Source organism: Ceratotherium simum, chromosome 3 (assembly GCF_057802395.1).
Source record: "Ceratotherium simum simum isolate JZ-2026a chromosome 3, ASM5780239v1, whole genome shotgun sequence".
NCBI classification, from domain to species: Eukaryota; Metazoa; Chordata; class Mammalia; order Perissodactyla; family Rhinocerotidae; genus Ceratotherium; species Ceratotherium simum.
The window spans coordinates 30931379-32084811 of NC_141902.1; the positions used below are offsets into that span (position 1 = coordinate 30931379).

The following is a 1153433-nucleotide window of genomic DNA, read 5'->3' on the forward strand; positions in this document are numbered from 1 at the left end:
CATGAAACCTGTGGAGGAAGCAATTTATAATAATTATAATAGAGCAATTTAAAAGGAACAGCAGTAATGTATGGTGACGGATATTAACGAGACATTGTGGTGATCATTTTGCAATATTTATGAATATTGAATAATTTTTTGTACACCTGAAACTAATATAATATGTCAATTATACCTCAATGAAAAAAGAGAAGAAAATTAATGAATAAAACGGACAGCAGTAGGGTAAATTAGAAGTAGACAGAGCAGCAAATGAAGGGAGGTGGGAAAAGAGGAGCGAATGATGGAATGGAAGAAGAAGGATGGAAGCCTGGAAAAGGAGAGGGAAAGGAGGAAAACACCTTCCTAGCCCAGAGACCATAAGTGGCTGATGAAAAATGAAAAGGAAAAAATAGGAGGAAAAAGAGAATGGAAATGTAATGGGTTTGAGTAGCACAATGGCAATTGGGGAGAAAAATCCTGGTGTTTTCCCAGTTCTTTGTGTTCCAAGAACAGCTCACATCGCTTCTACCCAGAGATGTGCACTCATTGGGTTCCTGTATGTGTGTTCTGAAAGATTCTGTGTGTGTGCTCTCAAGAATTCTGCCCTCTTACACAGCCCTGGCAGAGACCCAAAGGAGGGGAAGAGTGTGAGCAAGCTGCAGTAAGCAATATGAACATTCAGTTCAATCCTCCCTTAGCAAATCCCACATTGAGAGCTGAATTCCTGTCTGTGAGACAGATGTCTGTAATAAGAGAGGGGGAGAGTTTCCCCTGTTCTGAAGGCCTTAAAGAAGCCTGCCCTCTTTTGTATTTCTAATAATTACTTCATATACATATTATTCCTTAGGAATGGGGGCTCAAGATTATTATAATCTTTGATTGTAAATACTTCATATGTAACTCCATCTCTCTTTTCAGAAGTGAATGTCCCTCCCTCCTACATGAAAGACAAAATAGACTCAATATCAGTGTGTCTATTCAAAAAAAAGTAGGACAAAGAAAAGTTTCTCTCTGAGTTTGATTATCAATAATGAACTTCAATAATCAACAAGGGCTCTTCACAATACAGGCTTCACTTAAGAGATCTTCCTGTAATTCACTAGCTGTCTGCACACTCTCCTCATTGCCACCTTCATTTCTTGATTTCTGAATGTGTAAATGAGAGGGTTCAGGAAAGGAGTGAGAACTGCATAAAAGATGGCCAGAAACTTATCCAGGTGTATAGACATAGATGACCATGTATAGACAAATATCAAAGGACCAAAGAACAGGACTACCACAGTGATGTGAGCTGACAGTGTGGACAGAGCCTTGGATGAACCAGCTGAATAGTGTTTCTGAACAGTGAGAATGATGACAATATAGGAAACAATTAGTATGAAGAAGGACCCAACAGAGATGAATCCACTGTTGGCTGTGACCATGGACTCTAGTCGGTCAGTGTCTGTGCAGGCAAGTTTGATGAACCGAGGAAGGTCACAGTAAAAGCTGTCCAACACATTAGGACCACAGAAAGGTAAGTTTACCACAAAAACCAATTGAACCATGGAATGGATAAAGCCAGTCATCCAGGCAGCCACTAAAAAGAAGATGCACAACCTTGAGTTCATGATGGTCAAATAGTAGAGAGGCTTACATATGGCAACATATCTGTCAAAGGCCATGGCTATGAGCAGCACCATTTCCACACCACCAACGAAATGGATGAAGAAGATTTGAGTGATGCAGCCACTATAGGAGATGACTTTACGCTTTCTGAAAAGGTCATAAATCATCTTGGGAGAACTGACAGAAGAAACTCCCAGGTCAATGAAGGAGAGGTTGGCCAATAGAAAGTACATGGGGGAGTGTAAGTGAGGGTCAGAGGTCACAGTGATCATAATGAGGGAGTTTCCCATCATGCTAGCCACATAAAACGTGCAAGAGAACACAAAGAGGAGAAGTTGGATCTCCCTGGAATTGGTGAGTCCCAGGAACACAAACTCTGAAACTACAGAGTGATTCGCTCCATCCATTGGCTTTGTTGGCATTGCTACCTGAAGGAGAATAACAGGAGAAAACGTAAATTATGGTGATTAGGTTAATAAATTAGAAGAAGAAAGGTCAAGGTTATGAAAGTCTGTTTCTGCTTTAGCATTAAAACTGACCTAACACGCTCATGGCCTCTGAAATAGGATCACAGAGAAATGGGTGGCTGTCATGTGGAGCTGTTCTCTACCACCAAGCTGTCTCTGAAGTTAATACCCTCTGCTTCCTCCCACACCATGATACTGTTCATGAGATACAAGATGGTCAACATGAGTAACAGGAATTCAACCCCAAACCTTTTGATTTTAGATTCAAAATTAATACAATCTGGCCCCAGTGACACAAAATTCCACCACTTCTCAACTGTTCCATCCGCTTCCAAAACTACAAGCCTTATTCTGGCAAACAAATCCTTCCTCTTGACTCCCCACCTCTAGAACATATTTATCTTCAAGATTTATTAAATTTTAACCATATCGGTGAAGTCTTGCTTTATAGTACTAGCATTTATCTTACTATCTCTTGTATTTTAGTAAACTGAATACAGTTCTACATCACCAAGTAGACTGAAAGCTTCTTGAAGGCAGGGATTATGACTTATTCATATTTGGATTCCCTGAGGCAATGAAAAAGTGGTCCACACAGAGGTGCAGGTCCATGAATTGTCTGTTACCAGTTTGCATCATGTTACATGCCGAAATTGAGAGTTAGTGTTTAGAAACTTCTCTAGCAATTTTACATCACAGCAAAACCCAAGTGTATGAGTTTGTCTTTACTAAAGTATCAGTCCATGAAGGATTCGGAAAAAAAAAAAAAAAAAACTGGTTCTTCACCAAAGATAATTTGAGAAACACTGTATTTAATACATAATCGGAGAATCTTAAAACTATGATAGGCATCATGGTATAGTGAAAATCATTTTGTTCAAACCTCTATGTAAAGACTCATCACATTATCTTGTAATTTTAGTTTTATTTAAATATGGTTCAGCAACTGACAAGTTGATATTGATCAAGTTACTTAAATCTTCAACCTCAGTTTATCTATGAAATTGTAGTTAACAATATTAACTTCTCAGAGTAAGCAGTAAGTGGACCTACACATTGAATACACAATTACAAAACTTCAATCATTTTATCGTGTGTAGGTATTAATATGTAAATATTCAGTAAATGTTCATTTTACTTTCCTTTCTTTCACTTGTCCGTAATAGTGGTCAACACATGAGATAAGTGAATGGATAAGAATACAAAATGGTATTGGCCAGCAGAGAGCATCAAAATTCGATGTCTAAAAGATATTTCAATAATATATTATGATTATCTCCTTCTACATAATAGTAGGAGATTATAGTATTCATACCCTTTTAATGATCAAAATAAAAACCATCTTGTGTAGATGTAGTATATTTGCTCTCAAAACACGCTATATTTCTTTGTAGTACTGACCGCAAATGTGATTCATTGATTCTTTGTTCTCCTTCCTGATGAGACTGTAACTCTCATAAATTAAGGACCACATCTGTCTTGTTATCCAGTGTATCTCAAAACTTAGAATTACACCAGGTACATAATAGGGATATGTAAATATTTTAGGAAATAAGTATTTGATGAAAGATAGAAGAAGATGTATTTGGATGATTAAAAAATACATGGAAATATGTCTAATTATATAACTAAGGAAGATGGATAGAGACTGTGCATAGTTCCCAAGTGACAAAAAAAAAAATAGAAAATGAAGGATTACAAAGGTGAAGAAGAATTCGGGGAAAAGAAGAAATCAACGAGATTAAAAGGAAAATCTAAAAAGGACAAAGAAATTAAGAAAATACATGTATAATGACAAAAAAAGAAGGACAAAGTTTACTTTAAGTAAAGGTAGCTTACGAGGTATGATTTGCATGACTTTCTGGACCAACTCTTCAGAAATTCTATAATTATAAACGAATTATAGTATTATATCTCCAGGTGTCTTTTAAGTGCTAAGGCTCTTGGAAGAGTTTCTCAATAAACCTGTACCAGCTATACACATAAGCTGTGAATTTATTTGTCTTTTGGCTCTCCACTCACCATCAACTAGGTAAGAATTGGGAATTTTAGGAAAAGCGAGTTTAAAGCAGAACAAGATATAAACATGGAACGTAGATGTACTAAAAGGATGAGAACATACCCATTCAAATATCAGGGAATATAGAAACGTGAAAACTTTGGGTCATCACAGTGTTAAAGTCACTTGAGACAGAGTCAGGATTCAAATCTTAGTCCACAAGAAAAGTCGGAGAGAAGTTTCTAAATGGACGCACAAGGATATGATGTTTATTCACTTAAAAGTCATCAAATACCCGTAGGGAAAAACTCCTGAATAATGGTGTCCTGAAATCATCTTCTCTTATAGATTGGCTATGCTTTGAAATAACTTTTTTTAAATGTACTAATTATACCCAGAATTTTTTATTTTTTTTTAATTTTTTGTTTATTGCAGTAACATTGGTTTATAACATTGTATAAATTTCATGTGTACATCATTATACTTCTATTTCTGCGTAGATTACATCGTGTTCACCACCCAAATACTAATTACAATCCATCACCACACACATGTGCCGAATTATCCCTTTCGCCCGCCTCCCTCCCCCCTTCCCCTCTGGTAACCACCAATCCAATCTCTGTCCCTATGTGTTTGTTTGTTGTTGTTATTATCTACTACTTAATGAGTGAGATCATACAGTATTTTAACTAATTAAATATCCATGATGTGAAAAACAAGGCCTGACTCTTTGCCGTCTGTTGTGATTAATCCTTTCTCTTGATCCATATAGAATTGATTAATCCTCCAAACAGATTCCCAGACAATCACTCCTTTATAGATGAAGGTAATACTGGTAACTGAAGTTCCAAATAATAGAATCAACAAGTTGAAAGGGATCTACAGACAGCCGTGAGATTTGAGCAAGGTACTAATCTAAATCATTGCCCATATAAATGTCCTCATCAATTTAAAAATATTGTGAGTTTAACACAGTTCAAACTTTCTGCATTTTTTTATTGCAAATTGTCACAAAAACTTCTTTACACCCAAGTAAAATCCTGCCTCCTCTAATTTAAGACCACTTCTACTTTTACTTTTTATACCTGTAGGAAATATAAAAAATTACATGCCCTTTTCAAATAACCTTTTATGTACAAAAATGCAACAAATTAAGTCACCCCTTAGCTATCTGTTCACAGCATTCAACAAATTCCATACCTTTTATATTTCCTCTTAGGATCACTTACTCCCTTCCATCTAAAAAAAAATCCTTTGTCAGCCTTCTCTAAGACTTTCTTCATTCTACTTACAGCTTAGAAATAAAATTACTCTAAAACACTCTAACTGTAAACCACATAAGAGACCAGGAAAACTAGTTCAAGCTCCTGGTAGTTTTATGTTGTATTTTTTTATTTTTCCACATCATATTTTAAAATGACATTACACTGGAAATTATTGACTCAGCTTTGGATTTTTTGGTCTCCATGTCTTTTATTTCCATTGGGATGTCTATGAAATCCTTTTCCATCTTGTAAATTTGATAAGTGCCTAATTTGCTTCCCTTTTCACAGATGATCAGTTTATACTCATCTCTTTTGAAAAGCTGATGGAGAGAAAAATAAAATTACCCTTTTTTTAATATTTTCAGGTATCATCATTTTTCTTGCCTGTGTATCAAGTGGCAGATGGTAAGAATCTTTCACTTAATCAGCATTGGGAACAGAGTAATTAATTGCAACCTATGCTGAATCCAAAATATTCCAAAGCCATTTGACTTTTTCTAATGTCTTTCACATTACCCTAGGCACAATGTAATTATAGCTAAAAGCCAAGTTAACCTTTTCCAATATGTCAATAAACTTTTTCACAATTATTCTTCTGTTCTATTCAGTTCCTTATCTATCTAATTTGCTTTAGGATAACACTCATGTACTTGAGGATATGACTCATATTCATAGCAATTCTAACCACAAAATCATGTCTGAAATGCAAGCCACTCTTTGCATTGTTAAATTTATTTCCGTCCTTCCCTTTTACCTGTATAAAGGGAACAGCTTCTTCAGAGAGTCTGAGATTTTCCCGTCTTCTTCAACAGAAAGTGGTATATAAAATTTTGCCATAAGAAGAAATAAAGCCAGTTAAAGCTCTAGAAGACAGTGACCAAGTGATACTGCAAAAACATGGCAGTTGAGAAGAAGCTCATGGATCAGGGGACTTTGCCCCTAGAGAACTATTGGTTTGACCAGAGCAAACAAAGGATCTAAAAACTCATAATAATACACTGGAGAGGAAGACAAACACAAGAGTGGAATATTTTTGTTTAATATCTTTGTGCTACTTTGTTGGAAATTTTATAAATATTGGTAATTACACATTAGAATTAATTTCTGAAAATAGGTAAATAGTAACTCAAAAGATTAACTATAAACATCTTGATCATCTCCAAAAAACCCAATGTGTTTAATTTTTTAGTCTAGTTTAAATAGTAGAAGAATGTACACAAGACTTCATTTTTATGCAATCATGTATTGAGTAATTATGGATGTATACAAAAATTTAGCTATAAAGAAGCTTATTCCAGTGGATAGAGCTTAAAAGTGAATGAAACAACTGAAACATATGTCAACTGACAATAAATTAAATAAATTATGATACATCCATATGGTCAAATTCTCTGAAGCCATTGAAAATCAAGTTCAAACTCTATATAGTTAAAGACAACCATAGCACACTGTTGAATGAAACTCTGGGTAGCAAAATAGCATGTATTGTATGTTGCTGTGCGTTCAGTAGTCCCACCTTTATCTGCCGGGGATACATTCCAAGACCCCCAGTGAATTCTTGAAACTGCGGGTAGTACTGAACCCTATATACACTACGTTTTTTCCATACATACCTGTAATGAAGTTTAATTTATAAATTAGTCACAGTAAGAGATTAACAACAATAACTAATAATAAAATGGCACAATTATAACAATATATTGTAATAAAAGTTACTGTAGATCTTAGCAACCTCAGCATACAATATTTTTTTCTTTCCTTATTAAGTCAAGAGCTTTCACCTTTTCACTTAAAGGAGGTGCTTTATGGCTTCTCTTTGACATATCCAAATTGCCAGCATCACCACTCTTGCACTTTGGGGCCATTATTAAGTAAAATAAGGGTTACTTGAACACAAGCATTGCTATACCATAACGGTCAATAGACGGCTACTAAGTGACTAAACAGGTAGGCGGCATATACAATGTGGACACGCTGGACAAAGAGATGATTCACCTTCCAGGCAAGATGGAGCAGGATGGCAGAGAATACGTCATGCTACTCAGAACAGCACACAATTTAAAACTTATGAATTGTTTATTTCTGGAATTTTCCAACTAGTATTTTCAGACCATGGTTGACAGCGGGTAACTGAAACCATGGAAAGTGAAACTGCCCACAAAGGAGGACTACTTTATAAATATGTATACATATTTGAACAAATAGATAATAAACTTTTTTCAATAAGTACTTCAGGACAGCGGGATTGTTAGGTGAGAAAATAAGGATTTTGACTTTCGATTTTGTATACTTGTATCAGTCAGGTTCCTGCCAGGACAAAAAATGGCACACCCAAATTAGGTAACTGGCAAAGAGCTTAATAAAAGCACAATAAACACAATAAAAGCTGGAAAATGTTGAGTGGAACCAGAGGGGCAAGTGGAAGCTATATTTTTACCCTCTGCATCCACTCTTGTCTTTTATCCAGGGGACAAAGCAGGAAAGACAATATAAGAATAGAAGAAATTGAGACAATATAAGAATAGAAGAATAATTAGCTATTATATCATTGCAAGGTGATCTAAACCCAAAGCGTTAGCCTCCACCAGTGTACTTCGTATGAATAATGGAAGGGAAAAGGGGGGAAGAAAAAGATAATTAATATAAAACATAGCTATCAAAATCCACATTTGTATAGCTGGTCATGAGGCCTATTTTGATAATAGAGTTTCTCTCATTCCTTCTTGTCTTCCATCAGTACCTAGGCTGGACAGCGTACTCTAGCTGGTGGGATGAACAAAACTTCATTCCTATAGGTGATCAGTGTTGAGATGATCCTTTATTTTTTTATTTATTTTGTTTTTGGTGAGGAAGACTGGCCCTGAGATAACATCTGTTGCCAATCCTCCTCTATTTGGTATGTGGGATGCCAGCACAACATGGCTTGATGAGCAGTGTGCAGGTCCGTGCCCAGGATCCGAACCTGGGAACCCAGGCTGCCAAAGCAGAGTGTGCGAACTTAACCACTACACCACCGGGCTGGCACTCAAGATAATCCTTTGTTTAATGAGATATCACCATTTTCCATTGATGGGAATTATTTGGGCAAAGGAGTTCTAAGAAGTACTCCAATAAAGCCCCTGAGTTCTGGACTTAATACTTCTTGTAGCCAATATGAAACAGGAAACAAATTTACCCCTGGTAACTGAGATCTGTCAACCTGACAAGCAGTACCATTCTTAGACCCAAATAAGACAATCCCCTGCCCTAGTCCCTATCTTACAGAAGACCTTAAATTGGCCCCTTCCCAGTCATGCCCTTCACCATGGTGTGAAGATTTCAAGGAACCAAAGAGATATTTTTATCTGGAGCCTATACCCATCCTTCTAGATGAGGCTGTGGTCCCCAAAACCCAAGAATTTCTTTCCAAATTTCCCCCAAGTACACAAACTTGGCTTTCCAGGATTTGGTATAGATATGTATATATAGTTAGCATATACATATTTATCAACATAGATGGAAAGAACATACTGAACTCAATACTTTGTTACCTTGATTTGTAACTTTCAAATATTTCAACATATAGCTTATGGACTTCCGTTTTTACTCTTCCCTCAGTCCCCACAAATGTCAGAGGCAGGTCCTTTTCTGTCTACTAGTTCAGTGACATGAGGAGCCCAAAGGAGTCAAAGGCTAGTCTCAGCAGTGTTCCCTTTGGAAAGATTCTTCCCTGGGGCCCTAGGACCTCTGAACCCACTAAACCAAAGTCCACAAGAATAGGAAGCATAAATTTCCCCAGTAAATTCTTTGGTCTTACTTTTAGAGTGACTTTTCCACCTTGGGTTCATATATTCCAGTTTTAAGACAGATAGCAATATATATATTGGCCACTGGTTTAAGATAGGTACCACATCAAATTGACAGCATCGTAAACTTGCGAAGTGTTCACTTTGCAGTTAGCACAAAAGCTGAGGATTCTCTAGGCCATTCCACTACTCTATCAAGCCAACTGTTTCCAGGTGTTGGAACACAAGTAAGTCCAGTGAACGCTATGGGTGTAAGCCCATGGTCACACTTCACTTCCTATAAGAATATGTCCAGATGCAATATTGTATGTGACACCATAGCAACAGATAAGGCAGTAAATTTATTCTGTGAATCAATAAATTATAGTGCTGGCAGCAGTACTATGGGTGGGAAAGACAAAGCAGTACTCAAAATAGACATATCGGTAGATAATTTATGTTATGTAAGTATATTCTACATTATGACATATATTACACATATTATAAATATGTATATTTTATATATTTATATAATATATATTTACATGTTTTATGTATTTATAATATTTTATAATATATTTATATATAAAATATACATTTATCAGATATATTTATATATATAATATTTATCCTGTGAAGAGAGATTAGAGATAGAGAGATAGAGATCAATAGAAGTAGAGATAAATATCTCTATGAAGATAAATATCTCCCTACTCCATAAAATAAAGGTTTAACTCAGGGCCAGCCCAGTGGTGCAGCAGTTAATTTTGTGCACTCCTCTTTGGCAGCCCAGGGTTTGCCAGTTCGGATCCTGGGCGCGGACATACTCACCACTCATCAAGCCATGCTGAGGTGGTGTCCCATATAGAAGAGCTGCAACTCTACAACTATGATACACAGCTATGAACTGGAGCTTTGGGGAGAAAAAATAAATAAAAAATAAAGGTTTAACTCTATTCCACCTGCCACAAGATAAGACAGCTACTCCTCTCAGAGTAGGGTGAGATGTGGTACTATACAGGGTGCTGATCATTTACTTTTGTGTTGGCAGCTTGAGCACTCAGCAGTGGTAATAGGCAGATGAGCCTTAGAGAGGAAATTCACGTTGCTCATTTTATGCAAAGACATCAACTATGCTGCTATGGCCACTTTTAGTGCCAATTAAGCAGTTCTAGGACAGTGAGTGAAAGAAGCTGACTGACATCCTCAGGGGCAGGTTACCTTGTTCCTGCATGGTGAATAACCTCTAATAGGCTTTTACACAGACACAAATACCGTCATTCTCTGTGCTTTTCTGAGAAGTCCAGCTACATACTTCTCCCCAGAACCCCGTGCCAATAATTTTATAAGCTTATTCTTTCTTAGGCCCTGAACAACCAAACGAACCATTAGGCCTGCCCACAAATAAGTAAGATTTGCACCACAAGTCATCCTTCTTTCCAAGGGAAGTGTACAACTAAAGGTATTCCCTAGGTTCTTCCCATTAGGAGGGTTTTCCTTCACCACTATCCTTCAAGGCAATTGCTTATAGCTGATGCCAGCATAACATGCATACCTCTTCATAAACCAGGTTGTGTTTTCTCTGTCACCATTAATTGGTCATAGAGAATTTCCAACGTCCAAAGAGAGACATGTAGTGAAAGGGGAGGAGACCATCCGAGTCTGAGCCTCCTGCTCTTATAGGTTACTTTTGGTTTCCAGACTGTCTACAGAGCCTTTTCTTGCTCCAGTCACAATTCAAAACTGGCAGCCTCATGAATTACTCAGTAAAAAGATTGAAGCAACATACTCAACTATGGTATATGTTGCCTCCAAAATATATAGAAATTCACCAAGTATTGTTCCTCTTTCTCTGGTGGGTATTGCAAGATGCAGAAACTTTTGAAGAGATACCTTCAATGTTCCAAACCACTTGGAGATGTCACTGATGTGGAAAGTCCCTGAAATTCTCATGGATTCATCTCATCATCCTGCACACGTGTGTCTTACTACTTCTACCTCATTAGGTCTAATTAACATGACGTCATTAGAGTAATGGACAAACATAGTATCCCATATGATACCAAAACCTTCAAGTATCCTCTCTGACAATAATATGAGAAAGATCAGGAAAATTGTGTCAAAGTTTGGGTTCCCAGAGAAGCAGGTTCTGTGATAAAGATCAGCACACAGGAAGCTTGTTAGGGAGCGCTATCAGGATCAATTCTGTTTGGAGGTAGGAAATTAAGCAGGATGTAGAAGAGGAAGTTAAGTGACAGTACAGTTACAACAAGGCCTCAGCCAAACTTGCAGGGAGCTCTGAACCTGGAATGAGATTCCAGAACTGTCCCAAGTGGACTGATAACCAACCATTGGATACAAACTAACACAGACAGTGTGTATGGCCTTGTGTATTTCAGCTCTTTTTAGCCACAGGCATTCCCAAAAGGGCAGATTAATGAGAAGTGTCAGACAGCAACACTCCCGACAGCTAGGGGATAAATCTTTCTATCCCGAATAAATCTTTCTGTCCTGAAGAGGGGGATATTGGTGACAGACATAACATATGTGACAATCATCCCCAAGCTACTTGCATCTCCTTGATTCATTTGAGTTCTAGAAGTAGCTTCTTAAGAACTTTGGCAAACTTCTTATCCTGTGGGCATCTTATAAGAAGAAAGTTAATGGGATGAATTACAGCAACTGCCCCTGAAGTGGGTGGTGATACTACAACTAGTACTCATATCTCTCCTCTATCATATGGTCTAGATTCCTTAGTTGACAACTCTGCTGGCCCAGTTGGCTCAGCTGAAAGGTGAACTAGACCCTCATCAGGAGCACTCCAATTCCCTGTTTACTATGTTCTTCTTAAGCCATGGCTGTTGCATTTGTCCATTTACCACCAAAATTGGTTAAGGGTGTTCTCAAAGTCACCCATGTGGATCAACTGGTGCCAAACTGCATCTTCCCTACTCTCACTGCCTAACAGCAGCCTTACTTCTTCCTAATGATCAATTACCCCTGCCAGGGTGGTAATTCCTCCTCTATTTGCTTTTGGTGCAAGAAGCCTGAATTTCCTGGGCAATAGTCATAGACCAAAACTTAATGGAACTCTTGTTGTGTCTCTGGTGGAAATGTTTTCTCTTGTTATTGAAATCAGGACTTCATAGTGCCCAGAGTTTCAGGGATGGGAAGCTCAAATTCCCCAACTGTACCTTGGATCCTGGACCCATGCATGCTACCTAATGGGGACACAGCATCAACAATATATATTTTACATATATATCTCAAAATATTATCTCCAAGCTGTTGCTTCAGTTGCACCTGCAGTAAGCTATCCCATTGGTCTATTAGACCAGCAGACTCTGGGAGGTACAGTATGTGATAGGACCAGTAGATCCAAGGTCATGTGCCAACTTCCACACCTCCTTTTCTTTAATGTGGTTCCACAGTATGATGTGATGTTTTGTGGCATCCCATGTCTGTATACTAATTACTCTGTAATCCTAAGAATATGGTTGATCCAGAACCTAAAATTTGTATTGTGATTATCCAATTGGTGGTGCTTGCTGTAAACTTCACATCTTTTCCCTTCTCACTACCAATTTTTCTAATACCATAAGGTATTCCAGGTAAAATGGTTCATGTAGAAGGGCTATTTGCACATTCTGGAACTGCTGCAAAAACATCTGTTTCAGATCTGCACCCCACTCAAAGTTGACAGGCTTTCATTTCTTCTAATACATGGGCTAGAGAGGTATTCCTGGTATAAAATATGTTTCCTCCAGAAACAGGAGAAATCTACCAGACACTGTGCTTCCTTATTAGTGATAGGAGAAGCAAGATGCAATAGTTTTCCCTTTACTTTGAAGAGGATGCCCTGGCATGCTCCAAAATATTGAACTCATAAAAATTTTTCTAATTTTATTGAGGAATAATTGACAAATACAATTGTATATACTTGAAGTGTACAACGTGATGATTTGATATTGTGAAATGATTACCAAGATAAAGAAAATTAACACATCCATCACCTCAAAGAATTAACTCTTTTGTGTGTAGGTGTGTGTGTGTGTACGTGTGTGTGGTGAGACTGCTTAAGATCTACTTTCAGCATCTTTCAAGTATACAATAACCATATTATTAACTATAGTCACTACACTGTACATTAGATCCTCTGAACTTTTTCTTATGACTGAAAGTTTGTATATTTTGACCTACATTTCCTCATTGTTCCCTCCCCCCAGCCAAAATTAGCTTTTTTACCCTTAGATTCCACATAAAAGGACTACCATACAGTAGTTGTCTTTCTCTGTCTGGCTTATTTCACTTGGCAAAATACACTCCAGGCTTATCCAAGTTGTCATAAATGGCAGGATTTTCTTTTCTATTGCTGAATAATATTCCATTGTGTGTATATATATACACATTATTTTCTTTATCCATAATGTTGTTAATGTTGTAGGACATTAACATTGTTTCCATATCTTAGCTACTGTGAATAATGCTGCAATGAAGACGGATGTGCAGGTCACTCTTGAAGATACTGATCTCATTTCATTCTAATATATACCCAGAAATGGGATTGCTGGATCATATGGTAGTTCTAGTTTTAATTTTTTGAAGAACCTCCATACTGTTTTCCATAGTGGCTGTACCAGTTTACATTCCCACCAACACAAGGGTTCTCTTTTCTCCATATCCTCACTAGCATTTGTTCTCTTGTCCTTTTGATAATGGTCATTCTAACAGGTGTGAAATGATATCTCATTGTGGTTTTGATTTGCATTTCCCAGATGATTACTGAAGTTGAGCAGCTTTTCATATGCTTATTGGCCATTTGTACATCTTCTTTGGAAAAATGTCTGTTCAGATCCTTTGCCTACTTTTTAATTGGAATAATTGTTTTCTGGCTATTGAATTTTGTGAGTTCCTTATATCTTTTGGATACAACCTTTTATCAGCTATTGGGTATACAAAAAAAAACCCTCCCATTCTGTGGATTGCCTTTTCAATTTATTGATTGTTTCTTTTGCTATGCAGAAGGAATAGCATATTCCTGTGAATAGCGTATTTTGTTACCTGTGTTCTTGGTGTGTTATCCAAGAAATCATTCCCAAGACCAATGTCAAGGAGCTTTTTCTGTTTTCTTCTAGGAGTTTTATGGTTTCAAGTCTTACATTTAAGTCTTTGATCTATTTCATGAACTCCTAAAATTTTAATGATGTGGCAATTTCCTTATTCTTCATAGAATTTATTCCCTCCCTTGAGAGCACATGTATATTACCAAAGCATCCAATGTACTTACCATTTCTTCCTCGTGTGGTTTGATAGTGTGATGTCATTAATATAATAGATAATTATTATGATCTATAAGATATTCAGATGGTCCAGATCTCTTCAGACTATATTACAACAAAGAATAAAACTGCAAATGTATATTGTTCTCCATTCCATGCAAATGCTAACTGTTTCTGTTTCTCCTTTCTGATAGAAATGGAAAAGAAAATTTATAAGATCAATGATAAGATATCATATACCCAAGCCTATATTAATCTGCTCTGGCAAAGATACCACCTTTGGTACAGCAGCCTCAATTAAGGCTAATACTAGGTTGAGTTTACAATAGTCCACTGTCATTCTCCAGAATCTGTCTGGCTTTTATAGGGGCCACAGTGGTGAACTAAATGGAGATATGTTGGGGATCACTGTTCCTGTACCTTTGGGTATCTTTTAGCCACCTACCTCTAAAGAACGTAATAAACTTTTTGAAATGCTTTCTTGGCCTGGGGATGGACTGCTTCAGTATCTACCCCTCTTCAGTAGCTGTAACCCACAAAGCTAGGACAAACACTGGGAGTTGTACCAACTACCCAATATATCCATTCAAATTATACATTCAGGAAATGGTGTAATGATGACTGGGGGGTTGTCATTTGGTGAACCCACTATGCACCAGACCTAGACCAGGACTCCATGTATACCTACCTAACTCCCACACTACTCCATTCAAACAAAGGACCATGACGACCCTTGAGGAATCTAGGTGTATATATCAACTGAGACCCTGGTCCAACAGTCTTCAAAATGTCGTGATATTCCTTTTTTTCCTGGTGTATAACTATGCAAATACATGGTCACTGGCACTTTTGGAAAAAGTACTGGGAGAATCATTGCCATGTACTCTTACTGAGCTGTTGCACAGTCGTTCCTCCTGGCATTTTTATTAAAGCAGCCTTGGTGATGCCATGTCCCCTAGCTCCTCCCAGAAGCATACAATTAGGGGTTATCCAGGTAGATTACACATAATAGATCCACTCAGATATGTTCTTAAGCCTCTAGACTACTTCCTCTACCTATCAGGGGAATTGTGGCGTTTCAACGTCCTTAATAGTAGTGAGTGCCTAGAACAAAATACCTGGTAGGTTTTTATACACAATAAATATTTGTAAATTCATTAATTCCATAAATTCTGGCTTTTGGAGGTGATGGGGTCACCAGCGGAAGGCCCACCAATAGGGATTGTTTTCAAGTAAAGGAGTTATTCTGATATCTTTTATTACCAGAGAGACATTATAGTGCAGGGAGGGGACCCAAACTGCAAGACTTTGTGTCCAGGCTAACTATCTAATAGACCTTGAGGATATTTAACATCTCTGTGCCTCAGATCCCTCCTCTGTAAAATAAGGATAATGAGAGTATCCGCTTCATAAGGTTGAAGGTAAAGGACTTAGAACAATGCCTAGACTGTAAAAATCATTACATGAATCACATCAGTTATTACCTCCCCTAGGACACAAATGATGAGAGACAATCCATTGCTTCATGAAGGAAACTTCAATGAATAAATCCCTTTCTGTTCCTTAGTAACCATGTTAAATAACAGGCTGCAAGATTTCTGGAAAAAGAGGAACTTCACAGATATTTTATAAATATTTCATTTATTATTTGCTGAAATATTTTAAATTTTTCTTTCTAGGAGAGGTGACTTACTTAAGCAGAGTACACAATTCACCAATCACATTTGTTTCCCACAAAAGAAAGAACATCATTAATTGTAAGTATTTTGGGGGATTTCAGCCATACAAAATACAGTTTAATCAAAGATCTCCCTGAATACCACTGTAGATAAAAGAATGCTGTTTAATAATGAATTTTAAACATTTTTTCATGATTAAAGCAACGATTTAAAGTTTGGCTTTGGTAGGACCTGAATAAGGAAATGTATGGTAGTGGTAGAAATTAGGAGAAGATTTATAAATGATAAAACAAAAAGTGCTGAATGCTAATGACAATTTACTAGGAAGAAGGAACACAAATGAGGGGTGTAAACCTCTCTCTTCAAACAGACCTACAGGAAAAATCTGAAAGAGAGGAATATGAGCAGAAATTCAAATACAAAATTGATTTGAAAATGAAAGGGCACTGACCTAGCAACCAGAAGCGTGGTTTCTGGAGCCTGACTCTCTCTGCTGATTTCTGGCTATGTGCCCTCAGGCAAATTACAGTCACCCCTCAATTCCCGGGTTTTAGCATGTGCAACTGAAGGGACTAAAACAAATGATGTTGGGTATACATCTTGGCTTTAAATTATAAAATTCTGGGGCTGGCCCGGTGACGCAAGCAGTTAAGTGCGCGGGATCCACTGCGGCGGCCAGGGGTTTGCCGGTTTGGATCCCCTGTGCACACCAACGCACCGCTTGTTAAGCCATGCTGTGGCAGCATCCCATGTAAGGTAGAGGAAGATGGGCACAAGTGTTAGGCCAGAGTCAGTCTTCCTCTGCAAAAAAGAGTAGGATTGGCATCAGATGTTAGCTCAGGGCTGGTCTTCCTCGCAAAAAAAAAAAATTCTAACGTAGGACTAACAATTTCCCAGACTGCCAGATAGAAGCACCAGATAAGAAGGCAAAATATGTAGAAACTGGGGAAATAAGAAGCAAACAGAGTAGGAACAAAGAGAATTAAAATCAAGATAGTAAGGTAATAAGTAGATGAATGATAATATGAGTGCATAGTTTGTCTATCAACAGAATGATCTGTCCATATAGGAAAAGATAAAATATTGCGGCCAGCCCCATGGCTTAGCAGTTAAGTGCACGTGCTCCACTACTGGCAGCCCAGGTTCAGATCCCAGGTGTGCCGACACACCGCTTGTCTGGCCGTGCTGAGGCGGCATCCCACATAGAGCAACTAGAAGGATGTGCAACTATGACATACAACTATCTACTGGGGCTTTGGGGAAAAAAAGGAGGAGGATTGGCAACAGATGTTAGTTCAGGGCTGATCTTCCTCACCAAGAAAAAAAAAAGATAAAATATTATTATTTGCTCAATTACATGGCCCTCTCCTAGACTATGTAAGTTGCAAAGGACATATGATTTGGTTTTAATACTTTGATGTACAGAGTGTCAAAGAATAACATCACTTCTAAGTTAATGGTGAAATAGACACCATATTTTAATAGAGAGTAGATTTCTAGGCATGTAACAGGGCTTAATTCTTGAGTATTTCTCTGAAATTGCATAATGTCTTTTCTACAACCAGCATGAGGGAGAATCTATAGTTCCATATCTTCACAGCCATCCATTTATGAAATCTTCCTGTAGTGCACAAGACAACACAATCTCCTCATTGCCACTTTCATTTCTTTGTTCCTGAATGTGTAGATGACTGGATTCAGAAAAAGAGTGATAAATACATCAAAAACAGCAAGATATTTACCCAGGTGTAATGTGGGAGAAGGCCACGTGTAGAAAAACACTAGTGGCCCGAAGAACAAAACCACCACAGTGATGTGAGCTGACAAAGTGGAGAGGGCCTTGGATGAACCACCAGAAGAATGTTTCCAAACAGTGGACAGAATGAAGATGTAGGAAATGACCAGCAAAACAAAGGAGCCCACAGAAATGAGCCCACTATTGACAGTGACCATGAACTCCAGTTCTTGGGTGTTTGTGCAGGAAAGTCTGAGGAGCCGGGGAAGGTCACAGTAAAAACTGTCCAATATGTTAGGGCCACAAAAAGACAAATCTACCACATAAGCTAATTGAACCAATGAATGGATAAGGCCAATGATCCAGGAAGTGACAAAAAGGTTTAGACATATTCTTGGACTCATGATGGTCAGGTAGTGGAGAGGCTTACATATGGCCACATATCTGTCGAAGGCCATGCCTACGAGCAGCACCATCTCAGTGCCCCCAACAGCGTGAATCAAGAAGGTCTGGGTAATATAGCCGCAAAAGGAGATGGCTTTGTGCTTCTTGAAAATATCACAAGTTATTTTAGGGGCTGTGATTGAGCAAAATAACATCAGTGACTGAGAGGTTAACCAGGAGGAAATACACGGGAGAGTGCAGATGAGCATCCAGGGATACAGTGAACACGACAAGGTTTCTCATCATGCTTGCAAAGCAGATCGAAAAGGAGAAGCAGGATCTCCCAGGCATTGGCGAGTCCCAGCAACCAAACTCTGATACTATGGAGTGATTCCTTCCACCCACTGCCTCAGACATCAGAATCAGCTTTCATTTTTACTAAAGGACAAAGAAAATGAAAAAGAATTGCCTAGGCGAGTACTGGTGTTCAAGAAAGAAGGCCTAGGGCCTGGCCCGGTGGCGCAAGCAGTTAAGTGCGTGTGCTCTGCGGCGGTGGCCCGGGGTTCACCGGTTCGGATCCCGGGCACTCACCAACGCACTGCTTGGCAAGCCATGCTGTGGCGGCATCCCATATAAAGTGGAAGAAGATAGGCACGGATGTTAGCCCAGGGCCAGTCTTCCTCAGCAAAAAAAGAGGAAGATTAGCAGATGTTAGCACAGGGCTGATCTCCTCACAAAAAAAAAAAAAAAGAAGAAAGATGGCCTTGAGTCCATGAGAAAACATTAATCATATTAACATCTCACACAGCCAAATATTTTTCATCACTGCATATCTGACTTCTACTTAGAGGAGTCAGCTGGTTCCCATGTGGCACTATGGTTTTCAAAACTACTACTACTAGGTGCCAGCCCCGTGGCCTAGTGGCTAAGTTTGACACTCTCCAATTCAGTGGCTTGGGTTCAGTTCCCCGGCATGGACCTACACCACTCATTGGTGGCCATGCCATCGTGGCAGACCACATACAAAATAGAGGAAGATTAGCACAGATGTTAGCTAAGGGTGAATTTTCCTCAGTTAAAAAAAAAACTACTACTAAATTAATTCTATCTCTGGACCTGTTTCCTTTCTGCTTTCTTTTACTCTTACATAGATATTTCCCATTTCCTCCTGCCCAGTGTTTTCACCTTCAGTAACATAAAAGGTCATCTTTAAACACTTTTGACTATGATTTCTTATGAATAGATATGATTTCAGCCATTCATATGAGGCACCTAACAATTCCTCATGCACAGTATACTGTTTTCAAAGTCTCTGTTCTGTTATTCATTTTGCTCAATTAGACTTTAAACATTTTCTTTCTTTCAATTTTCAAAATTTCTGTCTTTCTATTGTCTGATTCACAAAATCCAATTCTCAACATCCCAGCTCAAATGTTCCCTCATTTGTGAAATCTTCCAAACCTGTCCAAATCTCCATACTCTCTCCACACTGTTGGCATTTATTTCACTCTGCCTTTCATGGTTATATCAATTTCCATCTCTTCAATTAAAATGTACCTTCTTGGGTACAGGAATCATGTCCAGTTCATATGAGTTGAGTAGCCCCCACATCCATCACAATCACCAATAGTCACTAACACAACCAGTAGTATAATGAGTGCTTCACACCTGTTGAATGAAGAAAGAAATTAATTGGACTGAAGAATGACCCTGGAGTCAAGAGAGTATATCATAATTCAGTAAGGTTCATATTGATAGTATGTTTTGTGTTGCCAATCAGGAGTTAGCAGAGGATCCCACGCCTCATTCCCGCAGTTGCAGAACTACACAATGTAAGCTTTGCGCGACAAAATTCAGTCATCAGAAGAAATATGGGGTATCAATTATTAATTTAATCAATAAAAGGCCTTTGATATGTTTCAAAATGGAAAAAACATTTTATTTTATGAATGATGCTCACTTCCCCAAAAAAAATCTCAATTTCTAACATAAGATATGTGATAAGCTGAGACAAATAATGTCCGCCTCTAGTATATATATGTATGTATATATATACACACACACACATACTCACTGGATCCCCAAAGATAAGAACTCTGCCACATAAAAGCAGTCTCTTTTTTTTTATCAAAATAAGTTTGGAATGGCTAAAAGAGTGACAGAAATAAAATACTGGGTGAACAGAGCCAGACAGTGTCTGTGTCTGTAATTGAGAGACAGCGATAATTGAGTTACAAAGTCCAGAAAAAGAACTAAGGGACAGTAGTCAGATTCCAGCATGAGGAGGTAAAGAAAAAATTACAGTTCTTCAGAGATTAAAAAATTGCCAGCGATAAACCATCAGAGATCCACTGTTCAATGGGGTGTTCCTGACTTAGTACAATACCTATAGCTTTTCAGTGAAATAATGTGCATAGAAAGAGATATAGGAGGTGACTTGCTCATCATCACAAATGTAACTGGTGGGAGAGTTTATACCAGGATCAAGAGCCCTTGACTCCCGTTGAAAGTTCTTTGCATTAAATAGACTTTGTATTAGTTTCCTATTTCTGCTGTAACAAATTACCAGAAATTTAGTGGCTTAAAAAAACACAAATGTGTTATCTCACAGTTCTGGAGATGAGAAGGCCAAAATGTGTCTTCTGAGCTAAAATTAAAGCATCAGCAGAGTTGCATTCCTTCTGGAGGATCTAGGAGAGAATCCGTTTCCTTGCCTTTTCCAAGGATGCCTGGATCCTTTGGTTCATGACCCCTTCCTGCTTCTTCAAAGTACATCACTCCAAACTCTGCCTCTGTCATCACGTATCTCTGACTCTGACCTTCCTGTCTTCCTCTTTTAAGGACCCTTGTGATTATAGTGGATTCACACAGATAATCCAGGCTTATTTTCCCAACTCAAAATTCTTAGTCACATCTGCAAAGTCCCTTTTGCCATGTAAGGTAACATATTCACAGGTCCAGAGATTAAGACATGGACATCTTTGGGGGCCGTTACTCTGTAAACCACAACTTTCCTGCATATGAACAAATATTTTATGAGAAAAAGAAAAATCTTAAAACTAAGCAATGAATCTGACAGAAGGCATCTCAGATAGCCGGTTAGAAAGATGGAAGAGAGGGCCGGCTCTGTGGCTTGGCGGTTAAGTGTGCGCGCTCTGATGCTGGCGGCCCGGGTTCGGATCCCGGGAGCGCCCCGAGGCACCACTTCTCCGTCCAGCGTGAGGCCGAGTCCCGCGTACAGCAACTAGAAGGATGTGAACCTATGACATACAACTGTCTACTGGGGCTTTGGGGGGAAAAAACTGAATAAATAAAATCTTTAAAAAAAAAAAGAAAGATGGAAGAGATATTGAAGGAGGAAGGATGGGTAGGGCTGACTTTTCCCCTGAAACTATCTGTAAGTGTCTTCTGACTCCAACTGCATTGAGGACCAAGTCTGAACAACTAATGTTCACGGATGACAGAGAACCTATGATAATCAGCCACCCGATATGTTCTTGGAGAAGTAGGTATACAATTGACTCCTGAGTGGTTCTCTGAATGGTTTTTGTTCATTAATTCAATAAATAGTTTTGAGTGCCCAGAATGCCAGGCATCATTCCTGGCATTGGGGATAGAGCATTGACAAGAATTCCTGCCTTTGTAGAGTTCGTATTCATGACAGAAAATGCAATTTGGGTTTGTTACATATGGATCCTCCTTCTCCAGAAAAGATAAGAACACTTGAAGAAATGTTATAGTTATCAAATCCCTGGGGAGTGTCAAACACTCTGCTTGATTCTGGTTCAATTTCCACCTTCAGGAATTCTCTTTTCAGTATTCTGATTTCTTCCTTTATCTGAAGTTTTACATCTATAATTTCTATCACACTAATTTTTCAGTGGCTTTCTAATAAGTATGCATGGATTTTTTCTCCCCAAATATATTATAAAACACTTGGAGCAAGTTTCATGTATCATAATTCTTTGTGCTGACTGAAAAACAGCTCAAAATAATGTTTAGCGGATTCCTTGGCTTATTCACTTATTCATTCAACTTATATTTATGAATCATCTGTAAAGTGCGTAGTAGTCTGCTAAGCCTTAGAGATAATATAAAGAGGAAAAAATAATAGACATCAATTATGTGGAACAAAGTAATGAAATAAGAAATTGAACATATACAAAATAGGACTCTAAGGTTGTCAGAACAATTTTAAGTAAGAGTTGTATAAACCATTTTATGACTTATACCCAAACCTCCATGTCATGAACTATGAACTAACTAATCAAAATTTCTATAGGAGTGAGCACAAAAATAAGGCAAAAAGAATTCTTTCTGATCACTAAGGGAAAAAATGCTTCTAACCAAAAGTTTTTTAAGGCTTCTATGAAGTAGGAATAACAATGAGAATGTACTATGAAGTGAAAATATAAGTGGTGCTTCCTCCAAATAGAAGTTTGAGTAGTAAAAAATAACAGATGAGAATAGCAAAAGAAATGATGGTAAACTTGAGTTAATGAATTTACAAGAAATAGAGTTAGCAAAACCAGAACAAGATTCATTGAATGATTCAGAAAAAATATATATATGATATTCGGTGTAAAGTTTACATGAAGGCAGGGTCTAGCCAGAGGGCAAGAAGGACATTTTTTTAAAAGAGAAATTAAATACACATTTAAATCAGAAAGAAAATTAGTAGAAAGATAAGAAAAATGAAGGCAAAGCAAAATCAGATTATTGAATGCAGCAGGAGACCAAGATGGTCAGTTAGATGGAAAACAATGATGAAGGAGAAGAAATGGCAGCCTGGGAGCTTGTTCAGATGTGCAGTCTTAAAAGCCCCAGTGCCCAAAATTATTTCCCACTAGCACCCAGCATTAGAGTTGCCTTCTTTTAGGCTAACATACTGCACTCCCTAGTTTTACTTACATTGCTAAGGGAAGGATACTCCATTAGCTATTACAAAAAAACAAATAAGTTACCAGATGGCTTCCTTAGCTGAGATCTTATGCATGCAAGAAATTAGAATTTTGACAATGAAAAAATAAGTGATCCATTGTAAACCTGATTCATTACCCAAGAAGGATTAGCTTGGATAGGTTGCTGCAGAAGACAGGTAAAGAACAGATGAGCTCAGCAGGAGAGGGGCAGACCTCATGAATGAGAGCTAAAGCTGAGAAAAGGAAAAATGTGGTCAAAGACAAAATGTACTTACTTTACAATCCATTCAAGAGCAAAGAAGACAAAGTAATACAAATGGCAAATATCAGCAGATCTGGAAACTTACCCAGCTCCTCTCTTAAGTCTTCATATTTCTTGACTATCCATCTAAGGGCTCTGAGTTATAGTCTCTGAATGGCTTCCAAAGGGAGATGCTAGGTTCTGGGTGCCTGGTCACTTTGAGGCATCCCCAACCCTCCATGGAAAGAGTGCTGCTCTCCTAAGACCATTGCCATCAGAAGATATTCCACTGTTGAGTTCTTTGTTCTGGTCTAGCTAATACTCACACAACTATTGACATGAATCATAGCCATCATTTATTTAGACTACTTAAATGATTATAATATGTGACAAATTCAGAGTCTGTACTACTTAATGGAATCATAATTTAAACGTCTTGATCTACATGGAATTAGAATTGGGCAACCTTTTAGAATAGATTCGCGGTAATTTTACATTTTAAAATTTTGGGGAAAAAAAAAAAGATGTTCATTATTCCTAACAATAAAATAACTCAGTGGAAGAGATCTAAAAATATGTTCTGACCCAGTTCCTTTCTTTTGTTTCTCCATCCAGGACGTGTCAGTTCTTCCGCAGTTTACAAAGTTCAAAGGTTCATTTTCTTCCTTGGTTTCCTCCTTTTTATTAACATAATGGTCCAAAGGTTCTTCTTTACAAAAAGAAAGCCAAAGTCCACTTACTTATTTCTCTGTGAATATAAAAATGTTGTCAGCAACTGTCTCAGATAAATGTTTAATATCCTTGAATTTGGCAAAAGCAAATAAAGATTACTCATCATCTGTACACTCTACTTTTAATCACCTCCATTCCTTTAGCCTTTCCTCACAGGCCCGTCTTCTATCCCTTTATCTTTGTCACTCTGTCTACCACCCCCATTTCACCACAAAACATCTCACTGTAGTGACCTAGAAAAAAATTCTAATACATTTTTAGAAAATATAAACAAAAATGGGAGAATTGATTGTTGGTTGTTAAACTTTATACATTTAGTTTCTTACATTTTCTCTACGTTCTTCTTCACCTAATTTTAACTGATACTACATTACTTTAGTTTAAGGTAAGTTCAATCCTGTGGGAGATCAAGATTTGGCCACCCTGAAATATATCTCTTTACCTTGATTGTTTTCTCTGAGGGACATTTGACCTCCCCCACTAACTGCCTAAAGAATTTGACATGGTGGTTCCTTCCTGGAACAGATCTTCTATCATGATGGCTGTAATGATAATGTAAAACAGATGTTACAATGGAAGGGGCACCAAGCCTCTTTTATCAAAAAAACTCTATCTCTCCCTGACCACATTATCTATAGATGACCCTGAAAAGAATTGTCTTCTTGCCCTCTGAAGTCCCAGACCACTACCCACCCCCAAGACCTTCCTCGCCTTTAGCTACAAGACTTAAGCAAGCAGCTTAGACAGAGGGACGAGTTGCTCATTTCTGAGTTTCTCCCATGTATACGTGTTATTAAACTCGGTATTATTTTCTCCTGCTAATCTGTCTTGTTGATTATTTGGCCAGCCATAAGAACCTTAAGGGAAAGGGCAGAGGGGGATTCTCCTTCTCTCCCCACAATCCCTACATATTGTTCTTCTAAGCAAGTTTTCAGTCATCCTTTCTCTACCTTAATCCTATGATATTGGGATTTTATTTTTTAAAACGTCGCTTATCACTAGTACCTAATGTGCTTTCTCCTCTTTATATCTTACTTCTCTAAAGGTAGAAGCAAAGCAGACAAGTAGCTTGTTATGAAGACAACATACATATTTGTCTTTACTTTCAGTGCTAATAAATTTCCCTAAAAATCCCTAGGTGCAGTTAACAACTCAACCCGTCTCCTAGTCCTGACCACAGTGTAGACTCCAGACTCTGCAGCGTATCTTCAGTTGCACCTTTGGATCTCCAAGTCATTTCCAAGTCTTAATTAAAAATTAAGAATAATGCTTGTTCTCCACATCCACAACCACTGACATTTATTCTCCCGTGTGCTCGTCATCTCACCACCACCACTTGTTTCTTCCTGCCTCCAGGGCAAAGCTTAATTGATATACGCACAAAGCAAACTGTTATCTGTGTTTTCCTTGTTGCTGAAGTTTATCTAGTTTAATATCTTCCTCCTATTGTCAACTTACCCCATCCTTCCCTTACAACTATTCACAAACTGTTTTCTCAGGGACACAGAGGTATATAAAATATTTCTATAAATACAAAAAGCAGCTAATTAACTGCACTGAACGATAGTGACCAAATAATGCTATGGTGACCTGGGACTGCAAAACTAAAGTCAATTAGTCAAGGAAATCGTCTCCTAAAAATATATTTGTTGTGATCAAAGCAACAGGGAAAATGTTGATAATGAATTACAGGAGGGAGGAATGACACTGGAATCTTTAAGAACATCAATATCTGTCATTTTTTTTTTTTTTTGCCAATTTAAACTCTATCATGATGAATGAAAGCACCCCTGGGTAATTTGATAATATTCACTTTCCAAGACATTCATACAAATTATATGGAACAGCCTTATAATATCATTTTGCACTATACACAAATAAACCAAGCAAGTGAAAGAATAAACTCCAAAAATTAATTTTAAAATAGCTCATAATGTGACTTTTATAAATAATAAATCTACCACATTATAATAGGTTCTCTGAAGATACAGGCTTTGTCTAACTTGTATTTGTTTCTTCCAAAACAACTTGCACACTTTTTTGCAATCAAAGTGGCCTAATATTTATTTGTTCAACTTAACAAAACAAACCAGTCATTGAAATAATTCCACTGTCTCTTACTGTGCCTGTCGTTTGCAGGTAGGAATAATACGAATAAGGAGGTTCACTTCAAAATATTGAGAGGAAGTAACAGGACTTGTTTCCTTGTGTCTTTTTTAGCCTCAGGTGCAGAAGATTGAGGTGATCATATTCTTCAGTCCATGGTACTTTATCAGCAATGATTTACAAAGGAACACTCTCTTGTTTACTGTTTATTCCCTTTAATCTCCAGTCTCCATTTCCAGTCCCTTTCCCTCAGAGACAACCATTCTAGTGTTTTTAAAATGTATCCTGGTGTTGTATGTGTCCACATAAACATGTATACTGTTTATATGCATATACATATAAAATATTGTTATACACATATTTCCAATTCTTTTTTTTTTTTTTTACTTAGCCCATGCTGCTATGTGTACCTCTAGTCTATTATTTCCAAATGCTGCATAGTAATCCATGGTGGGTACGCACTACTTTTTGCATGTCTAATCACCTAATGACAGAAACCCAGCTTATCTCCAAGTTTTTTAGAGCCCCTACACATGATTGTACACGTACTAGATGACCCTGCCTCTGACTTCTCCAGCCCCCACATCCCAATAATGTTAATATTCAGCTGGAACACTGCCGAGTGATAAAACTGGATGTTAAAATTCTAAACTATGTGCGCACTGGTTAGAATATAGCCACTATCACAAGTCCCTTGGGGTTGCACCTGCCACCCAAGTTCTTTCCCCAGAATTCCTTAGGAATCAGCTGCTAAATGTTAATGCCTGGAAAAGCAGGGGTCTCCAGGACCCTGCTCCAACTCCGTGGCAAGCATCTGTTCTGATGGGTCAGTGCCTATACCATACAGTTATTTCATATTTTGAATCCTTCCCTGTAGTAAAAGCAACACTACAATGAACACCCTAATATGTGTCTCCCTGATGATCGGCAACGCCCATGATCATGTATCTTGATGCCTTAAGAAGCACTGACTTTTGAACTAGTAATTATTATTTTATTAATCACTTTCTTATGGCATAGAAAAAATAATACAAATAAAACAAATGGCTGATCTAAATGAGGAGTGAATTCCAGCACTAGACATAATATCCAGCGGAATGGGGGGAGACAATTTTCATCTGTACTGTCCTGAACCCCAGGCTGAGGTTACAGAGAGGAGTCATTAATTCATTTGTGTTGCTGTGGTAACAGTTATGTGTCAAAGATTCATGACAAAATATTCAAATGCCTACCCAAGTCAAATTAGACTAGAGAGCCTTGAGAAAATGTGGGGGCACTAGGAGTTGGCTAAGGCTATTACACTACCAGAGACACTCCAATGAGAAATGCTGAGGAAAACTAAGTGTTGATAGAGGTTTGAGATACAAACATCAATTCTAAAGACATAAGATCCAGAAACTCAAAAAGAGAGGGGTCAAGAGTTTCCTATGGATAGAAGCAAAAAGTAGCTGAATCAAAGAAGGAGCAAGGGAAGAGGACCATAAACAATCATCTACACAGCTCGCCTTTGTAGTCCAACCAAGGTGGGATGGGGTTGAAATAACCTCTTGTTTAGACACCCTAAGAAATATATGTTACATATGCAAAAATCATGATTAACCATCATCAAGTCCTTACAAAACTTGAGGTAAGGGATTGACAACTCAAGTAGGAAGAAAGAATGCAAATGGCGGAAGTAACATCCAATAAGTCACTTCTCTTATATTAGGATCAGATCATAAACCAACTGAGCAAGTTTAACATCACTAGTGATGACGTGAATATTAAGAACATCCTGATATGAGTTAATAAAAAAAAAAAAAACCACTTCGCCTCTGTGGTATTCTTTACAAAAGCCCAGAACCTCAGTCTAATTATAAGGAAAAACTTCAGACAAACCCAAATTGAGGGACATTCTACAAAATACCTGACCAATACTCCTCAAAGCGGTCCCAGCCGTGACAAACAAGGTAAGATTTAGAAACTCACAAACCAGAGGAGACTAAGGAGACATGATAACTAAATGTAACGTGGTATCCTAGATTGCACTCTGAAACAGAAAAAGGACATTAATGGAAAAATTACTAAAATCTGAATAAAGTCTTGTGTTTAGTTAATAGTTATACACCAGTATTGATGTCTCAGTTTTGATAAATGTGAAAAAGGAAACATAAGATGACAACATTAGAGGAAACTGAAATTAAAACTGGGTGAGGAGTATATAGGAACTCTCTGGACTATCTTTGCAACTTCTCTGTAAATCTAAAATTATTCCAAAATAAAAGCTTTCTTTAAGAAAAAACATATGTAAAAGAAAAAGAAATGTAAACTAGGACTGAATAGATTTATTAAGTGAAAATCATTCATGAACATTTATTGAAACTCTGCTATTTGACAAATGGACGTTCAAGATACAAGATGCATAATATAATGGTGTGTGTCAGTGAAAAAGTAACAGTCTAAAGGAGATATGAGACTCAGCAACTGAGCAAATAAGATCTAAAATGACAGAAGACAGCAAAGGACCAGGAGTCTGTCAACCTATATTCTAAATTTGGATCTTCTATGTATTTGTTTTATGATCTTGAGCTAAGTAGTTAATTTTCCAGTACCCGAGACTTTCTAAAATGGGGAAACTCTATGAGATGATTTATAATTTACTTTAACATTCCAAAACTGTATGATCCTAATTGAATTTTAATAATTTTCTAAGTAACTACATGTGCTGTATAAGCTATATAACTACATGTGCTATATTATCTTTCAGGTCTAAAGTACTTGTCTACACCCTGTATGATGTAAGAGCTGAGGTTTTGCAAACTACCTTCTTTTTTTGTCAGCTCTGCCACTAGAGGGCACTAGGGGGAGATTGGAAGTCTGGAGGAGGAAAAAGGGACTTATCTGCTCCTTCCTGTTTGCTGCTTGTGGGCTTCCTCTCTGCTCACCGTACCTGTGAGCCTCACCCAACCACGCACCTCACCTCGGCAACCTTGATTACTTTCCAAAGCAAGGGCTGAATCCAGTTACAGTTTTTCCAGCACTAGAGGAACTCATCTCATCACACTCTCCTCAGGAACACCTGTGTTAGCCAGCAGCACCCCTTCCTCAGGGGTTGTGTCCCTGCCCCACAGGCCATCCTCTAAGCTCAGAGACACTAGCACCAGCCAAGCAGCATCCCTCCTCAAATATTTGAAATTCAACTCCATAGGTCCTACCTCCAAAGTTTTTATCATTTTTTTGTTTTGTTTGTAAGTTGTAATAATTCTAACTGCTTCCCTTTATTTCCTATCCTTAGAGGTGAAAGCTGCTTCCTACAAATGCCATGTCTGTGACATCTTAGAGTCCATTCTTTTTCAAAAAACTAGTTAACAACTTTACACTTAGTTAACAACTTTATACCTAGTTAACAATTCTTTATGTCAAATTTTCTCTGTTCAAAAAACTGGGTATGGGGAGCCAGCCCAGTGGCTTAGTGGTTAAGTTCCCACACTCTGCTTTGGCAGCCTGGGGTTCGCAGGTTCGGATCCAGGGCACAGACCTATGCACCACTTATCAAGCCATGCTGTGGCAGGTATCCTACGTATAAAGTAGAGGAAGATGGGCACAGATATTAGCCCAGGGCCAATCTTCCTCAACAAAAAAAGAGGAGGATTGGCAACAGATTTAGCTCAAGGCTAATCTTCCTCACCAAACAAAAAAAAAAAACTGGGTATGTTTTCTGTCTCCTTACTAGACCCTGAAAAAGACACATTAGCAATAAAACAATGAGGGAAGCTAACAGATAGGGAGCTAAAAAGATAGAAAACAAATCAGCTGTCTAGTAAGACAAATCAGATGAAGTAAAATTCAATATTTACTTTTAAAATAAGATAGTTTACTTAACGTGGGAAACATAGATGATGGACAATAAGCCACATACTGACATTCAAAAGGGATTCTCCAACATTTATATTAATTTTATTTGGCACTATATAGAGGTAAGACTACTGATGAGATAAGAAAGCCACGACCTTTAGTCCTCAAGTCTCTTACATAAGCAGAGTCCAGAGATTGACATCACAATTCAATTAGGAGAGGGAAAAAAAGGATAGGAAACAGCACTTACTAATAGACAGTGACATTCTGGTTAAATTTGACAACTTTGTTTAGTACATATCCATCAGAAATTCTACTATACTTTGCCTTTTTATACTTTCTCAGTATATTTAAGAGATTTTACCGTAATTCACAACTTCGGTAAATAGTCTCCTCATTGCCACCACCATCTCTTTATTCCTAAAAGTGTAGATGACTGGATTTAGAAAAGGAGTGATAACTGCATCAAAGATTGCAAAGAATTTATCTAAGTGTGATGTGGGAAACGGCCACACATAGAAAGAGATTAATGGCCCAAAGAATAAAACAACCACAGTGACATGAGCTGACAGAGTGGAGAGGGCTTTGGATACACCACCTGAAGATTTTTTCTGAACAGTCGCCAAAATAAAGACGTAAGAGATGATCAGAATTAAAAAGGAGGCCACAGAAATCAAGCCACTATTGGCAGTAACCATGAATTCCAATGCGTATGTCTCTATGCAAGCAAGATCAATAAATCGAGGAAGATCACAGAAAAAGCTGTCAAATTCATTAGGGCCACAGAAAGGCAAGTCTACAACAAAAACCAATTGAGTCACTGAATGAATAAGACCAATAATCCAGGAAATGACTAAAAATAAAATGCACCTTTGTGGGCTCATGATGGTCAGGTAGTGGAGAGGCTTACATATGGCAACGTATCTGTCTAAGGCCATGGCAATGAGCAGCACCATCTCAGTGCCCCCAACTGCGTGAGTAAAGAACATCTGAACTACACAGCCCCAAAAAGAGATGGTTTTGCACTTTCTGAAAAGATCATAAAGCATCCTGGGAACTGTGGAGGAGCAAAACATCAAGTCAATGATCGAAAGATTGGCCAGCAGGAAGTACATGGGGGTCCGTAAACGTGGGTCAAAGGTCACAGTTAGAACAATGAGGAGGTTTCCCATCAGGCTTGCCACATAGAACACAGAGGAAAAGAGGAAGAGGAGAAGCTGGATCTCCCATGAGTTGGAGAGTCCCACGAACACAAACTCAGACACCACAGAGTGATTGGCTTCATCCATTGCCTCTTAGCACTGAGAACTCTCATGCTACCTGAAAGAGAGAGTAAGGAGAAACTGATTTCAAAGAAATGGCACTGATCTGAATCTTGGTAAATTCAATACTTCTCAGAAAACTAGGCAAAGGCTGATATATGCCTTTGGAGACCATTTCAATCACAAAGCTATGCATATATATATTCCTCTGTTATATGTCATTGCCAAAATAATGCATAGAATAAGGATCCTTTTACTTATTTGAATGCTCTGTTTTATATTTATGAGTCATTATTTCATCGTGATATCTCATACATGACTATAAATTAAAAGGCTTTTTATGAATAACTTAACTATATTAAATAATTATGTGACAGTGGATTCCTTAATTTGGACATCTCAGTATATTGATGTCATATCTGTGATCACATTAGCAAGTTCTTTCAAAATCTTTAGAAATGTTTTTTTAAGACCTGTGACGTAAATTTCTCTTCTCTGTAAATTAAGAAGACAAGATGAGTTATTTAGAGGAATGAAGGAAAGAAAGGAGTAGAGGATGCCAGAGCAAGGCACTCACCATCCCAGAGGGGAGGATAAGTGCTAGAGAAAGTGACCCAGTTATGGGTTCTGTGGAAGAGATTCTGAGTAGGGTAGAGAGGAGAACGAATGTGGGACCAGGATGACAATGAGTCTTAAATCCCAAGCAGAAGAGAAAGAGCAAGAGTGACAATATCAGAGGCTTTATACATGGCTCTGTTTATTATATATAAAAATACTTAACCTCATTCATGATTAAATAAATGCATACTAAAATAACAGGTCGCTAGTTTTGTCTTATCAGTTTGGCAGAGATTTACGCATTTGACAAAATTCAGGGTTTGAGAGAAAACGGGGAAGCAGGTAGTCTCATAACTGGTGGTGGAAGAGTAAATTGGTAATTTACCAATTTGGCAATGTCTTCCAAAATTTTATTTGCTCATATATTTTGACTCAGCTATTCTACTTCTAGAAAAAAAAATCTCTGGTTATATGTATGTGTGCACATGAACAAGGTGGATGAAAAAAAGATATAGAGATGTTTTCTGAAGCATTGTTGCAAAAGGCTGAAAATTAATGCGTAGAAACAGGGGACTAGTTAAATAATTTCTATTAGATCCCTTGCATGGAACTATGCAGCCATTTATAATGCTGAAGTAGACCTAAAAGTACGAAGACAGGATACAGAGAAGGAAGGGGGATGGAGTACTTTGCACTCGTGTTATCTCATTGGGCTTTTCAAAAAATTATATAAATAAATTACATATATAAGATTTCATAAATAAAAGAATAAGTGGATAGAAAATGCCTAAGTTGATACACAAAAAAACATGTTAACAATAATTATCTCTAAGGAGTGGGGTTGAGAAAATTATTCAGGAAAAGGGATCTTGTACTTTTTACTTTGTGCTCTTACCTACTATCTAAAATTTTTGAGTGAACATAATTTCACTTTCACAAAAAGGTCAATTATGTGGATGTGGGAAATTGCACAACTTATATTCTCAGAGATTCATAGCTTCCAAAGATACAATCATAATGCCTCCCAGATTAAAACAAAGATCAAAGCTACTCCTAAAATATTCAGAATTAGCTGTGTTACTCCACTCCTCTGTATACCCCGCACTCTAAGCTAAACTACTTCCTCTTCCCTAGACATGAACTCAGGTGGTATCTATTCTCCCTCCCACACACACTCAAGTACCCAGCTCACAGCTTCTCCACATTCTTCCCTCGGCCTGCAATGTCTTTGCCTTCGTTACGTCTCTCTGATTCTTCCCATTCTTCAACAGCCCACTCTGCAAAGCTCCCTCCATGAAGTCCTCTCTGATACTCTTACTTTTACATACGCTAGGTAAAGATACATTTTTCTTAATTTGTGGTAATCAAACCCAAAACACTAATAATAACAGTGTTATATTAGTGGTTTAGCAAAGACCACTATTTAATTCTCTGTCACTATAGATAAAGTCTTTTAAATATGATTTCAAAATGTCGTTTTTAGACATTTTCTTGATAATGATATAAATGATATTCACATTCACAATAAAGTAACTCAACTTGAAATCAATTCAGTTCCTTTCACAGGGGTTATCATCAGCAACCTCCCCAATGGTGCAATGTATCAGGCAAATAATTGAATTCTAGACTACTCACCTAAAAGCTGAAAGTTATTCTATCAATGTTTCCAATTCCCACTCAAGCCCAAACACTTGAATTTTTACACAAGACCTTATTTTACTTTCCAAAAACTGGGTCATACTTTTTAATATCAGATTAGAAAAGGTTAAAAAGTTAGATAATTCTAGATAGTTTTTACCAAGTTGGAGAAGAGGATTATACACTCGTTGGTGGCACTGCTTCCTAGCCAGCCCTTCATGTTCTGTCTATACTGAAAACTTGAGGTCTCTAGGTGCCATACTTTGTATCTGCCTCCACTAAACATCTTCCATTTTAAACAAGGGCAGAATAGTAGTTTAAATCTGATCTTTTCAGTGAAGACAGAGTGCAACTCTCCACTTAAGTCACTTCTGCGAAAGGAAAGCAGGTTATCAATAGTGATCAGCAACTAAATTCCAGTGTGCTTTGTCATGTCCTGAATCCCAGAATTTTTTTTTTAATTTTTATTTATTTATTTTTTTCCCCCAAAGCCCCAGTAGATAGTTGTATGTCATAGCTGCACTTCCTTCTAGTTGCTGTATGTGGGACGCAGCCTCAGCACGGCTGGAGAAGCAGTGTGGGCGCCCAGGATCAAACCCAGGCCGCCAGCAGCGGAGCGTGCGCACTTAACGGCTAAGCCACGGGGCCAGCCTAAATCCCACAATTTTGTTTCACACGGAGCACTGACCTCTGCCCACACTCCCACCAATAAAATATAGAATATAAAATATATGAAATGAGAGATTCCTCAGAGATCATCTACTGACCAGTTGACTTTCTTTTCTGCTCAGGTCTGCTCATCCTTGTGCTGGCCAACACAAATAGGAAACAAATTATAAATAATATGGGCTTACCACAAATTCAAGCAGCTGACAATTCTGGTGGGTTTTTTTAATAGCAGATCAATGTTTGGGATCACTCAGATAAAGATTTGTAATCCCCTGTTTCCTACCCTTAGTCTCAAATACTAACAAGGTTGAGTTGAAATTAGAATTACTGGAATATAATAAAATTTCAGAGAAATGTCTTGATCTGATCATCCTAGAGATGTCCCACTAGTTTGCTATTCCTGAGATGGGTAAAAAGAGCTCAGGACACTATTCAGAATTGTAGAAAGAAGTACAGAAATGAGCACTGGAGGCGCATGCTCTCAAAATGGTTATTTTTACTGCTATCGATGCAGCAAGCCATGTAGAAGGTTGCTGTTGCTAGGACCTAAATGAAACTTTGCTAATGACTGTAAAATCCTTTTCTTTTGAAGTTAAGGAAACCAAGGTACAGAGAGGATAAATAGCTTTGCTGAAGCTAAGGAACAAGTTGACATTAAATCCAGAATTAATATATTTGACCCTTGACTTCCAGACCACCTAGGTTATTTCCACTATACCATGCTTCTATTGCTGTGATGTTCCAAACTTTTCATCCAGTCTGTGGCCCAGGAAATCAGAATACGTCAAAGCTACTTTTTTCAACATTGCCCAAAATTCTTTATGTTTTACTCCCATTGAACTCAAATCTTCTGCTCCTACTTTATTCTTTGCCTGGAGACCAACACCCAAGACATCTGTGCAAATGCCATTAGAATAGCTTCTCCAATATGGAACATGAAGTCAAGATTAGACTCCAGTCACTCTGCTGTGTTCTGTATTGTGGTTCTGAGTTTATCTGCTGCAATCTACTTGTTGAATAACAGAATTGAGTCATTTCTTCTGGTTAATTTTATTCCCTCCTCTCACTGCTGTGTTTGTTTCCACTTGAAGAGCTGATCTACATCAAAGACCACTTCCATTCAACTAACCTACCTGGACCAGTGTCCAAATGATCATGGAGTTAGAGGACCACAGAATGCAGAGCTCTGCCATTGAAATGTTATCATGGCCTGGCATAAAAAGCCATATGTAACACCTCCACAGCAGGGAAAGCAGCTAATTATCAACACTGAAAAGCTACTTAAATGCTCCTGTAAAGACCTGAGATTGCTATCCTGAGTACATTTAGCCAAGGGAATTGTTTCCTAGGACCACAGAAATATGGCTACAGCAACCTAGGGGAAAAGGTGTTACTGGGTCACTTGAGGAGAAGGAGGAAGGGAGACTAGGGAATTTTTGGAAAATTACAGATTTTTGTCTTGTTACCTGCTTGTTTTTCTTGTTTGTGAAGGATGAAACTCCATAAGAATCAAAACATATACCTTCCAACGAGTGAAAATAATGCTTATCATCTCCATAGGAAGGAATAGAGGGAGAGAAAGAGGAAGAAAACCAGGCCTCCAATGTGGTACTAGAATGTGTATCCTATTAGAAAGGATAACTAAATTAGAGGTAATAAGATATATAGATGGTCCATCTATAGTTAATTAGGACTTTATTATGTGTGTGATGTGGAGAGATGAAGAGGGTGTTATAACAGCAGCACAAAGAGATCAACACAAAATGCTAGTGGAACAGGGATGAGGCAAATCACTAATAGTTCAATCTCTCATAGGTCAGCTATGTTTTTTGTTTGTTTGTTTGGTTTGTTTTGTTTTGCATTTTGTGTGAGGAAGATGAGCCCTGAGCTAACATCCGATGCCCATCCTCCCCATTTTTGCTGAGGAAGATTGGCTCTGGGCTAATACCCGTGCCCATCTTCCTCTACTTTATATGTGGGACGCCTGCCACAGCATGGCTGAACAAGCAGTGCGTCTGTGCGTGCCTGGGATCCCAACCAGACAACCCTGGGCCACCAAAGTGAAGCGCGTGCACGTAACTGCTGCGCCACTGGCCAGCCCCTCAGCTAATTAAAAAGAAATATCAACACGACAGAAAACATCCTCTGGTTATATTTTATATCCTTACGTGAAAACTATGCAGAAAGTCAGTGAAAAGGCCATTGATGAACCATATTTATACACAATACTCTAGATCAGTGATCTATTGCTGTATAACAAAGTGGCTTAAATCAATAACATTTTACTTGCTCATAAGTCTGCAATTAGGGCTAAGCTCAGCTGGACAGTTCTTCTGCTGGTCTCACCTGGGCTTTCCCATGAGGCATCAGTTATCTGGCAGCCTGACTGGGTTTGGAGGGTTTAAGACGGACTCATTCATTGGGGCCCGCCCGGTGGCACAAGCGGTGCGTGTGCTCCGCTGGGGCGGCCTGGGGTTCGCAGGTTCAGATCCCGGGCGCGCACCGACACACTGCTTGGCAAACCATGCTGTGGCGGCGTCCCATATAAAGTGGAGGAAGATGGGCACGGATGTTAGCCCAGAGCCAGTCTTCCTCAGCAAAAAAAAGAGGAGGCTTGGCAGATGTTAGCACAGGGCTGATCTCCTCACAAAAAAAAAAAAAAAATGGCCTCCTTCACATGTCTAGGGCCTTAATGCTGGCTACTACTGGGCCTCTCTCTCCAAGGGGCCTTTTCTCATTCAGTAGTCTTGCCCAAGCTTCCACACAGAGTGATGGGGAACATCACAAGAGGACAAAGGCAGAAGCTGCAAAGCAAACCATGCCTAAATTCTGGAATTCATGCAACATCATCTTTGCACATTCCGTTGGTCAAAGCAAGGCACAAGACCAGGCCAGATTTATGGTTGGGGAAATAGACTCCACCCCTTGCTGAGAAGAGGTACAAAATATTGTAGCCATGTTTTTCAATCAACTACAGACTCTATAATGACCCATTCTGGTTGTGTTGTGTGGCTACGTCTCAGTTAGAAATGACTTTAATATAGGGACGTGATAGGTGTCTGGTAGGGCTCTAAGGTGCTGTTGCTCCAACTTTCACTAACTAAAGGAGCATCAGATCTCTTCCTTTCTTCATTTTGCCTTAGATTCAACAGACTTGTAATAATTAATTTTCTTTTTTTTTTTTTTGTAAGGAGATCAGCTCTATGCTAACATCTGCCAATCCTCCTCTTTTTTTTTTTTTTTTTGCTGAGGAAGATTGGCCCTGGGCTAACATCCATGCCCATCTTCCTCCACTTTATATGGGACGCCGCCACAGCATGGCTTGCCAAGCAGTGAGTCGGTGCACGCCCGGGACCCGAACCAGCGAATCCCGGGCCACTGCAGTGGAGCGTGTGCGCTTAACCGCTTGCGCCACTGGGCTGGCCCCTAATTTTCATTTTCTTAATGAGTTTATATCCTGATACTATATATGAGACTAGGTTAAGCCACATGACCTTCTAGAGTCTTCTGTGCCCAGGGCAGACCCACCTCCTAATTGTCAAAGAATATTCAGGAAACTGAGGCAGAGACATAGTCACATTACTTGATTTGAAAGGAGCCTAAAGGTCCTGTGATAGAGAAATTTCTCACCATCAACAAATAAGATCAGACATATACAGAACTGTCTGATGAATTTGAGGTGTCCAAAGGAGGGTGGTCTGGTGCATCTGAGAGAAAGTCACTATGAAAGCAAAGACATCCGGCAGAGTAGGGCCAGACTAAGCAGCAAGGCCTGGTGTTAGAATGGGCTGTAACTCCAGGTACAGAGCAAGGGTGTGCATGACCACCCTCTAGCACAGCCTCTCCACCCCTTCCCACACCACTCCAACTCCTGCCTGTCCCTGTGCTCTCTGCAAATGATAGGGCTGTGATACAAGGAAAGACCTGTGAAACTAGGATCCAGATCTGTTCTGTGGGAGAAGAGGCTGTGAGGAGAAGCATAAGGCAAGCAAAGAGCTGACTGTCCAGAGCAGGCCCCCAGCAATTCAGGCCATGGCATGTGGACAACTTGGAGGTCAGACCCTTATCATATACCATACACAATAATCAACTCAAAATGGATTAAGGACTTAAACATAAGACCTGAAACTATAAAACTCTTAGAAAAAAACTTGGGTGAAATTTCCCTGACATTGGTCATGGCAAAGATTTTTTTGGATTTGACACCAAAAGCACCGGCAACAACAGAAAAATAAACAAGTGGGACTGCACCAAACTAAAAAGTTTCTGTACAGCAAAGGAAAGAAAGAACACACGAAAAGGCAACCTACAGAATAGGAGAAATATTTGCAAACAACATATCTGATAAGGGATTAATATCCAAAATATATAAGGAACTCATACAACTCAATAGTAAAAAAAAAAAAGATTAAAAAATGAGCAAAGGACCTTAATAGACATTTTTCTGAAGAAGACATTCAAATGGCCAACAGGTATGTGAAAAGATACTCAACATCACTAATCATCTGGGAAACGCAAATCAAAGTCACAGTGAGATATTACCTCACACATGTTAGAATAACTATTATCAAAAACTCAAAAGATAGCAAGTGTGGGTGAGGATGTGGAGAAAAGGAAACCCTTGTACACTATTGGCGGGAATGTAAATTGGTACGTTTACTATGGAAAACAGTAAGAAGATTTCTCAAAAAACTAAAAGTAGAACTATCATATAAGCCCACTTCTGGATATATATCCAAAGGGAAAAAAAACAGCAGGGGGGGGTAATTACTATCTCAAAGAATATCTGTACTCCCATGATCATTACAGCATTATTCACAATACCCAAGAGATGGAAATAACCTAAGTTCATTGACAGATGAATGAATAAAGAAAATGTAGTATATAAATACAGTGGAATATTATTCAGCCTTAAAAAAGAAGGAAGTCCTACCATTGGCAACAACATGGATGAATCTGGAGGAGATTATGCTAAGTGAACTAAATCACACTCAGAAAGACAAATACTGAATGATCTCACTAATATGTAGAGTCTAAAAAAAGAAGTAACAGACTAACAGAGTAGAACGGTTGTTACTAGGGGCTTCGGGATGGGGTAAAGGGGAGATCCTAGTCAAAGAGTACAAGCTTTCAGTTACAAGATGGATAAGTTCTGAAAATCTAATGTACATCATGGTGACTATAGTTAATTATAGTGCATTATATACTTGAAATTTGCTGAGAGGGTAGATCACAAGTCCTCTCACCGCAAATAAAAGGAGGCAGGTAAGTATGTGAGGTGATGGATATGTTAATTAGCTTGATTGTGGTAATCATTTCACAATGTATACATAGATCAAAGCATCATGTGTACAACCTAATATATGTAATTTTTATTTGTCAATCATACCTCAATGAAGTTGGGGGTAAAAGAAATAATGATAAATTCCTGTCCACTAACTGTTGAAATATAGACACTTGTTATTTTGACACCTACTAATGTGATGCAGAAACCTTCTCAAAGCAACCTCATACTAGTTAAATATGTTAACTAAGGAGAAAGAGTTTTGTGTATGCCAGAAAGAGCTGTACTTAAAGCTTAGTGTTCTTTTTTTTCTTTAAGCTCTTGTTGGGGTACTTTGGAGGAGCCTCATGGTGTGGAATCAGGAAGCAGTGTATCATTTGCTCAGTTATTTCCAGCTGTCAATCAAACAAAAACTTATTAAAATTGGCTCATCTTCTGCTTGGTGTAATGCAAATTCTCTGGTTCTATGAGAATAAAGGATCCCCAAGAGGTATCCACTCAGCCTTCCATTTTTTCCTCAAATAACAAGACTCTTATCACAGACTAAATATCTCCAAGGTGTAGATGGTGCCATGCTCTCCACTCACGCATAGTTGTGTTTGAATATGAGGAAATTATAAAATTATTTTCATATATAAATTGACTCTGAATAAATCACCCTTTCATAGTAAATAGTTGGCTATTTTAATGACAGATTAAAATGACAGAACACAAATCTCGAATAGCATTATATTTTATTGAATTGATTCATGTTCTATGTTTGTTACTTTATGTTATTAAGTGGAGAGAGAAAAAATATGTTCAAATTTTAGAAGTACAGGTAAGAGGGACCCACCTACTTGGTAGGCGGTGGAGTATGGAGATTAAGAGCAGAGATGCTGGAGCAGGAGCTGCTTGGATTTACAATCCAGCTCTACCGCTTACCAGCTGTGTGTCCCTGGGCTAGTTACTAAATATTTCTGTGCCTCAGTTTTCTCATGTGTTAAATATGGATAAGAATATTACCTACCGGGGCAGCCCCGTGGCTTAGCGGTTAAGTGCCCGTGCTCTGCTACTGGCGGCCCGGATGCAGATCCCGGGCGCGCACTGACACACTGCATGTCCGGCCATGCTGAGGCGGCGTCCCACATACAGCAACTAGAAGGATGTGCAGCTATGACATACAACTATCTACTGGGGCTTTGTGGAGAAAAAGGGAAACAAAGGAGGAGGATTGACGATAGATGTTAGCTCAGGGCTGATCTTCCTCACAAAAAAAAAAAAGAATATTACCTACCTGTAATAAAATTAGCTAAATAAATTACGTAATGTGTGTAAACAACTTAGGATAGTACCTGCCGCATCATAAGTGTTCAGTAAATGTTGGTAATGGTGGACATGGTGGTAGTTGAACAAAAACAATGAACGGGCTTTAAAATCCCTGTGAGAATGCTGATAGATGAGAAAGGAGCTATGACAGTTTCAACCAGGCTTGTAAATGAAACAGTTAAAGGCAAGCAAAGCGATGATATATCTGACCTGAATTTTATTTGGAGGAATTACACGTCTAAGTTTCCATTTGTCAAACAGAAAGTCAAAGAATCACATTATACTTGTAAGGCTGATATCCAAAAAAGCACTGTATGAGGTCATCAGGAGAAAGAGAAGTATAAACAAAGCTTATCATGAGCAAAAATGACCAATTTCATACATATGACAACCCTCAGCCAAAGGCTAATTTTGCCAAAAAAGAAATATTTCTCACCAGGTTAAGCTAATGTCTTACCCTATAATTGTCCAAATAAATACATATTTTACAAATGCATTAATAATTTTAAAGAAGTCCAAAATAAAATAAGAAGAAAAGTGAATGTAAAAGAGTAAAATAACTTCCTAAAAGAAGTCTGAAAACTCAGTGGTTTAAGAAGGTGGATTCACTACAAGGATCTACCAAAAATTGCTAACCTACATGGATACCAGTATATATGTGATGTTTTTAAAGAATCTTTAAAATAAGTAGGCATTAGTATAATTTTATCACAGCTATTAGTTTGTAAATCAATAGCTTAGTTTGTTTATAGATCAGAATGATTTTGTCTCCAGTCTATACTATCTTTGGATTCCAAAAGTCTTAAAGTGTCTCAGCTGTTCAGTCATGGAAACCATGATCCACTAGTATAAACAGATAAAGGAATGCAGTAATATTCATACATGAAATTCTTTTTTTTTTTTTTTTTTTTTAAATAAAGGTTTTTTTGTTTGTTTGTTTGTTTGTTTGTTTGTTTTTTTAATTTTTATTTTTTCCCCCCAAAGCCCCAGTAGATTGTTGTATGTCACAGCTGCACATCCTTCGAGTTGCTGTATGTGGGACGCGGCCTCAGCATGGCCGGAGAAGCGGTGCGTCGGTGCGCGCCCGGGATCTGAACCCGGGCCGCCAGCGGCAGAGTGCACGCACTTAACCACTAAGCCACGGGGCCGGCCCCATACATGAAATTCTTGAAGCTTACTTCAGATAACTGCCAAACCTTGGTAGCAATAAGAAAAGTTGTGGTGAATGCCCTTTCGAGTGTTCAGTACAGTAGAAAAGCAATACAGACAGAGGAATACTGTTTAACTGTGGATTGTTAGTAAGTGACATAAATAAAAGCCATGGATGAGACCATGGATGAGTGACGATATTATCATCCAGTTATAAAATAACCAGGACTCTGCTCAAAAAATTTCTTGTGGGGCTGCAAATAAAAAAGGAACTTGGAAACAACAAACAATTATATGAAACTGATGCCAATGAAAAGAGTAATGACATCACTGGTGTCACTTGTGCTATCATCGGGGCCAGCAGGAGAAAGGCACTAGAAGGCCAGAGGTGTATCTGCTACTGGAAAGCTCAAGAATCCAAATTAACAAGTAGACCTAGACTTTTTTTTCAATTTTTTTTAATCTAAAGGGATGAGAAAAGAGTTACCTATGTCAGGCAATGGACGTGTTAATTATCTTGATTTGGTAATCATTCCACATATTTAGGTATATCAAATCATCATGTTGTACACTTTAAATATATACAACTATGTTTGTCAATTATCCCTCAATAAAGTTGGAGGGGGAAGTGCGAGACCTGATTCTCACCCTAGATATCTCACTTAATGTCTCTGTGCCTGAGTATTATCATCTATAAAATAAATGGGTTGGAACAAATGATCTCTCAAACTCCAGTTCTAAAACTCCACAATTCTATTGTGCAATCAATAGTTCTCTATGTAGCTGAAGGATGTGGGCTAATAGGAAGCAAGCAGATATTAAACTAAGAGGAAAAAGAATCAAACCAATTATATATATTGCAGATTGGTAGGTAGTTTGAGAAAAGAACATTAACCACTTCAAAGCAGGGAAAGTATAACAATGACAAGGAATAATACACTAATTTCCAATGCTGAATTGTTGAACATGTTCTCTGTTTGGCACCTTTTGAGAAAAAAGACAATTGGAAGTGGTGGATTAAGGTGACAATCAGCTTTGGTTTGAAACATTTTACACAGTAATTATAAGGATGTGAGCAGAAAGCACTTCTTAATTTATCAAAAAACTCAAGATAAAAATACAGCACAGGGGCCAGTTCAGTGGCATAGTGGCTAAGTTCCCACGCTCCTCTTCGGTGGCCCAGGGTTCGCAGGTTTGGATCCCCGGCGTGGACGTACACACCACTATCAAGCCATGCTGTGGCAGCCATCCCACATATAAAGTAGAGGAAGATGGGCACAGATGTTAGCCCAGGGCCAATCTTCCTCAGCAAAAAGAGGAGGATTGGCAACAGATGTTAACTCAAGGTTAATCTTCCTCACCACAAAAAAAAAAAAAAAAATACCGCACAGAGGTATCATGAATATTAAATAAAATAATTTGTATAAAACATCCAGCACAGGGTTTGAAACACAGAAGCCTCCAATGTTAGCTCCTTTATCCTTATTAATTAGGGTACTAGAGATACACAGCAACAGGGTAAATGCCTAAATGCAACCTAGTACCTAAAATTAATAGAGATATAAAATTTTAATGATTTTATTTTCTCTGTTGTCATTTAGTGTAGAGCTAAATTTTTTTATCCTTAGAGTATTTAGGATATCTTCCTGTAACTCACAAACTGATGGCAGAGTTTCTTCATTGCTGCCTTCATCTCCTTGTTCCTGAATGTATAGATGACTGGATTCAGAAAAGGAGTGAGGACTGCATCAAAGATAGCAAAAAACTTGTCCAAGTGCGATGAGGGGAAGGGCCAGGTGTAGAAGAAGATCAATGGTCCAAAGAATAAAACCACCACAGTGACGTGAGCTGACAAAGTGGAGAGGGCCTTGGATAAACCACCTGAGGAGTGTTTCCAAACTGTGCCCAGAATGAAGATGTAAGAAATAATCAGAATGAAGAAGGAGCCCACGGAGATGAGTCCACTGTTGGCTGTGACCATGAACTCTAGTCTATTGGTCTCTGTGCAAGCAAGTTTAATGAGTTGAGGGAGGTCACAATAAAAGCTGTCCAATACATTAGGACCACAGAAGGGCAAGTCTACAACAAAAGCCAATTGGGCTGCTGAGTGGATGAGGCCAAGGACCCAGGCTGCAGCCAAAATCAAAATGCACACTCTCGGGCTCATGATGGTCAGGTAGTGGAGAGGCTTACATATGGCAATGTATCTGTCAAAGGCCATGGTGATGAGCAGCACCATTTCTGTGCCCCCAAAAGCATGAATAAAGAAGATCTGAGTTATACAGCCCCCAAAAGAGATGGCCTTGTGTTTCCTGAACAGATCATAAATCATTTTGGGAGCTGCAATAGAGCAAACCCCCAGGTCAAGGAAGGAGAGGTTGGCCAGCAGGAAGTACATGGGGGAGTGCAAGTGAGGGTCAGCCCTCACAGAGAACACAATGAGGAGGTTTCCCATCAGGCTTGCTGTGTAGAACACAGAGGAAAAGAGGAAAAGAAGAAGCTGGATCCCCCATGAATTGGAGAGTCCCAGGAAGACAAACTCAGACACCACAGAGTCGTTGGCTCCATCCATTTCCTCTGCAAGCAGAGTTGACACGAATTTTACCTGAAAAAGAGAGTAAAGAGGAAATCAACTTTGTGGAGAGTTACTGCCTGCATGAGTTTCAATACGTAAAGAAAAATATTGCCTTACTTCATGCAGCCAAATACCTCTAATATAACCCCTTAAACAGTAGTTGCAGAAAAGGGCTAAAACTCACTGCTACAGAGCACTGCTTCTAATTCCCCAGTCTCCTTAAAATTCCTAGGTTTAACAAGAGAAGATTAGGCAAAATCTTCTGCCGAATCAAAGGTTTATGAGAGGCAGACTAGGTATGCCCTGGAATAACATCAGAGAAGAAAGAAGAAATGGAAAGGAACTCATTGATTTCTCCCTCACAGTTGTTACTCCTGCCCATGGATGTCCCCGCACCTCAGGCAAATTCTGATGACCTTCATTTTTCTTACGCCTTTGATTGCTGCCTCCACATGCAATGCTATCAGTCTCATTAATAGTCGTTTATGTTTAGTCTCATGCTATTGCAGGTTTACCAAATCATATTCACCTTTTCCTCATAAAGGGAAAAGCTAATGTAGAAAGTCTAAAGGTATCCGGCTATTGCCCAGCTCAGGGTGTGGAAGCGATCACAAAGCTTGAGTTGTGACAGCATATGATAGAGTAAGGACAAGCCAGAAAAGAGATTTATGCTGCGAAACCTAAGCATGGGTGAGCTAAAGCAATGTAGCAAACAAAATCCTACGTGATGGATATTTCCAGATCATTGTCCACGCCGTGTTCACTCTTCATGGTTCATGGAATGGTGGAAAGAACACTGCAGTTGGAACCAGAAGAGTTGTGATCAAGTGCAATCCCTAAGTCTGTGGGAACTTGAGTAGGTTCTTTCTCCCAACCCTTCCACACTCGACTCACTCCTTTTTGTCCACTCAAGAAAAAGAATTTTTATCTTGGTAAAATATACATAACATAAAATTTACCGTTTTAATCATTTTTAAGTGTACACTTCAGTGGCATTAAGTCCATTCAAATTTTTGTGCAACCATAATCGCCATCCATCTGCAGAACTTTTTCATCTTCCCAAACTGAAACTCTGTACCCATTAAACAACAACTTCCCATTCTCCCCTCCCCCCCGCACCTGGCAACCACCATTCTACTTTCTGTCTCTATAAATTTGACTACTCTAGGTACCTCATATAAGTGGAAGCATACAGTATTTTTCCTTTTGTGTTTGGCTTATTTCACTTTGCATAGTATCTGCAAGGTTCATTCATGGTGTACCATGTGTCAGAAATTCAATTATCTTTGTTTATTGAGATATAATTGACATGCAACATTATATTGGTTTCAGGTGCATAAGGTCATGATACAAGATTTGTGTGTATTGCAAAATGATTGTCACAAGTCTAGTTAACATCTGTCACCATACATAGTTAAAGAATTTTTTCTTGTGATGAGAACTTTTAAGATTTACTCTCTTAGCAACTTTCAAACCTGCATTACAGCATTGTTAACTATTCGATCATTTCTTGAACTCAGTTTCATCATCTGTAAAATAAAGGGGCTGAGGCGGGTTATGCTATGTAATCATCCCAAGTCTAACATTTCTATGATTTTATAACACAGTGCTAGACCAGTATGTAATGAAGTTCATCATAATGATGGTATTTTCTGCATTAGACTGCTACCATATTCACCATCTTTTCCCTCATCTGCAGTTAACAAACATTTATTAAAAGCCTACTATGCATAATGCATTGTTCCAGGACAGTATGGACTTACTAAAGTACTAAAATATTCACTCCCCTTAAGGCTTTTATAATTTAGCACAGAAAAAAATATAAATAATACAAAATGTACTATATAAAGAATGTCTAATAAGTCATATGATTATAGAATTTTTTAAGCAGGAAAGATATCCATAAGCCAGGGCAATCTGGGCTGTCTTCAGAAAGAAATCAAGACCTATGCTGCACTTTAGGATATAGATATGATTTATTTGGATATACAGCTTCATATCTGAGCTTAAAGAATTACTGAGACACAGTGAGGGAACATCTCCCAGTCTGGAGCAGTGGTTGATGAGCTATCTATGAAAATAATAATAACCAAAAACAAAAAAAAACAGTGGCCACCGTGTGCAAAACACCACAGTAACTCCTTTACATATGTTATCTTGTTTGATATTTACAAAAGCCATAAAAGCTGATATTATTAGCTCCTTTTTACAGTAAAGGAAATCAAGACTAAGAGAGGGGAAACATAACAATAAGTGGTGGAACTGATATCAATACTCTGTCTGCCTCTTAACCAGTATGTAAAGAACACTTTGCTTTTTTCTCATGGCTCTGATTGTAGAACACACCTTAGTCCCTTTCTGGAAGGTCCAGGTTCTACCCTCGGCAATCTAAGAAGATCTAAGTGAGCGAGAAGGAAGCTTTGTCCTCAAGTGTTCATAAGCATGTGGGTTTCTTAAGCTACTTCAAATACATTTATAATTCATCCTGACTGTTTAAATAACCAGAGTATGAGAAGGTAAATCTGTAGAATACCTGCATCTCAGAGCATCCTGGTTGAGTTTCCAGACCCCCATTGTCTTGATCCACGTGAACTTCTTTAGCTTCCCATAGAAGAGACTCAGCTCTCACTACTCTCTAACTAATAGAGAAACAAAGGTGCTCTGTCTCCGTGTGAGGAAATGAAAGAAAACCCAGAACTAAACCACGTCAGATTCCATTCCCATTTACAAGTCTGCCTTCTAACCATTATGGTTCCCTTTTTTGGATCTCAACCTTGGATAGCAATAGATAAAAACAAAAAAAGTAATTTGAGTTTCTGACTGTGCGTCCTCTTTCTTCTCATTTGTATCGATTCTTGCTCATTAAGCTTGATTAAAGCTGCTTCTATCGGACAAGTTACCGTTTAATTCTTAACATTTAGCTGCTACACAAAACAATTCCATCACCGGAAAGATCTATCCAACACTGGCCTTTGGGGAGTTCAGCATTGTACACCCATATCCCTAAGCTATTTCAATATTTGCCACCAACCCACTCATTTAAAGACCTCACATGTGACTGTTTCCAAAGAGTTAACCACATTCAACCTCCCCCTGGTTAAAACTAGCACTACTTAATGCACAAATAGCTATAAAAATGCTATTACTGTAGGAGATACAGCTAATTGGCACACAGGAGAGTACTGACCAAATGATATTGCAGAGAGTTGAGATCGTCAGTATGAGTTCATTTATCCAAGGGAATTGTCACCCAGAATCCTGTCACACCAATAGAAGGACCTGTTAATGAGCCACAAAAGGGAGGAAAAAGAGATGAAAAAAAATTTTAAGAAACACCGTTTTCTTTACTTACTTTGAAACATTTATTTCGTAAGGTTAAAGAAGGATTTCCAAGGAATATGTAAATATAATTTTCTTATATTTATATTAAAATCAACTCCAATAAAGAACCTTGGTATGTAAAACAGAAAACTTGACAGAAACCCCCAGGATGTGTGTGTGTGGGTTTAATTATTTGTAAGGCTATTCTTTACTACAATCAAAAGCTAGCATATTCATAAAGACAGACACCGCATGATTTCACTCATAGGTGGAAGATAAACTAACACACTGACAGAAGGAACAGTTGGTGGTTACCAGGGGGAAAGGCGTTGGGGGGTTGGCAGAAGGGGTGAAGGGACACATTTATATGGTGACTGACAAACAATAATGTAAAACTAAAAGTTCACAATGTTATAAATTATTATGACATTAATAAAAAAAATCTAGCATATTCATAATCCTTGTGGAAATGTTTAGCTATAGATTCTATTACACTATCCATAATTTCACACTAAAAATAATACTTTTAAGTCAGAAACAACTGTAGTGTATTGAACTTGGTTATGGATAATGAATCAGAAAACTTAAATTCTATTCAAGTCTGGTCAGTAACTCACTCTATAGCTTTGGATAACTCACTTCTTACCTCTATAGTATTATTTCCTCACCTGTAAAATGAGCAGGCTCTAGAAAATGATTTTTACAGCCCCTTCCAGTTCCAAAGCTTCCTATGTCGTATACAGCTGTAGTATTCCCATTGATTCAGGGGAGAAAGGAAGAGAGTACAAAAAGAGGAGATAAACATCAAAGAAGAAGTATCAGATAGACGGTCCACTGTTGCATATATGACTTAGCAAACATAAGAAAGAGAAAATTTAGAAGATAAATACAATGCAATCCTAGCCTTTTTTACTGATTATAGAAGTAGTAAATACAAATTGTGAGAAATAGTATAACTGTTTGATGTGAAAGGCAGAGATAAAAGAAAATCTTTTTGCATTATTTACAGCCCTATAACTGCCTGACTAACTCCAAATGCTCATGGAAGTAAAGGAGAAGAAAAGCTTACACAGTGAGGAAAATAATCCTACTAAGATAAAACACAGTTCCATTCCCTCACTGACATGAAACTCCTACAAAGAGTTGGTGCAGGAAAATATACCACATTTTAAAAAGAGCCAGGAGCTAAGAGAATAGATTTTTAAAGTACTCAACACGAAAAAAAAACAAAGAAAGAACACTGCATTGCCCCTAGAAGCTAGGAACTTGGGGGAAAGAGCACAGACAGGGTGTGAGTCTGTAGTGACTTAGGCAATATACCTTCGTGTGTGTAACATCACTCTTCCTTGTCCTTACCTACCTCCGTCCCAGGCTCAGAGACAGAATGAAGAGTAGACCCCTAGGCATAAGAAACAGAAGGAGGAAAGAGATGAAAAGAGGGTAAAAGGATACATAAAACAAGATAATAAAGCACATTAAAATTCTGTAATAGGAAAGCCTGTAAGATATCACAGTAAAAGAACTCTGCTTTCTAAACTGTAAAATATTAAATAAATGTGTGGTAATTTATTAAAAACAAACATTGAAAACTTTAAATTTAAAAAATTAAAAATAAAAAGATCCAGCACAAGATCTGCACAATTGAAAAAGATAAAATAAACATGAAAACAAATGGCAAAGAAAAGACTCCAGAAAAATATTGCCACAAAGCAGATGAAAGTCAGGGCCATATTTGATACCATGAATTTTTTAAACTTACGAGATTGATCAACTTTATAAAAGACACAGAGATTTAAAAGCTCCAAAAGATAAGCCAGAAAAAGAGATTAAATATGAACAGATATATCGCAAAAAAAATAGTAGGAAAAAAATATTCATCACAGATGTTAAGGTAAAATTGGAAAGAGAGCAGGGGAAAGCAACCACTGTTGAAACACAACAGGAGAGAGATAAAGACAGAGAGAAGAGCCTAATGAAATGGAAATGAATTAAGGGAATAAAAGGTGTAGAGAGAAGAAATAGATACGAAAGACGCAATACACACACAATTAGAATCCCAAACTGAAACACAATGGAAGAGAACACATCCTCAAGGCTACCACTTAAGAAGACTTTCCAGAAATAAAAGAAGACTTGACTTTCCAGATTGAGATCATCCCATCCAAAAAACAAAAAGAAACAAATGAACAAAAAACTATGACACAAAATGTTCAACAAGATATAACATTTGAAAAAATACAACACATATTCATGGTGAAAACTTAGCAAACGAGGTGCCCTAAATTGTAAAAGGTAGAAAGCTATTAAGCTTGAAATTTTTAAATAAATCGAGGAAATTTTGAATATATACTGATTTGAACGAAAATGAAAACATTTAGATCAGTGTCCAACTCTTTAAACAAAATCCTCCTCATTCAGGAGGACAATTAGTAATATGAACCAAAAGCCTTAAGTATATGGTTACTCTTTGCCCAGTAGTTACATATCTAAGATTTTATTCCAAGAAAATAATCAGAAAAGTACACAATGATGTATTATAGCATGCTTCCTATTAGTGAAATTTGATGACTCATTACATATACACCAAAGGAAAGCTGGCTTAAAAAATTATGGTACAAACTTCCAGTTGTAAAATAAATAAGTCCTGGTGATGTAATGTACAACATGGTGACTGTAGTTAATAATACCATATTGTATATTTCAAAGTTGCTAAGAGAATAGATCTTAAAAGTTCTCACCATAAGAAAAAGAAATTTGTAACTGTGTGTGCTGATGAATGTTAACTAGATTTACTGTGGTGATCATTTCACAAGATACACAAATATCAAATCATTATGTTGTACACTGGAACTAATATAATGTTATATATCAATTATAACAATAAAAAATAGAAGAAAATTTGTAATACACAAAGCCAAGGACTACAAGTGAGGAGTGCCAATATATCTTTCCTCAAGCTTGAGAGGGTCGGATCTTTCACCTGAGATTCACTGGCAAATTTGTGCAGGGGTGAGGCTCAAGATTTGTCAGAAACATTGATCGCAACCTTGAATATTACTCTTCCCATCTTTTACTAAGAGTCTACTGTTGATGATGATCATTTGGCTGCTCACAGATGGCAGGCTAGTTTCATAACAAGTTGACCAACCTACATGTGAATAATAATACCTTCACTCCACACCTGTCCCTATACATTTGTTAACTCAGAAAGAAAAGTGAGTTATTCTTTGAATAGTTATTTATACTATTTCTGAACAATATACTTATTTTTAGGATCATTATATATAATACATTTTATCACATGGAAAGTTTAATATATTGCTTCATTATAGCTTTATATCTCCAGTTTTGTAATAAATTTTATTTTTAATTTTTACACTTTGTATTTGTTTTTCATTTAGTTATAAACCTGGTTCACATAATATAGGAATATTTTGCATTTTATTCATTTATTCATAAACCAATGTCACCTCTTCTAGTTCCAAAATATTCAATACATTTATAATTTTTTGATATTCACATAGTTTTATTTGCCATATAAATATAATCATAGTTGTTTAGGAAATAATTGGTGTAAAAATAATTATCATACACCGTTAGTGATGTAGGAATTTATATCTTTTGGTCTCAAAACATTTGGTTAATTAATAACTTTAAAGTTTTCTGAGTTGTCCCTCTACGATTTATCCCAAATTTCACCTTCCAATCCTAACTAAATCTAAAACCATAGTACTATCTAAATCTTAGTGTGGATGGGCAAATCCAGAGGTTAGAAGTCTCATTTTCAAAGGTACCTAGGCAATTATCTTCATTTTGCTCATTCCACCAGGTGTATAGACACTGAAAAACTCAAAGGTCATGAATAATAGTACATATGTATATTAGGAGATACATGTCTTTAAGAGTCACTACCAAAGAGAAGAGTATCCAACATTTTGTTTAATGGAAAATGTGCCCAGACTGTGAGATTTCAGCCTTCACCAAAGTCTTTGATAATACACTAGAAGGACATCACATTCCAAGGCTAAATTGACTCCTCCTCAATATTTTCAGGATCCTTAGAGCAAGGGTCTCTATGAAAAACTGACCAGAACAGAGTCCTTGAGGAAAGATTTCACAACAGCTATTGAAATCACTAACTAAACTGAAAAGATTTGTGAAAAGTGTAAAGAGATTAATTTCCAAGAGTAGTCAAGATGAATCTGAATTTCTTGGACTGTGCATGAAAGAACTCTTCCTGAAATTTAAAACCTTACCAAACAGTCTCCTCATTGCCACCTTCATCTCCTTATTTCTAAATGTATAGATAATAGGATTCATAAAAGGAGTGACAAGGGCATCAAAAATGGCTAAAAATTTATCTATGGGTAAGGTAGGGAATGGCCACACATAGACAATAATACAAGGACCAAAGAAAAAGACCACTACAGTGATGTAAGCTGAGAGAGTGGAGAGGGCCTTGGATGAACCACCTGAAGAGTGTTTGCGAACTGTGACCAGGATGAAGAAGTAAGACGCAATCAAGATGAAGAAGATGCCCATGGAAATGAAACCACTGTTGGCAGTGACCAGAAACTCCAATCTATATGTGTCTGCACATGCAAGTTTGATGAACCGAGGAAAATCACAATAAAAGCTATCCATTTTGTTGGGACCACAAAAGGATAAGTTTACAACAAAAGCCAGTGGGGCCACAGAATGGATGAGTCCAATGGTCCAAGCAACAGCCAAAAGGGAACAGCACATTCTTAGGCTCAGGATGGTCAGGTAGTGGAGGGGCTCACAGATAGCAGTGCATCAGTCATAGGCCATGACTATGAGGAGCACCACCTCTGTACCCCCAACAGTGTAAATAAAGAACATCTGAGTAATACATCCTTTCAAGGAGATGACTTTATATTTTCTGAAAAGGTCATAAATCATCTTCGGGGTTGCAATGCTGGAAACACATGTATCAATGAAGGAGAGATTTGCCAGCGAAATGTACAGGGGAAGTGCAAGTGAATGTCTGAGATGATTGCGATCACAATGAGAAGGTTTCCTAGCATACTTGCTATATAAAATACTGTGAAAAACAGAAAAAGAAAAATCTGAATCTCCCAAGAACTGGTGAGTCTCAGCAACAAAAATTCAGACACCACTCAATGATTTCCTCCATCCATCAACTTCACGTGCAAGGCTGACCCTGAAGTTACCTGAAGAGCATAAGAGAGAGAGAAATATAATTTTTACGTTGAAAGGGAAGTTTTGGCTAGAAAGTGACACAAATGTCAAAAAAATAAAGATCGTCTTGCTATTTTACACAGTTACTTAGAGTTTACATAGTACAAGAATCACAGAGAGCCAGCACCAGAAATTTTTCCATGCTTAGATCTTTGGTATCATTTAATCATATGCCTAAAACTTAGTTTGGGCTGTAGCGTATAATCAAGAAATGAAAAAGTAGGCAAAGGCATGTAAGAATGTAAGGAGTGGTGCATCAGGAAATGGAATTATACTTCCTAATTTCTACACCTAAATATGCCACAGAATGGAAATATGTGCAAAAAGGCACAGACAACTGTCTGGAATGGTGAGCTAATTTATTCTTTTTAATGGCTGCCTAATAGTCACAGTGTGGATAGACCATAATTCATTTACTTATTTCCCTATTAAAAAGCATTTACCTTGTTTCTGTTTTCTTTGCCCTTAAAGACAATGCTGCAGGGGCCAGCCCCGTGACTTGGTGGTTAAGTGCACGCGCTCCTCTACTGGCGGCCGGTTCGGATCCTGGGCGTGCACTGACACACCGCTTCTCTGGCCATGCTGAGGCCACGTCCCACATACAGCAACTAGAAGGATGTGCAACTATAACATACAACTATCTATTGGGGCTTTGGGGAAAAAGAGGAGGAGGATTGGAAATAGATGTTAGCTCAGAGCCGGTCTTCCTCAGCAAAAAGAGGAGGATTAGCATGGATGTTAGCTCAGGGCTGATCTTCCTCACAAAAAAAAAAAAGACAACGCTGCAAATGAATATGCATACGTATATATACATTCTTGTGTATTAACACTTTTCTTTCTGTGTCATACATTCCCAGGAGTGGGATTGCTGGGTCAAAGTACATATATTATTAATTTTAGTAGTTTTTCCTGATTGCTTTCCAAAAAGACTGTAACAACACATATTTCCACAAGAATAAATGTTAACCCTTTTACAAACTATTGCCAGTATAGTGGATGTAAAGTGATAGCTCACTGTTACTCTAATTTTCATCTCTCTGACAACCAGTGAATTTGAACATGTGTTTTCTCACTATTTGGATTTGCTTTTCTGTGAATTGCCTGTTCATGTCTTTCCCTATTTCCTTATATGCTTTTCTTGTCAATTTTTAAGGGCTCTTTTTATATTATAGATTTTGAGATTGTGTCATTTGTTATGTATTTTTTCTAAATCAATTACCCATTCATTTTATTTATGATTTCTTTTGCTGTACCCAAGTTTTAATTGTTATATGATTAAAAATAGCTATTGCTTATTTTATAGCTACTGAGTTGAGTCTTAGTTAAGATCATTCTAGCTCCTGGATCATACCTGTACACCCTTGTATTTTCTTTCAATATTTTATCATTTTTTGTTTTCTATTTAGAACTGTGCTCTATTATTTTTGTATATGTTTTAAAATATGTCTCCTTGTAATTTCTTCCTGATGAATAGAATTGCAATAGAACTACCATGTGTTAAATGATCCATTCTTTCCTCACTAAATTTAACTACCATTTTTGCATTATGCTAAATTCACAGATATTTTGGGATTTGCTTCTGAATTCTTTATTCTGTTTCCACTGATATATTTGTATATTTCTGTAGAAACGTCAGAGAATTTCACAACAGTGGCTTTTTACTATGTCTTTATATCTGATAAAGCAAGTCCCTCCTACACTGTTATTTTTGATGCTTTGCTATTCTTGAGCATATATTATTCCATATAAACTTTAAGATCATTTTATTCAATCCCCCCCAAAAAAAATTCCGTTGGACTTCTGATTTGAATTGCATTAAATTTATATATTAACTTTGAATGAAGTAGCATTATTATGATGGTGTCTTCTCGTTCAAGGACATGGTTCACTCATCCATTTATTCAAACCTGTTTCATGTCCTCCAACAAGATTTTGTCTTTTTTTTTCCATATGTGTTCTATGCCTTCTTTGTTCAAATTATTCCTGTATATTTTACAGCCCTTTTTCGTGGCCTTATGAATCGATCTCTTTTCTCATTTCTATTTCTAGGTTCTTCTTGCTAGAATGGAAAAAGTTATTTCTTTTTGTCTGTTACATGTAGCCACCTTACTACATTCTGTTATTGAGTGTAATAGTTTTTTTATTGTAATATCTTGGGTTTTCTAGGTTTATAATAATGTCATCAGCAAAAAGAGATAAGTTTCTCATATTCAGTTTTTACTGATGTGATTAAGATGGTATTCACTTCATCACTCCCTTATTAACATGGAAGTCCTACCATACTTTCCTATTTTTTCATGTTTATCATCCCTTTTCCAGTGACACATTCCTCTACTCTTATTTTAAAATAAGATGCCAACTATTTTCCCTACCAAAATGTTCTATTTCCTTCCTATTTTCCCTCAACACCAATTGAAATGAGATCTTTAAAATACTTTCCTCCCCTTTTTCTCACCTCGTCTCCCCATTTAAATTAAATCCATTCCTTTTTATCGCTCTGGAACTGCTATTTGTTTTACATATTATGTCTCCTGAATCTATCCTCCCTATTTTGCTACCTTTCATGATTTTCATCTTTATCCTATGTCCTTTAAGATCTCCATTGCATCTAATCTTCCAGCCTCAAATTTGGATTTCAAAAACAATCATTCCCTGTTTAAGTTCACCTGAATTGTCCAGCTCCAAAGGGTCTTGTTTATATAGTGGGTGAATCCTTTCATGTGCTATTATTTTTTTTACTGAAATTAGCATCTGCTTCTTCCAGCAGCTCTGTATCCAACATCGGCCTAATATAACATATACTTAATATGTGTTTTATACATAAAATTATAATACTTGAGATGAACCTTCAGAAATTATCTATATCAACCATCCAATTCCAAGATTAAAAATGCATTTCTTCAGGAACATTCTAATCTTGTATATAATGAATATAGTAATCCCAAAATATATAACCAAAAATTAATAAATACAAAATTTTTCCAACATAATAGAATACAATACATTCCTTATACCATCTGTAACTCTACAATACGTTCCTTATACCATCTATAACTCAAGTACACAAAAAAAATAGCATTGCTTTGGATTTGAACAATTATGAACAATATTAATGATTGAATAGACAATCATGATCTAAGTGAAATAATGGAACTCTGTACCCAACAATTGAATAATACACATAGTTTTCAAACACACGTGCAGGAATTACACAAACTGACCAAGGAAGAGAACATAGTAAGTCTTAACATATTTCAAAGAATCGATATCAGTTAGACCTAAATCTCTGATCACAATATTATCGAGTTATAAGTCTATGAAAGAGATTTTTTTCTGATTGTCATACATTTTCAAATTTTCAAAGTTCTAAATAATTTGTGTTTCAATAAAAACTTTGTGGAAATTTTAAAATGCTTAGAACTGAACTTGTGGAATAGGAAAGCCTACATGTACTTCAGTGGAAATGCATATCTGAGAAAAGAAAAAAGCCAAAAAGTTAAATATCTAAATTTCCAACATAAGAAGTTAGAAAAGGAATAGAATAAATTCAGAGGAAGTAGAATAGAAAAGAGCAGAAACCAAAGAACCTGAAAATAAATATAAAATAGAGAAGATCAACAAAGCCAAAAGTTGGTTCTGTTAAAAGACTAATAATTAGACAAATCTTTTGTCAACTTAATCATGCAAAACAAAATTATATATTTGTATGTCTTTTCTGACGAAATGTCTGTTCAAGTCCTTTGCTTATTTTTCAATTGGCTTATTTGGTTTTTTGCTATTGAGCTGTTTGAGTTTCTTATATATTTTGGAAAATAACCTCTTATCAGATATATGGTTTGCAAATACTTCCTCCCATTTCATATGTTCCCTTTTCACTTTGTTAATTGTTTCCTTTGCTGTGCAGAAACTTTTTAGTTTGATGTAGTCCCACTTGTTTATTTTTATTTTTGCTACCTGTGCTTTTGGTGTTATATCCAAGAAATCATCGCCAATCATTGACCAATGTCAAGAAGTTTCACCTATGTTTTCTCCTAGGAGTTTTATAGTTTCAGATCTTATATTTAAGTCTTTATTCATTTTGAGTTGATTTTTGTGTATGGTGTAAGTTAGGGATCCAATTTCATTTTTTGCACGTGGACATCTAGGTTTCCCAACACAATTTGTTAAAGAGACTATCCTTTCCCCATTGTGTATTCTTGGCGTTCTTTTCAAAGGTCAGCTGACTGTATATGCATGGATTTATTTCTGTGTTCTCTATTCTGTTCCATTGGTCTATATGTGTGTCTTTATACCAGTACCATATGGTTTTAATTACTCTAGCTTTGTAATATACTTTGAAATCAGAATGTGTGTTCCCTCCAGCTTTGTTCTTCTTTCTCAAGATCATACAAATGGTCAACTGGTATATGAAAAGATCCTCAGCATCATTAATTTTCCTACAAATGCAAATCAAAACTATGATGAAATATCACCTCACATCTGTTAGGATGGCTATTACCAATATACATATATATAACAAGTGTTGGTGATGATACGGAGAAATTGGAACTCTCATATATTGTTGTTGGGAATGTAAATTGGTATAGCCATTGTGGAAAATAGTATAGAGGTTCCTCAAAAATTAAAAATAGAACTAACATATGAGTATCTTGAAGAGATAACTACTCTCCCATGTTCATTGCAGCATTATTCACAATAACCAAGATATGGAAACAACCCAAGTGTGTATCATCAGATGAAGGGATAAAGAAAACATGGTATTTACATTCAGTGGAATATTATTCAGCCTTTAAAAAGAAAAAGAAGGAACTCCTGCCATTTGTGACAACAAGAATAAACCTAGAGGACATTATGCTAAGTGGAATAAGCCATTCACAGAAGGATAAATACTGCATGATTCCACTTACATAAGGTATCTAAAATAGTCAAATATAGAAGTAGAGAATAAAATAGTGCTTGCCAAGGGCTGGGAAATGAGGAATTGTTTTCCAATGGGCAAAAAAATTGAATTATTATCGATGAATAAGTTCTACAGATCTGCTGTACAACATAATTCCTAAAGTTTAAACTATATTGTATTATACGCTTCAAAATGTGTTAAAAGGGTAAACTTAATGTTAAATGTTCTTACCACAAAAAAAAAGAGAAATGAAAAAAAAACTAAGAGACACAAGGAAACTTTGGGAGATGTTGCATGTCTATTACCTTGAATGTGGTGATGGTATCACAAATGTTTGAATATGTTCAAATTCATAAAATTGTATACATGAGAAAGACAAGTACAGAGAGAGAGAGAGAGAACCAAGAAGAGAATATATCTACATGATACAGATATATCGTAAGTAATAATAATAATAAAACTACCACAAAAAAATTATGCCAATGAATTTTAAAACCAAAAAGATGAAATAGACAAATTATTTAAGTATAAATATAACTAATCAGCACTCATTCAAGAAAATAATAGAAGGCCTGAAAAATTTTATATTCTTAGAAAAACTGAAGAAATAATTACAATATTTTGTCACAGAGAAAACAGAGCTCAGGTAGTTTTACTAAGGAAGCAGTTCTACCAAAATTTCAAAAACAGATAATTCTAATCTTTTTTTTTGGTGAGGAAGATCAGCCCTGAGCTAACATCCATGCCAATCCTCCTCTTTTTGCTGAGGAAGACTGGCCCTGAGCTAACATCCGTGCCCATCTTCCTCCACTTTATGTGGGATGCCGCCACAGCATGGCCTGACAAGCGGTGCATCAGTGAGTGCCCATGACCCAAACGTGGGGAGCCAGCAGCGGAACATGCGCACTTAACCGCTATGCCATGGGGCTGGCCCGATAATTCTAATATTATACAAACTCTCCTTGATAACAAAATGGAAGGATATTCCTCCAATTATTCTTTGAGACTAGTATAATCATGAATCAAAACTAGTCAAAGAAGCACGAGAAAGAAAAATTGGAGGCCAATCTCAATCTTGAGCATAGATACAACGCCCTCCCCGAAAATTGCAAACTTTATCCATTTGTGAATAATAAAGAATATATATAATGAAAAAGTTGGATTTATCCTAGGAGTATAAGATTGACTTAAAATTACAAAATGTATTAATGTAGATAACCATATTAACAGATTACAGAGAAAAACTGATCATGTCATAAATGCAAACAAAAAGCATTTGATAAAATTCACCACCCATTCATAATTTAAAAGAAAAAAAATTAGCTAATTAGGTATACAAGGGACCATCCTTAACCCAAAAAAGGAGATCTACCAAAAATCTACAGCAAACATCATTCTTAATAAAGGATTTACTAATAATGATGAAAATGCAAATTAAGACCACAATGAGATACAATTTTATATTCATTAGATTGGAAAAATTAATCTTATAATAGCAAGAACGGAGTAATTGCTGGAAGCGGAAATTCCTTCAACCACTCTGGAATATAATTTGACATTATTGTATAAAGTTGAACATTCTCATTCCCTATGTCCCAGAAATAATAATCCTAGGAATATGCCCCAAAAAACTCTGGAACATATATATAAAGAGACATGTACATGAATGTATACTGTTCTATTAGAAAAAGATCTGTAAAATGTCCATCACAAAAGAATTGATAAATAAACTGTGGCATATTCTCATAATGGAATATTAAAGAAAAGTACAAGTGAATAAACTACAGTTACATGCAACAATGCAAACAAATTTTAGAAACATAATACTGAGGGAAAGATACAAATAGCAAAAATATTCACACAGAATGAAACTATGTATATAAACTTTACAAATGAGCAAAATTAAACCACATGTTGTTTATGGATATCTACTTTTTTAATAACATTATTTTTCAGAAAAGCAAAGGAAACATAAAAAATCCAGAAAAGTGATTGCTTTTGGGTGGGTGGCAAGGTAAAGGGATGGGAGATGGGAGAGTAGTTACAATGATAGATGAGCTCGCAAGTATTTACATAGTATGCTTTTTAAGTCAAATATACTTTATGTATTTTATAAATATGTAATATTTCATAACAAGAAGTAGGAAAATTTTTAAATTAGATCAGCACGTAGCATTTTTTATCTTTCAGATTTGCAAAGATTCAAATTAGTTATATATCCATTGTTTGCAAAGGTGGAAGCAACTAGTACTCTAATTCACTGTTGGTGATGGAATTTTAAGTCAACCCAACCACATTAAAGGGCACTTTTGCAATACGTAATCAAATCTTACAAATACATTTTGACACAGCAATTTCATTTCTATTAAGTTGTTGTGAGGAAGTAATCAAAGCCATGTATAATAAGGAGATATGTCAAGAATATTCATGGCAGAACAGTTGACAACTAAAAATTGGAAATAACTAAATGTCAGCAATGAAGTATTGACTAAAGCTATATGGCTATATCCGTACAATATATTACCACACAGCCACCAAGAACTACACGCTAGAAGTAGATTTATCAGCATGAAAAGACTTACATGTCATATTATGAAATGGATTGTAGAACAATGTGATCTTATTTTGTATAATTTTTTAAATGCATAAAGGAAAATCCAAAAAGAAATATACCAACATTTTGACAGTTATATTTGAGTGAGATGATTTTTGGTGATTTTCTTTCATTTCTTCCTTGTGCTTATCTATATGGAACCTAAAAATGTACTTTAGACTTCACCAGTTTGTTATCCTGAATAAGTTGATTTCAACACTTGTGCTAAATCTACTAGATTTTCCTATTCCTTTTCATTCCTTATGATTCGGAAGGAAAGAGTTGTTTCTTTTTCCTTCTCAGCTTTTATTTACCATTGTTCTTTGGGCAAACACAAATAATTATTGACTTCCCACCATAGGCCAGGCATCCCTCTAGGTATAAAGAACAAAAAATCATGTTTTCTACTTTATGGACCTTTTTTATCCTGTGGAAAGAAACAAAAAATAATTAACAAAATAATCTTTCAAATAGATACAAGGTTATGAAGACATTAAACAAAGCATGCAATAGAGAATGACTAGACTAGGAAGGCAAGGGGAAACTTTTTTAGATGGGAAGGCTTTTTTGGAGTCATTTTTTGGAGACACTCAAGCTGAAACCTGAATGATGAGAAGAAGCCAGCCCTGCATATACCCAGGCAAAGCACACTGCAGATGGAGGCCAGTGTACAGATCTCAGACCACAAGCTTGGTGTATTCAAGTAACAGAAAGTCCAAAAGGGCTAAGAAGAGCAAAAATAGGTCAATGAAGTTGGCAGGGCAAAATCCGGTCAGGTTTGGGGACCCTGATTAGGCAATGAGGTAGAGTAGCTATCCATCCCCCATCATGCTGTGGTGTCAACCTGTCCTTAGCCTCCTGAGCTGTCCATGAGTTTCTCTCCTTCCCAGGGCTGCACTTACCTCAGAAATCTGGTCAGCGTGGGCTCTAGCCCTGTTCCATAACATTCACAAATCCATGAATCCCCTCTATTCAGACCCTTTTGAGTCTGCGCACATTACTTCCTTACCTGCAGTGAATTTTTGCCTCATAGACCGTTGTCCTTTCCTACAACTGAATTGTATACTTCTAACACAATTTTCCACAGTTCCTGACACAGGATTTAGAACATAGTAAGTATTCAATACCTTTTTTGATTAATTGAATTTCCATTTATGCAATTTTTTTTTTAATTTTTTGTTTATTGCAGTAACATTGGTTTATAACATTGTAAAAATTTCAGGTGTTTTTTAAGCTAGTCAGCTTGGTAACTTCTTCCAGCACATTAAAAAGCATTGTAGGGGCCGGCCCCATGGCTTAGCGGTTAAGTGCACGTGCTCCGCTCCTGGCGGCCCAGGTTCGGAACCCAGGCGCGCACTGACGCACCGCTTCTCCGGCCATGCTGAGGCCGCATCCCACATACAGCAACTAGAAGGATGTGCAGCTATGACATACAACTATCTACTGGGGCTTTGGGGGGAAAATAAATAAATAAAAATCTTTAAAAAAAAAAAAAAAAAAAGCATTGTAGATAACCAAAAGAAGCTTCATGCAACTATGACATAGCATATAAGAAGACAATTTGAATATAAGAGGAAGAAAGTATAGGAAGTAAATTGAATTGTGGCATTTTGAAGTCTCTACATCTGGGTAATTTTCTCATTTAAAATATTCTACTCCTGGATCCGGCCTGGTTGCATAGTGGTTGAGCTCACGCACTCCACTTCAGTGGCCAGGGGTTTGTGGGTTCAGATGCCAGGTGCAGACCTACACACTGCCCATCAAGCCATGCTGTGGTGGCATCCCACATACAAAATAGAGGAATATTGGCACAGAATTCAGCTCAGCAACAATCTTCATCAAGCAAAAAGAGAAAGATTGGCAACAGATGTTAGCTCAGGGCCAATCTTCCTCACCAAAAAAAAAAAAAATAGTTCTACCCCTGTTAGGAAAAGAGCAAGTTCTTGATCAAAGTCTGATGAATGGAGTTAGAAAGGAAAGAAATAATTCGTAGACAGACGAAAGAAGGCCATCAAAACTGAGAAGTGGTTTTAATATTTTATTTCATTTTATTGACAGGCATTTATATAGCACTATACACCAAGAATTGTTTAAAGCACTTTACAAATATTAATTAAATTCATCTTTGCACTTTTGAGGAAGGTAACTTTAGCCATAATGAAGTGCCGTTTTTGTAAGCCAAAAACAGTCAAGGAGTGACAGCAGAGCCATGGTGGAATGAGTTGTTCCCTTTGCCTCTACCCTCTAAGTTACAACCAATGGGACATCCATTGACCAAGAGAGTATGCCCTACACACCACAACAGGATGCCTAAGAGATCCCTGCATCTATCTATACATCTAAAGGTGGGTGGACTGGACCCCTGGGAAGAAATAGAACTAGGGTAGCAGACACCATCCTCCTGGCAGCAGTAATCCAGGGTGCAGATCCTCACACTGGCCCGCAATCCTGTGAGCATTTGCAGTGGAGGTAGAGAAACAAACAGGCGCAGCTTGTTCCCTGCCTGTCTACCAAAAGATCCAGCCCGTGCACCTCTTCCCTATCCCCTGGCTGTGGCCAGGTCTGTCCAACAGTGGGTATAGTATACAAAACTTGGATTTTCCTGGCTGGGGTGGGGCGCCCTGACCTGAGGTTTCAAAATACACTGGCTAATGCCAGAGACCAGAGGCTGCACAGTGAGCAGCAACAAAATTCTGTCCCTGCTTATCCCCTGATCCCCCATAGTGGTGGCATGTGGAATCTGTGACCAGAGGCTTCAAGAACCACAGCAGAACCAGTGACCCAGCTCTCAGTTGCAAGACCCCCAACACCAGCACCACCAGTAGCAGGGACTGCATACAAGTCCCCAGGTCCCCAGGCCTGTGTCAGCAACAGTGACTCTTGAACCAAGCACCACTGGCAGCAGTGCAACAAGCACCCAAAGACAACCCAGGAGCAGTAGCACAGGTGGTGCATGGGGCAGCAGCATCCAAGCCCATTGAGAGCCTGCAGAGAGCCAATGGAGGAACACAAGACCCACGTGACCTCGGAAGCAACAGACATGCTCACAGCCTGGTGACCCCGGTGACAATACCTGACACTGCAGCAACATTGAAGCAGCAAGACACCAGCAACTGCAGAGGCACAAGCAGCACAAAGAGGCCACTGACAATGCCTCTGACAGAAGCAGTGGAGGGTACAAAGTTCAGGCTCTCAGATACAACCAGAAGCAGCTCAGAAGCAAAATAACCAAAGTCTTACCCAAATAAGAAAAGTGCTTGCATAAATGCACTGGCAGAGAACCAATTCATCAAATACCATTAAGAACTACAATAACAAAGAAGAACAGAAGGAGAATAACAACTTTCCAGAAACCAAACTTGAAGTCCCAGAAGAATACAATCTAACTGACAGAGAATTCAAAATAGCTGTCATAAATAAACTCAATGAGTCACAAGAAAACTCAGAAAGACAGTTCAGTGAGCTCAGGAATAAAATTAATGAACAGAAGGAGTACTTCACAAAAGAGACTGAAACTCTAAAAAAAAAAAAAAAACAGAAATTCTGGAGATGAAGAAAACAATGAGATAAAAAATAATGTAGAAAACATTAAAAATAGAGCAGACTTTATGGAGGAAAGAATCAGTGACCTCAAAGATAGAAACCTAGAAGTGATTCAGATAGAGGAGGAGAGAGAACTAAGATTTTTAATAAAATAAGAAATTCTTTGAGAAATATCTGACTCAGTTAGGAAAAGTAACATACGGATTATGGGTATCCCAGCGGGAGAAGAGAAGGAGAAAGAAGCAGAGAGCTTGTTCAAGGAAATAATAGCTGAGAACTTCCCAAACCTGAGGAAGGAACTGGACATGCAAGTACGTGACACTAATAGAACTCCTAATTACATCAGTGCAAAAAGACCTTCTCCAAGGCATATAATATTAAAGCCATCAAAAGTCAATGACAGGGGCCGGCCCCGTGGCTTAGCGGTTAAGTGTGCACGCTCTGCTACTGGCAGCCCGGGTTCGGATCCCGGGTTCGCACCGACGCACTGCTTCTCCGGCCATGCTGAGGCTGTGTCCCACATACAGCAACTAGAAGGATGTGCAACATGACATACAACTATCTACTGGGGCTTTGGGGAAAAAAGGAGGAGGATTGGCAATAGATGTTAGCTCAGAGCCGGTCTTCCTCAGCAAAAAGAGGAGGATTAGCATGGATGTTAGCTCAGGGCTGATCTTCCTCACAAAAAAAAAAAAGTCAATGACAGGGGCCAGCTCAGTGGCACAGTGGCTAAGTTCCCATGCTCCCCTTCAGCAGCCCAGGGTTTGCAGGTTCAGATCCTGGGTGCAGACCTACACACCACTCATCAAGCCATGCTGTAGCAAGCATCCCACATACAAAATAGAGGAAGACTGGCATGGATGTTAGCTCAGAGCCAATCTTCCTCACGAAGAAAAAAAAAGTAAATGGCAAAGAAAAAATATTAAAAGTAGCAAGACAGAAGAAAATAACCTACAAAGGAACACCTATCAGGATTTCAGTGGATTTCTCAGCAGAAACCTTACATGCTAGGAGAGAATGGAGTGATATATTCAGTATATTGAAAGTCAAAAACTATCAGCCAAGAATACTCTACCCAGCAAAATTATCCTTCAGATATGATAGAGATATAAAAGCTTTCCCAGACAAACAAAAGCTGAGGGAGCTCATCACCAGTATACCTGAAATATAAGAAGTGTTGAAAGGAGCCTTCCTACCTGAAACAAAAAGGCAAGGTTTATGAAGCTTTGAGCAAGGAGATAAATAGACAGAAAGAAACAGAAAGTTGCAGCTACATATCAGAATAAGTTAGTAAACACTTAATTATAACATAAAGGAGAAAGGGAAAGAAAGCATCATAAATAACTATAAACACTTCAATTTAGTAACAAACTCACAACACAAAAAAGAATAACTCGTGACAACAATAACGCAGAAGGGGAAGAGGAAAGAGATGGAACCTGCTTAGGCTAATGGAGATAAGAGGCTATCAGAAAATGGACTATCTCATCTATGAGATCTTTTATACAAACCTCATGGTAATCACTAAACAAAAAATCAGAGCAGAGTCAAAAATCATAAATAAAGATAAAACTGAAAAAACCATCACAGAAAACCACCAAATGGAAATGGAAGACAGAAATACAAGCAAAAAGAAACAATGGAAATATAGAACAAACACAAAACCAGAGAGAAAATGACAGTATTAAGCCCTCATATATCAATAATCACTCTAAATATAAATGGATTGAATTCACCAAACAAAAGACACAGAATGACTGGATAGATTAAAAAACACACCCAACAATTGCTTCCTCCAGGAAACACATCTCAGCTCTAAAGACAAACAGAGGGTCAGAGTGAAGGGATGGAAGATGATACTCCAAGTAAATGGAAAGCAAAAGAAAACAGATGTAGCTATACTTATAACAGACAAAGCAGACCTTAAGATAAAAAAGAAAATGAGAGACAAAGAGGGGCAGTATATAATGATAAAAAGGACATTCCACCAAGAGGACACAACACTTATTAAAATATATTCACCTAACACAGGAGCACCAAAGTGTATAAAGCAACTATTAACAGACTTAAAGGGAGAAATCGACAGAAACACAACAGTAGTAGGGAACCTTAACACCCCACTTATGTCAATGGATAGATCATCCAGACAGAAAGTCAACAAGGAAACAGTGGACTTAAATGAAACACTAGACCAGATGGACTTAATAGATATATATACAACATTCCATCCAAACACAGCAGAACACACATTCTTCTCAAGTGCACGTGGAACATTCTCAAAGATAGGCCATATGTTGGGAAACAAGGCAAGCTTCAATAAAATTAAGGAGACTGAAATCATATCAAGCATCTTTTCCAAACACAATGCTCTGAAACTAGCAACTAAAAAAAAAAGCTGGGAAAGTCACAAATATGTGGAGACTAAACAACATGCTTCTGTACAACTATTGGGTCAATGAAAACATCAAAGAAGAAATCAAAAAATACCTGGAGACAAATGAATATGAGAACACAGCACACCAACTCTTATGGCATGCAGTAAAAGCAATACCAAGAGGGAAATTTATAGGAATACAAGCCTACCTCAAGAAACAAGAAAAATCTCAAAAATAATCTTACACTATACCTAAAAAAACTAGAAAAAGAAGAACAAATACAGTCCAAAGTCAGTAGGAGGAAGAAATAATAAAAATCAGAGCAGAAAAAAAAGAAATAGAGACTAAGAAAACAATAGAAAGGATCAATGAAACTAAGAGCTGGTTCTTTGAGAAGATAAACAAAATTGATGAGCCCTTAGCCAGATCCACTAAGAATAAAAGAGAAAATACTCAAATAAATAAAATCAGAAATGAAAGAGGAAAAATTCCAACAGACACCACAGAAATACAAAGGATTATAAGAGAATACTATGAAAAGCTGTATGCCAAAAAGCTGGGTAACCTAGAAGAAATAGATAAATTCTTAGAATCATACAACCTCCCAAAACTGAATCAAGAATAAATAGAGAATCTGAAAAGACCAATCACATGCAAAGAGATTGAAACAGGAATCAAAAACCTCCCAAAAGACAAAAGTCCAGAACAGATGTCTTCTCTACTGAATTCTAACATTCAATGAAAACTAATACCTATCCTCCTCAAACTGTCCCAAAAAATTGAAGAGGGTAGGATGCTTCCTAACTCATTTTATGAGGCCAACATCACTCCGATACCAAAACCAGAGAAGGACAACACAAAAAAAGAAAATTATGGGCCAATATCGCAAATAAACATAGATGCAAAAATCCTCAACAAAATACTAGCAAATCAACAATACACTAAAAGGATCATATACCACAATCAAGTGGATTTACTCCAGGGATGTAGGGATGGTTCAACATCTGCAAATCAACCAATGTGATATACCACAATAGATGCAGAGAAAGCATTTCACAAGATCCAACATCCATTTCTGATAAAAACTCTCAGTAATATGAGTATAGAAGAAAGTACCTCAACATAATAAAGACCATATATGACAAAGCCACAGCTAACATTATACTCAATGGTGAAAAACTGAAAGCTATTCCTTTGAGAATAGGAAGAAGAAAAGGTGGCCCACTCTCACCACTCTTACTCAACATAGTGCTGGAAGTTATAGCCAGAGCAATTAGGCAAGAAAAAGAAATAAAAGGGATCCAAATGGGAAAGGAAGAAGTAAAAGTGTCACTCTTCCAGGATAACATGATTCTATATATAGAAAACCCTAAAGAATCCACCAAAAAAGTATTAGAATTCTGTGAAAAATATTGTTGGAACTTTGATAGGGATTGCATTGAATCTATAGATTGCTTTAGGAAGCATGGACTTCTTAACTATGTTAATTCTTCCAATCCAAGGGCATGGAATATCTTTCCACTCCTTTGTGTCTTCTTCAATTTCTTTCAGCAGTGTTTTACAGTTTTCAGTTTAAAGATATTTCACCTCTTTGGTTAAGTTTATTCCTAGGTATTTTATTCTTTTCGTTGCAATTGTAAATGGGACTGTATTCTTAATTTCTCTTTCTGCTACTTCGTTGTTAGTGTATAGAAATGCAACTGATTTGTAGGTTGATTTTGTATCCTGTAACTTTGCTGTAGTTGTTGATTATTTCTAATAGTTTTCTTTTGGATTCTTATGGTGAACACGATACAGTCTATACAGAAACTGAAATCTAGTGAGGTCCACCTGAAATTTATAAATTGTTGTAAGCCAAGATGACCTCAATAAAATAAATTTTTAAAAAAGAATTTTATTGACAATTGTAGTTGCTGCTAGAAAATTTTCCCAAATTGAAATTAATAACTTAAAAAAACCTAAAACATACAATGACTCAACAAAGTTTATTCAATTTTAAACCTTATTGTCAATCATACAAAATTACTTGAAAAACTTGATTATAACAAAATATTTTGAAATACATAATCACTTATGAATTATTTATTTATTTTTACCCATGTATTACTGTCCTTCAACAGATTGCCGTTAAATTTATTCACCTCTGGGGGAAAAAAACAGTCAAATATCAGAAACTTCAGATGGTTCAACTTATCTTCGTTTTACAGATGACAGAATTTAAGGATAAAGAGGTTAAGTAATTTGTCTGTTAGTATAAAGCAAAGCTAAGATGTGAAGTCAAGCAGTCTGGCTCAAGAGTCTGTGCTTATAACCATGTCACTGAAAAAGAAGAGTTTACCTAACTCTGAGGAATCATTGCTTTCTATATAATTAGGGAAAGGCTTAGCACTAGCTGGGACAGAACTATTAAATAGGTCATTGTCTTTGCCTGTTACCTGGCCCCATTGTTCAAATCCCCCGACAATACAGGAACACAGCTTTTGAAACAACTGGAATAATTATAGGGCTTAATTCGTTGTAACTACATGCACTAGCCCAACTGCTTAAGAAGCCATAACCCAGTGATCCAATTTCAGACTGATGTTGTGATTTAAAAAAATCTAAATAATTCAAAATAACTTTAGCTGTTTGCTTTTGTTTACTGAAGGGCAATGTATAGTGAAGGGTTAGAGATAGACAGCAATATCTCTTCAAAATCCCCTTTTTATCTTTCGTCTGCTTTCTTTACACATTACAGCTGCTCCCATGCATGTCTCACTATAGAACCTCAAAAAAAAAACTAGCCCTAATAATTGCAAATATTGTCATATTTCCCAAGCACTTTTTTTCAGATTCTGCATCACAAACCCTGAAAATCAATCTGATATGGAGGAACCTCCTCAGAACAAAGTAGGAAAAGAGATAGAAGAGGCCAGTCCAGAATCCTCCTTATCAAGGAGGGGCAAGAAAATGTGGAAACAGTCCCATATCAGTACTTTTTTTTCCATCACATTGCATAAGAAAGAAGAGTACCATACCCTTCCTGGTTACGGGCAGAAAATACACGTAGAAAATCCTGGACATTGGTAATTAAACTCATAAGTAAAGCAGCCATGGTGCTGTGTTTCATTGGATTCATGTCTGCAGCATGGCCAGGGAGTCTTAGAGATGTTTGTCTCTCTTGATATCAAAATCACTTAAAACAGCTTCCTGAAACTCAACACCGCACTGAATATTCTCTTCATTGCCACCTTCATCTCTGTATTCCTCAAAGTATAGATGGCAGGGTTCAGAAATGGGGTGATAATTATATCAAAAACGGCCAGGAATTTATCCACTGGCATTGTGGGAAATGGCCATAAGTACACAAAAATACATGGACCAAAAAATAAGACCACCACTGTGATGTGAGCTGACAGTGTAGAGAGGGCCTTGGACAAACCATCTGAAGAACGTTGCCAAACAGTGACCAAGATGAAGATATAGGAGATGATCAAAATGAAAAAAGTTCCCAGGGAGATGAAACCACTATTGGCACTGACCATGAGCTCCAATCTGTAAGTGTCTGTGCAAGCAAGCCTAATAAGTCGAGGAAGATCACAGTAAAAGCTGTCCACTTCATTGGGGCCACAGAATGGTAACTTTACAACAAATACAAGTTGGATCAATGAGTGGATGATTCCAATGGTCCAGGAAGCCACCAAGAGTAAAACACAAGTTCTGAAGTTCATGATGATCAGGTACTGGAGAGGCCTACGTATAGCAACATAACGGTCAAGGGCCATGGCAATGAGCAGCACCATCTCAGTTCCTCCAATAACATGAACAAAGAACATCTGAGCAATGCAGCCTTGGAAAGAGATTACTTTTCTCTCCTTGAAAAGATCAGAAATCATCTTGGGAGCTGTAATGGAGGAAACCCACATGTCAATAAAGGAGAGGTTGGCCAGCAGGAAGTACAGAGGGGAGTGCAAGTGAGGGTCAGAGATTACTGTGAGCACAATGAGAATGTTTCCCAAAATACCCGCTACATAGAACACAGAGAAAACCAGGAAGAGGGCTAGTTGTATCTCCAAAGAACTGGTGAGTCCCACCAACACAATCTCAGACACCACCGAGTGATTTCCTCCCCCCATGGTCTCAGTCACTTTGGGCTTCAAATTTGCCTGCAAGAACAGGAAAAATGAGAAATTGGAATTACTGGCCGTATCAGTCAGGGTTCCATTAGAGAAGCATAACCACTAGGAGATAGTATACTCAGGGATTTGTGACAGTGACTCGACCTTACATAATCATGGAGGCTGATTCAGCAGTCTCTGTAAGTCTGTTGTCCTTGCATCCGATGCTGTAGCTTGAAGCCCATGGCACAGGCAGTCAGGAAGGGAAGATGGATGTAAAATGAGGGAGAACAAAAATAAACTGGAACCCACAAGCAAGAGCTAAAGACCGCAAGGACAGACTAAAACCAGAGTCAGTGCTCATTGTCTCTGACCTTGATGATAGGGCATACTGTAGGAGCCAGGGCCCTTCACCACAGAGCTAAACACACACCTGGTCCATGAGTCAGGGAAGCCAAAGGAGGGTCCCAAGGAAGGCGCAGCACTTGCAGTTCCGGACACTGCTTGCCTCACACCAGTGAGACAAGCCAGCAGAGAAATGATAACATGTGCGAGCTTCAAATATGGCTGCAGCTTCACTTCTGCCCTCCAAATATTGCAAAAACTTCTCTCTTGCAACCCATTCTAATTGGAAACATACATAAAAGGGAATTCTGGTGAATGTAGCTCAATCTAGCTAAGTTGACACAATACAAAGCCACCACACTGGCTATTTAAAAAGAACATACAAGTCTTGAAAATTAACTATCACCTCTTTTGACAAAGATTTGACACTAGTCCTAATCTCACTCCATCTTCCACCAACTTCCCTTGTTATTACTGATTCTGTTTAAAATTTCACCATGGGTTCTCCTCTGATATTAGGGAGCCACTTCAGGTGAGAAATGTAAAAAGAATTTCAACAGAGTTTTGGGATGAAAAGGAAAACAAAGGTGTAAGTACTACATTAAATGGTAATAAATTGTTGCATCTCCTGGACCACAGGGATGTCAAAGTGCTAGAGAGTTTGGAGACTGTCTTTTCTTTCTCCCCATCACAGGTATTTTGAGATATCTCTGGGATTAACAACTGGCCCATAGATGATTTGGGCATCTCCTTGTTGGTTTAGAACACAACATCAGAAGTCTATCAAGTGAGACTCATTTTAGGTCACCTTATAAATATTCCAAATACACTTCCACATATGAAGCAAACATCAACAACTATATTCAAAACAGTATCCACTCTGGATGGAGTATTGTTTGGTGTGAAACAGAAAAACATAAAGCAAAGTTCCTAATCACAAAGGACTTAAAATCTGAGGAAATAGGTCAAAATAAACAGTAATACACAACAGAACATATTAAGGGTCATATTTGAGGTTCAGAAATTCATAAAAGAGAGCGTCATCAAGAATTGCACTGAATCATTGGTTCTTAGAGAGTAGAAGCTCTCTCTGTAGAACTCTCTGCCAGTGGTCATTCACACTTTCTATGAACAATTTCATTGGCAGAGAATAATCTAGCTTCTGAAGCAACTTGCTCTATTGTTGGACATCTGTAATTATTATAAAACTTTTCTGTATATTGAGAAGAAACCTGCTCTCTTTATCTTCTAACCATTAATCCCAGTTCTGTTCTTTGAAGTCAAGCAGAATTAATTGAATCCATCTTCTGTACGCCAACTTTTTAAATATTTAAAGACAGCTCTCGTGTATATCCAAAGTCGTTCTTTTGTGAGAAAAATATTTTTCTGTTCCTTTAAAATTTTATCAAATAATATTGGACTCAATTCACTTATAATCCTAATTACCCTCCTCTGGAAAAGTTAGTTTTTAAACGTGGCAAAACTAGAGTGGAGAGTTGTAGAATTAGTCCTCATTTTAGTTATGGATGCTTCACTGTTTTAATGATAAATTTACACTAGTTTTGAAGTACAATCACAGAACTAATGGTCACAAAAGTAAAGAATACATGTTTGACACATGGTAGAAATTAGAAATATAGATGTCAGCATACACATGTATAAAAAATGTGCATATTTACCACTGCTTGTTCATAACAGATATGTTCAAGAATTTAGTGCATTGAAGTGATTCTTAGAACACAAAAATAACACATTGATCCCCTATATTTGAAATTTCTAAGTCTTAACATATTTTCCAGCAATAGGATTTGAGCCTTAAACAAATGTTTACTCAAGAGAATAAGAGGGAGACTTTCATTTCTGACAATATAGCAGAACACTCTAAACAAATCTTCCACTGAAAACTTAAAATGCTGGGCAAAAGTTATTGTCATATTAAACATATCAATAAATGGCAAGAAAGTAAAAAACACTCAGGCTAAAAACTCAGTAAAGGTGGGAGCTCAGAGAAATAACCAGGGCACTGAAGTGGAATTTTGCCCTTAAGACCTCAGGCCAAATAAAGTGAGTCTGAGCTTACTTTTTCAAGGCCTAGCAGGATGTAGGGATCAAGAAAAAAAGCTCAGAGTCCAATTAAAGTGGAAATATAATAGGGAATCTCCCCTAATAATCTAGGACTCCAAAATTTCTTACTTCTTTGAAAGGTGAGCTAGGAATAAGACACCCTCCTCACGCCCCAGAGAGCTTGCAAAGAAAACTGTATCTATTTTGAATCTTGATCTTCATGCAAGGCCTCAAATAATTCCCACAGTTAAAGTTCCAAGGGGAAAAAATCAACTCATAAACACATCACTAAATACACACATACATACACACAAAAAAAAATAGGAACCCTATAGAAAATTGATAGGAAAGAGAAATAGAACAGAAACAAACCTACAAAGTCTTAAGATATTAGAAGGATCAGATGCAGAATAAAATAACTAGGTTTAATATGTTTAATAAACAGAGGTGAAAATATGAACAGAGAACAAGAAAATATAAGGACTGAAGAAACAAGTTTGAAAAAGAATCCAATAAAACTTCTAGAAATTGAAAATAAAAGAATTAAAATTTAGAACTCAATAGACAGAAATGACAGCATAGAAGATAGAGGCAAAGATAGAATTTGTGGATTGGAAGTTATATTTAAAGAAGCAACAGAGAGACCAGAATTGGAAAATATGAAAGATAGGTTAAGAGACATGGACAACAGAGTAAAAGAGCCTAATACAAATCTAACTGAAGCCCTAGAGGAACAGAGGGAGAGAAAATGGGGTAGAAACAATATTTGAAGAGATAATGACAGAGAACCCTCCAAAATGATGTTTTGGTCAATGACAGACCATATATACAATAGTGGTCCCATAAGATTAGTACCATACAGCCTAAGTGTCTAGTAGAATATACCATCTAGGTTTGTGTAAGTACACTCACACTCTATGAAGTTCACACAATGATGAAATCACCTAACGACGCATTTCTCAGAATATACCACTGTCATTATGTGACACATGACTGTAAAATGTTTTCAAACAGAAACTTAATGAGTTTTCTCTCAGAGAACATAACAAAGAAAATTCTAAAGAATATACTTCAGGCAGAAAGAAAGTAATCCCAGATGGAAGTTCTGAAATGCAAGAAGTAATGATAGGCAAATATGTGACCAAATCTAAATGAAGGCTGTATAAAACAACTTAATACTGTGCGGTGGGATTTAAAAAGTGAGAGACAGAGAATTAAAACACACTGCAGCAATAGGATGTCAACTAAGAGGATGGCAAATGGAGTTAAAATATATAAGGTCCTCAGAGTCACCATGTTGCACAACTCCAGGAAGCACTATTCACACTGTATTCTATGATATGTCTGTATCAGACTTTACTAAGTTAAATATGAATGTTAATTTTCTAGTATAATCACTAAAAGAATAAAAATAGAATGCATGATTTCCAAAACCAGTAGAGGATTAAAAAAATAGATTAAGAAGGAACATTAAATCCAAAAAAAGGCAAGATGTGAGAAGGAGACATAGAAATGATAGAGCAAATAGAAAAAAATAAGATGATAAAAATAAATCCTAATAGATGAGACATTACTGTAAACTTAAGTAGACTAAATTCTCCAGTTTAAAAAAAAAAAGAATTATCAGATTTTTTTAAAAAATTCAACAATACGCTATTTACAAGAGATATATTTAAAACACAAGAAAATAGAAAGATGGAAAAATTGGGAGTAAAAGTATGGGAAATGTATACCAAGCAAAGACTAACCAATAAAAGCTGATAGAGTTAGTAATAATGTCATTTAAATCAACTTTAAGTCAAAAGCATTACTAAATATAACGATCACTTCAAAATGTAAAGAATTCAATTTCATAAAAAGACATAACAAGTGTTAATTTATATGCACCTAATAGCATATCCTAAAAATATATAAAGAAAAAAACCAGCAGAGCTATAAGAAGGCATAGACAAATCCTGTATATTTGTGGAAATAGTGGAGAGTGAAACGCACTTCTGTCAGTGAAAAATAGGACAAACTGACAAAATATCAGTCAGCATAGAGAAGGTTTGAAAACATGATTAATCTAATTATATAGATCCCTGTCCCTAATATATGCAGAATATATGCAGAACATTCTTTTCAAGCAAATATAGAACATTACAAAATTTTAGCATATACTGTATTCTTGTATAAAGCAAATCTTAACAAATTTCAAAAGACTGGTACCATGCAGACCACATTCCAGCCCCAAGGCAATTAAGGTAGAACCAGTTACCAAAAGATAACTAGAAAATCTCTGTGTGTTTGAAAATTGAGTAGCACTCTTTTAAGAAACTCTTGGGTCAAAGATGAAATTACTCCCTAGTAAATTTTTGCTTCAGGAATAAAAAAAAAAGATATTTATTAGAATTACCAAAATAGAAAAAAAAGATGAAATTACAGTGAAAATTAGAAAACACTTTAAACAGAGCTATAAAAATCTTATATACCAAATCCTGTGGGGATGCAGCTAAAGTAGGATTTAGAGGGAAAGACATAGTCTAACTGCTTATATTAGAGAAAGAACAAAGGCTTAAAATTAATTTAAAAATAAATGAGCTAAGTATCCATCTTTAAAAGTTAGTAAACAGAACAACAAAACAAACCAAAAGAAAAAATGAGAAAGGAAATCATAAAGCGTATAAATTAATGAAATAGAAAACAAAAGTAAACTACAGAGAATCGACAAAATAAAGGCTGTTGTTTGAAAAGACAAGTAAAATTGATAAGCCTCTGATGAGGCTGATCAAGGAAAAAGGAGAGGGAATTAATATTAAGAATGAAAGCGAAACATAAGTAGAGATGTTACAGACATTAAAAGCATAATAATAGACTATAATGAACAACTTTATGCCAACATATTTCAAAAATTTGATAATGTGAGCAAATATCTAGAAAAACATAACTTACCCAAATGCACTGTGTTGGACATTGTAGATCCACTGGCCCCCTTCTCCACTCTGCTCTGGGGCTGACCTTTAAGGACTGTGCAAACTGGGCTCCCTTGCTCTCGCTGTTGGTTGGTTTTGGTCACTGGCAGGGACTGACAAGAAATGGGAGGCCAGGAAGAGAGAGTGAAAGATAAGGAGCTTAATCTCCTGACTTAGTCCCCTCCAGGCCTAAGGTTGGCAATTACTGCATTTGTCTCCCCTAGGGCAGCCCTCTCCTACCTCTGTAACTTGCTTTACAGGTCCTAGCAACCACCCTGGGGAGCTTCACCACTACTTAATGGCTTCCCTTCATCCCATCCTCACCTTTAATTTAAACTAATCTTCTCTCTAGTACTCTAGTTGAGTGTGCTGTTTTCTGTGGGGACCACTACTGATAAAATAGGAAACCTAAGTAATCCTATAACTGCATTAAAAAAAAGTTTAAGAATTTTAATCTAATTTTTAAAATCTTCCCACAAACACAACTCTGATTTTAATGACAAGATCTACCAAAACTTCAAGGAACTGATAATAACAATTCTATAGAAATTGCAGAGAAAGAGAGAAAGCTTTCTCCCTATCTTATTTTATGAGACTAATATAATTTTGATACCAAAATTTGACCAGGGCAATATGAGAAACATATTTTTCAGGCCAATATCACCCACAAATTTAGATTCAAAATTGACAAAAATGGTTTTGCCAAAAGGAATAAAGGGGCGCAGTGTAGCAGTTTGGGTTCCTCAAAAGCAAACGTTGAGGTTGAGTTCAAAGTACAAGACGCTTATGAGAGGCCAACACCTTCAAGGGAAGACGGAAGAAGCAGGGTTGGGCGAAGGAAGAAGTCTAACGGCAATGCAGACCCAACAAAGCCCTACCACATGGAGCTCTGGAGTGAGTTTTGCTCCATCAAATTGCCCCACGTGGAGTTGAAATAGCTGGGCATTTATACCCCACCTTCACTCAGTCATTCACCACACGTGGGCTGCCCTGGGCAGTGTGTGACCTCAGGGCTCTCTGCTGCTGAAGCAGACACCAGGGAGCTGACAGCTAGACGCTGTGTGCTGATGGCACCACCCACAGCTGGGCAGCATGTCCATCATGGAAGGGAAATCTGGTGGCAGGGAGGGCAGAAGATGATGGATTCTGGTCTAGACATGTAACATTTAAAGTGAAAGGTGGACATCCAGGTACCAGTGTCCAGCAGTACACATCTTTAAACTATATTTTTTTTTTGCTTTGCCTACTTTGCATACATTGAACATAAAAAGAAAAAGCCAAGGATTATTAACACAAAATCAGATGATTGTTAACTGTAGAAGGGAGGGCGGGGAACAAAAATAGAGAAACACAGGTGCTTTATAACTCTATCTTTTAACCTGGGTGATCAGTGCACAGGAGTTCATTTTATTATTTTTAATAAACACGTATTATTACTCTTCTGTCTGTAGAACATATTTCACAATTTTTAAAAAATAACAAGGAGAGGAGATGGATAGGGACATTGCAGAGAGAGGGAACAGCATGGGTAAAGGTACAGTGGTGAGAAGGAACAAGCAGTTTTTTGGAGAGAACAAGGACTTTTTTGGCTTCAATGAAAGGTTGTGTAGGAGGGACGTAGGGGTAAAATGTAAAGATAGGTAGAAAACGTATTGTAGAGGCCCTGGAAAGCCAGGCTATGGAGGATGAAATCCTCTATGATGGAGGAGTAGCCGTGTGGGGTTTTTAAATTGAGAAGGGCTTTATTTATGTAAAGTCATGTTTTAAAAAGAAGCTAAGGCTAGAAGGGTAACTTAGAGATGATTTGTATAAATACGATAATTGAATCCTCAAGAAATATAGATCTAGAGAAAAGGTCAAATATGCCATTGAAAAAGCCCAACATTTAAAGTCTGGGAAAAGGAAATGAAAATAGCAATGCAGGCAGAGAAAAGGTGCCAGAGAACCAGGAGAATCAGGGCTCTGGAAGCCAAAATATGAGATTATGTCAAGAAGCTGAAGAGTGTTGTAATGGAGTCAAGGAGAATCAGGATTAATTCAGTGTTTCTGGGATCATTGGTAAGAAAATAGGTATTTGAACACAAGGGGCTTCTCGGAATTCTTCACTAACGTATTTCCAGTGCCTAGAACATAACTAACACATCAGATATGCTCAATAAATAGTTATGGAATGAATAAATGAATAATGGAGGAAGGAACTCAGATCACCCAGGGTTAAGGTAAAGGTAGGTTGTTAAGAAAGTTAGTCTATTGAGAGTATACAGTTTAAAAATAAAAAGGAGAAGAAACATAAAGAGAATCCAAAATAAAAGGATTTTTTAACAACTAAATAAACAGAAGAAATGAGTGTCTCATAGGAGCTAGTGGACGAGAATGTGAAAGCACATGAGAGTCAGAGGTAATTGATCACAACGCTCTAGACTAGCAGACATGGACGGAACCAAAAATAAAGATAAGAAGAGTTAGCCTTGCAAAATAAAAGGGCCATGTATTGTTCTGAACCAGGAGGGGAAAAGGAAAAGAACGTGTGAAGATACAAAAAAAAATGTTATCTATAATAAGGCTTCTTGTTATAGCAAAAAAGAACACTAAAGTAGTGACAGGTGAATTTTAACTGTACTAGAAGTCAGAGGGTCTCTCTCTTAGTGGCTATACTGTCAGCAAGTTGTATGAACTTTAGATTTTCAAGGAGATGTATAAAATTATTTTTGCCTATTACTGTCCCTTTATTCATTTGATCATATCACCATCAAATAAATAAAGAGAAAACCAAAAAGCCAAGGAAAAGATCATCAGATATGCTGGAGTTTGAGTATTTGAGAAAGATAAAAATCAAAATTTTCCATGATTTATCTGGAATCTGGTTGGGATGGAGTGGGATCCAGGGAGGCCAGGAAGAGACACTGAAATAAGAAATAAGAAATGAACCAGTAGATCAGAGCTTCAAGAGGACACAGTAGAGAGGATTAACCAGCCAGAGATGGGAAATCCGAGGGTCCTGCAAAATTCAAAGTGCCCCCAGTCCTCAGGCTATGCCCACCCCAGCCCATTCTACAGAAGATAAATATCCCAAAAACACTAGTGTGCCTCTCTACTATACTCAATGTTGTATATTTCCCACTGGCTAAAGAACAATCATAGTATTCCAGGGCCTCTGTGTTTTGGCCCCAGCACTATCTCACTCAATCTTCAGCTAAATCAGTCCCTTCACCATCTCTGAAGCACTCTTTTCCTCCTTTTATTCAAACTATCCCCTCCACATAAAATACTCTGCCTTGTCTATCTTGAAATATTGCTCGTTTTTCACAGCCCAGTTTAAACACCACCCATCTCATGAATACCCCCCAATTCTCTTTGCTACAAAAAAATCTTTTTCCCCTCCTTTCCCGTAGCACTTCGTACTTACCATAGCACCATTTGCCACGTGGTACAGTTACATGTGCAGGACTTACTTCCTCTGTCTCCAAGCACTAGAAGGCAGGGCTCCTGCATTATTCATCTCTGTCTTCATCCTCAGCTCCTAGGATACTTTCAGAGGCAGAATTGTCCATTCTAGGAAGTCAATAAGTGTTTGCTAAATTAATTTGAATTAATTCCTTGGCGATTTTAATTTAATTGTTTAAAATAAAATAATTTAGAAGATGAAGTTAAAGGAAACACACAAAGAGAAGAAATTGAAAGATGGTAAGGGGTAAGGAGAACAAAATGATAAATAAAGAAACCAAGAAAAATTAAGCAAAGGAGTAAGAAATAGGGAAAGATCAAGTAATGAAAAGAATCATGTAGAAGAGAAAGAGAAAATAAAAAAGAAAGAAATTTCCCTCAAGTTTTGAGACTAGAGACTAACATGCCCAGATGGAAAAATACAGGGAAGGAATTAAAAACTAGCTTACATCTTTCAAACTCCAAAGAGCTCTAGCCACGGACCCAGTGAAAGACTTTAGAAGGAAAAGCTAACCTCACAAAGACAGGTTTCCTTGTCAGAAAATATTTGACAGAAAGCCTATTCTGCCATAGAGAAGGGTAGATCCTTAATTTGAAATCAAAGTTTCCCCCATTCTGTCCACTTCTTTTCTAGTGAGACATTTCCCTAAAGAATATCCCTCCCTTAATTTCTACCTCGCCGCTATTCCTGCTCCAGCTGCACCGTGATGCAATGGAATTTTCTGTTTCTGAGTCTATCTCCCACACCACGCTGTGAGCTCATGGGGGGGAGAAATTATGTAATTTTTTCTGTATTCCCGGCAACCTGAACAATGTTGGAAACAAAACAGAAGCTAAAGAAGAGTGTTTTGTTTCATGAATAAATGGATGCACAAATAACCCAGATATCAAGTTTCTCTGAATATTTCAGGAAGACTGAAGTCCAATTGAATAAACTAGAGAGAATATTTGACCTCAGCAATCACCTCAGATTTTTTCCCCTTGGTCATTTATTATAATAACTGATTCAGTGGTCAGTGTAGGAGGAAAAAACATGCAATTCCTGCCTTTTGGGCAAACACTGGCTAAATTGCATATTTCTATTTGGTCCACACAGAAGTTGTCTTCCACAACCAAGACCAAATACTATTACCAGCTCTAGAGTAGATGTTTACTTCCAAATTAATCTGAATCAGGAGCTAAATCTAAATATTCCATATGAATCCTAATGTTATTTACAGTCCTCCTGGATCATGCCTGACTCTCCCACATCATGGCTCTTACTCTTGGATACCTGACACCCTCTCTGTCCCTGCTTAAACACCAAGGTAGTTTCCCTGCCAAGTGTTTTTCAAACCCTGGCCATTCACTCAACTACTGTTCTCAACTCTTTCTCTTCCGGATGCCCTCTTCTCCCATACCACAACTAAATCACAGTTTGGAATCTCCAGTGGTGATTTCAAACAGTGATTTAGTTACTGGAAAATATCTTAGTGGACCAAACACAACAATCTGATTGAATCTGTTCTGTCTATCCTTCTCACCCACCTGTTTTCTGGCAGATCTGAAATAGCAGCATCTTCAGAATAGTCACACCTGGCATATGGAGCTATTTGAATTTCTCCCAGAGTAGAGATAGCTAATTAGCAATTCAGAGGGTAGTAAAAAATGGTACCAAATAGAACAGGGAAGGCCAATATGACTTCAGTCTGTGCTGGCAATGGTCTCATAGAGTAATATTGATTTTCCCAGAGCAACATAGGAGGAAACAGTTAATGGGTCGCCTAGGGGAACAGATCCCTCATGAATAAATAACCTTTATTGGGTTATTTTCCTACCTCAGGTCTTGAGGTGAAGATGAAGTCCTAAGATTCATGAAAACATCTTTTCATTACTTTTTAATGAAAATCATCCCTATTGTTCTCCCACGTACAGACATATAAGACAGACAAAAACACACAATTGGATATTTATTTTCTATACACGTGCATTTGGGCAGGTTCAAAAAAAACAAGTATATTGTGGAGTTTAGCAAATACAACAACAATAGAAGAAAAAAAAGCCACCAAAAACATCAAGATCTCATGTTCTTGAAGCTATCCTGGAGCCACCTGTTGATCTATCTAAGGATTTTCAGCAATATTCTTACCTCTAAATGCACATTGCTCTGCCAAATAAATATTTATAAGATTTTAATGAGTTGGCATATATTTTCTGTCTCAATTGTGGCCTTTGCAGTGTCTAGTTAATGCTCTTGATAAAATATTTTTCTTTACATGTTCATAGACCATTGATCAAGATGGTGGAGAAAAGGTTGAGAAGGTGATTGAGTTCAAATCACTTCTAGAAACACTAATTTGGAGTCAGGTCTCTATGCTTAATTTCTGAATATATCCTTTTTAAAAAATGGGTAATATCAATGTAAATTTACTCTCAGTCCATGAATCATGATGGTTAACACAGTATGAATTAGTGAGATCTCACTGTGTTCTCAAAAGTGTTAATGAGGTTATTTTCAGTAAATCTAAATGAAAAAACCTAGAGAGGTGTCTGGGAGTAGGAGAGAGCACTTCTAACTGGCAAAATCAAGAACAGCTTTTGGGGGGATGTGGTATTTGCAACTAACCTTGAAGGATGCATGGCTTTGGGGCAAGTACATACATTTGGGGCAGGTAACTACTGTGATTTTGGATAGAGAGAATAGCATGAGCAAAGGAGTAGAGGGCAGAAGTGGCCATAGGAATTATGAGCAGTTCTGGGCTGGATTGGAGGATGTTTGTGCTAACCAGTGCAGCTCTGGAGAGTCTGCAGTGGGACATCTGTTGTTCTGTTTGCCGCACATCCAGTCTCCCTTCCCTAAGAAAAGAAAAAGAAGGGAGCCAGCCTAGTGGCATAGTGGTTAACTTTGAGAGCTACACTTCAGTAGCCCAGGGTTCACGGGTTCAGATCTCAGGTGTGGAGCTACACACCTCTATTCAAACCATGCTGTGGTGGCATCCCACATACAAAATGGAGGAAGATTGGCACAGATGTTAGCTCAGGGCCAATCTTCCTCACCAAAAAAAAAAAAGAATACTGACCAGAGTGATGTCATAAACATGGTGGAGTGAGCTATTCCTTTTATCTCACCCCCTTCAAACTACAACTAAATGGACATTCATTGATCGATGGAGGTTACCCACACAGCACAATAGGATGCCTGAGAGACCCACAGCTATATGTCAGAAGGTGAATGGGCTACCCCCAGGGAGGTGGTGGAGATAGGTGAGCATTCATCAGCTCCACAGCAGCCCTGTGCATGTGCAAGACTGCTCTCCTGGCTGGTGCAAAGGCCTATGGTACTGCTGTGGCCCCAAGGGTGGGAGCACACCTCAGAGTGACTGTGGGAACAGGTGACAACAGCAGCCCTGAGCCTCCGCATCATCATTTTCCCATCTGGTGGGAGAGCCCTCAGTGCTGCCACAGTCCCACGGAGTGACCCAGGCTCAGACCCTGTGGGGATGCCCTACCCACCAAGCAGAGCAGCCAGTGTGACCAGAGGAAGATGCGGTGGCAAATCTGCAGGCCGGGTGAATGATTTCCTGGCTGACACAAATGCCCATAATACCAGTGCGTCTCTGAAGGTGGGAGCACATCTTGGCATGACTATGGGAGCAGGCAGCAGCAGCTCTGAGCCCCCACATGATCACTATCCCATCTAGTGGGAGAGCCCCCAGTGCCGCTATGGTCCCAAGGAGTGGCCTAGGCTCAGACCCTGTGAGGAAGCACCACCCACCAATCACAGCGGCTGGTGCCACCATAAGAAGAGGCAGTGGTGGGTCTACACACCTAGGTGAATGATTTCTTGCCTGCATGAGTGCCCATAGTACTGCTGCAGCCCCACAAGTGGGAACGTGCATTGGTGCGGGAGCAGCAATGAACTCACACGCAAACGCTTTCCAGCCCCGTGGGAGCACCCACTGTACCTGCAAAATTTCCAGCAGAGTGGGTGGGATCAGAAACACAGCTCCTGCTTCCCCCAACCAGTAGCAGGTGGAATCTGTGACCTGATACTACCACAAATGAAGCAGCAAATATTAGTTCATAAAACGCCATGAGAAACTACAGCAACAATTCAGAGCAGAAGCAAAATAACAAATCTCCAGAAATCAACCATGAAGCCACAGAAATTTGCAAACTAAATGACAGAGAATTCAAAATAGTTGTCATAAAGAAACTCAACATGTTACAAGAAACCTCAGAAAAACAGTTCAATGAGCTCAGAAATAAAATTAATGAGAAGAATGAATACTTCACCAAAGAGATTGGTAGCAGGCATCCCACATATAAAGTAGAGGAAGATGGGCATGGGTGTTAGCCCAGGGCCAATCTTCCTCAGCAAAAAGAGGAGGATTGGCAACAGATGTTAGCTCAGGGCTCATCTTCCTCACAAAAACAAAAAACAGAAATTCTGGACATGAAGGACACAATTAATGAAATAAAAAATAATCTAGAATCCTTAAAAACTAGAGCTGCTGTTGTGGAGGAATGAATTAGTAATTTAGAGGATAGAAATATAGAATTGCTTCAGGTGGAGGAAGAAAGAGAAATAAGATTTTTTAAAAGTGAAGGAATTATTTGAGAAATATCCAACTTAATTAGGGAAAGCAACATAAGAGTTATAGGCATTCCAGAGGGAGAAGTGTGGGAGAAAGGAGCAGAGAGCTTGTTCAAAGAAATAATAGCTGAGGATTTCCCAAACCTGAGGAAGGAACTGGACTTAAAAATATACAAAGCCAGGGGCCGGCCCCATGGCATAGTGGTTAAGTGCATGCTCTGCTGCTGGCGGCCCCGGTTTGGATCCCTGGCACACACCAACACACCACTTGTCAGGCCATGCTGTGGTGGCGTCCCATATAAAGTAGAGGAAGATGGGCATGGATGTTAGCTCAGGGCCAGTATTCCTCAGCAAAAAGAGGAGGACTTGGCATGGATGTTAGCTCAGGACTGATCTTCCTCACACAAAAAAAAAAAATACACAAAGCCAATAGAACTCCTAATTACGTCAATGCTGAAAGACCTTCTCCAAGGCATATAATAGTAAAACTGGTAAAAGTCAACAACAAAGAAAAAATATTAAAGGCAGCAAGGCAGAAGAAAATAAAAGACAAAGGAATCCCTATCAGACTTTCAGTGGATTTCTCAGCAGAAACCTTACAGGCTAGGAGAAAATGGAATGATATATTCAAAATACTAAAAGACAAAAACTCTCAGCCAAGAATACTCTATCCAGTGAAACTATCCTTCAGATACAATGGAGAAATAAAAGCTTTCCCAGATAAACAAAAGCTGAGGGAGTTCATGACCACTACACCTCTGCTACAAGAAATTATCAAGGATACCCTCATACCTGAAACAAAACGGTTAAGGTCTACAAAGCTTTACACAAAGAGATAAAGAGACAGAATCAGAAAATTGCATCTCTCTTTCAGAACAGAGAAGCAAATAATTATAACTAAAAAGATAATGAGAAGGAAAGCCTCAAAAGTAACTATAAACACTTCAAATTAGTCACAAACTCACAACACAAAACATAATAATTTGTCACAACAATAACTCAGAAGGGGAAGAGGAGAGGGATGGAACCTGCTTAGGTGAATTAAGATAAGAAGCTTTCAGAAAATGGACTATCTCATCTATGAGATCTTTTATACGAACCTTCAGGTAACCACTAAACAAAAAATGAGAGCAGAGCCACAATTCATAAAAAAGAGAAAACTGAGAAAAACCATCACAGAAAACCTCCAAAGTGAAATGGCACTCAGAAATACAAAGGAAGAGAAACAATGGAAACATAGGCCAACCAGAAAACAAGAGATAAAATGGCAGTATTAAGCCCTCATATATCAATAATCACTCTAAATGTAAATATATTGAATTCTCCGATCAAAAGACACAGAGTAGCTGGATGGATTAAAAAATAAGACCCAACAATATGCTGCCTCCAGGAAACACATCTCAGCTCTAAAGACAAATGCAGGCTTACAGTGAAGGGACGGTAGATGATACTCCAAGCAAATGGCAAACAAAAGAAAGCAGGTGTAGCTATACTTATATCAGACAAAGTAGATTCCAAGATAAAAAAGACAATGAGAGACAAAGTAGGGCAGTATATAATGATAAAAGGGCCATTCCACCAAGAGGACATAACACTTATGAATATATATACACCTAACACGGGAGCACCAAAGTGTATAAAACAAATATTAACAGACCTAAAAGGAGAAATTAACAACAAAACTATAATAGTAGAGGACCTCAACCCCCCACTTACATCAAAGGACTGATCATCCATACTGAAAGTCAACAAGGAAATAGTAGACTTAAATGATACACTTGATGAGATGGGCTTAATAGATATATAGAGAGCATTCCATCCAAAAACAGCAGAATACACATTCTTATCAAATGCACATGGAACATTCTCACAGATAGACCGTATGTTGGGAAACAAGGCAACCCTCAACAAATTTTAGAAGATTGAAATCATATAAATCGTCTATTCCAATCACAAGGCTATGAAATTAGAAATCAACTACAAGAAAAAAGCTGGGGAAGTGACAAATATGTGGAGCCTAAACAACATGCTACTGAACAACCATTGGATCAATGAAAAAATCAAAGGAGAAATCAAAAAATACCTGGAGACAAATGAAAATGAAAATACAACATACCAACTCATATGGGATGCAGCAAAGTGGTTATAAGAGGGAAATTAATAGCAATACAGGCCCATCTCAACAAACAAGAAGAATCTCAAATAAGTAATCTTAAACTACACCTAGCAGAACTAGAAAAAGAAGGACAAACAAAGCCCAAATTTAGTAGAAGGAGGGAAATAATAAAAATGAGAGCAGACATAAATGAAATCGAGACTGAAAAAACAGTAGAAAGGATTAATGAAACTAAGAGCTGCTTCTTTGAGAAGATAAATTGACATACCCTTAGCCAGACTCACCAAGAAAAAAAGAGAAGGCTAAAATAAATAAAATTAGAAATGAAAGAGGTGAAATTACGATGGATACCGCAGAAATACAAAGGATTACAAGAGAACACTATGAAAAACTATATGCCCACAAATTGGATAACCTAGAAGAAGTGGATAAATTCTTAGACTCATACAACTTCCCAAAACTGAATCAAGAAGAAATAGAGAATCTGAATAGACCAATCACAAGTAAAGAGATTGAAAGAGTAATCAAAAGCCTCCCAAAAAACAAAAGTCCAGGACCAAATGGCTTCTCTGGAAAATTCTACCAAACATTCAAAGAAGATTTAATACCTATCCTTCTCAAACTATTCAAAAATATTGAAGAAGATGGAATGCTTCCTAACTATTCAATGAGACCAAAATTAACCTGATACCAAAACCAGAGAAGGACAACACAAGGAAGGAAAATTACAAGCACATATCGATGATGAACGTAGATGCAAAAATCCTCAAAAAAATATTGGAAAGCAGAATACAGCAATACATTAAAAGGATCCTACACCATGATCATACACCAGGGACACAGGGATGGTTCAACATCCACAAATCAATCAACATGATACACCACATTAACAGAATGAGGAATAAAAAAATCGCATGATCATCTCAATAGACACAGAAAAAGCATTTGACAAGATCCAACACCAATTTATGTTAAAAGCTGTCTATAAAATGGGAATAGAAGGAAAATACCTCAACGTAATAAAGGCCATATATGACAAACCCACAGCCAATATCATACTTAATGATGAAAAACTAAAAGCCATCCCTCCAAGAACAGGAACCAGACAAGGGTGCCCACTCTTGCCATTCCTATACAACATAGTACTGGAGGTTTGGCCAGAACAATAAGACAAGAAAAAGAAATAAAATAATCCAAATTGGAAAGGAAGAAATGAAACTCTCTCTGTTTGCAGATGACATGATTCCATATATAGAAAACTCTAAATAATCCATCAGAAAACTATTAGAAATAATCAACAACTACAGCAAAGTTTCAGGGTAAAACATGAACTTACAGGGGCCAGCCCGGTGGCGCAAGCAATTAAGTTTGCCGGTTTGGATCCTGGGCACGCACTAATGCGCTGCTTGTCAGGCCATGCTGTGGCGGCATCCCATATAAATTGGAGGAAGATGGGCACGGATGTTAGCCCAGGGCCAGTCTTCCTCAGCAAAAAAAAAAAGAGGAAGATTGGCAGATGTTAGCACAGGGCCAATCTTCCAAATAAATAAATAAATAAATAAATAAATAAATAAATAAATAAATAAATAAAAAGAGAAATATTCCTTTCATCTTGGACAGATTTCCTCCTTACTTATTAGATACTTTGATTGGCAGAAAGAGAAGTAAGGGGGAAAAGAACAATGTAATATAAGGTAAGGAGAATTAGGGTCCTAGCTCTGTCATCTGTGTTCTATGTAACCATGTGGAAGCCACTTCACCTATCTGGACCTTAGTTCTCTCAAATTTAAATGAAGGGGAAAGGGTGGAGAATTGGACTACATAACTATTGACAGTCCCTTCTAGGTGAAGTATTCTGTATTGCACATAAATACATTTGAAGTATCTAATGAAATAGAAAAGAAAAAAGTAAGAGATTTTTTTAAAAGCTTCAAAATGATGGCAATTAACTGTTGAGACCTACTGCTATGTGCCAGCCCCGGGAATTTAGCAATGAAAGAAGCAGATATGTTCCTGCCCTCATCGAGGCTAATGGCAGAGAGGGGGACAAACATTAAAAATATAAACATAGGGCCAGCCCCATGGCTTAGCGGTTAAGTGCACGCGCTCTGCTGCTGGCAGCCCGGGTTCAGATCCCGGACGCGCACCGACGCACCGCCTCTCCAGCCATGCTGAGGCCGCATCCCACATACAGCAACTAGAAGGCTGTGCAACTATGACATACAACTATCTACTGGGGCTTTGGGGGGAAAAAATAAATAAATAAAAAATATATATATAAACATAATTCCATTCAAGTCATTAATTAATGAGTGAATTGATTGATTGTACAATCTACTGATACTTTTAATAGGGTTACTTAATCTAATCTGAGCCTCAGAAAAGGTTTCCCTGGGAAACTCATTTAAGCTGAGACCTAACTCAAGGAGTTTTCCAGAACATGAGGAAACATTTTTAAATAAGAAAAATGGAGAAAAAAGAGAAAAGATGAAGAAAGAGAGAAATCATAATGCAAAGAATGCTAAGAAAGTTGAAAAGGAGAAAAAATAAAAATGATATAAAGGGTGGCCAAGATTTTCACAATATCTACTTCAAGGTTAGAAATCTCAAAACAGACAATCGTCAAAATTATCCTGACACTAATTACTACATAAGCTTCTATTCTGGTAGTCTAAGTTCTTAATTAACAGTCCTGGATATAAATAATAATACATTCTACTGAGACCACAAAATAGTCAATGGTTTTGTCCAGGGAATTATGTCATGTTCTCATCCAAGGTTTTTATTTACTTGGTAATGAAGTACACAGAACAAATTCCTCTTGTGTCTGAGATGAGACAGGACCCTGGCTACCAGATGTGCAGCCTATATGCTTAGAATGATAGAGACTAGATAGACACTCCCTTTCATCATAAACAGTTCATGTCAACCTCATATATACTCACAGAAAATAAGCTGTCTAGAAGAGAAAATCCCCAAAACCCTCAATCTGACAACAGTAAGCTTAACTACTGGTTCACCTTCTTTCAGCCTGTGACTAGAGCTGTCCTCTCCTGCTTTCCTGGTTTGAGGGTCCCAGGAGACGGTGGGTCTCCATGGTACACCAAGCCTTCCCTTTGTTTCAACATATCTTCAAAAAGAACATGTATCTTGATTAGGATCTTGAGGCTTACACAAATCATTATACTCTTGGGAACTTCCATTGTGCTCTACATTTACCTACAGGTAAACAACCAATCAAAAATAAGTATCAGGTGGGAGAGGAAGTCAAAATGGCAGCGTAGGCAGACTCTGAACTCACCTCCTCCCACGGACACAGCCAATTTACAACTACTCGTGGAAAAATTACTCCTGAGACAGAACTGAAAACTGGATAAGAGGAACTCCTACAACAACGGACAATCCTAACTGAGGTAGAAGAGGCAGAAACTACCTTCTGGAGAGAAAAACGCCGCCTTCACAAGCCGCCAGCTTCACGGCCGCCCGAGGAGCAGCTCACAGGTACGCAGCCCTCCCTGGAGGAGCGGGGCCCTGAGCCAGGGAGTGCCCCCGCTGTGGACATTTGTGGACCCAGCACAATCGAGACGAGTGGCAGAATATCTGGCTTTGCCTGCTACTAAAACATGGGGAATACCCCCAGAAAATCTGGTTCACAAAGAAATTAAAACCGGTTCTTAAAGGGCCCACACGCAAACTCACCCATTTCAGAAAGCAACCTAAAATCACCAGAAAGAAAGGTGCACAGTGCCTTGGCGAAAAGAGACTAACCTAATAGGCCCTGAGTGCATCTCGGTGAGAGGTGAGACCTCTCCAGGGACTGGGACATTGGCGGCGGCCATTGTTGTGGCCTGCTGTGGGTGTGCTGACACAGACGCCATTGGAGTTCTCCCTGGGGCCTGGTAGACCAGGGTCTGCCCCACCCTCTAGAGCACCGATTTAATCCAGCTCAGCCAGGGCAGGCAGCCCACCCTAGAGACTGGCCCCACCCAACAACAAGCCCTCAGGCAACTTGTGGGCCTGCATAGATTGGTGACTGGATTCTCTGCAGCCTGGCAACTGAGCTGACTTCAGTGGGGCAGGGCGTGCACAAGGAGCAGGTGGAGAGTGTGGGGTGGTGGTGGAGTGTGTGGGGCTCCGGCCGTGGAGAGACTGGGTCTGCTTTGGGAGGTCGGGGCACGCACACGGGGCAGGACTGTGTTGACTGTGTGTGTGGACCTGTGGGCGGCAGGGCTTGTCAGCTGAAGAAGACTTGTGCTTCTCAAACACCCACATAGGGGGTTTGCCCCACCTTCCAAAGCCTGAAACAATGGGTGCTCCCATGCCTGAGGCCAGCCCCACCCAGCTGCAATCCTCAGAGAGCTGACAAGAGACCTAAAGGCTGGAGGCTTATAGCAATTGTAAGGCCCTGAGCCTAACAACCTGCCATGCTGGGGACCTACTCACTTAAAAGAAATACTGCAACACAAATGTGGTATTAGAACTTGTATCAACTGTGCTGGGGCTCCCCACACCTGATAAAGAGACTGAAGGGCCCACAACAACTACAAGCAGCTGAGCATTACAACAGCTGGCTAGGAACATAACTCAGCCAACCTGAGCGTCTACAGGGAGAGCAAACAGGCCACAACTGAAGGACACACGTAGCCCACATAGGGGTCACCCCTGGAACATTGAGAACTGAGGGAAGCACATTGCAGGCCTCTTAAGCCATCACTTACATAAGGTCACCTGTCCAAGAGCAGGAGACGTAGCTGACCTACCTAATATGTAGTCACAAGCACAGGGAAAGAGGCAAAATGAGGAGGCGAAGGAATACATTCCAAGTAAAGGAACAGGACAAAACCCCAGAAAACGAACTAAGTGAAACAGAAATGAGCAACCTACCTGACAGAGAGTTCAAACAAAGAGTGTTTAGGATGCTCACTGATGTGGGGAGAAGAATAGATGAACTCAGTGAGAATGTCAACAAAGAAATGGAAGATATAAAAAAGAACCAATCAGAAATGAAGAATACAATACTGGAAATGAAAAATTCACTAGAGGGACTCAAAAGCAGAGTAGAGGATACAGAAGAATGGATCTATGAGCTGGAAGAAAGACTAGAAGAAATTGCCCAAGCTGAATAGGTAAAAGAGAAAAGAATTAAAAAGAGTGAAGACAGTCTAAGGGACCTCTGGGACAACATCAAGCGCACTAACATCCATGTTATAGGTGTCCTGGAAGGAGAAGAGTGAGACAAAGGGGCAGAGAATCTATTTCAAGAAATAATAGATGAAAACTTCCCTAACCTAAGGAAGGAAACAGACATCCAGGTACAGGAAACACAGAGAGCCCCAAACAAGATAAACCCAAGAAGGCCCACACCAAGACACATCATAGTCAAAATGTCCAGAATCAAAGATAAAGAGAGAATCCTAAAAGCCGCAAGAGAAAGTCAAGTTACATACAAGGAAACCCCATAAGGCTATCAGCTGACTTCTCAGCAGAAACCTTACAGGCTAGAAGAGAATGGTATGATATATTTAAAGTGCTAAAAGGAAAAAACTTACAGCCAAGAATACTCTACCCAGCAAGGTTATCATTCAAAATGGAAGGAGAGATCAAAAATTTCCCAGACAAGCAAAAATTAAAGGAATTTGTCACCAAGAAACCAGTGCTACAAGAAATGTTAAAGGGACTGATTTAAGGGGAAAAGAGAAGACCACAAATAGGAAAAATTATCTATTTCCATGATAAGAGGTTAATGGATACAAATGCACAAAAAAGAGGTTAGATATGATATCAAAAACTTAAAAGGAGGGAGGAGGGGAGTTAAAGAGTAGAGCTTTCAGACAGAGGTCAAACTAAAGAGACCATCAATTTTGTATAGAAGAAGAAAGGAACAGAGAAGGACTACTAAAACACTGAGAAAAAAAAAAGTTAAAAAATGGCAGTAAGTACATACTTATCAATAGCTACTGTAAATGTCAATGGACTAAATGCTCCAATTAAAAGGCATAGGGTGGCTGATTGGATAAAAAAAACAAGACCCATACATATGCTGCATACAAGAGACAACTTCAGACCTAAAGACACTCACAAACTGAAAGTGAAGGGATGGAAAAAGATACTCCACGCAAATGGCAATGAAAAGAAAGCTGGGGTAGCAGTACTCATATCAGACAAAATAGACTTTAAAACAAAAACTGTAAAAAGAGACAAAAAGAAGGGCATTACATAATGATCAAGGGAATGATCCAACAAGAGGATATAACACTTGTAAATATCTACGCACCCAATGTAGGTGCACCTAAATAGATAAAGCAATTATTAAGGACATAAAAACAGAAATAGACAGTAACACAATAATAGTAGGGGACTTTAACACTCCACTTTCACCAACGGATAGATCATCCAAACAGAAGATTAATAAGGAAACATTGTCCTTAAATGATACACTAGAACAGATGGACCTAGTAGATATATACAGAACACTCCATCCAAAAACCAAAGAATGCACGTTCTTTTCAAATGCACATGGAACATTCTCCAGGATTGATCACATATTAGGCCACAAAACAAGTCTCCATAAATTTAAGAAGATTGAAATAATACCAAGCATCTTTTCTGACCACAATGGTATGAAACTAGAAATCAACTATAGGAAGAAAATCAGAAAAGCCACAAATACGTGGAGATTAAACAAAATGCTACCGAACAACGACTGGGTCAATGAAGAAATCAAAGAAGAAATCAAAAAATACCTGGAGACAAATGAAAATGAAAATCCAACATGCCAGAATTTATAGGGTACAGCAAAAGCGTTTCTAAGAGGGAAGTTTTATAGCAATACAGGCCTATCTCAACAAACAGGAAAAATCTCAAATACACAATCTAACAATGCACCTAAAGGAACTAGAAAAAGAAGAACAAACAAAGCCCAAATCAGTAGAAGAAGGGAAATAATAAAAATCAGAGGAGATATAAGTGAAATAGAGACAAAAAAAATAGAAAAAATTAATAAAACCAAGAGCTGGTTCTTTGAAAAGATCAACAAAATTGACAAACCTTTAGCTAGACTCACCAAGAAAAAAAGAGAGAAGGCACAAATAAGTAAAATCAGAAAAGAAAGAGGGAAAATTACAACAGACACCTCAGAAACACAAAAGATTATAAGAGAATACTATGAAAAGCTATATGCCAACCAATTCGACAATCTGGAAGAAATGGATAAATTCTTAGAATCGTACAACCTTCCAAAACTGGATCAAGAAGAAGTGGAGAATTTGAATAGACCAGTCACCAGTAAGGAGATCGAAACAGTAATCAACAACCTCCCCAAAAATAAAAGTCCAGGACCAGACGGCTTTCCTGGTGAATTCTACCAAACATTCAAAGAAGACTTAATACCTATCCTTCTCAAACTCTTCCAAAAAATTGAGGAGGGGGGGAAGCTCCCTAAATCATTCTATGAAGCAGACATTACCCTGATATGAAAACCAGACAAGGACAACACAAAAAAAGAAAACTACAGGCCAATATCACTGATGAACATCAATGCAAAAATCCTCAACAAAATACTAGCAAATCGCATACAATACGTTAAAAAGATTATACACCATGATCAAGTGGGATTTATTCCAGGTATGCAGGGATGGTTTAACATTCGCAAATCAATCAACGTGATACACCACATTAATAAAATGAAGAATAAAAATCACATGATCATCTCAATAGATGCAGAGAAAGCATTTGACAAGACACAGCATCCATTTATGATAAAAACTCTGAATAAAATGGGTATAGAAGGAAAGTACCTCAACATAATAAAGACCATATATGACAAACCCACAGCTAATATCATCCACAGTGGTGAAAAACTGAAAGCTATCCCTCTAAGAACAGGAACCAGACAAGGATGCCCACTCTCACCACTCCTATTTAACATAGTACTAGAAGTCCTAGCCAGAGCAATCAGGCAAGAGAAAGAAATAAAAGGGATCCAAATTGGAAAGGAAGAAGTGAAACTGTCACTATTTCCAGATGACATAATTTTATATATAGAAAACCCTAAAGAATCCACCAGAAAACTTTTAGAAGTAATAAACGAATATGGTAAAGTTGCAGGATACAAAATCAACATACAAAAATCAGTTGCATTTCTATACACTAACAATGAAGTAGCAGAAAGAGAAATTAAGAATACCATCCCATTTACAATTGCAACAAAAAGAATAAAATACCTAGGAATAAACTTAACCAAAGAGGTGAAAGATCTGTACACCGAAAACTATAAAACATTTCTGAAAGAAATTGAAGAAGACACAAAGAAATGGAAAGATATTCCATGCTCTTGGATTGGAAGAATTAACATAGTTAAGATGTCCATACTTCCTAAAGCCATCTATAGATTCAATGCAATCCCTATCAAAGTTCCAACATTTTTTACAGAAATAGAACAAAGAATCCTAAAATTTATATGGAACAACAAAAGACCCCAAATAGCTGAAGGAATCCTGAGAAAAAAGAACAAAGCTGGAGGTATCACACTCCCTGATTTCAAAATATACTACAAAGCTATAGTAACCAAAACAGCATGGTACTGGCACAAAAACAGACACACAGATCAATGGAATAGAATCAAAAGCCCAGAAATAAACCCACACATCTATGGACAGCTAATCTTTGACAAAGGAGCCAAGAACATACAATGGAGAAAAGAAAGTCTCTTCAACAAATGGTGTTGGGAAAACTGGACAGCCACATGCAAAAAAACGAAAATAGACCCTTACCTTACACCATACACAAAAATTAACTCCAAATGGATTAAAGACTTGAATGTAAGACCTGAAACTATGAAACTTCTAGAAGAAAACATAGGCAGTACACTCTTTGACATCGGTCTTAGCAACATACTTTCAAGCACCATGTCTGACCGGGCAAGAGAAACGATAGAAAAAATAAACAAATGGGACTACATCAAACTAAAAAGCTTCTGCACAGCAAAGGAAACCATCAACAAAATGAAAAGACAACCTAACAATTGGGAGAAGATATTTGCAAACCATACATCTGATAAGGGCTTAATCTCCAAAATATACAAAGAACTGATGCATCTCAACAACAAAATCTAACAACCCAATCAAAAAATGGGCAAAAGCCCTGAACAGACATTTCTCCAAAGAAGATATACAGATGGCCAACAGACACATGAAAAGATGTTCAAAATCATTAACTATCAGGGAAAGGCAAATCAAAACTACAATGAGATATCACCTCACGCCCGTCAGAATGGCTATAATTAACAAGACAGGAAACAACATGTGTTGGAGAGGATGTGGAGAGAAGGGAACTCTCATACACTGCTGGTGGGAGTGCAAACTGGTGCAGCCACTATGGAAAACAGTATGGAGATTCCTCAAAAAATCAAGGATAGAACTACCATATGATCCAGCTATTCCACTCCTGGGTATTTATCCAAAGAACTTGAAAACATCAATGCATAAAGATACATGCACCCCTGTGTTCAATGCAGCATTATTCACAATAGCCAAGACTTGGAAGCAACCTAAGTGCCCATCAAGGGACGAATGGATAAAGAAGATGTGGTATATATACGCGATGGAACACTACTCAGCTATAAGAAACGATGAAATCCAGCCATTTGTGACAACGTGGATGGACATTGAGGGTATTATGCAAAGTGAAATAAGTCAGAGGGAGAAGGTCAAATACCGTATGATTTCCTTCATTAATTAGTAGATAATAACAACAATAAACAAACACATAGAGACAAAAAAAAAGTATCAAACCAGAGGAAAACTAGGAGGTTCTAGAGTCTGTAGCAAATTGGATACTTGTGTCAATGGAAGCAATTTCAGTTTGTGGCATAATAGCATATGGTTGGTGTGATTGTTCTAGCCTTGATTAGTTAACAGAACAATTGAGATGTTTAATATGTGATCTTTCAGGAAATTCTTTGGTGAGTAAAGATGAGGACAGGTGTAAAGATGGTCTCTTTATCTTGTTCATTGCATGGTAAATCCATAGACAGAAATACGGCTCTTGCTCTTTAAGTGATGAAGGTAAATCATTCAATAATACCAATGAGGCCATGAATTGGCTGCATAGTTGATGGACAGATTCACCACCTAAGTACTAAATTGGGACAGTTAGTAACAAAGTTGATTTGATTTCATAAACTATGTGGAATAGCAATTGAGCCTGAGAACCAAACCAATTGAGCCTAGGAACCAAATGAATGAATGAATGAATGAATGAATGAGCTGTTTCTTTATATTATCACAGATCACCCACGCTGTCCTATTTCTCTCCTAAAAGGAGGATCTTAGCTGCTCATTAGACCCTGTTAGAGAAAGGCAGTGTAGCATAGTAGTTAAGAGCATAGACTCTAGAGTTAACCTGCCTGGGTTTAAACCCTGACTCCGTCTCTAGTTTCATAACCTTTAACAAGTTACTTAAGCTCTCTATCCCTCAATTTCCTCATCTTTAAAGTAGAGAAGAGGGGCCGGCCCCCTGACTTAGCGGTTAAGTGTGCGCGCTCCGCTACTGGCGGCCCGGGTTTGGATCCTGGGCGCGCACCGACGCAACGCTTCTCCAGCCATGCTGAGGCCGTGGCCCACATACACCAGCTAGAAGGATGTGAAGCTATGACATACAACTATCTACTAGGGCTTTGGGGGAAAATAAATAAATAAATAAAATTATAAAAAATAAAAATAAAAAAAAAATAGAGAAGATACTAGTGTCTCCCTAATAAGATTGTTATGAGTCCTAAGTGAGTTAGTGTTGGTAAAGTTCTTAGAAAAGTACACAGCACATACATAAGTTCTATAAAAGTATTCATTGAATAGTTAAGTGACAATATTAAATCCAAAAATAGTTTCTTTGACTTTATTATGTAGTCTTATTTGTCTCTATTACTTCCGTTAGTTTATCATCATAATCACTATCATCAACACTATTATTGTTATTATTAGTATACCAATATGATCTAGGCCAACCTAATTGCCTCATAATCTATTAGTCTCATCTATATCTGTGAGAAGTAAATATCACTACATGGAGATGCTATAGGATCTCATACCTAATTTTAGGCTTTTCTGAAGAATTCCTCAAAATAGACAGAGGAATTCAAAGTAATGAAACAAAATAATTAAAAGTAATGAAATAGTTTTATCTATTAATAATCTGCACAAGCATTATGTCAATTACATCCCAATTTTAAAAAATAATCTATACAGGCAAATGAGCACTGACCTTCAATGGCCATCTAGAAAATTTTATACTTATTCCAATGATGCTGGCATTGTTCAGAAAATATGGGGCACTCACAGACCTATAAAAGGCTAGAGCTGAAAAGGTAAACATGGTTATTTTAGAGACTTACATCTGTACTTGCCAAACAAAATATTTATAGTAGGTATGACTCGAGGTCCACAAATTCAAGGGTACAAGAAATAGTGTGTTGCCTTATTTTCTTTTAATCATCTTAACTTTGAGCCCTGTTCTGCCAGGCTGCTGGAGAAATGCCATTCCACCTATTCTTTGGGTTCCCGATTCCTGTGTTGTGCCAAGATACCGGGATCTTTCAGCACTGAAGCATGAGAGAGTTCCTCTGTCACCTATCTAAACTGCTAAGAAGCCCCTTGTCCCACTAGATTGTGATCTCTTTCTGGTCCAGCATCTCACCTCTTCTGTGCATGCTTTGAGCACTGCTGTCCTAGGCAAGGCTGGAGTTCCTGTGCCTGGGGCCCAGGTTTCTAATAAGCACAAGTCCCAGTGACTTTTCTCCCTTTCCCAGTCTTTAGTATCTTTTCTTTCTCTCTCTGTCTATTCTTCACTCCTTCTTACCTCTCCGGGACATAAGTCATACTCAGTGGAAGTAATACTCTATCAAAATCAAAAAAGATTTATTGACATCAAAATTTGTATTTATATCCTACAAAAATATCTGAGGTGAGGAATTTCTAAGGGGCCTGGCAATGCACTTGGATTGGAGGAGCACAAATAAATACATGGCAAAATACAAATTGATACTTCCAAAAATTATCCTGCCACACATCAAAAACCAAGCTTAATGGCTTTTCCTATTTGAAAGACTTGGCTCTGAATAACTTGTGACTATTTCAAAAAGTAAAATCTACTCTCAATCAATTCCTTTGATATCTTTTACAGACATTCAAAACACTCTGCCAACCCTGAGACAGAACCAGCAGGATTTGTTCTTTAATTACAAAAAATAATGTTTACTTGGATATAGGAAAACACTTTTTATTTTACAAGTGCTATATTGACTGTCTCAGTCAGTTCAGGCTGCTATAACAAATTACCATACACTGGATGGCTTAAACAACAAACATTTATTTCTCACAGACCTGGAGGCTAGAAGTCTAAGATCAAGGTACCAGTAGATTCAGTGTCTAGTGAGAGCCCACTTCCCGGTTCTTATATGGCCATCTTCTCACTGTGTCCTCACATGGTGGAAAGAACAAGAGAGCTCTCCGGGGTCTCTTTTATAAGGACACTAATCCCATTCACAAGGGTCCTACCTTCGTGACCTAACCCCCTCTCAAAGGCCCCACCTCCTAATACCATCATGCTGAGGGTTATAGCTTCAACACATGAATTTGGGGAGATACAAACACTCAGTTCATAACACAGACAATCACAAATCAAGAAATAATAGCTCATGCTTACTAGCTGCTTACCAGAGGCCACTTAGATCAACTTATGCAATCCTCACAACAACTTTATGAGATAAATCCCATAATACCCCCATTCACAGATGAGGAAACTGAGTCACAAAGAAGTTAAGCGATTTGCCCAATGTCACCTATCTGGTGAGTGTCTGGGTGCCAAGTCCGGCCCATCAACTCCACCTAATGGCGCTGCTCCAGTTCAGAGGCTGCCAAGTCGCAGAGCCAGGATGTGAACCCAAATTGAACATCAGCGCCAGGCAATCAGCATGACTTTTTTTTATGTTATATTGAGAATTTAACACAGCCATCAGAAGAGATAGAATCTTTCTTCAGGCACAGATGCTCACTATTTCACCAACTGCTCCATTCCATGTCTGCTCTAAATGTTAGAGACATCTTCCTTGTGATGAGGTGTAACCTACCTCTGTGGGGGAACTTCCTGCCCACTGGCTTGGGGTCTACTCTGAAGCTGCACAGAGTAAGTATGCTCTCACAGGGCAGCCCCTCAAACCCTTAAATGCAGTCTTCACATCTCCCTTGAGTCTTCCTTTCGTCCTTTGGTTCCTTTAATTCACAGAGTTAGCGCCCACTGAAACAATTGAGGGCAGCAGTTCAGTGCATGTATTTGGGAAACCTCCACTAACAGCTGGCAAATTTGAACACCTTCCCTAAACCTTCTAGGCCTTAGATGCCTCATATGCAAAGCAAAGATAATAATAATTCCTACATCATAAGACTGCTGTGAGTATTAATTTAGATAACATATGTAAAGCACCCAGCACCTGCCTGGCAATTATTAAGTGCTTAATGACTGTTTCTTGTTCTCATTATTATTGTTACTCTTAACATCCCAAGTTTAGAACTGCAGACTAACATGTACAGAATGACCTACACAATATGATTTCTGACCCTAGCATGATGCAATGGCACAGAAGGTAGCCTAACCTAGATGCTTTGCCAGGCGGATCTGTGTTAGGGACTGATTGTTTGTGTTCCCCAAAAATTCGTATGTTGAAACCCTAATCCCAATGTGATGGTATTTGGAGGTGGAGCCTTTGCGAGGTGATTAGGTCTCGAGGGTAGAGCCCTCATGAGTGAGATCAGAGCCCTTATAAGAAGAGCCCAGAGAGCTTTCTCACTTTCTTTCCACCATATGAGGATACAATGAGAAGTCAGCAGTCTGCAACCCAGAAGAGGGTCCTCACTAGAACTGGACTATGTGGGAACCCTGATCTTGGACTTCCAGCCCCCAGAACTGTAAGAAATAAATTTCTATTGTTTAAAAGCCACCAGTCTATGGTACTTTGTTATAGCAGCAGGAACGAAGACAATCTGGTTTCTAATGGGACATTGCAAAAATTGGCTAGTGCCTTAATAGAACAGCTGTGGAGGTTGATTTTGATAGAGTATGTCTGCCACCTACTGTAATTTTTGTGAATGACCAGCCAACAAGATGCTTTTATCTAAGAAAAACTCAGAATAAAATCCCATTAACATTGTTCTAAGAACTAAGAGAAGTGCTGCAAAGAACCCCGCTAGGGTGTGAGATAACCCAAGAATTATATCCCTTCCCTGACTTATGACCAATCAGAAAAGAGACAATAAATATGGGACTTGGAGGCCAAACATCACTTTTGTGATGATCACTTTTTGATAAAGCTGATGTCAGAGCATGTCATAGAGAGGTATGAGAGCTACATAAGTTTCCAATGCTGAACCCCAAATTGGACCCTCCCAGGTACAAGCAGTGCTGAACCAACACAGAACTTCCCAAGTGGTAGCCTGTCCTTCCTTATAAAACAGTGCCTGGAGGAACAGAGAAGAACAAATGCCACCTGAGGGCAGGAAGGAGAGAGGCATGTTCACTTTCTCCCTGCAAACTCACCCATCAGATATGGTACAACATACCCCACCCCCACAGCGTTGGCTACATCCATCCACAAGGAAGGAAATGTCCAGAGGGAAAAAAGAATGACACTCCCACCTCCCATCCTGCCACACCTCTGCCTGAAAAAGTTCAGGAAATCATAAATTGTTGAGAATGAATAAGTTACATAAACAGAAACAGCAGCGAGGACAAAGAATTGAAAAAAATGATTTTTTTTATTTTTCGTCAACTCAGACAACAAATAGGTAATAGAATGTTGAAGCTCTTTGTTGTGAGAATTAAATTAGCTACCACATATAAAGCACTTAGTACATGCCTGTTTCTACTCTTACCGCTCTTGTGGAGCGAATCATTTAAAGAGTAGAGCAGGGGCCGGCCCCATGGCTTAGTGGTTAAGTGCGCGCCCTCCGCTGCTGGCGGCCCAGGTTCGGATCCCGGGCAAGCACCAACGCACTGCTTCTCCGGCCATGCTGAGGCGGCGTCCCACATACAGCAACTAGAAGGATGTGCAGCTATGACATGCAACTATCTACTGGGGCTTTGGGGGGAAAAATAAATAAATAAATAAATCTTTAAAAAAAAAATAAAGAGTAGAGCAAACCATGTCTCCTCTCCACTCAAAACCTTCCACTGGCTTCTGATTCTGCTCAGAGTAAAACCGAAGACTGTAAAATGACCTGCAAGGCCCTATGTGATCTAGCCTCCCAGGATCTTCCCTACCACATCTCCTGTTACTCTCTTCCCGTCGCTCCACTCCTTGCCCATCCTCCAGCACACCAGGCAGGCGCCCTCCTCAGAGCCTTTTGATCTCTCTTTTCTCTCTGTTTAAAATGCCCTTCTCCCAGATAGCTTCATGGTTCACTCCCTCTGTCTCCTCAAATGTCACCATCTCAGTGGGCCTTGCCTGATTACAGCCCCAATCACCACCACCACAACCTACTCAGCACTCTTTATGCCCCATCCTCACTTCAATTTTCTCTTTAGCACTTAGCACCATCTGACACAATAGATATATTTTTTATGGTTTTTTTGTCTGTGTCTCCTGTCATGCACACACACACGCACACATACTTTTGAATGAAGCTCCAGGAGAGCAGAGGTTGGTCTATTTTGCTAGCGGCTGTATCCCTAGATTCTAGAACACATGGCAGAGCACGCAGTAGACTCTCAATAAAAGTTTGTGGAATGGGCCCGTCCAGTGGCTTAGCGGTTAAGTGAGCGCGCTCCGCTATTGGCGGCCCGGGTTCGGATCCCGGGTGCGCACCGACGCACCGCTTCTCCGGCCACGCTGAGGCCGCATCCCACATACAGCAACTAGAAGGATGTGCGACTATGATGTACAACTATCTACTGGGGCTTTGGCGGAAAAAAAATTATAGAAAAAAAAAGTTTGTGGAATGCTTAACATAATAAATGAACATCTTGCCCAGTTTTCTAAAAGTGTGGTCTACAGACTATCTGTTTCTAAGTCACCTGGCATGCTTATGGAAAAATGCAGATTCTGAGGCCCACCCCAGACCTCCTGAATTAAAATCTCTCAAGTTGGGCCAGAGAATTTTCATCTACCTGGAAGCACACATAAGTTTGAGAACTACTGACCCAGCCCAACCCAGTCACTTTACAGGAATGGTATGATGGCCAAGGCTACAAAGCTAGTCTGCAGAAAACAAGGACTACAACTACCATTTCATGTTCTTTCTGTTGCAACTTATTTTCATTTGTATTATCTAAAACGGTGTTAAGTTCTCAGGAAGAACTTGGAAAATGACACTAGTCTCTGAGGTTCCTACAGGGAGGCCATGTAACACTAATTAAAATACTTATTTCTGACAAATAGTTGCAAAATGAAAAAAAAGTAACCAAAAAAAATATGAGTAGTTCTAAAGATTACATAAAACTTTCAGGAAAATATAGGTTTAATAATGGAATTTTATTTTATTCTTTTGACCCAAAATTTTCACTACTACATTTCCCTGCTATACCAAAGAGTAATAATTCATTTAAGTGATTTTTATCAAGCACCACTAGGTGCTCTGTTCTAGAGCAGTGGTAACAAAGGAGACAAAGTCCCTGCCTCATGGAGCAGACACCAGGGAAGCAGTTGGGGAACCAGTCAATGAACAAAGAGATAAGTATATAATTTAGAGAGTCACTAGTTCTACGAAAGAAAAATAAAACAAGTTATTGAGATGGAAGGCAACAGGAGCAGGACGGGAAGGGAGGAGGGGTGCTACTTTATATCAGGGGTTAGATAGGCCTCTCTAAGGGATGGCATTTGAACGGAGACCCTAATGAGGAAAGGAAGAAAGCCAAAGCAAGGTTCAGTGCCCTGAGTCAAAAGCAAGCTGATTGTGGGTCTTAGGTCAGGTGCTCCAGCATCAGACTAAGATGAAGATTCATATTCAGGTGATTTATTAAGAAAATGCTTCCAAAGTGTTGGCAAGGATGTGGAGAAAAGGAACCCTTGTGCTCTGCTCGTGGGAGTGTAAATTGGTACAATCACTATGGAAGACAGTATGGAGGTTCCTCAAAAAATTAAAAGTAGAACTACCATATGATCCAGGAATTCCACTTCTGGGTATTTATCTGAAGTAAATGAAATCACTATCTCAAAAAGATATCTACACCCCATGTTAATTGCAGCATTATTTACAATATCTGAGACTTGGAAACAACCTCAGGGTCCATAGACAGATGAATGGATTGATGAATGGATGAAGAAAATGTATGTGTGTATGTATACAATTGAATATCATGTAGCCCTAAAAAAGAAGAAAATCTTGCCATTCGCAACAACATGGATGGACCTTGAGGGCATTAGCTAAGTGAAATCAGTCAGACAGAGAAATACAAATACTGTATGATCTCACTTATATGTGGAATCTAAAAAAACCAAACTCATAAGTACAGAGAATAGATTGGTGGTTGCCAGAGGCAGGGGGTGGGGTGGTGAGAAAATGGGTGAGGGTGGTCAAAAGGTACAAAATTCCAGTTATAAGATAAGTAAGTCCTGGGGATGTAATGTACAGCATGGTGACTACAGTTAATAATACTGTATTGTATATTTGAAAGTTGCCTAGACAGTAGACAATAAAAGTTCTCATCAAAAGAAAAAACAAGAAAGTGGGGGCCGGCCCGATGGCACAAGCAGTTAATTGCGCACGCTCTGCTGCTGCGGCCCGGGGTTCACAGGTTCGGATCCCGGGCGCTCACAGATGCACCGCTTGTTAGGCCATGCTGTGGCGGCAACCCATATAAAGTGGAGGAAGATGGGCACGGATGTTAGCCCAGGGCCAGTCTTCCTCAGCAAAAAAGAGGAGGATTGGCATCGGATGTTAGCTCAGGGCTGATCTTCCTCACACACAAAAAAAAAAGAAAACAAGAAAGTGCTCTCAAAAGAAACTACTAAGGGAGATGGGGAAGCAAGTCAGGGCAGGGAGAAAGACAAGAAAGAGTGCAATCTCATGCCAAGTCAAGCCCCAACCCGATCCCGCAGGGAACCTCTGGAATGTAAATTATTGCTCAGAGTTTAAAGTTTATCCCAACTGGAGTCAGAGGAGCTAGACTTTCATACTTTTGCAGCAGCTAAAGACTGGGATGGTTGGCACAGAAGGAATGTAAAGTCCCAGTTACTTCCTTTTGTCTGTGCCTGAACAAAGCAGCTCTAATGTTGATTTCATTTCCTTTGGCTATACACGCAGAAGTTACACTAAGTGAAAGAAGCCAGTCACAGAAAGGCAAATACAGCATGGTCTCACTTATATGTGGAATCTAAAAAAGTAGAATTCATAGAACCAGAGAATAGAAAAGTGGTTGCCAGGGGTTGGGGGCTGGGGCAGAAGGGGAGATGTTGATCAAAGGGTACAAACTTGCACTTATAGGATGAATAAGTTCTGGGGATGTAATATACAGCATGGTGACTATAGTTAATAGTACTGTATTGTATACTTGAAGTTTGCTAAGAAAGTAGGTCTTACATGTTCTTGCCACAGGAAAAAAAAAAGGCTACCTTTGTGAGGTGATGGATGTGTTAATTAACTTGATTGTGGTAATCATATCACAATGTATATGTATGTCAAATCATCACATTGTACACTCTAAATATATATGATTTTTATTTGTTAATTATACCTCAGTAAGGCTGGAGGGAGAAAAGCAGTTCTAATAGCCCAAGGACAGTCCTCCTAAGAGAGCCGCAGGTGCTGGCCATTAAAAAGTACGCAGAAATGTTTTACCAAGGGGTCCAGGAGGATCTAGGCAGAGCACTGACAGGTCCACTATAGTGTGTTCAGGAACTGAAAGGCTAGGAAGAGGGGAAATGGTTGGAAATAGGATTGTGATACTGGTTTCCAGTATTCCAGAACACCATTCTCTTTTTTTCATTAAATAAACATTAATTAAGCACTATGATGTGCCAACTGCTATATCAGCCCTGAGGACACAGTGATAGACAATGGAGACACAGTTACTACATCCTCTTGGCACTTGTAGTCTGACCATGAATAGAAACATTAATTTCAAGTACTACAGGACACAAATCAGGAGAATATAAATCAGTTTGGGAGTGAGAGAAGGGCTCCCTGAGGAAGTATTATCTAAGCTGAGGCTGAAGCGTGACTAGGATGTAGTCAGAGGTAGGCTGGGCTAGGGGAAAGGTAAGAGGAAGTGTTTCAGGAGATGGAACCACATGTTCAAAGGCCAGGAGGCATGAAGAGTGGTGAGTTCAAGGAATTGAAAGAAATCCGGCATGACTGAGGTAGAAAGAGTAAGTGGCAAGAGGTGAGGTTGGGGATGATGGGCACGAGCGGACTGAGGAGTAGGGAGTGGGATATACTGTAATCCAAGGACAACGGTGGGATATAAACAAGAGGTGATGACTAATTGCATGTGGAAGTGATGATGCTGGATTTACAATACATATTTCTAAGAAAAACTAAGGATGTAAAAGGAAGAACAACTTTTGGGGAGTGTTTTGCCACTTCATTCTGTTTTTAAGTATTAGTATTTTTATTAGTGTAAGATACTTATTTTGATATTTAAAAAACACCTGAAATCTGAGTGTTGCATAAGTAAGATCTCATTTTTGCTTCATGTATATGTTATGTGTGTTTATATATATATGAGAGAATATGTACAAAATTGTAATGATGGGTCCCTATAAAAAGTAGGACTGCAGAATGTGTTTTGCTTCCTACTTTGCATATTTTTGTATTGCTTGAATTTTTCTGAGCATATATTTTTATATAATTATTAAAATGTTGTCTATAATAATACTCAAAAAAAGAGAGGAAAGGAAAATACAAGAAAGTTCTTTTTACAGATGAGTGCTAACTAGAAAATACAGAAGAAATGATTGAATTAAGAAGTCACCCTTACAGAGATTGGATTGGTGGTTACCAGAGGGGAAGGGGGGAGGGAGGAGGGTGAAAGGGATAATTCGGTACATGTGTGTGGTGATGGGTTGTAATTAGTATTCTGGTGGTGAACATGATGTAATCTATGCAGAAATAGAAGTACAATGATGTACACCTGAAATTTTTACAATGTTATAAACCAATGTTACTGTAATAAACAAAAAATTAAAATGTAAAAAAAAAAAAAAAGAAGAAGTCACCCTTTTACCACCACAATGTGATTATTAATTCAGGTGGGAATTATCAATGGATGTCAAAGTCATTAGGAGAGATTGGTAGGAAACATGGTGCCTATGATAGATTGGTTGTAAAGAATGGCCCCACTTCTTCTCCTGTAGCCATGTCTCTTGCAATGTGACTTTGTAGCTCCCCCATCAAGAGATGGAGTCTATTTTCACTGCCCCCTGAATCTCAACTGGCCTTGTGATTTTTTTTGACCTATGGAATATGGAAGAAGTAACAGTGTGACAGTTCCTAGCCTAGTCCTCACTCACTTTCACTTACTCTCTTAGAACCCTACCATCGTCATGAGAATAAACCCAGGCTAAACCGCTGAGGAGATGTAAGGTGCCACAGGAAACAGTGGGTCAACACCCAGGAGCAGAGCCACCCAGCCAATCCACAGCTGACCATAGATGTGTGAGGAAGTCCAATTGAAACCAGGAGAACTGCCCTCTGAGCTCAACTTAAATTCCCAACCCTCAGAATCATGAGCTAAATAAATAGTTGTTTTAAGCCATTCCATTTTGAGATGGTTTGTTATGCAGCAATAGCTAACTGATCTAAAACCACACCAATGAGTTACTAATTGTAAAGGTGAAAATACGTGCCATTCAATGGAGTGATCTGGTATTTACCATCTTAACCCTCACTAACAATGGAACAATCTGACATTATTGTTTCCTTAGGTAAAGCAATATCAAATACACAACATTAAGATATAGTCTTGCCAAAATTGTTTAAACTGAATCTTCTACTCAAACCTCTAAACCTTCAATCATGTATACAGGCAATGCAGGGGAAATAAAAACAAGTGATATGGCAGCAAGAAGAAATAAATCAAGAACCTGGGAATTTTACAAGATGCTTGGCCTGGGCCTTCTAGAAAAGGAAAATGTGTCATAAAAAATAAAGGCTAAAGATACATAATAGTTCTGGAGGCTGGGAAGTCCAAGATCATGTCACTGGCAGATTCAATGTCTGGTGAGAGCACGGTTCACAGCCTGGATCATAGCCCTCTTTTCACTGTGTCCTCACATGGTGGAAGGGGCAAGGGAGCTCTCCAGGGTCTCTTTTCTAAGGACACCAATCCCATTCAAGAAAGTTCCACCCTCATGACCTAAGCACCTCCCAAAGGCCCCACCTCTTAATACCATCACATTGGGGTTAGGGCTTCAACATATGGACATTTGGAGAGACACAAACATTCAGCCTATAGCACCAGTCAACCCACAGAATCATGAGAGATAATACATAATTCTTGTTCAAAGCCACTAGGCTTTGGGATAACATGTAACACAACAATAGATAACTGAAACACACAATCTTCACAAAAACCCTATAAGATAACTGCCATTATTATCCTCATCTTGAATATGGTAAAACTAATACTTAGAGAGTTTAAATAACTTGTCCAAGTTTACAAAGTTCAGAATTGGAAAAACTAGGAATTAAAACCCATATTGGTCTGATTCTAGAGCCTAACTTCTAAGTATTACATTACAGAGCTTCCTACCAAGGCCAATCTGTGCTCTAAGATATAAAATAAACTATAAAATCCAGTTATAGAGTGAAAAAGATCTAGAGATAATATTCAGAACATGAATGAATGAAAACCTTCACTGTAACATTTTTTCACCTTGAGGCAGTGTCTCCAAACACAGGGCTTCTATTCAGAAAATACTTTGTCATAAACAGTCTTATTAGTGTTCACCCCAGGCAATGTTTGAGCACAGGGAACACAGAGACTTTTACAAAAAATAACCACCCTCCCATGGGGTGTAAAGGAAGGAAGGATGTTAATTAGGACCGAGCATGAACACTAACATGTGCTCTCAGTTGGTTATCATGGTCCAGGAGGAAGAAGTCTTTGAGGAAAGATTAAAAACCGTCAAAAAGATGTTCAACATCACTAGCCATTAGAGAAATGCAAATTTAGACCAAATAAGATATAACCACACACCTACTGGAACAGCTAAAATAAAAATTAGTGACAATGCCAAATGCTGGTGAGCATGTGGTGCAACTGTCTCTCTCATATATTGCTTGTGTAAATGTAAAATGGACAGCCATAGTTTGGCAGTTCTTATAAAACTAAACATCCTACTACCATACAACCCAGCAATCACACTCCTAGGCATTTATCCCATAGAAGTGAAAATTTATGTCTACATGAAAACCTATATATGAATATTCATAGCAGCTTTATTTGTACTAGCCAAAACCTGGAAACAACCAAAATGTCCCTCATAGGTGAATGGTTCAATAAGCTGTAGTACATCCATTGCATGGACTACTAATCAGCAATAAGTAGGCATGAAATATTGAAACACAACGATTTGGATGGATCTCAAGACCATTATGCCAAGTGAAAAACGCTGATCTGAAGAAGTTAAAAAAAAAAAAAGTCACATGCTATATGATTCCACTTATATAATATTACCAACGTGACAAAATTACAGTGATGGAAGACAGATTAGCTAATAGTTGCCAGGAATGAGGAATGGTGGAGAAAGGAGGTGCAGATGTGACTATAAAGAGATAATGAAGGGAGATATTTATGACCACAGAATAGTTCTGCATCTTGATTGTGGTGGTCATTACCCAAATCTACACGTGAGGTTATAATGGCATAGAACTATATACACACATTCTATCAATGCCAATTTCCTAGTTTTGATATTGTACTATAGTCACATACAGTGTAACCATTGGGGGAAACTGGGAGGGGGTACATGGACCTCTCTACTATTTTTGAAACTTCCAATGAATTAATAATTGTTTCAAAATAAAAAAGTAAGAAAAATTACAGTGTAAAATATACCTCAATAAAGTCAATTTTAAAACTAATGAGAGCATATCACCTCACTCCCATCAGAATGGCTATTATTTAAAAAATGAGAAATAACAAGTGTTGGAGAGGATGTAGAGAAAAGGGAACCCTCATACTCTTCTGATGGGAATGTAAATTGGTGCAGCCACTAAGGAAAATAGTATGGATATTCCTCAAAAAATTAAAAATAGAACTACCATGTGATCCAGCTATTCCACTTCTGGATATTTATCCAAAGAACATAAAAACACTAACTTGAAAAGATATACGTACCCCTATGTTCATTGCAGCATTATTCACAATAGCCAAGACTTGGAAGCAATCTAAATGCCTATCAATGGGTGAATGGATAAATAAGTTGTGGCATATATACACAGTGGAATACTACTCAGCCATAAAAAAAAGACGAAATCGTGCCACTTGCAACAACATGGATGGACCTCAAGGGTATTATGATAGGCAAAATAAGTCAGAAAGAGAAAGACAATTATCATATGATTTCACTTATATGTGGAAGATAATCAATCAAACAAGCAAACACATAGATATGGAGAATAGATTGGTGGTTATCAGAGGGAAAGGGGGTGCAGGGAGGATGAAAGGGGTAAAGGGGCACATTTGTACGGTGATGGATGGAAACTAGACTTTTGGTGGTGAACATGATGTAGTCTATACAGAAGTTGAAATATAATAATGTATACCTCAAATTTGTATAATGTTATAAACCAATGTGACCTCAATAAAAAACAAAATAAAACTAATAAGAGGAAATCAAAAATTTTACTTTCTTACTGAATATAGTATCTTGTTTATTTTTACTTATATTTTCCCTGGTTTTAATTTGATCTTGTCTATGTTCTATTTTCTGTGTTCTGATTGTGAACAAACAATAGAATTTTGTGAAATATGATATGAAAAAACCAATACATATTACTTTGCATTTAGCCAACAATTATGAGCCACTTACTTTCTACCAGGCACTGTGCTAGGCCCTATGGATATGACTAATACCTGAATGCATGCTCTGCTTTGCCTCTTTGCACATCCCACCCCCACCAGCCTCACTTCTCCCCACGCCCACACACAGTCCCTAATCTAGTTCTCTCTCATACTTCATTGCTTGTTCTTGGATCTTTCATCAAAACTTAAGTGGTATTCCTGAGAAGAAAAGAAAAATGTAGGAGACAGAACTCTTTGATTGCCACCAGAAAACAGGAAAGCTCAGGAAGACGAAGTGGTAGGAAGGAATAGCTGCAGAGCAGCTCACATGAGACAACAGACGTGGGGAAGGGTTGGTGGGTGTGTGCCTCAAGCAAAGGAGTTACTGGACAACAGTCCCATGAACTATTTTGTGGTGCCAAATTCAAGGCTGTTTACTTTATTCTGCACCAACCTCACTCTGGAAACTTTAATTCATAACTTTATTCCCAGGAAGGATTAGTGCAAATCTAACACCAAGACTGTAAAAAACAGTTCAGACAGTAGTGGCATCTTTGTAAATATAAAAGATATTCTCTTATTTAGTGGCCTATAGTCTATAAAGTTCACTGCAAATGCAGATCTTGGGTAATCGATGGCTATTATTCCAGGCCCCTGGACTTGAGTGACTCATAGATCTACATCAGCTATTGCTTTTTTTAAAATTTGAGACTCTCAAACACCAGAAAACATTTATTAAACGTAGGGACTTTCAGCGCTATGGTACACACAGGACCACAGAGATGGAATCTCTCCTCCTCCCTTGCTGACATGTGCCCTGACGCAGTAAGCTCCCCTTTTAAAACTTTTTGTCTCATCTCAAGCCTATCTTGAATATTCTTGGATATGTTGAAGTTTAACTGTGATTTTTTTTTCCAATCTCTAATCCCCCCAAGGACATTCTTGGTGAACCTAGAAAGAAGGCATAAAAATTGTACTATCTCTACCAAAGAGAAATCCAGCCACTTAGCTCCCAAAAAAAGAATCTGGCTTGGTATTAAATGAGCTCCTTGCTGATTAAGATTTCATAAAATGGTCCAGTATAAATCCAGACTCAAGAATAATATGGGGAATTACTCAGTTTTCCTGGGTGTCTCCCATATATAAATGCTATTAAACTTTTATTCACTTTTCTCCTGTTAATCATCCCATGTCAATTCAATTCTTAGACCATCTAGAAGAACCTAGAAGGGGAAAGAAAAAATTTATTCCCCTATAGTTGGTGACCACAAAGGGACAAACTTAACTGGCTGAACACTGCTCGCTCTGGGACTGCTGCAGCTGAGAGATCCTGGACCTCTGATAAGAGCCAACAGAGGTGAGAGTTCTTACCACGTCAGTCTCCTGTATCTCTGCCTGCAGGGTCCAATGGAAGTGAGAGTGGTGAATTATTTTCTTTCTAAATTTAAATTAGCAGAAGAAAATATTTGTGGAGCTAGTTCCTTGGATTTAGTGGCTCTGGTAAAGTAGAGTACTCTTGGCTGTGTTGATCATTTTCCTCCCAGACATGGTCACTGTTTTTCTTTGTCTCTGTCTATTGTATACTTTGTCTTGTTCTATGTCTTGAGAGCTTGGCTTTGTGACCACTGAGAATATTCTCCCTGGTCTTCACCAGCCAGAGGATGCACATACCAGTGTGCATCTTGGCAGCCAGTTGATTAGACTACTGTTCCAAGACACACAGCCCTCTCTTTGACTGTGCCAGCTTTCAGGGGAGTTTGTCATAAGGCGTCCCAATCCATAAGAGGTCTTTGTCATCTCAACTCTTGCTGCTGTGTTAGTGCTGGAGAAGTCCCATTCCACCACCTGCCTGGTGTCACAGATTAGCGGGTTAGTGGCTAGGGGTGTCTCACAACTTTCTGGGAGACTGGAGACACCTGATAAATAAATGAAAAGCAGTAGGATATATTGGAGTATATGAGAAAGCCATTAGGTTTAAAACTAATTTGGCCTGACCTAGTTTTTCAAGAGACTCCTGACGTGGCCAGTTGAGTATGCATTGTATATCTGCTTTAAACATTTACAATGTCCCAAAGCTGAGAATGATGCCCTTAAAGATAGAGATTTTGCCTCCCCACATCAGTATTTCTTTAAGGATAAGCTTTTCTTCCCAGAAACTAAGGATTAATTACTGACTTCCTTTTCTTTTTTCTTTTTCTTTGTTGTTTTTTTTTCCCCCTGAGGAAAATTCACCCTGAGCTAATGTCCATTGCCAATCTTCCTCTCTTTTTTTTTGGTATGTGAGCTGCTGCCACAGCATGGCCACCGACAGACAAGTGGTGTAATTACTGACCTTCTTTAACTCATCCCCTAACCACAGACCTGCCAACCTCTGGCTTGTTGTGCTCACCTTGTGACCACTGACCTGTTGTGCTAGCAAAGCATCTCATGACAGTAGTAAAAGAGATATTCCTGTTATATGTGATGGATGCTCTTTGTTCCAAGATGGTATATAACCACTCTGTACAACTCACTTCTTTGGAGAGCTTCCTGCCTTGGTGGAAAAGTTCTCCCAGGCTATAGTCCTCAAATTGGCTCATAATAAATGGCTCAATTTTGATTTATAGATTGATAGTGGATTATTTGCATTGACACACTATTTTCATTACACCATTCTTACTGCCTGTAGCAGCAAAGCGCTTTTACTTTCTTAGACTAACTCTGGAAGTAAACTTTCTGGATCTTGTGAGGGCTACATTTTTTGAACTCTGTTGTGAGACACCTCTTATGTCATTGGTTAAGCCATAAAAAGGCTAATTGGTTTGAGTCACTACTGAGATTAATATCAGATCCTACTCATCAATGGCCAAAGGATGGATCTTTTGAATTGGCTATATTTGAAAGAAAAAATTTTTAGAGAGCTCTCATCCTCTTATCAGTACTTATAGAAAGACTAAGGTGAAAAGTTGATACAATGGAACATAATGGCTAGTCTTGGGAAATGAATTAACAAGATGAAAGAACAGAAACTAGATCTAGAACAATGACTGTTATGAGGAACTGCCAATTAAATAAGATCATTTAAGAAGTACACTTAAAAGCAACTGCCATAGTTGAATTTCTTAAACCCAGGGAGTGTCCTCAAAAGTTTTTGTAAATGTCTTACCTCCTAAGATTACTGAATAGATAAAAAGGCAGAAAATAAGATGTGAGGCCACCAGAATGACTGAACTAGTGACTATAGCTGATATTCAGAACCTGATAGGAATTTTTTTTCAGGCCTTCTCCCCTAAGCTAAAATAAAACTATGTGCCCAGAGGGAAATAAACAATTGGAAGATCATAAAAGTGAACTGGATAAGAATTTACAGAACTCTAAGGAAAAACTGGATTCATAAAACTACTAACAAAAGATTAAGATCAACAAGAATTAATTACATGGTACTAAATTAACTAATAAATATGATTATAATTTTTATGACTTTTTATTTGAAATATTACTGGTTCTTTAATCTTTGTTTTCCAGATTTAAGGAAACTTTTTCTCTTAAGCTACCTATGACTTAGAAAAATTTGGTAAAATACATACCTTTGTGAACAAAGATGAAACAACTTTTCTCCCTACGTGATCCCTCCAGAATTTGGAAACTCTTAGTGAGTGAGTATTCTTAATTTCATGGCAATATAGTTATTTACATAAGTTCAATAAGAATCTGTTCTCCTTGTAACAGGACACAATTGGAAACTGGTTATACTACCAAGGTTTTGACTAGAATGTTATATTTGAGACAGACATGCATGGACTCAGATATGACCAAATAGTATTAAGGAACTAAGATTGACTTTATGGAGCCAATAAAGTCCCTTGGAAAAACAGCCTGGTACCTTACTTACAAGGTTCCCAGCAGTCTTTCCAGGTAAGTAAGAAAGGTCACTTCCTGACAGGTGCAGGAATATCAGGATATTTTGGAGACCTTGAGAAGAGAGGAATTCACCAAAACCTACAGGTATTACGCAAAGTCTGATAGCAAGTCCTTGGCATGGCTTCTTAGCCTCAAAACACTAATACAAGTTCAATCTGGAGATTCGTTATGAAAAGTTCCAGCAAAACAGACTTAAAAGAACCTATTTGATGGGCTGGCCTGGTGGCGCAAGCGGTTAAGTGTGCAGTCTCCGCTGCGGTGGCCCGGGGTTTGCTGGTTCGGATCCCAGGCGCGCACCTACGCACCGCTTATTAGGCCATGCTGTGGCAGCATCCCATATAAAGTAGAGGAAGATGCACACGGATGTTAGCCCAGTGCCAGTCTTCCTCAGCAAAAAAGAGGAAGACTGGCATTGGATGTTAGCTCAGGGCTGGTCTTCCTCACAAAAAAAAACAGCCTATTTGAGAGCCAGCCCTGATGGCCTAGCAGTTAAAGTTTGCTGCGCTCCACTTTGGTGGCACAAGTTTGCTTCCCAAGCATGGAACCACACCACTCGTCTGTCAGTAGCCATGCTGTGGCAGCAGCTCATGTAGAAAAACTAGAAGAACATACAATTATACACAAATATGTACTGGGGCTTCAGTGTGGGTGAGGGGGGAGGAATAAACAAAGGGGGAAGATTGGCAACAGGTGTTAGCTTAGGGTGAATCTTCCCCTGACCAAAAAAAAAAAAGAGCCTATTTGATCATTTGCTATTCTTGCTGCATTTATGTAAATAATAAAGCCAAGTTTATGGAAACTGAACTTATTTTGCAACAAATTAGTCTCAACTTGGCTATCTTTGGTAAAATTGAGGGTGATTTTAGAGAAAAATATGTTTCAAGAGAAACTACAAGACACCTTTGTGGATATTAGATTCTAATGCTGTTCACTGTCTTTTGAGGCTTTGTTTTCCACCCGTGAAGTGGACTGGATCCTAAATTCTTCTGGTTTCCTCAAATAGTTGGCTACAATTCTACAAATGTTTCCAATTTTCTCCCACGTTTGACTTGGAATCATTGAGAACTAAAATTGCCCCTTTTCCTGAAACCCTGCCTACTGAACATAAACAACTTTATATAGACTTAGGAGAGGTCACCACAATAATCCATGTTTGGACAATCTTTGTGCCTGATGCTATGTAAGGCCACTCAGAGAGTTTGCCTGAACACTCAATGACATCATCAGAGACATTTCAAACTGCAAAAGATGCAACCCTGACATCTAGAAATCTTCTCAACTAGCTACCCTCAGAAATCAGAAACTGATTTATAATTTGCTCCAATCATTAATCTTTGTTTTTCTTTTATTTCCATAGTAATGTCCCTTATTAAATACCTGGTTTCTCATACAATACAGGCCTAACTTTGGGAGCCCAGCTGCATTACCACCTCCTAAAATGAGACACAACTGTTTAACTGAACTGACCCGTTCTCAGGACTGAGTAACTGGTTCAATGAGATATGGAGCAATCTATCAACTTAGCTTCTACACTCTGAAACCTCCTGGGGAAATTTCAAAGGTGGGACTGTAGAGGAGAAGAGTTTGCCACCCAAAATATGTTTCTTTGGCATAAGGATTCTTTTAGGCTGGTTATTTTTTAAGAAACAGCAGACTCAGGAGGAGCTCTGAAAACCAAGTAGAAGTTACCCTTTGTAAAAGACATTTCCATTTGTAAGGGAAACCTCCATTTGTCAGGGTGTCTCCCTCACTATACCAGGAAAAGGAAGACATCTAAATCTCTAGAAACTCTTATCAGTGGAGAAAGCAACAACCTAAATCTGCTTAACAACCTTACCCTTGTTTACTGTGCTTTTCCTGTTAACCTCTCATAACTGACTCTCCCCACCCCCAACATCCTCTTGTCTAACCAAAATGGTATTTGAGGTGAGCACTTTGACTATTTTGGCAAGTTACTCAGTTTTCCTGGGTCTCTCCCGTGTATACCTGTTGTTAAACTTTTGTTGGTTTTTTTTTTTTTTTCTGTTTAAGAAAAAAGAAGAAGAAGATGGGATGAGGAAGCCAGAATTCAAGTTTCACAACCACAATAGAGACTGTGTCCAACTCATCCATCTATATACTCCCAGGACTTAGCATGGTGCCCGATAGAGAGGTGTTGTTCAATAAATATTCTTAATTAAATTGAAAACAGAGAAGATGTTTTGTCAGGAGAATTCCCTCCTGATTTATAGAAGGAATTACCTCTGAAACAAATAGAAATACATCTGATCCCAAATGTATGTGGGAAACACACTCCTGATTTCGATTTCTCTTTGTGGAATTGAAAAAAGATGGAGCCTCTCACATTAAGGCACTAAAATGGAGTAGGGTGAACATGAACAGGAGAGGAACAAATTCCTCCTTCAGGATGAACTCTCAGACTCATTAGATGCCTGGAATGCATCTGCAAGTCTTCTCAAGGAAGATAAGATTATTGGGACAGAGACTTCATTCCTGTAAAGTCGTCTTCAGCATTCCTAAGTTTTAATGGCTTGTTTCAAACACCCCTCACCCCAACGACTACCTTGCACCCGGAATTTGTTAAAAGATATTCCTTTCCCTTTTTTTCTTTGCCTTTGTTAGCCATGACTATAAAACTTTCCCTCTCCCTTCAATGGCCAGAACACAGATTCAAGTGCTACTTGAATCTGTGTTCTAGGGCTACAGTCCTAACAAACCCCGAAAAAACTTCTTTTTGTTTAAGTCTGTCAGAGTCTACCCCATAATTGGTCTACATCTACCATATTCATAGTCTTCTCCAAAATGTTTATCTCCATCCCTGAGCCGCAGATCCACATTTTTAAAGGCCTACTAGACAATACCACCTGGATCTGGCTGGTGCCTCCCAATGAATATGTTTAAATCATGTCAACCCCAAATCTTCCTAATCTCCCGAGTAGATCAGTGGTTCTCAAGCTTGAAACAAGCACCTAAGAGATCATGGAGCCAGCAGGGTAGCAAGGGCAGGTTGATGGAGGGAGTTAGCCCCCGGTGCAGGTAATAAGACTGTGCATTGTCTGTAGAGAATTTAAAAACAATAATAAAACTGGCTAACAGTCAGCATTTTATTATCACTGTGCACCAGCAATTCTGAACAATGTCAGTGATAATATACGCCTCCAAAATAATATCCTATGGGTCCAAATTTTGAATAATTGCTGTGGTTACTTTTGAGCTTTAACAATATTTATTTAGGCTTCAAGTTGGACATTTTTATTACTTACCCTTTAATAAACATCATATTCTACATGGAACTGAACTCAAAGAACTCTCAGTCATACAATTGCCCCCAGACACAAGTGGACCCAGTAGCTATTCCCATCCATTTAGAGAGTAAGTTTGCAAAGGTCTGGAATCATTCTAGATTACTCCAGGCATCCTTCATGTCTCCAGCCCTGTGGTACTCCATATTCCTACATTTAAATAGTAGATTTGAGATAAAAAATGATACCCTACGGGCTGGCCCCGTGGCGTAGCAGTTAAGTGCGTGCGCTCAGCTGCTGGCGGCCTAGGTTTGGATCCCGGGCGCGCACCGACGCACCGGTTGTCAGGCCATGCTGTTGCAGCGTCCCACACAAAGTGGAGGAAGATGGGCACGGATGTTAGCTCAGTTAGCCAGTCTTCCTCAGCAAAAAGAGGAGGACTGGCATGGATGTTAGCTCAGGGCTGATCTTCCTCACAAAAAAAAAAAAAATGATAGCCTAGTGATAGTGTCTTAGTCAGCTCGAGCTGCCAAAACAAAATAATATGGGTGGCTTGAGACACAGAAATTTATTTTCTCTTTATTTAGTTCTGGAGACTGGAAGTCAGAGATCATGGTCCGTTTATGGTGAGGGCTTTCTTCCTGGCTTGCAGACATCAGCCTTCTCACTGTGTCCTCACATGTCAGAGAGAGAGACAATAAGCCCTTTGGCCTCTCTTCTTATAAGGTCACTAATCCCATGATGAGGGCCCCACCAAGGGGGTCAAATATTCTACATGTACTATTGCATGGAGTAATCCCAAGAGGTCTAGAAATCCATATATACACCAAATATTATCTGCAAGCTGAATAAATAATAGAACTCACATAACCACATAACCACGTGATATGTGTGGAATATCTGTGATTATACATATTACTATGTGGATGTATATAGAACTTCCATTGAACACTGCCATATCCTTGTTTGACCTCAGCTTACTCTTTTCTAGGGGTAGGGACAAGTACAAATTATTTAGAACACTTCAAACGTTTTACACAATATCCCTTAATCTCCGAACCCAGCCTAATCTCCTGCCATCCTCTTCCCGGCAATCTGACCACATGAGTGCGTTCATGCCCTCATTGACTTTCTCCCGTCCATGACTAAGTGCTCCTATTTCTGTCTGACTTGTTCCTCCCCAACTTCTTTACAAACTACTACTTATTCACCCAAATCGAATTCAAATGACTCTCTTTAGGGAAGTCTCTCTTGAGATAGCATGATCTACTTAGTTTTTCCCTTTGTTGTGCTCCAAGACTGTTTCTTCACATCTGTATTTCAGTATCACCCACATAATCGTGAGCATGAGATGATTAAACAATAAATGCTGAACAAGAGAAGAATTTTACTTTTATTCAGGAAAAACAAGTGTATTTCTCCACAGTGGGGAAACCATCTTCATCGTGGACCCTGAATCAGTGAGTGTCTGTAGTGGACACATCTAGGGTGGCCTTATGATTCCTGCTCCTTAGTACGCATGCCTTTGTATAATTCCCTCACCTTAAGTTCAAGCCAAACCTGTGACTTGCTTCCAAAAATAGACTATGGCAAAGGTAATCGGATAGCACTCACATGATTATGTTACATTATACGGCAAAGGTGAGTGGATTTTACAGATGTAGTTAAGGTCCCTGGTCCCTAATTAGTTGACTTTGAGTTAATCAAAAGTAGTACTATCCTGGGTGGGCCTGACCTAATCAGCTGAGCCCTTTAAAAGAGGGTCTGGAGGTCAGAGACTTGAAGCAGGTAGAGACTCTCTCTCTCTGGTGCTGGGTATAAGAATCAAACTGCCATGAATTCTACAGCCTCAAGGAAATGAATTCCACCAACAACTGAGGGGGCTTAGAAGCATATCTTCCCCATTCAAGTCATCAGAGGAGAGCATGGCCCTGCCCACACCTTGATTTCAGCCTTGTTAAACTCTGAGCAGAGGACCTAGCTAGCCCGTGTCTGGACTTCTGACCTACAGCAACTGTGATAATAAATGGAGGCTGTTTTAAGCTGCTAATTTTACCGCAATTTGTTACACAGCAATAGAAAACTAATACAGTGGGCTTTTTGGTACATAACAGAATCTCTGACTCAAAGTGGCTTAATGAGAAAGGAAACCTATTTTCTCATACAACAGCAAGTCCGGAAGTACTTCAGACTAAAATTTCGTTTGTTCAGAGGCTCAATTCTGTCATCAAAGACCCAGATTCTTTTCATCTCACGGCTCTGCTATCCTAAGTGACAGCTGATCCTCAGGGTAGTTGCAAGATGGCTCCAGCAGTCACAGATGTCACATTCAAAAACATCCAGAAGATAAAAAGAGAGTGTTAATTCATAAGCATTCTCATGAAGAATGAGGAAACTTTTCCCAGAAGCTCCTCAGCCGACTTTCCTTCATGTTGCATTGTCCAAGGTCACACATCCATTCCAAATCAGTCACTGACCAGGAGAAAAGCATTATCTCAGATGGGTTCCACCCAGCCCGGCTATCCCAAAGGCAAAGGGTGTGTGGGGCACTTGAACTAAATCACAGTTCTGTTAAGGAGGAAACGGGAGAAAGGACCAACATATCCACTAAAACTCCCAATCAAAGAGTTACTCTACAAAAAAGACCACACGTATAAAACCTCCAGCCCATCAGTCCAGCACTGGCAGAACAAATTATACTAGAGTATCTAAATTAGAAAAAGGCAGAGAGAAGAGAGGAACAAAAACAAAGAAACTGTTCCCTGGCAACAAGCAGCTAATAGCAAGCACATTTGCAGAACAGTTTAGCAAAAAGTTAACGAAGACTTATTTAAAATATTAAAATGCAGAAGCTTTTTAGTTTGATGTAGTCCCATTTGTTTATTTTTTCTATTGTTTCTCTTGCCCGGTCAGATGTGGTGTTTGAAAAGATGTTGCTAAGACTGATGTGGAAGAGCGTACTGCCTATGTTTTCTTCTAGAAGTTTCACAGTTTCAGGTCTTACATTCAAGTCTTTAATCCATTTGGAGTTAATTTTTGTGTATGGTGTAAGGTAAAAGCTTCTGCACAGCAAAGGAAACCATCAACAAAACGAAAAGACAACCTAACAATTGGGAGAAGATATTTGCAAACCATACATCTGATAAGGGCTTAATCTCCAAAATATATAAAGAACTCATGCATCTCAACAACAAAAAAACTACCAACCCAATTAAAAAATGGGCAAAAGACCTGAACAGACATTTCTCCAAAGAAGATATACAGATGGCCAACAGACACATGAAAAGATGTTCAAAATCACTAACTATCAGGGAAATGCAAATCAAAACTACAATGAGATATCACCTCACGCCTGTCAGAATGGCTATAATTAACAAGACAGGAAACAACATGTGTTGGAGAGGTTGTGGAGAGAAGGGAACTCTCATACACTGCTGGTGGGAGTGCAAACTGGTGCAGCCACTATGGAAAACAGTATGGAGATTCCTCAAAAATCAACGATAGAACTACCATATGATCCAGCTATTCCACTGTTGGGTATTTATCCAAAGAACTTGAAAACACCAATTTGCAAAGGTACATGCACCCCTGTGTTCATTGCAGCCTTATTCACGATAGCCAAGACTTGAAGCAACCTAAGTGCCCATCAAGGGACGAATGGATAAAGAAGCTGTGGTATATATACACAATGGAATACTACTCAGCCATAAGAAACAGCCAAAATCCAGCCATTTGTGACAACATGGATGGACATTGAGGGTATAATGCAAAGTGAAATAAGTCAGAGGGAGAAGGTCAAATACCGTATGATTTCCTTCATTAAGTAGTAGATAATAACAACAATAAACAAACACATAGGGACAGAGATTGGATTGGTGGTTACCAGAGGGAAGGGGAGGGAGGAGGGTGAAAGGGATAATTCGGTACATGTGTGTGGTGATGGGTTGTAATTAGTATTTTGGTGGTGAACATGATGTAGTCCATGCAGAAATAGAAGTACAATGATGTACACCTGAAATTTTTACAATGTTATAAACCAATGTTACTGCAATAAACAAAAAATTAAAAAAAAATAAATAAATAAATAAATAAAATGTTCTAAAATTAGAAAAAAATAAATAAATAAAATAAAATATTAAAATGTTAAAAACTACCACAAAGACTGAGATTGCTCTGCAATCAGAGATAAGAAATCTGAGACAATGAAGTGACAACCTGGCAGGCAGCAGCAAGAAGCAAGAACATTGCCTGAGACACAGAAGATGAACAAATGATGGAAGAATAGAAATCCACACCAGACACACTGCCTAAGGGTTTTCACCAGTTCCATAGAGAGAAAGTATCAAAACTTCCTCTGTATGTCATTGATAGTATGTGGCTATACTTAATTTAATTATATAGTAATTTGCATATAATTATTATCACTCTATGGGTTTGAGTCCTAAGTTTAATAACTCCTTCTGGTATGGTTACAGATAATTTATGTTAAAATATTAAAGGCATAAAAAGCAAATTATGTGTAATTATGCATTTAATGAATTGCCTTAATTGAAGAAAAAGAAATTATAAAAATATTGGAACTACCTTGGAAAACCCAAGATACACAGAAACCTGCCCTCCCTTAAATAGTAGGCAGAAGATATACATGTATCTAATTGTACAACTTAAACACACATATGTTATATGTCGATAATTTCTCAATAAAGCTGAAAATTTTAAATTTTTTAAATAGTAGGTAAAAAAGAGGTATTGAACCTCTTCTAAGAACCTTTAAGAAATAAATAAACCTTGACTAAGATATTCCTTTATCTCTCTGAGAATGTTGACTGTTCTTTTCTTAAGAATATAGGCAGGAGTGTAAGTGAGTAAATTATGGGGCGGGGAGGGAGAGAAGGGGGTCTAGACAGAAGTAGAGTGACTTCTGGCTTTTGCCTGATCCCCCTTCCAATGAAAGTTTAATGGTATCCATGACCCAGCAGCCCAGTGATCTGCCATTGTCCCCATTACTCTCATGGAATGGTGATTGACAGGGATGCAGAAGAGAGAAAGAAAACAAGGTGAACTGAACGCAGCTTCTTTCCACAAGCAATGAGGCCCTTATCCCCTTTTTGTCATGGGTATTTATTATCTTTCTGATCCACTGGCTGTGGATCGCAAAGTCCACCCAATTCCCTGATCTCACCATCGCCTGAGAACTAGAGGCTGATGAGTTTATGAGCTTTCTAGGATAGTTTGGAGCTAGAGGGTGACGAGAATTACTTTGTCCTCTCACTCACAGTGGACAGGGCGGGGAGAGAAAAGTGAGACCAGGAACTAGGAGGAAAAAGAGGGCTGCCTCTGGGGTCATCGCAGCTTTCTCGGTTCCCACTGCCCTCCTCAGCCAGGCTTTGTCCCGCTCATGAGAAGGATGTGGGCCAGCGTCTTGAGGGTTGCTGGCGCCTCGCGGTTTCAAGGAGTGCTCACATCACAACAGGCGGCCCGGCCCAGCGCCGGCAGGACGCGGATGCCGAGAGGTGTGAGGCACAACGCCGCCGCCACAAGGCGCGAGCGCCTCGATGGCGTCGCCCGACCAGGAAGGAGAGGTGGTCGGCCGGCGAGGAGGGGCGGCTGGCGGCCGCGAGCTCGCGGGGAGAGCGCGGCCCCGCCTCGCCCCGGAGCTGCCGGCCTCCGCGCACGGTGCCCCCGCCCTTCCATTCCCATCCGCCCGAGCGCCCCACCCCGATCTGCGCGCCCAGGGTGACCTCGACGCCCGGGCGGGGTCGGAGGACGCTCTCAGCTCTGCGCCCGCTCCACGACCCCAAACCCGCTCGGAGCCGGAGGCCTGCGGGGGGGAGGCGGCGGCCGGGGCTTCAGAGAGGAACGCCCGGAGGGCCAGGCCCGGGGCAGCCTGCAGGCCGGCGCAACGCCCTAGCATCCGGCAGCCGAGGAACAATGGCCGGAGGGGTTGCGGCCGCCGCGGCAGAGGAGCCGAGGTGCCCCGGCGCTGGAAGCCCCGCCCCTCGGCCGGCTCCCTGACTACGCGGGCCGGGCCGCGCCGCCTGCTCCCCGCCCCTCCGCGCCCCGCACCAGGCGGGGCCGGGGCCAGAGCGCCGCCGCCGCTGCAGCCGCAGCTGCTGCTCTGCAGACGGGGGCCGGGGCCCGGGCGCCCTCCCTCCCACCTTTTCCCGCCGCTATGAGCCAGGGAAGTCCGGGGGACTGGGCCCCCCTCGACCCCACCCCCGGACCTCCGACGCCCCCCAACCCCTTCGTGCATGAGTTACATCTCTCCCGCCTCCAGAGGGTTAAGGTAAGGTGTGGGCGAGGGGCGTCGGGAGGACTCGTAGGGTAGGAAAAGGAGGCCGTTTAGAGCCCTGGCAAAGATGGGGATGAAGATCCCGAAAGGTGATGGGTGAGAGGCTTATGGGGCGGGAATCCGGGGGTGCGCACGTGGGGGCGGCGGGGGGTGGGCGAGGAGTCGGGGGGATGACGCGGGCTTGGGCGATAGACAAGCTGCAAGGTGTGGAAGAATTGACTAAGTGAGGATGGAGGACCGCAGGGGACCCGGGGCTCGGGGAGATGGAGGACGCGAGGGAATGCGGAATACATCCTGCGGAGGCAGATGGGCTAGGATGGAGTTGGAGGCTACGGAAAGCCGGGGGTGGGGGCAGGGGCGTGCGGAGTGCTTCTTCGGGGCTCTGAATTAGAGGGAAGAGGTTTCTGGGCCTGGAGCCTGCGCCCCTGTGCTCTTCCTACACCCCTTCCATCCAATGCCGCCACCTCCCGCACTGCAGCACCTCCTGGTGGGGGTGGGGGGGAGGCGCTGAGAAGGGGGTTGGCTACAGGAAGTGGAGGGCCGCACCAGCCTGGGGGAACTGGGTGGGAGGTGGTGTAGGAAGGGAGTGCCTTGGGTTTCTGCTGCCATCACCTCCCCTGAGGCGGGCTCCTGGGACTCGGTGTGTTTACCTGCGTTCTCCCCGGGGCAGCCCATGGAGTCACCCTGGCTCCTGGCAACCCTTCGCCTACGGAGTAGGCGGAGCTCTTCTCCCCACCATCCACGAGTACTAGGGGAGTGCTGTTGGGCAGAACTAGAGACTGGCCAGAGGCCGGAAAAGTGGACCTCTCTGTGTGTTCCAGCCCTCTGCCTCCCAAGCCCAAAGTGGAAGGAGCTATGCACCCGGTTTCTGTTGGACATGGAAGCTATTTATGGAGTGGGGACGTGGGGGAGGAGGAACCGTCACTAGCCCACACTACATCAAGCACTGTGCTGGGCACTTTCACACGGATTTTTATTACAGCCTTTTAACAGCCTTTCCAAGAGCTAAATGAATTTATGACATTCAGTTTTATAGGTGGGGTGGGGACCAATTGAAAGGAAAATGAGGCCCTTGATCCTGGTAATCTTTTACTCTCTTGCCCTCATTGGTATCTTCATCCCACCTTGGATTCCAGTTCCCTCTCCTGTTCCCACACCACCTGTCTCCTGATCTATAGGGGGTGATGGCTCTCTGCTCCTGGGTCCCTCTGTATGGGAGAGGGGCAGCTGTGGAGGGAGTGTCTCCCAGCCCTGAAGTGGCATTGTCTCCCACCCTCCTGCAGTTCTGCCTACTAGGGGCACTGCTGGCCCCCATCCGAGTGCTTCTGGCCTTTATCGTCCTCTTTCTCCTCTGGCCCTTTGCCTGGCTGCAAGTTGCTGGTCTTACAGAGGAGCAGCTTCAGGAGCCAATTACAGGATGGAGGAAGTAAGTGGAGGATCAGCCCCCAGAGACCCTACTGCTCGCTTCTTTTCCCTGCTATTCATTCTTCTCCCTCTGAGAAGAGGGAGGGTTCTGAAACTCTCCTACCCAGTCTGGGTAGGTGAGATGAGTCAGCCAGCCAGGCCCAGACCTGGGGCCCAGGAAGGACCTCAACTCTAAGTGATGTGCCCTCGTATTTCCCAAAGTAGCCAGAGACTTCAGCCCCTTGGCCAGAGTAACAGCGGGCGAAAGAAGGGCACCTGCTTTCCTGGGTGCCTAAAGCCTGGGGGTGAGTGAGGGTCCGAATCACTGCCTCCACTGACACCCTGCCTTGCTCTGCAGGACCGTGTGCCACAATGGGGTGCTGGGTCTCAGCCGCCTGCTTTTTTTCCTGCTGGGCTTCCTCCGGATTCGCGTTCGGGGCCAGCGGGCCTCTCGCCTTGAAGCCCCTGTCCTTGTTGCTGCTCCCCACTCTACTTTCTTTGACCCCATTGTTCTGCTGCCCTGTGACCTGCCCAAGGTTGTGTCCCGAGCTGAGAACCTCTCTGTGCCTGTCATTGGAGGTGAGAGTGTAATGGGTGAAGGAGAGAGGTGACAATTCTGGGCAAAAGAGACAGGAATCTGGACACACACACTCGAGAAAAGAACTGGTCTCAAGGGGGAGGGAGAAGTTAGAAGGGATGTTGACTGATGCTGGCAAATGAAATGCAAATTAACACCATTTGTGAACTGACCCCTTAGATTCTGAGAGCTGGGGCTTTGAGAACGTGTCAGAGGGAGCTCTGGTCAGTCCTCTAAAAGGACAGCACACGATAAAAGGAGGGTCCCAGGGCAATGAGATAACTGTAAAGCATCTCCCACTGTGGAGGAAGGGGAGGCTGCAGGTGTTAATGCCCCCGGGTAGGAACCAAGTGACTCCTTGTATCCCCTCTGGACCCCAGCCCTTCTTCGCTTCAACCAAGCCATCCTCGTGTCCCGGCATGACCCGGCTTCTCGGCGCAGAGTGGTGGAGGAGGTCCGAAGGCGGGCTACCTCGGGAGGCAAGTGGCCCCAGGTGGGTAAGGGTCTTGAGATCTGCTCGCCTTTTCTGTGCTCCTGAAGAGGCTTCTCTTCCTCTCTTCTCCTCTTCAGCCTCCCCACCTCATTCTGGTCACTTGGCTTTTTCCCCAGGTACTGTTCTTTCCTGAGGGTACCTGTTCCAACAAGAAGGCTTTGCTTAAATTCAAGCCAGGTGAATAAAATGGTAGTGGGTGGTAGGGCTCTAAGAAAAAGGAGCCCCCAATTTGGAGAGGCATTCTAGAATAACCCAAGAAGTGGAGGGGTGGGGGAAGAAGGGAGACTGGGAACCTCCTAACTGACCCTGAAAAGTCTCCAAGAGTCAGAGAGAAAATTATAAATGGAATGGAGCCAGGCAGATCTCATTTGAGAACTGTCCCAGACCCCCACACTTCACGCCATCTAGCTACCTCCGTGCATTAACCTCTGCCTGGGGGGTGGGGGTGGAAATGGTATTTAGGAGCCTTCATCTCAGGGGTGCCTGTGCAGCCTGTCCTCATCCGCTACCCCAACAGTCTGGTGAGTCTGGAGGAGGAGGGGACTTTGGGAGAGGTGGGGGCTGGGGGGAGCACAAATCCACCCTAAATGGGAATCAGTGAAAACTGTTAGTGCATGATGGGATGTGCGTGGGGGGGTGGCGCTGGGGCGGGGTCAGGGCCTCTGCTCAAAGAGGATTGGCCAGTTCCAGGGAAGAAAAGTAAAGCCTTTCTCACCTCACCTCTGCTTCTCCCATAGGACACCACCAGCTGGGCATGGAGGGGCCCTGGAGTGTGAGTTCTGGTGTTCCTGGGGTGAGGGTAGGGAGCAGGGTCCATCAGAGAATTCCAGGCCCATCTCCCAATCTCCAGACAAAGTGAACGGCCCTTCTTCATTCTCAGACTGAGAGAACTCTAGAGAAGGCGATGCCCATTCCCTCTGTTTTGTTCTAATCTCCTGATATAGTCTGGAAGTGCTTTCAGCTATCCCACCTAATCACTCCTGCTGTGGTTATAGCTCCTTCTAACTTACCTTCCTAGGTTTCTTTTTTTTTTTTAAAGATTTTATTTATTTATTTTTTCCCCCCAAAGCCCCAGTAGATAGTTGTGTGTCATAGCTGCACATCCTTCTAGTTGCTGTATGTGGGACGCGGCCTCAGCATGGCTGGAGAAGCAGTGCGTCGGTGCGAGCCCGGGATCCGAACCCGGGTCGCCAGCAGTGGAGCGCGCTCACTTAACCACCAAGCCACGGGGCCAGCCCCTTCCTAGGTTTCTAAGTGATTTTGTCCCTCAGTCGTCCCTTTTTGAGACCACCACCACCAGGCTTGCCTTTTCCCCCTCCCTGTTACTCAAATCTCCTCTCCCCTGCCGCTCTCCCTCTGGTATCTCCCTGCAGCGTTTTTCTTTCCCTGCCATCTATCTGGCCTTTTCCTGTGTCTCCCAACTTCATAGTCTGGGAGTATGGCTTCATAGCTGACTGTATGGCTGGGAGTCCATTTTTATATCAATGGGCAGAACTTTCCCACTCCCCTCCTCTAGTGGGAGGAGCCCATAGTTAGGGATTGGTGAGCATCTGAGGTCTCTCTCCTCTTAGACTCCAAGTCCTCTGGCTCACAGCCTCTCAGCCCTGCAGCATTGTGGATGTGGAGGTATGACCCCCATGGGGGGCTGGGACAAGGGGCATCTGCTGACTCCCGGAGCTTTGGGAAAGAGGATGGGAGTGGTCACCCCTAGCTTTGAGGTCCTGATGAGAGGTATATGTGTGTTTCAGTTCCTCCCTGTGTACCACCCCAGCCTGGAGGAGAGCAGGGACCCCACCCTCTATGCCAACAATGTCCAGAGGGTTATGGCACAGTGAGTGTCCCACAAAGTATTTCCTGGAGTACATATACAGGGCAAAGGAACCACAGGAGGGGTGGAGGCTGAGGTTTTGAGGCAAAGATGGCGCAGTGGGCAGTGGGAAGGGCTATTGGACAGCTGAGACTGGGGGGTGGTGTTAAAGGGGCCTGATCTCCTCTCCCTCGTCAGCAGCCAGAGTCAGTAGTGGACCCTCGGAAGATTCTTCTGCCTTGTTCCCCCTCCATTCCATCCCTCTTCATCCTCTAGGGCCCTGGGCATTCCAGCCACCGAGTGTGAGTTTGTAGAGAGCTTGCCTGTGATTGTGGTGGGCCGGCTGAAGGTAGCATTGGAGCCACAGCTCTGGGAACTGGGAAAGGTGCTTCGGAAGGCTGGGTAAGTGACGTAGAAGATGAGGGTATGGGTAGTGTCACCTATACATAGAGGAAAAGAATAAGAAGAAAAGGGAGAGATGGAAATGAGGAAGGAAAGTCTTAAAAAAGAAAAAAAGTGGGAAGACAGAGGAATTTTTTAAAAGATAATGGAGTAAAAGGAAGGAGGGAAAAAGAAAGGGAAAGACATATAATAACCCCGGAAAAAAAAAGTAGGAATGGCTTTCAAGGGACGATGAATCAGAGTACATCTTAGACAAACACTAGATGTACCTGTGCTGGCAGGAGAACTGGGGCTGGGGCTAAGGTCCTGCTGGGTGGTGTGTCCAGAAGGAAACTGACTCAGCTCTCTGCCTTCCACGCTTCCACTGTAGGCTGTCCCCTGGCTGTGTGGACACTGGGGCAGAGCCAGGCCGGAGTCGAATGATCAGCCAGGAAGAGTTTGCCAGGCAGCTACAGCTCTCTGACCCCCAGACAGTGGCTGGTGCCTTCAGCTACTTCCAGCAGGTAAAGGAGCTGAAATGCAGAGGACAGAGCCCAGGGCTTGCCCTCCAGGCTGTCGTGCTCAGGATTTAAGGACAGTATTTGAGCAGTTGTGTCAGTTGCATTGGATGGCCAATTTGGAGTCTGTGCTGAGTGTTCTAACAGCCGTTGTCAGATGGCCATCTTCTGAGGTCCGCTGGGGGATTCTTTCTTATAGAGTACCCAGTGCACCAAAGAGCAATGTTTTAATCATTGTAGGGGAGGAACAATGGAGAAATAATGGGTCAGTGAGGTCCATAAATTTCTGAAGCCGCTTTAGAGGTTGACAAAGATGGGGGATCATCATGTGACCTTGTGGGGCATTGTATGAGGGTTTCAGAGAAAAGTCATGAAGGTTAGGTGGGAAGATGACATATGGAGGAGACAACACTGGACAGGCTAGACAACTAAGAGTTTGAGACCCAGAAGTATTTACAATACTTGGGAAGAGTTTTTAAAAATATCCCACAGCTTCTCTGGGGGATTCCTGAACTTTCTCCAGAATCTTGGCAAACTTTATTTCCTGTTACTTAACACTGGGTTTTCCTGTTGAATTATAATAACCCCAGAAGACTCTTCATGAACAACCTCCAGTGGTCCCAAGGAGCTCTTTTTGATCTAAGATGCAGACCACGGCTCTCATCATCCTCTGAGGGACAGAGAGTGATCTGGTGTCTTTATTTAGATTGGGGCAAACTGTTCTTGAAAGGAACTTCCCCACTTAGTGTGTAGCAGAACAGAACCAAACCTGAATGCCATGGTCCCCCATAGAGTTGGCACAGCAGGCATCCTCCTTAGGTTTTTGGTAAGAAATTATGCCAGTGGCCCCCTTTTAGTCTGTTGGACCAGTTCTCCCACATAGGCCGAGTCAGGGGACAACCAGTTTTTCCAGCTTGGGGGTCAGGAGTGCCTTCTTTGGTATGTCAGAAACTTAATGCTAACTTCAGCATTCCTGTGGGATTCCCTAACATTCTAAAAGATCCCTTTATAGGAGAGCTTTGTCACCAGGTGACTTGAAGGTATTGCTTGAGCAAACCTGTGGCTTGAGAGAACTATTGAAGATCCTAGAGGGTTTGGGGCTTACAGTTTTGAGGGAAGCAGACATAGGGGTCACCCCCCTACCTACTGAGAAGGTAGAGCCAAAATCCAGAGCAGGAGGGCGCACACGGGTTGGTCCCCACATCATCCCAGTTTCTCTTTCACCCTCCAGGATGCCAAGGGCATGGTGGACTTCCGAGATGTGGCCCTTGCATTGGCAGCTCTGGATGGGGGCAGGAGCCTGGAGGAGCTGACTCGCCTGGCCTTTGAGGTATCGGGGTTGGGGAGACATGATGCCTGTGCCCACCCCTCGCCCCCGGAGGCCTGTGTATGTGGTATTCTCAATAGCTTCTAGACAGTGCTTGGTGTCCACCCCACTGCCACACTATCTGAACTGCAGAGCCCCAGTGTCTCTATGTTGAGGCCAAGGTGGGACCAAGAAGAGAGCAGCAGCTAAGAAGTTCACAGTTCTGCAGAAAGGAACCTGGGGGCAGGGAGGGCTTGTGCTCCACACCCTTGGAAGAGGAGGAGCCTGTTTGATGCAAACCTGCAGGAGAGAGTGGGGCCATGGCACGAGGAGAGGGCTTGACTTGTGTCCCTTTCTCTCCCAGCTGTTTGCTGAGGAGCAAGCAGAGGGGCCCGGCCGCCTGCTGTACAAAGATGGCTTCAGCACCATTCTGCACCTGCTGCTGGGGTCACCCCGCCCTGCTGCCGTGACTTTGCATGCTGAGCTGTGCCAGGCGGGATCCCACCAAGGCCTATCCCTCTGTAAGTCACTGCCTTCTCAGCCCCACACATGGGCACTTTGGGCCCCATCAGCACTGGTTTGGGAGGGAACAGGGCTGGCGGCCAGTACCAGGGATGAGAACATCTGAGAGGCAGACAGGCCGGGAGGAACCCAGCAGGAAGGCAGAGAGGACATAAACTTGGATTTGAGAAGTCAAGCAGAGATGAGAGGGACAGGACATAGCAATTCTGAGAAAAGGGCAGGGGCGCCCTCTTCCTCTCCTTGGATCATTTTACTTCTCCCCATCTCACTCTTAATCCATCCAGGTCAGTTCCAGGACTTTACCCTCCATGACCCGCTCCACGGGAAGCTCTTCAGCACCTACCTGCGCCCCTCCCAGATACCAAAGGCCTCATCCCCAGGCAGCCCCACTGCTCGGGCCAACGGGACTGTGCAGGCACCCAAGCAGAAGGGCGACTGAGCGCCTCAGCCTCCCCAGCTCGCATCCGGCCCACAGACTCAGGGCGCCCAGGGGCGCACCCTGTGCCTCAAGCCCATCTCTGCTCCTGCTTGATTTTTTGTTATTGTTGTTTGTTATTTTAAGTTGATTTTCATTTTTTGTTTTGTTTGGTTTTTTTTTTTGTAAGAAACTATTTTATATATAAATATAAATCTATATCTATATCTATTTAAAAAAATGAAATGCAGTCACACTAATGGTATGATTAGCTGGGAAGAAAAGAGATTAATAGTTAGAGGCCACCCATTGGAAGATCCCGATGGTTCCAAAGTCAGTCCTCTTGGCCATAGCTGGATGAATCCTCCTTCCTTCCAGTGGGACAGGGGTCTTTTCCTGCACAGAAATCAAGCAAATCTCATATCTTCCCCTCTTGTTGTCATACCTTATAGGGACATTTTAACAGGCTTCCTCATGAACCTCTTCCCAGCCTATTCCCTCGCGTTCTGTCCTCATTAAAGATTAAAAAATAGGTAACTACCATTCCATTTTTAATAATCCTACTGAGATTGATTCCCCCTCCCCTGGTGGGAGTGGAGAGCTTTGTCGTAGGAACCAGGCCTTCCTCCAACTCAGACCAACCACACGGGGTGGTTTTGCAATGGGATGAGTTGAGGACATTTAAGTCCCTTCTTTTTTTTGTGTGTGTGTGTGTGTGTGTGTGTGGAAGATCAGCCCTGAGCTAACATCCGTGCTAATCCTCCTCTTTTTGCTGAGAAAGACCGGCTCTGAGCTAACATCTATTGCCAATCTTCCTCCTTTTTTTTTTCCCCCCCGCAAAACCCCAGTAGATAGTTGTATGTCATAGCTGCACATCCTTCTAGTTGCTGCATGTGGGACGCGGCCCCAGCATGGCTGGAGAAGCGGTGCCTCGGTGCATGCCCGGATGCGAATCCGGGCCGCCAGCAGCGGAGCGCGAGCACTCAACCGCTAAGCCACCGGGCCAGCCCCTAAGCCCTTCTGTCCAGCCTCTTCAAAAAAGAAGAAAACAAGCTGCTGCCTCCCCCCGCCCCGCCTCCCCCCCCCCCCCCCCCGCCGCAACGAAAGATGCTGTGTCTAGGCACAATTGTGGAAATTAATTAGATTTAAAAATTAAGATGCTTATCTCAGAGATCTGATAGGTTAAAAAAAAACATCTGTCCATCTATAGACTTTTAAAGGGAGACAGACAATGATAGGATGTCCAGAGAAGCCCTTGTAACACAAGGTCCAGGCTTTTGATGAGGGGAGGAAGAAAGTGATCCCTGGGGACTTCCTATCAGGGACCCTAGATAAGACTGGAGGCTGGAAAGGTTTCTGGACCCATAGAATCTGGGACCAACCCCACCTCCTTTACAGCATCTTACCCCATCTGGCAGCAGAGGTGAGTACAAAAGGGCACATTGAGAGCATTTTCCAACAAAAGAAGTCTGTATTCATTTCTTTCTCCGTACAACTCCTTCCAAAGGTACTTCCCCCTCACCTCCCACCAAGGGGACCTCCCTCCCCATGCTTGCCACTTTGGCAGAACAACAAAACAACATAAGACTGAGAACAAGTCTATTGGTGTACAGCTGGGGTGAAATCTACTTGGGGGCCCCAACTTCAGGGATCTGGAGGTGGGATAGGATGGCCCCATATTTCCTACTGGCTACGACGACGTTTCTTCCTTCTGCCAGTGACGAAACCGTCACGCCTTCTTTTACGAGGCTGTGAGGGTCGAACCACTCCTAGAGCCAGGGGTTTCTCCCCAGATACCCCAAGTTCAGCTCCCAGGTAGGGTCTCTTTTCAGCAGGGGCTGGACCTCCAACTAGAGCTCGCTTCCCAGACTTGGCAACAGGATACCGAGGTTGGCCAAGGCCTCTTGCCTCAGCAGAGAGGGAGCGGGATGCTCTCTGGACCCCCCGACCTGTGGAGGGCAGACCTGAGGTGGGACGAGGACTGAGGGGAAGCCCCCTTGATGACAGGCTAAGTTTGGAGGCCAAGAGGTAGGCAAAGTTGGAGAGTTCCTCATCTTCCTCCTCTTCCTCCTCCTCTTCCTTTCCTTTGGCCCCATCTGCTGACCTGCATGTTTCATTAACAGGAGAGGCTTCTCTGAGAGTTAAGGCATCCCTGGTTCCCCATCTAGGGGAAGTGCTTCCAAGGCCCTGGTGAGATGTTGATTTGGGGGTCCCATGTGCGTAAGACTCTTGATTCCCTGGTGAAGGGGCAAAGTCTTTATGCTTGGCTAAATCAGTATCCTCTCTGCCCTCTCCTTGGGGATCATAAGAATTAAAATTTGGTGGGCAGGTATCCTCACTGACTCCTAGCTGGGGCCCACAGGCATCTGTAACATCTAGTATGTTGACATTTTCTGTAGTTTCCAACAGAGAAGAGATGGAATTGCCTCTGCTCCCTGCCTCTTGACTGGCCTCAGAGAAAGAGGAGGCATCCTGGGTAAGGATATTGTCTTGACATGCAGGCAGGAGGGTTTCTTGGGAAGCCCCTAGCGTGGAGGCACCAATTCTGGTTTCCAGCAATGGGAGGCAACCTTCTGCTCGCAGATTACTGGGATCCTGTACAGCCTCAGGGCTCTGCTGTCTATTTTCTATAGGATTCAAGGCCGGGCTATTGGCCCTCAGAGGTTCTGGCAAGTTGCAGTGGTTTCTTTTTTCTAGGGCAGTTGTGGCGTCTGTGCCTGCACAGGGAATTTCACTGCTTCCCACATCCCCAAGTGCTGTGGTTTCTCCAGGACCCAGAGAAATCTTGTTTCTGGAGCCCAGGGCCTGAGAGCCTCCCTGGTGCTCAGTTCTGCATTCCCCAGTTCTACATTCCCCATTGTGGAAGTTCTCTATGACCTCCTCGATTTGTAAGGGCAACGCCAAGCCTATAGCATCCATCTCACTGCTCAGCCAAAGTCCTGGACTGAGAGAGGCCCCATCCCTGTCAGTGTCCCTGTCCCTGTCCCCAGCTGCTCTACAGGAAGGGCTCTGCTCATAAGTCTGAACCAGGGGAGGACCTGTGTCATCGTCCCACATGGCTCCTGAAGAGCCTTCCTGAGGCACTGCCAACAGCTCCTTCCCTTGAGGAAGCGCTCCAAGACTCCCCGTCTGTTGTCCTGTCTGCAAACCCACAACCTGCTTTTCTAACCCCTGTCCCTGCAGAGGAGCCAGCTGTGCAAGGCCAGCATCCGAACTGGGAACGATCTCGAGCTGGGGGCCATCCTGCCAGCAAATGGGCAGAGACTCGGAAGTCCTGTCAGCCACCAGGGAGTGCCCAGGGGACCCAGCACCTCCCAAGTGGTCATCCTGATATGGGGATATCTGGTTTGTAACCTTCCCAGACCCTCTTCTCTCTGTAGCTAAGGGTCCTCGAGTTCCCTGTGGAGCTGCAAGTTCTAGCTGCAGGTCCCAGCTGCTGGAGGGTGGCAAAGTGTTCCCATCCCTATGCATCCCCCTCGGGCCATCTAGGGCCCAGTCCTGCCCACCATGCACTTCTCTTGCCCGCTTTCCTGGAGAAGCAGCCTTTCCAAGGCGAATGGTGCCTCCAGCTACCCGAGGCCCAGGTGAGGGCCGAAGCCGCCCACTCCCATCTTCGTCTTCATCAGAAACAGAAAAACTTGAGTCTGATTGAGCTCCATTGCAACTTGGAGGTGCCTCCGCATCCTCCTCTTCCAAGGCCAGGAGTCGCTTCTGGACCAGCTGGAAAGAGAATGGACAAATACTGATCTATACGTGGTTGTGAGAAGGGGTGGCTGAGTGGGTAGTGGGGAGATGGTACTTGGGCAGGGCAGAGAATGCAAGCAAGTGGCATAAGTGACTGTATCAAAGACAGATACCGTAGCTCTTCTCTTCCCTGCTTTCTTGGGCCTTATTCATGCTTTGAGCCCATATACTTCCCTTTTCCTGCATTTCTACTGTTCTGCATTACCTACTTGTTCTGCACCTGAAGCCCAATCCTGAAGCTGTTCGTCTCCAGAAGTCATACCATCCAAGACAGTGTAGGGTTAGAAAAAGTCCTGCAAGCTTCCTGTTCCCTACCTTCCAGGTTTACCTGGGCAAGATTGAGTCCTTCTTCTTGCTCCAGCTCCTCAATTAAGGCCAAGGGATCCCTTTGCTGTTCTGGGGACAACAGATCTGCCAGAAATTGAGGGTGAATGACAGCCTCCACCTGGGGAAGAGAAGGAAAAGTGATGTGAGTCTTTGACAGGAGGTAACCTGTGAGCCAAGAGGCTCTAGAGAAGCAGCCATGAGCCCCCCTGCCCCACTCACCTCCCCCAGGGTGGTTATAAACAGTGACCACCACCAGCTATCCACACTCACATGTGTGCATGCATGCACACACATTTCTCAGTACAGAAGAGAGCCTGGTTCCTAACTGCCCCAGGCAGAACCCTAGATCTTTGGTTCCCTGGAGTTCCCACCCCAGGATCTGCTAGAAACCAGACCTCCAGGCCCAGCCCACCTTGGAGACAAAGACCTCCTGAGAACACAGCTCATCCACGTAGCTCAGGAGCCCGGGATCTGGATACATCCCTTCCTCCTCCTGCTGTTCTTCTTCTTCCTGTTTCCCATCTGACTCCTCAGTGGCCAAGTGGCTCCCCACCAGCCCTTCCATGATGTCAGCATACTCTTTCACAGCTTCTGGTGGGATCTCCTTGGGTGCCTCAGGAACTAGAGGCCTCTGGGTTTTGCGCTGTCGCCGGCGGGGGGCCCGTGCCTTGGAGGCCGCCTTCTTGGGAATGTACACTAAGGAAAGAGATGGAAAGGGAAAATGAGAAGTGGCACAGAGACTATGACTTCTGCCTCCCAACCCTATGTTTTTTATTTATTCTTTTTTTGTGTGAGGAAGATCGGCCCTGAGCTAACATCTGCCAATCCTCCTCTTTTTGCTGAGGAAGACTGGCCCTGGGCTAACATCCATGCCCATCTTCCTACACTTTATATGGGTCCCCGCCACAGCATGGCCTGACAAGCGGTGCGCACAGGGATCGGAACCCCAGGCCGCCACAGCAGAGCGCACACACTTAACCGCTTGCACCACCGGGCCGGCCCCCCAACCCTATGTTTTTAAGGACGGCAATCTGGGTACATTGAAATGGTTCCAGGCTGGATCAAGCCAACCTGAAATAGTACTAGCCATGGGGGAAATCTAGGAGCAAGAGGGTCTAAGAGAGAATCACTGTATGAGTAATCTTGGAACCCCTGAAATCTCAAGAAGTCCCCTGATCCAGCCCCCATTTCTTAGGCAGATGTGGTATTGAGTGCCTCATTTATAGTCTCGGTGAGAGAGGAGTTAGTTTACTTGGCCTAAGATCAATACCTAGTTTGGGACCAAGGGAACCTGAGAACCCAGCCTCCTATGTATGTCTTGTTTGGAACATCAAATGCCACTCCCTGGAGGGAAAGTGGCAGAAGTGAGGGCCATGCCTTCCCTAACCCATGACTGGTTTCTGTAAGCCTCCTTTTGAGCCTTTGGCTCACGGCTCCCGTTGGAATTGGGTAGCCTTACCTGGCTGCTGGCAAACCTCAGGGGCCAGGGGCTCTGGAGGATCAAGTTTCAGAGGGGCTACAGGAGGCAGGCCCTGGGACCCATTCATCAGCTGCATGTTCTGAATCTGCATCTCCTCAGCCTCAAACTCCATGAACCTGCAGAAGGTGAGGAAGGCCCAGGCAGTGCTGAGGCCAGAACCTCCAGGAACCCAGGCACCAAGAGGGAGCCGCTCACAGGTGACTGACTAACAGTTCTGAGGAAACCTTACAAGGTCACCACATAGTCCCTTCACCTGCAGTCATCACTTAGGAAGCTTGTTAAGAAAATGAACAGTCTAGAGCTGTAAGCTTCTCCAGGACAGAGCCATGATTTCCACTTCTTTTTCATACCCTACCTCACCCAGCCTCACTGAGGGTATGCAGCAGCAATCAATACAGGCTTGTTGAATTCAATCAGGCCTATGCCAGAGCCTGGCAGGATCCCACAAGCGGCCCCTCCTCAAGGCCTCATCTGCCCCTGCCTACAACCATAAAGAATGGCTGAAATCCTGGAGCAGGGCCTGGGGTTGCAATTCAAGGCAGTTCCTACCAGGAGGCAGTGCTGAGATCCAGGAGTCCTGAAGCTGGGACTGGCCCTGGAAGGGTAAATCTAAGAGATAAGGGTCCACAAAAATTGGGGGAGAAAGTGGAAGCTAAGCCTGGAGGAAAGAGTTCATTTTCCTCAGAGTTATTTTTTTTAACCAAGGAGATTATCATGGAGAAATGGGGGATATGAGCCAGGACGCCACTCTGGGCATCCAGGAATCTCCCCTGACCAACCTCTTAAAGAACCTGCCCCTCCCTGAGATGACAGGTAAATGATTTCTGTGCCACTCTCTTCAGAGGAGCAGTGGTTCCCAAGGTCTGCATCAATAGTCACTTGCTACCTGGTCAATGAGATACGAAGGAACCGGCCTAATAGAGCTTACCTCCTCCTGTTAGGTCCCTTCAGCATGGAATTTTTACACCAAATGGGCTCCAATCCCAGCCTAAGAGCTACAAGATCAAGGCCCCTATATAATTCAAAATCTGGAGAAGGGAGAGCTTCCAAGAGCAGACAGGACAGAAAAACCCAAGAGTCAGGAGGTGGAAGCAGCAGCAAGGATCCAGGAGACCCTATCCAATCCACACCCCTCCTGGCATCCCTTCTAATAATCACCCATATACACAAACCCAAGCCTCTCTTACCTGCCCCCCATCCCTTAGCCACACAGCACCCCCGGGGAAGGAGGGTAGGTCCGACTCACTTTTCTGCCATCTCATAAAAGATCATCCGGTCAAAGTTGCTGGTGCGCTCCCACTCCTGCACAGCCCTTGGCAGTCCCTCCTCCAAGGTCATAGTGGGCTTCAGCCGGGCCAGGGAACGAAGCACTGGGCTAAAACCCCCATTGGGTCAGTCACGTTCCACAAGTGTGCCCCCTCATCTACCTCAATATACACCCCCTACCCTTCATCAGATCTATCATGCCCCTCAGTCCGTCACGTCCCACTTCTGATGAGACTTTCAGACCCCCCACCTCCCAACCATTCATTCATTTACCAAACTGGCCTTTCTTCCCACTGAAATTTACAAATCTCACACAAAGTCAAACAGATGGTTCTCCCCACCTTTTGAAATCAACCATCCTGAATTCTCATAGTGCTCTCCTTAACAAAACATTAGGAAGAAAGCACATGTTATTAAATTAATGGGATTCATTATAATGTAGGCTTAACCCTCCCCAAAGTCTTGCATTTTAAAAAAGGCACTCACTAACCCAAATGTATCTCTATTTAAAGGTTGTGTGGTGTTTTTACTTGTTGGTTTTTAAGTGTTTTTTGCCTGCGGGATACCCCTCGCAGACAAATATCAATACTCTTTGAGCTCTTGGTGATTCATGTTCACCCTTCTGACTTCCCACATTACTCTGTCTAGAATCGCCTGAGGAAGCTTGTTATAAATATGGATTACAGCACCCCAGGATCCCAGGACCTGGGCGTTGTACCAGCTTCCCAGGTGACTGTTGCAGCGGCTCCAGACTGCACTTTTGGGGGAGACCCTGCCCAGAGCCCCTGAGCCAGGAAAGGAGGAAGAGGCTGGGAGCTAGCAATTCAGCAGTGCAGGCTCAAGAGTCAGAATGTCAGCCTGCCAGGCTCCAAGAGAACTCGGAGCTGTCTGGAGAAAGCAGGGAGCCTGTGAGATGATCTACACCAAGGACTTTGGGGGAGCCTTTCGATTTAGTTACTCAGAGTCAGGGTGGAAAGGGAGATTCCTTTAGGAGTTCAACCACCGGGGGAACAACATTTTAGTCCAGTAAAATGTGGTATGTGTTATGCAGTGGTTTACACAAAATGTTGAGAGTACAGTGCAGTTGAGAGAGGCAGCGGGTCTGGGTGGGAAAAAGAGAAAATTCCTCAGGTAGCTAATGACTGCTTCATAAAAACAACAGTTACCCCATGACCCCGGGCTCCTGGGCTAAGCAGCCACTCATAGACATTTTGGCCTTTTGTGAGTTCTTTTCCTCTTCTGGATTGCCTTTTAATAATAATAATAATAGCAGCTACCATTTAATGAGGCATTCTCTGTGCCAGGCACTCTGCTAAAGCACTTCGCATGTATTAACTCATTTCATCTTCTCAGCAATCCTCTGAGGTAAGTATAATCATCCCCTTTCTAGATGAGAAAACTAAGGGCAAAGATTAAACATCGGGCCCGGCGTCACAAATCTAGTGAGCGCTGGAGCCTAGGCCATTGACCACGAAGCAAGCACTACCACCTCCCTATTTCAACTTGAATTCTGAATAAAATCGGAGGCGGTGGAGGGGGTGGCACACACAAGGTCCTCTGCCTGGCCCTGCAGGAATGGGTCAGGGCCCAGCACTCATCCTGGCCAGTTTGCACGGCTCAACTCGATGTCTTGATGCCGGACGGTAGGGAAGGACTCTGGCACTTGATGTCAGAGACCTAAATTCCAATCATTGCTCCTCGCTCTATGACAGGAAACCTCTCTGAGCTTCATTCAGTCTTCTCATCTATTAAATGAAGATTACCATAAAAATGCTTGCCTGAACTCACAAGGATGTGAGGACCCCTGAGACAAGATACCTGCAAAAACATTATAATCTGGGAAGTGGGTAAAGAGGCTTATTCTCCTCCTCCTCCTCATTATTATTATTACACTTTTTGTTCTCATAGCATCTCCATCACACTCATGACCTGCCCTCAAGTATTTCTAAGTAGTCTAATCTCTTTTGTCCATCCCAAAGTCCTCCTTATTTAAAGCCCTAGGATAATTCATCTCAGGTCTCCCCACTTACATAAGAAAGCAGGAAAGGGCTTCTGCATCAGGACTTTGGGATAAGTGCCTCCGGGCCAAGGCTTTGTAGCGCTGCCAGCGTCGGAAGTTCTCATAAACACCCTTGGAGGTATAGGAGAGGTCACCCAGCGAGGACTTGGATCGAGCAGCCGCAGGACCTCCTTCCCCGGATGCCCCAAGTGGCCCTGGCCAAGCCTTTTCCTGGGGCACAATGGGGGCCAGTTGGGCAGCTGTTGGTGGAGCCTGAGCAGGAAGGCCTAGGAGGCCCTCCTGGCTCACCCCAACAGCCTTACTGGGCAAAAGGGTCCTCACGTTAGAGGCTGTCACGAATTGAGGGGGAAGACCCTCGGGGCCCCCACAGGCAGCATCTGAGGCAATCCAATTGAGGGCAGTCTGAGCAACGATAAAGTTCTGAGTTTGAGAGGGCTCAGCTGGTGCCTCTTCTGTCTTGACTTTGACAATGACTTTGCCAGCTCCAACCCCACTGGGTCCAGGGCCCCCATCCCCTGTCAGCAACAATGGGCTGGGGAAAGCAGAAAGCACCAGAGGGTTGCCTGGAGAGAAAGCTGAAGGCATGGGGGGCTGTGGAGGTGGCTCCCAAGGTGGTTGGTCTGGCGGGCCAGCAGCTGGTGGGGGAAAGGGAAGTGCAGTGAAAGGAGACCGGGTGGCGCCAGGTTTCATGGTCACATCAGGTCCCGGCAACAGAGATGCTGGTGAGACAAAGAAAAAGAGGGCATGGAGTAGGAGAAAAGGAGACCAGAAGTCAGATCATCAGAGTTCCACTTTAGTCCCTGAAGAATCAGAGTTCCGATTCTCAACAGGTGAGGGAGGGGATATGGAGAGAGAACTTGTATAGTTTGCAACGTCCCCCAAGTGATCTTGATGTCCCTTACTCCCAGTTAAGAATTATTGCACTAGAGAAGCTGCAATAATTCTTGGACCTATGAGCTCATACCCCATAACTCATTGCACCCAGCATACAGGTACACCTTTATTCCCATCCATTCCCAACACATTCAAACCACCTGAACCCTACTCCCAGCTGCTCTGTGGTCCCTGCCACCACTCACAGAAGTGTTGTTCCCAGAAGAGGATGTGTGGACTAGATGTTTGGTTCCCAGAACTTCTGTTATATAACAGCCAGGAATGACTGGAGATAAGGGTCAGGAAATGAGCAAGGGCAGGGTGGTGTGGGGAGGGAGGTTTCCAGAGCTTCAAGTAGCTGCTGGACATGTTAAAATTTGGCAATGCAGACTATCTGTGATCCTTCTGCTTGAAGTTCCTAACATCAGAAATTTAGGGCCCACTATGAACAAGGCACTGATAAGGAAGTCCAAAACACAGTACTTGCTGAGGAGGAGCTAAGCGGACTCCAGTCAAAGAGACGAAAGATAAATACACAAAACGTGTACTTAATTAATCAGGACATGTGTCTCCTAGGACTTTTAACAATAACAATAGAAGATCATCTGTCTAATTTCATGCTACTCTCCTCCCCTCTTATAAAGAATATCCCACTGGCAAACTAACAACACTCAGTTTCCGTTTCCAGACCATGAAGGAGACACGGAATATGAGCAAACTCGTCATCTCAACCACAGAGCAGAGGGCCAGGAGTACTCCACCAAGTACGGAACACAAAGAAATGGGTTTGAATGCCTGAGCTCCACAAAAGGTAGAAAAGCTGAGAGCATCTCAGGGAAGCCCCAGCTCTTGTACTGGCTGGAGTGACCCACCTCCCCTGGCCCTGGCGGAGGAATCAAGGAAAACTGCTCCCTGAACTGAGAGAGAAGTCATCTCTGGGGCTGGAAGGAGCCATGAGGCTCTGAGCAGAGGCGCTTATAGTACCTTCCAGTCTAGCTTTCGGGAGGACGTTTCTCTACAGACTTGGCAACAGATAACCCCACTGAACAGTTTTCCAGCTAAGGCCTCCACCCCCCACCCCCTCAGTAAGATCCAGAATGGCCCCAGCTCAATTCTCTCAGGGCAAAATTCTAGAGCACCCTCCAGTTGCCTAAAGAAGACACAGGAACTCGAGGCTTCCCCTTGAACCTTCTCTGGGCCCCACACATACTCCTGCCCCTGCCACACAAGCATATGTTAAAAGGGTCCCTCTTCCAGAGAAGCAAGTTGTTAACTGCCATCCCTTCTCTGTCATCAGCACTTTCCTCTGAGGTGCTTTGATCTGTCTCCCAGGAGGCCTTCTTCCTTCCCCAACCCCCAGTCTTAATGGCACAACCTCCTTCCCCAGCTTCCCCCAGTGAGAGGCCTTTGGTGAGGTCTCTAGTGATCTCGCATCCCTCTAGATCAGCCCAAAGAGCCTGTCCCCAAGTAAAGCATCAAATTTTAATCCTGAAGGATGTGAGCAGGTGGCAGGGACCCTCCCGCCCACCTGCAGACTTACTTCCATCTGAAGCCATCCTCTCAGGTTTGGGCGCTAACCGTGGCTGTCTGGAAGCCTCCAGAATGAGACAGTCAGGTTCAGGACCCAGAGAGTAATCTGGCTCCAGTAGAGGCACAGGGATCCAAGGAAGGGAGGGTAAAGATCAGATTAAAACAGAACTAGAATCTAGGACTCAAGGCATTCTGCAGTGGGGGAGGGGACAGCAGAATAGGGGGTGGGGGGAGGGAGATACTCCACAAAGGGTTCTAGTAAGCAGTAACAAGGAATTCCCTCCAAACCACAGTATGGCAACACAATTGTTGTGTACCTCTTTAGGGATATTTGTAAATTCGTTCTCAGATTCCCAACATTATAGTTTTACATCTCAGTACCCTATACAACTCTTCACCAATATATCTAGTTTTGTGCCCTTCAATCCCATCCAGTTCTGTACCTGATTTCCCATTAATAGCAGGTTGTGGCAGACCCTTGACTTAATTCAATGTTGGCTATATTTTCTGAACCAAATTCAGAGCACATAGTCTGGTGTACTTAAGGATCAAGGGAATAGAATGTCTGAAATTAGGGTTGTCTCATAAGACCCAGGGTGTTCGATTGCTGTATGCATATCATTTCCTTGGAAAGCTGTCCTGCAGTGCCCCAACAGTCCACTTCCATCAGCTCTGCAGTCCACAGAAGGCTCAGCCTTACCCCTGGCTGAAAAGCCCCACTCTATCAAAAACTGCCATTCAGCCTAAAATTTCAAGACCAAAAAGTCCTTCTTTTTGTTTGTTAAATTATTTTGTTTTAAAATTTTGTTAAATAATTTTAATTTTTTAAATGGGTAATACATCAGCATGGTTCAAAAGTCAAACTATGCAAAATGGAATATACAGCAAGTCTCCCTCCCACTCCTTTCCTCTGGGACGGAGTTCTTTATCCCAGAGGAAACCAATATTATGTTTCTTGTGAATCCTTGCAGAGATATTTTATGCAACTACAAGTGAATACAAACTATATTCTTTAAAAAAAATAGTCTTTCAGTTTTTCTGGTTATAAAATTAATACATGCTCCAATGTTTTTGCTATTATAAATAATACTGCAACGATCATCTTTGTAATGATATCTGGGCTCCAATTTTCGTTTTTCAAACTAGAGTCCTATAAGGAGAATTTCTACGTTCTTTTAAAAATTCGAAATACCCTTCGGAGGTACATCTTATTATGCTATTATTAGCTACTCACCACCATAAGAGCGCTGAATTTGTGGTAAAGAGACCTGAGTTTGAATCTTGGTTCGACCTCTAAAACATACTTCACCAGTTTCATAAAATAACTTCACGCTCTCCTCGCTGTACAGAATATTGAATACCCATCATGCACTCTTTACCGCCAATACTTTGAAATAGGGCGGGGGGATCGGATGTAAAAGAGAGGAGGGAAGAAAACCTTCTTCTTTCTTCCCTAAGGTAAAGGGGCTCTGGATCCTGGAGCTATTGTTTCTCCAGACACTAGAAACACACTGCCCCTGAAATGGGTGTGCATCTTGAAATAAAGACAGGATTCTATTCATCAATGTTCAACTCATATCCATCCTTACCCCCCTCTAACGCCTAGCAGCCTAGCAGTGTCTGGCACACAGGGGGCACACTCCACGCGTCTCTGAACGCCTGCAAGGTTGCAACTGGGCGCCAACGCCAGCAAAGTTGCAACTGGGTTGCAACTGGGCCAACTCTTGCACTAGGGCGCCCCCTTTTGGCCAGCTGGAGAAAGGCCTAAGTGGACTACATTTCCCGGCATGCCTAGAAAGAGACTTCCGGCTATGCAGGAAGGAAATTGACAAACACGTGAGGCGGTCTGTTGGACGGAACTGCGCACGGAGTTGGAAGTTCTGGCTGTAGTCTGATCATGTTCCTCCAGTATTATCTCAACGAGCAGGGAGACCGGGTCTATACGCTTAAGGTGAGTAGAGGAAACAGGTTGTGAATGGGTATGGCGAGAAATGTAGGTGGGAGCAGCGGTTGAGACCAGGCACCGAGTTGCCTCGCTGGGTGAGGCGAACTAGAAAACCCAGAAGCCAGGCGTGGTAGAAGCGGGAGTGTATGACCTCTTCGTCTGTCCGTCACGTCTTCTGTCCTGTTTACCTTTTTTTGCGCGGCCCTCTCCCCATCCCAGCCTCCATCTCCCTTTAGACGCCAGTGATTAAGTTTTCCCATCACTCCTGTACTGATGTTCTCTGTTTCTTGAGCAGAAGCTTGACCCTGTGGGACAACAGACCTGCTCGGCCCATCCTGCTCGGTTCTCCCCAGACGACAAATACTCTCGACACCGAATCACCATCAAGAAACGCTTCAAGGTGCTCATGACCCAGCAACCGCGCCCTGTCCTCTGAGAGTCCCTTAAATTTCGTGTGTCTTCTGCCGCCTGCTACCCCTCAAGAGACTTTCGAAACCACGCTCTTCAGTCTGTCAGCCTTGAGGCCTTCTGACCACCCTTGCTCTGTGGAATCCGGTCTCATCATTGCTTTTGATCATGCTTGTGTGAGGCAATCATGGTAGCATCTCCCTTAAAGGGAACAAGTTTGAATCTTCTTTTCATGTTTTCAGTCACTGCCAAGTTATTAAAATGATTTGAAGGAGCTCTTGTTTTGTATGTTGTGGGAAGAAAGTAAGTGGTTTAAAAACAAAGACAAAAACGAAGGAGCTGAGAGGGAAGAGTACTCCCAAAGGTACAGCAAGTCCACTTGGAAGAAAAACTTGAGTCGCTGCTGCAGCAGGAGTCGTGCTGTGCTGTTAGTGATAGGAGGGTGTTGAGGAAGGGGAAGAAAGGTTGAGAAAGACGCGTCCACAACTGTCAGCATTCTCTGAAAAATACCCCTGTTGTCACTTAAATAATTTCTTGCCCCTTGAAATGACATTGACTCAAAATGGAAGAGTTGCTTGAAAAATAATAGCTATTTTGTAGAGGGAAGGCAGTGAATTGGAAGTCAGGAGACCAGGATTCTCCCCTCTTTGTATAACTTTGAGAAAGTCACTTAACCTGTTCAGTCTCATTTTTCTCATCATTTCTAAGTTCTCTTCCAACTCTAAAATTGATAGGGTTCAGTGGTGGATCTTACTATATCTACAGTGTTTGTGCAGCCGTTGTGAATAGCAATGCCTTTATGCATATTCACTTCCCCTCTGGAAATAATCCCAGGTTTTTTGTTCTCTCCATCAAGGAATTGTCTTTTTACATACACCTAACTTTATATTCTCTCTGGCAGCTAGCTGCTATTTGGAACTCTTCATGGATCTTAATTTAGAAGATGAAATATGAGAGATTTTGTTGTTTCTCAAGGTAGTGTGGGGGTTAATTAAAAATTTCTTATTTCTTAGTCTATTCACTTACATGGTTCTTAGTATTGGATCTGAGGGATTTTAAAGAGTTACTTTATCCTATTAAGGGGATAATCTTTGAAGAAAGGTTAAAAATTCTGCAAATGACTAGAAAAAGGATCTGCTAAGGAAGATTTCTTAAGCACCAAAGTCAGTAAATGAATTCTGCTACCAATTTTTTTAATGGTGACTGTAATTCTGTCTTTATAAGTTACCACCCTGCCAAAAAAAAAAAGAAAAAGGATTAGCATTGTTCCATGCTACCTGCTGTGTAGACTGAAATGAAAAGATTTGACCTGGAAATATTCCTAATCAAAGTAGAGGAGAAAAGGCAAACTGGTTTCAATATACCGAGGACTTTTTCTTTAAGAGACCCCCTAGGTGTTAACATCTTCTGAGATGTGCTCAGAAACAGTTAAGAGGTATAATATATTGGTATTAGGTAGTATATATAAATGAATGAAAATACACTGTTATGAAACAAAATTGGATATTGTAAAAAATTCAGCGTTTCTTTATAAAGGGAAAGTCTGTGAGATTTGAATGAATAGCAGGCCTGCCTGAGGGAAAAACTGATCCCTCAGGGAGGTGAATTTCTTGCTTTCTCAGGTAGGAAACCTGTCAAGAATCAAGCTTTGAGGAGGTTTACATTTTAAATGGGAATTTACTTATCATTTTGTTACCTGGATCTTTTTAACCAGATTTTGGACTTTGTGTGTCATTTGATAAAAGGGAATATCCTGGCTCAGGTCTTAAATACTGTTTGATCTATTGCTAAGGATGATGCTGAAACATTTCCACTTGGGATGGGCAAGGACCTAGGCAAAGCCAGGACCCAGATTGTTAAATTTAAATGTCTTGACCAGGGCCGGCCCCGTGGTGTAGTGGTTAAGTGTGCGCGCTCAGCTGCTGGTGGCCCAGGTTCAGATCCTGGGCGCTCACCAACGCACCGCTTGTCAAGCCATGCTGTGGGGGTGTCCCATATCAAGTGGAGGAAGATGGGCACAGATGTTAGCCCAGGGCCAGTCTTCCTCAGCAAAAAGAGGAGGATTGACGTGGATGTTAGCTCAGGGCTGCTCTTCCTCATACACACACGAAAAATAATAAAATAAAATAAATGCCTTGACCAAAGCTATGGGAAATAACCTCCTAACAAAACATTGATGAATCAAAATGTATTGAACACCTTTACTCATGCATTAAATACACATGCTGAGAAAAATATTCTGATGGCAATAGTCAACAGAAAGTATCTCAATATCTTTTCCAGGTGTAATATGAAAAACATTTTCTTTAATGGAACTTAAAGTCTGACTAGAAAGTGAACATAACATTTTTTTCCAGCTTTGTTGACAAAATTGTATATATTTAAGGTGTACAACTTGATTTGATAGATGTATATACTGTGAAAGACAGCATTTTTTTAAAGGACAAGAAAAAGAAATGTAGCACAAAGTTTGTATAAATTTGAGGACACAATGCTTTAGAATACACCTCTACATAAAAATTCCAGTGAGAGTCATACCTAGATATATGGCATTGGGAAGTTTGTGATTTTTAAAGAAATTTTGAATGGTATTTTCAGAGACTCTTATTAAAGAGAGATGGTTTTTGGGATTCTGAGGGCAAAGTGTGTCGCCTGCTTTCTGAGATGGCGCCAGAGTGAGTTTGCAACACAGCAGAACCAAGAAGGAAAAGGATGAGTTTTCTCCAGTGCACGCAGCTCAGGAACCGCCCCCCCCCCCAACTACAATTCCCTTCGTGCTCCGGGCCTCCCGCGTTCAGCCCCGCCCCTCGCCCACCAGTCCCGCCGCGACCCGGGCGAGCGCATGCGCGCAGCCCTCTCCGTCACCTCGCGGGCTGCAGAGGCTGGGCGGGGCTTCCTGGCGTTTGCGGGACGGTGCCGCCCTCAGGCCACTCCCCTACGCTTCTCTTGGGACCGTTACCCTCGAATGAGGGACGAGCGGGGAGGGAAGGGTGGGGCTGCGGCTGCGCGGGCACAGCCCTCCGGGCCCGGGGAGGGGGGCGGCGAGGTCACACAACGGCTGCTGTGGCGTCTGGCAGGGGAAGGGGCGCCCTCCCCGGCAGCCCGAGCCCTCCTGCGCGCGCTGCGGCTCGGAAGCAGTTACCGGCTCGTAAACAACAGCTGCGCGCGCACCCGCATCAGCTGGCGCCGGGATCCCGCACCTGCGACCTCCTCCTCTCCTCTCCGCCGCCGCCCCTTGCTCAGCCAGAGCCAGCCTGCGAGGCCGTCTCCTCTTCTGCTGGGACCCAGAGGAAGAAGGGCGAGGGGCTGACCTGCGGCGGGGTTCTGGTAGGGGAGAAAGCATCTCCCGGCAGAGGGTGGCCGGTCTTGTCACACGCAGGAGAAACCCAGAGAGCCGGACTAGCAGCGACCTGCCACAACCCTGAGCTGCAATCCGAGCTCTCTCGACCCGCTAGCCGCCTCCTCGCAGATCCCAGGGACCTTTTTGCCAGAAGATCGGGCGGGCCACCGCGGCAGACCTCTTGGAGGCAGGAATCCGCTGTGCCCCTGCATCCTCCTCTGCTCACCCTTCTCTCCTCATTCTCCTCCATCCAGTAGTGTGGGATATTTTTCCCGTTATGCATGCGCACCTCTCCCACCAAACCCAAGTGGATTATCGGCCTCAAAAACATCGGGTGGCTCTGCACACACCTCCTCCCAGCCAGACCTGTGGGGTATTCACCTGATACACAACAGGTGGCCGGGTGTACACCGTTTCACAATTTGATCTATGCTGTATTCGCCTGATAAGGGTGGGCCTGCGCGCGCTTTGCTCAACTAGAACCCCCGCGACATTTACCGGATAAAGGACTAACTGCCTCGGCCGAAACCTGGGGGTCGAGAGGAGAAACGCTTCACTTGCTTCTCTGAGACCATGACACGGAGCCCGCAGCCCTGGACCAGGGAGATAGCTAGATAGCTCTTCATCCTGAGGGAACGAAGTTACTTGGAATCGTTTTGTCTCTTTTTTTTCTTAAATATTTTTTAGCTACTAGTAGTGCACTTCCTAGGACAATCTGCTTGAATTCTGAGGAGAAGGATTCTTGTTTGGGGCTTTTTGTTTGGTGTAAATCAAGGCTTTTTAAAAAAAAAAAAATCTTTTCTATTTTTGCAATCGAAAGTAGCTAGCGTAGGAGGACGGATTTTGCGGGGTTTTCCATTTTTCTTTGTCCTTATAAAGGAAAAGAAAAAGAAAAATGCATCCTCCAGAAACCACCACCAAGATGGCTTCAGTTCGGTTCATGGTGACACCGACAAAGATCGATGACATTCCAGGTTTGTCGGACACCAGCCCGGACCTCAGCTCTCGATCCAGTTCCCGAGTAAGATTTAGCTCCCGGGAAAGTGTGCCTGAAACAAGCCGTAGTGAGCCTATGAGTGAGATGTCTGGAGCCACCACTTCTCTGGCCACTGTCGCACTAGATCCAGCCAGTGACCGGACTTCTAACCCGCCGGATGGTACTGAGGGTAAGTAGAAACGCAGATGACAGGGTACCTTCATTACTGGCTTATTTATCCAGGGTGACTGTCTATCTACTGGGAGATCATTTTTCCATTAAACGACAACCATCAGGAACCAAGGTGCCTTTTTCTGAGATGCTTAGGAATCCTTCGGAGTAATGGTTAGCATAGTGGCTCTCTGCAATGGTAATTTGGCACGAGGGAAGGGATGTTGCAAAAAGGAAAGTAGATGTCTATTTTGACTTCCTCATTTGTGTCTCCTTAGAATTGAAATGTCTTTTGGTTAAGAATAAATATCAAAGAATTTAATCGTTTTTGAGCACAGAGAATCTTAAATGGTAAAATTTAGTGGAAAGCTAGCTTTGGGGCTCTAACTATTACAGTCTGCTTTTAAGGCCACTTAGGAGGAGTAGTTATTGATCGTATCTTAGTTATTGGCTTTCCTATAAAGACTTCAGATATTGTATCACAAAATTCTTTTTAAAAATTTGTGTTTTACAGAGACAGTGGGTTCAAGTAGCTAAGCTTACTCAGAGTGAAGCTGGGTAGATCTAGTGTGCTATCCTGTCGAATGGAGAAATTGTACAGAGGCTTTTAGGGCCTCATTCCCACATAATTTTCCCACTTTGAACTTTAGATGAAATGTATTGAGTATTGAATCTTCATAGTAAGGAAGTAGCACACAAGCCACTTCTGACCTCTATTGACCACTGCAGACCTTTTAGCTTCCTAAACCAGTTTGTGTCAGCTGGCTTGGAAGTTTTTATTGGATTTAGTGGGAAGAGGTGATGGAGGCAAGAGATGAGATAAAATGGAGAGGTCATAACGTTTTTTGGACTCCGAAGTAGAAAAGTTTGAGAACTGCTTGTATGTTTAGTTTTATGCTATATTCTAACTAATGTAGATCTGTCTGGTAGTGAAAATTTCTCTTAAGAATCTTAAAGACTCTTAAAATGTTATTCTACCCAAATTTGAAAACCGTAACTTTAGCCGCTGACTTGTGAAAGCTAGGCTGACTTGCCATTTTCTGGTGTCAAGAAATATCGTTCCTCCTAACCTAAAGGGTACAGGAAACCAGAATGGTTTTAGTTCCTCATTTCTGTTTGTGTTTTTTAATGTCTGGAGACAAGGTAGATTTGGTAAAGTTTATTGTCCTAGAATTCTCTTATCCTTGACTAATCATTTTTTATAGGGAGATATTACAGGTTGGTTCCTGGACTTAACTATTTTCAACTTCTTGACAAACTTTACACTGTGTACGATGGTGTTAAATTATTTTTGATTCCATAATATAATTTCATCATTTCTTCTTCCTTCAAGTTAATTCTAAATTGTAGTTTTAGTTTTTATTCATCGTACTGTATTTAGGTTGTAAAAATACCGGGTAAAGACTATAACAGTGTTAATTTTTTTAATGCTGTAGTTGTCATTAGGTAATTTATACTAGTTAAGTGTTGTTAGGCTTGTGACTTATCTGTTATGGAATTGTATATTCATTCTTTTTTTTTTTTTTTATAATTTTATTTATTTATTTTTTTCCCCCCAAAGCTCCAGTAGATAGTTGTATGGTCATAGCTGCACATCATTCTAGTTGCTGTATGTGGGACGCAGCCTCAGCATGGCCAGAGAAGCGGTGCATTGGTGCGCGCCCCGGATCCGAACCCGGGCGGCCAGCAGCGGAGCGCGCGCACTTAACCGCTAAGCCATGGGGCCGGCCTTCATTCTGTTTTAAAAGGTAGACTTACTTCAGTGATGTGTTAGCCTTGCAGAACAAGATCCTTATCCAGGCTGCTGTGTTATCTTACCTGTAAGCATTCTTTACAGTCTAGAGTGGTATTATTTTACACTATAGGTGTAAAACTGGGGACATGTCTAGGTGAAATCTGTGTTGTTTAGGTGGGTACAGATGTTAAAGCTTGGCTCTCTAAGACATTCCTTAATGTTCAAATACTCTCTGGAACCAGATGAAAGGGAAATTAACAGTCCAGCCATTAGATCGCACTTTCCCCTAAATTCTCGGGAAACTAGTTTCCTACTTTCCCAATGACCTACTTTTTCTATCTTTTAAAAAAATTCTTGATTTTTTAGTTAGAATTAATTTAAAAATTAATTACTTTTTAAATTTATGATGACTATCGTCCTGTGATGTATTTTCCCCACCAGTAGGGGGAACTGGTGGGAAATATAATTATCCCGCCTTTGGCTTCATAATATGTGGATGCCCTTGTGAGATTTAGATATAGATCTTCAAAGGATGCAGTTGTCAAGAGATTCAAGGACATACATTAATCTACATTTGTCTCTGGGCTGGATTTAGTTCAGGAAAACAACTACTTCCTTTTCTACAATTGACTCTACCCTTAATCTCATAGTATATTTCAGAATTGTGTTTGCTATTTTAATCTTTAGAATTCTGTGGTATTTTTGGCTCTTTCTACAGCCGTCTGTGTTTGCGACAAAGGTATGATACCCTCTCCTTACCCCACAATTCTCATGCCTCCCACATTTTTCCCTGTAGAGAAGCTTCCCACCTTAAGTTTCTTTTCTTGTCATGTACCTTTTACTCACATTACATTGCACAGCCAAGGCGGGTGGCATACGAAGTTTTACTTATTTCTGTTTTAATTTTTTCTACTGTTGACCTTTTGAGTAGATAATTATCTTTCTGCTATCGAAAAATTTATAGTTCTTTCATTTTGTCAAGGTTCCATTAGAATTTATGAGACTGTCCAGTTGGTAAATGAAATCAAGAATCTTAGCACTGTACTGGCTTATGCATGAAGAATGTCTTAAAGACAAAAAAGGAGGGGCCGGCCCGGTGGCGTAGCCATTAAGTATGCCCGCTCTGCTGCAGCGGCCCAGGGTTCAAAGGTTCAGATCCCGGGCGCGCACCGACGCACTGCTTGTCAAGCCGTGCTGTGGTGGCGTTCCATATAAAGTAGAGGAAGATGGGCACAGATGTTAGTCCAGGGCCAGTCTTCCTCAGCAAAAAGAGGAAGATTGGCATTGGATGTTAGCTGTGGGCGAATGTTGCTCACCAAAAAAAAAAGACACAAAAGGAACTGTCGGGAGTTGATACCTCTAGAGAGTTATGAAAATACGGTGGAGAGTGGGAATTTTCCTTTACCAAAACAATTCCGAAGGGCATGTACAATTGTTTATGTGGAGGGTGTATCACTTTTATGATAAATTTTTTAAGAGGCATGGCATGTTAGGGAACTTCAGATGCTCAAGAATTGAATTCTGATCAGACTCCATTTTAATAAATGAGGAAAGTAAGGTTTGCAGAGATGGTTATTTGTAGATCACAGAGTGGCAAAGCCAAGACTGAAGCATAGGCCTCCTGACTTCTATCCAGTGCTTTCTATTATATCATTTTGCCTCTGTCATGATGAACATTTTTTACATTTGCCTCATAACCATTTGGTTAACTTAAATGATTGTTAGAATAATAATGCCTGGGCCGGCCCTGTGGCTTAGTGGTTAAGTGCGCGCGCTCCACTGCTGGGGGCCCGGGTTCGGATCCCAGGCACGCACAGACGCACCTCTTCTCCAGCCATGCTGAGGCCGTGTCCCACATACAGCAACTAGAAGGATGTGCAGCTATGACATACAACTATCTACTGGGGCTTTGGGGGGGGGAAATAAATAAATAAAATCTTAAAAAAAAAAAAAGAATAATAATGCCAAAAAAGAGCAAGTAACATATTTTTATATATTTCACACAGGCTCTAATACATTTCACCCTTTTACAATTAAACAAATACTCCCTGAGGCTCTGATATGTGTGAGGCACTCTGGTAGGAATTATAGAAATACGCAAGTAAGATATAGGTTCTGCTTTTGGAGAGCTCATGGTATAGTGGTGAAAATGATAACACTTGGTCCATTCCTTCACCATTTACTGAGCACTTATTCTGGGTCAGACCCTGTTCTGGGTGTTAAGGATGCAGGACTGAGAAAAAGAATCCGGTTAACTGTTCTAAGGAAAGTTATGATATAACATAGAAAAGCAAACAAATTTTCATATAAATTATAATGCTGTATGATAAATACAACAACAGAAATGTACAGCAAAATACAAAAAATAATAGAAAAATACAGTAAAGGAAAATGATGAACTGAGGTGAAATGGAGACACTAAGAAACTGGAGGACTTGATGAGGTAATGTGGTAGTGAAAGATGTAGAAGGATTCAAGACTGTGGTCAGACAGTTGAATGTTGGAGTTAATGGTTTCAGAGATGGGGCAGTTCCAGAGGTAATATGATCTAGTGTGCAGCCTTGGGAGTGGGTTTCTAAAGTGGAGTAAAAGTAAAAGCCCCTTGAGTCAAGGAGCTCTAATACCAACTTTGAGGCTGGCTGTTACCAAGTTTTTACTGAGGGGTGTTAGGTGGTAGAGATGCAAAAATAGTTTAGATAAGTCCTTCCTTCCAAGAGTCACCTTCTCTCCGAAACTTTTTCTGATTCAACCCCACACCCAGATAGAATAGATCAGTTCTTTATATCCCTTATACAGACTGTTACTGTAGCACCTATTTCATTTAATTTTGTTGTTTTTGTTTACATATTATTTTTATCAATTAGGCTGTAAGGTTTTTGAGGACAGGGACACGAAGTTGTCTTTGTGTCTTCAGCACCTAGTGTAATGCTTGATGCCACATATTGCTTGTACTCACTAAATACATATTGAGTTTAAGATCTGCTAAACTAAAAAAAGAGATAGAAATATAAACAAAAATGAAAAACATACTATGATAAAGTCAAATACCTACTAGAGCAGTGATGCTTCATCTGGCTGCATATTGGAATGATCTAGAGATTTTTTTTTTTTTTTAAAGATTTTATTTATTCAGTTTTTTCCCCCCAAAGCCCCAGTAGATAGTTGTATGTCATAGGTTCACATCCTTCTAGTTGCTGTACGTGGGACTCGGCCTCACGTTGGACGGAGAAGTGGTGCCTCGGGGCGCTCCCGGGATCCGAACCCGGGCCCCCAGCATCAGAGCGCGCGCACTTAACCGCAAAGCCACGGAGCCGGCCCATCTAGAGATATTTTTTAAAAAATACCTCTGCCCCGTTCCCAGGGATTCTTTTTTTTTTTTTTTAAAGATTTTATTTATTTATTTTTTTCCCCCCAAAGCCCCAGTAGATTGTTGTATGTCATAGCTGCACATCCTTCTAGTTGCTGTATGTGGGACGCGGCCTCAGCATGGCCGGAGAAGCGGTGCGTCGGTGCACGCCCGGGATCCCAACCCGGGCCACCAGCAGCAGAACGCATGCACTTAACCGCTAAGCCACGGGGCCGGCCCCTAGGGATTCTGATTTAATTGCATCAGTAGTTTTTATTTTTTTATTTTTATTTTTTTTTGTGTGAGGAAGATCAGCACTGAACTAACATCCGTGCTAATCCTGTTCTTTTTGCTGAGGAAGACCGGCTCTGAGCTAACATCTATTGCCAATCCTCCTCCTTTTATTTCCCCAAAGCCCCAGTAGATAGTTGTATGTCGTAGCTGCACATCCTTCTAGTTGCTGTATGTGGGACGCAGCCTCAGCATGGCCGGAGAAGCGGTGCGTCAGTGCGCGCCCGGGATCCGAACCCCGGCCGCCAGTAGCGGAGTACGCGCGCTTAACCACTAAGCCACGGGGCCAACATGCATCAGTAGTTTTTAAAAGCTCTTCAGCTAATTCTAATATCAAGCCAGAGTTGAGGACCGTAGCTCAAAAGGGAAGAATGATTAATGCTACATGCATGGAAAGAACTTTCCCACCTGAGCTGGGCTTTCAAGGGTTAACAGAAGTTCACCAAGTGGATAAGGCGCAGCAGGCTTTTCCTTAAATGTGAGTAGGTCTTACAGAATATTTATCTGCACTTGGAGTCATTACATTACACATGGACGTTTAGCCTGCTCGGCTGATCTACCAATTCTGTGTGTTTTTAGTAGGTCTTGTCAGTCTCTCATGCTAGGGTTAAATTGGAGTAATGTTTTAATAAGAAACTTAGAAAGTGCTCTGTTTTTTTTTTCATAAGACCGTGTTTCAAAGTACCAAGCGCTTTTATTTAACTTTTGAAAAAAACTTCTAGTTTTTTGCCCCAGACCAAAATAAGTGAATTATATTGTATTTTCAATTGCAAGTGACTATTACCCTTCTTTTATTTTTTTTTATTTATTTTTTTTTTAAAGATTTTATTTATTTATTTTTTTCCCCCCAAAGCCCCAGTAGATAGTTGTGTGTCATGGTTGCTGTATGTGGGACGCGGCCTCAGCATGGCCGGAGAAGCAGCGCGTCGGTGCGAGCCCAGGATCCGAACCCCAGGTCACCAGCAGTGGAGCGCGCTCACTTAACCACTAAGCCACGGGGCCGGCCCCTACCCTTCTTTTAAATATACCTTTCATATTATATGTTTATTGAATACTATCCATTTCACTTTGGCACTCTAATAGTGAGCTATAACGTTGTATAAGGTAGTAAGATGGATAGTTTTATAAAAATACATGGATTTGATACCTTCTTAGCTTGCCTGATAGCATCTTCTGATAGATGTTTTTAGAGGGTTTTCAGTATCACTTATCTGAAACATTTTGGTTATAGACCACATCTGTTTTTCCCCTCTTCTTCATATTCCATAGCCAATGATTAAACTTTGTAATATACTACTTTACCCCCCAAGAAGCAATTAGCCAAATCCAGAATATGGGAAATTTTATTGAATAACTAGATTCTTCAGCCAATAAATGGCATGGAAAGAAAAAGAAAACTGTTACAGATAAAAAGCGTATCAACTAAATGCAATGTGTGGACTTTGGATCCTGATATGAACGAAACAACTTAAAAAGATATTTTTGAGATAATCAGAGGAATGTGACCATGTACTTGGTATTAAACAATATTAAGGAACTATTGTGAATTTTCTTAGGTATATTTATGGCATTGTGGTACTGTAAATCCCTTACCTTACCTATAGAGATACATATTGAAGTATTGACAGGTGAAATGAAATGTTACTCCCCTCCCCCCCAAAAAAGTTGAGAGATTGGCTAATGTTTATAATTTATTGAATCGGAATAAAAGGTACATGAAGATTCATTTTACTATTCTCTCTGCTTGTGTATATGTTTGAAAATATCTGTAATAAAAACTTTTAAAAGGTTAAACTGCAATTGAGAAAGCTGCTTTAATAGAAAGGACTTTCTTTTATAGAGTCTGTCCTAGAATGCGCTAGATATTTGATTAAACATCAGTGATTGGTAAAGTGATCGCTTCACCTTCTTGTCTTTTATCTTTGGTGGTCTCTTCTATGTCCTCACTAATTCTCTCCACCAAGGGCCTCATTCTTTTTTTTTTTTTTTTTGTGAGGAAGATCAGCCCTGAGCTAACACCCATGCCAATCCTCCTCTCTTTTTGCCGGGGAAGACTGGCCCTGGGCTAACATCTGTGCCTATCTTCCTCCACTTTATATGGGACGCCACCACAGCATGGCCTGACAAGCAGTGCATCAGTGCGCGCCTGGGATCCGAACCCAGGCTGCCAGCAGCGGAGCGCACGCACTTAACCACTACTCCACGGGGCCAGCCCCCAAGGGCCTCATTCTTTTCCTCTCAGTGGCATGTTTCTTGATTCCAGATTCTCATCAAGTTTGCTTTGATGTTATATGTACTGGAATGGAAAAGAAAGAAGAAGACACTTCTTGGGGACCAGGGAACCTTATAAAAGTCATGCTTTCCCTTTGGAAGGCTGTTAGAATAAAGAGAATGTTTCTAATGCTGACATTTAAGGCAATTTGTAATGATCTATGAGGACGATATTATGATCTAAAGTTTTGGATCATAGTTGCCTCTCTTTTTGCCCCCTCTGACTAATAAATACTTCTGGGCTAGCAAGACCTTTGTGCAAATTCTAAAAAGGTACCCCTTCCAGGCTTCCCTGAGGAAGGGCAAACTGGATTTCAGCCCCCACGCCGCTGCTCTGTTGGCCCGACACAACCAGCACAGCTGCACCAGTGGGCTTGTTGACTCAGAATTATGCAGATTATATGTGTTTTAAGTTCTAGGTGATGTGTTTCTTAGCAGTAGGCATGCAAGTTTGGAGAGCTATATTGTAGGAATTATGAAAGCATTTTATTTTGTGAATGTGTAAAACAATGTATTATTTCAATGAAGTTTTATATGTAAATGGAAAAACAAAAAGATATTCCCTATTGAAACTCTGTGATTGAGTGCTTTGGTGTATTTTGTAGAATACCAGCAATTATATATGAAGATAAGAGCACAAAACTGCAGAACATGGCCGGCCCCGTGGCTTAGTGGTTAAGTGCGCGCTCTCCGCTACTGGCAGCCCGGGTTAGGATCCCGGGCGCGCACCGACGCACCACTTCTCCGGCCATGCTGAGGCTGCGTCCCACATACAGCAACTAGAAGGATGTGCAACTATGACATACAACTATCTACTGGGGCTTTGGGGGAAAAAAGGAGGAGGGTTGGCAATAGATGTTAGCTCAGAGCCGGTCTTCCTCAGCAAAAAGAGGAGGATTAGCATGGATGTTAGCTCAGGGCTGATCTTCCTCACAAAAAAAAAATAAAATAAAATTTTGCTCTTTTAAACAAACTTGGACTCTTGGGAAAATTAATGTCTCTTCTTGGATGTGCTTGTATACACTACAGCATCCAGTATTATGCCTTGTATAAAATATGTAGGTGTTCATTAAATACTTGGTGAATGAAAGTTCTCATCAGAAAGAGAAGAAAAAACTTTTATTGATTTGTATGACTATTTTCCATGTACTTTGAAATAAAGCAACAGCAGAAACTTACAAATAGCTTATGGTTCATTTTCTAAATTGGCGTAGTTTCTCTAAAGAGGAAAGTGTGTAAAATGAAATGTTCCCTAATCTTCTTTCTCTTGTGAAATATGAGAGCAGAGGTTGGGATCATGATGGTGCATGTAGGGATGGAAATAACTTAAGTGAAGGAAACAAGTGGGTGGCAGTTCATGCATTCTGCCCACTCTCCAGCTTTTGGCAGCTCTGAGAAAGCAGCCTAAACAGTTCTTCAGATTCTTGAGCTTAATAACAATAAGCAAGGGGTGGAGTGCTTAATCCTTTTGAGTGACTGATAAACACTGTAGAAGGCGTGTCTTTCAGCATTCCACTCCCTTAGGGCTGGAGCTGTAAGTCACGTGAACTGAAAGTACTTCCCGATTCCCAGCCTCGGTCTCCAGCAGGCAGTAATCAGAGTCTGAAAGGGGCACGGCAAGGAAAAGGTAGGCAGGGAAAAGTAGACTGGAAGAAAGTTTAAATACAGTAAGAGCAGAGGATTTCTAACTAACAGCAAGAGCACAGGCTTTCTAACTATAACAATGCCACACTTTACTGTGACTAAGGTAGAGGACCCAGAGGAGGGGGCAGCAGCTTTGGTCTCCCAAGAGGGGGAGCCCAGCTTAGCAGGAATAAAAGACCGGATTCAGCATTCAGATGAACCGGGTAAGTACTTGGCAGCTTTGGGAACGTATAGGGTTTTTCGTAAAAGAAATGGTAACTAAAATATTCAAAATATCTCCTTAAGGATGGAGAAAAAGTACTGTGGTTAAAGTGTTTCTCAGTCAGCTGTTTCACTCCCTTGTATATCTGATAACTTATCTTACTTTTTTCACATTCTGGTTTGTTTTTCCCTGCAATGAGTTCTGTGTTCGTTACCTACAGGTGAAATTGAATCGGTGGCAACACGTGAAACAAGTTTTCAAGCAAAAAGAAAGGCGCAGTAAAAGTCAATTTATGCGGAATTTAGAATTCACCTTCTGCTCAGATAAATTATCTGGAAAAGTACATAAAGAAGGAGCATGATTCAGTAGTTTCGTAGAGTGGACTTTGCAGTTGTGACTTTTCAAGTTATTCTGTATTTTGCCTCACTTTACCAGTTAAACAGTAATTCAATAGTGAATGGTCTAAGAATTCTTTAATGAAAGAACAAAAGTACAATAGATCATTATGATGACCAGCATAGCATCAGATTTAATAAGTTTGATGAATGTGATTATCCCTATTATTTTCTCTAAATGGTAACAGTTAACACTTGCTGGAGGAATTGCGGCTTTGAGTTTTTAAACATGCAATTAAAATCTTAGTCAGTATTACGGTATTAAATATAGTCGTGGTTTGAAGCCCTTTATTTTTTAAGTCTGTAAATTTCATAAATTGTCAAAAACTTCTCTGGTGTGTGAATAAAGGCTAAGGGAAAAAATAATCTCTCAAAGTCCTTTTTAATTCCATGATTCCATGATTCTAACTTTTCCCTATAGCAAGTAACATATCACGATTCCTTGCTGTAAACAGCTGTTGACTCGCTCCTGTCTTACCAAGGCTTTATGAATTTTTAAGGATCTGTAACTCAAGAACTATCAAAAAAAATTTCCTCCTTTTTTCTTTCCTTCTAGTGAGAGAATTTACTAGGGGAAGATAAAAACGAAAGGTTTTATGGAAACTGTCTGCCAGGTTATTTTCATTATGCTGAGTAGTCAGGGTGATAAGTTGGAAGTTTAACCTACTTTGAACTTGAACCTGATTTTCCACAACTTTAGCTCAAAGAAGTTAGGTTCTCTTTTGGGATTGTGTGTATTTGAAGCTGTGCTTTCTTAGTTGCTTATGTTTGCTGCCCTTACATTTTAATCCCTTTAGGCTTCTGCCTTTGCTATTCATTAATTTCGCAAAATGAAGTCTATCTGTACCTCATTTCACTTCTTATTGTTTTTTATTTCCTTTCTTCACCACCTCTATTTTATTATTTCATCTGTACTGATTCTGTAATGTTTGGGGAAATCTGCTTTATTCAAATTAGAACAGTGTTGAAATAATTTAATCTTTTAGCAGCCACCTAGAAAAGCCATAAAAATTTTTTTGAAATTTTGATAGCAGTCAACTTTGTAATAAGTGACATTGCTAGGCTTAATTTAGTTTCTTCCATAGTAATTGCTTTGGACGAGGAAGACGTGACAGATACATCTAACTTGAATTTTATAAGGCTTTTTATTTTGGCGTTTTCCGTGACAGCCCAGAAAGTATCCACTTGAATGAACTATTGTTTGGTAAGTGAACAACTGATGGGAGTATAGTATCTAATTGTATTTATCTTTATTGTAGGGTTAAATTGGAAGGGAAGAGGAGGGAAATGTATATGGGAAAAACCTGGAAGTTTTGTTTTTTTTTTTTTTACTTTGGAGTAAAATGTTCTTGCTGATAGATGGTGTTTTTGGAGCAGTTGTTTGAAATGCAATAAATTTTATCCCTTTTTCTTCTGAATTAAAAATTGTTAAACTGGGGCCGGCCCCATGGCCTACTGGTTAAGTTCAGCGTGCTCCACTTCAGCGGCCAGGGTTCGGTTCCCAGGTGCGGACCTACACCGCTCATTGGAGGCCCTGCTGTGGTGGTGACCCACATAGAAAATAGAGGAAGATTGGAAAAGATGTTAGCTCAGGGTGAATCTTCCTCAAGCAAAAAGAAGAGGATTGGCAACAGATGTTAGCTCAGAGCAGATCTTCCTCAGGGAAAAAAAAATTGCTAAACTGATTGTGGTTTTGTTGCAAGCACTTCTAACCCTAGCCAGTTATGTAGCCAGTTGCTTTTTGTGGTTTTCCTTCTTTATCTGTGAGGAGAGAAAAATATGTAATGTCATATAAATTGAACATATTTAGAGAGCAGATCATCCTTTAAAATGTATTTTTTAAAAGATGAGATTTATTTGAACTAGGCAGGTAATTTGAGATAAAATAGAAATATGAATATAGACATAATCTAAACTAATTTTATTTTATTTTTTAATTTATTTTATTGAGGTCACATTGTTTTATAACATTATATAAATTTCAGGTGTACATCATTGTATTTCAACTTCTGTATAGACTGCATCGTGTTCACCACCAGAAGTCTAGTTTCCATCTGTCGCCGTATGTATGTGCCGCTTTACCCCTTTTGCCCTCCCCTAACCCCCTTCCCCTCTGGTAACCACTGTCGACTGAAATAGAGTCTAGGTAATATTAGTGAAGGAGTTTGTTCAGTAATCAGAGTGAGGAGTTCAAGCCCTCGGAAACAGTTCAACAGAGCGCTCGGATGGAATTGTTCCCAGGTATGTGAGGTTAAGTGCAGCTTATATCTTGCACAAACACTGTACATACAGGGAAGAAGGAAAAAAACTTACAACCAGATTTCATATATGTTAAAAGGGATAGGGTACATCTGGTTTTTCTCTAGATTATACGTTAAAGATAACATAAACAAGAATTTCAAACAGGTTCAGAGATGGTAATGTTTTCTACATGTGGTGGGAGGCAAGGACCAGGGTCCTCAATTATTCCCTTAATCTCTAAGAAATGCAGCTGGAGATGTAGGAGCTAGGTACCCTTTATCTTTTCCTGGTGCAGATTTCTCCAGCTGGCATCTTTAGTCATGAGGTGTGGGGTTGCAAAGTCGTTTTGACAGGCTGAAGATGGCCTGCACGGCTGCTTCACAGTACAGCCTGGGTTTTATTGTACTGACTTAAAGCCTATGCAATTAGTTTGTTAGATATCACCTGTTAGACCAGGGAGAGGGGTCCCAAAAATCTGTCCACACCACCAATCCGTTCTCCATATCTATGTGTTTGTTTGTCTTCCACATATGAGTGAAGTCATATGGTAATGGTCTGTCTCCGTCTGACTTATTTCACTTAATATCCTCAGGGTCCATCCATGTTGTCACAAATGGCATAATTTTATCTTTTTTTTGTGGCTGAGTAGTATTCCATTGTGTATATATACCACATCTTCTTCATCCATTTATCTGCTGATGGGCACTTGGGTTGCTTCCAAGTCCTCGCTATTGTAAGCAATGCTGCAGTGAACGTAGGGGTGCATATACCTTTTTGAAATAGTGTTTTCATGTTCTTTGGATAGATACCCAGAAGTGGAATAGCTGGATCATATAGTGTTTCTATTTTTAATTTTTCGAGAAATTTCCATACGGTTTTCCATAGTGGCTGCACCAATATATGTTCCCACCAACAGTGTATAAGGGTTCCTTTTTCTCCACATCCTCTCCAACACTTGTTATTTCTCATCTTTTTAATAATAGCTATTCTGACTGGTGTGAGGTGACATCTTGTAGTTTTGCTTTGTTCAACGTCTTTTGAAGTGCCTGTTGGCTATCTGTGTATCTTCTTTGGAAAAATGTTCAGATCCTCTGTCCATTTTTTAATTGGGTTGTTCATTTTTGTTGTTGTTGAGTTGTACAAGTTCTTTATATATTTTGGATATTAACCCTTTATCAGATATATGATTTGCAAATATTTTCTCCCAGTTATCTTTTCGTTTTGTTGATGCTTTCCTTTGCTGTGCAGAAGCTTTTTAGTTTGATGTAGTCCCATAAACTAATTTTAAAAAGAAGTATGTTAATCCCTGCCATGCTAGCTACTAGAATGTCAATTTAGTAAAACCCTGCTTAATTTTGGTTTTAAAGGGAAAAGCAGAAACTCAGACTTTCCTAACATCTTTCTTGACTATTTTCCTCCTCCCCAGTCCAGTTTAGGTGCCCCATCCTATGTTTCCTCAGCAGCCTGTCCATAGAAATAGCACCTACCACACTCTGTATTGTAGTCACCTGTTTGCTTCTCTCCCCCCCAGTAGAATGACTCTAGGCTCCTTGAGGGTAGAGACCTTGTGGGACCATTTTTGTATCTCTAGGACCAGGTGAATTACACATAATAGGCAATTCAGTGAATAGATTTGTACTGTGCCTTTTTTATTCTCCAAACACATGTTCAGTGCAAATATCATGTGCCAGGTGTACTTTTTTCCTAAGGCTCCAAAGGCATAGGAAGAATAAGTTCCCCACCAAAGGGGGAAGAATAGCTTTAGAGCTAGGGACCTGGCTTTGAGGCCCAGTCCTACTAATTATTACTAATTAGGAGTAGTGATAATTTGTATTAATTATTACTTGAGTGACTTTGGGCAAGTTATTTAACTTCTCTTAGCCTTAGTTTACTCATTGATGAAACAAAGGGAGTAAGAATACCTACTTTACATGGTGGTTGTGAATTACATGGAATTACATGGAAAAATATAAGGCACTCAAACATGTGTGACACAGCACTCAAAAATAAGAGCTACCTTTTACTCATTATATTGGATTAGTGGTTTAATAAGAACAAAAACTGCTTTGGATAACAGATGATGGAGAGAATAATAATATTTCCTGGAGTGGACCCTGGACAGGTATCTCAGAGGATGGGACACAACTGATTCTTGAAGGGAGGTCCAGAGAAGGAGATTACAAGCATAGGAAGAATTAGAAAGTATGAGAGGAACGTGTAGCACTTGTGGGAAGGAGAAGTTTGAGGTAGTTAGCACACTGGGCATGTGGTGAAGAGAGCTAAAAGATGAGGCTCCTTAATGAAGTGTTGTCAATTTCACCCTCTCCCCACTCTGTGGAATAGTGAGTATTAAGCTTTTTTAGAGATAAGAAACAGGCTGTTGACAGTAACTTGCCTCGGGCTACCAGGTGAGTAGTAGCAGAGCCAGAGTTCAAACTTCTACATTTTCTGTGCTTCCCGTCATACCATGATGCCAAGTCCTAGCTTTTTAAGAATAAGAACAAGTTACTTTATATCTTAATGTGCATGGACCACAGGATTTGGTGTGAGCATTATCAGATCTGTGATGTTTTTTTATAAGAACTATACAACAGAGTTTTACTGTTTATTGCATTTACTTAATCAGGTATAAACGTTACATTCATACATTTATTTAAATATTTATTGAGTTTAAGTATTTCTGTGAAATAATTGTCCCAAATCTTCTCCCTCACTCCTCAGATCTTCTTAGGCAGATTTCGACTGCTGAACTTGCCTTCACTTGATGCAGATAGCAGATTGGAAGATTTCCCCTTCCTTTGAAATAGTGTTTTAAGGAAATTTTCAGAAACAGACCTATAGCAGAAAAGAAAGGAACCTTTATTAGTATGGAACAGCATCTCCAAACGTTCTCTCTCAAGTAATCCAGATGGTATGAGAGCATACCGTGAGAGAGATTTCGTGTTAAATGGAGTTTAAATTGTATTAAGAACCCACAAGAAGTTAGACTGTTAACTAAACATTAGTTCTGCTAGTTACCCGTGAAAGCTTATGTTCTAAAGAAGGTGATGTAACTACTTTCTTTTATTGACTAACATTAAAATAGGTTGAAATAGGCAACTAAATAGCTTCTTTGTATTGATAAAAAATGTTTTCTGTAGTGAAGATTTAAAAACTGTATTTGTTTTTGTCCTTTTAACTATTCAGATGAGATTTTTTACCAACCCAACTAACAGAAATTCAGATCTGCTTGTTTTAAAATCTCAGGATCACATGTTTGTCCTTAAACTTGGCTTGATGAGACATGTTTTTCTGCCTCCCTCCCCACCCCTCAATATTCCATCGTTGTCAGAAAGACTAATACCTCCCTGAAATATCTTCCCAATTCTTTTTACCATGTATTTTTTTACTCTAAGACGTTAATGCAACAACACAAATTTGAGTCTGATTCCTTTCAGTTCTTTACATCTTAAAACTTTGCTTAGATTATTGACCCTTCGTTGTCGTCATATTATACTCTGACAATCTTGAACACTTTCATTCCCTATTTCAATACTGTTATCACCAGTTTTTTAGAATCTCTCGCTCCCCAAATTTTTCTTGCTTAGAGTACCAACCTTCTGTATACTATCTGTTGCTTCTGCCCCAAAGGAGACGTACCAGATTGGAACTGATTTAGTTCTATAAAGATAAAATTTTTCCAAAATATATATACATGTATATTGCTTAATATTTTTATCTCCTATACTCAAAGCAACATTTACTTAGGATTATAAAAACATATTAAGTATAATTTTAGCATATTATATTCAAAAAGTTTTCAAATTTCAGACTGAATTTGGATATAAGGCATAGGTTACAAAATTGATTATAAGCTGGTAAACTTTAAAGAATCTAGCATTTTTTGGTTTTGCCAGGTTGAAAGAGGAAACAGTTTTACATTAAACATATCAACATTATAGTAATAATTATTGAGCACCTACTGTATGCCAGGAGCTTTACAAATACTGGCTTGTTTGATCCTCACAACCACCAGGACAGTTAACCATTTTCACTACTTTAGAGATAAGGAAAGTGAGGTACCAAGAAATTAGGTTATTTAAGTTGTATATGTGGAATTCAAACTAAAGTCTCTGTGACTTCAAAGCCTTTTTTCTTTTCACCATACCATCCCTCTACTTTAAATGCATAAATAATTATATTTTCTGAACTAGGCTGCTCTATTTTCTCAGTAGTTACTAATTCTTACATTCTATTTCTTCATGTCTTTGTTCTTCATTACTTTGTCTTCATGGATTTCTCAAAATTAATGGAAAGTCACTTGCTGCTTCTACCTTTTCATGTGTTGGATTGCTTTTTTATTTAGTGTAAAATATTTCCAAATGTAGAATATTCTTTCAAATGATGCTAAAAATTGAGAAATCTGAACAGGCAGGGACCTGGGCTTATGCTGGCGATCCTTTAGTAGCCCTCCACTCCACAGATTTCTAGGGAGCTGCACACTTAACGGGGAGATAGGAATAGGAGGCTTAAAGACTTAAAGTTAATGATATAAAAAATGACATATGGAGTAAGTGAAAGAATTGAATTTTAATATAACTTTTAAGAATAACTATACCTCTGAAGGTATGAAAGATGTGTTTATTGTAGTGTAATAGAAAAAATTATAATATTTTATTTCAGAGATCTTATTATTTAAAATGAAGGTAGGGGGGCCAGCCGGTGGCGCAAGCAGTTAAGTGCGCGCACCCCACTGCGGTGGCCTGGGGTTCGCCAGTTCACATCCCGGGCGCGCACCGATGCACTGCTTGGCAAGCCATGCTGTGGCAGTGTCCCATATAAAGTGGAGGAAGATGGGCACGGATGTTAGCCCAGGGCCAGTCTTCCTCAGCAAAAAAAGAGGAGGATTGGCAGATGTTAGCACAGGGCTGATCTGCTCACAAAAAAAAAAAAAAAAAAAAAATGAAGCTAGGTAAAAACACAAATATCTTTAGAGAAAAATACTAATATAGGTAGAACATAGACATAGTAAAGACTGAATATGGTGCATAAATAATATAAATGCTTTTGATGCATTTAGATCTCATTTCCTTTCCTGTGTGTTCTTTCTACTGCAGTGTATAACCTTTTTGTGATGAGATTTCTATGGTTGTATTAGAAATGGTGTACCTATAGTAAGAGTCCTTTTCAAACACTGTCTTCATCTTTCCTATACCACATTGCCTTTGTTCATATATTTTTCTTCATCTGAACTCTCTTCTCTTCTGCTTTCTACTCCTTGTCTACCATAAAAAATTACACAAACCCACATCACATCAAGACCAGGCTCATACTCACTCCCTCCTAGATGATTTGCCTAATCCTCTACCCCAACTTTGATTATTCCATCAATCAGTATCCATCAGCACTCAAATATACTTTGCACTGTGCCCTGAACTTGCAATAGCTTTGTAATTATATTTATCTCTCTTCAACTGTACTGTGAATTATATGAGAGTGAGGGATAGTGTTTTAATATTTTTTGAAATTTATATAGTTTTATTTTTTTTATTATGGAAAATTTCAAACTCACAAAAGTTCAGTGACTTTCTGTTCATTTCTCTTACCTATTGGTGTTTTTCTTTATTTTTAGATGTTCTTTATGTTTAGGGATATCAACCCTTTGTGATATAAGTTGCAAATATTTTTCCCAGTAAATATTTCTTGTAAAGTTTTGTTGAGGTATAATTGACACAGAATAAATTGCACATATTTAAAGTGTACAGTTTGATGAGTTTGACGTGTATACACCCCTGAAATAATTATCCTAATCAAGATCATAAACAGTTCCATCACCTACAAAAGTTTCCTTGTACCCTTTTATATCCCACTCACCTAATTCTCTGGTCCCCAGGGAACCAGTGATCTGCTTTCTATCACTATACATGAGTTTGCATGTCCTAGGATTTTATATGAATGGAATCACACAGAATGTACTCTCTTCTGTCTGACTGCTTTCATACAACATAATTATTTTGAGATTCATCTATCCAGTCAGTATCCTTTAAATTTGACTAACATTTAGATCTTCCTTATTTCTCAGAGCTTAACATTTAGGGCAGTAGTCGAAAATGATACAACCCACAAATGTTTGAACCTCACAGATACTTTTTAAAATTTTGACTTGTTTCCAAGGTTTGAATGCAAAATTAGTCTGTAAACAGGACTTACTTTTCAGAGAGGGTTCTGGGAAGCTGACATCTCACTATCCCTCTGTTCCTAATTCCAGCCTATATCTGCCTCTCTTGAGCCAAATGGCCCCTGAATCCAGTGAACAGTTAGGTGCAAGTGAGGCCTGAGCTCTCTGGGAGCTCTGTCAGGGAGAGCTGGCACAAGACTTGTTTCTCAAGGGCTGGACAAGAGCCTCGGGGTAAGGATAAGAAGGGCAGATCCAGGAAAGAGCTTGGCTTGGTGAAGATCCTTGGACTCTTGAGGGGAAGGAGAAGGAGCAAGAGCCAGGGGACTGATATCTCCGTATGCCTGAGGCTGGGAGATGTGAGGAGATCTGAGAGCGAGGAGGCTTCCTCCTGGGCCTGCACAGGGCTGGCGGCTTGCCTGTTGCACTGCCCGGCTGCAGGGGTAGAGACAGCTTTGTCTTCCTGTTCTCTTGAGACTGCTATCACTTGTGGTCCTCCAACAGTGAAACCTAAGCCGCTCTGAGGTAACAAAGAAAAACAACCCATCTGGGAAGCGAGGCAGTCAGAAAGAGAAAAATCTCTTAGAATAAACAGTGTAGTACACCAGCTAAATAGAAATACTTGAATATGAAAATAATAAATAATAGGAGCATTTAAGGAAGTTCAAGTGAAGTACAAAGAAAGACTTTATGGAGCAAAAAGTATGATTTCCCAGCTAAATACTTAGTACCACCTGACTCTCAATCCATGCACAGACACTTCTGTCTTTACTATCTCCACTAAAATGTAAGCACCATAACAGCAGGAACTTCTTCTCTTGTATATACTGATCTGTGCTGATCTGTTGTCAACACTCAATGCCTAGAACACTTTCTTGCACATAATAAGCACCTTGTACATAATTACTGAATAGAAGAATCATTGAGTATGATCATTTATTGGCCTGGAAGATCAAGTGGAAGAAATATTTCAAAGCACAGAGCCAAAAATACAAAGAGATTGAAAAAAAAAGATGAGACTTGGAGGATAGATTTAGGACACCTAATGTGTCTAATGTAAGTTCCAGAAAAAGGAACAAATGGAGGAGAAGCAATAATTAAACAAATAGAAAAAAATTTTCTGAGCTAGACTTCAATGTATAGAATGAAGTTCAAGGGAAGATCAGTGATGGAAAACACATACCTAGAGTTATCCTGGTAAAGTTTTTGAATTCCAAGGATTCATCTTGGAGGCTTCCACATAGAACACGTTATACCTGTAAAGTGTCAGACTGGCATCAGAATTCTAATCCACAACACTGGAAATTAGGAGACAGTGGAAGAGTATCCACAGATTATCAGGAGAAAAAGACTATAATCTCAAAGCCTTATTCCCAGTGAAGATGTCATCCTCCCTACAAGGGAGAAATACATTACAAATATACAAAAATTTAGAGAGTGTATTACTCACTTAACCCCTCTGAGAGTATATAAGAAAGATTTTTAACCAAATAAATGAGCCAGAACGGAGATCACAAGATGAAAGGGATAGAAATAGTGGAAAATGACAGACTTTCTGGGAATGTATTCTATAAATGTTAAGTAAGAACTCTGACCGAAAGGGATATAGTTCAGGGAACAATTCAATAATATTTATGATATAAAAGTACTAAATAAGTCAAAGAAAAACCTCCAAATTGTGGGAGGAAAAAGAGGTAAAAGCTTTCCAAATGGAGATGAGGAGAGGAACAAGTGCCAATAAGCACATGTAAAGCTCAACATCATTAGTCACCAGGGAAATGCACATCAAAACCAATGAGAGACCACTTCACATCCACTAGGATGGCTCTGATCAAAAAATGGACAATAACAAATGTTGACAAGGGTGTGGAAAAATTGAAACTCTCGTATACTTCTGGTGGAAACATAAAATGGTGCAACCACTTTTGAAAACAGTTTGGCAGTTCCTTGAAAGGTTAAACATAGAGTTACATATGACGCAGCAATTCTATGCCTAGGTATATATCCAGAAGAAATGAGAATGTATGTCCACACAAAAACTTATATAGGCATACCTCGGTGATGTTGCAGGTTTAGTTCCAGACCACTGCAATAAAGTGAATATCCCAATACAGCAAGTCACGAATTTTTTGGTTTCCCAGTGCATGTGAAAGTTATGTTTACACTCTACTGTAGTCTATTAAGTGTGCAATAGCATTATGTCTACAAAAAAATATGCATACCTTAATTAAAAAATACTTTATTGCTAAAAAATGCTAACCGTCATCTGAGTCTTCAGCGAGTTGTAATCTTTTTCCTGGTGGCGAGTCTTATAAAAAACGCAGTATCTGCAAAGCATGATAAAACGAGGTATATCTGTACAGGAATGTTCATAGCAGCGTTATTGATAACAGCCAAAAAAAGAAACAACCCAAATGTCCAGTAACTGATGAATAGATAAAATGTAGTATATCCAAATAATGGAATATTATTTGGCAATAAAAACAAAAGAAGTTCTGATATATGCAACAATATGGATGAACCTTGAAAACATTATGCAGAGTGAAAGAAGCCAGTCACAAAAGACCACATATTATTCCATTTTTATGAAATGTCCAGAATAGGCAAATTTATGGAGACAGAAAATAGATTCGTAGTTGCTTTGGACTGGGCAAGGTGGGGGAGTGAGATGGAGATTGACTGCTAAAATAGGTACAAGGATTCTTTTAGAGGGGACCAAAATGTAAAATAAAATTGTAGTGACAGTTGCACAACAATGTGAATATGTTAAGAAACATTGAATTGAACACTAAGTGGGTGAATTATATGATATGTGAGTTCTATCTCAATAAAACTGTTTTTAAGTAAAGGAATTAAGTACTGACACATGCAACAACTTGCATGAATCTCCAAGGCCTTATGCTGAATGAAAGAAGCCAGTCTCAAAAGGTTACATATTGTAAGATTCCTTTTATATTTTTTTATATTTTTTTAAATTATGGAAGATCATGACACTTTTACTAATAATCAAAACATATATGTATGTGCGCGTGTGTATATACACATATATACACACTAAAAACAATTTTTTTAAAATGTCAACATACAGCATGTACAATAGTTGTTTCTATTTTAACTTCTTGGTAATGTTTGAAAGTTTAGAAAAATGTTAAATTCAGCTTGCATTAAGCAATTAACCTTTGACCGTGACATGAAATCAGTACAGACTCTTAAAATATAAGAAATGTTTACCATATCCTCTTAGTCCCCACAACACAAAGCCTTATTAGCTCCTTAGAATTTGGATATTCATGTCAATTCCCTCCCCTCCTTATTAAGGAAGTAGTCTATATGGTCAGGCTTTATCCTTATAAAACCATCTTTTAAAATGAAGGAAACATGAAATATGTTTTTCTACAGTGCATGAAAAATAATTTGGATCATCCACAGAGCCAAAGAAGGACGTTAAGGTGTCAACAATCTTCTTGAATGTTTGCAACAATCCTCAAATCCTTTATTCTTCTTTGATACCTCTTGTTGAGATTTTTCTTTTCTATTTAGCTGTGTGAGTACTGCTGTCTTCTAAAATGTATACTTTTCTTGGCAGATCAATTTGTGGATTTGACCCAAGACACTGTCTTTATTTGTATATTATACTGTGGGCTTAATTAAATCTGCTTTCTGCTGTTATGCTTGCCATCTTCCAAGGGTTATAGACTATACATTAAAATCACAACGATCTGTATCATAGATTAGTTCTTCAGCTTCTAGTGGATTTAATCCATATTATTTAGGAAGAGTTTCAATGAAACTTAGTTATTCAAATGAGTTCAGAACATAATTTACTTCATTTTCATTTTCTTTACACAAATTTGAAGGCCAAACAAAAGAAAGTAGTTGTCTAAGAACGTTTCTTTTGCTTGGGACACTACTAAACAGCACTGGTTTCCTCAAGGGCTTCTATTAATATAATGCTTATACTGAGCATATGCGCCAGAATTTGAAGGATATTGTTGATGAGCACCCAGTATTGGTGGCAAATCTGTGCGTACTGCCTAGTGTCTCCTTCCACTTCTTCCTGCCTGGAACCCAATCTTGTCCCCCAGTGCCGTCAGTTTCACCTCAGGACAACATGGGGCTGTTCCTTCCCTGCACTACAGTGGCCCCCCTGCTGCAAAGATGGGCTTGAGTGGCCTGGATAAGACTCATGACTGGTCCTGGTTCTTGGTCCCCTCCAGCTTAAACTACTTGCCTGCTGGCTGCTGTTGTCTCACCACCTTTTCTTTAAAGCATGTCAGATGGATCAGAGGGAAGATTGCTACATGAATTCTCATAAATTTCTTCAGGACTTGTGTATAGTGTTCTGTGCTCCCATAAGCATGTTTGGCTCTGCATTTTCACTACTTCCCACCTTAATTACCTTTCTCATCCTTTCAGTGTCTAGATTTGTTGGGGAAGATTGGCATGACAGCATTGCGGTCATAGTTTGTTGAATGATTTTTTTTCTGTTTCTTTCTATGGTTGTACTTTGTTCTGTTCTCTAGTATTTCCAGGGCTTGATCTCAGCTCCTCTCTCTTTACATTGACTTTTAAGAAAGTTTATCCTTTTATCTTCAACTCTATGTTTTGATGATGACTTTAAAATGTTCATTTCCTTCGTTAACCTTTTATTGAAACTAGTCCTGAATTTCTATCTCTGGGTATTCTTTGAAATCACTTCATCATCATTCAATACGTGTTGAACGTTTTATAGCATGTAGGAAGCTCTAACTTACAGAAAGTTGTAATTGTCACAGAAACATTGAAACAAAGTTCTTGCCCTCAAAGCACTTATATGAGCAGATAGGACCCTGCCCCCCAGCCCCACCCCTCAACGCCAGATTGATTCACTGGTCCTGCTCTTGTTCTCTTTTCTTTTTAAAAACATTTTTTATTCACTTTTTTGTTTATTTCCTCCTCTCATTCTTAAACTTGGCAGCTGCGTTGCTGTGGGGCAGGAGTGGGGGAGATATCTCCCAGCTATGAGAACTATGAAAATTGGTGTCACCACAAGTTCACCGTTTCCAACCTCAACTGGGCTGTTAACGCTATTCAAAAAGTCTTCTGTGTGATCCTAGTTAGTCTCCTTTCTCTAAGTTCCTCACTAAACTTAAAATGCTCGTTAAATCCCCAATTCTCCATTCTGTTATATTCATTCAGCATGACTAAACATCTACTTCACAGAGTAAACTGTATTTCCAAAACACCTCTTCCCTAATTCTTAGCAACATCTGTATGACACCTATCCTTTACCTCCTTCTTTCTTCTTATTCAATACTCACTCATACACCTGTGCTGTAGAGTCTTTCTTGCCTTCTCTCTCCTGTGTTTTCTACTTCTTTTTTGACTCTTTCCCCTCAATGTATTAAAATATTCAATCTCTCTCTCTCCCCCTGCCTCCCCTTCTCCCTTCTCCTTCTTCCCCCTCTCTCCCTCTCACCGGTTGTTGCTCATTTAGTCTCCCAAATATTTCTCAAATCTGTCACCTTCTCCCCATCCTTGCTGCTACTGCATTAGTTCAGGTTAGTCCATTGTTAATTCTTGTCAAGCCTCCTAGAGCCATCCATTACAGTAACTCCCAGAGGAATTTTTCTCAGATAGAAGTCTCATCCTTTTACTCCCCCATTTAAAATCCTGTAATGTCTACCCATTGCCTGCAGAATAAAGTCTATACTGCTTAGCAGGTCATACATGAACCTTCATGATCTAGAACATCCCAACTTAACGGCCTCCTGTCTATCACTCTTTCATATGTACTGAACACCAGATATAACCAGTGTTCTTGAACGTCTCTATTGTTTCCACACATTTGTTCCATCTTCCTGAAATGTTCTTTCCTCCAATTACCAAGCAACACTTACTCTTCCTTTAAGACTGAGCTTGAACATCACTTCTTCCTTCATGGTTTCTCTGTTACATTCTCCAGGGAATGTAGTGTGATATACACACTCCCTTATCTCTTTGTCTATACTTCTAATATAGTACTTTAATCACCCTGATGTAATTACTTATCTTACTCATATGTGCTATAAGCCCCTTAAGGGTAGCTACTGTGTTCTGTTCATCTTTGTGTGTCCCCCAGCGCCTAGCATCTAGTCTGATACTTACAGATGCTTAGTAAATATTCATTGAATTAATAGGTTGATTAATTAAAAGATAATGCAAGGCGGCTTATACCCAACAGTTCAGAGGAAGATTAAACCTGTTAGAAAATTAAAACTCAGGGTAGGCCTAAGGAAAGAAGCAGCACTTGAGTTTGGACCTTTCAAGGATGTATAAATCAGGTAAGTGGAGAAGAAAGAGAAGGAAATTTTCAGTGAAAAATTGTTATAAGGAAAGATGCATAGGTCTAGAGTCAAGACTCACGAAACATTCCAGAGAGTGTGGAGCAGAGGGTTCATGACTAAGAACAGCAAATGATATAAGGTTAGAGAGGAGTAGGCTAGTGCTACATTATAAAGGTACTTGAGGCACCAGCCCAGTGGCGTAGCAGTTAAGTTTGCACGTTCCACCTTGGTGGCCTAGGGTTCGCCAGTTCGGATCCTGGACGCGGACCTACTCACAGCTCATCAAGCCATGCTGAGGCAGCATCCCACATAGAGAAACTAGAAGGACCTACAAGCTATGCAACTATGTACTGGGGCTTTGGGGAACAAAAAGAAAAAGAGGAAGATTGGCAACAGATGTTAGCTCAGGGCCAATCTTCCTCAAAAAAATAAATAATAAAACATTTTTTTAAAAAAATACGTGAAAATGAATGAAAAAATAAAATAATAAAGGGACTTGAAAGCCAGGATGAGATTTTTGGAGTTCATCCTATAAGTCAAGGGGTCCAAACAAGTAAACCAGGATCTATTTATAGATGTTTAAGCCATTGGCCTCTGCTAACACCACCACCACCACCACAATGCCCAGACTGAGAATTCACAGTGGAAATGGAGGCAGAGCCTGCAAAGGCAGCCCTTCTCTTTCCTTGGAAAGACTTGAATCAGCATCCCCACATGATGTCAGGATATAAATAAACAGGAAGTGAGAACGATCTTCTCTTCAGAGTGGTTGGGGACTCCTGGCACTGTCACTTGGAGACCTTTGAAAGTGTTTGTTTTGTTTATTAAGGAATGAAGCAACCTAATAAAGGCAGAATTTTAGGATTAGTAATATGGAGGAAAACTCAGCGTTGTTTGAAGATGGGAGAATTGGTGGCAGGGAGAATAACTGAACTATTTTAATGGTCCAAGCTGGAAAAGGTGAGAATCTAAATGAGGACAGTGCAATGGAAAACAAGAGATTGGTATGGAAGCCACAATTGACTGGATTTGGTGAATGAGAGAAGGGGAAGAATCAAAAGCTGGAAACACACATGCCAACTGGTTCTGCTTCTTACCCACTTTTTTGTCAATGACAACACCCTTTTCTTCTCCTTTCCTGTAAATTAGGTATGTATTATATAGTAGGTATAATATATATATATAGTAGGTACAATATATAGTAGGTACAATATATTTATATGTATGATAATATAGACATATATTAGTTATATACCCTATGTTATTAGGTATATATTTTCTATTTTATCTCCAGAACTTCTCCATTAGCTATGTCCTCATTGTCAGTCCCTCTGACTAGAATGTCTCCCCTTCTCCATTTTCTTTCACCCATTCTATTTTTTTTTTTTTTTTTTTTGGTGAGGAAGATTGATCCTGAGCTAACATCCATTGCCAATCTTCCCCTTTTTGCTGAGGAAGATTAGCTCTGAGCTAACACCTGTGCCCATCTTCCTCTATTTTGTATATGGGATGCCCCCAAAGCATAGCTTGATGAGCGGTGCTTAGGTCCGCACCCAGGATCCGAACCAGTAAACCCTGGGCCGTGGAAGTGGAGCACGCGAACTTAATCACCACGCCACCAGGCAGGCCCCTCACCCATTCTACTTTTTGATAAACTATCCATCCTTCAAGATTTGGCTCAGTTATCCCCTTGACACAATCCCTGACCACTGCTTTTTTTTTTCCTTTTTGATTCTCACAGTACTTGTACCTATAACAATTGTTTTTATTGTTTCATAATTTGTGTATTTCTTTCCTCTCCAAACTTTTTTAGAACAAAAGGTCACTCTTTTGGTATCTGTAGTGCCTGGCACAGTACCTGACATATAGTAGGCATTCCGAGTATTGGTTGAGGGGCCGGCCCAGTGGCATAGTGGTTAAGTTCACCCACTCTGCTTCTGCGGCGCGGAGTTCACGGGTTCGGATCCCAGGAGTGGACCTATACACTGCTTATCAAGCCATGCTGTGGCAGACATCCTACATATAAAGTAGGGGAAGATGGGCACAGATGTTAGCCCAGGGCCAGTCTTCCTCAGCAAAAAGAGGAGGATTGGCAACATGTTAGCTTAGGGCTAACCTTCCTCACCATAAAAAAAAAAAAAGTATTCGTTGAATTAATAACAACTACCTACTACTACTATCCTAGGGACCATGCTAGAGATGCTTGTTAGGACATGGATAAATTACAGTGATCTAATAATGAGTATGCCTGCCTGTCTCTAATAAATCTGCCATTCATTTCATTTTGCATATTGCACTCATGTTTCCTTACCTAAAATACTGCTTTTATTTTTAGTCTTCTACATAGAGAATTTCAGTTGTTTTTCATCTCCTTTAGACTTTGAAGACTTTTCCTAATACAACCCAACTTTTCCAAGCAAACCATCCCAGAGATGTGCTGTGTTTATTCCTCCCCTGTGATTTTGAGTTCTCCATGATTCTTAAGGTTTGTAAAAGTTCTGGTTGAAGCTCACACTGCCTCAATCCATGTTGATCCTCTCCTTTTTTGGAGCCTTGCAGCACTAATGGCTAATACCACAGGTTGTTGGCTATACCACCTTGGGCAAATCATTTCAGCTTTCTCTGAGCTAGTTTCTTGTGGAATATGGGAATAATTCTTCCTCACGGGGTTGCTGTGCAGATTTTGTATGGTGACAGTAGGAAATTTTTCCTAAATTTAGTCATTTAGAGACTACCTTTATAATCTTTCCATTTTCGTGTATCATCCTTGCATTTATTTTTTCTTAAACTGAATCACTGCTTTTTGGTTTCCTTTATAAAGGAAACATTGTCACTAAATGAAATACCAGCTTGCTTGCCATAAATAGAGTATACACTAAAAATAGATATAATACAAATGATTAATATTGCTAGATGCTGTTGCCAAGCAGAGGCTCTGAGCCTGTTAGAAAAGAGATCATCAAGTTTTTGAAGAGATGTTAAAGATATTCTAGCACAGACATAAAAAATGACATTTCATAAAGGGCTTCGACTCTTGTTTTTAACAGGATTAATGGGAGGGGTGGATGGAAAAGGTGGAATCATGTCTTGATAATCTAAAATCACAGTTAAAGTCTACCGAAACGTTTAGAACAAAATAAATTTGACAAACTTTTAAGGGTAAAATTACAATAAATATTTATGAATACTTGTATTCTTGCAGAAGTAATCAAAAGTATAAAAATAAATAAAATAGTTCGGTTACTAAACTTTTTTCACATTTTAAAAACAGAACCATATTTACTGTTCTGGGTGGATGATCTTTATCTCTTCCTAATTTCTCTACTTTCAGGCCTGACTGTGTATTGGATTCCATAACCACATGTGCTTCCCTTTACCATCTCATGCCTGGGTGGTGGGTGGGAGAAGGCACTGACAGTGGGGTGGAGGGGGCTGTCTTACGGGGTAAGTAGAGTTGCTGAACTTTTTATGTTGCGGTAGACATGTTATAGCCATCTGTGGTCACTGTGTAGTTCCACACATTTGATACATATTTGCTGATTTGTAATTTACTTCATAAATACCTTGTTGTAATTTCTTTTACCCTCGTTATTTCATCCCTGGATAATTAAGAGTTAACTATATTACCAATATTCGTTCTTGTACCTAAATTTTATGAACAACCAGTGTAATGTAATAGAAAAATCAGAATCTAGGTTCAAGCCAGGCTTTGCAATTTACACTCAGTATGTCTTGGCCGAACAATTGAGCTTAACTTAGCTTTAGCTTCTTTATGTATTTCCTACGTATATCACAGGGGTATCATGAGAATCAAATGAAATATTTGAAAACATTTTTAAAACTGTAAAATGTTATTAAATGTAAGATACTGTTATCATCATTCTTCTTTAGTTTCTTATATTGAATTTGACTCTTCAATGAGATTATGAGCTTCTACATGTCAGGAAATATCTTATACCTTCATTCTTCACAGTATCCAACACAGTTTTAGGCATGTTTAAAATTTGTTAAATTATCGTTGTTATTTGAATTGGAGTCATTAATAAACTTGTCTGGGAATGTAATACATACACTCTTGGGCAATTACTATTGTAATTATTTTACAAAAAAATCCCAGATAATATGTTAGTGCCTACTTAGTGCAAACTATAAATGTACAAACTTTGAAATAAGACTAATAAATCAAACTATTAGTCTCACATGATTGTACATTTTTAAGTCAATGTGTCTGTCAGTGCCAAGGATTCACCCATGTTACTTTTATATTTTCCTCAGTACTATTGTACTGCAAGATGTTTAAAGTTCTAAGAAATATCCGCAGCTACCTAAGTTCTAATTTTTACCATGATTATTTGCAGCACTACAATTTTTATTATTTCTCTTGAGGATCATTCCATGGCTCATCTCAATTTTCTTGAGTCACCATTTAATGCGTATCTGCCATCTCTAATCCTCACAATAATTGTCTGTGGTGTAGTACTATTCCTGTTGCACAGATAATAAATCAAGGGGCTAAGAAATATAAAATAATTTTCCCAGAGTTACCTGAATAGCGTATAGTAGAGCTAGGATCTCACCCGAGTGTTACCTGCTTCTAAATCCTGTGTTCTCTCTTCACTGTGCCTCATGTTTGCTCCGGGACAGCTGCTCAGCTGTCACAGTGGGCCCCGTTTGCTATCTTCATTCTTTTTCACCATCATTGCTCTTCTCCCAGTCTTCCATAACTCCGTAAATGGCATTCTGTTTGTCTAATTGCTCTGGAAAAAACTTTGACTCCTTTTTTTTCTTTCCCACCCCATATCCAGTCCATCAGCCTGCTAATCTTATGAATCCTTCCTTTGAAACATAACCAGCATCTGACCACTTCTCAGCACCTCCACTACTTCTGACCTGATCCAAACTACCATTATCTTTTCTTGGACCATTGCAGAAGCCTTCTGTTTCCTACTTCTTCTACTTCCTCACTTGCCTCCTGCAATCTGTTCTCCAGACAACAGCTAGAGTCTTCATGTTAAAACGTAAATCAGAACCTTCCAATGGCTTTCTACTCACTCAAAGTAAAATCAAAAGTCCTTGATGTGTCCTACAAAGCCCTACATGATCTGTGCCCCATTCCCCATCACACACATCCGTCTCTTATCCCATGTCCTATCACTTTTACCCTGCTGTTCTGTCTGGTAACCTAGCCTCCTTGCTATTCGTTGAACATGCCGACACGCACCTGCTTTAGCGTCCTTGCACTAACTGTTCCCTCTGCCTGGAATATTCTTCTGCAGATATTTGTATGGCTAGATGCCTCACTTCAAGTTTCTGGTCAAATGTCAGGTTATCTGAGAGACCTTTTTAGACTCAATATCTAAACTAGCACACAAACTATCGCCCCACTAATTCTCTCTGTTCCCGTACTCTGCTTTTTTTGTCGGTTTTATAACTCTTATCACTCTTGACACATGTATTGTTTGTTGATTATTAGTCTCTTCCCCACTAAAATGTAAGCTCTTTGATGGCAGAGATTTTGTTACTACATTTCTAGTAATTAGAATAGTGTTTCTTATGTAGAAGATGCTCAAAATATTTATTGAATGGAAGAGTTACAAATTTTAAAGTAACATGGAATTCCTTTGAAGGTTAACTCATGAGCTCTCCTTCCAGAAGATATCATCAACCTGTCTACTTTCACCATCTTTGCTACAGTCATCACATGTCTTTCTGAGGTTTCTGCAGTAGACTCCTAATTGGTTCTGTTTCTACTCTTGCCCCCTCCAGAATCCATTCTCCAGCCAGCAGCCTGCATCTTTTAAATAGTTAATCAGACGTATCATGCTGCTATTTAAAACCTTCCAGTTGTTTCACATCAGTACTACCAGATGTAGCTGCTACCTAATTTGCTGACTTTTTTTTTTTTTTTTTTTTTTTTTTTAAAGATTTTATTTATTTTTTTTTTCCCCCCAAAGCCCCAGTAGATAGTTGTGTGTCATAGCTGCACATCCTTCTAGTTGCTGTATGTGGGACGCGGCCTCAGCATGGCCGGAGAAGCAGCGCGTCGGTGCGCGCCCGGGATCCGAACCCGGGCCGCCAGCAGTGGAGCGCGCTCACTTAACCACCAAGCCACGGGGCCGGCCCTGACTTTTTTTTTTTTTAACCATTTTCTAACTCACTGTGCTTTAGCCACATGAATGTTTCCCAAACATACCAACTTATTCCCATCTTGGGGCCCACGCATAACTACTTCTCTGCCCTCATCAGTCTTCTTCGAGATCCTCATATGTTTGCTTTACGTGCAGGTCTCATCTTAAAGGTTACCTCCTCAGAAAGGCCTTCACTGTCCACCCAATCCAAAATAGCCTCCCATTCACTCTTCTTAATTTTGGCTTAAGATAAGTGTTCTTTAACTCCCCATATCTGCGTGAGAACAGGAAATTGTATTCTTATTTACTGCTCTATCTCTAGCACATAGAACAGTACCTGGGACTTATTAATCACTCAGATATTTAAATGGGTGAATGAGTGAATGAAGCTATATAATAGTCGTATGGGGCACTTTGTAAAGCTGCAGAATCTCAACCATGAGATTGAGTCATTAGAGCTAGTTATGTGACCCAGGAATTTGTAGTTTAACAAATATTCCAGATGATTCTTTTGACTAGTCAAATTTGGAAAATACTGGTTTAATGGAAATATTGCTGAGTCAATGAATGAGTAAATCGAAATGATGATCCAAGGAGTTCTCTTTTAACTTTAGTATATTGATATGAATTAGTTGAACATTTCCCAAATTGTATACCATAGAACACTAATTACACTAGATGTTTGATGAAAAACAAGTTATATCTTCTGACGTATTTATGACTGCTGAATATTATATTCTTTTGGAAATTAGCTAGGCAGCCATTAGCATGTTGAAGAGTCTGAGAAATTATACATTATAGAAATGTACTTGACTGTTAAATAGATTTGCCACATTTACTTACCTTCTCTGCCCCAAACCATTTTCTCACCAAATCTCTATTAATATACTGGGGAATACGCCCTATCCCCTAAGTAATATGTGCCGTATGTGAAGGACAATCCGTGGTTCAATGCTGCTACCACAGCTTATTCTTTTCAAGGTTAGCTGTCTACACAAATCAGTTACATGGCAGATAGATTGGACTAAACTATAAATCCCAGCAGAAATTATCTTTTTGGGGACGGAAGTAGACTCTACAGTTTTAAAATTATATTCTTATATTAAAAATTCAAATCACAAAGAACTAATGATTTATTAACTTTTTGTATGCACTGCTTTACATTTTCATCTTACTGCTTAATTACTTTGCCTAATATTGCCTGATATTTTTCACCCATCTATTTATTTAAACCCAATTAATCACATGTAAATTTTTCTAGGTCTATGTAGTTTCATTGCTATAAGTTCAAAACATATATAAAGAGAATAGGTTTTTCTGATCTTAACTTATTTCAACTTGTTTCCCACTTAGGTTTCCCACCAAAATAACCTATCGATATAGAGAGGCAGAATCTAATAAGTGTGAATGTTAGAATACTTGTCTTTGGTTTCATCGTTAATCATCTTTGCCTAATTCTGAGTCAAAATGGTTTCTTATGGTGATGATGCTATTTTGGTTTTTTAAAAAGTTGGAGTCCAGAAAATTAAACATGTGTTAAGACTGGTGATTTCAGGTATTTGGTATCCTGAAATAGTCTTTTTTAGTACATTTAGATAATATGAACAGTAGCATAATAAGTTAATTGTCCTGGTGTATATTCACTTGGTCGTGCCTACTTCTTTCTCTAAATAATTAGGCAACAGTATCTGCTATTGATTGTGTTATTTAATGAAATTACTGATTCTATCCTTAATGAAGACTAAAACCTGCACTGAGTTTTAGCTGCAAGATACTGGGTAGCCTTTATATGCTTCAAATTCTCTACCAAGAGTGGTAGATAAAGTGATTATCAAAGGAAATTCAGAAAAAGACTATTGCTATGGGCAAACTAAGGGAAATAATAAGCCTTTTCAAAAAAACTGTTTACAGAGGCAGTTTTGCAAATGAGTACCACCCACAGTCATTTTTATTTCTGTTCTCCAAGGCACATGGCAAGAAACTAAAATCTTTTCTTTACGGTTTACCCAGGGTAAATGAAATGTACTGAACAAATGCCTATTTGTAAAACTATGTCATTCCTGTTACAAGGAAATAGTTTCAGTTCATTTTTCTGATTGGATTTATCTGTTGTGAAAAGGTGTATGTTTCTATTTTTTATTTGAACTACCATTTTGACTGATAGAGTATCGCTGGCTTTTGATTATAACCTGGTTGTACCTAGGAGTACCTTAATTTATGAAGGCCATTAAAAATAGTTACATTATTGCCAAATCGTTCCTATTACAGGAAGTAATTTGGTTAAGATAAATGTCATTTTGAGTAATGGTTAGGACTTCTAGTCTTAGGCAAGCTTAGATGTGCCCTCACCAGTGCAGGAAAAATGTTAAATGAGAGAATTCAGCTATAGGACAATAGAAAGGTGCCCAGACATATCTCAGAGCAGTGTTATGATGACTACACAGTTTGGATTGCATACCCAGAAACGCCCTTCAGCTTAAGCCTATTTACCAATTGTGGTTTTTACAGACATGGCTAGTTTCATTCTAGGGGGTGCATGAGCCTGTTTACTCCCAGATTTGCCCCTGTTTCAGCTTTTACGTATATTAATGAAGCATTTGCAGGTTCTTGGAGGTTAGTCTTCAAATTACCAAGTAAGTATCAAGTAAAGATTGCCCTGCATTCCTTTAATTTTAATAAATGAAAAATAAAAATCTAAGTTGAACTTGCAGAGAACTACACAAAGGACTCGTTTCTACTCATCTCGAATATAGGAGCATGTTCAAAGAAAGAGTCCCGGCTTGACTAGAAAATGCATGTACATCATGTATGCACAGCTTGGAAGGCAAGGAAGTATACGGTATAGAAGGAGGTAATTCTTTTTTAGAAAAAAGGTCATTAATATTCCCCCCTCTAAAATCATACCTGCTCTGCCTGAGTTATCTGAGATGTTTTTCTATTTTTATTCATAGATACGTGCCCTGGCACTTCCAGATAACTTCTTTTAGGCTACTGTACTTTGTTTTAGAACAGGAAAGTTAGAATTACAGAGTATGGAGAAGCGTGAACGTAGGTTCTCAAAACATCAAGACTATATCTCTAACCTTTTTCTTTTGGCAGTAGTGTGATGTGTCTTTGGCCACCGTTAACCCAGGCACTCATCTTCTCAACTATAAACTATATGAAGATCCGAGGTTCTCAACTTTGTTCTGTCCTAGCACACCTGAGAGATAAAGGCATTCCCATTAATGTCCCATTAATGACAGTAGCGGGGAATCAGAATCTTCAGAAGGGGTGTTGGTAGGATTTTAGGGAGAAAAATAGATGATGCTGATAACCCCTCTCCAGGTTTTCCTTTAGAATCACTAGAGTAGATCTAGATGATGACCAAAGCTCTTCCAGTTCTCAAATTCTATGATTCTTTGTTTATCCTTCCTTCCACGCTGTTTTACACCTGCTTTTCTATAGTGACAGGGCCCAATTTCTCCCCTGCATGAGAGAGAGAGAGAATCGAATACATTAACTTACTATGGAACTGTTATTCCTACTGTGTCTTATGTGCAAGAACAACCCTTATTCTTTATTTAGATAAGTAAGATGAGTTTAAATTAAAAACTTGGAATTCACTTGCTGGTATGATGGGTACAATATCTTAGAATACAAAAGTTGGGAATTTTTTTTCAAAACCACAACAAGGAAGAAAATCTTCTAAAAATATATCTTAAAATGCTCACCTAGCATTTAAAACTTGAGTTGTAGGAATCAGGTTTCTACCTTACTTCTTCCTTGATTAGCGTATATAGAGTATACTCTAGTATGTAGTACACATCAGAAACCAGGCTTTAAGTGTTCTGATTAGTTATTTCTGTCTAGGATGCTTAAAGTGTTATATCTAATTAAATTATATATATAAAACATTTATGTTTATAAACACCATGGAAAATGTTATTTGAATTTTGTCTAAAATAGTAATTCTTAATCTTTTTGTATCTTGAACCTCTTTGGCGGTCTGAAGCGTACAAATTCCTTTTCAGAATAATGTTTTTAAATGCGTAAAATAATATACACACGTATAAATACATACATAGGATTAAAAAGAATCCCATTATACTAAAATACATTTATGAAAATATTAAATTTGAAGTCTAATAATATAAGTCCTTCTTTATCATTACATTGAATAAGACCTAGCAACCATTCTAACTACCATAATTTCAAAGTAGTAGTGGACCTGAAAGATGCTATGAGATATATGCAACAACTGTAATGTGATATGAAAATAATTGCTATTTATTGTTGACAAAATCACAGATACTTTTATGTAGTTTTTTGCATACATCATATTTGGAGAAAATACTGAACTTCAATTTGAGGAAACTTTTTTCCCATAGTTCACAGACCCCCTGGTCCAAAATTATTTTTATTCCCCCAGACACATTTGAGAAAGTCAGATGTAATCCTCAGTATCTCAAGAGACTTAATCTTTGAGGAAAATGGAGCTCGGAGTCTTTTCCATATTTAGCCCTTAATGCTTTTCAAGTCTTTAAAGTAAGTAAGTGGTTGGTTGTTAAATGGTGATTGTCGATACCTCTTGCATTAGCAACTTGGCTTATTGCCACTAATTTAATTATGTATTACTGAAGGAAGAGATATTTATAAAAGCCAGTTTAGTCATTTCATATTAAATTCAAATCAGAGCATATCTGCTAATAGTAATGAGTGCTTTACTTATGTCTTGACTTTGAGGTGCTATGGTCATACATTCCTTTGTCATTGAAGAGAAAATGTAACATGTCATAGGCCCTGAATCAGCCTTCTACTTTATGGAACTATTATTGCTTGGTCAAATTTGTGTGATTATTTTTTTTAGTTTACTTTTTATTGTAGTAAAATATATATAACAAAATGTACCATCTTAACTATTTTTAAGTGTACAATTCAGTGGCATTAATTACATTCACAATGTTGTGCAACCATTACTACTGTCTATTTCCAAAATTTCTCATCACCCCAAACAGAAACTCAGTATTCATTAAGCAATAGCTCCCCATTCCCCACTCCTCCCGGAGCCCCTGGTAACCTCTCTTTTCTGTCTCTATAAATTTGCCTTTTCTAGATGTTTCATGTAAATGGAATCATGCAATATTTGTCCTTCTACATCTGGCTTATTTCACTTATCATAATGTTTTCAAGGTTCATCCATATTGTAACATGTATAGAACTGCATTCCTTTTTATGGCTGAATAATATCCCATTGTATGTATATACCATATTTTGTTTATTCATTCATCTGTTGAAGGACACTTGGGTTCTTTCTACCTTTTGGCTATTGTGAATAATGCTGCTATAAACATTGTCACAAAGTATCTGTTTGAGATCCTGTTTTCAGTTCTTTTGGGTATATACCTAGGAGTGGAATTGCTGGGTCACCTGGTAATTGTATTGGTTAACTTTTGGAAGAAGCTGTGTGATTTTCTTCTTAATAAAAGTTCATTGTATTTTTATTATCCTCTCATTAATGTTTCTTGAGCGTTTAAAATTTTTTTTGCTTATTTCCTTGGTTGACGTTTGTTGCTGATTTTTAAGAAATTATTTGTTTTGGTCATTCATTTTTTCTTTTCTTTTCAATTGTTTGTTTTTCAGACCTGAGTCAGAACTCCATCACAGGGGAACACAGCCAGCTGTTAGGTATAGTATTACTGTGGGGACTGACACTCTCTGAAGTCACCCTTTCCCCCTCATACTAACAGACATTACTCCCTTCTCTACTTCTATTTTCTGCCCCCCCTTTTCTACTTTTCACTCCTCAACTTTTTTTTCCTGCTGTTTCTATTCCCAACTTGGTAAGTTTTAGGAAACTACTTCTGCAATTGTTTGCTGAGACTTAATTTAGTTACATTAAAAAATAATTTTACATCGTCTGTGGTTTAAAAAAATCTGTAAGAATTAGAGCTTCTTTTTTCCAAGATAATTTTGAAAATGATATTATAATACTCTATAATATCTTGAGCTTTGCAGCTATTTTGCCCTTTTTATTATTTTTCTTGGTCTTTTGATTGCCTTCATTTTAATTACTGAAAGTACTCTGTAAACAACCTGGCCTTAATCAAGTCATAGAAATTGACGTTCCAGTTCCTTATCTGTGAAATAAGTTATGGAAATGAATTGATTTCCTCTGGGTATCACTTATTTAAATTGCAGTAAGCGTGTAATTTGACAGGGATTTCACAACATCTCAGAAGTGATAAATTTTTAAAATATAAAAATAAAACACTGAGGAATTCAGACAATTAAAAAAGTAAATATAAAGAAAGTAAAAATCCTCTAAAGTATCTCTTCTCCCCACCACCTCACCTCTACTCCCCTGAGGTACTTGCTGTTGACACTTTCTTGGGCATTCTTCTAGAAATTTTTAATTATATATTTTCATATTATATATGACTATCTTTTTTTTTTCTATCAGTGGAGTTATGTTATACAGAGCATTCTGTGACTTCCTTTTTTTCATTGACCGTTTTATTTTGGACATCTCATATCAGTACATAAAGATCTGCCTCATTCCTTTGTGATAGTATAGGAATACAATGGACTACTATTCTATAATTTTAGTCACCCGGTTCCCTATTCTTGAGCATTTAGGTTATTTCCACGTGTTTTACTGTTACAAATTATGTTGCAGTGAACATCTTGTACATATATCCTTGTATCCTCATTGCCAGTCTGTAGGATAAATTTCTAGCAGTGGAATTCTTTGGTCAAAGGGTATGTACCTTTTGAAAAAGTTACATCACCTTAAACTCCCACCAACAAGGAGTATGGAGACATACTCAGCTCCCTATCATCAAAAGTAGGTGTTATCAATCTTAAAATTTTTTCTTTACCTAATAGATGAAAGTGGCATCTCTAATTTTTATTTATACTTCTTTAATTATGAGTGACGCTAAGTACTTTTAAATATATTAACAGCCATTTTCTGCGTGTGTGTCTTTTTGTTTGCACATTACTGAACTTTTAGCTGTTTGAATATGTACAATGCAGCTGTGGAAAATTATAACCTATCAAAAAGTCCAAAGTAGGGAATGTACTTGACTTGCTTGCTTATTAAAGGTTCAGAGTATTAGTTGAGGAGACTGGAATTCTCCTTTTCTGCTCTTCCTGTGTTAAGGACATAAGTGTCTAGTCTTAATTCTCATTCCTTTGGGAGAGTTTATGTGCTAGAACAGTACCTGACACCCTAGGCACTCAATAAGTATTTGTTAAGTAAATGGTTTGGCGCAAACGTATAGCTAGAAATCTGACGACCAAGGTCATAGCCTGTGGCATTAGAGCTGTCACTGTTCTCTTTTTTTATACTTTTATGTTGTTCAAACTGTTCAAAATTAGTCTTCTCTATATAAAAATTTTACATTTGGATCAGGAATAGTTAAGATTTCATTGAAAGATTTTGCCAGACCATTTTCCCCCTACACTAATAAATTGCTTCTGTCTCTGATACATGCCTGACAGGTAAAGAAGTTTGAGAGTAAGAACACATGTATAATGGAGGTAGGGGAGGACTTAGCAAATGAAATGGACAGGATTTTGTTTCCTGTTAAGCACTGTAGTCAAGATAGCAGACGAGTTGTATGTAAAAAGAAATAGTATGTGAGTGTGAAGGAAGAGTTCTCTTAGTCAGTATGGCCAAAACCCCTAATTGTATTTGCAAAGAGTCTACTCCAGACATTAATCTCATTTGGCAATCTATAATTGCATTCAGTTTTAAACAAACCTGGGAATTTATCCAGAGTCTTCTAGCTAGATTCTCAGGTAAGTTCATCCTGCTACCCTGGCTTCTCTCTCACAGATTCATTAGGTCAGATTATATACTTTTTTCTCATGCTTTTAATAACTTTTGTCTCCTGTCCTAAGTATCCTTGTTTTAACGACACCTCAAAATCCTTAAGTCTGGTTTATTTAAAAAAACTTTGTGTTTGCAAAAGAGTGAAAGATGATTTTTTGTTATATTTTCTAACCATCTTATAGTTCCTCAGAAAAGGCATTGGTAGTTTGAATTAAAATCATGCCAGCTCTCCATAATAACCTCATTTAGAATAATTTGATCTAGTAGGTGAAAAACTGGTTCAATTGCCTTGCCTGCCGAATGGAATTTATAATAGCATCATTCAGACCTTCTAAATGTTTTTCCTGTCGACAGGGTGCAGTTATTTTAATGTATCTAGTGTTCCCACTGACTCGTCAGATCACTTGCAAAACTCAGGGTCAGGCTGAGGAGACGTATGGAAGGACGAAGCTGCTGTTGTGACAAAGAATCAAGCCGTATACTTATGATTTATCAACTTTTCTCTGTGTGTGTGTAATAATTTTCAATTTAAAACATTTTAGAAAGGAAGCAAATGAACATTGGGCCCTGGCATTTTTATGACAAGTTTTACCAAACATTCAAGGAAAAATAATCCCATACGTCTACAGTTTCTCTCAAGGAATAGAAAAACAAGTAAACACTCCCCAACTCAGTTTGAGGTTTGCATAACCTTGATACCCAAACTTAGCAGTGACAATATGAGAAAAGTATAGGCCACTTTTACTTATGAACACAGATACAAATATCCTAATGAAAATATTTGCCACCTGAATCAAGCAATATATTTAAAAAGTTACCCCCATGACCAAGTTGGGTCTCTGCTAGAAATACATGGTTGGTTTGCCATTAAAAATGTATTTATAGGGGCCGGCCCCATGGCTTGGCGGTTAAGTGCGCGCGCTCCGCTGCTGGCGGCCCGGGTTCAGATCCCGGGCGCGCACCGACACACCGCTTCTCCGGCCATGCTGAGGCCGCGTCCCACATACAGCAACTAGAAGGATGTGCAGCTATGACATACAACTATCTACTGGGGCTTTGGGTGGAAAAAATAAATAAATAAAATCTTTAAAAAAAAAAATGTATTTATATAATTCAGTATATTTAACAGATTAAAGGAGAAACGTGGTATAACCATGTTAATAGATGCAGAAAAAGCATTTGACTTGAAACATATCTAATATTTAAATTCATGAGTTCATAATGATACTTTAAAAAAGTAATTGGTCACCTTTGGAGTATTCTAGTGAACCAATTCATTATTCTGAGAATTGGTCAATAAAGGGAAAGAATGAAGTCTTTATCTTGCCTTTAAGTATACCAATGGGTGATCAAATAGTGTACTAGAGGGAATGTCTCTCTATAAAAGTATTTCAGCTAATAAACGAAGGAAGGATAGCTAATAAGTAGAATAAGAATATCAACATTTTGTAATCTCTCATAAATTAATGGTCTAGGCATTAATCAGTAACAGTTGCTAGTATCTTAAAAAGAAAGACAACCAGATGACATGTGCCTCCTGATACAACGTCAAAATACCATTGTGAAGGAGTTTTCTTTCCTGCCCCTGAAAATACTGAATGTGGTTAAGCCTAGAGGCTTAGCTACCAATTTATAGGAAATAGAAAAAACAGAACAACATGTTAAATGACAACACATGGATGCCATCGTCAAAATCCAGACAGTCAGAATCTCTACTGAGCAAATGACATGGTTTTGTCAACAAATAAACTGCAAAGCAAAAGAAGAGAGAGGAAGCTATAGACTTAAGAGATATAGCAGCCAATCATAATGTGCGCCGGTTGTTTGCCTACTGATTCAAACTATACAATCAAAAACATGATGTATAGCATTTGAGATAACCTTTCATGTTCACGTAGTCACATAGTTCAAACCCAAACCTGTGCCAAGGGAGATGAAGTACCTTTACTACTCTCCTTCTGCCTAGCTCAAACCGGTAAAGGACGTTTGACAAGATCAGGAGGCTAAGGGAGGAATCTGAGACTTATCTTAGGCCCAAACTGTAGTGTAAGTGGTAATTGACAAAAGCAACATTTTAGAAATAATAGCGCCACAACAATAATGTTTTTATAAAGAGCAGGACATTTGGTATACCATTTTTCTTTTACAAAAAAATGTATAGCATTATGGAAATCTGAAATCTTCAGTAGAACCAATAATGACATTCCTATCAGTTTTCATTTGAATTATACAATGAAACACCAGTAAGTTTCCCAGTAATATAAGTATCATTTAGATAGTAAAATGAGAAAAAAGAAACATAAGTGATTGGAAGGGCTGTTTAATTCAAAGCGTTACTGAGGCCAGTCTCAGTAGGTATCCTCCAAAGGAGTCTTCTTAGGATTCTGGATAATCCTAAAACAGCCCTCGGATATGGATTTGATTCTTAGTTCCTGCAGAGTAAAGGTTATTTGCTATTAAGAAACTCTAGAACTTCCATTCCATCTGGGATTTCCTGGGGTCACAGTAGTGATCCAGACTTCTGAAGGCTGTACATCTGAAGCAGCGTGATTTCCCACAAAGATATTCAGACTGAGAATTGATCTATGCCTGTCAGTATGACCTCTCCTGATTTCATGCCTCACTGATCCATGCCTTTCAATTAACCACTCCTGATGAGAGCTTTGTTCTTAGCCAGGAAAGCCTTGACCTTTCTTGACTGACCAGGAGCCCTATGGGACCTTCTCATTCCACAACACTACCACAAGTAGACCCTGGGTAGGACAATCTTGAAGGCATCCTTGGTCTGCTATATGTAGACAAAGTCTCCACTCCCCCACGCACCCCCCTCTCCCTGCCCCCCCAATATTAAGGAAGCAAGCAAACGGAAGCTGGGCCAGAAACAGCCAGGACCAGAGTGTCTGAAAGTTAAGGTAATTGCACCTGAAATCTGAGACTAGAGAGACCTCAAATATAGAGGTGCCAGGGCTGCAGCAAGGGGAGCCAGAGCTGCTAGGAGATGGCTTGGACCAGCAGTCCGTAGTATGGGGCCGGACTATTCAGAGGCCAGATTTTTATAGCAACACCCCTTTAAGGCTGTTGAAGAGCAGGGAAGTATATGCCGAAGCTAGGACTCCTATTCCTATAACCCTCAAGAGGGATGAAGTAGTCCCGAGTCTTAAATACAAAACTATTCAATGTCTGAATCAAAGGTTGCAATTAGGAAGATGAGCATTCTGCTTAGGAATAAAAGTCTGTTTAGAGAGAAGAAAAACTAATGGAACTTCTGGAAAAGAAAAAATATATCCTTATTAATGTAAAAAATGAAGAGGTTAAATAGTAGATTAGAAACAGGTGAAGAATGTTTGTGAACAAAAAGAAAACTACATCTAGACATATCTTAATGAAGCAGCAGGACACCTAAGAAAAGATCTTGAAAGCAGCCAGAGAGAAAGGACAGATCATCAAAGGAACATCAGAATGACAGAATTCTTAATAGCGAAACAGATGACAAATAATGTCTTAAAGTGTTTGCAAAAATTTTATTATCCTAGGGCCGGCCCGGTGGCTTAGCGGTTGAGTGCGTGCGCTCCACTGCTGGCAGCCTGGGTTCGGATCCCGGGTGCGCACCGACGCGCCGCTTCTCCAGCCGTGCTGGGGCCGCATCCCACATGCAGCAGCTGGAGGGATGTGCAGCTATGACATACAGCTATCTACTGGGGCTTTGGGGGAAAAAATAAATAAATAAATAAATTTATTATCCTAGAATTGTGCTTAGCAAGACAGGAAGGAATAAGGGCAAAATAAAGACAATTGTAGGTAAATAAAAGCTGAGGACATTTTTCACCATGAGACTTGTTCTAAACTAGTGCTTTTCAGCTAGGGAAAATTTTGCCCCCCAGGGGATATTTGGAGATGGTTGGAGACATTTGTAGTTGTCGCTACTGGAGATGCTATTGGTGTCTAGTGAGTAGAGGCCAGGGATGCTCTTAAACATCCCCCAGAGCAAATAATTATTTGGTCTGAAATTTTATAGTGCTGTTTGAGAAACAGTCCTCTGAAGGAATTCTAAAGAATGTACCTCAAGTAAAAAGAAAATGAGGGCCGGCCCGGTGGCGCAAGCAGTTAAGTGCGTGCGCTCCCCTGCGGCAGCCGGGGGTTCGCTGGTTCGGATCCCGGCGCGCAACAACGCACCACTTGTTAAGCCATGCTGTGGCAGCGTCCCATATAAAGTAGAGGAAGATGGGCACAGATGTTAGCCCAGGGCCAGTCTTCCTCAGCAAAAAAGAGGAGGATTGGCATTGGATGTTAGCTCAGGGCTGGTCCTCCTCACAAAAAAATAAAAAGAAAAAATAAAAAGAAAATGATCCCAGAAGAGTAGTACTCTGAAATGCAACAAAGAATATTGACCAAGTGAAATGGTAAACATGGCCTTTGACCCAAATCAATGTTGTCTCTATGAAATAATTTTAGTGTCTTATTTGTGAAGTAAAAAAATAGACTATCTGGAAATATTGGACTATAATATTATGTAAGTCAGGAGGAGAGAGTTGGAACTGAAGTGTTCAAAAGTCTTTGTGTTGTTTGGGAGGATGACAAGCTATTGTTTAGACTTACTTATCAGTTTGTTCTAAGTAAAATATGTGGTAAAACTTCAAGAGTAATTGCTGGAAAAATAGAAAAAAGTGTGGAAACTCCAAGAGAAGAGAGAGGAAAAACAAATCAAAAAATCTAGAGAGAGAAAATGAGAATGAATCATAGAGAAGGAAGAACAAAGAGAAATAAAAAGATGGTAGAACCCAGGCCAAATATATCAGTCGCTAAGGGTGACGGAGTAAACTTGATAGTTAAAAAAACAGATGGTCAGATTTTTTAAAATCCAGCTATTTGCTGTTAACAAGAGATTTACCTACAGCATCAAGACCCAGGAAAAATGAAAGGTTACAAGACAGAAAAAGACATTTAATCAAAGACAGCTAGTATAGTTATCGTTTTTTCCTTCTGCTGTCTTAGGAGTCATTCTGCTCTCTTTCTGACTTCCTAAAACAGGTACTTAGGCTATATGATTTTTAGTCTTTTTACTTTGCTAATGTAAAATTTTAAGACAATAACTTTCCTTTGAAGTGCTATTTTTGCTGGATCCTCCAAGTTTCAATATGTGGTGTTTTCATTGTTATTCAATTCTTAAGTTTTTTAGTCTTTGATCCTTGAGTTGTTTAGTAGTGGTTTTTTTTTTTTAATTTCTAAATTTGCAAGGATTTTGAAGTTTATCTTTTTATAATTAAATTCTAACTTAATTGTTATGGACCAAGATCATGTCCTATATTATACGTGTTTAAAATTTGTTCTCTCTTAAAGGTCTAGTACATGATAACTTTTTATAATTTTTCACGTGTGTTTGATTAAAATGTATATTCTTTAATTTTGGATGCAAAATTCTATGTCCGTTAGGTTAATGTTACTCATTGTATTATTCAGATCTCATTACCCTTGCTTATTTTGTCTACTTCATCTATCAATTATTGAGAGAAGTATGTTAAAAATCTTGATGGTAGATTTATCAATTTCTCACCATAGTTCTATCCATGTTTGCCTCAAATATTTTGAGGCAGGGATGGATGGATGGGGGGATGGATGGATGTGGTAGGCAGCCTCTTAGATTAGCTCCAATGATCCTTTCTCCCTGGTATTTATGCCCCTGTGTAATCCTTTCCTCTTTGAGTGAGGGCTGGACTTAATGACTTCTTCTAATTAATAGAATATGACAAAAGCAAGGGGATATCACTTTCAAAATCAGATTACGGAAAGACTGTGATATCTGTCTTGCACTCCCTCTCTGGCTCTCTTTGGTGGCTTACTTTGAGGGAATCCAACTGCCATGCTATAAACTGTCGAGTGGAAAGACCCACATGGCAAGGAACGGAGAGAGGCCCTTGGCCAACAGCCTGAAAGGAACTGAATCCTGCCAACAACTGTGTGAGTGAGCTTGGAAGTGTATCTTCCCAGGGCCTTCAGATGAGACCAGCGTCCTAGTGGATGCTTCGTTAGAGCCTCATGGGAGACTGTGAGGCAGAGGGCCCAGCTAAGCCATGCCCATATTCCTAGCCCACACAAACTGTGAGATAATAAATGTGTGTTGTGTAAGCCACTAAATTTGGGAGTAACTTGTTAACACAGAAAGAGGTAACTATACAATAGATATATGTTTAAAATTGTCATACATTTCTGATAAATTAAACCTTTTGTTACATGGTTGCTTTCTCATCCCTAATAAAGTTTTTCTCTTAAAGACAAATTTGTCTGATAATATCAGCTTTCTGATATTTTCTATATCAGCTTTCTGATATAATATCTATATCAGTTTTCTTTTGGTTTATATATGCCTGGTATAGCTCTTTCCTTGCAGCCTTTGTGTGTCCTTATGTCTCTTGTAAACAGTATATGTGGGTTTTGTTGTTGAATCAGGTCTGTCCATCTTTATGTTTTAATGAGTGAGTTTAGTCTATTTGCATTATTATCATTATTGGTATTATTGATATATTTGAACCATTCTGCCATCCTAAACTATTATTTCAGTTTTTCTCACTTTTTCTGTTAATTTTTTGATCCCTTCTTACTTTAAACAAAAATGCTATCTGTGTTACCCCTATCCCCTAAACAAAGAAAAGAACATTAGCACACTCTCACATCACTCTCTCTCCTCAGCCCCAGCCCCCATCATGTTGTTATTATCTAGAATAGGTCAATGGGAAAAGGAGAGACTGTTCAATAAATGGATTTGGAAGAACTATCCATTTGCTAACTACATGGTCTGGCTTCTTACATGTCTAACTACTCTCTCCTCACTCTACTTAAGCCATGTTATCTGTTCTGTTTTATGAATCCATTAAGATTGTTTCTGGGGCTGGCGCGGTGGCTTAGCGGTTAAGTGTGCGCGCTCCGCTATTGGTGGCCCGGGGTTGGATCCCCGGCGCCCACCGACGCACCGCTTCTCCGGCCATGCTGAGGCCGCGTCCCACGTACAGCAACTAGAAGGATGTGCAGCTGTGACATACAACTGTCCACTGGGGCTTTGGGGAAGGAAAAAAAGGAAGAGGATTGGCAATAGATGTTAGCTCAGAGCCGGTCTTCCTCAGCAAAAAGAGGAGGATTAGCACGGATGTTAGCTCAGGGCTGATCTCCCTCAGGACAAAAAAAAAAAAAAAAGATTGTTTCTGCTTTAGGATCTTTTAAAATAGCTATTCCCTCTACCTTAAATGGGGGCTTTTCCTGACCATATTATGCAAAGGGTGCGCTACAGCCAGCTCATACCAGCTGATGAGAGCCAGTTGTGTGCATCTCTTCCCAAAACCATGTTCAGTGACTTCACATTAGTAGTTTGAAATTGGCTATGTATGAGTGTTTATACCATGGAAATCAGCAAATACCATAAACGAGAATTTTTTTTTCCAGTACAGAGAGCCTGCTTACCAGCACACCAATGGTCTTACCTGAAGTTGTCCTTCCCCTCCCCAGCTATAATCTATCCCAATACCTGTGTCATTTTCTTCATTGAACTTATCACTTTTGGAAATATCTTTTTTTTTTTTTAACTTATTTCCTGTCTTCTGTGACCTCATATACACACAGTGAAAGCAGATTCTTTAACTGCCTTGGTCTACTGCTGTGTCCCCAAGACCTAGAACAGTGCCCAGCACATCATAAGAACTTAATAAATACTGGTTGAATTAATTAAGTGAATGACTCAAAAGTAATGTTCATTTTAAGGTGTGTCATTCTCTTTAGAACTTTCTGGAACCATTAAAGGGAGGAAAAGAATTACATTTTCCTTTCTTTTTATAACTTTTTATTATGGAAATTTCCAAAGATACAGAAAAGTGGATGGAATAAGATAATGAACCTCCGTGAACCCATCATCTAGCTTCAACAATGTTGCGAAGCTATTTTCAAGTCCCCACCTAATGTTTTCCTGGAATATTTTAAAGAAAATTCTAGACATCGTATGATTTTACTTACCCATTTTAAAAAAAATAACCAGTCTACATTCAAATTTCTGTTTCAAAAATGTTTTTTTACATTTGATTTGAGTGAGGATTCTAACAGGTTTAACACCCTGCAATTGGTCTCTTAAGTCTCTTTTAATTTGTAAGAGTTCACCCTGTTTAGTTTATGCCATTTATTTGTTGAAGAAATCAGATTGTCACGTAGAACTTCCCACATTCTGAATTTGATGATTGCATCTTTGTGGTGATGTCTAACATGTTCTTCCTCTGTTTTCTGTGAACTGGTAGTTAGAATTAGAAGCTTGATTATATTCAATTTCCATTCTTTTGATAAGAATACATCATAGGTTGCACAGTGTATTTTTCATTATATTATATTAGGAGATTGTGTTGTCCTTCTTTTAGTGATGTTAAGATTGATTGGTAGGTTCCAGATCACCCTGATCCATCCATTATAAAGTTCTGCCTCTGCCCTTCACCTAATGGTTTTAGCAACCATTGATGATAATTGCCTAGATCCATTATTTCATTAGGCGTTGAAAATTGGTAATTTTTTTTGTCTAATTGTATCATTCCAACTGCATTTATTAGCTAGAATATTTCTATAATGAAGAAATTTAACTATTTGGTTACCTGAAATACAGTTGGTACAGGAAAGGCAAGATAATTATTTGATTCTTTCCATTTATTATTTTTCAGAGTTACATGTTGTTCCTTAGCAACTCGACAAAGGTGACTAATTTTTTAAAATATCATTTTGGATATTTCATGTATTTGCATTTCAATCCATTGCATTATTTATTTCTAGTGCTCATATTATCCCCATTTTAGCCAGTGGGAACTCCTTCAGGTTGCCTTTTATGTCCTTTGACGTGTCCCAGTTATTTTGATAGCTTGTTGGCTGTTTCCCAAGCTCATCTTATGTCTCTAAGGTTATAGGACTTTAAATTAATTTCTTTAATTTTTATTTTGGTGTCTATTTCCTCAGTATTTAAAGTCTTAGTTCTTAATGATATTTACATAACTTATTTTCTTTCTCTTCTACCAGACAATTGTAATTATATAACTTTTACACGGTAAAGAACCAAAATTAAGAAAGTGCTCAGTCTTTTTCTTTTTTTTTCCTTCATAGCTGGTTCACCAAAATCTTAGGGGGGTGCCTCTTTTAACATAAATATGTGGCAAGGGTTTCTGCAAAAATAATACTTGGTTAAATAACCTAATGTCATTTATAAAAGGTTGGAGAACCCTGGAGGCAAAGAGTTTTGACTGCCATTATCAACAGCAACAGTATGTAAAGTAGCCCATATCTAGCACAGTATTGTACACTGAGTAGGTACACAATAAGTATTGTATTTTTTATTTTCATCCTAGATTTGAGTGACTTTAAGAGTAGGGTCTCTATAGGCCAGAATCCTAAAAGAATAGTGTTTCCACAGGTCTTCAGATTGTTAGGAAAAGGAATGACCCATGTTTACTTCTTAGAGATTTGTTTTTGCTCCTGTTGGAGAGGGGGCCACGTTCTCCAAGCAGTGCTGATTGAGTTCTGCCTCTCTCAGATTAAAATTTGAGTATGGAAATGGGTTCTATTAATACAGAGGCAACATACAGTTATTTGGTGCTGATGCTTCTTCAATACCAGTGAGAAACTAACTTGCTTTTACTTTTTTTTCCCCAGATGATGGGCATAAGAAAGCTCGAAATGCTTATCTCAATAATTCCAATTATGAAGAAGGAGATGAATACTTTGATAAAAATTTGGCACTCTTTGAGGTAATATTTGGGAGAAAAGTAGGGCAGACATTTCAAGATAGCTTTTTCCTACCCCATTTAGTTTTAGAACAGTACAGGCTGTGTAATTTAATAACTAATTGTTAAAATACAATAGTTATATTATAATTTGTCATTGTAGTTACTTAAATCTTTATAATGTAATTATTGCTGATTAATGAGTAGCTATTCAATTTCTGTGAAATAAGGAGAAGGAATGTTGACATCGCAGGCATATGGAGAACCTTGCTATCTAATTCAGCTAGGACTTAAATGTTCACTTTGGAATTGTCTTCTAAGTATAAAATAATGTTTTTTCAACTCTGTGTTTGGGAAGACTATCATTTACCCTAGAACTGCTGACCAAAAATCAGTGTAGGAAGCAGTCTGCTAGATTAGGAGGACCTATGTGTCTTATCCGATTCTGACAGCGTGGACTCTGATGGGGTCTGCGGCCGGGTTGTTGAAAGGAGCCTGCTTTGGTCCAGTGCTGCTTTTGTCTACCTTTGGACAATGATACAAGTGTCGCTTCTCTCAGTATGCCTATTTTTAAAATATTTTTTCTCAGCCTCCTTCAAGAAAAGGTCTGAGGTGAATATTTAGTTAAGTCACAAAAGTTTTTCATCTATGCTTGATGCTATAAATAATAGTCTTAAATGTTAGTAGCCTAAAGAAAGGGGGTACTGTAGTTCAAGATCGTATTATCAATGTTCTTTACAAGGTTGCAGCTGTCTGTAGGGGCCAGTGTGATTTTGTTTCTACTGTAAAGTTAAGATATTAGAAAGAATAATGAAGGTTTTCATTTAAGAATTTTATAAGGATTCATGTAGCCCTAATGAAGTGTGATATTTTAATGTAGGAGAAAAATAAAGTCTCATTGATAAATTTTCTTAAAATATTTACCTGTGAAATATTTTCTCATTTACTTTGAAATTTTCCAGTAGAGAGGTCATATTGATGCTTAGTTCCAGTGTGTTCTTCATCTCTCCTTTCTTCCATATTTCTGGCTTTATAGGAAGAAATGGACACCAGACCAAAAGTGTCTTCTCTCCTCAGCCGCATGGCCAATTATACCAATCTGACACAGGGAGCAAAGGAACATGAAGAGGCAGAGAACATCAGTGAAGGGAAAAAGAAGCCCACCAAGGTGAGGCCTTAGAATAACAAGGATAAATAAACGACTGCGGTATATAAGAAAGGAGGAAATATGCAGGGCATCACTCTGTGCTCCATAACCATTTATCGAATGCTTGATACTTCTGGGCACAGGGGTCACAGCACAAACAGAGCAATGTCCTGCTGTCATGCAGTCTGAGTTCTAGTGTGAGGAGACAGTCCTTAGGCTGTTTTAAAATATGTAACATATTAAATGTTGATAAATGCTCTAACAAAAATATAAGCAGGGTAAAGAGACTGAGACTGTCCAGCAAGGGAGCCAGGACAGAGTGTGTTGCCGTTTTAGCGAGGTTGGTCAGAGAAAGCCCTTCTGACAGGGTGATATTTGAGCAGACCTAAGGAAGGTGAGGAGTGAACCATGAATAGCTGGGAGAAGAGCATTCCAGGGAGAAGGAACAACACTTGACGAGAAGAGGGTCCACGCCCATCTGCTGGTACCATCTCTCTGTTGTGAAGTTGTTAGGTTTTTCGAAGACCAAGTATCAGTTTTTCTCAAAACGAAAATATAGAACAATATTACAGGTTAGCTTTCTGCTTGTTCAGGGGTACAACAACCCTCAGATCTTCACCTTACCAACTGCCTTTACCAACTACTATGAAGGATTTATGCCGAATTCTGAAGGAATTCTATCAAGTCATTATTCCGTGTCTCTGTGTGTGTGTGTGTGTGTGTGTGTGTGTGGAAGATTAGCCCTGAGAAGGAATTCTATCAAGTCATTATTCCGTGTCTCTGTGTGTGTGTGTGTGTGTGTGTGTGTGTGTGTGTGTGGAAGATTAGCCCTGAGAAGGAATTCTATCAAGTCATTATTCCGTGTGTTTGTGTGTGTGTGTGTGTGTGTGTGTGTGTAAGATTAGCCTTGAGCCAACATCTGTTGCCAATCCGCCTCTCCTTTATATGTGGGATGCCTGCCACAGCATGACTTGATAAGCAGTGAGTAGGTCCGCACCCGGGATCCAGACCTGCAAACCCCGGGCCTCCAAAACAGAGCAGGCGAACTTAACCACTATGCCACCGGGCCGGCCCCCATTATTCCATTTTTAAATGAAAAGAGAGGGCCGGCCCTGTGGCTTGGTGGTTAAGTGCGCGCGCTGCGATTCTGGCGGCCCGGGTTTGGATCCCGGGTGCGCATCAAGGCACCACTTCTCCGTTCATCCTGAGGCCGAGTCCCACATGCAGCAACTAGAAGGATGTGCAGCTACGACACACAACTATCCACTGGGGCTTTGGGGGGAAAAAATAAAAAAAAAAAAAAAAAAAAAAAATGAAAAGAGAAAGCTAACACCTTTGAAGAACAGAAAATTTTAAACTGTTAGGGGTGCACTTAAAAGTTTGTGGTTAAATGCCTATGTAAAAACATGTAGTGACCCATGTAAAGTAAAAATGTGTAGCTCTAGGAATAATAAAAGCTATGGTGGTAGACATTTGTAAGTTGGAGATTTTCTATGTGTCTCTTTTAAGATACTGCTTAGGGCCGGCCCCGTGGCTTGGCGGTTAAGTGCGCGTGCTCCGCTATTAGCGGCCCGGGTTCAGATCCTGGGCGCGCACCAACGCACCGCTTCTCCGGCCATGCTGAGGCCGCGTCCCACATACAGCAACTAGAAGGATGTGCAACTATGACATACAACTATCTACTGGGGCTTCGGGGGAAAAAAAGGAGGAGGATTTGCAACAGATGTTAGCTCAGAGCTGGTCTTCCTCAGCAAAAAGAGGAGGATTAGCATGGATGTTAGCTCAGGGCTGATCTTCCTCACAAAAAAAAAAAAAAAGATACCACTTAAACTTATTATCTCTGCTTTGAGATTATTAATATAGTAGTTAGGGAGCAAGTTTTCATATAAAAGTAAGGGGATAAAAGCATCTCTTCTAGATGACTATATAATTTTTTCTTTTGTCAACATCTTTCTTTCTAGATTCCCCAAATGGGTACTTTCATGGGTGTCTACCTCCCATGTCTGCAGAATATCTTTGGAGTGATCCTGTTTCTACGCCTTACATGGGTGGTGGGCACAGCTGGAGTTCTTCAGGCCTTTGCAATTGTCCTTATCTGCTGCTGCTGTGTAAGTCCTGAGTTGGCTCCTGGAGATCACCTGGAATGTTGCGAGAGCTCGAGAGTATATGCACTTGACCTCTTTGGGAATAAAACAAAGAATACTAGGACAAGAGTCATGATCTCAACAGGAAAGATTATTTCAATATTAAAATCTAAAGGATGGTCAGTTATTTAGTGTCAGTTATTCACTGCTTATATCTATAATATGATGTACTAGAAATTATGAGGAGGACTTCTACAGGGAGTAGAAGATACAGTCACTGTCTTCAAAGAATTCAAAATACAGACCATTTGAGCTTGATAGCACCAAAGTTGTGACATAAAATGTGTTAGAAAATGTGATGTACTACTCCAGTGTCCTATTGAGAAACAAAATTGATTGTTTTTTGGGGGTGAGGGGTATTCGTTTTGTTTTGAAGTCTCATCCGTTATCCCTTCCCCAGAAATTCAGGTGTTCTTTCCAGGTCTTCTCTCCACTATATGGAGAACATTCTGATCTTCCTTTAATTTAAACTCTTCTTATCTGTGTATCCCAGTCACATCAATTTTATTGTAAGTTTCAACGTCTACTGACCTCTTTTATTACTATCACCATTATACCCTCTCTGTGCATTGTGTTCAGCTACTGTTACGAGAGGTTCGGGGGTTCGATCGGAGTCGTAAAAGACACTCTCCACTCCAAACAAATGAACTGAAGGTATATTTTATTATATAGAGGATAGTAAAGGTGATAGTCTGCAAACACATGCGAATAGGTCAAATATTAAGAGGGAAAAAACATCAGCTCAACTGGAAAGGGAAAACATCCACATCGACTGAAGAGAAATGACACAAATCAACCGGAAAGAGAAACACCAGGTTGACTGAAAAGAGAACACATCAGATCAATTACTTCACATCAAATCAATTACTTCACATCAAATCAGTTACTCACAACTTCCATGCCCCACTGCCGGGAGAGTCCTGTCAATCGACGTGGCTGGGCAGGGATCACACATCCTGGGCAAGGCGTCCCTTCCACAGGTGGAACTCTCATCAGGTCTCAGTTTCCAGCAGTTTTTATACCAGCAGTAATTTTCAGAGTAAGCAATTACAGAGTTTGCGGAGCAAGCATTTAGTGTTTCCATGCACAAATGGGTATCAGTGGCATACATGTACTGAGCCCCCTGGCTAACGTCCCAGCCCAGTAATTGTGTACGTGCATTGTTCTCTCTGGTTATCATCCTAGCCCTGCACAGATGGCCAGTCCATCCCGTGCTACGACACTCCAAGAGCCTTGAAGTGTTACAACTTGCAACTCTCTCTGTGGGAGAAAGGCCAGTTCCCGGGAAAAGGCCAATTCCCACCACACAGAAAGCAGCCCTATATTTCTTTGTGCACTGTTGGCCATAGGTCAATGGAGCGGCCAAACATGGCTGTACTCATGTTAAGACAGCTACATACTATACAAAGCAGGTACACAGACATAGTTTATATCATTAAAAACTTAATGGTACTACCATTTTTTTTAGTTTCTTAGTCTTGAAACTTCAGGGCCGTAATTTGGCTCCTTAATTGCCTCTCACATCTAAATCAGCTACCAAGGCCAATCAAGTCTCCCTCTGAAATCTCTTACCTTTATAAATAGACCCTTCCTTTATATTCCCACTACCACCACTGTAGTCCTTACCTCTCACTAAACTACTGTATAATAGCTGCTAACAAGTCACTCTGCCTCCATTTGCTCCCTATCTGCAATCCATTTTAAACTCTGCTACCAGGTAATGTTTTTAAAATACAGTTCTTATGAGCTCAAAAGTCTTCGGTGGTTCCCTTCCTTACTGATTATTCTTAGTTTCCAGTCTGTTTTCCAAGTTATTCAATGAGAGATTCAGGGCGAGATCAGTGGTTCTTCATAACACCTAACCTACTGATTACAGTGTAGGGGTGTTTTAACAGAAATACTCCAGATAACGGTAGTGTGACTGGTGCAATGAGTTGAACCACATCTCATTTCCATACCATGAGATATGACAGGCAACTCCCTCCATAAAAGTAGGTAGAGTTAAGTGTTTGATAAGTGCTGTGAGGTCCACAGATGGGAAAATAGTACAGAAATGTCATCTTATACAGTAAGTCTTCTTTCCCTTTCTTTACAGACAATGTTGACTGCTATCTCCATGAGTGCCATTGCCACTAATGGAGTGGTGCCAGGTCAGTAGACTAAGATTGGATTTCAGGGGTTGTCAGTGATTACTGTATGTTTATGCTATAAAGCCAGAGGTGCAAACTTCCGAGGAATAGAAAACTACTTAGTCTGTTGGCCATAGACACTAAAACTATTTGACTTTAGGATACCTTCTTTAAACTTTTCTTTATGTTCTAAGCTAGTATGCTTTAATTTCCATCGCTTTCTTAGCTTCTTTCAGTTAGAAAGTATTTTATTTGGCTGTCTCGTGCCTGTAGTAAATATTTTCTGATGATTTTCTAAGTTATACTGACAAATTGTGCTGCTGCTTGTGGAGCTTTAGCCGTGCAGTGTATCCTACCAAAAAGGTTGCGTCTTTTACTTCCCACTAGCAAATCTGCTTTTTATTCATATTCAGGGTTTTCAAAAGCCTGAAACATTATCCTTCTGCATATTTTTGTGTGTGTGTGTGTGAGGATGATCAGCCCTGAGCTAACATCCATGCCAATCCCCCTCTTTTTGCTGAGGAAGACCAGCCCTGAGCTAACATCTATTGCCCATCCTCCTCCTTTTTCTCCCCAAAGCCCCAGTAGACAGCCGCATGTCATAGTTGAACATCCTTCTAGTTGCTGTATGTGGGACGCCGCCTCAGCATGGCTGGACAAGCGGTCGTCGGTGCACGCCCAGGATCCGAACCCGGGCCGCTAGTAGCAGAGCACGCACACTTAACCACTAAGCCAGGGGCTGGCCCCTATCCTTCTGCATATTTTTGTTCTTCTTCTTTATGACTCGTCTACAAGTCATAATTCCTCTTACTAATGTACTTTCTTTATGCTGTTCACTTTCTATTTTGTCTTTTAGCTGGGGGCTCATACTTTATGATTTCCCGGGCACTGGGCCCAGAGTTTGGTGGGGCTGTTGGCCTCTGCTTTTACCTTGGTACCACATTTGCAGCAGCCATGTATATCCTTGGTGCCATTGAAATTTTTCTGGTGAGTAATGACTTAATTGTGGTCTTCATGATAGAAAAGATATAGATTTGGATTTATTTTGTTCTTTGATATCAAAGCTTCTGAGAGATCGATCAGCTATAGGAATCAATCAGAGGCAAGACTTGCACTAATGAGGAAAAAGTAAAATAAAGTTTATCTTTTGTAGTAACTTTATCTCAATGAAATAAAATGTTTTCCATTTCTTTCTTTATTCACTGGGATATATTTTCTATTCAAAGTAATGATAGCAGAAGTAGGACTCAAAATAATCATTGCAATTATTTTATATAACCATTTGAGTAAATTATTAATGCATTCCTTGTTTTTTCCATTTGGAATGTAGGTATTCAGAAAAGCATGTAGACTGAAAAACAAAAATCAATAATATCCCATTTCTGTAGACACTGTAGATCCAAATAAGAATTGGGCTAAGTCTCCAGTCATTTTCTGTCACAGCTTTGCTTTCCTTTGTGAAAGCAAATGCAAACTACAACAGCCCTTTTGCTTGATTACTTTGAAATGACTTCATTTTCTACTTCTTTGGCTTAACAGGTATATATTGTCCCCCGGGCTGCCATCTTCCGTAGCGATGATGCGCTCAAGGAGTCAGCAGCCATGCTAAATAACATGCGTGTCTATGGCACAGCCTTCTTGGTCCTCCTGGTCTTGGTGGTATTCATCGGCGTACGCTATGTGAACAAGTTTGCTTCACTTTTCCTGGCCTGTGTCATTGTGTCCATCTTGGCCATCTATGCTGGAGCCATCAAGTCTTCTTTTGCCCCTCCACACTTCCCGTATGTGTCTGTCTCTCTGACTAGCCATCATTATTGGATAGTCATTGACAATATCTGATGATGTGATTATTTCAAGTCAGACTTTCAGAGTCTCTCTGAGATTTCTGTCTTGGATAAGCCCAGTTAACATCTAGGCAGGAAGCCTCCCAGCAAACTCTCATGTCGATCCTCTTCCTTATGTCCCAAGCATAGAACTGGCAACTGTAACCATCATTTGGATATAGATACTAGGTTTTTCCAAAACCCCTGATAATGATTGCACATATTTGAGCTATTCATGAAGGGCTTTACAAACAGTATAGTTATTGCCAGCAAGCTTTATAAAGTTTTTAAATGTTGGATTCCTTTTATTAATGAAAAATCAAGAGTTAAGAAAAGCCAAACTCCTGCCTAAGTATTTGTGGTTAATTAATTTTTTTATTCTGCTGTTAGTCCCATAATGGACTTTTCTAGTCATAAAATAAAGGGAAATAAATGTCAAATCGTTGGCATATGTGTCTCTCTACATATAGATTATATTACATACCATTAGTGCAGATACCTTCAAATATATTTTTCAAAGTAGTAATGGATTTGTACAGATCTGTGACTCACAGGCTCACCTGTTTTCTGTTTGACTAGTGGCATAGGGACTAGCCAGCACTGAGTATTGTTTGTAATCTTGTTACAGAGATTGTCTTTGAAAAGTCATCTGGATCATCCAGGGATCAAACTCATCAGTGCTATGTTGATTTAACCTGATTACAGAAAAATAGATTTTTCAAGATGAAAAAAATAGGTCCATAGAGATTAAATGACATGCCCCAAAGTTAATTAATGGCAGAGCAAAGAACACAAGCCCTGTGATTTCCTGACTCCCAGTCCAGTGTTTCTTCTATGCTAAATGATGTCAGCAATCGATTCCATCGTAAATTTTCAGTCTGCTTATCTGGGGGCTTCAGACTAGCTGAAGATCCTTTTTAGAGTCATAAAAGTACTAAAGGCTACATTCTGGCTATATCTTAACTTGGGAAATTCCATTTTGCCTCAAATTCTCCTTTGATGCTCCTCTTTTTTTTGGTGGGTGAAAGGTCATGATACATGCTGTTTTCTTGAAAATATTCCAGCAAAACAAGATAACCTAAGGGAATGCATAAAACAGGACTGGGAAATGTTGAGAGTTATTGAAGCTGAGTAATGGGTACGTGGTTCCTTCTGTACATATGCTATCATTTTGTGGATTGTAAAAGTTGCTTTGTTCCTCCTGAGAGGTATTTTAACCATGGGCATATTATTCCTTTGTTCATATTTATATATCTGGGTTAAAGAAGAAAATAAAATCAGCAGTTAATATTTGTATTATCCTTAAATATCTATACTCCTGCTGGGTCTAGGCTTAAGTTCAAAAACAGTTTTCTCTTAGGCCACAGAGGGATGTGCTTTTTAATTCTAGCCCAGCTGTCTTCCTTGAAACAGTAGCCAAAAGGTTTGACCTTTAGCATAACATTTTCAAGGGGGTTGTTATGAACATAAGGCTTTTCTAGGCCAAAAAAATAAATAGGGGAGATTTGTTTTTTTGTAAGAAAAACAAAAGGACTCGAGGATTCTTTTAGACCTACCAATTGGTTAATAACCTAGAAATTTTGGAAGATGAGTCAGCATAATGTCTTCAGACAGTTCTGTTTGAATTCTGGCCCAGCCACCTACCACCTACCACCTATATGACCTCAGGCAGACTGCTTTATCTCTCTAAGCTTCAGTTTCTCCATCCACAAAATAGAAATACTAATACATATTTTGTGAGATGGCTATAAGGATTAAGTTGCCAGAAAATGTAAGTCACTATTTACAGAGTAGTCAATAAATATTAGTTCCTTTCCCATCCATGACAATAGACTCTCTTAAGAGATGAGATTTTTTCTCCTTTACTAAGCTATTTACTGTTTACTAACCTATTTCTAACCTATTTCGTTTTTTATATATTTTTTTCCCTTGCTTCATCGTTCTCCCTGTTGGTTTTTACTTAGGGTCTGCATGCTGGGTAACCGCACCCTTTCATCAAGACACATTGACATTTGCTCTAAGACCAAGGAAATTAACAACATGACAGTACCTTCAAAGTTGTGGGGCTTCTTCTGTAACTCAAGTCAATTTTTCAATGCCACCTGTGACGAATACTTTGTTCACAATAATATCACTTCAATCCAGGGCATTCCTGGATTGGCTAGTGGTGTCATTACAGGTAAGTTAGGAGGTTTTTGGACAAGTTTTTTATTTTACTCTGAGGAAAACGGGCTTTGCCATCTTACACTCCTCTGTTGTCTGTGAAGACTCATTGCCATGGTGCCGCTTCCCTCCTTAAGCTCAGCATACAGCTCTTAATTCAGCATCTTTCTGCTTTTCTGTTAGTGTATTTATTCTTTTTCAGGACTCCCTTGCAGTGTTATCTGCTAAAAATTACCTCCTTTCGAGAGCAGAGCTGAGCAAATCACTTTTTAACCTAGGATAAGATAATAAAATATTCAATGTGTTATTGTAAAATTTCCAATATTCTTCCCACAGTGACAGCTAGAATGGAACTATTTTAATGTCATCGCACGCACATATGTGTTTTCGTAACTCAGCTAAATTTCTGAAACTCTTTCCTTAAGTGACTTCTATCTTAAATGTTTGGTCCACAAATTTCTTTGCATGTAAGCAAGTTTACACTAAGTTGTTATAAATAGCATTGATGACTAATAAAAGAAAAATAAGAGGCTTTGCGGGACGTTCAGCTTTGGTCTGCTTAACTTTTACTAATTTGCATTAGTAAACTTAACTGCATTTGGATGTACCAAAGCATTTTGTCAAATTATATTTGAACCAGATGAGGAAGGGCATTAAGTTTTTATTATGTGTGCTTTATTGTGCAATATGTATGTGCATATATATGTGCTCATGTAGAAGTAAACATACCTTTAAAAACTGCATAAATGAGGGGCCAGCCCAGTGGCATAGTAGTGATATTTGCACGCTCCATTTCAGCGGCCTGGGGTTTGCAAGTTTGGATCCCGGGCGCGGACCTATGCACTGCTTATCAAGCCATGCTGTGGCAGGCATCCCACATATAAAGTAGAGAAAGATAGGCACAGATGTTAGCCCGGGGCCAATCTTCCTCAGCAAGAAGAAGAGGATTGGCAACAGATATTAGCTCAGGGCTAATCTTCCTCACCAAAAAAACAAAAACAACAACAAAAAAACTACATAAATGAGGAGTCTGATTTAGAATGTTGTTTGTGAAGAAAATTATCTAATTATCTTCTTTCCATATGGCTGCTGTTTATATCCCCTTTTATTCCTACTACAGAGAACCTTTGGAGTAACTATCTACCCAAGGGAGAGATCATTGAAAAGCCTTCAGCTAAATCTTTTGATGTCTTAGGCAGCTTAAACCATGAGTATGTCCTTGTTGACATCACTACCTCCTTCACTCTTCTGGTGGGGATCTTCTTTCCCTCTGTCACAGGTAAGCAGATGGGCTTTTGTCTATTTTAGAAGCTATCAGACCCAAGGAGTGATTTTTCTCAGGAGACAGAATTATAGTCTCAGGGTTCTTAGATTTGCCTCTAGTCTTTGGTATCAGTATGAATATCAAAGTGTCCAGGATCTCAAGAAGTTAACTTGTTCTTTTTTCCTTCTCTAAAGGTATCATGGCTGGATCAAACAGATCTGGAGATCTAAAAGATGCTCAAAAGTCTATTCCCATTGGCACGATCCTCGCCATCTTGACCACCTCCTTTGTCTGTATCCTTTTCATGGATTCCGTCTGAGCCTTAGTCATAGGAACATCAGTAGAAGTAGGATGATCAGTATTTTTATATCGGTAATAAAGATATCTGCTTTTTGCCACTTTACTTCTCACCAGGTAATCTACCCACCTCATCTCTAAAATTCAAGCAAGAATTTATAGGATTAGTGAATTTAGCAACTCATTTTACTAACAGAAGAAATATCCTGAGTGTCTACTTTCTATCTCGTCTTAGAGGGTGAAAGCCACTTTCCTTGACTCTCAATGTGGTAGATTTAAGCAATGTTGTCCTTTTTGGTGCATGTATTGAAGGCGTTGTTCTCAGAGACAAGTGAGTAGTTGATTTCTTTGTAATAATCATATGTCTGTCTTCCATTATGTCTGATCATCCCACATGGCCCCAAGACAGTTATAAACTCAAAACCCAACCTGATGTGTCTATCATGACTAGCAATTAGAAAATATATGTATATAGTTCCCAAAAAAGTTAGTGAATAATAAGAGCCAGTATGTTGTGATAAATATGTGAGATGCAATGAATATGGCTCTTCAATAAAGCAGTGAATTTGTCTGAATAATGAGGACTTCCCTGTACATTAAGAGCTTTTGGAAAACTAAGACCAAAAGTAAAGGAAGGCAAGTGAAAAAAACAAAACAAAACTTCCAAATGTCTCTAGCATTTCCTTTATGAGGCATAAGTATATACAGTCAGCCCTCCCTCTCCGAGGTTCTGCATTCACAGAGTCAGCCAACCATGGATCTGTATGTGGAGGGCCGATTGTATCTAATTCTGTTGGCATTCTAAATAAAAGCTTGAAACTTACTTTCTTAATTTCCTTCATAAGGGCTGCTGAGTGTTTGTTTTTCCTTTTCTCTCACCTATGAGTATAAAATATGTTTTTGCAAGAGATTCCTAGAAAAATCTTTCCCTGATACCTGCTACTTCTCTTCCCATTTTCCCCATCTTGGGAAGTTAATAGCCTTACCATTCATCCCTTTCTCAAAACAGAAACCTAGGTGTTATCCTAGACCTTTTCCATCAATTCCCTCATCCAATTGGTGTCTAAGCCCTGTAAATTCCTTCTTTCACCAAAATAGATCTCACATCCTTTCCACTATTCTTTATTCCCATCACTTTGTACAGGCCTTCAGGATCTTTTGCTTAGATTGTTGTAATAATCTCTCTTCAGTTTTACTGCCTTCTAATCCTTTTTCCATGCTGCCACCAGAATGATTTTTCTAAAACACAAAATTTGATCATACAAACCTTTTTGCTTCAGAGCCTGTCACAGCCTCTTAAACTCCATTATTTTGATCTGGCCGTGTCTGCCTCTTTCTAATCTCATTTCCTACCATCCCCTTATAAACTCCCTATGCTCCAGCCATAACTTAAAGTTAAATATGCCTTGTTGTTTCAGATCTCCATCCATCCACACATTTTTTTTTTTTATTACAATGGCTACTCCCACCTGGCAGACTTATGTTCTTCATCCTCTAAGACTAGACTAAGTGTCTTCTATCCTGTGAAGCACCCAAACAAACATAACACTCCTCCCTTTGTTCAGCTGCTGTATTTGAATATACTGTATTATTGCACTGGGCATACTGTATTGCAGCTACTTGTTTTCCTATCACTCTCCCCTCCTAGATCAAGTTCTTTGAGGACAAGAGCCCTAAGAGATGCCATATAAATATTGTTGACAAAAATAAATAAGCATAGTTTATTATTACTATACTATTATAATTGAAAATTTATGGGTTTATAGAGCTTTGGTAAATCACACATAATATAAAAATTATTGAAAGTGTAAATAATAATACCACTTTGGAAAATTGTTGGTCATTATCTCCTAGAGTTGAACATTCACATACCTTATGACCTGACCATTCTGCTAAATATTTCCAACAGATATGCATGCACATGTGCATTAGGAATCATCCCTAAGAATTCCCACAAGCAATATTATTTTTTTTTCTTTTTTTTGTGAGGAAGATCAGCCCTGAGCTAACATCTGATGCCAATTCCTTCCCTTTTTTGCTGAGGAAGATTGGCCCTGGGCTAACATCTGTGCCCATCTTCCTCTACTTTATATGGGACGCCGCCACAGCATGGCTTGATGAGCGGTGTATCGGTGTGCGCCCAGGATCCGAACCTGTGAACCCAGGGCCGCCGAAGCAGAACGCATGCACTTAACCACTGCACCACTGGGCTGGCCCCTTGCAATATTATTCTTAATAGTCAAAACCTGGAAATAGTCCAATGTCCATCAGTAGTAGAATGGATAAATTATGTATTCATGCAATGGAAAACCATATAGCAATGAAAATAAAGCTATGTCCAAAAAAAGGATGAATTTCACAATGTTGAGTGAAAGAAACTAAACATAAAACATAAATACTGTTTCATTTATTTAAAGTTTAAAAACAGGTAAAACTACATAGTATTCAAAGTCAGGCTAGTGGGGAAGAAGAAAAGGCTAGTGATTAGGAGTAGGTATAAGACAGGGTTTTGGGTGCTGGCAATGTTCTGTTTCTTGACTGGATGGTAGTTACAGGGATGTTTGCTTTGTGAAAATTTATCGAAATATACATTTGGTTTTGCACATTACTTTTTGTGTGTAATATTTAATAAAAATTATTAAAACTATAAATAATTAAACAATGAGATGCCATGTTTCAGTCATCCAATAAGCAATGACTTTTTAAATTTTTCATACTCAAGGCTGGTGTGAAATCGTACGTGCCATAGATGTGAACCTTCATACCTTCCAGTGGGAATAAAAATTGGTATAACTTTTCTGGAAAGCAGTTTGGTAGTGGTTTGGGAATATTTTAAGATCTTATTTCCTTTTGTTGCAGTTATTCCCTATTAGGAATCTGCCATAAGGAGAACTAACTGAACTGTAAATGTCAATGTGTGCACAGTAATATTAATCAGTGTTTTTTATAGTAGAAAATCAACACTAGAGGAGTGGATAAGGTGAATTTTATGATGCAATATTATTAAAACTATTAAAGATTTTTGTTCATAAAGCGTTTTTCATGATGTAGGAAAATGCATATAAGTTTAAAAAGAATGCAGAATTAGAGGTACAGTGTGATCTCACCTATGTTTTAAAAACCATAGTAAACAGACTGAAATACGCAAAGTATGCTAAATGTTTGCAGTTACGTTATGATTATGGATTTTCTCCCTGGTTTTTTGTATTTTTGTGTACTTTTCTGCAAAGAGCAGATATTTTGATAATTTGAGGGGAAAAGCTGTAATTGAAGCTTAACTGAGTCTCTGGTCCTACAGGTTGTTTCTTCTTAATATAGGTTAACAATGCCTTTTGATCAAATCTGCCTATCTTTGTGTTTCTTAATATTCACATCTGTCTCAATTTTGATTCTCTAACAATTATAAATAGAAAAATTGGGTGAATGTCGCTCTAGTCTTTCCGTCTAAAGTTATTTCCAGATTAAATTTCCCCACTCTTGTGTCTCTCCCAGGTTTGGGGATGCTGTGAAAGGTAATCTGGTGGTGGGTACCTTATCTTGGCCATCCCCGTGGGTGATTGTTATTGGCTCCTTCTTCTCAACATGCGGGGCTGGACTGCAGAGTCTCACAGGTGCACCGAGGCTGCTACAGGCTATAGCCAAGGATAACATCATACCCTTTCTCAGGGTGAGTGACCCCTTCCTATGCCCTCTTCCTTTTTCTTCAGGGTTTGTGAGAAACAGTGTGGCCTTCCTAGGCTTAGGAATTACTAGATCGTATAATATGAAGTTGTGGGGTTTTAGTACCCTCTAACTCCCTAGTATGAGTTTGTATGTGAGTAGGGTAAAGGTATTTAAAAGATACCACAGTTGTGGGCCGGCCCCGTGGCTTAGTGGTTAAGTGCGCGCGCTCCGCTACTGGCGGTCCAGGTTCGGATCCCGGGCGTGCACTGACGCACCGCTTCTCCAGCCATGCTGAGGCTGCATCCCACATACAGCAACTAGAAGGATGTGCAACTATGACATACAACTATCTACTGGGGAAAAAAAGGAGGAGGATTGGCAATAGATGTTAGCTCAGAGCCGGTCTTCCTCAGCAAAAAGAGGAGGATTAGCATGGATGTTAGCTCAGGGCTGATCTTCCTCACAAAAAAAAAAAAAAGATACCACAGTTGTAGCACTGTTACCTGTCAGATATCTGAAACTGTAGCATAGAGGAATGAGAGAGCGTTGTCAAACACTCCCCACACTCCTGTGTCTGATATTTCCTTTCTATATACAGGTTTTTGGTCACAGCAAAGCCAATGGGGAACCTACCTGGGCTTTACTTCTAACTGCTGCTATTGCAGAGCTGGGAATCCTTATCGCCTCCCTGGATCTTGTGGCCCCAATTCTCTCCATGTAAGAGCCAGTAATTCTCTTGACTTATTCTTGCTTATGTGATGTTTAATACATGTTGATTTCCGTCAGGCATATAACAGTAGTGATAACAGAGTGAGCCAAGTACAGGTGTAATAATAAATATTCCTGAGAAGTTTCATGAAAGACTAACTTTTATAACTTGTGGTTTCTTCCTACCTATATAACTTTAAAAGTTCTTTGCTTTCATTTCTGATTCATTATCAATTGGTTGTAGGTTTTACTACTCCTCTTAGCTTTTATTCATTCAGCTGTGACCTGTTGAGGACTTACTACCTACCTGGCACTGGGCAGTATGCTGGAATACAAAGATGAAGAAGACATAGTCTTAAGGAACTGATGGTAGTTAACGAAACCGCTGGTCCTTGTATAGTGTGATGAGTACTGTGGTGAAGGGGAACACAGAGCACTGTAAGAGCTCTAAAGTGAGGCATCTAAACAGATTGGACTCAAGAAGGGTTTTCTGGAGGAAGTGACGCTTGTATCTTGAAGGAGGACTGGTTATTTGCTAAGCAATGAAGGGCTGAAAGATAGTCCAGGCAGGGAATTTGTGTGAAGGAATTAAGGGATGAAATAATGCAGCACATCCAGAGAACTGAAAACAGTTTGGCTTTGATAGAGTGGAGGGTGTATGTTGGGGAGTAGCAGAGCAGAGAAGTAGGTTGGGCGAGATCACAAAGGACCTGCAACTTTTACCTGGAAGTAGTGGGTAATCCTTTGAGAACAAAATGATGAGATTTATGTTTTAGAATGATCGATTCGGTATAAAAGATAGATTACAAAGAGGCTGACATTGAGCTGGGAATGCCAGCTGGAAGCTTATTTAACTATTCTAGCAAAGCCGAAATGAGAGCTTCAGCTGAAGTGATAGTGGTAGAGATGGAAAGGAGGAAGAAGGTTTAGAGATTTTTAAATCTGTATAATCCATAGGACTTGATACGTGAATTTGGAACAAGGATAACAGAGAAGAAACAGGCTTATCCCAAGAACAACTGGGTAGAGTGGTTGCGATGTTGGCTGAGAAGAGGGCAGAGAAGGATGAGCAGGTTTAAGCTTCTCTACTTCTTAGTCTTGATAAAAATGTAGTGGGCTGGAACAAAGGCTTAAAAACAGCAAAGGTCTCCAGTTATTAAAATAGCCCTTGAAGAATCATTTTACAACAGTAATCATTCCTCCTGTTTTATTCTGCCAGGTTTTTTCTTATGTGTTACCTCTTTGTGAACTTGGCATGTGCCTTGCAGACATTACTTCGAACACCCAACTGGAGACCCCGGTTCCGCTACTACCACTGGTAAGTGCCTTTTTCTTCTTCTTCTTTTTCCCCACATTTGGAGAGAATTCATCATTTAACTAGAAAACTTGGAGACTCTGGGTTCTTGATACAATTTTTTTATTGGCCAGCCATTCCATACTGTCTGTTTCAACTCTCAGTGCTCACCTGAATTCCCAACCTACTACCGTGTTTTTTCATTTATTGCTTTATAGTAACTGACAACACCCACTTGAGAATAAAGATCAAAACTATGAAATAACGTTCTTCAGGTAAAAACAGCCTTCCCTTTGCATATCTGTTTTCCCGTTTCCCTCTTAGCTGAGCACTGTACTTCATCCCTTTCTGTCTTTGCTCTCGTATTCTCATGAGTTTTCATTCTCAAACTCTCTTCCTTATGACAGTTTAATTTAATAATTGAGTGTGAGTTTTGGTGTCAGCTGACCTAGGTTCATATGTCAGCTCTACTGTTTCCTGGCTTTGTAACCTTCAAACAAAACACATAACCCTGTAAAATTTCACTTTATTCATTTGTGAAATGGGACTAATAATATTGCCTATCTCATAGGGTTATTTTGAGATAATCTAAAGTGCTTAGCACCGTGCCTGCTACATGGTCAAGTTCTCCATGAAATGTTGCTACAGCTGCTGCTATTGTCTTCAAGTCTCCTCAGTCCTAAAGGAGCTATCACATTTTTAGCTACCATCCCATCGCTTTCCCATTTCTTTCTATCAGAGCTGAAAGCTCTTTAATATGTCCTGTATGTACCTGTTGCTACATTCCTCTTTGCTGACTTTCTCCTTGACCCCTTTCAAAGGGCTTCACTTAATCAGTGGTGGGCAGTGATGTGACCTTTATCTGACAGAAATTTAGATCTTCAACTTATCTTAAAACCTGTAATCCTCTTTCTAGCTTTAACTTTAGTTAAAAGTTTATTATGAACTTTTTTTGTGTTACTATTTTGCCTTTTTTAATTTTTTTCTTTTTACCTTATATTTTCATTAGATCTTAATTTGCTTCAGATTAACAACTCTCCTGTTCATTCTTTGAAATTCATCATAGAGCCAAGAAGCTCATTCTGTATACAGAACTTCAGTAGATGTAGTTGTCTGCCTAATTTATTTGATCAAAACAAAAACAAGCACTCTATTATTAGAGAATAATAATTTCTAATTAATAATAGTAAAGATTTCTCTTATGTAACGTAAGAAAACTAATGGCAGATTTTTTTCAGTAGATTCTGCTGTTATGCTAGTAAATGTTCATCAAGTTTTTAGCAATATTTACATGAAATAGTTTTTAAAGATCATAGAGTTATTGGGCCGGCCCTGTGGCTTGGTGGTTAAGTGCGCGCGCTGCGATGCTGGCGGCCCGGGTTCGGATCCCGGGTGCGCATCGAGGCACCACTTCTCCGTTCATCCTGAGGCCGAGTCCCACGTACAGCAACTAGAAGGATGTGCAGCTACGACACACAACTATCCACTGGGGCTTTGGGGGGAAAAAATAAAATAAATAAAATCTTTAAAGATCATAGAGTTATTAATAATTCTGACTACATGTCCCGTCCCTGCTTTGCAAAGTAGGTATTAATTGTCCTCATGACTACAGATAATTTTTGTAGCATCCCTATTCATCTGTATGTTTTTCCAGCAATGGGAAACGTCAGCGCAAAGGATGGTGTGGGGCTCAGTGAAGATCTTCTGACTGTTGCCAGTCCATGATAAGATAACCGTAGAAATGGAGAATAAGCATTTAGGAACTTTTATAGCAATTTGGCATTGTCACAGCATGCAACATATGGTCATTTTTCTAATAACTCATTTTTATTGTATTTTACGATAGTTCTGTCTGCAGGATATTGGAATTCAAAAAAAAAAAAATCCCTCACCAGTTTAAGAAGCACCTCTAGCACAGGCTTCTTTTTTAGCTGCTTAGAAAAACAATTTTTTATTTGTGTTTTTGTTTTTAATTTTCTAGGGCCCTCTCTTTCATGGGAATGAGTATCTGTCTGGCTCTCATGTTCATTTCTTCCTGGTATTATGCCATTGTAGCTATGGTAATAGCTGGTATGATCTACAAGTACATCGAGTACCAAGGGTAAGTCTGTGGATTTGACCTTGATCAACTGCTAAAAGTATCAAAACTGGCTAGTTTTGTTAGAGCTGGCCCAATGAAAACTGCATTCAAGATCCAGATAACTTCATTCATCCGTACTAAATTTTGCACCCCTAATTCTCTCAGCCATCTTACAGACACAAGCTTTTAATCACACGGGGAACCTGTTAAGAAAGTGTGAACAGATTAATGAAAAAATTACTAAAATGATGAATATTAAACAAAGTATAACACAAATATAAATATTTTTGCTCATCTATTCAAGTCTCTGAAGTGACAAAGAAATTAGTCCTGAATAACTTGGTAACAACTAAGACTTCACCAACAACTTCCAAAAATTAGGAATAAATAACACTCTGATTCAGAAGATTACACTGAGTTTTACTTTCTCCCCATTATTTTCTTTTTTTTTTTTTTTTTTTTTTCACTTTAATTTTTGTTTATTGCAGTAACATTGGTTTATAACATTGTAAAAATTTCAGGTGTACATCATTGTACTTCTATTTCTGCATGGACTACATCATGTTCACCACCAAAATACTAATTACAACCCATCACCACACACATGTACCGAATTATCCCTTTCACCCTCCTCCCTCCCCCTCCCCCTCTGGTAACCACCAATCCAATCTCTGTCCCTATGTGTTTGTTTATTGTTGTTATTATCTACTACTTAATGAAGGAAATCATACGGTATTTGACCTTCTCCCTCTGACTTATTTCACTTTGCATTATACCCTCAATGTCCATCCATTTTGTCACAAATGGCTGGATTTAAATCGTTTCTTATGGCTGAGTAGTATTCCATTGTGTATATATACCACAGCTTCTTTATCCATTCGTCCCTTGATGGGCACTTAGGTTGCTTCAAGTCTTGGCTATCGTGAATAAGGCTGCAATGAACACAGGGGTGTATGTACCTTTGCAAATTGGTGTTTTCAAGTTCTTTGGATAAATACCCAACAGTGGAATAGCTGGATCATATGGTAGTTCTATCGTTGATTTTTGAGGAATCTCCATACTGTTTTCCATAGTGGCTGCACCAGTTTGCACTCCCACCAGCAGTGTATGAGAGTTCCCTTCTCTCCACAACCTCTCCAACACATGTTGTTTCCTGTCTTGTTAATTATAGCCATTCTGACAGGCGTGAGGTGATATCTCATTGTAGTTTTGATTTGCATTTCCCTGATAGTTAGTGATTTTGAACATCTTTTCATGTGTCTGTTGGCCATCTGTATATCTTCTCTGGAGAAATGTCTGTTCAGGTCTTTTGCCCATTTTTAATTGGGTTGGAAGTTTTTGTTGTTGAGATGCATGAGTTCTTTATATATTTTGGAGATTAAGCCCTTATCAGATGTATGGTTTGCAAATATCTTCTCCCAATTGTTAGGTTGTCTTTTCGTTTTGTTGATGGTTTCCTTTGCTGTGCAGAAGCTTTTTAGTTTGATGTAGTCCCATTATGTGTTTTTTTCGATTGTTTCTCTTGCCTGGTCAGATGTGGTGTTTGAAAAGATGTTGCTAAGACTGATGTGGAAGAGCGTACTGCCTATGTTTTCTTCTAGAAGTTTCACAGTTTCAGGTCTTACATTCAAGTCTTTAATCCATTTGGAGTTAATTTTTGTGTATGGTGTAAGGTAAGGGTCTACTTTCATTTTTGCATATGGCTATCAGTTTTCCCAACACCATTTGTTGAAGACACTTTCTTTTCCCCATTGTATGTTCTTGGCTCCTTTGTCGAAGATTAGCTGTCCATAGATGTGTGGGTTTATTTCTGGGCTTTCGATTCTATTCCATTGATCTGTGTGTCTGTTTTTGTGCCAGTACCATGCTGTTTTGGTTACTATAGCTTTGTAGTATATTTTGAAATCAGGGAGTGTGATACCTCCAGCTTTGTTCTTTTTCCCCAGGATTCCTTTAGCTATTCGGGGTCTTTTGTTGTTCCATATAAATTTTAGGATTCTTTGTTCTATTTCTGTGAAAAATGTTGTTGGAACTTTGATAGGGATTGCATTGAATCTATAGATGGCTTTAGGAAGTATGGACATCTTAACTATGTTAATTCTTCCAATCCAAGAGCATGGAATATCTGTCCATTTCTTTGTGTCTTCTTCAATTTCTTTCAGAAATGTTTTACAGTTTTAGGTGTACAGATCTTTCACCTCTTTGGTTAAGTTTATTCCTAGGTATTTTATTCTTTTTGTTGCAATTGTAAATGGGATGGTATTCTTAATTTCTCTTTCTGCTACTTCGTTGTTAGTGTACAGAAATGCAACTGATTTTTGTATGTTGATTTTGTATCCTGCAACTTTACCATATTCGTTTATTACTTCTAAAAGTTTTCTGGTGGATTCTTTAGGGTTTTCTATATATAAAATCATGTCATCTGCAAATAGTGACAGTTTCACTTCTTCCTTTCCAATTTGGATCCCTTTTATTTCTTTCTCTTGCCTGATTGCTCTGGCTAGGACTTCAATACTATGTTAAATAGGAGTGGTGACAGTGGGCATCCTTGTCTGGTTCCTGTTCTTAGAGGGATAGCTTTCAGTTTTCACCATTGAGGATGATATTAGCTGTGGGTTTCTCATATATGGTCTTTATTATGTTGAGGTACTTTCCTTCTATACCCATTTTATTCAGAGTTTTTATCATAAATGGATGCTGTATCTTGTCAAATGCTTTCTCTGCATCTATTGAGATGATCATGTGATTTTATTCTTCATTTTATTAATGTGGTGTATTACGTTGATTGATTTGCGAATGTTAAACCATCCCTGCATACCTGGAATAAATCCCACTTGATCATGGTGTATAATCTTTTTAACGTATTGTTGTATGCGATTTGCTAGTATTTTGTTGAGGATTTTCGCATCGATGTTCATCAGTGATATTGGCCTGTAATTTTCTTTTTTTGTGTTGTCCTTGTCTGGTTTTGGTATCAGGGTAATGTCAGCTTCGTAGAATGAGTTAGGACCTTCCCCCCCTCCTCAATTGTTTGGAAGAGTTTGAGAAGGATAGGTATTAACTCTTCTTTGAATGTTTGGTAGAATTCACCAGGGAAGCCATCTGGTCCTGGACTTTTATTTTTGGGGAGGTTTTTGATTACTGTTTCGATCTCCTTACTGGTGATTGGTCTATTCAAATTCTCTACTTCTTCTTGATCCAGTTTTGGAAGGTTGTATGATTCTAAGAATTTATCCATTTCTTCCAGATTGTCGAATTGGTTGGCATATAGTTTTCATAGTATTCTCTTATAATCTTTTGTATTTCTGAGGTGTCTGTTGTAACCTCTCCTCTTTCATTTCTGATTTTACTTATTTGTGCCTTCTCTCTTTTCTTCTTGGTGAGGCTAGCTAAAGGTTTGTCAATTTTGTTTATGTTTTCAGTGAACCAGCTCTTGGTTTTATTAATTTTTCTATTGTTTTTGGTCTCTATTTCATTTATTTCTGCTCGGATTTTTATTATTTCCCTTCTTCTACTGATTTTGGGCTTTGTTTGTTCTTCTTTTTCCAGTTCCTTTCGGTGCATTGTTAGATTGTTTATTTGAGATTTTTCTTGTTTGTTGAGATAGGCCTGTATTGCTATAAACTTCCCTCTTAGAACCGCTTTTGCTGTATCCCATAAATTCTGGCATGTCGTATTTTCATTTTCATTTGTCTCCAGGTATTTTTGATTTCTTCTTTGATTTCTTCGTTAACCCAATCGTTGTTGAGTAGCATGTTGGTTAATCTCCATGTATGTGTGGCTTTTCTGATTTTCTTCCTTTAGTTGATTTCTAGTTTCATACCGTTGTGGTCAGAAAAAGATGCTTGGTATTATTTCAATCTTCTTAAATTTATGGAGACTTGTTTTGTGGCCTAATATGTGATCAATCCTGGAGAATGTTCCATGTGCATTTGAAAAGAACGTGTATTCTTCGGTTTTTGGATGGAATGCTCTGTATATATCTACTAGGTCCATCTGTTCTAGTGTGTCGTTTAAGGCCAATGTTTCCTTATTGATCTTCTGTTTGGATGATCTATCCGTTGGTGTAAGTGGAGTGTTAAAGTCCCCTACTATTATTGTGTTACTGTCTATTTCTGTTTTTATGTCTGTTAATAATTGCTTTATATATTTAGGTGCACCTAGATTGGGTGCGTAGATATTTACAAGTGTTATATCCTCTTGTTGGATTGTTCCCTTGATCATTATGTAATGCCCTTCTTTGTCTCGTTTTACAGTTTTTGTTTTAATGTCTATTTTGTCTGATATAAGTAGTGCTACCCCAGCTTTCTTTTCATTGCCATTTGTGTGGAGTATCTTTTTTCATCCCTTCACTTTCAGTTTGTGAGTGTCTTTAAGTCTGAAGTGTGTCTCTTGTATGCAGCATATATATGGGTCTTGATTTTTTTATCCATTCAGCCACCCTATGCCTTTTAATTGGAGCATTTAGTCCATTGACGTTTAAAATAGCTATTGATAAGTATGTACTTACTGCCATTTTTTAACTTTTTTTTTCTCAGTGTTTTAGTAGTCCTTCTCTGTTCCTTACTTCTTCTATACAGAATTGATGGTCACTTTAGTTTGACCTCTGTCTGAAAGCTGTACTCTTTAACTACCCTCCTCCCTCCTTTTGTGTTTTGATATCATATCCAACTTCTTTTTGTGCATTTGTATCCATTACGTTCTAATCGTGGAAATAGATAATTTTTCCTATTTGTGGTCTTCTCTTTTCCCCTTAAATCAGTCCCTTTAACATTTCTTGTAACACTGGTTTCTTTGTGACAAACTCCTTTAATTTTTGCTTGTCTGGGAAATTTTTGTTCTCTCCTTCCATTTTGAACGATAACCTTGCTGGGTAGAGTATTCTTGGCTGTAAGTTTTTTCCTTTTAGCACTTTAAATATATCGTGCCATTCTCTTCTAGCCTGTAAGGTTTCTGCTGAGAAGTCAGCTGATAGCCTTATGGGGTTTCCTTTGTATGTAACTTGACATTCTCTTGTGGCTTTTAGGATTCTCTCTTTATCTTTAATTCTGGACATTTTGATTATGATGTGTCTTGGTGTGGGCCTCTTTGGGTTTATCTTGTTTGGGGCTCTCTGTGTTTCCTGTACCTGGATGTCTGTTTCCTTCCTTAGGTTAGGGAAGTTTTCATCTATTATTTCTTGAAATAGATTCTCTGCCCCCTTGTCTCGCTCTTCTCCTTCCGGGACACCTATAACACGGATGTTAGTGCGCTTGATGTTGTCCCAGAGGTCCCTTAGACTGTCCTCACTCTTTTTAATTCTTTTCTCTTTTACCTGTTCAGCTTGGGTAATTTCTTCTAGTCTTTCTTCCAGCTCACAGATCCGTTCTTCTGTATCCTCTACTCTGCTTTTGAGTCCCTCTAATGAATTTTTCATTTCCAGTATTGTATTCTTCATTTCTGATTGGTTCTTTTTTATATCTTCCATTTCTTTGTTGACATTCTCACTGAGTTCATCTATTCTTCTCCCCAGATCAGTTAGCATCCTTAACACTCTTAGTTTGAACTCTCTGTCGGGTAGGTTGCTCATTTCTGTTTCACTTAGTTCCTTTTCTGGGGTTTTGTCCTGTTCCCTTACTTGGAATGTATTCTTTTGCCTCCTCATTTTGCCTCTTTCCTGTGCTTGTGTCTATGTATTAGGTAGGTCAGCTACGTCTCCTGCTCTTGGATAGGTGACCTTATGTAAGTGATGGCTTAGGAGGCTTCCAGTGTGCTTCCCTCAGTTCTCAATGTTCCAGGGTGGCCCCTATGTGGGCTACGTGTGTGCTTCTATTGTGGCCTGTTAGCTCTCCCTATAGGCGCCCAGGGAGGCTGAGTTATGCTCCTGGCCAGCTGTTGTAATGCTCAGCTGCTTGTAGTTGTTGTGGGCCCTTCAGTCTCTTTATCAGGTGTGAGGAGCCCCAGCACAGTTGGCTGCAAGTTCTAATACCACATCTGTGTTGCAGTATTTCTTTTAAGTGAGTAGGCCCCCAGCGTGGCAGGTTGTTAGGCTCAGGGCCTTAGAATTGCTGTAAACCTCTAGCCTATTAGGTCTCTTGTCAGCTCTCTGAGGATTGCAGCTGGGTGGGGCTGGCCTCAGGCACAGGAGCACCCAATTGTTTCAGGCTTTGGAAGGTGGGGCAAACCTCCTATGTGGGTCTTTGAGAAGCACAAGTCTTCTGCAGCTGACAAGCCCTGCCGCCCACAGGTCCACACACACAGTCAACACAGTCCTGCCCGTGTGGCGCCCGACCTCCCAAGCGGACCCAGTCTCTCCACGGCGGGAGCCCCACACACTCCGCCACCACCCCACACTCTCCACTCCGCTCCTTGTGCACACCCTGCCCCGCTCAAGTCAGCTCAGTTGCCAGGCTGCAGAAAATCCAGTCACCAATCTATGCAGGCCCACACGTTGCCTGAGGGTTTGTTGTTAGGTGGGGCCAGTCTCTAGGGTGGGCTGCCTGCCCTGGCTGAGCTGGATTAAATCGGTGCTCTAGAGGGTGGAGCAGACCCTGGGCTAGCAGGTCTCAGGGAAAACTCCAATGGCGTCTGTGTCAGCACGCTCACACCAGGCCACAACAATGGCCGCCGCCAATGTCCCAGTCCCTGGAGAGGTCTCACCCCTCACCGAGATGCACTCAGGGCCTATTAGGTGAGTCTCTTGTCACCAAAGCAGTGTGCACCTTTCTTTCTGGTGATTTTAGGATGCTTTCTGGAACGGGTGAGTTTGTGCGCGGGCCCTTTAAGAGCCAGTTTTAGTTTCTTTATGAGCCGGGTTTTCTGGGGATGCTACCCAATGCTTTAGTAGCAGCAAAGTCAGATATTATGCCGCTGGTCTCGATTGTGCTGGGTCCACACAATGCCCACAGCGGGGGCGCTCCCGGCTCAGGGCCCCGCGCCTCCAGGGAGGCTGCGTACCTGTGAGCTGCTCCAGGCGGCCGTGAAGCTGGCGGCTTGTGAAGGCGGCGTTTTTCCTCTCCGGAAGGGGGTCTCTGCCTCTTCCACCCCAGTTAGGATTGTCCGTTGTTGCAGGAGTTCCTCTTATCCAGTTTTCAGCTCTGTCTCAGGGGTAATTTTTCCACGAGTAGTTGTAAATTGGCTGTGTCCACGGGAGGAGGTGAGTTCAGAGTCTGCCTACGCCGCCATCTTGACTCCCTCTCTCTCTCCCCATTATTTTCAAAATAACTTAAACTTTGGATTTGTAGTAATTTCCTAATCCAAATTGCTATTTTGCATTACTGCTTTTGAGTAGTTACATAGAAGGACGAATGAGGGACCCTTCCAGGCTTTATTCTGAACTGTTGTGCAGTGCAGTCTGTTGATGAAAGGTAGTATTGATCTGCTTACAGTGAGTTCATTATGTTAGGAAAGAGCATTATATAAATAATTAATATTTTATTTTAATCTTCTACCTTGTACATATGTCACTTTTAGATAAAGAAAAAATAAACTTTATTTTTTGCAATTGTACTTGCTATAGTTTTGTTTTGTTTTTTTGTGAGGAAGATCAGCCCTGTGCTAACATCTGCCAGTCCTCCTCTTTTTTTGCTGAGGAAGACCGGCCCTGGGCTAACATCCATGCCCATCTTCCTCCACTTTATATGGGATGCCTCCACAGCATGGCTTGCCAAGCAGTGCGTCGGTGCGCGCCCGGGATCCAAACTAGCGAACCCTGGGCCTCCGCAGCAGAGCGCGCACACTTAACTGCTTGCGCCAGCAGGCCGGCCCCTGTACTTGCTATAGGTTAAATCTGTCTCTGCTCTTCTTCTTTTTCTCCCAGAGCTGAAAAAGAATGGGGTGATGGTATCCGTGGTCTGTCCCTCAGTGCAGCCCGGTTTGCTTTGCTTCGGCTGGAGGAAGGACCTCCCCACACTAAAAACTGGAGGTAAAGAAATAAACCAAGCTTAGTAGTGTTTGGCACGTAGTTAACCCACAGAAATGTGTGCTTCGTTGATTACAGGATAAGGAAATCTCATGACTCAGGAATTGACGTAACGGACCTGTTTTGAACAATCCCAAATCCTTGATCCTTTGTTCACTTTTGTTTATATGATACACTCTCTAGACTTCTACCTTTTTTATTCTTCCTTGAAGATTGATCAATTTGAGGTGATATTGGGAAGACTCAAAGTAACTCTATTCTCTCATCCTATCATTTCCTCTAATCTCTTCCTTCTGTTAAATTACATGTTTTATACAGATCTCCTGAGTTAAAGGGTAGAATTGTCATTCTTTTCTCCAAACCCGAAATGTTTTATCCCCTCCTCCCCCGCCAACCTCTTTACAGGCCTCAGTTGCTTGTATTGCTGAAACTGGATGAAGACTTACACGTCAAGCATCCTCGCCTCCTCACCTTTGCTTCACAGCTTAAAGCAGGAAAGGGTCTTACTATTGTGGGCTCTGTCATCGTGGGGAACTTCCTGGAGAACTATGGTGAAGCTTTAGCTGCTGAGCAGGTAAGAGTCAAGGCTTATTGGCTTAGTGGAATTTAGCTCATGGTTTTGTGATGTTAAGGAGTAAGACCTCAGATTTCTAAGTTAATCCCTTTCCCGAGTGATGTAGGAGGTTTCCTTCTTAGTGCTGACTTTTGAACAGTCATATTTTCCCAAATAATAAGATGACCCAGAAGATAGTAATTTATTCTTTCTTTCATTTAAAAAGCATTACTAAACCAAAAGATAATCAAGGCTAAGCACTATTTCCAAATAGACTCCAAACATTGACTCAGCCCTGAGAGAAGTCACGTACATAAATCTCTCCCTTGAACTGTGGAGATGGTTCCTCTCAATCTTGTGACAACAAGGAGCAATGGGCAACTTTTCTTCCTCTTTACTAATCTACGTGGTATCATGAGCAAGATGGCTTTGCTATTTCTGATTAGCTTACTGAATATTAAAGTTCTCTGTGAATAAGAAAGTAATTTTCATTCTAATACTTAGTATAAATGATAGGACTAACTCTGTTTTTGGAGAAACTTTGTTACATTTCAGAATTTTCACTGGATTGCATTTTGAAATGCTTGGAAACCCTAAAAACTAGAAATGCTGAAGAAACATTAGTCCAGAATGATGATAAAAAATAAATAAAAGGCACAGGATTGGAAATCAAGAGACCCTGCTTATTATCCTAGCTATGCCACTGGCTTAATCTGTGCCTTTAGGAAAATCATGTCCATTTTTCACATCATTATTCCCTTCACCTTTCCACCAAGAGGGTAGAGTAAGAGTAAATGAAATATTATCTGCAAATTGGCTTGAATAAATAAAAGAATAGTAAAGCAAATACAAGTGTCATCAGTAATCAGTAAATATCAAAAAGGATATGGAAATAGGAAAACCAAAAAGAAAACATACCTGAGAACATTCTAATGTGAAACTGAATCATCGATTGAATTTCTAGTACTAGGAGTCAGGGCATGACTGGGACTGAGGAAGAAAGAAGGTCATGTTCACACTCACCCTGGTCAACTAAGAAAGAGTATTGAATAGTCCCTTGGTGGAGGTCCCTGCTCTGTTTTTTTGGTATGTTACAAGGAAAGAAAAGCAGCAGAGAGAAAAAGGCAGAGGAACTGCATATAGACCACCAGCTGTCTATGTAGTAAGCACTTAGAAAACAAAAAAGACAAAGGATAATGACATGTCCTTGGGAGAATTTTAACTTTTCGGACTTTTCTGTAGGAGTTATGGTCTTATGCAGAGTTTGGAAAGAGGACGGGAATATAATATGGAGATGGAGTAATAGGTTAAAAAAGTCCAGTACGAAACAGTTCAGTGTGAGGTTCTGTCTCTCTTTCAGACCGTAAAGCACCTAATGGAGGCAGAGAAGGTGAAAGGATTCTGCCAACTGGTGGTGGCCGCTAAGCTGAGAGAGGGCATTTCCCACCTCATCCAGTCATGTGGCCTTGGGGGCATGAAGCATAACACGGTGGTGATGGGATGGCCTAATGGCTGGCGCCAGAGTGAAGATGCTCGAGCTTGGAAAACTTTTATTGGTATAAAACACTTCTTATATTATCCTGAGGGCCCAAATAGGGGATATAGTTAAATCCCTGTCATGCTAACCTCACCCCCTAGCCTCCTAAAATAGAGACTATGCCATTGCTGAAGCATAGCCTTATAAGGGCACCTAAATAACCACTGGTAGTTAATAACCTGATTCTGCTCACCTCTCCAGCTATACATTATGTTCATGAATTGTTTATCTCTGTCAAGTCTTAGGTTAGATATTATCTGTGAAATTGCCATGGTTTCATTTGTGATCTCCCACCCTGATATTTTCATAGGAATTGGAAGGATTGTCCTTCAGCATCAAAATCGCCCAAATTCATATATCCTCCCCTTAGAAATGTAGTAATCAGAATATATCTAGTAATGTAAATCATGGTTCTCAATCTAATTATGTTAACTATTCAGATTTTTCTCAATGATTTTTGTTACTTGATGTAACCTACTATGTAAATAGGACACCTGGCTCAAAGAAATGTAGAAGAGCTTTATCCTTGGTTTCCTGACATGGTGGGAAGCAAGGCAAGGATTCTTCTCTGCTTCTCCTAATTCTCTCTGTTTTCTCCCTAGGCACAGTTCGAGTGACAACTGCTGCCCGTCTGGCCCTGCTGGTGGCTAAAAACATCTCCTTCTTTCCCAGCAATGTGGAGCAGTTTTCTGAGGGCAACATTGACGTGTGGTGGATTGTGCATGATGGGGGGATGCTCATGTTATTACCATTTCTACTTAAACAGCACAAGGTATTTTAGACATCTTTTTAAAAAAGTCTTTCTGGGGCCAGCCCCGTGGCTTAGCAGTTAAGTGCGCGCACTCCGCTACTGGCGGCCCGGGTTCGGATCCCGGGTGCGCACCGACGCACCGCTTCTCCGGCCATGCTGAGGCCGCGTCCCACATACAGCAACTAGAAGGATGTGCAACTACGACATACAACTATCTACTGGGGCGTTGGGGGCAAAAAAAGGAGGAGGATTGGCAATAGATGTTAGCTCAGGGCCGGTCTTCCTCAGCAAAAAGAGGAGGATTAGCATGGATGTTAGCTCAGGGCTGATCTTCCTCACAAAAAAATAAAAAAGTCTTTCTCCCTTAATATCTGTCCTGGTTCACTAGACAAATTCTTCCTCTTTGATTCTGCAGTGTTGGGGCTTAGAATCAGAAGAGATGAGACTGTTCTTGGCTCTCCCGTGATCTCAGTTTCAACCTTATGAGAAATAGTTTTCTTTGTAGTTGATACCTACCTATCTCCAGGTGAAATTCAGCAAATTAATGAAGTGCCATATGAGCCCTTGGAAAAAACATTAACAAATGAACACATCTTTTAAAAAAAAAAAAAGACCAAAGTCTCTCAAACACTGGAAACCTAAAGGTGTATATCTTACACATATATATGCTCATCCTTTGGTAAGACTAATTAAACTGAAATTTAAAATAGCAAACAGAGTCTGCATGGTGTCATCAATATGCTATCTGAATAAAGCACCCTCTTAACATATCACATGCCATCTTTTCCTTTTTGCCAGTTTTTTTCTTGTTACGAAATTAAGAATTCCTTAAAAACTGTATTTAATGTGTTTTTTAATCATGCTTTTGACCTAATAAATAATATAGCAAGCAGGAAGCTAGGAACAAATATCCTGATAATACAGCAAGATTGTTCTAGGCAAAAATGCCTCGTGTTTCAGGAAATAACTCTTTTGCTTTCTTGCATCTAATTTTCCATGTATGTATGGTACTTTCTCAGGTGTGGCGAAAATGCAGCATACGGATCTTCACAGTAGCCCAACTAGAAGACAACAGTATTCAGATGAAGAAGGACCTGGCCACCTTCCTGTACCACCTACGCATTGAGGCAGAGGTGGAGGTGGTGGAAATGGTGAGAAAGCTGAGTTTGAGATCAAAGAGACCACACCTCCCCCGCCGTCCACCCTGTCTTCCTAGACCCGTTTTTGGTTTGGGATATTCTTCAGCTGCAAATGTGGATTAGTCCCTTAATTGCAACAAAACCCTAACATATTGATCTAGATGAGTGGAACGTGTATGTGATGTGCCTTTGGTGGTGGTTTTTATTTTTGCTTTCTTGTTTGTTTGTTACACAGCCCTTATATTTCTGCCAGATTTTTGTCTGCTTAATAAAGTTTTATTAAGTTTTAATTAATATATTCATGCTAAAATAACACATAGCTTTTTTTTATGTATAACCTGGCAGTATTAAAAAAAAAGAGAAAGATTAGAGTCTGTGTTTCGTGATTCCAGGAAACATATATGTAATAGTTAGATTATGGAAAAGACTCTCAGGGCTTCTGGATTTGATCTACAGTCTACAATATTGTATTTATGTAGCTCAATGACTAAACAAAATAGGAGTGAATGAAACTTAGGTTGATATTGTGATACTTTCTCTGTTAATTTAGTGAGTGGAAATGAAAATGTATGGTTTGTCCTTCTTTCTCCTTTGTGCTTATTGCCCACTCTGTGTGATATCTTTGGCAGCATGACAGTGACATATCAGCTTATACTTATGAGCGCACCCTGATGATGGAGCAAAGGTCCCAGATGCTCCGACACATGCGTCTATCCAAAACAGAGCGGGACAGAGAGGTGAGACCTTGCTGCATCGATCTAACCTTGGCCCTATGAAGTCTGTCACTGAAAGGGATGATACCGTATTGTTCTCATAGATGACAGATTCTTTCCTTCTCACTTTATCAGTTATTCCACTATAACCACATTATTGTTTCAAAATAATTGAAGATGAAGGATGAGAGAAAATTGGGTATAGAGTCATAGCTGTGTTGGGCCTTCCTCAGGCACAGCTGGTGAAAGATCGCAACTCAATGCTACGATTGACCAGCATTGGCTCTGATGAGGATGAAGAGACAGAAACCTATCAGGAGAAGGTGCACATGACTTGGACAAAAGACAAGTACATGGCATCCCGGGGGCAAAAGGCTAAGTCAATGGAAGGATTCCAGGACCTGCTTAACATGCGTCCGTAAGTTTTCCAGCTCACAAGCTTATCACATAACATAGTATCCTGGTCAGTGCCACAGATGTGACTTTGCCTGGATACACAGGATGGAGTCTCTTCTTCATTTCACCCCAAATCCAGCCATCTCTCTATTGTTTGCCTATGCATATCAGGTACCAATTAACATTCAACACAAGCTAACCATCCTTCTTCCTCTCCATAGTGTGTTCCTGATATAAAACAGTGAAAAATTGTAGAGTGAGAAAATTCAGGATATTAATATTATAAGGAAATCATTTGTTCATTACATTATTCATATTCAAAGCAAAACTCTGTATGTCAAGTTTTTTAAGGTTGGCTCAATGCCTGGTTTTCTCTTTGCCTTAACCACCTGTTTCTTTCCCCACAGGGACCAGTCCAATGTGAGGCGGATGCATACAGCTGTGAAGCTCAATGAGGTTATAGTTAACAAGTCCCATGAAGCAAAGCTGGTTTTGTTGAATATGCCAGGGCCACCCCGAAACCCTGAGGGTGATGAAAACTGTATCCTTTCCAAGAGTGGAGCTACCAGTAGGGGAGATCTTAGTCTGTTTCTTAGATGAGACCACTGGGTAACTGTAAAACTCATTGTCCATGCCCCATTTCCCTCTTGAGGAGGGAAGACTCTTAAAAGTCTTAGGCAAGGATTCTTACAGAGTAGTGAGGTTAATCTCTTTTGGGGAAGTTGTGGGTGTAATATGTTCTCTCTGAACCCTAAAGAGACTTTAGGTGGTATATTTGCAACATGCCTTCTAACATTCAGTGTATAGAACCCTTTATGACAATCCTAGAGACAGAATACCCACATCCTTTCCTCTTTTCAGGCTCTACCCACTTGGCAAAGCCTCTTTCTTTTGGATGGAGTAAAGAAAGAAGCAGTTGAAGTGGAACCTCCTCTAACTGAGGGGAAAAAAAGAGATAAAGGTTCTTCCTCATACCCTGATCCCAGGATTGTTTTTTTGGGACCCCTTCAGCACTGCAGTGGCATAGACTGGCCCATTCCCACCAGTAGCATTAAGGAAAAGAGGTTAGAAGAGAAAAGAAAAATCTAACTTGAGCAGCTTCACTTAGAAATTACTTGGGTTCTCTTGAGCACTCTTAGAAGCTGCCCTGTTGTGGCTTTTTCTTCTTTTTTGGCTTATGTTACTATGTAGTGATAACAATTACTTGTGGGTTTCCCTATTTTTTAATAACATTCAGAAAAAATCTGACAAATGAGTCTTATATATGCAAAAGGACTAGATCCCTGGATTACTTCACAGGGTTAAATTGAGTTTAACAGAGTTCAGACTTCTCCAATTCTGAGTATATAATAATTCAAACTAGCAGCTTTTTTTTTTGCAGCTTTGTAGTAAGATAAAACTCAGATTATCATGACGCCAGGTTGTAAAGTGTGCTCTTCTCCTGCCTGTTTGTCTCCTTGACAAATTCTGAAGACATGGAGTTCCTAGAAGTGCTAACTGAGGGATTAGAGCGAGTCCTCCTTGTCCGAGGTGGTGGCAGTGAAGTGATCACCATTTATTCATAATCTACTCCTGAATGACTCTGCATGGCCTCACCTTTCCTAAAAGGCTTCCATCCTCCATGGAAGTGCCAGCTCTTTACTACCACTCCTATCGACTGGAGGCCTGTGTTCTGTACACATCACACTGAACTCTTGATGAGCTGAGCCTCAAGTACTTGCGCAAAAAAGTACAAATAGAGCTGCTCTTCGCTACCATATGATCTGCTGTCCTTACAGAAGCAGCAAATATCCCCTCAACATCAGAACAATAATCAGGTCCTAAAAGCCATGTCTGCACCAGTTGAAGGCAAGTTAAGATTAACTAGCTAAGCGAATAAAATGAATTGGCAAAAGGGATGCTAGAAGTTCAACTGAAGACAAAAAGCAAGTACTCATCCAGCATTAAAGATGAGTCTCAGAAGTCATGGTTTGATGATGACACCACAGGAGTAACAGCCAGAGACACAGCCTCATCATAAGAATTCATGGCCAAATATATGGGGACCTAACATCCTTGTGGAGGTAACCTGTGGCAAGCCAAGATGAAAATCTTTTTGAGCTAATTTTCTTTAATACATCCATCCACTGCTCTCCAGAACTCTCATTTTATATTAGGGTACTAATATACAGAAACTGAAACATGGCTGCAGCCTCTACTTCTTCCTCCAAAACAAGATTCCCCCAAAATACCAGGTTTAAGTACGTATACTGTGTGGTATAGATTTCACCTGTTTCTCAAAACCCATTCTGTGGTTAAGGCTGTAATACAGGTAGTGTTACCATGGAAATTGTTTTTTAAAGGGTGGAGTAAAAATTATTTCTTTCAGGTTCTTTTCAAATGACCAAACTAAGGGAACTCCAAAAGGTAGCTATTAAGATTTACTGAAATACAGTCTGTGGTTACCTAAGTGACATGGGCATAACATATAAGCTGTTACCTAAGAAATATAGATGATGATGCACATTGACCAATAGGTTCTCCTTTCCTTCTCCCTTTTATGCCCTCTGGGTTAGCAGGCACAGGTCAAAAATCATATGAACAAATACTAGGAAGACTGGCTAAAATCCTTCCCTTATAAGCTTTGGACTGTCTTTTAAACGGAGAATCCAGCAGTGGAATTCCAAGTTCTAGAGCCATATTCCTTCCAGAGTGCCAAAGTTACTGAGCTGCTGCTACTCTTCTTACCTACGTCACCTAAGTGGCATACAGTTGGCATTGGCCTGATTCAAGAAACTTTTCTTTCACTAAGAAACCTGTGGACTCATTTCCAAAGCCATAGTGAAGACTTGAGGCACTCACCTAAATGCCCCGAGTATGACCATTTTTCTTTTTCCCTTTAAATTTCATTCTGACTGCAGAAATTTGGCTCTAAACTAAGAAATTATCCAAGCCAACAGTCTTCTGCTATTTCAGTTTTATTTTCAGAAAGCTCTGTGTCAAAGAAATACTTGTGCAAGATTAGCTTTGTATTTGCTAATTTACTGATCACAAAAAACCTGGCTTTCAAGCATAGGGAAAACTACCCTGTGTGGCTGAATGGTAATTTCAAATATGTGAAATCTTCATTTCTTTTACAGGGAAGATATTTAGAAAAACTGTTTGGCCTGTATTCATGGCTGCTTTTGAATTTCACTTTATTAATGATAAATAGTGCCACTCTTTTTTGACTACTCAATAGGATATGGAGCAAGCTGACCTATGTGCTAGCAGACTATTCATTTGACCCTTTTGGACAGAGTAGAAAACCCTGCAATATGGCTTAAGAAATTAGTCATTTTGATTTTGCTCTTCTTTCAACCTCCAGGCCCAGTCAGGGTAGCAAAGCAGACAAAACCTTAGTCTTTTTTTTCCTGCTCCTTCTTGCAGAGGGTAGAAGCATTGTTTACAACTTCCATTGCAACACTCCATTGCTTAGTTGAGTCCAACAACAGTGGGACAGGTTCCCTAGGACCCAAGATATCGAAGCCCCACGCTCTAAAGGTCAGGCTGCCCAGGAATTCCTCTACATTAACACACACCCTCTGGCCCAAGTGATCTTTATATATATATATTTTTTCCATATAGAAAAAATATGAGCAGAAAATAAAGTTAGTATTAGAAGAGCTTTTTGTGATAAGAGCTCTGTAAGAATCTTTTAAAGGGACAAAGGAATTCGTAGCTAATACAGCCACTGCTTCAGCCCCTAAAACACAAAATCACCATTACACAGGAAAATGGTTCTTAGGCCAGATTTAGACATCTTTGTCTAGAGATGTCTAGACATCTCGAGATGTCTGTGTTTCATGTCTGTGTTGCTTATGTTGTTTGTCTGCAAAGGGTCTTGTCTCTTTTAATCACTGCAAATAAAGCAATACCGAAAACCTGAGAGAGAATGCACCTTAGGGGAAGGGGCTTTGTGTTTCAAGGAGGAAGAGAAAGGAAAGACCTCCTCCTGCCTTTTGAATAAGATCTGGCTTTTAAGTCTTAGCTATGACTTTACCAGGGCAGGTTATGATAATATACATTCTCCAACTGCTGGCCCTCTGCCTTCTATAGCTATCTTAAAAGCTGAAGTTTGAATTGCAGCATCTGCTTGACAGGTGCCAGGTTCCTCTTGGCAGGGGAAAGATCACTACTTTTATCTTCCATTGCCTCAGATTCCTGTGGCCCCAACAATCCCGCCAATCTTTATTCCCCCCTAAATGTGTTACAAACCCATTATTGTGGATATTAAAGTAAGGTAAGCGTATTTATGTGCTCTTTTTGTGTGGTTTATTTTTCTTTTCATCATGTATAATCTGAATCGAGCATCCGTTTCTCACATTTTCCACAAGTGTCTCCAACAGAATTTTTATGTCCCAGCTTGTATTAAATAGAAGTGAAATATTAAGGAAAATAGATTTAAGGGAAACTTGTGCAACTTTTTTTAAGCATTGTTCTCAACCATTTAATTTATTAAAAGGAGATGCTGCTGTGGTTCTTGATTTAGCAGCAACCATTCTTTTGTTTACATAGAGTTGTGGCTTTGTTTTGCTCTGTACTGGAAACATAAATAAAGTTTTCTACATTATTTTCGGTCAAGGGTTGTGGTATAGTTTCTTTGTGTTTGCAGTGACATGTACATTGTCTTTCTAGGATTTGTCTCCTCACCATGGAGAAAAGAAAGCTTTTGGTTCTTTTCAGCATGAATGATAATGTTAAGGTTAGTGTGCTGAGGAGGAGCCACGGGGCATAAAGAAGGTTGTAAATGAGATCCAAATAGGCACCAGGTGCTTCTTTCTCAGGTTCACAAAAGCAATCCTCCACCACTGAACTCCATCCTCTGAAACAAGAAAAAGTAAATATTAAGTGGTGAATGAGTGTTTAATCACAAGATCTATTTTGCTTTATCCTTAAAAAATAACAACTTGCAAACTCCTAATGGATCTACTTCTTAAGAAATGAGCTCTAATACCAGCTAATCCCCCACCATCAAATGGGCCAGCTATTTACTGTATATTACAACTGCCCAGAATTTAACTTTTCTTTTCCTTACCTCTGGGGGCTCAATGAAGGCTAACCAATCTGACGCATGTGTAGGCAACAGTCCCATTGACTGGCATTTATAAACAGCCAGTGCCAAACCCATGAGGTTCCCAATGAGATATACCAAACCCTGAAGAAACTTCTGGCTTGAACTTTCTAGCATCTTGAAAGCTGTTGGGGTAAAAGAAAGTGTCAAAACCCAAACAACTTTTTTCAATATGAATCAGGCCATATATTAAAAAAATATAAATAATATAGACAGACCCATAGTAAGAGAGCAAATAGGACCATTAAAGGTGAACAAAAAACCGTAATAAGCACTCTTTCCCCCACATGCCACCACCACTACCATCACCACCCTCCACACTCTCCTCCTGCAACTAGGTAAGAGCTGTGCCAAAGATTTCTAATTAGGTTTTGCCTAAGAATTTGCCTTTAATTTTTAAAACCTAAGTAAAGGTTATTATTTCAAGAATACTTACTGGCTGATATGGCCATAAGTGCCTGAATGGGTCGCCAAGCCATCATACACACCATCATAGTAGGGAAGATGGAGATAGTATTGCCTGCCATGTACATGATAAAGAGGTTCATGGGAATCTGTTTGAGAGGACCCAAGGCGATGTCCCAGCAGCGCTAAAATAAACACAATTTTAACCTCTGATCATTATTCTCAGTCCCACATTTATCACTGATGTTAAAGTCAAATGAACACAATTCCCAATTCTGTGCTTCTGACTGAGCTAACTCCTGAATTTCACCACCTCTGCCCTTCCCCATGTTGCCACAGGAAGCTCACACTTCTAAAGAAAGATAAGGTATCCTCAACATTTGTTGTTTTTCCCTATGGGTTTTTCAGAGGGCATTTTTCCCCATGATTTCTGCTAAAGAAAAGATTCCCTGGTGCTGACCCAGTGGCGTAGTGGTTAAGTTCGCGTACTCCGCTGCGGTGGCCTGGAGTTTGCAGGTTCGGATCCCAGGCGTGCACCAACGCACCACTGGTCAAGCCATGCTGTGGCAGCATCCCATATAAAGTAGAGGAAGATGGGCACGGATGCTAATGCAGGGCCAATCTTCCTCAGCAAAAAGAGGAGGATTGGCATCGGATGTTAGCTCAGGGCTGGTCTGCCTCACAAAAAAAAAAAGATTCCCTACTTTTGCTCTTGTACTTCTGCATCTATCATTGTCCCATCCACAACAGGAGAAACAGATAAATTCACATAGTAGGAGATCAACACACCTCAATAAATAACTAATAGGACAAAGAGACAAATCAAGACACAGAAGATTTTAATGACATTATTAACAAACTTAACCCAACTGACATACAGATCATTACATCCAACAGTTGCAGAATTCACATTCTTTTCCAACACACGAGACATTTACAAAAACTGACTAGTTTCTGAGCCATGGAGAAAGTGTCATTAACTCTAAAAGAACTCAATGATAAAAAGCATGTTCTTTGATTACAATGCAAATAAGCCAAAAGTCAATAACAAAAAGATAACTATAAAATCCTCTATGTGTTGCAAAGCCACTAATCAAGACATTACAATGGAAAACAAATATCATTAGCTGATAACAAAAATACCACATATTAAGACTTGTGGGACACAGCTAGAGCTCTGAGAAATTTATAACCTTAAATACATATTAGAAGACTAAAAGTATCTAAGCATCTATTTCAAGAAGTTAGAAAAAGAATAAAGTTAGAAATGAAAAGGAAAAAGGAGAGCAGAAATTAATGAAATTTTCTCTACATCAAAGAAGCCAAAGGTGTTTTGCTGAAAAGATTAATAAAATCAATACTGGTGAGCCTGATGAAGACAAAAGAAGACAATTATTCATCAGGAATATAAAAAGGGACATCTCTATAGGTCTTGTCATCATATTATGAATTTTGGGAAATAGATAAATTCCTAGAAAAAAATATGACTTACCTAAATAGCATAATTGGAAATTTAAATAGCTTATAACTGTTTAAGAAACTAGTTCTGTAATTAAGCCCAGATGGTTTCCTTTGGCAAATTCTAAACATTGAAGGAAAAAATAAAGCCAATTTTATACAAACTCTTTCAGGGAATAAAAAAAGGAATATAATATTCTACAACGAACTATATGGGGCCTCATAAATACCAAAACCTGACGAGGACACTAGGAGAAAAGTTTACAGACTGATACCACTCATGAACTTAAGTGCAAAAATCCTAAACAAAATATTAACAAAGTAAACCTAGCTATATAAAAAGAATAATATACCACTATCCATTTGGGTTTATTCACATTAAAAGAATAAATGGCCATATTTGTAAACAGTTCCCTAATTTGTTATTTACATAGAAGATCATTTATGCGGGAGTTTAAAAATCAAATCTCCATACAACAAAACTGTTCTAAAAGAAGTATTTTATGATAATCTACCTTTAAAATAAAGCCACTTTAATAATACTTTACTATCATGTATTATTCATATTACACTTTGACGTACTGAGATGAAAAATGATAGGTAGATAGTTATCAAGAAAAGCACTGATAACAGCTCTGTCGTTTTCATGTTGCGGAAATCACTGCATTTCGTGCAACAAAGATCATTTAGTATTGAACAATATTAAGGCTGAGAGGAAAGAAAGTGCCAGGCACTGTTCTAGGCACTTGGGAGACAAAATTCTGCTATTATGGAGCTTACAAGAGTGAAAACGACAGCTAATAAAATAACTACATCATATATATGAATGACATGGAGAAATATAAAGTAGGAAAACAGGATACAGAGTGCCATGAGGGTAGGCTTCACTAAGAAGGTAACATTTGAGAGACCTAAAGGAGGTGAGAGAGCAAGTCATAAGGGTATCTGGGGGAAAATTCTTCTAGGAAAAGGGAAAAACAAGTACAAAAAGCCTCAGATGGAGGCTTGCCTAGCATATTTAAGGAGTAGCAAGGAGGCCATTCTGACTAGCGTGGAGTGAACAACGTGGAAAGTGGTAGGATATGAAGTGGCTTAGACCAGGATAACAGGTGAAGGTAATAAGAAGCAGTGAGCAGTAAGAGTAGAAAAGGAGGACTCCAATTGGAAGGCGTTGCCAGATAATTTTCTACCTACTTTCTTATACCTATGTTCAAACACCTTTTATTTTTCCGATCAGTAAGCACTTTGGAGCTGATATGTAAACTACTTTAACACTAATCTCAAGCAGTTTAGCTACCAAACATTCGGGATAACGGCCACGTACAATAAGATATCCATATGCTGTCCGGGAGTGGGGGGGTGGGTGTGTAGGTCAGGACTGGCCCAAGGACTACGGTGACATCTACACCTCTGTACCTTCTCCACAAGGATCCGGTCTGTCTCTTGTACGCTGGTATCAGGCACTTGCTTGTCCAAGTAACCGACTGGGTACAGCGAGTCTCCCTGGCCACCGCCCCGGTCACTTCGGCCCCTAAAGAACCAAACCAAGAAACTAAGGCTGCAACATCCCATACTTAGTATCCACATTTCCTGTTCTACTAATCACAGAAATCAAGATCCTCAGACGCTCCTACTCAGATTAGACAGAGCCCTCTCGCGGGTTCGTCAGGCCCTGGCCTATTGAGAAGACTGAAATAAGCATCTTTTGGACACAGCAACCAACACGGCAAAGAAGCCGCTAGCTCCCCAGGAGACGTCTTTGTGCCACTCCCCCTTTTCAGAGACTTGTTCCTGAGGGCTCAGGTTCTATTCCTCTGGGGCAGATCTGGGGTGAAGGCTCTGTTGTCGAGATTCGCCCCGGCTCCTCACCTGCTGCCTCCTCCAGGCCCGCTCAGCTCAATGGCCCACTTGAAGCGCCGGCCTCGGTTGGCCACCAGACTCCCCTGGGCCGTCATGGCAAGTGCCACCTACGAAAGCGGCAAAGCTCTTCACCCTAAAGCGTAGCCGGGGCTCGGGTCCACTGCGCCCGCAACTTCTTCCTGTCTCTCTGCAAGCCCACTTCCGGCGCGTCGCATAGGCGTCACCCGGAAAGCGGCGGGAGGAGGATCGAAGGGAGGGTATTCCGAGCTAGAGAAGCGGCGAGGAGGCAGGGCAGATGGAGTTTAGCTTTCTAGAGACACTTCAGCGCGTTTCCCTCCTTTCTGAAGAGGCCTGTTTTCTGAGGTGCGCTCTACGGGACAGGGAAAGTCTGTACTGACTCTGCTTTAGGAGTTGAAGCCAAGAAGAGCTTCTTGAGCTCTTCCGTGATCACGGGAACACAAGATTCAGATCTCCGTTTAAATCCTGGCTTCACCACGGATTTTGTGATCTTGAGCGAGTTATTTAGAGTATTGAATGTGCACCGTGTTCCAGGGGTTTTGTGTTTATTATTTAATTTAATTCTCATAGTAATCCCGCGAGATAAATAGTTCTATCCCCGCTCTGCTCAAAAGCTAGGAGGCAGTGTGGGCGTGGGGAGGTTCGTGGGCTCGAGATTCAGATGGCCTTCTTTTGAATCCTGGCTTTATTCATCATTATGTGACCTTGAACAAGTTAAGTCCTTTTTGTAAACCTCTTCATGTGTAAAAGTTGGATAACCTACCTGCTTTCAAGGCTTGTGAGGTTAAATGGAGGAATGCCCGCCACATATGCATGATGTGTTTTTAAATAGTGTACATTATTCGTAGCGAACAGGTTTTGTATTCAATTGTATACCTATATAATAATTTAACCTATTATTGGATATTGAAGTTGTTTCCTGGTTTTTTTCCACCTTAATAACCAATGTTGCTGTGAACGTCCTTGTATGTCTTAGGTTTCCTTAAGTTAAATACCTAGACGTGCAATTGCTGGATCAAAGAATATGCGTATTTTTAAGGAATTTTCATTTAAAATGCCCGCTAGGAAAATTGCACCCATTTACATTCCATATGCTTTATAATTTTTTTAAAATTGCCCGTTTGAAAATAGTACTGTATTGCTCTTTAATTTGCATTTCTTTGACTCCAAGGTATATTGATACGGGGCGGGTGTGGGGAGAGGAGGAGTGCTGTGCAAGTGTGGTTAGGAAGAAAGGTTGAAAAGGGCCAGCTAAAGAGTTTGGACCTTTAAAGATGACGGCGATCTGGAAACTCGAAAGATTTCCACCCCTACTTCGCTTTCCGATTTTAGAAATATTATGTGTTCATAGTGGACTGTTTAAGGCACGAATGAAAAAGGCTTTTTCCTTTCCAATCCATTCTAAAATGTACATATATCTATCTGAGCATAGAAGACGCAGGTTGTAGACTGCTTTCCTGCTTCTTTCTACTTTTCTGCCTTTATCACATTGTCTCTGATGAACCTTTGAGATTCATCTTAAGCTCCACAAGTGCCTGGGTCCTATTTGGTATTCCTCTTTGGCCCACTATATTCTGCATAATAGCGCTTACCACATTGCATTGTGTTTGTTGACATCCCTGAGTACTTCTACCCCCTGCTACATCCTACCCTAAATTCCTTGAAGGTGGAAGCTATATATGTTAATTGTCTTTGATTCCACAGCCAGTTGCATTGCACATAAAGTATTGAATAGATGTTTAGTGAATGTGAGTAAATTAATTAAAAGTAAATATAATACAAAACTGTGAATATACTATTATTACCTTTATGTAAAATAAGATGTAAAAACTAGAAGGAAATACGTTAAAATGTTATATATTGTATCCGGGTAATGGCTTTCATGCAATTTTGTCTGATTTTCAAGCTATTCCTGTTAACGCTTCTTTAATAAATTTTAAAGAAACACTTTTGAAAACGTCAGTCTTTCGAATCAGACATTCCTTCCCTTTTGAAGTACTCTCCTCTTTGCTATAAAAATTTTTAAACTGTAACTCAAATCAAAGTTGCTTTGGCCTCACTATGCTACTCTAGGTCGTTTTTCCTTTATCTTAGGAATCCTCAGTATTATTTGCTAAAACATGTTCCAAAGAACATAAGTTATTGGGACTGAGCTGAGGAGGGGTTCCAAGGTCAAATAAATTTGAGAAGTACTACAGATTATATTCTGCGCATACAGCCCAGAGAGTCTCAGTGCTATTAGTATAACATATGAAAACCATGAGAAAGGATTCAATAAAGAATCTCTTTTAATTTTATTTTCCAATCTACCTGAATAAGAAACCCATGTTTTTCCTTATACCTATTAACGTCCAAAGGAGTCAATGTTCCATAGAATACAATGGGGGCAACTTGTGTATGCATGCTAGAATTCTTCAGGAGAAAGAGAAAGTTACTCCCTATAAACCTCTGCTTGTTTTTTTTAAGATTATTAGAATCTGGAGCCAGCCCGATGGTGCAGCAGTTAAGTTCGCCTATTCTGCTTCGGTGGCCCGGGGTTCGCCAGTTCAGATCCTGGCCGCAGACCTACTCACCACTCATCAAGCCATGCTGAGGTGGCATCCCACATAGAGCAACTAGAAGGATGTACAACTATGACATACAACTATCTACTGGGGCTTTGGGGAGAAAAAAAGGAGGAAGATAGGCAACAGATGTTAGCTCAGAGCCAGTCTTCCTCAAAAACAAAAACAAAAACAAATTATTAGAAATAATAGATCCTTTATGGAACTGGAGTTTCAAGTTGAAATAAACTTTTGAGGATTCAAGTGTTTGCACAAATTATGTTTTGCAAGAAAAATAAAGGGAAACCTAGATTCTAATCCTGACTCCAAATTAACTACCTGAGTAAGTAACTTTGAGTTAGGAACTCGCTTGGCCTTAATTTCTTCATCTATAAAATAAGGGACTTATACTAGATGACTTCTAAGGGTACCTCCTAGTTCTAAAATTTTTTTTTTTTAAAGAAATTTTACGTATTATTCTTTTATATATATTCATAGAAAAAAGAAATGATAAACACATAAAGGAGTAATGAGATTTCAGATCCTTTTTTTTAAGTAATTCTTTTTTTTTTTTTTTAAGATTTTATTTATTTATTTTTTTCCCCCCAAAGCCCCAGTAGATAGTTGTATGTCACAGCTGCACATCCTTCTAGTTGCTGTATGTGGGACGCGGCCTCAGCATAGCCAGAGAAGTGGTGTGTCGGTGCGCGCCCGGGATCCGAACCCGGGCCGCCAGCAGCGGAGCGCGAGCACTTAACCGCTAAGCCACGGGGCCGGCCCTAAGTAATTCTTTTTGTTTGTGTGAGAGGAAGACTGGCCCTGAGCTAACATCCGTTGCCAACTTCCTCTTTTTGCTTGTGGAAGATTGGCCCTGAGCTAACATCTGTGCCAGTCTTCCTCTATTTTTCGCACGTGGGATGCCATCACAGCATGGCTTCATGAGTGGTGTGTAGGTCCACGTCGTGGATCCAAACCCATGAACCACAGGCCACTGAAGCAGAGCATGCCGAACTTAACCACTAGGCCACCGGGGCTGGCCCTCAGATTATTTTTTTTTTAAATTGTACTTTCCCGTGCTTTTCCTAGTTGTCTGCATTGTGCAGGCACCACTTTCAGATTTAGAAAAATATAAATGTTAGTAATTATAATGACATGATTTTAAATCTGTAAGTGTAATGGTTCTCCGTCCTGGATTCACAAGAGAATCACCTTGGGAGCTCTTTAAAAATACTGATGCCTGGGCCATACCTCCAAAGATTTGAATTCATCTGCTTAGGGTGGAACATGGGCATCAGTATTTTTTATGGCTCTCTAGGTGATTCTACTGTGCAGCAAGGACTGAGAACCACTGACTTACAGCATTTTGTTGCTCTAAAATAACAAGGTTTGAATTTACACCAAGTAATTTAAACAATCAGTTATTGAGAGCCCCTTTGTATACTTCCCACGGGACTAAACTCAAATTAGAAAATAATGGGAATACTGAAATTGTAAAAATAAATGTTAAACTTCTCTTACTTTGTACGTTTGAGCAAATATGATTTTAATTAAATTGTGAGAAGGCAAACTGATTCCACATGTCATATGAGTTGCCTTGTTTGACTTATCATTTGTGCCACCTACACGGTTCTTATATTTGTTTTTGTATCTCACTCCCCCCACACACCTCTTTTTAGCGGTCTAAGAAGCTGGCTATTTCTAATACTTCATGCCATTCTCTTCTGAGCAGTTGCATTTAGATTGAAACTTGAACAAAGATATTTTCTATTCAAACAACCAGATTTACAAGAATGGATCTGTCTAAAGGAAAAAAGCTTTCATAGATATGTCTTAAGTTTTTGGTCTATGCCATTTAACAATGTCTCTATAATAATTCTATATGACTATCCTCCCTGGTCCAACCAGTTCCCCCATTGTCCTCTAAAATCTCCTGGGCCTTTTGGCAGCTTCAATAAAATGGGCTTCCATTGCAAGTCCACAGTTATATGTGTATTTAACTATAGTATCATTATTGCCTTCCGAAAAGGACTACTTTATACTATTTTATTCATGATGCAATTTTTTCCATGTCAGTAATGGGGTCGTAACAAGAGGAAACATTTTTTCTCCATTTTGTCTGTTTGAGTTTTCAAACCCTTTCAGTGAAAAAAAAAAATTTTTTTTGTAAGATCCAAACTTGCTAATTATTGTTGGGTTTCTGCATCATTTCTATGCAGATTACAAATTTTTTCTATTTCTGGTTTATGGCTCTGCAGTGTCATGAAATGCTTCTGTTAGCAGTCATATGAACTAGTAGTTAGTAATATCATTCTTCCTTAGCAATTACCTTTTTTCATTTCAGCAGGCTGTTGTGCAATTCACAGTTTAACAAGTACCCATTATAGCACTTCCCTCCAGCACTTGCTTAGGAAGCTGGGAGGATTGCCATTCCCACAGATCCCATTAAAGGATAAGAATGACAGGCACAGCATGAGTCACAATGATATATTACTGATGGCCGAACATGTTGCTTCAAGCTGGGTTACTCTGAATTCATTCTGGTGACTAATTTCAGCTGTCTTGGAAGTGGGCTGAACTGTCTCTACATCAAGTAGCTGAATGACCAGTCCAGGTCCTTTGTGGCATTTTTTTCCTATGTGCTAATTTTAAAAAGCCTCAATTGGTTCAGATATAAAGCATTGTTTTATAGAGTGAGTTTTTTGGAAGGAGGATTGTTATCGACTGAATGTTAGTGTCCTCCCAAAATTCATATGTTGAAGCCCTAACCCCCAATGTGATAATATTTGAAGATGGGGCCTCTGGTAGGTAATTAGGGTTAGATGAGGTCATGAAGGTGGGCTCTCATCATGGGGTTAGGGTCCTTATAAGGAGAGACACAAGAGCGCTTGCTCTCTCATTGTGCCATGTGAGGACACAGTGAGAAGGCGGCTGTCTACAAGCCAAGAGGAGAGCTCTCACTAGGAACCAAATCAGCTGGCACCTTGATGTTGGACTTCCCAGCCTCCAGAACTGAGAAAATAAATTACTTCTCTTTAAGCACCCAGTCTATGGTGTTTTGTTATGGCAGCCCAAGCTGACTAACATAAGGATGAAGTGGGATTCAGAAGAATTGAAGCAGAACAATAGGTACTTTTGGTATTTGAAAGACAAACTCATCCCTTAAAACATATATGTAAATGTAGCGTTGTTTAATTTGTAGGAGCTTATTATGTAAATGGAAACATACTAAACACTGTCCCCTGAGTTGTTTTTTTCACTTAATCTTGGATGTCTTCCATGTCTGTCATTCAGATTACCTCATTCTTTTTTAAAGAGTATACATGGCATGGGTGTATAACATACATTTAGTTAACCAGCCCCCAAATGATAGGCATTTAGGTTGTTCCCATTTGTCACTATGACAAAAAATGTTGCTGTGAACATCCCCAGGTACCTCGTCAACACAGTTCTGTAGGAAAGTTATACAATTAGGATTGCTCACCACAGAGGTTATACAGTTAAAATGTTGATGAGTTCAAATATGTCCTCCAAAATGTGCTAATTTACACTTGTAAGGGTTTGTGAACTAAATTATTGCTAGAGTCTTGTAGTAAGTTGAATAGTGTCCCCCAAAAATTCACATCTACCCAGAACCTCAGAATGTGACCTTATATGGAAATAGGGTCTTTGCAGATGTATTAGTTAAGATGAGGTCATCTTGGATTATGGTGGGTCCCAAAACCAATGACTGCTGTCCTTATAAAAAGAGGAGAGGACACACAGATGCACAGCAAAGTCCATGTGACAATGGAGGCAGAGATTGGAGTGATGCAGTTACAAGCCAGTGATTGCCAGAGCCACCAGAAGCTAGGAAGAGGTAAGGAATAACTCTTCCCTAGAGCCTGCAGAGAAAGCATGGCCCTGCCAACACCTTAATTTTGGTCTTCTAGCCTCCAGAAGGGAAATAGACTATATTTCTGTTGTTTTAAGCCACCCAGTTTCTGGTACTTTGTTACATCAGTCCTAGGAAAATAATACAAGTTTACATCAAAAAGAGGTTCTATTCAAATGTTTTAAGCTAACCAAGGTTAGCTTAAGCCAGAAAAAATAACAAGTAACAAAATAATATTGCCAAAGCTGCCGATTCAAATCCTAAACTTTCAAAAATTTGCATGAAAAGTTTTAATTTCCTAATTGCTATGATTGCTTCCTTTAGTAAAGTGATTTTTAAAAATTACTTTAATTACAAAAGAAGGACATTCATTGTATAAAATGGAAAATGCAAACAAGTAAAAAAGAAGATAATCAACAAACCCCACCATGCAAAAAAAAAAAAAAATTCCATGGACATTTTGACTTAGACTCTTCCAGACTTTTTTGATTTATATTTAGACTTATTTAACATACAACTTTATAACATGCTATTTCATGAAGAGCCATATTTTTATTTTTTAAAAAGGCAAAGAAAAAAGTATAGCTAAATCTTATTTCAGTTTTTAAAAATGTCTCTTCTAGCTCTGCCAGATGTTCAGGCTTTGTTGCTTTCATCCAGCCATGGCCAAGATCCCGAGGCACCACCCTACCACACCACAACTTTCACACTCCTCCACCAAGCATGCAGCTGGGGTGACACTCCATCCCCGGGACCTGGACTAGTCCTGCTACTCTTTTTAGATAAGAATAATTCTTCAGAGGCTTTGTGCTCTCCCCTTTAAAGGATTCAGAGTTCTGGTAAGTTTGGGCAGCACTGCATACGTCTTTCTTTTAGAGATTCACAATTAATGTTAGTATTTTAAAGGCTCTGAGAAGCGCTACAGTGAAGAAATATTTGTTTACTCCAGCAGTTACCAAACTTCTGTGGCCAAGGAAGCCTTTTTTTTCTTTTTCTCTTCCTCTTTTTTTTTTTAATAATTTTTTATTTATTTTTATTTTTCCCCCAAAGCACCAGTAGATAGTTGTACGTCATAGTTGCACATCCTTCTAGTTGCTGTATGTGGGACTCGGCCTCAGCATGGCTGGAGAAGCGGTGTGTCGGTGCGCGCCCAGGATCCGAACCCGGGCCGCCAGCATCAGAGTGCGCGCACTTAACCGCTAAGCCATGGGGCCGACCCTCTCTTCCTCTTTTTTCACTCTATCAACACCTTGTAGAGCTGGTGTTTTGAAGAACACAGCTAATTTTGAGTAGGAACTTGAGCCAGTTTAGGTTCAGATTCAGTCTTGTTACTGCAAGAGTGGTTTTGCCTTTGGGTCCAGCTCCAAGAAGTGGACTCCAGTCTAGGTAATTGTCCTACTGCTCCCGTCTCTTGAGGCTGGGGACCTGCTATGCTCCTTCAAGTCCCCTTCCCAAGGACATTATCCTGTTTCTGATGATTATTGCCCTGCCCATTTCTTTTCTATTCTGCCGGCCCCCCTGCCCTTGAACTCCTCTCCACTATGCCTGTTTGTTATGAGGCCCCAGTAGTATCAAAGCCGCTAAGCACCTGCATGACTGGACATGTTTTGCGTAAGGTCATAGCTTTCAGACACCCTGTATTGATTCCCAGGCCATCAGCACCACAGTGGGTCTGCCTCCCCAGCATTGGCCCCCCTCCACGAGCTGGTCTGATTCCAGGACTCTTGCTTTTCCAAGGCAGCATTCAACCATATTGTGTTCTTCTCTATCTTGGAAAAATCACTGAACAAGTAAAATTAGGGGTGGGGGATGTTTTGCAAAAGAGACAATCACTGTGCTAGATACTAGTGTAGTGTTTTATGAGGTTATCCTATTTCCCAACGTCTCCTGAGAGAAGAGTACTATTATCCCCATTGTTTAGTTGAGGTAAAAATGGTGCAGAAAAGTCCCAAAGGCAATGATCTAGGCTTCCAGTAGAGATAAGCCTTGCTCCAAAGCTAGTGTTCTTTCCACTCTAACATGTTGCCCTCTACTATCTTCCACTTGGTGATAGTGTACCCTAATGGCAGGAAATCTACTTGGGGGAGGAGAGAAATGGTCTCTCGGGATTTAGATTTCAAAATCTATAAATACCAAATATTGTCACCTGCTTCCCAGCTGTCGTGGTGTAACAGCTGCATCAGAAACTATCTTAACAGGAGGATCCCCTACCACTCAACACCCCCCACCACTCCCACCCTCCACCCCCCAAAAAACCCCAAACAAAACTGCTGCTTCTGCACCAAGGAGGGTACCAGTCCTGTGGTGGTGTTTGAAACAATCATGAATTTTGTAAACCAGGAGTGAGATTCACTCAATACCACCACTACCGCCTTATCCGAAATGTTCCCTCCTGCCATTACTTCCTTCCACAGTCTGCACAAGAAGGAAGTAAAGACTATAGGGAGGAGCAAAAAAAAAAATGGATTGACTTCTCACTTGACTGCCAAAGTCAACTGCCTGGAACTTTCCAAAGGCTCTGAGGCTGAGCAGTGAATGCAATTACCTGTGGAATGGATGAGCTGTTGCTGTCTTTTAGGTCTCTTCAAGCATCCTCTTCAAGCATTGTCCAGCATCTGTCTGAGTTGATGAGAACGACAGACACCACAGTAAATGCTATGGCTCCCTGAACCTCCAGTCTAAACTACAACACTTCCATGCCTAAGTTCTTGCCATCAAGCCCCCCTCCTCCCCCAGCCATCCTGTGTCCTGGTGACAGATTAATCCTTCTAAAGTACTGATTTAACTCTGTCACTGCCCGCTCAACAGTCTTTACTGTCTCCTCGCTGCTTATAGGGTAAACTCCAAACACCTTTGCTGGATCATTCCAGATCTTCACAACCTGTCAGGTGACTGCATACCTTTTCAGTCTTCGCTCCTGCCACTCTCCAGAGCTCTCTCCGCCCCACTCAGATAGGGATAGACAGTGGTCCTGGAACTGATTTTGCACTTCCACCCTTGTCTAGAACATTCTGCCTGTCAAATCCTGTCCAGCTTATGAGGCCCAGCTCAAAGCTTCTTCCACGATCCCTCCTGTGACTCTCCACTCAGGAAGGTACATACGACTATGCATGAGACTTCTTTTCTCGTCTGGGTGTTTATGGGTCAGGGTTACTCTACACACTGTCCCTGAATGGTGTCTGTACCCCTGAGCGAGGGCGATGTGGGGCAGAAAGGTTGACTCAGCTGTCTGTTCCTTCAGATGGAAGGGATATTTAAGTAGTCAGAAGGAAGGAACGAAGGAACGGTCAGAGGGGTAGACCCCCTCAGAGACTGCCCACTGTGAAGGCTAGCAGGGAACCACCTTCTGTGCACAAGGGCTGGTGCAGGGATCATAAAAATACGTACGGATTGCATTTTTTAAAATTTATTACAAAACAAAACTTGAATAAGCCCCAAGGGGAAAAAATTCAACTTCATTGACTGAAAAGTGTTGATGAAGAAAATTGATCTGCATTTTCATCACTAAAATGGTATATATTTCAAAAGCAGCGATGGGAAGGCAAATTTCTTTGTTTTCACCTTAAATTATGTTGACACTTGGCAGCCACATGAGATCCATGGGCCAGGGCTGCTCCTCACGGGTGTAAACCTTAGAACCTGAGTCTGGAGACGAAACTGCCTGAGACACTGTGCCCTGATAAGCTCCAGAAACGAGGAGAAAAGATTCTTCTTTGGCCTGCAGATGACCCGAGGCTTTTTTTAGCTGAGATCCTTCTATGTCAACTAGCAGATTCCCTGAGTCCTAGGACTCCGTTATCTGTCTGACCTCATCACCCAGCCTCCCTGGAGGGTAAGTACCATGTCTTAAATTCTTTTCACCATCTTCTGGTGAGGGCCCAGCACAATACCTTTTGCATAGTGGGTCATCAAGAAATTCCTGTTTATGATGATGGTGATGATGAAATAGCTTGAGAGAAAGTGACTTCACCCATGTGTGTTGAATTTTTATTTTTTTTAAAACAGCACACCTACTTAGTGGGAGTCATACCGAGGGAATGTTCTACATTGCACACCCCTAGAACCCAGGGCTCCTGTTCTCTCCACTCACTCACCCTGCTGGACTCTCAACAGTCCCACCTGTGAACAGGTGTGGCCCCAACATAGGCATGTGCCTGCTTGTGCTCAGTATAACCTTAGAGGTTCTCAAAGGCATTGCTTGTGCAAAATATATCCTAAAAATATCTCTCCCACCGAGCTCAAGTAGGGCTCAAAATTTTCACCATCACTTAATGTTTTGGATTAAGCAAGTAAGAACCCTGTATTAAGGAGGAAAAATATATTGTTACTATCACTTAATGACATCTTAGCTCTGATCAGTTTATCTACAAGGCCTTCCATTGCTCTGAACTCCCATGGTGTTTAGGATAGACATTTTATTTTTTACTAGGTCAGAATATATTTATTTTAAACTATTACATCATTAGCTTTTATACAAATGGGATGTGTTAAAAAAAAACGGTGAAAATATATTTAAAAACTCATATTGGCAATAAGGAATTACATTTTAGAGTTACATTTATAAAATAAAATTTCCCGGGGCCAGCCCGGTGGCGCAAGCGGTTAAGTGCGCGCGCTCCGCTGCAGCGGCCCGGGTTTGCCGGTTCAGGTCCCGGGCGTGCACCGATGCACTGCTTGGCAAGCCATGCTGTGGCAGCGTCCCATATAAAGTGGAGGAAGATGGGCACAGATGTTAACCCAGGGCCAGTCTTCCTCAGCAAAAAAAGAGGAGGATTGGCAGACATTAGCACAGGGCTGATCTCACAAAATAAATAAATAAAATAAAAATAAAAAAATAAAATTTCCCAATATAGTACAAACATATCATATTATTCAATATCTCTATTGTCACTGCATTCACTTTTCTCACTCTTGGGATTTCATCTCTAATCTCTTTCTCAGGTGTCTCATATGCTTATCTCCTTCATTTTTTCCATCCATCTCTCTGGTCTCCTTTTTCTCAACTATATAACCTCTAACAAATACAGACATTTTTTCAATTTCTTGAACTACACCACCCTAAGCCTACCTGCAGACCCAGTGAGATCCCTAAACTCATAACTTTGATTGATATAGTCAGCTGGGCCTGCAAATACTGAAAAGGACACTCCGGGCCTTAGTCCATGCATCTCCAGCAGGGCGCAAGGCAGCATGCCTGTCTGATCCACAGGTGAGTAGCGTTGGCTCTTCTAGGAGTACTACATCAGAGTCTACACAAACCCATCACTTAAAGGAGAAGCAAACATACAGAGCCTGAAAAAAGTTGGGACCAGAACCATCATGATGCCATGGTTAGCCAACTCCATAGACACATCTGGTAAGCAATTGTAGTCCATGAACCCTGTGAAATTATAAACGTGGCCTATTGAGCATAGGGCCCTTTATATTGACCCAGCTCTTGAAGATAGATATTTTATCACTGCACTCACTACAGTGTCGTGGAATGATCTCCTCCTCTGTTTGTCCAAGCCACTGTGAGCTCCTCCAGGCCATCTCCAGCACCTGGTACAATGACAGCCTGGCACATAGTGGGACTTCAAAAATACTGTCGAATCAAACTGAAGCAACCTGTTCCTTAGGCAAGCCCTGGAGAGTTCTGAAAGGAGTGCCTAAAAAAGTGAGTCAAGGGATGTGGTCTCTCAGTGAGGAAATGATCCATCAAATGCACTGGTTGATTGGCGTCTGCAGGGAGTAAGAGGCCCACCAAAGACAAACTTGCTCCTGTCACAATTTGGTTAACTTTGACTAGTGGCTTGCCTGTGAAGATGGGTAGACTCTGGCTCCACTAAGATGACGAGAACTACCCTCTGAAATTAAAAAACACCCCAGGGACAGGCCCACCCATAACCTCATACTCTGATTTAGTGTTCCCCATCCCAAGAGACTAAGCCTGCTCCTGAGGCCAGGGTCTGCATCATATGCATTTCTTGAGTTCTTAAGAGTTGAGCACAGGGTCTGGCACATATTAGGAACTAAAAAATAATAGTTACCAATTATATAGTGCTCACCATGTGCCAGATACATTCCTCTAAGCATTTTATAAGTATTAACTCATTTAATCCTCACAACTATGAGGCAGATACTATTATCATCCCCCTTTTACAGATGGGGAAACCAAGGCACACAGGAGTGTATGTAACTTGCCCAAGGTCACACAGCTCCAGAGTCTAGGCTTTTAAATACTTTTCCTTAGTGCAGTTAAGTGGCGGTGAATGAAGAACTCTCTCCCTGCACCATATTTTTATGGCAAATTGCTTGCACCTCCTGGTACAACACTTAAAGTACCATCTCCCCCACTAGACTGTCACTAGCGCAGGGTCTTTTTTTGACTTTTATCCCCCCTCAGTTCCTAGCGCAGAGTATTACTTGCCGAGCCGCAGCAAGGCTTCCATGCGTGCCTGTGGCCACCAGGGGCCACTGTGGCCACACGTCCTCTTCCCCCTCCCTCCGGTCCTGCGCAACCAGAGAGGGGCGGAGCCAGCGTGGGCGGTGCATGCCAGACGCCCCAGGGGGAGCTATCCCGGCGGGCCGCGCGCGCGGCCGCGTTTGAATGGCCGCGAGTGGAGCTCGGCCCGGGAGCCGAGGGACGCTCTAGGCTGCCGGGCGCAGTTGGTCAGCGCCGGGGCTGGGCTGAGACGCCGCGGTACCATGAGGCGCCGGTAAGAGACGGCCGGGTCCGTGCGAGCCCCGCGCCCGCCGGGGCAGGGCTTCTCCTCGGGCCGGGCCGCGCCCGGGGCCCACCCGCAGGCCCCGCGGCGGCGTCTGCTTGGCCGGGCCCGCGGCGGGGCGGCCGGGGTCGGGGTTCGGGGCGGCCGGGGTGGAGGCTCTGCCCGGCCGCGGCGGGGAGGGTCGGGGCAGCCGCCCTGGGGGTGCCCGGGCGGGCCCGAGGGTCCGGCCGGCAGAGGCGTGGACGGAACGCGCTGTCACTCATTTATCTCCGGGTGGGGCCGGCATCTGCTCCTCGGGGAGAGGGAAGGACGGAACGCGGCCGAGGCGGGCTGTGGACAGGTTTTCCCCGGAGCCGCCCAGGCCCGGCCGTGGTATTTCCTTATTTTCTGACGGGTCCTTGCTTCCCTGACAGATAAGCTTTTGTCTAGCAGGACAGAAACTGGACATAACTGCATAGGAATTGCTGATTGCAACTTTAAAAACCTCATTGTATTTTCTGAAAAGTTGTTCTGTAACAGTACCTAGGCTTTTACTACGCCCTGAAATTGGCTTAAATATGGAGATAAAGAGTTGATTTGTCTTGTGGCTTGTAAAGCTCCTTGAAAACAGAGGTGTCCATGTCAGTTTCTTTGCAGATTAAAGAAAGAACTGTCACAAATTCTGAAATAATCACCAGTTTTGCACTAACAAAAATTCTACTAGTCCACGTAATAGCTTAAACTTGTGTAAATAGTTTGTCCTGTTTTTTTTTTTTTAAACCGGCTTCAGACTTGAATCAGAATACGTTGGGGATTTTACTTGGCTAATAACTAGCATTGTAATCATAACGATGGTTAATATTTATTTTGTGCTTTCTGTATGCTAAGCACTGTTTTTGAGAGCTTTGCTTTGGGACAGATACTATTATCATCCCCATTTGGCAAGGAGGCAACTGAGGCACAGAGAAGTTAAGTAACATATACAAGGTTACACAGCTAATGTAATTGGGACCCTAGCAGACTGGGTCCACGCTTTAACTATGCTAGTCTACTGCCTTCTTTATATGTGGCTCTTTTTAGTTTACAAAGAGCTTTCATTTCATTTACTTCTCTCAACTGGGGATATAATACATATGTGAGGTGCATTTGTGCACATACATTCACACACTATTAAATCAAGTTGCCTGCTCTTGTGGACCATGCTTAAGTTTTGTACACTAAGCAAAAAATCCATTGGATATTTTAAGATAAATGGAGTTCATAAAGTTCATGTTTGTGTTGTAGTTTATAGTTTTAATTCCTTTGTATCGTTATCTGAAAGTGTAGAGAACAGTTCAGAACTTTCTATTCCTTAAAATATACTATTATATTTTAATGTTTTCACTCTGAAAACCTATTGAGTGGTTACTCTGTACTTGGAGTGATTAGACTTAACTAATAGCTCCATGACAAAAAATGAGTTTCAAAAGCAGAACCATTTAATAAGGAATCAGCAGTTTACACTTATTTACAGCAGAATATTTATTTATTTATTTATTTTTAAAAGATTTTATTTATTTATTTTTCCCCCGAAAGCCCCAGTAGATAGTTGTATGTCATAGTTGCACATCCTTCTAGTTGCTGTATGTGGGACGCGGCCTCAGCATGGCCAGAGAAGCGGTGTGTCGGGTGCGCCCGGAATCCGAACCCGGGCCGCCAGCAGCGGAGCTCGCGCACTTAACTGCTAAGGCACGGGGCTGGCCCAACAGCAGAATATTTAAATTTCATTCATCAGTTATCAAGCTTTTGATTGCCTCAATGCCCAGTGCAGTGTTAGGCCCAGTTGGCTATACAAAAGAAATGTGCCAGGGCAACGGAGCTTAGGGAGGTTAGTCTAGTTTGGGATATGAGATTAACAAAAAAATATGATACTCTTCATTAGTACAGGGGGTGTATGCTAAACTGAGCAGATCCATAAAGCTTCTGCAGAGAACCGACAATTGAAGGACGGATGTAGCCCTTTGAATAAGCATGAATGAGGAATTTTAGTGAGGAAACTGTGTTCAAAGACTTGGAATTGAGAATGAAAATGATTTTTCCAGGGAACGGTAAGTCTAGTCTATTTGGAAAGTTCCTATTGAGAAAAGGAAGATGATATGGGCAAGACTGTGAGGAGTGTTGTATGAGACATATGTCAAAGTTTAGTTTTGATATATTTGTATATGAGCAGAGACAGATATGATTTGGGGAGTTTTAAAACTTTTAAATCAGTGGTTCTCAACTGGGAGTAATTTTGCCCCCTCGGGGACGTTTGGCAATGTCACAACTAGGGATGGGGGGGAGGTGTTCCTGGCATCTAGTGGATGGATGTCCTACAATAGGACAGCCCCTCCTAAGAAATAATTACCCAGATGTCCGGGGTGCTGGGGTTGAGAAACCCTGTTTTAAGATGATTGTTTATGTGGTCAGCCTCTGCTTCTGTGTGCTGTAGATAAGTATGAATGATGAATTTTAGGATCATGAGTTCAAGCACTAGTAAAGTTGGGGAGAAGCTGGCTCAGACCTCAAGAAGGAGGCTGTTGTTGGACTCCTGGGCGAAGGGAGAGGCTGTAAGGAGATAGGATGAGAGCAGTGAGAATGGACATGTAGTGATAAAATGAGACAATTATTTAAATAGTGTTTTTTCCAAGTTTGAAAATAATGCATGTTCATTGTAGGAAATTTAGGAAATGTAGAGAAAGTGTGGGAAAAAAAAAAGTTATAAACTCCCCTAAGCAGAAAGAACAACTGTTAACATTTTCATATGGTAGTTCCTTTCAAATCTTTTTTATGCTGATAACTGTTTTCCTTTTTCTAAAACTAGGATTATACATTTTTTTCTCTATGGGTGGTTTTTTTTGACTCAGCATATCATGAGTATTTCTCATTCTTTGAAAAATGTTCTTTTTAATGGTCATAGTGTTCTTTGTTTTTTGTGTATGTTCTTTTTGCTTTGCATTCAAAAGAGAAATTTTGAAGGAAGAAATATTAGAATATGATGACTGATTAACTATAGAAAACAATGAGGGGGGCGGAAGTCAGTGTTATCTCCAAGGTTTTGAATCTGGGAAGCTAAAAGAATGGTGGAGCTACTGAAATAAATTGGAATTCTCGAAATAATTTTCATCTTAGTATGTAAACTGCCGTTCACAGAGACACGTAATGAGATTTTAATGAGGACCCTTGATGCCTATCAGCTTCCAGTCTTCCGCAAACTCCTATAATTAATCTTCCAATTTCTTTTTTTTTTTTACTTTTTGTTTTTTGTACTAAGCTTATTTTTCAGTTCTTTCTTAGCAAGTCTTCTCTTTTCCCCTTCTTGGAAAGGTTTTTTAAAATATGTTTTCTATTAGATTACTAAATAAGGCTCAAGTTTGTTGGTCATGAATCTTTACTTTGAGAGATCAAAGGACTAGTTTGGGTTTTTTAAATGTATATATTGCCACAGTTTACAAGCAAGAGGCGAATATAACTGTTTTTGGGAGGAGGAGGAATCATCTTTAAAAATGCTTGCCCAGGGCCGGCCCAGTGGCGCAGCAGTTAGGTTCTCACACTCCGCTTCTGTGGCCCAGGGTTGGCCGGTTTGGATCCTGAGCGTGCAGCTGCTCACCGTTCATCAAGCCATGCTGAGGCAGTGTCCCACATAGAAAAGCTGCAAGCCTGCAACTGTGATACACCACTATGTACTGGGGCTTTGGGGAGAAAAAAGAAAAAAGAGGAAGATTGGCAACAGATGTTAGCTCAGGGCCAATCTTCCTAAAAAAAAATGCTTGCCCTGTGATGGGACGCCTCATAACATAACGGCAGTCAATATTACGTTGCTATTTCATCAGTCATTGTACTTATTGGTCTATATCAGCTAATTTAGTGCTTTCTGGAAAATGTATTTAGGAAAGTAAATTTTTAAAAAAACTGTTAAACCTAATACAAATGGTACTTTTACTAAAAGCATATACTTTTCAAATTGAATAGGATATAATTTGATTTACTGGATTCAGATGCTGTGTTTACTACTTTGTGCTCATCTCCAAGTATCTTCTCACTAACAGCTAATATCCATTAACTTTGGAGAAGTTTTGTATTTCCTATCTTTGTTCTTGGGACATGATGAGAGTCAAATGGGAGTCAAAGGGGTCTTCTGAAAGGTCCTCCCAGTTTTCCTGCCTATAACCACCTCTCTCTCCTTCAGTTTTACTCATTGTCTGCAATTCTTTTTGCCTTGAACAAGTCACCCAGGAACCTGCCACCTGTGTATGAGTCATGAATACCCATTCTAGCATCTCTTCTTCTTGCTAGTATAGTCTTAAAACAGGAAACTTGATCTTATATGGGAAAGGCACTAACACTGGAAGTCACAGTTCTAAGCCTGGCTCTCCTACTAGTAACTGACTGTTCTTGGGCAAATCCCTTAATCTCATCTGTAAATTGAAATTATCTCCAAGGTCATTTCCAACTCTAAGAGTCTGTGAATATGTGAAGTATTTACTTTTCAAGGTTAATTACCTCTGGAGAGACTATTAGTCTTTCATATCTTAGTGTGAATTAATCATAGATGATTTCTTCTAAAGGCATTTGTGAAAGCTGCTCCCACATAATAGGACTGGGGGAGGAATTTTAGAATGGAATTTAAGTGCCACTAGAATATAAGCTCCAGGAGGGCAGGGATCTTTGTTTTCTTCGCTGATGTTTCCCCAGTGCCCAGAATGGTAATTAGCCTGTCACATGTACTTAGTATTTGTTGAATGAGTGAAAGGATGAAGGAATGGGTTGTTGTGGAGGAAAGACAAGCTTTTTGGAGTACTTGCACGGATGCTCTGAGTACCTTGAAAGAACTGAGAATACAAACCAACCTGATGACAACCCAGTCATTCCTACAATATAAAAAATACTTACTAGTGGTAGTAAAATGTTCATTGTTCACTTGGCTGCCTTTCAGAACTACTAAGTACTTATTGCCCTGACTGCCCCTTATACTCACAAAGTACAGTTTTGTCCCTCAGCAGATCTTACTTTAGTGCCAGCTTGACTTTTCAGTGTGCCTTTTATTCTTTTTTTAAAAAAATTTATTCAATTTATTTAAACTAAAAAAAACAAAAAACAGCAGTTCACCCATTTCTCCCCCTGCCTCCGCCATCCTCTGCCTCTTGTAACCACCAATCTACCAGTCTGTTCTCTGTATCTATGAGGTTGGGTTTTTTTAAATTAATTTTTTTAGATTCTACATATAAGAGAGATCATACAGTATTTGTCTTTCCCTGTCTGATTTATTTCACTTAATGTAATGCTGTTGAGGTCCATCCATTGTAAATGGCAAGATTTCATTCGTTTTTATGGCTGAATAATATTCCATTGTGTGTGTGTGTGTGTGTGTGTGTGTGTGTGTGTGTGTACACCACAATTTCTTTATTCATTCTTCCACTGATGGACACTTAGGTTGTTTCCATATCTTGGCTATTGTAAATAATGATGCAATGAACATGAGGGTGCATGTATCTTTTTAAATTAGTGTTTTCATTTTCATCAGATAAATACTCAGAAGTGGAATTGGTGGATCATATGCTAGTTCTACTTTTAATTTTTTGAAGACCCTCCATATTGTTTTCCATAGTGGTTGCACCAATTTACATTCCCACCAACAGGGCACGGGGCACAAGTGTTCCCTTTTCTCCACATCCTTGTCAGAGCTTGTTATTTCTTCTCTTTTTGATAATAGCCATTCTAACCAGTGTGAGATGATATTTCATTGTGTTTTTTTGTTTGTTTATTTTTTATGAGGAAGACTGGCCCTGGGCTAACATCTGTTGCCAACCCTCCTTTCTTTTTGTTTGAGAAAGATTGGCCCTGAGCTCACATCTGTGCCCATCTTCCTCTATTTTGTATGTGGGTTTCCACCACAGCATAGCTTGATGAGTGGTGTAGGTCTGTGCCCAGGATCCAAACCTGCAAACCCCGGGCTGCCAAAGTGGGGTGCACTGGACTTAACCACTATGCCACTGGGCCAGCCCCTCATTGTACTTTTGATTCTCATTTCCCTGATGATTAATGATGTTGAGCATCTTTTCATGTACCTGTCGGCCATCTGTGTGTCTTCTTTGGAAAAATGTCTGTTCAGATCTTCTGCCCAATTTTTTAATCAGATTGTTGTTTTTGCTATTGAGTTGTAAAACTTCTTTATGTATTTTGGATATTAGCCTCTTATCAGATAAATGATTTGCAGTTATTTTCTCCCATTCAGTAGATTGCCTTTTCATTTTGTTGATGGTTTTCTTTGCTGTGTGGAAGCTTTTTAGTTTCATGTAGTCCCATTTGTTTATTTTTGCCTTTGTTGCTTTTGCTTTTGGTGTCAGATTCAAAAAATCATCACCAAGACCTATGTCAAAGAGCTTACTGCCTATGTTTTCTTCTAGGAGTTTTATGGTTTCAGGTTTTATGTTCAAGTCTTTAAGCTAAACATTTTGAGTTAATTTTTGTGCATGGTGTAAGATAGTGGTCCAGTTTCATTCTTTTGCATATGGCTGCCCAATTTTCCCAACAACATTTGTTGAAGAGACTATCCTTTCCCACATTGTATATTCTTGGCTCCTTTGTCGTAAATTAATTGACCACATATGCGTGGATTTATTTCTGGTTTCTCTTGTGTTCCATTGATCTATGGTCTGTTTTTATGCCAATATCATACTTTTTTTTTTTTTTTTGAGGAAGATCAGCCCTGAGCTAACAGCTGTTGCCAACCCTCCTCCTTTTTTTCCCCAAAGCCCCAGTAGATAGTTGCATGTCATAGCTGCACATCCTTCTAGTTGCTGTATGTGGGACGTGGCCTCAGCATGGCCAGAGAAGCGGTGCGTCGCTGCGTGCCCGGGATCCGAACCCGGGCCGCCAGCAGTGGAGCGCGTGCACTCAACCCGCTAAGCCACGGGGCCGGCCCGCAGATTAAGCTTTTAACTCCCACCAGCCTGCGAGTGAGAGCACACACCCCACGTCATTGCACACACAGGGCGCTGAGGGCATCTCCCATCCTCAGGGCCAGACTCAGCTCACATGGATGAGCAGAACAAGGAGAAAGCCAGAAGGGCTGGCCTTAATAATCACTAATTAAAACAGGTATGTATTCCATATGCTTTGAGGAACATTTCTGGAACTTCTAGGACTGAAGGGTGGACCAATTTCCTGGAGAAAAAAGAATGGATGTGGACCCCGTGGAGCCATATTTCTCGCTTCTGTCAAGGGAGTGCTGAGTGTCCAAGGAGCCTCCTGAAGGGCCATGAATGACGTGTGCTCTGTACCCCAGTTTTTTTAAGTCAGGTTCTTGGTGTATCATTTACATGAGTTTTGACATACATGCAGTGGTGTAATCACTACCACAATCAGGTTACAGAACACATCCTTCATGGCAAAAAGTGCCCTCTTATCCCTTTGTAGTCAACTTCTCCCTTCCTCCAGACTCTGGCAACCATTGGTATTTTTCTTTTTCTATAATTTGCCTTTTCTAGAATGTCATAAAAATGATGTTTATATAGAATGTAGGCTTTGAGTCTGGCTTCTCTCATTTAGCATAATGCATTTGAGACTTATTCATGTTGTTGTGTGTATCAGTAATTTGTTCCATTTTATTGCCGAGTAGTTGATAATTTTTATAGAAAAGTCAGTCTAGGAAAGTAAACATTTTAACTGAGGTGGAGTGACCAGACATCCCGATTTGCTTGGGACAAACCTGGTTTATGCCTGTTGACCCAGCATAATTTTTAATAGTATCTCCTTTCACTCTCAAATATGTCCTGGTTTGGATGATAAATGACATGGTTGCTGTAAACTAAGTGACAAGATATGGTCATAGTTTACTTACTCTACAGTGTTGTCAAATTTGCCTTCCAAAATACCAAAATTGTAAATATAGTCAGTTGTCCCTCAATATCAGCAGGGGATTGATTCTAGGAATCCCCGCAGATACCAAAATCCCCAGATGCTCAAGTCCCTTATATAAAATGTGTAGTACAACAAATACAGTCAGCCCTCCATATCTGTGGTTTTCACATCTGTGGATACAGAGGGCCGACTGTATTTATATTTTATATAACTGTGATGAGTGATAATAGCAGTAATAACTTACATGTAATGTTATTTTGATCTTCACAACATTCCCGTTTTCCATTTGAGAAAACAGATTCAGAATAGAATAAATAACCTGCCAAAAACCATGAGCTAGAAAATGATAAAACCTGCATCATCTATCTACAGATTCACCCTTAATCTCTCATATTGAGAGGCGGTATAGTTAAGAATGGCGTATTAGTTAAGAATGGCGACAATGGTGACAGAATGTCTGGGTTCCAGTCCTGACTTTTAACACTTTTTTGCTGTTTGACCTTGGGCAAGTTATGTAATCTTCCCGTGTCTCAGTTTCTTTCCCCATAAAAAGGGCATAGTATGATATATCTACAATGCCTATGGCTAGCACATGGTAAGCTTTTGATAAAGGCTAGCTATTATTTTTAATGATATTATTGTTATTTGATTAACACCATTGCAATGGAACCTCCCTCCCTCAACAAAAAACCTCCCTTCCCCTCTATATAAAAGATAGTGGAGGATGTTTGGCTTTTTCTCTTCTAATTAAAAAAATGTATTAGTCTCTAATAGTATGGGCCTGATTATGAAGGCCTTCAACATTTAGATAAATAGGTTCATCTTGATGTAGTAAATCAATTCCACAAACTGTATTTCTTGGATCATCTGCATCTTTCAAATTTTATATGTGTCTGTCAAAAAAAAAGTAGGATGATGTCTATGTTTGGGAATCAGAGTTAAATAAAATTTTGCAGGCTTCTTAGAGACTTTTTAATGTATTTAATTAATTTCCAAGAGGTAGCTTAACATGGAGCATATCAAAACTTATTTGAACAGAGTAAAATATCCATTAAAATCTATATAGATACTCTAAACATGAATTGGGAGATTCTGTAGGAAACTATTGGAGATTTGGGGATTTTACCATGAACACTATCGACAGTGGTTGTAAAGGATGATTTATGGGGACCAGAAAGAGACTGGTGGCAGGAATTTAGGCTTGAAGTGATGGAGCTCGAGTTCTGACAGTGGAAAAGGGAAGGTCAGAATGGATCTACGAAATATTTTGAAGGAAGATTCAAGAAGACTTAGTGATTGGTTAGAAGGAAGGAGAGAGGAATCAAAATAACTCCCAGGTTTTTAGTCTGAGAGTAATTTGATGCCAGTAATTTAAAAGAGGGTAGCTAGGAAGAGCAGCTAGTTGGTTTGACATTGGAAGAGAGGGAAGAGGTTTGTTTTAGATGTGTTGACTTGGACCTAGCAATGGCAGATCAAGAAGCCAAATATATAGAAGTGAGAGGAGAGACAGCATCTAGAGAAATAGCTGAAGCCACGAAAGCGTATTTTTCCAATTTTAGTGTAAAGAGAAAAGAGTTGTTGAAGGAAAGGTAACCAAAAGGGAGTAAGGGAACAAGGAGAATCAAGATAATGCTGCTGTGTCATGTGAACGGAAAGATTGGGTGGAGGGGTGTAATGAAGAGATGAAAAAGCTAAATGTTGATGAAGGATGAGCAAAGACTTTGGAGTTGGCTTGGCTGACCTTGATGAGCGTCATTAGTGCTGTAAAGGCTCCCTTATAGCTTCAAGTGACCTTGAAAGTGCAGTTTTTTCAGGTGAGAGGGCAAAATAAAAGCAAGGTTGTAAAGGGTTAAAGAGAAAGTGGAAACTGAAAAGCACTCATTGTAGAAATTTGGCAGGAAGGAGAAGTAGAGAAAGAGTATAGGAGTTGATAGGGGAAACCTGAGCATGTTTGAAAGCAGAAGGGGAGGAATCAGTTCAAAGGGAGAAATCGAAGATATAAAAGTGTGTGGGGGAGCTAAGTCCCAAATGAAGTGAGAAGGCAAGAACAGAAAATTACATGGGGTTGCCCTAATTTTGGAAAAGTTAAAATAGATTCTTCCTATCATGTAAGTTACCTTTGTGTGCTGGCATTTACACCTTTTTCACTTTTTTTACTATAAGGGAATTATATAAATTTAACTGCTTTTTATAAGACAGTGACCTTATTAAGTTAATATTTATTTCTTTGGATTATGAAAATAATTCATGTTCATTGTAGAAAATAGAGAAACATAATGAAGAAAAAGATCACCAATAATCCCACTGGCAATAAATAACTTCTGTTAATGTTTTGATAGAGCCCTTTTGAATGGATTGATCATATATATATATATCTATATCTATATATATATATATCTTTTGAAAAAACAGGATTATACTGTGCATTCAGTTTTCTATCCTGCTTTTTATAATACCATTATTTTTTGAACCTTCTTCCACTTCACAAAATATTCTTTGTAAATGTGTTTTTAATATTCCATTGTAAGCACTGATCCCATTTGGATCAGCCTTCGCATTCTCAATTCCTTTTTTATCACCTTGTTTTTTAACCTGATCCAAATTCCATTATTAAACATAAGCACTACAGATACCAAAGCAGTTATTGAGAGTCTGGTAGCTGAATTTAGGAGGAAGGAATCAGTATCCCCAGGCCCCAAAGATTGTCTTAGAAAATTTCATCGTACCTTCTGTTCCTCTCCCCTTCACTGAAATTCTTGAAGAAAAAGTCCATGTTCATCTTTCCCTTTTCATTTTTTGTGTGGCAGCTGCCTCATTGAGAAACCTATGATTTGTCTTGAAGCCTTATAAATCCCCTTTTGGGCCCTAGAAGAGAGAAGAAAAGGTTATTACCCTGGTAGGGTGAGAGAAGGATGGGAGGTAGGATTCCCTTACAGTTTATGTTCATCTGTCCCTCTCATGTCATCTCCTCAGAAAAGTTAGTACTCATCTTATTTGGCTTATTTGGCTATTCAGAATTGAAACTGTTGATGATAGTTGGGAATGAATTGGATTCTGTTAATGAAAACAAAGATGTGGTTGAATGGCACGGAATCTATGCCCTGCACTCTGCCACTAACTAGCTAAGTGTCTTTGGGCAAGGTACTTGATCTCTCTGGGTTAAAAAAAAAAAAATTAGGCTGAAGCTTTAAATTCTAAAACCTCTTTATTTCTTATGTATGTATTTTATTATTATAAGATAGTGGTTATAAACTGTTTTCAGCCTCAAGACTCTTGGGGAATACATGAGTACCATTATTACCATCCTTGGTAATAATGAGAGTGACTGGTGATGGTGAGTAGAGGAGAATCACTGATACCAGGAATACTAATTATTATAATTCTTTATACACAACCATGCTTTGTTTTTCAAGAAGAGGAATGAAATTGCCTAGTGGAATTGCAGCGTTACATACTATGTAAATAATTACTATACTCTAGTATATTAATGTAAAAAAAAGAAAAGCTTAAGTTAATTTGATCTTGAGCTGTAACTTTTTAGAGACAAAAGTCCAGACGTGTCATTCCTGTATGCTGAGCTTTTCTCATTATGAGTAGGTAGGGAGTATCTGAACACTTAGAGCTATTGAATCTCTTGATTTGGCAGCTATTGTAGTAAATTATATGAATAGATTCCTTTTCATCTTTCTAGTAGGAGATAGCTACTATATAAAGGGAATTCATCTCTCCAGCTCTTTCTACATGCCACTATTTTTCTACCTTCTCAGGAGAACACTCATAGCAATCACTGTATTGTCTTTATTTAAGAAAATATATATACTATATCCAATGTTCAGAATAGTTATAAGTAAAGTTAGTATTTTGGTCTCTTCTCAATATTTCCCAGCCCTTGCTTTTTTTCTCTTAACGGCCTTGTTTCCTTTTATTCTTTTTTCATTAAAAGATTATTCTTTCTGTTTTCTATAATCACTGTCTTCAACTACTCTTAATCCCATTTCACATTATTCTCTTTTTGTATATTATCAAATGGCACTTCAGAAACACCTAGGAGCCTCAACAATTGTGTTAAACTATTTGAGTAGCACTGTCAAATGGTCTTGGGGGAAAAGGATAATTCTGTATTATTACCCAAGAAAGTTACTATCAAATGCATAAGACATAAAGCAAAATGGAGGGCCGGCCCTGTGGCTTAGCGGTTAAGTGAGCGCGCTACGCTGCTGGCGGCCCGGGTTCGGATCCCGGCCGTGCACTGACACACTGCTTCTCCGGCCATGCTGAGGCCGTGTCCCACATACAGCAACTAGAAGGCTGTGCAACTATGATATACAACTATCTACTGGGGCTTTGGGGGGGAAAAATAAATAAATAAAAATTAAAAAAAAAAAAAGCAAAATGGAATTGATAGTGTAAAAATCCTTTGTAATGAGTATTTACCATTACAATTTTGATAATTTCTTTCACTTTTTTAAGCTTTATTGAAGTATAATTTACATACCATAAAATTCACTGTTTTAAATGTACAATTCACTGATTATAAGTATATACAGAACTGTGCAATCGTCAACCCAAATCGAATTTTAGAACATTTCTATCACCTGGCAAAGAACCCTTGTGCCCATTTGCAGTTATTTCCACTCCCACCACAGCCCTAGGCAACCATTACTCTACTTTCTGCCTCTATAGATTTTACTTTTATGGACATTTCATATAAATGGAATCATGTAATATGTGGTCTTTTGCGCTTGGCTTCTTTTACTTAGCGTGATGTTCATACATATTGTAGCATGTATCAGTACTTCAGTCCTTTTTGGTGCTGAGTAGTATTCCAAATGGATATACCACATTTTGTTTTTCTGTTTACCAGTTGATAGACATTTGGGTCTATCCCTTTTTTGGCTATTCTGAATAATGTTACGAACATTTGCATACAAGTTTTTGTGTGGACATAACCTTCATTTCTCATGAGTAAATATGTTGGAGTGGAATTACTGGGTCATGTGGTATAATTATATTTAACATTTTAAGAAATTGCCAAACTGTTTTCCAGAGTGACTGTACCAGTTTACATTCCCACAGTAATGTGTGAGGGTTCCAGTTTCTCTACATCCTTCTCACCACTTCTTGTTGTCTGTCATTTTTATTATAGCCATTCTAGTGGTTGTGAAATAGTATCTTTTTGTGATTTTGACTTGCATTTTTCTAATGATGTAAAGTCTTTCACTCTTAAAAAAAATGTGATGTATGTTCTTTAAAAAACTGTTTTAGCCTATGAAGAAATGAATATTTTTCCCATATGAAATGGAGAGACTATCAAATGTTATCTTCTAGAGGAAAAAATATTCAAATTTGGTAGACTTAAAAAATACACACACACACATATGTGTGTATATAAATATAATAAGCAGGGTTAATCTATGGATAAAGGATTCTGGTAGTCTATACTATGAAAAGGTTGAATTAAAGACAGAAGGTGAAAGCTGTTTCAACTAATTATCATTTTTACATAGTAGAGAGTGGAATTTTTACTAATTCATTCAGTGTATACATACAGAGTACTTTCTATGTGCCAGGCAGTGTCGTAGGCCCTGGAAATACAACAGTGAACAAGCAGGCAAGGTCCCACCCCTCATGGAGCTTACAATCTAGTGGAGAAGACATATGATAAACAGAGACAAATATATATGTCTAGTAGTGGTAAGTATTTTGAAGAAAAATAGGGTCGGGTAAGGAGATAGAGAAGTGAAGGGAGGTGCTATTTTAGAGGGTGGGTCAGGGAAAGCCACTCTGAGGAGGGAGTATTTGAGCAAGAACCTAAAAAATGTTATAAGGAAGAAAGCCATAAGAAGATATGGGTGGGGGCCCGCCCCGTGGCTTAGCGGTTAAGTGCACTGCTCCGCTACTGGCGGCCCGGATTTGGATCCGGGCGCACACCTATGCACCACTTGTCCGGCCATGCTGAGGCGGTGTCCCACATAGAGCAAATAGAAGGATGTGCAACTATGACGTACAACTATCTACTGGGGCTTTGGGGAGAAAAAGGGGAAAAAAAAGGAGGAGGATTGGCAATAGATGTTAGCTCAGGGCCGATCTTCCTCAGCAAAAAGAGGAGGATTAGCATGGATGTTAGCTCAAGGCTGATCTTCCTCACAAAAAAAAAAAACAAAAGAAGAATATATGGGTGGAAAGCATTCCTCAGGTACAGAGTACAGCAAATACACAGAGCTTTGAGATGAGAAATTTTGTGTTCCGTCCTCCACTGATCAGGCACATTTAGGCCTAAATAAAGGTAAAACATCTTTGGTACATTAGAACGAGTTACTTAACTTCTCAAAACCTATTTTTTTTTTAATTTTTTTTTTATTTTTATGTATTTATTTTTTGTGTGAGGAAGATTAGTCTTGAGCTAACATCGCTTGCCAATCCTCCTCTTTTTGCTGAGGAAGATTGGCCCTGGGTTAACATCTATGCCCGTCTTCCTCTACTTTAAATGGGGCGCCGCCACAGCGTGGCTTGACAAGCGGTGCATCAGTCCGCCGCCCAGGATCTGAACCTGTGAACCCTGAGCCGCTGAAGCAGAGCACAGAGCAGGGCGGGAACTTAACTGCTGTGGCACTGGGCCAGCCCCACAAAACCTATATTTTTTTAAAATGGAGATTATAATTTCTGCATCAGAGATTGTGCTGATGATTAAATGAGATACTCAGTGGAAAGCATCTATAGCTCCATGTTAAGTAATAAAATGGTGGTAGCTATTATCTTATTGGAAATTATTGTTGTTGTTATTGTCAGACCACCCATTTTAAGCTTTAAAAATTTGTTTGCAACCAGTATTCTTTAGTAATCTTTTTTTTTGTATCTTTTAAAATGTGTAGAATATTAAACCAGATATTACCATTTTAGGAATGTCATAATCTTTTTGTTTTGGGAGGGGGGGAAGATTGGCCCTGAGCTAACATCTGCCAATCCTCCTCTTTTTTTTTTTTTTTGTTTTGCTGAGGAAGACTGGCCCTGGGCTAACATCCATGCCCATTTTCCTCCACTTTATATGGGACACTGCCACAGCATGGCTTGACAAGCGGTGCTTGGGTGCGTGCCCGGGATCCAAATCGGCAAACCCCGGGCCACTGCAGCGGAGCGCACATGCTTAACTGCTTGCACCACTGGGCCGCCCTGTGTTCTCTCCACTTTTTTGTTTCTCTGTTTTCTTTTTATTGCCTTCCTGTGGGTTACTTGAACATTTTTTAAACATTCTGTTTTGATTTCTCTATAGTATTTTTGAGTGTATCTCTTGATACAGCTTTTTTAGCAGTAGCTCTAGGTATTATGTCATATGTGCATAACTTATCACAGTCTGCTGGTGTTGTCATTTTACCAGTTTGAGTGAAGTGTGGAAACCTTACCTCACTTTATGTCCCTTTGCCCTTCCCCACTTGTAATATAATTGTCTTAAATATTTCCTCTACGTATATTGTGAACTACATCAGATAGTGTTATAATTTTTGCTTTAACCATCAAACATAATTTACCTTATGATTTTCTTTTTGTCTCCTAGACGTTCTAAGATTCCTTCTTTAATTTTCTTCCATGTGAGAATGTCTGAGTTTCCCCTTCATTCCTGAATATTTCCTCCACATATAGGATTCTGGATTGACAGTTCTTTTCTTTTAGCACTTGAAAAATGTGCCACTGCCTTCTGACTCTCCCTCAGTTCTCTTCATCTCCTCTCTAATGAGCACCAGGTATTATAAATCAGTTTCATTTATGTGAAGACTTCTCTCCTCAGCCTGCTAACCTGCTCCAGTGGTGTCCTCTACTCCTGATGCATCGCCTTCATCCTGGGATCTTCCTTCATAACCATCCAGGGAATTCCCTTCCCATCTCTCCTGTTGGATCTCCATTTCTTGTATTTCCCTCCCTTTTTTTAATTACTTCTCTGATTGCTACTGGGAAGAAATTTTTTGGAACTTTGAATATCTGAAGTTATCTTTCTCTCATACTCACCCTTGATTGATAATTTGGCTGGATATAAAATTTTAGGTTCCCTAAGAATTTTGAAGGCATTGTTGTATGTCTTTATCATTTGTATCTGACCAGTTTGTGTTTTAGGGTTTATTTTTTGTTTTTTTTTTTTTGTATGTTTTCACCCTCTCTAGCTTCTCTAGTGCTCTGAAATTTGACAATGATGTGCTTTGTAGGTCTATTTTCATCCACAATACTGACCCTCAGTGTGCCCTTTCAATTTGGAAATTCATGTCCTTCAACCCTGTACAATTTTCTTCAATTATTTCTTTGATTTCCTCTTTGTTTTCTCTGTACTTTTTCTGAAATTCCATTTATTTGGATGTTGGTCCCTCTAAGCCAGTTTTATGATTTTTCTTTATCTTTTTACTCTGTTCTAGGAGATACCCTCAACTTTCTCTTCCAACTTCTATTGAGTTTTTCTGCTGTCTTATCATATCCTGTTTTTAATTTTCAACGGTCTGTTGGTTTGTTTTTTCTCTCATTTGTGTTTCATGGATGCAGTTTATTCTTATCTCTTGAGGATTTTTTGAGTCAGGTTTATTAAGGTATAATTTATATACAATTAAAAAATCACCCTTTTTAGCACATAGTTCTATTAGTTTTGACAGTTAGGTCTACTGCCATGATTAAGATATAAAACGGTTCTTTGGGGACTTTGACCATCAATGATGTCAGCATTTCGATGTGTGTGTATGTATGTGTGTGTTCCCTCAAGGACTAATCAGAGTTCCTAAGGAAGCATCTTCTGCACTCTTCTTCCCTGGAGTGTGTAAGCCTGGCTGCAAGCCTCTGTGAGGGAAGAAGTAGAAAGAAGATTAGAGATCGCAACATTTAGTATGTAAACTTGCACTTGATCCCTGTTTAGAATTTGTTCCTCTCATGCTCCTTTGTGCTTGGTGTTTCCCATCCTAAGGACTCTGTTTTAAAATTTCCATACAATAAAACCATAGTCTTTTACTGGGATAGGGAAGGGTATCCAGGGATCTAACATGTCTTAAATGGAGATTCAATCGTTCTACTTGTTTGTAAGCCCACCTTTATCCCCACTTTTTGAGGTCCTCAGTATTGCCAATTCCTGAAACTTTGGGGGATTCTGCTTTTCACCTTTCTACACTGCTGATTTAGGATTTGGCTTTCTCTGATCTGCTAAGTCATTTATCACATCTGCTTTGCAGTTTCCAAAATGTTGTTGCCATCACCTCATCTTCTCTTCTTTGTCCTTATGGGTTTTATGCCTTTAAAAACCCTTTACTGTCATTGTAATGGGGTTTCAGGGAAGATTAGAAGTAATTGCATTTGTTTAGTCCATTATCTTTAACTAAAAGTCCCCTTTCTTTCAAAAAACAAAATGTGGGCAAGACCCTTTATGATCTAGCTTCTGCCTGTCTCTCCAGTCTCATTTCTCACTCTACTGCAGCACACCCACAGCCTAAGCTCCAGTCACATGCATCTACTTAGGAGATTGCCAAACAAACCATGTTGCTTCATGCCTTTCAGTTTTGCACGTGCTGTTTTCTCAATGTGCTGTTTGTCCTTTAAGACTCTCTTCAGTGAAGCTTGCTGACTCACGTGGGTGCCCCTCTGTCAGAATGCTTATTTTATTGCTGCAATTCTGTATTTACTTTTAAAAAAGTCACATTCTAGAGGTTGCTTAACCTGGGGGTACAGGTGGAGGGCTGTCCATGGATTAGTGCAGGAATACCCTAAAATTATTTGCAAAATTTCACTTGTTTGAGCATATTTTTGGAAAACTTTCTAAGGCAGCTTTTCTTTCTTTTTTTTTTTTTGTGAGGAAGATCAGCCCTGAGCTAACATCCATGCTAATCCTCCTCTTTTTGCTGAGGAAGACCGGCTCTGAGCTAACATCTATTGCCAATCCTCCTCTTTTTTGTCCCCAAAGCCCCAGTAGATAGTTGTATGTTATAGTTGCACATCCTCCTAGTTGCTGTATGTGGGACGCGGCCTCAGCATGGCCAGAGAAGCGGTGCGTCGGTGCGCGTCCGGGATCCGAACCCGGGCCGCCAGTAGCGGAGCATGTGCACTTAACCGCTAAGCCATGGGGCCAGCCCAGGCAGGTTTTCTATTAGGTGTATGCATCAGAAATACCTGTGGAGCTTTTTAAAAATATAATTGCTTTGGGCCTTACTGCGGAGACCTCTCCTGATTTATAGTCTGAAGTTGGGGCCCAGAAAAATATGTTTTCAAAAAGCTTCCTAAATGATTCTTTAGAACTGGATCTCTGTCCATCATCTGTGTTAATTCCAGGGCCTGGCATACAGTGAATACTCAGTAAATGTTTACAGAAAGAATGAGGGAGGGAATTGTGTTCAGGGCATGATCTGAAATAAATTTCCTGTGTGAAACCTAAGTACAAGTGGGAAAATCACTAATTTCCTCTGTTACATAAACAAAGTCATAGCATCTATTTTCCCCCCTTGGGTGTAATTAGGAGTAGGAGAGTATGGATTATTTTTTCAAAGTTAGAGGAAAGCTTTGGAGAGCTAGCTGCAAGAATGAAAGAAAAATTTAAGGATTAGGCATAAAACAAGTCAGATAATATAGAGTCTGATTTTGGTTCCTCTGGCTGCTTGTGGTTGTATTTGACCCACTGATTTGTTTCCAAAATTTTAGGCTTCTATACATTTGGATGTCATAGATACCACTACTGTATAGACCTGATTTCATAACCTGTAAATTTAAATTTAATATATGGCTAATGATATGGAAAATGGAGAGATTGACATGTTGCGTGGGCAAAAAATACATGCCGTATTATTGTAACTGGTTGCAACTAAAGAATGAGAACAGAAAGAGCTGTAATTTCTCTTGTGCTTCCTCTTGTTTAAGGTTTTTAAAAATGTATGAATTAGAACTGTGTCCCCTGCTTTACTCCATAAACCTCTTTTACATAGCACGGAGCTGTTGTATGTTTATGTGTGTGTTAAGGAAATAGTCTCTTTTGCTTTTTTATTTTCCATTTATTATTTTTCTTTTTTTTAGGTATTTAAGAGATTATGGCATCTGAAACCCACAATGTTAAAAAACAGAACTTTTGTAATAGTATTGAGGATCATTACATTGATCTTCCTAGAAAAAGGATCTCTAAATTCACTAATAAGAACATGAAGGAGGTAAGTCCATGGTTTCTAGGTACTGTGTAAGACAGTATCTTAGTCTGTTCAGGCTGGTGTAACAGAATACCATAGACTGAGTGGCTTATAAACAACAGAAATTTATTTCTCTCAGTTCTGGTGTCTGGGAATTCCAAGATCAAGGTGCTGGCAGATTTGGTAGCTGGTGAGGGCCGGCTTCCTAATTCATAGATGGCTGTCTTCTCGTGTCCTCACATGGTGGAATGGGCAAGAGCTCTCTGGGGTCTCTTTTATAAGAGCACTAATCCCATTCATGAGGGCTCCACCTTCGTGGACTAATCGCCTCCCAAAAGCCCTGCCTCCTCATATCATCACTTTGGGGTTTAGGATTTCAACATATGAATTTTGGAAAGACACAATCATTAAGTCCACCACAGACTGTTTAAACTGTTAGGTCTATGGATAGTTCTAGTTAAACTGTATAAACAACAAGAGAGTAATGATTCTGAATTAAGTAGAATTAATGATATATTGAAAACTGTTTACCTTCTGAAAGCTCTAAAAACTTTTTGGCCAGTATACTGTTTTGATATGATATAATTTTGATATTTTGGTTTAATATTAAAGAGAAATCTCAGAAATCATTTTTGTTCACTATTGCAAGGCTCATTAGCACTGATATAATTTCTTTTAAAACCATATTAAAATTCAGCTCACTTACTAAGCACTCTGTAAGTATAATATGTGACTAGTGGCGTGGAAAATAGATGGATATGTTGCTTTGTCAAACATACCTACATACAATGTTGTTGTAACTAATGACTGAGACTACAGTATTAGAACAAAAAAAAGCTTTAATCTGAAAAATAAATTTGTTAGTAACAATCACAGAGTTTACATAGCTTCATTAAGGAACTTAAATGTGCTACAGCTAACTACTCTTATTTTTCAGGTTAAGAAATCTCCAAAACAGTTGGCTGCTTACATAAATAGGTAAGAGCTTCTTTAAAGTTTATGGGAAGCAGCAAATATTGAAAACTGGGTAAGAGTGAAAATAGGTAAAAAATAAATATTCTCTTTTATTATAATAATAGTTAATTTATAGTCAAATAGTTCCTTTGTTCCAGGCACTGTACTAAACACATCAGTATTATCTCTAATCCTTACAATGGTCCTGCTAAATAGATATATCGTTATCCTAACAGTTGATGAGAAAAACGGAAGATCAGAGAAGTTACGTGATTTGTTCAGTGTCATACATCCAGACAGTGGTAAAAATGGCATTCATTCGCAGATCTCCTAAACTCTAAAGGCACTTTCTACTAAGCCACTGATTCTCAAAGTGTGATCTGAGGACCCTGGGGGTCCCTGAAGCCTGAAAAGGGAGTTTTTGAGGTCAAAACTATATTCATAACAATACTAAGACATTATTCACCTTCTTTATTTTCACTCTATTAGAAGTATACAGTAGTTTTCCAGAGGCTACATGATATTTGATATCATGATTGAATGCAGAAGCAGATGTGTGAATCCAGCTGTCTTCTGTTAAACCAGATATTAGTGATTTTGCAAAAATATGAAACAGTGCCAGTCTTCTCAGTATATATATTATATATATTTTTTTTTCAAACATAGGACTTTTTGGGTAAAATATTCTATGTTAATATGTAATGAGTCTTTTTTTTTAATAAGTTAAACTTTCTCAGTTTTGCTTTCTGTTATGGTAAAAATCAATAAATATTACCCACATAAAAAATTCTTTTGAGGGGCCTGGTGGCGTAGCAGTTAAGTCCCGCTCTCCACTTCGGCGGCCCGGGGTTCACAGGTTCAGATCCTTGGCACGGACTGACACCTCGCTTGTCAAGCCCTGCTGTGGCGGCTTCCCATATAAACTAGAGGAAGATGGGCATGGATGTTAGCCCAGGGCCAATCTTCCTCAGCAAAAAGAGGAGGATTGGCAACAGATGTTAGCTCAGGGCTAATCTTCCTCACAAACATGCACCCACACACAAAATTCTTTTGAGACCTCAAGAATTTTTTTTTTTTACTTTTATTGCAGTCATATTGGTTTATAACATTGTGTAAATTTCAGGTGTACATCATTATACTTCTGTTTCTGCATAGATTATATCATGTTCACCAACCAAATACTGATTACAATCCATCACCACACACATGTGCCTAATTATCCCTTGCACCCTCCCCACTTCCCCTCTGGTAACCACCAGTCCAGTCTCTGTCTCTATGTGTTTGTTTGTTGTTGTTTTTTATCTTCTATTTATGAGTGAGACCATATGGTATTTGACCTTCTTCCTCTGACTTATTTCGTTTAGCATAATATGCTCAATGTCCATCCATCTTGTCACAAATGGCTGGATTTCATCATTTCTTATGGCTGAATAGTATTCCATTGTGTATATATACCACATCTTCTTTATCCATTCGTCCCTTGATGGGCACTTAGGTTGCTTCCAAGTCTTGGCTATTGTGAATAATGCTGCAGTGAATACAGGGGTGCATGTATCTTTACGCATTGTTGTTTTCATGTTCTTTAGATAAATACCCAGCAGTGGAATAGCTGGATCCTATGGTCGTTCTATCCTTAATCTTTTGAGGAATCTCCATACTGTTTTCCATAGTGGCTGCACTAGTTTGCACTCCCACCAGCAGTGTATGAGAGTTCCCTTCTCTCCAAATCCTCCCCAACACTTGTTGTTTCCTGTCTTGTTAATTATAGCCATTCTGACAGGCATGAGGTGATATCTCATTGTAGTTTTGATTTGCATTTCCCTGATAGTTAATGATGTTGAACATCTTTCCATGTGTCTGTTGGCCATCTGTACATCTTCTTTGGAGAAATGTCTGTTCAGGTCTTTTGCCCATTTTTTAATTGGGTTGTTAGGTTTTTTGTTGTTGAGATGTATGAGTTCTTTATGTGTTTTGGAGGTTAACCCCTTATCAGATGTATGGTTTGCAAATATCTTCTCCCAGTTGTTAGGTTGTCTTTTCGTTTTGTTGATAGTTTCCTTTGCTGTGCAGAAGATTTTTAGTTTGATGTAGTCCCCTTTGTTTATTGTTTCTCTTGCCCAGTCAGACATGGTACTTGAAAATATGTTGCTGAGACCAATGTCTAAGAGCCCACTTCCTATCTTTTCTTCTAGAAGTTTTATGGTTTCAGGTCTTACATTCAAGTCTTTAATCCACTTTAAGTTAATTTGTGTGTACAGTGTAAGATAATGATCTGCTTTCATTTTTTTGCATGTGGCTGTCCAGTTTTCCCAACACCATTTGTTGAAGAGACTTTCCTTTCTCCATTGTATGTTCTTGGCTCCTTTGTGGAAAATTAGCTGTCCATAGATGTGTGGGTCTATTTCTGGGCTCTCGATTCTATTCTATTGATCTGTGTGTCTGTTTTTGTGCCAGTACCATGCTGTTTTGGTTACTATAGCTTTGTAGTATATTTTGCAATCAGGAAGTGTGATACCTCCAGCTTTGTTCTTTTTTCTCAGGATTCCTTTGGCTATTCAGGGTCTTTCGTTATTTCCATATAAAGTTTAGGATTCTTTGTTCTATTTCTGTGAAAAGTGTTGTTGGAACTTTTATAGGGATTCTGTTGAATCTATAGATTGCTCTAGGAAGTGTGGACATCTTAACTATGTTAATTCTTCCAATCCAAGAGCATGGAATATCTTTCCATTTCTTTGTGTTGTCTTCAATTTCTTTCAGCAGTGTTTTATAGTTTTCAGTGTACAGATCTTTCACCTCTTTGGTTAAGTTTATTCCTAGGTATTTTAGTCTTTTTGTTGGAATTGTAAATGGGATTGTATTCTTAATTTCTCTTTCTGCTGCACATTTGTTAGTGTATAGAAACGCAACTGATTTCTCTGTGTTGATTTGGTATCCTACAACTTTACCTTATTCATTTATAATTCCTGAAAGTTTTTTGGTGGATTCTTTAGGGTTTTCTATATATAAAATCATGTCATCTGCAAATAGTGACAGTTTCACTTCTTCCTTTCCAATTTGGATCCCTTTTATTTCTTTTTCTTGCCTGATCACTCTGGCTAGGACTTCCAGTACTATGTTTTTGTTTCTTTGTTTGTTTGTTTGTTTTGTGAGGAAGATCAGCCCTGAGGTAACATCCGATGCCAATCCTCCTCTTTTTTTTGTTGTTGCTGAGGAAGATTGATCCTGGGCTAACATCAGTTCCCGTCTTCCTCTACTTTATATGGGATGCCGCCACAGCATGGCCTGATAAGAGGTGCGTCACTGTGCGCCCAGGATCCAAACCTGCAAACCCTGGGCCACCAAAGTGGAGCGCGTGCACTTAACTGCTGTGCCACTGGTCCAGCGCCTCCAATACTATGTTAAATAGGAGTGGTGAAAGTGGGCATCCTTGTCTGGTTCCTGTTCTTAGAGGATAGCTTCAGTTTTTCGCCATTGAGGATGATATTAGCTGTGGGTTTTTCATATATGGCCTTTATCATGTTGAGGTATTTTCCTTCTACACCTATTTTAGTCAGAGTTTTTATCATAAATCGATGCTGTATCCTGTCAAATGCTTTCTCTGCATCTATTGAGATGATCATGTGATTTTTATTCTTCATTTTATTAATGTGGTGTATCATGTTGATTGCTTTGCGGATGTTGAACCATCCCTGCATCCCTGGAATAAATCCCACCTGATCATGGTGCATGATGTTTTTAATGTATTGTTGTATTTGATTTGCTAGTATTTTGTTGAGATTTTTGCACTGATGTTCATCAGTGATATTGGCCTATAATTTTCTTTTTTTGTGTTGTCCTTGTCTGGTTTTGGTATCAGGGTATAATGTTGGCTTCATAGAATGAGTTAGGAAGCTTCCCCTCCTCTTTAGTTTTTTGGAAGAGTTTGAGAAGGTTAGGTGTTAAGTCTTCTTTGAATGTTTGGTAGGATTCACCAGGGAAGCTGTCTGATCCTGGACTTTTATTTTGGGGGAAGTTTTTGATTACTGTTTCAATCTCCTTACTGGTGATTGATCTATTCAAATTCTCTATTTCTTCTTGATTCAGTTGTGGAAGGTAGTATGATTTTAAGAATTATTCACTTCTTCTAGATTATTCAATTTGTTGGCATATAGCTTTTCATAGTATTCTCTTATAATCTTTTGTATTTCTGAGGTGTCCATTGTAATTTCTCCTCTTTTATTTCTGATTTTACTTATTTGAGCCTTCTCTCTTTTTTTCTTGGTGAGTCTAGCGTGTCAATTTTATTTATCTTTTCAAAGAACCAGCTCTTGGTTTCATTCATTTTTTTCCTATTGTTTTTTAGTCTCTATTTCATTTACGTCTGCTCTGATTTTTATTATTTCCCTTCTTCTACTGATTTTGGGCTTTGTTTGTTCTTTTTCCAGTTCCTTTAGGTGCACTGTTAGATTGTTAATTTGAGGTTTTTTTTGTTTGTTGAGATAGGCCTGAATTGCTATAAGCTTCCCTCTTAGAACCGCTTTTGCTATATCCCATAAATTCTGGCATGTTGTATTTTCATTTTCATTTGTCTCCAGGTATTTTTTTGATTTCTCTTTTGATTTCTTTATTGACCCAGTCGTTGTTTAGTAGCATTTTGTTTAATCTCCACATATTTGTGGCTTTTCTGGTTTTCTTCTTATAGTTGATTTCTTGTTTCATACCATTGTGGTCAGAAAAGATGCTTGGTGTTATTTCAGTCTTCTTAACTTTATGGAGACTTGTTTTTTTTTTTTTTTTAACAGTTTATTTATTTATTTTTTTGTGAGGAAGATCAGCCCTGAGCTAACATCCATGCTAATCCTCCTCTTTTTGCTGAAGAAGACCGGCTCTGAGCTAACATCTATTGCCAGTCCTCCTCCTTTTTATTTTTTCCCCAAAGCCCCAGTAGATAGTTGTTGTTATAGTTGCATATCCTTCTAGTTGCTGTATGTGGGACGCGGCCTCACCATGGCTGGAGAAGCAGTGCGTTGGTGCGCGCCTGGGATCCGAACTCGGGCCGCCAGTAGTGGAGTGTGTGCACTTAACCGCTAAGCCACGGGGCTGGCCCATGGAGACTTGTTTTGTGGCCTAATATGTGATCAATCCTGGAGAATGTTCCACGTCCATTTGAAAAAAACGTGTATTCTTCGGTTTTTGGATGGAATGTTCTGTATATATCTACTAGGTCCATCTGTTCTAGTGTGTCATTTAAGGCCAATGTTTCCTTATTGATCTTCTGTTTGGATGATCTATCCGTTGGTGTAAGTGGAGTGTTAAAGTCCCCTACTATTATTGTGTTACTGTCTATTTCTCTTTTTATGTCTGTTAATAATTGCTTTATATATTTAGGTGCACCTACATTGGGTGCGTAGATAGTTACAAGTGTTATATCCTCTTGTTGGATTGTTCTCTTGATCATTTTGTAGTGCCCTTCTTTGTCTCCTGTTACAGTTTTTGTTTTAAAGTCTATTTTGTGTGAAATGAGTATTGCTACCCAAGCTTTCTTTTCATTGCCATTTGCATGGAGTATCTTTTTCCATCCCTTCACTTTCAGTTTGTGAGTGTCTTTAGGTCTGAAGTGTGTCTCTTGTATGCAGCATCTATATAGGTCTTGTTTTTTTGTCCCATCAGCCACCCTATGCCTTTTAATTGGAGCATTTAGTCCATTGATTAAAGTAGCTATTGATAAGTGTGTACTTACTGCCAGTTTTAAATTTTTTTTCTCAGTGTTTTAGTAGTTCTTCTCTGTTCCTTTCTTCTTCTCTTGCTCTCTTCCTTTGTGGTTTAATGGCTTTCTTTAGTATTATGTTTGGGTTTCTTTCTCGTAGTTTTTTGTGTATTTATTACAGGTTTCTGGTTTGTGATTACCATGAGGTTCATATATAGTAACCTACGTATAAAGCAATCTGTATTATGTTGATTGGTCTCTTTCGTTTGACCTCTCTCCGAAAGCTCTCCTCTTTTACTCCCCTCCTCCCACATTTTATCTTTTTGATGTGATATCTAAACTCTTTTTTGTTCATTTGTATCAGTTACACTCTTTCATGGAAAATACATAATTTTTCCTATTTGTGGAGACCTCAAGAATTTTTAAGAGTGCAAAGCGTGCTGAGGCCAAAACGTTTGAGAACCACTATACTAAACCACGAGGTTTGCTCTATTGTGGTTTATCTTATTCAAACAAAATTAAATATACTTCAACTTAAACTTTAATATATTCAAACTTACATAATTATTGTGTCACTTTGTTAGAAAAAGATTAGGTGACTAGAAATTGTTCTTACTCCTAAAATGGCCTGTAATATTTCATTTTAAAAGCATCTAGTTATGCCTCTTTTCATTTTCATTTGGGATAAAGTATCATCCTTTCATTGCTTTCCAGAAGATGTCATTTCCCTCTTTGATCTAAGAGTTAAGAATTTTTTTATTCTATTTACTTCTAATTTTAGTGGATTGTGATCAGAAAATGTGGCCTATTATACCTTTCTGTTAAAAACTTTTAAATGTTTTCATATGCTTTTTTTTTTCATTTAAGAAAATCAATTCTTTTTACAGAACAGTTGGACAAGCTGTGAAAAGCCCGGATAAACTACGTAAGGTGATTTATCGTAGAAAGAAAGTTCCTCATCCTTCTCCAAATCCTTGTTACAGAAAAAAACAGTCCCCTAAAAGTGGGGGCTGTGACATGGCAAATAAAGAAAATGAACTGGCTTGTGCAGGCCATCTGCCTGAAAAATTACGTCATGATAGTCGAACCTATTTGGTTAACTCCAGTGATTCTAGTTCTTCACAGACAGAAAGCCCATCATCAAAATATGGTGGGTTTTTTTCTGAGGTAAGTCATTGATATAAGCTTAACTTTATTCCTGTTACACTATTGGTTTTTTCCTTTGCCATATTCTGCTAGCAGAATAATTTGCCACCCATTGAGTTCAGACTTATTTGAATGATTTTAACTCCCTAATACAATTTTTCTATAGTAAGCAAATTTGAGTCAGTAGTTTATTCCATTTCTCTAAGTTAGTGATATCTAAGATGGAATGAAATGATTGACAAGCTGCTATAAATATCCAGAATGGCAAGTTGGCCAGTAGAGATTTAAAGGAAGGGAAAAGAAGAAATCTTGCCTAAAAAGTGGACCACCAAAGCTAGTTATGCAGGCACATTTTGCTGGGCTCTCAAAATTGCCTCATGGTAGCTTTGTTCAGGCAGACCGGCTAAGGTGTGCTGCTCTTCTGGCTCAGGCAAAATTAGTTTCTGAATAGGCTCAAGGGAATTTTTTTCAGTGACAGAAATATTCTGAAACTGGATTGTGATGATGGTTGCACAACTCTATAAATTTAAAATCATTGAATTATGTATTTTCAATGGGTGAGTTTTATGATATGTAAATTATACCTCAAAATAGTCATTTTTTGAACAATGGTCATTTGAAGGAATGATTTGATAAAATTTATAAACACACATGAGTTTATAATAATAATAATTATTACATGTTTATTGTATATGTTGTAGAAAATAAACCCAGAGGAAAAAATTATCGATAATGTCAATGTTTGGAAATAAAAGTATTAAGTTTTTAAGATGTCTTTTCTCTTCATACTGTACAGATTGTTTGATAACTTGATGTTTATGTTTAATATTTGCATATTTTTCCATGTGATTGAATAATGCTTCTATAGTTTTTTAATAGATACATAACATTACATTGCTTGAATGTACCTTAATTTCTTTAACTGCGATTTGATAAACTTAGTATTGTTTCTCTCTGGCATGATAGCTTAAAAAGCATTTTCTGTGGCATACAAGCAGGAAAAAAATCTTTTTAAATTAAAATGGTCATAAGTATGTATAAGTGAATGAAGATGAGCATTATATTTAGGATAAAGAAAGGTAGAAAATAAAGTGTTACTAATTAAACCATAATGAAATGATGCAAAAAAGATTCTTTTTGCTAGTGAAAATGTTCTTGTAAAAATTAGATGCTGGAGTAATAGAAAGTTATATAGTATCTGAGAAAAGAGGAAGCAAGGGGAATTTGATTTAATAGTGAATTATCCTGGGCCCTGGAGAATAGGATGGTAACTAAGCCTTAGTGTAAAAGAGAATCACTGTCATACTAATTCATTCACAGATATTTATTGAGGGTTTTCTATTGTGTAATGCATTCTGCAGGATCTGAGGAGATAAAGATTGGTGTGTAAAAAACAGACACTGTTGTGTAGTTATAGAAGTGATGAGGCCACCACTGATCGGATAATCATAAAAAATACATACCTTGAAGGAAAAGAGCATGTGGCTTATAACCCAGAAATCTGGCGTAAATTTGGACCTAGGTTGGTTCTTCAGTTGAACTGAGGAAATAAACATTCTGAGTGCAAATGCCTTTAAAAAAAAGTTTCAGTTGTGCATTTGAATTAGTGCCACAGTGAGACATTTTTTCAAGGCCTTTTTACTTTTCTCTCTTGTTTTGACTACTTTTTGCAAATGTTCCTTAACCTTATACTTCACTAATAGATTTATTGATTGCTCTGTTGTTGTTTCAAACCATTTTTCCTGATTGATTAGTGACGGCTCTAACAACCTAAATCTAAAAGTGATACCATATTATTTTGTCAAAGTTCAGATGTTTGTAACTTTGATCTAGCTATTCCAATTCTAAAATTAACCCTACAGAAGGATTTGTACAAGTGCACATATTTACATACATAAGGATGTTCACTGATACATAGTTTTAATAGGGAAAAACCAGAATCAATCTAAATAAATTATGGTGCAAAGAGACTGGAGAATATGTAATTGTCTTTTTAAAATGAGGTTGATCTATGTTTTGATATTGAAAAATCTTCATAATATGTAAGTTAAAAAGAAAGGTATTCAAAAATATAAAGGTATTCAAAAAATAATTTTTTAATTTTATATGTACCTAATTTGTCTTTATCTAGAAAATGGTTTGGAGAGATACATACCAGTCTGTCAACTGTGATTACTTCTGGGAAGTGATATTAGATATTTTTGTGGGCAGGTAGAGAATATTCCACTTTTTATTTTATACAGTTCTGCATTATTTAAACTTTTTACAAGAATATATTACTTTATTATATAGAAAAAATGAATGAATGAATTTAAATACTTGTCACAGAACTGAATTTTTATGGTTCCTTTCTTATGCTATTCAGTTGGTAATGACTAGCCTATATGTTTACCTTTTCCTTTATTCCACATTACAAATTGAATCCTAGGTTTGTGGGTGAGATAAAAATACCTTATTTTACAAATTATTGAAATTTAGAAGAAAAATGATAGCAAATAAGAAAAAATAAACAGGCCCTAAATTTATTCAGATCATTTGTTCAATTGCAATATTCCTTTTGTGGGCCAGTCAAAGGAGTCACCTTTGCATAATTTTAAAATATGTCTACCGGAATAATTTAATTGAAAAAAATGGCTTCGTATCACATTTCAGTGTGCTTTTTAACAAATTAGATTTCTGCCTTTCAGGTTTCTCAGGACCATGAAACAATGGCACAGGTTTTGTTCAGTAGGAATTTGAGATTGAATGTAGCTTTAACTTTCTGGAGAAAGAGAAGTATAAGTGAACTTGTAGCTTATTTGGTGAGGTAAGTGTGACCCTTTATGCTTTTTTTTCAGTAAAAGTAATTTCCAATGTGTTAATCTAGAAGTGCCTCTTCTTTACTGGCTAAAATGTTAAACTTCTGTATTTAGCTTCGATAGAGACAGTATGGTTTAAGTTACATTCATCATTAGTCTAAGAGTAACCAAAATACAGAAAACCGTTTTATCAGATTGAACAAAGCTGTTACCTTCTCTAAGATTCTTATCCATAAAACTAAGAGATACTGGTATGGGAAAGCTAACCTTTTAAAAATCCCCTTCAAGTGAAAATTTTAAGCATTACCTTCCTCACTGTGTTCAAGTCTCTTCTCAGATGTTACCTTAGTGAGACCTTCCTTGACCACCTTATTTAAAAATAGATATTTCTTCACTCCCTCTCTCTCTTTCCTGTTTTATTTTTCTCCATAGCACTTACCACCATCAATGTGCTGTATGTATTTTACTTGTTTGTTTGTTTATTGTCTGTCTCTGCCTTCTCCTACCCCCCCCCCCACACACATACTGGAATGCAAACCCTATCTTTCTTGACTGCTGTATCCCCACCACCTAGCTCATCATAGATAACTCGGATTATTTGTTGAATGAGTGAATTTCTCAAAAGCAGTGTGAAGGTTATCATATGAAAGTAAATAAGGAATCAGCTCTCTAAGCAATGCTGTCCTTTTTGTACCCACAGGATAGAAGACCTTGGAGTTGTGGTGGATTGCCTTCCTGTTCTTACCAATAGGTAAAAAGAATATTTTTAAGAAAAAAGTAGTTTAAAGAAGGAAAATTTAGGGCCTCTTCATATTTTTATAACTTAGTATTTCTTTATCTTAGTTTACAGGAAGAAAAACAATACATCTCACTTGGCTGCTGTGTAGACTTGTTGCCTCTAGTAAAGTCACTACTTAAAAGCAAATTTGAAGAGTAAGTGCTAATATGAATCTCAGTTCGTTTTTCTCTTTGAACATCCTTGATTTTGTGCCTTGTGAGTGCATAGTAATAGATTGAGCTCCATGAGACATACATGGTTTCTGTTTTCAAGTTGCTAATAGTCCAGTTAGGAAAAGAATATGAAATGACTAAATAACAATTTCAAATGCATCTATAAACAAGTTACATAAAATAAAATTTTGTGAAAGTAGGGAAATAAATTTTTAAAAGGGGAAATGTCGGTATGTGTATGTGTTTTTTTGGAGGGGAGGAATATCATCTTTTGTAAAGATGAAAACATTTTGTAACAAAATGTCATTTCAGATACATAATAGTTGGTTTAAACTGGCTTCAAGCAGTCATAAAAAGGTGGTGGTCAGAACTATCGTCCAAAACAGAAATTATAAATGATGGGTAGGTATACTTTTAAAGGTAAACTCATGCTACTAAAATTTTTTTCTGAAAAGCAGCTTGGTTAAACTAGATGATAATTTTATTCTAGAATCATCAGTATATAATATTTATTGTCTTCATTTTCAGAGAAATGTTAAATTTGGATACTGTTCACATGTGAGAATTATGCCTGGAAGTTGAATTCCAGAGCCCAGTAACCCCCTGTATCTCTTCTTCTAGTAGAACCTGACCGTTCGTTTTAGAAGGAAGAAGCACAGCAGTGGTTTAACCCTCATATCTATTATAATAAGTAAGGGAGAGAAAAAGAGATGGCCTTTAGTAGAATAAGTATTGAGGCACAGGAATGGAGGCGTCCTGCAGGGTCTTTTGGCTACCTAGACGTTAATCTGATAGTCCAATGTGAGTGATTACAATGCTAAAAACTATATTATAATCATCATACTTTAACTGTTTCCTTGGTGTGAAAATGTGTGGATATTCTACCAAATGAGCCAGATTATCATGAAGCTACAAAAAAAAAGTCTCTTAATAGTCTTCTTAAAGTTCATAATTTTCTTTCTAGGCTCTCAGAATTTGCCACTTCATACCCAAGAACAGGTTGTCCAAATGCACTACATGCCTAGTTTTCTTACCTGGTTTAACAACTAAGTAACCATTCATTTCCATAATTGGCATGTGCTATTTTAAAGAGTTGCTTGGCTTCAAATAGTATAATTTTCTCCTGATAAATACTTGAAAATTTGAACACTGTTTTCATTAATTGCATTTACTACCAAAGTCCATATCATACTATATTTGCATTCTAACTTTTCTTCTTTTTTTCTCCTAGAAATATTCAGATTTTAAAACAACAATTAAGTGGATTGTGGGAACAGGAAAACCATCTTACTTTGGTTCCAGGATATACTGGTAATATAGCTAAGGTAATCTATATTTAAGCTTAAAGTCTATATTAAAGCTTAATTAAAAATTAGAAATAATGTATTAGTATTATGCATTTAAAAATGAACTCTTTCAAATCTCTAGACAAAATAATTCAGTACTGTTCTAATAAAGTAAAGTCAGTTTCATATTTGCAAATGCTTAAGGGCTTCTGGATATGAATGTGACTTTGGTAGAGAACACAGGAATTCACCATTGAGTGCGTTTCAGATACAGCCACAGAAATAATGTGCTAGAGGGTAATTAATCTAATTGAACTAGTTCCAATTAGAGAAAAATATTTGAAAAAAAGTTAAGAATCCAGGTAAGGAAGGCACCTGAAAACACAGTGACACTCAGGAAGCAAGAGGTGAGGAATACAATCAAATGGTGTGAGGGTCTTAATTTTTACTTGGCTTTTGCTAATGTTATGCTTTTGGGGAAAGTAAACTGTTCAGATTACAGTATGAATTTGACATTGGTCTTTATTGATTTGCTTGTCTCTCAGAATAATTCTAGATTTTAATATTTAAACTCCAGAAAACATTGGTAGTTAAAATATAATTGCAGAAAAAAATCATTGTTAAGAAATATTTCCACCCTTTTACTGGGCACACTACTATCATAAATGGGCATTAGCCAGAAATATAAGAGCATTCTTTGGTTTAAAAAAATATAATATTCTAAATAAGAGGATTTATATCATGGACTTACTTGTAAAAGTCTTCTTGGATTCTTTCAAGAAAAGAAGCAAAATGATATATCAAGCAAGGTGTTACCACTGTATATAATTTTACTCTGTAGGCTTCTTTTTTTTTTTTTTTTATAATTTTATTTATTTATTTATTTTCCCCCAAAGCCCCAGTAGATGGTTGTATGTCACAGCTGCACATCCTTCTAGTTGCTGTATGTGGGACGTGGCCTCAGCATGGCCAGAGAAGCCGTGTGTTGGTGCGCACTTGGGATCCGAACCCGGGCCGCCAGCAGCGGAGCGCGCGCACTTACCCGCTACACCCCGGGGCCGGCCCACTCTGTAGACTTCTTAATGATGAAAATCTTAAAAAGAAATCAATTCCCCAGAAGTTTTGTTGTTGTTGTTCTTTTGATAATAGGAGAAAAAAATGCAGTAAAAGTTGATAGAAAACGGAATACTTTTAGAGCATACATGATATATTACCTTGTTCTGGAGGGGCCTGTATTCTTGGTAGTAGAACTGAAAAACTATTGTTTCTTTAGAAATTTGCTTTCGATTGTAAGTTTTTATAAAGGGAGAAGCTTTATTGTAAACATGACCTTAAGATACTATATTTAGGGCCGGCCCCGTGGCTTGGTGGTTAAGTGCACGCGCTCCGATGCTGGTGGCCTGGGTTCGGATCCTGGGCGCGCACCAAGGCACCACTTCTCCGTCCATCCTGGGGCCGAGTCCCACATACAGCAACTAGAAGGATGTGCAGCTATGACATACAACTATCTACTGGGGCTTTGGGGGGAAAAAATAAATAAATAAAATCTTTAAAAAAAAAAAAAAGATACTATATTTATTATTTAAGACAATATTGAGTGGTTAAAAGTTCTATAAAGTTCCTTAAGCTGTGATAAACCCTCTTTTACAATATTAAACCCTCAGTTGTAATTTTCTTGAGGGTAGAAATCAGAGAGAGAGGCTATAATCAGGCTGGCCTAGAGTTTATATAGTACTGGAGGAATTTCCGTGAATGATTTAATGATCTTGCTTAGCTATAAAAGCAGAGTTGCTTCATCACAGGAACCAAATCATTCACTCAGCACTTAGCAAACATTTATTGAGCACGTGCTGTGTGCCAGGCCCTGTGCTAAACAAATGCAGATAAAAAGTTGAGTAAGACACATCTTTTACCCTCAAAAGATCACAAAGGGAAACTAAGGCAAATCAAGTGACAAAAAGGGAGAAGAAAATGGGTTGTGTATATGTGTATTTACTGTAGTGGCTAATGAAGTGTTTTTGTTTTATTCTCTAAGGATGTAGATGCTTATTTATTACAGTTGCATTGAGACACTTCATCTACTAAAGAGCATTTGATTATTCAAAACATCCCTGGACTATATGATTTCCCCAAAAATCTTATCTGAGAACTGTGAACTGTGGAAGAAATCAAAATCATTTTTTTTAAAGCCACATAATGAAACCACTAACAGAACCCTAGCAATCTACTTCACATTGAAGTGGAAAAATATCCAAAAGGAGCAGCTTCAACTTCAGTGAGGTGAAAGTGCACTACAAAGATTGTTTGCCTTTGCTGCATTTGGGATTTATATGGTTATTTGGTAACATTGTTTGAAAACTACTGGGTCTTAATGCAATCCTGCATAAGAATATAATTTATACTATGTGAAAAAATAAGACAGGACTTATTACTAGGATCTACAAAGACCAATCATCATTACTTTTTTTAAGACTGTATTTTATAAGAAAACACTTAAATGTGTGCAGCTATTTTCTTATTTTGAAAAGACTTTGAAAGTTTAAAACATCATGGCAAATAATCAATACTAAAAGTTTTTTGTCCACACTGAGATACTGTGTATACAAAATGCCTTAATTATTAATAAGCCAATGTGTATGATACCAATATCTGTTTAAAAAAAATTAAAACCAACCATGCTTCTGGCATGATAAAATCATGGAATTAAATCAGGGGTTTCCATTCATGTAGAATGTTGTTGTTAAAACTTATTCCACATCATTTTTAAAACTTGGGATTATTTTTAGTATCTCTGATTTTTTTTTGCCAGAATCATCATGTCATGTGTGTATGTGTTATTCCTATATAAAAGAAAAAGGTGAATATGTATTTGTATGAATGCTTAACTGGAAATGTTCATGGAGTTGGCTAATTTATATTCACTTTTTATTGTGTACAGATTTCTAATATTTTCAGTTCTGTATCATTTAAGCTTCCTTCATTTGAGTAAATTCACTAAATATTTCTATTTTTTGCTTTTTTTAATTCTTATTTTATATGAATTCTAATTCTTTTTCACTACATATGTTTTAAAGAATTACATACAATGCTTTAGAAATGTTTACAGTTAGTGCTGACCTTATATTTTAAATTCCAATACTTTACATTACTACCTCCTCCAATGGTTGGTATGAAATGCCAGCACACTGAGGTCTTTTTTTTAAATACCATTTTTAGTGTGAGTGAAGTCACTTCTGGAATGTCTTAAGAGCTGTATATCTTACCTATCTTGAAAGTGATTAGGGTTTAAATACTACTATTGGTTCGTACATCATCTAATTTTAATGAGCCTGAGAGGCATCTAAGCAAAGATTTTTAGTAATCAAATTTCTATGCAGTAATCCTTCAAGTGCTTGAATGTAAATCTTGAGCATTGACCCAATCAGTGACTACTGATGAGAATCCCAAACAAGCATCTTTCTTGCTTTAAAAATGTTGTCTTTCACTGAGTTCTCTTTTTGTGCAGATATATTTCGTATAGCTATGGATTCCTCACAGTGAACATCAATTGTAGTAATTGGCTGTTTTCTTAAGTCTTTAGATTAGAATAATTTCAGATTACTGCACTTCTGTGATTTGAGAGTTGAGTTATTTAAGAAGTTGTTTTTCAGGAGGTGGGAATTTGAATGGTAAACCTGTGTCATCTCTGTGAAACCTTACGATGATGAAATATAATCTTTCTTTGTCCTATTCCTTTAGTTATCACTGTCTTATCTAACAGTTTGAACCAGTTAACTTGGAGCATGGTGCTAATGAGGCTTAAGGACAGGAGTTCAGTCCTTCTATAGGTTCATTAACTTTACACACACACACAGAAGTATTCATGGCTACAGATTGTACCTTGTCTTAGGTATCTATCTCACAAATTCAGCTCTTGGTCACAAGGAAGATGGCGAGTATAGTTTAACATAAACCTTTTACCTCAAATGGAAAGATAACTCAAATAATTGGTTTATGTGATACTGTAGACTTTTAATATTTAAGATAACATTAAAATAATATAATATCTGAAATACTGTCACTAGAATTTTCTCTGGGTGAGATCACTGACTAAACAGTATCTTCTAAAAATTAAATTTCAATAAATCAAACTTCAGTAAAAGTTAAGTACAAATACAAATGAAACATACTAAGAAAAGATACTATCCTATAAAACTGAGTTCTTGTGCTTAAGTTTGGTTTTGTTAAAGGAAAGTAGATAACACTCCATTTTATATACTTGGAGCTATATAAGGCAGCAGAGTCTTTAGCTCACAAAGATTATTCAGGAGCACACACTCCTAATTTCTGTTCTTGGCCTTTGCAGTTTACCTTAGTACCTACCTCTCTCAGTTACTGAGTTATGAGTATTAGGTGATTTTAAGATTCTTGGATAAAAGATGTTAGATAAGTAAATATTGTTGAATACTTCTGTTACTATTAAGCTCTTCTCATGCTATTTGATCAGAATAGTGTTGATCTCCAGAAAGAGCCAAAGAAAGTGTTTACAAAGTATTTTGGCTGTTGTATTGACCTAGATTAGGACAATTGCTGTCTGTCATTGCTCATTTGTTGCTATGCTGCTGAGCAGTATACAGAACTAAAAGACCACCCAAGGTCTCCATGCCTTTATACCTCTTCTACCTTCTTAGGTTTTCTGTACTGGACTTTGCAAACTTTGCAAGTCTAGGAATAGGTAGTTTATTGAGGTGATAGAGGGTTAAAATCAAGTAATTTGTTTTTACTAGGAATAAAGTGAATGGATTTTGTAATGAGTGATCATGAACAGAATGAAGGTTAAAAGTCAGGAAGCAAGCATTATCAGATGGTTTTTTAAATTAATCTTCTGGCAGTAATTTCAAAGGTAATTGACACAGAGTATTTACATGAATCCTGAGATGTGAGAATATAGATATAAATATCTATATCCATTTTGGTGAATCAGTATCAGCACTGAACTCTAAGGGCTACTAAGGAATTAAATCCTAATGCCCCTAAACATAGATGTACATGTCATGTCCTAACCTTAAAAATGGTGATGTGGGTTCAAAGCTGTATTTCTGGCCTTCAAAATACTAATTTTCTCAAACTTAGAACGTTTCTATATTTGGTGCCTTGTTGATATAATTAACATTAATGGTGACAAATTTGAGTAATGAGTATTAGCTGTTAAATACTGATAATAGACATCATATTTAAATGTTTATTTAGTTACTTAAATTATTCAAGGAGTTTGAAAAAGCAAAATTTAAGTTTATATTTCACCAGTCATTCCCAGTTATCTTTCTTCCTATTTAAAAACAAGAAGGTAATGTCAGTTGCCTTTGTTTATTTAAAGAAAAAAAATAGAATCACAAGCAGCTGACTCAACCTGAGTGATCTATTTAGATGCACTACTTCTAATCTTTGAATACAGACTTTTATTTTCTGGATTACTTCAGATGGAAATAGTATTGTTGGACATTTATTGGTAGGTACTTACTCCTATGTTATTCTTTCTCCCTTAATTTCTAGTTCTTCTAGCTATGAAAATTGTCATAAAACTTTGTGACACACTATTCCCCCTCCTTTTTTATTCTGTAACAGGAATATAGAATAAAAAGTTCTTCCCTAAACACTGTATACTTCTAATTTGTAATATAGCTTGATTGAGTCAATAATAGCACCAAGTATAACAATAAAAATAAATACTGTATATCATATACCCAGTATACTAAGTACATTTTGCAATTCTGTACTTAAAATATTTAAAATATTGTAGTCGTAATTTTCTCTGGATGAGATTGTTGACTTAACAGTATCTGCTAAAATCAAACTTCAGTAAAAATTAAGTACAACTACAAATAAAACATAGTATATATCACAATATTTTCCCTTATAGACTATAATTAATCATACAACACAAAATGACATAGTTACTGTGTACCAGTAGTTCTTTGAAAGGGCAGCCCCACAGCTGCCAGTACTTTTCATAGCAAAGCTTGTTACATAGTATGGCTTTGCTATACAAAAATACTGTTCTCTGAACTACAAAGTTTTCAGATGGGAGATGCCAGGAGTCTAGATAAAGATTCAGCCCCCAAATATACATGAACTAATGTTGATTCTTATGCTTTACAGTATTCTGTATTTTTATTCAGATTTAAACCAGGATTCTTTTTTTTTTTTAACATCCTGGACCCAACCAAGACTGTTGTAACACTGTGGATTTACATCAAAGCTAAGACGAGTTTATCCAAAGTATTTTCTAGGGTAAAAAAGAGTTGTTGTGGGAGTCCTGGAATACACTGAGTCGTCAGAATTACTTGCTTCCAGAATTACTGTACTGCATTTATCAACCAAACCTGCAACATGGAGCTTGAATTGGAATTAGACACCACGTTCTAGGGATCAGGAGCAGAGTTAGCATCCAGTAATTTTTCTGCTTTCATTTAAAAAAAAAAAAAAGAAAGAAAAAGAACAAACTTCATTAGCCCTCTGTATAAAGTTAGTTGAACAGATGAATGAGCACCTACCTCACCTCTTACTTACCCTGCAGTACACTCACCAGTTCCTCTCTGTAACAGCTTAGCCTCAACAACAACAGGAGAAATGAAGGTTGATGCCTTTCTTTTAGACAGGTATTAAAGCTAACAAAAGCCAGCCCTGGCGGTCTAGTGGTTAAGATTCCGTGGGACCATGAACCCGGTTCGTTTCCCTGTCGGGACCACATTACGCATCTGTTAGTTGTCATACCATGGTGGCTGCAAGTTGCTGTGATGCTGAGGACTATGCCACTGGTATTTCAAATACCAGCAGGGTCACCCACGGTGGACAGGTTTCAGCGAAGCTTCCAGGCTAAGACCGACTAGGAAGAAGGACCTGGCCACCCACTTCTGAAAAAATTGGCCATGAAAACCCTATGAATAGCAGTGGAGCATTGTCTGATACAGTGCTGGAAGGTGAGAGGATGGTGCAAAAAGACCAGAGCAGGGTTCCACTCTGCTGTACACAGGGTCGCTAGGAGTCGAAATCAATTTGATGGCACTAATAAAAAACTTAGAAAAGGTTTAGAAGAGGCTTCTCTTTTCCAGTTGCTGTCCAAATTCCTTTTCCCCTACTTAAATAGATAATAAGTCAGTAAAGGGGAGAAGCCAACTCTCTTTTCAGTCTCTTCTTTTGAAGGCTCCTCTACCTATCCCTTAGACATTGGTGTTCTGCAGAGTTCTGTCTTAAGGTCTTTCTCACTCTACCATTTCCCTGAAAAACGTTGTTTATTCCCATGGCTTCCTTTACCATCTGCATTAATTGTTCTCACTTTAGGGGTGGAAGGGAGGCTGTTTTTTGGTTGATCAAATGGACATGGATTTTTTAAAGGTTGAGAAAACATCAAACTCTATGTTTATCATTCTCAAATACGTATCTTGCCCTAAAAGTAACTCTTACCTCACGAATTATATGTCCGGTTGCCTACTGGAAACATCCATTGGGATATCTTGTAGATCTCCTAAATTCAATATATCCAGATTTGACCTCATTCTCCACCTCCACTCCCCTCCATCAACCCTACCCCCTTCCCCCACCCCGCCGCATGAATAAAAAGTCTGTTCTGGCTAAGTCCTGGGTTTCCATTCTTGTTGAATAGCCCTAATATCAGCAATTACCAAGCCACAAGCCTGTGAACCATCTCTCCAAATCACTCATCAAATCTCATTAGTGCAGCCTCCTGAATTTCTCTCATCTTTCTATCCCTCTCCACCTCTCCTGCCATTATCTTAGTCTACTATTCCAGCAGCCTCCTGACTGGTCTCTCTGGCACTAGTCCTACATCCCTACCACCTATTCTCTATACATGCTGCCCCGCAATAGTCTGTAAAGCACAAATCTTACCATGTCACTCCTTAAAGCCTCTTAGGAGAGAGTCTAAACAGTATGGTTTACAATCTATCAACAGCACTTCCTCCCCTCCATTCCCAATGGCTCCAACTAGAATGAACTTGTTTCAGTTTCTGGAAAACATGACACTTTCTCTGCAAGTGCCTCATTTGCCTGAACACTTCCCCAAGTTCACCCAGTTCTCACTTTCTTAGGCTTAAGGTTTCAGTGAGAAGAGTTCCTCTGGGAAGCCGCCTCTGAAGCCTCTTTGGCTATTAGAGGTCTTAACACTACTTATCAGTGTTTTGTAATTGCTTATTATCTGTCTTAGCTAAATTGATAGCTTTATGTGGCCAGAGACCATGTTCTCTGTCACATCCCCAGTACCTAGCACAAGTCTGGCAAGTAGTAGGCATTTAATTCTTGTGAATAAATACAAGGGTGTGGCATCTTTGGGCATACATGGTATGAGGAAGTAATTTAGTAATCTAAAGCTATTTGTGATAGCATAGCAGCTAAAGATGGGTAGTTCTAGAATAAGAATAGCCCGTTTTCTTCTCTCACTTTTTTTTGTTTTAGGAAATTGGTTTATGAATGTTCATGCTACCACAAAATAAAACCTTAGCTAAAATGTATTTGATTCCTAAAGGTTGTTACATTTGTTTTTCTATTGTATGGTTTCTGCATTTCACACAAGATGCATGCAAGTGAGGACCATCTATAAAGTGCAAAATTAAGGTATTTTCATGTAATGTGTAAAACATACATTTTCTTGGAATTGAGGGCGTCCCTTTGCTGCTTGGTGTTTCTGTTCAGCTTTTATCTTAAAATGTTTGAGAATCATGTGAGATAGTGTTTTTTTCCTGTAAGTTCCTTTTCTAAATTACGAAAGTAGTTCATTCTTATTTATGAAAATAGAATAAAAAGAAAATTAAATACCTGTAATCTCATCCACCTAAAGAAACCACTGTGTCTGTTTTTCCAGACTTTCTTATATATGTATGCATTTTTTCTTTCTTTTTTTTTTTTGGTGAGGAAGATTAGCCCTGAGCTAACATCTGTTGCCAATCCTCCTCTTTTTGCTGAGGAAGATTGGCCCTGGGCTAACATCAATGCCCATCTTCTTCTACTTTATATGTGAGATGCCTGCCACAGCATGGCTTGATAAGCGGCGAGTAGGTCCATGCCTGGGATCTCAACCTGCAAGCCCCAGGCCGCCGAAGCGGAGCACACAAACTTAATCACTACACCACCAGCCGAGCCCCTCTATGCGTATTTTTTTTTTTTTTTTGTGAGGAGATCAGCCCTGTGCTAACATCCGCCAATCCTCCTCTTTTTTTGCTGAGGAAGACGGCCCCGGGCTAACATCTGTGCCCATCTTCCTCCACTTTATATGGGACGCCGCCACAGCATGGCTTGCCAAGCAGTGCGTCGGTGCGCGCCTGGGATCCGAACCAGCGAACCCCGGGCCGCCGCAGCGGAGCGCGCGCACTTAGCCGCTTGCGCCACCGGGCCGGCCCTCTATGCGTATTTTTAATGCAAATGGATTCATATTCTACATAGTGATATTTGGTATATTGTTTCCTACTTTCCATACACTGGAAAAGCTTGAAGGTAACTGAAAAATGTTTTCGCCTATTAAAGCTATATATTCTGAGGGGCTCACCTGGTGGCATAGTGGTTAAGTTCTCAGGCTCTGCTTCGGCAGCCCGGGGTTTGCAGGTTCAGATCCCAAGCAGGGACCTACGCACCACTTATCAAGCCATGCTGTGGCAGGCATCCCGCATATAAAGTAGAGGAAGATTGGGCACAGATGTTAGTCCAGGGCCAATCTTCCTCACCAAAAGAAAAAAATAAATAAAAAGCTAGATATTCTGAGCAGTTATTGTTAACTTGGGGGAGTTGGAAGAGGCCAAGAAAATATTTGAGAATTACTTTTGAAGCATTATTATAGGATTCTATTTTCTTTGACCGTTGCGGATCATTACCTAATTTTTTTTTTAATTTTTTTCTATATATTTATTTATTTTTTTTGTGAGGGAGATCAGCCCTGCGCTAACATCCATGCTAATCCTCCTCTTTTTGCTGAGGAAGACCGGCTCTGAGCTAACATCTATTGCCAATCCTCCTCCTTTTTTTCCCCAAAGCCCCAGTAGTTAGTTGTATGTCATAGTTGCACATCCTTCTAGTTGCTGTATGTGGGACGTGGCCTCAGCATGGCCAGAGAAGCGGTGCGTTGGTGCGTGCCCGGATCTGAACCGGGGCCGCCAGTAGTGGAGCACACGCACTTAACCACTAAGCCACGGGGCGGCCCCCTAATTTTTTTTTTATGTTAGGAAGAGGTCTTATAAGGAAAAACAATATAATTTCTATATTTTGAAAAGAAACATCGTGTAGATTTGTCTCAATGATCCTAAATATTTGGGAATGAAATTTCAACTTATACGGGTGGTGTATTTCCTCTAACCATCAAACATAATTTTCTAAATAAATAATAGTTCAGTCCTTATGTATGAAACTGATATAACATTAAGCAATGCTATGAATATCGAATTGATATAAAATTAAGATTTGATTTTTAAGATTCAGCCCTTTCCAAATCAATTTCTAATAACCTGACTCTCTCTTAAAAACATTTTCTATAGTCTATTTAATGAGGTGCTTCTAACTGAATAATTTTCTCTTCTGCCTAAATAATTGTTCTTTAGATTCTATATCCTTAATTAAAAAGTAATCATTACATTCTGTCCTGGAGGAAAATCACTTAATGTTAGAAATGGAGGGCCGGCTCCGTGGCTTAGCGATTAAGTGCACGCGCTCTGATGCTGGCGGCCCGGTTCGGATCCCGGGCGCGCCCCGAGGCACCACTTCTCCGTCCAACGCGAGGCCGAGTCCCACGTACAGCAACTAGAAGGATGTGAACCTATGACATACAACTGTCTACTGGGGCTTTGGGGGGAAAAAAATGAATAAATAAAATCTTTAAAAAAAAAAAAAAAAGAAACAATGTAGTTAATTTAAAAAAAAAAAAAGAAATGGAGAAAAAATTAATTAATGGTGAATAATAGAAACAGAGTAGGTAAAGCTAATAATATATATATGTACATATACACACATACTGAAAAATATTTAAAAATGTGAATATTTTCCTGTGCCTAGGATCAACCTATTATCCTATGCTATAATCAACCATAAAGATTACTATATCTTTATGTGGAGTAAAGGGAGGGCAATTTTCTTATAAATTGGTTCACTGATAACTTTTATTGAATGATCATTCTCCTATAGCATATTGGTGTTTTTACACTAACTAGGCAAAATTCCTTAGTCTTCATCAACTCTAAGATCACTCTTTACATTGGCTTGCTTTCACAAAGAACCATTTAAATGTTGGTCATAAAGAACAGCAATAAAACTTTATTCTTCACATAAGTTATTGGTGATTTAACCTAGTATAGTTTTGTTTTCTTTGACTCATGCTTATTAAGCCAATTAACAGCAAAACAGATCAACAGAAAATGATTACCCTTCTAATTAATAATTTTAAAATATTCAAATATTTTATAATTTTTGTTTTGAGCCTTTTAAATAAAGATAAAATTAGTTTTTAAAGGTGACTATAGCAAGAGAAACAAACCTAACATGTTGGGCTTTTAAGGATGTCTGATAGCACTGATTCAGGGCCATGTTATTGTTATTTAATCAATCATTTCTTTGTTGGGATCCATGTAGTTAGATTAATGTGTGTAATGACTTCATCCTACAAATCTTCAAAATATGAAATAGCAAAAGTTTGCTCTAAAAGTTTCTGGTGATAACTAGAAATTATACTTTGGTAAAGTTATCTAAACTAGTTATTTTCTATAACTTCATTAATTATTTAAATACTGACATAAGTTTGGAATTAAATAATGAGAACTACAGTAATTATAATGGACATGTGTTTGGTGTAATCTTCAAGAGAGTAGCTAATGTTTTAGAGTAGTATTACACCATATATCTTCTCAAGATTTTCTTGGACAAATGACACACTTTTGTAATTTGAACTAAATGAAAATAACATAACTTTCTTTTTCTGTTATCTTTACTGGGTAATGGGACCTAATAATTCTTTGAAAATATAAGTTGATATGGGAGGACTCAGTTATAAGTTTTGTGTTTAAATGACAAAAAACTTAGTGCTTTTCTTTTAAATGTTAATTCAGCTGTTGACTAGTGTGATATTTGAGGAACTGCATTATATCTTTGAAATCAAATACTTTAATTAAAAGATATTTATAAAATATACACAGCTTCCATTAACTGCTTGTAGCAGCTGGCACACCCCCATTTGTCATATCACATGTGGTATAAGTTTCTTGTCTGCTACTTTTATCTCTTGATCAATCTTTTCCATCTTTTTTTAAGAAAAAATCAACAGCTGACTATATAGAAGGAAAAGCTTCCTCAAGTACATCCTAATAATATTTATTAGCAGTGATCTGAGTAAATTGTAACACTGATAATTTAGAAATATATGTATACAACCATTATAAGCCAAATGTTGAAAGATACCAAAGAAACATATTTGGTTCAACATTCAGCAATTAAATTGTTAACAAGTGTTAAATTTATATGAAGAACAGTGCTTCAAAATTAAAGTTGAATCTATGGAATTTTCTTTTTCTTCTTCAAGTTAGACTAATAGAAATTGATTTTCTCCTGTTAGTTATTCTGATTATGTAGCTCTCTAAAAGTCATATTTCAAGTAAGTTTCCCAAAACTTTTATTGGAAAATTAAGAAGGTGGTTTTATGTCCCCGTGAATGCTAACAGGTATGTTTGAAGCTTTGTCTAAAGTTCTCTGTTTACTGCGTGTCATTGTTTCCAGATGCTAAACAGAGGCATTGAGCTACCAGATACCCAGTGGGTAATAAGATGTGAACTGGCTCAGGTAGTAAGGCTGTTTATAATCCACAGATTACTTGCTATATGCTTGTTGATGTTAAGCACAAGGGTTAGGTACAGGCCCTGTCGTAAAAGAGTTCTAAAATACTAAATGTACTGTAATTCTAAAACCATACTATTGGAAAAGAGTTTGAAAGCTTTAGTTCTTATATATACTTTTAGGAAGATCCAGATCTAAGCAATTTCATACTCAAATGCCTAAGGTAGTATATTGAACATTTTAAGGTTTTTCTTTATGTAGTGCATGTTACTTTTTACTAGATGACTAGCTGCAAAGGAGGGAAGCTACTTGCCCTGGTGTTGATAGGTCCCTCAGACCTGTATAATCAAAACTCAGGTAATGATTAAGTTTAATAGGAAGTTTTCTATACCATGACCATCACTGTTTATTTCTAAATTAGATATATGATATCCATACATATATATTAGATCATTATCCACACTGATGTCTTTGGAGAATAGTGGCAGCAAGTGGATTAAGGTACAACTTTCAAGGACATTTTGTCTTGTTTTCTTTCCACCCTTCCCTGCGTATTATGACTTGTTTAATGGGTATTTATCCTTATGAGAACTTGACCCAAAAGAATTCTGATTATACCATTTCCATGTCATCTTAAATTTATTTTAATTTTTTTAAGCTTTATTGAAGTATAATTGATATACAAAAGCTGCACATATTTAATGAGTTTGGACGTATACACAGGTGATATACACCTGTGATACCATCACTATAATCAAAGTAATAAACATATCCCTCCCCACCAAAGTTTCCTTGTCTCATTTTTGTGTGTGTCTGGTAAGAACATTTATCATGAGATCTACCTTCTTACCAAAATTATAAGTGCATCCTACAGCATTATTCACAATAGCCAAGGTAAGGAAACAAGCCAAATATCCATCAACAGATGAATGGATAAAGAAAATGTGTTTTATACATACAATGGAATATTTTTCAGCCTGAAAAAGAAGGAAATTCTACCATTTGTGACAGCATGGATGGACCTGGAAGAAATTATGCTAAGTGAAATAAGTCACAGAAGGACAAATACTACATGATTCCACTTATATAAGGTATCTAAAATAATCTAACTTACAGAAGCAGAAAATAGAATGGTGATTGCCAGTGGATAGGGAGAGGGGGAAATGGAGAGTTGTGTTCAATGGGTATAAAGTTACAGTTATACAAGATGAATAAGTTCTAGAGGTCTGCTGTACAACATAGTGCCTATAGTTAACAATAATGACTATCTTGTTTAGCCATTAATACCTTTGGAAGCTGAGGTGAATGCTCCATTAAAGAAACAAATATAATTCAAATTTTTGCTAAAAAATAAAGTTGATTTTTTTCAGCTTCCTTTATGATACTTTGCTTTTTGCTTTTCTTCTACATGCATGTACATCCTTGTTCGTATTTAATTTAGATTGTAAGTCTGCTAGACTACATATGCCCTCAGAGTTAGTGTCCTGCATCATACTAAGTAAATGGCTGCTTGGTAAATTCTAAGTATCTGTTTTTCCCTTTTTCTTTCCTGAATTGTTGCTGCAACATTCTTTCTGAATTGCTAGTTTCGGCTTCAAGAAAAAGTCACATTTTAAATGATAAATGATAGGCAAAAACAAAACTGTAGATCTCCTTTGGGTTTGTGATGCCATTATCTTTTATTAAAAAATTTACATATAAATTATGTAAAATCATAGCCTTTAAATATACCTAGCCCTCACCACCTTCTCCATGAGATAAGATTTTACATGAAATACCATTGCCTGGTGAAATTCTCATCGTACAGAGGTTATGCAATGACTGCAGATTGCATTCCTAATGCATAAGATAAAGCCATATGCCAAAAGCACTCCCTTTGTAGGGGTGTAGTTAGCCTAGAATAAATCCATTTCCTGAACTGTCTCAAATAAAATTGCTGAACTTTTAATTCCAAAGTTGCTTATGTTCTGGGAAATTTGAGTTTTTCCTTTTAAGGGTTCAGAAGGAAGCTGTCCCATAGCACATGCAGTGTCACAAGTAGTGTGACAGAGGGGAAAGAGCACTGGGTTAGATCAGGGGACCCTGAGTTTTAAACACTTAAGAAAACAGGCTCAGAGAGATTGTCAGGCGAAGTAGGTTTCATTTACGTGGATTAGGAGAAATGAGTCTGACTTCAGCTCAATACCCCAAAATAATAAACAACTCTGGTCCATGACAATAAGTCCTCAGCATAATATACAACTTCTGCTTTTGACACTACAGAGGAAGATTATCCTGATAAAGCTATGTCAAATTTGGCTTGGAAAGACAGTAGACAATATTTTATATCAACTGAAACCTTTTTTATAAGGCTGGGCAGAAGCTGAGCTAAATCCTTAATCCTTAATCAATTTAGCTCCTTCACTGTAGCCTGGCCTGCCCATATTTTGTATACCTAAGATATTAAAGATCTCAATAAATATACAACAGCTAGTTGATTATAAGCTTTGAGTTTCTGTATTTATAGAAACATTACAACACTTTATTTGGAAGAGCACTCAATAAATGCATTGCCTTCTGACAGGATTTGCTGAGTCACTTGGTTCTGTTGTGATCTCTTCTGCACTTTTAGTGAACTTAAATGTTATTTCTCTGAAGCACTAGCAAAGCTGTAATTGTGTCCCACAGCACATTTTTGACTCCTACGTTCAGATCTTGATTTCCACTCCGGAGCTCTTCCAACATTTTATACTTATTTACCCAAGACAGTTTGCCCAAGTCAGAGATTTATGAGAATCAAGTGATTTTTTTCTCCTCCCTCTTCCTTTATTTTTCTCCCAAGGGTTGTTAATAAACATTTTTCTAATCATTTGACTTGTTATTGTACATATGCATGTGTTATTACAGATCAAAGATAATGGTCAAGAACACAAATATTTCACCCTTTTTAGAAGCCCTTGCTGTAACTGAAGGCCCCCAAAGAAAAAGTTTCTGGAGATGGTGATAATAGCTAACACCTACTGAATACTAACTGTGTGCCAGGCAGTGATATGAGCACTTTACCTACATGTATTAACTCATTTTGTCCTCACAACATCCATATGGTAAGGACCATAATTGTCCTTATGAGGAAATGGAAGTACATACAGAGAATTTAACTGACTTGCCCAAGGCTACACAGCCCATGAGTGGCAAATTAGGCAACCTAACTCTAGTGTCTGTGCTCTTAACCATTAAGCTATATTCCTCTCCCAGAACAGTAAGAGAAACGAGGTAGGAAAGAGGTGGAGGTGGGGCAGTCTAAGCAAAATTTGACCTTTGTATATAGCATTTATTAAATAGGTATTACTGTCATCCTTGACATATATGTGAATTTTGTGATTCTTCAAAGAAGAATCAGGATATGTGTCTAATATTTTTTTCTTTGCTATGTACATATTAAACCTTATATGAATGTTTTGATCAGTTCTGCTAAGTCTAAATTGTTCTTGATAGCAATGATTTCTTTGTAAGATCTCAAATATATCTTACATGTTCATACCTGTTATATATATCTTCTAACCATGTATCTTTGCTACTATAGCATCACACAAAATCATTTCCACAGTGCTGTCTTTCCAGTTATAGGTACAGCAGGAAAATAACACATTCCATTTAAAATTTATTTTGCTAAATATAGCAAGAAATCAAAGGTGTTTATGCTTATATTTTTCCTTAACTGTGGAGGATTTAGTAGATATCAAAACCTTTCTATTAAAATTGGTAAGATCAGGTCTAATCTGGCTAAATTATAAGCCACTGATACCCTAATAAGGATAAGCAAAACTATTTAAGAAAAGTTATGCTAAAATAACTCTAATAAGCCTATGCCTTTAGTTAAGGCAGAGAAAAGAAACAGTTACGCTGCTATTTCATCTAAAGTAGTCTGTTTTCACTACAGTTTAATTAGATAATTTGTCTCATTGTACATCCTTTGTATATGTGAAAGGTATTCATTATTCAAATATAACCATTAAGCAGAAAATCTGTAGGAAGAGTAATATGGAAAGCCCTTTCCTCGTTAATTATATTTGTGATTAGGATACCCTACAGTGAGAGTCACAAAATGGAAATAAGACTTTTAATCTGTAGGTAAAGTTAAGGGATGATACTGGCTTCCTTTCTAACCTTAATTTCTTAAATTAGGAGTCTTGCATTCTGCCTTCTTCCCCCGATAGTAACCTTAAAATGGACCGGAAGCTAATTTTCCTGGAAAATCTATTGCCAAGGATACATGTTTCATGAGAGCGAGTCAGTTTCACAAAAGGCTGTCTCCTTTGATCATGGAAAGCTTCAGGATGAGGAATCAATTGTTCCATTTTCTGCCTCTTCCCCCAAAAGTGAGTCTGGAGACTGAATTCTGAAGTTAAACCAATCCTTTTAAAGCTTCAATTTCTTACCCTCTCCTCTTTGAATTTGGACACCATTTACTGGTGTGCTAGTGTTTGGAATACAAAGATCAATCACACTTGGTCTCTGCCCTCCAGCAGTTTCCAACTTCAGCATAGTGTCTTAGGCTCAGTGTAAGGAAATAAAGGGCTTTATGGGTTCACAGAGAAAGAACCTCTAAACAGACTGTGGGAAAGGAGACCATAAAGAAAAGATTCACAGAAGTATCCTAAGTTGAGGGAAGATGAGTAGGAGTTAGCTAGTTAAGGAAAGGTAGTCCAGGCAAAGTAACCAGTGTATTTGAAGGCATTGTGGCATGAAGCAAAAGGCACACCATGGAAGGTGACAGCAGAGTTATGTGAGGGGCCAGATAATAAAAGTCTTTGTGAGCTTTGAGAATAATATTTCAAATCATCAGATCTGAGTTAATATTTAGTGATTCAAAGCAAGTAAGTTGCATGCAAGTTTATGTTTCAGACAACTCATTCTGGCAATAGTGTGGAAGAGGAATTGCAAGGGGCTCATCAGAAGCAGAAAGCTCTGTTAGAAGGCTATGGGGATGACCAGGCCAGTAGGGGAGAGGTCCTGAACTAAAACAGAGGCAATGGAATAAGAATAAGATAAGAAAGAGGTTAAAGTGGACATTGTAGGGGGGCCGGCCTGGTGGTGTAGTGGTTAAGTAAGTAAGTGCACGCTCTGCTGCGGTGGCCTGGGGTTCAGATCCTTGGTGTGCACCGATGCACCGCTTGTCAAGCCATGCTGTGGCAGCGTCCCATATAAAGTGGAGGAAGATGGACATGGATGTTTGTTAGCCCAGGGCCAGTCTTCCTCAGCGGAAAAAAAGAGGAGGATTGGCACAGGGCTGATCTGCTCACAAAAAATTTTATACTCTGAAAACTGCAAAACGTTGAAAGAAATTAAAGAAGACCTAGATAAATGGAAAGACATCCTATGTTAATGGTTTGGAACACATATTGTTAAGATAGCAGTACTCCTGAAATTGATCTACAGATTCCAACTCAATCACCGTGAGAATCCCAGCTGACTTTACAGAAATTGATCAGCTGATCCTAAAATTTATATGGAAATGCAAAGAAATCAGAAGAGCCAAAACAATCTTGAGGAAGAACAAAATTAAAGGACTCACAATAATCTTTATTTTATTTTTTTTATTGTAACTCACAATAATCTTTTCAAGAAATGTTTCTGGGACAATCACATATCTACATGCAAAAGAATGAATTTGGACCTCTTACACCATCCACAAAAATGAACTTAAAATGGATCAAAGACCTAAATATAAAAGCAAAAACTGTAAAACTCTTAGAAGAAAACATAGGTATAAATCATGGGCCTTGGATTAGTCAGCAGTTTCTTATACATCACACCAAAAGTACAAGCAACAAAAGAAAAAAAATGAGATAAATTGGACTTCATGAAAATAATAAAATTTTGTGCTTCAAAGGACACTATCAAAAAAGTGAAACGACAGCCCACTGACTGGGAGAAAATTTTTGCAAATCATATATCTGATAAGAGACTTATATGTAGATTATATAAGAATTATTACAACTCAATAATAAAAAGACAACCCAATTAAAATATGAGCAAAGCATCTGAATAGACAGTTCTCCAAAGAAGATATACATGACAAACAAGCACATGAAAAGTTGCTCAACATCATTAGCTAGCAGGGAAATACCAATTGAATTCACAATGAGATACCACATAATACCCACCAAGATGGCTGTAATAAAAAAGATAATACATGTGGACGAGGATGTGGAGAAACTGGAAACCTCATACACTGCTGATGGAAATGTAAAATGGTGCAGCCACTTGGGAACACAGTCTGGTAGTTCCTCAAACAGTTAAACAGAGTTACCGTATGATCTAGCAATTCTACTCCTAGGTATATACCCAAGAGAAATGAAAATATGTCCACAAAAAAACTTGTACAGGAATGTTCATAGCACCATTATTCATAATAGCCAAAAAGTGTGATGTGGACTGAATGTTTGTATCGCCCCCAAATTCATATGTTGAAATCCTAACCCCCCCAAAGGTGATGGTATTAGGAGGTGGGGCCTTTGGGAGGTGATTAGATCATAAGGGTGGAGCCATCATGAATGGGAGTATTATGAATGGGTCTCATAAAAGAGACCCTAGAGAGCTCTCTTGCCCCTTCCGCTATGTGAGGACACAGTGTGAAGACAGCTGTTTATGATCCAGGAAGCCCACCAGATACCAGATCCTCCAGGGCCTTGATCTTAGACTTCCCAGACTCCAAAACTGTGAGAAATGTTCACTGTTTAAACCACCCAGTCTTTGATATTTTTGTTACAGCAGCAGCAGGGGTGGAGGGGGGAGGGAGACTGGGAAGTGACAGCTAAGGGGGATAGGATGGGGGGTAATGAAAATGTTCTAGAACTGATTATGGTGATGGACACAAAACTCTATGAATATACTAAAAGCCATTGAATTGTACACTTTAAATGGGTGAATTATGTCTCAATAAAGCTGTTTTTTTTTTTTTAAAAACTTAGTGGCATAAAAAAACAACTATTTCATTATGCTCACAATTTTGGGAGTCAGGAATTTCAGCAGGGCACAGCAGGAATGCCACCAAGACTGGATCCTAAGCTGGGGTGACTCGATTGGCTAGAGTTGTCTGGTATGGCTCACCTGTGATATGTATGACAATGTCATACACATTGGTATGCTGGAACAGCTTGCACCAACTTCTGGGAAAGACCATGGTGCACATCCCAATTCCACCTTCAGTGGCATGACATGATAGTTGTAATTGGTCATGGTGGGAGTATTTATACCACAGAAATTAGAAAATGCTACAAATCAGGATTTCTTGATTTGAGTATTAGAGCAAGGAACAAAAAAAAAAAAAAATGAAATGGAATGACATCAGAAGCCTCTCTAAAAGAAGCCTGCAATCATTTTGTACTTTGTTGTTTTTGTTTATTTTTAACTGAGATTTTAACAGAAGGAATAAGTTGTTAACATATGTCTCTCCCTAAAATGGCAGAATGAAAATTAAGACTAGAACATTCTCATGCTGTAGTAAGGTAGCCCTCTACCAGTGTGTTTTCTTAGGTTTTCCATGTGACCATCACCATGTGACCTGACCTTTCAGCAAGTAAAAAATGGTAGCCTAGGTCAGGAGTACCAAAGAGCACCAGGAAAAGCCCAGGAATCTGTTATTTACACTTCAAGGACAGCAATTATAATTTCAAACTTTAAAGGTCAAGTTTTTGCAATGGGAGGGGCACATGAAGTCAGCACAATTAGGGTTCCTTTGGCAACCCTCTTGCCCATGATGAGGATGAAATCTTTGGGGTTGATCTCTTTAGAATTTCCTACTACTTCACTTTTCCTCTCTGTTTCAAAATAAAAGTTTGGAAGAGTATGAACTCTGAATTAAATTTTCAAGTGTGTTTTGGTTAAAAGACGGTTATGCACATAAATGCAGAGACTTAAAACCATACTTTCATTGAAAAAACACCCCATTTTAGGTACCTGCTGTGTGCTAGGCTTTGTGGGCTCTAAAAGGAGGTACACACATGAAAAAACGCAAAGTGGCATAAAGCATGTGGAGGGAGGGATGTGGTTGTGTGTGTTGTTTTACGTTTTTCTTTTTGGTGGGTATAGTTGGATAGAAGTTGATTACTTTAGTCTGAAGGAATCTGGGAAACATGGTCTCTGTACTCAAATTAGCAGTTTCAGGCAGTATATACCAAATACCAAATTTGTTCAGACAAATACTTTATAAGTTTACTGTGGATAGAATTTATCTTTGTCTTCTAATTGGAATTGTTTTATTACTGATATCGACCAAACTGCTGTGTTCTTCATATTTTACAGTTAATTAGGATTAGATAAGCTTTAGAAAGATAAAGGGTGAACCCACTAACACCTATAGTAGAAACAAAAAAAAAGCCTAACCCTCTTCAATTTGGCTCAGAACCTGCTCAGATTTAATCACTTCGACTCACTGCCGCCAGTGACCTAATTGGACTTCCTGGCACCTTAACATGGTTTTAGTAAATTTAGAAAATACTATAAGGCTACTACTTCGGATGGCAAAACTTTATGAACCTGTTGGTGGTTATCTTTGAGGCAGGAGTTTCAGAGAATTACTAAATCTTCTCCCTTGTATCTTTTGTAAATAGCTAGAGGGATCCTTCCAACTGCAAGAAGATCAAGTCATTTCCTGATTTAAAATGCTTCAGTAGTTGTCTGCTGCCTCAGGATAAAGTACTGCTTTCCTCTGCTGCCTCATCTCACCTTCACACCACACACACACACACACACACACACACACACACACACACAGTGTACTACTGTGCAGCCAGTTCTTCTGACACACCCTGCAATTTCAATTCCAAGCTTTCAAATTTGCTATTTCTTCTGCCAAGAACACTCCTCTCTCTCTCTCTGTCTTTTCCCTCCCTCGCCACCTCTGAAGCTAAAATAACTCTTCCTTGAATCTTTGAGTCTTATCTTATTCTTCATTTCCAGTTTTTGCTTATGTCCTTTGTGCTCTGAGGGTACTCGGCACTTCCCCTATCCTGGTACATAAGTATAATTGGCTATACTGTATTTACCTATTCACTCGTCAGTAGCTTCTTAGGTAAGATCAATCTGTTTAACTCATCATATCCCCAGCTCCTGGCTCTGTGCATCCTAAATAAGAAATGTTCAATACAGGGGGCCGGCCCGGTGGCATAGCAGTTAAGTTCGCGCACTCCACTTCGGGGTTCGCTGGTCCGGATCCTGGGCGCAGACCTACTCACCACTCATCAAGCCATGCTAAGGCAGCTTACCATATAGAAGAGCTACAACTCTACAACTAGGATATACAACTGTGTACTGGGGATTTGGGGAGAAAAAAGAAAAAGAGGAAGATAGGCAACAGATGTTAGTGCAGGGCCAATCTTCCTCAAAAAAAAAAAACATTCAATACACATTTGTTGAATAAAGGAGTAAACAAAGGAACAAAGGGCTACTGGGTATTTTTACTAAACCAGAGTATTCAGATAAGACCCAGGTGCCTGTACTTATCAGTCATCCATTCTTCTTGGCTGTAGCCACCAACTAGCACCTGTTTTTCTATCAAGGGGAGATTCATTCAGTAATAGAACCCCTGTAACAGGACCCCGCCATGCTGTCAATGAGCACCTCTGCAAACCCTCTGTTATGGCCACTGGGATTTGCTGCCTTACACATGGATCATTAGTTGTAGGACTGCGTATTTTGTTGCAGATTTAATGTAAGGTGCTTGCTCAGTAAGGTACCCAGCACAGAACCCTTTACAGTTTAATTGTTTGACAGATTTGTACTGATAATTATGATAAAACCAGGGGACATCCAGCAGCTCTTCAGGATCTGTATTGTAGATCTAGTGTGAAGGTCATTGTCCCCACCATATTGGTTGCTCCTCTGACCAGTTCCCAGAGAGGGATGGGAGCAGGGAGCTCAGCAACTCTATCGTCAGCACTGTCTACCTCTGTTCAAGGACTTCACTGTTAACTTCTGGGCCTTTTTCTGCCCTTACTTCACCCCCACCCTTACCCATGCAAATCATAAAGTGTCTGAGAAATGAAAAGTTGTTCGTATAGAAAAAGATGAGGGACCTTTGAGAACCAGAGTTGGGTAAGTCTGGGATAGGGGAATTGAACTGCTCTATCAGAAATATAGCTGCTGAAGAGTCTTTATATGAAAATTGCTCATATTCATTTAGTTTCAAGGGTCAGAGTACTCCAGCTAAAAGAACAATGATTAATAATGCTGTTTGCTGATTACTGTTATCACTTTTCTGTCTCATATTAGGACATATGCCTCTCACCCCTGTAAGACTAATTAATTTTTTCTTTTAGAAAAGCTTTCTGGTTTTGAGGCAAAACTTTGGTCTGGGATACAAAATCAGTCTCCCAAATCTTGGATATCCATAGCTTGTGTCTGCTGTGTGGCCTAAAACATGGCACAGGTGGCCATTTCAGGCCATTAATTTCTTTCTGTAAAATGATATCCCTATGTGATTATGGGTGACTTTATTTCTAAGAGATATAAGCAAATGAAGAATGAAAAGGAATAGATAAAATCACTTACTTTAAAATAAATAAAACATTTGATTGTACTGTGTATAATGGAAACACATATTTCACCCTTCCCAAGAACAAATATATGGTCACAGAAAGCTCCTCACATTGATCCCATTTCTAATCCTACATTAATCACAGCAAGGTCACACTGAAATCATCTAGTGATGAATCACCATAATAATAATAGGACTTCCATTGATTGAGTGCTTTCCACATGCCTGTAGCTGTGCTGGATGCCTCACTTATATTATCTCATTTAATCCTCATAACAACACTGTGAGTGAGATAAGTACTCTAATTCCTGTTTTTTCCACATGAGGAAATTGAGGCTCAGCAAAGTGAAGCCACTAGGCCAAGGTCTCACTGTTAGCAATTGACACAGCCAAGATTCAAACCCTAGTTCGACTCCAAAGCCTGTGTGTGTATTCTTAACCTCTACACTGTTCTAAGTGTTGAATTTTAGCTGGAGAGAAATGCGTTAGTATCCTGATATATGGACATAATAATTTCTGCTTCTGGAAATTTGCTAATAATTAATAGCCACACATGAAGCATTCTGCTTAAAAATAAAACTCAGCATTTATATTACACATTGTTTTCTAAGAGCTTTACTAGACTACTTATTAAATGCAAATATTTTCTCCTGAGATAGGTCAACAGCTCTCAAACTTGGGGTGCATCAGAATCACCCGGGGAGCTTGTAAACGTGGAAAGGCCCAGGGCCCCATCTCAGGCCCACTGAGTCACAATCTCTGTGGGTGGGACCTGGCATCTGCCCTTTAATAAGCTTCCCAGATGATGCTGACACACACAGAAGTCTGAGAATCACTGAGGTATGTGAATGGTGGGAGGGTGTTTTTAGGAATGATAATTCTCAAGTTTGTAGTCTTACTTAGAAGTCTTACTCAGAGGAAGTGTGGGAATGGCTAAATTATAACGCATAAATTCCACACCATTATCCTATCTAAATATATTGTGTAATTGTCCATTGGCAACATCTGTGGTATGACCTTTCATAATGGAACCATTTGTCATCTCCTTTGTCTTTTTTCCTGTTGAAAGATTGTTTATTAATGATAATAGCTAGCATTCTATTTTGTATGTGTGTGTAGCTAGCATTCTATTTTGTATGTGTTGAGTCTTTTTCACTTGGCATGTGAGAAATGATGGTTGTATTTCCTGTAACCACTATTAATAAAATTTCAAGCAGTTTAAACAACTGTTCAGACTCCAAATAAAGAATCACAAAGTCCCAAGATTAAAGTTGTCGTGTACAGCCATTTGTTACTTGAATTCTCCTTTGTGGCGTCTCCAAGTGGCTAACTGGCCTATTCCTGTTAGATAGCTGGCACCTCCTGGGAACAGTCTATTCTGTCTGACTTAGAAAGTTCTTCCCTATAATAAGGTGAAATCTATTTCTTTAGAGTTTCCATACATTGGTCCTAGTTCTAACCCCCTTATCAGAACTTCATACTCAAATCAGCCAAACTCTTTGCTCAAGAAAGTAACTCCCTGATTGCTATTTTCTGGAAGTTCACAGGATGCCTCACTATTTGATGTTATCTGTGTTTGTTCCATGGCCAGGTCATGTGCAGATGCACTTACAATTATAGATCTTAGACTAAATTCATGGTTCATATTGGTTTTTTTAAAAATAAATTTTAGTAATTCTATATATAGAGATTTTATCTCTATATATAGAATTTATCGGATGTTTAAATATAGAGGCTCAAATGACAGAAAAAGGAATGTGATCTTACATTTGGTCAAAGCACTCTAAGTGTTCCATTTTATATGAATATTATTAGCATGGTATATTCGATGTGGTTCAATACCGGATTTAAAGTGTAAGATGTTGTTGACTTTCTCTGTGAATTGTTCAGAACCTTCTAAAAACCTAGTGGTTGTTACTAGGTCTCTTCTAAATGAGAAATATATTGTATATCAGGTTCCAGTGATTCATTTGCTCCTTTGAAGCTCAAGAGAAAAAGAACATTTTTGTCCTCACTGCCTGAGAACTGGTTCTAACACTCCTTCTTCAAGGTATACACTTCCTTTTCACCACCCTTTCCCACAGACTGGAACTAGATCTGGATCCCAAGAGAGAAATAGCAAATGTATCACTAACTAGTAGTCCACTTACCACCAATGTTAACCTTCAATGCTCTAGATCCAATGAGAGTCAAATGCAGGCAGCAGCTAAGATAACAAGTCAGGTTATTGTTGGGAAGAGAGATTTTCCCGGTAGGACTTCCTTGCTGTAGGTACTGTTGGATGTAAGGTCCAAATTCTAGAGGATAAGCCAGAAAATGTTAGTTACTACTATGACCATTCATATAGGCTGGACAGGGTGAAATAACCTTTAATACACTAATCACAGATGGAAACGACACTTATACTAGCATAAAAAAAAAAATTTGCTGTTCAATTATAATTTATTGTGAAGGTCAGCTATGCATCCAGGAGACAGTCCCTTCTCTATTATCCTCTTCCTGAGACCAGAATGAGAGACCAACCTTCTCCTCTCTGTCCCCTGATGCTTCCAGACTTTTGTCCTTCTATCACAGATCTTCTCTCCTGAAATTACTGTGATCTCTTTTTGTCACTCTTAGCCAATCTATTCAAGATATTTTGCCACCACCTTTTTACCATCTGGTTCAACCTAGACTCCTACCATCATTGATGATGTCATCAACATCCAAATTGATTCTTCAGATGAAAAACAAAGTAAAAAAAAACCCTTATATGAGTCACTTGTCCTTATTTCATAAGAGAAGAATATGAACTTATTGACATGCTCTGACAACTGAAAATTACACCCATGGGAAATTATATAGCTGCTATAGCAATAAAGGACTGAATGATTGACATTTGAACTACAATAATACATATCTTAAAGTTTGGTTTTTGGAAATTTATAGACAAAAATATATCGATTTGTACCACTAAACTCTCTAAGGTTAACTCCCACACAAACTAACAGATAAAGTACACTAACAGTGATATATAATTAAAAAGCAGGAAGATTAGCAATCGAAAATTATGACCAACTTGCAACAACACTGCTGATGCAGCATTTCAGACAGCATCCTGTCTGAAAATTGTAGGAATTCTAACTATGTGCCACTGCTCATTAATTGTGGAAGCTCAGCAACTTGCCAAGTATTGTATGGCTGCCGGTCTTCCTCATGGAATTCTGATTTACAGTCTTTGGTAACTCAAGGCCAACTTATACATTAAGCATAGTAGGCACAGTGCCTAGGGCCCAGGATACTTTTAGGAGCCCACAAAAATGTCGGAATTTCTTTGAAAATAAGAAGAAAATACAATAGTGAATATACAATAATAAACCTGCTGGGTTATATTTGTCTTTATACCAATTAAGTTATAAAATAGAATTTCAAATTTTTTATGGAGGAATTTTTTCTGCCTTTTATCTACAAAGGCAGAAGCGCCTAGGGCCCCCTAAAATCATGATGTGGCCCTGTGGTAAACTCTAATACTCTGCTAATGTAGCTCATAGATGCCAAATTTTAATGGCTCTTATTAACTCACAAAATATATCATTTAGTGCTATATGAAACTTTATGGAGCTGCTTGTCATATGATCACAAGAACTAAAGAAGAACTTGTATTTTAGTATCTGGACTGGAGGATCCTATGGTCCACCCATGAACAGAGGACCATACTTTGACGATCACAGCTCTCCCCCTACCTTCCTACTCAAAGTGTAGTCCATGGGCTAGCAGCATAAAGGAATTTGTTAGAAATGCAGAACTTTAGGCCCTACCCAGACCTCCCTAATCAGAATGTGCATTTTTACAAAATCCTCAAGTGATATGGGAAAATTGAGAGGCTCTGTCAGTTTTAGAAGATTCTATACCTAGGAAATACTCTGCATTTTAATGGGAAAGACTTCTCCAAAAGTGATATGGTTGAGAAAAAAAAAAATCCTTGATCAACAACTCTACCCATATAAAAAATGAGTAGTTCAGATCCCACAATAAGCAGAAGAATCTTCCAACAAATGTGGAAAAGTGGTCATAAAAAGACAGTAGGAAAACTATAAAACTCTTAGAAGAAAACACAGGGGAAAAACTTCATGACATTGGATTAAGAAATGATTTCTTGGATATAACACCAAAAGCACTGGCAACAAAATTGAAAATAGACCATTTGGACTACACCAAAATTTAAAACTTTTGTACATCAAAGGACACTATTAATGGAGTGAAAAGGCAACCCATGCAATGGGAGAAAATATTTGTAAATCATATATCTGATGAGAAGTTAATATCCAGAATATATAACGAACTCCTACAACTCAACAACAAAAAAACAACTCTCTTAAAAAATGGGTAAAGGAGGGGCCTGCCCCACGGCATAGTGGTTAAGTCTGGTGCGCTCCACTTCGGCAGCCAGGGTTCGCAGGTTCGGATCCCAGCGTGGACCTACACCACTCATCAAGCCATGCTGTGGTGGCGACCCACGTACAAAATAGAGAAAGACTGGTATAGATGTTAGCTCAGGGCTAATCTCCCTCAAGTAAAAAACAAGAGGAAGATTGGCAACAGATGTTAGCTCAAAATGAATCTTCCTCACCAAAAAAAAAAAAGATTTGAATAGATATTTCTCTAAAGAAGATATGCAAATGGCTAATAAGCACATGAAAAGATACTCAATATCACTAGCTGTCTTAGTCTATTTGGGCTGCTATAATAAAATACTATAGATTGGGTGGCTTATAAACAAGAGAAATGTATTTCTTACAGTTCTGGTTAGTCCAAGATCAGTGTACCAGCATGGTCTCATTCTGGTGTGGGCCTGCTTCCTGGTTCATAGATGGCTGTCTTCTCATGTGTCCTCACATAGTAGGAGGGGCTAGAGATCTCTGTGGGGTCTCTTTTATAAGAACAGAAATCCCATTCATGATGGCTCCACCCTCATGACCTAATCACCTCCCAAAGGCCCCACCTCCTAATACCATCAACTTTGGGAGTTAGGATTTTAACAAATAAATTTTGAGGAGACACAAACATTCAGATTATAGCACTAGCCATTAGGGAAATACAAATCAAAACCACAATGAGATATGGCTTCTCGCCCATTAGGATGACTATTTAAAACAACCACAACAATAAAACAGAAAATAACAAGTGTTGACAAGGATGTAGAGAAACTGGAACCCTTGTGCATTGCTAGTGAGAATGTAAAATAGTGCAGCTGCTGTGGAAAACAGTATGGCAAGTGCTCAAAAAATTAAACACAGAATTACCATATGATCCAGCAATCCCACTTGTGGGTATATACTCAAAAGAAGTGAAAACAGAGACTCGAACAGATAATTGTACACCATGTTCATAGCAGCACTATTCATAATAGCCAAAAGGTGGAAGCAACCCAGATGTCCATTGACGGATGGATTAAAAAAAATGTAGTAGATACATACAATGGAATTTTTTTTTTTTTGTGAGGAAGATCAGCCCTGAGCTAACATCCATGCCAATCCTCCTCTTTTTGCTGAGGAAGACTGGCCCTGAGCTAACATCCATGCTGATCTTCCTCCACTTCATGTGGGACTCCACCACAGCATGGCCTGACAAGCAGTGCGTCTGTGCACGCCTGGGATCCAAACCCGGGCCACTAGCAGCGGAGCACGCAAGCACTTACCCACTGCGCCATGGGGCCAGCCCCTGGAATATTATTCAGTCTTAAAAAGGAAGAAAATTGTGACACATACTCCAACAGGGATGAACTTTGAGGACATTATACTAAATAAAATAAGCAGTCACAAAAAGACACATACTGTATGATTCCACTTATATGAGCTATCTAGTCAAATTTATAGAAACTGAAGAAAGAATAGTGGTTCCCAGGGGCTGGGGGCAGGGGGAAATGGGGAGTTGTTATTAGAGCTTCAGTTTTGCAAGATGAAAAATTCTAGAGATTGGTTGCACAACAATGTGAATATACTTAACATTACTTAACTGTACACTTAAAAATGGTTAAAATGGTAAATTTTATGTTATCTGTATTTTACCACAATTTTTTTTGAGGTCATAATAGTTTATAACATTGTGAAATTTTAATTGTACATTGTTTGTCAGTCAACATCTAAATATGCCCCTTTATCCCTTATGCCCACCCCCCTACACCCTTCCCCCTGGTAACCACCAAACTGTTCTCTCTGTCCGTGTGTTAGTTTATTTTCCACATATGGGTGAAATCATACAGTGTTTGTCTTTCTCTGTCTGGCTTATTTCACTTAACATAATACTCTCAAGGTCCATCCATGTTGTTGCAAATGGGGCGATTTGGTCTTTTTTCATGGCTGAGTAGTATTCCATTGTATATATATATACCATATCTTCTTTATCCAATCATCAGTCCACGGGTACGTGGGTTGCTTCCACTTCTTGGCTATAGTGAATAATGCTGCAATGAACATAGGGGTGCATAAGCCTCTTTGGATTGTTGATTTTAAGTTCTTTGGATAAATATCCAGTAGAGGGCTAGCTGGGTCATATGGTACTTCTATTTTTAATTTTTTGAGAAATCTCCATACTGTTTTCCATAGTGGCTGCACCAGTTTGCATTCTCACCAGCAGTGTATGAGGGTTCCCTTTTTCCCACATCCTCTCCAACACTTATTATCTTTCGTCTTGATGATTATAGCCATTCTAATAGGTGTAAGGTGATATCTTAGCATAGTTTTGACTTGTATTCCCCTGATGATTAGCAATGTTGAACATCTTTTCATGTTCCTATTGGCCATCTGTATATCTTCTTTGGAAAAATATCTGTTCATATCCTCTGCCCATTTTTTGATGGGTTTACCACAATTTTTATAAAAGTAAAACTCAAATCAAGGCATGAAGAAGATCCAGCTTTTACATTTATGCACAGATGTAAATAGAGGGCTAATGCTTTATAAAGGCTGGCATGTGAGGCAGACAACACAGGGAAGGAGCAAGGAGGGCTTAGGGATGCCTTATGTGAAGCTGGAGTTCAACTACTATATATCTCAGGTTCTGTGATGGGTCTTGGAGCCAATCCTTTAACCTAGGTCCCTGTGGTGCACTGCGCATTGCTATACTGCAGCCACAGGCCAGTGAGAAGCTGGGTCCACCAGGCCAGAAGAGCCCAAAAGCACAGGGAGTACTTAGTGTCACGTAACTCCCATATTCTAACACTGGCTTCTTAATCACTATCGTTCAAATACAGTAACTAACAATATTTATATTTTAATGTTTACAGAGCACTTTTGCTAGAATATCCTGGGATGTTTAGAATTTTGCCTCTTTTTTTTTAATACCAAAGATGATTATTTCCTCATGTTTATAAGTTGTTTAGTACATCTTCACACTTTCCAATTTATTTTACTTATTTTTTTTTTACAGAATTTGGTGGAAGGGATGAGAACTTAGAGTAAAACGAAGAAAGTGAAATCTTTCCATTGTAATTATTTTTGCAGGACATTAAGGCAAGTTAGGATGCCACTTGAACCACCTCTGAGAACAGTGGATGACATACTATTTCAGAGGACTTCCATAGGAAACTTCAGAAAGCCAAACCTGGGGTCCTAGCAGATGACAGGCATTTTTAAATACTAAGGGAATTGGCTCCAGTTTACTTGAGTGAAAAAGATTAGCTAATCTCCTTGAAGTAAATGAGGTTTGAAAACTCAAAGGGCAAAAATCACTTAAACAGCAGGGTATTTGGGGATTAGCACAGCTGAAGTTTCCCAAGCATTCTGCTAGTATTACTCTATTTTTAAAAACCAAACCCATTGACTTAAATATAAGAGAAGTTGCTAAGGATACGATCTTCATTACTTTGTAGTTACACTTTATAACCTACTACTTCTTCTGTGATAGCCAATGTGTGAAGAATAGTTTGAAAAGTACTGTGACACTAAGAGATGCTGACAAGCAGAATGCTGAGACAGAGGGGGAAAAAAGACCAAGATCATCATCAAAGATGACACTTAAAATGATCATGAAAACTCTAGGTAGGGATGGGAACTGTTTTTTGGCTGATTCAAATTTTAAGAGTTCAAATTAAAGTCTATTATATATTTTTAGCAATTTTAGCCTCTCCCTTTAGTTTGAAAAACTAGCTTTATATTTTTATAATTTATAAAATATTTATAAATTATAAAAATATTGCAAAAAAATCAGAAACGTAAAGAATGCTATTTTAAAAAAGAAAACAAATATTACCTGTAAAACTCAGAGTTCACCTCTGTTGGTATAATCCAACATTTATAAAAAAATGCCTCAAGTGTGGTTTTTGAGTGTTGTCTCTGTCCTTATCCTTGTTCACCCCCTTGTGGCCATAATATGAAGAAGACAAGAGCCAGGCCACAAAAAAGAAAGAGGAAAGCAAAGGGCCTTTTATAAGGCCAGTTTATAAATGAACGCATCACCTCTCACTTTAACACTATTTTCCATAATTAAACTAAGTAGGTATGCTTGAAATCTATGTGGGTCAGGGTCTTGGCGGGAAACAAATGGAAGACTTGAAGGGGTGATTGTAAATTATCCCTTAAAGTTTTTGCAATCCTTCAAGGTCCAGCCTTTCCAGGGCACAAAGCAGAGTGAAGGGTACAAAGTGGATCTGGCTGGGCAAGCAAAGCAAATTCTGTACAAAATCTTTCTAAAATATTTCATTATAATTATAGTTTCTTTTATAAGGCATAAGTCCAAGGGCTACATTATGGAATAACTCATATAATTTGGAGTTGAATATCTATGCAATTCTGTGGTCTACCTGGAAAACCAGAGATAACAGAATTTCACAGTACCTGGAAACATTACTCGGGCTTCTCTCCTCCATCTAATGCCTGCGGAAGTGTAAGCCTGATTCGAGCGGTTCCAATCACTGGATACTTTGGTAGTGGAGTGACAATAAGGTAGAAGAAGACAGAGAAAGGCAGAAGTGGGGCCACAGAGAGCTCAGTCGCTGTTTGCTGCTGGTCCTCTTCCACCCTTTGCCCCACATGAAAAGCAAACTTCCTAGCTCCTACCTGGGTAAGACCAACGCTGATCACCTATTAGTCAAACTGAACATGTGTCTAAGACAACAGCAAAGCAGGGTCACCAAAAATATGTGAAAGAACACCAGAAAAATTTGGGATGAAGCCATTTTGATGTCACTGTATTCATAAATTTTGTATTACTTTAGAAAAGTGAAAATTTACTTCATAGTTTAGCATAGTTTTGATGGGTGGTGGTGGTGGAGAGGGTTGTAGCACATGAAAATCTTTCTACAGCAGCCCTGCTCCTTCCAAAGATCAAATGTGAAGAAATGGCTGGTCTTTAGAAGACTTAGGGCAAGTACCCCTCAACGGCGGCTGCCGATGCTCAGGAGAATAGAGTATGGGGCTGGCTCCGGGCGCTGCGTCCCTACCCCTCAGCCAGGGGCTCTGAGTACTTGGCTCTTGTATTTCTTTTTCCCATTTTTGTTACTCTTCCCTGGGAGGCTAACTCTAAGAGTGCACAGGGCAAAAACATACATTTCCCTCGATAATCTTCAACAGGGATTCGTAGAAGAGAGGGCAAAGTCAAACGCCAACAGAAACCTTGGGCAACTCACTTCTTTTTCCATCATCAAGAAAAGGAAAGAATTGGGGCACATGATCACTGAAATCCTGGCTTAGCCCCCATGATCAACACCGGTAGGTTTTACCCCCAACGCTGTGATGCTCACGGTAAGACATTCAAAATACGACGAATGGTGTGTGTCAGATAAATGACCCCCAACTCTTCCCCTTTTCGCCAGAGGCAACCTTTAGTTAAATAGTTTACGTATTTTCCCAGCTATTTTCTATGCAGAGACATTATCCCCTTTAAACACACAAACGAGAGCCTTTTCATCTCAGACGTCTTGGAGAATCTGCAGAGGTTTTTTAAACGCTCTCTTCTGGACTTTCTCCGGAACCCGGAGCCTCACTTGCAGACGCTACTTCAGATCCTTGCCCCTCTCAGTCTTATCATCTTTTACTCCCGTGAGGTGCTCGGCCCCGGTGGCTGCCTTAGCAACACAAAGTTAACCACTTTCGCTTCGTTGCCGGGCCCCGGCAGCGGCACTTGATAACACTTCTCAGACCGACTTTTAACCCCGGTCGCCCGGAGTTCGTCGCAGTACTTCCGCCTCACTTCAGCTTCGCAAGCCGATTGGCCAACGACTCACTCCTGTTTGACCTACGGCTCTCGCCAGAAGCCGGCGCACAGCGGTGACGACATCGGCCGGCGGCGACGGCTGGGAGACGGGGAGGGCTTCCGGGGCTGCCGGCCTGACCTCTGAGAGCTGCTGTCATGGCGACCGCTCCGTGGGGCTTCATTTTCGTCCTGCTGCTGCTGCTGCTATCAGGGGATGCCCAGAGCTCGGAAGTCCCCGGGGCTACCGCCGAGGGGTCGGGAGGCAGTGGGGTCGGCATAGGAGATCGCTTCAAGATTGAAGGGCGGGCAGTTGTTCCGGGGGTGAAGCCCCAGGACTGGATCTCGGCGGCCCGAGTGCTGGTAGACGGAGAAGAGCACGTCGGCTTCCTTAAGTGAGCATCCTGAGCGCAGCGGGAAAGCGGTTGGGATGGAAGTCGGAAGGGAATTGCCCCTAGGAGAGCTAAGTGTCAAGACCTGACGACGTCGCTGTCGGAGGGTGAAGGGGCGGGCGCCGCCAGCGGTCTGTGCGGGGGACCTGGAGAGACAGTCGGACACTTTCCCCTTCCAGTCCCGTACCTCAGCAATGAGAATGGCAGGTGCTCGCCCCAGGGCCGGAGCAGTGGGGTCGGTTACCTTCAACTCCATTTTGGCCCTGTATGGGGACGACCACTCCTGCGCCCTGGGGACAGGTGGACCCTTTATTTGTCTCTTGCTGAATTCTTAACTTTGTATCTCATCTGGTTTCCCTGGAATCTGCTCGCTTTTTGCATTCGTTTCAGTCTTTTGGTACCTTGATGTTGTGTAGAAAGTTGCTAAGCAATTGGGAATTCTCAAAGCCCAAAGGGCTTTTCCTGATGACATAGTCTGGGAGGCTAATGTTGCTGCTTCTAAAATTAACGGGCCCTGAAGTCCCTAATCAAGGCTCCTTTTTTGCCTGGAGGTCGGATTGTTGTTCTTTTTTGCACTTGAATTCGTCGAGGGATTTGCAGCATTTTATGTGAGACTAGGGTTTCTCCACGTTGCTTACACGCTACTGTCCTTTCTAGCTAGTAGGAGAAGTGGGATTTCAGCCTATGTTAAAAGACATGGTCAATTATTAGCACTCTAGTTTTGTAGCAGCCTGCTTTTCAGATGTCTAGGCACAAGTATGATGTTTTAAATCTTTCAATCGCTGCTTGGAAAGTGAAACTGCTAACTGAAAGAAAATATTTAGGAAAGGAAGTGTTTCTCTGATGGATTCGTACACCAGCAAGTGGTATCTGAAAACCAGACAACTAAAATGTGGACATTTACTTCTAAATCTTATTTGCAAATATTCAGATCATCCAGGTGCTGTTGAATGAGAATTCAACCTCAGATTAATAAATAATGACAAGAAGTTGACAACCAGTATTTTAATGCTGTCATTAAAAATCTGGCATTAGGGCATTCTTTAGGGTTGACCCTAATTAATGATTTTTTAATGCTAAAGATCTCATTAAGCTTTGGAAAATTAGGCTTAATTGACCATTTGACCTCTCTTTTCTGCAGTATATAATTCTTTTAAAAAGCATTCATTTTTATTTTAAAATAATGTATCAGCAGTGTGTTTACTGACGAAAATATAAAGAAGAAAGTAGAGATAATAGCCCTTAACACTTTATTGTATCTTTTCCAGCCTTTTTGGAATCATATGACCTATGTCTTTAATAATAAAATACAATATATAGTATTTTCCAACTTGTTTTTGTCACTTAATATTTTGTGAGCAGCTTCTGATACCATTTCATGTTCTTCCATTTATGTGTAGGAAGGTTGATTAAGAATTAATGTGAGGAGCTTATGGTGGCAAACTTGTTGGAAGAGGGATAGGTAATTTGTTTTGTGCCTACTAGTATGCAAGTTTGACTTATAGTTATGCTTATTGGAGGTGGCTTGGGACTTGGCTAATGGGGATGAGGAGAGTTTCAACTGAGGACTCCTCTTCTTGCTCTCATCACTGTATATAAACCATAATTTATTTAACCAGTTCTCTGTTAGTTACTTTTCAATTTTTTGACGTGGATTATGCACCATACTTTTTCTTAACTTTTTATTATGGAAAATCACAGACATACACTAAAATAAACAGAATAGCTTAGTGAATCTTTAGGTACCCATCACAACCTACTGTTTTGTTTCATATTTCCTCTGCACCTCATTTATTTTTTTCTGGAATATTTAAATATAATCCTAGACATAATGTAATTCCGATTGTAAAAACATTATGTATCTCTAAAAGATAAGAGCTTAAAAAAATAACCATGATACCATTATTGAGTCAACAAAATAAATAATAATGCCCATATAACATCATCTAATAATTGGTCCATTTTTATGTTTCCTCATTTATCTCAAAAATGCCTTTATGTAATTGTTCTTTCAAATCAGGATCCAACAAGGCCTACATATTGTAAAGTCCATTTTTAAAGCCAAGTTTTAAAATTTCATTATAAGATTTGTATGTTATCTTTCTAAAGTAAAATATTTACCTTAGGTTAAAAAATATATTTGCTTTTTCTTTAGACAATTAGTTCAGCTATTATTTGTGTTGCATAGTGGTTAGTTTAATTCTGTTTTTTTCTGGACCTAGAAAAATGTTTTGAAATTCATTCAGTTAGGGTCCCATCAAGAAGCAGAAGATACACTCAAATTAGAATAATTCAAGGAAAGTTTAATGAAAGGATTAAACAATGTAGTCATGGTATAGGGAAACAACCAGATTGTCCAGTACCGTAGAGTTTACAACCTCAAGGCTGTTATCACCTCTAAACCTGAAGGGAGGACATGACGTAAAAGTTTCTGGAACCTAGAAGGGAAGAAAAGACCACCTTGAGAGGAGCTGTCTCTTGATACAGCCAGTCAGAGGTGGTTTCTCATGGAGAGAGCTGGGGGGAAATACACTAAGCTCATTTTCTTCCCTTCCTCCAGTCTGCAGAGAGCAGAAGGGTGGAGAGTGGATCTGAAGGGCAAATGGAAGACATCCAGCCCAGGAATAAGTTAACCTGATGTTTAGATTTCAGTTCTGTTTTAGTTTAGTGTGTACTTTGCAGTAGCTTTAGTGTGTAGTTTGAAAGAACACATTTTCCTCTTATTGCTTAGTAAATATTGTGGATGTGGCAGAATCAATTATTCCTTTAACCTTGAAAGAGCCTAATGATTTAAGAAGCATTGTTTTAACATATTATTATGATACTGGGAATTCTCTGATAAAGTCGATCCTTTTAGAACCATTTGTTTTCCTGAAACAGAACCTTCTTTTCCCTCAGAATGGCAGTTTCTCATTTTCATAACAAATTAATTTTGAGTTGTGAACATGAAGTTATCAGCTCTTGATGGGATGGTTTTCTAAGTCTAGATGGTTTAGAAGAAATCAGTAAGGAAAAGGCGGATGGTTTTAACTACATAAGCATTTTCAACTTCTACATGTCCAAAAAGAAGTAACCAAAGTAGATGGGAACTACTTGTAACAAGTGGAACAAACAGTACTTAAATACCTTTTTGTAAAAAAGAAAAACAGCAAAATGCAAATTAAAACTAGAAAAAAAATCCGTTTTTAATTAAGATATTGTTGGAGGGGATCAGCACAATTGGAACCCTAATATTGAAGTAGTAATGTATATTGATGGTTTCCCTTGAATGAAGACATGGCTTCAGAATAGGAGCTTGCTCCTGTTACCTTTTATCTCTACCCCACCGAAGGAATAGAAGGACTTTCAATGTCAGGGTTCTCTGCTACTGTGGAGTGGTCTGGGGCATTTTCAGAATCTGTTTAGTGTAATTATGGAAGCTGAAATGTGGGACAGCTCTTGCCAGTTTTTTGCTAATTGCTCTGAATGTCATTTTGGAGGAATTGATTTGGGAGTTAACAGATGATTTAAAACATAAGAAAAGAATAAGCTATTGATAAGAAGTGACCTAATATGATTTTCATTTTTCCAGGACAGATGGGAGTTTTGTGGTTCATGATATACCTTCTGGATCTTATGTGGTAGAAGTTATATCTCCAGCTTACAGGTTTGATCCTGTCCGAGTGGATATCACTTCAAAAGGAAAAATGAGGTGAGGGCACCTGATTTAATTTTTACCAAAAGCTAGGCTGCTAAATGCCTCATTATATATTCTTTTTAGAATTTGTAGTTAGGGCCGGCCCCGTGGCTTGGTGGTTAAGTGCGCGCGCTGCGATGCTGGTGGCCCGGGTTCGGATCCCGGGTGCGCATCGAGGCACCACTTCTCCGTTCATCCTGAGGCCGAGTCCCGCATACAGCAACTAGAAGGATGTGCAGCTACGGCATACAACTATCCACTGGGGCTTTGGGGGGAAAAATAAAATAAATAAAATCTTTAAAAAAAAAAAAAAAAAGAATTTGTAGTTAAGGTTGAAAAATTTCTTATTTAAACTACAGGTACTCCTTAAAATATTTAAAACATCTTTATATTCCTTTAACTTGAGCATTGATAATATCGTAAAGTTGAACTTTCTCCTGCTCTAGCTTAAAATTTATTTTAAAGCTCCTAATATGGTTATATAGAGAGGAGGTAAGATTACTTAGTATGGGGGCAAAAAACTTTTCTAAATGAAAATACTATTCATCACCTATTTTTCAGTGAGATATTTTAATAATACCTCTTTGATAGTATGTTGATCTAGAAATTTCTGTAGTTCTTCCTTTCTGGAATATTTGGTGTACAATGGAAATTTACTATTTCTTGGGAAAACAACAGATTACATTGTGGAGTTGATCTCAAACTGAGGATTATGATAGGAAAAAGAAAAGCACAGAATTAGAGGCTGGCAAACTAGGAGAAAATTTCAGAATTTCTAAGTAGATGAACATGTGCTGTTGAGATGAAAAGAATTTTGGACTAATACAGGCTGTGAGCATGGAATACTACAAACCTGTCCGAAGTTAGAAGCGGTTGTGTAGATGTCCACAGTGTTTTTCAGATTCAGCCTTCTGTTATAACCCTAATTTATTTGTTTTTTTTTTTTATTGTCTCATGCCAGTAGTACTCTCTTTGATCTAATCTGGCCAGGAAGTATATGAAACAATTTTATTTATTTATTTCTAGCTTTTTTGAGGTATAATTGACAAATAGGAAACAATTTTAAGTGGTAATGTCTCTTCTTTGTTTGAACTATCACAAAATTACTCCATGTTGTAGTAATAAAGCATGACACATGCAAAGGCAAAAATAAGTTTGGAGTTGGAGGAGCTTATTTTATTACTGACCTTTCTGGTATGTGCCAAGCGTATTTAGGTTGATTTGTAGAGACCCCAGATCGAGCTGACATAATAGAGACGTGTTCGGTTAGTACCATGATACTTACATTTGAGTTAGTGTTTACTTCTAAAATGTTTTTCTTCTTTCTTTGATTTTTTTTTTTTTTTGATATTGAAAGTTTTAAAAGTGTAATAGGTAGAAATGCTGTAATTCAAATAGTGAGTCACATATAGAGCTGTCTCATCCTTTATGTTAGCTGCATATTAGTCCATTAATGCCAGCTTCTGTTGATGGACAGGGAGCATTTTCTTTCTTCTCATCTAGCACATGTAGTGAACAGAGACAGTTTTTCTGTGGTTATTTAAATTCTTGATTTTATCATGAAAAAAATACCATGCTGTTACTAAAAATACATTCTTTAGAAACAAATTACTTTTCCCCCTACTTTTGAAGCTAAATTGTCTTAGAATATTCTACTTTGCCCAAATTCTAGTCATATTTCTTTCTGTTAGCTACTTAGAGCAAGGTTGAAACTTGAATTGAAGGTAATACCTAGTAAATATGTTTATAAATGTTGTTCAATGGAATAAATAATTTCAAACTCCATAAACCTCATTAGATATTGACTTTCTCATATCTTTTTAGAGGCATAAAGATTTTTAAAAATATATATAGGTAAAATTTTAGTATGTTAAATCTAAAGCTTAAAGGACTTATCATGACTTTTAATATATTTTAGAACTGCAAGCTTGGAGATGGGGGTGTATGCATAATACAGTATACACTATATACAGATTTCAAAGTTTTTTTTTAAATATTGAAAACACTGAATACTGGAGGGAATGCGAGTTGTTGAAAGGAGTTACTTGTCTCTTAAAAACTATAATTTATTTTTATTCTTTTTACTCTAAGTGTTGAATAAAGTAGTCTAAGCAAATAGAAATATTTTTCTAAATATGAAGTTTTATTTGCTTTTTTACCTTGGATAAAGAGTACTTCCTGCTTTGGCATTTAAGGACTGGTTGCAGCAGTGGGATTCATGTTCTCAGATCCATTCCTGATGATTGGATGCCTGAAACATAGGTTAAAAAATAACAAGACCCTTGTCATTTTAATAATTGGGAGTGGGAGAGAATTGAGAACAAAGTGGAATTCATATAAGAGCCTAATATTCTTAACCAATATTTTGTAAGCATGCAGGGTAAGTTAGTTTCAAATATATGTAGGACTTCCATTTCTGACATTTTGGCAGAATAAAAAATTGTAGAAATGCTGTATAAAATATGATGAACATTTCCTTTTATTTATTTATTTTTTTTTTTTTTTAAAGACTTTATTTATTTATTTTTTCCCCCCAAAGCCCCAGTAGATAGTTGTATGTCATAGCTGCACATCCTTCTAGTTGCTGTACGTGGGATGCGGCCTCAGCATGGCCGGAGAAGCGGTGTGTCGGTGCGCGCCCGGGATCCAAGCCCGGGCCGCCAGCAGCAGAGCACGCGCACTTAACTGCTAAGCCATGGGGCTGGCCCAACATTTCCTTTTAAATGTATAGCTCCCGGGCCGGCCCCGTGGCTTAGTGGTTAAGTGAGTGCGCTCCACTGCTGGCGACCCGGGTTCGGATCCCGGGCTCGCACCGACGCGCTGCTTCTCTGGCCATGCTGAGGCCGCGTCCCACATATAGCAACTAGAAGGATGGGCAGCTATGACACACAACTATCTACTGGGGCTTTGGGGGGAAAAAATAAATAAATAAAATCTTTAAAAAAAAATAAAAATAAAAATAAATGTATAGCTCCCAAAAAAGTAAGAGAAATCCCCAGGGGATAAACTATAAACTACTTTACCACCTGGGGGTTTTGATATTCTCTAACCAAAAGGACTAGGTTTTATTAGCAGTGTGTAGGTAGGAGGCAAACCTTGGGCTTGCTTGGAGTCAGAATTAGATCTAAGACTTGGTTCCTCCTTTGACCCTTGGTGCTGAAATCCAAAAGACCACACTATCATTCTGGGCTGGCTTTTGGAGGGAAAAATCTCTCCTGAAAATTGATAGTTACAGTCTTACCCGCATTGAAACTTGGGATATGAATTTATTACTTCCTGCATGATTCAGAAACTTCCAAGCTGAACAATTAACAAGATGGTCTCTGGTCGTAATCCCAGACTCCTGGCAGAGACAAATGCATAACTTCTTTGGAGGGAGAAACTCTGTCTAGGCCCACACATAAATAAAGTCTTCTTAACTTGCAAAATACCCAAGAAAACAAGGTACATTGAGTCAGCAGATGAATCAGACCTCCAAGAACTTTGGATAGTAGAATTATTGGATATAGACTATAAAATAGTTTAAAGTATATTTAAAATGCTTAAACAAATGACAGACTTATTGCCATAAGAATAAGATACTACCAAAATAAACCATAGATACTGGAAAAAAGAATAAACTAGAACTTCTGTAATGAATATAGGCATTGGGATACAAAACTCAATGGATGTGTTAAGCAACTGAACAGAAGTTTGATGAACTGGAAGATAGATCAGAAAAAATTACCCAGCATACAATACAGATAAAGGAATGGACCCTTGTGAAAGTGAGAATTTAACAAGATGTGGAGTAAAGAATGAAAAGGCCTAACACATGTCTAATAGAAGTTCTAGAAAGAAATGATAGAGAAAATAGGGGAGGCAATTTTCGAAGAGTAAGCGGGAATATGTGTGAACATGGATGAGAGTTTTGATTAAAATTAGTGGCATCTCTGGTGAAAACGTAGTGTAACCTATGGCACTGTTGTGAGACTTTCTTAAATCATAAATTTTTCCTGCAAAATAGCCTTGAAAATTGGATACACCCAGTAATGCATGTCTCAGACAATCAAAAAAATAAAATCCAGGGGGCTGGCCTGGTGGCATAGTGGTTGGGTTCGTGTGCTCCATTTCGGCGGCCCAGTGTTTGCAGGTTTGGATCCTGGGCACGGACATATGCACAACTTATCAATCCATGCTGTGGCGGCATCCCATATAAAGTAGGGGAAGTTGGGCACGGATGTTAGCTCAGGGTCAATCTTCCTCAGCAAAAAGAGGAGGATTGGCAACAGATTATTAGCTCAGGGCTAATCTTCCTCACCAAAGAATAAAAATAATAAAATCCAGCATTTTTTTGTATATTTACAACAAAATAAATTTATTATTAAATAAAATCAAAGAGCTTTAGAGCTGGAAGGATTCTAAAAGAACTTTTGTTATAACCAGAGAACTTAAGAACTTGTCTCACCTCACGGGCCTAGGTAATAACAGAGTTGCAGCTGGAAACTAGGTCACTTGATTGCAAGTCTAGTGTTCTTTCTTTACATTTTGCTAAATATTTTATTTTTATTTTTTTATTTTTTTATTTTTTTTTAAAGATTTTATTTATTTTATTTTTTCCCCCCAAAGCCCCAGTGGGTAGTTGTATGTCGTAGCTGCACATCCTTCTAGTTGCTGTATGTGGGACTCGGCCTCAGGATGAACGGAGAAGTGGTGCCTCGATGCGCACCCGGGATCCGAACCCGGGCCACCAGCATCGCAGCGCGCGCACTTAACCACCAAGCCACAGGGCCGGCCTGCTAAATATTTTAGACATACACATAAAGCTATTTTGATCAGATTTTCAAGATCAAAAGCTTCCCTGCCAAAGCATTTTGGAAAAAGCTAAAGATAATTTTAAGTCATTGCTAACATATTATAAGCCGTTCTTTTAACTCGTAATGTTTTTAATAGAATTACTGATGCTTTTTTCATGTTGCTTCATCAGAGCAAGATATGTGAATTACATCAAAACATCAGAAGTGGTCAGACTGCCCTATCCTCTCCAAATGAAATCTTCAGGCCCACCTTCTTACTTTATTAAAAGGGAATCATGGGGCTGGACAGACTTTCTGATGAACCCAATGGTATGTATCAGGCTACAATAAAGTATCTTTGCTAATCTCTAACTTGTTTCCAGGCAGTTGAAAACTTCTAACTCCTGTGAGAAAGAAAGCTGAGGTCAGATTGTTGGATGAAAGGATAATTATGAATAGTTTATGGATTTCAGGAAAACAGTAGCTTTGGGAATACATAATGAAAAGAATATGGTGAGAATTGCACAGTAATTTTGACATTGAAATGTGCAACAGAAATTTGACACATACTTATGATGAAATGTTTTATAGTTCAAATAGAAAAAGAGTATGTGGTAAGTCACACATGGAGCTAGCTGCCTAGTATTACCTGCATAGTAGTCTGTTGATGAATGTGCCATCATTTATTAACCAGCTCCTGCTGATGGCATGAGTAAGGCTTTTTCTCCTTTTCGCGTGTGTAGTGAACAGAGAAGTTATTTTGTGGTAATTTAAGTACTTGGTATTATCATGAAACTGATGTTATGGTATCCACTGATAATAAAACACTGAGAAAATACATTCTTTAGAAACAAATAGACCCTTTTTTTGCTGTTTTTGAAAGTAAAATTATTATCTTAGAATTGTGTAAGTGTTGATCATGTTCCTTGCTGATAGCTATTTAGATCACAAACAGGAATGTTTGGGGGCTGTATGTCCTTTAAGAGGAATAAATTACTACCTAGAATCTGCTGTCAGGCCTAAAGAAGCAGGAGGGTAGAGTGAATGGGAGAAGTCAGCAGTGAATACTCTAAAGCTTATTGAGAAATATCTTCCATATTCTCATTTCTGAAATTCCATGTGAACATATCCAGTGGTAGAAGTTTCTAGGTCATTTGTCAAAACTGATCTGCTATAGTAGTTGCCTAGTACTATATTGTAGCCTCCAGAGGATCTACATTAATTAGAGGGGTGTTTTCTCCAAGAAGCACAAAGTCATCTGGAAAGAGAGCCCAGCTGGCCATCAGGATCACCAATCCCAATGCCAGACTGCAGATTGAAGAAAGTGAATAGATGGTTCCATTTGCAAACTATTTCTATTAAATAAAACTGCAAACTCTGCGAAATGATAGGTGGCACAGATGTGAAGCGAGGTGTCTGTCAAGTCCAGACATGCATAGCTAAGGCTCTTATGCTCTTCCACAGTCAGACATTGAGGAGCACTTTGCGATCAGCAAGGTTGGTTCAGTAGAATTGAGGTGGTGGCTGCTAGTTTTATTGTATATACAGCATTTGAATCTTTAATTTTATCATTGATTGTTCTGTTAAGTGTAAAAAACATTTTCTAATTTTTTTTCTTCCACAGGTTATGATGATGGTTCTTCCGTTATTGATATTTGTACTTCTGCCCAAAGTGGTCAACACAAGCGATCCTGACATGAGACGGGTAAGATGATTGCCCAACCTGTGGACTTTTGAACTATATTCTGATGCATCGTCCATCCATTGTGGCTGAATGGCTAGGATTTTTTTAGCTTTATCCTAATTCTCAAGCCAAATTCATCTAGAGGTTGTATTAACACAGTATTATGTGGCATTTAATTAGTTGTTTCTGTTGGACCAGTAAATTCAGTTGCTTCTGCCCAATAGAAGCCTGGGTCTCTTCATATAGCTAAACATTCTGTTTAGTACCAGCTTCTTTGTGCCTCCCTGGTTAAGTGGTTGAAATGCGTAATAACTCTGGTATACCTAATCCAAATATTTTGCAAAATGATAGCTTCTTATAATCTATCTTTACTTTATAAAACTCTTCAGAATACACATTTAGTTTATGTGTTCAGACACACAAAAGAAATTCAGATAGACCAAGAGAAAAAAATAGAATAGTGGCTTTCAAATTCTGTGCTACAAAACCATACGTGTTTGGCATGGGGGAGGGGAGTTGCCAAGTAAGATGCTTCAAATTTAGTGCCACCACTTTGTCTCTTTTAAATATTGGCTTCCATATAAAATCTTCAGAAGTTTTTTAAAACCTTTATTCATTCTTCCACCCAAAACCCAGCAACAAATATCTCCTGAGTTCCAAGTTTTTCTGCTATATTTAATATATTGATGTATTGACACCTTATTCATCACAGAATAAACATTTATTAATAGATTTCTAGGTTCTGGATACAGGGGATACAAAAATGAATTCTATGTCATCCCTGTCATCAACAAGCTCATAGTCCAGTTAAATGTAGGAAATAGAATGGATTTATAAGATATACATAAAATAAATAAAAACGTTTGCTGAGATAGTAGGTGATTAAGTTCTGTAGGAGGTAAGGTGTTTATTCCAAGCTGGAATGGCAGAAAAAGCTTCATGAAAAAAGAAAGCTTTATGATGTTTCACAATGTTTTACTGCTAAATTTTGGCATCTTTGCTTCAGCGTTGGTCAGAAAGCATACATCCTATGGAATCCTTGTATCTGTTAAGCCAGTTAACTCTCTGTGGCATTAGTAGGAGGAAATGTCAGCAGTCACGTTGAATTAAAAGTTCATTCCTTGCAAAGTGCTTTGCACATAGTAAGCTGTATAAAAAGTTGTTCATTCAAGAGCTTCAGAATTGAACAGATTCAAAAATAGAGTTGATGTATTTTTGAAGGGACTCAGGACCATACACATTTAATTCTTGATTATGAGTGCATGTTAACATATTTGATTTATGTTTATAATGCTTCTTTTCCTGGCCTTATTTGTAAAAGCACTTTCTCCTTGAAAACTCATGTATAAAGTCTACCTTTTGGAAGAAAGCCCAAGCTAATACCCAAATGGTGTTCAGTTTTAAATGATAAATAATATAGTGTTTGCTATTTTTTTCGTGTCTGAACTAATACAATTTTAAGTTCACTTTTGGAATGTCACATAAAATGCAAATGAAGCAGACATTACATTAATATTGTCAGAAGTAGAACAATACTTTATAGATTGTTGGCTCAATAAGGGAGAGGACAAAACTTCAAAGTAAAAGTGCTAGATCTGTATGAGGTCCTACCAGAGACTTGTTTGTAACATTTGTGTTGCTTGCTTTAGATGCTGTAATTGAGGTCACCCAAGCCATACCGTATTCATAGATTTACTACTAAGGGCCTTAGGAATCAAGTCTTGGAAATACTGCAGTTAATGTTCCAAACTTTTCTGATACCTTGGTATATAATTAAAGACTGATATTCTGGTTATATGCATCTAAAGAAAGCATAAGTTTAAAAAAACACTCATTAACAACAAAACATTTTAATCAGAAAACATAAAATAAGATGGCGGGAATGTGATCACGTATGTCCATTATCAGAGAAAATGCCCCTTATGAAAACATAAGCCAAATCAAACCATAGACAAGATTTATTGGACATTTACTAAGGATCAAAATGCATCATGGTGTTAAGGAGGTATGAAACATGGTTTCTGAAGTGCTGTTGGGTACGACATTGCATCCTTGCTCAGAACCAGCACCTTTTACTCCTTCTACCCCTCTCATTCTTGGTAATGGAAGTGTGAGTTGTTCAGTGAGTCAGAGGATCCCAGTGCCTTTCCTATCTCTGTGCTTTGTCTTCCTGCAGGAGATGGAGCAGTCAATGAATATGCTGAATTCCAACCATGAATTGCCTGATGTTTCTGAGTTTATGACACGACTGTTCTCTTCAAAATCATCTGGCAAGTCTAGCAGCGGGAGCAGTAAAACAGGCAAAAGTGGGGCTGGCAAAAGGAGGTAGTGAGGCGATCCGGAGATTGCATTTGCACAAACACGGCAACACTGGGTGGCATCCAAGTCTTGAGGGGAAATTGTGTGAAGCAACTACTGTAAACTTGAGTCATCCTTAAAGTTGATCTCTTATAACTGTTGTGTGTGATAATTCTTCAGCACGTGTTTTATACTTGGTACACGTGAAAACCCAGCTTTCATCCTTTGTATGAGGTCAATATTGATGTCACTGAATTAATCACAGTGTCCTATAGAAAATGACGTTAATAAATTATATAAAGTACTATACGTTATGTATATTAAAATAAGTCTTAATCCAGAGATACAAATTATCTTGTCATTTTTTTTTCACTTAATGTTTCTTTTATTCCTGACAGTTTCCTTCTGTTTCTCATTATCTGAGGCTTGAAATTGACCTTTCTGGTTTAGAAAAAAATGGTTGTTGTTTTTAGAGCAGCACGCAGTATCGTTTTTTGTGTAGCCAAGACCTTTCAAAATTCTCAGCCCTGCCCTGCCATTTAACATTCCCTGATATTTCAGGTAGAACCACATGTTCATGATGTAGTTTTAATTTTTATTATTACAGTTCGTTTCAGAGTATGGATATAGGAATTAGAATAGATGTTACTGATTTTTAAATTCTGGTTACCATCTGTGGTTTCATTTTACAGTTACTGAGTATCAGCTATGTGCTGTGATTCAAGGTAGGATACAGAGATGGATAGTATCCAGTGCCTGTCCCCAGGAGGGCTTATTATGTAGGGAGGAAGCACAAATAATAATGGGGAGTAAATGGCCAGGGGAAAGAAGTGCAGCAGTAGGAGAGCCTTCTGGAGTCTAAGGATGGAAAACCAACCTTAGAGCTCCATATTGTGATGTTGGTAGTACAGCACAGGTGGCCTTTAAATTCCTTCATCTCTCTCATCATTGCTTCTCAGAGTAGTTGGAATATAAATTACTACTTTCCAATCAGGAGTATCTCAAAAACCTTTTATTTCAGTAAGGTACAAAAATTTCACACCTTTTCTTTTGGGTTGTTTTAATAAAAGAGGAACTCTGAGGCTGCAGTATTGCTTCTAGTAGAGGGCTCCTATCCCCCGCTGTGTTAAAGAACTCCCTTGTTGCTTTCTTAAGGTTATTAAATCAGCAAAAAACAACAAAGAAAGGATTGGCTCCAAACTCTTGATTTTCCCTTTTGCAGTAGGTGCCATTGTTCATTTTGAAATGAGGTACATAAGTTTTCTTTTAAAGAAATAAGTTTCGATGCAGGACATTTTGTTAACTATATCTCTGTATTACATACACTAAAGTTACAAAACTGGTTAAGCTATGAATGATTAAGGTGGATAAACTGGTTACTGGTAGAACTAGGTCTTTTAAAATAGAGTCATTTATTAAAAATAACTAAAATATTGGAACACTAGTTGAATGAATGCTGCAAGTCAAAGGCAACAGAATATAGTAGCATTCATAATCGTATGACCAGAAATGTTGAAAATTTCAAAATTTGAATTGTCAAAATTTGCACATGGAATACCTAATAACTAAGAAATTAGAAAGCACTTCCCAGGAAATTACCATTTCATTTGCTAATTAAGAAATTATGTGTGGTTATTTTACATAGATTCTAACACCATCTGAATATAATATTTATATCCCTTATTATATTACAGAATGTTATTACATCAATTGTATATGAAAATCTTATCTTTGCATAGAACCTTCATGAAATGCTTAGTGTGCTTACAGGTGCAAAATGATGTATTTTATTAGACAGTATGGGGTTCTGTGCAAAGAGCCCCTGTTTAGCTGCTAACTTGCTTTGTGACTTTGGGTAAGTCACTTTCCCTCTTTGAACTATGTCTTGTTCATTGTTGTATTCCAGCATTGAGCATGTAGGCACACAATAAATGTTTGTTGAATGAATAAATAAATGGGCCTCAAGTTTCCTCATCTGTAAATTGACGGATTTGGATTAGACCTGTAAATTCCTTTTCAGATCTAAAATTCTGTTATAACTTTAACCCAGTCCTATTATTTCCTACCCTTAAGAACCACATAATCAATGCCAACTTTTCCTTTTTTTACATCCTTGGGTTCTTTCTGCTATTCCCCATTTGGAGACAAAAGTATTATTTTGCTCTTCTTTGGGGCTTTTCTTAGATTCAGTTTACAAGTATCTCCTTTTAAATGTAAGCTTTGGGGGCCGGCCCCATGGCTTAGCGGTTAAGTGCTCACACTCCGCTGCTGGCGGCCCGGGTTCGGATCCTGGGTGCGCACCGACGCACTGCTTCTCCGGCCATGCTGAGGCCGTGTCCCACATACAAAAACTAGCAGGATGTGCAGCTATGACATACAACTATCTACTGGGGCTTTGGGGGAAAAAATAAATAAATAAAATTAAAAAAATAATAATAATAAATGTAAGCTTTGGGTTTTAAATTTTTTCACATCTACTAAATTAAATCTGAGTAGTGACATTGTGCAAAACAAATCTTGCTTGCCCATTCTTGCCGGGAAGTCGTAAGTGCCCAGGATGGCTTCTTCAGGGTAGATCTATGGCTCCCAAGTTTTCAAGCAGTTTTTTAGGAGTCAAACCTCAGGACTCACCTTGAGTCTGGTTAATATTTTGGAAAGATTCATCATTTTGCCTAACCTTTGCAGAATAGTAAAGTATCTTGTCATTTTTCCCTTATGTTTCTTCTGCCAGGAGGGAAGAAGCAACCATTCAGCATACTTTTCAGTATCCCACTGACAACTCCTCTAATTTCTGCATTCCTACCTGACTTCTACCCTTGAGAAGGAGTCGAATTATGGAATAGGAAGGTTAGGCTATGTCCCGATAGGGTAAGACTCCTTTCTGAAAGGCATAGTATCTTGGCATGTAGCCCAGGAACTGGGAAGCAAATTGGAAAAAAAGACCAGAGGATGGTGCTCATGAGAGCTTCTAAGTGGAATGTTGGCGATAATCCACATTCGTCTCGTCACTCTTCACTCGCCCTCTCTCTTCAATCACGTGAGGGTTCTACCCTTTGCAGTTCAGACTTCAGTACTAGTTTCCCGCTCTGTGCCAAAGAGCAGGAAAGAAAGAGAAGGGAAACGTTTGTGCATGGGGAGAGGAGAGCCTTCAGCCGTCACTGGAGTGCTTCTCTTTGTCCTGTAGTTGTCCTGTGCCTTGCTCTGTGTTCTTGGAGGGCAGGGACAGTGTCTTATTCCCCTCTGCATCCCCTAGGTTCCCACATAGATCAATAATTATTTGCTGAACAAGTGAGTAACCAAACAAAGGAATAATCAGGTTGCCTGGATGGTGGTTCTTGGATCTAAGAAGATGGTGAAGGAAAGAGTGTAAAAGTTTGGGGCATTTGGAGAAAGTGGCCCTGGTGACAAATGGAGGAAAGAAAATAAAATGATGGTGAGTGAACACAAAACAAGGGTTACTGCTTTTGAATAGAACCTATTTACTGTGAAGATAAAACCCAAGTACTTTCATTATCACTTTTAAGAAATTGGTCAGGGGGCCAGCCCTGTGACCTGGTGGTTAAGTTTGGCGAGCTCCACTTCAGTGGCCCAGGTTCACAGGTTCGGATCCTGGGCGCGGACATACACCACTTGTCAGCCATGCTGTGGTGGCAACCCACATATGAAGTAGAGGAAGATTGGCACAGATGTTAGCTCAGGGCTAATCTTCCTCAGCTAAAAAAATGGTCAGGATCAAGCTGATGATTCATTCTTCCTGGTTATAGATAATAAATAGCCTAAGGTCTTTATTTTGTCCTGTTCTGAGATTTAATCCCACAGGGACCCAGAGAGATGATGCTGGGAATTTAGGAATGAAACCTTCCCTTGAAGAATTTCCGAGTTGCACTCTCAGAGAGCATACCCTTAGTTAGGCTTAAGGTGTGTGGGCCTAAAGCTTCCAGAGGTGCTCCTTGCCTATACAGAAGGAATTTTCAAAATCTAGTTCCATTCTTTTAGCTTCCTGTATTTTTTAGGCCAGGAGAGCAGAGGCAAACATGTATTAGAAAAATACTAGGTAACTGTTCCATGCAGTCAAGACTGCCTTGTCCTGCCAGGCCTCTGTGATGGAGTTGAGGACCCTGCATATCTTCTCACTAGTGGCTCTGAAATCCTTCCCATTTGATACTACCCAGCATTGGTCTACAGTTTGTCCATCTATAAAATAGGAAAGTGTTTTTCTTGCTCAGTTGTTGTTATGGGTTAAATTATTATGTTGGAGTCCTAACCCCCAGTACCTCAGAATGTGACTTTATTTCGAAATGGGGTCTTTATAGAGGTAATCAAGTTATAATGAGGTCATTAGGATGACCTAATCGAATATGACTTGTGTGCTTATAAAAGGGGAAAATTTGGACACAGAGACAGCCATTCACAGAGGGAAGATGACGTGAAGAGACAAGGAAAAGATAGCTATCTACAAGCCAAGGATGCCTGAGGCGACCAGGAGCTAGGAGAGAGGCCTGGAACAGAACCTTCCCTAGTGCCTTCAGAGGAAGCAAGGCCCTGCTGACACCTGGATATTGCACTGCTGGCCTCCAGAACTGTGAAATTTCTGTTGTTCTAAGCCACCCAGTTGGTGGTACTGTGTATGGCACCCCTAGGAAACAAATACAGTTATTTTTTAAATTAGATTTTATAAGTCTTTAAAAAAAATATTTGTCCAAGGGGGCTGGCCTGTGGCGTAGTGGTTAAGTTCACGTGCTCTGCTTTTGTGGCCCGGGGTTTGCAGGTTCGAATCCCAGTGTGGACTTACACAGCGCTTATCAAGCCATGCTGTGGCAGGCATCCCACATATAAAGTAGAGGAAGATGGGCACGGATGTTAGCTCAGGGCCAATGTTCCTCAGGAAAAAGAGGAGGATTGGCAATGGATGGTAGCTCAGGGCTAATGTTCCTCACCAAAAAAAAATTGTCCAGATAATGATTGGTTCTTCTCAAGTTCAGAATTGCAGAGGGCAAAAATCCCTGTAGACTAAGCTGTATTGGGTACTTCTAATGGAGATGAAAAACAACAGAAGTAACCTCTTTCTAAACTACGTTTAGTTATGGATAGGAGATCCTCGTGTTAATTGAAGCCTTATGATTTTCCGCTTTTGAAGAGCTTCAGTGGCCAGATATTTTCTGCAAGATGTGAACATGAAGATTGCCAAACAGCTCTGTGCGTTTTAAAAAGTATGTGTCTATACATAGAAAAAAAGACTACTAGGATAGGCACTGAGATATTTAGCAGAGGTTATCTCTGGGTGGTAGAACTACTGGTATTTTTTTTGTTATTTGCTTATTTATTTTCCAAGTTTTTCAAGCAAATATGTATTAAGACATATATATTTTATATTATGAAATATATTATAGATACTATAAAACAAACCTAATATACTTGTTTGTTTCTAACTCTCCTGGATAGGCCCTACTTCTGGGTACAAATGACCTGTCAAAAGATTTTCAACCATGGTGATCTGGTTTTTCAGGGAGAAGAGTGGTCCTGCAAATTCCTGTTTAAATCTATTTTGCCTTTTCCTCTTTGCTGTCTTCCAGCCTGGTGTTTCCCACTACAGTCTCCTCTATGGTACAGTAGGAGGACTGGGCTGTGCTTAGTATATCATGGTCAATGGCTTTACGGATCTTGACTGAAAGTGGCTGGACTATAGACCTAACTTTGGATATACGCGGGACTACTAAAAATAAGCACCAGCTCCCCAGCTAGTGCTATTGGAGATAAGTGGGTTGAGTGTGAGCCACTCTTTGCTGAAGGTAAGAGTGCCCATTCATTTACTAGGACACCACTGCAGATGCATTTTTGCAAGATAACTTCTCTGGAAAATCATTGCCAAGGACTGGGAAATAAAACTGGAGAACTGCTGTTAACAGAAGCATGAGGGCATTCATGGGGGCATCTGGTGGTATGAAGCTTGTTCAAGGGCCATATAAAATAAGAAGATTAGGACTTTTTGGACAAATAGATTGCCATAAGGCACACTGATGTAGACAACTCTAGATGATGGTCAAACCTGAACAGAGCTAGGCCTTGGCTTTTTTTTACCTAATCACAGATAAATTTAAGGTTGTAGTGTGCCCTCCCCCCAGCATACACATTAATTCAGCAAGGGAGTTGGGGGACAGTGCAGTTTATTGGGAGGATAATTTACCCGGCTGGATGTGCCCTCTTTGACTTTAATATGAATATTTAAGTGTCAGTCTTTTGTCTATTATTACTTAATGTTTCCAGAGTTGTTCAACTTGTTCTACTTGGTGTCTTCATTAACAGAAGCAATTACTGAACATAGTAATTTGACTATATCCCTTCAATCTTAAGACAAAAGAACTGCAACAAATCATGGAACTTTACTAAAAGGTTGATTTTTCACAGCGATGTGGGTGTTGCAATTCTAAAACTATTGAAGGATTGAGCAAATTGAGCAAATGAGCAAATGATGATTCTCACTGTTGGAGAAGGCAGATACAAATATGGAATGGGACGAATCCTGTGGTATAGGATTGGAATTGCAGATGCCAATACAAACTCATTATTTTTAATAAGTATACACATGTACATATTTCTTAGTTCTGTGCACTGAAAGGGCCTGATAGCAGTAAGTATATTCTGAATCCAATTCTGAGTCAGGTTCCATTCTCTACTTAATGAAACCATGGCTCCTTGAAGAAATGGCTGACTCCTGGGCTGGGGTAGGGAGAGTAAAGATGAGCCTGGAACATCTTTTGTACTAGGAAGTAAGGGAGTGCTCAAAAAATGTTCTGGATATGTCAAAGGGTCACAGGAGTCAACTTGACGGGGCTCTCACTGCTTAAATTTGTGACAGTTTGAGCATTGACATAATGACAGTAATGGATTTTAACCAATTATTAAAATAAGAGTTTGTGAGTCCATAATGATAAGAAGTAGGTACACAAATAAATAAATATAAAGAAGGAAAAAATCTTCCTTACAGTTGAATGCCAACCAGTTGGCAGTCATCATAGTAATAACTTATTTGAGTGAGAATAATAAGTAGATGCTACAATTATTGAATGAAACCCTGATGGCCCACAGGAAATTTACATAGGCTTAAAGTCTCTTTCCCAAAATTATTAATGGTGGAGGGAAAAATAGTAAATTTATAGTGGAGAAACCTGGGTGGGAGGTGGGGGGAACATTTTAACCCACTGAGCAATGTCAACATCACCAATGGTGGGTTAAACATCATGTTCTCCGATGTGTTGCACCAATGACACAATATCACATCTGTGATATTCCTGCCCAAATCAAATCAAACACACAAACTAAACTGAATCTAATGAGGAAACATCAGACAAGCCCAAACTGATGGAAATTATAAAAAAAACAGGGATTGAATGTACTTTTAAGAAATGACCATGTCATCAAAGACAGACGAAAGCTGAGGACCTCCTCCCGATGAAAGGAGTCTAAAGAGACATGACAACTAAATGTGATGTGTGATCCTGGATTAGATTCTGAACTGGAAAAGAAATTTTTATAGTGAACATCATTCGGACAACTGGTAAAATTTGAGTATGGACTGTTACATAATTATATAATTATGTATTGCATAGTCACATTGTAGCAATGTTAGATTTCCTGATGTTTATATTTATTATTGTGGTTATGCAATATAATCTCCTTGTTCTTAAGAAACACCCACTGAAATATTTAGAGTTCAATGGACACGATGTCTGCAACTTACTCCGAATGGTGGAGAAAAAATATATGTGTGGGCATACACACATGCACACACACACACGTACAGCACAAATGTGGCAAAATGTTAACAATTGGGGAATGTGGGTGAAGGACATGGAGTTCTTTGTACCATTCTTGCAGATTTTCTCTAAGTTTAAAATTATTTTTTAAAAAATGTTTTGTTTTTTAAAAATTTCCTTCTGGCTCCTTCCCTGATACTTAAAAAAATTATTTCTCTTCCCCCTCCCATTCAGTCTGGAGTCCTTATTGGGCAAAAATTTATGTAATCTCACACTTTACTGATGAAACGGCATGGGGGAGGTGGAAATTAGCATCACTTACAATGGGAATGAAATGACTGGGGTCCCAGCTCCTTGGGCAGTTGAAGAGGAAATGGTGCCATTTTGTTTTGTTGCGGGGTCTGTACCGCCTACAGGACCATGGTTTGAGGTCTGCCCACCTCCCTTGTCCTGGAGGGAAACGGAAGCACTTTAGTTGGCAATCTTGTCATCATTATTTTATCTTAATTTAGTTGTTGGTAACTGAGAGGAAAGGGGGAAGTCACAAGGGTATAGTGGGTTGATACCTTCTCCCTCTTAAGAGGCCAGGCCATGCAGATGTGAGTGGGATCTCCAATACAGCTGGATCTATAGAGCTAACCTGGACCATTTTCTTATTTAAATGCTTCGTATTGGACTACTGTGTGGTTAAATTTCTTTAATATCCAGAATAATGCTCATACAATACAGAAAAGCAGCCCAGTCCCCACATCCTTTGCTGTAATTCCAATATTTACAGTAGACAACTGGATATTCCAATCCAGAGATTAGATACAGATTTCACAATTACAAAGAGCCAAACGTCAGCATCGCTCTCAAAGGACATTCAGCAAAGGAGCAAAGCAGAGGCCAAGAATATTGACAAAATGCTTTACCAAAAATTGTACTGAAAACAGATTCCTTGGCAAGCCATCAAATTCACAGCCATAGAGAAACAAACCACAATATTAGCAACATAGCAGCGTCCAATAGGTAACTAGTCAAAGCTGTACATAGTTTTCCGTAGACAGAGCTTGGCAGACGGGCACAGAAGGCCTGAGATCTGAAGTCAGCGCACACCCACCAACCCACCCGCCAGGTCCCTGTAGTTTACAGTTGGATCTGTTCACTCTGAGGACCCCACCAGAGGCCCTAGTCTAAAGAGGTATAGTTTCCCCTAGTAGTTTGAGGCATTTTTTTTTTGTCTGTGTCAAGTGGCATAGGTAGTCTACAAAACTGGCTGCCTCCCAAAGCCAATGATAAAGAAGGAAGCATGGGCCTCTCAATTAATTTCACAAAAGATGAACAAAAAAGGCTAAGTCCTGGGCAATTGTGGTGTGTGAGAAGTCTGCCCCCAGCAGCTCCCCACTGACCCCCACCCCAGTTCTGCGTTACCTTCTTCTGAATTAGCTTGTTTCTCTCTCCACTGTGAACAGTGAATACCCAATATGGGCTTAAAGTGCTATTCTCTTGGAGGGATTTTCATTTTCGTCAGGAATCAAAGCCTTAAACTAAAAGAATCAACTGTTCATCTAGACTGGCAGAGCAGGTTTGCTCATGAAGTCACACCCTGTTGGCATCAGGTAAGCCTGGGAGCCTCTGTCCTGGAGAACGGAGCCAATTCATTAATATTTTCTACCAATTCTTGGCAAGTGTCAACCTGCCCTTCTCAAAGGCTCAGCACTACACTGCTTCTAAGATGTTACATTGCAACATCAAGTCCCTGCAGGGCTGGAGGAGAGGCCTGGGTTTCTACTGCCCGGAGCCTCCTTGGGACTTGGCATGAGAGGCAGACTTGCTCCTCAGTGGTAGGTTGAAGCTCTCCCATACTTGAGTACATACCTAATTCCCAGGACAACTAACCCAGCTCTTTTTATATCCCCTTAGCAAGAGAGGCTGAAAAAGAATTGGCCTACGTGAAGCGAATGAAGTCTGGAGATTTGTAAACACAACTGCAGATGTCCTCAAAGAGCTTCTGTCTGACAGGAGTGCTTCATCTTTAAATCCTCACCATATACTGCACTGCCATTTTCTTTGTGGATCCTTCTTTAATTTTATGCGCTGTTTTATAGTTTCAATTTCTTGCACATTTGTTTATTTTCAGAATTATCAAAGAAACCAATTCAGTTTGTTTATATACACAGAGATTTCAATTAAATTTGGTTTTTAACAATTCTGATACTCTAATGTATGTCGATAAATTTTGTTTTTATACATTATTGTGGCCTACATTTTGTTTTTAAAGATGAGGCTTTCATTTTGAATGACCACAGCCAGCTTCACTGGACCTCAACTGTCCCTTTTCTGGGCTTCTCATCTTTGACCGTGCATTTGGAGAGGAATGCACATGTAACTCATTTCCGAGCCACGATTTGAAGGACCTATTAAAAAAAAGTGAAGCCTTTCCCTCACTGTCCCTCAAATAGCACTTCTGGCTGGAGGCAGCACAGTGACCTGCTTGTGCCTGGGTATGAATTGGGGTCTGGATGAGGGAAATTGGGGCCTGCAAAAGGGCCCTGGAAGAAGTTCAAAAGCTGGAGTGAAACCAAATCTGTTTTCCACATTTTGCCTCAGGTTGCCTTGTGCAGCGATTAGAAAGACCTCTGAAAACAGTTTAAGAGAACCGTGATGAAATAGCCTGGAGAAGAGCTTTACCCAGTGAGGGGCTGTTTTACAGCTAGTCTTCCTAAGAACAGAGCATGAATAAATGGGTTCAAATGGGCACAAAATGGAATACACAATATTTGTTTGGATAAAAGGAAAAAACTCCCCCTGGTAAAAACTAAAAGACTGTGGAGACTTGATGATCTTTATTAGCAGAATAGAGGCCCCTCTCTAGGACTCAGTGTCCCATCTCAGGTTTCAGTGTCCTTCCAGACCCAGGATTGTGGGAGGAGGGATGGTTCCATGGGGACCAGCATGATTTTGGAGGGTACCAGGAATTGGCATTGGTTGTGAAAGGGAAGAACAAGAGCTTTGCTCAGATGTAGGGACAGGAAAACATACCACAGTACAGGACACGTAATAGCTGCATAATAAATACTGATCAGTTTATAAAGAGAGTCTTAGAAGCCAGTTGAATATCACTCATGTTAACACATGACACTGACTGATTCTCACTGGTATGAGACAACTTCGTAAACACATATATACTACACAAAACTCTATGACAGGTTGCCACAGGGGCAAGTTTCCACCCGGTCCCTGCTGCTCCTCACAGAAGGTTAGACAAAACTTGTCAGTCACTGCTCATTGTGACGCAGCATGTCTCCTTTTGTGCAGGCCATGAGTCTGTCTCTTTACTTCAATGGCAAACTCCAGTAGCATCAGGTGACCTTGGTCATAGACAAGAATCATTCAGTATGGCAGCAATTGTGACAGCTGTGACTCCTTCCTTTTGGTGACGGATCTTGAGCCTTTAAAAAGTCCCCGGGGGCTCAAAATGACAGATGTCTTTTTTGAAAATTAACAAACCAGAATCAGCTCAGCCATCGTCAGAGGAACTTGATCATGGCCATTCTTGTGAGGGGAGTTAGCTTTTCAGGGGAGCTTGCTGTTCCCTGGCCAGTACAACTTCTCTTCCACTTTTTTCTTTTTCCATCGACAGAGAAGCAGCATCTTAAAGGTCTTCCTGAAGGTTCTGTTGCAGAGGGCATAGCAAATGGGGTTGACAGTGCTATTGACGTAGCACAACCAGTATCCCAGGTGCCACAGGGTGACGGGGACACACTTGTCGCAGAAGGTGGAAACCAGGACCATGATGTTGTAAGGAGTCCATGTGATGATGAAGGCCAGAAGGATGGCACTCAAGGTCTGGGCTGCTTTCCTCTCCTTGACCAGGACCATTCTCTTCCGTTTGGTCATTTGATGGCTGAGGTTGGGATCGAGGCCTTTTGTGGAAAGGTCCTTGGATACTGGGAAGGAGCAGGGCATGATTTTCACCTTGTGACAGCCGTTGTTGGTCTCCTGAGTCCCATCAGCTTTTACCACCAATCGGAACTTATAGGCCACACATTTCTGACTCTTGGGTCTATGGGCAGCAGCTGGAGACAGGAAGTATTTTGGGGTGTCATAGTCATTTTTTTCAGTTTCAGCTTTCACAAAAGTTTCCTTGGTCTCTTCAGCACTGAATTCTTCCCTTGGGCTTTCCTTGGCCTGACTCTTGTAGACCACTTGGAAGACAGGGTCAGTGGTGGGCTTGTCCTCATCCTCTGAGGAGGGGTAGCTGCTACAGGTAGTGAGCTGCTCGGCTTTGGCCCACTCAGTGCTTGGGCCAGTGGCTTGGGATGGCTTCCCAGTGGTGGACGTGCTCCTGCGGGAGGATGACCAGGAGGCTTGGTTCCTTTCCCTCTGGGCCAGTGTGGGGCGAGGGCAGCTAAAGCAGGACCTGAGCAGAGCCTTGTGAGCTGGCTTTCTCTTGTCAGCTTCAGCCACAGAGTCAGAGCCCTGGAGATCAGCCAGGTCCTTGGTTCGCTTCTCTGTTTCCCGGTAGATTCGGCAGTAGATGATGGTCATGACAGAGACAGGGATGTAGAAGGCAGCAATGGCAGTGCCAAAAGTGATGGTGGGCTCAGAGAGGAACTGGATCTGGCACTCATCTGGTGGTACCGTCCGCTCTCCAACCAAGTACTGCCAGCAGAGGATAGCTGGCGCCCAGAGGATGAAGGAGATCAGCCAGGCCAAGCCAATCATGATGCCAGCCCTTTTTGGGGTACGCTTGGCCCGATATGTCAGAGGTCTTGTGATAGAAAAGTAACGGTCAAAACTGATCACCAGAAGGTTCATGACGGAAGCATTGCTGGCCACATAGTCCAGTGCAAGCCAAAGGTCACAAGCCAGACTCCCGAGGGCCCAGCGCCCCATGAGGATGTAGGTAGTGTAGAGGTTCATGGAAAAGATCCCAATGATGAGATCTGCACAGGCTAAGCTGAGCAGGTAATAGTTGTTAACGGTCTTCAGCTGACTATTGACTTTGAAGGAAACCATGACTAAGACGTTGCCTACGATGGTGATCAGGCTTACGACAGCAGTCACAGATGCGATGGTGATGACTTCCCACAGCCCATGGCGTTCCAAAGGCTGGTGATCTACTGGGGTGCCATTGACAGTGGTGGCATTGTGGTAAGATTCCCCTTCCATCCTGGTGCAAGAATTTACATTAGGATTAAGACAGGTTCTAGACTGTTCTCTCTTCTGCCTCACCTCTTCTTTGTCAGCACCTGGAAGAGAGGGAAACACATTAGCTCCACTCCAGCGTGAATTTCTTTCCCACTCATTGTTTATAATTTTTAACAGAATATTAAATGTGGTCACACACATATTCAGAGCAAGATGCTGAAATCTCTGAAGTTGTGATAATATTTTTATGAAGGCATCATTCCTCTGCTTTTGATGATTACCAATGCCTGAGAGTCTTTCTTGTACATGAGGCTGCTGCCATCTTGTGGTTCCAATAGGCAATTTAAAAAAAGAAGGAAAAAAAAGAGGGCTGGGAAGATGAGGAGACAGAAGGAAAAGGAAAGAAAAGAAGTGGATTGTTGGGGAGCAGTAAAGGGAAGAAAGCAGGTGATGCTGTTACCTTAGATTGCAATGGCCTGAAGGGCAGAAACAAAAAGACAAGTTGTATCTACTCTATAGTCCAATTATTAAACATTATCGAGTTTAATGATAAATTCAATTATTTAACATTATCAAGGCAATGTTGTGAGCCAAGAGAGTATTATGACACCTCCCTGACTTAAGGCACAAACTCCCAGTGCGTACCTGGTTTTCATCTGCAGAGTTTGAAATTTGCCCCAGCTGCTGAGCATGATGACCCTCCCTCCATTCTTGAGCTATTTGCAATGTCATAAAAATATTGTAAATTATCTTTTTTTCTGATTATAAAGTAATATGCTTCTTGTAAAAGTTCAAGCAATGTCAAAATGTGGAACTTAGAAAACAAAAGTCTTCTCTAATTCCATCTTGCAGAAGTCAGTGCTAACAGTTCAATGTGTATTTTGACAGCTTTTTCCTATGCATATACTACTATTTAAATTCTATTATTTTTAAGGGTAAATTTTTAATGTTTACACTCTGAATTTTGTTTTTTATTTAACAAATCATTGTGGACATCTTTTGTATCAGTACATCTTTCGGATCAAAGCTATCTTTTTTCATTTTAATGACTGCACATTATCCTACTTAATGGATTTACTATAATTTATTTAATCAAGCCCCCATTGACAAATTTCAACTTTTGAAAATAAAAGAAAATTTTCCTTATTTATTTATTTATTTAGTGAGGAGGACCCGCCCTGAGCTAACATCTGTTGCCAATCCTCTTCTTTTTGCTGAGGAAGGCTGACCCTGGGCTAACATCTGTGCCCATCTTCCTTCACTTTATATGGGACGCCGCCACAGCATGGCTTGACAACGGGTATGTCGGCGTGCACCCAGGATCCCAACTCGTGGACCCCAGGCCGCCGCAGCAGAGCGCGCGCACTTAACCCATACGCCACTGGGCCGGCCCAAATTTTCCTTTTTTACATTAAAAATCTATGTGCATGAGGAAAATGGGTACAAAAGTGTAAATGGTAAAAGATAGATCTCCCTCTCACCTCTGGTCTCCAAGCTCCGAATCCCCCTTTTCCAGAGGTAACCGGTGTTACCATTTCTTTTCTTTTCTTCCAGAGATGTAACATGTGCATGCAATGTACTTTTGATGATATATGAAAAAACCATTTTAATTACAAAATTCCGGGCACCATGACGTGATGATAGATAGTGAGGGAGAAGAGCCTGTGGTGACCCTCAGAGCACACCATGTGGGCAACAGCTGCTTTGCCTAGGCCCATCTTGACCTTCTTAGATAACAGAAATTGGTGTAAAGATGACAAAGTTGTGAAGAGCTATAGATTTTCTTGGCTTTGTTTTGTATTTCAACTGTATTTTTAGATGTTTTTTTTAATGCCTCAAATTCAATATGGAATTGAATTGATAATGTCTTCTACCAGAAACCAGATTCTCCTGACTTCCTGATCTCGCACCCTTCTCCTTCACAGCCTAATGAATGCAGAGCAAGTTACCCATGAAATATCCCTCTTACGTGTCCCTTTCCATTCCTGCTGCTACCACCCTGGTCCAGCCTCCTGCTTTCTTATACCCATAACTCCTTGGTGTTATCAACGTCCAAAGACGCAAAGCAAATCCCCAGGATGCCAAGTCAGTAGACAGAGACTCCCCAGCACGTGAAAAGACCAAAGTTACTCTACACCCTACAATTCTCTGGGCAAATTCTGTAGCAGACTGTTTCTAGTTATCAGATCTAAGTCACACAGTGCAAGAAAGGGCCTACAGAGATTCCTTCCTTTCTCCTTCGTTCCTTCTTTCCTCCCCAAAATATTTATCGAATGTCTTTTATGTGACAGACTCTAATGCTAGGGATACCATGGAACAAGACACTAGTGGGGATATAGATAAATAAACAAGTAGTAAATATCAGGGGGTCGATACTGCATGCCATAGGGGCACATGAAAAAGACATCTAAGCCTGTCCAGTGCGGGTAGTAGAAAGACTTCCTGAGGAAGAGATGTCTAAGCCAAGACTTGAAGTGGGAATGGGCTTTAGCTGGGCAAAAGGCGGGTGTGGGGGTGGGCTCGGGAAAGAGTGTTTCAGCCTCAGAGGGGAAGAGCTTGGTTGTAAGCCCAGAGGCAAAAGGAGGCATCAAGTTGGAGGAAGCCTGAGAAGTGACAGGTAAGACTAGAGAGGTTGAGGGGGTGAGGTAGGAGGGACAGGAGCAGACTTGAGAGAAAAGTCTGCTTTCTGGGAGAACTGTGTCAGCTATTTCCAGACTTCCCAACTGCTCTGAAGGTGTCCCGACATCCAGGCTGTGGGGATCATTAGTCTGGAGAAGGGTAATAAAGTGGACAGACTGCTTGCTGAATTTTTCTAATCAAGTCTCCAAAATAGAAATAAATGGTGTTTGGAGAGGATTTAATTTTTCCACTTAATTTTATTAGAAGTTAGTGAGCAATTTATGAAAGATTTTGGGAATTTGGGTGTGCAAGTTCTCCTGTGAAAGCATGTGTATAACTGTTGGTTTATCCTCTCTGACCTTTTTCCTCATTTGCAAAAATAGGATAAGGAAATTGGACTACGGAATCTAAGATATCTACGTTTTTATGATCTTGTATATTACATAGTGTGATGGTTAATTTTATGTGTCAACTTAGCTAGGCTCTGGTATCAAGTTGTTTGGTCAAACACCTGAGTATAGATGCTGCTGTGAAGGTGTTTTTTATTTATTTATTTATTTATTTTCCCCCCAAAGCCCCAGTAGATAGTTGTATGTCATAGCTGCACATCCTTCTAGTTGCTGTATGTGGGACGCGGCCTCAGCATGGCCGGAGAAGCGGTGCGTCGGTGCACGCCCGGGATCCGAATCCGGGCCACCAGCAGCAGAAGGCACACACTTAACCCCTAAGCCACGGGGCCGGCCCCATGAAGGTGTTTTTTAGATGTGACTAATATTTAAATCAGTAGACTTTGAGTACAGCAGATTATCCTCCATAACAGGGGTGGGACTCTCCAATCAGTTGAAGGCCTTAAGGGAAAAGACTGAGGTCCCCAGAAGAAGGAATTCTGCCTCTAGAATTCTGCCTCTTGGGATTCAAGACTACAACACTGACTCCTGCTGAAATGTCCAGCCTGCTGGCCTGCACTCACATTTCAGACTTGCTAGCCCCCACAATCCTTAAAAACCTCTCTCTCTCTTTCTCTTTCTCTCTCTCACTTTCTGTGATAAACAGAATAAACACTTTGAGAAATGGAAAAGAAGATCATTTACGGTGACAACATCATCTCATAATCGTGCAACTGAATCTGGCACTGGGCAGCTTCAGGTTCAAAACCTAGTTCCATTACTTACCGTATGACTTTGGACATGTTGCTTAACCTCTTTAAGGCTCAGATTTTTAAATTTTAAGGTGGAAATACTGAGTCCTTACCGCATAGGATTGTTTTAAGGATTAAACAAGATAATCCACGTTTAGAGTGTCACACAGTGCCTGACACAGGGGAATGTTCATTACAAAGTAGCAATCTGGCAAGAAGGTGTGGCTCTGAAGCCTGATCTATCAAGGGACAAGGTGGAATAAAACGATGAGGCAATGCTTCCGCGGCCTTGAGCTGGCTGTCGTAGATGCTTCACGGTCCTAATGATCCTTTTCCCCATCGTTATCAAAGACACTGTTTAATTTGGTTTAACCCAGAGGTGGCTTAGTGAATCTAAGCTTTTTCAGAGGAACATCCATTAGCATCCCGTGGAATCCATGGGTCGCACTTGGGAAATGCAGTTTAGCAGGAAACATACTGAACTGGGAGTATGGAGATTTCAGTTTTCATTTTGGCTAAAATCTTGTGATTTGAGACAAATCTCTGGGCCTCAGTTTCCCCATATATAACATTAAGAGATTGGAATTGATGATTTATCCTTTAAAATGCTTTTGGGCTTTTCCTGTAGACTCACAATGGGAAACATTGGACACTGCGTGAATTTTAGACCTCAACTTGCCTCTGTTCTCAGCTGGGGAAACAGCAGTGATTTGGCTGCTCTGGAAGTCAGTGTAGTGAAAGCAGCTCTCAGCTAATTTGAGTCCTCAGTTTTTTCATCTGTTCAACAGGTATAACGGTGTCTGCTCTACCTACCTTACAGAGTTGTTTTGAGGACTCCCAAAGGAGATAATGTCAGGAACCCACCAAGCCCTATTCTAATGTCAGTTTGGAGTTTTAATTATTATACAATGTAGGGTTAGTTTAGGTAAGTGGACCTCATCACAGGTGGCTTGTTAGAATCGTCCGGGAGCCCCATGTCTGAGCCCCGCCAGACCTGTTAACTCAGAATCTCTGTGGGAGAGACTTGGGCATCATGCAGTTTTGAAATTCCTCAGGTGATTTTCATGTGCAGCCAGGGTGGAAAACCAGTGACTTCTCTAGAACCTCGCGATTCAAGGTGCAGTCGATAGATGGGTAGTATTGGCACCACCTGGGAGCACATTAGGAATTTAAAAAAATCCAGAGGACTAGAATCAGTGTTCCTCAAAACGTAACATGCTTATGAACTACCTGGAGGATCTGGTTCAATTGCAGGAGGATGGGGCTTGCAATTCCACATTTCTCAAAAGCTCCCGAGCGCTCTCTATGCTGCTGATCCATGAACCGTACTTTAAATAGCAAGCCTAAGGATAATTTCTGAACTTCCTAGAAAAGGGGAACCGTAGCTTACAAAGGTGCTGTGGAAAATGGTATTTTTCCAATTGAAATGTGCAATACCATTTGGATCCCCCTCTGCCTTCCAAGGAGATTTATTTTATTTCTCTTGTTTGAAATTAATACATATTTCCTTTCCCGCTTTGCTTCCACCTGTTCTTTCCATTTTTTTTTCTTTTTGCCTCATTTTTGAGAGAATGATTTTTCCTGGTTCCTAAGCTGCTGGGAACGGACGGATCTTTCCACAGACAAAGGCATTTGGGACACGATGTGGGTTCCATGACTGAAACATTGATTTCTTTTTGTGCATGATAGTTGAGTGTGAAAACTGAGTTTCAGGCATGATAGTCTTCCACAATAAACTTTTTGAATCATTTAAAAGTTTTTGAGTAAAAGATTGTGTTTATGGGGGGGCTAACACTGGCTTTTAGGGTTGCAAAGGCAAATGAAATATAAGTGGTTATCTGGGAGATAGAATTCTTATGAGGTCTTATTTGGTTACTCAAATTTTAAAAGTTCCCATTTTTCATCACAGTGTTGATAGTATGTTTATTTCTTGGGTGCCAGCATCAGCAGAAAGCAAATCATCATCCCTGTTTATTTTCCACCACTGAACAGAAGACAAAGAATCCCAGAGTAATAAAAGTCTCCTTGTTCCCAACCTTGGCAGATTGCCTCTTGCTTCTTTGTTGTCAATAAATTAAAAATGAAGGCCGGCCCCGTGGCTTAGCGGTTAAGTGCACGCACTCTGCTGCTGGCGGCCCAGGTTCGGATCCCGGGCGCGCACAGACGCACTGCTTCTCCGGCCATGCTGAGGCTGTGTCCCACATACAGCAACTAGAAGGATGTGCAGCTATGACATACAACTATCTACTGGGGCTTTGGGGTAAAAATAAATAAACAAATAAAATTAAAAAAAAAAAGAAGCAAAACCACATAAAACCCAGAAAAGGTAAAATACTGTGTACCAAATGAATTCTTTTCCCTGGGGAGGGGCCTTGATGACTTCTAAGACTGCACAAGATGAGCTTAGACCTTACTTTTCTGAAATACCTTTTTTCTGAGAAGCTTTATGCCTGAGCCACTCTTCATTGTTTCTATAGCAACCACAGTGGAAAACTTGAATAGCATCTACAATCCAGTGATATCAGGACATCATCATAACCAGACATGCTGTTATGGAGAGTATTCATGAGCTGCTCTCCCACTCCCCCCTTCCTTTTCAAGGATAAATCAAGAGAAAGTAATCTTAAACACACATGGTAACATCTGGTCAGGTATCAGGAAGAACTTCCAATAACAGAATGTATGAGTAAGAGAGGTTCTAGATTTGCCTTTTTGGTTTCTATTTTGAAGGAAGGTCTATCTAACAACTTTTTTTTTTGTTTGCTGAGGAAGATTCGCCCTGAGCTAACATCTGTGCCAATCTTCCTCTATTTTGTATGTGGGACGCTGCCAGAGCATGGCTGACGAGTGGTGTAGGTCCTTGCCTGGGATCCGAACCTGCGAACCCTGGGCTGCTGAAGCAGAGTACATGGAACTTAACCACTAGGTCATGGGGCCAGCCCCCACATCTATCTAACATCTGTTGATTGGCAGAATAGAATGCTGTCCAAAAACATATGGTGATTAAGAAATGACTTCTCAATGTCACTGAAGCAATAATATCGGGAGTAAAATTTTATTTTATTTTTTATTTTTTTTTGTGAGGAAGATCAGCCCTGAGCTAACATCCATGCCCATCTTCCTCTACTTTATATGGGACGCTGGCACAGCATGGCTTGCTGAGCAGTGCGTCAGTGCGCACCCGGGATCTGAACCTGCGAATCCCGGACCGCCACAGCGGAGTGTGCGAACTTAACTGCTGTGCCACAGGGCCCGCCCCCTGGAGTAGACTTTTAATGTGACATTTTTAAAAACATGTTCTGTGTTCACCACTGTGCTAGATGCTGTGGGGCATATAAAAGAGATATACAGTAGTCCTTGAACTGAAGGAGTTACTCTTTTATGGTTCTAAGAAAAAGAGAATATAAGAATTAAGTTGAGCTTTTATACCACAGTTATGTGACATACAAGTCCATTATGAGGACATCAGATGATTGTATTTTCATTGTAGGGAGGAAAACAGCAGTGGGATTGCTGTACATGAAGGCAGAAACTGGAGCCTGCATGCACTGTGCCCCTCAGGCCTTGCAGTTGCCTAGGTGGGTCGCCTCTGCTGGGATCAGTCTTGTCTTGTTATGCCAGAGTACCGGGCAAATATCATTTTCTATGTGTGCCATGACATGAAGAGGTCTGGGAAGTACTACTACAAACGGATTTATGTGAGAATCTGGAAGTCCAGAAGCTCTTGCTTGTATTGTCCAAGTCTTCCCAACAGACTTAAAGGCATGCATTATATATGCATCTTTGAATTCCCAAGGATAGTGTTTTGTTCTGGAAGCAACAATAAGACAACGTTTCAAGGAGGAAGGAGTGATCAATTATATCAAATGAGGCTGACAAGACAAGAAAGATTAGGACTGAGACCTGACTACTGGATTTAGCTCCACAGAGAGTGCAGTGATACAGTGATCAGTCATCTTGGTGAAGTGGGAACCATGAAATCCCTGTGGAGTGGATTACAGTGAAGGGGAGGAGAACTGCAGACAGGGCTATAGATGACTGCTCTGGGGAGTTTTGCTATAAAAGGGAGTAGAGAAATGGGGCAGAAGCTGGATTAGGATATGGGGCCAAGAGTTTAAAAAAAAAAAAAAGTGGAACTATAGCATGTCTGTATGCTAATGTGAATGATCCATTAGAAGGTAAAAACTGACGTGTAGGAGAGTGAGGGCGGTTGCTGGAAAGATGTCCTCAGGTAGGTGCGCAGGGATGGGACCTAGTACAATAATACAGCCATTGGCCTCGCACTGGAGCAGAGACCCCTGTGCAGTAACAGGAGAGGAGGCAGGGTACATGGGTACAGATGTAGGTAGGCTGTGCGTTGCAGTAACGGCAGTGGTGGAAATTCTCTTCTCAGTGCTTCTATTTCTCTGTGCAATAGAAAGCACGGTCAGCAGCTGAGAGTGGGGACAGAGGGAGAGAGGAGAAGGGATCAGGTCGTGAATTCTGTACGTTAGGAGCTTGCTCCAGTCTTTTTGGGGAGTTCTCTACTCCTGACTCCAGCTCTAGAGGCCCAAGCACCATTGTGACCTGACGGGCGGTTCACTTGCCCTTCATCGTCACCAGTTTACAGGCTGGGGATTCTGGCCTGAAAGGATAGCTCCTGCCATAGTCCCTCCCCCTGCAGCCGACGAGCACCCCTCAGTAGTGGATGCAGCTGCTCAAAAGGCATGGTAAATAAAAAGCCATCTTTTTGAGAGATCTTAGTGTTTCCCAGTTTGCACTGTTCATATCCTAAGCATCAGAAATCAACTAAATTGTAGAAAACCTGCCTGCCTATGAAGAGAGGAATCAGGAAGATGCATTTGTTCCGTGAAAATTGTATTTGCAAGGGGACAGTGCTTTTTTTTTTTTAAGTCCTATCATAACATCTTTTTCCATTAAACAGTAAGAGCTTATAAGATCCATGGTCTTGGACTAGGAATTATGAAGTTTTTGTGATGTCTGAATGCTTAGATACTACCTTGAGACAGTGGTTCTCCAACTTGAGCATGCATCAGAATCACCTCATGGGGGTTTGTTAAACCGCTCATTGCTGGGCCTCATCCCTAGAGTTTCTGATCCTGGGGTGAGGCCTGAGAATTTGCAATCCTAAAAGTTCCCAGGTGATGCTGTGCTGCTAGTCCACCTTTTGAGAACTGTTGCTGTAAGGAATTGGCTCCCTTTTTTAAAAAAAATAAATTAGGTCATATATATTTAAAAATATGCAAAAAGTGCAGTTTATTTTCCTAAGGAGATACCTCTGTAATTCAGCACTTTGTTTTGATATCTCATGAGTACTGCCTAAGGGAAAACTGAATTTCTTATTCATGCAATGGCATATGTTTAAAATCAGGACTATCATGTAAAAGCAATACCAGAAAATCCTCCTTCCCTTTGTTATTTATCAAATCAAAAGGTCTCTGGTTTCTTGCAATGCAGGAGGTATGTGTGCGGCATTTTCATCCTCGGTGACGAGACACTTTTTCCATGCGGGTCAGAATCAAATGAGGGAAGCATACTCAACACCCTGGTTAAAGGAACCTCTGCTAGTGGTGTCCTCCAATCAGGACATGTTAGCAGGGGACCTCAGAATTCTCCATATCCTAAACACTCCTGGTGGAGCTGAAAAAACCTTGAATTAACAGATGGGGGTGGTGGTGGCGGGGGTGGGGGGAGTAACACAGTCCCTGGACGTCTGATGGCATCTGCAGCATCGATTTAAGGACACAGATTCTGAAACCAGATTGTGCAGGTATGAATCCCAGTTCCGTCACTTATTGGCTTGAGCAAATTATTTAACTCCTTTGTGACTCAGTTTTCTTATCTGTAAAATGGGAATAATAATAGTATTTATCGCATAGCAATATTATGAATATTAAATGAGTTAGTACGTGTAGTGCTTAGAATAGTGTCAGGCACAAAGTAAATGTTAAGTAAATGTTAGCTCTCACTATCCACAAACAAGTCTATCTGTAAAACAAGCACAATTGGGCCGGCCCTGTGGCTTAGCGGTTAAGTGCGTGCGCTCCACTGCTGGAGGCCTGGTTCGGATCCCGGGCGTGCACCGACGCACCGCTTCTCCGGCCATGCTGAGGCCGGGTCCCACATACAGCAACTAGAAGGATGTGCAGCTATGACATACAACTATCTACTGGGGCTTTGGGGGGAAAATAAATAAATAAATAAAATCTTAAAAAAAAAAAATAAAACAAGCACAATAGTACCTTTCAATAGTGTTAGTCTTTTTTTAACTGCAGTAACATTGGTTTATAACATTTTATAAATTTCAGGTGTACATTATTATACTTCTATTTCTGTGTAGATTATATCATGTTCACCACCCAAATACTAATTACAATCCATCACCAGACACATGTGCCTAATCATCCCTTTCGACCTCCTCCCTCTCAGTAGTTAGTCTTAAATTGACCATTACGTGAAAATATCAGGCATAGAGAATGTGCCCTAATGAAGATGGCTTAGTCTGAAACCCACTGATCTTTCCAACCTAAATTTTGGAGGCTTCTTGAGGGTTACATAGATTGATTTGTGCTAGTGGTTCTCATCCAGGATGACTTTGCCCCTCAGGGGACATCTAGCAAAGTGTGGAGACATTTTTGGTGTCACAGCTGGAGGGAGGAGGGTTGCTAGTGGGTAGCAACTAGTGGGTAGACACCGGGATGCTATTCAACATCAAAGCACAGGACAAGCCAACATCACAAAAAATTAGCCCTAAATGTGTCAAAGTTGAGAAACTCTGATTTGTGCTATTGTCTGGTATGAGATTAATATGTGGACGTTCATCTTGGTGAGAGCTCAAATTGATGGTGTGTTGGTGAATATTTAACAACCTGTTGCTGCTCCCTCTCCCCAACAAAGCCCTGATTTGCCAGTTTCTGTGGTGTAAAAATTCCCACCATGGCCTGTTTCAAGTTACCAACTTTATGACACTGGACATAAAATTAGGAAGAGATAATGTACCCAACCATTATTGTTCCCGGCGATATGCGGGATGGGGTCCCAGGCTGTCCAATGGGTTCTTAAAAATGCCTTTCAGGGCCCGGCCCAGTGGCATAGCAGTTAAGTTCGCATGTTCCACTTCAGCGGCCCAGGGTTCACCTGTTCAGATCCTGGGCTTGGACATACTTACCGCTCATTAAGCCACGCTGAGGCAGAGTCCCACGTAGAAGAACTAGAAGGACCTACAACTAGGATACATAACTATGTACTTGGGCTTTGGGGAGAAAAAGAAAAAGAGGAAGATTGGCAACACATGTTAGCTCAGGGCCACTCTTCCTAAAAAAAATTGCCTTTCATATCTGTCTGTATCTCCTGTTAGCTCCTTTACGATGTGCAGAGTAAAGGATAAAATTCTTGTTAACTACTCCCATCTTCCTGTTTAGTGTTTCTCTAGGGGTGGGATTATTGAATTTGAGAGTTTAGCATGGGGATGAACAACTTAATCCTGAGTGCTACTGACAGTCTTAATTTTACAAGTAGAGACAAAGAAAAAAATGGAGGAAAATTGGGTGTGGAGGAATAAAAAAAAAGGGAAAGCCTGAAAAGGAGAAAACTGATGTACTGTGTAGGACGTAATAATGTCTACTGACAAAAATGTTAACTATTAACACAATGAAGTAACACAGAAAAACACAGAATACAATGGTAAAAAATACTATTTTCCTGACAACCTTCCCTGCCATTTCCTCCCCCAACCTGTATTCTGACTAACGGCATCATTAACTACCCGGTCAATCAAGCTAGAAACCTGGGCATTACCTCTAACTTCTTACCCCTAATGTCCCCACTCACAACTGGATACAAAGTCCTATCAAGTCTCCCGTCTTCTGTCACATCATCTGCCTCCTTGGCTCTTGACTTAATTCAGGCACTAATTATTTGTGGTTTGGGCTATTCCAACAGCTTCCCAACGGCTCTGCCTATTATTCTCACTCTCCTCCAGAGAATGATTTTCTGAGTGCAGTGGTTAACAGCATCAACTCTGAAGCCAGACTGCCCTGGGTTCCCATCATTCCATGACTTACTAGCTGTGTGACCTTGGATATTACCTAACATCTCTGTCTTAGATCCCTCATCTGTAAAATAGGGATGACGCTAGTACTCCTCATAGGGCTGCTGTGAGGTTAAATGAAGTGCTATATGGGAAGTTATTAGAATCGCGCTGTTACTGTTTAAAACTGTGTTTCTCTCCAGTTTACAATCCTTCAGTGGTTCTTCTGCCTGGGAAGCTCCCCTACTCCCACTTATCAACCAGGCAACCTCCTGCTCAACCATCAGGCCTGGGCTCAAGGGGCTATTTCTCATGAAGCTGTGGGTGACTCATTTAGGCAGTTTAACTTTTCTTCCTTTGGGCCTTCACCTTGGTCCTCACTGCACTCAGCACACGAGTATGATAATCTGTTTACAGGGTTTTCTTCCTTGTGGGAAGTGAGCTACTTGAAGGCAAGGATGGTGGCTTTTTTTTTTTTTTAATTCTTGAGGACCAAGCACTGCGCCTGACACAGAGTAGACAATTAGAAGCAAGGAATAGTGTTAACTACATAGGGATATAAGAAGGGGCCAGAAAGGACTGGGAAAGAAGAAAACATTTGTTTTGCTACACTGATTGCACAATGGACGTTTTAGCCCTTGTCTTTATTATTTTCATGTGGTGTCTGTAATACAAAGCTAAAAACGGCTCGAGTATGGGTATAACCAATTGCCCTTCTTCCCCTTGGTTAACATAGGCTGGATCTATAAAATGAACTACTACTTAGCAATAAAAGGGAACAAAATATTAACTCATAAAACATGGATGAGTCTTAAAAACTTTCTGCTAAATAAAATAAGCAACACACACACACACACAAGGATACACTGCAGTGAGCCTGCCTGAGTTAGAATGCCAGTTCCCATTACCTCGCTGTGTCACATAAGACAAGGTGTTTAGCTCCTCTAGGGCTGTTTCCTCATCTGCAAAACAAGGATGACAGTAGTACCCACGTCACAGGGCTCTTAGAATTAAATGCTCCTGTGCTCACTAAGTGCGAACTAAAGTAGTCAGTTCTACAAAAATTCCCTTCAGGACCTGAAGCCCCTTCTGTCATTACCAGCTCTGCACTGTTCTCCCTACCCCCAGCTGCTGGCTGCAGTCCACACCTCTCACCTGGGACCCACCGCCTTTTCCTCCATATCTCCTCCTGAACCCCGAATTTAGTATAATTTAAATAATTACACACATTCTTGAAAATCAGGAGAGTAAACAGCAAAAAAAGAAAAATTAACTCACTAGAAGTCTCACCAGTTAACCACTGCTAACATTTTGGTAGATACTTTCTTAGACCTTTTCTTACGCAAATACACCCATATTTGTCTGTCTTTTTTTTTTTTTTTAACAAAAACGAGTTCATATTATACAAATTGTTTATGTTTTATAGCCCATGCTTTTACTCACCACGGTCCCTCCCCCAGACTCACCCTGCCTCCCACTCCCAGCTCCCACTGAGTGCGCCCATCCTCTGCACCCCCAGCCCCCCCGAGCCCCGGTTCCGGCCCCACCTGCCAGCCCCGGGCCGCCCCGCCCCCGCCGCGGCCGCCTTCCCTCCCCGGCCCCGCACCCCGCGCTCGCAGCCACCGGTGGCCCGTCGCTCGCGGCTCCTCCGTGCGGCCCGTTTCCGGTGGGGCGAGGGCGTCTCGGCGGCGGCCCGGCTCCGCGCGCTCGGCACCGCCGGCGGCGGCCAGATGCAGGCGGAGCGAGGAGCTCAGGGCGGCCGCGGACGCCGGCCCGGGCGCGGCCGGCCCGGCGGAGATCGTGACCGCGAGCGGGCGGGGGCCGCCGGGGCAGCGGCGAGAGGCGGCGGCGGCGGGGACGGAGGCGGCCGCCGGGGCCGCGGCCGGGGCTTCCGCGGCGGCCGCGGAGGCCGAGGAGGAGGCGCCCCGCGAGGCGGCCGCCGGGAGCCAGCAGGCCGGGGCGCCTGGGCCAGCGTGCCGGTGAGAGGCCACGGCTGGGGGTCGGGGCCGCGGCCGCGTGGAAGAGGGGCCGGTGGGGTCCGGGCCGCGAGTCAAGAGGCGGGAGTGGCGTGCCGGGCGCGCGCGAGCCGGGCGGCGGCGGCGCCTGCGCGGGACGGGCGGAGGGCGGCGGGGGCGCGCGCCGGGTGTGCACGTGGCGCGTGCGTGTGCGAGCCCTTCGCTCCCCGCGCGGCTGGCCATGGAGGGTGTGGTCTGTGGGCTTCCGCAGCCTGCCCAAGGGGTCCTGGGTCCGTTATGGTTCAGAACGCACGGCCGAGGCTGTGTGTCCGGGCTGCAAGTCTAGGGGGCTTTTGGGTTCGGGTAGGGTGTCAGTGTGATTAACCCTGGTGGGGTGGGGGCGCGGCCAGGGCTGGGTCTCCATATGCTGAGACTTGGGCAGCCTCACACTACTAGGCAGCCACACCCTACTATAAGCGTGACACTACTGCTTATACCTACTGTTGTAAGAAGGGAGGGGATTTTTGGTCTGTTTTGTTCACTGCCTGTGCAGTTCGTGGCACACAGTAGGCGCATAATAAATGTGTATTGAATGAAAGAATGCCAGGACGGACTGGACTCTAGAGTATTTGGAAGCAGGATCAGATGCACAGTTCTCTCTTTTTTTAAATAGCGTGGTTTCCTTTTATTATATATGTGTAGGAATCAGGGGTCGCTGGCCTCCAGTCTTCCTGAATTTTCAATCTGTAAATGTTTCAGCGGTCAGGTCTGAGTTTTAATAGCAATATGACTGGTCTTATTCACACATTCACAGAAGGAAATTTCTTACAGCTCAGAGCAGGGAATGATATGGAGCATATCACTAACTCTACTGACATCCCAGCTCAAGGAGGTAGATTACTGTCTTTATGAGCCATTCTGCTGTTATTTTAACATTTGTAGCACAAAACGTACAAAACTGTCTTTATATTTTGAATTCTCATGCACGTAGATTAAAAAGTTATTATATTTTCTGATTGAGGGAAAATTTCCTATTACTGAAATATTTATAATATCATAAGGGCATATAGTAGGTAAGATGTCCCTAAAGATAGTAGTAGTGTACAGAAATACAGAGTTGGAAAAAAATTATAAAACTTAAAATTAGTGTGACATATTTAACCTTGTTAGGATTAAGGTGGGTAATAAGTAAAATTTGAGTGAGGTATGAAGAAATTCTTAGGGTGAGTTTACCAGGAAATGAAGGAGACTCAGATCTGTCTAGTGTACACTATATATCACATTTTGTCTTTATAACATTATTTTATGTATATATTTATGTGAAACTTTATATAAACTTTATTTTTTAAGAAACTTAAAGTTGTTTAAACAATTTTAATTTATATATATAAAGTCTTGAGTTTTACAGGTTCATTGACTTGCAAAAGCTGTCATAGCTGGTGGCAGAGCTGGGATGTACACCAGGCTGCTCGTCTCCACTATGTTTTATCTCTTACATTTTTGTCAACCAGTCACTGCTTTACTGAGAACAGAGTAGACACTCCTTGGCTGCAGGGATGATGTTTTAATAGTAATTGTAGTAACGGTACCTTTGATACTTACTAAAGTGTCTGGCACACAGTCCTTTAATAACAAGCCTCTTGGACTTGTTGAATTGAGTGAATGAAGGTGCTTCTGTCTTACTCATCTCTGTTGAACTAAATTGAGTAAAATAATGGTATATCATTTAGAGAATGAACAGTATATTTTTTTGACTTGTGCTAATATTGTAACTGATTCTATTAAAATGTTAGGCTTTTATCCTTTTTTGGACTGGTCTTAAAAATTCCATCGTAGGGGCCAGTGTGGTGGTTTAGTGGTGAAGTGTGCGCGCTCTGCTGCGGCGGCCTGGGGTTCTGATCCCGGGCGCACACCGACACACTGCTTGTCAAGCCATGCTGTGGCGGCGTCCCACATAAAGTGGAGGAAGACGGGCACGGATGTTAGCCCAGGGCCAGTCTTCCTCAGCAAAAAGAGGAGGATTGGCAACGGATGTTAGCTCAGGGCTGATCTTCCTTACAAAAAAAAATTCCATCTTATGTTTTCTGTTGGGATTTTCTCACTTCACAGTTTAGTGATTCAGTGTGTCAGTGTATGTCAATGATTGGCACAGGGCCTGGGGCATAAATGACAGCTGCAGCTGCCACCGCTTCTACCACTGTTACTGCCACCATCATATTTTTCGGCAAAGCTGGATGAAGAGATGTTGGCAAGATTATTCCTTCATTTTGGTTTGTGTTGGTGACCTCTGAGGTCGGTTTCACTTCTCAGATTCTCAAGTACTGTTCGAATTTAGGCTTGCTAAGAATGCTATTCTTGGTGCCTAGAGATTAAGTGGGACAGGATTGATTGCCTGCGTGAGGCCTCTTTGTTCTGTTATCATATCCCATGGCACATTTGTGCCCCAAATGGAGATTAACTGAAATGATTAGAAAGAAATTCATGATAGAGTTTTAGCTGTGTAAGGACCAGTTGCATAACTCCAGAGTTTAATACTGTTTATACCCTTTGCCTTCTGCTTTTTGTTGTTAGTGCCGTTGAGTCGATTCTGACTTCCGACCCTGTGTGCAGCAGAGCAGAACCCTGCCCAGTCTTTTTGTGCCATCCTCTCACTTTCTGGCATTATATCAGACAATACTCCATTGCTGTTCGTAGAGTTTTCATGGCCAATTTTTTTTCGGAAGTGGGTGGCCAGGTCCTTCTTCCTAGTCTGTCTAGTCTGGAAGCCCCCCTGAAACCTGTCCACCATGGGTGACCCTGCTGGTGTTTGAAATACTGGTGGCATAGCTTTCAGCATCACAGCAACGTGCAGCCACCACAGTTTGACAACTGACGGGTGGTGCGGTTCCCTGACCGGGAAAAGAGTCTGGGCCATGAGGCCGGTCCGAGGCGGTGAGAGCACTGAATCTTAAGCACCCAACCACCGCTGGCTGCTTTCTACTTTAGACCACTACATGTACGTGGCTTATAAATGGAAAATAAGACAAAATAAAACTAAACAAAACAACTTTGAGACAGGTAATACTCAAGGTAACTTAGTTGAAATCACTGCATCTGCTAGTCTCTCGCTCTTAAATCATTCCCTCTGTAGATGGTGTGAACCCCAAGCCTGTGGAGTTTGGGTAAACGTATCATAAGGCTAATTATCTTCATTGAATACCCACTAGAAGCGTGATATTGTACCCGATGCAATTATTAACTTAAAAAAACTCAAATATTAGGATTTGTTTTTATATTATATTTATCTTTTCGATGAACTATTAGCAGAGAGGAAGTCAAGTCCTTGGAATTTTTTTTCTTTTTTCCTCCCTGTAATAAAAATAGTAACTCACATTTATTGAGCACTTAGTATGAGATGAGAAAACGGAGGTGCAGTTAAATAACTCACAGCTAGGCGAGGTTAAATAATTTCTCCAGTATCAGCCACCAAATGGCAGAGCCTGGATTCAACCCAGGCATTTCGACCCCAGGACCAGTTCTTTTAACTACTACCCTAACCTGCCTCTGGGAGGGACTTTGAGATTTGAAAAGGGGATGTGTGGAGGACTCAGTGATCCTTTCCACACTCCTGTTTTCCTGATGATTCAATATGATTATAAGGGGCCGGCCCCGTGGCTTAGCGGTTAAGTGCGTGCGCTCTGCTGCTGGCGGCCCGGGTTCAGATCCTGGGCGCGCACCAACGCACCACTTCTCCGGCCATGTTGAGGCCGCGTCCCACATACAGCAACTAGAAGGATGTGCAGCTGTGACATACAACTATCTACTGGGGCTTTGGGGGGAAAAATAAATAAATAAAATCTTTAAAAAAAAAATGATTATAAGGTTCTAAGGTAATATAGGTACCATATTCAGTTATTGTGGATGTCAGCAGATCTTTGCTTTCTTGCTCCATGTTTATGTGTTAGAGGTTGCTCTTATTCATTTTTTAATTACTTATGTCCAATGAAAGATAAGACAGATGTTTATAGCTGCATTAAGGAGAGTAGAACATGGAGGCATTTTTTTCTGACCAAACTTTTGCTTTGCAAACAATAATATAAATCCTTTGCCTGAGTAATAGTTAATACTAGATGCCTTTGACATGTTCATTGCAACTACAGTCATGCGCTGTATGATGACGTTTCAGTCAACGACGGCCCGAGTATATGACGGTGGTCCCATAAGGTTAGTACCATATAGCTGTGTGTAGTAGGCTGTACCATCTAGGTTTATGTTAAGGGTACTCTATGATGTTTGCACAACGACGAAATTGCCTAATGACGAGTTTCTCAGAACGCATCCCCATCATTAAGCAATGTATGACTGTATTTCACTTAGTAAAAGGGAGATCTTTGACTTTGATGTTCAGGTTTAATGTGAAGCTGGAAGAAAACACAGTGTCAAATCAAAGTTGCTGGCAACTTTCCAAGGCACTTGCTCCTTCATTGTGGCTGAAAGGAGTCACCCTCATCATGTCAGCCAAATAGAGGTTGAGAGCCTATTAAAGTCAAAGTCAAATGACAGCCTCTAGACTGTATTTCCCCTATTTTCAGAAAGCCTGAAACAAATTTGGTTAGAAACTGAACGTATTTAAGTGTTCCAAAAGAAAATTGCTTTCAGATTAGCTCTTGGTAATCCATGGAATTGGCCTTCTCCCCTGCTGCTGCTGTAAACCACTGCTCAGATGCTGTGACTATGTTGGAATCCCGATCTTGCTAATGTATACTGTTTTGAGGTCTGCTTTTCTCACTGACCATTATTTCACTTTCACTTGGCATTATTGACACTGGCAGCTGATCCTTGAAACTTTCTGCTTATAGTCTGCCTAAAAAAATTTTGATATATGATGTACTCTGTTTACTTTAACATTTATATCTAATATTTTAAATCGATGATTCAGATAGTTTCAGAAGATAAATTTCCCATGTGTTGTATATATTGACATTTTAAATAGAACTGTCACATCATTCCTACCCATAGATAGAGTCTAAAAACTGTAGTCATTTGGGATTCACCATCATCCATTGAAGAATCACATTAATAAACTCTTTAGCAGTGAGAAGATTTACATTATTCCTTTTTTTTTTTTTTTTTATTTTTTAAAGATTTTATTTATTCACTTTTTTCCCCCCAAAGCCCCAGCAGACAGTTGCATGTCATAGGTTCACATCCTTCTAGTTGCTGTACGTGGGACTCAGCCTCGCGCTGGACGGAGAAGCGGTGCCCCGGGGCGCGCCCGGGATCCGAACCCGGGCCGCCAGCATCAGAGCGCGCGCACTTAACCGCTAAGCCACGGAGCCGGCCCTACATTATTCCTTATTCTTTTTAATTTGTGTTTTAATTTCACATCTCCCATAGAGCTTTATCCAGTATAATATATTTTTAGACTTGAAAATCTTTTAGTGATCACCCTTTCTGCTTCCCTATAACAACAAATTTTGATTTTTTAAAAAATATCTTGTAACCTTAAGGCACTGAGAAACATAGTTCTCATAAAAAGGTAGATGGGAATGGTTGGAGTTTCGTCATGTACTCAATTCTTTGAATACCTTTTGCATTATATGCCAGAATCCTTATTATAAAACATTTTAATAATCTATCAGCTGACAACTTTAATTTTGTTGAAAGCAAGGAATCAGAAACTACCTGATTTGCAAAAGGACTTGTTACTGGGTCTTGAGAGTTACACTGTCTCAGCATCTACACCTGTGTTTAAAATTACCCTTTGCTTGGGGCTCAGGGGATACACCACAGGCAGACTGAGAACAGCTGAGAAGGGGGTGCCCGGCCTCAAGTGCTTTCTGAGATAGACCGCTCTTAGGAAAGAGTGTGGACACTCAGTAAGGGAACTTTGATTCCTTTAAAAACATCCTGGCTCATATACTCTTTGGAAAATCTTCACGAACCCCGGGTCTGTGCATACTCCATCTTGAGGTCTGCTGACTAAGATCATGTTACTTACGAGCTCTCTTTTCCATCAGGAGCCCGTGTGGAGCCCTGTGAGAAAGAGTGATACCAAGGGGCAGAGGAAATCAGTATCTGAAGGCTCTACTCGTTACGTGGCTGTCAGAAGCCCTGTTCAGAGTCTCCTTCTTAAGGACGACTTCCCTGACTGTCCTCTCGTCTCCTCGTCCCCGAACCCTCCCTCCCTTTGGGTTCGGTGCCCCTCATCTGAGCTGCCTTATCATCCTGCCACAGCCCTTGACATTCTGAATCGTTAACCAGCGTTGTGCTTGTCTGAGCCCACCTCAGGTCTGTCATCTCAGAGGACAGGGGCTGTGCCTTATCAGCCTTCATAATTAAAAAAAAAAAAAAGATCATATTACTTCCTTTTTTTTTCCTTAGCAAGATAGTTTATTTCATGAATTTACTAAGAGGGTTGGATTTTTTTGGGGTTATGCACCATTTGCAGAATATGGTTTCCAATTTTTGACATTCTGAATAGTGTCACTGTCTTTGTTTTAAACTGCTGCCAGGATGGAAAATGGCAAGGTCATAATTCAAGACCACCAGGCTACGTTTCCTGGAGAATTTGGTACTAAGCTATTGCTACTTTTTCCTATTTTCTCCAGAAAAAGTAGTGATTACTTTCCACAGTACTGGGAGGGTGATCTCTAGAGAGGCTGTGCAGGTCATTTGGTCCTAACCACACTACAGTGTGACTTACTAGCCTTTTTAAAGAAATTAATTTAAGTGGTCGTAAAGGTATTTTCTATTCAGATGTCACTATTTCCTGATGCACTTTGAAATACCAGAGGGAGAAATAAAGACCATACTGCACATAATTATTTCTGTTTTGTAGGAGCTATCAATTAACTTATTAGGGCACTGGATTCATTCTCTTTAAAATTTTATTTTCTTTTGTTAGAAGCCATTTATTTGGGGTGTGTGTGTGTGTGTGTGTGTAGAGGGGCCAAGAGTAAATGCTTTAATACTTTTTTTTTCCTTTTGGGTGGAAATAATCAACAACTTTGTTGGTCTGAAAATTTCTATAAAGGTGTCATGGGGCAGTGCATGGATAATTGTTATAGATAATATTTCACTTTTGAGTGGATTTTGGCAAAGGATATTGAAAAGAAATACAAATTGATGTGCTTCATTTTATCCTGATGTTGCTAGGATGCTGTTTTTAGAATTTGACTAAACTGATGTCTGTCAGCCTTAAAATACTTAAAAGACAATTTCTGTAAAGAGCAACACTCCCAAGGATGCTGTTTCTTACCATCCGTGTCACATCATTGGTATCTGCAAACATGGAAATTAAAAAATGTGTAGGAGATTGATAGAATGAATTCCCCATCGTACATATTCAATCCTACCTTTGTGTCCTCTTGCTATTAAGGACTGATACAAATACATCGGATCCGTATTTCTTTAGCACCAAATCAAAGTTATGTTGAGGGATAGCAAGCACATTTTAATATTAACCTAAGCAAAGCATAATTGAGATGACAGGGCTGTTACCAAAAATTCATGTATACTCTTGGATTATCAGTGCTGTGATTCTTCCATTTCTGTATTTAGCTGTGGGAAGTTACTAATGCTGAGAGATTTTGTTAATGGATGTGTATTCTGTGATTTAGAGTCCATCTTTATTCTATAATCTCTGCCTCGAAAGGAACATTAACAGTTGCATTTTGGGAAAATATAAAATATTTAGCTGGTATTTATTCTCAAAGTCTAATGCAGTGTGAGTTTCATTTAAATAGTGGATCTGGAATCTTTAGTTCTATTGTGAATATAAAGGTCACATCCCAGGGCCGGCCCTGTGGCTTAGCGGTTAAGTGCGTGCTCTCTGATGCTGGCGGCCCGGGTTCGGATCCCGGGCGCACACCGACGCACCGCTTCTCCGGCTACGCTGAGGCCGCGTCCCACATACGGCAACTAGAAAGCTCTGCAACTATGACATACAACTATCTACTGGGGCTTTGGGGTGAAAATAAATAAATAAATCTTTAAAAAAAAAAAAAAAAAAAAAAAAAAAAAAGGTCACATCCCAGTAGGTGGATCACGATATTGAGGACTAGGATATTTCACCCTCGTGTTTTCCTTTTACTTACAAGGCTGATAATAAATAACATGTCTTTATTTAATATTTGAGCTAATTAAAGCCTAGTCTTATATTATTGAAGAAGGCTTAATCCCTGTTACAGATACACAAACTTCAAGTCTTTCCAAAGAAGTTATGAGTTGTCTGGGAGCAAAGCTTGATGAAAAATGAAGTATTTTTCTAAAGACAAAGCTTGGCTTCCTATTTTCCCTTTATTTTCCCTTACTGTTCTTCACTTCACTCCCAGGTTGTGTTCTGGCTTGCTGCTTATTTTTATGTTAGTAGTACTCTGATTTTGTAGAACAATTTCTATTAAGTTTTAAAAAGTATTTTTCTCTTCTTCACAGCCAAGAGAATCATTAAATTAAGGGTGACCAGAAAATGTTATTTTAAGAGCACGTATTTTATATACATTGGAGGGAAAAATTAAGCAGACGAGTTGATTTGTCTTTTGTTTTTATAATAGGGAAGTAGACTTAAAATAGAGGATTTTAGACAGATTTGGCTGGGAGGGGGGCTTCAGGTTTGCAACTCATCTGTTTTCCAGTTGGCTTTCTGAGGGGCAGGGAGGAGAGGGGACAGTGCTGTTGAAGCTTGAGGATGAGTGTCTGCTCTGGTGGGTGGCACCACGGCAATGCCATGTGGAAGGTGATCTCTGAAAGCTTAAGCATTAGAGTTGAAGAATTATGGACAAATAGTAATTATTATTTCAAGGTAGTAGATAACATAAGTGTATAGATAAAATGAATAGCTAGAATGTAATTTCTCAAAACCTACTAATATTCTGCTTTTTGCCTGTCTCTATTCCTTTGTTTCTCTCCTTTTTCCCCCCCACTTTTTTTTTTCCATCTTTCTTTCGTGCAGAGATATCACATGGTAGTCAATAATGTGTGTTTTGGAGTCTAGCAGATTGGTTAGAATTCCTCCTTCCAACCTGCTACTTACTTGTTGTAAAACCTCAGGAAAGTTGCTCAAGCTTTCTGAACCTGTTTCCTCACCTGTAAAGGGTGATTAAGAGTGTCTACCTTACAAAGTTGTTGTAAAGATTGAAATTGGATGAGCACAATCAAAGATAGTTCTTATATCTATAGTCACTCTACTACTCTGTGTCCTCCCTCATGCAGAGTCTTCTCTTTTTAGAGTATGCAGGTCAAATGCAAAACTACACACTTATTCACACATGAATGTATACGTTTACACAGGAACATGCACATTTATAGAATGTTTAGAATTTGTATTACTTATTGAATCAAGAATTATCTTTTTTCATTTAAAATTTCCTTAGAAGCTTTGAAGCATTAAGTTTCCCAGCCACAACAGAGGGGCTCTGTGTGTGTGTCGGGGTATGTTTTTAATGTTCCATCAGGAGATTTACAACTCTGCCTTAGCCTTTACTTCCTTCTTGTGTAGAGCCTCAAGGTTAGCCTGAGGTAAGAGATTAGGGCCTTCTCAGATCTTTTCCTGGGCATGCCCACAGCTTTGCAAATGTGTGTGGTCTTCTAGATGCCCAGGAATATGTCAAAGCTTTACAAAGCTGTCTTGGACATCTCATTCCCCAGTTTTACCTTATAAGTTGTTTTTTTTTTCAGTCTCTTTTGAGGCCCACCTGGTATCATTGCCTCAGGCAGCTGTGATTTTAAACCTTTGCTGCTGATTGTTTCTTACAGACTCTCTGGCCATAGGACTATTTACACAGAGCGAGCTCTAAGTCTGATCAAATAAAGATGAGATCTAAGAATGGAGCTTTTCACAGAGCTGCCAGAGAGGTCAAATAGTGATAAATCTCTGGGGATGGGGCTTTTGGCGAGCTTTCTGCTCTTTCCAGTGGCCCCAAGGCTGCTGATTTTTTACAGTTACCATAGTTTTGAGGCTGTTGGTTTTCAAAGCTACTGCAGAGCTGGGTAGATTGAGATTGAAATGGGGCAAGTTGCTGTTCTTAAAGAAATTTAGCTGTTTTTCTTGAATAAACACTCCTTGGGTTGTTGCAGGATTTGGATTAATTTCCAGAGTCTGAAAGAGTTGGTTTTGACAATTTTTGTCGGTGTTCTTGTTGCTATTGTAGTGGAGTAGATTTTTGGAGGTCCTTACTCCGCTATTCTGGAAGTGCTTCTATTCTACTATTTTTTGAAGCAGCCATTGCCACTCTTTCTAATTGTTGGAAACTTCTTCCTTTGTTTGCGACAAAACATGTCTCCTTTCAACTCTGTTATGTGTTGACCGGAGTTCTGTTCTCTGGAACAATGGAGTTTTTGATTGAGCCCAAACACAGAACTCTCTTAAGACTAAAAAATTAGGTCGTGGGGGACTTTTTGATATTTAATATGAGAGACTTTTTTTTCTGAAACTGTCAACTTGGGATTGATCACATGTGGTAAGAGCATATTAAGAAGGCAAAAACTAATGATTTAATTATTTAGTCAGATGTGATATTCTATCATTTCATGAGACACTTCCATCATTCCTCTGAAGATTTTGGCACTTAATTTATAGTTTATATTTTTTACTGCATCCTGGATGGTGTCTGCTTATATGTGATTGATACACATACATCATGGTCTCCATTATATGATTTCTTCAATTCTAAATCTATCTCAAGTATGACCTCTTCCAACATGCCTCCCCTTGTTATCAACATTAATCTCTGTTTCTTTTCCTTACTTTTTATATCAGAGATACAAGTATCTCCTAAGGCTAAAGGTTTTACCTAGTCTACTGTTAGATAACAGAAAAATACCAAGAAGAAAATAAAAATTACCTACAATGTCACCACCCAGAAATAACCACTGTTAACATTTTGATGTACATCGTTTTGATATCAAACTAGAAAAATGTAACAATAAGATTTTTTTTTCATAATAAGATTTTTAAGGAGAAAAAGATAATATTGTATTTATGTGAAAATTCTAAGATGTATGCTTACATTTAAAACCCTGACAGGATATGAATATATATCAAACTGTTAATCTGTGTTTGGAGTGGGGAAAATATAAGGATTATGTGGAATTTTATCTTGTCCTTTATTCAGATTTTTTACAGTTGTATATTATCAGAAACATAAATATATTCCATTTTGAAAAGAGGATTCTACGAATATACTTTGATTATAAAATAAGGTGAGACAGGCAGTCAAGATGTTGCATGTAAAAATAGTAGGGATTATCTCTGGGTGGTGGGATTATGTGGTGTCAGACACTGTGGTACATACAAACAGGCTTTGTGGGGGAAGATGATCAATTTAGTTTGGACAGGTCAGGTACCTCTTCCTCTTGCCTTCCATTTCTGTCTTTCCGCATACACATACACTGTTTTTGTTTTTTTTGTGTGTGAGGAAGATCAGCCCTGAGCTAACATCCATGCCAATCCTTCTCTTTTTGCTGAGGAAGACCAGCCCTGAGCCAACATCTATTGCCAGTCCTCCTCCTTTTTTCCCCCAAAGCCCCAGTAGATAGTTGTATGTCATAGCTGCACATCCTTCTAGTTGCTGTATGTGGGATGCGGCCTCAGGATGGCCGGAGAAGCTGTGCGTCGGTGTGCGCCCGGGATCCGAACCTGGGCCACCAGTAGCGGAGCGTGCGCACTTAACTGCTAAGCCACGGGGCCAGCCCCTTATACTGTTTTTTTGAATCTTTAAGAGTAAATGGTAGACGTGATGTCCCTTTACCCCTAAATACTTTAGTGTGTATTTCCTAAAAGCAAGGAAATCTCTTACTTAACTACAGCACAATTATCAATATCAGAAAATTAACATTGATATAATATTATCTAACCTTATTAAGATTTTGCCAGTTGACCCAGTAATGTCCTTTATTAGGCTTGAATCTTGAGGCAATGACCTATAGATGTAGGATGATTAGAGATTATTCACTATGGTGGTTACCATGGCATCCTAACTAGTCTATTTCTGTTATGTGGCTGAATTCTCAGCTGCCTGTTTCCTGCTTGTTTTTTTTTTTTTTTTTTCAGTCTCTAGGCTTCTCATCAATTTTATGAGCTACCTGAAATTCCTTTAGTAAATTCCTTTTCTGCCTAAGTTAGCCAGAATTGGTGTCTATAGTTTGAAATCTAAACTCTGCTATATTACATTTTTCACACTTTCCGTTTTTCAAAATCTTATTTACCTTCACATGCTCAGTTAAATGCCACCTTTCTTTGTGAAGCTTCTGGTTTCCTCAGTTAGCAATTTTGCACTTTGTACAGATAGCACTTATTTTTATTGTTCATTTTATTGTAGTTAATTATTTACTTGCATGTCTCCTTCACGAACTGTAAGCTACTTGAAGGCCTGTACATGATATAGCATTGTGATTTTTGGAAAGAGTTCAGTAAATGTTTGTTGAATGAGTGACAGCATTTAGAAGGTCATTTAGAAGGGAAATGGAGAGTGTCATTTTGGGAGTTCAGGTCAGGAGAACCCTTCGTGTTGCATTTGCCTTTATTACACTGTTTGAAGTACCTTCTCTCGGTGGTTGAAAGCTCAGGAACTAAAGTTACTGCTCTCCCAAGGCCCAGATTTATACAAGAGCTTTAAATCACATTGGATTTTATATTTTCCCACTTCTAAGTCTATTAAACTTTCCAATTTAATGCAAACAACAGAATTTTTAAACTGTGAGAATACAACAGGAATTATAGTATCCAGAGGTCTTATGTCTGTAGAACCCATTTCACCACTATTTTGTTCTCTTTTTATCTGTTTTTTTTTTTTTTTTTTGGTGAGGAAGATCAGCCCTGAGCTACCATCTGATGCCAATCCTCCTCTTGTTGCTGAGGAAGATTGGCCCTGGGCTAGCATCCGTGCCCATCTTCCTCTACTTTATATGGGACGCCGCCACAGCATGGCTTGACAAGCGGTGCGTTAGTGTGCGCCCGGGATCTGAACCTGCGAACCCCAGGCCACCGAAGCGGAGCGCGCGCACTTAACCACTACACCACCTGGCTGGCCCCTCTTTTTATGTGTTTTGAACTCATTGGTTTTATATATTATTCAGGCTTGATTCTTCTTTTGTCTATACTTTGGAGTTCTTGCCACTTTTGCCTTTGCCATTTTTTTTTTGTCAATTATTAAATAGAAAAGGTTTTTTTTTTTTAAAGCCATCTGATTCTGTAATTCTGTATTTTTTAAATATATTTGAAATGTTAGACTCCATAAGAAATTTTGGTGTTCATTTTTCTGTTTTTTCTTAACTGTTCCCTAAACTATTAGTGATGAACTGGCAAGAGTACATGTTTGTTAGATTTAAACTAGAATTTACTTATAAAAATGTACCATGTTAGTTCTATGTATAGAATAATGGTGTCAGAGAAATCGTTTTTTTTTGAACCTAGCAGGGAAGAATTAAAGTATACCAGCTTTTTAATAGTGTTTCTTTATGCTGTACAGTTAGGTCAAGACTAACCTAGGACAGAGCAGTCTTGTACCTCATTTTTTATTTATTTTTTTGTTGAGGAAGATTGGCCCTGAGCTAACATCTGTGCCCGTCTTCCTCTATTTTGTATGTGGGACGGTGCCACAGCATGGCTTGATGAGTGGTATGTAGGTCCGCGCCCGGGATCTGAACCCACGAACCCTGGGGCACTGAAGCGGAGTGTGTGAACCCAACCTCTATGCCACCATGCTGGCCCCTGTGCCTCAATTTTTAAATTACTATTATTATTATTTTTGTTTCTTTTCCCAAATGGAAATTGTAGGTTCTTTATTTGCTTCAGAGAGATGGTGGAAACATAAATTAGGTTGCTTAAAAACATTTAAAAATCTGTTAATTTCCTTGGAGATAAAATTCCTAATGAAACTATACAGAAAGAACCTTTGAAACTGTTTTTAGGCTGCACTTAGATACTCTTCTCTTGGTGGGAGTTGATATAACCCATCAATGAGGCAATTTGACATCAAAATTTAGCCTGTGGCCCAGCAATTCCATATTTAGCAATTTATCTTACAGATGTATTTGAACAAGATAGCAAATGTTAAGTAGATGATTGTTCTTTGTAACATTGTTTAGAGTAAGGAAAACCTGGAAACACCTTCCTAAATCTCTATTAAGAAGGACTGGTTAAATAAATTATGGTATGTCTATGCAGAGGGATACCATACAGCTGTTAAAAAATGAGGTAGATATGGAAAATGTCCAATATGGAGGAAAAAATTACTTCAGAAAAATTAGTATAGTGTTATTCCATTTGTGTAAAAAGAAGATATTTATACATATGCACAGAATATTTCTGGAAGGCTATATAGGAAACATATGTCGTGGTCACCTTTGGGGAATGAGACTTGGAGGTAAGGAGGATGAGGGAACTTTTCCTTTGTATCTTTCTGAACTATTTACATTTCTTTTTTTTGCCATGAACATGTGTTATTCTTATGAGTAAAGAAACAAATTAAATAATAAATTAAATGAACTAAAACGGCTTCTTCAGAGTGGGTCCTAAAAGAAATCCTCACATTTAAATGATTATCAGAGCCTCCCTGTGAAGGAGGCAGGAAGTGTGAAATGTAGTTTTACAGATGAAGAAACAGTAATTGGGTGGATTTAGACCTTTTTAAGGATACAGCCAAGTAGTTGGTGGTGGGATTGATACTTGAACTTGAGGTTCTGACTTCTAGGATGAGATTTAATTTTTTGTTTATGAATGATCACAACAACTAATTGTGAATTGTTTGTTTTCCTTCCTGGAGCAATTATGTCCTATCAAGCATATATATCTTTCTTTTCTAATACAGGAAATGGTTAAGCTGGATTGAATTGTAGTTTCTCCTTTAGATCTGTTGACTTAAGCTTTTCTAGTGTATTCATTCTGAGTCTGATTGCTCTTAGATAGCAAAAGTGGGAAGGTGAAATGTGGAGACGGGAAGTGAAAGTTTCCATCAAATGACTTAGAAGTTGAAATTTCTGCCCAATATCCTAAAGTCTAGGTGTATGGCTCTACCACACTGTACTCCCCAAGCTGCAAAAGCTATACTCCCATCACCCAAACTCTAGTTCCTTAAAGATAAAGGCTTGTAAGTGGGCTGCTCTGATATGTGATGTTAAAAAGACTGGGAACCTTTTGCCTCCCATTTGCCTTCCCTTCTCAATTTCTTTTTTCTTTTCTTTCTAAATTTGAGACATCTATGGCAAACGAGTGTTAAATCATTCTCATCCACTTTCTCTCACTTATAAAACATTTAAATGTGAAAAGCCTTTAAGAGACCACTTAGTTTTAGAATGCCATCAGTATAGGTTATAATCAATTAAATCATCCTTGTAGACTTAAAAAAAATTGAGTTAGATTCAGATGTGCCCTGTAAGTACACATTCTGGAAGTGAAAATTGCTTAAAAGTGACTGTGAAATGATGATGCTTCATTTCTCTTTACAAAAGTTCTGATTAAAGGATTTTTTAAAAATAAGAAGTGAATAATAGAGTTAAAAGCAAATATGTCAGTGCTTTTCAGCCTAATCAAATACAGGACAGTTGACCCATCTGTCAAACGATGGTTGCACTAGATGTACTAACTCCAAGGCCCCTGTCCAGCTCCAAAACAACAGTGAAAAGAAAATTTCAGGCCAGTCTCGGGCATCATCGGCTGCACAGAACATGTGTCTGCTCGCAGCTGAAATGAACCAGCAACCAAAGCACAGTTTTAGCAGTGAACAGCAGATGGGGCAAGCAGTCCGACATTTTTCCAAATGGGAGTAACATATCATTTCGTGCTTTAGTCCTTGAATAGCCATGGAATGGCGTGCGAAGCTGAATGTGTTCACACTGTAGCTGAGCAGGTTAAAACAACACCAACAAAATCTTGATAGTGATTATAATTCTTTACTCAATTTTGACTGCCTCCTAGATTGTCGATATTATTTCAAACCAGACTGGACAATCTGAGAAATGATGTACAGTCATCCTTCTCTTTTGTGTCTCTTCTCCCCTTGTTTTGTTAGAATAGTACAGTCTTACCCATAAAGGAAAAAAGAGTAGGAATCAGGGAAACAGAGGAGAATCTAATTTTGAGGATGGGGTTTCTTATCTTTTGGATGTGTGGGCATTATCTCTGAGTGATCATCAATGTGTATGTCATGGCCCAGGGTAATTCAGGCAAGGATAATTAGCAAATGTGTGCGTTTAATATGCTGTTTAATCTTTTATCCTTTTACCTAGAAATAGGTAATCTTTTACCTAGAAATAGGTATTTCTAGATGAAAATGTTGACTGAAAATGACTTGTAGTATAAACTCCAGATGTGTATGTATTATTATATTTGTGAAATTTCAGTATAGTTTCATTTATTACTGAGCATTAATGGCTTAGAATCCAAGTAGAACTTACATCTACAGACTAAATTGTGTGGAATAAACAGCAAACTTTGGGAGTTGTTATTTTCTTTTGGGTTATAAGCCTCTTCTGATATATTGACTTTTGTTTACAGTACTTTCTCAATTTTCTGGATTGTAGAAACTGAGTTTATAGTTGCTGTTTGTGTGTATAGTGACTTTTTGGTGCCATAGTCATCTGTACCTCCCCACTCCCAAAGCTGGTGTATCTTTAAAGATTTTATTTATTCATTTTTTTCCCCCCAAAGCCCCAGTAGATAGTTGTATGTCATAGGTTCACATCCTTCTAGTTGCTGCACGTGGGACTCGGCCTCGCGTTGGACGGAGAAGTGGCGCCTTGGGGCTTGCCCGGGATCCGAACCCGGGCCGCCAGCATCAGAGCGCGCGCACTTAACCGCTAAGCCATGGAGCCGGCCCTGGTGTATCTTTAAATACACGTTTATTTTAAAAGAACAGTTAAAGAGGCACCTTTCTCTTTTAGTGCAGGAGCTGACTATCTGTTATATAAACACATACAATTGGCCTATGCCCCTCTCTATGTCTATATGTATATTAATATATTAATGAATATATAAGTTGTATATTAAGATGCTATTTGGAAGCTCTTTATATTCCCTGTTTTTTCCTTTTTTTTATGGTAATTTATATGACTTGATAATTTTCCTTAATGAATATTCTCTGGGCAAAATAGCTTCTCTTTTTTCTTTTTAGAACTAAATAATGATTACTGATTGTGTTATGGACTGAATGTTTGTGTGCCTGCAACATTCATATGTTGATGCTCTAACCCCAGGTGACTGTATTTGGAGATAGGGCTTGTGAGGAGGTGATGAAAGTTAAATGAGCTCGTAAGGTGGGGCCATGACTTGATAGAACTGGCACCCTTGTATGAAGAGACATCAGAGCTCTCTCTCTTATTGTCATGTGAGGATATGGTGAGAACATGGCTGTCTACAAGCCAGGACACAGGCCCTCACCAGACACCAAATCTGCTGGCATCTTGATCTTGGACTTTTCAGCTTCCAGAACTGTGAGAAATAAATTTCTGTTGTTTAAGCACCCAGGCTATGGCATTTTATGATGTCTGAGGTGACTAATACAGATGGCTAACTTTCTAACCACAAAAAAAGTAGGTATTTTTTACGGTGGTCAACGTGAAGACTTCAGATGAAGTAGAATGAGAAACTGACAAGAATCATTTTTTTTTTTTTGGAGAGGAGGGTTGGCTCTGAGCTAACATCTGCTGTCAATCCTCCCCTTTTTGCTTAAGGAACATTGTCCCTGAGCTAACATCTCTGCAAATCTTCCTCTATTTTGTATGTGGGATGCCTGCACAGCATGGCTAGATGAGTGGTGTGTAACAGGTCCACGCCTGGGATCCAAACCCGTGAACCCTGGGCCACCAAAGTGGAGCAGGGCAACCTAACCATTATGCCACCAGGCCCGCCCTGAAACTGACAGGAATCTTAATGCTAACTAAGGCCACCTGGCTGTTAACCAAAATAACTAGCTCAGCCTGCTTTTTGCTGTAGCTTACATATGTCAATTCTTTTAGTTCCTGATCTTTTGATTCTCTTATTTGTGGTTGTTTACCTCACACATATGCATAACGTATTTTTTCCTTTCCTTTAATTGGCCTCTGGTAAAAATGCCACCCGATACTGGGTTAAAGGGCTCTCTTGCTTGAAGCAGGAGAGTTCTATCTGTAGGCAGTGTATTCATTTTTTTTGTTGCTGTTAATGAATTGCCACACACTTAGTGGCTTAAAACAATATAAATGTATTATCTTATAGTTCTGGAGTCCCAACACGGATCTTACTGGACTAAAATCAGGGTGTCCGCAGGGCTGTGTTCTTTTCTGGATGCTCTAGGGAGAATGTTTCCTTGCCTTTTCCAGCTTCTAGAGGCTTCCCACATTCCTTGGCTGTTGGCTCCTTCCTCTGTCTTCAAAGCCGGGAACATAGCATCTCTCTGACTTGACTTCTCTGGTCACATCTCTTTCTCTTTCTCTCTTCTTCTGCCTCCTTCCACTTTTAAGGATGCTTGTGATTATATTGGGCCCATCTGGATAATCCAGGGTCCTCTCACTATTTTAAGATCAGCTGATTAACGGCCTTAATTCCCCTTTGCTGTGTGACCTAACATAATCACAGGTTCAGGGGATTAGGACATGAACTTCTTTGGGGAGGTCATTATTCTCCCTATCACAGGCAGAAAATGATATATTTAATAAAGTCTAAGAAAAGTTTGTTTAGAAAATTTTTAGAGTTCTTGTCTTTCAGCCTATCTTTTCCTGGAGGAATTGTGCTCTGAGTGTTTCTCTACCACTTAAACCCATGCCCTCTTTAGAAAAACAAAAATCTTGTCTGTTTTATGATCGATAATAAACATTAGTTTTTTTCCCTAAAATATTCATGTAACCAAACTCCCTCCTTACCCCCCCCAAGTGTCTGAGCTAAATAAGGTTTGTCACACCTGTGCCCAGCCTACATCTGGGCCATTGTTTCAGATTTCTGGATTATTTTCAGCTCTGGGATATAGCGTTCAGACTTAAAATCTGTGTAGTGCTTGCTTTATTCTTATCACTAGCTCACTATTGTGAGCTTATTTAAAGAGGTAAGCATGTCTAACAAATATTTTCTAAACATGTCCATATACTTAGGAGGGAGGCAGAGTGTGGATAGCACTTGTTCAGAAAAAGTCAAAGACCTACAATCTCCGCTGCTTAGTTGATTAGAAGCTAGTTTTCAGTGTCATTGTTGTATCAACTTAACCCATAGCAATAGGACAAGGTGATTGCTTTTGTTGGTATGTGGTCTCAGAGCATACATCCTCTTAGCACTCAGATTGTGGTTTCTAAATACTGTTTCCCACTTAAAGGAACTGGGCACATTGGAGAAAAGGCTGATTCCAGGTGTGGGGCAGACTGCAAGAACGCTGTCAAAGGTTAATGGAGCTTCCAGTGGATGGGACTATTTGAGCATCAATAAGGATAATAAATACAATTGATTGAAATACATCAAATATGAGTTCTTGATCATACTAAAAACCCCTACCTCACTGGTTATCTTTGGAGACTGCTTGGGTAACAATGTGCAGTTGAGAACATGGATAAATTAAGGGAAAGATTTAGCAATTATCCTTTCCTGAATGTACTGTACTTCAGAATAACCAAATAGTTGATGAAAGTTAAAAAAAAAATAGATGGGGCCGGCTCTGTGGCTTGGCGGTTGGGTGCGCGCGCTCTGATGCTGGCGGCCCCGGTTCGGATCCCGGGGGCGCCCCGAGGCACCGCTTCTCCGTCCAACGTGGGGCCGAGTCCCATGTACAGCAACTAGAAGGATGTGAACCTATGACATGCAACTGTCTACTGGGGCTTTGGGGGGAAAAAACTGAATAAATAAAATCTTTAAAAAAAAAAAAAAATAGATGGGTTGCACCTAATAAATGCAGACGAAATGATAGAAAATTGCCATCGTTCAGCCCCTAATGTACTAATAGATCCAAGCAATACTCATCAATGGATGCTAAACTGGACAGTAATCAAGCTGCTAGATCCACTAGTAGTTTGTGGAAATGAGTGGGATGGAGGAACAAGTTAAAGGACACTACAAAGAAGCCATTTGTCAAATCGAGAATGTGGAAATTCTGCAGGACAAATGCAGGTTAAAGGAAACTTAAGAGACATACTAACCACATGCAATGTGTTGGCCTTGTTCAGATCCTAGTTCTTACAAACCAAATATAAAGGGAAGGTTTGAGACATCTGGAGGAAGTTTGAACATGGACTAGATGTTAGATAATATTAAGGGATTGTTGTTTCTTTTGTTAGGGATGTTAAAGGCATTGTGTTTATATTTAAAGAAGTTTTTAATGTAAGGGATACATAAGGAAATATGGGTGAGTGATAGAAGTGAGATTTGTTTAAAAATATTTCAGAAAAAATAATTAAAAAGTATGCATGTGTGTGCACCTGCCCCTGTGTGTGTGTTTGAGGAAACAGGGAGTGATAGATAAAACAAGATGGGCAAATTATTCCTAATGGTTGAAGCTGGGTTATCGGTACCTGGGGATTAACTGTATTGTTTGAAGATTTTTCTAATAAAAATACGAATTAAAAAGATAACTGTAGTATTTCAATTTTCCTTTCTAGTAGAAAAAGAATAATTTGGTATTTGAGAGTATTATTTATGAAATTTAAATAATATTTTTTGGGATGGATTAATTATGCTTTATTCATCTTTAAATTTGTGATTTGACTTTGTACTGATTTCTTGATCTGTTAAGACTGAGTAGGAAATGGATTTGAACATTAGGTTTAGCTCTGAATTTGAAAGTAATTTTTTTGGTTGGGATTGAGAGTGAGAAAGATGTCAGATTAAACCTTGGATTTTTCATATCTCTGTAGTTTTGCCTTCGTATCACATTTAGAATAGAAATATCCAAATTCTTTCCCATGCCCTCTAAGGCCCTTTGTGGTCTGACGCCTGCTTACCTCGTAGACCTCATTACTTTGCTCTTTCCTCCAAGTTCAATCCATGTACCCATGATACTGGCCTTATTTCTGATCCTCGAATGTGGCAGGATTGTTCTGTCCTGAGGGCCTGTGCACGTGTTGCCTGGAACGTTCCGCCTTTCTACCTCCAGGACCTGGCATGTCTTACTCTCTTACCCTATCTGGTTCTCTGCTTAAATGTTATCTCTGAAGAGATTTCCTTGACTGTTCTGTATAAAATAGTGCCCTCATCATTCTCCAACTTCTTACCCGGCTTTATTTTGTAGTATTTGTGACTTCCTGAAATCACCGTGTTTCATGTATTTATACAAACATTATATATTTATTTACTCATTTCTTTGTTGTTTGACTGCTCCAATAGAATGTAAGCTCCACGAGGGCAGGGAGTTTCTCTTGTTCACTGCTATATTCCATGCACGTTGAACAGTGCCGGCATCGTATAGGCTCTCAATAGATATTTGTTACATGACGGAATAATAAATTTTGTGTTTAAGCATGGCATTACTTCCAATATTCTGGAAGCATTCACATTCATTTTCGGTTAGCGGGTTTATGCTTTTCCTATTACAACGAGAAGCAGTGAAGGGCAGATAGGTTTAGCTGTACATCTGAAATCAAATCCACTCTCTGGATCCAATCCTCTATTTTGCCATCAGTGAAAAGAGTCTGAATGAGTTTAAATGCCTCTGCCAAAGAAAGAAGCATCTGTCAGAATTTCTAACAAACACTTTCTTTCTTTGATGCCCTTAACAGCCTGAACGTGTGTAGATTAGTTTTTCTTAGTCTCTATCAACATACCTGATGAGCAGCTGTTTACAGTTAAGTTAACTACCCACCTGGCCTCTTCAGCCTGGTGTGACTGGGAGGGAAGGCTGACAGAGTAGGGACTAGAGACAGAGTTCCAGAGGTCAGGTAGTTTCTTTTTCCCCACATTTTTAAGGGCATGAAATAAATAGCGATACCTAAAAGGAGGATAAAAAATGTGCACCAAATGTCATGGTTTTATAAGACTCAGTGGTGGAGTTTTCTCTACCCTGGCAGTATCATCAGGTGGAGGTGGGAAATGGGCCGGTGCCTCTCAGCTCAGGTGTGTGGAAGCTATTGTTATGTGAAGTGGTCAATAGAGATGCTGCCTCAGTCGGTAATAGTGAAATTAGTGGGAGGGTGAGACCAAGATAAGTTAGCCCACTATGGCCTATTTCTTCTGCTGATTGCGACTAAAAACTGTGGACGGATTACCTGAGGACTCAGAAAAGTAAAGGAAAGCTGGCTGATTGGGAAGGGAGTGAAAACTCGAGAAGCAACCTATATGGGGGACCAGTGGGGTGAGATTCTCATTGCTTTGCTTTTCTCTCTGGCCCTGAGGCAAAGGCAGGCTCTCAGCAGAGCTGTAGCAGTAGTGCAGAGGTAGCTATAATCTAAGAGAAATCTCATCTTTCTAGTCAGAAGACTAGAAAAATGCAAGCTGGAAAGTGTAGGGGGTCCTTCCCTTTTTGAATCACGGTGGGTAGAGCCCTGGGAAAGCCAGGGTGTCTGGAGGTGCCGGCAGCTAAAACGCCTGTAGAAATCCTGTCTTTCTGGCCAAAGGAACCGAGACGGGGCCGCCGCAGTCCAAAGGGTGTGGGAGAGGGCCCGTTTTTCTCTCTCTGCTTTGCCTGTGAAGGACAACGTGGGCAGCTAGAACTCCAAGAGAAACCCCACCTTTGGGCCAAAGGATTGGGAGAATCTTACAGAGGAAAGAGCGAAAGGGGATCCTCTCTGTATGAACTGGCCTGACCTCACCCTGAGCTGCACACGGAGACAGACCCCAAGCAGCGTAGCAAAAACCTTCCAAACTGAAGTGACGTTGGAACATCGCCCACAAAGATGAGACAGAACTTGCCATCTGAACCTAACCAGACTGATTACCTAATAAAATGGAACAAATAAAGTCATAACGCTCTCCAGAGGATTTTTAACAGGACCCAGAGTCTAAACTTGATATTCAGAATGTTATCTTGAATCTAAAATTTCATAATATACCAGGAAAATGTGACCCATTCTTGGGGCAAAAGACAATCAACAAATGCCAACCTCAAGATGACCAGATATTAGAATTATCAGACACAGACTTTAAAACAGTTATTGTAACTGTGCTCCGTGAGTTCAACTGTCTTGAAATGAATGGAAGGAAAGCCATTCTTCTTTTAGAAGAAAACATGGGAGAAAATGTTTGTGACTTGGGTTAGGAAAAATTTCTTAGATATAGCACCAAAGCATGATCCACAAAAGAAAAAAAATTGATAAATTGAATCTCATGAAAATTAAAAACTTCTGCTCTGGGAAAGAAACTGTTGAGAAAATAAGAAGATAAGCTACACTGGGGGTTTATGGGAGATCTCTGGACCTTCCACTCAATTTTGCTGTGAACCTAAAACTGCTCTAAAGAATACATCCTATTAAAAAAAAAAAAAAGAGGCCACAGAGTGAGAGAAAATATTTTCAAATTACATATCCAACAAAGGACTTGCATCCAGAGAATATATAGAACTCTCAAAACTCAATAATAAAAAAATAAACAATCCATTAAAAAAATGAGAAAAAGATTTAAAGACAATTCACCCAAGAAGATATATGGATAGCAAATAGCGCAAGATGCTCGACATCATTTGTTATTAGGGAAATGCAAATTAAAACCACAATGAGAAACCACTATATGTCTATTAGAATGGGTTTAAAAAAAATGACAATACTAAATCCCAGCAGTTTCTTATCAAGTTAAACATACACTTATTAAATGATCCAGCAATCCCACTCTTAGATATATAGTTGTCCAAAGGAGATGAAAACTTATGTATATGAATGTTTATAGTGGGTTTTTTCATAATTGACAAAAACCAGAAACAACCCAAAAATTCTTTAATTGGTGAATGGATACACAAACTGTGGTACATACATATGGTGGACTACAACCCAGCAATAAAAAGGAATGAACCATTGTTATGCACAACAACATGGATGGATCTATGAATGTACAATGTTAAGTGAAAGAAGCCTTGGAGGGGCAGCATGATGGAAAATTTTGGGGTGATGAGACAGTTCTGTATTTTGATTGCGGTGGTGGTTACATGACTCCATTTGTCTAAACTCATAGAACTTTGTATTTTACTATGTATAAATTGAAGAAAAGAAATAATTATTGGGGAGCTATCTAGTTATAATTGTTATCAGATCCTAAAAAGGTAAGTAATCCAGACTGAAAGGGCTATTATTTTTTACATGAAATACTTTGGCGTTTAGGTAGTAGGTCACCTGCCCTCTTTAGAGGTGAAAGAGAAGAGCATAACCATTCAGCAGACTTGTAAATCTGTGATTTCTCTCTCTCTGTCTTTTTTTCCTGAGGAGGATTTGCCCTGAGGTAACCTCCGTTGCCAGTCTTTCTCTATTTTGTATGTGGGTTGCTGCCACAGGATGGCCACCGACTAGTGGTGTAGGTCTGCGCCTGGGAACTGAACCCTGACCACTGAAGCAGAATGCGCCAGACTTAACCAGTAGGCCATGGGGCCGGCCCCTCTGTGATTCTTTTTTAAAGTGAATTGTGTGCTTGAGATAACGAAATCTACCAGTCTAGATCAGGACTCTGTTCTTGTAGAATCTCACTCTCAATGCTTTTTGAGTGGCTTCAGGACCATTAGATATAAGAGGAGTTTCTCTTTTTCTTTTTAACCTTTAATGCACTGAATTGCTGTGGAGAATACCTGAAGAGTAGTCTGGGGGATTGTGTAGAAGGAAGCAGGGTTTATCTTGCTGGTGGTTGTGACGTTTTCTTTCTCTTTCCCAGGCCCTCTTCCTGTCCTTTTTATTCTCTGGAACTGTCTTTATGATACATAACACTCCAGACATTTTCTTTTCTTCTCTCCTTGTCAAAATTCTGATAATGACAGTGTGTTACTCTTAGGGAAGGGCTTTGAATTTCAAGTTACTTCAATCTAGTTGATGTAGCCTCCACAGAAATCCCAGTGGGGGCACCACTTGGGGGCAGATAAGCCTTTTGTGCTCAGCGTATTACAGGAAGAGACGACATTTTTGTTCTGCCAAAGCTACAGCTTGTCTCCTAATAGGCTTTTCCTTTAAGTTTATTCTTCTTCAGTGTTTTGATTACGATTTTAAGGTCACAGACCTCCTTGTTAGAGGAAAGCAATACTAGAGTTGAATTTGTGCTTCTTCCACAAAAGAGTATTTGGACACTGTTGGTGGGGATCTAGGAAAGGTGGAATTAAGTGTTGCTTTAAATGTCTAGGAAGCAGAGATAGTCTCACACTTACACAAAAGAAAAGCACACATCATGTTAGTATTGCCAGCTCCAAGGGAATTTCACCAACGTGGTTTTTCCGGCTCACGGGCCGTGGTTAGCTCCTGTGCTCTGCATAATCCTGGTCCCAGGATTTGCATTTTGTCCTTGAGGATTGGAAGCTTTGAGAAAACACACCTTTCTCTAATGCAAGGTAAAACGCTTTCTGCCTTTCTTAGGCATCTTTGCTGCCCTTTCTTTTAATTAAAATTTTTTCTTCCCCAGTGTTGGAAGAGCTTCCTAAAGGTCACACTTGAAAAGAGCTGCAGAGGCGAAATGCAGATTATAGTATTCTGTCCGTTCATGGGGGAGATTGTCTCGAATCTCTCTGCCTCTGAAAAGTGCATTTTCTTTTCCTCATTTCTCAGTTTTGGTTAAAGTAGTGTGGATTGGAAGGAAGGAGTTTTTGCTGATATGTAGCCATGGTGTCATTCAGTTGATGGCTAAGGAACGAGACAACGCAGTTCAGCTAGAAAAGAAGAGTGTGCCAGCTGAGCGCCTCTCAAATGTCACGCATTGTGTGGCAAGAGGAGGTTTCAAGTTTAATGCACGCACTTGTCTTTATTGCAAACAGTGCTGTCTTATTCCATCTACAAAATACTTGCACTTGAAATCTCTGAATACAATTTTTGTGGTAGTTGTCATTTGATTTCTGTGGACTGTAAGGGAGCTGGCTGACAAGAGTGCTGGGAGTTCTCACGTCCTTTTCTCTCCGTGTTAATGTTGTCGTGTGTAAGTGCTCATGAAGATAAAAGATTTTAATGTAAAAAAAATCAGCCAGCCCACAAAAGAGAAATGTTATGCATTTTATACAGATTCTATTCATCAGGGAAGAGCTGAAAAGGAGGATAAATTCAAAAGAGAAGCTTCAAATGGTAGAAAGCTAGAGAAGGTGGAAGCATCCATTAAATTATTTCATAAGTGTCAGATAAAATACATGTACAGAGAAAGACTTTCCAGATGATTGGTCTCGTGATTCATTCCTCCTCATTTGGTCAGTGTGTAAATATGGGCTGTCCCACCCTCGGTGGGGGCTTGAAAGGAAGAGAATTCAGGAAGGTCCATTTGTTCTTGAATGTGAGATGGCAAGTTAAACAGCTTCTACTGGTTAGGGCTTGAGTTTGGCCCTTGTTTAAAAGGACAGAACAACTAGAAAGTTATGTGGAGATTATATCTTGTGTCTTATGAAATTTGACCTAGTTAGTTGAACTTATAGCTTTTTACCACCAGAGAGTAAGGTTGTAATTCAGTCAAGGGACCTGCATGACGTAATGTGAGGAGCTCTATGAAGGTGCACAGGTTTCCAGCTGTAACTTAGACCAGTCACTAGTGAAGGTGCAGTGAGAATTGCAGTCCATTTGACTGAGCTGTGAGGTGGTGTGAGAATGGTATTCTACCAGCATTAATCTTTTTTTTTTTTGGTGAGGAACATTGGCCCTGAGCTAACATCTGCCCCAGGCTTCCTCTGTTTTCTATGTGGCATGCCACCACAGTATAGCTTGATGAGTGGTGTGTAGGTCCATGCCTGGGATCTGAACCTGCAAACCCTGGGCTGCGAAAGTGGAGCATGTAAACTTAATCACTATGCCACTGGTCCGGCCTTGTTAATCTTTTAATTAACAAGAATAGATTAAGATTTAGATCACACCTGTTTTTGTATGGTTTCCTTTTTTCACATTTTACCAGTTGGTCACCAGTTGACTACATCTTCTTTTTTAGTTTGCTCTGAAGTACTTTTGACAATTTTTGCAAATGCTCATCAACTCCCTTGTTTAATTGCATATTTTTCCTTTATTGTCATTATGTGTGTCCCTTTCTCCCCAGTCTCTGGTCATATTTATTGCTTTTAACTGTAAGTGACTTCTTACTATCAAGCCATTTCCCCATACTGTGAACCTTGCTGTTTTCAATGATTATTATGAATGAGTTGTGGTGAATAAGTTTTTGGGTCAGAGATTTACTCTCTTGGGTGGTTGTTAAGTTTTTGGAGTGGGTACCTGACCTGCTTCGACTGTATTTCATCTGTGTACATATAATTGGTTATGTGTAAGTAAGATCTTGCCTGTCTTCCAGGGCTTCCTTGAAATGAAATAAGATGATTGAATGAGAAAGTGTTTTGAGAGACACAAGATGGTGTCAGTGATGTAGGGAAGGTGGTTTCACACATTAGAAGATGATTCTTGAATCATCTGTCTCTGGCTTCCTATATCTCTTCTGTCACTAAAACAGTCTCATTGTTTTTCTCCACTGCTAGTTAGGAGTTTTTTTTTTTTTTTTGTGAGGAAGATCGACCCTGAGCTAACATCTGCCAATCCTCCTCTTTTTTTGCTGAGGAAGACTGGCCCTGGGCTAAGATCCATGCCCATCTTCCTCCACTTTATATGGGACGCCGCCCCAGCACGGCTTGACAAGCAGTGCGTCGGTGCACGCCCGGGATCCGAACTGGCGAACCCCGGGCTGCTCCAGCGGAGTGCGCGCACTTAACGGCTTGCGCCACCGGGCCGGCCCCTAGTTAGAAGTTTTGAGTAGAACCTTTATAAAAGCTTCAGATAAATAAAAGATTTAAAACAGTAGAGAGAAGGGTTTATTTCACTAGGATTTTGCTCAGTGAAGAGCCATGTTGGCAGAAGCTCTGGATTGCACTTTAGGCAGTTGGTCGTTCTGCCTCTGCCGTCAAGTAAGGCCTTGGGTGAGTCCTTTCTGAACTTCCTCTCGTCTCTAAAGCCTTAGGGCTTAAACCAGATGATCTACAAGGATGCTTTAAGAGAGAGAATACTGTTTCAACCAAATTTCAATTTGCCTCCTTGGGTTGATATTGTGGAGTAAGCTTATAAAGCTATCCTCAGTAAGAAGTTCTATTTGAAAGGTATCCAGTAGTAAAATCTCTATTTTGAGGCATGGAAAAGAGTAGATGACTCCATTAAAAAAAAATCAAGAATTTATTGACCCTGTTGTGTGCACTGGATAAAGTATAAGAGCATACAAAAGAATTGTCTATGACATTACAGTTCTTATAACTGTCACTAGAATAAACAGTTGCCGAGTAACAGAGTTTTCAGTCCTTTTAGAACCTCTGGATAAGGCTTACTGAAATCATTTATCTTGATAATTGGCATCTTATTAGAATTGATAGCTACGTGGTAACAGAGACATTGCATGAAAAATCTTAAATGGGAAACATTCCAAAGTAGGTGATGGGAAGGGACTTCTTTGAGGAAGCTGCTTAACTTTATTGGAATAAGGATGAGATCTCCGTGCTGTTTAAAATGGCACGTGGTGGTGGTTACTCTGTCTCGTTTTGTAGGGAGAGTTGAGCACTGCATTCCAGGCTTTCTGATGACTTGTTAACAAGTGGACTGAGTGGGAGAATTTGGGATGGGTGGGTGGGTTGATTGTAGGTGAAAAGACACTTGGAAAATCATATTATTTTGATAAGCTCAAGAGATTGTTTAGAAGGCAGTGGTTTTGGACTGAATATAGGGAAGAAACAAACCTTTTGTCTTTGTCAACACACCTCTGTTGTTTTAAAATGGAGCAGCTCACCAGAAGAGAGAATTCTCTAAATAAATCATTTCTTTATTCGTGCATGCTCTGTAGCATACAAGCATGCAGAGACATTTGGGTTTAGCTAACAGTGGGTTCACAGGTTTGATAGAGAAAAGTTTGTTGGCTGGATCAAAAACTCCTGTTAGAAATATTTTGTAAAAGATTCAGGTTGCCTTTTGCAGCTCAGGAGATAAATATTGCTGAGATACTTTTGACCAAAGTGTAGTATGAAAAGAAAGGGCTAATCTTATGAGAGCAAAGAGACAGCCACATTCAAAGAGTGAAGTAACAAGGAGATAAGTGACCATGTGACATAATAGATGAATACCCACCAGGGCCTGTCTCAGTGGCTTTCTTTATTATAGTGAGTTTATTACATAAGTTAAAAAAAAAATCTATTGTGCTGATCTGATAGCACTGTGAACTTCCTTCTGATAACCTAGAAAAATAGAAAATTTCCCCCAGTTTTGTGTCCACATGGTGGTTACTGTTCAGATCTGGGGTGTACTGGGTGAAGGACAGGTAATGAGCAACCGAGGAGCTGGGAATGGAGAGAAGACTTGTACTCGCCCACATTCTTGATTCTGCTAACAAATGGTAATTTTTCATGCCTCTCATTGTTATCAAACTCCCTGAAACAAAATAACACCTGTGAGGAAGAGATAAGAACTTCGGGAAGGAAAGGGATGGAGTGAAGAGCCGTGTGAGCCGAGTCATTTAACAACTGCTTCGTGGGTCTCTTTACCTTTTTCCTCTGTTCTCTGTTTCCAAAGAATCTGTTTCCCAGATTCTTTCCACCTCACTTTTTTTTTTTTTTTTTTAAATGTATTGATGTTTCTGAGCAAGATTGAGACTGGACAGCTGTTCTTATTTATCCTTTGCCCCTAAAGACTGAGGGTGGAATTTCTAGTTATACACTTAAAACAGTGAAATTGTATTACAAAACAAATTTGTGGATGCTTTGTGGAATGTATGATAAAAATGCTCCTATCCTTAGTATCTTTGTCCTTATAATAACTACTTTGTGTGGGATTTGACCATGATCTTTTGTTGTCCCTGATTTTCATGTGAAATCATTTTTCTCAAACTTGTAAAAGAGAGACACTCTCAAGGATAGCTTTTCAGATTTCATGGCTCTGGAGCACGCTCTTCTGTTATTTTGAAGTGGGAAAATACGGACCTTCTCCAGTATGGTATATCCCTATCTTGTCCCCTGCCCCCATCTGGCCCTTCTTCTCCCTCTCTCTTTTTTGTCCCTGTTCTGCTCAATTTGGAATTTATCCGTAGCAGTTTCTCTTTAGAGTGGAGTTTCGTCCTGCAAAGGAGCTTTGCCCATTTACTTTTTTTTTTTTTTGTGAGGAAGATCAGCCCTGAGCTAACATCCATGCTAATCCTCCTCTTTTTGCTGAGGAAGACCGGCTCTGAGCTAACATCTATTGCCAATCCTCCTTTTTTTTTTTCCCCAAAGCCCCAGTAGATAGTTGTATGTCATAGTTGCACATCCTTCTAGTTGCTGTATGTGGGACGCGGCCTCAGCATGGCCGGAGAAGCGGTGCGTTAGTGCACGCCCGGGATCCAAACCCGGGCCGCCAGTAGCGAAGTGCGCGCACTTAACCACTAAGCCAGGGGGCGGGCCCCTGCCCATTTGCTTTTGAAAGTTCATGGGGCCCAGACTTGCTCAGCTCCTGCCGACTTTTCTGCGAACTTCTCGTACTCACCAGCTATTGGAGTGCGTAAGACCCAACATTTTTAGCTTCCGTTCTCAATGGGCCTGTCAGACTAGAAAGTTCCTAGTGAGTACCTGTTGTTTATTTTGGGGTTCTCAGGTCTCAGATGCTCCACTGCTTTCCTCTGCTTCCTCTCACAGGAGCTGGTACCATGCAGGTCTTGTGACTGTTGGTAATTTGTTCCTACCGGCTCATATTTGGGGCTTTGTGGAGATACTTTGCCACCGAGGGTTTTGTGGATGTTTGCCGTGGAGGATGATTCTGCTGTCCTAGTTGCCCCGTGTGGCTTTTATGGGGGGATTTGGGAAGACTGAAACACTGTGCCACCACTGCTACAATCTTCCCAGAATCCTTGAACATGTTTTTCTTGTTTCAGACTTTCCCCTTGTTGACCTCATGGGTTTTGCTCTGAACAGCTCTTACCACTTGGTTAGAAGCGTATTCTGTAGCTGATTCTCCTCGAGCCTGGGAGCTGCCTTCCAGCAGGAGATGGCAGCTATTTCCTTCCCTAGACTAATCTCAGGCCACGAGTCCACGGCTAGAGCTGAATTATACTGTCCCCTCAACCGGAAATGCCTTCCTCCCACTTCTCCCTGGCTCACAACGCTGGTCCTGAAGAGTTCCTCCATCCCTGAAGCTCCTTCCTCCTCTTTGGTGCTCTTTCTATGCTCCCATAGCATCTTACGAATGTCCTGTCATAGCACATTTCACGCTGCTCTAAGTATCTGTTTACTTCTCTGATTTCCCCACAGGCCTGTGGGTTCTTAGGTCTAGGGACTTTGTCTTATTTGTTTTCATATTCCCGGTGCCTGAACCCGTGCCTGCAGCTCAGTAAACTGCTCGGGAAATGCGTGTTGAAGGCGTGTTGACAATTGAGCAGTGCAAGGAACAAAAGCCGTCCTCTTGGGATAGACTGTAGGCTAGACAGGTGGAAAGATAAGTGCCACTTCGAGTTATATTTAAAGGAAGAAATGTGTCCTGAGAAGGAACTATAAAGGTGACTATTTCTATTTTCAGAATTTGTGATGAGGTGGAGGTGGCCCTGGCCAAGTCTCATCCACCGAGTCCATTTTGATTATAACCACTAAAAAAGGTCGTGGTAAATTTAAGAAAGTTAGAACAAACAATAATAATGGTTAAGAGATTGGAAGTTTGTGCTTATGAACGGAGCAATAGGGTTAATTCAGGTAGAGAACATAAGCACAGACCCAGGCATAGGGGAGACTGGCCCAATGTGATTTCTACATGACCTTGCTGAGGGCAGAGGGAGGACCAGGGCTACCCAGGATCCTTCTAGTTCAGTATTTCTTTGCATGTTAATTAAGTTCTCTCCCTCTGGTGACTTGAGGGTTTGAGGAGTGTCTTAAAGTTGGCCAGATAAACAACAGCTGTTTAAGGATCTGTGACTTTTCTGGAAAGTGCAAGGTGATGACATTAAAACCTCAGTAACCAAGGAAACCAGTCCTGTGCTGGTGGATAGGACAGGAGAAAATTTAACTGAGACAGAGTCAAAAGAAAATCTGGGCATTTCCAGCATTAAGCCCATGCAGTGAAATCCCAAGGAAGATGGAACAGAGGCAGATGCTCCTGAAGGACCGCTTGCCCTCTTAGGGAGAAGGGTGAGCTGTCAGTGGCTGGGGTCGAGGAGAGGATGTTTTGTACACTGAGCTTACCCAAGAATGCTCAGAGTCTACGTGCAGCCTTCATATAAAGGCTGATTATTTTTGTGTATATAAAACCTTTTAATTAAATGTTTTTAACAAAGGGAAGTTTTTACGTGAAGGCCTCTTAGTTGCATCTCTAGTTATTGTATGTGTCCCTGTGTTCAATAGATTTACAAAGCAAAACACTATCTTTTTTCTTAGATCATAAGCACACGAAGAAGCAAATCGTCTCTGTTACAGTTCCATTTAGTGCCTTCTATACTAGAAAAATTGTTGACGTTAAAATAGGTCATAGAATTTTACCTGGGAGTTGGGACTTGCAAGGTTGATTAATGTGGTAGTTTTTAAACCCTTTTTAGCCTGAATTCTTACATGAAGCTCAAGCTGTCAAGCAGATAAAATGAAACTGATTCTATTGCTACACTCCCCCCTTTCCATAAAAGGACTTCCACGAAGTCTAGTTTAAAATCATCATTTAGTCCAATGAAAGTTACTGCAGTCACATTTCCCAGACTACCCTTAAATCATGGAAGCATAAAACTCTCAAGGTCTTTACAGTAAGATATCCCATAGTCTAGCCCTTGTGTGGGCTGCCGGCAAATGGTAATTACTTTTCTATGTCTCCTATTTTTAGCTAACTCTCTGAAACAAAATAATGCCCTGGAGAAAGATACAGGCCCTTGGGGAAAGATGTAAGGACTCGGAGTAAGTGAGGAGGCCTGTGAGGAGTGTCACTGAAGAGCTGGTTTGAGTATTTTTTCTGTTCTCAGATTCCCCTCTCCTCTCTTCTTTCCCACATACATACTGATCATGAGGAAGGACAAGAAAGGAAGCTGTATATAATTCTCTTGCTAGAGGAACAGTTGAATTTGAAAATAGTCTGGATCACTTTTTTCCCCTTCTTAATGGCCACAGTATTTTGGAGCTCAGAGCCATTGTTCTGGGCTTAGTAGATAATTTAGATATATGCCATATATTGCATTTACTAATTTTTTCAAATATGATCATGCTCTAATGTGTATTTTATTTAATATATGATGACAAATGGAAACATCCTTCTTAGTATATCTGTATACTAGGTATATAGTATATATATATTTTTATTCAATCTTTTATTGAAATTTAGCTTCTTGAAATAATAGGAATTATTTTGCTAGCACACTTCTCTAATACTGAAAGCTGTCATTGAACTCTTTAATTACGGTGGTTTATGATGTTTTCTGTTGTTGAAAAGATAATTTTTTTAAATAGTGAAGCATCAATTGCTGCTTATGGTCCAAATGATTATGTAAGATAAAATTGACCTTAATAGGGTTACAAATATGGAGGCTGATAGACTATTAACTAATGATGATATACTTTAAAGCTTGATAACATTTCAAAATTTTAAAGCAGGGTGAATTAATATAATTTTCCAGTTATACACATTGCAACATTTTTGGTTGGATATATTTGACATTATTAATTGATTACTGAAATTAGTTTCCAGTGACTTTCTTTCTTTTTTTTTTTTTCTGCGGAAGATCAGCCCTGAGCTAACATCCATGCCAATCCTCCTCTTTTTGCTGAGGAAGACTGGCCCTGAGCTAACATCTATTGCCAATTCTCCTCCTTTTTTTTTTCCCTTTTTCTCCCCAAAGCCCCAGTAGATAGTTGTATGTCATAGTTGCACATCCTTCTAGTTGCTGTATATGGGATGCGGCCTCAGCATGGCTGGACAAGCGGTGCATCGGTGTGCGCCCGGGATCTGAACCCGGGCTGCCGGTAGCAGAGCACGCGCACCCAACCGCCAAGCCACGGGGCCGGCTCTCCAGTGACTTTCTGTTGTAGGGTTTCCTTAACTATGTTCTCTCTCATCCTTCTATCCCACCTGTTCCCTTCTATGGTATAATTACATTTTCTGAGGAACATAGGAGGTTGTTGAAAAATGTGTGATTGATTGTTTTCAACAGAAAAGCCTTTTCTACCCATTTACTCCAGAAGAAAGTGGAACAGAGGCCTTCAAAAGCTAAGTTCCTGAGTATAAAAGGCTTTAAATAGGATCTATTGTCTAGTTGTTATGTATTATTAGTAACTTCCCAAATTTTACTGGCTTATCTAAGGGCTCTTCATGATAATCTTTAACTATTCTCTTGGCAGACTGTTGCTTTTTTTGAAAGAAAAGGTAAGAATTATTTATTAAATATTTAATAAATGATGTTGCCCAAACATACTGTTATTGGCTGGCCAGTTAATTAGGCAGATTGTAAGTGAGTGTAAGTTATTGTTGTAAGTTAACTAGGACCACAGCTTCAGTGAGTAAATCTTTGTAGTGGTTCTGTTGTGCATAGGGTACCTTTTGTCTAGTTGTTCTAGCCATTATTGAAAGTGGGGTGCTGAAGTCGCCAACTATAATTGTCTGTTTCTCCCTTCAGTTCTGTCAGTTTTTGCTTCATATATGGTAGGGCTCTATTGTTAGGAGCATGTGTGTATATGTTTATAGTTGTATCTTTCTGATTGACCCTTTTATTGTATAAAGTGCTTCTTTGTCTCATAACAGTTTTTGCCTTAAAGTCTATTTTGTCTGATATTTGTGTAGCCACTCTAGCTCTCTTTTGCACACTGTTTGTATAGAATATCTTTTTCCATCCCACACTTTACTATAATGATATTTTTATCTTTGAATCTAATGTCTCCTGTAGACAGCATATAGTTCGATTTTTTAAAATCTATTCTGCCAGTCTCTGCCTTTTTGATTGAATTGTTTAATCTGTTCACATTTAATGTTATTATTGATATAGTTAGATATGTATGTCTGCCATTTTGCTTTCTGTTTTCCATTTGTCTCATATGTATTTTGTTCCTCTGTTCCTCCTTTACTGCTTTCTTTTGCACTAAGTGAATATTTGTAATGTAACATTTTAATTCCTTTAATGACTTTTTCACCTTTTTTTTAGTCATTTCCTTAGTGGTTGCTCTATGGATTACTGTATACATTTTGACTTATCAGAATCTGCTTCAGATTTATACTAAATTCCAATGAGGGATAGAAACATTACTCCTATATAGCTCTATTCCCCTTCTCCCTTTTTGTGGCATTATTGTTGTAATATATTGTGTCTATGTTACAAAACCAACAGTACATTGTTATAATTATTACATTACGTAATTTTAAAGAATATGAGAGAAGAAGAGTAAGCATATATTTATTGCTTTTGTTATATTAGCCTTCTTATCGCCTATTTCCAGTTTTCTTCATTTGTTTCTGTATATTTGAGTTCCCATATGGAATCATTTCCTTAGTGTAATACAGTTTTGCTCCTCGAGGTAGGTAGCTAGGTAGACATGAGTGGGGATCATAGTTGGAGACCTTGCTGCATCAGTGAAGCGTCTTGCTGGCATCCAGACATGAGTGGGGGATCATGGCTGGAGACCTTGCTGCATCAGTGAAGCGTCTTGCTGGCATCCAGACATGAGTGGGGGATCATGGCTGGAGACCTTGCTGCATCAGTGAAGCGTCTTGCTGGCATCCTACAAGATGCAGATAAAGGGGAACTGAGACCTGCCTGATGCCACCACGGGAGTATGAGGCCATCAACCACGAGGATAAAAATAATGAGTGCACAAAAAGCACATACAAAGCCTTCTGCTAGACACTTCTAGAGGACATTGACCTTTCTTTAATTTACATACAAATTCCATATGCCTTAGCCCCCCTTCCACGGGGGATGACTGCCATGACAGTTCCGGAAATTCCCCTAGAAGGTCAAGAACTCCCCCTCCTGACGTGTGGGTGGAGGAAAAACAATTACTGGTGGATAACCAGATAATGCTAATTCTCTCCTAAACAGCCCAAATAAAAATAAAACTATCCCAAGACCCGGGGCAGATGCATTCTCTGGCACTGCCTGCTCCTCACTTGGAGTGTATCTGACCTTTCCTCTTATAAATCTTTGCTTGCTTGCTGTTGCCATTGTGTCGGTGTCTGAATTCCTCTCTTACACTCACCAAGAACCTGGACGATTGGACTCTTCAGTCTGGTTACACCACCTACCTCTTTCAAATTTTTAATGTTTTTTTTTTTTTTTTTTGTGAGGAAGATCAGCCCTGAGCTAACATCCGTCGCCAATCCTCCTCTTTTTGCTGAGGAGGATTGGCCCTGGGCTAATATCCGTGCCCATCTTCCTCTACTTTATATGGGACGCTGCCACAGCATGGCTTGACAAGCGGTGCATCTGTGGACGCCAGGGATCCAAACCTGCGAACCTCCGGCCGCCGAGGCTGAGCGCTCACACTTAACCGCTATGCCACTGGGCTGGCCCCACACCCACCTCGTTTTTGCTGTTATTGGCACGTGTATTGTTGGGTCTCTATACATATAGAAAATATAGCATATAGAAATATAGACATATTGTTTTATACAATTGCTTTTAAAATCAGTTATGGGGGCCGGTCCCGTGGCTTAGCGGTTAAGTGCGCGCGCTCCGCTGCTGCCGGCCGGGGTTCGGATCCCGGGTGCGCACCGACACACCGCTTGTCCGGCCATGCTGGGGCCGCGTCCCACATACAGCAACTAGAAGGATGTGCAGCTATGACATACAACTATCTACTGGGGCTTTGGGGGAAAAAATAAATAAATAAAATTATATAAAAAAAAAAGTAAAATCAGTTATGGGAGGAGAGGCCACATCAGATACATGATTTGCAAATATTTTCTCCCATTCTGTAGGTTGCCTTTTCATTTTGTTGATGGTTTCCTTTGCTGTTTAGAAGTTTTTTAGTTTGATGTAGTCCCACTTGTTTATTTTTGCTTTTGTTTCCTTTGCTTTTGTTGTCAAATCCAAAAAATCATTGCCAAGACCGATGTCAAGGAACTTACTGCCTATGTTTTCTTCTAGGAGTTTTATGGTTTCAGTTCTCATGTTCAAGTCTTTGATCCATTTTGAATTAATTTTTGCATATGGTATAAAATAGAGGTTGAGTTTCATTTTTTTGCATGTGGCTATCCAGTTTTCCCCTAACCGTTTATTGAAGGGACTCTCCTTTCCCCATTGTATATTCTTGTCTCTTTTCTCATAAATAAATTGACCATATTTGCATGGATTTATTTCTGGCCTCTCTATTCTGTGTTATTGATCCATGTTTCTGGCTTTATGCCAGTACCCTACTGTTCTGACTGGTATGGCTTTGTGAGAGAGTTTGATATCAGGAAGTATGATGACTCAAGCTTTGTTGTTCTTTCTCAAGAGTGATTTTGCTATTTGGGGTCTTTTGTGGTTCCATACAAATTTTAGGATTTTTTGTCCTATTTCTGTGAAAAATGCCATCGGAATTCTGATAGGGATTGCTGTAGATTGCTTTAGGTGGTACAGACATTTTGACAATATTAGTTCTTCAAATCCATGAGCACAGAATATCTTTCCATTTATTTGTGTCGTCTTCAGTTTCTTTCATCAGTGTCATCAAGTTTTCAGTATACACCAGACCAATTTCATAATGATGACGTTAGCATAATAATGATGCCTTGCTATTTAGTTTTCATATTGATTTCATCAGTATTTTCTTATTCGGTTCTTTCTCTCCATCATGGGACTTTGTATATTTTCTTTTGTCCTAGATTTTTGCAAAATGAACCAAACTTAAGATCTCTAGGAGTTTTTAAGATACACCTTTCTCTAAGTTACATCAAATGTCTTCTAAACTTTATTACTTCTTAATATCCTCTTGTGATGGAGGCTAATGAAAACTCTTCTTGTCTCTGCAGTTGGGCAGGGGTAATAAGATCCTTGTTCAGTGATTCCTCTAAGTTGGGGATTAGTGAATCATTCAGCTGTGTGAGGCCCAGCCTATTAGAAACACTTTGTAAATATTAAATGATGGTGATGGCAGGGCCGTTAATTCTCTCTAGGTCTTCTGCCTCCGATTTCAGTGCTTGTTTCACTGTGTTAATAGTCCCTTAGGTGTTTCAGATCATAATCCTCTTTTGCATCAAGCTAATTATTTTGCCCAGGTTTATATTTTTGCCATGTGTTTAACTATGTTCAGAAGTTTTGTATTAATTGGAGAAATCTTTCTGAATTCTGTTCGCCCAGTGGGCCGACAAAAGAATATTGGATTTTCCCAGATTAAACCCTGCTAGTATTTTTAGCTGTAGTTCCATCTCCCCAATTGTCATCAGTTACAAAGCTATTTTCTTTAGAATGTTCCTAGTATTTGTTATTTATGTAGCAGATCTCCTTCAGTCACATGCCCTTAATCTGCCAGCATCTTTTGGTTCTGAGAAACTTGCAGGAATGGTGGGAAACCTCTAGGTTTCGGGCAGTCTTTGCAATCCCTAGATTATAATGTGGATTGCCATCTTTTTATGCTGTCGAGGAGGCTTATGATGATATTTGGGGGTTGAGAATGATCTTGAAAGATCAATTACTCCGTCGTTTCATGAAAACTAATGAAATTTGATTTAGATGAGGATTATTGACTAGTGTTAAATTTGTGAGGTGAACGGTTGATGGGGAACTGGAAATTTGTAGTGAACCAAAATAACACCACACACACAATTTCCTGGATGCAAGGGGGGAAAACCTGTGTGTGCAGTGGGTGGATCAGATTTCCTCCCCCAAACTCGGTGGTTAATCTTAGCATACTTATGTTGGCTCAGCCATTTATCATCTGTCATTTGATGTGATGTAACATAAAGTTCAGAGCACCATCTATAATGTGTGTTTTAGCCAAAAAATATTTAACTTGACTCCATCGGGCACTTACCTTTTTTAGATTTTTTTAAATCTGATATTTCATGTAAACTAATCTAGAAACAAATACCAGAAGGAAGCAGCCAGACAGAAGATGAGTCTTTCTGCACTCTACTTGTGCTGGTCTCCTCAATAAATCTATGTCATAAAAGAGAGATCGTGCTAGATTCAAAAAGACTTAAGGGACAAACAGTGAGATACAATGCATGCTCTTGAGTTGGATACTGGCTTGAACAAACCAGCTATAAAGGAAATTTTTTGGGTCCACTAGGGAAATATGGGGAAATAGTCTGGGTGTTATGTGAAATGAAGTGTACTGAAATGGAGAATGTTGATGAAAAAATCTGGTTATGAAAAACAAAAGTGTATATAAATGTATACATAGGAAAATGTCTGAAAGTATATATACTAAGGTGTTAGTAGTGGTACTCCCAGGTGATGGGAATGTGGGGTTTTTATTTTTTCTGCTTGTCTCTTCCTCCTAATTTTCTGCAATGCACATGTTCTGTTTCTGTGTTAATAAAAACTTATTAAAAAAAAATCTATACTAACCCATCCTGTACAGATGGGTTGTTTTAATATATTTTACAAGTTTTTCTCTTGATAAGGATTTTATGATCTTTGGGATACTTCTTTGAACCATGTCTTTAGAGAGATATGCATGTCTCTTTTTTAAAATTTAATTTTTTATTGTGGAAAATTCAAACACATACAAAAGTAGATAGAATAATATAATGAATTTCCATGTACCCATCATCCAGCTTCAGCAATGATCAGTTATGCCCAGTTTATTTCATCTGTACCCACCATTCCTCTCCACCCATTATTCTGAAGCAAATCTCACATGTCATATCTTTTCATCCATAAATAGTTCAACATTTATTTCTAAAAGATAAGAACGTTTAAAAAAATTACAATACTGGTACCACACAAAACAATAAATAAATAAAATAATAGTATTTCCTTAATATAATCAAATATCCAGTCATTGTTTGCATTTCTGCAGTTGTCTCATAAGTGATTTCCTCTAGGTATGTTGTTTGAATCAGAGTACAAATAAGTTCCTGACATTACAAATGGTTGTGTGTCCATTAAGCTCTTTTAATCTATAGGTTTCTCCCTCCTCCCCCACCATTGTTTCCCTTGCAATTTATTTGTTGAAGAAATAGGCGCTTTATCTTTGTAATTTCTCACATTCTGCGTTTTTCTGCCTGCTCTCTTAAGCTTTTCATGCCTGAGACTGGAAACTCTTCTCTAGAATGCATCTGAGCAGGGTTCCCATTTAAAGCTTATAAAACATATTTATGGGGTATGTTTGTAAAAGCTGTAAATTGAAAGAGTTGATTTACATCCTAAAGTCCTTTGAGTTTAAGACTTACAGCCTTGATTATTTCAATAAGAAATAACTATTGAGGGCCGGCCCTGTGGCTTAGCAGTTAAGTGTGCATGCTCCGCTACTGGCGGCCCGGGTTCGGATCCCGGGCATGCACCGACGCACCGCTTCTCCGGCCATGCTGAGGCCGCGTCCCACATACGGCAACTAGAAGGATGTGCAACTATGACATACAACCATCTACTGGTGCTTTGGGGTAAAAAAGGAGGAGGATTGGCAATAGATATTAGCTCAGAGCCGGTCTTCCTTGGCAAAAAGAGGAGGATTAGCATGGATGTTAGCTCAGGGCTGATGTTCCTCACAAAAACAAAACAAAACAAAAAAGAAACAACTATTGAAATAGGACACACTTGGGGAGACTTTAGAGATACCAGTTACACAAATTTTTAGGTAGGAACTTGCCAGATTTCCCTTTCAAAACTTAATGAAAAGTTTACTCTGAAAGTGCACTCTGGTATAATGGGGTTCTCTTGAAATATTGTTTAATATCCTCATAAAGCTTAGTCTATAAATGTACTTTTATCATGATACCTATGTACTATTTTTTTGTTGTATTTACTGCTAAGCTGGTAAGGTCTAGATTTCCACTGCCTGCTTATTGATTTGTCTCTAATCATTGCAGGTTGAAGATGACAGTGATGCAGAGACCTATGGAGAAGAGAATGATGAACAGGAAAATTATTCTAAAAGAAAGATAGTCTCTAACTGGGATCGATATCAAGATATTGAAAAAGAGGTCAATAACGAAAGTGGAGAATCACAGAGGGGGACGGATTTCAGTGTTCTCCTCAGCTCTGCAGGTATGAATTCCAGTTGCATGGAAACCAGTGCTGTGAAAGTTGCATAGACACTTTATTTATGTTCCTTTTTAAATGGTATTTTAATAACTAGAAATTCATCATTTGTTCTTTGGATTTTAAATTCAAGTAAAGGACAGTGTGTCTAATGGTTTGCAAGGGAAAAATGACATTTCCTTAAGTGGAAGTCAGGGTTTCCATGTATTGATGTAAAATGACTTAAGTCCTGGTGGAAATGGATAAAAAGCTTTATAGAAATGAAAAATTCTGAACTATGCCCATCTAAATTGGATAGTCTGAGAAACAGAAGTGTTTTCTTTGATTTCAGAGGAATCAGTACTTATGTTTATACAAAGCTTTATAAAGTTTCTAGAATATATGTTCTTTTTTCCTTCTTTTATAGCCAAGAATATGCATATTAGTGGATATGCACATATTACAGCCAAATGCACCTGAACACCAAAACTTTTCTCTTTTGCTTTTGGATGGTCTTCTCTATTAATAAGGTGAAAAACTCACTCCTTCTATGACCAGCTGTTTCTTAAGGCAGACTCCACCTGGAGTGATGTGCAGCAGTGTGAGTCTGGAGAGTAGTCACTGGAAATAGTGGAGCAGGGCTGGTTGTATAGATGGCTTCTCTCTACTAGAGTGCAGCATAAGAATTTAGAGGATGCATAGAGGTTAGACTAGTGGTTTTCAGGAGTTAGGGGTGGGAGCGTGGGAGGTGGATGTGGTTGTAAAAGGGCAACATGAGAGATCCTTGCGGTGCTGGAACTGTTCGATATTTTGACTGTGGTGGTGGATACAAAATCCTACACAAGTAAGAAAATTGTGTGGAACTTACAGACAAATGAGTGCAAATAAAACTGGGTAAATCTGAATAAGACTAGTGGATTGTATCAGTGTCAATATGTCAATATCTTGGTTGTGATATTATACTATAGTTTTGCAAAATGTTATCATTGGGGGAAACTGGGCCAAGTGTATGAGATTTCTCTGTAGTATTTCTTACAACTGTATGTGAATATACAATTATCTCAATAAAAAAAAATATTACCAGGTTAAAAAAAAATTAAAGGATGAAGATGTGAGAAGCAGAGAAATAAAATGAGAATAATATTTTCGGACAGTTTGTGTTGAATTCCCTCTTCCCCCCAACTTTTATGTTGCTGTTGAGTTCTTTCTTTCTTTTTTCTCATCTACCTCCATTTTTGAATGCCTATACCAGATTACAAATCATAAAGTGATGAATTCTCTTCCAACTTACTAGAATAAAGTCTTTGAGTAGGAAAGAAAGAGGCGAGTGGAGAGAGTATCAAGAGTGTGAGTCAGAAGAGCAGATCCAGGCTGGGGTCATTATGTTCTATGCTATACATAGTGTAACCCCATTAAGTAGAGGTTTGCTGATGGCATCAACTCACTGACTAGAGACTGGTAACTCATCTTTTGCCAGTCAGATGAATATTCCCCTCTTGTTACCTGCATTTTGGCCAATTATGGGTTTTTAAGCACTTTTCTTCAAGGTAGGAGAAAGGTCAAATGTGGGCTGGTTAGTTTACATTTGTATCAGCTGTTTTGCTTAAAGATTTCTGGGGGCGGCGGGTGGGGGTTGGAATTGAAGTAGTGCAATAAAATTAGCATGTGGACTACCAGTGGATTTAATTGAATCAATAGTGTAGTCAGTTACTAGGACAGTATCTGGCAATAAAAGATACTGCATAAGTGTTTGAAGGTGATTCAAAATTCTAGTCTAACCCAACAGTTATGCGCATTGCTTATGATTTTGGTTGTTTTAGCATTTTATTTATAACTTAAAACCTGGCATGGTTTGAGTCTTATATATATGTTTCTTGTAGTCTGTCTTTGTTTGCTGATTTCTTAAGTGGCTTATTTATCTGTGATTGGTTTTTTGGGAGATTGCAATTGTCACATCTTTTAATATGTGCTTACATTTCTTCCCCACTCAGCTGCTGATGTATCATTTTCTTTTCACTATAGCATAAGCCCGAGAAGAGCTATGGTACTTTCTTCATATATATTGGAGTAGGGCTGTATTGGTTCACTTTTGAGAGGTGGAGTTTGTTGTGTGATCATAAAATATTAAGAATATCCTCTAGATAGGCTGACCATACTCCTTGGAATGATACTGATTTTTAGTATACTGTCCTTGTTTGTGTAAATAAATACACAACCCAGAAAAAATATCACTAGTTTGTTAGGCGTGCACATCATAAACGTTTCTAGATATTGCCAAATTGCTCTCCAAAGTGGAGATGAGCTAGAATTCCTGGTGTTCACCATCTTTGCCACTACGTAGTCCTGTTGGACTTTTTAATTGTGGCCAATTGATTGAATGGTATCTAGCTCGCTTCATTCAACAATTATTTGAGCGCCCACTAATTTCCAGGTACTGTTTTAGAGGCTGAGCTTATGGCAGGGAACAGAACAGACAAAAACACCTGCCTCATGGAGTTGACATTCTAGAGGGTGGAGACACACGATAAAAAAAGAAAAGGAAAGTGTATAAGATGTTAAATGGTGATAATTGCTTAGGATAGAAATAAAGTGGGGAGGGGCTGTTACAGTTTTAGAAAGGGTGACCAGAGAAGCTCTAACTGAGCAGGTGAGATTTGAATAAAGACCTGAGGAAGGGCCAGCCTAGTGATTAAGTTCGGCATGCTCCACTTAGTTGACCTGGGTTCGGTTCCTGGGTGTGGACCTACACCACTCATCTGTCAATGGCCATGCTGTGATGGTGGCTCACATACAAAAAGAGGAAGATTGCAACAGACATTAGCTCAGGGCAAACCTTCCTCAGCAAAAAAAAAAAAAGAGGAAGGTGTGAGGAAGCAAGCATTGAGGATATCTGTGGGAAGAATATTCCAGACAAGGGAATAGCAAGTTCAAGGGCTTTGAGGTAGGAATGTAGGGAATAGCAAGGAAGGCCAGCATGGCTGGAGCAAAGTGAGCAAGTAGGTGATAAGATCAGAGAGGCATTATGTGGCCAGATCACATGGAGACTTGTAAACTGTGGCAAAGATGTTGGCTTTTACTCTGAGATGAGCCACCACCAGAGGGTTTTAAAGAGAAGAGTGATATAGCTAACTCATGTTTGACAGGATCCCTCTGGCTGCTGTGTTGGAATGAACTGAAGACAGGTGCAGGAGGGAGCAGGTGGGAGGCTATTGCAGTAATCCAGACAGGCAATGATGGTGGCTGTGGTTGGGGTGGTAGCAGTGGAGGTGGTGAAACATGGTTGGGTTCTGGATCTATTTTGAGGGAAGAGCATATAGGACCTAGAAATGTGGGGTGGAGATAAAAAGATTATAAGGATGATGCCCGAGTTTTGCCCTGAACAGCTAGAAGGGAGTTGCCATTAATTGAGATGGGTAAAACTATAGGAGGTGCTCGGTTTTGCATGTGTGAAAATTGAGATAGACATCTGTATTAGAGTTCCTGCAGGAAATAGATGGCACACCTGATATAATTAGAAGGAAGTTTTAACAAAGGAATCATTTACAAAGATATGGGTGGGACACAGTGAAAGCACAGAGATAGTGCTGTATTGGGAGGGCAGGTAATGGCAGAGATGTTACCACCTCGGGTTACTGAAACTCGCAAGGAGAGCTTCATGTAGAAAAATTTACCTTGAGAGGATGAATCGTCTTTGGTCAAGAGATCTAGCCAGTGAAGGTGACTCTACAGGGAGAGAGAAAGGGGAATAAATACTCTGGTCTTACACTCTTTTTCTCCTCCATTCTCCCGCCAGGGCTTCCCATAAGCCTAACCTACTGGGGGCCAGAAGGCAAGGGAAGCCTGTTGCTGTCATCCATATACATGGATACAGGGCTATGACATCCATATTCATGTCAACCTCCCAGGGCAGAACAGGGAGGAGAAAGATGGAGGGTGAATCTGGAGTGGCAAGTGGAAGAGACCCAGTACACATCCCACAGGAAATATCAAGCAGGCTGTTGGATAAAGGCACCTGGGGTTCAGGATCCAGGTCCAGATTGGAGATACACATTTGGGTGATGCCAGCCACATTTAATGTTATGAGATTGCATGAGATGACCAAGGGAGTTAATAGCTAGAAAAGTACTGATCCATGGACACCACAGTGTCTAGAGTTTAGGGAGATGAGAATAAACTGGCAAAGGAGACTGAGCATGAGTGGCAGGAGGAAAAACTAAGAAACTGTGGTGTCTTCAAGTGTTTCCGGGAAGGAGGAGGGATCTGTGTCAAACGCCGCTGATGACAACCAAGAATTGACAGTTGAATTTAACAACATGAGGTTGCTAGTGATATTGACAAGAGCAGTTTTGTTGGAGTGGTAGGATAAGTTCTTTCTTGGATTTGAAAAGAATATGAGAGGAGAGACATTTGAGGCAGCAAGTGTAAACAACTCTTAATTTTAAGGAGTTTTGTTATAAAGGGAAGGGGAGTAATGGACTGGTGGGGGAAGTAGGTCAAGACATGTTTTTTAAAGATGGGAGAAGTAACAGCATGTTTATTGTTGATAGAATGATCCAGAAAAGAGGGCAAAAATAATATGAGGAGAGATGAGAATTGCTAGATTTACGTTGTCTGGTACACGTAAGGTGATGGAATCTATTGTACAGGTGGAGGGAGTACCCATTGCTAGAGGCTTGGACAGTTGTTCAGTTGTAGTTGGAGGAAAGGCAGAACCTATGGGTGTGGATATAGGTAGGTGGGTAGATGCAATAGAGGCTTGAGGAAATTCTCTTCTAACTGCTTCTATTTTCTTAGTGAAATAAGAAAGTTGTGAGTGGGAGTCAAGGAGGAGGTACTGCAAGTATGAAAAAGTAGAAGGTAAGAAATAGTTGTTTAGCGAGTGGAAGAATGAATGAAATAGGAAAATATGGTATGGTTGCTGGGTGGTAATAGAGGCCCATTGGAGGTTGGTGTTCATGAATTTAAGGTGAGAAGAGGTGTGTTTTTCCGTGTTCCCTTTCTGCTGTATGGGTGGTATAGAGGAATGGAGAGTAGGATTAAATCATGATTATGGTTTAGCCAAGCAAATGCAATGAAGTGAGAAATGGAAAAGAGGGTGATTAGAATGAGTGACACTGAATTTAAGCTGGATAAAGAGGGCAGTGCAGGCATGAGAGAGGTGAGGGGCAAAGAAAAGGAAGTGGGATTGACAGACTATAGGTTCCTCTGTGCAGAAGGATTGTTGACCTCCTTAGTGGAGTGTGAGTGGGAAAGGTAGCAAGTGATGGCTGTAGAGTAGAATGTTTGATGTTGAGATTTGGTGGGGGCAGGGATTGTAGATGATGATGGTGATGTATTCTAGTGTACAAACATGACAGTGACTGGCTCTGAGCTAGTGTGGAGGACTTGGTCATTGGAATTTTCATTTGTGTTTCCTTAGTTAACTGTTGAGGTTGAGCATCTTTATTTGCCGTGCGTGCTTGCTTGCTTCTCTGTGAACTACCTGCACAAATTCTTTGGCCATTTGGCTTGTTTCTTATCGACTTATCAATATTTTTAATCTTAATACTTATCTTTTGATGTTTATATTTGCAAATTTCTTCTTCTAACATGAGAGTGACTTCTACTTTTGTAATGATGTCTTTTGGTGCATAGTTTTAAATTTTAATGTACTTGAATTTATCAATTTTCTATCTTACAGTTTATGCTGTTTTATGCCTTGTTTGAGAAATCCGTCTTTCCCTCAAGATCACAAAGGTGTTCTCTTATATTTTCACCTAAAAGTTCAAATTTTACCTTGTTTTCTGAAGTGTGTTAAATTTTATTGGTTGCTACATTCTTTCACAACCATTTTATTTTTTTAAACCACTTTATTGAGGTATGAGTGACATGTAAAAAGCTGTACATATTTAATATAACGTGATGAGTTTGGGGATAAGTTTTCACCTGTGAAACCATCACCACCATCAAGGCTGCCATAGACATATCCATCACTTCCCGAAGTTTCCTCCTGCCCCCTTTATTATTACTATTATTTTTTTTATTGAGGTATAATTGACATATTAGTTTCAGGTATACAATATAATGGTTCGATATTTATGTATATTGTGAAATGATCACTACAATAAGTCTAGTTAACATTCGTCACCACACATAGTTACAGAATTTTTTGTCTTGTGATTAGAACTTTTAAGATCTACTCTCTTAGCAACTTTCAAGTATGCAATACAGTATTATTAACTATAGTCACCATGCTGTACATTACACCCCCATGACTTATTTATTTTATAAGTGGAAGTTTGTACCTTGTGACTCCCTTCGCCCATTTCGTCCATCCCTCACCTCTTGCCTCTGGCAACCACCAGTCTGTTCTCTGTATCTATGAGCTTGGTTTTCCACTCTCTTTATTATTATCATTTTGTATGTGTGTGTGATAAGACCATTTAACATAAGATCTACCCTCTTAGCAAATTTTAAGCACGCAGTATGGTATTGTTAGCTATAGGCACTATGCTGTGTGGTAGATTTCTAGAACTTATTTATCTTGTATAGCTGAAACTTTCACAACCATTTTAGATTAGTGGAGTGAGGTGACATAATTACTCTACCTTGCATTTTAGTCTTCTGAAGAGTATATAACCTTTTTGCTTCCATTTTCTATTTTCTTTTAGTGTATAATTTCTTTACTAACTACCAAATTAAGCAAAATTAGAAATAACTTACCAACATTGAAATTTTGATTAGACATTTAGGTTTGGCTTATGCTGTTATAGTCTTTCCTTTGTCAGTGTGGTTTAATTTAAGGCGCACGAGGGCCGGCCCCGTGGCTTAGCGGTTAAGTGTACGCGCTCTGCTGCTGGTGGCCCGGGGTTCGGATCCCGGGCTCGCACCGACGTGCTGCTTCTCCGGCCATGCTGAGGCCGCGTCCCACATACAGCAACTAGAAGGATGTGCAGCTATGACACACAACTATCTACTGGGGCTTTGGGGGAAAAAATAAATAAATAAAATTAAAAAAAAAAAAATTTAAGGCGCACGGGCCTCTGACTAGAACAGATCTGGATTTGAATACTATCCTGTCATGTTTCTGTCTAACCTTAGGCAATACAATACTACTCCTCTCAGTAGGAAATGCAAGAATACAAAGGAGTAACAGTGCTGGATAACTCAGCATCTTATCCCAAATTTGCTACACATTTTACTTCTCAATATATAACTATGGTGCCTAGATTTAGTATTTATCTGAAATTTGTTGATAGAAGCTTAATTAGCTGTATTCAGTAAAGTCAAAGTCTAATTTCTTTTTTTTTTCTTGAATGTTACACATAATAGCAATGGTTGCCAATAGGATTTATATATCTTCATTTTTCTGAGAAATTAAAAGTTCTTCTTGGGTATAACTGATTATTGAGTCTATTTATTGAATAACCAGTGGTGATAGTCTGAGTCTCTGAGCATTTAAAAGTTGATGGTCTTAGGTTAAGTCATAAAATTAAATTTTTCCCCCTTTCCCCTACTTTTCTACCTGTAGTTGTTCATTGTTGTTCTCCCTCATCTCTGTGTCTGCGACGTGCCCTGGAGGATGGCCATTGTGGTCACTGCAATGGATGATAGGCTTGGTTTCTCAGACAAGGGCCCTATGCTTTGGATTGTTCTTTATACATTATTTTTTATTCCAGAATTAGCTGTGCTGTGCATACACCTCTGGTCCAATTCTCAAATGCCATTTTGAAGACAGACCTTTTGCTAAGAGTATATCTAGCTGAGTGTGTTGTTATTGTCCTAGTAGGATTTCGACTGTAACAGTGAATTTTTGCAGAAGGGTAATTAATTCAAAGAGTGAATTTCTGTCTCACACACAGTTGATGTGTATGTATGTTGGTATATTCACTTTGGAAGATAGTTTCTAAGTTTCTAGTGAAGTTGAAGATCTGGCACTTGCACCTTTGGAAGATACTCTAGAGAAACTGTATCACATGTGCTCCAGGAGACGTGCACAAATGTTTGTAGCAGTATTGTTCAGAAGAGCCACAGTGGAAGCAACTCAAGTGTCCATTACTAAGGGAATGAATAAGTAGATGGATATAGATAAGTAGATGAATCTCTCAAGCATAACGTGAAGTAAAGGAAACACTACATACCCACAAAATATCTCAGTACAGTTCTGTTTATGTAAAGTTTAAACACGAGAAAAAGTAAACTGTGTTATTTAGGGATGCGTATTTAAATGGTAAATGAAAATCAAGGAAATAGTTATTACAAAAATCAGGATTGTGGTCACCTCTAGTGGAGAGATGAGGGGTACTGACTGAGGAGGGGCACATAGCCGGTGGGGGTGGGGAGACTTCTGTGATGTTGGCAGTATTCTATTTCTTGACCTGGAGGATGGTTACTTAGGTTTGTTTAATAATTATTCTTTAAACTGTGTATTTCTATTACCTAGTCTTATTTTACATCTCTCTCTATACAAGGAAAAAAAGTTTAACAATGGATTTCTCAGAATTTAGTGGAATTTCAGTTACTACCGTGGACCGTGGGAGACGTTGTTGGAGAGGTGTCCATTGCAGCCAGCGTCAACTGGTGCCTTCAACGCGCAGGTGCTGCCTGCTTTGCATTTCTGGCCGTGGGCAGTGGCATCTCGTTTTTATAAGTGGAGGATATGGGAACGGGACTAGTTTGTTTGAAGTCATACCTTTTCTGGTAGGATTGGGAGTCTTCAGCCTTCTGTTTAGTACTCTCTCTAAACCTTCAGCTTACAGATAATCATGCTTTTGGCTTTTCTTTTTGAGCAATATTCTTGCAGTTCTAAGTTATGTTTCATGAGCTTTGAGAATGGTACCATACTCTCACATTCAGGCATAAAACGTTAGATCTTTAAGCAATTTTTCTGCCTCCTACTTTTTTTCCCCGATGATGAGTCATTGAATTCATGCCATATGCTTTATCTCTTCCTTTCAAGATGTCACAGATAACCAGAGTTAGAAAAATGTTTACAGTATGAGCACAATGCACTGGAGCAATATTGAAGATAAACATGGGAAAAAAAATCTTTTATGTGCAAGTCTATAAGCTCTGTTTATTTTAAGTGGAACAAATAAAAATGAAATGATTAGACTACAGTTTGGTCAGCATAGTTGTCTAGGTATATTTTCATTTAAAGCTATTATATATCTTCTTTACTGTAATTTTAAGAAAAGTTAATTTTAGGGGGTAGATTTTGATTATAATGATATTTGATTTGTTTCCCTCTATATCCTTTTGTCAGCAATTACACTGAAAGGGAAAAGAAAGCATATCATTCTAGCATCCTCTACTTTTTAATTAAACTTTGAACCTTTTCTTCCCATGAAGCAGCAGGTCCCTTGTATTGCCCTCACTGATTGAGTTCATTTTTTTCTTTTTTTATATGGTATTATTTTATTAGTTGTTACTAATATATTTTCATATTACAAAGGTAATTTAGTGGAAGAACCTTCCCTTTGATATCTGAGTCATTTGAAATAACACAAATAGAATTATACATTAAAAAATCTTTATTTGGGTAACAACAAAAAAAGACAAGTTAAAACTACACAAAAAAAATCTTTCTTTTTTATAGCTTGACAAAGAAGTGAGCCTAAGTTGATTTTCTTTTTTCAAATCTCCAAATAGAAAAGCAGCCAAATACCTGGAAATTTGTTTGCTAACCCGCTGGTCTCCCGCAGCATGGTTGATGCAGGTTCTTCTTTGTCTGTTTCTCCTGGTCCAGCTGCATCATTTTCATCCTGTTCATCATCACTATCAACTTTCATTTTCCTGCCCCAAAACTGTACTTTTCCTCTAACAGACCCAGCTTGGGCAGCTTTAATTCCTTTTCCTTTAAATCTGTGACCTTTTGATTTCCATTTGTTTAGAGATTCTTGTTGATCCTCCATGAATTTTTTCAGTTCTGCTCTTTCTACCTCTCCTAGTACTTCCCACATCTCGTCTTTGTTCCTTGGTTGTAGGTTACCATTACTGGCTTCTTTGGCTTTACCTAGCTTCTATCTGCTTCTTTAACTTTTCTTTAAATAGAATTATTTCCCCTTTTGCTCCTCTGGTAAAGTCTATCCATTTTATTTCCCCACGATTTGAGAAAAGGAAGTGTGGCTCTTCTCTACAGGTCTGATCATCTCAGTCATTCAAAAATTTCAGCAAACATCCAATCTTTTCTTCTAGAGATTTCATTTCAGCATGTATAGCACTTCTGTTTTTCTTCGTGTTCTTGTTTAGCTCTCAATTTAGCTTACACTTTCTTTTTCTTTTTTCTTTTGCAAGGTAATCTTCCTTGAAAAGTATTAGATGGTCTGTGTCTTTATGCTTCTGGTCGGGGAGTTTCTATAAACTTTTTAGCAAGATCAGACACTGCAAATATTGATCCCTTAAATGCTTTGTGTAATGTGTTTCTCATTTGAATATTTTGTGCTTGACCTTTATCTTCTAATCTTTCTTTTATGTCACCAAGGGTTGCACCAGTTGGGAAGCCTTTCATATAAATGGATCTGTTTTTACATCACTTTTTTACTCATCAGTCGTCAGAAACATTTTATTTATCAGGGAGAAGTTTGCATGGAAATCTTCTGCATTTAGCTTTATCTTCATTTATTTCCATGAGTTCTTTGATTTGCTCAATGCTTCTATTATATTAAAGTCTATTGTCAAGCAGTTCAACCTGTTGAATTTTATTATTATCTCCAGAGGTACCCAGCTTTCATCCAGTTTGATCTGTTTCTTTAAAAATTTGTCTCATGGCAAATTAAAGTCACTAAAATACTACTTGATTTGGTGACAGATTTTGGTCCCAGACTAGCCCTTTTTTCACTCTCACCATTTTCGGCTTTTGTGGTTTTCTTTCTGGTCCTAGTCCCCCAGAGCTGAGCCATAGGATCACTAGCAATAACCTCCATGTCTCAAGTTCATTTTAAGAACTGAATCTTTATTTAGATTATTAGATAATTTAGAGTGTTCTTATTAGAAATATTGTAATGAGAGCACATTAGTGAATCTTTTTGGATTTGACTTGTATTCCAGATACTATTCTGGTTGATAAATGTCTGACTATCTGCGTCATCAAGTTGGCGTGCTGCATTCTAATAGCATCTAGCATATTCCTCTCAACTGCTGCTGTCTCCTCTCTCAGTCTGTTTATTCTTATGGACTCATGCTTCTCTTTAAAAAATTTACCATAATTTTAAGGAGGGTTTTGGGAAGCAGAGCAAATAAATACTTATGATCAACATCATATTTAAGTGGGCGTTGATAAGTTCTCTTTACTTGCTCTAGAAAGAGTGAATAAAAAGAGTTCTATTGGCAAAGCCTTTAATGAGGGTCAGTGTAGAACCTGTTCTAATATAAAAAGCATGAAACACATGAATTCAAAGGCTGTGAGAAGGGCCACTGTAAACTTAGGATTGTGATAGCAAAGTCATATGTTTCCATAAGTGTAACTGAAGTGTAGTATATGTACTTTGGTGGTAGAATGGAAGGAGCACTTGATTGATGGAGGTCAGTTGATCTGAGTCCTGGTTCTAGTTGTTGCTTATTAGCTACATGCCCTTGAGGGAGTGAAACTCTTGGAACCTCCTTTAACCTTGAATTAGAAATAATACCTGCTTTACTTTAATCCAGGGTGGTTGTGAGGATCATGAAGAATCATTTTAAAAATTATAAAGTGCTGGGGCCAACCTGGTGGGCAAGCGGTTAAGTGCGCGCGCTCTACTGCGGCGGCCCGGGGTTCGTCTGTTCCGATCCGGGGCCGCGCCCCGACGCGCTGTTTAGCAAGCCGTGCTGTGGCGGCGTCGCATATAAAGTGGAGGAAGATGGGCATGGATGTTAGCCCAGGGCCAGTCTTCCTCAGCAACAAAGAGGAGGTTTGGCAGATGTTAGCACAGGGCTGATCTCCTCACACACACACACACACACACAAAAATTATAAAGTGCTATACAAAAGTCAAGAATTATTATAGACAAAGAAAAGCAAACTATTGGGGTAGAATATACTGTGTAAGTGTGATGGGGGGAGAAAAGCTAATTGTCATATTTGAAATCAGGCCATTACCAGGGGGTTGTCATTAATATATCCAAGCATAGTACTGACATGTATAATTAGATATAAAAAACAATGACCATTAGCTCATTTTCTCTTTTATTTAGCTTCTTTTGTGGGATTTGTTGACCTCTTTCAATCTCTACAGCTACAGAGGTGACACAGGGAACATGAAAAAATGGGAAGAATAGATGTGTGGTGACAGGATTTTGATGCTAAGGGAAAGAAGTCTGAGAAGTCATTTAATAATTATGTCATATGTGTTCTAAGCCCTGAAGAAAAAGGAGGAAACTGAAATGTGCTTACCCAAATGCAGAGGATTTAGATTAGATATTTGTGTGCGTTTTGTACATGAGATGTTAACTAGGCATCTAAGAGAGAATTGGGGTTGATTGGAAATTTTGCAAAATGCATTTGGTCTCATTTGACTGGAATGGCTTCAACAGTGGTCCTTCCTGCTGTATAGGGATAGGCAAAGTGATCTATCAAGGAATTTTTTTCAACTCTATAAATCTGTTCTCCTGACTGCTTTTAATTTTGCAATAGTTCTATATTGTTTTACCCAAGTGCATTAAGTTAGCACATCTAGTGTTCTCAGAAGGACTAGGTTTAAAGTAAATAGGCAAAGGATGTGTGTGTAAACGGAGCCCTGTGCCCTGTGGCCATTAGTGACCCTGTGACAGCGAATGACCTTAAGCTAACAAGCTGATGGCAGTAATAAGTGTTACCATTTCCTGAACATCTACCACGTGCTGGTTCTGTATAAGGTGTGTTACATAGGCTGTTTTTTATATCAGTGATTTGTAACTCTAACCATAGGGTAGATTTCATTATCTCTATACATGCTGAAACTAAGCCTTAAAAACAATGCTAAATAATTTGTACAAAATTCACATATCCAATATGTAGCAGAATAAGGATTTAAACTTAAGTATGCCTGGCTTCCGAGTTGGTATTTTTTTCACTTGATACTATCCATTAAAATCGATGTATGTATCACTATCTAAGATACACATTCTCTTGTTTGTTTCTGCAAAAAGAAGCTTTATTATTTATACTTAGTCTGCAGCCTGGGAGAGAGTTTGTGGTCAGTTAAGAAGCTGCCTTTGGGCTGGAGGCAGAGACTCAGGCGGAAGTCCAGAGGCCAGGGAGCTGCCCTGGGAGGCTTCTAGTCATGCTTAAGGTGAGCCTTTCCAAGAGACCTCACTCAGCCCTGCCTGGGGCCGGACTGAGAAGGTTGGTCAGGTGGTTGTCCTTAATGGGTCTCACCTCCTTGTCCAGGAAGTGTTTCTCTAGGAAGTCACAGACATGGGAGTCTGTGTGGACAGAATCCAGGGCATGCAGAATCAGTAGGATCTGGTTCATGGTTTCCTCCGGGGCCAGGGCAGCTTCCTTGGCAGCTAGCGTGTGACCCTGCTCATCTTGAGGCAGCTTCGGTATGTCCTGGAAGAGGATTCAGCTGCAGTACTGCTTTTGTATTGTCCAGACGTGCTTGGCACCCTTGCAAGAAGTGCTCCCTGCCTTCCCGGGCCACACTTTTGCAGTTGTTATAGAAGTCCAAAGAGAGATAGGTATAGGAAGCCCACAGATACAGGTAGACCGGGGTAGGGGGGTGATGGCAGCCTTGACCTTGGTAGAATAATCTGATGGATCTGGGAGCTCATGGTTGATTGGAGATAAGGAGCTAACCACAAAAAATGATGATTACTGGTCTAAGAAGCAAGGGATGGGCAAGGAGATGGTCCTGGAGCCTGCAGCTAGAGAGGAGGTTGGAGGGTGATCAGAGGCTGGAGTGGGAGTAAGTCCTCGGGTCTGTTTCATCCAACATTGTTGAGGCAAGAGACAGATCCAAGGACTGCCCAGTGGCTGTCCATTCTTTTGGTTAAAAAAAGCCAATATCATGAACAAATACTAATTTGATGGTATTTTAGATGAAAAAAACTCTCAAAAATACTTTTTCCAATTGAAAGATGAAATACTCAAAAGATTAAAACACATATAGGGTACTGCATTGTATATTCTTTTTTTGTGTGTGTGTGAGGAAGATCAGCACTGAGCTAACATCTGCCAATCCTCCTCTTTTTGCTGAGGAATACTGGCCCTGGGTTAACATCCATGCCCATCTTCCTCCACTTTATATGGGACACCTGCCACATCATAGCCTGACAAGGGGTGTGTCGGTGCGCGCCTGGGATCCGAACCAGCGAACCCCAGGCTGCCGCAGCGGAGTGCGCGCACTTAACCACTTGCGCCACCGGGGCTGCCCAGCATTGTATATTCTTAGTGTATCGTCGTACCTGAAGTGGAATGGAAAGAATACCTTCACATCATTTTTTCTCAGTATACTGTATTGGTCCCAGAATTTTTAGCTACTGAAGAATGGAATTGATGCTAATGAAATATCAATATGTACTGCTTAATTTAGTGACTGAATGTGTGGTGTACATTCCCAAAAGAATAGTGAGGATGTCAACATACTGCTTTTCATGTGTGTGTATATATATGTATGTGTGTGTACATATATGTATATGTGTGTATATGTGTGTATATATAAATGATTAGCTACATTCCAAGTGGTTTGTCTACATTCCATGACGTGTAAAATCCATCGATCAGAGATGCCTCGTTTAATGTTGTGCTTCTTATGCAAGAGAGTCATGGAGTCCCATGTACTCAGGATGTGCAGTCTTCCAAAAGTTACCCCACTGGGTGCTGATAGATGAGAAGGAGGCATGTTTCAATGAGCCAGCAGTCGTCCTGGCACATATTAACTGTTTGGCTGATCTCCCTTGGAAGTTGGGATAATTCTAGGGTAGCCATTGTTGCCTCAGGGATGTTGTCCAAACAAGGGCTGGGTCCAGAGAGATAAGATGGTCAATGTGTTTTTAGATTCATAAGGGGAAAATACCATGACATTCTGATGTATGACACAACCATTTCTTCCTTACTGCTCTTCTCAGCAGCCCCATAATCTAAATGTATTTTTGTTTAGATATTTGAGTTTAGTAGTAGAAAGTCTAGAATAGTAGTATTTGATGCAGTGCTAGATATGGGTAAGGATTTGTAGCATTTAAAAAACCTTGTAAAATCTGTACAAAAAATATGATCAACATTTGGCCATGGTGGTTTTAATAGTCAGTCTCAAAATTGAATTTGACCATGGGACTGAGATTTGGCCTCTTAACCATATGTTATTGCTTTACTCCAGAACAGATTTTAGTAATGAGCTATTGTCAGAAATATTTTCATTTATTTCCTTCTTTTTTTGCACAGCACAGCATTTCTAATTCTTGGGGTCATCAGAGTAGGGTTTGAGTGAGACAGAGATGGGGGTTGATGGCAGGGGTGATCCTGCAGGAATTCGCAACGGAGAAGGCCACATTGTGAAATGTATTGGGACCAATTAGTTTGAATAACAATAATTACCTTAATTTGGGGTGGAGGAGGTAGATGAGGTGTAGGCATAAATAAATATGCCTAACAGATGTTAAAATAGCTCTTATTTATAGAGGACCTGGCTGGGTATTCAGTACTTTATGAATAATATTTCATTTAACTTCCAGATAACCCACCCTGCAAGGTCAGTATGAGACCATTTTACAGATGAGGCAAATTAAACTCAAGGAGGTTAGATAACCTGCCTAATGTCACATAACTAGTACATGGTAGAACTGCAGTATGATTTCCTATCAGTCTGATTCCAAAACCTGTTACTGTTCTTTATACTGAACGGTTGCCTGCTGCAGTATGCATACAGTTGGCTGTGCAGCAATAGGCTTTTTTGGTATATTGTATAGAAAATGCGTTCTTTCATGGTTTGGGAATTGTGTTTTTCCCCCTTAGTAGTAAAAAAAAAAAAATGCAAAACTTTTGGTTATTTTAAAAAACTATTTTTGTTAGATAATTTGGTGCCTTTTGATCTGGTCATGACAATGGAAATATTACTCTTATTACTTGCTACTTGTTTCATTTATACTGAAAAATTGGGAGAACAAAATATGGATTTATTTCAACTATCTGACTTATACTATTATGACAGAGGTCCTCAGGAGCTCTAATATGGAAATGAGTTTTTCTTGACTGCTGATAATTATTAAGTCAAGCAAAAAGATAATTATGTGTTAAGCTGTGTATGTGTAAATGAAATTCATCTACTTCATATTAGGAAAATTGACAAGGCATCACTATTGTTCATATTTTTCACATTACCTCTTGGATTTCTTCTTGAGATATCTTCTCCCCCTAATTTGGAGAGAAAGTCAAGAGGGATTGTTGCCAGGGCTTGGAGGGGTCTTAGAAAAAGTTGCGATTGTATACTCATAGGTGTAACCCAGTTTAACCTCGGTAGACCACTGAGCATTTTTGTGACTAGATGATCCCTGTTTTAAAGTGAGAGAGTACTTATTTGCAGAGTGTTTCTGAATGCCAGGTTAGTCTTTTCTGAGTTTTCATTGGAGGCTCTAGTGATATCATTTTTAGGGTAGGCTAGATATAACTGTATGAGAGCTGTGTTGTTTCCTTTATATTTAAAAGTCAGAGTGGTATTGCAAGCTAATCATTTTCATACTATTCTTGATGATTGAATTTGCATATGGTGTGAATAGGATTTGGGAACGAGCTAAGATACTTGCCTGTATCTCTACTTAGAGCAGAAAGGAATTTTGGGCTCTCTCTGTGTACAGCTAATAATAAATGGGCCACGTTGTGGGGTAAGTTTTATCTCGAGACCTCTGCCTCTTTTTTCTCTGTGGTGCTCCCTTTTCTTTCCTGTTTAGGTGCTTGGCTCCCTATTGTAATGCCCAAGGCTTTTATGTACTCATTTTTGCTTTGCCTGCTCTCAGGGTGCCTTTCCCAGGAAACCTATACAGGTATGCTTAATGTTCATACTTTGTGCTCCTATTGTATATTGCCGTCAGGCCACAATCAGAGGAATCAGAGGGGGTCTTGTTGGGGGGCAGTCTGTTTGGAGTGTTCATGTGTGCGACTCTACTAGGACACCCTTATGTAAGTGAAGCAACAGGTAAAGTGAAATCATTTTAGAGCAGGCTGCTCGGTGAGGTCTCGTCAAGTTAAGACATTCCCAGTGCACTGATATTTGAAAGGTATGCTGCTAACAAAAGGTATTATTAAATCCTGTCTGCGTAGGAGTGTGCATGTCTGTCATCTATACAGTATAATTTCTAAATAAGAGTTTGCTGCTCCTGATGTAACTTTAAAATGATGTATCTTCAGTTCTATGTGTTTGATCTTCTTGTACCTCCTCTCCACTGGGCCTGGTTACTATGAATCATACTAGTTTATTCTGGGATCATTTAAAAAATCGCACTAATTCAACCAGAATATCTTAAGCTTCTCCCCTGTTATCTTTATGCTTTTTTTCTTTAACACTCAAAATCATAGTGAAAAAGTGAGTTGTTTCTTGATTTGAAGCCCAGAGAATAGAGAATTAAGAACTATCAATAAATAATGAATTCGTAGCTAGAACAGGTTAGTGTTCACCTGAATGGTTTTTTCTAATCCCAGTCTTAAATCTCTTGGATTGCTCCTGCTATTCCAGTCACCAGCAGTTGACATAAAAAAATGGACAGCCGTATTTAATTTGCATTTTTCTTGACCGCTTAAGGGTCCTCGTTGCTTCTCTGCATGTGCGAAACTAACTAACTACTCTTAGTTGAGTGAAGATGGTGTGTTCTGAACTTTGGTGTCTTTTTCCTCATTCTTCAAGAGGCATCACATAGTGTTCACTCTGGAACAATCTTTGATATAATGTGGTCCAAATCTTTCACTTTTCAGATGGGGAAACTGAGACTCCTATAAATTGAGGTTAACCTAAGGCCGTTTAGATATTTGTTGGAGATGAATTGCTCAGATAAGTATCTTTTCTGTAGGTTCATAGTGCAGTCTCTAATCATGACAGTAGACACCCAGAGAATTCCAATTTTTATTTTGGAGAGGAATTTGAGTTGATTCCTTTGGGGTAAATTATAATCAGATTAGTATGTAGAGAGAAAGTAGAGATGATTTTTTTCAGAGTTAAAAATTATGAATATTCTCCAGTATGTAGACTCTCCTGAACAGATTCATATGGGATGAGAAAGCAACCGGGAGTACTGTGTGAGCCAACAGGTCCCATCTATTGTCTGTTTTTTGCTCTGTCTTGTGTCACTGCTCATACTTCCTGCTCTTGCCTGACCAGGACCAGGACAGGTCTATCAGTCTTTCACGTTTGCTCTTGATGGACTTGGGACTTCAGGGTAAAAGTGAGTATTACTCACTGGTTTCCATGTTCATGATTTATATCCTTCTAATGTTTCTTGGGTGTAGGAACCACGGGAAAGGAAAAAACTGAGGCTGATTTCTATTTTTCTCAGACCCTTTGGGGACCAATTTGTACAAGTTAATTTTCATTTGGTATTTTGGTTTCCAATTTTTTAAATATACTTCTTGTCCTCTCTCTCTCTCTCTTTTTTTTTTTTAAATCTCTCAGGAGACCTCCTCTGTCTGTAGTGGACTTACCATAGTCTAGTATCACAACCTGTTCACGGGCTCAGGAAATAATAATATGTAAGTGCCACTTTTCAAAATGGCCAATCTGCATTGAGTCTCTGCCTAGAGAGAGAGTTTCTTCTCTCATTGTCTACTCTGGTCCCCAAAGTTTTCTAGACCAGTTCATTTGTAGTTTTAAATAGGAGCATTGAATTTTGAAATAGTCTTTCTTATTTAAGCCTGGCTGCTTTAACAGGGAGGACTAATGTACCTGCAGATCATATTACTGGAAACTTAGAGTATAATAGAGAACCTGTGATTCTCCATTTGTAGGAATAGTCAGAGTTTCAAGGCTTGAAATTTCACAGACATAGATATAGGGATGTAATGAGAAGGAAAATAGGCATGGCCCATCCTTTCTTTCAAAGTGTCCTTGAGGGAGAGAGAACACCTGAATTGTGCTCAGTGAAGCCACTGGTCTGGGATACAACAGCCAGACTCTAAGTATGCTGTCATAGTCTCCTAACGAGAGAGAATGTGAATGTATAAAATTGGAATTTATTGTGATGTGCAGTATTTTATGTGCTTGTGCATAAAGGCACGGAGGTGGTGGTGAGGAAGAGAGGGTTTGTTTGAATCTGTCTGCTCTTCAGCATTTGTTGACAGGTTAATTAGATGATCTTTCTGTGGTAGCAGGATATGAGAAACAATATCTCTTCAGGTGAGACTATTGGCGCTCCGTCTCAATTGTTGTCCTACAGGCAAGCTTCCCTATCTCACTGTAAGATCCAGCCTTTGTGTTCCCTTTAAAGGTGGTTATTGTTGTGGTTTTTGTTTATTTTGTTTCTAAAAAATTGAGTCAGTGGATTTTGTGACTGTCCCTAGAGTGAGGAGACGCACATTTTCAACTGTCCCAGTTCTTTGTTACTGACTTGAGCCAAAATACTTTTTTTCCCTTATAAGATATTAACCTTGCTATAACTAATTTGTGCCTTTGTGACCAAGAGTTTAGATCTCTCTTTTCTATATAAGAATTCACTGTTGAGAGTTGGTTTCTTTCCCAAGGGACCATGTAATATTGATTATTTTACTTCTCTCCAGGATGTCACTACACCACAGGAGGCTAATGCAGGGGGCAGGGAAAAGAAACTAACCTATGATTCTATTGTCTAGGACATTTGTTTCAAAAGTTCACCTGGGCATCTGAGACAGGAAAGGTACAATGAATGTTTTTTAAATGTCTCTGTCTCTTTCTTGGTATTTACATTTATTTAAAATATTTGTAATGAAGATAGCTGTGTAATTATGGCTACAAAGTTCCTTCTCCTGATGTTTAAAAACCTTCATATCCATGCATAAATTATAACCAGCTCCTAACATACTTACTTCAAAGAATAAAGTTGTTATAACCAGCTCCTAACATACTTACTTCAAAGAATAAAGTTGTATTGCCTACTGGAGTTTTTCTTCCCAGACCTCTTTATGGAGGGCCCATAAAAAAATCTGATGCAAAAATGGCAAAAATTGATATTTGTTAAAGCTGGGTGGTAAGTACATGGGTATTGGCTGTCTGTTTGAAATAATTCATAATAAAATATTTAAAAATAGAATCTCAAGATTATTTCAAAATATTTTTTTTAGGGGGAAAAAGACATTGCTCACTTGGGGGATTGGTTTCAAAATAAGAATCATTTGAGATTTTGGAATAACAGTTATGAGAGTTCCTTAGTAAACAGGAAATAGTGCTGGAGATGATCAATGAATGGAAATGAATAAATTATTACATAACCAGTGTGTCACCATAATTAAAACATGTTTTTTTGGGATGGAAAATATTTCCTCTTGGAAAAAGAAAGGTTGCTTTTATCCAATATATCCTGCTGGCTATAAAATTTCGTTATATATGGTTTGTAGTTTAAATACTTGAGCTCTGTCTCACAAAGTCGAGTACATTACAGAGCCCACAAACATTAATGGCAACTAAAATGTTTGGCACAATATTATAGGTAAAAAAATATTATAAAGGGGGTTTCTTGGTATTTCCAACAATTAAATTCTGTTGATTTCTCGCACTGAATTATGACTTTTATTATGACAAATTCTCACTGTTTCATTTCCATGCCTTACTTTTTTGATTGCAAACGATAGAATTCTCTTGGATTTTGTTAATTTTAGTTACTTCTGGGCTATTCTAACCCAAATTAAAGATGTCTAGTCCTTGTTTAATCAGCTTGTGATTTACTTAACTCCTACGTGTTGGTTCTTTGATCATTGTTGAGACAACAGAATAATTGAGTAGCATTCTGCATGTCTAAGCAGCACTGTTTTGCAACCTGTGCCCACTTGGGCTAGCAACAACTGTTGCTTGACACAACTCATACCAGGAATTTTAGGTTAGAGTACTTGGCAGTGTCTATATGGAATCAAATATGTGTGTTAAAATGGAGAAGAATACCTTCGTGGATCCTCTAGATGGCAGAACAATTACAACGAATATACCTTAGGAGCCAGTCCAAGACGTGTGGGGAGAGGAGAGCAAGGAGAGATGCGGTGAGGAGGGGACCGTCTAGCTAGCAGGGCTTCCAGGCTTTCTATCTCAACCCAGCCAGGGCAGGTCTGCTTTTATATGCTTTACATCTTGATGTGTTATCTAAGATCTTGTTTGAAAGAATGTAACTACTAAAAAACAATGGCGTATTGAAGGTCAAAAAATCTTGAGTTGTGCACGCCAACATCAAACCACAGATTTCTGTGAGGACTTAATGAATGCATTTGTCCACATACCCTGAGCATCTCTAGAGACCATAGCTGACTCCACCCCAACACACATGTTGATGAGTTCTAGGGTGATGCTGGCCTGCTTCAACACTCTTCTTACCTTAATTTGTATCAGAGAGGATGAGGTGCAACATAGGCTTTGGTCTTTGTCCCTACTTTCAAAGAGATCACCATTGTTGGCATAAATTTAACAGATGAATCTGATGATGCTGTTGCTTTCAAACTCAGAAGGGAGATTTAACTTAGGTAGTTGTATAGATTCATTCCTCACATAAAGCATAGAATAAATGTAAGATTTTTAAGTATGTGACTTCCCCACTCTCATCTTTGGGTAGAAATCTGATCATAGTATCACTTCAGTTTCTTTTGCAAAATGCTTATGCACATTCTCCTGTAATCACTTTTTAAGAGGCCACTTGAATTCTTTTGGACTATTGATGAAGTTCAGATCACAATATGGTCTGGTAAATGTGATTTCCATGTGTCAAATACAGTAAAAGTGTAACGGATAAATTTTCTATCTTGTACACCTTGTAATATCACATCATATACTTAACAGATCTGATCTCTTCTTAGCCATTATTTCAGTGTGAGTGCTCCAGAAAGTTGCCCACATTGAGACTTTTCTGTATTTGTCCTGGTTGCTCATTACTAGTGAATGGAAGCTGGGGTGTGTTTTAGGATCACTGTTCTTCCACCTGTTTATTGAGATTGGACTTGAGAATGTATTAGGATACATTGTCACATTCATTTAACACATCTATTGATTAGCTAGTCCTGTGCTTACCTTGGGAATAGACAAATTAATGAGATGTCATCTCATTCTTGAGACCCTCACCCATGAGGATGCAGAATTTAGTAGGTGAGGTGAGTATATAAAAAGATTTTCAATGCAGTCTAACAAGGTGCTGTAAAGAGGTGTTATCAAAGTGCTGTGGAAGTTCCTAGGCATGAAAAACTCTTCTGTATGGACTACCACAAGTTACCCAGAAATTACTGTGTGCAGAGGACTGTGTCCTTGCAACACATATGAAGGAAGGCGTACAGGTCTCTAAATATTAGAGACCACCATGTTTTGTACTATGCCTGAAAGATTTAGGTTATGCACCCACCAGCATATTTAGATTATTGCACCAAGAAAATTCTATAAACAACTAAAGATTTTTTTTGGCATAACTGAACTGGAAACTATCTTTGACTTTACCTACTCAAAGAGCACATTATTCCATGCTACATTCATCTAATGGTAATCAGTAAATAGGAAGCCCACATATTCTGATGATGACAGCAGTGTGACGTCAAACTATGGTCTATAAAAATGGTAATGTTTTCTGACTGGTCTGGATTCTTGAGTTATTTCACTAATACCTCCAATACCATTTGAAAAATGGAGGATGGCAGGGTCTTTAAACAATTGTTGAGTAATAAAGTGTAGTAACTAACCAGTCCATAGGACTGGAAAAATGCTTTAAGAATTCTCTAAAACACCATTGTTTCAAGCAAACTGTAACTATAGATAACAAGACTTCGCTTGGCTTGTAGTTATTCATGGAGTTGTTATTATTTTTTTACACTTAATCTTTATATAGGCTCTGAGTCTAGGAGGCTAAGGCACAAATGACATATTTTGAATCAGGGCTGTTGCACCTAATCAAAGGGTAAATGGCACATGTGTTCACTGTGGAAGGATTGGTGGTTCTGCTTAGTCTTTTCCAGCTAGAGCTGCATAAAAGATGTTAAAAAGAGGAGAGATGGTCTGTATATGTGTGTTTGTAAGAGGAGCTCTTATTTTGTCTCCTTTGCTGAGCTCTAACTCCCAGATTATTTTCTGCAAATTTTTATTGGAGACTTTCATAGAACACAGTAGTTTTGCTTATTAAAGAGATTCCTCTTCTTTTATGAATTCATGTTTTCTCAAAAGGATCTTCACCAGCTCCCTCCCCACCCCCATGATACAATACTAGTTTGTATGCCACATGCTAATTAATCTATGTCATGGGATCACTTTATAATCTCTATTTAGGAGTCTCTTTCTCATTCAGAAAAATTCTTTCCCATTTTGAGTGTATTGATAATTTTCTCAATTTCCTGACCAGCATCAGTGTTTCTATTTGAACCAAGGGGAGATTTTGCACCTGTTCCTCACTTCTCTATGTTCCTCCTCCATTATTGTCTGCTTGCTCGCTGGTATTTTCCTCATTCCCATTTTATCATCATCTGTGAATTTTATTAACATGGTGTTTACTCCCTCTTTTAAATTACTAATGAAGTAAACTGTGAAATGGTACTTTTATCTTTAATAGTTGATGCTATAAAAGTGACAAATGCAGTGAAAGCATCTTTCTCTAATTCGGCTCCTGTCATGCGTCTCTTTAGTGTCCCTGTGTTATGACTTGAAATGATAGTGCTCACATCGTTTGCAGCTCATTCACACTGAAAGGATATAATCATCGTTTGGTGTCACAGCCACTTCCCCAGCTACCGATTGTGATGTCACAAACCACAGATTATTCTCTCTCAGCAGGAAAAAAAACTGGAGAGGAGACGAATCTCCATGATGAACCGTCATCCTCATTTAAATTTGGTCACTTCATGAAGAAAATTAACCAGAATAAGGAACAAATATACCCACTAGTTGAAATACCCTGTTGAATTAAGCTTGAAAAACTTTTCCATTGTATTGGAATGAAAGAAATTCTTTCAAAAATTCTAAGGAAAAATTTGAAAGTTATGATAATGCAGCTATCAGTAAATATTTATTGAATTTAAAATATTATGTAGTGCCAGTCCCTTTAAATTAATTGTTAACACTTAAAAATGAATTTTAGGTATATTTCTAATTTTATATACAAAATTATGTTGCTTGCTATTTCAGACAAAGATGACATACCAATCTAAAAAAAGTCAACAAAGACACTAAATGGATGTACTTAATTTTGACCTTTATATCTACTTTTATTTTGTCATGGTTTAAATTAGAAGTTTATAGCTTTTGGATGACTTAAAATGAACAGAATCTAAGGATATAGTAATAAATATCATTGTGAGAATATGGTAGCCAAAATATTTGCTCCATTTCTATGAAAGAATCTAATAATACACAATCATATTAGTTTTATAATAGAATACTTTTATATAATATGTGTGCATAAAATATATCCTAAATTACAGAAAGAATTAGGCAGTCACTGAGTGTTTCCCAAGAATGTTCAAAATCTCTTTGTTAAATATATCAACACAAGGGAAAAACTCCCATAAATCTTCAGCATAAAATTCCTTATCCATTTGTACCCATGAGATGCTAAAGTTGAAGCAATTTTCAACTTTTTAACACATCATTGATAAATGATGTGTTAAAAATTAGCTAATGTTTTTTATTCTTCACTTCTTCACTAAAATGAAGAGAAAAATGTAGATTATTCCAAATTGCTGTGGAGTTTTTTTTTGAAAGCTGTTATTTAAACCTCAGTAATCATTATTCAGAATGGATTATTATAGAGGAAAACCTTGATTTAGATAGGAAAGAAAATGAAGACTCATTGGGACTGATGCTGAGGGCTAAAGGAGAGGAGAGTAGTGTCCGTTTGCCTGTCTATTGTCATTAGAAGATAAGTCATAGAAGCAGAGTCCCCAACCTGGTGTGGGACATGAGTCTTTGCGTACATTACAACGAGTAAATAAAATCTAAAAGACTTCAGGAGTATAATTTTATACCCCCTTCAATTCCAATTATTGGAAGAAAATTGTTTGAGCCTAATAATGTTAATCTTATTTTTGTGCAAGTTAATTAAAAAACTCTGTAATTATGAGTTGAAATATTGATTAATTTTTTCTCTTCCAAAGTTATACACATTTTTAAAGCATATCAGTTTACAAAATATATCATAATAGGAGGAAAAAGGATGAAAAGAATCCTTAAGGGTTCAGGTAAGTCTCAATGTAGGTAAAAAACCAATACTTTACTTTTAGTTAGGGCTGGTATACAAAGTAAGTATTTTGAAATTTCCAAATAAACATTTTTCTTTGCAACATATTGGTACATTACACTATTACTGCTTGTATTTAAATTGCTACTTTCCTTTAGTACTGGAAAATGATGGTTGCATTTCTGTAATGAATTCAGATGCAAAAGATTTATGATATTTAAGGTTATTTATAGATTGTCTTGAAAAGAGTGACGGGATCATGTAATTCACCCTATTAATTAAAATTTGAAAAAAGGAAAGAATTCAGTGAAATGGGAGGGAAGAATTTCAAATTTGTTTTTTAGACAAGCTCTGAATAATTACTTTTGATAAGTTTCCTTGTCTTATCAGAAGATCTCTATAGTTAGGTGTGATTTTATTGTTTTCCTTATCTCCTGTCTTCTAAGGTAATAGAAATATAATATTTGTTGAAGGGCTTCTTTATGAAAACATTAAGCTTTGAACTTTTCCTATTGAAGTTATATGAAAACTAATGTGGTTGAATTTTTGCTAAAAATCTATGTAGGGAATTAAAATTCTGATAAATCCTTTCTTTTGTTTTCTTTCTTTTTTTTTTTTTTTTACATAAAATAGTCTCTGTAGAAGTCTCATTATGGAATGATTTCTAGGGAATTTCTAAAAGGCACTGTACCCTTTAAAATTCTTTGATGGCATTTTGCAGTTTGGACTATTGATCTGAGTTAAAGCTTTTGAGGTATTAAGGTACCAGACATCTTTTTGTTCTGTTGTTAAATCAGAAGGATGTCCTCACTTAGTCTGTTATAAAAATAGTCCCAGTACGTTTAGGGTAAAATAACCCCATTCTACTGAAGTTATATCTAGTTTACTAGAGATTGTTTTTCTTTAGTGTGAATGAGAGTGACATCACAGCTTTTTTTTTTTTTTGTAATGATAAAAATCAGTCATTGTGCTTTGTTCTCTTGCAGTAATAGAAATATTAAAAACACATTAATTTTTCTTTGTTTCACCCAGTGCCCTGGGGAAGCAAATTTCATTTGTGTGTCTTTAGTCAATAGCATCTGGGAATGGCTCTTGTGCCCCATCCAGGGCTCTCTTCATGCATTTTTCAAGCTATTAAATAAAAGCAAAATTGAGATTTTAAAAATAAAGACAAAGATGGGACAAATCCAGTGAAAAATGAATGAGAGTTTTTGGGTATTTTATTATCTAGTTATGATTGATTAGTTTATGCAGCATAAGTAAAAACAAGTATTTATTTACCTCAGAAGGCTTAAATCTGCATAAAGCTTAAGGGAGGATCGCATGAAATTCGAATCCACTGGCTCATTCACAGCATCAGCAGGTTTAGTTTCAGTAGTCAAGATATAAATTAATGTCATGAAGTTAAATCTTACCTGGCAGTGGTTTGTTTGAAGCTCAGTAATTTGAACTCTGGCTGGGAATAGTCAGCTTCGATACCTGGAATGCCTTCTCTGCTTGCCTTTCGTGTTTTATTTCTTGCAGCGTCTCTATATCTGTATTCCTGGTAATCCTGTAGCATTAGTTAGGACAGCACGCAATAGATGAAGATTCCCTTTGGATAGGATTATAGAAATAGAAGGATGAATTTTGCCTTTCTTTGATAACAGCAGTTGATCTGACCACAGACAACTTGAGCATTCAGAACTTATTAAAAATTCATTGAATGTTTCAGCAGTGAGAAATCCTGGTTCTTTCCATACATATTTTACCTTCTGGAAAAGTTCTGCTGTCCATATTTCAGAACTGCACATACTCCTGAATCAAGTTGCTTTAGAAAAATGATCTGGACTGGAAGCATGGATATTCTCTTGCTTTCCTTGTTTTTTCCCTTTACCAACTTTTCAGTCCATTAGCTTCCTTTCTGGGATTTCTTCTGTCCTCCTTGTGCTTCTGTAACACATAGTTCTGTTTTGTGAATAGCGAGGGAAAAAATCCAAAAGGAGGTACGGCTTTATCATATCTCCGGACAGTGAGCATACTTGGCATGAATGAAGAGCTGATATGAGCTATTCAAACCAGACAGCAAACTGATGGGATGACGCTTTCATACATAATAAACCCGTTAATTACTTCTCCTGATGGACAGCAGTGTGCCCTGAAAGGAAAAAAAAGGCAGGAGCAGATGATCACATTCGGTTGGATAGGTGCTCTCGGTTTGAGCAGCTTGTCATCGAGAAGTGGATCCAGGAAGAGCTGCAGCTTTGGAATGTGATCAGGTAGCATGGGCAAGAGTTGTTTTGACAGACAGTTAAGTGACGTATTGGGGGAGGAAAAAGAGAGCTGAGCGCAGAAGTAGCTGGAATAAGGTTCCAAAATGCTTTTGAAAATGTTCATTTTTCCCTGTTAATCCTTTTGGCTGGAAGAAAGTACTCTGTATTTTACCTATGCATTATTGGCAGAAATTATGCTGGGCTGTTTTCTCATGGTACAGTTTTCCCTAAGGAAGGAAAATAATTTTTAAAAAGTCTTTGAGATAGAAAAGTATACTGTAAGTTTTAAAAATGTGTAGCAGGGAAAGGGCTGCTTTTGTGAAAGGCACACCTGTTTTTAGCTATCTTCTGGGCACATGCATTTTGTTGCTTTGCAATAAAGCATTATGAGTCATAACTTGATATAAAATTTTAGCAGGGTCTTCATTTTAAAATTTTCTTAAATTAGATGGAATTCTGAGTAGCTATATAAAAGAATAGACCTAAAAAATGTCAATTTCATTATTTTTGTACTTCATTTTTTAAATATCATAAGATTTTTCTTTTACCTGTGCGTAGAATCCCTTTAGGGGTGTTTCTGGACAATAGAATGCTCTTTTAAATGTTTTAGAAAATTATAATGAAAAATTTCAAACTTACACAAAACTATGAAAAAATAATATATGAACTTCCATAAACCCATTACCCAGATTCAGTAATTACCAAGATTTTTGCCACGTTAGCTTTATTTAGCTTTTTTTTCTTGACTGAGATACTTGAAACCAAATCTCACTTCACCCCTGCATACTTTAGTATGTATATATATATATATATATTTTTTTTTTTTGTGAGGAAGATCAGCCCTGAGCTAACATCCGTGCTAATCCTCCTCTTTTTGCTGAGGAAGACTGGCTCTGAGCTAACATCTATTGCCAATCTCCCTCCTTTTTTTTTTCCCCAAAGCCCCAGTGGATAGTTGTATGTCATAGTTGCACATCCTTCTAGTTGCTGTATGTGGGACGCGGCCTCAGCATGGCCGGAGAAGCAGTGCGTCAGTGTGCGCTGGGGATCCGAACCCGGGCTGCCAGTAGCGGAGTGCGCGCACTTAACCGCTAAGCCACAGGGCCGGCCCAGTATGTATATTTTTAAAGTATGGACACTTTCTCACATGACCACTGGGCCATTATCAGACCTAAGAATAACAATAATTATAATGGACAATAATTAACAATGGGGTTAATTGTTAATAATTCTTTGGGGTCATATAATATCCAGTCTATTTCAAATTTCTCGTGTCTCAGAAACTGTCTCTTTACGTACTTTTTTTGAATTAGAATCTAGACAAAGTCTGTACATTATATTTAGTTGTTAGGCATTAGAATTTTAAACACTGACTTAGATAATCATGTACGAGAAAGAAATAAAATTTAGTTTTATAGTAGTCTTCTACACACATTTATAATATGGATATCTACATAAAAGAATGTATCTCTAGAATATTTTCTTGAACTTTTTCCACTTTATATCTCCCCTCGTGAAATTCATTCTCATTCAGATTCTCTGTTTTTCGCTTCTACCTCCCTCCATCTTCTCAGCTGGCTAGATGAATGAGAATGGGGAAAGTGAAATATGGGGAGCCATTAAAAGGGTGTGGATAGAAATTATACCTAGGCTCAAAGCTGCTACTGAGGACCATGCTCCCATTTCTATGGAGGGTTATAGAATTCTGCTCCTCCAAGGTGTTCATAGATGGTACACCCTTGGCTGTGTCTCTTGTCATATGTCATGTTATGGCATGATTGTTTGGTAGCTTTGTGTAGCACTTTTTTATGTTCTCAAATTATGCCTTATCCCTTAAATCTTGCCAAATAAGGAGTAGATGTGCCTATTACCGGCATATGTGCTTTATTGACTATGACCATCATATACAGATAAACTGGATGGAAAAAGGTGAGCCAAAATGCTTCTTTTTTCCTTTCTAAGTTGTCTCTGTAGTTTTTCTCCTCAATCATTTATAATGCAGTGTCAACATTAGTGGGCACTTTGCAAATGGGCAGGTTCTACTAGAGAACATTGTATGGTTGGTGACAGAGTGGTTACATAGGGAATGAGAAGAATAGATTGTGAACGTATTTGGGATGCAATTCCTCACTCTATTTCAAATCATTATCTCCCAGTGCACCAGCTATAAACTGAATGAACAGAAAAACATTGTCTCAAGCAGTGACCTGCAGAGTTGCAAACTAAAAAGAGGTGCATCTCAGCTATTGTGAGAGTCACTCTTCTCCAAGACTTTGTGCTTCGTATCTCTGATGTTGATCTTGTTTTTAGAAAGCTACATTTATTTTTACTTTCTATAGGATGGGCTTTCTGCTTTGAAGCAAGTAGTTGTCTCTGTGAATAATACTACTCAAACATCTCAACAACAAAAAAACTAACAACCCAATTAAAAAGTGGGCAAAAGATCTGAATAGACATTTTTCCAAAGAAGATATACAAATGGCCAACAGGCACATGGAAGGATATTCAACATCACTAATTATTAGGGAAATGCAAATCAAAACTACAATGAGATATCACCTTACACCGTTAGAATGGCTATAATTAACAAGACAAGAAATAACAAGTGTTGGAGAGGATGTGGAGAGAAGGGAACTCTCATACAGTGCTGGTGGGAGTGCAAATTGGTGCCGCCACTATGGAAAACAGTATGGAGATTCCTCAAAAAATTAAGAATAGAACTACCATATGATTCAGCTATTCCACTGCTGGATATTTATCCAAAGAACGTGAAAACACGAATGGGTAAAGATATATGCACCCCTGTGTTCACTGCAGCATTATTCACAATAGCCAAGACTTGGAAGCAACCTAAGTGCCCATAAAGGGATGAATGGATAAAGAAGACGTGGTATATATACACAATGGAATACTACTCAGCCATAAGAAACAAAGAAATTCAGCCATTTGTGACAACATGGATGGACTTTGAGGGTATTGTGCGAAGCGAAATAAGTCAGAGGGAGAAAGTCAAATACCGTATGATCTCCCTCATAAGTAGAAGATAAAAACAGCAACAAACAGTCACACAGAGACAGAGATTGGATTGGTGGTTACCAGAGGAGAAGGGGGGGAAGGACGAGGGCCAAAGGGATGATTCACACTTGTGTATGGTGATGGATGGTAATTAGTCTTTGGGTGGTGAACATGATATAATCTACACAGAAATCGAAATATAATGAGGTACACTTGAAATTTGTATAATGTTATAAACCAGTGTCACCTCAATAAAGATAAGTAAATAAATAAAAGGTGAAAAGAAGATATGAGATAATACATATGTAAAAAAAAAAATACTGTTTAGAGATCTAATTGGTCAAGTAGCTAGTTAGGCAGATGGCTTGTTTTTCCCCATTGCCTTCCCCCCCGACCCCATACAAGGAGAAGAGGGAAAGTCTGAGGGAAATTGACTTTATGTTCTCTTTGATGCATATAATAAAGCACAATTTTCTTCCTTCAGATGTCTCAACTCCCATCTCCCATTTTGCAACCCCCTTTATTCTCGTATTTAATCTAAACTCTCCCATTTCCACTATAAAGTTGACCAGCCAACTTAAAAGTTTCATAGGCTTCATAGATTTTTAAAGAGTTTTATGTATAATAAGATAAATGATTTTTTTCCCCACAAAATTCTTTCTTGCAGGAATGTTTGGTCCATACCTAGAAGTGTGCTCACAGCTGTTTTTGAGTCTTTGTGAAATTATAACTGCTTTTATAAGGAAAAAATAAAAAATAGTCCCCTCTTTATGTTCTTCAGTTCTTAGATAAGTAGGATTTGTTGTTAAGGATTTCTTCTGTGGCAACTACTTATTTTTAGGGCATTTTAAATATTCATAATCTCAATTGAGTGTGACTATTTTTCAGTTAATAAACCAAGAAAAAGAGTTGCATTTTAAGAGAGTATCATAGAATCATGCAAGCTCTTTCTAAAATATATATCCTTTCTTGTTGCTCTTGTTCAAGACATCAAATCTTTGTTGGCTTACTTGGGTCATTCAAGATCATTTTAGCCCATTAATTGTAATAACTAATAAGCATTTATTGATTCCTAGGGACATGACACTACTCTAGGTTCTTTGAATGTGACAGTGCATCTACTTTTCACAGCTTTGAGGCAGAGACTATTATTCCTATTTTATAAAGGAGGAAAGTGAGATACAAAGCGATTAAGTAACTTGCTCAGGTTGACCCAGCTAGTAAGACAAACCGTGGTTTGAATCCAGGCAAGGTAGTTCCAGAGCCCAGAATCTAGGAAGATTCCCTACTGAGGAAAAAGATGGTGGAGACTTTTTCTTTACGTGTGACTCCCAGTATAATTTTGAAAGCATGGTTCCTCTCCAGCATAACCAATGTTCTACCAAAATGAGATCTGCTGCTTCTCTGAGATCCCAGATGACTGGCAGATGACCCTAAGAGTTAACTATCTTTGCGTAAAAGACAGTGAACTTAATACACAAGGGACGTTTCCTTCCGGTCTTCCATACTTAGAATTTATAAAGGTGTGATTTTTTCTTCCCAAAATTGTTCATTCTGTTCTTTTATAGTCTTTCACATAGCAATATGTTTTAGAATACTAGTCATTTATATTTAATTAAAAAAATTTAAAACTAAGTGTGGTGCTATGAGGGGATGTGAACTAGATTTGTTGCACTTCACAATAAAATTGATTATCAGGAAACAATTGCTTTCTTCATCTGTATCACATTCAGATAAACCGATTGCATTTTTATCTTCTTATTTGGACTTGTGTTACCTTTCATTTTGAAACTTCTTCAGTTCATTACTCCACCATAGCCCTCATTGGGTTCACTCATCTCAGGCCTTAACCTCGTCCTGGTGTTTGGCCTGTTCCAATCTGTCCTCCTTCAGATTTGACTCCTCCTGGTGAACTGAAGACCACCACTAGAGGTCGCCAGACCACACTTCAGAAAGTGCTGATCTTACAGGCACACAGTAAGTGGAATAATGTTCCTGGGGAGATTGGTTACTAATATTTCTCATTAAATATTTAGTAAGTGCTTCTTATGTTCTAGATCCTAGACTATGCTATGTCCTGGGGGTAGATAAAAGAAGTGGTAAACTCTCTGCCCCTAAAAACCCTGCAGTCTAGTGGGGACACTGAAGTGTGAACACCTGGTCACAAAACCACATGTTAGGCATGGCCACATCACCTACTTTTAGATATCCTTCAGATATCCAGGTTTATCAGAGCTCCACTGATACTCTAGAACTTCTCTGTAGCTCTTCATCTATGGGGAAATTACTTCTGCTTTCTTGATGAGCCCTGATACTGCATCTTCATCAGTCTGGCAAGGAGCCATTCTCTGGGGCAAATAGGCTTATTTGGCTAGGCTCTGGTTTTTGTTTTCTGATGCCTTTCTCAGCAGCTCTAGGCATCTAATGTTTAGGGAATCACTTCATACAAGAGTCAGCCCCTCCCAACCCCAGGGAACAAGGCAAGCCCCACAATTTGGGACCTTCCATTTCCATTTTGCTTTACACTAGAGAAATTTTTTAGAAAGAGTCTGTGCCCTCTTTGCATCTCTTGTATGTTAGGGGTGTTTAAATAGAGAAGTATCCCATATAACATGATTATAAACTTGTTCTGTGTGATCCGTGAAAAGCTCCTAGCACAGTGCTTGGCTTGTAGAGGGCAAGTGCTCAATAAATGTCAGCAGTTGTCATTATTATTAGGGAACTTAATTTTAGTGTTGGAAGGGACTTCAGAGACAATTTAGTCCAAGCACCCATTTTACACAATAAGTTTTAGTGTTCTTTTCTTTTTCGTATGGGCTATGTAACTGGAGTTATCATTCTTAGTGCTATCTGTTCTGTGTTGGAAAGGCCAAAATTTTGATTCAGTCATTATCAGCTTAATGATTACACTATTTCATGGGAATTTTTATGTAGATAAATATTTTGAACTAAATGGCAGTTGTGTTTTAAAAGAAGTTAAGGGTGAAATTAGGAAAGTATTAAACAAAACATTTCAGCATAAACAGTGATGATATAGAAAGCCGGGGACTTTGTTAGTCCTCAACGTAACAAAAGTTCCAGAGGGAATTCTGAAAGTTATAAGTTAGTGACTTTCTGGGTGGTGGATCTGTTTTTAAAAGTGTGGAATACTTGAATATTTAGGTGAACAATTATTGAAGAAAAGGTAGCTTGGTTTTAGAAATCAATAACTATATGGATAAATAGAAACAAGTGGGTTGTCTTTGAGATTTTAAAAAATATTTTGACAAAGTTTATACCTTAAAGTCTATTTTAAAAACCTTAATAATAGCTAAATATATAAATAACTTTGGGGACTTTTACGTGAATAGCAGTTGTCTGAGCCAGCAAGAGAACTATGGGAATAGACATCTGGGCTTGGAATGAAGGAGCTTCGGGGATTCTCCAGGGGTTGAGGTAGTTTTCATTTAACGTTTTTGTAAATTATTTGAAAGACAGAAGTAAAGAAAAGCCCCAAGATTAGGTAGTAATATATAAAGCTATTAGGAATAAATTCTAGGGAAGAGCTCTGGGAGTGAGAAATGGTGGCTGCATTTTAGTGTAGCATGAATAAGTGCAGATAATCTTGGTCATAACTATGTGATGATATGCAGTAAGATAAGGGGGACGTTAAAGGTTTTAAGCAGGGGCATGCCATGATTTGCTGTGTTTTTAAAAGATCTCTCTGAGTCCTGTCTGGCATGGTAAGATATTATTAGACCAGTAAGGAGATTATTGTAATGATCTAGGCAAAACATGATGATTCCTATCTTAGTCCACTCGGGCTGCTATAACAAAATACCATAGACTGGGTGGCTTAATCAACAGGCATTTGTTTCTCACAGTTCTGGAGGCTGGGAAGTCTGAGATCAGGGTGCCAGCATGGTTGGGTTCTGATGAGAGCCCTCTTCCTGCCTTGCAGACAGCTGCCTTCTTGCTGTATCCTTACATAGCAGAGAGAGGAAGCTCTGATGTCTCTTCCCCTTCTTACAAGGGCACTAATCCCATCATGGGGTCTCCACTCTCATGACCTCATCTGAACGTAATTACCTCCCAAAGGCCCTACAACCTAATATCATCACATTTCGGGTTAGGGATTCAACATAAGAATTTTGGGGGCACACAAACATTCAGTCCATAACAGTTCCTTAAACTATGGTAATAACAATGGAAAAGGAAAGAGATGGACAGATTTAAGGAATATTTTGGAGCTATAAAAGATAGAAGTTGGTGATGAATTGGGTGTCTGGGTATGATGGAGAGCGAAGTGTTGAGAATGACTCTCCAAGTTGGCTTGAGTAACTGTGGATGGAGATGCAATTTACTGAAACTAGGGAAGCTGGATGTGGAGCAGCTTTGGGAAGGGGAAGATCAAGAGAAAATATTGAACGAGAGCAGCTGTGGATCTGGTAATTCTTACCTTTTCAAGAACTTAAGGCATTTGAAGGAATACAGTCTTTATATGTGAGATTCAGTATACTCTTATATGTTATCTTTGTAAAAAGGTCCTTTTCTGTGTTTTAAATGATGATTTTTAACCTCACTTTGTTTTCTCTTGTCTCTGCTATTTACATGTGTCACATACTCATCATGACTGCTCTCCTTGCTGGTATTCCAGGGGAGAGGAAAGGAATTGATAAATCAATCCCCCTGTATGGGGTGTGGTTTGAAAAAGCCACACCAGGAATAAACATGGTGCACTCCTCCACCCCTCCCCCAAACCTGGTTGAGAATAATTTCTTTAGAATGGTTTTTGACATGTCCAGATTTCTTTAACGTTTTTAGAACTTGGTTGGTCACACTAGTTCATTGGCAGGAAGAGCTCTCCTCAGATGGTCCAGGCACCTCATTTTCTAGATGAGAATGCTGATCATCTGAGAGGTTGGCATTTACCCAATGATGCAGATCTTGCAACTGGTTAATAGTAGATATGTTAGAAGAGTAAAACTCCAAGAATCAGAATGCCAGCCTATAGTTCTTTCCGTGACACATACCATTTACTTCTCAATTTCTCTCATAAGAGAAATTCTTATGAATAATAACAGAAATGAAATATGTTTTACAAGAAATATGTTTGATAAGGTAAAAATAATTATATTGTTCCTGTGGAGAGATTTCATATTTATAATTTGATAGAATTGATACCTTAGTCTTCAGTTGAACAGTTTAGCACCTAAAATACCTGCATTGTTCTAGGTACTGGTGGATAAAGGTGACCAGGAGTAAACTCTGTTCCCAAGAAGCTGACAGGGAGTGAGGGGGACAAACATATACATGAACAGTGCTGTCCTTAGTGTGATAGTTACTAAAGTAGTTATGCAATAGGAGATAAAATGGGGCTCACACGCTGGAGGAAATAGCTGGTTTCACCTGGGGAGATCAGGGAGGTTTTCCAGAGCAGGTATGTTAAGCTGAGTTGGGAGTAGACATTGGTTAGGTGCTCTTCGAGCCCCTCCAGAAGAGTCAATTTTAAGAAGCCCATTTTATTTTTCTTGTTTATCCCAAAACATTAACAAGAGGCTTGTTGTGTGCTAAGTGAAGAATGTAGTTTGAGATTATATGTAAAACATTTTAAGTATTTCTAATGGGAGTGGCAACAAAATCTGTGAGGCACACATAGACTCTCTTCCTCTTTTTAACCCAAGTATTCTAGTTGCCATAACAACCTGATTATGGTGGTGCATTTGCTACTGTGGTTAAAGTTGTGTCAGCAGTTCCATTATGAGCTGCAGTTTTCAGGATTTTAAAATTCAACATCTTATTCACTGACACGACATATAAAATTCCATCTATCGATTCCATTTTCCCTTAGAGTTGAATATCCAAAAGTCATTCTCCTCTCCTCTCATGTTGAAAAAGTCTATATATTCAGTGTCTAGGATTCTGCTTTTGTTTGTGAATATTTTATTGCTAAAAGAAACTCCCATATCTGATCAAGTTCTCTTATTTTATAATGAGGAAATTGAGGCTCTGAAGGGTTAAATGACTTGCCTGAGGGCAAATATTTCAACACTAATATAGCACTTCATACACTACAGCACTGAGGGTGTTGGAGTTCAGCAGCAATTTGTTCTTAGTGATCTCTGAGCTTTGGTTAAATCTCACAATGACTTGCCTTTAATGTATTTAAACATGTGTCTCTTTGTATATTTGATGTATGTCCTTTCTCATATAGTAGCATTCTTTTGTCACACGCTGTGTTGTAGAAATTTGTTTATATGTCTGTCTAGTCTCCACTAAACCGAGCTTCTCCATGTGGTCAGATACCACACTTTACTCGTCATTTCTCCAGCATTTGCTGGGAAGGACCAGCTCGGCCTCTTCTTGCTCTGACTCCAGTTTAGCTGGCTGCTGACCTTCTGTGCTGCCTTTTCCTAGTGTTTAGACTTGATGACCTGTTACTGGTTTGTTCTAGTTTGACACTTAGCACTCTACTTTTGCATGAAAGGAGGAGGTCTGGGAAAGAGGAAGTGGTGAGGGGGAAGAGGGTGTGCTAGGTAGAGGGAGAAGCACATGGAAAAGTCTGGAAACTCAAGAGCTTGGTGCTTTGAGGGCTGTTGCTTCGACTACAGTGTAGGGAGTGGTGAGAGATAGGTTAAAGAGATATTAAGGGGCCTGAAGATACACTTGTATTGGACTTCCTGCTAGGGAATTTAAACTTTATTTAGTAGTAATAGGGACCTATCAAAGGTCGTAAGCGGGGGGGGGGGGAGATATGAGGAGATTATCTAGAACTATTGGACTTGAAGACTGAAATGTGCACGAAAAAAAAAGTGAGGCGTAGACAGATAAATGTTCTCCCAAGTAGGAAAATGTGAGCACAGAGCAGGGAGCAGTTAATTTTGCCTGGGGTATGATGATAGGGAATGTTTACAAAAGAGGTGATATTTCAGCGGGATTTTAACGGGTAGCTAGGATTACACTAGGCAGGGAAGTTGGGGGGATGGCATTTTAGAGATAAGAAGTGGCTTGAATGAAGGATTAGGGGCAAGAACATGCTTGGCATATTGGGAAAATCTTGACTGTGCTGATGTTGGTGCAGTGTAAGGTCTGAGGGGGCCAGTGGCTTGAGATGAGACTGGCTATTGGGCTGTGACCAGGTTGCCAAAGGTTTTTGGTGCCTCACTAAGGAGTGCAGACTTTATGCTCTAGTTAGATAGAAGGGAGCCATGGTCTTAAAGCAGCAAGAAGACGTTGAGCTGATGTAGAGAAATAGCTGTGGCAAGTTAGAGACAGAATCGGACAAGGAGAAGGGGGTGCTCTTTTATAGACCAGGTAAAAAAATGAAAGTGTCCATTGAACTCGGGTGCTGGGGTTAGGAAGATTAGGCCTGGAGGATAAGAACTGAAGAGGAGAGACATTTGAGAGGTAAATTTACCGGATGTGGTGATTGACTGCATGGAGCAAAGGAGGGGAAGGAGTGGAAGAGGAAATTTTCTCATTCAGGCTTCTAGGTGGATTACTTTGCCATGTATCAAGGTCAGGAAAACAGGAAGAGGAGACAGATTTGGGTTAAAGATAATATTTAAAGAATTATATCCAAATTTAAAAAATTGAGGTATAATTTACATAGAAAATGCTCAGATCATAAGCGAACATTTTGATGAGCTTTGACAGTTGTATTCACCTGTGTAATCACCTCCACAAACAAGATATAGAATAGTGGTTCTTGCCCTTTAGCATGCATCAGAAACACCTGGATGGCTTGTTAAAACATAGCTTGCTGCACCCACCCCCAGAGTTTCAGATTCAGTAGGTTCTGGGGCGGGGACTTGAGAATTGACAAGTTTAACAGTTTTCCAGGTGCTGCTAGTTCGGGGCTAGCACTTTGAGAATCACTGATATAAAACATTACCATCACTCCAGAAAGACTTTTCTCCTCTTTGCCCCCTCCCCAGGGAACCATAGTTGGCGTTCTGTCACCACGATTAATTTGCTTATTCTTGCATGGCATACAAATGGAATTATACTGTATGTATTCTTGTATGTCTGGCTTTTTTCACACAATATAATGATTTTGAGATTCACTCATGTTGCCTGTAGTTTATTCCTTTTTATTGCTGACTAGTATTCCATCAAATGAATATAGCACAATTTGTTTATCAATTCTCCTGTTCAGACATTTGTTTTAGTTCCAATTTTGGGCTGTTATGAATAAAACTTCTATGAACATTTATGTACAAGTCTTTTTGTGGCCTTGTGTTTTTGTTTCTCTTGATTGCATACCCAGGAGTAGAAATGCTGGGTGGCAGGGTAGATTTATGTTTAATTTTCTAAGAAACTGCCAAATCATTTCCCATAGTGGTTGTAACATAACTAGTTGAATTGTGATTAAATTTTCATTGACTTTAATGAGATTTCTAGCTCTTGACTAGACTGAAGGACCTTTGTCAAAGAAGAAAGGACTAGGATGGACAGGGAAGCCTGGCAAAATTACCCTTGGGGCATACACTTAATTAATCAGCATTAATGCAACTCTTCTCCAAACCCTAAGAGAATTTAAATCCATGCTTGGTCTTAAAAAATGTAGATCACCATTCATTCAAAGAACATTTATTAAGGGGTTCTTGTGTGCTAGTCACATAAGGGCACGTGCATCCCAATACCTGTCCTGAGGAATCACAGATGAAGTAAAATCTTGTATTTTAGGAATGTGTTAAGGCAGTGCCTTATGTCTAAGCTGCTCTTAATTCCAGTTTATCTGAATGTCATTTTCCCAGAAGTCCTAAGCACCAGGGAATCAGGACATAAGCAAAAAAGCAAAAACAAAAAAACTCCGAAGCATTTCAAATCATTGGGAAAAAGATGGATTTGTCATTCAATGGTGTTGGTCCAAGAGGAGTCACCATCTGGGGGAAAAAAGTGTGATTCAAACCTCGCTGTATAACATGATAGAGTTTATGTGGGTCAAAAATTTTAATGTAAAATAAAAAAACTGTAAAACTATTAGAACAAATCACTGACAAACTCTTTTCTAATGTCAGAGTAGGGAAGGTCTTTCTAAATATCTCCCCAAATCTAGAAACCATAAAAGAAGAGACTGTTAAATTTAATTATATAAAAATTAAGAATTTCTGCGTGGTGAAACCCACCATAGCCAAAGCCAAAAGACAAATGATTATGCACATGGGGCTGAGGGCTAGTGGAGAGAACTGTAACTCGTATTACAGAGAACTAATTTCCAATATATACGTGATGAGTTTTAACAATCTTATTAAAAATGGGCAAAGGCTGTGAGCAGACTGTTCAAAGAAAATGAAATGCAAATGGCTCTTAAACATGTGGAAAGATGCTCAGCCCACTCATGATAGGAGAAATGCAAATTAAAATTAAACTGAAATACATATTTTCAGCTTTCAGACTGACAGATCAGAAAGTTTGAGGAGACATTGCTGGCAAGGTTGAGGCTGCGTAGTGTTGGAGAAGGGCGTTTGGTTGAGCAAACGGCAGGAGCAGAGAGTTGGAGGCTGAAAAGTAGGATCAGCAAATTCAGACAGGGCAGGGAAGGTAGGGACAAACATGCTGACAACAGCAAGGAGCCACAGCAGCGACCTAGTGTCAGGGGAGAAGACGGGGAAACTAGACATATCAAAAGCAATAACTAACAGTGTCCATTACTGTGCAGGCAAACAGCCCTCCGGGTATCAGCAGCCCAAGAGTGTCACTTTATAATGATTGATCAGGGTCACCACAAAAGGTTACGTTATGCCCAGCATTTTCCATGTAAGAAAGCATTAAAATAGAATTTTAAATTAAACAAATTTAGCACACTCAATAAATCATAAAGATTTTTTCAGTTATCTCAAATTTAATTTTTAAAAACTACTTTGTATTTGAAGATGCTGAATAAATGAAATGCATCTCTACTGTTTTAGTTGCTTCTTGCCATTCCTAGCTTCTAGAATGCAGAGTTATGTTACATCGCTGAATGTTTAGGACACCAGTGGCCCATCACCCCTCTGGCCCTCTTGGGCTGCCAAGGAACAGGTAACATAATTAACTGACATAATTAAGAGAGAGATGAACTAGTGCTTGATGTTGAAAAAGCAAGTAATATGTGTAATTTAACAGGATGGTGCTTTTATTTTTAATTCCCATTGCCTGCCTGCCCCCCACCCCCACATATTTCTTATCCTCCTATTTTCTTTTTTTTTACTTCTGCTTCATTGCTCATTTTACTCTCAGTATTCTAAAATTCATGATGCTCTTTAAAATGAGGCTGCTGTCACTTTTCATGACTAGTTTAGTATGGGAGGCAAAAGGTGAGATCAGATAAGTACTTAAGAAACCTTTTGGTCTAGGATGTTATCATTCTCTGCAGTCCTCCTGGTTTTAAGCCTTGAACACTATGGATTATGCCTTCAGATTTTATAAGTATTAGGGGCAAACAGGGCACCAAATATTTAATGAGATTCTTGTCTGCTTACATTCCTAACAAAGAATGCAATTATATGCTCAAACCAAAAAGTTAACTTGATTTACATTTTCCTTCTCACTCACAATTTTGTTGCTATCTAGACTTTAAAAAAAAAATAATCCTGTGCTCAAGTATATTTCAGTGGTTCCTTTGAGTCACTAAGGCAAAAGCTTAAGCAAAAAGATAAATCTAATAGAGTACTTTGAATGCTTATCAGCATAGATCCTATAGGATTTTCTGATAGGCAAGGCTGTAGGTGCTGTTTAAAAAAACCAGAACTGTGGTCTTAAATAATTATAGTATCTGAAAAGTAAGGGTGTCATTTTGTATTGGATTCTTGGACAGGCAGTCATCCAAGTCATCCAAGACGTTTGCACTCTTTCAGTGCAAAGCTGTAGAAAGATAACCATCTGATAGTTTTCAGTGGTCCTTCCAGCGACTTGTCTAGGTAGAAAATCTAATGATTGAGAAAGATTGATCCTGATAACTCAGGATCAGGTATTATTCATCTCAGGTAAGGGTTGAGTTTGTGAGACTAGAAGTAGATGGAAAAATCTTCTGGGATACTTGGGAATCTATGGGTGTCCCTGAAGTGTGTTGTTTTTTCTTCTTCTTTAGCTCCTTGGGGACAAGGGTCTTGTCCAACTTGGTGTTCTTGTGTGTATGTGGCTGTCTTCCTGTAGTGCCATGTTAGGCATAGGTATTGGTTGATTGATAAATTTTTGTCTGGATTGTTTTCTTCAGTTGGATAGTTTCATTTCCACATCCAGTTCAACCATCTCAGAAAATTAGGTAAAATTGAGTTGTTATATGAAAACCTAATGCGTGTTTCCATTTATGCTGTTTTGTGAGCCATTTTTAAAAACTGAGTTAATACTGTTTCATCCTTTATGCAATTTCCTATTTTTTCGGGGAGTCATTGTAATTTTTTGCCATTGAGTGTGTTGCTGTCAGACTCGGAAAGAGAAGAAATACTGAAATTGCAGTGAATGAGACTTCATTTCTCTTTTCCCTCTAACTAACAAGTATTACAGGTGCTTCCAATTATGGACAAGCATCTATATAGACAGACAAAGAGATAAATTTAGGAGTCGTCTTCTAATAGTTCAGGGAATAGGTTGCAAGGTATATTGCAGTCTTCTCAGCAATTGCTTTGCCTCTTCCAGCTCTCCCCATCTGTGCCCTTGAAACCTAGAGTGATTTTTTTTCTTCTTTGATGTGGAAAACAGAACTGTTATCTATATAGCCACCTTGGTACAGACTCATATTTCTAAAGCTAGACCAGACAGAGAGAATCTGGTTCTGCAATACATCTTTTGTTGCTATAGCCACATAAACCCTGGGTGATCTAGAGATTTTGCTATTGGAATCGAATGGATTTTTGAGCTCTAGAGCCGTGCTTCCTTGGATGGAGATAGTGAATTGTATGTGGTAGCTATTTAAGAAATTAATGTTGGGCATTGGGCTTGCCCAGCTTTATAGATGGAGTTAAGAGTGATTTCTCTGAAGAATAGACACATCCTTCTCAATTAAGATACATTTTTACTTTGAAGTCTAACTATGAAACTTTCCTCCTCTGCTATTGTGGTCTTTCCTAAACAATTTCTTCTTACAGTTATTTTATATTCATTGTATGTGTGATCCTTTACTAATGGACATGGTCCTAGAACTTAGGAAGTAGCCCTCATCTCTATTTTCTTCTACCTTATTTGTTTGCTTGGCTTGTTGTAAGGGCACACTAAGTGAGTAGGTAGTTTTCTCTCTTATTTGGGAGTAGCCAAATAATAAAATTTTCCTTATTCCTAATATGGAAGCTAGAGATGCTTGTCATGTAGCATGAAGTGAATTCAGCTTTTGAGGTCACCCGGGCTCATTTGGCTAAAGGAGTACCTTCTATAGCTTTTGACACCGGATGACCTGAATGCTGGCACAGTAATTATAATTAACTATAGAAACTCTACCTTTTATTCTTTGGTTAAATATTTAAAATAAATTTCATTTCTAAGAAATATAAACAAAATTGTCTTAATGTTACACATGTATATATATTTTTGAAATACAAATAATTTGTATTAACTTTTGGCTACTGTTTGTTAATTCTAGAAACACCTGTTGAGCAACACAGTGTGTTAGGACACACTGGGGAGGTTAGTGGGGGTACAAAGAGGAACAAGACTTGGTTCCTGCCTTTGAGGAGCTTTCAAGCTAGTGGAGTGGATGGATATGCAAATATGTGACCAACACCTGACAGGTACATAGAAAGCATATGAAAACAAAGGAGGAAGTGAGTATTCTACTTAGGGAAACCTGTCCAGAGAGGTGCTCCTAGCAAGGGTCAATATTTTAAGTGATGTGCAAAGGAGGAGTTGGGAGTAGAGAGAGGGGTAGAGGCTAGAAAAGATTTTGTGGTGGAAAGGAAAAAGGCAAAAGTTTAAAAGGAGGAAGTGATCAACAGTGTGAAATGCCACAGAGCAGTATAGTAGGATGAGGATTTTCAAGTGCCGGTAGTTTTGGCAGAGGAGCCACCTTGGTGAGGGCAGTTTCAGTGGAGCTATGAGTGCAGAAGCCAGAGTGTTGGGATTTGAGGAATGAATGAGAAGAAAATGGAGGGAGAATTATAAAATGTTGTAGCTTGTTGTTTGAACAAGTTTGTTGGAGAAGAGGCAGTGAGAGCTTGAGGGAGAGACAGTTCCAAGGAAAAGTGTGCCTGGATTGTGGAATATTTGAAACATCTTCAAGATGGGAGACTTGAGCCTATTGTTGGGTTGAGGAGAAGAAGCCATCAAGGATGAGACTGAAGATTAAAGAACAAGAGGTAGTAATCTGTAGATCAAAGTCTGAAAGGAGGTAGGAGAGGATACATAATATAAATAATTAACACCATAGGTCATTTTGTTTCATTCGTGTCTCCACTCTTTACTCTCCTGGACCCCTAAAGAACAAATTTATGCTCACCACAAACTGGAGATACGGTACACATAAAATCAGTAGCATAATTCTCAACAAGGGTCCACTGTTACATTCAGTATAAGCTAAGTGAATTCAGAAAGAGTGAATTAGAAACTGTGCTTAGAGCTTATAGAATTATTGAGGTTATGTAGAGAAAATATGCTAAAGGAGATGAATGCAGAGCTTCTATTTCAGAATTTTTGTGTATTTAGGTAGATTGGGAAGGAAATATGTTTTATCTCTATGTGATGCCATTTCAGTAAAACGTCTCCTGCCTTCAAGGAGACAGGGTTGATGAGAATGAGAGAGAGTGGGTCGGGAATAATAAGATGAGAGACCCCATGAGGAGGAAAAGGGAAATTAATGAAGGGATTTGAAGGCTTGTTTAGTCTTTATTTGATTTTTGGTTCAGGGAATAATGGCTGTAAGTATTAAATTGCGTGGTCAAAGTATTAATTGTTAAGAAATTGTTCTCGGAATACTGTGAAGGAATTGGAGCCCCGGAGACAAACAGTATTTGCCTCCCTCCCGGATGGAGGCCTTCGGGAAGGTTTTGGTGCTGAAGAGAGGAAAACCACACAAGACTTCTCAAGGTCTGGCCTCGGCCCGTCTCTTGCCTCCTCTCTTACAAGCTCACCCTTCTTCTAATGATAGCAGACTACTTACAGTTTCCTGAATATACCAAGCTCCCCACCCTTTTAGTGGTGACTTTATCTGATTATTCCCCTAATCAACTTTTCCCTTTTTCTTAAAACCTCCCTCTAATCCTCCTTTCCTTCCTGAAACTTCCTCTGATGCCCCAGGGCGGTCAGTCAGTCCTTCCTTTCTCTGTGTTGTCTCACTACCTTGGACCTGTGTTCTCACAACGGGTGTAAGGGCTTGTCTGGGTGTCTGTCTCCCTTTCAACTCCTGAGCTCCTTGAGGGCAGAGGCGGTTCCTTTCATCTTTGAGGTCCCAGCACCTAGCAGGATACTTGGCACATAGTAGGACATCAATAAATGTCTGTTGAAATGAGGTGAATTGTCATATTTAAACAACCTTCAAAAACTATACTTTATCTTAGATGCATTCTTGGGGTCTCAAACTCCTGCCAGAGTATCCATGAGTACAGGGATGGCTTTTTTTTCCTTACATTTTTAGTATCTTTAGATAGTTATTAAAAGATACTACAAGTGTTACTTAAAAGTATTGTTACGTTCTTTGTTGTTATGCCGCCTGCATCAATGGCATCTTTGCAATACTGATGTTCTTTAGACATTTAGGTATTTAAAATTTACTTTTTAAACATAAAAAATAGTGATGCTTGATTCTTTACATCAGCTGTCTGCAACTGAGACAGCTGATGTAGGCAATTGAGACATTATGTAATATTCTCATAAGTATATTGAATATTTTAGAAATAGTATGTGGTCTCTTCTGTTAATATCTAATTGTATATATACTTGAGTATGTTTACACATATAGTTTCAAAAGATTTTTTTATGTCATTCTCAAATGGAAAACCTTTAAAACAGTTAGAATTGTTCTTGTATTTTCTACCTAGTAGAAACTCATTATTGCAATATTTTCCCTCAATCACAGGCATAGCATAGCTATCATTTTTGTTCCAGATGATTGTGTTCAAGGGAGGCTAAGCGATTATACTTCATGGTTAAATTACTTAATTACATAGTCCCTAAATGCATCTACATATTATAGATATTTCTATTTCCCTCATCTTTTTCTCTCAACCTCTTGGGATGGTTTTCCTCTTCTGTTAGTTGGGGTGTACCTCTCAGTTTTCAAGAGCTTAAAGTACTAGGTGAACCCCAGCTGTTTGGCTTTTCCCTGCTTCGTGCTGGGAGCATTCGTTCTTTCTTTTTTCCCATATCAGTCTCCAACTGATGCATGAGTCTGGCTGCCAGTGTTTTCCCTCAGTGATTTCTTGGAGTTCGATGGGAAAACAGGCTGGAGGGGCTGGGATTTTGTCACCTTTTGCTTAATCTTCCTGTTTTCAGTGGAGCCCTCCACTTCATCCCAGTGTCCCTGAGCCCAGAGCTCCTCTTCTTCCATGGTTCCACCCTCATCTGCACCTCGGAACCACCTGTGGAGATTTTGAAAGTACTGATAACCTGCCACACCCCTTACCAATCAAAATTCAGATCAGAAACTCAGGGGTGGGACTCACTTAAATTTTTTAAAGCTCTCCAGGTGATTCCAGTGTGCATCCAGTCATTGCTCCAGTGGGTCCTTCTGTGATCTGGCCCCTCACTACCCTTCTGCCGCTTCACCTGCACCAGTCCACCACATTGGCTTCCATGTTGTTTGCCCGCTGAGTATGCTTCCATCTTGAGGTCTGTGCACCCACTCCCTTGTCTGGAATGCTCTTTCCCTGGGGATCTGCACGGCTCACTTCTCCTTTCTTTCAGGTATCTGCTCTGTAGCAAGAACCACACCGCACTCCCTGTCCCCTGCCTTGCTTCTCCTTACTCCAGAGCAGTCATCACATCTGATCTGTCATGCATTCACTTGCTTGTTTCTCTGCACTAGAATGAAAGCTCCTTGGGGGCAGGCTCAGCTTTGTTCCCTTGGAGACTTCTGGGCATCTAAGACTGAGCCTGGCACAGAGTAGTTGCTTGCTGTCCACCAGTTGAATGGATTTTTCTAGAGAAGTTGTTCTGCTGGCCTTGGAGGGAGGGTTGGTTATATGATTGTGTCATGTTGGGCAGAAGGTCTGGGGAGTCTAACTGGTCTCTCTAAGATTTTTTCAGCCATCATTTTCTCTTTGCAGCCCTCCCTGCATCCATGCATTCAGAGATACCTGTGTCTCCAATCCTAAGCCTTTCTTCTGGGCTGCCCTTCTCGGCTTCACGTTACTAAGGCTGCCAAGTCAATTGCCTCTCCAGATTTGGCTGCTGTCATCTCTTTGTCCTTATGGATTTATGCTTTTAAAAAATGTCTGGCCTGCTCTGCTTCAGCGGTGCAGGTTTGTATCCTAGGCGTGGACCTACACCACTCGTCAGCCATGCTGTGGTGGTGACCCACATACAAAATAGAGGAAGACTGGCACCGGTGTTAGCTCAGGGCTAATCTTCCTCAAGTAAAACAAAAAAGAGGGAGATTGGCAGGAGATGTTAGCTCACAGCAAATCTTCCTCATCAAAAAAAAAAAAAAAGTCTTTAACAGTTACTTAAGTGAGAGTTCAGGAAGGAGTAGAGGTAGCATTTGTATTCAATCCACTCTGTTTAACCAGCAGGTGGGCCCTTCTTTAATTCCTCCTTCATTCACTTACAGGTTAATTTCTTCCATGAGTTTACTGAATATCAACTCTGTGCCAGACACTATGAATACAATATACGGTTCCTGCTCTCACTGAGGTTGCGTCTAGGGCTAGTAAGTGGTGAATTTGGATAGAAAGGATCAGGAGTTCTTTTTACGATTCTTAACAACATTTCTATAAGTCTGAAATTATTTAAAAATAAAGGTTTTTTAAAAAAGGGTCATGCAGGGACTAAAATTGTAAAGAACCTTATATGCCATGACAGAGATCCTGAAGGCTTTTGAACCATTGAAAGTTTTAAGCAGGGGGGTGCCATGGTAAGTTTTGGAATTTAGAAAGATTACCTCTGTGCGTAAACTAGGATAGTTGGAGGCATGCAAGACTGGAGGAAGGGAGAGCAGGTAGGAGGCTTTTGCAATAATCCAGAAATGATGAAGCCCTCAAATGAGACGCTGAGGATGCAGAAAAGCTGCTTTTCCCATAATGCCCATTTTATCAGATTCCCTTGGAGGTAAAGCTGTTTCTGTGGTAACAACCTGCCGACATACCATTATTAAGGAAAGGAAGCTTGTTCTTGTAGAGTAAGTGTCTCTTGTGGTTGTACCCAGAGACGAAGAACTAGGATTTATGACAAAATTGATACGGCAGTATACAAAAAGATCTACCAGAAGGTAAGGTGGATTATTACTGCTCAGGGCACAACTCCGTGTGCTGTCATTACGAGATGTTGCCCAGAACTGATTTCAACTGATCTGATGGAGAAGATGTTGGAATTTGTACTAATAAATTTCTTTAGAGTTATCTCAGCCATGAATTTTCTGTTTTATTGGGTTGCATATTTCTATTTCCTTGGACAGCTTTTTCTCTTGTTGCTATGGAGAGTCTGTCCCTGCTATGCTAGGCTAATAAGTGCCTTAAGGATTCTCTATATATCTGCTTTAGTGGAAGGGTATTTCTATCATTTTTACTTCAAGTTTTTCTCTTTTAACAAAAGACCCTTTGGCTATTTGAATGTTTTAAAATTTATATTGATGTCTGTCCCACATGTTGGTATTCTTTGTGCTTACTGTTAGGGGAATTTTGTCCAGAGAAGCTTCAGTCCAGAGAAACCCCACTTTCCTTCTATGATTTAGCAGGTAATTGAGGAGAACTGTAGAACTGGTGGATTCGTTGTCCAGTTAATAGGTTCCCAGCAGTGGGCTAGGTGCACTGGGTTTCTCTGATCTGCTCAGGGGCAGGGATCATGGCCTAATTAATCTTTATATTCTTTTTCAGTCACCATAGTGGAGTTGCTTGGTTGATAACTGTTGAATTGGGCAGGGAATGTGAGAGAAGTAGAAGGTTTTGTTCTGTGAGCCACATTCAGAGCCGTGCGGGACTCTTAGGCAACTTCATTCAGTAGGGTGCCTGTATGTGTTGAGTAAATATGGTAACATCTGTTTTACTTGGAGATTTGGGACAAATAAAGTGATTTAAAAATTTTTTAATTTTTTTTTTCTTCTGTGAAGATTAGCCCTGAGCTAACATCTGTTGCCAATGCTTTTCTTTTTGCTGAGGAAGATTGGCCCTGGGCTAATATCCGTGCCCATCTTCCTCCGCTTTATATGTGGGATGCCTGCTTGATAAGTGGTGCATAGGTCTGCGCCCAGGATCCAAACCTGCGAACCCTGGGCCATCGAAGCAGAGTGCATGAGCTTAACCACTGTGCCACCAGGCTGGCCCCCAAAATTTTTTAAATATTAAAAATTTTTAAAAAATTGTGTTAAAAAACACATAAAATTTACCATCTTAATCATTTTTAAGTGTATAGATCAGTAGTGTTAAGTATATTCATGTTGTTGTGAAACAGATCTCCAGAACTTTTTCATCTTGCAAAACTGAAACTCTATACCCATTAAAGAACAACTCCCCTTTGCCCCTTCCTCGAGCCTGTGATCACCACCATTCTATTTTCTGTTACTATGAATTTGACTACTTTAGATACCTCATATAAGTAGAATCATAGGGTTTTTGTCTTTTTGCCGCTGACTTATTTCACTTACCATAATATCCTCAAGGTTCATCCATTTTGTAGCATGTGACAGAATTTCGTTTCTTTTTAAGGCTGAATAATATTCCATTGTATGTATGTATCACGTTTTATTTATCCATACATCTGTCAAAGACATTTGGGTTGCTTCCTCTTCTTGGCTATTGTGAATAGTGCTGCTATGAACATGGATGTGCAAATATTTCTTTAAGAGTCTGCTTTCAATTCTTTTGGGTATATACCCAGAGGTGGGATTGCTGGATCATATGGTAGTTCTGTTTTTAGTTTTTTGAAGAATCTCCATACTGTTTTCCATACTGTGGTCACAACATTTTACAATCTCACCAACAGTGCACAAGGGGTCCAATTTCTCCACATCCTTGCCAACACTAAAACATTTTTATTTTTGTGTTAAAACAAGTGTACTATGGTGTTGGATCTTACAGTTTGAATGAATTTTAAAGGAAAAACAGAAGACTTCAAATAAATCTTCGTTTTGTGGTAGATCCTCTAATGAAAGGAGTACTTTGGTGGAAACATTTGAGAAGCCCTGAATTATAAAAGAAATCCTCAGGATGATCTAGTTGAGAAGCCATGCACATACGTGAAGATAAAGAACATCATCCCGAAGCAGCATGTCACAAAGTACAACTTCATTTTTAGTAGAGGAGTGAAGTGTAATTATGTCAATAACAGAAGATTTCCTGAAAGGGATAAATTTTGAATAGGAGCTTGAAGGAGGATGGTAACTGTGAATTGACGGCAAGAAGAATGTGCATTAATGTAAAGGAAAATGTGATCTCATAATTATACACTTATAGAATTTGACATTGGGAGCTAATATTCAGTGCTTTTTCTTCTCTGTATTTAGTCATAACTGTAATTGGATGTAGTAACTGTGAATTTATTTGATGAGGACAGGTTCAGTATTTTTATTGTGATTTTCATTAAGATCTGACAGTTAGTCTTCAAATGCCATAATGATCTGTGTCACAAAGTTCCTAGAGTGGATTTAAAAGACTACTTGATAAACACTGTTTTGTTAGCTAATCTCCTAGCAGTGTTTCGATGTTGTGATTTAGTGTTTTCGATGACCGTGATTTAGGGTTAGGCTGTTCCTTTATTTTCTTTTTCTTTGACGTGGTTAAAAGGAAGAAAGAACACTTACTGTCAAGAAGGCAAATGCTGAAAAACTGAAGTGTGTAGAGAGCTAACAAAGGGTTCTGCTTTTTGCAAGTATTGCCCCATCTTGTGTGAATCTAAGTCAATCTTAATTCAAGAGATGACTTATGTTTTCAATATGAATGCTGAGTATAAGCCCGTTGTCCCATAAGACTTAAGAGTTGTTGTTGCTTTTTATATAGGTTTTCTCCTTTTGTAGGGTGTATCTTAAGACTTGTCCCTTTTCAGTTTTTAAATCTTCCCTCTTCTGCTGGTGATTTAAATTATTCTCACTTTGGCTGTATTTTATTTACCTTTTGCTTGAAAGTTCTGTTTTGTTTTTTAATGTAAACTGTGCAGTTACCAAACCTAATCTAAAATAACCAGACAAGAATGGATATAAGTAACACTCTGACAGGGTAATGGTGGTTTATGTATTGGACCAGAGAGCTGGTGATGGTTTCTATCACACTTGACCATATTCTTTGGTTGGTAGGTTTCAGGTGCCGTGTCAGGGGGAAAGCCTTACTGTTTAACTTTGAACAATTGGATGTCGGCATGTTAATTTCATATTTAGAAATTACTAGTGATTTTTTGAGTGATACAGAATATTAGAAGCAAAAAACAAAATAAACCACAAAAACAAATCAGTTTCAGTTTAGCAATGTGTGAATTAAATATCATCACATTTTGAGCAAACTATGTTTAAGCAAGCACCTTCCAAAGTGGCTTCCTTGGAGCAGTAATTTTATAAGGTGTTAATAGATATTCTGTGGAAAAAGAGTTTTTTAGTTGATTGGGTTGAGGAACTCTGGATTAAACAATGTAAATCAGATTTCTGTACTCTAGGGCTTCTTAGACTCTTTAATATTCGCATGTTCATTGTAAATTGCTTTAGCGTGAGGTAGAGCAGGCAGCATTTCTGAAACATTTGTGGCATTCTTTTTTCTTAGAGCATCTTGCGGTACTAATATTCTGAAGAACAAACTGTAGTAAGATGGATTAGGAATGACTAGAGCCAGAGTTTTGTTGTAGGTTACAGGAAGGGTGTATGGTCCAAATGAGATTGAATCCCTTGTGGTCAGCCTAAGGGATAAGAATCTCACAGACCACATAGACATTTCAACTAGATTTTAATGTGTACATCGTGCTCCCCAGTTTCATAGGTATGACTGAAGTCTACGCTGGGGACACAGAACAATGCGGACCAGATGTTCTGCCAATCAGTAACTCATAACATTGTATCTGCACTTCGGAACATAAGGAGGAACTGAAAGGTTGATTGATACGAGGAAAAATAAAAGGAAGTTGTTTTGTTGAAACGTTTGGTATTACTTGATTTTACACTCTTAATTTTACATATTCAAGGTTATTAAAAGGAAACTGAGATGCTGATTTACATAAGCTGTTCAGTCCAAGTTCTTATTTCCAGCTCACTGTACCACATTTTCCCCATCTGTGGAAAGGAGTTTGTGGAACCATAGAATTTTAGAGCTTTCAGAACTTTTAACAATCATTTCATTTAAGGATGAGAAAGCTGAAGACTTAGGGATATTATGTAACTCACTTAATTCACAGGTAGTTTATTGCAGAGTTTAGACTAGAGTTCAGGTCTCCTGATTCCTAGTGTAAAACTCTTTCCAATGCATTTTGCAACTTCCTAGTGTGGCAGTGATCTCTCTCTCTCTCTCTATCATTCCTTAGAGTTTACCTCTGTGGGGGACTTTGTCTTCAGCATATTTTATTCAGCTGTGAATGTTACTCCATAAATAACAGTTGATATTGATTTCTAGCCTCTGTTCACATCTCCTAAAATGGTGCCAGTTTACACCTTGACAATTCATGAATTATAATTGATTATTAAAATTTGACTAAATTCTGTTGACCATATTGTAAATTCAGTGACACTTTAGTAAAGAAGAGGGAAGAGGAAAGACTGCTCTGAGGTGTCAAGGCTTTAGTGACTGGGAGAGTGACTGTGCCATTAAAATAAATAGGCATACCTGGCACCGTGGGTTTGGCAGGAAACCTGATGTTTGTGCTTAGACACCTAGAGTTTATTTTAAATTATAATCTTATCATTTATTATGATAATATAATTAATACATTCTCAATTTTTAAAAATTGGCTTTAATAAGTTTTAATAAATTAAAGCAAAGTGGGTCATAGACCTGAAGGTAAGAGCTACAGCTATAAAACTTCTAGAAAAAATGCAAGAGAAAATCTTTGAGACCTGAGTTGGGAAAGTATTTTGTAGATAGGACTCAAAGTGTACACACTATAAAAGAAAAAATTAATCAATCTTCATCTGTCTTAGTCCGATGGGGCTGCTATAACACAGTACCATAGACTGGGGGGCTTTTAACAATAGAAACTTATTTCTCACAGTTCTGGGGCTGCAGGTACAAGATCAGGGTGCCAGCACAGCTGGTTCTGGTGAGAGCCCTCTTCCAGGCTGCAGATGGCTGACTTCTCGTTGTATCCTCATGTGGCGGAAAGAGAATGGCCTGTTTTTTTACTTTGGTTGTGGTGTCTTTTGTTGAATACAAGTCTTAAATTTTATAGTAATCAAATTTATCAGCCTTTCCCTTCATGTCTGTTGCTTCAAGAAATCCTTCTTTTCCTCCAAGATCTTATGAATATGTTTTACTTTTTAAAAAAAATCCTTTAATTTTCTTTTTTTTTTTTTTTTTTTTTTAAAGATTTTATTTATTTATTTTTCCCCCCAAAGCCCCCAGTAGATAGTTGTATGTCACAGCTGCACATCCTTCTAGTTGCTGTATGTGGGACGCGGCCTCAGCATGGCCGGAGAAGCGGCGTGTCGGTGCATGCCCGGGATCCGAACCCGGGTCGCCAGCAGTGGAGCGCGCTCACTTAACCACTAAGCCACGGGGCCGGCCCCAAAATCCTTTAATTTTCATATTTAGTACTTTAATTCACTTGAAGCGAGTGAGTGTGTGTATGTGTGTGTGTATGAAGTAGGCATTTGTGTTAGTCATCTTGGGCTGCCATAACAAAATGCCATAGACTGGGTGGCTTAAAAAGCAGAAATCTATTTTTCTCATAGTTTTGGAGACTGAAGTGCAAGATCAAGGTGCCAGCATGGTTGTCTGGTGACCAGGGTTACAGACAGCCGTGTTCTCTCTGTGTCCTCCCATGGCAGGCGCTGGGGTCGAGGGGGCGAGGGAGAGAGCATGGGAGCAATCTGATCTCTTCTTATAAGGGCACTAGTCTCATCACAAGGGCCCCCACCCTCATGATCTCATCTAAACCTAATTATTTTCCAAGGCCCCATCTCTAAATTTTAGAGGGAGACAATTCAGTCCATAGCAAGATTTTATTTTATTTTCTATAGCCAATTGTCCCAGTGTCGTTAATTGAATCAGCCATCCTTTTCCCACTGATTTATAATGACATGTCTTAATTTTTATCACTGCTTTATCTTTAATTGCACTAATACCACACTGTCTTAATTATTATAGTTATATAATAAGTATTAATATCTAAGAAAGTAAGATTTCCAATTTTGTTATTCTTTTTTTCTTTTTTTCTTTGTGAGGAGGACTAGCCCTGAGCTAATATCTTATGCCAATCCCACCCCCACTCTTTTTTTTTTTCACTTGAGGAAGAGTGGCCCTGAGCTAACATCCATGCCCATCTGCCTCTACTTTATATGGGACGCCGCCACAGCATGGCCTACCAAGCGGTGTGTTGGTGCATGCCCGGGATCCGAGCCTGTGAACCCTGGGCCGCCGAAGCGGAGCGCACACACTTAACCACTTGCGCCACTGAACCGGCCTCCTAATTTGTTATTCTTTAAAATTGTCTTGGCTATTCTTGGTGCTTTCTTCTTCCATGTGAATTTGAGGAGTAGTTTGTTAGATCACACACACTAAAATATAAGTCCAAACTTAAGAATTTTGTCTGGATTTGCATTAAATTTATAGATGATTTGGGGAGAACTGACTTACGATACTGAGTTTTCCCATCCATGATCATGGCACCTTACTCCATTTATTCAGTTCTTTTATGTTCTTGAATAAGATATTGTAACTTTTCCCACGAGAGTCTTTGACATATTTTAATATATTTATTCTTAGGTAATTTATAGTTTTGTTGGTATGGTACATAGGATTTTTTATCAATTATAGTTTTTAGTTATCAATGGAACACATTTGATTCAGTTACCTTAGTGAACTCTCATATTAATTCTTATAGTTGGTCTATAGATACTTTTGATTTTCCATATAGTCAGCCGTGTTGTCTGTATACAAGACCAGTTTTGTTTCTTCCTTTCTACCATTGATTTTTTTTTCTTATCACACTAGCTTTTGCACAGTGTTGAATGGAGGCAATGATGGAAGGCATTCTTGTTTTGTTTTTACTTTAGTGGGAATGATTCTAAAGTTTCACTATTGTGTATAATGGTTGCTATAAGATTTTTGGTAACTTTTATCACTTTTTCCATTCCAGTTTTGTTTTTCTTTTTTTTTTTTTTTTGGTGAGGAAGATTAGCTCTGAGCTAACATCCGTTGCCAATCCTCCTCTTTGCTGAGGAAGGTTGGCCCTGGGCTAACATCCATGCCCATCTTCCTCTACTTTATATGTGGGATGCCGCCACAGCATGGCTTGATAAGCAATGCGTATGTCCACACCTGGGATCTGAACCTGTGAACCCTGGGCCCCTGAAGCGGAGCGCGCAAACTTAAGCACTATGCCACCGGGCTCGCCCCTTGTTTTTAGTTTTTTTTAATCTTGAAAGTGGTTCATTTTATGGTTGTGTTTTTAGGAAATTAAATGGGTACTCTTTGACACGTTTCTTGCCTGTAGTATTACAAAACTAAATGGGAATGTGTGTGACTCAGTGAGGGTAACTTTTTAAAAAAAGTAAAATAATAAGGGAGTCTCTCTCAGTCTTAAACATTTATGGTACATTATAGAAAATTTGGAAAATATTCAAACACATTAAAGGAAGTAAAAATTAGTCATAATCTTGCTATTTAAAAACTTCTGTTCATATTTTATGAAGGAAGTGTCCCCCATCTTTGCTTCCTGCTTAGTAACCACTGAACTGATTTAAACATATTGTTCCTACCGTTTTTTTCTGCATGGGGAAGGAAAGTAGATTGATATTTATATACATACATACACAGCCTTTAAAAAAAATCCCAAGTGGGATCATGCTATGTATATTTTGCAACTTTTCTAATGCAACAATATTTAATTGAAATTTTCCTAAATCTTTTAAAAATGCTACTTAGAATGCCCTTATATGAACATACCATAATCCAAACATTCCCTATGAAGGAAGTTCTTCCCAGTTTTTGACTATTGCGATAATAGACTGTGAGCACACGTGTACATATATCTTCACCTTCGTGTGCTGGCATTTTTGTGTCATAGATTCCTAGAAAAAGAACTGCTATGCTTAACTTTCGATGTCTTGAAAATTATTTTTTTGGCAACCTATGACAAAGTGATTTCTACACTTTAAGTGTCTCAAAATTTTTGGTTTATGCATTTGTAGTTCAAAATCGGAGAAAATACATCTATCAAAATGCATTAATCATGTATGCACATTATTACCATGAATCATAGCACTTTAGTGGATCATACCACTTCTGCAGGGGCCTTTGTGATGTCTGTCTGAGTTTCTTCTAACAACCTGAAAATCAGAAAGAGTTTCTGGGATTTGAGCTGGGCTTGATTATTTTCAGTTAGATAATATTTGAGACCTTTGATGTGCCAGGCAGTGTGCTGTCTGCTTTACATACATAATTTCATTTGATTTTTACTTAACCCTATGAAGTAGGTATTCTCATTTACCCTCTGTGGTTGAGGAAAGAGGTTTAGGATTTAGGTGGGTAACTTCCTGAGTTACACAGTCAGAAAGGGGTACAGCTGGAGTCTGAACCACATCTTTGTGGTGCTGGAGCCCATGTTCTTTTCACTGAGTTACTTCCTTTCTGAGCAACTATGTATCCGGGAAACTAAGTAAATACATTATATTCAGATTTTGTCTATAGTGTGTTGATTTCACGGTGCAAAGAGTTAAATATAGTCGTCATATACCAGTTAGTCTTCCTCTTTAGTGAGGATGCTAATCTGCTGCTGAGAGAGTCAACTTAAGAAAGAGGTTGCAGTAAAGGGAACCAGCTGACGTTTGTATCTCTCCAAATGGCGGTTCCAGGTTATTTTGAGATAGATCAATGTGAACAACAAAACAAAACAAAACCAACCTGGGGATAGATAACACTTTGTGTGATTTTTGTTTCTTTCCTGCAAATTCTTTTCTATTCTTTGGATTCCTAGAAGAATTGTTTGAAATCTAGCTCCTGAAGATCTTTTTAATAATGTTATCTTAATTTTGTGAGGTAATTTTGCTAAGTTATAGATTGAGCCTCAGGAAAGAACAAAGAGGGATTTCTTTAGCAATGAAAATTCTTCTTCTCCAACCAATCTTTTACCATTATGGGTCCCTCTTTTTGCTGATGCTCATTGTTAATTTTAAACATGTTTGATACATGCAATCTAAGCTGGTTGATCTGTCTTAATAACTTGTGATCTAAGTCTTCATTGCAAGTGGAAAGCACTTATTAACTGACTTGGTGATTTTTTTTTAATTCAAGTAACATTTTGAATGAGGCTTCACTACTTTCACTTTCAAATACTTTAGAACCTTTTCTGATATAGTGAGGGAATGTGTTTAATTTTGTGTGTAGCCATAAAAAAAAAGTGTGTTGGCCATACACATTTAACAGACTTTCACATTTATTATTATTATATTTGGTCTGTTTTATGATTAATTGTCTTTAGAACAGAGAAATCATCTCTCATAAGTATCTTAGCAAGTTTGGATCTTTGAGGTTATTTTGGAGAGCCATTTGATTCCTCTAGAACAAAGATGTCTTCTTTCTTAGATGCCTTAACTCTGAAAGATGTAATGTCTGGACTTGACATAATTTAGTTGTAGTGAACTTCTTTTTGATTTCTCACTTTTAGCTTTTAAAAAAGGACAGGGAGTTTCTCACTGACACCTTCATCACAGCAGTGTTATTGTGTGACGTAGTGATGCTAGAGAGTGACTGAATCATAGGTAACATATTGTCAGTTACCTGGGGAGTGGGGTAAATCTGTGCGGAAAATAATAGTCATTTTGACAGATTGAAGCTTACAGTTGAAAAAAAAATTCACTTTCTATTCTGTATTTTAGACTTGCCAGGTTTACAGCCATTTAATAAAGATATGGACAGGATGTTCTTTTGTATCATAATGATAACAACCCAGCTTCCTCTGCTGTAGCTCCCCATCTTGTAATGATTATTGAAATACTGAAGGCTTTTGTTATTGGCTGCTACATAGTTATCATGCGTCCTGGCCTAGGGTTTCTCCGCATCTCCACATGAAGCTGGGCAGATCACTCGGGTCTAACCATGTTTTCTCCGAGCTTCACAACCTTGTTCCTGCTTCCGAAAGACCATTGTACCCTCCAGCAGCGTGTAGAATAGAGACAAGAGTTGTCTCTGGAATATGTTTCACTCCTCTCCGACCACAGAGCGCACGTGACCTGCTTAGTATAACCTTTGTGATTCTGGAGCTGCAGGGTATGAGGAGGAACATGATTCTTTAGCTTTCCCTTCATCTCCAGCACTGACTAATCATGTTCTGTCTTGTAAAGACAATGCTCGAGGCAGTGGCTTTCAAACTTTTTTGAACAAGATCCAAGTAAGAAATACAGTTTATATTACTACTCCTTCCCCGCGTACACAAGAAATAAAAGATTTATGAAATAATCTTATATTTACTACATGCAGTGCCTTTGATATATTCTATTATTTAATTAATTTGAAAATACTGATACCCACGGTATTGATTTAACAAACCACTGATATGTCAAGACCTGCAATTAAAAATAATTCTGGCTTAAGGGGACTGTTATCATTTTCCTTCATAATTGCTTATTATTCCTGTTAGTTGAACTTCCTCATAGAAGCAATCTTCCAAAACTGTGTACGTTGTAATGTCAATGTACATAACGTTGTCCTGGGAACTGTTTGTCTTCTGTGTGCACACGTGTAACTGACAAGATTACTGTATGGCTTTTCAACATGTGTATCCACTGGTGGAAATGGAGACTCCAACCTGTTTTGTTGATTTGGAAACAGCAGTTACGAACTTGCCAAATTGGGTATATGTTATTAAACAGTGTATATTATGAAAAGGACCAAAGGTTCTCAGAACTTGTTTTTATTCTTCAAATTTCTGCTCGTGTCAGCAGATGTAGCTTGTTTGTAACATCTAGTGCTGCTCTTAGTGGTTTGCATCTTGACCTGGTGAGATGTACTTATTAACCAACTTGGTGATTTTTGCATTTTTATGTGCTGGGAGTCTGTTCAAACTAACCTTGTAGGATGCTGGATAATACTTCTCATTGTGATTTATTTCCCTGGAAATCAATGTTGTCTCAGAATCAAGCCTATCCAAGTGAGTGTGAAGACTCTGGGTGTTTTATTCTTTCTCTAATCTCTGTTCCTCTCTTCTGTCACAGGGATTATTTTGACTACGATGGGCTGTTTTCTCTGTTGCAAATTACCTATACTTCCAGCTGTGAGAAAGGGATCTTTGTAACCAATTGGATCTTGTATTCTGCTTGCTACATGAATTCTAATGACCAATCTCTTTATTAAGAAAAAAAGATGAAATAAAATATTTAAAATTAAATTCTTGGTTTTGCTGGAACACTGTTTATTTCATTTGAATTTAGTGAAAATATTCAGCATAGTTTCTTTTTGACAAATAAATAAATTAAAAGGTTTTAAAAGGTCCCTTAATTTGATGGTTGTGTGTTGACTGAAATAACAAATTAAATATTTAAATATCAGTTTCTGAAAGCTACCTTTCTTTAAGTGAAGAGGGATAATGGTTTATGATTCAGGCTGTATGTAATTTACTCATTGTTGATACTATACCTGTCACTGGTAGTCATTCTGAAAGAAAAGCACCTATGGGAAGTTGTATCTTCTATTTTTTCTAAGGAGTAGGTGGTGTATGCCTGGAAAATATAGAATCTACCCAGAGAAGTAAAGTAGATGTTTAAAAATCATGAAATCATGGTTATCACGATTATCAGGCAATCTGCCCTCAGTATTTCGTGAATTATAACACATTGCTTTTCATTCAGAATTTCATATTTAATGTGATTATCTTAATTTTGGGTCTAAGTGACTATTCCCGTAGCATTTTACATTTAGTAAGAAAGTATTTATAGGCTCTTTCATGTGAAAGGAAGAGAGAATATTTTGCTCAAAGAGTTATAGATTATAATTTGTGCATATTTTATTCATGCTAGTATTCTTTTGTAGAAAGTCTTGTTATGTCTAGGACCTGACTTATACTTGGCTTAAACTGGACTGGAAATTAGTATTTAGTTAATAAACTGTCTTTAGGGATTACTAAAGTGATTCTTGGTCACAGATGGCCTCAAAATAGTGCTGTCATGCTTTTCTTCCTTGTTTCGAGTGGCTAGGTGTCAAGATGCTATCCTGAATCAGATCTCTGTTCCTCTAATGAAATCTTCTCAACTTTGGGACATGGTTCTACTCACTCCTATAAGATTAAGAAACCACAGACAGAGGGACAGAGAAAGATAGCCAAAGATTATTTATAAAATGATGAAAGGTATTTGTTAATTTTTTCTGTTGTCTTGGGGTCCTACCATGTCATATTAGAACAATTTCCTAATCTGTTCATCAAGAAGCTGGTGCATTCACAGGACCCTTTTGGTATATCCCAAGCAGATGATTGATTTGCAGCTCTTGCAGGGAAGGGACTGGATGGATTTGTGTTTTAGCCGCAGTTATGCCAGTTATAACCAAGCATACTTTTATTCATCAGTCTGTTATCACATACTTTTTATTCAGCTCCCTAGTTGTTTAATGCCTTATGTTCCTATTTGTTCTGAATAGATTTCCCTTCTTAGATATGTGAAGATTAAGCTGATCGGCTTCACTGTGTATTTAGGGACACTGTGTTTCCCATTTATCACCTGCTGCTAATCTTCAGCAGTAAAATTAAATTGACATTTGTTAAAGGGTGTTTTGATCTATCTTTGAAAAGGGTAGTAAAGAGTAATTAGTAACAGTAATGGCTTTTTTTTTTTCATTTTGTGTGCAAATTTAGGTTGCTTGCTGAAACAGATTCTAATTTTGTAATGGTGGTAGAGAATTCTTGCTTTAGTTTCATGGTTTGTTTAAACAATTAAAAACCCGATGAATCCTTGAAGTGTTTGCAAATTTAGCAGCCTTGAAAACTAGCCTCCTTTCCTTTGTTAGCTCACGAGGCTGGCACTAGCCAGTCCTACAGTATTTTTCTTTTTTTCCCTCGACCCAGAGGTTTGCCCCAGTCCTGTCGGTTGAAAGACTGTCTACAGCTATGAGGTGGGGGCAACTTGAAATCATCACTCAAAATACGAAGTTGGGACATTGGTAGTATGACTATCCATTTCCGGTGACCAGGGCTAACGTTTCCATGGCTCAGTGACTAAATCAACATAAAGACCTGGGAGGGAATAAAATGTGCGTGGGAGGCAGAATGCGTCAAAGAACAACTAAGACTCAGGTGCCAAGGTGATAAAACACGCACACTTCGCATGCTGAACATAATTGATTATTCTGGGTCAGGATCCCATTCTCTACCTCCATGGTTCTGAAGCCCCACCAAGAGCAAACTTTCTCTCTTCCCTAGTCAGTTGCTTCTTGGAGAGCACTCGGTCTGTTTTACTGTCCTCCTCGTTCAGCTTCAAAATCCTGTACTGTTTATTAGTCCACACAGTGTCCCTAAATAGACAGTGAAGCAGATCAGCTTAATCTTCACATATCTAAGATTTGCCGGCTGCGTTACTCTCCACCTCAGGTTCTTTCAGGGCCACCTTCCCTGCCAGTGGGACAGCCCTGTCGACCTCAGGTGCATCTCCCACTTTCACCTTACTGGCCTTGTTTCACTTGTCAAATTTAGGAACATCTCTCTTAAGTTTCTTTTGTAATATGAGCTGTAATAGTTCCGAACTTTCAAGTTTTCTTGTGTAGAGACTAATCTTTGAATTGACAACACTCAGTAACCAGTTTATTCTTGTCCTCGTTGTAGTGACTTATCGTGAGTGTTATGGAACAGTCTTTAGTAGAAGTACTGCTGCATTTTTGAACAGAGAGAACTTCCATTTTGACTAAGTGTTCAAGAGAACTGAATCTTTGGCCTACAGTTTTACTTGTTGATGGTTGGAAGAGTTTTGCATGGATTAGCTTCTGCCTTTATACATTTCAGACCTTGTTTCTTCTCCGCTACCCACATACTTCTTCACCAGGCCTGCCAGGACACACAGTGAGCGCTCCAGCCCTGTGATGCTGAGTGAGTTGGCACAGTGGGAGTATTCCTAAAAGCTATTCCTGTACCAAGATGGCTGGCACTACAGAAGTGACTGCAAACCACAAGCATATGTCCCACTAAAGTCAAACTATGTCCCAACTCAAATTCCCTTTATCCAGATCCCCCCAAAGGCCCAGGGCCACACCAAAGCTACCCCTCACAGGGGAAAGAGTGAAGTCAGAGGAGAAAGAAAGAGTACTCCTAACAGATTGCAGTTAAAATATCTCACTTTTGCAAATTCTGCAAAAACATATGACCAGGTGAATATATTGCTAGGCCTCCCGGGGCCTTGAGAGGAGCTGTGCAAGTGAGGAGCCCAGAAGTGTAAGTTTCATTAGCTGTATTGCAAAATGTCCTGATCATTTCTTATCTTCTATGGAAGAAAAAGCTCTGAGTGTCATATCTGAGTATGGTTAGGAGCAGTGCCTTTTAGAGTGTCTTAGACATATAGTTGGCACTAGAGAATTCGCTGGCGTGAATAACTGTCCATGCACGTAGCATTGTTGGTAGCAATGGCAGACAGTTAGTTAGCACTTTCCACATGTCAGGCTGGTGTTAGGAGCACCTAACATGTTATCTCAATTAATCCTTAGGATAACCCTATGAGTTTAGTACCATTATTTTGTTTTAAAGAGGAGAAGTCTGCGGTACCGAGACTTTAAATAACCTGCCACAGCCAAGAAATAGTAGAGCTGAACTTAGAGCTCAGGCTCTGGGGCCTGAGTCCTTAACCCCACTGCCCGCCTCTCAATTCCTCATAGACTTGCCGTCATCCTAACCTGACCTACAAGGTTGGGAAGGAACCTTTCCAGCTTACGTAGTCTGGATGTCTTTTGTTTTTCCTATTGTAGGAGAGCTGTGAAAACGAAAAAGATTCATAGAAGAGAAGCTAAAATGAAAGAAGTGATGAATAGGCTTCCTAAGAAAACACAGGAGTTCAGACCGTTTAGCCAGGGAGACGGTAGTTATTGAAAAACGACTTGATTTTAGCATGTTTTCTAGATTCCAAGAAATACTTCTTTTCACATTGTTAATGTTTGGTCGGTATGTGCTTCACAGATGTATACAGGCGATGTGGTAGTGTTTCCCTCCCCACTTCCTCATCTGAAAGTTATTTTTATTTTATTGTTGTTTTATTTTTATTTATTTTTTTCACCTGAGGAAGATTCGCCCTGCGCTAACATCCATTGCCAATCCTCCTCTGTTTTTTTTTTGTATGTGGGTTGCCTCCACAGCATGGCTGATGAGTGGAGTAGGACTGTGCCCGGGATCCGAACCTGTGAACCCGGGCCGCTGAAGTGGAGCGCGCAGAACTTGAACCACTCAGCCATGGGGCTGGCCCCTGAAAGTTATTTTTAAACTGATGGTACAAATGAAAATGGTGTCTTGAAAAAATAGTACATAAGATGGTGGCTACAAAAAGATTCTTGTCCAATATCTTCATTTGCTGAAAAGGAATAGTTAAGAGAAAATAGGTTAAGTAATACAGGGGAATTTGAGACATAAGGAATGGTTTCTTAATGATAATATTTGAACAGTGCATCAAAAGGAGGCATAGAATTTCAGTCTCTGAAGGTATACAACATATGGTTAAGAGTTTCCATCTCAAACAAGTGAGGGGTTGAATTCTAGCCGTGGTTTGGAATTCTTCCTTTCACTTAAGAAAGACTCAGCACGTAAATTAACTTTGCTATGGTACCTTGTTAGATAAAAATCTCCTTCATCATGCACCTCATTCACTGCAGTCTTACTAGTTTATATTATTCAGCTCTCACCTGTGCTTATGTGCAGGAATTGCTTTTAAATATCTTATGCAATTAACAGCCATTAACCTACACCTGTCTTAAAAAGCACTGCCTTATGATTCGATGGCCAGCAGTACCATTACAGTGGTGTCACTGCAGTGACTGGAGTGTGAGGGACATTAATGATAGTGGAACAGTCCCATTCTTCTTTTACCCATTTCTTCAACCAAAGGGTCATAGATGGGCATCAAAGACTTCCTCTGTGCTTGCCAGTTTCACCTTAGTCCTCTTGGGATCCGGTGAGCAGCCCTGGGTTTGCCTTCAAGAAAGGAAAGTATCAGAAGGGAGATTTGGGGCTGATTCTCTCCATCCACTGCCAGCACTAATCCTTATCCTTCTGAGACTTTGCAAAAATGAGTTTGTTAGGTTGAGATAGAGTGGTACTTTTTTTGGTGGTCGTTTTAGGGAATTGTCAATAGGAAGGTCCAAGGGACTTGTGTGAAGTCTTTATTGAGTTGCTTTATTAATCAGAAAATATGTAAAACTTAGCATCGTTGACACAGAGTTTAATGAAGAATGAGTTTTAATTCTAATTTTGACATGAATAATGAAATATTTTTTAAAAACAAAGTTTTTATAACATTAGGGGTGTTTGTAGGTAAGGCAAAAGGAGTTTTAAAAATACGTTTAACCACAGTCAGTTATATAATTTATGTTGCAAATATAATTTATAGTTTTAAAAAATGTAGAATTATGTTTTTTTCTCTAATTCAGAGTAAGAACCAAATTTTTTCAGTTATTTATTGCCTACCTCCTTCTTCAAATAATGCCAATAATTATGGATCCATGATAACAGTGAAATATTCTACAAGAGAAGCAGGAGTGTGCTCTGAATGCTTATAGCTGTATAACTTTAATGTTTCAAAATGCTTTGAAAAATTCCATGAGGATATTCGATAAAATAGTACAAGGCAATCATAGTAAAGCATTTAAAATGATGTGCTACAAAAAGCATAATTTGAGGTGTGATTTAATGTAAGTAGGCGTATACAAATACCTTTTTTTGGCTATTGAAAGATTCTCGAGGAATCCTCTAAACTCTGCCGCCTGGACCCTGGACAGGGCAGATGTAAAACATTTCCATCACTGCAGAAAGTTCTACTGGACAGTGCTGCTCCTGAGAGTTGTGTTAGATCCAGCAGCCTCTTATTGACTACCTCACCTGATAATCACATCCAGGTCTCTAGGGTTTTGAAAATGACCTTGCCTCCTACTTTGTGTAGGACTGGCCTTCTAACCTGAACTCCCACACCTGTCCTGCATGCCTCTCAAAATTTGCGTCATACTTTCATGATGACTTTAAAAGTTTTCTGCATTTTCACTCGGCTGTTTTCCCCCACCTGGAAGCCCTCCTTGCTTCACCCCTCTTTCCACTTGTCTAAATCCTACCTTATTTCAGCTTATTTATGCTTAGTATGTGCTGCTCTATATTATCGAGCAGCTTTTTGTTACTTTTTGGAGGACAGGGGCCAGACCATCTCCTCGGTCCTCTGTGTGCCCGGATGCTTTAGGCATTCAGTAAATGGTTAATGGAGATGGACATACTTTGTATCATGGAGGACAAATTACCACTGGGGGGCCAAATCGGGCCAGTTGTCTGCTTTTATAAATAAAGCTTTATTGGAACACAGCCACACCCATTTATTTATTTATCACCTACGAGGGCTTTTGCACTATAACAGTGAATTGAATAGTTGCAGCAGAGACCATGTGACCCACAAAGCCTAAAATATTTACTGTTTGGCCCTTTGCCAGAAAAGTTTGCTGCTCTCCGCTCTGCATTTGTAGCATTGCAGGCTCTCGCAACTGCATCTCTTACAATTTGGAAGTCACAGAATAAATCAATTAATATGCCTAGATGAGGTAACAGTAATTGGTCTTCATTAATGCATCTGCTTGACTATTATTGTAAGGTTACATATAATTATCATTAACATTTCGGGAGTTAAACATATGTTTCAGGGATAGACTAAATTCCCAAGTACTCATTCCTTCAATTGGTAAAACAATGTTTCACTGAATCTTACATTACTAATTCTTTTTTCAGCCTAATAAGGTTGTCTCATTGAAAGGGAACAAAGCATGGTAATTACCCAGCTTGTATCCCCTTCTTTTTAGCTTACCCCTTTTTAATGTATTTGCCTTAATCTTGTAAAAACGTTCTAATTATAGTATAAAATTTGCATCCTTAAAATACATGTTCTTTGGTTAACTTCAAAAACATAAGATTTATTTTAAATTGATAGTTATTAAACTTTTATATGGTACTGATTAGAGTACCTGTAAACCGGATATAAATTCAACATTCATTCTTTCTACTCATTCATTCATTCTTAACAAAACTTTGAGCTTTGTACAGGGAATTGTGAATGTCCCAAGGATTTGGTCACAGAACAAAAAAAAAAAGAGAGAAACATTAAAGTGTGAGACGTAAAGCAGAAAACACATTTCATGAAATAAGCTGTTCAGAAGAGAAGGTCTCTGAGGTAACACAGACCATTAGATTGTTAGATCAGATTCACAAGAATCAGATCTTACCCCGAATCAGGTTTTACTAATAACGTTTAAGGATACAGATGGTTGAACTACCACAAAGTGTGGTGAGGACCAGGATTGCCAGCCGCTTCCCAGGTCCCCTCTGGCTGCATTAGGATGCCCTGGCCTGGGTTTAAGGTACAGGTCTCTAAGCAATGCCTGTGGTACATGAGGACACTGTTTCCATTAGGAAGCATTTCCATTTTGTACTCTGATGATTACACAATTTATGTGACATATTTTCCAAGGAGTTACACTCCATAAACCTGAAGATCCCAGATTTGTTACCCGTGAGTAATCCTAGACAGATGAAGTGCATCTGCTAAAGTGACTCCATAGATAAGGATTCTCCAGCTGATAAACACCATTAGGTTTTTTGTCAAGAGATCTGACACGAGTATGTTTACAAGGAGAATTGTCCAGGTTAACTGCCTTCTTTCTTTCCTAGGAGCATTTCCACACCCCAGTCCCTCCCACCCCACAAAGGGAGAAAATGAATTGTAGGCTTGCTACTAACCGTTTCTTCCCAGTCTGTCTCCCTAGCCTTGTCCTCCTCCCCCTCCCCCATCAGATGCAAACATCTGTGCTGTGGAGGGTGAGAAGAGGCCTGAAAGAGCCCAGGCAGGACAGTACAGCCATGTCAGTTAGCATTTGCCCTGGGGGTTTTTGTGTTCTTTTCTTTCCTAAAGTTTATTGAGATTTGTGGATGTGCTTAGATTTTGAGTATGATTCTTGTACCTGTATTTTCAGAATAGAAAGAGAAGTGTCCAAATGAGTCTTTCTGGCACTCAGTCCTTGTATGTCCTTGCTTCCTCAGTATTCCTGTTGCCACTCTATGGGATGTGGTTTACATATCTTATCCCACCATTTCAAGGCAATGCACAGTCTCGTCCCAACTTATCTTTCCAACTCTCTTGGTTTCTGTTTTCCTAAAGGACCCTCCTTGCTAAAAAGATAGAACAACGTCTACCTCCAGCGTGTATCCCTCATTCCTGTGACTAAGTTCCTTCTGCTAGGAATGCCTCGCTCACTTGCTCTGCTCACCCCAGCCTATCTGAATTCCTCTCCCCTCTCAATTCCAAATTAAATCTCACTTGTTCTGCAAAACCGTTTCTGACTATCAGTTTACTGCAGGCTCTTTTCTGACATACTAGTAGTTACCGTTTGTGTCTGTCACCTGGAACTTGCCTTTCTCGCTAGTTAGATCTCTGTAGGATGGGCACTGTCTTACTACTTTAGGTGCTTAGGTACAGTTCTGCAAGGATTGATCTGTGTCTCCTAGGAATTGATCCATGTGTTGAGAGAGTACTTGAATAATAATAATAATGATGATACATATGGTCAGGGTCATATTTATCAAGTTGGTGAGATATGTGTTTCCTTTTTGTTTTGAAAATCAGACCTATCAGTCCTGCGTGAGGCCAGCACTATGCAGGCAGCATGGTGGGTAAGATTGGAGGTAGCCAGTACAAATCCCAGGGGACCAGGATTGCATGTGTGTAACCTTGAACAAGTCACATAATCTTCTGTTTCTGAGTTTGCTCATCTATACGGGGAATAGTACGGGGAATAGCAATAATAGTACTTACTATGTGGCTGTTATGAAAATTAACTGAGTGTGAAGTGTGTAGAACACTGTTGGGTACATAGTGGAGCTACTGCTTTTTATTATTAATATTGTCATTGTTGTTGAGATGTGAAAAGTAAAAGCCAACAGTTTTCCTTTAAATGTCCTAAAGTGAAAGTCAATCTGAAAGAGGTCAAGTTACTTGGAGAAGCTAGTTATGCCTTCAAGAGATGTTGACTATATTTGAAGATGAATTCTGTTGCCAGAGGAATTCATGCTACCTAAACACAAGAAACATTATCAGAGCATGCTGATTTCCAAAGCCAAATTTATTATAATGGAGATCCTGTCTGGCTAGGATGAGTTTTCCCTCCATTAAGCTATCAGAGCCCCAGAGGCTTAATAAGGTGACAACAAGGGAAAGTGCTGATGCTAGCATAGTTCTAGAAATAGTAATTAACAACTCAAAAGAAGAAGTGTAAGCACAAAGTTAGATGCTCTGGACTTTTTTTTTTTTAATTTGAAAAAAAGCCTTGGAATCGAGAGTGACAGATAGGGGAAGGAAATAAACATGTGGATAATGGAATCCATATTCACTTAGATAAGGAGAATTGGTAAGGAGTGGGGACTATCTCAGAGCTTATAGTTATCATTTTGTAGGCTTTTAAGTGTTCAATAATAACTTTATAAATGCAGATCATGGTAAGGAGGGTGAGAGAAGAAGATAGGTGCTATCAGATCAACTAGTCCCGTGAGATTCTTCTGATTAGTCTTTTAAGAGTCAGATTTTAAAACTGTGACTGTTAGGAATAGAGTTGGCTGTTGACAAGTGAAACTGAATGCTGTTTTTATATACTTATCAAAGGAAGACAGATTAAAATGGTTAAAAGTAAAATACCGTTTTCCTATCAAATCAACAAATATAAATGAGGAAATGTTCAATATTGATGAAGGTATAATGTGAGAGGCACTCTGATTATGTAGTTAATGGCAATGTAAATTGATAGAACCTGTAAGGAAAACATTATAGCAATATGTTTCCAAATATTAAAAAAAAGTTCTCCCTCCTAATAACTTTACTATTCTGAGTCTCTCATAAAGAAATAGATCTGGGGCCGGCCCCGTGGCTTAGTGGTTAAGTGTGCGTGCTCCGCTACTGGTGGCCCGGGTTCGGATCCCGGGCACACACCGACACACCGCTTCTCCGGCCATGCTGAGGCCGTGTCCCACATACAGCAACTAGAAGGATGTGCAACTATGACATACAACTATCTACTGGGGCTTTGGGGGAAAATAAAAGGAGGAGGATTGGCAGTGGATGTTAGCTCAGGGCTGATCTTCCTCACACAAAAAAAAAAAAGAAAAAAAGAAATAGATCAGGTAAAGATTTAGGCATAAGAAGTTAATTGAGTCATTATTTTTAATGAAAAATGGGAAACCGTCTAAGTTTCTACCAATATTGGAATGGTTAAATTGTATGATAACTGTAAAAGTAAATATTATACAGCCATTAGGTTTGGATACATTTGTGATTTAATATTGATTTTCAATGGTGTTCTTAGAATGCATACAATTTATATAAAGTTGTAAACACAACTAGATGAAAATAAAATGAGGGGTTATCTCAGTATGGTTGAATAATGGGTAATTTAGATTTCTGTATAACTTTATTGAAATTTTTTTTTAAAAAAAGCTTGTTTAACTTTTATAATTAGAAAAATGTTATTAAGAAATGAACAGCTGTTCCCTCCTATAATCTGAGCTCCCCTGATATCATTGGGCTCTTTAATGGCCCAACATCCGTGTAAGCTATCAAAAGCAATGGTTTGCTAGCACTAAGTCTAGCCTGGCATGAAATAGGGGTTCTATACATGTTCCTTGATTTGAAATTAATCTCTAGGGAGGTTGGCCCTAATTTCTTTGCCTCTCCCTGTCAGCAGCCTAAAGAGAATAAGAATCTTAATGTAGAGAGTGTCACTTTTTTTAAAAACTAAAATTCAGGCGAGGAATTATAGTCACAGTCAGTAGTTGCAGCTAGACTTTGTAGAAAAGAATTAAAAAATTATCAAGGGCAAACATAAATTTAGCTATTGCAAATTGAGAAATGAGGAAGTATATTTAGAAAATTAATCATCAAACATCTATTGAGTGTCTTTTATGTACTTACCACTGTGCTGGAGATCTCAAGATGAATCAGCTGTGCCCTTGCCCTCAAGCTCACAGTCTGGTGGAAAGATAAGATAGACGTATACACAGATGAGTCGTTAGGAAACCATATGGTGAGTCTAGTAGCAAAGGAATGAATAGGCTATTACGGCAATCAGAAGAGGGGCACTAATTCAGGCTAGGCTGGACTGGCAAAAGGAACTCCTTCTGGAAGGGGGTGATGAAGAGAGATGATGGTTAATTTTAAAATGTGTAGGAGCGAACTAGATGAAGAAGAAAAGGGGACAGTCATCCAGAGAGAAGGAACAACAAGAGCCAGGGCATGGAGGAGCCACATTCCAGTGTATTGGGGGTTTGGGGGGAGTGCCCCTTACTGGAGTGTAAAGTGGCAGGTAGATAGTGGTAGGGATCGGGCTGATGCGATAGGCAGGGAGCAGATAATAGCGCCCTCTGCCGTGTCCTAAAGATCTTAGACTTTATTTCCTATGCAGTGGCGTTTCAGGGGTTTTAAGCAAAGAGTGACTATGAGATTTGCAAATTAGAAAGACTCTCTGGTGGATTATGTGGCAAGTCCCAAGGCAGGAACAGCAAGCAGTTAATGGCCTTTGCAGCAGTGGACCTAAAACATGAGGAGAACAGGACAGGGAGAAAGACAAAGATCAATAGTAGGATTGATAAAAGTAAGAAAGAAAAATACAGTATATGTATGTTTTAATACCATTTTGTTAAAAATTTTTCTTCCTGCATCTGTATATACACAGAAACAGCCACATAGAAAATAATGACTGTAGGGACCTTATTAATGCTATAACATCACTAATGTAAATAGTGATTCGTTTTAGATTGTAGGAATTCAGGTACCAATGCCTTTTTCTTTGTACTTTTCAGGTATTTTGCTTTGAACAGGGATTACTTTTATAATCAGAAAAGGAGCATGTCCTTTGAAAAATAGTAGGAGAAAGATAAAAGAGAGTACTGGGGTTAAGATATAAGTCAGATTTAGAAATTAGACTGCTCTAAAAATACCATAAAGTAATGACTATAAATGATAGGACCAAGTGAAGTCAGCCACTCACAGAAAGACAAATACTGCATGATTCATGTATATGGGGTCCCTAGAGTAATGAAACTCACAGAGACAGAAAGTGGAATGGTGGTTGCCAGAGGGTTAGGGTTTTGCTGGTCAGTGAAGAAGGGAATATGGGTGCTAGGGAGAGTAAACTCACCTGGTCAGTTAGTTCTGGGGTAACGGATGGAGAGGGAAGAAATAAGAGGTTAGGAAGGGCTCTTGAAGAGCAACTTTATTGGGAAGATGTCAGAGACAGCAGACTGGAATCTGAGACTAGGAAACAGAAGTTCAAATGTATTCTGTGGAAGTGATGCTTACCTACATTCATTATAAATCCCTTTCTTCTGTTAGATGGGAAGTTCCTTAGCGTTTACTTGGAATTATTCTTATTTGTACTTTGTAATAGTTGAGGGAATGAGACTAAATACCTAAATGTGCTCAGTAAAATTCTTTATCGGTTGAAGAATGTGTGTATATTGAGTCTCATACATTTGGAAGTAGCATCCCACACATCCAAAATGCCTTTTGCTTGCCTCTCTTTGCCTTCTGTGGTCTTATTCTGAACCACAGATTGCTGAGCTGTTCGCCAGGTGGGGCTCAGCATTCATAGGGTCCATTCCCATACCCGTCTTGTTTTCTGTCTAAGGGGAATTGATATTCCACTGAGACTTGGGAAAACTATTATAGATGTTGACTCCACCCTATCGATTCTGATTTAATTGCTTTGGGCAGGACCTGGGCATTTCTGTTTTAAACAAGCTCGTTGGGTGATTCTGATACACATCAAAGTTGCACGACTATGAGAAATACCCATTTTGTCTAAGATTAGAATTACCTTAGTATATTTGCTTTTGCTATATAATAATATTTCTGTTACCCAACGTTTTTAGACAATTTTGAAGTTTGGAGTAGAGTCTGGAACTTGATTTCCTCTTTTGCTAAGAAAATTTATGTCAGTAAGATACTAATATGGATCTTTTTCTTAAAAATACGAACAAAAGCAAAGGTGTGTGCTGTTTCACGTGATTGATGGGAAGTCAACAACATTAACCTCCATTAAAAAAAGGTGGATTAATTTTCTCCACATTGAGGAAACTCTGTTTAGTCATTTGAAGCCATATAACTTATAAGAAAAAGTTTAATTATAAAAAGGATGCTGTAATTTAAAACACTGGGAAGACATAACATGCTTCATTAAATTTTATAAAATGCTCTTTTTTTGGCACAAATTATAGCAATGTTCAACTTATGTTGTCTAAATTATGTAATAAATGAGATTTAGAAAAAGGTTGCTAGATTTATATCATCAGTTTGATTTTAAAAATACATAGTAGCTAAATGAGCTTAAATTTTATGGTCATTTAAAAGAATCCTCAAGAAGTTTTAAAAAGTTGATTAATCTTTTCCAAGCTGCCAATAGTATTTGCTTTGCTTTGCTTAGATATGTGTAAGAATCTGCTTTTGTGTAAGAAAGCTTAAAATGAAGTATCTTATTTCTGCTTTGTTACACAATGTTATTGTAAAATAAAACACAGGTACAGAAAACTGCACAAAATAAATTTATAACTTAGTGAACGTTTATACCCTTGTGATCCCCACCTGGTGAAGAAATAAAACTTCGTGTCTTGGAGTCCTCCTTATGCCCCATCCTAGTCATAGCCAGGCCTTTCCCTATTAGTAACCACTGTCCTGGTTTGTAGTAATTACTTCTTGTGTTTTAAAAAAATAGTTTTATTACCCTAATGTAGCTCTAGACACTATAGTTTAACTCATTTTTTTAAAAACAGTCGATCAGTTTTAAAAATCTCTTTTAATTTACAGCAGCACTGTTCAATAATGGGAGCCACTTACGTAATTTTAAATGTTCTAGTACAGTAGTCCCCTTATCTGCGAGGGATATGTTCCAAGACCCCCTGTGGATGCCTGAAACTGCGAATAGTACCCAACCCTATATGTACTATGTTTTTTCCTATTCATACATACTTAGTTTAATTTATAAAGTTTAATTTATAAATTAGTCATAGTAAGAGATTAATAACAATTAACTAATAATAAAATAGAACGATTATAACAATGTACTGTGATAAAAGTTACTGTAGATCTTAGCAACTTCAGCGTACAATTTTTTTCTTTCCTTGTTAATTCAAGAACTTTCACCTTTTCACTTAAAGGAAGCACTTTACGGCTTCTCTTTGGCATATCCAAATTGCCAGCATCACTCCTTTTGCGCTTTGGGGTCATTATTAAGTAAAATAAGGGTTACTTGAACACAAGCACTATGATACTGCTACAGTCATCTGATAACCAAGACAGCTACTCAGTGCCTAACTGGCGGGTAGTGTATGCAGCATGGATACACTGCACAAAGGGATGATTCACATCCTGGGTGGGATGGAGCCGGAGGGTGAGAGATTTCATCATACTACTCAGAACAGGGAGCGATGTAAAACTTATGAATTGTTTATTGCTAGAATCTTTCATTTGATATTTTCAGACCAAGTTTGACCCAGGGGTAACTGAAACTGCGGAAAGCGAATCAGTGGATAAGGAGGGACTACTTTAGCATTATAAAAAGTAGAAAGAAACAAGTGCAATTACTGTTAACAATATATTTTGTTTAACTAAATATATCTAAAATATCATTTCAACATGTAATCAATTTAAAAATTATAGAGAGAGTTTACATTCTTTTCTTGGTGGAGGAATACTAAATGTTTGAAATCTGGTGTGTATTTTATACTTACAGCACATCTCAAATTGTCCCAGATTTGGCCAGTTGGAAGCTTCTTTTAGCTGGCTGCTGTATACTTGTGACATGCCCCATCTCTTTTGGAGTACTTCCTTACTTTCTGGCATTCCAGATGTTCCAGACTCATCTTGTACCTGCCCTGTCCCAACCCTGGAATCGGCCGTTTCTCTCAGGAGCCCTGGTTCCTTTTAGTGCAAATGGTTTTAAAGACCAAGATACAGGCACTAGGTGTGTGCATTGCTCCCGGGGTGCCTTTGCTAGGTGGTCAGAGCTAGAGAATACAAGTACATGTGTGTATGTGTATACATATACTGATACATACACATGCATACACACATATGCATGTATATATCTCTACATAGACATTTTTTTGTAATTATGAGTTCACACCAGTAATTCCAATTCCAGTCTATTCCCAGAGTTCTTTCTTGCCTGTCCCTGTTCCATATTTGTATGTTCCTTCTTTCACAATGAGGTCCCTGGCAGTCAGCAATGTCAACCCAGTCACTTATTTGCTGAATCCTATAATTCATCTAGTATAGTTTCCAAACTGCTTCTCTTGTTTTTCCACCACAAAAAAACAAACCTACTAGAAACAATTCAGAATTTATTTGCTGTTTTCCCCCACAATTCAGAGTATACGGTCAAATATGGTATTTATAAATTTCTTGAATTAGTTCTTTCTCCCTCCCACCCTTCTTCAGTGTGGTTATGCTATTCATTTGAAATACAAAGGAATATGTTTGTTTTTTTTTTTGGTTTTAGGTGTTTCCCCTCCTACCCACCCTTACTGATTTAACTGTATGTATAACATTGCTATCTTCCAAAAGTTACTGCTATGCGGGACACACCCAGAAGTGTCACTCTCTCCTATATCTCTTCCACCCCAATTCCCCACCACTTGAAGGTAACTTCCGTCCCTGTTTTCTGGCTTCTTTTTCTTATATTTCATTTTGTAAAGGTAAGCATATATATGCTTTCTTATTTTCGCCTTCCTTCTCACATACTATGTCCAGAATAGGCAAATCTAGAGACGGAATGTAGATTTGTGGTTGCCTAGGGCCAGAGAGGTTAGGGGCAGATGAGGAATGACTGCTGTTGGGTACAGGATTTCCTTCTGGGATGATGAAAATGTTCTAAGATGGTGGTAGTTAGTGGTTGCACAACTCTAAATACACTAAAAGCCATTGAATTGTGCACTTTAAATGGATGAGTTGTATGGTATGTGAATTATATCTCAATAAAGCTGTTTTTTTTATAAAGTAGCATATGTACTTTGTTGCACTTTGCTTCTTTTACACTCAACCTTATCTCCTGGAAACCACTTCACATCAGTTCATAGAGATCTTTTCTCTTTTTAAACTGCTTAGCACTCTGTTGTGTGAATATAAAATAATGTATTCAGTGTATAAAATAGTGTATTTCATTCTCCTGTTCTTGGACATTTAGGTGGCTTTCGATCTTTTTCAATTATAAACAGTACTGCAATGAATAACCATATGCACGTATAGTCTCATGTTCTTGGAGGGTTATCTTCAGGGTACATTTCTAGAAGTGGGATTGCTGGATCGAAGGGAAAATGGATATGTAGCTTCATTAGATATTGCCAGTTCTCCTGCATAGAGGTGTTCCATTTTGCATTCCCACCAGCAATGAATAAGGGTCTGTCTCCCCACAACATTGCCAACAGAGTTTATTATCAGGCTTTTCAGTTTTTGTCAATAAGATGGCTAGAAAATGGTATCTCATTATGGTTCAAATGTGCGTTTCTCTTATTGTGGGTAAAGTTGAATATCCTTTCATATTTTATGGGCCATTTTTATATCTTTTTTGTGAATTGTCTTTTCACATTTTTTGCCTACTTTTCCATAGGATTTTTATTCTTGTTCTTCCTTCATTTTTAAAAGCTCTTTGTATATTAGAGGTATTAACCCTTTATCTCTGTTATATGTTGTGAATATTTTCCCCCAGTTTGTCTTTTGACTTTGCTTATGTAAAAGTCTTTATTTTTGTGTGGTCAAATTTATCAATCTTTTTTTTTTTCACATCTAGATTTTTATAGTTAGAAAGCCTTTCCCTGTATTCATGTTAAAGAGGAATTCACCTATATTTTCTTCTAGTACTTGTTGAGTTTCATATTTTACATTTAGATCTCTGAAGCATTTGGAGTTTATTCTTCTGTATAGTGTAAGGAATGGATCTAATTTTATCTTTTTCCAAATTGCTATCCAGTTGTACCAATCCTGTTTATTAAAAGGGCTATCTTTGCCTCAGTGATTTGAGATACATCTTTATCGTATGGTAGACGTGGCTCTATTTCTGGACTTTCCATTCCACTGGCGTTTCTATGTATGCATGTGCTACACACTGTTTTAATAAAGGGGCTTATTTTTTTGTGAGGAAGATCAGCCCTGAGCTAACATCCATGCCAATCCTCCTCTTTTTGCTGAGGAAGACCAGCCCTGAGCTAACATCTATTGCCAATCCTCTTCCTTTTTTTTCCCCCTTTTTCTCCCCAAGGCCCCAGTAGATAGTTGTATGTCATAGTTGCACATCCTTCTAGTTGCTGTATGTGGGACCCGCCTCAGCACGGCCGGAGAAGCAGTGCCTCGGTCCGGGCTCGGGGCCGCCAGTATCGGAGCACGCGCACCTAACCGCTTGTGCCACGGGGCTGGCCCCCAATCAAAGAGGCTTTTTAATGTGTTTTAATGTTTCTCATGGCTTTTCCTTTTCAGTGTGTTCCTACCTATGCTTGTGTGTTTACTTTTACATTTGAACTTTGTAAAGAACAACTATATAAAACTACTATAAAAGAGCTCATTGCTATCTTTGGGGGAATTCATTAAATTTATACATTAACTTAGGGAGAACTGTCGTTTTACTCTTCCCGCTTCTCAAATGTAAGTATAATTCCACTCACCTTCTCCTCACTCTTTGCGCAATTGTTTACTTCTCCATACGGTGTGAACCCCACCTTACAATGTTGTTATTTTTGCTTTAAACCTCAGTTGTCTTTTCAGGAAATTAGGTGAGAAGAAGAAAATAGTCTTTTATATCTACTCACATATTTACCATTTCCTGTGCTCTTCACTGATTTCTGTAGATCTGAGTTTTCATCTTGTAACCTTTGATGACGTTGAGATGTCCTTACCAAGAACAAGGGGTATCTTTTCCTTTGTTCAAGTCTACTTTTATGTTCTAGAAGTAGTGGGAGAGGACATTCTTGCCTTGTTTCTGATTTTATGGGAAAAGCACTCAATACACTGACTACTTATATTCTTGATCATTTTATTATGACTCAGTGGGCTGATTTTCAGTTTTACAGAAAATGTATAAACTTGAATGATGTAAGGTAATTTGTGTATGAGAGAGTTACCACGTTAGATCTCATTCCAGGCTCAGTGCGCTTGCCACTCAGCATATTGCTAGTCACTCTGCCATAAGACTTAGGAAATTCTGCAAGGTAATTTTAATATTAGATGAAGCAAAACATAATTAGGAATGTAAATCTGCTCAAAGCCCCTTGTATTCTGTAGTGTGCTTGCACAGTCCCAAATTAATGATGTTTTGGTCGTCTCTATTATCTTCTTCATATATAGAACAGTTGCAGTGTTGACTGTTTGAAAATTAGTATTATTTGGGACCTGTATGTATATTTCTACTCTCTTTAAAACAAATCAGTTTAAAATTTAACATTTGGTTTCAGCCTTTGTTTAAAAGTAGGCATGGCTGCCGTGTTTCAGTTAAAGTCTCTTTATATTATGCAGTTCCTCTGCATCCTTTTTTGTATTATGTCTTTTATATGGTAATCTCTAAACAATATATCCAGTTTAGAAACAAGTGTTGGATTAATTTTTGCTAGTGAATTTTGGAAAGTTCTTGCCAAATATGGATTTTAGTTGCTGGCCTATAGGGACTCATTTTTTCCTTTTGCTTCAGTGGGAGTGGAGTACATATGAGTGTCATGTGTCACCAGTCTGGGTGTGATGATTGATTTGTTCAGTTATCAGTGAAAGACAAGCTCATCCCTTAAAAGAGAGCATGAGAGAGCTAAGATTAGAACAGCTAAGCATTTCAAATGGACAGGACTTCAATAAGGTGCCCTCTTTGAGAGGGATTAGGTTACATGGAGCCTAATGATGGAAATCTGTATTGGTGCTGTTTTATATCGTACTTTTGCCCTTACTCCAAGAATTATCCTTAACATTATAGATAATAATTTTGTGAGGAATCTAATTTAGATGCCCATATTTAAATAACTTCTTCTATGATTATTTTACATTTCTCCATGTTTTTTAAAAAAAACTTTCCATAAACCTAATTTTAATGACTACTGTTCCATAAATGATGATTTTTTAATATTAAGCAAAAACTACCATATTATGTAGGATACCTTCCAACTCTGATCTGTTATCTTTGTGAGTGGTGAGCAGGGGAAGTGTGTAGGGAGCACTAATATTTATTATGCCTTTTCTAAAAGACATGTGTGTTCTTTCACTTAAACTTAACAATAGCTCTGTGAAGTAGATAGTATTAAATCTTATTTTACAAATGAGACAGTTAAGAGAGATTAATTAACTTTACTAAAGTCACAGAGCTAATGGGTTGTGGAGCTGAGGTTTTCTGTTTTCTTTTTTTAGGGTTTTTTTTTTTGAGGAAGATTGGCCGTGTGCTAATATCTGTTGCCAATCTTCCTCTTTTTCTTTTTTCTCCCCAAAGCCCCAGTACATAGTTGTGTATCATAGTTGTAGAGTTATAGCTCTTCTATGTGGGATGCCGCCTCAGCATGGCTTGATGAGTGGTGAGTAGGTCCATGCCCAGGGTCTGAACCGGCAAACGCCGGGCTGCCAAAGTGGAGCGTGCAGACTTAACCACTATACCACTGGGCTGGCCCCTGGAGCTGAGTTTTAAACACATGTCTCTTTGATTTCCATTACCTCATGCTGCTTCCAAAGATCCACAGATAATTTATATAATGCAGGGAACATATGGGTGGCACAAATCTTTCTTGAAGCCTAAAATTCCTTCCCTTTCTCCTCATCAAATCTAGTTATTGGAAGATCCGACATAAAAATAGTGAACTGACTTGCATTTCATCTCTTCTCTCTCTCTCTGAAAATTCTTGTGTACATGGAGCTAACATCTCTTGCTCTCTCTCTCTCGATATATAACTGAGAAGAAGCAAAGGAACTATGTAAGTAGCTAGCTAGTTGTCAGCCTCTAAGTAATGGGAAGTTTCCTAAGATGGTTCTTAATTGCTATTCCAATTTTCTGTGTAATTTATAACAAATTAGATTTCCATCTTTTCATATTGCCAATTAGGTGAATACACGTCTTTTCAATATTTGAATAATATGTGCTTTTATTTTCAGAGCTTTGTGTTATTCACTGTTGTGTTTAGCTCTTTTAACTGTTTCAGTTTATGGCTCAGAAATTCTTACTTTAAAACTCTTACCCTGGAACTGCCTTAGATTTCACATGTGACTTATGCTTTTAACAAAGAATTATTCTCCCATTTGGTCTTGCTGTACTGAATAAGATGTATATACCTCTTTCTCCAGGCATTGTATTATTTCTAAAGGTCACTTTGAATGAAAGGGGTATAGTGCCATGTGAAAGGCAATGCAAAATATTTTATCATTTAGATGTATCTCATCAAAAAGAAAAGGAAACACAAATGAAAGCACAGATGAAAACAGCTAGGGATCTGATTGACATCGTTGTGTGTGTTGTGGATATCCTCCTCCCTTGTTCCTCAAGGGTGGTCTGGCTCTGGCTTTGTCTGCTGCCTTCACGGTGAGATCTGATCGGTGCAGCAAGTTTAACCATGTATTTTGCTTGACCCCTAATGTGGCATTGGCACAGAGGTGGTTTTGATACTGGGAGTGATGAGCAAACTAGTGATGGTTTTGATATTAGGAGTGATGGCAGTGCTGGAGTTTGTCCAGAGAGGAGTACGGGACATTTATTTAACATCTATAAATATTTTTGAGAGAAGGTTTTAATGAATTGGATTAAATACAGTTTAGTTTTTGAAACTCTTCTTGCTGTTTTAGCTTTTCTCCCCTAACTCATTGTTGAGTCACAATGATTCATTGGTTTAAAGTTGCTTTTCTTCCAAAGAGCTCAGAGCACTTTAATAGGGAATATTTATGATCTTGATATCTCCCGTTTTATATATGGAGAAGTGGCACATGGAGAGTTGAAGTGACACCTAGTCAGCAGTGGCAGTGGAACTAGTGTGTCTCCTACCTCTTGGTTAGAGCTGCCTTTACTACCGGCTGGATTTCAGTAAACTGATTTATTTTCAGGTCTGTCCCTACAGGAGCAAATGCCTTGGCCCATCTGCAGAATGTTCTTGTTATTCCAGCCTTATCAGTGTGTCCCGCGAGACAGATCTCCTGGCATAATGAGTAAGGCTCCCTTGGGCCAGTTGGGCATTTTATGAGGTGCATTCTCTCTCCCTGTCATTTTGAAAATCCAAGAGCAGAAATTCCACTAGTGCCCTGTGAGAGAGGAAGCCTATGCCGAGCATCACTTTAGCCATGGGATAATTGAATACACATGAATACTGCTAGAACTGTCTTCAGGCCCCAATTACTTCCACCCACTTTTTGCCCTTGTAGCCAGTCTTATAGCACCAGGCACAGTGCCTTGTAGATATTGGGTATGTGGTAATGGTGTTGGCTTTGTATTATATTTCTTTCTCTTTTGTTCTTTCCGGCTGGTGATTTCTAAATAGACACCTTAATGGTTATCCAGCAAAGTTCACAGCCACCTCACAGCTTCCCACCTTGTCTGTTTTTTAACACTTCCTCTAGTTCCCCGTTGACAGATCTCAGAGAAAGGAAAGGAATGTGTGCCTTACACAGATGCCGAGGGGACCCCTAAAAGAGACTCATTTTAACAGGCCACACTTTGCTTACTAAGCCAATGTTTTTAATGCTTAAAAAAAAAGTCCTAGGTAAGTGCAAAATTGTGGTGTTTATAATTTTGTATATCTGATAGATTACAGTAATTTTAATCATTCTAAAATTGTTTTGATTTTGAACATTTAAAAAATGAAATGCTTAGATGATTTTTAACTGGTGGCTTGATGGGGGTAGGAATATAGCTGACCCTTTTAGCATCTAACCAAAATTCTTTTACTTCTAAAGCTAAATTTGCTAATTCCAAGGAACAACGTGTTGACACTGCCTGCAATTAAGATGATCTCACCTTTGTGTACGACAATTTTGTACCTTACAGCAGCGTTATTGTTAACAGGAAGAAAAGATTCCTGCTTTCTTGTTCAAACCTTGAACTAGTAACATATCGATATTTATCCATGTTACAGTTCATGTGTTCATATAGTATAAAAGCACTTTATATTCACAAATGGGCGAATAGTTTATTCACATGAGAACGCTTAATGTTTTTTTTTCCTGCACATTTCACTTTTGTCTTTCTTTCTGAATTTCTAGCCTATTACCCAGCTTTCTTCCTCTCTCTAAGGTATAGAAGGCACGAAATCTTCTTTGTTCCTGGGTGTGGAGTCAAGGTGTCTCCGCTATATGCCTTCCTGAGAAACCTGGGGTTCTGCAAAATCGCACACTAAAATAACAGGGCTTAAGGGAAAAATAGGGCTAGGAGCTGGCCACTCAGAACCTATGTAACTTTGTAACCAGATCACTGTAACCAAAAATATAACTAGTACTTAGGGAGATAATTTGACGGACAGCCCAGGCAGGCAGCTCAGAGCCGCAGAAGGCCACTGCAGGGGATATTAAAAATGTACAAAAACCCTTTAGTTTCTGAAGCAGCTTCAGAATTCAACACGAATTATGGGAGGGAAACCGGTCAGGCTTCCAGTCTCCAGTTTTTCACTCCAGACCCACGTGGCTGCTCCCGTCTCTGCTGGCTTATCTTTTCCCCGGCTGCAGTCCTCTGCATGAACCAAGACTCAGACCTCGTGTAGTTTTGTCCATTAACTGGATTATTTGTCTTTTTAAAAAATTGATTTGTACACAATAGCCAAAAGGTAGAAACAGCCTAAATGCCCATTGATGGGTGAATGGATAAACAATATGTGGTATATACATACAGTGGAATATTATTCAGCCTAAAAGGAAGGAAATTCTAACACATACAATGTGGATGAACCTGAGGACATTATGCTAAGTGAAATAAGCCAGTCACGAAAAAGGACGCATACTCTACAATTCCACGTTTGTGCCGTACCTAGAGTAGTCAAATTCGTAGAGACAGAAAGTAGAATGGCGGTTGCCAGGGGCTGGGGAAAGGAGAGGGTGGGGGTTATTACTTAATGAGTACAGAGTTTCAGTGTGGGAAGATAAAAAAGTTCTGGAGATGGATGGTGGTGATGGTTGTATAACAATGTGAGTGTACCTAATCCACTGAACAGTACAGTTAAAAATGATTAAAATGGTAAATTTTATGTTATATATATTTTACCAAAAAAATTTAAAAAATTGATTTGTAAAGCATACGTTGTAGTAGATGAAGACTAGTCTTTTATCTGTTGTGCTGCAGATATTTCTCCTACATTGTCATTTGTCTTTTGACTTCATAGTTTTTGCCTCTACAGACACTTTACATTTTATGGAGTTATATGCATTTTTGTACTGTATTTATAAAAGCCTTCTTCACCCTCAAGATTATAAAATATGATAAGATTTACTCATGTTTTCTTCTAGCACTTTTGCCTTTTTTTAATGTTTAAATCTTTGCTCCATGTAGTGTTTACTTTGATGTTGGGAGTTTTGTGGTTTAGGACAGTGCAGCAGGGATATTTCTGGTTTATTATTTTCAAGGATTATTGGGACTTCAGGGAAACAACCTTTTGCTCTGTTTGATTCTTACAAACGGCTGAATTTTAACTTGTGTCTGGTCATCGGAATGGAAAGGTGAGGGGAATGAAAGACACAGAGCAACGTGAAATCTGTGCCTCCAAGGCAACGACTTGATAAATTATGAGGACTTTTACCACATGCTGGCCTAAAGCAAGGTCACATTTCCTTCCTTCTTGATAAGCTGACTTAGCAATTTTTTTTTAACGTGTGAAAACATGGAGCAGAGGGTTCACAGTGTCCCTTAAGAATCAACGTCTCATTGAAAAAGCATAATCCAGTTTGGAAGCAAAATAACTGACCTTGCTACCCAAGACTTTCCTCCGAGATAACCTCTTAAAATCCCCAGAGGGTGTTGTGAATGCAGGCTGCAGGTGGCTGCCCTTGAGACGCGGCGATGTCTGAGTGGGGACGAAAGAGGACTGCCTCCAGCTCCATCATTTGAAGTCTCAGCTGTAAGGAGAGGCCCAGTTAACTTAGTGCCTCGTAGGTGTCAGCAGAGAACTGGAGTTGGGTGAGCAGGGACATATCCTAGTGAGATCTGGAATATTCTAATACTAGACCAGCGGTGGTCCAGATGCCAATATGGGGAGACATTTCAAGTCCATAATCATTTTTCTTTTCATTCATGGTTTGGTGGAAAAAGCTGTGGACCATCAACTAGAAGAACTTGGTCGGAATCCCTGCTCTACCACTAACTAGTGGTTTGGCACTGGAAAGTTGGCTACGCAATTTGGGCCTCATTTTTTATATCTGTAAAATGAGGTATTGAATTAGATAATCTCTAAAGCCCTCAGATATCTCTAATATTCTCTGTAATGCTTTGGCACCGAGGGCTTCTGCCTCCTTTGGGTGCGTGTTCTGTTTCCTCAGCATTTGCCTTCCCTGCTCCCCCCACCCCCAACCCCCATCCCACATGCTGGGGAGAGCAGGCGCATATGTGTGTTTGACTCCCGCTTTGATCATCAAGGGAAACTTTGACCTGTTCTTAGGTAACTGAGTGGCTTTAAGCTTGGCCTTATTCATTTTCTTTTCTTATTCATGTGCTTTGAGGAAATTTATAGTTAATGAGATTATATAATGCCAAAAATACGTCAAATTAAGTGGATCAAGATACTGTAGCAATCGAGGTCTTAGTTATAAGCAACAGAAACTGACTTAGGCTAATTTAAGCAGAAAAGGAATTTAATAGAAATGTATTGGGCAGCTCACAGCCTCTCTGAAACGGCCCGAGAACCAGGCTCAGAGGCTGGAGGGCTGGGAACGGGGCCTCAGATGACACAGCAGAGCTGATGAAGTGAGGCCTTGCGGCTGCTGCTGTGCACAGGGGCACTGCAATTTGTACCATCCACATCAATTTTATCGACATTGGACACTGCTTCTGTCCTTTTAGAAACTGGTTGTAGTTGCCACCACCCAACATTAATGATGGATTCTGCATTCTTATTCTTGTCATTAGTTTTTGATTCAAATACTAGGGATGAGTATTTATGGTCATCGTAGCCGTTTTTTGTGCTCGTGTCCTAGGGCAAGGGAATTGAAAAGGAAGTATCTGCCATTTCATCTTTGATAGTAGGAAGACAACTCTATTTCATAAAGAAGGGGATTCAGATCTAGTGGTCAAAAGAATGATAAATGGGTCTAATAGGTGACAGTTGCTTTAGCAATTCTGGAAGGTTGTTGGGGGCAAATTGGTTATCAAACTATACTATAGGAGGGACTGCTAAAGATAAACACGCAAGATTAAGGCAGAAATTATTTACTGAAAGTATAAAAGCAAGCACAATCTGGGTCCAAAGAAAGTTGTGATATTAACTGATGAATGGATAAAGAAAACATTACGTCCATACAATGGAATATTTGGCAATAAAGAGAAATGAAGTACTGATACGTATTACAACATGGATGAACCTTGAAAACATTATGCTAAGTAAAAGAGTCCAGTCACAAAAGATCACATATTGTTTGATTCCATTTATAGGAAATCTCTAGACTTGGCAAGTTCACAGAGACAAAAAGTAGATTAGTGGTTGCCTAGGGCTTGGGGGGTGGGGAGGAAATGGAGAGTGTCAGCTGATGGGTGCAGGTTTCCTTTGGGGATGATGAAATGTTGCAAAATTGATTGTGGTGATAATTTACAACTGTGTGAATATTAAAAACCATTGAATTGTAGAGTTTAAGTGGGTGAATTATATGGTATGTGGATTATATCTCAGTAAAACTGTTATTAAAGAAGTGAAGCGAGATAATTTAGGAAACAAGGCTGTCGATTAATTGAGGGCAGGAAAGGCACCAAAAATAAAAATCATTGGCCTACCCTTACGTGGTTTGTATTTGCTTTTGAAAAATAGAGGGACAGCACTCAGACTCATTCATCTAGTCACTTCCTTCTTTCCAGCCCCAACCCAGGGAATCTGTGGGAAAGGGAGGAGAGATATCTCATGGTTACTGCTAAGGGAGAAATGATTAGCTAGTCACTGGTAATTAATAGTTGACTGGGTATTGCCATTTATGAAGTTGAACAATTAAGAGTTAGAAATAGAATTTGATTTAAACTTGTTACCTATAGCTAAATGTCAAGTTTTAGACCTTAAGGAAATTATGTTGTGGTTGAAGAGAAATATGACACCCAAATGATATTTTAATTGACTTATCTGGCTATGCAATCAGATTTTTGTATTTAAAATTTTTAAAAAATTGTTTTTCAGAAACTCTATCCACTTTTCCACACTCTCGTTGCTGTAATCTGACAGTTGAGAACATTTAGATGCAATGTAGCTTTGTGGGAGAGGTGACCTTCTAGATCCCAAAGGGTTTCAAGGACTCATTAGAGCAATTACAATTGCACAGTCCTGGAAAAGGGCTTAGAAAAGGGGCGAAAAAAAGCTTCTGAAATACAGATGTAGATGCTAGGACAAGGATACATGCAGTAATTGTGACCTTGGCATTCTCGCTGTGAATTTCAGCAGCCTTGCTGTGAATTAGATTCTCTATTCTGTGTATTTGTTTTCACATAACTTTCTTCTTGTATGTAAAAAATAACCTAACTATGGTTCGAGGATCCTCAACTTTGTAACCTAAAAGAGTGAGTTGGTTTGCACTAGAGAACACTCTTTCGGAGAGAGGAATTACCTAAGAGAATAGTTTCTCTACAAATTAGAACTATTAATAAATTTTGTATGCCAGATTGCAGGTTAACAATAGAAAAGGCTTTTACTGAAGCAAATAAATATAAATACTTCTGAATCAATGTTGCATTTTCAAGAGGGAACTGTTTCAGCAGAGGAATGAAATAGATTAGACATAGTAGCAAAGTATTTGGGGCCCTCCAGCTGTTTCTAGATCTGCTGTTATGTGTTAGCTGGATCAGTAGGGAAAATGCACAGTCTGGGCATCACTAATTGCTACCTGGGTGATGTGAACGGTCCAAAGAACTACATTTGAAAAGTCCCCTGTCATATTATGTGAACCTTTTCACTGTGTTGTCTGGGCAGGGGTGAGACAGAGAGTTATTTTTAACAGTTACACCCTCAGTGGCCCAAAAACATCAACTGAATGAAGTACAGGCTCTTTATTTAGACATTTGACCACCTGCTACCTGGTTCCCACCTACCTTTCCAATATATCACACTTAGAGCTAATGCTTTCATCAAATTGGACTCCTTCCTGCTTATCGTCCAGCTTTCCTGCCTCTGTCTTAGAACATTATAGAATTTCTTCCCTTGACTTAGGATGTCCTCCTCTTCTCCTTCATACCTCCTGGCCCAAATCATTCTCATCCATCCAAGATCATTTCAAATACTGTTTTTCAAATACCATGAAGCCCTCTCTTAACCTTCCTAGAGCTTCTGAACCAAAGCACTTTATACTTCTTTTTGTGTTATTTGCCATACTTTTGCCTTATTTTATAGCTATTTGTGTGTGTGTTGGGTTAAATTGTGTCCCCTCAAAAGATTTGTTCAAGTTCTAACCCCCAGTACTTGTGAATATGACCTTATTTGGAAATAAGGTCTTTGCAAATATAATCAAGTTAAGATGAGGTCATACTGGATTAGGATGGACCCTAATCCAATGACTGGTGTCCTCAAAAGAAGAGAGAAATTTGGACACAGAGACACAGAGGAGAGAGACACAGGGGGAGGAAGGCCATGTGACCACAGAGGCAGAGATGGGAATGATACAGCTACAAGCTAAAGAACACCAAGAATTGCCAGCAACACCAGAAGCTAGGAAGAGGCAAGGAAGGATCCTTCCCTAGAGCCTTCGGAGAGAGTGTGGCCCTGCCAACACTTTAATGTTGATCTTTCAGCCTCTAACTCTGACAGAATAAATTTCTGTTGTTTTAAGCCACCCAGTTTGTGGTACTTTGTCAAGTCAGCCCTTAGGAAACTGACACAGTGTGTTTATCTAATCTTTACTGCTCCCCCACCCACCCACATAATGCTATAAATTGGTTAAGAGTTTGGGTGGTATTTTACTCATTGTCTCTTCAGCATTAACAGATTCATTCAGCTATTTAAAAAAAAAAATTCATGTTTTTGTTTGTTTGTTATTGTTGAGTTGATTCTGCCTCCTAGCGACCCTGTGTACAGCAGAGAGGAACTTTGCCCAGTCTTTTTGTGCCATCCTCTCTCACCTGCTAGTGCTGTATCAGACAATGCTCCACTGCTATTCGTAGGGTTTTCATGGCCAATTTTTTCGGAAGTGGGTGGCCAGGTCCTTCTTCCTAGTCTGTCTTAGTCTGGAAGCTCCACTGAAACCTGTCCACCGTGGGTGACCCTGCTGGTGTTTGAAATACTGGTGGCATAGCTTTCAGCATCACAGCAATGTGTAGCCACAACAGTATGACAACCAACAGATGGGTGATGTGGTTCTCTGACCAGGAAATGAACCCGGGCTGTGGCAGTGCGAGCGCCGAATCTCAACCACTAGATCACCAGGGCTGGCTAAATTCATGTTTATTGAGGTATAATTTATGCACAGTAAAATGACCCTTTTTAGGCATACAGTTTTTACAAATGTCTACAGTCTTTGGCCACTGCCACAATCAAGACAGAAGATTTCCATCAACCCCAGAAGTTTCCCATTGTAATCCCCTCTCCCTGGCAACAACTGATTTGTGGGTTTTGTCATTTTCAGAACGTCATATAAATGGGATCATGTAGTATGTAGCCTTTTGTGTCTGGCTGCTTTCACATTTCATAGCTCATTTGAGAATCATCTATATTGTTGCATGTATCAGTAGTTCCTTTTTATTGCTCAGTTGGCTAACTTTTATTATTTTGGTGGTGCTAGCTATTGTGCTAATGCTCTGCAGATACAGTAATGAATAAGATAGGCACCATACCTACCCTCTTGGGGTTTATGGGTCAGACAGGTACAAAACGAAAGAATGTCGTAAGTGCTATGATGGCGAAAGTGCAGTTTTTATGGGAACACAGAGGAGGAACGTTTAACTTAGATTTGAAGGATCATGGAAGGCTTCCCAGCGGAACTGATGTTGAACTTGAGACCTGAGGATGAGTGATTGGGCTCTAACCAGGTGATGGGAGGGATGAGTGCAGGCTTTTAACAGTTCATGAGAGCGGATTGTTAAAAATTTAGGAACTTTGCAAGCTGGTTCTTAAACCATTGATGGTTTGAAATTGGCCTCAGCAGGAGTCTTTACACCATGGATATTGTTAAACACATCAAATCAGGACTTTTTTTTTTTTCTTCAGTTTCCCTGCACACCACACTGGATGGACAAGCTTTATAGCCGGGGGAGATAGTTGACACGAAAGTAAGAAAGAGCATGGCATTTTTGAAGAACTAAAATAAATTCAAGCAGAGTTGAAGTATAGAGTGTTTGGGGGAGAATTAGGTGGGGTCCAGATTGAGTTGGGTGATGTAGCCATGTTAACAAGCTATGTGTCCTTTTCTGCTAAATTTAGTATCTGTGTCAGTTCTGGATTGGTTTCAATTAGTGGATTATTCTCCTCACTCGGGAGAATTATGATTCTCTTGCTTCTTTGCATGCCCAGTACTTTTTGATTGCATGTCAGAAATTGTGTGTTTTACCATGTTGGGTATCTCATAATCTTGTATTCCTATAAGTCTTAGGTAGTTTCATTCTATGATACAGTTAAGTTTTACTTGGAAACTTGCTTTTAAGATTCCTTGGGTGGGACCAGAGCAATATTTAGTGTAGTTAATTATTCCTGCTACTGCAGCAAGACCCTTTTGAATATCCATTGCCCCATGAATTATGAGGTTTTCTGGTCTGACTGGTGGGAACAGGTACTACTCCTGGCCCCATTCGAGTACCGAGTCCTGGTTCCTGTAATCCTTTTCGGTGGTTCTTTTCTTGGCCTTGGGTCATTCCTCACACTTATGAAATGATCATAGTCTGCTGAATACTTGAGGGGGACCCTTTCTGGATCTCCAGAGTTCTCTCTCTCTAAAGCTCCCTCCTCTCTGATCTTCCTCACACACAACAAAAAAGTGTGGCCCAAAGTTTAGTTCCAAGATACCACCTTTCTTTTTATTTATTTATTTTTTTGTGAGGAAGATTAACCCTGAGCTAACATCCATGCTAATCCTCCTCTTTTTGCTGAGGAAGACCAGCTCTGAGATAACATCTATTGCCAATCCTCCTCCTTTTTTTCCCCCAAAGCCCCAGTAGATAGTTGTATGTCATAGTTGCACATCTTGCTAGTTGCTGTATGAGGGACGTGGCCTCAGCATGGCCGGAGAAGCTGTGCCTCGGTGCACGCCCGGGATCCGAACCCGGGCTGCCAGTAGCGGAGCGCTTGCACTTAACCGCTAAGCCACGGGGCCAGCCCCCAGATACCACCTTTCAATCACACAGATTGCACACAACAATTAGCATCTAAGGACATATGAGTTAGAAAAAATTATGTGAAAAAAATGGAGAGCTTTATAGCTAATTAAATATAAATCAAAACACCATTATACTGTTTTAATAGGCGAGAAGCCTTATACTTAATATACTTAATACTTATTATTAATTATATTTATTGAGAAGCCTTATACTTCTTATTACAATTGTGAACATATGTACAAAAGTCATTGATAGGGCTTTCGGGAAATAGGTGAACTAATTTAAATGTCTTTTTCCCTTTTGTAAACATATATAAGTAGTAGAATATAAATTTCAAGAGAGCAGAGACTTTGCTTAACCTTCTGTATCTCCAGCTTCTAGTCTGGCCCCTAGTAGGAACTTGATAAATATTTGTGTAAAAGTGGATGAACACATTGCAAGTAGACTTGCAGATTGGATTCAGTGGATCAGTAGGGCAACATGCAAAAATAGTATCAAAGTATATTTTATCCTTGGACCCAATAATTCCAGTTTCCAAAATATACGTCAAGAATTAAAAATGCCAAAAACCTGAGCATTATGTTGAAGTGTGAATCTTGAAGAATCAGCTATAGGAAAGGAATATGCATTTGACAGGTTTTTTTTTTTTTTTTTTTTGAGGGGGAAGAACCTTATCACACCAACTATGTGTGTTCTTTCACTTGGTTACACTTTTAGTTAGATTTTTGGTATTTGCTGTGAGTGGAAGGAAAATCGTGTCAGGTGTTTGCCTGCAGCCTTTCCTGAGTGGAAATTCTTACCAGAAGAGAGATGTGAGATCCTGAGAAAGGCCTGTCGGTGCCTTAACGTTCTGTAACCAAACCATCCAGAGCGGGCTCCTTCTGGAGATCTGACAGGATCCAGCAGCTTCTTCCCATTCTCCATTTTTAGGAGCTGGTGAAGAGCTGTTCAAAAGTCTTGGCAGCAGAGTTGTTCCTTCTTCCCACTCTTTTCTGTTTGAGAAACCTTGAGAAGGAACTTGGTGTATTGATGGAACACTGTGACCATACTCTTTTCCAACTGCTTCTTTGATTTATTGCACATTTCATCTGAGCCAGAAGTAGCTGATCAGAGGTGCTATGTAAGCAGAGAAAGGAACCCGTGGCACGCATGCCCCTTCCTGCTGTTCCTATAATCAGCTCCCAGACGTCTCTGGTTGTTTTCATTTTCCTTGTGGTAGTGACCACAGTCTTTATTCAGGAAAGATAAAGTGCAAAAAGAACAAAAGTAAGTTTCTAAAGAATTTATATTAGGTCATTATGTTTTGCAAAAAATAGTTCAAGGCTGGTGTTTGTATGAATCTCTTCCTATATATTAAAGTTTCTCTGGGGAGAAATTTCTAAAACTTGCTTATTAATAGCGGGGGTGGGGGGACGGCGGGCAGCCCGGTGGCATAGCGGTTAAGTATGTGTGCTCCGCTTCCGTGGCCCCGGGGTTCATGGGTTTGGATCCTGGGCACAGACCTACATACTGCTCATCAAGCCATGCTATAGCGGTGTCCCACATACAAAATAGAGGAAGATTGGCACAGGTATTAGCTCAGGGACAATCTTCCTCAAGTGAAAAGAGGAAGCTTGGCAACAGAGGGCCAATCTTCCTCACAAAAACAAAACAAAACAAAACAAAAAAGCAAGGGGAATATTTTAAAGCCATCTTTTCTAATAAATACTTTAGGACTTTTCTCCTTTTTATTTTTTATTATTTTTTCCAACTATTGAGAAGTAACCAACAAATATAATTGTATATATTTAAAGTGTGCAACATGGTGATTTGACATACATATACATTGCAGAGTGATTACCAAGATCAAGATAATTAACACATCTGTGGCCTCACATAGTTAACTCTTTTTTGTGTGTGTGGTGAGAATGCTTAAGATCTACTCTCAGCATCTTTCTAGTATACAGTATCGTATTATTTACTATAGTCATCTTGCCGTACATTAGATCCTCGGAACTTATTTTTCTCATAACTGAAAGTTTATATTCTTTGACCTACATCTTCCCATTTCCCCCTCCCCCCAGCCCCTGGCAACCACCATTCTGTTCTCTGCTTCTATGAGTTTCCTATTTTAGATTCCACTTATATGTGAGATCATGCTGTATTTGTATTTTTCTGTCTGGCTTATTTTACTTAGTATAATGCCCTCCAGGTTCATCCATGTTGTTGCATGCGGCAGGATTTCCTTTTTTTTTTTTTTATGGCTGAATATTCCATTGTACATGTATGTGTGTATTTGTTTGTGTGTGTGTGTGTGTGTGTGTGTGTATTTAGATTGATAGGTCACATTTTCTTTACCCATTTATCCATTTAAAGACATTTAGGTTGTTTCCATATCTTGGTTATTGTGAATAAAGCTTCAGTGAACATGGGGGTGCAGATATCTCTTTGAGATCTTGATTTCGTTTCCTTTGGATGTATACCCAGGAATGGGATTGCTGGATCATATGGTAATCTATTTTTAATTTTTTCTGGAACCACCATACTCTTTTCCATAGTGGCTGTACCAATTTACGTTCCCACCAATAGTGTATAAGGGTTCTCTTTTCTCCACATCCTCTCCAACACTGTTCTCCCTTGTCTTTTTGATAATAGCCATGCTAACAGGTGTGAGGTGATATCTCATTGTGATTTTGATTTGCATGTCCTTGATGATTCGTGACACTGAGCACTTTTTCATTTACCTATTGGCCATTTGTATGTCTTCTTTGGAAAAATGTCTATTCAGGTCCTTTGCCCATTTTTAATTGGATTATTTGCTTTTTTGCTATTGAGTTGTATGGATTCTTTATGTACTTTGGATGTTAACTCCTTGTCAGATATGGTTTACAAATATTTTCTCACATTCTATAGGTTGCCTTTTCAATTTATTGATGGTTTCCTTTGCTGTGTGGAAGCTCTTGAGTTTGATGTAGTCCCACTTGTTTATTTTAGCTTTCGTAGCCTGTGCTCTTGGTGTCTTATCCAAGAAATCATTGTCAAGACCAGTGTCAGGGAGCTTTTTCCCTAGGTTTTCTTCTAGGAGTTTTATGGTTTGCAGTGTTAAATTTAAGTCTTTAATCCATTTAGAGTTAATGTTTGTGAGTGGTGTAAGATAGGGGTCCACTTGCATTCTTTTGCGTGTGAATATCCAGTTTTCCAAGCATCGTTTATTGAGGAAACTATCCTTTCCCCATTGTGTGTTCTTAGTGCCCTTGTCAAAAATTAGTTAATTGTAGGACTTTTTCCCTTTTCAGTGATCATGTTCATAGCTCATCAGCTCATACATTTGTGCCATTCACTTGCTTTGGATAGTGGTAATTGTTAGAATATTTTCATTTTGAGATCCATCCTTAGTTTCTTTTCATCTTTCTCCAGTTGGGGGCAATGTAAGAGAAATTCCAATTGAAGATCTTTGTATCTTCTACTTCCCATTTGTTTTTAATTGAGGTCATTGATTTACTAGAAAATTCTAAGTGCAAACATAATTATGTATTTTTATGTCTCTGCCCTATATTTTTGGCAAGCTTCATGAAAGTAACATGTCTAATATTTTCCCTTATCTCTTTATCCCCTATCCCCTTTATGGCACACAGACAGCTTATATTAATTTGTTGATTTATTCTTTAATTTGTACATTCACTCATTTGCTCATTCATTCTTGCATGCATAGACTTACACATTATTCATACAGTAAACATTTATTAACTGCCTAGTGTGTGCCAGGCACTGCACTAGTCCCAAGAGTATGTGGTAATGAAGAGTGGGCTCTGGTGGTTACAATAGTTGAGATGATTGCTTTCATGCATGTATGTGTAAAAGCAGAAATAATCTTGGCTTTGTGAGGAACAAGGTGGTGTGGATCCCCCACAAAGATCAGATCACTGAATGCCTCAGTCAAACCACTGAACAAATAATTTGTATTACTCCTTTTCCCTCAAGGAAGTAGAAAAGAACTCGAAGTATCAAGGAACAGAAACCTAGGCACTATCAGTGTTGCGTCCATACCACCAGAGTAAGCCCAGTGTGCCACCCTGTGAAGGGACTTTGTGTTGATACCTTGTGGCAAATTGGCTTTGTGTGAAGTTTGGTATTGCACAACACTGGGTTTGTAGCCACCTCACTGAGTCCCCACCCCACTAGTAGAAAACACATTTGTTTGCATATCATTTTCACAGCTGGGCTCTGTGACCATCACCCCACACCCCCACCCCCGTCAAATTGCATGCCAGATTTTCTATATGTGTATGCAGGGAAAAGGAACTATAGCTGCTTTGTAAGTCTCAGAGGACATGACCTGCAGAAGATTAAAACCACAGTTTGCACGTTATTTACTTTAATTTTTGACAGGAAAGCAAAACAAAAGACTTTAAAAATTCAAATTACTCTGCATATCATTTGCCCATTTAAATCATAGCTCCATAGAATAATATTTTAGCGGTTTTCAAAAATAAACATAACAGTAAAGAAAATCTAATGGGATGAGAAGGCAAGTTGGATGCTGATGTTTTTTTTTCCCCCATGCGGAAACATATTTCATGCCCATTGGGTTGAATAGGATGAGGAAGAGGCAGAGAAACAGATCATTTAAGATTTATATTGGAATGTGAGAGAGTGAATCCTAGGGATAACATGAACTTCTTAATGAGCCTGATATTCTGCAGTGTTCAGCTGAGCTCATAGTGTCTGCAGAAACAGACAACAAAACAATACCGACTTCACAAGCCAACAATGGAGAGGGCAATAAAAACCAGAAATCTGCTGGATACTAACAGAAATGATGTTGGTATTGGTTGGAGAGTTTCATTATACTGACTTAGATTAAAAAGCCATCATTATTTGGATGAGGGGGTCTTCCAGTTTCTGAATTTAATACATTCGTCATTTGAAGTCTTTGTAGTGTAACAGTCAAAAGATACCCATTTTTATAGTTTTGTTAATAGAATAAATTCTTGATGTTTTTATTTAGAAATCTGGAAAACGTTCAAAATATAAAATATTTTCTGAAAGGTATATTTTCAAGTATATATAAATTAAAAGAATATATTTTTTAAATATCTGCACGAGTCCATCTTATTCGAGTTACCAAAGTAGGAAAAAAGTAGAATTCCGAAAGTATTTTCTATAGAGAATATCTTAAACTCCCCAAGCTGCTTAATAAAAATGCCAGCCTGGCTTATCAAGCACATTTACACCTTGCTTTCAGGTCCTCGCACAATCCTGTGAAGAAAGGTGATGACCCATAGCTTTAGCTACTCTAGACTCTGCTGCCCTCCAGTATGCTGAGCATCATCTCAAGGCCTGTGCATGTTTTCCCTCCTCTCGGAATGCTCTTCCCCCAGAAATCTGCATGCCCGCTTCGTTGCTTCCTTCTGGCGTCTGCAGAACGTTCCGTCAGAGAGGCCCTCCCTGTCCGCGCCGTAATGCCGTAACAGTCCTCCCCACCGCTCCCCCCAGTCCCAGCTGCTCTTACCCTGCTTTGTTCTTCTGCACGATACTTACCACCACTTGACACATGTTTATCTTGTGTAGGTAGAACGTAGGCTCCAGGAGGGCAGGGACTTTGCTTTATTTACCACTGGTATCACCTGCATCTGGGACAGTGTATAATAGGTGCTCAATAAATGTTGAGCCAATGTATGAAAGAATGAATGAATTTTACAGATGAGAAAATGGAGTTATCTAAGATGGAACTCGACCCTAGTTCTCCCAGCTCTAAATACCTCTTCTTCCCATTATATGGCTTGTTTTTACTCCTCATGCTTGTATAGAAGAGTTACTATACTGGGTCTGAGACTGCTTATCTATAGAAAGGCCAGCTTGCAAGGTTGGCCCTTGGCTGGTGTCTGGGAACTTGAAATTTGGGAGGATTCTCACCATTCCCAGAAGTAATTAGAGTGGCTCACTGTACCTAAATTGTTTGTACAAACAATATAGTGTATGCTGGACACCTGCTTTCCTTCTGGGTATCTGGAATTTTGGAACAGGCTAGGCAGAGAGTGCTTCTGTGGCCAGCCCCCAGTAGGAACCCTGGGGACCAAGTCTCTACTGAACCTCCCATTTTACATGTGTTGTCAATATCTTGTTGCTGGAGGAGTTAAGCATATCTGGTGTGACTCCACTGGGAGAGGACTCATGGGAGCTTGTGCCTCTGGACTTAGCCCCGTGTACCTTTTCCCTTGCCTGATTTTGCTTTGTGTTCTTTTGCTGTAATAAATCATAGCCACAACTATATGTACACTGACACAACTATATGTTGAGTGTCGTGAGTCCTCTTAGGAAATCATTGAACTTAGGGGTGGTCTTGGGGACCTCTGACACAATGGTGTTCCTTAGCTTGCTCTTTTGACTCATCATTGCATCACCAACCTCCTTCTGTTATAAGGATGTATAAGATAGTTATACAGACCTATCTTATTCTTTTTAACGGCTATGTGCTTTTTAATGGCGTATTAGGAATATGCCGAGTTATTCAACCATTCTCCTATTAATGAATATTTAGGATGTTTCCAGTTTTTCATTTTTATAAACAATGCTTGTACACGTATATTGAGTTCTAAAAGTAGATCTGCTTTGGTCAATTTTGATAGGTACTGCTCAATTATCTTTCACAAAAGGCTGTTCCAATGTATATTTCTACTAACAATATATTAATGCCTCACCTTTCCACATTCCGTCTTTATCATTCTTTTAATTTTTGTGTCTCATGTCAAAAAGTAGAGTGGTGTCTTATGATTGTTTAAATTTGAGTTTTCTGACAACTAGCAAGTGTGAGCATCTTTTCCTATGTGAGCTTAATTTGTCTATTCTTTAGTCCTCAATTTTATCCTATTGAATGTCTTTTCTGAGGTGATTTGTAGGTGCTGTTGGTATATTTAGGACATTAGTAGTCCTTTGTCTTTTTTATGGTGCTTATTTTTTAATTCAAGTCAGTCTTTTTTTAACAATCTTTGTAGTGTCTTTTACTTAACAAGTTTTATTTATTTATTTATTTATTTATTTAAATTTTTTGTTTATTGCAGTAACATTGGTTTATAACATTGTAAAAATTTCAGGTGTACATCGTTGTACTTCTGTTTCTGCATGGACCACATCATGTTCACCACCAAAATACCAATTACAACCCATCACCACACACATGTACCGAATCATCCCCTTCACCCTCCTCCCTCCCCCCTTCCCCTCTGGTAACCACCAATCCAATCTCTGTCCCTATGTGTTTGTTTATTGTTGTTATTATCTACTACTTAATGAAGGAAATCATACGGTATTTGACCTTCTCCCTCTGACTTATTTCACTTTGCATTATACCCTCAATGTCCATCCATGTTGTCACAAATGGCTGGATTTCATCGTTTCTTATGGCTGAGTAGTATTCCATTGTGTATATATACCACATCTTCTTTATCCATTCGTCCCTTGATGGGCACTTAGGTTGCTTCCAAGTCTTGGCTATTGTGAATATCGCTGCAATGAACACAGGGGTGCATGTACCTTTGCAAATTGGTGTTTTCAAGTTCTTTGGATAAATACCCAACAGTGGAATAGCTGGATCATATGGTAGTTCTATCCTTGATTTTTTGAGGAATCTCCATACTGTTTCCCATAGTGGCTGCACCAGTTTGCACTCCCACCAGCAGTGTATGAGAGTTCCCTTCTCTCCACATCCTCTCCAACACATATTGTTTTCTGTCTTGTTAATTATAGCCATTCTGACGGGCGTGAGGGGATATCTCATTGTAGTTTTGATTTGCATTTCCCTGATAGTTAGTGATTTTGAACATCTTTTCATGTGTCTGTTGGCCATCTGTATATCTTCTTTGGAGAAATGTCTGTTCAGGTCTTTTGCCCATTTTTTAATTGGGTTGGTAGTTTTTTTGTTGTTGAGATGCATGAGTTCTTTATATATTTTGGAGATTAAGCCCTTATCAGATGTATGGTTTGCAAATATCTTCTCCCAATTGTTAGGTTGTCTTTTCGTTTTGTTGATGGTTTCCTTTGCTGTGCAGAAGCTTTTTAGTTTGATGTAGTCCCATTTGTTTATTTTTTCTATTGTTTCTCTTGCCCGGTCAGATGTGGTGTTTGAAAAGATGTTGCTAAGACTGATGTGGAAGAGCGTACTGCCTATGTTTTCTTCTAGAAGTTTCATAGTTTCAGGTCTTACATTCAAGTCTTTAATCCATTTGGAGTTAATTTTTGTGCATGGTGTAAGGTAAGGGTCTACTTTCATTTTTGCATGTGGCTATCCAGTTTTCCCAACACCATTTGTTGAAGAGACTTTCTTTTCCCCATTGTATGTTCTTGGCTCCTTTGTCAAAGATTAGCTGTCCATAGATGTGTGGGTTTATTTCTGGGCTTTCGATTCTATTCCATTGATCTGTGTGTCTGTTTTTGTGCCAGTACCATGCTGTTTTGGTTACTATAGCTTTGTAGTATATTTTGAAATCAGGGAGTGTGATAGCTCCCGCTTTGTTCTTTCTTCTCGGTCTTCCTTTAGCTATTCGGGTCTTTTGTTGTTCCATATAAATTTTAGGATTCTTTGTTCTATTTCTGTGAAAAATGTTGTTGGAACTTTGATAGGGATTGCATTGAATCTATAGATGGCTTTAGGAAGTATGGACATCTTAACTATGTTAATTCTTCCAGTCCAAGAGCACGGAATATCTTTCCATTTCTTTGTGTCTTCTTCAATTTCTTTCAGAAATGTTTTATAGTTTTCTGTGTACAGATCTTTCACCTCTTTGGTTAAGTTTATTCCTAGGTATTTTATTCTTTTTGTTGCAATTGTAAATGGGATGGTATTCTTAATTTCTCTTTCTGCTACTTCGTTGTTAGTGTACAGAAATGCAACTGATTTTTGTATGTTGATTTTGTATCCTGCAACTTTACCATATTCGTTTATTACTTCTAAAAGTTTTCTGGTGGATTCTTTAGGGTTTTCTATATACAAAATCATGTCATCTGCAAATAGTGACAGTTTCACTTCTTCCTTTCCAATTTGGATCCCTTTTATTTCTTTCTCTTGCCTGATTGCTCTGGCTAGGACTTCCAATACTATGTTAAATAGGAGTGGTGACAGTGGGCATCCTTGTCTGGTTCCTGTTCTTAGAGGGATAGCTTTCAGTTTTTCACCATTGAGGATGATATTAGCTGTGGGTTTCTCATATATGGTCTTTATTATGTTGAGGTACTTTCCTTCTATACCCATTTTATTCAGAGTTTTTATCATAAATGGATGCTGTATCTTGTCAAATGCTTTCTCTGCATCTATTGAGATGATCATGTGATTTTTGTTCTTCATTTTATTAATGTGGTGTATTACGTTGATTGATTTGCGAATGTTAAACCATCCCTGCATCCCTGGAATAAATCCCACTTGATCATGGTGTATAATCTTTTTAACGTATTGTTGTATGCGATTTGCTAGTATTTTGTTGAGGATTTTCGCATCGATGTTCATCAGTGATATGGGCCTGTAATTTTCTTTTTTTGTGTTGTCCTTGTCTGGTTTTGGTATCAGGGTAACGTCAGCTTCAGAGAATGAGTTAGGAGCTTCCCCCTCCTCAATTTTTTGGAAGAGTTTGAGAAGGATAGGTATTAAGTCTTCTTTGAATGTTTGGTAGAATTCACCAGGGAAGCCGTCTGGTCCTGGACTTTTATTTTTGGGGAGGTTTGTGATTACTGTTTCGATCTCCTTGCTGGTGATTGGTCTATTCAAATTCTCTACTTCTTCTTGATCCAGTTTTGGAAGGTTGTATGATTCTAAGAATTTATCCATTTCTTCCAGATTGTCGAATTGGTTGGCATATAGCTTTTCATAGTATTCTCTTATAATCTTTTGTATTTCTGAGGTGTCTGTTGTAACCTCTCCTCTTTCATTTCTGATTTTACTTATTTGTGCCTTCTCTCTTTTTTTCTTGGTGAGTCTAGCTAAATACTTAACAAGTTTTAAATTTTAGGCAGTAAAATTTGTTAATCTTTTCCTTTATGGATTTTCTTTTTTTTTTTTTTTCAAGCCATGAATTTATTTTTTTTTTATTTTTTTATTTTTTAAATTTTTTGTTTATTGCAGTAACATTGGTTTATAACATTGTAAAAATTTCAGGTGTACATCATTGTACTTCTATTTCTGCATAGATTACATCATGTTCACCACCAAAATACTAATTACAACCCATCACCACACACATGTACCCAATTATCCCTTTCACCCTCCTCCCTCCCCCCTTTATGGATTTTCTGACTATCAAGTCTTGCTTTGAAAAGTCCTACCCCATTCTAAGGTAATAAAACTATTCCCTTGTGGTTTGTCTTAGTACTTTTGTAGTTTCATTTTTCACATTTATATTTTGAAATCATCTGAAATTTTGTGTGTGTGCATTTCTGTAGTAAGAAATGTGAAAAGGTAATGTAAATTTTCTTTCATATGGATAGCAAATTGCCCCACCCATTGGCTATTATGTTCTTTCCCCGCTGACTTAAAATGCCATCTTCATCACATACAACGTTGTATGCATGGCTTTCTTTCTGAAGTGTGCACTCTATTTTCCTTTTCCTATGCCAGGACTATACTGTTTAATGACCATGACTTTATAGTCTGGTAGTCTAATTTGGCAGATAGGGCTCATTCTTCCTTGTTATTTAAAAATTTTCAGAAAGTTCTTGTTTGTTCTTATGCATTTACTCTTGCAGATGAAACAGAGAATAGTTGACAAATTCTCCCCCTACCCAAAATTGGGATTTTGATTGGAATTGCATTGAATATAAATATTTATTTGGGGAGAATTGATATCTTTACTGTCTTTAATAGCTGAAGGATTTCATCTAGGAATGTAATATTTTTCCATTTATACCTTTTCCTTATCTTTCTTTACTCCTTCCTCAAATTTTATGCTCTGGTAACACCACACTGCATGCGGGTATGCATAATACCTGCATTTTCTCACTTTCTGATTTTGGCTCTGCCTTTAATTATAATCTCCTAGCTTTTTGCCTGGACAACTCTTTGTTATCCTTCAGGTCAGGCATCACTTCTTCTAGGAACCTTCGCCTGATACTGCTCCAACTTGAATTAATTTTCCCCCCACACCCACACACATACACACAATACTCCCATAAGATGTTGTGTCTATCATTGTATATTCTGTAACTGCTTATTTATGTAACCATGAACTCATCAAGGGCAGCACTGGCCTATAAAATTTTATACTTTCAGCACTTACTATAGTCTGGTTCTTAATAAATTTTTGTTAAGTGAATAAACAAGAATCCTTCTTTATAGTTTTATAATTTTCTTCGTATTGGTCTTGACATTTCTTGTTAAGTTTTTATTGCTGTCATGAAGGGGTTCTTTTTCCCCCCTACCATCGTCTAATTGTTTATTGATAGTATGTGGAAAAGTTATTGATTTTTTTTTTCGTTTATCTTTTAATTAGCATTCTACTGAATTTCTCTAGTTTTTCAGGTAGATTCCCTTGGCTGATGTTAAATTCTTGATATGACAGCTTAGGAAGAGGTAGCTGGAAGTGACAGAGATACATTTTTAAAAATTCTCTACTTTAAAAAAATGCTTTCCTATTAAAGGAAGATGAGATGTGTTATTTCAGAAGATATTTTAGTTTTCCTATGTATTAAATCAATTAACTATTATGTAAGTAACAAGTAAACTAAGTTCAGATTTGGTTACTTTATATTATGTGGGTATATTATGTAGGTATTCCCTCAGCAAATCTGAGCCAAATGATTATGTACCATTAAAAATATATATATTTGAGGCAAATTTGAGTATATTAATACTAATGAGTTATACAGATGAACAAGGTGAACATGAGGTTGATTTGGTGATTGGAAGATCCTGATACATTGATGGGTGAATTTTGAGGTTGTCCTTTCCCTCTTACTCCAGAATAATTTTTTGTGATGATGATAAATTATGTACTATTTGGTGTAGAATTATTTCTAAATAAAGTAATAAAAGAAATTTAATATTTAGTATTTATGTGTTTTTCTTTTCATTGTGATAAAGAAACAATTTGTAGTGGGATTTTTTTTTTTTTAACATCAAACTCTGAAAAGTACTCTGAATGCCTTAGAACAATGGCAGTTCTTTCTATAGTCCTCGTAATTTAGCCTCAACACTTGATGTTTGGCAATAGATTATTGGTCTTTGAAGGCAATTAATTACTTAGGTGGAATTTCTAACCTTAACTTTTTTATTCATTCTCATTCAAGATTATAGTAGAAATTTATTACAGCAGAAAGCAAATGTGAGCTTTCAAACAATGACAAAACTTGGCTATCACTCTTTCAATTTCATTTAACTTCTGTGGTCTCGTGGCAAAAGGCTTTTTTACTTTGCTATGGTGTCTCTCCAAATGTGGTACAGGAAACTCAGCCTGAGTCCTACATGAATTAAGTGACAGTTTTGGGAGCCTTGGCATGACATGGCCTTTAGGGGCACAAAATATCTCAGGGTGGAATGGCATCATAGTTTCTACTTACTTTTGGCTCCGTGATTATGTTAACAACAGCTAAATATTAGTAAGCATTTCCTACCTGCCAAGGACTGTGTTGAAGCAATTTATGTGCATAGCTCATTTAATCCTCATAATCCTGAGAAGCTAGGAACTATTATTATCCTCATTTGACAGAAAGGAAGTGGAGACACAGAAAGTTCAAGCAACTGTCTTAAAGACATACAGCCACTAAATAGTGGGGCCAGCAATCAGACTCAGTCTGACTTCAGAGGCTGACCATTTAACCACCATAAAAGCACAGATGTATTACTTGTACTTTGATTTACCAAAATAAATATCCCTAAATTAAAATCTCCATTTTTGCTCTAGTGGCTCACTTTACTTCTTTCTTCTCTCTTTGTCCTCTTTCTTTGAAAATTAGATTTGAGGATCTGATTTGGTATCCTCCAGGCTGATATCATTTTTCCCTTAGCTCTCTTGATTATATTTGAGAAAATCCAGTTCTTCACCTTTAAAAGTGTTGTTGAATATTCCATGATGTAGTATAGTGTCATTGAATCTGACAGGTAAAACTTTGTTTTTTCTTTAAAACATTATAAAATAAAAAATGGATCTTAAAATCACAAATGTATACTTCATGAATTTCCTTTTATATCCATGATGTCCAGTTACCATATCCCTTGTCAGCAATGTTGGTATTATATGATCATTGGATCTGACAATCTTGAGTGAGAGAAGACTTTTACATGGAACCAGTTTCCTGGCTCTAGCAGTGTTGATGAAAGACCTCTCTAAGTCTGGAAGTTTACTCTGACCCCTGTGGATTCTTGCCTGGCGACTGGGTGGCAGGAGCAGTTGAGAGTGAGCTCTGGGCTTTGGTTCATAGTCTTGGGTCAGAGCAAACATGTCATCTTGGATCTTGCTTGTCCAAGATCATGTGGCCTTTTGTGCCACACACATGTCATGGTTCATAGTCCTTGATGAGTAGAGCTGCTTTGAGAACTTTAAAAAGTCTAAATATGAGATCTTTCCCTTTACATTGATGGCCCTCTGCACGTTGTTGATCTTTGTCATTTTATTTTGGTATCCATTACATGGCTATTTTTTTTCCACATAGTCGCTAGTATATATTTTGATGTAGTTTATGAGAATTCGTTGCTTAAGGGCAGCACTATGAAGCCAGTCTACTGTGGTCTTCGTGCCATTAGGCAATCACAGGCCCAGCAACCAAGCCAAGAAAAGGGAAAAGTTAACCATGTTAATTAAACAACTTATCAAGAAACTTTCAAGTTAAAAATAGTAAAATATATGTAAACTACATAATCTAATCTTTCTCTAGAGACAGTAAGTTACCTTGACAGACTTTATATCTACAAATAGAACTATCAGCTTTTGAATGTCACGTACAACTGTAAAAAAAAAAAAACCTGCTTCCCATTTGGCAGGAGGATGGACCTCTCCAAAAAAGAAGCCAAAGGAAAGCAATGCTGGAATTTAATACATTTAAGTTTTAAATATATATTGGGTATAGAAACATTGACATTTCAAATAGTTATTTTTTCCTAATTCTCCACCAGAAAACAGAAAACCTGAACATCCTCTCCTGAAAGAGGGTGATAAAAATTGACAGTTTATTTTGTAACAAAATACCACTTTACAATTCAATTACAATTCTGACATAAAGACCATTTTAGCAATATTATATCTACACAATGACAGTTATAAATAAATGAGCTTAATATGTATCATTCACTAAAATTGAGAACACCGAAGAATGCTTTGTACAGTTCATTGGAAATAGGCACGTGGAGTAGCAGGAAGGAGTTTAGGTTCCCCTCCCTTAGTGTTGGAAGCCCTGGATTAGTGAGAGAAAGGACGACTGTCCATACACTATATTCAGCAGAGAAAATGAAAGGACTAAACTTGTAGACATTGGGGTTGTGTGTGAGTTGGGGTGGGGGGCCCATGTGTGGTGGGCACCCTTTCTTTTCCTTCAGCGTGTGAGGGGCAAGAGTCATGCTATTCCACGAGCCCCACAAAGCAGCCAGCCTGGAGCATGGGCTGAAGAACCTCAGATGTCTTATGATTCCCCCTTTGGAAATCTCGATTTAATTATGCACCATTTTTTGAGATTTCCTAGAACAGAATTCTTCGGGATTTGCCCTGGGCGTGAATCTGCTTCTCTTTGTATTCCATTTCTACATTACCAAGATGGGAAAGTGGTGTGCACAGTGACTCTCATCTCTTCCACTTGCTACCCATTTTTCTTGGAAAACAAAATGGGTTCAATACTGAATAAAAGTATACAGTCATTTCCCTGGATGATCATGATCTAATCTATTCTTATCTGAATAAAAGTTTATTGTCAGTGAACATCCTGGATTTTCTGTGATGTCATTGTTGATGACCATACAGGTTGAGCATTATTATCAATCTCTTCACTTTTTAAAAAACTTCCATCTATTATAGTTTATTTATTTATTTTTCCCCCAAAGCCCCAGTAGACAGTTGTATGTCATAGTTGCACAGCCTTCTAGTTGCTGTATGTGGGACGCGGCCTCAGCATGGCCGGAGAAGCGGTGCGTCGGTGTGCGCCCGGGATCCGAACCCGGGCCCCCAGCAGCGGAGCACTCGCACTTAACCGTTAAGCCACGGGGCCGGCCCCCGTCTATTATAGTTTAAGCATATTTTAATTTCACCACTAAATGATATCACTGATGAGGATCTACTCATTTCCTAAAAATTTCAGGCAATCAGTAGGTCTGGGATACTTTCCTCCTGTCCAGATGACTCTAACAGCCAACATTACACCTTTATCTAAAATTAGATTCTGTCCTTATAAATTTTCTATTAATTTTCTGTGATTTAAAATGCATCCTTCCAAAAAATTGAATTTCAATCTGATCAAACCAGTTTATAGGAGATATAAGGAGTAAAAGAGATTAGATAACAGTATGAGAGTACAAATCAGCAAAATCCAGGAAGTGAAAAAACTGACAGGTCAAATGATCCGGTTTCCTCAACAAATAAACTATGAATGCTAAGGAGATTTAAGAGACACATCAACTAAGTGCATTGTGGGGAATTTATTTGGATCATGATTTGAATACACCAATTATAAAAAGTCCTTCTCCCCCCAAGAGAAACCCAAAACATTTTATAGGGATATTTAAATATCTGCATATATGATAATATTAATTTATTATTTTAAATTGCTGCCATTTTCATATATGATAATATTATTGTTATATTATTAAAAACAGACCTTATACTTTAGAGGTACATACCAAAATTTAAAAAAAACGCTATTTGGTTAATACGCAGAAATCCCCAGATGGGGCTAAATTTGCAGATGTGGGTGCTTAAAACAAATTAGACCCTTGCTGAATTCTGCCCAGTGGCATCCCGTGGAAACATGAAACCGAGCAAAGCTGGTTAATTATGTCAAAAATGATTGCTAAAACTTGTCAAATGGAATTTGGTAAACAGATTCCACTGGCACCTTGCCTGGCCAAAGTTTCTCATATAGTGCCAGTAAAAAGATTTAGAAGATAATTCTTGCTTTAAAATAGCAAAAACACAAACCCAACGTTTACTACCCTCATCCTACTCCTACAACATGAGAGATATACCAATGATTTAGAGTACTGCTCTGATAGTTCACTTGTGCAAATTCTACTTTGAGCTTTGAAACCTTGAAAAAATGTTGCTCCTTTTGACAATACCCATGAAAAGCAAAATATTTATTTTGAGTATACAAGAAAATACAAACTGATCATGAAACTGAAACACTTGAGAGTTAGCATCCAAACAACAGATGTTTCTTTGTAGATAAGCCACTGTGTTCCTACCATTTAACAATAAACGTATTCTGAAAATGTTTAAGTAAAGCTTTCGGAAATTCAATCACATTTTAAATACTGTGTCAAGGACCCTCAGTATTTAAGTGAATCTGGTCATGAATCCTTTGGTAAAATCGATAAATTATCATTCAATTTATCAAGTTACTGTCTAATAATTTTGTGTTTTTGTATGTTAGATTTTCTTAAAACTCAGCACTCTGTCTTTTAGGTGTGGAATGGAAACCTTTAAATAAAAGAAAGCCAAGCACACTCCAGGCAGCTGTAAATAATGAGAGTCAATATCCTTACTACTGACATTCTCAAACAGATCTACCAAATACAAGGCAACTGTGACTTTCCAATAAAAGCAGTACATACCATTCACATAAATAATGCCAGGACCTAAACAGTGCCCATCAGCAAGTGTTCAGTAATAACAAACACTAAAGCTTCCAAATGTGCTGTTTGCATTTCAGCTTCATAGGGCTGCCCTTAAGCATTGAATGCTTGTAAACTATCATCAAAATATATACTAGCCATCTATGTAAAGAAAAAAATAGCCATGAAACGGATACCAAAATAAAATGGCCGATTTGGGGAGGCTGGAAGTTAAATGTGGTCAAAATTTAGGCCAAGGTTCATATTTAGGGATTGGATCAGGAAAGGTGCTGTTCAAAATAACTGTGGTCTTAAAGAGCTAAAGTCTAGGAGATGGGGTTTGATAGCTGATGCCAGACACCAGGATTAGAATCTGTGGGCAACTCGCAGCCGAAACAGAGAACCAGGAGGCCGAACATTACCTCACTGCTAATCTGGAACAGATGACAGGGATTTATCGTGTTAATAGGTGAAGTGTATACTTCTCCCCAATTTCATTCTCTCTCTACGTTCCTCTCTCTTCTCTCACTGACTGAAGGTCTGTTGCTTTCCAGATTAGCAACTCTGGATATTAGTTAGGGAAATGGCGTGTTCTTAGGCATGGAGATTTTTCTGTGCCCATGCTTGTACTAGAGGTCCCGTGAAATTTTTACCTGAGGTAATTACCAGTCAGGATAGCTTCCCAAATTCCTCAGCTTCGTATTTGGATTCCAGGTTGTCAAGAATGGCTTGGGTGGGGGCTGGCCCGGTGACGCAAGCGGTTAAGTGTGCGTGCTCCGCTGTGGCGGCCCGGGGTTCGCAGGTTCGGATCCTGGGCGTGCACTGACGCACCGCTTGTTAAGCCATGCCGTGGCGGCATCCCATATAAAGTGGAAGAAGATGGGCACGGATGTTAGCCCAGGGCCGGTCTTCCTCAGCAAAAAAAGAGGAGGATTGGCATCAGATGTTAGCTCAGAGCTGGTCTTCCTCACCAAAAAAAAAAAGAATGGCTTGGGGAGATGGCATATAGCCACAGTAACGTTAATTAGAACGATCAATTACCCTATGCAGACAAAACTTTTGTATCTTCCACCCTCTTTGTTTTGAAGGTGACCATTTGACAAGGCTTGCTATTTTATTTTTATTTTTTACTGTTTTGTGTTGTCTGGTTTAATCTGAGAACAGTTTAAGGGTAATCATCACTTGAGAATTAGTGTGTTTGGGTACTCGTGTAAAATGTGTTTAACAGGTAAGACCTAGGACTAGTTGAGTTTCACTAAGCCTGATTATTATTGTGGAATACAGTGTTAAGCAGTGAAACTTGATAACGGGTTGAAGAAGGCAGAGTCGCATAAAGAGTATGACCCAGGCTTCTCTTCAGTCATGTCTTGCCTCTTCACCCTCACCATGCCTAAGCCATACTGGCCTTCCTTCTGCGCCTTAAATGGCCAAACTCCCTTCTGTCTTGAGGCCTCTGCTTGTGTTGTTTCTCTGGGGACATGCTGCCCTACTAAACTTGCATGAGTTGACCTCAATAAAAGCGTATTGACTAATGGCGTCCTCTCTTCAGCGTGGATATTACTAGTGCTCGCTAGAGCTGCTCAGTTGGAGATTTTATGAAGAATATTGTGCTTGTGAGCAGTGGATTCTATTAGGAAAATCTTTATGTGATTTTAAAAAGAGGCTTTATAGAATCTTTCGAATGAGAAAAGCTGACTGAAGAGCTGTCAGCAGCTAAAGGTGTGGATATGAATTTGGATTTCATACGAAGAAGATGTGAATTAGTATCAGAGAGATGATTTCAATAAACTGAGCTGAGGTGCAGTAAGAAAATAATCAGACAAATCAAAGATGAGACAATAGGTAAGACCTCTTAATTCTTTAATTTATGAGACTCGCACATACATTTTCCCAGTAAACAATAAATTGAAAGCAACCGCATATTCCTGATAGAAAGGGGTTGAGACATTTTCTCTAGAAAATCCTACAGTTTTCTCTGAGGGTATGCTTTGAGCCATCTGTTTCATCATGGGATTATGGTGTTTTTGGGGTTTTAATTATTTAGTGTTAACCTTGATGGAGAACTTCTAATTGCAAGAAGAAAACTTGGGGAGATTAAGGTAGAAAATACCATGTTTGAGAGACATAAATAGTAATAGGAATAGATGGACTTTCAAAAAAGTACTCAGTGTAGAACAGAAAAGGAAATAATAAGGAGGAATGGATGACAGGCCTGGAAATTCAGGCAAGGTTTGACTCTGCTGTGGGACCAAGTTACTGAGTTTTGCAATGGTCTTTGGAAAGGAGAGTGTCATTGTACTAGGGGGACTGTGCTTTTTCTGTACTACTGCATTGAAGCGCGTGTGTGTGTGTTTGTATCTGAGCATCATCCTACAGATATCAGACTGTTTTCTAGATAATGACTATTTGGCGTTAATCTGGCTCTTCTTTCTCATCTGCTCCCTTTGAGAGTGAATTGTATGTCATTGCAAGATTGCTGATGGGATGAGAGGGCAGTCTACTACAGATATTAGACTTGGAACCTTTGATTATTTGTATGATGGTTTGCGCCAACTGAGATAACCCACAATGTCAACATTTTGGGTGTCAGATAGGTTATAAATATATAAAATACACATAAGCTGTTAGGTGGGCTAAATCTTTTTTAAGTAAATTAACACCATGAGTGTATCCTTATGTATGTATGTATCTGTAAAACAAGAAAGGGAAAGAGTGCAAACTCTTCTAAAGCTTTGGGGAAGGAATTTCAATTTCCTTTAACTTTCATATTTTCTGTTTCTTGTAGTCTCCTTTTGTCTTGTTCAACTCAAGATCTGAGAGCATGGAGAGCAGGGAATGTGTCTTCTCTATTTATATTATTAGCACCCAATAGTGATTGGCACATAGTTGTGCTGAAAAATGTATGAAAGAATGAAAAAATTAATAAATTAAATAAATGAATTGTTACTCCTAAAGTCATTATTGTTTAACTTCACATTATTCCTGTTTTTCCTGAGAAAGGTAGTAAGCTGTATTTATTTTGGTAAAAAGGTCTTGCATTATGCTGGAAACTAGAATTTTTTCCCACATTTACCTCATATCAGAACTGGAAAAAAAGTTGAAAGGTATGTATTCTCTAAAATTAAATTTGATTACAATTTGAAAGTTTGGATGTTACAAATATATCATTGAAATAATTGAAAACAACTCATTTCAGTGAGTATAATCATTACACTAGAAGCTGTCCCTTATTAACTAACTACCTCTTGAGTAGAACCTTCTGGTAATTTGTCCAGAGGGTAGTTGCTTCCCCATACCATATTCATTCTCCCTTTTTCTCCTCAAATCCTGATTCTTATCTGGGCACATGGCTACCCGGGAAGAAATTAATTATCCTGCATTCCTTGTGGCTTGATAAAATGATATAATACAGTTCTGGACACAAGAGAAATAAGTGGAAACGTTCTGTGGTAGTTTCTGGGAAAACTTAACAGACAGATGGTGCATGCCTTTTGCCCCTTTTTCTTCAACTCTTCTTCCATCTTGCTGTCTGGAATTTTGATGGAATAGCAGCAGCTCTGGTCATCATGCTGGGTCATGACAAGAAGGGCTTCCATAGGAACGGCAGAGCAATGAACTGGAAGGGGCCTGGGCCACCATATCAGTCTTTGACCGACTAAGTCTCAACTTCATTTAAGTGTCAGAGATATAACCTTTTATCTTGTTTAGGCCATAATTTTTCAGGTCTTTGTTACATGCAGCCAGACCTAATCCTAAATGACACTCTACTTTGTTATAGATCAGTTTGAAGATCTTATGACTTCATTGTTCATCTGAGGATTGATCTTTATATTTGCTTATTTATTCAGCTTTGTCTAATTATTTACTCTTATCTTGGAGTTCCGTGCCAGGGTTTGATGTTGGCCTTGTTTCTGAAAATAATTGATCTGAGAAATTTTACTAGATTGTCTACAGTGTTACAGGGTTAACACAGAATATTTGCCAACTATTTTGGGGAAAACAGCTAGATTCTAAATTCTAGAATGTCAGCATCATCCTTCTCTCATAAAGCCTAGAACCTTTTCATGGTACCTGAATATATTTGGCTTTTCCTTCAACATAATCCGTGCAGATGGGGAAGTAACTTTTTAGGGACATAGGGAGATAGGCACATCCTATTATGTAGTGCTCAATGTGGATATTTGATGCTTAGGGGCTTTTGGGGCCCCAAACCTGGTGAGAAAGCTAATTATAAAGTCACTGTTGAGCAGGAGGAGAGATTTTTCTTACCTCTTGTACTATTAGCTCAACCTAACTTTTTTATTAATCACTGTAGTGCCTTGTATAGTCTTCCTCACAAAGACAAAGTTTTCACTGTTGCTTTGTTTTAGGGTAAATATTGAAGTTCTTGACATCTGAATCTAGAAAGGCTCATCATGGAAGCTAGAATTGGGAGTGGATAGATCTATGTCAGCCTGTGAACTCAGGATCCACTTTGACCTTCCAAATATGCTATCTTTCATAGATGAGGATAGAAAAATTCAGAGAGAAGAAAGGGTACATTTCATTTTCTATAGCAGCCATTGTGGTGACTATTGGGACATACTCTCTTCCTATGAAGATTGTTAACTTGTTAACCTGTAAAGTTCGTTTGCAACTTCCCAGAGACATGGTGTCCTGGTTGAGGGCATATTCTAAGGGCTGTAGGGAAATAAAGGAAGGTGATCATGATAAAGAAGAGCTAGGAAAATGGAGCTTAAAATGCAATCCTCATCCAGAACTAGTGATACATTCCTCTTGCTTTCTAGAGTTGGTTTCCAAAATCATGCACCACAAAGGTCTGGGCTGATTTTACGAGAAAAAGGCCCCTATATCTAGAATAGATGTCAGTTATGGGAATTATCACTACCAGATAATGGGAACTGAGTATTATTAGGCTTGGGCGCATTTTCCATCTTTCACACTCGCTCTTCATATACACCTGATCTGCAATGTTGAAACTGAAAGTCTTTGCAAGTTTCTCTTTGCCCAGATGAAGATTGTTCCTTCTAATCCCACCTGAACTTCCACTAGAGAGCTTTATGGTTATGTTAAGTACTTTTGCTTGGCTGAAAGCGCTTTTTTGCTGATGGGGCTGAAGGGCTAAGCTTAAAAGTGAAAGCTATGTTATCTACAACTAGGTGGTAAGCTTTTTGAAAGCATATTGGTACTGTGGAATTCTAACAAGTTTAAGGTCTACTTTGTCATGTCTACTGGTCATAAGACATGCGTTAGACCAGTTTCAGAAGTTAGGCAGAGAGAGAATCCTGGGTACTATAAATACAGTGTCAGAGTTGGTATATCACCTTTATTTCTCCAATGCTATCATTATTAGAATACTTAGAGTTCTACAAAAACACTCTTATTTTTAAAAGTAGTATGATAGTTATTTAAAGGAACCCCTGAAGTGATTCCTTTCCTAAAAGGAGGAATTCTTTATTTTTGAGTTTGGATTTTCATATCTTCAAACATTGTCAACGTATCAAATATCAAACTATCAAATAATAGTATGTCAAATATCATAAAATATTTATTGTCTGTTTTTGTCTTAGAGAACTCAGATAGTTGAGAAGCCTAGTGGAAATAGTGGAAAGAGCTTTATTAGTTATAGGTAGAATTATAAATGTTAGGAGCCAAGAGGTCTTGGTGTCCAGCCATTAACAGTCTATGTGGCCATGGTCAGTCAGGCCATTTAACCTCTCTAGACCTGAGGTTCTTTATTGTTCCATGAAGTGCGAGTTAGAATGAATGACATCTGTGGGTCCAGCTTTTGAGATCTGTAGATGTTTTATCTTAATGCATTCTGAGAAGGCCCTTGTCCTTGAGACATTGCAGCTTTTTCTAGATTTCCTTTTGTTTGGCTCAGTTTCAAAAGTAACATGTGCTTATTGTTTACAAAGGAAAATTCAACTGGAAAATGTATTGTGCAGAAAGTATAAGTCTCCTTCAATCCCACTCTCTGAGAGAATCATTCTTAAAATAGGTATATAATTGTTGACTCACTTCTATGCATATATTAGTAATTTTGTGATATATACATATATATGTATGTGTATGTATATGTATATATCTTATTCATACTGTACTAAAACTTGATTTTTTCATGTAACAGTTGAAATAATGGGTATCTTTCCATGTCACTACATATAAAGCTACCTTATTTTTTTAAACTGAGGTATAATTGATATATAACATTATATTAGTTTCAAGGGCACAACACAATGACGCAACATTTGTACATACTGCAAAATGATCACCATGATAAGTCTAGTTAAGATCCATCATCATATATGGTTACAAATTTCTTTTTTCTTGTGGTGATAACTTTAAGATCTACTCTCTTAGCAACTTTCAATTATGCAATACAGTATAATTAATTATAGTTACCATGCTGTATATTACATAAGCTACCTTATTTTTAAAATGACTTATTTAAAGGTCTCTGATTGTTTCTGTGTGTCCAAATGTCTGAAGTACAAGACATAGTAGTAGCACATTTGGTAATACCACCATTGTCTTTGTGCATGTCACGATGTAATTCAGGAAGAAGAATTTTGGTAACATGTTTTCCAGAAGCACTCTTGATTCTAGGATTCATAACTTCGACAAGTCTGAACACTCATTTTCAATGAGAGGATTAGAGGGGTTGGCATTCTTTAGTAGTCATTTCAACAAGCTCATTTTTCAAAATTAGCCTCTATATACTTTATATATTAAGATTTTTAAATTGTGCTGTTTTGAAGTTTGATTCCTATAAACAAAACGTGTTTTAGGTATTTCATTTTTCTCAAACATTTTCTTCTTTATATTTTTATGTGTATACTTCATTTTGTATGAATCAAAGATGACTGTGGATGTCGTTGTGATTTTATAGTTTTTCCTCTTCTTGAAATTTTTACATTGCAAAATTACAAAATTTATGTTTGATATCTCCAGTATCTTAACTTCTGTGGCTCTTTTTCTATTGTCTGTTTTTCCCCCCCATCTCCTAGTTTTCTGTTGTCTTGGTCTCAACTCCTGAGAAGCTGGATGGTTTTTAATGAATTTTGGGCACTGCGTATAAAAAAATAGTAGAGATAATTGTAGGCTATTGATAATGTCATTTTCCTCCACAGAGGATTTACTTTTCTTCTTGTAGGCAGAATCAGAGATTGATCTGATTCACAGCTTTGCCTCACTTTGTGAGGGCTGGCCTGTGCTACTTCATCCCTCCCTCTAAGATCTGGTCATCAGGGGTCTCACTTGAAAGCTTTGATTTCCCAAGACTCTTCCTCATCCATGGGCCCTGAACTCGAGTTTTTGTCCACCTAGTGTCACAAGACTAGCAGAAGCTCTCTGCAGCTTCACAGCCTCCCTGGTTGTTACTTCACGCTCAGTTTTTCAGTCTCTCTGCACCACCTTTGGAAATTAACAAATGCCTCAAAGCGAAAAGCTGTTCTAAATGTTAGACTTGTCTCCTTGAGCTTCTCTTCTCTCTAGGACCTTTGTCCCTCACGTCCTCGCTGCCTTGGTAGCTCTCTAATGTCTGCAGATTTTTTTTCTGCTTGGTGTTCCTAGTTGTTCTCAGCAACAGGATTGGTTTGCAACAAGCTATTTAGCCATTGTTGAAATCTTACCTGTATTTGAAATTGAATATTCAGATATTAAAAATAAAGATGGATGGAAACTAGACTTTTGGTGGTGAACATGAAGTCGAAGTGAATGATGTACACCTGAAATTTATATAATGTTATAAACTGTTACCTTAATAAAAATAAATACATAAATATGTATAGCATGCCCTGTTTGCATTACTGTTATCTTGCGCTGATTATATGTTAGTTATATGTTAGTAATCTGTGCAATCATAGGATCGTTTATAATATAGAAGTTCAGGAATGCCAAAAATAACACTGAATAAGGCATTCAGCCATTTGGCCAAGTTTTAAAAATCTACCAGATTGATTTTTAATTTATTCATTTATTATTTATTTCATATAAGCCACTCATATTTCTTATTCTTGCCCCTTTTCCTGTTTTTCTATTAGGTGTTTTTTTTTTGGTTGATTTTCGAAAGCTCTTTGTATGTAAGAGATATTAACTCTTTGCCTATGTGTGCTACAAATGTGAATATGGTTTGTATGACTGCTACGTTTTCGGATTTATTGAGGTTTTTGTGGACTTTTTAAAAATTAATGTTGCACAGATATTTATAAAGACAGTACACACATATATCACAATACATACCTGCACACAATCACTTACATATCCACATACACATAAAAGACCTTATTAATTACATTATTCAGATCCTTTATATTGTAATTTTTGAGGGATCATATTGATTTGCCAATGACTAAGAGGAGTGATTTTACCTTTTCTCATGATAAAGAGTGTTGTTCTTGGTCCTTTGTGCCTTGAATTTGATTTTGTCAAATGTTAATGTTGGAATCCATGTGTTTTGGGAATGGTGGGGGTGGTGTAGGTTCCAATTTTATCTTTGCCTCTTTAATTTTGAATTATTCACTTCTTTTTCCCTCTTTTAATTTAGAAGTAAAGAATGGACTCTATAGTTAGAAAACCTGAGAGGTATCACAGGAGAATGAAGTGGGCCTGTACCTGAGTCTTGAAGTATGAATAGAATATGAATGGGTAGAAGTGTGTGGATCTTCCAGACAAGGTGGAAGGATTAAAAAAGAAATGAGGATAGGATAGAATATGAAGTATGTTTGGAGTGTGAAAAGAGGCTGACTCTGGAGCAGAAAGTCTGAAGAACTAGGAAGTAAATGTGGGTTAATGAGGTAGGACCACATTTTGGAGGATCCTGAAAACGAGGTAGAGAAATAATTTTTCATTTATAAATTAGCTGTTCTTAATGCAAGTAATCGGATAAGTACACGTTTACAAAATAATCATTTTCCTTTATTCCCAGAGCTCAGAGCTGTGCACCATGATTCACGTTAACTAATCTAATGCACATTCTTTGAGTTTTATTTTGCATTTGACGTTCTAACCAGGTGATTTTTGGAGCGATGGTTGAGGTTGGTAACCTCACCTCAAAGAGATATTTTAAGTCTGTCCTATTGTGGATCAGTCTAGAACTGCTTTCCTTCAGTTCTGTTCTCCTTCCTTTTCTGCTTTGCTCACCCCCTAAATCATAAATATAAGTTTCCTTGCATACATTAAGCAGATGAGATGAAAATATGCTAAATATGGGTAGATGGTCATGTTGGCAGGCCTGAACCACTTAGTTGTCTCTCCAGAAGCATGTAGGATGGTGGTTTACTGAGAGCTGAATGAAACAGTGAATGCAGTTGCCAACAATATTTTCAAGTGCCCACCATGCACAGATCGCTGTGTAAAGATGTGGAAGCCAGGACCTTCTATTGAATGACATCACTGAATTCGGAATGGTTAGCTCTTCGGAAATGGCATTTTTATTCCAAAAGGGAAATTTAGAGAACTGAGTGTTTTCCTTTGGCTTTTGCATAAAATTATGTTTTTTTCTATTCCTAGGGGACTCCTTCTCACAGTTCCGGTTTGCTGAGGAGAAAGAATGGGATGGTGAAGCTTCATGTCCAAAACAGGTAAGACAAAGATTTGTCTTGAATGTGGATTGGCTCTTCTCAAAGCTGAAGACTAATACCTTTTACATTATTGTTGAGATAGAATCTTCACATAGAATAGAGTCTAGTAATTAATGTACAGGTTAGTTTCAGTTATCTAAATTGTTCAGAAAATTTTCAGGGAGCTTAAATTATACAGGTCCTTGAAGCTCAAGTTCACCTTTGTACCTGGCCATCTATGTGAATTACTCATGTAGACTAGCCAGGTAGAAAGTTTATAGGCATGATTTTGAGTGAATTACGTTATCATTTGGCCGTCTCTCTTTTCTCTTACTGTGAAAATTCTCCTTAGGATTGAAAATTAATTTTTCTTCCCATACTGTTTTTGGTGTTAGGTAAGAAAATCCTTAACTCGATAACTTTAAATAACTATTCTATAATTAGGAAAATAAAGCTATAAAATAAGAACAAACATCATAGAAATCTTTCAGTGCATCCATGAAGCCCAGACATTTCATTTGCTTTGTGTTCATGCCATAGTTTCTTCCCAAAGTAGTTTTGATTATTTTCCAAACAGGATTTCATTGATGCTTTCCATATGAGAGATGACGGGTATTCTTAAAAAATGCACAGAGAATTAGTGGAGGCTTGTAACATGTTCCCCGACTCCTGGGCTAGATCGTACTATCTGATACAATGATTAGACAGTCTGCCCACAGCTTCAGACAGGTGACTGAGCAGCAGACCTGAAGCCCAAAGATAAGGCACCTCCTCCCCCATTCTATGACCAGCTTAGGACACACACTGTAGGTGGCTCATTTTATCTCTAGGCTGATGTTATGTTCAGTTGTTTGGGATGGGGTTGATGGGAAAAAGATTTGAATGGGTCTTGGTGGATGAGTATGATTCTAGTAGGTCCTGTTGAGGGGAACAACGGGAGAATGATGAGGAGATCTGAAAGGCCAGGCTGTGCTCAGAGTGGGGAGTGTGGCTGGAGTGTCGTATTCCCAGAGGAGGGGGCTTCAAGGGTGGATCTGGGCCAGTTAATACCAGCATTTTCATCTTCACTTTCTTCAGGGGAGGGTTTGGCATGTGGGTAAGAGCTTAGACTTTGGAGAAATAAACTTGAGTCTGACTCCTAGTTCTACACGTTGGCAGACTTCTTTCCTTCTCTTGTTTTCTCATCTGTAAAATGGAACTAATAATAAAATATAACTTGGACTTATAATGAGGAATAAATTCGATAGTAAGTAAAGGCCCTTCAGTGCAGTTCCTGACATCTATGAAACACTCAAAATTAGCTCTTAATACGACTATTATTTGTTAACAAAAGTTTTGTTTAGCAGGAAACTGGAAATGGCTAGATTTGACCTCGGCAAAATTGGGAAGGAGGGATTGAAGAGATTAGAGATTGGAGGCAAGGAAACCAGTTAGGAGGATGTTGCATTGGGTGAACGGGAAAGGATGAGGGCCTGGCAGCGTGGGGCAGTGAGAGGGGAAGGTGGTTTACCGACAGATGGGACTTCAGCAGAGGACAAGGTAGAGTGTGTCACTGACCAGATATAGGCCAAGAAAGGACAAGAAAGATTTGCAGTGGCGCTAAGCTTTCTAGCTTGATGACTAGGTGAGTGGTGAGGCCGCAAATGGAACAAAAGAAGGCAAGTTTGAGTTTGGATATTTTGAGTTGAGGTATTGGTAGGCCACATCCAAAACTGAATTCATCATTTCCCCATCAAAACGTTTCATGTTCCACTTAACTCCTCACTAGGTTCTCTTTCTTTTTGCTTACCTGAGAGATGAAAAAGATGACAAGAATTTATATATATATATATTTTGTTCCTCATGCTCTCCCGTGTCCCCAGCGCAACCAGTGACACAAGACAATAAAGAGACAGAGGAAAAAGTTGGAGTGGGAGTTTGATAGTGTGACGTGGTAGAGGTCCTTAAAGGTCCTCCTGACGGCAGAGGGACCCAGCACCATCGCTTTGAGTTGCCTTTGTTTCTTTGTGGCTCAAGTGCAGGGTGAAGGGGATGTAGCCTGGCAGTCAGGGTCTCTGCTTTAGCCACATTGGCCCCCATTACCACAGGGGAGTTGGTCCGTTAGATCCATGAGTGGGGTTTTCAGATCTTTCCTTTGGACAGTGTGGGGACACATGAGGAGGGAAGGGATGAGAGGAGACCTTCTTAGGGTGAAAAAATAGATCTAATGTTTTGTTAAGTCAGCTGAAGCTTTTTTTCATTCCATTTTTCATTTTTGTTGACATAGTGACTTATTTATTCAGTAGAACTTCCTTGAGCACTGCCTAGTGCTGGGCGAGTTGCTGTGGTTCCTGAATGCCTGGCTTTCTGGAGATAAAGACTCCCAGGCTTATCCCAAGAGTCCAGTTCTGAGTGAGTCCTGGGAATCTGCATCTTGAAAAGCTTCATCAGCCTTTTCCAAGGTGTTGCCTGATTTGGTCACTTCTGTAAAGTGTACATTGGTCCCTGAGTCCCAAATGACTAGAGATAGTGAGTGCTGTAGCTCCCGAGAAAGGTGTAATGGTCTGATTAAAGGCTATTTTAGCTGCAACGTGGAGTTTCTAGTAGGTTCTTTTCTCACCAAATCGTGTACCTTTACACAGACACTGAGACTCAGAGTCTGATAAGGTTCCTGGACAGAGAGGAACCTTCAGGATTACAGATTCTTACCACCCAGAGTTCTGTGCCCACTGATGGCAGAGAAGTGGGGTGGAGGGCCTTTGTTCTAACAGTTGAGGCTGGCTTCCCTTTGCCAGCCTCAGAGTGTGCAGGAGAGAAGGCATTAGGGTGTCCTGGCACTGCAGGCCAGGCTGCTTACTCCAGCTGCGAGTGACCATCAGAGTTGGCCAGGTGGATATGGGGACTGAGCCCTCCAGGCAAAAATAGCCTATCAGTTATTTTAAAACATGTAGCAAAAAGCTAATTCATGGTTATTATTTGAATTAAACCTATTTTTAAGTTCACACTTTACTGTTAGAAGCAATCCACTTCAGCTCACTTTATATCTAAGTCCTTCAGTTTTAGCTCTTTAGGGAAAAAACTGGTGATGAGAAAAGGAGAGTCTTCTCACAAAGTGGCATTTGATGGAGGTCTAGGCAAGAAGACAAGGAGAAATCACTGCGGTGGTTTGAAGTGTCTTGACAGCATCATGGAGGTGCAATGTCAGCTGGGCCTTGGAAGATGGGTGGGAATTAGAAACGTGGGGAAGGAGACATTCCAGTAGCAGACGCAGCCAAACATCGGTCATTCAGAATGCAGCTCATAAGCACAGCCTGGCTGGTCCTTGTGTCTTTTTGTGGTCTCACAGACTTTTCATTGTTTATGATATACCTATAGTCGTGTTCACATGGTGTAAAAGAGGGCAGAGGAAGTTTGGACACTTTCACGTAGACGCCAGCATGTCTCAACGGTCCTTCTCTAGAGAGCTAAGAACAGGTGAATGGTTGGCAGGTATCACAGAGGGAAAGTTCTCGTTCTGTTATGGGCTGAAAGAAGAGGGTCTCCACGTGTCATTTTGCAGACATGTTGGCAGTGGGAAGGGTGAGAGTGCTAGTTTGTAGTCTGGTGACTTACCTGTGTGTTAAAAGCATTCAGGATCGCACTTTTCTAGTGGGTTGAGAAAGTTTCTCCAGTCAAAGACTTGACAGTGCTGGTCTTGACCACTGCACTTAAGGTGAGTGAGTGCAGGGCTAAGGGAAGGCTAGACACGCACTGAATTTTCCACTTTCTTATCAGGACTTTGTTACCCTCCATCCTGTTCCCTAAAAACACTATATATTTGTTAGATATAAGTTCCTTTTTTCCAGGGCAAGGGGACACATCTGGTGCTGCCATCGTTGCTTACCTAAGAGCCAGCCATCTCCAGGAAATTTCGGAAGAGTGGTTGAAAAGTCACGTACTTTTCCTGGCTCCATGTACTGCTGTTGGGTGATTGGGGTGACAGTGGGTCTGGATTCAGTGTTGGGACTCTTCTTGAGCGCACCAGGAATGACTCCCTGTCTCTAGTCATTTTAACCCAGCTACCCAAGACATTCCTGCAATGGAATCGAGATTAGACTAGATGACCCCTGGGTTTTCATCTAATTTGAAGCCAGTGATTATAGAATAAGATGTGGTTCAAGCTGGGCCTGTGACAGTCCTTGGTAGATGAGGTGGTCGGTGGTGCTGGCCTCTGATGTGAGGCCATTGTAACCACCTTTTAGTTTTTTCCTTCTCTTGGGTGGCCGGGACACTGAAAAGCAGCTGTTATACTGTCATGAAACCATGTGATCATCTGGAATGTTCTCTCAAATACTGTCAGTTGATGAGGTCATTGCATGGATATGACTTTACTTCTGTGAATGGGAAAAGAGTCAAAGGAAGCTTTCAGTGAGGGCCTCACACAGAGTGCTGCTGGCTGGAGGGTAAGTTTCTGTCCTCTGCTTTCTGGTTGGAAGAGAAGCATATATCTATCTCATGGGCTCCTTCACCTGTGCCTGTCAGCCCCATCTCACTGCCTGGAGAGCTCTTCCCTCCTCTCCCAAAGACCAGCCATCTGAATTTGAGGGAGGGGTCCACTTAGATTGCATTAAACGCTTATTTTTCTTTCAATTTGCTAGTAATTCCAAGTGTCCGCAGTTTCCAGGTTGCCATGCAGTATTGATGCGGGGGTGATCACAACCCTGCAGCTGTTCTGACAGCATGAGCTGTGACTCAAGAACGTGGTTTTGGTTTTGGTTTTGCTCATCTTAGTGCAGAAATGATAGAAATTATCACCACATCAAGCGTGATTTATGATCTGACTCCCAGCTAGAAGTAACTCCCGTGGATGATTTATTTACAGTTACTTGCTATCATCTTCCGCTTTTTTATTTCTAAAAGGTCATACGTCATCATCACCTGACATATATATATATATATATTTTTTTTTTTTTTTTAATAGAATTCAGCATTTTACGTGGATTGTGAGTCACTGGTTCGAGCCCTTCAAGAACTGCCTATCTCACTCCGACTCAATGTTGCTGCTGAATTGGTCCAGGTAAACACCCTGACAGCACCTTTAAGCTGGTGTGGATTAGGGCAGGAGGAGAAAGAGTGAAAAATATCCCTCTGAGGGGTGTCTCAGACTCAGCTTTTCCTTTTGTAGAGCTGAGGGGTTTGTATTGGGTAGCATTTTGTAAAGTTTTAAGGGAGAATAAAATAATTTTTTAAAGTTTTTATTTTTACATTTATATTTGAATCATTTTAAACGCTCAAATGTAGTGGAATTGAATGAAATGCAAAAGTATAAAGTCTGGCTGATAGTTTACTTAAAATATTTCTGTGCCAGGCTCTGTGTTAGGCACTAAGGATACAGTGGTGAGTAGACAGACATGGTTCCTGCCCTCATGGAGCTTAATCTATTGGGAAAGATGGGTATTCATCAAATTATTGAATTGTGAGAAGTCCTGTGAAGGAGAAGTACAGTGTGCTGTGAGAATATATAATAGTGAACCTGATCTACTTTGGTGGGAGTAGGAATGGCTTTCCTGAAGAAGTGATAGAGAAGCTGAGATCCAAAGTGTAAGAACATTTGAGTTGGAATTTAAAGCAGAGTGACCCAATCAGATCTGCATTAACAACAATACTAATAATAATGATAATAATAAAGAACATTCTGGCTGTAGAATGGGAGTGGACTGTGGGATTGGGGTGGGTGTGTTGATTGGTAAATCTGTACTTGCACACTCATGCAAGAGGAGAGTAGATGAGGGGAAGCAAATTAGGAGGCTATTGCATGGGTCCAGGTAAGTAATACTATAGTTTAGCCTAGGGTAATGATGGTAGAGATGGCAGAGAATTGGACTTTACCAAGAGGTGCTTCAAAAGTAAAATTAACAGGACGTGGTGAAATACTGGAAATGGAAGAGAGAGCAGGCAAAGAATTATTCTAGGTTTTCCAGCTTATGTTACTCAGTGGTAGGTACTATCAGGAGAGACAAGGTTTGGACATTATCGGTTTGTGCCTCTGAGATATCAAAGTGGAAATATTAGTCAATTGGATATAGAAATTTATAGTTCAGAATTAAGGGCTAGAAATATAAATTTGGGAGATGGCAATTAATGATTTGACTAAGAGAGGAGGAGGCTCAAGGACTATACTATAAGGAACTTCAAAATTTAATTGCGGTTTAGTTGAATTTTTTTAAAAAGTGAAACCTTCGGCAGTGCTAATTTTAAATAGAATCCCAGCAACTAAAATAGATCAGCTTCGTTCTGCAGTGGGATGTGACGCTAAGCTTGAGCACAGCCATGAATTGGTTACCCACCCAAGCGTTGTTTCTGTCGCACTTACTAGTCTCAAATTTAGGTCAGCAAGTAGAGTTCAGGGCGGGAGGACAGTTAGGGGCAGGGCAGAGAAGAAGAGAGGATGACATTTGCCTGTGATGGGGAGTCACCCCAGGGCTACTTTAGGGATGTTTGGGGGGTGTCTTAGTGATTGGGAGAGTGCTGCTTTTCCTGCTGGGTGTCCAGAGATGTTCAGAGTTCTGACATACGTGGTTTGGTCCCACACAATGAAGATTGGTTAACAGAACACATCAGGGAAATACTGAGATGAAGGTGATGGGGGTCCCCGGACTCAGGAGAGAAAGAGGAGTGTTGTGAGCATTCAAAAGTGAAGGATGTTGTGTCAGTGGCGGGCCTTCAAGTAAAGGTATAAAATAATTGCAGTAACTGAAAACCTAGCTAAATAGCTTTAAAATCTCCCCCAACCCCACCCCATGATGTAGAGCAGTTATTCTCACCTGTGTTTTCACATTAGAATAACCTGGGGAGTTAAAAAAAGGAAAAACAATGCCAGACACCCAATCCAAACCAACTAAATGATTCCAGGGATGAATGGAGGACCACATCTCGGCTTCGCCCTGCACACTGACAATGATGGGTGAATATTTAAGTTTGTGTGTAAAGCCATACTGTCTTAAAGGCCCTAAGGAATCATTAGCAAACTGGATCTGCTCAGGATGCCGAAATGTACAAATAAGGGGACAGTGCTCCCATGGTAGTTGAACCTCATTCTAAACCTACCCTCTCTGATGCCAGGCTAGTCACCCCACGCCTCCTTCCAGAACAGTGTGTTCTTAGCCTTAGCTCTACATTACAGTCACCTGGGAGTTTTCAACTTTTATTAAATTATGGCATACAGAAAAGTGCATGCATAAGTGTTTATAACATGGAATCAGCTTCCAGATCAAGAATCAATATTGCCAGCACCCAAGAAGCCACCCCTGACTTCCGGTCACTACTTCCTTAAAACCACTATCCTGACTTCTAATACTAAAGATTAGTTTTGTCTGTTTTTGCACTTCTTTACAGATGTAATCAGATAGTATCTTTTCTTTTGTGTCTGGCATATTTTACTCAAATAATGTTACTAAGAGTCATTGTTTCTTTTTTTCTTGGTGAATTTGTCCCATCACCTTTATATTGGCGCATGTAGGTATAGTGAACAGATCTCCTTTGCTAATGACTTCTCGGTAGCTTTTAGATGTTTAAGTCTCATCACAGATGCAAGCATACATTCAGCTAGACCTGTGGTACTGTCAGTTCTCGGGCCAGGGATAGGAAGACGGCCTTTTTGATTTCAACTCTGAGTGAGTTAGCAGGGAGCTGAGGTGGGTAGAGTAGGAGGCGCTGCCCTATTAGATTTCGTTGAGGTCTCCCACATTTACCCCAAATCAATAAGGAAGGATGTGGGCAGGGCCCGAATGGGAGCCCCTTTGTGAACTTCCTGTCTGAATTGAGTTTCCTATTCCACAAAGTTTGATGGCTTCCTTAGCTTTTGTTTCTGCTTCAGCAAATATGGCAGGACTCACAATTTTAACTCACTTGTTATAATTCTCTTTTAGACTGCCCTTCCTTTAGAGCTGCCTCAGGTGAAACCAAAGAGAAATGATGAAGGCAAGGGACTAGGGATGCAGTTAAAAGGGCCCTTGGGGCCTGGAGGAAAGGGGTCCATCTCGGACCTGAAACCTGCTGCTGCTGGCTGCCCCATGTTCCTGGGTAACGATAGCCCAAGACCGGGGCCTTCAAAGGGTTCTCAGAAACCCGCTTCCCCGCTGCAGTCAGCAGCAGACCACTTGGAAGAAGAACTAGATCTGCTGCTTAATTTAGACGTGCCTGTAAAAGAGGGAGAGAACATCTTACCAGACCAGATATCTCTGGACCTGGAATCCGAGAAAGATGGGGAAGTGGCCCAAGAAGAAACAGGTATGGCTTTCATTTGATTCCCTCTCCATCTTCTTGATTCTGGTGTTTGTGTGAAAACAGCCCCACCTGCCACCTCCATACACATCTCCATCAGTGTCTGACATCGATCTGGCCTCGTCCACTGACATCTATTTCCGTGCTCACATCTCTGCTTCCCCCTGAGCTGACCTTTCTGACAACATTCCTCTCACTCGATATACCGGGCTTCCGAAGCTGCTACCTGCCTGATTGCAGCATTAAACCTGGGGCTCCAAGTGGGACTTGTGCTATAAGAAAGGCATTAAGATACGCGTAGCCCCCAGCTGTGCAGCCGCAGACCTTTTAATCGACTGTCTGAACAGGCCAGTTAACCAACTCTTTGTACTTCTTGCCTGCTATTGGAGAACCTTTAATGACTTTCCAGGATTGCTACACTAGTGAAAAGAAAACTGAGCTGTTGGTCTTGAAAGAAACTAGTGAACCGTGAACTTTAACTTCAGAATAAATGGAAGAGCAAATCTCTACCCCATTTATTAATTTGTTTAGATATTATTGTATCTTCTTAGGTCATGGGACCAATAATAGAATGTTTCTCCTTATTAGCAAAGTAATCATTAGAGCTGAATTATATCATGAAACAAACACGAGGGAAGTTTTAACCCTCAATTTTGGGGCTAATATGAAGTTGTTAACATTGCTTTTGTTTCCCCAGTTCGTACAAAACCGTCTGTGATGGAAGAAAAGAACGTGGAATCTGAGCAACCAAGTACATCAAAAGATGTTACCGAGGAAGAGCTTGAAGACTGGTTGGACAGCATGATTTCCTAACAAAAAAGAAAAGAGAGACAGAGGGAAAGAAAATGAAAAAAGTGCCTGAAGCAAATTTTGGTTGCCTGGCGAGTAAGGGCGGGCCCAAGGCTGTCCTTCAGGAACAGCTGGTTTAAGAGCATGCCGCAAGCCGCTGTGTTCCACCTCGCTTACCGCAGTGAACGCCTACCTCTGTGTTCAGTGACATCCGAAATAATACATTTAAGAGCCTCATTGCATTTGTTCTCTGGCTTAGCAATCTAATAGATTCCTTGAGGGCAGGGGACGTTATGGCCCTCATTTCCAGCCTCCTTCCTCTCAATGTTTACAGCATAGCAGGTGCTGCTGCTGAGAACAGAAGCAGGCAACAAGGCATGCATTTGCCCAAAATAAACAAACGCTGGCCTATGGACTTTTTTCTTTCTTGTATGGGGTTATAGGCTATTTGTCTCCTGTCCCTTTTCCCAGCAGACACAGTGTGGTGGTAGAATCATCCAGAAGTGGTGCATTACAAGAGGCCAAACCATGGATTGGTGTGTATTACTTTATTGCAGTGGGCACTTGATTTTATTTAAGGAGGTTCATCTAAACACAGCAGCTCCACTACTTACAAGGGACCATGAAGCATTACTCAATTTGGCATAAGATTGAGAGTTTTCTGAATTTTCAGTACAGTACTTTTCTTCTAATAACAGCAGTTGACAAGCTGTTACTGAAAAAAATTATATGAATAACCTTCAAGTGCAGTTTCATAAAGTAAGACAGAAGATCAACACAACTACTTAATGGAACTGTCCATCTGAAACATAAAAAACTTGCATAGCTGTATGTAGAGAGGTTTTAAGGCACTTAATCGATATTTCAGTGTCGACAAAGTGGTGGTTTGTTTTTTTCTATTTCTTTAACTGCTTAAAGCTTTCCAAGCTGATTCTGGATACATTCACTAGCACGTACCATGGGAAAAATTAGACTGCAGTTAAAATGATTTTTTTGTAGCTCAGACCATGAGTCACTGGTGAGATACTGTCATGTGACTTTCAAATGTTTAAAATTTCAGGTATTATGCAGTCAAGACCTCATCTTCTCTCGCCCTAAAAGATGCCATCCCAGCAAACTAGTTAGAACTAAAAATTTGAAGGCATTCAAACCGGAGCTTCCTTGATTCTTTGCCATCTTTTTTTTTTCTTTTCACATTTTGACATGTTATCTCCCACAGTGTACATCCATTAGGCACAAAAAGCCAAATCAATTCCAAAATATCAGATTTTTAACAAACACTTCGTTGTAAGGGAGGCATTTAGAAATTGTCACATTTCAAATATGTTGCAGAACTGTAAAAGAAGGATTTTATTTCACTGGAAGTTGACCGTCCAGAATGGTGGAGCTCTTTCATTCAGATTTATCCAAGCTGATCTTCATATTGTTTCCGGAAGCAGTCACCAGCTGGGAAGAAATCCCAACACCGTTCTTGGTACATCTTCCAGACATAGGATTCCTGAAATAATGGGAACAAAGGGTACTTCTTTTTAAACCACAATAAGCTAAACCCAGTTTATTTTTACTCTGTATGTCTCCCTTTAGGAATACTGATGTGGATTTATGAGGCCCAACTGGCGCATTCTTTCTTGCTCTGTCCCAGCCCAGGCTATTTTGGGAGCAAGAAGTCATTTCTCTCCGCTCCTGATCATCATTCCCCCCCCACTCCAAAAAAACACCCCAAACACTGAAACCAACTCGATGATTGCCACTAAAAATGCTTAAAGATTTATCAGTAGGCTGATTCACTGTCCTCTGTAATGGGAAGAAGGCAGGAGAATGCACAATGAGGGAACACTGAGTGCCAGCTTAGGCAGATGCCTGACGAGCCAAAGCCAGATCTGGAAACCAGCTGCCTCTCTTAAGTGTTTGAACTGTGAAGTTTTCCTACAAATCCAATCATGTTTGAATATTTGCTAGCCTACCTTTTCCTCCCTTGTTCTCTCTCTTTACATTTCTTTTCACACTTAGTCACAATCCCTTCTGACACGTGCTTTCACTCATACACCCACACCTCCCCATTCCCTGTGTCACCCACACACAGAAGGTCGTTGGCTTTCTTACGCTGTCTGTCTCACACCATTTTACTCTGATTCTCTGGCTCTTTGTTACAGCCACCCACTTAACTTCTCATTGTCGTTTTCTCTATAATGTTCCCCCACCCCTAGATAATCGACTCTGAAGCAGTAACTATCAGGGTTTAGAAAATGTCAGTGTTGGTTGGGAAGGATAACCAAGAGGTCTTTTGGACTTGATTAGCATTGCCTTAGAATTTTGGCTTCTTAAGTCACAAAGAGATGGTGGAATAATGCAGAAAGCAGTGGAAAAATGCATGTAAGAGACTGAGGGGGTCATCTGTCTCAGATAGCCTGTGCTCTACTGAGTCTCGAGACAGGGCAGCTCCTTACACAGGGTATGATTCCTAATTAAAGACATTTTATTTCTCACCTGACCCGTGTGCTCTGTTTCATCTTTATTAATCAAATACATCAGGAAGAACCTAGAACCAGGAAAAAAGTATGATAAATGAGAGAAAGACAATATTAGGTACTTTGGGTAGGAAACCTAAGTTCATTTACTCAAGTGAACTGGAGAGAGTGTTTAAATATGTTGTTTAGCATCATGCTGTCCACTATGCCTTTCAGAATTGGGGAAATATGGCATAATGACAAAAACCATTATTTTCTAATATACATTAATCTCAAAATTAGCCTTTTTGTGAGAAGAGATCCTTCTCACCGTCCCCATTGAGGAAGCAGTTCGGCTAACATTTTATAGTTTGTTTAAAAAAATCGTAATCCAAGCAATAAAATGGTGACCCATACTCTTCACGTGCAATTTTTGGTAGGCCAACTTACTTATAAGAATATAGAATTGAAATTACACGCGTCTCTCAAGGATATGTCATGAAAAAGGTGGAAAGTATTTAATCTCATTAAGTTGCTCTGATTCTTCCAGAAGTATAGTTTTATTATAGACAATTGGGAAATACCAGTGTAGCTTCACTTGCTCTAACCGTGTTGTGTGTCTGAGGTTTGGGCCTGTCTGGAATACACAAGTATCGCAGCGGGCTGGGGCTGATCTCTCAACTCGCATTACATGATCCCAGAGACAGCTTCCATAGGAACCAGTCTCATGCCCTTCAGGTAAAGCACTGTGAGGCTGGTGGTAGGAAGAGAAAGTAGAAATAGCATCTTTCTGAGGGGGAGAGCCTGAGCCCCAGATTTTGAGTTCTCTCAGGGTATTCTTATGTGTATAGCTTCAGGTCGTGGCCCACAGTAGAGGCATAAATATATTAGTTTCCTTCCTCCCTTTTCCTTGATCAAGACTAAGAAAGAAGTCATGGCCACTATCTTTATCATGTTTGAGACTCAGGCATGTAGGACATGCTTCCTTTCCTAGCACATTTATCTGACAAAGGACCATTTTTGGCGGGAAGTTTCAAACATCAGCAAGACGGGTTCTCTCCCCTCAAGCTCACTGCTAGACGGGCACAGAGATAGAAAATAGACTATGATAATACAGAGTGCCGTCGGAAGATGCAGAAGGGGGTCCCCACCCAGATAACATATAACAACGCCCTTCCACTCTTCTCTATTCACTGGTCCTGACATATGGCCATGTGCTCACCTTTTAAGAAGGACATCCATCCTGATCACCTCCATTAAGATGCAAACTCTCTCAATGAGAATTAATAATGATGAAGACGTATGACTTGAGGAAGGGTTTGCTAAAGTTATTAAAAACTTGTGTTTTTGTCTTAAACTCCTTCTAGCAAAAAGATAGATCTTTGCTATTTCTCTTTGATAACACCTTTCCCAAAGACTAGGCCTACTCCATCCTAAAAACAGATTAGGATTTTCTGAACACTAACATGTAGACGCAGAGGGGAAGGGCTGGGCCAGGGAGCAGAGCCCAGCAGTCTTTTTCTTTTCTTGAAAATGATCATTGACAGAAGCTGAATTGTCAGGTAATCTATAGTCTCTATACATTCTGGAAGTTATAAGTTTCATAGGCAGACAGACCATGGCACATAATAGGCTTTGAATAATTTGTTCTTGAGTGAATGCTTTACCTTAGAAAAAGTGAAGTATTTATTATTTGCCTAGTGGGTGCCAGGCCTTAGGTACTGGGATAGAATACTGTGAGAACACACACATTAAACATACCCTACTCTCCTGGGGCTTACATACAACTAAGAGAGGGCAGACATGGTGAGGCCTGAAAACCGAACATGGAATCCAGCAACATCCAGGTCACTGGCCACTTTGACAAGCAAATGTGACATGGTGGGGAGGAAAGCCTGACTGACTGGAATGGGTTCAAAGGGGAATGGGAGGAGAAAAATTGGAGACAGCGAGCATGGACACTTTTCAAGTTTTTCTGGACGAGAACAAAAGAAGCAGGGCAAAAAGGACATTTGTCTTTGGGATTAAAAACATAACATTTGTATGGTGATGGGAAAAATCTAATAGAGAAAGAAATGCTTGGAGTCATGTGACCCGGAGAAGGGATGGGATCGAATCCCAGGTTGAAGAGTAGGAACAGTCCACAACACACATCTATCAAAACATGGGAGAGGCAGAGTAGATGGACAGAGAGACGGGCCCATGGGCACTCCTCGAAGATTTTTCCTAATTGCCTCTACTTTTTCGGGGAAATAGGAGGAAATGGCATCAGCAGAGAGGTGAACCATATGACTTAACTGTTTATGTTACTCTACCACTCCTTCCCCTGCCTCATTACCTCGTTGACCAAGAATACTCACAAGTAGTTGGCTAAGTTGTGCTCTTGTAAGGTATGTGTTTCAAAACCATGAGGGGTCGTGTCAAAGTAGTCATTGCCAATCCCACAGATGAAACATTTAGTCTAAGAAAAATAACAGAGGCAGTAAAGGCATTAGTAGGCATGACGTTACAGGCAGGTGGAAAAAGGATGATGATCTCTGATTGAATAGAGACACTGAAAAGTATTTCTCTTTAATGCTTCTGGCTATTAGTCATCTCCTCCAGAGTGCCACATACCTAGCTCCTAGCTAGCTGAGGAGCTCCTCCCACCCTAACATAGGACTGGGGGGGAAGTGGGGGGTCAACAGGGTGGCAGGCCAGGGAGGGTTATGGAAGATTGCAGAGCAGAAGAAATGCCAGAGCTGGTAGATAGGCACAGAGAAGAAGACAGGCATGGAAAACAAGCTTTGTTGGTAATTTTTGCTGAGAGCTGGCCCTAAGTAATGGGAGAACCTACTGTTTAAAAAATCCGTGTGCTGTGAGATACAACAACAGAGTTGGAATTAGAAGAACATTACCTCCATATCTTCTCGCACTTGTTCCTGCTGGTCTCTTAACTCGCCAAAAGCATCAATAATAAGACCTGGAATTTTAAATACAAAGATAAAGTATTTTAAATAATCTGTTTAGTGGTTCAGGGTAGAGTCCACTTTGTTTTGTAGAAACATGAATCAAGCTAAACTATTCAATTAAAGAAAAATCAGAAAAAAATACTTGTTTTCAAATGCTGCATCCTGGCTAACCATGCCTCATTGTTCTTCTTAATCCACCTTTCTGCAATATTCAGTGCTAACTACTCCCTCCTCCTTGACAGTCTTTCCTCTGCTCCAGTCCCTCCGTGTTCTACTGTTGTGCTTGCCCATTCCTTTTCAGTCTTCCTTCTGGGCTCCTCCTCTTCTCCTAGCCCCTTAGGCACTGAAGTGTATCAGGGTTCCTCTTCAGTTTCTTTGCTTCTCTTTCTGGGAAATCTCTACACCCACATCTTTGACTACCACCCACTGATGGATCCCATTTCTATTGTTTATTTTTGTATTTATTTTATGTGTACTTATTATATTTATTATTTCTAACCTATTCCATTCTTGACTTGTCTCTTGAAAAACCTCTTACAGTTTACTGCTTATTAGCCCTGAACACCTACGTGTCTTATAGGTCCCTCAACACGGCATGAGTCAGACTAAATTCATCACCATCTTTCTCTAATTCCTGACAAGCTATTGACTAAAATATCAGTACCCCTCCCCCACAAAGAAGAAAAAACATGTCTCATAGCTCCTCCCTATGCTCCTTCCCCTCCCCATTGCCTGGGAGGACAGTGATAAGGGCAGGAATCATGAGGCTGTGGGGCTAGACTAGCCACAGGAGATGGAGACTAGCCTTCTCCATCTAGGAAGCAGAATGAGAAGGAAGTGATCAAGTCAGAGTGGGGAATGGAAGGAGCGGGGGTGGTCCTCTGTAACAAGTCAAATTTTTTGTATCAGTGCATGGGTAGATCTTTGGCTAATTTATATACAGCCAAGGCCTCATATATAGTAGATGCTCAATAAATGTTTGTTGAATTAACAAATGAATGCACAAACCTCTTTATATAAAACAAGTCATAGATACAGAAAGGTAAAGAGAACTAGATTTATTAAGCCCTGTTCATACATAGGATAACTGGCAACCATACCTTGAATGATGGCCAGCAAGATGACAATGACAAAGAAGAAGAAAGTAATGTCAAAGACAATGCGGTACATTTCATATGGATCGCCAGCAGGGTCTTCAATTTCATCACCGATGCCACCTCCAGCTCTCACTCCCACATACATGTGGAATAGGTAACACTAGAGAAGAAAATATTGGCAATTCAGGTAAAAGTTGCAGAGTTTTGTTTGTTTGTTTTTAGCAAGATGGGTCAGATCATTCATATAATTAGATCAAAGTTATGACAGCCCTAGGGCAGGAGAAGGGTGCTCTTCAATGATATCAATATTCATGCTGCTAACTGCTATCCTCCACACCGTCTGGTCAGTTTGGTGTTTATAAAGATGGAAAGACTGTTGTTACAGTTAGCCTTTAAAAGGTGTTTTTTTTGTTTTTTTTGTGAGGAACATCAGCCCTGAGCTAACATCCATGCCAATCCTCTTTTTGCTGAGGAAGACCAGCCCTGAGCTAACATCTATTGCCAATCCTCCTCCTTTCCCCCCCCCCGCCTTTTCTCCCCAAAGCCCCAGTAGATAGTTGTATGTCATAGTTGCACATCCTTCTAGTTGCTGCATGTGGGACGTGGCCTCAGCATGGCCAGAGAAGCGGTGCGTCGGTGCGCGCCCGGGATCTGAACCAGGCCACCAGCAGCAGAGCGCATGCACTTAACCGCTAAGCCACAGGGCCAGCCCCTAAAAGGTGTTTTTTAAAAAACAGTTTTGAACTATTTGACACATACAAGAGAATTCATTTAAGGCGTGTATAATTAAAAGAACTTTAGACTTGATGAGTATGGCATATACCAAGTATTAGTTTTCCCTCATTTAATTTTAAAGTGCCAGCCTGGGCTTCAGGCTGGGCTACAGCCTCTGGGAAAAGGCCCATCTACTACTGCATTCTCCATACACCTGGGAGGGCATGGATTCCTGCAGCATCTTACATAACAGACTTTGTCTCCTCCTGTGTGGCAGGTGTGATGCAACCTAGGCATCCGGGCCTTGGCTCCCAGAGCGGGGCTCTTTCCATCTCCTCCTGACTGGATGGGTTAGGTTCAGAGGGGAGGGCGGTCTTACGACTGGTAAATCAAAAGCCAAGGGGCATCATGGAGATGGGTGCTGGTCACACTGGTGCTGTAGTGACTGTAGTGTTGCTGTCTCTTGGGGGTGCTGGCCCCAAGAAAGCATAAGGAGAGTTTGTGGCCAAGTGGTACCCATTTTCTAGAGAAATGATCACAGGCTGGGGCAGTTCACTGTCACCTATCCTGACACACGTGTTCTTTTCCTGAAATCTGGTCGTTATAAGCTTTGAGGGATGTTTCTGCAGCTGTGCTGGCTCACTGTGGGCTGTGCTCTTTGTTCCCATGGGGGGCTGGCCTGATGGGACTCCTCTGACCTGATCCTGCTGTTATTACATTTTCAGACTAAAGTGGCTGTTCTGAAAGAACCCTCAATGGCTTGCTGAAATCAATGGAGTACCAAATTCATGGGACTTTGCTTCCAGCTCTCAGAGACAAAGAATCAAAGCTTGACTTCCACGAAATTGAGATACAGGTCCATTCACATTTAGACACAGGTAATTCACATCTTTACCACAAACAAAGGTAGATGAATGATGACTTTCCACCTAGGCTTACACAAGAGGTCATGAACTGTGTTTCCATCACTTCTGTCTTTCCAGACACTTCTCCCTTTTGGATGAGACATCTCTATTGCTCTGTAACTCTACCACTCTGACTTAGTTCTCCAGACCACCCACAGCCCTTCTTTCCCAAGGAGGCCAGGTGACCCAGTGACCCCACGATGGGCTCTCACCGTCATCATGTCATCACACTTCATGTCAGGCTCGTCGTCGTCGTCACTTTTGTTGTAGAATTTGCGGAAGAAATTGAAAGCCACCACGGTGTAGAGATAAACCACCACAGCCAGGAGACCGACAGTCAGAACCAGCTGGGAGTGGGAGGGAAGAGAGAAGGAGAAGGAGGTGGGTCTTCTCTACCTTGAAAGGTTCTCAGGAGACCCCAAGAAAACAGAGAGGAAAGGTGAGGCTGAGTGTGGGGACAAGAGGGGAACGTCATACTGCAGTGAGAAAGGAGAGACGAGAGCACAGAGACAGGCTATTGGGAGGAGAGAGTAATGATGGGTGTCAGGGACCACAGTGTGTCCCCCCACATTCATATGTTGAAGCCCCAACCCCCAGCACCTCAGAATGTGACTGCATTTGGAGACAGGCCTTTCACTAGGAGATGACATTAAAATGAGGCCTTCAGGGTGGCCCCTACTCCAATTTAACTGGTGTTCTTGTGTGAAGAGGAGATCAGGACACAGAGACATAGCTGCCTACACTACACAGAGGGCGGCCAGGTGCAAGCCAAGGCCAGAGGCCTTGGAGGAAAACACGCCTCCCTACCCGCACCGTGATCTTGGACTTCCAGCCTTCAGAACTGCAAGGAAATAGATGTCTGTTGTTCAAGCTACCCAGTCTATGTGGTATTTGGTTATGGTAGCCTGAGCAGACTTATAGCTGGGATATTGGATTGAGCCTCTGTAAACTACAAGGGGATGTAAGGATTGAATAGTGAAGATGCTCTGAGGAGGGTTACCTTGTTTTTCACAGAGAAAGCAGTGACCTGAGGCTTCATGATGCAGCTTCTACTCTAACACTGCTTCTAAAGAAACTAAAGGTTCTTTGGACTGGTGGGTGTCCCTACATTATACTATTTCATAAATAACCATGAACTGGATAATTGTCACAGCTTTGAAGTTACTATAAGAATTATTTATGATGGTTGAGCCAAGTGACATTTTTCATAACCAAGAAATCTGCCTAGGACCTTTGCAGCGGTCGCAGGGCATGTTTATTTCCTGGCTTTAGGAGGTACCATAAGGAGGAGTACCTGGGACTGCTCATCTGGCCTGTACGAGGGACCAGGTGCCGAGCTGGAGCTGTGAAGATCAACAAGATAAAACCTCTGCCCTCAAGGAGCCTCACAAAAGGGGGAGGGCATGAGTGCCAGATAAGTACCAGAGGAGACATAGTCAGCTGCTTCTTGAATGATGAATAGTAACTTACCAAACCTCGGACAGTAGACCTCACAGAAAGCACTTGGTTTTAGAAAAAGAGAAAGAACCTGGGCTTTGCACTAAGGAAGAAATGGGCTAGTTCGGCCACTTAGCAGCTGTGTGGTCTTGAGTGAGACACTTAGCCTCTCTGAGCTTTAGTTTTCTAATCTGTCAAGTGCATATAACATCTACCTTACAAGGTAGTTGTCAGCCTGTCCCAGAACCTGGCACATGGCACAAGCTGGGCACATTTGTTTGCAATCTTGCCAGAGTTCATTCAGCAGGCCTATATAAGAAATTCACTGTTTAAACTTTCTATCTAAGGTACAGTTTTGTGTAATGCCATTAAGCCAAATCAATAAAAATTAAAGTTTCAATATCTGAGTAAAGGGGAAGAAAATAATTCTAAAAGAATTGTAGAACTGCCATTCTACAAGATCACACTTTGGGAAACATCACCTTTGTAGATAAAACTTCCTAAGACACACATGTAAAAATACACAATGCCCTTTCTCCCAGGAACCTATAAGGAAGCATTTCACACTCGGTAAGCAAACATCTATATCACAGGTTCTGTTATTACCTCCCCAAACTTTAGCTTCTTGTATGTGACAGCAAACTTCTATCTCTAGCTTTCCTCCATTCTTTTACCATCAACCAAAACAAGAAACATTTGCTGTTGCTACTTCCAGAAGCCTAGAAGGACTAAACCACCCAAACACTTGATGATCTAGCACCTTTCATTTTAGAGCAATTAAAAGTCAACTTGACTTTCATTTTTTTGGTTGGAATATTTATTTATTCAAGATGTACAACGTGATGATTTAATATATGTATGCATTATAAAATGATCACCATAATAAGTGAATTAACATATCCATCACCTCACATAGTTACCATTTCTGCGTGTGTGTGTGTGTGTGTATGGTGAGAACACTTCAGATCTACTCTCTTAGCAAATTTCAACTATATGATACAGTATTTTTAACTATAATCACCATAAGATTATACATTAGATCTCTAGAATTTATTCATCTTATAACTGAAAGTTTGTACTCTTTTACCAACAGTCTCCATCTCCCCCAGCCCCTGGCAACTACCATTCTACTCTTTGGCTCTGTGAGTTCAGTTATTTTAGATTCCACATATAAGTGAGATCATAGAGTCTTTGTCTTTCTGTGTCTGGCTTATTTCACTTAGCATAATGCCCTCAAAGTCCATCCACGTTGTTACAAATGGCAGGATTTTCTTCTTTTTTATGGCTGAATAATATTCCATCAGACGTATATACCACATTTCCTCTATCCATTCATCCATTGATGGACTCTTAGGTTGTTTCTATATCTTGTCTACTGTGAATAATACTGCAATGAACATGAGAGTGCAGACATCTCTTTGAGATACTGATTTCATTTCCTTTGGATATATACCCAGAAGTGGGATTGTTGGATCATAAGGCAATTGTATATTTAATTTTTTGAGAAAGCTCCATACTGTTTTCCATAATGGCTGTACCAAGCGAGGCACATTTTAACTTCTTTCTTTTCTCCTTCTCCTATATAAAGGTTTAGAGATGTGAGGGAACATGTCTCATTCATGGCATTGCACTTAATGAGGAATAAAATACTAAGGAGTTTGAATTTGTTGACAGAAAGAGCCATTAGAGGATTTTAATCAAGGAATTGACTCTGATAATACTGTAGAAGATAGACTAGATATTGATGAGACTGGATATAGCAATGGATATATAGATATATAGATACAGATATAGATACACTTACACACACATATGTGTGTATAATATATATACATACAGCTATATATATGCCTACATATATACACATATAGCTGTATATATGTGTGTGTGTATGTCTAAGTCATTGGTTCTTAATTGGAAGCATGTATCAGAAGTAGCTAGGGAGTTTTCTAACTATATATGCCTACTTGCTAACCTCCAGGGAGTGTATCAGATCCATGGAGGAAGGGGTAAACCTATAAAAGGTTTCCAAAGTAATTCTGATATCAGCTCCCCCTTCCCCTTCTTCCTTGGTTGATCTAAATGTTAAGAATTTCTGAATCAAGGTCTTATGCCTCTTAAGTGATGGCTGCAGTTTTGCAAAAACAATCACTATTACATAGTCCAAGAGTTTGGCCAAGAAAGGTGTATTATACACTATGACACACACCTCCCGTCACACACTAGTGTACTACCTGTTGGTTATTTTTTTCCTATCCATATCTAGGTCTGCCCTATTCTACGTCAGTATAAACCCAATACCTGTTTGCCATTGTGAGTTACAGATGACAGAATAGTCCTCAGTGTCTTGAAGCCCATTGCGATATCCAGCAGATGAGCAGCGAAGAAGAAGTTGTTGTAGTGGCCCAGGATTGACATGGTTGTGTACCAGGCAAGGTAGAGAAAGGACTGTGGAAATGGAAGAAATTTAGCAACTTTTCAGGCATTCATGCCTCCTGATGTGCTCATTAAGCCATTTGTTCTCATCTTTGGGGACAGAGTGAGGATAGAGGGTATTTAGGTGCTGAGGGGCTGTGAACCGGCCTAAGAATTGCCAAATGAAACCCCATCTGCCTTACACTACCGCACAAGAGAGAAGTAATCTCGCAGCCTCTTTAAGGCCCTCTCTCTTTGGTAAGCAATCCCTGCATCTTGCTGGGCATCCTCTCTAGCCTATTTTCCTGTGGCATCTAATGACATCCTTGACTCTGGGGTGCAGAATCTCGTTTTTCCAGATGCCATACTTACGTTGTCAGTAAAAACAACTCCCAGCTTCCAGATATGGTACTTCATGTCGATGGAACTTAGCCTAAAGGGGAACAAATAATTTCAAAACTTATAAATGTCAAGATTTAGTTAAGTGTTTAATAAGGGGAAAAATTAAGTTTTTTCTCTCAGGTTTCATAATCTCAATACAGCTCTGAGCTTTATCAAGTGTTCCCCATGAGACCGAGAACGGTTGAATCACACATCCTAAAATTTTAATTAGTCTTTCTCTTTCAGCTCCACCAGGCATAAAAGCTGATAGGTCTTTAAATTTCCTAAAGCGGTGTTCTTCCAACATGTTAGAACCTAGAAGAAACAGCTCAGCCAGACCAGAGCCTGAGAGAACAAAGACAGGATGGTGATTTTTCCCCCTAGGGCACTGAAGAGGGCTGGAAAAACAGAGGATCTACTTTAGACAGACTTTGGATTTTAATTCCTAAGCTCAGTACCATGACACCAGAGAGGCCGCCTCGGCTTTGGTCTCTTCTACTGGGCTAAAATCAAGGGCATTTTTGTCCAAACCCAGGAGTTCAGCAATGCGTTCTGCTCCATAGAGATCTCCATATTTGTTGATCACCTAAAGCAGAGAAGACAACAGGATGAGCTTGGGCGACGTGTCACCATCAATATTTTCTTTAGCCCTGATATCTTCAGAGCTTTGCTACACTCTGGGCTCTCGCAAGGGGTTGATAAAGACATGAGTCAAAATGCAACAGGAAAATAAAGAGAAAAAAATAACCCCCAGAGAAAACAGAAGTGATAAGAATAATTAAATGAACTGCTTTTCAAGCTGATATTTTTTGGAGGGCAGAAAAAATCTAGTATGCAAAAATCAATGATTGTGTTAAGCTGTTTAAGGCAGAAGAGTATAGGCATGAAGCCAAAATCTTGTATATGTTCATATAAAACCCCTTCTGTGACTTACTCTTCTCAAGAAACCATCATAAACATAATATCAAATTCATTCATGTTTGTAAATAGAGAACTTAAAAAAATCTATTGCATTTCTTTGGTGGCCATGGAACTCACCCCCACTGACAAGGCATACCTTTCTCTTTACAAACTTGTCCCAGTAGTTATTAGGAAAAGATCTGAAAAAGAAAATGAAAAAGGGAGGTTCTTAACATCAAGGCAAGCACATCCAGAAACTTGGAGCATCTGGACCTGTGATCTCTTTGGTTTTTGTCCTGCTCATTGAAGAATTCAAGACTTGATTGAAGTTCAAAGTCACCACCGGTCTCACTGATTTATTCACTACTTTGTGTTACTTCTGAAACACTTGGAAAGCCACTCTGCATTTTCTACCTCAAATTTATGGTTAAGAGCCAGTAATTGCGATGACAGACTGGATACGAGCAGATAGATCTTTCTTGATCCTTTTCTTGATCCCAGTATAACTAGGAATAAAACCCTGTAGGAAACACACGCATTCAACCTTCATTCACCGAGTGCTTACTTTATGTCAGTAGCTGGGGTAGGTGATGGGATATAGTGGTGGAAAGTGTAGAGAAGGTCCCCAGCTTTAGCAAGTTTCCAGTCTGGGGGTCACATTTAGTTAATTTATTTAGGGTTTTTCTTGACCAGAATGCTCTTCCACTCTGTTCTCCATTCCCATATCACTCCTGTGCGGTCTGCTTTCCTCAGGGAACTAGACCCCTCTCTCCTTTGGAGGTGATTCCCTATACCATCCCCTCCCTAACACCCCAGAGGGAACTTCTTTCTTCTCCCTGGTAACTTGTATTAGCTCCACCGCAAATAGTTTCTTATTATTGAAGTCAAGAAAGAACTGTCACTTTCAGGTATGTTAGCAAAAACCATTTAAAATATTTTGCTCCTTTCCAGAATGGTTGATCCTTCCTGGGAGGGTTCCTTATGAGGCGAGACTGCAGCCAATGAACCTCTGGGCCTTGGTGCATGTGTTCTTACTTCTGTTTTCCTTTATTTGAGTCATTCTTGTTGGCTCTGGAACAAAACAGTCCCCTATTCTATAGAGACCACTCAAGTTGGTGATGAGGAAGTGGGGGCCTTAACTATTCATAGACCTCCCAGAATAACACTGAGCAAATGCCACCTCTCCCTCAACAGGGTGGCACTTTAAAATAAAAATTTATTTTTTATAGTTAAAGCTGTTTCTTTGTCTTAAACATCCAAATGCCACTTAAAAGCAAAAACAAATGCTCGGTTTACAGAGTAAAGTGCTAACAGACTTTATCTCTGGGGGATAGAAATAATTACTTTGACTTTCTTCTTTGTACATTTTTCTGCACTTGATTTTTTCATATCTTGCATTTAGAATCTAAAATAAACAAATCAAATAAAAATCAAGCCAGGCTTCCTCTGTCCACTCTGATACCTCCTCTCTCTTAAATCCTTTATTCAAATGATCTGTAACATACAACTCAGCCTTGGTCAGATTTTGTCATAAGTGGAGAATTCGACAAGTAATGCCAAAGGGCCCTTGACTGAAGGCTCTGGGTAAGACCCTTTCACAGATATTCCCTTACCTTGGTCTGAGTATTCTTGTCTCCTGACTAGATATGTAAGCTCCTCGAAGGTAGAAAACATACTTTTACTTGGTAATAATCCTTAAAGTGTGGGGTAGGCAAAAGAACCTTCTGAAGGGAAATGCATAAATAAATGATACATCTATATATGAATGGTCAAGAAAAATAATATAAGATGCTCAACTTCTTTAGAAATCAGGGAAATGCACAATGAGATGTCGTCACACACCTACCAGATCAGCAAAAAGATTTATCTGCTGACAATAAATCTGCCAAGGAGGCAGAGAAGCAGGAACTCTCATACAGTGCTCATTGGAATGTAAGTTGGGACAAACATCTGTATATCCTACTATTAGCAAATTTCTCCCCTGGGTGTCTACCCTAGAGAAATTCTTTTATTTGTGCATGAGGTATAAAAATGTTCATTGTAGCACTGTTTGTAATAACCCCAAACTGGAAACAGTAGAAATATCTACTGTCAGGAAAATGGATAAATACACAATACTTATATAATACTTATATACTTATATAATGGAAAAGCCTACAGTTTTGAAAATGACCAAACTATGGCTACACACACCAACATAGGCGAGTTCCCAACATAGTGCTGAACAAAAGATTCAAATGATAGTATTAAATGATAGTACAATACACATCGTATAATCCCATTTATATAAAGTTCAACAATAGTCAAAATGAAACAGTATATCTAGGGACACATACCTAAATGGTAAAACTATAAATCAAAGCAAAAGATTGAATATCACTAAAGTCAGGAGAGTAGTTAGCGGGGAGTTGGGGAAGATATGATTAAGGAAGATAGCGTCAAAGATTTCATCAATGTTCCAATTTTTTAACCTTTGTAGTTCATTTTATTATAATACTTTAAAATATACATATACATTTTATATTTTCTTCTATATGTGTATTTAACAATATAAAAATCATATTAAAAAAGAAAGCGCTCCATGATATATAGTTGACTGAAAAAATCAGTACTACATGTACTACAAAGTACTACATGTACTATGATGCCACTATTGTGAAAAAAATTAAAGCTTCATTCATCTAAAATTTTTTAAACCGCTATTTCTTTATGCATATCCCTACTCACGGACATTCAAGCCACTTCATTTATTTATTTATTTTTTTCAGGTGTACATCATTGTACTTCTATTTCTGCATGGACTACATCATGTTCACCACCAAAATACTAATTACAACCCATCACCACACACATGTACCGAATTATCCCTTTCACCCTCCTCCCTCCCCCCTTCCCCTCTGGTAACCACCAATCCAATCTCTCAAGCCACTTCAAATAAAAAATTTTGGCAAATATCCCTGTTGGGACATTTTAGCATACTTGTCTCGTTATCTCCTTAGGATAAATTTCTGGAAACCGAACTGCCTTTTTACTGGGACTCTTAGGCCGCATCATCTTGTGCCACAGACAGAAGCACAATTGATAATTGCAGAAAGCTTACCAAAGAATTAAAATATTTAATAATATCCAAAATTTCTGTACTTTCATGACAAAGGGTCAGAGTCAAGGCTTAGTAGTTTTCCTTATTTGAAGAGATTGGCAGGGAACTGCAGGCAGGGACTGGCTTTTGATTTGCATGCTCACTTTTTTTTTTCCGAGAAGAGTCTTCCCTTTCTAGAGACTATTACAAAAGCCCAGTTGTGTCTTGGTAGAGCTGGCTCTCCCAGTTTGCCGGCCCATCTTTGGATAAAGAGCAATTTTCTTCCCCCAGGGGTCAGGGCCGTTGGTTCCAGATGTGTATGTTTTAATTGGCACAGCTCACAGTTTCTGCTACTAACCTTTCTTTACATATCTAGCCCTATTTCTCTACTTTTCTTTCAGCACATTAACTCATCTTGCAACTCTCATTTTCACAATTGTGAAGACACTAGTACCTTCACTAATGGTGATGGCCATCTTTTGAACAGTTAGGGAAAGGGAATGACTAAGAGCTTGATGACTACCATGTGCCAGGCACTGGGCCAAGCATGTGACTACACTCATGAATCCTCCCAGACTGCAGGAGGTGGTATTCACAACCCTCTATTGCTGAGGAGGAAACTGAGACTTAGAAGCCTTGATTACCTTGCAGAGACAACTTGGTATCCCATCTCTCTGCCTCTAGAATCAATGCTCTTTCCCACCACGGGAGTAATCATACCATGCGCCTACCAAGAAGGCTGGCTTCACTTCACATGTCTTACCATCCTCATCCAGACGGCCCTATTTTAACTGCCCATGGAACTGCCTGTCAGAGGAGTTCTATTACCAACCAGGCTATTTGTTTAAGGAGAAGACTTTGAAGATGGTGCTGTCACAGGACTGCTGTGCTGTATGGGGACTTTGGAGAAACTGATCAGCTTGATCTCTGAACCCCTGGGCCAGGGAAACACTCCGTATGGCTTGAACACAGAAAACTAGATTAAATAATATTGTACTGGGCCATCTGGCCTTAATTAAATACGCTCAGCACTTCCTGATACTATCCTCTGTCCCTCATTAAAGGCAGAGAGATGCATACATACAAGTGTTTGAGGGGCAGCAGGCCACTTTATTGAAAAGGTAGGGGAGAAAACAAGTCCCAGAAACCGAAGGAAGGTTTATATTAATCAGCCTCCCAGGTTGGTGAAGGAGGTCTTATTCTATTTACACTAGAGACACCTTTTCCTTTTGGGGGCAGGGGGTTGGGGGGGTGTATACTTACGGTGTGTTGATTACCAAGCGGTCCCATTGCCCCTTGATGTCATCTTCAGATGGCTGTTCGGTGATATACAGGCCATCAAACTCCAGCTTCCTGGCGATTTCTTTTTCCCTTTTGAATACCACCAAAGGAACCTAGGAGTGGGAAGACACCAGTTCCTCAGAGAAGGCTTTCTAATGAAAGCACCCTCTCCCAAGCATTTCTCACAGATTAGCCTTCCAACTGCAGGGCAGCAATATTTTTGTGGTGGGACTCTTAGGGTGCCTAATTTTGGGTCCAAAGCCAAATAAATCTCTTCTCACTCCTTTGGCTAATACACCTCCTTCTCCAAAGACTGACCTGGTTTGGATCACCCTTTAAGGTTTGGGTTAAACAGCTGATATTAATACAAACTGGTCTCCTTGATCCATCCTAGAGAGAAGGCCATATTTAGATGAGTCCCTGCACCAAGGGAGTTAGGTCTCCTGACTCTGAGGCTGGAGCTGAACTAAGACTTAGAAAGGAGGGTAAACTATTCTGGAATAGATTGGTCAGCCACAGGAATATCATGAAATGTTCCAACCCCCTTCAGCGGCTAGGGTCATATTCATCTCACGGCTTTGAAGTTTTGTTAATGAATGAAACATGGTTTGATATTAGAATGAGAGGACTCACTGGGCTGTGGACATAGTATTTCGGTATCGAAGTTTTGATCCTGAGATTCTTTCTGAGAAGAGCTCTTGCCGGGTAGTAGCACGCTTATTTGTTCCCTCTATCACTCTCTGTTCTCTTATAGTTGTAACTGTCATTTTAGACTAGATATGGTGGCATGGCTGTAAAGATCTACCGCCAAAGAGATACACAGAAAAGGATGGGAAAATAATCCACTCGCCCAAACCATCACCGGACATGCACACTTCACATACAGGACAGAGTTAGTCAGGTCAGAGGATATGACTGAAATCCCAGGAAATGAGAAGTCAGAATAGCCAGAAAAGCTTAATTCAGACAGAGCCAGGGCTTCTCATTCAGCTGGGAAGCCAGTGGGTACTGGGCAACATCCTTGAGACCTTGGTCTCCAAGCTGTTTCTTCCAATAACTCTTTCTCAAAGCTCATGATCTCCATATGCCCCACACTTCTCCTTTATTTCCAAGACAAAATTTAGATAATGATTTGCATAGAGTTACCTCTTGCTCTTTTTTTCTTTAAAACAACAAAACAGCACTGAGGAAATAGAAGACCAACAGTAGGAAGGTGCCAAAGGCTAATAATAGGCCTTGCACATGGTGAGGAATCCGTGACTGCTGTTGGTTAATGGATGACGTGGGAGGGGAAGCAAGGACAAAGCTACTCTGGCTACTGTATTTCGAAATGAATCTGAATAACAATAATAATATCAAGTTTTAGAGCAGTACTGATTTCTGGGATTCGAAGCATTCCCCTTCAATCTTCTAGGAGTTTGCATACCCTTGTAAGTGGGACTTGTGCATTTTTATTCCCTAGATAGTGTTTCTCTTTTGTGTTCTCTGGGACATCAGTATATCTATACCCCATCCAACAAGCTGAACTCTAGGGTGGTGAACTAAGGAATAGGAGCTAACACTCTATAGTGTTTACTACCTCTGGTGTTTTGAGTACTTTTACACATACTAATTCATTTAATCTTCCCAGCAACCTTAAGGGATTGGAGTTATTAATATAACACTCATTTTTACAGATGAGGAAATAGAGGAATGGTGAGGTTAAGTGGCAGAGCTGTGAGTCCAACCCAGGCAGCCTAGAATTGGTGCTTTCATTGTTACAATGGAGTCCTCAGTGTGGTTTAGGGCACACGATCTCTCCAGCAGGGTAGCTGGACTTCCTTCATACTACTACAGTTCACTGTGGGAAGTGAGGGAAACACGGATAGGAATATATTTCCTGGTCTTTTCCCAGGGAGAAGACGGCTTGCTGTACAGCCAAGGAGACTTCCTACTAAAGAGAAGTAAGAAAAAATGTAATGAGAAAAAAAAATGTGGTATAGTAGAAACAGAATGGGACTTAGAACACCAAAAATAGAATGACTGAAGATTGATGTAACTGTAGCAGTGTCTGAAGATGGCCCCAATAAACCAGGCCTCCTGGTGTTCATGCCCTGTGTAGCCTCCCTCACCCCTTGTGCAACAATGAATCTGGGCTGACCCTATGACTTGCTTTAACCAAGAGAATGCATTAGAAATGACACTGTGCCAGTTCTGGGCCTAAGCCTTAAGAAGGGCTAGCTGCTTTCACTTTTGTGCTCTTTTTGGACACCCCATGTGCAAGAAGCCATGTGCAAGAAGTCCAAGTACCCTGATGGAGAGAGAATGCAGAGAGGCCACATGGAAAGGGAGATGCCCCGAGACTACATGGCCTGGCCTTCCAACCATTCCTTTGCCAACATGCTAGGCATAAGTGTATGCCATCTTGGACAGTCTATCCCAGCTGAGCTCCCAGATGTTTGCTGATGCAGCTGCCTTTACATGGAGCAGAGGAACTGCTCAAATGTGCCCAGTCAGTCCACAGAATTGGAGAGGGAAAATGGTTGTCATTTTAAGTCACTAAGTTTTGGGGTGATTTGTTTTGCAGCGATAGATAACTTAAACAGCAACTCATCAGTAAGTTTTCTTCTGATAACTCGAATAGTTAAAGCCTAATAATTTTTGAAAGGTGAAAAGCATTTTTATAAAAATTCCAACATAAATGAAAAGATTAGAAGAAGCTCTCAATACTACCTGCACGTGTCACTTAGCCTGATGATTCTAATTTTATGAAATTCAACAAGAGGCGCCTGAAATGGGACCCCTACAGCAAGGCTTCTCCAAGTAGAGTATGAATGCAGATCACCTGGGGATCATGTTAAATTGTAGATTCTGATTTAAAAGACCTGGGGTGGGGGCCGGCCCCATGGCTTAGTGGTTAAATGCACGCACTCCGCTACTGGTGGCCTGGGTTCGGACCCCGGGTGTGCACCGATGCACCACTTGTCCGGCCATGCTGAGGCAGCGTCCCACATACAGCAACTAGAAGGATGTGCAACTATGATATACAACTATCTACTGGGGCCTTGGGGAGAAAATGGGGGGAAAAAAAGGAGGAGGATTGGTAATAGATGCTAGCTCAGGGCTGGTCTTCCTCAGCAAAAAGAGGAGGATTGGCATGGATGTTAGCTCAGGGCTGATCTTCCTCACAAAAAAAAAAAAAAAGGCCTGGGGTGGGGCCCAAGATTCTGCAGGTCCAATTAGCTCTCAGGTGATGCCCATGTTGCTGTTCCATGACCCTCAGTCTATTAGCAAAGTCTTAGTGAACAAAGGGCTGGCTGGGTTCAGAAATGATGTTACTTCCTCGAAGAATCAAATTAGATTCAGAGTGCCCAGCAACTCACCTTCAGGCAATAATAGCCCACCACGCAGACTAAAGAGATGATGGTGTGGATAATGGCCAGAGCCCGCAACGTTGGTGCCATATACCCAGTGCTCTCCTGCAGGACAAAGAACACCATCGCTTCTTCTTCTTCCTCATCATTAAAGGAATTCCACAGGTTCGCAACGTCCTCTGTCTCTTCTTCTAAAGGTTCTTCAGTGACCTGGCCCAAGACACATACTCTCTTATAAACATCAGAAAGAGCCTCTGCCACTAGGCTCTCCCCACATATTTTATATTGCTAGCATATGCTGTGGAAGTAGCTGTGACTTGGCATTACTTGCTGAGTGAATGAAGTTTCTGGGTAACTTATTCTCAGGAATCCTCAGTATCTCTAATAATTGCAAAAGTTTCAAGAGACAAAACCTATCTCTTGAAAAAAAAAGACAAAAAATTAAAATGAGGGAAGTTTTACTGCATATTCTATAATCCCTATGCTGCAGGAGGTAACCTCTGAAATGCTGTGGCCTGGGAGGAGGCCAAGACACAAACACGCACATGCACAAGTGCACGCACACACACAGTGCATGCATGCACACACACACTCAACATTTTCCATTCTTTCTGAGATGTCATTAACATTCATGGTTTCAACTGCCATCCTCACACAGACGACTCCCAGGTCTACACCTTTGAGGCTTTTATCCCGCAGCTCCAACTGCCTGCTGACTATCCCCGCCTGGATGGCTGCCTGCAGTCACCTCCACCTCAATATGTTTAAAACCAAGCTTGGCCACACCCACTGTAGGCTTCCAGTTTTCCACTATGGGTAATAGAAAGCCATTAGTTTGTCAAGCAGAAAGTTGATGTGGATAAAAAAATGTTTTATAAAAATTAGATTGGTGGTTTTAAATACGAAGGGAGAGAGACAAGGGATAGAATAGCCAGCTAAGGACTTTGTCAAGGATCCAGGACCTATCATTCATTAATTCATTCCACTAACACTTTTTATGTGCCTACAGTGTACAAGACCCACTTACCAATGTTCAAAACCTTCATTTGTCTTGGTTAGTCCTTCTTTTCCCATATCCAGAAACCAACTCCTGTGAATTCTTCCTTCATGATGGTTCTAACATATGAGCCAACTATAATGGCTCTCTGTTACTTTATTCCTCAAGTTAAGAACTGTATTTATTATTCAATTTGAAATACCTCATAGTTCCTAATATAGGGTCTAGCACAGAGTAGATGCCCAACAAATACCTGAAGAATTAAGTAAGTAATGACTAGAACAAGTCTGAACTATGGAAACAGCGCCCTAACTGGCTTCCCTTGCAAGCAGTCTCTCCTTCTTCCCATTGTCAAAGACAGTATCATATTTAGAAGCCAATGTCTTAGAAATTTCCTTAGATATTAGAATTTTTGCTCTAATTAAGAGCATAACTTCTATTACCTTTGCTTTTTTTCAGTATATAGTATATTTAGCAATTAGCCCCTGAATGAAGTATCACCTTGTAAAAGAGCAGGATGAAGTTGATAGCGAAGGCTACAAACAGAGCAAGGAACCTCAGGTTGTAGAAATTCCTGGCCAGGTAATGCTGAAAAGAAAACGACAGGCAGAAGTAGAAGAGCTTTGGAAGGGAAAGGGACTGTCCCTGTCTCACACAGAAGGTCTTTTCTGGTTGAAGTTTGCACAAGACTAGTCCTACTCTTTGGTAACTACTCTTCTAGGACAATCCTGGCCTTCTTACGACTTCTTTGTGGGGAACCAGAAATGTTGATTTAAAAAAAATTGCTTAGAATGATACTCAAAGGAACTCTGCTCTGGTTTATCTCTCAGGGAATCAAATGCCTAAACATGCCATCAGCAGAGGACTGAAATCCTGCTATGAAGATGCGTGTGTGTGTGTGTGTGTGTGTATGTGTGTGTTCATGAGCACTTCACTCAGGAAGTAGTCTATTCGAAAATTATGAGTGACCTAGGCCCACAAAAGCCCTCTGCAGCTCGCACTCTGGATGCAGCCAGACTGTGGCCTAGAGTCCTTGTCCCTTTGTAAGTCACAGCCCCAGAGCCTCTGCCTCTCCCCTCTTGAGGACTAGAATGGTAGCTGCTTGGGGAGAGCTTTCAGTCTCTCTGTGGAGGGCGCTCTCACCAATGGTCCTGGGGAAGGTGGTGTCCTGGCCATCAGCAGCTGTACCTCAGTGGACAATTTGTCAGAGAAAGAATACTACAAGCTGTGCCGAGGGCTGATTGTATGTAGAATAGTAAAGCTTTTCACAACTATGTGAGAACCTAACCTAACAAGTCATTATTCTTTCTGCATCCCAAATGATCAAACTACTTCTGAACTTTTGGACAGGATCGGCTAAGTCCCCACATAACACACATGAAGGACCAGCTAGAAAGAGGTGTTCCCACTCTCCTAGAGAGAGCACAGGTCAGAGAGGGCTCCCACTGCTGGGCAGAGGAGCTGGAGTGCTTGGCTTTTTCTAGGTTATCCCCTTTTTCTTTTCCTCCAACACAAAAGGGACAGGCAGATAAAGAGGAAGAGGAAAAGAGAAGGAATGAGAAAGATAAGGATGCATAACTAACCAAATGCTGAAACAAAATCAATGGGGCCACTTCTCTGAGGTCTGCCCGGGCCAAAGCTGCACCTGGACGGGCCAGGGCCAGAGTGCTTACCAGTAACTTGGTCTGATAGATTTCCAGCCCTTTAAAGAAATTGGCCATGAAGGCCTCAGGCTTCTCAACTTTCTGGCCACATCGCCGCTTCTTCTTCTTTGTAGCTTCTGCCCACAGGGCCTCGGCTTGCTCTTCTTTGGCTGTATCCTCCTTTTCTCCATCTTCCGTGCTGCAGGAAGAGAAACCCACTCAGCACAGGGGCAGAGGGAGGCCTGGCCCAGAGACGGAGACTAAACTATAGAGAAATCTGGGCTGAGAGGGGAGGGAGACATAATTATTCCCTGAGGGTGGGAACCTCAGGTTTTCATCATCCCACAGTGCCAGGATGTCAACTTTGTATTAACAAGTGGTGCCCACTTTGATGAGACATGGTCATAGCTGTACAGTTATACATAAGTTTGTAGTCTTCTTCTGAAATTAGGCTTAACAACTTTTTTTCCCTTGAGAAAAATTGTCCTTTATTTTTTAAGCCTTCACGGGAATTAGCAATAGTACATATTCTTCTAAGCTTGTGGTAAGAATTAAATGAGATATTGTATAAAAGGGCTTAGCACAGAGTGTGGCATGTAAAAGGTATTCAATAACTACTAGATATCATCATCATCAACATCATATGAAGATGCTAAGTGTGAGTGTTTGATAATTTGTTGGGCCAGACGGTGAAACTCTGATCTACTATCTGGATTATAAAGTTAACAGGATTATTAGAATGTGTTTATTGTATAGCTAGAGGAAAAAGAAATGTATCCAGAACTTGCACAATATTTATCTTGTATTAACAGAAATCAAGTTTTCTATTTACCAGAGCAATAGAATCATAGATGCTGTCAAGTAGATGCTATCTAGAATTATCTACCATAGCAATTAAGAGTAGTGGATGCTACCAAGAACTTACTCTGCCTTCTCAGGCTCTACTTTTCCCTCCGTTTCATGTGGTGCTTTCATCTCTGCTGCCTAGACAAAAATAACAATCAGTCAAGGTTTCCTCAAACAAATGAGTTCATGGTGATGAGCCATATTGGCCACTTTCATCTCCTTGGTCACATGTCCCAGTGGCTTTCTTTCTTCATGCTTCTGCTTTTCTCAGGATCACAGCACATAAGTGTCCTGCTATATATGAAGCCACTCTGGAGAAATACCAAGACGAAGATTTAAAACTTGAAAAGTCAATTGCCTTGTTATTATTCAACTCAAAGAGAAAACTTGTGCTAGGATATTGTCAGAGCCCTGTGGCAGTGGTCCTACTACTCCATGGGGTCAGGGAGAGACAGGACAAAGATCATACCAGGTCCAATCCAGAACCCACTTCCATAAGACAGGATTCCTGCCTTGTCTTCAATTCTCTTACTGCAACCCTAGTCCCTCTGATGACCACTGTACTTAGAATAAAATTCAAACTCCTTACCAAAGACTTGTTACAAGGCCTCCATGATTATAGCCTTTTTCTCCATCTTCGTCTTGCACCACTTGACTCGTTTCTTACACCCAAACCTCCTTCCTTTTCCTGGCATATTCCAAATCCTTCCCTGCACCAGGACCTTTGCACTAGCCATACCCTCCACCTGGAGTACGACTGTCCTGGCTTCTCACAGGCCTGCCAACCCTCAGGACTTGGTTCTGGTGACACCTTTTCAGAAGTCTCCTTGACCATCCTAGTTTTAGTAGGGCCCACATTCACTCTGTAACACATGACCTTGTTCATTTATTGTAGCATGTGTCACAAATAGCAATGATTTTATTTCTTTGTTGTCTTCTTCCATTAGAAGTTAAGCTCTATTAAAGCAAAAATGTTGTCTCTCTTGTTAACCAATGTATTCCCATATCCTAGGAACACAGCCTGGTATATGGCAACCCTATTATGTATGAAATTCTGTTCTAGGCCCTGGGCTACACCAGGGAGCAAAACAGAGTAAATAAATTAATACTGTAATACTTGAACAATGCCTACAATTCTGATGCTTCCTCCTCTGACTCTCCAAACCAGGTGAGGTTTCTCTCCTACACATTTCCATAGCACCTGGCATTCCTCCTTCTTAACATTTTTCATGCCTCTACTGATTTGTTCAATGTCTATCTTTTCCACTAAATTTTAGGGACAATGCATTTCTCATTCATCACTGTATTCCTAGAGCCTAAAATAGTGACAAATGCATATTAACTATTCAATAACTATCAATGGAATGAAGAAATAAAAGTTGTCCGTGGGCTCTAATCTCTTCACATTTCTCTCCATACTCTCTTTAATGCTAGAACGACGCTGTGAGTTGGATGCTGCAACAGAGGGCAACACTCAGAACTTTCCAAGGCCAACGGGCTCTAAATTACTGTTAATTTTATTCACTTAATCTAGTAGACTGACTTGAAGTCCAAATTGGATAGTGGGTGCCACAAGAATAAAAACGTCCCAAGCATGATAAAACTCACTGGGGCACTTACAAAATCATATGATATCATCTGGATCTTTTGGGACACTGCAGAAGTATTGTCTCACAAGAAAGTTCTCCTGTTATGCTATACCTGGTTTTCTATGCTTTCAGTTCACTGAATGAACCTGTGTACCATGAGAACTAGCCTTCTTTTTTGTGTGGAAGGCAAGGTGAGGGTCACAGACTATCATGTTTGAACTCTACAATGTCAACTGAAAGACTATGCAGCAATTACACACTGAGACAGCTATCTGTCTCCATCTCCCCCGACATGGCAGAGCTGGAATTATAAGATCAGAGTAATCATAGAAGAGCTGGTGTCTAATACAACGTTGGCTCCTAGGGAATTGGTGTCCATACTGATTGCAAGATATAGTGGCAAGTCTTTTCCTGGGGATAAAGAAAGATGATAGAAACAAATTATGCTTACCTGTGCTTTCCTTTTCTTCTGTACAGTACTCTCTAGCGTAGGGGGTTCATCCTTGCCAATAATCTCAGAGAGGTCACCCAAACCTACTTCGGGCCCATGCTTTAAACCACCTTCTTTCTTTGGGTGGAATCCAAATAGATCTGACATAATATCCGCATCTCCCTTCTCACCCTTTACGAAGTATACTAGTTCAGTTGCGATACCTGGCTCAGTCACTTCTGCCCTCTCAGCCTCCATAGCATCGTCATGGATACCAAATTGGGTTGGGTCAGGCATGTCACCCAGGATCTTGGTCACTCTGATGTTCTTTGCCCCTTCTACCAGGCCCCCTCCAAACACTGTGTTCCAGAGGATCTGAAAGATTCCTCCTAATATGGTGAAGAACAACTGGACTAGCCCCACGAACAACATCCAGAAGAAAGAGAAGAATACTTTCACCAGTTCCTTCACAGTCATCTTTTTCACCTTCCTGTACTGCTTCTTGAGGTTCTTCAAGGTTGCCCTCTTCAGAAAGTTGGCAACATTTCTCCTCACTGAGGCACACGCCATGGCAAATGCAGAGACAGACTCAAAAGACTTGTCATCCTCCTCTTCACCCTCAATTTCTAACATGTATGAAGAATCTTCATCTTCTCCTTCCTCCTCTTCTGGCCTCTCAGCTGAGTCAGACTCAGAGATCTGTGATGCTAACTGCATTTCAAAGATGGTATCCTCACAGAAGTTCACAAACAGTTCCATTTTTTCTTGCTCTCCACCTTCATTGACAACATCAAAGATGAACTGTCGCTTAGATTCCTTCACTTGGGGCTTCTCCCATTGAGTTCGACTGGATTCACTGATCTCAAAATAAACACGCTCAATTTTCTTGGCTCCACCCATAATCTCAATGCGTCCTAGGTATGGTTCAAAGTAATTCAGCACACTTTCTGCTGGGTCCAACAGACACTTAAGGCGAGAATCATTTGGCATATGTTCAGAGAGATTTGTCAATAACACTGCCACATTAAACCCTATGTCCTTGGCTGGTTCATGGAACCGGTTTACAAAATCAATGTAATTAAACATGTCATTCTCATCAGCTTCTGCACATGAAAGGAGAAAGTCAATCTCCGACTGTGTGTATTGTTTTTGCCCTTCCATGGCCTTCTGGAATTCTTTTTTGGAGATAATCCCTTTACCATCTGGGTCATATTCTTTGAAGGTGTCTGAGCTGGTTAAGTCTTTAAGTTTCAAGAACATGTCAAAGAATTTCAAGATCATTTCTACATTGGTAGATGACTCTACCAGTGTGTCAACCATCTGCTTGCCAATAGTTCCATTTACCACATTCCCTGTGAGGCAGGTTCAAAAAGACATACAAATATATAAATAAACCCAAGCCATCACGTAACTGGTCAGGTAGCTATTTTCAGAAGACTTATGTGCCAAATCAGTCAGCTCTTTTCTGACCGTGATGATTTGGAAATGGGTAGGAGGGAGCAGCAAGCCATAAAGACTACACCACTAGGAGCCAAGGGGGAAGAAACAAAGGGAAGAAGGAGATAGCCACATCAGTGCCTTTTATCTGGCCTGGGGCCTGGGAAGTGGTTTCATGATCAGAGTATTGGGGACACATAGGGATAAGTGGTGCCCCTCTTATCCCCTTAGACCTAGGAGGGTGCCCAACTAGATGGCTGGCATACACACTGGCAGCCAGATGTATTGAAAAGCAATGGGGAAAGGGAGAGGATAGGGAAGAGCAAAGCTTGGAGATTTTCCCCAGTTCATTCTGGCTTTCCTATTGATATAAAATGAGTTGGTTTCAGACTTTGTCCATCAGACCATGTGCCCCTCACTCATTTTTTTTGTTTCTGAAAATTTGGCTTTCTAACCAATGTCATATGGAATCAATGACCTGCCAGAAGGATAATCTGCGTGATTAGTATGGTTAGTGCTTGGACCAATTACAATTGTGTGAATGCCTAGTTATACCAAACAGCCCAACCTTCCAGGAGGGACAGAAGCATCACCACCATGTCCTGAAGGAGATCCAAGAGTTCCTTCAGCAGCTCGATCTGACTGGAATCCTAGAACAGAAACAGGAGATACCCCTGAGCTATCTGATCCCTCAGCAAAGTACAGGGAAGTGAGCGAGAAGAGCCTGCTCTGGGAAGGTTAGGTGACGGCTGTGTCAATCTCAGGAATGAGTTCCCTTTTCATTGTGAATGCAGATGTCTCATCATCCACTGTAGCATCGGGAGGCTCACTATAGCAGGACTCATCCACAGAGCTACTTTACAGCTTTCCTTTTATTAGTATAGTGTGGCAGATATACCACTTGTTGTCCAAAACTACTGAACAACCCAATCCACCAAAGAGCTGTTAGGTATCTCTAGTAGTTTATGTTGTCGTTTTTTATACTGGAGAATCACCAGCGAGCTTTTGGGGAATACTACTGCAATCCAATTAAAGCTCAGGTTATAGTCATCAAATGGGTTCTCCTTTCTTCCTGGATTAATTTAGGTTCTCCTCATTCTAGTTGGTGGTGATCTGGGTGCCACTGGTCCCTTAAAATGTTACATAATTGAAGCAATTCCTCCGGATGGTTTTGATACTAGTCTGTTTGGTTTTAATTTCAGCATTGCAGACAAGGCATTGCCCAGTTAGCTCTGTGCTTTATGCCCTGTGTTACAGAAGGAAAAAATCCTTGGAAGATCTGAGGTGGGCAATCTGAGGGTAAGACTGAAAAATGCATTCTGGGACACACTTCTTTTACAGACTCTTTCACAAAGACAATTCTTTGTCTAGCCTTTGAAATTTCAGAGGGATTTTCCCCTACCTTTGGTATGTGTCGTAGCCACACACAAAATAGAAGTATGGAATACTAGAGCTGAGAGAGACCTCAGAGATCATCTAGTCTAATTCCCAATGTTTTATAGATGATAAATCAAAAAACTGAAAGGGGAAGTGACTTCCTGAAAGTCACCAGTGAGGAGGTGGCAGGGCCAGGCTCTCATGTCTGGAGCCTCTTGACCGCATTGCCCTGGCTGGGCTGACATAGAAGTGGATGTATTACCACCGAATTAGCAGCCCTCCCAAGAACTCTCTCCTCCCATAAGGCCAGAGTCAAAAGGGGAAAAATGAAAGGGGTGAATAGCACATTCCAGAAGAGAGGAGGCGGATGCAACAGCCCTGAAAATTTTAGATTCACATTATTTAAATTAATGCTGCAAATGTTACTCTAATCAGCCTGAAACACATCCTGAAGTTCTCCCTCATGTGTTGCCATGGAGAGAGGTGATCGACTACTACATACACTACATTTATTTGTTCATGATAAATGCTCTGAGGGATTCTGATTCATCTTGCCAGAGAGATGGGGAGTGAGAAGGAAAGGCAGAGACAGGGAGAGGGGGAAGCAAAGGTGAGAGAGAAGAGATATGTGAATTACAGAGACATGCAGACATTTGACAGATCAGACAGTGTTGGTAGATGGTTATAAAGTGAAAAAACAGTGACAAGGAAGCAAAAAGGATTAGCACCACAAAAAGCAGTGTTGAGCAATGATGAAAAGGGTAGGTTGGTGGGACACAAGGAAGGAAGCTGCGTCCATGCAAAAGCCTGTCTGGGACCCCATCCCGCCCCGGAAGCATTCATTCCTGTCTCCCATTTAGACTTTCAGTTTTAAAAATGAGACCTAGTCTGCATGACTTTTCCAGCCATTTGATCAAGCAGCCACATCCAAAACGGGAATACCAAGGGTGGGGATTGACTTAGCATTTCACACCAACAACACATTGGGGAACGGGCCACAGTACCTGAGAGAGTTTCATCTGCATGTTAGCAAATACATGGAGGAAGCCGACCACCGCGTCCCACAGCCTACTGTGAGCCAGGCTCTGCTGGTTTCCAATGCAAGGGCCCTACGGAGAGGAAGACATCCTAGTTCACTTAAACATCATGAGCTGCTCTGAAACTTGCCCTCATATGGGCGTTTGACACCAACTTAGAGGAATAGATAGCTCCTTCCAAAAGGCACATATTTTGTGCTCAATATTTTCCCAGGATATTACTTTTTTTTTCCCCGCCCCTGATCATATGATCCTATGTCTGGGAAAAACCACTAGGAATTTCAAAGTCTGGTTTTCAGAGATTTCCTTTTAGCCTCAGAATGCATTCTTCAAATAAAATCTTAAAGTTATCTTGAATAATATTATTTAAAAGAATGAAATGCTCTGGTTAAAACAGAACTGAAGGGTACTCCTGCCTGCTCTCCCCCACACCTCGGCCTAAGAGGGGTTCTGAGGAACTCAAGAGTTCCATGGAGCACACTTTGAAAATCAGGCCCTAGCCCACCTATTGTTTTCAGGCAAAGCTATACATAAAATGCTATGAACACATGGCTATATAATCAAGTAAAAAAATCTCAATAATACTCCTAGTGTGCAGTTACTTTTAGGATTTTCTTATCATTAACCTAAACTTCAGGTATAATACCATCTCTCATCATCTTTTCTGAAAGCCAAATATAGGGGGATGACTTAATTACCAGGTTGTATTTTCCATGTTAATAACCTTTCCCATTTTTGAAGATCATTATTGAACTGTTTCTTATCCTTCACTCTTCTTTATAGTTTTTTTCTACCCTTTAATCAATCGCCAAATCACTCTTCAAGAAGAAATTTCCAAAAAGAACACGGATACTATCTCAAGGTCTAGAAAAGCCTTGGCAGAATTTCCAGGGAAGAGGTGAGCAGATGAAATATTGCCTGCATCCCTAAACCATATAAGCTTATTTAGAAATCACTATTCACGTACATTTGGTGTCTGATCTCTAGAAGCCTCTAGATCCTTTTTGGAACAAGACCAGTTGTTGAAGGAAACTCACATTCACCAAAAATAAGCTTCTCCTTTATTTTTGGGTTAAGTGCTCCATGGGAAATTCTGCAGATTAGGATGGGTTCTGCAGAGAGCAAACCAGATGCTTGTCAAATCTCTTCCACGATCTTCACGGGTATTTCACATTCCGTGAAACTTCAGATCAGACACCTGTTCCTAGGTTTAACTCTCGGTGTTCTTATAATCCTTTTGTGACAAGGATCAATCTCTCCCTCAAAACCTTCCTTTTCAAGTTGATAGCCTTAGTTTTGTGTTTATTTTAATAAGCAAATATGATCTGAGTGTGCTGGTTGGCTCACCATATGGATCTTAAAAAATCTTATATTCCGCCACAGAGGACTGTGATATGGCTACTGATTTTACAGCAAATGATGAGTGAGTACATCCTCTACTCCTTTTCACAGGCGCTAGACCTCTGTAGGCAATGAACAGAGAATGGTGTGAGCAGAGAAAGAATGCTGCAAGATCTAGACATTCAACCTGAAATTCACTTGTAGATTTGACTGCCATGGCACATAGTTCATGTGCTTCTGAAGTTACATTTTTCCATAGAGTTAATTTCTGACAAATTAGCACGATCTCACTAATTCTGGGTTTAATCTCAAGACTCAAGATAAAATCATTAATACCTTTCTTCCTTCATTCTATCAATCATTTCTCCACTCTACTCTCCACCCTCACTGAACACCTGTGATGAGCCAGACCTTGTGCTAGAAATGAAGACTTTTAAATTGAATAAGAAATTTTCTGTCCGCAAAAAGTTTTCGATCTAGGAGGGAAAGCAAAATGTAACTAGATAAATGCAAATAAAGTGTGACAATGCTATGAACAGGTCACAGTGGAGGACAATAAACTATAGCTTCTTACAGAGTGTAGGTACTGTTGGTTCTTATTTACAGATAAAGAAATATCGTTCTTATTAATAAAGAACCAATAAAGAAATAAATAATAAATAATAAAAAATATTAATAAATATAATAAAATATATTTAATTTATTTATAAAATTATTTATATAATATATAAATAATAATAAACTAAATAATAAAAATAATAAAAAATAAATATTGTCTAATATAGATAAAGAAATATAAAGAAAAATTGTCTTATTTATAGATAAAGAAATACTGTAGGGAATACAGAATATGGAAATGTTAAGAATGTTCTTTGTTTTAAAGCATGCACTGTGTGACACACACCTGGATGTATTCTGTAAGAGAATTGAAAATCTGCTTCGTGACCGCCAGAGCTTTGGAAAAATTGTGCTGTCCAGATTCATCAATGATGTCCTTCCCTGAATAATACCAGTAGAAATCACTGATTGATTCCTAAGAACAAACAAGCGGAGTTTAGTATTTCTCAGACTTCAGTCAGTGAAGCTAAACTCAATGTTCAGGAAGGGTACAAGAGAATCCTACATCTCTATGACCTCTTCGTCATGACAGGAGCCTGGGACTCTAGGAAAAAGCACAGAGATATCTGATCCCTAGCATCTTTTTTTTTTTTTTTTTTTTTGGTGAGATTGGCCCTGAGCTAACATCTGTTGCCAATCTTCCTCTTTTTGCTTGAGGAAGATTGTCACTGAGCTAACATCTGTGCCAACCCTCCGCTATTTTGTATGTGGGACGCTGCCACAGCATGGCTTGACAAGCAGTGTGTAGGTCTGCACCCGGGATCTGAACCCACAAACCCTGGGCTGCTGAAGCGGAGTGCGTAAACTTAACCACTACGCCTCCGGGCTGGCTCCTGTAGCATCTTTTAAGTTCTTTTTCAGGGAAGAACAGACAGGAGAGAAGATAGCATTCAGCTGGACATGGGCGGCTATGCTATAGGACAGTTTATTTACAATGGAAAATGTACATTAAAGATAATAATGATTCATTCAAATCATCATAATAACTGCAGCAACATAATAGCTAACACTATAAGTGCCAGGCATTATTCTGAGCATATTACATATGTTAAACCTCTCCATCTTTACTACCAGCCTATGAGACAGGTGCTACCCATTTTATACATAAGAAAATGGAACAGAGGGAGATTAAATAGATGGCTCCAGGTCACAAACTGATAAGAGGCAGAACCAGGATGAAGAATCAGCAAAGAGAGAAGACAATCCTTTTGTATGTTTGTGTAGATTTCCTTTATAGAATTGGGATTTTCTTTCAAACAATTAAACCAAGTGACTTCTCAGCACTAGAACTTGTAAACGCATCTTCTTCCCACCACTTTCTGTACCTCTTAGCGAAAACACTGGTCTCATTCACAGGTTGTTTTATAGCTCTGGGGGCACTGTGGCTAGGTTTTCACTGGCAAAACTAAAGTAAACCAGCATTTTATAATAGAAGATTTTGTATTTAACCACTCCTCCTATTTCAGTCTTCAAAAACACTTTTTTAGGTGTTTGATTTCCCCTAAGTATGTGGATATAGGTCACAGTACCTTCCTTGTTGGGGTCTGACTGTATCTCGGGCCTTCCTTGACCCTGTGTAAGCATCTTTAGCTTTTAGATGTGTATGTGAGATGTGCCACCATCCAAGGCCATCCCCACTCACTTGCAGACGCAGAAGGTAGTCCACAGTGCTGATGATGACATTCACGGTGGTGGTATTGCCCATCTGAGTCCGCAGGAAGTTCTGAAAGTCTGAGAACACCAGGGCTGGGTCAGTGCTGGTACCTGTCACGCCTAGGGAACCCATCACGCCTTCTTGGCTAAACTCAGAAGAGACATACTACGTGAAAAGCCTTATAAGGACACCCTGTTTGGGTCCTGGCACATCCTGCAGGTGTTCTGGTGACACCAGACACTGGACCTAATGAGCCCTGAGGGACTTGACAGAAAGGGCTGGGTGTTTAGATTCACCATCTGAAGATTCTGGAAGCAGCTTAACCCCCGGTGGCATTAAATCACTTTAGCCATGAAGTTAAAGGTCGCTTTACATAGGATTTCTTATTGAGGAATAGATTAACTGTTGTCCTGGAGTTAGCAACTGGTTGTATTAAATGTGGCATCCTGGAATGAATCATAATTTTGCACCTGAATGTTGTTTTGCCTTGACAAATCAATCTGTTCCACTTACCACTGTTATGTCCTTCACAAAGTAACTGTAGGAATCTAAAGAGATCTCGTGTAAACTCGTCATTCTGGAGTATTTTTTCACCTTGAAAACACAGAATACTGGTGAGCATTTGTTTGGCTTTTCAACACAGAACACCCTCCAATGCAAATGACTGCAAAGATGCTAAAGGAGCTGTGTCAGAAAGGTTAGGAGGGGGCCAGCCCGGTGGTGTAGTGGTTAAGTTCGCACGCTCCGCTTTGGTGGCCCGGGGTTCACAGGTTCGGATCCTGGGTGTGGACCGACACACTGCTTGTCAAGCCATGCTGTGGCAGCATCCCATACAAAGTAGAGGAAGATGGGCACAGACGTTAGCCCAGGGCCAACCTTCCTCAGCAAAAAGAGGATTGGCAACGGATGTTAGCTCAGGGCTAATCTTCCTCACAAAAAAAAAAAGAAAGAAAGAAAGAAAGAAACAGGTGAAACCAATAAAAAAAAAAGAAATGTTTGGAAAGGGAACTTTGGATGAATGGGGATAAACACGATTAACGTGGAATGGCGGCTGCAGAACACAATGACCAAAAAAGCTAAAATATTTAGCCCCAGGATGCATTAGTAAGGAAAACAACTAGGCTAATGGCAGCAATGATTCACAGTCCATAACCATGCTTTGCAGATGGAAGACTCTTCCTTAATTAAGCATCAAACTTCTCAGTTAAACTCAACATGCAACCACCAAGCCTAAAATGTGTCTGCGCTGAGGCAATTAAATCAGATCCCTCAGGACTCACACACGTAGGAACTCAGGCAGGAAACTCAAACTTACCACGCTCACGAACAATGACTGGTGATAAGAGAGAAACAGAGAAATACAAAGTAAGAAAACCATAAACACTATGATAAACTTTCTTTCTTTAAAACTGGCTCTATGAACACATCCAGCCAAGATGCTGGCTTTATCACAGCTATGGATGGAAATATTTCGCTGAAATGGAGCAAGTCCTTATAGATAAAGCAGGAGTGAGCAGGGGCTTTAACCAGAAAGAGTTAATTAAGATTTTAATCAGAAAGAGAGAGGCCTTCACATTTGTTAGTTACTTACGTGTTCCTTCCTCAGTAACCATCCCCAGGCCTTCAGCTTTGTTCTGCCTCTCAAATGCATTCAAATCAAGGACACTTGTAATAGACAAAAGAAAACAAGGTTCAGGGCTATGCACACTGGGAAAATGGATTTCTAATGTCAATGTACCTATTGACTAAGAATATCCTGTCCTTGTATTATCACAAATGCACTAAAACATTACAGTGTGGTTGAGAGCCTAATGGTTCCCTGGGTTTGTGCCAAGCAGTGTTGTCCAATGATGCCTATAGCTCACAGACCTTGTTGCATGCATGGAGAGGGGTCAGAAACACTTTCGGTGACTCTCATTGTCCGGTTTGAGTCCTTTCTTATGGATGAAGATTTAGAAAGGCTTTCCAAATAAATAAGGAATAATCTATTTCTAAGATTTCTCAAGGGAAAGTTTACTTTCAACTGCACTAATTAATGTCCACCTCACCCATTTACCTCCTTTCTTTGAGAATCATAAGGAATTGTGGGTTTTGGTGCTTAGGGTGAATACTGATAGAGAAAGCCACAAACCCAGATTTCGCCACACTCTTAGAATTCTTGCACCATTCAGAAGCCAATGGTAGCTGAGATTAAGCTTTCTAGGGGCAATAGTGCCCCTAGCTGTTCCTGAATCTGTGACAAGTTGGCCTTCATTTTTGTCCCCACTTTCCCCAACCTTCCCAATCACAGCTACCACCAAACCCTACTTAGCCAGGAACCCCTCGTACAACCACAAATTTGATAATGAGGACACTGTACAATCAAATTATTTCCAACTGGGGCTCAACTCTATTTCTCTAATAGAGTCTAACTCCTTCCCAACCTGAAAGGTTTCATAGAGCATAAGAACATAGGGTCTCACAAGAATATAGCTCTTAGGGATGCTTATGGCTGAGTTCATTAAGACTCTGCAAAACCTTGCTTTGCCTTAACCATTGGGCAAAGGAAATGACTGTTGGATTGGAAAGACATTGGGAAAAAACCCAACACCCTTTTTCCCCTTTTAGGGAATCACACATATTCTGCAATTTAGATGAATTTTAAAGAGAAAACAGTGAAAATTCCCATGGCTATCTTGTTGGTTTTTCCCAGATCCTGCTATAAAAAGGGCCTGCTCAATAACACAAAACTATCCTATTTTGGTTTTGCTGTCAAGGGGAGATGATACGGAAACAGGACATTTGGACACAGCTGATTTGAAGGAGCACTTCTGATTCAGGAGACAATCTATGGCAACAGACATTCTGACCTTTACTCCATCCCGAAACACCCATTTCAAATGTTCTAATTTCTCTAATGCTTAAATATTTTACAAATATGCATTATTTTTATAATCAGTAAAACACGATTAAAATATCTTAAAACTTCTGTTAGAACTCAGTTGTCACCTACCCCTCCAAGCCATCATTATAAATGAGTTTAGCAATATTGAATATTACAGACCGAGGGAACTCTTGAAATTTAACTGAGAACTTCATGAGCAATATGGAGCTGAACTGCCTTGATTTTTGCCATCTCTGAGTCCACAGGTACTATGTCACTCTCAGGGAATACAGTCGGGCAATATTACATTTTCTTTTCCCGAGAGAGGTAATAAACAAGTTGGCTGTCGGCGGGGAAGAAAAAGGAGCTGAGACAAGGGATTGTATTGCAGCTCAACTACGCTCCCTGCAACCCCAGGAAACAATGTTTACCCAATCAAATAAGGTTAGCAAAATTATGAAGTCCACCAAAAGAAAGAATGTCTGTCCTTCAAATTTTCAAACGGAAAACCTAATGTTCCATTTTTATGAATATTAATTGGAGGCAAATGAGCTAGATAATTGTAACTTTGATTTCTTTCAGAATGAGTTGCAGAGTATTCAAAATACATGTGAATGTTAGAGAAGAAGCTGCCACTGTTCTTAGAAAGATTGCTGGCTCATTTCTGAAATGGTAACCTTATGACTTTTGGTTACGAATTATTCATTTGTCAGAGGGTTCAGCTATGAGGGAAGGCTTACACAACTTGGTAATATAAATGGAAAGTTGAATGCTTTGTTTTTTAGGCTATGTCAAAATGTTCCCATGTCAGAATGTACCTCTGTTAAAATGGACGTGTCAAAATATGTACCCACCGAATACCTATTCAGGCTCAAAGACTAGTTAAGGATAAAGATTAACCAAGTGCTTAATGGATCTAATGAAAACCCAGCCTTGAGTCAGAGTGAGGTATTCTTCCTCTTTTCCATTCTTTCCTAGTTTGACTTTTATGAGCATATAGTTTAGGAGAAACTCAACGTGCATACTCAGCTCTGAGGAAAACAACAAAAAAAGAGGTAAGGGTGATGAAAAAAACAAATAGCTGTGTGTGTGTGTGTGTGTGTGTGTGTGTGTCTTTGTGGCTAAAGGAGATTACATTTTTCCCTCTGAATGCTATTTGGTGGAGGAACAATACCCATCCTCTTAAGCTTTCTAAAGTAGGTCACTCTTCTCCAATAATTCCATGATAAGCCAGTTTATTCTGTGGTCCTCCTCCCACTCCCTTTCCCTTTAATAGTGAAGGGTTTTAAAAAATGCTATGGGTGGTTTTTCCATATTTACCTGCAAGACTGCATAAGACCAGACAGGCTTTGAAAGAATCCAGCATCCTTTTTCTCCTTTAGGTAATCTAGCATTTTCTGCAAGGCAGACACATTTTAAAAGGGAAAACAATGAAAACTATGTACTGACACTTCTAAATGTGATGGAGAAATGGCAAGTCCCAGCCACACAGGCACACTGAGTCAGATCCAGGGTGGTGGTTTGTAACCTGGGTAAGCATCAGAGCCACCTGCAGACTCAAGTCTTCCACGTGCCCGAGCCCCACCCTCTACTTACAGAACCAGAATCTCTTAGGGTGGACATTTTATTTCATAAAGGTCCACTGGTATTTCTGCTAGAGCAGTACAGTAGATTATAGATTTACTGTTTGAAGTCTCTCCTATTTGGGAATAAGCACCAGGACTGTGATCTAGTAATGTTTACTCTTGCTGAGGTATAATCTGAACAGCTCGTGCAATGAGTTTGGCACACTGGAGCAAGGAGCTTAGCCAGTAATGAGCCTGGTTGAGAGCTCATTATCTCTTTCACAATGAGATTTTGTTTCCTCTGTTCTCTGTTGCTAGGAAGGCAGGAACTTTGTCTGACATAATAAAAATTTTGTGTCTTTGTTTAAAAAAAAGGCTCTGGGGGCTGGCCTGGTGGTGCAAGCGGTTAAGTGCGTGCACTCCTCTGCGGTGGCCCGGGGTTCGCTGGTTCGGATCCCGGGCGCGCACTGATGCACTGCTTGGCAAGCCATGCTGTGGTGGCGTCCCATATAAAGTGGAGGAAGATGGGCACAGACGTTAGCCCAGGGCCAGTCTTCCTCAGCAAAAAAAAGAGGAGGATTGGCAGATGTTAGCAGAGGGCTCATCTCCTCACCAAAAAAACAAAGGCTCTGTAGGAAAGTGAACTGATGGGGTGGCGAAGGAAGAGAACAGAAAGTGAGGGGTATCTTAGAAAATGGCAGTTCTTAATGAGAAATTTGTTTGGGATGAATTAAAGGCTGGGAAAATTATATGTAATAATGGTAGTTATGAATTTGGAGATTCTCAAAGGCCCTGAGATATAACCCTCATGAATGCCAAGAGTCTTTGAAGTTTTACTTTCCTGTGCACAGATGCTTTTAGCCAGAGCATGGAGTGCCCGAGAGACACCGGTGCATTCCTGTCTTCTGCAGCCAGTTCCAATTCAGGTTGTTGAATGAATTCCATGTGCCAGGCACTCTGCAGTATGCTTCTATGTGTTGTCTCATTTAATGCTTGATGGCAGGGGTTCTTATTCACATTATTTATGGCTACATGCTCCACCCCTAGAACAGAGCTTGGCCCCAGTGCATAGTCAGCAATCACTAAACAGTTGTTGAATGAACGAATAAATGAATGAACGAACAAACAACAGGTGTATGGGGTTTATAACTTAATTGATCAGGCTCCTTGCTCAGTAAGGCAGCTAACAAGTGAAAGGGTTGAAATAAAAATCCAAGGTTTAGAAAACTTCCTCTAGAGCATATTTCTGCAAAAAATCATCTAATGATGAAAAAAGACATGTTTCCTCTTTGAACCCTAGGTAAATCCTCTTTATTAAGTACACATTTGTAGAATCTCAGCCCTGGTTTTATCTGTCTTCCCAGCTACTCTGTTATAATTGGCCACTAAGGGCAAACACCTGCAAAGGTGATTCTGGGTGACCCCCTCTGTAGCAGAGACAACACCTCTTCCCCGAAGCGTGACAGTTGTCAAATGAGAATACCCCAGGAATGCTGCACTACTTCCCGTGAGTCCCCATTACCTGTTGCACGCCAGCGTTGCCCCCATTCAGAATGGCGATCCCCAGCTTCAGAGTCTCAACCACCATGGGGCTCATCTGACCTGCCATGGTGAAGATTTGATTGAATCACGAAGGAAATAGGGTAAATCATGCCTACTGGGCTTTATCAGGACTCTTTAATAGTGACTTCATGTCACAACATTACATCACTGTGGTCGTTACAGGGGATCATCCAGAAATCATGGAAATTACCTTTGCTGGCACTTATCATCTGGAGGACCATCTCTGCAGCTCCACGTTCATGTAGCCTAGCTTGCTGATAGAGGGTTTTCTGCTTTTCCATTTCTTTCTCCTGGGGAAAAAAAAAGAAAAAGCAAGGAAAGATTTGTTTACCCCCAGGGAATTCACTGTGATGAGGTGAGTTGAGAGAGAGAATCTTTCAACACACATAAGGCAACACACATAATTTTGGATAATGTAGATCTCTGAAGTTTATTTCTAGACACTACCCAGCTTTCCAAAATTGTCTACCCATAATTCACTCATATTTTGAGGATGACTTTCCACTTTTTGAACTGATAGGTAATACACAGTCCACTCCTCTTTGATACTATAATTAAAGGACGTGACCCCAGATTAAAATGTGTTTGTTTTCAGTGTTCTTTCCTACAGGGAAATCTGCTGAGGGGTCAACTAGAGTATATTTGTCTGAATGTAGGAAAAACCCACTTATCTAGAATGTTTAGACCACAGTTAAGAGAGACTCTACCAGATATGGGATACTAGAATGTCAAGGCTTTCCAGAACTGGAATTATATTCATTTACTTTTACTGTTGTATACTTCGTCTATAAAAGAGTACAAATCAACTAATACAGTTTTATCTTGGGAGATTCAGAGTCCTGCGCTGCCTCAAAATCAAAATTGCTATTAATTACACTTACAGAACAGTAGTGCAAAAAACATCCCAGTGTCTCCATTGCTTTGAATGCTCGTTTTTGGATGTTTGAATTTGTCCTTCTATGGCCCCTATGTTACTACCACAGTTGGGTAGAAGTAGAAAATTTCCCAGAAGAACAAACCTAATGGGGCGGTTTGCTGACTGGCTGCCTGCTACCCTTTGTTAGGCAGACAGAGAGACAATAGAACCACAGCTAATGGGTGTGCTTTATCCAGGCAGACTTGTGTATTTGCCACCAGAAACATATGGTGGGTAAGCCATGTGTAATGTCAGTGCCCACCTCTGAAAGTCCCACCTTTTGGCTTTGGAGAATGGCCCTGTCTTCAATCTTAGTGAAAACTTACTTCAAATGTTTTTTCCTTGTCTTCCTCTTCTCCTTCATCCTCCCCACTCTGACAACTCTGGATTCCATGGAGCAGGGAAAGGAGGAGACAGACAATCACATTAAAGGTGAGCCTAATAAACAAGACTCCATTCTACTGTGCAAGGGCAGGGGACAGAATGTAACTCACAGGCTCCTCAGGACCTCAGCACTTTGTAAAACAAGAACATTTTGACCACTGCGGGGCAAAGTTCTACTCTAAATGCCGTCTCTGCAGTTACCGACGGGTTCAGAAATGAGAAATGGGAACACCAAGATCACATAATCAATGGGGAGCTATCTGGTTTAACCATAGACCTGAACTCTTCTACCTAGTAAAGTTCTGGTGTAAATTGAGAGACAGGAGTGCAGGGAGATGTCCTTTTCTAAACAAGAACCAAAGGCTTGGCAACAAGATTAGAGACAACTAGGATGTGAATCCTAAAGTGCCCCTTCCCTTTGGGACCCTGTAGTGCAGATGGTAAACGAGTAACTACTCCTGTACCCCAACATCTCCCCCTTTCTGCCTGACATGAAGGTTTCCCATGTGAGAAGGAGCAGTTCCTTTATCCACTCAGCATTCCAGAGGCCACTATTCCTCTCTGTGACATAGAAACATCATCTCTACCTCTTCCAGAACACTAGGATCTCCTTCTAGTTTCTAAGCCTGTTTTGAAATGTACTGAACTTCCTTCACCTACAGATGTGTTTGGAGTGTTGGATGTATTCTGAACGTTGAGTGAAAATACAAGGATGGTCTATGAGCCTAAGCCCTGTTTAGCTGACTTAAAACTGCCATGTACACCTAGCCATTAGAACCCACTGTTTCTGCAAAGCTTCAAGGTCTCCTTAGGAGGATGGTAGAGTGGTTACTAATGTCACCCATTTGGCACATGAATTGTGCAACGCCTGGAGCCCACGTCATGACGGAGTCCCAGGCCTGCTGCTCAACCTCACAGATTCTGTGTGCCTGGACAGCTCTAAGGGAGGACATAAAGACTGAGGCAATGGGCAGAGAACCCAGGTGTACCTTGGCCATCATGCTGGAATAGGAGGTATACAAAGGGTCGTCTTCCAATTTGCTGGAAAGAATGGAGGAAATATTTAGCAGGCTACATTTTGGACCCAGCAGAAAAGAATAAGAGCCATATAAATCTTAAATTATATGTACAGTCATGCACCACATAACAATGTTTTGGTCAACAATGGACTGCATATACGATGGTGGTCCCATAAGATTAGTACCATATAGCCTAGGTACGTAGTAGGCTATACCATCATGGCTTTTGTGAGTACACTCTATGACGCTCACACAACGAAATCGCCTAATGACACATTTCTCAGAATGTATCCCCATCGTTAAGTGACGCATGACTATACTAGTGAATTAATTAGAAAACCCCCTCCCCGACCCTGATTCTTAGAAACCACTCTGACATCTGAATCAGCATTGGCTTGACATGGAATTCAGGGATGAAGTTACAGTTTCAGGCTGCTTAATTTTCAGACTCAGTGTCTGGCATTATGATGACAGGGCTGTGGCTTAGGTAGTTTCCCCAGGTGTTTCTTGATGGCCAACAAGAGCAGCAAGGAGGGCTGCTCAAATCTTCCACCCCCTTTCCACGCACTGCCATCTGTGAGAGCAAGGTCTGCGTTTGACACAACCATGCCTGATGCCTGGGAGAAGCAGGGTGCTCTGGTGGTGCTGACCTCCTCTCGGTGAGAGCATTGCGGCTGAAGTGGAGAATGATCTGATGAAGTGGGTCTGGTTGCTTTTCCGTGTCCTCCTCCTCTTCCTCTTCCACCTTGGGGGATTTCTACACAAACCAATGCAGACAGGCTTTAGGCATGGATTTCAGCACGTGCCACACAACCGCATGCAAACAAAGAGAAGGTAAAGCGCAAGGCACGGAGCGCATCAGACTAAAAGCACAAAGAGAAACCACTACGTCATAGTTTTATTTCAGGATAGAAGCCCTAAGGTGCAAGGTTTGGGATATATATATACATATATTTTTTTCAGCCAATCAAAGAGACATTCCAATTTTAGGTTAAAACAAAATGAAAGAAAAAGCAAAAGCCTGACCACAGAGGAGGAGAGCTACAGACCCCAACCAGCAGAACTCTCATGCAAGCTCTGGGTGCCCGAGTTCAGGAGGGAAGCCCCGGAGAGTCACCCGAGAGTCTGGATCTCTCGGCTAACACCTGAAATTTCTCTGGGAGAGCTGGGCTAGAAATAGGGATGGGGCAAGAGTTACAAAGCACTGGGGCCATTTTGGGTCAAAGACTATTCTAGACTCAACCCAGCTAAACATTTCTCTTTCTAACCTCACTCTTGATTCTAAACACCTTGCTATTCTGGAGAGATGCCATCCTGGAGCTGCGAGCCTTGTGGTTTCTCCTCTTATCAAGTCTTTTTTCTATCTTCTTTTACAGAAAGAGAACTAGCAGCTGATGCCAGAGGTAAAAGTGAGTTTTCCAGCAGTGGCAGAGCCAGCAGGTGGAGGATATTCAGTAAATTGGTAACAACTACATAGGCTGTGTGAATGGTTCAGAAGTAGAGGGCTGAAGTGAGGCTCCTTGTCAACTTCATGCTAATCAAGAAACTGGGAAGACCAACGGACTGTCTTTCTACTGACAAGAATATATAAAAGGAATGAAGAGCATGAAGACAGATGGAAGGAAAATGGGGGAGTAAGGATTAATAGGAAAAAAAGAGGGGAGGTGGGCAAGAAACAGAAAGAGGGAAAGATAGAAAAAGAAAGAAATGTGGGAAAGAGTGAATAGTAGACAAACACAGGGCAGGACTAATGGAGAGAGTATGTGATAAGAGAAAAGAATAAATGGGAGAAATAAGGAGAAAGAGAAAAGAGATGTGAGGGTTGGCCAAGGACAGGATGATTTCATTTCTTTCTGAACCAGGATGAGGCTCTTTGGTGCTGCTGCAATAAGCTTTATCCCCCTTGCAAGTTGTTTTAAGTAGTTTTAGAGCATGAAGTCTGTTAGAGATGGGGCATGATGAATTTTCTGAAGGGCCAAATACGGAAATGTGAGATGCATGAAGGAGATTTAGAGGTGCCTTCCCCAAAGCAGAGCTACTGACCAGAAATGCAGGGCCTTGGCTAGGGTGGGTGGCTTCCTGCAACCAATGGTGCTCAAAACTTAACTTAGCATGAACTGTCCATGGCATGGCTGTGCATCCCAAGAAATATTAGTTGTTAATAACGATCATGAGGATGATAACAGTACTAGCACCTCCAAGTGAAATTCATCCTCTGGCTCTTTTGACCATTAGCAGGGCCTCCCACTGATAATTTATAGTTAGTTCCTTTCAATTTATACATTTGATTCTTTGTGAATGTTTAACTGTTATAACGCACAGACATGAATACAAAAAATCAAATTCATTCACACCCGTATCTGCTCCCAGTTGAGTCAGTACTTACAGCCAAATCCTGTACTAGTTTCTCTTCAAAGGAATACTCCTCTGTTTCTATCCAAAATCTCTGATAGCCATGGAGGAAGAGGTTAATAGAGCGGTGCCTGAGCGGAAGGGGTGAGAGTGAGGTCAAGAGGGATCCGTGGGACACCTTATTTTAGTTTGGGCAGTTAACGGTTAGTAAGCAGGACAGACTTTTGTACAATTCTTATCTTCTGATTGGTCAGGGTAGCCAGTAGCACCCCGTAAGTGTTTATTTCAAAGAAACCAGAACCCTCTAACATGGCGGTTCCTGAATGCCTGGACCGTCTTCTGAATGCAGTAACAATAGTTAGTGCGAGACCTGGTGGTGACTGTAATCCTGCTCTGGTTTCACAGGGTCTTTATCACATTTCCCCTCTAATGAGAAATAATTCATTAGATCAAGGAACAGTCCTGAAATATTTGCTTAACATGGCAATTTGGTTATTCCTTTTGGCTGATCACCTGTCCAGGTAATCCAATCTAAATCATGCTAATGGTGAGTGGTTTAGTCTCGCAGACGCTGAACACAGCAGTGTGGCTTCTTTACAAAGCCTGCAAGGAACCACGCCTGCAAGGTGTGTCAGCTTTACTTAGGAAGGCCAGGCTTGGGCACGCTGTGCTCATTAGCGTAACTTCTGTGTGCCTCATGGGTTCCAGCTGTTGCCCTCGTATCTGGGAACACTGTATAACTGGCAAGAGCCAGTCACTCCCTATAAGCCGGGACTGACTTCTGGGAATATTAACCACAGAATAGCAGTTAAGTGGTTACTAAATAAGAGGAGAATAGTGAGGAGGGAAGGAGAGAAAAGGAAGAAAAATGTCAAGACCAGAGTCATCAAGACCTGGTGGTCACGGTTTCTGGTAGAGCACAGACCTTGCCATCTTTCTTCAAAAGCTGACCAATCAGAGTTCTTTTTAAAAAATTGTACAAATGTGTGTTTTTATGGTAATGTTAAATCATGATCAAGAAAGGAAGAGTGTGCAGAGAATGAGCAGGTCTCTCCACAGGTTACATTACCATTAAAATGGGTATAAGCCTGTCATACTGAGTTTTTTCATTAACCTTTTCCAGCCAAACCCGTTGAAAGGTGCTCAGGAAGAAATTGTTAATTTTGTGTCTGGAGAAAAGCATACAGGTTTTCTTTTAAAAACTAGCACCAGAGAAACAGTTTCCACATAACAAAAGAAATCCCTTTAGCCCTTGAGTTTGGGAGTTCAGATCATCACAAGATGGAGGAGAGTGGTCTCTACCATCAGCTTCTTAGTTTTTGTTTTTGTTGTTATGAAATCTACTTACAATCCTCAGTGCCAGGGAGAATGGCCAGGGCAACCCCTCTAAAGCAACTGGGGTGGGGTGAGGGTGACCATATTTCATCAAGGACACAGTGAATTCCTGGACTTACTCGTACCCATACAGGGGTAGAGTTGCCAAAGGAGCAAACAAAATACGAAAGGATGGTACTAACGTCTTCAGTTGATTTAGAAAAAGATGCTTGCTTTTGAGGGATGTAATTTCTGTCTAGCTGGCCCTGGCGACATGTGCCTAGAGCTGAGGCCAAATTAGCACAACATCAGGTATGGATCTCTACCAGGGGGAAAGTGAATGCCTTCTGATGTTTCACCACTTCTAGAAAACAGACAAAAATCCTATGCATTTTTGCTTTCTCTACTGGGTTATGAATTTCACTTTTTTGCCAGGACTTCAGCAGCTTTCATGCCCATGACTGCTTGACTTATTTTTTCAGCTTTTTATTCATGAATTCTACTTGAGTTTGTGGTGCCTCATCCCCTTTCAAAGACATTAGTCTGTTTTCTCAAGAGATCTGTAAGGGCAGGTGTGTGTCTCAGAGGCCATGATTCTCCACCATCTTCAAAGATCCTAACTAGGAAAGCTCAGTTGGCCAGTTGGCTCAGGACGGGGTTACAGCACACTCTGGACAAATAATGATGGCCAAGATGCACAATTTCATGAAAGCAAAATGTCAAGCATAGGAATGGTCTTTTATCTGATATTCCAAAGAAACATATTTATTTACATGAGATTCAGAATGTACTTGTCCAAGTCAGTTTATTTTTCCTGATCAGATGAGGACTTTCCTATTGATTTGCAAATTGATGAAGCAGAGGCTGATATTCAATCACCAGCTTTGTTTATGGATCATAGGCCCAACCTCACTGACTTTGCAATCAGTCTGAGGACGGGAATGTTGCCACATCACCAATGACACTGAGTCATTCTCAGTGGTCAATGCTGGCCCAGTCTGCACTGATACTCTGCCCTATGTTGACACAGCACATGTGTTCACACACATTCCAGGAAAGTCTTTATGTATTTTTGACTTCCGAGTATAGACTAAACACACAGATAAAGGCATCCTGCCCATGACTGGCCTCTTAGGACATCTCTAGCTGGTGCCCTTTCTTCATCTTGAAGGCAAATACACTGTGCTAAAGGATTCTCATGTTACATTTCTGTACCTGCTGAGAAAATAGTAATTTTTGTGTCATTCAAGTGCCTGATCAGAAAAATATTGTTTGATCTGTTGACTGAACTCGGGATAAAGTGTCTTAGAAAACAGTTCCCTTTTTCCAGGGTGTCTTTACATCCTCACAAAGAACCCCATCTCAATAAAACTAAGAGCTTTGTTATGCTTACTGGGCTGACTTGACGGTACAAAAAGGTGAGCTGAGGCAGGCCCGGAGCACTAGGGAATCACATCTGTTTTTAGTTTTTATGCTTACCTTGATTGCCTTAGCAGGCCATTATACTATATGCAGATTGGAATGGATCCATGGGCGAAGGACTCCAATTTCTACCCCTTGGATAGTGATTGTCAGGGCCAGAAGAGAGCACAGCTGTGGGAGGATACTTTAATTCCCATCACTGGCTCAATGCCAGAAAAAGATAACGGAATACTTGCCTGGGCAGGTTGTAGAGAGGGGCCATCCTGAAACAGGCCACCACTGCCCGTTTCCGCTGCTTTGACAACAGTTTGTGCCAGACTGCCTTCTTGGACCTCAAAGGCTGTTCCACCTGTGAAGAAATCACACGGTAGGTATGCACTAGGCTGATTGGGTGGCAGAAGATAGTCCCCTGCAGCCAAGATTTCTTAACCCTGGAAGAATTTTGATTTCTCAACTGTAGTCAGCAAAAGGTACCCAGCAGTAAATGATTTAGTTTGTGGAGGTCTTAGGTTTTTTTCCTTCTCTCAACTGCTTTTGGCCATTTATTGCTTACCAGCAGCTTACCAATTGGGTAGGGGACTTGAACAGATCATATGAGCTAATGGCAAAAATTTGTAAAAAATTGGGAAGGAAAAGAATGAGGAGTCTGCTACCATGAGGCACCAAGATGACACTTGGGAGTGAGCTGGGATGATCCTTGCTCCTTGTTTTCTGTCTCAGGAGGACAATCTTAACTAAGAGCTGAGTGTGGAGAGGACTGTGTTCTCCAGGGTAGGCTTGCTTCCTCAGTCCTCAGGGAAGATGCTCCTTACCTGCTCCAGGTGGAAGACAGCTGCTGAAATTCTCTGCACACGCTCCACTGTCTTTTCTGGATTGGAAGGCTCTTCACTCTTCAAAACATCTTTGTAGAGGTTCAGTTGCCACTTTACGGCTGGATCATCAGACTGAAAATCGAAGAACACACACGAGATGAGCAATCTCCTGTACCTCTTATACTGAGAAAGCCTTTTATTCCTAGTGTGGTTCCATAGTAATCAAGATTCTTTTTTTATTATTGCTTCTCTCTTATTCTTCCTATTACCTTCATCAGAACACTGAAGATGCTATATAGGAGCTTCTCCTTCCAGCCTTTGTCTCTTATCTTGTCATATTTTCTATCCCTTTCTTTCTCTGTACTGCATTCCAATTTCCTTAAGGCAATCTTCCAATTCATAAATCCTCTTTTCATCTGTGTCCAGCCTATTTTTTTAACCCAGAAATTGGATTTTTAATTTCAAAGATGATTTTTAACTTTTGTAATCACTCTGTAGTCTTTTTCAATCCTGTCTACCTTCTCCTATATTTAAAAAAAAAATAACGTCCAAGTCTTGCTTTATGGGTTCTATTGCTACTTTTATTTCTTTAAATATTTCAACCATACATATTTTTAAATCTCTTTCTGTAGTTCCTTACGCTTGAATTCTTCCCTTTGCTGCATATTCTGACTTTTTAATGGTGGTGGGTTTCCTTTCACACTTTGTTTTTTTTTTTAATATGAGCTTATCTTCAGGAGGAGTTTTATTTATTGGCATCTCAGCCCATATTCTAGGGTGTGGAGACTCTCAAAAGGCCTCTCAAAGACAATGCATTGTTGTCTCTGCAGGAGATCTATAGGTTTCACTGGTTCAAGGCTAATTTTACCTAAGTTTCTTACTCTGTATTGGTGCATACCATGGGTAATTAGGTCCCACACTTCTTTTCCTTTAAGGTTATTAAAAACTCCAGCCCCTAAGATACATATCTGGTCCAGAGAACTCTATGAGTTTTCCCAATTGCATCAGCTTCTCCTCATTGCTATGATTTAGAGTGTATTCTATTTTCTGGCACTTGAGTTTCTTTTTATTGCCTTTTTTTACAGTATATTTTTTCATATTTATATGTTTGAGTGGAAAGGAGAGGCTGTGTGTGTCAGCTTAGTTCTCCATCTTAGGGCGTAATGTATCTGAGGAAAGAGTTGTTTAGATTTGCAGGCCTATAAAAATCTCAAATAGTGTTTTTTTTTTTCGTGAGGAAGATGAGCCCTGCGCTAACATCCATGCCAATCTTCCTCTTTTTGCTGAGGAAGATCGGCCCTGAGCTAACATCTATTGCCAATCCTCCTCCTTTTTTTTTTCTTCCCCTTTTTCTCCCTGAAGCCTCAGTAGATAGTTGTATGTCATAGTTGCACATCCTTCTAGCTGCTGTACGTGGGACGCTACCTCTGCATGGCCGGATAAGCAGTGCATTGGTGCGTGCCTGGGATCTGAACCCGGGCTGCCAGTAGCGGAGTGCGCGCACTTAACCACTAAGCCACGGGGGGGCCCTCAAATAGCCTTAAAATGAAAATTTGTCTCAATTTGTGTGTGTGTGTGTGTGTGTGGGTGTATAATACCAACTCAGATACAAAGTTACTTTGTTTTCAAATCTCTAGAGCAAGAGGTGCCAAAACTTCCCCCAGGTGTCCATTTCACTGTTAAACAAGCCTCACAGCTGGTAAATTCTGAGCTCTAATCTAACCCCTCTGCTTTGGCTGGATGTTCACAGAGTGGGAGGTGGGAAGACAGGCTTTACTAAACGCCATTTTGCAATAGCAAAGGAAAGAACAAAAATTAAGGGCAAAAAACCAAAAATTAAGGGCAGAGAGCTAGTCCTACCAATTAAACACAAGTACTCTGAGATTGTTTTTATTTTATTTATTATTATTATTATTTTTTATTTATTTTTTTTTGTGAGGAAGATCAGCCCTGAGCTAACATCCACGCCAATCCTCCTCTTTGCTGAGGAAGACTGGCCCTGAGCTAACATCCGTGCCCATCTTCCTCCACTTTATGTGGGACGCCGCTACAGCATGGCCTGACAAGCGGTGCGTCAGTGTGCGCCCGGGATCGGAACCCTGGGCCACCAGCAGCGGAGTGCGCGCACTTAACCGCTACGCCACAGGGCTGGCCCCTGAGATTGTTTTTAGAACACATTTAAAAAAAATATGAGTAAACTAAGCGGGAGGATGGCACCCTGCAGCGGGAAGGAAGCCGGTGTGAGTTCTCATTGTCTTCCTGCTGCATCACCTTTTCCTGCAAGTGAAGTTATTCCGCAGATGTTCCTTCACCTCTTCATCTGTGTCCTTCTGTGGAAAGAGATGTTAAGTGTTATTCCTAGAGGTCACTATGGAAATGTAAAGTAGGGTGCAGGGATGTATGGACAGCCAATGGACAATTTTGCTGGGATCTCTATTACAAGAACAAAAGAAGAGAAATTACAGACCTGTCCCAAAGGACACACACTAACTCCCAAACCAGCTTTCAAGATGAGGGTGTGTTGCCTCTGTGCACCTCGGTTTCATCTGCCCCCCAAGAAGGAGGACTAATGAGCACCTATCACCACTACCTGTATTACGTGCTCAGCCAAAGCAGATGGGCGACTTACATAGCTGTATCGTGATTTTGCGAGGGAGATCAGCTCCTGATCACCTGGGGTGCACATATTCAAACCAATGGGCAGCATTTTCTTGAGCGCAGCCACGATGAGGGAGGTCTGGATGGAATACAAGTCTCCCCTTCGCTTTGTCTTCTTCCGTTCCTGGTCCTGTCCTCCAGACTAGGAGATGAGGTTGAAATAAACAGAGGGGCTCAGTGATTCTGAAAGGAACTGCCTCACCTCGGAGGCAGCCTGCCTCCTGTGGCCCTGTCAGTACAGGTTGGGCCTTACTACATTTCAAAGGACAATAAAAGGAGTGTGTTCAACACAACCACGTGGATATAATAGACCGGCCCTGACCCTGAGCCCTCTCCTTGTGCGCATGATCACAGGACCACATCACCAGGCACACACCATGGACACCTACAGTTTTCGCTCACTCACTTCTGGACTGAATGAACAAACAAGCTGGTGTTTTTCAAAAAGAATGATTTGATAACTGACAAAATGACTCCAGAAAAGAACTGAGAGTCCTGACGCTGGGGTGTCAGTAAACATGTGAAAGAGCATCTACTGCGGAACAATTGCTCTGCTGCCAGGGCTGACGCTAGAGTTTTGGAGCACCGGCATCCCACTCAGCCTCTACCTCCAGGCAATGCAAGTTCCCCCAGGAAAAGGGAAATCCCAAAGCAGGGCTGCTTTGGGATCTGGCTGGAGGAAGTGAGGAGAAACAGTGAAGACACGAGAGAAGAGAACTCCTCAAGAGTCCGCCCCTCTTTTGCTTATACCTTCTCATCCCTTTCAGGGAGAGCTCATCCAGTGAAGCAGTAGGTTTCGGAGAAGAGTCCAATGCACTGGGCTGAGGCAACCAACCGAGAACCCTCAGCGTCCCAACACATGGTGGGTACGGGTGGGCTCAAGAGACCAGGCGCTGCAGTGCCCCGATTTTCATGATGTCGGGCTCTGAAAGAGCAAAGCTGCCCACGTGGTACCTCACTTGCAGGACTTTGCCTCAGCTGAGTGGGCACTTGCTGGAAGTGTGGGAGGGCTGGGTAGCCAGAAGCAGAGAATGAAATCAGGGACCGTGAGGGAGAGAGAAATGGTGCTCACCAAAGCTTTGCTTTAGGAGGCGCTCATGGAGTGTTTGCAGCAACGAGGTGGCAGTGCTATGGTTTACAATGACACACAGACACAAGGCAGGGAGCAGGGGGGAGGCCAGATGCCTCTCTTGGAACCGGCATGTGAGACCCGGGACCCTGGCTTGGAGCAGAATTCATTTTATGAGAGATTGGCTTTCTGAGAGAAGAGGAGGTCAGAACTAATACTGCCTTGAGACTGATCTCTTTAAATTACTTTCCAAACTGTGAAAGAGGTTCATAATTATTAATAGATATTCTTAAAATGGATATGATTTCTTTCACCTAGCTTGTGATGGCTGCACCTTCGGGTGGTTACATCACAGAAACCACAGGAAAGCCCCTGGCCAGCAACACCCAGTCTGGCCAAACACTGTCAGACAATTCTACTGTGTGTAGGGGCACCTTGTGCGTGGTGCTCCAAAACAGCAGGTCAGACCCAGGACAGCAGTGGGAGTGGCAGTGAGAGAGATGAGCAGGGGGAAGAAGTGAGGCTAAGAGGAGGAGGCTTCTTGTGTTCCGGAACACAGCAGAAACCTGACTCACACAAAGACCATGGGGTTTCTATCACTTACTGAGTGCTCGCTAGGTTCCTGACTTGTTTCCGATCAGGTATAGAATTCTAACGGTGGTGCCTAAGCAAAACTCATTTACAGTCTAAATTACACGTGAACTTGAAAATGCCTCAAATCATCCATAAAGGATAGAACCCGGTTTTGTGTGTATACACCATGAGTATTGTGTACCTATAAAGGTAAAAGGTAAATAGTAACATGCAGTATACAATCGAGTAAATATGCAAAATGTAACTATGTGGATTTCATACACAATCTAAATAGTTTCTTCCCCCCTATTTTATTTGGCCAATCTCATGTTGTCCTAATTACAAATGCTGCATATATGACTCCAATGTGCCTGCTACTTAAATAAAGCATTTCTAATCCTCCCAACAACTCTGAGACATGAGCAAGTCAGTTTTATAAATGAAAACATGATGCTCCGGGAAGCGAAGTGATTTTTCCAAGGTCACACAGGAGGTAAGTGTCTGAGCCAGCATCCAGACTCAAGTCTCTCTGGCCATGGCTCCATTTTCCTTTTCTAACTAATTGCTGCACGTGACCTGGTTCCTGCACATCTCCCTTTCTTTGCCACACACCTTAGGGTAAAGGGCTTGGGACAGCAGACACATTGATGAAGAGACAAATATTTCCAAGTAATAACCTGTATGGGTCACAGGAAAATTGTCCCAGGGTTTATTCTACCATATGCACATTTTATGCAAAAACTCATGGCTATTTGTTGATTTCAAATCCTTGAGTTTAGTCTTGGGAAAACTCTTTTTGAATCATGGGAGCCTTGCACAAGAGGCAGAAGTGTACAATGTGAAAGGCTGGGACCGCTGACAGCAAACAGGACCCTGGTGGCACAGCAGAGGAGTGAGTCTCTCAGGCTCTCAAGCCCTGTCAGCATCCCTATGTCTGTTATGTGCTGGCTGCAGAGTGGGCAGCTGGGGAAGGGAGCAGAGATAGCAAGGAGACCTCGGTTAGGGCGAGGCTTGGCTGGCTTCCCCGGCTTCCCCATTCCAAGGGTGGGTAGGCCTACATTCACTCTTTGACAGGCAGTTGTCTTCCCTGGAGCAGGCCTGGGGGACCTCCAGGTGGGGAATCCTTCTGTACCACCCCCATGGTGATCACAGTGCAGAGGGGGGCCAGAGCCCGGCACCTCTACTACTAGGACAGAAAAGACACGTCATGCATTTGACCTGTACCTTTACTTGCATGGCCTGTGTGGAAAGACAAAAGAGAAGAAACAAGGAGAAGAGTTGGTTAGTAAAAGGAGAAGAGTCGGTTAGTAAAAAGTCCAAGGCACAAGGTACCACATGTTAGTCAGAGCTTCTCAGCCCACACAACAGAACTCAACCGTTCTGGAGGCCAGTTGAGCATGGCATGAAGAGCGAGCGGGAGGTTAGGATGGAGGTTAATTTGGTCAAAAGGATTTATACCCAGACCAAGCAATGCCCCTGGGGTGAGGTTATCTCAGAGACCAGCCCACCAGAGTGTGACACTCAGCCTCAGGTGGTCTTTGGATCTGGTCACCCACATGAACTCTTAGATGTAAAGTCCTTCCCCTCCCGCCTCCCTCCTTTCACCTGGGTGGGCTGCAGACAATCTGCCATGTAACCAAAGCCCCCAATTTTCTTCCTTCTTTCCACCCACCACATTAGCACCTCCAGCAGATCTGTGGCTACAAAAAGAGAGGCAAGAACTGAGCTAAGGGGCAATTGCATGTGCTTCTGCTAAAAAAAGATTTGCTAAAAAAAAAAAAAAAACAGTACTCTAGGAACATCCAACGTGGTTCAGGATTACCCCATAGCCCAGAACCATGGAGCATGTCCCTTCCTGTGCTGTGACCTTTAAATATACCTCAGGTCCAAGGCTCCTACATGCTACAGGTTCTAATTTTATTCTTTTCTTCACATATTGCTAAGATCAGTTAACCAATGCATTTCCCTAATGCTGGAAATGCTTTTCTTTTTCTTTGAACAGGTAGCTGAAACTTTTTATTCTCCAAACAGAAATTTATGAATTCCTATACCTTCAAAATCATTTCACTTTCCCACACTTTGTCACCTGTAGTTTATGATCAAACAGATGATTTTATGTGTGTCCTTAAGGAAAAAATATAGCCTCTTAAGGGAAAGGGAGTTTGAGGAGGGCACACCGCGGGGGGCTGGTGTGGTGCACTGAGACAGCACAGGGGTATGGCAAACCTGCACTGCATGAAGTTCTTATTCCACTGAAAGTCAACCTAACAGTAGATACCGGAGGGAAAGGTGAATTTCCAGAAGCCAGTCTGAGAATGAGAAAGCAAGAGAAAGAGAGAGCAAAAGAAAGAAGGAGGGCAGTGGGAGAAGGGGTGAAGGGAAGAGAGAGAGGGAGAAGGGTGAAGGGAAGAGAGAGAGAGGGAGAGAGGGAAGAAGAGTGAGGGAGAGGGAAGGAATGGAAGGGGGAGGGAGGAGGGGAGAGGGGAGGGGTGGAGGGGAGGGAAGGTGAGAAGAATGGGGGAAGGAGGAGGGGGAGGAGGGAGGGAGAAGAGCAAGGGGAGAGGGGAGTGAAGGGGGTGGAGAGAGAGGGGGAGGGGGTGGAGGAGGAGGGAGGGTGAGAAGAATGGGAGGAGGGGGGGAAGGGTGGAGGGCAGCAGGAGTTGAAATCGGCAGTTAGCCATTGATGATTAAGTAGGTAGGAACTAAAGTTTTTTTTTCCTGTTTGCAATTACTGGTTACAGCTTTTAGCTGTTTACCCACCCATTGTTAACTGTGCTGTTTAGGCAATATGCTTTCTGACTCCCACCAGGTTCCTATAGATAACATCTCCCTGGCACCTGGATCACCATGGTAATGGGTGTTTGAGCTGCTTTTCAAGAATTAGAACCCCTTGTCCACTTCAGGCCGGTTGAGACCATCAACCCATCAACTGGGCCCACGCAGATGTCGGATAAGCGACTTGTGACGTCAAGAGGCTAAAAATTCCACCCTTGGGTCATGCTAAAGCTGCCATTTTGTGAACATGCGTCCTATGAAGAGGAATGAAGTCTGACTATGCTTGCGCAGATCATCAATTACCTCACCTCCAATCATCTATCTCCACATTTCAGACCACCTTGCCCCCTACCCCATAAATATCCCTGAGTCTCCATTATTGGGTAGGCAGATTTGAGCCTTGTTCTCCCGTTTTCCTCACTTGGCTGCCTTGTGATTAAACACTCTCCCTGCTGCAATCTCGTCGTCTTGGTATATGGCATTCTGAGTGAGGGGCAAAGAGGGAGAGGGAGAAGGTGGGAGGAGGAGAGGGGACAGAGGGGAAGAGTGCGGGAGAAGGAAGGAGGGGGAGAGGGGGCGGAGAGAGGGGGGAGGGGGAGAGATCACCAGAGCTACACAAATTAGAGTGAAGAGAATGTAAATAAAAGTCAAAAAAGGTGGCAAGTGGAGAGAATGAGAGAGAGAGGAGATTGGAGTAAGAAGCAAACCCACACATGTCCTTCTGAACACCCCTGAAAAACTCTAAGCTATCTTCTAAAGTCTTCCCAGTTCTTTTTCCACACACTGAAATCACACTCAAGAGGTGTGGTGGCTTTGAGCGACAAGGCACTCTAATATGTCCTGCATCACCACTCTTTTATTGTTTACAATCTTGGCCAAAGAACTGGCATTTCTTGGGCTAAACATGTTCTAACTTACCATTCCCCTCCGAGGAAGCTGCTGCCATTTTTCCAGAAAACAAAACAAGTTTAAAAACAAAACAAAAAAACACTTGCTCAGCTTAGTTACCTTTAGCTTAACATATATTTACAAACCAGTGTTATATAAACAAAATATACAATGAGCTCTCCCAAAACTCTGCTTTAGCTGCCAGAAAAAGAACACATCTTTGAACTGACCTTCATTTAATCAAGTATGAACTGTGTGGCCACTGTATATTTTTTTTCTGCTTCCTTTCCATTTGCAATGGCATGTGCAGTGTGTGTGGGCGTGCAGCATTCCAAGAAACACCTCGCTGCAATGGCTGCCATATGCATGAGGCCAATTTCATTCATACAACACCAGAATTCAATTCAGAGTGGAGGTAAAAGCAAGCACAGGTGATAGGTGACCATTCTCATCAGGTGGGAGAGAGAACATCTAATTGCAGGGAGGCAAAGGCAATGGGGATTTGTCTGATAATAAGGAAGAATACTCCCTCCCCATTCTCTCAATATGTAGTTCTACATCCAAAAAATACCAGAAATGGCTATAAGTTGCTGTTTATTGGAGGCATGGGATCTCTCTGTCTGAAATAGTAAACTGCATTTATCTCTATCCTAGAGATGCAGTTTAAAACTGACTTTTTTTTTTTTTTAAGATTTTATTTTTTTCCCCCCAAAGCCCCAGTAGATTGTTGTACGTCATAGCTGCACATCCTTCTAGTTGCTGTATGTGGGACACGGCCTCAGCATGGCCGGAGAAGTGGTGCGTTGGTGCGCGCCCGGGATCCGAACCGAGGCCGCCAGCAGCGGAGCACACACACTTAACCGCTAAGCCACGGGGCCGGCCCTAAAACTGACTTTTAAACAGAGCATCCTAGTAGAGCTGGGAGGAGTCAGGTAGTAAGCCCATTCTACAGATTGGTAAATTGGGGCCCAGAGGAGTTAAGTGAATGATGCAAGGCCATACCTCCACTTAAGAGCTGGGCCAAGGGTTGGACTTAGCTTCCTTTCAGTCTCTAATCCTATTTACCACTATACTTTGTGTCTCGACTGAGGCAACAGGAACAATATGAATATTTGTGACCCTGAGGAGCATGGCAAATATTATTTAATGTCTAGGGAGTGTCCTCATATCCACTACACTGCAACTTTGACCCTTTTCCATGTGGCTCAGAAAAAGATGGCATACAATGTCAATGGAAATAAAATGAAAGTGTTTGCTCCTGTAGACTAACCTTACCAACGGGGAAGATGCACAGATTCTGAATATGACCATCCTCTGGCAAGACAAACATACCCTTTTCTCATCCAGTGATGTGAATGAACAAAACTTCAGGTTAGTTTGTTAGTAGGTTAGTTTTGAAATGTCATTCTCTGTCACCTCATCTTTTTCCAAGTGTAAAACCAAGGACCCTGAGTATCCACTCATCAGCAGAGGGCTGAGATGTCTTTGCCATTTCTGCTCATCTGGGATCCAAATCCTTACATCAGTCATTTCCATTGCTCTGCTGCCATCCGTTGACAATACCAATGGATGCTAGCTGGTTTGGTCCTGAGCCAGTGGCTCGTCCCCAAGCTGAAGGTAGCATGGAATCTGTCTGGGAATTATTGACTTTCTGTAGGTAGACGGGGTCAAAGCAGAGCCTGTGATGGCTGTAAGAAGACCCTTTGGAGGGAACTTAAGATAAATGTCCAGGGATCGGGAGTCTGAAAAATCAGATCTTGTGTACTTCACATGAGCAGCAAATGCATTTGCCAAAAGTTGAATGCAAAATGAATTTTGGAATATCAAATAAAAATTATCTAAAGTACCAAAGGACCCACCATAAGTAAGGTTCCTTTGCAGCAGATTCCTCTTGAATGTGAATATATAGTTCTGAACTCTCTGTACATGCACAATTTTATTTATCAAACTTTATTAAGCAGTGTATACATGGAAGGTTCAGAGTGACCACAGCTGACCAGAGCTAGCCACATATGGTGAAGTTTTGGGTGCTAAAATTTTCATTCTTGGTGTCATACCAGCCCCATGTCTGCAGCTCCACATACACAGGTCTTCCATCCCAAATGGTTATTTGGAAAGATGCCCCAAAGGCTTTGCTACAAACCCAGGATTGTCATCTTTCCAGAACCGATTTTCACTTCTGAGGGGTCCCCATGCACACTGCACCTTCATATTCCTCAAAGGCAACACTGTACCAGCAATGAGAGAGATGCACATCTCAGGTATTACATGTCACTTATACTTGACATATACAGTCAACCCTCATTGAGGCACACTTCTCAAGGGAACAGAGTCAAAGGTAAGCCATAACAGCTGGTAACAAAACATCACATTTAAGTAAGCCTTGCTTTTGTATGTACACCTGAAGGAGTGTGTCTGAGAATTCTCTCCAATCGAAATAGCAATGCAAAGCTGACTCAGGAGGAGCTGGGAGGCCAGTGGATGCCCACCCTCCCACTCCCTGCCCCGTATTCCTGCTACACTCCTCCCTATACGTTACTCTTTTTTTTCAGACAGATATCTGACATGCCCTCTTTCAAACATTTCCTGCAGGGAGATGGACAAATGTTTGGGTTACTGAATGCAACTCATGTGGAATATAAACAGAAGGCATTAAGAGGTCAGCAGAACTGAAATAAAACAGCTATTGGATGTTCCAGATAGGAGAAAAACGAGTATACTGTAAGAATATGTGTTAACGAAATCTTCAAAGCAAGGTACTTTCCTCACAGCTAATCAAAAGGCGGGTCTGGGCACGTGTATTTTTGTAGCTTCACCACATGGGAAGTAGTTCTATTTTTAAACAACTAACAGCAGCTTTTGTTTGGGAGACCTCTCGAATGCCTTAGGCAAGTCTTGAAACTTAAACTTTTTGACATACAAGCAGCTATTTATTCATAAAATGTGATGACCATGCTTATTGGAGAGCAGTTTCTTCCCGTTCATTCTCAAAGAAACAACAGTAGAGACTGTTGGTTTTCGTGGTTTGACCTAAATGCAGTACGGAGCTAACCCCTTCATACATCCAAAATACAGAGCTGAGGTCAAGGTTGAGGAGTCTGTGAAATTGATAGCTAAGGACTTACTTTCGACATCTTGCTTTTGCTGTCTCCAGTTAAAAATGCCAAATTATTAATTTCATTCTGAATCACAAAATTTTGCTCTTCCCTCTTGAAGTTCTAAGTGGAGGGGAAATAAAAAAGCAAACATTACAAGACAGCTTCCCGAGGTCTGTAGCCTTTCACAGCCGTCTCTGAATCCAAAACCCACATGTGTCCTTACGTGAGATTTACACCACAGGATGAAGATCTCGGCCACCATGCGGAAGAGCTGGTCAGAATCGGCATCCGGGCTCTTGAGCCAGTTAGATCTGAGTTGAAAAGTAAATGAATATGCATATGAAATTCAGTAATGATTGAAATAGTTACACTTTAAAACTTATACCGACATCAGATGCACATAGTTATCCAGATAAAACTGCATTGCCATACGAAGGCAATCTTCAGAGAGACTAAATACCAATACACTCCTCACATGCTGGTAGGCATGTAATTGTAGATACTGCTGAAGGACCTAAAATAATCGTTTCCATTTTACCAAAGGAGTCAAGGATTATCGTAACAAACAGATGTCAGAAATCAACATTTCAAAATTGTCAAAGGTAGGTTTTTTTTCTTATTTAAACTGATGAGATGATTAAGGTTGCACACTAAGTTTTGGGACAGGCTTCCTGTAATCCATAAGGCTAGTAAGGCTAAGAAAGTCTTGGTCACCATGACATCCAATCTTGTCATTGACACTTGTCTTTGTCAAGCCTCTGAAATTCTGAGCACTGTATAAACAGTTCAGGCTGACTTTTTCCTTTCAAAGCCAATTTTACGAATGAAATTTGTAAGACTGTTTTTCACTGTTATTTGAAGTGTATGGGAAGAGACCAAACATCTCCTGTGCCCTCCGAAATGGTTTGGAAATTTCCTATAAATAGGCGTTGCTAATTTTTTTTTTTTTTTTAAACCAGGCTAAGCTAAGAAATTTCATAGTGGCAGCAAGGCGGCTAAACTGCAGTAGAATTCAGTCATTTCCTAAAAGTTGTCCTGCCCCTAAGCATTTAGACATTTTATATTTTGGAAGGGTTGAGTGAGTTGCCATTTTCAAATATCTGCATAAAGTGACACAGTAGAAGTTAAAATGTCTATTGTCTTTCTTATGTTAAAGAAAACTTCAGCTCTCATGGATGGTCTGAAAAACCATTGTCCCTTGGTGCATGCAGGGTAATGGCTATCAAAAGCCAGTTCCCTGAGACCTGGGATATCAGACTGAATTGCCTAAGCAGCCTGTACCTTCTAGTACATTCATGGATAGCACCAGGCAAAGGAAGAAAGATGAAGACTCATGAGGCCAAGACCACCTTTGGATCTCTCTCTCAATTCCTTCCTGCCCTGAGTTACAGCCTCACGGATGTTCTTGTCTAATCTTTCTTGTTTTCTACCTCAAACAGCCTCTCCTTTATATGGTAGACACTACATGTTGTCTACCCAACACTCACTCTCCTCTTCTTCCTTAGGAACAAAATCCTGTTTTATTCAGGTTGTCATTGTGCCTTGCCGAAGCTCACATTCCCAGCCTCCCTTGAGGGAGAGCCACGTAACTAAGTTCTGATCAATGATGGAAGCGGAAGTTGTTGGATGGGCCTTCTGGAAAAGCTCTAAAATGGATCAGATAGCTGAAGGTGCCCTTTGCCTTTCCTCTATTGCTTTCCTACTTTCTGTCTGGAACGAAAATATGATGGCTCGAACTCTAATTGGCATATTGCACCATAAAGTAACTTTGAAGATGGAAGCCGATGTTAAGGACGGAAAGACAAAGGAGTGATGGTCTCTAATAAGGAGCAACCATACTGGACTTGGATTGGATATCTCTGGGCTTCTTTTATGTGTGAGATTTAACTTGTAATTTCTTTAAGACACTATAATCAAGTATCCATTACTAGCAGCAAAATGCAATCCAAATTTGAGTCTTGAGATGGGTGATGCTGTTTCATTTCTTTTATATTGATGTTTCAGGAGTGCTTTTTCAGGGTTAAATGTCAAGTTTTATCAGAACTGCCAGCTGTTCCTTCTTTAGTGTTTTGGTTTAAATGAGCTTTGTAGGTTTGCATTATGCCTTGAGTGGGAAGAGGCGAGGGGTCACGTCCTGTCCTGCCAAGGAAAAGTACAGCCACAGGGAGTGAGCAGCAGGAGCACTGAAAACAAAATCTTAGGTAAACATTTCCTTAGAGGAGAAATAGGAGGATTTTGATACCTCTGCCTTCACATGAGAACGCAGTTTCAGCTGAATGAATTCTGTTTTCAACACTCTTCTTCTTCTAAGAGGCATATCTTAGAAGAAGGTGAGGTCTTTTCTTCAGGTTCAGAGTAATGGGTATTAACGAAGAGGATCTCATTAAATGTTTTCCACCAGGCACACAATCTCTGTGCACCTCTATCAAACAGATTGAGGTGGTATTTGCAGAACAGAAGATCCTGACCTCACCTCTCCTATTTTCCCATATCCTTTCTACCCCCAAATGATATAACCAGACTCGTATCCTCCCTGCTCCCAGTCTTCCACGGGATTCAGCTCTCTCTCAATATTCAGACCCTTGATCCTTTTGGAGGTACTTAACTGATCTGTGGGTCTCTTTTACCATCTGCACTGTGTGCTGCCAAAAGGCACTTGGAAAATGCAAGGCTGTAAGTGGGGAAGAAAGTTGGGTTTAGAGGCAACGATCTGGGGGGTGATGGTTGAAGCAACCAAAGTGAATGAAATTACAGAGCATATTAACAGAAAATGAGAAGCGCAAGAATAAAGTCTTGGCTGATAGCAAGAATAAGGAGAGCTAGACTTCCATTTTTAAAATAAGTTATCAGGCTTTCAAAGAAAGTAAAGCCATGCTCCTCTGTTCACGGTCAGGTTGTCCGACTCAGAGGTAAGAGCTTATCTCCCCTGGCTCCTAAGCCCCCCTGTAGAGGACACAGTCTGAGGTAGTCACCACACAGGATTTACTCGGATTTCCTTCAACAGTTTGAGAGATGGGTTTTCACCAAAAATCACACTATTTAAAGTTGTTCATTCCTATGTTCCGAGTGTTTCTGATTTCCAGAAAGAAGCTGAGAAGCCGTTGCCTCGCACAGGGAGATTTATTTAACCTATGTTGACTTGTATCTCCTGGCATGAGGAGACAGAGAGCTGATTTGCTCTGCTCTGATCACACCACACCTGGAGCTCTGGCTCATTCCGGGTCAGCTTCAGGCTGAAGACGGACCAACAGAAGCTTCTCTTCAGAAGAGTATCCTCAGTGGTGAAGAAACTTGAAACACTGCTGTGCCAAGGCTGAAGGAACTGCAAAGATTTAATATGATGAGGAAAACAGGAGGACAACAGGACAAGATGGTGCTCTTCAATGTTTGAAAAACTGCCACAAGGAAGATTGGAGTAGTTTTGTGTGGCTCTAAAGAGCAAAATCTGAGCTGGTGGGTAGGAGTTACAGATTTGAGCTCAAAATGGTTTGAACTGTCTGAAACTAGAACTGGAGTCCGTGTACGGCAAGGGTGTACCTGTTGTCTATAACCATGATAATCAGAGGCCAGGAAAAGGGAAGGGGGTGTTTCTTCATCCAGTTAGAAGTAAGATGAGGTGACCTCTAACATTCCTGCCAACCCCACAATCCCATAATTCCAAGCCAGCTAATTCTTTGGGGCCAAGGAAGGACCTAAAGAAGGAAAAGGCGCACACATAGGAAGGAAGTATTTCTAAGCAAGGCTCAGATGGCCATAATGCTCCCTGGTGTTCAGCGAAGAATGGGTTGAAAAGTGGGGATGAATGAATTAATGATGATCTCAAAGACTTCCTGACATTGCCATTTTTAGCAACAAACACTGTGTAAGTGGAACACACTCTAGCTTGAGTCTTGATGGTCAATAGTGACAACTGCAATTAAAGGGCTGTTCCAGGGGCAACCTGACGCCACTTTCATGTTTGTTTTTACCTCAAACGCTGACAAATTCCTTCTCTAAACTGCTAACATAATCATGTTAACAGAAATGACTAAAATGATGGCCCTGAAAGCAGGGTTTCTTTTGAGAAAGTAAGTAAAATTTCCCATAGATAGGTAAGAGATTATATACATATATATGTGTGTGTGTGTGTGTGTGTGTAAGGTGTTTATTTTGAAATGTGAAATATAAGTAATCTTAAGTAAAGTATTTTAAATAGTAAGTAGAATTTATCTTATAAAATAAATACTAAATTGGGCATATCCAGACCTATTCTCTGCCCATGACAGAATGGCATACCATTCAAAAAGTTAGCAATATTCTCCAAATATTCCTAGGTCCTTTCAATATCTACAATGGAGTATTTTAAAATTAAACTTTCCCAAATTTATATGTTAGGCCTGAAAACTTTAGAAGGGTGTGGTATAATAAAAATAGCTATTTGGTCTTTGCCCCCAACTGGGACCAATGATCCTTTGTTCCTTTGCCTGTTCATAGATGTTCGCCTTCTCTGTCCTCACTTCCCTCATCGTCCAGCTTAAATTCCATGGTCAATCTTTATAATTACCCTCTTACACACACAACTCCCTAACCTATTTTTCTTTGTCATATTTACTTTGCAAAACCCCAACCCTGGTTAAGTCCAACTCTCTTCTTACTCTGGGCCTGTACGCGATGGCAGAACTGGCTGGAAAAAAAGAGAACCTGCTGATGGGTCTCACTTTAAATTCATGACCACAGATCCCAAGTAGGGCCCTTAATGCTGCTCGGCAATCACAATGCACTTCCGAGGTCCATCTACTCTCCCACTTTCCCTGGACACTGCCTCATACCTTCTCCCACTCCTCAAACCTCCAAGCACCTTCTCCCATCCTCACTCAGCTGATGATCTTGCTTCCTAGATCACTGAGAATGGAAGCAACCAGTAAAGGACTCTTACAGAACCCCCCCGTACATATAGATGGATGTAGGTATATATGTGTGTGTGTGTGTGTGTGTATCTACCAGCATCAGCACCCATACTCCCTGCCCTCCTGCTTGCTGCTGTGGATGAACTAGCTAATGCTGACCCTTTGCCTGCTCAAGTACATTGCTTTAGAAATTCTCTCTCTCACTCTTACATGATCAATCTCCTCTTCTCTGTTGGATCATTCCCATTAACAAAGACACAAGACAACAAGTCTCCCATCTTAAAAACTCTTCTCTTGACCCTATTTCTGCTTCCAGCTAGCATCCCATTTCTTTGTTCTCCTTTATAGTAAAACTCCTTGGACAAGTTTTCTGTACTGCTGTCTCCAAGTCCTTTTCTCCCATTCTCTTCTAGCCCACTTCAAAGAGGCTTTCATCTCTATTGCTCCACTGAAACTGCTTTTGTCAAGGTCACCGATAACCTTCATTCATCATTCTTTTCTCCTGGAAACGCTTTGTGAAGTTGGCACCCAAGACACAACAATCTGTTGGTGTCCTCCTGTCTCGTTGGTTGCTCCCTCTCAGTCTCAGTCTAATTTGCTGTCCCTCCTCTTCTTCTGACCTCTTAATGTTGGAGAGCACAAGGACTCAGTCCCTAGAACTCTTCTTTCCCCTCCTCAATCCTTTATTCATCTTATCCAGGCCCATACTTCTTAAATACTACATATCAACACGTCAATGACTCCCAAATTCCTACCTATGCCAGACCTCTCTTCTGAACTCTGGACTCATATATTAACTGCCCACTTAACATTTTCATTATTATATTGAATAAGCAACTCAAATTTAACATGTCCAAAAGTGATCTCCTGATATTCCCCTAAAAAACTTCTGCACCTACAATTTTCCCCAACTCGATTGCTGGAAACTCCATCCTTCCATTTGCCCAGAATCATCTTTGACTCTCCTCTTTTCTCTCATTCCCAGTCTGGAAGTCCCAAGGGCTCTACCTTCAACATAGACCCAGAATCTGACATCTTCTGTCAAACTTCATTGCTACCACCCTGGCCCCAGCAACCACTAACTCCTTTTTTCTGTTTTTAATTGTGGTAAAATACATACAACATAAAATCTGCCATTAGTGACATTTAATACATTCGCAATGTTGGGCAACCACTATCACTATCTAGTTCCAGAACATTTTCAGGACTCCAAAAGGAAACCCCAATCCCATTAAGCAGTTGCTCCTCAATGCCCCCTTCCTCCAGGCCCCTGGCAACCACTAGTCTGCTCTGTCTGTTTGGATTACCATCAGCTCTTGACTAGATCATTGTGAGTCTCCCAACTGGTCTCCTCATTTCTTTATTTGCCCCCATCCCTCACCACAGTGCCCAGAGAGTGAATCAGATCACATCACAGATTAGCTCAAAACCTCCACCAACTTCTCATCTCACTCAGAGGAAAAGCCAGAGTCTTCACAGTGGCCTCAAGGCCCTGTACTCTCGGCCCCGTGTTGCCTCTCTGACAGCTCCTATTGTTCTCCCCACCCCTCACTCTTCTCCAGCTACGTTAGACTCCTTGTGGTTCCTTGAACCTCCCAAACACACTCCTTCCTTTGGGATTGCACCAGATGTTCCTTCTTCCTGGAGCATCCTTCCCCAGGCCTGCGTGATTCCCGACCACATCTCCTCAGGTCTTTGCTCAAATGCAGCTTTCTCAGTAACATCCAATTAACACTGTGACTCCACCCCACCCTGGCTCTCCTAATTCCCCTTACCCTGCTTTGCATAATTTACCTATATTTGTAAATTATAAGTAAAGTGTATAAGTAAATAGATAAGTATATAAGTACTTATTCTGTTTATTGTCTGCATGCCCCACTCCCCTGCCAGAATGAAAGCTCCCAAAGCCAGACATCTTTGTTTTTTTTTTTTTTTGTGAGGAAGATCAGCCCTGAGCTAATATCTGTTGCCAATTCTCCTCTTTTTTGCTGAGGAAGATTGGCCCTGGGCTAATATCTGTGCCCATCTTTCTTTACTTTATATGGCACGCCACCACAGCATGGCTTGACAAGCGGTGTGTCGGTGCGCTCCCAGGATCCGAACCTGTGACCCCTGGGCTGCTGCAGCGGAGCGTGAGCACTTAACCGCTACACCACTGGGCCAGCCCCATCTTTGTCTGCTTTGTTTATTCCTGTTCTCCAATGCCTGGAATAGTCTTGACACACAGTCAGTACTATCTGTTGAATGAATGTGTGACAAAACAGCCGAGGGACAAAAATGGGTTGCTGCTACCCTTATTTGACCAACACCCTCTTACCTGTGGTAGCCTGTGAGGATGGAAAGGGTGGCCATGGCACTGACCACATAGAATCACTGGTCAAGGAAAGCCCTGTCCAGATGGCCTACACCAGGGACTTTTTGTGGGGGGGGGCCCACTGGTGGTGGCAGCTGTGACCTCCCTCTCTCACCTGTCACACAACCCAACGCCATGGTTCCGTCCTGTGGCCAGCTTCCCCCGGCCTCCCGTACCTGTTGTTGTCCACATAGCGGATCAGCATGGGGTAGAAGGCATAGAGGTCTCTGCAGAGGACTGCGAACTCGTCCAGGATGAGGAGCTCTGCCTCCTGAGTGTCCCCTTTGCTGTCGGCTTTCAGCTGCTCCTCCTCATGCACAGTCTTGACAGCCTTTTTCTTCAGCTTCTCCAGAGTTGGGATGAAGTGGCTTCTCAGCAGGTCAGGCCTGGCTTTGCTGATGATTGGCTGGGCGTACACTGTGTTTGCAAACAAAAGGGCCTTCCCCTCATTTCACATAGTATGACGAGTGATCAAAAAAAGAAGAAGCGGTACTGAAAGGTGACGCTGTGACAATCCATCAGCTCAGGACGGCACCTGCTAGTTCCCTTCCTTAACCTTCCACTGGGCCCTTCCCTCTCCTGAAGCCACAGTTGGGGGGTGGAGCCACAGGAGGAGGGCCCTATTCCTGTTCTGCTTCTCCAGGCCATGGGGAGCCCCCGCTACCCCTGAACTCCTCACGCATGCATGGCGTTTGCCACACCTCTTAGCTCTTCATAACAGACTATCTTGTCTCATTTTACAGCACATTCATGTTGGTTTTGGCTCATTAGCTGGATTAGAAACTCCTTGAAGGAAGCCTTTTGTTCATAATAGCCCACACTGTGCTGAGCCAAGAGCAAGCACTCAATACTATGATTTCTGGTTATTTTATAGAAAAACCTGTTGTTAAAAATACATTAACCCAACCCCAGTTCTCAGTCCTCAACACTTGAGAACTGCCAACCTACTGCCTGGAGGCTCCTCTGGGCCCTGAGAAAGGCAGACAAGCCATTATCAGCCATAGTGAACTGAGAGGCTGGGGAGGCCACTAGAAGTCAAAGAGCAGAAACGAGCAATCAGTGGGATGTGGGGCTATGATTCTGACCCTCTTCAAGAGAAAGATAAAACCTACATGTCTTACCCTTTTTCTCAAATGGAATATCCTATTCGTCCAATTCATAAGAAAGATCTGAATCAGAGTAATTATTAAAAAAATAAGTGAAATAAAATTAATGAGAGTCATGAACCATTGATAATATGCATTGTGTATTTTGTGTATTTCCTTTACCTTAGGGCATTTCAATTGGAAACAGCCTACATTCCAGCGCTTTTTCTTTTTAATCTCCCTTTGCCTTATTTTTTTTTGCGCGTGTGTGAGCAAGATCAGCCCTGAGCTAACATCTGATGCCATCCCTCCTCTTTTTTGTTGAGGAAGATTGGCCCTGGGCTAACACCCATGCCCATCCTCTTCTACTTTATATGGGATGCCGCCACAGCATGGCCTGACAAGCGGTGCATCGGTGCATGTCCGGGATCCAAACCTGCGAACCCTGGGCTGCTGAAGCCGAGCATGTGCACTTAACAGCTATGCCACTGGGCCGGCCCTGCCTCGTTTTTAACTTTCGTTAAAAAAAACTGTTTTCGAAGGAGAAGGTGAAGGCAGCTCTCTGCTGAGATGCATTAACCAAGAAGTCAAAACTTGTGCTGTGATGGCTCACATTTCACACCCCACCCTTACTGAGGCACACCTCTGCTTTGGGCCTGTAATCAGAACGGCTACTCCAGATGTGGGTGATTTGGGGTTACTATTTAAATTTGACTTGGTTTAGGCAGCAGGAATTAAGTGGCCTGAATGAATGAGATCTGGACTCACCCGTGGAGTAACAGGCCAAGTTCAGTTCCCACCAGTGCTGCCCGTGCTATGACGTACTCCCTCTCTGCACCTCTAGGGAGCCAAGGGAACCGACTCTTTGATCTCCTTCCTTCCCTTAATCCAGATTTACAAATTAGAGCTCCTCAACAAACTGCCACAGGGTTAACACTATTCTTGGGCTAATGGGTAAGAAAGGAACACCAACTTTATTTACTCATGTTCACAGAGGCCTGTATGGTCTAGTAGCCATCAGCACCCAAAAGATTTGTAATTCTGATCTCAGTTCATTTCGGAGATAGGAAGGGAGTAAGAACTTTTATTCCTTGGTCTTGCAGAGGAACATCTACTCATTTGTCCAGGAAGGTAAATACCTAGAGTTGGGCTGATAGCTCCCTTTGACCTAGCCGCTGTGTCCCATGGTCCAGGAAAGTGTGTGGGTGAAGCTTTTACGGAGGAGTGGTCTGTCTAAACCATAGGTCCATCAAACGCAATGACTTTGCCCTAGCTTCCACCTCCTCAGACTCTACTTTAACACAGAGGACACTAAATCTTCATGGTTTCCTGACTGTGGAAAGCATGGCTATTCATTTCCCAAGGCTTTCCTCTTTTTGAAGTTGCTTCAGGAACAGAAAATCAGCTAACAACATTCACTAAGAGCCTACTGCATGCAAGGAGTTCTAAATGCATACAAAAAAGTCAAAACAAAAACCAAGTGATGCTACTGTGAACCTAAATTAGACAAGTGTCTTAGAAAGCATAAAGTGAAATACAAATGCTAGGAACTTACAGTATAGCCCAGATGGGAGTGAACTTTATAGGTGTGGAAAGCACACAAGATCACTTACCGCGAAAATAGGGACAATTATTGCTGTAAGAGCAAATGGGATTCTTAAGTATCAAAAGCAAATAAAGCAATGACCATCTGAGTTGGGAAGAGTTTATCAAGAAGGGCTTCCTGGAGATTTGAGGGGCCTGGATTGGTTGGGGAGTGGGGCAGGAGCATTTGCTGCAGGAAGCTCTACCAGAGAATAAGTTGATTCTTTTTACTGTAAAGCAACTAAAGGGGTGGTGGGAGGGAACAGTTTAAAGATAGACTAGAGCTTGCTTGAAACCATCATATAATCAACAAAAGAGATGAAAAGAGAATCCAGGCATCTTGGTCCCAGGGCCAGGGGCTAGGGAGAAAAGCATTTGTGATACCTGCAATGCGCTTCATCCAGGAGGCCTCGTCGATGCCCAGGTTGTTGTTGATGATTTTCAGAATGTTGCCCAGGATGACACTGAGGTGTTCAGAGGTGACCTTGGTGCACCAGGGCCCTGTGCTAGGGGGCAGGTGCTCAGGCCCCCGCTCCCACCAGTAGGACAGGTAGTTGCAGAGCATGGGCAGGATCACCTCAATGACGTGTGGCATCTCCATGTACCGGGCCCCTGACTCAGCCAGGTCGTTGATTTCCTTCATCAGACCTTCCAGCTGGGGGACATCAGGACACATCTCTTCCACTGTGTCTGGCATCCCTAGAACTGACCGAGAGGGTACAGGAAGAATAAAGGGACAGTAATTTATTTATTTATTTATTTATTTTTTGAGGAAGATCAGCCCTGAGCTAACATCCATGCTAATCCTCCTCTTTTTTTTTTTTTTCTGCTGAGGAAGACCAGCTCTGAGTTAACATCTATTGCCAATCCTCCTCCTTTTTTTTTCCCCAAAGCCCCAGTAGATAGTTGTATGTGATAGTTGCACATCCTTCCAGTTGCTGTATGTGGGACGTGGCCTCAGTATGGCTGGAGAAGCGGTGCGTCCGTGCACGCCCGGGATCCGAACCCGGGCCGCCAGTAGCGGAGCACGCGCACTTAACTGCTAAGCCACAGGGCCGGCCCAAGGGGACAGTAATTTAAAAGCACAAATGGTACAAGCTTCTCTCCCTCTGTCCCACCCTTCCTTTGGTCTTCAGGTGTAAGTTTCCATCCCAGAGCCTCATATGAGTGAGCATTGCATGTGGAGGAGCTTCTCTCCTCCAGCTGTCTGTGGAAAGATGGCAGCTTCCAGAGGCTGGGTTATCTTCCTAGATGTCATATTCAGGTTAAAACACTTAACCATAAGGTTAAAACAGCATAACAGAGACATGGCTGAAGGACATTTCATAAAACTTCAACATGATAAAGCCAGTCTCTTGGCTTCTCCCACCTCCCCTGCTGCCTGGGCCTTAGTGTGTCCACTGCAGGAGAGGCAGCACTAGGAGGAGAAAAGCAACTCATCGGTGTTCAGTTGCCATCTCGTGGTTCAATCACCTGGATCATATCTGTACTGGTTAGAAAAGGAAAAAGAAACCCCTCTAATCAAGTATTCCTTCGGCTGGAGCAGAGACAACAATACTTTCCATTCGGTTGAAATTTGGGGGGAAAAACCATTGTACTTGCATTGATTTTTGCATGTACAACAGAAGTTACTGATGATCTGAGGTGACCCATGCCAAGACTTCCTGTCAATCACTTAAACCTTTTTGTTTCTGAAGGCTTCTGTGCAAGAAATGGTGAGTTAGTCTTATCTTTTCCTCACACTGAAGACTGAGGTCACTTCACTGAACAAGGACAGACAGGATGAAGTGGCAACAGACAGAGTTCAACATTAAACTGAGGAAGGTTGTCAGATATAAGATTGCAAACAGAAGCAGCCAGGGGATATCTGTCCTGTTCTCCTTATGTTAAAGGACAGGACAAGACAGGAGAGAGCAGAAGCATCCTGAGGTTCCTGAAGGGAGAGAAGATAACAAGGGCTCTGAGGGGAGGGATACGGGGCAGTCTGAGAAAGAAGCACAAGCTCAAAGCTCAGGGCAGGCATCAATTTATCTCACTGCTCCCCACCGAGACCGCCCCAGCCAGAGAGGCAGATCATCCACGGACTCCACCTACAGGCCAAACGTCTCACACTGCGGCCAACGCATCAGGCACCACAGGGGCTAGGGAGTCCGAGAAGCCACAGGAAAATGTGGATCGTTTTCCCAGAACATCAGCTCCGCTAGATGATTTGAGGAAACTATTTTTGATATTAGGAGTAAAATGGAAAGTTCTCATGAATTTCAAAGGACAAAGCAGAAGACTTCAAATAAACTTTTATGTTCAGTGAATTGGGTCATGCATGTAGGCCCTTTGCCATTGGGGTTACTCCTGGCTTGAGGTCTCTCTTCTCTAGATTTTAGGTTCCTGGGAACTGCAGGGTTAATGAATAAGAGGCCACAGCAAATTCTCTGGCCTTTAGAAATACTGGCCAATTGAAAGGAACTGCAGCGATTTCTCCCACGATTGTATTGCCTGGAGCAGAGAACAATCCTGGCTATCTTGAGACAATGAACCTGTGGCTGAGATAAATGGTTCTACTGGGATGGCATGTGCAGTTGCAAAGCAATGGGCCCGGAGGAGCCTCCGTGCTCCGGAGCAGACCCCATGAAGTCCTAACATCCTTTCCCTAGTGATGACTCTGCTGCTATCACTACGGCTTTTTGGGAAGCAGAAGGCTAAAGATCTCTCTTCCTTGGAAGTCGGGAGTGGACTACTGTCCTTTAAAATCCAGACAATTCAAAAGGACAGTAGCATGAAAGCCAAAGAATGCTGAACTCCTGTGATTTACAGCAGAAGGGAATTATATGGGTCAGACATAGTTTACCGCCAATGCTGGTCATTTGCAGAGAGCAAGTCTGGCCTGTACCTTGCAGTAGAGCAAAAAGAATCAGGGTGACATCAATGTAGGGGTCTGGGGAGACCCTCACAAACAAAATAACTATACACATATAATGTCAGTAAATAGGTAAAGACAGAGAAGTCAAACTTTCCACCCTGAGGCTCTGCACACGGAACAATGCCAACTGCCACAGATGCAACTAAAGTTTACAATTGTTTGCTGTAAAATTATAAATGAGAAGGCTCAGGTGTGTGTGCTTAAATGTCACATGGGCAATACATCATCATGGACACTTTTTTTTCCTCCCTAAGAAAAATAGAGTTGCTTGAAGTCGCTGCTCTGGAGTCATTATAATGACCTTTAGAAGTTATTTATATGTAATTGGTCCTTGAATGGAAGAAACATTTGTGTTCTAGATGGTGTTTTGTACTTCAAATGCCACATAATAAACCCACAGAATGAATGTTGCTAAGTTGTCTACCTGGAAAACAGCCTCAGCTGGGTCCTGTTAGAATCAGACGCAAGACTGTTAGGGATCATTAGAACACACTGTCCTTTCATCTTCTAGATCAATGATTCTCAGAGTGGGGTCCGCCCACCAGCAGTGGCAGCATTGCCTGCAAACTTGTTAGCACCTACTGAATCCAGAGCTACTGAATCAGGAACTCTAGGGGGTGGACTCAGCGATCTTCATTCTAACAAGCCTTCCAAGTGATTCTGATATATGCCAGGGTTTTAGAACCACTGACTTAGATTCTAAAGTTGCGTTTTCTCCACCAAGCAGCTCTTCCCTCAAGAAGACGGCACCAGAGAGGACCTCCTTTTTGTAGCATAGGCAGACAGCTTACGTGGGCAGCGGACTTCCTTCGTCTCTGGTTGATTATTCCAATAAGGGTTGGGAAAGCACACTGCTGGTGACTAGGATGTTTTGGTCAATCTAATATTCTGATTAACAGACTGCTGCCACACATAACCAAAGATTTATCTAGTTTTGAATAACTGGCACATAACAGTATTAAACCTTTTCTAGGCATATGTTAATAATTTTTGGATGAATCAGAAAATGCTCCAGGATCTTACAGGACAGAAGAGTTACTAACATAAGTTACTCTGCTGGCAAAACAACTGTCAATTAATAGAGATGTCCAATGGACTGAAGGCTTGATCAGTCAGTTCATAATGCATTTCTAACCCAAAGGCTCACATCATTTGTCCCCCTATACATCCGGCCCCTACTTAATTCCTCAGGCCACCCACTTTGTATAATGAATGAAGTCTACCTTCTTAGAGTCCATTAAGCCATCAGTCATTCTCTGGCCTGGTTATCCCAGAATACATATTCATGTACACTCTACTGTTCAAGAGCCATCTACATGGTCAGCATTCACTCTCTGTTGATTAAGTGAATAATGAAAAACATGGGATCAGGGGACTTGGGAACTGAGTCCCACAGTGTGTCACTGATGGATGAAGAACTGTGTCATCTCTAATCACAACCTTGTCTTTCTTCCTTGTAGAGTATGCAATGATTGATACTTATTTTTTCTGTATGAATATATCTTATTAAATCAATGTAAAGGTATATAAAAGAAGAAGGAACATGTTTCAAACAGCCCTTGAGAAGGAGAACAATGGGACAGTCATTCCCCTCCCTCGCAAAGCCAATCTGGGGTTTCCTCCACCTTTGTCAAGTTCTCATTTTGCCTGTGTGGGAGATCAAGATTTCGCCACCCTGAAATATATCTCTTTACCTTGATTGTTTTCTCTGACGGACATTTGACCTCCCCCACTAATTGCCTAAAGAATTTGACATAGTAACTCCTTCCTAGAACAGATCTTCTATCTGATCGCTGTAATATAATGTAAAATAGATGTTACAATAGGAAAGGCACCAACAAGCCCATCTTATCAGAAGTTCTATCTCTCTGGCCACATTCTCTGGATGGCCCTGCACGGAGTTGCCAGACAAACATTTACATTTATAAGGGAAATCTCCATTTGTAAAGGTATCTCCCTCTCTGTATTGGGAAGAGGGGGGAAGACCTCATTTCTAGAAACTTATCAATGTGGAAGGTGAGGCCTTAAATCTGCATAATAACCTTACTCTTGTTTACAGTGCTTTAGTGGTGATCTCCTGTAACTGACACCTCCCACCCCCAACATCCTCCTCTGTCGTTAGGTGAAGACAATATTTAAGATGAGAATTTCTTCTATTGTGTTGAGAAACGCAGTGTCCCTGGTTTCTCCCATGTATACATGTTATTATACTTGGTATTATTTTCTCCTGCTAACCTGTCTTGTTAATTATTTGGCCAGCCATAAGAACCTTAAGGGAAAGGGCAGAGGGGGATTCTCCCTCTTCCCCTACACCTGCTACCTCTACGAGCTCAAGAGCCGAGTAGGCCTCTTTCCCAGGCACGGCTCTACACCTTGGTGATACAGAGATACACTATTTCTTGACTCACAGTTGGAGCAGAATAAATGTGTAAGAATCCAGCACTGTCATGATGGGGCCCATGTCCCTTTGGAGCTGCGGAGCTACACTTGGGCTGGCGTTTGCCTATAGATGTCACAGCCATTTATTTCTCAGTGTTACCAAAGCCTGCTCAGTTGCTCAGCTCCCACTTAACAGTGAGATGTGACTCACTCAGAGTCATGAGAGGGCGGAGAAAAACAAGGTTTGGAAATATATTTTTGCTAGTCCAAGAAAGGGGAGAAAGAGTGAGATGAGGCTGAGGGCGTTGGGTAATGAACTTAGAGATTTCATATGAGACTTTGGAAGGCTGAGGCATCTCGGCAATGTGTATCTCTTGACAAGCTCTGAGAACACTAGTCTCCACTGTATTCCAGCTCAGGAAGAGAATTTTATTAAGCGGCCTTGTCTAAATTGTCCTGGTCATCATTTCTGGGGGTGATGTGCTTCTTTTATCTGAAGTAACTAGAAGCAAGTGGGAATAAAGTCACTATGGCTTAGCACTCTGCATTCTTAGATGGAAAGAAGAGTGGCGACAAAGAAACTTATGGCAAGAACCCGAACTCTTTTCCTCACGATCTAACGACAGTTTGAAAAGGCGACTTGAACTAAATGGAATTGCTACACAGTCCAGTCATCCACTGGTACTGTGTTTTAATATTTTAAGGAAATACTGGTTCTGAATAGGATGGGGTCTAGTTTTAAACGGTTTACTATGGTGTTTTCTTTTTCTTAATATTGACTACGCCCACAGTGTGGTAATTTTTCCTTCATATTACATCAAATCATTGTAGTTCTTTTTAGTTGAAGTCCCAGCTTGATTCACGGTTCCTGCTTGAAGCTCCCCTATTCTCTTCTGTTGCTCTTCAGCAGGATCATAATTCATCCACATATCAGGATTCTCCCTTTTACCCTCCAGAAGCAGGTTTACAACCTGCCTTGGATATTCTAGGTTATTCTAGAATAGGGGGTGGAAAACTTTTTCTGTAAAGGGCCAGATAGTAAATATTTTAGGCATTGCAGGCCAGATGGTCTTTGCTGACACTACTCAACTCTGCCACAGTAGTTGAAGGGTAGCAGAATGTGCCACCCAAAAATACGCCTCGTTGGCATAAGGATTATTTTCAGCTGATTTTATTTTTAAGAAACTGCACAAGGAAAAGCTCAGAAAAAAGAGTAGGTTACCCTTTTGTAAGGGAAATCTACATTTAAAAAGGAAATTTACATTAGAAAGGGGGCCTACCCCAGGAAGGGAGCTATTACCAAACATAACTTGTTCATCTGAGAGACACTGCATGGCAGGGCAACCTTTATTTACCACACATTTCCTCTCCTCACCCTCCCGTGAATTGCCTCCTCCTCTTTGAAGTCTCAGACCCCTATCCCTCTCCTTACTTCAGGATGGCATATAAGGCTCAATCGTCTGGCTACCTTTTGAGTCTCATATCTTTGTGGGGCTCCTGTACATACATGTACGTATGTAATTAAAATTGTTTTTTTTCCTCCTGTTAATCTCTTTTTTATGGGGAGGGGTCTCAGCCAAGAACAATGAAGAGTAGAGGGAAAATAATTTTTCCTCCCTTATGTAGTGCTAAAGCAGCCACAGACAACATGTAAATGAGTGGGTGTGACCGTGTTCCAATAAAAAGTTATTTACAAAAATGGGCAGCAGGCCCGATTTGGCCCATGGCCATGGTTTGCCGACTGCTGTTCTAGAACTTAGTGCCTCAACACTCCTGTTAAATTCTGCTTCTTGTGTAATTTCAATTCCTTCTGGTGTTTTGCTATGCTTTATTTTCCATGAAGATGGAGAACATGTGGTCATCATCCTTGGAAACACAGGCTCTCCTTGCACTTGAGAAGTGTAATTAGGTTATTAGTACAGGTGTGCCCCTTCTGTTGACACTCTGGAGGGAAACCCTAAGAAAGGAGTCACATCCCCAGATGCAGGAGAACTGAGACCCAGAGCAGACAAGAGAACCTGAGGTCTTAGGATAGAAGGGATTTCGAAATCAATACACTGTCTCCTCATTTTACAGAAGATGAAACCAAAGTCTAATGATAACAAAGTTCTTGCCCAGGCCCATTTTTCCAGTAAGATGGAGACATGCAACGTAGTCCCAGCCGTGACCTCCCGGCCCCTCTCAGATCACATAAACCAACAGTGCTGCAGGGCTGCCGGTCCCTGCTTGTGGCCTTCCTTCCCGGCTGCTCTCCTCCCAGCACCTGGGTTGATGATCTCTGTGGGAAGATACTTACTAGACCTCTCTCTGGGGGTTTTGGTATTGAAGACCGAGAGTGGATTGTAGCGGTTAAGGGTGGGCTCCAGGAATGCCACTGGTATGGCAGCTGTCAGTGAGGCGAGACATTCTCCAAGGGCAGGACGTTGCCTAGAAACAAAGAAGTCCATTTACAAGTGGTGCCACCCACATGCTGGTCCCCTGCATTGGTGGGCCAGACCCCTTTCCCAGGATGGCTCAGGCCACTTCCTTATAGATTACCCCACTCGACATCGCTAGGCTCTGGGCTCAGCAAGGCTGCATGTACTTCTCCCTCCCCCATCTTTCTCTGGACACCAACCAATGATTGACAATGGTCTTACTACCTGGAACCTAGTTCTTAACTGGCTAAGGCGATATAATACACTATGTAGCTTTGTTCTTCTCTCCCAGCATGTCTGAGAGCAAGTTTTGCTGGCATCCAAATTGAAATTGATTCTCCTTGTTCTCAAAATGTTTTGAAATCTTTGTGTAATTTCTGTGTCTATTCCCTGCTATGGATGGAGCCTGTGTCCACCAGTGGGAACAGTAGATAATGGGCCAAAAGCACCAAGGAGACACAAGATAAAAGACCCACCTTGCAATAGAAATAACAGGTCCTACAGCACATTGCTTGATGTAGAGGAAAGACCTCTAATGCCTATTACTTCTCTCTCTTCCTTTCACAAATATTTGAATGTCTACCATGCATTGAGCTCTGGGTTTTAAGTCTTTCTGTGAAACAAATGATCAAACAAAAACAAAATGCTTGGGATTCCAAGTTCAGATTTCTAGTCCTCCAGCTGAGAGGATGTGCGCTTGCTTGCAGGATGACCAGGTCTGTAAGTGTAAGTGATGGAACCAGTCATTGGCTGGGAAAGCAGAGCTAGTCCTGAAATAACACTTCCCTCTCCCAGACCTGGGCCTAGCCTTGGAGTTTTAGCACCTAACCCAGCAGGCCCTTTCTGCTAGTGACACAATACAATGACAGTGCTTGTTTGAAGGGGCCTGTATGGGGGCTGACATCTGTTGCTTTCTGATGAATGAGAGACCAGAGCCATCCGTTTTCCACCCATCAGTATCTTCTCACTCATTGGCATTCAATCATGGACAGACTACACACCTGACCTGTGAGTTACACACGTGATGTCAGTTCCCAGATAAGGGGAAAAATTTCTTCAAATAAACCAATAATGTGAATCTTTTGTTAGACCGTGATACAGAGGCAATTAGTGGAAAATGCAGACAATAGGTCTATAATTAAGAATTGGAAGGGCTTACAGTGCTCAAGCCCATCTTGTCTGCCTTCCTCTGTGACTGATCAACTCAAATTGAGCGCTGATGCTGTATATGAAGCCCACTAGCAGAATCCTGGGGAGCTGAGAGTGTTAGGCTGCTTCTTGGTGGATGTTACAGAACCATTGTGGAGAAAACTGCCCGCTACGGAGAGGACACTTAGAGCCAAGAGCAAATGCTTACCTGACTGCAATTTTGTGGAAACAGAAAGGCATTCAGCCCTCAGGTGCCCTTTAGCTCCCCACCAAAACCTGTACCCAGGACTGTGTCAATTGCGCTTTACTATGACAGCCAACAATTTCAGCAGCACCAAGAAGTCAGAATGTCAAAACAGTAGGGTCTCTGGACTGGATGTGGATAACGAGCATTTACTCTGGGGTGGGTTGGCTAGGGGAGCCACTGTTGACTGAGGAGTAAGCCAGATAGTCTTAACCTTAGCTTTGTCTTCCAGGTAGTGAAAGTCCTTTCGCCATGAATCCAGAGGAAATAGAGAAGCCTGAAGCAATGTGATAAAATAACATATCTTGACTGTCTAATCATAAGGATTAGAATCAACCTACAACTTCAGTATAGCATGGAGAAAGAGACACCTTTGAATTGGATTAAAAATGTGATCTTAACTGGTCCTGAAAAAAGGACTTGACAAGACTATCTGGGGGCAGAATCAGAGTCTGCAGGGGGCTAGCCTGAGGGGATACAGAAGTATCCTTGAGATGCTAGAGGAATCTGCTGGACTAGAGAGAGGGAGGAGGGAGAGGGTGGGTGAGCAAGTTGGTAGAAAGCTGTGCATTCCTCGGAACCCCCTATAATCTTCAGTCAAGTTACCAAGCTTATGAAAAAGTGATCTTTTAATTACTTTAAAGGACAGTTAACATGTGTGGTTTTATTCCTTATCTCTGTCTTCTTCTTAGGCTCGGCTTTTAGGGGACTAGCTGACAGCTTATTTGCCGGTAAAGTTTTTGAGCAGATAACTTTAAAGTCAGCCTCTAGCAAGGAAGAATGTCCTCAGCCAGGCAATCACTTCTTAGTTAATGGCACAGTCTTGTTCTTCTGTTGAAGGTTTGCCTGTTAAATCCCCCCATCCAGGTCTGCTCCCGAGGCAGACCAGCAGCCCTTGAACAAAAGAAGCCTTCCTGTGCCCTGAGTATTAATGCTGCCCGGCTTCCCTCTGGAGGCTGCAGCCCTGGTGGGAGGGAGGGGAGTGAGACCAGGGTTCCTCTCTAGGAAGCTTTTGCAACTTGGCTTCACTTCTGAGCAGGCCCCAGGCCAGTCCTGTTTCCCCAACCAGGCTTTCCCTCTCACCACCTCTTCTTCCTCAACTATTTCCTGTCTTTGCTAAGCTCAAGGTGGTGGAAAGGCATAAGAAGAGAGACGTCATTCTAACTTCAGACCTGAATGACCAACACCCTCAGTGACAACTGCGGGGAGTGAGGGCCTGTGTACATCAAATACGAGGATCCACACGTGGGGGCTGTCTTTTTTAGTCGTCTCACCATTTTTACCAACCTCAGTGGCCACTGAGGAGAAATATTGTATTTCTTCTCCTCAGTCTTACCTTTTGAGGAGGAGGAGGAAATAAGGCGATAAATAAGGTGATAAATAAGGTGATGAAGGGGAAAGAAATGCCACAGGGAGAGCATTGATGAAAAAAATTCTGGGAGAAAATCAGGGCTGACAGGGGGTAACGTCAAATCTGAGAGCAAATTTTCATTGGCCCAGGGAGATGAACCTAGCAAGCAGCTGGTCCTGAGTTGCCGTGGTGATAAATTGACTCATTATTTCTCTCTGTTGTCTTTCTCTCACCAAAATTAAAGTCATGATCTCACAAAAGTGGATTTCTAGAAAGTTGGTCTGATTCAAAGGCAATCCTTGGAGTAAAAGACAGTTCTCCAGTGCTGCTGACTCTTGACTCGTGGGACATGCATGTCCCTGTCCTCTCTGATATTAATTAGTGACAAATTTGCATCTCAACAAGCTCACAACAGGGCATTTTCTAGTCTGGAGCACGCATGATTCTAATTAGCTGCTAGGCCAAGAGGGATAAACAACAGTTCTCCTGGTCGAGCTGTTAAAAGTTCTGTCAAAGTAAAGCCCAGAAGTCGGCCAAGTAATGCTTCTTGCTGTGAAATATCGGAGCGAATGACCTTGGCCTCCAGGCCCAAGAGAGACTGAGCAAGCCAGCTGTCATGAAACGTCTCCGGTCATTAGCGCCCCCTAGGGGGAAGTGTGGGTGTTGACCAAGCAGAGCAAGGGCTACAGAAACAGCTCCATAGCAACCAAAGATCTACTTGAAGAGTTTATCACTGAATATGGAAACTCTCTTTTTCTCCCCCCTCAGGTCTTACTGCCTAGCACAGTATTTTTGATATAATAGTACTTGGTCAATGGTGACAGTTTGAAGACAGTTCAATTTGTATTTCAGTTTTTATTTCCTGAATTGATCTCTCAATTTTATTTCCAAGGATTGAGATTTTGCTTCTCAACTGTCTATTTGTCAGGGGCACAGGCTGAGACACAGTCATCATAGCAATAATAATCTTGCCTTGAACATACCTGGTGGTTTGCAATTGTGAAAGTTCCTTCATGTATATTTCAGAGGATGCTAAGGAGAGGAAACCACACCTAGCAGAGGGGCAGAAAGCGGGGGCAGGGCACGGTTCTAGAGAGCAATACCAGTAATCTCAGAGGTTTAGGGAAAGCATGCAACATCTGGTCAGAAACAATTGGTCAAAGGGGACAGGGCAGGAACGAAGAAATATCTCTCAAGGGTGATGGGAAAAACACAGTTTTCATTTGAAATAAAATGGAGATTCAATGAAAAAATGGAGACTCAATGCTTGATGGAATCAATTTCCAAACTTAGTTTTCTTGATCAACCCCCATCAAAAGCTCTATCAATTAACCAAATTATCTCCATGTTAAAGATCATAAGTATTCTCCATGGTTAAACGCGTAAGGCCTTTACCCTTCTCTGAAATTTTGTATCTGAAAACTCCACCTTCTCAGTATTGTCTCAATTAGAAAATATTCCAAAAGAAAGGTCTCTACTCTGCTTCAATGACTTCTTCTGCCTCACAGTCAACTCTATCGCTGAGGTGTCCGGAATCTTTTCCGTCCACAAGGCACATTCAAGCTATAGCTGGAAACCAAATATTTAGTGGTTCTCTTGCAACCTACAGACATTCATCAGCCAAAGAAAATTCAGTAAAAGGTGGTAGAGAAATGGTGGGTTTTATTGTACTTTCCTCCCTAAAATCCACAAGAACTTGGGGAAAAATTGGGAAGAAATTTGGATCTATGCTGAAATTGGAATATGTGTGATAACCTCAAACCACAAAGTATAGACCAAATCAAGGGAGGATGCTGAAACTGAGACATCCTGTTCAGACCTAGAGCAGAGTGTAGAAATCTCTGGAAGTAAATATGGGGATTTTGAGGAGCCCAGAATATGAGTTTTTGCTTGCAACAATGAGGATTAAGGGTGTGAGCCGGCCCTAGGAGACCTGTTGAACAACATGTGTGTGGGGCTCAGGTTCCATATTGCAGGGTGGCAGACAGGACCAGAGTAGGGAAGGAGGGTACACGCCATCTACCACAACTATGACCTGACTCCCAGCCTGGAGAAACCACTGGAGGTGAGGTGGACTGGAAGAGTGAGAAATAACCTGTTTCGTAGCTGCTGACCCAAGTCTTCTAAAGTAGAGAACAAACATACATTAAATCACTAAGCAAAAGTCCCATGACTACAGGATGCACTAAGAAATGAGTAGACTTTTAACTCTATATACTTCTGTACTGTTTGATTTTTTTGAATAAGAATGTCTTACTTTCACAATACAAAAGAAAATAAACAATAAAAGTCATTAATAGTGGTAGCATCGCAACCCTAAGATTTTAAATCTTTAATTCCTTAGTTGCTCCATTAACTAACACAGAGGCAACAGGGGCAGCCTCCATCCAGGTGCTTCTTCAAGACTTGCCTTCTACCAACGCGGAGTATAAAACACAGGCACCAATACTCAGTGCTGTGGAGAGCAGATATGCAAGAAAACTGGAATGAATATGTGATTAATGTATAAAAACTCATATGAAGAGCAGTCTTTTTCTGGTCTGACATTTCAAAGTTGACCTTTGGCTTTTTTTTCAAGAGAACAATGCATAAGCTTTTCAAAAAATTGCACAAAGAAACACATATAGATGTATGTATATACACACATAAACGGAGAGAGTAAGAAAAGATATTGAGAAACTATTCACAACTGCTTAATGGAAGAAATGAATTAAAGATACTTTCCCTAAGTGAAATTCAGTATTAAGGGAAAAAATTTTTATTAATTCGCTTGTTGATTTGGTATAAAATGTGGTTGAAAATTTTGTCTGCCCAGTTCCTATTTCTAAATGACAAAACTATTTATCCATATTTTATGATGTAAAACAATAAGGAAAGATATGCAACTATAGCTTTAAAATCATAATCAAAATAAATTAGTCATTGGTTCTTGAAATAATTTCTTGAACTCTGGAAGCTATTTGGAAGCTGTGATTATGAAGACATAGATATTTCTTCAACACGTTTTCTGGTTACTAGTACACAATTTTACGTCGTTAGTTCTTTAGTTCTTGAAGGAGCCGAAGTCGTTTTTCACTTTATTGAGAAATTGCAATTAGAATAACGTAAGTTTTGATGTGAAACATGGATTTATCATTGGTTTGTTTGATAAAGTCATCATAAATTGAGGAGGCACATGGAGCATAGATACCAAAGGGATATTTATATGAAGTAATTTTAAACACAGATTGGATTTCTTCCAGTTTCCTCATGTGAAAGGGCAAAAAAGGAAAAAAAACTCTTTCAAGGATAAGACTAAGTCCAGAGTTTGGTTAATACTGTGTTTATCCTTCTGATCTTCCCTGTGGGTTTAAACAGAACAACACAACACGTGGTATTTGATGCTGAAAAGCAGGGGGTCACCAAAGGCCTGCAACGCTCCAGGCAGATTACAGAGCAAAGTCGGACCCAAGCACCTTGCAAATCAGCTTGTTCTGACTCTAGATTATTGAATAGCATTTCTGCTACCAGCGTGTGGACTTGCTAAAACTATAACTAATCTGACAGCAGAGAATGGTAAAGGTCCAGGGTTGTATCACACAGAAACTCATTAAACACTATAGCAACTGCCTCACGTCCCTTGAGCTTCTCAGCAAGTTTTAACCACAGGAACTCTGGAAGCTATTTGGAAGCTGTGATTATGAAGAAACAGACATTTCTTCAACATTTTTTGGTCACTAGCATCTGACTTAGCTTGGCTATATTGCTCCTCCAGCCACACACATTCACCGGCTGTCTGCACAGAAGTCATAAATCTCAAGAGCCTCATTACACTTCTTACTATCGCCACAAACATTTCATAATCTAGGCTCAAAACCACCATCCCATGTCAGTGAGCATTTTGATTTTGTTGGATCGAAAAGATATTATTAAGTGTTTAAAGACTGTAAGTAACATTTTTTCTGAGCCCAAATGTGTTGGCCTCTTTTGTTCCTTAATTACCTTTCAACATAGATGTTCTTTCCTGTCCCAAGGGAGTAGAGGCTGCACAGTATGTGGTAGCATGAAATCTGCACGTCGCTCACTGAAAAGAACAAATAAGAGCTGTCAGCACCGTGCTCCAATCCCAGCTCTCCACCTCCTGCACATGGAAAGGGTCCACCAACAGAGAAAACGTGTCGGTGTCACCCAAGAGCCAAAGATCTCTCTCTAATGAATATAGCCCCTTTCTCCCCAGATGCTAGTTTCTGAACTGGGAGAGGACACAGTGACAGGAATTGAGCCATCCGAGTTCCTTTGAGGGGCTTATGATGCAGATCACATCGCTGCTCAGGGAAAGGAATCATTTGACTGAGTCCTTCCATAATGGAATTTTTTTTTTTTTCCCCAAAAGAGGGAGACACTGTAGTCAAATTTTGTCTGGAGCAATATTTCCTTCCTTTGAAAGGAAGAATGAAAGAAACTTGAAGTCTGAACGAGCCTTTCATTCATTTCCTAGGAACACATGTACAGTATCCCTACCTCTTTAGAGATAGAGCAAAATTCCTCATGTCTACCTGTCCCAAGTTCTCTGATGGGTATTTTTCAAAACGCAATTCAATTGTGTCATGATTTTGCCTTGTTTCCTAAAGGAAGGGCATGTTCCACTTAGGAACTCACAGAGTTCAATCTTTAGGCTACATGCTCCTCTTAAAGTCTGGAGCTCATGATAAGGCCAGGACTAATTTAACCCAATGAGAACTAATATAATTTTTTACTTTTCAACAAGGAAGTGCATTGTTTCCATGACATGAAATAATGAGTTTGATGTTCCCCCACCCCTCCCTCCTACTCCACGGAAAGAACTGATTTGCAGTTGTTCAGGGATATGGAAGATACAGCCTTAGCTATCAGACAACTGGTTAGATTAAATCATGTGCCAACATTTAAAGTGTGAAACTGAAGCTTGGTGGCATAATATTTGCACAAGGGGGCTGCATATGGTATTAAATGCAAACTAAAATAAAACCAACTGACTATGGTCTTCTGAAGGAACAGATAATGAAATGTTAGTATCCATGCTTTGCTCCTGGTAAGCAATGAATAAATTAGGGCTTCTTAACAGAAATATTGGTGTCTGAAAAACCCTGGGAGCAAACCTATATCTCCTGCTGGATTACTCAGATAACCTTTTCAAATTAAGTGGGAGCACGATGGCTGAGAGCTAACCTAGTGGGTGGAAAATTCTGGTCCAGAATAGTAGTGGGAAAAGATTAAATATTATATATTCAAATTTGGGGGTTTCTTCCCTCCAAGAGTCTATTACTTCATTTTTAAATCTAAGAAGAAAAAGTGTGGAGTAATTATCTCTCTACTCTGCCCTCAAGGTCAACCTATGTGAATGAGCCACATACTTCCCATCTATGGCCATGTGCGTATAAATCCACGACAGACAGCAATCTGACTCACAGAGTAAATCCATCCCAAACTGATGCTGAGCAACGTGCTCAAAGATGGACGTCAGGATGGGGAGCAGAGCCACGGTGGTGTAGTTAATATTCTGAGAAACGCCTTTAATCTGCGTTCTGGAATGGGTAAACTTCCCGAGCTTCAGGTTTTCCGAAGTCTTCTCTAAGTCTTCCGCAGCGTTTTCAAAGAATGCTCGTAACCCGGCCTTCACCAGCTCGGAGCCTGACTTCATGACAGTCCTGTAAGCAAACAAGGTTCAAAACCAAAGTCTAATCCGAACCTCTGGCCAACCCCCTTCTTGAAACTGGTGACTTGCAGTGCAACCCGGGCAGACATTTGACACTCCAGTCACCCGAGGACACCGTGTCAGGGGGAATGGAGAGAGCAGTTAGCATCCAGGAAGAAACCTGGGTCACACAATCCTCAGAGGGGGCTAGCACCGGGACGGAGTACTCAGTTTGAGGGAATTAGTGCTCAATTCTTCAGGAAATGTAGAGGACGATTTAGAATGAAACTGGTATTGGTCGCCTGCTATCTATCTAATGTTGCAGCTGGCTACATTCTTCTGTAAATATCTAACTAAAAGGAGGGAGAGGGGAGTTTTCCTTGCAGCTCACCATGGGATAAGCAACTTTTAGCTCTCCCTATGATGCAGGACCTCTTAGAGAGAGAGAGAGAACAAAGAAATAAGTCAACTGAAGCTTAGGTTTCTATTAGTTTTCAGGGATGTCCTAGCTTGGAGAAGGGAGCGGGGAGGGACTGCCAGCCCCATTTAAACAGACAGCTTAATCAGGCACTGAACAAACCTTAGAAATGTGACCCATGGGAATGGAGATTAGCTGTGGGTATATGGGGTTTTCCCTCAAAACATTTTTTTTTTTTTGGTGAGGAAGATTGGCCCTGAGCTAACACCTGTTGCCAATCTTCCTTCTTTTGCATGAGGAAGAGTGGCTCTGAGCTAACATCTGTGCCAGTCTTCCTCTATTCTGTATGTGGGATGCCTCCACAGCATGGCTTAATGTGTGGTGTAGGTCCACCCCAGGATCTGAACCCACGAACCCTGGGCCACTGAAGTGGAGTGCTCTGAACGTAACCACTACGCCACAGGGTCAGCCCTTCAAAACTATTTTATAAAACTTAGAATTGGAACAAAACCTACAAGTCATCTATTACTTTCCATATTTCTACATCTTATTCACAAGATTATGACAGGCTTGCTACAAGGACAGATGCTTTTTATCTACAGCATTTTTGTGATAATTCATCCAACCAACAAGAAAAATAACAAGGAAATACAGTCAGTGGGGATTGCTCCGATCCTGTAAGTATTCATGAGCTCTCTTCCTTACTTTCTAGTCACAGGTTTTGCCAGGAATGATTATCAAACACACTGAACCGCATTTTTAAAAAAGTGGACTCTCTCCCAAGGCATTCTGCATGCTTCTGGAAGTAGATTCCTCAACCCAATGACAAAGGATTTCAGTCTCCTGCAATGTCTTGGTTTGATCCTGCAAACTTTGTGCTGTCCTCATATCTCTACATGTTTGTTTCTCTCAAAAACCCGAAAATCCCCTTTAATTACTCTTAACTGTTTTTTTGATAACCATTCTTAGTTTGTAGGAGATTTTCACCTTCTGGCTACTCTTCTGGGTTGATGCTTCTCTTCTGCACTGGGTTTTGGGATGTGTATCCTCCTCCCGACTTTGACAAGGGCCCTACTTAATGAGCGTGTTAAAGCAAGTTCCCTCAGATCTTTTCACTACTTCTCTCTTTTTTATCTTATCTAATCATTTATGTTTATATTACCAGAATTTACATATATATATTTTAAGACATCCTCTCCCCTCCAGCCATCTTTCCTCCCAGAGCTTCAGGCCATAGCTCAAATCTGTCTGTGTCTCTGATCTTTTGGTGGTCACATCTCCCTGCATTTCCTTCCTCGGCCACTTGGAATTCAGAGAGCTGTGGTTCCCCGCTCCAAGGATGCTTATGGCCTCGCCACCCAAGAGGAAGCCCTTCTTTTTTGTGGAGAATTAGGTAAAAAGTGGCACTCTGCCACCTTATATATTTTATCTTCTGAAAGATGAACTTCTCAGCAAGAGACGACAAGAATTGATGAAGGCTCAGATTTAGCGTTCAGGGTGTGCCATGACATGGCTCTCCATCATGTCAACTGAGAAACAGAGGGTGCTAACATTAGGGTGAGCTTCATCGTTTCCCTGACTCCCTCCCTCCCCAGCTCCTGCAGAGCAGTGACAAGTCATCTCTTCAGATAATAAGTGAGAAAAGAGGGTCAGAGAGGGAGTCTTGAGAAACTATTGGAAAAAACCAGGAAGACTTACCTTGTGTCAAGTGTCTGAGCTAAGATGTGAAGACAGCTCACCATCGTAGTAGAATCACTCCCTAGAATCAAAAATATGGCCTGTGACTTCCCAAACCATTCAGCTTGTCTTTTTTTTTTTAGATAGTCAAAAAAATTTTTAAATGGTATGGAAGGGAGAAGGAATATCCTTTCACAGCACAATGCCAGCAAATACAAGTACACAAGAATGATTGAATTAGAAAACTTCCAATTTATAAACATGAGTATGACTCGTATGTGGAAGATAGGAAAAAACCGCCAAAACAACAAACACATAGATACAGAGAACAGACTGGTGGTTACCAGAGGGAAAGGGGGCAGAGGGAGGGAAAAAGGGATAAAGGGGGACTTTCATATGCCTGTCTTTTAAATGCAATCTTCTCAATATGCACAAACCACAGCCCAGCATAACTAACCACCAACACAAAAAGTGCCAGGCCTCTGTTCAGGGACAATGCATTTATCTCTGACAAATCCACTTTATGATGGATGTTAGAGGCAGAGCTTGAAACCTTCACTGGTGTGGAAAATCTGGGCTGTTAAAAGGGTAGAGAGGTCATTTATCACACTTCAGAACAATTTTCTATGGCAAATTTAGGTGACACTAGTCCTAAGGCTCAGGATGTCTGTGGGAGCCACAAATAAAGGCAAAATGCGAGTTCAGGGTAATTACAGGGAGGAGTGCAGCCCTTAGCAATGTTTCTCTTCACTTACCAAAGAGGGAAATCCTGTGTCGAACAAGAGCAGCGAGTTTGCAGAACAGGCTGAAGCAGAAAATGCAAGTCAGAAAGGCACAGAGATTCAAGGACTACTTTGTACCTCCCCCAGTCTCCACGCCGTAAAACAAAGAGCATAGAATGGTACTCTGGGAAGATGCACCGTGTTCCTCCCAAAGACCCCTCTGGACCACACTAGGAGTACATGTGGTTACCGCTGTCTTGTTGGAGAATCATGAAAGGTACCTTGCAGGCAGCTCCAACCTTACAGAAAACAATCCTTCTGCAATAATTATAGTATTTTGCAGTGACCCGGTTCTTGGAAACCATCCCTTGCTATGGGGCACTTTGTGTCGAAATGTTCATTTGTACGACATTCAGGAATAATGAGGATTCTGGAAGGAAGCATGCTTTTTCCATCGTTCCATTGGATTACAAACCATTTTGTAGCCTTCACTGGGGTTGTGAGGCTTTAGTTGGGAGGTGGGCGAGAAGGTGGCACTGGAAGAAAGTTAATGGTTCAGGTATGGGGGATATTGTGTTGAATAAAAACATTATAAGAAATTGCTTTTCTGTGTCATCTCCTATTAGTCTACGGGCCTGAACAGGTTGCTGTCCTGGCTGTGTCCTTGGAAGCTAGGAAAACCCATCTGCTAGGCTTTTGTGCTTTTTGACCCTACTCTACGCTTTCTCCCATATTTTCTACCATGGAACCCCTTGGAGGTTCAGGTGTGTTTTACTGTTTTACTTTCCACAGTGCTTAATAGAAGGCCTTGTACAGTTAGAAAAGAGCCCATAAATGTTTCTGAACATGCTACTGATGGACTCTATCTAGGGACACTATGGCCATCACTTGACCTGTGTTACTGATGTTCTTGGGAGGAGATTCCTCAGAACTCTGACATGATTTGACTCCGGCACAGCTAGACCAGAACTTGGCAATCCCTTCAGAAAGCAGTCCTTCCTGGTGGAACAGAAAGAGGGAAGGTAGAATAAAAACACCTGGTCCAGGCCATGGATTCTAAGGGGAGACTGAGCTGAAGTTCTTCCCAAGGTCTTCTTAGAAGTCATGGGCTTCTTGCCCCACACAGGGAGAAATCGTTTAGGGTACAGCTCAAATGGAGAAGAATACAACCCGATTGTTGATGGGGATGAAAATTTGCCCACCTCCAAATGGTTTTCAGTTCATGCCCTGGGCCCTTCTGGGCTGTCTACTGGAAATCACAGCCCAAGTCCCTCGCGGGTAGACATTTGTTTTTGCAATGGCGGTAAGTTGGAACCCCCGGCCTAGAGCTTAGAACTTAGAATGAATTAATAGAAATTTGGCAGCCAGCTGGTATGAAATTAACTATGGACTGCTGCTTTTTTCTCTTCCCATGGTGTTTGTTTCTTTTGGAAATATGTATCTGCCAAAGAATTCAGGGAGTTGGGGGAGATAGCCTGGCAGAGTATGAGTTCTATGGCTCTGCCATGACTAGCTGGGCTGTCGTGGTGAAGCCACTTAACCGCTCTGGGCATTAGCTTCTCATCTGTAAGTACAGAATAATCATAGGACCCTCTTAGTTTTTAGAAATAGGGGCTGATAAACTCAGTTATTTCTGGTGAATTGCTTCAAAGTGGATGCATGCTCTGTCTAAATACAAAATGACATTTTTCTAAAGCAGATGGTAGGGTTGTTTTGATCCTAATACTAACATGGTTTACTCTGCTGGCAGAGGTGCTTTCTCAGGCATGCCAAGGCCAGGGCCTGAAACTCCCAGAAGCCCCTTGTACCCTATGGAGCCCATGATTTAAATAGAAGCATTGTCCTTAGCCCAGCGTTATGAGGAGCCAGAGTCCCCAGGCACCTCCCTCCATCTCAGAATTGGAGGTGATAAATAGAGGGATTACAGGGGAGAGAGTCTGGGAAGCAGGAGTGAATGGCATCAGATGCAGAAGAGGTGGGGCCAGGGCGAAGGATGCAAACAAGAGGGGTCTGGAAACATGAACACGTTCAGTGCAGACACGACTGCTTCTGAGGGATGGTGGCAAGCACTGATGGATCTGAGAGCTGTTTGCAAGGCTGATCATCAGCTCCAGGTTGTTTTCCAGCCGTGACAAATGGTGCCTGGCTGAACAAATGTTACATTTCCATGAATTAATAATCTAAGTGAAATAGATGAAGAAAACAGACACACCTGCCCTCTGTTGGATTATCTGAATGTCTCACTTTGCCCCTCATTTCCCTCACTTCTTACAAAATACACTGGTGCATCCTGAAAATATTTAGGAAATCTTTGGTCAGTAACTGATTCTAGGTTTATCTCATTTTTCTTTTCTTTTTGTGAGGAAGATCAGCTCTGAGCTAACATCCGATGCCAATCTTCCTCTTTTTGCCGAGGAAGATTGGTGCTGGGCTAAGGTCCGTGCCCATCTTCCTCTACTTTATATGGGATGCTGCCACAGCATGGCTTGACAAGCTGGTGCGTCGGTGCGTGCCCAGATCCGAACCCGCGAACCCCAGGCTGCTGAAGCTGAGCGCGCACGTAACCGCTAAGCCACGGGGCCAGATCCTAGGTTTATCTCATTTTGACAGCACAAACTCCTCCCTTAATACATGAGATTAAGTAATCACAGTGCAGGGAAAATGGCACTCCATCTGGATTGAGAGGACTGGGCTTTCTTTCTTGCCCTAACTTACTACCTGGGTAACTGTAGGCACTGGAGTGGACCTGACCAAACCTCAGTTTTCCCTTCCATAAAATGGAGATCATAATACACAGGCAGTTCTTAGAATTTAGACATTGCGATGTTTCACAATGATACTTACACAAGTGAGCAGTAACTCTTGCATATGAAATACTGAGCTCACTGCTCAGCCATGTTGTGTTTCACAAATGTTAGCTAAATCCCAAGGTGGAATATCTCCCCAAATATGGCGGTATTTAATGGCTGACCCTTAGAAAATATAATGTACCCTGTTCACTGTCAACTGATGCTAGGAAAACAGGTGACAGACTGCTTCCATGGCAGTCCTTAACTCTTTGCCATTTAGAAGTCTAACCCACTCCTCGTCACTCATAAATCAAGCACAGAGAGAACCTAAGGCATGGTGGAACCCATCTCAGCCTGATCATGAAGCACCCCCGTTGTTCTTAGTCTCTGTTGAGGTACCCAGAGGTTATGCCTAGTAGAATGAGAACGGAGGCTGGTGCTTTTGATGACAATTTTTTTCCTATTAGGAATTTAAATTGAATTATGTCGCTCTAGATATCAAATCTCAGATCATCCACACCAGGACTTGTAAGATCTGATTCTTTTAAAAAATTTTAATCTTAAAAAGCCTGATAAGAATGGGATTGAAAGCTGTGGTAATCTGTTTCTTCTCAACATTGTGTGTTTGCTTTTCCCAAACTTCAAAATTACCTTTGCCTCTTTCTAAATGTTATTTCAGGATAGAAGTTCACCTGAGTTTATAAATTTTTCCCAAGCCCTACTGATACCCCCAAACAGTGCACTTCTCTTGGTTGCCAAAATAACACATAGATAAGTATGAATAAAATTACTTTTAAAACCAAGATGATAACCAAAACCTCTGAGCTACCCATCATCAGGCTATAGTTTATTTCTCCAAAAGATTCACCACTTAGTCCCCAGGAGTATGGAGTTTTGTATAAATCACACCAGCACCAAGACCATCTCTTTCTTTTGTAGACTCACCTGGCCACCATTTCTTTCTCCTTATGGGAGGCATACCCACTGCTGCTAAGTGGCTTCAGAGGTGAAGACAGGAAGTAGAGGTGGTGATTGGTGAAATACTGGTCAACCAGTGGGAGGAGAACCTGGAAAATCCGCCAGAAATTAACTTCTTGGAAGCTAGCCAAAGCTCTTCCTTTGTTTCCTTTGAAAAAGTTCAGTCTCAGTGAACAATAAGCCTCTGAACACTGGTTCTGGAATATCCCAGTTTTCAACACATTTTCCTCTTCTATGCCCTGAAGCCAGAAGCCTTGGAGATATGTGAAAGGATAGGGCCACCCACCGAGGGACCAAAGAAATATGAGTACGGCCTTGAGTCAGCATTTTCAGGAGAGTCCTATGGGACATCTGTACTTAGACATGGTTTCTTGGGCACAGCATCCAGCAGGTACACTTGAGGCCTGGCCTGGCACTACTAACATTGAGTGTTCTGTGTCTGCCTCTCAGACAAGGCTATGCCAAGGCCTCCCATGCATTTAGTCCTCTGAGTAGGGTTGTATGGCAGAGACTGCTCACTGACACCCAAATTCATTTTCCCCTTCTTTCTCTTAGCAACAGAAACCCCAATGTTTTAGCACGGGGTCACCCAGCTAGAGAATGCATTACCCAGTCTCTCTTGTAGGCAGGCGAGGCTAAAACGTCTAAGTTCCAGCCACGGGGATAAAACTATTTAAAAAAAGTAGCTTGCCCTCCCCTTTCCTTCTCCCTTTCCCACAGATGTTGTACAGGTTAGCCTGTTTGGACCACACTGGCCACACCTTAGGAGATGGTGGAGCATCAGTAGAGGAAGAACTTGGGTCCCTGCGTGATGGTGTGGAGGAGAGCAGGCTGCCTACCTCCTTGGACCACCACCTGCCTTGGCACTGTTCCACGACAGAGAAATACATGTCCATCTCATCGAAGCTATTGGAATTTTGGATATCTTTGTTGGATCAGCTTAATGTGTACCCTAAATTGTATAGATCCTAAGAAGAAAGTAATTTGGTTTAGTGCAGAGAGCCACTTACTTTGGCAAAGAATTTGATCTCCTGGTCATGGGGAGACTTTTCCGTTTTCCCACTGCTGACAATGGCTTCTACAAAGACAAAAGTAACACAAAGTTGGCCAGAGTTAAAGAAAACTAAAACAAAAACAGTCACAGCATTTTAGAAACAGAGCAGCTTTTCCAAAGGTCATGAAAAGGCCATCTGATTTTACAAATTATCTTATATTTTACAAAGCACTTCCCAGTCGTGCTGGTGAGTTGTTTCTTGTGTCAGTTCTCTAAACTGCTTCACTACCCTTTCTCCACTTTATGGATGAGAAAGTAGCTTTAGGGAGGTTGAGTCATATGCCCACAACCACCAGGCAAAACAATGGAAAAGTTAAAATTGGATGAGTTATATGAAAAATGGAAAATGGTTCAATCAAACCCAGTAGGGGAACCAAGGAGGAAACTGATTTTTTTAAGCTGGGGGGAAAAAAATTCTCAGCTACCATTTTGTCCCTAAAACCATATGCCTAAATGAATCATGAACACCTGCAACATGAACACATCATTCCTTGATAAAGGAATATCAAATTGTTTTTGATGCTGTGAGTTACTATGAGAAGTACACATTTTTGTGATATTTCACAATGACACTTACCCAAATGGGCAATAAACTCTTGAGCGGAATCAACATATTTCAGAACCTTCTTCAAAAATTTATAGGCAAATCTCTTTTCCATGGAGGAGGCATCCAGCTCCATATCCTTGATACCTCTAGGTTGGAAATGGGTAAACCCCAGGAAGATAACAGAGATAACAACGTGACTTTGGAGCATCAGCATCCTACCTGTGTCAACTTTATTTTCCCAGTGTGAACCTGGCTTAGTGAGCAGAGTCATCATCTGACTGATTTCCCCTTGCACTTGGAACTTGCCTCTGTGAGCACCCAACATCTGCACTACAGTAATTTGTGAAAAGATTTTTCAGAAAGATCTTTATCATTCATGCAGCAACTATTGAGCTGGGGATAAACCAGAGATGCAAACCAGAATCCCTGCCCTCATGGAACTTACATGCTAGCTGGAAACAGACACAAACAACATATAAAACAAAATATAAATTATGTGGGATGCTAGAAGTTCATAATTTTGTGAAAAAAAGAAAAATTAAAGCAGGACAAAAGGGCCCAGGAGTGCCTGAAGTGGGGGCAAGCACTGTAGTGTCACGATGGGTAATCAGTGCTGGTCTCATGGGGACATCTGGGGAAAGAGCTTTCCAGGCACGGGGCGTGGTGGTGCAAAGGTCCTGAGGCAGGAACATGCACGCTGGGTTGAAGGAATACGGCAGAGGTTAGCGTGGACAGAACGGAAGTGAGCAGGCAGCGAGAGGGGTGTGGGGCGAGCAGTGGAGTAAATCGTTAGGGCCCTGTGGGCCAGCCTTAGAATTTTGTTTTTGCTCTAGGATGGGAAGCTATTGAAAGTTTTGAATAAAGGAACGATATGATATGTAACAGAATTACTCTATTGTTAGGTTTAAAATTGACTGTGGGGAGCAAGTGTTGAAACAGGGAGCCCTGGGTGGAAGGTTCCTTCAGCAAAGATAGTGACAGCATGGAGGGGGTGAGAAGTGGTCAGAGGTAGAACCATCAGGATTTCCTGAAGGATTGGTTGCGGGTTGGAAGAAAAGGAGAAGAGTCAAGGTTTTTGGCTTGAGCACTGGGAAGAACGGGCTGCCATGGAGCGACGGGGAAGCTGAGGGTGGAGAGATCCGAGGCGCGGGGAGCAGGCAACCAGGAATTCTCCGTGGTGACAGGGATCTGGCTTCCTCATCTGTACACGGGCTCTGGCACATGGTAAATAGCTACCAGGATATATTTGCTGAATCCAATTATCTTTTTCCTTTTTTCCCCTATTTCTACGATTTCCTATTTAGTCATAGTAAAGAGGAATTTTTCATTTCTGTGAGCCAGTTATTTATCCGCAAATCACAGTACACATTTATCTTGGTGTTAAGAACAGGATTAAAATGACGATGGGAGTCTTTCTCAAATGCTTCCCCAGAGGCTGTCTCCTGCTGCCTGACCTTTCCTGCTGACAATACGGCAAATAAGTTTTATTATTTTTTCATATGAGCTACAATAGAAATATTTGTATAGATTTTTATTTGGGTTTTGGCCATTCAGTGGCGAAAATTCTGTAGGAAACCAAAAGAAGAAACAGCAGCTGGCTCAGCAAACATTTCTTTTAGGAGGAATGGCTATATCAGAATGGGAACGCTAGCTTGTTTTTCAAAGGACTCAGCAAGCATGACCCTACGAAGCACAGCCTACCATTGACATTTGACCTTCTACCTTTAAGACTTAAGCAGCCAAGACCATCCTCATATAAAACATTATGATAAACATAAGTTTGAGATAAAATGTCTTAGGAAAGCACGATTCATTCAACCTCTCTAGTGGAGTTGTGTCTTCATAAGAATCAGTTCCCTTTGTTCAAAGACTGTTTATGTCAGTTATACTTACTCGTATTACGTAATTTAATTAAACATGTAAAACAACAAAATAAAAGTATGAAGAGAACCGTTGATTCTATGAGAACTAAGGTGCATATTTTGCAAAGACCTACAATTGCAAGGTTCCCAATACATGGTTTTTGAATCAGGTACGAGTGAGACAGCTGTAAAAGATAGGGGAGGAAGTGGAAAAAAAAAACACCTAGAAGAATACCGCACTTACATTGTTTTGAATGTGCCTTAATTCTCCCTGCTCTTTAAACAAGCCCAAATTCCAGAGCTTTGAGGATGCATTATGGATGTTGTTTATAAATCCAATTGGTAAGACAACATACAAAGACAAGGTTTTGGGGCCTATAGCACAAGATTTGTGAATGAATGCATGTTTATATGTTTGAAGTTAAAATTAAATGTGTAAAGTATATATATATAATTTGTCACGATTCTTTGCTGTAACTGATTTTTAAAAATTGATATCGAGCAGTCCCGTTTATGTCATAAAGGAGGGCTTCAGTCTCCAAAATACAAATTTTCTCATTTCAAAAGACTCAACGGCTATCCTTACTCTGATCCGTGTTGTAGGCAGGTGATTAAACACCTAGAGAGGGAGAGACCACGCCCACAAGCCCGCCCCACCCCACTAACATCCTCTGGAAGATGACTTACCTAGAAACGACGATGCCATTCACTTGGAGGAATTTAAACAAGTCCTGCGCCTTCTCTCGGTCCCTGAACTTTTCCTTGGCAGTCAAGGTGTCATATGGTACCAAAAGAGGGTGACTGCCGCCACCTGGGGTCAGTAAAGTGAGAGATGACAAAATATTTGGCTCTCCCTTTGCACTTCTAAGAAACACATACCTGCCCCCCCAGCTCACCTTTGGTGGGGGATGTTGTAAACCTGGCTCACCTTTGCTCTCCAGCTCCAGCTTCTTCTTCTTGGCCCAGATATTGTGATAGTTCTCAGCCACGACCTCCACCATTCCCTGTGTCCCACCAAGGAGATGATAGTCAGAGAGAAGGCAAGAAAGAAAAATGGGTTCATATCTGCCAGGCTATTTCAGGCAGCCTTGGGAACAGAACACCACCACACGCTAACGGCACATTGTGGAGTGTCTCCCATCATTAATTAGTCTGTGCTTATGCACCTCATTAGTTTTATATCTTCTCATACACACAGAAAACAATTTCTAATTCTGTCCTTCCCTTGTAACTTATTATTCTGGCAGTTTGATGCATTTAGGAGAAACACACATTTCCATTTGAAACTGCATTCTGGAGGCATTTCATTTGTCATAGAAGTTCAGTATCTTATTTCCGACCTGAGATAGGGAGCTGGAAGTGGGGGTTAAGCAAAAATCTAGAATTCCTGAAAGCCTTTAGCTTAGCAATTAAGAATAATCACATGTAGGAGAAAAGTGCTGCAAATAAGATTTCTCAAATAGAATCCATCTTTATAAGGCTCATAAAACAGTGACCTGAAATGAAGGATGGCCTAAGATCCAAAGGGTTGGTCTGATGGATTCTTTGAGGAGTAAACGTCCCAGGCTGGGCCGGCCATGGCCACCAATGTGCGCAGGAGGGAGAAATGGGAGGAGGCAGCTCAGGGCTTTTGAGTCCATCCTCTTGGTTGTACGTCCCTAAATCCTGCAATGGTTGCTTGTCTGCACCATCATGGGCAATGTGAGTGAATTCACTATGGGATAGGCACATGTCCTTACTTTTGGGGGGACTTCCCGGGACCAGGTGAGCATCCCCACCCAAGGGTTGTTTCACATATTTTTCCCAGCTGTGATTAGTTTTGTCACTAGTTATTTCTCCAGCTGTTATCAGTCTGTGTTGGGTTTTACTACAGTAATTTGCTGTTTGTTCTTCCTTTTATTGAGTCATCACCTGTGATGATGTCCCCGGAAGGAGTGTAAAGCCTCACTCTCTTAGATGATGGGCTAATTCTGCTGAGACTTTCCTTGTGGTCTCTGTACCATGTGAACCTCTTCAATTTTGACATTTTAGTGGTGATGTGTTCTAGGCATTCTTTCCTTTCTTTTTTTTTTTCAAATTTTTTAACTCTTTGGAGGGTAATATGTCCTGCACTTGAGGGGTCTTACAAAGCAAGTTATTGCTGTTCTAAAAGCATCAGCACTGACCTGGAGCTCTCTGGAGAGCACGACATTGGACAGGTCCAGGGGAGCAGGGCTGTAGCTGTTGCCCTGGGAAAGCAGAGGCAGAATCACTGGGTTTGCCATTATTTTCCTTACCCTTCCCAGCATCCCCGACTTCAGCTGCCAAAGATGTGTCCCAAAAGATTGTTTGTGCTTCTCGCCCCTGATACCCCGTGGAGAGCTTTCCCTGATTCTCATGGGCTCAGCTGGCCCAGTGTCGGCCTCTGGGCATGATGTCATACCTGGCTGGCCTGGGACACGCTGCGAAGCTTCTCATTTTCCCGCTGTTGAACTAGGGCATCTCCTTCTTTGGTCCTCTCTATCGTCCAGCCCACGGCCAGCATGGTTTTCAGGGACTCCCTGGCAGGCCAGCGATAAATTTCCTTCTCCTGGAAGAAAATGTGTGCAGAAGAGCTTTGCAGAGCACACCCTGGCACTCTGACCACCCTGTATCCCTGGGGAAGTTGGACCCCGAGGTGGACAGGAGTGCTAATTGGCTCCAGTCTCCTCGCACTACATCAAAATACCCTCTGCAGCATCTCACCTGAAACCTGTAATCAGTCTTTCTGATGTTAAGAGACCCTACAGTCTCCTCTCTTCAAGGGGAATGTACCAGACATTATCAAAGGTTTGTGGATATAGAGGGCAAGAACAGGAGAGCAACTCCTCATGTTCTAGTAGCTGTTTAAGATGGGATGTTCTCAAAATGCACTTGCACAAAGCTCTCCTTTGAGCTTGAGAAACAGAATTTCTTAGATCTAGAATTTTCTTTAGAGCTATGCACAATTTTATAGATGGTCAATATGTATACAAAGATACACATGCCATCATTCACCTGTGATACTAGACCTAAAGCTTACAAAGAACTCTTCTTACTGACTGCAGGATAGGAATTCAGAGCTGTGTTTAACCAAATTTCTTAAAAATACCCCAAGAGACCTGTCCATATTTCCTTGGGGACTCTCTTCTCTACTCCCTTTATCTTCCATGATTGGAAATCATTTCTCTCTGAATTTTCTCTAGCAATTCACCACCCCCCAACCCCCCCACCTCAACAATTTAACCAAAGCCTTTCCTAGTTCAGTTGCAAGTGAACTACAAATCCATTTTGGCCCAGCCTCTAAGTGCTGACCGGGGCTTCTTTCTCCACAGGGATCTCAGAGCCAAAGAACAGAAGGTAAGGCTGGGCTCTTGGAAACTGGTTCTAGGGCTGTTGCCCACTGGCGAGCTCCCAAGGAGTTTACCTAGTTCCGGAAAGTCTCTAAGGAACTGGAAGGTGACTGTGACCTGAACTCCTCTGACCATCTGATACAATTCCCAAGGAAAGAAAATCAGCATGGCCACTCAGCATTACCAGAGGCCGGTTCCTTACCTTCTCCGTTAACGTCTTGAAAGGCCTTATCAATGGATGGGTCTTCACATTTTCATCCAGGGAAATTCCGTATTTCCATCCATTCTGACTCTGTAGAAATGTTCTCAGTTTAAATCCCCTTGGCACCCAAAGAGCCCCGCTGTGTGACCCAAATCCATGCTTCTATTTTCACTGAATGGAATAATGGGATGTGACAGAGCTTGGAAATTCCCCTTGAAAATGTCTAATTGATGCTTTAAGGCCGTCAGGCTCTCTGCCCCCTGAATCTTGAACTCTGTTCCTTTATCCCTTCTTGCTTTAGTTGCTGTCCACTCCACTTACTCACTTGTGTTTCAGACACACTTGAGACAGACTCTCAGAGTCAAAAGACTCTGAGAACAATGATTCTTGAGTTCGTGTGTCACGTTCACAGGCAAGGACAGATGTCAAGGCTAAAAGGCCTGTGAGGACTGGACTGCCTGCCCACGGCATGGAGGGGGCTGATTTGGTTTGCACCCCTTGCCCACCAAGCCCATACCAAATTGTAGCAATGCATGTTTCCTAGAGTCATAGAAGTTTAAGAGTTTCAAAAGACATTCAACAAATATTGGTTGAATGACTACTACAGTATGTGCCAGGCTCTGTCCTCGGCACTGTGGATACACAGACAAGTAAGAGTCCCTGATTTCCATAACCTCATGGCCCATAGCTTCCTACTGCTCCTCAGTCTCTGCCTCTGCCCCCTGTTAATGTGTGTGTTTCTCCAGTTTCTGTCCTTTCTCAAGAGGCACACTCTCCCTGGGTGATCTAATCTAGGCCCATGGTCCACAAATGGACTAATCTCAAATCTGTATTTCTAGCCCAGATCTCCCTCCTAATTTCCAAACCTATTTAAGCTCTGCTTGGATGTTCCACAGGTACCTCTCAACATGTCTGAAACAGAACCCAACATTTTATTTCTCTATATGGCTCCTCCTCTTGGGTTCCCCGTATTTCCATGAATGGCGCAAGCTTACACTCACTTTCCAAGCCAGAAATATGGGCATCTTCCTTGACACCCCCTTCTCCTGTGCACCTTCTCACATGGGTTCAACCTCTGAGACCTCTTCATTTGTCTGCCTCTCCCTAGCTTCCCTGCCAGTATTTTAGTTCAGGCCCCCACCAGCTCTCACCTGGATCACTGCAATAGCTTCCTAAGCTGTCTCCCTGCCTCCAGTCTCGCCACCTCTGCATAAACTCCATTGTGTGTTTTTTGTGTGTGTGAGGAAGATTGGCCCTGAGCTAACATCTGTTGCCAATCATCCTCTTTTTGCTTGAGGAAAATTGTCGCTGAGCTAACATCTGTGCCAATCTTCTTCTATTTTGTATGTGGGTCACCACCACAGCATGGCTTCTGAGTGGTGTAGGTCCACACCTGGGAATTGAACCTGGGCCACTGAAGCACTGAAGTTAACCAGTGGGCCACAGGGCCAGCCCAGAACTCCATTTTTTATACAACTATCAGATGATATTTATAAAACCACCCTGATCAGGGCACTCTACTGCTTTAAAATTTTCTGACTTCCAGCTGACATCATGGTAAAATCCAAACTCTTTCTGGCCTCTAAAGCTGTAGCAAAGATCCTGTTGACCTCTCCAGACTCATCTCTCACCCTTCTTTCCCTGCCCTCCTCCATGATCCTGCCATATCAAACTATGGCTCCCTAAAGCTACCAAACTCTCTCTCGCTTCTCTGAGTCTGCAACTGCTGCTCCTATGGCCTGCAATGCACTTGCTTCCCTGTGTCTGAAGAATCACCCATCCTTTATTACATACTGTAGATGTCACCAGCTCGAGGAAGCATCCCTGGACCCCCACTATTGGATTAGGGACCCCTCCTATGCGCTCTAATCCTGCGCTCATGCCCATCACAGCACTGAACAACTCATACCACAAGAGCTGGTTTATTTTGTTTCTCCCACAAGCCTGTGAGGTTCTTGAGGGCAGGGAAAAATATCCCTTTCCTTGTTAGAAAATCAATGCCCACCTGGCAATGGTGAGCAACCATATTTCCTTGTAAACATGAAGCTGACAGTCTAGTGGAAGAGAGAGATATTAATCAAATACCACACCAGTAAATGTATCGTTGAGAACTGGTATAAATGTATAATTGTTATAAATATAACCATATAAAATCACTATAAAAATACTATGAAGGAAAAGAGCCAGGTGCTAAGAAGGCCTGTATCTGAGAAATCTGGGGAAGAGGCATCCCAGGAATTCACACTTGGATGGATACTCGACGGATGAGTTGGTGAGTGGTGTGTGCACGTATGTGAGTGCAGATGGGTACGTGGCTCAGACAGAGGAGGGTTTCAGGCACGTGTAGTGTGCATGTGTGTGTGCGTGTGGGGGTGTGTGGGTAGGGGGCTAAAAGCAGGGCGTGTGGCTGGAGGGCAGAAGGTGAAGGGAGAGATGAGGCTAGAGATGGTAGCAGAGGCCAGATCTGGCAGTGCCTATCAGGCCATAGTAAGGATTTTGAGCTTTATATTAAAAATAGTTAGAAGCTATTAAGGGATTTTAATAAGGAGAAGTGGCTGGGCCAGAGAGCAGTGGTAGAATATGACCAAATTTGCACACGGAAACTATCAACCCCCTGCAGCGTGAAGAACAGACTGGAGAAAACGCACATGGGCAGACTAGTTAGGAGGTTATCACATCGTCTGGGCAAAAGATGATGGTAGCCTGGATTAAAGCCAGGGCATGGGGAGAGAGAGAACTCTACAAAAATTCAAGAGAGACGGAGGAGGTAAAATCCACATGGTGAGGGAGGGACTGGATATTGCTATGGATACGTGGAGGCATCCCTTTCCCCTAACTGATAGGCTGGTCAAATGGGCATATGTACAGAGTGCTGAGAAAACACAGACGCTCTGGAGCAAGGGTCAGCAAACTACAGTCCTTGGGCCAAATCCCACCAACCACCTTTTATAAATAAAGTTTTATTGGAACACAGGCACGCTCCCTTACGTGTTGCCATGGCTGCTTTTGTGCTACAACAGCAGAGATGGGTAGTTGCAACGGAGACTGGCTGGCCCACGAAGCCGAAAATGTTTACTATCTGGCCGTTTACAGGAAAAGTTTGCCAACCCCTGCTCTAGAATCATGGAGTGTTAGCCCACTCTACAGTTACAATGATTGTCGTTATCATCAGCCCCCACAGGGACTCAGGAAAGAGGAAGAGCTGAGCCCAGACCATTATGGAGGCTGAGCCAGTGCTTCAAGGTGTCCCATGCCCAGGGCAACCGCATGGTGGTGCTTTCTGTGGCCTTGCTGTGGAGATGGCCCACCGTCACATGCTGTAAGCTGCAGTTGAGCAATGGCGCCAATCTTAACTGGCTGCCCACAGGAATCCTGGATGTCTTTGGCACATTCCTCCCACTTTGCCTGCCAGCATTAAAGGGCTGACAGAGCAATTAAACTTATTAAGCAGCCTGACCTCATGTGGTGACGAATTTTAAACACCAGATGGACAGGCTTTTTAATGAAGGAGGGTCTGGAAGTTCTGCCGCTGTCTGCCATAGGAAGACGTGTATCCTCCCTGGAATAAAATTCAGCTTCCTAGCCAAATGCAAGGGAAAGGCTTTCAATTTCGTTTTCCCTTTTCCAATGCTACATTCAAAGAAAAAATTTAATGAAAGCCTCCTGCCCCACATTAAGCATTTATGTCAAACACACACAAGCACGTGCTTGGGCACAAACTCCAGGAACTGCAATGTTAAGAAGTTAACACTCCCAGAATTGATCATTTTCTTGAGAAATACAAAAAGCAGCACTAGCAGCTGCCGCTGCCTGTTTCTCCGACTTCCACCAACCCTGGGAAATTGCTGCTTGGAAATAATGAATGCTCTTGGCACGGCGAGTCTGTCACTTAGACAAATCAGGCAGATTTCCAGGATTGGACCCTTTAATGTTCTTGAGCTGTTTTTTTCCCCTGACAATTGTCAGTTGGATGATAATCCCTACCTTGTCACAGGCCCATTTATCATGTGAATGCTCAGCGTACTTGGTGACGATGTATTCCAGTTTTTCAGGCAAGGAGAAACTGTGAAACGAGGAAAAAAAAATTACAATCTCCCCAAGCACTTCAGCCAGATGTGCTGAAAAGTTGGCCAGAACCAACAGTCAGCTGGCAGAGTTGGATTTGATCAACCAGCTAACCCCAAAGCTGAAGTGGACTCCAGACACAAGTGAACTTCCTGAGCTCAAGATGTGTCATATTCAGGACTAGGTCACACACACACCCACGGCTTATCAGACGTCTCTGCTGACACCTCTGCTACACAGGTGGCCTCCCTCCAGTGGCTCTGGGTTCCCTTGGCTCCTGGAGAATCTCTTTGGCTCCTGGGCCAGATCTGTCCAGGTTAGACAGCAAGAGTCCCTTCATCCAAAGACACTGGCCTGTCGTCTCACAGCTCCAATCTGGGAATGGCAGACATGGGTGGCTGGAGGACCAAATAATACAAAATAGAGCTTGTCTACGTTTTTGGGTTCCATGACTCATGTTTAAATACTAGAGTTATGGAAGTATAGAGTAGACACCTGTTGTTTCTGTTAGTCCAGCAGCTTTTGTCTCTTTTGTTCGTAACAGCACCTCCATTTTCCCTTAAGGAGCACGTCTTCCTGCAGTGCACACAGGCTCATCGGGAATGGGCATCTGAATGGCCAATCAGACTCACTCTCCCTGGAATTTGAATCTTGAATCGGGTAAGACCAGGGCAGCGAACGCTTCAAGTGATTCATCCAATGGGGACACATTGAGATTGTCCATTCGGTCGCTCTGCCTTGATTCCTCTCTGCTGAGGCCTGGTTAGTCAGCCTCTCACTAGGTTTTAAAAATGACCCCATATCCTTTTCTGCTTAAGTTAGCCAGAGTCTGTCCCCATTACTCACATTACTTGAAGAGCCATACTGATGTCAAAGGTATAGTGAAGATATCAGAACTCTCAAAAGAACATGGAGCCACTCATCATCAGCACACAATTGCTAGAGGACAGCCCTGTCTCATAATGTTTATAAAAGCATTCAAGTTATTACACCATTTGTCATCCTGCAGCACACTTATCCTTTCATAGGGTGACATTCTCCAAAGTCAGCACCTGCCTTCTCTTTGGCCCCAGCCTCTTACTTCTTCCTTACAGCAGGTTCAATTCTCTTTCCCACCATCCACTCAGCTCAAGGCTCCATCTGATGGAATGTGTACTTAATTTTCCCAGAGATGAATTTTATACCTTACCAAAGCTGACAGCCCCTGGGGAGGACTCAGGCTATGCTTCTCATATGAGAACTACTGCCACAGAGCACAAGTCCAAGGGGCTCACAGAGGATGTCTGGCTTTCCCTGCTCATTCTAAGGCAGTTTTGGAGCTCTTCCTTTAAAACGCACCTGGAGATGAAAACTGTGTGACCTATGACACATGATCATAACTGGGGCAGAACTGCTACAAGCCAAAATTGAGCACATGTTGTCCAATATTTTGCCCATGGCCCAATCTTCACCAGTGAGGAATGCTGGAGAATCAGAGGAAGAAATTAAAAGGTGCTATTGTAGGTTATTCCAAAGTTCCATTTCTTGGCATGGCAAAGAGCAGGTCCAGCCTCTCAAATAAGAAGCCTATGCTGTTCTTTTCTTTTTTTTTTTGGTGAGGAAGATCATCCCTGAGCTAACATCTGTGCCAATCTTCCTCTATTTTGTATAGGGGATGGCACCACCGCATGGCTTGATAAGTGGTGCATAGGTCTGTACCTGGGATCTGAACCTATGACCCCCAGCCATCGAAGCAGAGCATGCGAACTTAACCACTACGCCACTGGGCCAGCCCTGCTGATGCTGTTCTGCCACACGCTGAGGCTTTGCCGGAGCTCAGCTGAGTGTTAGTTATGGGGTTGTTTTGATGTATGACGCTATTAGAACTGTACAGGCCTAATTCACAAAGAGCGAAGATTTTGTCAAAAAACTCATTAATAAATTAATTGCATCATTTGTCAGGGTGGTTCTTGCAATGCCTCAGGCGACATTTATTTGTGGAGAGCATCCATCTCTTATAATAAATAAACCAACCCCACCCTTCAGAAAAGAAAGCCTAGAATATAATAATACAGTATATAATCAGATACAGATGGATTAAGCGTTCAGAAGTTGAGGACAAAATCCAGTGCCTGATGTGACTTGTAGTGTCAAGGGAAATGATGAACAGTGTTGGCAGGAGGGAAGGAAGGGAAGCTTAAATTTCTTGCTACCTTCTGCAAGAGAAACACCAGCCACTGGGCAAAATACAGGAGCAGTTTAGAGATGATTCTGGACTCACTTCACGGTATTGATAGGTTTGGGGTCAAAGTTGCCATCTGCATCCACAGAGATCTGTTTCTCCAGTGTGGCTGAGATCCTGGTATCTAAATAATCTGGTGGCAAGGCCCCTGCTATAGCACTAAGACAAGGCAGGGCCATTCGGAAAAGATCTGGGTCATACTTCTGCAAGAAAGAACAAAGACCACTTTAGTACAGAAACCAGAACCATGACCACCAGGCAGAACCATTCACTCATTAGCTGAAAAAAATAAAATGCATGCATTTGCTCAGGTTAACCAAAATGGAGAACATGTAATACTTTCTGCTGGAAACTGAGGTATCCTTGAGGGTGAAGTGACAATCTATAAAGCCCTCAAGTCACCATTTGCTTTAAGTTGAAAACCTTAAATCAAGGTTTAAATCAATATCTTCCAAATAGTTAATTGCAAGAATATCTAAGGGTTAAAGGGGTTCTTGCTAGGCCAGAAAAGTCTACAAACTTATCCGTCACAGATGGTTATAGAAATTGACCCAACCTGAGACTAGAGAGGGCATCAGAAGCTCTGCTAGGCCCTCAGTAGCTGTTATGGGTCATATGTCGATATCATCAGCAGAATGATCAGTATCACATCCGTTCTTTCTTGAACCCAGCCAGGGAGGAATTTCAGTCAAATAACATGAGGTTAGGGACAGCTTTTTCTCTGCTTATATTATATAGGAATATAGGAGTCAAGAAAATTTAAGTGCTGGTGAACAACAGATACAGCTACACACATGCTCCAGACTTCAGTAAGAAAACCAGACCTACTCATTGTCTACCTTTAAAGCGGGTGACCTCAAAAGTCTAAAACTGGGTTAAGGGAAGTGGAGGCAAGTCTGAGAGTCAGAGTGGTATTTCAGTCAGATGGTACACCAAGCCTTGGTGTTCAGAGGCCCTCAGATCTCCTCAACCTCCTCCTCCAAGTGGCTGTGGAGAACTCTCCCAGAATGGCGTAAGGTCTTCTATAATCCCACGTCCCAACATCACAGTGGATCAGGACTTCTCCTCTAGGCTTGAACCTGGTAAAGGCTGGCTAACAGGGGCCATACAGCGTCAGGGCGAAGGGAATGGGGGTGGGGTAAGACATCAAGACTGAAACCAGGAAATGTTTCTGTAATTGACTCGGGAAGCCGCTGTCCTGTGTATTAGCTCTGTGGTCTGGCAAGTTACTCAGCTGCTCTGAGACTTTCCTCGCCTGTAAAATGAGGATCAGGATAGTGTCTATTTCAGACAGCTGGGGTAAGGACGAATGTAAAATGCTTGTGAAGTGCTTGGCACAGTTCCTAGCACATGGTAAAGGCTGAAGAGATATTAGTGATTATTCATAGGTGCTTGGGTCATTGAGGTCCTCTTTTTTGTTCAGGAAGCACTGCCATTACCTTATGGGAGAGGGAGTCAAAGATCCCCCAGAAGAGCTTCTCTGTCAGGTGCAGCTCTTCCTCCACAGCTAGGCCGTAGCTCCCCCAGCCTGAAGGCAGACAGTAATACTTCCAGCACTGCTCATAGTGATTCGTCAGCAGCTGGGAGGTTCAGAACAGGATTGCACCGGTGGGGTGGGGTAGAGAAGATCCATGGGCATCAACAACATGCAGGGGAGAAGAAAACAGCAAGCAGCCATCATGAGAGTGAAACCAACATTTGAAACAGTTGGGTTATCTACAGAGAGACCCTCAACCACCACCGGGAAAGGTCTGCTTTCGTGCTAATGAGCTCCAGCCTGAACTGAACCTGCCTGATTAATTCTTGTGCCTCCTAATGTGCCCCTAGCAGTTACTGAGAAATGAGAGGAACTGTTTCTACTCCAAATGAGAAAATGCTACCCTCTGAAAGTAGTCACTGTGTGCTGTTCCAGCCAGTTAGGCGTGGAAGAATTTCTTCTGAGACCTTTGCTTATAAATCTGGAAGATCTTGGCTAATGCTGATATGGGGAGGGGAAGGTGGGGAGTATGTTGTGGGTCTGAAGATTTTTCTCTTATTCATCACTATCCATGGCTTCCTTGACTTTCATCTGAGCCTTCTGATGGCCCAGCCATGTTATAGCAGTTCCACATATGGCCAGTAGAGGGCAGAAGTACACTGCCAATGTTCCCATCCCAGCAGGTGGGATCCCCACCCTCCAAAAAAAATCCCGCAGATGTGAGACGTAAAAGGGAGCTTATTGAGTGCTATCGATGATGCCTCTTTGGGAGCCAGAATCCAGCTGACAGCACAAGCCGGCTGAGGAAGCAAGGCCAAGCTGAACTCTGAAAACCGTGGTTTTCAGCTAAAGCACTTTTGTGGATTAAAACTGGGACTGTAAGGGTTAGAGAGAAGAATGGGCCCTTGGAGGGCTATGGGATCTCTGACAGCACACAAGCTGTCTTCTGCCTGGTGTGGAGAAAGAGGATTGAACTATAGACTTCTGGAAATTCTGTTTATCCCTGTAAAACGCTTCTTGAAATCCTTACTTGGACTATTTCTGAAACAAAGGAAAAGTTCTGTTAAAATCACCAGACAGAATTTTCAGGGGTGGCTGGCTGTTGCTGACACTTTTGAATGTGCAAATATGGCAGGTGCCTCAGAGGTAAAAGATAAAAACACTGCCCTCCGGGGTGGGCGGCTCATTCTGGGGTCCTCCCACCCAGTGCTAGTGATTCAAGTTTATAATTTATGAGAAAACCAGGAACAAGGCAACTAAAAAAGAGAGGGCTCTGTGGCCTGACTTTTCATTAATAAAGAGAAAAGAAATAAAAAACAAAAAAGAGGATCTGTTACAAAATAAGGAAAAAGCACAAAACAGTATGAAATAGAAAGGGGCCATCTTAGTTTCTGCACTTAAATGAATAATCACAGGGCCTTCAAAGCTTTTTGAGATTGAAAACATTCTGAAAACCTAATTAGGGTGGGAAAGCACAAAATCCAAATCCCTCACTGACCTCTGCTAAACAACAAGTAGTAAGTGGAAAGTCATTAAGGAAAATTGGAGCAGTCAATGATTCTAGCAGATCTAACCTCTTCAAGCTGGACACTCAAGAAGGGGTTTGATTTTGTGGGTTGTAGCTTGTTAGCGCTCAACTTAAAGGAGTAAAACCCATTTCACATGGATTTTGCTCCCCAAATTGTGAAGACGTCGTGTTTGACAAGGCAAGTTTGCTATGCCACGGGCTGTGTTTCTGTAACAACGGAGAGGTTTACCTTAAGAGGCATTTTGCAGTACTCGTTGAGTTGAGGCACATCAAAAACAAGACGTCGCAGGAGTTGCTGTAACATGGAAGGCCTCAAGTGACTGCCGTGTGGAATGAGAAAAACAGAAGGATAGAATGAAAAAAAAATAGGAAAGAAAATAATAAAGGAAGAAAGAATGAAAAAAACATTCGGCCATAACCATACATTAGAGCTAAGCCTCAAAACTATTAGCTCCTGAAACATGAGATGTTGGGTAAACCAGTCAATGGTAAAACACTTTAAGAACTGAGTATAGTTAAAATACAGAAAGAGGGACGTGTGGGTAATGAATCAAGATACCTAAGGTTAAATTCCAATCACCATGTGACCATATGTTCTAGGATCTATGCACACTCAAAATACACCACTGATTATGTGCAAAGAATACAACAGAAAGAGGGTGCAGGTGATTTTACAGTCATCTCTAAGGACCGACCGTCCCCTTGAACTCTGCAAAGGCAGAAGCTGGAGCTGACCAGCTGCACAGAGGGAATCTGAGGCCACCTACTGGCGTGATCTGAAGGGAACGTTAAGGCCCTCTGAGTTACCATCCAATCCTTGAAATTCTCATTGTTGGAGTCATTTCTTTGGGTTAAGCTCTGTCCTGAAAAAACTCCTTTAAAAGGAAAATTCACTAATTAGAGAACAATTCATCAAATTATCAAAGAATTCATGGCCTTGTATTTGGTGCAATTCTGAGATAGAGAAAGTAGACAGAAACAACATGATTTAGCCTTTATTTTTAGATTACCAGACCTTTTAAAAACCTAGTGGAACCTCTGGATTCTCTCCAGAGAAAAGTGCACATAGTACACACAATTTGGCCTGTAAGTTCACTTTATGAACCTCTGTATTCCTTCCACAGATGCCTAAGGAGCCATGGAGACAAAGTTCATAACTCTGAAGTTAAAAGTTGGAATGCCAGGAAAGACAGCCTTGGTGGCATCTACAACAGGGAGGGTAGACCTGAATGGAGATGGACAACAAGACTCATCAGTTTCGCAACTTTGCCTAGAGCTGGCCTTGTGATAAAAGGCCACAAAGTGAAAAGGTCAGTCAAAATACACAGCAAGTAAATGGCCTTGTCTCTGAATGTAGTAATTATAGTGTAAAATTCCTCAATTTTTCACATTGTTTAGCTAATTAACAATATCAGCTTAGATTGCCTAACAAATAAAATTAAGGAATGCAATCAATCTTTAACTCTATTAATTCCCGACTTACTAAAAATAATGAAAAATCTAGTTCAGTGTCAGTTTGTCTGCTCTATCTAGAGCTCAAACAGGCCAAGAGGAGGAGTGTGGAGGCCCCTGAGTGTATAGTACTGGGGCCGTGAGCTATATTTTGTATATATATGTTTGATGTAAAATTCTAATTTTCTGAAGATCTGATTCTTTAAAGACATTTGCAGCTAAGATCAGTCTCACCATGACCTTTTTACTAGGAAATAGTGTATGTCGAGAGACAGGATTCCTTGGTTGGTTCGGTCCCTAAGAGACCTGCTGAGTTCAGATCTAGCAGAGGTGGAACAAGAAGTGCAGCTCTATTGATGCGGTTACAGCCATTTATGATTCTGTAATTGCTGATGGGAAGGATTTTTTTTTGTGTGTAAACGCATTACTTATTCTCTTTGCCACCACCGAGAAGAAAAGGAGAAGCCCACATACACCAAGTAATGGGGCCGTTGCTTTTTCTTTTGAGGTGACAGAATGGAAATCCTAGTTATCTTATTAATTTATAGAGTTCTGTAAGTGTGTTTACCAAGCTATGTCTCTCTTCCAAGACCAACAACATCCTAATGAGCTTAATTCTCTGCCAGTTATAGTAATATTAGAATTAATGAAGTAGGGTCAGAGTATAGGGCCTGATTTTGATAGAGGATCTCAGAGAGAAACCCCTTTTATGGGACCCGAGTGGAGGCCCTCTCCCACCCTCCACTCCACACCCTAGGCAAATAGTACTGGGCAAAGACACAGCTTGTCCCCTAAGGTAGTTGAGGCCTGTAGTCCCTAGAAGACAGAAAGACGGCAGATACAGATCAATTTTAATACAGCATTTTAAATGAAGGACCATTGTTATATCTGAAATATAAATGTGAGACTGCCTTTTAGCTTGATGTTCTAAAAGGACCGATCAATTGCTTTTTCCTAGGTAGCCCTAGCCCCTCACTGCATAGTCATCTCTTGTGCGATTAGGAAACAGCCCATTCAACATGAATCAGAATGATGCCCAGCTGGCCACTAAAGGGGATGCCTGCTGGTCCTGTTTCCAGGACAATCTAAAGCAGTGGTTTCAATCTTGGCTTCATATTGGAATCAACTGGGGAGCTTCAAAAGCTAGAGGCCCAGGTCCCATCCCTATAAGTTTTGATTTTTGGGGCTGAGGCATGGCCTGGACACTGGGGCGTCAATGTAGTAGCTCCCTAGGTGATTCTAACATGCAGCTGGGGTGGAAAACCACTGGTTTGAAACAGCAGATCCTGGTCCTGGATGCACTGGTGAGACCTGCCATGGGAAGAGCCCTCTTCCTTTGACCCCATCAAACTTGACATAGTTTCCTGAGACCCAAGATTCTTGGGGTGACTTTACCCTTTGTCCTCAGTTGGATCTGATGCCCATCTGCAGTGGTAAAAATGATTTCCCTTAAATCCCCACTGGCACTGGAGACTCCTTCTTTTCTTTCCCCCAGGCCTTGTGGGGCCTGGAGGTGGGTTGCTTTGATTCACACTTTTAGAGTCTGGCCTCTGCTATAAAGGTCCACTCATTTAGAAAGGGAAAATCTGCTTCTGGCTCTATCTTAGGAACTAAAGCATTAGTTCTTAATCTGAATACTTCAGGCCTGAAAGACAATCTCATCTCCTGGCCCACCAAACTAAAGGCTGGAGCCTGAGCAGTGTCCCCCAACTTCCCCATAGCAAGAGATGAGCCTCAAGGAAGAGGTGATCAGAAAGAGCCTGCAGCAAATAGGAGACCCAGCACATCCTAAGAGGAGACATTTGGGGGAGGGCTGGTGTACAGCCAAGTCCTGGAAGCTTCCTCAAACTAGATGCACCGGTTTTTAGATTACACAATTAAATGCAGCCTACACGGAGGCATACATTGACGTGAAGAACATGGAAGGGGAACTTACTTGCAAATGGCAAGCAAACATTCTTCTATGGTGTCCCTCTGAGCTTTGGTGAGGGAACGTCCCTTGGAAAGCCTGTATATCGTCTGTAGTGTAGAATCGATCAGAGAGGTGTAGTGCTCTGTTCCAGCAAAGAGGGGGGCGCATCTTCTGAGGAGTGGGAGCACGGCAGAACATATGTACCTGTTTAGTGCCAGCGCGGCCTCTGTGGTGCTCAGGGAAACCTAAAGAAAGGGGATTGGGATGCTGGTTAATCTCCCTGGGAAAGACAGAGCCAAGCTCACCCCGTGCACTGAGCTCCCATCTAGCAGGGCGGGAAGCTTAGACATCTCCATGTTTCACAGCAACAGAGCAAACAACTTTCCACCTTGTCAGCACACCTATTTCTCTTTTACGTTTTCAATGAAAAAAAAAAAAATCAGGTTAAAAGAAAAGATACAGAGAAGTAAAGCAAAGGCTGGCTGGCTGGTCCTAACTCATTCCAAATGACCCACAGACATCTGTTCCCCTCAAAGGAGAATGCTAAACCCTTATTAAATCCAGCTGATGACCAGTCTAACCCAACATCCCTGATGTTTGTAAGTTACCACACAATTATTCTGGTTTTAGCTCTCTTTATCACCTTATGGAGACTCATAAGTTGTCCTCTTGTGATTTTGAGATTAGTAAATGGTTATAGGCCGAGCAAGCTCTCCAACTCACTGGTTTTGCGACAGTTTTACAGAGAGAAAATGTAACTCTGACCCCCAGCACTTAATTTATGAGCATGGTGAGCAATTTGCCATCTGGTAAATGATATGAGGGAGATGTCACTAAAGGGAACCTAACTCTGCATGGGAAAAAGTGTACGAGGAATAGAAACCTAGGACCTTCTCTAAAACTCGGCCGTAACTCTCACTCACAGTGTTCTTTCTCGTTCATTTAGACAAAGTCCATTTAGTGACACTAAATGTAGCCAAAGCACGCTTAACTACCATCTTTGAAAAGTGCAGAACTTCAAAGGAAAACTTGAGATCCACAGAGATGAAATAGGATCTATTCATGATGATCATAGCCTTATATCTGTAACACATTTTCTATAGTTCATGATTTGATAAACTGTTTTCTTTGAACTGTACACATTTCTGGGTGTTCCTCTTAATTATCAAAAGTTTGTCTTCTAGAAGCTTCAGTAATCATACTGAAAGAAATAGCTTATCTTTCAGATTTATCACTTTAGAAGATGGAGTTGTTAAAATAAGGAAGAACAGAGCTTTGATTCCAGTGGCTTAAAATTTTTCAAAAGAGAATGCATGAAAATACGCGTGCTGAGGAACTGAATATAAAACTTCTTTTGTTGTAAATGGTGCTTAGGCAAGCATGTGGCTTCAACACCAAATGCTAGAATAGCACTTGCTGTTTATTTGATCTATAAAAAAACTGAATGTGTTGATCAGGAACCTTGGGAATGTCCCGCAAGTTAAAAAAATTATTACTTTTTAAATCAAGGAATTTATAGGAAAGCTCAAAACAAAAGTAGCTGTGGAAGCATTACTTTAATTATCCAAAAGGATCATATGCCCCTAACGCCTTCATGGATAAACCATTTCTCATCTCCATGCCACAGATAGGGATGGAGCTCCTATTCAGATTGGGGCTCGTATTCCTGTATATGTCTGGGTAACGCCATCCATTTCTGAGGAACCCATTCAAATGGAATCCATCCTAGTTACGGAATTGGCTGGCTGATCATCCATCACCAGAGCTAAGACTTCTATCTCGTTAGACACCAGGTGGAGCCTTTGAGAAACTTTATGACTGATTAAGAAGACATGCCTCTGGTTCTCTAAAAACAACACTAAACTGGCAAGATATTTTTTAGACTTAAGCTGATCTAATTGATCTTTTCTCCTTGGACCCAGGACTCCTGGTGCACTGTTTCTCTGCTTAGTCCTGACTTGGGGCACCTGCACCTAGCTCTTTAACTCCTGGGGCCTCCTGTCTTGATGTCTGTTGATGCTGGATTACCCTGCCTCACACTTGATTTCCAAACTTGGATTTGCACTTGGCCTCTTATACTGACCTTGTCATGTCCTGAGCTTCAGACTCTCCTTCCTGATGGTCAGTGCTTGTAACTTAAGGAATGAGAGTGGGAAGAGTATTCTAGCCTATAATGCTGCTTGGGGGTTAGGGGGGTGGTGCCAGTGGTATCTAGTGAGTAGAGGCCAGGGATGCTGCTAAACATCTGACAATGCACGAGATGGCCCCCCACAACAAACAGTGCTGAGGCTGAGAAACTCTGCAATAGAGGGAGCTGGATTGAATATTTGAGGTCAAGTTTACCTACATCTAAGTCTCTGGCCCCATAAATTAAGATCTTCCACTTCTTGATACCTCTGTTTTCTCACCCTTTAAAGCAAGCCACTAATATGGAATCAGTAAGTGAATAGCGAATATTCGCTTCTAAATCCAATATTACCAATTTACGATGGGAAAAATAATTTTTCTTATTTTAGTCACTTACTGTATCTAGAGAGGCAGAGGCTCTTAAGTCGGGTAAAAATCCAACCTCCAGCAGGTGGAGCAGAAAAGTCTGATCCTTGATGCCATAAACACGGTCCAAGAACAGCACCATGGGTGCCTTGTGGTCAGGGCAGAAGTTGGCCGCCATGTCTGGCTCACTGACCGTCCCATCTGAAAGACACACAGAGGATGTCATTTCCCCTCTTCTATCTCCAGTCTCAAAAGGCAACACAGAGCTCGTCTGTCTATGGCTTGTTCTCCCAAACAAGCAACGGGAATTTTGGAAATAATACTATGTTGTTCTGGAGCCAGCTTATCCTGGCTTGGAAGAGCTGATTGTAAAAGTTTCAGGAATTTTGTGAGCCAGTTGTAAGACATGCCCATTACTAAAAATTAAAATTTACAATTAATTATATTTAAAAGGTAATAAATACTTAAAACTTGCCTCTTCCTAATTATTTTACCATAAACTATACTCTTGAGGTTATTTACATCTGTTGTATTTGTATGTTGGAAATACAATGGTGTGCTGTGTGCATCCTCTTTCCAACTCTGTGCTCAGTGACATCCCATTGGTAGCTTGAAATTGGCCAAGGTGAGAGTATTTACAGCACAGAAATGGGCAAATGCCAGGAATCAGGGCTTGTTTATTGCCTTGTTGAATGGTGACATAAGAAAGGGAGAGAGAAAATATAAGGGAAATTAAATTTAAAAGTGTGTCATGTTTGTAGCTATTACATCATAAACAGCACAGAATTGAGGAAACATTCTTTCAGTGTTTAGAATCTATTGTCTGATTTCGGTGAAATTTAGATCAGATCATCCAAGAATTCTAACCTTATTTTAATAAAGAGGTTCAAAGATGAAGTAAGGGAATACCACGAAGAAAATAAAAATTGCTTGACTTGGAGAATACAGACAAGATTTTGAAAGAAGATAAAAGAAAAAGTCTTCCTCCTACTATTTTAACACCAAAAACTCGGAAAGAGAGCCCCTAAATGATCGAGCCTTAGTCAGAGCATATTTAAATACTGTACTTCACAAGGCAGCCTGAGAGCCGCAAAGGTTTAGTGCTATCCAGCCCAGAACCTAATCCAGCCCAGGGATCAGTGTAGGACTCCGCCAGAGCAAGGAGGGAAGGGACCTTCCAGCCTGGAAGTGGCCTGCTTCTCCTCCCCTGAGCACCAGGGGGAGCTGGGTGTGAACAGCTGAGGCTGACAATCTCTCAGAAACACTTGGTATTCTGAGGAACATTATTTTTATGGGATATTAATGAGTGTTTTGTGTTCAAAAAGTTTGGGAAACATTGAGTTCAACATTTATTTTCTTTATTGTACATTTCTCAGAGGCTTTATAATCTTAATGTTCTTCATGAGGTTATAAAAATGTGATAGATTCAAGAGTGATGTCACCAAGATGGGGGCGTAGGAGACCCTAGCCTCTGTCCTCCCACTAAGATCAACAATTACAAAATCAAACACATAGATAAGGAGAATAGATTGATGGTTACCAGACGGTAAGGGTGGGGAGGGCGAAAGGGGTAAAGGGCTAGATACGTATGGTGACAGATGGAAACTAAACTATTGGTGGTGAACACAATGCAGTCTATATTAGAAGCTGAAATATGATAATGTACACTGGAAATTTACACAATGTTATCAACCAATGTGACCTCAATAAAATAATTAAAAAACAAACAAACAAAAACCAATTACATAGCTACCGATGAATAAAAACACTTCTGGGAGGGCCCAGGAGTCCACTTAAGAAACTTCAGCAACACAGTGGAAAAAAAACCTGGGAATAAGCACACAGAAAGGGGAAGACGAATAGTTAATTCTGCCTGCATCTCCCAGGCCAGCAGCACTCAGAGCCAAGAGGGAACTCCTCAGCTGGAAGAATTCCCCTTGCAGGGGAGGGACAGTGGGGTGATTGATATCTTCCCCAGCCTTTCGGGGCACTGCATCAAGGGCCAGCTTTGGTTTCATCCCACCCAGAGACTGGCAAAACTGAGATGTCTAGGGATGGCTATGAACAAAGAAGAAGGGCAGAGACCAGTATCAGCCATGCAGCAGGAATGACCATGGTTCCTAGTGACCTGCTATGCTGAGGACCCAGCAGCTGTCACCACTGAAGAAACCAAGGGCCAGTATAGCTGCTACAAAACACCAGCAGATTTCACTGGTTTTTGCCCCACAGGTTTTCATGTTAACAAATGCCCAGCCACCTGAGTCTCACCCCACAGTCTCCCCACCAGCAGCTGGAGCCCAGGATCTGCACTGGCAGCCAGCCCCAGCTTCCACGGCTGTGTGAGTGCAAGATGCTGCCTAGATCCCTATGACTGATCCCCATTGCCATGCGTGCACTCAGAGCTAGCCACTCCAGCTGTGCACCTGCATGCCGCCATCCCAACTCCCATCACCGGCCTCCACTGCTGTGTGTGCACCCATGGTGAGACCCTGTAGCCACAGGAGTGCATGCTCGTAGGCAGGATCTCTGTTGCTGCTAGTGTACCCATAGTTGGCCCTCGTCTTTGCTGTTGGCCCTGTCTTTCACCACTACATGTGTCTGCTACTGGCCTCTGCCACTACAAAGGCACCTGCAGCTGGTCCCTGCAGCCAAATGTGAGCATACAACTGGCTCCAGCCAGCACCACTTCCTGCCTTGGTCCCTAGTTGCTAGACCAGGAAGCACTGCTGAGGACCCCACAGCCCTGGTAGCCACTGAAGACCCCTGGCACCCCTTGTCAAGGACTATGCAGTTGTCAATGTTGTGGACCCCAGTGGCCTGAGCTGACAAGACATCATGCCCCTTCTGGACCCAAAGCTGCCACACACCCCTGCCCTTGGTGCCCTGTACCACTAGACCTAGGGTCAAAGCACACTCCAGTGTACCCCACCTGAGGGTGAAGGTCTTTCCTTACCAAAGTCACTTCATAAAGTCTGGAAGAGGTGACTGCTTCTTCAAATGCACAGATATCTATGCGAGGCTATGGGGGTCGTAAAAAATAAGGGAAACATGACACCACAAAAGGAGGACAGTAAACTTCTAGTAACTGACCCCAAAGAAATGGAAATACAGGAATTGCCTGACAAAGAATTCAAAATAATTATTCCAAAGATGCTCAGAGAGCTACAAGACAACACAAATAAACAATTTTTTCCTTTTTTTGTGAGGAAGATCAGCCCTGAGCTAACATCCATGCCAATCCTCCTCTTTTTGCCGAGGAAGACCGGCCATGAGCTAACATCTATTGCCAATCCTCCTCCATTTTTTCCCCCTTTTCTCCCCAAAGCCCCAGTAGATAGTTGTATGTTGTAGTTGCACTTCCTTCTAGTTGCTGTATGTGGGACGCCGCCTCAGCACGGCCAGACAAGCAGTGCGTCGGTGCACGCCCAGGATCTGAACCCAGGCTGCCAGTAGCAGAGTGCACACACTTAACTGCTAAGCCATGGGGCCAGCCCCAAATAAACAATTTAATGATATCGAGAAAACAATACAAGAAGAAAATGAGAAGTTCAACAAAGAAATAGAAAACATAAAAAAGAACCAAAAAGAAATTTTGGAGCTGAGGAATACAATGACAATGGAAGAATTTAATGGAGAGCTTCAATAGCACATTGCACCAAGCAAAAGAATCAGTGAACTCAAAGACAGATCATTTGAAATTACCCAGTAAGAGGAACAAAAAGAAAAAAAAAGGAAAGGGAACGAAGAAAGCCTATAGGACTTATGGGACATCATTAAGAGAAACAATCTATACATCAATGGAGTCCCAGAAGAAGAGAGGAAGAAAGAGGCAGAAAGCTTATTTAAAGAAATAATGGCTGAGAACTTCCCAAACATGGGGAGATATTTGGACATTCAAGTTCATGAAGCTTATAGATCACTCCAAAATTTCAATCCAAAATAATCTTCTCCAAGACACATTATAATAAAACTGTCTAAAATCAAAGACAAAGAGAATTTTAAAAGCAGCAAGAGAAAAAAATTTCACTCATATAAAGGAACCCCTATAAGGCTATCAACAGATTTCTCAGCAGAAAGCTTGCAGGCCAGGAGAGAGTGGGATGATATAGTCAAGTGTTGAAAGAAAAAACTGCCAACCAAGAATACTTTACCCAGCAAGTTGTCTTTCAGAAATGAAGGTAAGATAAATAGTTTCCCAAACAAACAAAAGCTGAGGGAATTCATCACCACTAGATCTGCCTTACAAGAAATATTATAGGAGTTCCTCAAGCTAAAATGAAAGGATGCTAATTAATAACATGAAAACATAAGAAAATATATAACACACTGTTAAAAGTAAGTATATAGTCAAATCCAGAATACTGTAAGGAAAGAAATAAGAAAGATCAGAACAGAAATAAATGAAAATGAGTATAGAAAACAAAAATGATAAACAAAACTAATAGCTGACTTTTTGAAAAGATAAAATTGACAAACTTTTAGTTAGACTTATTGAGAAAAAGAGAGGTGAGTCAAAATTATAAATGAAAGAAGAGACATTACAACTGATACCACACAAATACAAAGGATCACAAGAGATTACTATGAAAATTTATATGTCAAGAAATTGGACATCCTAGAAGAAATGGATAAATTTCTGAAACATACAACCTACTGAGAATGAATCGTGAAGAAATAAAAAATCTGGACAGACCAATAATAAGTAAGGAGATTGAATCAGTAATCAAAAACCTCTCCCAAAAGAAAAGCCTAGGAACAGATGACTTCATGGCTGAATTCTACCAAACATTTAAGGAAGACTTAATACTAAACTTTCTCAAACTCTTCCAAAAAACTGAAGAGGAGGGGACACTTCCAAACTCATTTTATGAGGCCAGCATTACCCTGATACTAAAGCCAGATAATGATACTGAAAGAAAAGAAAACCACAGACTAATATCCCTGATGAATATAGATGCAAAAATTCTTTTTTTTTTAAAATTTTTTGTTTATTGCAGTAACATTGGTTTATAACATTGTAAAAGTTTCAGGTGCACATCATTGTACTTCTATTTCTGCATAGATTACATCATGTTCACCACCAAAATACTAATTACAACCCATCACCACACACATGTACCGAATTATCCCTTTCACCCTCCTCCCTCCCCAAAAATTCTTAACAAAATACTAGCATACAAAATTCAACCATTAGATGTTGACCATAGACCATTAGAAAGGATCATGCACCACGATCAACTGGAATTCATCCCTGGGATACAAGAATGGTTCAGCATATGCAAATCAATAAATGTGATATACCACATTAATAGAATGAAAGACAAAAGTCATACGATCATCTCAATAGATACAAAAAAAGAAGCATTTGACAAAATTCAACATCCTTTCCTGATTAAAAAACTCTTGACAAATTTGGTATAGAAGGAACATACCTCAACATAATAGAAGCCATATATGACAAATCCACAGCTAAAATCATACTCAACAGTGAAAGGCTGAAAGCTTTCCCTCTAAGATCAGGGTCAAGATAAGGGTGCCCCACTCTCACAACTCCTATTCAACATAGTACCAGAAATCCTAGTCAGAGCAATTAGGCAAGAAAAAGAAATAAAAGGCATCCAAATAAGAAAGGAAGAAGTAAAATTGTTTCTATTTGCTGATGACATGATCTTGTATATAGAAAATCCTAGTTTCCACTAAAAATTGTTAGAACTAATAAGCAAATTCAGTAAAGTTTCAGGATATAAAACTAACACATAAAAATCGGTTGTATTTCTATGCACTAACAATGAACTATTTGAAGAATAAAAAAAAAAAATTCCCATTTACAAAGGCATCAAAAACAATAAAATACCTAGGAATAAATTTAATCAAGGAGGGCCAGCCCCGTGGCTTAGCGGTTAAGTGCGCGTGCTCCGCTGCTGGCAGCTGGGGTTCGGATCCCGGGCGCGCACTGACGCACTGCTTCTCTGGCCATGCTGAGGCCGTGTCCCACATACAGCAACTAGAAGGATGTGCAGCTATGACATACAGCTATCTACTGGGGCTTTGGGGGGAAAATAAATAAATCAAATCTTAAAAAAAAAAATTTAACCAAGGAAGTGAAATATTTATACATCACAAACTATAAGACACTGATGAAATAAAATGAAGAAGAAATGAATAAATGGAAAAAATCCTATGTTCATGAATCAGAAGAGTTAATATTGTTAAAATGTCCATACTGCCCAAAGCCATCAGTGGATTCAATACAATCTCAATAAAATTCTACTGTCATTTTTCACAAAAATAGAAAAAATAATCCTAAAATTTATATGGTACCATAAAAGACCATGAATAGCCAAAGCAATCTTGAGAAAGAACAAGCTGGAGGCATCACACTTCCTGATTTCAAACTATATTACAAAGCTATAGTAATCAAAACATTATGATACTGGCATAAAAACAGACACATAGACAAATGGAACAGAACTGAGAGCCCAAAAATAAACCCATGCATATATGATCAACTAATATTTGACAAGGAAGACAAGACTACTCAATGGGGAAAGAATAATTTCTTCAATAAATGATGTTGAGAAAACTGGATATGCACATGCAAAAGAATGAAATTGGACCCCTATCTTATACCACTCACAAAAGGTAACTTAAAATGGATTAAAGACTTAAATGTAACACTGGAAACTATAAAATTCCTGGGAGAAAACATAGGGGTAAGCTCCTGACACTGGTCTTGGCGATGATTTTTTGGATATGACATAAAGAGCATAAGCAATAAATCAAAAATCAATAATTGGGACTACATCAAACTAAAAATCTCTGCACAGTGAGAGAAACAAGCAACAAAATGAAAAGGCAACCTACGGAAAGGGATAAAATATTTGCAAACCATATATCTTACAAGGAGTTAATATCCAAGATATATAAGGAACTCATACAACTCAATGGCAAAAAAACCCAAATAAAAAGTGGGCAAAGACCTGAATATACATTTTCCAAAGAAGACATGCAAATGGCCAACAAGTACATGAAAAGGTGCTCAGCATCACTAATCATCAGGGAAATGCAAATCAAAACCAGAGTGAGATATCACCTCACACCTATTAGAATGGTTATCATCCAAAAGACAAGGGATAACAAATGCTGGCAAGGATGTAGAGAAAAGGGAACCCTTGTGCATCGTTGGTGTATATACACACACACACAGAAATATTATTTAGCCATAATAAAGAAGGAAATCCTGCCATTTGCAACGACAAAGTGGACCTTGAGGGCATTACGCTAAGTGAAATAAGTCAGATGGAGCAAGACAAATATTCTATGATCTCAGTTATATGTAGAATAGACAAACATTGAACTCGTAGAAACAGAGAGCAGGCTGATGGTTACCAGGGGATGGGGGAGGTAAGGGAGATGTTGGTCAAAGGGTACAAACTTGCATTTATAAGATGAATAAGTCTTGGGGATCTAATGCACAGCATGGTGACTATAGTTAACAATACTGTACTGTATCCTTGAAAGTTGCTATAAGAGTAGAACTCAATGTTCTGACCATAACAACAACAACAAAACTGGTAATTCTGTAAGGTGAAGGACGTGTTAACTAACCTTATTGTGAAACATTTCGCAATATATACATGTATCAAATCATCACATTGTATACCTTAAACTTACATAATGTTACACGTCAATTTTATCTCAATAAAAATGGAAAAAATGTGATATATTCCACAGCATTTCCCAAACTCATGTGACTCCAAACCCCTTGTTAACAGGTATACCAATTAATATTTCCTACAAAAATGTTGCACGGAACACCAGTTCTGGAACACTGTAACAGTCATGCTATCTTTTCGTTTCCTGCATCAGCCAGGAGGCAATTGCCTGGATAGCAGGTGGAGAGACATGGAGAAACAGAATGCTTTCGAGAGAGTGTAAGTTTTGTAAAGTTAACATTGGCTGATGCCAAATGTCACAAGAAACATCGAGGGGAAAACTCTTTATGCTCCGTGGCCGTGAGGCACACAGGACTGTGGCAGAAGGGAGCCTGTGTCAGGCCCTAACCTTCTGTTGCTCCAGCTGGCTGCACAATCTGGGGACGTAGAGGCAAAGGAGAAGGAAGGCTGTGGTGAGAGCTTTCATTGGTCCCATTCCATCAGCCTCCTTCCAGAGGATTAGAGTTTAGAAGACTATGATGTCTGGACTATCCGTACTTAAGGGATAGGGGTACGGGGAGCAGGGGAGACAGTAGTGGGCTGGAGCCAGAAGGAGGGAAATTATCACCAGAAAAAGAGTAAGACACTTCACCCGTGCAGCCTGCCCTGCAAGTAGGAGCCTGGAAGGAGCACTGTGCCAGTGGATGGAGTCCGGCCCCTGAGCAAGCGGCCCCCGAGGAGACTGGCAGGACTCGGCCTTCAGCTGCTTCCCTTACCTTTGCTCAGGGAGGGCAGTTTCAAGGGGATGCTGATGATCCCAACCAAGTCCTCAGTGGGGACCAGGGAGCGCAGGATTGACCTGATCCGGATGGCTTCCCCCTTTCCTGTCTGGATGAGCTGCAAAGGAGGGTTGGAGAGTAAGATAAGGGAAGTTCCCACATCCCCACTCCACCCATCTCCAAACCTCTGGCAGTAAAATGGTTTTCTCTGCAGGGTAGGTACACTCCTCTGTTTCCCTAATTGGTCTAGGCACTTGTGGCCACAGGGAAAAAGAGGAGCTTTCTCTTGATTTTCTAAAAGTGCTACCAAGGGGACAACTCTGACCAAGAAGAGCAACTCGACTCCTTTGCTGTGATTACAACGGTCATGTGGTTTGGGTATCAAGTCTCAGCAGTAAATGTGGAGCCTGTTGGTGAGCCTCAGTGTGACTGCAGCACCAGGAGCTCTCAGTGGCCATGACACAAGTGTTGACAATGTGGCCACAATTTCAGACTCTAAATGTAGAAATGATTTATGAATTTCACTTTCCTAAAAGTTTTATTAACGCTGGGACTTGGATAGGCAAGAGAGGTGTAGAGAATGTCAGGGTGAACTTGAGCTTCTCAGCGGAGTTATCCCGGGATGGATAACCTGATCCATACAGCCACGGATGGGCCAACCAGCGTGTACAGGTGCACATCCTCCTGCACGTGGGGCAGCAGGTATGCTGCTGGGCTCAAACCCTCAGCTGGGAACTGAACTGTCACAAGCTCAGGATTGAATCCACCCCAGGTCAGCTGGATGGCATGCTGGGATATAATACTCGAAGGCCCCAGGGAAAGGAGAAGGCCTGTGCGCTGACCCTAGCTTCCACTTCTCATTCCTGTGGGCAGAGGGGAGTCTATCAGCGATCATGGCATCACCCCCCCACCCCCCACAGAGCAGGGGCCCAGGGGAGGGGATGTTGGACCAGAGGGACAGTAAGCAAGGAAGGAACTCCTTCCCAGATGGGGCTCTGATGGTTTAGCTATCCCATGCTGCCCGTCTTCCTGAGAACAAGCAAACTGTGTAACTTGCTTTCTGAAGTGATGACAGGTGATCAGGGGAACCAACCTCCCACAAAAATGTAGGACACCCTAGTTTTCCCCCAACTCCCTTTCAAGTTTCCTTTATTGCTTTAAAGGCATAGAAATGGAAAGATGGGCCCCAAGAGGGTAAGGCTGGTTTATCTCAGTAGGAACTAGAATCCTAAGTTACAAATTCTGATCAGCCTCTTTTTTCAAGATTCAGACCTTCGTCTATCCACAGTACTTTAAGCCTAGATTCTTCCATATTGGAATAGTTTCCCTAAACACTTGCAGATGGATTTGGAAACAGGCTAGATTGTGTATTTGACAAGACCATGACATACCCGAGGAAAGATGAGAGTGGATGCTTTAATGCAGTGTCTTTCAAACTACAGGTCATGATCGATTAGCTGGTTGTAAAATCAAGTTAGTGGGTTGTGACCATCATTAACAAGCATGAAATAGGTTAACATAGAATAGAAAATATTAGAGTGCAGTATCTGTAGAAAGGGTACATTTTGTTTCTGGAATATATGTATACCAGGTTGCAATGTAAATTATACTTCTGGTCAAAATTTGGTCAAAAAGTTTGACAGCCATTACTTTAATGGGTTCTGTCTTTCATTAGCATTAAAAAAATACATCTATTGTTAACTTGGCAGTGACCAATACACAATCTCATCTATACTAGATACCACTGTTTATATCAAACATTCTGCATTATAAGTGCTTTTGGTAGATGCTCTGGAATAATCCAAATGCAGTGAGCTCTGCAGAGATAGGCAGGCAGGCATCTGAGCCCTGAATAAACAAATCAAAAAGTTCTTTTAAACAATTACCAATTATTATTTTTAATATAAAAGGCTATCTTTGCTGTTGTCATATAAGAAGCAATTATCTCCTCTCTTTTGTATGATATGTGAGACCTTATGTGAAATAAGGTCAATCTCTCTCAACCCCCAGCAGAGGTGAAAAAGGGCAGAGGAAGAACACAACTTTTTAGTTCAAAACTGGAAGTCTGAGAAGACATCCCATAAAAACAGAACCATCCCTTTTTGTATGTCTGCAAAGCTTACCTCTGGGAAATAATCAAACATGAACCACGGGAATAGACTACCTTCCTGGTGCCTAACACCATGGTCATCAAGAAAAGAGTTTCCAAGTGGAGTATCCTGATGGCCACAATCAAGAATCAATCTGGTCACATTTTGACCAAATTGAGGCATATGGAAACATAATTTTGGGAGGCTTTTGAAACAACATGAAGAGCATATGCCCTATTAGTGTCACAGAGAAATCACACAACACAGGGATTTGCCCAGGAGTCATTCCTTAGAAAGCTGTAGAGTCAGGTACCAGAGACGGAAAGTACTTTTGATGTTAGCTAAAAGGAACTGAACGAAGGGCATGTTAGCAGATGCCAGAGACAGAAGAAGAAATTACATTCAGGAAATCTACAGTGTTCTTGCTTCAAGGCGCTCAAAGTTGCTCTCTGGGAACTCTATCACTTACGTGCATTTCAGGAGCACAGCGGCCCAGTAGATCTATAAGAGCTGAATAAAATGACATAATTGCATTGCCCATGTGCACGATCTCTTCATATTCATCATCCTCTGTGCTGCTGAGAGAGAACCAACACAGAGAGGTGTGAGGAAGCCCGGCAGGTGTGGCCATGTGATTAGACATGATACGGAAATACTTATTTTGCTCATCCTAGGCATCACGCATCCTTTCTATTGGATACCTTCTCTCCCTCCAGAAGTGAACAAGGTGGTTTTACTCATAAGCTCAAAGAACCTAAATATTTGTCTGTGACATTCCGAGGGTCCCAAGAACTTAAAGGCAGAGTACTGACATGAGCTGATCACGTAGACCACACATACTCATGGAGCAGCACAGTAATCCCCAAAGCTCCCACCAACTATTCATTTCCTTTTCCTTCCTGAACGTTCATTCCATTTTCCTTCCTGCACGTTGGACAAGGAGTCAGGAGGGCTAAGTCCATGTCCTGGCTCTGTTGCTAACAAGCTATATGACCCTGGGCCTCAGTTTTTCTCATGTTACATGAGGAAATTGGGACAGCTCATATTTTGGGTTCTTTCTAGCTCTACTAGATCACCTACCAGAACTAGTGGCCAAAAAGAAAGCCAACTGTCTGGAGAGTTACCTCTGTTGGGTTATACCATTCTCTAGATTCTCAGGTCTAGTCTACTGGCTGTCATAAAAGAAAGAGAATGGTTACAAGGCATGATGGAAGGAAATTCACACGGCAATCCGCTAATGCACCAACTACATCCTCAGCCTTTAAATACCAAGGTTATTAATGCTGTGATTTTTCACATTCTGCAGCTCTTTTTCACCTAAGGAATCATATCAAAACACTTTCAGAAGAGGAAGTGGAGGGTACTATCTCTTTTTAAAGGTGAGGTATGAGATGAGACACTGAAGTTTAAAATACTAAAGGGAACAGGCTGGAGTTAGACAATGGCTGTAACACCTGCTTGGTCCAGGCCTTTCAGCCTCTACACAGCTTCTTCGCGTGGTGATGCTGTAGGGAGGTGCAGTGTTGGCTAAAGGAGCTTGCCGAGGGCCGGCCCCATGGCTTAGTGGTTAAGTGCGTGCGCTCCGCTGCTGGCGGCCCGGGTTCGGATCCCGGGCGCGCACTGACGCACCGCTTCTCCGGCCATGCTGAAGCCGCGTCCCACATACAGCAACTAGAAGGCTGTGCAACTATGACATACAACTATCTACTGGGGCTTTGAGGGAAAAAAATAAATAAATTAAAAAAAAAAAAAAAGAGCTTGCCGACTTCTCACTTTGCCAATTGGCCTGAGTGGAGTAGGAGAAGTGGAAGTGGGTGAAGGTGATACTGATCTCTAGGGTTACTGGGAGAGTCAAGACAACAATGTGCTTGACAAAGTGACTGTAAAATGTTTCCACCACAACTGTAAAGAACCTGTGCTTTCTCTACTAGAGGGAAGTTACCGACACTTCCCTTATCACCCATGCACTGACAATATTTGGGAGCTCACCAACCATATCGGTGCCAGACGGCAACTCCATTCACTTACACTTCTCTCTTGTAAATCTGAGAGGGGAGGTCGAGGGCTGGGTTCTCCGAGATCTTAATGGCGCCTTGCATGGCTGCCAACAGACCATTTCCTCCTTCGCCGCGCAGCGCCGGGCCGAAGCACTCTGGGCGTCTGATGAGCAGCTTGACCACGACACTGGCATTCTCTTCCACGCTTTCACCTAAGGAAGAGAAGCATTATTACCTTCTCATTGGAAAGGACAACCCCAGAATTTATTTCTAATTGATGAGGCTGGAAGAACAGTATTTGATTGAGCTTGTCACTCACTCTTAAGATTAGGAGGTAATACTGATGGGGAGAAAGGTGAGCTTTGATAAATTAGGTCAGAATCTATTTACTTGAAGTATCATGATTAACCAATATAGAACAGAATCTTACTTTTCAGTTCAGGATTTTGTGCTGTTCAGATTATTTCACTCTATTTAGTGAATATATAATGCCCTCAGAGGGCAAGGAACACACTACTGAGTCTGCCACAGATTACTGATTAATTCACAAGTGACAGAGAATAAAATAACTTTACATCTTTATTAACTCCATGACATGAGGGGTGCTTAAAAGGGATTTCTTTCCTTCCTTGATAAGAGGTAAAATGGTAACTCACGCTGGTGTGCCTCAATTACCATCCGGAGAAGTGACATGTTAGCTCCTGAGCTGTATTCTCACAGAGTCTAATGCATCCCGAGAACAACCGGGTTTGTGTGGAGGGACCTCAGGGTATTTCTGAAATCATTTATCCAAATGAAAACCTACTTGGTAAAGTTGTCTCCGTTATTCCTAAAATAGCTCTGTGGGAAGCTAAAGGTTGGAGAATTATATTTTGCTGGTATTTCTTTTTGGAAGAACCATAGACAACTAAGACAGGGGTTCATTTCCTGAAGAAGTGATTAAGCAGTGGAACTGTCACATGTAGAGAGGGACAGCCAATGCTTGTCAGAGCCAATACTTATAGTCAAAAGCAGTTTTACAGCTTGTTCAAACAACTTCATAAAACAAACCTTCTGTCTCAGATGGAATCTTAATTTGTGTCTGAGAATTTATTCCTGGACTAAGTCTCAAAGACAAGACTTTTTTTATATTGTCTATTAGACAGAACCTGAAGAAAAACTTTTTTACAAAATCATTAGATATTTCTTGGAGGATTCAGCTCTATAATAGAGGTTGCATCCTGATATACTGTTGTATTAATTACTTATTCTTGTGTAAAAAATTACCTCACATCTTAGCAGTCTAAGATAAATATTTATTATCTCACAGTTTCTGTAGATCAGACTAAGCTAGATGGTCCTGGCTTGGGATCTCCCAAGAGGTTGCAGTCAAAATATCAGCCAGGGTTGCAGACTTCTGAAGGCTTGACTGGACAAGGAGTATCAGCTTCCTCGCTCAGTCGCAGGGCTGTTGGCAGGAGGCCTCAGTCCTTCACCATGTGACCTCCATAGGGCAGCTTGAGTGTCCTCATGACACGGCAGCTGGCTTCCCACAGAGTAAATGATCCAAGAGGGAGTGTAAGGCAGAAGCTGCGATGTCTTTTACAACCTTGTCACACACATTGTCACTTCTGCCATAGCCTATTCATTAGAAGTGATTTAGAGTCCAGCTCACACTCAAAGGGAGAAGAGTTAGGTTCTATCTTTTGGAGGAAGGAGCATTGAAGAATACAGATGTATTTTAAACTTTACATCACAGGAGATAAGTTCTGTTTAATGAACACTTTTATGAATCAACTTAGAAGTGCTGTGAGTAGAGCATCAGAATGGGAACCCAGAAAACCTGGCTTCTCATTCCAGCTTTTTAGCAAATCACTGTGTGTGTATGCATGCTGCACAACCTCACTGGGTCTCACTGGCCCTGTTGAGATGCTCATGCCTCTTCTAGTTTTAGAGTGAGTCCATTAGCCTAACCCATAAGCAGAGATTTCTCCCATCACGTTCAGAGGATCAGAGGGGCTGAACCTGCTGTCCAAATGCCTGAAATTAACTTGTGCTCATCTATCACACAAACTCAGACTCAAACACAAGACATGTCTCACAGCCCTGGAGAGCCTGCCCTATGTCACAGCTGTAGTCCTGGTCTAGAGCTTGGCCTGCTGGCATACTTTGTTGGCACTCAACCTTTTGCACTGCAGGTAAAATTAAGATTGTAAATACATACCAGTGTAAGTTTTAAAATTGTGTAACGCAATTCAGAAAAATTTTCATTAAACTGAATTTACATAGCCCATCAGCATACACTCACTGTTATAGCCAAATCCTTCAAGGAGACTAAAATTTCTGTAAAGAAGTTTTTCTTCAAGTTTCATTTAATGTAGAACATCAAAAAATATATATTTTTTATTAAACCAGAATCCATGTGAAGAAAATTCTCAGGAGATGCTAAAAGGGTAAAATAATTACAATAATGGTGTGGTGGAAAGAATCAATGAAGAGAGAACCAAGGAGACGTGGAGTGACATTGTGCCGTTTGTAGAAGAGCTCATGTAAAGCGATGATGCTAAGTCCTAAGGCCATGCTTTCCTTTTAGTGGAACCTAACATTATACCTGATATAGTTTAATCAAAGTGGGGGTACTTAAAGGAGAGCACCAGGGGAATCGACATATTTGAACGCAAATATGCTTAATCACAGATATAACTCAAAATTCTTTAGTTTTAAATGTTGGCCTCCAAAATTTATCAGGTAGCACATACATCCACCTTCTCAGTTGTCATTTTTTCATTTCAAGAATAATAAAGCTAAAACTTTGAAATTTTAAGTGTTGAAAATGGAGAAAAAAACAACCCTTTTAATCTAGCTTATTTAAATATTATACTCTGATTCTTTCACCTCAGAATGGAAACATTCGTGGGTCAGCCAGAGTCTTTACCAGCATGCTGAATTCAACATAGCTCTTCTCATAGTGATCAGTGCCATGGAGATTGATGGGACACGGACCACAATGCACAACAGAATTTGAAAAACCAGACAAATTCTACATTGAGTTTGCTATTGAAATTTATTTGCCAAATTAGCCTTATTTTATCCAAATCTCAGATCTTCAGATCTAAGCTAATTAGCTTGGCTGCCACAACTCATCCAGGAAGCCATCCCTTGATTACTGAATTGTGGATGCCTGTGGGAGATGCAGAGGGTACCCCGCAAGAGGAAGGAACTCAAGTGCAACCATTGCTGCTAATTAAAGAGGGGAGCAAGGAAAAGAATTTCCCAAGGCTTCACAAGGTAGAGAGAATGGCATGATTAGAAGAGAGAGAACATTCTCTTCGTAATTACCTGTAGCTCAGGAAGCTGGACTGCCAACCGAATTCACTGGGGGAAGCTGAATATTGACCTTGAGGGCATTTTTCAAGGGAGACAGAGATCTGAAGCAAACTAGTTTTGCCCAAGGGCTTACAACAATGTTTTTGCTTGAGTTCCAAAATGAATAATGAGCTTAATAACAGTGTGAATGTTCACAGTGCCTTTCCTCAAAGCCTCTCCACACTGTCTTCACATTACTACCTTCTTTTCAACATTCCTGAGAAGTTGGATAGAAATGGACTGATTCTCCCCGTTTTCCCCTGAAGCAGTGATTCTCACCACAGGGACGATTAGTAGGGATGCAATGAGTTTACCTTCAGCCCATCGCTTTTCTTACTCTCTATATTCTGACTGCAGTCCTTGTTTTAAGTTCCTTTGCTGGAATGCTCTCTTCCTTCCCATTCCTTTGACATAACCCTTGACCTAGGTAACTCCACTTCATCCTTCAGGACCAGCTTATACTTGGAAGCCCCAGAGGATCTGGTGCTCTCAAACACCCCATACTCTTTCTTTAAGCATTGAACACAAGCATAGTTAATTAATTGTTTGTATTTTTCTCAGTAGACTGTATATTTAATAAGAACAGGGCCTTATGTTTGAATTATCTAACCCTGTATGCTCAAGCGTCTTGGTAACATCAAGGTAGAAGTTTGAGATGATTGAATGGAAAGCTGAGGGCGACTATCCATCAATGCATTACCAGACCAATATCAGCCTTTGTTTACAAGAGCCTGGGTTGTCCATTTCCTCAGATTGTAAATTTGAGAATAAGAACAACATCTTACACATTTTAATCCTATCCATCCCATGTCTTCAGTACCACTCACAGTGAAGAATGGTTATTACATCCTTTTTGACTCTAAAAACCTGAATACATGAACAGAAATGAACCGGCTGATTCTGTTAAGCATCTATATCTACCATGCCCTTCAAATGCTACTTTGTGATCTTGACCCTAAAAGACTCTTTCCAGCTTTATCAGATACAATTGACACATCTTAAAAGATTTGTCTCCCAGCTCAAGGGCTCATCAGTATGCTCTCCCCACACTACTCTGTTAAAGCATGTCCGTTTCCTTCTTCCAGATGTTATTCAACACTTGCTTTCTTCCCCAGGCATTCCAAGATTCACTCCACCAGAGTCCAATAAGCACTGTTATTTTTGGCATGCCAACAGTCACATGTGTCACTCTGTAGGTAGGTGTGTTTGATTACAGAGTTTTTAGTAATTATTCCATTTATGTTTCTGATAATTCTATTAGGTTTGCTCTGTTTTCTGCTTTCTCTTGTAAGTGACTTCAGGGTAGAACTTCTAGAGCATGTCTCCTGTCACTTCTCACAGCCCCTCATATACTCCTCACATGTCATGTGATGGATGCCCCAGTTATGGCCACTGATGATAAATCTGCCTAGGGAAACAGATTCAGCAAAGCCAGGAGATATGTGCTCCTCATGACTAAGTTTGTAGCCTGGGGGAGATATCACTGAAACACCCCAAGGACTCAAAGGAAGCACAGAATAACTTTTCCTTTCTTCTTGTGGATTGGTAAGAAATCTTTTCCCTCTTGGAATCTACATTAGGAAGGAATTAATCAGACACCCAGACACATCTGTGTCTAGACTAGCTACAGAGTTTGCAACTGCTGGGTAAATAGAAGCTTCTCAACTCCTGTTCAACTCTTCAAGAGTTAAACACAAGTCAAGGCTTCCCCAGCAAGCTAATAAAAATAAAGTGGAGAAAATTATATGCTGTAAGAAGTTCTTTTAAAAACAAATCTTGTTTAAGAAGATTTAATACAAACATTAAGAGAGGCTAGTAAAATGACATTAAAAAGAATTTTCCCATTCTATTATTTTGATATAGCAGGAGCTTTTAATTTGGCTTTTAAAATTGTTTTTTAAAAAACATCATCACCAAACAGTTATTAAATAATGTCACAATTTCTGACAAGCTCAAAGGAGAAAATGCTGTTTCTTCTTGTTTATCAAGGAGACACTGCTACCCAGGCAATCCTGCATAATGGTGTGCTTAAGGTTTGGCCTCTAAAGCCAAATTGCTCCAGTTCAAATTCTGGCCTCACATCCTATGAGCTGTGTGATTCTGGGCAAGGTACTCAATCCCTCTAAGCATCAGGGTCTTCATCTATAAAATGAGAAAGATAACTGTACCTATTTCATTGGATTCTTGCATAACGTAAGTAAGTTAATACACGTAGAAGTGTTTCAAGTAGTGCCTGGCACATGGTAAATGCTCAGTAAGTGTTAGCTGTTATCATCACCACCATCATCCTCTTCACTCACCAACACCACCTCCATCATCACTCATCACCACCCACCACAGTCACTCCTACAACCTACTATGACATCCACCACCTAACCACCATATCCCACTACCACCATCCTCATCCACTATGACCATGTCCACCATCACTACCCACAACTCACTATCAGCACACCCATTATCACTCACCACCACCCTCCTTGACCACCCCTAAAACCCACTATGACCACCACTCAACCATCAGATCCTGTCATCACTATCATCACCAATCACCACCCCCACCATCACCCACCATGACTACCCCCATCATCTGCCTATAACACCTTTATCTTTTATTGCTGAACAGAGGCCAGAAAAGTGGCCAGGAAGTCCTTTTTAATTACCTCTTGGACACAAAAACTTATCAAGGGCTTTGAGATCTGAAGGAATCCATTTATATTCTTCCCATTACAAATGCCCTAATACTCTCGTAAGGATCATGAACAACAACGACAACATGACTGCAGACTTACTATGTATCACCATGGTACTACTGCACCAATATAAGTTTTCCCTGGATTATTTCATTTAAGCCTCACAACACCACTATGAGGTATATACTATTACTATCTCTGTTTTATATATATTAAAAAACTGAGGCTAGGAGAGTTTTAATAACTTGCCTAAATTCACAAAGCTAGTAAGTGATAGAGCCATATTTGAACCCAAGATATTCCATTATCCAGCCCAAACTTCCATATCACTCTGCTGTAATTGAGCCATTCTTTCTCCTCCTTTAGGTATTCAACAAGATTCTAACGTTGTGTTTTTCATACTTTCCAATAACTCTTTTTCATGCTCTCCCCTGTGCAAGTCAACTCCACCATTTCAACTACAGATGATCTGCAAGTCTATTCAGTCCCAATCTGTTGACTGATTGATCTCTATCCTATAACTCTAATTAGGGGTATGTCCATTTGGGGGTCACATATTGCAAAATCAATATGACCTGAACCCAACTAAGCTCATTTTTTTCCATCTCAAGCCATTTTCTCCTTCTGACATCCTAATTTCTTTTCTCCATACAGTTAAATCTCTAAGCTTCAAAATGACTTCTGTTCCTCTTCTCTCAACAGACCCAGGACCAGCCACCATAATCATCACTACCACCAACTAGTTTTATAAATTCTGTCTATGTAATTTCTTTCAAATGTATCTCCTCCATTCCACTCCTACCACCACCATTATAATTCAGAAACTTGTTATCCTAACCTGTGCACAGAAGTTCCCAGTCGTTCCCATCAGTCTCTCTTCTGACAGAAAGGTCCCCCAGTTCTCTGCACGCTGAATCGTGACTAAACTTTTCAGTTTGGCATTTAGGTTTTCTCCCCATTACAGCTGACTACATACCGTCTACACGTCCTCTCTTACCACTGTCATCCAAATACCCAACCTCTGACTGACAGATCACTGTGTTTCCTGAGCACAGAATACTTTAGCCTTCAGGCCTCTGCTCGTGCTGCTCCCCAACTGGATCACCTCTCCTGCACCTCTGCATCTGGAAATGTGACCCTTCAAAGCTCATCTCTAACATCACCTTCTCCACGAGGCCTTTACTGATCTTCTCAACAGGATGTGAGTTTCCCTCACGAAGCCCTTCAGCACTCTGTCCCTGCCTTAATCCACTTATTATAGTGACCTCTGTCCACATTTACTCCCCTTAATAGACTGTAAATTCTTTGAAAGCAGAAGCTCACATCCTTTGCCAAAACCAAACGTGGCCTTTATAATATAGAGACACAATAAACATTAAATTAAAATGCACATATCTTCCTACTGATGGGGCAATTTGCTAGAGCATGTTGCATTATGAAACTGCACTGTACAGAATATGTTAAAAAGGCATAAAACAACCTGAAAGCAAAGGGGGTGGATCAAACATTTTGGTCTAGAGTTGAGTTCAAAACAGTTGTACCCAACCAGCGCAAGCAAGTGCTGCAATTCAGGCAGTCCATACAGGAGCACAGCCAGTGGATTCCTTTCCCTTCCTAACCCAGGTAGACAGTCCCACTAAATGACTCCTAAAGCTCTTGATCTTGACCGTGAACGTGGCCAAGAGGAATAACTTGGTCCTATCTTGATCTAGTTTGTGTCATACAGTTTATTTATATAATTTGGTGAGCCTTACGAATCCTTAAAATCAACTTTACAAAAAATTTTCTATTTATTACCACAGACCGCAACTTATTACTGCAACTCTGTATTAATTCTGAACATGCAATCATTTGGATAGAAGTGAAACAATTAGAGGATACTCTGAAACTGGCCTGCGAGGAGGTCAATGGAGCTTAGCAAAGCTGGTGATGAACAGATAGAGGGACAGGGAGGAATACACAGAGCAAAGCAGAAGACGGTGATTAAGAAGCTGGCTGGATGAGTCCCAGGGGAACAAAATACAGACATCTCAAGGTCTGTGACACCATTGGGAAAGGGGAAAAACCAGGACAATGGAAATTATTCAAATATTAAGAACAGAGTGTATTAGGTGTAGGAAAGTAAGCAGGTGGGATGGGGGTGAAGGGAGACAAGAAAAGCACATGGGAATGTAATGATCACATCGTGTCGTTATTGTGAGGGATTGTTACAATTATTGTCACAACTGCTTATTAGCAGCAATCCCTCACTGCAATCACTTAACCAGCCCAGCTGGATTTGTTAGCCTGGAACTCCAAACTGGGAGAAGGGAAAAGGATCATAACTATAATGTAAATACAAGTGAATTACTGTTATAATAGGATCTTGGGAGACAAGGCACATTTTCAAGAAAGTAGTCCACTTATTTTATACCATATTCAGCACATTATACTAGTGCAACTAAAGGAGTTTTTACACTTAGAAATCACTATAACTGGGAGGTGACTTGCATTAAAAAGAATATATTTTTAGGGTTGCCATAGCAATTTTTTTCTCCTGGGAGTTTAGTTACATTTTACAGCTATTCAGTTATCCTTGACTTTTATTCATTCACTCACCCATGTATCCATCCATCCATCCATCCATCCATCCACCCACCCATCCATTCATTAAATAGTCTAAGGATCTGGAGGCACATTTGCACTTTACTCTGTGAAATAAGTGAGATGAAAGTATTAATAAGCCCCCTCTTTTACTGATAGAAGAAGTACAGAGAGGTGAAAAGCCCAAGCCCATGCAGTGAGTTTCTTGCTGGATCTGGTACTAGAGCTCAGTACTCTGTCCACTGGATGCTACTCTTGATCCTTGTCTAGCCTGATTCTCCTGAGATTTTTCTGCCAGCCGCCATCCCTGTAGAATCTATCATACTTATGGATGGGAAGTAATGTAAAGGGTCTCTTTTTCCTTGTATGTACCCACGATTATGCCATCCTAGGTGTGAATGGCATGGAAGACTTGGGACTCACTGTTCACGAAGACGGCAAACCTCAGGAAGGACAGGTAGCGCTCCCCTTCGATGGGGTTCCAGCCAACGTCAGGGTATCCTTTGGCCAGAAGCATGGGGCAGCTCTGTAGGCCACAGCCTGCCAAGTATGTCACCACCTGCCAAGAAGAGTACAAAAGTAAGTGCCCAAGTTGTTTACAAGATAGCTGTAGGCCTGCAAAATTCTGGGAACTGAAGGGCTTTCATTTCCCTAGAAGCTAGAGAAAGCCCAAGACTTTTCAAGTTAATAATTCAATAGGTTTGAGACCACAACCTCCAATTCATTTTTGTTTGCAAGTAATCAACAAGACTGATTGTCACTGTTATGTAGGAATACACCATGAGCTGTCAGTTCCCTAGTTTTCTCTCTTCTGGCAAGAAGGAGCTGCCATTTAAAAATGGACCTAACTAGGGGGCATCTGGGAGATAACGGTGGATCTGGATGGGTCATGATCCTTTGGCCATGGTATTTCAAGACCAAAATATTCAGTCACTGGTTGACTCTGAGTGGGCCCTTGACCCATCAGGGGTCCCTACCAAGTTCTGCATCAACAGTTGTCCCAAGTCAAAAGCCAAGGTGGTAAGGTTGGGGTAGCTAGTGAAGAGGCCACGGCCAGTTAAGGACTAGGATTGGTAGTCTTCTCTTTGCTTCCAGATTATCAGGCACTTATCACATGATCTCAGCTCTGCCATCTTGTAGAAACTGCCTACTTTTTAGAAGGTGTCAGGCAAAAAATCTGGCAAATAGACCTTTGTTTGCAATGCAGCTGTTATTCTAATTTAGCCTTTGATATGTTATGTAAATAGGGAGAAGAGGAGAATCCACTGTGCTGCAAAATCCTCAAAGTCAGGAATGGTGTCTTTTTGATTTTTTAATCCCCAGGGCCTGGCCCATAGTAGGTATCAATAGACGTTTGTCAAATGAATCAGGGATTTGCTTATGTCAAATACTCTATCGTTTTGCAAGAACAACGAATCTAAGTCAAAACTCAGTAAGAAACTATCTTCATAATTTTTCCTTCTTAAACCAGTCAAGATACTATTCAGCTGGGAGCTTAGATTTGCTTTGGCCTTAAGAATGTCAGGAAAAGCATCAATAAAGGCAGGAATTAGGCAGAGTTTTTGGGGTTACAGGTGTGGGGCATTTCACTGGCCACTAAAATAAATGCCTGTATGTGTGTGTTATTGTTGTTCAATCTTAAGGGACCTAATTTCTGTTGTGATTGATAGAAGCGAGGCACTACAGCATTTACCAGTCCTTTCTCCTTTTCTCCCAGGAAACAAACTTGCGGAATTTCCTGATACTGGTCTGAATAAAGTCCGTGCCCTGTGCTGAGCTGCCAGAACCACTTTTGAAAAGGGGCAGCAAACCATGTCATCCGCCTTACAGATTTCCCTAAAGCCCCATTTCTCCCCTCTCCCGGCCTCCAGGCCTCCATGTATGATATCTTATGTCTTCTAAGGAAGGCTCGGGGTCTTTGTCGAGTGGTGTCATTTCAAAAGAGAAAGTGTGGCTGAGGAAGGGGTAACGGGTTCTAAACCTTGCGGCACTATCTTGTTGTAAGAAAATCATTAGCTACTTTTTTATACAGGCATCGGTTATCACCTCACCACCTAAAACACTGAGTTATTCATTGCTGTTTAAATGTATGAATAACAGGGTTTGTCTGAGTCTGTCCCACTAGATGTAGAGACTGTGAATATACACGGCATTTATGGAACAGCTATCACACAGTTTACTGCTGGGGGGCATAGCACTTGAGTGTGTGTGTAGGGGGGGCTTGTCTTGTTTCTGTTCAGATCTGATTGAAACCAGGATGTGTTTTCTAAAATACAAATTGTACTGTGTTGCTCCTCTGCTTAAAGCCATCCAATGGTTTCCATCACTCTTGACTCTAGAGTGAAGTCCTATAAGACAACAGGTAAGAACACGGTCTCTGGAGCCAAACTCTTTTGAATCCGGGCTCTGACACTTACAAACCTCATAACACTGAGGACGTTATCTAATCTCTGTCTGCCTCAGTTTCCTCTCCTGTAACTGAGGGCACTAACAAAAAGGCATGTTCTGAGGGTCATGGGAGTTAATTCAGAGTGGGACCTCGCACACAGTGATTCTGCATGAGTGTGAACTTCTTTGATTAACAGTAATGGTAGCATAAAGTCCAATCCCCACTGCTCCTCCTCACTGCCCCCTCTGCCCCCAGCTCTCTGATATTATCATAATGAACTTTCCGCTTCTCAAGCACACCATACCCTCCTCTCTGACCCTCAACCACTCCTGGCACACTCTTCCCAACACTGTGGCTGATTAGCTTCTACTCACTCCTCGGGTCATCTCTTTTCTGAGTTACCCCACTGATCCCACGACAGGGTTAGATGCTCCCAAACCCACCACAGAGGGGATGATCTTTTACTTGTCCCCCGTTCCCTCCACTAGACCACTCTTCTCCACACTCATTGTTAATCCTGTCAGCCATCTAGTCAAGGAACTAGTCCCCAGATGGGATGGGGAACAGATGTAGGTGACTCAGCCCCCAGTCATCACCACCACCAGGAGTGCAGTTCACAATCCTAATGTGGGGCAGCTCCATTGTGTCTCATTTATACATGGACAGGACACGTGCGGGCATTCTTTACCCGAATACTGTGTATACAGTTTTCTGTCATGTCTTCCTTTAGTATGTAAACTTAAAAATTCGACAACGCAGAACTATATTAGGAACCACAGGTACCCTGCTAGTGTTCCATGTAGACCAATGAGGCTGGGCCTCCACATACAAAGAGCACAAATGTCCACATATCCATGTCTATGAAGCTGGCTATCCCCGCCCACAGGAGAGGCTCTGGTCCTAAGTATCATACTGCTGCCAGTTACTCACTTTCTACCACATTTCCGTCGAATGCTGAAGAGGCTCTAATGGAAAGCCAGCCTTTGGTCTGCTTCTCCTCGGCTTGGCTGCGTGATAAGCAGGAGGGAACAAACACATCGCCTCCCCAAAGCCAGTTACCTTCTCAAGGTCTGGTTCCTCTAAGCTCAGCGCTAACTCGTTGTTGTCCATCACAGAGGAAGCTGCCACATCCAGCGGGGTGAATCCCCTCATCGACGGGGAGGCTGAGGAAGGAGGAGAGAAGGAGTGAGAAAGGGACAGAGGCCACCCAGTCCTGAGCTGAGATTGCACAGCACATAAATGGCCAGGAGAGGGCAGCAAACACGTTAACCTGGCTCACATCACTGTTGTCCCAGGGGGCTGCCGGTCCAATTTAAGAACAGCTCTATTTGCTATCCTTCCTCCCCACACATTACTGATTGTGAATATGGATTAAGTCAGAAAATTGGTTCACAGCATCAGCCAGGAGCACGTATTTTCAAGTGCTTTTCTAACATGAAACTTCTTGAGGCTCCATTTGGTGATCACTCAAAAGACTGAGATGTCACTTGACCAACTAAGCTCAAACGACTTAGCTGTTCTTGGAGCCACCACCTAGAGTTTAAAAACAGCCTCACACAGCATTAGCTCATATAGTTACATCAGGTCACCAATGTTGTCTTTGATTTTCCTTTGTTTGGTTCTTAGGCTAGAATTAAGAAAAACTTCATGTGGCATTTTACAAAAAAGGTTGGTAGCTTGAGGTTGCATTTGATAAATGGGAAACCTGAGATTTCAGATTTCATGCTCATGTATGTATTTGTGTCTTCCACAGATTCAGTTGGTTTACATTCAGAACCGTGAGTAAGGCGTATATGTCGAGTTGCTTTTCTAGTGGTGGTGATTGATTTACACTGTTTATCCATAGTTGTTCTTGGCTAGTCTGCCTTGTGGCTATGGCAAGCACTGGCTGGTTGGCTAATGGGACAGGCACGCAGCCTGCAGCCAGGCTGCCAAGAAGGGATTGGATCCATGACCTTGGTCCCATTAGCACTGCTCCCTGGTCAGGTGAGTGGGCTGGGAGGAGCTGTGTCCCCAGACTATATCGGCAATCTCAGGCAGCATTTCATAAACCACAAGCCATAAATAAATACTGTCCCCATAAATCTTGGTCCCAAGAGAGACAAGGTAAGACTCTGTGACTATGCCAACACAAATCTGTCACCAGTGCTTATTGGTAGCAACATCTCTACTTAGATTGGCGAGCAGAGACATGGTATCATTATTTCACTTGTTTTTAGATCAGGCAGGGTTCCTTCTTATATTTAAAAATATCATAGCATGCCTGTGGCTTCTTTTCCTTTCCCTCCTAAGTAGTCAGTAGGGGAAGTGTAACCTCTGAGCCCAAATGTGGAAGTTATAACATGACATACCTAGGCCAACACTGCTGTTCTCCAGCAGGTAACTTAGATGCTCAAACATGGCCTTCTGATTTTGCCGGCTAATTCGACAGAAATAGCAAAGGAAGCGGCAACAGCTAGCAACCATCTTTGGAAAAGCAATCTGTAGGGAGAAGTGGGAAGCGTCAAAGAAAAGAGTCTATCATGAGGCCCTTCTGGAAAGTCTGACTTCAAAGAGTCTTAGGTTGAAGTCTCGCAAGTTGTGAATAGTTCGGAAGATAAATTTTCTCCTTACTTCCAGTTTATTCCAACACTTATTCACAGGAGGCACAGAGAGTGGACACCTAAGAAGAGGCTCCCCAAAATACTGAGAGCTAACTATAGTTCCTGAAATATCTCTTCTTTCAAAGGAAACAGATGTCGAATAAGAATCAAGTCATCCTCTGACATCGTGTGAAATTGCATTACTCTACACCAGACTATTGTCGTTTCCGAATAGGAAGGGAGTGGATAGAACCTGATGGGAAATTTCAGGAAGGAGATGGATGATCACAGACAAACAAGGCCCAGCACTATATCAAACCAGAGTCCTCTGGGCAAAGGCTGGTCCCTACAGTTGCGTAAGCCCAGAGAGCATCACCCTCTCAGACTGGGCGCCTTCCCTGATTACTTCTGTCCTTGATAATTGCTCTCCTATGGGCTCCGATGGCACTTGTAAACTGATTCTTACACTTTAGCACTGAGACGCCATCTTATATTACTGTTGATTGTACTTGGCTTCTCTGCTTAACAAAGTAATTAGCATCTCCAGGGCCTGGGCACATCTTATTTTTGATCCAATCATGCTCAGTAAATAGTGGCAGTGTTAACTTTGCTCAGGATCCTAGAAAGCCCTTGATTTCCCCCTTTAGGATCAGGGAGGGTGCTCTAAGAAACCTACAGTCTACCTGCCTGCTGAGGTATCTGGACATTTGCTCCGGGGATCTTCTGGAAAGAGTCCACTTTCCCGAGGGATCAGAAGGAAGTAAGTGACAAGGAATGTGAGCTTGCCTTCTGTTCTTCCGTGACAACCCCACCTGTCAATACTGGTGGAACTGCTTTGGAAATTATTCATTCCTAGGACCCTGGCACTCTGTAATTGCCCACATTTGAAAACATACCCCATCTACTGCCTGTGGAAGCTATCTAACTCTGAGGAGGACCCCAGGCCAGTTGGGATAAATGCCCATTGAGCCCGCTCCTCACTCCTTCCCCCTTGCCAGCAGGAGCTCCCTCTGACAGCAGGCTCCTGATGGGGGGTGGGGGGTTGGGCTGGCAGGGAATTCCGACTTCATCAAGAGCTTGGCTCACAGAGGAAACGCACACTCCTGAGGGAACACGGCCAGGATCGTTATAAGATCCCATTCTCCTTTAGAACAGCCTTCTCCTGACACAGCACAAAACACACCAGGCTCCTAAGTGGAACCCAGAGGAATTCCATCTTGGAAGGTGCAGGGCTGTAGAGTACAGGAAGTAGACTTAGCAGCTGCAGAGCCCAGTGGAATGAGCTAGAAAAGCCCCCAAGCTTCAAGAGCCGGAGCTCCTACGCTCTCTGGATTCCACTCAGCAGCTCATCCCAGCTTTTGTCTCCTTCTCGGCTTTGTGCATGTCCCTCTCTCTCCCTGGGAAGAGTAACTGAGGCCATGGACACCAGCCATGTGGCTGTGAACCCGTCACCTCATGTGCCCCCACCCAGGGGTCAAGTTCTGGCTCAATTCTCCTTGTAGCATTACCTGAGATTTCTCTGCACCCAACACATTCACCATCACCTCCATCACCGTCTCGTGCATGCCGAGGACTCGCATGAGGTTGGGGTGCTGGTAAAACACCTTGTTGTTCATTATCTCTCTAGGGTAGGGATTGGAGAGAGACATCAGCACTTGCTTATTTCAACGCTATGAAAATTCAGGGATGAGAACACAAATACACAAACACACTAGGGGTGAAGTAATGTACACGTGATAGGCTGAAAAGATAATAAGGTGGCATTGGGTCAGCTGGAATATATGTGGAGTGTCTTTTTTTTTTTAGCTAATAGGAATATTTTGTGCTCTTTTATTTCTACCAAGTACTTGCTTTCTCTCTTTGAGACATTTCCTTCTAATAACGTATTAAATAGTTGTCTTTTAGTCTTTTTGCTGACAATAATTTAAGGCAGCCCAAATCTCTAGATTTCTCTTCCTCCATGTACTCAGGGTCTTCTATTTTTAATTCTGTTGTGCTTATCTCTCTGTAGTACTTCAGTTTTCTTAATGATAGCTGCACCTTTTTCTTAAGGTAATTGTCTGTTAGGTACCAATGACATTTTTGGACAGCAGTCTTCAAAAACCAATGAAATTATCAATAAGAAAATATAAAATGAATTATGTTTTCAAGACATTCAATGCAAATTCACATAATAAAGCTGAAGGCAAATCAAAATAGAGAAGCAGCCTGTGACTTGGCTGTATAATCCCCTGCAGGGTGGTTCCTCTCTGCTCATACCCCTTCGTCCGAGGGTTGTAGCTGTTAAAAGGAGACACCACCAATTTTTACTGCTGCTATGTCTACAGCAAGGGCTAGGTGAGAGGCTTATTCTGGAGCTTTTCTCTCTTCCCATAAGTCTTTTCATTTCTATTATAAGATTCCTCTTTGGAAATGAATTTGAGGAATGCCTGCATGCCCCCGACCCCACCGGGCATCCTCAAAGTCCACTTTCTGGGCCTTGGTGATGGATGCTCCTTTAGTTTGCTGGCTCAAAGGCCGTGGGATGGATCGTCCAGCAGCAGGAAGGCTGAAGTTCTAGTTCTTGATTTTAATCAAGTCAAGTGGTGAGCTGGTCAGTGAACCTTTTTGAGCCTCAGTTTTCTCATCCACAAAATGGAAGTGCTATGCCACCTAATTAAAGGAAATCTTGATATTGAAAATGCTATCTTTTTGACAACATGGCTTCTAAGGGAAGCCACAAGCTATCGTTATGGGTAAAGGTGTCTCACAGAACTGACAAAAATGACTCTCAAGGTTAGTCCTGAGAAAAAGGAGGGTTCAGGTGGCAATTTTTCCGAGGGAAGTATCAGAAGATTTCCAGTCAAAAGCTCAGTCGCTCAAAAGGTTTCTCTCTTGTTGGGCTAAACATGCTGTCCCTTCCTCTGACTTTTTTCATTGCGTCCCTGGGGCAACTGTCATCAGATTCAAACTAAGTAACTGCTTTTCTAAGACTCCTCTCCACTTCTTCTAGCAATGTCCCTTCACCCTGAGTAGCAGGTAGTCTGGTCTGTCAGGTTATCAAAGGTGACTGATTTAGCAAGGATATAATCACATAAGGAGTGAAATCAGGATGAGGGCACACAGAGATTTTATGGGATTTGATTCCAGGCCACTCATATATCAAGGTAACCCAGTTTTCTCACCTGAAGCTCTTTCGAGAGACTTGCACTTAACCGTGAATGACCTACCCCAGCCCGTTGATCATGAGCAGCTCCTCTTCCTTGCCCATCCTGACGCTGAGGAGGCAGCGAATCTGGCCCAGGGCAGCCAGCAGGTTGATGGTGTCGCTCACGGAGGCCTGGCTGATGGTGTAGGTCTTCCGCAGTGCCTGTAGCAGCTCCCCGATGCTGTCGTACTGCCTCCGGAGGAGGTTGAACATCATCCGGACCAGCTCTGCATCCTGGATCTGGTCCTCCTGGGCCCAGCGGATCATTGTCTGTGAGATGAGCTCCTTCAGTGTCGCTAGAAGAACAACAGGAAGAACCAGTACTGTGGCTGTCATGGCTCAGGGACAGCTGTGTACCTCAGCCACTTCATTCAACTGTAAGACCCACCATCAATTGGTCAGGGCTACAATAATTTGTTTTTAAGCGTGGGATATGGCATGCAGAGAAGTAGACTATATCATCAAAAGACAAATATGTGAGCCATACTACAAGAAAAGAATATCTCAATTTTGAATTGAGGGTGCTAAATATTCTATTTTCATTAATGACGTTTGAATTGATGCTGGAAATAGAAGACTAAATGAGACACTGTCCTTGTCTTCAGGGTGTTCACAAGCCAGTTCTTTATGTTTTCATTTTGATTTTCTAAAAACCAAATTTTATCTTTATTTTGTAATACAATGTAGTAAATACTAAAATGGAGGTATGTGTAAGTGCCAGGGGATAGAGTGGGGAGCGACTGGTTCTGGGTGGGTAAAGGCCTGAGAAGATGACATTGGTGTCTGCCTCTTTAGAGTGAAACACTACTAAACATTGGAACTTCTCTACCATAGGTCCTATTCTCCAAGTATTTTAAAGGTACTACATGCCATGAACTGATTAGTCATGCTATTGATTCAAGAATTGTAAAAGATATTTTAGATGACATAAACATAAAAATACAGTAGGAGATGGAGAGAAGTGGACTGAGAATACTCTTTAGGTCGAAAGTCTTTGCAATTGGACATTTGACCATCACCCATTGAACTGACTGTGTTGCCCTGGGTCTTCAGCAGGAGTCAGCTGACACTGCATCACAGAGTACTTTCACAAGTATTAGGAGAGAAAAACCAGTATGACTTTGAATTCAGAATTTACTGGGGCTCATACTGGTTGCACAGAAATGCCACTGGCTGCACAAGTAAAGGAAAGATCACCAAAGTGGGTCTTGAACCAGCTGTGGGACCTTCAGATGTTGGACAAAATGGCCCCTGAAAAGTGCTGATCGGCACTGGTGTGGAAAGATGATCAGAAGGGAGAGGTAGATCTGAGAGGGAGGACAAATTAAAAGAGGACCCTGCCAGAACAGCTGAGAAGGCACTGCTCACCCCTCCCCATGCCATACACACGCTTCCAGAGGACGCCATGATAGAGGCAAGAAATGCTGCTCTTAAATCATAACTGCATCCAAGTCTGGCTCTGCCTATCACATTCCTACAAGGTATGGATGGCACCAAGATCCTTAATTCAGACCCAGTGATAAAGGCTGAGCTCAGGGGATGATGAAAGTCACGCAGTCCATCAGTGAAAGGAACGGAGCTCAGATCCGTGCTTTCAGTAGCCGGTGTCATCTCTAATAGTCTAGTTTTCAACCTCTATATCACTGTATATGGCAGATGTCAGGTCTACATACAGTCTTGGCTCATCATAAGGATATAAAAATAGAACTTGGTTCCCAAAGCTCCAGAAGAGATCTAGATGTAAAGGATTAATTTAACTCACTGCTGTGTCTATCAACCCTGTGGGTGTTTCAGGTTCAGACGGGAGACATAAGCTGAAAAACTTAAAAAAGGATATCCAAGGCCAAGAGAAGCACAGTTAAAAGAAGTTCCTAAGAGATCTCAATAGGCAGGGATCGCTGACTAATATCTGTTAGGTTAGATAATACCTGTACCCTCTGGGGAAAAAGTTATTTATGGGCTAGGCTGGGCGCCTCTCAGGAACTTGTCTCCTCAGTAGCCTGTTTCTCCTAGTTAACAGTCACAGGAAGGAATGAAAGCAAGACAAAAACACAGACACTCTTGGACCCAACATGAGTTTTTCTAGTCCCATAGGTACAATTACTTCTTAAACCTATATCTGGCTTATATTTGGCCTGAAAGAATAACAGTTCTCACCGCTAACAACCAAATTCTCTGCAGAGATAAGACACATCATCACAGTCCCCGCCACATGTGAAAAGCAACAATCAGAATTGTTAATCAGCTCAAGGACCGTCCCCCTTTCAACAGGGAATTTTAGAGTCATAATGAAACCAGGTAAATATTAGCTTTCTCTTAACCTGGCTTTCAGATTAATTCAGGATTTGGGTGAGCTCTTAGCCTCACACCGACTTAAAAATACAAATCAACATTTATACTCTAGAGAATGGAACATTAACAGCAAAACGCCTGGCCAGAGGGCAAATGGGAAAGAAAACAGCTCTTTAGTCTGAAGGGATGGAGCAGGAAATGCCCCCGGGGTTCTTTGCGCAGGCTGGCCTTCAAGGTGAGCGTAAGAGATGGGACAAATAAACATCTGTGTGTGACCAAGGTAAAGCTCAGGTTAAAAAAAAGTGGCCCCAAGATCCTGAGAGCAAAGGAGAAGGTAAGACTCATTATTACTGTGTTACTGATGGACAAATGTAATTCAGCGGAAGGCGTGACATTAAGGGCCATTCTTTTTTTTTTTTTTTAAATTTTATTTATTTTTTTCCCCCAAAGCCCCAGTAGATAGTTGTATGTCATAGTTGCACATCCTTCTAGCTGCTGCATGTGGGACGTGGCCTCAGCATGGCCGGAGAAGCGGCGCGTCGGTGCGCGCCCGGGATCAGAACCCAGGCCGCCAGCAGCGGAGTGCGCGCACTCAACCGCCATGCCATGGGGCCGGCCCTAAAGGCCATTCTTGTTGGACAGCATCCCAAAGCATGAGACTGAGGTCCAGAAAATGAGAGAAAGAATGACTATAAGAAGAAAGAAAATCAGTAGGGAGCAGGAGGAAATATTCTCAAGAGCCCTGAAAAGCACAGCATATTTTGTGGCCTGACATCTGCCAGAGACCTAGCACCCACCAAGCAAACCTAGGCGGAATCAATGAGTTTCTAATGGTCCAAACACCTCTGCGACTGAGAAAATAGAGCTTTATACCCCTGGCAGCAATGCTGTTGAAAATTCCTCTGATTTTAATTAGCTCCCATGAACCAACAGCAGAGCAGCATCATTGTACCAGGGTCGAGAGGTTAAAAAGAGTACATTTTCTAGAATGTGGTAGGCTCTCTATATATCCTTACATCTGAGAATTAAAATAATTAATGCCTATAACCATGTCTGGTACATATTGTGGGCTTCATAAAGGTTAACTATTATCTTTTCCATACCAGAAGTTATAAAAATATGGTCCACAGACCCTTGGGGACCCCAAGACCGTTTTGGCAGTTTGCCAGGCCAAATGTATTTTCGCAACAGTTCTAAGATGTTATTTGCCTTTTTCACTGTGTTGATAAGGGCACTGATGATGCAAAAGCAATGGTAGGTAAAATTGCTGGTGCCTTAGCATGAATCAAGGCAGTAGCACCCAACTCTGTTCTCTATTGCCACATTCCCAAGAAAATGTCCAGTCTCACATAAGGATGTCCTAAAGGAAATATAAAAGTTATTTTATTAATAATAAACTCAAGTATATATCTTTTCAATATTCTATGTGACCAAAAAGGGAAGGATACCTAAAGTGCTCTATTACATATCAAAAGTCAGAGGTCTTCATGAGGGAAAGCACATGTGTGACTGTGAGAATTGTGAGGTGAACAACCCTCTTGTTTCATGGAATGCCATTTTTAATTAAAAGAATGATGGGCAAATCAAGGTTAATCATATTTGTGTAACTGATAGACATTTTCTTAAAAATGAAAGAAGTAAGCCTGTCACTTCAAGGAACACAACTGATAGTGTCTGTGCCAGTAATAAAATTCGAACTTTCAAGTGAAAACTAGAATTTTGGAAAATGTTTATCTGCCACTGTGAATTTGACAGCTTCCCAATACTTAAAAGGCTCTTCTGATTAAATTGTTGCTATTAACAAAGGTGATTTAAAAATATTTTATAATGAAATGTGTCAACATTTGGAAGCTCTGCATAATTCGGTTTACCAATAATTTCCCAATGATCGATGCACAATGCTACAAAAACATTCATGGGTAAAAGATCCATTCAATGTGTAAGATAGACCAATGGATTTTATATAACCAAGTAAAAAATATCTTTAATATGGTTTCAGATTCCACATAGCAATTAATTTTTCAGAAACTACTGCTTATTGAGTTTTGATATAGTATCAAAAGAAGAATACTCACAATTATCTGAAAAGGCTATTAAAATACTACTCTCCTTTCCGACTATATATCTTTGAGGCCAATTTTCGTCCTATCTTTAACCAGATATAAGAATCCAGCTATCTTCTATTAAGTCAGACATAAGAGACCTATAAAAATGCAAAGCAATATCACTCATAATTTTTTTTATTTTGAAAAATTGAGTTATTTTTCGTGGAAGTATGTTATTTACGTAACATGTAATGAGGTTTTATTACTTTTAAATGAATTAACAAATATTTAAAAAATTCCTCAGTTTTAAATTCTAGTTCTAATTCAGTTTTAAACATCTAATGTGATAGATATAATCCATATAAACTAAAGCTTTTTGGCGTCCTTGATAACTTTTAAGACGCACAAAGGGGTCTCAAGACCAAAAAGTTTGAGAATCACTGATCTATATCAAGGGCCTATGTTCAGTTGATGGCCATGATTGGAAACAAAGCTTTCCCTCCAGCTAAAATGAAGCCCTGTTCCACTCGGTTGTGTGATTCTAATTAAGTAGCTGAGACCTGAACCTTGAAAACTGCAGCTTAGGAAGCTTTCTATGTTTGTTTCTGGATGGGAGGTAGATTAAATGTGAGTATACGAAGAGTAAGACAGCTCACATTGAGACATAAAGTGAGGATTAAAGTATCATTATTTTGAAAATTGGATCCTGGCAGTCAGCAAGGGCCCCCGCCACTATTCATCCATCACCAAAGGGCTCCCTGCCAGCCTGAAGGGCCCTAAATGCTTCTCTCTTCAATTTGGGTTTAAGATCAGTCATCTTCAGAGCAAGGATATCTTTTACACTGAGGCTGCGAGGCCTTCTTTAGCTTGCTCTGCAGCTAGTACGATGTGGCACACAGTGAAAAGTGGGCGGCAGGCTGGAGAGGGAGGCACTTAATTCTTTGCCCCGGACATTAGCTGACCCTTCAGCAATGACTTTACTCTCATTAATACTGGAAACCAGGGCTGTCAACTACAGCAGGCTTTGCTCTGGAGGCAACGTGTATCGAGGACACATCTCATTCACAAGTTTCTGCCTGTCCTCATCTTAGTAGCTGAGTTACCCCCATTTGTGTTACTCTCAAATTAGCTTATTAATCAAACAGTATTTTCTGTTAAGTGCCCAATATTGACTTAGATACTCTATATTAAACTATTTCAAAACACAATTATTACCCACAGTAGCGTAGTTGGGGAAATGAAATACATACATGTGAAGCATTTAATGAGAAATCAAGTGTCAAATAATTAGTAGAACTGTGTTGTCCAAGACATTTAGAAAATAAGGCACATAAGAAGGCACAAATTCTATAGCAATACACACATTCAAGAGAAATTAGAGAAGAAAAATAATCAGATGTTCCTCTCTTACTTTTTTCCCCAATGGGTCCTTTTATCTCAAGTTCTTCATATTTCTAGAATAGGCCCACATTACATGGAGACTAAAGCAGCACGGAGGAAGAAGCTCTATCCTGAAGTTAAGAGGGGCCTTCCAAGGGATGTATGAAATAATCTGATGGAAAAGACATTACTCTTTGCTGTGACTGTTCTGGAGCCCATTTTCCTTCAAAAGATGGCTCACAAAAGTAGTTTCTGTAGTAAATACTTTTATTTCCTTTCTGGTATCAGTGGAGGAATGCTGACAATTTTGGTAGGATTTTCAAAAAAGCAGAGGGAGTCAAATCTCAAGATATATTTGAACGTCTTTCTTAACCAAAGAGAGAAAGATACATTAAGAACGGTTACAACCAAATACTGATTTCATTCCTGTTGCTTTTCTAAACTCATTGGAAAGGCTGCCCTTTAGTGACTAAAAAAACACTCAGTATTTATAAGAAACACAACTCCTGAAAGGGGACAGACTCCAGGAGAAAGGTAGTGAGGTGGAAAGTTTAAATCTACCGTTTGCCACAACGTACAGCCCCATCTTACTCTCTTTTACTCACACACACACACATATACACACTCCTGATTACTAAATCTGAACCTCCACCACTTGTATGTGAAGTTGCTTCCATGGTCTCTGTTGCAACTCTAGGATTTTTATCCACTGAAATACCTTTTTCAAGAAGGCCTGGTCAAGTGCACTAGATGATTCAACTCTTGGGATTTTAAAAAAGCTATAGTGTTCTTTTTGAAAAGGAAAAAGTAGGAAAGAAAGACATGTAACCAAGCACTTATTTTCTGAGGAGAAAGTAACAAATCCTACGAAACAGAATGCCTTAGGGAAGCTAGTCACGTACATGTGGTTTCCTTGATAATTATAAATGTTCACTTATGAAATTATTATTAACATTCTAACTCACTTCACTTTTGCAATTAGTGTAATTAGGGATAGTCATATTTAGGCAATTATATCAAACATATGATCTAGTAATTACATTTTAAATGATTGTTCAGGCTAACTCAAAGTGGAAATATTTCTAAGGCACTGTATTGTTTAGGGAGACTTGACGCCTACAAGATACTTTAAAAGAAAAATAGCTATGTCACTACTTGATTTCTGGACTAGTCAGACATTCCACATAAGAAGAAAGGACTAGAGTGTCTTTAAATTAGAGCCAGCCTAAGTACATCAGTTTGGGAGCCCAGGTATTACTTATTTGTCACTTTGTAACCTGCTATAGGACCTCAGAACTCCCACTATTCTGTAAACCTTACAAGAAAATTCTCTAGAATCACCCACCCTATTTTGTAGAACTCTTTTTTAAATGGTCAAATTACCAGCTTTGCAATGCCAACTACGAGAAGAGAAAGGTCATGTATTTTCATGGTGCAGATTTAAATTTTTAGGCTGCAGGGGTCTGGAAAGAATCTTTTCTTTTCATCTCTAAATTTAGATCACAGTCCAAGCAGCCATCATGCAAGGAAGTGCATGCTTATTATCAAAGAGCAGATGTTGGCCACTGGCAAAGCAAATCCCTACAGCTCCCAGATTCTAAACCTACGCTGGTGTTGTTTTTCTGTGAGTGTGTTCTTAAATTGGGGTCAGTTGGGAGGAAAAAGTATTCTGATTACATTGTGGAGAGGGAACCAACAAAATTGCACTGTACTTAGTTTAAACTTAGAAAGAAATTTATAATGCTCACACTTACAATGGCAAAAGAAAAATAATTATGTGCATCTAAATTACGTACACTTATTTTTAAATTTTAGGTGATTAAAAAGTCAGCTTGTGGTATGCTGTAAATGCTCTGGAGACATTAACAGGTGGCAGATCATTTCTAACTATAAGAACAAGTATATTTTGACCTCTGCTCTCTTCCTCCCTGTAGTAGGCTGAATAACGGATCCCGAAAAGATGTTCACCTCCTAATTCTCAGAACCCGTGAATACGTTACCTTACATGGGAAAGACACTTGGCATATGTGATTCAGTTAAGGATCTTGAGATGGGGAGATTATCCTGGATTATCTGGGTGGGCTCAATGTAATCACTAGGGTCCTTACCAGAGGGAGGCAAGAGGGTCAGAGTCAGAGAGATGCGATGACAGAAGCAGAGATCAGACTGGTACCATTGCTAGAAGGGGCCACTAGTCAAAGAATGCAGGAGGCCTTTAGAATCTGGAAAGGTAGGAAACGGATTCTCTCCTAGAGCTTCCAGAAGGAATGCAATGCTACTAACCCATTTTAGACTTGTGACCTCCAGAACTGGGTGATAATAAGTTTATGTTGTTTTAAGCCACTAAGTTTGTGGTAATTTGTTACAGCAGCAAGAGGAAACTAGTACACTCCCACTGATAGAAAGTCCTAGGTTGAGGATATTTGACTCCTTTCCCGAAGCTACAAACCAGACTGAAGAGTCTTGGTGAGCAGGCTACTACGGAAGTGCCCACAGAAGCTGGGACCTGAGAGAGATCAAGTTTGCTAAGTTTTTGCTGAGGTGACTGGAGTAAATGACAGGGCTGCTGACACAACCGAAGACTGTCTGGATCTGGCCCAGAGCTTGTGTCAAACCAGAACAATGTTAAAGGCAGAGAGCACCGACTGGGGAACTGCTATGGCCCATTAGGTAACGTACACAGATCACAGACAGCATACTCTCTAGTTCCCATAACGTAGCTTCTCAGCCTTTACTCTCCCTTTGAACTTCAAGGCGAGAACTGCCTACATCTCAACACCAACCACTGAGTAAATGAAAGATGCTAAGATGCTAACCATCATGACATAAGGCATATTCCTGATCACATATCCAGCATCCATTTGTCTCTCTTACTTCTTAACAGAACCCTGATTTTGTACAGATATCTGTCTCTCTACCTTATGGCCCATGTTCCTCAGTGAAAGCTGCCTCAACCCTGCTCCAAAGGTGGGCTCTGCTGACTTAAGTCAACCAGCACATCTTATTTTCTAGATCACACTCATTGGTTCATGACTTGGCCTGTGACCAAGTTCTCCAGTCGAAGGTGATCTCAGGATCCTTGCTTTGAATACCAGGGCAGAAGAAACTTTCTTGTTTTTCCTTCGGACGCTGCAGTGCATGGATGTGAGGCCCAGAACTGTGGCCACCATCTTGCTCCATTCTCTCTTTTCCAGGGCAGAGCTGGGACATGGAACAAGATGACTGGGGAGAGTGAGCAGAGCCCACTCTCTCTGGGTTAACTCAACCCAGCGGCTGGCTCCACCTCTAAACTTCCAGGTACTCCAGTCAATGAAGTCCCTTATCGGCTACTCTACCTGAGTTGGGTTTTCTGTTCTTCTTTACTGAAAGCATCTGAAATGATAAATATGGAGATGAAGTTCTTATGACCATACTTTGTATTCTCACTTCAGAAGCTGAGAAGTATACAAACTTCTAAGTACTAGAACATTAAACTGAGCACTATTTTATTGAATTCTTGTACTCCCTAGTCCCATCCCACAATGTAGGAACTATTATTATTCTCATTTTACAGACAAGGAAACTGAAACATAGAGAGGTTAAGAACCTAGCCTAACATCACAAGTAGTAAATGACAGAGCTGGGATATAAACCTCGGCTCCTGAAATCTAAACCCATCGACTTTACAATCTTAGAGCTGCTTACTTTCAAAAGCTTCATAAAATTCAAAAAAATAGCTATCTTTATTAATGCTTTAAATTTATATTATACTGTTTAGATGCTCTCTTAATAAACTATGAAATAGATCCAGAAATAAATCATGAAAATCATAAAGCTTTAGCTCTTTTTCTAACAGACTCTGAGCTGGGCAGATTACTCACTTTCCAAGAGCCTGGATTTCTTCACCAATAAAATGAAGTTAGCAATATAAAATTCACGTTGAAGAAAATGAATGTAAATGTGGGGTAGTGACAAGAGTGCTGAGTACTTTGTTCCAGCTCCGCTTGTGTGACCTTCGTGAGGTTGCTTTATTTCTCTGTGTCTCTGCTCACTTCTTGGAAGTCCAGTCACTTGTGGCTTAATATTCTAGGATTCCATGTCTATCTGAAAGGGTTGTACTAATTTATTAAAATGGCAAATGAATACCTATGGCTTCATTGGGTTAAACTGATGAGCAACAAGAATTTTACCACCACATTTTAACGCCAACCAGCCCCATCATGATGTTACCCAGCTTGCTTTTACTAATAGTAAAACTTGAGATTGAAGAAATAAAACCAAATCTTAAAATTCCAGTGATTACTGACCACGGTAAGTAGCCATTATCAAAGCATCGCCACACACCGCTGATTACTTATGTCGAGGAGATGAGGTGGCAACTTGATGGCCTTTTTGATGACTGTCCTGATTGCTGGTGGAGCCCTTCCCATGTCAGGGGTCACATGGCACAGTAACACCCCCTAGATTTAGCGGGGAAGATTTACTGGGGAAGGCCTCATGCCCTCCATGCCCAGGGCTTCCTCTGGGCTGAAGGTCTGGTCTGTATTACAAAGTGGCCAAATACCTACACTTTCCTAGCAGAGAAGGTCAGGCAGAAAGTTAAACCCATCAAGTCCAAGGAGACCTGGAAAATTCATCACACTAACTTCTCTGTGCTTTCCTGGTGCCTCTCTGGCTCAGGCTGTGCAGTTGGTACCTTTTTTGCTTCATTTCACGGGAACAAGGATGCTGTCGGGATCACTGAGAACAAGGTTACAAGGCTTTGAAAACTGAAAGAAAAAGCCTGGGAAGACAATTTGGAGCACTGTTCCTGGGTGTCATGGCTCCGTTTACCATGTGTCATCAGGGCCCAACGAACAGGCACTGGCTGTCAGACCCGAGAGGCGTGCGATGGTGGCAGGCCAGCCCCAGGCTTCGCAGCAAGCAGCTGAACATTTAAGAAGGCAGCCAGCTCTCATTCATCCCGGCTCTCTATTTAATTTTTGGACGTGTACACTTATTTCCTTCTCTAGTGGCTTCATTGGCTGGGGAATAAGGGTAAAAGTTCAAGCTGCTTGCTAGAATATTCTACTTCTCATTACAATAATAGTAGCCAATGTTTACTAAGGGCTTCCCGTGTGTCAGACCCCGTGCTAACCCCGTACCTGAATTATCATCTAATCCTCACAACTACCATGTAAGAATAGAAAAGACAGACGTGGTAGGAAGCGTGTTTCCCCAACAATGCTGGCCATTATTAGCCCGATTCTTACCTTTTTTTTTTTTTAGGCAAAGAAATAGTTCAATTTAATAAGCATACAAATTTCCTATAAATAGGTGGGCTGCCGAGGCAACTGTGGGAGTGAGTGCTGTACAGGAGAAGGAGCATTGGAGACGGAGACACCTGCCTCTATCCACAATTGGCGTGGACCCCACAAACCGCTCCAGTCAGGCTGGCTGGGCTGCCCTTGATCTTGGCTCTTACTCTGTGCGTGGACAGTTGTGTGGCAGCGGATTTTTCTGCTAAATCCATTTCTAAATTTCCCTCCCTCAGTGGTTTTCTACCTTGGCCAGAGCCTCCCTATCTGTGAGGGTGGAAACAAGTATGGCGGCAAACTGCATCATCCCACAACTGTTTCCCAGCCAGCAGACACCACTAACCATCAGAGGCAGCCCTGCAAAACACTGGCAAAACTGCACTTGGGCGCTGCGGCCAGATTCTGCCAGTCCATCTCCGTAGCCCCCTGGGGTCTCATCCATCATATGGAGATAATTAGCCTGTTGTTTTTGAAATCAGTTAACCAGCCTCATAATCACTTTCTCAAAAACATTCAAGCGATTAAAGACCGATGATGACAACGGGGAAAACAGCAGCGAGAACAGATGATGTTGCTGCTGTGTTAGGGAAGGAAATCCTTGAAATGAAGATGGAACAGAGATGCGATTGCAAAGGACTCAGGGGCCTGAGGTTTCTGTCTTTACTCTGCTGGGAAAGTAATCTGACTGCTTTTATTTTAGTTTCTATGTCTATTCAGCATGGAGCATAAACCGATTATGAGGCAAGCCAGCGGCCAAGTGTCCTCAGTATCTGTGCTTCCCTATCCTCTCCCTCCACCCCTGCTCCCCTCCCAGCCATCCCTGCACACTTCTGAAAGAGCATGGGCCCTGGATATGGAGCATGAGTCCAATCTTGGCTGCTTTCTTACTTGTTGCAAGAATCTCGTCCAAATTATTTTTCTTCTCTCAGGCTTAGTTGCCTAGTGTACAAAATGGGAACCTGGCTGTCACTATATCCGGTTGTTTGCTGTGAGGATAACAGTAGATGAGGTGATGTGAAGCCTCTAGTAGAGTATCTGACACCAACTAGTAGTTCCTCTCCTCTGACAACCAAATTCTCTTTTCCATCACTAAAAGCCAGGCTGCCAACGGGCAGGCCAGACCCTGACTGATCCAACAGATGCGGGATACGTGTTATATATCTATTGCTGTGAAGCACTGGACCGGGAGCCACTGATAATCAGAATGAGTTCTGATCCCCGCTTTGCCATCCATCAGGTGGGCAAGCAGCTAACTATCTCAGATTCTCCGTTTCCTCCTCTCTAAGCTACAGCTAATGATGCCTATTTTGTCTGCCACGCAGGCTCTCTAGGCAAATGAGACTAGGTGTGGAAAATCTTGCGATTTCTATGGAGCTAAATAAAAGTAAAGCTCTGCCCCTCCACTCTATGTGTGTTAACACCCACCTCTCATGAATCCGTAAAGACCATCTGTAACAGCTTCCTCTTCCTCACACTTCTAAGTGGTTGCCAAGAGATGCCAGCTCTACCTTTATAATGTGTCTGACAGCTGGAATTCACTTTTTGCTGTTAATGTCTGTATTAGATTTTTATTGCTACTGTGACACATCACCAAAAACTTAGTGGAAAAACAACACACATTTATTTCCTTACAGTTCTGGACATGAGAAGTCTGACCCAGACCTGGGCTAACCCCAGAGCTCTAGCCTCTAGAAGCTTCCTGCATTCCTTGGCTTACGGTCCCCTTCCTCTAGGAAACTTGAGCCATGACTTCCCATGCCCCAGTGCTCTGGCTCTCTTCTGCCACCTTCTTTCACTGATCACTTTCGCTCTTGTGATTACTCTGGGTCCACTTAGTAATCCAGGAGATTTCCCTATCTTAAAGTCAGCTGACCAGCAACCTCAATTCCATCTGAAATCTAAATTTCCCTTCGCCATTTAACCTAACATATTTGTAGAATCCAGGGATTAGGACATGGGTATCTTCAGAGGCCATTATCCTGCCTATGACACCACCCTCATTCAAGTCCTCAGAACCTCTCCTCTAGAGCACGGCAGGGACGTCCCAGTGGGTCTCCACACCTCCAACGTGTCCCCCTGCAGTCCTTTGGGTTGTTATCTCGCTAAAACAGAACTGACTGCTGCCTAGGACAGTGCCCGAGATATGGAGGTGATCAACAAACATGTTAATAGCCAAAAAGAGTTAAAATTAAGTGCTTGCTCTGTGCCAGGCACACTTTTAAGCACTTAGCATATATAAACTAATTTGATCCTCACATCAACCAAATAAGGTAAGTATTAATGCCATGTCCATTTTACAGACGAAGAAACTGAGGCACAGAGAAGCTGTCACATGCTCAGTCTCACAGATTTTATGTGGCAAGGCAAGACTGTAAGACCAGGCGGCCTAACTTTAAATGCCTGTGCTCATACCTACCTCAGCATTCTTGAGTAAATGAATAATTTAGTCCTCAAGAAACTTCCATAGCCACTATCTACAGAGGGCAGGACATTATTGTATAAATAATATGGATGGGAATTAGACTCAGGAGGACAAAGGTTTGAACTTTAATGCCACCACTGTGTGACTTTGGAAAGTTACTTAATCTGTCTTTACTTGAGTTTCTTCCATTGTCAAATGGGAATAAAACTGTCTATCGCATATTGTTGTTGTGAGAATTAAATGGAGGTGATACTTATAGGAGTGCTTAAGACAATGCTTAGGGCACATTGGGTATTGTGTAAGTGTGAACCCCACCCTCCCTGCCACCATAAGGCCAAGCAGTATTAAATACATGGGCACAACAATACATCACACTCTAAGACCAAATACAGATTAACACTGGACTTTTCAAGACACTCTGTTCTAACACTTCCCTACCTTGCCACTCTGCCCCACTCTATTCTTCTCATAATTCAGCCAATTTCAGTGCCTTGCCACTCCTGGAGTATGAGATTTTCTGCCTTTGGGCCTTTGTGGAAGCAGCTCTTTTCATCAAAAATACTTCTCCCTTCTTATTGTATCTACCCATCTACATTCTTCATGGACGCTTTCCCAATTCCCTCCTCTGGCCACCTACTGTATTTCATCTGCACTTTTATTATAGCACCTCTGACCTCATGATTATATTGAGTTGCCTGTCCACACTCATTTCTTCCTTTGTCTGTAAGGTTCTTCTTTACTTCATCTTTGTGAACCTCAAATGACTAACATGCACTGGAGGTCAAAAAGATTTGTGCCATGATCCGAACGTGGAAACAAGTAAGATGTGGTCCCAGCACTAAGTCCCAGTAAGGAAAACAAACATGTCCATAGATACCCCACATAAGGTGGCAAGTCACACGTACCCAGTTAGAAATTCCACAATATGGCAGGGGAAGGAGGATGAGGTTGAAAGAAAGACTTTATGGAGGAGGCATCTGTGTGTGTGTGTGTATGTGTGTGTGTGTCTTGGAAAGAGGCTGCTCGGAGAGAATTTAAAGAGCCTCAGAAATATTGCCTGAGCACTACAGATGTACCTACTGCTAAGTTCTTTTACTTTGTGTGTGAGTATTTGTGTTGGGGCCCAGGACTTATTTTGGTGGTGAACAGTAGACTTTTTTCCCTCCTCAGCATTAAAAACTGCAGCATTTATGTGGGGGAGAATTTTGATCTAGGGCTCTTAGGCCATTCAGTGAATGGGCAAGAGCTGACACAAATAGCAGCTTTCTTCGTAGAGAGAAGATGATGAAAAAATCTCCCATGGGGAAAGCATTCAGCGAATGACAGAGATCAGGCATGTGCCACTTTGGATCTGTAAAGTGACAGGTGATTTTCATTTTGTTAATTTTAGAATTTAGCAGAAATAGCTGGTTGGCTTCTTCTGGAGGAATAACTCAGTGGCTACAGATTATATTCAAGGAAACCCTGCTTAAACTGTAGGTGTGAGAAGCACTGGCCTAGAACTAACAGGTGCAAGATTTTCTAAGGAATTTGCTGGATTGGGATATTAAAAAGAAATGTGACTTAATATAGTGAGTTGCTATTATTAGATTTGTTTACCTCTTCATCATCATATGATCTTTTGATAAGATTGTAACAGCTGTCATTGACAATATGGCTTGGAGTAAGTTTAGGCAAATCCCTGTAACATGGAGTCAGCTAGCAGGATACTCATGAGTTTCAGGTCACTGTGGTTTTCTCTTCCCTAGAAAAGTTGAGGCTCCCCTGCAGGTTATCTGGCCAACACCAACGGCTCATACAGGAGAAATTGCACCACCTACCCTGAAAACTCTGAGTCTAGATCCTTGGGTTGATCAACTTTTTGATGTTAAGAGTTTGACTTCTATTGGGTTCAGACTTCCTACCTATAACAATAAGTCACAGGAGTGGGTTACCTCACAGATGTAGTAAGCAAGATAAAAAGATGATGGTTTTAAAAAGCCATTCTGTATGTAATATTTATGTTGGGGGCTCATGCTGTATACACTGATAAATTCTTTGGCAAGCTTCACAGGACAATGGAAAGAACGTGGAATCAGAGTCAGAAGACCTCAATCAAGTCACAGCTTTACTCATCTCGGTTACCTTGGGCTGGGGACATCCAGTCACCCTGAAATTTTTCTGGAACCAGGTAGGGTGGAAAGAATAAATGAATGAACAAGTATCCCTTAATTCTTCTGAGTCCTATTTTCATCAACCACACAACGGAGGAGTGAAAAAAACTAAAAGCAGTCAACTAATATATGTAAAGTCTTTGGTAAACTGTCAATTCACTATAGCATATTATTCTCATCATCTATACTTTTAATATTTTATCAAATGCAAGGGTAAGAGAAATCAAACAAGCAATAACATAGACAAAATTACCAATATTTTAAAGGATTTGACCCCTTTATTGCAACTGGCTATGTACTCAGAAACATTGTTTCCATTTGATCAAGTTAAAAACAATTTTAGAGGTATGGCAGTTCAACCATTCCCAAGATTTCCTCTTAAAATGTCAACCCTGAGTGAAGAGCTTTATGTCTCTGGAACATTTGGCTGAGAACCCATATGCTGACAACCAGACACGAGGGACCACCTTCTATTTCTTCTTCTGGGACTCCAGGATAGACTTAGGACACAAAGCTCGAACCTCTCATAATTCTGCTTGTGGAAGGGATGCAGCATGGGGTGAAGACAAGGAGTCTCATCCTGAGGTGGCCTTTCAGGTTTGCACGTTCTACCAGAACAGACAGAATGTGGTCTTTCTGCCTGCGGCCAAAGTAGCTGTGCTAAAAACTGCAATCCTGGGAGCCTGAACACCATTCTGAGCGTTAGGGAGACTTCACAGAGCCAAGTGATTGAATCTGACTGACTCCGTTTACCTAACATGAAATGGTCACCTTGTAGGACCCCTAGCCATGACATATTCTGTTAGAAAGAAGGTAAGAAGGAAGCATCTACTTTCAAAATAGACTCTCAGCAGGTAATATGGGTCAGCTCAGTCTATTTTTGTTCTGCTTGGGCAGTAACCACAAAGGGAGTCTAAACTCACTTTTTTGTGGCTTTGAATCCTGTTGGCATGTCCTCACCAAAGACCCACCCTTTCCATGGTGACGGACAGGACTGATCAAGGGTTGCCAGTACAACTGCTGCCACGTACGCCATACATTCTCCCAGAGGCTTCCACACTTCTGCTGATAAATGGTGAGGAGTTTTTCCCTTCAGAGACATTCTGACAAAGATGGAAGGTCAATATAAAGGGCAATAAGACGTATGAACCCCAAAGCAGTGTTTTCAGACAAACCGATCATATCTTGACAGTCTATTGCTCTAGTCTATGATTGGAGAGCATGTTCTAAGATGGATAGGAACAGGGAACAAGATAAAAGGCAACTATAACCTGGGAAATTCTTCTTTAGACAAATGAAATATTTGCAGAATCTGGTACTAAAGAGCAGACTGATCGTATATAATATGTAGACAATCTTCCTCTTGAAATATTAATGGTTTATGGATAGTAAACTGCCTTGTAGAGAAAATTATGATCTTGTTTCAACATGGGTAAAAATGGTAGGAATCATCTATGCTATAAAGATTAGAGAAATGAATTTGGACAGGGTTCGGGAATGTTGAAAAATAGAAGGTCAAAGTTTTCTAAGATGCAACATTATGAAAATCATGGCCAAAACCCAAAAATAATCCCCCAAACCCTACATCCTACTTCCTTTGCTCCCCTTTTATTTCCTTACTGGGGCAATTTTCAAAGCTAAGGAACCACAAACAAAAGTGACAGAAACAATTGTTAGAAGAGGAAGACTATGGAAACATAAGAGAAAGAAGAACAGAAACCTGTTTACAGGCATTTTTAAGTAGACAGACAAAAGCAGACCCAAACAATCTCTTAGGTTTCAGAAGATTCCGAAAGTAAGTTCCTTAAGTCAGAAGAAAAGCATAGCCCCAAATATATAACAATAACTACCACCAATTATGAGAGAATGCCCAGATGCTTCCTTTGAAGCTAAGCAGCCCATCTCTATCTTACAGTATTTGTTAGAAAGCCAATTACCTTAATTAATCTTAGAAGAGCACCGCGTTGGGAGTATTGTGATTGAAAGGCACTGTCACTTACTAGGGCATCTCTCTTCCTCCTCCGTCGGCTGCTCCTTCTCTGGCTTGGGAGGGCCTTTGATTTTATACACCAAGGCACAGAGTTTTCCAGTCCAGGAGGTGTCTTCCTCCTCCTCTTCCTCTTCCTCCAGGGGAACCCCTAGCAAGTCACAGAATGGAGTGAAAACCTCAAACAATACAAGAAACCACCTATGATTGAAAGAACATAAAAGACTGCTCCCCACTCTTCTGGAACTTTCTAAACATACCATAGGCAGCCTCCCATAAATATTTATCTACCTAATGTGTTTTGGCAAGTTTTTTAAAAAGATGATTTCTTGTGTACAAGAACATGAAGCAATTTCAAGCCCAAGACTTAACTTTCCCAAAACTATATCCAAAATGGGCTCTAGAGTCTCTACAAAGAAAGAGTTAACATTGAATTACTTCAAATGAAAAGATCATCTCTTATCCATATGTTACTCAATTCACCCTGTACAAGCAGCACGAAGGCTGAGAGCCACTCAAAACCAGCAGATACACATCAAAGTAGGGATTGCTGGCTTAGAATCCCTAAGGGCAGAAGTTACCATACTTACATCACTTAAAAGCTAAAAAGCAAAGAGGATCAGAATCTAGGCTCAGTCAGGAGGAAAGTCCCAACTATCTAACTTTAAGTAAGCTGGGGGAGGTTTATATAAGGATCATTTATTTTCTTTCCTTCCTCAGAGACCCAGTTCCTACTCTTATACCTCAGCAAAATTGCTTCTAGATAGAAGGAATTTCAGTCATATATTACGTGAGGATTATTTCCTACTTCTTCTCTGGCCCAAATAGTTTGGAGAGAATCATTTCCTGAAGAATTAGTATTGTAATTTTAAATAGAAAACTAACTTCCCAACCCCCTACCAACTTCTAAAGAAGGAATCAGGAGTAGACATGTTGTTGATAAAGCTTTTATCGGGGAGGCTCACCACAGTGAATGAGAAGGTCCTCATGGAAGTCATAGAGCTCCTCCCGGATCTCTTCTGGGCAGGGGCAGTTCTCTCCCAGTTGAAAGTTAAGAAGCATGTTGATCTTTGAGGGACAAAGAAGAATGGCTGGTTGGTTTTCAATGTGGGTCAGAAGAACTCAGATCCTGCCTTAGACAGACACCTATCATTCTTTGCAAATTTTATTTAGCTCAATCTTTTTTGTAAAGATGGCCAACATTTAAAAGTAGCTTTTACTTTTTTTCTGATTATGAAGGTAATTTATTAATTGCACAAAATTTAGAGACAACCTAAGAAGAAAATTTACTGAGATCTCACCACTCAAAGATAACCACTGTTAATATTTACTTAATATCTTCCAGTCTCTATGTACGCAGATTAAGATCATACTCGAGCCAAAGTTTTTTGAAACCTGATTTTTCCACTTGACAATTTATTTTGAGCATTTGCTTAACCTGATTTTTAATGTGTGCATTGCCTTTTATCATATGGATGAATAGCAATTTAAGTAAAATATATCATAACAGATCACTAATTTAAGTTGTTTTCATTTTTTATTTTTATAAATCAAGTTGGTTTGAATTTCCTTTTAGACAATTTTTGTTCACATCTCTGATCATTTTCTTAGGATAAACTCCTAGAAGCAAAATGACTGGATCAAAAGGTTTGTACATTTTAATGGCTTTTGATATGAATTGCCGAATTGCCCTCCAGAAAGCTCACAACAATTTGCATTATTACCAAATTTATACAACAGTGTGTATTACTTTGCCATCTTCATTACGGTAATGGGAGTTAACACATTTTCAAGTATTTTCCAATTTAACGGGTGAAAAATGTCATATCCCTATTGCTTTAATTTGCATTTAATTGGTGAGGGTGTTTTTCCACACATAAGGTCCACTTTTATTTCATATTTTATAAATTTCCCATCCATGATCTTCCTCTATTTTTCTGTTGGGTAGTTATCTTTAAAAAAATTAATTGGTGAGTACTTTGCACATCTCTAGATTATTAACTCTTTGTAACATATACTCCAAATATATTTCCCAGTTTTTAGTGAGCTTTTAATTTTCTTTATAGGATTTTTTTTCGACATGAAGGTTTTGTGTTTTGCAGTCAAAATATTATCTTTTCCTTTACAATTTTGTCTCCAAGATTCTTAACTGTTTTTGTGCCATGGACCACTCTGATGGTCTGGTCAAACCCACAGATTGGTTCTCAAATTAATATTTTAAAAACATAAAATAAAATATATGGGATTACTCAGAGAAACAATTGTATTGAAATTCAGTTATCAAGATCATAAAACAAATTTGTGATATAGTAACATAACGTACTTGTTTATTAACTCATTGGACAAAAAGATCTAGTGGCAGGTCTCACATCCACTGTAATCTTGAAGTGGTGATGAACGTAAATGATGTTTCAAGATATTATAATCACTGTTGTGATATGAAAAACTGTGTAATTTATGTTTTTAATAAAGGCAGGTACTTGCTTTGCTGCCAACATCAATACTTGAAAAAAATGTTATCAAAGGTTAATGAAAAGTGTGAAAATAAAGCTGTTATTCATTTCCCATTCAGATTCCTGGCTGTCTGAATTCTTCCCGCAGACTTATGACCCCAGGTTAGTGAACACTGGGAGGGACTGAAGCAACAACTAGACGTAATCTTGTCCATTTTGCTGCTGTAGGCAGGGTAACCCAAACACCAGGTGAAGGGATATTTTCTCTTTCTGCTTAGGATTCTAGGTTAAAAAATTTTGCAATCTCTTTTATTAAATCATGAACCTTATTTAGTATTGTTAGGAAGATCCTTATTCAAAGCTTTTACTGCAAACCCGTCTTTGGAAGTAGGTAGAGGTACTGTTTGTCATAAAATAATGTTCATAAAACAAGTTGGAAAAGTAACTTTTGTATTGTTCCACAATGCCAAATTATGTAATTATATCAACAACATACATTGACTGGTTGTTTATTAAATAAAACTATGACTTGAAGATCTGGTTTCAGAGTCAGAAAATTACTTTCCTTACTGAAAGATCTGTCCTTTGGTGGAACTCTTAGGAAGCAGTGGCCCACCAGCCTGCAGAGCATAAAACCAAAAGGGGAGTGAGCTGGATTTTCTGCTGCAGGTCAGACCCTTTAATGAAGCCCTTTTGTAAGTGAAAGTCTTGCTGACTGTGCTTGGCTAATTTGCCAACAACCACTGAACTAACCTTAGTTTTACCTTCTTTTGCAAGAAGTTACATCCACAAATATGTTTTTTTTTCTCTCTCTGAATACTGTATGGATATAGGGCTGAAAACCTCTATTTTCTCCTCAAAGGTTATAGAAGAATGAGGCAATCATCACTGTTTTAAAATTCAAATTCCTATGCATCCTATTTTCCAAGTGATTCTGCATTGTTATCCTCTAAAATTGATCACAATTCTCCCCATCCTTTGTTGACATTAAATTCTTAATTATTTAGGGAGTTCTAGGGGTAGCTTCCTTCTAGAAATGAACACTGTGGGAGGGGTGGCAGATGGGACAGCTGAGTCTCATAACAGTTAGTGTCCCTTCTTTCATTTCCTTCCTGACCAGCAGCCCCCAGCATCGCATGGAAACGTGCGAAAAATGTAAATTCTTGGGCCTCACCCCAGACTATGGGATCAGAAGCCTAAAAGGTGGGACCAGCAATCTGTGTGTTATGAAGTCCTTCTGGTGATTCTGACGTCTGCACAAGAATCACTGGTTTAATCACGAGGGAAGAATTTCTTGAGTTCCGGACTTCTGAAGTAAGTCTGAAATGATTGTTCAGAGGATTGTTTAGAAGGCTACAGGAGGAAGTGATGCAGGCCCTGGGGATGGCAGAAGAGAAGGTCAGGAGGCAGAATGGGAAAGGAAGGGTGGAACCAGGATCACGAGCTATGTCCATGAGGATAGTGTTAGATGGATAACTCAGTCCTGGCTGGGTTAAGGAGATGCCAGAAAACAGGGTCACTGACAGAAGGTCATAGAACACGGCATGAGGCACATGCAAATACCTCTAACATTAAAACTAATGCTAGCGTGTAGTACTTACAGAATGTTTACTATAAAGCAATCTGAGTAAATTATCTCATGGGATCCTCACAAGAACCCTGAGAGGGAGATTCACACATTATCCGCATTTTGCAGCTAAAGAAACTGAGACGTAGAGAGACGACACGCCTAAGACCACACAGTGAGTGACGGCGGAACCAGAACGAGAGCCATGGTCTGAAGCCAACACTAGAGTTCTAATTACCACATCATCTGCCTTCCCATTATTCACAAACATGAGCCAGTATTTGCCCAGTGAAGTGGGGAACGTTCACACCTGCTGCCAGTCTAAAAGTAGCCTGACAACATTTGTAAAGTAATTCACACGCACTGCATTGTCCTCAGCACAAATTACCTACTCCCATCAATCCCAAGGGCCTTCTCGTTTTGCCTCTAGCAAAGACATGATAATCTCTGCTTGCTCTTTTCAAGGCCAGTATCATTCAATTGAATCTCTTAAAAGCCAAGATATGTGGCTCATTTTTAAGCTAATATGAATATCTGTTCTATAAAATAGGTTAGGAAAGTAACTGGACCAAGTTGTGGTTGTGCCATTAATACAAAATGGTGGTAGTTATACTGGAAACAATTTATGGAGAGACTGCTTAGTAAATATATATAAGAGCTGAAGATCTGGTTTCAGAGAAAGAAAATGCATTTCTCCACAGAAAGACTTTCTCTTTTGAACACTGAGGGTGCAGTGGCCAAGGAGCCTGAAGGACATACATGAGCAGCTGAGCAGGGGGGACAAATGGAAACTATTATTTTACAAGATGTCCCTCCCTCATTTGCAAATTTCTCACCAGGATATTGACTTTTTTCAAAGCAGCCTTCCTATCTGGGCGAGGTAGACTACAGGGTGGGTAGTATATATAATGAAGACAACACATCACAGAAGAGGACTCACCAGCCCAGTCCTGATCTCCAGGCTTCCTGGGGCTGAGGAGGCTTTGTGGGTGTCTTGGTCACTGGGCAAGGGGCTGTGGGTACTGGGATGAAGAAGACTGTGACCCACTCTCATAAGTTGGGAAACACTGACTGTATTCTGTTGATCTCTGATAGAGAGGAGCGACTTCTGGAAGGACTAGACAGAACTTTTTCTAAGTGGTGGATCCTTGCTGGGTGAAAGTGGGATCCTGACAGTGATCTGGTCTTTGACTCAGTGACGGGGCACAGGTGTGAGCGAGCAAGGGAAGGGAGGGAGCCCTGCCTTAGGTGCAGTATCGGAAGGTTTATTCTCCCACCCAAGATACTTGGCAGATGCTCCTCAGTTGTCATTAGCATAGGACTAGGCCTGTCTCCTGGTGCTGAGCTGGGCTTTTTAGTCTCCCACAGCTCACGTGGCTGCTCCAGGCACAGAAAGGCTTCATGTAACCTGCTTCATAGGGTTCAAGTTCTTCCATAGGAAAGGGCTGGAGGCTAAGGGAGGGGTTCTCACCTGCTCCTGGGGTGGTGAGCGGAACTCCCTGGTCTTCCGGGCAGTTAGGGCTGCAGACATGTTCAGGGCCTGCATGAGCTCATTGTAGCGGAACTTTTGATTTGCCTGGAGCTTGGAGACATAAATGTCGCCAAATGCCACAATGGCCTCCACTCGGTGCTGCAGCTCACAGTCACAGAGATAGCTGAGGAGCTCGCACATCTGCAACAGAAGTGTATATACATGCTAATATAATAACGCTTTATGTACACTGGTGAAGCGGCTATCATCCCCATTTTACAGATGGCAACACTGAGACTTAGGCAATTTAAGTAACTTGTCCAGCGTCACACAGTCGCCATAGAACTCTTACTTGAATCCAAGTTGGCCTGAATCCAGAAACCGGCTCTTCACGGCTGAGGCCAGGAGAAGAACAGGAGAATGGGCCAGGAGAAGAACAGGAGAATGAGCTCATTAAGGACAGAGTCAATCTGCCCACGGAGAGAGAGCAGCATTTCTAAGAGAGCTCTCCCAGGGCTCCAAGCTCAGTATAGAGCCACACCGAATTGCACCTGTGAGTACTGGCTCCTTCCTGAGATCTTCTGGCCCTGGATGATGGGAACTTCAGCCTTTGTTTCCCTCTCCATCTTTCCTTCAGCACTGTTTTTCTGTGATCCATTCTTTAGGATTGTTGTTATTACTCATCTTACCACTATTAGAGTTTATACCAATAAGAAAACAATAGCCATAACTTATTGAGCACTGACTATTTGCCTCACACTGTGCCTGGCACTTGCCATTCTTTATCTCCTTTAATCCTCAATGTGCTTCTGATATTTTCAAAGCAGACGTTCTATTAAGCCACCTCAACTTGACCCCTCACGTGACTAATGGACACCCTCCAGTCCGTCTGGGCACGGACGACAATGCCCCTTGTGGTGCGGTGCTCTCACCTAGCAGGACAGCCTCTGCATGTCTGCACAACTCAGCTCCCACCAGGTGAACTAGTACTCAGAGCTTATACCCATCATACTCGTGTTTATAATTACATTTAATTAAAAATTATGTGAGCCAATCAAATAGGAAAACCAAGTTGAAGGACTAGAGAACATCTGTAAAAGGCAAGTTGTTTTAAAAAGAAATGCTAAAAATTAGGTGTTAGACAACTAAAAAAAATTGGGGGAATCACAAAAATCTAGAAGCATTCTACACTCAGGTTGCTTTCCAATTACCTCTAAATCCATGGTCTACCTTAAAGACCCCCAATCTGGCCTTCGTAGATAGTGTGTGACAGGTGTCATCTATGCAAAAGAGAGGACTCTGTGCCAATCAGGGACTCACATTAAAGAGAAGGTCCTGGCCCTACATTTATATGTTTTAATAAAACGTTTAAGGTGTACACGTAAAATTTGTTATGCTTCTTCTCTATATTCAATGTTTTGATTAACAGACCACTTACCAATCCCATCACATTGGATAAGAGAGCTTCAGCTGCAGATTATTATTATACATTTTATGACAAAACACATTTCATACTGTATTTTATAAAAATACATTAATATTATGTTTTATAATATTATCATCCACATTTTACAAATCACAAAGCTAAGGCTCTGATGGGCCGTTGACTTAGCAAGTTTACATAGCTAGTAAGTGGCTGAGGGATGGCTGAGCCAGGCTCACTCCATGGGACAGACTGTTATACTCTATTCATCTTCATTTCTCTTTTCTTAGTGCTCAGAAGACAAACATTACCGTCTTCAGTGCATCACTGATTCTGGCTTACATCTGGTAAGATTATGTTTTAGGAAACGTTGAAGTTTCCTAGGTGGCGCTAAGGGGGTGGCTCTGAGTGGGCACGACTCTTCTCCTTAGCTCAGATGATAGTTTCTTTGAATGCCAGTGCAACAGGTCCACATCAGCTTGGTGATGGGGGCATGGCAACAAATGAGAGCAAGTGATGTGTGCAGTCACCCTCCGAGCCAGTTTTCTTGGTCTACTCCACAGGCAAAGGCTCCTCCCCCTCTCCAGACAGCATCCCACAAAGCAGCCCTATAGTCCCAAGGGGTAAGAGATAAGATCAGGGCAAATCCACCCCTTGTCATCAGAAAAACAATTCTAAAGCACATGCCTTATTGACAAGGGTTAGTATTTTCATTTTGGCTTGGAGAGACTTAAAGAGTACCCGCCATGTCAAAAACAAGCATGACCAGTGAATGCTCTCTCTTAGCATCTCTGCTACACTCTGGGTTTAGGCCAGTGCCCACAGTCCCAGCCTCACCACCAGGCTGCTCTGTCTCCCTCCCCAGCTCTTTCCAAGGGCAGGAACTTTGCTGCCCTGAGTTACCTGCAGCTTGACGGACTCTGGTAACCGGGTCTGCAATAAGCCTTTGACTGGAGCCTCCTTGCTGGCCTTTTCCCCAGCCTCCACTGCCTTCTCCTCCACCTGGGTCACTTCTTCCTTCTCTGCTCCCTCCTCCGTCTCCCTACTGTGCTCCCCAAACACAGAGGGATCAATCAGGAGGAGGATCTGCCGAACGCTGTCGTCATCAAACACCCCCATGACCAGCAGGGTTCCGACAAGTTTCAGCACGGGCACAAACTGGAACTCCACAGACCCCCCAACAGGGTCCCGGATATGAGCCCCACTGCACTGCACTGCCTCCGTCAGCATGCTCAGTGCCTTTGTCTTGAGAATCTCCAGCGGAATCTCAGGGCTCTGCTTTTGGTGCTCCTCGCTGGTCACAACAAAGCAAGGCGTGGAGAACCTGAACCCTGGCTTGAGGCATGTTCTCGGGCCCACCCCAGGAAGTCCGTGCCTCTTAGACTCATCTGGGTACAGGCGGATTTTCCTGGTGGGGTCGGTGATGGGGATGATGAACTCATTCTTCATCATCAGCTTCCTCTCCTTAGCACTGGCCAGGTGGATGCTGATGAGCAGGTCATAGAAACCAGACCGAAGGAGGCCGGGGAGGTACTTGTTGTCAATGGCGTAGAAGAGCTGAGAGAGGTCCACGTGGCTGCACAGGGCGTAGGCCACTCGGCTGTTTCCCAGGGCGCACACAGCGCTGTAGAGTCTCAGGGTGTGGTAATGGAATTGCATTAGGTCCTCCTGCTCACAGAGCTCCAAGATGTCCACACACCTGAGGACAGGACAAGCCATCAACCACTCCATGGGGAGAAGAATGCACCAGAATTCAGCAGAGTTCGTGCTCTCTGAATCCCTAGGGATCTCACCCAACCCAGTGAAGGCAGAGGGTCCAGAAGGATGGAGGAGTTTCTGCCACACTTTCTCTAGCAGGTTATCATTCCTCTCCCAGTTCTGGTCCACATCTCAGTTTCTGACAATCCTCCTTTTCTAACTACAAGGGTCTCAAATGTCCGTAAGACTTAAAAGACATGGCTTACCAAATATGAAAGTCTTCCTTTTTAGAGAAAACCCCCAAACTGAAAAACATTCAGGTATATAACAGAGGTGACTTGGTCCTCTTATTTGTAGGTTCAAGGAGATCCTCTGTTCCTGATATAACAGCTTCTCAGAAGATACAGCTGAAGCCCTGTGTCAATCTACCATCTACATCATTTGTATAATATCCAGTCTATCATTATCCACGGGGCTTTCCTTCACCTGAAAACAAACACACTTGTCCTCTGTCCAGAGAGGAAACACTCCAACCTGAGCTCAGTTGACATAATCGATTCACTTTCTCCTTCCTGACTTTAGAAGTCTGTTTGCCTGGGTGTTGCTCCCTCATTGTGGGGGCCCAGGGCGTAGGTCTGATTCTTGCTTAGATTTTCCGTTTTCTCTTGCTCCTCACCGTGGATCTGAGGACCCTTTGCAATTGGCTTATTTGGCTGGACTCCTGGTCTCTTCTGTTCCTTCCCTACACTAGCCTGTCCAGCTGCTGCCCATGACCCAGTGGAATACGTAAATGAGAGCTATGCAGGTATCAAATACTTCCACCCACTCCCCATTACTTTATTTTTTTAGTCCAAGAGATCAAGGGGTAATAATATCCATAACAATAAAATTTATTTAATTCTTACTATGTATAGTAACTCTACTAGATTTTACCTACACAATCTCATTTTTTTCTCCCAGTAATCCTCTGGATGGGCATTTATTTTACTGTATTGATGAGGAAACTGAGGCCTGGAGTACATGAGTAACTTAGCCAAGGCCACACAGCCAGAAAGTTATAGCACTGGAATTGAACCAAGGCCATAACCAAGAGTACATCTTAACAAGAGGAGACCAGGAGCCCGATTCTTGGTTCACTAATCAAGTTAGGCATGCCTCATTCTTTCCCTTCTTATCATCAATAACGTATATTTCAGGATCACACTAGAGTTTTTAATTAAAGGCATGGAAATGTTCCTGAGTCCAGGTGAAGGCCCTGTGACAGGCACATCACAGTGAATATCCTGCTGATTCTGAGTGAATAACAAAAGCAGGGTAGGGAAAGAAGAGAAATGGAGGCTTTGGGGAATTCAACAGTCATTTTGGGACTAAGCAGGGATGTTGGCCAATGAGGATGCTCCTCCTTCCCTGCTGGGCTTGCTGGGTCCTGTCTCATCTGTCTCCCAGGCCTGCCCCTTCCTCTGTGGACCCCTCATTACCTGTTCTCCTCAGGGATGTGGAGCGCCATCATCTGCAGGGGCTCTAGGCACTGCACCACCCAGCCATGGCGCTCGCTCACCCGCTCGGTCTCCACCTTCAGAAAGCTGTTGGGCATGCGGCTCCAGAGCACGGGCTGGATGGTCTGGATGTCCAGGCGAGGCGGACACTGTGGGACTGGGTTCTTCTCTTCACTCTTAAATATGGCCGCCGACAGGGGCATTGCATTCTGGGGCAAGGCGGAAAGGCATTAGAGAGGAAACACACATGCAATACAGAGAGTATTGCATCATTTGCTGGAGAATGCACCTGGTCCACGATAACCAATGTGGTTAGTGGAAATTAAAAAGAGACAAATGCCTCCAGGGACCTCTAAGGGCTTTATTAGCCTTAATTAAGACCTTGCATAGTGGGTTATATGAGCATTAATTAATTCTTTCAGCTCCCAACAGAAGTGGGAGAAGGGGAAATGAGAACCCATGTTCTGTCATATGAATTTCACAGGCAAGTGTAGGGTCTAGGGGGCATATGAGAAGTGAAAAGTGAAAGATTCCCCTATTTTTTGAGGCCTGGGATTTTTCCCCTAATGGTCAGCGCTGCCTTCTCTTGTCACAGCTATTAGATGAGGGGACAGATAAATACCTTCAGCTTCCCGAGTTCAAACTGAAACAAAGAAGTACTTGTGGGCTGCAGGAAGACTGCTGGAAACACTTTGGTATTGGGCTCCACCTGGAAACCAAAACAAATCGAGAGGTCTGCCAGAATCATAAAATCATAGGTGGCTAAGTCATTGAGTGTTTTAATCAACACCTTCATTCTAACTTCCGCTGAAAGAGCACAACTAGCCGGTGGGTCGTTCTCCGCTGCTCAGAAATTCTCAGAGACCTGGTGCCTATGGTAGATACTGCCACTGCTCCCCACCTTAGTCACTCTCCCACTCGCTCTACTTGGGGCTGAACAATCTCACATCCTTTCATTTTCTCCCTCAGGTAACTGCAGCCAACAGCTTTCTCCAGTGCTCAGGAGGTGGTCATGGGTGAGGAGCAACTAACTTGCCACCAAAGGCAATGCCTGCTTGGTCACGGAACAGCGTGATGTGCTGCCTCTTCATGGAGCGTGGAGACACCTGGCACAGATTGCACCATCATTCGTTACTCCTGATGCCTCCTGGAGGTGACAATTGAGGGCAGTGCGGTGATTTCAGTTTAGTTTTGAAGGCAAATAGACATTGGTCAGGCAAGCCCGGGGACTCTTACAGCAGGGCTTCTCAACCTTGGCACTACTGACATTTTGGGCTAAGTAACTCTTTGTTCTGGAGGTGGTCCTGCACATTGTAGGATATTTAGCAGCATCCCTGGCCTCTACCCAGTAGATGTCAATAGCACTCCCTATCCCCACCACAGTCTTGACAACCAGAAATGTCTCCAGAGATTGCCAAATGTCTTATGAAGGGAAAAGCGCCCCCTACTGAGAACTGCTGCTTTATGGGCAGAGACTGGGAGGTGCTTCCCTGGAATAACATGAAGAGTCTGCCTCCAGAACCCGTCTCCTCTCTCAAAACCTCTCCTTTCACCTGGTTCCTCTTGATTTCTCTCCACCCCCTTCTCACTCTTTACAATTCTAGTTCTCCCATTAAACGGTGTGGGATTCACTGACTGTCTTTTAGCAGCCACTTAGATGAGGCGCGTGGATTTATTTATTTATGACATCATGATCTCCACTTATTACTTGCTCACTTTGATGTAGGGCTTTTGATCAGATGCAGAGGACCATGGAAGGAGAAATGGAACTTTACTTCCACCAACTGAAGTCCTCTGCAATTTCAGACATTAGGAAATTCTTGCAACTCTCCTGACCCACCAAATTAGGGGATGGTAGGTGTTGTGCACCTACCCTGAGGGGCCCCCCAACGAGTCACTCCCTTGTATAATCCCCTCCTCTAGAACCTGGGTCTTGTTTCTAGCAAACAGAATATGGCAAAGTGAAAGGATTGTCACTCTCCTGATTAGGTTACATTATATCAGACTCTATCTCAGCAGACTGGAGAGAAAGATTCTCCAGCTGGCTTGGAGAAGTAAAATGCCATGTTGTGAGGGGGCCACATTATAAGGAATTCCAGGGGGTCTCATGGGACTGAGAGTGGCTGGCCCCTGGCTGCAGCTGGCAAGAAATGGATCATCAGTTCTACAAGTGCAAGCAACTGAATTCTGCCGACAACCACGTGAGCTTGGAGAAGGACCCCGAGCTCCAGAAAAGAATGGCGCTGGCTGACACCTGGATTGCAGCCTTGTGAGATCCTGAGCAGAGGATGCGTCTAAGCTGTGCCCTGACTCCTGACCCACGGAAACTGGGAGACAATAAATGTATGCTATTTTAAGTCACCGAGTTTGTGGTAATTTGTTATGCAGCAATAGAAAATTAATACAGTGAGTTTTCTTTTTGTCGGGGTATTTGTTACAGGCATCTTTTAAATAATGAACTTCCTCAATTTAGACATAAGATTTACAAAAAAACACATTTTTATGGCTGTAAGTGACTTAAAAGATTGCGTGGTCCAGTGCTATCGTTTGCTCATGATGAAACGGGCCAGACTGGTTAAACCCCAGACTTGCGCCCAGCACATGGTCATTCTAGTACACCGCAGGGCTCATATTTAAGGCACAAATATTTGCTTTATACCCAGTGCTTCAGGTACCCATGGGTCATATGAAGGGATAAATATCTGTAAACCCAAAATCTGGGGATGAAACTGCTAGAATTGCCTGGCTGTGTCTGAAATAAGCTTTGTTAAGGACATTCAACAAGTAATTACGTAGTGCCTGCCATACACCTGCTTTGTGCCGACTCTGGGTTTACAGTGGTGAGAGACACAAATGGGAAATTCTGATTTGATGCTGTTGTGACTTTGGCCATAAGGCAAGAGTCATCCTTGGGCTGGCCCCAGATTTCTCAAATACCCAATATGTGATGTTTAGAACAATGCACGATCCTCAAGTCATTTCAACCTGAAGCAAGCAGCACCCTGGTGGCTGAGGAAACCTCACCTGGACCATCAAGAAGCCCATGAGTCTCTGCTCACGGGGAGAGAGAAATGCATTCATCCATAGGTTTCCTATGCTGAACTGAACCACACCAGTATAGGGAGCTACAGGCTGAAGAAGGTGACATGTTTTTAGGTTCCCCAGAACTGGCCCCTGCAAACTTCATAAACCACCCAGCCAGATGCCAGGGCCCTCCTCAAACCTCCCTGCAGAGAGGAGGTGCTTCGAAAGCATTTAGGATGCCCTGGGGTAGGTTTATTTCTACCATGCAGAGTATACTTCCACCACAAAGAACAATGGAAATTTCTCTTCAATCACTAAAATAAGAAGAAAATCCAAGTGTGGCTCATGATGGGTGTATATGAAGATAAAAACAGAAACTGGTGCTGTGGTGAACAGAATCCTAGACAGCCCTCATGACCGTGGGGTTACTTCCGTGATCCTGTACGTTACAGGGCAAAAAGGATTCTGCAGATGCAAGTAAGGCTACTAACCAATTGAACTTAAGATGGAGAGATTATCTGTGGGGGCCTAATCTAATCACATGAGCCCTTAAAAAGCAGGTATTTTCTCCTGCTGGGGGCAGAAGGGAAAGTCAGAGAGATTCTAAGCATGAGAAGAACAGAACATGACCTTTTTGGCTTTGAAGATGGAAGGGGCCACGTGAGAAGGAATGTGGGCACCTCTGGGAATAGAGAGTGGCCCAGGCTGATAGCTGGGAAGGAAACAGACCTCAGAACTTCAGCCTACAACCACAACTGGATCCTGCCAACAACATGAACGACACCTTGATCTTGGCCTTGTGAGAACCTGAGCAGAGAACCCAGCCAAACCTGCAGAACTGTGATATAATAGATGTATGCTGTTTTAAGCTGCTAATGTTGTGATAACTTGTTAGGCTGCAATTAAAAAACTAATACAGTAGCTTCCCAGCCAAGTTGATCTGTTTGACAGCAAATACTTAGAAAGCAGGCACCAGGTGCCAGGTACTGGCCACGCACAGGGGATGCAGCAGGGAACATGAGAGACCACCTCTGTCCTCAAGGAGCTTACAGTCTGGGTGGGGAGCTTACAGTCCAATGGAATGAGCAGTGAGCCCAGATTCGAGGCTGTCACGAAGCACCACAGACATTTTTCCCTTTGTGTTTCAGGTACCTGTTATCACGGGCTGATCTATCTTGTCCTTGCAATAACAGACATTCTATTTCTAATCATATGTGAAGGTCAGGGCATAGAAACTAGCCTGAATTGAAAGCTATTCCCTCTCGTAAATCTGAATCTTATAGCTGGCTCTGTTTTCAGAGCAGTGTGGCTGGGGTGACAATGACCGAGGAGTATCTCTTGGACATACACTTTATTTCTCATTTTTCCCATGATTACATTAAGTGGGACAGAAAAAGATTTCAAATTGCATAGCAGTATTTAATGGGGAGGTCTAGAAACAGCATTTGAGGAATCCTTCTCTCATTATTTTGGTTACTGGTCCTTTCTGAATAGAAAGCCAGTGTATAAATATTGCTGCCCTGCTCCTCTAGAGATAATTGAAAAATGAAAATGGCTACAGCTGCAGAATAACAATTATCACACTACTGGGAGACCCAGTGTACTGCTGGACACATTACTATCTCGCCTGGAATGAGAAGGCTGGCTGGGTGTGAGCTCCCCAGGGTCCCTGCGCAGAGCCCTGACATTGTCCCCATTCACAGCAACATTCCTCAGGGCAGGAGGCGGGACTGGGACCACTGAGCAGAGTAATCAAGATTTATATGCGCGGAGTAAAGGAAGGCATCCAGGAGGTAGGTGCCAACACGCAGCTCAGAGAAGACAACTGACCAGCCCAACATCACCCAGGAACTACAGTGAAAGACGGGACAAGGACGGCCACAGTATCCTGTTCTATGTTGTAACATTTCCTCAACACCATGGGCTCTTCTCTGAGGCAGGCGAGTCACTGCTGCTGCGAATGCCCTGGGTCATTTATTTATTTATTTAGGGACCTCTGAAGTCCAATGAGCCTTAGAAGTTATTAGAGGGGCTTTGGGGGGAAAAAAATAAAAAATCTTTAAAAAAAAAAAAAAAAAAAAAAAGAAGTTATTAGATGCTTTAGAGCTCTCTGCAGCTTAGGGAGGACCCTTCAGTCAAACTCATTTCAAAAGTTAATGGGAAAAAGCTAATGGATTCCGAAAGACAGCAGTAACGTACATAAGCATTTTCTCAGGGGACTGGGGGGAAGGTGGAATCATGAGAAAGTCCTAGAAGAATAATACCTTACTTTCTGCTTCAAAGCCTGGTTTTGCAAAGGCCTCTTTCTGGGAATGGCTGGTTGGGTCCCGGCTGCTGGACCAAGCCTGCCGTGTGGTGTAAATGATTCCACTTCTTCCCAGGAGGGGAAGGAGGTGCACAGAGTGTTACCCACTGCAGGAGGTCCTGCAGAGTGCCTCCATGCCACGCTGTCCCTGGCCCCCAGGAAGGGTTTGGTCCATCCAACGGTCACCAAACATTTCACATTTGGGGCGGCTACTCTATCTCTCCCCTCCAGACCCCCAGCTCACCAACCACAGGCCAGACAAATGACTGCCAAGTGGCTTTTCAGCCTGGAGGCTATAACCTGGGGCTGATTCTAGAATCTGCCATTTTATCCACTTACATAGTAGCAGGATGCTTTTTCTCTGCCATAGTTAGCTAAGCTTCCTTAAACAGTGGCTGCGATTGTCCTGGTCAAAAACCTTCAGGAGCTACTCATTTCGTATTAATACCTCCCTACCTTTCCAAATGAACATAAAGGCCTCATTCTATTCTGGCCATTGTTCCCCAAACACATCTTATGTCCCCCATCTCCATGATGCTTCTTGTGCCATTTTTTCAACCTAGTACAATCCTCACTCTTCATCTGGAAGAATTCTTTTTTTGCTTCAAAATCAAGATTTCCCTATAACGAACATTTTCCTGACCACTCTCAGTGGAAGCTCTCCCTTCTCTGCACTTGGATAACACTCTCTGTCTACACATATGTGAGACTCTCCATTCTACCCTTGGAGTCTTGAGAAAGTTTAATACATAAATTTAACTCCTTAACTTAACCTTTCCCGTGGTATGCTCTGTAGAACTCTAGGCTTATAGAATATTACTAATTGTTAAAGTAAAACAAAATGCTTTTCTTGGAAATAGTATGAGAAATGCTTGGTTAGACAGGTTTCTTTCTGAAGCATTTCTCAAAGTTTTCCTCTACTAATGTTCATTGCAAAACTTCAAAAGAAGGATATAATCTGTGGCGTTTCCCAAGCTCACCTGGCCATCAAGGCTGAAAATCCTGCTTAAAGGAGATCAGGCTTCTTGTGATTAATGACAGGTTAACCTACATATGTATAATTGATGGTTATCCTGAGTAGTTCTATCAGAGTTCATTGTCAATGAAATAGGGAAACATATTATTTACATAAATGCATTTTTAAAGGATCCTATAAGGAATCCATAGGAAATGAGAATAACCTTTTTGCAAAGGGGATACTTCTGGCAAATTGATCAGTTCTTATGGTCTATATCTTGAGTATAGGAGTTTCTTAAAGTGAGGAGTATTTCTGTTCACCTTTTAAACTTTGCATCTTGTATGGCACAGATAATATAAAAGTTGCACAAGAAATATTTATGGAATCAATGAACAACCTTTTAGGGCCCATCACCAAAGAAAAGCCTTCTTATCTTCTATAAAAATGACTAGCATATGTGATCAACCAACAAATGATATTTTCCCCACTCTGAACAAAATGAAGCCACTTTGTTCTTGTTTGTTTTCCTAAATGGCTTGTGGACCACGTGGGCTCATCAACTCCACACGCTGTGGCAGGGATGCTCAACACGAAGAAGAATGAGGAGCAGAGCCCTAAGCACTCAGGCCTGGGACGCTGCTGTCCTGGCCCCAGGAGCCACCCCTACCTGGTAGCACGTGCCGAGTTCTCTCCCATTGGCCGAGAAGGACAACATGCCCATCGCCAGATCCACGAGGCAGCCGATCTCCAGGTCCACATTGCTCCGACTTGATCTTTGGGAGGTGGCCACAATGTCTCCACCCCAGACCATGTAGCAGTTGCTGCGCTTCACACTAGGAACAAAAGAGGGGAGAAGTCGCAGAATCTGGACTGGGGTAGTTTGCAATCACGACTCAGAAATGAAATGCCCCCCAAAGCTTCCAATGAAGCTTTCCAATCAGCCCCCAATCAGTTTTTTCTTAAATGAATTCATTCAGCTTCACCCCAGTTTCCTTAGATATGAACCACTCAGTTTAGGGACGTGGTAATCTATCAGGCTCCTTTCCTCCAAAGAGCACAGTATTCAGGTAACTGTTTCCCAGCTCAATGTCAATTCCCCTTCTGAAACAGATAATGGGGAGGGTAGTATTCCCACCTTAGAGGCGGGAAATGGACGCACAGAGACGGTGACCACCATAGGTGGACTTATATAGGGATTTGGTATAAGAGGCAAGAACAAAAATCTGTGTTCAGAGTTCCAGTCCAGTGTCAGGGCAAAAGTTCTATAAGACACTTGAAAACTCAGGCCCACATTCCTTAGGATGGCTGGCCTGGGCCTGGGAAGACTTGCAAAGCACATAAAGTTTGTCTCTGATGTCGTCCCACCTCCTGACCTGCACTACCCTGCCCTTCCCAGCCCCGTGGAGTTCTGTCCCCATTCTTCCTTATCTACTGACTTGGGTGCCTTTCTCAGCTAGCTGTCTACCAACCCCAGAATGTAAGCTCCATCAAAGGCATTTAGATTTAAAAGCCAGCTATAATAACCAAAAAGCCTTTAAGACTCCAAAGCCCGAATCCTTAATTGTAAGATTTCAAACCCTGGGTGGGCTTTGGAGGAGTGTCCAATTGGCAGAGGTTGTTCCCAGAGCCCCTCACGATGGCTGTGAGCAAGAGACAGCTGATTTGGTCTCCTCCAAAGCCCAATTCTTGGGTACAGTCTCTGAGGTACCCGGTCACTTGAAGTAACATGAAGTGATTTCTCTCAGGCTAAAGGAGAGAGCGACTCTATACCTGACACTAGAGCAGCCCCATTAAACATCCTAGGGTCAATCTGATTTGACCTTGGAAAGCCAAGGGTTTGATTAGAATTCTCTGAGGTTCTTTCCAGCTCTGGAAGTCTGTCACTTTCCCCTACAACTGTAAATCCCCTTTGTAAGCATACGTTCACCTCCTCTCCTCCCCTCTCCTCTGGGCCTGGTTTCTCAGTGTGAATGCCCTCAGGCAGGGCCAGTGCAAATTGCCCCTTCAAAGAGTTTTAGCCACTGCTAGAGCTCCACAAAGGTCAACTGTGTCTGTGTTATTACAGGTTTTTAGTGATTAGAGTACTAAGTACATTGATGACTACTGCAGAATTCAGTTAATAATGTATTGAAGCTGTGGGAATGTGAAATGCCACGCTTTGCCGTATTTTAAAGGGCCCAAATACGAAATGCCTGAAAACACCTGAAAATTGATCCTGTATCTATTTCTTATTATGCAAGACAAAGAAATAAGCATTATTGAGCACCTACTATCCACTGGGTCTTATTCCAGGTGCTATGTTTTAGTTAATTTAATAGATGTGGTCACTGAGGCTGAGATAAATCAAGTAATCTGTCCAGCGTGGCACAGCCAGCAAACTGGAGCAATAAACTCCAATGGGACAGGCATGCTGCCTTTCGTTCGTCTGGCTGAAGAGCCAAGTCTGGACTGGTCAGTTGCTTTCGCATACTTTCCTTTCCAACCTAACCAGACGTCACTTATAGCACCCATTCCGGGTCTTGTCACATGATAGACACTCAGTAATGGTAATAATAGTAATGTCTATTGAGTGCTTGGTAAAGGCACTATTCTAGGCATTTTTCTATGTATTATCTCATTTAAGCCTAACAACACTTTATGAGATTGGAACTATTATTTGCATTTTACAGATGAGGAAATTCAGGACCAGGGAGGTTAAGCGACTGGTCCAAAGTCACATCTCTGGTAAGTACTGGAACCCAGTTTAAATCCCAGGCAGTTTGCTTCTGGACTCTGTGCTCTTACAATGGTGCCCCTTGACACGGCAACTGTACCTGACCTCTGACCACTAATCTTTGATGAGCCAGTAGCATCTAAAGAATACTGATGGCAAAATGTTCCTGACTTTGTGGGGATAAAGGTCAGTTTGAGAAATAACTTATTATATCTCTATACATGTCTGTATGTGAAAGACTCTATTAAATCTCACTTAGGTGGAAACAAGGCACGGTCCCCTGGGTCACTTCTGGGGCATAGCTGCCCAAGGGTTCTTTCTCTGGTGGCAGTACCAGTGGACCGGTGGGAGGGTATGAGTGTGCCTAAAATGTGTTTTCCCTAAAGATCCCTAATTTCTATTCAGTGGTTATTATTCATGAATTTTCTATGTCTCTCGTACATTCTTTATGCTTTCAGCCCTTGCAGACTCTTGGGATGAGGAGTTCTGAGTTGATCAGTTGCTGTGTCACGTGGTACATCTTATTATTTCTTCTGAATTGACTTCTCTCAAGCACCCAAGGATTTTTCTCTGCTTGTTCTGATGCTGCAGAAACTGGGGCTTGCCCAGAAATCATGGAGAAGAGTCTGAGAGGGAGCCTGGACCTCCCAGTTACCCACCTGTATCTCCCATCCCTGGGTCATGCTTTACATACGTGATGAAATTACCCTCTATTTTCACTAATAACACTTCTTCCACCATAGCACTCCCTGTTTACTTAAGGATTTTAAAGCTGTGCTTCATTTTCCCTTTTTAAGAGATGCTGGGAGGTTTCCCTTTTGGAGTATGGGAGTGGAAGGGAAGAAGACTGCTGGGGGGAGGGAGTGAGGAGCCCGCTGGCCAACCCTGCCCCTTGGGAGCCTCCTTACCTTTCATGGACCCGGCCTCTTTCATCCCCTAGAGTAACAGTCACCGTACAGTTCTTATTCAGGTCAAACTTTTCACTGTACAAGTGATAGTCTGGAGTCACCCATCCGACCCAGACGCAGGAGGGGTCCTGTCCAGCGAAGATGCGGGTCGTGTAGTAGCACTGCTGCGGAGAGACCACAGAGCGGAGTGAGTGGCCCCCAGTCGCGAGGAGCAGGCGTGACAGGCAGAAGTAACAGCAGCCCACGTGGCCCTCTCTTCTTAAAAAGCACACCCTGTGCTAGAGGTGACCTGCACCACACCTTAGACTGGGAGGAAGGGCTGACTAGAAAATTTGGCTTCCTTATTTTTTCCTTTTCTGTTGTGCTTTGGCACTTGGAGAATCAAGCACTTAATCTAGCACCCTTGGCCCAGAAGATACTGCTGATGGAATCAGTGGCAGCCCCTCAGAATGGTCAGCAGAGAACCCTAACCCTCTCCTGGGCCCCAGGGCACACCTAGGCTGCTGGGGAGAGCTGGGCACTGTCCTCGGCCTCAGAGAGATACCAGTCGAGGGTCAGAGAACTCATGCTACACTTTCCCCTTGCACAGAGAAGCCCAAGGTATTTTTTTTGAAAGTCTTAAAAAAGACACTGCAAAAGAAAAAGCCCATATTGTGGCCAAGCATCCTTTGTGCGGTCATTAGACTCAACGACAGGCAGTGTTGAGCATTACAGCAGTTCATGACAAGCGTCATGACCATTTGTGAAGTGCATCATGATGTTACAACAGCTAAAGCATTGAGGTAAGTGACTGCCTCATCTTTTTTTTATTAAACGAAATTGAGCACATTTATTCTGAAGGAAGTGACTTTTATTTGTAGTCTGTCATGTTTTCTTGAGTGGAAGATAAAAGGGTCAGCCAGACAAACTGGGTCTTGAATCTTGGCCCTGGCAGCTATTAATCATGTGACCTTGGATAAGTCACTCATCCTCTCTGTGCCTCAGAGTGCTTGCTATCGTCCATCTCCTGGGGTTGCTGTGGGAATTAGGTGGGAAGGTGATGCAATGTGCCTGGGGCAGTGCCCCGCACATACTAGGTCTGTGACACACTGCAGCAAGAACCTGATTCCTGACAGTTAAGCTATGGACTCGAGATTGCTGGATAACTTCATAGAAGGGGTGACATGCACTTCTTCCAAAGAAATGTTTTTCAGCAGGTACTAAAGAAGGATGAGAGAAAGAAAGAAATTAGGAAGCATTGCTTTCTGACTACTATCTAGCTATAGAAAAGGGACCAAAAGCAGCTTCCATCTTCTGGACTAGTTCCCTGCTTCTTCTCATTTGATTGCTTTCAACATTATTCCTGGCAGTGCTCAGAGAGATGGGAGAGTTGATTCATAGACGTTTACATAAAAGAGCAAACAAAAGGATTAAATGAAGACTCCCCCCCTCCAACCAATGTTCATTTCAATCAGAAAGGCAGTGCTGGGTCCCTGGAGACAAACGGGCACAAGTACACCATGATGCCCAATTAGGAGCTCCAGGTAGAGCTTCTGCTTTACATTGAATAACTGTCTTTCCCTCTCCCATTTGAGAAACACCACAGACATGTTCTGGAAGCATCAAGATAGATATTAAAAGACAGAGTAATTGGCAATTAAAGAGGATCTCTAGACAGATCTTTGCCGTAAGGAGCATATTACCAGGCACAGCAAAGAATCCAATAATTAAAACCATAATTGAGCACATTTACTTACTGTTGTTGTATGAGAGAGTATTTCTTGCATCTGTTTCCTGGGGGAAGATAATCCATGTTTTAGTTATTCAGTTGTATAGAGAATTCCGCAATTCTGACAGGAAATTGATCTACCTTTAATGATGAAGGCAAGTTTAGGAAACCATTTCCTGTACATGAGTGATCCTAACTGGTCTTGGGACTTATTCATTTGTAACCCGCTACCACAAGCCAGCGCTGCGACTTCCAATGCTTGTGCCTCAGCCCAGATGGTAAATTACAGCTGGGGGGAGGTTGGGGAGGTTGTAATAATGGGCATGGATACCTCTGAATACGTTATCCTGTTCTCTCAAGTGCTTGTTTAAAGCCTGCTAGATAGTGAAACTAGAGGAAAGCTGGACAAGACAGTTCCAGACAGGCAGACATACAACAACGATTAAAAATAGACATTAAAGGAAAGAAAGACAGGAGGAGTATATTCTTTATCAGGAAGGAAAGAGTCACATTATTCGAGTCACACAGCTGCTGGGTTGAACACTGGCCATAGTTATGCAAAGAAGGCAGTATTCACCTCCAGAAGCTTCTCATTCCACACAAAGGCAACAACAATCGCACCCTCTCATGCACTTATATTCCTTTTACTCCTAAAACATAGGAATTGTAGGTTGCCAGGAGGCTAGAGACTCAGAGCTCAAGAAGAGCAGAAACTTTTCCACCACATGTGCCCCTGTTTAGCTTGATTGGTCCCCTAATTATACATTGCACAAACACACATGTGCACGTGTACGTACACATGTGTACATGCACATCCTCACTTCTCTACCTCACCGAAAGCAGAGAGAACCCGACCCACAGAGTTCTAGTTGTGCTGAGGCAGAGTAAGAAATAAAGAGACAGAAAGCCGACTTCACAGCAGACACAATGAGCACCTCTGAGAGTGGGGGCCCCACCCTCACCTTTTCTGGAAAGCGTCACTGTCCAGACAGGGGCTGTGGCTGAAGGAGGCGTGGCACTCGATGGGCATGCTCAGGCGGCAGTAGATCATGTTGGCATTGCTATTCTGTGTGCCAAACGTCTTGTGGGTCACCTTGAGGCATGGAGGGCTGTCCATGGTGCCATCGATCCTCACAACCTGGAAACACCATGGGTCCTTACCTGACACACCTGAGGGCCCGACCCTGACCCTGTCCCTCCTTCCCTCATTGACATTACATATGTCAAGGCTTTCTGCAAACTACAAAAGTTGTCATGAGTGATAACCAAACTATTACTCTCATCATTCCTTAGACCATGCCCTGAAGAAAATAACAGATCTGTCTCTGGCCAGAGAAATTAGAGATTTGAAAACATGCCCACTGGGTTTTCTGCAAGGTCAAGGGTGGGGAATGGGTGCACGATCGGGGGCAGTATCTGGATGATGCAGCATCGTGTCCACTGAGGCTGACTGCTCAGGTCAGGGGGTAAGTGGCTAAAGAAAAAATTCCAAAGATTTCCTTTGGCAGGAAGCATGAGAATATTTAAGGGAGAAGGTTCCAGAAAGCCCAAAGCTCAAGAAGAGACATCCCAGCTCCATCGGAGGGCACTGTCTCCCACCCAGCAGGTTTCCCACCTCTGCCACAGTCACAGCCTGAGTGCTGAGGCTCCCCAAGGCTCCTCTAAATATGGGGACACGCCAGGGCACAAGCATTGCAGGGTGGCATCGGAGGAGGAGAGATCAAAACTGGATTTTTTAAATGTGTGTGTGTGTTGAGAGGGGGAGAGGAAGTAAACTGGAACTTATAATAATAACTTTTTAATGATCTAAGCATTTCTCCCACATTCTGGAGTACAGTTCCTATCCTGGGGTCTATGAGGATGCTTAACCATTTTTGCGCAGTTTGTATATTTTTCTAAGTGGAGGGTCTCTAAATTCCATCAGTTTATCCAAGGGATTCATGACCTCCAAAAGTTTATAAGCCAGCTTTCTAAAGTAATGGTCAGGCAGGAATCAGAGAAATAAAAGTCTCTACTATTTAAGACTGTGGAGAAAAAGGGGGGATTAAGAGTTGATGCTTGTTGAATTTAGATTGGAAGGTAAGGTAAGGAAACTTAGTCAGGTGGAAGCAAGCCACTGAACCTAATGCTTCAACAGAGCTGATTTGTCTGACTTTCCATCAGCCTCCCTCCCACACACACCCCATGAAAAAGCCATGGTGGATGGTGGGCATGGGCAAAACAGAGCAAGCAGATGTGGAGCCAGAACACAAAATGGGCTCCTTATAATCTTTGGCTCCTCTCAGCTCCCCCTACAAGATGGGAGCATCATAATTGACTACTATACCTCAGTTTAAAAGGCTGGAAATGCTTCTATAGAAATTAAACAGGGCTTAGAAGACATCAAGTTATGAACATAGAAGAGTCATGTCCAGAATATACCATCTTGAGTGTTGAACTTTCTCAGGAAAACAACATTTAAGGTCTCTGGATACTGTATGGCCATGACAATACCAGTATAGGAACATGTAGAGAAAACACAGTGGCCCAAAGTCTTGGGGATGGATCAGCAAGGTTCTTTCTGCAAGGTATTTGCTGTTAGCAAGCTGTCTCTGAGCTGCCCCAGTTAAGGTGCCCGCAACTACAGCTCTGAGGGTCAGCGAGGAGGTGGCTGGTAAGCAGCCAAGGCAGGGACTTAGGTAAGCAGCTGCCTGTTGACAGGAGCATTAGTGGGAGCTTAGAGCCTTGGCCCACCTGCCCTGCCAGGGCCACCCATGATGTGTAACGTTACCTCTATATGTGGATGATCTTTTGGCACGTTGACAAACGTTGGGAGGCGCTTGCTGAACCACATGGCAACATCTCGGTTCATGTTGACAGCAAAAGGCTCAAAGCCCTCTTGGAGGCCGCACATGGTATAAAACTTGAAGGTACTGGCATCCATCCCGAGATTCATGCGGCCGATCTGAGACAATCCCAGAGAGCAGATGGGCACGAAGCCTGCAGAATGGTGAAAGCAAGCCCTGCTTCAGCCCATGGTACCAACCCAGGAAGCTGCAAGGAAGCCAAGCCTGTGCTTCCTTAATGGCTTTGAGTCCCAGTAGGAAAGATGGGACACCATACTTTGTCTTTCTTCTTGGCACATAAACTCAACGACAAGAGGCCACATGGAGTCTATGGCTGCCCTTGGTGTGTGGGAAACAAAGTGAATTTGGTTCAAAATGATTTGGGAAAAAACAATCATCCAGCCAAGATTATTCTTAAGATGCAAATAAATATCAGCTGGAAAAGTAAAACCACTAAGAGAAAAAGTGAAATTCTTTACCCATGCCTTAGTTAAACCTGATATTAGGCCCTGCGAAATTTTAAATACTGCCCCAAACAAAACAACACAGGAAGCCTAAAGAATGACGTGGGGCAAATTGCCTAATTTTTCTAGATCTCAGCATCTTCTCCAGTGAAGTGAGAGGCCTAATGGTTCTTCCTGTTTTGACAGTATGATTCTAAGAAGTTTTCAGTGCTAACACTATGACCGCTTGTTTACAAAATACAATTGACAAACTCCCATCCCCTAGCCTACTGCTCCGGTCCCCACCTAAGCAGGAAGGTGAGATTTTTGAGTAGGAGCGGTATGATACTCCTCTCTCCCCTCCTACAGTTATTGTCTCTCCAAGCTCGCTTCTGTATCCCTCATATTAAAAAATTACCATGCAGAATAGACCAAAGCAGAAGTTCAAACTGTTTGGTGCTCTTCTTTGAGGGCTATTTATAAATCATAATTGTGGACCAACAAATCGGCAGAGCTGGGAAAGCACTAATTATCCTGGATCTGGGAGGACGTGGGAGGCAGGCGGCCCGAGAGCACTCAGAAGGGGAGGAAGGGCACCGAGGCTGGTGGCTGCAGCAGGGGATGGAGCCCCCACAAAGACAACTGGTGTTCCTAGGACAGGGGTGTCTATTTAAGGGGGAATTTAAAGGCTGATTTTGGGAGAATTTATATTCAACAGTAAGAACTTTCGTTCATAGAGACCAAGGCCAAAATGCACTCTTTTTAGAGCGAGAGCTTATACACTATTATTTAAGCCACCAAGTTTCTATGTAAATAAGTCACATAAATGAAAAGTAAATCCCTCACAAGCTAAGTTGGTTGCTTTCGGAAACTATGAACTCATTTAGGAAACTATTTAATACTGTTGAATATCATTTCTAAATAAAAGAGCTTTAATGTAGCCCTAGCAGAATGAGGGTGACATCTGTACAGAGAGCCTCCTCTCAGGGCCACCGAGGACTGAGACTGGACTGGTGGCCATGGCCCTCAGGAAAGCAGATGGACAGCTGGAGCAGACAAGCATCCATTCCTGCAACCTCCCGAGCATTGCTATGCTTCTGGCATCATTGTGCTCAGGACTGTGATAGATGAAACCATCTCCTTTCTATGGACAGAGATTTTTATAAATAAGGAAACTTTGGAGACCTGAATCCAGTGTGGAATAAGGATTGCTTTTGGCAAAATTTCTTGGGTCCCTACTGGGACAGAGGGCTCTGCAATGTGCTATGAGAAGATGTGAAGGGAGGAGAGGAAACTGTCCTGATCCCAAGGAGCTTATAGAAATGGGGACAACAAATGGAATATAGAAGAGTGAATGATGTGCTGTAAAACATCCCTACTCCCAAGACAGTATTTTGGTTTCTGCTAAGGGGGTAACCCACCCAGACAACTGCAACAGTAGTAGTTTTATTTCAAAGCCATGATCATGAAGCCTTCCAGCTCTGATGTGAGCAGAGAGGACATCTTAAGAACATCTCTCGTCTCCTCTCTTCTCTATTAACTTGAGTAGTGGAATAAATGAGCAGCAGGTACAAAAGCCTGAGTGGGAAGAAGCAAGGATGAGGACTTTTGAGTAACTCAGGTCATCTGAATAACTTCCTAGTCACAGCCCCACTGACAATGTAAGACACACGCAGAAGGAAAAAGGCAGTACTTGCATGAAGCCTTTTTTCTAAGGAACTTGGGCTCCTCATCCTTTCTAAGCCATCAGCAGAGGGGACGGCACTTTGTTGAGGATAGAACTGAAGCCTTGAGGAGCTAACAGACTTGACCAAGGTCACGAGAAGGGCAAGTAACAAAATGGGACAAGATCCTACACGCTCTGACTCATAGACCAGCTGCCAGTCAGTGTGCAAGGGTGGGGGGGGGCATGAATGTTCCAGGGGATGAATGCCCCAGATTTAAACAGTGGTTATGTCCCAGGGCAGAGGGTGCGCTCATTGCAGAGTCAAATGCTGTCCCTCTGGGGCAGAAGCTCTCTCCACAGGGGAGAGCTGAGCACTGCATGAGAAAAGGCATGGCACCAGAAGTCATGGATGTGAATGCAATGGGAGGGAACGAGTGTAGGGACCTCCTGGGGGGCTAAGTGGGCACAACTGGGACAGCTCTGAAAAGCAGTAGCAGAGAAGCTGACTCCAAGGCTTGAGTCAGAAAAGAGAAAACCCAGAAAGGACTAAGAGCAGAGATAAATCCTCGTAGGGTGCCAGCACAGTCTCTGGGGAAGAATACTTGATAACCGGATACATTCAATCAGCTCCCTCCAGCTGGTAAGAGGCTCCAGCTAATGATCTCCCCATTTCTAAAGCTTCTTTACTGGAGGCATTAAAACCTCATGTATCTTTATAACTCTGCATGATAGATAGAGAAGGGGGAACAATGATGATAAAGCACAATAGCTAATACTCATCAAGTACTTTCTAAGTGTCAGGCACTGGGCTTGGTGCTCTATAGATTTATCTCATTATTGTGCCCATTTTACAGATGAGGAAACTGAGGCTTAGCAAGGCAAATAACTCACTCAAGGTCTTTTACCTAGTAAGCTGAAGAGCCAGCCTGTGAACAAAGCTACCGGATGAGCAATCCAGAGAGAGCAATGGGGATCGAGGCTAGGCTGCCTGCTCTCTAATACTCATCTACATTGACTTGCTCTGTGACTAACTCTTCGTTCCCTTTTCATATGATTTGCCTAAGTGTCATGTAGTTGACACTAGCCACAGTTTGCCTCTGTATCTGGCAGCTGGAGACGCATGACTACAAAGTACTCCAGGCCCCTTAGAGGAAAAGGGCTACCTGTCACAAGTGGCCACATGGCTCCCTGGAGTTGATGTGGATAAAAAGTTCCATTTGGTAAGGCCACATGGCAGTACTGTGAACACTGACTCTCAAAAGCAAGGATTTGCACTTTGCACACAACCCAATTAACTCATAGGTTTAAGCCAGACTTGAGAAGTCAGAAGATGGAAAAATTAAAGAGAAAAGCAATACTCCCTCCCTACATGCGGCCCAATGGATGCAATTATGCTGATATCTTTGAAGAGGTTTGAGGAGAAAATTTGCAAATGGCATTATCTTGAACCAAGATGTGCACAGAGTTCTTGTTCTAGGAAAGAACGGCGAGAACACATGCATTTAATCCTGTAGAGGACCCCAGGCTCTGATAAACTTTGTATCACAAGACCTCATATGGGTTTTGTGATTAGGAAGGGAGACAGCAGGAGGTCACCATTTCATAATTCAGGAGCTGGGAAAGAAACCAGTTCTCTAGAAAATCCAAACCATGGATCGATTTTCAATCCATTTCAAACTGAAGAAAGACGTGAGAGCAAATCACTACCAGTAATGGAAAAACTGAGATCTTGGAGAGAAGTGGTTAGATGACTGCCCAGACCATTCCTGGTGTGTTTCCAAGAGTCTCAATCCAGCAGCAGGTGTTTTACCCATTAATTTTTATTTCCTGCTAAGCCTCACGAAGATGGAGTTCAGGGACAGCGCTGAGATGGTCAGAAGCCTGGTAGAAAACACAGGAAACAAGAGGGCATGTTCCCCAGCCACAGCCACTTTCTGAAGCATGGCATCCATCCGGAGGGAGAATGGCAGGGGTAACCTTGGTACCAATGCATCTGCGTGCAGATGGCAGTGACACTTTGGCAAGTAAGTTTCATCTGCCACCTACAGAAGCAGAGCTGGGGGATCTGTTAAACCCTAACAGGCCAATGGCAGGAACAGCCTGGGGTGCTGCCCCTGCAGACACCAAAGCCGGAGCAGGAGCAGGATGTCCCTTAGCGGAATGCCTGGCAGAGAGGCAGCCCAGGAGAATGGCACTAAAGCCTCTGCCACACGTCACATCCGGAGGTCTAGCAGGATGTTCAGGATTTTATCTTCCTTTCCTTTAAATGGAATAAAAGAGAAGACTAATAGCAAAGGTTTCACCATGGAAGTTTCTGAGCTTCCAGATGCCTTTAGGCAACAACGTTGGGAGCCATGACGGTCCAGGCCAGGGACCAAGGTAGGGAACACTGATTAGAAAAATTCTCATGAGGCAGATAAGAATATATCACCTATGATACAGAAGAGGATGGAGACAACAACTTATAAATAACCCAGAGGAAAAAACAGCCATGAATTGTAATGCCTGCTCCGTCCCTATCCCCAAAGGACAAAAAACTTTCCTAGCATGACTCTCACTGGGGTAATGGCCTGAATCAAGGCTGGGATGCTGGCGAACAGAACACAAGCATATAGGGGATTTTGCTTTATGGGCGGCTACAAGGCCCAAAATGTTTTATTTTCAACAGATGCTTTTCCTAACAGCTCAATGCAAGAATTGCTGCCTCTTTCCATTTTATGCAGAGAACGGAGAGATGCTCTATGGTTATTCCAGGCCTCTGGGCTATTGTTACCAAATAATGGCATGCCAACTTCCTCTCACTGCCCTTCTACAGACTCCTGAGCCATCACAGAACTGAAAGAGCCTTCCAATTATCTTGTCTCTGTGTTATTAAAGTGCGATCCGATACTCCAGTATATTAACATAATACAGAACAATTCTGATATAAAACCACTTCCTAATAATAGATTTTGTTATTCTAAAGGTCAGATCATGTCCCTGTACACAAAAGGCCTATGAGGCATCGCCTTCATTACAACACAGATGATCTCTACATGCAGGGTTACCCTAGAACATCCCTCTTCTTGATAGTATTCCTCTGCTCAAACCCCACGAGAGCCCCATGTCCTAGAGAGTGAAGTCCAAGGGTGGTTGGTCCAGATTAGACAATCAAAGCGTCTTGAATGAGAAGCCTGAGTCTTTGTATTTGAGGCTTAATCTGCACCTTATCTATCTTTCCAGCTTCATCTTGCATAAATCCCACACACAAATCTTCCAAACTGTTCCGCCCTTTCCTGCGGTTTCCTGATTCCACTCTATTACTCATGCTATTAACACACTACTACTGTTACTCTAGTTACACCCCCTTAGGGGAATACCCTTCTCCTTAGAGGCAGACATCTCATATTCTTTATTTAACATTCAATTTCAATCCTATTCTTACAGAATTTTCATTCTGTATTAGTCATTTGCCATTTCTAACCTAGTGCTTTGCATTATTAGTTACCTTTTCATATTTTCATCTTATTTTTTTTCCAACTAGAAAATGAGCTCTTTAATACTGCCACTGCTTGCATTTGTATACACCATAGACCACTGTTTCTCATACTTCAATGTGCACACAACCACTGGGGTATGTGGTCAGCAATTTCTGATTCAGTAGGTCTGGTGTGGGTCCTGAGATTCTGCATTTCTAACAAGTGGACCCCACCTTGAGTGGCAAGGCTTTGGACTTTACAAAGTTCTTATAATTCTGCACAACATGAGAGATTCTTAACTCTTCCTTATGTTGAGCCAAAGCCTCATGGGCAAGTAACCTCCCCCAGTTCACACACAGTAGAACCAGGAAAAATTTCTCGGTCTCCAGACTTTTTCTACTCCAGGGAGCTACTTTTCTTGGGAATGCACCTGATTCTTCTAGTTCTTTGTTTTCCTCCCTGCCTCAAGAAGACAGCACTTCCTGTGGTGGGTGCTCAGTAAGTATCTGTTTCCTAAGAGCAGTGTCAGAAGATGGCTCTTCTACGTACGCTGCCCTCATATCCACCTACACGATGTCCTCCCCTTTGCCTCTGAACCAGCACAGAAGCCATTCTTTCTGCTGGCAGGGTCTTTCCCACTTGTCTCCAAAAATAGGATTCTTTCTTTAAAGCTTTGATTTTAAACCTTTTCAGAAGGCATTAACATATGACCCCATCTGGCTTGAGTCATCACGTCTTTCTAGAAAAATACATTGACTTGCAACTTTTCTATTTCCCCAAATACGTGGCTCTCAGAAATTTTAAAGCTCTTTCAAGGTACAGTTGGATATGCATGTTGCAGATAATAAGTGCCTGTAAAAAGTGTGAAAGTGATTTATAAAGCTAAAAGCACTCTGTAAACAGACTATTTTATATATATATATATATATATATTTAAAATATATATATCCCTATATTTCTGCTGCTCTTGCCTATGCAGTTTTATATTCTTTAGTTCTCTAGAAAGGAACTGTTTCTTTTTGTCAAGTTTCAGAAATTTAGAGCTACCAGGAGCTCTAATCATTTACAGAGGGGGAAATGAGGTGCAAAGAGGTTCAATAAAGTCGACCCAAGATGTCACAGGTGGCGAGGGGCAGCAGCAGGAGGGAACCCAGGTCTCCTGACTCAGAGCAGCCTCTTTCCCTCTCCACTCCCCTGCCTTCCTCCTCATCTCTAATGAAGCAACAGACAGTGGTAAAGCACCAAGCGTAGGGGTGTGTTCACAGCAAGTATCAAGTCATTGCCACAGAATCTTATATCCAGAAGTATGTTGGAAGTCATGCAGTCTATCATCTTATTCTTTGGTATAGATGAAGAAAGTAAAGCCCAGAGAAGTCAAGCTAAGCCTCTTTGGGATCCACATAGCTTGTTAGGAGAGAGGCAGCTGACTCACAGTCCAGTGCTCCTTCCCCAATATGCCAACAAACTTGTGTACACAATATAGTTATGTAGACAGGACATGAGAAGTGCCAACTGCTCTTTTGTGTAGTGGGAAGGACTGCCCTGATTGCGGTCTATTCATGGCCATTAATAAGTGCAACTATGCTCGGATTTCACAGCAAGTCTGAATTTCAAAACAAATTATATCTCATTCAAGGGAACAGCTAAGTCGAACTTTCGTGTTTCAATGGTTCTCATCAAAGCATCAAGTTCAATTACACAAACATGCAGACTGACAAGTCAGAATAAAAGGATCATTCTTTAATCCACTGACTTTTCTCTCCTGCCAGGGACATTAGTCCATATACAATTAGCATTTCCTTCGTAACACTCGGAAGCCTGGGGAACCTTAATATGCCAAGGCACGGTGCAGGGAATTAGAGGAGAGCTGCTTGGTCAATCTGCAAGCTCAGAACTTATATTTATGCTGCATATACGAACTATCACTATTACTTGTCTTGATTCTTCAAAAATGATAGTCTAAGGGGTGGTCTTCACCACCAGGGTTTCAAATATGCAAAAGTCACTGCACCCTAAATAAGGAGGTAGAAGAGCTCACCCAGCTCTCCCTGGATTTTTCTTCATCTCTTGGAGTTGGAATGGGGGGGAAGGTGGTAGATTTACCATTCTCAATCTCGTAGTCAGCGAAGGCAAGTTCAGAGCCTTTGCTGGTGATCAGCAGCTCCCCATTCAGTGTGAAGATCATTGAAGCATCATCCAGGTTAATCATACATCCAACCACATCTCCTGGCTGCCAGGTACGTCCAAAATACCCACTCCCTTGATGCCAACGCTGGCCCTAGGAAACAAGACCCCAGAGCTTAGAGAAATGGAAGTCCTAGAAACCCCCGTGCACCTGGAGAAATGACCACATGAGCAATTTCTCCTAACTGGTAGTGGTACCTGGTTTCTACAAGGCATTCACCTGTCTACCAAGGATAACTCACAGGGAGGAGTAGTCTATCTTACAGATGAATGAAACTGAGATACATAAAGCTCATCAGAAAAGGCCTGAGTCTCCCAATACCTAGTCAGCTATGACAACAAGCAGAACTCCCACTAGGGCAAAGCGGTAAGATTTCCCCACACTGGCTGCACAGCGTTCTGTGCACCTCCTCTGGAGGAGAGACAACGGGCTCAGATGTAAGGGCAGATATGGAGGTAATTACACAAAGGACTTGGGCCTACAGTCCTCCACTTTACCAGAGCAAGGGCAAAGTGACAATCACTTAGGTACGATCATTCAATGGTCTAAATTAGCCAGTGGTAGCAGCCACTCACTTTTGAAGCCAGAGATCCAGACTCTCGGTACTTCTAACTTCTCGGGAAATGTTTGGAGAAGCAAAACTTGGGCTGAGGATATGTGGACACTATCCAGACTCACCCTGCTGCCTTCAAACACAAAGGCTTGGTCATCTGCCCCCAGCTCAACGTCAGGCCGACAGCCTGGCCTGGCCCAGCCGACGCGCATGTCTCCTCCGGTCACCACCTCAAACTCAAAATACCACTTTCCAGATCTCACCGCATACGACCGCTCCACTCGGAAAAATCGGATCTTGTCTATGCTGACTTTCTCTATAGCTGGGTCAGCTATCGCAAGAAGGAAAAGGAGCAGACGGTACAGGAGGGAAAGAGAGAACACAGACTTGAGTAATTAGGTAGCGTTCCTCAAAAGAATTTGACAACAACAAAGGCTGATGACAGATCTCCTACTATCTAACACAGCATTGTGTTCATAATGTAATCATCATCATCATCATCATCATACAACAATACAAGCTACCATTCACTGAGCAATTACTTTGTAGTAGATCCTTTAGACACTATATCTCAGTTTTTCCTCACAACAATCCTATGAGGTAACTAATACTGTCTTCATTTTACAGATGAAGAAATTGAGGCTCAGAGAGGTTAAATCACTTGTTCAATGTCACAGAGCCAATAAACTGAGGAGAGCAAGGATTTGAATCAAGGTCTGTCTTATTCCAAATCCATCCACTTAACCACTTGTAATACTGCCCCACTAACCTACGGTACTTCCTGGGGTAGGAGATGACAATGACACATTCACTAGTTATAAACTGGTGACTTTAATCCGTGCTAGAATTTCCTTTACAGATGAGATTACCCGGCCCAAAAGTAAGCTGATATTCACATGTTTGAGAAATAAAAGTAATAAACGTAACTTGGTTTTGTGACCACATATCCTGAAAAGCTCAGCCCCCCTGGAGGACAACTTATTCCCTGTGGGATTGGGTCATGGAAGTGCTCGTTATAGAAAATCTGTCAATGGGACAATGTTCTATTATCAAAAATGGCTCTCATCATCGCTCCCCCTTCTTCTTAAAATACACCGTTTACTTTAGTGCTCTTCAGCACCAATCTCATTTCTAATAGTACAAGCTGGACCTATTCCAAGTTAGCATTTCCCCAGAAGGGACCTGTTTAGTAAACTGGGGCCAGAATGAACAATTTCCACTCGTTACCTAGTTCTTGGTCTGATGGCTCAATGTTATAGCCATAACCAATAAATGTCCGAACAGCTTCCCGAAGGCTGTCCCTGTTTGACTTCTTGGTTCGCTCGTCCAGTAATGCATATGGCACCAGACGGGGATTTCTTTTGTTCTTCAAATCCTATGCGAAGCCAGAGAAGAGAGGTTCTGAGAAAATACATTTTGTCTTTACAAATAACTTGTCCCACTCACATACTCCCAGCAACAGTCCTGGCTGCCTCATGTTAGTCTTCCTGCTCTTCCCCCAGTGCCTTGATATTTAGCAATGAACATATTTGCTGCTTCTCTTCAGGATTACATGAGTATAAATGGAAAATTTTTACCAATGTTCAAAGCTAGCATTAAAAAACATATTTCAATAATGTCAGCCTGTGAATAAAATGAAGTGTCATGAAATTGGTTAGAAACCTCCAGTCCCAAGGCAAGGCAGATGGGGATTTGCGTAACTACGCCCCTATAAAAGATCATGCCATGATTTAAACTGTTACAGCCTCCTCACAACAGCCTCTTAGAGAAACAGCATAAAGAATCATCTATGCTCATAGAGAAACATCAGAAAAGGTGGCAGAGCGACAGTGGGTCCATTTCACTGTAGTAGGCACACATTTGTATTCGAGTCCTCGTCAGTTCCTTGGGGGCTACTGGGAAGACTATAACGACAATTGCAATGATAAGTCATCATAAACGAATATGCAGGACATGCTGTTTTGAACTCCCCACTTCCTCCTCTCTGCCATAGTTGTAGTCTTCTTGGCTTCTAGACATGTGCAGGCTCAGATGTGAATGAACACGTGTGTATACAGCTACCCCTGATCTTCCCTGATACTAACCCTGGTACTAACTGAGATGAGGGAAGCATTTCAAGGAGAGAGGTGTGCCAGATGGTTTGGAGCCGAACCCCGGCTCTAAACTCCACCTAACTCCTTGCTGTGCCCTGGCTCTCAGGCTGCCTCCTGTGCAAGCCAAGAACTCTGACCAGGAATCTCGACCCAATGGACTGGAATGGAAGTAAGAGCGCACAGGCTTCTTGGCAGGCTGGTTTGCCCCTCTCCTGGGCTAGCTTCCCCTCTTCACCCTCAGTGGTAGATACTTGGGATCACCCCAGAAATACCGTTGAGCTGTGATGTTTCTTTGTGTGCCTTACCTTGGCCTTGGAGAGCGGCACGAAAGCTCAACTCTCCTTGAGGTCTGCAGCAAGACAGGGGCTGAGACGAGATGCAGCCAATGGGCACAAGGCAACACGATCACAAGTGAACCAGACTAACAAAGGAAAGGTAAGCCTAGCTATTTCTGTAAAATTGGTATTGTGCCTGGAGCTAATGTCAACGTGACCATTACAACTTCCATCCAGTCTCGTGATTCTACAAATAATGAATGCACTGAGGCATGACAGAAAGAGTAAGGGCAACCTCCATCTTCCAGTCTAATATCCACGAAAGCAAAATGGCATTTTGATGGAAGATTGTATCTCCTAGCTTTTCCAGCATGCCTGACCCAGTACTTCTCACCTGTTGAATGCCATAGGTCCATCCTTGCTTTATTCTGTCTTTTGCCCAAACATTATGTGCATTTTCTGCAAGCTTATCCACTAAAATTTCTTGAGGAGGTAACAACTTCACATCAGACAAATCCAAAGGGGCTGGCTTATAGCCATTGGACATCATGTAGCTACAAGTGAATGGAAAAATATATATATAAAATAATATACAGATCTGTATGACTCCCCCATTCCAGATTTTAGACCAATAGCACATGGTAAGAACACTATGAAAATAAGGCCATAGTCACAGGTTCTATTCTTTGGCAGAATGGATAGCTCAGCTCTATTTCAAGTCCTTAGATGAAGCCCCTAATCTATGCAGTGTTTTTGCTAATGTACGTCACAGATTCAAAGGAGACTTTTGGAGAAAGTGGATGGTCAGTGCAAGTCCATCTTTATTTCTAAGAAAACTACTTACATGCCCTACAAATGATGGGCATATTCAGCATGCTACATTACCAGAAGCTCATTCATCTCACTGCAGAAACACACAAGGTTCTAACTAGATTGGCAAAGACAGGACCTTGAGCCAAATGGTTTCTTATAAATCAGCATAGAATGAGTGCTCAGTCTTAGAAAGCTAAACTTTTACTTTGGGAATTAAAAAAAAAATTATGGCACCAGAGAATTTGTGAGCATGACATGACCTTACTGGTTAGCTGTCCAGTCCAGGAGTCACAGCCTCAAATGTCTGTAATTTGATAGATAATTTGATAGACAATGTGAAGATGGGAAAAAGCTCAGTATGAGTCCGGGTGGTTGCATCGTGTGAATGAAGAGGACCAGGGCACACTGTGGAGTGACTCTCAGGATAGCAGCTGATCACAGCCATTTGGGAATATGAGTCCAGAGGCACCCACAGCCCCAGGGCCACTGAATGCCCAGATCAGGGCCAGAATCTAAATGTGATGACTTGTAGACCAGGGCTCACTCTACCCAGGAACCTCGAGCAGCACGAGATGCAGGGTCTATTGTAGGCATAAGATATTGCCCCTTGTCCACCTTTCTGGAATGCCTGATCTTGGGCAGAGCCAACATGTGTTGATTGCTGAGCACTGACCCCAGCAGCCTTGGCCAGCAGGCTGCCCCTCCAGCTGCTGTCTCTCAGATGTGCTGCTGTCGGCACAGGGAGTTGCCTCTGAGAGTGAAGCTTGGCAGCTTGGGAGTCTAACAGGGAAGAAGGGGAAGATAAGCATTTGATTAAAGCTGGCACTGCCTTCCTTGGCTCATAAGTAATTATGACACCTGTGTGTGAATGCGTGCGCACACAAGTCTGGCGCATGAGGGAGAGCAAGCGAGCGAGCCAGTGGAGGTACCAGTGAGCGTGTGTCTGAATGTGTGAGCACACGTGACTCTCTGTGAATGTATGGGGTGACAGGGAGAGCAGAACACATGCAGCCTTAGGGGGCCAAATTAAATCTTGGCAGAGACACCTATTTCCACAAAGGATTTATAAGACTGGCCCAGTGCCAGAGGAGTGAATCTTTGCTGTGGCTACCAACCATTTTCAAGCTCCTGTGCCAACAGCTATTCTTACAGACCAAAGACAGTACATCCAGCTCAGAGTGCCGCATCTCTTGGCTCAGAACTGACAACAGTAGTGTGAAGTGCAGGCAGACAGAGCAAAAAGAGCGAGAACACTTGTATTTCAGCAGGCTTCCGTCTGGGGGGTTCAGTGCAGTCTAAGTCACTGGGTAGCCAGCCTGAGCTGGTGCTAGCAAGTATCTACGTCACCTGCCTTTGTACACGGGCCTCTCACCCTCTCAGTTTAAAAATTCAGGCTGAAGCATTAAAGTCTTGAAGCATTAACAAATCACCTACTTTTTGGGTAGTTTGATCTTCTTGAGATCTTCCTCAGCAGCTGGATTAACATGAGCAACATGGCACCCCAGGGCCAGGAGGGTTCTGTGATGTAACAGGGAGAGAAGCCAAGAGTCAACTGAAGATAAGGGACAGCGAGAACCCCAACCTGCATCTGAGTTGATAAAACAGACAGTAGACATTCATTTAGACTGGGGTGGCCAAGCTTTTTCTGTAAAGGGCCAGGTAGTAACAATTGTAGGCTCTGTGGGACATATGTCTTTGTTACTACTACTCAATTCTGCCGTTATAGAGCGAAAGCAGCCACAGACCATATGCAAACCAATGAGCTTGGCTTTGTTACAATAAACCTTTATTTACACAAATAGGTGGCTGGTCAGATTGGCCCGCAGGCCATGGTTTGCCAGCTCCTGATTTAGATGGTAGCAAGCATAAGAATGCAAAAAACAAGTTCATTAATAGTCTGTCTTGGAGACATCTAGTTTACAAATTCACATTAGGATTGCATCCTGCTTCTCTGATTCCAGGGGTCAGATGGGATCCTAACAGCAAATCCACAGGGCAGCAAGTATTTACTGTGTGCTCCCTGTATAGTGCCCTGAGCTGTCCTTGACACCATGAGGTCCCAGAGCTGCACCTCAAGAAGTGCCAGAAAGTGTGATAGAAGATATCCCATATATGAGCCTACGAGACAGGCACCGTGCCAGAGGATTGCTATGCCAACAAAACCACAATGTTAAAATGTTCTGCACTGACAACTAGAGAACAGAGAAATACAATGCAGTCGGAAGAGGCAACAAGCACAAAAGGACTTCAAGATGGGAGAGAGAAACTTGGGCTAAAAAATTAGAATTAAATTTAAGTTAAAACTTAAGAAAATCTGAATTAGGCTTTTAACCATGGGCGGGATCATGGAGAAGCTAAAAGTTGTTTTAAAACAGTTTTAGTGAATCAAACCATGTTTTCCCATCGGTTTTTAGAATGCCATGTCTTTTTTTTCTTGATTAAAATGAACTACAAGAGACACCTGGTGCTTCAATTCTAAGTTTCTCTGCTGCTTTCCTGCCTACCTTTGTCCTGTCCCTGGCAAATGGCAACAGGTCTCTAAAGAAATATACAAGCTAAATAACAGTGGTGGATGTGTTATTCACTATGCTAAATCCTTTTGTGGGATGAATAATCACCGTCCCTCTATCTGAATGCATCATGTTCTCAGAGGCGAGAGACATACTTTTGCAGTTTCGTCATAGGCAATAAATCATCCACTCACTGTTTAGTACAAATTCAATTCAATTGAACACTTACTTTAAGGTTTCAGTTGACATTTGTAGGTTATAATTCTTCTCAGTTTCGGGGAGCTTGGAAAACTCCACAAGGCAGGGGTGTTGTCTTTTATTGTCATCCCGTATCTAGGTGACAACATAAGAAAGAATCTGTTTAAGTTTTGACAGCTGGCACTGTCTTGGAAAACAGAAAAGGACACACCTGGAAACATGGCCCAGGCAATCCATACCAGGCAAGACAGACAGCTATTTGTTGATAGGCAAATAGACGATCTTCTCTCTAGTAAATGATACACACAGTCCCCAGGTCGCCAGGGTCTTGTGCTCTGTGGATTTGTTTGCAGTCAGGTGTCTGCATTCAGAACATACTCTCCCAGAGAAGCAATTTAACACGTGTGGGCCATGCTCCTGCCTGTCCAAAATTCATGGAACCATAACGCGACTGAAGGGTAGCATTCTTTAGAACGTAAAGGACTACAGAATCTGGACCAGCGCTGTCCAACAGAAATATAAAGTCAGCCATAAATGTGAACCACATTTGTAATTTCAAACTTTCTAGCAGCCGTATTAGAAAATCAAAAAGAAAGAGGTGAAATTAATTTTAATAATGTATTTTATTTAACCCAATATATCCACATTACCATTTTAACAAGCAATTGATATAAGAAATTATTTCTGAGACATTTTATATGAGGTTTTCATAGCCAGTCTTCAAAATCCAGCGTGCATTTTATCCTTGCAGTGCCTCTCAATTCAGACTAGTCACATTTCAGGTGCTCAGCAGCCACGTGTGGCTCATGGCTATTGTACTGGACAGTGCAGATGCAGACATTAACTAATTCATTCAACAAACATTTGTTGAGTGTCTACTACGTGGTAGGCATTGAGCTAGATCTTAGGTGTTCAATGGTGAGCCAGGACAACCCCAGCCCCATGAAAGATACAGTCTAATTGGGCAGAGAGCAGTAATAAAATAATCATAGAAATAAATGGAAAATTACGATTGTGATTTCTTCACTAAAGGAGAGGTTTGTGGTGTTAGAAGAGCATACAGCAGAGAGGTGGTCATACATCAGGAGAACATTTTACGGTAGCTATGTCTATATATAAGCGTGAACGCAGGGATCCTTTCAGTAACTAAGCTGAAACGTGCATAAGTGGAGAGTGTCAGGGTCATAGGAAGCTTCAGAACTCACCAATCCTTCTGACTTCAGACACGACCTTACACAAATTATAGAATAAAGTCAATTTACATCCTCTTTGAAAAATGCTTCCTAGTGCAAGAGATTCCTTAACCTCATGTGAGTGTCCATTCATCTTAGTGATACATCTGAAAACTATATTAAACAAATTCTGATTCAAAACAATGAATCAGCCTCTTTTCACCACCCATGCAGAGGAGACAGCTTTTTCTGAAGGGAAAGGGAAGTGAGAGGGCTCTGAAGGAGGCGCCAAGGAACGACCACACTTGGTATTCCCCGAATACAGGAAACAGGCATTTGGGAGTAAGAAGGGAGACAGACTCCTGGGTCTGTCTGTGCAGATCGGATCTCCTAGCTCTCCTGACTGCAGCTAGACAACACCCAGCTGAAGCTGGGCAGGGGTCTCTCAGAAGGAGTGAGTGTTGGCTCGTGAGGTTCCCTTTCTCATTTGAGTCTTTGAAGAACCCTTCCGGGTAACAAGGCGATCCCACCCTCCACCTCAGCCTGGCCACTGAAACACATACCTTGCCGAAAGTCCAGCCAAGCTCTATTTTATTCATTCCCCAGAGCTCATGGATGTTTTCAGCCAGTCTGTCTCGGATCTTCTCTAGGTGAGGTGGCAAAACAACCTAAAAGGAAAAGGAACAAGTGAGAAGTCAGAACCGAAAGAATCAATTGTATCAAAATCTATCTTAAAATCTACATGGATCAGGTGCCCCAATTGAATGCACTACATGTCACCCATGAGGGGCTGCTTCCAGAGATTCCTTCCTCTCTTGGCTTCCTCTAGGCTTTACCTTCCTTCTCTATAAGCTCTTTCCTTGGGACATCTTACCGTCTCAAAGATGGTTACTCCCAAGTCTGTAGGTCTCCAGCCACAGTCTCTCCTGAAGTTTAGACCCACACTTACAAATGCCTGCAGGATTTTTCCACCAAAGTGAATTCAATATGTTATTCAAAGCTGAATTCATCATCTTTCCTTCAAAAGCTTTTCCTCTTCCTGTTTTCATTCTCTCTTTTTGTTGAATGGCCCCACCATTGCTTCAAGCCTGGAAGTCATCCTAGTGTCTTCCCTCTTGGCATTACCCCCCACCCTCCAACCACATCTAACCAGTCACAAAATCTACCATGTTTATTTCCTAAGCATCTTTCTGAAGGGTCCCTCTTCTATATCACTCAACCACATTATTTTCTCCCTGGACCCTTGTAAGAACCTCACAAGTGGTCTCCCCAATTCCTCACCAATATATCCTCCACACTGTGGTAAGAGCGATGAGTACACAACAACAAAACCACATCAAAACACTTTCCCCTTAAGTACCCCCAAGTGTTCCTTGACACTCCTAAGACACAGGCTAGATGTATTGCCCAAGCATACGGTGCCCTTCTTCATTTCTCTCATCACGATCCTCCCGAACACATCCTTTCCAAATGTCTCAAAATTCCCCCGAAAGGTCACACTGTTTCACAGTTCCGTGCCCTTGTATATGCAACATTTACCCTTATTAATTCTCCCCAAGATACATGTAATATGTACACACACACCTCCCTCCACACCACAAGACAAATGACAAAGACTCTCTCCTCGACCAAACTCTAGACAGGTGCCTCTGAGCCCTTTTTGACGAGGCCCCATCCTTGGGCCTTGTCCTCAACACCCCAGTTTCAGGAAGAAACTTGCTAAATCAGGTTAGTGAGGATCCACCACCCTTGATATCTGACTGCCCTCCATGTCTGATCAACTTTCCCATCCTCCACCACCTCCCAGGCAACATCAGATCACTCCGGCCTGCTTCAGCAAGAATCCATCCCAACCCCTGCTGTTTCCTCCTAGTAATTTTTCATCACCAACAGGCCCGCCCATCTGCGCCTTGGCTAGAAACCCTCGTTGTTCCTGTTGTTTTCAGAATTGACCCCAGCTCTACACTGGAGTTCCTTTTCCCCTGTTGCAATAGCTCCTAAGTGAATTCTGTTTTTACCACTTTAACTGCTGTCTGGCTCTGGTTTTAGTACAAACACCCTCAATATTTATCCTTCTGAATTTAGGTCAAGTGTCACCACCTTTGGGAAATCTCCCCCGACGACCTTCAGGGAGAGCTGCTCTGTGTTTTCCTGACCCTTTGCTCATCTCTCTCCACAGAGGTCGCAAACTGAGCCCACGTTGTTTCTCTTTTTTCCCTCCTATTTTAATTTACTACTACTATAATAATAATTATATTATTTTCATGTTTATTAGTTGACAATTCCTAAGAAATGGGAGATATCACATAAAAATCCAGATTCCTAGTTTATTTGACCACTTGGAAGATCATTAACACTGGACCCACACTTTTGCCTGCTAATTATCAGCTGGAGCTGAGAAATAGCCACCCACTTCAGGAGGGCCTGCGTACTTGACCTACTTCACTTCTGCATCACCTCCCTGACCCTTAAAATCCTCACTCCAATATAATGATTATTAGTGTTTGTACTATTTACAAAAATCCTTTCTTTGAGGAGGGAAGCTCCTGGAGAAAATATTTTTTTTTTATAGAAGAAGTATATCAAGTCAGTGATGCATAAGGAGATCATAAAGAAAAGTAGCAATAAAATATTTAAAACCTGGGTTATAATCACTATTTGCCTTTCAATTAAAGACATTCTTTTAAAAAAATCTATCTAATCTAATTATAGAAAAATCAAAGTTGATAAATGGCATGATGTTTTGATAAGGAGCAAAACGGGAAAAATTCTTAGCAAACAAATTACAGCGGTATTTAGGTTTTATTAGTTAACTAAGATAATCTGTTTAAACTAAGTGCTCCTTAGGTAATCACAGCCTGGAAGGGGATTCGCGTGTTGGAGGAACCGCAGGTTTTGGTGAAAGGGGAAAATGCAGCAAGAGGCGTCCACAAATAATCCCAAATCATAATTTCAGTGACCTCAGTTGGTGGCTACCTGGGACAGAGTAACACTGACTTGGTAACGGCCTCCTGGGTGTCTGGGGGCTGGGCTTGAAGTCCCAAGGGAAGACTGCTCGAAGCTGGCTCCTTCCTCCCAGTGCTCAGCCAGGGGCTGGGGCTCTTCAAGCGCTGGCACTGTCAGCGTGTTACGACAAGGCTCCAGCTGGCAACACCTAGTCTGCTCACTGGTTAATGTGCCCCAGGGAGGATGCAGTTGACTCTGCGTGAGGATCTTACATTTAACCTCTCCTCTGACAATAATTTCACAGAATGATAGGTTCTAAAAAATTACAAGGCCTCATTCAAGGTAATAAATTTTACCTTTCCAACAAGAACTTTCCTATTATTTGATTTCCCAGGAACATTTCCCGAGTTTCAAGGTCCATATACATTCAGCTTTGGGTCTAGACATCCAGGTTCTTCTGGCTGGTTGATTTATCTCTTCTCTTGGATTTCCAAATGTTGAATTCTGCATGTTTAGAAACTCTTCTCGCTCTTTAGTGAAGCCCTCCTTTCCTCCCTCATCAAAACTTCCCCTCTTTCTTTGAACTTTTTGAGGCCCACTTCTTCTAGGAAGCCTTTCTGAGTTACATCCATTTCTGATTATTGAGCAAGGAGGGGCAGCACAGAGAATTAGGAATCACGCTCACGTGCATGTTCTCTCCCTGCTAGGGCACTAGCAGCCTTGTCTCCACAGAAAAGCTAATTCAGTTCTTTGACCCTCAAGCTTCTTGTCTGGAATACACAAGAACCAGATGATCCGATTCCTAGGATCATCTGTGGCTCACAAACTCCTCCCCCGCTTCCTATCGACATTCTCAACGCCAACCACTTTCCAGGTGTGCTCTAGGCTCTGTGAAGCAGGCAGAGAAGAGCTGCTGGGTCTAATCTATGGGGATTCACAATCATTAGCTACAGGAGGGAAGAAGCAGATGCACGAACATGCACAGCTGAATGTCACAGAGTCATACAAACATTATGGCAAAATACATGCTAGAGATCTTCTACAGGCTACATTCTTACGAACTATTAACTCAAGGCCTCAGAGACAAGGTGTCTTTACATTTATTTTCTCTAATATCTAGAACAGTGATTGGAACAGCAGTGGTGTGTAGGAGAAATTGAAAGCTGTTGTATGCCCCTGGTTATAACTGTGTGAACACGTCTCTCTTAAAATAGAGACCCTGGAAAGGGAAAAGAATAATACATTTGCTCTTCAGCTTGGCTGTGAACTTGCCAGAGCATATTGAAATATGTCTGCCTATGCTTCACAGAGCCTAGTTCAGTGCCTCGCATGGAGCAAGTGCTCAAGTTGTTCACTGGCTGAGAAATCCTCCAAGAGCTCAATCTACGCATATGGTGGAAACGTGAATAATAATAGTTGTTCACATTACATGACAATTCTATAGACTGTATGATAAGAATGGCTCAAAGACAACACAGAAAGAAGGATTTAATCCTATTATTTGATCTACGTGGACTGCCTTCTGTTGGCAGCTTGAACCTACCTGACTGGTGTCTATGGGGCATGGGATGAAAGAGGCTAGGGAGAGGAACTGGGTGGTACCCAGCAGATCTCTGACGCCTTCAGCATCACGTTTATATTCTTTGACAGGCTCCAATCTCATCTTTTCTTTTGGAAGTAAGGCTTCATAGCAAGGGGCATAGCCAGCGGGAGGCAGGAACTTAAATTCACCATGACGTCCACCCATCAGAAAACGTACTCTGTGTCATTTGGAGAGACCAGGAAGAGAGAGGTTAAAAAAATATCCCAACCCAAATAAATGAAAGTTAAAGATTAGTTTCCCCCACTCCCAAATTATTTTTTTGGGAAGTGACTGAATTCAGAGTCAGCACAGTGAACATCCTCAAGTACGCACAATGCAGTGGAGAGAGAACCGAGTGTCAATGCGTGATCCTCAGTTGACCCACGTCAGCTAAGTTCTTAAAAATTAATTTTTATGTTAATATCACAAGATTTTAAAAATCAAGCTTATCCTTACTCTAGTAGGTAAATCATTACTATAGATATCACTAGAGTATTGAAAAGAATAACAGTGATGATGATGACATTATTCTCTGAAATTATGTTGAAATTACAGCATGAAAACTTCAAGTCTGTTTACTTGAGGGAGATTACTCACACAACAATGAAAGAAAACATGATATAACTATTTAGGGGAAAATAGGAAATTCTTATCTTAAGATGGAGGCAAAAGATTAAGTAACGCCAGAATATTAAACATAAATGGTATATATGCCAGGAGATATTAATAGAAGTGATACACTGCAGAGGCTGTAGTTCCCCAAAGCAGCCATACGAGGGCAACTCTGAGGACGCATGAGCAGGTGGCCACAGCCATAGGGGGTCAAATGAGCATCAAGGGTTTGGTCACTAGGGTCCCAGAGTCATTCTCAGGGGCACCACTGCCCTGCTGGCAACCAGCCTTGACCCCCTGGCCCACTCCAGCAGTGCCCGCAGGGACGTCCCACAGGCAAGGGAAGGACACTTGGGGGCTCGTGGTAATGGCAGATACCAATTACCAACACACTGAAGTCTTTCAGTATTTTAATTCAGCATTCTGGCGGAATTTCAGCCCCATATATATAGATTAGGTTAGGGTTAGGGTTGGACCCCAAAGCCCGCCCCCCGCAAGGAGGAGAGAGTGCAAGTGAACTATTTCAAAATGACACTTCATGTGCTTCTAGGTCTGTAACTAGAAATACAGCTTTTACAAATCACCCGCAACCACATGAAATTGATGAGGAAATACGACTGCAGCTTTAAGTAATTAAAACATGGCAAAATAGTAGCCCTGCAGGGTCAACAACAACTTCACATGGGAAAAATCAATACATACACATAGGATCTGCCCACAACACTCCCTCCCTCCCACCTTCCCTCCGTTTAACAACTATTTAAGGAGCCTGCACGACTTGCACTGTTCTCTGCACAGGGATTCAGCAACAAACAAAGAATACAGTGTCTCAGGTGGCACAGAGCAGGCATCCAACTAGACAAAAGGCATAATTACTGATTGTGAGACATCTGATGAGGAAGTAGAGGGGGATGTGAAATAACTCAGGGAAGGGAGCGGCTCCCAGACAGGAGTCAAGGAAGGCCCCTCTGAGGAGGAGACATGTGAGTTAACCCTGAGGAATAAAGAGGAGCCAATGGGTTAAAAATCTGGAGGAAGAGCATTCCAGGTAGAGGAACAACATGTGCAAAGGCCCTGAGGTAGGGAAGAGCTTGGGTGGAGGTCGGTGTGGGTGAGAACACGGAGAGTGTGAGGGGCAGGAGATGAGGTGGCAGGTGGCAGGGAGATCAGGCAGGGTCTGTGAGCCACAGCAAGGAGTCGGGATTTTCTTCCTGGTGGGAAGATTCTGAGGGACTTGAAGGAGAAGAAATACAAGATTCTTCTAGCTGCTCTACATAGAAAGGCCTGGGGACCAATTAGGAGGGACTTGGAGGCACCTGATGCCAATCTAGTCACAGTGAGAGATGAGTGTGGATTGGGCCAAAGTGAAGACAGGGAAGATGGAAAGAAGCCGTCAGATCCCAATTTTGTTTTGGAATTAGGGTTGTTAGGAATTGGTGATGAAGTGGGCATGTGTGTATGGAGGGGGGTGAGGTATATGCAGGGAGGGTTACAATCTAGCAAAGGTCTCACAGCAACACTCTCTCCTAGGCCTCACTTCCTTTAACTGGAATATTCTGGTAGGGCAGCCTTGCAAGAAGGTCTTAGTGCTGGCTGAGTAATTGTGACTGTGGAAATAGCCTAATTATGAAAGTGGAAAATAAAAATCTCTCCAAGTGAGAGACATTAAGGTTTTTTTTCCTTCCCAATACAAATTCTTTATCCAAATAGCATTTTATAAAATGCTGTTTCAAAATTATAGAAATCATACGAAACCTCCCACTTTCCACTTTTAAAGTACTAACCAACAATGAGATAGAATTAGAACCACAATTGTCCCTTGTGAATGTGCCTACATTAACTGCTATGGAACAGGGCATGATCTCTGTATATTAAGAATACGAACAGTGACATTAAAACAAAATTGAGTCATTAGCCTGCAACGTTACTAATTTAGTGAACCTTCAGGAAATAATGACTAAACCTTGAAATTATTTGTTGCGAACTTCCCCATTCAATGCAACATAGCAGATTGTGTTACAGACATGTTGAAACTATGGGATAAAACTGGATCTTTTCGAGCAAAGAATTTGTGTGGGAAGCTTTTCGCTTCTCTCTTCTCATTGAGCATCCTTCCTGTGAGAATCCAAATGCCCGGGAGCTTGTACGTCAAGTGTATTCTTCCTTACGCACGGTGGACGGATGCCAAGAACAAGGAAATGATCTCCTACGAGGACTTCTAGATGGACTTAATTATTCACGAGCTCTCTTGCCAGTTCTGTTGAGTTTTAAAATTTTTCCTACATTTTAAAATCTGCTGTTGTCTTCTGGATAGATAACAAATCAAGAAAGGTGGAGTTCCATGTAGCACTTAAGGAAAACAATGCTTTCTGTTTTTATATTCAGTTATTAAAAGAGAATGATAATTTGGTTATAAATCTTATCTCCTCTAATGGCCACAAAAACTGTAAAATGAAAAATTAACATAGCCACAGATCAGCGTTTACTGCTTACTGAAGCATTAGTCTTCAAACGCCATTATGCTGCGCATCACTGGGCAGAAAGAACAGTCCTGGGTTGCTTCCAAAGCCCTGCCAGACAGGAGCCCTGCTCCCCAGCAGCTGCGGTTGCCAGGCACACCCACCATCTGTGGCTCCTTCCCTTGCTGCCCACGAAGAGCTGCCCAGAGTCTGTGGGAAGGGCTCCAACACACTGCCACCAATACTGATGGTCCTCCTAACTGTCTCTGGGTGATCCAGACTGACCAGGTCAATGGAAATAACTAGGGCTAAAATACAGGTTTGAAGAGAACAATAAAAAAAAAAAGAAATAAAATACCTGAAATCCACTTTAATTATTTGAGGCTATTCAAATGGGCTCCCCTCTGTCTCAGAGTTTTAGCAGAGGTCCCAAAGGCAAATAAATCAGAAGATGCCAATATTTTCACATCCGGAAGCGAGGTGCTGGATCCACTATGAGGATCCACCAAAAAATTGTGAAGCCAGTTCTATCAGCTTTAGTCCACCAAACACCTCCACACTGATAAGAAAGGTAAAGAATTCATCTGGAGACAACTGTCAGGGAGCAAGGGATGGGTTCTCCCATCTGACGTCAAATGACGAGGGCTTTAAGCAACTACAGTGCTCAGAAGCTTGCAGGTGTCCCCTGGAATTTAGTGAGAAACACATTTGCCTGATAATAGAGCAGAGAGAAAGAGAGGGCCTCATGGGAAAAAGCTGTCTTTCTATTCAGGCTGGGGCCTGGACTGTGCTCCTGGAAGGCTAGATAGACACTCCATGAACGAGCCAGCTGTCAGCCATCTTGAAAGGAATTACGGCCAGAAAGGCAAATGACTGAGCAGAGATCAGAAGCGCAGGGGCTGGGGGAGGTGGGAAGCCTGTGCAGGGGGAGGGAGAATACGGAGGGAGTTCGGCGTCAGCCAGAAGGGAGCAGCCAGCACAGGTGGTAAAGCCTGTGTCTAAGGAACTGCAGTCAGAGGCTCCCAGCCTAAGGCTCTCCAAGAAAACTACAAAAGGGCCCCAGAAGAGAAAGAGGCACAATTCTGCAACTGCTACACAAAGGTCGACGCCACATGACAGCTGTGCCAACTCCATAAGAGGTGTCCTTCCCCTAGTCATCTCCCCCCTGGGCTCAACTCTACAGGGGTCTGAGAAAGGAGCTGGTGAACTGGGGAGGAGCCCAACCAACAGGGACAAGAGAGAGGCCTCAAATTGCAAGCTGGAGTGGGGGAGGGCTCAAACATCAACTGGAGACAAATCGGGAGTTTTTATACTCAAATAGATGAAACTTTTAAATTACTAACAAGATTGTTGTTGTTATTAAAGGGAGTAATGAAAGCTACACGATCTGCCTAAGAACTTTTCCAGGGCCAGAAATCCAGAGCACGGATCTGGAGGGGTAGAAGGAGAAACAACAAAGTTACACCTACCTAGTCTAATTCTTTTAATAAATCTGTTATCTGGCACTTTATTTTTTAAATCCTTCTTATCATAAACGAGGAATTTCCAATTAGAATGTAAATCTCTCTTCTCTAGGTGTATTCTTCCCTGTTGCTTGGGTTCCATTGAATCTCCCAGCATTACAAAAAATATTAAATTTAAAATAAAAAGATAATTTAAGAATTGAGTTTATTAAAATTAGTTTTTCTTTATCCTCAGATTTTTCTCTACATTAATGGATTTTAAAAATGAATTTCATTAATCAATTTAATCTCTTCCACTAAAACACTTGTATCATCTTCTGGGGTTCTTCCTATAACTCAGACATTCCATCAGCTCTCAAAGAAGGTTTTTTTCTTCCTAAAATAATTACAGTAAGTGACTGTGTCTTTAGATTTCTCCACCGCAGAGATGAGCAATAGTTTTAGTAATAGCCGCCTGGGAGTAGTGAAGTCTGTGATGTGTAGAGGAATTTTTTATTTACTTGACTAATTTTGAAAACAAAGCAAATTGTATTGAAAAATCCCCACTAGCATTTTCAATTTCATCTTCTGAGACTTGTGTATTCTTGCTTGCCAATTTGCAGAAGAGATGAGAATACCTATTGCAAATTCCCAGATTTGAAAGACTGAGCCATGAATAAAAAATACAGTAAAAATCAAGACAAAGCTTTACTGTGCTCAGAAAGGATGACTAGATTTCCTTACTCATAGCTTACTAGTACACATGTGAAGTCACTTTCATCTTATTTACCAGATGTCTCATTACCCTTATCTGCTATTGAGTCCCTCCCCGAGAGTTGGGGAAGTGTTCCAAAGAAAAAAAGGATACAGGCTGTGGTTAACAGGAGAAGGAATTAGCAAGCTTTTGTTGACCTGAATTCAACTCATAAGTCATATTCATAATTGCATCTTTAGTCCATATCACTAAGAAGGGAGAACAATTTGAATTATGTATGTTCCCACATTCATATTTCTTTCTGGCCAGTGTTTGATGAAAGCCCACGGCAATCCAGCCAGTGCTCATCATGTTCTTCTCAGAAGTATATTTATCTCAGCAATAATTTCCACAGCATTGACCACAGCAAGCCTGAAATAGCTAAGCTGTTGGTTACCTGAATTTTAGCCAAGTCTGGTGGACACCAACAGAAAACAAACAACCACCACAAATACCAACCGTCTTTGGTGATTGTTGTTTTTGTAAATTAGAAAGGACTGGTAAAAGAGTTATGTAAGATGATTAAATAGATCTCTGGGGAGTTTAACTGCAGCCATAAAATAAATTCTATTACAGTGACTAATTCATCAATTTTCTACAAAACAAAAAGTAGCACCCAAATTTCACTCTGCACTGTGGCTTCTGTGTAACGTTCTCCATGTGGTTCATGCCATGATGCCATTGTGCAGGGTGAGACTACCTTTTAATAAGAGCTTCCTGGCATCTGAGTAACAGCCTTTTGGGTGGGCTCCCAGGTACACAAGCCTCATCCCCAATTCTGTCCTATAACAAATAAGGTTTTTTTTTTTTTTTGATAGCAATTTTTTTTTTTCGTGAGGAAGATCAGCCCTGAGCTAACATCCATGCTAATCCTCCTCTTTTTGCTGAGGAAGACCGCCTCTGAGCTAACATCTATTGCCAATCCTCCTCCTTTTTTTTTTCCCCAAAGCCCCAGTAGATAGTTGTATGTCATAGTTGCACATCCTTCTAGTTGCTGTATGTGGGACGCGGTCTCAGCATGGCCGGAGAAGCGGTGCGTCGGTGCACGCCCAGGATCCGAACCCGGGCCGCCAGTAGCAGAGCGTGCGCACTTAACTACTAAGCCACGGCCCACAAATAAGGTTGTTTTACATTGAAGTCCTGCTATACTAACCGTATCATTCATACACAAACCACACTGAGAAGAAAACTAAGGAGGCACATTTATAATAGTTAGAAAAGAGACTGCATATTGATTTGTGGATTTTGTTAGTAATTACTCCTGCTGCGTTTGACTTCACTGTGGGTTAATCTAATTGAAAAAGATTTTACTCTTTGATGACTGCTGGCAGGGACATCCTACTCAGGTGTTTTTAACAATATAGTTTGTAATTATAAAAATAATTGTAGGGTCACAAAATCAAGACTATAACTTCAGTAAAGATCGTTAAATAGGAGGAAATAGGGCAGTAAAAAAGAAATCTAATTTAGAAGCCCCACAGAAGTTAAAAATAAGAGAAAATTTCTGAATGCTTCTATGATGGGAGAATAATCTTTCTCTTGATGGGCATAACCTTGTACCTTGCTGGAAGAGACACTATAAAACCAGGCAAGTATTCTACTATATTGGGTGAAAACAATACTTTCTTTTCAATTTTATTATTAAGCACATTTATTTCCAAGAAGATACTTTAATTAACTTGGAATTAATATCCTGGTTTCTCTTTCCAGTTTTGCAAAACTCAACTACAGTAGTATAGAGAAGAACTGCTGGGTTTCGGCACCAAATCATACTTTACCAGTTGATGTAAGAGTGAGTATTGGTGTATTGATCCCATTTGCTCATAAGTGAAAATAAAGCAATTGGCTGCTCTCCAACAATGACCAGCGCTGACCCTGACCAAAGACATCACGTGATGGACTGGACGAACTTCAGTCAAAGTATTTCCCAAGCACACAGGCGACTGTGATTCCAGCTCTCCTCAGATCATATCATATTCTGAGGACCAAAGACAGGAACATGTCAGAGGTGACATTTTCCTGATAGAAAGGGGGCTTCAGAGACATCAAGCCCCCTGGCACCACTCTTCAGCTTACCACTTGTTCAGTTGCTATAAACAAGAAGCTCTCATATCTAAGGTGTTAACTTTTCAAGTCAACACATCTAGACCCTTCCGTTTCTTAAGTTCTCTTAGCAGTTGTGCCTTATAAATGGGTTAGAACATCTCATTTTTCCTGTCTTAGAACTTTGCTTGCTTCTCTTTCCCCTGTGCACCGAGAAGGCTGCGTGATCTGCTGACCTAGACACAAGATGCTAGAAACATCTTCTACGTGTGGATACCTTTCAGTCACCCAATCTTCACCCGCTAGCTGCTGTTCTTTGTCAACAGAAGATTTAAAAAATCCCCACCAAAAAAAAAAAAAAAATATTCACGCACTCAAAAATCCTATCTCATTGCTCAAGGGAGACTGGATGGGTGAGTTAATGATTAAAAATCATTATGCAGCATGCAAGATCAGATGTACTGTTTTCTAAACACAGACTGCTCAGAAAAGTCCCTTAGCGAGCAGACTGGAAAAGACTCCTTCTCAAGAGATCTGACTCTAGCTAAGCAGTTCTCGCAGATGAGATGCTTGGGAAGTAGGTGTACTTTCTTTGAAAATAAGCAAAACCCAGTGAGTGGGATGTGGTCAGAACAAAGAAGGGAAGGGGACTGATGCTAATGACCAAGGCTATTAACTACCTAGGCAAATGCGGTCCTGGGAACCGACTGCTCAGAGTGACCCTGTTTCTCCAGAGAAGACACTGAGTCAACAGGTGGATGACCCAAATGATGTATTTAGATTTCTACCCATTCTCTTTATTCCCAGGGAATAGAGTGGGGAAGAGGTACAGCGGGGCTTACCCTGGTGTTCCCCCTGACTGCCAGAGGGTCTGTGCTCCAATCAGTTGTCTTTGTGCTTAGAGTGTCTCTTTCAAGAATGCTTCTGTTTTCTACATGATCCTTATGAGTGTCAATGAGGAATGATATGTTACACTGCACTTAAAAAGGGAGAATTGGGATGAAATTCGCATGGAAATTCCTCAGCATGGAGAAACCCAGATAAAGAACTCTCTACTCTTTAGAATATAGTCCCTGGGGCTGTTGTAAGATTCTCTGGCTTGAATCTGTGATGGGTAGATTTGCACCCTAGTGAAGTTTTACTATAGTGGGTCTCCATTTGTTACAAGAGTCTCAAACAATGATAATGTTTAATTTCAATATATTACATCCATCCACATGAGTATGTTTATAAATATGCATGTCTATGTATGTGTGTGTGTATGTACGTGTATACTGTGTTACTACGTATGTCTGCAACATACTTTACTGTATACCATGAATGTTTGCTTACCTGTGTCCAATTCCAAAGGTTGAATATCATTTCTAAAGGATAATTCTTTATTCCTAAATAGTTTATTTAATTGAAACAGAACCAAATTTTTATCTTCTCTTAGAAAACTTATGAACATGTCTTGGTTTATCCATCCACATGATGTGCTGAGGCCTGTCACAGTGGTGTCACTCTGGAAATCCCAGCACTTGGATGCTTGGAGCTCTGAGATGGTTTCTTTGTGGTCCCAGCTCTAAGCATCTGCTCTGCACAACTCTTCTCCTCTCATGGCCCTTTCCAATGGCTTCCATGGAAACTAGCGTGGTCCTAACTGCATTGACTCCAGTTCTCCACTCAATTGACTGTGATCTCCCTAACACGTAGGGATCAAGAATGGCCAAAATTTTGGGAAAGAAGAATTATAATGGGGTCTTGCCTTACAGATGTTAAAATACATTGTCCGACTAAAATAATTAATACAGCATCAAACTGGTACAAGGAAAAGGGCAGAGCAATGAACACAACAGGTAGCCGTAGTCTGTAGAAAAACAGCATGCATAGTACAAGCCCAATTTAATGTAAAATTTTTGAGATGTATAAATAAAAAGGTAACATGATTATCCCTAGGCAGTATGACTATGGGTTCTTGGTATTTTCTTTGATTTGCATTACTTCCGTAAAAAGGAAAAACAAAAAATTATAGGAAAAAAAAACTAAGCATAAAAAGGTAAATCACAAATTGGGAAAAATATTTGAAACCAATAAGACAATAGTTTAACAGCCTTAATATATAAAAGATTACCCCCAAAATTAATACCAGAAAGGCAGAGAACACAAAATTAACAACAATATTGGGTTGAAATAATACATAGGAACGACAAGCATAAAAAATGCTTCTCCATATCGATAATCAAATAAATAGAAAATATTAAAACTTTAAGATACAATTTTCTCATATTGGCAAAGACTAAAAATAATCAATAGCAGTAAAAATTAATGAGAATCCTATCAGTTGAGTATTCCCATATGTTGCTGTAAATGATACTACAGGTTCAAACTCTTTATCTGAAATACTTGTAGATGTGTTTCAGACAGCGAAGTTCATTAGATTTTAAAAAAGAAAGAGGGTGCATGTATATGTATCTATTAAACAGAATATGGTATATATTAAACCTCCAGCCAAGTGAGGGGCTATACCCCATAATTAAACACATTAATATTTCTGCAGTTAAACATGGAAATGGTCACAAGAAGCAGAATAAATGAAAGACTACAAACAGTCTCATTTCTGTTGATGACAGCTTTTGCTGCAAAATGAGTTCAGGCCAGATCACGCTGTGAAATGAGTTATGAACAAATTTATGGTTTTCAGAGCTTTTTAGATTTTGGAATTGTTGATCATGAATTCTGCGCTATTCATAACATCTTCCTGAAAATCTATTTCGCCACATTATTATAAATTTAGACTTTAAAAAGTTTATACCTTCTGACCTACTTCTAGGAGGAACTAAACAGAAATGCAGAGTTATGCTCAAGGATGTTCATAATAATTTTATTTATAACAATAAAAATGGAATCAGCATGAAAGTCTAAAAACAAAGTAATGGCTATATTATGGGATGGCTAAATAAAAGGTTATTATATGGCCATAAAAAATCGTAAGGAAGATATTTAATGACTCAGAAAAAGGCTCATTACTTATTGTTGAATGAAAAATGATCAAGGCATAAAGCTTCATATTCAGTGTGAGGCCAATTAAAAACATACATATATTGGGCTGCTTCGGTGGCCCAGGGTTTGACAAGTGGGTGCGGACCGACACACCACTTGTCAAGCTATGCTGTGGCAGGCATCCCACATATAAAGTAGAGGAAGGCTGGCGCAGATATTAGCCCAAGGACAATCTTCCTCAGCAGAAAGAGGAGGATTGGAAACAGATGTTAGCTCAGGGATACTCTTCCTCACAAAAAAAATAAATAAATAAAAAATAAAAAAATAAAAACATACATATATTTATAAAATAGAAGACTTGGAGAAAATACACCAAGTTATTAATAGAGGTTATAGCTAAACATTGGGATCATGGGTGACATTGTCTTATTTATAACTGTAGCTTACAAACATTTTATAATAAGCATGTAATACTTTTTATAATTATTAAGGTAATTTTCTACGTGGGATTTATATTTTTCATCTTACTGCTTATCTGAAGACATTACATAATCCCTGGCAGGAGGTCTGTGTTCGACAAGTATATATGGAATGAATGACTCTGGGTTGCTCTGCCCCTTTCACCGTCACTTTCTTGGGGGAGTTTGGCTCATGGTGCTGAAGCTCAGAAGGAGATTACCATGCTCCCCAGCTCATAGGAGTGGTGGGGAGGTGGGGGAACAGCTACTCTCCATGAAATCACAGCCATAACTTACTTGACACCTGCTGAAAAGCTCACCACAGGGAAGAAGAGCCCATCTGTGTTGAAGTTCTCAAACATCCCCTGCACAGGCTGCCCGTTGATGCGGAAAGAGATGCTGGGCACTCCGAGGTCGAGGCAGCAGCTCACCACGTCATCCAATCTCAGGAGGTGCTGGTTGATGGAGGCCACGGCTCTGGGTATCCGGCCTGGTGAGCAAAGAACAGGAAGAAGGCATGTGGGACTCTGCAGGAAATGCTCACAGGCCACCAGTGGGAGGTGGGGAGGTCTGATGGCACACAGGAGGTCCGGATATGCTTCTGCATTTGAAATGCAACTTTGCTTTCTTTCCCCGTGTGAGATGAGCAACAAGAAATGATTTCCTAGGCTGGTGAGTGGGCAGCCTGAGATGAGATGAGTCTCAGAGGAAACACTCAAGCTGCCAGAAATGAGAAGAAACAAGAATTCAATCTGCTCCATGTGTGCTCAGATTCTGGCCTGGCATCTGAAATAACAGACAAACTGCCTTTGCTGGGCATGGGTCCTAGAGTGAGGTGTGTATGTACGTGTGTGTGTGTGTGTTCACAGGTGCCCAAAGATCTTGCTCTCTTCTATTTCCTCTAAACAATCTTCTGGCGAGCTTATCTGCTGTAAGCCTAATAATTAGTTTCTGGAGTTACAAAAACAAAAGTAATAATAATAATAGTATTTATTGTGGGTTACAATGTGTCAGGCACTCTTCCAATCACTCTACATGGAATAATTCATTCCAAACTCACAATCACCCCACGACATTGTTATTTTCACTTGACAAATGAGGAAACTTGAGTCCACGAGGTAAGTGACTTGCCCAAGGTCACACAGTTAGGAAGTGACAGAGCCAGGACTCAAGCCCAGGGAGTCTGGCTCTAGAAACACCCTTTACTGCCTGTTGAGTGGTACATAGGACATCAATCGTTTCATCAAAATCAAATAGGAATAATAATGGTACCTTACAAACAACTCCTGACAGCATCGTTGTGGGCATCACTGTACCCACTTTTCAGATGTAGAAGCTGAGCCTCTAGTAAAATCACAGGTCCAGGTTCATGTAGCAGGTAAAGACTTGGGATTTAAAGTCAGCCCTCTGTGACTCCAAGACACCTCTCCACACCCACTCCCATTCCATCTTATCACAGAGCACTTGGGAGGACAGACATCGTGTTTAAATGTGGGTGCAGGACACTTCCAAATCATTTGGAGCCATGAAAGCCCTCACGGGGTAGAGCTACGGCCGCTTTAGCACTGGACGCGGGAGCCATCAAAGTGAAGAACAGCAAGGCCATCTGCCATGAAACTGTGCAGCACAGTTCGCTTGTTTGTTTTAAAGGATTTTGTTTCTTCAGACAGGCAGGAAAACACACCGTCAGTTATACCCTGTATAGGTGACTTCTCTTGTTGTTGCGTATCTGTTTCATGAGATGCTCTGTCACTTCCTGGCCTAACTTAGCGAGAAACTCACCTCTCAGTTTATATGTCAAACCATCCTATTCTGAAAGTTCTCAAAGTAAATTATCATAACCACTCCCCCCACCCCCCTATCAGGTTTACAGTTCTGTTGGGAAGACAGCAATGAATGGGCAGAAGTTGGGTATTAAAGTGAGGTTTCAGGCAAAAAAATTTATAAAATTTATCTTATTTCTTGATTACAGAAGTAATACACATTCATTATAAATGTTCATCGTATATATGGAAAAGTATACACAGGGAAAACACGTAACTCAGAAAATGCTTCTAGGGGCTGGGCCGGTTGTGTAGCGGTTAAGTTCGCACGCTCCGCTGCGGCGCCCCGGGGTTCACAGTTTCGGATGCCGGGCGCGCACCGACGCACCGCTTGTCAAGCCAGTGCGTCAAGCCATGCCGTGGTGGTGTCTGATATAAAGTGGAGGAAGACGGGCACGGATGTTAGCCCAGGGCCAATCTTCCTCAGCAAAAAGAGGAGGATTGGCAGTGGATGTTAGCTCAGGGCTAATCTTCCTCACCAAAAAAAAAAATTTTCTATTCTTTCCTATAAATATACACTTCTCATCTAAACTGGGATATCATAGGTTTAGTAACTTGTTTTTTCTACTTATCACATGACAAACATTTTATTGTATAATGAAATAGCCATTAGAAACTGGATTTTAATGGCTTCATAATATGCCATGAAAAGGCAATTAAAAAAAAAATCTCCTTATGATGGGTGAGTTGTTTATAAATTGTGTACATATATCTATGCTACGTAATATTTCTAATGTCCACGTAGAAACTATTTCGTTTTCATTATTTAATGTTTTCAGTGGTTACTGCTATTCTAATAACAGATTTTAAAATAAGTAGTGGATTTTAAAATAGGGAAACCACTACATTTCCCTTAATAAAAAAAATATATTAGATACCTCTTTATGGTTTTTTGGGGTAATTGAGAAAACCATATTGTATTCCCCCCTACCCTTCCACAAACAGTAATGAGGCTCTACACTGTGCCGAACACTGTGCTTGAGACTGGGGATCTAAGACAGAAGACCCAGCTCCTGCCCATAAGAAGTCCATAGTCTGGTGGGAAATAAACATGCAAATAAAGAATTACAGTTCACTATAAGTGTTGGAATGAAGGAGGTGCCTTCTTGAGGTAGAGGATGTCAAGTTGGCTTGGGGGCGTGGGACAAGTTGACTTGAAGAATGAAAGTTTCACTAGAAAAATGAGAAAGAAAAGAACATTCCAGACAAAGGAATAGCTTATGCAAAAGGAGAGTATGACATATTTGCAGAATGGCTAGAGTCTGGTGAAGCTGGAATGTGCAGCCGGGGAAGGCTGGGATTGATGGGGGCTTGATGAGGAGACGTGGTGGGCATAAAGCTCGACTAGAACACAGAACCTGGACCACCTGCACCGCAACAGTGCAACAATACATCATACACTCAGTGCACACTGGCAAATTAGCCTGGCACGGCCTCAGGATCTGTTTGTGTAACTTTATACGTTGTTTGATGACTGAGAATGAGGAACACGTTCCTCATTCTAGGACCTACAGTCAACATTATTTAAAACAAAACAAATTTAAGCCAAACTCGAAGTGTATGTAGGTTTGACACTTTCCAATTTATCCATTTGAGGAGATTGAATACTCTTAGCTCTTTTCACGGAGTTTAGAGACCCAGGTCCCAGAATCGTTTCTTCCTGATCATATTCAAGGCTGTTATGAAAAGAATCTATGATATTGAAACTCAGCAAACCTTACTATAATTGTCTCATTCTTAAGATTTCTTATCTTCCCATTAAAAATCAATCTTTCCGGCTTCAATTGTTTCTTTTTCAATTAGTTTAACTTCTGGAAAATATTACTGTAGTCATTTGAACAAATCCCAAGAGATTTTTGTGAATCTGGGAAACCAGGCAATAATTGGAAATGCTAAGTATCTAAATTCTTACTGGATAAAAATACAAATTAGAAGGATCTTCACCTTTCTGAGACTTGTATCAACTAGGACAAAACTGATAGTTTGAATTGTGACTCCCAGGCCCTCTCTTCCCACCGTCTCAGAGTTCACTGTTGGCTTCTATGCCAGTCTGAGCCTCGGCCGGTTAAGATGAAGAGCAGCTTTCATGAGGGATGCTCTTCATCTATAGCAGTGCTTTGATGCCATCACAGGCCGAGCTCTGAGCTTTATTTAGCCTCAATACGCCAGAGTTTCCAAGTGCCTTCCTGAGGAACGATGTCTGGGAGACTCTCTTCTGTTTGGCTCGCTCTCTTGGTTGAAAACCACTACCAGGACAAGCAGTTATGTCCTTGTGGTGAATGACACTGCCTTTTCCTTCCTTACTCTAAGAAAATGGGCGCCAAATAGAAGTTGCTGTGGGAACACTTGCTAAGATCATCTATAGGCGAATTGAAATCATAGTCTGAGCCTATTTTTAAAACATACACACTAGAGAGTACAGAGTTGGGACCAATATTATCTAGAAACTAAAGGGAGACTGTTGATTTTCACTGGATAGGAAACATATACTTAGCAAGTATTTAGAGTAATGTAATGGGAAGTCTATTTGAATAAAAGAGTCCATTTCATATAATATTCAGGTTGTAAAAGGTCATCTGATAAGGTATATCTAGTTTTAATGTGAGTAGTGTGAAGATTTTGAAACTAGAAAACCACAGAATTGTGAGATTGCTTTTGTACGCTCTGTTTTATAAATCCGTTTCCATCTAGAGGAAGCTCTAGCCTAGTGAGGGCTTTCAAGGCTCCAAATGACTCAGAAGGGTCCTGCACCCTCATTTAAACAAGATACTTAAGTCTTTCCAATTGCTCTGTGATGAGGTGGCATGCGGGGTGGGGGTGGGGGTGGGAGTGGGGAGTGGGGAGTGGGGAGTGGTTTTGGAGTCTCAGAGGGATGAGTTCAAATCCTAAGTCTTTATCTGCTACATGAACCTAGACTTGTGATGTTACTAGAAAATCAGCTTCTACGTCTATAAAATGGGTATAGTAACGCTCACAGTGATGCTATCCAGAGTTGTTTGTAAGGTACCATTGTTATTCCTATGATCATTTCTATGATTTTGATGAAACAAATGACTGATGTCCTGAGCACCACTCAAGAGGTAGTACAGGGGTGTTTCTAGAGCCAGACTCCCCGGGCTTGAGTCCTGGCTCTGTCGCTTCCTGTATGACCTTGGGCAAGTCACTTACCTTTGTGGACTCAAGTTTGCTCATCTCTCAAATGAAAATAATAATGTCGTGGGGTGGTTGTGAGTTTTGAATGAATTATTCCATGAAGAGCGCCTGACACTTTGTAACCCACAATAAACGCCATTATTAGTATTTTTGTTTTTGTAACTCCAGAAACTTTAACTACTAGGCTAACAGTAGATAATATTCCTACAGTGTTCTGGCAAGCTTACATCTTTTGTAATATTAGGAAGAAATAACAATATGGAGGATTGGAGCTGAGTCTAGAAAGTGATTTGAAAAATCACTATATTGAGTTATTGAAATCAATAAATCCCTTTATTGAAAAATAGTTCTCAAAAATAGTTACTTTCAAATATCTTTAACTTATTTGACCCTTTTAGAACAACCAAGAGAAATGAGATACTGTAGAAAGGCAAAGCAAAGTTGTTCTAGAGAGTTTTTCTAAATTGCCTCAACTGCTTTTCAAGATATTAGGAACTCTGAGTAATCCTAGAGACCACCCACTGAGACAGGCAGGGAAGTCCCGTGGCCTCCGCTGGTCTGAAGAAACCTCCCCTGACTTAGAGGCTCAGCCCCACCTGAAGGAAGCTCAGAAAGGCCATTCCAAACCTAGCATTTTAAGATAAAGGAAAAAGCCACTTTATCCTATGCGGCACATCTTCAAATTAACCCAAGGATATTTTACTGTGGGATTTAGTCTCTTCTGATGAGTAATGTAGGCGACTGGAAACACTGATGCTCAGCATTTCCATCGCCCCAGACACCGCAAAGTTTGGCATTATAACATAAACACAAACACTTAGGCATTTGGAAAGAGAGAAGACCCCAATACATAAAAAAGCTGGTGTTCTACAGCTACTCCTTGGGTCCTCTCCACAGGGCACTGGGGTTGGAGAGGTCTGAGTCACAGTGGGATGTGTTCCGATAGATGAACCAATACTCTGGGACTCATCTCAGTAGCAAGACAGGTAAAGACCCCCTCATACAAATTTGACTGCAGAGCTAAATGATCTTGATGAGAAGTCACAACAAATCAGGAAACACAAATTTATTTCATTCATTCATTTCTCGTATCTCTTATCTCTTGGGAAAGTGAGTTCCTCTACTTATTCCAATTCCTCAAGGGAAACAGTTGTTAAAAGGGAAGAACAGCTGTGATTGTCTCCTGTGAAACTGCTCCCCAGCCAGTAACATACTACAGGCTGCTCTGAGCCAAATTCACCCCCAACTGCAGTTCTGGAAGGCTACATGAAGGCTATGTCAGGAAAGGGAAGGTGATGCCACGCCAAGAAAAGAGCCATTCCTCCAAAAAGAGAATCACAGTGGCTGAGCTGACTCAGGACTCTCTAGGGAGGGTGGGGCAAGGTTGAGACTGGGCATATTTCTACAGCTGATGCTTGAAAGTGACTTCATAGGCTTCGGTGACTAAAAAGACCTATTAAGGCTGCCCTCTCCCTACACAGAGAAAAAGCTCATTCAGACTCCCAGGATGTCACTTTGAAACTTCCTTTCCCATTCAACATGGAACCTGGGATCTTTATTCCCTTCTGATGAGACTGTTGTCATGGTCTCCAGTGAGGTACCCAGAAATCTGGACTTGGTCTTACAGTGGACTTCACAGACAATGAGGGAAGGGAAATCATATTTACTGAGTATCTAGTGTGTGTCAAGAAGTTCAGCTCCCTTATCTCACTTAAATTTCATAAGAGCCTTATGTCATCTTCATTTTATCAGAAGAAAACGAGTCTCTGAGACGTTAAGTAATTTGCCCAGTGTCAAAAACCCAGTAGGTGGAGGAGTTGGGATTCATAATCAGGCATAACTCCAAAGTCACGCTGTTTCTTCTCGACTTTTTCCATTGACAGAGCATTAGGGGCACTGCGATTCTTTCCAAGGACTGCAGCATGTACTGTGCATTAAAGACCAGTTCAAGGCGGTGGCTTAATTTATGCACGTAGTAGATAAGTTTAAAGTTAATGGTCCTGGGCATTTACATCCCAAGGAAAAGGAAAAAAATGTCAGGACCAATTTGGAATTTGTCTTCTAGCCACCTTCCATTCCCTCCTATAGTAGGTAAGTCAGAGTGTCATTTCCATTTCATTTCTTCAGCAGACAATTACCCTTTCATCAGATAGTCTGAAATTCACTGCTGTCCTGGTGGGAGTCATTAACAGAAACCTTATTTCTTCAGTTGAAGCACACACTGACATATTTACCTGCAGTGCCTTCTGCAAGATAGATGTTCCCTGTGTGCTTGTTGGAGAACTCAGAATGATGCCCAGGCCCAAGGAAGATTTGTGTTTTAGTGAGCACGAAAGGTTTAAATCTTGTAGACATCAGTTTCTCCACATCTTATCAGGTGCTGAGGACTGACGGCTGGAGTCCCCTGACTGCACCTATATGGCATTATATTACTAAGTGTGGGTAATGTTCAGAGAGCCACAATCAGCTTTTGAAAAGCTGAGTCTCAAGCCCCCTTCCCCTATCTTCAATCATAAGATCCATTGCTAGTGATGACTGGTGTGGGTCGGCACATCCAGCTTCCTAGTCTTTAGAAGAGATAGGACAAGAGGGATGAGGGGAGCACTGCACACGCCTGTGCACTGTCTGCTCCTGGAATGATACTCAATTAGACAGACGTTCAGGTCCTGAAATGCACAGATGGTAGTCCTTGCTGGACACACGATGAGTGGGTTCTTTGCCTCCTGACTCACTGATGTACTCATTTCTCAAATTTTGCAGATACCCTAAGTGTCCCGTGCAGTGCTGCAAAGTCTGGAAAAGACTGAGGTAATTTTTCCCTTTGAGAATGGTTAGTTCTCTTTGAAACAAGGGTCCACTTTGCTTCATCCAAGGGTCTAGGTGTACTGCCTATTTCTGTAACCAATCCCCAGGCAGACTTCTCTTCAGGTGCAGCCTGGGATCTAGAGAACACTCTTGGGATATGGTGACAAGATGGTGAGAGATGAGCAGCAATCAGCAGGCAGTGGGGTAATGACTTTTCTCAAATCAATCCTATTCATTCCCTCACGGATGCGACCCTACCACACCCAGGAGCTGTAGATGTGCACGAGCATAATGATTCTTTCTTCTCAAATCACATCCCAGAGATAGCTTTCTAGATCCTAATGACATCTGATGATAACCTAAGCTTAAGGTGACTACTGTATAGCCACAGAGCCAGTGGCCCCACCATGGCACTCTGAGAACCAGGAAGGGAAGATCCACTACCACCCCCCAAGAAGACAGAATTAGAGAAGGTTAAGATCGGAGGATAAGAGAACAAGACGAGACTCTCACTCACTCTAACCCATCATCCTGCCATTTTGCATCTGCTTTTGTCTGTACCATGTTGCCTCTGGGACACACAAAACATGGACAGAGACCTTCTCTTTCTTCCTACAAATGACCCAGGATAAATAAGTATATAAACAAGTTTACCCCATTCCTAAAAGTTTAAAAATGTTTACACTGAATGTGAAACAGTACAAAAAATTTTAAGAAACATATTGGCCAATTGAAAATAAAGACCAACTGTAAGAAGCATGTCATCAGGATCTGAGCTAACGGTTTTAGACTGAAGGCTAAGGGAAGATGGAAAACGGATGGGTAGCTCCCAGTTAGAAAAGAAAATATATAGGTTTGTCTTGTAGAGACAAACTACTTTCCCTCATATTGGATTTAAGAAAGAATGTGTGTCATGGTGCCTTACGTAAGAGGCACGCAGCACAATGCTTACGTAAGGGATTTCTATGAGGGACACAATGTCTCCAATTGCAGCCTTACAAAAGATACAGATAAGATGTGTTGTGGACAACAGACAGGAGAGGCAGAGCTTTTGTTCTGGGTGAAATCTTGAGAGTTAGTCTTGTATTTTCACTCAGGCAGAAGCCAACCAATTCTTCCACAGGCACAGGCCATGGACATGCTTGGGCAAAACTTCAATGTTTATCTCAAAAAAGGAAGCTTTGGATTCTTTTTAAGAGATGAGCATCTATCATGTGTCAGGTACAGATCCAGACATTTTATAAAGTGTATCATGAAGCAACATGCTCCATTGACAAGATGACGGACTTGTAGTCAGATCTGGATTCTTCCCAGTGTGATTGTGAATATACTACTTGAGCATCTTTATGACTCAGTTTCCAAGTCTGTAACATAAGGTTAATATTATGTAGCTTAAGAGGGCATTGTTTGGATAAAATGAGAGGAAAAAACGTACAAAAGGTATGTAGCTCACTGCCCAGTAAATAAATGCTGAGTCTCCTTCTCCTTCCCTTATTTGACAATCCTGTGCAATAAGGATTGCACAGATACAGACACTGAGCTTGAGAAAGTTAAGTGATCCGTATTGGGTCATGCAGCTAGAAGAGCCCAAGCCATGGTTTCAATGTAGGAAGTCTCATTTCAGATCCGATGCCTTCCCACCTAACCATCTAATTAGTTGAGACTCTTGAGTCTATATCATTTCAACAGAATGTGACCATTTCAGCTTGAACAATTTGAGTCTCAATCATCCCCAGTGAGAGATAAGGGGCCAAGCTTTGGCAAGGTACTCACCTGACCAAAGGTGAAGCCCATCGAAGCCATAGGAGTACAGGTCATCGCCAACACCGTTGCCTCCCCATCCTTCTCCACCTCCAGGGTATGGAGCATAGCCTGAGGAAGAGGCCCAGCCCACCCGCAGGTGTGTGGGCTCTGCTGTTAGGAAGGGGTCCACCTGGTCGATAATTAGCTCGAAGTACCACTTCTTGTACTGCGCTGAGCCCTCAGCGACTCCCAGAAAGATGTTTGGTCGAATACTGAAATTAAACATGGGACATGTGGCATCTATAGACTCTTAAGAAGTGAGAAAGCAGGTTGAACCAGACCTTAGGAAGCACTGGCTCAATTAAACCAAGAGCAACAGCATTTTGTGTTTTTCGTATTGTTCTAAAGTAGAAAAAGCTTTGAGCCTTCAACATTTGATCAAGTTCTTAGGTGTCAGGAGGTGTCAGGACAACATTAATTCCATTATAAAATATAAAGGATGTCTTTTTAAGTATTCCATTCAAGGCAACCAACATTTATTGAGTGCCAACCATGGGTAAAGACACTGAAAACATCATACAGAGTTGCTTGACTACAAACCTTTGTTTCTTTCTGTAAGTGAAAGAAATTATTTACTTGAGTTCTGCTGATAAATTCGTTAAGCACCCCATTTTCATAACAGCAGCTTTATCATCTAAGCATTAATAATAATAATGGCCTCTTGAAAGCATTAAGAAGTCATGATTAGAAATAAGTCAGACAGAGAAAGACAAATACTACATGATATCACTTATATGTGGAATGTAAAAAAAAAAATGTTGAACTCATAGAAACAGAGTAGAAAAGTAGTTGCCAGGGCCTGGGAAGGCAGGCGGGACATGGGGAGAGGTTGGTCAAAGGGTATAAATTTTCACTTATAAGATGAATAAGGTTTGAGGATCTAATGTATAACATGGTGACTATAGTGATAACACTGTATTGTATGACTGAGATTTGCAAAGAGAGTAGAACGTAAATGTTTTCACCAAAAAAAAAAAAAGGTAAATAGGTGAGGTGATGGATGTGTTCATTAACTCGATGGGGGAATCCTTTCACAATGCATATATATATCAAATCATCAAGTTGTATACTTTAAATATCTTACAATTCTGTTTGTCCATTATATCCCAATAAAGCTGAAAAAAAAATAAAATTCAACCTAGATGACAGAAAAAGGCGGAGTGGAGAGAAGTCACTGTTAGGCAACGTTGCTAAGGGCCGGAGGTTTTAATGTACTCAGCAGAATGGTTAAAAGCTTGGGACAAACCATGTGGAGGTTTTCTGGCTAGAATCCTCTTCTTAGAGGTCTACTGTTCCGGGCTTGGGCTGGGTTCCATTTTGGGTGGGCAGGGAAAAACCAGGCTGGCACCAAGAAGATAGAAAGTTTGGGTGGAAGGCTTGGGTCTGTGGGCTGCTCTACACTAAAGAGGGGAAGTTCTTTTCTCACACTGTAGATTAGGGTGTGGGCCTAGGTGGAACGGCGCTGAAGAACCTCAGGCCTGCCTAGTCCAGGCCTGGTGGGTTCACACGACTCACGTGTGGCTGCATGGGTGGACTAGCAGGATGGGGTTCTGCAGGCACCCATGCTCTTCATCCAGGCCTTCACAGATGGTCCTGGGGTAGTGGCCAGGTATAGAGGATACAAGAAACCATGGTATCAACATGGGACATCTATTCTATAAGAGATTTTCAGAAAAAAAATTTGGGATATCAAAATAAAAATGAATATGTTATGAAGAAGGTACAAGATCTGCATTAATGTGTAAGAAAAAACATGGTAGGCTACTTCAGGGCAAATTCTTCAGCCCTCAGGGAGTACATGTACTCCCCCCTTGGCCATGTCAGGGGAAAAGCTTGACAAATTCTGCTACAGCGTTGGAGTACGAGGCCGTAAAGAAGTACACATTTGCCTGGTCTCGTCATATGTGCCTGCATTGCCATGGAAATGATGGATGGGCAGCTTTGGAGTTCAGATCAGCCGTCTTCCTTTCCTGTCTGGAGACAGGATGGGCACTTTGGAATGATGGTGGTGGCCTTACCTTGTCACGTCGTTAATCAGCCGTGTCTGCAGGAGCAGGTTTCTCCGGGGCAGCAAGTTGTCACAGATCAGATTCTGATTGGCTCTCACTGCAACTCCATTGCAGAGACAGAGGGAGCACAGCACATCCAGAACCTGCAGCAGGACATACCCACCAAACTTTAGCACCTCCAGGAGGGCATGGTGGGCAGGACCTGATAGCCACGACATGTGAAGGAAGTGGGCCTTGTGAAGGGTCAAGGAGGTGACAGGTTGGAGGACCTCTTCTGAGTCAAGGAAGGTGCATCTCCCTTTCCAGGCCCATGAGTGAGTGATGCCCCCGAGCCTGCTGCTTCTTGGGAAAATGGAGCTGGGCTCCTTTCTAGGCCCCCTGCCCCAGTCTTGTGACCCTTCCCTCCAAACTATGCATGTCACCTCTGGTCATTGCTTTGTTGAAGTGGGTAAGAGTCTGACCTCTGGAGTCTATGATAATATCCCAGCCACGGCCAGGGCCAGGACCAGGGTGAGATAAAGCACCCAGGGCACAAAATCCAGGCACAACTCTCTCTGTCGGAGTCATGCATGAGCAGGGGGAGGACTAGAAGGCCCTCCATTGGCCTCAAGCTGAAGCTTGTGCTCCCCGCCGGCCTTGACGGCCTCTGCACCAGGATCAGTAGGCACTGCACAGTTCTCCATGAAAGGCACTCAGATCCCATTTGGCTAAGGTCGCTAGCATGTAGCAGGTGGGAACCTCATGTGGGAGGGGCAGAGGTGACAGCAGGGTGGCTTCTGGTTCTTGGGTCTCTTGCTGTGATATCATCAAAACTCGCTAGAATACCCTTATATTCCTAGAAATCCATATTCAAAAACATGTCACCTGCTCTCCTTCTCCCCTCTAGAGTGAAGGTAAACCTACAAGAGCCCAGCTGACCCCTTCATATATAAACCAGTCACTAAGCCGCTTACTTCCAGCTGTCTGGGAAGTGGGAACAGCCGCTGGCTGCCTTCACTGCGTGCTGGCCTCTCATCTGCCCTGTCTCATTGTGCTGCATCCTCTTTCATTCAGATTCTGTGTTCCTATCACGGTAGAACAAACTGTGCCGGGCCAGGCACTGCTCTCCCCTCTCCCCTACCCAGAAGAATGTGCAAACAGCAGTCGATAAATAATAGCCAGGATTGTTGCAGGCTGCACTGGCAGGGAGGAGGCAGCGACAATTCAGTCTTTCAAAGTGGCCACAGAAGACTCGATGCTTAGTGGGGTTGGATGGCTTCAGGTTGTTGATGGCATTTGTATCCATAATTCTCACAAACCAATTTTCTACCTGACTCCCTGAATGTCAACTTTGTTCCAGATAAATACAAAGCACATTTATGGGACAAGCAGAAAAGAATCCCAAAGGCGGTTTTATGGAGGACTCTTACCATTATCACTCCATGAAACATATCGACTACGGAACTGGAAATCCAGAAGATAATTTCTCACTCTAAGAAAAGAGCCATAGATGGCCAGGAAATTAAATACTTATCCTCCAGCCTATCACACATTTTCATCGGTTTGCCTTGGAATGAAGGCTGTAGGAGCCTCGCTGGTACAGCCAGAGGAAGGCAGAGCTTAATCCACATACAATAGGAACCGCAGGGAGAACAAGTGCCCTCTAAAAAGTACACAGCCCAGTAGTGTAGTGCCTCACCTATAAATAAATGGTGCCATAAAGAATCACACTGGCATGGTTCAGGCTTTGTTTTAGAAGGTATTTCTTTGGGTAAAATGGAGGAATGAGGTCAAACTTCCTAAAAAAAGTTTAAACGGGTTCTGTTGAAAGTAAAGGGAATGTAGACAGAGCCAGCCTACTATGGGGGACACACAGGCATTGTGCCTAGAGGTCATCTTACTTTAATGGAGACAGAGTATCTCAGCCACCTCTGGGATGCATGGCTGGCTGCGGCAGGTACTGCCAAGTGGTCACCAGACTCAATTTCCTCGTCCTAAGCACACACACAGGCTACACTTCCCAGCCTCTGTTGTAGTTATGTGGGGTCATGTGACTGAGTTTAGGCCAATGGAAAGTGGGTGGACACTTCCAGGCCTGGCCTCGGGAAACCTCCTGCACAGTCCTCCCTGCATTCTCTCTCTCCAGCTGGATGTAGCGATCCAAGGAAGGATTACAAAGCCCAAGGGTCTCCTTACTCCAAGTGTGATCCAGCAGCGCTGGTAACACCTAGGAACCTGCTAGAGTCCAGATATTCAGACCCTCACCTCCCCTAGACAGATCAGATCAGATCTTTCATTTAAACACATGCCCAGGAGATTCATAAGCAAATTACAGTCTGTGAAGCCCTGCTGTGGGGTCTGGTGGAGACACTAGATGGAAGGAACCTGTGAATGACCAAACAGAATGGAGCCCTCCTACTGACTGGCCTCAGACTGTGGGTAATGTGAGCAAAAACAAACCTTCACTGTGAGAATCTGGGATTGTCTGTCACGAGAGTTCGGCTCCTCTAATCTGTACACTGGCCCAACTTGAGAATTTCCCTGGCCCATTCTGTGCAGTTCATTCGCCTCTGGTTGTAAGCATTTTCATCACTGACACCATATTTCAATCAAGATCCCTTTTTTTGCTTTTATTTCCACTAGTCTCTACCCCAAACACAGGCTTATATGGGAATTCTCCTTTAAAGATAAAAATTACCTATTGCATATCCATGGAAACATCACTTGGATGTTGCATTTTGTCCTCAACTTTTATCTATAAAAACAACTTTATAAAAAAATGCTAAATGTACTTATTCTGTGATTTTTATATCAAGTCCTATATTTGAAAAATGAGTGCTTTACAGCCCCCGAGGACCAGATTTTATTCTCCCTGTAGATGTGAACTGGGTGTTGGGAACGTTTCTATATCACCATGGCTGCCTGGGAGCTCAGAGCTGACTTTATGGGGCTATTGTAGCAACCGTGTGGGGGTTAATGGTGTGCTTGCTGGGCTCTCTCTCCCCACCAACCCAGGCCAAACATTCAATTCTGTTTATATTTTCTCGGGACCAATGATATTACTATTTTATCATATATTTTTCTCCTAGGTGGCTCCAAATCCTTGTGAAACAAAGAAGATAATAAAAAATATTTACCTGTGACATCGCTGAAAAGGTTTTGAGTGAGGTTGGTTGGGCGGGCAAGTAAAATGGGCGTATTTTATTATTATTAGATGTTTGCTCCACAGGAAAATTAGAGGGTGACTGTTATAATTTTTAACAATTGTTCTCTATACTAAACAATAAAATCAGTGCTACTAACATCGTAAATGTAAGTGTGTTTCTTAAGACCAATAAGCCATCTGTTGGATGAGACAAGTCCTGTACCTATATGTGAGCTTCCCTCCATTCAAAATGAGATGAGATGGGAGGGGATTCTGGCTCCACTCATTCATTTCTTTTATTTATTTATTTCATCATCAACAAACATGTATTAAATGTGTGCTACGTATAACATATGAGCTTGGCACTATGGGGATTACAAAGATGGTCCCTGCCAGGAAGGAGTCTGTGAGAGAAATATACATATGAACATAACTACAATGAAAAGCAGAGTGGACCACATGTAACAGAGTGTGAGTCATCTAATGATCAAGGAGAGGAGACCACATCCAACTGGAATCAGAAAAGCTTCATGGAGGGAGTGGCATGTGAACTAAGTTTTTAAGGGCAGATAGAATTTTGATGGGTCCTGGAAAAAGAGGAAGTGAGGAGATGCTGAGGGGTCAGCAAGAGCTGAGTCACCGAGAGGTCAAGGGGCACAGTGCATTCAGAAGATGGGGAGTGGGCGGTGCACCCCACTTCTGTCCTTTTCACTCCAGAGATTGTATGCTTTCCCTCTAACTTTTTGCCCTCAGATTTGACCAGGCTTTAGATGAGAGGCAATGCTTTCCATGGTAGGGAGAGAGCTAACAACTGAAAAATCTTGGAGAGGGCGGGGAGGTACACCTGCCACTACTGTACATACTCTCCGTTCTAAGCACGTGATTGGAGGGGGCATGGAACAGAAATGGGTCTCTCAAACCCACCACATGTACAAACCTTTTTTAAAAGAAAAAGGTCATGACCCTGAAGATCACCTTCATGGACCCATAGAGACCCTCAAACTCCAGTTGAGAAACACTAACTTATTGTATGAAAATGCTTTCTGATTGCAAATTTTTCAGTGCACAGAGTTTTGTATTTAGATAATTATAAAATAAGAACACAAAATGAACCGTATTCTCACACAACATGTGGGCCCTGAAGAACACGTTCACAGACTACAGCTTGAGAAACACAGGAAAGAACATTAAACGTTGAGTTGGGAGACCTAAATTCTCGTCCTCGTCTGTCATTAATTAGCTGTGTGGCCTCTGGCAAACGTGTAAACATTTCAGAGCCCATTCTAGGCCTTGTTTCTGCCTCTATCAGGTGGAAATCAATAAGAATGCTATTTCATGGGGTCATAACAAGGACTAAAAAAATACATGTGAACACTGAGGACAGCAGCTGGCATTTGTCAAAGGCAAAATAAATCATCATCATCATCATCATCATCATCATTATTACTGTCACCATTGTTGGAGGAGTTGTGAGGTGCCTTATGCAAAATATAAAATTCTGTATATTTTGAATCGCTGTCTTTATAGAAAACTAAGTGAATGGGACAGAGACACCAACCTAGGACTTGGAAAAACAGAGCAGCCTTGATAGGAAAACATTACCTTGTTATTTTCTAAGCCAAGGTAAAGTGTCACAATGGAAGTCTGGCCTAAACTCAGCACATTCTCTACAAAGCTACCACAAATACACCTGGTGATGATTTGAGACCAGGTTTCTCTTTGAAAATAAAAGTTATCCAATTGAATAATCTCTAAGGGAGGACCTGAATTCATGGCAAGCCAGCCTTTATCCAGAAATCTATCAAAAGACAAAAGAGGATATCTTTGAGGGGACTCTTTATGGACCAAGATCACGTTGCCTGAACTTTTACAACATTGCCAGAATTTCTCAAACAGAATTTCTTGGCGCTAGAATATTAAAGACTATCTGCTAGCACACTCAGATAACATAGCAGACCAGGTATCGATTACTAGCAAAGTACCTCAACTTCGTAGGCCTCAGTTTTCTCAACTGTGAGATGGGCAGAATAATCCTCAAGTTGCCGCCAAGCGACATCCATTAAATGCTTGGCGGCTTTTGACTGAAGGAAGCCATAACAAAGCTGGTTATACATTAAGTGTGTTACGTGGTGTGATCATAAAGAACCCCTGGGACAATGACACGAGAGCAGCTTTCCTGTCAAAGGACTCCTCTTTTGAGCTATCTGCACGTAGTTCATGGCTCAGACCATGTGTTACTTGAGTGCTTATCAATTATTCTTATTACACTTTGCAGACAGGAAGGAACATGTTGGAACATAGAGGAGCTGGAGCCTCATGCCTGCTTTTGATTTACTATATTTGGGAAAGCAATTACAGACCGCACGTATTTCTTTCTATCCTTTGCCAAGCAATTTTGCAGATGCTAAGGACCACGGCTTTTTTTTTTTCTAAAGAAGACACATATTGTCTAAGCAATGCAGCAGAGGCTTGCTCTCTTGGACCCCCTGAGATATGTCTCAAAGTGCAGCACCTCCAAATGACTGTGAGCAGACAGGGCCAGTGACCAAACTGAGTTCTTTCCTCTCTGCAGGAGCCCAGCTGCTGTCCCTCATGTCCAATCACACCATCTGCTCTTGAAATACACCCCCTCAGCTCTGGAGTACCTGCCTGCTCACTAATTAATCAGTGCAGCAACCCCCATGTGTGGGGCAGAGGGTGAAGGGTCAGGATAAAATGTATTTTAATACACTTTCCCCATAAATCATTGCATCCTGGAGATACAATTTCATAAAAATAGAGATGTTAGAACTATAAGAGACCTCAAAATATTGACACGTCTAGCATTCCACTTTGGTAAGTGAGGTGGCATTGTCCCCACTTTACAGATGAAACAATTGAGGCACAAAGTCACATGCCTGTTTTGTACCAAAGGGAGAGACCTGCAGCTTCAGTCTTCTTGGTTGCTCATGCAGATTCATTTACTTTACTTGCTTTGACTCACGGTAAATCTGATTTCATTTAATAACCATGTGCCAAGACTTTCTACACTATTTTTATCTAATTTCTGTATACCTTCTTTCTACAGCTTGGTATTAGCTGTTTCACTACTAAGCTCCTAGACCCTCGGGTGGCAGCGAGTCCTGCAACTGGTCTTGTATGGAGCCCAGCTGAGTGTCTCATACAGTCAGCTGTGTGTTAAGGGCTAATGATGACGAGCATGTCTTGGGAAGCTGGTGGAAACCAATGGAGACCATCCAAGATCCAGTGTGATTGTCTAGCTTGGAGTATGCTCCTAGGCAAGGAGGAGTCTTTCAGAATCTTAGTTTCCCAAGGTTTTTGTTTTAAATCAAAGCCAAGAAAGAGAGTAGTCAACGCACTCAATAGCACACGATGGTTATTAAGTGGCGGGGAGGGGGAAAGCCTGGTAAAGTCACTCACTGTTTGGGTTCTTCTCTCCACACTCACCTTGTGATTCCGTCCGTGCTTATCCAACAGGGAGATGATGGACTTGATGTGGCCCTCTGCTATCAGATTTAAGGCTTCTGGGCTTTCAATCAGGATGCAGTGCAAAACTTCCAAGATACCTACATGAAAGCCACAAAAATCATTTGGATATTGAATAACCTGCAGAACTGATTATAATTTAGAAAGCTGAAAGTGAAAAGACCATCCTGAGGGGACAGAATATGATCGATTCTTTGACTCTATTAAATATTTCCAGCCAGAAGAAAGATGCGGTCATCTCTGGTAGACTTCAGGAGCATCTGGGGGCCAACTAGTCTGTAATTGAGAGTCAGTTTTATTCAGCACTAACTCAATCTCCCTCCTGGACAAAGACATGATCCTTCTGCGTCAAAATATAGAGAAGCAGCTGTAAAATGGAATTCTTAATTTGATCAAGTCAAGTAATACTTAATTGAAAAACAGATAGAAAAACAGATGCCTGGTTTACTATAAATTCTAAACGTCATTCAAGCAATTAGAAAATACTCTGCGTGTTCCTTGAATAAAAATTTTTCTAGGGGCCGGCCCGGTGGCGCAAGTGGTTAAGTGTGCGTGCTCTGCTGCGGTGGCCCGGGGTTCACCGGTTCAGATCCTGGGCGCGCACTGATGCACCGCTTGTCAAGTCATGCTGTGGCGGCATCCCAGATAAAGTAGAGAAAGATGGGCATGGGTGTTAGCCCAGGGCCAGTCTTCCTCAGCAAAAAAGAGGAGGATTGGCAGATGTTAGCTCAAGGCTGATCTTCCTCACCAAAAAAAAAAAAAAAATTTTTTTTTCTAGGAACCTCCCCAGAAATTATTTTTATTTTAGATGCACCAGTGGATCGAACAATCTATAAGCTCAGTAAATAAAGATTATTTGTCTTTGCCCCCTTTCTTGGCACGCTGGACGGTTTTCTGTATTAAGCGAAGGCTGAAGAAAAACTAACTGGTCCCCCCGCAGCCTGGCACCTACAAGGTAACACCATGATGAAAACACACAGGAAGTAGTTGGCTAATATCTTCACTGGTTTTATTGAGAAAATTCCTCTTGATTCCATTTTTCTCAAGGTTTTCAGAAATTATCCTGAAATGTAATCTAGCCCATGGGAGGAGGCACTAAAGAAAATAGAGGCTTAAGAAGACATATGTGTAGGTGGACAGTCCTTGGGGGAACCTTCCCTTGGCTTGTCTGTTCAAGCTCCTGCCACCTTGAGACAAGGAAAAAAGCATCAAAACCTTTCAGCTTCCCAGAGGGGGGCCCACACCTGTCATGTTCATTCATCTCTGAGGAAGCTAACTGCTGAGCCTCACTGCACGGTCACTTACCAATGATGACCACTCTCTTGGTCAAATTCTCTGTGAGTCATCAAGAAGGCTCTAGATATGATGTCTAGGGTGATTCAGGGGGTGGGAGGATCATCATTTCCTCTTAATCCACTGTCATCTTTCAGTCTGCTTTTAACCAAAATAGTCAAGAGGACCATGTCCAGAGAGGGTTTAGAAACTCAGAAAAAAAGAGTCCAAGGAGCAGTTAGAAGGAGACCAGGGCCCTGGGTGGGAGGCAATGAAAAGACCAGGGGATGAAGATGAAGGCACAAAGTGAAAAATGAAACAGAAGAGGAGAGATTGTTGGTCTGGCTTAGAGTTCTTAAATAAAGTTATAGGGGTGCTAGGAAGATTTAGGACTTTATTCCTCTTAATTGAAGCAATTATTTGAGGATTGTTTGCAACCTAGTGGAAAAAAGAATTGTTCAGAGATTCAATATTGTTTTCTTTTTTTCAGAAAGAAAAAACACCCCTACCTTCTCCAGTGGTTTCCTGTCATTTCTTACCTGAGGAAGATTCTAGTCTGTCCAATTTGCTGATTAGCCAATCAAGGTTATTGGAGAATTGAGCGCAATTGTTTCTGTTTCCACGAATGAGCGCAGCTGCGAACAAGGACATGTTTGATCACGTAGGTTAAAGGGCACAGTGATGAGCATAAGACCTTGGGAAGCTGTTCAACACTTCACCTGCTTAGCAACTAAAAGGAACTGAATGATGATCCTCCTCTCCTGGGCCCTTCAATGCAACTCTGTTTCTATATTTAGCAGAGTAAAAATCTAGCATTCACTCAAGTGTTTCCAGAGAATCTGCTCTTTACCAGGTACCTGTCTAGTTACTGGGAATAGAGCAATGGGAAGATGGCAGCACATTCCCTGCCTTCATGAAGTAGGATAAAGAGACAATAAACATACAAATTAATAAAACTGACTCAGAAAGTGATAAGCAAGAAAATAGTATCTGCTTGGTTATTGGCTTAAGAACTCAATTCCTTGCAATGTTTTCTAACCTAGCTAGAGATTTGCTGTTTTTTCACTGTTAAAGGAAGCATCCAAATAGAAAATGAACACAGGTGGACAGGTTGGTTAAATGAATAGGTAAGTAATAATTAAACATGAAACTCTAAAATATCTAAAACACATCAGTATATGACAGAGGTTCCCAAACTGTGGTCCCTGGACCAGAATGTCAGTGTCACCTGAGAACTTGTTAGAAATGCAAATTCTCTGGCCTTATCTCAGATCTACTGAATCAGAAACTCTGGGGAAGGGGCCCAGCATCTGGGTTTTAACCAGCCCTCCAGCTGATTCTGGTGACTGCTCAGGTTTGAGACCCACTGGTTGATGATATTGCAAAGGGAGGAGAGAATGTGCTGTCATTGGGTTTTCCCCAATCTAGACCAAGTAACCTTCCCTCCATAGGTCAGTATTGCAGATGCAACACTGGAACAAGTCCATGGAAACTGATTGGCTCAAGTAGCTTGCTCTTCATGCTGTTGGTTTTCGAAGACTGGGGTTTTATAGCTGCTTGTAAGGCATTTGGATAAGGAAAGGTCTTCCTCAGAACCTCTGCTTTGTATCTCCACACTCAATGGAGGGCAGAATTCAGTCTGAGTTCCTAAATTGCTTTTTAGGTCGCCTGCAGCAAGGGGGTTAAGCTTGGAGTTCTGGAGTCAGTCTGCCTGGGCTCAAGCCATAATTTCACCATTTACAACAAGTGTGACCTTGAGTGTTTCTAAGCATCAGTTTCTTCATCAAGAAAATGGTAATAGTACTCACACCTTAGAGGGTTGCTCTGAGGATCAAAAAGATATTCTACTGCTTGGCACACAGAGCTCAACAAATATCAGTTATTACTGTTGTAATACTAGTGAGTTGAACAATATCATTACAAAATATTAGAGTTGGGAGGGACTTTACAAGGTCCCATAGTGCACTGGCAGTCCAATCAGCCTAACCCTTAACATTGAGAATGGATCCAACCTGATTTTTCTGGGCTCCCCTCTGGCCTGTTCAACTTTCTGTGGACTTCCTCTAATGGGACATACGCTTCAGGGCAAAGCCCTAAAATGCTGCCTTGTCACCGTGTCTGAGCAACCGCCGGTGGCCACCTTCTTGCATAGGGTGATACTCCTATCGTAGGTCTTCCTCCTACAGCACGGCGGTCTGGGCCCACGTGGCGGCACTGGTTATAGCAGGCACCAGAACATCACCGTGCACTCAGTGTTGTGAGAAGAAAGGCTGACTGCTCAAACATCCTTACCTTCTGCCAATTTTTTACCTCCACCAAAATGAAATAAATCATAGGCCAACGCAGCAGGAGCCTTGAGTGACCAACAAGTGGACAGTGAACAGACACAGAGTTTAAGAGAGTAACCATCCTTAAAGTTAGGTGTCAGAAGTCTAGAACTGGAGGGCACTGTAAACATGTTCTAGTCTTGTTCCCTCGTTTTAAAGAGGAGGATTTGAGGTTCAGAGAGTCTAAGGGATGCCAAGGGTTTCGTAGGTAGTTTTGGCAAAACTGATCACCGTCTGCTTCCACGTGCTGCTGACTTCTTGCTCTAAGTATGGGAAGTACAGTACAGTCAACAGAACGAATGGCTGGGTTAGAATCAGATGGTTCACAAAAGGTTTCCAAGGACTGAGGCTAGATGACTACCTTGGTTTGCCCCGTTGAAATCCCATACAGACCACCTTTGGAAATCTTCCCAGGGAGAGGGCTGTGTGCACTTACCCAGCAATTTGTACAGAAGGTTCAGAATTTCTTTCCAGGCCATGCCACTCTCTTCCCTTGCAATCCCTGCAAAGTGTGCTACGCTGTTGTAGATATTTAAGCGATCAATGCAGTTTAACACCAGGGCCAACATTCCCTGAGAAGGAAGGTTGGGGAAAAAGTAAAAATTCCTGATTAAGAAAGCGGAATCCATTTTGCTTTTTTCCCTCCCATGTCATTCACCTTTTTAAGCTGATAATGCTACTATGCAAACAAACCTTCATGGTGCCAGTTTGAACTTTGTTTTTTTTCCTCCTAAAAACAAAATACGCATTTTTATGCCTCAGAAACCTAAACAGCATCCATTTTGGGAGTGAGTCAGCAGTCTCCTCTGACGGGTTTGCCCCCACGTGTTGAACCCAATTCAAGGACATATTGAGGAAGAGGGAGCGTGAATGAGTCTCACAGAAACCTGCTCTGTGTCTGATGCGAAATGATTCTGACTCACCCAGAGACAGCCCTGGATAGAGGACCTATTTTTCTCTTGAATATCAAATATGTTTAAGAAATTCCATTCAGATGCACAATATCTGTTGTGCAAGGAACAACTGGAAGCAACTGTTCTTGCTTCCTTAACTCCTCCACCCCCAAAAAGGTGGGATTTAGAGACAATAAGACCAAAAGAGGATTTTTTTTTTTTTTTTGGTAAGGAAGATTAGCCCTGAGCTAACATCTGTTGCCAATCCTCCTCTTTTTGCTAAGGAAGATTAGCTCTGGGCTAACATCTGTGCCCATCTTCCTCTACTTTATTATGTGGGATGCTGCCACAGCACGGCTTGATAAGCGGTGTGTAGGTCGGCACCCGGGATCCGAACCTGCGAACCCCGGGCCGCTGAAGCGGAGTGCATAAACTTAACTGTTACGTCACCGGGCCAGCCCCAAAAGAGGATTTTTAACTACTTTTGCATCTAATTTACAATACTATGCTACTCAGCAAAAAATTTGCGCCTAGCTATTTTTAAAGAGTAGGAGGGAGATGGCAAACGTAGTTTCAGTAGTCTGTAAGATATGTAGAATGTCCCCTGAGCCAAGTCTGCTTAGATCAGGAGAATGAGCAGGAATGGGTCTATATTCCACACAACTAACTTTAGAAATGCCCAAGGGACAAGCCCTGTCTCCAGGAAGGCGGGGGGGGGGGGCGGGGCAGGTGGGGCCTGCAGGAGCCACCATGGCCTGTTAGTGCCAAATCATCACCTCCAAGTTCAGATAAGTATGTGACTTGTCTAAGGTCACACAGAGCCACGGATGGAGCCAGCTTGAGGGCTGGGGCCCCTTGAGTCCCAGGTTAGTGTTTCCTCCATATCCAGTCCCATCCCTAGTGGCTCAGATGCTCAAGTTCTACGTAAGACCTAGCATCACCTGTATCTTTCAAACCAGCTCCTCCGTCATTTCTGATGGGGTAGAATCTGGGAATTTGTATTTTTCAAAAGGTTTCTTAGGTAATTCTGACATCTTCCAAAATTTGGGAATCATAGCCAATGCCACACTGTAATAGCTGAGATATTGACGATGGATTTGGGGTATACATGTGGCACTGAAGCTTTAAAATATAATCTGGTTCAACGTGCCTACGTACATTGCTACAATGTACACTGCTAACGTAACCAGTGAGCGCTGACAGGCTAGGTCAGCTTCCAATTAATCCTTTTCTTCCCAGCTTCCTCTCCTTCTTGTTCTCTGTCTCTTTCATAAACACGTGCATGCATGGAGACAAAGCTAAATCGCAGTCATAGGGCTATGTTAGCTCTGGACACAAAGAGAATCTCAATTGTTAATTTTCTGGACTTACCTCTTCCTTGAAAAGATTCTGTCTGTTTCTGAGCGAGCGGAGTTTGTTCTGCTTGTCTTCATGCTGCATCTCCTCCTCTGGGGGCTGGAAGTAGGCGATCAAGTCCTGTAAGGTCTGCAGGACCTCTTCTATTGGCAGGGTGACGGGAGCAGCTGTGCGATTGTTTCCACTAAAAACCACAAGATGGACATGGCTCAGGCACCGGGCCACCAGCAGGGCCTCTGACAAGCATCCACCAGATCCTGGTTCCCGCCTGCCCCACACTGGGCAGGATGCACTGCTTCCTGTGGTAGTTGTTGTATGAATGACCACAAATTGACGTTTGCCAACCAACAGAGCAACAGAAGAGAATATTCTGATTCCATTTTCAAGCCATTTCATAAATAAAGGGAAATGACCCCTGGCTGTTTGCCACACTTTTTTCTTTTTAAATAGAAACACTTTCAAAAATAATAAACTTAATAACCCATAGTTCTTTTACAGGATCACATGCTCCTCTTGGAATAGGTTAACATAAAGCTGGAAGGGTTTCTATCTCTGGGTCTCTCCGTCCATCTAGATCTTTGTCTTCTCTCTGTCTCTCTCCCTGTGTCTAGTTGATATCTCTGCATGCGTTTTTCTCTTAACGTTTCTGTGTGTGTGCATGCACACTGCTGCTTCCCCACCCCACTTGTTGATGTCTCCTTCACTCTCTGTATCCGTCTGTCTCTTTCTCCTTCTGACTTCCTCTGCATATCCCCCCTCCTTTCTTTCTCAGCATCCCCCCATCTCTCGACATCCTTCTTCTATGCTTCAATGTCCCCACCCCTTCCTTGGCGTCATCTGCCACTCTCTCTCTCTCACGTTCTGTGTTATTCCTCCTATCTGAATGTGTCTCTGTCTCTCTGACTCCCTCTGTCATAATATTCCAAAAAGTCTTGTAACTAAATCCTTTCAACACAGTGAGACCACAAACCTCCATAGACGACAAAATAAGACTCCATTTTCCCGTTCCCTTGAGGGGTACAATGGTAAGCCTTTCTGAGGACAAAGGCTAAGAAGAGGAAGGGGGAAACGGGCCCAGCCCCTGTGCAACTGCAACATTAGCGCCAGGGACCTGAGAATTGGTTGAATGTGTAAATAATGTCAGGGCTTTTCCTTGGGTCAATTTATAATGAGTTCTCCTTTGCATTTACAGTGTTATACAGATCTTTCTCAACTTACAATGGGCTTATGTCCCAATAAACTCATCGTAAGTTGAAAATATCACAAATTGAAAACACATTTAATACACATACCTTTCTGAACATTATAGCTTAGTCTAGCCTATCTTAAACGTGCTCAGAACACTCACATTAGCCTTCAGTTGGGCAAAATCATCTAACACAAAGCCTATTTTATAATAAGTTGAATATCTCATATAATTTATTGAATACTGTACTGAAAGTGAAAAACAGAATGGTTGTCTGGGTACAGAATGGTTGTAAGTGTATTGGTTGTTTACCCTCGTGATCACGTGGCTGATTGGGAGCTACAGCTCGCTGTCACTGCCCAGCATCACAAGAGAGGATCATACTGCATATCACCAGCCCAGGAAAAGATCAAAGTTCAAAATTCGAAATACAGTTTCTACTAAACGCGTAGCACTGTCATATCATTGTTAAGTTGAAAAATCGTAAGTTGAACCATGATAAATTGGGGACCGTCTGCATATTAATCTGGACACATGCTAAGAAAAGACTGTTATCTAGCCCAAAAGCAGTGGCTTAACAAGCCCTGAAAACACTTGGGTTATGAGGCGACAATAATTCCAATTTTGTATAAAAAATGTCAAGTGCATGCAACAAGCGCAGAACACCAGTGGATTGCAGGCTTATTGCAGGGGAGAGGCACTCCCCATCACTGTGTGCTCACCCCTTGACAGCACCTGGCCCATGGTACGTGCTCAGGAAGTGTTCATTAATGACCATCTTGGATTTTATTGGACACAAAGATAGTGGAGAAGGGAATGCCATGAAGACATGAGGTGACGGTGTGAGAATACAAAACCCAATCAGGAATGACTTCCCAGTTCCAGATTCAGCAAAGGGATGAACACATTTTCCTCAAAATTTTTGATCCAGTTGCAGAGTCTGTCTCTCTCTCTCTTTTGTAAAATATTTTCGACTTACTACAGACATTGATGCCAATTAAATAAAGAGTGTTTCTTCATGTGATAAGAAAAGATGAAAGAAGAGGTTTGTTGGAATTTTGTAGCTTGAAAAGGCAGGATATGCACTACGGGGGGGTGGGGGTGGGGTGAAAAACCCAGGTGATAGTCACTGCCATTAACCATATGATATCTAGAGTGCTGCTGAACCTCTAGTACTTCAGTTTTGCACCTGGAAACAGGAAAGGTACACTTATATGATTTCCAGGGTTCTTCTGGGTCTAACTTTTTGTCATGGGGGTTCTCATTGCTGGATCACTTCATCTTGCCCCTTGAAGAGACATCTATATAACAGTCTTCCACTGGACTGAGGCAGATCGCTCCTTCCTTCAAAATAGAACACATACCACACGCCTGGCACTGGGGACAGTGGTGAAAATGGACATGACCTCTGAATGGCTTCACAGTGCTCACACTCTATTCTAGAACCTTGGGAGGAGACCTAGAGGGATCCAGATGGACAGGGACAAGATGATATCTCAATTCAGAACTAACTACAACTGGCACCTCTCTCATCCCAGTCTTCCACTCCCTACAGCCATTGCCGCACTACATTCTCAGATCTTTGCCAAGGATTCCTCTTGTTAAATTCAAGAAAGATCTCAGGAGATTCTATTTACCATGCCATTACCATAACACAATTATTTATATATAGTTTCCCTCCTAAGGTTGAACTCAGAGGCCAGCTGGACGGTATCTTCTTTTGAGCAGGATTTCTGAGACTCCATCATCTCTCTCATTGTTCATTTGTGCTATTGGACAGTTCCCAGTTACTGTACAGAGGATGATGAGACAGCATAAGGAAACTTTAAGCTTTTCCTTTTCATTGTTCTTTCTTGTTCCTTCTCTATCCCTTTAACTTTAATTTGCTCTCCCAGAAGGCCACCCCCTCCTTCCTGTTTCCATTTGTACACAGCATGCATTGTTGGTTTCTCAAAAGAGATGAGAGAGGAGACTCTATTTCCCAATTATTTTTTTATCCTTCACTTCCCAGCTCTTGCAAAATTCAAGTACCGTGGCTTTTGTAGCCCCCACCCCACCGCATTGGGTAATTTTTCATTAGTCCTCCTTTCTTCTAAAATATCCTGTGGCTGGAAGAATCAAGAATTTCCTCCATTGAGAGTTGGACTTCCAGAATAGCTGAGTGAGGAGTTCAGTAAATCCTTTCTCCCACAAAATAATGATAAAATAGGAAGAAATCATCCAAAATAATTGTTTTAGGTCTCTGGAAATGGACCAAAGGCATATGACAAATTGAGAAGCATGTATTTAACAAAAATAATGAGCCTTGGTAAGAACAGTGGTAATCTATGGTGTTTAAGCCTGAAGTTATTTCCATCCTCTCCCCCAGCTTCACGGCAAAGAAATGTTAAGGGGTGGAGGGGTGGAGGGGCAGGGAGTAGACCATGTGCAAGGCCACACACATGCTCAGGAAGGACCAGGGAGGGCCCTAGTTATCTATTCACCTCTGGCTGAATGTTAGGCTTTGTGCAAGCAGAAAGTAAAATCCAGGACAGGCTTAAAACTGTCTGAACTTTGAACATGTTATTAAACCCATACCACAGGCCCACCAGCAAAAGATAGTAGGCTTGCCTTATGAGAAATACTAAAGGAAGTCCTTCAGGCTGAAAGAAAATGACACCAAACAGTAACTAGAATCCACATGAGGAAATAAGGAGTACTGGTAAAGGCAATAAAATTATGTAGGTAAATATAAAAGACAGTGTATATATTTCTCTCTTGTTCTTATAACTGATTTTAAAAAACAAATGCATAAGACAATAATTATAACTGTACTGATGGGCTTATAACACAAGAAGATGTACTATACATGGCAATATTATCACAAAGGAGGAGGAAGAGAATTAAACAATATTGGAGCAAAATTGCTTTATTTTACTTGTTAGTATTAATTTGAGGTAGATTGTTTCAAGTTAAATATATACTGAGCTCCCTAGACCAACCACTGAGAATATAACTTAAAAGCATAGTAAAAAAAAAACCCTCAACAATGGAATTAAACTGTTACACTAGAAAATATCTATTTTCTACCAATATATCTACATATCTAACACAAAAGAGGCAGTCCAGAGAAACAAAAGGGACATGAGACATATAAAAGTCAGATAGCAAAATGGCAGCCATAAATCCAACCATTTGAATAATTACATTACTATAAACGGATTAAACATGCCAATAAAAGGAAGAGATTGTCAGACTACATTCGAAAAAAAGATCCAATGTATGCTATCTACAAGACACACTTTGTAGATTCAAAGACACAAATAAATTGCAAGTAAAAGGACTGAAGAAGAGATAGCATGAGGGCTGGCCCGGTGGCGCAAGTGGTTAAGTGCGCACGCTCCGCTGTGGCGGCCCGGGGTTCGCCGGTTCAGATCTCAGATGCACACCAACGCACTGCTTGGTAAGCCATGCTGTGGTGGCGTCCCATATAAAGTAGAGGAAGATGGGCATGGATGTTAGCCCAGGGCCGGTCTTCCTCAGCAAAAAGAGGAGGATTGCCAGATGTTAGCTCAGGGTCGATCTTCCTTACAAAAAAGGAAAAAAAAAAAAAAAAAAGAGATACCACACAAACAGTAACCATAATCTGCATGTAAGACATCTGGAGTGGCTGTGCAAAATAGACTTTAAGTCAAAATGTCCATAAAGAAAAAAGAGAGACATTTTATAACTATAAAAGAGTCAATTTATCAGGAAGATATGCCAATTATAATATAAGGTTTTGTGCTTCAAAAGACACCATTAAGAAAATAAGAAAAACCACAAACTTCGAGAAAATATTTGCAAGTCATAAATCTATTAAAAAACCAACTTTGTAACCAAAAGATAATAAGGAACTCTCAAACCTCACTTTGAAGACAAACAAGCCAACTAGAAAAAAGGCAAAAGACTTGATTACATTTTACTGAAGAAGATATATGAATGCTAGTAAGCACATGAATAGATGTTCAAAATCATTAGTCATTCTGGAAATGTAAATTAAAACCACAATGACATACCCCATCCTATCCACTAGAATGGCTACAATCAAAAGTCAGACAATAACAACTGTAGGCTAGGATGTGGAGAAACTGAAACTTCACGCATTTCTGAGTGGAATGTAAAATGGTGTATCCGCTTTGGAAAACAGGTTTTCAGTTTCTTAAAAAGTTATACATACCCAAATGTCCACTGATGGATGAATAGGTAAACAAAATGTGGTATTTACATACAATGTAATATTATTCAACCTTTTAAAAAGGGAATGAAACTCTGACACATGCTACAATATGAATGAACCTTGAAGATATTTGCTAAGTGAAATAAGCCAGACACAGAAATACAAATATTGTATGATTCCACTTTTATGAGGTATCTAGAATAGTTAAATTCATAGAAATAAAAAGTAGAATAGTGGTTACCAGGGGCTGGAGAGGGGAGAAGGGGGAGTTATTGCTTAAGGAGTGTGGAATTTCAGTTTGAGATGACATAAAAGTTCTGGAAATGGATAGTGATGATAGTTGCACAACAATTTGAACGTCTTTAATGTTACCAAATTGTAAACTTAAAGATGGTTAAAATAGTAAATTTTATGTTATTTATATTTTACCATAAAAAATATAAAAAAGTTAAACATAAATTCGCATATGACTCAGCAATTCCACTCCTAGCATTTCTATCCAAGAGAATGAAAACATATATCCAAAGACTTTAATATTAATATTCAAAGAAGTATTACTGATAATAAACAAAAATAGAAACAAGCCAACTGTTCCTCAACTGATGAATAAACAGAATGTGAGGTGTGTATATCTATATCTGTCTCTCTATAGAGATACCTATACATCAAGATCTCTCTCTATATATATACACATACACACACACAATCATATATATACAATCACAGGAATACTCTTCAGCAATAGAAAGGAACAGAACACCGTTATGTGCTACAACAGGGATGAACCTCAAAAATTTAACATTAAGTGAAAATGTCAGATTCAAAAGACCACATATTATATGATTTAATTTATCAATGTATTAAATTGAGACAAAAAGTAGATGATTGGTCATTTAAGGCTGGGGGTGGCAAATAATATAAATGGCAATGGGCATTAAGAAATCTTTTTAGGGTGATGGAAATGTTCTAATACTGAATTGTGGTGATGGGTGTACAGCTCTGTAAATTAAAATTCACTGAGTTGTACACTTAAAAGGATGAATTTTGTGATATGTAAATTATAACCCAATAAAGCTGTTTAAAAATAATTTTCCTATTGTCAGGCATGTAACTCTCACCGAAACATATGTGTTTAATTCACATATGTGTTAATTCACATATCATACAATCATCTATTTAAAGGGTATAATTCAATTATTTAATGGTTTTTAGTACATTTACAGAGCTGTGTAACCATCACTTCAATTATTTTGGAACTTTCTCATCAGCTACCCCCAAATCCCCTGCCCACTAGCAGTCTCTCCCCTTTACCCCTACAACCACGCTAGCCCTACACAACCACAAATCTACTTTCTGTCTATAGATTTGCCTATTTTCGACATTTCGTATAAATGGAATCACACAATATGTGGTCTTTTGTGACTAGCTTCTTTCACTTAGCATAATGTTTTCAAGGTTCATCCATGTTGTAGTGTTTATCAGTACTTCATTACTTTTCATGGACAAATAATATTCCATTTTATGGATATAGCACATTTTGTTTATCCACTCATCAGGAGATGGAAGTTTGGATTGTTTCCACTATTGGCTATTATGAATAATGCTGCTCCGGACATTTATGTACAAGTTTTTGGGTAGACATATGTTTCATATCTCTCGGGCATATATGTAGGCGTGAAACTGCTCGGTCATACAGTAACTCTGTATCTAATCTTTAGAGGAATTTCTGGACTACATTCCAAAGTGGCTGCAACATTTTACATTTCCACCAGCAGTGTAGGAAGGTTCCAATTTCTCACAGCCTGTCCCACACTTCTTATTAACAGTCTTGTTTTTTTTTTTTTTGTGAGGAGATCAGCCCTGTGCTAACATCCGCCAATCCTCCTCTTTTTTTTGCTGAGGAAGACTGGCCCTGGGCTAACATCTGTGCCCATCTTCCTCCACTTTATATGGGACGCCGCCACAGCATGGCTTGCCAAGCAGTGCGTCGGTGCGCGCCCGGGATCCGAACCAGCGAACCCCGGGCTGCCGCAGCGGAGCGCGCGCACTTAACCGCTTGCGCCACCGGGCTGGCCCCTTAACAGTCTTTTTGACTACAGCCATAGTAGTGGGAATAAAGGATCTTACTGTGGTTTTGATTTGCATTTGCCTGATGGCTAATGATGTTGAACATCTTTTCATAGGCTTATTGGACACTTGTGTGTCTTCTTTGGAGAAATGTCTATTCACATCCTTTGCCCATTTTTAAATTGGTCCATTTGTCTTTTTAATGTTGAGTTGTGAGAGTTCTTTATTCTAGATACAAGTCTCTTATCAGATATGTGATTTGAAGATGTTCTCTCCCATTATGTATGTTGTTTTTTCACTTTCTTGATGGTGCCCTTTGCAGAAAAAAAGTTTTTAATTTTGATAAAGTCCAATTTATTTACTTTTTCTTTTGTTGCTTTTGTTTCTGGCATCATATTGAAGAAATCATTGCCTAATCCAAGGTCATGAAAATTTAAGCCAATGTCTTCTTCTCCATGTTTTATAGTTTTAGGTCTTTGATCCATTTTGAATTAATTTTTGTATATGTATAAAGTAGGGACCACTGACTTTCAAGAAAGATTTTACAGCAGAGGCTGAGAGAACTGGGGGCAAGACAAATAAAACCACCCACCACTAGGGTGATGGTTCTGGTGACAGTTGAGACTACATGAAAAACTCATGTTTGCACGTAGCTATCTTTTTCTACCTATACCAAGCCATTCACTCCTATATCCTTTCTTTGAAGAAAGGGAGCAGTCTGGATGTAATGTTGCATAGAAAGGAGTAAATATTTTGCTCAGGGATCACAGGAGACCAGTGGCAGAGCCAAAAGTGACAAGGGATTGTTGACTTGCAGGTCTAGTTCCATCCTGTGACAAGAATAACTCTACTGTCTACTTTCCTTTCTCCGGCTTAGTAACAGGACCCCTAAGCTGTACTGGGTACATAGCCAACCAACCAGAAATTATATTTCTCAGCCTCCCTGCAGCTACATTTGGCCATTTAACTAAGTATTGGTCAAAAGACTGCAACATGAAGTGATCTACTTCTGGGTCATATCTTTTACATAAAAAATTGCTTGCCTCCACTTCTTTCTTCCCCTTTTTATAGGACAGACCTCACACACGGTGCTGGTAAGCTATTTGTGACCAGGTGGGTGAAGAAATCATACCAGAACAGTTGGTCTCACCTGTGGCTGAATATGAGCGTCACCTGGGGAGCTTTAATAAAAAGCTGCTGTTTGGATACCAGAAATTCTGACGCAATTGGTTTGAGATGCCCCCTGGGCATCAGAGTGTTAAAAGCTCCCCCAGATGAATCTAACATGCAGCCAAGGTTAAGACCTCTATTCCAGGGCAGTGGTTTGTAAACTTTAGCGTGCAGCAGTAACTGGAGGGCTTATGAAAACACGCTTTCCTGGGGGACCACTCCCAGGTGTCTGATTCAGTAGGTGTGAAGTGAAACCTGAGAATTCGTATTTTTAACAAGTTCCCACGTGATGCTGCTGTGCAGGTCAAGGGACACACTGTAGGCGATCTCAGAGCAGCAAGATAGAAGGGAACTTGAGCCCCAGTAGCAAGACTGTATATTTTCCCTAAACCAGTCACCTATCCTGTACTATTAATTTAAAGACAAAGAAAAGTTTATCCTGAACTGCAGACGCAGCTTCGCCTATATCCTAGCTAACACACACCCCTTGGATCACAATGTTTCAACAGGAAGAAAAGTAAAGGTATAAAAATTTTTTCTCATTTCATGCAAATTCACACATGCAATTTAAACTCCCTTGGCTTTAGAGAGATTTTCCTACGAGAGAAGGATAGCTCGGAACACTGCACTGTTTACAACAGAATCCATTCCTCTTGGTAATTGGTGAACACAATCCACAGAGTTCTTTTTCTGGCAGCATTGTTGAGGTTGGAGGGATTATGATCCAAGCAGGCTGTTCATTTACTTTTCCCATTTAAGTCCCAGCCATAGCTGGGTAGCCCAAGGCTTCCAATGCAAATCTACTTGGATCCCAACCTTAGCAACAATTCTGATTGATGTAGAAAGCCTTTTTAAATAGCACAGAGGGCATGGATGCATTTCTCCTCTCTCCTCCCCTCTTCACACACTAATATAAAAGGGACTTAAAGTACTCCAACTCTCTTCACTTAATTTTCATGAGAAGACCTTGGGTATTCACGATACCAACCTGAATAACCAACAGGGCTTGGGCATTTGTTAGGCAAAGAGAGAAGCTGGTAAGAAGTCACCTATGTGGGAAATTAGTTCTAGTTCCAAGCTCTCTCTGGTAAAACACTTTGCTGGTGTTTGTTTCCTGAAAAGTCACAGTATTAAAAGGGGGCGGGTAGGTGGAATTGCATGGTCACAGCGTAGAAACTGACAAGTAGAAACTGACAGGTAAATAAAGGGAAGGAGCTCAGGTACCTTACAAACTGGCTGAACAAGGCTGTCGTGTTCCGGATGATCCGAGCAGCCTGGGACTCCTCCTGCTGGCATCTCTGCAGTGTTAATCCATCATCCATGTGACCTTCCTGATGGAGTATGACCTACCCACAGAGCAAGGGACACCAGGCCCAGGTTACACATCACTCCATAGCTGGATAGTCAATATTTCTCGTAGTATTTCCTACATCCCTGCACTCCTTCTCCCCAAACAAGTTCCCCTGGGTCCGTTTTGAAAATGGGATATTAGCAAAGTTATTTTGCCCATACGCCCTACTCCTGACATATGAATCATTCTTGAGACATGGTGCTTTGATGAAAATGAAATTTTATGTGCCACTGTGGTATGAATTACAATAAATTCCTTGGGCCTAGATGGCCAATTTGGAAGGATGAAAACATATTTTATAATAGATTTTTTCTCTTAAAATGAACACAAAACCTTATCCTTGGAGATGAGAAAAGTCACTTTGTTCAGAGCTTTTTCCTCCAGAGATAAATCGAGGAAGAAGAAAGACAAGTTAAAGCAAAACCCTCTCAAAAATCAGCTTGGATTTCTCTAAGGAAGGACAGCCACGCGGGGATAGTTAACTATAGAACTGGGGAAGCAACTCAAGATGGGTGGGGGTTTGCTTCTCAGGGAGGTGAGAGAGGGGGTTTGAAAGCATAGGCTCTGGTATCAGCTGACTTCAGTTCTAGTCCTGCTATGCCACATCCCAGCTGCGTGACCTCAGGCAGGGTACTTAACCTCTCTTTGCTTTGACCTCACCATCCGAATGGGTTTATCTTGGAGGGTTGTTTGGAGGATTAGGTGATTTACACGTTAATCATTTAGCATGGTTCCTAGAATATAAGAGGTGCTCAATGGATAGCTGTTATAAGTGGCAGTATATTATTGATCTCAAATCAGTTATCTGGACGCTAAGCATACTTATTGATCACCAATAACAACATAAATAATGACATCATCATACAATTTTGGGGTGGGGCCAGCAGCTTTTGGTGTAGTCAGTGCTTTTTTCCTTAAAATGGTCAAGTATGCGCAGAGGTTAACTGGGATGGTTTGATTCTGGTTGAGGTCAGGGTCAAATCCTGATTCAAGTTCCTGGCATGGGTTCCCCTTGATGTGAAGGGAGACCATTTTTCAGTCCTGGTGGGAGGGGGATCGGTCAGTCTATATGTCAATTAAATAAAACATGTGGCTCCACAAAATATCTTTAAAATAACAATTTTTGGTCTCATTTTTAGCACAAACAACTTATTTTCCTTTCCCTTTGAAAATATCATCCTTATTTCTTATTCTGCTGAAGGTATGTCCTGATATAATGAATTCGCACAGGAAGTAAAATATTGGCTTGCAAAAATTTATGTTCATTTTTTTTTTTTGTGAGGAGATCAGCCCTGTGCTAACATCTGCCATTCCTCCTCTTTTTTTGCTGAGGAAGACTGGCCCTGGGCTTACATCCATGCCCATCTGCCTCCACTTTATATGAGATGCCACCACAGCATGGCTAAGCAATGCGTTGGTGCACGCCTGGGATCCGAACCAGCGAACCCCAGGCCGCCACAGCAGAGTGTGCGCACTTAACCGCTTGTGCCACCGGGCCGGCCCCTATGTTCATTTTTCAAAAAAGACTTCACATCCATCTACACACTGTAGTTTAAGCATTTGTAAAGAATGCCCTTACTATTGGATTCACCAACTGTTTCAAAACATTACTTTGTCAGAACTTCCCAGCAACTGGTTAACAAGGTTGCATTTAGATTTGGTAATACATTGCCACTGGATTTACTTTGGCTTCAGTCCCAGCTTTCTGGCCCCCTAAAGACCAAAAATTCTTAGGTTTTGCTTGTTCAAATAACACATTCAAACTGGTCAGCCAAACAAGAAAGTCATGAGAAACGGGGGAAATGCAGTTGCTAGAACGTTGTTATTATGTGCCCCATTGATCACTGCAGCCCAGTCCTGAAGTCCTTTTTCTCTTGGAGGAATACGTCCACAACCCAAAGCAGAGAGCAGAAGCCTGAGACAAGAATGGAGAAGAGGGTACCTACTTTAAGGCGAGTTACCATTCATCAGGTTTTTCACTGTGACCATTCTCCATTGGTTTTTCTAAGTTCCTGTTTTGTTTGTTTCATAAAACGCTCAACACAGATTTGGACATCCTTTGTATTTTTAGAAGGGAACTTAACCTGCTCTTCACTAAATGGAGCAGGGCAGCCCTGTCAAGGGTTGAGCACTATGACACCATTTAGAGAGCATTTTGGGAAGTACCTCCCAAATTCACATGTACATTCCAGCAGTTATGTGGATCTATGGACTATTGTCCTGGGAGAGAAAGGCAGGGACAGGCACAATAAATCAACAACACAAACTGGGATCTCTCCTAGTTGACAGGGCCTTTGAGTGTGTCCCCTCCCAACCAGAGTCACAGCCGAGATCCACAAATTCCACTCTCTTTAAATGTCATCATTACCTTAGTAGGTATGAAAAACTGTAGAGACTCTAGATGATGACATCATACTCTACAGAGGATTTAATTTTCTTCTGATAGGCTGGTACGGTAGATAACGGGTTTTTGACATCTATTTTCAATTTGCCCTTTTTTCCACCGGGTAGCCCTTACTTCTGGGGTAGAGCCCTTTTGGGATTTAACTGAAACCTACTGTATTTTCAAGGGCCATTCCAACTTGAGGGACCCTGAACCCCAACCTCTGTCTCCCTAGCACAGTCATAGTGTCAACATCTCTGCTTTGCTCTTCTCCATCATAGCTGCAGTTTTCTGTTTCCTAGCTTGGCTTCACACCCCATCCATGGTCAGCTTAAGATCCTACGGGAAATTACATATAGAATTTCAGGCTTACACTTCTCCAGTTCCTTCCACTCTAGAATCTTGGCCTCTCAAGTCCCAGAAACCTTGACCAACCTTATCTCAATCTGTCTCTCTAGCCCAGTGAAGCTAACACACAACCCCATTCCTTGGTGCTGCAACTCCGCAAATACGCAGAGGGGAAAGTGCTGACAAAGGGGTGGCTCACCTCAGTGCATTTACAGTCTATCAGCCATTGTCCTGGGTGCCTTGGTTGTTGTTGAAACCTTCAAATGGTTTGTTTGTTTTTTTGTATTTTATTTAGCCTTTATAATTCTTCACAGAGGAAGGGTTGGGCTCATCTAAGCTAGTCTGTGCGGCCTCTTATTTATTCTGTTTTCTATCTCCTCTTCACAATTCTATTTTCCCTTTTCTGAATATTTTCCTGGTATGTTTCACTTTACACAAAAGTAAGCTATTAGCTTATGGTTTTCTCCCAACCTCCTTTCTTTCAATAACCAGCATTCTGGGAAACTTTTCATCACCTCCACATTAGGCTGATGTACTTGGACTACAGTATACAATGCCTCCTAGAACTTTATTCTGGGACTCCTTGACTACCCAAACCTGTGTTTTGTAAGGATTTTCCAAGAAAAAAACATCACTCCCTTGGCATCTATTTTCTGGCTCCTATCAAAAGAAACGCTCTTAGAGCAATTGATTTTCTGGTAAAAAGATGCTGCGTGTATCCAAGTCAGTTTCCCACTGCAGCAGGCTGTGACAGACCACTCAAATCTGGGTACATTCTCTGTGGGTACAGCATCATTCCACAATACCTCATCTTTCCACATGTTGGTTCCTGTGGGCTTGTTATCATGCAATTTGCATTTTTTTTTGTAGCAATCCTATTTAGTTTCTATATTATGAAAATTGCATAGTAACTCAATTATCCCCTTAAATGAAGGTAGCAATGACGTGGATAATCCCAAAACAGCATACCACCAAAAGTCATTTAGTTCAGGTTTTCGAGTGCATTGAACAAATTCAATCCCCTCTTCACAGATTTGCCATGTCTTTAACTTTTTTTTTTTTGCACTGAATATGAGGTCAAAGTAACCAAAGGAAGCTGTACAATCTGTCATAGAACAACTCTTCAAGATAGAAAGAATTTTCAGAAGTAAACACACATCATGTCCACCTGATGTTCACAATCATTTCTCTTGCCTCTGCTTCCAACTCAGTGTAAAACAATTCTGGACAGTCTTTCTGACCCCTCACCTTCCTTTTCAGAGGTCCAAGGCGGGGTGTCTTGGCATCTTGTGCTTTGTAGGTCACCCACAGACCACTGGCTATATGCTGGACAAAGCAGACAGAATCTCCATACTTGATTTCTGGAACTCCCATGCCTTCTATATCTCGCTTGTGACTGGAATCCAATTTCTCCTTGATTTCCTATTTCACAGAAAATGAAACAAACGTAGGCATGTCTGATTAAATAGAAATGCAATATATAAAACAAATCACCTGTGCAGAATTTGTAAGCCAGGGAACCAGTTACCACAGTAATCATGATATGCCTGCCAAAGCCAGGATTTCAGAAAGACTTGCTTCCCTTATCTGTTGTTAATTGTAAAATCAATGGATTTCAAGTCTCAGCTACTTCAGTGATTATTTAAATCCATGGGAAAAGAGGCAGCTGGTAGGGTCGCTCTTCGGGTCTGATTTTATGTATTTCTCCATTATATTTTCTACTTTCCTCATCCTGACTTACATATCTTAATAATTGACCATTTAGTGCCCAATTAACTGAGTTTCAGCAAGTTGTATCTTCCTTAATTTTAATGGTTATCTTATATAAATGTCCCAACTTAGGGGCTTTAAATATGTCTGTTAACATCATATAAATATCTTTTGTAGAAATCAGCAGAGAAAGCAGATTCTTTAAGTAAGTAGGGGCTGCTGTGCCTTACGTCTAATGCAGTAACTGGCATATTATTTCCTATGGGCTCCTCAGTGTGTGACGCACTCAATAGGCTTCATTCTTCAATTGCCACTATTTTCACTGAACTGATTCTGCAGTATGGAAAAAGGAGTTACTGTGTATCGGTGACAACCTGAGGTGCCTGTCACAGAGTGAGTCAGGAAGTAGACTGGTGGTACATGGTAACTCTGTCCCCTCCTCATCAATCAGAGCCTCTGAATGGTTCTCCTGTATTTCCATTTCTTCTCTATAGCTTGCGTTAAAGTGCTCATTCGTAAAAGCCATTAGCTAGACAGCATTTTGAATTTTTTACAGAATAAAAAATGTAGCATGTTGTTCTCTCTGCTTGCAACAACTTTACTCTTGTTCTTAACACTGGAACAACAGCAGCACATCTATGCAGCCCTTACCGTGTGCAAGTCAGTGTTCTAAGTTCTTTACATGTAGTAACTCTTCATAATAGCCTCTGACACAGCTACAAATTTTACAGAGGAGAAGATGAAGGTACAGAGAAATAAGTAACTTGCCCAAGGTCACTTAAGAAGTAGGGAAAGAGCCAAGATTTCAACCAGGAAGTCCAGTTCCAGAGACTGTGCTCTTCCCTACTACTCTAAACTCCTATTCACCCTTCAATACCCTGCTCAGATGTCACCTTCTCTGTGAAGGCAGAGTTAGTCTCTCCTGCTGTATGTTCCCGGCACAGTCTCATTCCTCTATTGAGCACTCAACACATCATAATGTAAATGTGCTTGTTTACATGACACTTTCTCTTTGCCAGGCTATAAAAAATCAAGGGCATAGGCCAGATTTCAGTTAATTTTGGATTCCTAATACAGAGAATCCAGCACCTGTAAATTACTTAATAAACATATATTGAAGGAATAAACATATATATATATGAGTAATTTTTCCTTTCAAACATATTTATTTCAGCTCTTTTTCAAACCTTCATAAAAGCAACATTAGTTATTTTGCACACATTTACAGGATCATTTGGAGCCATGTTAATTCTTTACAAGAAAATTCTTATTTTCAATGTGTGTGTTGAAACGTAGGTTGGATTGTTAAATATGACTTATTTCTCAAAATGAACATTTCCAAAGGAACATATCCCTGATTTTGTAACAAAAGCCAATGGGAAAATAGAATTTGACATATTAGGATTTCTTCATAGGCATGTGGTCAAGAACACAGATATCCTAAAAAACAATGGATATTTGATTTTCATTTCAGAAAGACACATAGTTCTGCAGACACTCAGGCCAGTAACAGGACTTAAAATATGCCAAAGCCTTCATCTCCAGCCTGTTCTCTCACCATAGGCAATGCAGTGAAATAAAAATAATATACACTACAACTGTTAAATATGAATAATTATGCTGATCACCAAGAGCTCACAGTTAAAATAGAGCACGTTCCCAAATTATCAATGACTATGGGCACTTCATTTATTTTCTCACTTCTCATTTATTTAAATACGACTTTGACAAAAGAAAACAAATACCAGGATCTGTTTTCCTGGAATCTCTGAAATAAATGGATCATTACTGTTTAGAGAAGGGATTGTCCCTCTGTGTCTTTGCTTTTACAAAACGGCATCAACTCCCAAAGTTCTATGGCTGTCACTGCAGCGGCTGCTTCTAACTTAAAACAAGAACAAGAGCAACAACAGCAAAAACTAAAACAGAGACAAACTGACACTAAAGCCAACTCGACCCAAACCTAGACAACAACAATGATAAATCATCATGGAATTGAGAGGGTCTGTGATGGAGAAGACTGACTTGGCCAACAGCAGGTTGGTGATCTCCTTCCGACGTGAGCGTGAACTAACGCTCCCCTCTCTGTTTTCGCTTGAATATGGCCCCAGATGCACGTGCTCTCCCGTTGGAAATGGCACCTTCCTAAAGAGCTAATCCAGTCAGTCCCTTTCATTAACTCTTCAGTTCCTAAGAATACAATTCTCATTTCCAAAGTTCTTACACACCATACGTGTTTACATTCCCCTTATATATCAAGTGTTCCTTCTTCTGGGCTTTTACTGACACTATGCTTTCTGCTACCTCATCTCTGCATCTTTATGTCTCATCCATCAAGGCTTCCCCAGATCCACCTTTGCATCTTCTCGGATCTCATGGCACTCTCCTTCACCTCTCTCAGGGCTCTTACCATCTTCTGAGATGCGAATCCTTTACTGGCACACTTCCTGTCTCCTGCCAGGATGAAAACCCTCCTGGGACAAGACTGGGATTTCTTTGTCTTTGTATTCTACACAACGCTCTGCTTAAAATAGGCTGCAAATAATTCGTTTTTGTTTTATTGGTCTGTGGACATCAATTTGTCTATATGATCAACCTCCCCTACTATAGATGATGAGCTGATTCCAAGAAGGAACAGGTCACTTTGCCTAATGTGTTGAAGGGTAATAATATTCATTATCCCCTGTCTGCACTGAAAGCTTACTAAGGAAATGCTCATGACCACGTCATAATTGTCATGTAAATATTTGGTTTAGATGATTATGTTGTTGCTGTCCAGATTGATGTAAAATTTCTAGAAGGACAAGGAAGGAAATCGGTTTGTGTTTGTCTAGTGCCTACTTTAAGCAAAGTATTTTGCTAAGCACTTTACAATGACAACACCATCACGTGAATTTACCAAGGCCCTACAAAGTGAAATGTATTATACATGACGCTTTAAAAACATTTTCTCTAAATCTTTCAATGGTCCTGTTGTTTTTATTTCTCCTACTTTATAGACAATAAAACTGAGGCTTGCAGAGTTTGACCAATTTGCTCAAAGCCCTGTAGCTAGTAAGTAATGGCACAAAATCCAAAATCAAGCATAATTCCAAAGCTCATTTGTCATTTGGACATAATTTTTGGAATAGTTACCATTAGCACACTTAAGTATTAATTATATGAATGTTTTAGTTGCTTGAAGGCTATTATAAAGGAGAATTTGCAAAGATATGCTATTACTTTATTAAAAAATGGCTCTGGGTTTGTATAAACTTTAGGAGTCATATACAGAAACCAATAATGATAACAAGGTGATATGGTTTATAATCAAGATGGAACTGGAGTTTGGAAGAGAGAACAACTCACTCTGCCTGGGGAGTTAGGGATGATTTTATACAAGATTGACACTTGATATGAGCTTGGCTAAGAGAGAGAGGAGAGAAAGGAAATATGGAAGGTGATGGTGTTCTAGTAAGATGGGCATAGTGTGGCAGGAGGGTGTGGAGGTCCAGAAGGGATCTGAAAAACAAGTACTCTGAACTTTATCTTATAGGTTCATGAATGTTTCTCAACCTCACAATGTTAACAGACCTTCTTTTTTTGTGTGTGTGTGAGGAAGATCAGCCCTGAGCTAACATCCATGCTAATCCTCCTCTTTTTTTGCTGAGGAAGACCGGCTCTGAGCTAACATCCTCCTCCTTTTGTTCCCCAAAGCCCCAGTAGATAGTTGTATGTCATAGTTGCACATCCTTCTAGTTGCTGTATGTGGGACGTGGCCTCAGCATGGCCGGAGAAGTGGTGCGTTGGTGCGTGCCTGGGATCCGCACCCGGGCTGCCAGTAGCGGTGAGCACGCGCACTTAACCGCTAAGCCACGGGGCCGGCCCTTAACAGACCTTCTGTTAGAAAGGGTCTCCAGAACAGAGGACTTTGGACAAGTACTGTATCTTCTTCTACGAGTCAAAGGGAATATTAAGATGGTATGATATGGACTCTTATGAGTCCTACAGTAAAAAGCAAAGAACAATAACAAAAGGAACTCAACTTGTTGAACTCTGTTTAACACAGCATTTTGCTTTTTTAAAAAATTTTCATAGAATTATTGTTTGGAACACTTCTTGGGAAAAGCTAGTGTAGGTAATGGAAATCCACTGAGAATTTTAAGCAGGGAGATAACACAAAAGTTGCATCTTAGAATAATTATTCCAGCAGCAATGTGAATGATGGATTCAAAAGAATGAAGGATAGTGATAGGTAAGTTGTAAGCTATGGCGTTAGTATCTAGCATGATATCTGGAACAGAGTAGGTCCTAATTCATGTTTATGAAATAGAATGAAATTTGTTATTTGACATAATTAAGCCATCTATGTGCACAGAGGACAAGAAAATACTTTTCCAGCAGACTGTAACCACCCAAAAATGTTTCAGAGGAAAAGCAGATGGGCCTCCTTCATGGATGCTGGGGTAAGCCATCAAGAAAGTCCTGGTTAGCCCACTCCTTCCTAAGTGCCTCTGAAGAAACCTTGAGAAATCACCTTTGCATTCACTGTTCCACCAATATAGTCCCCTTTTGAATTTCTGATCTAGAATATGAGGTCTTAGAATGGCCTTTAAAAAACTGCACACTGCAGGACACTGCTAGGAGCCTGGCTGGCTCCAAGGCTGGCTGTAGAGCTTCTGCTGGGTGGGAGGACAAGGAAGGCCCTCTGCCATTTACAGCAGAGTGTAAATGGGGGAGTGGACACATCTGCCTTGTTACGGAAGGCACAGCTCTTGAGCAGAAGTCACTGTGCTGGGCTCTTTCCTTCATCTTTCTCATTTAATCCCCACCCCGTCACCTTCAGGTTGGCAGCACCACTGCCATTTCATGGATAAGGAAGCACTCTCCCAGCTCATCTTCCTGGTCTCATTTACTCCTCATGACAATCCTCCAAGATACACTACTTCACCCCATTTTTTACAAAAAGAGACATTGATGCTGAACAGCGAATGGCAGAGCCAAGATCCAAACCCAGGTGTCTTCCACCTCCAAGTCCATGGTTTTCCTTGGCTACTTCTCTATTTGGTCCACTTGGAACAATAAAGACTTGGGAAATCATCAACTTAAATTTTTCAAATACTTCGCAGATTTTATTTAAAATGAAATTGCAGGAAGTGGTGCTGTCTCTAGATGTTTGAATCTTAAGGTACACGTTCTCCCCTCTCCCCTTCCCTCCCCTCCTCCAGACCCTCTCTCTCTCCCACTGAGAACTTGGTGAGGAAAGGGACAGAGCAAGCAAGTAGACCGGCTCAAACAGCACTACTTCAGCATTGATGCTTTCATAGACTGATGTACCATGAGCCAGCCGCCGTCTTGTTTCAGGCTGCGGAGGGCCATTGAGGCTACAGGGCACATGAGGGTACAGTCTACAGGGATGCTTTCCACACACAGTAGAAAGAACAGTGGGTAGTTTGTAAAACGCAGATAGGGAAGTCACATTTGGCCAAGAACACAGTGCTTAGCACACAGTAGATATTTGATAAATGTTGATTAAATTGAATTTAGTGTTCTTTATACATTGAGGAAAAATTTCCTCTAATTGAGAACAGTGATAGCTCCATGCACTTATGCAATAATAGGCCAAATTTGAGATGCTATCTCAATCCTTCAAGACTGATGGTTTAGTCATTAAAAATAGCTATAAAATAAATGGCTACATGTGATAAGTCTTACTTTAACATTATTAATTCACCCTTCCCTGAAAGGAATTCAGTGTTGTAAACTGATGCTGAGACATGAGATGTAAATAGACAGTATTGCCATGCCAGAGTAAATATTAAATCACATTATCTGATAATCCTTGGGGAATGGCCTTGCAATGTCAAGAACATGCGAAAGTGATGTGAAATCAAGTTAATAGAAATTTGACCTAGATGTTCAAAATAATGAATCTCTCTCCTTGAATGTTTACAGGGCTAGTGTTATGATCCCAAATGATTACACAGTGATGACAGAACTCTTCTATGAAGATGACAGGGGTTAAAATGAAATGAATTTCACTCTGTATTTTAGTGTATGACTACATTTATGTATCCTTTCAGCAAGCAATTTTAAGACTTACTACATGCTATACACTGTGCTAGATGCTGGGGTGCAAAAAAGGGGGGTAATGTGTGGTCCTTGTCATCCAGGGGCTTCTGGCAAACTTAGTGATGGCTGTAATGGATTCATGAACAGAGGCCTACTGGAGGACAATGGAAGAGACTTCCTCCCATAAGGGACATTTGATACTTGTCTGGAAAGGTGAGAGGAGTTCACTAGTAGAGGTGTGAGGAGGGATAAAAGGCATTCTAGGTACAGGTTCAGCAGTGAGAAAAAAAGAAGATGTTCAAAGACTGATAAATATTCAGCATACCAGAGCTCAAGGGAACCATGAGTGAGTGGAAATAGATATGATGGAAGGGCAGGAGGGATCAGATCTTAATGAATCTTTTATGGCAGACTTGAAGTGAGGTACAACTAGATTAAGAACTGTGTTCAAGGTCTGATGGAGAGTAGCTGGGAGTCAAGGCCAGATCCAGGCAACTTGGAAGCCATGCTCTCTCTCACGCCAAACCACTTCCAGATTAAAGGAACAAGGTGTGATGCTGCAGTTTAGAGGCAACAATACAGCTCAGGCCTCCAGTTTGATTTGGATCATCCTACCAAAGGAGAGGGAAAAAAACTTTGACCAAGATCACTTTCTGCCCATTATTCTACACGTTTCACACAGCTTGCTCTAAGACCTCTGCTTGACTCTATTTGAGCCAGTCCAGGCCAATGACTGTGGCAGGTGCTTGGCCTGACCCACCTGCCAGTAAGGCTCAGTCACATTCCCTGTACTGACTCTTGTGTACAAGATTCACAGGGGCACCTGCTATCTTCCTCGTAAAGGCAGTTTCCTGAGGATGTTAACACGCACCTGCAGCTGTCCTGTGGCCCCCCATAGTCATAGCTGTCACAGGCTAATGCAACCTGTCAGGAAACATGGAGTGGGAAGTCCATCATTGCCAAGTGACTCACAGCCAGCTAATCCAGCATCCTCCCATAACACAAGAGCCCAAAAAGTGCTCCTTCTGGGAGTCTCTTTTTCTGTTTTCCAGGTTCTCCAGCATACAGAGAGGGTCAGATGAATACCCCCAGTCAACCCCATTCACAAAGGCACCAAGGGCACACTATCTCTACCTCTCAGCCTTACCACAGAGTCCCCCCAAACCCTGTGCCACCACCCAGATTCTGAAATGTTATCTCAGATCACTGCCTGCCATCTGCTCTGTCACAGAACACCCGGAACAGGCAAGAGCTGGCAAGATGACTGAGTGCCTCCTCACTTTTGAAAAGTAGAGCCACAAGTCTCTCTGCTGGGGACATCACTATTCCCCAGTGAGGGGAGGCACACTGGAGAGTGCACTTAAGGGGGAGAGCCTGCACCAAGCAAGGCAAGAATACATTTGCTAAGGGGGAATCTGGAGGCCCAGAGAAATCAAGGCATCTCTAGGGTTCTTCTCCCAAGGGCTCTTTGGATTGTGTGTGGCAGAACTATGTGTTCCCCACATGTTTTTCCTCTTTGTGCAGCTTCACAGTTAAGATGCCAAATGCCCTGACCACACAATGTCCCAAGGAAGCCCGATCTCCTGTGGGAACACAGCCTTATCTTGGCCTGCCATGGAGCCCAGGTCATTTTAATTTCAGTTCCTTTCGAATTAAAATGAAGGTAGCTGGGCTGAATACTGCAGCACTGAGAGTTATTTAAAACCTCTAACAAAGTGACTCCAATGAAATGTAACCACATTGCCAAGTGCACAGGACAATGTGACTCATGGGTGACTTTTACATCCATCTCTGCTATGCCAGCAGCCCCCACGGTACCACAAGGACTTTCAGCCATCAGCTCCTTGCCTCCTTGCCTCCTTGCCTTCCATGTGCATGGAAACGGAGAGACTTGGGGAGATAAGCAACGAGCCTTTTGAGGGTAAAGTGTGTTCACAGGCCAGAAGTGATGCCAAGCAGAAGGAATGTTATAAGGACTCTCTACGGTGCTCTGAGCTTTTCTGGCTTCCCCCAGAGAGCACGGCACAGTGCTGAGCCATGCTCCACAAGGCTGAGCCAAGAATGGAATGGAATGGAAGAGTCCCCTTGGAACAAGATCCTGCCAGCTGCCTGGAAGGCCACCTGATTCCTCTGTCATCATAAGAGAAGTCCCATTCTGAAATGGTAAAGACCTCAGTGTCATGGTTCTGTCTCAGGGCAGGACATTTGAAGTGGGCTGAGGAGACCGGGGTAAACACTCAAATAAGGAAAAAGCCAAGCTGGCATTCTTAGAAAGGTATTTACCTGGTCATCAGCCATTTCTTGTTTTCTACCTTCCTCCCCACCCACCCACACCTGCTTTCACCCCCTACACCCATGTCCTAGTTGTCTCTTAGGGAAGACTCTGATCTTGCTTGTCTCTCTTCTTAGGACTTTTCTGTTGCTTTGTTTCACTGATTCTTTTAGCAAGTTGCACTGCCCTAAACCACTTCCTCCAGTCTAAAATGTTTTACTACTTAGGTCAAGATTGGAATTTAAAATCCTTCTTGTGCTGGGAATCTTAAAAAACAAAAGTGAGGTTAACACGAAGGAGATGCACTCAGAAGGAAGTCAAGGAGCCAACATGCCATTGGGAGAGAAGTAGATGGAAGGTGATGTTTGAGAGAAATTTAGGAAGGTACGGGCAGGAAGTTCACATTTTTTAACATTTGAAATATAGGTGTGGAAAAAGCCTAATTCTGATATTCCCTCAGATATAAGGCAATTTTGTGGAGAAAAACGTATATGCCAAAGAGAATCTCTGCCTAAAAAGACTACAGGACCATAAAAAGAGGAAAAAAAAGGAGTCTGAGCTCCCTCCTTCAAAGGGCAATGCTGAAAGACTGTCTTCCTCTGATTCATTAAGAAGCAGAGATGCCCCATTGAAAATTCAGCTGTCAGCTTCACACCGAGGCCTACATGAACAGAATCATCAATAACCCTTTATTGAAATCATGTTGAGAACACAAATAAAGATCTATTTCTGGAAAAGAGCAAAGAAGAATGAGACTAGAGATGAAGCTCCCAAAGGAGATGTCGAACCGTCCTCTTAGGAGGTGCGGACTCCCTGATAACTATGCATATGCCTCTGCAGAGCCTTTCTTGTGCTTGGATGATCTTTCCAGAACAATCATAAAGTGACAGAGCATCCAACCATCTGTCAGAAGTTAGCTCAGCATGCAATTCGGACCAGACAACTAGATCGAGTTCTGAATTATGCAGAGTCAAAACCTGGCTGAACAGTAAAAATAGAGGTTTAAAAAAATGGTTGTCTACATACACATCTAACGGCAAAGCTACACATTTGGGGTTAATCTAACTACCACAGGATCCGCTGTTAATGAAGGTTGGGGATGGACAGGTGAGAGCTAAGAGATCTGGAAAGAAGAGACGATCTGGGAAAAGGATGAGGAAGGTACTAGTAACTTTGCATAATACAAATAACTTCAAGATGATGTCATGTCCCAAATTATGCCTTCTCTGCATCTTTCTGAAAGAAATCATTTCCTTGATTTAAACAAATGTAGCACTGAAACTCACGCCTCCATGTTACCATTGCTTTACAGGAATGAAGCATATGACTTAGAAGTACTAAAAACAACTTAGTATGTATTAAACAACAACAGTATTTTCCATTAGTCTCTGAGCAACAATGCCCATCTCTGAGATCCCTTTGTTTTGTAGGGCTTTCCACTCTCCTTTAAAGTCTTTCCCTCTTAAGATTTCAACCTTCATCCAAGGTACGCATTCCTCTATGAACTTAATTCAAAAGATACAAGAAGAAAGTGTTTATCACAGGTTTAATTTCCAATTTCATTTTGTTCCAGCCTACTTTCTTTTCACTCATGGTGCCACCTGTAGGTCTCAGAGCTTTCACTTTTAGAATAAGGTCAAAGTCCACTTCATCACACCTTACCTTTGATGGCCGGAAAGAGAAGGCTGTGGACTTGGTGTCTGACTTGCCCCGGTCTTGCAGTATAAGGCCTTGATCCTCTGTCAAGGCCAGGTAGTGGCCTGTGGTGAGATGCCTGAGTCGGAAAGCCTGGCCCCACCTGATGTTACTGCCACTCCAGCTGGGCGGATGAACAGACAAGAAATTGCATTTACAAGTCTTTTTCAATACTTATCCTGAGCTTTCTTACACATGCGAGCAGACTTATAACCCTCCGGGGTTCATCTCACAAGGGACACAGCACCAGTCTCCTGGCTTGCTCCAGGATTTCATGTCTGCCTACATCTCAGCATCACGCTCTCTTGTGACCTCTCTTAAGAACACAACAAGGAACACGATCCCGGGGGCAGGTCAACGGCTTAATGTAACTGGAAGTCCCAAGCTTCCAATTTTTCCTTCATTCCACTGACATGTCGTGCTGCAAAAAACCACAAAAAGAATGGAAAGCTTGCCTTTTAAGGGAAACTCTTTTCTTGGAAAGCAAAGCCTTTCCAAATGTGCCATCTCAATCCAGTTTACTACCACAAAGAATCCTCTCTTGAAGAGAAATAGTAAAAATATTTGTGCAGCCTATGCTTGCCAGGGAGAGGTAGATGATAAACAAGTATAAGAAAGAAATAAAAATTTTGGTATGTTAGAAGTTGATAAATTCTATGGAAAAAAAGTAAAGCAGGATAAGATGATTGAGATAAGGGAGATCCCATGTTGAATGCCAACCTTTTGACGTAGGACCATATGGTAACATACGGTAACAAAAGTTATGGTAAGTGATAGGAGAGAAATTATCAACTGAATAACCTGTAACTCATTTATCTTTTAAGTTACAATAAAATGTTTAAGAGATATATGTATCAACTTTTAAAATGACTCTCCTCTTTACCTAACTCTTTGGAGCACCAAAGAATCCAAATAACATTGATAAAAGGTTTAAATTCTTCTCATTTAGGCCTCCGGGGAAATAAACAAAGGGCCATAACTAGAACTATATATACCTACTTATTTAGACTTTTGAAAAAGTCCATTAAGCAAGAACCAAGGCCTAAATCCTGAGAACAAGAGTCTGTTACCATAAGAATTTGAACAAGGCTGGAAAGGGAATGTAAATGTCCAAGTCAGCTAACAAGTGGGTGCTCCTTAAAAACAATATTCTATAAACCAGTAGTCTCCAAAGAGTTTCTCATTAAAAGTTTGAATGCACCTGTGTGTGTGTGCTTGTGTGTGTGTGTGTGTGTGTAAGAGAAGTTCTAACATTTTCTTCTGATCGCCAGTGGATTATCTTGAGGACTCCTTGGGGGCATACAACCCTGATGAGAGAGACTTTCACTTTGAACATGCATTCAGGGGGAGACTGAGCAGAGAACTAGAGAGAAAGACAGAGAAGGAAACCAAAGATGGCAACACTGAACCTTCCTCTCTTATCCTGAGCAGTTAGCTTTAGCCTAACTTACAATCCTCTCAGCAAAATAAAGGTCCAGAGCTTAACGGATCCCCTTCAGTGGCTTGACTGTTAGAGACTCCATGTTTTTATTCGAGCTCGTGGCTCCAAAGCCTCAGCCCCCTGCTCCTTCCATCAGGTACAATACTGTTTCCAACAAGTTCTGGTAAACAGTGTTGCCTTCACAGTTACATTTCCAGTGATGTTTAGTCTTCCCTCTATCATGCCATCCCAACCACTACTCTGCCACTTAAAGCTAACTTTCCACAGGAGCCAACAAGGCTACTGAGAGGAGAAAGACTTACCTGGGTTCCAAGGAATCTGTTTAAGAAAACAAATGGGAGAAGAATTTGGATGGCTTGCAGTAGACATGTCCAAGCTTGCCTTTTATAACCCAGTCCCTGCAAAGGCAGCAGAGCTGTCTGGCTTCAGAGTCAAAACAGAGGTCTTGGAAACCCTGTGTGTGTGTCTGTGTATGTCTGTGTGTGTATGTTCTTTAAAAATGAAGTCACAGAAATTTCAGAACTTAGCTCCGGGCCAAGGAACTTTTGAGAGTTTGCCAGATGATATGGAACAAATGAAATATTTAAGAGAATGGACTGTCTTGGAAAAGAAAATAATCTTGAAAAGAGCACCACCTTGACCCCCCCATTACCTTATCCGAAGGGGTTCCACTCTCCACAGAGATCTGGCTCGTGTCCCAGCTCCCCCAGCTTCATAGAATATCCTCCTGCGAGGAGAGTTGGAGATTAGCTCCTCTGTGCGTGACACTGATCAGCACCGGGCAGGGAACAGCTCCCTGCAGAGGCTGCTCAGACTCTGCTGTTTCGCTAAGCTCGCACTGAGTCAGCAAAATGAAAAGCAAGAGTCAAAGGGAGGCACAATTTCCCAGTTTGTCTCTCATAAGGGAAAAAAGGTGCCAACAGGGAGGAAACTGCTCGCCACATACATATATGGACACTCATGGACCATCAGGTGTACGATGAAAAGGACTGGCTCCATTTCCACATCAGGAGTCAAAACAGCCCAGTCACACACCATTAGAACAGATACCGGATGCTCCAATTCTTTCCAGTTAAGTTCCTTGATGTAGTTTTACATCTTTAGAAAATGTATTTGTACTTTTAAAACATATGCAGTACAGTATGAATTTATTTCTATTGTTCTAGGAACCTTGGAACCAAAGCTTTATACTCAATTGCTGTAGTGTTCATGGTTTTCTTACTTACTGTTGTCTCCTTTCCTGCATTAAGGATAATCTTTTAATGTGTTTTTAAATGAAATGTTTATTTTGGAATAATCCTAGACTTACGAAAAAGTTGGAAAGATAGTACAAAGTGCTCCCATATAGGCTTGCTCAGTTTCTCCTAATGTTATCATCTGACATTACTATGGCGCAATTGCTAAAACTAAGAAACCAACGTTGCTATGTCATTACTAGCTAAACTCCAGATCCTATTTGGATTTCATCAGTTTTTCTATTAATTTTTTTCCTGTTCCAGGATCTAATTCAGGATACCACATTGCATTCAGCTGCCATGTCTTCCCTGTTTCTTCTGGTCTGTTATAGTTTCTTAGTCTTTCCTCATTTTTCATGTCTCTGGCAGTTTTGAGAAGTATGGATGATGTATTCTGTAAAATGTCCCTCAATTTGGGTTTGCCTGATGTTTATGTGAGGAGTAGCAAAGTGTGTTTTTTAATCCGTGTAATAGGGATCAACTCAACTATATCATAGATTACGAAGAATAAATGAACTATCCTAGTTTAAAAGCATGTCTCACGAACAGTGGTCCCTGGATTACCTGGTATACTAATCCAGACACTTTTGAGAATCTTGTGACCTTAAATCAAGTCTGATCACTTAACTGCACTTAATTTCACTAATTTAAGATCCTACCTTCAACTATAGAGGATCTGTATATACCACAATTGAATCACTCAAAACCCAGAAGAATTTTGATCTAGATTTTGAGATAATAAGTAATCAATAGAAGTAAAGAGGAAATGTGTAATTATTTTCTTATCTAAGAATATAACTATGAGTTGGTTGAAAATATGGGCTTGGGAGTCAGGCAGACCTGAGTTTGCATCTATTACCTGTGTGGGCTTGTCAAGTCCCTTCAACTCTCTGTATCTCAGCCCTCATCTATAAAATGAGCCTAACAAGGGTACTTCAGTCACAGAATGTTGTGAGAATTTGTGTTTTTTAAAGTAATGAATGTGCACAAACATGTTCATGGATGTACAAAATACTATGTATTGTGGATTTATCGAAATTTTGTTTAAATACAGATATTTATAAACATGCATAGAAAAACACATTACCTGGCACAGAAATACAATGAAACACTACATTAACAGTTGTTTCCTCTGCGTGATAGGATTAGAGAAGACATTCTAAACCTTTTGAGAATGTACATGTTATCAGGAAATGCGTGGTCAATGATAAGAAATAAATCCTGTCACCTTAGAGCTACAACACACCAGGGGTCTCTGTGTCAGGCCTAGAATCCAAATGATATGGCTCTGACCTCCCAGCCACGCAAGAAAATTTGCTGAGATGTTCACTGATGCTTCTCCCCCTTCACTGAGGGCTGGAAGGATGTCTCAGGTGGAGAGGGTGGAGCAGCTCACCTACGTCACAGGATTAGGGAACTTTCTCCCTCTGACATCTGAGGCATTCTTGAAGGTTAGTCTTTCCCACCTAGGAAATGCAGGCGGCTTGCTCCATTTAACCTTAGAAGGTTACAGAGGTTGAAACAATCTGTTCCTGTTCTCTAAAACAATTACCCAAGAAGAGGAGTAGAGTGGGCGGTGAGCTGAGATGCTTTGAAAGCTTGGCTGACAGCTGAGCCTTGGCTTCGAAAGGTTAAGTGACTTACCCCAGGGTGCTTGACAAGCCAGAGGCAGAGCCGAGGATCAGAGCTCAGAACGTTAGATTGTTGCTTTAGGGTTTGCACCCTGGGACAGTCGGCCTCTCTACCCAGCCTGGCTGCTCTCGGGCTTTAGAAGGAATAGAAATGATTTCCCCTGGAAAGTCAGCTCCACTACAGTGGAATCACCTGTATGTCTTAATGGCTGCTGGGTCTTTTAGTGTGTTCTTGATTTCCTATTCTTCTGTGCTCTCCCAGATTTCAGTATTCCTGGCCATCCTGGCCAGTTCTGAGGATTTACCTGACGACACAAGACAAGGATGAGGCTTCTCACTCACCTCACCTAGACATCAAATAATGCCAAAGCATTCTCTTTCGAGGGAGAGACCAGTTATAGAAAAATGCAGTTTCCAGCATAATGAATAGCTGCTTATTCACCCCAGTCTCAACCCCTTTATGCTTCCTTACAAAGGAAAAGAATAAGCTTTTTTATTTTTATCTGTGAATTTGTTTTTTCCAAAATAAAATTGGATCCTACGGAATCCTCAGCCAAAGGAAGGCCACCTTTGCTCTTATTTCAACGATGGTATGCATGTCTGCTTCAGGGTGCCCATTTTGAGTATTCCTCTCTATCTGTTTCATTCTCCCTGGCACCTTCTTCCAAGTACTTGTCCAGTCTTTCCTTTTAGTCAGGCTCTTTTTGAAACACTCAACAGGAATGCCCACCAAATGACAAGCTTCTCCAAGCAGCATAGTTTCTGTCCAGGCTGCTTCTAATTTGGTTCTAAATTTAATGACAGGCGTGTGTGTGTGTGTGTGTAAAGGGCCATGTAGAAGGTTATCATTTCACTTTTTCCAAATACCTATCCTTACAAGGACAGGAATGAGAAGAAAGAACTAGTGAGTTCTGACGTGTTCCATCTTAGATGTAGATAACTCTGCAAAACTCACTCATGAAACTTCAGTTCTTTACCCACAAACCTTCCCCTTAATGCTGCAGAATAAGATATTAAAGAGATAGTATGTGGGCTATTGCATAATTTCATTGTTTAAAAATAAAAGAAAAAGAAAATTGCAACTGAATAGGATCACATGGCATTATTTAGAGTAGGAAATCCTTAATTCTAAGGGAAATCAGGTCAGCCTAGCTTCCCTACTCAAAGAAAATGTCAACCACTGGACTAGTGCCAGGGAGGCAGTGAGTGAATTCATCAGGCACTTGCCAGAGTGCTGAGTTTTATGTGTCCTAGACAATGTTCTGGGTCACATCTGGTTCCCATGAAGGGATATTCAGAGGATAGAGCAAGTAGGAAGAGACTCAGAACAGGAAGGGATACATATTGTCAATGCATGGTTTCTAAGATGCTACTGTTAGCAAGCACACTGCTCCCGGGGTCCTTCAGTACCAAATAAGGAACCAAATAAGGAAAAAATCCGGCTGCAGAGTCAGCAGTTCTGGTTTCTAGGCTCCCATCTGAACCATCCAGTGTGTGACCTTTGGCAGGAGCCTGAACTAGATGATTTCTAAGTTCTGTGAATGTGGCCCCACGTTTCTAATGAAATAAAAGAAATGCAGTTAACAAGGTCCCGTAGGCATTATGTAAAAACAAAGGATGTATTACCACTGGGAGATCAGACTTGCTGCTGTCCCAAATTCAGTCTAATTTGGATCTAAGATTTTATTTTTTTAAAAGTATATCAGATTTCTATGTTCATAAGGGCCAAGTTTTTTATGCTCTGTTCCTTTGATGATAAACAGAATACTAAAGGACCCTTCAGTATGAATTTAAGACCTGGATTAATATCTCTCATCTCCTGATTTTGAATTTTTGAAAACCATTTGTTGAGGGGCCAAGTAGAGGACCAAAGAAAGCAGCACCCTCTAAATGCTGCCCTTGGCACCATCCCCTGCTAAATCCAGCTCCTGTTGGATATTGCCGTTTGATTTCCTCAATCTTATTTGGTAACAAGCAAAATGAAATCACCAAACTCCACCTTAATTACTTAGCACATGAAAGGGGAATAATAGAGACGATCTGCCTTTGAAGAGCCTGATGTATAATTTGTGTAAGTGCACAGACACACTACACTGACTAGTCTGATTTCCATTACCAAAATGGGTGCTCAGTCTACAATTAATATTACTAGAAACTCCTTAGACTCAGGAGCAATCGAATAAAATGAAGGGATTGGGAAGCATTATAGAATTGCTTGCCTAAGAAGCGGTATGTGTATATGGCTATTCCTGGGAGCACACTCTAGTGTCCTCCCATTCCTGTGTTACAAACTGCAACTCATGGCTAGAGGGAGGTTTGTCAACTGGCCAACAGGAGAGGGATGAAGCCACTGGCTTACCTGTGCTGGGAATCATTGTGGTCTGTAGATGGTATCGTCAAACACTCATCATGACCGTGGAAAAGACGTACTACATGCCCACCAAGTAGGTATCCTATAAGAGAATTACATTCTACCATGAACTGACGGGAAGTTTAATGAAGACAAGCCATGTTTAAAAAGGGTAAATGCATGCAGATCTGAGTCAGTTATGGAAAACACCAAGAGAGAAACATTTGGGAAATTACAGATCCCATGAATTCAGGCCTCAGGCAGAAAAGACAAGAAAGTCAAAACAATTCCAACATTGAAAGTTAAATATGGTTTCAGAGATGAGCAAGTCCAACATCAAAAAGTAAGGTGCAAACAGTGTCAATTTATATTATTAATAGCCAAAAGGTCACCCAAAACTAATATAATGTTTTATGTCAATTATACTTCAATAAAAAAAATAATACAATGTTTTCAAATACAAAAAAGAAAAGCTAAAAGGAAAATTAAGTTGCTACTGTCAGGAAGATAAAGATTTTCCAGTAGCTTAGGGTATAAATACATCTAACACCAAGTTCCTGGATAAGCTCTTACAATCTTGTGTAGATTTTGCGGCAAAATCCAAATCAAATTGCAGCCATGGGAGAAGAAAGAAGGTGTTGGGAAGGGGGGCGGCAAACTGTCATTAAGAGCTGTCTTAGGAGGAGCTAAACTGTCATTAAGAGCTGTCTTAGGCGGAACTAGCTTTTGAATGCATTTAACAAACACAGATCAAACCTGGACACTCTTCCTACATTCACCAAGGGGAAAGCATAATGACATTCCAGTACCCAAGAGTGGACAAGCATAGAGGCCACTATCAACAAGCACTTAGCTTTCAAAATCAGGAAAGGAATCTCAAGAGCCAGGGAGTTCAGAGATGGATAGGAAACAATGAACTTCAAGGACACAATGACCAATTAAATTCATTTATTCTTCAAATAAATTCTAAGCCTTAAAGAACATAGGAGCAGAAGAGGGGCCCCAGTCTGAGCTTTACCTTGCACAAAGAAATCGAATTTGTGATCCCTTTGAACTAAAAAATTCTCCAGGCTAGTCTGTTCTCAGGAGACATATGGACTTAATATGCTCAATGTCTGTATCAGGATTTAAAAAAAATCACATAATGAGATCACTTTAGGGGCTGTCAAACTATTTTGGGTGTTGGATTAAAACAGAAAGAATGAGAAGTCGTGCCAGAGGAGAAAAGGGTGTTATCAGTGTGTCTTATACAGGAACTGTCTGATATTCCCCAACCCTATTTTTTTTTTTCATTCAGGCAAGGCAGGTTCTTCTTAAACTTCCCTCGAATATTCAGAAGTCTTTTTCCAGCTTTCCTCTATCTTACTGTACTATTTCCAGTTGTATACTTTTATTTGCATTGAAATAATTAATGATATACTGCAGGGGAATTGTTAACAGCCAATTTATTTGGAAAATTAAAACCTTCCATGATCACGCTCTTGCCTACACTCTCCACCATCTCATGATGGTGAGGCCATGCCCCCACCATGCCCCCTTGGGAGTCCATCAGTCCCTTTACAGTCCTGAGGCTCCTCCAATCAATATTCTACACACACAGAGAAAACTGGCTAAGTGCTGGTGCTTCACGACTTTTCTTATTGAAATATATCAGGACAATAGTCAGGAAAGAAGGGTGATAGTGAGGATCACTTCTACTCTCAAGGGCTGAAGTGGGTTTCTCACCAGTAGGTGCTGAGAGGGCATTATCTACAGGGCCAGACGACTCAAGTAGTGAGCTATCCACCTATATGACTAGGGCACTCAACACTTCTATAAGGATCTTTTGACGTGATTTGCAAACACTTCTTAATTAATTTCCACAAGCCCTTTGTTGGCAATGGGAAATATTTTTATTCCTACAGCAGGAATGAAAATTCAACATGGAGAAGATTCAGTCAAAACTTCCTTGGGGAAGAATTAAACCGAGAGTTTCTTGATTCCTGATAGAAACGGGATGACTGACAATAGACATAGGGTGGTGGGTGAATTTTGGTGTACAAGGAGACGACTAAACATATACTGCCTTTTTAAAGCCGTCTACAAGTTGCCAAAACAGTGAAAAATCTGCCATTTCCTGATGGTTCAGTTTAGCTATGATGCCCTCTGAAACTGAGCATCATGGTGACACTCTCAGTTTTCCCTCTATTTTCAAACATCATATCACAGATGGGCATTCCCAGTTTGAAACTACCAGGCTCAGGATTAAAAACACGGTTAAAGCCTGTGATATGAGTATTTTTTAAAATTCTGATCTTGCTATAAAGTGCTAGAATGTAATGCAATAACCTATAGGACACTGACATTTGATTATTCTGCTCAGCTGTGATACTACCCATGAGTAAAGTAAGGCCAGTATACTTATTATATAACTTGAAAGGTACATTGACTTTGCCTAGCTCCAAGAAATAGGATATGTTGAACAAACTTTGATGATCTTACTTCCAAGGGAAAAAGAAAATAGTGAGACAATTTCATTTATTATTTTTAAATGGCCTTCCATAAATACGAGTAAAAACAAGTGGCCAAACACACTTTTATTACAGAGAAAGTTCTTCTTCCACCTGTATAGAGAGATGCATTGGGAAGAAATATTAACGATATCACCTTCTTGGCAATTAATCTCTTCTAAAACTGAAGTTGCTGAGGTCTGTACACTTATAACTAGTAACCATAAATAAAAATAAAAAGTCAGGGGGAGAGGGAAAGTGCATATCCAAGTCTTGAATGCATATAGTGCTAACACAGTAGCAGACTGTAAAGGATTAAAAAATAATGCCAGGGATGCTCATGTAATTAGAAATCAGGACAAAAAATAATTCATATCAACATCAGAGAAAGAAATTCAAATGAACTTAAATCACGCTAACAATGTACTAAGATATTCAGGTGGGAGTTGAGAAGCAGCAGAAAATGTCAATATATACCGCACAAGGGAGACTGGCAGGGTGAGGGGCTGAATGCATATAAAAAAAGCACACCTTCTTCGATGCTACTTCCTGAGCACGTAGGATGTACATTCCAGAGTGTTTGCATAAAGGAGGCATCCACTTGTATGTTACCATTTGACATTGAGAGATGCTGCAGCATAAACAGAAATGAGACATCCTTTAAATCACCAGGCCAGTCCTGACAGAAGCAGCTCACCTAGAATTTCAAGGATTGAATTAAACAGTCCTACTGTCATCTGGCTCTTTCTACATAGCCTGTGGGGAGATGGCTCCACCCAATCTAGAAGCAGCTTCAAAGTGGGACACTTGATTCAGGGAAGAGGAAGTATTCAGCTACAGAGGTGGCAGACAAGTGTTGACTTCACCCTCTCAGCTAGACCCCAGATTCAACAGGAAGTTTTAATATGTCCATTCCTGATAGGAGAATGGAACTCACAAATGGGAAAAATTACTCCAGACTTTGATCTAGGCAAAGTAAAATCTGCCAACAGGATTGGTGCTGAGAAGCTTAAAAAGTTCTGACATTTCTCTGATCTTCAGGCATCCCCCTCCCTACAAGGGGCTGATGTCAACGATGCTTGCCTGGTACCCACCCCCAGGTGCAAAATCTCACCTATGTCTTCCAATCACTGTGACATTCCACCTGCTGAAACATTTGAAATTCTCTTCCTTTTTCCAACATAAACTCATTTTACCATACCCCATTCTTTCTGGCTTGTTCTTCACTGGACAAGAGTTAAGCAACGTGATAAATTCACAGTAATGGTAGCTAATGTGTAAACAGTTGGATTTTTCAGGAAGTGCCTGGGGCATTTAAGCAGAGTGTGCTGGCACTGTATCTTAATCTCAAAGGATAACTAACAGTAAAATTCCAGGCCCCATGATAATCTGGCAGGAGAGAGAATTTATCACCTCTCAGGAATACTGTGTAAAGGTATCTTATCCCACCCAGCCTGCTGTGGCTCTATCCTTGACCATCTATTCCTAAAGGAAAATATTCTGAAAATGAAAGACAACTGTGTTAGGAGGTACTTACAAGGTATCTTTCAGAGGACACACTGACAAGGATGAGGTCATCGCCAATTCGAACTTTCTCTCCCTCAGACCTCTGTTTGGAAGCAGGATGTATGGTCCACCAACAGGCTTCTCCTACATAAAGGCTCCTTGAGTTAGTCATTGTTTCATAGAAGCCAGTGTCCCTAATTCTGCCCCTCATTCTCCTTCCTCCTGATGATAATCTCTCCCTGTCTCTCACACACACACATACACACACACACACACACATGCTTCAGACCTCAATTTCTATTAATCTATAGGCATTCCAGTTAGCCCCACATCTGTTCTTGACTATGTTTATCACCTTCATTTTCTCTAGAGACAGAAAGACAGTGTTTAGGACAGATATCGGAGGCCAGAAACTATAGAAGCCTTTGAGTATTTTTAATACATATAGATAAATGCTTTCTTCAAAGGCACTTAAAATTCTTTGTTTTAAGAACTGACTTCATTGGTCTACTGACCACTTACAGACTTTTATTTTTGCCCCTTCCCATGAAATTCTACTAAAACATCAGTAATTCTACTACAAAAGTCAGAGATTTTCAAAAGGCCTAAATCGACAAGGACTAAGACAGCAGGTGAGAAGTTGATAGCAAAAAAAAAAAAAAAAAAAAAAAAAAGAAACTAACATTTTGGAAAATGGAAAGCAGACAGATGCTTTTAGCCAAGAGAAAACTAAAACTCAAGTCTTTGGGTAAGAAAATGGAGAAGTTTCTCTCAAGAAGTAAGGCCATTCCTTCTGCATATTCCCCAGAAACTGTCTGGAATTGGAGGCAACAGCTACTTGTGAAGGCAGCAGTAGAAGACGGCATTGAAAACAGAAGAATTGTCTAAAAGTTTTAAAGGAAGATTTAACCCGTGCGTCCTCTTCTCTATCCTGCATGACTCTTCCCCCCCCACCCTACAGATGATCAGAAGTTTAATCCATGGAATAGCAAACCATTGAAGAACTGGTTTTGGAAATACCAGACACTGTCAGACAAGGAAGTAAAGAGTATTGCTGAATATAGAGAATCACTAAAATTTTACCCCCTAATTAGTGAAACCCCAGCTCCCTTCCCTTTGCCTCCATACCTCAGCTTCCAGAATGCTAGCTGTGATACTGAACTGCCCCCACCCAAATTTGAGGACTAATCTTTAGGGAAGCCAACGACTCAAGACAAAAGATAGTGCTGTGTGGGTGTCTCCAGCGAAATACCTAGTCCCTGCTAGATTACTCAGAAGTGAGGCTTAACAGGTGGCAAGCCACAGCCACATACTCAGAGCTTCCCATCAGCTTTTACTGCCTTGATCTAAACATGAACGAGACCAAGGATCACCTGACATCTGAGGCAAGTCTCTAACATGAATGACAGGAACAAACCAAAAAGGGTGGAAAGGGACTTGGAGAAAACGAAAATTACAGAGAGCCAAAGGAAACAAAAAAATATATAATTAATACTCTCAGAGAAACAAGAAAAAGTTACAGTCATGAAGCAGCTATGGAAGTACCCATGAAGGATCCCTTCAAAGAAAAAGAAAAACTCTTTGATCCTGAAAGAGAAAGAAACAAGAGGGTTATAGGGTAAAGTTGAAAAATTCTCTCCAAAAGAAGGAAAACATATTAGAAATAGGAGTGAAAAGAAAATTAGAAAATCAATCTAGAGGACTTCCAGAAAGCAAGAGCAGAAAACAAAGGGAGGAAATTAACAAAGAAATAGTATTAAAATTTTCCCAAAGCTGGAAGACGACCATTTTCGTCTTGAAAATGTATACAGAGTCCCTAGCACAGTGGAGAAGTGAGACCAGAGTGTGTTACTGTGAGACTGAGAATACAAAGGATGAGATCCATGCCCAGACATAGCACGAGGAATTTCAGATGCCAGGGCAAAAAAGAAGATCTAAGTAGCTCTCAGAAAATATAAACAGGTCACACACAAAGGATCAGGAATCAGAAAGTAGGCATCTCGACAGCCAGATCATAAGCTAGAAGAAAACAGAAGAAAACCTTCAGGATGCTGGGAAAAAAAAAAAAATGTCACATGTAGAATACTATGAATTACTTGTAAAGCTGGAATTAAGAAACTTTCAGACGACAATTTACCTCCCATGGATCTTTTCTGTAAAAGCTACTGGATAATGGTCTCCACTAAAGTGGTGTGGTAAACCAAGAAGGGAGAAAAACATGAGATTCAGGAAACATGGAATCTAGCTGAGAGGCAAAGGGAATTTCCTGGATGATGGTGGATGTTTCTAAGAAGATGAAACTGACAGAAGAGCTAATATGATCCAATCCGATCAGGGGTGAGTTTCAGTTCTATGGGAACCGAGTCTTAGAAATGAGTGAATGACTGGGTCACAGAAAATAAAGCAAACAAGGCAATTATTAACTACTGGAAAACTCAAAAGTAATACAATAAAGTGAACTGATCATAGTATATCATGAGTCTCATTTGCAAATAAAAGTCACAGTTATATCAATGTAAGCAGTTAATATTGATTGGGTAGTTACATAAAAAATAGATGTAAATATAATGGAAGGGTGGAAAGAGAAGACAGGGAAGAGGGGAGCATAAGAGCTAAATTTTTATTATTCATTTAGGACATCAGTAGATCATGCCTAATCTGGAAAGAATGACTCAATAGCAGCATACTACATTTTTCATAAACAAGTGGTGAAAAATACTAGAGGAGGGGGCCGGCCGGGTGGCATAGGGGTTAAGTTCACGTGTTCCGCTTTGGCAGCCTGGGGTTTGCCAGTTCGGATCCTGGAATGGACCTACTCACTGCTCATCAAGCCATACTGAGGCGGCATCCCACATAGAAGAGCTAGAAGGACCTACAATTAGGATATACAACTGTGTACTGGGGCTTTGGGGGAGAAAAGAGAAAAAGAGGAAGATTGGCAACAGATGTGAGCTCAGGGCCAATCTTCCTCAAAAACAACAACAACAAAAAACTAGAGGAGCTGAAAGTGGATGCCCCAGAGGGGTAGAACACAGACAGATAGGGCAGGAGACCGATGTTTTCAATAAGCCCAGAAGCGCTATTTATTTCTTTAAACTATGTACAGGTATTACTTTGGTTAAATAAATTTGATTATTTTGATTAAATTAAAAATTTCATGACAAAAGAAGTTGACCTCTACATTTGAAGGGGAAAATGATATGTGTATTCATTACCTACTCTGGACCACCAAAGGCATCTGAGATGAAGTGGGTCTGTAAAGAGGCACATGAGAGAAGAGTATACCTGTTCTCGTGCCCTCTCCCAGGAACAAGCTGGTGATCTGGAGCCCAGGGATGGGGCCATTCCCCAAATCAATAGGATATGGGCCAGTCGATGGCCCTAAAATACATAACAGTACTTTCAGTGTTTTTTTCCATGTTTTTTCCCTCCTAAGTCTAATTCTAAAGCTATGTCTAAATGTTAAAAACAAAACAACAAAAAATCTTTACAAGGAGAAAAAGAAGAACTCAGTAACCAAAATTAAGGGCAAAATAGTCACCAGTTCTGTTACGTAAGTCAAATCATTTATGATCCACTGTGCAAGGGGAAAGAATTCCAGAAGTGTTCAAGAAACTGCTTCCAAACTTCTCCTCACATTCTCCTAGACATTCAACTCAACGATTGAGCATTTTACTCGTCTTCAACTCAGAAGAGGTTTCTGAGCCAAAAGTGCATTCATGGAATGACCTGAGTAAGAACCAGAATGTGATTCTGTTGGATTCTGAGTGAATCTCCTCCCGGAGTGGGAAAACTCAGACCAGGCAACACTGAAACTCCTCTGAGCTGTATGTGCATTCTCTATCTCTCTCACAAGTACCAAGCCAGCCTTTTTTTTTTTTTTGGTGAGGAAGATTGGCCCTGGGCTAACATCCGTGTCCATCTTCTTCTACTTTATATGTGGGACACCGCCACAGCATGGCTTGACAAGTGGTGTGTCGGTCCCCGTCTGGGATCCGAAACTGTGAACCCCGGGCTGCTGAAGTGGAGCATGGGAACTTAACTGCTACACCACTGGGCCAGCCCCCAAGCAAGCCTTCTTCAAGGAGAATATGAAATGGGTTAGGGGTGAGGAATGTAAAATAAATTATTTTCGTGAACACCTGGTCAATCTTTTTCCCCGTCTTCTGCCAAGTCAGCTTCTGATCAGCCAACTTGAACTTCGGTTGGTTCATGTGTTTTCCTGGTCTGCCAGCAGAATTCACATCAAGTCTGATTTTAGGAATTTAGGAAAAAGTGTTGGAAACAGTACTATTTCCTGCTTCTATTTTCCCTCTATTTTTTATTGGAGGTTCCAATAATTAAATAAAATAGATTTTTTGAACACACGACTAGAAAGTGGTATTTCTCAATTTCTTCCCAACTCTCAAAAAAGTTATTTTACTAATATAAATAGAATGACCATATATGACTTTTCCGATTATGTACTCCAAGACTGACAGCTGGTTTATATTTAGAAGCCAACTTACATTCAGGGAGTATGGCACTTCACTCATTTGTAATTTTCAGCAAAGGTTGAGAACACCTTAGAGGAAATTATATTTTAAGAATAACACTTTAGCTGAAAACAAAGCAACCTCAAATCAAATTCAAATATAATCTTATTTTAGAGAAAAAAATATAATGGGCAGAGGCAGGCTCACTCTTCTGCTTTGTATAAAAACAAGAAGAGGAGGATGAGAGAAGGGGTCCTGCTCAGGCATTCTTAGGACACTACTGTGCATGACGCAGAAACAGCAGATGCACATGGTTTAAACTCTGGATTTTGTTTTTTTTCTAGATCATCTGTAAAATCAGCTAATCTGGATCAGTCCCTTATGACTGGAACAGTTTTAGAATAACAGCATGAATTTGTTCTTTTTTGTCCTTCTTTGGCTACCAAACAACGCAACCCTCCTCCGATTTGGGGGAAAATGTCATGATATCAAGGACTGTATCCAAGTGAGACTCTTCCTGCAGTGTGACCCAGGCTCTTTTCTCTTCCCTGGCCTCTCTTTGCTCCTGCCCTTTTTCCAAGCCTGGGGCTTCAGCGTTAGAGCAGATTCTACCCAACATTCTTCCAGTAAATGCTCATTCTGCTTGAGTTAACCTGAATTAGTTTCTGCTGTTTGCAACCAAGAATCCTGATTGGTATCTAGCAAGACCTCTAAATGGAGTAGAAATTCTATATGTAATGCCCTTGACAGATGGTCAGATTACCCATGACTATTTCAGCCACAGGGAGCATGCTACAACCCAAGGCCAGCTGTTTCTCTGCTGGATAATAGCAGATATTACTACACAGTGGTTTCCTTCACTGAGGTGAAATATGCCTCCTCTCAACTTCTACCCATTGCTCCATTGGTCTTTGGGACAACCCACAGCAAGTCAGCCCTTCCTTTGATACTAGAACTATAAATATTTGTAGATAGTTAGCTCAGTTCTCTGTTCCTCATGTCTAGTTTCCAGGGAGAACATGCATCATCCTGGTTGCCACCTTTCTTAAGATCCATCTCTTGACTGTCAATATTTTTGACTGAACCAAAAAAAAAAAGCCCGTTTTTACCACAGTATATGATATATAGCACTGGTGGTAGAGGACAATTCAATGACACTGAATCATACAGTAAGAAATTTATTTTCTTTTCATGACTCTATAAGCCCTCTGATTCCATCAGAGAAAGGTTTAAGTTTGGAGCTTGTGTATCATCAACACTTTTCTAATATTTGCCAATATCTCTTCAATTATTTAATGACATGGTTTTTCTTTCCATATTTACTTTTATGGCAGGCAATATCAATTTTCTGCTTATAGCAATGATATAAGTTTTGTCTATAAAATTTTAAGTACAAAAGTAAGTAAATTTAATGAAAAATACAAAGCAAATGATAATAAAGGAGATGCACTGGAATGGCAAAAACCGCGATGGTGGATGGCCTTGACTAACATTTGGGAAACATTGCTTTAGAAAGAGCTGGTTCACTGCAGAATAATGGGACTACTCCTTTGATCTAGACACCATACTTCATTATGTAAGCCCTTATTATGCTAACTTTGTTTTTTATCGGTTAATCATTACCATTGGTTCTTAGCAGGAATAACTTCTCTACTTATTTTCAGTACCTAACCCTAAAAAAGTATTTTTCTTTGAGACTCTGGCAGACTGTGCTTAAAGCATTACGTTGTCCTTCATTCTTAGTTTCTACATTTCCATCACATGTTCTTTCTTTATTACTCTCCAAAATTTAATCAGACCTATTTCTTGACCAGGTTGGTTTAGAATCCCAAATGAATAATATACTCAGTATCCTTCTCAAAAGCCCTTCGCCCAAGACGCCACTGAGCAGAAGCTCTGGGAACGTTGACTTACCCGTGGCGTGTTCCCGTAGACCGACATCAAAGGCAAGTTTATCTGTCTGGGATCTTGATGTAGTCAAACATGTTAGATACTGTGAAACAAGAGCAGATGCTAGTGAAGTCACACTCTTCTGTCAGGTCTCGGCATCTCACCACTAGCTGGCTTCCAGTTGTCAATTTCCACACTGAGCTACTGTGAAAAGGGCTTGTTTATCTTGTTCATGGGTACAATGCTTTTGGAATATACTTTTATAATATTTTTAAAACCTCGAAAATGTTCTTATCTGATGACCCAGTGATTTAACTTATAGGACTGTATGTTATGGAAATAAGTTTGAACTCTTAAATATGCTTTAGCTCAAAGATATGCTGAGAAACTTTTAAGTTGGGAACAATATAGATGCAACATAAATGACCAACAATAATGAGAAACTTTGATAAACTTTGGTACTTCATTTTATGGAATATTATATTACCATTAAGAGTATTTATCAAGAGTGTATAACAGCATGGAACTTTTACAAAATGATATATTTGTATAGTTAACATATATGCAAAATCTAAATGCCTAGCAACCAGGCTAGAAGGAATTACACCAAAGTGGTAACAGAAGTTGTCTTTGGACAGTGAGAGGGACCATGATAACTCCCCCACTTCTATTCGTTTTCTGTCTTCCAAACTTTCTGTGAGCTTTAGAACTTCTCAAATAATGTCTATGGCTTTTTTTTTCTAACTATAAAAATACATGTGCATATAAAACAAAAATAATTTTTAAAATAACTTAATAAAGGAAAAAAACCCATGGCCTATTTTCGGCCTCCTTTATTGACTGGGACAGCAGCTGGTCCTAGAATTAGACCGGGAGGCAGAAATGCACTTGGAACGTGCTTTGTGAGTTACACTTCCAGTTCTCCACAACAGGAAAATGGAGAATCATTGCATTGTAAGAAGTCATATCTCACAGGCTTTATTCTCAGAGCTGCTCCTAAAAGGAACTAGTGGGTATAGAGTTTATGTTAAATGTGAGTGAGATTTTTGGGGAACATGGGGCAGTAAATTTAATGACAACGTAAGTCTTCATATCTCTACCATGATGTTAGCCTGAGTTTTCCAAGCCCTGAGGTGTGCTGTTCCAGATTTTGTTTACTCTAGTTAGGTTGAAAAAGAGAAGTATTAGGGTTTTATTTACCCCATGGATAAGCACCAGATTCGGAAACATAAATGATCACCTCTCAAGTCTAGAGACTGTCAGGGTACAAATGTCCCCATCTCCTGCTCAGATAACCTGCCATTTGGTCATTTTTTTTCTCTGTCCTTTGCCACAAAGGACTACAACAGATGAATGTTTGGGCTGAAAAGGTCAACTTCTTACCAGTGCTCAGGCAAAAAAAAAGTGCTGCAATCAATAAATTATTTAAGAGGCAGTTGCTGTTCCCACTGCCAATTTGATAATTCAAGCTTTGAGATGAACTTTGCAGTATGCTGCAGGTGTAGATGTGTGAAAATTGAGTCTTGAATTAATGTAACAGTTTTCCACCAGGGCTAGAGAAAGAAGACAAATCTTCCTTACACTGATAGCAAGTGAGGATGATATCTGTAGAAACTGGGAGTAAATGTTATTAGTGTTGGCACATATTGTACTTAATTGAGGTCACAATATTCTCCTTAATACTCCCTGCAAAAGATCTACAATATCTTTATTTTACAAATTATATTCATTTAAAAATTGAAAAAAAATTTTCAAGTTACATTGAGTTATTACCCTTTTGGTTAATTCCGGTTCTAGATCCCCAATTAAGTTATAGCCTGATCAGCTTTCTGTGACTGCTTTGCTCTTTATCTTTCTCCTGCCTCTGGATTAACACAATACCTTCAAATTCTTTTAGGACTGAAGGCAATGGATATTATTTCATATCCCTTAGCTAGTAAAAGAGAAGAAATTTCACAAAAACCCCATTTGGTTGATTTTTCGTCTATGCTGGTTGTCTATGTATACGCAAGAAATCAGCTATGTTTTCAAAGCCAAATAAACCCTGGTTTATTTGACCATCAATTCAACAAATATTTATTGAGCATCTAGTGTGTCAAGGTACTGCACTGAGTGGGGTTAGGTTTAGTTAAATAAAAAAAAAAAGACATAGTCCTTTTTCTCATGGAATGGGGAGGAGGGTAGTCAGACATTAAGCAAACACAAATATATAACTGCAAATTGAGATAAATCATATGAAGGAAATGCTAAGACAATAATGTGCTATAATTATTTATGTTCCAAATTACTTCCACTGTTAACCTGATCTAGACACTTACTGGTTTCCTCTACCTCCTCCCTCCTCATCTTTCCCCTCCTCCTTGAATGGTTAAGAGTGGACATCCTGATGTGCTTACCATTCCGCTGAAAGAGTGCCGCAGGAGAATCGCGTGCCCATAGAGCAGGGTCCTGTGGCCACCCCCTTGTGCTGGCTGTGGGGAATGAGGAGGAAGAATGTCAGCATGGGCCAGTTGTGGCCTGAGAGCAGAGCAGCACAAGAATTCCAGAAGACAGACTACAAAGAAAAGACCCACTGCAAAGCTCCCAAGGGATTCATTCTAGAAGTGAGTGGCCAGCCTACTGGCGGGGGGAGACTCGTGACCACAGCCATGCAACATCCTTGGGAGAGGGTGTGTGGGGCCACATCTCTTCTCCAAAATGGCCCCTGCCCAGGATCAGCAGAAACCCAGAGCTGTTCTACCAGAGAAGCATGTAAATGAGATAGGTACTGCTTACCTTCCTTTGAAACTTCTCAGAAGCGTTCAGAGTGAGAGAGAGAAACAAATGTGATGTAACTACAGCCTAGCGACAGAAAGGCAGTTTGCGGGGCAGGCAGATGGTCACATTCTGTGCTTTGTGGTCTTTTCCTTTCAAGGCACTTGTGCCTTCTCTCCATTCACTTAAATGGGTCCTATTTACCCGGGTTTCACCAACGAGAGATGTGTCTGAAATCTTGGGACTTTAAAAGGGCAACCAGTTGTGCAGAAATAGACCCTTCAGTCGAGGGACCATCTAGGTACCTTCCCTGCCTCACCAGGCAGCTCCACTTTATGTGTTCACTCAGTGGCAGCCCACCCAATAGGAGAGGGACAGGAGGAAGAGACAGCCCAACATAAAGCCACTGGTGTCTGCTTCTTACTTTTTCCTTTAGTCTGTTTCACACATCACTATCTGAACTGAACAGTACATGATATGAGACAAAACTATTACTTAGTCTAGTTATAGGTGAGTGGGTAACATGGAAAACTGAAATCTACAGAAAATTCTAGAATTTTTTGGCACCAACATTTTCAACCTTTTACCTAAATCTCTCCCTGTCATGTTAACCTGCCCTCAGAGTCTGTCAAATTTTTTTGATCACTCATCCCTTTTAGGAAAAAATATTTGAGCATAGGCCCCCGTCCCCAAATACACACAAAAAGAGAATCCAAAGCCTGAGATTAAAATCAATCATAAACAGAAATTCTAACATTTTCCTTTTATATGCCAAGGGCACCTCTTATATATTGCATTTTATTCAGAGCTACAGACCAGCAGCCCAAGGGGCTGGTTTGAGGTTCTGCTCCTCTCCCACGTCTACCTTCCATCAGAGCCATGAGCATGGAGGGGAATGGTTGTGATGTGGAGGGCAGGCGGAGGTCTGGAGCACAAGGCTTGGAGTAATTGTGTTTCAACTCTATTTGGATTAACAGAATCACTCTGTCAAAAAGATGATTTTTCATGTCATACAATAAGCCTTAAAAAAAGAAAAAAGATAAGTATGGTATCATGTTTAAAAAAAGCCGATAACTATCTATAAATGTACCTGTGCTTTTCCCTCGGCTATGGAGATATTTAAGTGTTAAAGCTCTCCAGACTTTAATACTATGGAGGAATTAAACATTCTCTGCAATATTTCTAAATTTCTTGAAATCGTTTGAACTTTAGTTGCTGTATTTACAAATATGTCAACAGCTTACATTAAAATTTGTCATACTAAATAACTTTCACATCTTGTCAGTCTAACTGAAATTTTCCCTGTACATTTGTATTACTACAAGGTAACTGATAGCTCATGATGGCTTATGTTGTGGGTGGAGGCTCCCAAATCAGTCCTATGGCTCAAACTGAACTACTGACTAAGTTATATATCCTAGTGTTAACCCTGGGTCACATCTTCCTCCAGTTGGTCTTTGTTCCTATTAACTCTGTGAGTAATATAAGTAAAGAGTCAAGAGTTGCCAATCCCCAAAAGCGGCACTAAAGAGCTTGTGCTCCTCCCCTTCTCAGGCACTGCTGCTAACATCTCCTGATCTTCATTATGGTGCCAACAGAAAAGCAGAGACTTAAATATTCCCCTGGGATTGAATGGGATGTCACCGTGCAGAATCTGGGAGGCTTCACATCCCAACTCCTCTGTCCACTAAGGCAGTGGGTCTTAGATGCTGGTGTACATCAGCTGGTGAAAACATAGGCTGCTGGACCCTACTCCACAGTGTTTGCCTCACTGGGTCTGGGGTGGAGCCTGAGAACTTTCTAAGTTTCAGTGGGCATAACACTGATGCTGCTGGTCCAGTAACCACATTTTGAGAACCTCTGCTTTAAGGGATAATTAAAGCTTTCTAGAAGGATAGAGGAGCTTTTTCTGCAGAAGCTTTGATAATCATCACCCAGGTGAGAGCTACCATTGGGCACATGCATCAGATACTTTACATACCATTAGAGCCCATTCTCACAACTTCTCAAGGTAGGAAGGATTTCCCCCATTTCAAATGTGAGGGATTTGAAGCTCAAAGAGGGTAAGTGTCTTGACTTATGTCCTACAGCTGGATGTGGTGGTGGTGGGCATTGAACTCAGAGTTAACTCCAGAACTTGAGTTCATTTCACTCTACTTTTTATAATATCTCCATTTGCCTACTGTGTACAAAACCAGGGTACAAAGAACCAGGAAGGATAGGATAGAAAGACACCTCCTCAGCTCCTTGATGAAGGTGACTTGATCTCACTGGAATTAAATGAGCTGTAATTGAACGGCAGGCACAGAACCCCCCTAAGTGTTGTACATGAATCATCTCATTTTGTCTTAATTAGTGCTGTGCCATAACTATAGCAATTATCTCCATTTTACAGCAACGTAAACTGAGGCTTAAAGAGGCTAAGTAACTTCTCAAGGTCATACAGGCGCCAAATGCAGAGTCGAGATTTAACCATATGCTATATTGTCTCCCTCTTTGTAGTCTGATAGGGGGACAAGACCTGTGTATAAAAAATCATGTTACAAATAGAAACAACCCACCTGTTAAAAGAGGTGAAGACAAACGGATTAGAATAGACCAGGAGAGTAAAGAGGGTGTTAAGGAATAGCTTTATCAAAAAGGTAGACCCTAACATTCTGGTGGGACTGTTGACATATAATGATGGCAAGAAAGAGGAACCCACAGGGGCAAAGGCCTGGAAGTGGAAAGTATGACGTGCACGTGGGGACCAGTGGATGATTCACTGTTTAGTGTTGGGGTTGATGAAAGGGAATAGCTGGAAACAAGTTAGGATGCAAGTGCAGGGTGGTCAGATTATGGAGGGTTATGATTGACTAGTCCACAGCTAAGGGGACACTGGTGTAGGTTTCTGATAGGAGAATGTCATAATCAAAACTCTACCTTAGGAAGGTAACCCTGACTGCAAAATGGTGGAAGAAGTGGAGGCGTCAAACCCTGGGGGCAGAAAAAGATCATTCTCTCATTCAGTTTCCATGACAACACAAAGAGACTGTGTAGACCAAAAACATGGGAGTCATCCTGTACTCCTTCCTCCCTCTCGTACTCCACAGTCAATCCAAAGCACTTTGGTGCCACCTTCAAAATACATTCTGTATCCAACTACTCAGTACCTGGCTGCTACCTACCAGTCTTGTCCAACCAACTGCCCTGTCTCACCTGGACCATAATAACAGCATCCTAACTCTGCTTCCCGCTGCATCCTCCACCTTTTATAGTCTGAGTTAACATGGCAGCCAGAGCCATGCTTTTAAGATTATCAGTAACATTACTTTCTTGCTCCCCCACCCCAATGGCTTCCTTTCACACTGAGAAGCACAACGTCCTCACTATGGCCTCTAAGGCCCGGCATCAGGAGCTGGCAAATTTTCTCTGTGAAAAACCAGAGAGTAAATATTTTAGGCTTTGCAGGATGCATATTGTCTCTCACATATAGTCTTCCTTTTTATTTTAAACAGCTTTTTCAAATTTAAAAGCCATTCTTACCCTTACATAACCTATATGTAACCTTACCTATACATAAACAGGCCATGGGCTGGATTTGACTTGCTGGCTGTAGTTGCTAATCCCTGCCCTACTTGATCTGGTTCTCTTCCACTTCTCTGACTTTATCACCTCCCAGGAGCATGCTCTCCATCACTCCCTCTGCTCCAGACATATGGGTCTTCCTCTATCCTTCAGACAAGCATGATCCTACTGCAGGGCCTTTGCACATGTGTTTCCCTCTGCCTGGAATGCTCTTCCTCCAATATTCTTATGGCTCATTCCCACTCTTTTTTCAGTTCTGTGCTCAGATATCTCATTAGTGAAGTCTTCTTTGATCAATCCTTCTGAAAGAAAAATCACCCTTACTCTATCACATTTTTCTGCTTTATTATTTCTCATGGCATTTATTATTAGCTGAAATGAATTCATATGTTATTTTTGATATGTATCTACCCTCACTCCTCCTAGAACATAAGCTCCCTGAGTCTTGGTTGTGTTCTCTGCCATATCAACATCCCTTTTATAAGCACCTGGCAAATAGGAGGCACTCATTTTCATACTTAATTCTCATATTTCCTGAATGAATGAACAATAATTGGATGAGATGGTCCTTTTGTCTCCCTTTTACAGATGGGAAAAGAGAAACTGTCCCATAGTCAGCTTGTAAGCAGTGAGCTTGGATTTGAACTTGGGTCTAACTACAAGTCTACTAACCCTTTTCACTATTTGATGCTAATTCTGGAATAACATTCAGGGAAAGATATGATATGCTACACAGAAGACTGCATAGATCTGTTCACAAAGCGGATCCAGGCCTTAGGACTGTGAGACTTCACTGGGATAGAAATCGGTCCCTGCCACAAGTGACCTTGGCTGTCATCATTGGTGCAAAGTGACTACTTGGTACCACCTCAGAGGATGGGAGTGGGGCAGGGCAAAGCTGGTGAAAGGCCCTGATGCCATGTCCAAAGGAAAATGTTCCGCTAGATCATTAATTCAATTATCTCGCCTATAATTTCAAAATTCATTCTGTCACTGACATTCCTTTTGGTGGTTCCCAGAGGACACTGCCTCCCAGTAAGATAAACCTGATATGGCAACAAAGGAGAGGTTGGCTTTGCTTCTCTCCAGACACACATAAATGTCTCAAGACTATGAGATCTCTAAGCCACCTATTTTTATAATCTGGAACTCCAAGTGCCACTCTGGGGATCCCAGCCTCTAGGAAGGCTCCTTACTGAATCTAACATAACCCATGCAAGCTTCAGGGGCCACCTTCCTTGGAGGGCTTGTAAGACGAGAAATCATTTTCTGGATGTGGATATGTGGCGTTCATTTTCCTTTCCTTCCCTACCCCACTTCTGTTCCATGCTTTTAGGTTATCAAGGAAAAAAAAGAAAGAAGCCTTTCTCGAAGGTCACAGAGCAACATTTCCTGAACGTGCTAGAGGCCCTATACATTGTCCAGGAGGTTTCCTTTGACACAAGTGACAACTAAATAATGATGATGGCACATAAGTGAAAAAACAATAATATCTAATAGTAGAAGCAAAGCACATAACCCAGTATTTTCAGTTAGAAAACATAATGAAAGATTCTATTCACGATTGCTACAAAAATATTACATTTTTACGAATTTACTTAGATGATGATCTAAACCCTTAAAATGAAACCACAAATTTTTATTCTATAAAATAAAATTTGATTTGTGAAATGGAAAGGTATGCTTTGCTACAGACTGAGAATACTAATATTTGCAAATGCTTATTCTCCTAATTTAACTTACAGATGTAGTGCAGTTTTAATGAAAATTCCAATAGGGTATTTTGGAATTTGACAACATTGCTATAAAATTAATCTAGAAACATAAATGGTAAGAAATTTTTACTATAAAACAGAACCAAGTTTTAGTAAATGTTATGAAGCAAGATTAATTAATTCATTCTAGTAATGGTTCAAAAAGAAGAATGTAGCACAATATAGGCAGTCCACTTACAAACTTAAAATGTAGCATACGATAAAGCAGATTTTTAGTACGATGGGGGCAAGGCAGGATTATTAAGCAAATGTCTCTATGAGAAGTGGCTAGCAAATCAGAAAAGCATTCAGTAAGATCCACAGGAAATATAAAAGATAGATTCTAGATGGATAGTAGAGTTAAATATTTCATTTTAAAATTAAATTCTAGAACAAGTAGCATGTAATAAATAGTCCACATTCCTTTACATATCTAATACTTATCTATGCTTTGAAGCAACAGATGAACTCGAAGGAAACGAAAGACAGATAACGTACCAAGATACGTACCAATCAATACCAAGATTACTAAACTTCAGAACAATGGAAACATCAATATTTAATAGACTACAGAAATTCTTTGTATCACTTTGACAAAAGGGTTAACATCTCATCGAAATGTAGGGAAAAATGCATCAAATAAAGAAATAGGCAATGGATATGAATAAATGATTCATATCAGGAATAACATTAAAACATATGGAAGAGATTTTATCTCTTCTAGTAATGAAAGGAATGACAATCAAAGCAACTTTGATATATCATTTTACATCAACTAAATACGCCAAAATGGGGAAAAAAACCCTTAATGCTGTCAGAGTTGCAATTTAGCTAGTGCGATCCTCTACCAGGTGGCACTGAGTACAACTCTCTTGCAAAGCGATATATAAAAAGAGCCATAAAGAAGTCCACAACCTTTGCTGTAGTAATTCTACCTCTGGGAATAATTCAAGAGAAACAAAAAAGTATGCACACTGTTGTGATAATAACATCATAATGGGGGAAAACACAAAACCTGGCAAGAATCTAAATATCCAAAAGAAAAATACTGTCTAGTAAATCATGGGGCTTCTCCAGAATGTTCTATGCAGCAACTATGAAAGAAGACAATTACAGAGGCTACAGAAAATGTTTATGATATACTACCGTGAAAAGGCAGAATGCAAAATGCCTTCAACTATTACATATACGCAAGAATGATAAAGAAACCTATAAAAATGAAATAGCCATTTGGTTGGTTGCAGAACCATCGAGCTTTTCCAAATTTTTCTTTAGCACTACTACATCATCATTTCAACAAAAAATGTATGTGTGTGGGGAGCAACAATACGCTGCATGTGTTTGAAGAAATGGAGTCTTATAAAAGTGTTTTGTCTACCTGTTAAAACTTAGTTGCTTAAGGTGGTTAATTTGCCAGCATCCTCAGTAAGTGACTTTACCTGTCTGAAAGGTGGCTGCTTTTAGCATGCTTGCTTTTAGGCACTGAGTCGAGTCTAGCCCTAGTCTGGAAACCCCGGAGGGGCTGTGTTTTTCTAAGACACCGCTGATCTCCTCCTAGTTCCCTCAGGCCCAGCTCCAGACTCCCTCGGGAAAATCACTTGCTACAGGGAGTCATTCCTGCTTGGATCCCAAACGTACTGGCTCTTCTGACTGCCCTTGGATCCCATTCTTGTTCCTGGAGACATGGTTTCTACACTATTCCATGCTTCCCATGGCTGCCCCCACCAGCTGTCAGATTCTAGGTCCACCTTCTCCTACCACTAGAGGCTATCACCCCTCTCGGACCAAACTGTCAAGATCTCACTCAAGCACCCCACTTTTCTAGGAGGGGTGGACAGCTGGGACTCCCTGGCTCAAATGACACTGAAGGAACCAGTGGGGCATTTTCCAAACAGGTCTTGGATTGTAAACTGATAATGGGGACAAATTTCCCTCTTCAATGATAGTTACAGTAGTACACTGGAATTTAGAAAGTGCAGACCAGGGGTGACAGGGCACACATACAGATTAGTTTGACCGGTGATTAGGAGTCAGAGCCAGGGACTATGACAACAGAAGTTCAAAAAGCACATTCTAGCCATCCTAATTCCCTTACTACGTGTAAAATCCCGGAGAGCCCAACGTAACACACTAAGCCCTTTTCTCCACCATCTTTTCTGGGTCGGATACCCTACTCTTCAGCAAGGTAACTGCCAAGTCCAGCTTTTCTTGGGCTTCCCACCTTGGGATATAAAAATACCACACAAATGTAAGGTATCATTCTTTTGATTTGAAACCTTGATTTTCCACTTGTAATGGGATGGTTAACGTGGGTCTAAAACTCTTAGTCATCATTCCTATGTGAGAAAACAAACACACAGATACAGAGAACAGATTGATGGTTACCAGAGGGGGTGGGGGGAAGGGGAAAGGGATAAAGGGACACATATGTACGGTGAGGGAATCTAGACTTTTGGTGGTGAACACGATGCAGTCTATACAGAAGTTGAAATATAATGACGTACACCTGAAATTTATGTAACGTTATAAACCAATGTGACCTCAATACAAATAATAAATAAATAAATAAAACTCTTAGTCAGAGGTTTCTGAGCCATTGGCTACAGAAAGCCACACCATCAGGACAAAATCCCCTGAAGAGGTTTCCCCTGTAAGAAACCCTTCAAGTGAGTCTGAGGCTTGTCAACCAGGACAGCGCAGGCCCTTAAGATAAATGTACTCAAAAGGAGGCCACATCCTTGGCATCCTTCATGAGCCTCTTGGGATATCGTTAAAAATCAAAATCATGAAACAGAATTCTAATCATGGAAGGTGCGTGTCTGACAGCCCACTCCCCTAAGTTCAGTGATCGTGGCAGTCTCCCTAGTTGCCTTCCTGAAAAGACAGGCCCACATGTCAGAGGCTGCCAGGCACAACAGGAGCCCAAGGAGAAAAAGGTGGAATCTGGTCGGCAGAGGGCCTATGGCAGTCAGTGCTTTGTTCACTGCAAGGTCAGCAGGGTGACCGTGACTCCAGGTATCCCCACCTCCCACACCCTTAGTGCTGCCCACTCCCCACCACTGCATATCACCAGTCTGACAAATGGGATGTTCTCAAAGCTGTGCAAAAGACAGGCTAGTCTTCTTTCTTTCTTTCATTTTTTAAGTAGGAAGAACACAGGCAAAACTATTCCCCAATAACCCACCACCAAATGCCAAACTTACCATTCTAATGGTTTATGATTCATTGAATTCAGCCAACCCTCCCTCTTGGAAGCACCTAGAATTATTTTCCCGGGTGAGAAGATTCTGGCAATCTCATTTTTGATCACATCATTAATTTCACAGCCACATGGAAGTATTTCAGGACAAAAGGATGAAAGGCCAGAGCTTGATGTGAGAAGCTATAAATTCTGGGTCATGAGCATCATCTGCAGGAAGAATCTGCACAGCAAGGAGGTAATACCTTCCAGAAAAATGCCTACATGGCTTATCTTTTGTAAAGATTTGGCCCATGGGGTAAGTAAAATCTGGGAGATGGCTCAGATGAGTTAGGCATTGCAGAGGAGCCCCAGTGGTGACCCCAAGTTCATTATTTCCTGTTAGTACTTAAAGCCATGAGAAGCCCTGGATGTTGCAGACAGAATGCATGACTGAAGACAAGTGAGGAATCTCCTGCCTTTAAAGAGGAGGCAGATTTCCTTCCTTTTAAAGAGGAAACTCTTTAAAAATAAGAGTTTCTGATCTGTGACAATGGTAGATATGTGCAACCATTTTTCCTTCCCTCTTTCCCAACCCACAGTGATTGGGGAACAAATTAAGTGACTTGCAGAGGTTATTACTAGGCATGGGATTTTACAAACACTGATTGTGAAGTAGGAGGAGAAGCATTCTCCATTGAGGGAAAAAAAGATGGCTGCTGGGATGCCTCCAAGTTGAGCATGGGGTCATTCTAGATGCATCTATGCTTTTCTTCGAACATCGATGCCACAGGGAAACCAGACAGCCAGAACGGAAGCTCTGACACATGTTTCTTACTATGATGTCTTTTAAAAGAGAAAATTGACAGGTGATATTTTTCAGGGTATTAATGACATTTAGATTGATGACAAGTATACTTTGGAAAGAGGTGAAGCAATTATTTTCTTCTCTGAGTTAATTTTTCCCCTTTTCTCCCATAGCTGACTAACAGATTTCTAAGAATCTGATACTGCCAAGTTCACTTTTTACATAAAAGGACCCTGTCAGCCAGATTTGTTTTCAAGTCACTGCTCTGTTTTTTTTTCAACCATCCATACTCATCATTCATCAGGCCTCTGATGAAATGGTGGACCAGTGACCACATAGAGTCAAGACTAAGAACTCTGCCCAATCATTTCCTTTCACGCAAGGCAACATATAATGAATACTTCCTACAAAGAGTTTAACATCTGAAAGGTTAGATTACTTTGACATGAAAAATCGAACACTGTCTTTAATCTACTATTTCTCTAGGAAAAAAAAATCACTATTCATCCTGGCGATAACAAAATAGAAATAAATTTTTATCATAAAACCACTGATGAGTCCTACTGTGTGCAAACACCTCTGCCCATGTGGGCTATGAGGCAGAGGAAGAACTCGATTACATATCATGTTGTTTGATCCTCTTCCCTCTCTCCTGCACTCCTTAACCTATTTTTTTTCTCTCCTGGATGTCCTTTATCAACACAACTTCTATTTCCTTCATCCCTCTAACCCCCTTGCACTGTTCCCAATTATGATCTTGCTGGATAGAGATCAATTTATCCTATTCTCTCTACATCCACATAATAAGCTTAGGGCCAAGTTTATATTTCCAAGCAAAAGAAACAAATAAAAGCCTGACCTTTCCTTGAAGTATATGAAGTGGCCCTGTGTGGAGAAGCTGATTTTCAAACAGTTCTGTGTAAGTGTGGGCCTGCGGGAGGACAGGAGAACAGGTGCTCCTAATACTTCCTGCCTGTCCATGGACCATACGCTGCTCAGAGGGCAATGGCATGATTCTTCCAAACCTCTCACGGATTGATTCTAGAGAAGTGGCCCTCTATCCCAGCTATCTATCAGAATCACTGGTGGAGCTTTAAAAATGAAAACAAAGCAAGCAAGAAAAAAAAAAACTATAGCCCCAAAGGCTGGGCTATTTCCCTAACATTCTCATTTGGTAGGTCTGTGGTGGGGCCTGGGCTCCCAGGTAATTCTGATGCACAACTAGGCTTGAGAGCCACCCCTCTAGGACTTCCCCAGCCACAATGGACCCTTCATCCAAGTAATCGGTATGATGATTGCAGTCAGCAAGTACTTCTCTATTCTCAGAACAATCATGCTGGACAAGTGACTGATTTCCCTTTTAGCATTTCTCCAGAACCCCATTGAAGCAAAGAACAAACATGGCTGCTTCCCCTTCTCCTTGATAGTTCTAAGACTAATGTTCAATTCTGCCTGTCTGTCTCTTAGCTCTGCTGCCACATATGTAACAGGTAGAAAGACACAAATTTATATCATAAAATCTGTGTGGTGAGGGCTCTAGACAATTCAGAGTCAACAGGGGAAGAGTCCCAGGCCCACCATGATCACCCCTGGACCCACCCATCTTCACAATGTTCAAAGGCAGCTAGACCCTTCCTGAGCTGCCTCACCTACAATCTGGACTTCCTTCCCCAACAGTTTGGACTCTACAGCCCCTGGGAAGAGATGGAGTTGATGGCAAAAAACAGAGCGGGTTAGGGGGAAGAGACTTTTCCTTTTCTTCTCTTACTACCTGGTCACCCTCTCTCCAATCAGTCACTTCGGATCTTCTGTTCTCATTCTGATTTCTGTGTCCGCAGCCCTTAAGGGTGCACTTCAGCATTCTGCACTCTTACTTACAACATTCTTCTTTTCTCTCTGTGTCTGCAAGCTTAGTGTCTCTTAGAGTCGTTCTGAAGCATCTAACACTTGAGCAGTGCTATTCACATGGCTGCTTTCAAAAGCCCACATTTTAGAGGCCTAGCTTAGGTCTAAGTGTTTCTGCTGCCAATTAGGTCTTCTGTCAAAGAGAAAAATAGGGTTTTTGCTTTTTTTTTTTTTAAATGTCTCCTCTGCTGATCTGTGAATGAAAGCTGGGACCTGGATAGAGCAAGCACCATCTGATCTATTTTCTCCCCATTGTGTAGGGAGTGAATTCATCACACTGACATTGAGAGGATGACCTACTGGGACTGACAGTAAAACCCAGCTTCCCTTGAGCTGAAAGAAAACACAACAAGCTTTGTGGGCAAGGGGAAGAAGGCATATTAAAATTAGCACCTGCTATCTGTGAGAGGAGGGAGACAGTGGCTCAAAACACCAAGTATGGTTCACAATTTGAAAAGAATAACCAGAAAATAAATAAAACTAAATCTCAGTTGTGCTGACATTGGCCTCCTTCAACAGTTGGAGAAAAATCAATCAATCATTTCCTAGTTGGGTTGTAGTTACCATTAATATAATGTGATGACTTGGTACTGAAAAAAACATTGCAAATAACGAATTATCTGAAAAAAGAAATAAAGAAATGATTCCATTTACAATAGCATCAAAAACAATAAAATACTTAGGAATAAATTTAGCCAAGGAGGTGAAAAATCTCTACACTGAAAAATGTAAGACATTGATGAAAGAAATTGAAAAAGACACAAATAAATGGAAAGATATCCTGTGTTCATGGACTGGAAGAATTAATATTGTTAAAATGTCCATACTATAGATTCAACGCCATCTATAGATTCAACGAAATCCATATCAAGATTCCAATGGCATTTTTTATAGAAGTAGAAAAACAATCCTAAAATTTGTATGGAACCACAAAAGATTCCGAATAGCCAAAGCAATCCTGAGAAAGAAGAACAAAGCTGGAAGCATCACAGTTCCTGCTTTCAAACTATATTACAAAGCTATAGTAATCAAAACAGAATGGCACTGGAATAAAAACAGACACATAGATCAATGGAACAGAACTGAGAGCGCAGTAATAAACACATGCATATACAGTCAAATAATATTTGACAAGGGAGCCAAGAATACTCAATGGCAAAAATTCGGTCTCTTCAATCAATGGTGCTGGAAAAATTGGATAGTCACTGTAAAATAATGAAACTATACCTCTATTTTACACCACTTACAAAAATTAACTTGAAATAGATTAAAGACTTGAACATAAGACCTGAAACAATAAAACTCCTAGAAGGAAACATAGGGAAAAAGCTTCTTGACATGGGTCTTGGCAACGGTTTTTTGGATACGACACCTAAAGCAAAAGAACTAAAGCAAAAATAGACAAGTGGGACTACATCAAATATAAAAGCTTTCACACAGCAAAATAAATTATCAGCAAAATGAAAAAGCAACCGACGGAATGGGAGGAAATACCTGTAAATCATATATCTGATAAGGGGTTAATGTCCAAAATATATAAAAAACTCAGACAACTCAATAACAAAAAACCCCCATATAATCCAATTAAAAAACAGGCAATGGACATTTTTCTAAAGAAGACACACAAATGGCCAACATGTACATGAAAAGGTGTTCAACATCACTAATCACCAGAGAAATGCAAATCAAAACTACAGTGCGGTATCACCTCATGCCTGTTAGAATAGCTATTATCAATAAGACAAGAGATAAATGCTGGCGAGGATGTGGAGAAAAAGGAACACTTGTGCACCGTGGGTGAGAGTGTAAATTGGTGCAGCTACTATGGAAAACAGTGTGGAGGTTCCTCAAAGAATTAAAAATAGAACTACCATAAGATCCAGCAATTCCACTTCCGGGTTTTTATCTGAAGGAAACAAAGTCACTATGTTGAAGAGATATCTGCACCCCCATGTTCACTGCATCATCATTTACAATAGCCAAGGCATGGAAATGGTCTAAGTGTCCATTGACAGATGAATGGATAAATAAAATGTGGTACACATATGCAGTGGAATACTATTCACCATAAAAAGAAGGAAATTCTGCCATTTGCAACAACATGGACAGCCTTTGAGATTATTATGCTAAGTGAAATAAGTCAGAGAAAGATAAATACTACATAATGTCACTCATATGTGGGATCTAAAAAAAACCAAACTCATAGAAAAAGAGATCATATTTGTGGTTATCAAGGCAGGGGATGGGGAGTAGAGGAATTGGGTGTAGGTGGTCAAAAGGTACAAACTTTCAGTTATAAGATAAATAAGTACTGGGGATGTAACATACAGCATGGTGACCATAGGTAACACCACTGTGTGGTATCTTTGAAAGTTGCTAAAAGAGTAAATCCTAAAAGTTCTCATCACAAGGAAAAAAAATTTTGTAACTCTATGAGGTGATGGATATTAACTTACTGTGGTAATCATTTTATAATATACGTATGTCATTATGCTGTACACCTTAAACTTATACAGTGTTGTATGTCAATTTTATCCCAATAAAACTGAGAAAAAAACCCATTTCGGTTGATCTGTGCTCTTTACACTGGGAGAGATCATGCTGACTGTGAATGATCCTCAGACACCTGATGAAGCAAATATGTCATCTAAGATAGTCCACAGCGAGAGGGAGTGTTGGAGGGCCAAGACAGATCGACCTGAGCCAGGGCCACTATAAAAATTCCCGGTAACTTATCACTGTCTAGTAATCAATATGTATCTATTGCTGCTTATGCAGCTTGAAGAATCAAGGAAGAAGATCTTCCTTAACACACTAGAAAACTGTGCCATGAAACCAGAGAATGGAAATGACACACAGTAAGCACTCCATAAGTGCTTTTTAAATAAATGGAGAAAGGACAGCACAGAACCATAAAGCTGTGGACTGTAGGTGATCTGTTACCTCAAAAAGAAAAAAATAGTTTAATAAGTGCTCACATTTAAGTAAGCCAGGAAAAATTATGTGAGGCTGGAATTATATCGGAATTATCATTGTGAACTTCAAATTTACATTCTTCATAAAAATAAAGTACCACTAAGGTGCTTTCTTTTGGCGTCATACTAATACCTCCTCCCACTAGCCATGGTGAGCCACTGTAATATACATCCCTAACAGCAGAGTTTGGTCTCTAACATTATTCTCCATGGAATGGTACCAACGATATTTAAAGAGTTGTTCAATTCCATGTCTGTGACAGAAAAATTAGGCTGGGCCTGGGCTGCCTTGTTGCTGCAAAGAAGCAAGGATGCTCTCAAGGATGTCAGCAGTAATGCTAATAAGACTAACATGTGCTCCCTCTGACCAGGCAGAGGGCACCTGTGCATCACATAGAAAATGAAGACTGTATTTTGGAACATGGGTATTTGAAGAGAGACGTGAGTCTGAATGATACTAAAGCAGGAATGGGGTGACGCAGTATATGAAAAGGTCACTGTAATGTACACGTGAGTGTCCAACTCTTAAAGCGGTGATTCTTAGTTCAAATTATGATAGTCCTATATTGATGCTATTTTTTAATCACTAGATTATAAATCAAGGACATAAATTAGAAAGGCTATTTAGAAGGTGGGAGAACACTGAGCAATGTGCTTGGCTATTGCCACTGATTTTGATAACATGGTGACTCAGGTTGTCTCTTACTGGTGAACTACCATGGGGATCGCTTTTGTTTTTTAATTCATTATGAAAAATTGCTGGAGCTCAATCTGGGACAAATGCCATGCAAGGCCTTGTGGGCCACCAACTAGACTGTCTGGAGCCAGGTGGCCCCAGCTTCAGGGAGGTTGGGGACATTAGGGGCGGAGTGTTGTCTCAGCCGCCCCCTGCTCTGCAGGCCCCTGGGATTAGTAAAGAAAAGTGGGATTCAGCCTGAGACTCCTTTCCCAGATCAACTGAGCACATTTAAAATAAATCTTATAGATATGGAAGTCTTTTAGTTTGGAGGGATACACACATATATATATATATGCTAAAAACGGGGTCATTTGGGGCTGGATATACCTGTGTTTTGGGCTAGAACCTGAGGATAAACTAAAGTAGCTCTTATTGGATGAAACGTGGGTGAATGTCAAATACGGAAATCTCAATTATTTTGGCACATTTTGCAAGATACAGCAATTGGGACAACACTCTTCAGGAAAAAGGATTGAAGCAACTGAGTTCTTAATATAGTTTAATACAAGAAATTGAAATAGAGGCTGTTTTTATTCTGTTAGAATTATATTTTAGCAGCAGAGTATTATAGGGGAAAAGAAATAAAAAGAATAAATACAAATAGATTCCCTTTATTCGGAGGAGAAGTTTGGGAAGACAAAAGTAAATGTGCGAAAATGTTGAGTGATATTTACTATTCACAAGAAAAAAATGCCAAGGTTCATTAATAGGATTAAAATGAAGTTAGTAAATATTTTTAAAAGTGCACAAGTTAATGAGTGCTTATGGACAGACAGACAAATCGGGGGAAAGGAATCAAGGAGCATTTTGCATTCCTGCAGCACAAAAAAATTAGAGGAAATAAGAAATCAGTTGGAATTGAACAGGCTAGCACCAGGATTCGGCACAGTGAACTTATCATTCCTGGTTGTCCTGGGAACAGCTCAATTTAATGAAATCTAATAAAAAATCGCAAATGAAGTAAACAGCATTAGAGGCGAAGCGACCCTGGCATAGGCAGCTCCACCTGGGAGAAAGATGCCCTAAGAGTTTGAAGGGGATTTGTGCCATAGGGAAAGACTGAGGTTATGAGCCAAGGAATTACAGTTTCATATAAACAGGTTAACTTGAGACTTCATTCTTGAGAGAGCCTGGAAATACTGCCGTCCTATTGTTTCTCTCACTGACTTGACCGAAATCAGTATAGCCAGTAAATCATGGATTTGTGTATCCCTGTTGCCCTACACATCAAAGTGGCTGCTCAAAAGGAACAATGAACTGGGAAACAGCAGTTGCTCATTCTCCTGGTGACCCGGGTCAATGGCCTGGGGTCAGAGAATTGTGGCTCCTATTGTTAGACGGCACCCCAGGCCCTTAGCATCACCCTGCAGGTGAGGCCTGGCTGGGTGGGGTGCAGGAGTAGAACAGGGAGTCAATACCACCACAAAATTTACAACCCTGAGCGGAGCAAGAAGTTCTGAAATGCTAGCATTTTGTTAAATAGTCACCTTCCATTTTCCCCATTATTGGAAATTTCTAGATTAAATTAGTGTAGAAACATGTTATGGGATCTACCTAAAGGCTGAAAGAAGGTGAATTTGAGCTACTACAGTACATCAGGTCATTATTTCCAAAATTTGTGAAAATTCTAAAATAGGATCAGGGTTTGCAACCAGAGCCTTTACCAAGCTGGTAAGGAAAATCCCCATGCGGGCAGGGCATAAGGTAAAGAGTGCCAGGGTGCTATCATGGGGAGACAGTCCTCTAGACCAGTGGGGCAAAATGCCTGGTTCTCTCTCCTCTGTAGCTGTGTCCTCAGCTGGAAGTGCAGAGTGTTGCATTAAGTTTTAGAGAATCAGCACCATAGCTCTCTCTGCTTGACTGACTAAAGGTGCCTCAGGAATTATAATTCAGTTACCCATACCCAGTGATAAAATCTGGAGATTTTTGTACCCCCGCAGTAATTCTGAAAATTTCTAATACCAAGTCATAAACTTTAGCAAATAAGCAAATAGAGACATACACATAATTAAAAAAATAAAAAGAGTAACACATTCAACTTACCTTTCTAATATCTCACTAAAGACACGAAAAGAGGTATTTTCAGGAGTGGTCATGCCCTGAGTTTCCAACACTGGCCCCACCCCCACCCCCACCCAGAGGGCAGGACTCGAGGAGGGGAGTCAGGAAGAGGAAGCATCTTCGCAAGCAAATTCCCAAAGGCTGTTCTTCAGCAGAAACCTGCTGGCCTCACTGACATGGGAAGAACTCTTACTCCAAGCTTTAGAACAACATCCTGGTCCCCCCACCCACCGCCCTCCACCATATAAAAGCAGATGTGCAGCAGAGAAATGGGGGCGGGGCACCCAGCCTCCAGCCACACATATTAATGAGCCGGCAGCAGGAGATTCTTATAAAAGTGCTGGTTCCACTTTTCTCTCCATAACAAGAACAAAAGGAGGCACAACCTTGCCTATAAACTCAGATAGAGTGCCCCTCCTTCCACCACAGAAGTAAGGCCTGGAGTGACCCACCAAGAACCATGAGAATAACTGCAACCAACTAGGGCGCTGTCTGTCTGCGTTTCATCAAAAAAATTTTTTTGTAAAGCAACAGCTTTTAAGCCAAACTACGCATCTGGTATTTGAGTAACACTACTGAGAACATGGAGTCCACAGGCTGTACAGAAGAACAGGCCTTATGGGTCAACAAGTTCAAGAACTGGTGCCATTTCAACAACAGAACCAAAGCTGATCATCAACATGGTTGCCAATTTTACGTTTTGCCCAATAAGGGAAGGAAGGAAGGAAGGAAAGAAAGCAAGCTGTCACTTATGCTATCACTATAATTTCCAGAATGAAAACAAACCAACTTATTTATTACCATTATACTATAAAAATACTAAAAAGGACATAATCATAGAAAATAAAGGCAGACTTTTCCTTTTATTAGCTTAATGAAACAATTCCTACGTTGTCTTTATTTTCCTCATTTCCCTGATGACTTGTGAATCCTTCCTCATGGACAGACACTGGTCCTAAGATGTTTAGGAGCCACTGATGTAGTTCAGAGCCCACCTTTTGCAGATGGGCAGAACAAAGCTCAGAGAGGGGCAGTGCCTAGGTCAGAATTCCCGGCCTCTACTACTAGTCCAGCACTTTCCTCCTTCCCAACAGAGCAACATCCCAGGACTGGGAACGGGGCTCAGCACCTTCCCCTCTCCCATCTCAGTCTCAGCCACAGGAGACACCAGGTAAATACAGAGTCATTCTGCCTCCAGCTCTCCTCCTCTTCCTCTGTGGTCGGCTATTCCAGTCCTCTGCAGAGCGAGAGGCCTTTTTACCCCATGGCCTTCTCAAATCTTCTTGTTCTTTCTCTTGCTTTCTTTTCACTTGGTCATTCCAATGTGGGATTTCTTTTCACTTGGTCATTCCAGATCCTTGCATTCTAAAACCAGATAGCAGTAATCATAGGGTTGGGGTGCTGGTCACAGGGTTTTTACTCCAGGGAGTATTAAAATGCCAGTTGCTCTGGCACCAACTTAATTTTTCTTTACCAGAATATCCAAATAGGTGTTTTCATTAAACTTTCATGGAATGCAAATAAGTTGGAGTTTTTTTTCTACTTCATTCAGTTTTCCCTACGAACACATAATTTAAACTCTGGTAGCTATTAAAAGTAAATTATATGATCAAAGGAAAAGTCTAATAAATAAACTGAAAGGTTTCTATTCTCTTGGGATTTCTTGAATTCCAAATGTGTTTCATTTTTAAAAGGTAAGCAAGTCTCTTAAAACAAAAGATTTCCCCTAAATCAAATATCTTACAATTTAGGATTAAAACATACCTAAAGATGTAGCTAAAGTCCATTTTTACAACCCATTTCTGCCCTTGCCCCCCAATGAAATAGTTATTTTTCTAAACAATTTCAGCAAAATCTCTCATCCAAACATCTCCCCAAAGAATACAACTATTTACCTACTTAGTACGTGCTGGAGAAAGCTTAGACACTCCAATCTCTCCTCACTTCTCTAAGAAACTTTAATAAAGATGTTTAAATTTTTTTTGCAATTGAAACATTAAAAAAAAAACCAAACACACACATACAGACCAAAAACCACCTTTAGTCCAGCCATAGGGAAGAAGCCCAGGCTTTCTAAGATGACTGAAGTCACTATGACAGGAATACACTAACAGCATTTGAATGGCCTCAGGAAGAAGGAAAAGAGCTCCAGAGTTCATGTAATATTAATTAGCAAAACTAGATGTTATCACATTTGCAAAACATCACAGGAGCACACAGGCATACTGATTTTCAACATGAGACACTGACTTCAGAATGAAAAAAATTTCGCCAAAGAAAAGGCAGTTCCACTAAAGCTGAAGCTCTATATTCAGACGGGGGGAATCTGAGAGTCTGCAGCTTTAGAAATCAATTCTGTGGGTTCTTTCACTTGGAAATGCTTCTACTCAGGATATGAAGAAATGTAAAAAGCTAGTTAAGCTTAATGGTTATTCTTAACTGTTAAAATTAACATCTAATTCTTCTGCTAGTTCACTTAGGAGATGTTGCATGAGAAAGGGAGACTATCAAACTAGCTTTTTCCATTTTTATTATGAATTCCAGCCTTACGGTAGGGAAGAGCAGAGCTGGAGTTGCATAATAGCACTGGAAGCTTGGATTAAGGCAAGGCTGCACACTTCTGTCATTTTACCAAGCTGACACCTATGGCCATAGGTCATCTAGACCCTATTCAGAGGAAAAAGTGAGACTTTAGAAACAATTTTCAATGTCTTGAAGGAAAAAAAAAATGAGTCCACAAGCAAGCCGTTCTCCTAATTGCAGAGCAGTGGTTTAACAAGCTTCTTGGCAACAAGTTTCTTCTAAGTGTGCAGCCACCTCTAATTCCACAAGATTGAAGTGCGTGGTACAGTGCTGTTTTTTTTAAATTGCAGAGGCATGGAGAATGCAAATTGCCCTGAAGACTCACAAGTGAAAGGCCCAGTTCATTACAAATGCGGCTGGAGTCAGTTGTCCATGCAAAGTACATGTATATTAAAGGAGGGAATAACATACCCATTCCGAGAGGTCACTGAGCTAGCAAAATACAAACAAAACAGTAAATGGATATTTTAGTGTGTGCAAGTCTCGCTGAAAGCTTTCAAGTAATTTGAGGCATCTACTGATAACTTATAACAGAGAAAAACCCTAATGAGAATAAAGGGGTGGATTTCCTACCTCGTGAATATTTTGTTATTCTAGCTAGAAGTTAGCGGTGGCATTAGAAGTAAAAGTTTGTTTTTACTTTTTTTTCCCCAGTACAGTGCTGATGTCATCAAGAAACTAGCAAGCAAGCAACATGCTGTAGCTTAAATTTGTCTGCAGCACTTTTTCATAATTACGTTTATACAAGAAAATTTACCCAAGGAAAATGGTCATTATCCCCACCAGGCAATGTGGGATTTCTTTCTCTTAGAAATACTGCAAACAATCGATCAGATTTTTCTTATACCAAAAAGGTGCTTTCTTAACACAAAGTAAAGTCTTCCAGGCGGTATATTTTAATAAGACATCGTGTTATCAAAAGGCCAGTTCAACAATGAAATATGAGTTATTTGCATATATTTTCATAAGTATCGACTTAGCAGAGAAACATTAAAATCCATAATATCAGCATAAAATCCTAAAATCATAGCATAACATGGGAGAGAACAGTAAAGAGGGGAAAAGAAGGCAAAGAGAAGGGACATATGTTTAACGACAATTTGGTCTGTGAAAAAACACATTAACAACCTTAGTTTGGAGGCCTCTCATTACCATTTAATTTCTGAAAATAATGTCTGGCTCTTTGATGAAAGAAATTCTATCAAAACTATGGAATGCATCCTATATTCTTCCACAAGAAAATTTATAGGAGATTCATGTCTCAATAAAAAATTAAAATTATATAGTCATTACTTAGTGCTTTAGGGTTGCTATCTGGATGGAGTTTGGAAAATTCTCTTTGTCCACACCAAGGCAGAAAGAGAATAAACACATTTATCCATCTGCTTAAAAGTATGGGAGCCAGGGTCTCAATAATAATGGCTACTACAAACAGGCTAACATTTCCCCAGCTAATCAGTGACAGGCTATTGTCAATGGGACACACTAGAGGAAGTGAAGTGGTGACGCTTAATTTTAACTTGGTGCACTGTAACCATCACAGTCAGGAGAAAGTAATTTTGCATCTAAGTGATGTTGCCATTTAGAGATGGTCAAACCAAAGCCCAGAGGCAGTAAGAGATTTGCCTGAAGTAAAGTTTCCAGTTGGTGGCAGTGATAGGATAAACCTAAACCTCCTGACTCCCAGCTTTGTCACCAAAACAGGCTGCCTCCCATGAGCAAATCTGAGTGAATGCTGACACAGGAAAGATTTGAAAGAGTAGTTTTCAACATGTAAATCTCCCAAGCTTTTGCATGTAGGAGCAATTTCACCAGTAGATTTGGTGGTTATTTTGTTAATATGAAAATATTATCTTTGTAGCAGGTGTGGATGACCACCTATAGATTAAAAAAAGAAAGAGGAGCGTCCAAAATCAGAATGTTATTTTTCTCCCTTTCAAAAGAAAAAGCAGTGTCAAGTCAAGCAAGTTAAGAATTTAACACCGTGGTATCTGGCTCTCACTGAGTAGCAGTAGGTGGGGGTAATATTCTCAGGATGAATAACCTGGCAGGTGCTGGCACTGGGGTGGGGAGGTCCTGAGTTGGGGCACCAAGGAGGTACTTGAAGGGCTTGACATGGTGGCTTTTTATCAACTAGTGCAAAGGAAGTGCAGACTTGAACACCTAATGGGGCTATTTTGGTGCATCCTGGCTACCCCAGCTTTAGGGCATATATGGACAGGTCTTGGGACTTATGTCACATACATGAGAAGTGACTTAGTACTAGGAGATCTTATATCCTATTCTAAAGGTATAATTAATGCCTACTGTTAGATTTGACTCATTAAATGACTTATTTCTCTCTTTTAAAAAATTACTCTTTAAAAAAATGTTAAAGGGCATGAGGTTTATTTAGAATTGTATACATAGTTCCTTCATCAGTCTTGCTCCCTCCCCACTCACATACCAACATAAATTCTCATTCTGGCTCTTTTCCGATAATTATGAAGGGAAGGCAAACCCCTCAGCTTGAGAGGCTAAATCTGGATGACAGGGGTATCCGCTTCTCTTCTATAATACAGAAATGACGGTGGGAACTCAGGGCCCCAGGAATAAAGAGGTAAGGATCCTATTAGCCTTCTTCATTCTGGATGAGTTCACACAAGATCTCTAAATCTGGGCACAGCCAGAGTTCAAACTGGAGACAAGGGGTTTCTAATTCCCCTCATCAGCAGCTTTTTGATTTGTTCATTACCTAACAATGTCAGGGAGACGCATCTTTAGCAGATTCTTTTTTAATGATGTTGTCACCTTTCTGTGACTAAATTTTCTGTGACTTTATAAGATGGAGGAATGTCCTGAACTTGGCCACAAGGTATCTCATGCCATGTACTTTAATGACTTTTACATAAATAAAGCACAATGTAAGATTATGCCTCATTGGCCATTTACAAGGTCACATGATGCCAGGAGACAACCCCTAGCTTCCTGGAAGGCATGGACACAGCATCCTTCGGCATGACAAATGTGCCATACCGTACGTGTGCATTCCTCCAGCAACTGTGCTGTGTGTAGTGTTCCCCACTCTAAAGACAGAGGCAAATGACAGGAGCCTGAAGCTCCTTTTAGGGCTAATGGGACTGTCACATAAGCAATACAGGGAATTAAAGAACCACCTCTCGGTGAGAGTATCTGTGAGCAAGGCTCTTGAAGAAATAATATCTTTTCAGGTCACATTTCCCAATCAAGGTTAGAAAGCTGATTGTGTGTTAGCATTCTAGATATTTTAGCATCTAAAGTCAAGCCTAATCTTATGTGTTTGTGATGTAATGTGTTAAAGTGTAACATTAATGTGGCAACCATAACATTAATTATTTTTATATACATATTTCACCTCTTTTTTTAGTGGTGAAGTCTGGCAATGATTAAGTCAACTTTTACAGCAAACCAGAGCCCTTATCAGAAGGAGTGCAGCTGGTAATTGTGTTAATCAGGCCTTTCATTTTTAAAAGCATTATGGCCGTTCATATCAAAACCCATTTGTAGTGACATAGCCCTAGATTTGACGTGCACCTCGTCATATAGCCTGGAACTCTCCTTCCTTTGAGGCATCTGAATATGCCTGAAGGATCTATGACAGGAGGAAGTAGACCAGAGATGAAAAGAGGAACTGACATTCATTTCCACACCCGCAGGCACTTGTAGGCACTTATCTCATTTAATTCTCACCCAATCCTATGAAGTAGGTTGCATTTTGAAGACGTGGAAAGTTAGGTACAGAAAGGAGAAATAATTTGCCCCAGAGGTCACCTGGTCCAGTACAGTCGGGACTGGAAACCCACCTGCCTGACTCCAAACACTGAGCTTTGTTCACTACAAATGCTGCTTGCTCTGTATTCAAAGTCATTTCTATAGGATGATGGGGATTGAGGGCTCAGAGGGAGATGGTGACATTTCTTTTAGCCCCATGTCCTGCTGAAGGTGGCTGGGTATTTCACATACTGTAGCCCCAATCGATCATAAATGTGAAAAGACTTTAATATTTGTATGCAGAAATTTTACTTCAACTCCAGCCACTTAATTGGCCACCGTGCCAAGCATCTCTCTCTCGGTAATTTTCCCCAGAATAAAATCAGATAGATTTTAATCAGAGGTAAAGTGACCCAAGGATGAGTTTAGCTAGGGCGGACTCGGAGGGGCACCAAACATTCTCGGCCCCCAGGTCCTCCTCATCACTTATTCTCTTTTTCAACATAAAGCTGGGTCCCACGTGCTACAGGCTGTAGCTAAGGACATTTCAATGATAAACTCGCGGCTGTCAAACCAAGCTGGACACCTTTGTTTTCTTTGTTGGCAAATGGAAATGCAGCAGAATTGTAAATCCTTGCAAAAAGACTTCTGTACACTTATCACGTGAATGAACATACAACTGAAGTCATTTTTAAAAAAATGTCCAGTTGCTGCACAGCAGTGAACAGCCACACCACACAAGGACCAATTTATGGCTGGAAGGAAAAATTACACGCTTCAAAGCATCCCTTTTGGTGGCAGTCCTGATCATTAGTGAAAATAACATCTATTTAAAAGCAGTAAATGCCTCTTTCCAAACAGAATGGACTGGCATGCAAAGGAGGTGACATCCTGCTCAAACATCCCCAGAGAATCATTATGGTCTGTCATGTTAACTCACTTCCTTCTTTATTTTTCCTCTTTTTCTTTTTCTTCCTTGCTGAATATTATCATCTAAAATCAAATTAAGTACTAATAGCAAATGTGCACAACAATCCTTTCAAAAAAGCAAACGAATCAGACTCAAGAGGTTATATAAAAATATTATTTTTCGTAATAAAGATCGAGAGCCTAGATGGAATTGTGAGAGAGTTCCAAGAGGGTATAGTAACTGAAGCTGCTGTCCAGGTAACTAGTTCGTGGAATCACCAATGAATAATAAAATCTTAGGAATTTAAAAAGAGTATCCTGTCCCATTAGTACTCAAGCTCTCTTTTCAAGTCCCTTCCTTCTAGCTCTAAGATTTCTAGTCAATAATAAGAATGATAACAACAAGTCAAAATGAGAAACAACTATTAGAGCTCTTCTTTGGTAAAATAGCACAAAAAGGCAATATGACACATGGGAAATTTCAGATTTTGATCCAACATGGTGATTACTGTTATCTAATGAATATTTAATAAAAACATCATGAGTCATTTATTTTGGACTCAAGTTGTCAAAGAGAATGGATCCCCCAATAGATTTAATGTATTGATTTTTAAATATTGTAAATTAAAGATGGCCCCTGAAATATATAACTGCATTGAGTAGACTTGTGCTATAACACGGCTGGTAATTAAGGTAGGTCTTATTTATATGTTCCAAAACTAAGCATTCAATTTTATTAAGTTGGTCTTCACATTCTATTTGGATAATGAATTATTATTTATTCTTCTTTAAGACAAACCAAGTTAAGACTATTATTCAAGTTCTTGGCAACAAAGAGGAGCAAGGATTATAACCAGAACTTTGAATTTACTTTCTCATCTACAGGACAACCTGAACCACTCAAGCTAAATGATAAAGAAAAAGAAGCCCTTTAAAATGCACTTTTTGAACAAAATAGGATAAGAGAACGTCCAAGAGATAATTCTCCAGTTAATGTACCTTCTCTCTATCTTCCCAATTTCTATCCTGGGGCCATAAGTAGGCAGGGTCTAGCTATTCTTGGTTGACATTGAAAGTAGTGATATTTCATATTAACCATGTCTCCTTCATGAAATATATCTGTAAATGATGAGTTATTAGTCTTGGAAAAAGGGTGAGCAATTAAAAAAAATTGTTCCACTGAACTGGAAATGTTTGAGGGTGTGCATCCATGGAGGAAAGCGTGGGGTACTGAGGTCAATGCAAGGGGGAAGTGAACACAGACTTCAGTGAACATCAAAAGAACAAAAACTCACCGTGTTAATGCTCTAAGGAACAAAACAAAGCTATTTAAAGGTGGCTGATGAAAGCATATTATTCTAAACTAAGAGAGTGAAGAATCACAAATATTGGTGTTAAAGACCCTATAAAACTAATTAAACATCCTAATTTTATACATGAGAACACTATGGCCCCAAGACTTGAGAAGACTTGTGTAAGATCACATTAAGAGCTGGAAAATGACCTGAATGTAGACATTGGTTCTCTTGAGTCTCTTCTACCACAAATGAGACATATCTGTATTATGTATGGGTTCATTTAAGTCAAGTAAGAATAAACTTGTGCTAGCTACTAAAAACATTTCCTTCATACATGCAGTCTACTCTCCAGTATAGGACACAGGAAATTAGACTTACAATTATAATACAGAGTGATAAAAACTATAATAGAAAAAGGACTGACTGTTGCTCAAGCAAGGGCACCCATCCCAGACTTGTGGGGTCAGCAAAGGCTTTTCAGTAGATCTAATATCTAAAGTGGTTCCTTGAAGGAGACGTAGAGATTACATAAGGAAAGAGAGAGAGGAGGAGGAAGCTGTTCTAAAGGGCAGGACTAGCCGACACATATGATCAGAGCAAGAAAGAATTGTCATGTTTGAGGAAGTGAAAGGAATTCAATGTGGTTGGAACACGGAGTGCCTAGGGGGGTGTGGTAAGAGATGGGGCAGGAAAGGTAAGCAGGGCTCACCAAATCCTGAAGGACTTTATGTCTGGTTAAGGAATTGGGAATTTTTCTCAATGGGAAGACAAAGGATTTTAAAACACGGAAGTATAATGATTGGATCTGTGTTTGAGAAAGAACATTATGACAGCCTAGTGAAAAAAAAAATGGTAGACAGGGTAAGTACAGAAGGAGTCAAAGTAGTGAGTAGGCTGTTGTAGTAACCAGAAGATAGAGGGGAGTCAACTAATGCAGTATCTAAGGGAGATGGAGAGAGGTATCTGGATTTGAGATATTCAGGCCATAGAATTAAAATACTTGATGATAAATGGATCTAAATGGGTGTGGGTCATTAGGGAAAGAAAGAGTCAAAAGTTATTCTGAAGTGTTTGGCTAAAGTCTTGCCTGGCAGACCTTCTGACAGGGGAGATATGGAGCATCATCCCTCAGTTACATACTTAGGGACAATTTTACTGACAATAGAAACTCATGACAGCTCTGTATTTGCTCATCATGAATGAAATTGTGGAGTCCTGGGGATGTGTCAAAGACTCTGAATTCTATAGGAAATTCTCTCCTAAGTGCTATAACCTAGTTGTGCTCCATTGGGGCAGTCAGAAATCTCTGATGAGACTTTCCCAAGAAAAAAGAACCTGCCTAACAGGCACCTTCCATCTCAAGGCCCTCTCAGCCTCTCCACATTTCCTGGCGCATTATGGCTTAGGGAAGGGGAGTAGTTCAATGTCCTACGCCCTGCTCAGGCAGCATTAATGGTGATCTCTTCTATTTTCTGGTGGAAGTGGGTTAATCCAAAGGAAGCAGGATTAGGGTTGCTGAATAAGAAAAATTAAACTCAGGGAGAAAGATTTACCATCTAAATGGATCATCTCAAGGATCCTAAGGCTTTCCAGTTCAAAACTGGAGGAATGAAATGAAGTATGTACTTTTGGGCTGCGGTGTGTCCCAATCCCCACCTAGGACATAATTCAGGTACTCACCCCTTCGCCACCGTTTTCACCTGTGTTGGCAAGCATTTCCTGCAGGGCTCTGACAGAGAGGGACTGTTCCAGCACAAAATTGCAGACACAGAGATCTGGAGGAACATACTGTGGAAATAATAAAACCAGAATGAGGATACCTACTCATATCAGTTGGGGTCAGTCATGCAATAACATCCCAAGGGCAAAGAGCCCATGAATCAAAGGGACAGTTGGACGGATGGATGAATAGGATATTCATACTTCCATACTTATTCAGAGTATAAAAGGTGGATTTCTCTTATTCAAGTTAAGATGGGCTTCAAGCTGGACTCTGAAGGATGAGAAGAAGAAAACCCCCAAGTCTCAAGGGAACAGTGACCAAGATGTCAGGATCAACTTGAGTGAGGGCTAGTGGCACATACGGGAGAAGAACACATATATAGCCTTGCTGAAGAAGGGAAAGGATGGATAGGCTGATCTATACCGATGTCTGGGTGGGACCAAAGGAAGAAAGCCACTGGGCTCTCATCCGTGATAATTTGTAAGAGGCAATGGACACACCAGAATGTGGCTCTAGACAATAGTGACCAGATATAGAAATCCATTTACTTATTAAGAAAACTGGATATTGCCCTGTAAAAAGAGGCAATACAGGGGATTAAGAGCTATATAAATATAGTTCTGAACAAAGAAATATTCAGAACTATAAGAACTGATGACCCCTAAAACAATCATTTTAATTTATTATGTGCTCAGATAATATCATGATATTCATACCTGTTCTGGAACATTTCTCAGCAACAGTTAAAGACAGCCTTCTCTGCATACTGACTAGTAATAGCTAATGCTTCTCCGTGCCAGGCACTGTTCTAAGTACTTTGCATATATTAAGCCACTTAATCCTAGCAACCACTCTATAAGACAGGGATTATTAATATTCCAGTTTACAGCCATGGAAACTAAGGCACAGAGAAGTTAGGTTACCTGCCCAAGGCCATGGTTTCTACGTGGCTGCATTTGATTCAAATCCAGGCAGTCTGTCTCCAAAGTCCATACACTGAACTCTACACTGTTCCTGCTGCTGATGAAAATATTCAAGACATTTTTTCACAACTAGAATATTTTCAATCAGCAAAGATTTAAGTATTTCATTCATGTAAAACACAGTGCTTGGTATTGAGAGAGATACAAAGACATACAAAACAAAATCATTGCTCTTCAGGAGTTGACAGTCCAGTTTCATGATACACCATTTTCCTTGCGAATATAGCTCGGAATCACCTTGAGCACAACATCTTTGTTTCCTACGATATTGGCAGAACATGACACTGTGAGAATAGCAGGAATGAGGACCAGGAGTCACCAACAGCTACGTCCAACACTGTGAGACAGGCAGAGCTGTCTTTAAGATGGATCCCCGGGCCGGCCCTGTGGTTTGGTGGTTAAGTGCGCGCACTGCAATGCTGGTGGCCCAGGTTCGGATCCCGGGTGCGCATCGAGGCACCACTTCTCCGTCCATCCTGAGGCCGAGTCCCACATACAGCAACTAGAAGGATGTGCAGCTATGACATACAACTATCTACTGGGGCTTTGGGGGGAAAAAATAAAATAAATAAAATCTTTAAGATGGATCCCCATCTTAAAAGCTACAGCAAGCCTGCTACTAAAAAGCCCAGATAACCTCTCAGACTTCCGCATTTTCATTTCTAAGATAAAGATAATGGAATGAGCGATCCTTAAGTTCCCTTTAATTTCCTAGTGTCTGTACGTTCTTCATCCCCCTCCCCAACCTCAGTGCCCTCAAAAATAAAATGATGTTCCACTTGATGACCTGCCTGCTATTTCTCTTTATTAAAGTTTGAAGACCACCTAAGCCAATAGCGGGTAAATCTATCCCAAAGGCTACTGGCCTAGGGGTGACTTACATTCTGAGTACTTTTCTACTTAAATACTTTTCTACTCAGGGTCTCTACTGTCAGAAATCCTAAAAACCTAGTTTTCCTAGAATTCTGGTATTACAGGAAATCTCTCCATTCTCTTTATGAAAATGATGTAACTAACGAGAAACTGTAACACAAGGAGGCAACAGCCTTTATTTTACACGTTTCTTGCTTTGCTTTGAAAATCTGTTCTTGCTGCAGGTAATTAACTCATTTGTACGGGACTTGAGCGAGCAGACAGCTGCGGATGCAGGGATGAGCTTCACGCCTAGGAAGTCTTTTAGAGCACATACAGCATTATTACAAGTAGCATTCAATAACACGAGAAAGCATTTCCCTAAAGACCTTGTGCCATAAACATACATCGTCCAACTCAGTTTCCCAAAATATCACTCCATCTCAGAAGATTTTACATAGTTTTTTTTCCCTACCACTTCTTAGACTATTTGGGTCTCATGTCACCAAAATAGGAAGCAAGAAAAACCAGGGTTTGTGTTTCCCCTCCCTCTTCCACTTCACTAGAGCATGGGATTTGGAGGTTTTCTGTTCAGAAACATCTGCAGTTATGGCTGGTACTTTAAAGGGCGCTTTTTGGCTAATCAATTGAACGATCTCAACATTCATGCTCACTTTTACAAGAACCCTAATCAGTCCACTCTCTTTAAGACAGAAACTTTCACAGCTCCAAGTGCTAGAGATCCTGCCCTTACATGAGACTGTGTGATTCTAAGTCAGCTTTCTTTCCTCCCTGTGTCTGGTGTGCTTGGACAGGAGACAGGAGCTCTTCCCAGACACTGCCATCCTCCATCCTGATGGAGGACCACTGATAACATGGACACTAGGCATGCTCCAATTATATATTTCTTTCCCCTCCAGATATTAAAAGTCCCAAGGTGGTCATGATTTAATTACTGGTGCGAATGGGTACATTTAACAGCGGGATAGCAAGCACGAGGAGGAAGCATCTCATTTGGGAGCACTGCATCTGCCACTGGTTTACATAGTTTCCCTACAGGTTAGTTTTTTTACCTCTAAGAGTATGGTCCCTGCCTGGATTCTCTATGCTCAGGGTTAAGGTCACACCTCTCCGATAGGACGCAGAACAACATGTGGGCAGTGGTAAGGGATGGAACAGGGCAGCAGGAGTATCTGGAGAAAAACAAAATGCAACCAGCAACTTGTCACATGAATGGGGTGCAGAGCACAGAGCCATCTGACCTGCCACGCCAGCTGCCAACCTTAATTACACTGCACACTGGCCTGAGCTCTCACCTCCACATCCCCCAAGAATGAGCAAAGGCCTCTCGTCCATCAAAGCTAATTTGCTTGCAGCGTGAGTCCCCTAGGAGGCCAGCTCATTGTCTCCGTGCTCCGGAGCCCCTGCCTCAGTCACTCTGCCTGGCAGGCATGAAGCGTGTGTTTGATGATTCTCAGCACGGAGAGAAGGGCTCTGTTGACATCTGTTCTGAAATAGCTCCTCATCACTCTCCCCAGCCCTGTCCCTAGCGTAGAGAAGCATGACGTTTCTAAATGTCCTACAGAAAACCTTGAGATGCCAGGGCCCCGGGTAAGCTGGGAACTAGGTATTCATTTAGTCCCATTCTGTAGAAAATAGTGGAAAGGAAGGCCTACGGACTCGCCATGTTCCATAAATCTATGTAACATCTCGCTCACTGCACTGAAAGCATTTTTCTGAGGCTTATTAAATCCAAGATGGTAGGAATCTGATACTCCTGTTTTTGGATTCATTTAGCATTTTTCTACCTAGCACCACACAATATGCACTCAGCACTGTACTAGCTTGTACTAGTCAAGCCTTCAGGGAAACAAAGAGGGGAGTTACTTACAAGAAGGGGGCCTGCCATCCCTCTATTACACTGTTAACTACAGTCTGTTTTGGCTTATATAGTTCATGCAGTGCAGTCTATTTCACTAGATTGTGGGTATCCTGAAAAATCTGTGTCTTATTCTAGTTTTGGTATCTCTAGTACACAGAACAGCAAGTGCTCAAGTCAAGCTTTCTTGAACTGACTTGCTGTGTCCTAGATGACTATCTGAGAGTATGCAGCTGATGGCGGCTGTGGCTGCAGACAAAATGCTCTGAGCACTCACCTGCCCGGCTGAGCCCCTTCCGCAAGTCTCCCGATTATGATTCAAGAGGCCCTTCTCTCATTGTCATGGGTCTCCTCCCACTTTTCTGTTAATGCATCTGGTTCTCACACAGCCATGCCTCAATTATACACCCCGTAAGTGCATCAACGGCTTTGAGTCAAAAGCAATATAGGGTATATTTGTTAAGAATGAATACTCGAGTGTAGGACTGCCTGAGGTCCTATCTCTGTTCAACTACTTATCAGCTGAAGGACGACAAGCAGGTAAGTTAGTGTCTCTGTGCCTCAGTTTCCTTATCTGTAAAATAGAGATATAATAGTACCTACTTCTCAGAATAAATTGGTTTTATGTTTAAAGGACTTAAAATAGGGTCTGATGCATAAAAAATACTCAATAAATGTCAGATATCCAGCATAGAGCAGTGAAATCAAAACATCAATAAATCACTTAAATGTTCATTCATATATCTAATATTTTAGAAGTTCTTATTTTGTGTAAGGATAAGGCAAAATCTCTGCCCTGCAAAGGTTGTGTGGTCTAGTGGAGTGTTGGGGAAGCAAATGGACGATTTCCGAAGTATGATTTAAAAGGCCCAGAGGTGAGTGAGGAAGCCCACAGAGTTGAAGATGGCTGGGACGGATGGAGGGAGGGTGCAGGGGAGGGAAAAGGAAGCAAAGGGAGATGAGAAATGAGGCTGAGGGAGAAGCAGGTGTTAGACTGAGAAGGGCCTTAAGTCCCCTTCTCAAGGAGTTTGGACTCTTCAGAGCAATGGGGCACCATCAAAGGAATTTATGCAGGAAGTGATGTAATCAAATTTGCATGTTTGAAAGATCATTGCAGGTGCAGCGTGAAGGGGGCTAGACCAAGGCAGAGAAACAAATTAGGAGGTTGTCATAATAAACTGGTTAGGAGGTGACAATGGCATGAATTAAAATAACGGCAGTAGAGATGGAGATAAGGTAATGAATTTCAAAAATCTTGTGAATTTAGGAGAGATGATTAATAAGTGATTAATTGGACATAGGAGATGATGAAGGAGTGGAAGATGACCATTGTTTCTATTGGATGGGAAAGAATGCAAAAAGGATAGGATTTAACAAGAACAAGCTGCACCGAGCGTCAGAAGGACCACATAGACAGTAATTTACATTTGGCAAATTATCCACGGGAATTTCCCAATTGGGCCAATGGAATGATGATGGGAGAGTGGAGAAGTCTCTGTGAACATGTATGCATATCCCCACAGATGTCAGCAGAGGTAGGCTCATCTGGAAGAAGAGGAAGAATCTGAGAGAACAACACATATTCTCCACAAAAGGAGAATTCCTGGAGACCTAGCAACCAAACTCAGCCCAATTAACCTCACTTTCCTTTCCCATGTCCGTCAAGCAATCAGCCAGTATTTAGAGAGCATAATAATATACATTTAGTACTATACTAGCTACTATGGGGAACAAAAGAGAAAAGTAAGACATGGTTTCTATCCTTTAAGGAGTTTTTAACCTATTTGAAGAGACAGATTTACTGTACATGAGACTTTATAAAACAATACAAAAGAGTATATTCAGTGGTAAATTGAGGGGTATGAGTTATACGTCCTGCAGGACCTGGAGCCCTCTCAGCGATGTTGTGATTAGGAAACGCCAGCCCAGGCTGGAGCTTGGCCTGAGGAGGGTTTATGTGGGCAAGGAGTTCCAGGCACATGGCAAGAGCTCAAATTTTTTTTAATGAATCAACAAGATGGGAGAGTTAGTCTTTCCATTTTCTTGTGTGTATTCTTCTCTTCTGTTTAGAATTCCATTAGTTGAAGCAGCATTTTAAAGTATGGGCTTTATAGAACCTCTGTCCTTACTTCCCTTTGCTTTTCCACCCAAAGAAAAAGGTCAAGTACTTGGGAGTATCATGAGTCAGTAAAGGGAGTAAGCAGAAGAAGGAGAAAGTAGTGGATAACTCCTGCTTACTGATTTCTCTACCTATACCTTCTACTCCAGTCCCAGCACTGAGTAGTTACATGAATGCCATTGGTATTGTATTATACTCATGTGCTGACTGTTTACATGGGCGCAGTCCCACTGCCACAGGTAGGCTGCAGAGTCTTTTTTTTTTTTTTTGGTGAGGAAGATTGGCTGGCCCTGAGCTAACATCCGTTGCCAATCTTCCTCTTTTTGCTTGAGGAAGATTGTGCCTGAGCTAACATCTGTGCCAATCTTCCTCTATTTTGTATATGGGATGCCACCATAGCACGGCTTGACAAGTGGTGTATAGTTCTGCACCCAGGATCTGAACCCGCGAACCCTGAGCTGCTGAAGTGGAGCATGAAATTAATCACCATGCCACTGGTCTGGCCCCATGTAGAGTCTTAACTGCAAGGTGAATTTCTAATGTCAGTCACCTGGGGAGAAGGAGCGTGTCAGAACAGAGGTCAGAACTAAGTAAGCAGAGCTGAATTAGCTGGGATAAGTGAATCTCACATTCTTTGATCTGTATTATGCAGAGTCAATATGGCCAGTGGGGTATTCTTGGGTAGTAGATGTTACAGAAGCATCCAACTAGTGATAGGTCTGAAGGCAGGAAGTAAGGGACTTGGGCAGGTCATTCTTTCCTCTGGGGTTCCATGTAAACAGAGACAGGAACAGTGAGCAGGTTAACCATGTAAGAATCAGAAACTTTAAGCCAGAATGTTGGAATATGCCGGACATGCCATCTTTATTTTTCTTGTGTTATTCCTTAGTGTTTAACAAATTTTATTTTTGGAAGTTCTAGCCTGTTTTGGTTGGATGACATAAACTGAGGTAAGAATTTTGGTTTACAAGTGAGCCAAAACATTAAAGAAAGCAAGGTGCCTCCATGTGGCCAATAGGATGGCAACAGGGGTAATCAAACAGGAGAAGCACAAGACAGAGGCAAAACTCAGGGGGCAAAGTTGGGGGTCCTTGACCAGCCAGGCCTCACCAATAGGACATCTCTATTCAAGGATAAGCCTTGAAACTTCTGATTTTCTTTAAAGAGTATCTCAATTGTCCTCTTCATGCTCTATTCACAATGCTTGAGACTGCCTAGTCTGGGAAGAAATATCGCTGCTGCTCATTATAATGGCTCTAGATTTTAAATTGTGTGTACAAAGGGAGTCTATTTCTCCAGGGGCACTATGTGTGCTGGTAACAGGCAGAGCTGGATTTAGTCCCCAGTGGTCTGGCTTCTACATGCATTGTGTTTGTTCCATTTCACAGCACCACTTCAAACAGGACTGATAACCATCTCCCTGTGATGGCTTGAGGTAGTCCTACTCAAAGACCATGGATGAGAAGACTTCCCAAGCCATCTGGGGCAGAAAATTAATCCGTCCTCCAGAAAATGTTCCAAGTCAATCAAGGCCCCACTGGGTACAGTGTGGCACTGGACAAGACCAACTTTCCATGGGATAGCATCAGGATAGCCAGAGATGGCATGTGTAGCTTGTATTTCAGGAGCTTTAAGCACTTCATAGACATTATCTCATCCACCTACAGCAGACATGAGCTCATTTGTCGACTTCCTCTCCACTCTTGGTAATACATAATTATTTGTATTGTGTTTATACTTCAAAAGCAGCGCCAATCATTAACCAAACTAACACCCACATCCTGTCCCAATCAGGTTTTAAGTATCTACACACTTAAGTGCTTTTTAAATCTACCTTTGTCAGCTCTGCTAAGTTTCTGATAGATAATAATGAAGAAAGTTATGTAGTGACTGTTTAAATCTGAAGCTGTTGCCTATTCTCTGGATTTCTATAAAATAGATGACGGCTTTGCAATTGTTTTAGAGATAGGCTAATTGAGATACAAAGGAACTAGGTAAAACTTATATGAGCAAGTGGAGAAATAAGAATACAATCCATATGTACATTTTAAATGTAGCTATTTACCTGTCTATATAACTGTACCAGGTATTGTGCTAAATTCTTTATAAATATTATCTAATTTAACTCTTACCTCAACCCTTTTAGGGAAGAGATTATAGCCATTTTACAGATGAGAAAACTGAGACTCAGGCTGAAATACTTCCTCACAATCACATACTGGGAATAGCCTTTAAATCCCGAATTTCAAACTCAACTCTGTCTGACTGCTACCATGTCAATATCCCTGAAGAGAAGGTTCCCGTCTCTACACGAAGGTTGTAGAATTCTAATCTCACTAGGCTACCTCCTCCCAACTCTTATACTTTAATAAGAAGTTAAGGACTTCATATTAGGTTCTTGACTATCTCAGAAAGAGTTCTCTATTTTGAAATGGCCGCTGGGAATGCAAAGACTACGGATTGAAGTTAGTGGGACTAGCAGGGTGCAAGAGCTTTACAAAATTGAGATTCATGGCAGGTGAGATCATATCCATCTTTATGCAGTTCTAAAATCTGACACCAATTTACCATGTAAGCTCTCTCTTCCAAAAGGCAACTCTGGACGTGATGGGGCAAGTTTCCACCCAAGACATACGTGCGTAGATTTTAAACATGTGTATATCCAGATTTTAAATATTTTGAGAGAAGAGACTTTACCTATCTGTGCTAAGAGCTGTTATCATGAAACACAGTTAAAATGTACAGAACCTTGCTTGAGTTTTTTTATTTTTTAATATTTTGCTATGGTAAGGGATAGAGGGTCTTTCTGAAAATTTATACAGAATCTATTCAAAAACAGTTGAATTCCAAATTTTACTTGGACTTTGCTAACAAAGCCGTTACACATAAACAGTAAGGTACACAAAATTTAAACTTATGACTGGAAAACATTCTTTTTTGGGAGGAAAGGAGGAAGATGTCATTGTCTTTTAAAAGAATGGAGTGAAGAAGGTCTCTTCTGATAGCTGGAGAATCAACCAAGAAATGCGATGCTCTCAGCATCTACCAGTTTCTAGGTGGTTTTACATTCTAGGGATGAGTGAGCTGTGGGAGAACACAGCTGTGGAAAATCACTACCACAGTGCAAGGAGACTTACTAGGCAGAAGCACTCATAGCCATGAGCCAGAGCAATCGCAGCGTCTGATGCCATGCTGGCCTGAGGTTCACTCCAAGACAAGAGCGAATACTCAGAAGCAAAGGGATGGAATAAGTTGATCAGGTGCAAAGAAAAGGGAGGAGGTTATCAAATTATAGAAAGATGTTGATATTTTAGAAAATAAAATAAAAAGCTTCTACTAGGGAGTTAAATATTTACTTAAGAAGAACACTTGCTGAACCGTCTCCTATGTAAGGCAGGTGCCACTGTCACCTAGAAGCAGGAAGTCCAAATTGCAGGACAAATATCCTTTGTCAAAAGTCTTGCTGAGAAATGCCAACCCCAAGTTACAAAAAAACTAAAAACACCCACAATCACTGTTTCTTTGACCCATCCCTCAAATGCCCAGATATTGGCTGTTTAATTGACATTGATTGACAGATCCATTACAGTCTAGCCTCTCCTAGGGAGAATGTTTATTAATTCAAGTGAGAGCAACACTTGCAACATCAATTATCCTTTTGATGATGCTCAGAGATTTCTCACAAAAGCTGCCACAAATAAGCTTGTCCTGGAAGCATTAATGCAAAACACAGTGGGCCCAAGAATCTCCTGGATAAGAGTGCCAACATTTCAAATTCCTGGGACCCTTCTCCAGGTAGGTACTTTAAAAGAATATCACAGGTGATTCTGAAGCAGGAGGTCTCTGACCCCAATTTGAGAGACATTGCAGAGCAACTGGACCAAACAGGTAAATTCAGGTCTCTGGAGAGTAACTGATTCTCATTCTAGATCCTTTGTTAAAGAGTTCAATTCATCAAAAAATAAGAATCTCTTTCAAATGAATAACCCAATAATTTGAAATCCACATGATTGTCATTTTTATGATCTTGCCTGATAGGACCCCAACCAAAAGTAACGCTGAGGTACCCTGGATATCTATATTCTGCCAAGCATCAGTTGTTTCTGGCACAGTTAGGAAGAACGTTACCAAGAGCCTGGCAAAGATTAGCGCTGTGAAGCTTGTGTTCTTTAAAACAAGGAAGAAGGGGCAGCCAACGAATCAGAGACAAAACGCTGGGCAGCTGGCTTGTAAAACTGCCTGCTGGGAAAAAGCATAACTGACAGGCGGGATGGTTGATTTGGTTCGTGATTGAGCCAGGTTTTTCTCCCTGCCTGGCATGGTCGGCATGTTAAATAACAAAGGTGTCAAAAGGCAGAAACTTGGAACACTTGCACCTGGAAAAACAAGCTGTGCGGAGGAGCAGCAAATAATACCTACTGTTTATGGGCAGAGAGGACTGAAACAACGACTCTTTGTATGGTCCTAAAAATATATGGCCACAAAGAAAACTCTAGCTGAATCGGTAGCACGGTTAATATGACAAACTCTGTGGATAAGCAATGGGCCCCTAAAATCACTAGTTTTCAATGGGAGCTGCCATGAGAAACTGTGAAGTTGTTGTTCTAAAGACAGGATAAAGATATTCAAAAGCTTATATATCAGAAAAAAATAGATCAGGTAAGAGGAAAGGCAGCATGTCAGAAAAGAGAGGAAACCAGTGTGCGTGTTCCGTGTTCCATGAATAAGGCAGGGGTGTTAGCATCGGCTAGAGGAGGAGCACGGGCTACAGGATGGAATTAGAATGAGGTGTGATGGGCAGAAATAGCCGAGATGAGTGAAAGCTGAGGGCGGTGGGCTGGTAGGAAAGTCTAGTCTCAACCTCATGTTTATGTCAGTCTTGAGCTTGGTTCTAGTTTTGGCGGAAGGAACACTGACCAGCACTGCACCTCCCACGGACTCCTTTGCTATTTCTCTTACTCGGTGTGGTTGTTAGAGAATTTGGAAACCATGGTGAGGCTTTTCTCTACAATCAAGGCAGTATTATTCAGCAGCTGCAGGACAGGAGAATGTGTGTCTCTTGGCCTTTTCATTGCATAACAGGAAGGGGAAGATTGAGGAAAGCATTAGGAGGCACCCACGAGAGCTGAGAAAATGCCAAGCTGGAACTGAAGGCCGACAGAAAACAGAGAACACTGGGTGCCCAAAGGCGGTGCTGTGCACTTAAGTTCAATCGTCATCAGCATCACATTTTTTTGAGAAAACCTCCAGATAGTGGGTCCTGCCTTGACTGCAGCCCCAGCTCCAGGAGGCTCAAGGACTCAGGATGTGAAATGGGCGCAAAGCTCAGGGCGACGAAGGGCAGAGATAACAGCTTGGCTTCCAAATGGTTTAAATTTTTTTCCAATGCCTCCTTCCCACTCTGAACTGAATCCAAATTCCAATGTGGAAATGCAGCTTTTATTTTTTGTCTCCTACATGGAGTTTTTGCTTTGAAAGAAATAAGCATATCACTATTAACTAAGTTCTAGATTAAAAATTTATTTTGGGAGGAGTATTTGGATAGATGTTCATAAAATTTGCAGTTTTAAAAAGCCTTTGTGGAAACAAACAACAGTTATAAATATTTTTCTCCAATGTGGAAAAAGTCCTCCTATACGCTCATATAGAACTAGATCCCATCCCTCTAACTGCCCCCATAGTGTCTGCGCTAAATTACTACCACTTTTTACATTTGCAAAGATTAGTACCACATGCAAGGATTAGTACTATATGCAAGAGTTAGTACTACGTGCCCCCATTTGCAAGGGGGCACGTAGTACTTATCACAGTTATTTTAAAACATATACATAAGGCAGGGATTTAGTACTGCTAGTCAGTAGCTGCATGGGTTAAAAACACTCATTTAATAATAAGCACTGCTTCAGTGGAATGGTAATAGAGAGATCTAGCACCTCCTCAGGCTCTATCTTCTTTAATAGTGTCATCTTTACCAGGAAGCATTCTAAGTATGGAGGATGGGAAATCATCAAAATGCTCATTAAACTTGTGGAGATCTGTTGGATCCCATTCTCTTCAAACCTTCTCCCATTGAAGTCACTGATGCCTTTCACTCAGGGCGTGAGCCAGCTCTGATCAACACAAGGAAGACATTAGGAGACTCAGTCTCTTTCTACGTGAACCCAACCCATCACTCAGCATCTGGTGAAACTGGCCAAGAAATATCATGTCAAATACTGCCTCTGCCCAACCATCCAAATTCACATGACTGGGCCTTCGCTTGAGTTCCCTTCCTCAGCTCTGCTAAGTAACTAACCCAGGTTGCTGAGGTTTCCCATCAACAATGAGGACAGGGAATAGGTGTTGAAGGACAGATTATAGTCTTCCCTTTCTCCTCCCCTCCCGGATATCCAGGAGTTACCTCCAGCACAACAGTTGAGTTAACTCGGCACCATGAGAGAGAATGAACACATTGATAGAAACCGACGGAGCAATGCCACACCTCAAAAAGGGAAGCCCTTGCTCATGGTGACCTAAGCAAAGTCTGTCAGACCCTATGAAAATGAACGCTTCAGATTAGCTCCTTGCTTTCTAGTGGCATTTGTCCTTACGTTCTCAGTGAACAAGATGGAGATGAAAGCCATGTTTGGCTTCCTAGTAAATTTGTACATTTTGGGAAAGAAGCAAGCTCATTCATTACTATAGCAACTGGGAAGTTTCCACGGCAGGCTATAAGTAAGTTTGAACGAGATGCTAATGAAGTCAAGGTCATAACTTTGCTTCATTTTGTGATGACATCTGCACACCTAAGCTGGTTAGCTACTTTGTCATTACTTGGTCAAACAAGGAAACAGGTATGTAAGGCCGATGACTGCAAATTCAGCCCTGACACAATTTCCGAAAGTGTGGTCTGAGGACCACCTGCATAAGAATCGTGCGGGAGTTTATTTAAGAAAAGTAAAAGCAGATTTCTGGCCCCACTCAAGACAAAGATGGGGACCGAAGGATATGCTCGCTCAAGTTTGAGAACCACTGCCCTTTTGGGTGAGCTCTGTGCCAAACCCTCTGGATGCTGGCCAGGCTTATCCCTTTTAAGGATAAAGCATTCTTGACATAATTTACCTGGGAAATCAGGTGGTGAGCAAAAACACAGTACTCATTTTTCAACTTGAAAGTGATCAGAGGAGGTTGTGGAAACTTTCTCATGAACATCAAAAAGTTCTCATCTTTCTTAGGGTCGGCCCCGTGGCCTAGTGGTTAAGTTTGGTGCGCTCCACTGTGGTGGTCCATGTTTTCAGTTTTGGATCCCAGGTGTGGACCTACACCACTTGTCAGCCATGCTGTGGTGGCAACCCACATACAAAATAGAGGAAGTTTGGCATAGATGTTAGCTCAGGACTAATCTTCCTCAAGCAAAAAAAGAGGAAGATTGGCAACAGATGTTAGCTCAGGGTGAATCTTCCTCAGCAAAAAAAAGTTCTCATCTTTCTTGGCTGTATTTTTCACAAAAAATAATACTCTTTAGCTGATTACTAGAAGTGTTGCTGAATGATAATATTAAGCCTTCTTGTGTTTGCTCAGTCTCAGAGCTTGCATTAAATTCTAAAAGCACTCCTCTTCTTTAGGTAAAAGAAGTGAATTTGTTTGAACCTAGATTCCACATCTTATCAGGGTAATAATTCAAATTTTGAGTCTCAAGGGACTGCTCTTGGGGTGGAAGAGGTGGGGTACAGATCAGCAGTTCCACTCTCTGTGCTGTGAGGCAGGAGTGCACCTGAACCATCCCAAAGAGAGGACAATCTGTCCATTCTGAAGTAGAAATATCTTGGGATGTATAGTGACGTGCGAAAGTAGGGCTTGAGGCAAAATTCCTTGATGAAAGCACTCCAATAAGGAATGGATCATTAGGTCAGGTTTTTAAATTTTGTCAACCATGCCATAGCTACAAAACAGCTGTTTGAGAGAGGCTTACAAGCAGCTTTCTCATACCAGTTGTTCTCATCTTGTAAAGGCTTTGGATGAAGCTCAGCTGGGTTGAAGTGGAATGGAAGAAAAATGATTTGAAAACATCCTAATAGAGAAAGCAGCTAACTCCTGGAATGACTGCATTTTTGTAATCATTCCCTGAAATAATTTGGATGAAGAAAAACAAATTAATTCTCCATAGTGTGTTGAATTATTTAAAATCACCTATTTGCTGCATGCAAGGAAATTAAGAAGAAACAAGATTGTTCGCAAATGATTCATAAAATGTTTCAGTTCATACTATTTGTTCAGGCCACTAAAGAGAATGAAACTGTAGGGAATGAAACTATTGAATGATCTGCTGAAAAGGAGAAATGAAGTCATCAACTTAAATATCTGAAAATCTTCACTTCTAAAACAATTTTAAACATTTTCTTTATAAAATTCTCCTCATGTGGCAGACAGGAAAATCAGACCTGAGAGGTTCTTTTGCATGACATTATACAGCAACTTGCAGGGAGAGAAAATCAGATCTTTTGAATCACTATCCAGCGTTCTTTGTAAACAATAGTTTGATCTGTGAATTATCAATATGCACATAACTTCAAAAGATCACAGAAAAGGTCAGAATCATGACTTAGGTTTTAAAATACCCATGAGGTATGATCCAGCTATTCCACTGCTGGGTATTTATCCAAAGAACTTGAAAACACCAATGCGCAAAGATACATGCACCCCTGTGTTCAATGCAGCACTATTCACAATAGCCAAGACGTGGAAGCAACCTAAGTGCCCATCAAGGGACGAATGGATAAAGAAGATGTGGTATATATACACAATGGAATACTACTCTGCCATAAGAAATGATGGAATCCAGCCATTTGTGACAATATGGATGGACATTGTGGGTATTATGCAAAGTGAAATAAGTCAGAGGGAGAAGGTCAAATACCATACGATCTCCCTCATTAAGTAGTAGATAATAACAACAACAAACAAACACATAGAGACAGAGATTGGATTGGTGGTTACCAGAGGGGAAGTGGGGAGGGAGGAGGGCGAAAGGGATAATTCGGCACAAGTGTGGTGATGGGTTGTAGTTAGTATTTGGGTGGAGAATGTGATGTAATCTATGCAGAAATAGAAGTATAATGATGTACACCTGAAATTTATACAATGTTATAAACCAATGTTACTGCAATAAACAAAAAATAAAAAAAAACAAAACAAACAAACAAAACAAAAAAATAAAATACCCATGAGGAATGAAAATGATAGATGTAACATGGCTTGGGTTCTTAAGACGCAAGTTGTAACACAAATGCAATGCATCATTTTTCTTCCACGTAAAAGCAACACCTAGAAAAGAGATGTTCTCCTAATCACAGACAAAAAGGCATCTCTGTGATCTAATTACTAAGTTCAGGAGTTGGTGGAGGAATAAAAAATACTGCTAATCGAGACCAAAATAGCAGCTATTAGGTCTGAAGAGCCAAGTACTAAGAGCTGCAGAGGAGCCTGGGTATGAATAATACCTACTCAGAATTCACCTGGGGCGATTTGCCTGCTGTGAACAAGTAAATGACAAATGAACAGCAGAGCTATGGTGCCACTTTACACACTGAATAAATTCTTTGTGAAGATTCCCACCTCTAAGGTATAGACTGTCTTTAAATAAAAGAGGGGACTGATATTGCCTCAAGCAGCTAAGTTATCCCAATAGTATTAATAACTCAAGTAGGAAGGAGGACAACATAGATGAGGAGAGATCTCAGAGTTAAAAGGTTGGACTTTTTTTTTTCTTTTTAACTAAGTTCTCACATCCAGCAGATGACAAATGCATTAATGAACTTGACATGTGTTGCACTTGACTTCTATGCTATTTCTTTGGATACCTGTTTCCCTTTTCATCTCTTGACTGTTAGAAGAACATTAGGCTCAGTGTAGAGGTACAAATGGAATTAAAACTTCCAGAAAGAAAACATTTTAGCTGCTAATAGGAAAGAACTGGAATGCTGAGCCATGTTTTTCAGAATCTGAGCATAGTTAGGATTGTATTCCAATGCTTCCACTTGATGAATTCCCATATTGACCAATACGCAATGAGCCTTTTTGTCCTGCCTGCATAAAAGAATAATAGTCCCTGGCCCAATTTGAACAATAACTCAACATAGAGTAGCTGCTCAATACAGAGAGCCTACCCTGGTCTGCCAGGACCCCACCAGAGGGCCAGCCCACCTTGCCTACAGAACACTCCCAGCCACCTCTGTGCGCCCCCACATGTTGGAAAGCAGGGCTTGAACTTGCAAACAGGCACTCCAGCAGCTAAGAGAAAAAGAATGTCTGGTCTAACAGAATGACTGTCCAGTTTCCATTTTCCTGCATGTCACCGCATGGACACCATCTTCCAGAATACTGCAGGACTAAACCCATGAAGGCTGGTACCTTTGTTTTCTTTAGATAACTATCCCTGTGTAAATTCCCTGCTGTATTATTTTTCCTCTTCTGTCTTTTAATTTCCTTAATGCTCTCACCCTCCAATCTCCTGACTCAGCCCCTTCCAAATCTGCAGGAACACCTACTCCACGATCAACACTCTCTGTCATCCACCCCCTGCCTTCTCCCTGCATACCACCTCAACAGAGGAAATCCAGCTCCTCCCAAAGGACCTGCTTCCCTTGGGCATCTCCCAATTAAATGCTCATTCTCGCATACTTTAGGTAACTCAGGGTTAGGAGGTGGGTCTGTGTCCTTCTCCCACCCAGAACTGTTTCCAGATCATTATTCTTCCACAAGTTAACTCCTTCTCCTCTAAGCTTACTACCCCTGGCAACATCACCCTCCACTCCCTCCCTTATTGCTGTTTGTGTACTTCCTGGACCTGCCCTTCTTCACTGAAATTTCTGGTCCCTTTTCATTCCTGCTACCGGTGATTTGAACATACACATGGTTATTTGTTGAACTGTGTTCCCCCAAAATATATGGTGAAGTCCTAACCCCTGGCACCTGTGAATATGATCATATTTGGAAATAGGATCTTTGAAGATGATTACGATGAGGTCAGTAGGGTGGGGTCCCATCCAAAATGACTGAAGTTTTTTTTTTTTTTATAATTTTATTTATTTATTTTTTTCCCCCAAAGCCCCAGTAGATAGTTGTATGTCATAGCTGCACAACCTTCTAGTTGCTGTATGTGGGACACGGCCTCAGCATGGCCGGAGAAGCGGTGCGTCGGTGCACGCCTGGGATCTGAACCCGGGCCGCCAGCAGCGGAGCATGCGCACTTAACCGCTAAGCCACAGGGCCTGAAGTTTTTATAAGAAGAGGAAAACAGCATGTGAAGACAGACACACACAGAGGAAAGGGCCGTGTGAAGATGGAGGCAGAGACTGGGGTCATGCTGCCACAAACCAAGGAACACCCAGGGTCACCAGAAAGTGGAATGGGCAGGGAGGGATCCTCCCATACAGGCTTCAGGGGGAGTATGGCTCTGCCAACACCTTGATTTCAAATTCTAACCTCCAGAATTGTAAGGGAATAAATTTCTGTTGTTATAAACAATGTAACTTGTGGTCATTTGTTACAGCAGCTATAGGAAACTAATGCAATATCTGAAGATCCCATCACATATTATGGCCTTTCCATTATTTTGCTTCCTCTGTATCAATGATCTTCTACACTCAAGTTCAGCCATCCTCTCTCATGGTCATATACCTGGGTCCTGTTTTCAACCCAACTGCTCCATTCTTAAACCTCTGATTGTCATACCCTACTATCTATCCACCCACTCATCTTCCAGCTTGCTTGCTTACTCACTCAACTACTCATTATTTTTATCCCTTATTCCTTTTAACTACCAGTCCCCTCCTATCTTTAGTCCTGTCCTCATTCAGCTTAAATTCCAAGATTTCATTGTCCAATCTCCTCAACTCTTTTGCTTCTTTGACATTTATCACACTCACACATTTAGCAACACTTCAACTCTGGCTAAATTTAATTGTCCACTTCCCTCATGCCTGTGCTGGGACTGCTGAGGGCTGCTGCAGAAGATGACACAATTCAGAAAATTGGTAGCACTAAAAATGCATGGTTACCAACCTCAACTAGCCCTCGAGGCTGGGGCCTCACACTGCTCAGCAATCCTACCACTCTTCTTTAGGTAGTGCAGTCTCCAAAATGTTCTGTGTAAAACCCACAGATCTACTCCCATCCTTGCCTTCTTCCTTCTCATTCAATGGAATGTGAGTTCTTCCTTTACTGAAGGTCAGTTCCTCATCTCTGTTCTTAATACCATCCCTTTTCACTATTTCAGCAATTTTCACAGTAAACCATCCTTTCCCTCTCCTGTATCTTCTCCTTCTCCTTCTCTACTTGTACCTTCCCATTGGCATTTTAACACACTTAAGTCTTTCCCATTACAAAAATCTTTCCATCCTCAGACCTTCTCCAGCTGCCACTCTCTCTATTTCAGAGATATCCATACTGGTTGTCTTTCTGACTTTCCTTTTACTCTTCACCTCCACTAAATTGGCTTCTCCCCTCATCACCCCAGGTAATGGGGGAGAAGCTTATGGCAGAATAACCCTCCTGACAATAACAACTATAAATTCTAAAAACATATTTAAAAAATAACTGTTTGAAGGTACTGATGAGCAATCTAAAGCTGGAGGGAATATGACTCTTGAAAGATGAGAAGTCAACCAGGTGATATCTACATTTAATTAAATAATTTTCTCCTGAGGGCACTGCTCTATTCATGGGACTCATGGGTGATAGATCTCAAGAAAAAAGCTGCTGTGGAGTCAGAGGCCTGAGTTTTGGGCTGTCAGAATGTCAGGAAAGTGAAGAGGAGAATGCTGAAAAGGAGGGAAACACCATAGATGAAAACTCAAAAATCAGCATAAGAATTCCCCTCAAATTTTTGGCCAACTCATCAACCATACAGGGCAGCATTCCAAGTATCCAAGGGAAAGGAACAACTAGAATGCTAAAAAAGAATGAACATTTCAGTAACTATTCAGTTTTGGAGTGTTAGAATTTCGTGTTCAAGTCTTGCTATCTAGAGGGAGTTAGGAAACACTTCAGGATTTTCACTAAAACCCGGTACAGCTATGTCCCAAGGCCAAGTACTATAACCTAGAACTAAAGGAAAAATTAAAATAGACAAATCTCCACAAGTCCAAGGAGATCCATCAGTAATTTAACTGCCTGTTAGAACAAAATACAATACTCTTCAGGAGAAGAAAAGAGAAACCAGAATAACTACAAAATACTACCTACAGTCTTCAGTATACAATAAAAAATATTACTAGATATTCAAAGAAATTGGAAAATGTGACTCATAATCAAGGGGAAAATCAGTCATTAGGAGTAGATCCACAGATATCCAGATATTGGCAGTAGTAGTCAGAATTTAAAATAACTATTATACATGTTAATGAATTTATCAGGAAAACATGAGAATAATAAAAGACTAGAATGAGAATATGAGGAGAATATATAAAACCTTAGAAATAAACTACTGGGAATTTTATAATTTTAAAATACAATACAATAAAAAATTCACGACAGGGAGTTAATAGCACATTTACATTAAAGAAAAGAATAAGTAAACACAAAAATAAGTCAGTGGAAATTATTCAAACTGAAGCACAGAAAGAAAAATAGTTAAAAAAAAATAAACAGCATTTTAGTGACCTATGGAACAATATAAAACAGTTAAATATATAAGTACTTTAAGTAAGTTCCAGAATGAGTAAATGTGCCAGAAAAAATATTTTAAGAAATAATGGTCCCCAAAATTTCCAAACTTGATTTAAAAAACCCTCAAGAGATCCATAAATCTCAGCAACATCCATGCAGGATAAATACAAAGAAAACTATCCTCAAATACATCATTCAAACTGCTGAAAATCAAAGAGAAAATTCTTAAAACCTTCCAGAGAAAAAGATTTATTACATACAGAAGAATGATAAGATAGCTAATTTTTCATTAAAAAAGAAAAAGGAGGCCAAAAGACAAAAAAGCCCCACCATCTTTAAAGTGCCCAAGAGAAAGTCAAACCAAGATTTTATATCCAGAGAAAATATCCTTCAAAAACAGGGACAAAATAAAGACATTCTTACTGAAACAAAAGCTCGGAGAGTTTGACTCCAGCTGACCTGCACTACAAAAAATGCTAAAGGATATTCTTCAGGGTGATGAAAAATGCTACCGGATAGAAATCTGGATCTAAAGAAAAGAATGAAGAGCACTGAAAGTGGTAAATATGTGGGTATTATAAAATCTATTTTTTCCTTTTCTTAATTTCCTTAAAAGACAACTGACTCTTTGAAACAAAAATAATAAGAAAGTATTGTACATTATATAACTTGTAGAAATAAAATACATGATAATAATACCACAAATGATATAAGGAAAGTGGTATAATATTAATTCAAGGGAGATTGTGATAAGTTAAGGATTCATATTGTAATCTCTAAAGGAACCACTAAAATATAACACAAAGAGGTAGAGCTAAAAAGCCAATAGAAGAGACAAATCAGAATACTTAAAAAATACTTGATTAATCCTAGAGAAAGCAGAAAAGGAGAAACAGGAACAAAAACCAGAGGGAGAAAAAAAATCACAAGATGGTAGACTAAAACCTAATAGCATCAATTATTACAATAAATGTAAATGGACTGAATACTCCAATAAAACAGCAGAGATTATAAAATGGGAAAAAGCAACACCTACCTACATGCTGTTATAAGGGACATACTTTAAATATAAAGATGTAAAGACATAAACAAGTTGAAATCAAAAAGGTGGAAAAAGATATACCACACAAACAGTAAGCATAAAGAAGCTTATTACTATTAATATCAGTCAATGTATACTATAAGACCAATGTTAAATAGGGACATTTGATGACGACAAAAGGATCAATTCATCAGAAAACAAACAAAAAAATTCTAAATATATATGAGCCCAATAACAGAGATTTAAAATACGTGAAACAAAATGGACAAAACTAAAAGGAGACATAGACAAATCTCCAGCCATAGTTTTTAACACCTCTCTCTCAGTAATTGATAGAACAAGTAGACACAATTCAGTAAGGATACAGAATATTTGAACACTGCTATCAACCATCTTGCCATTCATAAAATAATACATTCAATAACTACAGAATGTACAGTTATTTTTTAAGTACACAAGGGACATTCACCAAGAAAGACCATATGCTGGGCCATAAACTAAGACCCAGTAATGCAAAGGATTGAAATCATACAGAATGTGTTCTCTGACCATATTAAAATTAAATTAGAAATCAATAACAATAAAAATCTACATCCCACTGATTTATTTTATTTTTTAAAATCATTCAGTCATTACTTAACCCTTTTTATCTAACTTACTCTCTCTGAATCTTTTTTATATTTCACTTTTAAAGGTCACACACATCCTCCTGATCCTCAAATCCAGGCCTTTAACCTATTTAATTAATTAACTCAGTACTTGGGTAACTTAACTAAGTCAAGCAACAGTTCCTGAGGACCTAATGTGTGTCTGGCCCTCTGCTGGGGATAATAAAGGCTATTGCTTAAACAGCACTTGGGGTGTGTCAGGCACTTTACAATTATGAACCCTTGTAATTGAATTTTCATAATAATCCTATGAGATGGTTACAGTTTTAAAGATGAGGAAGCTGAGGCAAAGAAAGGGAAGTCATTTGCTCATGGTTGGAAAGCTAGTAAGCCATGGAGCCAGAATTACCCAGGCAGCCTAGCTCCGGGGTCATGTTTGTTAACCACTGTGCTGTATGGTCTTTGACTTCAGTGCTCACAGACTGGGGAGGGCAGGGGAAAAGACAGGTAAACCACTGTAATTGAATGCAGGAGACATTTAACCTTCCATTTACAGTGTTTTTGTGCCTTAAATCCTAATACAGAGGCACTTAGTAATCTGCCTTATCTCCCTTTATTTTCTAGAAAAGATATGATAACCTCATTTATACTGTAAAAAATTAGCTATAAAAATTGTAATGCTGGTTCATGTGCTCTCTCAGAGCATTTGCATTTTAATAGTTTCTGTTTGATTTGGGCAAAATACATATTTCTAACTTTGGAATATCAGGCATTCAGAGGACAGATGCAGGAAGGTTGTGGGAGGGGGTATGGAGATTTGCCCAGGTATTCTTAAATCTAACCACATGGAGAAATATGGCTTCTTTATCCTTAAGTAAGTTGGATCCATGATACTCTTTATTGCTGAGTATTATAGAAATTAGACAGTGTTTGATTTTGGAATGAATAATCTTCAAGAAGTCACTTAACTTTATCTAAATTCTTGTACCTTTCTTCTCTATAAATGAGAACAACATTTGCTCCATAGGGTTGTAAAGATTTAATGACAGCGTGTAAGCACTCACTGCAGTACATGGCATATAGCACATGATGCCTGATAAATGTTAAAAAAAAAGATGAAAATTGCAACTTATGTCTGTTTTTTTTTTTTGAGGTAGATTGGCCCTGAGCTAACATCTGTTGCCAATCTTCCTCTTTTTCTTTTTCTCCCCAAAGTCCCAGTACAGAGTTGTATATCCTAGTTGTAGGTCCTTCCAGTTCTTCTATGTGGGATGCCACCTCAGCATGGCTTCATGAGTGATGAGTAGGTCTGGGCCCAGGATTTGAACCTGCGAACCCTGGGCTAACAAAGCAGAATGCATGAACTTAACTGCTATGCCACCAGGCCAGCCCCTAAGTCTCTTTATGTTACATGACAAGGGAGTTTTTTGAAATAACGTTTATAAAAATTTGGCCTTTCATAAGATCTCAAGTCCATAGAGAATATTGTATACTAAAATATCAATCAGAAGCTCAAAGAAGAATGTACAACCTCAGACTGAGCCTCTGTGTCTGCAAATGTGCACAGGATTAGTTTTTCAGGAGTAAACAGTAAATCTCTTTCTGAGCTAAAGACAATAAAAGTAATAGAAAATAAGGGTTTTTCAGCTAAGAATTCTATCTTAATTAATGTCATCTACATAATGACATTTGTACAATCACAGATGTTTAATCCTGGGTCTTGAGAGCCTATACAACTTTTCAGAAACCACAGCAGACCATGCTTCATTTTCAAAACCATACCAGACTGTTCTTCATTTCAAATTCATTTCCTACTGTGAAAACAATAGGAATAAAATTTCCCCTGGAAATTTTCAGTTTGAAAATTGGATTTGAAATTGGATCTTTTATTTTGAATAAACCATGATCTGTAAGACAGACAAAGTGTTCCCCAATGGAGAGGAGGAACTTCCTTTGGAGACACCTAGAGCCCAAAGACTTTAGACATGCACGGGCTTTTAAAGGGCACTAGGGTAAGTTTTCTTACTTCGTCAATTTCAGTTTCATCGTTGTTAAAATCAGTGGAACAAACAAACAAACCTTGGTCTGTTGAAACTGACTTTAAACAAAAAGTTCCCATATTCTTCCTGTTTGTTGATGATGATCTATAATTAAGGAAGGTGGAAGTCAGGATTTAGAAAGGTGTTGGGGTTCCAGACACATCTGACAAGGCCACAGTAGTTAAATACTTGTCATCAAGGAAGACTACTATGGGATAAGGCTTATGAAATTCTTTTCTCCTTCTGCATGAGAATATGACCTTCAGTTAACTGTCCAGTTTTGTTCTTGGGACAACCTGATAAACCTGATCTGTTAATTATGTTACTAGGGAACATTGCCTTAGTGAAAACAATCTCTGATTGGTAGCCTGCATCTGGACTTGGAAGACTAGGAAGACTACCAATACCTTAGAGGAAGCCATATCTTTGCAATTCCCCGAGTGTGATGACTCTTTGTAGCTGGGGTGATCCTTTGTGGGGACTCCAAAAGCTATACCTGTGGAAGTGTTACAAGAATAACTGGCTCCTATGGTACATGAGGCTTTTAAGCCATGGTAACTCCCACATCTGCTTGATGTGGACCTCATCTCTTTGCACTTGAGCTGTCTTCTGGGGTGGGGGATTCAGAAGCAACCCCTGGACTGCCACAACGATTCCTGCAGGAGTGCCTGCCGTGGTTCCTGTCCTACTGAGGCATCTAACTGACTGGTGCCAAGTGGTCTACGAGAGTCTTACGAGTCTGGATGTTAAGTTGAACCAAAAAGACACCCTCAGTGGGCACTGCAGATACAAAACAGATGAAATAACATTAAGGACCAGAGGACAAGTAGTAAATTCCTGGGAACAAGTTTCCCACTTAAAAATGACAGTAAGTAAACATTTGTTGCTGCTGATAAAATAAAGAAGCATTTCCTCTCCATGTTTCCTGAACTCTAGTTATAATTTTGAGCCTTTTCTATAAAACAATACACCTTTTTAATTTCTGGAGCTGTGCTCATTTGAAAGACAAGCTGAATAACGGTGCTTCCATCTACTACTATCTGTAGTTTCAGGAGACCTTCAAAGAAGAGTGGGCTAAGGCATGGAGGAATCAAATTCACGAGCGCTCTCCAAAGTGCTGAATGGTCTCCAGGTCTATCGCAAGTGTTGATATACTTTTGCTTCTTATTCTTCTATCCTCTCACTCCTCGCTTGAGTATGACCTCCTTTTCTCAGGGTTTGTACACCAAAAATATCATTTGAGCACCTTATCTCATCTCTTCCTGCTCAGAAGTCTTTCTTCTCCCTAGAGTTCATCTCAGTTTTATCTCTCTGAGTGTCAACTAGCTTGAAATACCCTTGACTAGGAATGCCCAAGGTCACTGGTTGGCTCTGTAGCCGAGTGATAAGAGTGTTGTTTGACTTCTGTGCCTCACGCCCAGTGCCGGGCTTGGGAATACACCTTCTCACTTCATTGAGTGACTTACATCAGCTTCCAAGAACCAAGAATGGCACAGCTAGTTTTAAAATTTGATGGTAGAGAATTAGGGGATATATTTAGTGAAAAGAGAGGAGACAGGCCAAAAGAGATGTGTGCGTAGTTGTAGCTGACTTCAGGAAAGACAGAAGCCACAGAAAATGGGTTCATTTAGCAGGCTGCTCCCAGGAATGGTGACAGGAAATTCCAAATACCTACTCTATTCTTTCCATAAACTTGACCCTGATTCTGTGAGAAGCCCTCATGGTGCACTTTCCTGATACTACATATAAAACAGACATACACTCATGCAATGATAGTGGACACGCCAACTGGAACAATTGGTATATCCTTTTGGGAAAGCAGCTTAATAATGCTCATGCTCTTGACACCTTTAATTCTACTTCTGGACATTTACTCCAGGAAACAAAAGTAAACCAACAAAACTACATACGTGATTTTTTTTTTTTTTTGCTGAGGAAGATTGGCCCTGAGCTAACATCTATTGTCAATCTTCCTCTTTTTGCTTGAGGAAGATTTTCCCTGAGTTAACATCTGTGCCAATCTTCCTCTATTTTGTATGTGGGTCACCACCACAGCATGGCTGACAAGTGGTGTAGGTCAGTGCCCAGGAACCGAACCCAGGCCACTGAAGTAGAGCGTGCTGAAATTAACCACTAGGCCACAGGGCCGGCCCCTGAATTTTTTTTTAATAACCATGGAGACTACACAGCAATATGGAACGGGCTGAAACACTAAAAAAAAAAAAAAGCAATATGGAACTGGCTGAAACATTTAAAAAAAAGCAGAATGTCTGAATATCTACTATGAATACAACTTTGAAAACATACAGATGTGTGTGGACAAAGTGAAAAACAAAAATGGCAATAGTTGTGACAAGGTGACAAAATTATGGATGGTACGTTATATCTCTTTTAAAAATTCTTCAGTCTTGTTAACTTGTTTTAAGTTTAAAATGAAAAATTAAAATAAGAACAATCTCTTAGTCAAGTGGGTGTTAGGAAAGATATTTTCTCATCCCTAATGCATTTATGAGAGGTATGGGTAATTATTTTTATACCTGTGGGATACAAAGCATTCTTAGGTCACGAAATATAGTCGTTTTTAACCTGTTTTAAGTAATCTGGTTTAGGTAAAATTAAATCACAATAGCCAGTGTTTATACAGAGTTGACAATGTGCTAGGCAATTTACATGTGCTAGGTACATCACATGTGTTAACTCATTTAATCCTAATAACATCCTTATTAGGTAGTTACTGTTAAATTCCCATTAAGCAGATGAGGAAACCGAGCTCAGAAAGGTGAGGTTCCTTGCTCAAGGTCCTGGCTTAGCTGATCAGTGGTAGAGACAGGATTCAAACTCTGCCTGTCTGGCTCCAGAGCCTGCGCCCTAAACCACTGTCCCATGCCCTACTCAATGGACGACTAGAAAACAGTCCCACTGGTTTCTAAGTCAGGCCAACACTCTTTTCACTGCACCAGATTGCACCTCATCAGGCAGATGAGAAAATTGAAAACAAGGTTGAGTAACTTGCCCATGGTCACATGACTAGCTAATGGTTGACAATTAACTTCTTGACTTCTAATCTAATGATCTTCCTATTATCCCAGACTGCTGGGAATGAAAATAAAAATATCTAGCTAAGAACAAAAGCAAATGAGAAAAGACCTCAGGGAAATCAAGTCTAAGACCTTTAAAAAGATAAAAATCTCCCCTGTCTCTTTGCTCTGCCATTTATTTTAACGTGACTCTGTCCTACCAGTACTGGCCATACGTGCCACTGGCAGATATCTGTACCCGTGGATCAGTGACCTACATGGGAGGGAGAAAGAGTGATGGAGGGGAGAGGGGCTCTAGGAGATGTGGCCATCACGGTGCAATTACTCTTGATAATGTAGGTAGGTCTCATCCAATCAGTTGAAGGCCTTAAGAATAAAAACTGAGGTTTCCTGGAGAAAAAAATTCAGCCTCAAGACAGCATTAACTCCTACATGAGTTTCTAGCCTACTGATCTGACCTACAGAGTTCAGACTTGCTAGCCCCAAAATTGCATGAGCCAATTTCTTAAAATAAATCCATATCTATCTATCCATCTATCTACCCACCCATCCACCTACCTATCTATCTATCTAAAGAAAGGAAGAGATTCTATAGGTTCTTTTCTCTGGAGAACACTGACTGCTATAAAGGTCTTTCTGGGACTGCCAAGTACTGTGAGAAAGCTGAGCACAGAGATCCACTTGACAGACAGATCACGAAGAGCAGAAATATACTGATAATGGAGGAAGAAAGGTTTGGCTGAAAAGACATGACATTACATGCCACCACACAGGCAGGGACCAGAGCGAGTGTTCCTCTCTGCCCCCGGTCACAGTGGGAAGACAGTTATAACAATCTCAGTACAGTTAAAATTGAAAGGGGGGTGTTCGGTGCGAACACAGGCCCAAACACCCACGAGTCCCTGTAGCAATAAAATGACACTCGGAGGAAAGAACATGCACTCAGATTTCTAGGAATTAACAAGAAGAAAAGGCGTTTTGGGAGTGTTAAGAGAACCTCCTCCACGAGGGCTGACAATGACCTCAAGGCATCCCCGGGGTCCTGGTGAACACTGACAGACAAGGCACCTCTAAACCTTCACACTGCTCTGGGTTCCTACTGCAATGTTTCCTGGGCTGCGGAGAGTTACGTTTTAAATCTCATCTGCTTCCCATTTTTAAAATAAATACGTCCTTCCCAATTTCTTCCTCATTACTCTCATCACCATCTCCCGGCAGCCCCGTCCCCTAAATGACTGCTTGGGATGCCAAGGGGAAGGTACAAGGAGGCAGTCAACCTCACCTTGGCTTCTGAAGTAGGTTCCAAGAAGCACAGGCGATTCCCAAGTCCCTCAGCTGCCAGGCAGAACTTCCTCTGCTCCTTGTGGACGTTCGCGATGCATTGGAGAACCACTTCATCTTCCTGCGGGGAGAACAGACACACAAATGTGAGTGGCCAGGGACTGCCTCCTCATGCTGAGCCAGGCCCCCGAGTTACTGTACCTTTATCAGGTAAGCTGGCCATCCCTAATGAGAGGCACATGCTTTTGCATATTCTATAGATAAAGGAGAATTTTTTATTCACATGCCTGTATTCACATGACATAACTGAGTACCTCCCCTGAGTTAGAATCTTCTAAGTTCTAGCATGGGGTTAGCGGGAGCGAGTCAAGGAATGGATGTGCTACATACACATACAGCATGGGCCTAATTTCTGAGACATATATGATGCACACAATCCAGGTGAGCAGATATTTTCAACACGTGAGTGGACAGGAAAGCAAATCTAAGCAATCTCTCCAAATATGAAATAAAACAGTAAAATGTGATTGAGGGAACAGAGAATACAGCAGAGATCAGAGGGAGGTGGGATTAGTGGAGGGAAGTCTGTTTTGTGTCAAGTTGTGCAGGAGGCAAGAGACATGTTTTATTGGGGGAGGGGTGTATGTAGTGGGTAACATACTTGCCAGAGACGACAGAAGGAAGCTGTGGAGGGTCACAGGACATGAGTTTTAGACATATGGGAGAGGAAGATTGAAAGAAGTCTTGAGGATTCAGATTGCAAGGAGGAGTTGAAGGTCAAGTAGAGGAGCCATTTTGAATCGCCAAGGAGGGGACCTCCCTCCTACACATCATTCTCAACAGCAGCCCTCCTAAAATTTCAGAGACCTTGTTTGAATGGCAATCGTCTTGTTGATGATCCAGAAATGAGGCAGACCTTCATTTACGCTAATAGGCTCACCTCCTGCACAACCCTGCCTGAAGCAGAGAGGCAAACATTTTCCTCACCAGTTCCTCCGTGCTTGTTCCTCCCATCTATCAGTCCATGCCCTCTATCTGCCACCAGAGACGTTGGGCTTCAAACACTAACAAGATTTCCAGGTGTGGTTAAGTTAAAGGAATAACCAGAGGAGAGCCAGCTGGAGTTTCCGCCTTAGCAATCACTCTCCTGTTCCCCTGTCTCATGCCATATCCCCCTATGCTAATGTTTGTCCTGGAGTATTGGGAAGGCAGATTAAACACAACAGGTTTCTCTTAAACTACGTCTACAATGTGCCTAGTCATGTGGAAAAATGAAATCCTTCCACCTGGTGGGAACGTGAGAGATTCAGTAGTAACAGACCCCAATAAAGACGTCTGCTGGTGCCAGGAGATTGGTTGGGGGATACAGAGAAATGCTAGAAGCCAAAATTACAGACATATGAAAAGAAGATTAAGAAAAAAAAACCTCCACACTTTTACTAGCACTGAAATGTCACTGTTCATCATTAAATTGAGTCAGTAATAAATTCGAGTCTCCGCTTACAGCGAAATCAGAATTCACGGTCTTCATTTGAATTGAGACAGAGGAAAACTCCAGAATATCACTGCTCTCAAAACATAGGCTCAGTGAAATCTCTGAAGAGAATAAAGTTTTTCCCCAGGTGGAGCCTCCCCCAGATCCTGTAGCGACAGAGGCAATACCATCCTCCTAAGGGGCCCGGGCAATGGTGGAGTTCTCTTAGTTGTCAAAATGACCGAGGGGTGCTACGTGCATTGTGAAGAAGGTGCCGTGGGAATTAAATGGTCTGTACTGCAAGGGGCAGTTCTCAAAACATCATTTTTCTGTCGAAAATGTCAAGAGGACCCCCTATCGAGAAATATTGAAGTATCTCCCACCTATACACAATTCACCAGTAAAAAACAGGCATTTGGCAGCCACAGGAGTGGTTATGGACCAGACTTGTCACTAACCGGTGCAAGGCAACAAAGTTCTCTTTTTAGTTTGTGTCTTAGAGACTCGCTTTCCGTGATCTCATTTTCCATGCCCTTTCCACTCCAAAGTGCCCAAACTACCTTGGCTTGACCTTGCACTAGCTGCCTTGGGGTCTCTCTATTTGTCTTCTGAAATTTACTTGTCCTATAACTCCCATCCTCATAACCTATCAGCTAATGCAATAAATGAACCTGCCCTGGCTCAATAACCACTTGCTGGAGACAGCAAGCCAGACACCCGACGCGAGTGCCTTTCTAGGTCGGCACTCTGGGTAACACACAGATGGGTATGGGACTCTGGGCCAAATTTACCGTTCTCCAAACACTTTCGCTTTTTTCCACATGCTGTCTGGAACCGTATGCTCAGTGCTGACCTGGCTGCAGACACCACCTGGAGTGGCAGCCTGTACCTGCCTTTGCTCCAGACAGCAGCTGTTATCTCCACAAACCTCAACAGACAGACGTCTGGAGCCTTCGAGTGCTTGACACTGACATCTTCGCACCAGACTTCCATTTGGAATCATAAGCTGAGTTAATTCAACCCATCTCATTACTTCTCTCACTCCCTAGCAAAACACAGAACACAAGCCCCTCCAGTTACCAGCTCTGCCAGACTACTCATCCTGTACTGATGCATACTTTCTCTCCTCTTGTTATCTCTCTTCCTTTCTTCTTTTGCTTTAAATCAATCCTGGGATTTTCCAGAAAATACCATTTCCAAGGAAGCCCCTTTAATTGGAGGTTGCAAATTGTCCCACGTTTGGTATCTCCTCTTCCCAGCAGCCGGTGTTCTCCTCACATCCCCCAAAGCCAAATTCAGATGATTACCCTTCTACTCAGGTGCAAAAATTCTTCTATTTTGAGATGTGTGATAGCCAATCTCCACACCTTCTTTGGCAATCTATCAAGAGCCTAGTTACTTCTCCCACCATTTACCTGACTCTTAATGACAATCAGAAAATCTGATAAAAATTTTGTGTAAATTCAACATACACTTATTGACTACCTTCCAATGAAAAGCATTCTGCCAGGATACTGCACGGTACACCAGGTTTTATAAGACAAGATCTGTTAATACTGTCATAATGGAGCTGAGGCTGAAAGGCCAGCTCACGGACTATCTCCACCCCACTTCAGCCATCATCTCAAGTAACTTCAAGGCTTATGTGGACAATCTATTCAAAATGAACACCTTTACTTAATTACTTCCACTCTATTTTAGTAACACACTGTGATGAACATTCCTTGGCATAACCTAGGACAATTCCAATTCTAAAATCCCAACCTAGACTACCTTACTCCATGAACCCAATCTTCTCTCTGTCTTGCTTTCTCATTCTCTTGCTCTCACTATTCTTACTCTTCTTCATCAAGACCTCCAGTTCCCAGAGGACGCTGCCCTCTCCATTATTTCCTCTACCCCAGGAAGGAGAATGATTGATTTCTTGACAGAGAAAATAACACAACTCTGGGGTTTTGTTCCACTATAAATCTAATTTTTTGTAATATATTTTTAGCCTGTTTGAACTCTGATTTCACTGAAACAAGACCATAAAAATTTCCCCTTTTGTTGTAGGCCTTAGAGTAGATTCAACTCAGTCAATATCAAATGACCACACCTCCCATCAAAAGAAAGATAAACTAAAGAGAAGGAAGTGCTAGGTTGGAGGGCACAGTAATCAGTAGTGGTAAGACGTTTCAGACCTAGCCTCTGTCCTTAAAGGTGAGGGGTACGAATCTCTTAAGTCTCCAGGAAATAATATCTGTAAAATACATAAAGGATTACTGCTTTCTACCAAGTAAGTCAAAAGGTCTCTGCCAGGCTTTTAAAGTATCCCCACCACAGTTGTGTTCTCCCATCCCCCACTAGCCTTATCTTTCCTTCATTCCTATTGCCTTACAGTCTCCCAAATAAGTCTCACTTGGTGTCCACAAAATGCTCCTTGATACCCTTGTGTTCCTTTATTCAACTCTGTATTCTCCTACCTTTCTGATGGATCCTTCCCATGTTCTCTTTCTCCTGCCACACCTTGATATAGAGATCACCCAAGGATAGGTCTTTGTCATTTCCCTGAGCAATCTCATCCACTCTTCAGGCTTCCAGTTTTATTCTGAGGAGTTGTTACGCCAGCTGTACCTCCAACCTGGTGGCACTCTAAGGTTCCAAATCTCTACCTTTTCCTAACTTTATCCATGGACTTTGCAACACCTCAATCCAGTATGTGCCAATGCACCAACAGGCTGCCTTTTCAGTTTACTTTTATGTTTCCCATGTTTGTTAATGACACACCCAAGCTCTTGGCAACCCAGACTTGAACATCATCATCTGCTTTCTCTGAGACTTCCCTCCTTCCTGTCCTACAGCAAATGGGCCAGAGGAAGGAGAGGCTGGAGGTCTAGAGGCCAGGAAAAGGCTATTACAACACCTAGAGCCTTCTTCCTCTGCTCTGTTACCAGAAGCATAGCTGTAACCTTATCATTTTCCTGCTGAAAATCCACAGTGGCTCTCTCCACTGGCCATAAAACAAATACGTACAAATTTTTTGAACTAGCATCTGAGGACCTTCACTTTCCAACTTACTTCCCCAACTTCTTCCCTTAGAGTTCCTTCACCTTCTCTACCTCCATGCCCTTCCTCATGCTGTCTCTAATTCTAAAGCTGCCCTGACTTGTCCTATTTTTTCATGTTCATATATTACCTATTCTCCCAAGCTTAGCTCTAATACCACATTCTTTGTTGAAACCCAAGTAATCTCTCCTCTTTCCGAACTTCCATAGCAATATCACCACACTCTCGCTTTGTGGTTATTTACATTCATGCCTTATCTCCAACTATATTGTATAATTTGAAATGGCTAATTTACTGATCTCTGACTATATGACAGGCACTGGGCTTTATGCACAATAGCCCTTTTAAGCTTCATAGCAACACTATGATATGGGTGCTATTGTTATTTCCGTTTGACAAATGAGGAGCCCCTGTACAGAGCAGTTAAGTAACTTGCCTATGGTCTCATGGTGGCAAGACGTGGAGCCTGGTATCCAATCCAGGCAGTCTGTATCCAGGCTCTCTTTCCCACTCCTCTTAGCTGGCTTTATATCTCATGAAGGCAGGACCCATATCTGGATCATGTTTACACCAATCAGGATACTCATTAGCCTGGTGCCTTTTGCATATTACACACCCAATTATAACTTATTGAATGGGAGGAGTTTTACCTTGTAAGCTCAGTTAGAGCAGGAAACTGCTTTCCCATCCAAGCTGAGAACATTATGTGTTTGGTAAAAACATGTTGACTGATGGGGTATGGAAGTAGATTAAGAGATTTCTCTACTCTCACCCATATAGCAATAGTTTCTATAGAAAGAGTCACTGTTTCATGGATGAGGTACAACTGAATAATCTCATGAAAAGAGAACAGATGTTGACATAAAAAATAATGGAAAATAAGCAATAATGAGGCTTTGGGGTCCATTTCAAAAGTTTTTGGTTTCTGTTTCTTAATTACTGTTATTGATAACAATAACCATTATTCATTCAGCACTTCTATACCAGACACTCTGCTGAAATTTCCCCCTAGATTATTTAATTTAACTTTCACAACAACATAACCGTTTTAAGAATGAGGAAACCAAAGCTCAGAAGAATTAGGTAATTTTAATGAGTGAACATTACTGAACAGTCATTATGTGCCACCATGTTACAGCATCTCAGTTTAATCTTTACAACTACCCTATAAGGTAAGTACTAATATTGTCGCTATTTGATAAAGAGGTTGAGGCACAGAGAGGTTAAGTAATTTGCCTAGTGTCACACAGCATGTAAGTAATAGATCCAGACCTTGAGTCGAGAACTATCTGAATCAGGAGTCTGTCCTCTTTATCATGGTGCCAAACTGGCTCTCTTATCCTGAGAGACTGACCTTAGCAATAGGTCTGAATCATGTCTTCCTGACTCTAAGGCCCACGGTGATGGTATTGATAAAAATAGATAGCTCCCAGCCCTCTCACATGGTCACACAACATTGAAAAGTAACCAAATCACAGAGCACAATGCCAGAGAGAACAGCCAGAAAGCTAAAAATCCAATGAAACAAAATTTTTCTGTGCCCAATGACTAGAACACCGGAAGGAGTGAACATCATCCCAAAACTTGTAGCAGAGGAGAAAAATGATTAAAATCCAAAGTGTATCATATGTCAGCATCCCTCCAAGTTATGCAGTTCCCAGCGCCAGCTACTCCTGTCATCGATTCAGCTTGTGGTGGTGATGAGTGATTGTCCCTGAACAAGAATACACAGCCTTTGGCTCTCTTTGCTTAGATTTCAGATTATCACAGGTCATCTCTCACAAAGTAAAGTTCCCTCTATACTCCTTTAGTTAAAGAACTTTGAATTTGAATATGAATGGAGCTTGCCTGTTCTATGCCTATTGCTTCTTTCTTACACCCTGACTCACCGCCCAAGAGCTGGAACCACCATGTTTGCCATCTTTGAGTTGATGGCTGGGGGCACCTTGGCTTTCCCTCTTCTCTCTGGGTCATTTGCAAAGAACTCTTAGGGACAAAACAACATGGCCAACAGCCCTATTTAAGGTAGGTCATTAGGCAGCTGATGACAGCCCTATAGTTAGATCTGCACATCACCAGTACCAAGAAGCTCGTGAACAGGGAGCACGAGGGATGGAATGCAGTCCAGCAGATTTCATGGTCCACATTTAAGTGCAGATATTACTGCAGAGGAAGATCCATAACCTTTTATTGCTTTAAAAAGGAAGATGTGTCCTAGCCACTCATCTTGAACATCAGGCACTATTTTAGAGAACTGATACAGTTAGACCTACCTGCTAAATATATGCAAAGACATGGCTGAGAGAGCACTTTCTAAGGTTTTACCCCAAAGCATCTCTTAAATGGAAAATAAGTGGGCTTTTGGGATGATGAGACCATCCACAGATTATTTCACAAAGATTAATGGCACTGGGGAGACCCCTTGTATGTTTTAAATATCAATCATTTTGACTATTTGCTTCCTTAGATTCTAAGCTCCTTGGGGTCAGGAGACTCATTTCTCTGTGAATCCTTAGCGCCTAGCATAGAGATTGGCACTGAGTAGAATAGCAAAGATATTTGTGAATTTATTTATAGATTCATATATTTTGAAAACTAATAATATTAACAAAAATGCTTATGCATCCAAATTGCATAATAAAGATCCTTCTGCATTTTCTTACTCGCAGAGTAAGGGATACCAACATGGAAACAGCTCGTATTATATAAAGGGATCTATGATACCCTATCGCTTCCACAATGGCCCTATGAGACGTACAAATATTCTTAATCCCATTTTTTTTTGTGTGAGGAAGATTAGCCCTGAGCTAACATCTGTTGCCAATCCTCCTCTTTTTGCTGAGGAAGATTGGTCCTGGGCTAACATCTGTGCCCATCTTCCTCTACTTTATATGTGGGATGCTTGCCACAGCATGGCTTGATAAGCGGTGCTTAGGTCCATGCCTAGGCTCTGAATCAGCGAACCCCAGGCCGCCGAAGCAGAGCGCGTGAACTTAACCACTACACCACCGGGCTGGCCCTAGAGGGAGTCTTTTAAAACCTAACTGAGATCATGTCTCTCCAGTGCTCAAAACTTTCCAATGGTTTTATGACTTATTCAGGAAAAAGGCAGAATTCTTACTGTTATGAGGTCCTAAAAATATGCCCCTCTCCCTAACATCTCTCTTCTCTCACTCTTTGGCTTGCTTAGGTTCAGCTGCACTGGTCTTCTTGTAGGAGCTCAAATATTTGAAGCATGAGCCTCCCTCAAACCCTTTGAGCTCGCTGTTCCCTTTGCTCAGAATGTTCTTATCCCAGATACCTGCAGGGCTCCCTCCCTCACTTCCTTTAGTTGTCTGCTCAGTGTCACCTTATCAGAGAGGCCTTCCCCGATTACCCAATAAAAAATTAAAATCTCATTCTCACTCGGCACTTTCCATTTGGCTTAATCTTCCTTCTTTTCCAACTAGCATTTACCACCTAAGAACATATACTTACTTCTTATATCTCTCCTTCCCCATTAGAATGTAACCTTCATGGATATTATTTTGCTCAGCACTGTATCCCCAATGCCTAAAACAGTGCCTGGTCCATGATAAGCACTCAAATGGTCACTGAATGAAAGACCAGCCATCTTATTTCCTTCTAAATACAGTGCCCACAAAAACTTACAAATTCATCACACTCTTTTACTCCTTTACGGGCAGTATCTAAACAGTCCTCAGTCTCAGATGGAATTGTTTGCTTATGTTGGAGACTGACAAACAAAAGAGGCACCCACAGCCTATAGAGCCCTTTCAGCTCCAGCAACTAGAAGGAGTGTTCTGTTTCTTCTTTATAACTTTTCCCATTGCTGAGAAGGCAGAGTTTGGAGCTTGACTATAAAATCTATTCAGCCTCTCCCATGGCTTGGCACATTTGGAACTTGCAGGGAAGACGGCAAAGGGGAAAGCCTTTCCCTATACTGAGTAGGGAGACATGCAGACACTAGGGTTTACATATGCAATTAATTCCCTCTCAGATAGAAGACGCTGCTATCTGACATGGAAGAATGCAATGACCTATGGTATGCTCTCCTATAAATAACAGTACATTTATTAAAATTTCCTATTCTCATAGGATGGAAAAATAATGATCCAGTTGGTACCAAGGGAATTTCAGGCTCCACAGGAAGGTTTTCTATAAAATTGTTTGTAACGTTGGTATTCTGAATACTTTTCTCTCACCCAATGAGAATATACTCAGTTGCATGCACTTCTTTAGGCACATCAGCTAGGGTTGAGAATGAATGGGAAAAAGCTAGAATTCTAAAGCAAATCACAATGTTCAATGTGACCTAAGAGGTAGCAAAGGTTGATAATAAAGTTATGGCAGGAAAATTTAGGTCTCTGGATCTAACATTGCTCTGAACCTAATTTAAAAAGATTTGACCAGGACACTTCAACTTCCTGTGTTCACATCATAAATGCTGGTGAGTTTTCACCGTCTCCCTCTTGATGTCCCCTAAGCACTGTGACCGCAGAAAGACACAAGAGCATCCAATTCTGATTCTACCATGGCACTACTGAGACACCTTGACAAATTGTGCATTGATACATGCATTTTTATGTTATTAGACCTAGTCTTTATTTTTAAGTCAATTTCCTTTGCTTTCATCATTGGTTCTGGTGTCCTTGGCTTCTGAGTTGAGGCATAATGCTTCCCCGGACCATGCGATTCACCCTCCATAGCCCACCTGCTTTTAGCCAGATCATCTAATAATACCTATGCTCAGGCGAGCGGGCCACAGTACCATCTGCTTTTGTTTCTGGGGAATAAACTAAGTAATCAGATTCTTTCTGCTTGCAATAAGGCAGTGCCTCAGACAGGGTACTTTCTGGAATTTTCTCCTTTAAGATTTGTAGAAAATGTAAAAAAAATTAAAATACCCAACATGTAGGACACACACTCGAATATGCTGTGTGTGTGCATAATCACTCCAATTTACTAACAGATGTTGTAAAATCTGAAAGTAAGAACAAAGCATCCAGCAATTTCCATACAAAATCTAATAGCTAGGGAACACTGTGCCTCTTCAAAAAGGATGCTTGATGAAGTTAGTAGATTGTAATGAAATTTATGAGCTGACATTTAGATGGGTAAGTCTTTGAAAACAGGTCACTTAAAGGCAAAAGAAGTGTTTCATAATTTAATGGTACCTAAAGCCCCGTGAATTGTCCAAGATTAGTTTCTTAAAAAAATCATCCATTTCTTCCAGCTCCGTTCAGAACTAAGTCACACATTCATTCAAGAAATATTTGTGTGCCTACTGATGTGCCAGATTCTGTCTCACGGCCTGGGGAACAGCGGTGAACAAGACAGGCGAGCATCTGCCTTCCTTGGATTCCTGTTCTAAGTGGATGACTATCTGTTATATACATTGGCTCAAATGGGCTTTAGGTGGCAGTGCTTTGCAGAGGTGATGACATAATTGAGGACCAGAAGAATCTGAGTAAGACAGAGACAAGAACAAGGTATGTCAGAGCTACTTCTCTCTCCTCCTTAACCTTTCTGACCCAGGCTGAGCTCCTATGTTTCTAGCAGAGAACTTACCCCTCTATGTTATAACTCTTGGATTTCTTGTCTAAATCTCCTCTTACCAGAATTCTTCTGCTTAGAAGGCAAAGATTACATCCTGTTCATCTCCATCCTGTTTGTCTTGTATCCCTAATACCTACCATATGGCAAACTCATCACAAATGTTTGCTGAATAAGAAGAATGAAGATTGGAAGAGATAGTGGATCAGAATGGTGGGTCAAATCTGAGTAAAAAGCTATAGACTAAGAGCACGCAAGGGTTAGGCATCAAAACGAGACACTGTCAGGGATCATAAAACACACCTCATGAGGCAACAGAGGACCCATGAAAGCAAAGCCAAGCCTGTTTCTGCTGGCAGGAATTCTCCCCAACACATCTTCCCAGGACAGGACTCAAGGTTTAGTTCTCAGAGTCTAATTTGGGGATAAAAGGTGGCTATTGTGTGTGACAACTTCCAGCACTTGAGGATTTCAATTCAGCAAGGCTCTTCCTACCACAAATCTGTGAATACATAGCAGTAAGGGAAGGCATGTGCCAGCAGGCAACTTCGATACAAAGAGATCCCACCAGGCACCAATTTAAGCACTTTGTGTTTCATAAAATCTTCAAAAAAATCTCATCAAGTTACTTATCAGTGTGCTCATTTGACAGGTAAAGACACTTAAGTTTAGGCTCAGATATGTGAAGTGACTGCCCAGAGTCAGAGAGCTATTTCTTTTGTTCATCCATTATTCATTAATTTGTTTAGTATTCATTAAACGCCTATTACATGCCATGCACTGCCAGGTCCGAAGAATACAAAAATGCATTAAGCTAGCAAGCGGGGATTTAAATGCAGTTCAGTGCGACTCCAAAACCCAAGTTTTCCCCACTATACCAAGGATCCTTTGTGAAGAAAGCATTTTATTGGCTTAATAATTGACACCACTCCCATTTAGCGATGCTGCTTTTTCAATTTCTCACTTTATTGGGGCTGGTGGTGGTGGTGGGGCTGAAAGGCTTTAACTGAAGGAGAAGCTTCCTCTTTCTTAAATAAGCAATCAATTGTTTCTCAATCTTATGTCAAGTGAAAACACAACTTCAAGCCCTGAGGCCATTCTCTCTGCCCACCCCACACCACTCCATTCACTACCACACTGTTGCCCCTAAACCCTGCCGTAAAGAACTCCGAAGAGACCACTACGTCCTATGAACAGGCTTAGAAAATGCAAGTGTCCTCCTGCAGCAAAATCCTCAGTTTTTGGCCAAATCAAAATCTAAGGAAAACCCAATAAAATTAAAAGCATATGAGATGGGGTTATTAAATTTATTTAAGCTTGATTGCTTGATTCCTTTTGTTACAAAGACTAGAATTTATTCCATGTCCCTCTGATGAAAAAAAATGCCACACTGCCTTTTTTTCTAAATATAGTAATGTCTGGCTCTGAATCCTTACTTGCAATAATTTCAATCTCAGTCATGTTTAGGGAAGCCTTCCCCGCCCCAGGGCTGTATAATATTCCCAGGAGATTTATATAGTCCATAAAATTTGGAAGAAAGCAGCTGGTCTTCAGTCCATCAAGATTGCTGCCAAGATGCCCATTTTCTAAGCCTGTGTGGTCCACTTGATGGCAGGTATCCACTACTTCTTTATCATTCTTAGCCACAGACACTATGGTCCACAAAGTCTTGGTGCTTCAGGTCCAGCATCTTGACTCTCATCGCCCTACCATCTCCTAGGTAGAGTGTATGGGTGGGGTTGCAGGTCTCTGATCCCTACGAAGCCCCCTACCATGCCCTTCCAGCCTCTGAAGCAAAGCTTTCCCAGGTTTGGCCACTTAGCCTCACCCTATCCAAGCCTCAGGGCCCATCCCCCACTAGGACCACCCAAATTTTTACCTCCAAGAGACTTTGGGAAATTAAAGTCTCAGGCCATCAGGAAGCCCCAGATCTTCAGGACACAGAGCCCTGCTTGTCCCGGTGAGAAAGAAAAGGAAGCAAAAACTCATTTTTATTCTATATTTTTTTCCTGAATTTTGCTCACTTTAATGAGTCTACAGGAAAAAACAAACCTGGCTCTGCCGTAAAGCAGCGGGGCTCAACCACGTGTGAACATGAGAATTACTGGAGCACTTTTAAAATATACCAATGCCTGGGCCCTACCCTAGTCCAAGTGATGGGAATCTCAAGGGAAGGGTCTTAGGCACAGGTAGTTAAAGTTTCCCCAGGTGACTGATGCACAGTGAGGATGGAGAACTCCTCTAAAGACTCAGGGCAGAGGGAAGTCAGAGGAGGCTGGCAGATATTCTGATACAGGTATGGAATCACAAGGGAAAATAAGTGAGTTGTGAATGTGATAAAAGGAGAAAAGATCAGGTATTGGGTCCTCATTTCCTTTTAATCAAAGGTCCAAAGGCTAGGCCACTGTTGACCTGCAATCTTCCTATCACCAAAGGCTATCTATCAACTATGGGCCCCTCATTAGGTGTGTTCTTCTAGAACACAGCCTGGTTTCCCTTTTTCTCTTGCCCTTTATAATGTTGCCTCATGGACTTCTTCCCATGAGTACAGGGACTGGGAAGCTGATCTGTCAGCTATAAGGGAAACTAATATCTCACAGACTTCTCTACAACTAGCTAATCATAAATTAACAATGGACTGAGAAATTTAAAACAGAAACTAGCCAACTGACCAGTAAGTACTTATTGAATATTCTCCAAGTACCTGGCACTGTCTATGCCATGATACTTATAAATCTGTCCTCTTCGTTCTCCAACTTATTCCCAGACCCCTCCATGAAAAGTATGAATAATTTTCTGGTAACTTCAAAGGAGCAAGTAAAACTACTTCGAAGGAAGAACACTCTTTATATTCCCTAGAGAGACTGAAGTGCTTCATAGCTAGGAAGAGTTGAGGCCTCAAAATGTATGAGGGAACTGTTCATGGTTGCACAGTGGCAGCTCTTGGAAGAGAATCAAGGTCTCTCAATCTCTCGACAATAATACGTCTTCTTCTCAGTGGCAGGAGTCAGAATATCTAAACAATGTTCTGAAGTTTATATGTATCCATCTTACTTTTTCTTTGGCACATATTTTCTACTTAGAAATAGGGAAAGCAATTTTAGTCTTCCTACTAAAATGTGGGGAATATATACGGTTGGTGGCACACAATGTTAAATAATTTGTGTGACTTAGAAGTAAATGTATTCCAAACAAACTTCTGAAATCATAGCTCATCTATAGGTACCTATCTATGGGTTGAACACAAGCAAAATTAGTCACTATGCAATACTTATGGTCCCAGGGACGCAGAGCCTTTCCTTTTATAATTTTAGGTTGTAAATCCCCAAGTCAGCTTGGAATGAAGCATCAATATCCACTCCTTTTATATAAAGCAGATCAATGATACAGAAAGGCCCCCATTTTATCCTATGGTTGCAACTAATTGTAGTTCTGATGATTTCTGATACAGCCTTGACCGACTAAAACAGTACAGAGCAGACCACACCAGCAACAGCCCAAAGCAGTATCCATCTCTGCCAGCAAAATCCTAAGAAAGCATTCATGACCTCACTCCTCCTGTGTCGTTATTATTAGGTTCTCCTGTGCAAATATACCTCCAAACCAAGATAAGAGAAGGAAAAATGGTCTCTGTGGAATCATAGAATGTTTAGAGGTGAAGCACCCATTGACTCCAAACTTCTTGGGAGTTCATCCATACAAATGTCAAGACAGAAGGTCAAACCGCTCTTATGATGGAAGAAATTCACATGCAAAGCACCAAAAGATAACATAGAAATCAACTGAAAGATGTCATACTATTTTGCACACTTCTCTTTCCAATTAAGAATTTCCTGTCATGTGCTTGCCTGCTCTGCCTACCAACAGTTGGTGTCCACGAACTAGTTAATCCTCTTGGCATTCTGTGAGATGAATTCTTTAGGCTTTTTTTAGCCTAGGGAATTCCAAGCAGAGAGGAAATTTATTATTCATCTGCAAGTATGGGAAGGATTGATATATGGAAGATGGTAACCATCTGTTATCCACTGAGGTCAGGATGAGACAGGAAAGCCCTAAAAATATAGCAGAAGAGATTGAAATGAGATATGAGAAAGGACTTACTGAAAGTGAGGGTTAAACATGACCATAAATTATCAAGATTGGATTACAGTTATTTACAAACAGAATAAAAAACTATCTACTCTGGGATGTCTAAAGTATCTTACTACTGGAATTCTGTGAGAACACATTCTGTGGAAATAGCCATTAAAGAAACACTATTTTAGGTCAATTTACCCAATTTTAGAGGCTTGATACTCATGCACTAAAGGACTTACATTCCATGAATGCATAAAATGTTTTGAATTCTCTCTGTACTGTTTAGCATGGCATTATCTAAAAATAAATAGGCAGTAAAGTAATTTTGCTGCTCTGTTTAACAAGGTAGACAGTTTTTCCTAATATTTTTTTTCTAGAACCAATATCAAGAGACCCAGGATTCCTGGGGTCTGTCCCTTGTGACAATGTGACAAAGCCTCATCCATTTGTTAAATGATGTATGATATCTCTGCTCCTGCAGCCAACTGCTTTCACTTTAGGTCACCAGCAACCTCCAATTTGTCATATCTGAGGGACATTTTCCAACCTTGTCTTTCTTGACCTATGTGGCATTGGACACTGTGAATCTCTCCATTTTTCTGAAAACAGTCTTCCCTTTTGGCTTCTAAAGCAATGCACTACTCTCCCAGGTGTCTTCCCATCGTCTCACCTCTCATTCGGCCCCTCTCATACCTTGAGAGTTGGAAGTTCCTCAGGTTCTGTCCTCAGGCCCATGCTCTGCTCAGACTATTTATTGAGTAACTCCATCCAAGTCACTGGTTTCAACTCACACCTTCTTCACTGATGACTCCTCAATCTCTCTTATCTGAGCCCCAGACCCCTATGTTAGAAGGAAGACTGCTGGTCATTTCCATTTGGATGTCCCTGACACACTGCAAGTCCATTCCTCCAAAATTCATCTCATTATCTTTCCTTTCCTAGACTTGTTCCTTCTGCACTCCTATATGGATGACAGGCACCATCCTTCACCCACACACCCATGGTGGAGTCTGGAAGTCATCCATAGCTCCTCCCTCTTCATAGCCAATTAGAATTTCCTTTACTCCTCCCCTCCTCTCCATTCCCACTGCTCTTGCCTGAGTTTAGGCCCCTAGGATGACTACAATAGCTTCCTCCCTAACTTGGCCTTCTGTTTCACTCTTCTGCATCAACGCTCCATGCTCCTGACAGAGTACATCCCCAGAAGACAAATCTGGGCAGCTCGCTCCATTGCTTAAAACTCTCCAGTGGTTTCCCCATAACTTTCAGGTTTTGTGGAGGAAGTTCAAGTTCCTCCTCGATCTGGCTCCTGCCCTCTTCACCATGGCCTCGGTTCCTTCCCCTCTTTCGCTAGCCCTCACCCAAATGCTAAGCTTCAGCCCTCTGGAGCTACTTGCTGAAGTTCTAGGCTTTTCTCTCACCTCTGAGCCTTTGCACACACTGTTCTTTGGGCTTAGAATGCCTATCTCTATTCACTCCTCATTTTCTAAGACTTATCATACACATCATCTAATCTGGAAAGGCCCGTGATGGTGCTTCCCTGGTACTCCCTGCACACCTCTGACATCACATTTATTACCCTGTACCCTAACCGCAGTTTTATTTGTCTGCCTCCCTCTGCTGGCTATAAGATCCCTGAAGATGGGGACTATGTCTGATTCATCTGTGTGCCTAGAACAAGGCCTTGCACAGAGGAGGTGCCCAGTAAACACCTAATGAATGGATGATTGAGCTGGGCTGGGCCTACAGTCTTAGTTTAAACTCAGCATGTTACACCAATATAGTCACAGTTTAATTTCCAGTTTTTGTTCGTTAGGCCAGACCACTGGATGGGAAAATAAGTGGAAAGAAAAGGCTAATGTTACATGCAATGGAGCAACAGGCTGGTTTAAACAGTGTCTTACAAGCAAATCCCTCAACAGCCTTCTCCTGCTAGTTAGTTTGGTTTGAGAGAGCTCAGCAACAGTGTAACTCTTTGCTTCTTAGCCTTCACGTCTTCTTTTTACTGGAAGTTCTTTGATGTCAAGAGCCATGTTTTTTGGTACTCCAGTATCTTCACAGTACTTTGTCAAGCGAATCCCCCACCTCAGAAAGCACTGACAGAATAGACCAGGGGGATGTCCTCCAGCCTTAAGCCAAATTCCCACTATGCCTGTTGTTCAGATTTTGAGTTATTGCCAATTTTCAGGGGCAATTCCATCCCCCAAACCTCAGCCTGACAAGAACCCAGCAACTTCTAATTCAAAATGAGCCAGTTATTTACCTGTGAATCCTCGGAAAGGACCCAATGAAAAGGAAAGGCCATGTCTGACTCAGTGTTCCTCTCCAACTGAGTCAAAGGGTTAGTGGTTCATTGTGCAGTCTGGGTTCCTTTGTAAGTTAACCATATGTTTGCCCCTCTGAAGCTAATACTTCCTTTAGAAAGAACATTTTAATTTCATTTCTTTGGATAGACAACTCATGAACCAAAACTTGTGTGTTGACTATCGCAGAAACACAAAGACAATGCAACACCACCTGCTCATTTTCAAGTCTAACCGAGTTTGTGGTATAATGGAAAAGTCAACATTTGCATACAGATATACATTTTTAGGGAGGCTAAATTGTCACTCTTTGTACTATACCAGTTGGCCCTTTTTGCATTAAACCCTCAAAATTATCATATGTCCTACTTTATATTTCTGTTTTTTTATGGACAAGCAGTCGATGTACAGGACTTTCTCACCCAATCAATCATGGAAGCAGATGTTGTCTCTTTCTACCATGTGCAATGCCAGACTTTTTATGGAGAGATTGCTCCAGAGGAGGAATATATAAAAGCCCCTAAACAGCTAAAGGCACCACTAGCAAAGCTGGAAAAAGCTTGTAGAATCAGCTGCATCTGGGCCAGGATCAGAGATAAATAGATATAAATGCGTAAAAGCCATCTAAATAGCAGTTAAGGTTTATTTTTCTACAAATCCTGCTTTAAGATGGCACTTAACCTTCTCAACTTTCTTCCATTTAAGTTGACAAATGGATGTTTTAATAAAGGTCTTAGTTTATTTAGAGCTTAGAGATAGAACTTGTTGCTTCACTATATTCCCTTTTGAAGCTATAACCTACCATTCAAGTCGCTGCCGCTAAGAAAATCCTAGTTTCAATAGCAGCAAACCTCGCTGGAGTCTTGGAAGAAAGAGAAGAAGATAGAGGCAGAGTGCTGTTGGCCTTGCTACTATGGAGATTTTATCTAAGTTACACACTCAGAGAGATAACACCTCCATTGGCACTAACATATTGCTGTAGGTTTTTATGTAATTATGGTTAAAGCATTAAGATATTTTTTAAGTCTGTCTTGTGCATTGATTAATTTTGCTACTTCAATTTTCATATAAAATCCATTACAGCTGAGTGGTGCAGAGTACCAGGCTCTGAAATCAAACTGGCTGGGTTGGAATCTTATCTCTGAATCGAGCCATGTGGCCCTTGGCAAATTTTATTAACTTCTTGCCTCAATTTTTTGGTTGTGAAATGGGAATAATAATAATTTCTTCATGCACTGTTTGAGATTAAATGAGTTAGTAAATATAAAACCCCTAAAACACTACTTGCACATAACAGCAATCAATAGATAATGGTATTTTGTTACTATTACTATTCCCATTTTAAGAGGTCCTTTAAGAATAACCAACATTTAATGGCCTATGTCTCCTTTTAACAATAGCATAGTCTGATCTTCACAGACATATCACATCTCCAAAGTTACAATCATGATTTAGAAGGAGAAATTGGGCTGATTTTTGGTTGCTTTTCTGACAACTGAGATGCTATTTTAAACCTAAACAATATAAAATCCCCCCAACAGATTACAGACCCAAACCCACAATATCAGTCCTGCTTTTGGAAGTTGGAAGTTAGAGAAATGTCTTGTTTCTGTCCTGCAATGAACTGTCCACACTCAGGGAATCACCAAGACTGACCCAAACAAGAAACAGCTTGTTCCACTTCCCTTCAGTCCCCTCCCCGTACCCTATAGCCAAATCTGTCCCATTCTTTAAAACCAGTTCTACTTCTGGGAAAGAGGGACATAAACATGCCCTGTTCCACAAAGTTCTGCCCCCCTCTCAAGTTCTAGCTGGTTGCTGGAGTAGAGAGGCCCTTTCCTGTGCATCAACCAGACTTCCAGTGCCCTGGACAGTTAGATTAAGTCTGTGATGGCAATTTAATAGAAAAAGCACCAAAATGAAATTCCAACGTCCCAGGTTTGAATACTGATTAGATTACTTGCTGGCTGCACGGCTTTGGGTATGTCCTCACTTTTATGAGCCTTATTTACAAAATGAAGTTAATGATGCCCAAGTTAGACACTATTGTGAGAAGTAACATAATTGTGCATGCAGATGCATTATAAAAACTGAGAAACATGGTACGATCATAACAAATATTAATGACCCAAATTCTTAACCTTTAACTTTACTTTTTAGTCTCCCAATTTGCCTGGGGCCCTATCGTCCTTGCTCCGTAACCCCCAAGCTCCTCTCTGCACTTAACCTCTGGCCTCTAGATCTTCAGGGCTCTCTTCCATCCAGCCAAATTCTGGTAGGCCACTGCAGATGCCACAGATGCATTAACAATCCTGGAGTTAACAGAACCTGCTTGTCTGTCTCACTAATCTGTTTGTGGAGTATATTTTTACGAGTTTGTAAAAACAATTCCTGACAATCTTGACAACTTCTAACTGAGCTATGCAGCCAGTGGGCACTCTCTTCCATTCAGTTTACATATTTGAGCCTCTACTAGGCTCATGGGAACTATTCTGAAAGGTGTATGGGGGTGGGAAGGGAGGGAGAGGAGCAGAATGCGATGCAAGACTGAATAGAGTTAACGACTGTCAGCCATCGCTATCTGCTGGGGAAAAGAAGAAGGAAGCCACCATCTACTGCGTGCCTGTTATGCACCAGTTCTGTGCTAGGCACTTCATAAACAGAACTTCATTACATACTCACAATAACCTCATGTGCGTTTTACAGATGAGAAAACTAATAAGGCTTAGAGGATATGTCAATTACCCAAAGACACACAGTGGTAGAGAAGAAATGAGAATCCAGGTCTGCTGGAACAGATCAAGGGAAAGGTCACCTCATCTTTACTCTGCCTCTGCCAACATTGGGTTGTTTCAGCCACCTCAATGAGTGTCCAGTAAGGGCCACAGGGCGTCTCACTTCTGCTTCTTTCAGAGATCGCTGCAAACCTCAGAGGGGATGGGAATACGCAATTGAACTTGTATATGCCTCCACGTTGGAGAGGTGAGAAGCAACCAGAGTAGGAGACATGCAGGACTTTTCTGTTTTCTAGGGTTCAGAGCATGTGTTCTGGAAGCCTTTTCTTTCCTGGCATCTACATGTGCACGTGAACTGGGGATGACCAAAATCTGTTTACTTGACAGGAAGACCAGGGAGTCAGGACCGAGTGCTTCTGCAAAGATAAGGACCCTACAGGGTTTGCAGTCTGAATAAGGCTACATATGTGGTCCATAAGCTGACATTGTATGCAAACAACTGAACCAAAAGCATCAGAGAGCGCGAGAGCTCTGTCCAGTAACAGACAATGCCATTCTGCTCCAAACAGTTTTGTCTCAGCACTCTGGGCTCTGTAAACTGCTGTGCAGACACATTTGACTTGGGGCAGCCTGAGATGAGGGCAGGGGACAGGGTGTGTTTGCTGTATGCAAAGCCAGAGCATGCATGGCTTGGGGCTTGGTGGCATGCAGTCCCTCCCATCTCTGCCTCCTAGCCTTGGGAATCAATTATGTGTTATAAACTCACCATCAGGCTCTTGTTTTCCCAAATCAACTGCAGCCAATAGACTCAAGAACTAATTACTCAGCAGGATGTTTTCTTTGTGTAGAAGGGCATTGCAGAATCTCAGATTCTTGGTCAGATGCCTGAGCCCACTAACCTCTGCTTGGGTGAGGATATGCAGGGTGAGTGATGCCCCTGGCATTCTTCCTTTTGAGGAAGATACCTTCCTGCTAAGGTGTCTACAGAGCTAGCTCACTGCCGCTGCCTCATCTTCTCCCTAGGTCTCAATGCTTCAGTCACAGTGAGGACAGGGAAAAGTGGAGTGAGATGAGAGAGAGAACTCATGGACACTTTGTTTTCTAGTAGGGGAGAGTAGGACTGTCCCTAAGCAAAAATTCAAAATAGGTTCAAATTTTCCTTTGGGTATTCTCCCATCTCATCCAGACCCTATTCCATTTCCCGGATTGTCCGTTGTCTCTTTCCTCCCCAAATTTCGGTGTCTTTATGCTTCCCTCTAACTGAATACCTTCCTTTCACGCTAGCATGGGCACCTGGTCTTTGCAGCAAAGAGATCCATACTCCAAAGTTACTGACCTACTCCTACACCTTGTCAAAACTTCCATGCTCTTCATATCATCACAAAAGCCATCTGATTAAACTTCAGGGATCTGTCAGGATTCTTGCATGTTTTATTATCGCATTTGTGTTATTTTTATATTCAGCATGGGACTATACACAGCACTTACATTTTAAAATCTAATACCGAGAAAACGAATGTATTTCTGTAACACGTTCAATATCTTGCCCCCAATCCCACTATGATACGCACAGACAGCCTCTTAGATGGCCTTCGGTGATTCCCGCCTCTGGGGGTTCACACCCTGTGTGATCTCTGCCTCTTGAGTGTGGCTAGAGCTAGTGACTTTCTTCTGATGAAAAGAAAACAGCAGAAATGGTGTGATGTCACTACCAAGATTAGGTTACAAAGAGACTGTGGCTTCCATGTTGCGTATCCTCTCTTGCTCTCTGGCTTGCACTCTGTGGACACCAGCTGTCCTATGGAGAGGTCCATGTGGTCACTGCTACCCCTGGCCAATAGCCAGCAAAGATAAGAGGCTGCTAACAGCCAGGAGAGTCAGCTTAGGAGTGGATCCTCCCCCAGGTAAACACTGAGATGACTACAGCCCCTGCTGACACCTTGATTCAGCCTGTGAGAGACCCCAAACCAGGTGACCCAGCTAAGCTGCACCCAGATTCCTGATCCACAGAAACCGGAAGATCATAAATGTTTGCTATTTGAAGCCGCTAAGTTTGGGAGTAATTTATTGAACATCAACAGATAATTAATTACTCTGTGTATCAGAAATTCTGAGCACTAAAACTCTCCCCAGGACATTCTTCTCAGGCCCTTGAGTCACAAATACCCAACATCTGTACCAGCACTTCCCTTTCTGAACCTGTGGAAGGTGTGGATAATCCATCACCACATTCTCTCCCCATGCTCTAGGCAGCCACTTCTAATCAATCGGAATGGGCCACCAAGACAAAGCCATTTGTCCTCAGGAGCTGACTACATGAGAAAAGCACTGTCAGCTGGCATCCTGTCACCTAATGGGGCCCAGAATCCGCTTCCTATGGCCTCAGTTAGCTACTCTGATTTCTTCCAGGAGCCCAACTACACTGAAACAGTAAGAACACAAAAAGAATTGGTTTCCGGATAAACCTCACCTTTGCTCTATCAGCAAAAGGCCCCTCATTACTTTGTCACCGTCTATCGAAACTTCGGAGCATGATTGGTATTTTATGTATATTGTCTTATTTCATTTGTTGTCAGCCACCTTCAAATCTCACTTTCAAGGCTTTTTCTTTGTTCCTTTCTTCAGAAATATTTATCCATTTCTCTAGGAAGTTTACAATAGTCTCCCCTGATCAGTGTTTTATAACTCACATACAAACATGAATAAATGATTGGCCTCCTTAAATCTTTCCAAGTTCTTTTCTTGTTCAACTAGGGTGTCTTTTCATTGGTAGATTGAGTTGCCTCAGAGTAAAAGGTCTTCTGTTTAGTCCAATCCTACTCTTAGTCCCAATTAAACATGATTCGGATCTGGAAAAGGAGGAGGAGTAAAAAGCAATCACGGAACTTAAACCTTTCCTCCTAAATGAGGTCAGGAAGGCAAACTGCTTTCACGTTTTCCTGTGCTCAGCAGCTGGGCAGCCTTCTGCTTTCCTGAGAGGGGCTGCTTATAGTCAGAGAACCCCTCGATGGAAGTCTTGGCCACCTTAAGGCATGGGGAACCAACACAAAGCGGGCAGCAAGAACCTGAAACCAGCTGAGGGTGAGATACAACCCCCTCACAGGGATAGCTTTGTGCTATTTAACTTCACTGTCAAAGACATGCAAGTCAAAACTATTATGCAGGATCATTTTATATCTACTAAATTAGTAATTTTTAAAAATAATTTATTTTTATTATTATCCTATCTCTGTTGCCTTCTAATTTGGGGATCTTGGGTAAATGACTTAATTCACTGAGCCTCCATTTCCACATGCTCAAATTGAGATTTTATAGAGTCTAACACATGGTGAGTACACACTAAACAGTACTTACTATAATTATCATCTACAACAAAAAGCTGTGATCTAAGCTTTAGAACTGCACTGAATGATAGAGCTTTCTGTGATGTTGGAAACATTCATAATCTATACTGTTCCATATTGTAACCACTAGCCATATGTGGCTATTGAGTACTTGAAACGTGGTTAGTGTAACTGAGCAACGAAATTTTAAATTTTATTTCAGTTAATTTAAATTTAAATAGCTACACATGGCCAGTGGCTACCATAGCAGACAATGCAACTTTAGAGGAATATCTTTTCCATGAATCAGCCTGGTATTCTCATGTCCTTCTCACAGGGAACACACGGAGATTGCCTGCACTGAGCAGAGAGCCCTGGAAATATAACTTTGACCTTTTAAGGAGCACAATACGGCTCAGAGGAAAGCACTTTGAAAATGGGCATGCGATGGGGAGGGAAGTCCTTTCAGGCAAAGAGAGTGCATCTGACCTACCATTAACAGGGTATTCAGTTTCAGATGTTACGAAGAATACTGGCCATTTTGTACCTAGTTATCATCATTCTCATCTAGTCACCCCTAATGGCTACTGGCTAGATGAAGTCAGGGGGTTCTCTGGGTGAAGCTAATGAGAGTATGAGAATTTAAAGTAATTAATACCAAGTTCTAAGCAATGAACAATAGATTACCTTTATTGACACTACATGAAACGGAAGCTGTCTCCAAGCTAATATTAACACCTAGATATATTTCACCTTCTTATTTAGTAAGCACTTATTATATGCCAGGCTAAACACTAGAAAACAAAATTAAACACAGCTCTTGAGCTCATTTCTCTCATTCTAACCAAAGCTAGAGATGCAAGTAAAGAATTGCGGTGCAGGGTGAGAAGCACAATACAGTGGCATAAGAGAGTCTGTAATCAACCGCACTTGTTGGAGACAGAGCAGAAAAGCTTTCTTAGAGCAGTTGAGCAAAGTTGGGAAGGCGTTGTAGAACTCGCCTTCTCCAAAGTGGGTAAGGGAAGGAAGGATGCTTCTAGCAGAGAAGAGGCATGTGCCGAGCCCAAAACCTTTGAGAAGCATCAATAGTTCATGATTGACACTTAGGGGGCAAATCTGGGAGGAATAGCGAAAAGTACATGGGGATGAGAACATAAAAGGCTATCCTAAGGAGTTTAGACTTTCTCTCTTAGAAAATGGGAAACCACTGAAGGACATCAAATGGAGCAGTAACAATGAGATTTGTGTGTTAGATCAGTGTGAATGCTGTGTGGAAGATGGGCTGGAGGAAGAGCCAGACTGGAGGCATGGAGATCAATCAGAAGACACCTGCGCTAGCACAGGAGAGAGGTGAGGCTGGGGGCGGAGGGGAAGGAACACATACAGGAAATTAACAGTGGTTAACTACAGCGAGGGACAAAAAAAGGCTGTAAGTTTCCACACTGGAGTGAGTTTTATGGGGGAGAAGGGTTTTAATAAGATTAAAATAATGTTATGGGCTTAATTGTGTTCCCCCAATTAGTATGTTGAAATCCTAACCCCCATCACCTCTGAATGTGACTGTATTTGGAGATAAAGCTTTTAAAAGGGTGCTTAAGGTTAAATGTGGTCATTAGGCTGGCCCCAATCCAGTATGACTGGTCTCCTTATAAGAAGAGGAGATTAGGACACAGACAGGCACAGAGGGAAGGCCATGTGAAGACACTGGATGAAGACAGCCTTCTATAAGCCAAAGAGAGAGGCCTCAGAAGAAACCAACCCTGCTGACACTCTGATCTCAGATTTCTAACCTCCAGAACTGTGAGAAAATAAATTTCTTTCTTTAAGCCACTCAGTCTGTGGTACTTTGCTATGGCAGCCCTAGCAAACTAACACGAATATATTGAGTCTATTTTTATATCAATTTTTACCCATATAAAGAGATGCTGTTATTTTAAAGCTTCCATATCTGGGAGGTAAAAGCTCAATTTTCCTATGTCTTCAATCTAAAAAGAAAATCCTTTACCCCAATCTCTTTGCCTAGTCTTCATGAGAACACAAATTTGAGCAAGAGAATCAGGAAAACAGGAGTTAGTGAGGCCAATGGTAATGAAAGGCATTTTCTCCAGGTCATGGAAAAAGATAGGTTCTTAGTTCCTATTCTAGAAATGTCTTACGCAGAAAATAAATATTAGGGGTGGGAACACTCTTAAGAAATTGCCCCCACTATCCTCAGGACTCTACTCTGGACAACAACACTGAGGCCACTCCTGAGAGTTCATGTAAAGGCTTAAGGGGAACAAGTCTACAACAGCTCCTACTAAGGTGCCCCGGGGTCCCAGAACCTTCAGGATCTTAAGGCTCATCTTCACTACCCAACTTAAAACATTTTCTACTATTATATATGGCAATACCAAAAATTACATCAATTTTCCTCTTTGGTTATAAAATGTACAAATCCAGTATCCCAGGACAAAATAAGGATCAATTAGGTTGCCTTTTAACTGTCATCAAAAAATACTCATTGAATTCTTCCCTTGAATTTTTTCTTTGAGTCTCAAAAGGGCTTTCATGTTTGTATATGTGTGTGTATTTATTCTTGTGGCAAAATGAGATAAGAAGAGGCAAGAATTGACATTCACTACCTGAGACTGAAAAACTGAGAAGCAGGTTCCCGGCAATTTAATGATATTTACTAAACCTAAGGCCTACCATGTGTCTGCCACATTCCCCAGAGGGGACCTCAATCAGGAAAAATAAGTTGTATTTCTCTACTTAGATGGCTAATAGGCATTTCAATGTACATATGCCCAAAACAGATCTTTTAATTTCCTCTTCTGTCTTTCTCAACACTCAAAATATCACCATTCACCCAGTTGTTCAAACCACAAACCTAAGATTCATTCTTGATTCCACCCTCTCCCTTATCCCCTCCAACATCCAATCCCTCAGCCGTTCCCATCACTGCCACCTCCAAAATGTATCCCATCTTTCCACTTCACAGCACCCTCCCTGCTGACTCTTTAGCCCAAGCTCACACCACCTCTGCTCTGACCACTGAACAGCTTCTTAACTCATCTCCCTGCTTCCATTCTTGTCCTATTCAGCCCAGTCTGTCATCTTAGCAGTCATATGTAACCTTTTCAAAACATAAAAGATCATCCTACTCCTCTGCTAAAAACCCTTCAACGGTGTCCAGGTTTTCTGTGGTTCTATCCAAACACCTTAGGGTGTCCTCCAAGGCCTGACATGAGCTGTCCATTGCCTTCATCTCTACCTCATCTGCCATCACGCTCCCTCCAGTTCACCAGGACCCACTCACACTGGCCTTACTTCAGTTCCTTGTATTTGACAAGCTCTTTCCCTTTCAGCACTTCAGAACTTACCATTCTCTCTGCCTGCAATGCTCTTCTGATAGCTTTTGCCTGTGGCTGTGTTACTCCCCGGTCAGGTCTAAGGCTTGAATGTGATTGGGAAGATAGCCCTTTGCCCTTACTCTCTCTCTCTCACTACCCTTAATATCTATCACAGCACCTGCCACATCTGTATTTATTCATGTGTTTTCTCGTTTGTCTCTTCCCCACTAGAAATTAAGCTCCACGAGGGTATGGAGGTGCTGTTTTCTTTGTCCTTCTATCTTCACCACTGTGCTAAGCACATGGCCAGTGCTCAGTAAACAGCCACTGAACAAACATGACCTTGGGGTAGGGACCGTGGCTATTTCACACTGAACCCAGCATAATGAGGCACTTTGTTCCTATTGCTCTGAAATTGAAATTAGCAAAATAAGAAATACTTTTAAACCTTCTATTTTTTCACAAAGCAAATTAAAATACAAATTGACTCAATTTGAGGAGCTGCTGCTAAGAAAATTTTCTGTTCTTACAAGCTTCCCACTCATAAAGCTGAATAATTAGTGTTACTTACCTGTCTACACTGAGTCCATGATAGCCTCCTGGTCTCAGCTTTGAGTGCAGACCCCATTAGCAGCCCATGAAATAGAGCAAAATCCCACCAAAATTTTATTATTGTGGGTCCCAACTTGGTTTTCCTGACTAAAAATTTAATTTCAAAAATTGCTAACCACAGAGCCCTCAAATTCATTTCAGGCACATTGGGCACCTTGCAATTATCACCCCACTATAACCTAGAGGGTGTGAGATAACTTGATTTCATGCAAGGGCTGCCTCCTCCAGTAACTGTGGTGTGGTGGAATGAAACAGATTTTCAAACTGTCTTACACAGAGACACAGATGAATTGTCAACACAGAGGCTGAAATCACCACAGGTGATAGCAGGAGCTAGATGAAGGCAGAAAACAAGAGGGAATTATAAGGAAAATGCAATAAAGAGCATCCCACTGCCTTGTGCACATGGCTGAGGTACATGCAGTGAATTCCGAATGGATGAGCAAGGTGGGCACGCTTATTTTGTGTCTGTTCCATCATTTCCAGACTCTGCAGTCCACTGTCGTATCAAACAATAAAGGAATTGACAACTTGACAATTACCACTCCGAATAATGTCAAAATCTTCTTTACCCTCTTAGGTAAGCAACACTTTTTATATGATATTGTCACATTATTAGGGGCTATTCATTAATTTCTCAGGAAAAAAATGGGTTATTCTTTTTAAATGGATTATAAACTTTTGCTTTATTAAATGGCCTATAGTGAACATAATTTAGCTCAGTGTTAATAACTCAGGCTCATTGTAATCAAGTTAAATCATCATGTTGTGCCCTTAATGTGTCTGGTAGCCTATCTTAACAGTCCCAGGGCACATTGCCCTTTGAATTTTTCTGACCTCCAGGGTTTGGTCCATTTTCTAGCTGTCAACTAGAAATGTTTTGCTTTTATTTATGCAGTTTGTAATTCCCTCCTTTCTCCCACCCTCTAATGTGCTGTGGTCTAGAAATCCTAATTACCACAACAATTAGAACTATTCTAACTTAAGAAAAAATACTCTGACTATGGCCCTCTTCGGTGAATAAATACATGCACTTAGTGTTTTGGCTTTGTGACATCTATTTTGGCTGTTCAGAGGCATTTTCTTGTTATTAGATTACCAATTATATTTCAAATGTTCACAGATACTGGATAAATGACCTCCAGATAAATGAAGTACTGCTATGGTTGAAATTTCTGTCTAAAACCTATTTGGCTTGAGGAAAGGAAATAAACAAACAAAATATGACATTTCCAAGCCATGTGCAACCTGCTGATACAGTCAGTTGGTTCTAACCTGTGGTGCTAATTGTCTTCGTTATCAGCATCATCATTATTGAATCTCACTTCTTTGCAAACTCACTCCCCTATTTAGTTCTGCCAGAAGCATCGCAGAAAACCATTTTGCATGGTAATCCTCAATGTAATTCTTTGAAACTTAAAAAAAAAAATTTTAGAAGAAGGCATTAAATACATTTATATTTTTTAACTACCTAATATTAAGCAAAATAAACCAAAAATACAAACACAAATGCTCAAAAGTAAGTTGTATGAAAACTGCTAACTTGGTTCCTGGAGAATATAAAAATGAAATGACATGAAACAATGTGATTAATTCATGGTGGAAATGCCAACCACTTGGCTGAATACTGCTTTCACAACCATCTTTTAGCCACATTTCCTCTCCTGGATGGAAAAAAAAAATAAAGGTAATCAACCTATTATACTGATTACTTTAACATTATAGTCAACTTTAAAATACAAATATAAGGGACAGATAATACCAAGTTGAGAAATCAAAAATTTTCTATCTGGTTGGGACACACTGATAAGGCACTCACTGACACTAACCTCAATTTCTGGCTTTGACTCTCTCTGGTTTCAGTCTACAGTCAACAGCCTATGACTCAGCTGAGTGTAGAGAAAATGAAACTTGGAAATTCCTATGGATAATCCACATAGTGATAACTGAGAATTAATTTGTGGAACAATATTTCCAATATGTCTGAAAACTACTTCCCTTCTGTACAATTAATTCGTCTTCTCTTGTCTCTCCTACTCTCAAGGACATAATAATTCAGTCTCCAGCAAGAAGCTCTTTGTGGAATCCAATGTGATGACCATGTAAGGGTCTAGAACAGGTATTTCATATTCAACAGCACTAAGGTCCTTAGGACATTTGCAAAAATAAAGTGGAATTAAAAATCCAAATATATAAAGGAGAGCATTCAATTAAAAGAAGTCTTGAAACGATGAAATTCTAGGGCATGAGCATTTTATAAATTTAATTTTATGATTATAGAGTTTTGAGAAAATATCTGAGAGAGCTGGTTTGGTCAAGAGGCTGAGAACATGGGCCTGGGAACCAAAATGTCTGGGTTTGAGCCCCCATTTGTACCAGCCGTGTGACCGTAGGGAAATTACTTATCCCCCTCTGCCTCAGTTTCCACTCCTAAAAAATGGGGACAGTAATAGCATCTACTCATCAGGCTATTGTGAAAATCAAATCATCTAATATATTTAAAGTACTTAGAACAATTTCTGGAAAACTGTAAGTGCTAAGTAAGTACTGCTATGTAAGTAAAAAGCACTTATTACACAAACATAATCCCTACAAATAGGTTTTCGGTCAACGCGACATGAGTTACGCTGTTGCTGAAATGGATGGTCAGAAAGCCAGCATGAACAATTTGGCAATCAGAGAATATAACTGGATGTACAATTTCCTCTGAGTATTCTTAACCATAACTGTAACTAGGATTGCAATAAATGAATTTCTATGAACAGGACTATAAATTTAATCCATAGCACTCAGCCTTGTTTGCAGCCTGCCTAGAATGATGGCAGATCCTCACCACTGAAGTGACCCTGAAGATGTGGCTGGCTGAGCACAAAGTGCTTGATAATGACAGAAACTGCTTAGCTGCACTGTGCATGTAAGTGGGGAAGAGACCACTGCCACACACAGCAAGTGACTTGAGAAATCATTGTTACGACCACAACAACAGCCCATGAGAGTCTCTGGCTCCTCCTGAGTCCAGAGGTGTAAGCACAGATATTCAGCCTGCTGCCCAAACATTCTTTCCTTTTTGTTTTCCTTGTACTTAGTAAACGCATTTATTAAAATGCTCTCACTATGTCTATTTCAGTATTTCTTAAGGTGAACTTCCTGGACCACCTACATCAGACGCATCTGCATGTTTAAAGACCCATGTTTTAGGGCTCTACTAAGTTGAAACAGAATTTTTAGGGATGGAACCTGGAATTTTAGAATTTTAAATAAGAAACCTAAAATATACATAAAGATGCTGTTTTGGAGAATCACTTTGATACATGCAGACTTTAAAGTTAGCACTAATGACATTTTGAATCAGATAATTCTTCATTATTAGGGGTTCCCTGTGCATTGTATGATGTTCAGCTGCATCCCCTGCATCTATCCACCAGCTGCCAGTGGCACCACCAACACCTGAGTTGTAATAACCAAAAACATCTCTAGACATTGCCAAATGTTCTCTGGTGGGCAAAATCTCCCCTGGTTGAAAACCACTGAGCTAGTCTATTTGTAAACAACCGTGGGGATGGAGGCTCGGATGACTGCCTCAGGGAAGCTATCAAGCTCATGTGTTCACCTATGTGATTTCTTATTTAAATGGGTTTAAGGAGCGCTCCATATACTGAGTCTCCTTTTTGTTGTTATTAGTGCTGTCGAGTGGATTCTGACTTCTAGAGACCCTGTGTGTAGCAGAGCAGAACCCTGCTCTGGTCTTTTTGTGCTATCCTCTCACCTTCTGATGCTATATCAGAAATGCTTCACTGCTATTCATAGGGTTTCCATGGACAATTTTCAGAAGTGGGTGTCCAGGTCCTTCTTCCAAGTGGGTCTTAGTCTGAAAGCTCCACTGAAACCTGTCCACCATGGGTGGCCCTGCTGGTATTTGAAATACCGGTGGCATAGCTTTCAGCATCACAGCAACACACAGCCACCGCAGTATGACAACCCACAGATGGGTGGCGTGGTTCCCTAACCAGGAAACGAAGCCAGGGGCCAAATCTTAACCACTAGACCATCAGCGCCAGCTACTGAGTCTCATATTTATTTGTATTTCCCATACCACCTTGCATGAGATTGGAGACAATTTGTTAAAAGAAGAGTTATAATATGAGAATTTAAAGGGACTTTGTTTTGAGCTATCTGTTGCTAGTTGTTCTGACATCAAACCAGAATGAGTTTAAGCCAAGGAGCCAGCCACTGCTCCCATAGACCCGCCCTCTGATGCTTGGTTATTCTAACTGTGCTGTAAGGGAATTAATCCTAGTGCATTTAGTGGTTTTAAATCTCCATGCTTGTGTAATTATAACATCCAAGAGGCGACCTGTTTTCCATAAGGAAAGAGCAAGCCCATATATTTACGGATAAAAAGGAACTACTAATAATACAACCATATCTATCATTTTTTTGTATGCTTGCTTCCTGTATGTCAGCCAATGAGCTAAATGTGTCATATGGATTATTCAATTAATCCTCTCAATAACCGCATGGCATTGGTACTATTATCATCCCCATTTTATTTATAAGGAAAGTGAAGGCTTGATGAAATTGAGTAACTTGTCCATATTACACATCCATTTTATGGTTGTAATCAATTTAGTCTTAGAACATTTTGAATAAAGATTAGAAATAGAGAATATTCCCTAACTCATTTTATGAGATTAAAACCATGTAAGGAGAATATGAGAAAAGACAATGAAAGACTACTCTCATTCATGACTATAAACTAAAAAAACAATAATGGCAAACTGAATCCAATAGAGCGAGAAAAAGATATCATACCATAACTTAATTGAGCACATTCCAGGAATTTGAAAATTGATGCAACATCAGAATATATATTCACGTACCCAATCATAGTAATGGAACAAAGTAGAAAAACCATAGGATGATCTCAACAGATGCAGAAAAGCACTGGAATATCCATTCACACACACAAAAAAGAAAAAACGAAACAAACAAAAAACTCTAACAAACCACAAAGTGAAGGGAACTTGCTTAAGTCATAATCAATGACAAAACACTAGAAGCAGTCCCTCTAAAAATTAAAATAAGTATATCCACTATTGTTTGTACTACTCAACATTGCACTATGCAATATGGCAAAAGAAAACCTGTCATTACTTGCAGTCTATATAATTTCTTGCAGAGAAATCCAAAATGAATCCAAAGACAAATAGAAATATTAGGAATTTTACAAGGTGGGTGGTTCTAAGATCAACATCCAAAAAAAGCAAAAGCATCTCAATCTCCCAGCAGAAAAGGATTACAAAACAAAGTTTAAAAAATAACAAGATTTAAATAACAACAACAGCAGCAACAAATAAATCAGGAAAATATATTAACAAAAGATTATAGGACTTTTTATTTTTTACATTTTGAACTTGGAGCTAATAGTACTCCTCACTTCCTGGCCCATCAATCAGCACAGGCCCATTCACTTTCCTTCCTACTTCAATTCCACAGCACCCACAGAAAATCATCCTCATGTGTTTCATGTGTATCCTTTTGTTTACATAAGTTCTTGCAAGGTGTAGATTACTGCTTTATGTGCATGTAGATTTATCTGAAATAAATGGTAATGTGCTATTGATTCCATTCTTTCTTTTAGTTATCATTATGTTTTTAAATCTATCAATTTCAGGAGTAAATCATAACCTTTACTGAAAGACATTAAAGAAAACCTGAACAAATGGGCCATGATCAAAGATAAAAAAGACATTGTAAAGATGTCAATTATCCTCAAATTAATCTATAAATTCAGTACCATGTAACAGAAATACCCAGTGTGAGTGTGTGTTTCACTTGACAAGTTAATTCTAAAAGTTATATGGAAGATAAAAGGAGCAAGAATAGCTAAGACACTTGAAAGAAGCATAATAGGGAATAAGGAAGGGGACCTGCCCTACCACACAACAGCACTCTTTTAAAGTTATAGTAAGTAATGCAGTGTTGTGGCCGAGATAAGTATACAGACAAATGGAAAACTATAGCTCAGAAACAGGCCGCTGTAGCAGATACTATAAGTTGGCTCACTAATACTTATTTCAAACCTGTTGCCTCTTGCTTTCCTCTGCAGTGGAGGCTACCCAATTAAACACTTATTTTAATTCCTAGCCTCCTTTTAGCTAAGGGTGGCATATGTTAACAGTTTTATACAATAATATTTAAGCATAAATCCTCAGGGTAAATTTCTCCTCCCCCAAAATTAAAAAGGTAAAGCATCACAAAGATCAAGTCTTTGCCCTTTACATTTTCCCCATTTCTTTCTGACTTGAATACAGATATAAAGCCTGGAGGTGCAGCAGCCATCTTATAACCATGAGGAAAATGTTAACAATGGCAGAGCTGTAATAAAAAAGGAGTCCAGGCCCTTCATAATGCTTTTGAACTACTGTGCCAGCCTGAACTTTTCCCTACACTACTTAATGCAAGAGACAAATAAACCCCATGTTTAATGGGCCACTGTAGTACTATTTTTTATTCCTTATAATCAGATGGAATTTTAACTCTCTCTTTCTCACACACTCACACACACACAATATTGATATCGACAAAGGTGAAAGTATAAATCATTACACTGAGTGATGTTAAGACAACTGGTTAGTCACATGAATAAACAATAAAACTGAATCCCCACTTCACAAATCATACAACAATCAATTCCAGTGGCTTAAATACTTAAATACTTAATTTCTTAAAGAAAAACTTTAAGAATTTTAGAAGAAAATAAGAATATTTTGGCATTGTGTTACATAAGAACACTTAAATAAGAAATAAAAAATATCACATTTTGAAAGACTAATACAGAAGATGGCATTAAAATTAATAATACAGTTTCACTAGAAGATAAACATACAAGCAAAAAATTAGGAGATCTTTGTAACACATAACCAACAGCTTAATAGCTATAATGTACTCTGTAAGAACTCATAAATTATTTAAAAAAGAAAGTAACCCAATATAAAAATGGGAAAAAGCCATGAGCAGGCGTTTCAAAGAAAAAAGGAACAACACAGATGTCTGACAGATATATGAAAAAGTTTCCCAACCTCAATGGGAAAAAAAGTTGAAGATGCAATGTGACGCCATTTCACTCAGATTTGTAAAAAATATACAAGTCTAACAAAAACCAGTATAGCAAGGATACAAAACAAGGAAGATCCAGACACTGGTGGTGGGAACAGAAACCGGTGTAAGTACCACTCTTAAACACCATTTGGCATTAAACAACGTGGGTGAGGATGCACGCAGCTCATCTGACCCATTGATTTCACTTCTAAGCATGAACCCTGCAGGAATTCTCACACAAGTACAAGAATGTCCATAATAGTACAGTTTGAAATAGCACACACACATACAAAAACTCCCAAACTCTACACGGATAGGATAAATACACTGTGATAAATGTATGCATTGGAATACCATAGAATAGTTGAAAATTAATTGATGAGAACTATACATATCAACATAAATGAAACTCTCAATGTTAATACAAGTTCCAGGAGAATATATAGAGTATGATACCATTAATATAAAAATTTAAAAAAAGAAACAAGCAGTGTTTATCAGTGTTTAGAGAAATCTCCATGTGTAGCAAACCCTAAAGAGAAGCAAGAGACTGACAAATACCAAATTATGGTCAGAGATGACCTCTGGGGAGGAGGGAGAGATACAATTAGGGAGGGACACACAGTGATTGATAATGTCTTGTGCTTTAGCTGAATAGTAAGTACATGTATTCATTTTGTTTTTATTCTTTGTACCTTACATACAGGTACTATATATCGTCATATGTATGAAGTATTTCATAAAATTGCCGAGGTTCCACACCAAACTCTATTTTCAAAAACAGTGCCATGAAATTGGTCAGTGCTGTTCTATATTATAGAGAGGAGACAGTTTTAGAGAAATGGAGATATGGGAAGGAACAAATGGATTCGACTGAGTTCTAACACCTGCCAGAGTAAGTATACTTTGACATCTTTAAATGTGCAGATGACACAAAGCTCCTGTGGCTGGGATGAACTATAAGCCCCACAACCACAGAGACATTGGAGGTGATTTGCAGAGCAGACTTCTGAAGCTGTGACTGGCAATCACTAAACGATGGGTGAATTTCACCATGGGAAGCAAAAGACAATATTTTTACTGAAAAAGTAACGCATATTCTAACAGCTGCCTGATGAGCTTTCACCCTGGCACAACTTAGGAAAGAGGCCTTGATGACACCATGAACTATTTTCAAAGACATTGACCTAGTGTGCTGTTGCCTAGAAAAACGGCCAACAATATGCCAACCATCATCAGAAAAGGTACAAAACATTATCCTGTGATTTTGGAGAACAATGGTGCTTCTGCATTTGGTACATTGTGTGCAGTGCAAATGGTTGCACTTGAAGAAAAATGGAATGGATCTGGAGAAGATTCCAAAAGATTAAGTACAGTGATCAAGGGGATGAGGTTGTATCCAATGAGGTCATACTAAAATACAAGAGTTCGCCAATCTGGAAGATGCGATTTGAAAAGGAATGTAACTGAAATGTATTAATTTATACAAAGGTGTGGATGAGGGATCTCAAAGCTTGAGAGAAGGAAGGGGAAACTGACGTATATCAAAAGCCTAAAATGTACTAGCTACTAAGTTAGGCACTTTCTCAAACATATTCATTTTATTTTTGAAAGGCTAGAAGTAATTTTTATAGAGAATAATCATGTAACACTCATTACTTCAAAAGATGCTACAGAATCAATATATAAATGGGCTTCTCATTTTTATCCCTTCTTACCCTTGCGCATACTTCTACCACTGCATTTATTTCTTTGTGCATCAATCTTCCTAATGTCCTTTAAACTCTTTGAGAGTATCATTACTTCTTTTTCATCTTTTATGCACGGCATACAGTACCTGACAAGTTTTGGGCGCTTAATATGTACTTATTAAATGAAATGATGAATGACCAAAATAGCTTTAGATAAATCCAAAGATATAAGAATAGTCTAACAATGGATTAAAAGGTTTTGGGCGACATGCCTAACCTTTGATACTAATGTCTAAAAAAAAAAATCATACAAGGATGCTCTTCCGTAATAATGGATTTCCTGTGGGAGACAGCAAGCCGAGCAGCGGGGGGCCCCTGGGTCCAACAACCCCAGGTGGAAGTTTTATGCCCTGTATACACTAACAGAAAACACATACCTGACTATATACAACATAAAACACATCTCTATACAGCAGATAGCAACGATTTGGAAGTTCCCATTTCTTCTTCCTCCAGAATGTTTGCATGAGTCAAAGACTAATGAAGGAAAAGGTCAATATAGGTTTCGGGCAATAGACAAACCAAGCTAAAGTATTGCTCCATAAACTAATTTGATGCAGCCAACGTGATGGGCATTATTTCCAGGGTTGTAAGACTCGATTAATTTAGGCCAAAGAGTTGGATTCTATTGATTTTTCTATCCTCATTTCATATAAGCCAGACATTGAAAACTAATTAATTCAATGTGGAGCTATTGGGACTAGAAATAACTTCACATATAAGTGGTTCCCACGGTCAAAAATGCTGGAAAAGATGGTTGACTCTATCTCGAGACCAGTTCCATAGTCACCTGAAAATCCAACTTAAATGTAGCACAGTTGCAAAGCTCAGGAGTGGGAATCTTAAGTGACAGGAGCTTTCACAGCCCAGAGGGAAGGAAAAGTCTTGGAACAGCGAATTTTCTCAGATGATACAGCTACAGGGTGAGGGCTGGCAGGTTAAATGTATGTGTATTGTTTTGAAAGCTACATTTATGTAGTTCAATAATATCCTTCGTGCTCCCAAGATATCAAGTGGTTCTTCCTTTTAACTTAAAGCAGATACTTGGCTTTTTTCCTGCTGTGTTAGTCATCTTTCTACATCGGCACCTATGACTTTTATGATCCTCACAAGCTCCTACTTGTGACACTCATCTTGGCTCTCTCTAAAAAACTCCTTCAGCCATAAAGGGAACATGAACTTATTCTCATCGGAAACTGCGTAATTAACATTCGTGAGGCACCTATGAGTTAAACAAGAGCCAGCTGTTACATTAGCATTTTGCAAGTAGCCAAATCTGAAGTAAGGCAAGGGAAAGTGGTATGAGTGAGCGAAACCCAGTGACTGAGCAGTAGAAATAATTCCTATCTCCAATAAGTCAAGTCATTTGTTATCTAAAATATGTCAACAGATCACTTGATGCAAAAACCTCTCCTAGCCAAACACAATTCCTAATCCCACCACAAAAAGGGCAATGCTCTTCTTCTTGTTTTGAGCTTTAAATTAGATCAGTAATACACGAACAACTTATTTAAATCTTTTTTGGCATTTCAGAAAAGGCTAAACCCTCTGTGATCATCTTCCGTCTCTGTCTCCTCTCTTTCTTCCCAGAGGCAAAAATTAGGTTAATCTCCTTCAGACACACCTACACATACCTAAACTTACACTCATATCTATGTGTGATTGTATATAAACACAGCAACAGAAACTATAAGGTATTTCATAAAAGGCCTATATGTCAACTTTTTCCCCCCACTCAGTGCATCTTAGAGATTCCTCTGTGTTGAGCTGGAACAGATCTAGCCCACTCCCTTTAACTGTTTCGTGGTTAGTTTCCCATGGTATGGAAACACCTCTATTATGGCAGTGGGCACTCTTATGCTTACCTCCTGCTAGATATACTGAAGTAGAAACACTAGATTGGATAGAAACTTCTAACTCACTTTCCAAAGTGGTGGTAGCGATTTATAGCCCCACTAGCAATATGTGAGAGGCCCGGTTTCCCCACATTCTCTCCTACTCTTGATACTGTCAACATTTTTATTTAGGGCAGTTCACAGTGACCTACTTTTCTTCTGGACCTCTGACTTTAGTCATTTTTCTAGGCAGGTATAGGGAAGGTGGGTCTAAAGAAATAAAGAGGTAATTTAGACTGTCTTCTGAGGTTGCGGGCAGTTGATGAGCTTATTAACAGTCTCATCTCCCAAAACGAACAACACACACCTCCTCTTCTCTAGTTTTCCTGATATTGGCTGGAAATCTGACCCATTCCCTTGCCCACATGCCCCTCTCATCTTAGACCAACTCCAAGCATACCCAACCAGAAGGCCTTGTGTGCTCTGGGGAATCTCTGGCTGAAGGTATTGTAGAAAATCAAAGAAACATCTTTATCCCATTGCTGCCATTTCTATTTCCCAATGAAACACTAATAATGAACCATCTTTTGAAAAGAAATCTTATTCATGTCAAACTATATTTAACAGAGCTCTGCCTTTCCAAAAGCCAAGTGTCAGAGTATCCAGTCACTTTAAGTAGCTTCCTAAGTTATTTGTTGGATTTTTGTGATTTTCCTATACATGTTCAAAAAGTTCTCAATAAATCTGTTCAAAATGTACAAAGAAAAAAGTCTCTTAAAATAGTGTTTTGAGAGGGGATGCACAGGAGTATTGGGGAAGCATTCAGAATTCTGAGGAGTGTTTCTTCTCTTCAAAGAGCTTCATTAAAGCACGAGGAAAACATTAGCAACATCAATGGCACAGTTTAACCAGTAAATTAGCTCACCATTAAAAACGCCAATCTGATACTCAGGGTTGGCCTCCCAGAAGCTAAGAGTGACAAAGAGAGGAATCCTGCAGCACTACACCTGCAATTTATCATCTCAGATTTTTAAAGCTTTCTCAGAAGAGGCTGACTTTATTGTTCCAAGGAAGGTAGTTTGTAAGAAAGAACTTAAAACTCTTTGAGCTACATGACAACCCTTAGTGACTCCTACACCATGCTAATGTGTGGTACTCACAGGGCTGAAAAAAATGTTTCCTTGCTTCCTAGCAAATTTCCACATCAACCCATAATAACTGAATGGAAATAAAATTGTAACTTCTCTGGGGTCCTTGGTGGTGTCACTCTTAAAAATACTTAGACACACTGAAAGATTGCCTCCTAGGCCTCCTGCATCACCTGTTTCAACAATTATTCTAAGGGAGTGTTGGAAAACACAAAGGTTCAGAGGGGGAGAAGAGGAGGAACAAGTTCCTGCAGTGTCCTGTCTCTAATTAAAGTATCGCTTCTTTCCCAAGATGTCAGAGCCACTGGCCATTTTGATGGCTGGAGGACAAGGTAGTTGTGGAGGTGCTGCTCTTAAAATACTCAGGCTTCAATAGTAAAGAGTTTCAACATCTTAACAAAACAGAAGTCACCAGATACTCAAATCAGACTCAGGTGTGCGGTCCCATTATCTTAAGTATTTGTAAATCTTTAGTTTGGGATTAGACGGCTTCACTGGTGAATTCTACCAAACATTTAAAGAAGCAATAATACTAATCCTTCTCAAGTTTTCCAAAAAACAGAAGAAGAAGGAACACTTCCAAACTCATTTTATGAGGCCAGCATTACCCTGATACCAAAACCAGACAAAGACACCACAAGAAAAGAAAATTACAGGCCAATATCCCTGATGAATATTGATGCAAAAGTCCTTAACCAAATATTAGCAAACTGAATTCGACAATACATTAAAAGGATCACACACCACGATCAAGTGGGATTTATTCCAGGGATGCAAGCATAGTTCAACATCTGCAAGTCAATGAGTGTGATACACCACATTAACAAAATGAAAGATACAAATCATATGGTCATCTCAATAGATGCAGAAAAATCATTTGACAAAATTCAACATCTATTTATGATAAAAACTCTCAACAAAGTGGGTATAGAGGCAACATACTTCAACATAAGGAAGGCTGTATGTGACAATTCCATAGCTAACATCATACGCAATGGCGAAAAGCTGAAACCTTTTCCTTTAAGATCAGTATCAAGACAAGGATGCCTATTCTCACCACTTTTATTCAACATAGTATTAGAAGTCTTAGCCAGAGCAATCAAGGCAAGAAAAAGAAACAAAAAGCATCCAAATTACAAAGGAAAATGTAAAATTGTCTTTGTTTGCAGATGATATGATCTTATATACAGAAAATCCTAAAGTCTCTGCCAAGACAGTGTTACAACTAATAAACAAATTCAGTAAAGTTGCAGGATACAAAATCAATGTACAAAAATCTGTTGTGTTTCTATATACTAATAATGAGCTATCAGAAAGAGAAATTAAGAAAACAATCCCATTTGCAATTGCATCAAAAAGAATAAAAATACCTAGGAATAAATTTAACCACGGTGAAAGGCCTATACACAGAAAACTCTAAAATATTGATTAAAAAGATGAAGATGACAAACATAAATGGAAAGATATTCCACGTTCATGAATTGGAAGAATTAATATTGTTAAAATGTCTATACTACTGACAGCAATCTACAGATTCAATGTAATCCCTATGAAAATTCCAATGCCATTTTTCACAGAAATAAAACAAACAATCTAAAATTTGTATGGAACCAAAGAAGACCCCAAATACCCAAAGCAATCTTGAGAAAGAAGAACGAAGCTGGAGGCATCACATTCTCTGATTTCAAACTATATTACAAAGCTATAGTAATCAAAACAGCATGGTATTGACAATAAAACAGACACATAGTCAATGGAAAACAAGAGAAAGCTCAGAATTAAACCTATGCATATATGGTCAATTAATTTATGACAAAGGAGTTAAGAATATACAGTGGGGAAAAGACAGTCTCTTCAATAAATGGTGTTGGGAAAACTGGACAGCCACACGCAAAAGAATAAAACTGGACCATTGTCTTACACCATACACAATAATTAATTCAAAATGGATTAAAGACTTGAACATAAGACATGAAACCATAAAACTCCTAGAAGAGAACATAGAGGGTAAGCTCCTTGACACTGGTCTTGGCAATGATTTTTTGGATTTGACACCAAAAGCAAAGGCAACAAAAGCAAAAATAAACAAGTATGACTACATTTTGTGGACAGCAAAAGAAACCATCAAAAAAATGAAAAGGCAATCTATGTAATGGGAGAAAATATTTGCAAATCATATATCTGACAAGGGGTTAATATCTAAAATATGTAAAGAACTCATACAACTCAATAGCAAAAAAAAATCTGATTTTAAAAATGGACAGAGGATCTGAATAGACATTTTTCTAAAAAAAGACATATAGATGGCCAACAGGTACATGAAAAGGTGTTCAACATCACTAATCATCAGGCAAAGGCAAGTCAAAACCACAATGAGATATCCCCTCACCCTTGTTAGAATGGCTATTATCAAAAAGAAATAACAAATGTGGGCAAGGACGTGGAGAAAAGGGAACCCTTGTGCACTGTTGGTGGGAATGTAAATTGATGTAGCCACTGTGGAAAACAGTGTGCAGCTTCCTCAAGAAATTAAAACTAGAACTACCATATGATCAAGCAATTCCACTTTTGGGTATTTATCTGAAGGAAATGAAAACACTAACTCAAAAAGATACCTGCACCCCCATGTTCATTGTTTACAATGAACATGCATTATTACAGCATTATTTACAATAGCCAAGACACGGAAATAATCTAAGTGTCCATTGATGAATAAATGGACAAAGAAAACCAGATTGGTGGTTGCCAAAGGTGGGGTCGTAGGGAGTGGGCAAAAGGAGTAAAGCTGGACAAAGGGTACAGACTTCCAGTTATAAAATGAATAAGTCCTCAGGATGTAATGACAGCATGGTAACTATAGTTAATAATACTGTATTGTGTATTTGAAAGTTGCTAAGAGAATAGATCTTAAAATTTCTCATCACAAGAGAGAAAAAATTTATAACTACGTGTGGTGATAGATGTTAACTGGACTTATTGTGGTGATCATTTCACAGTATATGCATATATTGAATCATTATGTTGTACACCTGAAACAAATGTAATGTTATATGTCACTTTTAAAAAAAGCTGTAGTGGAAAACTATAGACAAACTCTCTAGAATCTTGTCAACAACTCTGACATTTTTTTCATTAAAATGTTTCCTCTTAACTACAACTCATTGTCTAATATTCAATTTTAGAAACAAAGTCACAGGAAAAAATGCCTGACTTAATTGGGTCTGACTATATGAATGCTAGAAAAGAATAAGGAATCAAGTAATCTTAGAACTGGAATAGAGCTAAGAAGTTTTCCCACTCATCTTCCTCTTCAATGAGAGAAGAAAACCTTGAATAAATTTAGACTAAGGTTTTGCTCCCATGTAGGCATTTTATTTCACCTTAAATGGGTGTAGGAGGATCCAGAAACATGGATCTGAGGTATTTTGTTTTTGTTGTTTGTTCAACAGTATAGAAGATTTTGTTTATCCAAGAATTTAGGGTGAGGATTATTAAAATCTTCAAAGTATGGATCTTAATATCTGCACACACAAAGACAATTTTCATGAAGGAAATTAAGGGAAAATGAAACTCATCTTGGAGCAGAGCTTGTTAAACCTGAGATAGTGTCCATCATTAGTAATTACTGAGTGCTCACATTGTTAAGTGTCACTGTGTCATCTGATACAGAATCAACTTATTCACTGTAGTGCAATACAAGAGATGGAGAGAGACGTAGGGAAAGAAGGAAATGTACCATAGTTCTACCTGATGAACAACAGGTTTACCTAGAAATTCCAGATTGTTTAGGAGTATCAGGATGGCCTTCTACTACTACGAGACAAAGACAAGACATGAACCTTTCCACTAAGGAGCTTACTATACAAAGATAATGGACAAAACGTGGCAGCTTATTATATCTGATGCTTGGGATAGACAAGGGGGAGGAGGTGAGGTTGGAGAGATCTCTTTGGCTAGAAGGAGAGGGCACTTCAAAAAGCCTTCACCAAGACAGCACTCCCTGCATGAGCATTTCTAGTCTACTCAAGACCTGTCCTTTGCTATTTTCTTTGAATCAGAGCTCCTATCCAGCAAGACTGCCTAGCAGGATGGTAGAAGGGATACAAAGCCACGATACTTCTTTCACGTCAGACTCCAGTTTCACGTTTTATATTAGTGAATCTGGACCTGCTCCCTTTCCACCTCTGGCTTTCATTGTGATGCCATTGATTGGTGACTGGTCCCACCTGGAGATGTGAGGGGAGCTTTGCACTGAGGCATAAATATTCATTTCAGAGAGAGCCATGAATAAACTTTCAGTGATGCGCTACCATACAATTCCGGTTTCAGAAAATAAAATCAAAGTATTTTTTTTTTTAAATCATCATCTCAAAATGTATTTTTGAAGGGAGAAAGAATACTAGTCATAAATATGCCCTAAAGGGAATGCTCATAGACACACAAAACTGTAGCTATGAGCAGCGTTCTCTAATTACTAATTACTAATCATCACAGTTTGAACTTTTTTGATCCTTAATCAGAAATATCTTACAACATTGGCTCTCAAAAATGAGATTGTGGCTAAATTCAAGAATGAGTAGGCCATTAAAGTTTGATACTACTGTACTTTTATAATGAGCACCACTGACTCACATACTCATATATTTACATATGCACGTCTGTGCTTTGTTGCATATTCTCCTCTGGACCCTTGCACCCATCAGGGGCACTATCTTACTAGCAGCCATGGAACCCAGCAAATAATTGTTGAGCATGGTGGAATGGAAAAAATGAGGCCTCAGAGTCCCAGAACCTGGTTTCCAATCCTGGTTCTGCCACTAATCAGCTGGTAATTTACTTAAGCTCTATGAGTCTCAGTTTTATCCTGTTAAATATAGATGATAATAAACATGAGAGGGTTATTGGGAGGGTAGAATACAATTAGATGTATGTAAAAGCATGTAATAAACCACGTAACTCTTGTGTAGTGTTTATATCTACTAAGCTGCCATTAGTACCAAAACATTACACTCTTACCACTAAAAGGATGACAATGTGCCACCTTTTCATGGGCAACAATTTTAATGACTGGCTTAAAAAACGTGGAATAGTGCCAGTAGTCTGATCTTTCAAACTCAGAAACAAAGACCATCCTTACGTCTAAGGCTGGTTTCAATCTCATCTCCAATCTAGAAGGAAGACTGAAGCACAGGAAGGTCCACAGTGGATGCCCACAATTGCCATATTTTCATAAAAATGAAGAAAAACTTTCAACTAAGTGATTTCAAAGTTTTGAAATCATAGTATTTCAAAGTATTAATTCAGTTCCTGTTATTTATTTTATTATTCTCTTTTGCCTTAACTGTCAAGAAGCTCAGGACTAGGTTTTATGTCTAGTTTTAAAAAGAATGCTTAGCCTATGCTTTTTGCTAGAACTTTTCTCCTGACTCACCCTTCCTCCCCCTTTTATTAACGTCTTTTAGAAAGAATGCTACTGAATTTGTAGCTTTTATTATAAGATCAGAAAGTCAGAGAGGAAGGTTATAAACAATGAAGGAACATATAAACACATTTTCTTTAAAGAAAAAAAATGACAAAATTGTGAGTCTCAACCTAGGAGAGCTTCAGACCAAAACAGTCGGCATCAGAAAACTCACTGTAGACTGTAGACAACACAGGGTTATTTTGTTGAGTGGTTACCTCTGAATTGCTACCTATTATGATCTCCCTCTTGACTTCTTTGCAAATAGCAGGATTTTTCTTGTCTCTCCAGTTTCAGATTTCACCAGAAATTCAGGAGCTGAGTCAGGACTACAAGTGGCCCCATCTGCCAACCAAGAAGGATGAATTATTTTGGAAACACAATGATGCCATGAGAAGTCATAATCTCCCAAGGCCTCTTCAAAAAATGGATAGAGACTACAATTCCTCCTACCAGATTTTACATTCCTCAAAGCCACAGGATAAGCAAGAACATTTATCTTGAGAAGCCTCATTAACAGAAACATCTTAGGCAATTTTATATCTCCCTTAGGAGACTATTAAGTGACTTATACAAACTGGGTGTTCAATAGAGTTGTTGAAAAAATAAAACACTGTCAAGATCAACAGCAGCAAACAGGATTCATCCATAGTTCACTTTTAAGGAGTCTGTCCTGAAGACTATATGGCCACATGAAAAGACAGGTAAGTTTTAAGATGCGGAAACTCTACCCACAATCCTGAACAACCCTGTCAAGCGAGAGAACAGGGTGTAGAGCTGGTTTCGGTAAATGACTTGTGTAAGTAAAGTAATTCCCTATTCACATCTTGATGAAGGCCCCACACTGTGCATGATATAAATAGGATATGATAAATGAGGTAAATAAGACAGAGGAGTCCATTGCAGGAACACCCTTGAGACAACAGACGATGATTGTAACAGAGATAAGTGAGCCATGACCCAGCCCAGCATGCCAGGCAGGGCTTCACAGAGAAGGGGTCCTTCTATAGGCTTGAGAGTCAAGAACAAGTTCCTTATATGAGGCTCAGTCAGGCCGAGGGAAGAGCAGGTACTAAACTGGCATGTGAATGTGTCTGGTCTATACTCGTCGGTGGCTCAGGAGGGCTCAGGAGAAGGGGAGATGCACCAGACAAGGCTAGCAACCTAGGCTGCAAAGTGTCTTGTCCGAACTGCCAAACAGTTTGAACTTTGTTTTGAGAAAGTAGGAATCCAAAGTAGTTCCAGCAGAGGAGTCCCTCATCCAGTTTTTAGAAAGATAAACCTGCTGGCATAACAGGACCCCAAACTAACAATGACTGAGCACGCTCTATGTTCCAAGTAAGGTACTAAGGGCTCGACTGGCCTTGTCCTCACTACTTGCCAGTCAAGTAGGCACCATTGTTTTCCCATTTTATTGGTAAGGACACAGGGCTCAGTGAGATTAAATGACTTGTCCAAGAGGCATACTGAGACAGCCAGTTTAGTAAATTGATCCCTAATGCGTATTTCAGAGGAAAGGATTCTCTTACTTTAAAAAATTTGAAAGAATGCTCCATCTATAAGCCTTAACTTGGAAACACAATTCTACAATCACACATCATTTTCTATGGCAAAAACAGGAACATTTACCTTCAGAAGCCTAATGAACAAAAATATCTTCAAAGCTTGGTATTACTCACTAGAAAACATCTTTGCATATCCTAAAACTAGTGTGCATAAAACCACAATGAAATTCTACTTCACATCCACTAGAATGGCTATAATAGTAAAATAACAACATCAGAAAAGGAAAATAACTAGTATTGGCAAGGATGTGGAGGAATTAGAACCCTCATACACTGCCAGTGGGAATGTAAAATGGTACAGCCTCTATGGAAAACATTTTGGTGATTTCTCAAAAAGTTAAACATAGGATTATCATATGATCTGGCAGTTTCACTTCTAGGTATATACCCCAAAGAACTAAAAGCAGAGATTCAAATGGATACTTGTAGGCCAGTGTTCATTTTAGCACTGCTCACATTAGCCAAAAGGTAGAGACAACCCAAGCATCTATCAATAGATGAATGGATAAACATAATGTGGTAAATATATACAATGGAATATTGTTCAGTTATAAAAAGGAATGAATTCTGATACATGCTACAATACAGATGAACCTTGGAAAAATCCTGCTAAGTGAAATAAGCCAGACATAAAAGGACAAATATTGTATGATTCCACTTACATGAAATATTTAGAATAGGCAAATTCATAGACACAGAAAATAGATTAGAGGTTACCAGGGGATGGGGAGGGATGGGGAATTATTGCTTAATGGTTACAGAGTCTCTGTTTGGGATGATGGAAAAGTTTTAGAAATAGACAGTGGTGATGGTTACACAACATTGTGAAAGTACTTAATGCCACTGAATTGTACACTTAAAAATGGTTAAAATGGGGGCTGGCCCGGTGGCGCAGTGGTTAAGTTCACGCGCTCCACTCCAGCGGCCTGTGGTTCACAGGTTTGGATCCCAGGCGCAGACCAACGCACTGCTTGTCAAGCCATGCTGTGGCAGCGTCCCATATAAAGTAGAGGAAGACCGGCATGGATGTTAGCCCAGGGCCAATCTTCCTCAGCAAAAAGAGGAGGATTGGCATCGGATGTTAGCTCAGGGCTAATCTTCCTCACAAAAAACAAAACAAAATGGTTAAAACGGTAATTTCTATGTTATATATATGTTACCATGATAAAAAAATTTACCCCCTAAAGAAAAAGAAAAACAAAAAAAACGAATGTGCAGAGTTGCCACAACTACTGCCAGAGGGAATAAATGCAACCTTTCTTGTCTATAGATCTATGTCAAGCTTGACTCCTATGTTAGTAAGAACCACAATATATGCAAATGAACGTAGAACTAGATGCCTTCAAAATATGCTATTCAAAATAATTCAATGGCTTCCTACCACCTACAGGCTAATCTTTGAACTATTGTACAGGGGATACAAGGCCTTTCCTGATCCGGTTCCTACTTAAACTGTCCAGGTCCAAGCTCATCTCCCACATTGTTTCTGCTTTCTATAACTTTATTCTTCAGCAACACTGAAGAGCCCCAGGACATTCCACATTCTCTCCTACCTCTCTGTTTTCCCGGCTGTTCCATGTGCTTAGACAGGGCTCACTCCCCTCCCCCGACAACTGTTATCATTTAGCAAATGCCTAATAAATCTATCATCAAATTTCAGCTCCGTGAAGCCTTCCTCCAACTTCCAAAGCTCCTTTACCCATGTTTTGTTACCTTTATTTATTGATCCCTCTGGAATAGCAATTATAATATTCTAATTTCTTATTTGCATGTCTATATTTTACTAGACTCTGATTTTATTGAAAATAGAAATATGTCATTTCCTTTCTCTCTTCAGGGACTAGCATGTAGTGTCTTAACAAATGTGCAAGACAGTAATGTCAGTACTCAGCTGGGGAGTGAAGACTCTGATCCCCCAAATTCTAAGGAGCAATTACCCATTGGTGCTTCCTCAATGTTCTTCAATGGACACCAAATTTCAGTATCACTACCAGGTATTAAGTAACACATAAAACAATCAAAGTCAGAAAAAAGCTGAAAGGATCATCCGTAGCTGAGGGACTATAAGAAACCCACACAATTGGGAACCTAAAGAAGTTTTCTGAGAAGGAAAATGAGAAGCTGTTTATTGAAAATGTGCTGCATGTGAAATAGAATTGTTCAGTTATAAAGATGTGCTGAAGCTGCATTGTGATGAAGGGGAGCAAGATCTGAAGGTGAAGAATAAAAATGTTAGTAATCATCCAATACTACCAACCTCAAATGGGTAATTTGATTATTTTTGCCACTAAATATGTCTGCTTCCAAGCAGAAGACCTTCCACACTGTGTGTGACTAAATTAAACCTCCTTTAAAATTCACCCATTTTCTTTGTTCTACTTCTAAATATATCTAATAATTGGGTTACTCTGATGCTCTAACTAACAGATGGAATTCATATAAACAGGGGTTTTTCCAGACATCAGAAAGATAGGTTTCTAAAATAAAAGTTAACAAACTGATACTCTGGTTGATAAATTTCCATGAGTTTGGTCAGCATGATTAGGGCCTTGTCAGCCCTACATGAGCATAATTAAAAGCAAGCATTTAGTTTTTTAGGACTGAGAATTCCAACATTAGGAATAGTGCCATCCCAGGCTCACAGCACTGCTTTATGCCTGGAATGGGGTTATATGAAGCAAGACCTCTTCCCAGCCACCTCCTTTTTCCCTCCCCTCCAAGAGACTCTCTGGTTGTTATGCTCCCTAGATTTCCCCTTTCATCATTTAGTTAATTCCAGCTCTGCTCAATTTTTTTCTATTGTCTACAACTTCCATTTATACCATTATTTCTTTTGGAAAACTCATTCCACATCCCTAACAGTCAGTAAACCTTTGACTGCTTATAAGTTGGAATCTACTTAATACTGCTGGCCTGATTAGTCAGGAATCACCACTAAAGATGTGTTTACTGAATTTCTACCTCCGCTCTGCTACTCTGGTCCTGCTATCAAGACCCTATTCTTACCAGCATGCTATGTCCACTACAGAACAGAGAATTAGATACGAATATCAAAATACCACTTCTGCTTCTGCAAAGCTTCTTATCAATAAGCCAAGGGGAAGCCTGAGCCATTGCTCCATCATGGCAGCCTGGGCCCCTGCCCAGCACTTGGAAATGACTGGTGTTCTGAGTCTTCTCTCATGGAGGTACCACCTGACACTGCAGCAGGCGCCTTGCTGGTCTTCAGAGGCATTCCCAAAAGAAAGAAGTTGGACTCTGCTGTGATTGAGACCCCAATGGCCCAGCTGGGCAGTTTACCTACAGGTCGTGCCACATTTCATCAAAACCTCAAGAGGCTTTTAATGTGCCCATTTTAGAAGGACGTGGCTTGGCCTAGCCCAAAGGATCACATACACTCTTCAGCAAGTCCAATTCGTAAGTCCTCACTCAGACGCTCCCCATCTCTCAGACCCGAAGGCTGGACCCACATTGCAGCTGATGCCACAATAAGAAAAGATGGTGAGGTTCACAGGAGGGCTGATGCCCCAGATTTCAACTTTGGCTCCCTGACCTAATCCCACGTGTGAGGCATATAAATCCTTTATATTTGAAAAGTTGGCCAAAAAATGGTCCTACTAAGAACTAATCATTATAAACACAAGGGCCAGAAACTTATACGTTACTAATTACTAAGATTGATTCATGAGCCTTGCTCTCCCAAATCTGCTGCCCATGAACCTGCTCTCACTACTGGCTGGGCTGGATTCTCCTTACATCCCTTCCATTTTAACTCATCCACTTTTTTTTTTTTTTTTTGGTGAGGAAGATCAGCCCTGAGCTAACATCCATACTAATCCTCCTCTTTTTGCTAAGGAAGACTGGCTCTGAGCTAACATCTATTGCCAATCCTCCTCCTTTTTGTCACCAAAGCCCCAGTAGATAGTTGTATGTCATAGTTGCACATCCTTCTAGTTGCTGTATGTGGGACGCGGCCTCAGCATGCCCTGAGAAGCATTGCATCAGTGCGCATCGGGGATCCGAACCTGGGCAGCCAGCAGCAGAGCGCTTGCACTTAACCGCTAAGCCATGGGGTCGGCCCTTAACTCATCCACTTTAACTCCCTGGGAAGCTCTGGAGAATTGAAGCAACAAGGAGGCAGCAGCTCAGTAGGGTCCCAGGGAGACTGAGGGCTGAGGCCAAGCCCACAGAAGCAATAATGGAAAAAAACTCCTGACTTGAGTCAAAAGATTTTAAATTGCCATTTTTGCAAGAATAGGTTCTGTTTACTCTATGGTTAAATAAAAAATAAAAAAGATAACACTGTTCACTCAGGAGTGATGTGAAAAATGATGGTAATTCAAAACCTTGAATGCCTCCGAGTCCTTTTACATTGTGGCTGCTTTGTGCTTATTGTACCAAGGAAAACACTTTTCACAGTCTTGTGGTTTTGAAATGAGATGTCCTTCTCATGTTGGTCTGTTGTTTTTAATTTAATTTATTGAATTGTAGGCATAAACTTCTAGGCACCAGCAATTCTGGAGATGGATAGGCTCAGCCTGATTACTGAGGACTTAGAGAAAAGCAAGTGCAAGTTGACACCAATTTACAATATCCCTGTGCCTCCCAATCTTACATTAACCCTACTCCACCTGTAATTACGGTGTTTCGTTTATTGAAGCTCCTTTTTTATAGAACATCTTTATTGAGATATAATTTATATACCAGATAAGTCACCATTTCAAAGCATACTAGTCAGTAGTTTTCAGTACGTTCACAGAATTGTGCAACTTTCATGACCGTCTAATTTTAAAACATTTTCACCACCTCAAAAAGAAAGACCCATTAGCAGTCACTCCCCATTCTACCTTCTCCCCAGCCCCTGGCAACCACTAATCTACTTTCTGTCTCCATGGATGTGCTTGTTCTGGCTATTTCATATAAGTGGAATCATACAGTATTTGTCTTTTGTGACTGCTGTTGAAGCTCCTTTTCTATCTTGTCTGCGTGTTCTTCTCCCTCTCCCCTTCCCTTAGACGGTGCATGCCTTAGGGTTCTCTCACAGTCCTCCACTCATTCCCACTCTCCCCTGCATGTCTGAGTAATCTCATCCCCTCCAAAGGCTTTCATTCCTCTGCTGAAGACTCAGATCTTTATCTCCAGCCTAGATCGCTCAACTGGGCTTCTGGTTCCTACATCCACTGCCTCCTGGGCATCTCTCCTTGAACTTCTCACAGATAATTTCAAGTGAAAGGTGACTAAAAAAGTGAGTTTATTGTCTACTATCACCCCTTCAAGACGCCTCCTCCAGTGTTTCTTCTCTCACCATTTACCTGGGTATCAGAACCAGAAACCCACCAGACATCATCCTTGAAGCCTCCCTCCTCTGCCTTTTTCTCCACATCATCCTCAATGCCATTCTCCCAGCCCAGGCCTAGATTTTTAATCTGGATTGTGAACTAACTCCAAATTGGTCTCTCTGCCTTTAGTCTTGTCTGCTTCCAACCCATCTTTAGACCCAGAGTGACTGATTGAACACAGCTCTGATTAGGCAAACTCCTTTGCATAAGGCCCTTCTAAGTACCTGACACAGCCTACAAAGTCTTGTCATATCTGGCCTTTGCCTCTTTTTCCAGTCTCATCACACACTACTCTCAACTGTAAGATTCAGCTTTCATCAAGTTTCTCCTCCAACTCAATAGGATCTTCCTTACCGCCAAGCCTACGTTCCGGATAGACTGAATAGCAAGTGGATCCCTCCTCTCTCGACCTCCCCAAACTGTTTACCCTTTTTGACCTGGTTAACCTATTCAGGTCTCACTTAGTCATCTTTTCAAGGCAATTCTCTCTAACTAAGCACCACTCCCAAGAAAAGGCTAGAGGCTCCTCTTTTGTTCCCCCGACACCTTGAACCATCTATTTACCTTCTTCTGTCTCCCACTACGCTTGGAGCTCTGTGAGGGCAGAAGCCATACCTGTCATTCACCACGTGTCCTCTGTCTCTAGCATACTGCCTGGCACAATACAGGTACTTAAAAAGCTCCTAAAATGACAGTTTACCATTTGCAACATACAGGCAATGGGCTTAGTGGTATTCCATTTTACCAATGGTTGGTACTGATCCAGAATATTTTTGCCTTTTTATTTCTACTGTCTGGGTGTATTTTGTCATGAGGCCTTATCAGAAGCAAACAGATTCCTTTCTTATAAGGTAGGCACAGAACTAGGTAAACAACTCAAACATCGGTTCAATTTTTAAAATTGAATTTCCTTTTTCTTTCTAAAGGGAAGGACAAGAACACGCTGCACATTTAGAGACCTGATTCTAGCACTCCACCTGTCTCTGACCTGCTTTGCTGAAACTGACTTCTTTGTGCTTTAACTTCCTCATGTGCAAAATGAGGATGATAAAATCTACCATATCAGGATGTTGCAAGAACAAAGAAGAAGAGATGTGAAGGTACCTCGTCTCTGAAAAGAATGGCCTACAAGAAATCCAACAGATTTGCTTTGCTCTTCTATGTCCTCAGAAAAATACTAGCCAAACTGGTAAATACCAATGTAAGTAACATTACACGCAGGAATGAGTTAACCTTTGTGGGGACATATACACAGGGCCCTAAGCTTGAGAGCCTCAGAACACCTGCTGAGCACCCACCTCCCAGACACTCTGATTCTTTTATCTCTTGGTTGTTCAGCTGCAGGTAAGGAGGAAACCCATTAAATTTTCTTTTTTCAACATTGATGGATGAGCAACACATCCATTTCCCCTATTCCATCCTCCATGCAGCTCAAATTCTTAAAAACATGGCTGGATTCTCAAAAGGAGAAAGTGTGATTAGGGTAACACATTAAGGATTGCTGTGGAAAGTCACCTATTATCTGATAAATTCATAATTATAGGTTGCATCTCTGTTCTCTGAGAGGCACCATAACAGTCTCTTAATTTTAATTCTGCTGGTGGAGAGGAAGACTTTAAATCATTTAGGAGGCCAGCTGTGTTGTACTTCAGCTGCAAAATACGAAAGTTCTCAAGTGTGCTTGGCATATATTCTGAGCTGAAGCATACGCTGCTTACGCAGGCAAAACGTCCTTGTACTGCAGATGCCTGGTAAAGCGACTTGGGGACTTGATACATACGTAGACCATAGACACCAGCTCCCTCACTGATGAACACATGCTGTATCACTTTTTCCTTCTGCTTCACATCTTGTGAATGGGCACCAATTCAATAGTTCACTTAGAACTATACTGCCACAGAATTTTAGAATTAAAAGGAGGCTTAGCAATAATCAGATCTAACGCCTAAGTTTTAGAGATAAAGAAAATGAAGCCCAGAAAGTGTGAGAACTTCATGTGGTCACCTTGTCAGGTAAAGGTACTATTTCTGTTAAGTTTGATAGAGTCCTTCGCCAGAAAGATAACTTCCTTACATCTTTTCAAACTAAAGTATAAAAGAAAGCACATAGATTTTAAAAAAAGAGGAGGGGACAGGAGCTTAGCGTTTATGATTAGAGACAGGAGAGTCCAACATGGCTTGGTGGCACGGATCCTACCTCCCAGAGCCAACATTAACTTTCCTACTTGAAATGGATTCCTCGCCCCTTCCAGGAAAGTCAATAGCAAGCAGAAATAGGACTGACACCTCTAAGATGCTTGTAGCAAGTTGAAGAATTTAAAGTCTGCTGTGCCTCTGTTACCAAAAGAGATAGAACCGAGGGTTTTGGCAATCTCCATTTTTCATGGTGGCTTTTTCTAATTTGACTTCTCTCCTTTATCTAATTCTTGATTCCAGGCCCTGCCCATGTCTCCTCGGGAACCTTTCTCCATTAATTATCCTCTTGCTATTATGTCTCTCTCTCTCTCTACTTGGGGTCTTACCCTCCTGCCCACCAAAAGCTTAAGCTTCCCTCACCATGAAACACACATAGCAGGATGGCCGTGCGCCAACCCCATGTCCTCCAACCAAAGGCTACTCACCCTTCTGCCTTTTCCTGCACCTTCAAGCTTCTGGAAATAGTCATCTATGCTCCCAGCTGTCTCTTCCTTACTTCCATTCACTCCCTAACTCACCGCATTCTGGCTTCTGCCCTCGCCATGCTAGCAGGTTGCCCTGAGTCCCCAAAGCAACTCAACTTCCAAATCCTGTTTCCTATGGCATCTAAATGTTTTGTGAATGTGTCACCTTGGCTTCAATCCCTATTTCCAGTGTCTGAAGTCAAGGCTCTCGTGTCTCTCAACAATGGCCTTCTGCATGTCTCCTGGGACTTTGATCTTTGCCCTTCCCAGTTACTCAATTATGCTGCTTTCAGAACTAGTTGTCTTAAAATACAAACCTGATGTCACCTCCTGTTCAAAAACCTTCAATGACATATCATATAGGCTAGCTTATTCTATAGGATATGTTCTATAGGACAAAGTCCAGCTTCCCCAGCTATCTTTCCAGGATCATCTTCCTCTGCTTGCTTCCCCTCTGGTCACACTGAACTCTTGCTAGAGCCCACTTTGTCCAGCACTTCCTTGTCTTGCTGTCTTCCTTTATGCTTTTCTTGCTTCCTGGAATATGCCCTTCCCATTTTCTCCACCTGTTCAGGTTCCTATTTTTCCTTAAAGTCTAGATCAAGTGTCAACTCCTCTCTGAAGCCTTCCTCACTCCCTGGCTTGCAGTGGTCATTCCTTCTCTCACTATCCTCCGTGCTCCTGAAGCACCAGGATACTTCTCTATTACAGCCCTTAACATACTGCACAACCTCGTCAATCAAATAGCATGGCTCTTCCCCTGGGAATGAACAGTTCTCTACTTTGGTTTCCAAGTTCTCTCATGTCCTTTTGGAAATCACCCTTGCTACAACATCTCTCTCTAATGTTCATCCTTTGAGAAGGTTGCTAATATATGATGAACTCTCGCCCAAGACATAAATCTTTTGAGAATTATCTAAATCAGTGAGAAGAGTTTTTGGACAACACATATGTGTTTTTACCACGTTTCCTGGGAAATGCAAGTTAGCTTCCTTTCTTTAAAGGGCATAAAAAAGCCCCTCCTAGAAGCAAAAATACCAGAATTCAAGAGGTTGCAAGAATGCATCGTTTTTTTCCTTCAAAAGAAAAGGGTCATTTTATATATGAAAAAACATCCTCGGTATTAAAAAATCTTAATAATCAATATAGCACACTTATCTTTCAGGCCCAGATTGGGCAGATCATTCCCATCCTTAAAAAGAGCACAGCAATAAAAAGATGGAGAAACCAGCCTATGGAATCTTATTTTCTTGAACAGAATCCTTTTCTCTTGATCAAGACTCAACCCCAGCTGCCTTCCTCCAGGAAGATTGGCTTTCCTCCTCCTTTCGCTGACACAAATGCATACAAACTTGGTTTTCTCCATTTAACAAGCAAATCTGTTTGCAAACAGGAAGCTGACGAAGTGGGAGGGTGTGAAACAGGCAAACGGGAGGACAGTTCTGAAAATGCAACCGTGGAGCAGGAGCCTGATTTAGCCACACTGCTCAGCTTCAGAGTTACAACCAAACCCGTGCATCCCCAGAGGTGCAGGGAAAGGCCCGAGTCCCATCCTCCTGAGCCCTGGGGACAAACTCCAGCCCTGAAGGGAAACCATGGGGCTTTCCTCCTCTCCCCAGAGGGCAGGGAGGCCTCTGCCAACAAACACGGAGGGTCGGTTGGGGGTGCTGCAAAGTCATTCTCCTGGTGACAACCAAGTTATTTGATGGAAACCCACACACACCACCTGCTGCCTCTCCCAAGGCCTTAAAGACAGCCAGGGTTTCCGCTGTCAGCTTGCTCCCCTGGAAGGAGCGGCATCAAAGCCTAGCTCCAGCTCGGGAACATAGCTCTGGCACTTGGAAGAGGTCACCAGCAAGTCAGTGCCCAGAACAACCCACGGCCTTCTCAGCCTCAGGCCAAAAATGTTATTAAATGGAAAAGTGGCATTCCTTCACCAGAAACTACTGACTCTACAAGACCATAAGTGTGTATGAAATGGAAATGAGTCTATCTCATTTTAGTGATCACATTTATGATCTATTTGCCTAAGTAACTATTCTGAGTAACTTAGAAACTATTCACTAAGGAGCCTAGTGAATGGCAACAACAGGTGTAGCTGACAAACAAGAACATAAATTTGATATTATATTCACAGTAAGATGAGATTCTTGACAGACAACTGTGACAAATTCTTTCTTAGGGGTTAATTTGGCCCTAAAATGTCTTCATGGAGTTGATTACTGCAGAAAACATCCAAAAGATAGAGAAGACAGACCAGACATTTGGGAAGCATCTGACAGTTTTCTCCCTATTTCTCGGTCTTTATTGCAGAGGTGATGGCCACCAGTGTGATACATGAGAAACCATCACTGTACAACCAAAGGGAAGAGGCCTAGACAGAAACACAATTTTCTAATGAAAACACAGCCTCCCAAAAAGTGTGAAACCTCTGACATCCTCATGATCCTTTGTGTGCGAGCAGTAAGGGAAATGAACTCTTAAGGTAAAATTGATGTTGTGGTAAGTTTTGTGATTCACATTTTGGCAGCTTTGCCCAATTAGTAAATAACTGAAAAATAATAATTTTGAAGACAGAGCATCCCAAGGAACAAGTGGTACTGCTTAATCACACTGCATGTTTCCTATCTAAACCAACCTTATATCTTAATCCTTCTCATGTCCATATGTGGCCACACAAACTCCTCTCACTACATACATTTGAACAGAATGTATAGATTTGTTTGCTTCAATATCTGCAATTATAAATGTCTGTCTTCATAATTCTTAGAGGCAGGAAGCACATTTGCCTGAGTCACTTAATACGCGAAAGATGCCAAAGTGATGGCTGAGTGTTGTGTAGAGACAAGAATAATATATTATTTAAATTTAGTCTGGATATCTCATAACTTTTCTCAGGGGCTCAGCCAGACAACTTCAGCACTCGGGAAGCAGACTTTCAAATAGCCAGAGCAAGAAAAACCCAGGCATAGCGGGCTGAGAAGTGGGGCGCCAACAGGAAGCCAGCTTCTTAGCCAGGGATGGACGTGGCAACGGTATCTCGCTGGGCCCTCCACCCACGGCTGTGCCATGCAGGGCCCACACCACTCATATCACTCCGAATCTGAAAGAATCTGCAGCAGAGAACAAACATGTCTCCCTGAGACATGTTTACATCTCACTTCCAACTCTCTTTGATCATTAGATGAAAATAAGGCATTGAAGTACACACAGTCTGCTCATTGCTTTCTGAGCAGTCGGCTTTCTTCACTTGACAAGCTTTTCTTCTTGAATCCATTATGAATGGCTAGTCTTGCGTCTGAATAATGAAGATGAACTTTAGTGACAAAAAGTTTGTCTAAACTTGTTACAAATCATTTTCAACATCTTGACAGGGAGTGAATAATTAATTTCCACTATGGAGGCTACCTGGCTGTACATTTCAATTCATCTCAGATGATTCCAAATTAGGGAGGCTTGAGCCTGTCAAGTCAAGTGTTTGGAAGAAGCAAAGCATCGTGTTCAGTTATTTAAAAATACATGAGGAGCAATAATGCCACCGAGTCTGATGAGCTAGCAGATCATGCCCAAATATCTGCTTAATCAGTGCTGTGACGTGTATTCCCCAGGCGACTGCATTATATGCGCCAGTTGTACAGTTCCTCTTGCCATCATTTATCACTGTACACAGAGCCCCAGATTGTGTTTGTGTAGCGGGATGTCCGATTTTTTCCAAGTTCAGAGTCAAACAATGAAAGAAAGGAAACAGAATCTCTTTCAATCTGACTTCTACATTTTGGGGTTTATACCTGCACTGGACTGCTCTAGAATCTGGGGACATGATTTGAATCCCAGGATCACTGGACCCTGGTTCTTTCTGAAGTCTCTCAGGTTACAATCCTACTCCAATCCAGGCCTTTTTAGTCTACAAGACAAATTCTTGATTTCCTCCAAGAGGTGGGCCTTAATTCAGCTACTTTTTAGCATAGCTAGAACTCCACGAGTGAGAAACTCCTAAGATACTGACCCCTGGACACCCACCTCTGGCCAAGATGGAATAAAAGGACCAGATTTATCCTCCCACCTGAAACAACAACAGAAAAAAAAAAACACAGGACAAGACACTGCCTATGAAACAATGGTTTTCAAGACACTGAACATCAGGCAAGGAAGGAAGGTGAATCCTACAACTTCCCAGCTTCCTGCCTGTGGGGGTCCCAGGCTGTAGCATGGGGAGGGGAAACCCAGGGGAGCCTGAGTGAAGGAGACAGAGCTGAGAATACGGAGAGACCAAGACGGCTAGTGTTCACAGGAGAAAGTGCCAGAGAGGAGATAGCTGCAGAGAGAGGGCCCTCTAGACGGTGTCCTGGAACAAGAAAGCCTGTTCTGCATTTCTAAGTAGAACGCACTTACCTAGGCCATTGGCCAAGCCAACTGGATAATTGGAAATTTTCTGCTCATCAGTGCTTGCAGACAGAAAGGCCATTGGTTAGCAAACAAAAAGTGAATTCCTGCTGCGTTATGAAAAAGTGATGTTTAGGTTGTTTTTTTTAACCCTATCTGGATACACATGCACAGTGAGTAGGTTTCTGTTGAATTTGTGAGGAGCACTTTTCTAGGCATTGATAACTGAGTAAGCAGATGACTATAAATCATAAAGATCCATTTTTCCATTCCTCAGGAGCAGCAACTGGGGTTCAGACCAGAATACTACAAGTTTATGTTCTGCCCGTTAGGGTTGCCACATAAAATATTGGATGGTATGCAGCATTTGAGACATACTTATACTTAAAAGTCATTTGTTGTTTATCTGAAACTCAAGTTTAACTGGTGTATTTTTTGTTTCTTTTCTAAATCTGGCAACCCTACTCCCAAGCAATAGTGTACAGAATAACACTACTAGATTGGACTCCTTTGAATGGGGGAAAGGAGAAGGAAAGAATACATATGCTGCAGGAACCGCTCAGATGGCAACTATACATAACAACACATGGTTAATCTGGAATCCAGTGGCCACACTAGGAGAAAATGCCTTTCTCCAGATTTTATACTCCTATTTTTTATAGACTCCACAATCTTTTCTTTAAATCACTCTCTTCCAACACCTTGGATCAAGGTTTCTACTTAGCTTATATGAAGCTATGAGAATCTCATTCAACTCCATCTAATGAAACAAAACCAAATTTACCCAACTCAGGTCTTGGTACTGGGGTGAAATGGCTTGTCACCTTTCCAGTGCCTTCCCATTTCCCTCAGAGTATAAGCCCAGGTCCTCACATTGGCCTCTGAGGCCCCAGTGGCTGGCTCCCACTATCTCATCTGTTGTTCTTCTGCCATGCCAAGCATGACCCACCTCAGGACCATGCTCTTCCTGTTCCTTCTGCTGGAACTCTCTCCGCAGATATCCCTCTGGTTCACTCCCTCTCTTCTATTAGGTCTTTGTTCAGTGAGGCTCCTCCCTTCCCCCCGTGCACAGCCTACCCCCATTATTCTGTTTTACTTCTCTTCTGACATATATATTTACTTGCTTATTTATTTATCACTCTCTCTCCTGTCCTAGAATAAACATTCTATTAGGGTAGGAACTTTGCTTTGTTCATTGATGTATCCTCAGAACCCAGACTCAAACGTGGCATATACTTGGAATTCAATAAACATTTCTTGAAGGAATCAATGGACTGGCTAGAAGTCATCTCCACTCTTCAACTGGATTGAACTCATCTGATGGCTAATTTTCAGCTATGTTCAAATTGATTCTTCAGAACACAGGGCCGGAGACTGTAGCCTGAAGCAGACTAGGTGGCTGCCTATACTGTATTATTTGAGGATTTGTAGGGCAGGGCTGCCTGACCCCTAAACAGATACCCTCTGTCTATTGTTTCATGATAATTCTTTATATCTTGGCTTTTAAAAGCTTATCTTTTAAAAAATCTCCAGTGTAAATGTTCTTGGGAGGCAACTAAATTTTATTTGGTCAACACTTTCACTGTCAGGCTGATGTGAACAGATCACAGACGGAGGTTTTATGGAAGTGGGGTGATGCCAGAGGTGGAGGAAAAACAGTTGGAGGATTCTTGAGATAGGAGCTGAAACACCCAAAGGTCCAGCTGTCTGGCCAAAGGGAGCTAGCGTATCCATCATCAGTTGAACCACTCCTTCCTCCTTAATCACCTATCTAATCAGAGAAAGTGGTGATGAGAAGAAAGCATTTCCTTGGCATCCAATGGGACTACTATTTCCATGTATCCATGATAAAGCATGAACTCCTGTGATACTCTTTCCATCCCAACCCCTTACTATCATTGGACACCCTTTCCAACTACAGGGGTGAGCAGGTAACCCAGATTGGACTGCAAGAATAACACATCCTTCTAGGGACACTGGTTAGTTTCAGGGTAGGCACGTGACCTAAGCAAGGCCATTAGGGGTCCTTTTCAGAATTAATATGGATGCTGGAAAACAAGGACACATTCTTTTCTCCAGGATATACAGCAGTGAGGATGCTATGGACCTACAGCCACTATGAGCCTCTTTACCCCCATAGAGAGAACCTGCCTAAAAATGAAGGACAGCCAACCAAGGGAAGCAGAGCAGAGTCATGATGACATCATCTAAATCCTCAGATCAACTGGGTCTGAACCCAACCCCGCTGCTTGGACTATCCAGTTACATTAGCAGATAAGTTTCCCTCTTTGCAAGCTCACTTGAGTTGAGTTTCTGACACTTGCAACTGAATAAGCATCATTAACACACATCATTACTACCTACCGGCTTTACCTGCTTGTAAATATTGAAGAAGCGTGAGTCTATCAAATGATCTGACCACTATGCTCTCTATGGAGAAACTATTTATTGAACACATAATATATACAAGCTAAAAGAACATGTCAGCACACTAGAGAGATTTCATGGTTCTCCAGATTTGCTCAACCCTATTTCTTTCTACTATGAAAGACAATATAAACCTCCCATGGTCCTAGAATCTTATCTTTCCCCTAGAATCTTAGCCAAGTAACTCAGTGAAAAGGCCTAGGTAACATCCCTAGAGAGTAGATACAAGACAGTTTATAAGGTCACACCTTACCCAGTTAAACCAAGCCACATACTTAATGCAGTGTGTCAGGATGGTGGTTTAGAACCTCTGGCTCCAATGCCAGGACCGCAGCCTTAGAGAATGAAAACCAGCCATGACTGCACGCTCAGATTGCTAGGCTACCTCCCACACTAAAAATACCCACCCAAGAAGACCAAAGTTTTCTTTTGTATGTTTGACAAAAAAATATCATCACCTTTGATTCAGAGAATACTGTATGTACTTTTTTCCTTAAACATTATCTCACGGGGGCTTTCACAGCAACCTAGAAAGTAAGTATTATCATTCCTATCTTCCAAGGTTGCCACTTGCCCAAGATCACACAGCTAGTCAGTGGCAGAGCCAGGATTTAAACTCCGGTCATCTGACTTAAGGATTCATGCCCTTTTCATTCTGCTTCCAAGTTTCCCCAGGAGACAGCCGCAAAGATACTTGACATCTGATACCGAAAAAATAAATTTTAAACATAAAGATTACATGTATGGATTAAAGGTACACATTCTATCTAGAAAGAACAAAAATTAGTCTACAGCTTTCAAAAATCAAATTAATTAGTGTCAGTCATTTATACTTTTATTATGAACTTACTATGAACTTTTAACTATTTTCCATTTGCCTTAAGACTTTGTTATAGTAATGTTTTTCAGTTTTTTGATAATTTGCTTGACATGCATTTTTAACAGTGACTCAAGCCTAAAATTTTCCAACTTTGACAGTTAAAAGTAACAAACAGTAGTAAATAGTCATTCTTCATTTAAAATCATAAAGAGGTCCCTATTTTGTTGATATGTTCATTGTGCTAATTGAATTAGTTATTTCAATGGCAGTAGTTGTGCCAGGAACAACCAGCTGGCTAAAGAGAATGGTCTAGCCCCACGAACTTGAGCTTTGAGATCAGATAAACTTAGCTTCAGATCACAGCCACTCCCATCTGTGTGACCTTGGCTAAGTTACTTAGCAGCTCTGAGGCCCATTTTTTTAATTGGCTAAACAGGGATGATTATTTACCATTTAGAATTGTTGTGAAAATTAAATGAGCACACGAACATGTAAATGTTCAATAAAAGTGAATCTTTCCCTTTAAAGATCACCAATATGTTTCACCATTTATAGTCAACAGTATACACTAAAAAACAGTGATGTAAGCAATATTTTGATTTTATACCCTGTCATCATTTCTACTCATAAAAGGCACCACTCCCGATGCAAGCTAACCATTATTTTACTACCACATCATCCCTGAAAGAGAGGCAAAACACTTCTGAAAGAACAGGAACATGTGGCCTGCTATTATAAGTGAGGAATATTCATACAAAATAACTGTTTATCTCTGAGTTGACAAGATATTCCATATGCTTGTTGACAATTGCATTTATTTTTTACAACTTGTCTAAATTTATGGCTGGCTAAAAGTCTCTCTTCTGGCTTTAATCTGGAAACCATCCAAGATTTATTTAAAGGACAAACTCAGCCAAATCCAACTAAGAGTAAAGATATTTTGAAGAAATTAGAGAAAACAGTGGACTTGATTATGCATAGGTCGATTCCCCTCATTAACCAGTTAATTTCAGAGTTGTATGTCATGGATACTCAGAAATACTTGAATATGATACTACGAAGCTGATGAGAGACAAAATTATCACTATTTACTTCACTGAAAAAAGAAAAATGATTCATTTTACGTTTTCTAAAATTACATTAACTTAGATCAATACGTCATACATGTTTCCTGAGAGTTTTGTTACAGAATTAATATTCTGTAGTGAAATATACAATTTGACCTAGAAGAATCTTCAGAGATTTTATCAAACCTATTAATATTGAAGGACTCACATCTTCATTTCCTCTGTATGTCTATATGTTTATATACTAAGGGTATTTACATTTAATATGTATCAGGCATATTCATTACTGGATAAAATGTACTATTGACACCTATAAAGATTTCAATTCATCTATTTGATTATTAAAAACATCTGACATCCACCAGTAGAAAAGAACAAATCTCAGCATTTCTCAGTAGTCTTTAGAGTTAGCTTCACGGCTTTAAGTATATCTCTTTAGAGTTTAGATTTGCCTATTTTCACAAACCCAAATATTTTATTAATTTAACTAAAGATATTGGCTCAAAGTTTATAAAAAAAGAAAAAGCATTATCACAAACTGGTTTAATTTGCTACCTATACATGGTTAGAAAGTAAATACCAACATAAATAATTAAGACATGCTAAAGGGATCTTGCATCAGTTACTGGGTTTCAAACCTCTTTATAGAGTCCTGGTTCAGAAACGAAGTCTTTAAGATTCCTCATGTCCAAATCAGCTGTCCCAGCCACTCAATCATTCCTGCACAGCTTCATAATAAAGACCCAACTAAAATGAAATACCAGAGTGAAATGCCATTAAGTAATTCTGTCTCTAGTCATTTGATGGTTGACTTGATCACTCATGGCAGGGTCGTGGCACTGCCCACCCACATCCACCTGTGGTAAGCTCACCAACCACCCACAACTCTGCAGCTGACACCATGGTCAACCTAATTAGTCTTGGCCCTATTGGGCATATGATTTCATAACAACAAATAGCACCAAGTCCTACCAAGACTTGACAAAACACAAACTTGATATCCCAGCAGTCAGACTTCTGAGTCCTTGAATTCTGGGGACTCCCTGCTTAATAAGGGCAGCTCTGATTGACATGCTTTTAGTCTGTGCAGGATTTACACTGAATGGATCATCTTCAAAGCTGGTGGCCTAAGTCTAGCAAAGCTGTTTAATATGTAAAGTTTAGTATAGTATTAACAAAAACAGCAACAGCCTAACTGTCTATATTTCCACCATAAATCAAGCTCTAAAGTAGAGGTCTGGGTTAAACTGATGAATAAAGGATATTTACTCAAGGCCAACTGTGAATCTACATGACAATTATGACAGAGACACCAACCACTTGGTTAATGCTTTTCACATATTTGGTGAAACTGGTTTATGAAAGCCTCCTTTGTACTTTCAATAGCTTGGAAGTGAAAATCAAATTAGGAAATCTAAATTCTATTGTCATTTTCCAATTATACCACTTAAGTGGTGCTATTCACTGCCCTTCCTCATCTATCAAATGGAAACTGTTATAGTTTCCCTGCTCTATTAGAATGGTACTTGTGAACGAATCAACCACAGACTCAAGCGTGAATTTATTAGTCTTATCATTTCTTTCCTATCTGATATTCTTACTTTGTACAGAAATATCTATGACCAAGAAAATGTTCTTGAAATACAACATTTAAACTGATTTCTATTTCCTTTCTCTGACACTAACCTCTCCCTACACACCTTTAACCATTTCTGCAGAAGATGTTTGTAGATGCTTTGCTTCTCCACCCACTGCTTTAAATAACTATGGGGAAGAACCTCATCTTTCTCTGTTAGAGTGTACTGCCCTGATTAAAGGGTCATTGGGCCTTGTGAAAAAGCTTAAAAAATTACCTTTTTAAAAAGTCATTGTTGAAATTACTATGCATCCACTTAGAAAATTTGGAAAACACAAAGGATAAAAAGAAAAAATTAAATCACCATAGTCCCATATCCAGAGATAATCACTGTTAACATTTTGGTGGTTATCCTTCAAATTATGTGAAATATACAGATTTGAGAGAGAGGGAGAGAGAGATCACATTAATTAATTCCAAGATGCTATCAAACGTAAGATTTGCCATCCATATAATAAGAACCTTGTCAGGCTGGGACACACTTTGTAAGATGTATCTTTATTTAAAAAATGTTAAACAACAGAAGAGAATTTGTCTTAGTTTTAAAGAAATATGACAATCTTTTTTTCCACTTGGGATCACATTGAATATACTTTTTGAACCCATTTCCTCAAGTAAAACATTTTTCCTTGAAAAAATTATTCCATAGGTCAGAAATTCTAGAATTTCTATGGCATCATTTTAATGGCTACATAATATTCGGCTGGCGAGGGGGACAGAGCTGAATATAGTCTTTGGAAGGTCTGTGGCAGGGTTTTACCAGGTGGCTTAAATTCATGCAATAAATATATGTAATGTATTTGTGAAATCAGACACTTGAGACAATAAGAAAGTTAGACCTATCCAGACCAATGCTGTTATTTCGAAGATAAAATTAATAATTTTTAAATGAGTTTGAGAAGTTAAAAGTGCTCTATAAATGTAATATATAGACAACTTTCCTAAGTGTCCATTGATGGATGAATGGATAAAGAAATTGTGGTGCATATATACATATATATATATATATAAAATGAAATATTATTCAACCATAAGAAGAATGAAATCTTGCCATTTGTGACAACATAGATGGACCTCAAGGTTATGCTAAGTGAAGTAAGTCAGAGAAAGACAAATACCATATTATCTCTCTTACACTATGTGGAATCTAAAAAACAAAATACAGAGAACAGATTGGTGGTGGCCAGAGGTGGGGGGTGGGAGAAATGGGTAAACTGTTGTTGTTTTTTTTTTTTAAGTGCTCCATAAATGTAATGTAGTGCTTCCATCATCTGAAGGAAGGCATCCAGCGGTTTCTTAACTCTATTCTCTTTCAGGATGGTTGTCTCAAGAAGGCAGTACTATATTTAGGACCTCATAATAGCTGAGCAGAAGACATTGCTAATTGAGATTCTCGAGGGACGCACCTCTCGCACGGCGCAGATAAGAAGAGCATTAGTTCATATTTGGTCCAGGGTTCCTAATGCCTTTAATATGTCCTGGGAACCAGAAAATCTCTCTTACAGAACCAACAGTTGTTTCAGGGTGACCAGATCACAGTGGAGAAGGCATGCTGCTAGCCTGGCAGATCATTTATTTAAAATGTACCTGCCCAGGATGCCTTGACTCTAGGTGAGTAAGATTGACCCAAACAGTAGCTCAGAGATCAGAGGTAAGAAAAGGGTACTAAAAATGTACGAAACAAGGTTCTCACGGTGTTCTTCTCTCTTAGGTCATAGCTTTAATGTGTTGCCGACCTCTGCTGCTTCACAGCTCTCCCAACACCACCTCACTCCCACAGGGGACAATCAAAGCCCCACCTGACGGGGCAAGAAGAGCCTGTGACAATCCCTCTCCCCGAAATCAGATGCACAGAGAAATCTCTTGCTTTACACAAAGTGAAACTATTATAGACCCATTTGCCACTTGAAGGCATTCTATCAGGACAGCCCATTTCAGTACTACCCAAATTTTCACTGACCTAATTGTGAATCCCTTTGACTCCGATCCCCAAATTTCTGACTGTGAGGTTGCAAACACCATTCAGAGACTTCACGACTTATGTTCTTGACAGTAAAGATATTACACAGTCACAAATTCCTCTCGCTGCTGCTACGCCGAGGTGTAGTATGCCTGATACCCACAACACTTTCTAATAACAAAACCTATCAACTTTGCTTTGACCACTGACATTACACGATTTCTACAACTCTGAAAAAAATCTCTTTTAAAATAGTAGTTCCCTCAATAGTTTCTGTTAACGTTGTGCGTTTGCCACACATTTATTTACAGCTACTTTGAATTTATAAAGGAGCATTCTTTAAGGGGTCCTGCGTTGAATATTTTATCTTGATGGGACACAAGAGAAAGAGCTGAAATAGTTTATATTATTATAAAGATATTATATTTGATATACCAGGCTTTTGATATATCACAAAAAATCAAATGCATTATGTTCCCTTCTCTGGGCTATACCAGCTCCAATTTTTTTGCAGATATTATCCCGTCCCTTATTATAATAGTATTAATAAGATACATCTGGCTAAGGTTCTTGACCAAGGAAATAAAGAGCTTGGTTCGTGTTATTTGGCCCTATGAGGATTACTCTTCTGGGTTTCAAAGTCTCTAAAGGGGATTGAAGGATAAGGTGTCTCTCTAAGTCTTCCTTCCTGTGGGATGATATATCTATGGGGAGAGGCAAAATCTCCCTAGGACTCTAGACCCAGGTCATCTGTTAAATCACTGATAACAGTGAGCACTGATTTCACGGCTAGATGCCTCATACACGCCAATGTACAGTATTGAGGGGCAGGGAGACGCAGGGGTGGGGGTTGGGGGCTAGAGAGAACCAACAGCACAGAAAGAAGTTGCTTCTGAGAGAGACTAGAAATGGCAGCCCCAGACCCTATCTGGCTCATAGAAGTCTGTCTCGAAGAGAGTTTTAAAAATATGAACTTGTTGTCAACATATAAAACCAGGAGATTTCCTACAATATTCTATATTTACACTTTCTTTTGAAAATCTTTGGTCTTGAGCTTCTTCTTGACAACAACTGGCTGAAGCTGAGTGGCAGGTGTTCCCTGTAGATGGATCACCTGTTCTCCAGTTTGCCACAGTCCCCAGCACTTCTAGTGTCTCTTACACCGGGCTGTGTCACTCTTGTGTCATCTTTCTAGCCACGTGATCACCTGGGCTTGAGATCTCGGACCTCAAGAGAGAAGAGTTGAGGAGAAGATGAGGAGTTGGCCAGCTTATGACAGTGTCCCACTACTTTACCAAAAAGCAAGTGAAGCGGCTCTCAGGTGGGCAGAGGCCAGAAGAAGACCATCGAGGTGAAAACCATGACTGTTCTCTTTGGACATAGGTCAAACACGCCACTCAAGTTGGCAGCCACAGAACATGGAAGAGGTTGGAAGGTGCTCCACTCCCCACCCACACAGACTGGATATATTTTCTGACCTTTAATCTAAATGGGTACAGTCCGAAAAAGGCCTGTGCAGGGTTCTTTTAGTGAGGTGTGTCATTCCGGGCCAGAATAAGACCAGCTTTCAGAATTACTCAAGTGGGCCAACAACTGAATATGAGATCACTTCAGACAACACCTCTACCCCTTCAGGCACCGTGGAAAAGTCATAAATCCAAAATGTCTATGTCCCTGAATGACAACACAGGTGGACAGAGTCCCTCACCCTCTCACTTGGGCTGGACATCCACAGGGGACAGGCACAGCAGGACAGATAAGAACTCAATTTTAAGGCGAGCAGTCCCCAAGATAAATCACTCAGCTAAACAGAGTAGGCTTAACAGGCAGCATCCTCAGAGTGAACAGCGCCATGTTTGTCACTGCCCGGGGCAGCCAGATATGATTTCTAGGATGTCTGACAAATGTGGGGCTCTAGCCACAGAGGAAGGATTTAGCAGAGCTCCTGCCTGTGTCACTGGCAGCCTGTCAGTCACTGGGTCCGGCCCGGATTCTATCACCAGCTCAAATTTTATGCTCTGCCTGTGTCTCTGGTTTGCCTGTCAGTCATCTGAGAGCCTCACCTGATGTTCAGAAATGCCCAGTGTTGAACCACTTCTGTGCATTGCATTATGCATCAGTGGTTGGAGATGAAAGGGCCCTGGATGGGTTCCATTTTTAAGTTTCATTTTTAAAGAAACTATCAAAACATAGCAGTACTCCAGGAGCTATGGGTGAGAAAAGATAAAACATAAAAACATCATCTCTGCATGAGAAGTACCTTCCCATAATCAGTCTACTGCTTGAGGTACTGGCTTGAGCTAGATCCCCATGTTTGTGACTAATATGAAAAGCCACATCTTGCTGTGTGCACAGCTATGAGGGTAGACACTAGTTTCTCATATTCAGACCTTAAAGCCGCCTTCCTTGTGAGTTTGAGTAAAATTTCTTGCTTTTCCCCTAAAAATTACCTTGATAGCACAATCCTCAGAAAACACATGTTATTTTCTAGGCCATTGGTTCTCAAACTTTGGGGAGCTTCTAAAATCCCAATGCCAAAACTGTACCCCATACCATACCAATTAAACCAAAACCTCTGAGACCCATACATCAGTATTCCTTATGACTAGTTGTGTACTATATACCAGTCTGGCTCTCCATCCCTTTCAAATCCCAAATTCATTTTCATTCATCTCTCAAAATTGGCTTTCAAAATCAATTTCCCTCCCTCTTGTTATTGCCCTAACTGGTTACTACATTATTTGGAAATTAGCTTGACTTGTGAAATACAGAATTGGCACAGCTTTGGTTGGTGGAAGGCCCAGAGATTCAAAGATGAGCTTTTCTATACAGCATCATTTCAGAATCAAATTAGTTTGTGGCTTCAGCCAAGAATCTCATGCAATGAAGGAAAGAATTCTTCCACCGAAATTACAGTTCTCTTCACAGGATAACACCCTGAAGAGAGACCGAGGAGAAAATCAGCTCAGCAGCCAAAGTGACAACCTGTGACTCAATATGATGGAAAAAACAGGGTGTCTCATACTCTCCTCCCTGCCCCCAGGCCTAAAAACAAAAGTTCCATAATCTGGGCCAACCTAAACTGCATGGAAAGTTGGAACATAAGATGTAAATCATTTCTCTCTCTCTCTCCCGACCACTGGACCCTGACTACTACATACTCGCATATTGTGATTCTCCCGTCTCTCTTTTGGGCTCTGCAGAAAATATTTGAACAATGTTGAACTCTAGCGAGGAGTTTGTGTATCCTGTAAAGTCTTGCTTCCTTGTCCGCTGTCTCAGCCCATCATAGGGTTGCCACCACGCTAACGTAAAGGGCTACTTTGCTCTGAGGAGGAGACGCTGCCGTGTAGTGTTAAATGTATGGCCTTCCACATTCCCCAACATGGCAAATGAGGATAACAACACTTCAACTAATTTTCCAAGGTCATGGGAGAATGGAGAAGTAACCCGTGCCACACGCAGTAGGACAAAGGTACAAACTTTGGAATGCGACAAATGTGGGTTTGGCTCTGCCACTTACTAGTGGGCTGACCTTGGGAAAGCTGCTTAACTTCTTTGTGTCTCAGTTTCCTCATTTGAAAAGGGGGTGGCAACATCTATCCCATGGGGCTGCTTGGTGTGTTAAATGAGATACTGGATGGTAGAATACCTAAGATCGTGTCTGGCACACAGTCCTTGTCAGTAGCTGCTTGCTCTCTTTCCTTGGGATAGATCAGGAAAGCCAACAGGAAATGCTGGGTTGTGGTCCAGGGACCCAAGATTGTGAGTTTACCAGGTTTGGAATTCAAGTTTATTATCCTGCACAAATGTCCAACAGAGGCTCTGAGAATTTACCAAACTGGCAATGTGCCATGTCCAAAATATATAATGGAGACTCCCTAATCCTGGGTCCTACCAAACAATCACCCTATAATTGCTTGATTTTTCTCATCTTGCTCCTCAACCATAATAAGTTCAAGTGGGCTCATTGTCAAGGTTCACAAAACACAACTACTTCCCTCCCTATGAATAAATTTTTCCTATTTCCCCCCCATTTTTTTTTGCTGAGAAAGATTCCCCCTGAGCTAACATCTGTGCCAGTCTTCCTCTATTTTGTATGTGGGTTGCCGCCATAACGTGGCCGCCAATGAGTGGTGTAGGTCTGCGCCCGGGGAACTGAACCCAGGCTGCTGAAGCGTAGTGTGCTGAACTTAACCACTAGGTGACGGGGCCGGCCCCACTCCCCCTATTTTTTAATATGTGGTTCCTTCTCCCCAGAAATGGCATACAGAATGTTGCATTTTCACACACGTTATGTAGATTCTCAGCATGGTTCCTGTGGTCTTTATAACAACCTTGCTGTAGAGATAAATCCACTCCACTGAGGGAAAGGTCAGCAGGTACAGAGAAAGTTCACTTGATATTTATGCTGAAGTTCTGAAAACAAGCAATGATTATGGTACAATACTCCACAGTTTTCTTTCAGTCCTGGAAGGTTTCAGTTCCTTGCTTAAGTCAAGTCAGCTATTAGATTCTACCTGTTAACATCCACATAGCAGAACTGTTTCCTAAAAATGTTTAAGCAATTACAAAACAACACACTCAGGGACACATGCTGTTGACAACACCCCTCTTGATAGAGATGGCTCCATGTGACAGAGGTGAGGCGATCCAACCACTCATTCAGGGCCCTCAGAAGAGTCTGACTTCAGAGTTTCCAATTCTAGAGCCAACATGAACTTTCCTAATGCCACAGGTGTAGATCTGCAGTGTGCTAGCTGCTCATCCAAGTCACTGACCTCGTACATTCCTCAAATACACTTGAGCAATAATAACAATTGCACATATATATAAAGTTTTATTTTTTCCTTTCATTTTCAACATATGACACAATTATGAATTCTCTTTGCTTCAGTTTCATCCAGTTGGGTTTCTGACTGTAGCAGATGCTGTTGGTGATCCACTCATAACCCCTCAACACCATCCCAGTAGAAGCTGAGGTCTTGCTATTATAAACATTTGCTACTCTTTGCCTCACAGGCTTCTCTAGCCATAGGAGCCTGCTAGGCCCTCAAGTAGAACAGGCTGGAAGTATCAGGGAGTTAATGATCCAGGTAGCAGCCTTCAAACAAGATAGAAGGGAATTAGTGAATAAACATCCAATTCCTTGCCTCTCAGTCAGAGCAACTCTGAGGCATGGTCTACACAGTCTCTGCGCCCTGGAGCAGGATTGAGTCCCAGCTGCCCACAGTGGTGATGTGCTGTTTACTCACCCTGGGTTGGCTTCCTTCTCTTCTCTGCTTTGCTTCCTCATTCCCCTACCAATGCTTCCTGGGATCGCCTTCCAAAGAAACTACTCCTACTCCAACCTTATCTCAAGATACACTCATGGGTCCCAACCTGAGACACTGACACATGCAATGAGAACAGAAAGGTTTACCATTGCATCAAGATGGAGTTTCTTCATTCCTTTATTCAACAGAGATCTTTTTTGAGGATTCACCATATGCCTGGCTCTGTGCTAAGTTCTACGGCTACAACAGTTAACAAGACAGACACTATCCTTTTATCATGAAAATTTATATTCTAACAGAGGAGAGAGACAACAAGGAAGGATTTAACTGATGGATGCTATGAAGACAAAATGCAGAACATAACCAGAGTGCATAATGAGACCTATCTACATCTGGGGAAAAGAGTTCCCTTAGTAAGCAGCTTTTAGCCAAAGGGTAAAGGATGGGTATGAGCGAGCAAGGTAAGAGTGGATGGAATAGTGTTCCAGGCAGAGGGAACAGCATGTATAAAAGCCCTGTAGCTTAAGAAGACAGCGTTGCAGAGAGCTAGAGCATTATGGAAGAGTTAAATTACTTGGTTGCATGGAAAGTGAAACTTCAGTGCAGGCACTCCAGTTCAGAAAAGTCGGACTTTCAATCCTTTCTTAGAAAAAGATGTCTATGTTTGAGAACTACTCTTAAATCTTTGCTCTTGTGTTGAGGGGTGGGGGGGCATGATTAATCTATTTCCTACTGTTTCATGGGTATCAAAGATCACCCCCCATATTCTGAGATTGGCTAGAAGGATTCATGGGACTCAGCACATAGTTGTACTCCTGGCTAGAATTTATTACAGCTGTGTAGTAAGGATACACAGCTGGGTCATAATGGAAAAAGATATAGGCAGAGAAATCAATGCCGGGCTTCCTTATGCCCCCTCTCTCCTCTGAGGGGACACAATTGAGTGTGCTCCTTTCTCCAGCAACTAAAAGTGCAATAACATGTGTAACGTTTCTGCCTAGGGATCCCATTAAGGCTTCAGCACCCAAGGTTTTTACTGGGTAATGATCACATAAGCACCTTCTGGACACACCACTGTCTAGATTCCCAGAAGTAAGCAGGTGTTTGGCATAATCACATCATTTGTGCAAGCAGACTAGGCACAGTGGACCGCCCCTACCTCTTAGAGAACGAGTCAAGTGCCAATTTCCCAAATGCCAGCCAAGGGCTAGCCTTGCAAGCAGATCCTTCTTAAAAAAAGCCTCAGGCCTGCTATTTAACTCTTCTGCACATCTACCACTCCCGGTGAATGAGAAATTGTGAAGACAAATGGGCCAAATTTCCCCCATTTTCAGTGTCATAAGATCAACAGATAAAGATAAGCGACTTAGTAGGAAGTTTTATAGGCATTTTCTTCTGCAGTGGCTTGGTCCTGAGAGGTTTGGAAAAGTGGGTGTTACATAGCTCAGATGAAGTTGAGGCCCCCCCAGGGACACAGGTGTTGAAGCCAGTCTTGGCCCAGCCGAAGAACAGACCAATCAAAAACCTCTTATCTTGTAAGTCTCGAACAGATAGTACAAATAGGCTATAATTAATGATTGCTCTCATTTGACAAGCACATAAAAAACTGAGACCATCTCTTTTTCTGTCTTCCAACAGCGAGACTCTGCTTGGAATAAAAGTGCAGATTTCTAGCAACGAAGCCAACTCATCCAGTGACATAAAATCCATTTACCACAAACATACCCGACGTTTTCAGCAATAATTTACATATCTGAAATGAGAGAAATTGAAGACTGATCATTATATCCTAAATAAATGGCCCTCTTCATTGTAACTCTTTTACAGCGAAAGTGACCTTTCTTGGTGCCAAGGTAGCATATTTATACGATGCTATTTTCTCATGTAATTCACTGTCACATTACATTTTCATAAATATTCCTGAAAGATAAAAGAGCTGCATATAATAATCCATAAATACTAAACTGTATCCTTGAAAAAGCAATGTAAAAACATTAAATACAATTTTACAAAGAGAGAATCATTCACAACTTCACATAAAATACCTAGTTTATCTGCATATTACCTTTTAGTCTCTGTCCATATGCATATATATTTTATGAAGTTATGATCATATTGTGCATATATTTGCACAGATTTTTCTACATGATGAGTATTTTCCATGTTTCTCTATAGATGTTATAATTATTATTCCATTCCATTATTTGTTGTCCTAGGATAGTGTTACTTTTAATATATGTCTATTTAAAAATTCTTAACTTTTAGTCAACATTATTTATACACATTATTTAAAGTCAAATAGTCAAGAAATGAGTTACAACGAAATGTTACAGTCCCTTGCCTTACCACATCCCAGCTGCTGTCATTCCCCAATAGCAACCATTTTTGTTTAAATGTTCCTTTTTAAAATTTTTCTACTGATTATCTCTATTTCAGTAAATAACATTTATATTATTTATTTCTCAATTTATTGATTTTTAGATACTATCTATTCATTATTACTTTTAGTTTCTTTAGTTGTTTTCTTTGTAATTGGATACCATACTTTTCTCTTCACTTTTTTCTTCCATCTACTACAAGGTAATACTTTCCCAATTTCCCATTCTGTAAGAATGAGGAGTTATCACTGCCCCTATCCTCCCTTTCATTTCTCCCGCCCAACTTCCAATTCTGAACTTCTGTTGTTCTTATTTATTCTTTTATATGTAAGATTGATACCTTTTACATGGGGTTCTGTAGCCATGACTGTCTTCCATGTTTTGTCTACAGTTTAATTCTAAAAGTTGAAATCAATAAACAGTATTTACATAATTATGACTCCATAAACATTGTTCACCCTTAGAGCTAAGTGGTGCAGTGTGATTATATTTCCTTTCTGTGCAGCTTTTTATTTTTCCTGGAGTTTCTAGTTGCCTTGTTTTCCCTCCTGCAATGTTTTTCTGTATCACATCCTTACATTACCTAAAAAATCGAAAGTAGTAACGTATCTGTGGAGTGTCTTTCTCCTACCTATCCCTACGCTCTCCTAAAGCAATCTTTTCTCCTCCTCCAATCATGACTAATAGCTACCAATCGGTCAGTACAACCCAGCTGTCATCCTGGGACACTCCTTCATTATACTCCTGGGTTGAAATTACTATTTCTAAGATTCCACCTTCTCTCTCTCTCTTTTTTTTTTTGTTCCTCTTAGAATCTATCTGGAAATATCTGTATTCTACCCTAACACTTGCCTGATAGTTTTGCTGGACAGAGAAATCGAAATTGAAAATAATTTTCACTCAAAAACTTGAAGCTTTACTCTATTAAAATATTGCATTCCTTGTTGCTGTGATTCCTGTTCCTTTGTGGGTGGTCTGCTTTTATATTTGTTTTGTTGTTTTCTTCCTTAAGAGGTTCATAAAAGCCTCCCTCTAACCCAGGTGTTCAGAGTTTTCAGAACCAGTGTGTTTTATTCATTTGTGCTGGACACTCAGTGAACTCTTTCATTCTGGTCCTTCAATTTTAGGAAATTATCTTAAATATTTCTTTGATAAATTTTCTCCTCTCTCTTTTCTCTGTTCTCTTTCTGGTCCTCTGGGATTTATCCTCTACGATTTATCTTTCTCTCATACTTTCCACCACTGTATCTCTTTATTCTACTTTGTAAGAAATTACTTCAATATTATCTTCCACATGTTCAGTTTTTTTTTAATTTCAACAGTTATATTTTAAATGTTTTGCTATTTGCTCCTTCTTTTAGAGCCTCTTGTTTTACGAGTACAGTATCTATTCACATTCTTCTGAGAATCATTAAAAAAACTCCACTCTCTCGTTCTTTGACTTATTTTTGTTTTCTGTGAGGCCATTTTTCCCACCTATTCATCTTTTTTTCTTTTTTTTCACCTTTCAGACTTCAAATATCTGGTGATCCTTACTTACTCAAATTTAAGAATCAAGCAATAAAAAGCTTATGGGCACTTTATATCCATTAGGATGGCTTCTATAAAATAAATGAAAAACAGAAAATAACAAGTGTTGGCAAGGATATGAAGAAATTAAAACACTTATGCACTGTTGGTGGGAATGTAAAATGGTACAGCTGCCATGGAAAACAGTATGTGCTTCCTCAAAAAATTAAAAAGGGAATTATATATGATCCAACTCTTCCACTTCTGGATACATACCCAAAATAATTGAAAGCAAATTCTCAAAGAGTTATCTGAAAACTCGTGGTCTTTGCAGCATTGCTCACAATAGCTAAAAGGTGGAGGCAACCCAAGTGTCCAACAATGAATAAGTGGATAAACAAGATGTGGTATATACATACAATGGAATATTATTTGACCTTAAAAAAAAGGAAGGAAATTCTGATGCATGCTACAACATGAATGAATCTGAGGCATTATGCTAAGTGAAAAAAGCCAGTCACAAAGACAAATACTGTATAATTCCACTTACATAAAGTATGTAGAGTAGCCAAATTCATAGAAACAGAAAGTACAATGGTGGTTGCCAGAGGCTAAGGGGAGGGCAAAATGAGAATTGTTGATCAACGGGTATAGAGCTTCAGTGTTGCAAGATGAAAAATTTCTGGAGATGGTTGTACAACACAGTGTACAACACAGTGAATATACTTAATAATACAGAATTGTACCTTTTTATTTATTTTTATTTTTTTGTGAGGAGATTTTTCTGTGCTAACATCTGCCAATCCTCCTCTTTTGTTGCTGAGGAAGACTGGCCCTGGGCTAACATCCGTGCCCATCTTCCTCCACTGTATATGGGACGCCGCCACAGCATGGCTTGCCAGGCAGTGCGTCAATGTGCGCCCGGGATCTGAACCAGCGAACCCCGGGCCTCTGCAGCAGAGAGCGCGTGTGCTTAACCGCTTGCGCCACCAGGCCGGCGCCAAGAATTGTACATTTTTAAATGGTTAAAAAAAAAATCTGACAGGGAGCTGTAGCAGAAGCATTGGGATCCTGCCTATTATTTCTCAGTAATTCCCATTTCAGCCCATCCTCCATGACTCTAATTGGATTTTAGCATACCAGTTCACAGCAATTTTATCATTTTGGGATGTGATAATAATTAATATCTATATTGTACATTCAGATAAATTTTTGTCTAAGAGAATGAGCTCCCTGACACCTTACCAGTTGTTCTGTATTTGGAAATGGTCATAATATGATAAAACTGAGACATCAAGGAATGAAAGGCCAGCGGGTTGAAGAAACTGCTCAGAACTCAGGAGTCCGATTCTAGGAAGATATAAAACAAGCAAGGGGTGGTGTTGGAAGGGAAAAGATTTCAGGCTTTATGAATAAAATGAAGTGCTACCAACTTCAGAAAAATTGACATAGAAGACACAAGGATTTTTCTAAAGATTTGTCTTTTAAATTAATAAATTCTCTTTCCCTGAAGAAATACCGTTTCTGTTTTACAAAAGTAGACATTTTTAGAGAAAAGAGAAGAGGGCATTGGTATTAGCACATTTCTTGAAAATTCTTGATGTAGAGGCAAGTCATTCCTGCCTCAAATCAGTAACAACACAGCAGATGAGTATTTGGCTTTGCCATTCAGATTTTAGGCTCACTCTGAGTTTTTTGTTTTTGAATGTAGGGAGATAGGTAGGCACTTTTTAACTTCAGGGTGTCCTCACTGTACATATAAAAGAAGGAGAGGAGGCAGCTACAGAACAAAATGACTTGAATTATACTGCTCATCATTCAGCTAAAAATAATCAGTCAAGCTTAAGTATCCTGGCATTTACAGGGATAAAAAAGAAAATTTCCATTATCACTGTTGCTAGCAAAGAGAACATATTTCTCCATCTTCTATGAGGAAACCAAAAAAAGAAAAATACCATTGAGCACTAAGGATAGCACCTGGCTCTAATTCAATTCTGCCAGGAGGTCCAGAATTAATCAATAAACACTTAATAACTAATCATGTGGCTTCTCGCTTCCATGAGTGAAATGGCAAGTGTTGTACAAATCCCGAAAATAAACAACCCTTAATATAGATGAAAAAGGTTCATCTATAGGGGAATAAGAAAAAAAGCTGAATGACTGGTTTTACATCAAATTTCCCTAGATACAGTTTAGCTTTCTTCTTTCTATACTTTATGGGGACTATCTAACCATGGAAGGAAAAACATCAAGGCTAATGTATTACAGTCATATTTTAGTATTCCTATTTACCTTTAAATGCTTATGATATAGCCATGGAAATTCCACACCATCTCCAACTAACATTTTGAAAATCATTAGTCAAAACAAGAAATGCAAAGTACTCAATTTGTGTACACAAAACTGAATTACAATCAGAGGATCAAAGGAATTATCCAGATAATTCAGGCAAAACCCACCCTGATGCCTATGGCCTGCGTTATTTAGTAAACTAAATGCCCCTTCCTTCACCTTACCCTTTCAAGTACCTAGAGTGAGGCAGATGATCTAGGTTGCTGGGCGTTCTGAAGGTTTAAAAAAAGAACATGAGCGGTCAAGGGACCTTTCTTCAGTCTGAGTCCAAAAGCTGCATTCTACATATTCACAATGGTAAGATTCCCAAAGGGAGACCTAGATTTAAGATCCAGGGGACAGAACTTATCTCCCTATCAAACAGAAGTAGAGTACACAGAACAGAAGTTGCTTTGGTTTCTCTGCCTCTGTGGTCTCACTAACTAGAGACTAACTGGATCCTTGCAATTGGAAAGGCAAGACTTAGGTGCTGTAGACTCCATGAAAATGCTGGAAAATGCTACTCACGTTATTGGGTGTGAAATCCAGAAGGCAGTTCTTGGAAGACACCAACAAGGAAGACCAGTCCTCTCAGTAAAAGAATAGTAACTGCCTAACAGAGGCACCTCAAATGTGACAGACCCCAAAGCTGTGACACATCTCAAAACTGAATTCATTTTTCTTGGTCATCCTCTTATGTTCCCTCTGTAGTGACAGCAACCCAAGATAGCCAGTTGCTACACTACAACCTGACTGTCACGCTACACTCCTCCCTGCTCCTCAAATGCACGTCCTGGAGCTCTGACACGCTCGTATTTCACTTCCATCCCACTAGATCTCCAACAACCGCCTGGTCCCCTTGCCTCCATTAGGTCCTTCTTCCGTCTCCTTTCCCCTCTACTGTCCTATGATCTTTTTGAAATGTGATCACATCGCTTCCTTATTTAAAATCTTTCAAGGATGCCAAGAGGCTCTAGGTATAAAGATCTGCTCATGTTTCAACTAAGATTTTTTTTTTAACCAATACAGATGCAAGTTTAAATTTTTAAATATTACCAAAAGATATACAATGAAATGTCAATTTCTCACTCATCCCAGACCGAGAGCTCCTACTAGTAATAGTTTCTTAAGTATCACAAAATTTTTTGTGTACATATATATATACACATACATATAATTTTCCATAAATGTTTTTTACCTAATTTATGTTGAAGATTATATCATATGAACATATACAGAATGACTTCATTCTTTTGAATAGTACTCAGCTCAAAGTATAAACCATAATTTATTTAATTAACACCTTTCTGTGGAGATTCATGTTATTTTTTACTCCTTTACTCTCGGAAACAAAATTGCAATGAATGCAAAATCAAGTTCAAATGCTTCAGCAGACAAGTCCTTAAGGATCTGGCGGCTGCAGACACGCTTTGCATCATCTCCTCCACTTCCCCGTATGCAGTCTTCCTTCTGGACGCATCAAACTACTTGCTGTTCACTAAAACACTGTCCTGCTAGGTTATATCAGCCTGTAATGTCCTCTCTGCTCTTCTTTGTCTGGTCAACTCTCACTAATCTTCTAAAAGCATGCAAATTTTATTCTAATTTTGATGTTCCCCCTCCCCCTTCTGAACTCCCTTGATTCCTGTGCTACACTATGCTCCATGCATTCTGGAAATAATCATTATACCTACCACTGCCCCAGCACTCAAGACATGAGATGGACAAATGCTCACCACCGATGAACAGAGCTCCTGCAGGACAGAGTGTGGCGAAGTGGGCGAGCAAGAGAATGTGCTCATGGGAGGCAAACATCAACACGCGGCAGCCTGGGTTAAGTGAGCCATGAATACTGTCAACACCACAAGAGGCCAATTGAGGCAGAGACCCAAGATCTGGGGCTGTCAAGAACGGTTCCAATGAGTGGTAGGATTGAATTGAGCCTTGAAGGAAGAATTAGACTGAGAGGAACCCTCAGGGTGGGAAGAATGCTGAGCAAACACCTGCAGGACAATTAGGCTGGGGCCACCGAGGTTTGCCGGTAGGAGCAGGGAGGTGGAAAGAGGGCTGAGCTGAGATTTTGACGACTGGTAGTCTAGGCCTGGCTCCTTCATGAATTAATTCAATAAACATTTATTGAATGTTGGCTATTCTGGGCACTGGTGATACAACAGTAAGCAAAATAAAATCCCTGACTTCACAGAGCTTCCAGGGGTTCTGTGGCTAATTCCTTGGGTAACCTTGAGCAAATCTCTTCACTACTGTGTATCTGTCTCCTTATCTATAAAATATGGGCTGTGGGCATTTCTAAAATCACTTTTCTCTCCAATATTCTAAGATTAATAGGAAGAGGTTGGAAATGTTGGTGGAACCAGATGATAGCGAGCTAAGGAGGCTGTACCCCTTCATCCAGGCAGTAGGGAGCCTTGTTGACCTGCGTATGGGGAACACTTTCAAAGTTTAGGAGGTTTAGAAAGATTGGTCTGATAAACTGAAGAGAGAAGAGAGAAAGTTAGAGGGTGGAAACAACTTAGGAGATAATTGATCCTTACAAGGTGATGAAGGCTCAGGCAGACATCCTAAGATTCCAATCATGAGTGAATAGCACAGATTTGATAAACCATGAATGAGCCACTTCTTCCTAAAAAGACTGCCTCTATTAAACAGCTGGCTATAAAGGCTTCCTTACTGTGATTCTAACCAAGATCGGCAGAACTGGGGAGAGCTTTACAGGCTAAAGACAATTTTGGATCCCTGTGTAAGACTGGGCTTAAGTGTACACGTCCTGAGTGCCAGAAGAATACCATACAGCCTGTACCAGTTGTAAAACACCATGCAGGGAATGGCTTGACAATGCGTATAAACATGACTAGCTTTATTGTCTAAGATGAATGAAGCCCAAATAATGTGAGTCGTCTCCCTTGGCATTCTGATAATAAGTACAGCATGTGGAATTTGCTATCTTTAGCCCTCTCTCTAGAAAATTCTAGAGTGCTTATCATCCTAGTAGTTAATCGCTCAGCCATCTCTAGTTCAGCTTTCCCATGGCTAAAAGAACTTTAGAAGTCACTCAAAGATAAATGTTCCCTGCCAGAAAATGCCTTAAAATAGAATGTTGTAAAGATTTCCCTGGAGTGAGTAATGGACACTTACTTAAGTACCCCCCTCCCGAGTTCTACCTTCTGCCTCCAAGACCAGGATCTCTGGTCAGTCCACTTTGCTAAGCCTGGAGCCCCTTTATGTAAGGTGCTCAGGGAAAGAAGTTACCAATTTAGAAATCAGAGCAGAATTCAACTACTCAATCTCAGTTCCCCTCTTCTTGGTTTATGAATTCTACTGTTTGCTTCCGATTGGGTGAAAAACAAACAAACTGAAGAGTGATTACACCTAGGATGGCAGGACAATTCAAGTCTAAGCAAGTGAACTCTGCTAACAGAATAATGACAAAAGGATTTTTTCTTTTTTTTTGCAGACATCAAACCATGCCAAATGCCCATTTTCAGTGTCTATTCTGTCCCAATCCCCCCAGCATGGCCCTTCAATTTCACTCCTTCTAAACTGTAATAAGAAATAGCCACACGCTTCCAAGTCTTGGAAGCAACCTAAGTGCCCATCAAGGGACGAATGGATAAAGAAGCTGTGGTATATATACACAATGGAATACTACTCAGCCATAAGAAACAATGAAATCCAGCCATTTGTGACAACATGGATGGACATTGAGGGTATAATGCAAAGTGAAATAAGTCAGAGGGAGAAGGTCAAATACCATATGATTTCCTTCATTAAGTAGTAGATAATAACAACAATAAACAAACACATAGGGACAGAGAGTGGATTGGTGGTTACCAGAGGGGAAGGGGGGAGGGAGGAGGGTGAAAGGGATAATTCGGCACATGTGTGTGGTGATGGGTTGTAATTAGTATTTTGGTGGTGAACATGATGTAGTCCATGCAGAAATAGAAGTACAATGATGTACACCTGAAAATTTTACAATATTATAAACCAATGTTACTGCAATAAACAAAAAATTAAAAAAAAAAAAAAAGAAATAGCCACACGACTAGCCATCAATAACCAAGTGTCGTTTCTATCTTATTTCAGAATGTTACATCAGCAACCTTTCAAATTCTTGAAAACTAGTGTTTTCCAACTTCACAGGCAAGCATTTCTGAAGTTTTATGTGACTACCAAGCAGTAGCCAGAACTGCTTGTACTCATTTTATCCTAACCGGAAGCCTATCAGAATTTGCTGTCTTTTACTATCTCCATTTTATATGAGTGTGAAGACATGGACACCCAGAGGGGCGAAGAAGTTTATCCACAGTGACTTAGAAGGAAGAAAAGAGAACCTTTATGGTAACCTAGACAAGAATTTCACTTGGATTAAATGTAATATTAAAACACATTTTCCATCTGCTCTCTGTCCTAATACTAACTTCTGACAAGCCAAACAAATACTCAGGGTACAAACACCTTTCTAGTTTATTCCATAAAGAAACACTAGCTCCTCTCTCTTCTCATTTAAATAACTTGGGTTTCATTGGCTGTCATTGCAAACAAGCTTATCACCAACCACATTAGCCTCTGTCAAAGAGAAAGAGAAAGCCTCAAAATCCCTACAATCCAAGATGCGTGGGACTAGAAATCCTTCAAAAATTCTACTATGTATGGCCTCTGACCACTTGACAACATTTCTTACAAGCAACACTTGTAAGTTTAAAATGGTGTGAGACTTCGAGACAGGCAGACAGGACACAGAGCTGTTTCAGTTCATGCTGTAGTCCCTCCAAGAGTTCCCAGGATCTGTGAAAGAAAGGACTGAATAAAGAGGGAAGAAGCTGGGCTGGACTGGCTCCCCTGGATCTGAAGCCTTTCTGACAATGCTTGCAGGCCTCTATGGATGTACATAATTATTCTATACCAAACGCTATGCTAACAGCTATATGTATACTAAGTATTTAAATTCTCATGGCAATCCCTTAAGATAAGTGCTATTATCAAGTACCTTTTACAGACAAAGAATTTGAGATATCAGGAAATGTATGTGACATGTTCAAGGTCACCCATGTGGTAAGGGGCAGAGGCAGGTTTGAACTTGGAGGAACCTAGCTCTAGAGCTCATGCATTAACAGCTCTGCCATAAAGCCTTCCACAAGGAAAGTTATCAAACTCTACCTTGCCCCTAGTCCCACTTCTTCCCAGGTTAACCTGTGGCAGAGACAATGCTCATATTTCCCAAAGACTACATTTCCCAGCCTCCTTTGCAGTTGGGTTGGGTCATGTGACTAGGTATTGGGCAGTTAGATGTGAGTGGAAATGATGTTAGCACATCTAGGCCAGACTTCAAAATGTCCTGTGCAGTCCTTCAGCTCCCTCTTCCCTGTCTATGGAGCCTTGGAAGGCACAAGTTCCAGATGGCACAGTTATAAGATGGAAGCAGCTGGAGTGTCCCAGTCATTGCTTGGAGAAGAGCTGCCCAGGGGAGCCACTCAACTCTCACCAGCTGGTGATGTGAGGAAGATATAAACTTCCATGGGGTTAAGCCACTAAGATTTCAGGATGGATTTGTAACCATGGCATAGCTTAGCCAGTTCTGAGCACAGACCAGGCAATGTACGTCAGGTTTTAATTATTAGGGCCCATTATTGTCTATATCTGCCTAAATGACCCTGCACGATCCATGCTGCTTTTTTTGCTTTCCTAAGATACCCAATTACCTTCCTGATCAAAAGGGTTACGTTGTTTCTGCCAGATTTCTTTTAAAGCGTTGTCTCATGTAAGGATAAATAGATCAATGAAATAGAATAGAGAGTCCAAAAATAGACCCACACATATGTGGTCAACTGATTTTCAACAAAGGCACTGAGAAATCAACAGGAAAAGGAAAGTCTTTTCAAAAAATGGTGCTGGAACAACTGGATATCTGTAAAAAAACGAACGTCAACTCCTAACTCACTCCATACACAAAAATAAATATGAAATGGATCACAGACATAACTGTAAAAGAACTATAAAACTTGTAGAAGAAAACATGCTTTGGAGTTGGAGAAACTTTCTTCCGTAAGTGTAGTTCACCACCCAGGGTCCCCCCTTCAGACCAAGACTGTAAGTCCCCCAGCTGCAGGTGCCGGCTATTGTGACTCACAGTTGAGTCTCTCTCCAGATGTTTCTCTCAACTAAAGGGATCTGCCTCAGCCAGAGTTATATTCTGTCCCCAGGAGCAGCCCTCACCCAATGACTGGTCAAACTGGGGATACAAAGTCCTGCTCCCTTGCCTCAACTTGGAACAACTTTGAAGCATTATCCCATGAGAAATGAAATATCTGTCCACAAAAAGACTGGAAACCTCAATGTCCGTCAGAGGAGAATGAACAAATTGTGGGATATTCATAAAAGGAATACTACTTAGCAATAAAAAGGAACAAACTACTGGTACACCCAATGTCATGGATGATCTTAAAGACATCAGGTTGAGCCAAAGGAGCCAGACACAAAAGAGTACACATGGTATAATTCCATTTATATGAAACACCAGATCATGTAAAACTATGGTACTAGAAATTAGGCAGTGGTTGTCTTTGGGGTGGGAAGGGGAAAGTTGCCTGATAAGTGGGAAAAAAACAAACTTTCTGGGTTGCTAGAAATGTTTTACACCCTAATCAGGATGGTGGTTACACAGGTGTATGCAACGATCAAAACTCATTGAACTGTGCACTGTAGATCTGTGCATGTACTGTATGAAGATTAAGTCTCAATAAAAAATAATGTGTGCCTCACATCTGCGCTTGCTCTCTCACCCCCACATGTGGGTAGGGTTCTCTATCCTTGTCGATCCTATTGCAGTAGATTTAAAGAGTGGTTCATAACATGACTCCCAAGTTTGAGTCTGAAGCCTTGAAACTTCCCTATGTGGCTTCACCTAGAGCTCTACCTGTCTTCTTTCATTCTCTCTTGCATTTTACCTGGCTGGATTTCCCTCTTCTTAGAAGTTTTAAGGTTCTTTGAGGACTGTGACAACTTCCTTCCCCATATACTCTCCATCTCTGAATCCAAATAGCTAGACTCACTAGTTTCCCAGGGAAAGAATCAACCTCTCCTCCATTCCCAATACCAGTGAGGACTTAATAATAATAACAACAGCAGAAATAATAATTGCCATTTCTCAAGTGCTTACTGTGGGTCAAGCAGTGTTCTAAATGCTTTGTTTACTGTCTTAGTCCATTTGGGCTGCTAGAACAGAATACCATCGACTAGGTGGCTTACAAACAACAGAAATTTATTTCTCACAGCTCTAGAGGCTGGGAAGTCCAAGATCAAGGTGCTGGCAGATTTGGTGTCTAGTGAAGGCCTGCTTCCTGGTTCATAGATGGCCTTCTTGCTGTAATGTCACATAGCAGAAGTGGAGGAGGGAGCTCTCTGGGACTCTTTAATAAGAGCACTAATCTCATACATGATGGCTCCGCCCTCATGACCTAATCACCTCCCAAAGGCCCTGCCTCCTAATACCATCACACTGGGGGTTAGGTTTCAACATATGGATTTGGGGGGACACAAACATTCAGTCTATAGTATATACATTATCTCACTTAAAAACAGGACAACTCCTTAATGTAGGTATTATTATCTCCATTTTACAGATGAGAAAACAGAGACTTAGAGAAATTTTGCAATTTATCCATATACATAGAGCCAATAAGTAAAAAACCCAGGACTCAAACCCAACTCTATCTGACTCCAAAGGCTAGATCCTCTCCACTAGACACTATTTGCTTTAGACATATGTTTAATAAAATATCTCTTGCTTGGGGCCAGCCCCGTGGCCTAGCAGTTAAGTGCGTGCGCTCCACTGCTGGCAGCCCGGGTTTGGATCCAGGGCGCGCATGGAGGCACGGCTTGTCAAGCCATGCTGTGGCAGCGTCCCATATAGAGTAGAGGAAGATGGGCACAGATGTTAGCCCAGGGCCCATCTTCCTCAGCAAAAAGTGGAGGGTTGGCATGGATGTTAGCTCAGGGCTGATCTTCCTCACAAAAAAAAAACAAAAAAACCTCTTGCTTGAATAAAAAAAGATAGCTATGCTTTAAATGATGTAATGATTATAATAAATATCCAAGATAGTTTTTAGAAATAAATAACAGCATCTTTTGTTTGCATCAAGTTGCAAGCTCTGATTTAGGCTGGGTAGAGCCCACCGGGGGCCGGGGCCATGGAGCAGCAGAAAGCAGCTGCTCAATGTCCTGGAGGGCTCTGGAGAGTTCCAAAATGCCCCAGACACACGTTACCACAATTACATTTCTGTTCATTGAATGTTTAGTGCAATATACTTCACCTGTTGTCAATTATCACATTACCATTTCATTACCATTCAGAGCACAAATTTGCTGTCGATTTTTTAAAATCCCAATGAGATTCGATTCAGGCCACCAGATACAACTTCAAACGTTCCAAAGGGGCGTGTTTGATCAGGTGTGTCGAGAAACCTTTCTTGATGCCATTAAGTCTGGGTATTTTCTACTGCCCTTTGTTAGGGGCTGCTCAAAGCAAAGAAGGCAGAGATGGCATCGATCACGCTTGAAAAAGGGTAGGATTGTGCTATGTGTGCTTGAGATATCTATATACCTATATCTATATCTAGGGCTAGGTCTTTATCTACGTCTATGTCTATATCTATATCAAGAGCCAGAGACACAAAGAACAATGAGACCAGGATGCTATGGGGGCCACTGGCTAAATGAGGGATGAGCTTAGAACTAGTTAAATGTCAGTCAGCTTGGGAGGCAGCCACAGTTAATACTCAATTATTCATACAATGAGGATCCAGGGTCTGAAACTAACTTTTTTTTCTTTTTAAATTGTTTTCTGGTTACTCATCTTCCTCCCTCTGGTCAGCTATCTGTTCAACATTTCCCTACTGATTTTAGCTGCTCCACTGGAGAAATGACAGAGAAAATAAAAAGATATCAAATTAAACCAGCCAATTTTGTTTTCTGACAGAATCCCTGATTCAACACCTTGAAAAGATGGTGGTTTAAACCATCACGTAAAATAAGATTTCTTTTTTTTAATTATCTGTAAATTTCAATTACTCTGATCTCTTATTCTCTATTCCTACCACAATACACTAAAAAATGGTTTTAGGGGCTGGCCCAGTGGTGTAGTGGTTAAGTTCCTGTACTCTGCTTCAGCAGCCCGGGGCTCACAGGTTCGGATCCCTGGTGCGGACATACGCACCCCTTGTCAAGCCACGCTGTGGCAGACGTCCCACACATAAAGTAGAGGAAGATGGGCACGGATGTTAGCCAATCTTCCTCAGGCAAAGAGGAGGATTGGAAATGGATGTTAGCTCTGGGCTAATCTTCCTCACCAAAAAAACAAAACAAATGGTTTTAACTTTCATTTTATCTGTCCTGTACTTTTACAAAACATCATAAACATTGGTGGCTGTTGGCAAAAAGGCATGAGTCACATCTTCAACACTTTGTATTTGGAGTCAGAAACAGATACCGTGTAGGACCAAATCCCTTGCCATGAAATAGCTGTTTGCTCAACCCCCCTGAGATGTATATTGTACTTTTGTCTTGACATGAGTACAGCCATGTTTGGCCGCTCTGTTGAGCTACAGCCACCAGCACAAAAAGAAATACAAAGCTGCTTTCTGTGTGGTGGGAACCAGCCTTTTCCCGGGAACTGGCCTTTCTCCCACGGAGAGAGTTGCAAGTTGTAACATTTCAAGGCTGTTGGAGCATCGTAGCCTGGAATGGACTGGCCATCTGTGCCGGGCTGAGACGATAACCAAAGAGAACAATGCACGTACACAACTACTGGGCTGGGACGTTAGCCAGGGGGCTCAGTGCACGTATGCCACTGATAACTATTTTGTGCATGGAAACACTAGATGCTTGCTCTGTAAACTCTGTGACTGCTTATAAAAACTGCTGGAAACTGAGCCCTAGTGAGAGTTCCACCTGTGGAAGGGACACCTTGCCCAGGACATGTGATCCTTGCCCAGCCGCGTCGATTGACAGGGCTCTCCCGGCAGTGGGGCGTGGATGTTGTGAGTAACTGATTTGATGTGAAGTAATTGATTTGATATGAAGTAATTGATTTGATGTGTTCTCTTTTCGGTCAACCTGGTGTTTCTCTTTCCAGTTGATTTGTGTCATTTCTCTTCAGCCGATGTGGGTGTTTTCCCTTTCCAGTCGGGCTGATGTTTTTTCCCTCTTAATATTTGACCTATTTGGATCTGTTTGCAGACTGTCGCCTTTACTATCCTCTATATAATAAAATATACCTTCAGTCCATTTGTTTGGAGTGGAAAGTGTCTTTTACGTGTCCGATCGAATCCCCGAACCTCTCATAACAACTTTAAAGGTTGTAACATCAGAACTCTTAGCTATTTTTGAAGGACATGTTATGTTTTCAGCCCCACATACCATTTAAGCTGCTTATACATTAAGCCTTTAGGGCGCTTCAGGACGTACTCTGCCGAGAGTGAGAGCTCCTCGCTCTTGATGGAGCCCCCACAGCTCACAGGGTGGGCTGCACTGTCTAGAAGAACACAGTCCCCTCTCTCACTCTCTGTGACAACCCCAGGGACCAACTGCATCTTCATGGAGCCACAACAACTGTGAGACAAATTAGACAGCTTACTGCCTTTTTCTCAGCTGTATTCGCTCCTTCCAACAGCTCCCAGTTTAATCACTTAGGAGCTATTCAAGGGCATCCGATTTAATTGTTGTGGGTCTGCAGCAGAACTAAGCATTGCGATGCCTTTTACTATGTTTGTATGCAATTTAAATTACATCAGAATATAAAAATAAGTCACCTCCTGGAGACTTATTCTAGACAAACAGCAAAAGAAAACAAAACACAGAGCAGCTGTTGCATCAGTATCTGACAAATGCCTAGAAATATATATACTGAGATTCCACTCAGCGGTGTATCACTAATACTATTTTTCCTAAAAATAAGTAGATCATTTACTATGCCAGACATTTTGTATGCATTATTTCAGTTAGACCTTGCAGCGACCTTATGAAATAGGTACTATTCAGTCTATTTTTCAGACACAGAAACAAGGGTCAAAGAAGTTAAATAACTTGTTAAAAGTATGTCATTGGTAGATGAACTAGGAATAAATATATCACAAGATCTGAACCTTCTCTGGCATTTATATAGAGATGGTAGAAAAAGAAAGCAAAAACAAGTAGGGGCTCTAACACCACACGGAGATGTATTCCTGAGACAGAAGTTGATGAATGAGGACTCCCCGGGCCATCCATTTGCTGATGCTTATTGGTGAACTCAAGAGAGGCCAGGAAGGAGAAGATTTGATCAGCATAAATCCACCACATCTGGAAAACTAACGGAAAGTGAATGGGTCACTCAGTAAACTTGCTGATGGGAGCAATGGCAGAGAGGCACCCGAGAAGTAAGAGATAGTGTCTGCTATTGACAACGATGTCCCCCCAAAATGCATGGTGAAGCCCTAACCCCTAATGTGATGGTATTAGGAGGTGGGGAGGCTTTGGGGAGGTAAGTAGGTTTAGATGAGGCCATAAGGGTGGGGTCTCATGATGGGATTAGTGCCCTTATAAGAAGAAACACCAGAGAGCTCTCTCTCTCTGTCTCTCTCTGTCTCTCTCCCCTCCCCCTTGTCCCCCCATCTCCTTCCCATCATGTGAGGACACAGCCATAAAATGGCTATCTACAAGTCAGGAAGAGAGCTCTCACCAGAAGCCAATCATGCTGGCATCCTGATCTCAGACTTTCAGCCTCCAGAACTGTGAGGAAAAAAAGTCTGTATTTTAAGCCATCTAGTTTATGGTATTTTGTTATGGCAGCCCAAGCAGACCAAGACAGTGTTCCTGCCTGCGAAGGATGTGTAATCCAAACTGGGTGTCAACGTAAACACAGAGACAATGAGTAATGCAAGTGTATCTATTGTTATGCGCTAAGTTAAAATATGATTTTGGAGAAGGCAAAGTTTAACACAGATTGGAGTAGTCAGGAAGGCTGATGAAAAGTTGAAACTTGAAAGGAGCTTTAAATCTTGAGAGGAGACAGAAAGGAGAGGGTCTTGCAGGTGGAGGCTTACAAAGGCATAGTGAGGAGAAGGAAAGAGCGAAAGGTGCTTTCCAGGCATTGCTTGGGTCTACCGGTGGAGAGGGACACACCGTGAAAGGCCAGCTTCTTCCTAATGAGGAAAGGCCCTTCAAGCTGCTGAAACTCTGTACAGTGAAGAGCTGACAAAGCTTCGTGAGCAAGGCAGTGACACTATCAAAGCCCGAGTCTCCTGGTCCACAGATTGGGAATAGCAATGGTCTCTCCTTCACAGCACTCCTGTGAGGACTGAAGGGAATAACTCATGTGAACAGTCAGCACAGTGCCTGGCACACGGTGAGCATCCACAAGTGTCACCAACATTTGCAGAGCAGTTTCAGGAAGGCAAATGCCTAGCTGACTAGAGTGAGTAAGTTTTGACTGAAGCCCTCCAGGCCTCAGCTTCTTGGCAGAAATGCCCAATAAGCAAACTGGCCAATGCTCAGCAGGGCTCTGGCAGGCCAGCCAGCCATCACTGCTGGCTCAGCTCACCGGCCCTCTGCAAACTCCCCACCTCACAGCAGGCCCTGGACTCATGGGCAGAAGTCTAGAACCTGGGCTGTCCTAGTCATGGCCTGCAAGGCCTCAGGAGGTGCTGCATTACCAGCCTCGTGCTGCGCCAGTTGGAGAATCAGTAACTGGCTCCTAGAAAAAAGATCTGTGCCCTGCTAGATGTCGGTTTGTCCCTAGCTCCCAGTAATCCTTGTCCCCAATGTCTTTTCTGCTGAGAGGCAACTGATTCCAAGTAGTGGAAGGAGCTCTGACCTCAAGGCCGAGGCCTTGCAATGCCTTTCCAGCTGAGTAACCCTCTGTCTCTCAGTACCCTTAACTCCCTGCCTGTTTCTTCATTCATAAAACAGGACAATACACTCTCTCAAAGAGCTGCTACAGGATCACATGAGATAATGTGTGTGAATGCTTTTGCTAAATATGTTACAAAATAAATATTAAATAAAACATAACTGTCTGTCCTGGGTTCATTTATTCATTCATCAAATATTTACTGAGTACCTTCCACATGCCAGGAAGTTCTTGGAGCTGGGGATCAAGTAGGAGACAAAACAGACCCAAATTCCTGCCTCATGGTGTTTATACTCTAGAGCTTCCATCTGTCTAGAATGTAGATGGTAGACGGTGTGAGACAGTACCCGGCTCTAACAGTTGCTGCTCTAGTTATGAGTTATCTCCATTTCCAGGGTCTTCTGTCTGTCTTCGCTGCCTATCTAAAGTTCCCTTAAACCTGACTTAGCCTTGGTTCCAGTCTTCCCTCTGGCTCCTCTGGATGCTTCTTTACCTGACTTTCTCTATCCTGGCTCACAGCCTTGCTTGTCTTGCACCAAAGCTGCCAACATCCTGGCACGGCAATTCCCATGGCAAATGCCCAGCTGGAAAATGGAAAACTGGGTCCATATAACAACTCCAACAAGTTTATTTTGCATCTGGGCCACAACAGTGATTACCTATGTGAAAGACAAGAACCATAGCCAAGAACTGAGAGTCAGCACTCTTTACTGTGCCCAGCTGTAAACTGTCCAGCTGTGCCCAGTCTGTAAGCAGCACAGCCTCCCAGCTGCTTTTCTTGCGCATCTGGCATTGGAGTTCTGGCCTTTGGAGTTCTGAGCCAATGAGAGCACCAAGGGAATGACCACTGTTGATTTTCTGACATCATGATTACAGGCCTCAAAATAACTCATCAGCAACAGGGTGAGAGGCAGAGGTGGGGCAGACTAGGTGGACACTGTGTCAGAGGGTACAGAGCAAAGGCTCTACCTCTTCAAATCTGCTCAGGGAAACAACAGCCTTTTTTGGAAGGTGTCTCAGTGCATGGTTTTTATAGCAGCAGGTAGAAGGAAAAGCCTTCAGCTCCTAAGACATACTTCCAAGTCAAACCAATTTGGTTTTCATGGTACCAAGGCTCCCGCAAGGGGCAAAAGGATGCATTTTCAAACACTTGTTTGAAATACTCAAATAAATGGCAGTGTGATTGCTGAAAGAGTCATGAGCCCCCTTCAATTCCAGTGAACAAACGTATGCTGATGAGTACTTCCTATGTGCTGGGCACATCATATTCGGTGTGGGATGGATGCTGGGATGAATAAGATGCTGTTCATGCTCTAAGCCTTAGAGCACAAGGGGCTTATAACCAAGTTTGACAGAGAAACATAAGAGAACTAAAACCTAAGGCAGAATGTGATAGCTACTCAAGGAAAGGTATAAATAAGTATTCATTCATTAACTCATTCATTCGAAAAATATTTGAGTTCAACCTCTTGTATAGGTGTTGGGTACCCAGTGATAAGAAAAACAAACAGGATGCCTGCCTTTACAGTCTGGGGCAGGGAGAGATCTGAGCAGTAGATGATAGATTAGAGGGATAAATGATGATGAAGATGATTGATAGATAGATTAACAGATGGATAGGTGATCGATAGATGACTGATGGATAGATGGATGAATGGATGATAGATAGACAGACAGATAGACAGCTAAGGGATTAGAAACTGATACTTGCCATGAAGTTAACAGACGGGATCGTACAATAAAAATGCTCCTTGCACAAAGAGGTGGGGAAATCATTATAGCTGGAAGGAGAAGGGTAGGCTTCATGGAAGAGGCAGCATGTGAGCTTGGCCATGGATGATGAATAGGTTTTAACAAACAGGGAGAGGACCAGGGACATCCAAGGACAAGAAATGGAACAAAGGCACAGAGGTGGAAGAGTGCCAGTGGTACTTGTAGACAGTAGGATGGTTGGGTTTGGCTAGAATGTAAGGAGAGTGCTGGATGGAGGAAGGAGGAAGCTCACAAGGTCTACACTGGGACAACAGAGCGCAGTGGTTAAAACTTGGTTCTGGAGCCAGCCTGCCCAGTTTGGCCACTTCGTAGGTGTCTGACCTTTGGCAAATGACTTAACTTTTTGGTGATTCAGTTTCCTTCTCTGCTGGGGATTATAGAGTTGTTTTAGGATTAAATGATTTCATACAATTCAAATGTGTAAAGTAGTATCTGGCACATAGCAATGCATGTTATGACTGAGCAGAGAGTGGTTGCTCCAGGTAAAGCCCCTTCTGACCGTGCTGATGCAAAGCAAGAGTTTCCTCAGGCCCTCCCCCAAACCCTGGGTAATGTTCCTGATGATGACTAAGGGGTCCCGTTATTTTGAGGTGGTCTGAGGAAAGTAAAGGTTTCAGGACACTGCATTCTTTCCGATTTAAATCTTCTCTCTGGACCCTGTTGTAAGTTTGGGCCTTAAAGCTTACTTCTCAGGTCTCAAAGCACCAGACACCACCACCAAATAGAGACTTTCTCCTGCTGCTCTCCCTGCTGAAGGAGCTGATCCACCGCTGAGGGTGGAACGCTGTGGAGACTGCAGGGGAAGAGACTGCATTCCAATGAGGTGGAACAGGAGACCACTCACTGCGTTTCTCTAGGGAACGATGTGCCTCCCTGGGATGGTGCAACCATTTTATATTGGACACTGAACTGAACATCACCAATATGGGACCTAGGAGGAGTATCTATCCATCTCACCACTTCCTGTAGTCGCAGCTTAAACAGCCTCAGGAAGGCCCTGAAGGCAAAGAAAGCAGTAGATGTGGGCCACACAGACCAGGCTGTGGGGCTGCTGAAGCTGAACTCTGCTGCCCCCTAAGCTACAAGCCCTGCTGACTCTAAAAGGAGAGATGCAAAGTCGCCAGCCAGACCTCACTGATAAGGAACCAGCATGGGAAAAAGAGAGAAAGAACAGCTATGACAGGGAGACAAGACTTCTCAAGCTGCAAAACCAGGCTATGACCTAGAATCCAGTCCAATTTATATATTTGGATGAGCTGAGGTAATTCAAACTTGGTTGGGGTTTGTTTGGTCCTTACGCTGAGTCCTTACATCTTTCTGTGATTTTCCTTTGTGAATTGGTAGCCAGACTGGCTTTTCCACAGGGGATGATTAGGCAGCCTGAGGAATGTTAAGGATTTTTTGCAATTTATTGGCAGAATAATGAAATATGTATAAAACTAGAATTCAGTTTAAGCCTCTACGCCCCCTCCTACCTCCACTGCTAACAATATCTATATACTTTTATTATGTAAAATATGTGTCATATAAACAAGGTGAAGGAAAACTTCTGGTGTAAAAGATCATTGGCTGCAGGGAAGCCAAACGCAACTTGATGTGAGTTGGTTATCTTCGTGGCCTTGACTTTCACATCTGCACAATGGTGAGGCTGAACTGGGAGATCCTCTGGGTTTCCTGAAGCATACAGAATCTGGGAACTTAGGGAAATGCGTTGTCATCACATCAGCTGACCCTGCTCCTGGGTGGCATTTCAGGGATACGGAAGCAGTTCAGAAGTTTATAATACAGTACTTATGTATGAAAAAAAAGCTTAGTTTTGTTTTGTTTTTAAATCTAAGTGTACACAGGCATTGTTTAACTTGTTAAGAGCAAATCCCTTGACTGGCAACCTTGGTTGCCATCAATTGTGCTCGTTAGAAATGGTCCTTATCCAGCCAGAGCCAGGGCAGGATTCTAGCGCCTCATTTTCTCTTTCTTGTCGCCACAGGGTTACTTTGTGTACATGTTCTTATGACTGGAAAAGCTGCATTTATTATAGAATGTTCTATTGTTCAGATCTTTCCATTAATTCAATTGTACTTCTCCAACATTTAAATTAAATCAACTGAGGTAACATCAGCAAGACGGCCATATAAGAATTGCTAGCGCCTGTCCCCTCCCAGATATACCAATTTGAACAATTATCCATGCATGGAAATACCTTCAGAAGATTTAAGGATTCCAGGTGAGGGATTATAGCACCTGGGTGAAGCACAGAGATACAAAAAAACATTGAGGAGTGTAGGAAAGATAGATTCACATTACCCCCATCACCCCTGCCTCAAGCCTGAGCAGTCCAGTGAGGAGATACCTTCCCTGAGGGAGCAGAGTGAAGTGAGTGCATAGTTTCACTGCAGACCCCAGCACCTACCCACCCCAACACCAGGCTAACTCCCCAGGCTCTAAGTGGTTCTTAGGGGGCTCCCGCAAACCCAGGCACCAGCACATCCCAGCCCTGGCCAGGTCTTGTGGCCTGGATGGCTCCTGTAGACCCAGGCTCCCAATTAGCCCCTGTAAACCCAGGCTCCAGGCCCATCCCAGTGCCAGGCTGGCCCCCTCAGCCCCAGCCTCCAGGTCGGCTCCCATGAAACCAGGCTTCCAGCCTGTCCCAATACCATACTGGCTCCCATGGACCCAGGTGCTAGGCTCACCCCAGTAGCCCCTGGCATCTGTCTATAGGTTTGCCCCCTATAGACTCAGGATTTAGGACTGCCCAGGCAGACCCAGGTCCCAGGCCCATCACCACAGACTCAAGTGCCAGGAACACCCCAGTGACCTCAGGCTCCAGGCCCACCCCATAGGCTGAGGCACAAAGCTGGTCCCCGTGTATCCAAGCACCAAGGCTGCCCACCTGCTGGCCCAGGCACCAGAACTACCACCCAAGGACTCTAGTAAACTCTTACAAAAAAATCGAAGAGGAAGAAACACTCTCAATCTCATTTTACGAGGCCAGCATTACCCTGATATCAAAGCCAGTTAAGGTTACTACAAGAAAAGAAAACTATAGTCCAATATCCCTGATGAACATAGATGCAAAAATTTTCAATAAAATACTAGCAAACCGAATTCAATAGCACATTAAAAGGATCATGCAATATAAGCAGATCAATAAATGTGATACACCACATTGATAGAACAAAACATAAAAATCATACTACCATCTCAATAGAGGCAGAAAAAGAATTTGACAAAATTCAATATCTCTTCATGACAAAAACTTTCAACAAATTAAGTACACAACAAATTAAGTACACACTTCCACATAATATAGGTTATATGTGACAAATCCACAGCTAACAGCATACTCAATGGTGAAAGGTTGAAAGCTTTCCTACTGAGATCAGGAACAAGACAAGGCTGCCTACTCTTATCACTCCTATTCAACATAGTACTGGAAGTCCTGGCCAGAGCAATTAGGCAAGAAAAATAAATATAAGACATCCAAATTGGAAAGGAAGAAGTAAAACTGTCTTTGTTTGCAGATGTTGTAATATTAAATATAGAAAATCCTAAGGACTGTACCAAAAAACTGTTAGAACTAATAAACAAATTCAGTGAAGTTACAGGGTATAAAAATCAACATACAAAAATCAGTTGCATTTCTATACACTAAGAATGAACTATCTGAAAAATAAAAGAAAACAATCCCATTTACAATAGCATTAAAAAGAATAAAACACCTAGGAATAAATTTAACCAAGGAGGTGAAATATCTGTATACTGAAAATTACAAGAAACTAATGAAAGAAACTGAAGAAGACACAAATAAATGGAAAGATATCTATGTTTATGAATCAGAAGAATTAATATTATTGAAATATCCATACTACCCAAAGTGATCTATCGATTCAATGCAATCCCTGTCAAAATTCCAATGACATTTTTCACAGAAATCGAAAAAACAAACTTCATATGGAATCACAAAAGACCCTGAAGAGCCAAAGAAATCCTGAGAAAGAAGAACAAAGCTGGAAGCATCACATTTCCTCATTTCAAACTTTATTACAAAGCTACAGTAATCAAAACAGTATGGTACTGGAATAAAAACAGATACATAGATCAATGGAACAGAATCAAGAGCCCAGAAATAAACCCATGCATACACAGCCAACAAGTATTAGACAAAGGAGTCAAGAATACTCAATGCAGAAAGGACAGTCTCAACAAATGGTGCTGGCGAAACTGGACAGTCATATACAAAAGAATGAAATTGAACCCCTATCTTACACCACTCATAAAACTTCACTTGAAATGAATTAAAGACTTAAACGTCAGATCTAAAACTGTAAAAGTGCTAGAAGAAAACACAGGGGAAAAGCTCCTTGACATTGGTTTTGGCAACAATTTTTTGGATATGACACCAAAAGCACAAGCAACAAAAACAAAAACAAACAAGTGGTCCTACAGCAAAACAAAAAGCTTCTGCATAGCAAAGGAAACAATAGCAAAATGAAAAGGCAGCCTATGGAATGGAAGAAAATATTTGCAAATCATCTATCTGATAAGGGGTTAATATCCAAAATCTATAAGGAACTCATACAACTCAATGGCAAAAAACAATCTGATTAAAAAATGGGCAGATGACTTGAATAGACATTTTCCCAAAGAAGACACGTAGATGGCCAACAGGTACATGAAAAGATGCCTAACATCACTAATCATCAGGGAAATGCAAACCAAAACCACAATGAGATATCACCTCACACATGTTAGAATGGCTATTACCAAAAAGACAAGAAATAACAAGTGCTGGTGAGGACGTAGAGAAAAGGGAACCTTTATGCACTGTTGGGGGAATGTAAATTGGTGCAGCCACTATGGGATATAGTATGGAGGTTGCTCAAAAAAATTAAAAGCGTTAAGTGCCATAGGACCCAGCAATCCCACTTCTGGGTATATATCTGAAGGAAACAAAATCACTATCTTGAAGAGATATCTGCAACCCCACGTTCACTGCAGCATTATTTACAATAGCCAAGACGTGGAAACAACCTAAGTGTCTATTGACAGGATGAATGGATTAAAAAAATGGTGATACATACACACACACACACACACACACACACACACACACACACGATGGAATATTATTCAGTCATAAAAAAAGAAGGATATCCTGCCTTTTGTGACAACATGGATGAAACTTGAGGGCATTATGCTAAGTGAAATAAGTCAGAAAGAGAAAGCAAACACTGTATGTTCTCACTTGTATGTGGAATCTAAACAAGCTAAAATCATAGAAATAGAGATTGAAATGGTGGTTGCCAGGGGCTGGGGATGGAGGAAACAGAGAGGCGTTGGTCAAAGGGTACAAACTTCCAGTTATAAGATGAATAAGTTCTGGGGATCTAAGTACAGCATTGTGATTACAGTTTACTGTATTATATAGTACACTATATAATACTTGAAAGTTGTTAAGACAGTAGCTCTTAAATGTTATCTCCACAGAAAAAAATGGTAATTATGTGAGGGAATGGAGGTGTTTTAACCTCCTTAAATAATAATAAATAACCTAACCTTATTGTGGTGATCATTTTGCAATATATACATGCATTAAACCATCATGTTGTACACCTTTAACTTAAAAAAAATTTTAATCTTTGAGGTTGAAATAAATAAATAAATTTTAAAAAATAAATTAAATCAATTGTATCTAAAAACTCTAAGAATGACAACCGAGTCAGGAAAAGATTATCCAGGGGTAAAATGGCAGCAGCAGAGAGGTAGAGAGGAATAAAAGAAAGAGAATGAGAAAAGGGAAAATTTGGAGGAGATAAAGACAAGGACTCTATTGTTTTTTCTTGGTTATTTATTTTCCTTCTACTTTCTGAACTTTTTTCAGAACTACAATGTGACAGAATTTAACATCTGGCAATAAACTGCATGTTTTCTGATTTGATGATGATAACCACTAGGAGGTATCATAGCCTCTGGCTGCTGAAAATAATTTACTTACAAAAATAAAAATAATGTTTTGTTATTTATTTTTCACAGTTCTTAAATTATCTGCAATGTCTTTAGTAGCATTTAAATGAAGGAATAAATAAAATGTTATGCTCTCGGTGCTAGAATGATCTCTCTGATATCAGATATTCCCAATGTCATCCAGACATCCTTGTATCCCTCTAGAAATGAGGTGGCTTATTTCTTCCTGTGATAGTCCATTCCATTTTAGCTGTTAGAAAGTACTTCCTTTAGTTGGGTTCAAATCCATCTCCCTCATTTTCTACCAAGTGGTCCTATTATTCCCCACTAGGGCCATGCATATCAAGTCTCTCATATATAGCAAAATTCTCTCCTATTTTGAGTAGTTAAAGCCATCTACTGTGTGTCTCCAGTTTCCACACTCCCATGGGTCCAATGTCTCCCTCTAGCTCACAGCGTGATGAACTGCTCAACATCCCAGTTATTTTCCTAGCAACCCCCTTCTCCAGTTTCTCTTGGTCTATCTCAATGTAGCCCAAGTTCACATTAGTTCTTCATCAGGCACACCACACTGTTGACTCATATTGAGTTTACTGTCTACTTAAAACCTCTAAGTCTTGTTCACATATACCACTGCTGCTGGTTCTCTTAATTTTTGAAACTAAGCACAGGGACCCACATTAATTCCTATTAAAATTCATCTTCTTAGACGAGGCCCATCAATCCTAACTGTCAAGATCTTTTTTTCTCATTCTGCCATCCAAGATATCAGCCATTCTTAAAGCTTCATGACATCTGCAAATTGCAAAGCATGTCTTTTTCAACTGTACCTAATTCATTGATAAAATTGTTTGCATTCTAGTAAGTAATAAATGATCAATGTCCTTTAACTATGGGCACTAATTACTAAGCACAATTCCGGCAACATTCAGTTTACTTTTCTCAATTTGGTTCACATTGGATTTTCATGAGAAATCTTATTGTCTTGTAAACTGCAGATATATATATGTGAAACACTAACCCAATCTTAACAAATTAAGAAAATCAACTACCCTGAGATGACTTATTTTTGGTGAACCTAAACTGGCTTATACCCACCACTGATACCATTTTCTAATTTTCACAGACTACCGGTTTCATCATTCATCCTAGAGCATTGCTTGGAAGTAATGTAGAACTCACTCTCCTAGAGTCTTTACAATCTACTTCCTTTTTAAATCTGGAAACTCACATCTTTTCCCTCCAGTTGTAAGCACCTTCATTGTCCTTTCAATCTCCTAAAGATTCTGTCAGAAATTCAGTGATCTTACTGACTGCTTCTTGGTCTCATGGGATATAATTCATCAGGCCAGGAGCCATGAGCTCTCAATTCTGTGTTATTAACTAATGTTCATTCTCCCAATCTTAAGACAAAGATAAGCAATGTGGTCTAAAAGAGGAGGTCTAGCCAGACTGTCTCTTCTTGTTCTTTCTGTACCAACCTAACTAAAATGGCTCTTAGTGTTGCCATTATTTTTCACCAGCATCAGCTGATCTGAACCCTCAGCCTTCTGGGAACAGTTCTTACACATTGCTGCTACTTTGTCATACTCCTTTTGGTTATACGTCCTTCTGCCCATCTTTAGGACATGTCCTCTTTGCCTCTGAGCTCTTGAGGAAGCTCCCTGAGCATCCATAATGCAATTGCAAATGATCTCAGGAATGAAGAAAAGAAGATGTGTTCTTAAATGTATATTCTTAAATACATTCTTTTCTTCATTGCCAAGATCATTTGCAAGTGGCTGAGTTACTTTTTGACACCTCCCTAAGATTACTGAGCCTTCTTCCCCTTAGATCCCCATGGAATCATATCTACTGCTTTGTCTGATGTTTCTGAAGCCTGCCTTGCTCAAGACTAGGGTCCCACTGCCTAGTCTTCTTTAATTTTGTTCTGATGAACTCTAAGGATAAAATCATTTTCTTTTAGGACCCCTTCTTCTCCAGCTCATCAATATGGGTCTTTCTTGTTGGACAGAATTCTGTCTACCTTGTCACTTTTTCTACATCTTAGGAGATGACTTTCACAACAAAGCATGTCGATGCATTGTCTGGCATTCTGCTTTTTAGCTAAATGAGTCTGCCTATATAGGCCCAAATATTCAGTCTCCCACTGTTACTCTATCTTGCAATTCTCCCAGTCTTGTGCCCATGGTTTTACAAGCTGTTAACAAAAATCATGATCTACTTAAAATGAGGATTTAGAGGAAAGGTACAGATGGGAAACAGAGGGATCCTGCAAAGGAGTGTTCATGAAATATGCATGGAAGGCAGCAATTTTGCTTAATCACTTACTTTAAGGTAATCATAGAACCCCCTTGCTCCATATGAAACACAGAGGGAACAGGTTTGTTCTGGGAAGAATCAGTTAACCACTGAGAGACATGGTTTAGTGCTGCATTGTCCAACAGAAATATAATGTGAGCCACACACGTAATGTAAATTTTCTAGTAGCCATATTAAAAAAAAGTAGAAAGACAAAGGTGAAATTAATTTTAATAACATTTTATTTAACTGAACATATCCAAAATATTGTCATTTCAGCATGTAATCAACATAAAAAGTTACTACGAGATGTTATATATTTTTATACTGTCTTTGAAATTTAGTGTATAGTTCCCACTTACTGCACACCTCAATTCAGATGCTAAATTTTCATCAAATACTTGATCTGTATTTAGATTTCATAGAATTTACAGTTGAAAAAGTAGATTCTTATATCCAAGTTGTTCCAAACACACTTAAAAATTTTTCCAATACCTGGATCCAGTATCCATTTTTAAATTTAAATTAATCAAATTAAATAAAATTTAAAATTCTGTTCCTCAGCTGCACCAGCCATATTTCAAGTGCTCAATAGCCACATGTGGCTGGTGGCTACCAAACAGTCTAGAACAGTCTAGAACAGTCTAGACACACAGCAAATTTTGAGGGTGATAATGCCTCTTTAACCAAAATTCTTGGTCTCAACACATAATAGTTATTTTGAAGCTAACAGCTCATGATTGAGAAAATGCAAATTGACAAAAAGGATGTATTCAGTGGGCCGGCCCCGTGGCTTAGCAGTTAAGTGCGCGCGCTCCGCTGCTGGCGGCCCAGGTTCAGATCCCGGGCGCACACCGACGCACCGCTTCTCCGGCCATGCTGAGGCCGCGTCCCACACACAGCAACTAGAAGGATGTGCAACTACGACATACAACTATCTACTGGGGCTTTGGGGGAAAAGATAAATAAATAAATAAATAAATAAATAAAATTATAAGGATGTATTCAGTAATTCCTTTAAATAATTTTATTTTACTCATCACAGTAATACCTACACAGATTTGAAAAAAATACCAATACCAATCTCAAGAGAGTGCATTTTTTTAGCCAGTATATACTTCTTAGTATGCATGGGGATTTGAAAACCCACTGTAATAACTCCTGCCATACCCCAGGATCCTTCATGCCAAGAGCTGGAATCCACCAGCCAAAGGATCCCCTGCACCCCAAAACTGAGCATTAGAAGTCTGGACTGGTTAACATAAAAGAGAATGCTCTTGAGTCATTATCAACATTTAGCATTCTCACAAAAGTTAGTTATCAAATGTTAGCCAGCCAACAATCTAAAACAGAACCAAGACATTTTAACTGGAATGAGGGAGGGGGGATAAGACGGAAAATTTGGAGCAGAGGCCACACTGGCTAAGTAAATCTTTCTGCAAAAGATGAAGAGCGGAGGAAAAGGAGGGGAAGGACTACACAAGCTGCTTGCTTTCTCTGATGCCTAAGGCTGACTGATACACACTGTACCCTTGCTGTGTTCGTTGTATTTTTATTTATTCATTCAACCAATGTGCATGGAGATGCCACCATATGCAGGTCACTGTTGGGGAAGGGGCAGTTAGACAGGATGAGGCTACAAAGAGGTATATAATCCATAGCCATGTCCTAAAGCCACCGCCCTTATTCTCTAATGGGAGAGAAGACCCAAGCTCAACTGATTCTATCACAGTGTAGACAGTGTTAGGTGCCATAAGGGAAGTGAGATAAATTATACACGTAACCCCCTGAGATTTCACAGGAGGAAGCTATTAATACTGTCCAGGAAGGTTGGGAAACTTTGGGGGAGGAGATGACTCGAGTGTTTTGTCTTGGGCACTGAAGGATGGTCATGGTGTATGATGTTTCAGGGAAGGGCTTTCCAAGCATGAAGTCTAGTGTGAGAAGACACATGGAAAGGCATGGGAGGGAACACTGAGCAATTCAACTCACTTAAAACACCATATGGGTGAAAGAGGGAGCTGGGATTGACGAGGAGGGCTGAGGTCTACCTTGGCTGCCAGGCTAGGAGTTAGGCGCTATTAAGTAGAACACTGGGAGCCATAAAGGCATTTGAACAGAGGGTTTCAGCTCATGAAATGATGATGATGATGATGATGACAACAACTAACATTTTGAGTGATTACGTGTTCCAGGCCCTGTTCTCAATGCTTTACATGCATTATCTCATTTAATTCTCCCAACAACCCTATGATGTAGAGGAGAGTGGGAAACATCAGGCTGGTCATTCTGGACAACAGTGAGGCAAAGGAGAACAGAAGACAAAAATACCAGACAATAAATGCAATCACACAAGCCAACAGGGAGTTCTTATTTACAAGAGCTGCAGAGCATTTGGAACAAAAATAAGAGGTGACATACTGCAGGAGGCAGGAGTGATGTGTTATAAATAACACATTATTTAACCTGTCGGTTCACCTCCTGTGGGATACTCTGAAGATAGTCCAAAGAGGGTCAGGCCTGGCTATGGACAGATGGCTGGTGACCGATGGCTCAGCCCAGTCTACTGTTCCGTCTCCAAGAGCAGAGCTGGCCTCCAGTCAGTTACCTTCATGGGGCTCCCACTGAAGCTGCTCACAGAGGAGGATGCTGGACTTAGATCACTCTCTCTCTAAGTATGGTTCCCTGACAAGGTAAATTTAGCTAAATTGCTCAAATGCAGATTCCTGGGCCCCATCCCAGATTGATTAGCTCCAAATCACTGGGAGCAGGTTCTGGGAATCTGTGTTTTTAACCTGCCACCAGGTTATTCCTCCCACATCAAGAACTGGGTACCACTGGCTCATATATTGGCCAAGCTACTCCTACTCCAGAAGAGAAAATTACAAAATGAAGGGGCTCCCCAAGACTGGAGAGCTGTTAACTTCACAGTGAAGCAAGTTCTTTCTGCTGCTCATTTAGTCCATATTTTACATTTATGATGCTGCTTGAACCCTGGGCGTCTGCAATCCTTGCAAGTTCTTTTATCTTCCTTCGGCTCTGGCTACTCTTCAAAAGTATACTACTAAACATCTCTGAAATTATTCTTCATCAGCCTCTTCCACGAAGTCTATCCTCCTGATACCACCATATAATTCTCACACTGCTAGAATGGAGAAAGTCATGTGTGGGCAGATAGTTTTATTCCTGTAACGTTTTTACAAAAACTGCACTAGTGTATATTTGTTCACCATCCTTCTAATTAGGCTGTAGATTGCCAAGGGAGTCTATCTTTTGTAATAATTCTATATCACATGTTTAGCAAGCACTTGGTGGAGAGCCCCAGAGGAAAAAAAGTGCATCTTTACCATGCAGGAGAACTGAGATCTAGTGTCTATTTCTCACCATACACATGGAGGTGCAGTAGCAAAGTTATATCAGCCAAGTTGATGACCTGCACACAGGTCCACGAGCAATGAGGGCCCCAGCTGCGTGCAGGCAGAGAAGCCTCCAGCCAGCGGGAAACATACCACATGCTCCAATTAGAATAGGAGTTGCCACAGCAGCTTTTCTCTCAATACAGACACTACTGCTCTGTGCTCGGAGGAGAAAGGTGGGGAAGAAAAGGCGATGGCGAGTAGAGAGAGAAGGGAATTGAGAAGGAAAGTGGGTGTCCAACCTCTACTTAGACCCCAGTCTACAGTCTTGTCTCCAAGCTGGCCCTTTGAGACATGTGCCAGACTCTTAGCTGCTTTGGGCTATAGAAGAAACCTTCAAGGAAAGAGGCAAAACTTAGGCACGTTGGCATTGAACCACCCAGGTGCAAACCCCAGCTCGCCATTTACTGGCTGTGTGTTTTTAGGAACATTATTTACCCTCTCAATGGCTCTGATTCCCCACTTGTAAAATTCATTCAAAAATATATATTAAGCCACTATTAGGTATTGACTAGACAGAAATGAAAATATATATCCTCAAGAAGGCTTGTACATAAATATTCATAATAGCTTCACTCATCATGGCCAAAGACTATAAACAACCCAGATATGAATTAGCAGGTGAGCTGATAAACTGCAGTACATCCATGTAATACAATACTACTCAGTGATAAAAAGGAACCAACTATTGGTACCCACCATAACATGGGTAAATCTCAAAAACATGATGCTGAGCAGAATAAGCCAGACACAAAAGAGACACACTATAGGATTCCATTAATGTGAAATTCTAGAAAAAAATAAACCCATTCTATAGTGATAGAAAGCAGATCAGTAACTACCTGGGGCTCGGGGCTGGGTGGTGGGCAGGGACTGACTCTAAAAGGGCAGGAGGAAACATTTTGGGGAACTGTTCTATCCCATGATTGTAGTAGTGGTTACACAGGTTTATATACTTGTCAAAACTCATCAAACTGTTCATTTAAATGAGTGAATTTTATTGTATTTAAATAACATCTCAATAAAATTTATTTATATATAGCACTACCATGTACCAGGTACTGTTCTAGGTGCTGGGATACAATAATGAACAAAATAAAGTCCTGTCCTCATGAAGCTTACTTTCTAGAGAGGGGAGACAGTTAATCAAGGCATAAAAATAGATTCAATTCATCGTGATAAGCAAAATAAAGCAAGGTAAGGAGATAGAGAGGGACAGAGGTGCTATTTGACATAGAGGGTCAGAGAAGCCTCTCTGAAAATACTACATTTGAGCAGAGACCTCAAGTAAGAGAGAGAGAGAGTGAGAGAGGAAGAAGAAGAGGAAGATGATGAGGAGGAGGATAGCTGGAGGAAGAGCATCTCAAGTACTGGGAATAGGAAGTACAAAGGCCCTGAGGTAGAACTGTGTCTGAGGTGGTTGAGAAACCACTTTGGCTAAGCCAAGTGAGCAAAGTTGAGAGGGAGAGAGTATACACCTGATCCTGCAAGGGCTTTGAAGACTGTGTAAGGAATTCAGAGTGAAGTATGTTGAACGAAGTGAGTGTAGGGGCCAGCCCTGTGGCCTAGTGGTTAAGTTTGGTGCACTCTGCTTCAGCGGCTCGGGTTCAGTTCTCCAGGGTGGACCCACACTACTCATTGGCAGCCACGCTGTGGCAGTGACCTACATACAAAATACAGGAATATGGGCACAGATGTTAGCTCAGGCTGAATCTTCCTCAAGCAAAAAGAGGAAGATTGGCAATGGATGATAGCTCAGGGCGAATTTTCCTCAGCTAAAAAAAAAAGTGAGTGGAGGCTTTTGTTTCTTGGTCTGTTTGTTGTTATTATGTCTTTTTTTTTTTTTTTTTTTTTTTGTGAGGAGATCAGCCCTGTGCTTACATCTGCCAATCCTCCTCTTTTTTTGCTGAGGAAGACTGGCCCTGGGCTAACATCGGTGCCCATCTTCCTCCACTTTATATGGGACGCCGCCACAGCATGGCTTGACAAGCAGTGCATTGGTGCGCGCCCAGGATCCGAACCAGCGAACCCGGGGCCGCCGCAGTGGAGTGTGTGCATGTAACCGCTTGTGCCACCGGCCCGGCCCCTTATTATGTCTTTTTTTTAATGAGAAGGAAAATGATTTGATATGATCTGATTTATGTTTTAAAAACATCATGCTGGTTGCTTTGTGGAGAGGAGATGGAAGTGGGCAAAGACAGAAGCAACAGTTATGAGACTACTGCAGTGTCCAAGCAAGAGGTGATGGTGGCCTGGACTAGGGCATGACGGTGGAGGCAGGAGAAGGTCGTCAGGGTAAATTTGGGGGGTAGAGAGTACCTACCTCAGAGGGTGACTCTGAGGAAAAAGTGAAGTACGTCATATACTATAAGCACCTGAAAGTACTTAGAATACTCTAAGTACCTGAAATAGTGCTTAGAATAGTACTTAGAATATTCTAAAGAAAATAGAATAGGAAAATGCTTAGAATATTCTAAGGCCCTAAAAAGTGCTTAGAATAGCACCTGGCCCATAGTTAAGGACTCAGCCATGTGAGCTAGGATTATCACTCTCCCTTGGTAACAGAAGAGTCATCATCCCGTGGGAGAAGGCGGCACTTGGTTTTTTTTGGCCAGAGGGCTGTGAGTGGGCCTCATCTTCACAAGTTTAACTACAGCTAAGGTGCTAGGGACTGTGACAGAAGCAAATTTAACAAACTGTTAAAATTAAGTTAAAACAATTCCTGTTTTTCCCACAATACCATGACCCTTGTTTCAACAGTCATCACAAGGAGACCAAGTCAATACTCTTGTGAATGTTGGACTCTGGGGCAGGAATTAAGGACCTGAGCTCCTTCTCTGTCCTGGGCTGAACCATGTCAAGTCACTATGTTTCTGCAGCCCTTTCTCAGTTAGCACAACAGAGTTTTACTTGTGGAGACACAACTGAATTTGATGTATTTCAAGCTTGTCTAAATCCCTCTCTTGATGAGTCAGCTAGAGATACTGTCAAATTCCAAGTAAGCCAAATGGAGGCAGAGATAATGTGCCAGTGGGGAAACTCTGGGCATGTCTCCCCATTGCTCCTAGAGTCTGAGATCACAGGTGGGCAGCAGCGCCCCCAAAGGTAGAGTGTCCAGCACCAGGGCCATGTCTGCAACCCACCCAGCATTTTCTGGGGGCCTAGCAGCTTGATCCACTGTGGTTTATCTGGACAAGTCCATGAAGTCAGCATCGTCATTCTTATCTTATCAAGGAGGAAAGCAAGGGTTAGAGCAGATTTGTAAATTGCCAGTGGTCACTCAGCCAGGATTGGACCCAATCTGACTCCCTACTCTTTCCATTACTCTAAACTGCCAGCACAGAAGGAAGTAATCAGAGATGAAGACAGTTCCCCTGTGCTGTTGCTAAGGTAAATGGCAGTAATGCAGTCTTTCGTCCCTGGCAATTTCAAATATCACTTGCTGGCTACACTGGTTTAAAAAGAGTTTGCACACAGCCCTCCTTCTAGTGAACTTTCCTACCTAGTCCAACACAAGTTTGCTATTCATGTAAAATACTTGCCATCTAAAAGACCTAAAACATGATCAGGTTCAATGGCAATGCCGGGGGCGGGGGTGGGGAAGTTCCCTGTATGTTTGTTTTAAAATGGTAATTAAAAGTTAGTGAAAGGAGATGTTATTTATTAAAATATTTATAAATGAATTCTACATTTTCTAGCACATTTATAAAGATTGCTCATTTTAAACAGGCATTATGAAATAACATAAAAGACAAAAATGCAGCAAGTTCGGAAATCTGGATGGGTTTGCCTGTAGAACTAGATTCTGATTTTAAAACTTGAAGGTTTTTGAATATCAGAGAAGTTCTGAAATATAGGAAAGTCTTGAGGTCTGGAGAGATTAGGGTGATATGAAGGAACCTGTAGGTCACTAAGGGAAAGAGAGTGACACTCAGGTTATGCTCTGATATACAGTCTTACCTTTTCTCTTGCGGCAATTAAGTTTTCCAAAACAGATCAATCCCTAAAAGGGTAGAGTTTTGTATGGTGGTTGGTTGGTAGTTTGCTGTTATTTTTAAGGAAGTATTTCTCAGATTAATCAAGAACAGAGAGGAAGTTATTTAAAGAAGTCCAGGAGTGCCTAAATAATCTAGGTCTGATAAGTGGCACAAAAGTAGGGCCAGGCCCTCTTTCACAATGTTTAGACTTCCCTTTGCTGCAAACACTGCACATGTCCAGTACCAGGCCACATGGTGAGAAAGCAAAGACAGAGGCAGCAAACAGACAGGTAAGGCAGGCAGGATAGAGAAAGGAAGGATGGGACACACACTTTCCACTTCCTGAAGACACTCCAAAGAGTGTCAGAGAATGAATCACGAGCCGTAAGGGATCACTCTTTCCAAAGAAGCATCCAGGCTAGGTTACCTAATAATCAATGACTTTGCTGAACTATGGTCCCCAAAGTCCTATTTTCTATGCTATAACTATTACTATCTACCATTTATTAAATGCTTACTATATGCCAAGTTAGAGGGAAGTTAAATGTTGCATCAGTCCCTGGAAAGCAAACCTCAATCTTATCCCCCTGAACAAATCCCTTAAAACTTGGAAGAAATTTTTGCTCTCCAGATGTCAGGGCTTGAGTGCAGGCTTGCAAGTATCACCTGAAGTATCACCTGAGATGTGCCTGAGACTTCATTCAAGTGACTCAGAGGACCTCTTCCCCCTTTGTCCCCTATACAGGTTTGCATACTCTTTTGATTCCAGCCTGTGTCCCAGGCCTCCATCATGTCCCTTGGTCCTCTCCTGGGAGCCTTTTCAGAGGGGCTGCCCGGCTTTAGATTTCCACCTCACTCCCAGGATCCTCCCAGATCACCTTGATCCAGGTATTGTAGTCAGCCCTGCCAACGCTGTGCTCAGCCCAGGACATCCAGATCTAAGGCTGGGCCTAGAGCCCCTGATCCTGCTTGTCTAGAAGGAGAGCTCTGCACTGTTGAGGGACAGAATCACAGATGTCAGCGTATGGCATTACAAAGGAAGCATATGTTGCTATTATTAAACTCATTTCTAAGGTGAACCTCCCTTCAGTAGGGCTGACCTAGAGCTGATCATCTAGTCCAAGATGACACCTCTTAAAACAGATTAGGTTTAGAGTCTTGATATTTTTATCATTTATTCAATTGAATTCCAGTGGCCTATGTCATACACCTAAATTTCAAAAATCACCAAATCACCAGATTTTAACAAAAGCATTCTCAGATTTGCTAACAGTAAGCCCTCCAGAAAGATCCTAGTGCTTCTTATATAATGAATATAACTAAAGAGTCCTTACATAAACTCATAACAATAGCTTTTGTAAGTTATTTTTGATGAAGTCTGACTTACCATAACAATCCATCATTCTAATTATTGTTTTGGAGTTAACAGCTTTTGTTGTTTGACAGCCCAACTATGAAGTTGGGCTTCAGCTTACTGAAGTTAATGAATCCATAAGCTCATAAATTTAATATTTTACTTGGTTATATTCTTTCAAGTAAGTGAAATGAGCTGATCTCTCCTTTTTTGGGGAATAAATTTAGCTGATTTTTGCTTCTACTTCTGTTTCTCACCTTTCCCTATAAATAGCTCACATGTGGCAATTCCACCTGTGTTTTCCAGGTCCTTTGCCTCCAGTCCTACTGAACGTCAGAATGGTGAGAAGCAGGCCCTCACATCATACTAGTCTAGACAACTGTCCTGACTAAGGGAAAAAACAAATGGGAAACTCCCATTTGGTCCCATCCTGTCTAAATATTTAGCATCCATGGGTTTTAACTCCACTATTAACTCATTATATACACTCTTGTTAATAATACCTACCATTTATTGGATGCTTACTATGTGCCAACTACTGTCACAATAAACCATCTATATACAGATAAGGGAGCAGAGGGTAGAAAACTTGAGTAACTGGTCAAAACAAGTGGCAGGCTTACCATCCACAATACTAGGCTGCTGTTAAATAGTCATTGGACCAACTTCTTGCATGGTTATTACATGCCAGGGACTATGCTAAGGAGCTTTGTATGTATTTTTAAAATCTCATTTAATCCCCAAAACAAAGATATGATGTGTATATAATCATTTCCATTTTACTGAGGAAGAAACCAAGATTCAGAGAGACTAAGTGACTTAATCTTTTTCTATACATAATTTTATTTATTTTGATATGTTCTCCACTATCATTGTTTCTTCTGTCTGTGCCATTGCATCTGTCCATAGGGAAAGGTTCACAAATTCAAATTCAGACTTCCAAGCCTACCTCCAAAGTGGCAGCCAGTAACCAGGGTGTTGGTTCCATGTGGATCTACTCCCATCTACTTTTGTTTTTCTCACTTGTTTTTAACAGTAACAATAATAATAATTAACAACAACAGTTGAAATTTTGATAGCACATTACAAAGCATGTCAGTATACTTTATTGCTATCTTTATGACAATGCTGTGACATAGGAATGATAATTATTCTGCTTTAAGAGATAAAAGATCTTGGGTTTAGTTGAGGTTATATAGATTTCCAGAGGTCAAGCATCTAGTAAGAGGCAGAAATGAGACTCTAACACTTAGCTTCTCCCTTCAAATTCCAGGCTCTTTGCAATAATCCACGCTGCTTCACTTAGATTCATCGAACCTCATTACATGCATGACTCACAAATCTATACTCATAGTCCTTACCTATCTTCCAAATTCAAGTACAACACTGCTATCCATCTGCTGGGCATCTCCATCTGAATGTCCTAGCTGAAGGTCTTATTCTTTTGTTTCTCTCACAGTATCTATAAGAGGGTCCTGCAATGAAGTGGGCACTTAATAACAATTTTTAAATAAATAAATGAAGGATTTTTTAAAAAAGTAAAGTCCAATAACTGAGCTAAGTGGTATCATGAGGACACAGACAGTGTAGGGACTGGGAGACACCAAGCTCTCTTCTTCTGCACCCCAGATGAGTATCACTGGCTTCAGTGCTGCCCAGCCCAGAAGACCAGGGATGAGAGGCAGCCATTTCCTTCTGGCCTCTCGAGTGACAAAGGGCCACCACGGAACCAGCTGCAGTGGGAACAGTACCAGCCTGGGATGCTTAGAAGCTCTGGATATCTCATGACTGGATTAAAGATGGTTTCCTTAAGATTCCATGAGGAAATGTTGCAGAAGAGAAGCCTGAAGATGAACATCATGGCTTTGACTGTCCTGTGGTATCTACAGTAGTAGTAGCAAACCCATCGCTAGTGCTTATCAGCAATGTGAGCCTGCACAAACATCTTAAAGTTTACAAAACTCAGTTTCCTCATCTATTCAAGGGGGATGATATTATATACCTCAGAGGGCTGGTAGGAGGCTGCTAAATGAGGTATTGTATGATGCTAAATAAATATTAGCTATTATTATAAGCAGGAGGCTTATTCTCTTGCCATTAAATGACTGCAAGTTAGAAACCTTCATAATTAAACATTGAAAATACAATCTTCCCTAAGCCCATGTTCCACTTGGAAGATATAAGGATGACAAGTCTGCCCAAAGCAGCTAACGCCATGATCTTGGCTGTCAGGGTACATGATGAATGTTGTTGAAAGGCGGTCCTATCACAGACTGGCCTATGATGTCCAACCAATTTACTTGAGAATTGCTAAGGAAATCGAGGATTGCAGAAAAGGGTAATCTAAAAGATTAGCATGGATAAACTATCCCGTGAAAGAAAAGTCTCCCTATTTTACGAAGAGTATATGTGAGAGTTAGGAAGAAACTATTCCCTACCCCCACTTCTATACCACAATTTCCCGCCATGCTCAGAAAGCTGATTAAATCAATCCCAGAGCAGGTCTGCAAAGCAAATGAAAGGCCTGGCATTCCTGAATAATAAGAAGTCAAGAGCTGCATTATGAAGTGATACTTGACACTTAGCAGTTTTTCTTTTTTTTAAAGATGCTCTCATTTACAGGATTTGAAAAGACTCTCAGTATTTTCCCATGGGGTAGGTTTAAGGCTTCCTATGTGGCATTAGTCAAAATGTTTGCACTTAATGTGTGCAGTTTGCAGAAAGAAAAGCAAATAGAAGGTAATGCTATATCAGAAGGGAGGAGGGGCAGACCAGATTCCAAAGAGAATTAGAACTGAATGGATGGAAACACTAACAAATGGGCATCTTACTACATGGTTCCTTAACAAGTGGTTTCTTGGCAGGTGCTGCAGAGAGGCTGAATTTAACAGCTGCAAGGTCAAATGCATCTCTAAGGGATTCTCATCGATGCCACCTGCATCTGAGAAAATGGGATGTTAAACATGTATCTTGGGTAATAACAATAAATTTGGCATTTGCCAACCTCTTTTGCTATAGAACTCAAACCATTTGTCGGAGTCACAAACGTGACCTCAGGAGGTCATGTCAACCTTTCCTTTGATTTTGGGCAGCCTTCAGATGAATGGATGTCCAATCTCCTCTTCAAAGACTTTTCAAAAGGGAGGAGTCATAGCTTTCTATTTCCCAGGACTATATCGTTAGAAAATTATTTCTTTTATAGAAGCTAAATCTCCCCTACTTGGAAAGAACTCTTTCACATAGACGTTATAAGGGTGGGATGTGTTATTCTTATAGAGGATGCCTTCTTCTGAAGTGTGTGCCTTGGCCCTGATAGAAAAAAGTACCAAGATCACCTTTAGACCTTCTGTTAACTGGAGGAAAATTGCTCTGCAGGAGTATCTCACAGAATCACAGCAACATAGAACTTTAGAGCTAAGAAGACCCTTCATGATATGTGAATTTAATCCTTGATTTTAAAGAGTGGGTAATCCCCTACTAGCATGTGCTTCTTAGCACTTTAGAGCTAAGAAGAACCTTCACGATATGTGAATTTAATCCTTGATTTTAAAGAGTAGGTAATCCCCTACTAGCATGACCCATGTTAAAACTGAGACAGTCTTAGGCACACCAGCATGGTTAGTTGTCTTATTACCCAATCAGGTTCAATCTATTAGCAAGTCTACTAAGCTCTACCTTCCAGATATGCTTCAGATCTGATGCCTTCTCTCCAACCCCATGCCACCACCTGTTCAAGCTCTTCTCTAGCTTTGCCTTTCACAATCACATCCTGTTTCCACTCTTGTCCCCCAAAATCCCTTCTGTACACACCATCAAGAGTAATCTATTCAAAGAAGAGATCAAATCATCAATATCCTCCTTAAAATCTTTCAGTTGCTTCCCTTGGCAAATAGAATAACAGAAATATCTTACCAAGGCAAAAATCAGACTTGGCTGTACATTACTATTTTGCCCACAGCCAACTTAGGCTGTTCTCATTGAAATTCAAACTAAATAAAAAATACATTCATATACCTTAGAGGAATGAAGAAGATGAAACAACACTGGGTTTGCTGTTCTAAACGTTTCTACTTAGTATAACGAATGTCAGAAGAAGACCTTGTAGGGTAGATTCTCCATTCCGGCAAGCACTTTTAAAAGGAGAGCTCATGTTAGGTCTAGGGGAGATTTCAAAGCCTATAGTAAATACACTACACTAAGAGAAAAGCAAAGAGGTCCACAGTGTCCTGAGATGTTAAGTGAGACACTCGGAATTGCTTAGACATATTTTCTAGAAATGATCCAGATACAGCTTTAACATTGACTCTTTAAATCACCACCGTGAGTGAACAGAAGTGGCAATAGCCTTCTGCTTTGAAAGCTAATTATAGTAGCCAACTTTGACCCTTAGTGAGAGTAATCAAATACTTGGACACTAAAGCTTTTGCTTGTGAATAATATCTCATACACTATTAACTTAAAGAGTATCAGATCCAAAGTAACTGAGGTGCAGAGAAATACCACTGCCCTTTTGAGGCCATGCAGCTAGTAAGGAGCAGACCCAGAACTAAGTACCAGAACACCAAGGTTTTTATGCACCTACCTCCCCATTGCTTCAATCTAGTTAAGTCAACAAGGGGAGGCTCCAAAGTGTGGTGGGCCTGGCCTAGCAGTGAGAGTCTAGACCAGTGGTTATCAAGAGAGGAAGGGGAGGAAGACAGCATTGGCTATATCAGAACAGCTGATCTTATCTACCACCAGAAGGCTTCAACTCTGAAGGTACTCTTTGACAGTAAAGAAAATGGTGATAAAATTGATAACACATGAAAGACACTGTTAAGAGAGTGAAAAGACAAGCCACAGAATGAGAGAAAATATTTGTAAAACATTTATCTGGTAAAGGACCTGTATCCAAAATATAAGAAGAACTCTTAAAACTCAACAATAAGAAAACAAGCAACCCAATTAAAAAATGGATAAAAGATCTGAATAGTCACCTAAAGGAGATATACAGATGGCAAAAAGCATACGAAAAGATGCTCAACATCATATGTCTTTAGGAATTGCAAATTAAAACAAGAATGAGATGTCACTACACACCTATTAGAACAGCTAAATCCAGAAAACTGACGTACCAAATGCTGGCAAAGATGCCAAGCAACAGGAAGTCTTATTCATTGCTGCTGGGAATGCAAAATGATACGGCCACTTTGGAAGACAGTTTGGCAGCTTCTTACAAACTAAGTATAGTCTTATCACACAATCCAGCATTCACGCTCCTAGGTATTTACCCAATTGAGTTGAAACTTTATGTCTGCACAAAAACCTGCACGTGAATATTATTATAGAAGCTTTAATCATAATTGCTAAAACTAGAAGCAACCAAGATGTCTGTCAATAGGTGAATGGATAAATAAACTGTGATACATCCATCCAATGGAATATTATTCAGTGAAAAAAGAGACAAGCTATTGAGCCACAAAAGACACTGAGGAATCTTAAATACATATTGCTAAGTGAGAGAAGCGAGTGTGAAAAGACTACCTACTGAGGGATTCTAACTATATAACCTTCTGGAAAAGGCAAAACTATAGACACAGTGAAAACATCATTAATTGCCAGGGGTTCAGGGGGTGGAGAAGAGGGATGAAGCACATGGAATTTTTAGGGTGATAAAACTACTCTGTATGACACTATAATGGTGGATTTATGACACTACACATCTGTCAAAACCCATCGAACTTTACAGCACAAAAAGTGAACCTTAATGCATACACATTTAAAAACATCATTTAGGAGATCAGAAAACATCAAGAAAGAATGAAGACAATGAGGAGAGAATCTAATTGTATTACAAATGTATCAAAAAACCTCACTGAAGGGAGCGGGGAAAAGATGCTAACCTATGCAACATTGGAAATGAATGAAGTATATAAGACTAAAGGCAAAATGAACTCCACATAGCACCTCTAGTTGATTAAGTTGTTTCCCACAGGGGTATAGGTTAACAATCCCGATACTGCTATATACATAGACTAGAACTGAACCATTAAGTAAATGGATGGCGGATGGTGGGAGGCAAGTTTCTCACGGTGGGAGTGAAATTTACAGACAAGCAAGGGGAGAAGGCTAGAACAATCCATGTGGGAATGTATTAGATTTGGAGACATCAATAAGCACTCATGTTTAACTTACTAGAGATTATTACAGGATATATATATATATATATGTGTGTATATATACACACATATATATATATAAAGGTTAGTATACACATGCATATTTCTTTGCTCTGTCAGTTAAAAGGACCTTAAATATGCAAAATGCCAGCAGGAATAAGCACAGCTAGCACCCAGAACTTGGTTTCTAACACCACTCTCCCATAAAAGGTAAAATGGCTGATACTAGGACTGGGACAGGTAATATACAAGATGAGCTTGGATTATCTTCTAGTGCCAGAAAGCAAGGAAGTGCTTAAAAAAATGACGGGGGTATGTCAAAGGGGCAGAGGAGCCAACTGAAAGAGCCCAGTGGCCAAAGCTCGAACAATATGAGCAACAAAATAAAGCAATACTGGATTATAACTCCAAGTATTTAAAAAACCACATTATCCCATATTGATATAAAGGAAAGATTGAATAAAGTAATAAAGGAGGAGAAGACATAAATCTCCCACGCAGAACATTTCCGGATAATTTACGCAGATGCTCCACCCTCAAGGAGATGGAATGTAACTCCCCACTCCCTAAGTGTGGGCTGTGCATAGTAACTTCTCCCCAGAGGACGGTGTGGAAAGGCAGGTAAAAAGCAACTTTCCTGTGGAGAAACTGACAAACACTATGTCAGCCAGGTGACCAGGGTCAGCACCAAGAGTCATAAATCATGCTGATAGATGCACCCTTGATACAATGTGATGAAATCAGCACTTTACCTCTGTGATCTTCCTCCCCAAAACCCAGAACCCCAGCCTAATCATGAGAAAACCATCAGACAAATTCCAATAGAGGGACATTCTACAGTATACCTGACGAGTACTCCGCAAATTGTCAAGATCATCAAAAACAAAGAAAATCTGAGAAACTGTCGCAGCCTAGAGGAGCTTAAGGAGACATGACAACTAAATGTAATGTGGTATCCTGAATGGGACCCCGGAGCAGAGAAAAGACACTAGTTAAAAACCAGGGATATTTGACTAAACTATGGATGTTAGTTAATAAAGTAGCAATATCAGTTCATTAATTGTAACAAATGAGCCATACTAATGTAAAATGTTAATAATAGGGGAAACTGTGGCAGGGACGGGGGAGTAATATGGGAACTCTGTACTATCTGCTCAATGTTTTTTGTAAATCTAAAACTGTTCAATAAAAAAAAATCCACAACACTAATTTATGGTCTATTGTACTATATTTTAGGACCTTTGTAAATAAAGCAACACAATTATGCTGGCTGTCTCTTGCTCTTTCTGGTGTCTTACAAAGAGAGGGTCATAGGAGAACCTTGCCTACAAGTTTTTCTGATGTCAACAGGATTTCTAATTATAAGATATGCCCCAAATTAGCGCATTTTGGAGAATTTTGAACTTCTAAAACAGTTAAATGCATGTCAATTCTTTCATTTGGATATTAATATTTGAAATATTTCCTTGGATACAGCTGTCCAAACTAGAAGGTGGGGTCATGAATAAACCACTGCAAGCCCCTCCCAAATGGTTCTGGGGTTCCTGGTCTTGTAGCTCCATGAAACTTTGGGTGCAAGTTTCATTTGCAGATTCACGTAAGCAATTAGGAGAGGAGAATTTCCCCATTCATTTCAGCAGCACTGCTTCAAAACCATGAAGTCAGTAGGTAGGAACAACAGAATGTCACAGGGTTGTCTGTACAGAGATTGTAATCTTCTGGTTTTCAATACATTTTTATGACCAAGTCCCCATCAGCTGTCTTTCCCTCACCTCAGCACACACAAACACACACACAACCAGTTTCGTTATCTCTCTCATATTCCAAGAATCACCTGTCACCTTTATCTTAAAAACAGAAAAGTCAATAACCTTTAGAAGCTGGTAGAGTATTTTTGTTTCAGAAATAGAAAAAAACGTAAGGGGTAATTTAAAATTATGATACATTGATTCAATGGAATGCTACATAGCCTTTTTAAGATAAATATACTAACATGGAAAAATATCTAAGACAATTAAGTTTTTTAAAAAGTTGCAAACTTCTAAAACAGTTATTTCTAAAACAAACTTCTAAAACAAGTGTAACATAATTTGATTTCTATTAAGACATAGCATAAGTTAATATATGTTATATATAAATAACATAGGTTAATATATTCAAAGGAAACTATCTGGAGAAATGCACTCCAGACTGCTTTATGGGGAGGGGGTGTGATAAAGGATTTCACATATGGATTTCTGTAATGTTGAAACTTTTATAAACAGAGCATACTAATTTTGTAATTTGAAAATTTTTCAATATTAAAAAATGTATATGTATTTCCTCTTGAATAGCATGTGGCCTGATGCAAAGAGGTGCTGGCAATTCAGGGGAAAGGTCTGCACCCTTCCCTTTAGAGTTCTGCCAGGACCCAGGTTGAGCCCACACATGACAGAGAATGAAGCCTGAAAGCCTCCTTAGTCATATGATTGACCTAGGTTACACACTACTGGCTCCTGTGCTCAATCCATATCTAGAACTCTGTCATGAATACATTTATAGAAGCTTTTTCAGGAACCACAGGACTTTAGATCTGTAAAGAACCTTAGAGGGCATCTCACTCAACCCTCCATTCATTGCAGAAATGCTCTATTGAATCCCCACCTGCTGCTTATCCAGTGGCCGTCTGGGCACAGGGACCGCACTACCTCATAAGCAGTGCGGTCACTTATGTATAACAGACAACCGTTATATTCTCAGGAGTTTTTTTATATTTCAAAAAAATTCTAAATGCTGCTTAAAATTATAGAATAGCTATTCAATGACGTCCTCAATAACTATTTTAATGCTGTGTCTAGCACAATTCACGGCATATAGTGGCTACTCAATAAATATTTATAGAATGCATAATGTTGAGAATAGATAGGCTTCGACTCTGCTCTATTCTTCTTTTACCTGGGTTTGCATCATATATTCTGGCCACTACATCATACAGTTACTTTGCATAAAGAAAAGCAACAACTGCAAAAAAGCAATGGATTAGAAACCAAGAAACATGAGCTCTGCTTCTGGTTGTGCTATTTATCAACTGTGCGAATTCAGAGAAGTCATTTCACATCTTTGAACTTCCCTTTCCTACCTGTAAAATGTGGGGAGGATGGGGAAGGTGGATTTCAGCAGTAAAATTCTGAAAATAAGTTACGGCATCGAGACCTCTGTCACTCTATATGAAGAATCATGCCTAAGCTCAGCACTTTTCAATTACACTTGTTAAATATGACCTGTATGTTTTGGTCTCTTATTTTGTGTATTAAGTCACATCTCCCGCCCCCCCCCCACCACTTCAGCTTTCTAGTGGCTGGAGATTTGATAATCTAACCGAAAGTAGAATGAACCAGAAGCAGACCCTGCTGTCTAAAGAAACAATCTTCAAAATGTTTGTATTATTATACTCATCAAGAGTCTTTCACCCAGAACCAGTCTTTGAAGTAGGAGTTGAGTGGAAACATTTGAAAAATGTTTTGAAGATGGCAGTCTTAAGAACCACCCAGAAAAAACACTTTGCCTGGGAAAATGAACACATTTTGTTTTTTCTGTATAAACTGGCTGATTCCAAAACTTCTTTTGGAAAAAAAAAATTTTTTGTCTGCTAAGAATTGCTATATGAAAACAAGCAAATGGAGAACTGAAAGCTTTATTAGGAAACACTTCCTAGCGTGGATACAGCCATGGTGGGGTCTAATTTCCTTATTTTGGTCTTAAATTGGTCAATCCTGGGAAATATTTTCTAGGAAGAAATGACTTGCCAATACTCAACTCAATGTTACCAAAACACATTTGTTCAACCATTTGGCAGATTTTGGTACTAGGTACAAACTGTTTAATGACGTGAACAGGGGAATGTCTTTTTTCAGTGCAGGCTTATATAGATGGATGGAAACCTCACCTTCAATGAGGGCAAAGAGTTTTCCTTCTTTGTCTGATATAGACAGATAGCTTCTCATTAATCTGCAGTAATACTGCTTTGTAAAAAGCAACAACAAAAATTCCTGCAAGTGAATATACATTCATGAATTTAAGCTTGCGACAGCATTTCGAGACTTTTCCTCAGGCAGAGAATTTTCGGAATCTTAAAATAAGATTGCTCGAAGCCGCCATCTTTGGAAATCTTCTTAACCTTTCTCTGTTCCACTAATCACTGCTCCAAAACCAGAAGATATCAAGAATTACTACTGTGTAGGAAAAATGCAAATGCCCAAGACATCTTTCTGAATCGCTAAGTAGTCAAGCTGTCTGCAACTGGTCCAGATAATCAGAAAGTGAGGCAAAAGCCTGCTTCCATGCCTGGGATGGGACACCTCCTGCTTCCTTCATCTGAAAAATGGAATCAAAACCATGGTGATTGAGTCTAATCATAAATGGCAAACTATTTTGAAAATATCAAGATGTGTAGACAGGAAATAACACTAAAGGAAAAGAAATGTTTTTCCACTGATAGGAACAATCTCTTTTCCTGAGACAGTGAAAAATAGGCAAGGATGATCACAAATCACTCTGAAGATGGAAAGGGCAGGAAATTTCAAAAGACAGTGAGGTGAGAACATCTGGGAAGTCAAATGGGGGGTGGAGGGAGGCACAAAATAGTGACAAAATAACCCAAAATAAATTCTCTTGTGTGATTCAGCAGGAGGTACCACAAAGAAGACAGAACAAAAAGAAACACAAAGGCAGGTGTTTGTTAGACTGCAAAAGAGAAAGGGAACAGAAGGTGAAGGTTATTTTTTATTTTGCATTTGACAACGAAGGGCAGGACAGGGAAATTGGGAGCTTGTGGGCGAGTAAAGAGCCACCCCCACGCTTTTAAGGAATTCAGACCTTTCAGAGGACCTGTGGAAATAGATTCTCTTTACTTACACCATGATGATGCTATAAAATACCGGACTCCTAGTAAAGACAGCTCCATGCATTAGCTCAGTGGCTGCTTTTTTCTTTCTTTTTTTTTTTTTTTATGGTGGGGAGGTGGGAAGGTAAGAAAATCATGCTCCCTGACTCCAGCTTCTTATTTCCATTATCAAAAAGAGATCTGCTGTGGAAGTTCATCTCTATCTTCATTAACTAGAGCAAGACAGAACATTAAAAACAACCAGCTCTGGGGGCCAGCCCGGTGGCGTAGTGGTTAAGTTCGCACACTCTGCTTCCGCAGCCTGGTATTTGCAGGTTCGGATCCTGGGCACGGACCAAAGCACTACTTATCAAGCCATGCTGTGGCAGGTGTCCCACATATAAAGTAGAGGAAGATGGGCACAGATGTTAGCTCAGGGCTAATCTTCCTCAGCAAAAAGAGGAAGATCTTTTTGCCAAGGCCAATCTTCCTCACCAAAACAAACCAAAAAGCAAAAAAACCCAACCCACTCTGGTTTTTTCATAGCGTTATGCTTCTGCCCCTTTAGAGTCCTATGAGATGAGGAATTGTATCTAGATACCTCGTCAGAGATTGCAGTTTGTCCTCCAACATTACCCATGAGGAGGTACCTAAGGGACAGAGTTTGAATAGAATTTCTGAGCTGTGAGTTAATATCCATAAGAAATTTCTTGTCTTTTTCCTTTGGAAACGGTTTTGAGATAGAGACTCAGAGTACGGCCAGGAAGTTTATAATTTATTACAATAGCAATGTGAACCAGAAATCTGAGGCATATTCAGGTAGTTGGAGCAAATTTTTAAAAAAATGAAAATCATGCAAATCTGAAGAGAAGTATCTTGTTTCTGATTTGAATTCTGGGGAAGAAAGAAGGATTCTGAAAGAGGAAACTGACTGATACAAATTGGCTTTAACTACACTAAACAAGATTATTGGATACTATCGTGTACATGAAACTAGAGACCTGCTCTCTTTGAAAATAATTTTTTAAATTCTTGCAGGTTATAGAAATTCTACCTATTAATGTGTTTTCAATACTTAGTCAATGTATATCAACTCATAAGCAGATATGTAAAGGAAAACTGGCATCAAGGGCTGAGATCTTAGTACAGGAAATTAACACCAAATCCCAACTCAGCTGAGAAGAATGAACATGTCTCAACTTTCAACGGGCAAAATTTTATTTAATGAGTGTAACATTCATTATCTTGTATTTTATTTCTAATTCATAAAAATTGAGTTTTGAGGGCCGGCCCCGTGGCTTAGCGGTTAAGTGCGCGCGCTCTGCTGCTGGCGGGCCGGGTTCGGATCCCGGGCGTGCACCGGCGCACCGCTTCTCCGGCCGTGCTGAGGCCGCGTCCCACATACAGCAACTAGAAGGATGTGCACCTATGACATACAACTATCTACTGGGGCTTTGGGGGGAAAATAAATAAATAAAATCTTTAAAAAAAAAAAATTGAGTTTTGAGGCAATGCAACAAATTGTCAGTTTTCTAAACCATACACTATGGAAATTTGCAGATGGCAGGGGCCAGAAGTCAGCAAAGGCTCCCAGCAGGAGCGCCTATGTAACATATGCCACCCTTCCTAAATACGGAAGTAATCCACCCCGCCACAGCTGTGGGGGCAGGACCTGCTGCTCCACAGGGAAGCAGAAATCCTGCCCATCCACTCCCATGTTGATTCTATTCCTTCCCCTGCTGAATCGTTTGTTTATCATGCTATGTAGGTGTGGAGCACCTGGACTCGCCAGATGAATCATTAGACCTAAATTCTAGTTCTGGCCCTACCACTAATTTGCTGTGTGGCTTTGGATAGGTCATCCTTGAACCTCAAGTTTCTCCTTTAAAAAAAGAAGTTTCCTCCTTTAAAAAATTATAATTCTGGTCTAGAAATGATGTATAATCTCTTTGAGCTCTAACATCTTTTGATTTCTTTTTCTTATCCTTTTTGGACAGAAGTCACAGGTAAGATAGGGCTTCTGCTCTCTTGTAGGCTGTGGACACCACCTTGAGGGAAGTAAAGTATATCAATGGAGTCCTCTGAGCATGCTTGGGCCTCTAATAGCCTTTTTCAACTGAGGTTCCACCAGAGAATTAAGCTTTAATGTCCTAAGACATCCCCTCTCTGTGATGAATGAACTTTCCTCCTATGCGTCTAGATTGCCACTAATTACAGACCAACTTTGGGACAACCGAGGAAACAGCCACTCAGATCACTTTCCAGGTTGTGTGGTTCAGATGAGGAACCCCACCTGAGAAAGGCTACAAGATATTACCTTCCCACAGAATCATTATATAACATTAAAGCCAAAAGGACCATATAGATCACTCGACTTCAATGGTTCTCCAAGTACGGTCCCTGAACCAGCAGTAGCAGCACCTGAAAACTTGTTTGAATGGAAAGTCTCACTCACCCCGGGTCATTGAATCAGAAATTCTGGGGATGGGCTCGGCAATCTGTGTGTCAACAAGCCGTACAGGTGATTCTAATGCGTGCTCATGTTGGAGAACCACTACTCTAGTCCTTATTCCTTTGTTTTCAGATGAGAAGTACAGGAGTGCAGGGAAAGTCACTTGCCCAAGATGGTACCTCTAGTGTGTGGTTAGGCCTTCATTAGAACTCAGGTGTTACGGACTGAATTATGTCCCCCCTCAAATTCATATGTTGAAGCCCCAACCCCTAGTGTGAATGTATTTAAGAGGTAATTAGGTTAAGTGAGGAAATAAGGGCAGGGCCCTAATCCAATATGACTGGTGTCCTTATAAGAAGAGGAAGAGACAACAGGAATGTGTGCACACAAAGAAAAGACCATGTGGGGACACAGCAATAAGGCGACCATCTGCAAGCCGAGGAGAGAGACCTCAAGTGAAACCAAACCTGCCGACATCTTTATCTTGGACTTCTAGCCTCCAGAACTGTGAGAAATAAATTTCTGTTGTTTAAGCTACCCAGTCTGTGATATTTTACTCCGGCAGCTCTTGCAAACTAATACAGCAGCTCTTCTGAGTCTCTGGACAGGAATATTTGATTGTAATTAAGTGATCGTGGAATTCTGGAATAAGCCTCCAATACCTAAAGAAACAAATGAATCTCTAGGAGGGCTGTGCTGTCAGCAGGATAAACAGTAAGAAGAGGGCTTCCTGGAGCCCCGACCACGTGCACAGGCCAGGCATGCTCGGAAGGTAAGTTCTCCAAACCCACAACTTGTGTAATGGTTTTACCACAGTGATGTGAGAGCTGTGTCCTCATACAAGGGTTTAAAGGGGCCACTAAATCAGGAGAAGCTAAGGAAGACTGAGTAACACAAGGTGAGTGGTGCATGTCTTTCCAGAAGAAGCAGGCAGTAGTACTGGGACAAGTCTCTAGGAAGGACAATGATCAAATGCCCTCTGGACAGGCCAACTCTGGATATACCTCAAGCTCAATCTGCCATCTCCTTTTCCTCTTGTCTGTTCAAAAACATTCCTCCCCTGGCATTTTTTCCCCTGTGATTATGCCCCCTGGAATCCCTGAGGTCGCCTTTGACTGTTCTGATTCCCTCATCCCCCATAACCACCAGGCAGCGCCCAATCCTGTCCCTTCTGCCTCTGAGATATCTTTTGAATCCTTCCTCTCTTCTCTCTCTTGGCTGCCACTACTTTTGATGATATTTTTGTCATCTCTTGACTGGACTAAATCTGAAGTCTTGTAACTCGTCCCCTGGTCACTGGCCTTACTCTTTCAATATCCTCTCCAAAATATGGTCAGAAGCGTTCCCTCCAAAACACAAATTTCAGACAAGGGTCTTCATAATCCTATCTGCCCTCTTAGTCTGGCCTTTGGCTACATCCCCATCACCTCTACAGGCTGTGCAGCAGCATCTCTCCCAGTCCCTGAACCTAGCACGCTCCTTCACTCCTCTGGGTCTGAGTATGTAGTAGTCCCATCTCCTTCTGGAAAATGCCTATCTTTCTATGTATATGTGTATATGAAATGTCATATATGATATAATAACAACAACTCTTGTGTTCCTACCACCAATATAGATACAGAATAAGAAACAGAATATTACCAATCTTAGGAAGCCCTCTCTTCCCATCTCCCCTCCTGCATCTGCCAGAGGTAGCATCTATCCTTAATTTGCAGGTTTTTCAAGCTCTTGCTTTCCTTTATAGTTTTACTACATGTGTATGTACCCATAAATAATACATCGTTTAGTTTTTCTTGCTTTTAAGAGAAACCAAATGTTTGTAGTTTTCACCATTATGTTCATAAGACTTACCCACACTGTTGCAGGTAACTGTAGCTAATTCATCTCACTGTTCTCTATGAATATATATGTATGATATGAACACTTTTTTCCATTCTATTGTTGATGGGTATGTAGGTTATTTCCAGTTGTTCAATATTATGGACATCCTTGAACACTTGTTCATGTACACGTGCCTGAGTTTAGAGGCTGTACTAAAGGAACTGCTGGGCCAAAGGGCATGTGTACGTTCAACTTTACCATGTTACCAGGTAATGCCATGTTGTTTTCCAACGTGGCTGTACCAATTGACAGTCATGATGTATTAACTTTTTCATCTATTGATAAATTCAGCCTGATGATAATTTGTTTAGGATTTTGTATCTATGTTCAAAAGTGAACTTGGCAATTTTCCAATGACAAATAATCATTGACTGATTTTTGTTTAAAGGGTTGTACTGGCCTTATATGTTAATTTGGGAATGTTTCTTCTCTTTACAGTCTTTTTAAAAGGTTTTGTAAGACTGGAATTATCAGTTGCTTGATTTTTTGCTGTTGTAGAATTTGCGTATAAAATTACCTAAGCCTTGTGTGTTGGGAGGAAACTTTTTTTCAATATGTTGATTCATTTTATTTAATAGTTTATAGGAGCATTCCGATTTTCTTTTTCTTTTTGAATCAGTTTTGATAATTTATACTCTTTTAGAAATTTGATCTAACACCCAAGTTTTCAAAATTATTGGCATAAAGTGGCTCATAATAATCTCTTATCTTTTAAATCTCTGCTGCATCAGAGATTTAATATTATTATTCTTAACATTGTTTACTCATGCCTTTTGTTTTTTATATCAATCTTTTCCGAATTTGAGAAGCATTACTAGTCTTGTTTTGCAACACAAACTTTGCGTACATTCTTAGATTCTCTTGATCACATTCTTCTTTCTCTCTTGCACAGAGCCAACCTATGAGCGGTTGCCCCTCCACCCTGAAACCCTGATGAAAGGTCACATTGCTAAGTGAATGTGCTGACAGGCAACATGCTGTGCCTTTGAGAGCTCATGGTGCTTTTTGCTACTCTTCTTATCTCACTCTCAGGGCCCTGGGCTTGTACCTCCCAAATAAAAGTATTAGAAACCTTAGTCTTAGAAACTTAGAAATGTAAGGTTCTGCTTTCTGGAGCACCTAAGCTAACGCAGCCTTTTAAAATCAGGTATTCCACTGCCGGGTATTTATCCAAAGAACATGAAAACATACATGCACCCTTGAAAACACCAAGGCGTAAAGATACATGTACCCCTGTGTTCATTGCAGCGTTATTCACAATAGCCAAGACTTGGAAGCAACCTAAGTGCCCATCAAGGGACGAATGGATAAAGAAGCTGTGGTATATATACACAGTGGAATACTACTCAGCCATAAGAAACGATGAAATCCAGCCATTTGTGACAATGTGGATGGACATTCAGGGCATTAGGCAAAGTGAAATAAGTCAGAGGGAGAAGGTCAAATACCATATGATTTCCTTCATTAAGTAGTAGATAATAACAAAAATAAACAAACACACAGAGACAGAGATTGGATTGGTGGTTACCAGAGGGGAAGGGGGGAGGGAGGAGGGCGAAAGGGATAATTCGGCACATGTGTGTGGTGATGGGTTGTAATTAGTATTTGGGTGGTGAACATGATGTAATCTATGCAGAAATAGAAGTATAATGATGTACACCTGAAATTTATACAATATTATAAACCAATGTTACTGCAATAAACAAAAAATTAAAAAAAAAAAAAAAAAGGATACATGCACCCCTATGTTCATTGAGGCATTATTCACAGTAGCCAAGACTTGGAAGCAACCTAGGTGCCCATCAAGGGATGAATGGATAAAGAAGATATGGTATATACACACAATGGAATACTACTCAGTGATAAGAAATGATGAATTCCAGCCATTTGTGACAACATGGATGGACCTTGAGGGTATTATCCTAAGCGAAACAAGTCAGAGGGAGAAGGTCAAATACCTTATGATCTCACTCATAAGTAGAAGATAAAAACAGCAACAAACAATCACACAAAGACAGACATTGGATTGGTGGTTACCAGAGGGGAAGCGGGGAGGGAGGAGGGTGAAAGGGGTGATTAGGCACATGTGTGTGGTGATAGATTGTAATCAGTCTTTGGGTGGTGAACATGATGTAACCTATGCAGAAATCGAAATCTAACGATGTACACCTGAATTTATATAATGTTATAAACCAATGTTACTGCAATAAAAAAAAGAAAAGAAAAAAATAAATAAAGGATTAAATGAGAGAATAAATTTTTAAAAAATAAATAAATAAATAAAATAAGCAGTTTGGCTTTGCTTTATGGAGTCTTTCTTTCTATTTATTTCTGCTCTTATCTATATCATTTCCTTCCTCTTCCTTTCTCTAGCTTTATTCTGTTGTTTTTTTCTAAGCTCTTAAGTTGGACGATTAGTTCACTTATTCCAACCACTCTTTCTTTCTAATATCAGTCTTTCAGGCAGAGGTCAGCAAATCAAGAGCCTGACTGAAACTGCCCACTGACTGTTTTTGTAAATAAAGTTTTATTGGAATACGGCCACACTCATTCATTTTCATATTGCCATGGCTGTTTTTGTGCTACAATGGCAAAGGTGAGTAGTTGCAACAGAGTTGTGACAGAAAATAGTGGTATTTACTACCTACTCCTTTACAGAAAAAGTTTGCCAACCTCTGTTTTTTTTACAGGCTAATTTAGAAATTTTAACTTGCATATTTAAAGTCTAAAATTAATATTTTTTCTTCCTACAACAATAAAAGGACCTAAGAATTCTTTATCATCAATCACTTCCTTCCTGATTTATATGCTATTACTGTCCAGAATTTTGAATATACAGTGATTTTTTTAACCCCCAAACTTACTTATTGTTACTATTTCATATAAACTTGTTTACCATTTTTATTTATTTTGTTTCATTTTGTTTTTCTTACCATTTCCTCTTTCTTCTCAGACCCTCTTTCTGGGATTATTTTTATTCCTCATAAAGTACATCCTTTAGCAAAGCCCTGTTGGTGGCAAACTTTCTTAGATTTGTTTTGTCTGTAAATGTTTTTACTTAATCTTCACTCTTAAAAGATCACTTCACTGGATATCTTATTTTCAGCATTTAATGTATAAATATATATTATATGTATATGTTTATCACAGCAGAATTATTTAATTATATATTTATTAAAAGAATTATACAATTATCATATTTCATGTATAAATATATATTGTATGTGTATATTTTTTGTCACATTAGAATAGTTAGAAGCATCATCATCACTTGGTGAATCAAGGAAATGACAAATCTATTTCTGGTTCAACTATTAAGAGTCTATTTTATTTTCTAGCTAAGAGTCTATTTCTAATTTGCTACCAAAAATTACTTAATTAAACCAGACTATGCTTCAGTACATCTTCCTAAAACGTGGAATTAGCTAGTGATCTACTTTATAAGAACGTCAGCAAATTAAACAGCTATAAGATAATAGCCGGAATGAATTTAAGGACAGGTTATTTTGCCTTCATAAGTATGTGAACGTACCCTAAGGGGTTAGGCATCAACAGCATTTTTAAATTAATATTTGAAAGAGAATGAATCAATCTTAAAAGATTATCCTTCCAAAAGGTCCAAAGTATATTTGTCTAGAAAAAAGTTGTTAACTCTATTGTTAACATACTGTATATATTAAAAAATATACAGTAGGATAAAGAGGCTGAAAACCTTGAACACCAACCTTTAAAATAGGTTCTCTCAACTCTGCTCATAAAACTGAAAAAAAGGCTCCGTCACTTGAGCCCTGTGCTCCCGGCAAAGCAGCTACCTGGAAAGGAAGTGAGGGCCTCTGTGTTTACAGACTGCTGATGAATCTGAATGCATTAAATCCATCAAATGCACTCTCCTCCACCCAAAATAAAGACAAAACCAAAACAGACATATTAAGCACAAAAAGGCACAAGGACATACCACATGGACCAGGCTTTGACACGACTCAGAGGTCCAGCAAACCTTGGTCTAAGCCACGGCCACCTCACCTGGACCACTGCAGTCACCATCCACTGGGCTCCCTGCTTCCACTCTTCTCCTACTATGTGGAAGCCAGAGCTCTTAACCATGTCCCTCCCTTCTTCAAGCCTCCCAATGGCTTCTCATCAGAACAACATCCCAACTCCCTACTGTTTAAAGACAGTAGAACACAATGGTCAAGGGTGGAGTCCCCAGAGCCAGACCACCTGGCTCTGGCACATATAGACTGTGTGAACTTGGACAAGTTGCTTAACCTCTCTGAGCCTTAGTTTTCTTAGGAATAAAATGGAGATAATAACAATGCCTACCTACGTTACAGGGTTGATGTGAGGGTAGAATAGTAACCTCCACATGGTATATTAACATGGCTTACAAGACTTTGTCAGATCTGACCCCTGCCTACCTCTACCTTCATGTCCTGCAGTCTTCCCCTTGCTCATTCCACACCAGCCTCTCAAGCCTTAGGGCCTCTGACCTGTTCTCTCTTTTTTCTCTTATGTTCTCTGTGGCTTCTCTCTCGTACCATTCAGAGCTCGACTCAAATGTAACCTTCTGCTCACTTTGCCTTAAATAACCACCAGACCTCCATGAACTGTTACTCTCTATCCCCTGATTATGCATTATTTTTCTTCATAGCCTTTAGCACTACATCAAGTTATATTTACTCATTGTCTATATGCTCAGTGTCTGTCTCCCTCACAGTAGCATGAGCTTCATGAGGGCAGGAACTCTATATGACATGTTTACCATCATATCCCTGGTGCCTACTGCAGTGCCTGGTACATAGTAGGCCCTCAAAAAATACTTGTTGAACACTAGAATAAATGAAATGCTTACTAGAATATATAGTTCTTCATAAATAAAATGTCAGTTACTGTTATTATGAGAGAATATTAGACCTGGAACTGAACTTAAAAATTATCTAGCCCCATATTCATTTTAGAGATGAACGAGTAATAGCCCAAGTTTGCAGAACTAGTGGTAGAGCTAAGAATACAACTTAAATGGATGGGTATTTTTTTAAGAGATAATCTGGTGAAAACTAATATTTCACTGCTTTTTAGTTCACGGTTTAATTCTGTGCACTATATCTATAAGATTGATGAAGGGGATTGATAACCTTGGGGCTAGGGTGGCTCTGAGTAGCTATTCATACTGCAGCTACAATGCCATCCTGTTACTAGCATGCCTATAATTCCAATTACTAGTCCACTTATGTGAATCAAAGCATTGAAGACTGATTTTAAAATGAAACTATCTAGGTACAGTATTGGTTGATCTTTAAAACCTTAGCTCAAATTAATTCATAGAAAGAGTAACAAGATACCAAACAGAATCACGATGTGAAGTCACGCTGGGCAGGTAGACTTTGGAAGGAAGAAGAGGAGGAAACATTAGAGCATAGCATAGCTAGCCTATGAGCAGCACCCCCGAGTATGTGTGCAGGTAGGTACAGTCAGTCAGTGGAAGGAAAGCTGGGTAGCAAAAAATGGCATTCTGGCAACAGTTCCTGGGAGACTATTTCAGGAAGGGGGATACAAAGACACGGATAATAAAACCAAAGAAACTCCTCTTTTAGCTTTGTTTAATGTAAGTTCTGAGAATAAACAGAAGGTATGAGGAAGAAGTATAAGTAGGTTTGGTTGATGAAAGGGAGACAATGGAGCCCATAGAAGGGTGTACCCAATAATTTTGAGACAAAGAAAATGCTACCCTGAAATTGAAGTTGACACGAATCATCACGTTGAGATAAGTTACTCATGAGATTAATTGGTCAGGATGGTGCCTCCACAGAAGGTAACACAAATAAAAACTGACCAGCCTGACTTAGGCCTCAAGCCTGTGTGAGAAGATTGCCCTGAAGGACCCTCAGGGTCTTTGTATTTAAGTCCAGGATCACTTCCTTGTGCCCATTTGCACGGCCATCTTGATTTACCAACTGTTGCCTTCCTAACACCCAACTTTTGGCTCCATTTCCTGGATTCTGATGAGTATCTCCTTCTTGACATGACATAACCACAGACAAACATCTCTGTCCAACACAGTCTGGAGTCTCCTGCAACTGGGTATCATCTTGTGGGCTGTGTATACTGAGCATAGTCCAGTCCTGTGGGCAGGTGTTTAATAAAAAATAGACTACCATTTATCAAATTACGAGAAACAGATAATGTTGTGATGGCAAAAGATTTCGATGTCAAGGAATATTGAGAACTGGAGAGTAAGCATTTACTAGTGTGGCTTCAGCTTCTAGTATGTAATGTGTTCCACTGCTTCTGATGAAATGCACCAAAGTGGAATACCTCTCCACACACTAAAATGAGTGAGCCTGATGCAAATACCATCTCAGAAATATCAATTTCCTTTTGTCACCATCAATTCTTCACTCATTAGACAGCTTAATGAACTTTAAGACCCTCCATAGATAATAGGTTTGTGCCAAGTATATTCTCCTGGTAAATTTGAAGCCCGACTTTCCAGTTTTTTTATAAATCTTTTGGAACTTTTATTAGTATCACTTATGTTCCTCAGTAAGTGACTTCCCTAGGACATAAAAATTTTAGTTTCTTAGGACACAAAGCTAAATATTTGATGCTAACCCACTCATGGAAGCCCAGCTTAGAACTACATACCAGCTCTTACTCATATATAAAATAGAGAAAAAAATTCACCAGCCCATGTGCTTGACTCATCCTCCAGAAGCCTTCTATAAGTCAGGGGAGGAAATGGGCAGGGGAAAGAGGAGGAAGCAGGAGACAGTTCCCAGCCTTGCAGACCAGACTTGGTGGACAAGTACAGAAGGCCAATAGCAGGGACAACCGCTGTTGCTCTGACCTTATGTTCCCTTTCAGTGGAGCCCTGCTGACCTATGTTATTATTCCAGGGCTAAACTCGACTTGTACTTATGGATATTTCCAGAGAAAGACTGGAAATGAGGAAGGAGAGAAGCAGCTGAAAACAAGGAAAAGAGAGAAAAAAAACACAATGTAAAAAAAGTGAGCAAGGAAAGAAGGAAGAGAGAACATATAAGCATGAGAAGGAGAAGAAAGAAAGTAGTGCAACAGGTGCGGATGTGTTTGAATGAATGCTAAGTCCTGGTTTATTAAAAAGCTGAAAAATGATTCAGGCATTTGAATGGTAATATTAGATCCATGAGCCAAAGTCTAAGACAGTAATTGCACCTCTGTAACATCTGGAAAGGAAGGCTGTAGTTCAATCTTAACTAACATGTGGGAAATACATGCACTCATAACTGCAAACGTGTAAGGTCCCCAAAACTATAATGAAGTTCTTGAGGAAAGCAAAGAGCATTATCTGGGGAATTCACTTTAATGAGCCCATGTAGATTAGTGATAGAGAAGGGGCTCATCTGAGAGTGCAGCACAGGACCTGAGACCTGAAGAAAGGAATCTGAGGAGGGATAACTTAAGATCAGGTGAAAGAATGAAGCTATGATGGATGGCCCTCTTAATTAAGCACATCTACAAGGGAACAGTGGTCAGCTTGAAAAGGGACAGACAAAGCACTTCAGAAAGATAAGCATGTTTGTGGGCAGAGCTGTGATAACTGCCCACACAGGGGAATCAATGATACTACATAGGTGGACACTCGAGGTAGGGTTTAGTTGGAACATGAGGTATAACGTTCCAAACAAACTTATTTTTTCTCCATTTGGTTTTATCAGGTTGTTCTATAAACGTTTATTTGGCACATACTACAGGATGTGTTGTGTTGGCCACTGGGGAGACGTCAGAAACAACAACAAAAATCCAAATTCCCTGCCTTAATCTCAGACACGCACTCCTTTTAAACTTTATGGAAAAATAGTCATTCCCATTAGAAATTCACATTGCCTAATTCAGAATGGAACCTGCAATTTCTGAACATAGAGTCTCTTTTTACAAGTAATTAAGTAAGAACACACCATTTGGGGGTTCTGAAGTAACACTGGCCGAATATCTAGTCTAAGCAATGAGGTCTTGCAGAAACTTTGAATAAAAATTTACACAATGTTGTAAACCAACATGACCTCAATAAAATAATTTAAAAAAATCTCTTCCTAATCTCTTTACTTTTTCTCTGTCTCTCTTCATATCTTTGTTGTGTTATTCTTTATTTCTCTCTCTGAGAAAACAGCAAAGCAAGCAAAAATCAAAATAATGACCTTAAAAAAAAATCATTCAAGAAATCACTGAGCCACTGCGTACATGAACATGAGCACCCATAGGAACTGTAAGAAATCAAACTAACTAAATAAAGAAGATCTTGCCCCCAGAGAACTATTCAGTCTTGTGGAGAAAAGGAGATTTATGTACCATGAAGCACAGTTTGCACAACATGATCAAGTATCAGATTATTTAGTTCAGACAGCAACAATTAACAATTACTTTCCAGTCATATTCCTCACTAAACTTCCAGCAAATTTTAAACAAACAATTGATTTGAATTTTGATCTCCTATTTTTCCTCACTATTAGATGTGACCAAATGGTAGGTCACCAGAGGGCAAGAGCCAGGGTAGGGTCTATAAAGTCTGTTCCATCAAGGGTTGCACCACACACCACTGTGGCTTTAGGGGGCTCATGTGCCCCATGGACTACAGATGGCCTCTGGCAGGAGGGCAGGAGCCACACGAGTTTAACAGCGTGAGGTATGAGGGATACTGTGATACTTAACTTTTAACAGCAAGAGTCCTTAATAAGGCCTTTAATAAGGCCACAGTCCTTCAGTGCGAATCAGTTTCTATTTTCTAGATGTTCTTGAAGTACCTACTTCTTTTCCTGTCACCTTAAACCCCTTGGCCTGAGCCAAGATGAATCATCTTCTGAAGCTATAGAGCAGTTCTCACTTCATGAAGAAAAGTTCAGGTGCAACGTGAGACTTCTTTCATCTCCATTCCAGGAGCAAGGCCAGTCCTCTGCCAGTGGAGGTTCTCTCTCGCTAAGAGTCTCAGACTCTCAAGTCCAGTCTTTACAGGTGCAGTTGCTCAAGTGATCTATATTTGTCCTTAAAGGGCCAACTAGATTCCCAGAACATCCAGTATACAATGGTGAATTGAAGAAACCACTATAAAAAGCACCCTTACATAATCTATATCTATGTATTCCACTTTACCAAAACCATGCAGTACTAAATTAACATATGCATATCTTTTGCAGTCTTTAGAATTAATCGTATTGGGGGCCAGCCCCATGGCTTAGCAGTTGGGTGCGCGCGCTCTGCTACTGACGGCCCAGGTTTGGATCCCAGGCGCGCACCGACGCACTGCTTGTCTGGCCATGCTGAGGCCGCATCCCACATACAGCAACTAGAAGGATGTGCAACTGTGACTTACAGCTATGTTAGCTCAGGGACAATCTTCCTCAAGCAAAGAAACAAGAGGACTGGCAACAGATTTTAGCTCAGGGCCAATCTTCCTCACCAAAAAAAAAAAAAAAAGGAAGAAGAAGAAAAAGAATTAATTGTATTTATGTTACCTAGTTCTCCATTACCTAAAGAATAAAGGCCAGACCATCTTTTTTTTTTTTTGTGAGGAAGATCAGCCCTGAGCTAACATCCATGCCAATCCTCCTCTTTTTTGCTGAGGAAGACTGGCCCTGAGCTAACATCCGTGCCCATCTTCCTCTACTTTATATGAGACGCTGCCACAGCATGGCCTGACAAGTGGTGCGTCGGTGCGCACCAGGGATCCGAATCTGGGCTGCCAGCAGTGGAGCGCGCGCACTTAACTGCTATGCCATGGGGCCGGCACCAAGAATAAAGGCCAGATCATCTTGATTTGCTCTCAAAATAGCTTTCCAGTCTCATCTCCTAATAGCCTTCCATGTATCCACTATGTACGAGTCTTTATAGTTCCCTGAACATGTTACATACTTTCACACCTCTGAGTTTTACTTTATGATGATTCTTTTGTCTGAAATACACTTTTAAGCCCATTTTTCATCTACCAACACCTTATAGAATTCACCCAGTTCAAATACTCCCTCTCTTCAAATTTTTCCTGACTCCCTGGTCAAAATTAACTATTCCTTCTAGAGTGCATAACTTTCTCTTTACTTAACACATTCTTTGTCCTACTTTATTGTTAGTTCTTTAAATGTCTCACTCTCCTACTCCTTGAGAATAGGATTATGCATTTTGCTCACCTTTAAATCTCCAGTCCCTAGTACATGCCTTTCACATAGTAAGTACTCAATAAAAGCTTATCAGATGGATGGATGGATGGATGGACGGATGGACGGACAGATGGATGGATAATGCATAGCAGCTCAGCTTCCCTAAAAGAAATTAACAAAGGATTGCCAAGGGTCTTTACCTGGCTCCACAATGTAAGAAGAAATTATAAATGTCTTATGATCCTTTTATAAAGATATTAGTTCTGATTTAGCTCAGTAGACATTAAAAAAAAATACCTTCACAAATTCATATAAGAAAGAAAGAGGAACCTCATCATAGTCCTATTCAGGATCCTACAGGAGAAAATCTCAGGAAAAGGTTCCAAAGAACGACTGAGACTAGGAAGAAACAGGAATCACAAAAGTAGAAACAACCTGAGCAACGTGAAAGTAGTAAAGTCTATTTCAAAGCCAAACAAAAATCAATCTTGAATTATCCAACAACTTGAACTACTAATAAAATGACTTCCCTTCATCTGTAGATGTGAATGATGGCTAAGTTTTGCTCCAAACCTGCATATTCACATACCCATGGAGGATGCTGGTATCTGCTGTCCTTAGTGCTTGAGAATCTCATGGAAATAAAGGAGACACATAGAGTGCTTAGTGGTCTGTATAGGGTACAGAACAGAGATTTTAAAAACACACAGAAATCTTTTCCAAGGTAGACTGACATCAAAATAACCTACAGCTTCTCAAACAAGCATCAGTTTTCAAACACCTAGAAACACAAAAATTACAAAAATATCAATAGTCATCAAACTGGGATCAATGATAGAGCAAACATATGTTTCATATATATGGAATTGCCCCATATCCATTTTCTATTCCCATAAGGACCTAGAAATGTTCCATAAGGGTATTTAGTCCTGAGAGTCAGGCAAACATATATGTGATATCAGAGCCATCCTCATTTCTCAGTTTTCACAGCTGATTTCATATAAGTCATTGAGGTTAGAAAGTGAGACACTGGTCCCCGTATCCCCATGCCTGGATGATTCCTTGATGTGGTTGGGTTTTCATCTTCATGGTGACACACATTTCACTTACCTGAGGCTCACCAACCATAAGGGCACCAAGAGGAGAACTCAGGCAGAGAGAACTCAGTGAGGCAGGGATGTGGGCTGGAAGGCCAGCCTCTGAGGATTCACTCATTCATTCAACAACTATTCACCGAGACCTACTACGTGCCATGCATCATCCTTAGTACTGAGAATTTTGCAAAGAGAAAAAAGGACAAAATTCTGTCCCCTGAGTCATAGGACAGATACAAACAAGATAAGTAAATAAAACACATAGTAGGTTAGATGGTGATACATGCCGAAGGTGAAGAAAGGTAGGCAGTGCAGAAAGAGATTTAACATTAGATTCACTCTTCTCTTAATAGAAAACATTGAGCTCCATCTAAGATATTGGTATCTACAAAATAAGATTGGGGTAAAAATTACAAAATTATTGATGTTTGGCCTCTCTGCTCCTTATCCTTATCCTTTACCTGTCATCTCTCTCTCTCTTTTTTTAAATGCACCCTCTCTTCCTCCTATTTCTCCAGGAGATCCAGGATAATTACCACGGAATTGAACCCACCAATGCCCTAGGGAACATTCCTTATCTTTCGACCCACATTTCCAGATCAAGGTTTTATTCCTAGATAATCTGATAATCCAAGAGGAGGTATAACAACATCTAAATCCACTCCCTTATCCCCAGACAATACATTTGCCTTGGAGATAATGCCTTCATCCAAAGGAGCATCTTGAATGTCAGGAAGTCCATGCACCTTGTCATACGGTGAGAGAGCAGCCTGGGGCAAAGGGCTCAAATCCTCCCCAATGACATCTCACACCTAACCTATCGCTTAGAGAGAGATTAACCCTAGATCTCTTTTACTGTAAAACCTCAATAAACCTATTTTTTAATTTTCATTTGATTTGGGGAGTTTAGACTAGATCTGAGAGCCTCTTCTGGCTTTGTGAGATATTTGCCTTCTTATGTGTGTTCTGGAGGCCTCACCAGGACAAGAATGTGAGTGACATGCACATAGCACGCCATAGACCAGAGACCAGTCAACGTGTCTGTCATCCCCTACCAAACAGCTGGGAGTCGGGCGCAGGTTCCCATTGTTCGTTAACAGCACGATTCGGGGCTGCCACCTTCATGTGTTCAGAAAATCAAGCAGGCACACACGCACACCCACAGGTTTCTATTTGCCTAAGGCTTCCAGGGAGCAGGTGGGAGAGCTATTTAGACTTTTTCCAATTAATTTAGTTAGAAATTGTAGTAAATAAACAGTTTAAGTGTATCTTCTATCCCCCAAACAGTTCTCATATCACTGAAGAGCAGCTGCTTCAGGATCCCAGGTGGCTCGGAGAAGCATGGGCTGAGCATGGGTGCTGGGGCCCTGGCAAAGGGAATCCCCAGCCACTGGGGAGTAGGCTCTACCATTAAAATATGTATATATCACATCATCTATTGTAGCACAGAAAATATGCATAGTGGAGCCAGGTACTGTGTTCATTACAGCTCTACAAACATTACCCCATCTAATCATCTCAGCAGCCACATGAAAAGTTATTAATACCCACATTTTAGAGACAAGGAGACTGTCAGGGTCTCATAGCTTGCAAATGACGAATCCAGAATTCACAGCCAGGTCTGTCTTACTCTAAGCTCTTCACCACTCTCTCATCAGAGACTACATGTGGTAACGGTGTTGACACTGAAGACAATGCTGATAATGGTGATCTGACAAGGGGATGTGGTACCAGAGAAATCATCAACTTTAAGGTTGATAATCGGAGAGAACTAGGACATTCAATTAAAAAAAAGGAAAGATTGGTCTGGCTAGGCAAAATTTATACTAATTATAGTCATTTATGTGAATTGTGTACAATTATGCCTAATTATGAATCAATGCAATAATATTTATGTACATAAATAAATATAGCATAATAACTTTGATCTAAAATTTATTGGATTAGAATAATGAGCTCTCTACATCTGTAAACAGACATCACGGTAGCCCAGGTTCTAACATGCATGTGTGACATCTCTATAGCATTTTATACTTTATGAAGTATGCTTTCTCAGGTCATCCTGAGTGCCAGACATTATCAGATGTTGGGTGATGAGGAAACTAATAGTAATAAAATAGGGCCTTGCTCTGGACAATCTTAGGGTCTGGTCATTTCATTCTGACTCCTCTCTGTGAATTAGTTATGATTTCACCATTCTCTAGATTAGGAAACTGAGACTGGAATAGATGAAATAGCTCATCCTTATAGTTTTCTATTCACAACTAAAAAAGTAAAATTTATTGCTAGTTAGGGAAACGCCCAGATTCAGCACCAAAAGAAATCTCCTCCTTCCTTTAAGGAACTCAAAAGCCCACTCATTCTCTATTATTTGGGGAAATCGCACTTTAATATTTTTTGAATTAAATTTCCCATCTACTTAGCCCAATTAAGCTTTCAGTTGTTGGCACAAGCTTTATGAGTGAAGATGAAGAGCCAATCAGAGTGAACGACCTAATTAAAAACAAGGCACCATTAGCTAGCCATGTGCCTAGACTTCCTACACACCTATCACTCCTCAAGGAGCAGAATATTTTAACTAGGTAAGCACATACTCTCATCCAGGGAAGGGAAAATTCTTAATAAGGATTAAATAATCAACATTATCTAATTTAATTTTATGGGAAGCAGAGGGAAAAAAGAAGGGAATAATGTTTGATAGAGAGGAGGGGGTAGGAATCAGAAGCTTGGGCCACTGCCCACAGCAGGACCCCTCAGACGAGAGGGCACTAAAGTATGTAAAAGAATCAAGCTTTATTTTAGGTCCATGCTTCGCATCTGCAGACATGAGAAGGGATCAGAGAAGGTGCATAGCCAGATCTTTACAATGGGATGACCTTGTGCTGTTGAAAATACAGTGAACTTCCAGAAAGGCAAATTTCCATATTTAAAACATACTTTGAAAAAAAGTCTCCCCAAACCAAGGACAAGTTTGTGTTTAGGATTCTCCAAATCAAGTTGCCCATCCATTGACGTGGGTAATCAAAAATTGCCAGAGGAAAAGTCAATGATCATTTGCATCAAGAGGCTTTGCAAAGTAGACACTCTGAGAACTGGCCCATCAATCTGTGCTCCTGAGGCCACGTCCATTCCAGGCTCATTTCCATTCACAAGGCCTGGTCATATTATTGTTAAGCAGAATGTCAGGAATCAAGACCATGGAATAATCACAAGGTATTGTCCTTTTGTAGTTTTCAACTACAAAATGAATGTGCAATGATATTTGGAGTATCTAGTGTGACTAATGTCAATGCTTACACTGTTTGTTGAGACAACATTAATAGCTAATATTTATTGAGGACTTAACTATATGTTGGGCGTTCTTCCAAGCACCTTACATGGATTAACTCATTTAATCCTCACAACAACCCTTTGAAACAGATAGTACTTTTCCTCTCATTTAACACATGAGGAAACAGGCACAGAAGTTAAGAAACTCCCGCAAAGTCACACATTCAATAAGAAAATTTTTGTACCATATTAGTAGGGAAAACTTAAATTAATTGTTATAAGTTAATCTGAAGGATTGATATCCTTGATACCTCAAAACAAGACTGAGGCATTGAACATTGAGATTTCTTATTCATCTATGGAACTCTCAGTGACTTGTCAAGGCCAGGCATAGCATAGCTGGTCAATAAATGTTGAATGAATACCCTGCTTACTTTAAATTTCATGATATCTATATCCATACAGCAATTTTCAAGGGTGTTTAAAGGCTAGCACAATCTGAATTCATTTTGATGATCAAGTCCATCATTTATTAAGCCTATTAATCTGTCTGCCTGCCAATCTCTCTCTTAGACACTGTGATAAATGATATATTGTCTTTTATGTTGACATTTTTATCCAAGGACCTTGATACATATTGTGAGCCTGATCTTCCTCATAAGACCTCATTCATGCCTTCTAGGGAGCACATTCACTCAGAATCTGAGAGTTCATCCATGGCTGCAAGCTGGCAGGCAGCTCAGAATCCTGCTGCAGATGTGTTTTGCTTGGCTGGCAGTGTTTAAGCATTTTTTTATTTGAATGTATAGATCAGGCCCACCTCTCTTTGCAAATGAAGTCTGATTCATTCATTTAGTTACCTGCCTGGCCCCCAAAGTGTTGAAGTTTGTGAGCCCTCTGATCGACAGGTACCTAGGGATTTGCAGTAGACTGAATTGAAGACCTCTGTGTTCTGGGAGTTTGTAATGTATAGCTATTGCTTTAGGTTGATAGGAAACTTTTCAGGCAATGGGGCAAGTAAACAACTTCTACTCCAAGCTGCTCCCTCCATATACACATATCTAATTATCCTGAAGGAGACTCAGAGGCTCTTTACTCCTATTTTCAAGGCATCCCTGAGACATAATCATTATTACCATATCTTCATAAAGGGATGAACTAAAACCCAGGAAGGGCAGACAATCCTTCAGGCATGCGGCGATAGAAATGCCACTGAATAGAGCAAATCTTTTAGCTTTGAGTTTACCCACTTGACTGGTATGTTCTCTGTTATGTTTTTAATTTTAAAATCTCTCTTGTAAAGAAATGAGATTTGTTCAAGACATCACTATGGTTTACTCTTGGACTCCTCTTTTCTAACCTGGACAGAAGAGAGGATGACTTGGAGGTGAACAACAGCTATGTGTCCTGGATGATAGAGATGAAGGGGTTATGAGGGGCTCACACTTCTCCAAGAGTAGCTGCCATATTTTGATTTCATCTCTTGGATTCTGCTTTTGATTCAGTGTGGAGTTGTGGCCAACTGGATCCCTCTTACTGCCCTAGTATTATTTACGGTCTGGATCTGGTCCACGGCATAGAGCGCAGCCATTCCAATCAATACTTCTTACACTGTGAACATTTATGTGCCATTGATGGAGAACTTTCCATTTCTTCCTGTAGTCCCACTGACTAGCTCTCTCTGCTCAGACCCATTAGAGAACTCAGCTGTGAAATTATTAGAGAGTAAATGCTCAGCCCTGTCACTGGTCTGTTGAGAAGTACATACCTTCCAGTAAGAGCCTTTCCTATTTGCTCATTGCGGATAGGCAGCTCTCCTTGGCATTCTCCCTTTTTTGCTGTAGGAATTGTTCTAAGTGGGTTTCAAGGACTCTGGAGTGCTTGCTTGGGGTGAAGATGAGCAACACATCAACAAACATGATAACTGATAACGGAGTTTTGTTGCTTAAACCATTTCCTCCTTCAGGAAGGCAGCACCTTAGTTCTCACTTTGATGAAGAGTCACCTCATCTTACAAAAACCTGAGACTTTCTTTTTTGAACTGTTGTCTCTGATTCTGAATTATCTAAAACAAAGTATTTATTAGCACCAGTCCTGGCTGCAAATAGTGCTCTTCCCAATGCCTGAAATGAGTTGGTCCCTTTCTTCCATGTAGCTCAAGGCTTCCTCTCCTTGGATCAAAGGTCATAAGTGGATAAAGATGGAGTCTCTGTGCCACCACCGCCAGAACCCAGACTTCTGTGCCCTGATGCTCCCCCTGCCCTACTCAGGGTCTCCCAAGAACCAGTGCAGGGCTCACTCAGGCTTGCCCCTCTCAGTAATTCTCCCAAGTGCTCTCATCTTTCACCAATCCAATTTCTATTCCTTCAGGAACCAGCTCTGTTCAGTTGGTAATGATGCTAATCATTAATGGTACCTGCTGAGCTAACAATTTTGCATTTCAGTATTCTGACAGAGGGAGCTTCTTGAGTCAATGCCTTATCCCAAAGGCAGACCAAGGAGAAAGATAGCCTTCTGCACATTGACACCAACACCAACCCAGATTTTCATTCTTACACTTTCCTTAAAGCTATGCTGCCTTGCTCATCACACTGGCTGGTTCCTATAGCGCAAAACTGAACTCGGTAGAAAATCTGTTGAAGGCCTGTAACATTCTGCACAGGCAGCAGCAGCTCTGTCTCCAGAGCTCTCTCCTGCCTCCTTTGCATGCTTAAAGTAAGTAGCAGCAAGCAGCTGTCACCCCAGAGGGGATGGCTGTGGCTCATGTTGACTGAAATTTCTGAATCTCTTTGTAATCTGATTTTAGGACATAATGTTTGCTTTCCTTCTTCTTGGGTGCTGAATCCAACAAAAAGAAGACCTCGTCAAGTAGACAAGCCTGTGAGGGAGCTGGAAGCCCTGAAATCAATGAGGAGTTCACTGTCTAAGGAGGTGGAAGGTGAAAGAAAACAAACAAACAAACAAACAAACAGAAAAACGGAGCTTGGTGCCTCAGTGTCTCCTACCTACAAGGCCGTGTCCCGCTTAAAAGGACAATAGCCCAGTGTATTCCTGTTGAGTCAGCAATGTGCTCTGAGCTAGAGAAGGGAAGAGGTGCATGCGAGGAGAGGAGGCACGGCTCTTTTATTTTTGAATACTGTATCACCCGTCTCAGAGCTCATCTGAACTTTGTTTTCTAACAATCAGGAATCAGAAATGACGTAAGGAGGAAAAAAATCATCTTGGCACCTCACAAGGCCCATCCCTGTAGCAAGATCAGGGCTCAGGTGCCAGCACTTTTTCTTTCCCGTCTCTGAACTGAAGAGATGCTATGATGGCAAAGCTCTCTGAAGCAAGGGAAGCTGCAGTGGCTGGAAATGTCTTTGTCCCTAAAAGACCCCACTGGCTTCCAAACAAGATGATGGCTGAGAGGACACCAGCCTGAGGCTCTGAAGACCGAGCTTGGCTCCCTGGGGAGAAGTGGTGTCCTGCAGCCTCAGCGTTGGCTGGGCTCCCGCCACAAAAGCATCTGCTTCATCCAGGTGCGGCCAAGAGGAACTTTACAAAGGCCCTGACTCCCCAGACGTGACTGAAACAGCAAAATCCCTTGGAGGAAAAGCAGGGTTGGCTTTACAGGAAAGCTAGTCCCAATGCTCTGGAGGGAAGGAAGAATGGGCTTATGAAAGAAATGGGGGGGAGGAAACTGGAGGGATAGCTGTGAAAGAAAGAGATATGGGATTCAATAAGAAAAGGTGGTCCTATGGGAAAAAGTAGCTTTGGTAATTTTCTGGGAAGACAAAAGAGAACTCTGAATGTCCTATTTGGTGGCTGGAATCCTGGGGTCCCACCTGGCCTTTTGAAGGCTACTGCACCAACCAACTTGTCTTCTCAATCAAGTCTTGTAGTCAAATAATTGAGAAAAGTTGGCATTTGCTTTAGTCAAGTAATTTCCCAGATATACTGGGGCTGGACCAACACTGGAGATGGTCTAACAACTCTGGGTGAAGGTGAGAACTTGCGACAGAGATCATCTGAGAGAAAGGGGGAACGGGGTGCTTTTTCAACCACAAGATCCAGCCATAAGCAGGGCTGATTTCCTAGTGCAGGAGATACACAATGATAACGCCTTAGGAAACACACCTTCTTCTCTCATTTGGAGTATTGTTGGAATTACTGCTGCCTCTTACCGCACTTCTGTGGAGCTGTGAAAGCAGGTTCTATCTCCATACAGCAGTGGAAACGAAACCTCAATTTTCTTAAGTGAGTCGTTCAAGGTCACAGTGAGCTGGGGCTAGAAATAAGAATTCCTGCCTCTAAGTTCAATTTTTTTATTACATCATCCTACTTCGACTGGATAAATCTTGTATTGAGGGTAGGTTAAAGACAAAGCTAATATAGAAGCGTTTATACGAACATAGAATTGTGGGAAATGAACTAACGTACTGGTTTCTGAAGATACAGAACCTCCTGGGCCCACACAAGAGATTGGTAATCATTCAGGAGGATGCCAAGTCAATTAGAAATGATGGAGACAACGGCTTCTAAATGAAAAACTCTTTAAGTAGTAGGGTAAAGGAAAAGTCAAATTACGAAATAAAAGATCCTTCTCAGGAAAAAGGGAAAACAAATGATAACAAAACAAGCAAAAGAGGCAAATAAAGACAGATACACATAATAAGACCTATTTAAATACAAATCCTTTAAAAGTAATTATCAGAGTATTTTGCTCTCCAGATAAATTCTTCCCACTCTTTCTATTTCAACATTTTTTTTCCCTCAGATCCACCCTAAGGAATCTGAGAAATATATTTGTTTTGCCTGTAAATCAATATAGAAAAAGGGACAAAGAATTGTTAAAAAGCGTATTTCACTTAACCATCCTCATCCTAATTAACAATCATATTAGTATAAGAAAAAATATGCACAGACATCAGAGACGCCTTCTTCAACTGCAGGCCTGTTCTTGGTCTCACTCCTCTTACAGTGGGCTAGAACACATTCCGAGGATTTCCAAGCTCACAGTCACCATCACCTCCTTCTCCTGGAGCTCGGCAGCATAAAATCTCTCAGGACAGCCCTGCTCATGGGCACTCAGTGCTTTGGGAGGTATAAGCCACTACCCCCTAATGCTGATGTAGCCTTTCTGATGCAAGTTAATTTCTTCGCAAGAAGGACCTAGCTTCCCTCTCACATCCACCCAGGGCATTTCCCTGGATAGGAGGGAACATTGGGTGTCCAGCACTTTAATAAGATCAGCTCTGAGAAGCCAAGGGATAAGAGATTGAGAAGGTGAGAAGTGATGTTGGGAGGATCAGAGTGTGGGAATATCCTGAGTTTTGTCATTTTAACCATCAAACCTAATGCAGCAGGAGATCCCAGCCCAGCTCTCCAACAACACACGCCTGCGTAGCTGGGTCTGCATTCTAGCACTCCCTCCGTTACGACTCTCTGTCACCCTGAGCCACTGTGCCTCAAGGAAGAAGTCACTGGTGTCCACCTCCTCCCCCTGCCTCCTCGAGGAAAAGCCACCAAAAGCACGACAATGGCATCTTGCAGCTGTTATGTAAATAGGCTCTGCTGCGGGGAGAAGCAAGTAGAAATCTATTAACCATCAAGTGAATGTTTACTGTTATCCCAACCTGTGAAGATGCGCTCCAGAGGGATGTGAGCTCACGTTAGGGCCACAGCTCAAATTCAAGGATTTGTCCTGGTCACCCTGTAGGGAGGAACCCAAGACAGTGGGACTAGTCTTGATTCTCAGCCCAACTGCATTCTCTTGTCCCTTGAGAGCCGCAAATTTAGACAAAGAAGGACAACTTTCTACAAAGAGAGCTAAATCAGGCATCTATGACCAATCCTTAATTGGAGAAATGAATGTCTGTCCCATGGAAATGAATGTCTGGCTCTGTTTGAGTTCTGTTTCAATTAACTTTGTGCTGGAGATGTGGTTGCCAAGGAGAAGGCTGTGGTATTTTAAAAACAATAAGGTGAGGCTTGGAGGTTTTTCTTTCTTTCTTTCTTTTTTAATAGATACTGTAGTCTAAGGGAAAAAAATCAGAGACAGAAAAAAATCTCTGGCACTCTCAGAGCACGATGTGGTGCCAGCCGCTCCACCAACCGTCTGGAGACAGGGTAATTGTCACTCTTCTCTCTGTAACTTCTTGCTTTTGGCTTGGCGGCTGGCAGGTTCATCTGCTTCTGAGCAGCTTCAGAGCCACGTCAGTGACACTGGCTACGTCAGCAAGAGCAATCGGAAGGCAGGATGATGCCACTGCCAGCAGCAGTGGGAGGGAAAATTTTAGCCTCAAAGAAAATTCTTAGTTCTAGCTGTCTGGCTGACTCTCTCGTTGACTTAAATGACTGCCAGTGATTTCAGAAGGACAGAAGAGGAAATGTAGTTTTACACAGCCATTTTAACATTTGGGGTACAGGAGCATTTAGTTAACATAATGTGCTTACACTTCCAAACCCCTGGTGTAGGTCCTGCCCACTACTTAGGAGAGGGTGGCTTGAAATGTATCAGAGGACGCAACCACGATGAACACCACCATCTGGTGAGTGTCAAAAGCCCCTGTACACACACCTAGAGTGATTAATGCAGTAATTCTGGCCATTTCATGTCACCCATAGTCCTATCTGCTTTCATTTTTGTCACTATCATAATAAACAGGACACCATCACCACCAACAATTTGACGAGGATCCTTGATGCAATGCTATTCTATGGTCTATTTTTAAAAAGTAGGTTTCAAAGCCTCTGCTCTCTGGAATGGCAATTCTCTAAAGTTCATGGTTGCAAAGATAGGATTCTATTCCGTCGTCAAATATCAAACACCTTCACACTGTTACACCTAACAATGTTAAGGAGAAGGGGCATTGCACGACTCACATATGGCCAAAATGCTTTAGAAGGTACTGTTTTGGGAAAAGAAGGATACCCTAAGGTAAAGGTAGGTGAGGGAGTTCAACCTGAAATACCTTCTCGAACCCAGAGATATTCAAAGGTGAGAAAACCCCACTATAAGATCAAAAATTTAGGGTGATTGGGTTCAAAGAAATAATTTTGTCTAATTCATGGATGTAGAGGGAGAGTGTCAGAGTTCAGAAAGCAGCATTTTCATCTCAGTATATTCTTAAGACTACAATCTCTAGCGTAATGCTCAGTGCCAGGCTCCGGAGGGAATGTAATCTAACGTTGTGTGATGACAATTATCAGTAACTTGCTAGGCAACCATAGCCAAGCCACTTGATTTCCTATGCCTCAGTTTCATCACCTATTTTCTCCCCAATAAGCCAAAGATGAAGTTAAGCTGCTTCACAAGGTTACGGAGGAAGAGACCTAAAAAATACTTACGGTGATTACTAGCAGGAAATAATGCCACATTTGGAGTTCCTTGCCCCCATGGTTACTTCAGCTCTCCGTCGAAGACATAACTGATATGCAGTACCTCTGCAACAGAGGTTCTTAACCTGGGTCCTTGAACCCCACAGGGGGCCATGGATGGTCTGTAAAAGGAGCCCACCTGTTCTGATCTCTGGAGGCAAGCCATGACACAAACAGTTTAAGAACCACTGCTCCACATTAATCCTTGGTTACAGGTGTACCGCCTGATGGAAAAGTCAGGGAATATGGCCACAGAAGCCAAGAGAAACACGTAGGATGGGGATCTCAAGAAAACCACCAGGATTTTGCCTTGACTTTCTGGGTCATCTATTCACCACAGACCCTATCTGTCAGAAGGGAATTCCTTCAATCAGCAATGCCTAGAAGATCATGAATAATAAGCAGAAGAAATGACTAATTGAGGAGGGCACAAGGCGGGGAGAACCTGAGATGCCACCCATCCAATACCCAGGACATCTGTTGGAAGGAAAACCTAGGGATTCCACAGGGCTTTGGGGGGACCCAGCAGCTTTACAATCAAAGGGCTGTAAGCAGTGGTAGTTGTGGCGCCATCTTGTGCGCCATGTAAGAGATGGGTACCGGGTCTGGGTCTGCAGATCAGATCCAAGATGAAGAGATGGATAATTCTTTAGCATCAGAAGTAGTATCAGAAGGGTGGTGGGTCCTTCCATAGCTCCCAAATGAGACCCACGTCCCAGCCCTACAGAGGAACCGTGTTTGGAAGAGAAACTAAAGGAAACTGTACGAAAGCACTTCAAAAAGAAGAGGGAATGGTCCAAAAGATGGACAAGAGCTAAGTTGTGATCTTCAGAGACCAGGTCAGAAGGGGGCACTTAAAGAGGAGAGACAGGAAGACGGAGTGAAAGAATTTCATTCTAATTCCTGAGAGCTAGACAGTGCATATAAAATGATCTAACACAGAGCAATTTACAGTTTACAAAACATTATGACATTCACTATTTCATTTAATCCTTATCACCCTGAAACGCTCGTTATATTTTCTCCCTTTTACACATAAGGAAATTGAGGCTAGGAAGGGCAGATTATGCGACTTGCTCAAGGTCACCTGGCTGAAATCTGAGCTGGGACACACCCCGGTGCCCCCCACCCCTCCTGGTTGTCGTCCACCTTGAAAGGCTTTGCGTTAACTCCTAAGGGGCAAGGTTGATGTGGCTACAGCCGACTCCGCAACCCCGTCCCTCCCCACCCCCCGCCACTTCCCCTAAAATCTGGGGCGGAGCAGCGCCCTCCGGTGCCAGGGAGGGGACCTGAGTGACGCGGATCCACAGACCGGGGTTTCCCCGTCCCGCGGAGCTCGGGAGAGCCGGCAGCAGAAGCCATGGCTCTTACACTCCGGGCAGACAAGTAACGCTCTAGCAGCAGTTGCCAGCTTGGGGCTTAACGTGCAAGGGACAGCGCTGGGTGAATTCCCTTCCGAGCGATCCCAGGACTGGGACCGAGCGCCTGCGCCCGCTTCTCATCCTGGGATCCCACGCTCGCCCCTGCCCCGCTGGTTCCTTCTGCCGGTTCCCCAGTGCGTGGGGGCGCCTCCGAGGAGTCAGGGGGCTTGGGTGGAGTGTTGGGGATGATGAACGGGCCGACGCCGGGGCGAGATCTTCCACTTCTGATCCTCCGGGTCAGGGTAACCACGAGCAAACCCTAGCTGGAAGTTTGGGCATCAAAGGTTTCAGATCAAGTACCAAGTTGCCTGGAGAGCGGTAGAGGTGGAGGTGGAGGTCTGGGGTGGGGGTGGCGGTAGGGGAAGAAGGGACAGGCAGGAGAAGGTGCCCCTTCCCACGCAGCCCCTCGCCGCCCCGCAAGTGGGTGGCTGGTCCGCCTCTGCAGCCGGCGGGTGCGGAAAACGCGCCGGGCACCGGGCACCGGGCATCGGACACCGCGGGGCAGCGCAGCCTCTCCACGCCCGGCTCCGCGCTCCTCCCCACCTGCCCGCCGCCTCGCCCCCGCCGCGGAGACTCACAGTCCGCAGGAACTGGATCTCGTCTTCGCCTCCTTCTCCCCCTTCGGCCATGGCTCCCGAGGCGTCGGCGGTGCCCCAGCCTCCGGCGCCTCTGCTTCCCCCGGCAGCCGCTCGGCGTGCGCTGGCTGGTGCTGCGCTCTTTCTCCTTCTCCTCCTCCTCCTCCGCCTCCTCTGCCTCCTCCTCCTCCTCCTCCTCCTCCTCCTCCTCCTCCGGCTCCTGGCTCAGCCTCAGCCGCGCCGAGCTAATCCTCGACCATATAGGGAGCTGGGCTAACACTCCTCTGCACTGCAGAGCGCCAACGCCAACCAAATAGCCCGCCTACCCCTCTCGCCTCTCGCCCCAGCCAAGTGCGCGGCGGCCGCCAGCCCCGCCGAGAGCGCAGCGCTGGGCGCGCGGAGCCGGAGGGGGCGACGCAGGGGCCCCGGGCGGGTGTCATGGGGCCTCCCCCGCACCGCACGGCGCCGCACACTCAGCGGAGGCGCGCGCCTCGCGGCGACAAGAGGGTGCCCCTACCCTGCTCCGATTCACAAACAAAGGCCAGTTGCTTAGCTCCAGCGTGCGGAGACTGGGCACTAATTTGCCCTCTCGATTTGTCCACTTTGCCCTCGTGTGTGTGTGTGTGTGTGTGTGTGTGTGTGTGTGTGTGTGTGTGTGTGTTGGACTCGAATGCCTTGCTCCGACCCGAGTGCTTTGTTCCGACCCAGGCGCGGAAGGCTGGGAGGGGTGTGCCTGTGATCTTCGGAGCGGCGGGGAGAAACCGGTGCAGTGAGGATGTCTGTCCATTCATAAAGTTTGCAACTCCCTGCATAGCCCTTTCTGCACCTTAAGAGAGCTCCTTCCTCTCTTCAAAATCCAATCAGCACATTTTACCAAACCCCTCGATTGTCCTCTGTTGCTAAACAAAGTAACTTCTCTCTGTACCTCACGAAGCTTCGGGGGCTCCCCGTTCCATCCGCAATTCGGAGGAAGGTCAGGTGGCATCAGAACCCTTTCTCTCTGCCTACCCTCATAAACTTATTCTGCGTTTTAGGGTGCCAGCTGTGTGGACTCTAAAAGGGATAGAGGGGAGTATATACAGTGGGACCCCTTCCAGGTCCGTGGGCAGCTAACATCCTACCCAGCCTTAGGTGGATTTCCAGAGTTTGGGGCTGTCAGATTGGTCCTTGCTAAAGCTGAGGGTGCAGGGTGCCCCCTTCTGTCTGCTGGCCGGGAAGCTCCAGGGCAAGAGAAGCATTCAAGAGAAAGGGCCCCAGGAAGAGACGTAGACCTAGGATGAAGAGTAACCCAGAAGATGTGTGGGTGACGATTCTTGGCTGATGGTGGCAGAGGACTGCAAACCCCAATCAATTTCACGGCTTCCTTGTAGATATCTCTCTCTTGGTTCTGCATTAAGACCTCTTCCCTGAGCTCCCATCCCACATTTTCTACTGGATATCAGATGTGCTGAGAAAAATAATGTTTTCTCTTATACTGTGCCCAAACTGCTTCCTTTCAGAGGCTGCTCATTGGCCCTCTTGCCTCTTCTGAAGCCTGCCTAGAATAAGTCAAACCATCTGCACGTTGTGTGCCTTCGCATACTGGAGGGCACCAGTCATGCTCACCTCTGTGGCTCACCATCCACTCTTCTTTTCTCCTGGCTGAAGATTCCTCTTCCCCTCACCATTCCCTGTAGCACAGTTTTCAGAGCCTACGTCGTCTGTGATGGCCTTATTATAAGCATTCTAGTTTGTCTTCTTCCTCCTAAATTGTAGCACTCTCCTCCCTTGTTTCAGAGCAGCACCAATGAAACCTATTTTGTTTGCATTCGACTAGAATTTCTAGGGTTGCTTTTTTTTCTCTCCCCCATGAACCCCTAAAGTCAAGTCTTCCCCATTTTAGTCATGTCCGAGTACTTAAGTACTAGCTTTAAAAAATATTTCTTCCTATTATAGTCATTTTATTAGTTTCTGTCTATATATGTTCCTCTAAGATATTTTGAATTTCAATTATGTCATCCAAAGTGCTAATTATCACTAAACTGTGGTATGTCATGCCATTGGTGTACCACTTGGGTTAACTTTCATACTTTTGTTTATGATTATTTAATAGGTCAAGAACCTACCTAAATGTATAAATTTGCATCCCAAATTTCTTCTTCTTCATGAGCCCTTTTCACATACTTTGCTGAAATCAAGATACATGAGGCAGGACACCAACTGCTTTATCATCAAACAACCCACCAGAAAAGGAGGTGGGAAAGGAGTGCTGTGATACCATTGGTGCATCCACTTGGATTCCTGGTGATCCTTGTGTTCCTTTCCTGTGCTCAAAAGTGAGTTGTTTAATTACCCAGGCTAGGATTATTCTAGGGCTTGGCCTATAATTTCTCAGCCTATAGTTTCAGCCTATAGTTTGGGCAAAGTAGCATTTACCTCTAAGTGAAAGCCTCTTCCATTCTCTAAGATTTCCCAAAAATTTACCATTAATAATGCTGTAGTCAGGTGATCAAATTATTTCACCACCTTAGGATTTAACTCATCCAGGTCTGCAGATGTAATGTTGAATATGATAGCCAAAGTCCTTGTCCTCAGGGATAGTTGATAGAAAGAGTGGGAAGAAAGGAAACTAGGATAGATAAGATAGATGATAGATGAGAGAGAGAGAGAGAGAGAGATTTTAGACATTGGGCTTTGACATGTTTTGCTGTTAGTCCTCCCGTCAAGTCTGGGAGAGAATAAACTAAGATTAAGTTACTTGTCTAAATTTATACGTCTGGTAAGTGGCAGAGCTGACATTCAGGCTTGGATTATCTGAATCCAAGCCTAATACTTTTCAGTACTTTTTACCCTACATCACCTTGCTTCTAGGACAGCAAAGTGGAAAACATCATTTTTATACTCCACCACCCTATGTATCAGGTTGTTATGTATCAGGTTGTTATGTATCAGGTTTGCTCCCTCACACCCTGTATTTTAAACTGAGTCTCTCCCAAAACCAGTTACTCTTCATAGAGAGCTAGAGGACTTGGACCTTAGGTCTTAGAAGATATAGCAGCTACTACAATCTCATCAAAAAATCCCTAACCTCCCAGGTTTCTCACCCCTGGAAAAAACTGTCAGCCACTATTAGGACTTCAGTGCGGAGCCCAGAAGGCAATAAAATACTTTGGGGATGCTCGAGTTGTTCAAAGTCAGCCCTAAAAACCCGCAGCATTTGAACGTTGGGGCACTGTGCCGCCAATATCAACAACAGCTGGAAAGCACGTAATAATAACCTTAGGCCCACGGGTCCAAACCAGACATTTTTCATTTTTATCTTTTCAGCCCTTCTGTACCTTTTACATATATAATTTTTAACGGCCTGACAAAATCTGAAGCCTGATTGTTGAAATAAAATTCATGCATTTATTTTCCCCTGTGGCAGATTCTCAAATGAAGTATTGGTCCTGAGGATTTTCTCACATAATAGGGCCTCTTATGTGTGTTTAATCAGCAAGATTGATATAGCTTTAAAATACTAATGAAAAATGGCCATAGTCATATAATTCACTATCTCATTTGCTATGCTTGATTATTCATGGTGGCCAATTGCCCAAGTGGTTAATGAGGCCAGGGTTGTGGATTCAATTCCAGGAGGGCCAGTTAGCTTCACTCTATTTGCTGGCCAAAGACCCTGGCCCCTTCACTCTGGCCAAGAGCCACATAAATCTTTGCTGGTTTAGCCATAAGGAAGGCAGGCCCAAGCCTGGTTACTAACTAAGTCCTACCGTGCTTGGAGACATAGAAGTGAAGAGGTCACAAGTGATAAAGATAGCCTTCAGCCACATTATTGGAGATATATTAAATTCTACACAACATTGACTCTGTCTCAATATCCATTTCAGCCTCACCTTCCAACTACAGGAGCCATCCGTTTGCTGAAATCACATTTCCCCAGTTAATTGTGCTCATGGCTCTGGGCTGCAATGACTCAGGTTCGGCCTAGGGAAGGGGTGCAAGGCAAAGACAGAATAACTGTAGAGTTGAGGGGGCTGACCTCTGCTAGCTGCCATCTTTTCTGATGCATCACCATATACATAAGCACTATCCATATGTTGACTGAAGATTTATTTATTTTTCCGTTAGCAAAGAGGAAAAAAACACCTTTCTGTGCTTTTTCTTCAGGTTTAAATTGTGAAGCTCTTTTACTGGTGATAAGGCGAGAAAGTATTGTCACCAATTAAACCCTAAAAGGACACCTGCCTTTGATTTGGTACCAACAGGAAGGATAGCATATACACATACAGAAGCCTTTTTTTTTAATGTTAAGAAATGATTATCATTAGTTTCCAAGATCTTTGCAATAAGCTACCAAGTTGACATATTCCTTTGGTCCAAAGAATTAGAAGCCATACCAAGAAGCCTTGACTTGAATTCCTTTCTTCTTTGGGGAGGGGACAGGTGCAGGAAAATATTTTCCTTTTTCTTATGATATCTGTTTTCTCTCTCTCATAAAAGCCACAGACATCGCAACCACTTAACACAGGCAAGCATCCACAGTTAAGGATACCTCCTGCAGCTGAAAACATGAAAATTTCTTTTTTTTTTCGTGACACCTTAAGATGGGAAGATTGCAAAATAAGGTCAAAGTTAATATACCACTCTGGTGAAAGGCCTCTGAAACGAAACCACTCCATAGGGGGCTCTGTCGCAGAGGGGTTTCCACTCTGAGTTTTAGCAGAGATGGAGGCAAGCTGGGCACACCTGCAGAAGTCTGGGAGGCCGACCCTCTCTCCATGTGCCATCCATTGAGCTGATTCAGCTTCAAGGCACCTGCAGCTGGAACAGTTTGTTAAAGCAATAGAGTCAGCCACCAACAGTATCATAGCTCATTTGCATTTGCCTCCAGGTCAACCTCTGTTTAACTTCGAACTTGTACTCTGGCTGTTGTATAGCACAGACTTTGGCATTAGACAGATGAGGGTTTGAGTCCTGGGTAAGACTCAACAATTGAAGGATTGTGTGATCCTGAGCAAGGGATTTAAATTCTCAGAACCTATTTCATCTCCTGGAAAATGGGGACAGAAATACCTCCCTCTCAAGATTATTTTAAAGATTCAATGACTTAGTGATTATAAAGTGCTTAGCAGAGTGTCTTATAAAAGTGCCCAGTATAAAATCATGAGATATCGCCTGCTGATCTGTCCCCCTCCTTCTCCTTTGTATTGGTTTCCAATGCCTGCCCTTCGGGTCTGTTTGTGTTCCTGCCTTTCTCAAAGTTCCATTCTCATTTGACTTTTCATGAGGCCTTTACCCACAAAATAAGACACAATGCCGTTGATTTCAGGAAACAATTTCCTGCCCCAATAAGCAAAATATTCTGGGCAGATCTCATGCGTTGCAAGTTAATGGTGAACACCAATACCTCTCTTCAAGGTTTGATTCCTAGGGAGTTTTGCTCTGAGCTGTATTATGTCCTCATCTTTAATGAGAAATGTATTCTGTTGCTATGACATATTGAAATTCCTGGCTTCCTCTGGAAGGTGGAATTGTCAGTGCCCACCCCCTCAGGTTTTCCTAGAGCTTTAGAAGATTGAGATCCAGGGGTTTATGAAACTACACTTAATCAGGTAAGTCTCGCTTACACTAAACTCGATGCCTTTGGTCTCTAATTTCTGCATTTTAATTCTTCCTGCAGTGCAGTGGCACAGATTTATTGAAGCTGTTGCCAGCAACGATTTGCTCTGACCTGCTACAGTTTTAATAGTTCCTGCCAAAATAAGCAGGTACACAGTGGGAAGGAGACAAATGGAGTTTTGTGTCATTTATTTCAGGTGCTAGGGTAAGACTCACATTTCAGTAGGTAAAAATGTAAGTATCTTTTATTCTGGTTCTAGGGTAATGTTTCTATGGCCAACCCTTGGGTTCAATTTGTCTCTATGGTCTTTTCTGAGCAGATCTCATTTCCAGTATCTCTGAACTGGTGAAATTTCCCTTAAAATGATTCAAGGAATTTAACAAAGCAAATCTGCTTTTTCTGTACACTGCAAGGATGCACAATTTTCTGTTGGCATTCAGAGCACCAGTGTCCCAGGACATGAGCTCTGCTTTTGAAATTCCTTCTCAATATGTCACTGTTGCTGACAAGTACGGCAGAACGCTCCTAGATTCTAATAAGAGCTGGGGAGACTGGCAGGGCTGCTGGGTGACTCCTGTTGCTCTCATCTGAGATCCAAATAAAAGTCAGAGATTTTAAACTCTACGTGCCACATTCAGTCTAGAATTGAAAAGGAAATAAGCATTCTAGTCCCACGGGTCCACAGACGGGCAAAAATTTAGAGAAAATTTTCAGCAGTACCATGAGGTTGTCAGCTTTTGATGTTGCTGTTTAAGCACCTTAAAAATCCCACTGCTAATGCCTATGACTATTGTTTTATAAAGAAAGAACATTTTAATATAATGGCAGAAGGGACAAATTGTAGAATTAAAAATAAATAAATGTAACTTTATGAACAACTCACTACACAATTTCTGTCTCTTTCCCTCTCTCTCTTCTCTCTGTCCTTTGCTGCAAAGGAGAAGAAAACATCATCAGAGACCAGCACTGGTTTGGGAACCACCCATAAAGTTAACATTCTCATTCTAAGATGAGGAAACTGAGGCTCTCTGAGGTGAACTGAATTGATGAAAGCTGGGACTAGAGCCCAGATCTCCTGGCTCCATGTCTAGTATTTCTTTTCCCTGCCTTCTTTGTAATGGAATTCAGGATAATGGCCCAGAGGTACAGCAAGATCCTGGAGTGTCTTCTTAATCATCAAATACAATTATTTTGTCCTCTATAAAGTTGTGATGTTAAGTGAATTTGCTGGTCTAATTCTTTAAAAACTAACAATATGTGTGTGGGAATTCTCTAGTGACTAGCTAGAGCACTTGTTCCCTAAGGGATGATTTACTAGCCTTTAAAACCAATAACAACAAACAAACAAACAAAACAAACTCTGAAAGTTAAGATTGAGGTCAATCTTAAAGATTCCTCACTTAAACACTTATTATACATTAAAAGAGTGTGTTGAGGAGGTTTGGGGATTGGTGAGGTCCCATATTCTGCAGTGATTCTAGAATACCCTTCATAAAAGCAAGGGATTGATTTACTAAAATGCATGACTCATACACCTCTTTTTACATTTCCATACCCTTCCTTTTCTTAGTTTCTACCTCAACATTCTAATCTCTGACCTCAAAAGTTAATAGAGACATCCTAAGCACTGCATTTAAATTTTGGTCCTTGTTCTCCAACTTGACCCTTGAGGTATTTGGCCCTGTCGATTAGTTACTATTTCTTGGAACTACTCCCCATCCTTGGGGTCCATATCATGGCACTATCCCAGCTCTCCTTCTACCTCTCCACCTCCTTTGATGACTTCTCTTCCTCCCCCTTACATCAGAAATATGCATTCTCCAAGATTCCATCCTTGTACCTCCTTCATTCTCTGTAAACTCAAGTCTTATCCTATTCTATGACTTCAGCCACCACCACCTCTATGCCCAGATCTTTATTACCAGCCCTTCCACATTCCAAACACACTTTTCTAACTGCATGCTGAATATTTCCAATTGTAAGTATCACCATTTCTTCACACACAACATGACTAAAACAGAATTCATCCTGTATACGAGGGCCCTCCCCACTAACTGTCCTCTTCCACACCAACTGGCTTCTCCTTCCTCCCAACATTTCTATCTCTGTTATTGGTACCCCCATCCTTGGAGGAATAATTACTAGAACCAAGGCTTTATTCCTCCAGTGACACTGGCAAGGGAATCAGCAGAAATAATGAGTGCCACTCAGTCAAGATATCAGGATGTGCTACTTCTTTCTGTTGCACTGCCCCTGTTCTAGCAGTGTGTATAAGAAACAAAGTAATGCCTCCAACAAAGAGTCACCTTCAAACCACAGACCAAGGTCATCTAGACTTAAAATATTTAAAAACAAAGACAAGATTCAGGAGTTAATGAGAGAAAATGAGCTTTGCCAAGGACTTTTGGAGAAAGCTGAGATTTTTATCCAATGGACATGGTATCCACCTGGATCAACAAATTTCAAAGTCTCTTCATTACAGACCCTATGCTTTGAATCCTGTGATCTACACATAGCTTTGTGAACTCAGGTAAGACACCTAACATTGCCTTGCCTCAATTTCCTTATTTGCAAAACAAAAATTATAAAAAATTCTAATGAGGTGGTTGAAGAATCGAAATAGTCCATACCTGTAAAGCTTTTAGAACAATGATTGGTAGTGAACAGATGCTGGGTAGTTAATGTCTTGTTCCCCAGAAGCGGACCCTGAGGCAAGGATTTGAGAGATGGTCCCAGGAAATACCTGTGAGTGAGGGAGTGAGAGAAGGAAGGGAAAGAAGCCAGGAAGGGGTAAGTTATCAAGCTCCACTGAGAGAAAGTGGAACCTAATCTCATTGGGGAACTCTGGGAGTCAGCGAGGAACACCCATCTCAGAGTCATCCCCTAGAAGGACGAGGAAGCTGGGATGTTTATATACTATCTCTGGTCAGTCAGGGGTTGCAGGCTGCTCCCAGGAGTGTGAATTCTCTGGCTCTTCCACTTGCTCTGGCTTCCAGAGAAGGCCCTCAGGCAGTTGGCAACTGGGCTGGCAAGTACCTACAATGAGAGGGCATAAGGACACTGTCTACCAGCAGGATCAATAAATATGCTGTCGTCGTCATCACCACTGAAGTCCAAAGGCAGAACAGATGAAAGCCAGGCTCTTCTGGCTGAAGCTGGTAGGAGAGAGCGCGGGTGATGGGCCCAAGACTTGGCACTGGGAGCCCAGTTCTCTTATCCCAGGTGACATACCTGCGTCGCCTCTACAAAATCTTAGAGATCCACAGATGATGGAGCACAGTTCATGGTGCCTACTTCTGGGAGTGATTCAAAAAAGGTAAAAATCTACTTCCTGTCTTCAAAGAACTGCAACTTAGTTTCAGAGACAAACTATAAACCCAGTACAGTAAGATAAGCAGCAATGGAAGTTAGGACTTGCTAAGCGTCCAGTGAGTGCAGCAGAAATTGTTTGGACAAGTGAGGTTGCTATTGGCTGTGGCAGTCAGAATGGGCTCCATTGAGTAAGTAGGATTAAGCTCAGCCCTATAGAATGATTAGTTTTCGATTGGAAGATCAGAGGCAGGTAGAATTTCCAGGAGGTAGCAATACACTGATTGGGCCCCCGAGTTCCCCTGATCCAGATGCTGGCTGTCAATGTTGAAGGCCTGAGGGCTGGGACTGCTGCTTAACACAGTCCCTCAGTTATCCTGGAATATGCAAAGTGCTTTATGCCAGTGTGATGCGTTCTCCCCAAACCACCACTCCCAGAAACAGATCCAGCTTTCAATCTCTCTCTCCAACCCTGCACTGACTTTCTATCTTCAACATTATCTCTCACATCATAATAGTAGCTGTCAACTACCCTGTGAGTAGGCATTTTTATCACCATTTTATAGATGAGGAGTTTGAGAGAAGGGGTTAAGGAATCTCCCTAAAGTTTCACTGCTAACCTTGGATTTGTACGCTAGTGTATCTGATCACCATGCTTTGATGCCTCTAGTTCAAGCAAAGGTATGGAAAAGAACTCTTTTAATTACTTTAAATTTGGGATTGCCAAATTAGACCCTGCAGGTTAATCGAAAGCACTTGCCTTATAGGTTGTTTAGTCTCCTCGGTATCAGCACAGCTATGGGGACTCCTTCTATGGCTACATTTATCCCAGCAGCTGCTGCAAGCTTATGGAAAATAAATTGGGAAGGGACAAAAGAGAATAGATTGAAATCCATTTGAGTGACAGCTTCCTTGCCTTGGTCAACAGATGGTGCATTTATGGCATTCTTGGATCTCTAGGAGTAGAAGAATTCCTTGAGATCTGAGTTCAACCCCATTTTTGCAAAACACGCAAGGCTTATTCAGCTAGTACTTAACATTCCATCTGTTACCTTTCGGCAGTTTTTTTTTTTTAATCAATCAGAGGTACTCATTACCTGAAGCTTCCTTTCACTATAACAGATGTGTTAAAGATACCGTCATTCAGATATGCATTGATTCATTTATTCATTCATTCCTAATAAGACAGTTTAGAAAGTAGAGAGGGTAAAATATTTTCCTTCGTTTACAGGTAAGGAAAGGGAGATGACCGCTAATGACCCCTTGTTTGGTCTTTACCTTTCGCAGACAAACCCTCTTCCCACCCCAGTCAGCATCCCCAGAGGAAAAGACCGCAAGATTCTGGATCAGACCACAAGCAGAACAGATGCACGCTCTGCTCAGTGTTCTGTTGAAGTGATCGGCTTGCTGGTCCCTGAGGATGGAAGTCTTCTCCATTTTTTCAGCAAGTAACTCCATGACTGGGCACTGAAAATCCTTGGGTAAAATGACACCGTGATGAAAGGGATCAAATGAAAAGATGGCTGTGGAAGACATTTCCCAAATACTTGAGAAATCTTTGAGGATATTCTGGGCTCAGTGAGGCACTGGGCTCTCTGGGACCACCTGTATATGTGGACATGCCTTTCCAGTTTTAGAACTGCATGGAGCTAGCAGGAGCTTGGGAAGTTAATGTTGAAAATTTACGGCTAACTCCCTAAGGGACAGCAGTTAGTCTTAATTGCCTGGCAGTGACACTGTGTGTTTCTCTAAGCTTTTGATGGTGATGATGGTGGTGATGATGATAACAGTAGTAACAGGAACAGCAGGAGTCAGCTAACAGTTACTGTGCATTTACTGTGTGCCAGGCACTATTCAGGTTTTTTTTTTTATTTTTATTTTTTATGTATTAAATCATTTAGTCCTACAATAGCCCAATGCAGCCAGTATTATTATTATCATTGTCCACATTTTACAAATGAGTTAGCTGAGGCGTAGAATTCAAGTTACCTGCCCAAGGTCACATAGCTAATAAGTGATGGGATTTAAATTCAGACAGTCGGTATTAGTCAGTCTGTTGCCATATAACAAATTACCCCAAAAATTAGTGACTTAAAACAATATTTATTATTTCATGGTTTCTGTGGGTCAGGAATCTGAGTGCAGCTTAGCTGGGTCAGAGTCTCTCACAAGGCTGCATTTAAGGTATCAGTAATGGCTGGTCATATCCAAGATCGATTGGGGAAGGATTTACATCCAACACATCTCCTGTGTTTATTGATAGGATTCAGTTCTATGTGGATTGTTAGACTGAGGGCCTCAGCTCCTCTCTGACTCACTTCCAAAGGCTGCCCTCAGTTCCTTGCCACATGGGCATCTCTATAGGGAAGCTTACAACATGACAGTTTGCTTCCTTAGAACATGTAAGCAAGAAGATTGAGAGAGAGAGAGAGAGAGAGAAAGTGCTAGCAAGATGAAAGTCATAATCCTTTGTAACCTAATCTTAGAAGTGACATCTCATCACTCTGCCACATTCTTTTCATTAAAAGTGATTTGCTAGGTTCAACCCACACTCAAGGAGATTGGATAGTACAAAAGTTGTGAACACCAGAGGGCAGGATCATTGTGGGCTCTCTTAAAGGATGCCTCCCCCACAGTGTGACTGCAGAGACTAAGGCATTGACCATAGAGGGTCACACATTTTCTCTACGGTCAAATTCACAAGAACCAAATCTATCTCAACAAAGAAGGTAGGGATGGGGAAGTTCTAGCCCAGGGACCAGTTCTAGCCAGAATCTAAAGTTAATAAGTTTCAGGTCATTGAGCTACAAGAGTTATATTTCCCCACCTGGAGAACTCCAATAGCTATGCCATTTAACTCAGGGCAAGGAAAATGCAGTGTTGGGAATAATGATTATTTCTCTAATTCCTACTTTGAAGTTAGTGATGAGAGAAGTTTAACTTAGGAACAGTCACTCTTCCCTGTTTCTCTTTCTTCCTGTCCTTTGTCTTTCCCTCTATAATTTCGTATGTCTTTCTGTGGCAATTTCTCTGCTTCCATTCTGTGTCTCTCCTCCATTCCCCTCCCACCTGACCAGCTTTCTTTTCCTTTTTCTTTTTTGTGAGGACGATTAGCCCTTAGCTAACATCCATTGCCAATCCTCCTCTTTTTGGTAAGGAAGACCGGCCCTGGGCTAACATCTGTGCCCATCTTCCTCCACTTTATATTGGACACCGCCACAGCATGGCTTGCCAAGCAGTGCATCAGTGTGCTCCCGGGATCCGAACCTGCGAACCCAGGGCCCAGGAAGCGGAGCACATGCAAACATCCGCTGCCAATCTTCCTCTTTTTTCGCTTGAGGAGGATTAGTCCTGAGCTAACATCTGTGCCAGTGTTCCTCTGTTTCGTATGTGGATCGCCACCACAGCGTGGCTGACCAGTGGTGTAGGTCCACGGCTGTTATCTGAACCCATGAACCTGGGCCCTGGAAGCAGAGCTTGCGGAACTTGAACCACTAGGCCATGCGGCCAGCCCCCATAGGTTGTTTTTAAATTTTAACTTATAATAAACTTTTAGGAAGGAAGAAGTTGATCAAAGAAATCCACAATAAAGTGGTGTCATGATCAGTTTTATGTGTCCATTTGGCTAGGCTACAGTACCCAGTTATTTAATCAAACACTAATCCAGGTGTGGTTGTGAAGGTGTTTTGTAGATGGGATTAAGGTTTACAATCAGTTGACTTTGCATAAAGGAGATTATCCTGGATAATCTGAGTGGGCCTGATCTAATCAGTTGAAACTGAGATTTCCTTGAAGAAGACATTTTGTGGTGGACTGCACCATTAGCTGCTGCCCAAGAGTTTCCAGCCTTCTCGTCCTGACAGTGTGCCCTACAGATTTAGGACTTGCCTAGTTCCCACAATTGCGTAAGTTAGTTTCTTTCAATAATTTCTTAATATATATGTGTGTATAGATAGATAGATAGATAAAATGTGTGTATGTGGGTATATATCTAAATCTAGATCTAGATATACAAATATAGAACTTATTGATTCTGTTTCTCTGCTGGAATCCTGAATGCTGCAGGTGGGAATGTCCACTAGTTCTGAAAGTGGTCTTTGTAGTGGTTGGAAGAAGGAGGCATATTTTCATTTTAAAAGAAGTGTTGAGGGAGGCGGCCCGATGGTATAGTGGTTAAGTTCATGTGCTTGGCTTTGATGGCCCGGATTTGTGGGTTTGGACCCCAGGCATGGACCTACACTGCTTGTCAAGCCATGCTGTGACGACAACCCACATACAAAGTGGAGGAAGACTGGCACAGATGTTAGCTCAGGGCTAATCTTCCTCAAGCAAAAAAAAAAGAAAAAAAAAAGAGGAAGATTGGCAACAGATGTTAGCTCAGAGCAAATCTGCCTCACCAAAAAAAAAAAGAAGAGTTGATTAATTTAAAGCAGTGAGTTTTTACAGGTACCTTTTTTTTCTTTCCAGATGAGAATTCTGGATGGCCCTCAAGTTATGCCCTCTGGCTACTTCCACTTTGGCCTGAATTAGTCCTTGATAATATCTCCTTCAGACTTTTTCAGCCACTCTTCTCTGTCCCATCAAAACTTGTCATGTTTTCTGTTATCTCAGGGAACTAGTTGCTAATAAGTTGTTCTACTGTTCTGTTTTATTCACACTTATGTTCCTGGGTCTCTGAGTCTTGTACATTTATGCCACTTCACATGGCTATATTTAAAGGATGATTGATAATTTACGTTTAAATAGCAGCATTCACTGTCTTAACCCAGAGTTTAGACTAATGATCAGGTTCGTGCACCGTGAGGGAACGCGAGGTCATAGACTGATGCTAAGCCACCAAGTTGCCTGTGCCGAAACTCTACATAAAGATCACTGGTCTCAAAGTGCGGTCTGAGGACCCCTAGAGGCCCCCAGAACACTTTCACAGGGTCTGCTAAGTCCTCCATTTCCAGCTACTTATCTGTGCAAGGCTGTATTTTCTTCATATACTACAATCAAAACAACATATCACAGGCCGGCCCGGTGGCTTAGTGGTTAAGTGCGCACGCTCCGCTGCTGGGGGCCTGGGTTGGGATCCCAGGCGCGCACCAACGCACCGCTTCTCCGGCCATGCTGAGGCCGCATCCCACATACAGCAACTGGAAGGATGTGCAACTATGACATACAACTATCTACTGGGGCTTTGGGGAAAAAAAAGAGAGGAAGATTGGCAATAGATGTTAGCTCAGAGCCGGTCATCCTCAGCAAAAAGAGGAGGATTAGCACGGATGTTAGCTCAGGGCTGATCTTCCTCACAAAACAAAACAAAACAAAACAAAACAAAAACAACATATCACAACAGATTGTGAATGAAGAAGCAGATAGGAGAATGATGCTCTCTTTTATTGTCATCCATTAAAGATATTGGAGAAAATATATAATGGCATTTTTCTCACTAATTTTTTTTAGAAAATGCAATTGTTTTTCATAAAATATGTTATATGCAATGAGTTCATTATTGTATTTTTAAATAAATTAATAAATATATATTTTTAAAAATGTATCTGTTTTAATTTCTAATATGGTAAATATCATTAGATATAACCCACATAAAAGAAAACTCTTTGTGTTCTCAATAGTTTTTAAGAGTGTAAGAAATCCTAAAACCAAAAAGCGTGAGAAACTGCTGCTATAGATCATTGATCATGCTTCTGCTGGACCAGGAAGCTCAGTGTGCCCCTAAGGTGACTGGCTGACCCCAGGAATTGGGAGAGATTTAGAGTGACATGGAGACTCGGGTCTGTCCCTTCTGCTAGTGGCCAAATCCACATCAGAGACCATGTTTCATATTCCTTCCTTATCTTCTGCAGAGGCCAGCAGAGCCGTGAACACACAATACATACTCTGTAAAATGTATTGATTGATTTTTGTTGATCTTCAATTGTGCAAAACGTATTAATTTTGAATAAGGAGGTATCTGCCAAACAGCTCCAGAAGCTTAATGTCAACCTCAAGGGCTAAAACCTGAGCAGTTTGGGAGACCCACCCTCCCTCAGCCTGTTGCAGCTGCCATGTGAGTCCAGGAGGTGGGGGAGAGAGACAGGAGAAAGGTCCAGTCACCACTCAAGAAGCCAGAACCTGGTCTTGAGCCTGGAGCCTCTCTTTAGTCCATGGAGTCACTAAGTCCAGGACATTCTGAAGTTTTCCTTTGGTTAGAGAAACTGGTAGATCATGACACTGATTTTTACAGCATGGGATCTTAGATAAACTATAGATTAGTGATCGGTGGTGTAGAACCCAGTGTGTACTAGTTGTACACACGCTCTATTCCAGAATAGTTTTTAAATCCAGACTCCAGTTTGGTTGCAAGTGCTAAGTCAAGGCTCATCTTACTGGCTGTGAGATCTTGAGCTAATTTCTTACACTCTGCCAGCCTCAGTTTCCCTGTCTGTAAAATAGGAATAATAGTAATACTACCTGAAAAGGTTGTCGTGAGAATTAAATGATATAATATACGACAAGTGCTTAGCACAGATGGTTGGCACAGCAAAAGATCTGAAAAAATGTTAACTACTATTACTATTATAGATCTAATGCTTCTTTGTGTTAGGCAGAGTAGAACAGCTGCAAAATGGACTTTCTGTTCTTCCATGGTAGTTAATATTTAATATGCTAAGCACTAGAGAGACCAATTGTTTCCCACGGTGCTTGCTGAGAATGGAAAAGGAAAAAACAGATCTTGTCTTGCTTCTTTTTCATTCTCATCGAAAGCCCAAAGATTGAGGAAAAGAGAAAGAAAAGGAGAAGAAGGAGGACAACCACTCATTCACTACAGAAAATGCTTCCACTTTGACCTTCTGCTCTGTGAGAATTGGCGACAATCCCCTTCAATCCTACAAGATCCTGTTTGCCTTTGAACAGGAGCTCTCTGGCTGGAGCGGAAAGGACACGGCATTGACCGGGCGGCTTGTTTGTTTGCCACGAGTCCTCGAGCTGCTGGTTAAGTCCCCGGGCAGAGTGGGTTTTCAGGTCTGGAGCCAGGAAAACATACTCCTTAATGCCCACATATTTGCAGTGTGACACATGGCTTGGAAGCCCGTCAGATTGCAGCAGCCACCTGATTTGTTTCCCAGAAAAGATTGTCTTCATGAGATATTATTAGAGATGGATGCTGTGAGCGGTTTGCACCAGGAACAGCAGCCACCTAACTTCAAAGGCTCCTCCTTCCCAGGTCCTGGCGAACTGGGCTGTGTCTGCAGCCTGCCCAAAAAAGATGTCTCAGCAGGGAGGAGACCATGACTTGCCCAGTAGATGCATTTAAGATTCAAAGGGCTGATTTCAGGCGATGATATGCTGTTTGTCTGGAGACGGGTGTGGGGACAGCTTTCATGTTCTGCTGAAGGAATAGAAAGTTGCACGAATTCAGACTGAATGGCTGGCTCTGGTGTGTGTTTGAATTAAAACCAAAATAAACAAGAAAATACCCTTCACCAAAGATGTACAGATAGACTTGGCCCCACAAGAGGCAAACTAATGCAGAGAATTGGGACAAGAGGGTGCTGAAAATAAAATCATCCAATCCAACTATTTTAGAAGAGGCCACCAAAATAACAGAAAAGTTGGAAACTAGCAGTGCCATGTAATGTCTGAAAAGAAGCAAAAAAGAATGCATGTTATTTTGCTAGAAGAGTGAAAGGCCAAGGAAAGGATCCAACAAAACTTTCTGTATGTTTAACAAGCTGTTTCCATGACTACTGGGCAAAGGAGGAGGAAGCGGGTTTGGGCTTGACGCTTAGGAATCTGAGTTAGACTGTGAGAACTCTGTTGCTGTAGTAACAGTGGGAGGGGAACAGAGAAGGTGATGGAATAAGTGCCTCACTGAATCTTTAAAACAGGAGGGGTCCCTATGTGTTGGGAGTAGCTCAAGGCCGCCTCTCAATTTTAGGCAGTGAGTTGCAAATATTATAGTACGTTATTTTCTATATAATCTTTTGACCTAAAGAAAGACTTTTATTATTACCTCAGAGAGCGATGAGGCAATAGCAGGGGTTAAAAACAACCAAGGCAAGAAATAAAAATACCAGGTAGTGGGGGCTGGCCTGGTAGTGTAGTTGTTAAATTCCTGTGCTCCACTTTGGTGGCCTAGGGTTCACAGGTTCGGATCCCAGGTGCGGACCTACACATGGCTTATCAAGCCATGCGTGGCAGGCGTCCCATATATAAAGTAGAGGAAGATGGGCATGAATGTTGGCCCAGGGCCAATCTTCCTTAGCAAAAAGAAGGGGATTGGCAATGGATGTTAGCTTAGGGCTAATCTTCCTCACCTAAAAAAAAAAAAAACAGGTAGTGAACAGTAAAGATGTCCTTAATGAGTGAAACAGGTATTTTAGAAACAAGGAAGAGTGAATAGGAAAAATGGAAGACTGTGGGCATGGGTATGAGTGTTTTAATTTTCCAAGTATATATTCTGGCTTGTGATTTTCCCCCTTCAACGATTTGGGGTGCACTCCAAATTCTGTCACCCTTCCTGGGATTCATACATCCGCATAGTTAGGTTAGGTCGCCCTCTGGTGGCATGGAGCTAATCTAGCATCTGACAAAGCTTGTGTATCCTCTGCTATCCCTCTTGAGGTCAATATTCTGGTAAATAACATTTTCCTATGTAGCAAATACAAAGTCATAATTTTTACAGAACGGAGAAACAATAAACACCTAATTATAGTTTCTGTTTAATTTCTTGTAAAGAATTCAGAAAGCAATTTGAGATCTTGAAGAACCTAAGTAATATTCATTGTGCTAGTCTATCAACAGAGGTGTCATTAATGGGAATTCAGTGTTACCAAGATTGATAGAATGCCTGATAAATAAGCTTTCACTGTTGATGGCAAACAAAACTCTGGTTTATAAAGAGATGTTCTCTGCTAGGACAACCTTCATAAACCTACTTGAAGTGAACCTGAAAAGAAAAACAGACAACAATTGTAGAAAATATCCAGGAGATAAGAAAAATTTTAATAATTGCATTTCAAAAATTGTCCAAGCAACAGGCTTAATCCTTCTAGTCCTGATACTGCGGCTATCTAGCTCTGTGTGCTTGAATTTTATCAGATACCCCAATAGTCTTAAAATAAATTTCCTATTTTTTTCTTAAAATGCTTCCAATATTACTTGCAACCCAAATATTAACCAAATTAATATTAACTCAATATTAATACTCTCCAGGAGGCTGCAGTCAGCATAAACCCAGTAATATGTACATATACATTACAAAGACAATTAAATACAATGAATGCATGAGTAAGGTTTCCTCTGATTAGTTGGAAGACACTGGGAAATATGGCAGGACTGGGCATCAAAGTTGACATGCTATGGACACAGCTACAAAGAGCCTGATGTTTGATCTCAAGCTCAGATTTTGGAGAAAGAGGCTGTGACTAATCCAGCTTTGGTCAGGGGCCCACCCAGGTCTGTGTAACTGTGAATAGGGTGGATAGGATGAGATTGGGGGCTGGGGCAGATAACTCAACAGATGTCCACTGCAAAGGCAAACTCATATCAGTCTAGAAAAGTGAATATTCTCTTGCTTTGACCCTTGATGAGTATGTGTTTACACTGCTGTTGCTGTTGTTGATAATTAATAAGGAAGTAGATATTTTTTATTTATCTCATTGCATGTAAGTGGTATAACTAAAGCTACATTATTCAGTTAATGTATTCCAACCCATGCCACAAAAAGGTTTTATGGCTCTGTAAAGATATCTTACAAGGAATATGGCATGGTAAAAAAAATTAAGCTCTTAGATAAAAATGTTTCTGAGCCTTAAATGTCTGCTATGAAACTCCATAATTTGAAAAAAACACATTAAATTTTAATAGAAGGATTTGAGACAGAAGCAAAGATCGTTGATGAAATACTCTTACTCTGGTTCTGCCTAAGATTTTTATATTTCCAGTGTCTTTAAATTCATAATTAGCTATTTCCTATAATATTGCAAGCAATAGGATTGTTAGTTAATGTCCATTTTGTTAATTAGTGAAAAAAATTCAGGGATTTCTCAAGATCGCAAAAAAACTCCTGGAAGACTCCACATGGTTCTTGTTTGAGCCATTCATCCAAACACTCATTCACTCAGATTCCTATTGAGCAAATCTATATATCATGTATGTACCCTTATAAGGAGAGCAAAGGTGAATAAGATCAAGTATCGCCCTATTCAAGGATCTTGCAATATAATAGGACCAATCAGATAACTATGTATAAATATAGAAGATAGGCTAAAATGGGTGCTTAGAAGGTCATAGGATTGGAATTTCAGAAGCTAAAAGTACCTTAGAAATTATGCAACCCTATTTCTCTCATTTGCACACTCTAGAATATTTGGTATCCAGGGTTATTTCTTAACACTTACTGTATTTTAAGAGTGTTAAGAAATGACCCTGGAGGTATGTATGTGCATGTATATGTGGGTGTGTGTGTATGTGTATGTGTGTGTATGTGTATATATATATATATATATATAGCCTATGAAAACAACCCATTTTGCATTTGAACAGTTTTTTTTTAATTTATTTATTTTTTTCCCCCAAAGCCCCAGTAGATAGTTGTATGTCATAGTTGCACAGCCTTCTAGTTGCTGTATGTGGGACGCGGCCTCAACATGGCCAGAGAAGCGGTGCGTCAGTGCGCCTCCGGGATCCGAAGCCGGCCACCAGCAGCGGAGCGCGCGCACTCAACTGCTAAGCCACGGGGTCGGCCCTGAACAGTTTTAACTGAGAAGAAATTCCTCCTGATATTAAGCAAAAATCTTCACTTGATTTAATCTTTACTTAGAAATCTATGCTACCTATTTTTATAAAAATTTTTTTCCCTGATACATATTCTAACATTAAACACATCTTCTCCTATATTGTCTGTTTTCCAGAAGAGAGCCTGAAAATCTTTCTGCATTCTGATGTGCCCCCTCTGGAAGAATTAAATTTGGGTTGTCCTTAAATGTGATGCCCAAATTGGATCTGATCTGTTTGAAGCGTAACCGGGCCACTTCATCTCATGGTATTTGTTATACTTCTACTAATGAATTATCCAAATGTATGTGCTTTTGTAGCATCTCTGGCACATTGATGGCTTGTATAATACTTGAACTCAACTAAAGCCCCAGATCTTGCTGGTCCAGCCATCATTGTGGCCAAGGGACGTATGGTGTGTGGCAGGAGGGGAGAGGAGTGAGGGAGGGCTAGTTAAGTAAATGCCTGTTGCACTTGCTGGGTCTCTAGAACAGGATCTGGGCACGTGGACAGAGGAGTGAACAAGGCTGGCCATTGTCCTGGGTTTGGGGTCCCAGATTAAGAAGAAAATCAAAATGGGAGTCCTGAATGTGGGTAGACCAGAAAGCAAGAGAAAGTTAGAAATTTAACATCTAAGGAACAAGTCAAGATAAAAATCAAGATCCACAGTGAAATGGTTTCAATATGGAACAGGCAAGGATGAAAAGCCAAGGGTACAAAGGATTCAGTGGTAGAATCCAGAAAGGTAACTTGAAGCAATTTTGTGTCTTCCAGGGTGAGCCCAGAGAAGAAGAGGAAGCTATTGAGAGTACCAAGACTGTTTTAGCATCTTCACTTAATCAACATTTACTATGTGCCATACCCTGGGCTAAGCATTAGGTATAAAAGACCTATGCCCAGGTCTCCTTTGGGAGATGGACATAGGCCATCTACCTACTACATAATGTGGTCCATATTATGATGGAGAAACACACAGGGGCCACAGACAAGGAGTAAGACCTCTGAGGAAAGTGATAGTCTGAGTCCTATAGAATGCAGAGGAGCTGGGCAGATGAACGGAATGAGGAAGGACTTTCTATACGGAAGAGAAAGTAGTAGTCTTAGAATATTCTCAAACTATCAAAGGTCTATAGTCACTATTTCCCTGGGCTACAGATCATCTGAAAATTTCATGAACATTCTTTCTCCAGTTTCCTTCCAATCCTTGATTAAAAAAAAAAAAGCACCAAGTCCAGAGCCCTTCGGTATTCTCTAGAGATCTCCTGCCAAACTGACATTGATCCAGCAGTCAGCAGCCCACGCATATGGTTGTTTAATTAGCTAACACTCTGCAGTAATGAGAGATAGTATGGATACCTATGGCCAAAAAATTACAGGTTAGGATAACCTGGAAAGGACTCAGATATGAAAGCACACCTGCCAAAGGGGAGGCCAGGCACCAGAAGACAGATCCACGTGCCAATGCTGGAGGGAACCCAGCCCAACAGGCAGTAGCTGGAAATTGTGGTAATAGACAACAAGCAGGCAGTCACTGGGAAGGCAGAGAATGAGGATTACATAATGTAATGGGCTTATTCCAAAAGGAGAGTGGGGCAGAGTGATAGGACAGATATTTGGAAATCCAGGGGGACATTTAGCATCAGGAATACACTCTACGATCTGGTAGAACCACAGCTACTAGTCAAACTCATGTGCAGGACTCCAGTTTTCGGGGGAAGATAAAGTAATATCAAAGCATGATCCTGGAGGTAAAAGAAGATCAAGAATGTAATAAAGAATTAGTACTAGGTCATAGCAAGCCACTAAGAACTGAATCTAGTTACAGGAACTTGGACACCAAGGGGGACTTGATTTCAGAAGCAAGAAAGCAGACTAGAAATGCCACAAGTGTGACCTGGGCTAGACCACCTGATAGCCTCTTGCCTGGAAACAGACTAAGTTTGAACCTGCAGGTGGGGGATCAGTGGCCCCAGGTTTAGGAGAGGAGGGCTCTAGAGACCAGGAATCTGTATGCGAAGAGTACTAAGCAGTTTGTATTTCTATACCTGGTCCACACTGCAAGACTTGTCACATGCCTTGTTCACTTGGAGATGCCTCTATTATTTCCCTGAACCTTCAGTCTTACAACCTTATCACAAAAGGGAATGAGATTATGCTGATTTAGCTTGCCCTCACTGCAGGAAGCTGGCTTCCAGTGATTACGGCTTCCTTTTTTTAAGTGCTCTTAGACTTGTGTTTCATAACCCATCCTAATTTTGCTCAGGATCAACATAAAACTCTAAACAAAGCAAAGAGAAGTTCAGAGAAGCGAGAGGATGATTCCATGATTGGGGAGAAAATATGGGTAGTTTCAGGTGGTATTTCCATTCATCCTTGAAAGATGAAGAGTAGGTACCAATTAGTGGAATGGGAGTGGAAAGGATGATCCAGTATGAAGGAACATCTTAGGAACAATCAGAGGTGATTTTAGACTATGTAGTCCAGTCTGGCTGGGGTATAACAAGTTAGACTGGAATGAAGAGGAGAGTCAGATCCTTGAGCCCAGAGAATATGAACTTTGCTTATGATGTAATGGGCAGAAACTGAAGGTATTTTTCTGGCCAGAATGGAGCTTTTAAATGAGTGATCTTAATAGTAAGAAAACACCAGACAAACTCCAAATGAGGGGTACTCTATAAAATAACTGACTTGTACTCTTTAAAGTATTATGCTATGAAAGATAAGGAAAGACTGAGAAATGGTTCTAAAGTAAACTAAATAAACATGACAACTGAATGCAACAGGTGATTTGGAATTTTTTTTTTTTTTTAGCTATAAGGACATTATTGGGATAATTGACAAAATCTCAATAAAGTCCGTATATTATAAAATGGTATTGTGTCAATGTAATTCCAGATTTTGACAATTGTACTGCGGTTATACATGAGAATATTCTTCTTTTTGGGAAACATACTGCAGCATTTAGGGGTAAAAGGACACATATCTGCAACTTTCAACAGGTTCAGAAATATAGATAAATACACACATGTATATTGATGTGTATATAGTGTATATACCAACCACACACATATGGGGAATGTGTGTATATCTATCTATCTATCTATCTATCTATCTATCTATCTATCTATCTATCTATCTACAGAGTGAGAGAGAATGAAAAAGCAAATGTGACAAAATGTTAATATTTGGGGAATCTGGGTGAAAGGTATTCTGGGATTCTTTCTACTTTTTTTGAAACTTTTCTGTAAATCTAAAATTATGTCAAAATAAAAATTAAAATAAAAAATATAACCCATAATGTAGTGATGGAGTGTAGTGTAGTGAGTGGTTAGGAGGCTCCCAAGAGGCTAGTCCAGTTGTCCAGGTGAGAGGTGAGAAGAGCCAGGTGGCGGCAGGAACAGGCAGGAGAAGGAAGGGAGAGGCGTTTCACAGGGAAAGCTGCCCGTATTTGGCAACTCAACAGATATGATGCAGGAGCTCAGAGTTTTCAAGTCAAGGTGCCAGAGAGAATAGCACCCCCTCACAGCTGGAAATGTTTAATTAGTGATTGTGGTAGAGAGCGACTGATGAGATTTCAAAATAAAAACTATAATTTCAGGAAAGAGGTGTGAACAGAATTACACAGACTGAGACTAGAATCACTGAATGTTTAATAGGTAAGTTGAACATTTTTTGTTGTTGTTAAAGTATCCAATTAAATTTAATTGTTGTCCAGCTGGTAGATTTTTACTTGTGCAATTAGCCAGAAAAGAATTGCATCAATCCCCAATAAAGATGAAAAGAGTGCTGAATGCTGAAAGGTAAAGAAGCAAGCCCCAGAGTTGTGCGAGAAGCTTCTGGAAGAGTGCAGGTGCTGGGCTGGGCTGACCATCCCTCTCAGACTCACAGTACTCCCATGGAGTCTGGTGTCCTGCCCAGCTATTGGGCCACTCATGTGACCAGGCCAAGTAAGAGAGGTCCCTGTTGACCAGAGCTTGCTGGTGCCCTCTTGTCTGCACTTTCAAATCCTGAAATGTTAAGCCCCCACCATCTTTGCTTTTCCCAACAAGTTTCTTCTCTTATCAACTATTATGGTAGAATGTATTATTTGTTTACAACTCCTCCTTCCCAGCCTTGTTCACCATGTGGACTTCCCCACCAATTGCCTCTGGACTCGGCCATGTGGAGCAGATGACAGATGCAAGTTCTCAGCAGAGGCATCGCCTGTTTTTGCTTCTCCTCTTGTTCTCCCGTCCTCTGCCAGAATCACATGCCCTAGCTGTTGGCTGCTGTTTCAGCCTGTTCCACGTGGACCCAAATCCTGAACTCAAGTCTAAACAAGCCCAGCCGAGTTCAGCCAAGCTAAGCAGAGCCACAGTTGGCCTAATAGACACATGATGGAGAAATAAAAGTTTATTGTTGTAACCACTGAGTTTGGGGCTGTTTGTTACACGGCATAATCACAACAAAAGAGTGATGAGTAACTACAAGTCTCTTGTCTGTTTGGTTTGTAGCTTTTCACTCACCCTTTGGGTCTGATGCTTATGAAGCCTTCTTCAGAACTGAACTCTGGCTCTCCTGGCCTCTCTGGCCTCCCCCTATAAACCACCCTTACTCAACAGATCATATGGTTTCTGGTCACCCCACGTACAACTCTGACCCATCATGGCTGTACCTTGGTACTTGCATCTGCACTAGGTGTTTACAGGCCTGCAGAACAGGAAATAGACATGAGGTGGGCAGTATTCAGAACACAAAGGTCCTCATCTATGTAAAATTCAGTTAGTTAAAAAGCTTTCCTCTTTCAAACACAACTGAAAAGGAGCAAAAAACGACCGGGAATAGTGAAAATCATAAATGCTTCCAAAGTTCATGCCCAGGGCAGACATGTGTTGCTCATATGAGAGTTCCTCACTCAAAAACCATGCGCTTTTATATTGTATGCACTTTCAACAAACATGGTTAGATGTTTTTCAAGCCCACATCTGATTGAAGGAGAAGAGGGCTGCTGTTGGCTGGGACACCAACATCGGGGAGAAGGGACACCTGACATTCTGATGGGAAGAGACGAGACAAAAATCTAAATGAGATAGAAGAAAAAACAAAAAGCCCAGTGGCAAGTATCCTTATATACCATGGGACACCTCTGCAGTATAGTAGATCAAAGTAATTTCTGAAATTTTCTTTTAAACCAGCATTTAGCTATCTGAATAGAATTGTTTTTTAGGGGGAAAAAAGCTCTCAAGTTAGTGGCATCTAAACGTCAATGTACAGCTAAGCTTATTAGGAATGCTATTAGTAAAACACATAAAAAATGAACTTCTGTTCAGTTGAATGCCTACTAAGTGACAGGCACTACATGTTTTCCTTCTGAGTTTAAGTGGGTGGGGGCAGGGCAGGCTGCAGTGAATATTTGTAAACACAAAAGTAGGTACTCCATGTATTTATTAAGTACAAGAAACTGAGTTATTGACTTCTATGTGTTTGTGTGGGCCATTCCCTCCACTGTACTATCTCCCCCCGCAGCGCCAACCCTTGCTTTCTTCTCTGGCCAACTCATTCTCATCCTTCCATTCTCAGCCTAGAAACCATCCTCTGGGAAACTTGCCCTGACTGCCTCCCCCTCCCCAATTTGGATTGAGTCCCCTCAGTACTGCTATAGCACATTCTACCTCCTCCAGTCATGCATGATCTTTCTGAAGCTCTGTTGTACTCACCTTTAGATGTGGGCGTCCTCACTGGACTGTAATTCCTTGAAGGCAGGCACCATGTTGGTCTGGTGCACCACTGGTTCCTTAATGCCTGACAACCAGCAAACTCTCATTTGTATTTGTTAAGTGAATAATGTTCCCACCCAGGTAGCTATCCAACATCAGGGAATATGCATCACAGCCATGATAACAAAATGAAAATACTCATCGCATATTATTCTGACAGGAAGTACACTGAGTAACATTAGATCAGAGGGTTGGCAGCTCTTCATGGTGAGGTCAAGATTTTAGGCCAAATTCTGGTGTGCAAGGCCACAGACGTTACCTCAGGCTCTCTAAAGATGTCATTCTCACTCGTGTCCCTATTCATAGGAGGATAATTTGTATATGTGGTTGTGTTTCCCATCTAGTCCTGGGGCAGCAGGACAGGGCTGGGGGAAGAAAGAGAGATGAAAATGATGTAGTCTGGCAGGAAGGGGCCTATGTCGTAGCGAAGTTCCAGTAACCCCAGGGGATTAGAAAACCATATTGGGCCAAAATGCTCCCCCAAAGAAAAACTTCCGCAGGGGAATCCTCTTTCAGACTTCAATCAAAAGATGTTTTTCTGGGCAATCAAAATGGCTGATAACCATTTCTTTTTTTTTTTTTTTTTTTTTTTTTAAAGATTTTATTTATTTATTTTTCCCCCAAAGCCCCAGTACATAGTTGTCTGTCATAGCTGCACATCCTTCTAGTTGCTGTATGTGGGACGCGGCCTCAGCATGGCTGGAGGAGTGGTGCCTCGGTGCGCACCCGGGATCCGAACCCGGGCCGCCGGCAGCGGAGCGCACGCACTTAACCGCTAAGCCACGGGGCCGGCCCTGATAACCATTTCTTATTGCAGATGAGTGGTTCCAATTTTGTACAAAAGGTCAGAAAATTTGAGAACATGAGAGGTGTTGGGTACAACAGTTTGTTAGTATGGAAATTAGAAGCCTACAAGTCTAGGTGCTAGTCTGTTATTTTCACTAATTTCTGTATGTACTTAACACAAGTCATAGAGTCTGCCTGGGTCACAATATCCTCATCTGTGAGCAAAAGAGATGAGCAAGATGGTCTCTATTGTTCCCTCCAGCTCTCCCTGCAGATCCCCCCAACCCAATGTGTTCATCAGGATGATTAAGAGTAATTAAGAACAAAACAAAATACACATTTTAGAGAAATACTTAATGAGGCGGGAAAATGTTCGTGATATACTTTTAAGTGAAAAGAGCAATTTAAAAAATGGTGTGTAGTGTGCTCCCAATTACATATAAACACATACACATATGTTTGTGTGTACATGTCTGTGTGAGTATGTGCATAGAAAAATTTCGTACATATGGAAAAATCATCAGACTAAGACAAAACAGATTATTAGCAGTGGTGGCATTGGAATTACTGCTATTTTATTCTTGGTACGTTTTTGTATTTTAGAATTTTTCAGTAAAATACAGGTTTTATATTATTAATTTGAAAAAATAATTTTTTGTGAATGTCTTCTTCTTGTCATTAAGTTAATACATGTACCTTCTAATAGGGCTAATATTTTGTACCTATATAATTGGAATTAAAATGATGGTTGATCACTAATGACTATATTTGGAGCTTTGTAGCTACAAAGTGAGCTATAGTCTGTACAAGTAAAATGCAAGTCATTTCCTATTTGACTCCAGATTATTAGAGTTCAAGTACCGGTGAGAACTGAGGCAAGCCCCACCCAGACTGGAGCTTAGGACATTGTGTAAATTTCAGTTGTACATCATTGTATTTCAGCTTCTGTATAGACTGCTTTGTGTTCACCACCAGTATTCTAGTTTCCAACCATTGCCATACATATGTGCCCCTTTACCTCTTTTACCCTTCCCCCACCCCCTTCCCCTCTGATAACCACCAACCTGTTCTCCTTACCTGTGTGTTCATTTGTTGTTTATCTTCCACATACAAGTGAAATCATACGGTGTTTGTCTTTCTCTGTCTGACTCATTTTGCTTAGCATGATACCCTCAAGGTCCCTCCATGTTGTCGCAAATGGTACAATTTTGTCTTTTTTATGGCTGGGTAGTATTCCGTTTTATGTGTATACCACATCTTCTTTATCCATTCACCCACTGATGGGTGCTTGGGAACTGCACAGACTGCGGACAGGGCATTGCACTCCTCCCTCCTTCTGAGCTGATCTCTGTGGTTCTCATTTACACACACAGATCCGACTTCTTTGCCCATTGTTTGAGCCTTTGCATTTTCTACTCCGGTAAATAATTAACAGCTAGTGTGACAGTTTGATCCTATCACCAACCAGCTCCAGTCAAGCCAGTAAGGAAAAATCAAAACCTGGAGCTCAAGTGGGTAAAGTGAATGGAAGTTAAGAGGAGACAGCTTTGTGATGTGAACCCAGACAAGGGGGCAGATACATTTGGCACAATAAGCTTTGAAAATTAGGTGGAAGATTAGCTCCCACACTGAGAGATGTCTCTTTCTTTCTTTTTAAAAGAATATGATATCAAGAGAAAAATAAAAAATATGGCGAGCTGCTGCTTGGGGTCAGGTCTCTTCAATGGAGTTCCTACCCTGCTCTTCCCTCAGGACCCAAAGCTCCTCCCTCCCTCTACTCAGCACTGGAAATGTCAACACAGCGAATGGTATGATGCTAACAGCTTGAATGTTTCAGACGAGGTTAGGGGAGGCCCCCTTCCAAGAATATACCCAAGAAGACCTCAAGGGATGGGAAGAAATTAATCATCCATTGCTGGAACTGGAAAAATGGGGAAGAGGTAGTAGATATTTGTTGTTGATCCCAAAATATCAATTTCATTGAAGACAATTAGTTTAATTTCATCTTTGTAATTCTATCACCCTTGCCAACATTTGGCCAGGAATAGGCTGGTGACAAAATTCTACAAATGAAACTCAGGAGAAGTCTGCTGAGGGCTAACATCAAAATTGACTTTGGTGGAGCCATTTTAAAATAGAGCTGTAGCAGCCATTTCAAAGGAACGGCCTGCACATCTTACTCCTTGAAACTTTGGTCTGTTTGGACTGGGCCAAACCAACATTGTCTTGTAGACAACTCTTTGTAAAGGTAACAGGAAGGCAGACATCCTGACCACAAAGACTGATGGTGATAGACTGTTTCTGAAGACAGATTCGGTAAGCAGCCATGTACAGCTAAAGACAACCCGGCTTATCAACACCTAGACAACATTATTTTCCCTCCTCCTCTTCTTTTCATGTGATGACCCCTTTCCTTTCCCCATAAAATCTCTCCTCTTTCACCCTGTAGTTGGGACACTACTTGGGTTTCTACCTGAATCTATGCTCCCCAAATTGCAATTCTTTGATCCCAAATAAATACTTTGCCTCTTAGACTGGTTTCTGCTTTTGTAAGTTGACAGGAAACACGGGAAGAAATGGTCTCACTTCCTCAGGACCTTGTTATGTCTGCATGTGACTCCTGGAGCTGCCTCAGCCATCTTCTACTATCTTGAGAGTTGGGACGACACTAATGATAACAGACCAGAAGGATGGAGTGGAACCAGGGCCTTAGTGGCATTCCTGAGCCACTGAATCAAACAAGCCTGAAGCCTCTGGACTTCAGCTATGGAAGAGAATACATTTCCTTATCATTTAGTCACTAGGAGTTGGGGAAGAAGAAGAGGTCCAGGAGAATGATTCCCTGGGGGGTGAGAGGGATACCCACAGGGCATAACCTTAAAGGGTGGACAGTGATGCTGAGCTCAGGGGTGCGGAGTGGCGTGAGTTAGGCAGACTGGGGCCATCCAGCCCTTTGCCTCCTTGACTAAGCAGAGTTTGCAATCAAAGCAAAACTGAGGGAAAGAACTTTCCTTGGGGTTTCATGTGTGTTTTCTCAGCCAATGTAGCAAGGTTACAAATAACTCAGACTCTATACTCATATGTACAAAGAAGATGTAGTTAATCTTCTACAGGCCTTCACCTTCAATAGGTACCAGAGAAAATTGCTAATTAACTTGCTAATTAAAGTTTCTGTCTCTTAGAGTTTAAACAATCTCCTTTTAGTTAAGCAATCAGATTATTCAAAGTTCAGTTTCCTATTGGGGCTGGTATAAATCATATATTTTGGATGACTTGTTCTTTCTGGGTAAATTCTCAGCCTTCCAGGGTGCTGCTCTACACCCCTTCTCCTTCCTAAGAAGTGTATGAGGCATCTTACTGGGTTCCTGTGGTGGGTGTCCTCTGCAGCTCGCTGGTCTCTGCTATAGTATGGCTTGTCTGATCTGCACCCTTAACTGGTAATTACTATGATGTGGCTAGTCCCATGTGGCCTTCTCAAGTCATGTCCTAGTGCCCGTCCTTGGAGTCTGTGGTCCCAGCCACCTGCCCCTCCGTGAAGACACCTCTCATAGGAGCTTCCTCATCCTGCTGGTACCGTGGCTCCCCCAGCACTTCCTATCCCTTCAGCAGGGCATGCAAGCATCTCTGCAGACAAGATGAGGCCAGCAGGGAGCCAGGAGCACTGCCCCAGGCTCGCCTGTCCAGTCAGCTCACTCTGCTCCATCACTCCAATGCCATGTTGGACGTGGAGCCAGGCAGAGGGCCAGGGCTCCCAAGAAGCCTGTAACCTCCTCCAGGCTTCTCTCTAGAAAGCAGCCCTGAGCCCCAGGATTGTGGATGCCTCAATACCTACCTTACTGTTCCCATACTCCCACTCGCTCAAGGCTTGAGCTCCAGAAGAGCAAAAAATGCTTCTGGACCTACCTTCTATACATTTCTTCTTTTCACAAACCCGACAATGTTGAAAAGTTCAGGTTTGTCATGTCCCCATCTTATCTCACAGACCTTCCCCCGCCTAAGACTCTAAGGTCAAGACCACCAGGCGTTGGTCTGTTAAAGAAGGGAGATTTGGAAGTTAGAAATCCCCTCTCTATCTCCGTAAAGATTTGCTTTTAAGACTTTTGAATTTACTAAACTGCTTAAGCAAAATCCCTCAGATTTAAAATTCAAATGGCCTTCTTTTTTCTGTGAGGTATTAACCTTTTCCTTGTGTGGTACATTGAGCCTCAGTGTTGCTTAGAGGTAGGAGGCCACAAAGTATGGACTTATAGTAAAATGACAATAAGTCAGTGATATCTCTCTGTCTACATATAGTCATATAGTTGTATAATTTTTGTGTATATATATATATATAATTAGCCACACTCACAGTGTGTGTATATATATGTGTGTGTGTGTATTTTTTTTTTAATTAGCCACACTCATAGTCAGGAATGAATGGAGACGCCTGGGGGCACCGTCTACCAGCTACCCAGTAAAGCAGAGTGACACTGCCCATTCTTTCCCCTCGTCTGCAGCCCCATTGCCAAGATAAGAAATGCAGGTTATCTGGGTGTTTTGATCACCTATAAATCCTTCCTGAATGATTTGATGAACAGTTAAAATTAGTCTTGCAGATTTTTATTTCTCTCCGCTCTTATATTAAGGAATTAAATTGAAAATGCTCCAAGATAATCTTTGAATAAATACTATTTAAACGAAGAGGAATCTGTAACCTTGTCTAATTAGATCTCAAATTAAGCCTAGAAAATAAGGAAGGCCAGGTTTGTTGGGGAATTGCAATGGGAAGGACCCAATATAAAAATCACCATAGCAATGGCACCCCACACACTGAACTTGAGATGGTATTGGCCCAGGAAAGTGTACGGTCATAAGAAAAACAGCGAAATATCACCTACTTTTCCAGCATGGAAAGCAAAATCAGTGTTTGATGATGAATGTTCATGCTAATGATTCCTGAGTCTATCCCTTAAACCAGAGTCTTTTTTTTTTTTGGACTGCAACCCATAATAAGAAATAGATTTTATTTTCTGTGATGCACTCTGATCTATTCTGTTTTGTGCTAGTCTATTCTATTTTTTTTTTAATGCTGATAGAGACCCACTAAATTGATATCATAGCCCACTAGCGGATTATGATCTATAGAAGTTTGAAAAATGCATACCGCCTTTAAAAATGTTTCTCCAATGTGATCCAAAGACCTTCTCCCCCCACATACACACTGTATCATAACCTCCTGGGGTTCTTATTCAAATATACAGATCCTGAGGCCTATATTTCTTTCCTGGACTCTGAAAGTGAATCCATTTGCCTATGGCAATGACTCCCAACTGCTATTCTCATTCTCAATCACTAGGATCAGGGCTGGGATGATCCCAAACCTGGGTTCTGAGGAGTAAAGATGGACCAAAGATAGAAGCCTGAGCTCAGTGCTGAAGGAGGCTTAACAAGCATCCAACCAGAGGGGCAAAGGGAGGTTTCAGGACAAATAGGCTGGAGATCAGCAGGCGAGAAGAGCAGAAGTGTACTGAGGAAAGCAGAACAAGAGGAGGGAGGCTGAGCCTTGCTGGGTTTGAAAGTGCAGAACAGAGTCATCGAACAAGGGCCAGTCAGGGCCACTCTGTGGGTGCTGGCCGAAAGCAGAGAGTCTGAGAGTGGGGCCTGGGATTCCCATTTAAATAAGCTCTCCAGGAGATTTTTATGCAAATAAAGCTGTAGAGACACTGCCAGGCATAAATCGTGTCATTCACTCTCCAAGAAGGAGAAGATGATTAAAATTTGCAGCTGCAGGCATGAAATAAATGTTTAACTTGCAGCTGTCCACCAAGGTGAGGGTTAGTTACTTCACCATCATTGTAAGGCACGTTTGCTTCTTTCAGGGGACTCTCCCTGCTATTCCCTGCCATAGTTTCAGCAAAATATTTGATCTTCTGCAAGATCCCCAATAATTGGTTACAGCTATTAACTTAAATTCACATCCACTCTCAATACCAGGTGAGACGCAGAGCCCACGTCCTCTGAAGGGCATATGAGGGTAAACACATTAGCCAGATTGGAACAGAATTTTGGAACGGGATAGCTTCGAGGGTAGGTTGTTCTCAGCTAGGATCTGCAAAAACTTCCATCATCTTAAATACCAAATCCGAAAAGCTAATATATTAATTTTTAATGAAGAAAATTTAACTATCAGAAAGATGGATGCTCATGTTCGGTGAGCACACTGCCTGTAGGCAATTCTCCTGGGATACTAATTATTAGAGTGTTGCTTGGTGATCAGGCATTACTGCAAGTGGACCTAGTCAGGAGAACCTAACGGCCACTGATGTGGGCTAGATGCATTTCAGCTCCTCTCAAGGGACATAGTTGTCCCCAGGTGAGTAGGTCCCACTGCTGGGATAGGTCACTTGCTATCCTGGACATTTTGGAGACACACTGCTGGCCTAAGAATCTCTGACTCTAACTTTTATTTCTCATTTTTATAAAACAAAGTTTTCAAACCTTTTTCTTCTGTTTGTTTATTACAGAAAACTCATACAAGCAAAATACACAAAATAAAAAATACCCTCCTAGAGACAGCCACTATTAACATCCTGATGATTCTTCCAGACTCTTCTGTTTTCATCAGTTGTTGTTCTGATCTTTTCTGAGCACAGAAGCCATCATGCTCACCCCTCTATCCCCACCCAGGGGTAGGTCTTAGCTCTGAGCGAGGAACTGGGGACAGGGTAGAGGGGCAAGCAAAGCACTCAGTTCAGCACCATCTCAGGGGTGGAATTCAGATGTGCTAAATATGACGGCAGTAGTCTGCAGGCGGCTGTGCGCTCCACAAGGACACAGAGGCAGATACTCTGGGAGTGCTCAGCCCACGTTCTCCTGAAATTTCCCCATGAACTGCCCCTACTCAGGGAAGCAGAACTAGTCAGGTGAGAGCAAGATGATAATAACTGCTGATATTTGTGGACCATTTATCCTATGCCAATCACTGTTTGAGTATTTCTGGAGTGCCTACTTTGTTCCAAGCACTTTTCCACACTGGACATAGAGATAAACAAAACGCCGCTCTCATGAAACTTTCTTCTTATGTGGAGGCAAACAATTTTTCAAACAAGTAAAATAAATAGCATATTAAATGGTGATAAATGCCATGGAGATTAATAAGGCAGGAAACGGGGGCAGGCTGGAGGAGAGTAGGATTTAAATACAATGGTCAGGAAGGCCTCTTGGAGAAGGTAACATTTGAATAAGCACTAGAAGGAGGTCAGGGAGTGAGCCATGTGGAAATCTGGGGGGATCAGCATTCCACGCAGAGGAAATAGCAAGTGCCAAGGCTCTGAGCAGCTAGAATGCTGGACTGGAGTGCGGGAGTCAGGGGGAGAACAGAGGAGACAGGAGACAAGGTTGGAGGTTAATGAGTAGAGGGAGGGCCCGTTTGAGTTGGGCCTTGTTTCTACGACTTGAGCTTTTACTCTAAAGTGAAATGGGAAGCCCTTGGGTGTGGGATGTAGAAGAGTGACATGCTCTGATTTCCTTTTAACAACATCCCTCTGGCTGCCGGGTTGAGAGCAGACTGTTGGGAGCCCAGGGTGGACACTCCAGGGGAAAGGTGATGGTGGTTTGGACTGAGTTGGTAGTCACAGAAATTGTGAGAACTGAGTGTCAAGTTTGGATATGTTTTAAAGACAGAACTGTCAGGATTTGCTGACAGATTGGAAGTAGGGTTCAGAGAAAGAGGGGAGTCAAGGCTGACAGAGCAACAGGAAGGATTAATTTTCCATTTCCTGCGACAAGGAAAACTGGGGAAGAAGTAGGTTATGGGAGGCAGATCCGGTGTTCAGTTTGGATATATTAAGTTTGAGGTGCCCATTAGACAATAAAACTGTCCTCCAGGTATATATTTGAGAACTGCCAGCATGTAAGCTGGAAGGAGATCACCTAGAGAGAAAGCACGTAGAGAAGAAAAAGGGTCTACAGACTACCTCTGGGTCATGCCACTATTTAGAGATCCAGGAGATGAAGAAAAACCAGGGTATGAAACTGAGCATGAGAAGCCACTGAGGTGGATGGAAAACTAGGACTTTCCTGAAGTGAAGGAGGAGGAAATCAACTGTGTCAAATACTGCAGATAGCCAAGGGAGAGCAGCTGGCTTTGGCACTGTGGAAATTTCTAACGGCTTTAACAACAGCAGTGTTGGTGGAAAGTTGCGGGGATGAACGCTTGATGGGAGTGGTTTCAAGATAGTGTGGGAGAAGAGGAATTGAAATCAGAATAGACAATTCTTTCTGCAAGTTTTGGTCTAAAGGGAAAAAGATAAATGTGGTAGTAGCCAGAGGTGGGTAGAAGAGTCAGGAGAGGGCTTTTTTATTTTTATTTTTTCATGGTCAAATAAATTTGTTCGTTTGCTGATGAGCATGACCCACTAGAAAAGTGATGATACAGGAAAGAGACAGGGATATGCCTGGTGTGGTGTCCTTATGTAGAAAAGAGGGGAGGGGGCCTAATGCATGAGTGGAGGGGCCCACACACAGACATCGTGGTCCCAGGAGGGGAGGCAGAGTACACGGGCACTGATGCTAGGTATTGAGTTGAGGAGGTGGAGAGAGTTTATGGACATTCTTTTCTGATTGCTTTTGGATTCACAGTGAAATGTGAAGCAAGTCATCAGCTGAGAGTGAGGATGGCAGGAAGTGTGGGAGGTTTAAAGAAGAGAGGCTCTGAATGAATGGATTAAAGCAATGCACCCTTGCTCTAAGTGCTTTGCATTTATTAATTCATGAATCCTTACAATAGCCCTATGCAATAGGAACTAGTCTCCTCATTTATAAATAAGGAAACAGGCTGATGAAATAGATAAGCCCAGTAAAGCAAGACCTCATAAGGGGTAGGCTTCACTAGCCAAGAGTGAAAGCAAGGAGCACACAGTTAATAGACCTGCCTCAGATACTGAAGACCTTCAAGGGTTGGTTCTTGTATATCCTCAGGATTTGCCATATTTTTCTTAACTTGATGACTGAGGCTTCATTCCATATAATAAAAAGAGTCTAAGTAGCACGGTATTATAATCAAAATCTGAAAATGGACCCAGATCTTTCTTTACGCTGGTCAGATGGTATGGCAGGAGACAGGAGTTCCGTTTGCATCTAACAGGTCATTTCTGAGCCCTCTTGCTTCTTGGTTGGAATTCAGTTAGACTTCCCACAAGCTGGCATACTCTGGTTCTATCTCAAGAACTGTTTTATTACTTAGGGTCGCTGCACAAAAGCATCACATGAGAATGACAAATACGGTCTTTCAAAGATTGGGACCTTTCTTAAGGAATAAAAGAGGCTATTTTAATCAAATTAAAGAGAATTGGGATATTTAGCATTTCAGTCCTTCAGGTTGATCGTGTTTGTATGAACCACCCCTCTGACTCCAATTTGAGAAAAGGTTTCTGTGTATAACTCAGCTTACCAATTAATAAAAGTATTTTATTTTCCGTTACTATTTTATTACTTTTCTTTGATCCTAGAGTTACAATTTTACCTTGATGTGTGAATACAAACAGTGACAACTACTGATTGTGTTAACATTCATCTAGTTCCAAATATTTTAATCAAAAATATGTGTAACCATGCATATCTGCCAAGTATTAATTAAAATAATTTTTCTACCATCTTTCCCATTTAAAGTAGCAATTATGACTTTGGCATACATCTTTATCAAGAAAGAAAATATCTACTTTCCTGTTTTTGGAGGAATACATGAGGAAAGAGTACTTTATGGCTTAAAGGAGCCTAACTAAAATCTGACACTAAGAGCCCCTATTCAGATGCTAGATTTGAGACATCAACCCAAATCAATCTGAATTCGGTTTGGAAACATGTTTTCTGGCTTACTTTGGTCTAGAGATATAGAATCAGAAGTTTCATAAATAAAGTGTGCAAACTTGACCTGAGGTGCCTTTGGAGAAGAATTCTCTTTTGTGTCAATTGAAAACCCACATCCTTTCTATTCATTTCCATCTACTTTCTGGATTCCAAACTAAACTGGAAGTAAGGCAATAAAATCTCAGAGTTTTAACTGACCCCGTTTAGATTCATCTGCTCTGCAAGAACACCTTTTTTAAAAAAATTGTAGAAGCCCCATTCACTGTTAAAAAAAAAGACAAGACAGCACTCACATCAGTTGTTCAGTATAGTGATGTGGAGACACAAGCAAAAAACAGTTTTATTTAATGGAAGTTATTATTATACCAATAGTTTTATTGTATGACGTTTATCATCAACAGCAAGAAAGATTATGTACCAACCATTGAAATATTCAACTACTTTGCTTTGGGGATTTAGCTAACAGGAACCATGGCCACACTTATTTTTCACTTATTCATACAACAAATATTTACTGAATGCCCACTACCTGTCAGAAGTCGTAACTAAGTGAACTAGTAACTAAGAATACAAAACTAGGGAGAATGCATACTTGGAGGGTGTACAGCACACTCAGACAGAAATATGCCTTATTAAGAGAAAATTCTATAGGTAAAAATGCTTATCTGGTGGACTCATTCTAAGCACCAGAATATTGATTACTTTTGCAATTTTTAGACAGGTTGAATTGATTCAGATAGCTATCTATGATAATATTTGAGAGATTATTTGTAGTTATTGTAAAGTTAATCAAAAGGTTGAGATTAACTGAACTCACATTGATGAACAAGAATAGTAGTTTACCATTCAGTTAACTGAAGTATAGCTAAATGATAGATTAATAAAGAGATAGAAATAGAATAAGTAAAAATGCTATGTCATGGTGTTTGGGGATTAACTTCCCCTCCATCCTTACTACAAATCAGTGAATTATTTCTCTTCAGCTCCAGACTCTTTTTCTCCCCACTCAGATTCTACCAAGAGCTCTTCCTGCTCCGTGCTGTTCCGGCCTTAAATGCTGTTCTGGCTGCTTCTTTGTATCAAGGCACTTGTTGCCAATTTCAGAGAATTCTGTTTTTTGATTTGCAAATGTGCAGGTTCAGATATTATGCAACAGGGTCCCCATCAATTTTATTTTTTAGGAGATTTGCTTTGTTAAGGAAGCTTGGCAAAATGCTTGACAATATATATTCATTAACTGGGTCAATTCGTATATTGCTGATGCTCTCTATCTGTTTCTATTCTGAATGTTTCTGAAGCCTCTGTGGGAAAAATAACATACGGGTTGCATTGGAATTGGAAAAGAATTCTCCCATTGAACAGAAATTACAGATGTCACAATTCTTTCATCTCTTAACCTTTAGACACCCTTCTGTTTAGGCACCATCAAAATTCTAGACGCTCATGTTCTAACAGGGGTTATGCGTTTATAATGGAGGTATACACAAAATGCTGTGAGATTAAAGAAAAGCAGGTAATTAATTGCTCTAGGGGTTGAGGGTTCATAGAAGGCTTCACAGAGGCGCTAAACCTTGAGAAAAGACTAGGTGTTTGCAGGGAAAGAAGTGCAGGACGTTCAGATAAAGAGGAAAGACATAGAGGGGGTAAATTTTCATTACATTTAATTCAGTAATTATTTTTAAGAAATTATAATCTAGTCTACTCTGGTTCTACTACCAAAGATGAGGGCCAACCCTGGAAAATGATAAGACTGCTCTTCAACTTCATGCATCTACTTCATCCCACAAAGACAAGCTCTCCTGAAAAGCTATTACACTCTTTTTCACATCAAAATGCATCTGTCCTGCATCCTCATTCACTCAGGACATTCGCTTTATCTTTCCAAGGCAACAATTCTTTATTTCAAAAGGTCCAAGATACAACCTTAATAACTGATCGTGTCCGATACAGTACTCTTTCCAGGAATAATAATAGTTTAACAGGTTGATCTTAAATGCAAAAAGGTTTACTGAAAATTAGTGAATCTTTATTTGTGGAGTTTTTGTCCTTTTGGTAGATTGGTGGGGATACATTTTAGTACAGTAACGTTAATGGCTATTATGACAGCACGGAGAGAACTGCGTGAAACATTATCCCTTCTTCAAATAATCAGACGTGAATGTTGTCTCTTAGCCACAGTAATCTTTGTTCCATTTCCCCTTTATAATCAAGATTATATTTTTCCCAGTCCATGAGAAACTGGTTTCACTGGAAGCTGGAATATCTTTTCCAGTCTTAATTCGTTTTAAAGCTAGGAAGAGGGATGGCAATTTTAAAAAAGTGTAGAGACGCATTTTTACTCATTTAGCTGAATGAGATTGTGTTAAAAGAGTGTTTTTCTTTTGTAACCAGGCTTAAAAAATGCTAATTTACCTAACTGTTCTCATTTCTGTGAAAAGCCTTCCATCACTGTTCTGGTTTCCTTCTTAGTAAGTGAAAATGTAATGGAAATACATTAATTAAATTTTCTAATAAGATTCTGTAGCTGTTGGCTCTACACTCTAGGGAAACCATAAGTCCCTAATTACAGTTTATCAATTGCAATTAAGTCTTCCAACTATTCCCTAGATGTAGTTGAGAAAAGAAAAAAGAGTTGCTAATAAATTTTAGAAAAGATTGAAAGCTCTTTCTATGGCTGTCAAGGGGCCACTATGGACCTGTGGGAGGAAATCCTAACCTGCATTTGGGAAGTCTTTATCACAGAGGAGCTCTTATTTTCCTGAGACAGTCTCAGGACTTGGGTTCTTTGTGCAGTGACTCTTGTGGAGTTGGGTTGGTCTTAGGCACGAAGGCTACAATGGCCTTTGTTGACTTTGGGTCTGTACTGTAGAGGCTCCCGCTGAGTGTTCACGTTTTCGGGTTTCCTGTTTCAGTTATCTGCAGTTAAGCACTTGGAGTGGGCCCAAGAGTGGGTGGAAGATAGTCACTATAAACCACAGAAGCAGGACAAAGATGAGATGTGGTCTTCAGTGTGAAGGAATGGGATGGAGTGCAGGAGGTTGAAGGATAATCCAGCCAAGCTCCTTGGAGCTGTGCTGTGAGCCTGGGATGACAGTCAGGGTTTTTAAGCTGCTGCCTTTCAGGTGTGACTGCTGTTTCTAGCTTATGCGTGGATGTCAAGAGCCCTCTGTTTAACTTCTTCTGATCAGGTCCCTTCAGTTGTAGTATCTTTGAACTGGAACACTGTTTTGGTTTTTGTATCTGAAAGGATTCTAATTGTCTCACTTCTGATTTCTTGTCTCCTCCTCATGTGACGCCTGAAGGTTAGACAGTATTCTGGTTATCTACAGCTATGTCACAACAAACCACACATAAAACTTAGATGCTTAAAACAGTTACAATATTTTTTTTTCCTCATCTGTGACTTGGCAGGGCCCAGTGGGAACAGCCACTCTCTTCTCCATAATGTTAGCTGGGGGCAGGAAGACCTACCTTCAAGATTTCTCCCTCACGTGGCTGTTGCCAAGGAGCTCGGCCAGGCCTATGGGCCTGTTGCTTTGATTCTTTCCATGGGCTGCTTGGGCTTTATCAAAACATGGTGGCTGAATTCCAAGGGAACCAGGCAGAAGCTGCGTGGCCTTTTCTAACCTAGCCTCGGAAGCCACTTGGTCTCACTCTCATTGCGTTCAATTTATGGAAACAGTCACAAGTTTGGCCAAATTTGAGGAGAAAGGGATTTGGACTCCTCACTTGATAAGGGAGTGGTCAGGTCCTAGAAGGAGCTATTATTATGGCCATCTTTGGAAAATGTAATCTGCCACCAAGAGGGACCCTCTTCATAAGGTACCTGATGCTCTGTGTTCTCTCTATCCAAGCCCTACCAGCCTTCAGTCTCCTGATTCCTTCATGGAACCTTCTGAATACACTACAGCCCTCACCAAGTCTTCTTTATGTGCCAACTCTCTAATGAAAACTTGATGTCTGGATTACTCTTTTAAAATTAATTTTACATCAGCTTATAGACTAGTGTTCTCATCTGCAAAACTAAGCAATGTGGAATAATTTCACAGGTCCCTTGAGCACTAAGAATGTCTCTTTCTTTCTCTGTATCTCTCTCAGTATTAAGATTCTACAGAGAGTATGTATTATGTACTATGAGGAACATTCCATGCACCAACTGGCTTAAACTCTTCAAAAGGTTGGTGTCATAAAAGACAAAAGAAGGCAGAACTGTTCCATATAAAAGGACACTAAAGAGATATGACAACTAAATGCAATGTGTGATCTCGGCTGGAATCCTACAGGAAAAATGCTATAAAGAACATTGTTGGCATGATTGCCAAAATTCAAATACTATATAAACAATAGGCATTAAGCAAATATGCATAAAATTTACATAAGTTTAATTTGAATATATTTGAATTCCAATACTTAGAGTGGCATGATTGACATCACAGCAATCATAAACACCAACAATTGTTTATATTCCAAATAAATAGACCCCTACCAATCAGCAGCAAGGCATGGTCATATAAATGGAAAATGTTTAACCAACTATTCCCCCTCAAATAGCGAGGACCCTTTAGCGACTCCAGCATCAACTAAGCTCAGGGTTTCCTTGCCTTCATCGGACTTCCTTCCCAACCAGGAGAGCCTCCCACCCCTGCAGGTAATATGGAAATGAAGAGAGAGCACTCAGCTTCTGCTTTATCACTGATTGCTCACATCGCCACATGCACCATCCTTGCTGACTCCCTTTGGACTCAGATCTTTGCCCAAGTCTTGGCTGCTCCATTGGGATCCACTCCTTTGCCTAGTTCTAAAGTTGGACAGGTCCTTCTTTCCCAACTGAAGGTCCCCTCCTTCACTCTAGAGAATGGGTCTGTTGGATTCCACACTTTCGGGTAACCATTATGAGTCATAGATCCTCATGTCCTGTTTCTGTAAATATCAGCATCGGGTTCAAAGAAGAAGAATTCAGTCTCCCACCCCCCAAATAGCAATTCTGATCTTTAACCTGTGTCTGTCATAAATATTAAAAATTTTACATATTAAGGGGGTCCTACTTGTTTCATGACTGGAGTGATCCTTGTGTTCACCTATCTGTCCTCCACAACTTTCTTGCTCATCAATGGCTCCCAGACTAATTCCCCCATCCTGCCACCTCGCAGCCTCTTTCTACTCAGTCCTCTTTTTCTCTTCCTCCCTTCCTTCCCAATTCTTTATTATGAAGCTCAATTTGGTTTCCTTCCTACATTTCCCCGGTCCTCCTCCTGTCATTTGGGCTGCTTTCCCACCCATTTCTGATTCTGCTGTAGGATTTGAAAGTATAGGAACTGTTCTGGGAGCGATAAATGAAGACTGAGGAAGAGCAAGAAGAACACAAGACTCACTTTTCTTAATGGGAGGAGAGAAAGAGACTGAAAACATATGTTAATTTTTTTTCAACTCCATCAAAATAGGTAATCATAAAATACCACATAAAAGGCATGAATGAATGTTTCCATCATAATCAAGGTGCAAAAAAGATCATATTTCTTTTTTTATCATGTCAAATCTGCTTTTGAGCTCACCTTTTCAAGATCAATGAGATGCTCAATATGAATACACCTCTGTGGCTTCCTCCCCTCGCCATCTATGCCTCTTTATGTCAGACCAGGATCCTGAGCTTTCGTTATCCAGAAAAAATGAGAGAGAAGAGTTAGCCATTGATCATGGACCCTACTGACATTCTCTCTGTCCAGGCTGCGGTAAGGCCTGAGGGGCAGCTATGTGGCTCCTCTGGCCACATCCACTGAACCCAGTCCCTCTATGCCAGATCCATGCAGGCTGGCTCCAGGGGCCCTGACTGCTGCCTCAGAGACCACATCGCTTAGTGCCCAGCCTCCAGGGGCATTCCCTTGGCCTCTTCCATGCCCAGTCTCGTTTCTGTAGCACTGGCAGCAAAAGGGCCACATTTTCATGCCACTCACAGAATCCACAAGCCAGGTGTTACACTAGCCTTCCAAGGTCAGTCTGTTAATGTAAATGAGTAACTTCAGTATAAGCCAATAGGGAGTGGGGGGACCATGCTGAACTGAAGAGTGAATCTTCCATCTAAACAGGCATCCAATGCTATCAGATTTTATTTTTCAAGAGGAACTGAAACTCAAAATTTTCACACGAAATCTCCTGTTTTAAAGTTGCTACCAACTAGCTAAACAATTATAAGCATGTGGGGGTCAAGTCTAACATGTCCGTGACCAATATGAGCCCCACACCTTCACTGGCAGTTTGCAAACTCTGAGCCCCAGAACCAAGTTCCCATTTTTGGAAATAGGCCCCTTCCTTCTTCTGCTTAAAGCCATGCCTGCCATTGCTTTCCCAGCTTGGCAAATCCAGAGTGTTGTTTCAACAGGCCTAAGCTAGACTTGCACTAAGGGAAAAAGCCTGTTTTGGGGTTGCCTTTTGCAGAAGGGCCATTTCTCTTTGTTTCAGCTGTTAACTTTGAACTATCTCTTCTCCATCCCTCACACCCCCTGGGGGTATAGGGAACTCAGACATCAAAAACTAGAAACTCAGGTGACTTTCCTCTATATGTTTTATTGTGAAGCATAGAATAAATGTGATATAAAAACATGTGTGTAGGGTTTAAGGAATAACAGTTAGTCAACACTTATGTAACCAGGCCAGAAAACAAAATATATTCCAGAAGTCTCCTCTACACTATCCTGATCTCATCCCCTCTCTCCTCCAGAATATTAACTACTATTATGAATTTTGTAATAATTATTCCCTTGCATTTCTTAATAGATTTATTACATACACATGTGCTTTCAAATGTATTGTTTAGTTTAATCTACTTTTAACTTTCTGTATCTCAGATTAGAATGCACAAGTTCCCCTGTGATCTGCCTCTTTGGTCAACATTATGTTTAGGGGATTCATCCATGTTATTGAGTATCATCGCAAATTATTTCTTCTGCTGTATATCATAACTTATTTCTCCATTCTACTGTTGATGCACATTTGGCTTGCTTGCAGTGTTTTGCTATTAATTCTGTGTAAAAGTTATTGTCCATTCTCTCCTGGGGTACATGTGCAAGTCTTTAGGTATGTTATAGAGTGAGAATACTGGCTTGTAGAATGGGTGCATATTCTATTTTGCCATTTATACCTTTCCAAAAGTGGTTTTGCCGAAGTGGTTTTTTACTCCAAATTGTTTTCCATGGTTATCGTGCCAATTTACATCCCACTGGCAGTGTATAAGATTTTCGTTGCTGTGCATAAATTATTAGGCCATATTTAACATTATCTAACTGAAATTTTATTTTTACAGTGAATCCAGACAATATAAAAGGCAAGACACCAGCAAAGTTTGCAACAATACACTCTTTTGTAGGTGGTCTTACAGAGGAGAAATCAGATTTTGGAGTTTTCAAGAATCCAATTTGTCATTATTTTGATCTTAAATAATCCCAGTGTCCCAAAAATAATCCAGGGATTCTTAGAGTATATATCCCTCCCAGATATTAAGAATATCACAAGAAAAGCTTTTTATCATGAGGGGTTGAAAGGAATATTTTTCTTTTTTGGTGATAAAGCTATTCATTATAATTCTAGTTTGGTATGATAAACTTTGGTTATAAATTGTGCAATTCCACTGTTACCTTGTGAACATCTCACTCTTAATGATATAGGAAATTTTTATATTATTCTATTAGTTTTGATTGACAACTTATCTTAATGTTATGAAAAGTTATACAAAATGCAAAATAATGTATCTCTTCAAAATCTCAAAAGATTTAATTTTTCACATATTTGCATGTAAAGCAAGGAATGCAAGGTATTTAAAACATGCATTAAGTCTATATTTTTCATCTTCTTCCAGATATGCAATCCAATTACTGAAAACTAATTCTCCTTAATCAGAAAACAGAGTTAATTCCTGACACTGGTCTTGCCATGATGTGATATTTGTAGAGAATTAAAATATCATGATCACACAAATCCTTCTGACTTGTGGGATTTCTAACAAAAAGGTTAAAACTACATTCTGCAGCCATGCAAATTAGCATATACCTCTTCTATAGCCTCAGATATTGGAACAAAATGGGAGCAGTTCTCAATAAAACTAAGCTGTTGAAAGTAAAAAGTCGGAACTCAAAATAGTAGTAAATAGGAGCCTTCAATTCTTGGTTTGCCTAAGCTGCTGAAACTTAGAGCTCACTGGTACATCATTGCAGGTACTGCTAGGTGTAGGGAGGGCCATGGGAAGTCCAAAGGGCTGATTGTTTTTAGACTCATTTAAAAAATTGAGGTGTTATAAGGGTCTTTGTCGTCTTGGTACCAATGATATCATTCTTTCTATTTGCTAGGACAACGTGAATGGAACTACATCAAGAAGGTTGCTATTTGGGTACATATTCATAGCAAGTGGTTCACATTCATGGATTATACACTATGCAGAGATAAACCATGGGAAAAAACCAACATAGTCCATACTCTTAAAAGTTTATATCAATGAGGACCCATGACTTCAAAATATGTTATATGCCATAGAAAGATCCAAATATACTTTACTAATCAGTCGCATATATATACCAGCTAAGGGCTAATAGAGAGAAGCCAAGAAAACTATATTTAATTATATATTTCTTCTCTGCCTATACCCTTAAAAAAGAAAAAGTTTTCTACTTACAACAGCATTTGCCCAGGAGATATGGAAACTAAATGCTGTGTCACCACAATTGGATCTAACCAGCTGAAACTGTTGAAAGACTATGATCTGGTCAATTGACTTTTGACAAAATTGCAAAAGCAACTCAATGGAGGAAGCATAGTCTTTTTAACAAATGGTGCTGGAGCAATTGGACATCCATAGGCAAGAAAATGAACCTCAACATAAACCTCACATCTTACACAAATATTAACTCAAAATGGATCACAGATTTAAATGTAAAATGTAAAACTATAAAACTTGTAGAAGAAAACATAGGAGAAAATCTTAGGGACCTAGGGCTTGGTGATGAGTTCTAGATATGACAACAAAAGCACAATCCATAAAAGAAAAAATATCTAAAAATTGACATTAAAATTTAAAAATTTTGCTCTGTGAAAACTCTAAGAGGATAAAAAGAAAAGCTACAGACTGGAAGAAAATATTTGCGAATCACATACCTGACAAAGGATTTGTATTTGAAATATATCAAAAATCCCCCAAACTCAACAGTAAAAAACAATCCAAGTAGAAAATGGGCAAAGAACATGAAGAGACATTTCACCAAAGGAATATACAGATGACAAATAAGCACGTGAAAAATGTTCAACATCATTAATCATTAGAGATATGCAAATTAAGACCATGATGAGCTATTATTACAAATCTATTAGAATAGCTGAAATAAAAAATAATGACAATTCAATACCCATTCATGACAAAAACTCTCAGCAAACTAGGAATAGAACACAACTTTCTCAACTTGATAAAGACTATCTACAAAAAACCTACAGCTAACATCCTACTTAATGGTGAGAAACTTGAAGCTTTCCCACTAAGATCAGGTACAAGGTAAAAATGTCCCCTCTCACCACTCCCTTTCAACATCATACTAGAAGTTGTTGATAATGCAATAAGCCAATGAAAGGAAATGAAAGGCATACAGATTGGGAAAGAAGACACAAAACTGTCTTTGTTCATAGATGCCATGATCATCTATGTAGAAAATCCATAAGAATCGACAAAAAAAAAAAAAAAAAAACTCCTGGAACTAATAAGCAATTGACTATAGCAAGGTAGCAAGATACAAGGTTAATATACAAAAATCAGTTGCTTTCCTATATACCAATAATGAACAATTGGAATTTGACATTAAAAATACAATACCATTGACATTAATCCCCCCAATGAAATATTTAGGTAAAAATCAAACAAAATATGTACAAGATCTATATGAGGAAAACCACAAAATTCTGACAAATGAATCAAAGAACTAAATACATGGAGAGAGATTTCATGTTCACGGATAAGAAGACTTAATATTGTCAAGATGTCAGTTCTTCCCAACTTGATTTATAGATTCAATGCAATGCCAATAAAAATCCCAGCAAGTTATTTTATAGATATTGGCTACTTGATTTCAAGACTTACTATAAATCTATAGTAATAAAGACAGTGTGGTATTGGTGAAAGAACAGACAAATATATCAATGGAACAGAATGGAGAGCCCAGGAATAGATCCTCATAAATATGGTCAACTGATCTTTGAGAAAGGAGCACAGGCAATACAATAGAGAAAAGATAGTCTCTTCAACAAATGGTGTTTGAACCACTGGACATCCACCTGCAAAAAAAATTAATCTAGACACAGATCTTACACTCTTTACAAAAATGAACTCAAAATGGATCATAGACCTAAATGTAAAACACAAAATTATAAAACTTCTAGAAGATAACATGGAGAAAACCTAGATTACCTTGGGTATGGTGATACCTTTTAGATACAACACCAAAGACACAATCCACGAAAGAAATAATTGATAAGCTGAACCAGACTTCATTAAAATTAAAAACTTCTGCTCTCTGAAAGGCAATATCAAGAGATTTACAAGACAAGCCACAGACTGGGAGAAAATATTTGCAAAAGACACATCTGATAAAAGCCTATTATCCAAAATATACAAAGAAGTCTTAAAACTCAACAATAAGGAAACAAACAACCTGATTAAAAAATAAGCCAAAGACCTTAACAGATACCTCACCAAAGAAGGTATACAGATGGAAAATAAGCATATGAAAAGATGCTCCATATCATATGCCATCAGGGAAATGCAAATTAAAACAACAATGAAATGCCACTACACACCTACTAAGAGTGGTCAAAATCTGGAACACTGACAACACCAAATGCTGGTGAGGATGTGGAGCAGCAGGAATTCTCATACATTGCTGGTGGGGATGCAAAACAGTACAGCCACTTTGGAAGAGAGTTTGGTGGTTTCCTACAAAACTAAACATATTCATACCATATGATCCAACAATCTTACTACTTGGTATTTACTCAAAAGAGTTGAAAACTTATGTTCACACAAAAACCTTCACCCAAATGTTTATAGCAGCTTTATTCATAATTGCCAAAACTTGCGAGCAACCAAGATATCCTTCAGTAGGTGAATATACTGTGGTACATCCAGACAGTGGAATATTATTCAGTGCTAAACAGAGATGAGCTATCAAACTGTGAAAAGACATGGAGGAATCTTGGATGCATATTACTGAGTGAAAGAAGCCAATCTAAAGAGGCTACATGTATGATTCCAGCTGTATGACATTTTGGAAAAAGCAAAACTATGCAGACAATAAAAAATCAGTGGTTTCCAGGGGTAAGGAGGGTGGGGAGGGATGCATAGGCAGAGCGTAGAGGATTTTTAGGGCAATGAAAATACTCTATATGATATTATAATGATGGATACATGTCATTATACATTTGTCAAACCCATAGAATGTACAACACCAAGAGTGAATCCAAAGTTAAACTATGGACTTTGGGTGATTATAATGTGTCATCACTGTAGGTTCATATCTGGTAAAAAATGTTCCATTCTCGTGAGTGCTGTTGATAATAGGGGAGGCGATGGATGTGTAGGGGCAGGGAGCATATGTGAAATCTCTGCATCTCCTCCTTGATTTTGTTATAAACGTAAAACTGTTCTAAAAAATTAAAGTCTTTAAAACAATAACAACAATATCAAATGCTAGAAAGGATGATGGGAAACTGGATCTCTCATACATTGCTGGTGGGAATGTAAGATAGTACAGCTAGTCTGGAAGGTAGCTTGACCATGTCTTAAAAAACTAAACCAGGGGCTGGCCCCGTGGCTTAGCGGTTAAGTGCGTGCACTCTGCTACTGGCAGCCCGGTTCGGATCCCGGGCGCGCACTGATGCACCGCTTGTCGGGCCATGCTGAGGCAGCGTCCCCCATGCAGCAACTAGCAGGATGTGCAACTAAGACATACAACTATCTACTGGGGCTTTGGGGAGAAAAAGGGGAAAAAAAAAAAAAAGGAGAAGGATTGGCATGGGTGTTATCTCAGGGCTGATCTTCCTCACAAAAAAAACCCAAAAATCATAAAAAACTAAACATATGTTTGTTACAACTCAGAAATTGCACTCCTGGGCATTTATTCCAGAGAAATGAAAATTCACATCCACACAAAAACTTGTATACAAAAGTTCACAGCAGCGTTATTTGTAATAGCCAAACGTGGAAACAGAAAAAATGTCCTTCAGTAGGTGAACGGTTTAAACAAATTGTGGTACATCCATACCATGGAATGCCATTCAGCAATCAAAAGGAATGAACTATTGATACATGAAACAACTTGGGTGGATCTCAAGAATTTAAAAAGGTGAAAAAAAGAAAAGCCAGTCTCAAAAGATCACATACTGTGTGATTCCATTTATATAACGTTCTGGAAGTGGCAAAATTAGCTAGAAACAGATAAGTGATTGCCAGGAATTATGGATACTGGAGAGGAAGGAAGTAGGTATTCCTGTAAGAGGATAGTGTGAGGAAGTTCTTTGTGGAGATGGCATGGTTCTGAATCTTCATTGAGGTGGTGGTTATACAAATCTACACTTATGATAAAATGTCATAGAAATATTCACACACATTAACGAATGTCAATTTCCTTGTTTCAATATTACGCTATAGATATTTAAGGTGTTTAGGGAAAACTGTGTGAAGGGTACATGGAGCTTCCCAGTACTGTTTTTACAGCATTCTATAATTATTTAAAAATAACTAGTTAAAAAAATAAGACTATCTTCTTAGAGCAACCCATCAGTCAAAGGCGACAAATAACCAAGAACTTCCAGACATCTCAGTATGCTAGCCCCTTACTGGGTCAAATTGAAAACTCTTGACCAATGAACAATGACATTTGATTTAATTCATCTAATGCAGACATGAATTTATTTCTCCCTATCCAGAGTACAAACTTTCAATTTTCAATTAGTATAACCCCCCAAACTCCTGTTTCTAGCAATAACCCCACCCCAATATTTTTCCCCTTGCCAATTACTCAGTGAAACAACGTCATTTGTTTACTGGTCTGGGTCTCGCTCTCTGGTACTATGTAGCCCACTGTAGTGGCCATCACATTTCCTCTATCACCACAAATGATTTGAAGCATCTGATGGCTCTCATGCCTTATCTAAACAAATGGGGACTTACAGTTCAGGTGCTAGACGGGGTACAGGGTTGGGGGACAATGGTTTATGGGTGACAGAGAGTGAAACTAAGGAAGAGCCCAAGGACTGTGTCCAGAGGAAAAGCCAGAATATCTAAGGTCATTTTTGCAGCAAAAAAGTGAAGCCAACAGGGCTGGATAAAGAAGTAGAAATCAAACAAAGATGTGGCAAAGGAAAGACACAGGAACCATCAGAGCAGAGCATAAGACTCAGGATGGTTGGTAGAGACAGAGCCTGGAGGAATCCCTGAGGTGATGGATGGAGAGGAGACTATTAATGGTGCCACATCAGTTGAGATGCTTGTAAAAAGGATAATAATCAGAGTTACCATTTATGGAGCATTTATTTTGTATCTGGCATTGTGTAAGTCCTTTTTGAACTTCATGATAATTTTATGAAGTAGGTGGACATTATCTCCATTTTTAAATTAGAGAACTGAAGCCCAAGGGGTTGAATGACTTGTCCAAGACCTCACACCTGGGAAGTGACGGAGCGGGTATTCAAAGTCATTTTGGTCTGATTTCAAAGCCAATATTTTTATCAACTACACTCAACCCCACTACCTTCTCTCGGGTATACTATTTGCTATTATTTATCTCTATAACCATGTTCATGTTTATGTTTATGTACATCTGTATCATCTGGAACTAAATTTATATTTAATACAAAATAGTAGAAAATAAGTTAAAAATAAGTACCATGTGAAATATGAAAAGGAGAATAAAGTTAAAGGAAACATATATGGACCACAGTGTCCAGTACAGTCACAAAAATTTGGGGCTTCAAATGTGGCAATTTTGCTTCTTGGTGTCAAAGCAAAAAAGGAAACATGGTCACTTTCAAAGTGCACATTGTTTACTTGGGAGAAGAAGGCTAAGAAGTGTTCATTTTGGAAGGTTTCATGGAGAAAGTGAATTTGTGCATAGTCTTTAAGGAAAGGAGGAGGCAGTTTGGTGGAGAGAATATCTTCTTCACCAGTGATTCTCAACCAGAGGCAACTACTGCTTTGGGATGTTTAATAGAGGCTTTCAAATTGCATCCCCAATGACTGTGGATCAGCCTCCTGGGGGAAGTGGCCCTCTGTTGAGAATTCTGCTATGGTGCACTGTGCTGCTAATGTGAGTGTACTATGGGAGAGTAGACACAAGAGTCTCTCAGGTGTGTTGCAAGGAAAGGGAGGACAACACTGGTTCTAGATAAAGGTAGTGGAATGAGTCATTTACACATCCATGTATTCTAAAAACATTTAGCTTATGCGGTGTGCAAAGGCAATATGAGACGGAAGATGAAACATGTATCATGTTGGAGAATGTCGAGAATTAGGTACTTCTGCATGCCACATATTGCCTTAGGAGTTTTACGTATATTATTTCATTTAATCTCCACCACCACTTTATGAAGTAGGAGTAATGCCCCTCTCACAGGTCAGGAGACTTGATCTCAGAGAGATTAAGTAACCCGCCCAAGGTAACATAGCCATGAAGGCTTTCTGTATCTAACCCAGCCTATTTCCACTCCCCATTTTCAGGGCATCTCCTTGAAAAACTCCAGGGGGCACTGTTCTCATTGAATTATGTGTAAATGGTGCCCCTGGAGCACAAGTGGGGAGTGAAATCAAAATGGTTTTCATGAAAACATTCTCTCAAGGGGCTTATAGCCTAGTTGTAGAACGAAGACCAGTGTGTGCACATTCCTAAAAACAATGTAAAAGACCAAAAGAGGAAAACAGAGCTTGGAGGGATTAATTCTGCCAGGATTGGGGGCTTGGTATCTGGGAAGGTTTAGAAGGAGCAGCATTTGAGCTGAGCTGAGAAGGATGGATAAGATTATGACAGATATCAATGCATGGTAGAGACATTTTTCTAGAGAGACAGTGGAATATTCTATAAGGCCTTTCCAAGGACTTGAGATTAGTACAGTTTAGCTGGAAAAGGTTAGATTTACATCATGGAGGAGTGAATTGAGTGAAAGGGACAGAAATGGACAGATTTGAAATCTAGGCACACACCTCCATTGATATCTCTCCAATTCTGTATCCTGCCTCATCTTCTCCATCAAGACAGATAGGAATCCAGAATTGCTTAGGAGAGTTACACTGTAAAATCCCATCTACTGTCCAAGTAACCTCAGCAAATGAAGAGGGAATTCTAAAGGAGTAGGCAGTAGAATTGGGTCTCTGGACCTAACACTCCTCTGTCCTCCTTCCTGCTCCACCTCCACATTCTCCATCTCTGAGACATCAGACCTTTCCTTTTCAATGTCCTGGCAGTGCCAGTCCAGGGAAAATAAAGGAGTTTGTTTTGCAGCTCCAAGAATCCAACTTGGGGAGAATGAGGCTTGCTCGGCTCATAGATAAGATATCTCTTAGATTCTTCCTGGCCTACTCTCAGACATTTCTACCCCACACCTCTTAGATGCACTGAAAAGAGATGCATGGTTTAGATTTGGGTGCAGGAATTTGCACACATACCACACAGAAATCACAGAAGAGAAATGAGAGTGATCTCAACTACTACCAGGCCTAGGTATTTGGGGAAATAAAGAAATGTGTTCCATAGAGTTGATTGCTATTTCAGAAGAGATTTAAACTGTGTCCAGAAATTTGTTCCATAGATCTTAGTGCTGTTTCGGGAGAGATTTAAACTGTCCTAAAATTCTGAACTCTGCTCCCACACCGCCTACAGGCATGATGATGAGTTGCTGCCACCCCACCCATGCCTCCCCACTATGACATGCTGCCCCACCCCACTAGGACGACAGGTCCATCTGTATGTGGAGACCTCAATCAGTGAGGAGATATCCTTCTGAAAGTTTTGACGTTCAGTTGAAAATCTCACTGGGAACAGAAGAACTCTCGGTTGGGAAGACAAGGGTGAGCTCAGAGGGCACCATCGTAGGCTGGGACGCCTTGTGTGTAAAGAGAGAAGAAAGTAAAGAAAAATGCAGGGAGAGTGATGAAAGGAGAAGGAGGCAGGAGAAGCACTTTAAAAGGGAATCAAAACCAAAATGCTTCACAGGGAAGAGAAAAGAAGATGGAATGAGAAAGGAGAGAGTTTTGATATTCTACTTTTCTTAGATTGGTTTTGGTCTTGAACTTTAATTTCAGAGCAGTGGTTAGGGGATGCCATCCCCGACTGCCCAACGTTTGTTTCTTCCTTCCAGTGGTTCTATCCTGCTGTTCCCGCTGATGTTTCTGCTGCTGTTTCAGGATCAACTCAGCCTGTAATACCTAGAGCTTGTTAGAAAGCAGGATGGCAATAGACTAATAGAAATCAGGCAGCCAAATTTTTGGTACCCTCTGACTCTTCTATTACTTTTTTTCCTAAGTGTCCCTGAAAGTCTGGGTTAGAAATAAACTCTCAGTGTATTTGCCAACAGACAAGTTGAGTGCCCCCAGCACTGTACCTGAGGCTGGGCAAATGTAGATCAGGCACGGGGAAGGTAGACAAAGTGAGAAAAATTGTGAAAACAAAAAGATTTCTGTATTCCAGGGGGATTCATTCATGAGATTTTAAATGAAAATATGATCTGGCTTATTGATGTTTAGCAAAATATTGCAACTGATCTTGGAGAGGGAGAGGGTCTAGCAGGCATGGGTTTCCTCTTGGCTCTGTCTTGCCTGGTCAAACCTTGTGCCTAATCCTTCCTGGGCCAATCACTTTGTTGAACATTACGGGCTTCATTTTCATAACAAATGTTTTTATTAACATTTTAGGAAATCAACAATGGAAGAGGTTGGACACGACCCGTTGGATGACATGTAAGTAATGAGGATGATGGAGGAGTTCAGTAGAGGAGCTCCTATAGGGAGAGTCTACAGCAATCCAGTAAGAAAGAAAACCTGGATTGTGCAGGACATTATCTCCTCAAGCCTGGGAAGGCTTCTTGGGGAGAAAAGACTTTGGTTTCAGTTCTTTGGATTTCATCATATGAATGGTGGCGTTTTCAGACATAGCAAATGTCTCAAAAAACAGCTCAGTCTTATTTGGGGAAAAGATCCATTCCCATCCCTGACCCCATCCAGCCCATGTGCCTATTTGACTGGGGTAGAAAACATTCAACATAAACTCTTTAGGAGACTGTAACAAAAGGGGACTGAAGAAATTCCTCTCCCTTGCAGATCTTTAAATGTTTTATACCCGAGGCTTGGATTCCACGTACTCCACGTAAAATTTTTTTTTTGGTGAGGAAGATTGTCCCTAAGCTAACATCTGCACCAGTCTTGCTCTATTTTGTATGTGGGACACTGCCACAGCACGGTCTGACGAGCAGTGTGTAGGTCCGCACCTGGGATCTGAACCCACGAACCCCAGGCTGCCGAAGCAGAGGGCTCAAACCTAACCACTACACAACCAGGCCAGCCCCTAAAATTTTTTGAAACAAGTAAATTAAAGTATAATTATTTATATAAAAAAATTTCTTTTGTTTCATAAAAGATTTTTTGTTTTAATGGGTTCCATTTATAGTATTTAAAATTAAAATGTGATTTGACTCCAGGAATACTTTAGGCAAAACGGTGTAGAAATCAATTTATCATGGAAAATGACAATGCGGGCATAATAACAACAAAAGATGGAGGAATGAATGAGATTGCTGGGGGAAATCTTCTTAGGGCTCTTATGTTTTCCTGTCCTGAGTTTAGTAATGATTTTCCTATAGGCAGGAGATAATGGAAATACCAAAATTGGAAGTCACAAAACAGAACCTGGACTACTTGAATTCAGACCTTGAAAAGGACCTGCAGAGACTAGACGAGGCAAATTGCATTCTTCTCAGAAAAATTCAAGAGAAAGAAAAGTCTATTCAAAGGTCAGGCTTCGCAGTTGGTGAGGGAAGGGCTTCTTCTCATCTGAAAGCCCCTTGAGACAGAGAGGTGGGAGGAAGGTTTACTGTTTTGTTGCTGAATCTTAGCGTGTCATTTAAATTCTGAAACATGAACTCTGGCGCCCTCAAAAGGCTTAGTATATAGATTTTTGCATTAAATTTCCACATTAGGTTGACATTTTATTGCCGCTGTGTTTGTTGGTCACTCTGGCTCCCTGAGACCTTGATAGTAGCTTTCCAAGCTGGGGCCCCGGCACCTTCCTTAGGACTGAGCCACACCTGGGCGGCTATATTTTTCAGTCTGGAAAGAGAGATCACCCTGTCAGTAGGACGAGTGCACGAGAGGGAGGAGTTGAGCCACATCATATTTGAGAAGGAGGAAGCCCTGAGGGACCTGGAATTAGAGACAGCAAAGCTGGTAAGAAGGCGTCTAGAAAAGTAGTGTCTGATGCGTTTTGCTCGCAGTCTGCTGCTCTCTTTCCCAGGGGATCATCATAGCGTGGTCATCACTTCTGTGTCTGCAGAAATCACAGCTGTTTAAGAGAGTGCTCTGAGAATGAAGTGCTTGGCAAGGGGGCCTGCGGCCTGGGCGCAGTGTCCAGATCCTCTGTGTGGGGCCAGAGTGCAATTTTCCCAGTTGATACACTCAGGCAGATGGTATTTCAGAGGCCCAGTGAGGGGGAAGACACAAGAGCAGAGCAGGCTTGTCCCCTTTACCTTTCTTTCCACAGGAAAAAAGGAACGAGATTCTAAGCAGGAACGTGGTGGAGCTTCAGAAGAAGGTAAGGTGGACCCTGGGTTTTCAAGGGCCCCAGGATAAGTCCACCCTTGAAAGGAGGCTCATTTCTTAGGAACCCCAATAGAGTAGCCTGAACTCCTGAACTCTCTGGTCAGAAAGATGGGAGGAGCAGCCAGAAATATCTGTGTGATCCCTCTCCACTGCCGCCTCCTGAGTCTCCTAGAACAAACTCTGATTAACACCACCATTTGTTCTCTGGGAATTACAGATCTGTGGGGAGAGAGCTAAAGGACTGTGGAGGGAGCAAAGATTGTCCCTCCCCCCGCAACAACTCTGCCCCATTTTCTCTTCCCTCTCTCCTCATCCTCCTTCCCTCATTGTGCCATAGTTTCCACGGGCTGTGGGCAGAAAGGTCTGTCCAGCTAGCATGGAGTCAGGCATCTTCCACAGGGAGAAGGAGACAATTTTCCATCAAGCTTCTATCTGGGATCTGAATTAATTAACCACCATTCTGCAGCCCTGAGACCCCCAAGTCTGCCTCTATCCCAGGTTTTCTTGTCTGTGTGCTACGCTCAGTTCACAATTTGGGGAATGGTATTTCAGATTTCAAGGAGATTTAAGAATGTTGGCCTTGATAAAGGAGTCCAAAAGCAGATGTTGGCAGAATTGAAGGTGAGTAGAAAAGCAAACCTAGAGATTTTCTGAGAGATGTTGTGTCAATTCTAGGTTTTGGGAGGAACTGCTTTCAAAGACTCCCCCAGGCTAGGTATGTCCATGTGCTCATCAGAGGGGAGGCAATGTCCTTTGTTCCCTCTACTTCACCCCACAGCCTGTGGGACATTCACAACATTACTAGACACACTAGTGGCAGAGATGACCACAATGGCCAAAGAGGAGGGAATTGCTCCAGAGACCTCATTATCCATTAGTCAATAGAACACACCTTCAGAATACCCATCAGGACCTGCCCTTAAGAAGTTTATGACCTAAATGAAGACACACAATTACAAATATTAAAGTAGGAAGAGAATACAAACTTCCATAATTATACAGGGATGTGTCAACAATCTTATTTGATTTTCTAACCCATGGCTTATAGGCCAAGGAAGTTTTAATCTTTAATTCTGTTTTATTATCTTTCTCCTCTAATAAAAGGTAAATCCAATGAGGGCATGAATTTTTGTCTATGTTGTTCCCTCCTATTTCCCCAGTAGATACTATTCTAGACACATAGGAGATGCCCAATAAAATATTTGTTGAATGAATGAATGAATTGGATGCACAAAAGAGGGCAGAAACCCTATTGGGAAGCTCTCTGCAGATTTATGTGGCTAATATGGCAATTTGGCTGAACCCACAATGCCAGAGGTCTACTGTCTTATGTTTTTCTCAGAAAAAGAGGCATAAGGTTTCTCTTATGCCCCCCATGTGATTCAGATGGGATGTCAGTGCGCCCTACAGAATATGAGAGTGAGAAAGAGGCTGGGAGCTTGGGTAATTGGAACTGGAGGAAGGAATATGGTTAGAACTTACTAGATAACTGAGGCTTAAATGTCAGGTCTGCCACTGTGTGACTTTTAAACAAGTTATGCACTTGACTTCTCCATGCCTCTGTCTCCCCATCTATAAAATGGGGCTGATCATAGTGCCACTCCAGATTATTATTGTATGTCCTCAATATAGGATAGCCATTATTATCATGCTCCCTGCTGTTCTGGAGAGAGGATGCTCATCATCCATTAGCCTTCCACAAAAGAATGCTATTAACTCTGCCATCACCTGTTGTCTTCACAGGTGAGACTACAAAAGTCAACAGAGTCCTGTGCAAAGCAAGAGAAGGAACTGGTCAAGGTAGAGGCAGTGTCTCCTCCGCTGAGGGTCTGTCCAGGGTAAACGGGAGAGAACCCCAAAGGGCTTAGAAACAGAACAGCTTGAGGCACGAGATGAGGAGGAGCAAGGACATCTGGCAAATGAATTTTTGATACATGTGCAGGTGGAGGATGAGAAAGCTTATATTAAAAGTGCTGGTCTTACCATTTCTTAAACACTCCTCTACCTCAAATACTCAAATACTATTGTTGAATCCCAAACGTAAGTGCCCTGAAACATCTCCTGATGTTTGACCTGAGGGGCATGTGACAACCTGGGCAAACAGTTCCCTTCGCTGGAAATTAGACCCTGCCCGTGAAGGATGAGCTCACCGCTTTGTGATGTGGTTGTTCTCCCTCTGAGTAAGGAGTTGCTAGGTAACCAGCCAAATGTTCAAGGAACCAGTTGGGGTCCCAGGGAGCAGCCAAGGCTTCACTCTGATTTAACACATGAGATTTGTTAACTTTCTTTTCTTTCCAGATGGAAAGCGACTACCAATCAGTGTATCAGCTCTGTGAGGACCAGGCCCACTACATAAAGGTACACCGCCTCTGAAAGTCAGCATAGAGGCAGAATTTCTCCAAGGCCACAGGTTCCTTGGTTTCTCATTAGGCCAAAATCTGCCATTGGGGAAAAATGCCTTTTATACAACAGCAACAACAACAAAACAGATGTATCTAAGGACTTTGTGCCAGGCCCTGGCACATAGGATATTTTTAAGCACTTGACATACAGGGCTTTTCTCCATCAGTTTGTCCGATAACTCTACGGGGATGATATTGCTATGATCTGGAGGACACTGAGATTTAAAGGAGTTGAGCAACATGCCCTGTAAACACCTCAGAGCTGGGATTTGAATACAAACAGGATCCAAAGAGAGAACTTTTTCTTTTCATATATATCCATTCTGGTCACTAATATCTCCTATTTTTTTTATTAGAACATCTCTCTACTTGTGTGCACACTTATGCATGCACCATTTGGAATATTACGAGTTAGTCTTAGGAGAATCATTCATTGTAAGGAAATATATAGAAATTCTTGATTATGACAAATATCTTTTTTTTATTTCCATGGGAAGAAATACCAGGAAATTCTGAGGCAAATGGAAACGGAAAAGGAGATGCTGCTTCTTGAAAAAGAAGTGTAAGTTTGGAAAAATGACCTCCCCGATGGACTGAAGTGACAGCCCCCAGGCGGTCTTTGAAGGGCAGAGTACTTCTCAGACCAGCGTGTGTCACTGTGAATGGCCCTTGACAAGTCATCCCTGTCAGCCTCCGCTCCATGTTCTAGACTGAAAAATCATCAGCATTCAGGCTTCTCTCTTGCCTTTCTCAGCAATTGGTATTTAAAAGGTCTTTTTAAAATGTTTTTTATGTGTGTCCTTAGGTGAGTGTCATTCTTGAAAATTTACTCAGGCTGGGTTCAAAGAGGAAGAATCCTAGTAAAAAGAGGCCCAGACAGAAAAGCTTCTACATATGTGTGTGCTGTCCGCCTTCCCAGGACATGGTGGGTCCCCACACTGATTGGAGGCTCCCGTGATGCCCTCTTACACATACTCTGTATCCATAGAGTTGTATGGCTTGGGACTTGACACATTTTCCTCTGTTTATACTTTTTTTCTTTTTTTTGGTGAGGAAGATTAGCCCTGAGCTAACATCTGTTGCTAATCCTCCTCCTTTTGCTGAGGAAGATTGACCGTGGGCTAACATCCGTGCCCATCTTCCTCTACTTTATATGGGATGCTGCCACAGCACGGTTTGATAAGTGGTGCTCAGGTCCGCACCCAGGATCTGAACCTGCAAACCCTGGGCGGCCGAAGCGGAGTGCACAAAGTTAACCACTGTGCCACCGGGCTGGCTCCTGTTTATTTTTTAATTGTATTATGTATTATAATATGTAAAATAAAAAGTGCACAAATCTTAAGTACATTGCTTGGTGAATTCCTATACTCATATATACGCGTGTTAACACCACTGAGATCAAGATGCAGAACATTTTGAGTACCCCAGACGGCTCCCTTGTGCCCTTCTCTCAGTCAATACTCCTTGCAAAGGTAACCGTTATTCTGACTTCCAGCATTTTTGGTTGGTTTTGTCTGTTCTTGAACTTTATGTAAATTCAGTACATTCTCTTTTGTGTCAAGCTTTCACTGAGATTCATCCATGTTGCTGCAGGCAGCTGTGGTTTGTCTTTTTTGTGGCTGTATAGTATTCAATTGTATGAATATGGCACGATTTTTCTATTTTACTGTTGATGAACATTTTGACTATTTCCAGTCCGGGGCTATTCAAATAAAGCTGCTATAAACATTCTTGTGCATGTCTTTTAATGGACATATGTACTTGTTTCTCTTGGGTATATACCCAAGGAGTGGAACTGCTGGGTCATAGAGTAGACATATCTTTGCCTTTACTAGATAAAGCTAAACAATTTTCCAAAGTTGCTGTACCCATATCTCCTCCTCTGAGAAATGTATATGTGTTCTAGTTACTCTACAGCCTTTCACTTGGCATTTATAGTCTTTTTAACTTGAGCCATTCTGGCAGAGGTGTAGTGATATCTAATTCTTATTTTAATAATGCATTTCATTACAGATTAATAATGATGTTATATATCTTTTCAAATGTTTATTGGAAATTTGGATATTCTCTTTTGTGACGTCTTTTGCCTATATTTGGGAGATTATCAGTCTTTTTTTAATTGATTTGTGAGAGTTCCTTATATTTTTATGATAAGGTCTTTTGTCAGATATAGGTATTACAGTCTATTCTATGGTCTCCTTTTTTATTCCCTTAATGGAATCTTTTGTAATAGTTAAGCAATAGTTAAGCAACTTAAGCAATAGTTCTTAATTTTAAGGATATCTAATCCATCAAATTTATCATTTTTTTCTTTTTTTGCTTAGTGCTTTCTTTAGGTCATAAAACTATTCTCCTAGAATTTTTTTATTGTTTTACCTTTCACCCTTAGATTTACATTTGTATGGATTTTTTTTGATGTGGTGTGAGGTAGAGATCAAGATCCATTTTTTTCTGTGTGGATAGCCAATTGACCCAGCACCATTTATGGAAGAGACCATGCATTTTCAGTGGTACCTTGTTTTATAAGTCAGGTGCCCCTATATATGTAAGTCTGTTTCTAGATACTTTATTCTGTACCATTAGTCTATGTCTCTATCCTTGTGCCAATACTACACTGTTTTAATTACCATAGCTTTATAATTAATCTTGAAATATGGTATCTTAAGTTTTGCAACTTTTTGTGATTCTTCAAGATTATCTTGACTATTCTTGGCCCTTTGAATTTCCATGTAAATTTTTAAATTAGTTTTTCAGTTTCTATCAATCAAAACCTTGCTGATATTTTTGTTGAAATCACGTGGAATCTATTGATAAATTTGGAGGCTAATTAATATCTAAACAACATCGAGTTTTCCAAGACAGGAACATCATTATCCCTTTATGTATTTAGATATTTTTTAATTCTTCACAATAATGTTTTGTAGTTTTCTGTATAGTGTTCTTGTACAACTTTCATCAGATTTATTCCTAGGTATTTGATAATTTGGTGCTATTGTAAATGGGATGTTTGTTAATTTGATTTTCTAATTGATGACTGTTAGTATATAGATATATTATTGGTTTATATACATTAAACTTGTATCCACCAACCTTACTAAATTCACTTATTCTAATAATTTGTTCATAGATTCTTTTAGATTTCCATCTATGAATAATGACAGTTGTATTTCTTCCTTTTTAATCTTTATATTTCTTCTTTTTCTTGCCTTTTTGCATTAGCTAAGATTTTTAGTACAACATTGGCTAGAGGGGGTGACAGTGGGCATCCTTGACTTTTTACTCAATTCAGGAGGAAAGCATTTAATATTTCACCTTTAAGTGTGGTGTGTTAGTTTTGTGTAGACACCCTTCATCAGATTAAGAATTTTCCCTTTTATTTTGAGTTTGCTGAGTTGTTTTTTTTTTTTTATCATGAGCATTTATTAATTTTATTAAATGGTTCTTGTATATGTATTGAAAGAATCTTGTTTTTTCCCTTGGAAATGTACCAGTGCCCCTTCATGTTTAACAGGCCTCGGACTCTGGCTTTTACTCCCCAGCACCGCAGGACTCCTCCAATCTCTGCTCAGCTCGTGAGAATCTTCTGCTTTTTCTGGGCTTTCTTGGAATCCTGAGCTACATGTGATCAGCTTAGCAGCCAGCTGTTGCCTTAAGATGGAAGTTCATGCAGAAATCTGAACTCATTTCTCTATGGCTCCCCCCTCCTTTGTATTTTTCCCCTCAAGTCATAGTCATTCTGATGGTCTTGAACTACAGTCTCTCTCTCCTCAGCCAGTTAATGCTGCCAGTTGTGCCTTGGACTCTATTCCTGGTACCACAAATTGGCAGATGCCCTTGGGGAAAAGCCCGGATGAATGAGGAGTTCACCTCAGTGTGCTGCACTTCACTCAGTATCCCCTTGGCTTCTGACTGCATTCTTCAGTGCTGTCAAACAGCTGTTTTATGTATTTTGTCCAGTTTTTATAGCTGCTTTTAGAGATGGGCTAGTCTGATACAAGCTATTGCATCATGGCCAGAACCATGAGTCTGTGCCACCTCTCACTTTTCTCCTCTATTTAATGATTACAAAAAGATATTCCCATGAAAAGGCTGAGTAAGCTTTTACTGGATCTGACCCTCTGGCAGGAAACAGCCCTAAATTCTAGACAAGAAAACAAAACAAATGAACGAAGAATCGGAAGGCACTGGAAAGTGAATGAAAGCAGGCAGATTCTGGAGACAGTTGACACTTGACAGAAGGGAATGGCAGGCGATGATTTCCCCATTTTTATCACTTTTAACCTGTGGGTAGGCTAGACTATGGAAGAGGCGCAGCTAAAACACCGGGAGAAAACCTGTAGTCTTTGGAGCTGAAAAAACAGAAGACAGAGTTCGGGGTAGTCAGAGCTGCTGGATAAAAAGTAGAGAGCCAGAGATGGAGAGTCTCAAATTTTGTGTCTAACCTCTGCCCAAACCGTGGGCTGACCACCAAACCATGCATGCTCCGGGCAGTCTGTGAGCAGCCCAGCTGAGGCTATCAGATCTGAATTGAGATTTGAACTGCCACCAAGAGAAAGACTTTTTGCAGTTGGAATCCAACATCAGGGTTACGTCAGGGTTACCCTTCATTGATTGTCTTTTCTCTTGAGAATGGGCCACATTTTCCTGGTTCTTTGCATGGTGAGCAATGATGAATTTTGAATATTGAGCATTGTGAATGTTATCAAGGATCTAGGGAATAAATCATAGATGTTGCATGACTGAGAAAAGCACCTGTCATCAACCCCACAGATTATGCTATATATTTGGATCTGATCTTTTTCACTCAGATTCAAAGCCCAGAGCAACTCCTCTGAAATAGTGAAACCTGGGTCAATTCTGGTGGAGACCATCCAAAGCAACATGGTAAGTCTTCCTTGTCCCAAATGGGAGTTTTCCTCTATCCCTTCCTCCCCTGGCTTCTCTCTCCCTGCCCCCTGCCCCCCACCACCTTTAATAACCCTAGAGTTAGGAAATAATGAGGTTCAGTACCTTGCTCCACACCATGGCAGCTAGGAGGTGGCAGAGCCAGGGCAGCCTGACTCCTGTGTCTAAGCTCTTAGCCACCATGCTCTACTGCCACTCTGTGAGCACATGGACAGACACAGTTGTGACTTTCATTGCATCCGCAGGAGAAGACCATCATTAAGAAACAGAAGAGGATCTTTTGGTACAGGTAAGTGGTAGAATCTTGGTCTTTTCCTAATCTAGGCTACATTCACTCTGTAGAAGTGAGTGATTTGATAAGGGCGTGGGGAATAAGAATAAGCACATCGACCAACCAGAAATATCAGGCAGCCCCAGATTTCTCCCAACCCTTCCTTCCTTCTTTTCTCAACACCAGAGTTATATAGGACTTGGTGGTTGGAGAAAGTGGCTATTTCTGAGAAGTTCAAGATGAAGGCTGCAGGTTGCATTTCACTTTCAATTCCCATTCTTGGGATCCTTGATACAGCCCCGTTATATTTTTCAGGTCATGAACCTGATAATCTGCTATCCTTTTTGCTGAAGAGAGTTCAAGGTGCATTAATTTTCTTAGTTTCTTTACTGAAGAAAATTTTAGAAAGAAATCACTTGAACTTTTGTGCCTTTTCTTTTTTTTTAATTTTTGAAGCGAGGAGACTAATTCTGAAATACTCCACGTGCACTTTAATCAAAAGCTTCAATGTATGACATTTCAATATAGTTGAACTCCAAAGGCCTCAGACCAGTTTTCAGGGTGGAATTTTCTTGGATGCATGCAAAAAAAGACACACACATGCACACACACACACCCCTTTTATAATTTGAGTTGGTCTCTTGGCACTTGACGTTTAGATAAAACCAATCCTAATCATTTCACCTGGATGTTAATGTCAGAGATGGGCCAGTCTTATTTCAAATTCTAGAGCTTCCTGCTATAGTGGACCTGCAGAGGGCCACTGATCACGAGACTCACAAGTGTGATGGTCCTGGACATTTTCTGACAACCCCGAAAAGGCCTTGTTGTATATGGTACCTGAAAAGTCTTCTCCTTTTGCACCTCCATCTTTTCTACATGGACATCTATTCTGCTGGGCTGACATGTCTGGAGGGCTATATTCAGTTCCTAACCACTACATCAATCTTCTTCTGTTATCACCTATCCCCTAACCTCACTCTTTGTGTCTCCGTTCCCCATGTCCCCATCAGTTTTGCCTGAAGAAAGCAGTTCACAGCCCTTTATGAGTGTGAGGTTCATATCCATCCTCCTGCTGGATCCTGTCTCTTTCCCGCATGCTAACGATGACTGTCTCTTTGCAGGCATTTCAGATATCTTGTCTTCATGGTCATGATCTTCATTAGGCTGCTGGGTTATGTGATTTTCCACCTGCAGTACATAAACCCAGACATTCTTGTGGATGTCCTGCCCATGGTAATGAGCAGGGACACCTTGAAGAGGCTGAGGGATGTCTTATTTCCTTTCCTCACTCTCGAGGTGGAAGAAGTTCTACCACACTAGTCTGGGACAACCTGGGGGGCTTCAGACAGCACCGAGTGAAGAGGGGGATGTGGCTGTGGCCCCGTGTGGGGGATGGGCCAGGAAGGACTTGACTCAGAGCTGCTACTCTGACCTCTGACCTCTTCCTTTCATTCTCTTCCCTTGCTTTCTCTCTGGAATGTCTCTCTTCCAAATAAAAAATATGTTTGATCAAAGGTCGTGTGTCGGTCTGTGAGTCCTGGGGCCTCACTAGGGCCTCGCGGTTTCCACCTTGTACTGTTGAGAAATACTGCACTAGAGATAATAAAAACTCTCCCAGGACTTCCTATCTTTGCTCCATATTAAACAAAACAAAAAAAAAAAACGTAGAAAAAAATCATGTCTTCATTTGTTAGATTCTCCACGCAGTCAGGTGGGCACAAGGGGCATTCAGTTGGGGCACCACTAGGTGTATATAAGGCTTGCTCCTGTCTATATTTTAACAACACATAATCCCCCCATAGCTCTTCTATTTACATTATGCTGTGTCTTATAGGAGTGGGATGTCGTGAAAAGCTGACCTTTTTCACGTACACAGATGGTTACTCTTCTCCACTGAGAAGAAAATTACCCTACAATTCAAGTGCCCTATAAAAGGCAGTGTGTAAAATCAGGAAGTGCTTTAGATGTCGCCAAACACAATTTTGCACCTACCTATCATTCAAATCCTAACTCAAACGTCATGTCTCCCATAATGCTGCCTCTGATCCCTCCCGACCTGAGACTGCCCCACTGCCTTCTTCCCAATGCTCCTCGCACCTTCTCTGGGCTTCCCTTGCCGCCCTACCCATTTCTACCTGTAGTGTCATTACTGTGTGCCTTGATCATAGGGCTTATGACCCTTTATTCTGTATCGTCCCCCATGGCCCCTAGCACAGCATCTATACAAAGTAGGTACTTAGTAAAAGAGGGACTGATTCCTTGGAGAGTTTGTATTTCTTTTCTAGGGCATCTGGAGGGTGACAACTGGAACCATGAGACTAGACCCTGTGTTGTGACAGCTCACCCTTTTGCAGATACAACCAACTGGGCATTGGTAACGGAAAGGGAAGGGAGGTAGAGGAATATGGTACAAAACACGAGGTCATCTGGCCAGCTGGTGGCATCTACAGGTTACTGAAACTAAGTGGACGTGGGGCCTGTCTTTGGCAGCTCCTTCCTTCTACTCATTCCTTCAGGCTCTTGCTTTCTGGTGACCTTTTCTCCTTTCAAGATCATTCTTGATAGAGGTTTCAACCGAATTTCACTTGGACAGCATTGTCAGGGTGGAAGAGACACCCTGTATGTTTGTTTTGGCTGCAGACATGACCCTGTCCCACGTTTTCCTTTTGGGGCCTCGGCGGGGAGGAAGGTGAATGTCTCAGAACAAGGCTCCTAAAAAATGAAAAACTGATCAACACTGCCCTCTAGTGGCCAAATAAAAGCTCTTTGTTTATCAGTGGGCTTCCCCCAAAAAGGCAGGGGTGTGGTCAGCAAGTTGAAGCACGAAAGATGGATCAGTTGTCACTCCTGGACAATTCTCTCTATGAGGTCTAATAAGCCCAATTAGTATTCATTCATTCATTCATTCCACAAATATTTATTGAGCCTCTTCCTTGGGCCAGGCAATGTTCTAGGCTCTGGGATTATAGCAATGAATAAAACAGACAAAAATCTCTGCCCACATTTTAGTGGGTAGAAGCAGATAACAGACAAATTATTAAATCAGAAATATCAAATGATATAGAAAAGTTAGGTGGGGGAGGAGGAAGGGAGTGCTGAGGAGCAGCACTTAAAATGCTCACTTGTGAAGGTGGGATTATAACCAAGACCTGAAGGAGCCATGTGGATACCAAGGGGGGTTAGCGTGGCTGATAAGGGAACAGCAAGTACACGGCCTTGAGGCTGGATTGTGCCTGGTGTGTCTGAGGTTCTTTAAGTGACTCCTTGCTCTCACCTCTGTAACGGTCCTATCGTTAAACTCTCTTCATGAGAATCCTCTGAGTTGAACTCCGGTTCCTGCTGAGACCCTTGCTGATGCACTGTTCACTGGCCAGAAGCATTCCTTAGACTGGAGGGTTTCAACATTTGGATGATTCTAAGACTACAGGTGTATGTGAAGAAAATGGCTGCAACTGTCCAAGAAATGTATACAGAGAGTATTATGTCCTGAACCATTTCCTTCTCTGGTCACACAATCCCTCATAAGCTCACAGAACTCCTAGGCTCTCCTCCACCACCCAGCCCATCCCACAGACACATCCTTGACAAGCGTGGACTCATCCCAACATTCAAGACTGGCTAGGAAAGATCAGCTTGGGAAAATATGAACTCAGTAGCCCCTCACTCGCAGTCAGCGATCCAGTGGGGACTTGGAACCTTGAAGCTGTGTTGGAAATCCACATTGCAGAAGCACGGTGGCCTTTTCTGTCACCCAGAGAGCCTGCCTCCAAGTCAGAAGCTGGCTCCAGAAGGGTCTGAATGGCACTCTTAAGTCTGGGAAGCAGGAGAGGGGTGACCACTGCTTTAAACGAGCAGAGCTGGGGCCAGCCTCGGTGGCCGAGTGGTTAAGTTTGGTGTGCTCTGCTTCAGTGGCCCAGGTTCGGTTCTCAGGCTTGGTTCCCGGGTACAGACCTACACCACTTGTTTGCCGGTGGCCACCTATAAGGGTGGCCCACATATAAAAAGAGGAAGATTGGCAACGGATGTTAGCTCAGGGCAAATCTTCCTCAGCAAAAATAAATAAATAAATAAATAAATGAGCAGAGCTGAGCTGGACATCTGACTTCCAGTGACTGGGAGCTTACCACCCCAAATATCCAACAGTTTCTGAAAGATTTTAACAAAATAATACAAAGCACGTAGCACAACAAAGGGCACATGGTGGCTATTCCACGAACACGAGTTTCCTTTCTCTTATATTAGATACAAGTTTGCCGCCTTCTCGTAGTTAATCTTAGTTCTTTCTGATAAAGTGACACAGCAAAATGACTGCCTTCTTCGTAAAATTTAACAGCCTTCTGTTCTCCAAACAAACATTCCACAGTCCTTTAAGCTGTCACATGACATGTCTTCTAGATCTTGTTTTACTTACTTAGGCTTCTCTGGACACCTCCCAAGCTGAACAGAATACTACAGATGAGGTCTGACTGCCAAGTTCAGCTGCCTTATTCTCCTTTTATTCTGAACACTCTGCCCTTATTAATGCGTCCTAAGATTTCATCAGCCGTTTGGCAGATGTATCACACAAAGATAGGGGCTTGGAGTCAACCAAGATCCCTAACCCTTTCGAACATGAATTATTCTTAGTCTACATCTCCTCTGTTTTATATTTGTACAGACTGAAAAACAATAGTGAACACAGGACTTTCCACCTGCTCTGTTAAATTTCATCGTGGTTTGGCTGCTTCATTTTGGTCTGTTGCAATCGTTCAAAACTCAGCTTCTATGAAGGAGTCAACTAGCCCATTTAGTGACCAGAGACACCTGGTGGAAGAAAAATCACTGAACTTTGGATGCAGAGAAGCTTGGGAACAAAATCTCCTTGGGCCTTGTAATAATTATTGACCCAGGCAGCTGGTTAACCCTTCCTCGAAAGTGGCTAATACACTCTCCCCCTTGAGTGAGTTACAACAGCTTCGTGTTCTTGCAGTAATCTGAAATGGAATTTCTTTGGGTCTGGGAGCTTGAATTCAATTAAATGGATTAGGCATTCTCCTTACATCTTCTCACCTATCTTAAAATGTAATTACCTATTAACTGTTTGGACTGTCCTTTTTATCAGGCTAAAGATCAATTTCCTTGATAGAGAAGGCTGATGTGAAATGAGACCCTTCTCTATTAACATTATACCCCACACCCTCAGGAGCAGCCTATCCCTTTCATCTTCCTGTTCCAAACACAGCATCGAAAATGCCTTTTTTAAAAAATGCACTTTATAGTACCTCTTTGCAAGCCCCAGTGTTGTCTTGAAAAAAGAACTGAATAAAGAGTCAAGGCTTGGACCCTGGTCCCAGCCTTTTTGTTATTTATGTGAGTTTAAACAAGCCACACACCCTCTCCAGGCCTGAGGTTGATTTTTGGGTGCTAAGATCATTCATGCTGACGATCTTTGATTCTACAAACTAGTCCATTCGGGTCCTTGCGTGAGTGAGAAACAGCGTCTTCCCAACCTTCTCCAAGCCTGTTAGGCTTCCGCCTTCCCGGTGATCTGAGCCCTCTCCTGGCCTCTCCTCTTTCCCAGAGGATCCCTCTGGAAAAAGCCTGGAAGTGCTTCCATCATCACTTCTCCTTGTCGGGAGTCTCTGATGCTCCTACATTTCTTATCTTCTTGAGAAGAAATAGTGTTTCCTAAGAATGAGTTAAGAAGTTTGGTTCAAAGGCTTAGTTCAACAAACACTTATTGAGTTCCTACTATGTGCCAGGCGCTGCACACTGACTGTGCTGGGATGCAGAGAGAAAGGAGGGGAACAGGTCAAGAAATAAGCAATAAATCATGTTCTCAAAGACTCTCGATTTTGTGGCAGACCCCAGCACTGAACATCAAGGTTAGACGTAACTCTAAAGCTTCTCTGAAGTAAAAATGCTGGCTTAATGGGACTCAGAATGACCAATAGCCACAATGTTTATTGATCATCTACTATATTACAGACACTGTTAAGTACTTCCATATGGTCTCCATTTCATAGTTCAGTGAACTGCCTGAGATTATCCGACCAGTAAATGGCAGCACCAGGGCTCATGACCACCTCTGGACTTTCCCCAGGACACGTGCCTTTCGTGTGTCAGATGTAATAAAGACCCTGGAAGTCATCTTTAAATCTAATATTTGGATTTGTCTGCTAATCAGTAGAACTATCGAATCAGTAATTGTAATCAGTTACTTCTCTATTACTTATTTTCCTCTCTTCTCGATAATTTGTTTAAATTTACTATAGAGATGCAATATCATTCCATTCATTGTCTTAAATTTTACTTTGGAGCTTAATTATACCTCTAGTTTAATGATTCCCATTAAAATTAAAAATGCCTTGGCTAAATGCTTCATAACTTAGTGTGAACACAAGGCGGGAGAACTGGGTTTTATGGGGTGGGGGGCTGAAAGATATATTAAAGTCATTGTCAGCTAAAGGTGGGTGAGGGTGTTGAATTGAGGGAGTAACAGAGAAGCTGTAGTAATCCTTAGAATAATGACTCTACCGAGAGCAGCTTTGCCTGAAAGAGCCTTGGAGAGACCCTGTAAAAGCTTTAGTTCTCACACATAGCCGTGCCTCTCTCATGTTATTACAGCTTTTAGTATAACATACTTGGACTTGGAGGGGACTCAACCCACTCCAGGGGTGCCATTATCCCCTGCAGGTTGCTCTCCTGCAAAGCCCAGTTGAAACCTTCATGGTGGGTCTTTCTCCCACGCTCCATATAAACCAGTTAGGATCTAATTATCTCCTTTGAAATCCTTGCCTTGATGCCATGGTCATCACCCCCTGTGTGTGCGTGCCAACTTGAAAGAATAACATCAGTGGCTCCCTCTGAGAGTGAGTTTGAATCCTGAAGGGCTTTACGGTCCTGAGCTCAAGAGCCGCCAGCCCTGTGGCAGGGACCATGAATGGGCAGGCCTTGTTCCCTCCACTTGTTTGGATGGGTGGCAGGCTTCCTTTCTGCTGTCCTCGTGGCTCCCAGCTGGCAAAGCTGCCCTAGTGTGCGGTTGTTGACCCTTTGCCAGCAGTCTGCAGGAGCCTGACACCCTGCTTGGAGCTCAGCATTTACTTTTCTTCTGGGAGGTTTGCTGGCAGGTTGGTGAAGCCTCGATCTAACCTGAGGCTTTTCAGATCCTGAATTTCTCAGCCCCACTGAGCTAAGTCACAGAAGAGTGACATGAGCAATGGCAGTGACTTTCAGCAGTTATTAGGAGAATTACAATTCAGGGGGTGGTGTGATGGGGTGGAGGTGAAGGATAGGACAGCATAGCAGAAGGGGCAAGTCCAAGAGGGTCTGATGGATAAGGGAATGGATTTCCTGGCACGGATCCTTCTTTTTGCTAGAATTTTCCTCCTGCATATGTAGGTGGTTAAGAGATTCCCTGCCTTCCAGGCCAGTTTAACCTGGAACTATATTTGTTGTCAACTTTAAACAAAACCACATGACAATTTAAACCCTATACAGTTCACAGTCAGTATTGTAGTCTGGAAATAAGAGGTGAATCTGAGACTAGGTGCTGAAAGATCCACCTGCCTCTCCAGGCATGGTCTGAGCACCTCTGGTCTAGAAAACTGAAGAGTTAACAAGAGCCTGGAGCCTAGTGTACCAGCGACTTCCTATACAAAGAGAAACCTATCCTCTCACCAAACTCTTGTCGTACTGGGAAGATCATCATTGACCAATCTTACAAGAGAAAATGTCAATTGAACAAATCTTTATGTTCCTCCCACCTGCACTACTGTGCTAGGAAAAATAGGCACAACAGGATTGCATACTTTATTATGTAACTCCTACCTTGAAAGAGTTTATAATCTGTTTGCAAGGAAAAAAGAAAGTATTCAGTAACTAATGCAAAGAAGAGTGAGGGAAATACCATCAAGAGGATACAGAGCATCAAGGAGGCTCAAAGGAAAAGACATCTAGAACAGGAAGGAGCTAATGGAGTGGTGTCATTTGATACGAGCATTGACAGAGAGAGAGGGCTTCAATCCATGGAGAGAGGAGGAAGTGCTTTCTAACTGAGGGAAGGTGGGGAATGATGAGCCAAATACTCCCCCTGGCTTTTAAATAAACTACTCTAAACCGCCCAGAGAACCGGTAGAGCCACACTAATCCTTGGAATATTGAAAGAAAATTCTCCCAGGAGAGAAAATCTTAACAGCAGCTTACTTGATTACTAATTGTTCAAGAGACACAATTAATTATTCACTAACATTTGGTATGCAAGAAAGAGTTCAAAATGGATTTAATATAGTTTTGTTTCCAACGGATTAGATATTGACAGGATTGAAGGGAAGAGAATGTACCAGATAATCCTGAGGGCTCTCTGTTGGTTTGCAAACTGGCACCCATACATGGAGGGCAAGGAAAGACTGAAGGAGGAGGCAGGCCACTCCGTATGGGTATGTGGCAGGTTTAATGAGCAAAGGAACTGAACATATGAGGTTTGTCTTGGATGGCGGTAAGACAAGTAGATGTCACATCTGCCAGAATCTTCAAAGTTTATATAGAGGCCTTAACTGGGTTCAGTCATGTATATCATCCAGACGGTCTCAACAACACCTTACTGTCTCAAGGCTGCATCCTTGAGGCAGCTTTTAGTGTGGGGAAGGCAGGTGGAATGCACAGTCCAAGGATTGGGGGGCGGGGCTCTGAAAGCCCGGGTCCACCTTGTAGATCAACCGTCAGTCACACCTTCTCAATAACCTCCTCCAATTCCCTCCCAGGTTGAACTTTCTAAATTCTTACACCTTCAAGGCCATTGATTCCCAGAGATACTCAGACCAAAGTGAAACACTATTTAGAAAAGTAAAGAACAAAGGAAAAGGGGCCGGCCCGGTGGCTTAGCGGTTAAGTGCGCGCGCTCCACTACTGGCGGCCCGGGTTTGGATCCTGGGCGCGCACCGACGCACCGCTTCTCCGGCCATGCTGAGGCCACGTCCCACATACAGCAACTAGAAGGATGTGCAACTATGACATACAACTATCTACTGGGGCTCTGGGGAAGGAAAAAAAAGGAGGAGGATTGGCAATAGATGTTAGCTCAGAGCCAGTCTTCCTCAGCAAAAAGAGGAGGATTAGCATGGATGTTAGCTCAGGGCTGATCTCCCTCACAAAAAAAAAAAAAAAGAAAAGAAAGAAATGGGTCTTAAAAAAAAAAAGAACAAAGGAAAGAGCATTTTGTGGATCTGTAGAAGAGGAATCCAGCTGCTTTCTTTACATCCAAGTCTCAATCTTAATAATACATTAGAATCACCTGGGAATATTTAAAAATAATGGCGCCTGGGCCCTAACACCAGGTATCTTAATTTCACTTAAGGGCAACAATATTTTTGAAAAACACCCTCACTCCCTACCCCAGGTAATGCCAATATACAGCTAAGTTGAGAACCACTGTTCTAAAAGCATTTACAGTGACCTCCAAAATCTGTGCAAAGATGAGAGTGAGGTGGGGAAAGCTATTTCCAAAATGAGAAAATAAGTGAGAAGAGGCAGGGATATCTCTATGTAGGAAGACAGAGCTCACCTCAGTATGAAGCCACCCATCCTGATTGTTCTTTCTTTATATTTACTTACAGCTGCATTGGCATTTCCCACCAGGGTCCACATTTGCTCCTACCCACCCCACGTTGATAAGAACAGTCTCTTTAGCATGTTGGGTTCTTTCTGTTCCATGGGGAGAATATACAGATCAGGGTAAAGCAACAACTTAGGCCTTCCCAGATATGGGAGGCAGAATAATGCCTCCCGCCCCCCTGAAGATAACCACACCCTAATCTCTGGAACCTGTAAATACGTACCTTATATGAGACTTTGCAGATATGATTAAGTTAAGGATCTTGAGATGGGGAGATTATCCTGTATTTTCTGAGTGGACCCAATGCAATCACAAAGGTTACAAGTGCAAGAGGAAAGGAAGAGAGTCAGAGCTGGAGGAGACATGATGACAGAAGCAGAGGTTGGAGCGATGGCTTTTAAGATGGAAGAGGGCCATGAGCCAAGAAACAAAGGCAGCCTCTAGAAGCTGCTAAATATTTTACACACATTAACTTAATCCTCACAACCACCCTATTCCATAGGTCCTTTTATTGCTACATTTTATGGAGGAAGAACCAGAGACTCTGAAGGTTAAGGTTTGTATTTCGTAGAATCTAAAATATCACTAATCATAAGATGCACCATTATGTCATGTGCCACTAGGAAAAACAGACTGCTGATCAAACTATGACATAACAACACATACCATTTCTGATTCTAATTCCAAAATCACAAAATAAATGAGATACAATTTTCCACAAGATAACTCTTACATTGCATTGTAGAAAAATCAAGGGCCAGCCCTGGAGGCCTAGTGGTTACGTTTGGTGCACTCCACTTCGGAGGCCTAGGTTAGATTCCCTGGTGTGGACCTACACCACTCGTCTGTCGGTGGCCATGCTGTGGTGGCAGCTCATGTACGAAAAGAGGAAGATTGGCAGCAGATGTTAGCTCAGGGCGAATCTTCCTCAGCAAAAAAAAAAAAAAAAAAAAAAAAATTCAAATATCAAATTCTTTAAAATACGTTCTGCTTTTAAAACTTTTTCTTTGGAGCCCTTAAAGCTGCACTGTTCAGTACAGTAGCCACTAGCCACATATGCCTACTCCAAAATGAGATATGAGGGGGGTGTAAAACACATCAGATTTCAAAGACTTAGTATGATTAAAAAAAGAGCTAAATATCTCTAATAATTTTCTACATGCTGAAGTGATAATATTTTGGAATTATTGGATTAAATAAGATATAACTAAAATTAATTTTACTTGTTTCTTTTTACCTTTTTAATGTGGTTTCTGAAAGAGCTATTTTGTGCCTTTTTTTCAGAGGAAAAAGAATGATGTTCACAAATCTGCAAAATTCAGACAGGGTGAGGTAAGTGTGTGTGTTGTTGGAAGTAGAAGGAGTCAGGGCAAAATGCTCGTTTAGGTTTTTATTTTGGAATATGCAATATAAAAAAAATTATATCACAGTAAAATGTACATAACATAAACTTTACTATTTTATTCATTTTTAAGTGTACAATTCAGCAGCATTAAGTATATTCACAATGTTGTGCAACCCTCAACACTATCCATCTCCAGTACTTTTTCATCTTCCCAAACTGAAGCCACGTACCCATTAAAAAATAACTCCCATTCTTTCCTCCTCCCAGCCTCTGACAACCATCATTTTATGTTTGGCTCTATAAATTTGACTACTCCAGCTAAGTGGAATCACACAATATATGTTCCTCTATGACTAGCTTATTTCACTTAGCATTATATCCTCAAGGTTCATTTATTCCTTTTTAAGGAAGAGTAACATTCCATTATATGTATACATCACATTTTGTTTATCCATTCATCTGTTCATGGATGCAATATATCACTTTGCACTTGCTATGCTATTTGTTTTTTATTTTGTTTTTTTTTGTGAGAAAGATCAGCCCTGAGCTAACATCCACGCTAATCCTCCTCTTTTTGCCGAGGAAGACCGGCTCTGAGCTAACATTTATTGCCAACCCTCCTCCTTTTTTCCCCCAAAGCCCCAGTAGATAGTTGTATGTCATAGTTGCACATCCTGCTAGTTGCTGTATGTGGGACGCCACCTCAGCATGGCCAGACAAGCGGTGCATCGGTGCACGCCCGGGATCCGAACCCGGGCTGCCAGTAGCAGAGCACGCGCACTTAACCACTAAGCCACGGGGCCAGCCCCAGCTATGCTATTTGTAATTGTTCTGCTTTTGATGAAGGGTTTTAGCTTTGATTTATCTCATATTCTTGGGTAGTGTCTACTAGAAGACTTATGGCATAGAGGCTCTCAATAGATTCCTTTTAATGAATTGTGCTTCTCAGAGCTATTTACAGATTTTTAGAAGAACCAGGAGAACACATTCTCTGCCACAATATCAATATATTTTGACAAATTAGAAGGAACTTTATTAACTAATGATTTTGGAACCAGGTCACGCAGACAAGACAGTCCTATTGAGATGCTGAATTCTCAGGCTAGAATTTAAGACTAGGAACCCAGTGTTATTCCATTGTAATATTTATGCAGTGCCTCCTGTCTACAGCCTTGGAATAAATAGAAATTCTACAAAGTTACTTAGCTCTAGGGAATCTGTGCATAGAACCAGAAACCCAGAAGCAAAACCCTTTCCTCCTGCAATGTCTCTCCTGCGCCCTCTACTGACAAAGCTTAACACTTGGCCAGCTGCTGAAAGAAAAATATTTGCAGGCCAAGATCTATTTTCACAGAGCAGGCAAAAAGGATGAATTTGGAACTGGCATAAAAACTTAGATGAATGATGAGAAAAGACCTGTACAAGCTGTAGAGTGATAGGCTGAGCAATCCTACTCTCACAGACAGGGAGTGAAGGGAATTTGTTGGGAGTGAAAGATGAAAGATCTAGTGATATGCAAAGGAATACCTGTTTCTTGAAGACCCCAAAGAAGTCTTTGTGACCTGAAATGAAGAGAGGAAAACTTCGGCTGCTGTAAGCAAAAGTGTTTAACAGTGTTACATGAGAAGGATCATACGGTCCATCCCTCCTGCCCAGTGGGTGAGGCTATCTATGTTCTTTCAGCAAATGTTTAATGAACACCTCCCAGGAGCAAGTACTACTCTGGTCACTAAGTGGACAGTAGTAAGCAAGGGAGACGTGGTACCTGACCTCTTAGCCCTTAAAATAAAACAAGACAATGAATAAGAAACAGCTAAAACAACAATCTATTAACAAGACAATAAATAACAAACATTAAAACAGGTATGAAAGGTGATAAGCAGGAAACACCCTGGGTGATGTCATAAAAAGTAACCGGGGAGAAGGGCCAGCTGAAATAGACGGGGTTCACTGGAAAGGGTGCTCTGCTGAGGTGACATCCGAATTGAGAACTAAAGGATGAGACAGAGCTAGGCAAGTCAGGAGCCAAGGGAAAAGGACTCCAAGAAGAGAGAAGAGCAAGAGCAGAGGCCTTGAGGAGGGAAACAATTGGCTTTCCTCAGAGTAGGGCTGAGAGGAAAGGAGAGATGCGGGGAGATGGGCTGGGAAGGGAGGAGAGGCATTTCTTGTCAACAGCTGGAATACATTAAGGTCAACTCACATCCCTGCAGCAGACAGAGGTGCTGATAGGAAAAAGAGAAACAGAAATCCTCTGATTACAATGTCTGTAAATATCCTTGAGAGACTTCAGCATAGATGGTGTGATATTATGTGCCTGTGTTAGATTAGGTTAACCTCCAGCCCAGCCCCAGCTGGGATTGCAATCATGAATGCAGCTGGCCTGGACGGTCAGCCAGCATCTAATCAGAAAGCCTGTGCTCTAAAGGCAAAAACTAAATACACTTCTCTTATCCATCACCCAATCAACACCAGAAGCATGGGTAATGAAATGAATTTCAAAAATGAGTTTCATCAATAAAATTAATGGCTAGTTAATATGTTTGAATGTTAGGAAGTTGGCTCTTACTGGTGAAATTAAGGGTATGCAATTTTGTGAACTGCAGAATATTTTTAACCCATTCCCTATTCATGCATGATCAGAGAGTTAAAGAATCCAGTGAGGTGTATAGGCTATACCATATTTATAGGTATGTAAGGCTTGATTCCAAGTTGGTTCTGTTTCCAGCCACTGAGGATTGCTAATTCTCAGCCACCTCAAACTTTTTAGTGACTATCATTTTTTGCTGTTGTCATTAAAAAGAACCAAAGAGAGTTTGTGTGACCAAATTGGCTTATACCCATTTGTAACACATTCCTGAGTGGCAAAAAAACGGGCAGTAGGCATTTAACGGAGGACAATTGAAAGAAAGCAACTTTCTCGAAATACAAATGATGATTCTAGATTTAAAATCTGAACCATAACCAACTGCGTGAGAGCATGCACATTTCCTGCAATTAGCAATAGGGTCTCCAATATAAGGGAAAGTCTACCCCCGAACAGGAGGGGTGTGGTGCGAGAATAATAAAGATCTAGAAAAGAGGCTCTAACACCCTTTAGACAAGGGCTTCCTTCAGGAAGAGGATTGACACCTGGGAGGGCTGGGCAGAAGTGTAGACACATGAAGTGTTCCAGAAGTATAGACATGTGAATGAGTGTCCTTTCCAACCATTCCCATGAAGCTCCTAGAATTTGGGGCTGTGAGCAAAGATCAGGCCAGGCCCAGACACAAAGGAAAATATTATCTTAATACTCCACTCCCTTCTAACCCACTAAATAAATAAGACTACATTTGTGACAATTTCTGTAGCCTAACCCATTCTTATAAATTTTTCTACAAGATGCTTTCAATCACGTTTTATAGTAATTTTTTTTAAAGATAGACCAATGAGGGAAGCCAACATTATATGTGGAAAAAGTTAATTCCAGAAAGATTAAGTGGAAATTATAAAATTAGAATTCATATTCTTCTTTTTATGGATTCCTTGTAGGAGAAGGCCAGTAAAATGATAACTGGGATGTAGAATAAATACTTCCTAAGACATTGAAAAGTCAAAGGAGTAGAAACATGTGGAAGCCTTGAGAATGCACCTCCAATACCTTAATTAAGGGAAATGAATAAATCAAGTTTCCCAAGCTCTGAATGGATTTCCATACTCTATCCCCCTTTCCTGAACACAGGAGGGATACTAAGGCAAGTCTGTTTCTGGAGGTAGGACTCTTCTGATGGCCAAATTTGGTTCCAGAACTCCTGAAGGCCTTGCAGAACCTTCCTTGGACTTCCCAGCAGTCTAGGATGCTTCTACCCAACCTTTCCCCATTCCTTTAGCATCATAGTCTGGTTGTTCTCCAAGCCTTTTCTGGCTCCCTCCCCATTTTCTCTCATGGGCGTGTCACCTAATAAGATCTTTGCATGTTTAATCACATCTTAGTGTCTGCTTCTTAGAGGACCTAGACACACAATTATTTCTACCATTATTTCCTTTATATATTTAAAATAGGAAAATAGTCGTAATTAATTCAGAGCCAGTTTCTTCTCTCTTAGCTGTTGGGGTCACAAAAATCTTTGGGAAAAAATGTGTTTATTTTGGAAGTGGATGTATCTCACCTTTGGTGCTCGTAATCCAATGTTATTAAAGTCCAGTAAGTGTTCCTATTTTAGAAACAAGAATATAATCCACTTAGATGGGTAATTATCAAAAATCTCCTTGAATGTCTGTAGAGAGATTTAAAATGCCCTCCAGATATAGGACAACCACATCATTATTTTCATGAAACAAATTTCCACAGCATAACTCAAGTTTTAGTTTATGCACTTGTGCAAAATTAGATATGAATAAGACGTTAGGAAACTTTTGTTCTAACTCCCCTCCACTCTTTTTTTTTCAGGGGAAATTTAGGCCCAGATGGAGAAAAGGGCTTGCCCAAGGGCACGCATGCTTTTGGGTCAGAGACTGGTTCCAACACAGGTGCCTGAACACTCAGCACCGTGCAGTGGCCACCTCTTCACGCTGCTTCCAGCTGAAGGAGCCTCTGGGCAATGGAACAGCATTTAAGGGAAGATTTGCTCTACATTTTGAGTGGCCCCCTGCAAAGTCAGGGGAAGTAGAAATAGGAACAGACTTATTTTTAAGTGTTATGGGAAACTGAATTCTTGTTTAATCTCTCCTAATAATGGTGCTTGGCCTTAGGTAATTCATGTGACATCTCTGGATCTTAGCTTCATCTGTAAAATTTTGTATTAAACTCAGTCATCTTCAAGGTCCTTTTCACTCTCACATTTGATGTCTGTCCTTGGCAGACATCCTGGGGGAGGAGACTGCCAAATGATTAAATACAGAATACAGCCATGGGAAGTCATGGGGCCAAGAAATATTTGACTCTTATGCTTTAAGATAAATATCTAAGTTTCTAAGAAAGTTAAACAGCACTGATGGCTATGCTCCATACTACCCCAGAATTCACAAGCACATGATGAAAATAGTATCCAGGCTGGCCCAGTGGTGTAGTGGTTAAGTTCACATGCTCTGCTTGGGTGGCCTGGGGTTCGTGGGTTTGGATCCCGGGTGGGGACATATGCACTACTCATCAAGCCATGCTGTGGAGGTGTCCCACGTATAAAATAGAGGAAGACTGCCACAAATGTTAGCTCAGGGCGAATCTTCATCAGCAAAAAAAGGATTGGCAACAGATGTTAGCTTAGGGCAATATTCCTCACCAAAAAAGAAAAAGAAAATAGTATCCAAAAATGACCCAAGTAAGTTAACCTCAAACTGAAAAGAATATTTTGCTCTTCTCTTCCCTATAGAAATTACCCGACAAATCTTGTTTGAAGATCATTTATTATAAGTAACCTGTCAGTTCACTAGCCTCTTAAATGTCAACTCCTACCTTAGTTAACATTTAAGAATAACACTGCAGTTACGTTGCAGTTTGAAATCATCATAGAAATTTAAGTGGTGCTTTTGCCTGTGTTAATGGAGAAAATCTAAAGCCATTTATTTCCTCTGTAATTTTAGGTTCTGTGCCATGTTTGGATTGCCGTATATGCTGCCTTCTCTTTTCTTGTCTCCAGAGACAAGAATTTAGGTTGTTTATTGAAGACCTGAAAAAATGTTGCTCAGACCTTCTCATACAGTTTGCTGTGCTGGGTTGTACTGTAGCCCTCCATCTGTCCTCTCAGTCAACTCTCATCCTTTTCCACCTGCTCTCTCTGACCCTGGAGGTTGACTTGTATGGACTGCGTAAATAGGGCTCCACTGCTTTTAACTGGGGTCAGCCAGTGTGGAGCACCCACAACAGATAAGAGGGAGAGAGGAAAGTGAGATCAGGGTATTAATTCTCATGGTTACTCCCTGCAAGTTTACCTCAGCTGGCTGTGTCCCTCAATCAGGACAGAACAATCCAGCCCTGCTCCTCCCTGGTTCTGGTAACCTTTGTCCCTGTGGTTTAGATGTGTGGAGAAGAAAGAGATCCACTGGACTGGGAGATCTTAGTTGAATTTTTTCAGCGCACTTCTGTGGTGCAATGGATGCGAAGCCTGGAGGAGGTGTGGAGGAGTAATCTTGGCTGTGAAAAGGAGAGAATCCTAGGGGAGGAGTCTTGAGGAAAGGTTTTGTTTTCAAACTAGAGACTTGAGAATGTTTGTAGGCTGAGGGGAATTCAAGCATAATTGGACTGGTGATAGGTGGGCAGAGACTAGATAAAAGGCATGGGTGGGGGGAAGCATTTAACTTGAACAGCTTGGGTTTTTAGGGAAGGAGGTTATGGGGGCTGTGTTCATAGACATACCTTGATGTGTCTATGTGTAGCAGAGTTGATGGACTTTTTTCTTGGGAATTTCTATGCTTTCTGTGAAATAGGACACTGGAGTCAAGGAGTTAGAAGAGGAGCTTTCAGGAAAGAGTGAACTTTAATATCTGAGGAGAATGGGATGATGAGCTGCCTAAGAACGAGCAAAGAGAAGTCACAGATGGCTCAACTGAGGCCGAATGTTGCAAATCTCTCCGACCACAGATGAAAGGACTGCTCTCAACAGCACCAGGTGTAGAGAAGTTTAACTGGGATTGGGTTTATCTGGTGGTTGCAGGGAAAGCCTATAGAGTTTATATTGCTGACAGGAGAACTGACAATAGGGTCCAGACTTAGTAATGAAGAAAAGTATGATCAGTAGGGTGTTGATCATTCCAGAAAAGTGGGGGATAAGAATCTTATAGGGGCTTTGTGAGGATTAAATGTGATAATCCACACACAAAGCTTTGTCAGGAACTGTGCAGACAGGGTCTGTAATTTCACCCTACTCAACAGTTTAACAAGTTATTCTGCCACAGGATGCTGGCAGAAGACGTGAGACTCCTGGGTCAGAAACAAAGGACTTTATTACTCACAGCAAAAGCAGTAGTCAGAGCTTCACGTGCATTTGCACTGGTTCTATATGTCCCCCAAGTCCCATGGGGCAACACAAGACCTGTGATAGACACTTGGACACATAGTGCGTTGAGTTAACAGGAGAGGGACACTAAGTTTGGGGATTTATCACTTGATAATAAGCAGAAGCAAGCTTGCTCTTTGTCCAGGGGTAGATATTGCCTCATCCCTCCAAGGTTACCTGCTGCAAACACAATTCTGAGAAATGGCCTGGCTAAAGATTCGTCAGAGCCTTGCATTCTTGGCATACCCAACAAGAACCTGCAGGGATGTTCAGAGTCCATGGCAGGTTGCCTCTTCTAATAAGTATAGTGTTTGGCAGATAACAGATTTCAACAAAGCTGTAATTGATGATCATGTTGATATTTATGATTAATTTAAATCCTAGTTAAAATTCAGGGGAGATAAATGGAGGAGTCGAAGATCCACAGTCAGGGGTATATATATTTCACTAACAATAAGAGACTTAATATTAAGCTCTAGCAAAATGAAAACTCTGGGGTGTGTGACCGACCTGGAGATGAAATGCAAGGAAAATAAGAAATAGAAATTTTTGAATAAATTTGTTACAGAAAAGTGTTCAATACTGTGTAGTATGAAATATGAAAGTAGAAGACATGATGAAATGGCTAAAGTAAATCATAATTAATCACATTTCTGAAAACACAATGGATAAGTGTGAGTTGCAGAGAACGAACTACAAATGTGCTGAGGAAGCTAATCCTCATCATATACTTTTTACCTGCAAATTCAAATGGAGACGACTGGATATACAAAACTGGAAAAAAAGTTCCAGAATGGTTCCAAAATCACGGCAATGGATTAAATGACCTCCCCAGACAACTAAAATAAGATCTTTTATGACCTATGATCTAATTTGAAGGTTATATAAAAACACAGACAACACTTTTAAACCCAACTGCCAGCTCTGTTTCCATGGACTTCTTTCCAACTTTACAAGATGATAGGGATCTTTTCCACTCTGCTCTTGTAAATTGGTCTAGTCTATACTTTTTCTTATCCCTTCTTCTCTGATGTCAAAATCTTTATGAGATTGAGAAGGCATTCCCAAGCAGAGAGAAGGAGTTTCCTTATAATTGAATATTCAATGAAACCATTTATCCTTTATGTGCTCTGATATTAATCTTAATTGAGGGGCTATTTTCTCAGGCTCTCTGGATGACAACATTTGTTTATAGAGGGTCCTGGGAAATACTTCTGTTATCACCATAAGATTATCCCTCCCCAATCCTCCCTCCAGCCCAAACAAATAGTCAGTGTCTAAGCCCCAGTGCAATCTGTAATTACTGATCTCAAGTTATTCAGGGTTTTTCTTTCTCACTACAGTTGAAAAACCATTAAAAAAAAAAAAACAACAACAACAAAAACTAGGCACAAAAATGACACAGAATTGAGCCTAGCTCCATCCAAATGAATCAAATTACGGCACAACTGTCCACTTAGGTGTCTCATTCCGGCCAATAGGTTTTCGCACAAGTGATTTTATTTCAGATTAGCCAGTTGGGGCCACGTTCAGAACCTGGTTTGTGAAGGATTTGGGACAGCTGACTTAAATTTCAGCTGGATTTGCTAGCTCAGCTGGGGCACTGAGTGTTGGTGTGGTTAAATCCCCTAGGCCTTAGGGCTGAGGGTGCAGTTCTTCCACGTTTCTCTCTAGGCAGATCCCAGGTACCTGAGAGCTCAAAGATCAAATGCAGCATCTTCCGTGTACATTATTATGAGGATGAAAGCAAAGGAAGAGGGAGTGATGCCGACTATATTAAAATAAAAATTTTGCCTCGTGGTAACAGTTCAGTGGTGAGTCTTTCTAATCTTCCACATATACATTATAAAAGAGGTTTATTTTTAGGAAGTTTCAGCTTACTATTAACTTTATGTAAATGCCATTTGTTTATGTGGGGCTTTTTAAAACTTATAAACCTCCCAGCCATTTCTTCCAAGCGCTCAGATTGCAAAAACTCTGTTTAAGTTAACTTAATCTCTTTAATTTGCCAAAGATAAGCCAATTAGCTTATTGAGGTAAATTATTGAAACAAAACAAAACACAACAAGGAGCTTCCTCCTCATTCCTCCTGTTTTCTTGAACGTAAATATATTTCATATGGTCAGGTCTCTGTCTTATAGTTTAAATAATCAGGATGAACTAATTGCAGAATGCTGTCCTAAACCAATGATATGCAAATCTCTAAAACAAAACTTGAAAGGAAAGAAAATCCTAAGGGTGAAGACTATCTTCCTACCAATTAATGTCCTCTCCCTCTCTCATATTCTAGAATTGTGTAAAATACGGGTATTCAAGTCGTGTGCCCTCTGGCAAGGAGCCAATGAATCTGCTCCAGCATAGGGGCCGGATGAGTGGACTCGGGAAGATAATAAATCCAGTGACTAGCAGAGATATCTGGTCACCTTAGTCCTACCTCCACTCCAGATGTAAACCTCCTTTTTTTTTTTTTTAATCTTTTGAGACATAATACTTTGAGCTGATGACACACAAAGTATTGCATTTATGTTAATGATCACATTTAGTAAAACAGCTGGCCTGTCAATATTGCAGGAACAAACACACTCTCCTTTCACCGTAGCAGAAAGCTAAGCCACCTGCTGGCTTAGAGGTGGCAGTGCCCTGTAACAATTGTGACTGGAAGGAAAGATCAGATCCCTGGGAGGTGTGCCTTGCTCTTGCTCGTGTTTGCCCTTGTCCACAGGGAATCGTAAGTTCCAGCTCAATAGTTTGCATTGTCTTCTTCCTGGGTAGGATCATCCTCACACCCCACATGACTCCAGTATCTAGGCATTAGATGCTTTGTGTTAAATGAGAAAAACTAAGCTGAACAGCTTGTCCTAAAGAAGACCTGTTGTGAAATCCGTCCAAAAATGCAATAAGTAGGAGTGCTGTCTGTTGGTGAGTGAATCGGGTTATCTGGGGTGAAGCTGAGTTATTAAAGTAGTAAGCACAATCAAGAAGAGAACAATCTGGAAGGACTTTAATGTGCATTCTGGTCCCTAAAAATCAGAATTAGCACTGAAGAGAAAAATCTAAAGAACGTTGGCCCAATAGCACTTTAGCACTTGTTTTGGGATAGCTGGAGTGTGGTGGATAGAACCCTGGTCGTGGAGATGGAAGACCTTCGCTCCAGACTCAGTTTTGTGTCTTTTCTCAGATTTTCTCTCTGAGCTTTAAAGAGTTGGAGTAAGATTAAATGATGTCCATAATTAATGTTAAAGCACTTAGGATTTTGCCCCCAGGACATTCAACAATGACTGGAGACATTTTTGGTTGTCACAACTGGGTGGTGAGTGGTGTTCCTGGCATCTAGTGGATCCAGACCAGAAATGTTCCTAAACATCCTACAGTGCACAGGGCAGCTCCCCCGAATAAAGACTTAGCTGACCTCAAACGTCAATAGTGCTGAGGTTGAGAAATCACGTCTGGGTTCATCTTCTTACTTCTGCTTGACTCAGAGAATCTGATAAATAAGAGCTTTACTAAATGAGTTTCCTGAATAGGTAGCTGATTTGGGGCAGAGTGGCTAGGGGATGTTGGGGAATGCAAATTTAGGTGATAATCTGGGTCCCTGGTGGTTACATATGGGTCTGGTTGTCAATTTTCATTGGCTTCAGCTTCTAGGTTGGTAGATGAATAGGCTTGGAGGACGTTGCTGTGGAATTTGCAGAAATAGTTGGTACCTATTTTTAAAGGCCCCTCTGAATGTCTGGGTTATAACCATAAACTTTAGATGGGGTGATATATTGGTGTCTTATCAATTTGTTGGATTTACAAAAACTCTTCCAGCTGTTTTGAGTCAAGAAGAGTCACTTTTTAAAAGTTATGTCTAAATTTAAGGTATAAGTTCTTGTCTGGGTTCTGTCACAGGAAGAACTTTAGAAAAACCAGTTGTTTTCATTTGGAAGTCATCACCTACATATAATTCCAGACTCTGGCTTTTATGGATGTGCTTAGATGCAATGAGGCTTGAAGTGATGAGATGGAATTATTCAGAAGGTTGTCAGCGACAGAATTAGAGAGCTTAATATGCAATGGAGAGATGGCAAATATTAATGATTGATTGAGGGGCACCTGAGGGCACAGAGAATTGTTTACATAAGAGATCTGTGTGTAAATGTGCCACAAACCCCGACAGTTCCCTTTTCTCTTTGAGAAGCTTCTGAAGTATCTAAAAGCATCTCTTTAGATTTCCACCTATGCCATCCATCCAGGTACCTCTAATTTATATCCCGCTGTTAACTCTTAAACACTTTCTACCTCCCTGTCCAGGACATTTGACTGCTGCCCCTACTAGTCCTCTACTTGGCTCCAATGTTTGCTTTGCCCTGGATATGCCCCTTATCTGGTGCCTTTCCTCCCCCATAAACCCACACCCAGCAAGCCCAGACTCTAGGAAAGTCTAATGGTCACAGCTGCCTGAACACTTCCTTGGATGGGAAGGATATTCCGAGATCAAATTTAGAGTGACCAACCCTGGAGAAAAGAGATTCGGGAACGTTTTGAAAGGTGAAACCTCAGGACTCATAAAATGAAAGCTTGGCAATCTATTCAAGAACTCCCAGCAAGAAGCTATATTTCTAATATTATAGAATCTTAAGGACTTTTTGTTTTATAACTTATACAAACAACAAGGCAATCGTGCTCATAGCAAATGTTCCTTGAAAATAGGGACTGAGTCATATTTGTTCTTAGCTCCAGAGACTAGCACATTGCATGAAACACGGTAGGCTCACAATATATGTTTGTTGAATGAAATCCATTTCTAACTTGTGTTTGTGTCCACTCGGAATTATGGAAAGATCAGGCAAGCTGATGGAAGAATCATTGCGTATAAAAAGGATAGGTTAATCGTGTTTAACAACTCTCTCTTCTCACATTCTTGAAGGGAGGGAGAAATGAGTGAGGAAGCAATGACTTAGAATAATAAACTATCACTACCTATACAAATCCAGGAAATCCTCGTATCAAGTTTTGGAGGGGAAACAAGATACTACGGGCCATTCTTAGAGACAGGACTTGAAGTGGAGAGGGAGACAGTTTTGAAACTGTTAATATCCAAGATATGGTTCCCCAAAATACTTTGTCCTATTGCAGTGTGTACACATATGATGCAGAGCTTCCCGGAGATCACCATCCCTTATGTACACATATGAAGTAGGCTCCTAATGCTGGGACCATAGAGTGTCGGGGACTCTGTATGTGCTGGTCCTTCATCTTCACTAAATCTCATCTTACTTCTAGACACACATTCACTCCCTCACACTCTAATACACAGATCTCTGACCCATTCTGGTTCAGGACGGGGGATACAGGTTCCTTATTATCCAAGATAACAAGGGTCCCAAGGTAACAGTGTTCCTGATTGGTTATGTGTATATGGCATTTTTTTTGTTTGAATCATTTAAAACATACCAGTGTAGCTCCTTAACTTATGTTAGATCTTTATTTTTGAGTCACTGATCTCTTTAAGAACCTAATAAAAAGTGGTGGACTATCTTTCCAGAAAAATGAACATAATGGGAGAGACACAATATTTTTTAGGCACATAAAATTTCAGGAAATTTATAGATGCTTCTGAAGGAGAATCTTAAAGGGTTCACATCAAACATCTCTGGAAAAGGAATTGTGGGAAGAATACTTTTGTGAAGTGAATAATCATTCCATAATCAATCCACTGACGTGTATATTTACCATAGGGATTGCAACTCTTCTTGTCTGGGAGGGTCAGGCAGGAAACCTAAATGAGTGACTCAGGAGGACCTAAGGCAGGAGAACAGGAAATGGGAGGGATGTGGAGACCTGGTGGTCTCATGCCCCTCGACAAAGCAGCTCTACTCAGCCCCAACCACTTGTTGGCATGTACAGTCAGTATTGTCAGAATTTAGATTTTTACAGAAAGATAAAATCTGGATTTTATTACATTGCCTGATTTTTAGCAGACTGTGCAAGCAAACAAAATATGACTAGATCTCCCTTGACAACATTTTATCAAAGATTTTAAATGTACAGAAAAGAAGAAAGAATTATTCAGTGAATATTCAAATACTAACCACTTAGTTTCTATAGGAAACATTGGGATAATTTGCTTTATCACATATCAATCCATCTACCCATCCCTCTACCCACCCATCAGTCCATCTTAATCCGTATTCATTTCAATGTGAATTGACTGAAACACTTCTGGCTGCCCATTTTTGGTCTCCAGTTTGATCTATTTTTATACATTTACCCGTATGTGTGTGTGCGTGTGTATGTGTGTGTGTGCATGCACATACCCATGTGTATGTTTTAAATGAAGCTTCTATGTCTGAGCTTACACATTCTGGGATATGAAATGGTTAACTAGTAATGCCGCTGCACTGCTGTGGGTAGGACTGATGCTTGATGGTGTTACACAGCAATTGTCATGGGATGGGGGTGAAGTGGGTGAAGGTGAGGAATGATTTGGGAATTCAGAATCCATTTTTTGCTCAGATCCAAATCTGGGAGTTATTCTTTCCACCTAAAGTTGCAGAATAAAACATTCCTCCCCTGGCCACAAAGAGAACGCAAAATGCCGAATGGGAGGAAGACAACGCGGAAGAACTCAGCAACCCCTGACCAGATAACAATGTGTGCAGAGTATGGAGACCAAGATGGATGGCAGTCTGAAGGACTGTACAATCAGACAAGCTGTTATGGTGGTAATTAGTGGCAAATATTTTGCTGATCATATTGGAGGAAAGCCAACTCTTCATTAAATAGCTAAATAAATACACACAATAAAATTAAAATGTGTGTAAGCACATACTGATGGTATTTTCATGCATTGTACCAAGCAGAGTGCTAAGTGCTTTGTCACATTTTAATTTTTGAAAAACAGAAAAATCAAATTAGGTAGGCACAGATAAGGAGACTGAGGTTTAGAGAGATCTTGTATCTCAAAAATCATGCTATTAGGAAGTGGCAGAACTAAGACGTGAACCCTGGTCTGTCTTGATCCAAACATGTTCTTGTAACCACAAAATTACACTGTGAATCCTCTAAAATGTTTCAATATTGGAAACAAGAGTCTTGGGAACAGGATATGAGTAGGATCTGCTACAACATTTGTGGAACCTGGTGCAAAATGAAAATGCAAGTCCCTTTGTTCAAAAATTATTAAGAATTTCAAGACAGAGACAGCAGAGCATTAAACAAAGTATGGGGTCCTGCTGTGCTCAGTACCCTGTGTGACTACACAGGCCACAGGCCCATGAAGCTGGAGGTGGATATGCCGTTATAGCAGGGACTGAGACCCACAGAAGGTCATTTACAGAACAGGAGCCAGACAAAATAAGAGGAATCCAGCATAGACCAGAAGAGAGAACATGTGTTAGCCTTCCTCCACCCCAAGCTGGAACTGGAAATTTATATAGGAAACACACTTTATTGTATTTGTAGTTTGTGGCATATAGATTATATAGTAAAATGTACGTAGAACTCAATTTCTTGGCTTATCGTTTCATAAAGTTCTCAAGTTAAACAATCACTCCGGTGTTGTCGCAGCGAGTTCTCTGGACTGAGTCCCTCCTGACCATTGCTGTCAAGATTCTCGTGTCCAGTGGGTGAAAACAGGTAAACTTCCCTGCCGCATTCCCACACCTCCCCAGACCTCCCCACAGATGCAACTTTTGCCAGCCATATTGCGTGATTTCAGTCTCAGGAGAAGCCATACATGCCATGTGTATTTTATGCACAAGCCCCTGCAAATATTTGTTCACTGCGGAATGAAAACTTACACGATATATTTTTGCTTATCAAATGTTAAAGTTAAAAAAAGATAGTGAATGTTGTCGAGGATGAAGTGAAATCGACACTCATATAGTGTAAGCGTAGAAATAGTTGCATACTTTCTGGAGGGAAATTTGGCAGTTTGATGGTTTAATGATTAAACTACGCACACGTGTACACACACACACATATACAAATACATTACATATACATATATTGTATATGTATATACACAGACATATTTGTGTGTAAATAAAATATTTGAAGTCCTTATATGAATGCCCTGTGCTATCTGGCCCTGCCTACCTCTCCAGTCTCATGTCCCACCCTCTTCTTCCAGCTCTGAGTCTATTCACGCTGGCTTCTCTCAGTTGTTCAACACACTTCATGTTCCCTCCTGCCAGCGAGCTTTGCACATGTTATTCTTTCTGCTTCTTTTGACTAATTAATTCCTCATATCTCAGCTGAAGAGTCACCTCCTCAGGAAACCTTCTGAGACCACCACTCCTCTCCCCCTCCCCCTAAGTCTGGCCAGGTTCCCTTATATCCTGCTTATAGGGGCTGCCTTCCTTTTCATGTGGTACTCAGCCTAGTAAGTAATGATACTCTCCTTTTTAGTAAGTAATGATACTCTCGTTCGTGTGATTGTATTGCTCATCTGTCTCCTTTCGGGCACTAGAAGCTTAAAGAGGACAGGTTTGTGTTCACCTCTCCATCCCCGGTGCCTAGAAAAGAGCCTGGTAGCTAGAAGGGGCTCAAGAAATACTTGCTGAATAAATAAATAAATAAATCCTTGCCAAATTAAATAGATGCATGGTGAGATTGTAATCCAATTTTTATTTTCTCCTTTGTGCTTTCTTGTATTTTTCAAATCACAATGATCATGTGATACTTTTATAATAAAAAGAAAATCATTTAAAAAGCTTTCCCTTCCCTTTGAGGCTGCAGCTGCTCTCTGCAGAGCCTGCTGCCTTTGGCACTGATTCCTCTGACTGCTGAAGTTCCAGGCTAACTTATGCTTGGAACATGATTTTGCTGCATTGTCTGAAATTCTGCCCCAGCTGGGAATATTCCTCCCTGCCCATCGCCTTTGGATTATTCACCACAAAGCAGTTGACTTGGACTCCTGCTGCTATCTCTCTCTCGTCCCTAAGGGTACAGCCTGGTGGCTTTCATGACTCAGCAGATGACCCTTTGACAAAGCAGCAGACTTGCCAGCTAATGATTTAATGATTTTAATGCCAGCAGGATTTTACTGAGTGCCAAGTCCTGCTGGAGGGTCTAAGGACATATCTCTTGGCATGAAACCCTACACGTCACTCCACTCCACTCCCTTTAATTCAAAAGAACTATAGTCATTCTGACTTTGCCCGTTGAGTCAAACCTAAGCTTTTTCAGGAAATTAATATGAGTGATTTAATGGTTTCAGCTTGAGACTCAAGTTCTTCCTTTCTTCCTACAAACTGACAGCATCAATGCAATTATGGTTGTAGCTAAGTGAGAGTAATTCCTCCATATGGTGCCTCAGGTGGCATGTAGGATATTTTTAATACTTCTGTAGGCAAGTTAAAAAAATCTTGTCAGTCTGCAAACATTTTACCAGCCTCCACAATGTTCCCCTACACACTGCAACATTACAAGGATAATTTGTCATTTCAAATCCTTTTCAGATTGAGATGGGGAATAAATAAATGCGGATGATTCATCAGAAGAGACTAGCCCCCTCAATCTGAAGAGGCATCCTTCCGGTGTTTGAGTCAGTATTGTCAATTGTTATTTAAGTTCCGACTTTTCCAAGGCCCGATTTATCTTTTCTCAGGCTGTGAACCTACACGAAGTGACAAAGTTGCAGGACCAATCCGTGTTTTTCTGTGTCTTGGATCCCTGGATACACTGCAGAGATCGGCATTTTGACGCCATTAAGTAGTTTCAAGAAATTTGGGGGTGATGGGTAGCTAGTGATCAATAGAATAGCATCTATATTATTAGGACGGATGTGGCAGCAGGCAAGTTGCTTTTATCTGGCGTTGAGATGAAAAGCTGATTACACAGCTGAGGGCAAATGAGGTGGAAACATCTTGGAGATTAGGCTTGCTCCCAGTGTCCTACATTTCAGAGGGATGTAATTATGGGTTTCGTGTTTAATGTTTCCCATGGAAGGCCTTTCTTCCCCATAGACTGTTTGTCTTGGGGTTGAAATAAATACAAAATCTATCCTAGAGAACGTTGCACATATGAATTTAGCTCAGTCAGGGCAAAGAAAAACATTAGCGGTCGTGATCCTGTGGCAGGCGCTCTGGGATAACTTTGTCATCCCCCATCTGTGACAGATGAAGACACTGAGATCCAGATTGGGTAAGGTGATTTGGGCTGGGGTCATAACATCGGTAGTGTGACAAAATGTTGGGCCCTTTCTAGAATTATTTGTTATGTTGTCATATCCTGTCAGGTAACAATCCTTCTCCATGGGAGAGCAAAGTCCATTCCCTTCCCCTGGAAGTTCTCTCTCCTCCTATCCATGTTCCCTTTACACCTTCCAGAATTCACTTTGAGTATCTAGTTCCTATTTTCCTCCTGCTGGTCTCTCCTTGATATCCACACATGGTTTTACAGAGCCCCATTCCCTGACATATCTCTTGGGTCAAAGAAACCCCTTGCTCCTGACTGGTCACATAATGGGAAGGTGGGACTCTGAGTCAGAAGATGATGTCACCTGCCACATCCCATCTTTTTCCCCCCACCTAGACTGGAATCCTTCCAAATGGAACCACCAAAATGCTTGTGTTCTTTTCTCTGCATCTGGTTTCTCTACTTCATTTTTGAACATCTCTTCTGATTTTCTAGGTCACACAATGAAGTCACCCACCTCAGGGAAGGAAAGAGATGCCTTTAAGTTAATTAAATTTAATTTAATTAAACAAAGTAGATCACTTATTATATGCAAGGCACTGCGGGAGTGAAAAAGTAAACCACAGCCAATCCCCTCCTGCAAGTAGTGTTGGATCCAGAGGGGGAAACGAATATGTCTGCAGCCCTTTCAGAGGGACAAGGAGATAAGAGAAGTACAAAGAACACACAGCAGAAGCACAGAGCTGGAAATGAACTGCGATAGGGAATGAGGGAAGGCTTCAGGGAGGAAGTGGCATATGAGCTGGAGCTTAATGGTGGAAGGACCTGTTTATCCCATTGTTTGAAAGGAAGCACTTAGTGGTTGAACTATGACACTGTGGCTTTCATTGACTGTAGAAAGTCACATGAGTAGGACTGGGAAGCTCCAGGCATATGATAGGATCCATCAGAGATTAGAGCCTGGCTTAAGTTTCTCTTTCCCCCTTTCTTATAGGAAAGGGATGGTTTAATCTTTTGAGAGAACTTGAGAGTCAGTGACCTGTGGGCAGTAATGTTTCCTGCTGTTAGAGGTAATGGCAGAAGCATAAGTGAATACGTCCATTGCAGACCTTCCCCTCCCCAGTCCCAGGTCAGCAGCAAGCCTCTCTGGGCAGTAAGCTGCTGGAGTTACTAAATGCATTTCACACAGGCTACACTGCCCTTCTCAAACTTTAGTGCACAGGAATCACCTGGGGTATTTTATTAAAATGCAGATTCTGATTCAGTAGATCTGGTGTGGACCTGAGATTCTGCATTTCCAACAAGGTTTCAGATGAGGTCAATCCTGCTGATCTTCTGACTACACATTGGAGTGAACGTCACTATCTCATTTTACTAGAAGTGAACTAAGAGGTAAACAAGAGTTTGGGAATGGATGAGGAATTACATAAAATCCTTCTACCTCCCACTAGGGGCTTAAAAAGAGAATATGTAAACACTGCAGGAAGCCCCAACTAGGCAGGAACCATCTATCATGTTTTCTTGGTTCCATTTAGAAAGTAGGGTACTCTGATAAACAAACTGACCAAATTCAGTTTTTGAAAATTCACAGGCATTGCATTATATATTTCCTATATTTCAGAGAGGGATGCATTTCTGTGGGGATTATCAGAGATAGCATCTTCCCTTAGGAAGGCAGCATGATGTACTACAAAAATTGGGCATCTGGGTCAGAAGGATTCAGGATTAAGTCTTTTTCTCAACTGTGCAAACTCAAGTGAGTTATTGTTCTCTCTAGTCTCAGTTTCCTCATCTGTGAAACGGGTATAATACCTATCCTGCTGGGTGGTTGTGAAGTCCAACGATTATGCTTATAAAGTGATCTCTTTAAGTCTGATCCAGGTAGTGTATCTTAAGCTATGCTGTGCTTCACTGAAGTCAGGAAATGAGTTTTCCTAGAATGAGTATCCCCAGGGCCTAGTACAGCATCTAACATATATTAGGCACTTAGTAACTGTTTATTAAACAAGAAGCACATACAACCCTAAATGTCTATACCACTAACCTGGTAATTATTATATACTTTCATATTGATCATAACCTTTAACTTATTTATATTTTGTCTTTATAAATAGACTCTTTAGGAAAGTATTTTTCTTCTCCTTTCTCTTTAAACCACCAGCTATACACTCCTCCTTCCCAAGCTTAGAGTAAGTACATATTTCTGGGCTTGATTAAAGGTCAGAATAGGATTTATGAATCTTTTCAGAAAGCTGTTGGAACAATGCTGGAATAAGACTTTGGGTTATCATCCTCTTTTTCCTCTCTAAGACTAAACTCTAACCATGATATTATTTTGTTGGTTTACGTTAAAAGATTCCTGTATCAATTAAAATCTAGTAAGACTCAACCCTGGAAAAATTTACTTTCTTCCCATCAATATCAAATCACACCTCCCTTCTATGAGCAAGGCTGACTTGCAATTGCTCCTAACACATTTTGGAGGTGATGCTTCACTCTTGGAAGTGCTTCTGAAGCTGCAGTTTCAAGAAGTCAGTAGTGAGGGGACTGGGTCCCTCTGGGACAGTTTTTCAGGTTAAAAAAAGTTTCAAAGAAATAGAGTTGTCTTAATGCTTCTTGTTCTTTTAATTGATAATAATAAGTTTTAAACAGAAGTATTGACCTAGTATTGACTCTACTCCTAACTAATTATGTGACCCTGGGGCAATTACTCGACCTCTCTGAGCCTCAGTTTTCTTATCTCTAAGATGTAATTTACACAAGGAAGATGTGTGGATTGAAAAAGATACCTATATATATAAAATGGCTTTCCATTTTGGCTAATATTATGAGTAAGAATAAATCAGAGCTCCCATAAGCTATTATTTCTTAAAAAAAAAAATCTCAGGCAAAAAACATCACTTTAAAATGTCTTCCCTTTTTTTTCCATTTATTTATTACGTGAGAGCAGAATCTGCTCAGGATAGAATTCTCTTCTTAGGTACCAGAAGGATGAAAGATTTTGTATTTATCAGGGAGCAGATTAAAGGCAAAGCCCTTTCTTGCCTACCTACTTGAAATAGATGGAAATGCCGCCCAAATCACAGACCAGGTCACTATATCATTATGGCTCCACATTCTCTTATGAAAGGTTTGAAGGTAGCTCGTTCCAGTAATGATTAGACATTTATTTGGGGGCAAAATAGCGTACCTTGTCATCAAGGTGTACGCTGATTCACCAGCACAGAAACAGTGGCAACCATGTCTTGAACTCTGCTATTTCCCAGCAAGCAGGTAGCCTCCATTGTGAGGCCCAGACCTCTTGACGTCGGGACTCAGTCTTCCTTTCCCGGATCGCCAAAGGCCCTAGCTCATTTTTTCGCCCAAACCTATTTATTTCTTAGCTCCAAGTAGTCAAAGTAATTTACCTGCAAGCGGTTCTGGTTAAAGAGCTATTTGGAGGCGGAGTTGGGGTATGGGGAGACTAATAAAAGGGTTTGGGTTTACGTGTGGATTCTACTTCTTGAGCTTTCCTCCTTTGCTCCTTTTAGCACTTATGATCGAGAATGGCTAGGCTGGGGGTGCAGAGGCAAGGGGCGCTGATCAGACCACTGGAGCGGCACAGCCATACTGGGTTTCCGAGGCGTGGGAACCTCGGGAATCTTGGGAGTCACGAAGCTGCTCCCTTCCCCCGTTGCTCTCAACCAGTCCAGACCGTGCGCTCTGAGAGGCGCCCGGCAGCAGGCAAGCTGGGGACATGGAATCGGGGATTGGCTGCTGCCCAGACTATTCCTCCTGACCTAGCCTAGCGACCACCACCTCCAACCCAGCTACCTGGACTTGCGTTGCCCAATAACCTCACCGCGCCCTAGCCAGCCCCAGCGGCTCCGCTGCTGATTGGGCGCCGTAGTCTCCCATCATTGCCATCCCCCCGCCCCGGGCGCCGCTCCACATTCCCATTGGTCGTCAGCCCTGCCGATCAGTCCACAGCTTTCCTCCCCCAAACAGCCCGTCGGGCCGGCGCGTGTTAGGGAGGCGGGGCCTCGGGGCTGGGGGGCGGGGCTGGGGCGGGGCCTTGGCGGAGGCTGGCGCCGCGGCCGCTTTGGGCTCTGGCTCTGGACTCCAGCGCAGCATCCTCGTTGCAGCCGCTACGGCTGCTGCACCTGCTCAGGTAAAGAGAGGCTTGTCTGTCTTGCTGGCGGTCTGGCCCGCCTCTTCTCCTTCCCGACCAAAGGCTACCTGCTCCGCCTCCCGGGGCTTCAGGGCTCCCGGAAAAAGGCATCAAATCTTTTGCCCGGTTACCTTATCTTCCTCGCTTTCTGCGTCTGTTCCTCAAGCTCCCCAGCCAAGCGGTTCCGAAGTGCGTTGGTGGGGTCCCCCGGCTCACCTTAACGCTCCTCACTACAGAATTGTCGTTAACTCTCAGGTCCGAGTCCCCTTGACCCGCCAGTGCAGTCTCATTCCCAGCTTGGCACAGGAAGGGCGGGAGGACGGGCGAGGGAGGGAGGGATACAGCGCTTTATTTTGAAGCCGGATGTGTTTGGTTCAGAGGGGGAGCGCCTCAGTGGGGTTGATTTGGGAACAGAAGCTGCTTCGTGATTGACTGGCAATGATTAGAAGGCTATCTGGTGCTGCTTTGTGGTTATATTTATAGGTGACATTCAGCATCACTGTTTTCTTCCTTCATCATCATCACCGCGACCACCACCATCAACATTACTCTTCCTCTACCAGAGCTCTTCAAATTCTGCAAAGGCAGGCTCTGTTCGGGCATGTAAGTGCTGAGCCCCCCAAATAACAAGCAGCGCCCTTGCCCCCTGAGCCAAGTCCTCATTTAACTCAAGGACAAGTAGCTGAGAGCAGGTGTGAATGGGGGGAGTTTCCTTATCCCCATTTGCAGTTGAGATTGCTACTGGCAACCCTTTATTTTAATCATCCACACTGCTGCTTGCTGACTCCTGGAGAGTTTGACGTTGACCCTCACACACTACTGATGGGCTGAATGCAAAGTCCAGGCCCTGTGGTATAGACTGTGCAATACGGGTGCTTCAATCATGGAGAGGTGAATGTCCAGACCCAAGCCTTTAAGAGGACCAAGTCAAGTAGCTTAGCATCTGACTTTCTTCCACAGTGGTTCCAGATGAACTAAAGGATGATCCATGTTTGCATATAGGGTATGTGTCATCATGGGCAATGTCACCTTGGGGGAATCTAAGTTCCTGGGAGAGAGAATTATGTTGTGTTGTCTACCGCAAGTAGCATCTTATGGGCACACCATTGGCATTCAACAGCCATTGCTCAGCTGTTCTTAGGGCTTACTAGAAGATCACTTGGATCTCAGACTTATTAGCCCTTGTTCATGAGGGAAAACAGGAAAGCTGACAGTTGCATACCAGATTGTCATTATAGAAGATATTGCTTTAAAAGTGTTATAAAAGTCCCAGTTCTTCTTGGTCAGAGATGGCTAACCCTTAGTCTCCTTTTTCTCAACTGTGTTTAGAGCCCAGTAGTAGGATGAATGAATAAAATGCCTTTATACTGCAGGAACTAAGGAGCAGTGGCCTCACTGGAGGGAAACAATGGATAAAAGTTGCGAGACAGTATATCATACTGGTTAAACTCATAAACCTGTCACATGCGTTCACATCCTGGACCAACCACTTACTAGCTAGGTGACTTTGGCAAGTCATTTACCCTTTTGAACTTTAGTTTCTTGTTTGTGAAATGGGGATAATATTACCTGCCTCATAGGGGAAGTCGTAAGGATTAAATGAAATACTGTATAATGCTTAGTAGTTCCTGGCACATAGTAAGTGGGGAGTGAATGGTAACTGTTATTAATAATACTTACCAACAAGGAAAATAAAGACCAGTGTTCTGTCCCTAAAATGCGCATTCTTTTTCCCATTGTCTTTCTCCATCCTTTTTAGGTCTTATAGCTGATGCTCATGGGAGATGACAGTCTTCAGGTTCCTCATAGGACTACATCTTAGAGGAGTGGCACTATTTGAAGCCACCAGTGTTTGGACAGACATTTCTCTCATCAGCTTGTGCAAATGCTTAGCAAGCTCTATTAAGATACATTAAAGATGCAGCTTTAGAGAAGATTTTGGGGCCTCTAGGCCTGTCCCAGGCTGCTCCTTTCTCCTTGGCTGTCCAATACACTGACTTGGTAAATTGTGCTTTTTACAGAATCACTAGTGAATGCATTGGCTTTTACCCAGAAGAAGCAAAACTGCTTTTTTTCAAATGTCCCTGGGAATTGAAGAAACTCTAACTTGCCAGCATGGAAGAACTTGTGTTTTACAATATTTTTCTTCTCTAAGAATAATATATTTCTCTTTGCCCATGTGAAAAACAGCAAGCAATTACTGAATAGCTGTGTCGTTCAAGTTTCTCATTTAGAGAGGTTAATAGTCTTATCTGCTCTTTGGGGATACTTTGAAGTTTAGAGTATATTGTCAGTTGTATTAATTACGATCTTTTCTGTTGTATGGGACAGAAACTCAGCAGAACAAATCGTAAGCAAAAATGAGTGTTTTTGGCTAACATAACTGAGCCATGGCCAGACTCGAATGTCTTGGCGAGGAAGCTGGTCCACCACCAGCCAGGTCCTGAGATTCAGATGTTTTTCTGGTTGCTAGCTTGATTTCTGTCTCTTGGTCTCTGTCTGTCTCTTTAGGTCTGTCTTTTATTTCTGCTCTTCTTTCTCTGTCTTGGCCTTATTCTTCCCTATCACAGAACTTGTCCTCTCAGTGCCACCTTAAGCTCTAGATTCACACCCGTCTAACTCTGTAACCCAAGGATAGCTTCCTTTTCCTTTGGCTCCCAAGTGAATCCTAGGAAAGAACTGTGATTGATCAGTCTTTGGTCACAGGCTTAACCTTGCGTAAAATGAATGCCTTGGCTGAGGGAATGGGGTCCCGTGAGTCCTATGATTGTTTGGGAGTGGAGCTCATATCCTGGCCTTCCTCCCTCTCTAGACATAAAATTGGTGGAGCTGTCCTCAAAAGAAGAGGAATGGGGGGAATGGGAGCAGACTGGAACTTGATGTGATGAGGGTAAACGTCTTTGACAGAGGATTCAGAAACCCTTCCACCTCATATACAGTAACTCAAAGTCTAGTTTTATGTTGAAGCTTTGGACTCGTGCATGTCATCCCAGGCTGTGGTGTATTTTAGATCATCTTGCCTTTAATGGTTTTCTTATTAAAACTTTACTTGTATAATTGTGAAAAATTTGAGATATTTAATGATAGACAGTGAGTGATTTCACTGTTGGTAGATCATGTTTAGGGGTTACTCAGAATCTCTTGTTGGGACTTTGTTTTAACAGGAGCTATTATTTTTAGAGGCACATAGTCTCTGTGTTAAAAATCAGCTTTATTCTCAGCAGGTCCCAGCCTGTGTGTTGACAGAATTACAGTCATTAATCTGATTTGCTTGATCTTGTAGACATGCTAAACCATGGGAATTGTATCCTCCTGGAGCAAATAGGAGCTTGCACCAACAGGCTGGCCTTGTGAGGGAATTGAAACATCCCTGTGTTTAGCATCTGTGTGAAAGTGCTGACAAAGCAGTCATCTGTATGCCCTGTAATGTAATTACTAAAGTGGGAAGATGGAAAGAAGGCTACGAACCTCCTTACCTTGTCAACATACAAAAGCCAGGCTCTGGGAAATGGACTCTCCCCTCCCACTTAGGTTTCTCAAGTTCTCTGGCTAGATGTAAAACATGTCCCTGAGTAATCTGTATTTCTGCATTTCTTTAGACTTTGAATATAATGCCATAGTATATATATAGGGGTCAGGGAGGAGGAAGAGTTGTCTTCCCTTTGGGCCTCGTCACCTCACCACTTTTCTGAAATGATCTCTGTAATTCACCTCTTCAGGAAGCGTGCTACTGGCAAGGTTTTTTGTTCTTGTTCTTGTTTTTGTTTTTTTAAACCAATTCATCTATTTCCTTAATCAAAACTGACCTGTATTATGTTCCGTCTTATGAGGGCTATACCTATTTCTCTTTGCTAAAGTGTCAAAGATCATTGGTAAAGACCAATGTCTTTCAACTCAAACACTTTTTTTCCCTGGTCTTCTGAGTCACAGGCTATTGGGGGAAATATTTTGGAGGTAGGCAGGACTTTTTTTTAAAAAAAGAAAAAACAGAAGCTTATTAGCATATGCATCACGCTTACACATGGGACTACCCAGACATGAGTAACTCCAACGGGTGATTAGAACGTGGGCTTAAATACCATGTTAGGTTAAAGCAAAAGGGGTTTTGGCCTTCTAGGTACGGGAGGCGAGTTATGGAAACATGACCAGGAAAACTATGGTAAACAAGGGTTGTTTAGTAAGATTTGTTTTGCAGGTTTAAGTTTGTGCCTTCTCCATTGATAAGAGTTATTAAGAGTTCTCCTCTTCCTGGCATAGGAGAAGGAGACACCTTTTACAAATGGAAATTTCCTTTATAAATGTAAATTGCCAAAAGGAAAACTTGTGCACTGTTTTTAGCGCTTTTCCTGCATCTGTTGGTTCTTATGGCCTTTATCTCAAAATAATCCATATGCCAAAGAGGCATATTTTGCTATAGCATATTCTGGTACCCCTCATTCTTCCCTTTGAAACTTCGTTTTCTTTTTCAGGAAGTTTCATGTATCCAAAGCTGTTAGCTGTAGAGAGATTTCGGTTAGGGTTTGCAAGATAAGAGATCTGCAAAGGGGAAGAGAAAAAGCAACAAACATACATTGGAACAAGGATGAGAAAACAGAAAAGGATAAATTTAAACGCATTGCCCCATCTCGTTGAATCAGTCTCTCAGTCCTGCGAATAGGTCAGTCCGGTTAAACAGATGTGTCTCATTTCAGGGGGCAGTGATGTAGGCGGGAGAAAGTTAGGCCTCTATACGGTGTGAGCAATCAGGCATTTAGTGAGGGGCATTTTTACGGAAACAAAGGAAAAATGTTAATGATTAGAACAAATTATTGTTGACGCAAATAACCAATAATCAATCTATAGATCAAAATTGAGGTGAGTTTAATATATGAGCCAATTCTGAGGACTGTAACCCAGGAGAGGACCTCCACCAGGGAAGGAGGCACTCCGGAGAAGTGGGGTGTACAACATGGTTATATACTGTTTAGGAACAAGGAACAGACATCACATATGACAGGAATACTCTTTTCTCTTTTTGCTACAGTCACAAGATATTTTGTCATGTACAGCAGGTCAATCTGACCCTGGTTTCTAGGGAGGAATGCTTATCTTTAAAGAAATGCTGATGTTGGGGAGAGGCATTCATCTCTCTCTTTAAAGGCAGCAGTCTTTGCTTTGGGATACCATAAATGTTTAAAGTAGATGTACAGTGCATGCTTGAAAGGCCACATCAGGCCATTCTGGAAAAACAAGGTCAGGCCGAATCAGTTTTAAACCAAAATGGCGTCTTCGTATACATCAGTATGTTAACCTTCCTTATTGCTTGTCATTTATTCCATCACTACAAACCCAGTTTTTGAGTCCAGAGGGCAGTTGGTTGAGAATATTTCTAGATGTCGGGCTCAAAGCATCCTTAGATGGTAGAGTGAGGACAGGCATGGCGATTTGATGAATTTCCTGGTTTGCAGTTTGAATGTCTCTGGTGATGTCATTGGGTGCTCCAGTGAACTTTCTGAGTGGCCTATACAGCAACAGGAACGATGCTTGGGTAGGCAGGACTTTTTAATATTCATGTTGGTCATCAGGATGCAGGTATTAATGGACAAGTAGCAGATACAGCCAGAAGGCTGACTGGGGAGGGTAGATAAGGCTGTAAAAGTAGGGCAGGAAACCCCATTATGGGCTACTGTCAAGGTACTGGTGCTGACATCCCAGGAAGAGTGCTCTAGTGCACGTTTCTGTGAAAGAAGCACAGAGAACATGAGATGACCTGCAGACCAGTATTTAAAAATCCATCCAACAGAGCAACGCGTGCCTGCTCTTCTTTAGATATAGTTGTCCTATTTTTGCCCACATGAGTATCTGTCCACACTCATCCAGGCTCAGATGCTTTCTCCAATGATTTCCTCTGTGAAACATGGGAGGAAAAATACAGATGTTTCAGGGAGAAGGAGAACCTGTCTACTTATTGGGAGAAGCTCACCCTGGTGATTCACTCATTGTGGTAATTTTCGGAAACCGTCAAGTTTTTTGGACCTTGACATTTGCACAGATGAAGTTCCGGTGAAATTCTCTGAAAGTATGGCACCATCGGTGGCTGAGAGAAAACCCTTCTGAGCAGCACATACATGATCACGGTACTGAGTCATGTTCCCCAAGAGCTCTTTCCAGTGTCCCAGTTTCCCTAAGTATTTCAGAGCAGCTTTTCTGCTCTTCGATGTTGGAAAGATTGCCGAGCTAGCATGGGGAAAGTATTTTGGAAGGACAATTGCTATCATAGTGTTTAATGATCTTTCTCCTCTGTGAGAATTATAACTGGGAAAATATTATGTTAAATGTGTTCAGTCTCCAGGAGGCAATCACTAAAATCTTTCTTTGTCACCATTTCTAAAGGGTGCATTGCTGCTTTGATCTGTTCACTGATTGAGAGCTCATCCCTATGCTCTTAGCCCCTGTGAGTACTAATAAAGCCGATTTCTCATTGTTGTACCACAGAGTCCATATAACTTGTAGATGTTCTGTTATGAGAAAAATGTCCTCAAAGTCTGTTCCAAGGGCAGGCAGTGCTCATGAGTTGTATGTTTCCTCTGTGTCCATCCTACACTTAGTACAGGAGATTTAAGCTCCTTACCTTGGTTACCTAATCTGCCAGTGGGTACCTGTGTGCAGTAGGTAAGTGGTACTGTACTTCTCATATAGATGAACAAGTCAGGGCTCAGAGAGGTTAATGTGCTTGCTTAAGAGTAATGCTCTAAGTGGAATCTGGGTAGTATTTACTCTATCTGCTGGGCTTGTATCTCATCCTCTGTCTGTGCCCTCATAAGCCACAGAGAACATTCCTGGCTTTAAAATTTTTTAAACTTTCAAAGCAGGATAAACCATAAATATAGTATAGTATTCTGGGTACGGATTTAGTGAAAAGCAAGAGTTGCTTTTCTTAGGCATTAAAATGATTATCCTTTCTCTTTTTAGATAAAGACAGCCACTTTAGAAAATTTTCTAGGCCTAGCTCATATTTGGAAAGCTTTGCAAATAATTTTTAGAAAGCCCACTGGTCTGCAGAAAATGGAATTCATCTACAGAATTGGTATCCATCCTGTCCCCATTTGCCAATGTCCTTGTCTCCTTTTATCTGTTTCCGCTGTAGCATCCTCTACCTTCTGTGTACAGGAGAACAACGGGGCTTTTGAATCCAGTCTTTCCTACCCACCCACCCCAAGTAAGTAGGAATGGAACACATCACATGTAATAGAGAGTAGCGTCCTTGCATTAGGTCACTTTCTGATTTGTCTTAATCTGGTCCTGATTTCTTTTAAGCTCTGAATACATAGGTTAATTCTAATTTTCATGATTATTTGAAGAACTGAAACTCCATGATACCCTAGTGTCGTAAGGGAAACTAAGGCAGATTGAAAAAAAAACTGTTTTCTCAAGCAGCGTTATCTTATTTCTTACTCAATAATTCTTGTACCCAAATTATTCTTTAGGTAGGTGACAAGGTATTTTTCTAGTTGTACAGTGGAGAAAACTGAGATGAGAGAAAAAGTGACTTGCCCAAGGTCACTCACGGTCAGTGGCACAGCCAAGAATAGATCCAGGTCACCCAACTCACTGGGCTTTGTTCATTACATCACTCCACTTCTCTTCAGAAAGTAACAGCCCTGCTGATGACAAAAATGAAAGGGCAGTCAACTCTCAGACTCAGCTTTTGGGGCTTGGTCTTTTTTTTTTTTCATTTTTGGTTAAAATGTATCAATAGCTGCCAAATTGCAACACTGTTAGCTAGATTAAGGATCTTAACTAACACAGAATTTGTAAAGAAAAACAAAATTCTATATCTACAGCACTGTACACTTAAAAATTTGTTAAGAGAGTAGATCTCATGTTAAGTGTTCTTACCAAAATGAATGAAAAATTTTAAAAAGGTAAACAGAATTCTGACATCATAGTCACAAATCGGGCAAATGACAAAGCAAAAGGGAGAGGGAGCTGAACACTCCAAAGTGGTTGCATAGGAAGCTTGCACTTGAACCTCATCTAAAGAGGAGGAAACATACAGAAGAGGGGAGAGGAGTATATAGTCTAAGACTCCACACATAGAGGCGTGACATGGACCCAGGAGAACAGCATCAGGAAAACTAAGGTCATGAATAAGAAGAGGATTTTAATAAATTGCTAAGCCAATTTTTATAAGAGAGGGTACTGTACTTTTAACATTGCAATAGTGTATGATGTACAGATTCTGCTGCTTGAATAAGATGGGGTCAAAATCACGGAGATAGAGAAAGCAGAACTACTCAATTCTCATTTTGCTCCTGTCTTTTCCATTCAAGCGTAGCAGATGAGAATCTCCATCTACAAAGACAAGTATATCAAAAGTATCTCATCTCCTTATTTTTTTACAAATCATGTTCATTTCTGTTTCAAGCCTCCTCCTTCTGGGAAGGTGGAAGACTTACCCTCAGTCCTTCTTAGAGTCATGCCACTCCCCAGAGTTGTGTCAAGGCTCCAGGGGGCTGACACAGTGGAGCAGCATTGGGAGAGGGGACCCTCTGGTCACTGAGGCATCTGACCACACAGGTTACACTGTAGCACCCACTGTTTCTACTCACATGGCTGTCTCAATTGCAGTTGTCCAAGTCATCTTTGGTCTGAAGAAATGTTTTGGTGATGTTTCCTATGATTCCTCCAGCCTAAATGTACCTCGTATAGCTCTGGGGTCTTGTGGCCTGCCTGGGGACACTTCCAAAAAGCAGGGCCTGGCTCTTCCCTCCTCCAGGATCCATAAGCCTACTTCTCTCCTTTCCCAACAGCCCTGGGGAGATAATCCTTCCATGTTTCTTCAACACTCTCCATGTCCATAAATGTCCTTCCTTTTTACCTCCTTCAGAAGATTCCCTATGTTCTTCTAAGAGTTGAGGATTTTGGAAAACAAAATCCAGAAATATTATCAGGCTGTTTCTCTTTTTCTCCTTGCCACATACCTTTCCTGATGCAGTGAACACCAATTCTGATACCTGCCTTATTGGGGGGTCAAGCAAAAGAGGAAAACATAAGGAGAAATAAAAAGAAACATAGATTAATATCTCTGAGCATTACATTCCTTTAGAAGTACAGTAATTTTGGATATCTGTCTTGTTCACATCCATTTTCCTTTCTCTGAAAATGACCCCAGTATACAAGCTTGGCCTCCATCTACACAACACCAGGTCCCTGGCCAGGGCTACTTAAACCAGGGACAGAAATCTGACCTAAGCTGAGCCAGTGGATTTTCTTCCCCAAGATTTAGAGTTTAGGACTGAAGGACTGCAGTGACTACGAGTCGCTGGAATGAAGTCACAGTAAGAGAAGTGCGCCAGGGAGTTGGCCTTGGAGCCCTGCTGCCGAGGCCACTGGAAGGCTCTGCTTCCTGCTCTTCTTGCTCTTGGCTTTTCTACTGTTTCTCTGATTTCATGAAATTGCCCATGAATCTCATGAAATTGGATATGTTTCTCTTTTTGGTAAGGTAGACTGAATCAGTTTTAGTTGCTTGCAACCAAAAGTAATTTAAGAACGTTCTTCAAAATTGCAAAGGCAGAAAAGGAAACTGAAACTCAAGTGAGGTGACGAGATAGCAAGATAGAATCTAGCTATTCTAAGATGTGTTTGTCTAGTGATTTAAAGTGACTGTTGCAAGAATTGTATTTGTGATTCTGGAACAACTTCTGGCATTTTTTGAGGAGCTATTTTTAGCTGCAGGCACTGTTTCGTAGTAGGGCTTTGTAGTAGGACACTAGAGAACAGTCAGGTGATATGCAGGGTTTTCCAGGAGGGAAGGGTTTCCATTTGAGGGCTTGCTGAAGAGTCTAGCGTGGTTTAGCCAGGATGAGAAGATGTCTCAGGAAACAAGACTGGCTTTTAGGTGTTTAAAGAACAATTGGACAGGAGAAGAGCTGGATATGCTCATTGCAGCTCTGGAAGTGAGAACAAGCGTCAATGGAAAAATATTAATGGACATTGATTTTGACTCAGAATAAGGGAACCTTTGTTTACATTTAAGGCTGTCTGGAATGCCATGAAGCTTCCTTGTAGGGTAGAGAACACTTTGCCGTGGAAGAGTTCAAGCTGAGACTGGATGGCCATTCATGAGGGTTACAATGAAGGAGAGGGTCCTGCATTGGGAGGGGGGTGGGATGGAATGGATAACCTCTAAGCAGTCTCTAAATCTAAGATTTCAGTATTTTCCCTATGAATATTATTGATTCCTAGACTAGAAAAATGCCAACCCACATTTTGACAGAATACAATAGGAATTAAAGCATTTCACAAATGTATTTTTTTGAAAATGTTTTTCTTTCCTTTATTAAAAAAAAAATAGGCTACAAACTTTCACTGAGATGAGACAGTTCCAAAGAGCAAGAGAAACAAAAATTTATTTTCTGTTCTCTAAATTGGAATTGACAGTGATTAAAGGTTTCACATCCAGGTTCACTGAATGGAAAAAACTTTCTGTAATATTAATATAATCATACAAACCCCAGGGAATACTGAATTCTATTATCCCTAAATTTCTAGGCTACATAAAACTGAATAGATTCCTTGAGTTATTTTAAGGAATAAATCAGAATCCCAACTTTTCTTCCAAACCTTTATAAATGAAAAAATGTTACTACGGCACCTTCTGCAAAACCTAAACAGGTAGCTTAGATATTTTATCCATCACTTCCTAAGACATCTCACATAAGCCAGTCCCCCTAACAACTATCTAACCATTTGTGTATTTTAGATTATTATTCTTAACTAGAGGGTAATAACTGGGTTATTCTAGTTTGTCATTTACCACAGCAAACAGATGTTGACATTCAATAATCATGTCTTAAACAAAAAGGGACAAAGAAAGCCACTCAATTTGAACTCTTGGTCTTCAAGATTCCATCAGACGTAATCTGACATCATGAAGCTTTTCATAATCTCTCACTCTTCACGTAAATCCTTAAAAAATGTAAGAATACATGTAGCCATTCTTAGCTCTCTACTCTATTTAAGTGGATTACATTTATAAAGAACATTCAGAAGAATCCAGTCTTTTCTGCTTTGCAAATGGGCTTCTCAAGTCACTTTAAAGACATCATTTGCAACATAAACAGAAAACATACTTTCTATTTTAGAGTCTAACTGAAGAGGAAAGAAACATAATCATGACTGTAGAATCTGATGTAAAACCCTTTTAAAAATCATTTTGGAGATGTAGAAAATACAAAAAGGTACAAAGAAGGAAATAACGATCTATATTGCCACTAGGAAGAATTAACTACATCTTGGCACATTCTCACCGTCTGTTTTTAGGAAACATACTTTTAAAAAATCATATATGTTGATTTTCAAGAATTCAAATGAGGCAAAAAGTTATGAAGATAACAATTTTTAAAACCATCTCAAATACTAAAGTTCCCATTGCTAACCTTAGGTGACCATCATTTCAGACATCTATCTATCTGTCTGTCTGTCTGTCTATCTATCTATCTACCTACCTACCTACCTACCTACCTACTTACCTACCTAAGGATGGATGGATGTTTAGATAGAAATACTTTTATAAAAATAAGTAGAGAAGCTGTTTATAACAAAATAATTAATTTTTTAAATTTTCAAGCAATTAAACTGAATTGAGACTAAAGAATGGTCAAACTTCAGAGAACTTTACCTCATTTCAAGATAAATGATTTCTTTAAAAAATATTAAGAGGTTGGAGTCATTGTCATTAATTATATTGCTGTTTTTATGAACTACTTTCTTCTGTAGACAGTATCCATTGAGGCCATTTTTTTTAAAGATTAACGCTTATGAAACTTCCTCCCATCTTCCTCTCCCCAGCTCCTCGACGTTATTAGATGCATTGTTCAGATTATGGTATTCCATTTTGCTCTGTGAATATAATTTTGAGAGTTGTTTAGTAGTAGCTCGACGCTTAAATGAATTTAGTGTGCATAGCCTCTTGGTGTGTTATCTTTGTGCTTTATTTTCAGTTATTTTACTGACTGATACATGTCAACCCACTAACTTGACACAATCATTCGTAATCCCCAATATGTAGGGTCTCTGAAGCTGTGTAGACCTTTCTTCATTCATTCACTAAAAAGTTGTTGAGTACCTATTGGGTGCTAGGCATTATTGAGCCGTAAAAATTCAGTGTTGAATAACACGTAGTCCCTGTCCTCAAGAAGTGAGAGCAACCAAATTATATTAAATTCCTAGTGTGTTGGCTCCATGAGAGCTATTTTATTATTTCTTTTATCCTCAGTCCCCATCGTAAAGCTTGGCATTCCGTAGACCCTCAGTACTTCTTTAATTGAATGGCCCTTGAGGTGCCAGAACTGTGGTAGTGCATTAAAAGTTATGTCTAATTTTATCTTGACAACAAACCTATTAGGTAGGCGTTTATTGTCTCCATTTTATAAATGAGGAAGCTGAGTCTCAGTAAGTAATATCCCAAAGTTATACAACAGGATTTGATTGTACAACTCATTCTTTTTTCATGACACCTGGCCTGGGTCATTTATGTTGGTAGTAATATAGGAAAAAGGCACATGAACTGCTGATTATAATACAGTGGGGTGACTGATGTAACAGTGTATAACAGTCTAGAGGCTAAGAGGCTGCTTGGTGTCGAGTCTCCACGCTACCATATATTAGCTATGATATCAAGCAAGTTCCTTCACTTCTCTAAGCCTCAGTTTCCTATCTGTAAAATGGGATTAATAGTGGGAGGATTAGATGAAATAATTCAGGTCAAATGTTTAGCATAATGCCTGCCGCAAGTGCTCAAGAAATAGTTGCCATTAATATAATTTTTATGAAGTGCTCTGGATGCTCAAAGGAAGGAATAATTTTTTACCTCAAATTTGGGCTCTGCTGGAAACATAGGAATTCATCAGGTGAGAGGTAGGCACAGTCTTGACAGAAAGAGAAACATGAAACTCGGGACAAGAGATCCTGCTGAGATGCACAGTATTTGCATTACCCTATGTTATTCCTGAAACTTCCTTCACTTGTACGTCTCAGGAGTGTCCAAACAGGAGTATCTGTGTTTAGAGAGGCTGACTTTCAAATAGACCATCGTATCTTACTGGACCATCTTCCCATTGAGAAGGTGAATTAGTCAGTGTCTGTACAGCTCTGAGGAAAGGTGAGGGGACAGAGCAGTTTTTGGGCCCTTGGTCCAGGAGGCCAGGGGCCATCCCAGGCCAGCTTAAGGGCACCTAAGGGTCCTAGGAAGGAGTCTGCAGTCTGTCTGATATTCCGGAACAGTGTTTTTCAACCATTTTTTCATTGGCCCTCTCCTTTAGACTTTTCCCTAACTGCCCCCCACCCTGAAATGTTAATACCACAGATAAACTGCATGTCTGGTTGTGTACTATATGTTTATCCCTACTTCATACATAAACAGAGTAAGATTTTTAGCCCCCTCCCGAGAACCAACTTGAATGAAACAGACTTCAGAGAACCTTCTCAGATAAGCTGCTGCTCGGGGGCTGACCCTAAACTTGAAGGCTCTAACTGCTGTGCTACAAATGGCCACTTTGTATTATGCTCCCAGTTGCACTTCCACAATGATTCCTTCTAGAAAAATAGTCTGGTCTCTCTCTCTGCTTCCTCGCCTGCCCTTTCACAGTCTATTTTCCATATAGCAGCCCAAGTGACCTTTTAAAAATGTAGTCAGATCACATCTTTCCTTAAAACTCTCAAATAGCCTCCTATTGGGTTTAGAATAAAATTTGGACTCTCTGTCATGGCCCCCTGTCTCCAGTCTCTCCCAGTAGCAGCCTTTGTGCAAGTGAGAGTGCTCCCATGGACAGACAAAAGCCATCAGGCAGAAAGGCCCTGATGTTTGCGGTACGTAGTGCTTGGTGGGTGGAGGTGACTGCTGAGAGCGGGCGCCAACAGCAGTGGCTGTGACACCAAAAGGGCACAGAAGTGGGGATTTGTCGGCTCAGGAAAGTCAGGAAAGACTTCTCTGAAAAAGTGACAGTGATGGAACTACGATATGAAAAATGGTGATGAGTTTTCTATGTGAAAGGGGGGTGGCAGGCATATTCTGTGCAGAGGGAAGAGCATGTGCGGAGCTCCTGTGGCAGGAGGGAGTGGCTTCCGCGTGCCTGTGGTCGGGACGTGGTAGGACATGAAGCTGGAAAAATACGTAGGGGCCCAATCACATAAAGCCTTTCAGGCTATGCTAAGGGCTGAAATCTGTCTTAAGAGCAAGGTTGCCCCTGAAGGGTTTTGACTGTGTGTCACTAGCTGAGGGAGTGACAACATCAAATTTTTGTCTTGAAAAGATTGCTTTGGTGGCAATGTGAACAGCAGGTGAATGCGCACAGACCAGTCGGGAGGCACTGCAGTGGTAGGGTGGCCAACCAGTACTGGTTTGCCCAGGACCTGGCTGGTTTTAGCCCTGAAAGAGCTGCATCCTGGAAACTCCTCAATCATGCGCAAGTCAGCGCAATTGGCCTCCCTGTGCTATGCAGTCTTTCAGGTGAGAGGTTATGGTAGTCTCAGGAAAGATGCAGGGTCTTCTCTTCCCTAGACTCAAATCAGAAGAAAAAGGGTCAGCATCATGATTCCCTATTTCTGAGATTCCCCTTAGAATAGGCCTCCCCAAATATACAGGCAACACAGCAACACACACATACACACACACACACACACACACACACACACTCTCCTAATGTGCAAGTTGCTTCAGGTAAGCCTTGATTATTTTTTCTGCATAGGCCTGGTGGCATCACATTTTTGACATCGCAAAGCCTGGAGCCTGCCCAGGCGAAGGTCAATCTAGGTAAGAAGGTGGACTAAATCACTGCCGCATGTTGTACTGCTGCTCACTGGCAAGTTGTGCCCTGGCCCACTCTTCATTCCCAGCTTCCTGGTTCCGGCCTGGCTCTCCCACAACCACATTTTTAGCCCCCCAGTCCCACCAAAGCTTGCTCTTTGACTATGCTGTACTACAGAGCACTTTAGTAATTCCCATTTGCCCCCTAAATAAATATCTCCACTCTTAGATTTCAAAGCTGCTTCCCCCATCCCTTGTCTAATTCTTCCCACTTTTTTCTAGTCACCGGAGGAAGAAGACTTGTGTTACTAAACCATCACAAAGAATTGAGCGAGGAATACTGCTATGCCTACTCCTACTATAAATAGCTAACCGGGCCCACAATGTGCCAGGCACTATTTTACATAGTTTACATATGTATTTATTAATATTTGCCTTAATGAGTGGATCACTCATTGGACAGACTTTTTTTGTGTGTGTGTGAGGAAGATCAGCCCTGTGCTAACATCTGCCAATCCTCCTCTTTTTTTGCTGAGGAAGACTGGCCCTGGGCTAACATCCGTGTCCCTCTTCCTCCACTCCATATGGGACGCCACCACAGCATGGCTTGCCAAGCTGTGCGTTGGTGCACGCCCGGGATCTGAACCGGCAAACCCCAGGCCACTGTAGCGGAGCATGCGCACTTAACCACTTGCACCACCAGGCCGGCCCCACATTGGACAGACTTTTATTGAGCACCTGTGATTTCTATTTAATCTCTCAAGCCCAGGATATAGCCAGGAACAGAGCTCCTCCTTTCATGGTGGTTGTGTTCCACAGTGTGGGGAAGAGACCGAGGAACCAATAGATATGTAATGTGGCAGATGACAAGTTCCATGGAGACGAATGGATCAGGGTAAGGGCTGGAGAGTGACACTGGCCGTGGGCACTCTTTCATATCAAGTCACCAAGGATGCCTTTTCATGAGGCATCGTTTGAGCAGATACCTGAAGGTAGCCAGAGATTGAGTCATAAACATTCTGGGGCAGCTCAGGCAAATAGAACAACAACAACAACAACAACAACAACAACAACAACAAAATATATATATGTATATATATATTTAGTTTATGGTGGAATCCTGAAATCACACCTTTCATTTTTCTCTCAGGCGCTGGTCATGGTTTCATAAATCCATTTTTTCCCCTTGTTTAATATCTTGGAGCATGTGGAAAAATCTCTTTTCTTTACTTTTGATAGTCCCTACTGTCACTTTAGTCTGATCTTCAATGGAAATTTTGGCATCGCTCTAGTCTTTTACTCTCTAATCTGACTGTTTGTATTTTTCTTTCCTTGATACATGTTTTAGTAATGGAAAGCCAATTTTGTTCCTGATAATGATTTTTTGTCTACTTTAATTGTTGTGTTTGTCGGAAAGTAAAACTCAAGCCATCATTGATCATTAATTCTGGCTACAAAGACTAACGTGCTTGACTTTTCAGGAAGACACAAGTTGAATTTATATCTTTAGATAATGACACTTTAGTCCACTATTTACTGAATGTCACCACCTTTAAGGCATGTACTGAAGGGAATACAAAGATGATGATGATGACAGTCCCACCCCTTAGGGAGGCTTTTGATCAAACAGGAAAAATACATCAGAAAAAGTTAATTGGCAATAGGAAGCAGGGTGTGCTGGGATTCTAGTCCTGGATAATGTGGGTCTGGAACACAGAATAATAATAGCTATTACTTATATAGCCCCTACTGTCTATCAGACACTGGGTTCTAAGTGCCAATAGGTCTATCAGGTATCATGATTACCTGTAGTTTAGGGATGAGAAATTGAGGTGCACAGAGATTCCATAGCTAAGGAGACCATGCTAAGTGGAAAAGCTGGGATGTGCACCTAGGCAGTATAGGTCCTAAGGCTGTGCTAACGGGTAGGAGAGAGTGATGCTCTTGCCCTCAAGCCTATGAGGCACGGAGCCCAAGGACATCTGAAGTCTGAGGTCATGGGCACAGTTAGGATTGAGCCAGACATTCTGACAAAGAAGATTTGAGCCCCAGAGCAGAACATGGAGACATCATAGGCTGGTTTAGACTGGTAAGAGCCCAAGAGGGGCCTCAAGTTGAAGATTTTTGCTTTTGTTTGTGGGCCAGGAGGGAGCAACTGAAGCTCGTCTTCAAATGGTACATTTTAAGTGCCAAATAAAGGGTTTGGACCAAAGGGAGAAAAATGCTTTAGAAGTGCCAGGGTGGAGAGATCACTGTGTCCTGGGTCTCACTTAAGCTATGAACTTTCTTTTACAATAGAGGTGGAAATAATAAGCTTGATTAATTTGTTTATTTTTCACCATTTTACATTCAGTGTTACTTGTTTTCAACACTGCTTGCTTTCCTTCTAGTTCTTGCATTACTGATGAAAGTTTGGCTTTGTTCCCCTACTTGTAAATTTCTTGTGCCATTTCCCTTGCCTGCTTCCACCCCTTACCGTCCTGTGTGTCTTTTGGCTCCAGATCCCACGTGTGCCCTGAATTTAGTCTACCTAGAAAAGTAATTTGGAGAGTGGGATCCATTTCTCTGTAGGGGGGATTATGGAATTGCACCGTAAATGGGGAGAATAAAAAGCTATTTTATGGATGAGGACACTGAGGTGCAGAGAGGTTAAGTAACTTGCAGAAGATCCCTCTATTAGTAACTGTAGAGCAGGACTTGAGCCCAAGCCTCTGACTCTGAATTCATTGTTTGTTCCTGGGTCTGCACTGCTCGGGTGGAAACTATCCCATGTGAAGATTGGTCAGTCGTGGACCAGTTGTACCATGGGGTAAGTGTTCCATATTCTACGACTTAATGAAGAGGAGTTAGTAAATGAGTGGGTCTGTCTTCTGAATGAGACTCCGTGTCGCCAGTCAGTCCTGTAAGGGATTTGTAGAGCCAGAGCTCTATGGTGAACCATCTGGGTTCAAATCCCAGCTCAGCTACTTACTAGCTATGAGACCCTGGGCAAGTTACTTACCCTCTCTGTGCCTCAGTTTCTTCACTGTAGAATGGGGATAGTAATAGTACCTACCTCATAGACTTTTTTTGTGATAATGAATGTGTTACAACAGGTAAAGCCCTAAGAAGAGTGCCCAGTACCTGGCGAGTGATCACTAAATAGTAATTACCTTGACTATTCAAAGACGTACACAGTCCCTTTGTCTTTCACTTGAGAACAAAAGCTTAGAAATACTCTTCGTGCTCCTAAGTCATGTCTTAGCTGTAGGCAGAAGCGTTAGGATTTTGTCAGCGCTGGGAAGACCTCTGACCATATCAATACCTCTTCTATTTAAGTTGGAATTCCCTAAGTTGGCTTCACAGCCTGTCATTCCCTTTGACAGGGCAACTCTGAAAATGAAAATACTCCTGTGATCTAACATCTGTAGTCAAAATCTAAATGGTTTATATCTGGTCACATTTTGAAAGTGAATTTTCTTAAGGACAGGAAAGAGAATGCTTTATAAGTGAGAGTAAGGGAAACACAAAGAAACTAGTTGGAGATGTCAAAGACAAAATACCCATCTAGAATAGCGTAGAGAAAAATGTCTAAGATAGTTGGCCCTCAGGGAATGATTTTTAAATGCTCTCAAACTTCCCTCAGCGATGTCTGCTTGTGTCTTACATGCTGATCTTGTCTTCTACAGTTTTCAGATAAATTGCTTATTTAATAAGATTGTGTATGTAAGATTCCTTCAAAAAGTATAAGGCACTGGGGAATTTTGAGGCATTGTAGGCTCAATTCAATTCTGACCATAATAAATAAATATTCTAACTGAGGCAGAACCTCTCATTTGAGGGGGATGATATATGGGTGAGAATTTCTTGATGCTTTTAACATCCTTGGGAGAGTACTACTAATTGTGTTTGTGGCAGGTGGAGGGGGTAGGTATTTTCAGGGTCTCTGCTTAGATGTGTACTAAATTTTGACCTCACTAGGGCCATACCTAGCTTTTGGTTTCCAGTTCCCAGGCCAGCAGATATACAGCTAGCACCATGTGAAGTGTTCTAAGCTTGGCTTTTGAGGGCTTGCTTCTTTATTTAAAAACAAAGGAAATGGGAAGGAATGTGGAGAAATAGGGGCTACTTGCCTTCTTGAATTTCTTAAAAAAGAGAATTAATGAAAGGAGAAAATAGCAGGTAAAACACTTAGAGGACTAAGGGGGTTTTCTTCAAGAATGTCAATTCCCTCCCTAGAAATAACCGAAGAATTCTCCATGGTTGAGACCTTAGCTCATAAAGAACAGTTTCTTCCTCTGAAAGGAATCTAATTTTATCAATTAAAGCAAACACATAATGGGAAAAATTTTCTCCATCTGAAAGTTCTCCTCAGTGTCATGAGCTACCCATTAGCCAGCATCCAGCATTTTGAAACAGAAGTCATGATGCAATTGAACCATTACACTTTGCTCTTGGAAACACTATAGTGTCGAACATGGAGATGTTTCTGATTGCCTAAATATTCTATAAGTCCAGACATGGGCCAGTCAGTCATACACAGGGATCTTGTCATTAGTAATGTTCATACAGCATGGGAATTGGGAACATGAGAAACTACATGGGATTTTCTCATTTGATCCTGTGCTCCCAAGAATCTAGTGGCCATTAGTGGTCTAAAGACATTTGATTGATCCCTCAAATATCAGTGGATCAAATTCTGGGTGTTATGGAATTAAGTGGTCTAATTAACTGAATCAAGAAAATGCTAATGATTATTGGAAGCTACTGTTTTTATTTGAAATCAAAATTTTATGATGTGGAATATTATGGAATATAGCTTAAGAGAGCAAAGGCTCTTTTCATTTCAAAGAAGAATATATACCATAATACTATACCATAATACAAAAAATAATACAAGCGTAGGATGGAAGTGATTCTGAAGGCCAACTCCTCCAGGCACCTATCCTTTCTTGGAGGTAACATCAACAGGACCTGGTAATGGATTGGAATCTAAGGTGGGGGAGGAATTAAGAAGGTCTGTGGAGCTGGGTGGATTATGATTTAACTTCCTCAGAATCTCTATCAAATAGCCACCAACATGCACTTAAACAAGTCCAACTATAGCAAGCCTTCCAAAGGAAGCCGTGTCATTTGAATGACTTTGATTTTCCCTTCTTTGGGATGGGAGCCATATTTATCATTGAGTTTCTTCTCATTCTTATATTTTTTTGTATCATTTGCTTCTTCTTCACCCTATGGAAGCTTAATAACCCAGCAATCACTTGTTTATGGGTTCCAGTGAGGCCACATTAATAATAATATCCTATTGTGGTGAATCTTATTTCTTTCCTGTTTACATAGGACTCATCCACCTCTTAAAACCTCCCCAGTTATTTCCTAGAGCCTTCTGTGTGCTCAGCAGTCAGACTGTCATACTGTCTTCCAGGCTCATCCTCACTGCACCTTGTCCTGGCCTCTGCTGCTGGTGCCCTCCATTAAAACAACACCCTCTGAGCACAGCAGGCTTCTGTAATGGCCTTCTTGAGTTCTTAGGGCACTGAAGGAGATGGTGCGTAGGGAAGAACGGCCCCTTCTCCAACCCTGGCTAAGCTTTCTCACCTGGGCCCTGAAGCAACACCGCTTGGTTTCAGTCTTTCAAAGTCTTTTATGAACACAAAGAAATTTCCTGGGCCGACCCCGTGGCTTAGCGGTTAAGTGCGCGTGCTCTGCTGCTGGCGGCCCAGTTCGGATCCCGGGCGCGCACCGATGCACCGCTTCTCCAGCCATGCTGAGGCCACGTCCCACAACTAGAAGGATGTGCAGCTATGACATACAACTATCTACTGGGGCTTTGGGGGAAAAAATAAATAAACAAAATTATATAAAGAAATTTCCTACCTTCTTTCCTCTGTGTGGGTCAGATACTGTCCCTTTCTCTCCATTGCTTCCATCTCTCTCTCTCTTTCTTTCCTCCTATCCCTTACCCACAATTTCCCCTCTCTCTCCAGATTCCTATAACTAAATATGTCCTCTTCCTTCTTCCTGTTCCTCCAATCCCTAAAACTTCTCCCTGTATATCTACTCATATAATAAACTTGGGAAGGATTCCTTGTCCATCAGTTTCACAAAGAGGTAACCTGGATATCCCAGGCTAGGCTCAGGTATGTCACTCTGCTACACAATAACTTTACATTGATGTTCTTCAGCTGCTCCATCATTTTCCTGTGGGATGTGTGATGTTGCTCTTTTATCAGAAAACCTCTGGGAAGATCATCCTTGTACTTACTGCATCATTTCAGTGATACGGCTCCCTACCTCCACCCTATTCTCATCCTCCTCAAAGACACATTCTTGGCTTCTCCATCCTTTATATTTTCTCCAGCTTTATTGAAATCATTTTCTTTCTCTGTTCCTTTTTCCTGTTTTTTAATACTTTCTAATAAGCTAGAGTATTGAGAGACAGTCTTCAAATCTCTCCTACTCAAATGTGCTGTACTGAGAGGACTATTGACTTTGGGGTTAGAATGACCTCCTGTTGAAGCCCAACTCTGCCACTTCCTTCTTGTGAACTTCATTAATTATGATATATCTAATGGAGATAACAATCTTATCAGGCAGAAGATAATTGCTAAAGCTAAATGAGATAACAAATGGAGAATTTCCAACTCAGTGTCAAACCACATAACCAACGTCAGTCTCTTCTCCTTCTTCCCTTTTCTGTCCCATCCATTGGTGACAAGTTGTACTTAGTTGTACAAGTGGCTGTGGCTCATTACTGCACACAGATCCACATAACACTCCTGCAGCTGTGTTGTGCCTTTTCTCATCTTGTCATCCTTCTCCCGGGTTACTCATATACCAATGGCCTCTGCTTCAACTTCATCACGGAACCTTGAGCTAATATCAGGTTGGTTGATATTAGTCATATCAGTAGGTTGATCATTTAGTCATAAGTCCGCTTGTGCCACCTCTTCGTAACTTAGTAACAGTGTTAAATTTTCATTAATATTGTAAAATCTGTGAGCATCTTAAATGTATGAAACGTCTCCCATTTGAATCATTGTGTTATACACCATGCATGGCCACGCGTTATAATGGCAGCTAGTGACATTAACACATAGTTGTATAAATGCCCACATTTCTAACTGTATTTGTGAATAGGTATAACCCCTTAGATGTGAAGAAGAACTAACTGTAGTTAAAGTTATATTAGTGACATTTTGTGTCTGGGAAGGCAAATCAGACTGAAGAAAAGGAGTGGGAAAATGTTGTATCCTGTTTCCCAACATCGAGATTTAAGAAAATCTTAAAACTGTCTTTGAAACTTGCCATAGACATTGTAAAATCATCCTGAAATCAGAATTGTGCCCAGAGGCCTTCAGTTCCCAGGGGTTCCCTTGTGTGCTGGTAACGGGGGGAGACCCACCTTTCTGTTAGGAATCAGAACAACAGTTATTTGTGTCAAAATTCAATTTTAATTTCCCATAGTTCATTTTCCCTCCATTAATAATTAAATTTCAAGAACCATTGGTAGAATTACATTTGTGTGCCCTGAAGTTATTTACCTTATAAAATGTTGGTATATTGAAATATTTACGGTTCCAAAACATGCTTTATAGAAGAATGATTTGAATGCTGTAAATTTATTTGGCTCAAATAGGCCCCCGGGGCAGCCAAACAGGTGTTTCTGCTGATGATGTCAGCCCTTTAAGAAGGATTTTCTTGGTAAATCCTGATCTCTTAATCCACACAGAATCCTCCCAACTGGAAAACTGATTTATTATGCAAATACGTGTCCACTTTAGAGAACATTATTTAATCTGATGACGGAAGAGTACCTAATAGTGTGCCCCTAGTGGCCTCATCTGATTCACGGATTTACTCCACAATTTGTGAGACAGAAATTTGTGCCAGTTGCAACTTTTTATAAAAGGCTATAAATTATGAAATCCCAGACCTTAGTTTCCTTCTCATTCTGCATTCTAACTACTGTCACAGACCTATTTGCTGTACTTACTATATATTTGATTTGTTTCAAGCTGTCATTGAAATTTGCCACAGACAATGTAAAATCTTCCTGATATCAGAACTGTGCTCAGAGCCCTTCAGTTCGCAGGGGTTCCCTTGTGTGCTGGTAAGGGGGAGAGACCCGCCAACTCTTTCCGTTAGGAATCAGAACAGTAGCTATTTGTCTCAAAATTCAATTTCAGTTTTTTATTGCGTATATTTTTTCTTCAACCTACCTAAAGGTTTTGGCAATTCAGAAATATTCTTATTAAATTGTTTTATGGTTTTCAAAGGATTTTTTTTTTTGGATGTGTTTTGAATCCCAGAAACATAGGAGATTTCTAGAAGCAACACAAGGCTGCCATAACCAGTTATCTAGGGCAACCATCTGTACCTCAAAGCTTTGGCTTTTCTATCGGTTTCATGAATGTATATTTATCGTCACCTTTATTTTTTCCAAGCCTGCCATTTGGATAGGTGCAATTTTTGACTTCTGATTTAACAACTTCTTTATGTTTTTGCCTTTCAATTGACATCAATAAACAGTTGAGAATGAGCTTGTGGAATCATCTGGAAATACTTCTAAAATTGTATGTAAATGGTGTGAAAGAACTCTTAGACACCTTCTGTGTGACATATCCAGCTGTAGGAACTGTGAGCATGATATTTTTGCATAAAGTAGTGAAACTGTAAGTGGCAATCAAATGGGGAATTCTCAGAGCAGCTCAGTTTATTAATGGGAAGATGCATATTGAGCCCAAGATGATGCTGTTTCCTTTGCTAAGCCTTTGGATCTGACTGTAGCTGGTGTTATGTAGGTCTCTGTCTTGAGACTTGTTGAAATTAGGGATAAAATAATTACCCTCTGTGGCTGAGACTTTAGTTCTTTTAAATTCAGATGTCAAAAAATAGGGACTAGTTAGATATTGTTTAGATATTCCCTTTGCAGCTTCCAGCCTTCTGCCAAAGATAGGATTGGTTTAAGTGTTTGAGCAGACATAGTTCCAAGTGTCCACACCCACAGCCAAGCTCCTGATCACAAGGGGGACTGCTGCAAAGGCTGGGGGTACTCTGACACTTTTTATTACATCCCCTGCAGTAGAAACTTACCGATATTCAATCATAATTCTCTTGCTTTACTTGAGGCAAATTTAATGGTGATGTCCAATTTTAACCTTTCTCACTTCCTCTGGGGCATTGTGGGACAAGTCTTTCCTTAGGCCCTAACAGACACATTAAACCATGAGCATTAGTATACTTTCAGGACAAACGGGAATTCCTGGCAGGAATTTTGCAAAACATTACATGCTCCTTTTCTTTATTGCCAGATGGATAATTTATATTCTGGCTAAGGGGAACACAGTTCATGGTGTTACTTGTTTAAGAGCCACAATCTGTTAATCACCTTTTTCCAAAGAGAAGGGAAATAATCCTTATGTAGAGAAGTTAGAGGTCTCCTGAGAGTCTCCCATAACAGATTCATTATCTCCCCCTGAAATTTTAGGAAATGCAATATTTTGCAACTTCTGCATGCAGACTTTTGAGACAGACAGGCTTGGATTCAAGTTCCAATTCTGTGACTTAATAGCTTTGTGACTTTGGACAAGTTGCTTAGACTCTCTAAGCTTATATGGTTCTCATGGGTAAAATGGGAGAATTACTGGTACCCATCTCATAGGACTGTGAGAATTAAATGAATGAGGCATAGGATGCACTTAGCTAGGACCTAGCACTGGTTAAGAACTCATGAAATGCTGGCTAATATCCCCCTCCTCTTCCTCCCTCTTCCCCTTCTCCCCTTTCTCTTCTTCTTCCTTCTCAACCAAGTATGAATCTACCTATTTTATTACCACACCTATATCTTTAAATTTTATGGATTTTTACTGCTTGTCCCCAAATTATTATCTCCCTCCCTCTTCATTAGTCAGCTAGGGGAATGAGCTTGCTAGACAGCAGTGGTGATTCCAGCTGTCTTTGCAGAAACAGACATGAACACTGGATTGGCATGCCGTGCCTCCAGCTCATGGGCCAGCACTTTCCTTACTGGGTTACCCTGTGCCTTTCTTGGGAGATGCTTCTGTTTAAACATTACTATATAGAGAGTAATACATCTCAAAATTACATCTCAAAATAACTAACTCTCATGGCAGATTTCATGAAATGACACTAGATTAAGATGAATAAGGGCCTTATTTGATCCCCACGGTAAAGGTAAGAGTTTGTGAAACTCGAATACCGATGTGTCTCCCTCAACAAGAGCAACAAAGCAAAAAGGAAAGAGACACACCTTAAGGAAACATTGCCTATAAATTATAGTCCCTTATAGGATTCTGAATATTTAATCAGACATAGAATTCTTTTAAAAAGGTATCTACTTCAAGATTTAATAAAATCCTGTTTAAATGAGACCCCTTTACCAAGGAGTAGCTTTGAGCCCACTTGCTTCATCTATGTAGTACTACGTTGCATTTAAAGTTCCATCCAACCACAATTTTTTTTGTGGCATTTTGTTTTTTTGGTTTTCTTTATTTAAAAAAGTAGCTGTCAGCTATAGTGGGGTAGTAAAAAGAGCTCCAAACAGGGAGTCCAGAAACTTGGATTTGAGCCTGCTTCTATTGCTGGTTAGTTGTGTGACCAGCAGCAAGTCACTTTAAACTTTCTGGTCTCCTTTAGCCTCGCTGTGTGTGCAGTGACAATGACAACATCGGTCATGTCTGCCTCACAGAGTTGTTGTGGTTAAATGGAAGTTCAAGCCATACAACTTCTCTAACGGAAGTTTTATACAAATGTCATATTATTGTGATATATGAAAATATTTGGGACATTTTATGAAATTAAAACGCACAATGGGATACAGTTAAGATGGGTTTTCTTCTAACAGAGGGGCTTTAGGAGAATGGGAGAGATGGTAGAGTGGCTTTATTTCTGAGAGTCCCTGTGTTCCTCCCCACCTCCTCCAGGGCTGTGCTCTGTGGCAGATCGTTAAACAAGAGATTGGCCTCAAAGCACCCTGCCTGGGTCCTTACTCCTCTATAAAATGGGGCTGCCGTAGTCTGTTGAACAGAAAAGCCTGTTTAAATCCCTTATTCTCTCTAATTGGAAAGTTACTGTTCAAGAGCAGCTTCCTTAATTTGGAAATGCAGATTTGCCTTAACATAAGCAATGACTGTTCCTGATTTAAAGTTCTCATAAAAGCAAACTCCACAGAATGGGTTCACGTATATAAAAAGATACTCCTAATTTGAAAAAGGAAGCTATCTTTGTCTTACCAAGAATGTACCAAGCCCAGCTTTGTGAGATGCTGCACAGTCAGACATTGACCACTGAACCTTGACGATTCAATCAGTAAGAATCTCACATGTACAGATTTTTTTTTTAAATTATAGGAAAGAGGTTTATTCCCTCAATATACTCATATATCTCCCACAGATGATGATATAAGCTAGATAGTGACATGAGTCCCAGGGATGTGTTGAAGATTTCAGTATCTTATATTCTCATGGAGATCATGTGGAAAGCTGCTATTTGTTTATCTTTATGTAATGAAGCTTTGAAGAGTCAAAGGGAGAGGTGAAGAAAGGATTCTCTGAAGTCTTTGAGAAAATCTTCAATACTCACACCTTGCAGCATATCTGGGTATCTGACTGGGTTGGTTTATGGGGCAAAAACAAATAAATGCAAAAAGGAGCCCTTTTTCTTATCCTTTAGTAACCAGCTATGACTTTGGCTAGAAATTTGTGGACCAAGAGTAATCCTATTGACCAAGCTTTGACCTCTATTTATTTTTTTGTAGAGATTTGCCAGTATGTTATAAGGCCTAGCTTGGAGTGTTGATGGTTTCATACGCAAATCAGAGTTTCAGGGGTAGAAATTTTGCTTCTGCAGTATAGATTGGTTTAGTGCTTTCTTTTTTGTGACATTGTAAGAATGCAAAGAAAATCATAAAATTATATGGTCTTGATGAAGAAAACAGAAATCATTGAGATAATATGTATACTGTCTCAATTTCACTGCTTTCTGTCTCATAATCATTTTCTCCCCTTTACTTAGTCCTAGTCTCTAGCACGAAACAACCCTCCTTGTCAAGGATGACCCTCCCTATGTGTCCTCCAGCCCATGTCTTCTCCTTCTTCTGGTACCTTCCTTCATCTATTGTCCCATATTTTATCCCGTGTTTCACTTGTATCATCAATACCTCCCTCTTCACTACCTTCTCCTTCTCAATGGAAAACCATGCTTAGGTTTCCTGTATCTTAAAAAATGAAACAAAAGTAACAGCAAAGACAAAGCCTTGATACCTGTACAAGTTATTACTCTTATTTCTTTCTCTTGACCATCAGCCTTCTCTCTTACTCTTTACAACATGATTTGGTGTTCTATTACTCTACTAAAATTACTATCGAAAACTCTGCCTATAATCTCCCCTTCTAATTTGTTTGTTTTTCAACCCTTTTTCAGAATTTTATGTTTTCCCAAGCTCCTCATTCTTGACTGTCTGTTTGATCTCTTTCTACTCCATTTTGTTCTGACATTACTGCTGAGTTCGTCTTCCTTAAGTTTAGTGCTGAACATGCTACTTCCCTGATCAAAATCCATCAATGGCTTCTCATTTGTCTATGAAGTTAGCATTTTTTTCCCACCATCCTGGATTCAAATCTTTCTACAAAGTGTTCCACCATCCTGGATTCAAATCGTTCTACAAAGTGTTATCACTCTATCTTTCTTGACTTATCTCTCCTGAAAGGTGTCTAAAAAGCAGATAAAGTAATTTTTCCCTTTGTACATGTTAGCAGATTTCCCAGTTTTGTATAATGCCCCTCCTCCTGGAATTCTCTTTTCTTAATGGTTACTTGTCAAAATGTTATCCTTTAGTGGGGAGCTATTTCAAATGCTTTCTTCTTCCTAAAGGATTTTCTGATCCTACAAACATGATGTGGTCTCTCCTTTCTTCAACCTCCTCTGATCTGTTCCTTGATATCTTACAGAATGGGTCTCTAGTTATTACTCCTATTCTCTCCCTCCTACAGTGCGTAGATTCTTTGAAGAAAAATTCCTCCAGGGGGAAAAGAGCTAGAGAGCTATTGAAGACCTACCTTTGTTTTTAAATCTTCTATTTGAAGAACAGTTGCACTGCACTCCACTCAAGGGTGGGTGGGAGGAAGACAGGCAGGCACTAACTTGTCCAAAATCACAGATAAGGGGCAGAATTCAAAGCTACCTAGCCTGAATGAGCAATGGGAGGGAGCAGTAACTGGTACCCAGAGGAAACAGCTGTAGCTGGAGGAGGGCTATCTAAGAGGAATGTGGTCTTCATTAAAGGACACACCTACTGCAAAACCATAGTCTAGGAGGAAGGATCCAGGGACTAAATCTCCTGACCCTTCTTCCATTCTGCCTTCCCACCTACTGCTAGTATTTCCCAATGTCTAAATCCAGTAGAAGTCAGAGTGCAAGGGAACTTGTTGATTGAGTCCTTAAAAGTCAGTATCCTGGTGCTTAGAGTGGTGTGTGGAAGGGTAGAGCCTGAGTCTGAATGGATAAATAGACTTTTTCCAGTTTAATAATGGACGTTATAGATAATCTATCTTAGCAGCATTGGGTTTAGATGGAGTCCTAGGGCATGACTGTGTCAATAGCTGAGCAAATAAAGCTTTGCATTGGGCTTTTAGCGCCTTAATCAATTAGGAAATCTATAGTAAGCAGACAGACTGACTGCAGCTAATTCTTGGATCTTATTTTAGGCATTGGTGAAATATGTTATGAGCACTGAATCACATCTACTAAAAGGCAGTAATTTCCCATTATGATGAGATATTTCCATTTTAGGTAGAATGAAATTATGTACTTGCTTATTGGAAAAAGAGTCAGGGAAGAAATCACCGCAGCAGTGTTATCTTGGAGAGAATGTCAGCCTGGAGTTTGCCAGAGAAAATGGAAGACGTGAACACTCCCCAGGAAACAAAGTGCTTTTACACTGAGCACTACCAGAGAAGGTCACTTCGTAGACCAAATTAAGATGTATAATTTAGTGTGTGGTGCCTGCAGAGCTGCTTCATTTTAGTCGAAGTAGAATGAGGCAATGGTGCTTGAAATAGTCCTGTGAACTCAGCATGGAATTGTAGTGCTGGTGTTTTTAACCTCACTCCATATTGCTTTCTCTGTTATTTTGCCTCTTTTCTCCTAAGACTTACAGTTCTTTTCCGTCTGGTTTCTCAGATGGAAAATATGTGTGATGATTCAGCACTGCACCCTGACTTGCTAATAGATTGTCACAGAAAAGTGTTTGCCCTGCTCTGAAGGCTTCTTTTGATGTGGTGCACACTAGAGTGCTGAGATTGAAGTTCATTTGCTCAGGGCATATGTTTTCCTTCTTCAAAGAGGAGGAGTTTTGTAGTTTTTTGGCCATGTAGAAGGTGTCACCAGATAATGTTTTGAGTTAGTGGGTTGGAAACTTAGAGATTAAATTTGTCATTTCACAAAGGATATGAAATTTGAAAGAAGAAAGTTTATGAGGTACATTTATCCAGATACAGACACTAGCAGAGATGCTAGACTGATGGCTGAATCCTAATAGTCTATTCTTGGGTTGAGAGAGCTATTTGGGAAGAACCATGCATAGTTATTCTCTGCTCCAGAAGCAGCTCTGTCAATATTCATTGATGATAGTGGAGGGTGTGTACAACAATTTTGATAAAAATAATTCCAAACTATGGAAGAGAATAGGGAAGTAAGAGTGTTTGAAAAATGTTTGTTTGTGTTTCTTTACAGTAATATATCTTAAATTTCTTGGACTTTCAATGTTCAAAATTGTAGGAACGCAAATTCTAAAACTCATCCTAGGACCAGAAAACATGAAATAATCTTTTTTTCCCAAAAGTTTTCTCTAAGATGTCCTGTGGTTGTCAAATTGAGGCAAGTTGGGTTGTCTTTGTGCCACTGATCTATCAATACCTGTGCTCTTGTGCATTCAGAGGAGAAGCTAGTTCTTTTCAAATGACTCCACCTTATAATTAAAACACTTCACTCCTTAATCCCTACCTTTCTTTGCAGATAATGTCTTTCGCTTGAAATTTTTGTTAAATGATAAGGCCTAGAGAGAGAGGTACTAGGAGTGTCTTTCTTACTTGCTTGTATGATCAGTGGAAACTCAGAAATTGTGAATACATGGCATGAATAAGTCCATTTGTATCTGGATTTGGACCCCCAGAATCTGATAGAAGAGTGTTTTATCTTGGAAGCAAAGTATAACTCTGCAACCTTTTTTGTTTTTTAAATTTTGAAAATTTCAAGGATGGGACACTTTTCTTTTACAGTTGATAGGGACTTATGGCCCTTATGACATGGCCAATGTTGACACCTAAAACCTAAAAGTCACTCCTTTCGTCTCTACACCCTATGGTTTGATCCCTAGTTGAAATGGTCTTTATCACGGTACTACACCATGGTTGTGACTTTCACTATTTTTACACACTATTCCTCTGCAAAAGAAAATGTAGCAATAGAAGGGAAATGTAACAGGTCTTTAAGAAGGGATGGTGGATGAGGTTGAAGAAAAGAATTGAAGGGTACAACTGGGTATGTGACTCCTGTTATTGTCAGAAAAGGGAGGAAGAAAGGCTTGCTTGTATTGTGGAAGCTCTATAGTTTAATCTAACACTAGCTTCTGAGGCATGGGTTCTGGTATCAGTTTGGCTATACTTATTGAAAGATTTGACAGGTAGGGTTTACACACTTATAATAAAAGCATAATAAGATGTTAGATTATTTAACTTTAATTTCTTTAGCTACAAAATATAGGGAATTATCTTACTGCTCATTGCTTTCTCAGCCTCTTTCGAAGTCTCTTTTCCCTCCATTCATCCCTTAAATATCTCTGTTCCCAGTACTATGTTCTGCAAGCTTTGCTTTTCTCAGTCTGTGTACTTTTCTTGAGTAGCTTCATCCAAGCCAATGACTTTTAATTCCATGTCTTATGCATCCTGACAATCTTCATCTTTTAACGGTATGTTTAGACCATTTACGTTTAACATAATTATTAACATGTTTAGATTTAGCTTTACCATTTTATTTATTTCTGTTTGTTGCCTTTGGTTTTTGTTCCTCTCTTTCATTTACCCTTTTTTGTTTTCTTTTGAGTTATTCGAACATTTTTTATTATTCCATTTTAATATATCAATGTATTTTTGAGTGTATCTCTTTGTATATATTTTTTAGTAGTTGTTGTAGGGATTACAATATGCATGCCTAACTCTTCACAGTGTAGTTAGAATTAAATTACTATTATACTTTACCACCATATAGGTCCCTTTGTCACCCCTTTTTATATCGTAGTTGTCTTGTGTTTTATATGTACATATTGCAACCCCACCAAACAATATTATGTTTTTTGCTTTCAACTCTCAAACGTCTTTTAAGGAACTCATGAGAGGAATAATATTATATTTATATAGATATTTACCATTTGCGTTGCTCTTCCTTTTTTTATTGCTGACGAAGATTCGCCCTGAGCTAACATCTGTGCTAGTCTTTGTCTATTTTGTATGTGGGTCACCGCCACAGCATGGCCACTGATGAGTGGTGTAGGTCCGTGCCTGGGAACCAAACCTGGGCCGGCGACGTGGCGTGCACCAAACTTAACCACTACGCCACGGGGCCAGCCCCTCTTTATTTTTTAAAAAAATTATTTTATTGAGGTTATATTGGTTTATAACATTGTGTAAATTTCAGGTGTACATTATTATATTTCAGTTTCTGTATAGGTTACATTGTGTTCTCCACCAATAGTCTAGTTTTTATTCATCACCATATATATATGTCCCTTTACTCCTTTCACCCTCCCCTCACCCCCTTTTTCCTTCATTTTCTATGTTTTAAGTTTCTTTCTGGCATCAGTTTCATTCTCTCTGAAGAACTTCCTTTAGCAATTCTTTTAAAGCATGTCTACTGGCAACTAATTCTCTTACTTTTCCTTCATCTGAGAATGTCTCTATTTCACCTTTATTTTTGAAGAATATTTTCACTGAATATAAAATCCTGGATTAACAAGTCTTTCCTTTCAGCACTTTGAAAATGTTGTTCCACTTCCCTCTCTGTGAGTGCTCTGAGTCCTCCTGGCACTTCTGGGTTGACCAGATGTCTACAATTTTTTTTTTAACCTTCATTTTATCACTCTTAATTTCATCTGTCTTCTTCAAGAAGTTTCTATTACAAAACCCCTCTTCTTTTACCTTCCTGCACTCAAAATGTACTTTTGTGTAGCTTTTTACTATTTAGAACCATTTAGAAAAGAGCTGAGTAAAATAATTTACTAAAGATATCAGTGGTCAATAAATGGTCATTGTGTTACCCTTCCCAGGAGAATTTCTTTTAAGCGTGGAAGTCTTGAAGACTAGGCAATGCCTTAATTTAAGAAATGAAGTGTTTTAATATAGAATTCTAAGGTCCATGCTTGTGTGGGGGTACGTTAACCACAGAGACATTTCTGGGATCCCTCAAATCACACGAGGGAGCAGCCACCTTCACTGCTTATGTGACATTTCAGCCACTTTGATGGTGAAGACATTGAAAATCCATGCAGGGCCAGCAGTGGCTTACAGATTTTTGCTTTTTCTCTGACATTCCATTTGGCTTCAAATAGGCAAGAAGTAGAAAAAACAGAAACAAAAAAAAAACTTGATTAAGACTCCTGAGTTATTTATTTAAATTTTAAACTTAAAATTTTTCACTTGTACCACTTTTGGCAAAATATATGAATTATGTTCAGAAAAGACTCCAAATTTTTGGCTAATACTTTTCCCTCACACTGCTTTAATTTAAATAGATAATGAATCTCAAATCTTAGAAGGTGCTTTTCGGAGAGTAAAAAGGCTTGACTTATTCTTGCAAAGTAATATTCCAAACATGAGTTATTAAAGTGGCTATATTTGCTAAGGATCTCCAAGTCCCCTTTCCTCAGGATTTCTGGGAGGTATGTTAGCTCTGTTTTAAACAAGAACCTGAACTGAACCCTTTAGAAGTTGAGAGACCTGCTCTAGGGTATACAGTGAGTTCCCATGTGGGGAAAAGGGATTTTTGTCTTGGGGCTAAAATTAGAGCACTCTCCCATCTCTCAACTGTAGAAAAGCTCTGTTGGTCAAGGGCCGGGTGGGAGTGGGGAAGAGGTTGCAATCAGCCTCCTGGCTGATGCCTTGAGTTGGTTGGGGTCAGCCGAGAGGAAGGGTAAGTCATGGTTATGCTTTGATTTTTGTCGGTGGGTGATTTTTACACTCTGTTAGACAAGCTGCTTTCTTCCCCTGTTCCTCTAACAGGCGGTCTCATTGCTGGAGATGACTGTCAGCTGCTTTCCCTGCATAGCCACCATCACATGCCCCAGCACCGGAGCCTGGGAAGCCTGACCACAGACCAGCATCTCCGAGGCATGAATAATTAGTTAGGCATAATGGAAGGCACTCACTGCACCCTCCAATTGCATAAGCCCATTACCGAACTCTGCTACATCAGCTTCTATCTTCCAAGAGGGGAAGTCAGAGGATTTTCATACAAGGGCACCGTAACTCTAGATAGATCCAATAAAGAGTTTCATAACTGCTACCAAGTCAGGGAGGGGTCAGACATCACCAGCCTCAGTCTGCAGCCGAATGAACATCCAGGCGACATATTTTTCAAGCAAACTCCCACGAAAGACATTCTAACTGAACTGTACAAACTCATAGCAGAGAGGGAGAGACTGCTGGCCGACCTGCTGAGCTCAGACCACATCCTGGGCATTACGATGGGGAACCAGGAGGGGAAGCTGCCAGAGCTGTCCGTGAGCCTGGCCCCCGAGGACGACAGTTTCCAGAGTGCTGACGACTGGCAGGGGGAGCCCCTCGTGGGCTGTCTCAATAAGAGGAGCACCCACGGGAACAGAAAGCCTCGGAGGTTTGGTGGAAGGAGAGAGAGCTTTGAGACGCAGCCGCACAAGAGGACAAGAAGAAAAGGGCGTGGGCGTCGGGAATCGGCTCTGCAGATGGGAAAGGACCAGATCTGTTCCAGCAGCTCCCTTCCTCTTTCTCGAGGGAGGCCTAATCTTTGGCTCCTAGAGGAGAGAGGCAACTTGCTCCCAGATGGGGCACTTACCTCTTCCCTGCAGAGGCGAGAGAGCTACCCCCTGGAGACCCCCAGGACACTGGCCCCTGACCCTGGCTTTGGGAGCTTGGGGCCGGCTTTTGAGGATGCCAAGTTTGGAAGAGGAGGCCGGGGCCCTGACTGCAGCTCCACAGAGCCAGGAGATGGGGGTACCTGGGGGCCGCAGAGGGGGCCTCACAGGCTGGCGCATCAGCAAACAGGTTTGTCTGCAAGTCACGAGGACCCTGAGAAGCATCCAGAGGCAGAGAGGGGCCAGAGGGAGAAGTCTGCTGAGCAGACTTGCACAAAGAAACCTGTTTGCAAAGTGGTGGCCAAAGTCCAGGATCTGTCCACTCAGGTGCAAAGAGTGGTTAAAACTCGTCCTGAGGCTGAGGGAAGGATTGACGTTTGCCCGGCGGCCCAAGGGGAGTTTATACCCAAAGCGGACTTGCTCATCATCTCGGGAGCCAAGGCGGGGCCCCGTGGTTCCAGGCAGCGGGGCAAGGAGCAGCGAGGGGATGGGTCATTGCAGTCATCAGCCAGGGAATGTGTGCCAGCCAGCACGGAGGGGGCTGTGAACAAGGTCCTCCTGAAAGTGATAGAGAGTGAGAAGTTAGATGAAGCCACTGAAGGGAAAAGGCTGGGTTTTCCCCTCAGCACGACAGCCACCCACACCCTGCCAGAGGCTAGACTCAAGAGGAGAGCTGGGCTGCCTCTGAGTGGCCACAAAACCTTGTTTCTGGATCTGCCCCACGGTGTAGGGCCACACGCCTCACAACCAAGAGGTGATGAGAAGAGGTCGTCCCCCCCAGCACTGGCAGCTCTCAGCATGGTATTTAATAATTCATCCTCTCAGTCCGGCACACACAAACGGCTGTCACCTGTTCCCTCACCTCTATCTCCAAGGCTCCCTGGCCCTCAGCAGCATCACAGGATCCTCCGGCTCCCTCCACTGCCTGGCGAGAGGGAAGCCCCTCTTGATGACTCTCCCGGTGGAAAGAGTGGTGCCTTCTCTGGGTCCCTCTCTGCTGACTCCTTGGAGCCACCATCATCTGCGAAGGTCACGGAGACCAAAGGAGCCCGCTCGGCCTCCCTCAGAGCAGACCAACCTCGGTTGGTGCCTGGGGAACGTTTGGAAAAGAGCTTGGGGCCTGGGAAGACCACAGCTCAGCCCCAGCACCAGTCACCTCCAGGTTAGTCTTGTTTAAGATACTTTAAATCGGTTCTTGGGCTATTCACAAACTGTCAATCTGCTTGTGCTTCGCAGAAACTGGCTAATTAAAAATGAACCAAAATTTCTGGTCCTGTTAGTCAATTCATCTTGTAGCAAGAAAACTGGGAGTGGTATAGGGGAGTGTGGAGATGGTGAGGGTGGTGTTGACTTACGGGGTCAGAGGTGTTGCTTCCAGAAGGAATACTTTGTAAATATCTTTTTTTATTTTTATTTTTCACATACTCTAAAGCTGCCTCTATGGTTGCTTAACATAGGACTCTCAAAGGAAACAGGAACAGCAGAGAGAAGTAGCAACTTGTTGCTGCCTTTGATGCTAACACTGGGTAATTGGCCCCTTGATCCAAATTCTGCTGTTCATGCTGCTTGAGTAGCTTGGATTTGCTGGAATTCTCTAAGCAGAAGAGCAAAAGCATGCTGTGTCTTTGCTCATCTCTCTGTTATTAGAGGTTTTTGCTTTTTAGTAAACACCTTTATAAGCATCACTATTTCATGACAAAAACTTTTTTTTTTTACTAGAAGAGAGATGAATACAGTCTAAATTGAAGAAACTTGGTTCAGATTTTCTTTTTTTTAAACTCGGTTTTTTTATTTCCCAAACAAGCACTAAGTAATGTTTATTCTGAAGTTATGTTTTATTTATGGCTTTCTACTGTTACTAGTATAACATCATGTCTTCTGCCAAAGGTGCTAAAGAGCTAATCTGGCTTTAATGTGATTTAAAATTTTACATGAAAATAATTTTGGGGGTTCTGTAAGTGAGCTCAATAAGACCATAAAAGACAGTGTATAAGAAGTGACACTCCTGTGTTCATTACATTTTCCAGGCCATGTGGCCAGATGCTCAGGGTTTTGTGTGCCGTTGTGTAGGTAATAGGTTCTTTTTCAGCTAATAGGTCCTTTCACAGCATATGGTCAATGCTTTGTCTAGGGACCGGCTCGTAATATGATATATGGTCTCTTAAAGGTTAGAGAATACATCATGCGCAATTTTTGAGATAAAAATATCTATCTAGGAAAGAGGAATTTCAAACATTTTCTATTCATTTTAAACTCTTGACATTTTATAAATTTCTCTAAATCATTGATCCAGGTGGTAGATTAAAAATGTAGTAAATGCTTTTCATCTTGTTTTTGCAATATATTGGTTTTAGTTTGATAAGACTTGCTACTTTCGTAATATAACCAACCTGCTTCACCAAGAAAGTCATACAATTATAGATTTTATATCATGTATCATCGAACCCTAGTGATGAAAATTCTTTCTCCCTACGGATGCTGGGTACTTTGAAATACTTGGAAAGGTAGTCCTCTGCAATTAGTAGGTCAGAAACTTTTGGAGGCATGGGCGTGGACCAGCTGCCTCACTTCCCAAGGTTCTTTTTATTTTTATTTTTTTATTATTTTTTTTGTGTGTGTGAGGAAGATCAGCCCTGAGCTAACATCCATGCTAATCCTCCTCTTTTTGCTGAGGAAGACCGGCTCTGAGCTAACATCTATCACCAATCCTCCTTTTTTTTTTTCCCCCAAAGCCCCAGTAGATAGTTGTATGTCATGGTTGCACATCCTTCTAGTTGCTGTATGTGGGATGCAGCCTCAGCATGGCTGGACAAACGGTGCGTTGGTGCGCGCCCGGGATCCGAACCCAGGCCGCCAGTAGCAGAGCGCGCACACTTAGCCGCTAAGCCACGGGGCCGGCCCCCAAGGTTCTTTTTAGAAATCACACCAAATTCTAGGATTGTGTGTGCCTCTCATCCAGAAACTGTGCATTTAATACATTGAGCTTCAGTAAATCTTTTTTTCCCTGATTTAGAATTATCTTTTTATTTTGTTGTCCTTTTTCTATATAAAAGAATATTATAAAAGCTCTATTGTATCTGGGTCAAGACAGGCACACAGAGGACATTCAGTTTCTATGGTGACTGACCTTGAGCCCCCTGAGGGGCAAGTTCAATGGATGATCACACTTTCCCTTGGCCTCTCCATACAGTTGTTCAGAACCCTTCCCTTTACTTTGGCCCCAGCCTTCCATTGGGATCTTCATAGCGCTTTCAGGAGCCGGTCATTAAAATCACAGGGATTCCTTGGCAGGGAGACTGTCTGGGCTTCTAACCGTATAAAAGGAGTTGGAAAGTCGGGGAATAGGAGTGGGAGAGATCTTTTTTCTAGCATGGATAACTTCCCTTTTGCTGGGACCTTCCCTCAGGACATCCAAACATCATCTGTTATCATCCTGCACTTTTTTGAAAAGCATGAAGGGAGGGAGTTCTCGAGATAGTGTCTTTGATCTGTATCCTGTGTCCTTGTCCCCTTTCCTCCCTTTAATTCCCCTTTTCCGTAGCCATGGGTCCTCTTCCTATTCTGAACCCTTCAGTGGCTTCCTGCAGCTGGTGGGTCCACACGGGGAGAATTTTCCTGCTTCCAGCTGCCTTTGTCTTTCACTTCGTTCTCCCCCCAGCCCCTCCCAGCAGAGGCCTCAGACAGCCCCCAGCAGCCCAGACGAGGGGTGGGTAATTCATTTAACATCACCGCACAGTGGCCCTTTATCTAAATCCACCCCCACCTTTCTCCCATGTTAGCTATTAACCAGGTTGAATTTATGGTCTGTGGACATTTATTTCCTATGGAAATAACATCTAGGTAATTTATTGAAGTGATGTGATTAAGATTATCGAAAGCTCTCATTAACTGTTCGAGTAAGAGATTAAGTCTGGCAAAAGTAATCAGATGCATTTCCAGTTGGAAGACTTTAGTGCTTATGGGCAAAGTAGCAATTCCCAGGAAAAAGTGAAATCCGCTCTTTCTTCTCACAGGACCAAGCAGTTAAAGCCAGCATTACCATCCATGCAGGAAATAGCATAAAGGCATCACAGAAGCTACTGGTCCACCTCCTATTGGCTGTGTCATTTTCCTAACTCTTCATCCCAAGGGCTACACACAGGAATTTCTTGTTTAGTGGTGATATGATCAAATAGAGAATATACTAACAATGAATGGTGGCCAGATTTGTCTTCTCATGGTCCCCCCCTTCTCCCCCACCCCACCTTGGAATTGGTTTTACTGTATTTTATTTTGGGATGGAAACTGCTGTAGAATGTTCCCAAGCCTTTGTGGAACGTAGCATTTTCTCAAACCTTGGGGGACTCTAGTTGTGCTAACCTGCATAGCAGTGTCCTTGGGGCTGGGATTCTTTCCTGTTTTGGTGGCTTTCACTTACCTCTCATCTGAAATAGACCCTTTTAATGCCGGAAGGATCACATGGAACTTGGCTCACCACGCTCAGGAAAATAACCAGTGCTTCACTGTGCTCTTCAGCAATCTCGTGATCTTTTTCCTTTGATTGAAGTCATCGAGGTGGTGATGGAAGCATATGCCCCAGGCATAGTTGTTCTTGATATTGTAAGTCATTTGATCAGTGCTTGTGCCCATCAAAAGATGTAATGTCAACTTATTAAGAGTTGAGAGACATATTTGTAATAGATTTTGTTGTATCTAATGGTACTGTTAAAGCTTTGATTTCTCTCTGGGCATATATTATTGGGAGTAGATATAAATTGTTTCCGTATTAATATTGAGGTTTGATGCAATTCATAGCATTAATGGACATATATAACTATTTAAGATGACTACAGAAAGTATGTAGTACATGGAAAATTATCTGTAATTAATGTTAAGAGAGAGAATAAGGTTCAAAAATTGCATATACCATATTATACCCATATAAAATAAATATGGGGCTTAAATTGATAGGAAATACATTGCTTACTTTTGAGAAAGTAAGAGGGTTGTAATTGAAACTATATGTAACTTTGACCTAGCAACCCTACTAAATTTAGGAATTTAGCTTACGTAAATAGTTGCACCAGCAGAATACACACATAAGGGTGTTTACTGCAGCATTGTTTGTAGTGGCAAACAGCTGGAAAAAATTTGAATGTCCATCACTAGAGAAATGGCTAAATAAATTATAATATATTTATTCTCTGTAATATTATGAGGCTGTTCAAAGTGTTGAACTAGATCTGTATCTAGCAAGCTGCAAGATAATATACAGCATGCTCTCAGTTTTTATAAAGACAACAAGTATCACCTTTCTCCATATATGAGGATATATGTTTGATGTGGGTTTGAATATCATGGAGACAAATGTAGAAGACAACCGGCCAGGTTGTTCACATTCTTTATCTAGGGGCAAGGCAGAGTGAAGGTGGGGAATGAGGTGAAGGGGAAGCATCCAGAGCACTGGGGAAAGGTATTAACTTCTTTTCTTTACATATTTACATTGTTTCATGGTTGTGGTAAATGTGTCACTTTTATGGTTTTTAAAGAGTGGTTTAACTATGTTTTAAAGAAAAAGACAAATACGACACCTAGAGTGGTTGTGTGTGTGTGTGGGGGGGGTGGTGGTAAGATTATACCTAACCACACTTTTCTATATTTCCCCCACGTCCTTTAATTAGGCAAGAAGCTCAGTATTAAGACTAATAGTGTTGTTACGAAGGGAATAATACAGGTTGCTAGAGAGCTGTAAAAGCAACATCTGAGAAGGACTAGTCAGGGAGGCAGGATTGGATGAGGACAGAGTATAATCCAGAAACCAAGAGAAGAGGGCAGTTCAGAAAGGCTTCTGGATGAGACAGGGTCCTGACAGGGAACAGACACCCCCGGGCCTGAAGGAGCAAGGGAAGCGGTGGTCACTGGAACCCAGACAGGGGAGCTTCATGGAGAGGACCACACAGCAGGAACAGTGGCCTGTGGTAGAGACACCTCACAGAGAGGAGACTGCGAGAATAAGTATCCTGGCCTCACGCTGCCTTCATCTTCTGCCTGGAGCCTCCTCTAACTGAACCATCCAAAAGATAGAGAGTGAGGGAGCCGGTGGAGGTCTACAAGGTCAGCCTTCCAGGGCCAAGAGCAGGGTGGAGAAGGGTCACAGTGGACCTGGAGGGGCAAATGGGAGACCAAGATGATGCAGATAGGTTGAGCCGTGAAGACCAAGAAATGTAGACAGATAGAATGGTATTTTAAATGAACACAGGGTAAAGAAGAATGTGTATGTGTGTGTGTGTGTGTGTGTGTGTGTGTGTATGTGTGGTATATGTTTTGTTATAAACAGTGGGTATCTTGATAATAAATGATGATTATGCTCTGTTTCGTTTCTTTGTCCTATGACCTTTCTACCTCTTAATTTAATTTGGCTGACTGTTTCTTTTATAGTAAAAAGTTCAAACGTAGAGGAAGCGAAAGGATTGGAAGATCTTGTGATACAGTTTTTAGCCCATGGATTCAGAAAAACTATCTGGTTTTTAAAAACAAAGCTTTTATATTTAACAGTGATTGATATCACGTTGTGCTTGGTTGCTTTTTGTAAAAAGCACAAAAAGAACTTAAAAATATCTTCCCCAATTATCTCAAATTAAGAATTGCTAATTAGCATATGAAATATGAAATAGATTTTCTACTAATGAACAATTTGTATTTGGAAGTCAGTTTCTGTATGAAATAAATGATGAGTGTTTCTCTCATCCAGATTTTGTTTTTCAAAAGGGGATATGTTTCAAAGACCAGGACCATGACAGATCTGATGTTTTAAAGTCTCAAGCCTGCTCTATGTATGTGAATTTTTTCCCATTAATTTCAATTGTGCTTTGAGGTTAGCACCTTCTGTTGAATTGTTTTTCACTTGTCTCTTTTCTCTTCTTGGATTCAGAGCACAAGATTTAAAGCAGGGTTGGCAGTCTGTGGTCCTAGGTCATACACATCTATCTAAAATAATTATAAAGACATAGAAATGGCAGAATTAACACTGTGGTTAAAAGTAATAGCCAATGAAAAATATAAAAGGGAAAACCACTTTTAAAATAAATAGATATTACATTTTGAAGAAAAATTGATCGTATATGTTTTGTCACATAACCATTCTGCTGCATAGCATTGGTTGGGGCGTAAAAAAAGACTTAAACTTTTAAAGTTGTAATTGGATTAAAAGCATTTTATCAAATTGATAAAGCAAAGTACTGAATATTGGAGGTGTCTGTTTTGTTTTATTCCTCATGGACTCTTGTTGGGGAGAGTGCTGTCTGAAAACACTGGACACCACTCAGCCTGCTTTCTCCTTCTTGATAACTCTTGTCAGGTAAATGTCTGTCTCTGCCCTTCTTACTTCATCCACTTTCTGATCACTTACGAGGATAGGAAGTCCTGTTAGATAGATCTTAAATGGGAATCAAACCATGTTTAATACATTTTGGTCACCCCTGGGCTGTGATGTTAGGCCATACTCTCCCCCTAGAGTTCCTGTGTGCGGTCTGGTTGCTTGGCCTCCTGCCATAGCATGTTCCAGAGTTTCTTCATGCTCATAGAAGGTCCTAGGAGTTTTTTCCACAGTCCTGGATTGTTCTAGAACATTGAATCAGATGCTTTCTATATGGCCCAGAGCCTTACAGGAAAGAACTTGAAACTAGGTCAGAACTGGGATTCAGATATCTATAGGATGTAGAGGGACTGGTGGGGTCCTTGAAGGATATGGAACAATACGGAGGAACAATGGACGATGGAAGAAGTATCAGGAGAGAAGAACAAGTCTGGGCCCAAAGTCTGTGCACAGGTGTGTCCTCGTCCTCCTAGGAGAGCCCCTACACTCTATGGCAAAGGGGCTTTGGTGTGGAGGGAAGGAAGAACTTTGTCATCAAAGCCCAACAGTTTTGCAGTGTGGAAGAGCTCTTTAAGAGAAGCAGAAATTTTCTTGCTGGCCATTGGGAGAGAAGAGCCCCAGCTTCAGTATTCTGAAAGAGGTCGTTAGCAACCCCTTCAAGGGCAGCAGAGTGACAGCAACAGAGCAGAAGGGTGGCGAGGGCTGCAGGTCCCCACACATGGAAACCTTGGGGGTCCCCTGTAAAGCATAACAGAGGAGGAAGGGCCTGAGAGAAGACTGGACTTCACGCTAAGCAAGTGAGCGAGGGCTTCCGACATTGAGATTCAGATTTTTGTGTTTCATGTAACACAATTTTATTGACAATAAGGCAGTAAACTGGATCATCCAGGTTTCGCATATTTTCCCTAAAATGTTACGATATGTGTTTTTTGTTGGTTTGTGTTAAATCTAAGTTAAAGTTTTGACATTAAGTTTTGCGTTTGGAGGGAGAACCCAAAAATAATCCTGTGTCTGATTAAAGCTGTTGGTTTCCGGGTTAGCCCAGAGGAATTGTGCAGAGTAAATAACGTGTGGCTTGATCCTAAGCACAGTCTCCCTAGGATTCAGACATAGGTCTAGGCACGTCTGGATAATTAGATGGTTAGACCTGTCAGGAGTCTTTTGCTTGAGTGTTCAGAAGATTGTCACAGGGCAGAGATGCATGAGAAAAGGATACCAGCCTCGTGGGGTGGGCCAACACTGAAAATTACATAATGTGTGTCCTCCAGATTCTCTGCTGGCCCAGCCCCTGTGGACTCATGTCTGGATCACAGGGAGAGAAGACTGCAATAAAAAGCAGTGTGAAAGTTTGAAGAGTAATTTTACTAACATTTCCTTAAGATATTGAAGGCAGGGTCTGCATAATAGAGTGTATGTAACAAACTTGTGGATGAAGAGTCCCTGCTTGAGGTTCCCAGTGTGACAGGGAACCTGGTGGAATGAACCAGATTTTGCCTTGTCCTCAGGAGAAGTGGAGAAGTGGGAGAGGTAGGCAGCAGTGCCTTGGGCAGCACATCTAGCACCTTAGCTGCAGTAGCCCTGGTGACAATTCTAGCAGCGTCAAGAGACACTTTAAGCAGCCAGACAAGAGAGGACAGCAGCGATGGTGGGGAGGATTGCATCTGGGAGCACATGTGATTCCTACAAGGATTAGGGGAAATTGGTGTGGGCGGAGGGGAGCACCCAAACTGGTAGAGCCAGAGAAATACTGATTTTGCCCCCTGTTATTACTCCCCTGACTGCATTTGCTGGAAGGAGTAATATCAAATTCATAGGGTTCTTTTGAGATCGGATGAAATAATGTCGATGAAAATACTTCATCAAACATAAGAAAATATTAGCTTCTTATAACCACAGATTGTTGTTGGCTCATAGGGTCAGAAAGGATTTTAATCATCTACTCTTGTTGGCGATTTCCAGTGATGAAATGATTCCGCAAATAATAGTTCACAGCTGGTTATTCTATATGGATTTCTTGATATTCTCTCAATTAAACCTTCTACATTTGCTTCTGTTTTTTAAGTCACATCTTTACTGGTCTCTTATTGTTTTGTGTAGGTTAATTTTAGATTTTCCAGCTAATTTGTGAAAAACTTGAGGGTGGCAATCATTTTTGATACCTCTGATGCACTCTTCACAGAGTCTGGTCCACTCAATAGCTTTTGAATTTAATCAGGGGAGTTTTATTTTTAAATTAAAGTAATTAACAAGGAAATTGAAATTGAATTTCTAATTCCAATGTCATCCCAATAGGAAACCATAAATTAAAGAATGATATAGCAAAAGAAAAGGAAAACAAAGGTACCCTGTCTTCCTATCAATTATTTCTGAACCGCCTGAAGTCATATCTTCCCTCTACAAAGGTTTTTCAGTTTCTGCAACTAAAAGTAATCTTTTTTCTCCTGATTTTTTGGTCAAGGCAGTGGGTTTTGCACTGTGATTATTTGCATCTTATTATGTTAGTATATATTTTTTATAATACTCTCTTATTATTTTATGTGTCAATCTTGAGTTCCCATCAAGCTTTTGGATGTAGAACTCTATCTCATACTCTGGGTGGACAATTTGCAGTTCCTTGAATAGTATGTCACAGGGTAATCAATATGTATTGGTTTAATTAAATTTTTGTGATTGTCAACTTTAATTAAAAACAACCCTCCAATTTACAAGTGACAAGGCAGTGACTGTGAGAGACAGATTGCCTAGGAGTAGTTAAACAGAATGGTTGTAAATTCCTTCAGCTGGTGTGCCATACAGCAGAGTGAAGTCGGTTTGTCCCCACCGTGCTCTTGGTGTCTCATCTTCGTTTGAAACTATTTCTACTGGTGACAGTACACAACAGAATTGAAACAGATGTTTCCTTATTTTTTTTTTTTTTTAAAAGATCTCCTCAAAGACAGGAATGGTGTCACATTCATCATCATTTACCTGAAATCAGGTTCAGTAACTGACATGTGGCATGTATTCTAATGAATGTTTTTATTGAATGAATGAATGATGGATGATGAATGATGAGAAAACTTGATCTGCAAACTGGTAAAGGGGCAAATTTTTTCCACTTGTCCTATGTTAAATAGAATGAAACTGGTTTCATGCCATATTATGTGATTACTATCATGTTGTTTTGGAAGATAATGCTTTATTTTTAAAGTAACCTTAAAACTATTAATCTCTGCATAAGTTTAGAAATCTGAATGTACTCAGAGGACGGGAATGAAATTAAACGAAACTTGGGCCCTCAAAGCCAGGTGTTTATGTGAATAAAGAAATTGTTATTTTAATTGGAATAACTTTATAACATGATGAATTTTACCAGAACAAACCTTTTGTAGTCTTAAAATGAGACTTTATTATTAAAGCCAGTCACCGAGGGGTAGTCAAGTGATCAAACTTGAAGTGGAAACCAGAGGCGACTTACTGATTCATGAATTTTGCTGGCTGGTCACAGATTAACCATGTTGTATTATGCATCATCAAAGCCCAGCACATTTGCGCCAAGGTACACTTTATGACCCAATATGTTGGTGAACTAGAATGCTGGGCAGGTACTTGTAACTCTTCCAGGCTGTGATTCAGGGGGTCCTGCAAGGCCCACCTGCTGGGTGCCTGATGCCCACCATTGAAGTTTGCCTTCTGTGTGAAAGCACTGTTGCTAGAATAGTTGTGTATAATACAAATATAAGTTGAGGTGTGATTGATTTACAAAAGCTATGCACAAAAGCCTAAGTCATGTTAATTTGCCCATAAAGCTTCTGTTATTAACTAGCAGAGCAGGATCTTTAAAGAATGGGTTATGGGACAGGGTTCCAAGAATGAAAGTAGAAGTCAAGGCCAGGAAAGGAATGGGTACACCTAGATAATGGCATGAGAATCTGAGGCCCTGGACCAGGGGGGCAGTATGATAACACCAGAGACCTTAAATACATCCTCAAAGTGCCTTTGCATTTGTTATGTAACTTAACTGAATCATGGAAATGACATGCCATCGTGTTCACAGGTCTGCCCTCCCTCAGGGAGAGGGGATTATTCTGGGCATGTCCCTCAGGAGACAGGAATCTAGGAGACTATTTTAGAATTCCTACCACAGTATCCTTCCATTATCTAGAACTTTCCATTCCCTTTCTGGTCTTGTCTTCTGCTTCCACTATCAGAACTCTGTCCCTACAACTTTCCAAATTGTAACCTAATCTGTATCCACAGTAGGCTATTCTCCATTTCTAATCATAATATACTGGTTATGAGTGTGTGTGCTAAAGTTGAACATTTTCATGTCAAATCCCAGTTCTGCTCCCTACTGGAAGATTGGCAACTGTCTCAACTCCCTCATCTATAAAGAGGAGTGATGATAATATCTATATAGTAGATAAGATATTACTTACAGGTTATTGTAAGGATTAAGTGATTTAATACATTTAAAGGGCTTGGCACAGTGTCTACTACATAATTCTCCAAAAATGTTTACATATTATTATTAGTATATCCTGTTTCAATGGTTTTATTCATATATTATTTCTCTACATGTGATACTGGGATAAATTCCTATGCATCCTTCAAAATCCATCGTAACCTAGGTTATACAAAATGTCAATGTTTGTAAACGTTGGGAAGCTGAGTGAAGGGTATAGGGAGCTCTCCATTTTTAAATTTTTCTTTAAGCCTAAAATTATTTCAAAAAAGTTTTTTAAATGTCCTAAATGTTATCTCCATTATAATGCCTCCTGATTCCCCTCATTGTAGAATGAACACTTTCATTCTGCTCTCATGGACCTTTGCACATGATGTTTATCACATGACATCATATTTATTTGTTTACATGTCTGTCTAGAATATAAACTCCATGGACACAGAGACAAAGCTTTATTCATCTTTGTGTCTCTAATGTATGGCATCTCATTTGATATAGCCTCCAGCATATGTTACATAAATGCTGGCTCAATAACTAATTGTTAAATGAATTTTTGTTTATTGTACACAAGAGATTCACCAATGGCAAAATAAGATGTGCTCATAGAAACCTGTGAGAGGGTCCGCGTGGTGTAGAAATGTGGTTATCCAAGTGTGGTCCTTGGACAAGCAGCGTTAGCCACAACTGGAAATTTGTTAAAATGCTGTCTCTTGGGCCCCATCCCCTAGAACTATTAAATCAGAAATTCTGGGAGTGGGGGCCGAGCTGTCTGTGCTTAACCACTTTAGTGTGGACCAAGATTAAAAATATAAATTATTATACTATGTATAGCTGTGTTAAATGAACTCAGGATCTCTTTTTTTTGTTTGTTTTTTGGTGAGGAAGATTGGCCCTGAGCTAACATCTGTTGCCAATCCTTCTCTTTTTTGCTGAGGAAGATCAGCCCTGGGCTAACATCCGTGCTCATCTTCCTCTACTTTATATGTGGGATGCCTGCAACAGCATGGCTTGATAAGTGGTGCGTAGGTCTATGCCTGGGATCTGAACCTCAGCACCCTGGGCTGCTGAAGCAGAGCACGTGAACTTAACCACTACGCCACTGGGCCAGACGCCTCAGAATCTTTTTTTGTGTGTGTGATGAAGATCGGCCCTGAGCTAACATCTGCCAATCCTCTTCTTTTTTTTGCTGAGGAAGACTGGCCCGGGGCTAACATTCATGCCCATCTTCCTCTACTTTATATGAGACAGTGCCGCAGCATGGCTTGACAAGCCATGTGCATGCCTGGGATCCAAACTGGCGAACCCTGGCTGCCACAGCAGAGCGCACACACTTAACCACTTGCGTCACCCCGCCGGCCCCTCGGAATCTTTTAAGTGCAAATATTTTATTAGGGGGAAATGATATAGATGAGTTATCCTTGAAAAATAATTGAATTCCCACTTAGCCATTTTTGTAATTGTTTTGAATAATCATTGTCAAACTTATCAGATATAGGACCTATACACTTGAAAACATGTACAGGTTTCTTAATTTTTTTTTAGATTTTTTTTTTTTTAATTTTTTTGTGAGGAAGATCAGCTCTGAGCTAACATCCATGCCAATCCTCCTCTTTTTGCCGAGGAAGACTGGCCCTGGACTAACATCCGTGCCCATCTTCCTCCACTTTATGTGGGACGCCGCCACAGCATGGCCTGACAAGCGGTGCATGGGTGCGCGCCCAGGATCCGAACCCTGGGCCACCAGCAGCGGAGTGCGCGCACTTAACCACTACGCCACTGGGCCAGCCCATCTTAATTTTTTTATTAGCCTTCTGCCAACCAATTCTCATGCATTGCTTCAATACAGGAAGGTAGAATGCTATTCTTGAATATTTCCCTGTCTGACATTTGTTGCTGTGATCACAACTTTTTTTTACCATTAATCATAATATTAACCATTCTGGCCTCAATAAAGATGTCTTCAAATAACTGTTGATGCCTGCCAAGCACCAGCTGCTCCATGTGGGCCAAGACGCTTCTTCTCTAAATTGTATTTGAGCATCCATTAGGCTTTCAATATGTAGCTTTTACAACCAGTTTTATGTTATCAGCAAATATTGGTGGAGTTAGAGAGTTTCATCTACTAAGTCATTAAGATACTGCAATCACACATCTGCAGCTTTATTCTAAAGAGCAGTGCTACTATTTTGTTGCTATCTTTCTGATTCCTTTAAGAGCAAATGTCTTGGAAAATCATATAATGTATGACTAATCTCACAAAGAGCCTGTATCAGGAAAGCATTTGCCTGTTTCCTGCAGAAGCTGTTAAATCTTAGCTTTTGTGTTATTGAAGAAAAATCACTTCTGTATGTCCTTTGGGCAATATTTTCCTTTCGGAAATTTGGATGCTGCCCTTTCAGAATTCACCTGCCTTTTGATGCCTTTTTCCTTTTCATGCTAAACAGACCATAATTCTTACAACTGTTCAGTTGAGCTGGGTTGGGGAAGAAGCCCCTGTCTTGAAATCAGGAAACCCAAGTTCAAATCCCACCTCTGTCAATTACTAGCTATGTGTCTGTAAGATACGACCTCTCCAACTCTCCTACTTAACAACAGGTTAATAATATTACTCTTTTAGAGTTGCTGTGAGAATTAACTGAGACAGTGTACATGAGAGTGCTTTACAAATGTAAGGAGTTGGTTTTATGGTTACAAATGGCAGCCTCAAAAAGAGCAATCACTTTTCGATTAACCTTAGTGAGTCCAATAGTCTCTATGCCAAAAGGGCCCAAAGTTAAATGGTCGTTCTCTGCAGACCACATCCTGGGAAGCTGCATTTATTCGCTCATCCCCCACGGGCACTATTTATTGTATCTCTTCCAGGTGGGGAACTAGTAAACGGTCATAACTTTATCAGCTTTGTATTTCAAGGCATATAGGTTTTGCAGTAGGGAAAACATGATCAGTTGAAAACAGAGGTAAGAATCAAACAGGTCTGTAATGGTCTTGATGTTAGTGGTAACAAGGGATAGGTACCAAAACACTGTGGGCTCAAGACTGGACAAATTTGATGGGATCTGCAGTTGAGGGAGAAAACAGAGTCACTCGAAGGTTCCTGCCCCAAGTGACTGCTGCTGTATTAAAACACGCTGGGTCTGCTGCCAGGAGAACAATCATACTCGGAGTGTTGATTAATGGACCTGTGTCAAAATGTAGAAAGGTGTCTTGGCATGTCGCAAGACTCATCACTGCTGCCTGTCCTGTTCAGATCTTTTCTTTTCAACATCTTGTTGGCATTCTTAATCAACTTGGGAGAAAAATTAAAATGGAGAGAGGTGTTAGATGACAGAATCAAAGCTTGTTAAATTCTTCCTAAGCCAAATGGAACAAGATTAAAGTTAAGAGGATACTGGAAACATCCTGCATTTAAAGTAAAATATCCACTCACAAGTAAAGGACATAGGAGACTTTGGTTTCAGCTTTAGTTGACAACATATTGATTTTGAGCCAGTTGGGTAATGTGGCTGTTTAAAACAAAAAGCCAGGCTATGTTAGTAGTAAATAGTCATGTCAAGGGAGAAAATGTGCTACTGTGATCTTTATAGTCTGACAAATCTGGAGTTTTGCGTGTAATTAGAGGTAGATATTTGAAAGGGGCTATTGACAAATTGGATTACATGCAGGGGCAGGATGGAGTCCTATCTGGAAATTATTTCCTAGGAAAGAGTCCAAAAGAATAGTGAGCTGATAAAATTGGAAAGGGGATACGTGACAAAGGCCATATAGTGGATGCTACGTGTGCTACCCAGATCCCCCATCAAGATCAAGGCCCTAGTTCCCTCAGCGGCTGGGAGTGTTGCCCACTGATGGCTCACAGCGGAGTCCCTCCCCAGGCACCGCCTCCTGCCAGGGGGAGCTGCCTCTCAGAAGTTTCCACCTGCTCCTCAGGGGCAGCCCTATCCAATGACTGGTCTCTGTGCAAGGGTACAAAAGGGCAGTCCTGTTGGCCTTGTGTAGGACAACTCTGAAGGGCCATCCCAGCTTCAGAGCTCCCTGTGTGATCAGCTGAGGCGTCTGTTGTGGCTGCAACTCCTTCTGCCCGGTTCTGCTGCCCTCACTCTCTCACAGGTTCCCAAGAGCCTTCCCTGTTAAACCTTCTGCGTGGAAATCCCTTCTCAGTCTGTTTCCTAGGAAATCCTACCTGTTACCACTGACGTTACAAAGACTGGGAAAAGCAAATTATTCACTAAACTAGGCTGGGACAAGTGGTTATCCAGATGGAAAGAAAAAATAAAGTTGGAGCTACTTCATACCATGCATAAAATCTATTTCAGGTGGATTTAGAACTGAAATGTGAAAAGCAAAACTTTACAGCTTTTAGCAGAAAATATGCAAGGATTAGGAAATGGTTTCTTAAAAGCACAAACCATAAAGAAGATTATTGGTGAACTTGTCTGTATTAAAATAATATAAAATTAAATTAAGTTAAAATAATTTGACTATGACAAATGATATCGTTTTAAAAAGTAGTAAGAAAATCTGGGAGAAGATATTGACAGCACTTATGACTAACAAATAATTAGCATCCAAAATATATAGAGAATTCATGTAAATTAGTAAAGAAAAGGCAAACTACCCAGGAGAAAAAAATGGGCAAAGAAGATAGTTAATTCACTTAAGGGAAAGTCTGAATGGTGAATATGTGAAAATATGCTTAGCCTTACAAGCAGTTAGGGAAGTGACAATGAAAAGAAAATCCTATTTCATACACATCAGATTGGAAAAAAATATTTTAAATTTATTCTATAATACTTTTTCTTTTTCTTCCTTTTTTCTTCCTTCCTTTCTTTGCATCTGTGCCTTTG

General features: G+C 40.7%; 16 protein-coding genes and 3 pseudogenes across 24 annotated transcripts; 8 read left to right on the forward strand and 11 right to left on the reverse strand.

The window, feature by feature from the left end:
- Window positions 1–1058: 1058 nt before the first annotated feature.
- Window positions 1059–2012, reverse strand: LOC101399784 (olfactory receptor 4F3/4F16/4F29-like). The gene has a single exon (XM_004421356.3). The coding sequence runs from the start codon at window positions 2010–2012 to the stop codon at window positions 1059–1061; it is 954 nt and encodes a 317-aa protein (XP_004421413.3).
- A 15639-nt stretch (window positions 2013–17651) lies between these two features.
- On the reverse strand, window positions 17652–18579 carry LOC101398917 (olfactory receptor 4F15-like; annotated as a pseudogene).
- Window positions 18580–30347: 11768 nt separating this feature from the next.
- LOC101400045 (olfactory receptor 4F6-like) lies at window positions 30348–34930 on the reverse strand. 2 transcript variants are annotated; one of them, XM_087429110.1, is made up of 2 exons: window positions 34919–34930; window positions 30348–31289 (listed from the first exon to the last, which is right to left on the reverse strand). In XM_087429110.1, exons 1-2 carry the CDS (start codon window positions 34928–34930, stop codon window positions 30348–30350), a joined length of 954 nt encoding a protein of 317 aa, XP_087285236.1. The 2 variants fall into 2 exon arrangements, with proteins under 2 accessions (XP_087285236.1, XP_004421414.1); XM_004421357.2 differs by lacking the exon at window positions 34919–34930 and adding an exon at window positions 34751–34759.
- Window positions 34931–43498: 8568 nt separating this feature from the next.
- On the reverse strand, window positions 43499–44446 carry LOC101400312 (olfactory receptor 4F3/4F16/4F29-like). Its single transcript, XM_004421358.3, has one exon. The coding sequence runs from the start codon at window positions 44435–44437 to the stop codon at window positions 43499–43501; it is 939 nt and encodes a 312-aa protein (XP_004421415.1). The 5' UTR covers window positions 44438–44446.
- A 7506-nt stretch (window positions 44447–51952) lies between these two features.
- LOC101399177 (olfactory receptor 4F3/4F16/4F29-like) lies at window positions 51953–52923 on the reverse strand (annotated as a pseudogene).
- Window positions 52924–69571: 16648 nt separating this feature from the next.
- LOC101400576 (olfactory receptor 4F3/4F16/4F29-like) lies at window positions 69572–70513 on the reverse strand. Its single transcript, XM_004421359.2, has one exon. The coding sequence runs from the start codon at window positions 70508–70510 to the stop codon at window positions 69572–69574; it is 939 nt and encodes a 312-aa protein (XP_004421416.2). The 5' UTR covers window positions 70511–70513.
- Window positions 70514–123191: 52678 nt separating this feature from the next.
- LPCAT4 (lysophosphatidylcholine acyltransferase 4) lies at window positions 123192–131085 on the forward strand. The gene is made up of 14 exons (XM_004421360.3): window positions 123192–123410; window positions 124700–124842; window positions 125179–125399; window positions 125778–125890; window positions 126007–126067; window positions 126353–126411; window positions 126628–126662; window positions 127462–127516; window positions 127639–127721; window positions 127974–128099; window positions 128470–128602; window positions 129828–129926; window positions 130267–130423; window positions 130709–131085. Exons 1-14 carry the CDS (start codon window positions 123297–123299, stop codon window positions 130861–130863), a joined length of 1554 nt encoding a protein of 517 aa, XP_004421417.1. The 5' UTR covers window positions 123192–123296; the 3' UTR covers window positions 130864–131085.
- Window positions 131086–132387: 1302 nt separating this feature from the next.
- Window positions 132388–142175, reverse strand: NUTM1 (NUT midline carcinoma family member 1). Its single transcript, XM_004421361.3, has 7 exons — window positions 142090–142175; window positions 139687–140395; window positions 137637–137765; window positions 136370–136506; window positions 135323–135606; window positions 134912–135028; window positions 132388–134559 (listed from the first exon to the last, which is right to left on the reverse strand). Exons 1-7 carry the CDS (start codon window positions 142103–142105, stop codon window positions 132523–132525), a joined length of 3429 nt encoding a protein of 1142 aa, XP_004421418.3. The 5' UTR covers window positions 142106–142175; the 3' UTR covers window positions 132388–132522.
- A 1721-nt stretch (window positions 142176–143896) lies between these two features.
- NOP10 (NOP10 ribonucleoprotein) lies at window positions 143897–145449 on the forward strand. The gene is made up of 2 exons (XM_004421362.3): window positions 143897–144030; window positions 144320–145449. Exons 1-2 carry the CDS (start codon window positions 143977–143979, stop codon window positions 144458–144460), a joined length of 195 nt encoding a protein of 64 aa, XP_004421419.1. The 5' UTR covers window positions 143897–143976; the 3' UTR covers window positions 144461–145449.
- Window positions 145450–147478: 2029 nt separating this feature from the next.
- On the forward strand, window positions 147479–233484 carry SLC12A6 (solute carrier family 12 member 6). 6 transcript variants are annotated; one of them, XM_087424640.1, is made up of 27 exons: window positions 158296–158409; window positions 160789–160865; window positions 160943–161044; window positions 185254–185298; window positions 197111–197205; window positions 198218–198349; window positions 200290–200436; window positions 202568–202622; window positions 203458–203588; window positions 204141–204382; window positions 206389–206603; window positions 207708–207866; window positions 208046–208144; window positions 208422–208479; window positions 211641–211815; window positions 212410–212528; window positions 213739–213837; window positions 215795–215914; window positions 223692–223796; window positions 224199–224367; window positions 225707–225902; window positions 226486–226655; window positions 227654–227785; window positions 228403–228510; window positions 228720–228904; window positions 229290–229423; window positions 230356–233484. In XM_087424640.1, exons 3-27 carry the CDS (start codon window positions 161029–161031, stop codon window positions 230445–230447), a joined length of 3198 nt encoding a protein of 1065 aa, XP_087280766.1. In that variant the 5' UTR covers window positions 158296–158409; window positions 160789–160865; window positions 160943–161028; the 3' UTR covers window positions 230448–233484. The 6 variants fall into 6 exon arrangements, with proteins under 6 accessions (XP_004421420.1, XP_004421423.1, XP_087280766.1 ...); XM_087424631.1 differs by lacking the exon at window positions 158296–158409 and having other exon boundaries at window positions 160789–160869; XM_004421363.3 differs by lacking the exons at window positions 158296–158409; window positions 160789–160865; window positions 160943–161044 and adding an exon at window positions 147479–148938.
- Window positions 233153–237884, reverse strand: EMC4 (ER membrane protein complex subunit 4). 2 transcript variants are annotated; one of them, XM_004421369.3, is made up of 5 exons: window positions 237707–237882; window positions 237254–237368; window positions 234411–234564; window positions 233939–234099; window positions 233153–233725 (listed from the first exon to the last, which is right to left on the reverse strand). In XM_004421369.3, the coding sequence occupies exons 1-5, from the start codon at window positions 237790–237792 to the stop codon at window positions 233690–233692; spliced, it is 552 nt and encodes a 183-aa protein (XP_004421426.1). In that variant the 5' UTR covers window positions 237793–237882; the 3' UTR covers window positions 233153–233689. The 2 variants fall into 2 exon arrangements, with proteins under 2 accessions (XP_004421426.1, XP_087280795.1); XM_087424669.1 differs by lacking the exon at window positions 233939–234099 and having other exon boundaries at window positions 237707–237884.
- A 12806-nt stretch (window positions 237885–250690) lies between these two features.
- KATNBL1 (katanin regulatory subunit B1 like 1) lies at window positions 250691–285653 on the forward strand. Of its 2 annotated transcripts, XM_087424683.1 has the most exons (11): window positions 250713–250827; window positions 252737–252902; window positions 269719–269849; window positions 270763–270803; window positions 277353–277632; window positions 280299–280417; window positions 281110–281160; window positions 281253–281342; window positions 281673–281762; window positions 282592–282685; window positions 284682–285653. In XM_087424683.1, the coding sequence occupies exons 3-11, from the start codon at window positions 269733–269735 to the stop codon at window positions 284712–284714; spliced, it is 915 nt and encodes a 304-aa protein (XP_087280809.1). In that variant the 5' UTR covers window positions 250713–250827; window positions 252737–252902; window positions 269719–269732; the 3' UTR covers window positions 284715–285653. The 2 variants fall into 2 exon arrangements, with proteins under 2 accessions (XP_004421427.1, XP_087280809.1); XM_004421370.3 differs by lacking the exon at window positions 252737–252902 and having other exon boundaries at window positions 250691–250827.
- A 30605-nt stretch (window positions 285654–316258) lies between these two features.
- Window positions 316259–329297, forward strand: EMC7 (ER membrane protein complex subunit 7). Its single transcript, XM_004421371.3, has 5 exons — window positions 316259–316525; window positions 320094–320213; window positions 325165–325303; window positions 326598–326678; window positions 328834–329297. Exons 1-5 carry the CDS (start codon window positions 316290–316292, stop codon window positions 328984–328986), a joined length of 729 nt encoding a protein of 242 aa, XP_004421428.1. The 5' UTR covers window positions 316259–316289; the 3' UTR covers window positions 328987–329297.
- Window positions 329298–340227: 10930 nt separating this feature from the next.
- Window positions 340228–341918, reverse strand: CHRM5 (cholinergic receptor muscarinic 5). Its single transcript, XM_004421372.2, has one exon. The coding sequence runs from the start codon at window positions 341864–341866 to the stop codon at window positions 340268–340270; it is 1599 nt and encodes a 532-aa protein (XP_004421429.1). The 5' UTR covers window positions 341867–341918; the 3' UTR covers window positions 340228–340267.
- A 4899-nt stretch (window positions 341919–346817) lies between these two features.
- AVEN (apoptosis and caspase activation inhibitor) lies at window positions 346818–523760 on the forward strand. Its single transcript, XM_087429067.1, has 7 exons — window positions 346818–346927; window positions 355058–355610; window positions 396495–396672; window positions 512190–512260; window positions 517179–517274; window positions 520126–520486; window positions 521178–523760. The coding sequence occupies exons 1-7, from the start codon at window positions 346818–346820 to the stop codon at window positions 521291–521293; spliced, it is 1485 nt and encodes a 494-aa protein (XP_087285193.1). The 3' UTR covers window positions 521294–523760.
- LOC147917518 (lupus La protein homolog pseudogene) lies at window positions 406260–407549 on the reverse strand (annotated as a pseudogene).
- RYR3 (ryanodine receptor 3) lies at window positions 522672–792549 on the reverse strand. The gene is given in 96 exon segments (XM_087429068.1): window positions 522672–522767; window positions 523757–523808; window positions 526077–526177; window positions 526614–526678; window positions 527768–527924; window positions 529596–529730; window positions 533122–533268; window positions 533608–533668; window positions 534075–534202; window positions 534674–534716; window positions 538859–538989; window positions 542239–542439; window positions 544900–545068; window positions 545795–545853; window positions 547756–549086; window positions 549740–549821; window positions 551553–551657; window positions 553831–553959; window positions 555187–555275; window positions 555712–555792; window positions 556514–556531; window positions 556790–556863; window positions 559382–559458; window positions 561149–561228; window positions 561380–561479; window positions 562432–562488; window positions 563479–563530; window positions 564159–564265; window positions 565895–565991; window positions 568833–568945; window positions 569409–569540; window positions 571680–571696; window positions 571699–571738; window positions 572038–572208; window positions 580497–580589; window positions 580693–580780; window positions 587885–588125; window positions 590762–591082; window positions 597970–598100; window positions 604816–604897; window positions 606262–606500; window positions 608604–608664; window positions 609338–609387; window positions 613039–613160; window positions 614082–614149; window positions 614703–614818; window positions 617222–617345; window positions 617463–617538; window positions 618700–618762; window positions 618957–619103; window positions 620087–620176; window positions 624071–624149; window positions 626412–626575; window positions 627812–627952; window positions 629607–629697; window positions 632766–632986; window positions 635266–635435; window positions 643666–643786; window positions 646228–646336; window positions 647787–647967; window positions 656800–656935; window positions 659825–659928; window positions 661117–661246; window positions 662856–662970; window positions 664557–664830; window positions 682103–682240; window positions 683055–683157; window positions 687581–687781; window positions 689907–690702; window positions 692180–692406; window positions 692820–692906; window positions 699152–699317; window positions 702106–702269; window positions 703842–703878; window positions 704776–704951; window positions 706584–706792; window positions 714309–714483; window positions 715069–715274; window positions 716171–716318; window positions 717706–717865; window positions 719559–719642; window positions 720864–720967; window positions 722568–722672; window positions 726494–726710; window positions 737580–737772; window positions 746837–747078; window positions 748885–749018; window positions 755447–755565; window positions 757297–757392; window positions 759521–759656; window positions 761349–761517; window positions 771179–771300; window positions 775285–775458; window positions 785732–785888; window positions 787858–787932; window positions 792431–792549. Coding segments are annotated over 96 exon segments (13884 nt in total).
- Window positions 792550–1061248: 268699 nt separating this feature from the next.
- Window positions 1061249–1072038, forward strand: LOC101399704 (transmembrane and coiled-coil domain-containing protein 5B-like). The gene is made up of 11 exons (XM_087429112.1): window positions 1061249–1061283; window positions 1062183–1062332; window positions 1062648–1062765; window positions 1063079–1063129; window positions 1063690–1063758; window positions 1064881–1064937; window positions 1065436–1065495; window positions 1066037–1066101; window positions 1070348–1070423; window positions 1070690–1070733; window positions 1071840–1072038. Exons 1-11 carry the CDS (start codon window positions 1061249–1061251, stop codon window positions 1072036–1072038), a joined length of 924 nt encoding a protein of 307 aa, XP_087285238.1.
- Window positions 1072039–1136092: 64054 nt separating this feature from the next.
- LOC147917519 (formin-1-like) lies at window positions 1136093–1140853 on the forward strand. Its single transcript, XM_087429069.1, has 3 exons — window positions 1136093–1137953; window positions 1140016–1140124; window positions 1140805–1140853. Exons 1-3 carry the CDS (start codon window positions 1136093–1136095, stop codon window positions 1140851–1140853), a joined length of 2019 nt encoding a protein of 672 aa, XP_087285195.1.
- The last annotated feature ends 12580 nt before the right edge of the window (window positions 1140854–1153433 follow it).

Coding starts and splice junctions, on each gene's coding strand:
- LOC101399784 (XM_004421356.3), bottom strand. CDS start 2,012: ATGCCAACAAAGCCAATGGATGGAGCGAATCACTCTGTAGTTTCAGAG.
- LOC101400312 (XM_004421358.3), bottom strand. CDS start 44,437: ATGGATGGAGCCAACGACTCTGTGGTGTCTGAGTTTGTCTTCCTGGGA.
- LOC101400576 (XM_004421359.2), bottom strand. CDS start 70,510: ATGGGGGGAGGAAATCACTCGGTGGTGTCTGAGATTGTGTTGGTGGGA.
- LPCAT4 (XM_004421360.3), top strand. CDS start 123,297: ATGAGCCAGGGAAGTCCGGGGGACTGGGCCCCCCTCGACCCCACCCCC. Junction 123,411..124,699: donor CCCGCCTCCAGAGGGTTAAG/GTAAGGTGTGGG, acceptor ACCCTCCTGCAG/TTCTGCCTACTAGGGGCACT. Junction 130,424..130,708: donor CCACCAAGGCCTATCCCTCT/GTAAGTCACTGC, acceptor TAATCCATCCAG/GTCAGTTCCAGGACTTTACC.
- NUTM1 (XM_004421361.3), bottom strand. Junction 137,766..139,686: donor GCCCTTTCCTGCTTTCTTAT/GTAAGTGGGGAG, acceptor TGGGGGTTTTAG/CCCAGTGCTTCGTTCCCTGG. Junction 136,507..137,636: donor TTTTATGAGATGGCAGAAAA/GTGAGTCGGACC, acceptor CACCTTCTGCAG/GTTCATGGAGTTTGAGGCTG.
- NOP10 (XM_004421362.3), top strand. CDS start 143,977: ATGTTCCTCCAGTATTATCTCAACGAGCAGGGAGACCGGGTCTATACG. Junction 144,031..144,319: donor ACCGGGTCTATACGCTTAAG/GTGAGTAGAGGA, acceptor TTTCTTGAGCAG/AAGCTTGACCCTGTGGGACA.
- SLC12A6 (XM_004421363.3), top strand. CDS start 148,668: ATGCATCCTCCAGAAACCACCACCAAGATGGCTTCAGTTCGGTTCATG. Junction 223,797..224,198: donor CCCCACACTAAAAACTGGAG/GTAAAGAAATAA, acceptor ACCTCTTTACAG/GCCTCAGTTGCTTGTATTGC. Junction 226,656..227,653: donor TTCTACTTAAACAGCACAAG/GTATTTTAGACA, acceptor GTACTTTCTCAG/GTGTGGCGAAAATGCAGCAT.
- EMC4 (XM_004421369.3), bottom strand. CDS start 237,792: ATGACGGCCCAGGGGAGTCTGGTGGCCAACCGAGGCCGGCGCTTCAAG. Junction 237,369..237,706: donor GGGCCTGGAGGAGGCAGCAG/GTGAGGAGCCGG, acceptor TTGGTTCTTTAG/GGGCCGAAGTGACCGGGGCG. Junction 234,565..237,253: donor ACCGGATCCTTGTGGAGAAG/GTACAGAGGTGT, acceptor TGTTTATTTTAG/CGCTGCTGGGACATCGCCTT.
- KATNBL1 (XM_004421370.3), top strand. CDS start 269,733: ATGGCATCTGAAACCCACAATGTTAAAAAACAGAACTTTTGTAATAGT. Junction 269,850..270,762: donor CTAATAAGAACATGAAGGAG/GTAAGTCCATGG, acceptor CTTATTTTTCAG/GTTAAGAAATCTCCAAAACA. Junction 277,633..280,298: donor ATGGTGGGTTTTTTTCTGAG/GTAAGTCATTGA, acceptor TCTGCCTTTCAG/GTTTCTCAGGACCATGAAAC.
- EMC7 (XM_004421371.3), top strand. CDS start 316,290: ATGGCGACCGCTCCGTGGGGCTTCATTTTCGTCCTGCTGCTGCTGCTG. Junction 316,526..320,093: donor GAGCACGTCGGCTTCCTTAA/GTGAGCATCCTG, acceptor TCATTTTTCCAG/GACAGATGGGAGTTTTGTGG. Junction 325,304..326,597: donor ACTTTCTGATGAACCCAATG/GTATGTATCAGG, acceptor TTTCTTCCACAG/GTTATGATGATGGTTCTTCC.
- CHRM5 (XM_004421372.2), bottom strand. CDS start 341,866: ATGGAAGGGGAATCTTACCACAATGCCACCACTGTCAATGGCACCCCA.
- AVEN (XM_087429067.1), top strand. CDS start 346,818: ATGCTTATGAACTACCTGGAGGATCTGGTTCAATTGCAGGAGGATGGG. Junction 396,673..512,189: donor TGTTCTCCTCAGCTCTGCAG/GTATGAATTCCA, acceptor TTCTATTCCTAG/GGGACTCCTTCTCACAGTTC. Junction 512,261..517,178: donor AAGCTTCATGTCCAAAACAG/GTAAGACAAAGA, acceptor TTTTTTTAATAG/AATTCAGCATTTTACGTGGA.
- LOC101399704 (XM_087429112.1), top strand. CDS start 1,061,249: ATGGAAGAGGTTGGACACGACCCGTTGGATGACAT. Junction 1,063,130..1,063,689: donor TGGTGGAGCTTCAGAAGAAG/GTAAGGTGGACC, acceptor ATGGTATTTCAG/ATTTCAAGGAGATTTAAGAA. Junction 1,066,102..1,070,347: donor CTGCTTCTTGAAAAAGAAGT/GTAAGTTTGGAA, acceptor TTTTTCACTCAG/ATTCAAAGCCCAGAGCAACT.
- LOC147917519 (XM_087429069.1), top strand. CDS start 1,136,093: ATGGAAGGCACTCACTGCACCCTCCAATTGCATAAGCCCATTACCGAA. Junction 1,137,954..1,140,015: donor CCAGCACCAGTCACCTCCAG/GTTAGTCTTGTT, acceptor CTTTGGCCCCAG/CCTTCCATTGGGATCTTCAT. Junction 1,140,125..1,140,804: donor CGTATAAAAGGAGTTGGAAA/GTCGGGGAATAG, acceptor TTCTTCTCACAG/GACCAAGCAGTTAAAGCCAG.